Source organism: Rhyacophila brunnea, unplaced genomic scaffold (genome assembly GCF_057557595.1).
Source record: "Rhyacophila brunnea isolate RB1 unplaced genomic scaffold, BYU_Rbru_1.0 scaffold_3, whole genome shotgun sequence".
NCBI classification, from domain to species: domain Eukaryota; kingdom Metazoa; phylum Arthropoda; class Insecta; order Trichoptera; family Rhyacophilidae; genus Rhyacophila; species Rhyacophila brunnea.
In genome coordinates this window covers 13,917,236-15,070,668 of record NW_028232965.1, presented here as the reverse complement: position 1 = coordinate 15,070,668, position 1,153,433 = coordinate 13,917,236, and the positions used below count along the sequence as shown (strand labels likewise).

At 33.1% G+C, this 1,153,433-nt stretch overlaps 16 protein-coding genes, 2 long non-coding RNA genes, 10 other non-coding genes and 1 pseudogene across 41 annotated transcripts; 10 read left to right on the top strand and 19 right to left on the bottom strand.

Moving 5' to 3' along the window:
* Positions 1–15,174: 15,174 nt before the first annotated feature.
* LOC147067945 (uncharacterized) lies at positions 15,175–31,039 on the bottom strand. The gene is made up of 6 exons (XM_085952862.1): positions 30,558–31,039; positions 29,696–30,183; positions 25,959–26,239; positions 25,693–25,878; positions 22,963–23,601; positions 15,175–18,129 (listed from the first exon to the last, which is right to left on the bottom strand). The coding sequence occupies exons 1-6, from the start codon at positions 30,779–30,781 to the stop codon at positions 17,800–17,802; spliced, it is 2,148 nt and encodes a 715-aa protein (XP_085808988.1). The 5' UTR covers positions 30,782–31,039; the 3' UTR covers positions 15,175–17,799.
* Positions 31,040–43,804: 12,765 nt separating this feature from the next.
* SCAR (wiskott-Aldrich syndrome protein family member 3 SCAR) lies at positions 43,805–92,574 on the top strand. The gene is made up of 8 exons (XM_085952687.1): positions 43,805–43,971; positions 81,167–81,360; positions 83,418–83,569; positions 84,295–84,563; positions 86,184–86,433; positions 86,702–86,815; positions 88,351–88,812; positions 92,342–92,574. Exons 2-8 carry the CDS (start codon positions 81,239–81,241, stop codon positions 92,548–92,550), a joined length of 1,578 nt encoding a protein of 525 aa, XP_085808813.1. The 5' UTR covers positions 43,805–43,971; positions 81,167–81,238; the 3' UTR covers positions 92,551–92,574.
* A 25,282-nt stretch (positions 92,575–117,856) lies between these two features.
* Ing5 (inhibitor of growth protein 5) lies at positions 117,857–119,902 on the bottom strand. The gene has a single exon (XM_085952231.1). The coding sequence runs from the start codon at positions 119,733–119,735 to the stop codon at positions 118,896–118,898; it is 840 nt and encodes a 279-aa protein (XP_085808357.1). The 5' UTR covers positions 119,736–119,902; the 3' UTR covers positions 117,857–118,895.
* A 576-nt stretch (positions 119,903–120,478) lies between these two features.
* Positions 120,479–125,064, top strand: LOC147067942 (inhibitor of growth protein 5-like). Its single transcript, XM_085952207.1, has one exon. The coding sequence runs from the start codon at positions 120,762–120,764 to the stop codon at positions 121,584–121,586; it is 825 nt and encodes a 274-aa protein (XP_085808333.1). The 5' UTR covers positions 120,479–120,761; the 3' UTR covers positions 121,587–125,064.
* Positions 125,065–133,187: 8,123 nt separating this feature from the next.
* On the top strand, positions 133,188–159,625 carry LOC147067941 (low density lipoprotein receptor adapter protein 1-like). Its single transcript, XM_085952316.1, has 6 exons — positions 133,188–133,501; positions 153,303–153,479; positions 155,612–155,717; positions 156,577–156,739; positions 156,959–157,114; positions 158,773–159,625. Exons 1-6 carry the CDS (start codon positions 133,456–133,458, stop codon positions 158,854–158,856), a joined length of 732 nt encoding a protein of 243 aa, XP_085808442.1. The 5' UTR covers positions 133,188–133,455; the 3' UTR covers positions 158,857–159,625.
* A 4,133-nt stretch (positions 159,626–163,758) lies between these two features.
* Positions 163,759–172,877, bottom strand: LOC147067940 (lysozyme 2-like). The gene is made up of 4 exons (XM_085952315.1): positions 172,609–172,877; positions 167,866–168,045; positions 167,565–167,638; positions 163,759–164,045 (listed from the first exon to the last, which is right to left on the bottom strand). Exons 1-4 carry the CDS (start codon positions 172,676–172,678, stop codon positions 163,890–163,892), a joined length of 480 nt encoding a protein of 159 aa, XP_085808441.1. The 5' UTR covers positions 172,679–172,877; the 3' UTR covers positions 163,759–163,889.
* Positions 169,112–173,886, top strand: LOC147067939 (uncharacterized). The gene is made up of 3 exons (XR_015071329.1): positions 169,112–169,321; positions 170,495–170,597; positions 173,725–173,886. It is a non-coding gene; the product is annotated as an uncharacterized LOC147067939 (long non-coding RNA).
* A 7,042-nt stretch (positions 173,887–180,928) lies between these two features.
* LOC147067938 (lysozyme 2-like) lies at positions 180,929–198,753 on the bottom strand. 2 transcript variants are annotated; one of them, XM_085952312.1, is made up of 4 exons: positions 198,595–198,753; positions 184,361–184,543; positions 183,876–183,949; positions 180,929–181,322 (listed from the first exon to the last, which is right to left on the bottom strand). In XM_085952312.1, exons 1-4 carry the CDS (start codon positions 198,662–198,664, stop codon positions 181,176–181,178), a joined length of 474 nt encoding a protein of 157 aa, XP_085808438.1. In that variant the 5' UTR covers positions 198,665–198,753; the 3' UTR covers positions 180,929–181,175. The 2 variants fall into 2 exon arrangements, with proteins under 2 accessions (XP_085808438.1, XP_085808440.1); XM_085952314.1 differs by having other exon boundaries at positions 184,361–184,540; positions 198,595–198,752.
* A 6,039-nt stretch (positions 198,754–204,792) lies between these two features.
* Positions 204,793–206,533, bottom strand: LOC147067937 (uncharacterized). The gene is made up of 3 exons (XR_015071352.1): positions 206,458–206,533; positions 205,904–206,109; positions 204,793–205,479 (listed from the first exon to the last, which is right to left on the bottom strand). It is a non-coding gene; the product is annotated as an uncharacterized LOC147067937 (long non-coding RNA).
* An 8,478-nt stretch (positions 206,534–215,011) lies between these two features.
* LOC147067936 (lysozyme-like) lies at positions 215,012–230,328 on the bottom strand. The gene is made up of 4 exons (XM_085952221.1): positions 230,149–230,328; positions 225,008–225,183; positions 219,996–220,069; positions 215,012–216,075 (listed from the first exon to the last, which is right to left on the bottom strand). The coding sequence occupies exons 1-4, from the start codon at positions 230,214–230,216 to the stop codon at positions 215,932–215,934; spliced, it is 462 nt and encodes a 153-aa protein (XP_085808347.1). The 5' UTR covers positions 230,217–230,328; the 3' UTR covers positions 215,012–215,931.
* A 21,513-nt stretch (positions 230,329–251,841) lies between these two features.
* Positions 251,842–264,696, top strand: Inos (Inositol-3-phosphate synthase). The gene is made up of 10 exons (XM_085952461.1): positions 251,842–252,142; positions 257,771–257,943; positions 258,259–258,371; positions 258,892–259,049; positions 260,028–260,161; positions 260,321–260,441; positions 260,641–260,791; positions 261,886–261,977; positions 262,438–262,546; positions 263,223–264,696. Exons 1-10 carry the CDS (start codon positions 252,023–252,025, stop codon positions 263,663–263,665), a joined length of 1,614 nt encoding a protein of 537 aa, XP_085808587.1. The 5' UTR covers positions 251,842–252,022; the 3' UTR covers positions 263,666–264,696.
* Positions 264,697–274,275: 9,579 nt separating this feature from the next.
* Positions 274,276–752,348, bottom strand: aPKC (protein kinase C iota type). Of its 11 annotated transcripts, none has more exons than XM_085952853.1 (9): positions 752,238–752,348; positions 751,383–751,631; positions 750,016–750,136; positions 311,940–311,990; positions 282,181–282,266; positions 279,901–281,064; positions 277,070–277,185; positions 276,070–276,202; positions 274,276–274,869 (listed from the first exon to the last, which is right to left on the bottom strand). In XM_085952853.1, exons 2-8 carry the CDS (start codon positions 751,539–751,541, stop codon positions 276,115–276,117), a joined length of 1,785 nt encoding a protein of 594 aa, XP_085808979.1. In that variant the 5' UTR covers positions 751,542–751,631; positions 752,238–752,348; the 3' UTR covers positions 274,276–274,869; positions 276,070–276,114. The 11 variants fall into 11 exon arrangements, with proteins under 11 accessions (XP_085808979.1, XP_085808981.1, XP_085808980.1 ...); XM_085952855.1 differs by having other exon boundaries at positions 274,307–274,869; positions 752,092–752,348; XM_085952854.1 differs by having other exon boundaries at positions 274,307–274,869; positions 752,279–752,348.
* A 1,038-nt stretch (positions 752,349–753,386) lies between these two features.
* Positions 753,387–761,117, top strand: cpb (F-actin-capping protein subunit beta). Its single transcript, XM_085951988.1, has 5 exons — positions 753,387–753,488; positions 753,735–754,119; positions 756,323–756,522; positions 757,029–757,140; positions 759,716–761,117. Exons 1-5 carry the CDS (start codon positions 753,486–753,488, stop codon positions 759,844–759,846), a joined length of 831 nt encoding a protein of 276 aa, XP_085808114.1. The 5' UTR covers positions 753,387–753,485; the 3' UTR covers positions 759,847–761,117.
* A 6,461-nt stretch (positions 761,118–767,578) lies between these two features.
* eEF5 (eukaryotic translation elongation factor 5) lies at positions 767,579–779,020 on the bottom strand. Of its 3 annotated transcripts, none has more exons than XM_085952364.1 (4): positions 778,528–779,020; positions 776,987–777,270; positions 772,915–773,113; positions 767,579–769,541 (listed from the first exon to the last, which is right to left on the bottom strand). In XM_085952364.1, the coding sequence occupies exons 2-4, from the start codon at positions 777,193–777,195 to the stop codon at positions 769,470–769,472; spliced, it is 480 nt and encodes a 159-aa protein (XP_085808490.1). In that variant the 5' UTR covers positions 777,196–777,270; positions 778,528–779,020; the 3' UTR covers positions 767,579–769,469. The 3 variants fall into 3 exon arrangements, with proteins under 3 accessions (XP_085808490.1, XP_085808488.1, XP_085808487.1); XM_085952362.1 differs by having other exon boundaries at positions 778,919–779,020; XM_085952361.1 differs by having other exon boundaries at positions 778,987–779,020.
* A 722-nt stretch (positions 779,021–779,742) lies between these two features.
* On the bottom strand, positions 779,743–779,816 carry TRNAT-AGU (transfer RNA threonine (anticodon AGU)). The gene has a single exon. It is a non-coding gene; the product is annotated as a tRNA-Thr (tRNA).
* Positions 779,817–780,443: 627 nt separating this feature from the next.
* TRNAR-UCU (transfer RNA arginine (anticodon UCU)) lies at positions 780,444–780,516 on the bottom strand. Its single transcript has one exon. It is a non-coding gene; the product is annotated as a tRNA-Arg (tRNA).
* Positions 780,517–790,786: 10,270 nt separating this feature from the next.
* On the bottom strand, positions 790,787–790,859 carry TRNAR-UCU (transfer RNA arginine (anticodon UCU)). The gene has a single exon. It is a non-coding gene; the product is annotated as a tRNA-Arg (tRNA).
* Positions 790,860–793,628: 2,769 nt separating this feature from the next.
* Positions 793,629–793,701, bottom strand: TRNAR-UCU (transfer RNA arginine (anticodon UCU)). Its single transcript has one exon. It is a non-coding gene; the product is annotated as a tRNA-Arg (tRNA).
* An 11,690-nt stretch (positions 793,702–805,391) lies between these two features.
* Positions 805,392–962,505, top strand: LOC147067920 (dorsal root ganglia homeobox protein-like). The gene is made up of 9 exons (XM_085952531.1): positions 805,392–805,511; positions 835,629–835,740; positions 858,111–858,202; positions 858,749–858,850; positions 880,750–880,866; positions 881,684–881,895; positions 883,194–883,301; positions 949,229–949,347; positions 962,186–962,505. Exons 2-9 carry the CDS (start codon positions 835,653–835,655, stop codon positions 962,503–962,505), a joined length of 1,158 nt encoding a protein of 385 aa, XP_085808657.1. The 5' UTR covers positions 805,392–805,511; positions 835,629–835,652.
* On the top strand, positions 822,437–822,508 carry TRNAE-CUC (transfer RNA glutamic acid (anticodon CUC)). Its single transcript has one exon. It is a non-coding gene; the product is annotated as a tRNA-Glu (tRNA).
* Positions 822,706–822,777, bottom strand: TRNAE-CUC (transfer RNA glutamic acid (anticodon CUC)). Its single transcript has one exon. It is a non-coding gene; the product is annotated as a tRNA-Glu (tRNA).
* LOC147067925 (5S ribosomal RNA) lies at positions 824,274–824,392 on the bottom strand (annotated as a pseudogene).
* On the top strand, positions 842,252–842,323 carry TRNAE-CUC (transfer RNA glutamic acid (anticodon CUC)). Its single transcript has one exon. It is a non-coding gene; the product is annotated as a tRNA-Glu (tRNA).
* TRNAE-CUC (transfer RNA glutamic acid (anticodon CUC)) lies at positions 842,743–842,814 on the bottom strand. Its single transcript has one exon. It is a non-coding gene; the product is annotated as a tRNA-Glu (tRNA).
* Positions 844,448–844,521, top strand: TRNAI-AAU (transfer RNA isoleucine (anticodon AAU)). The gene has a single exon. It is a non-coding gene; the product is annotated as a tRNA-Ile (tRNA).
* On the bottom strand, positions 871,576–871,649 carry TRNAI-AAU (transfer RNA isoleucine (anticodon AAU)). The gene has a single exon. It is a non-coding gene; the product is annotated as a tRNA-Ile (tRNA).
* A 15,996-nt stretch (positions 962,506–978,501) lies between the features above and the next one.
* cutlet (chromosome transmission fidelity protein 18 homolog) lies at positions 978,502–1,057,031 on the bottom strand. Its single transcript, XM_085952307.1, has 15 exons — positions 1,056,810–1,057,031; positions 1,055,951–1,056,485; positions 1,054,980–1,055,148; positions 1,054,508–1,054,711; positions 1,050,145–1,050,379; positions 1,049,499–1,049,627; positions 1,047,980–1,048,148; positions 1,046,521–1,046,710; positions 1,044,718–1,044,968; positions 1,043,036–1,043,270; positions 1,042,765–1,042,926; positions 1,039,339–1,039,483; positions 1,038,445–1,038,689; positions 984,725–984,785; positions 978,502–979,177 (listed from the first exon to the last, which is right to left on the bottom strand). Exons 1-15 carry the CDS (start codon positions 1,056,886–1,056,888, stop codon positions 979,074–979,076), a joined length of 2,913 nt encoding a protein of 970 aa, XP_085808433.1. The 5' UTR covers positions 1,056,889–1,057,031; the 3' UTR covers positions 978,502–979,073.
* Positions 1,057,032–1,068,200: 11,169 nt separating this feature from the next.
* On the bottom strand, positions 1,068,201–1,084,419 carry Cdk5alpha (Cdk5 activator-like protein). Its single transcript, XM_085952644.1, has 2 exons — positions 1,083,142–1,084,419; positions 1,068,201–1,069,282 (listed from the first exon to the last, which is right to left on the bottom strand). The coding sequence occupies exons 1-2, from the start codon at positions 1,083,919–1,083,921 to the stop codon at positions 1,068,884–1,068,886; spliced, it is 1,179 nt and encodes a 392-aa protein (XP_085808770.1). The 5' UTR covers positions 1,083,922–1,084,419; the 3' UTR covers positions 1,068,201–1,068,883.
* A 29,665-nt stretch (positions 1,084,420–1,114,084) lies between these two features.
* LOC147067917 (uncharacterized) lies at positions 1,114,085–1,132,613 on the bottom strand. Its single transcript, XM_085952527.1, has 2 exons — positions 1,131,490–1,132,613; positions 1,114,085–1,114,280 (listed from the first exon to the last, which is right to left on the bottom strand). Exons 1-2 carry the CDS (start codon positions 1,132,611–1,132,613, stop codon positions 1,114,085–1,114,087), a joined length of 1,320 nt encoding a protein of 439 aa, XP_085808653.1.
* Positions 1,132,614–1,153,433: the final 20,820 nt, after the last annotated feature.

Genomic DNA, 1,153,433 nt, shown 5'->3' with positions numbered 1-1,153,433 from the left:
AAAAAATATGTTCACAAGGCATGTGTTGCTAAGAATCAACAGAGAAAACATACCAGAGAGTGGTGATAAAGGTTTTCTTGTTTTAAATGATGAATCTGACGAATCTGTTAGTAGTGAGAAAGATAAAATTCAACTACTCTCATTATATAGTACCTACTTATGTACAAAAAATGTATTATTTTTTTTATTGTCTATTTAAATAAAAACATTATGAGTAATGAATATCGTTTTATATATAGGTTATTCCTAAGTCAAAAATGATCGATTATGTGGTGTTCAAAGGAACATACATGGACATGTTGCTCTGGACAATTTAGGGGGTTTTATAAAAGTCTCTATATTTCGTTTATTGAAATACATTCACTGAAACAAAAAATAAAAAGTGTTATCCTATCATTACAGGTTGAACCAGATGCTCATAGAGACATGGCGACGAAAAAATAAACTCTTTGCGAAGCTCCTACCGCAAAGAAATGAAGGTGAAAAATTCTGAAAAATCAGGCGCCGGCACTGACGATACATATAATAGACCAGGGGAGGGCAAACTCCGCAAAAGCCGCATGTGGCCCGCCGGGTATTTTTTGCGGCCCGCCATCATTAATTGTACTTCTGATTACGAATAACTTTTTTTATATTTTTTTAAAAAATATTGACAATAGATTAAAATTTGAAGAATTTGTTGTTTCGTTAATGTATTATCTCAGTACGTCTTCCTTGCGTCTAGTCTCACACTATGTAACCACTATTTTCTATGTTGAACATCGTGACACATTTAAATACTTTTAACTCTGCGTTGCAAGGAAAAAAAATATATGCCCACGATATGGTGAAGAGTGTGAATGGATTTCAATTAAAACTCAAGTTGTTCCTTCGACAAATATCGAATAATAACGTGGACCACTTTTCAACTTTGAAGTTGCTGAATGTACCAGAATATAAATTTGAAGAATATGGTAAAATTATTAAAGCTCTGAATGACGATTTTTTACAAAGATTTGGTGACTTCCGAAAAATTGAGACAAGTTTAGCAACAGTACGCGATCCATTTTCAATAGATATTGATAGTGTACTGACAGAGCTACAACTTGAGATTATTGGTCTGCAGTGTGACACTGATTTAAGAGAATTGCATCGTCGTGAAGATATATCCAAATTTTACAATGCCCTTAATTCAGACAAATTCGAACAACTTAAAGATTATGCAAGAAAAATGTTCGTTGTTTTTGGATCAACCTATAGGGTAGTTGTACCAGTAGTCAGCCACTTAGCACATATCTGAAGTGCATACTGATGTAATATGTTTATAAATAACATTGGGTGTTTGTGTTTTTTTTGTAATAAGCGAAATTTAACGAAGTGTTGTTGACATTTTTTATTATGTCTATATCTCATGGAGTTTAGCATATAAATATTGTTTTTGTAAAGTAAACCCAATTTCCCAGTGGCCAGCCACCATGTTCCTAATTCTGGCCACCCCAGCACCAGAAGTCAGCCGCCTGATTCTAAATATGATTTGAATTATTATACTCTTACGATAATGCTAGTAAAACAGGGCTATTTAATTTGGGTACTCAAATTTTATTAAAAAAGGTAAAAAATATTTACTTATTATATAAAATTGTACGTATAATACTATTGTTAGACGATAAAAAATTTGCAAAACATACTACAAACATAGAAAACTACGACTACTTAGGTACAAAAATCGCAGACAAAACTGTTCGTGTCTGCATCAGCACATGCCACATGACACCACACATCGCGGACCACGCACTTAATCCATTCTTCCCCTAATGTACCTTGTGAAAATTTTCGTTTGCAATATTCGCACTCAGCATCGTCAGAAGATAGAACAGAGTTTTCACTGTTTTCTTTACGTGCTTTCAGCTTTTTCTTGGGTATCATCTCCGTAGTTGCAACACTTTTATTTTCTTTTAGAACATTTACAGAAAGTGCTCTTTTTTTAGTTTTTTTGGCTATATTTCCCGCTTTCTGACGAGCCTATTTCCTCGTTCTTATTTCTTCAGCCTTTTTAATTTTTAAAGCTTCCTTGTTCGTTTCAAGCAACCTCCATGCACTTGAAGAAATCGCACTAGGCTTGGAAAGTTTCTGTTTGGAATTAGATGGGCTTGGAAGTGGGGAAGGGTAAAAGAGATGGCTAGAAAAAGGTGAAGGAACTGAGAGAAATTTGGTTGGTAAGAATATGTCTTCTAGCACAGTATTTTTTTTATTCAGTTGTTTCAGATTCGTCATATTGCCGCAACAAACGCTTCTTTGGCTCCATATCTGTAAACTGAAAACAAATAATCAATTTATCAACTAGATCTCGTTATAAATACAAGTAGCTGTTTTTATTATGAAAGAAATCTACAATGATTAAATGAAAAACTTAAAAGGTGGCTGACCTAAGGATTTGAGAACTCCAGTTCTCGGCCGCCAGCATAATAGTACTTTTACAAGCGGCTGACTATAGGATCCTTTGAGAAAAATAAATATTTTTTAATTGTATTGATTAGAGAACATCATTAGCTTGTCATTTCAATACCAAGCGATATTATATATTTTTTTTATCAAATAATCCAGTTGTCGGCCGGGTGGCTGACTTTTGGAAAACTCAGAAAAAGTTGACCCTAAAGGCAGCCGCTTTAAAAAAGTAACTAATATTATTTAAATGCATTCTTTTTACACTAAAACATAATAAATATATCATGATTAAGTAGAAGGAAAACTTACCTTGAACAAATTATCACAGAATATTGAAGTATATCGTATTTTCGAGCACTGTGTCAACTCGTCCAAAACGTCAAAAACACGTACTCACTCTCCGAACTTCCAACTCCAACTAAATAAATATTAAAATTTATTTCTCATTCGAACCACAGATGGCAGTACACTATTGTCAATAATCGTTATTAGGTGACCGAGCATTGGGTCAAATAAATTAAATAATTTAATGTTTACTTTACTTCGCATACAATGTTTTGTTTGGCATGGCTGACTACTGGAGCTGGCTGACCAAAGGAGCACCTACCCTATATGTGAACAAACATTTTCGATCATGAACCTCAATAAAAATTCTTTACGATCAAATATCTCCGATGCCCATTTACAAGCAGTTTTGAAAATATCAACCACAAAATTAACACCTGAATTTGAAAAAATGTACAACACTTTCATTCTTCTCATTAATTTTTTTGTAATGTTTATTTTTCGTGATAAGAAATAGTTTATATCTAAAAATGGTATTTTACTTGCGGCCCGCCGCTCATTTTGAATTCTTGAATTTGGCCCTCCATCCAAAAAGTTTGCCCGCCCCTGTAATAGACCATCGTTGTGGTAGTACAGCCTGATGATTTTTTTAAATGATGAAGAAACTCCTAGAACGGACATGATTAAGTTCCCACTAAGTAGTCCAGCATTAAAAAGGTAATATTGCTCTGATGCGGGGGTGTATCTACATTAAGAAAAATAATTCACAAGTTAGGCTGGAAAAAACAGAAACAAACTGAGAGTTTCTCATAGACAAAAATGATATGCGAATGAAACACCACATATCTAACTAAATTAGAACATAGGAAACAAGGAACATAGCACCCATACGACACCGCGCGCGTGGACTGACAACTCCAATAAAGGAGCTTTAGTACCTGTAGCTAAAGGGAAACGGCTTATCATCCTTCACATATGTAGTGAAAATGGTTTCGTACCGGTCGCACTGCTGTCATTCAAGGCAGATTAGAGAACTGGCGACTACCATGGTTCTATGAATACTATCAATTACAGAAAATGGGTCACGGAGAAGCTTTTGCCAAACCTTGAACCAAAATCAGTGCTAGTTATAGACAATACGTCATATTATAACGAGGAATGTGATAGGAATCCAACATCGAACACAAAAAAGGGAAGAATGTTGGCCTAGTTGCAAAAATATAAAATACCGTAAATGAGCTAAATGTGACTTACACCACTATGACTTAAACAGCTCATTTGTAGAAAACCATGTTCATAAAATAAGGGCAAAAGCATTTTATAACTATCTCCAAGAGGAACGTGATGGGCTGGCCTTATTTTCATTTGATTGCCAAAAAAAACTTGCTACTGCCAAAAATTGCAGACCAGTCTGCCTGCGTACTACAGTAGGCAGTTGCACTAGCATAATTTACAATAGTTAAAGGCAGTAGCAAAAATAAATTAACCTGGGATAACATAATTATAAATTGTTGCGACGGAAAATACTCGTCCAAAAGGAGCGAACGAAATATCATTAGCAGTATTTAACTGCCTGCTCACATCAGACTTGAGCAACATTCATGCTGTTCGTTTAACGGCAGATGGGTGCAGTGACCAGAATAAAAAACACTATTATGGTTGCCATGTGCTGTAAATGGTTGAACGACCACTCTCCTCCTAGCGTTAAAAATGTGGAAATCATATTCCCGGTTGTTGGGCATTCTTATATGCTTCCAGATCGTGTATTTGGTGTTATCGAAAAAAAATTGGAAAAGTTTATGAGATTATCAGCCCTGAATCTGGTAAAGTTCTTCACTTGTGATATTATTTTGACGTTTTGGATTTCAAAAGTGCATCTCGAGAAGTTTTCAAGCCGTCATCACAGTTGGACTTCAGATTTAAGGAATCCAAGCGATTTCTATTATTTAATAACAAAACAACCGTTCATACTAAGCACAAGGAGAAATATTTTATAGAAGCAATTTGGGAGTACCTCAAAATATATTTAAAAAAAAAAAAAAAAAAGGAAAACGTCTATCAGGAGGCCAATCCCCGAATAAAGCATTATGAAGCACAAGTGACCAGTTGCGCAAACATTACGCAAACCTACTTCAACTGTAGCATATTAAAAGTCAACCGCTGGGGGTCACTACAGTAGGCTTTGTAGTACACATGCTTTGACGGTAGGGGCGCTCACAACTCTCCGTTTGACATAATAAACATCAGATTTTTAATTCGTATCGTACGTAATATTGGAGAAAGCTGTTGATTTATTGTTTTACATTTACCACTTATTACCACATATTACCGCTAAAAGTATTATTTCGTGTTTAAATTCTCATTTAAGGAGGTATTTATTGTGATTTTGTAATAGTTTGTCTGTAAAATTTGTTGTATCTTGTATTGAATATTCTAATAATGGAGACGTTTCTCTCTTTTAATTATCTACGTACGTTTTATATCGCAACGTTGACGGATAAATACTGATTAAATATGATGTTATTACCATATTTTAGGTTATTTTACATCCCCAAAATGGAAGTCTCAAGATTCGATAATCGGACGGATGCATTCACAATGCTCGACAACGCGTTTTTGAAACGATTTCGGTTTTCGAAAATTTTGGCAGATCGACTAATTACCAGGTTGGAAGAATTAATGGCACCTCCAACCAGATCATCAGCATTAAGCGTCGAAACTAAGGTGAGTGGTGAACTTTGATGTCTATTTATATAGGTAATAAAAAAAATATTAAATGTTTGTCCCTTAACATTGTTTCTTGTGCGTAGGTTTAAGCCACACTTCGGTTCTTGGCAACTGGCAATTATCAAACGGGTGTCGGCGATGAGCAGACAGTGACGATTAGCCAAGCATCTGTCAGCAGAGCCGTTCAAGAAGTGACGACGACCATTGATCAACATTTGTTGAACGAATGGGTGATATTCCCTGCTGACAATTTGGAGCTTATATAAATTAATTAATAATCTACACGTAAATTATCATTTGTGCCAAATTTAAAAAAAATTTATGTTTACTTGTTTTCAGATTTTACAACAAATACGGTTTCCCGGGTGTATCTGGGGCGATCGACTGTACACATGTGGCAATTGTAGCTCTGCCAATGATCCTCTTCGCCCGGAGTATATCTATGTGAACAGAAAACTTCATCACTCAATCAATGTGCAATTGGTAAGCTAACTATTCAAATTAATTAAAATATTATATACAGCAAAATATTGCATAAATTTGTCTAATCCTATTTAATCTCCTTTCTTGTTAGGTATGTGATACAAAGTTGCGCATTCTAAACTTGAATGCACTGTTTCTGGGCAGCACCAATGACGCTCACATTTGGAAAATGTCTGAAATTGGGAGTGTCATGGAATTTGTCCATAGGCAACATCCAACGACGTGGCTGCTCGGTAAGTAAAATAGGTTCTCTATCTATATTTATTGTAGAAGCCACAATAAAAAAGATTTTTTGTGAATTCGCTGACCCTGTATTCAATTACCCATCTATTTGATCACCGGTTTTCACAAAACAGTCTCTTATGTTACCATCCACATTAAGGAAGTTCATATGCTATGTTTGCACCGGAAAGTGAATATCTCTACATCTTCCTATCATACATTTCACGTGACAGTGGCTATCCCATGCCGTGGCTTATGACCCCGATACATAACCCAGCAACCCAAATCGAACAACACTACAATACAGTGCAAAGTTCAGCCAGATGTTGCGTGGAAAGGTGCAATGGAGTTCTCAAAGCAAGATGGAGGTGCTTGCTTAAACACCGAGTGCTTCATTACACCCCTCAAAAGGCGATTAGAATAATAAATAGTTGTGTTGTCTTGCATAATATGTGCATAGATTATTCAGTCGCTATGCCAGCACACACTATCTACGCAGATGACCATGAAGAGTCTCTGGGAATCCTGCCTGAGGAGATGCAAGGCGCATCAAGGAACCGCCTGCTGAATGAAGCGAGGGCTATCAGAGGCCGGATAATGCAACACCTCATGCGCTAAGAATTGTACGTAAAGTAATATTGTTTTTAATAACCTAGCATGATTCAATTCAAATGTTTCTGGGGAAATTTTTAATTTGTTTCTAATGAATCATTATACCAAACTTAATATCATTCAAAGTTTGACGACGCTTATTTTACCAGACGATAGAGCGTGTTGATATCTATCAAGTATCTATCAGTTCTAGGTTGTTCTGTCACTTTCAGTAAAATTCTCAGGAGAGCAATTTGAAAGTTCACATCGAAATAAATGCCCAACCAATATATATATGCAGGGGCGGCTCTACCTTAAGGGTTCATAGGGACCATCCCCACATCGTTATCATGGGGAGAGTGCGTAAAAAACGTCCAAAATTTTTTATCATTGTCATAATATACCTACTTAATTAAATGATTAAATGAATTATTTAATTTATTTCATCTATCTACACCCCTCGCAATTTTAGAGAGATGTTTATTATTATTATAAAAATAAATAAAGCAATAATTGTATATTATGTGATAACATAATAATGATTACGCGGTATTAAAATAATCTATTAAATTAAATACGCTCAATTTCACGGTGACACCTATGTACAAGTTAAGAAAGCTATGGCGTCTATTTTTCGCTGACGGGGTCACTCAGTCCCATCCCGTTGCTGCGATACAAATCTCCTTCTACAAAGTATGTGAATGCATTAGCGTTATTATACGCATACTAGGGACCGCATAGAAGGACCCCATAGATGAGTAAAAACGCTCGTTGTATGTTGTTGTTCAAAACTGATGATGGTAAATCAATAATAATAAATATTATTAATTAAGTTTATATTTTTAAGCATGATTTTTAGATGTGATTAAGTAACGACTCTGAAAAATTACTCATTTCCTCATTAATAAAATCATATTAATATTATAACTAGCTTCGTTTATAATGTAACTACCTATAATAATATGATAATGTAGGTAGGTACATATTTGTACATATATTTGATAATTAATGACTAAACCCCACCACTTAGAAAGTCGACGAGCCGCCACTGTATATATGTATATTAAAAACTGTGTTCTGCATATAAAAGAATAACTTATTGTGAATACAATCATCCAATCCAATTAATGCCATTTTTGAATGAAAAAAACCCAGTTTACAAATTGCCTTGGTGGAGATGGAACAAAGTGAAATATGTATATTTTTATACATAAATTGTTCTATCTGCAGTATATAGGTGAGATATTTGGAATCAATATTTTGGTCGAAGTGAGTAGTCATAATGGGATAGTGTGTTCTCTGACGCTTCCATGGAAGCGTACCGCTCCTTCCTGTGTCCAATAATGCAACCTAATAATTGCCAAAAATCGGGTGTACATTTATGGTCGCCTAAGAGTTTGCATTATATTTTTGTCTATGCCCTCATCTGACGGCTATTTCGCGCGCGCAAAAACTTTTATAGGAACAGATACGTCGGTAAGTCAGGTTTGATTTCAAATATACTGTGTCTCTTTTATAAAATAATATGTAGGAATCATACTAAAAGTGTATTTATTTATTTCTTTACAGAATTAACAAAATGTCAATGGCCAATAGGTATCAGATGGAGCTGTTGGTAGAATTCATGGAAAGTAAGTACATAAACGTTTTTTTCCCAATTTGGATATATTGTAAACATATCTCGTATACTCGTAAGAGATGTGGAGTTAATACAGTTCGAGACATAGCCTGTATCATTATTATGACATAATTATATGGTTGAAAGTGTTTAATTTGCGGTGGCGAATTGTGTAATGACCTCGTTTTTTGAGACTAAAAACCAAACCATAACCTACTGTAACTCAAACCAGCTTAACCGCAATGATATGGAATACTATAAAATTACCATATTTTCCGTAGTGCATACTGACCTTGTCGCCGGAAGGCTTACCGGGCAGTTCACCAGCCTCGACATGGAGAGGTTGTGGATAGAACTGTCGAAGCAATTGAATGCTTGTGTGCGTGGTGCCACTAAATCACACAGACGGTGGAAAAAGGTGATGTACTATTTATCACTAGTATCGGTAGAAATTATTATTGATTTAAATATAATAGACTGTGTCAACAACCTATCCAATATTATTTTACAAAATATTTTACTCTCCACATAAATCCACCATAGGTAGCTATAGATAGTAAGTTCAAGTATAAAATGTTTAATAATTAATTCTTCGATTATCAGCTGTTTTCATAAATTAAACCACATCTTTTGAAAGCATCCCAAATGTCACTGCCGTGTATAGTACTAAATCGTTAGTAATATTGTTGAAATTGAAAATTTCTAATTATTGTTTACAGTTATGGCAAGACACGAGGCGGAACACGCAGGCCAAAATGGCAAAAATCCTGATCTCCCAGAGGAGACAGGAGGCGGCCCGCCCTCTAGAATCCGGCTGTCTGCTCTCTAGCAGCGAATTATGGCTCTAATCCAGCTATTTACAGTAACTGGGGAGCAAGATAGACAGGGCAATTACTCTGGGGTAGGTCATTCATCAAATTCTATATTGATTAACAGTATAAAAGGGTTCACCCGTCGCATGTTTACTTATCATGATAACAGTGGCAAAGGCTCCATCCTAAGCGATTATTTAAAGCCTACCTTCTAAGAAAACTATATCTTCAAGTATTTATTTCAAATTGAAATACATAAATAAAATATGGAATATTTTAAAATATTGAGAGTCATCTATGGTGTGAATTTGAATTAGGTTGGCCCGACTGTTTAAATTAGTCAAGTTTAGAATCAAACAAAAAATTACAGGCGAGTAACGACATCTGTTTTTGTTCTTTGAATGACGATTATTGACATCATAATCGAAAATTGTTTTCTATACTTATGATGACACATCTCTTCAGGCAAGTCTACAAATTTTGTCTCGTTTGGGAAGCGCTCGAGAGACCCGCTTCCAACTCTTTTTGCAAATTTTATTGTTTATGCCTGCCGCTTTAAGCAAATAATAAATAAATAGGATAATTTTAAAAAATAATGTCTATTGGGTTCAATCAGATATAATTATTAATTGTTTTTAAAAATAACAAATAATTTTATCTCGTGATTATTGTTTAGATTAGTTCAGTCATAGAAAAACATAATTTATATCGTTTTAATTCAGATTATTGTTCCAAACACGGTGGTAAAGTTTTATTTTGTAAGACAATTCAGTGATTTATTGTGTTCTGAATGTGGATAGATTATCTTATTTTGTACCCTAAGTCATTCGTCAGTGCTTTAAATACAAATTATTTGTGTCTAGTTTTCCAATTGAAATTGGTCATTGTTGTAGTACGGATCAAATTTTACAAATATCGTTTTCGAGTTTGACGTTTGTCCAAAAATCAGAAATTATCAAAGCTGGAAGATCAACCGTTCATTTAAATTTGCATACAGCAAAAAAAACTTGTGTTAGACATTTCCACAACAATTTATATGACAAATATTCGTTTTTGACTGGCAATTGTCAATTAAATAAACTCTATTGTTGGCCATGTTTGCTGTTTGCCAAAGAAAAGTCTGCGTGGAATTATTCTGGCATAAGTGATTTAAATAATTTGACAAATTCAGTGGTAAAACATAGAACTACAGAAAAACATTTATATTCAATCGTAAATCTGGAATCTTTTGGTAAAACTAGAATCGAATTTGCCGTTGATAAGCAACAAAAGGCAATTGCTAGAGTACACAATGAGAAAGTCGATAGGAACCTTAATATAATGCGCAGATTGATAGATACAACAATTTTTTTGGGTAAACAAGAATTATCTTTTCGAGCACACGATGAAAGTGAATCATCAAATAATCGTGGAAATTTCATAGAATCTCTTCAATTTTTATCATCTTACGATTCTGTAATTGAAAGACATTTTAATTCATTAAAATCTTCGTGCGCCTTTTCTGGATTATCAGGTGAGATTCAGAATGATTTAATTTCGTCAATATCATCCGTAATTATTTCAGAAATTAAGGCTGAAATTGCAGAAGCTAGTTTTGTTTCTATAATGATAGATGAAACACCAGATATTAGCCGCCGTGAACAATTAACAACCATTTTGCGATACGTTTCAAATAATTCTGTAAAATAACGATTTTTAGGTTATGTAGACGTCAGTACAGAGAGAACTGCCATTGTTTTGAGTTCACATGTATTCTCCATATTAGAAAAGTTTAATTGTAGTGAAAAATTGGTAGCGCAAAGTTATGATGCGGCTGCAATAATGTCTTCAGAATTAAATGGAGTTCAATTTAAAGTTTGAGAAAAATGTTCTATGGCCAATTTGTACCGTGCCATGCTCATATTTTAAATTTAGTTTTACCTAGATCCGTTGAAAATGTGGCGGAATGTAAAAAAATTTTTGGACACATTAATAAATTAGTGAGTTTTTTAAAACATCTACAAAGAGAAGTGTATTGCTCAATGAAATAATGGATCGCCGTCTTCCAAGTGTTGCATCGACCAGGTGGCACTACCACTCTCGTATACTTAATGTAATACATGACAATAGATCTGATTTCATAATGACATTTGAGACAATACAGAATAATTCTTCTAAATGGGATGAAGATTCTTTAACCTTTGCAGATGCTTATGATAGTAAATTTAAAAAATTTGAATTTAATTTTTACTTAGGAATATTCTCCGAAATCTATGCTCGAACGGATATTTTATTTAAAATTATTCAAAGTAAAACTGTAAACATTGCTTATTCCATTAAAAAAATTAACGAATTTAAAAAATGGTTAGAGACCGACTTCCAAAATAGTTTTAGTAATTTATATAATAAATATAAAAACCTCTGTGAACCACCAAAAAAACGTCGCGGAAATGAATTAAATGATGAGCAATATTTTAAAATCATTTTTAAGGAGGTTTGCGATAACATTTTAATGCAAATGAACTATAGATTTGTTTCATTTGAAAAATTAATTTTTTTAGAATTACTTGAACCGACGCTATTTAAATCGTTCTAACGAAAATTTCCGGATAAACTATTTGATTCCCTGAAAAACAGTTATTCTGGTATTTTTGATTCAAGTCAATTGAAAAACGAACTTAGTCATTTATTCTTTACCAGAATTTCAGGATTCAAATTTAAGAGAGTTGTTCGAATATTTTAAAAACAAAAAATGTCTAGTGGAAGCTTTCTCACAGACTACGACAGCGACGGCAGAAAGGAGTTTTTCTACTCTAAAATGTGTCCACACATATTGTCGAAATACTCAAAATCAAACTAGATTATCGAATCTTTCAATTATAGCTATTGAAAAAGAATTGTTAATTAAATTTTATTAAAAAATTTCTGCAGAAAAACAGACGAATTGACTTAGAGTACAAATGATCATAGAGTAAGCCTTTATATTAATTACCTACTGAATATCTTGAAGTGTTTTGAATGGCAAAATGACAACAACAGCTATTTTCAAAGCCACCAATGATATATTTTTGGGCGTATGTTACGTGTATGAATGTTTATGAAAATACATAATTTAAACTCATCGCTCAATTTTATACCGTCGCACAGTAGGAGAAAAGCCCAAAAACGTGGCCAAAACCCCAGTAAATGAATTTTCGAAATATGGATACTGGAGTAGTCACTCAGGTAGAGGACTAATGACTACATTTCATTGTGAAAGGGGAAGCGTTTTAACAGTATACCTTCGTCGCTGCATCAGTTGGAAGTTAGCCTTCCTGGAGAGTGTACGCATCGCGCGCTAAACAGACGACAATAACGGTGACTTCGAAAACCCATAAATTTCAAGTGAAGTGTTCAATTTCAATTCTGCGACATGAATACGACTTTTGGAGGTATGTAGAAAATATTTTTACATTGGTTGAGTCTAATTGAAATGTAGTATAAATTTCTGCATAAATAGAATTGAATAATTTTGAAAACTTATATTTTCAACTATTCGAAAAGTTATATATTTTGTCACATTTTGCAAAGCTCATAGTCTAGGCCTTTAGTTTATTGTATAACCTTGCGAAATTTACAAAAGTTATCCGCGGAATACGAGCGTCTTGTCCGTTATGATTTTTTTTGCATCGTGCGGTAGCCGACCGTGCACGCGGCACCATTGAGCAGCCTCTACCTCAGTATGGGTATACAAAACACTCGATCCGTCCATTAAAAACTTATTTCATGCATTACATCCCAAATATTATGATTTGTTTATTGAACCACCAAAACAATTACAAAGTATGACGTTATTAAAGATATTTACGTGAGTCCTACATTTGCAATGAACATATCAACTTCTTCGAAACAATGCTGTGATATCGCGATTTCATATGCATTAAAAAAAACATTTTTTTTTGTAACCGTAATATTTTTATGTAACCGTTCAATCTGCGGATGCAGAATCTAATTTAAAATCTATGATACATCTTTTGGTAGCTAATTGGAAATTCAATATTTCTAGTCAAGCTGCCACAGATTTAAATATGAAACGGTGGAATAAAATTACGCTTGTACCATTGGCCAGTGATCTAAAATTATTAAAGGAATATTTAACAAAAAAGGCCAACGAAGCTGTATCGCAACTTAAAGTATCAAACACTAATGAAGCAGCATATTGCGAATTACAAGATACTGTTTTTGCCGTGTGCTTCTATTGAATAGAAAGCGTCCAGGAGAACTGGAAAGGTTACCAATACACATATACCAACAATCTGAGGTGGACAACCAAACTAATTACGAAGAATTCAGTGACGTTATATCACCAACAGAAAAAATTCTGATTAAAAGTTCAAACGTATCGTGATACGAGGAAAGAGGGGCCGAGGTGTTCCGGTCCTCTTTAGTCTCGACGTTCAAGATCATATAAATTTACTCATCAGTCTAAGGACTAATTTTATTTCAGAAAAAACACTTTTTTATTCGCCAAACCACATTTTGAAACATGTATTTCTGGATATAAAGTCCTACAAAAGTTAGCAAAATCGTCTGGTGCAAAACATCTCAAAGCAATAACATCGACTAAGCTAAGAAATCACTTGGCTACATTGACACAAATTTTCAATATGAGCGACAACGATATAGAGCAGTTGGCCACGTTTATGGGTCATACCACGGGGGTTCACAGGCGATCATATCGACTGCCTGATGACTTATATCAAACGGCCAAAATCTCTAAGCTTCTATTGTTGATGGAGAAAGGAACGGCTTCAGAATTTAAAGGAAAAGCTTTGGATGACATCGAAATTGACTAAGAAGATTTGTTAGACGGTCCGATGGATTCCAATGATGAAATTCGTAATTTAGATGATATGAATGATGAAAATGATGATTTTCCTATGACTATAAATCACGATGTGTCAAATGAAAATCGACAGGAAACAATACTGACAGAAAGCAAACATCACAAGAAAAGAGAATTAGTACCTTGGACAACATCTCAAAAAGATATAGTAAAATCATTTTTCAAAACCCACATAGCGAACAAGAAACATCCAAAAAGAAATGAGCGCGATACTCTAATACAAAAACATCCAGATATCCTCCATAATAAGTCGTGGTTAAAAATAAAAGTTTTCATACAAAATATTTATTCAAAAAAATAGTAAGTAGTGCGTATACTGCAATATTATTTGCATGTAGGCTTAGGTATATCATGAAAACAATGTATGTGTTTTGTACTCCTCTTTACACGTGGCGTGGTGTACCCTTTAGATCTAGTCTATATTATTATATTTCAACTACCTAACATGTTTATAAATTTATGTCCATGTATGGATATTACATATAAGTCTCCTATTTTACATTTTCGTTTATAAGTCAATTGTCTCAAACTCATTTTAAATTAAATTAATTAGGTACAATATGAATACAATGTACCCATGTGTTTTGTACTCCTCTTTACATGCGGCGTGGTTTACCTTATAGATCTAGTCTATATTATTATATTTCAACTACCTAACATGTTTATAAATTTATGTACATGTATGGATATTACATATAAGTCTCCTATTTTACATTTTCGTTTATAAGTCGATTGTCTCAAACTCATTTTAAATTAAATTAATTAGGTACAATATGAATATAATGTACCCATGTGTTTTGTACTCCTCTTTACATGTGGCGTGGTTTACCTTATAGAACTAGTCTATATTATTATTTTTCAACTACCTTACATGTTTATAAATTTATGTCCATTTATGGATATTACATATGAGCCTCCTATTTTGCATTTACGTTTATAAGTCGAGTGAATTTTAAATTCATAAATTTTTAATAATAAGCTTTGTATTTTACTTTCCTTCACATATAAATCATTTATTATTTTAATGTCTCAGTAGGCATTATGTTAAATTTATATTTTTCATTTATCATGCCATGTTTTTTGTACATTACTGTTATATATTTACGTTCTCAATAAAAAAACTATATTGAATTTTTTACTTTTTCTTTCTGTCTCCTCAATATTATAACGATTTGTGTTAATTTGATCAGTACAGTGATCGCACAGAATGCTGGCCACACACATTTAGGGAATGTGCCAGTGCAAGCAAGCATTGCATCCTTGTGAGCTAATAACTTTAAGTTTATAACAAAAAAAATATGGCTGCCTGAAGCAGGTGATAAGCCATATCGAGTTGCTCCCGGCTCGTGAATTCACCAGCAGTCTGAAATGGCATCAGTCCTACTTGACGCTCTTATTCCTGGCGATAGTCTATCGATAAATGATGGAAGCCTCAGTCTGCTGTACGGTAACACTCCCTCAGTCAACATATTATCCTTATTATCCGAGATGGGTCTATACCCAGGTCTATACCTCATCATAACACATATTCATGCTGGCGAGGCAATCTTGCTTGCATTGATATCTCGATTATCATGTCTGAACTATCACCACTGATTTTTGACTGATTCTCGACATTTTTAGTAGGAAATTTTATGATCTACATATTTTGCAATATCTATTTTTACAACAAAACTCTTACCGTTTAAGCGATATTTGCAAAAAACAAAACTGCAATGCAAAACATAAAGACTGGTACAGTATGTTAACTAACGCCCAATGTAATCACATCCATAAGTTTATCGATAATATCGACTGGGTCATAGCCGTCCCTTCAGAGCCTACCATTTATCCTAAGAATGGACGGGCAGATATTCTCGACTATGCCATCCTCCGTGACGTTTTGTTTATACCGAAAACTTGTGTCGTAAACGAACTTAATACAGATCATAAACCGGTACTGCTCGACTTAGGTGATCCCATAAACCCGCTAGTCTTAACAACCGCAAACTCCAAAACCCGCACATCATGGGAAGATTTCGAAAAATAGATTGATGACAACCTCTTCGTACCTCGAGACCACCACCAGTTACTACGGGTTCATTATAGATGCCAGAATATATTTCAGAATATATTTCAACGGGACACATGCCAAAATATATTTCACCGACACAAAATACCGATCAGCCTAGAAGATGTTTCATATGCGGGAATTCTAAAAAAAATCCGAAAAAAACAAAACTCTCGCTTTATGTGCAAAAACATGTTGCGTTATGTCTGCCACCTTGCTTTAAAATATATTATATATCAAAACAATTTTAAAATAGGTTTATTATTGTATTTGTTTTTTTAATGTGAAGTTCGTGTTAACTTATCAATAATATTCAATAAGTTAAGTGTTTGTGTAGTTTAAATATATTAAAAGGGTCCCCTTTATCTCTTTTTTAGCTCAACCCGAAGACATTAATATGTGATTTATCGATATGCACTTGAAAATTAGTAATGCTTCAATTCGTGGGAATGTATGCATAAGTGTCGAAATAATACACACCGCGCTGAGCTCTAACTACTAGCTACAAAATGGCGTCTTGCAGTAAGTTCGTTCAAATTTGTATAGCATTCGTTTTTGATATTATAAATGATTTATTACGGTTTATTAGTGTGTCAAAATTATCTTAATGGCTTTGGGTTCTCGACTGGTGTTACGACATATTTTTTATTGCTTTTTTTAGTATAGAACAAAGACGATAATAAAATTCATGCGTAGTTATGGTGCGTCATACGATTTTTGTAGGCAGGTGCCGGGTTAATATGGTGTTGTTTTGGAACTTTAAATGGTGTAGAACAATAATAGTTTCAGTTAAAGCTTCTTTTCACAAGAAATATTATTAAATGATCAAAATAAAATCAATGAAATAAAAATAATTCTTATCCAATGCGTAATAGCAAAACAAGCGGCGACACTGTGTGGCGGTGGGAAGAGCAGTCACAAATAATTTAAATTATCCAAACATCAAACATTTTTGAAATGTTTTTTTTATATATTTTAAAAAAATCCAAATCTGGGAACGCGGGATGCTACATACAGTATGTAACAATTTCAAAGCATCCAGAAATAATCGGAAACTAAACATTACACAGGAAATAAATTATTGCACCCTGCAATTAGTGTCAATGACATGTTAGAAAACGATTATTGTGGTACCATGAAAAAGTAATTTTTCACCCTCTCAACATCATTAATCCATCTCCAGCAATTCGGATTTGAAATTTCAAAAAACACATTCACCAAAAAAGACAGTTTGTTAGTGAAAACCGACTTTTCGATAAGCGGCACTAAAATGGAATTCAAAACGTATGAGAAAATACAGCGAGGTACATTGGTTACAGAATCCGCTACAAATTAAATGCAACTGACAACAGCATATAAAATTTCAACTAGTAAAACTGAAAACTATCTAAAAAAAACTTACATACACAGACATTTAGAGTGCGATGCAGAACCGTTGACGTTAAGCAGCCGTTCTAACAAGAAAAATATGTTACATGTTCTTTCTCTCTTCCACCTAAGGGTTCTAATAAGAATTATATGTTTTTCTCACTGAACTTAGGTCGTCGAAATCGGCCCCTTAAAGTTAAGCCTAAGGATGATTCTGCATCACGCTCTAAGACAGAAAGATGTGATGTCATAAACACAATCAAAAAATACTAACAATATTCAGTTAGCATCCGAAAGCAATTCTTGATCAATAAGATCCTTTGTTTTCTTTTATCCTGTAATGATTTCCTCATTATCAGGTGTCAGATGCTGGTTGGAGTTTCATTTTTGCATTAGAACGCTTACACACAGGATGGCGACTCAATGAATTGAATCTGACCAAAGTTTTAATCACACCTTTTTCAGAGTCGATCTTTGAAAGATTTTGAATAAAAGTTTGAAGGTGAGAGATACTTGCACTGGTCGTCAACGTCTTCAGGCGGGTCACTTCGGTGTGCAATTTTTCAAAAAGCGCCGCCGAGCTGCAATCTGTGGAACTGGTGAAAGGAACCTGCTTCAAAGTGTCATCTGAACCTTCTATATCCATCAAGTCTGATATGACCGAGTTGTCTGATTCATCTTGATCCTGTCAATGAAATAAAAAATTTGTGAAAAATTGACCAACAGTTTGGACAATAATAACAGAACTAGAGGGAGTCATATGACTTTTTTTATATTATAACACTCAATGACAATTTTACAACATTTTTAATGTGGTTAAATTAGTAGCCAATAAGGATGTTGAAAGACATAGGAAAATACAAGAAAAATGGGGAGCGACAGGGATTCTTGGATCCACCGTATGGTGTCCATAATATGTTCCAACTAAGGGGCAGACAAATATTTTCTTCTTCCAGGTGGAGCGTTCTGCGGTTACCCTATCAAAATTACTGAATCAAGTTCCACTTTTGAATAGAATCAATTAATTGAATTTCGTGGTGCTACAACTCTTATGTGGGTCTTGGCCTCCTGCAGCATATGCCTCCACCCAGGTCTGTCCAAAACTGTTTCCCTCAGTTTACAACGACAAAGGTCTTTAAGTCCAACTAGTCACAATTCCGCCATCTTGTACAAGGTCGACCAGGTCTTCATTTGCCTTCCGGCTTCCCGAATGTCAGTTTCTTTATCATGCGTGACTTATGTGTACATGGCCCAGCCATCCAAGGCGGCCCAATTTGAAGAACTGTATGATATGCCGACCCCGTAAAAAATGTGTGTCATTGATGGATTCGAAGATATAACGCAGCACGCTCCGCTCAATTGAATCATTAGTATTTTGTACAAGATACATTTTGCATCAAATGTCAGTTCACTACTTTGGAATGTAACACCTTCATTAGGCCGAAGCGACATTTGCTGCCTAGCGCAATTCTTTTTTAATCTCAATTTCTAGGCCACGCTCACTGTTTATGGGGACCACGAAAGGAAGGTACACGAAATTTTTGACCACCTCAAAAGCGCTGTTGTGCGCCCTGAAAGTATCACAAGGTCTGTCCAGCCCTCTTGATACAACCATATATTTGGTTTATTCCGTATGAACAGTGAGTCCTAGTGTGCTGGCGTTTTTCCCAAGGTCCACAAATACGTTTTTTGACAGTAATTTTATGCTGGCCAATGATGACAATGTTGTGATACAATTATTGATATCAGTCATTCTCACTGCGTTTTCCAATGCTATGTTTTAAAAAACAATGCGGCCAGTGGATCTCTTTGTCTGAGGTCTGTTAGTGTTACAAGTGTCGTCGATGTCACATTTTGATATCTAATTTGACAATGCACTTTGGTTAGTGACACGAACAAAAACGCCGACCTTCAGTTGGTGTTTGAAAAAGAGTATGGTTTGACGACATAACTATACAAGTCTAGCCTTGTAGTCAATTCTGCCACTCAATAGCCGTGCGACAACCTCGCGACAAAGTACTAATAAGATGTATATAAGTCCCATAGCTCTTGTTGGCAAGTCAAAAACGACTTCTCAGTACAAACTATGGAAGAAGTAGAAATAAAATTGGTCAAAAGACCATAAACAGGTAGTAAGTAAGAATAATCATTTAGTAATAGAAGATAAATGTATTATTGTTAACACTTTTTAATAAATGTAATGAAAAATTTATATAAAAAAAATTCAGTTCAGAAATCGAGAGTTTTCATGTGTGATTGTAACGCTGTGATCAAAGACCCCGATATATACGTTCGAGAGGTTTTTATCACTGTCATTTTGAAATGTAAATTACTTGATTAATGTCTATTGAACTTTGAAAATAAAACATGTGAAAAATTGTTTGCATGAAATTTGATAAGTACATGCTTGATTAAGCTTTGTACAAGTATTAGAAATGTATAAAAATAGAAAAATTAGTACTTATAAATTCCTGTACTGTACAATTATGAACAATGAAAATTTATACCTATTACATTAGATTAAGGTAGAGCTAAGCTATTATTGTAAAAATATTGCAAACTCGTACTTATGTTTATGTACGCGGCGTAGTTATAAAATACAGATTTTTATATGCTAAAAACTCGCGAATTCCATTAAATATTGTAAAAATAACTAGTAGAGAATCTCGAGACCTTGCCTTAGATAGGTTTCTACCCACGATAAATTCTGATCGCGCTTCAAATGAATGGAGAAATAAGATATTAAAATTTCGTACGTAAAAATAGTTTCTGACTTGAAAATTACGTACATCTGCGCGCGGGAATAATTAAGCTCAGCTGTTTTGTGTTGCGAGGGGAAAATAGATAAGAGATTGCATTTGAATTACTATGTTAAAACTCCATTAAAGAGATACATAAATTAGTGGTTGCTCATGATCAACATCTCTGTTGAATTAAGGTATTTACATGTTTGCATGTGAATATTAGGTTTTTTTTTTTTTTTTTTTTTTCCGACCATGTCCGATCCTGATAGGATCATATGGGCCTCCACAGAGTGGAGGTTTGTATTGACAGATTTTGTTTTTTTTACGAGAAATGGATGTCAGCCACTTGCTCAACCTATTGGGTCCATACCCTGACACTCACAAATTGAAAAACAATTTTTGTACTTGCCAGACCCAGGATTCGAACCTGGGACCCACGGCTTTGTAGTCCAACGCTTATGCCGCGCGGCCACGGTGGGCGTTAGGTATACCGTTGTAATATTATCATGTGATAACTTCCGTTCTGAGGGAAATTATCGAATGAGAAAATTATTTCGGGGCCAACTAGTTTCCTACCTTTCCTTTCATTTGAATGCATAAAAATATACAAAATCGACTATTTTTTATGCGTCATTCCAACTGCGCATTTACGAAACATATTCCGGAGGCTATAGAAATAACCACGGCCAACGCGTAGTTTTGTGAAAATAATATAAAGTAAATTCAGCTCGACTTAAGTGAAAGTTATTTCTATTAGAAAGGTATCATAGATAGAAGATATACCTAAGTTAACTTTTGTGCGAAAGGGACAGATTTGCTATCCCTATCGGACTATTTTTTACTGGATCTCAATCCAGAAGGTATAAAAAGGGACCACTTTTCTATACAAGCAACAGTTTACAGTCCAGCAGATCATCAAGTCGTCGATTCTCAAGCAATAGCGAGACACGGTTCTCAGTAGCTTTCGCGAATCATCGTAAAAATAAGCCCTTCACCGGCGAGGCGATCAGTACCGCGAAAACCAGTTAAAAGTCCTCCATCGGCGAGGCGCATTCGTACCACGAAAACTGGTCAACTGTTAATCGTGACGTATCTCACGGAGTAATCTCATTTTCATTCCGCTCCGGGGCGAGACGTGTGGACTTGCTACGCATTTCCTCGGATGACGTAATCGAAATAAATTACGCGAGAGTTTGTTTTTAAATAAAAACAAATTAATAAATCCAGTTTGTAATTAATAATAATAAATTTTAGAAACTATTTTATAATTATAATAACAAATTTTTGAAACTATATTATAAATAATAAACAAACTTTTCATAAACAAGTTTGTAAATATAAATAAACTATTAGCAAATAAGTTTGTAAACATTAATGACTTTTAATAAATAAGTTTATAAATATAAATGAACCTTTTGTAAGCAGTTTATAAAATAAAAACTATTTTTTAAACTTAATATTATGTGAAAACAATACGATTCTGACATTTTATAAGAAAATATTTTACGAAATAAAAATATTTACTGAACATTTACGTGTACATTCCTCGAATTGAGTGTGAACATTTCGAAACTTTTTGAAAGGTTTCATAGAGTTATATAATAATCAAATAAATAGTTTACGGACATCTTCATAAGTTTTAATTGTTTGAACAATAATAAATAATATGATTGTGACACTGTGAACATAGAACCTGATTAATTTGGAATCACACCAACCAAGAGTTTTATTTACGGATAATCAAAACTTGTGTTACCACAAGGAGATCCACCTCCTAGTTCATCCCTAGTATCCTTAGCGACGGCCCGGTTAACATTTTGAGCTAGCCGCGAGCTGGGTCACGTCATTAGACTAAGTCTAGTTAATCTAACAAGCTTTGAAGGGAATACACTTCTACTGAATTCTACAGTGCCTGTTTGTTTACACTTTACGGCGTTCACACTATCATACGCTGCCTTAATGTCAATTAATAGATGGCGAGTATCAATGTCAAACTCGTGACATTTCTCTAGGATCCGTCGTATATGTACTACACAATTAGTTAGTTGTCGAAAGTGAGTGGAAAGTGTCGGAACCTACAATGACATCCTCATATATTTCCTTCTATATACCTACTCTAAGAGACGTTGATAGAGAAAATTCCCGAATATTTTATTTGCCATGTTTAGCAGCGTGATCCCTCTGTAGTTTACGCATTTGTTGAGTTTGTCACCCATTTTATAGATTGGTCAATGGATATAGTCATTGGAAAATAGCTCATCTTTCCAAAATATAAGTAACAGACAGGCAACGGAATCAATCGAATTTGAATGTATCAATGTTTTAAAACTTATAAGAGAAAGTAAAAGTGTGGATCAAGATAAATTTAATTGGTTAAGTTAACACATAACTTCATGGCAATAATTATTACAGTAGAACCTCGTTAATCCTTCCTGGCATATAAAAATTTTCAATAATCGTAATAAAGTACACTATTTCATGAGCCAATCATTGAAAATTGTGACTGACTTTTCGTAAAACATCATAAATTACTTATTTTAAAAAGGTAATAAAAATAATCCTGACATTTTATGAATCATTAACACACACGGCACCGGAAATTTGGTAGGCACATCTATGATCGTTATCAATATTGATGGAAATCAAAAAAAAAAAAAATTTAAATTTCTATATTTTCCCCCATATATTTCATAATTCGTAATTCGAATTTTTTTTTCGATTTTCGGTCCTGTGAAATTCGTATTAACAAGGTTTTACTGTATTAGTAAAAGTACCTGAAAAGCGTCAATTCCGGGACAATCGCTTCCCAAAGCAAGCTGGGCCAGCATATACCGTTCATTGATATCAATGGGCGGTATGTAGGGAAGAAGCACTCCAAATATTTTGTCCAGAATGGCTTGATGTTTACAGAAAGCCCCCTCAATCCCCGCAGCACAACTGCAGACTCCGATCCTCACATCTATAGTGTAATTTTTTTCATATTCCGTCATGCTCGGAACAGTGTAAATGAACTCCTCCACTTCATATATTTTAGTGGAGTCTACTCCACTCATCTCTTCGCATAACAGATCATATTGCAAATGAGGTTTAGGATGTTGACTTTTGGCGAAGCTCATCAATCGCCCCACGAAGAACTGGCTCCAGATTGTGCTGCAGAAGTCCACGAGAGCCACAATATTGAAAGACTTGGTCTGCTGGAGAATGACATCCTTGAGAATTCTGACAGTGGCCTCCGCATAATAATTATTAGTGCTGTTGTGCCGTGTGAGAAGTTTATTTCTGTACACTGACACCCATTGGTCCTTTCGCATTAAATTCTTTTCCAAGCGTTGCAAGAACTGTGGATGGCTGTAAAACTTTCCGCATTTTTCAATAGCCTCAGCTAATGCTTCTTCCGTATTCGCATACATAACCTAAAAAAGGAAAATTACTCATCAGCGCTTGCTATATACAAAGTATTTTTAGACATTTACTATTCGTTATTATAGAAATACTATTCCAGATCATGATGGATCGTACTTATAGTATAAACTATTTCGCAAAAAATTGGATACATTTAAAGAGTGATTCAAGTGCAACAGAATATAGGTACAGAGATGGAAAATATGAGCAACTTCTGAAGTCATTGAATAAAAAATACTTCAGTTAATCAAAAAAGATTTATATTAGAGAATAAAATAGAGATCCTTTCTGTCTAACGAAATTGTAATGACAAGCAATAGCTGATATCAGTGGCGAAGGGTGGAGGTAGGCTGTTAAGATCCGCCATAAATAATGCACATTAAACTATGTCAGTCATACATATTTGTTTTCATTGAAATAAGACTACAGATGGTGTTGGTTAGTTTTTAAAAATCAATTAAACCCTGTCTAAACCAAACCATAATAGATAATAGTCAAAAAATATTTGTCTATCTATAAGATATCTAAAATTATGCAATTAAATCATACATAGCTGGATATTTTATAGTGAGAATAATATTTTGCATGTATTGATAGTTAGGTTTAGGCAGGGCATAATGAATTTAAAAAAAATGAACCAACAATATGTGTAATATGTATTCTAAATCCAACGAAAACAAATAAGTATGAATAAAAAATTGTGCACAATTTTGTCGTATCGTCCAAAGTATAGGAAAACTATTATGGTTTGGTTTAGCCAGGGAGAATTTTTTTTTTTAAAGATAACCAACACCATCTGTAAATTGTAGTCTTCGTTCAATAAAAACAAATACGTATGACTAACAAAGTTTAATGCGGAATATTTATGGCGGATCTTAACAGCCTACCTCCACCCTTCGCTACTGGCTGATATTATATCGTCACCGTTCAGGCAAAAGTCACCAACCCTAAAAACATAGTTTTGAGATATCGCAATTTGAAAGTTTGAAAATGCAGGAAAAATCAGATTTACATGTTTTTATGGTTTTATCTACATTACATTATTTTCTCATGTCTTCTTTACAATTTCTTTAAGCTACTTTTACTTTTTGATGCTAATTAAAAAATCTGGAAGGCTTTGAAGGAGGCAAGGTAGCTCAATTTATGGTTTGGTGACTTTTGCTTGTTAATAATCTGAACAATGTGATATAAGTAATAATGAAGATAAAGTGGTAAATAATAAGTTTTATTGAATGAAATAGTCTTTTAACATGTTTATTTTTGTGTTTTAAGATATAAATACATAAAGTTAATGAATTAAGTGGTTTGTTTGACTGTAAAACTAATGCTAATAACAAACCAACGAAAAAATTTGAAATTTAAGTAATAACATAATGAAAGCAAAGAAAGATTAACAGATAATAATTAAAAACTACTCCCAAACAATCCACAATCGAAACAATATCGTAACTCGAAAATCCAAACGTTCAATGACAGTTGACACGATGCAAGTGTAATCATAGACGAAAATGACCATAAACGAAAATAATTGTCAATCACAACTCTCTATGGTTGGATGGTGACTTTTGCTTGTTTATTTCGTCATCGCTGTGCTGCATTTACGAACAGACAAATGTCACCATTACGCTATGGCGAGTTTTGTTTGATTTAATTTAGATCAAAGCGATCTTATTATAACAAACTATTCCTGTTTGGTTATTTTTGCGTATTTCAGACAAGTATTAGATGTTTTCAAATGACAAATCAGTAAAACTCACCATCCATAGTATAGGGACTTTTGCTTGTATATTTATAACGAATAATTTATTTTTTTATAGAGTCAATAATGTCTATTCGCCTATAATGATTTATGCTTGTTAAGATTTTATCGAAAGTCATTTAGTGAAAAACAAATAATTCCGATTTAAGGAAAATTTTACTAACTAATGTACCGTGGTGACTTTGCATCTTAAAGAACATAATTTTACGCTTCGAGTGACATACTCAACTCAAAACTGCCATTTTTAGGTTTGGTGACTTTTGCCTGAACGGTGACGATATTATTACCCATTTAAAACGCAAGACTTTTTTTGACTCACTGAAATAAGAGCAGATTGACTTACATTCTGAAAGACCTTCATGGCTTCTTTTTGTTCAATAATATTCATGCCGCTCGCAGTGGAAATCAGCCATCGCCATTCTGCTTGAGCCATGTGAAAATGACACAAGAGTTGAACAGCTTGCGGCCATACGGTGAAGAGAGCTCCTTTCACAGCAGCCGAGTCATCAGTCATGAATATTCTTGGTTCCTGTGAAGAGAAAATCATTTTGATGAAAACACTGCAATGCACTCTTACATTGTCTCAAGTGTAACAATTCAATAACGTACCTGCCTGCCCCCAAAGCAATTGGGGCAATTTCTCTTCAGAAGTGAAAATCCCTCGATATAACCCAATGTTTGCGCTGCATGCACTATTGTGGCGATGGGCACCGCCCCCGCCTTAGAAACCGCCAGAATGGTGGTGACAGTGATGTGCGTCTTGTCTCTGCTGGTGCTCGAATCGACAAAGAGCATGTCCGCCGCTGCGGGCAGCAACTGCGCTCTCTTCATCACTTCCGTCACTACAAGCACAGCCCACGGTGATTCTTCTTTCACACTGATCAATATACCTGCACAAACAGAACGCAAAATGTTACAATTTCTCCAAAGTTAAGAATCAATTACAAACTCCATTGAATAATTTACCTAATATATTTGACTATAACCTGTTTGATGAAAATTAAAGATAAAATAATAATTTGAAAGTATTAGGTATAACCACGGAATCTGTGGGTCTATTCTATATTTATCGACCGCTAAAGTGATAAACAGTATCAAACTTAGGGTAGGTTTGTATCAAAGTATTAGCACTTATTGTAACAATTACAATACGTTGGTTTTTATTGTTGCAATAAGTGCTATAATTTAACAGCAGCAAGATAGGTACTGTTAAAATATAGCACTTATTGCAATAATAAAAACCAACTTATTGTAATTGTTACAATAAGTGCTAATATTTTGATACAAACCTACCCAAAGTTTGATAATATTTATCACTTTATCACTTTAGCGGTCGATAAGTATAGAATAGACCCACTGATGTTCCAAATATGACTTTATTCTCAATTGTAACATGACAATGTTTACAACAATACTCTTTTATAGTATAATGTTGTCATTAAATATTAATTTCCAAGATGAGAAAGAAAATCATAATGTCATACCTATACGTTTTTCCTATGAAGTTACAGTCCTCTAGGACCTAGACCAGGGGCCGGCACCATGCCGAACTAATAAGACCCTAAAGCATAGAAAAGTTTTTTTAACGCTCTGTCTTCAAATAGAGCAATCAGGAAATAATAGTCACTCTGGTGACCACACGAAATTAAACATATGACACAATAATATCTTACATAATTTGCAATCCCGATTTTTCGAACAATCTAACAAGAGTCTAACCCCACTCCTATTTCATTCACTACCATTACTTCTTACAGATGCACTTAGCTTAGACCAATACAATTTTAATACAAAATCATGATGATGGTACACAAAGCCCAATTTATTGTCCTAAACGACCTAAATCTAAAGTTTCAAATTGTACTGGAATATTCGTTGTGCCAATGCGTAAATTTAATTCCATACCGGATAGAGCTATTGTAGGTAACATCAACACTTTTCTTGGGACATAAAGCACCGACGACATCACGTACGCACTCTTTGATGAACTCCCTGTCAGAGTAAGGTTTTAAATTTTTAGCGATTCTGTATATTAAATAACTAAGTTTCACATTTGCGTTTACACTGTCACTTTGTAAATTTAGACCGGGAAAGCTTTGTGCCATATTTTTAATTTTATTCTTTCTCTCTTGTCCTTGAAAGTTATCGTATTCTGCGTGACTTTTTGCGTAAGTAATGATTTTTTAGGACCCACTACCTAAAAGTACTGTTAATGTACATTTTTAAACATAAAACAGATTAGGTATATTGTTTTTGCGTTCAATGCAGAAATACGAATTTTTCCAAAACTCTTTATATTCACGAATTCTGATTTACATTTTTGGCTACTCATTTTACTTAAATTGAATAGAAAAATGATTTGTTGTGAGCCAGGTAGGCATGCAAGGATTGTATGTGATTAGTGCATACGGATTATGTAACATGCGGTATAAATACACTGAAAATAACTTTTAACATAACTGCTCACAAACAATATATCTTTGCAGTGTGAGGATACCCTAATTTTAAGAAATAATAGCAGTTATTGTTCTTACCTACTTAAAATGATGAGTTACTCGTAAACCGAAAATAATACACTCATGGCAACTATATCAAAAAAAAAAAAAAAAAATGCGTGTACTTACGTACGCGCGTTAGAAGTTATACTTCTTTGGCATAACAAAACAAAAACAAAACTTGTGAAAAACTAGATTCTTTGACTAGCTCTTAATTATCTTAAGCGTAAAGGTAGTGCATTCGGCTGATAACCGAACAATCGGTGGTTTGAATCCAATCGAATGAGTTTTTTTTTCGTGTGAAAAAATAAATTATGTGTTACATGTCACACGCCAAAAATAAACTCTGATCTGATTTCCCAAACGCGCCGAAAGAAGTATAACTTCAAAAAGGTGCTAGCTAACAAATACATATTATTTCATTGGTAACTATTAATTTATGATGTGTAATTATGGTATTTCGCATACATGTAATGATTAGTTTAGAATACCTATCTATTATAATTAAATAATATGTTCCTCAGAAATAAAACATTATAAAGGAATCACACGGAATAAGTAATTACGATCATATTAACGTGATGCTATAAAAATGTGAATAATGACAAATTTAATTGAATCTAAAAGAAGTTTGTGTTTCGGTCGCTCACTAATTATCTAATACTGTCAATTTCAGTGTTTCCCTCTCCACTAAACACTTGCAAAGGACAAGACCTAGCGGAATGATTTTTTTACTGAAAATTCTGTGGGTAATTTCTAGGTTAGCGTAATTATTTGAGCTCGTTAAATTGTTTCATTAAATTTAATGTTCAATGAGCTACAGCTTTTTTAGTTACCGTACATTACCATAATATTGTAAAATTTTAATACTGTTGTTAGTACCTAACCAAAGTCAAGAGCACGCAGTATAAAAATGAAAAGTATTAGCGGCATTCTTACTTACCTATGTTCTTTTTTAGATTGAAAATTTCGTAAACAAGTCAACTATCTACTGTTTTATATTAATAAATTAAGCAATTATTTTGTCAAATATTTTCCATTTACATCAAATTTCTAGTTGAACATGTTCGTGTCAGCCGGTTTTTAGTGCAACTACATAAGTTTTATGGTACAACAAGGACGTACATTGAATATCAAATACTTACGAATATTCTTTAAATAAGATAATTTCGCTTTTTTTGGCTGTTGAAAACCTGACTTAACTTGACTGTTGAAAAGTTACGTTTTCCACACCTATACTCTCGGGTCCAGTGCTGATGACTTAAATTTTTGTTCAGACAAATTTAATTGAACTTTAAGAACTTTTCAGTTTGTATATATTGAAAATTAAGGACACAAATAAAATTTGTGGCTTGATTACTTTTTGTTCTTATCCCGTCTTATCTGTTATGAGTCATGTGTCGACACTCGACTTCGAAAATTGCTTAATCGATACATATCCCTGCCTTATTCCTTCATTGAATTATGCAATGCTGTAACATGCGTTAGAACAGGACCGACGTATATAATTGCAACATACTATATAGGACAATTTTATTTAAAATACTCCGTTTCACCCATCATTTCATAAATAGATATGAATTCTAGTCATGGTGCCAACCTCTGACCTAGACTAAGCTCGGAAATATACCCCAAATTCTTAATTTTTGACATTCACACAGCACAAAAATAATATTCTGAGAAGCAATTTAAAAATGTTAAAAATCTCGCAATGCAATTATAAGTCTCAAAATTATGATTTTTTTAGTTAGGTAGCCTAGCTACATGTATTCATATTTAGATGCCCACATTGGCAAATAAACGACAAAAAGCGTCAAGCAAGAGAAAGAGTATGTGTTATTAATTGCGTACCTTGTTCTTCATATGCATTCAGCTTATCTTTCAACTTTTCAAATGGATTAGTTTTGGTGACTGAGTTCGCTTTCAGCCACTTATTGTAGATTGTGTAGACTGTCCGCCGCCTCGGGTTGAGTGCTCCATTAGCCATCACCTCTATTGAATTGTCCAACAGCATGATCCCGTTTGTATGTGCCCGTATGGCACTGGCCGGCGTTAACCCGTCGCTAAAATACTTCAAGAACTGCAACTCTGTTTCCTTAGAGATGCGCAGATTTTTCAATGATTCTCTAGTGTTGAGAGTGTGGTTGTGATGCAATCTAACTTTCAAGACTGCACAAAGAGGCGGAGTACATTTTAAAAATTCATCATTGCGTATTGTAGACTCGTTAACTTTTTTTATTAAGATATCAATTTCCGCTTTACAGTTGGTGGACCTGCTACTCTTGACGCTTTTATTCTTTTGATTTTGTTGGCAGACCCAACTTTTGTGCATAATCCACCTAAAATTTTACATGAAAATTTATTCATCGATTAAGGATAGAAAGACCAAGCATATTATTATGAATCTCACAAAAACTTGAAACTATATAGATGCCGCCGTGTTGTGGGCTTGTAAAGATGTGAACATCACATTTCACGACAAAGTTGATCAATGGGTATTTAGCCAGAGGTTGTGGCATTTCATATGTACGGCTCATAATAATTAAAAGATCACACTGGGATGCCTTGAAAAGTAAAATGCTTTAAATCTAAGTAACTACTTACCTACCTACCCATATAAAAGAATATTATGTTAAGGGTTCAAAAGTAATTAAATAAAATTCATAAATCATTCGTACTTTCATAATAATATAACTAGTATTTAGGTTATTACCGTGAGTGGTCTTTCTGTCGTTGTTTCCGAACAATCCATTGAGAGGTGGTGAGATTACCAAACTTCTCGATCCATTTTGCAGCATCTATCTTGTCATTTATATTAGCGCGAATAGTCAGAAAGTCGTTTTTCTCGAAATTGCTTTTAAGAACAATGTGATTGAAATCTGTGATACTGTCCAATGTAGCTTCTATGTCGCTAACCGATGTTGATGTAGCCTGCATCTTCTGCGATTTATGACTTGTATGTTTGTTTTATTGTTAGCAACAAAAAAAAACAAGATGGAACACGGTCGTTGTGTTGTGGCGGCTCAAATTCCACAATCCACAGCAGTCACGATGACGGAATTTACTAATTTAGATACCATCGATTCCAGCACAATTACTAACCTAAAACATGTTCCGACTTCCCGAGATCCGGAAATTCAAAATAAACAACAAAAACAACGGACAATGGCAACGGACGGACGAGCTTATCTATGCGGACGAGTGACGGCGCCGGAGTCGAGCAGTGTTGCCATATTTTCAAAGTGGAATTATAGTACAGAGCCTCCAAAATTATAGTATTTGGGGATAAAATATAGTACGCGTTGTCATCTGTTGAAAATGAAAATTTTGCCAATTTTTCATAGTCGGCTCGTTTTTATTAGGAGAAATATTTCGTCGCGGGCCGCAGGTTCCCAATTTTTCATAGTCGGCTTTTTTTTTAGGAAAAATATTTCGCCGCGGGCCGCAGGTTCCCAATTTTTCATGGTCGGCTTGTTTTTTTAGGAAAAATATTTCGTCGCGGGCCGCAATTTCCAAATTTTCGAAGACCACTCGATTGCGAAATGGCAAATGCAAAATTATAGTACTTTTATATTAAATTATGGTACGATTTTCAAAATTATAGTATTTTGGGCGTACTATACCTATTTTATATCGTACATAGTACGAGGACCAAAATTATAGTACAAATACTATAATTATAGTACGGTTGACAACACTGGAGTCGAGGCACCTTATCTATGGTCGAGGCCGACTAATATCAGTGTTGCCATATTTTCAAAGTGGAATTATAGTACAGAGCCTTCAAAATTATAGTATTTCGGCAAAAATTTAGTACGCGTTGAATGACTAATACTTTTCTGCATTTTCAAAAAATTCCAAGTCAATTAACGGCTCGTCTTTCGAGACAAAATTCAAATGTAAAGTGACTAAGGTCTCGTTTTTTTTAGACAAAGTTCAAAAGTAAAATAATTAACGTCACCCTATTTTTAACAAAAGGGCTTTTTTTAGCGGTATTCTTCATCTATTGCTGACTTTTTTCCGATTTTTCAAAATTGTACATAGTACGCACCCGAAACGTATAGTACAAATACTATAATTATAGTACGGTTGGCAACACTGACTAATATACTTTTAGGCGATGCACCAGTGTTGCCATCTTTTCAAAGTGGAATTATAGTACAGAGCTTCCAAAATTATAGTAATTGGGGGAAAATATACAACGCGTTGTCATCTATTCTTTTCTGTTGAAAATGTATAGGTTATTTGTTTCTCAAGAAAAAAATTCTAAGTCAAAGTTTTTCAAGACAATTTGAGAAACTCCGAGACCTCTTATTTATTTAGGTACCTTTTCCGAATATGCTTACCGAAAATTTCATTTTAAACCAAAGTCAAGGGAATTTTTACGTTTTTCGAGCAATTTTTTTTCCAAGTTCTCCAAATCTTCTTATATTCCGAAACGATAGTACTTTGCACCAATTTATAGAAATATAACGAAAATATCGAAATTTTAGTACTTTTACATTTTTTTCCGATATTCAATATTATAGTATTTTGGGCGTACTATACCTGTTTTATGAATAATACCTAAAGAAACGTGATTATTTAATAAAGGAAATGATCCTACTCCAAGAACACTATAAAGCCCAAGAAAATCGGCTGTTCTATAGAAAGATAAATAATGTTAAGAAGGGTTTCAAGCCTCGTATCACAATGTGCAAGGATGACGTGGCATGATACTCACAGAAAAGCACCGTATTCTTGCCCGGTGGATGGGTTTCTTTGATCAACATTTAAATACCCCCTATAAAGATGCCGGCAACACTACCATTAATACTCCTGACCAGGAATCAGAACAAAGTAGCATGGATAATAACGAAGAACCACCGACATTAAATGAGGTAAAAGGTGCCATGTCAAGGTTAAAAACAAACAAATTGCCTGGAATAAATAACCTGCAGAATTAATTAATAAAATTTTCAGAAAAGATGCCAGAGGAGGAGTGGAAGGGTGGGCTAATTTGTCCCCTGCACAAGAAAGGAGACCAACTAGAATGTAGTAACTACAGAGGAGTGACACTCCTTAACTCTGCATATAAACTGTTGTCGATTCTGATATTCCAGCGGCTGGAACCCATTGTAGAAGGAATACTTGGGCACTACCAAGGAGGCTATCGACGAGGGAGATCATGTGTTACTCAAATATTCACTCTAAGACAGATTCTATTTCTATTCTATTTTAAGAATTTGAAATTCCGACGAAAATAATAATTAAACTTGTAGAGATGACAATGACACCAGTACAATGCCGGGTGAAGTTTCAAGCGGAAATATCCGAGGCATTTATATCACTGAATGGCCTAAGGCAAGGTGACGCTCTGGCATGCCTTCTCTTCAATATTGCGCTAGAAAAGGCGATACGTTTTGCAAAGATTGATGCCCGTGGCAGCGGTACGATATTTACTAAGCCTGTGCAGCTGCTGACGTATGCCGATGATAACATCGAGATCATTGCCATATCAGAATCTGGCGCTGAAAAAGTCATTCACAGCACTCGAAGCCTCTGCCAAAAGAATGGGTTTACAAATAAACGAGGCAAAAACTAAATACATGCATGTCTATGTCACACCACGAGAAGTCGCACCAAAGTTAGATATTGGTGCATACAAGTTTGATACGGTCGACAGTTTCATATACTTTGGATCTCTTATAACTCGACATAATGATATTACAGAAGAAATCAACAAGAGAATCATGTCTGCGAATAAATGCTACTTTGACCTGTTAAGACATTTTAATGATAATTTAAGACGCCGTATATATGGACCGATCAGGGATGGCACCAATTGGAGGTGAAGATATAATGCTGAGCTCTACGGGCTGTACGAAGATTGCAGTGCAGTTCAATCAATTAAGATTGGGAGACTGCGATGGCTAGGTCATGTGCACCGTATGAATGACAATGAACCGGCAAAGAGAGTGATGTCCAGCAATCCAATAGGACGTAGAAGAAGAGGGAGGCCAAAGGTTCGCTGGTTGGATGGAGCTGCCAGTGACTGCCGTATTCTGGGGGTACTTACTTGGAAAGCGGCCACACTGGATAGAGACAGGTGGAGGGAGCTGTTGGAGGAGGCCAGGACCCACACCGGGTTATCGCGCCCCTGACGATGATGATACCTGTTTTATATCGTACTTAGTACGCGGGCCAAAATTATAGTACAAATACTATAATTATAGTACGGTACCATCACACTGCACCATAGATTATATATGAATCATAGATAATAATATAATAATTTGTAATGTTTACTTTAACGTTTATCTGCTTGCTTCGCTAGCACGTGGATGAATAATTATATTTGAAAAGCAAAATTATCCATCGTAAAATTAAGCAGTTTGGCAGAAATTATTTAAGAATTACAGCACCAGAGACCATACGTTAATCATTAATCAAAGATTGTACACGATCAGTGCTTTGCTCAATTTACAGATTCTCATGCCGGCGCTCCATTGGCTAGAATCCAAAAGTCCGAGGACCAAAGAGATTGGACTCGTCTATCTTCGATCTGGACCAGTGACGTCCCGTGGAGGTAGGCAGGTTGAGCGTCGATTGGGGGCGGCAGTTACTCGAAGGGCGGCAAATCGAGGAGAATCATTAGGTATAGGTATATAGAAATAGCTGCCTACCTAAATAGCGAAAATAAAATAACGAAAATATCTTTCCATTAGAAGGAAAGCTACACGGATCGCCCTTAATTCCTCAAGACATAGCAAATTAATGTACAGCAAAATTGAAATGAAAGAAACTACTGTATTAACAACGTCAAAAAATCCCCACTTTTGGCGGAAAATATTTATAAATTTAATTTTGTTAGTTTTAGTGGTAGGTATATATTTTTAATAATGTACCCAACCAATACATTTCTTAGATATTGGAGACATGAAAGGATGATAAAAACTACTGTAAGTATAAAAAATTGGGCGGCATTTTGTCTAGGGACGTCACTGCCGAGGACAATAAATCGTCCGATTTGTCCATGCTCTGCTACTGATCAACGAATGAATAAAAAAGTTGAGCTTTCAAAAGTCATAAGTAGGGCCCGGATTTGTATGCAACAAATAACATGGTTATATGCATGCACGTATGCACTTAAAATCAATAAAATATGCACTAAAACCAAAGAAATGTGCAGTTAAAAATTGACATTTTTTGTGGGAAAAAATTGTAAATACCCACTTTACCCAATATTAGTGACAAAAAATCGAATAACTAGTTAATAATTTTTCAACATAATACGATATCAGAAAAAAAAACATAAACAAAGAATATAAAGTTAATCAATTACAATTTTCAAAATAGTTTTTTCACAAGTACCTACAAATAATTGAATAATAAATGCAATGTAAACCAAACATAACTTAAAAAACAAAAACGACACACTTCTATGGATAAATACAATTTTCTGTTTTTTGCCCGAAAAAAATTACATTATTTTTTTCAATATTTTGCTCTGGCCAGTGGCGCACCCGGGGGGGGGGCAAGGGGCCTTGGCCCCCCCCAAAAACATTGAAATTGAAAGCCAATAGATAGACAAATAAAAACACTGGCAAAAAATGATTTGAAATTCTCCAGCACCCTCTAGAAAAATTTCTTAGATTTTAATTTCTAACACAAAAATTTCGAAACACTACTGTCGGGTTTTTTTAGAAACTCAATCTCTAATGGAAATGTCAAACAATTCTCGGTGTCCACCCGAATTCCGGAGTGGTGTACACCGAGTGCAATAGACAAAAGTCCGATAAACGAGAAATTAGGCTGTGTTCTGTTGGGTAGGTTTGTGTACCTATAAGTTAAATGCAATAATACTTTTTTTCCATTTTCAATTAATATTTTGGAACTTCACTATTAAAAACCCAAAATCGACGATAAAAATTCGGCGAAAAGTACGACTACACCCACCACCATGAGCTGACAGAGCTACAGCCTAGGGGGCCGTGCTTAAGAGGGCCTGGCGTGGCGGCTCATCTAATTGTGAGATAAACACACACCAGAAATTTGTTATATTATTAAAAAAAAATCGCATGTGGCGCTATACTACTTCATCAAAATTAACATAAAAAATATGAAGTATGATGAAAATATGATATTCGTAACTACATGATAAAAATTCACGTGTATCATTTTATATTACAATTATTTTTAGTGTTTCTAGAAAAATAAAAGTGGTTATTTATTCAATATCGAAGGGTCGAATGCTACTTGGCTTGGTTCATAGTATGATAACGATCGATAATATGATATGAGGTCCGACAAATCAAGAATTCAAGGGAATTATTTAACAATATAGATAAATCCACGGAATACCATTTGGGAACACTACTGTAGAACATCACATTCCCCTTAACCCTGGTGATAGGTAAGGGGGCCCTCCAAACATTCATGATGTGGGGGCCATGCCCACCACAGTCGATGGTAGTGTATATAAAAAAAATATCGGTGGAATTCAGCATAAATATTGTGGCTCTAGACCAGTGGTTCTTAACCGGTGCACCGTTGGCTTGTTGCAAGTGCACCGCGAAAATAATGATAAAAGCAGAAAAATCCGCGAAATAGCGAAAACCGAAAAAATCCTTCGTGAAATTATGAAAGCCGATGAAAGATCTAATGTGATTTCGATGTTGCCGAATCGATCGCACGCGTCTACCGTTGGCCTCACAGGTTTTCGTTTCATAAATGAAAACAAAATAGTGGATCAATATCTATGCTGCAAAGAACTCCTCGAGCGTACGACATGACAATATGTTTTTGATTCTATTTCTTTATATTTTTTAGAACAATCTAAAATATGATGGAGGAATTTGTATGGATGGTGCTCCGTCAATGTTAGGCTCATTTAAAGGTTTTGTTACCCTCACAAAGACAAGAAACCCTAACATTATATCTACGCACTGTTTTATTTACACAGGGAATCTATAGTTTCGAAAACATTACCGCAGTGCTAAAACCTGTACTAGACCAATATGGTAAATTTCATCAAATCCAGACCATTAAAGACAGGCATTTTTAAAAAAACTTTGCATTTCTATGGAAGCTAAGTACAAAGGTTTGCTTTTTCACACTGAAGTGAGGTGGTTACAGTGGCGCACCCAGGGGGGGGGCAAGGGGCCCTGACACCCCCCAAACATGAAAATTATCAGAATGATTTTACACATTGAAATTGAAAGCCAATAAACCTTTGGGCTTAGACAAATAAAAACACTGGCAAAAAAATGATTTGTAACTCTCCAGCACCCTTTTTAGAAAAATTTCTTAGATTTTAATTTCTAACACAAAAATTTCGAAACACTAATGTCAGGTTTTTTTAGAAATCCAATCCCTAATGGAACTATCAAAAATTTCTCGGTGTCCACCCGAATTCCGGAGTGGTGTAGGTCATGGCTGGGGAGGGCTGACAGGGCTCTAGCCTGGGGGCCCGGCGTGTCGGGTTGACGAGATAATTGAGATAAACACACATCATAAATTAGCTTTATTAGTAAAAAAGTCGCCTGCGGCGCTATTATATTTCATGGCCATGAACATTTTAAATTACTTATATAATTGTGCAATATATTTTTTGATTATTATGTGTCGATACTCGACAGCTCCATTATTAAAGTGGATGTATTGAAAATCGCCAATAATTTACCTAATAAGTACCCTTAATTTGAACAAAAACACAATTTGAAAAACGTTAATGTAGTGTTTCACGCTGCCTTTAATCTTAGCGGTAGGTAGGGGACCCGCCAAATATCCTAGCCTGAGGGCCCGTTTCAGGATGTGGGGACCATGGTGTAGGTACACCGAGTGCAATAGACAACGAGAAATTAGGCTGTGAAGAAGAAAAAGAGCCTATGGGACTAATTTACATTCTCTTCCTTGGGCCCTCCCAATATTAAATCCTGGGTGCGCCACTGGCTCTGGCATTCAATTTTTCCGCATAGGTATCTGTCAGTATTTTGTTTATATGCGGAAAACTACCTCTCAACGTCCACTTGGGCAAACTTTAAATAATAGTGCCCGAGTTGACTTTCCACTGATAAATCCACAACTCGGAGTTGGCATTAAAAATGCAAGTGCATCTAAACTATCTTCCTTCCTAACTTAGCTATATTTCGATAAAATAATTTAAAAAAACTAAAATTATACATTCAAAAGCTCTAAAATATGCATTTATTTATTAAATATGCACTAATGCCTCAAATATGCTCTAACGTCTCAAATATGCATTAATATGCACAATAAAATTTTATTTTTGGATTCTATGTCTTTCAAAACAGATTTCTGTGCAACTCTCATAGCTGTGCATACATCCTAACAAAACATGCACTAGCATATAAATCCGGGCCCTAGTCATACGTTGCGATTAACGTAGGTAATGCCTTCCAATAATCTTACAATTTTGTGTTATCTACATGTAGACTTAGCTACATAAAATAATATAGAAGTGAAAATAACACAAGTTTTACGTTTTCTTTGAAGAATTTCATAAATACACATTAAAAAATAATTGATAAATCTCTCATTTTCTAATGTGTAAATTAAAAAAATAATTAATAAAAATGTTTAAAATAATTACAGATTTTTCGTCGAAAGTAAGTCGTAAGTGGAATCGAATTTACGTAGTGATCGACGGACGAAGCCCTACAATATCAAACATGTTTGAATCCAATTTGAATCCAACGACTCTGGTCTGCGGATTTAATAGTCCGCAGATCTGGGGTGCTCCACGCGAAAAACCTGCGTTCAGTGAGTAGGTACTATTTAACTGACCATCAGTGTTGCCATATTTTTCTATGTTGATAGTACCAAAGGGTAAAAATTATAGTATTTCTGAAAAAACTATGGTACAGGAACATTTTTCGTCTCGAATCCTTCAAAATAATAGTATTTTTGGTATATTTAGCTAAAATTATAGTATTTTACATTTTTCAAGGATTCAAAATTATAGTATTGTACTATAATTATAGTACGGTTGGCAACTTTGCTGACCATACTAAGGGCTTGCGCAGACAGAGAGCGGTCGGAGTTCTGCGTTCAACCGACCGTTGACCGCTAGCGTTCAGGGACAGCAGACAGGTGGCGGTCAACAATAAGCGTTCCATTTGTTTACAAACGTTGTACTGACACAAGCGCTGCATAATGCGAGACCGCTATATTCCGACTGCGAGTGGAAGTGAGAAAGCACCGCTGTTGCGTACTCACTCCCCCGTGTGGTTTCGCTCTATGTTGTGTGACTGCTCAAATTCCTATGACGGGACTGGACGGGAGGTACGGCGTTCTTTGTAATTCCGGGCATAGAACTCAAGAACTCTAGCGTTCCAATTGACCGGCGCGGTCTGACCGCCGGCTGTGTACCCATACAGTATGAAGTCCATACAGTACAAAGAACGCCGAACTCCGAACGCGGAACGCAGACCGCCTGACCGCGCTCTGTCTGCGCAAGCCCTAAAGGTTCAAATAGACTATCAGTCTGTATCATTCAACCTGAATCAAACAAACGAAATGGAACCGTTTGGAAAGGCCATCCTCCCACGGCGCAACTGAAGTCCGACGGTACTGAAACTAAAATTTCAGCCAGTATCTAGCTAATGTATTTCAATGGCGGCTCGCTGACGGCGAGACTGGAATCTCTCAGCTTCAAAACGGTCGCGAAGAGACGCGACATGCTAGTCGCGCGGTCTCTGAAGTTTCCAGTCACCGTAAAACAGTGGTACCAACATCATTAGATTTCGGTGAAAAATCATATTTTCTTACCAAAATTGGTTAAATATTAATCGGAAAATTAAAATAACCTTATGTAAACGCTGCAGCGCGCGTGTTGTCAGTTTTTGTACAACACAGCTGATAGTCCAGTTTGACAGTTTGAGGTTATGTGATTATTATTTCAACTGGGTTTCAGTAGCGCCGTGTGCGAAGCATCACATTGGTCAGTTTATGAGTTCCTTCACAAACCAGTTCCATCAGATTTCAGTTGCGCCGTGGGAGGATGGCCTAAATGTCCACGGAAACGCTTTTCTGACGACTAATTAGTGTTGCCAGTACTTAAAATTAATTCATAACATATTAGTCTCTAAAACAGAAACATATTTATTGAAACGTCAACTTCTTATGAAATTCTAACCTCCTATCGTTGTCTACAATAATACAAATTCGTATTCATTCGTTTTAAATGTACAAAATATAAAGAATGCTTCGTGAATAAGTAGCCATTTAGTTAATTTATAAGATTTATAGGTATGACAAGTTTTTAAAAATTACTTTTGATAAGAGCTTTTTATAATTGACCACTTGTTCATGTCGACAGTATGATTTTGTGACTTAGACGACAATCGAACATATTACTTAAATTGATAAAATTCGTTAGGTAGGTAATATAAAGATCATTCCGGGTTGATTTAACACAGTTTGTAGCTTAGAATCTCCGTTACAAAATATAAATAAAATGAAAATAAATTCTTGGTCTGACATAATAATTATAGTAATGATATTAAATCGAACTTGGATCGGTATTGATTATTAATCTATAATATACATTATTCAAGTAAACTTCTATGGTGTAAATGTCTAACATATTAATATGAACACCTCATGATATATACCAAAATGCCGAATAATGCTTATCAACACTTTGACAGATTGCCATTAGTCTATGGATCGTCCGAATCGGTTTGAAGTTTCATGTCAAACCATTTCTGATGGTCCGAGAATGATTTGATTTTCATTGATACACTGAACCAAACGTCAAATCTCAAACCATTTCCGGTCAACTGTCTACTCATACAATTTGTATGTATATTGTCTATGGTTTAATTTGATTTGTTTCGTTCAGGTTGAAAAAAACGAACCTGTAATATGACGATTGGGCACATATGTGACAAGAGCGTTTTAGTGTCTTTTATGATCATATCTATGCCATTCCGTTTACACATAAGCCAATATAATTATGTCAAAAAAAACTATGATAGAGGCGTGGGCATAGATGACACCCGTATGTGCCAATCCGTTTACACACGATGCCGTAAAATCTATTGTGTCACATATTTGCCACTGATAAATACTACCATAATATAATGACGTTTGTCAAACTTTATGGTTGGTACGCCTTCGTAAACGTCAAACAGATAATAACGTCTCTGTTCTGGCAGAACACACTAACTGGAGAATTCTAGTTTTGAGTAATTTGACTTTGAAGTTGTTAAAATGTTTTAAATGGTGAGTTTATTAAGTAATCGTAAAAAGGATTACTTTAAAATAAAGACTGTTTATTTATTAAAAAGGTTACCAGACGGTAAAGTTTGAAATAAGTAACATTTTGGTATGATGACTAACTCAATATGTCATTTTTTCGAATTAGTGTCTTCTGCCAGAACAGTGACGATAATATAAAACGAAATAAATCAGTAGGCTTGTTAGTGAGATTTTAAATTTATTTATCTATTTATTTAACTATTTGGTTCCTGTCCATATCATATTATAACGCCGGCGGATGGAGCTACTGCCGCGGCAATCGTGGCATATTTTATTGTTGGTAGACAATAAAAAACCAAGACGTTGAAGAGCTTGGGTGCGTGAGTGGATTGCAAGACGGGAGACTCTCGGATGCTACAGTAATTTAATAAGAGAGCTAAGAGCTGAAGATACGACAATGTATGAAAATTTCGTACGCTTGTCGCTGGAAGATTTCGATGCATTATTGTTAAAGGTTGAGCCGATTATGAAAAAAAGACACCCATATCCGTAAAATCGTCTATTCCGGGTGGGTGCCTGATGAGGTGCCTCCGAATCCCTCGGCTAGCTCTGAGGGTGGAAGTGGAGATTCATCGATGTAGGAGAGCAGGCAGTGGTCTCTTGGATTGGAGTATTCATGAAGGGGCTTCAAATGAAACTCGTAAAAAATTAATTAAGTCCTTATATTGTCCACATTCACACTTGATTAACAAGTTTTAGTTTAATTATAGTCAAAGGGTTGTTTATTGATACACATAATTAATTATTACTTAGTTACACAAAGTCAAGTCAAGGTCCAAGTTCACGATTGTTCACAATTTATCAAAGTTCACATAATTCAAACAAAGCTGTCACCGATATTATACAATTATTATTACAAAGCGCACGGAGCCGTCATGAAGAAGCTTTGGAAACTGATGGCCAATAAAATAAAAGTTCGAAAAAAAAATTCAGGGCCTCCGTTGAAGAACCGCTGTTCAAAACTAAAACTTTCGCGTCTCCAAAATGATTAAGTACTGAAGAGGTATTTATCTTAAAAGTCCCGTTTAGGTACCTATTTATAAGTCCCAGTTAGGTATTTATCTTCAGGGGGTGACTTTGGAGTGATAGATCTACTACGCACGGAGCCACTAGACTTGAAGATTATGATTTTGTATGGAAAATTTTTGGAATCAAAGACAGAAAAAACACTTCCACGCGATCTATGACACATATACAATAATATTCATATACAACCTGTGACAACATGTTTGGCATAGATGTCACAGACATATTGGAACTAGTGTCACACAAAATTACCGAGGTGTTTAGCGCTTGGCCGTAGTCATGGGGCGTCTTCGACGCGGAATAGGCGCGGGGACGGGCACGGGTAGAGTGTCCGTAGTAGCCCGCGCGCGTCCAGTCGTGTTCAGCGTCAAATCAGGGATAGGAAACCATAAACACAGAAAAGCTTTTACTGGAAAACTCCTATTTGAAATGGCAAAACTTTGCAGCAAAATATGGGGCCAATGAAATCAATATGGAAAGCACTAATTTAACAGAAGAATTTTATAACTTATACAAGAAACTGCAGGAACAACCAGACAAGTTTTTCGAAAAAGAGTAACATGAGAAAATATTTGATTAAGTATATTCTAATTGATCTAAGTTTTTTCTATTCCTTTTGAGTCATTTTTTGCGATCCGACTATCGCCTTTTGGCATCTTCAAATACCACCAATGGTGAATACACACTGTCATCTGATACAGTTAATTCCTGTTTATTTGGTAAATTTATATAATATATGAATTTAAATTCAAATTCCATCAAGTACGCTTGGTCGATTTTATATTTTGATTATATATTGGATAATATGTAAGTTAAAGTTTAAAAAAGACTTTTCCAGACCTCTGGTGGTTTGTGAAAATAATACCATAAATACACCAGACGCGCGCGGTAAGCTCATGATGGTTTGAGACACCCGCTACTCGCTCGTTTCCCGCGTCGGCGCCTGTCTATTCAGTGCGGACACCTCTATGCGCGCAGTATGGGAAGAGCCCGACGCATGTACGATCTTGCCTGCGTCGAACTAGACGCGCCAAAACAACACGCGCGAACACCCGTCCCCGCGCATTGTCTACGGACACGTCGAGACGTGTTCATACGTTTGAGTTGCCCGCCCCGCGCCCGCCAAACCACCACGGACGAGCACTTACACTGAGCCAAAAATCTATGACATAGAAGGCTGTCATAGATCGTTTGACATAATATATGTGACAGTCTATGACATTGTATTTACACTCAGTGACACAGGACGCCAACATAAGAAACGGGTTTTTCGACATATTGTGACCGATCGTCATAGAGTGTATTTGAAGCATAATGAATGACATTTAATTATTGTTTTAGTATTTATTTGAACAATAAGTAGGTAGGTACCAACCTACCTAATTAGATTATTTGGAAGGATCTTAATCAATGTTCTTTTGGATCGTCAATGTGTATAGTAAGTAGGTACACAATCACCTCATTTTAAAAAGAGGTATTGTTGATAATACAGCCTTTTTACTAAAATGTTTATCATAGACTAATATACTTTATACTATTGTCTATGATCGACAAATCACTATTCTTGTCGGTAAAACAGAAATTTTACCAGTATTTCTCTTTGTTGGACAAATGCATAGATGTCACCATCAGTATTGATGCCGGTCGCTAAAGAACGCTGCCATATTTTATATCTTGCAACTAAAGGCGGTGCTGGCTCACTCGCCATTTTTTGTGTTGGTGGGAGTTTTCTCCATTCAAGAAGTTAACATTTTATTAATATTTTGTTTGGTGTGTGATTTTCGCTAGTGGATTTTTGGATACCACTATTGGATATTGTGCTGCGTAAGATTTAGGTAAGCCTGTCAATTTTTTCGTAACTGTCGCTTGGCAATCTTTGCCATTTGACAACTCTGCTACTTCACGATTCGCGATTGCACCTCAGACTGCATTTATTCGCAATTTAGTTGTAATTTTCACACGATTGCTGTATATTCCTCTTTGCTGCATAATATACTAGCGATGTTAACACGTCTCCTGAGGGATGGTGCAGGTTCTATCTCGCCGTCAGTAGTCGTCAAGTTCTTGGATTTGACTTTATAGGCGTTTACCCAAATGATTTGCCGCAGTCAATCTTATCAATTGATGAATAATACAGGTCTTCTGGGTATTGACGTTTAAGTATAAAGCATATGGTTTATAAAAGATTAAATGCAACTTTTGTTTAAAAGTATGATCGATGATTATTATAATGTTATTGACAAAACTATCAATTCTAACCTAAATATCTTTTTTTGGCAGGTTATGTATCTGACATAAAAAAATTAATATGTGTACACGCCGACTATAATTAATCATGTACGATCATTATTTAACTTATTATTATGATTAAATATTGTTGAGAATCATATCCTTTATGATGTGTGTATTGTAAATTAATATGATTGTGATAATAATATTATGTACATCTCTCGCTCACTTTGCTACATGGATATTGAAGGTATGATACCTGACATGACATTAGAATCCTCAGATTTTGAGAGAATCCCATCGCAGTCACATCAGTTGAAGAGGTAGGTACCTACCTATCTATTTACAAACAAAATAATATGATTTCTTGTGGGTTGTTTTGGCATACCGAAACACCTATAATAATCAAAATTTCGTTAGGCATGATTTTATATTATCATTATACATACCTACATTGTTTACTCTTTAGAATAGATATCACTTTATTCAGTCGTTATTTGGTAGGTATGATAATAATTTTTAGTCCTCACAATGATTGATGAGTAATTGTAGACGTAAATTTGATATTTAAGACGGTCACTAAACCAACATAATATTTTAATATATTATTTTGTTATCCGATCTTGGTATGTTATTATGTGCAGTCTAGCTCCCTTATTGGCTGAATTCAAAATTGTTATTAATATAACAACGTTTCCCAAAACAAAGCGCTTGGATATAGGTACATGTTATTCGTACATTTTCTTGTTTAATTTTCAACTAGGTAGCTACATAAATTTTTATTATTACCAGTAATATCTTTATCCGCATATTTCTACGATGTTATCAAAAATTGGACGTGGTATTTCTTTGAATCGACAGAGTAAGAAAATTATTATTACATAATGCAATAGATTTTTTAAAGAATTTTCACACAAAAGTGAAAGTAGATTAGCAACACTGAAGTCATACTTGTACTGCACCAAACCTTCTTATAAATATGCACTGAGTCTACCTATGATGAATGACTATTCATACTTTGGTACTACCTACCTAATGCTTCAAATACACTCTATGACGATCGGTCATATATATGTCGAAAAACCCATTTCTTATGTTGGCGTCCTGTGTCACAGGGTGTCACAGAGTGTAAATACGATGTCATAGCTGTCATACAATATGTATGTATAAATGTCGGAATGGCATAGCTTTGATCATAGACACTAAAACGCTCTTAGCATATATGTGCCCGATCGTCATATAGTCTATTTGAACCTTAAAGCAAGGAGCAGTGTTGAAATCTTTTCAAAGTGGAATTATAGTACAGAGCCTCCAAAATTATAGTATTTGGGGAAAAAATATAGTACGCGTTGTCACCTGTTAAAATATATAGGTTTTTTGTTTCTCAGAAAAAAAATAACGGAGAATTTGAGAAACTCCGAGACCCCTTTTTATTTAGGTACCTCTTTCGACTAAAAATGCTTATCGAAGAATTCCAGAAATTTCATTTTAAACCAGTCAAGGGATGTTTTTACGTTTTTCGAGCATTTTTTTTTCCAAGTTCTCCAAATCTTCTTATATTGCAAAATTATAGTACTTTGCACCAATTTATCGAACGGAAATATCTAAATTTTAGTACTTTTTACATATTTTTCCGATATTTAAAATTATAGTATTTTGGGCGTACTATACCTGTTTTATATCGTACATAGTACGCGGACTAAAATTATAGTACAAATACTATAATAATTATAGTACGGTTGGCAACACTGGCAAGGAGCAGTGATGCCAACCGTACGCTCTGTGGTCTTAAATCCTATCACAGTGAGGAAGGAAGCTTTCAACCTCCACTTATGCATTATTTTTACAATGCGTCTTTGGCTTTGTGTATTAAAAATGTGTGTCATTCAATGGCAATGGCTCATGCGAATATGAATAGGACGGTTACTGATATGAATAGGACAGTTACTGATATGAAAATTTCAAAAGTAAAAAATATGATCTTTACGTTTGAAATATCTGCTTTCTTTAAAAATTTTCTTAATAATATGGGTGTTAAATTAAACATTTAATTGACTGAATTCAATTAATCAATGAGACCGTGAACATATTTTAATTTCTATGACGCAAACCTAGGCGTTCTTCGTTTGCATTTATTACTACATGCCAAGCCCGTATTTTATAAGCATAGGTAGGTAAATAAAGGTATTCCAATATTTTATTAGAATTTATCAACACCCAGATACCTACCAACTTAAAGATCGACATCTTTGTCGATGTAGTCTCGTATTTTGATGATCAGAATATTATATATTAGTAATGATGATATATATATTTTTACTATATATCGAAGTTGATACTATGTTATCATTTTACTATTAAGATTTTTATATTTTTAAGTACGAGCACTACCAGCCTATCCACTCTATTAAGTATATTTTTTATTCAATTGTTCATAGGGAGTTGCTAATGGGAGTAGTAGGTAATGTTATATTATATGATGCCATGTCAAAGACTATTAATAAGGAGTATTATTACCCAGCCCGTAAAGCACACATAAACGAACATTAAGTTAGTATTAATTATTCTATGAATCTATGACTACTGGACTGAGTGAAAAGGAACCTCCAGTCAGTGTTGCCAACCGTAATATAATTATAGTATTTGTACTATAATTTTGGTCCGCGTACTATGTACGATATAAAATAGGTATAGTACGCCCAAAATACTATAATTTTGAATATCGTACTATAATTTAATATAAAAGTACTATAATTTTGCATTTGCCATTTTGCAATCGACTCGTCTTCGGAAAATAGGGAATCTGCGGCCCGCGGCGAAATATTTTTCCTAAAAAAAAAACGAGTCGACTATGAAAATTGGGGAACCTGCGGCCCGTGGTGAAATATTTACACATTCTACTAAATTCTCTGTTATTTTTTTTCTGAGAAACTCTCTGAGAGGCTCTGTACTATAATTCCACTTTCAAAATATGGCAACACTGCCTCCAGTAGATATGCATGCTCAACTGGCGATCCAATGTAAGCGGTAGGAGATGTCAGAGAACGGTGGTTGAGACGGCTAAGGTTCACCCCGTGTTGTATAATAATAATAATAAGTATCATTCAAGGATGTAGAAAAAATATCTAAATTCTTGTTAAAATTATTAGGAATTTATGCTGGCATCCATGAATTTAGGAACGTGCCACATGTAGGTGCCTAAAATATCAGAAAAAGATGGCAAAATGTCACCCTATTTTACCACTACCAAGGAAAATGTCTTGCGTATGTGAAAGCATTGTTACAATTTTATCCATAATTAATGAAGTCATCCAAACAGCCAGAATATCTTCTTAAACCTCCTTCCAGGAGGTCGATTTCTGGATGAAGCACTACGAAACCCGTCACCAAACCGCTTTGACTGAAGCACTAAATTAAAACTAAAAATTTTACCTGCTTCAGTCAAAGTGGTTTGATGACAGGTTTCGTAGTGCTTCATTCAAAAATTGCCCTGCTGGTGACGGGTTCCGTAGTGCTTCGTCCAGGGATTGGGCTGCAGGCTCGGCTTCATATCGATGGGTTGCGGGCAAGATGTCCGCGAATGTAAAGTGCCTTTCTTTACCAAATTCAAATAAAAAAACGGTCAATATATTATGTGGAGCTGCCTTTATCCTAATTTTTACTCCTCTTTCTGATTTCAACACCGGTATTCGGTCATGGCGATTCAGGTAATTCGTTGCAAATTAAGCTATCTTCGCGTGCGATATGAGGCCCCATGTCAATGTCCTCGCTTGACAGTTATAAACCCCGATGGTTTTAGATAATATTCCTACGATTGGTATTCGAAATTACATGGCCTTCCAAGTGTGGGGCTCTGTTTTTTAGTCACCCTTTTGTCCGGCGACCGTGCGATATCTCGTGCCAAACAGCACAAGAAAAACTCACACAATAGTGGATCAAAACAATTTTAAACCATGCTCAAGCCGAGAGAACTGATAACATATTAATTTTCAGAATTCCTTGTTTTACTAATGTTTAAAAATACTAGAAAATGTTACGTATTCCTACTATGTTTAGGTATTCAATGACTTTGAGATAGAGGTGGCAATCAAATTGACTATAATATATTAATTTTTACACGCCTTCGATGTATGAAGCCGCATGTTTATATGCATAGTAGGAACAACAGTAATATTTTTGATCTGTACATAATTGATAAATGACACCTTGCCTTGCTGACGCAAAAGCGATCTCACGGAAGTCATTCAAATCGAGAAGGCCAATAAGTACGTCTATCTCGGACAACAAATGTTTTGACAGATATTGCTCGAAGAACGTAACTGACATGGAGCGCATTTGACCGCCTACATAGTATCATCAAAAGTGACCTCCCATCGTAAGTATAGTGTGCTATCAGTATTTATGCATACTGAATACGTACATGGGAAATAAAACATGGTCCCGTAATGTAAGAGAAATCTAAAAATCATCATGATCATAAATCGTCCGGTGTTCGAATTTAGAACTAAGCTTTATATATATAGACCATGTCCGATCCTGATAGGATCATATGGGCCTCCACAGAGTGGAGGTTTGTATTGACAGATTTTGTTTTTTACGAGAAATGGATGTCAGCCACTTGCTCAACCTATTAGGTCCATACCCTGACACACACAAATTGAAAAACAATATGTGTACTTGCCAGACCCAGGATTCGAACCTGGGACCTACGGCTTTATAGTCCAACGCTTATGTTGGCATGTGGCGCCCTCACTCAGCGGACAACTTATACTGGTAGATCTATAGTAGCATAGCGTGGCATGGTAAGGTGCATATTATTTGACATAACGCGATAAGACCACAAAAGAAACCACTGGTTAAGGAGACAGGCGATATGACAGACGTCGCCAAGATGATGAAATGATGATGGACCGGAATGGCGCTCGACGTGTGGACAAATGCAATCATATTGTGGTATCCAAGGTGCACTAAACCAGTGTTTCCCAACATTTATATACCCACGGACCGGTAAAAATTGAAATATTTCGCGGACCGCTAACGCATTAATAAAAACTATTATTTAAATAGTATTTTGTTTATTACTTTTTAAAATCATATACATAATATATTATAAGAGACATATAAGTAGTCTGATTACGAATACAAAAAATATAACATGCACATTGTATTGAAATAATCAGAAAGCGATCAGTAAATAAATTGTTAATAAAAGAACTTCTGGAATTTCTGAAAAAACCGGCAGAAAATATCTACGGACCGGACCGGTGGTTGACAAACACTTGACTAAACGACCACAGGGCCGCCCTAAACCTCGCTGGAACGACTCACGCAAGTTCGCAAAGTCCGAGAAGAGTGGGTGAAGCTGAGGGGAGTCCTTCATCCAGCAGTTGATCGCCCGGCTGATGATATTTATTATTGGAGGTCCATGCGTAGTTGAAACGGGTTGTAAACCGCTGGACAAGGCGGTTATTATTATCTTACCTTCTTTTTTTATCGAATCTGGCTGGTTAGCATTCGCAGTTATCTAAATGCCAACATTTACACACGAGTGCGCAATTGCACGATTTATTTTTATTTTATCGCTGTAGTATTGTTACGAATTGTCTGATAGTCTATCAAAGAAAAGTATTCAGAAAAACCACCGTAGGGAGGTATTCAGTTATAATTTAACTGTCAATGTTGCAGCAAAAAATCAAAGCGCCATGATTGATACTGGTAGGATGATTGTTGATTTTTACTGACTTCACTGCTCGTGTATTTGGATATTTAGTCGATTCACAATATGATCCCAGAAATCCCAGTAGCCCGAAAACCTTAAATGCATTTTTGACAACATTTATATTGCAAACGTATGTAGGTACATATAGGTATATACATTCCAAATATAATATCAAACAAATATGTAATTGAGAACGTAGCAAGTAGCAATAATTCCTGGCGTTTTGTTGTTTATTACATTTTCATCTCCTTTCGAACCGTTCAATATTCGACAGTAAGATTCATCCCGTTTCATAACAACGTTTTAATACACTTAAGGTATATATGCATATTATGTATAAATTAATTTTGTGATGATTGACTGGAGAATTTCAAGGGTCGGTCTTAGGCCACAAATCCGCCCCCGAGAATATTATTATTTAATATTGACCATCCAATTTGCATACGATCTCTTACACTCGTATTAAGAAATGTATCGATTTGTGTGTCATCAATAATCATCATCAGGGGCGCGACAACCCGGTGTGGGACTTGACCTACTCCAACAGCTCCCTCCACCTGTCCCTATCCAGTGTGGCCGCTTTCCAATTCGGTAGCCCCAGAATATGGCAGTCACTGGCAGCTCCATCCAACCAGCGAATCTTTGGCGTGCCTCTTCTTCTACGCCCTATTGGTTTGCTGGACATCACTCTCTTTGCCGGTTCATTGTCATTCATACGATGCACATGACCTAGCCATCGCAGTCTCCCAATCTTAATTGATTGAACTATCGATTTGTGTGTGCTTTTTTTATTCAATATCCATACCAACTTCAAAACTAGTCTTCTACTAAAGATATCGAAAAAATACATTCTATTCAGGTAGACTGTAGAGAGTTAAATGCCATCCATATTATGAAATTGAAGTCTGAAAAATGATTCGTATCTTTATTAAATCCGAGCATCCAATTGTGAATAATGCCCGTTTCAGACGGGACACCGGTGTCACGCTCGATATAATATAGGAGTCCTTTGTATTCGAATAAACGGGCCTTTGTATTATGTTTATGAACGCCCCAGAGCTAATGAGTCAACGCATAAATTCGCGTTATAAATTAGAACATAAAACTGGCTACGGTAATAAAAACAAGTGTATCGACGGCTTGTGAATGTAGCGGCCGACGGAAAAGAGTACCGGACACGCGTTGACTCATTAGTTCTGGGGTGTTCATAAACATAATACAAAGGGCCCTTTATTCGTATACAAATGCCTCCTTATTATATACGAGCGCGACACCGGTGTCCCGTCTGAAACGGGCCTAAATGAATCTGCATTTCACTTTACAAATAGGTACACATTTAGGCGGTATTTATTAGTCAATCGTGTTATAAGAAGGTTGTCTTTATGATATGATATCTTTAAATAATATCAACATCAACAAAATTAGTTCTATTATGGGGGGTTATCAATATGAATTTATGCGTTTGCAGCTTTTCTCTAAATGCCTCACTGACACTGGATAAGTAATTAATATTAATTGATTTGTGATGTTTCATGCATTCATCCACTAGTTGCGTTTATAAATGTACGCAAAACACGTTATATCTGCTGTTACAGTTTTCACGATAGGTTTCATTCTCTACATGCATAATACGTTTGTAATACTGATATACTTATAATTAATTATCATGATAAATAAATGCATTGCTTCGTCTTGCGTGCGGCGGACGACGAAGCGAATCGGCGCGGGATCTTCACAACTTCTCTCATTCATCGTCTCGCTGGTCATTTGCGATTGCGAACTACATACATTCAATTGAGAGCAAACCTAGAATAGTTATTGTTAGTAGGAATCTCGAAAAAACAACTTGGTGTTAATATGTTTACAAAAATAATGTGTTTTCCAGGTTTCGTCCGTATATAACTGTCCCTATTAAATATATATAATTATATTAAGGGGGAACATGCTCAGCGTAGGTCAAAATGGAGCTTTTGATCTATTTTCAAAGCATGATCCTGGTCATATCTTAAACGTTGTAGATAATCTATTTATATAATTTTGAAGTCTTATTATCCTTTATATTTATTTTAAACATTTGATGACTACTTAAAGTATTTTTATTACATAAAATAGTATTCTTTTAAAGGTCTCGCTCTAATGTTTTAGAATATAGTCATATTTCAGTACATCCATGTGCAGTGGTGTAAAGAATAGTATAGTGAAATATTTACGATAAAAAATTATATTGATAATCTCTGTGATCCCAAATTTGACAAGAATTGGGCATTTTATTATTTAAAAAATGGGCAAGATTAACACATTTGAAGATAATTCTAAAGATACTCATTATAAGCTATGTCTTTGACCATTCAAGTGTGATAAACATCCTACGAATAATGATTGCTTTATAATAATTATTGACCTAAGAATAAGGTAGTGTTTTTTTGAAATACGCCATTTCTTTTGGCATTCCCCAGTGGTTAAGCTACAACATACGGCCGTAGCCATGAATTGACAAACTATAATTGAAGTAGGGAGTAAAATGATGTTGACAGGAACCACTATTAGAATCAATTTCAAGGAATTGGTGCCAGCAAGTATTCAATCAAAGAGTACAGTGTAAGTACATTCTGATGCCCTCCCACCGGTGATGATATTGGATATTTAGAAGAAGAAAGTACCTACTCAACAAACTTATCAAAAGATGGATAACATTCTGTGTAAAACCTATTCTGCCGATATCAACTTGACACGAACTTCTCACGTGTTCCAATCAATTCCACGATTAGTTACTTCCCAAAGCCGACCCTAGTGAGCTCTCGCTGATTGTTGGTTCCGGTTCGGCTTTGAGTCGTCGGAGATTAGTAGGGCGGCACCTACTCGTTGCGAAGGGTCTAGTTATGCGTTATGCTTAAGGGCCCGCTGAAGAGCCCGCCGTTCAAATATAATTTAGTATAAAAAGGACCTCGGCGTCGTAACTACGTCAATTTAAATCGATCTTTTCGCAAAAATCACTAATCATCGGAGATTTTATTTCAAGAAATATTATTATTATTACTGATAATTTCTGCCGCGCGGAGAATTATTATTATTTTATGAACACCTGCGACATGAAGCCGATCAGAAAACAGGGCTGTCAAAATAATATTAAGCATTCATATTTTTTAAATGTTAATTTCATCATGGTTTTTAATCAAACCTGTGCAAGTACGTACTGATAACTTGGGTGGATTTTGTAGCAAACATACTATTGATATATATACGGGTATATTATTATTATAACCCAATTCAAATTGAACATAGGTTGATACTCAAATACTATTATCGTATGTTTATGATTTCGAGAAAATAATACGATGGTATAATTAATCCATATCAATTATTTGAAAACATTACATTCGCACTTTGCACAAAATTACAAACACATTCGAAGTTTGCCGCACACGTACAGACCACGTGATATTTGTTTACGCAAAATCGTCGCTTTTCAAAATGGCGAATTTGATTACCAGATTTTACTGCGATGAATCAGTATGTTCCTTTTTGTCTTTTTTTATTCGTAGGTTTGTTTACTGTGTACACCGAGAAATTTCCATTTATAAACTCGGAAACGATTTTTACAGAAGAGTTTTGGAATATAATGCAACCAAAACTGGAAAAAATTCTATCATGGGTGTTGACTTCCTGAATTAGCTAACCCCAGGTCCATGCCACTACGTGAACCACAGTGGATATTAAGCCATTTCCACACTGGCAACAAGTTGCTGGCAACCTCATTAAATTTTACGATACTTACCATAATTGCTTAAGAAATTTTACAATAATTATCGTAAAATCTAACGAGGTTGCCAGCAAATTAACTTGTTGCCAGTGTGGACCCGGCATTAGATGCACAAAACTTAAATAATATATATTATAAATAAAAATTTAAAATTATAAATATATATTATGATTTATGTCTTCGACAGCCCTGATGAAATAAATGTGAAATATGAGTCGGATCAGTCACAGAGCAAATTTATTAACACAAACAACTTTGACACGACCTTTTTATATTAACTAGTAGACCAGATATTATGGACCACATGTTAAAAAATCATATTTTCAATTCTCAAGGCCATTTCTGTAGAACGTCCTCTTAAGATCTATCTCTATCTGTACCGATTGGGACTAATAATGTCACGCTACGATGCTGGCTACCGTCAGACTCCGCGCCACTGTTCTCACTCGTCATCTTAATTATAAACCAAAGATTTATCGATTTTATCGAAAAGAGATGACTGTATAAACTATACGGTCTCCATTTTTATTATTCAATATGAACATTAATTCAATTTTCATAGCTGATTTTGGCAAAATTCAAGAATGAAAACCTAACCTAACAAATAATCCAGTATATCGGCTATTTTTAACAATTGCTGCTGGCTTCCTGTAAAGTGTAAGTAAAGTGTAAACCGACAAGAACCGTGTTTTATTTAGACATGGATGTTATGTCAGTACCTACATACGACCCAAAGAGGTTGGACGGTTTTTAATATACGGCCATATATTTCCGATACAACATTTCACGGTGAAGTGTGGTACGGCGAACTGCATACGTACAAGTTTCGGGACACGGAGGACTACGAAGATCTTAGTATCCTGTAAAATATGTGTAAATATCCTGTAAATGATCCTGGCATAGACGTATGAACCTGCTCATACAATTTTTATTTTTCGTAATCTATTCTGCTAACGTGTCCGTTTCAATATTAGAATTTTCTTTTTTTAAAGTGTGCCAATGAGTTTAGCCATCTTTACAAATTCCCCATTCGAAATTTGCAAAATATTATTTTTAAATCTTGTGACATTATTTATGCACCCTACTACAATATTTAAATCTATGGTACACTTTATTTTTAACATTAAGGGCCCACATGCCCCACGTAGGTCAAAATGGAGTTTTTATGGTATTTTAAGAGCATACGCCTGGACATTCCTTAAACGTTGCAGATAATCTATTTATATAATTTTGAAGCCCTATTATCCTTTATATTTATTTTAAACATTATTTGATGACTGCATGAAGTATTTTTATTACATAAAATAGTATTCTTTTAAACCTCTCGATCTAATGTTTTAGAATATAGTCATATTTCAGTACATCCATGTGCAGTGGTGTTAATATTTTTTAGATTTATTAATTTTTAAACGCATTTACAAAACCATTAGTAAAATTAATGTTCACATTATATAGTGAAATATTTACGATAAAACAATATATTTATAATCTCTGTGAGTGATCCCAAATTTGACAAGAATTAGGCATTTTATTATTTAAAAATGGGCACGATTACCACATTTGAACATAATTCTAAAGATACTGATTATAAGCTATGTCTTTGACCATTCAAATGTGAATAAACATCCTACGAATAATGATTGTTTTATAATAATTATTGACCTAAGAATAAGGATTTTTTTTAAATACGCCATTTCTATTGGCATTTCCCAGTGATTAAGCTACAACATACGGCCGTAGACATACATTAAGAAAAATAAAGCCTGAATATACTTTATGTTTCGACTATTTATTTAAATTGATCCATGTACTATCAATATAATAATATGGTAAATATATAGGTGCAGTGAAAACATTCCTGAATTTTACAAAAGAAGTTTTAACTTTAGGTCCAAATACCTATATCAGGTTCCATTTTGATGAACTTGATCCATAATTATTGTGAACCACCCAATTATTAATCATTTTTATATAAGCTCTTAATAATAATTTAGTTTCCACGTTTTGGATTTTTCATATAACTTCGTGAAAGTTTTCCGCGTGTTCCTGCATTTATTTATACATACGTATTTATACATTGCCAATCCATGAGGGCTGGTGAATTTTGTGTGATGAAGTGAGCATACTTGACTTAAAAATCATATTTTTTATAGCAATACGATAACTTATGTTATATTATCTAATAATATATTCTTATAGTGTTTATTTTCGTGCATTATAGAAATACGTGGACTCGAGTAACTATTCAGGTAGGTACTTACTTAGTACGTGATTGCTCGAATAGTAGAAATGTTGATTGGTATTCATCATATGCTGCATGGATCCGGAAATCGTCCTCCTCGTCACCATAAAATGAACACAATATAACATAATCCATCATTTAGTAAATTTAGTTGGTATGCGGTAGCCAAATTTTATAGTTACCCGGGGATTATTCCTATCCTAGCCTCTGCAACTCGCCACGGCCACGTAGTTATGCATGTCTTTATTTTTCTATTTAAACTGTACCTACATACTAAAAGAATTTAAATTCTTCGTACCAAGATTTAAATTTCAACACAATTAACCACGGACTTATCAGCTCCACCGTAATATAATTTAGATAAGGACTAACTGACTGCTTATAAAACGTTGTCAACCTGATACCTGCTATTGAATGCTTTACTACCAATAGAAAACCTCGATGTGACAATTTAGACTAAATGTTTTTTTTATATATTCTCTGTTCAGTCATATGAGACCAGTGTTGCCAACTGTCGTTGACAAAAACATGCCAGACGGGGTAAGAAAACAACCTATATGGCAGGAAAAAAACGCTAGATTTTGCGGAAATAAAATTGCAAGTAAATTTACTTATTTTACCAAGAACGAAGTCAATACCTTTCGCGTATCGAAAAGAAGTGAAAAAATCGATAACATGTCTATTCGCGTAAAATCGCACATTTTAACAGAAATATATTTTTAAATTGACAACAGATGTCTATATTGTGTCATTCCGATAATCGCCAAACTGATGTCACATACCTAAGCACACATTAAATTATTATATGATACCTATATATTGTTCCAACGTGTTAAACTATCTTGTTTTATTTCTCACGGTACTAAAATAGGTAGGTACCGACCTACCTACCTGCATTAAGTAGGTCAGAAATTTGATGCGCATGAAAATAAATAAACTAAACATCTAGCTTATTTTCAGCACATTTAAAGCTGTTGGAGACATCAAAAAATGCTAGTAAAAACGCCATAAGCCAGATGCGTGTTTTGCAAGCTAGATGCCAATCGAAAAATGCTAGATCTGGCAAGAAAAACGCTGTATGAAACAGCACCTTCAATATTCTATATATTACTGCCAAAATGAAAGTGTTGATTATAGTTATGTATCTCAATTATTACAATATAATAATAGTATTATTTATTATAAATCATGTTGTTTAAAAAAACGAAAGTCTACCAACAATTTTGTTCTTATACAGTAATTTTTGTCTCTTCTGTAAAATTTAAATTTGGTCACATCGGAAGTTTAACCAGCTCAACGACGGACGATATTGTTTTGAATTCATGGCGCTTTATGTTTATGCAAACCGACGATGTATATTGTATAATACTGTATATGTACTAAGTATATACTTCTTGATCTATAAGGGGCCATATTGAAAATTCAAATACAAGAATTAGTCGTGATTTTTTTAATGGTCGTGTATATTTTGTTAATCTGTTCTGTGTTCGAAAGTCGAGAGTGTTTCTCAACCTTTTTACACATGCGGACCACTGAAAATAAGAGAAACGTTTAGCGGACCACAGGACACAGAAATAAAAAAAATATTATTTATATAGTAACGTGTAATAACGTCTCATCGCAGTTGATTTTGTCACGTAAAACCATTAATCTATTTTAAGGACAAAAACACAATTCTTCCAGGTGCACGAGTTTTGAAGATGTTATTGGAATTTTTGGCATATGCATTTTGGACGCCGAAAATTCGTGAACCACAGGTTAAGAAACGTCGATCTAAACAATATAGAGAAAAAAACATATCATAGTTAGACACCGCACCAACAGATTTGAAGAAAAAAAATAAATAGCAACCAACCAATATTATTTCAGTTTTAGAAGAACACAATTTGTGTAAAAAGTGTGCAAATATTACTTATATAATTATTATATGGTTTTAAAAAAATAATACGCATACTATGATTAGACTATTGGTTGCCATCCGTGCAGGACTGATTTGGTGGCCCACGTAATCCAATCCACAAGACACTGTCTTTTCATTCTGGGACTTCCTGGTTCGTCTCCGGTTAGCTCACAACACATCTGTGCGATTTTTCCAAGTCTGGATGTTTCACCAAGTACTATTACACTACTGTAATATTGGGCTAGGTATTTTAAACTATCGCGATAATAACTGTTTACGCATAAAAAAAATCGGTGAAGGTCAAAATGAGTCTGCGCGGCGTAGATAGATTTTTCCAGTAGGTTCGCCACGATCGTTCAACTGTGCAGGCGCAGATATCGCACAGTCCAATTTGTCACGTGAAAATTCAGAAACTTCTGAACTTTTTCGATCCATGCATGCAATTTTGCAACATGCATGATAATACATGTTTACACGTGCGTTTTTTTGTTATGGCTGCGATAATACGTACTGTCAGCAGTAAATCCATGCGCGTGTAAACGGGGTAGTAGTCAGAAAGTATGTTTTATTTATATAATGCATTATTTAGAAAAACAATCACGTAAAATCACAAATAACAGTACACAACCAATTAACCAAAGCAGATATTTTTCTGCACTGATAAACCATAATATTATATATTATTAAAATATATTAAAATGTACTGGAGTCACTATCAAGTGTTATAACACAAAATTTCGTAAATATTAACCCCTCGTATATTGTAGTTCAAACTCTTTGTAATCATGTTTAATTGTTGTTTTTTGATTGTCAAATCCAAGAAATTTTTGATTCCAATTCCATCACCAATTTATGGTTTTAAACCGTTGGTTTATTTATGATGCGTTAATCGCCCGATACTTATTCCATTGGAAAACATTTTAGTGGCCCTCGTCATAAATTATATGTATTTACAATGGTAGGAATATGTTTATCATACCATATGGCAAATCAGAAACCTTGTTAGAAGTCAAGTTCGGATCTAGTGTTATTATTAGGTACTCATTGCCGACATTTGGTATCCAATGAGGACGAGCGATGAATAAATTACCCTTCTTCTGAAGATCGAAGAAGTGTCCCTTCATGTTTTGACAGCGATGTTTTCCCCTCGAACATCTCCGACTATTTTTAGGCGTCTTTTGTAAATATACCCGGTTGTCTGTTGATTTTATGGAACCAGTGCATGCAAACAAGCGTAATGAATTATAACAAATCACGATTCAATTTGCGTCCGATGTCTCACTGTTATTAAGATGTCACTTGTACGCAATATGTATTTACTTCCAAAATGTTAGCGCTTAACAGCATTATTGGTGGTGTAGTAGCAACATCCTTTGTACAAAAATAGTATGTCACTATGGATAGATATATTATTATCTCCATTAATTACTTCTTATCTTACATCATGATTTTCTTTCAGGCCGCTTGCTTATTCCATTGATAAAATATATGCAATGAAACACCGCTTGAAACGCTTGATAAAAATGCTTATTCCAAAGATGTTAAAGACAACCTCCTCTATATTATAGAACCAAAATATATGAAAGTAAGCCTGAAGAGACTGATTAAATCAATACTAATTGTTTTATGAATAAATAGTATCTACAGCATTTATAAACTTCAGACTTTCCAATGCATTGGTAAATTCTTTACTTAGGAATAATGTATTTTCACAATGTATCAATATGTTAATTTAGTAGATAAATAGTAAGCACTTGTTATGCACTATATTTTTTGTGTCACATGTACATATGCCACTGGTGAGTGTGTTGAGTGAGTGCACGAAGATGCCGAAAGGCAAAAAATATTCAAATGGAAAAGTACACAACTTGGATCAATTTAGCTGCAGGTCATTCCGTATTGAAGATTCATTTATAGTAAACTTCGCCGCACCGCATAAACGGCAAACATTTCAACACGATTTTATATCCACTCTCCACATTTGATTCCATAAATTATTAAATGTAACCCATGTTATCATAATTAAAACTAAAATTGGAATTTAATATGAATGGATGGTATTTTATTATTTACTATCTTATATTACCATATTTAATTCAAAATTTGTTCGACTTCTAGCGGGATCAAAGATTTCACATTATTATACAAGTGCAATAGTAATCTAATAAGTGTCGTCTGTAAAGGGACAGACTGCTTCAATTATTCTACATTATGTAAATGCAACCGAGTGCACAATATCATAATTATTTAGAATAGTGTTTAGGCGAACACTATTTAAAAAAATCGCATTCGTATACGTAGGTATACATATTCAATATCAAAACGTTAAAACAGGTAAATATGATGACAGCTAATAAACAAAATGTTTATACCCGCCATGTTTCAATGCACCAACGTAGATACTGTTATTTTTTTTATATGATTGTATCAAGTGTTGTAATACAAAATGTTAATAATACTCCCTGAGCGTGGTTTATTAATATATACTGATTTTCAAATGAGCTTTTGCCATAAATAATACATTTGAATCCCGAAATTATTTGTGCGTTATATTTTCCAACAATAATTTAGATCTACTAGTGCATTTTGCGTTGTGAACACAAACATATCATTATGTTGCGTTTATTATTTTTATATGTATCTTTAAACATTTTCGATTGCGTTGTATGACATTTGAAAATAGGATTTTTCGAGGAAATTGTATTTACCATGCCAGCGTTCTTGCGCTTTTTTTTATCGTATAACGGGCATGCCGGATATATCGCTTCGCGAAATAATAAACGGAAGCGATGTGCGGTCGTTTTCCCGCAGACCACATTGTTTTCCACGGCCAAGTATTTGTTCTACCTCCAGGTACTCTGGTGTTGGTCGCACGCGGTACATTCCACCTAATTATTCTTATGCCCACCATAACAATTGGGAACATTTTGTGTCTTATAGATTAGGTAGAGCTTACCAAGCGATTGGGAAGTGTGCCACAAGATATACATGGTGCGTGCGGCAAAATTAAAGAATGTGATTCGCTGTATTAGGTGCGACTATAAAGAGCCTTATGCACTGTAGCTCTTTCAAGCATCGAGCCAAAGATAACAAGTAAATATGTATTTTCACAAAAGCATGTATTCTCACTGAAAGAATTAATTATCTACCATTTAGTTATAATTGGCTCGAATAAAAAACAATGCTTAATTTAAACAGCTTTTTCCCTAAAATAAAGGGATAATTTTTTTCTCACTGTGCCATACCCGTTATTGGACGTTGGTGATGATTTTGGCCATCTCTCCCTGCCTGTTGCTGTTCTAAACAGGGGTGAATAGCTTTCCACAGAACGATTTCCATATTTAAATGAGAAAAACTTGCTAATTTTGATGTTACATGCAAAAGTATGTAAATTAATTACTAAATATGGTATAGGTACTCGTAATGTAGGTAACACCCAAGGTGGCAGCGCGGCTTAAGCGTTGGACTATCACGACGTGGGTCTCAGGTTCGAATCCTGGGTCTGGCAAGTACACATATTGTTTTTAAATTTGTGTGTGAGTCAGGGTATGGACCTAATAGGTTGAGCAAGTGGCTGACATCCATTTCTCGTAAAAACGAAATCTGTTAATACAAACCTCTACTCTGTGGAGGCCCATATGATCCTATTAGGATCGGACATGGTCGAAAAAAAAATGTAGGTACATACTATTATAAACCAAATATTGTCGTTATCTATTTTTCTTGACTAAATTAAATCTTTAAAGAATTCTGATATCTCCAAACTACATGTCCTCTTATTTCATTTGCACTTACTATGGTTTTAAATTCACGTTGCGATGTATCGAGTATGTTAAGCCAAAGGGCGTTAATGACAGTTTGCAGCAGGGAAAACAAAATTAATGGGAACTGGATACCCTACCGGGTGTGGTAGCAGTTTTGAAGGAGGGTTCGCTCTATTACTTTAGGGCTTTATGCCATAACACCAAGGGGCACAAAGCGCAAATATTGAATGCGCATTATGTTTACGTGACAAAATTGGATGCATATTATGAGACGGCCTGAGACGGAGAACATAATTATCCGATGTTTTTCCACACTTGAGATCCGTACCCTGTTATAATACGAGGGTGGGTCAATAATTCCTTAGAAAAAAGCATTAAAACAGTTTTTATTTTTGTATTTTTTTATTATTTCTCAACATAATCTCCTTGGAGCTCAATACACTTGGTTAGACGTTTCTCAATTTTTTTTAAACCGTCAGAAAAATAAGTTTTCGGAAGGTCCTCAAAATAAGCATTTGTCCGATCGATGACTTCTTCATTTGAAAAAAAACGTTGTCCACTTAGCCATTTTTTTAAGTTTGAAATGCAAGATGCATAATAATCCCCTGTTATTGTTTTTCCTTTTTCCAAATAGTCAACGAAAATAATTCCACGTGCATCCCAAAATAGAGTAGCCATAACCTTACCAGCTGATTTTACGGTTTTCGCCTTCTTTGGACATGGTTCGCCTTTCGCAATCCACTGCTTTGACTGTTCTTTCGTCTCGGGAGTATAGTGGTGTATCCATGTTTCATCTACAGTCACAAAGCGACGAAAAAATTCATCCGGATTGCGTTGCATGAGCGACAACAGGGCTTTAGAGGCCACCACCCTATTGCGTTTATTGTCGACTGTGAGCAAACGCGGCACCCATCTTGCAGAAATTTTTTTCATGCCCAATTTGTCATGTAAAATAGAAATGACGCTACCTTTTGAGATCCCTGTAACCTCAATTATCTCACTCAACTTTAATCTTCGGTCACTTAACACCATATCGTGGATTTTATTGATCATTTCTGGTGTAGTCACCTCTACAGGACGTCCTGAGCGTGGTTCATCCTTTGTTGATGTACGACCACGTTTAAATTCATTTAACCAGTTATAAATAGTTGCAAGTGAAGGAGCAGATGTGCCGTGAACTAAATCCAACTCATTTTTTATTTCCTTTGCTGTTAACCCTTTTATATTAAAATGTTTATTATTATTATTAACCCGACCAATCTGATTGAAACTTCGCAGCATACTGAATCGGTAGTGCCGCTGCATGAAAACAAACCGCTTACAGTACTAGTCGCGCCACCTGTCGGCTTTTCTAAGGACTTATTGACCCACCCTCGTAATACCGCACACGGTAGGGTAAGCCAGTTCCCATTATTTTTTGTTCCCCGGTTTGCAGCATTACAGGAGAGTCATTTGAAATAAGAATTTTATTAATTTCATCGTAAAATTGAAACTACAGAAGTGTTTTCAAATTTCTGATCCGTATTTATAACGTAGGTACAGCAATTAATTATATGTATGCATTTTATAAGTTCCACTAAAATATTTATATTTTTTTGCTACCGTGAGCGTTTCTAAATGAAGCATTCGTTGAAATAAGCACATGCACGCTGTCTCAGGGTTTCATCTTCCCCGATTCACCCGCCCACGTGATACATTGGAAAACATTTTTCTCGAGCCCCTTTTAACATTTAACGTGTACACATTCTAGCTAGAATACACTCGCATTTAAATAAATTTACATATCTATCTCTAGTCACACATAATATTATATGCTTGGAGATTTTTCTATTAATCGTAAAGTCGTGACAGTATTGCTGATTTTTATGACATTAGTGCAATTTATCATTTTCCCTTTTTTGTCTGAATATGTGGTTTATTTTCCACTCTAATAGAAAATAAAGCAGGTACATACTTATAAGTCTTCCAAATTTTTGTTGATATGCGCGCATTAAATTTTTTTTTTTTATAAAATTCATCAATTACTTAGCTAGTTTTCACCACAGGTAAAAAGATATTTTTGGGGATGATAAGGAGTGTGAAGATTAAGTCGATGTTGCTTGGACGTTGTGAGGGGAGAGTTTATTTATCGTTACAATAATAAAGAACACAGCGCGAGATTATAATCGCGGGTACGTATGTACTGGTGAAACCAATGTGATCGAGAGATTGATAGTATTAATGAACTGAGAGACTGGACTCTAGTGGAATGACGGTTGACTATGTCGAGTGACGATAGTAGTGCGTCGCGTGACGGACTCGATGAGTGAGTGAGGATTTATGGATTGTCCTTATTTATACAAATGCAGTCCATATATTACAAGAGACAACAAAACATACATATTAAAGTGTGTCACCCATGTAATACTGAGTGGTATGATTGCTACATATTTCATACTATTACCATAGGTGCGTGTTTCACTCACATAGTAAGGTTTATCTAGTATTAACAGATACTCACATATTACTTTGTTTACATACCTAATATTATAATTTAGGAGCTGACAGTGCAAGTGCACTGGTGACCGAATTATATTATGTATTTCTAAATAACTTTTTCTGTAAATGAGGTCTTGGTCTCAAATAATCTATTATTACGATTCCAAGAAGAAATATTGATGTTAAATACTCTTGTTAAACCAACATATTTAAATTAAACATACCTATCACTATGAAAATAATAACAAAGTATTGTAAACATGCTAATGTTAGGATTACAATGCTTAAGTACCTATATCTTTCGAATATGGCAGTTACATGTTTGAATTTTGTTTTGCCTATAAATGGGTGGTATGTGGTCATGTGAAAACTGCTCCTAACAAGGCCTGAACAAAAGCGATGCATGAGTGCGAGTGAGAAAGTATTCGGCACCCTTATAATCCCTGCGACATGCGCTAGAGGAAGATAAAAGGTCTACATATGTGTGAGTTAGTTTCCAAAAGTGTCGCCGGAAAATCGTGGGGAATCGCTTCACTTAGCGTCGATAACCTGCGAGCTCGTGTTGCTAAAATTGCTATTTTTGTGTTAAACATAAAGACAGTGGTAAATATTTTTAGTTAATTAAGTAGAAAAGATGGTTCTGTGTGTTGTATTAAAATATGGTAGCCGTACTGATAAGCAAGAAGATGGTATTACGTTTCATAGGTAAGTTGATACATGTTCGTGATAATTTATTTGCATATTATTATATATTTTAATATCAGTGACCTAGTGTTTCTTTAACATAACTTAAATTATGGATATCTTTATCTAATGGTTGCATTTGACCGCTTAAAAATACTATATAACGTAAAAAAATAGCAAATTATATTTTAATTCTGAGCGTCTAGTGCGAGCACTTTGGGCGAGCACTAGCGAAATGGTCTATGGTCTCGAACATTTGTAGACGAATGCGTTCGCTCGCCCACAAACCAAATGCACGGCACGCGGCTTCATTTAGCAATGCAACGGGTGGCGTCTAGATGTATCTATAGTCTATGGCTCCTAACTATTATTTGAGATAGCATTTACATTCTACAAATTGCAGTTTATAATAGTCGATAGCTATTTCGGTTGTCACATTATTACCAGCGTATCTATTCTATACACAAGACTGCATTCGGCCGCTATCTAGAGTAGGAAAGTATCCAAGTATTAGCACTTATTGTAACAATTACAATAAGTGTTAATATTTCGATACTTTCCTACCCTAGTTACTTAGCTACCTGCCGTAAAGGCCGAAAGCAGTATTGTGTATACTGTATAGAATAGATGCGCAGGACTTGTTTTTGCTATTGGTGTAATTTCGATACTTAGTACTGTAAAATTATCGAAATATCAGCGTTCTTACCTACCGCAGGATAATAAATGAGAGATATTTTATAGGCCAATATAGGGCTTGTAACGGGTACTTAAATTAGAATACCAATCCATAAATGGCATATTATCCACATTGCGGTTTTTACTGATATATTGCATAGCTATAAGAAGTGACTAAATAATGTTTGTAGATTGTCAAAACTATAATTATTAAGTTTTAATTAATATGTACTTATAATAATTAAATCATTCGCGATGATAATGTGTTATATATTTGGTGGCATTACACTTGACAGTGTCAATAGATTTTATTTTAACAAATTTGATGGAATACCCACACCACGAATGTTTCGGCAGATATAACAGTATCGCGAGATGCAGCCCGACCGTTGCGAATTAAATTTCCTGCCAAGATAGGAGGTAATGCCCCGTCATAATAGAGTATCAACAATGACGTCATTCGCTATCCCTAGGGAACCGTAAAAGAGATGTAGGGAGCCGACGCGGTCCCGGGTCACGTGACGCCATTTTGATAATGAAACCGCCTTGTTAGCTTACCTCGTCTGAATTATTTCGCGTCCCCTGTCCGAACTAATGTTGGAGAACAATAGGGACTTGGACCATAGCATTATCAGAGGAAAACTAAATATTCCACTATTTATGTAACAACGGCCATTGCGACGCTTTATTTTCAAAATTTGTATTGTAATATTATGTTACGTTGTAATCAGTTGTCACTATTTATTGATTTATCAATTAAGGGGGGCCCTCGTAAATTATTCTGATCATAGAAACCTGTCTGCTCATACCATTTTTTTCATAAACATAATATCCATGCAGTTGAAAAATTAACTTCATACATCGCAGTAATACTAGTATTATCGCCAATATTTCGTCAATACTTCTGGGCGACCTTTCGGTCATTTTATATCCTCGAGTATCATTATATCATTATTATATTCATTCATCGACTCTAAGAACTATCTTGTCTGCCTGTCTCCATTTAAGGGTTTTCTTCTCTAACCTCTTCTAAATATCATTCAAAGCGATACATTTTTTATGTCGAATAATTACATCAGACAATTTTGTTGTTCCGTAACCAAGGTTACCGATTATCGATATACTTTCATAAAAGCGCGTTGACACGGTCCAAGTACGATCCAAGTACACTTGGACCGAATGCACTCGTATGAGACATCTTCATACTAATTATTCCTATCCAAGCTACTTGGACCGCGTCCTACTCATCCAAGTTAGCTTGGATAGGAATAATTAGTATGAAGCTGTCACTTGGATGGCACTCGGTCCAAGTGTACTTGGATCGTACTTGGACCGTGTCAACGCGGTTTTAATCCAAATTTTGATAATGTATGGTAAACTTCAAATGTTTGTATCTCGTGAATTAAACCACACAGCACCTCAAAATAGTTTGATCCAAATTTTAGCTAATGAATCTTCAGTAAAAAAAAAACAGCACTCTTGAGCCTTTGAATTCCGGACAAACTCTGTGTAGTATATAAACTAGATTCATATTATATTTGAGGTTTATAACGAGAACTTACTATAATAGATTTAGTCATAAAGCGAAGAAATGTAGACGTTGTTTAATGAATATAGATAGATATTGCCTACGATGGCTACTCTTTCTTGACTATATTCATATCGTATATTATTTGACAAATGTATATATTCCTAATGCCACTTTGACACGCAACCGTTTCATTAATAAACTAATCAATAATTTTATTTTATTACACGGGCATTTTGAAAATCAATATCACCGAATGTGGCCTTATGGTTTAAATGTATAATTTACTAAATTGCATTTAGGTACCTACCTCAAGAATGAGAATTTATACGCAAGCACAGCACGTTGCTTTAATATACGTATTGTTTCTGTTGGTGTATAAAAAGCGCACGTATGAAGTGTCCACAGACGACTTGACGCAAAGCAAAGACGATAGCAAAATGCAGTCAAATGTTATGTGGGATTTTATGCACACATCGATTACATATTACAAAAAGCTATTTAATAAAATGAATTAAAAAAAAAAGAGTCAGTCGATTTCTGACGATTGAAGACTCAACCGAAAGTACTATAAAAGACGATTGACAAATATGATAGACTATCATATGAATACCATGCGACGCCTCCTAAAATCTTTGTCGTCCGTCAATCTTGTTGCGTTTTTCCATGTCATACGAGCATCCGCCGTATACACGCTGGGGATGGTAGGTATTTAGCGGCCTTCGAGGACGCCGGAATCTGTCGTGCCTTGAAGAACAGTAGGTTAGATTGAGATCCGCAGTACGTTCATTCCAACTCCATTTTCCAGACATTCCAATTAGTGATTTTTGTTATTTTTAGTGATACACCTATATTGACCTATGTATTCATGCTAAACTTGTTATATTTATTCTTTCACCTTCGCAGCAAAACATTTCGATGTTTGTATTTCGAAGAAATCGATTGCATACAATCTAAAGATGCACGCTGCCGGGGATGGTAAGTGGAATTTATTTTGAAGGGGCAAACATGTTCCAGGAATTCCACTATTGGAAATTGAATTGTTATTTTATTGCCAGTCTGAGAGGCGTCTGAATCACTTCGGGAGTCAGGACGTCCCTCTGCGTCGCGACGCCCCTGCTTACTTGCATCGTATTCACGGCGCGCTCATCCCATTATTTCGATTGAACATTGATACAGAATCGATATTAACGATCTAAAATTTAGTTCCCCATTATTCGTCAATCCCTTGTGTATTTTTTTTTTCACTTTAATGTATGTACATTCTTAACTGTATAATATTTTACTAAACCATTTTTTTTATTCAACGAATAATTCACAAGAGTTGAGAATGTAACATTCTTATATTAAACATACTTAATGTGAAAACACCTCAGAACACCTACTGTAAAAAATGGTTTTGAAAAAAAATATGACGCCCAGAGGAACTCGAACCGGCATCCATCAATTCATTGACTTGCCCTATCCATGCCCTACGAAGCAATGTCTCTCACTGCCGGTAGGGTAAGTAAACAATAATAATTAGTGTATTTAAAATATATACCTACCTATTACAACAGTTTTTCATACAATTGAATTCGTCATTTTTTATTCCTTCATATGCCTGTCTGAAAAAATTATCTTTTCATGTAGAATTCGCCCTAGTTCAACAATGACTTTGATGCAATATATTAGCCTAAGCGCCCTAAGCAAGCTCAAATTTAAATACTCCAATTCTTAAATGTGGGTCACGTGCGTACTTTTAGCGTATTCGCAAAAAGGATTTAAAATGTAGGTACCTAGGTACCTTTGGGTAAGATTTTCCGAATTCTCGCAAGCCCCTGACAGATCTCGCGGACAGTGGCGGCCGGTGGTTTCCAAAATTGCTTTCATTGGGGGTGCACTCAAAATTTTCTTACCTTATTTAAAAAGCATATCAATTCAGCGTTGTTTCAGTTTAGCGAACACCTCAATCACTTCTCATTAAAGCCTTTAACTGTTTGTAAAAGTTTTTTCTCAATGCTTAACACAGGTAGACATGTTAATTCAGTCCTGATTCATGGTAAGTATTTCTGAAAGACGATTTAATTCTTTTAATGGTTGAAAAACACTTTTCAATTTCCACAGATGTCATCGGACCATCTTTTTTTTATTCTGACTCTTATTATTATTATTGATAAAGTCTACGTTTACCGACATCATTTTAAAACACATACACTTCACTGATTGAACTATAATTATAAGTATTAAGTATTATAAATCTTTTATTCAAAATTTATCATTTTAAAATACATACACTTCCCTGATTAAACAATAAGTATATATATTGTTATGAATTTATTTTTATGAACAAAACTATCGAAATAACGTGACAAAACACCTAAAAATCCGACTATAACGACGACCGCAGAAATCATACTGAATTGTATGTAAGAAATAATATTTGAAGAAAATATTAAAAAAACAAAACTATCGATTGTTTTGAATAGGTAGGTACGTATTTTTCGACTCTCGACAAATCGTCAGTTTCTTCGTCTACAAAAAGCAATAAAACTCCAGCAAAATGCCTGCATTGTTAAAAATATGACATTATGTTATACATATTCACTCACTATGAGAAAGAACATGGTAACTAAGATTTTAATTTTTTATAAATTATATTCAAATATTTGCAAATATAGAAAGAATAAAGGATCGATCCAAAATATTTATGTTGATAATCAATTTGTATTCAATATCAGCCTATTTTCAATGAATTTATATGAGATTTAAATAAAAAAAATCTATTTTTTCATCAATCCTGCTAAATCTCAGTTACTACATTTTTCCGCGTAACTTTTGAGCTGCGTCCCTAATGGTCATAAAATTTTGTGTATTCATGAGTTATTTATCGTTTTCACGTGTCGGCTTGAACTGTTATTACCCAATGTAATATGAACGGCAAACTAAGATCCATATTTGTGCGTTCCGACGAGCGCACGAATTCGGTGACTGTTTACTGAGTATATGCTTTTGGTATAAATTTACATGGATTAAATTGCGATAAACGAGTGATGACTTATGAATAGCATTGTTGCACATTGAGTGATGTTTAGGAAAAAGCAGTGCAGCGCACATGCATGGTGTTAGAGGAGCCGCCGCTGCTCGCGGAACGCGGTTGGGAATCGCTGAATTAATACAACAATATCTACATATTTATGGAATTCATTGTTTGAGTGAATCTATTATTGTATTGTCATGTTTGTGGTTTTTTAGTGATAAGGGCGATAATAGTCAGCACAAGTGAATCCGCAATGTGAAATGGCGTGTAGCTCACGGTAAAAGTAAACCTTGGTCCATTAATATTTTTTTCAACTTAATTTTGATATATTTCGACTCCGTTTAGTAAAGGTTTCTTCAACAAGGATCTGGAATTAATATTGTGAATATTTTATAATTTGAATTGTATTTTTTATGGCATTCTATGCTAGAGTTTAGAATATTGCAAACTTACTTAAGGGGGACATGCTCGTCGAAGGTCAAAATTGAGTTTATATTGTATTTTCAAACCATGATCCTGGACACTCCTTAAACGTTGTAGATAATCTATTTATATAATTTTGAAGCTTTATTATCCTTTATAGTTATTTTAAACATTTGATGACTGCATAAAGTATTTTTGTTACATAAAATAGTATTCTTTTAAACCTCTCGCTCTAATGTTTTAGAATATAGTCATATTTCGGTACATAACTGTGCATTGGTGTTAAGATTTTTTACATTTATTAATTTTTAAACGCATTTATAAAACCATTAGTATAATTTATTACGAGATAATTTTTGTAAAATATTCACGATAAAAAATTATATTGATAATCTCTGTGATCCCAAATTTGACAAGAATTAGGCATTTTATTATTCAAAAAATCGGCAAGATTAACACATTTGAAGATGATTCTAAAGATACTTATTATAAGCTATGTCTTTGACCATTCAAGTGTGATAAACATCTTATGAATAATGATTGCTTTATAATAATTATTGACCTAAGAATAAGGTAGTGTTTTTTTGAAATACGCCATTTCTTTTGTCATTCCCCAGTGGTTAAGCTACAACATACGGCCGTAGCCATAAATTGACAAACTATAATTGAAGTAGGGAGTAAAATGATATTGACGCGCGTGTTTGAACATGTACCGTTTAAAAAAAAATAAAAACAAAATCGGTTAGGAACACGCGCGTCAATATCATTTTAATCCCTACTTCAATTATAGTTTGTCAATTTATGGCTACGGCTGTATGTTGTAGCTTAACCACTGGGGAATGACAAAAGAAATGGCGTATTTCAAAAAAACACTACCTTATTCTTAGGTCGATAATTATTATAAAGCAATCATTATTCATAAGATGTTTATCACACTTGAATGGTCAAAGACATAGCTTATAATAAGTATCTTTAGAATCATCTTCAAATGTGTTAATCTTGCCGATTTTTTGAATAATAAAATGCCTAATTCTTGTCAAATTTGGGATCACAGAGATTATCAATATAATTTTTTATCGTGAATATTTTACAAAAATTATCTCGTAATAAATTATACTAATGGTTTCATAAATGCGTTTAAAAATTAATAAATGTAAAAAATCTTAACACCACTGCACAGTTATGTACCGAAATATGACTATATTCTAAAACATTAGAGCGAGAGGTTTAAAAGAATACTATTTTATGTAACAAAAATACTTTATGCAGTCATCAAATGTTTAAAATAACTATAAAGGATAATAAGATTAATAAGGCTTCAAAATTATATAAATAGATTATCTACAACGTTTAAGGAGTGTCCAGTATCATGGTTTGAAAATACAATAAACACTCAATTTTGACCTTCGACGAGCATGTACCCCCTTAAAGTAAAACATAAAGTGCTTTCTACGGTCTTGTCAGTACCATTTCTACGGAAAGTTGCAAATAATCATTATCTCCTCTTGTGTTTTCCTACAATGTCTAACTTGTACCATTCAGTAAGTTAGTTTCTGTCCTCACGTTCATAATACTGTGATTCATTCATTGCTTATCATTGGACATTCATTGTTGACGAGTAGGTACTGAGTGCACTTTTGCCGCAGCATCGTCATCGTCCTTCTAAAATAATCTAATCACGAAACACTTCCTTATTTCATAACGATTCGCTCGATGCATTCATTTTTTGTTGCAATTGAAATCATGTTATTCGTTTAAACCTTGTTTTTTGAAGAGGAGATGCGAAATACATACATGCACAGTGATATAGGTACCTACAGTTGGTTTTTACACTTTCAATCAGCATCGATTCTGTCATCTACAACAATGTTTCTTAACCTTTTTACATCCGCGGACTACAAAAAAAATCAAAAAATATTTTGCGGATCGTCAACATTGGAATAAAATAATAAATATTTATATTTACACTATTTTTGAACTGCAGAAAAATTTTGCGGCCCACCCAAAAATCTTCGCGCACCACCGGTTAAGAAACCATCATCTACAAGGTAAAATTTTGTTGGAAGAACTCTCAAATAAATAGGATTTACAGAGATTATTAAAAGTATTGATCAACGGGCGTCGCTTGATGGAAAATGGGCTCGTGGAAAAATCACGCATAAAAAAACGCAAATCACGAAAAAAATTAGTGCTTATCAAAGAATTTCTTCCTGGCAATTGGTTTAATGACATTCGGGGAAACTACAAAAACTAAAAAAAAGATTGCAAAGAAAAAGATTGGTCAACATATACATAATATTATGTATTTCCATCGTACAGGTATCGCATACGTAGGAAAATATTATGGCAATGAATGGTAATAGGAAAATCCTGGTGTCGTGACTCATGAAAATATTTATTTTCTACCGCCATCCTATTTATTTGTTGGACTTCGCTCCTTTTGCATTTAACGGATTGATCATCATTTTAATAATCACAATAAAATATGATCAACTAAAAATAATGTACCTACCTACCAGCTAATTGTTGCGTCATACATATTTTAAAAATATTACTTGTACATATTAATATTTATTCCGGTATAAAATTATTACAAGCGATATATTACGTTGTAACTATAATACTATACTTAGCATCGTATTGTTTTTATATTTATGTTTGGGTTATGCTGAGTGAAGGAAACTGCTTGATTCATCTATCTTATATGGTTTGTAATATAAAAAGATAGATCAAGATCACACTACATTGTTCTAGGTAAATACTTACTAGAAAACATAAATGTGCGTAGGTACGACGTATAAGTATACAATTACTATTATCACGTGGTTCATCCACCATTACATATTATTATTAAATTACTACTAATAACGTTCTTTTAATGTTAGGACTATCAATTATACAATATAATCTTTATCTTCATATTGTCAATGAATCAATGTTCTCAAACGGCCAAAACTATTTATATGTGGGCGTAGCGGTCTGTAAACATAATTGATTTGACCTCTGAATCTATTACCTATGTATGTACGATCCAATGAGCCAGAACACATTTCCATCGGACAATTTTGCACATGCGGGCTAGTCTCCCAGTTATGTGATATGATATTATTTGACAAGCTTTCTTTCCTTTGCTGTCATAAAACCTGAATCTAGTTTTTTTGTATTTACTTACCTATTTATTATCGGGGCCGACCTGTTTATGTTGAGCAAGGTGAATTTTATTTGTTGGTACCTATCTATTATTTCACGCGTTGCGCATTTTCTACTCGTATGCTAATTATGCACTTTCGTTCTGTTATATTACATGTAGGTACCTGGTACTGGGTCGAAGCGAATATCGATAGAAATTACGTTTATATGCTAGATGCGTATTATTCTTAGTTTATACACATATCGATGATAGCTTATTACAGGCACGTCCAACTTTAATGTAGGCCAGCGATTTCCAAACTGGGAGGCGCGAAAAGTTTAACTCAAATGTAGCCACAGGTTTGCAGTTTGCAGTTTGCAAATGCATAGTTTATAAACAGCCTGGGGCCCGGGCATAACAGACATCACAAATTGAATCCAATAGTTTTCAAAAAGTCGCCAGCGGCGCTACTTTGTTTCAAGACTATTAAAAATTTTAAATTTGTAGTTGTGCATTGCAATTTGATGTGATACCTATATGGTGATTGCTATAGGTACTTTAATGATAACTCCTGTGTATAATTTAGGAAACACTACTGTAGAGCACCACACTGCCCTTAACCTCAGCGATAGGTAGGTGGGCCCGCTTCAGTATCTGGGGCCCATGATAGAATCCATTTGTTAATGAACGATGATGAATTTGAATTGACTACACTATTGAAAAGGAAAAAAAATATCGAATTATCATGCGATAATTGATTGAAACAAAAACCCTAGTTCAATTTTGATCGAATCGAAGTGAAGAAATAATATAAATACTTTGCCAAGAAAAGCAATGCAAGTTGTAAGTAAAGTAAAGTAGGTACTGCTATACCATTCGTAGCATCATATTTTTATGCGAAACGGGATTTTCTGCATTAGCTGCAATGAAATCCAAAAATCGACCCCGTTTAGTAGAAAAAGAGCACTTTGTGCTAAGAAACAAGCACATCCATCGCATGAAAAACAATTAATTAAGTTTTTTGTTGTTGTATTAAGTAGTACATTTTTGGCTATTTAAAAAGGTGTCTGTATTATTTAATGAAATAAAGGGGGGAAGCGCCAAGATTTTTTTAAAGGGAGGCGTAGTAACATAACGTTTGGAAACCACTGATTGTAGGCTATGCCGCAGTGATCTACCACACTCTCCCACTGTCGTTTTTGAACCGCAACTATTGCATTTGTCTGAGCTTATGGTAAAAATATGTTATTAACAATAATGATAATTGCTTCCGCGAAACTTGACAAAGTCGTAGTTTAAATCAATCTGTACCTACTTGAAAATAACCGCGTACCTCCGTTGTTAGTGTGACGCCTTAGTTCTGCATTTCGTTCACCATCTGGTGCATATCAGGCGTGTATTGGGTGCGTGCCAGCTTCAGGGAATCCTGAAGGTATGCATCTGTCATGTTGGAATGTTGCTGTCTCTTCACCATGTTTATATAAGAAAATGCAAATTTACACAAACAAGATAAACTGAAACATGATTGTAGAAATTCAATCTCATATCGGTCAAACTATTATTTTACTGTGTAAAGAGGCTGCTGCGCGATGGTAAGAGGAAGTGCGCCTTAGTTTAAAGCGCGGGGATTCACATTTCGTTCTCTCACTCCTGTGGTAGGCCTTAGTGGTGCAATACGAATAAAGTGATACGACGAGGTCACTCGGGCTTCTTCATGGTAAAATGGCTTTCACGCAACTGGGTGAGGAAATAAAGATGTAAATGGTTTACCCGTCATAATCTCAATTTAGTCATATTATATTGCAACTGACTATACAAATTTTTTAGATTTACACGAGTCTATTCTTATGTGCATGTCGTGTGATCGACGCGATTATTATAGTGAATTTCCATGCTGTGCCTTGAATCAAGATGTTTTGGTGAAATTTGCATAATTTTCTTTTCTGTCGTTATATTCTTTCACGTTTAATAAGTACCTACTCCTGTCATTCAACAGACAACAGATCAATTATTTTTTTTAGGGGGGGCAAACAAATGTCATATGAATGTTTGATAATGTGATAGCAAACGGATCTTTTTATATTTATTTTTTATTTTTGCAGTTGATTATAATCTATTAAAATTGTTGGATTCGTATAGCCCCACGGTAAAGTAGTTGGCAAAGCATACGCCTTTTATGCTGTGCGAGTTCGAATTTCGTATCTGCCAAAATGTAGGTAGGTACACGTTGTTTTTAAATGTGTGTTTGATATCCAAGCCAAGCTGCCAAGTACTTGATGGGACATAATAATATTATGTCCCCTATATATTATATATAGGGGATAGGGAGGCCCGTGCGCTCCGCTTGAGATCGAGAGTAGTAATTTTTATTTTATTTAAACATTTTTTTTTGAATTATTAATAACCATGTCCTTGCTTTTTCGTACAAGATGGTTGTTAGTAATTTTGAATAATCACAAACACCCAGGCTTTGAGAAAAACACATAGATATTGTGTCCTCACCGGGTCGAACCCAGAACTCTAGGGTGGAAGGCCAGCGCCTTACCCACTGCACCACGAGAGCCGCCTATTTAAACAATTGTGAATTATGAAGATTAGTTTTTACTTATAGACTCACTAGACAAAAAGTAGTTACGATATTTTGCACATAATAATGTGCAGTGCAAAATAATTTCTCACCGTAATGGGTAAAACACAAAATTTTGTGGGTTACGGCATAATATTGCAGTTTGTCGAATGAAGTTGCAGAATACCTACCTACTATAAAGTCACTCATTGCTAAATTCGGATTTCTGTGTGTAAAGGTCCTTATTGTCGGCCCCAGACATTCACTTCACTATTATCGCGAGGCCAGTGATTATAATATGATATTAGATAGCTAATAGATAAATAGGTAGTTACTAAGTATTATGTCACCGGTCGATCGGAAGCGTCTTGCGTCACTCCAATCTGGCATCATCATTCATCACCTTCTCCACCTCCATTTTACTTCCCCGACTATTCCGCCGACCGATCAAAACTTCTTCACGGCAGTAATATTTACTGTGCAGTGCGTACCCATTTAGATACAGTCGATAAATTGATTAGGTACGTAGATATTTATAACATTGGAGCGAAAAAATGTTTTCACTTCAATAGTGTTCACATGTTACAGGGAAAACGTGTCGAACAGAATTAAGGCATCGGTAATTCTGATCACGTTTTGCATGCAATGTACATATTTACTTCATCAGTGACATTACCTCACATTTGCGTGCATATTTCTGATCAGTCGCGGGTTTACTTTCCTATGTAATACGTACTTACGAGGTACTAATTATTAAGATTAAAGTTATATCAACAAGGGAATGCAATACATAATACCCTTATTGCTTTTTCGTTCGTTGAATGTATTTTGTTTTGAGCGTATTGTATGTATCTATGTAGGTAGGTACATATGGTTTTTGGGTACAAGTCGGCTATGTGGAATACAGCGGCAAACACATTATGAAAATAGCCGATATGCTGGATTATTTGTTAAGTTAACCTAACCAAACCTAACCTAAACTAACAAATAATCCGGTATATCGGGTATTTTCAAAATGTGTTTGCCGCTGTATTCCACATATGACATAACCGACTTTTACCGGTTTTTGTTATCACTTTGATGAGATTGAAGATATAATACGTGTTGACAAAATAATAATTTGAAAAAGTGCTATAACCACTGACATCAGAAGGGCTATTCTAAATAGTTAACACGTTAACGCGTTTCCGTTATCTTTATTGCTTCAAAATAACACGGATATCACTCAGAGCAATTCCATAAACAAGGTGGTTATTTACAATAATAATTATTGTTGGCTCATTTAACACGTCTTACTTGCTTCCAAATGCATCACATTAGAATCTCCAATTGGATAAAAAAGTCTAATTGGACATTCTAATGGGATGCAATTAGAATCAAGTAAGACGCAATGTGTCAACAATTATTGTAGATACCGCCTTGTTTATGGAATTACTCCGAGTGACATCCGTGTTATTTTGAAGCAATACAAATAACGTACGGTATTAATATGTCTTATGTGGTCATTTAATGTTAACTTGGTATGAAAATAGACTAGTTTATCATAATGTTACATACGTTTTTTCTACAAACTCTACAGATTATCTAGGTTAAGCTCACAAAGATTCCCCAAATTCTTCATTTTTGACCTTCACACAGCACTCCGGCCCTAAAGCGCAAAAATGTTACTATCATTACTTTTAATCTTTTCTATTCTATGTTATGGTAGTATTTATCAATTCACTGTTTACTTTAATATTTAAACTATATATTATCTATCTACCTGGTAATAGATAATGATACTTGCTTAATCAGTATGATTTACTTACATTTGTTGAATTTATCTATAAGATAACGTGCCTTTACCACCTTTAAACTTTTAGATAATAATATTAATATGCTTCGTTGGCAGTCCAAAATGTTACTGAAATGTATCGTATAGTAATATTATTTTAAAAGGAATTAAACAATCATTACTTGGTAAGATAAGTACATAGGTTGATTATTATTGTACTGTTCCTGGTTGGATTCTTTCTCTGTAGTTTACTGTTGCTCCCGACCTGAAAATTAGTTAAAATAAAATTAGTCTTCAGGGTTGCGTGTCTCGTTAAGCGGTAAAATAATTTCTTGTTCAATTTCCACAAGAAAATCAGGTTAATTTGCCATCGGTGAGAACGCCACCTACCTAGTGACCGCTTAAATATACGTGAGAACTGGAAACACTAGTGATTTATTAAAAAAATGCCAATAATAAATATCTCATCATTTGCAGTAGCGCTACAACCCGGGTTGAATCCTGGCTCTCTACAACAACTCTTTCCACCTGTCCCTATTTACAGTGGTCGCTTTCCAGTTTGGTAGAGGAAGGACATCATGGCCCCCACAAGAGTGGAGATAGGGCTCTAGCCTAGGGGCCCGGTGTGTTGGGTCAACCAGATAAGTGAGATACACACACATCACAAATTTACCCTAATAGTAAAAAAGTCGCATGCGGCGCTAATTTGCTTCAAATGTTAATTATGGTTTTAAAACATGTAGTTATGCAACGCAATTTTTGATGTGTGTCCATACTCGACAATTTAATAATTGCGGATGTATTAAAAATACAAGAAATCACTAAAAATATACTAAATACTCTTAATTTTACCTCGAACACCATTTGGAAAACGTTACTGTACAACGCCATACTGACTTTGATCTTAGTGATAGGTAGGAGGCCTACCAAAGATCCTGGCCTGGGGGCACGCATCAGGGTGTGGGGCCATGATGGACATATTCCGGCTACGCCGAAATCACTTTGAAACGGTGTTCGATTAACAATGACACCACTCTACCGTTTATAACTCCACTTAGCAAACACATTTTTGGAATACATCTTTGGTCTAATCCTATTGGATTGCTAGACACATTCTCGGTTAGCCGGTTAATTACATGACCTGGCCAGTGCAGTCTCCCGATTTTAATTGATCGAACTGCACTGCAATCTGCCATAAAACTCTTCTAAGAAGCATTGTGAATCTTCCAATAAATTTTTGCCGTCCCTGTGGGTCTATTCTATACTTATCGAACACTAAATTGATAAATAGTATCAAACTTAGGGTAGGTTTGTATCAAAATATTAGCACTTATTGTAACAATTACACGAAGCTGGTTTTTATTGTTGCAATAAGTGGGATATTTTAACAGCAGCAAGATAGGTGCTGTTAAAATATAGCACTTATTGCAACAATAAAAACCAGCTTCGTGTAATTGTTACAATAAGTGTTAATATTTTGATACAAACCTACCCTAAGTTTGATAATATTTATCACTTTATCACTTTAGCGGTCGATAAGCATAGAATAGACCCACTGATTGTTTCAATATCCTTATACGGCGAATAATTTTTCTTATCTTTTTATTTGGCGATAGTGCCTAGGTGTTAATATTTTCTAGTAATTGTGCTATCACCAAGTGTAATAACCTCCCCCATTTCGTACGTTTCGATCTCATTGTGGATGTTGTCGTGGAAATTTGCATACGGCGATAACCCAAAGTCTAAATAGAAACATTATTCACTTTGAACCGGCGCGATATTTTGAAGTCAGTGTCTCTTTTTGCTCAATCATTTTTTTTTGTTTCTTTAGGTTTTATGTTTGCGGTTGTGCAAATATTATGCATTTTAAGTAGAAGTATGTACGTACCTACGTTTGCCATTTACGTATCCGCTAGTTAAGATTTCGTGCGTCGTTTTCTTTGTTTAAAGTTTAAGTGCATATTTTTGAGAAAGCACCGTTGCCGCCGGTGTTCGACAGTAAAATGTTTTCCGAATTAAACACAGAAAATTTAATCCGTATAATACGCACCATGAATGAAGAGCAAAGATTGTTTATCATGACGTGATGTCCCATTTTTAACCGCATCTTATCAATAAAATAACCTTGGATGCTTAATAAAATGACGCAGCATCATTTTTATGTTTTATTTATTTTTACGTGTGATGATTTGATTATTATTGACGAAATACTTCTCCCACCTTACTGTCGTTATTCTACATTTAAGGGGGAGAGGCATGCCAGCAGAGAACCTAGCGGAAAAATACAAAGCTTGCAATTTGAGATTTTTTTTGATAATTTACAATTTCAACTATATTTACAATAATTATGTATCTGAAAACATTAAAAAGATTTTTTTTTTTTAATTCTAAGATAAACTTACAATTGTAAAAAAATGTGAATTCGTTGCAGGGTCACATATTATTATTACATTATATTTATTAAGTTTTCAAATTTTCGCCGTTTAGATTTTTGACTAATTCATAGTTTTAATATTTTTTATATCTATTTTAAAAAACATCGATTTCTATAAAAAATATAAATGTGTATAACTTGAAATCCTTTTTGCATTATTTTTTTCATGATAAGAATTATTGGGTTACATTTTAAATGTCTCTTTATCTATTTAGAAAATTATTGTGTATATCCTGGTAGACTTCACGTATTATTCTATTATTATAACTACAGAATATGAAATAATAATAATTGTTCCTGAAAACAACAAAAAAACAACTTCCGATAGTGGTGTCTTTTGGTTGTCAGTCGCGCAGTTTGCATTTCCCGGCCAGATGTGAAAAAATCGTTTTCTTGTGATGTTATTGAAATCGTTGAAATGCAAAAAGAAAAATCTTCGTGAAATTATTTTTTTACGATTTCACATCAAAAATGATTCACCATGTTATATTTACAATTTATTATAAAAGAAACTGTTTTTTTTTTATGAAGCTACTATCTTATTAATAAATTAGTTGGCTCTAAATGTGGTTTATCGAATATGCCAACATTTGTAATGTGGCAATACAGATAATAAATAATTATTGATGTTAATGTTATCTAGATATGGTGATGGTATTAATAATAACTGTTATATCTAACATATTGTTCTTCGCATTGTTGCAGGCATGGCGAAAATGCGGCACCGGCGTTGAAGGGAGTCGTTGAAGCAGGAGAGGTTTTGAGGCAGGCGGCAAGATGCCGCTGCCCAAGCGAGCTGTAGCGCCGGTCCACGTAGCGCGAGGAGCACTGCCCGCCCACCTGCTGGTGCCCAGTGAACTTGAGGCCGTCACCAATGGAACCCTTGCCAACACTGTCAGGTACAATCACACTACTTCTTGTCAGGTCACACACAACACACCCATTGACTATGGCTAACCTTTGCTTGCCGCACTCTGCAGACTGCATTTCTCATACTATTTGTTATGAATGTTTATACATAACATTAAATATACAGCATCGATCAGTCACTTGGTCTGTATCTCTACGCTGCCACCGATCTCTCCAATCACACATACTGACCGGCTGCCATTGCAGGTAAATGTTAATGCTACTTGTTGTAACCATGAGTGGCTGCCACCGGAACATAACCACAAGTGCTTGTTTCTGGCACTCGGTCCAAGATACAAAGGAGTAGTGTGGCATTCATTGTCTATAAAAATATACTATCTATCTCAGTGACAAAGGATGCAGTTGAACCTAGGTAGACTGGTCGGTAAATGAAAGAATGTTCTACAGCCATATTTATAGGACTTGAATTTTGTTCTTCAGTTCTGAACAAAAAATATTATATTTTACATAATGTTTGAGGCTTTCACGGTTGTTTTTTATCGTAGTAGATTTTTGGGTTTCCAGAACAGTAAAGAAGCATGTGAGTGAACACGAGAGGGCATACCGACTTAAACATTACACGATGTCGGCAATTGCCGAGCACTTGATGGATACAGGACACAAATTTGACTTTGAAACCAAGATATTGGGTCGGAATAAAGGATATTTCGCACGATTGGTAAAGGAGGTCATTGATATCCATAGAAACCCTGAAAATATTGATAGGGATGATGGATTACGGTTAAAAACGTCATGGCTTCTGGCACTATCATCAAAATTCAATATTCGAGCCGGTATCCCTGGTCGTAACGATTGACAGATTACTCTGAGCAACGTTTGCTCTTAGCTAATCGGATTCCTTTTGACATTCTTAGAGCAACGTTTACATTCACATACCTACACTACATTTTCATCATAAAACATATCATCTCTTGATAATGGCCTCTGCAACGAGCCCGAAACGTCGAGTAAAGAAGGAAGAAGGACATACGGTGGAAACCCAAAAATCCACTACGATTATATTTTACCTTTATATAATAGATTCTTCACAAAAAAAGACAACAAGCACTATTATAGATATAAAAAAGTAATGCTCAACCGCGATTTGAACTCTTGCTAGAAAATTCTACTATCTCTGGTTCAGCGTTTTGTTAAAGCGACCGTTTCGGATCGGATCCAGCGTGAAGAAATTAATGAATATAATATAATATACAAAACATTTTAGACTTTTATACCTATAGCCTCAGGTTTTGACATTGTATACATATTGTGTTTTTTGTAATACGTGTGTAATCATTTGTATGTGTTTCATGCGTGAACTGTACCAAATTACTCGCTGCCTTTGGCTTTGCTAGATTGTGTTTATGATTTATGATTATGTCAACAATCAAACATATCTACAGACAGCTGTCGTTGGGGAATTATATTTTTTTGTAGAATATACAATAATGAAGTTTAAATACATCAATAGGCAATTAAAAGTATTTTTTAGTGAGTATTAAATAATCGTCTAGTATGGAGTCTCCGCCACTGATCTATCTGGTACGGTTCCCTATGTGAGTAAAAGTGGAATATTATTATCATATATCACTAGATTGCTTGCAGAACCAAACTGGCGTGGATTGCATTTGGGCACCTGAATAGTATCAAAGTGACCTCCCATTGTGTCTTAAGCGTAAAGTATTTTCAAATTTATAGTACCTACCTATGACAAAAGATGTTATAATCAACATAATAGATTTATAATTTGACCAGATCCTTATAAGGTACTCAACACGATGCTTACAATGCTTGAATCATAATCACTCTTTACTCTTTGGTTTTCACAAAAGTATATGTACAAGGGTATTAGTTTAGTTTTACACACAAGGAGGAGGTCGGAAGCTTGAGAAAGAGACAGTTGTAGACCTACCTTGGATTAAAATTCCCATGCCATCCAAATTGGAATTAATTTTTTTACTCAGCTATCCGCAACATAAAGAAATCAATTCATAACCTGAATACCTATTATGTTTGTTGAAGGCTCATAATATTTATTTTCTGGCAGACAATTGTCATCCCTGTCTCGGCATGCTGAGGATCTGTTTGGGGAGCTGGCGAGGGAGGCGGGCGGGATGGCGGCGCGGGCTTCTCATCTGCAGGCCCGACTTGACCGGCTCGCCGTCAAGGTCGAACATCTCGACTCCACGGCTGAGGAAGGTCAGTCTCGAATTACATTCTATGTAATTTCTAGTGTAAATTAAGCTACTGAATTCTTCAATGAATACACCAAAGCGAGTGATGGGGTGATGAAATACTCATTGCTGTAATGGTCATGTCTTGTTTAGGTAATGTAGAGCTGCATGTCCTGGAAGAATAAAAAACTTAGGACGGCAAAGGGTTAAGGATGTTTGGTAACCCTAGTCACTAGTGTAATATAATATATATTCTTTTTAACACTACAATAGGCCATGAGGTCCAATGACAATAGTGTAGTGAAACAGTAGGGTACTTAGTAATAGAAGTGAAACAATCACAAACGCTCAGACAGAGAATATCACATACATTATATATATAATCTATTATATTGTGAACCTCACTGGGAGTCGAACCCGGAGCCCCTGGATGAAAAGCCAGCGCCTTACCCACTGGACTACAAGGGTCAACGTATATATACATTGACTGAGGGCCAAATGCTAAGATGTCAACCAATTATGAACCTTAACCCTTGTTTGTCAGTTTAGCAAAACAATATTTTGCTTATATTGTAATAAGTTTTTGTGGTATTTGAGTAGGCATGAGACTAAACTCCGGGATTTTGGTTAGAAAAAAGATCACATCAGCTACCCGTTATGTGACCGAAAATTTACTACATGGCGCGTAGTACACGAATATGACTAAACATAGTGTCCCAAATTTATATCCATTGTCATTTTGTATTTCAGTGACCCTTCAAGATATACAAATGCGGAAGGCGTTCAAGAGCTCTGCGCAGTTCGATCAGCAGATCTTCTCGAGAGGGACGATGCCGACGGCCATGCTGGAGACATATGCATCGTGCGAGAGACCGCCGCCCCTTGACAAGCTCAACCCGTATCGGGACGACGGACGGGATGGCCTCAAGTTCTACACCGATCCCGGATACTTCTTCGAGCTCTGGAGACAGGAGATGCTACAAGATACTGAAAGAATACAACACGACCGGGGGAAAAAGGTCAGTTGATGTTGGTCAGTGTGAGGATGTTGGATTCTTGCAACAAGATCGATTTCATTCAAGTAAAGAAAATCGATATCTAAATTCATCATATTCAATCATATTTTTTTTAAACAATAAGTTGTAATAGAAAAAAATCATATATCAGTTCATTTGATTTAAATACAGTCGAACTTGGTTATTACGAGGAAGATGGGACCGACTGAATTTGCTCATTATAAGCGTTACTCTTTTTATCAGAGAATAGGTATTTTTAAATGAGCAGTCACATAACATAAAAAGTCGCAATTCAAACAAAAATACACAATTAGAATTTTTCCCCGAAACAAGCATAGCATTCATAACTACAAAAGAAGTTGTTTATTGTAATGAACGCTGGTAGGTACCTACTGACTTCGGCTTGGATTTTTTACATGAAGTTTCAACCATATGCTTGGATACTTTTTCAATAATGTCAGCGAAAACACCAATTAGGTACTTAGACACTTGTCATAAACGTAATCCGATCCCAGCAGCATAGGTCTACGGTCGGATTTTATTGCTTAGGGTCGAAAATGTTTTTAAACTATCGACACATTAAGGCCGTGCATTAGTTGAGGCACGGTCTAAAAAGATCGTTGCTAGGCGATGCGCGGATTGCGGGTCGCGGGTGAAAATGACGCCTGTCAAACGAAATATTATTTGTCATATAAATCCAACATACGTCCATTTTATGTTCTGTTTATTGTTCTATTAGTAACAATAATAATATATTCATTGACATGTTTTCTTTTTAAAGTAAATGGGTAACGTTTTTAGTCATCTTTACACGATTTTAGAATTAATTGGCCCGTCGCCATCACGCAGCAAAGTGACGTGTTTCTGGCTCGACATTCTCTCAATGAATGCGAGCGAGTCCAAAAGTTCGTCGCGCCTACAGTTAAAAATTATTTGGCGTTTCACTGATGCGTCACCTTAACAGTTTTAAGGAAATTTTTGACAATATTTTTGCTCGGTATATCCGATAAGTGGCTCGTTGTAAAAGTGAATAAATGTAAGGAGAAAATCATAAACTAAAATGTCAACGAATGTTTCCTCATTACATCCGAGATCTCGCCATGTCCTTGATCGTAATAACCGAGTTCGACTGTAAATCACAAAAAATTTAATTACCAACAACACTGAAAATGGGTCATAGTGGATAAAAGTGGATAAATAATGATATATTATCTAGAGGAGACATACATTTTATTATTTTTAATTTAGTAGTTACATATGTATTAGTTACTCCACTCTGCATTGCGTACATATGTGATAGATCTTGGTACACAGGAAATTAGAATTTTGTTATATTCAATGAAAAATTTGGTGAAGTATTTGTTATTTTGTGCTGTAGTTTGTGCATCATTGTGTTCAAGTCAGCTCATTTGACCTTGTGAATGATTTTAAATATCTAAAATGGTTTAACCTGCAGTCTATTAACAGATTGGATTAAAAGTAATTTGATTTTTTTTTTAATTAATCTTTGTTGAAAAAAAAATGTTGGGTCGACCTCATTTCATCAAGCTAACTCATGCTAACTCAATTAACTCATTTCATCAAGTCATAAAATTTAATTACAATAATTACAATGCATTTCAGATGCGTCCCCGGGGTGGAGCTGGTGGTGCTGGTGATGCAGGACGGCGCAAACAACGTGTGCGAGCTCCTCCGTGTACTAGAGAACGACAGAGACAGAAAGCCATTATCAGAGGAGAGCACCTTATGCCTTCCGCGGGCGCCAATAATATTGGCAACAATGTGAACGCTGCCATGCACCTACAACATCAGCAAATGCACGACCCTCCGCCTTACGCTCACGATCCTCCCCCTTACATGCATCAAAATTCAGGTGAGGAATCTTCAAAAACTTTACATGAGATTTGCTCATTAATGTTCAACATAACATGTCTGTAGTTTCTAGTAGATATTGACAATTTTTATGTAAAGTTACATACACAAAATGTTGTATAGAAAATATTGTTCTCTTATTTCTTCTTAGTTGTCATCGGGAAAAGTCCACAGTGGCGATGGTACTCTGTTTTGTTTTCCTCCGTGTTAATTTGTGTTGTAACCGGGGCGCATTTTTCTAAATAATAATGTGCTTAATATATTTTCAGGAATGATGTCTATGGTGGACGGAAGAGACAACATGGCGGCCCGGCCCAACTCCATTGAATTGTCACATCTGTCACAGCCTCATCAGTCCACACCCACCAACTTCAATTCACACGGTTAGGAAAAAATATTTTAATAAATTCTGAAACCATCCATATAAAGTAAAAAATAGATATCAATTACAGTGTAAGAAAGCGGTTTCTAAAAAGGGGGTCGCGAAAAGTTTAACCTTTAATCCTTTATTGCTTTGTGTACAGAATTACATTATTTTTCATGAAATTTTTATACATTTTAAATAAGGGAGGCTGCCAAGAATTTTTTTATTAAATATGGGCATAGTAACATAAAGTTTGGAAACCACTGGACTGTAGGAGGAACCAATAGTGAAACTTTGATCACAATTAACAGGGAAAGAAAAGTACATTTAGTATGAACAATTTTTATTGATACATATTATAGCTTCAATTTTAAATATTATCTGGGATTCTTCAATTTCCCAATGAAAAACAGCGGGAATTTGTGTCTGCCTGTTGCATTGGTACACACTATTATGGTGACATGTTCTTTGCTGGTTTTGTACACCAGTGCAGTATTTTCACGTCTCAATGCTAACAGCTGAAAGCTTTTCCCCGTGAATTTATAGTTCTCTAATACCATGTCACCCTTTAATTTTTCGACCCAACCCAAGCATGCTTAGAAGTATGAATCTCCATTCAATCTTGTGTGAAAAAATCTCGCTTTTTCACATAATAATTACCCAGGCTGTCCAGATGATCACTTTTGAATCTGAATCTTTAAGCTGCTCTACACTGTCATCCTCAGACATTATTTCACTTTGTTTTTTTTTATCTCCGAGAATGTTGAGGTGCCGACACCATATTTATTAGACATAAAACATCGTGAGTCACTTCTTTTCAAAGCATTGCTTATATCCACTTTGTATTTTAATGATAATACACTCACTTGTGCGCCTCTATTGCATGACGTCATCCACCACGTGCACTTTGTTAAATTTGTGTTTATTTTGAAATATCCGGATAATCGAAAGTCTGGATAATAGAGGTTCTACTGTATGTAATGACTACTCTCTATACTCATGACTTTTCATTTAGTTATTAAATAGCCTAGTCAAACAAATATCAAAGAAATAAAACCAGCAATCGTAAGTTTTTTTATAGTTACTATATACTATATCATAATAATATTAGACTAATAATTAGACTGCCAAGACATTATTAATTGCAATGTGACAAGATTATTTTCATTCTGCAGAAGAATATTTGTAGTTTCATGGAGACGTTGACAAGTTTGCACTAACATCAAGCTTAACATCCCTTTTTCAAAATGACTCATTTCTTTCTTTCATTTGTTCAGAACCTAATTGGATATGTTAAAAAAAAAACTGAAAATTGAGCTCCCATTTGAAAATAAAAGCATACAAAATGTGTAATTATTTCCAGTATGAAAATAATGGTAAGAATTGCGATTAGTTTTGATTTAATACAGAAGAAAATTATGCCATATAATAGCATGTGGTGTACATTTGCGTTATCGGCGGCATATCACGGATTATTTTGCAATTAATGCACCCTGATGAATTGATGGCTTTTTAATAGAATTTTAGTCTAATGGACTGGTGTTGATTTTATAGGAGATGAGCCATTGTATGGGACTGGACCGCTTTCATCCGAAAGTCTCTACTCCGGAGGGGGAACTCCTCGGCGCAGTGGTCAACAGCAGAGGCCCGCCGGACCTCCACCTGCCCCACCCGGCACCTTTTCACCCCCCGCCCCCGGAACGCCCTCTCGACGATCAACCCCTGCCAGGGACGCCCTCCCTCCCCCGCCTCCGCCGCCTGCTTCGCCGCCTCACCCCCACGCGGCTCGCCAGCCCCACTCGTCTACACCTCCGCCTCCCCTCTCACCCCCTGCACCACCACCCCCTCCTCCGCTGCCTCCGCCACCCCCCGAGGACCACACTCCTCCGCCTCCCCCTCCTGTGGCCAATGGAGATGTACGCTCTCCCGCTTTCGGAAAGCAGCTCAAGGCTGCGCCTCCACCTCCCGCTCCTATGGTTGACCCGCGTGACGATCTTCTGAAGGCTATCCGAGATGGTGAGTTTGCAGATTATTTTGAATGAATTGACTTTTTCCCATGTTACATGATATGCTAATTTTCATCTCTAATACAAATACGCTGATACCTCCCTTTACACGGCCAAGATCTCTGAAATGTTAGCAAAATGAATTATTTCCATAGGATCGATTCCTTATGTAGGTATTTCAAAATTACGTTTACATTACATAAGTAAATGTTTTCTTAATCGGGATCAATTTGAAGCAGGGTTATTCATGCCTTTTATGTCATAAATTACCAGCAAGTAAATGCTGAATCTTTTGAAAAGATTTTTTATGTGTTGTCTAAATTGAGAAAGCGCTTTTGACAAGTCCTTTGAGCCGGTGTAGTAGTTCTTGTCTAGGTGACTTTTTTTAAATTATGAGAGGCAGGTATTCATGACTTGTTATTGATCTGCTTTTTCTGGCCCTAGTATTTCCATCTCCAGTGGTTTAAGTAGTTACCTGATTTTTTTTATGCATATATTTTTATGGACACAATACAGGGGAACTTGTTTATTATAGGTTCGTTTCTTTCAACCTGAACGAAACAAATCAAATTAAACCATAGACAATATACATACAAATTGTAGTTGACCGGAAATCGTTTGAGATTTGACGTTTGGTTCAGTGTATCATTGAAAATCAAACCGTTCTCGGACCATCAGAAATGGTTTGACATGAAACGTCAAACCAATTCGGACGATCCATAGACTAATGGCAATCTGTCAAAGTGTTGATAAGCATTATTCGGCATTTATATATCGTGAGGTGTTCATATTAATATGTTAGATATTTACACCATAGGAGTTCACTTGAATTATGTATATTGTAGATTAATAATTAATACCTATTATTCATAAGTAACCATACGCTAACAAGACGCCGCTTTTGGTCTTATTATCTCAAAATCCAGCCATATTTTCTATGCAAAGAGTTCGATTTAATATCATTACCACTATAATTATTATGTCAGACAAAGAATTTATTTTCATTTTATTTATATTTTGTAACGGAGATTCTAAACTACAAACTGTGTTAAATCAACCCGGAATGATCTTTATTATTTAACTAAATAATCTAATAACCTAACGAATTTAATATTTGTTCGATTGTCGTCTAAGTCACAATATCATACTGTCGACATGAACAAGTCGTCAATTATGAAAAGCTCTAATCAAAAGTAATTTTTAAAAACTCGTCATACCTATAAATCTTATAAATTAACTAAATGGCTACCTATTTATGAAGCATTCTTTATATTTTGTGTATTTAAAATGAATAAATACGGCTGTTTGTTAAATTTGTATTATTGTAGACCACGATAGGAGGTTAGAATTTCGTAACAAGTTGACGTTTCAATAAAATATATGTTTCTGTTTTAGAGACTAATATATTATGAATTAATTTTAAGTACTAGCAACACTAATTACTTGTCAGAAAAGCGTTTCCGTGGACATTCTACCAAACGGTTCCAAATCAAATAAATCCAACGGTGCCATTTGATTCGTTCAGTTCAGGTTCAATGATACGAACTTTATAAGGAAGATGGGACCGACTGAATTTGCTCGTTATAAGCGTTACTCGTTTTATCAGAGAATAGGTATTTTTAAATGAGCAGTAGTCACATGACACAAAAAGTCGCAATTCAAACAAAAATGCACTATTAGAATTTTTCCACGAAACAAGCATAGCATTCATAACTACAAAAGAAGTTGTTTATTGTAATGAACGCTGGTAGGTACCTACTTACTTCAGCTTGGATTTTTTACATGAAATTTCAACCATTTCGTGGATACTTTTTCAATATTGTCGGCGAAAACACCAATTAGGTACTTAGACACTTGTCATAAACGTAATCCGAACCCGGCGGCATCCTGTCGGATTTTATTGCTTAGTGTCGAAATGTTTTTAAACTATCGACACATTAACAGTTTTGAGAAAATTTTTGAGGATATTTTAGCTCGGTATACCCAATAAGTAGCTCGTTATATAAGTGAACAAATGTAAGGAGAAAATCATAAACTAAAATATCAACGAATGTTTCCTCGTTACATCTGAGATCTCGCTATAACCGTGATCGTAATAACCGAGCTCAACTGTATATTATTTTCCCTATGTCAAAAATATGTCAAAGTATTTTTTACTGTATACTTTTTTTTTATAAAAAGTCTTAAAAAAGAACGAAAATCTTTTATAATGAGCGGCCGGCCATATATTATGTAGGCTGTTTGAGGTATATGATTTTTTCATTGGAACTATGGAAATTGTATGGAACTAAATCAGGTATTCCCAACCCAGTGCGTGCACTTTTGCATGCGCCAATGGACTCATCTGCATTTTCCATATTTTTTTAAACCATCATATTAGTTATAATATTTAAAATCAATTAATAAAAATATTTATAATTGAATGTCTTAGTTGATTGGATATATAAAATTTATCTCCGATGTATGGTTGAACAAGCAAAGCAATTTACTTCAAAATGTTTTAAGCGCAAGCATTAGTGCTGCCCTGCCACCTAAAAGGATAACAATGGAGATTTAATATATTTATAGCTGTGTCGGTGCTTGGTCATCACGATACACTGCTTTTTGTGCTAGACATTATTCTTTTCGAGACATGCCGAAAAATGAAAGAGATGAAAATACCAGCCTTTGTATGATAAAATGATGTATCTCAAGAAACTTTTAAACAGAACAAGTTAAGAGGCTATTTCAACAATTCGCTATTGAAATTTTGATTAACATAATAACATATTTCTAATTATCTGTAATGTTGTCAAGTAATATTCAAATCTTCATTAATACATACAAGGTTATTGATTAGTTATGAAATATATATCAAGTAGGTACTTATTCTCAGCCTAAGTCAGGGATGGCAAATCTTTTTACGAACGCGTGCCAAAATTTCACAAATAATATTTTTGTCTTGTTTTCAAAATTCTCAAAGAGATCGTGGACGCGCATTTGAACCACTCTTCTTTCATGTTATATTCTTCATCGCTGAACGGTTTTCCATTTTTAGAGATTATGTTTGAGTCAAAATAACAAGCAGCTATTATATTTGAATGACCGCCGATAATTAATTTCATAAGGTTTGTTGATTGAATATTTTCATTTTTAATTGCCCGATCCTAAGGACCGACCTGTGCAATTATATATTTACATTTTTTTAATACAAGTGTTATAATATTTAAGTGTATAGGTATTTATTTGTAAAACTTTTTCATAAAAAAAAACATTTTTTTAAATAGGTACTTAAATATGTTAGGTTAAATAGGTATAATATATAAAATAGTATTTTGATACAAAATGAAATATTCACGTGCCATAGGTTCGCCATCCCTGGCATAAGTTATATAAGTTTCATTGATACGTAACTATGAGCTATGTAGTACTCTCACATTTATTCCATATTCTATCAATTGAAAGGAGACACAATTACACAAATTAAACATTATTAGGTGAATTTTGGAAATATTTACTGGCATTGAATTAATGCAATAATAAATAATTTCTGTCCACAGGTATAAAGCTGCGCAAAGTAGAGAAAACGAATGGGTCGCGAGCCAGCGAGACAAGCGGTACAGGCGCGGCAGGGGGGGGAGCGGCACTGCATGACGTTGCAAGCATTTTAGCGAGGCGTGTGGCCGTGGAGTTCAGTGAATCGGACAGTGCCAGCGAGTCAGAGGGTGACTCGGACGGGTGGGCCGAACCCGACGCATCGACCGCGTGACACCGTTCCGACTCCGCCATCAAACCCAAGGGCCACGGCGCCAAGAGGCGGACGCCCGAGCCGCGCCGCGCCCCCTCTGCTGATGCCCGTGCCCTCACCGATAAGGCTGCCGATCGCGATTCCGACGGGGGCCGTCCTAAAATCCAAGAAGTCGATCGCAAAAATTCATCCAGCGGGATCAGCGCTCGAAATGCCTCCCCGGCAGTCAAAGCGTCAACCGACTCCGTCTCCGTCCCTGTTGATGATTTAAAAGAAAAAGATCCAGTTAGAACGGGACCGGTTCCACCGTCTCGCGGGGTGGCGAGCATTCAGAATGCTCCCGCTCGGGAAGCTGTTCTACCTGTTGCAGATATCCCGTCCACTGAATCAATTGCCCGAACGGATCCAGACGTCATCGGTGGGGGGCGTCGCTCTCCTGACATAACTCGAATCGCCCCTGCTGTTAATCCGTTCATTGACGTGCAGCCTGTTGCCGTCTCTGAGGTCATTCAGAACTTCAATCGGAACTGTAATTCCCAACGTGACCGTTGGCAGAGATCTGACCGGCCTTCATCATTTTCCAAACCAAACGACACCCAGGTCATAATTCGGAGGGAGGCTGTTGGTGCCACCGGATTTGGCGACCGCAAGCCCATGAGCAGTTTTGAAAGTCCCCGGGCGCCATCGCCCGCCCCACCTGCCCCTCCAATTATTGAAAAGCACAAAAACAATCCGTCTGCTGAGAGGACAGCGGCCGTGCCCTCCCCTGAGCCGCGTCCTCGTCGCCGTTTTGAAAAGAGTCCGTCGGCCGATTTCGAAAGGCGAGACTGTCCTCCGGCACCTCGAGATGCTCGGCGAGATGGGACCGTCGCGCCCTCGCCTAACCCTCTCGCGCCTCAATTTCGGCAAAAAGAAGGGGTAAATTTTAAAACCCAACCGGCTGATATGAAACTTAAGCCAGTACAGAGTCGACCCGATCCCAAGCACGACGATGAGAATTCCGTGTCCAACGTGATCAAACGGTTCAACGACAAGTGCGACAGCATTAGTGAGCCCGCCACTGAACCACATGGCAAGATCTTCGGCGGCAGACCCTCGTATGCCACCATGGACTGTCGTTCCAAGCGGAACGGCTCCGTTACAAAAGGTCGTACCCTTACTGAGATTGCTCCCCAGGCCGACCGTTTTCGGAGGCAAACTTCGGTGGGCGCTCCCCCTGCCCTGCGCCACCGTCCTGCGGCCTACGACACCCTCGCCCGACCCAAAGTGCGCTCCAAGAGTCAGAGTGCGGCCGATGACGATTTTGGCAGGTCAGACTGTGAGTCGGCTGATGAGCGGAGGAGTCGCGGGAGTGGATCCAACCAACGCGTGCGCTTTGATGAGGCGTCGCTCCGCCGCCCGGCCTCCTCTGAGCGTGCCACGCCTCGCAGGGCATCCGATGCCGATGACGATGATCTTTTTGAGAAGTATGAAACCCTTGTTTGAAAACAGTCCCTTCAGAGAGAGGCGGGAAAATCTTCCTACAGAATGGTGGCATGGCGGATTTTCAAATGAAGGGATACAGACGTTCGATTTTCAGGGGTCCATTCCCGCGCCCCTCGCATACTTCAAGTGTAAAGCATTTCATTTAGGTTTAGAGGATTTTCTGGAGCGACAGTCAAGAATGGAGCCCGGCTATGATGCTCCGACCGTTTGTTGCGGAATCAAACGATCGCAGATGTAAATTAACCGCAATAATTGAGAACTAGAATAGATGCGATTGATACGTGATATAATATATCGATCGCTTTCGAACTAATATTAATCGAAGTTATGTAATATTTGATTTCCTCTGCAGGCGGTTCGCTTGTCGCGTCCTGCTCTTTATCTAATATTGTATTTGTATCAATCAAAATTTATCAACCTCAGTATTGTTTGTAACATCCAATATATTATTTTGTAAATAAAGAAAATTGATTATATTTGTGACAGGATAGGACATGTGAACTTTCAGATCGAGTAAAATGTAATCAATGAATATCACATAAGTCATAATTACAAGAGATTAATACTTGTTATCAAATTGGATAAAAATTACCAAATCAATCAAATACTATAATATATAGAACAGACACATTGGTAGAACTGTTGTACCTCAATTAAACATACTCCAATAATAATATGTATATAAACACAATTTGGAATAACATTATAATTAAGGGTACATAAAACCTACTTTGAATGATAATTTTTTCTCCCAAAAAAGATTAGTTATTTATACATTATGTTGTGATGTGTCATATTTCATTGATAATTTTCTTACCAGGTATCATTAAAATTAATGATAGTCGAATGTAATTCTATGACTGCAACATTTGGACATTACAATGTTTGGAATATATTGACTTTGAGGATTTAAAGGTGTCACCGAATGGAGAATATGAATATTCCATTTTAGCATTTAAAAGTAATGTTAAAACATCTTGTAAATACAAACATTATTTCTCTTTGAAATACATATATTACATAAATATCTTTATTATTCTTAAGTCCGATACCTCAAAACTTTGACCTGTTTGGGATTAAACAACTAAAAAGGCAAACAGATAAGACATCAATGTCCTATTGTTAATAATATAACATAATAATATACATACATAGTAAGCTGGTTATATTAGACTATTTATTGTTTTGTTCATTAGAATAACTGGATAGACCCATGATTTAGTTTTATTTTAGTTGGACAATTTATAAAATTCTGTATTATATTATGTATGTGCTAATTCTTTAAGACAGAAAGCGAAGGTAGCCTTTATTATGGTAGTACATCAGCGTACATATTATGTCTATTAAATAATTATAATATTAAAATTATTGCTTTATTGCTATGTGAATTGATGAGATTTTTAAATGCAAAGGTCGACAAGCAACGAATTGTTACTGCCTCAAAATTTATATTGCAATATCTTATTTTTATTTCGGTATAACAATATTTTGTATACTCAACGGAGGAGCGGGAGTTATTTATGTGAAGAGTGTATTTATTACAAGATATTTTATGCCGAGTCGTATTTTATTATCAATTCTAATACTCTCATGAACGAAATGAATACATACTTATGAGAGGGACACTAGCAGAGAATTGACAATGGATATTACATTATTTAGTTTTTAATGTTCATTTTAATCGATGATATAAAGTAGTATTGTATTTTGGGAAACTGATTTATCAACAGACCATTCTATGGTTTGCATTTCGCAAAACCCTGTCTAAATTTTATGTTTTAACACAAAATATTATCCACTTGAGTTAAACTGAAAAAATATATACATATTACTGAATGCCAAATTTATCTAGTTATTAATAAGCATTACTTTTTTCCAAATGTTAGGTGTGTAATAATAATATAATAATGCTTATGGTCTACTAAAGATTTGAATTGAAGCTAGTAGATATTATGAAATATATTTTTTTATTGAAATTTCTTTCTTCATTATGTGTATTTTACATTTTTGTAGTCTTACCATTTGTTGCTTTTTGCTTTTTTAATGTGATTAAAAGCTGAACACATTTTATAGACGGTGCATTGTCAGTTTTCCCAGAGAATATTTTTATAAAAGATAGTGTCGAGTGTTAATATTTGTTTTATTATGTTATGTACCTACAATTCGAATAATCATTATTTTTAAGATTCAATACAATTAGAAAAAAATCAATATCAAATTACAGCATATATTCACTTTCATGATGTAAGATTTGGCGATAGCCACTTTTAACAATATTGGAAAAAAAGTTTTCTCTTTAGAATTTTTATATTCATAATAAAACTCACATAGGCTTGTATAAAACAGGCCTGAGACATTGTTTTTCAGTAAACGTCGGCCCTACATTTAAAATGCAACGAATCTGTGGAGTAAAGTGAGTTTGTATTCAGCAATCAGTCCAATTATTAACTTTGAGTGTTCAATTAATTTTATTTTGTAAAAGGCCACAATGGACACAATGGTACACTTTATTTCCGTTGACCGAATATATCGATCGAGAGAGTTGTACGATAATACAATTTGGCATTTATTTTTTATAGGAATATCGTCGATAGAGAAAAAAACATACTGTAGTTAGGCATTGATAATATTAAAAAATATTCAAACATTAAATTAATAATATAGTATACAATTATCACTGAATATGTAAATGATTTTACTCCAAAACTGAATTCATTTTATTAAATCAGAATAATTTTTTATTTTTAATTGGTTTTCATTTATTTTTTGTTCCCGATTTGTGTGCATCACCAATAATCGTTATTGGTGGATCTGCTATCAATATTTTAGCGTGTACATGTACTACTGTACTACTTATGTGTAAGAATAGTAATAAGTGAAGAAAATATATTAATTTAAGAAATTCTTTTTGTTATTTTGGCTACCGCCGTTAAATTGGCATTTTTTATATATGAATTTATGTATCATAAAACCCTGTTTCAAACATAGAAATATAAATACATTTCATCACTCTTCATAATCTCTCATTGATCCCAAAACCTGAATTTACAAGGCTCGACCTGCGAATCTTTCGCTGAAAACAGTTGGCTTTGACTAAACGTTGAGAGGTTATTTGGCAAGGAATTGGGAAGAAGTGGCCCTTGAACAGAGGTTGGCATGATTTATGATATCAAGGCCATTTACATTATTGATAACAGGATACATAATACTACACATCAATTTACCTATTCAAAAATTAAGCGATTGATGTTATTACTACCAACTTTATATAATAGTATTGTATCATACATAATATGTATCTAAGTTGATGAGATTTTATTATATCCCGTAAGGCAGAGCTTCCCAACCAGTGGCGGCCAGTGGTTTTCAGAATAGCATTTTCTGGTAGTGCGCAATGGTTTACCTTCTATAAAAAGAAGATAGCTCAAGTGAACATCTAACTTCCTCAGAAGGTGAATAAAATCTTGGGTTATTCATTCGAAAATTATAAAAAAGTTTTAGATTAGAAAAACACTTCACGGATGTTAGCATTGCACATGTGAATTTTTAAAAAATATCGAATAATCAATAATTTAGTGTTTACATATTATATTATATGAGATTGTTTTTTTCTGGTAGTAGGGGTTAATGTGATTTAAAATAGTAAAGTAAATCATGATTTCGACATCCACACAGAAATTTAGCATGCAAAAAAAACAAAAGTGTGCAAAAGGTGCTTAAAATTATATATATTGTTTTGGTTCATTTCAATCACAATATGGTTTTCCGTTTTTTTTGCACATCTGATTGGAGCAGGGGTGGCGAACCTATGGCACGAGATGAATTTGCATGACACGCGAACGAAAACCAATAAAACTTTAAAAAAGGCTTACAAATGAATATTATACTTACCTACATATAAAAAAATAACAACATATGAGAAAATTGTGAAACCTGCGGCCCGCGGCGAAAATATTTTCCTAAAAAAACGAATCGACTGCGAAAAATTGACCAATCTGCGGCTCGCGGTGAAAATATTTTCCTATAAAAATGAGCCGACTCTGGCACAGACAGTCGAAAAATATTTTTTGGGAAATGTTGGCACGCATATGCAAAAAGGTTCGCCAACCTTGGACTAGAGCAACCCATTGTCGCGGCAGATATATAATTTGATTTCTTTTTCTCTTTTCAATAAGGGCATGCATTGAATCCCCTTCGTTTTGTGTATGGCCTACCTCCAAAAAATTGTGGGTAGGTAATATTAACTTTTAAAACCCTCGCAGCATAAGAGTACGTACAGAAAACTACTCTATTTTTGTTCTGGCCACTGCAATTATCAGAATAAAATACAAACGATACACCGATGACTGAACATTTTGCCGCAGAATAAAGTTGTAATTCATTATACAATTATTTTACATGTATGCAGTTCAATATTGTCAACTGATAAAATGGAGTAATAATTCAAGTTACTATTTTCTTACAGGTTAAAATGCAAAAAAATAATAATTACTACTTTTTTCAAGTTCATATCTCTGCAACTGGTATACAGGCGGACCTCGACTTACGAACGTTCGACTTTCGCACAATTCGCTATTTCGCACATTTAAAAAAAAAATCGTTTTTTTAAAACGTCGCGCTGGCCGTGGGGTTAAGATATCCCCTTCTCGCTCGCTCACAAGCAAGTGCATTTCTTGCGTCACTTGCATCCTGCTCGCACCCGTCACTTTGCTTGTGAGCTAGCTAGGATAGGTTTATTCTTGCGCAGGAGCGCGTGCGGGCGTGTCATGTTGTGCGTTTTGCTAATTTTATTCATTTGAAATTTTTCACCCTAAAAATTTATAAACACGAGTGAGAAACGGAAAAACTGCAGTGTTGATACGAACAAAGAGAAATCAAGGATTTATAAACTTCACATGACTTTCTGATTGCAGTGAATCTTTTGCTTCAATCGACGTTCGTATGATACAAACAGGTCTACTACGATATGTTCAATTTTGAAAAGTAAAAATAAAATTAAGGAATATGTTAAAAATTGTGGAAATATATCTTTAAAGGTTGTTTCCAAAAGACACGGCATAGTTATGGATGAAATGGAAAAATATTTGTCATCATGGATCGACGACCAACATCAAAAAAATGTCCCTCTGAATATTTCAATTATTCAAGCGAAGGCTCTTAGTTTGCACAAAGATTGGAAGGCTAGATTAAAAGAAGATTCTAACACGATTTTTCAAGCAAGTAACGGTTGGTTTATATTAAATTCACTGGAGAATCGGCTAATGCGGATAAAGATGCTGCAAAAGAGTTTATTTCCTCATTATCCAAAATTATTGAAGATGGAGAATATTCCTTTAGCCAAATATTTAATGTAGATGACACAGGTTTATTTTGGAAAAAAATGCCTTGTCGTACATTCTTATCTAAGGAAGAATCAGTTGCCCCTGGGCATAAACCTTCTAAAAACCGATTGACATTGCTTCTTGGTGGAAACTTGGCTGGTGATTTAAAATTGATGCCAATGTTAATTTATCAACCAGAGAATCCCAGAGCATTGAAAGGGAAGGATAAAGAATTGCTTCCAGTAATCAAATAAGAAAGCCTGGGTTTACTGCGTTAATATTAAAAGATTGGTTCACTTTATATTTCGTGCCAGCAGTTAAGCAATATTGTAAATTTAATGATTTACCATTTAAAATATTTTATTTAAAATAAAGAAGAACTTTTTAAGGGTAACACCCGCAAACCCCACTTAAACATGTCTCTTAAACATCTTATAATATTTCAAAATACACACTATTTAATTTTTTTTTTACTTCCCTCTACTTTCGAACATTCAACATTCGCACACCTTTTCAGGAACCAATTATGTGCGAAAGTCGAGGTCCTCCTGTACATAGAAATACAACGTTAACACAGGCAGAAAGAGTATTTTTGAAGTTATACTTCTTTTGGCGCGTTTGGGAAAACAGATCAGAGTGTATTTTTTACAATTATTATCATGTGCTATATGAGACACAGATGAATAGCATACGTTTTCATCAACCTAATCCACTGTAATATTAATAGACTCAGGTAATGGCTTATTTTGTTTTGTTACGCCAAAGAAGTATAACTTCTAATGCGCGTATATAAGTACACACACCGATTTTTTTTTAGAGTGCGTGATATCGTAACTCAAAACAGCCACAAATGATTTATGGTCTTTCTGCTTCAGATTAGCAATTAGTCAGCCAAATATGAAACTGTTTAAAACGTATGAGGTCATGGTAGATCATTTTGTTGAAAGTGCAAAGCAGTATTTTTTTTTTAAATCTTTCTCAATTTACCATGTTTTTATTAGCTCGTATTCTTGTTTGTCCAGTACACATTTTTTCTTGTGTGTCCAGTCCTAGCAACTAAATTATTAATATATACATGCGTTACTATGGAAATCAATATGAAATGTCAAAATGACATTTCAGTATTCTATATTTATTCAGTATTTCAATCAATTACAAAAAAAAGTATTTATTAATACATTATAATATGATTCAACAGAAAATTTAAGAACGTGGTAAGTATATAAAAAGTTCTTTTTATCTTGTAATTATTTATTAATTTATAAGAAAATATAAAATGAACTAGCATCATGTGGGTACGTATGTGTATTGTAAATCAAACTTCATTCGAACTCTGTTTATTTCTAATGTATTTATAATATGTTATTAAAAGTATTTTTTTCTGTTATAATATTTTCCTTCTTTAGTTTTCAGTTACGTCCTACTACTCCTGTATTGTCGTTGTGTTTTTTTATTATATTGAATGTATTTGAGGGGTTTAGAAACAAAAATAGCAGTAAAATGTTGGCGGTTCATTAAAAATGTCTCATAATATTATCTTTCTTATAGGTACAATTTCTGAAAAAAGTATTTATAATTATTATTTATATACTAATAATATATAACATTTTATAATACATTTTTTAGAAATTATAACTCTAAAAGAAGTATATTTAAGACATTTTTATTAATTTGCTTACATTTCTTTTATTTTGTTAACTGTCAATTCATGGTGGAACTGCATTGTATTGTTGTTTTTATTTAATAAAACACAATTTTTTTGTAGTACTTATTCCACTTTTAATTAATATATTAGAACCGGTTTCGTCCGCCTCAGTGGGACATTTTCAAGTTGAAAAGTTGAAAATGTCCCACTGAGGCGGACGAAACCGGTCCTAATATATTGCCAACATTTAAAAAAAAAAATAAGAACTGGCGTTTCTAGAGCCCTCAATTTATTAATGACTGCGTATTTGATAGATTAATGAATAGTGAGTTCCGGCGCCTCTCTAAACCACCGTCTAAGTGGTTTTATAATGACCTCAGAGTGGAGAGTGGTCCTATGCAAACTGAAAATCGTATTTGGATCAGAATCATTTTGCGCACGGTATGATGTATGAAAGGTGTATGGTTCATAATAATGCTACATGTTTTACTTACTAACAATGAAAAGTTTAGCGATGTCTTAGAAAATGCCGGCAGTAGTTGCACTTGCATGGTATTAGAAGAGCCGTCACTGGCTGCAACATATTACGTACGGTATGATTCAAACGTCTACTCAACTGCAAATTTCTTGCATTTGTCACTTTTCGACTTTATTTATCACTGTTCGACGGAGACGTATAATATTACGTAGTTATACGCAAAGCAGCCAAGCCACAAACCTCAAACAGAGATAGAAGCACTTTTATGTAAAGTGTGTTTCTTTAAATCCACAAAGCCTCTGTATACTATTTATACCTTTTGAATGATAGATATTATATAACTTATAAAGAGATAAAAGCACATAATCTATGAAATTTTGGTGTTTTAGCAGTCCAGACTGTTTTGTGCAAAACGGGTTTTTTAGAATGTTCATTTTTGAATGCAGCCAACTCTTATTTTTGTAAGAAAAATTGTTATTTTTGCATATATTTTCTTAAAAAAAACCTTCTTAGATATTCAAGTATTATGGGAATTTCAAAATTCTGAAAATAATTCGAAAAACTTGTAAATTATACATTAATATTTAGCTGCCTGGCAATATTTTCTATGTGAAATATCTATATATTATATTATATATATTAAAATGAAAATTATAAATAATGTAACTGAGAAAATAATGTTTATTAATTGATGTAGAGAAACACAGTTTACAGTCAGGATTTTAATAATTAGGTAATTACATAATATTATCATTTGGCTGCTTTTTGCAGAACGAATATGGCATATTTTTAGAATGCATTTATATGACAGCAGCAATTTTCGGCTTTATGCAAATCGAAAATGTCATTCTGCGATTTGCAAAATCTTTAAAACGCATTTATATGAGATTTTTATATAACAGCATCATCATCATCATCAGGGGAGCGACAACCCGGTGTGGGTCCTGGCCTCCTCCAACAGCTCCCTCCACCTGTCCCTATCCAGTGTGGCCGCTTTCCAATTTGGTACCCCCAGAATACAGCAGTCACTGGCAGCTCCATCTAACAGCGAATCTTTGGCCTCCCTCTTCTTCTACGTCCTATTGGATTGCTGGACATCACTCTCTTTGCCAGTTCATTGTCATTCATACAGTGCACATGACCTAGGCATCGCAGTCTCCCAATCTTAATTGATTGAACTGCGCTATAATCTTCGTACAGCCCGTAGAGCTCAGCATTATATCTTCTCCTCCAATTGGTGCCATCCCTGATCGGTCCATATATACGGCGTAGAATTTTTCTTTCAAAGATGTTCAGGGCTCGTTCATTTCGCAGAGTTAATGTCCAGGTTTCCGATGCGTAGTTGAGCCCTGGCTTTACAAGTGTCTTGTAAAGAGTGCTTTTAGTTCGGCGAGATAGTAAGCGGGACTTAAAATGTCTAAACAGACCAAAGTAGCATTTATTCGCAGACATGATTCTCTTGTTGATTTCTTCTGTAATATCATTATGTCGAGTTACAAGAGATCCAAGGTATTTGAAACTGTCGACCGTATCAAACTTTGGTGCGACTTCTCGTGGTGTGACATAGACAGGCATGTATTTAGTTTTTGCCTCGTTTATTTGTAAACCCATTCTTTTGGCAGAGGCTTCTAGTGCTGTGAATGCCTTTTTCAGCGCCACTTCTGATATGGCAATGATGTCGATATCATCGGCATACGCCAGCAGCTGCACAGGCTTAGTAAATATCGTGCCGCTGCCACGGGCATCAATCTTTGCATAACGTATCGCCTTTTCTAGCGCAATATTGAAGAGAAGGCATGCCAGAGCGTCACCTTGCCTTAGGCCATTCAGTGATATAAATGCCTCGGATATTTCCGCTTGAAACTTCACCTGGCATTGTACTGGTGTCATTGTCATCTCTACAAGTTTAATTATTTTCGTCGGAATTTCAAATTCTCGCATTGCTTCGTATAACCGGTATCGATTAATGCTATCATAAGCTGCTGAGATACCCGGGGATCCAGCGGCTAGCTCAGGTGTCCATCGAACCCCGGATTCACAAAAAAAGATATAAACGATTGGAGTGTAAATAAAACACAGTCCTTCGTGCTCGTTACGTGATATTGTTTATATTTTACATTTTCTTTAAACGTTTACATATTTTGCTTTAACAATAAGTTTCGCAGGTCCTATCCTATCGGAAAGGGGACGCTTACTAATTACTTTTTTCTTTTTCAAACTTCGCGTACCCACGCCATTCCAGCAAAAAGGACTCTCGTGATTGGCCAAATTTTATCGCGTGATCTTTGATTCGGCGAATCACGAGCCTGACCCTGGCGCAGGCGCGTCGAAATTTAGACGTTGCCGACAAGCGCGGCAAAATTTATTATATTTAAATACTTATATTTAGTCTTAAAATTATCGCTTTCATCCATCATCATTTATACTTTTTAAATTAAATTAAATTTATCTTAATTACACCTCCGCCCAATATGTCATTTTCACACACCGGACGAAGGCCCTTACTTATAAATAAAAAATACTTACGTGGTTGAGCAAGGAATCAGATTAGATGTTTTATGAAGCCGTTTCTAGAGGTCAGGGTTACGTTTCGACTTGAGCTACTAAATGATTATTTTACACCGGGAGAAGCCCGCCTGTAACAGGGGTGTATCAATTCGCCCCATCTGGATTAAAGTCGAAAGGTACGCCCTGATCTCATCGGCCACCCAACCAATTCCTTGTTCATCCGTTAAGTACATGGCATGATAACAGTTTATAAAAAAATTCAACTACAATCTAACTATTCTAACAAAAAAAAAAAACAACTAACTTTACGTATTGTTTCGATATTTATTTTGATTACTATTTTCCTGCTCAAAGCAATGCTCCTGAATAAGTCAGAGTTTGATTTATTTTCCTTTCTTATTATCATTTGTCATAATTTATTATTATTTTATTTTTCTCCTGTAATGTCGTGCGTTTATTTTGTTTTCGTAATGTTTTTGTTATTCTTCTCGTTCTTTTATACTGGTCAGCGGAGGGGTCGTGGAGCTGCAGTCTTCGACTCTTGGGCTGTCCAGTTTTTTTTGTATTCCGAGAGGCTACATTTGTAGAGGTTTGGCCCTCGTTCGGAATTATTATTTCGTGTTATGTTTTTCTTCTTCTGGTGCAATAGGAGCGTACCTCGTTTGGCGTCGTCTGCCTTTGCAACCAGGGCGTGGTAGTGGCGTTACTATTGAGCCAGGCTCGTTCCGAGCAGCGGATATCTTTCTGTGGAAAGTTTTCCACTGATCTGCTGGTCTCTGGAGTATCACCTCATAGATGGACAGGTACTGTGTCTCCATCTGTTCCTATTACTGCGGGCAAGGCATCGTATAGCGGTACAACGGCCAGGCTCGTTGACGGCGGCACGGCTTTCTCACAGGTACTAGGATGGATTTTCACAATAAGTATCCTTTTCCCTTTCTTTTTTTTATAGATGGTTACACTTCGGAGGTACCTCTTGTTGTTTCACGATATCTTTCAGGCATCACGTCCCTAGTCTCTCCATGAACCTGCGCGAGAAAGGAGAGTGCGCACTCTCCACACCATCAAGCTTTGGTATCATGAATTTTCGGCTACGCTGCCTTTGGATGCGCTTACTTCGAGAGGTGGCTCCCTTTGTGCTTCCAAATTATCTTCATCTGTATTTATTCTTTCTCTTTCTTTAGTAATTTATTCGTTCATTAGACTTCCTGTACTTTAAATTTATTCGAATTTACTTTATTAATTACTCCTACCCCATACATTAAATAGCTACTAATTTTATATAAAATCTTCCCATTGTACTTATGGTACTTACTATCACATTTAATATTTTACCCTAATACCCATAAATATTTTGCAACATTGTATTGACTGTATAAATAACATTGATATTAAAAATTGAAATATTCCACCCTCTCATTATATTTATTTACTGAATCAGTAAACTTAAAACTGTGTAATTAACTTTATTTTTAGTGAAACCCGTTTTATTTAAAAAAAAAAAATTGTTGTTTCGTTTTACGCGCCCGATCCCGGCGTTATCGCGTTAAGTCTCATGTCATCCGATTCCAAAGGCGCGCCGATTTGCGGTGCCTCTCACGTTTTATTATTAACATTTTTTTTTTTTTTATCACAAGCATACAATCTCAACTTTCATCCTCTTATACCTAATTTTAACTTATTATTAAAATTTCACTTATCAACTATAATATACACTTCGTCGAGTGATGCCGTATTATTCCCGTTCCGTTTTCGCTGTGTTAAATTTACGATTGGTAATTTGTAAAGAAATAGTAGTGACGGTCGTATACTATTTTCTTCGTTTCTCTTTGGATTCAAATTATTAACACGGCGTAACTTTGAAACAGGTTTCGCGCTACTGTAGAATATCCTTTCTTTCCCGTTTATAAAATTGTTTGCGATTTTCAATGTTAATGTTTTTCTAATTCATTCATATTTACTTTATTTGAACGGAAAGAATTGGCGTCACTTTGCGAAGCGTTATTTTTAAAACTAGAATGTACATTTTTCGTACTAATGAACTTAAGATTACAAGGCTCAGAAAGTTGGTCCTTAATTAACTTTGTATCCGTAATTAGAAGAATTTCCGGATGTTTTATTCGTATAATCTACACATTTCACTTCCAACAGCAACTCGGCGTTCACCCTTGACTCGAGGGTTGGCGACTGGTCCTGCTTCATCTCCTCGTGGTCGAGCCTGCGCCCGCACAGCTTCGATTCATCTCAGCTTGCGCGCCTTTTCAGCCCTCTTGTGAGGCTCCCTGGCCTCGCGTTTCCTTTTTCTCTCCTCACCGAACATCCCGTGGTCGACTAGGGTACACGACATGTTAGTGATACCCTAGGAAAATCGGCATTTTGCTCGCCGTTTTTCGTCGCGAGTGGGCCGTGGCCTCTACGAGCCCTCCTCGCTGGATACCGTCGATGATGTGTCTGGTCTCCATAGGTGGGATTTGTGCAGCCATTCGTCGTACTGGAGACGCGCTGGTGCTACGGTCTCCAGCACGACGCTAGGCGCGGTCAGCTCCGTATGTGGACTGTCTTCGAACACCAGAGGGCTCTCCCGGTTTGATGTTGGAGACAGCACTTCTTCTTCGATAAGGGTCACATCGGAGTCCGCTTTTTAGTTAACCATTTCATGGTTGTTCCGGCTCCTGGATCATAAACTTTTATTTAGCGTTCGCGGGCGTAAATTTTATTTCGCGGGTTCGGAAGAATTAATGCGATTCTTCACGCCTCATGTTGCCAGGGCGCCATTTGAGATACCCGGGGTTCCAGCGGCTAGCTCAGGTGTCCATCGAACCCCGGATTCACAAAAAAAAAGATATAAACGATTGGAGTGTAAATAAAACACAGTCCTTCGTGCTCGTAACGTGATATTGTTTATATTTTACATTTTCTTTAAACGTTTACATATTTTGCTTTAACAATAAGTTTCGCAGGTCCTATCCTATCGGAAAGGGGACGCTTACTAATTACTTTTTTCTTTTTCAAACTTCGCGTACGCACGCCATTCCAGCAAAAAGGACTCTCGTGATTGGCCAAATTTTATCGCGTGATCTTTGATTCGGCGAATCACGAGCCTGACCCTGGCGCAGGCGCGTCGAAATTTAGACGTTGCCGACAAGCGCGGCAAAATTTATTATATTTAAATACTTATATTTAGTCTTAAAATTATCGCTTTCATCCATCATCATTTATACTTTTTAAATTAAATTAAATTTATCTTAATTACACCTCCGCCCAATATGTCATTTTCACACACCGGACGAAGGCCCTTACTTATAAATAAAAAATACTTACGTGGTTGAGCAAGGAATCAGATTAGATGTTTTATGAAGCCGTTTCTAGAGGTCAGGGTTACGTTTCGACTTGAGCTACTAAATGATTATTTTACACCGGGAGAAGCCCGCCTGTAACAGGGGTGTATCACTGCCTTAAAATCGATGAACATGTAATACGTGTTAATATTGAATTCAGTGGTCTTTTCTAGAATCTGCCTTAGAGTGAATATTTGAGTAACACATGATCTCCCTCGTCGAAAGCCTCCTTGGTAGTGCCCGAGTATTCCTTCTACAATGGGTTCCAGCCGCTGGAATATCAGAATCGACAACAGTTTATATGCAGAGTTAAGGAGTGTCACTCCTCTGTAGTTACTACATTCTAGTTGGTCTCCTTTCTTGTGCAGGGGACAAATCAGCCCATCCTTCCACTCCTCTGGCATCTTTTCTGCAGTCCATACTTGGTGGATTAGGCTATGTAAATGTTTGAGCAGGCTTTCTCCCCCACATTTTATTAATTCACTCTGTAGGTTATCTATTCCAGGCGATTTGTTTGTTTTTAACCTTGACATGGCACCTTTTACCTCATTTAATGTCGGTGGTTCTTCGTTATCATCCATGCCACTTTGTACTGATTCCTGGTCATGAGTATTAATGTTAGTGTTGCCGGTATCATTGTGGGGGGTATTTAAATGTTGATCAAAAAAACCCACCCACTGGGCAAGAATACGGTGCTTTTCTGTGAGTATCATCATGCCATTGTCATCCTTGCACATTGTGATACGAGGTTTAAAACATTTCCTAACATTATTATCATTCTATAGAACAGCCGACTTTCTTGGGCTTTATAGTGTTCTTGGAGTAGGATCATTTCCTTTTTTAAATAATCACGTTTCTTTCTCTTGTGTAGTTTCTTTTCGTCACACCGGCGCTTTTTATACTCATCGTCTGATGCCCGTGTTTTCTTCTGTAGCATCATTAAGTAAGCCTCATTCTTTCTCGTAGTGACTTCGCGGCAATCTTCGTCAAACCATTCTGATCGTTCACCTGTTTTTCGGCGTCCTAAGGTATCATTAGCTGAGGATACTATGGCAGTCTTGCACTCTTCCCAGTGTTGATTCACCTCTTCATGGTCTCCAACCTCAACATTGTCACTCAGGTGAGTGTTCAAGCTCTCCTGGTACCGAGCCAGTTCCTGGGGAATCTTCAGTTTCTCTGTGTCAAAGGGTTTTGCTGTTGCTCCTATTTCCTTTTTGGTGTTTGAGATCTTTGCTCTAACTTTTCCACACACTAGGAAATGGTCCGAGTCTACATTAGCTCCTCTGCATGTCCGGACGCTCATTAGATCCGATCTGTGCCTGTTGTCTATCAAAATATGGTCTATTTGGTTTATTGTGCACCCATCCGGGGATTTCCAAGTTCCCTTATATATATCTTTACGGGGAAATATTGTACTACCAATAGCCATATTTAGTAACGCTGCACAGTTAATTAGTCGGGTACCATTGTCATTACTTTCATTGTGTTAGACTATGTTTTCCGACAATGGCAGTGTAGATCTCCTCCCGTCCTATTTTGGCATTTAGATCACCGAGTATTATTTTCACATCGTGATTTGGGCAACTGTTGTACGTGCTTTCTAATGCATCATAGAAGTCCTCTTTTTCCTCATCCGACTTATCCTCTGTAGGGGCATACTACACTTACACTGTACACTTATAAATGAGTAATTGAAGAAACTTCCTTTAATTCGCAGTCGCATGATCCTTGGGTTGACTGGTTCGAACCCAATAATTAAATGTTTCACTCGTTTGCTTACGATGAATCCAGTCCCAAAGTGATGTTCACTATCATGGCAGCTATAGAGTATAGTGCAGTCTCGTTTCTCCATTACTCCTTGACCTATCCATCGCATCTCCTGTAGGGCCATAATATCACATTGGTATTTTATGAGTTGTTCTGTAAGGAGTTTAAGTGCTCCTGGTCGATAGAGTGATAATGTATTCCATGTTCCAAATCGTATTTCCTTAAAGCGTTTGCCAGGTTGTCTGAGTTTAGTGTCCGGTTTCAGAGGCTGTTGTTGTGGTTTCGTAACAATGTGTTTTTTACGGGGTGAGGTTGTTAGCCCCACGCCCAACCCCCTTTTCGGAGGGCCATTTCTAGGGTTGACTACCTGATCTTAGGTGTAGTTGCTCAGGTTTCCAGGGTCACCACGTGGAGGTAGAGATAGGAATTTAGTAGGAGAGGCTATGCGACACTATCAGGATACAGTGTCGTGCGGTATGCATGCACTACCCTGTTAGACCCCCTTTATATAACAGCACCTTGGCTGATTAGTGCAGAACGTAAAACAAACGTGTGAGATTATGAAAATCACAATAACTCATTTTTTTCAAAATTGTGGCTTGGCTGCTTTGTGTATAACTACGCTCAATTTGTATGGCTATTTTCAATAAATATTTAGGGACATGGGCCGATAAGACAAGAATTGGGACCAGTCTCAAGAAATGAAATAAGATACCTACTTAGCAATTGCGACCTGAACCTAGATCCGAGACTGCTTATAGTTTGCTGGTATGTCCTTCCAATCCCTTTTTGTGGCAAGGAGGTATGGACGCTCAAGCAGAAAATACCTCTAAGAATTGCGAATTTTCAAGGAGTGGCTGCTGTATATATCTATCCTCAAATTTCCTAGAAATGATAGGATGATAAAAAAAATATAATTTGGATATGTAGTGTGCTGTGACTTAAATAAGACTAGGAGGCACTTGCGTAAGGGGCTGAATGATCTTTGACGCTGAGCTGAGTGATAGTCTTCCTAGATCTTGAATTTTTGAATAGGTATGTATCTATCTTGCAGAATCTGGATCTAGCATTTTTTAAACCACAAACAGTTTCATATTTCTCAAAAAATAGCTAGAATGTTACATCCAATTGGCTTGGTAATCAAAATATTATGTACTGGCGTTTTCGACTTTAAATCCTATCAAAAAAATCAAATGTAACATACAATATTTATTATAGCAATAACCAAATTTCATAGGTAGGTACCTCATTAATTTTTCATTGACATTTTCATTTAATAGTCACGAAAAATAAATTATTCTCATGAGATTTGATTAATTTTTTGAAATACTGGTTTCTGATCATTTGTTTTAAATCACGAGAAAATCCACAATTTATTCTGCCAACTAGCTTATTTTCTCGTGCTGTCTAACTTATTTTATTCAACCTCTCAGTATTCTCAGTCAGGCATATCCCACTTCAAGTGGGCTGTGATCCACTATCCAATCTCCCATTATCATCCTTCAACTTAAACAAACTTATGTGTTGTCAGTACTAGATAGAGGCAGCCAGGTTGACTGTTCTTACAATGATTTCTCGAAGGCATTTGACAGAGTCGATCACGATATTTTAATGGAAAAACTCCAACTAATTGGATTGTCTGATCGATTTCTCAGGTTATTCGGGAGTTATTTTAAGAATTGTCAACAATACGTATTGTACGGCCTTTATCAGTCACAGACATTTGAAACATTTTCTGGTGTGCCTCAGGGCTCAAACTTGGCTCCATTGCTGTTCACAATTTTTATAAATGACATAGGATTGGTAATTAAAAAGGCTATGTTTTTGTTGTTGGCTGATGACTTGAAACTGTTCATGGAAGTTGTCACCTTGGACGATTGTCGTCAACTCCAACTTGATATAGATAATATTATATTAGATTGGGGCAGGCGTAACAAACTGGACTTCAATATTGATAAATGCAATGTTTTATTGTTTACTAAAGCCTCACAAGTATTGTTTTTCCAGTATTCGATGCATGGCAGAGTTCTCTCGCGAAAATCATCTGTAAGTGATCTTGGAATTACGTTTGACAGTATACTGACGTTTAGTGGTCATATAGATACCATTTGTAAAAAGGTGCTAAAGATGTTGGGCTTTGTCTTGCGTGCTTCCCGGGTCTTTTCGGATGTTACGGTACTAAAAATTCTCTATAACTCCTTAGTTAGAAGCAGACTTGAGAGTGGGTCTATCGTTTGGGCCCCGCATCAGTTGAAGTACGGCCTTATGGTGGAGAGTCCAAAAGAAATTTTTGAGACTCCTTTACTTTCAGCTGTATGGATATTATCCGTGGCTCTATCCGACTGATTTTCTCTTAGGGATGCTTACATACTGTAGTTTAAAATTTAGAAGGGATCTTTATTTAGCTACATATTTTTTCAGACTTATACGCGGCGTAAATGTGAACTCTGCCATTCTTGGTGGTGTTGGCTTGTGTGTCTATGATAATTACCTTAGGAATCGAGTGCATCCGTTGTTTGTTCTCCCACGGTGCAGAACTAACCTGCCTTTAGTAATGCCAATTGGGAGGGCAATAACCATGTTTAATGAAATCGCTTCGGATATTGATATATTCCACTTACGTGAGGGTGAATTTAGGTGGACGTTGTTTTATAGGTTTTTAAGATAGGGTCTATCAAAGTTCACTCTGTGTGCTTCCATCTACTTTTATTTTATTATTTTGTTATTTTATTTCTTATTTTATTACTTATTGTATTATTAACTCACACTTCTCTGTACTTCTATTTTTAAAAATTATTAACACTTATTTTATGTCATGTCGTGAACGCTTTGAATTTATAATTTGTTATGTTCATTATATGTAAAATAAATAAATTTGATTTGATTTATAATATCTGGCTGAGTTTATGTTAAAAATAATATCAATATCCATAAAACCTGAAAAGTTTGTTATAAATCAATATCTATTTGAAAATACATGTTTATGTCTATCATTGGTGTGATGCCTGGGTCTGCATTTCACTAACCAACTGATTTGTATTGTGTATATAACAAATCAAAATTCAGGACGTTCACAACATGAATATATGACACATAATGACATTTAAATTTAAAAAAGAAAACTAGAAGTTATATAATCAAGCAAGTTAAATAAAAATATAAACAATAAAATGAAATTTTAAAACAAAATACACTGAAAATCTGGGAGTGCATTGATGAGTCTCGAAGTCCTCGCTAAAAGTGCGACCTGACACGAGAAAACCGTTCTGAGCCAGAAGAGTTCATGGCTGCGACCGTGTAACTAATTGACGGGTGCATATAAATTCAAACTCTTCAGGACGTCAAGATTGGAAACCATCTCTCAAGAGCAGAAGTGATCCATTCAAGATAGTGAAAAGCGAGCATGCCTTGAAGAAATGCAGTTGGAAAATAATCATTTGAAGAATTATCAAAAGGAAAATAGCTGATGTGCAAGTTAAAAAATTATGCCAAGATCTTTCACCTCATTCAAAATTTGGAATCCAGGATCGTTTGCATCGCAATTTGTACCCCGGTACAGTATTTTCACATCTTGATGCTAAAGATTTGTTGGCTGGTTTTTTTCCCATTTAAACCTGCTTCATCAGCATTATAGATAAACTCATTGTCATATTTTCTTTCTCAAAAAACACCTTTAACGTGTGTATAAAAGTGTTTGATGAAGGTATGTCAGCTGAAAGCTTATCCCCGTGAATTTCCACTTCTCTAATACCATGTCGCCCTTTAAATTTTCTAGCCAACCCGAATTTGTTTTGAAGTTTCAATCTCCATTCAATCTTGTGTTAAAAAAATCTCACTTTTTCACATAATAATGGACCATAATATAATATATCGGTTGTCCAGATGATCGGTTTTGAATGAACCACATTAAAATACACTTCTTCACTTCGTGATTTTTGCATAACTTTCCGCTCTAGGCTGCCAACAACGGACATTGTACAATTCGTAAACTGTGTAATTTCTTCACTTGTTTTTTTTATGAGATCGTTGAGGTTGATGCCATATTGATTAGACAAAAAACATTCTGAGTCACCTCTCATATCCACTTTACTCAAACACTTTACTTCAAACACGCGCGTTAACATAATTTTACTCCCTACTTTAATTATAGTTTGTCAATTTATGGCTACGGCCGTATATTGTAGCTTAACCACTGGGGAATGCCAAAAGAAATGGCGTATTTCAAATAAACAGTACCTTATTCCTAGGTCAACAATTATTATAAAGCAATCAATATTCGTAGGATGTTTATCAAACTTGAATGGTCAAATACATAGCTTATAATTAGTATCTTTAGAATTATATTCAAATGTGTTAATCTTGCCGATTTTTTGAATAGTAAAATGCCTAATTCTTGTCAAATTAGGGATCACAGAGATTATCAATATAATTTTTTATCGTAAATATTTTACAAAAATTATCTCGTCATAAATTATACTAATGGTTTTATAAATGCGTTTAAAAATTAATAAATGTAAAAAATCTTAACACCACTGCACATTCATGTACCTAAATATGACTATATTCTAAAACGTTAGAGCGAGAGGTTTAAAAGAATACTATTTTATGTAATAAAAATACTTTATGCAGTCATCAAATGTTTAAAATAAATATAAAGGATAAAAAGGCTTCAAAATTATATAAATAGACTAGCTGACCCAGCAAACGTTGTTCTGCCATATAAATTATTTCTAGTGAATATTTTGGTTGTTAAATAAAAAATAACGAATGTATCGTAAGTGTGTGAGGATGGGATCTATGACATAAAGAGGAATGGAGCACTGTAGACGATGACCGCCGATAAAAACAAAAAAAACACCAACTTTTCATTTTCTCAATTCAAAATGAGTAATGATGTTCATAATGAATGAATTACCTGCGACAGGATCTCGTTGTTTAATGTTTATGCAATATCCGTCTTGTCCCTTCCAGAAAATTAGCGGATATTGGAGAGCGTCGTATGAACGGTGTGTGTCAGCGATGAACTCCAGATTATTGTTTCTTCTTCGAATCACGATTTCTCGCGTCGATGTGCGGTCGCCAACCATGATTCCAGCAATGTCGTCAATAACAGGCGCATTGAAACGACGCACGTGCTCTCCAGCTGGTGTTTTATCAGGATTGATGACAATAGCGTGATTGTCACTTGGCAATTCGTGCATGTGTGCTTTGAAGAATTTCAATAAATCATTGTGCTCATTCAATAGGGCGTCCAGTTTGCCGACGATGCGCCTGGCATTAGGCGAATTGAGGCTATTGTAGCCGCAACGTGCATCCACATGATTGATGTCCTCACCACCGCGCCCATGAAGTAGATTTGTAAAAATGTATGTGGTTCGTTTGGCATTGGCAGCAATGAGCCTACTTTGTGGTATACTTGGCCTTTGATTTTGAACGTAGAATGGAATTGTTGACCACTTGCCGCAGTATTGTGAACTATTTCTGTTGCTCCGGACGAAGTCATTTGGAAGCATGAATTGAATGTGCGAATGGACTTCAGGAACAGGTTTGAATCTGGAACCGTGCCGATGAGCAAGCCGTTCAATGGTTCTGGTGGTATCTCAATTTCTGGTAGTTGCACTTTTCCTGATGCGCAACACATCCCGGCTGACTCATGTTTGAATTTGAGCGCATGACAATGGGGACATTCTTTGTCCATAGCACCAATCAGCACTTTCGGATGAGCGGAATATTCAATATCTGGCTCGTACTCGAATGCGAGACGAAGGAACGAAGCAGATGTAAATGTTCGATGTACTTGTTGGCGTTGTCGGTCATTTGCTCTGCGTGTGTTAACTACGAACCGGCGCGCTTGGCTCCGTTCCAATTGTCGTTGTTGATTTCGTTCAGCTCGTGCCTCTTGTGATTGAGATGCACGCAATTGCGACATGCTTACACGCACGGTTTTGTTAACTTGTTGGATTTGTTCGTCTGTTCTTTCTGCTCTACTATTTCGCATGTTTGTTGCTTTATTCGTTCGACGGCCCAAATGGCCCCCCTTGCGTCTTGTTGGCATTGTGCACTATAATACACGCACATAAAAATAGATAAATTAAAATAAATCGTACAAAATTTTGCACGCACTGCGTTGTGATATGCCGAATGAAATGTCAAAATGACGCGACGCTTCTCTTGAATTCTTCTCGGACGTAGCGCCATCTGTCATTCAACAACATAAATAATTTCGTTCTGTTTGAAATACGAACGACGGTTAAATTTGTTCATACAAAAATAATAAAATCGCGATTTAAAAATGGGAGGGTGGGGGTAGGAGAGTGAAAATTTGGGGTTATAGGTATTTTTTTATGCAAAATAATAAAAAAAATACAAAAAAAAAATTGTCAAAAAAATCAAAGAAAAGCTTTCTGGATAGAGATACCCTAATCACCTAGCGGTATGAAATATACTTGTTGACCTATTCTCATACCTAACAAATATACATAAAAAAAAATCATAAAAATCGGTCGAGCCATTTCGGAGGAGTTCAACCACAAACATCGTGACACGAGATTTTTATATATATAGAGATAGAGATTATCTACAACGTTTAAGGAATGTCTAGGATCATGGTTTGAAAATGCAATAAAGCTCCATTTTGACTTACGCCGAGCATGTACCCCCTTAATGCATATCACAATAATTGGGAGACATTATGTCAGTTGAAAGTAAAAACATGTTTATTTATTATCAGATTATTTAATATATGTATTGAAAAGGAATAAATATTTTACAAAAACAAGTTAAACCTAATAAAAAAAATATAAGAAACAGTGTGGCTGATTACATATTTGATTTTCAAACAAATAAATACCTTATATTTAAAAAGGTAAATAATATAGTATGGCATTTTATAATAAATATAATTCAAAAACATCATAATATACCTACTTGTGTTTTAGAAAATAAATTGGCAGCTATAAATAGTATTTGACATGCCACAAAACAAGTACACTTCATTGTATCAAAATGTGAGTAAATGATGCTATATAAATTGTATAAATAAATAAATAACACAATTATTTAAACGCATACCAGTAACGAAGGGTCGAGGTAGGCTGTTAACATCCACCATAAATAGTGTACATTAAACTTTGTCAGTCATACGTATGTTTTTATTGAACCAAGACTACAATTTACATAATATGGTATTGGTTAGTTTTTAAAAATCAATTAAACTCTGCCTAAATCAAACCATAATAGTTTTGGTATATTTTGGATGATTTGTGCACACTTTTACATTCATACTTATAAATTGACTAACAATACATGAAGTAGGGAGTAAGATCATGTTAACGCGCGTGTTTGAATATGTACCGTTAAAAAAAAAAACGATTTTTTTCGGTTAGGTACATGTTCAAACACACGCGTTAACATGATCTTACTCCCTACTTCATTTATCGTTTGTCAATTTATGGCTACGGCCGTATGTTGTAGCTTAACCACTGGGAAATGCCAATGGAAATGGCGTATTTCAAAAAAATACGACCTTATTCTTAGGTCAATAATTATTATAAAACAATCATTATTCGTAGGATGTTTATCACATTTGAATGGTCAAAACATAGCTTATAATCAGTATCTTTAGAATTATCTTCAAATGTGTTAATCGGGCCCATTTTTTGAATAATATAATGCCCAATTCTTGTCAAATTTGGGATCACAGAGATTATAAAATATAGTTTTTTATCGTAAATATTTCACTATATAATGTTAACATTAATTTTACTAATGTTTTTGTAAATGCATTTAAAAATTATTAAACCTAAAAAATCCTAACACCACTGCACATGGATGTACTGAAATATGACTATATTCTAAAACATTAGATCGAGAGGTTTAAAAGAATACTATTTTATGTAATAAAAATACTTAATGCAGTCATCAAATGTTTAAAATAAATATAAAGGATAATAAGGCTTCAAAATAATATAAATAGATTATCTACAAGATTTAAGGAATTCCAAGGTTATGCTTTGAAAATACCATAAAACCTCCATTTTGACCTGCATGTGGGCTGTTAACAGCCTACCTCCACCCTTCACCACCGACTCATGCAATATACAAACTGCATATTTATAAGATATTCTTTAATTTTTTTGTAAGCAATTTTATTATTTATGGAAAACAACATAAGGCAAGCAGCAGTGTCATTTAAAATCAAAGCCGAGACCTTTTTTTAGCTCTCAGTTCCAAAATTTTCTCCGATTTCAATTTTTTTCTGCTCAAAATTAATTTCTAGATCACATTTTTAGCTTTCCATTCAATTGTATTTCAGATTTCTGTGCGATTTATTTTTGACTTATATTTTTTGTTAAAAGTATAAAATATCGGCTTGAGATTTAGAGCCCCTTGTCCAACCTCAGTCCCCATGCTTTCCATTTTTTGGTGGGCATTATGTTAAATCGCCATCGTTAAAATGTTATATAAATGATTTCAGAGTAAATAAACTATGTATCTACCGAGTCACAATTTGGGTTGAGTAGTTCATTGACAAAATAAATATTGTACAATTATATTACTTTTATATAGGTACCCCCTACCCCCTACCTCCTACTGTCTAGTGTCTAGTTTGGATATATTGAAGACCAAGAAGAAAACCCTGCACCGCATTGAGTAAGTATCTGAATTAATGATGTCAATAAAATTCCAGACAATCTTAACACATTCGCGGACACATGTGAGCTAAAACGTCATGTTAGTGATATGACACATATTATTAAAAATATTTTTTTTAAATTTTCGATTTAGATATATAGAAATGAGATAAGTCTTAAGATTAGACACTATCTAATGGAAATATGTTCGCACTGTGACACAAGTAGCAAGGAATATATTGTTGTAATCCAAAATACAACTTCTATAAACGTAGTGTCGTATTCCGTTTCACAGTACTGGACGTCTAGTCATATCACATCCCACAAAATACGACGTCTATAGACGTTGTGTCCGCGAATGTGTTGATTCAATACACTCGTGCAGTCACAATGATAGATTTGTACACTACCATAGTAGTTTTCTTTAGTTGAATTTCTCTTAATAGTTAGTAATTAGATCAATGTTTTACATCAACATTCATACAGTAGGTAATACATTAAATTTAATGTCCAGTCTTTTTAATGAGTATCGTGATAATAATAATATAACTAGTTACCTAAACCAAAAAACGGTAAATATACCGCAGATGCCCGCATGAGCTTTTATAATATTTTTACGAAAACAGTTTATTCCATGTATACAATTATTATTAAATACCCTTTTCTATCGTCGTAGATGCTTTTAGATGAAATAATTGTTAATTTGAAATTTCCATACATTTCAATGCATCATTATCGCACTAAGATTATAAATTAGGTTGGGTTTGGTCTAAAATTAAAAGTTATAAAAGCTCATGCGGGTATCTCCGGCACTATTACACAAAAAACAATAAAAACATGTGAAATGAAATTATGCTCAAATTAATTAAGTATAATCAATGATAATATTATAATTTTATAAAATAAGCAAGAGGATTTGAATACATTTTTGCAAGGAAACGTAAATAAGCAAGGTCTATTTTAAGGATCGATAGTAAATAATACAAATTGAAAAATAAAATTACTTTCAATATAGGACCTACTTAAGTAATTTTAGATGTCAAAAAACATATTAATAACACTTCATTTATTTCCAGTAATTGAGGTAATTTTATAACACCAACGATAATAGATAATAGCTGTGCGGTGTTGCATTACTACATTACTTCATATTCAGACTTATTTAGATAACAGTCAAATAGATTTAATATTTTATTTCCGCTTGCGATCTTGCGTGCACTTTGGACAATACCACTTCCCCTTGGGTTTAATGGTGAGGCCGACGCATGCAAAGTGGAACCACTCTATGGGACAATCCGGATTATCACACCCGATCATCTCTCCGTAAGACACTTGGTGACAAAGGCAATATGTGGGTTCGTTGGGATCGACAGGCATGTCCAAGACGTCGCTAGGATGGGCAATCCCCGAAGACAAGTCCTCGCTGTCGTCTTGATCTTTAACGCCTCCGACGCCCGTGCTGATAGTTTTCTTCGATTGTTTCTTTTTAGCGGAAGCTCCCGTTCTAGTGGCCGCCGCATTTCCTTCGTTCTCCTCTTCGCTGCTATTTCCTAGACGTTTCTTTTTGACAGGTCCGGTGACTCCCGTCTTTTCTGCCCCTTTCACTTTTTTTCGACCCTTTTTAACGGTGGGAGTATTCGATTCTTGGTCTGCCGCCGCCGCTTGCTGGGCGGCGCGAGAGTTAAGAGCTTTATCCTGAATTTCAGCTTCAAATCTGGCCAAGTCAGAGTCCAGTCTTCTAATATGCTTATCTACCAATTCGTACGTCTGAATAGCTAACTGGACTTTATCGTCGCCGTACTCTTTCGCCTTATTGAAAAGTCCTTGTATTTCGTTAACTTTCTCTTTATTAGCGTCTGCGTCAGTTGTAGAAATATTCGGTAAAAATTCGGCAGCCATTGAATCGATTACCTGCATCAAGCCGTAAGCTCGATCGTCGAGGTCTCTCATGAGTTTAAAATTTCTTTGTAATTCTATAGGCAAATGTTGTAAACTGTCCAGATAATGTTCTAAATATAGGGCGGACGTCATTGTGCATTAGCTTTTGTATTAAGTTATTCGAAACAATAATTAAATCCGCATAAATGTTTTCGATCTACTTTTGATTATATAAGTTATAAAAACGACGAATAAATGGAACACGAACGATTGATCACACAGACAAAAATTCAAAATGGCATTTGGTGAATAATTATTTTAGTCTTGTTTTGTTATGTCAAAAATGTAAACATTTTGAACAACGTGTTCATAAAAGTACCTAGTCTCTGAAATCGGTGACCGACAAACATTAAAATTATAATATTAATATAAATTAAAAATATTTTTTATAAGAATATATCTACTGAATAATAAAGTATTTATTTTTTAATGACATTGAAATGTAATATTATATTATCATATTTCTTTTACCAAGATCATTATATTTAAAATATCCTGTAGTACTACCTAATAAGCTACCTAGTTTAGAAAACATATTATAGTCAGACAGAAGCGCTATCGCAAATATATATTTTTATTAATAATTTTTGTTACCGTACATAATTACTTACTCGTAATATAAAATTATATAAATTTGACATAATATTTTCAAAAGAATTGATTATTTATGCATGCATTCATTTAATTAGGAGATCTCGATTTATTAATAATAATCACTAATGTTAGAGAATGAATGTCTTTAGACAAGCAGGATATTTGAACTCTTTATTAGTAGGTCATCGACATAATAAATATTTTATGTATCCACAATATGGAATTGTGAATTTTATTATTCGTTTGGTTTGACAGAAGTTTGACATTTGTTCATTGTTGTAATAATGTAGTCTTATAGGTTCATAAATTGGGCATTTACTAGCAAAAGTACTATTGTTTCGAGAGATTATTTTGACAAGGTGCGACATTATGTGCGTGTATTATTAAGATGTAAATTATTAGAGAATTATTAAGGATTAATTTCAATATTGTGCCACTACATCTCAAGGTAGATTGCTTACATTGCAGTAGTTTGCAGAGACTAATATTATACTTTTGTAGTTTGGTTTAAAGATTAAGTACAACATGACGTCGGCGTTGTATTTAGAGCATTATCTTGACAGTTTACAACATTTACCTATAGAATTGCAGCGAAATTTCAAATTGATGCGAGACCTTGATGACAGGGCCCATAATCTGATGAAAATCATTGATTTAAATGCTAATGGATTTTTACCAAATATACCTTCCATGGACACTGACACCAAGAAAGATAAAATTGATTCGATTCAAAGTTTATTCAACAAAGCCAAAGAGTACTGCGACGACAAAGTTCAACTTGCAATTCAAACTTACGAGCTTGTCGACAAACATATAAGACGGTTGGACTCGGATTTGGCAATTTTCGATGCCGAAATACAAGACAAAGCTAAGAATTCGAGAGCTGCTCAACAAGCGGCCGCAGCAGAGCAGGAATCGAATCCCACGGGCAGCAAAAAAGGCCGGAAGAAAATTAAAGGAGGCGACAAAACCGGAGGCGTCGGCCCCGGGAAAAAGAAGCGTTCCGGTGCTTCGAGTGAAGACGATACGGGCACTGTGAGAGGCGGGAGCGGTAAGAAGAAACACCAAAGGAAAGGTATCGGGACAGGAACTGGGGGTGTCAAAGATCAAGATGATAGCGAAGATTTATCATCGGGAATTGGCCATCCTAGTGACGTGCTGGACATGCCTGTCGACCCGAACGAACCGACTTATTGCCTTTGTCATCAGGTGTCTTACGGAGAGATGATCGGATGTGATAATCCGGATTGTCCTATCGAGTGGTTCCACTTTGCTTGTGTCGGTCTTACTATCAAACCGAAGGGAAAATGGTATTGCCCAAAGTGTACACAGGATCGGAAACGAAAGTAGATCATTCTGCACATTAATATACATTCATAGTATGATCCAAATTAATCATATCTATCTTAATAAATAGGTATGTGATGATTATGATATCTTATAATTCACTAAAGATTATATGTAACTATTGATAAATATTTATAAATAATTGTTTATTATTTAAATGGTATAGGTACATATTTGATCGTTACTTTTTTACATACATTTTATTAAAATATATTTATATAAGAACCTACTTAATTACAAATTAATGTAACAATATAGTTAGTGATGGGATTCAAAAATCTTAGAAATGTATTTTCTTACGTTGAAAGTATTTACTTAATACGGTTAAGTCAATCAAATCCTTGAAAAAAAAAACTGTAAAACACTTCACACCATAAATAAGTGAAATATACCTATGTCAATGTATATTGATAACTCCAATCTTCTCCTGCGGGTCTATTCTATACAAAAGGCGACTATCGACCGCTAAAGTGATAAAATGATAGTATTTATTATATACATTTTGTATTGAGATTATTATAATTGTAACGATCAGTTAGCCATCTAATCAGTCAAAACTGTCTCTCTCGCTCTAAATTTTAGCACAGCAAAGAGACGTGCTGTTAAAATATAGCACTTATTGCAACAATTACATCCAACTTATTGTAATTGTTACAATAAGTGCTAATACTTTGATACAAACCTACCCTAAGTTTGATTATATTTATCACTTTAGCGGTCGATAAGTATAGAATAGACCCACTGGAAGTCAATCATCCACCTGTAAAACTGCAGTCTGTAATATAAAATCAAGGGTACAAAATATTGTCTTCAGTCAGTCAGTGAGCAGACCTAAACAGCAACGGATGCTTAAGGCATACTATATTTTGTATTAACATATGAATACGTGTATTAAATAAGGCTCTAAGTACCAAAAAGTAGTATTGCCTGTAGTTACAAAATACCGAGTCATTGCAGTAAAATTTCATGAAGCAGACCTTTTGAAAAATGTAGTTTTACAGTGTGAAGCAATCGCGGCAGCTTCTATAATTTTAGGTATTAAGAACTCGCAAGTGTCAACACACCATCGTCAGCTATTTTATATTGAATGCCGTTGACCACTGCAGTGATACTTACACCATTATAAATAAAACACGCCAACGGACTTACAACGTCGACAGGTTTAATTATTTTGCTGTATTTTTTTGACTTGCTTGAGGCACTTAGACTATAGTTGAAGTTATTGGCGTTGGTATGTAGAACATTTTTCTATAAAAATGTCAGTTTTTATTATTTTGGTACTTAGCGCCTTAATTAATACACGTATTCATATACCAGACTTGTTTATATGATAGAGTAATTCACTCGTCTAGGGGTTTTCCCAACTCCATTGATGAGTGATGAGTGAAATTTTCGAGGGTCGGGTTCAGTAAGGGAATGCTGCGATATAAAATCTATTTAGCTGTGAAATAGCAAAAAATTCTAGCATCTAAGAGAATTTATAGCAAATTGGTTAATAAATAGTTTCTGATAGCATTGTTAATAATAATTATTGTGACTATAAGAACAGTTTGATGAGCGTAATAAATTGTATGTACCTACTGAATGAATCCCAGCACTGATTATAATAGTTCTTTATTATTCACTGACTTGTTGAAAACATGCTTATTGAATATTCTGAATATTTTATGTTATCAATTAAAATTAAAACTGAATTTAAAGTAAGTACCTACTTACATATTTAAACCAAATAATTTATTTACTACTAGGTTCGTTTGCTTAGACAGACAGTATGTACTAAAAATATTCTTTTATTTTACGTGATATATTAACAGTTAAAAACATATAAGCTGTATTAGCTACTAAAGTTATAATATTTTATACAGTCTAAAAATATTATGTTGTCGGATCTATGTATACATTTTTATGTCTTATTTTGTTTTTTATCATGGATAATTAATTCTCTGTGCGAAAAAAAATGGCGTTGTCTAATAAAATCTCTACTTTATAGAAGAGCCAAAAAAAGTTTGATTTTTGGACCATTTAGTATGGGAACTCCAATGTTTCTGTGTGGAATTTATTAATTCAAAGCCATTGATTCAACTCATCCTTATACTCATTTGTATTATATTATGGTTCATTTGGTATATTTAACTGATTTTTCGATTTTTAAGATTTACCACCCTTTTCCTTTCGCACGCAGAATTATTCTAATGAGTTTTAAAATTTACAAAATCGAATCCTTCGATATTTTTGATCACAGTAGAGTTTCGGTTATCCAAATCTGACTAGAAATTTAATTGTCGGCATTAACGATTGTTAATTTTTTTAAACTGTGTTCATATAATATGAAAAAAGGTTTATTCATGTAGTAAAAATATTTTTGGTTATCCATATATCACATTACTATATGAACTATCTTCATCCCCTATTCATCCAGATAATTGAGGTTCTATTGTAGGTATTAAGATATATCAATGAAATTGGTAGTACATAATATTACCAAATTTATTCACAGGAACGTATGTATGATTGTGAACATACAATATAATATATGACTAAAAATACGTATAATGAAAATATAAAGATTAAATCACTTTTTGTATAATTTTTTTGTTGGAGAAAGCCAGGATACTAATGATAATGATAATGAATGATTGCATGAGGCAACACTCAATTCATAGGTTTGGCTATACCATGTATTGCAAAACAAAACTCATAATTTATGATTTAACTGACTTTGAGCAGTAAGAGAATACTGAAATTAATTAATGATTATAGGGGGTGGACAAATAATTAAAAAAGGTACGATAATTTCGATGGGTATTGAAAAATTGTTTTTGGGGACCAACCCAGAAGCCAATTTTGTATTGCATGCTACGATAATAAAATAGTACATGTTGTGATACAAAATAATCAATGTTTTCTAATAACGCACAATATAATATTATTGTGTGCTCTGTGTAACAATTTTGTTTAAAGTGGATTAATATAAGCAGTACTAATGTAAAACATGTTTATCACTATCAATTCTGACTAGTCCACTCTCCGATGAGACACCTAAATCGAGCAGGATCTATTCATCCTTTTTAGTTATTTATCTCCCTGTATACATTCTAATACACACACTAACAGATAAACTTTCTAAAATATATCTACTAGTAGCGGTGACTCGTAGAATAGAAACCAAAATTGAAGGAATCAAAACCTATTGGGCCCAATGATACATAATGCTTTAAGAAATATAAAGTTTGTTATATTATTTATGGTAGTTCTAATGATGATTAACGTTGTTTGATGTTCAGTTTTTCAGTAATTTATATAATATAAAATATTATAATATTGTGTATGTTGAACTAAGTATGTAGTCTATTTTATTTTCGTACTAGAATATCTACCTTGTATTTTGAATATCATTAATTGTTTTTATTACATGGGTATAAGAGACACTATGACCTCATTAGCATTTTATTTGTATGTTATATTTATTTCTTGTAATGTGATAGCATGAGTAAAATTACTGTTACTGTTAACTTATTCAAGAAAATAAGTTAAACAGCTTCATGAAATGAATGTTTATTGTTGTGTTTTTGTAACTACATAAAGAATTTAAATATAATAATTATGCATAAAAATGTAAACTGTGTGTTTTATTTTAATTATTCTGTTGTCCTTCAGGATTATTCACTCTTCACTGAACAACAAAATTTAAGACTTAAGGTGAAACCTACCAGAGGCACCTAGCGGAAAAATACGAACCTTGCAATTTGAGACATTTTTTTGATAATTTACAATTGAAATTGTAAATTATCAAAAAAAAACCTCAAATTGCAAGCTTCGTATTTTTCCGCTAGGTTCTCTGCTGGCATGCCCCTCCCCCTTAAGATAGTGGAAAGCGAATACCTACTCCACCTAGCGGAAAAATACGAAGCTTCTGAAGAAATCTGAAACATTTTTTTATCGAGAATTTACATTTTAGAATTTTAAATAATAAATACCTACGTACCAATCTGTTTTAGCATTAAAAAAAATGTTGTTTTACAACGTTTTTCTTAGCTCGTATTCTTATTTGTCCGGTACAAATCTTGCAATCGATTTTAACTAACTTCCCGACTAGCTTGACATTTGAAACTTTTAGAATATATCAGAACACGATGCCAATGCATTTTTAAAAAAAATACTTTTAGCCATCTTTAAGTAGAATTGAATTCATTTTCAGTGAATTCTGTTTTGTATGAAAAGTTATTTCGACACCATTATTGGTTGCTAAGCGGATGGTCCTAGCAACTTAATTATTAATATATACGTGCGTTACTATGGAAATCAAAATGACATTTCAGTATTATTTCTATCATGTACAAATTTTTTTGATCGTTTAAGCTAGTAAGTCAAGTTTATATGATTCAACAGAAAATTTAAAAACGTTGTATATAAAAAGTTCTTTTTATTTTGTAATTATTTTTAGTTTCAAATTGTAAGCTTTCGTATTTTCTGCTAGATGTATCTAGAAGGTGGGAGTATTAACCATAATGCCGAACATTTTAAAACCGAATCAATCGTTATTAATTCCATTTAATTTCACAGCTCTTATTACAATAATGTTGTGAAGATCAATTTTTCATTTCCCTTTTTAGATTTATTCATTTAAGTATATGTCCCATTAGGTTCTATTCTAGAGCAATTGAAAAACAAAATTAATATTTTATTACCTCACAATTTAAATCAGGCTATTAATTAATAAGTCGGTTAGGTACCTCAATTTTTTTTTTTAAATATTTTTCTTGATTCTGCGCATCTATTCTATACACAAGACTGCTATCGGCATAGTTTATCGTATGTTTGTATTGAAGTATTATAATTTTTACAATAAGTTTGCCGTCTTAAGACTCTAAAGAGTCAAAACTGTATATTATAACAATTACAACAAACTTATTGTAAAAATTATAATACTTCGATACAAAAATATGAATAACTACCTTCGATAGTGGCTAATAGCTAAATGTGCTTGGTGATTTTTTTGCGATTTTCTAACGGAATATGGAGGTTTCCGACTTGGAAACTATCAGCCTCAAATGTCCGAAAAATAAAACGATTATCACAAAAGTGACAAATCAGAAAAAAAAATCATGTCGAACTGACAGAGTGAAATACCCTAAAGCAAAAACCGTGCTACCATCCTAAATACCTATTACAGTAAGTAATCAATCACCCCAAGTTAAATCGTAATATTATTATAACATTTAAGTTTTTCATCGCCAACCCAAAATCTTATGTCTGGCGAGACAGTTGGTTCCGCTAGTAAAATTGGGTAATTTTATTATCTGCGTAAATAAAGATACCACATTGAATGAGGAAAATGGACTTTGGGATAATTTTGACACCACCATAAGATACCTACATGTTATTTGTTTATTAAATAATGCACCTATTTAAACAATAATAACTGAAAAAAATGCTGTATCACAGACATCTATCTGATGGATCTAAATATGGCTTTATTTTCATTTTCTAACGAAACTGTTCGCAATATCTTATATTAATACACATATTATTTTATTATTTATGATCATAACATGTTGATTTCTACAATGAGAAAAACAGGGCATTATAATGACATAAATATCTCTCCTACAAAGTTAACAGGGTGCTCAGACTAAACCATTAAAGATATTCCAAAATTTTAATTTTTCACCTTCGCACGGATTCTGGGCCCTTCATACATTCCGATTTCTGACATTACCTACTGTATACTAATGGATAAGGAAAAAAATGAAAGAGAATTTAAAAAAATATGGGTTAATCCTTGCTATCTCTCAAAATTCCCCACAGGAAATGAATATTACATTAGAGGCATAAAATATTATTAGTCATTCATTATTTCTTATTAAAAAAAATAAGTATATTATAATTAGTCTTTTTTATCCTGCCTGTTTATAAAGCTCAATGAAATTTTGTTTTGCTCGGTTATGTACAGAAAAAAATATTTTCTAAAACGTTATCTCTCTCGTACAACTTTGTGCAAGACACTGAATGCAATAATAATCATTTATTATTATTATTATTATTATAAATATATAACGCGTAATTAGAATAAAATATCTAATAAAAATATTGTTAATAGAAAATTATAAATATTTATATAAAATGATAAAAGTTTAATTTGCTAATAAATTCTGACGTCTGCTATTTTTATGTAGGTATTAGTGAGTGAGTTGTTTATCGATGTCGATTCAATCACGTAATTTTACTTTTTAGGGTTTGTAGACTGGATAAATTCGTATTACATTTATAGATATTTGCATTATATACTGAGACACTTCAATATGATATTGGTAATAATAATAATTATGCAATATTTATTATTTCAATAGGTTCAATATTGTACTTTTCATAATATCACAACACCAACATGTTTAGATATGACACCTTAGTATCACACAGAACAAGGTAAAATTAATTAAGAAATAATTTAAAGAAACATAAACTATGTAAGCGCAACAAGCTTGTCACACTTCTACAGAATATGTCACACAATATTAATGTATTTTTTTGTTGTTTACGTTGAAAAAATTGGCACAATATTCATCTAAATTTAGCTAAGTGTCCAACACTAAGAAAATCAATATATTCAAAGTGGTATTACTATGTTGCCGATTTTATTAGAGGTTTGCCATATTTTTATTAGAGGAAGATTTTTCATATCATTGCCAGAAATATTTGTAAACCCGCTGGCGGGTTCATTCCATTTCCGCATTGTTTAATTATATAATATGTGATACATATAGTATACATGTTACATAGGTATACAATTGCATAAAAGCTATAAAGCATCTTTCGAGATGCCCAATCCATTGACAGCTTAGATAAACCCATTCTTAAAATTGGCAACCAACTAATATTTTTTCTGCCATAAATGAGATAACATAAACGTTCGTATCGACAGCTGATATCATTTACATCTTACGTTGCGTCATTTTGATTATAAATGAATGTTAGTGTTATATTTTGAAAGTCAGCAAATAAAATTTTCAATCTAAACATTCAAGGAGGAATGTATTAAGTATTAACTTGATAATTATTTAAGAACATTTTGCAAATAACTTACCGACGATCGTCCCGTAAATTGTTCGAAAATTGAGAATTCGAACATTTCATATTTCCGTACAAACCTGAACAATCCGGAAACTTATACAAAAGATATTTATGCACTTAATAATAATTGTGATGCCCTATCTTTTCTCATCAAGGAAATGCACAATTCAATGATCATTATAAGATATGTTTATGCCAATAAATAGTATTTATTATGGTAAACAGATATTCTCTTAACACAAGAATAAAGCTATATTTTGTTGCATAAGACATCCGTGGCTATAACCTTTTTTTTTCTTCAAATTATTATTTTTGTCAACACGCCATGGACTGACAACATTTCTTTGGCGGAGATTTTGTTTTCTTTTTGGATTTGGATTTTCTTCTGTTAACTACTGGAAATTAAATTAAAACCGCCAAAAAGGTTAGAGCTCTCTTTGCCATTCTTATCAAAAATGAATTTTCCACCTAGAATCAAATTGGATAGCTTTTTTGGCTTTGTTGAAAAAACAACACACGAAAAGACAAGACTGGATTTTATGGAAATAATTATGTAGGTACCTATATTTTATTAAGTAATTCATTTAGTACAATAGTATCGTGACTACGTACATCGATTTTTAAGTAAAACATGTGTAAATTATCAAAATTACAAACATTAAACAAAATTACCGACATCCATAATTCGGCATGACCGTGACCGGTGGAAATAAATTATTTATTCTATCAGTTTGTATTTTTAGCGGGAATAAAATACACTTTATTAGTGCGTAGAACTTTAGTAAGATAATATTATATTTTCTTATCTCGATTATGCATATTATATTTTTATATAATCAAGTTGTGAACTTTTAGACATTGGACTCAATGAATAGCGTAAATACATACTTGTCGCAATGAAACTTAATAATTAATTAAAACATTTGATTTCACGATGATTTTATATTATTTTTATGGGGTCTTTAAATTAAAATATGTAATGTAATGATTCTGATTAATCACAATATACAGGGTTCTGGACTACCCCTTGTATGTTGTATGTATTTTTTTTAATTTGGCTTCTACGTGGTCGTCTTACCCGTGTGCATTCTTAATTTAAAGTCATATAGATTCAGTCAAAGCACACAGGGTCTAGGACGATTCGGCGCCGGGACAACTGGGTGCCACGCAATTGAATGAAATTAATTATATGTAAAATATATTTTTAATATTATTATTTATATCAGAGCGTTGGAGCGGAGCTCGGAGCAGGGAGCACCGAAAATTTGTAGTGCCCCACTGCTCCGGATGTTTTTTTATTATTCAATTTTCGTCCTAAGACACTATATTTTGACAATTTGCAACACTGGAATTATTTGAAATATGGCAACACTGCTGAGTGATAAATAACCTCACTTTTTTGACTGAAGAGGCAAATAATGATAGACGATTTGCTGTCGGTTTTGTTTAATAGAATTAATATTGAAAATGACGATTATTTTAAAACTACTCATTTTTTATTTTTTTAACATTTGTATAATAGGTAGGTACTTATTAAAACTTTTTACCCGGAGCAGAGCAGACCCTGGAGCGGAGCCGGAGTTATAGTTATATTTAAATCATTATATCAATATTTAATACTTAGCGAAAATTTAAATATGCACACGTAAATAATGATTTAATTGTGCATATGTTGAAGTTCCAATGAGAAGAGAGATCTTTTATTTTTATATAACGCCTCAGGCATAATAATTAAAAAAAATATGTGAAGAGCAAAATGAATCAAAACTACTAAGTAGTAGATAAATTTATTCCTCGTCTACTTTCTGTATAAAATCGTAACGAACGTATATTTATTTCATTCAACAGTGCGGCGCCAAATTGTCCTATCGTCCAGTTGTCCCAGTCCTATGCACAAATGCATGCATAGCAACCTCAATCTTGACTGACTGCTCCTGAGAAATTTCCAGTCATAAAAAATACTGTTGGGTCAGATCCAAATGTGGGGTCCCGTCATACGCCTGATTAATACCGGGTGTGTATGTGCCTCCAATTACCTAATATTGCTATAGTAAAACAATTCTAAAAAAATAGACAGTTTTTAGTCAATAGATATTTAATATTTCAGAAAATTAAAAAGATTTTACAACGTTTTTCTTAGCTCGTATTCTTATTTGTCCGGTGGTTCTTTGTCCGGTACAAATCTTGCAATCGATTTTTAACGAAATTCCCGACTAGCTAGCCATTTGAAACTTTTAGAATATATCATAACACGATGCCAATGCATTTTTAATACTTTTAGCCATCTTTAAGCAGAATTGAATTCATTTTCAGTTAATTCTTTTTCGTATGAAAAGTTATTTCGACACCATTATTGGTTGCTAGGGGTCTGGGGTCCAAGCAACTAAATTATTAATATATACGTGCGTTACTATGAAAATCAATATGACATGTCAAAATGACATCCAAAGTACAATTTTTTTTATCGTTTATGCTAGTCAAGTCAAGTTTATATGATTCAATAGAAAATTTAAAAACGTTGTGTATAAAAAGTTCTTTTTATTTTGTAATTATTTTAGAATCAATTTAATAGAATCACCTAAATAAACATTGGTTATTTTACCAAATAAATGTCAACTGAATTAATACAATCAGTTCTAGGTTTAACATAACCATATCCTTTCCCTTATCACCCCACCCCATCGTGAGCACTCTGGAAAATGTTAAAAAGTTAATTATCATACGAACATGAAATCCTAAGCGAATCACATATAGTGGAGGTTCAGTTAATAAGTAGATTTTTACAAAAATGTGTCGCTAGATTTCAAAATCAGCCAAGTCCACCTTTAGGTATTTTTGACTTTTTGTGAATTGCCGAAGACCTACTACTTTCTAACATTTCTGCATTATCGGAACTTATTAATTTTAAATATTCTGTACTCTAAATAATATAAACTTTCCACCATGTGACTGTACTTGATAAAACAAAAAGCTGTTTTTCTCCTATTCATCTATTATGGACTTGGCTGATTTTGTAATCTAGCGACACAAATAATAATAGTTGTTCGCTATTCCCCCATGCCATTGGGTCCTTGCACTGGATCAAATAAACATGAAAAACGACATTCATTTGTTAACCAACCGTAGGTTCGACTTCATATTTATACACAGACGAATATATGTCATATTTATAACAGGAAAATGATTTGGGGGCGGACCATTTTGATTTTTTTTTTTTAAATATTTTTCAATGCCGTCAGAGGGGGCGGGGTTAAGAAAATCTAGCAGGTGCCACTGACTTCCAAATTTACTCCACTTACTACTTATAGTTACAGGTCGCCTCAACCGCGGAATAGCGCACTTTTCCAGATACATTCCCCATACTCAGACAGTCGGCACTTTGAGCTCAGCTACAAACATTTGGCTTGCAGGTGTTCATATATGAGCTGTCGCATACACACGTAGTAATTAAATGCGGTGGATTAACGGTCATAATTATTAATTAGGATCGTTAGTGTCCGTTTGTATCGTCAGGGTTGTCTTGTTATTAGAAATGCCACGTCAGAAAATTAAAGCAAACATCGGATACCAATTTTATTTATGAGTGCGACATGTGTTCCACTGACACTCGCGTGTCGTAGAGTGCTGAGAGAAGTGGGAAGAGGAAGACCTGTTCACAGACAGCGGCCCTATGTTAGAACTTGCGAGTGCAAGCTTCCCGGTCGACATGACGTCATATGACATCATTGTGACGTACTACCGGAGTGATAATAGCACTCGAGAAAATAACGCTACTCAGACAGTGGCGCTATTCATTGTTACCATACACATATAGGTGTTTCATCGTATTAATATCTATGGTGAGCACGCGCTGGCCGGCATGCCTCGAGCGTGTATTGACTGACGTCACAATTACGACATGTCGTCTGGTGCCACACGAGTCGATAGTTAGGAAATCGCGGTGCAGGTCACGATCCAAAGTCCTGGCGAATAAGAAGAAGAATGAATATTACTTTTAATTAAACAATTTGTATCCCCCCTTTGTGTGCACGCCTGGTAGCTAGGCTATTCTGGATAAGCTTTTTCTTCTTCTCAAGTCTTGTGGATAGGCAAAATAAGATAAACTTCGAACTCCTTTTTTGTAGTAAGATTGAAAACGAGCTAAGTTTTGTTTGACTGTAATTTATTATTAATATACCTACTCGTAGTTGTATTGTTTTGATGAAAACGTCTTTAATAATATGTAGTATGTTTTATTTTTTTTAAAATAAGTATTTGTTTCAATAGGTATATATTTGTTTTTGGGTGTTATCGCAATTCAACAAAATATGATATTATTACGTATATAAAAAAATCATTATTATTAAAACCACACTGTTATTTTTTACGTTTAGATACATGCTTTAAGTTTAATCGCAACTTGCATCAACTAGGCGAGATTTGACGAGTGTTCTTATTCGCGAGAGCAGCGAGTTATTAACCACTAGTATCAATTTTCAATAAGATACCGGCACGTCTCGAGCTTGTTACTGATTTGTCATTCGGCCAGGATTCAGTACAATATCAGCGGTCAGCTAGTAAACACGCATCCAAAACATAAATATTTCCACATGTTTGTAAATAAACATCACATATTTTACTAAACTGGATATTTCTTATAATTACAAGAATTTATAATCTTAGAATCATCCAAATTTATCGGAAAGACATTGTTGCATTCTGAGTATCATTCGAAACATATTATAATATTCAATAGACACAGTGATTTGTCGTATATTGTGAAAAGACTTGTCAGAGCGCGCGAAAAAAAGTTGAAAAGAAAATGTCGCTGCTCAAGAAAATCTGGAAAAACAGCTCAAAGCACAAAAGTGAGTATTTTTAAATATACATAATATTATGAATGATAATCAATAACTGACATCCATAGGATCTTCTAAAAAACGTTGAAATATCGCAGGTTACTAATAAAGATGCTATTTTTACTAATTATATATAAATAAATAGGTTCATTAACCATTATCGTATGAATATTATTTGGCAATAGGTACAATCTCTAAATGATGCTTTTATTTTTATGGATAAAGCTCATTTCGTTATTTATTGATTTCAATTAAAAAAAATACGCGATCAGTAATCATTTTCCATTGTATGTTGTAAATTTAATACGGTCCATAGGTACTCGTTCTACTGATTCACAAGCTTATTCAAAACACTATTACCCACTTACTGCAATATTGAATGAAATTATTATTGACTATGACATCACAAAACAATTATTTCGTATTGACCACTTTTTCACCACAAATTTGACAATACGGATTCGACTGATTACTGTAGAAATATGAATACTTAGTCAGAACTCGTTCGTACATAAGTAAAATTAAATGACTTACTTACAGCGTTCGAAATGGAAAATTTTACGAACCGGAGCGCTTGATAATTTTACGAAAATATTAACAATCTTATTTAATTTTATATGTATTTTATAGAAATAAGTGTGTTAGATTTTTGCTATATGACATATCTTGTCAAATATTTTTTCCACGAAACGGAGCGATATTATAGGAATTTTATGAACCGGGACGGCACTCCGGTGCGCTCCGGTCCATTTCGAGTCCTGGATTTACACCTATATAATATTCATCTCCTTGGGAAGGTTACACAATATAGTATTCATGTTTTAATATTACACCGGTGGATTTTTTCGTTACGAGATAATCCAGAAACCATATAAGGTAAATGAGACGGAAAAATAGATCCTGGAATAATTATAAAATAATATAAGCCTGCGGGCAATTTGTCCATGAAGGTAAATTTTCCGTGTATTTTTTTTTGATATGTAAACATTAATATAATTACCATTAGGTATTTATTATGATACGATTTCACTATTAGAATTATAATGGCAGTATTATAATTAATTTACTGTATCACATTTTTTTCTTGCCAAATTAAATTAACCGAATATAGTTAGTTATCAGTGTTATCACTCTTCATATTTCGTACTTCATACTTCACTCTATATATACATGCGCACAACTTACAGGGAACATTGCTTATAATGTATCGTAGCTGTCAAATTTTCTAATCAATTATTTTTTAACAAAATATAATATCATCGTAAAGTCCTTCTCGTATATTTTGTAATAATATATTTATTTGAAATATTTTTCTTTTATCGTTCTACAATCTCTTTGAAATAGCAATCTGACAGTTCCAATAATAAATTAGCTGTTTTGGTATTTCTGAGGGGTGAAATTATTGATCTATAGCCAAAGTGAAATATAAAATTTAACCGAGAGCATTTATTGTCTTCTAAAATAGCATACGTAGGTAGGTAACTACGTAATATTTGTGCACTATCTTTACGGTACTAGTTTAACAAAGTATTATTTAAATTTCTAATTTCTATGAATTTTGTACTTTTTCAAGTATCCAGGTTTCGACTTTTTGAATCCCCAAGCTTTTTTTATGAGGACTTCTAATACCTGAACAATTCCTTTACTTGAGAATAATGTAATTTTTACAATCTTTTAATGGATTAATTATTTTGAATATACTTAAATAGTAAGACATTTTATTTTTAGTCAGTTGTATATTTACCATAGAAAAATATGGATGCAAAAGCATAAAGATGCCGAAATGCGAAACCTGGTAGCGAAAACCGATTTACAAGGAATGGAGGTACCCTCAATGGATAATATTAATTATTAAAAAATATATATATTATTTTTTGTCTGAACGAACTTATTTAATTTATCAATGAACAACGTCGTTAAACCAGAGGTCGTCGGCAGTATCGATAATACGACAATAGCAACACTAATCATTGAAAAAAGTATAATATTTTTTTTATGATATTTGTATACAATTTGACTAATCTTTTACGTATTCACTAAATATATCTTATTAAAATACAGTAGAAAGGTTTTTTCGCGATGCATTCATTATTAAAATCCTCGTCAGATAGTCTACCTATGCTTATAGTTAGGGTGGTCGACTTTTTAGACTTTGCGGACTTCTAACTGAAAATAATGATGTCGGTTTACCTAGAGCACGTGTAATTAGTAATCATTAACGGGGTAGTAAAATAAAACCAACATTCAGAGACTATTATTCTTCTTCTTCATTTCTGGTTCTACATTTCGTGGTGTACATTCAATTGGTCACTTCATGCAGAATCCTCCAATCTGCTTGATCTTTCGTTCTAGATTTCCAGCTGATTACTCTTAGCGCTTTTTATATGCCATAAAACCACAGAAGTCGTAATTATTCATCAAACTCTATTTTTCTTTTGGTATTCTAAACGTAAAGCACTTCGATAGTGCTTGATTACCAATACGTTCCACGTTGCTGGCAGGACTTGAAATGGAAAATTTTACGAACCGGAGCGCTTGATAATCTTCCGAAAATATTAACATATCTATTTAGTTTTATGTGTATTTTGTAAAAAACACAGGTCTGTTAGACTTTTGTTATAAATGGCTTACCTAGCTCAGACGGTAAAATTATTTTTTCCACAAGCGCAGCGATAATCTCTGGAATTCCATGATGCGGAACAGCGCTTCGGTGCGCTCCGGTCCATTTCGAGCCCTGGTTACTAGCCCATTGTCTTGTCTAGATGGCACGATTTGACTCACGCGTAAAACCTTGCGCGTATTCCAGGTACACGTGACCTCATTGAGCCGTCCACATGCACTCGCGACAATGGGGCGTTTTGTGGCAATCCCAAAATAAATTATGACCGCTTCGAGGTCGAAACGACAGTTTTATAGCAATTTCAAAATAAATTACATCACTTAGGTTGCACAATGCCAAGAATACATCTTGCCAGTTATCGCATCATATACGCGGATAGGGCCAAAGGTATTTCATGCGACTACACTAAAATACCTCTAACTTTTGGGAATCACCGACAGTCAACTATTACCATAGAAGGGTTGCACAATATTGGTCTCAACAATATTTTTCAAGTCGAACGTAATATGTATGTATAAAATACGTAGTTCAAGATATAACTGTAATATTCTTCATTGAGAATACATAACGTGGACCAACATCAGAAATATACATATAAATATGTACAACTATATAATTATATATCATATTATCTTGAACGTAGTGGGATTCGAACCCACTTCTACCACATTTCGGGCGAGTTGTTTATCCAATTAAGCTGCCGATTGACTGACTTTTCTGATGTCAAATTGCATGACAGGCGACATTTTTGAAGCGATGCACAATATTTATAAAAATATTAGACACAATTTCCGAGGTTGAGGAAGATAAATATAATGATTCAATTTTGTGATGTCTCGATTTTCTTACGATTTGATAATTTGGGTATAAAATTTTCCGTGTCTATCATTTACTTGGGGTTGATGACTTGGCTACCACTGCTATACATAGTATAAACTATAAAGGTAAGTTATCGATTTGTATCATAAACAAAATATCATTTTGGGATTGTGCTATACCTAAATCGAGCATTGGGCTCTTTCGGCCAGTCCTGTGCTCGGTGAACATTCTACAATACCATTTGGTTAAGCCTTTACCAATGACTAACCCCTAGTACTTGTAGGTCTCAGGAGTCTCCATCAACCCATTGAAGCTCCAGTCTCCCAAATGACCCAGTATTTGACAATTTATTATCTGGTCACCTGGTGTTATTATATACATATGTCATTATATACACCTAAATTGGTTTTAATATAAGCCTTTTTGATGTTTAAAAAAAATATATTTAAGATTTTTCTTAAAAGTGAAACTTTTACATGAATCAATTACTACTATTCCTTTTTAAAAATGCAGGTGTTACACTATTGTTGGTCATATTATTATGATTTGTTTGCAGTATTCCTTTTTGTATTAGTTCTGTAATAGTCACTCCCAAGTTATCTGAGAAACCGTCGTATAATATTTTAATTAAAAAATAAGTAGTTATATGAAAGCTTAAAATTGACTATTGAAAATAAGATAGTCATAGAAGTAACATGTTATATGTTTTTGTACAGAAATAGTACAGGAGTTTTATTTAAATTCTAGAACCAATGCCTGATTCATTTTGCAATTTTTATTTTTAAGCTTTCTAAAAGTACGAACCATCGTATGATCATGACAATAATATGGTTAAGGTTACCACGTTTCAAACGTTATATGATCTGGAATTTTACGAGAAACATAGCATATTCGAGTTGAAAATCCAAGAAATCGTCATTATAATGCACTATAATTGCAATGATATATTATGTTATCGGTATTTTTCTTATACATTAGGTATGTTTAAAAATGAGTGCAGATGTTGCATAATAACATACGAACATACTATGCAATAAAATGTATCTACATAGTACATACGCACCTTGTATATTTAATAATAATATTTATTCCTTTAATTAAGCCGAATAATTATCGTTAATTTAATTTAACAAAATTAGATAGATATCAAGGAATGATGTAAAAAATTAAATTATTTCTACGACGTCAGTAGCATGCGTCGGTGCGATGCGTATATTTATAAAACTGATTATTCATTCAAATCTAAACCAAAACATCAATATTATTTTATTATTATATCATAAGAAACTAGATTTTTCGTGTTCTAAGTAAAACGAAGGCTGTCCGATAACAATATTTTGTAAACATCAACAAAGTCTGGAAAAAGTTTTTTTTAATATAGTTGGACTTTTATCTCGACCAGATTTTAAATTGATTCTAATTAATCGAAAATGAAAGGAATCAAGGCCAGTGTGACAGTGTAATGAGGTCATACTATCATAATTATTTCCGCTTTTGGGGTTAATTTTTACTATCTGTAAATATTCTTTCACGTAATTTTTGTTTATTTGTAATCGTATGACCAAGTAAAGCCACAAATATATAACACAAGTGACACAACTAAAATCTGCCATAGTACAAACGTGCGAACTTGTTACAAATAAATTTAAATTACTTTCATATCGTTTCATTATTAGCCTTATACAATAATCTATTTCATCTTCACTTCTTTCCTCCAACATATTTCGTAATGTCAACATTTTAAAAACGTTATTTCATGATTCAACCAGTCTTTATGTAAATTGTAGGTGATACGTATTATTAGTGTGGTGACGCTGCTAATACATAATATTTCTATAATCAAAATGTCATGAATTTGTTTTTATTTGTTTGAATATGTTTTCATTATATTTGTTTACTATTTTATATTATGCAATGAGGTTGCAAGTCCCGTCGCTATATCTGTACTATAATCATTAAATTAATCAGTGTTGTCATTTTTATCTATGCTTATTATAGTACAAAGTTCAAGAAAAAAATGTGGTACAGAATTTTTTTCGTATTCAATAAAAAATATAGTAGGTAGATATTTTAAACTTCTCGTGGAATCAAAAAATAATATTGTACTAAATATAATTCTCAGAAAATATTACACGATTAACCCTTTTGATTTTTTGTCTTTTATGATTTTTGTCTGACATACACCCATTAGAACGCACATATCGATACATTTTGCAAATATTTTTATTGACTGGGAAAGTATGGACCTTGCGATAATGATAATATATTAAAATATCATAATATAATAGGTACGTTTACCAGATAAATTGCTATACCCACGGGCATCATATGAAACAAAATAATATGTATTCATAAACTATTTTTTTAATCAACAAATATTTCACAAGATTTAAGAATGTAACAGTCTTTTATTGAACATACACGATTTGAAAACACTTATGAGAAATATATAACCATAAGAAAAAATACGAAAGTTAACTAGTGGGTTTTACAATATTCTCTGGAGCGTTTTCTTACTGTGAATTGCATTCTTTTTGGCATTCGGCTTTTGTATTTTAAATCAAAGTATTAATAGTTATGTTTGTATTATCAATTTTAGAATTGTGGCTTTTAAAACAAAAATGGTACTTTTATTTTATGTGATCTTTGAATGTTGGTTTCTAGGATGGGAAAGGACAGTATATCACACTGATAGGGGTACCCTTACACATAGTCCACAACGTATATTATGTATTGTTTGAGCTTAGTTCTAAAATTCTTAATTTTCTTTTTCTATAGATAGCATTCAATCAAAAAGGCATTGTCACCTCAGTATAATAATATCAAAGATCGTAGTATTTATATAATTTATAATCATAGGATTCTTACACTGAATAGTTTTGTTTTAAAAGGCAATCATTTTCAGTCGACATGTTAGTTTTAAATAATTATTAACCATCGTCTTACTTATTATTTTAAAGACTCGCCTCTCTGAAATTGCACTTGTGCTGAAGAGTAATAACCGCAATTTACTTATTCATGGTCGTCATATTTGGCACGCCATTTAATGAGATTAATAGTTTCAGTAGGAGAACACAGGTTTCAGAGTCTTTTTTCGTTTTTTATAACGGGAGGGAAGATTGTAGGGTAGACATACCGGTTTATGGAGCGAATAAAAAGGTTCGGCGCACTTGTAATAAATGCTGTAAGTACATAATGTGTGCACAGGTTCAATATGTTGAAATATTGATGAATCCTATGATAATAAATACGTCAGATAATATGTAGTTTATATATGAATTCCATATTGTCTACTTGCCTAATATGTGTGTAAATAGATAGTTGATCAGCATTGGTTTTTGTTTTTTTATTCGATAGGTAGTACTATAATATTGAAATACAAGTTCTGGGTTCCATATTAGGTGATTACGAGATACATGTATCTGAGGTTTAACATATTATACTTATATTTCTGCGAATACATTATTGATAAAGTATTTTTTTTTTATAAAAAAACAAATTAAGTACCTCCCTACCTACTTACGTATTATTTATTAGGTCGGTAGGTACCTACTTATTTTACATAATTTAATAAAGGTGGAGACTGTTTACACGATTGATTTTTAAATAAGTATAGTAAAATATATCTAATAACATTTTATGGGAAGGATATTATATTATTTTTGGGAAGGTCAAGTGTAAAACAATCCAAACAACTTACCAATTTTGTCAGTTCAAACGGTTAACTTTTTGTAAAAATTAACCGCCTCAATAAATACATAATATGATAAATTACATAAAAAGGCACTTTTTCAGTAGGTATCTACATATTATTTAAAAGGTAATAAGTCCGAACGTTCTCTCAATTACCTATATGTTGTAAAATATAACTAAGTTAAAATTTGTAGTACTTAAGTAGATAGGTACATAATTACCATAATTGGTCGTCATAAAAATATATTTTTATTTAATCAGATAAGTACCTACCTAATACCTATATATTATATTTAAAATTAATTACACTAATCTGAGATAGATTTGTTTTAAAATATACCTACTAATTAATATTTTTAGAGTTTGAAAAGTTGGGTTGTTACGTATGCTTTACCCTTTCTGATGCAATCCGAAGGTGCACGCTGCTCACGCATAATTCGCCAGCTGATGCAATCTCTTGCAGTTGTGTGAGAATGCTTTAGCAGTGCCTGCAGCTCTCTGCGCGGCCTCTATTACAGACAATCATAATATTATAATATAACTAGTCGGCGCGAATACCACACTAATTTAGGGCTCAGACTACAAAATTGCCAACGAGATTGCACAATTTATTTCGCCAACTCTTATTATTACAATTACGATAGACTCGATTTGGCATTTTAAAAATGGAATGTCAGCAGTATTTAAAAAAAGATTTTTTATTTTATATTTTAACTTGTTTTTATATTGGGAATAATATGTCTGTTTGTCTTTTAATATTCACAATGACTTAAGTTTAGATGACAACATCATCATGTTTGTCTGTATAACCCATGGGAGGTTTTGGGTCTTGGCCTTTTCCGAAGACATTCTCAATCGTCGAGATTGGGCTTTACAGCCCTGTCTTTTTCAATTCTTTTGATTGAACATTTCCAAATTGAGCCTAGTTTTTCCGATAAGTATGATACATTAAATTTGAAAAGGGTGATTTCTTCAGGACGAAGAAAAAACTGTTTACATATTATTTAATTTTGTGTAACGGTTTGAAAAAAATAAAAACGCCAATGTGTAATTTTTAAGGTGATTTTATTATACAAATGAGTAAAATAGTGTACATATTACGTTAAATGGATAACATAAACCAAAAATCAAAGTGATACATGTGCTTAAATCAGTACCTTCATAAGAAAAGAAAATGGAGATTATTGCGTCCATTTTGTTTTATTAAAGAATATTTACGAATTATTTATGAAACACAGGGGTCGAAATGGACCGGAACGCACCGGAGCGCCGTTCCGGTTCATAAAATCCAAAAAATTATCGCTCCGTCTCGTGGAAATATTAATTTGACCGTCTGAGCTAGATATTTCATATAATAACAAAAATAACACACTTATTTTTATAAATAACATTTACAATTAATGTAGTATAGTATAATATAGTTAATATTTTCGTAAAATTATTGAGCGTTCCGGTTCGTAAAATTTTCCATTTCGAGCGCTGATGAAACATACTTAAATATTTATACAAAAAAACTTATTCATCATATTCACGCCTTGTGTTTTCTACTTCTGGGCCGTTGGCTGCTAGAACATCATAAAACTCCTTTGCGTTGTCACTTTTCTGATTTCTCACAAAACTCGAGAAGTTTTTTCCACGTCGACCCATTTTTAGTAATAATTTGTTAGAAGTACAATCGAGCTGTAATTAGAGAGCTTTTGCAGAAAAAACATATTTTTCGAAAACTTCTACCTCTGTTGTTTCTTCCATGAAATTTTCTGACGTGCACCAATTTTGGCCCCAATTTGGTCCAGTCATCTCAACCAGCCTGCTTTGTGGGTGGCTCTTCTGGCATCCTATGTGATCATTTCACATGACATCAAGATTCCTCTTTGGATGCTGTTCTCAAAAATAGCTAGCTTCTGGCCGAGTATTCTGATCCATCTGTTAATACTGGACGCATTTGGGTTTTATAAATAATTGTTTTGGGTTTCATAGAGAAAGCTTGGTTTTTCAGAAGCTCATTTGTAGAGTATAATATAGTTAATGGTACCTACTTAAGGTTAATTAGGCGAGGCGCATCATTTTCGAAAATTGAGACAAAAGTACATCACACTCACTATGGCTTTCACAATAAAATTGAAGAGATAGTTTTAAAAACGTACCTACAATTTGAATATTCTGATATAAGTAAGTAGACTAAAATGCTAATAAAATAATTTCATATTGGAAACCATTATAATTCTTTTTTTTATTCATTCCAGATATAAATAATTTTTAACTATAAATAACCATTTTATAATCTAGTTTTGACAGCCAGTTCCAAGTGATTCACGATAGGTACTTTACATTACTGTTTTCGTTTTGGCACTCCAAACAATCGTACATACGCCCTGACTTTTTTTTTACAGAATCCTTTTTTAATGTGTTTTGTAACCTATTTAGCCTTTCCAATTAGGTTTAGCCGCTATCAATTTATCGATTAGCTACCTTCGATACGATTAATTTACACAGACAAGATTTGCATATCAAATTGCACTGATGAATTTTATCGACGGATAATGAAATCTAAGCGTAATTATCCTTCGATAAAGTTAATCACATGTACAAGTTTTATATCATAAAATGGCGGTAAAGCTATAGAAAGTGTCATGGCGACAGTAATGGCCGATATGGACTAATTCAGTAGCGCCACCATTAATATTACATTCAATAGAGACAAGGACAAATGAGCAGGCTACATTTTCTACTGAAATTAGACATCAGTTAAATCATCGAAAATTAAAGTGTATTTTATTGAGAACTAAATCATGATTATATCGGTTAATACTTGATATTATTAATAATGTAATATTGTAACACGTCATTATGTAAGTCTACATAGGTACTTCGGTGCGCAAAGGCACCTGTTCACAATATATTTATGTGATTATCTCAAAACCTGAGTATCTTATTATTGTTTCACTTCTACTACTACACTACTGTTTCACAACACTACTGTCATTCGACGTCATGGCCTGTTGTAATGCTAAAAATATATATATATACCTGTGTTGCATAATTGGAATAAATTTAAACAATATATACGATAGGTACACTTGTATAAACAAAAAATATTTCACGGGACCAAATTAAGGCGATGACTTTACCTATCAGAGGCACCCAGCGGAAAAATACGAAGCTTAATCTTATTTAGGTATGGTACCAATATTGAAGCTCGATTTGATATAAATAAAAAGGATTTCAAATTATACACATTTATATTTTTATAAAAATCGATGTTTTTCAAAATAATTATAAAAAATATTAAAACTATGAATTAGTCAAAATCTCTTAGGTACAACATAGAAAACTTAATAAGCTAAATTTTAACAATAAATATTACCATAATATAATATGTACTATTAAGATGAGACCCATAACCAATTCACATTTTATAACATTTTTTAAATTGTAAGTTTATCTTTGGCTGAAAATAAAAAGATATTATTCTTTTTAATGTTTTCAGATGTCTCTAAAAATGTCTCAAATTGCAAGCTTCGTATTACTTATATATTAGTATTTTTCCGCTAGGTGCCTCTGGTAGGTAAAGGCAATGCCTTAAGTAATAATACAAAGTAATTTTAAATTTAATAATTTTCTGGTTACGCCAGTGGAAATATTATTACAAGTAACTCGTTGACTCCGTAATAATAATCGATCTATTAATCGAATAACAACTAATAATAATCGATCGATTTGTAGCAGAAATAATTATTCAACATTAAAACATTTGAACTGGTTTTAACTAACAAAATAATGTAAGTACCTAAGTATTGTTAGTCATAATCATAATATTATTATAATAATTCGTAATTATCGCATCGTAATATTTTTGAATGAAACGATAACATTACAATGTAAACATGCTTAGTTAACGTTTTAACCGTTGACAGATAATTTTCGGAGCTAAGATAAAAACATTTCCTGACTTTGAACAGATAAATTATTTACGCATCGTTTTTAAATTTATGATAATAATGCTTTTAAATAAACTTCCAAAACGAATTTGAATATATGTTTAAGTACCTCCTTACAAGGGCAGATTGTCCCGAATTCTAAACAAATGTTAATTCTCAAATATCTGCTAAATACAATGACATTAATATGGACGAAGAATCAGGGAAAAAATGACACTCAATTTTTTGTCGTGTCTGCCGAATGGCATAATCTGTTCTAACGCCATTACAGTAAAGGTGATATTGCTATAAATTAACGATGCTTTTTGTCGGGTCTGCCGAATGGTTCGGTTCGAACGGGTTTGCTCAAATCAACATTGACACAAGAAACACGTTCTAACGCCATTACAATAAAGGTGATATTGCTATAAATTCCCGATGCGTGATATCGCATAATGGAAATTACGTGACGTCTACCTATACATGTTCGAATGTCGCTATGTAATGGTTAAATAATATAGATATTAATAATAGTATAGAATATATCTGTTTAATGCGATGCTGTTTGAACGTTTATTACATTTTATCGCCATCATCACTGTGATCTATTCCTGTCAGGTCAAAATTTTGTTTTACAAACGAATAATATGTATAAATATAGCTAGCTCTTAGCTTTTTTGTGACTTACGATAATTACCAAATAAATATTCAAAAGTAATAATAACCAAGAAGCATCATATTATAGTACATATTATATACCAGGGATGGGCATACATGAGGTCAACGAGAGCCACATTCTGGATTTTCATAAATAATATAAAGAGCCACACCATGTAGTATTAAATACACTAATTCAAATTTAATTACATTTCCAAATAAATCTTAATTGTTATATAAAGTACCTATGAAAAATACATATATTATAAGAAAATAAAAAATGAGAAAGAAAACACAAAATAATGGGGAAAGAAAATACCTATATTTTTATCACGAGATATTGGGAGCCGCATTTAACCTAACGAAGATTCGCATTTGCCCACGTCTGATATATACGTTCTTTATTATGTCTCTATGTCTATGTATATGGACAACTTATAAGCTTTTCATATTGAAATACACTTAAAATTCTACAAGAAATACGGCACAAAATTAAAATTAAAAGAAAATGTATTGTTAAAGTATTCGGCATGCTTTAATTTGAAAACATTATTATTAATAAATTGTATTTAATAATTAATATTATATGGTACCAAAATGGTATCGGGATAATTTAATTACACAACTAATAGAGAAAGCTTTTTGCGAACGTATTTGGTGAGAACTGTTCAAACCACTAGTAGAAAAGTGAAAACATTGAACGTTATTTCAGAGATAGATTCTGAGTAGGTATGCTGTTTGTTGTATGCAGTTTATAATAAATATGTCGATGAAATATAATCATTAGCTGCTGTTACCAAAATTTCCTGATACTTTATATAATACATTGAGGATTCATTAAGTTAACTGCACTTATTATTTTTCATAATTTTATAATTACCAGGTTTTCGGTTATTTACAAACGCGTGGTTATTCGGCTAGCCGGTTTTGGTTTAACTCGGTTTGGAAACTTTAGGAACACTATTTGAAAGTTAGTAGATAACATTCAACAGCTGATATTGTTATAGTATTTTACAAATAGCAAAATACGATTTTCTAATAATTATGTGTTTTGGCCATTATATTATTATATGTGTTTGTCAAATCAAATATAATATTTGCAATCCTGACCATGATGAATGGCCTATTGTTTATATGTTCGTAAAATAATTTTATGTGTGCAATGTGTCTTATCCTCTAAAACGTTTTTGCTGAACAGGAGTTACAGCAACAAATTTCAAAAACAATATAATCTTGACAGCATAAAGTCGCCAATTACACTGGAGATAAACGGTGTAATACAAATTTTACACGATTTTCAAGTAAATAATAATGCCGAAGTGTAGTATTATTGGATGCTTTGTTGCTTGTCTACTATCGTAACGAATTGCCTTTTTATACGTCCGGCAAATTGGCAAGTAAATGTCATATCAGTAGTGTGAAGTTCTCTGTAAACAAAATCACTTGTAGCTAATTTTATTAGTGGGTCAATGGTTTTTTTTGCTTCAATTTCATAGGCTCCATCTTTATAGGAGAAGTTTTTTCAGTGTCTTTGGTTTTATCAAACAAAGTGTAATTTAAAATATATACCAGCGAAAGTGTATGACTGTATGCAATATCCGATTCGTCTTCTGTGATTAATTTGTACTTGTAATGATCGGGACGGACGCAGAGCGGTGCAGTGACAACTTGCAACATTCTTATCGCGATATTGTGGAGGTCGTGTCCATCTTGAAGTAGTTCAATAGATGCAGACTGGCCTTATACGGCACTGGTAGCTGTAATGTGCAGCGCTGCATCATTTCTACGAACCACCTGAACTGGATTATGTCGTCCATGTGCAGGCTTGTTCTTTCATGTGTAAAAGAAACCATCGAATCGGCCGTCAAAATTCAAAGCATTTTCATACAATTTATTTTATTATACAATGCATACAAGCATGATAATGCTTTCACGTGATATTGTCATATCTCCGTGAGTCAGGGTGGTAAATGTGGTAACCATTTATGTTCTTAATCACCATATATCGCACTTTAAAAACTGTATAATAAAGTAAATTGTTGATAAGCCGCGTTGAAAATATTAATCACAAGGGCCCTGGAAAATAGGCTGTACGGACAATTTGCCCGCTAGTTCAATTTATTGTCCAAGCGGTCAATAATAATTGTTACCGCAATCAATTATTGCCGCGCGTGCAATAATTTATTGCGGTTATTGTAGGCGGCGCGACGGTCAATTTTATTTGTATTTTTATGGTAAAACCACCCCATCACATTTAATAAACCACCAAACAATGTCATCTTATCAATTAATTTATAAAAGCTATAAAATATACTTATCATAAAAACTGTGTAACATACACACAAGTTTTTCAACTAACTAGGTCAGGTATGGCAAACCGATGGCACGCGTCCCACTAGTGTCACTCGAGATGATTTTTCATAGCACGCAAATGTTTCATTTTGAAGAGAAAATAAGTTACATACTATTTTATATATATTAAAAAAATAATGACGACATAGCCATGTGTATTTTCTTTGGGTTTTCATATTATGTTTACCAATCGATGCGCAAACGGAAACGACGAAATTCATGCATAAATGACAAATCGCATTGTATAAAACAACAGGCAAATCCTGTTCGAGAATAATCATTTTAAGTTTAAGTAATGTAAATATACAATTGCATAGGTCGGTCCCTAGGATCGGGTAATTAAAATAAAAAATATTCAATCAACAAACCTTATGAAATTAATTATCGGAAGGCATTCAAATATAATAACTGCTTGTTATTTTGCCTCAAACATAATCTCTAAAAAAATGGAAAACCATTCAGTGATGGAGAATATAATAAGAAATAAGAGTGGTTTAAATGTTTCCACGATCACTTTGAGAATTTTGAAAACTAGGATAAAATATTAAATATTAAAAAAATATAATAAAAGTTATGCATTCGGCTAGAAATACGGTGAAAGATGGAATATCAAGAACTCAATTGTAATTTTTAATGGAATTCTTAAAAACTATTTCTTTAGAAAACTTTCAAAAACTTTTTTTTCGGCACGTAAAACTGCTTGGCACGTCAGACAGTCGAAAAATATTATTTGGGAAATTTTGGCACGCGAACGTAAAAAGTTTCGCCTACTCTAAACTAGGTAATCAGTAGTTGTTTTTTTAGAGAATACATTTCCTTGTTAGTTTGTACTATTTATAGTTATTGCACGGAATGCGATCTCCCAAGAACTATCAATGTCATAAAACCTAAAAACCATCAATTCGACTTTCCATATTACATTAAAAGAATATTGTAGTCGATTGGATAAATATCACAATTATAAGATTGACTGAGAACGTGACACGTGAATTTTCAAAATGGTAAAAAAATGCATTTAATGTTATTTACTGTTATTTATTACGTTTGGGCATTAATATTATGATTAATTAAACGGGAGATTATAATTCAGTATGCAAAATCGTATCGATAACAATCACTATATGAACACACTGTAGACGATTGCAAAGAATGAGTTTATGGCATGTTTATTACCAGTGACTCTCAATAACAATAGAAACTCCGCCCTTTCCTCTCCCGCACTGCACGCCTAACCAATGGGTGATGGGGATGTAATGATTGCAGGCGGTTCTAAATAGAGTTTTATTAAAGGCCTTACTTAATTCATTCGCACAAATAATACCAAAACAGATGCGAAGCAATTTTAGCGTACAACAATGACTCTGTAGAGTGTTTTACCTATACCAGCCGATGGTAAATACCACCTCGTAATTAAAATGCAACAAGTAATACATAATACACGCTAATAGTTAAGTCTTACTAAAGATGTTATAGAGAACTGTATACTATATAACCTATGTGTGGAATTTACGCAAAAAAAGGCCTCTGAGATCTATAATTTTCACACAAACTCTCTGGTTTACGTTGATTGTTTTTCTCTTTTTTCCATACAAAAATATCACGTGAAACCGTAGATTGTTTAGGTGATTTTTTAGGAAAATCACAGAAGGCTTTATCTGTAAGAAGATTTAACAATATCCTTTACTGGTATAAATATACTTCCTTTATACTTATTAATACTTATACTTTACCGTATACGTATTTTTAGATTTCTTATCAATAGCAAGCTTTCTCACGACACTATTGTGTAAATGAGAAGAATATAAAAACCAACATACTCTCAAGCACATAATAATATGTCTAATGTTTATTGAATTTTAGTATATGATTATGAACAGATTGCCTGGTATAGCAGTGCTCCTCGTAAACTATGGTTACGCATAATTTTCTGTTCATTATTCTAATAAAATAAATAAATATTTCTCTGAAAGTTTTATGACAGTAAGTTCTCAACAAATAAACGATTTTTTACAATAATTTTAAGGTTAACTGTCTTGTTGACCCTGTACCGGAACAATTTTACATAACCATATTGCGGCATCTATGTCATTCTACAATGAATTTTCATGTTAATATTAGTTTCAAAATATTTTGGAGATTTTGTACTTAATTAATTATGTAAGTTGATAATCAAACTGATATATTCAGTTATAAGACGAAATTAGACGACGTCAGCATGGATCTCTATTCACCACTAACCAAATATCAACGATATTTTAAATTGAAGTTTAGTTTTAGTGTTCAAAATACATTCCTAAGTAGGTGCTATAGGTACGTTTTTTCTATGTATATTTTTGATCCAGTGTAAGAAAGTGGGTTGGGTGAATGGATGTGGATATGGATAATAACTACCAGAGTTACCAACTGATATTCACAAAAATGTCCCAGATAGGATAAGAAAATAAGCTAGATAGCAGAATAAAAATGCTAGATTTTTCTAAAATTCAAAGTCTCCTAGAAACTAACATTTCAAAAAAATTGTGTTACAATTATAATTAACGTTTTTACATGAACAAAGATTTAGTATTTTACGACTAATAAAACAGGTTATAAAATAGAAAATTTATGTATGTAAGAAATTTAGTCGTCCTTTTGGATGTAACATTTAGTGTATTAATTATAAGATGTATATATTTGTCTTGATTTATCTGTCTGTAACGCTGCGAAAGATACAATATACAGACGCACACACAGTATATCTCTATATCTGCAGCGCATTGAAAACCCTGACCGACGAGAATGTTGACGGATGGCATTGGCATCTGGTGTTTTTTACTAGTAAAATTTATAATATATATAAGTATGTATCACCATCATGTTGAAATCTGGTGTAATATTGTAACGTTATTACGAAAAGTTTTAAGCTGTGTGCTGTTTCTAAAAATGCTAGGTTTAACGCCATACGCCAGATGGAAATTTGACAATCTAAAAATGCCAGATCTGGCAAGAAAAAGAAAAAAAGAAGTTGGCAACGCTGACAACTACCATACTTATGAGAACGCTCCGCTTACAATGGTATGGTAATTTTTACTATAGCGTTTTTTTTACATTTTATTTTGACAAATTACTTAGCAAATTACGCATCAAGTAAAAGTATTAAAGGGCAAATTGGCTGGCAGTACTTGTTATAAATACATTTTAAACCGTCAATCATGCAATCATTGATGAATCGTCATTAAATGCATTATTATGACTTTTTTATTTGACCTTTCGACATGATAATTTAGCGATAGTGCAATGCATTCAGTTGAAACAACTAATGCGATTTGATTATAAGATTTCTAGCGGTTTTTATTATCATTAATTGTGCCATGAGTCACGACCCTTTGTATCAACACTATTACTTACAAACAGTTTACAAATAATATATAATATAGAGTAATAAATTATTATAAAAAATACTCAAGGTATGTTAGTTTAAAAGTTTTAAAAAAGTGAAGTATCGCGAAAATATTATAATTTGGAAGTGCGTGCGGCCTGACGTAAAAAAGGTTGAGTAGCACTTAATATGCATACAATTACAATGCAATATAATATTATATACTTACGTATATATGAATAAGTAAAAAAATAATCTTATAATTATTTATGCATCCACATGAATACTATTCACCATCGGTTTTACCTGCCCTTTGGTCAGTTGAAAATATTCCTATTAGATTTTACCTCTCAAATAGTGGCGGTTTAGGTACGTAGAGGCCCGACGCGCTGACGGGTATGAAGACCCATAACAGGTCCAACACAACGATAGTGGTTTTGATATGATCGAGATTTCTCGACTCGAGAATTCTGGAGGAATGATGAGAATAGTTGATTCTCGAGATTTTTTAGTTATAAATTTATAGATTCTCATTTCTCGAGAATTCATAAATGGATTTTTTTACCAGGAATAATAGTATACCTATATATATTTGAGATTAGAATGGTTGGATTGACCCTAAAAAGCTTTTGAGCTCCGAACACTGTAATACGCTCCATGGAATTCTGAGTATAAAATGCTGAATTATTTTCATCCATATTAGTAATTTAATTTAATAAAACTCAATTTTTTTATCATACTTACTCTACTATTATTTATTAATATCTGGACCGGTTTTGTCCGCCTCAGAGGGACATTTTCAAAATTAATTAATAATACAAACACCATGAAGTGACAGTTAACACAATAAAAGATATTCATAATATATGCGTTGTTTTGAATTGTCTGTTTAACGGTGCATACGGTAGGTACCTACATCCGTTCAATCCCCAGTTCCTTAATGATAATTCCTTTTATCATCATTTATGGCACTACAACCCTTGGCGGGTCTTGACCTCCTTCAAAGACCTCTTCCATCCTAGAAGATCCAGCGCCGACACTCTCCAGTTGCTTTGACCGACCATTCTTAAATCTCCGGTGGCGCAGTCCAGCCATCTCAATTTCGGCCGTCCAAGTCTTCTCTTGCCCTCAGGGGCTGCGTACTTAGCCTTATTATAATTATTATTAGTATTAATTAAATAAAACAAGCATCACATTAGCAGGAATAATATACTCATTAATGTTTACTTTATTAGTAATTAGTATTGCTAAATTACGAAAGTTATTATAAATTGTTGATTAATTGCAAAAACGATAATGCGGCATTCGTTTAATGACGGTTCAATGGTATTTTAATCAGTATGTTTATATTCCATAAAACTGTTCTTAAATGAAATGCATATTATAAATTATGATAATATAACGATAAAGCAAAATCATAAAAAGACACCGAACGGCGCCATGGATGCAAAATAGTTCATAGAAGTTGAACTTTAGGTCAATCATAGAGAAAATACGCTTCGTTATCATTAATTAAGTTCAAAGATTTAATATTTTATATAACCATAAATGTCGTTATTATGAATAGAGAACTAGATCACTGGGATCGTGCGATACATTTTTAGTTGCGCTAAATTATCATAAATCTATCTGTCTTTACAGTTTTTTCATAGTAAGATAAGTGCTTATTATGTAAGATACAATCATATACCTATATGTATTGATTGCAATTAGTATGGTTCACATCAGGGAGCACAGAAGTAAGAGTGGAGTAGGTAACAGGCAACCGATCGTGAGTGTGGAAGAATATGGAATAAAACAAACACGTTTCAAGAATACGCCATTCTAAGCGTGTCATTCGTTCTGACAACTACTTCCGGTTTATGGACGCCCATTCAATATTGGTGTATTTTAAGGTTGCAACACACACTATTGCACGTCTGTAATGTGTGTTTCATTTTCGTAGGACACTCACGCATTCAAAATCCTGTTTAAAAATGTAGTGTATTGGGGGTATTATATTTATTAATCCATTCTGTAGTTCACACCTGTACACTTAGATTTATTTGCCAGTGCCACACAAAAAGTTTGTTATATATACGATAAAGACGTTAAATTCATATCAGATATCATCCATACTGAAAAATCCACCGCTCGTCATTCTTTCTTTCTTTCGCACGGCTATTCTTAAAAGGTTGTCCCAAAATGACATTTCGTACGTGAAATGATTAATAGTAAAATAATAGAGAATTAAAAGTAACATACCCACCGGATTTTTCCAAATCACAGATTATAAGAATTATATAATGTTGTGTAATTGAATACAATTCTTACGTAAATTAATTATAAGACATTAATTAGCAAAGTAAACATAGTTGAGTTCAGTGTGGTAATTAAATGTTTTATTTTGTTTAGAACTGTGCGAGGATTGGTCGAACCAGCCGCTGGGCTCGCAGCTTTCCCTGACACCGGAAGCGGAACCGACCGAGAGACACTTCAGGCTCAAGTATGTCGGCGCAGTTCCGGCGGAAAGGGCTTGCTCGGCGCCCGCTACGGCAGCGGCCATTGCGCAAGCCATCACACAAGCTAAAAGTAAGAACCAGCTAGTAATTAATTACTATGGTACATTCAATTTATGTTACAAAGTATTTATGTCAAGAATGTGTAAAGCAAAATATATGCATTATATAATAATATGTAAGTAAGTAAGTACATACTTATTAAAAAATAATTATTTTTCTTCGTGGCGCTACAACCCTATGTGTGTCTCTGTCTCCTCCAGAATCCGCCTCTATCCAGGTCGGACCAAACCCGCTTCTCTCCAGTTTAGGACGCTCAATGCTTAAATTCAACTCGACATTATTCCCCATGTTGTATGAAATCGACCAGGGGCTCGATTTCCTAACTATCATCTCGTGTGACACCAGACGAGACGATAGTTAGGAAATCGGGCTGCAGGTCTTTGTTTGCCTTCCGGCTTGTCGAATGTCATTTTCTTTGTCATGCGTGACTCATTCATCCGGTCTACATGGCCCAACCATCTAAAGCGACCCAATTTAATGGATTGTACGATATGAGGGTCTCGTACAAAAAGCACAGCTTGTAATTATATCTTCGTCTCCATCCCCAACTGTGTGTCATTGATGGGTCCGAAGATATCACGAAACATGCTTTGCTCAAAATGAGCCCAAAACTATTTCCTTCCACCAAACCACAAACCACATGACACATAACTCACCCAATCTTAATCGAGTGTATCCGGGGGCTCAAAAGGTTATGTGACGCACGTGTAATTGTTTTTCTCATACTTTGAAAATCTGAATATTAATTAAGATACAAAATGAATTACCTTTAACTATTTTTAAAAATACCTGTGCCAGGCAATCCTTGGCGGAAAATATAATATAATGCTGAGAGTTATGATACGTATGAAGAAACTAGTGAATTTAGATTGGGGGGATTGCAGAATAGGTCATGCACAGCGTATAAATGACAATGGACCGGCAAAGAGTCGATTAATTCAGGAGAAGAGGCATGCCAAAAGTTCACTGGTTAAATGGACCCACAGATGACTGGTGGTGCAGTATTGGAAAGCAGTCACTTTTGATGGAGACATGACGTATAGAAAATTGTTGAAGGAAGCTAATTTCTACCCCGAATGGTGGTTTAGTAGGTTATAAACAAAACGCAAATTATGCGAGGTTTTATGATATTTAAGTTGAATTCCATTATAATCAAAATATTTTGCAAGACAGTATCTACCGACAATAAACCTCGTTTCATATTTATTCAAAGATACTGGGTAAAGGTAGATTTAGTAGATATCAAAATATAGTGAATACATATTATTAGGTACGTCATAAGGCTCATAAGTAAAGAAACGATCCCACTATAAAACTACCTCGGAACTGGCCAGTTACATACTGAAAACGTCTAATATTATGATGTTTAGTTTCTTTCAAGTTAGTATGTGTTTATCACGATAAATTTTCGCATGTGATATCCATATATTATTTTCATTGGAAATCGGCCAAAGAATCTATCTCAAAATAATATATTCACGTGTCAGTACAAGTTAAAAATGCTTTCTTGAACATTTAAATTGTGTTTTCATTTCATGACAAAACAAATAAATACTGTAGGTACTACATAGTTATTATTAATATACTTAATATTATTAGAATGGATCAACAATCAATATATAATTTTATGTTATTAAGTTTCTACTCATGGTTCTACTTCTGAATTAGAGATAAATAAATTATGTAACTGATAATAGCCTAATCGACATGTTATATTCAACGCCAAGGATGCAATTCCGGAAATTTATGTCAAATGTTTGAATTAAAAAAGAAATTAAACGAATATTTTTGTTGATTATCATTTTTAGACAAGATCTTAAACGAGGCCATTTTCATTTTGCGCGTTAACAAATGTTGAGTTCATTGAGCTATTATTTTTTATCGAAATCACAGTCTATTATACAAATAATTAATGTGTTTGCTAGGTTGTTTACAGTATATAATTGTGCAGTTTTTCATTATATTTTGACGTTCCTTTTAGCATAATATATATATATGTAGACGATTATTTTATATCTGTATCACGTCTATCGTTAGGTACTTTATTTCCGATAAAATTAATTGTTTTATTCGACTGGTAGCCTTTGTAGATTTTCCCGCATGGAAATGATAATATTCATTTTTTTATTTTGATTTTATTAGGTGGTGGAAAGAAGCTGAGAAGGGTGGAAGTTACAGTGTCGCCTCGTGGAATCGCAGTTGAAGATGCAACGACTTCTGAAAGATTACTCGATGTCTCAATATACAAGTAAATATAATAACTATAAAAATATTCACAACAACATAAAATATGTAGTACGTATTCCACATAGTTTTACGAATATACGTCATACGTATTCAAATGAACATTGTAAACATTTGACAATCAGTTAGTGATGACAATTTAATATTAGAGTATGTGGAATAAGTACTAAATATATTCTGTTTATTGGTATGTATTTTCACCAAGAATTCCACAGTTAATACAATTATTAAAGATACTTACTACAAAAAATACTTAATTATAGTAGAGCTTTACAATTACTAAACCGGCTTTTAAAATTCTCTTTCATGAGTAGGCTTGTGGTCATTTAAATTAAATTAAAAGATCTTGGGACGATACAGAAAACTTTATTCTATAATCTATAGAGAGATAACCTATAGGAAGTAAAAAAGGTTTCTAATGCTGCAAGTCGTGTCGCATTTTGAATTCATTTGTAACAAATATCATATGTGATGCTGTGTTACAAACTTTAAAAAAAGTTATTTAATATACTGAGTTGATGAATTAAAAAATCACAAACAATGGTAAGTAACAGTGTCATTGTCATGCGTACATTATAACCAAATCTGAAAGCAAGCCGCAATGTTGTTTGTAGCCAGAATTTTCAATGCGCCTATGTACACAATATTAACATTACTATAGCTACTGATTGAACACAGTCTGCATTGTGAGTAGGTACCTACAACAATTTAACAATAGTTCAGTTTCAGCTTCAGTTTATAATCCAAGCTTATTGATGATTTTTCAGAATTTAATTAAGTAATTATCTTTTTTGAACATACAGTGCATGTATTGTAATTTAACATTGGAATAATTATTAATGACAACATTTTTTACCGTGCAGGATCTCATATTGTTCAGCGGATGCTGCTCACGGCCAGGTATTCGCTTTCATAGCTGCAGGACCTACCGACAACCTCGAGTGCCACGCCTTCCTTTGCCCCAAGAGAAAAATGGCAAGAGCAGCCACGTTGGCTGCAGCTCAAAGCTTCAACACAGCATATCAGGTTAGACATGATCCATTACTGAATCATCAACAAGATTCATGCAGTGTATGAGTCTTGGAAACTTTCTGAGACATTAAGTGTATACTTTGATTTTCTGTTGCATAATCATTGGCCAAAGAGCCGTAGTGGATTGTAGGTTGAGTTAGATTACTTTTTGGTAAATCGATAAACGTACAAAGGTTTTATTCTATAAGTATTTAATAGTATTACTTTTTTCAGCAATGGCAGTCAAATCAAGAAAAACGACCAAAAATATCAGGAAAAGAAGTGATGACTATTCAACAAAGAAAAGATGACATTTTGGATTCATGCCCACTTCCCAAAGCCATGTTGATAGACTTATATAGCGGAGACAGTCCAACGAACAGTCCATGGGTATGTTAATGAATTTAAAGTAACAACTACAAATTTTTAATGACGTATACTGATATTTAGTACACATATATTTTCAATATAAAATATAGAATCACTACCATTTGAAATAAAATGAAAAATCATAACGTGAATGTAATAAATGGAAATTGAAATAATAAAATAGCTTAGCAACCTGTATCACAATTAATGAGAAGCTGATTGATTTAAGCCACCTTTTGCTACTGGTGGATATCTATTAAAAAATAAAATGCAGATATTAATTATTATTGATACTGTAAAGTGTAAGGTTACGAACTATTATTTATCAAATGACACAAAAGATTTGATTTTTTGCAGTCGCTACAAGAAAATGCGGGAATTTTTATTCCGATATGGAATATTTCATTTATTGTTGTGATGCACAAGCTCTCTCAAAATGTTCAAAAATAGTAACGGATCTAACTAATCAATTGAGTATCTTAATTATTAATTATCTACAGTTCAAATGGTAATGTTGTAAAACCATGTACATATGTCATATCATTCAATTTAATAATATTTTAATATATTTAACCTCTACTAACCTTTTTAACACATTGTCTTTAATAAAATATCTAACACATAAATTTCAGCGATATTAATAAAAGAGAGACACCCGTAATTTTATCTAATAATTATTTTAACCAAATATGGAGCCCAGAGGTAAAATGTTTGGGTTTTGATTTTGTGTGTATTTTGGTACACTAAAATGACAAAATTTTCAGTAATAAGGAACATTACAGCTCAGATATATTGTATATCATGGTTGTATGTTACACATCGGCTTTAAAGGCTACATTGTATAGGTATATTAATTATTATTATATTTAATAGTGGTTTTCGTCGTGTACACACACACACACACACACACACACACACACACACACACACACACAATTTCCAACCTATTAGAAGAGTTTTATAATGTTGTTGATATAATAAAAAATATATAGTAGTAATATCGACAGCTTGCATGTCTCCAGTTTCTCACGTGTATGTTATTGCTGGTACAATAATAATAATCTTAAATAATAATTATTCATTCGAGTAACATATTTGGGTAAATTTTGAATTTAGAAAATTCAATAATTTTATGTTTAAAATGTTTTAAAAATATATATAAGATAAGAAAAGTTTACATTGACGGTCAAAGAGCACATTTTATAAGAGATGTACCATTTAACTAGAAAATATATCAACTATTTATCTATTCTAAAATAATATAGTTCAAGTAAATTTTCATATATTATACCAGCAATAATCTCACAATTTTAAATACCGTTTAGAGGTAAAGTGCAAAAAATATTTTTTCGCCAGGAATGAGTCTTAAAAAAGGACAAAGGTTATTATCGGGAGTTTATGTAAAATCACCGGACCTAAAAAAATAATAAGCTACATACTATACTAATAAAATACGAAATCAATTGCAGAATTCCGTTATTTATCTCGGTATATTGAAACTGTTAGCTTTAATAAATACCTGCCTACTACATTTTTACCTCTGGGGTCCAGAAATTATTTGTATCATCCACAACTTATTTGTATCTCGAAGAGAGTCATTGGCCTGTAGATATATTAAAAAAAATTACGAAATAACATGCCATTTATATTATTTAATATATTTTTTTATTCATTTTCAGGTTTCGTTTGACGAGGACGTATCAACCGATTTATGGGACACTCCCGCCAACCAACTTATAACGGCGAATCCTATTTTCACCTAGATTCAGATTAAAATAGTTGTAAAAACTAAACCTTCCATTTCGGAGTATATAACAACGTTGATATTATAAGAGAGTGCTATTACATACGATATTATGAATTAACAACAATATTACGGCTTCAAACATGGTGAAAATGGACATATTGAAAGATATATTTTAGATATCTATGGTATTCGTGGGAGAGATACGCCAAACCATATTCTTTCTGCACCTTGACCAATGTTAAGATTGCCTTTCTTCGATAATACAGCTAGACGCAGCAAACACGTTTGTGGGATCATCAGTGTATCCCCAAAATACTTAGTTCTCGTTAGGTATTCCAATCCATATGCGGTCAACTAATCGCGAAATCCTACACATATTCAGGAGGAAGCTTTACATCAGGTATCATTGGGGAAGGCACTATGGTCTCAGCTTTGGAGCTATTGTCTCCACTGTAGACGCACCTGAAATGTATTTAGTCGACGTAAGAAAGCTCTTCTTTATATTTTGTATACTAAATTGGATATTATAATATATAATGAATGCCATACCTTTGAATTTTATATTGTATTCGTTTTAGGTTTAATGCGTAAAGAATGTAATTGTTAGTAATTAAATAAAAATTAGTTTAACAAACACATTTATATATGCTCAAGCTCTATAATGGTAAATCATAATTGAGTTGTTTTTCGCCCAAAATACTGCCTTTTTTGAACAAGCTCTATTTAAAAAAAAAAGATTTAAGATCAATATATTGAAAACATATTCGATACACATGATTATATTGCAGTGGCGAAGGGTGGAGGTAGGCTGTTAAGATTCGCTATAAATAGTGCACACTAAACTTTTTTAGTCATATGTATTTGTTTTTATTGAACTAAGACTACAATTTACAGATGGTGTTAGTTAGTTTTTAAAAATCAATTAAACCATGCCTAAACGAAACCATAATAGATTTGGTCTAATTTGGGCAATACGACAAAATTGTGCACACTCTTTCATTCATTGTTATTCGTTTTCGTTGGATTAAATATACATATTACACATATTGTTGGTTAATTTTTTTAATTCATTAAGCCCTAACTAAACCAAACTATAATAAATAAAAAATATTATTCTATTTACAAAATATTCAAAGTTATGTATGATTTAATTGCATACTGTTAGATATTTTAGAAATAGACATGTATTTTTTGACTATTATCTATTATGGCTTGGTTTCTAATGGTTTAATTGAATTTTAAAAACTAACCAACACTATCTGTAAATTGTAGTCTTATTTCAATGAAAACAAATATGTATGTCTGAAAAAGTTTAATGTGCACTGTTTATGGCGGATCTTAACAGCCTACCTCCACCCTTCGCCACTGTTATATTGTGCTTTAAGGTAAAAGATATTAAAAAATAATGTAATAAATATCCGCAAAAGATCTACATATAAAGTCTAATTTTTTTTACAATAACAGGTTTGATTTTTTTTTAAATACCTGATCAGATTGTTTAAGTTATCAAAATTATATTTTTTTTTGTCTAGACCTAGACTAATGGTATGTTGCCAAGCAATGGGTTGTGTATTTAGACATTGACGCATTTTTCAGTAAACCCGAAGCAATAACATATATAATATTGTTTTTAACTGAAGTTTCATTATAATATTACAAAAAATTAGGTAAGGCTACCTATGGATGAAAATATTGTTTACAACAAAAGCAAATCGGTTGGCACAATACCGTGTATTATTTTGTCGGGATCAATTATTTGAGAAGTATTAATATTTTGATTTTATAGTAATTTATATTTATAATAATTCGTGAAAATTAAAAAAAAAATACACACACATTAATATAACGAAATACATAAACTTTAATATATAATAATATATATTTTAAACCTTATGCAAACTACAATGAAAACAATTATGTAAGCATGTAGGTATATTGATGTTCTGTAAGTTTATGACAACTACTATTGTTTTGTGAAATGCATCAAAAAGTTTTTTTTTTAAATACTTTTCGGATTTCTTAATAATCGAATTATGAGTAAATCTGTAAAATTAAATCCATAAAATTGCTTGCGATTAAATATTAATATGTACTGCAGCTAAAAGTTAGTGTGACCATGTATTAGTTTTAAGTGATCGTGATTAAATATTTTTTTTTCTTTATGTATATTATAATAATATTATGTTTATCGTTAAAAATAAGTCTGTTGTTACGTAATTACGGTTGAAATTGTTTTCATATTATATATAATTACAAAATAATATAGGAAACCTATACAATTAGTGAATGTATTGGCAAATAATGTTAACTCCCTTTAAATAAAGCTTTTTTTTACATTACGATATGTAATCATTGTAATATATAAAAAATATAAATATAATTTTCTGATTATAATAATATTTCTTACTGGATAACTAAAAGAAATGTGAAATAATATAATAACACTATAATCTCAATGGGAAAACATTATTCATAAAATCAAAGCCAAATGCCAATTGAAAACCACTGATTAAAAATATATTTGACGTAAATTGTATCGTTAAAATGTGATTCAAAGTGATATGATCTTTCATTGTTTAGGGTGAATTTATTTGTTTTAAATTAATGTATAATTTTATTAAATTATGTATATTATATTACTTATTGGCTTTTACTTTTTTCGGTTCAAAAATATTTTGGTTGTATATTTTATAGTTAGCTATTTTGTTTGAGTTTCGTCCTTTGTTTAGTTTTAGCCACCTACACACTTAAGTATGTAATCTAAGAAATTATAAAATGTAGGTAACTATATTAAGGATTTTTCATACGTTTAATAAAAATAAATCTGAAAACAAATGAAAAATGTTTCACTATGAAATACACTGTGATTTATAACAATGTTATCATATTATTGTATGGCACTATAACCCTCGGTCTTGGTCTCCTTTAAACCCTCGACGATCCAGAGCTGACACATTCGAGTTGCATTGGCCAAGCATTCTTAGATTTCATCCATCTCAGTTTCGGCCGTCCTGATCCTCTCTTGTCCTCAGGGGATGCGTATGTAAACTCCTCTGGTATTACATGCACGTAGCCGATTCTGCACAGTCCGCATTTTCATATGCTATGTGACAGTAGCGAAAGGTGAATTTTGGAAAGATGTAGGCTGTGGAGATCTGATAAAAAGAGCACACTTGTCAGGTATACTTACGAGAAATAAGAAGATACCTTATACGATATTACTACTAATGCATAAGTAAACACTAATGACAACGACACGCTGTTTCAACGAATCTTCAAAAATTCACTGACGACATAAAATTGAGCGTTGAGTTTAAATTACGTATTTTTCAAAACATTTTCAATAATCATTAGATAAAATTTATTTTTATTTTTAAAAACAATCTATAAGTATTTATTAATATACGTTAAAACACCATAGAAATATATTTTTTAAATTATCTAATTATTTTTATTTTGGACACAGTGCAGTCATGACAACAGTATTATGCGCGAAGGTTTTAGGCTCTGCGATAGGAGCCTACCATATTTTTCATACAATTCGATAGACTGACTGAGGTTATGTGACGTAAAGTCCATACAAAAAATATCACAATTCCTTCACTCATAATCCGACCTTTATTTACGTCAAGACAGATGGCGCGCAGTGGGGTATTTTTTAAACATTTGCAGATTGTTTTGTAATTTGTATAATACATTCCTACATATATGACACCTATCGTGTGCAAATTCAATTATTTTTATAGAATATGAAATAATCGAGTGAATATATAAATATCGTCGCTATGGGATTGGTTTGTGGAATATCCGTTTTTGTCGAAATCGACCTTTTAATGGAGAATGTTTTTTTGTATCTAAATTGACTAGAACAATCCTTTTCTGTAAATTACTTTGTAATGGTAATGAATACATCATTCACATGCTGTAAAAATAACAATTTAAATATCTCCATGTATTTAAATATTGGATTATGAAATTCGTTTTCGTCTCCTGAACGTTTGGGCTATTCGACAAAGTAATCCTACAGCGACGATATGTCAATATGCAATTAAGAAACATTTTAAATAATCGCCTAGTATGGAGTCTTCGCCACTGCCATGTGATACTTTCGCCCCCATCCAGTATGTAAAGCTATTCATTAGACACCGACCTCCAGATGTCATCTTCTTGAACAGCCTCATAGATTTTTCTCAAGAATTTCCTCTCAAAAATATCCACATTTCTTTCATCATGTTCGCTGAGTTCGCAGCATTCTGATCTATACGTTAGTACAGAAGAGTTTTGTATAAATTTATTTTAGTTTAACTCTAGAGTTCTAGCTACATGTTCGGTGATATAATTATTATAATATATTATTATAATCCGAGTTACTGACTTGACAGAAAACTAACAACAAAAAAAAACAAATTTATAATATTATTATTTATTAGGTGTACCTGCATCAGTGAAAATCCGCAAGCGTGATCAACGAACTTAATAATAATTTATGTTCTGTAATAAAAAATGTATAGACCATAGATTTAATATAACTGTAAAGACATTGATATTAGTTTAATAGTGTTTACTGATAATTCTTGATGGAAAGACAGCATCAATAATTAAAATGAAACAATATTATATACATAATACTGATTCCATATAATCGTCATTAAATCATATGGGATGAGACAATAGTGTTTTGTTTTGATTATTAAATATTGACGTATATTGTTTACGAAATGTTAATATTACCTATATTTAAATTTGTGTTTTAATCACGATTAGATATTTAGGATCGAAGTTAATTCAATAAAAAAACCACAGAAATTCCTAGACAATTTATGCTGTTGTTTGAAAGAATAAAGAGAGTTTTGTAATAAATAATAATGTATAACATTATTATACACCTATTCATTTTTGTGCGCAGTAAATATACATATTCCTTGGCAAAATAACATTTTATTCTCTTTATTATTGATATAACCGTATTTAAAAAAATACAATACAGTAATATGGATCATTATAACGATAACACGTAAATACATAACGTACATAAATGTACCAAAGGAACTAATTATTATTGTTCTGCAATCTCTTTACAGATGCAATACAATCGTTGAATCTCTCGTTGTAGAGAGCATGAACCTCTCCACGACACCCGTTTGGTCCCTTTTGATGGATGGCCATATGATCGTAGCAGTCGATCACACCATCTCCGTTGCAATCCTGAAAAAAAAATGTACGCCATGACATCCATATTTTTTTTTGAATCAGCGAATATTATATTGTATTTACCTAATTCCTTGAATTTCCTGAAAGAGGAGAATAGGTAAAAAACCTGCAATTTGATACATTTTACTAATAACGATCTATGAACATTCAGATATATATATTTTATAAAAAAATAGTTAAAAATTAATTATTAAAAACTACGATTTAAGAAATATTATAACGTATCCTTTTTATAATTTTAATAACAACTGATTTTTATAAAAAAAGATATGTTCATAAAGTATTATTGTATTTAGGTACGAGTATATCGAATCGAATTTTGAAATGGTCCCAATGCCGAAATTCGAATCGGTATAAATAAGCAGGTAAATAAAATAATATAATTATTCTTTAAATAACACTCATTTAGGTTTTCTAGAAAAATCGATGTTTTCAAAATAAGAAATAATTTACGTTAAAACTACGTTTTTTTCCCCAAAAAACAGTTTGTTACCTCATAAAGAATCTATCAAATCAAATTTTAATGATAAAAATATTCATAAAATACGATGTACCGACAACACCCTGACTTCCAACGAATGTACTTTTTATATAGTTTGTTTTTGAATTGTAAGTTTATTTTTTAATTAAAAAAAAAAACCTCTAAAGATACGCATTGATAATTTATAAGAAAACCATCAATATAATGTATTAAATTTAAGGAGACGCATTGCGATCACACTCATGACTCGCACTAAGCCCAAGCATTTAAAGGTTGTATGTTGGTATGTAGTATTTTAGTACATCTAGCGAAAATTATAATTAAATACAATTTACTCAAAGCATTCTTTTTCACAACACAACAAAATAAGTCATAAAAATTTCCTTATAAAACAAATATTATAATCTACTTTTTCAATGGTGCTAGCAGACGCGGTATTATTAATATTATAATTCTAGACAATTTTAATTGGCATCGCTAAATAACTAAAAAAAACTCTAGGATATAATTATTTATTAAACTATATTATATCAATAGATACGATATAGGAGAATAAGTAATAATAAACTTAAAAAAATCAACGACAGCTCATTTTATAACATATTATTTTTAATTTTTTTCTGGTTTTTAGATTTTGCAATAATTAATTATAATCTATTAATGCCTCGTAAATTTGAAAGTTTTATCTTATATTATGGTCAATAGGTAATATCAATCAGGTATAGGTCTGTTAACGAAAGTTGAGGCGATCACAGATCCGAAAGATTGTGTGTATTGGTGTATTTTTGAAGAATACGGTATTCTTTTACAGACTGTTCCTTTTTTGATTAATTCGATTTTTTTCTAAACTAAAACAAAGAATCTCGTTTTTTAAAAGTCGATTTAAAAATTTGAAACACCTGTTTGTAAACAATGCGTCTGTGTGAGTATTCCGGTCGCCTCAACTTTCGGTAACAGACCTAATAATACTACGCCAAATTTTATCTATAGTCTATGGGCCGATACTAAATTATTGCTCTTGTCCCATGACAGATGGCGCTGGTTATATCGTTAGTTCTGAATTTTCCCGGATGATGTAGTTATTATACTGTGTTTGAAAATCCAAACCATTCTAAGGCGCGGCTATTCCATACTTACTAAAAGCCCTGAACGATGTATTAAGAATATAGACAATATTATCATTTTATTTAATTAATATAATTACTAGTAACTACATAATATAGTGACGTCACGTGGGGACAGGCGGGTCATGCGTTTCTTAGGGGCGGCGAATGAAGGAACGAATACAAATATTAGAACTTTTGAGTAAAGTGATCGTTTCCCATCAAGCAGATGATGCAGTTGCTTCATTAGAAAGTATCAACATATTAGTTTAAAAAATAATCAAATCATAAAAAATCTTAACATCGTAACTATTGTTGTATGGTAGTATAGGTACATTGCAATACATATTGTAAATTGTAACAGCGGTTTATCGCACAGGAAAGTTTTACATAAGGGTGCCTTACCACAGACTGATACCACAGACTTCCATGTAAGTACCTAAAACCACCGCTTTTTGAGAATATGTTTTGTGGAAATTTTGTTTTTTAATTTAAAGTTTTTTGGTGTATTTGTCTGTTTAAGATTTGTTTACCGAAAACAGGTACCTAAATAATTTTCAGACAATTTGAAGCTAAAAATTAAAGACGTACTCTAATTCTTCCTAAGGGCGGCACTTTGCTTAGGGACGTCACTGCTCATAATATAATATAATATTAAATAATGTTGTTCATGGTATGATATATTTTTTATTCAACATGAATTAATCTGGTTGATACTACTTGTACGACTTTATTTGTAGACTGTCATAAGTACTGTATACTGGAAAAAATACCCGATTGCAGTGCTACCTGTCAACATTCTTGTCAATTCCCTCAATAATACTTTTTTTATATCACAAGCAAAGCAATATAGGGTAACAATATTCAGAAGTAATGAACGCGTCGATTATCAATATAGATTGGTTGGTATCTATTTCGATAAAGCCGCTGTGTTTCTTTGGTATTGCCTTAAAATAGTTTCTTTTTCATTGATACAAATAACGACACTTTATTACAATACAGTGAATGGGTTAAGAAGCATGTCAGCGAAATGCAAGACGTCAGTGCGCACGAGAGGGATGCAACATGGGTGTTATATTTATGTGATCACGCAACAAAGACGCAACCTATTTCACATGAAAATTTATGTGCGTCAGAGAGATAGCTTATTGTTAGCTGTGCATACCTTTGGCAGAGAAAAAGAGAGAGAGAGTGCTGTGCTGTGTTATATGCTGCATTACAGATATATAGATACATCAGAACACATGTAGCGATCATGCTAATCTGCATTAAATTAGTGATACACTTTAATATGTAGGGTTTATTAGCAATACTAATAATTGTCACCGTTTCCTCAATCATAACTAGACCGGTAGTGTTTGTTTTGATTGAGAATTCCGACAATATCTATGGTAATATAATATGTACTGCATTAATAAATAAAAACAACAATCTATGAACTAACACTCCACTCATCGAGTCCGTCACGAGTCGTAGGTACTGCTTATTGTCATGAGTTCTTTACTGGACATAGTACATCCGTTATTCCATTCAAATCAAGTCTCAGTGCATTCTTATAATAATTATTAATCTTTTGATCATATCGATCTCATCAATACATCATTACCTCGCGATTATAATCTTACGCCATCATCTTTATTATTGTATTCTTGTAACAACCAATAAACTCTTATCTCAATAACCAACCAACAACGAACGACCTTTCCATCTACCACCTCCTCAACATACAGCCAAACATATATTATAATATATATGGTTATTGAGATAAGAGTTTATTGGTTGTTACAAGAATACAATAATAAAGATGATGGCGTAAGATTATAATCGCGAGGTAATGATGTATTGATATATTATAATGTAAAAGTATGTTTTTGACAATATTAAAATGAAGCTAAGGATGCACCAATAAGAGGCTATGGTTATTTTTACCATTTCAAATTTGGTCATGTAACCTTGAACAGACCGTGATGCGCACTTGTGGTTGTTTGCACAATTCTGGTAGGCTGAAACACAAATAAACATAATATTAGTAAATCATTAGTTTAGCAAAAAAATATTTTTTTTTCTCTTCAAGTTTTGCTCTTTTCGGAAGCCGGTCAAGATCTATTCCCCATTTTAATATAAAGCCAACGATTATGATGATGATTTTCATACGGTTCTAATGAATAAGATTTTAGTTTATCTAATAATTTCTAATAAAGGCCTGCAAATAATATAATTTAAATCCTACCAGTTTCAGAGTCAGGACTCTCTCCGTTTAGTGTTGGTCTTCCAGAATCAACCCAGTAAGGCCTGGATATCCAGAGGAGTCCACAGTTCCTATCAACACACTTAAGGGTCACGTCGCAGCTGGTGATTGCCTCGCAGATGCAGCCGAGGCAGATTTCCGTCACGGCTGGTGGAGTGATTGCTGAAAGTGTACCAATGTTCATTATTTTAGATATAAAAGTATTCACAAATAAAAAAATATTTGGTGATAGGACTAAAATAGCTCAAAACAAAAGAAATGCAGAGGAGCTTTTAAAACACTAGAAAATATCTGATAGGTTAGATGTCATCTCCGAAAATGGCGGGAGGGTCTAACGTACAGATCTTGGTACTTCTCCCGCACCTATGAAGTGTGTGAATGTATATCGTCTTTGCTACTTCTGTTTCGGGGACATATTGAAGTTGATTGAGAACGCGGATTTGCAAGAAAAAAAAATGGTGTATTTTAATTTCCGGAATACCTACATTGATTATAGCAGGTTACTTAAAAAATATTTATAAATAAATAAATTTAGCTTTGGACACCGACCGACGTCTTGAAAGGACCTAGACCGAATGAATCGTCCTTCTAGCTAGGGGCCCAGGCAGTGTTGCCAAGTCAAAGTTTAAAATTCCAGTAGAATATGAAAAAAAAATCAGTAGGTTCGACAAAATATCAGTAGATTTCAGATTCTGAATCCTGTTGTTGTTAAACAAAAAAAATCCATTGTGTGCCTCAGTGGGAACATTTTTTCTCAGTCGGTTCTTTTTGTTAAGCGCGGGTTCCGCAGTGGGCCGCAGTCAGTTTTTAGGGAAAGATTTTACACTGTGAGACGCAAACGGCTTGTTTCTTTTAGGCAAAATTTCCGCGGTGGGCAACAGTTGGATCGTTTTTTTGGACAAGTATTCCGCGGAGGGTAATTAACGTCTCGTTTTTTTAGACAGATTCTGAAATTTCAAAAAATAATTCACGAGGACTTGATAATCATCAGTTTACTTACAAATTATGTGGAACTCAGAAATTTCAGTTGATTTCGTAAAAAATCATAAATTCAGTATATTCGTAAAAAATATCAGTTGACTACTGAAATTTCAGTAGACATGGCAACACCGGGCCCGGTGAACTCAGCGAGAACAACTTAACTTCGATCCGAAAACTTTTTGGACGTTTGATAGAGGCTTACGTAACTCTTCTGCGCAGCTATTAATTGTCCAGTCTTGATGTCATTAGTAGCTATCAATATGTTGAGTATGCTGGGTGTGCATCTGACGTTTTTGAACTCTTTCAGGTATTCCCCAAAGGAACAAATCTTGGGCCAATAATTATGTTCTTCATATTTGATTAATTGTGAATGCCTTGGATGGAATTGAATGTATTGTGTTATTACATATTGTGTAATCATAAATATTTATTTCGTTATGTATTGAAATGTGTTATTGTAAGTATTTATTGCTTCATATTTTGTTTTATGTTCATAATTTAAAATATTTGGTTTAGTGTCCTTGATGTAGGTACTATGAAATATTAATATCCAATTTCATTAATTATCGTTATTGACAAAATATTATTGGATGGATAATTCAATGTTCATATTGGCGGATTATTTGTGTCACCTTTTGTATTTGTTTTGATGCCTGTTGAATTAAGATTATTTAGTTGAAAATGTCCCTGTGAGGCGGATAAAACCGGTCCAGAATTATTTATTAAAAGTGGAAAAAGTACTGTAAATTTTTTGCTTTTTATTAAATTAAATTAATATTACAATATACTTTTACAATGAATTGACAGTTGACACAATACAAGAGATCTTGGCATAGTTTTTGACTGTATGTATACTTCACTCGGACATCACCTGTAGAGGTTTACGTACAAAAACCATTCAAGAATCCTAATGTCATAGTGCAATCGATATCTCGTTAGTACCTACCTAGTATTCTTGAATATGGATCAATAATTGTCTGGAGTCCTTATGAAGTTTCCTACAATATTATTTTAGAAATTTCTTTGGTTCCTTTATTTTAAGACATATGACTAGGTGTTTTCCATTCTATAATTCGTCAAACGATTATTTTCTGACTGCCCCTTTTTCAAGGTAGGTATGTTTGTTTTTCGCAATCTTACAGCTCGTAGGTCACTTCCGCTCTTAAGAAACTATTAAGATAGGAGGTTTTCCTTGATTATTCGATTTAATTCAAACATAATTATTTATTTTACATTCACGATGTTAATAATATTATTTTTATCTAATTAGTAGGTACCTAATTAATTAAGAATAAATATATATTTTTATGGGGGCCCTCAATTGGTGCTATGAGTCTTAAACTCGATCTAGCTAAATCCAACCGTATTTTCATAAAAAACTAATAAAATGTTGTACGGAGAAAGGTAATTTACAGGACATACCTACCTAGCAACAAGAAAAATACCAAGTTGGAAAATCTGAATATCTATATTCGACGTAAACTATTAATTGCACTAAGTATCCATAATTATTTCATTGTTTTCTCATTTAGTTGTTGAGCAGCCATAAATTGAATAATATGCTTTGGTAGAATGTTAATACTTATATTATTATTATAAGATAAGCGATTCTTATTGTTTTTATTTTCAGAATTTCAGTAGTAGGTACTGAATAAATTCATGAATAATTCAGACAAATTCGATGAACAATAAAAGTACTTCGACCGGTCACTGTCACAAGAATTTTATCAAAGGTGAGAGAAAGAATAACATTATAAGCAATAATTACAAGATAAAAAGAACTTTTTATATACCACGTTTTTTAAATTTTCTCTTGAATCATATAAACTTGACAATTCTATGTATTAATAAATATTTTTTTTTGTACTTGATAGAAATACTGAATAGATATTATAGAATACTGAAATGTCATTTTGACATTTCATATTGATTTCCATAGTAACGCACGTATATATTAATAATTTAGTTGCTAGGATCCCCTTAGCAACCAATGATTAGTAAATATTACTTTTAACGATTTTTTTTCCGAAACATCCAAAACAGAATTAACTGAAAATGAATTTAATTCTGCTTAAAGATGGCCAAAACTATTAAAAGAATGCATTGACGTCGTGTTCTGATATATTCTAAGAGTTTCAAATGTCTAGCAAGTCGGGAAAATCTTCAATCGTCCAATACAAATCTTGGACAAACAAGAAAAAAATTGTACTGGACACACAAGAAAAATATCTGTACCGGACAAACAAGAATACGAGCTAATAAAAAGTGTATACCTACATACAATATTGGAGTAAGATAATCGATAATTTATAGATAACGAGTAACTGAAAATAATTAATACCATTATTATTTGTTCACATTATATTGTACTTAATATGAAAGAACAGAATTAAAATAAAAACACTTTTATTCAATTAAATCGGGCCCCATTATAGTGAGTGTAGTTGTGTGTTAAATTCATTAAATTGTCTATATTGATTATTGTCTCTGATATCAAAATTAGGCGTGATAACCTAAATATCCTAAAATGTCGTTCAAATATTAGAATTGATCTCAAGAAGAATATGGTTTATTACAAAAATATGTTTATTTATTCGAAAGAGCATCCAAAGAGCAAGAAACATATAGTTAATCAATAAGTTTCACTATTATTATGGGTATCGAGAGAAAAACTTTAATTATCCAGGGTACTAATTATTAAGTCGTTGAATTTATGTAGCAATGTATTTATTAACTTTATCAATCATGACTTTAGCAATGTATTTATTGACTTTATCAATTGGTATACCTACTATGAATGTTTTAAGATTTAACCTTTGTGTACAATCTTCTACTAGGAAAACATTTTTTTATTACAAAGCAGCTTTAAATAATATATAAGGATATTAAACTTTATTTGTATTTGCAAAAATAATAAGTTTTGAAGCAATTTTGCATTATTATTAGTTAGATCTGTTAAATAAATACACTAAAGAACAAAAAAGTGCAAGAAAATAAACCAGGCCAAAGCTATAAATAATCTCGGTTCTTTTAGTAATACCATCGGTTTATATTTCGTTTGTGATAGTCAATATCAATTTGTTAATGAATACAATCTTGCAAGCTATTGCAGTTCAGTTAAAGCTTTCTTTAGAAGCTTTTACACTTTATAAGTTTGTACTTTTTGCACTATTTACTACATTGCCTGATTAGCTCGCATAGAATTAGATCAAATGATATTCATTTGTATTAATATGTACATGTAGTGATAAGGAAAAATATAGATTGTATTATATTATGTAAAAAAAAATATTTTTAGAATGTATTACATGATTTTCATCCTAGAGCCAGAGTGCAAAGTTATGAAGTGGCAACTCTAATGTAAATTAATAAATGATCAAAATGTTGCAATAATTTGTCAATTACCTACCAATGGTCTAAATATCGTAAAACACTACTTGACTTACAGACAGATATTATTATATATTATTTTGTGTGGTTTATTTTATTGTTATTAGGTTGTTACACATTCCTCATTCTCATTAGTTTGATGAATAATAGTGTAGGTAATATAATATGTCGATAGTTAAAAATCCACAGAATGTCCTATGACCTCATAAATTGGTATGTTTTTATTTAGACATTGACATTATACATCATTTAAGCGTTTAATATTTTGTGATCTTAAAAACAATAATTAATATGTGTCGAATAATTTTGATTTTAGGTTATGTCTACTTAGATAATCTATGACCCTTGACTCACCATTAGCGGTTGAAAACAGTGCCATTATGACGACAAATTCACCGACACAGTATTTGTTGATACTCTTCATTATCGAACCAGTTCTTCAACTAGTGCGTTTAGTTATAATAGTGAATAGATATGTAATACACAGAAATCAACAGTCAACTGGCAATGCTCACATCAGAGATGAGTATTTATGCTAAAATAAATTTTAGCGGCAATTTAGCGATGGCTTTTTGACACGAGTTTTGATAACTGAGTACCTAATATTAATGTATTATCTCTACAATAATATTGCTTCTAGCAATGGTAGATTTATACATACATTAAAAAAAATCTACACACATTATTGATACATAATAATTATAGAGTTTTTGGAATGAAAATAATTTAATTATATTTCGTTTATATATTATATAAAAAAACAATCATATAGTTTTGTTTAAAATTACTTTATTCAGATATCACATACTTGTTTTTTAGCAATTATTACAAAAGTAAACTAACATAAAATACAAAAAAGCGCATATGAAAGCTCTTAAAATTAATTAAGCATATAATTTATACCTTAAATGGCATTCACATGATGAATGCCGAGAAAATTTAGGCTACTGGACGAAAGAGATTTAAAAAGTGTCATTAATTATTTTAAAATAAAATATAATATATTGTAATAAATAATAGTATTATAAGTCGGTGTGTGTTTTTTAGCTTGGGCTTTATGGGCTGACTATCATAAAGTATCCTGCGTCAAAATCATCGTCCATGGCGATGGCTTTTAGATTTCCATATTCTGTGATTTATCAGATATTATTTACTTGCATTTCAGCAATTACAAAATAAACTTACATAAAATACAAAAAGCGCATAAGTACAGAAATTCTAAGACAATTTAGGATGTTGTTTGAAAGAGTAAAGAGAGTTTTGTAACAAATAATAACTGCGTAGTAAATACACACATTTCATTTTCTTCATAGTATTATCTATTAATATAACCGAACTTTTGGAATAAAAATACAATTCAGTAATATGATTCATTATACTTTATTAAACTCTTAAAAATACTCCTCTTCAAATACCAAAGAAACTAATTATCCTGCAACATTGATGTACTATTCTGCAATCTCTTTACAGATGCAACACAATCGTTGAATCTGTCGCTGTAGAGATCAGAACGCTGTCCACGACACCCGTATGGTCCCTGCTCGTGAATGGCCATATAATCGTAGCAGTCGATCACACCATCTCCGTTGCAATCCTGAAAAAAAAATATTCATCCGCATTTTTTTTTGTTGGGTCAGTGAATATATTATATGTATTTATATTTAGTTTTCCATTATAAGACTATATAAATTATATAATATTACATATTATAAAGATTTTCCTAATTCTTTTCATTTCCAGAGTAAGTAGGTACAGTTTTTAGAAAAACCTGCAATATGATACATTTTGCTAATAACGATCTAGAAACATTCATATAATATATATTTTATAATAAAAAAAATATTATGAATATTTTAATCGTTGCAATGTAGTATGATAAGTTATTTGATTTAAAAGGTTACAAAACTATTTTAGAAATATTATAACGTAACCGTTTCATAGTTTAAATATCGATTTTTATATAAAAAAAAATAGAAGTGCTCATACATAACTTATTCTTTTATTTATATCGAATCGAACGAAACGCGGTCCCAATGCCGAAGCTCGAATCGGTATAAGTAAATAAAATGTAAACAAGTCAAGTTAAAACTGTATTTTTTCAAAAAACAATTTGTTCTCGTACCTCCTAAAGAACTTATCAAATTAAATTTTAATGATAAAAATATTCATAAAATACGATGTACTGTACATGGCTTCCGAATAATGTACTTTTTATATAGTTAATTTTTTAATTAAAAAATGAAAAATCTTTTAAAGATACGTATTGACAATTTGATATTGACAAGATAATCATCAATACAATGTATTAAATTCAAGGAGACACATTGCGATCACCCTCATGATTAGCACTACCCTTGTAAACAAGCAGTTAAAGGGGTATGTTGGTGTGTAGCGAGAATTACAATTAAATACAATTTACACAAAACATTCTTTTTCACAACAGAACAAAACGAAGTCATATAAATTGCTTTATAAAACAAATATTATAATCTTTTTTTCAATAGTGCCAGCAGACGGGATATTATTTATATTGTAATTAAAGACAATTTTAATTTCAATCGCTATATAAATAAATGGAGATGGGCTGACTATCGATGTTCTCAAACGGGCCGGGAGGACGGTGAGCGAAGTGCTCGCACATCTGTTCACAGCTTGTCTGCACGAAGAGAATATCCCAGAGTCATGGAAAAATGCCTCCATTATTATTTTCCATAAGAAAGGAAACACTGAAGATCTGAAAAACTATCGACCAATTAGTCTACTGCCAATTCTGTACATGGTTTTCACGAAAATACTCTCAAACCGTCTGGAAACAGTTCTAGACAAGAACCAACCAAGAGAACAAGCCGGATTCAGAAGAGGCTATAGTACTATGGATCATATATAGGTCGTCAGGGAAATCATAGAGCGCTACCAGGAATACAAACTGCCATTATATCTTGGTTTTATAGACTATGAAAGGGCGTTTGATTCCATCAAAAAATTCTCAATTATAGACGCCCTTAGTAACCAAGGATTCTCCAGACGCTACATAAACATATCGAACCGTATATACAGTGATGCCACAGCATGCGTGAAACTCCACAAACGGTCGTGTAAATTCCCCATTAACAAAGGTGTCCGGCAAGGTGATACCATTTCACCTAAACTATTCACCGCTACTCTTGAGGACTTATTTAGGAAACTTGATCGGGAGGAAAAAGGTGTTCCAATTAATGGAGTGCACCTCAGTCACCTGCACTTTTCAGATGATATTGTTATACTCTCACAAGACCCTAAAGACCTCCAAGGTAGAATGCAAGAACTCGCGGATGTCAGTCAAACGGTCGGCCTAAAGATAAATGTGTTAAAGACAAAAGTGATGAGGAACAGCTTTTCGGACCCTGCGATTATCTGTATTAATGGCACCCAACTCGAGCAAGTCAGCAGCTACGTCTATCTCGGACAGCAGGTGCCCATAGACGGAAGCATGTACGATGAAATTGCTCGCAGAACAAAGCTGGGATGGAGTGCTTTCAGGCGTTTCAATAGTATCTTCAAGAATGACCTACCATTATGTCTTAAGCGTAGGGTGTTCAACCAATGTGTTCTGCCCGTGCTCACGTATGGCTGCGAGACGTGGACCCTCAACACGAGAGATGTCTAAAGGCTAAGAGTCGCACAGCGAGGCATGGAGAGGTGTATGTTGGGCATCACGCGAAAGGACCGTAAGAGAAACGAATGGATTAGGAAGCAGACAGGAGTACGCGATGTAATAGACGTTGCCAAACAGCTGAAATGGAGATGGGCGGGGCAGATTGCTCACCGAAAGGACGGCCGCTGGACAAATGCCGTCATCCAATGGTACCCAAGGGGTAAGAAACGGTCACAGGGTCGCCCTAAAAGGCGCTGGATTGACGAACTGATAAAGTTCGGCAAAAATAGACGGCGAACGACACAGGACCGAGAGAGTTGGAAGAAGCTTGGGGAGGCCTTCATACAACAGTGGATTGACCCCGGCTGATGATGATAATATAAATAAAAAAAACTCTCGGAGACAATTAGTTATTAAACTATATTAATAGATACGATCTAGGAAGAAAGAGGAAAGGATAGTTTGAATGTATTATCTTATCTGGTCAAAAAATAATATCAACTTAGTAATACTTCCACCAAATTTTTAATTATAGCCGATATTAAATTATTGCTGTTGTCCTACGACAGATGGCACTGGTTATATTGTTAGTTTTGAATTTTCCTCAAAATAATCAAAGCATAAATAATCTTAACATCATAACCACTGTTGTATATTGTAGTATACAGTAATAGGGGTTTGTCGCACAAGATTTTCTTTATAAGGGTGCCTCCAAACCTATCGATGCCACAGACCTCCACACACATGAAACCACCGCTTTTTGAGAATTCGTTTCGTTTTCACAGAAGACGGTGTGTTCATCAATTTTAAGTTCTTTGTCTGTTTAAGATTGCCGAAAATAGTTAAGAAGGTACAAGTACCTAAAAAAATTTTAGATAATTTGAAGCGAAAAATTAAAAGATACGGTATTCTAATTCTTCTCAAGGGGGGCACTTTGTCTAGGGATGTCTCTGCCTACGTATATATTAAATAATGTTGTTCTTGATGGTATGATATATTTTTTATTCAAAACGAATTAATCTGATTGATACTACTTTTATGATTTTATTTGTAGATTGTTATACTGTATACTAGAAAAAAAAATACCTGGTGGAAGTGCTACCTGTCAACATTCCCTCAATAATACTATTTTTTTTTATATATCGTAAGCAAAAGCAATACACGGTAAAAATACTCACAGTTAAAGAACGCGTCGATTTGATTATCAATATAGATTGCAGTTTGCAGGTTGTAAACAATCTACCGAGAAAAGTTGAAAGCCGGTCAACTTTAGACGCTACACGCCGGCGTGTGGGCCTACTGCGTCTGCGCAGTAGAGCGCAGTACCAACCTCCCGGTAAAAAAACGAACTACGTTCCGTCAAAATAGTCGCTGGCTTGTGGCTTCTCAGCGAATGGAAAGTTTTATGTGTAATCATCAAATCGCAGTAGCTGAATCGCCCGCTTTTAAATTCGCCAATAAACAGTTCGTAAAGAAGCTCAATGTAATTGAGGCTTTATTGTGAAAACATCACAGTTCTTACAATATTTTTAAACGGTAAAAGTGTTCGTGTCAAAAAGCAGTGTTTTACTTAAAATATTTATGATACAAAACTTATAATCAATTTTTGTAATAAATAACTACAGGTGTGTTTAGTATACATAACGAAATAAAAATGCCATATTCAATGCATTCGCAAAAAGTAAAAATTGGTGTTATATTTGTTTATTCGGAAACAGATGATTGTGTCAAATGCATCATATACTCCTCAGCAAATATGCAAAGATAATTCACGTCTGGAAAGAAGTGGATTGGATGGAGGTTGTAACTTAGACTTAAAGGCATTTAAGTCAAAAATTACATCGGGATGCTGTTACGAAATTGAAATATTTGAAAAGAGGTGGACTTTTGAAAATAATGATGGAAACACCCGAATAACGAAAGAATAGGATTGAGATCGCTTGCATCTGGTTGCAATTTAGTCAGAGTGTTAATCAATAATGTACTATTGGCTATAAAAATAAAAGCTTCTACGCTTTCTGTACAAGATATTCATAATCTTGTCTAAATACACAGATATTCCCGATTATTATGCGTTCGAATTAGTCGAACATTGACTTAAATTTTAAACTTTCTCATTAAAAAAGAAATTATATGTGTGTGATTGTGGGGGGGGGAGGTGTAAATTAAAATAATGCATTGTCGTCGTGTTCTGATATATTTTAAGTTTCAAATGTCTAGCTAGTCAGGAAGTTAGTTAAAAATCGTTAATCGTCCAATACAAATCTTGGACAATCAAGAAAAAAATTGTATTGTACTGGACACACAAGAAAAAATCTGTACCGGACAAACAAGAATACGAGCTAATAAAAAATGTATACCTACATACAATATTGGAGTAAGATAATCGATAATTTCTAGGTAACGAGTAACTGAAAATAATTAATACCATTATTATTTGTTTACATTATATTGTACTTAATATGAAAAAACAGAAATAAAATAAAAACACTGATAAAGTGATAAGTGATAAGTAATGTGAATATTGTAATGGATGCGGCATTTTTATTCAATTAAATTGGGCTCCATTATAGTGAGTGTAGTTGTGTGTTAAATTCATTAAATTGTCTATATTGATTATTGTATCTGATAACAAAATTAGGTGTGATAACCTAAATGTCCTAAAATGTCGTTCAACGTTATATTAGAATTGATCTCAAGAAGAATATGGTTTATTACAAAAATATGCTTATTTATTCGAAAGAGCGATATAAATTCAAACATATAGTTAATCAATAAGTTTCACTATTATTATGGGTATCGAGAGAAAACTTTAATTATCCACCTACTAATTATTATTAAGTCATTGAATTTATGTAGCAATGTATTTATTAACTTTATCAATCATGACATAAACCTTTTTCTCATTATCATATTTTAAAAAGTTTGTTTTGGTATACGCACTATGAATGCTTTTAAGATTTAACCTTTGCGTACAATCATCTACAAAGAAAACGTTTTTTATTACAAAGCAGCTTTAAATAATATGTAAGGATACTAAACTTTATTTGTATTTACAAACATGATAATTAGTAATTTTGCATTATTATTAGTTAGATCTGTTAAATAAATACATGAAAGAACAAAAAAGCGCAAGAAAATAAACCAGGTCAAAGCTACAGATAATCTCGGTTCTTTTAGTAATACTATCGGGTTATATTTCGTTGGTGATAGTCAATATCAATTTGTTAATGAATACAATCTTGCAAGCTATTGCAGTTCAGTTAAAGCTTTCTTTAGAAGCTTTTACGCTTCATAAGTTTGTACTTTTTGCACTATTTACTAAATTGATACGCCTCTTTGCCTGACTACCACGCATAAAATTATATCAAACGATATTCACCAGTATTAATATAATATTTGGTAATAAGAAAATAAATTTGCTAGATTATATAATTATGTAAAAAAATATTTTTAGAATACTATATTAAATTGTTTTCATCCTAGATCCAGAGTGCAAAGTTATGAAGTGACAACTCTAATGTAAATTTTAATGATCAAAATGTTGCCATAATTTGTCAAATTAACATTGATCTAAATATTGTAAAACATTGTTTGAATTACAGACAGATATTATGTAAGTATAATCTTGTGATTTATTTCATTATTATTACAAATTCTTCTTAGAACTTCTTGTAAACGAGATTAACTTATTGAATAATAGTGTAAGTGTTATATTTCGGTAGTTAAAAATCCACAGAATGTCCAATGACCTCATAAATTGGTAAGTTTTTATTAAGACATTCTACACCATTTTAGCGTATAGTATTTAATAAAAACAATAATCAATATGTATCGAAAAATTTTAATTTTAGGTTATGTATACTTAGATAATCTATGACCCTTAGGGCTTGCGCAGACAGAGAGCGGTCGGAGTTCTGCGTTCAACCGACCGTTGACCGCTAACGTTCAGGGACAGCAGACAGGTGGCGGTCAACAATAAGCGTTCCATTTGTTTACAAACGTTGTACTGACACAAGCCCTGCATAATGCGAAACCGCTATATTCCGACTGCGAGTGGAAGTGAGAAAGCACCGCTGTTGCGTACTCACTCCCCCGTGTGGTTTCGCTCTATGTTGTGTGACTGCTCAAATTCCTATGACGGGACTGGACGGGAGGTACGGCGTTCTTTGTAATTCCGGGCATAGAACTCCAGAACTCTAGCGTTCCAATTGACCGGCGCGATCTGACCGCCGGCTGTGTACCCATACAGTATGAAGTCCATACAGTACAAAGAACGGCGAACTCCGAACGCGGAACGCAGACCGCCTGACCGCGCTCTGTCTGCGCAAGCCCTTAGCCGATGAAAACATCGCCATTATGACGACAAATAATACACCGAAACAGTATTTGTTGATAATCTTCATTATCGAATCGGTAATGAAGATTATCAACACTGAGTACTAAGTACTGAGAACTGAGTACTGAGAACTGAGTACTAAGTTTAGTTATAATATAATAGTGAATAAATAACACACCGAAATCAAGAGTCGACTGGCAATGCTCATATCAGAGATGAGTATTTATGCTAAAACTAAATTTTAGCGACAATTTAGCGATGGCTTTTTGACACGAATATTGATAACTGAGTACCTAATATTAATGTATTATCTTTACAATAACATTGCTTCTTGCAATGGTAGATTTATATACTTATATATTTAAATAATTCTGCATACAATAATGATACATAATAGTAATTGTAAAAAATCACTATTATTGTTTTTGGAATGAAAATAATTAATTATATTTCGGTTATATAATTATTATATAAAAAAACAATCATATAGTTTTGTTTAAAATTACTTTATTCAGATATCACATACTTGTCTTTCCGCAATTATTACAAAAGTAAACTCACATAAAATACAAAAAGCGTATACCTACAGACGCTCTTAAAAATTAATTAAGCATATAATTTATACCTTAAATGGCATTCACATGATGAATGCCTAGATAATTTAGGCTGTTGGACGAAAGAGACTTAAAAAGTGTCAATAATTAATAAAAAATAAAATATATTTTGTAATAAATAATAATTTATAATATATTCATTTTTATGCGTAGCAGAAAATGCACACATTTTTTTTTGCGAAATTATATTTTATTCTCTTGGATTTATTATTGATATAACCTTATTTTTATAATGAAAATAGTATATAATAATATGGAAGATTCTATCACGTAAATGCATACGATGGTGTTACGTCTTATCTTGTTACATTTTTTCAAATGCCAAAGAAACTAATTATCCTTGTTTGTTCTGTACAGCTGAAATACAAGCGTTGAATTTGTTGATGTAGTCAGGTTGAAGTTCGCCATGACATCCGTAGCCTCCCTTCTTGTGGATGGCCATATGATCGTAGCAGTTGATCACACCGTCTTCATTGCAATCCTGGAAACAAAAAATATAAACATTATACGTACGTCATGATGATCTTTTAGCATTAATTTCCATTTAGTTTTCCACAATGAGACTGTTTAAAAGACATAATGTTACCTATAATAAGTTTATACTAAACTATCTACAATCGTGTCATGAAAATATTAAAATGAGCTTAAAGTGGGTGTGTGGCTGGATTTACCATTAGGCTAAAGATGCTTATAGTCCAAGGTTCCAGAAGTGGTAGGGCTCGAAAATTAAATTAAAAAATCTTTTAAATTCCATTATTGAAATAAACTACAACAAAAAATGCGGTAACGGATGAAATACTTACAACGTATAAATTTAATATACCATTCACCTCCCTTGTTAAAATACGCCTCAATCACACTTAAATGTACTAAGGAAGTTTCATGATGCACTAGAAATATCAATTAAGCAATTATATAATATGTAATATGACTTTTCAATAGGTACGCTTGAATTATTTGAATTTAGTGCTCCCCTCCTAATAAGTATTAGCTCAGGGCCATTTAAAGTGTAACCCCGGCCCTGTATGTAGATACGTCTAGTGATGAAATTGCGAGAAATACAAATAAATACAATTTACTTAAAATATTCAAACTATTTTAATTAGAATCGCTATATAAATAAAAAAATCTCAGAAACCATTAGTTATTAAACAATTTATTATATGAATAGAAACGATATAAGAAAATAAGCAATACTAAACTAAAAAGATTAACTAAAAGCTAATTTTAGAACGGATTTAAAAAAAATGTTGATTTTAGTTTTCGTAATGAATAACAATTAATATCTTTGAAACATCTGTCCGCAGTAAACTGTATTTGGTCGAAAGTTTGACAGAGTGGTCTTTTCTGGTCAATCTGGTCGAAGAAACCTCACCTAACCTAACTATGTGGGTATTACAGCAAAATTTTGCTTATAATAATATTATGTACCTGCATATTAATTAATATTATATTATCGCTTTTGTCGTACGACAGATGGCGCTGGTTATATTGTTAGTTCTGAATTTTCCCGCGTGAATTATTATTATCCACATTAATACTGTGTTTGAAAATCTAAGCGGTTCTAAGGCGCGGCTATGCAATACGTAATAAAAGCCCTGAACGATGCATTAAACCTCAATGACATTAAGCTACTTTACAAGCTACTTGTTGGCGAATTTAAAAGCGGGCTAGTCAGCTAGTGCGATTGTGATGATGACACACAAAACTAGCGAGTTGAAACCGTCATTTTTGGTACTATTTTGACAGGACGTATTGAGTAGTTCGTTTTTTTACCGGGACGTCGCTACTATCGCTCTACTGCGCAAACGCAGTAGTCCCACACACCAGACTGTAGCGTGTAAAGTTGACCGGATTTCAACTTTTCTCGGTAGATTGTTTACAATCTGCTTGTTAGCTTGTTCGATGATGACACTGGGCGAGTTTATAAGCAGATTGTAAATTCGCCAACAAACAGCTTGTAAAGTAGCTCAATGTCATCGAGGATTTAATAATAGAAACGATATTATCTGTAGATATATTACGTATTATAATATTAGGCCTTATATTGTTCATGGTACCTATGATATATTTTTTAACATGGAACATGTTTTACTCATGTTATCCGACCAAAAAGCGCTAAGAAAAATAGACGTAGAATAATACCCCGTTTACACGTGCATGGATTTGCTGTGCACAGTAAGAAAATGTATGGGGAAATATGTATTATCCTGCAGTTGGCAAGATTGCGTGCATCAATCAAACAAGATTGGAAGATTCCAAATTGTGATGATTTATTGCGCGCAAGTAAGCTTATTTTCGATCTGCGCCTGCACAGTAGATCGATAGAGAGCGACATAGCGATAGAGAACATGCCGGTAAAAAAACGAACTACTCATTTTGAGCTCCGATTTTCAATACGACCTGTCAGATAGTAGTATAAAATGACAACCTCGCGTCTCGCTTACTCTTGAAGAGACAGTCAGCACTTTTATGTGTAAACAGTTATTGTCATGACAGTTTAAAATAAGCACAATTGCCGACGGTAATTACATGGATGTGTACAGGCACTATAACTATAAACGCGCAGCCCGCGCCCCGCCCCGATTATTTACACGCGCCGATTATTTTCATTTTACGTTCAGTAGCCTACATTATGTGCGGCGTATTGTTCGTCTGTTATTATTACTTCTTTAGTTTTATTATTGTAATTACATAATTTTCAGAAAAGTAAAATTGTTTGAATCCTTTGGATTTTGTTTCTTTGACAAATAAATTTTCTTTCGAATTTGGACAACCAGCATTCAGATAATCAGTTCCTAGGCAAAGCATGTTCCATGTTTAATAATTTTAGCCGTCAGGGTTTAGGTAACCATCATCTGAGGGGCCCAGGGGGGCATTGCACCTCCGCGAGGCGCAGTCATCTGAGGGGCAAGGGCCGAGTTTTTTTTTAAATTAATTATTCATGTGTTCGATACAATATGTATATTATAATATTTTTTCAAAATAAATTATGAATTTAAGAATGCATCAATAAGAAGCCATGATTGTTTACCTGTCCAAATTTGGCCATATAACCTTGTACCGCTCGTGCAGCGCATTTAGGCTCATTCACACAATTCGGGTAGGCTGAAACATAAACAAACATAATAAATAAATCACTAGTCACAAACATAATATTTATTTTTCAACAAATTAAAAATAATCAAATTGAAATTTATGCTGTACTTAAGTGAAAATAATGGTAAACGAGTGGCAAAATGTCCGCTTTTTATGACAAGTCATAGATTACGACTGTTTTAGGACAAAAATCAACAATGTGTGAATGACTAACAACCATTTCCTGATTAAATCAATTAAAAAATCTCTCTTCGGAATCCATACTGGAATATAGAACCAAACGGTTATGATAATGATTATAATGTAGTTCTAATGAATACAAGTTTAGTTTATGCATGAGAAGTTCTATAAGTACTCATTTATGCATCTAAATATCATTCATATTATAGCTAGCTACAAACAATTTAATTGAAATCCTACCGTTTTCTGAGTCGGGACTCTGTCCTGCTTGTGTAGGTTTTCCGGAATCAGACCAATAAGCCCAGGTAATCCTGAAAAGTCCACACGTGCTTCCATCGCAACTAAGGGTCACGTTGCAGTTGGAAATCGCTTCGCAGATGCAGCCGAGGCAGACATCAGTCACAGGTGGAAGTACAGTGTCTGCTGAAAGTGTACAAGTTTTTATTATTTAAGATAATATAAAAGTATGAACACGTAAAATAAGTAGATATGTCGAATGGTGTCAGATTCTTTTGGGAATGCGCGCGACTCATTTATGTGTTGGTATCGTTACTTCCAAATTACACTAACACCGTTTCAAAGTGATTTCGTCGTGGCCGCAATGCCAGAAGAATCTGTCCTTCCTTTACCCAAATATGGCGTTTGGAATAAATTATTCCACACAATAATTTTGCAGAAGACCATTAAACATCTTATAAATCAGTATTTCATGGTTATTTTGCTTATAACTATAAAAAAATGGAAATGACACGTTGACGCACAAATTCTTGTTTATAATTGCCATCTTTAGCGACCCATTGAACGTTTTTTTTTTTTTTTTTAATAATATTTATGTATTTGTCATACTGTCGTTCGAGGTTTTAGCTAAGTATCATCTACATATTCAAATAATTGTTATTCGGTATATTTATTGGCAAACGATATCATCCAGTAATAACAAATAAATCTTATTTTAGTATATTTTTAGCGTTGACCGAATGAGTGAATCGAAAATTATATTGAAATGATTCCGGTTTTTGCAGATACGGGGTACGAAAGTGAGAAGGTTGCTATAAATGCAATTCTTTCAGAGTATTCTTTTTCTTCTAAATGTGCCATCTTCTGTAGATTTTTGCCGACCAATTTGCCGTACATCACCCTATTCTGGACCAGTCGTATCCGATCCCCAACGGCATGGACACTAATTGTGTAACGTACGGGTAATGCGTCGCCAAGAAAACTTCTCTTCCTTTCACTGCATTATGAGCGTAAACCATACTTTTCATTGCGAAAAATATGAGCGAAGTATGCAGTTTTTTTATCGCTTACTAGTAAATATAACTGGGATGGCGAACCTATGGCATGCGTGCCACCAGTGGCACGCGAGATAATTTTGTATGGCACGTGAATGTTTCATTTTGAAGAGAAAAGAAATTGCTATTTTATATATAATACATAAAAAATGTTTTTTTTTTTTATAAAATAGTTTTACAAATAAATATATACCTACTAAAGTACTTACTTCTATATAATATTACAAAATAATGACGGCGCATTTTCTTCGGTTTTTCATATTACGTTTAGGTACCAATCGATGCGCACACGGAAACGACGAAATGCATGCATACATATAATGATAAATCGCATTGTAAGTATAAAAAATTGCAGGCAAATCATTTTTAAGAATAATCGTTACGTTTAATGTAAATATACGATTGCATAGGTCGGTTCTTAGGATCGGGGAATTAAAAATAAAAATATTCAATCAACAAACCTTATGAAATTAATTATCGGCAGTCATTCAAATATACCTATTAACTGCTTGTTATTTTACCTCAAACATAATCACTAAAAATAGAAAATCGCTCAGTGATGGAGAATATAATGTGAAAGAAGAGTGATTTAAATGCTTCCACGATCTCTTTGAGTAGATAATTTAAAAACAAGGAAAAAATATTCAAAGAATATAAGATATGCCTTCAGCTTTAAATACGGTGAACGATAGAATACCAACAACTCAATTGTAATTTAGAAACCTTTTTAATAGAATTCTTAAAAACTTTAAAAAAAAACTTTTTTTCGCCATAAAAACTGCTTGGCACGTCAGACAGACGAAAAATATTATTTGGGAAATTTTGGCACGCGTACGTAAAAAGATTCGCCATCCCTGAACTATAAGTTCTCTTGTCATTGGTTCATATTAAATCTTATTATTGGTAATGTGACCGGCCCAGAAAATCTTCATGGCACGCTGATACAACCACATCTCGAAATACTCCAGTTTTATCAAGGTATGTTCGTTTAAAATCCAGGCATCAGCTTCTTAGATCAGTATGAGTATGATATAGCATCTGATTGCCCTCCGTCGAGTGCCCTTACCTATGCCACGATTGCGAGATGCGAGATGTCTTTTCAATAATGATTCTTCCCATCTCAATTTCGGTTTTTATCTGGGCAGTTTACATTAGTCTTCGTAAAATTTATTCAACTTTATATACGTGTATTTATTTAGGCTCTGTCTATATAGAGAATGTGATGTTCAACATATTTCGGTAAGTAGACATTCTGCAGAATTAACATACAAATTTAATTTCATTTCATTTCTTCATATCCGGCTGTCCACGAAATATTTATTGGGCATTATTTGAAATCTACCAAAACCCAACCCAACTTTTGTAATTTTTTTGGATTATGACCTAATAGAAATACTCCAATTCGGTACCCCCAGAATACAGCAGTCACTGGCAGCTTCATCCAATCAGCGAATCTTTGGCCTGCCTCTTCTTCTATGCCACATTGGATTGCTGGACAACACTCTCTTTGCTGGTTCATTGTCATTCATACGGTGCACATGACCTAGCCATCGCAGTCCCTCAATCTTGATTGATTGAACTGCGCTGCAATCTTCATACAGCCCGTAGAGCTCAGCATTATATCTTCTCCTCCAATTGGTGCCGTCCCTGATCGGTCCATATATACGGCGGAGAATTTTTCTTTCAAAAATGTTCAGGGCTCGTTCATTTCGCAGAGTTAATGTCCAGGTTTCCGATGCGTAGGTGAGCACTGGCTTTACAAGTGTCTTGTAAAGAGTGCTTTTAGTTCGGCGAGATAGTATGCGGGACTTAAAATGTCTTAACAGGCCAAAGTAGCATTCATTCGCAGACATGATTCTCTTGCTGATTTCTTCTGTAATATCATTATGTCGAGTTACAAGAGAACCAAGGTATATGAAATTGTCGACCGTATTAAACTTGTATGCACCAATATGTATTTGTAAGAAATAGTTCGAATATAAGAAAGTGTGAAGCGATCCTTCATTGACATTAAACGATCTCAATGTTTTTTTTTATAAAACAAATCCTAAAAAAATTTAAATGGGTATTTATTTATCTACTTAAAATTCGTTCGAGTCATGCAAATAAGACAATATTGAATATCTGGAATGGTAGAAATCAGTAGTGAAAATAAAATTCACTTAATAATAATACAAAAAGAATCTTGAAGATAAATTAATAATCAGGTATTGTGTGTTAACACAAACAAAAACCATGGAAAAAAAACAAACAATATTATGCTAATAATATTGAATAAATCTCCATTTAGAATATATATTTATACGGTCTGTATCAAGTTCTTGTATTTAATTGTTAGTAAGCTTCCACGAGATAAAAACCAGGATTTAAACGACAACAGATTATCACACCATTGTATATACTAAATTTAGTGTTATTATAACACAAATAAAATACTTACTATTACAATATTTATAATATAATACGTATGTGGACATAAACGTGTTTCTTGTTAAATAATGGCCATCTGACATTGAAATTTTTACAAAAGTCATTAAGTGTGTCAGTGCCACTTACGTTGAGTTTATCATACTTGTTCAAAGGTCATGGACTATTGTTACCTTCGTTATCAAACTGTCAAAATCTTAACAAATATTCCGTAGGATTCGATGTCATAATAAGTTAGGTAATTAAAAATTACATTTGTAATGAAAATTAATTGTAACCCAGAAGAATTGCATGACAGTAAACGATTATTACAATAATATAATCTGTACCACTTATAAATAAACAATCGTGGTTATGTTTTTAGATATTAATAAACAATATAAAACGCTTATAAGTAGGCAAATTCATCACTCAACCTGACACAAAAAGTAAAAACACTATTTTTATTGTTAATTTATTTTTAATATACCTACCTACAAAGTCCTACATACATGCCTATCACGATGAGACCTGTTGCATAGATCAGGAGTTCGTAACCTATGCATTGTAGTTTCGAAATATTATATTGGTATTCGAAATATTTTGAACGATTACAATATTTTATAAACCACACTGCGCGTCAAAACTAATCGCTTATTGTGGCGTACAGTATTTATTTGTCAGTATCTGAAAACACTACCAGATAATGCTTCTGTATTTTTGTCAGTTATCTGCAGTAAACTGCACTTTGTAGATGGACTAAGGTGCATTTGATGATTTTCAAAAAAAAAAAATCAAAGCTAAGTGTCTCATTAATGTTTTAAGTTTTATTGTTACCTATTAATATGTAAGTACGAGTAGATAATGAATTTTGTGTCATTAAAATATGTAGATTATTAAATTATTGTCTAACATACATAATTACATACATACAAAAACTCGAGAGATATAGGTTCTTATTTTTTTCAAAAAGATTTTTTCTATTGGTTCTAATATATTTTCTCAGAAGTGTTTTCCAAAAATTATGTATGTTCAATAATTAGTTACATTCTTAAATATTGTGAATTATTCGTCGAGTAATAAAGGTAATTAATTAAAAAATATATGTATATTATGTTATTTTATTAATCTTTTCTGAGGTCGCGAAAACACAACTTTTACCTTAATCGGGGTCGCGAATCGAAAAGATTGAGAAACCCTGGAATAATCGTATTAACTAAGAATATTTTTTATAGTTCTTGTTTCTTAGAATGTAGGTAATTGTACTTCCTCATCTCTGTATAATTGAGGTATTCCTTTGTTTTTATGTGATTTGACATCAAGTCAAAGTCAATATGCAACATTGACAAGTGGGTAAACATTAATCTTACATGTGAACCGGCATAGTTTTTCCCTACAAAATAGACGTATGTGTATGTACAACTTTAATAATTACATACGTAGGTGTAATTTATGAAATAATATGTTATTTTTAGATTGATGTGCGAAATGACTGTCTCGCAATATCTTAAGAAAACACAATAGTAATAATATCCTAGTAGGTTTTTTGTACATTGATTTAATTATTATTGAATTTAAGAAAGTAAATAAAAATGCGTTATACTGAAAACACATTACGATCATGTCGCGTGAGCGCACGTGAATTCATGATAAACTCGCGTCATAGCCACAATATTGCAGTGTTGTTTTATATTTACTTACATGATATTTAAAATGTTAGCAGACATATGCTTTCATCCTGTAACACAATGTTGAGTCAAAAACGAAGTGTCAATAATTAGTAAAATTTTCCAAAATGTAACGGAATCCACACTAAGGTCACCTCACGCGTCAACTCAACCTCAACTTTTTAAATTTAATTTCTTACAATTTACACAGTTTCTAATTACGCGCTCTCACATTATTATTTGTTTTTAATGGTTTGGAAGGTGGCTATAAAATATGACAGATAATTATTGACACAATGTTTTTGTACACAAGGTGGTCAGTTTTTATTATTGAATGTTATCGTGGTTCTATAGTATGTGACCTCACGTGTCGTGATGGTAATGAGTTTTTAGCACAAGGGTTATCAAGAACCGACAAAACACTTCACGTGTAGTGGACCAGAAGGAAAACTGAGTGTGGAAAGACCATGATTTCTGCGGTTTGATGGGCTACAAAAAGTCTAAAGAACACAAACATAATATGAGAAGTAGGTTGCCTTCTGGATGAATCTGTAACATGGTTTAATTCTTGAATGTGGATAAATATGGGATAGAATTGATCGCGTGTTAAACTGATAAAGAACATGCTATTTTTAATATTAACAATATGCATTAAACTTTGTCACGTGAACCAGACGAACATTCAAGTAAGATTTTTATATTTTTTGCGTTGTATTGCTGCTCGCCCACCATTAAGTCGTAACCCGAAATTAGTTTTAACACCTTGGTCTTCTGTGAGAGAGACTTTGGAGAGCTAGACTAATCGAATAATGAGAATAGAAGATCGGATATAGTGAAGGATTCTGCTTGACGCGGACGAGGTGTACTACCGACTGTAGAACCAAAGAAGAGGAATATAATGCCGGGTCCACGCTGGCAACATGTCGCGCGACAACCTCGTTAAATTTTACGATAAGTATGATAATTATCGTACAATTTCTTAGTCAATTATGATAATTATCGTAAAATTTAACGAAGTTGTCGCGCGAGATGTTGCCAGTGTGGACCCGGCATAATATTGCACATTGTTGTTTATCATAAATACACGAGTATGTTTCTCGGACTTAAGGGGGGACATGCTCAGCGTAGGTCAAAATGGAGCCTTTGTTCTATTTTCAAAGCATGATCCTGGACATATCTTAAACGTTGTAGATAATCTATTTATATAATTTTGAAGCCTTATTATCCTTTATATTTATTTTAAACATTTTGATGACTGCATAAAGTATTTTTATTACATAAAATAGTATTCTTTTAAACCTCTCGCTCTAATGTTTTAGAGTATAGTCATATTTCAGTACATAAATGTGCAGTGGTGTTAAGATTTTTTACATTAATAATTTTTAATCGCATTTATAAAACCATCAGTATAATTTATATCGACATTATTATAGTGAAATATTTACGATAAAAAATTATATTGATAATCTCTGTGATCCCTAATTTGACAAGAATTAGGCATTTTATTATTCAAAAAATGGGCAAGATTAACACATTTGAAGATAATTCTAAAGATACTTATTATAATCTATGTCTTTGACCATTCAAGTGTGATAAACATCCTACGAATAATGATTGTTTTATAATAATTATTGACCTAAGAATAAGGTAGTGTTTTTTTTGAAATACGCCATTTCTTTTGGCATTCCCCAGTGGTTAAGCTACAACATACGGCCGTAGCCATAAATTGACAAACTATAACTAAAGTAGGGAGTAAAATGATGTTAACGCACGTGTTTGAACATGTACCGTTTAAAAAAAAATCGGTTAGGTATATCGCATACCGTAGTGAACTCAAGATAATAGCAAGTGGTCTACAAGTTGATTTTCTCCGTGATATTTTCTTATACTATACTAGAATATGTTACACTTTCATGATTGGAATAGCGTAAGATAAAATCTCGTTCATAGATGCTGCATATATGTAGCTGAAAACTAGATTGGCAAGAGATAAGAGACAAAAAAGCATTCGCTAGCTGGTCACGAACCTAACGGTGCGGCCTGAGTTGACCCACAATAATAATCTGCAAGCTTCGGGGAAATTCCTATTTATTATAAAGTCAACGCTAATGTTATAATAATATTTAAATAATATAATATGTAATATTGTGATATAATGAAAATATTATACAATATACAGTCATCGAGAAAATTCCACTATTTCGACCCGGATAGTAATAATATTATCATATCCATGTAAGTGATTCCAGGAGAATGCTGTATAAATTGGTTAATTCTACTGGCTTTTTTTTCTGAGATGTAATAAATATTTAATGACAAGACAAAACTATTTTATTTAATGTTTTCAGAAGTTTGATATCATATTATTATTATATAAGTTTTTTTAGATTAAAGAAAGTGGTTTCGTAGTTTATCGAAATACTAATTTAGTTATTAAACAAACAGACAAGATTATACTTAAAAACTATTTAAATCGTTTCATTCGCCAAGAATTAATATGCACTGTGATTTATGTATTTCAGTTACTATGTTATTTCTCCACCAAGATTTGACAGTTGACTACAGTGAATATGGTGAAGAGTAGGTACCTAGTTAGTATTTATATTGCTAGCTAAACTGATAAACTACTAAAAAATGCCAAATTTAGCAAGAAAAACTCTAAAAATGTATGTATCTCTCTCCTAGAATCATATTTTGTAATTGAAACTACTTATTTTTGAAGGTGACAGTGTTGTGATGACAAATATAATAATATTAGTGGCTCATTTTTTTGGTACAAGTACGTGTCTACTTGAGTGGCCACTTATTTCATTTTGTTATGCCTTGGGTAATACTTTTCACAACATTTTTGAAAAATACGCATCTTTAAAAAAAATGGATAAGATTCAACTGTGTCGAGGCCCCATTTTAAATCTTCTGGCGAATCGATTGCGCCATCTGCGTCAAAGAAGATCGCCGCTGTAAGTAGACAACGATGGTACCTAAGTGATCAAACAAAGCGAAACATTTTAGTAATATTTGCCTCATAACGGTATGGGAAACCTGTTAATTTCGAAACCCCGGGATCTAAAATTCTATCCGAGATTGCTGTTCTTATATTGAGTTATTTGAATATTTTGTAGTTAATTAATTATATAGAAAATATTGTATCAACTACTGCAAGTATGTTTTGGATTTAGTTAATGCTTTGATATGACATCAATTAATATATTACTCAATCCCGGTGGACATATTATTGACAGATACAAGCGGACATAACTAACCTTGGGTAAAAGTATAATGTAAGTAATTGTGGTTTTCGGAAAATCGATGAATCCGACGCCGAGACATTTCGCCGAGCCGCTCGGTAAGTATTTCCCTTATACGATTAATTTAATCATATTTTTATTACTACCATAATATGAAGGCAACTCTGCTATTATAATTCAATACACAAGTAATAATCTCAGAATAAACTATTACCATTTAAAAAATAATATTATCGTTTTTGTAGTTGTAGAAGTAATAAACACGATAACGTTGTGTTGATTATTTTAATAACCCATAATTAAGTTTTTTTAAATACACAACAGCAGATTTATTTAAATATTTTATTCGAATGCTAAGTAGTTGTATAAATTATTAATATACACTAAATACATCAGAGCATCCAAAACCAATGTCACGTAAGATATTATCTTTTCTTGAGATTAGTTCTCTCCAGTATTGAATCGAACGTAAAACACATTTTTTTAAACGAACGCAAGTAGGTACATATCTCATTAAATGAATCGATTAGATACTCGCCATTTTACGCTGTAAATATTATTAAGCGATCTAACTGTAGTTTAAACTATGTTTTTTGTGTATTATGTACTTAAAATACGCCTGCTTTGACGTTTTACTGTACGTATAATGTATTCTTTTTTGCGATTTATCATCAAATATTATAAATAATTATGATTCATTGCACTATTGACTATATTAACTCTTAAGATTTTTAACCTAAGTGCAGGGACTGAGCGTTAGCAACATTTTGATTTAATTTTGTTTGTAATTATGGGAGAAAATTCAATATGGCGTAGAAGCTTTAAAAACTGTTTTTTTAAATTAATTTAGTACATGTTCAAATTTTAGTAGTAGCATACAACGAAAGGAATTATAAAGGAAGAAGGTTTGTATAAAACGTCAAAGGGTTATCATTATTATATAAAATAAATCTGAAGAGAAGAATTAATGTGTGCACTGTGTATACATACTAGTAGGAATTTCAATAAAAGGGGTCCAAAAAATTAAAAATGTTAGGTAAAACCATTTTAAACACAATCAGTAGAATTCGACGTAGCAAGAATAATAACTTTACTGACTCCAGAAAAATTAAGATAACTTCTTCTATGAATATAATGATGTAAAATTAGAAAATAATACTTCTACTAATATTTTCAATTACAATAATTAACCATTAGATACAAAAAAGATATAACAAAAAGTTCAGTAAATGAAGGTATGTATGTATCAACATCTGATTTCTTAAACATATTAATTTATTCTGCATTCAAGAAGTTAATAATAATTGTCAAATAGGATTTTTTATGTTGTTGTTATTTTTAAACACCCAGTAAAACCATATTTTAAATATAAATACGTATATACTTACATACTTTTATGGGATCGCCGATTGGTGCTGTGAGTAGGACTAATATTTTCGTGAAAAACTAATTCAATTGTATGAAGGGGAGGTGATCTTCACGACATACTAACAATATTTAGAAAAAAGTTGAAAAATCAGAATATTTTTATTTTTAATCTGTGAATGGATCTTTATGACTGTTTAATAGGTATATTATTATGGTTGCCTACACAATTAATTGCAATAAGTATCCATAAATATATGCATTGTTCTCATACCTAGTAAGTTATTAATTTAACATTATATCATGGCTGGGTTTTCCCGTAACCATATTGCCATAAATTAAATATGCTATGGTAGAATGTTGGCAAATAATAATATTATTATAAGATAAGCGATTCTTATTGTTTTTATTTCCAGAATTTCATGTGGTATAGAATAAATTCATGAATTATTCAAAAGAATTCGGCGAACAATACAAATACTTCGAACGGTCACTGCCACAAGAATTTTATCAAAGGTGAGAAAAATGAAAACATTATAATATTATGCACATACATTAAACAATTATTGAAGTAAGATAATCGATAATATTTAGATAACGAGTACCTAGCTAACTGAAAATAATTAATACCATTATTATCCGTATACATAATATTATTGTAATATTATGAATGTCAATATTTTAGATAAATCGCTACAGAAATAAAATAAAGACTATGAATAAATAATGAGAATAGTCTAATAGATGCAGTCATTTCTATTTACATAAATCCGGTCCCATTATAGTGAGTGTAGTCGTGTATCAAATTCATTAAATTACCTATATCGATATGTATCTGACAAGAAAATTTATAATATGTCGACTTTTAAAGATTTATATTAATATAGTTGACTATATTTTAGCCGGAGATACCAGTCTTGATTTTTGTATTATACCTATAAAATAAATGGATTGGAAAAGTTGTAGTAATATACACATTATTATTCTTGCTAAAACTCATAGACCGAGAGAGTTTGAACCAGGGAACAAAGAATTAATGAGAACTGAAATACCTAACGGGTGTGGAGTAGTAGGCAACCGATCCCGAGTGTGGAAGAATATGGGATAAACTTAAAAACACGTCAAGAATACATCATACGTCAAATACTGACAACTGCTCTCGGTTTATGCACTGACGCTCATTCAATATTAGTGTATTGGAAGATTGCAACACAAACTATTGCACGTCTATAATGGGTGGTTCATTTTTTTTAGGAAACTCGCACACATTCAAAATCCTGCGTCAAAATGTAGTGTACTGGGGTATTGCCTATCCGAATTATATTTATTAATCTGTTCTGTCTATCAAGCTACCGATACTACCGACCGGCTCATATATCCGATTAAGATAAAGAAAAATATAAAAATATGTATATTGCAGAGACGTTATGAATTTTCATTATTAATCGTGTTTGACAATATGTAGGACCTATACATATGTAGGTGTGTATACTTACATATAATTAAAAGTCATTACCATTTATTTAATTTAGAAGATCGTGTAAAATTATCTATTTGAGTTTGAAAGAAATAAACTCTGGTGTCCTAAGTATATACATCTGATAAATGTCAAGAATATCTCCAGTGTCTATGTGATTTTGGTGGATGATCATAATTATTATCGTCTCTGTTCTGGCAGAACACACTAACTGGAGAATACTAGTTTTGAGTAATTTGACTTTGAAGTTGTTAAAATGTTTGAAATGGTCTATCATGTGAGTTTATTAAGTAATCGTATAAAGTATGACTTTAAAATAAAGACTGTTTATTTATTAAGAAGGTTTCCAGACGGTAAAGTTTGAAATAAGGAACATTTAGGTACCTATTGGGTATAAACAACTCAATATGTCATTTTTTCGAATTAGTGTCTTCTGCCAGAACAGTGACGTTATGATATTAGCTATAGGGAATTATACATATTACTTATATTATAAGCCCTCAGACATGCCACAAAAAGTATGTTTATTTATTCGATAAAGCAATATCATTCAAGCATTCACTAGATTGATATCGAGAGAAAATGATTTTACAACGAAATTAAGTCGTAGAATTTGTATTTATGAACTACATATTCATGATAAAAAACATTATTTAAAAAACATATAAAGTTTGTTGGTCTATAGTTTATCCAGTGGTCTTCAAACTTTGTTGACTCACGGAACCCTTAGAATTATAAGTTTTTTTCGGGGAACCCCATCTCATCCTCTGAAAAATTTATCTTAAAATATTTACACTTTTACACGCAGTATGAAGACCACTGGTCTATACTAAGGGTTACCATCCGGTCGATCTCGTAGCAAAATTAGGTGGGTCCATTACCATTGTGAGTTTTGAAAATAATATTTCCATATTTTTCTACTATATTAGAGTTTTTTTATATATGAATGAAAATATTGTCCAAAGTCTAGCTCAATCAATAATAAATTCTTATAGATATTTTTCGAAATGGACCCCTTCAACCACTTCCTGTGCGTGTGCCTGTGTACAATCCACTGTGATTGAAACCTTTTCTTACAGAACAGCTTGAAATTATATGTGAGCAAGTGAGCATACTAAACTGCATTAATATTTGCAAATAAAAATGATTTTTCGAGTAATTTTGCAATATTGTTAATACAACAATATAATATAAAATAGATTACACAATAAAAATGCGCATTGAGATAAACCAGGTCAAAGCTTCAGATAAATTCAGTTATTTATAACAAATTATCCGATAATATAGAATGGTTAAATTTATTTAATTAAAAATGAGAAAATTTTAAAGCAAAACAATCCAATACTGAGAATCGAAGTGTTGAAATGTTATAATATTATTATTACGTGGGTTATTCTTTGGAAATTATCTGATGGTTTATTTTTTGTGTTATTGTAACGTTGTGATGTGATTGCTCTTCGAAAAAAGATCGCTTCTTGACCTTGTCAATGCGGATTTCCTATAATGGGTGCCTACATGGAAATTTAGTTGGTAATTATTAAATTGAATACTTCCTACTTATCGTACGTTGATCTGTGTAGGTATGAATTAGCTAATTATTGATCATTTTGTAAAATAGTCAATGGCAGTAAATTGACACCATGAATGTATTGAAACAAAGATGATTAATGTATGGAACAAATATAAACGGTCTGGCAATTCACACATTTGTATTTACAATAAAGATAGACTTGAACGCAGATTATACCCTCGCATCTATGGGGAGCATACGATTTTTAAAAGAGAATAGATAATATAACACATTGGGTCCTTCTTATGAATTAAAAACAGATTTAAAAAATAACCTGTGATTATTCCGGACTCGAGATTAAAACTCAGAATAGGTCACTTTCGCACTATTCCAAAGAATTGAACAAACCGTTATTGACATTGATTTCAATAGTATGACCATAGCAGTTATATTATTGCAAGCTATTATAGGTAAATTAAAACTTTCTTTTGAATCTGATTAATATAGTCATGGAATTGAACAAGTCGAAAATTCAAATATTGTTTTAAAACTGCTCATTTTAATTTGTTAACATACTTTGAAAAATAGTTTATGATATTCTAAATAGCACAATTATTGTAATCTCGGAAACTTTTAACATGCCACTAGCACGGCCGTAAGATTTCGTAACTTTTGAGAAAATAAATAAAGCAAGTAGAGTTGCCATTTCATAACTTTGCACTTCGGTTCTAGGATGAAAATGATGGACCTACTTAATATATTATTCAAAAAATATTTTTTTAACATATATTATCTATTTTATTTCTTATTACTACATAATATGAATACTAGTGAATTTTGATCTGATTCTATGAGAGATAATCAGGCAAAGAGGCGTATCAGTGTAGAAAAACTGCAAAAAAGTGCAAAGTTATAAAGCGCATACTCTATCTATCCAGCTTTATTGATTATTAGAATTGGTTTAAATTATATGAAAAACTATTTGGTGGTATTTCTGTATATAAATATTTAATATGTTTATTTAGCTTAATCCGGGACTATAATAATAAAATAAATATTGAGATGGCATATTTTTAACATGAACGATTGTTTAAATATACACCATAATAAAAATACGTATTTATTAGTTACATATAGATAATGTAAATTTAATGATTAAAATATTGACATAAATTTGTCAAATACTTACCATCGATCTAAATTCTAAATATTATTATAAAACATTCTTTGAATATAGGCAATAAAATATTATATTATTTATTCTGCTTAGTACCTACTTAATGTAAACGAGGTAAGTTTTATAAATAATAGTGTATTATTTAAAAATCCTTAGCATCCTACCCGTTGGCCGCATAAATTGATAAGTTTTTATTTACACGTCATAGTATGAATTTAAGAGTTTAATATTTTGTGATCGTCAAAACAGTAACGAATAATTAAAATTTTAGATTATATCAATTTAAAATATTTAGATATCCATAGTTAGATAATCTATGATCCTTGACTCACCGTCAGCAGATGCACACATCGCCAAGATGACGACAAATGCACCAAGACAGCATTGGTTGATGGTCTTCATTATGGAACCGGTTCTTCAACTACCACTTCGCGTTCAGTACAATCGATAACCACAGAAACTAACAGGCGACTGGCGACGCTCTTCTCAAAGACGAGTATTTATGCTAAAACTAAAATATCCCGACCGTTTAGCAACGGCTTTAGAAGCGACTTCAAATGACTGAGTAATATTAATTATCTATAAGTACAATATTTTTCGATACACCTTGTGTCTTGTAATGGTATATTTAAATATCATTTAAAATGATTCCACAAACGATAATAATATATTGTGATATTAAAACTCACATTAGTACCCGATTATTATTTGAAAATCAATTAATATAAAATGACGCCATATTTAATATGTAAGTTTATCAAATAGGCATTAATTATTATTGTGAATCACTACTCCACAATAATGAATAATTAGATATACTTATTGTAATAAATAAACAATTAAACTATAATGAAATATAGGGCAACATTGTAATGTTAATTAATACATAATAATATATTAAATTAAATAAATAAAGGGAAAAAAGTCAATAAGGTAAAATGTGAGTACTTAAGGGGGAAGGTGTTCCATGTCAGCTATTTTCTGGTATTTTCAGAGGTTAAGCCTGAATAGTACGTAAGATTTGTAGAAAAACTATTTATATCATTATGAAGCTTATTCATCGTCAAATATTTATGTAAAACATTTGATAACTACATAAAGTATTTTTATGACGTAAAATAATATTCTTTGAAACCGTGAAACGTGATAATTGAGAACGAAGCCATATTTTTGTGACATTAATAGGCTGTGATGATGACAAATTTTTCCCTTAATTATTATCTCAAACGATTTATTATAGATAGTTGTAATGTTATAAAACATAATGTAGTAAAATATATTCAGTATAATTATAATATTTGCAGTTTCTATTGGTTCTAAATCTAATGGAAGCGAGTGGACATTTTGTTATTTAAATATGCTACAATTATAGACATACGAAATAATATAAAGCTACGTATCAGAAGGTTTATCATTAATCATTGAATAAATGATGAAATATCTTGTTAGTTATAAATTTGTAATACTAAATAGAGACCTTTTTAAAACAACTGTTTCCACGAAATATTCGACCATCTTGATATCCGCCAGACCCACCTGCGAATTGGTGTATGATGTATGGAATCTTTAGCTGGTATTATTTTAACTTTATATGACCAAAAAAATACGCCAACACACAAGTATTGTACAAAAATATGTTTATAAAAGTGAATGCTACAAATTGAACACAAAAATAGGCGAAACAAACACAAATTCGAACATATTATTCAAAAGGAAAACATATTTTGACATTTGAGGACAAAACAAAAAAAAATCTGAAGAAATTTGTATTTGCGTCAATTCTACGTTATGTCATACTAAATCATACATTATAATTTTTAACACTGTTGCAATCTATTTTGCCTAATATTGCAACATAGCAATCAGTTTTCTGTCCCTTTCTATAACTATCTCCCTCTACATTCAAAATAATTATGATTGTAGTAGGTATGTATTTTATAAATTGTGATAGATTTTATTTTATTTCAGTGACATATATCGGGTCGTCCAGTATTGCCATATCTACTAAAATATTATTGAATTGATATTTTAGTAAATAAGAGAATGAAGTTTTTCACCATTTGTATCTACTATTAGTTTTACTATTTTTATTTAATAAATAATACACATGAGGTTTTACGAATTTCACATTTGTTATTAAACATACTTACATAATTTAGAACACCCCAAACACATCGCGAAGTAAAAATATCTATATTTTTTACTTAGCCAAAATTATGAATCAACATAGGTTAGGTACCTACTGATGTTTATATTACAGAAAATTTAACTTTTACTAAATTATGAATTTGCGAGATTATAATAATACAGATGATTTTAAAGAATACTTTCATCAAATAACATAATAATGGATGCCTGTACTTACATAATATTTTCCAATGTAATTTTTTTTTTAAAAACTAACTTTAATTTCGAAAGTTTAGCCTGGCAATACTATGAACGTCATTTATTTCAGCGGGAATGCGAAATTTTCATCCTCGGTTTTTGACATAGGTACCTAACAATATTATCACAATTATTTATATCGATTGTACTTACAAAAAATGCCACGAACTCACTATCCGATGGCTGGAAGTTCCAAAAAAAGACGTAGGAGAAAAGATGGAAATATTAATACATTAAAAACACAAAGGTTTGAAATTATTATTTTATAATTTGACATAATTATACATAGTTGAAAAAACCACATTTCACAGAAAATTTTGGTTCACAATATTTATTTATCTTGCAAAAGGAAGTTTTGCGTATTACTTATTAATACACACAATTAAGTATAATGATCATTTGTACTTATATTATTTTTATATTATGTTTGTGCCATGTCTTATTCGAAATTAGTGTGTCTGTGACAAAAATTATAATCTGGTACAATAATTAATAGCAGCTATACATTTTGTTTTCTGTTAACTATCTACTAAACTAATATTTTTGAATGTATTATAGTATTGATATATTGCCGAAGACTATGCCTGAGCATGGAAATCCTCAAAGCATACTACCTGAACCAGAATTTCATCCCACATTTGAACACGAAGAATTTATTATAGAAAATGAAATTGAAGATTCAAGCCCTAAATTCCGTGTAGAAGGCCGTAGAATTATAGACTTTTCATATTTTTTCCAACAACTTCAATTAATTAGCCACCATGATTCTCCATTTAATTGTAATTTATCACATTTAGAAATTTTTGGGGAAAATCGGGATAACTTTAGTAGTACATTTTTTATTCAATGTAAACTTTGTGGTAAAAAATTAAAATTATATACCACTGAAATGAACAAAAACAAAATGAATCTGTGTGACGCATTTGTATCCAGTATAATCAGTATCGGCAGTGGATTTTCAAATCTGGAAGAAATGTGTTCAGCAATTGACGTACCATCGATTACAGCAAGAACATACAGAAAGAGTCAACAGAAGGTGTACGAGTGGTTTGAAGAAACCAAAAATAAGAGTATGGAAAACGCTGCGAAAGAAGAGCGACAACTTGCAATCGAAAATGGTGACGTCGATTCTTCTGGTATTCCCATGATATCAGTTGTTGCAGACGGCTGTTGGTCGAAACGTTCATACAGATGCAATTATTCCGCAGCATCTGGCGCTGCCACGATCATTGGTCAAAGAACCGGAAAGATTTTGTACATGTCAGTGAAAAATAAATATTGCGATTTGTGCGCCAAAGCTAAAAATAAAAATATCCCTGCTCAACAACATAAATGCTTTTTAAATTATACCGGTCCGTCAGGTGGAATGGAATCTACAGCAATATTAGAAGGCTTTAAAGAATCTATTAATACACATGGATTGATTTATTCAAAATTGATTGCTGATGGAGATTCCAGCACATACAAAAAAATTCTTGATTGTCACCCTTATCCGAATGTAACTGTCGAGAAAGTTGAATGTAAAAACCATTTAATTAGAAATTATTGTGGCAAAATAGAGGCATTAACCAAAGACACAAGATATCCCTTGAATGTAAGAAAAATCATTGCGTCAAGAAAAAGACGTCTGCGGAAAGCCGTCATAGGTGCAATCAAGTATAGAAAACTACAAGATAGTACTTTCGAAGAAAAGGTTATCGCTCTGAAAAAAGATTTATTTAATGGACCGCACCATGTTTTTGGAGACCATACTTCTTGTCTACCATATTTTTGTACAAATGAACCAAATACAGAGGACATGCTTGATGTAAATTATGTACCAGCATTAAAAGAATGCAGTCTATTTTCTCAATTAATGATATATAATTCTCGTTTGGTGCTAAATTCAAAAAGTTTAATTTATAATTTTTCTACTAATATTTCAGAATCTTTTAATAACATGATTGCAAAATTTGTAGGCGGCAAGAGAATTAACTACTCTCAAAGACAATCGTACATGGGACGATGTGCAGCGGCGGTAATCGCATTTAATACAAATAAGTTACATTGCACAATTCAAAAACAAGTTTATAAAAATAGCCCAAAAGCCTTCATAAATCGCTTAGAATCAAGAAGGTTGAAAATAAATAAAAAAAAAATAGGAAAATCTTGGCGAAAACCAATACATACTGTTCCTTTATCTAATCCAGATTATGGAGAGAGTTGCCAAAAACCTGATATGGACAAAAATCAATATCAATTGTTAAAAGAAACTTTTTTGAAAAAACTCAAACTGACAAACTATGAGAGGAGGGATATAGAAAGACGCACCGTATTACAATCTGAATGTGCAGAATGGCTAGAAAGGCGACGAAACCTTCTTACTGCCTCTGTTTTTGGTAAGGTGTGTAAGCGGCGAGAAAATACAAAATTTGGGCCTTTGGTAAAACGTTTATTATATAGCCAATCATTAGCCAACGTGAAAGCGGTAAAATATGGTAAAGAAAATGAATCAATAGCTTTACAACAGCTTAGTGTACAAGAACGGATTAAGATTGAGAGATGTGGATTGTTTATCGATGATGTGTATGATTTTATCGGTGCAACGCCAGATGGCATCAGCGATGATGATACAATTATTGAAATAAAATGTCCTTTCTCAGCTGCTGGAATAAGTGCAGATGAAGCTATTGTACAGAAAAAAATTAAATTTTGGAAAGTAGATAAAGACAGGAATATGGTAATAGATAAAAATCACGATTGGTACTTCCAGATTCAGGGGCAGCTTCATATTACTAAGAAAGATGTCTGTTTATTTGGAGTTTGGACGGGACATAATTTTCCTGTTAAAATAGAATTAATCAAAAAAGACGAGACATTTTGGATTGAAAAGATTGAAAAAAAGATATATCACTTTTATATGAATTGTCTACTGCCAGAAATAGTAGATCCCAGAACCAGTAGATCTATGAATATTAGAGAACCAGAAAGGCTGAATTTCTAAATTTTTATTTTAAATTTTATTATGCTTAATATATTTTCAACAAGTCTATATTACATCACTATTTTATAGTTCATCAAGATATATCTAATTTACTAATATAGTTTACTGTTACGAGACACCCAGAACGAGTGTAATTTTATGAAATTCAAAATAATATGTATACTTACATCTAAATAATGATACCTGATCTTGCTGGCGATTCCACTGCGCCATATTTTGTATAAGCATTCGTCTCTGCAGCCGTGAGTTTTGGTTCCGTGTAAAAAGTACATTTTGTTCTCAAGGTCAAAAACCAAATTGGTTGTGCCAATGGCTTATAACCATTCCTCATAAATGATTATAACTGATATCACCTCATGATCAGTGCCACGCACGAGTTAACTCGCGGGATCTTTTAAACGTCATAACTTCTGAATGAACTGTTTGTGTATATTTTCTTAACAATATTTATCATTTTAGTGTGAAAATATTCACGTTAAACATGTTGATTTGGTAAATTTTCACAAATATTTATCATTCTATTCTTATTTCATATTTTTTAAGGGATTCATTTTATTCCAAAAATAACTGACCTACAAGTACCCACCTGGTAAAAATTGAATTTGGATTGGATGGAATTTCCTAGTAGATGTTCCAACTAAACAACATGACGCTTTCTATATATTATTTACTGTTAGTTTTGAAATTATTGTATTTGAAATAAATAATGTATCAATAATACACATAGAAATCAATAAATATATAAAATAGATATCACAGTTTAAAAATCAGAAAGATCAATGCATATTACCATTGTTTATGTTACAATATAAAACAACATTTATCATTGAACGTAGGTACCAAGAAAAATAGACTTCATTAAAATGTGTCAATATAGTATATACCCGATATAATTATATAAATTATTATATTGTTAATTACTCTGTGGGGTCCATATATACTGCTTCAATTGTAATTTAATTTTACAGTATAATTATTTATGTTAAGTACTTGATTTACTTATTATATGTACAAATGTAATATACTTACCTACTTATTAGGATATATCTTGGTGAATTTTAAAATAAGAGGAAATTAAATGGAGGTCATCGTGTCTAACTAGATGTTGTTAAGTCTTATATAAATATTTATACATTATTAAATTGTTTTTCTGTTTTTTATTGATGTAAAGACATGGCATGTATTCAAAGTAATAACAAATTAGCTGTGTACTATTTATTTAACTTATATTAAAACCCCAAGATTGATTTCGTCTTACGACATATTTTATTCTTCTAAGTTTTACTATGACATTGTAATATGAACCATGGATATAGTATAGTACTTAAAAAAATCAAAACTGGTAATATATTATTTCAATATTTAATAGTCAATTTTCATTTGAAGTCAGCATTTAATTACTGGTATAACACATAATTATTAACTGATATCTACAACTTCAGATGGACAAATTAATTGATATATCATATTATCAGTTTTCATTTCCTTTCAACAATGTATTCATTCTAGCAGCTATTTTAAATATCTTACTAGTTTTTATGTCATGGCACCTTACAAAGGCTCCGAGCAACCGTATACTGAGCTTCGAGAACAGATGTTTACGACGGATACTGGGTGTGCGGTAATTTTAGAAGTAACGGGAGATAAAAGAACGCACCAAATAGCCTCGCATCACGTTGAGAGTGAATACGCAACTTTGTACCTGGCCCGGCCACGTGCTGCGAGTGCCTGAAGAGAATCCCAATCTGGTTTGCCTGTTCTTCAAGCCAACCGGATTCCGGCGTCCTGGATGGCCGCTAAATACTATCTATATAGCATATCTGGCGGAGTTACGGGCTGCTAGTATGACCTGGAACGATGCAAAAAAACTAGAGTGACAGAGATTCTTGGAGGCGCCGCATTGTATCCATATGCTGCAACTAAGATGCAGATATAGCCGAAGAGAAGAATTAATATACAGCATCTAGAAAACTTAAAGTCTTTGAAATGGTGTTAGAAAGACAATGTTTCTAATATCAAAGTGATATTGAGGATGAAAAAGAAAAGACTTGGAGAGTAAGCTCTACCAAATGACATACCTGATATGATACAAGTAACTGATATGCAAAATTATATTATATTTTAGAATATTATGAATCAATTTAGCAACTTTTATATCATTATCGATAATAAATTTAGTGCAAAAATGTAATTATAAAATTGTTTTATTTTTTAAATATGTATGCGAGATAGACATAGCTATAGGTTACAAACATTAGTTACTTTATATTTACCTTTTGTAATTGTACTATTAAATCTATAAAATGGGTATATATGCTTGATGGTCTACGTCATAAATAATATTATATGAATCACGCCATGTTCGGATCGTACGCCGAAAGTCGGATTTATTTCATTATTAATTAAAAGATTTATTTCATTCCATCTTATTCATATGAAAACGTCGACAAGCAAAGATCTCGGTAGACATTTTCTCCATCTGCAAAAAACATAACATATGAACTGTTAATAGTGTGATTTTTAATCTTTTATAGTGTGCGACTGTTTGAAGAATGGTAATTAAAACGGATTAGTGATAATACAAAGCATCAAAAAAGATTGATTAACTAAAATAAAGTAATCAGGTAGGTAACATGTTTAATAACAACTAGAACGCCTTAGATTATATCAAACAAATAAATATGAAATCACAGGCATTCTCGCAATAACCTCTAAACTAACCACGCAACTAATGTAGACTAAGAAAACAATAAATTAACACTTGAATAATATATGCAAAACACACAGAATACTACTACAGTAATAAATAACATAATATTGTACTTACAGATAGTGTTTCTTATTCCTGATATAAAACACAATTCCTTCGTTAGGTATCTTGCAATTTGCTATCAACATAATCTGACAGCAGAGAGTTTTTTCTATTAGTCTATGGCCAAAAATACGGATTTACTTGGCCGGCTAAAAAAAAGATTTTAATATAGCAAGAACATTTTGAATATGCGACAAATAAATAAAAGTATATATAATATAGTTGTTAAAAAAATCTGTGTACATTATAAAATATATTTAATATTATAAATACATATATTTTTTAAATTCATGTTATAATTTGTAAACGACGAAGCACGTCAGCTAATACGCATAGTAAATGTTTAAACTTTGGTAATCAAATTCGAATGTGACAGAAAGAGAAAGAAAAACTTTTTAATCATATTAGCATGCGTAAAAGAGATGTAACATAATATCACTTTCACTTTAAAAATCATACCTAGTATTCAATGTCATAGTTCAACTTTAAATGAAAAAACAGAAACTCTAGGTAAGCATGTGTGCCCTTATCGAAATTGTTTCCATGATATTTATTTACAAAACAGGTTTAAAAACACTGTAATCTCTCCGTTGGTTCTTATTTATACATTTTATTATTTCTACCGGAACAATCGTGTCGTAATTAAAGGAAACATATTTTTCGGATGAGTTGGGAAATAAAATTATTGTTTGGTAATATACCCACCAAACAGACCCGCCCTACACCACACTCGGTCTTAATCGAGCGTACCCTCCGTTCAACTGTTAAGCATCGGCAGTTTTTTTACGCCTGGGAACTGAGACTGGAGACTGAGGTCGCCACGCACTCAAGTGTGCTTTGACTGAATTTAAAGAGAATGTCTCTGTGGGAGAGAGAATCACGGAGATCTAACGTTTTAAAAAAAATAATAATATAAAAAACAAAGCTATTTAAAATTGACGATTATTCTAAGTGTATCTTCCCATCCGCAGTAAGACGCAGTATTTTTTTTTAAATACAATAAAATTTGTTCCTGTGGCGACTTGAGCATCTTTTCCTTTTTCATGTGCACTTCAGGATATTCCCCGATGATGTGATGTGCATCCTGTATTTCTCCGCTAAATGGGCATGTTGGTCGGGTGACAAAAGCTTATAGAGCCTTTTCCAGGATAACGAAAGACTATTGCTTATAATTTCTTAGATACTTGTGAGGGACACACTGATCAACAATAGTAGGTAATAATGGTGTTTACACCTGCAGTGTGTTAGTAATCGTAAGAGAAAATAATATACTGAATTATACCACGGACAGTATTCATACAGCATCTGTAAAAAGTATCAATACTAGTTTCTGAACCCTCTCCACATAATGCTGTATTTCCACTGATGGAGCACAAACAATCGTCATCGTATTCTTAATCCTGGTACGAACTAATGACTTGTAAACAAGTGATGGTTAAAATGCAGTAAACACAGGGTTCGAAATGGATCGGAGCGTCGTTCCGGTACATGTAATCGAAAAAATTATTTAACCATCAGAGCTAGATAGGTAATATACATAATACATATACATAATATACATATAATAAAATATACAATATAAATTTATGTTAATATTTTCGGAAAATTATCGAGCGCTCCGTTCTAAAATTTTTTAAATACCAAATAATAGTTTCTGCGCATCGTTCGTAGTCGTCCTAATGATAATATCCCGATCAATTCTACGATCTTTGGTATCGTTTTGTCGTATATATATATACTTATAGGTATATATATTATAATATACATAATACAAAATATGAATGTTCGTTATGTTATTTTCGCAGATTTTACTAACTGACACTTCGTCTTTGGCTCAAAATGTTGTATGTACAAGATGAGAGCATACCAAAAATAAGATGTGAAACGACATTGTACACTTTTACCCGTGGTGCGAGATTGCCACGAGCTCACGTGACGTGATCGTAATGTGTTTGTAGCATTACACGTTCAATGTCTGTATTATTCTACAAATCCTGCATCCGCCATTCTCAACCTGTGTGGTGTAAAATTCATCATGGGACACTATCAGCAAAACTTTGAAATGCGCTTCTTGTTTGTTACGCCTCGATACACACCCGAATAGTGGACACGGAAAGCAGTGGAGAAAAATCATGCGTGTGTATTCGTCGTATCATTTTTGTATGTTTGACGAAAAAGATAACCAAATCGCTGAATTTGTTAAATTTCAACCATTTTGATATATTTCCTAAATTAGGCATATAATAACAGGTAACATATACATACATACTCCTACCTACCACCTACATAGGAAAACAATATTTTTAAGCATACTTTTATTTCGGAAATGCACAAGGTAAAGAAGAAATAAATAATAATTGATATTTCACATATTGAAATATGTATAGGTACACTATCTCTCACTTTTTACAGGAAAACCATGTTCGTTTCGGACGTGCTCAGCGTAGGTCAAAATGGAACTTTTATTGTATTTTTAATGCATGATCCTGGACATTCCTTAAACGTTGTAGATAATATATTTATATTATTTTGAAGCCTTATTATCCTTTATATTTATTTTAAACATTTGATGACTGCATAAAGTATTTTTATGACATAAAATAGTATTCTTTTAAACCTCTCGCTCTAATGAATATAGTCATATTTCAGTACATACATGTGCAGTGGTGTTAAGATTTTTTACATTTATTAATTTTTAAACGCATTTATAAAACCATTAGTATAATTTATGTCGACATTATTATAGTGAAATATTTACGATAAAAAAATATATTGATAATCTCTGTGATCCCAAATTTGACAAGAATTAGGCATTTTATTATTCAAAAAACGGGCAAGATTAACACATTTGAATATAATTCTAATGATACTAATTATAAGTTATGTCTTTGACTATTCAAGTGTGATAAACATTTTACGAATTATGATTTATTTATAATTATTGACATAAGAATAAGGTAGTGTTTTTTTGAAATACGCCATTTCTTTTGGCATTCCCCAGTGGTTATGCTACAACATACGGCCGTAGCCATAAATTGACAAACTAAAATTGAAGCATGGAGTAAGATCATGTTAACGCGCGTGTTTGAACATGTACCGTTTAAAAAAAATCAGTTAGGTATTTATAGTAAAGTTATTCTATAACTTTCTTCCTTCCAAATTTGAATTTTGCATATTTTTAATAAAATATATAGGTATACCTATGTAGAGCTTTTGTAATTTTCTATAACAAAACACTTATTATTGGTTGCTAAGGGGATCCTAGCAATCAAATTATTATATACGCGCGTTGCTATGGGAATCAATATGATGTGTCAAAATGACATACCAGTTTTTCGATGAAAATTAGTGGCAGGCACGAAATTATATTTACAGACGACAATTTATTAACACTTTTTATAAAACATTATAATATAATTTTTAACACACAAAGTTTAGCGTAGGTAATATTTACTGTTATGTACAGATATCTGCTGAAATATTTACACTAACTGGTTGTGTTATGGATCTGTAATTCCCCTCTGTATAATATCTCTCCAATGACAATAAATTGTCTTTTGTTTGATTCATCGATACCCTAACTTACTAATCATGTACCATTGTTAAGAATATTCGATCTGTGTAATTTCGACTATTGCAATGTACCTACTAAATATTATATTATTGATCAACCCCGATTTATCCGCCCTATCTAGCTGTATTACTACACACATATAAACCCTTGTACATGAACTAAGCGTCAATAATATTACTTACTTAATATTTCATATTTATACTATTGTAAATGATTCTGATATCATTCAACTCGGACCATTCAACTTGTTCAAACATAATTCAGCTCTGCTCACCGAGTTGTTTCACTGTGGATTGAACTCTATTGAGTTCATTCCCTTTTATTTATACACCATGTAATTGTAAATTGAGTATTGACGAATAAACATCTCTGAAGATTAGCATCCATCGAGTCTTATTACTGACATAAACCTTCCACTGGACCACGCGAAGGATCGGGGACCGTTGGTAACTGTTGGTTTCAGTGACTAATGGTTTGTCTTTCAGCATCTTCAGGCCATAAATATGTACCTATATGCACCAATTGCAGCACCATAGAAATATATAGTAGGTATAGCGCATAGAACGCCAAGGTGCCGAAATGGAAAATTCAGTTCAATGAAAGCTAAATTATTTATGAAAAACATTTCTTCATAAATATAATTTCTATCAAGAATGTCTCAATCAAACTTTTGTATTGTAATATCATTTTTTTTTCGACCATGTCCGATCCTAATAGGATCATCATATGGGCATCCACAGAGTAGAGGTTTGTATTAACAGATTTTGTTTTTACGAGAAATGGATGTCAGCCACTTGCTCAACCTATTAGGTCCATACCTTGACTCACACACAAATTGAAAAATAATATTTGTGCTTGCCAGACCCAGGATTCGAACCTTGGACCCACGGGGTTATAGTCCAATGCTTAAGCCGCGCGGTACAATTTATAATTACTTATTTTTCAAAGATTGACTGTATTTATTGGATAGCTATAAAAACCTGAACACTTCATAACATAATATAATTATTAGATTAATAGCAGTTGGGTACTTAACTCATATGAAAGCAGGGCTTATAATCAATTTGTACTTTTTTTAAAAATAAATATAGGTACTCAAATATTTGGATACTTACTTATATTTTATAAGTTTATTGATTAATTCTTTAATCTTTAGACCAATTTATTCCTTGTGAACGGCATCTTTTATGTATAAATAAACTTTCGAATAGATGTACTTGTACTTATTTACAACCTTTGTCAACCCACAAATAATAATGGTAACACACAAAATTAATAAGAAAACATAGTTGAATGAATTCTGAATTCAACCCGAAAGAGTATTAAAAACTTCATTCAGGCTTGCAGAACATTGGTAAACATTGGCTTTTTATGGTCTGTTTGGAAAAATTGCGAGATTGACTTAGAACATCGGTCCTTTAGTTGCTTCATTTAGGCTTCATCTCTTACAGACATACAAACTTATCTGTAGAATGGCCAAAAATGGAACTACAAACTACCATAGGACGCCATTTTGAAAATTTCCTTCGAATATCAGATAATGCCCAGTTACGTGTCTTGATTGGGTAGTTTTCGACAGTGGCTCCCCCATCCCATTCTTCAGATAAGTTTGAAGGTCTGTAGAAGAATGTCTCTTTCGTCAATCACTCACGAACGTCATTGGTTTGAATTATTTGAAGTTTATTTTTCTCAGAATTATTCTTATTTTGACATTACATACAAATGCACAGATTAAATGGATATTTTGGTTGGAAAATGTAATTATTATCATCGTCTTAAGTAAGAGAATCAGTCTCCCATACTATATGGTTAATATATATTTTTAAAATGGTGGAATTAAGTGTAACAAGTAACTAAAGTAGAAACTTGACTATCAACTTTACTGTGATATGATTTTTTCCAAGAGGATTGGCGGTAAATTTCACAACTCATGCTTTTAAGTTTTAAGGCAATTGAACGAAATGATCCAAAACACCGATCGTCATGATTTAAAAGTGATAATGTTTAAACAAAATCTAATAAATCTTGTAGATATAATAGCTAATAGCACTTCTAACAAGCCCTCTACATCTTAATATGACTCAAAAACAAGATTCGCCCAACTCAATCCTAATTTCCAAAAAAATATGAAATTATGCATAAATACGTTGTTATACGTAGATACACATATTTTATATAAAAATAACAGACACAAAAGTATTTAGTGACAAATGAACAGGCCATAAATAATATTATATTATTATATCCGTTAACATATAATATTATTATATTTTAAAACAACGAAAGACACATTATTTCAAAAATAAAATTGAATCGACGAATCAATAAAAATAAATCGTGTACTTCCCAATAATTTCGATAATGTGTACATTTTAACAATAGCATGACATCAATGTTATTGTGGAATGGAATCGTTCCTTCGACCTTCTGTTTTTTAATAATATCGTGTTGTTGTTGGCGGTGTATCTAGATGAGAATACGTTCTCCAAAAAGACACCATGACGTGGCTTGTGTGACAACCACCGCCCACTACCATTGTTATAATATTTATTTATAATATATTATACAAGTCGTAATATTATTGGTGACAGGGACTTATTGAATATCCTATTCCAATATATACAATTTCTTTGATATAAAGATAAGCGAGTCTATCTATAAGGACATTATCGTGGCTGGAATCCCTGAAAAAATAATCGAAAAGGAGTTTCCGGACTGCAACAAGCGTTGATTATAATTAAATTTGATTATAATACTGATTGCAATCGTCCGATGATGAGATAGCGAACTCAACAATTATTATTTTAGATTTAAAGCATAATATATATAATATTATGTAGTATTATATAATAGTAACCAGGCCCTAGTTAGATTGAGGATTGGCATTAGTTGGTAAGGCAGCTTCCTCTATTTTTTTTAATTTGACAAAAAATATTGTGTATTAATTCAGAATTTTGTTGGTAGTTTAAGAAATTTTCGAGCATGTTTTTCTTATTTACAATCAAAACCAGCTCCATTTGCTAGTAATAACGGGCTAGACAAGTTAGTTGTAAAATTGTCAACCGCCACCAACTGATATTAATTAATACCTTATTATTATATCAATATTTTGATAGGAATATAATATGATCTCAACTTAGGTATTTAGTTTTTTTGGGGGTGAGGGGTGATACACTTTTGGGTTAGCACCTGGATAGCAACCACCCTTGGTACGAGAAGGTATTTTTGATTAGGTATTATCACCTCCGAAGTGGTGGAGAAAGGGCGTTTGGCACCCTTTCTCGGGTGGTGAAGAAGAGTATGGTGGGTGGAGATGGGTTCACCCAAATCATGTTGTATAGATAACGACGAGATATTTATTGCAAGATAATAATATGTTTTACATAATGGAATTATGTACTTTATATAATACGTTACAATGATTTGCAGCTGCGATCCGAGCAGCCGCGAAAGACGGTTATTAGTTCGGAATATGGACAAAGTCTGTCCAGACTCCAGTTTTCAAATAAAGCATTGGTGACGCGTCTCTCTGTGTGAGTCAAAGGCAAGCATTTAAATGACACAGAGCGTCTAGCTGCATTAGCGGCAAAAATATATATTGGCTCGATTCATTTTTGGCGCGAACCACATTTTAATATTATTTAAGATCGAATAATGCACTTATAGATTGAAAATTGCTATTTTTCGCAATCAACGAAGGTCATATTTCTATGAGTTGACTCGATAATGGCTACGGGCTCACTACTAGTGGCAGGATGAGATCCTTAGTGGATGACACTTTTTGGAAGGTGTCAGTATCTAAAACACCATGGACGCATCTCAAATTTCTAAAAAATAGGAACTATTAATTTTTGATCATGCACACAAGCAGTTATGAGAAAAGTGAGCGAACATTATATTACAACTCTTTATTAGATTCCACGAGCAACCTTTGTCATATAATTGTAAATAATATGAGAATTCGTTTACTAACTATTATCGTTGACAAAATCATAAAGACCTATGTGTCATACAAAGGTAATATTACCTATGATTGCTATAATTAATATATTTATTGTTTATAATTACAAATCAGTGACGTCTCTTGGGGATTACAGAGAACGGAAGAAAGGAGAATAATACAATTTTTGACACAAAATTTTAAGAAATGTGATTTTTTCGCCTGTGTTAATGATAAATTATGGCTGTCAAAAACTTCAGTGCCATTGTACCACGTTTGTCTATTCTGATAACCTGTATAATAATAAGATCCATTGTGCTGTTACCTCTTCTGAATCCGGTTGAATCCTCTTGGTTGGTTCTCATCTAGCTTTATATGCGGTTGGAGAGTAATTTTGTGAAACCTTTGTACAGAATTCGTGACAGACTGGTCGGCCGATAAAACCTCAATGTCTCCTTTCTTATGGAGGGATGATGATGTCAATTTTCAGTTCATTTTCTCCTAGAGTTTTCCCACTTTTCATGTCTGCTGTTTTCATGACAGGCTTAATCACATTTATCACTTTGAGAATCTGAACCCTTTACATTTTTACCAATTTCATCATTATAAAGGGAACTGTATTGTACTCAAGTAGCGACCCCTGTCTCTCACAGCGGTCCCATCTCACAATTTTAGTGCCAGTGCCTTCTCGTTATCGGCAGCTATTGTTTATTTTTCTTCAAGCTTCCGCCTCTACAGTTGCCTGTATCAGTTTCATAATATTAAATCTACGACGATCCTCTCGTATGGTTTTACAGAGCGTTTTGTGAAGAGTATTCAAGATCATTTGCAATTTTAATATATTATGCAGTAATTTTTCTATTGGAATTTGCAATTGACTCGTAATTTGTGAGAAATTGTAACATGTTGCATATTATTTTTGCCATGATAATTAATTGATGTAGGTACTCCAAGCGTGCTCAAAGAAAATGGTTTAGGAGGGGAAGAGGGGTCCACTTGGAGAAAGAATCCGAAAAGCGTATCTAATGAACTTATACATTTATTTTTGTGTGCATTTGTTCGGGTAATTAACATTTAATTTTATTGAATATACATAATATTATTATTATTGATATACATAACTGTATTTTTGTATATAAAATATTTGTAGAATAGGTATAATGATACGGGGATACGGGGATAAAATTATCATGTAAATGGATATGACGGTGTTGCAATGACTTATAAACAATTTAAATAACTATACACTCGTCGTGTTACTTTCGCTAAACATTGAGTCTAACAATAATATTAACGGATATAAACTGACTTACACATTTTTTTTTTACTACATTAACAACCTATAAAAAGTGCTGTGTGTATAAAGCGTCAATTACATTGAGCTTTTTTATAAGCTGATTATTGGCAAATTTATAATCTGCCTGTAAATTCGCCCAGTGTAATCATCGAATAAGCTAATAAGCAGGTTGTAAACACTCCACCGAGAAAAGTTGAAAGCCGGTCAACTTTTCACACTACACGCCGGCGTGTGGGCTTACTGCGTCTGCGCAGTAGAGCGATGGTGGTGGAAAAACGAACTACTCATTTTGAAATTTACATTTTTGACGTTTAATGGAAATATTGTTATGGAGCGTAGCGACCTCCCGGTAAAAAAACGAACTACGTTCCGTCAAAATCGCTCGCTAGCTTATGGCTTATCAGCGAATGGAAAGTTTTGTGTGTAATCATGAAATCGCAGTAGCTGAACCGCCCGCTTTTAAATTCGCCAATAAACAGCTCGTAAAAAAGATCAATGTAATTGACGCTTTAGTTATGCAAATTTTGAAAAAAATATTGAAATGACCTTCACTGTCCCATGGATCCCTCCGATTTGAGAAACACTGGTCTAATGCGTATAATGGCACTTTTGTTATGACCATTACCATTTCATTAATATACAATGTGCACACTGTCTTTACTAATATTCTTTAACGTTTCATAAACTTGATCTAATTGCTGCAATACAAGTATTGAAATCGTTAAAGTAGCCAGGTGTAAACTCTTCACGACATCCATATTTTCCCTTATGGTGGATAGCCATATGATCATAGCAATTGATCACACCGTCGCCGTTACAATCCTGGAAACAGAAAATGTAATCATTACCTATAAAAATTGATCAAGTTCCAATTTTTTTTGAGAGGCACATGGAGGCCACTGACTAACTTATTTCAGGGTATGATTTAAATATACTTATGTTTTTTTTTATGTAATGTATTAATTTGTGTAATATTATGAAAGGGGCCTTTGACAAATTTACCTTGGCAATAAATCGAAAATAGTTGGCAAAAATATCTGTTTTTAATTTCGAAACTTCCCGATATAGCGAGCGCCTATTATGTTTCAATAAAATTGGTCACTGGTCATTACCTAGTGAACAGTTTTTATAGCTTACTAGCTAAAGTACCCGGCTTCGCACGGGGTCGCTTCGTGGTTATATTTATCTTAGATATTTGAAAAATAATAAGAGGTAATTATTTCTTTAATATTAAAATATCTGTGTAATACAATATGGCAATATGAAAATAATTATAATAGGAGTAAAGGTCAAACATAAGAACACTAAATTAAAATCGAATCCAAAATATGGAAACGTTATTAATGTTATAAATATGTAGTAAAAAAAAATCAAAATTGGATGGAACAAACAAACAACTAACTTTGTATGTTATATAATAATAATTTAGAAACCGCACACAACTGACAAAAGTTTCATCGCAATCGGATGAATGGTATAGGAACGCATACGAATAGTAGAAGAAGATGATTTTCTAATTCAGAAACCTTCGTGGGCATGCGCATGACAACTCACCAAAGTTTCATTGCAATCGGATTAATGGTATAGGAACGCATACGAATAGAAGAAGAAGAAGATGGTTGTACTAATTTAAAAACCTTCGCGGGCTTGCGCACAACAACTGGTCAAAATTTCATCACAATCGGATGAATGACATAAGAACGCATACAAATAGAAGAAGAAAAAGATGATTGTAGTAATTCAGAAACCTTTGCGGGCAAGGGCACAACAACTCACCAAAGTTTCATTGCAATCGGATGAATGGTATAGGAACGCATACGAATAGAAGAAGAAGAAGATGGTTGTACTAATTCAGAACTCTTTGCGGGCGTGCTCACAACAACTGGTCAAAATTTCATCGCAATCGGATGAATGGTATAAGAACGCATACAAATAGAAGAAGATAGAATAGAAGAAAAAGAAAATAGTTGTAACAATTCAGAGACCTTTGCGGCGTGAGCACAACAGTTGATCAAAATTTCATTGCAATCGGATGAATGGTATAGGAACGCATACGAATAGAAGATAGAATAGAAGAAGAAGATGGTTGTACCAATCCAGAAACCTTCGCGGGTGTTGGCACAATTACTGACGAAAAATTTGTTGCAATCGGATGAATGGAATAGAAACGCATACGAATAGAAGAATATAGAATAGAAGAAGAAGAAGAAGAAGATAGTTGTACTAATTCAAAAACCATTGCGGGTGTTACCACAACAACTGACGAAGGTTTCATCGCAATCGGATAAATGGTATAGGGACCATACGAATAAAAGAAGATAGAATGAAGAAGAACAAGAAGATGGTTGTACTAATTCAGAAACCTTCACGGGTGTAGGCACAATTACTAACGAAAATTTTATTACAATCGGATGAATGGAATAGGAACGCATACGAATAGAAGAATATAGAATAGAAGAAGAAGAAGAAGAAGAAGATGGTTGTACTAATTCAAAAACCATTGCGGGTGTTACCACAACAACTGATGAAGGTTTCATTGCAATCGGATGAATGGTATAGGGACCATACAAATAAAAGAAGATAGAATGAAGAAGAAGAAGAAGATAGTTGTACTAATTCAGAAACCTTTGCGGGTGTTGGCACAATTACTGACGAAAATTTTATTGCAATCGGATGAATGGAATAGGAACGCATACGAATAGAAGAATATAGAATAGAAGAAGAAGAAGAAGAAGAAGATGGTTGTACTAATTCAAAAACCATTGCGGGTGTTACCACAACAACTGATGAAGGTTTCATCGCAATCGGATGAATGGTATAGGGACCATACGAATAAAAGAAGATAGAATGAAGAAGAAGAAGAAGATGATGATTTTTCTAATTCAGAAACCTTCATGGGTGTGCATACAACCACTTGCCAAAATTTCATTGCAATCGGATGAATGGTATAGGAACCATACGAATAAAAGAAGATAGAATGAAGAAGAAGAAGAAGATGATGATTTTTCTAATTCAGAAACCTTTATGGGTGTGCATACAACTACTTACCAAAATTTCATTGCAATCGGATGAATGGTATAGGAACCATACGAATAAAAGAAAATATAATGAAGAAGAAGAAGAAGATGATGATTTTTCTAATTCAGAAACCTTTATGGGTATGCATACAACCACTTACCAAAATTTCATTGCAATCGGATGAATGGTATAGGAACGCATACGGGACAGACAGACAGACATTAATTTTTATATATTAGTATACAGTGGCGCACCCAAGGCTTAATATTGGGGGGGGGCAGAGGAGGAGAATGTAAATTAGTCCCATAGGCTCTTTTTCTTCTTCACAGCCTAATTTCTCGTTAATCGGTCTTTTCTCTATTGCACTCGGTGTACCTATACCATGGTCCCCACATCCAGAAATGGGCCCTCAGGCTAGGATATTTGGTGGGCCCCTTACCTACCGCTAAGATTAAAGGCAGTGTGAAACACTACATTAACGTTTTTCAAATTGTGTTTTAGTTCAAATTAAGGGTACTTATACAGTGAATTATTGGCGATTTTTAATACATCTACTTTAATAATGGAGCTGTCAAGTATCGACACATAATAATTAAAAAAAATGCACAATTATATGAGTAATTGAAAATATTCATGGTTATGAAGTATAATAGCGCCGCAGGCGACTTTTTTTACTATTAAAGCTAATTTATGATGTATGGTTATCTCACTTATCTGGTCAACCCGACACGCAGGGCCCCCCACATCCCGAGCCCCCAAGGCTAGAGCCCTGTCAGCCCTCCCCAGCCATGACCTACACCACTCCGGAATTCGGGTGGACACCGAGATTTTTTTTACAGTTCCATTAGGGATTGGGTTTTTAAAAAAACCTGACATTAATGTTTCGAAATTTTTGTGTTAGAAATTAAAATCTAAGAATTTTTTCTAAAAACGATGCTGGAGAATTATTACAAATCATTTTTTATGCCGTGTTTTTATTTGTCTCAAGCCCAAAGGTTATAGTTTACTGGCTTTCAATTTCATTGTTTGAAATCATTATGATAATTTTCATTTTTGGGGGGTGCCAGGGCCCCCTGGCCCACCCCCTGGGTGCGCCACTGTTAGTATAGCCTATACTCTTCCCGCAAGTGCAAGCAATAAGTTTACAAAGTTTTATCGCAATCGGATGAACGGTATGGCTGCGCATTAAATACGAACAAACAAACACACAAATATTAATTTTTATATATTAGATATATTATCTAGTTATAAATAATGTTACTTTCTAAACTACCAATATTTCACACAAATTCTCCACATACAGTTCCAGTTCTAATAAAATATTTTAATTGGTACAGTTCTTCGGACGTTGCTTTCGCGGATCGTCCAGTGCGAGGGTCGTCTTTAACGGATTATCCACCCTTATTATACAGTTGTCCAAAATGTATGTTCATAGTTTGAAGGAACATGCCCTTTACAACTACCACCGTGCATTCATTGATCTTCTTATGTATATCACTGAACACTTTTACAATTTGAGCATTTTTTATTATGCTCACACGAGGAACCACTAGCTATGCTGTTACTTTGAATACATTGACTAACTTGTTACAGTGAAGTCATTATTTTCATTCAAAGTGAGGTAGATAATAATATTAAATGTATTTTTCAGTGTTTTTGTTTTACAAATCGAAGATAAGTATTTAACTATTCATCAATACAAGAACGCATCTATGATTGTTTACCTGTCCAAATTTGGTCATGTAACCTTGTATAGTTCGTACAGCGCATACAGGATTATTCGCACAATCCGGGTAGGCTGAAACAAATAAAAATAATAAATGAATCAATGTTTTAATAAACAATAATATTTATATCTTGCGGTCGTGGCTTTTCAGAGAACTTGACTTGAGTTACCCCAATGGGTCATCTCCACCCTTCTTGTATATACAGCTGCATAGCACAATACAACATTGAATACGTGTATTAAATAAGGCTCTAAGTACCAAAAAGTAGTATTGCCTGTAGTTACAAAATACCGAGTCATTGCAGTAAAATTTCATGAAGCAGACCTTTTGAAAAATGTAGTTTAACAGTGTGAAGCAATCACGGCAACTTCTATAATATTAGGTATTAAGAACTCGCAAGTGTCAACACACCATTGTCAGCTATTTTATATTGAATGCCGTTGACCGCTGCAGTGCTACTTACACCATTTAAAATAAAACACGCCAACGGACTTACAATATCGACAGGTTTAATTATTTTGCTATATTTTTTTTGACTTGCTTGAGGCACTTAGACTATAGTTGAAGTTATTGGCGTTGGTATGTAGAACATTTTTTTATAAAAATGTCAGTTTTTATTTTTTTTGGTACTTAGCGCCTTAATTAATACGTTTTTTTTTTTTTAGAATTATTAATAACCATGTCCCTGCTTTTTCGTACAAGATGGTTGTTAGTAATTTTGAACAATCACAAACACCCAGGCTTTGAGAAAAACACATAAATGTTTTTGTCATGACCGGGAATCGAACCCAGAACTCTCGCGTGGAAGGCCAGCGCCTTACCCACTGCACCACGACAGCCGCCTAATTAATACGGTTACATGTAAGTTGTACGTATGCAGTTCTTCGTGGAACACTTATTCGTGTGCCGCAGTACGTGAAACATGAGTTCGTGCAACATTTAATCAAATGACGAGTTCTTCGTTGAACATTTCACCGTGGAATACGTATTCTACAACATGTGGCGCTAGTTTGCTGTTCCAATTAGATTCAATACGAATTTTATGAGATGTCTTTATTGGTTTTAAATAATTTAATGTTGAAACTACATAAATAATATACCTATACGATGTGATTGTATTTATAATCTACTTACCTACCTATTTTTTAATGTGTGTTCATTGTATTATGATGGTTTTATTACGTATTTTTAAGTGTTTTATTTAGACATTAATATTGTAAGTTACCGAAATAGCAATATGTTGTTAAATATTATAAATAAATAATATTATATTTATAATTCCCTGTGTAATATATTAGTATTAGCCAGTATTAGTATATTAGTAAGTAATATTGCACTTTAATGGTATAAATTATCAACAGCTATAGTTGATTTGAAACCTTTAGTAAGTAGGCATTATTGAAAATACAAAGATGGTAATACCTACCTACTTTAATTTAAAAAATAAATGTATATAGGTATATAGATAAATGCTGTTATTTAATTCATTTAGGATATTATTGATTTTTATAGATAAGTACGTAGTACCTACTTGAATTTTAAATATTTGTGCCCGAGTTGGGGGAGCGGTCGTTTATGAAGAGTGGGTTCGACCCCGCGGATGTACCAAAATACACGTTGTTTAATTAACTACCAAATATGTTGAAATTTTATTATAGTAATGTGTGTTCTTATTATTTTTCTTGATTATTATTTAAAATAATATTATAGACAATGTTGATTTGAAACTTTTTTGTAAATGGATATTATTGAAAATACGAACTTGTTAATAGCTGCATACTTAAACTTAAAAATAAACATACCTACTTATATAGATGACTGCATTTATTGAATTCATGTTGGATATGATTGATCTTTGCAACTTTATAGATAGGTACTACTACGTAGGTACTTTAACTTTTGCATATCCTGTTGATAATACAGCCATGGTATCCGACTTGGCAGAGCGGTTCCATATAAAAAGTGGGTTCAATCCCGTGACTGGATAAAAATTACATGTTGTTTTTTAAATATGTGTTAATCCAACGTGAGACCAAGATTGGCTAACAAGTAACAACGTTCTTCGTAAAAAGTCTGTTAATATAATCTATATTCTATGGAGCCAATTTATGTTCCGGATTGCAGAAAAAATATGAATTACCTACTATATAAATATTCTGTTCATTAAGAATTCACATATATATTTTTATAAATATGTAATGTTTAATACACTCCGTTTCATTATAGGTTATTTTTCTTATAGTAAGGTACGTAATAATGTTGACTTTTTATTAATCTTAATTTTTAGATTTGATCAGAACTCCGGATATTAGGTATGTTACAGTGGCCAAATGTTTTTGTTATAATATTATAAATACAATTAGATCATATAGGTACCTATATTATTTATATGTAGTTTTGTATTGTAGTATTCAAAATGAATTAAATAACACCATTTATCTATATAGGTAGGTACATTTATTTATAAACCCTAACTCCAGATGTTAGGTATATTACAGTGGCCAAATGTTTTTTGTGCACACAATAATAATAGAAGAAACCTACACAATAAACTGACATAATTTCTATACAAAATCATTACCATCTGGATACGTCTTTTGTCTTTTTTTATGAAATGCAGTCTCCAAAATACACCAAAATACAATGGATTTGTAATTGATTTATTTCAAAACACTACATTTTAGCATTTTAGTTATTGATTTTTTAATTATATTTAGGACATGTTGGTAGGTACTGCGTACTTTATATATAAAGATCAATATTATCCTAAGTGAATTAAATAATAACTGCATTTATCTATATACCTCGGTAAAAACATTTATTTTTTAAATTAAAGTAGGTATTGCTATCTTTGTATTTTCAATAATACCTACTTACAATAAGTTTTAATTCAATTAGTCCACTGTCCGCACGCAAAATTATGTGTAGGAGAACATTTGATTTGTTTTTTTATACTTATACCTAAGAGAATATTTTTCATATAATATCTATATTTTTTATTCAAATGATTTAATCAGATTATAATAATCTGATTAAAACATTTGAAACCATTGTGTGTTAATACAGCGTAAAGATCCAATGGGTTGGGCGAATGGCTAACAAGTGACAGCTATTCTTAGCAAAAAGTTTATTTATTAATATAATTTCCATTCAGTGGAGCCCAATGTGTTTCGCTTTGGAGCAAAAATGTTAATTATTTAGCTAGGTACCTACTGTATTCTGTTCACAACGTATTCACACATACATGATTTATAAATAATAATATGTAATGTTTAATACACTTACGTTATAGGTTACCTTTGTTACAGTTGCATAATAGTGCATTTTAAATATCAATAGGTCATACCACAAGAACTGAGTAATAAGATATGCGAAAGCCAGTCACCATCGACCAAGAATTTGAAGCCAGCAACGCAAGAAATACTAAGCCCGTTTAGTGTCTTCGAATATTGCCAATATCGAATGCGCGTTTCGTTTATGTTAGAAACTTTAATGCATATTATGATACATAATGTAAATATTCAAAATAACATTTCTTTATCACGTGGTTGTTGACTATACTACTACTACTATACTATGACTTATATACCTACCTAATATAATGTTTTCCTAATTCCCACCAATAAATAGCTGTATGTAATGAATATTACTAATAAAAATCATCAATTATCTATACTTACATGATTCCAATATATTACACAAGGAATTATAAATCTGGATCTATGTAAAAGAAGTGCCTATCTCAAAATTGTCTAATATGTTATATATTTTTATTTTTTTAAATTAAAGTAGGTAGGTATTGCCATCTTTGTATTTTCAATAATGCCTACTTACTAAAGGTTTCAAATCAACTAGCCACACGCAAAATTTATGTGTATAAGATACATTTGATCTGGTTTTATATACCTACAAATATAACTATACATATTAATACAATAAGAGAACATTTTTCACATAATTTTTTTATTCAAATGTTTTGGTAAAATTATAGGAATCTGAATAAAACATTTGAAACCATAATATTCTAATAATAAAGATAATCTTCTTATATAATATTTTACGAATTACCACCAATAGCTGTTGATAATTTATACCATTCAAGTGCAATATTACTTACTAATATACTAATACTAGCTAATACAATACGTCTTTGGCTAATACTAATATATTACACAGGGAATTATAAATATAATATTATTTATTTATAATATTTAACAAAATATTGCTATTTCGGTAACTTACAATATTAATGTCTAAATAAAACACTTAAAAATACGTAATACAAGGAACACACATTAAAAAATAGGTAGGTAAGAAGATTATAAATACAATCACATCGTATAGGTATATTATTTATGTAGTTTCAACATTAAATTATTTAAAACCGATAAAGACATCTCATAAAATTCGTATTGAATCTAATTGGAACAGCAAACTAGCGCCACATGTTGTAGAATACGTATTCCACGGTGAAATGTATTCCATGCTGATCTCAATTAATTATAACAGTTTATATGTGTGCGTACGTTAAAATTACTTGCGACCGCGACATGACATCCGTAGATAATATTTTTAACAGAACCCAACCTGCAGACCATAGATAATAGACAACATTAGAAAATACATAGTGCCAACCGCTAAAATAAAAAAACATGATTTTGACACGACAGTCGAAAAGTGTAGGCATGTAGAAGACGATAAAAATTTTCATTGAGTCATACAGGTGCCGATGCAGTGCAGTTCAACGCGAGGTGACCTAATCGTTGTTCTGGTGATTTCGGCAGATTATGCCAACTGACAATGTTAGTTTAAAGGTTAAAAATGTGCTACGGGATGGGAGCATAAGTCTGATAACATTTAAACATGAAAAACGACATCACACACTTTATTCCCGTAGCAGCAGCTTAATGTGACGTCATGTGATAGTCAGCGATGTACACCATAATATAATTCGCGCTTAATGAACCATTTTGTATTACATTTAAATAGGTATACAGATAATATCCTACCGTTTTTAGAGTCAGGGCTCTGCCCGCGTAGTGTTGGTTTTCCAGAATCAGCCCAGTAAGCATGGGTAATGGCAAAGAGTCCACAGGTGCTTCCATCACAGGTCAGGGAAGTGTTGCACCCAGACACCGTCTCACAGATGCAGCCGAGGCAGACATTAGTCACGGTTGGAAGTCCAGCATAGGTTGAAAATGTATCAATATTATTATTTATTATAAGCTTTTAATCTATATGACCAAGTAAAAGTAAGTGAGGGTCTGGAGTAAACATTGGAAAAAATTTCTGAACCGGTATTCCATGTTTTTTTGTTTCGAATGATTTTAACAACTGGAATTTAAATAATATTATAGGTAATTTATTTCAGGTTGTACAAAATTACCGCATACCTATAATAAAATAATATAAAGATAAATAATGTTAGGAAGAGCCTCGTATCACAATGTGCAAGGATGACGATGGCATGGTACTCACAGAAAAGCACCGTATTCTTGCCCGGTGGGTGGGTTTCTTTGATCAACATTTAAATACCCCCCATAATGATGCCGGCAACACTAAAATTAATACTCATGACCAGGAATCAGTACAAAGTGGCATGGATGATAACAAAGAACCACCGACATTAAATGAGGTAAAAGGTGCCATGTCAAAGTTAAAAACAAACAAATCGCCTGGAATAGATAACATACAGAGTGAATTAATAAAATGTGGGGGAGAAAGCCTGCTCAAACATTTGCATAGCCTAATCCACCAAGTATAGACTTCAGAGGAGTGGAAGGATGGGCTGATTTGTCCCCTGCACAAGAAAGGAGACCAACTAGAATGTAGTAACTACAGAGGGGTGACACTCCTTAACTCTGCATATAAACTGTTGTCGATTCTGATATTCCAGCGGCTGGAACCCATTGTAAAAGGAATACTCGGGCACTACCAAGGAGGCTTTCGACGAGGGAGATCATGTGTTACTCAAATATTCACTCTAAGGCAGATTCTAGAAAAAAACACTGAATTCAATATTAAAACGTATCACCTGTTCATCGATTTTAAGGCAGCTTATGATAGCATTAATCGATACCGGTTATACGAAGCAATGCGAGAATTTAAAATTCCGACGAAAATAATTAAACTTGTAGAGATGACAATGACACCAGTACAATGCCGGGTGAAGCTTCAAGCGGAAATATCCGAGCCATTTATGTCACTGAAGTGACTCAGGCAAGGTGACGCTCTGGCATGCATTCTTTTCAATATTGCGCTAGAAAAGGCGATACGGGATGCAAAGATTGATGTCCGTGGCAGCGGCAGGATATTTACTAAGCCTGTGCAGCTGCTGGCGTATGCCGATGATTTCGACATCATTGCCATATCAGAATTGGCGCTGAAAAAGGCATTCACAACACTAGAAGCCTCTGCCAAAAGAATGGGTTTACAAATAAACGAGGCAAAAACTAAATACATGCCTGTCTATGTCACACAACGAGAAGTCGCACCAAAGCTAGATATTGGTGCATACAAGTTTGATACGGTCGACAGTTTCATATACCTTGGTTCTCTTGTAACTATAACATAATGATATTACAGAAGAAATCAACAAGAGAATCATGTCTGCGAATAAATGCTACTTTGGCCTGTTAAGACATTTTAAGTCCCGCATACTATCTCGCCGAACTAAAAACACTCTTTACAAGACACTTGTAAAGCCAGTGCTCACCTACGCATCGGAAACCTGGACATTAACTCTGCGAAATGAACGAGCCCTGAACATCTTTGAAAGAAAAATTCTCCGCCGTATATATGGACCGATCAGGGATGGCACCAATTGGAGGAGAAGATATAATGCTGAGCTCTACGGGCTGTACGAAGATTGCAGCGCAGTTCAATCAATTAAGATTGGGAGACTGCGATGGCTAGGTCATGTGTACCGTATGAATGACAATGAACCGGCAAAGAGAGTGATGTCCAGCAATCCAATAGGACGTAGAAGAAGAGAGAGGCCAAAGATTCGCTGGTTGGATGGAGCTGCCAGTGACTGCCGTATTCTGGGGGTACCAAATTGGAAAGCGGCCACACTGTATAGGGACAGGTGGAGAGAGCTGTTGGAGGAGGCCAGGACCCACACCGGGTTGTCGCGCCCCTGATGATAATGATGATAATAAAATAATAAAGGACATTCATATATAGATAATATACAAGTCTAGGAACATTGGACGAGATTGTATATCTGGCAGGGCTTCGAACGGTTATTTTTTTTGTAAGGGTTTTTGGTTCAGCTCTGAGTGATTAATTTTTAAATGTTTCCAAGACCCAAGACGTAAGACGTGTTGCGCCTACGACAACTGAATAACAACGTAAGTGGGGACTGGGAAGTAAGATCATGTTAACGCGCGTATTTGAACGTGTACCATTCCGAATAAAACCGATATTTTTTCAGTTCGGTTTCGGTTTTCGTTCGGATAAAAATAACGGTTTTACCGGTTTTCGGTTCAAGACCGGTTCGAAGCCCTGATATCTGGGATTAACTATTAGTAGAAAAGGCCGATGTGCGGCAGAAATAAGAAGGCGCACACAGATTGCGAAAAATGTGACAACATGTCTTACTGTCGAACAAGATCTTCTTATCTACGTGCTAAAACTGTGAAATAGCAATCCCCTCCAGTACAGCCAATCGAACTTCTATTTTCAAATGAGGAACGCCCCCAAATTAATCAATTAGTCATTTTACTTTACGCTACCGTGTTGTACGGATCTATCAATTTACCAGTGGCGAAGGGTGATTTTTGGAAAGAGGTAAGCTGTCGAGATCAGAGAAAAAGAGCACACTTGTCAGGTAACTTACGGAAAATAAGAAGATAATACTTACGATATTACTACTGATGAATAGGTGCACACTAATGACGACTAACGATACACTGGTCATATGTTTCACCGCAGAATTTGTCAAATTATTTAAATCACTTATGCCAGTAGAATTCCACGCAGACTTTTCACGCACAAAAAATACGCATGGCCAACAAAAAAGTTTATTTAATGTATAACTGCCAGTTAAAAACGAATATTTATCATATACATTGTTGTGAAAATGTCTAATATAAGTTTTGCTGTATTCAAATCTAAATGAACCCTTGGAAGGTCAAGCCTTGATAATTTTTGATTTTTGAAGAAACGTCAAACTCGGGAATGATCGCACAATAATTTTTAACTTCAATCGGAACACTACTGTCGAACAATATATTCTTGGCTACGTGTTAAAACTGTGAACTAACAAGCTCCTCCCATTAAGTCGACGACAGCGCCTTCCGGCGTATGCCTAAATCTTCTTGTTGGACAGTAGACAATTTAATAAATACTTATATATTTAAAGCACTGACGAATGATTTCGGTACAATATGAGATAATTTATCCACATTCAAAACACAGTAATACACTGAATTTTGTAGTATAAAATAAAACTTTATCACCGTCTTTGAAATGTCAATATGACATGAACTGTGAATAGCATGTTATGTTTGTCTATGACTAAAGTAACCGAAATAATAATCACGAAATACAATATTTATTTTTAATAACAATTTATAAATTATATGTGATCGAACACAATAGTTATTTTTTTGAAGTTGGCGACGGAATCGCGGTAGAAATAACGGCGGTGATTATGTTCGACATATTTCTACAAATAGTACTCACGTCTTGACCTTCCGTCATTTATTTTTGATTCGAAACTTGACTAAATTAAACGCTCTACTTCTAAATTCTGACGATAGATGACACTCAATATTTTTATTATATTATCTAGTCCTAGACAATATAGATATTTATTTATTTAAATTGAATACTTGAAAATAGAAGGTAAGCTTTAAACAATCGCTTAGTGTGGAGCCTTCGCCACTGCAATTTACGTAGGTAATTTGAAGCTTTTTATAATAAAAATATGACGTCTAAAACAATATTAAACGATGTTCGAATTGCTAATAAACTTTTGGTTTATTGCGAAGAAGAAAAAGAGCCGCATTTATGGAAGCCCACCATAATATGGAAGGATCCGGAAATTTCAATTACCCACGAAAATTATGTATGTGCATTGTACAAACATTGGTGTTCCCATATTTTGGAAGGTATCCAGTACGTACTACGTTTTGACTTTTCCTGTGTATAATTAAGTTTCTGGACTTGATCAATCGTACTTAAGGTGGCACTCTTTTAAAACTTGTTCCATGCTGTATCGACATTGTCGCTGGATTCACCACCACTTTAAATTTCAATGCTATATTAATATCTTGAATATTAACGGTCATGTAGTCTCAGAATAGATCGTTTAGTATTTTTCAATTAAGTATCATGTTTGCAATAAAAAGTCAGTGATCGCTCCCATAATCTCCATCTGGATAGGATATTAGTTACAGGTTAATTGAAGCGTTCTTTAGAAGTCACTTTATATAATGATGGAGATAATAATAATAATGATGGGATAATAATAATAATAATAATAATAATAATAATAATAATAATAATGATGGGATTAAGCAAATCTAAAATTCAGATTTTATTAAAAATTGCTATGTTTTTATTTCCTAATCTAAAAATAGGTCATGATATTCTTCCAGAAATACAATTGCACAATATTTATTTAAATGATTATTTTTAATGTTATCTATTATATTTTTTATATATGTAGTGGAAAGTATATTATTAATGATGAATATAATGACATACAATTATCAAATACCTACTGTCAATCTAAATAATATTTGGAAACAATCATTGAATAAGAAACATAGAATATAATATTATGAACTACCTATTAGGTAGGTATTATTTAAATCTTGTACCGATGTCCATAATATTATTATGTTAGTGTTATTAGACCTTATATTTAGAACTTGCAGCAAATTGAATTTCGTAAATAATAAAGTAAGTATTATATTTCCATAGGCATTTAAAAAAATGCTTAATATATTGTGCCTACGCTATAACCTCATAAATTGATTTGTTTTTATTTACACATATAAGTAGGTACGAAGTTAAGCATTTTTTATTTTTTTATTTGATGATGACAACAATAATAATATTAGTAGCTAATGACTAAGTTTAATTTTAGATAAAAATATATTTAGATAGTGTTAGATAATCTGTAATCCATGACTCACCATTGGCAAATACAAACATTGCCATGACGACGACAAACGTATTAACATAGAATTTGTTAATACTCTTCATTATGGAACCGTTTCTTCACCTACCACTTCACGTTTCGTAGCTACAATCGATAACCACGGAAACAAGCAGTCGACTGACCATAGACTAATATAGCGACTGACTATTAACTATGTAGTATATATTACTATTTGCGACTGACGATGCTGTACTCAGGGCTTGCGCAGACAGAGAGCGGTCGGAGTTCTGCGTTCAACCGACCGTTGACCGCTAACGTTCAGGGACAGCAGACAGGTGGCGGTCAACAATAAGCGTTCCATTTGTTTACAAACGTTGTACTGACACAAGCGCTGCATAATGCGAGACCGCTATATTCCGACTGCGAATGGAAGTGAGAAAGCACCGCTGTTGCGTACTCACTCCCCCGTGTGGTTTCGCTCTATGTTGTGTGACTGCTCAAATTCCTATGACGGGACTGGACGGGAGGTACGGCGTTCTTTGTAATTCCGGGCATAGAACTCCAGAACTCTAGCGTTCCAATTGACCGGCGCGGTCTGACCGCCGGCTGTGTACCCATATAGTATGAAGTCCATACAGTACAAAGAACGCCGAACTCCGAACGCGGAACGCAGACCGCCTGACCGCGCTCTGTCTGCGCAAGCCCTCAGAGACGAGTATTAAATTTATCAATGTTGCCATCTGTCGTTGACAAAAACATGCCAGACGGGGTACGAAAACAAGCTAGATTTTATACAAATTGTAAGTATTTATTCTATCAAAACCGAATTCAAAATCTTTTTTTTTCGCCTATCGAAAAAAATCCGAAATTCGAAAAATTCTAGATCTGGCAAGAAAAACGCAAAGATGGCAACGCTGGTATTTATGCTAAAGCTATATTAATTATCTAAGTACAAAATAATGTAAGATTTAGATACGCTTTATAGCGTTCGATTTTACTGTTTCCACTTTTTTTCTAAGTTCTAGTATTTTATGTAGTTTGGTTATTTATCTAAGGGTGGGAATTAATCGCACAATGCAATAATCAAAATTCACAAAAAAAATAACTTTAACATTTGGAAAATAGTTTTCACATATATTAAATGATTTCACAAATAAATAGATGAAATCACATAAAATAGTTTGTTTCACAAAACAAAAATCATAAATCACTCATTGTAAATATAAATTCACTCAATTTTGACAACTGCACACATTTGTAAAATTGTTTTCACCGATAAATAATATATCGCACAAAGAAAAGGTAGAAATTCACAAATGTCAAACTAATAATTGTAGCAATACAATTTTATTAGAAGGCAATCGCAAAAATGATGCTTAGGATTATAATTAATGTTTAACGCAGTAATATAAATATGTATATATATTATTTGACGTAAATCTACAACCAACTAACACCACCTAGGTATACTTATCTTTTTCGGTTCATCGATATAAATTTTGGTAAATGTGGCGCAGATGCCGTCATGAGATTGTATAAGTATCTTTTTTGAACTAAACCTAATCCACCCTAACCTATTCTAACGTAACCTAACCTAATATAACTTAACCTAACCTAACCTGACCTGACCTAACCTAACCCAACCTAACCTAACCTAACCTAACCTAACCTACCCCAACCTAATATTACCTAATATAATCTTAGTTTGTGATAATGAAGTAAGTATCAAAATCTATGAGCATTTTAAATTAACAATTATTGGATCGAAAAGCCTATGCGCCGACAGAAAAAGGTGTTTATTATAATTGTCTACATGGAATAAACTGTTTTCGTAAAAAAAAATCATAAAAGCTCATGACGGCATCTGCGGCACAATTACCTAAGTTTTAATTAACGTCACTTTTTAAATAGGTATTTATAGTATTATTTGAATCTGAAAGCAGGTACCTAATACATACTTATGTTTTGCCAAAAAATTGTTTAAAATCATTAATCCTAATTTTCATAGTATTTATATTCTTTTGCGATTAATTGGGTTACAATAGTATATTGATACGTGAAGACTACCTTTTCCTTAGTGCAAATCGATCATTTGATTGTTGTAGTTGATTTGTGAATATCATCCATTTCCGATGTGACGAACATCTTTTTAAATGTTGTCAGCGCTTTGTGAAAACAGTCTATTCAATTGTGCGAATATATATTCCCCTTTATCTAATCACTTTCAAATTTATTTTGATAGTAGGAACTCTCGAAAAGGTTGAGAAATCCCGTCCTAGAGTACTTTTTCCAAAAGTATTATCATAGAACGCCTGAAATGATATTGACTACGCTGACCAGCATACGATACCAAGAAGCGATCCTCTTGGTTCTTGGACAAGGTCCGTGAGATTTGAAAAATGTTTGATATTATTTTTCCTGTTCACCATAGTTAAGTAAGTAAGTTAGAACTACTATTGATACTTAGTAATTCAGAAAAAAAAGTTTAATGATTATTTTATTATTTTATGTAGTAGAGATGAGAGATTTAGAGGTCAAATCAATTTTCTTTATTAGATTTTATAAATTCTTATGACAACGCAATATTTATGTTGTTACGTTACGTTAGTCGGCTCGCACATCTAAACTCGTCCGACTGGAACACGTCGAATAATGTCGATGTGATTTTGTTGGTATTCACAAAACACATGTAACTAAAATGTCAATGCGGGCCAAATGCCAATACCCGATGCGGGTAAAGGAATTGTTTTCAATAAGGTATTTTTCTCAGCCGGCACAAATTTCCTTTGAGTTAGAATCAAGTAGAGTAATTTGCGTCTAAAGTAGTAAGTATAGTAAAGTCTAGAAACTCGAATCTAGAATTTAAAAAACATGCCCACATTCATCTTCGACGTTTACCCACGTGACATTTATCCCCCACACAAAATAGCGGCCATGTTTCCCAAATTACCTCCAACGTGAAAATATGTCATGGTGTCATCAGGGCTCGAAATGATCGAAGTGCATCGATTATCGCACCGTTCCGTGGAAAATTAAATGTTGTGTTCGGGTTTGTAAATTATTAAAAAAGTAATTTAATTCAGTGTATTATTAGTAGGGATATAAAAAGTTTAAAATATTTTTTTCAGAAATTATTATTTATCTATTTGTAGTACCTACTATTCCATATTTTTATAATAAACTAATTGAATATGTGCCAAAAACGGATCCGGTATTGATTTGTTATAATCAGGATAAGTTTTATACAACAAGCGTCACCACAATAGCGGTTGTATTGTTGTTTATTTTCATTGCTATGTACTTTCAATAAAATAACAGTAAAGAAAATTAATAGCAAATTGATATCATACAAAAAACAATTATCTAATTAAATTGTAAAGAAAATACATGGTAAGTACTTAATAAATAATCAATAATAACATAATTTGATAAATTTACAATAAACCATTATGTTAAAAGATAAGTATCAATTTAGTTTTTTTTTATTTTAATCATCTAAAATGCGACTATTTTTGCATAGTCTTCGACATACTTCTGGAAAAAGGTTCGCTATCCATGAATAACTACAGTATTTTCCTACTTCTTTGAGTATTATTAAATGACAGCGTTCAGAGTAGGCGGATTATGCCACGCTGAATCTGATTATAATAATATATAGGTAGCTATGGTCAAGGTTTGTGAGCATCGATTTGATTTCACTTCAAGATTTATGCAAGGAAGATATTATTTAATAATACAATTTTAAATTATATGGAATTTATGATTTTATCGTTTATTTTACTATATACATACAGCTGTTATGTACCTATAAAACAATGATACAATGACATCCTGCAGGTATGTAATATTTCTGACGGTTAGAATTTAATATAATATTATTTATTATCCATTGTTATTTTTAATTTCCTGAAACTATACGTTGGTATTTAGTTGCTTTAAAATGTATCAAGGAGATCGACACTGTATTTTAGAATTTAGTATAAGTATGCAATTAATATGCATAAATATGTCTTATTGAATTGTTGTGAATAATTGTGATATTCATGAGAAGTTCGATTTTCCTCAAGTTGTCCGAGAAGAGGGAGGACAAATTCTTCTGTAATTACGGCTACGACGAAATCACTTTGGAACGGTGTAGTGGCATTTATACGTGATGATACCAGCACCTAAATCAGTCATCTGCATTGCCAAAAGAATCTGACACCATTGATGAAGATTCTGTCGCATTTAATCGGTACAACTACATTTACGCTGCCAATCATGAGCAAACTCTCCAACCTGTCACCCACCCCGCCTCGAGTCTTATAGCCAAAGAATTGAAGAGTCAGTATCACGACATAGATGGTTGAAAGTTATTTTATCATTACTTCTCAAAGAGTGGATTTATTCTTACGTCTGTCAGTCCAGGTGGTCTTGAACTTACGCATCCGATAAAATATCAAAATATTGATTGAAGAACTGATTTTTGGTCCATGTTTCCACTGCATAAAGACACATGGAGAAGACAACATATTATGTTGTACCTATATTGCACTTTTGTATTGAAGAAAGAAATAACATTTACTCCATCTATATTGAGGGTTTTTTCAATATCTTTGGAAAATACCAAATTTTGTACGCGATGGATTTTAGTCGTCCTTCAAGTTATTCTGTCTTTTCATATATTTTTGTAGTCACGCTATGCGTAGTTAAAATACTGCTACGTCCATAATAATATGTAGCTACGTCATAATTATTTAATTATAAGAATCAATTAGTGTGTAAGTGGTTTTACCGGACAGCGAAATGTCTTATTAAATAAAGTAATTTTCTAATCAAATACGCAGATAAATCCAAAAATACTGTTACGAAGGACCACCGTATAACATACATACTTTGGTGTTGCCAATAATTACCAATGCATTAATTGTGTGACCCGAAAAACTTCCCTCCAACCCTGAAGTGAGTGTTATCTCTGAACATGCCGTCATAGGCAACATATACTCCTAAGACGGTGGGTATATAATTAAATTTACGATTGTTTCTTGCATAATATAATTCACAATTATTTTTATTTATAAGTTTATACTATTCTTCTTTGTGTAGCTATCGACAATGCGATACAAATCAGGAGCAATTCTACTATCAGCTATCTCTAAAAGTCTAAAAGATCCTCTAGAAAATCTTTGAACTGTTGGTTTATCAGTTGTGCTAGGTACTATAATGAAAATTTTGTTGTATCGATGGGAAATCTGACCGAAGGAAACTGGAAGAATCAATCGACGGCCAAGGATGATAACGCAGGTCAATGGATTTGTTGAATGATTCATGTGAGGTGACCTGGAAGCTCTAATCACTTTTTTGAAAATGATTTTGGTGCACCCGTATAATATATAATCATAAATATAAAAAATAACATCATAAAATAAAATAGCATTGATAATAATGTTATTCTAGTCTACTTCCGATGGCCGCGCGGCTTAAGCATCGGTCTATAGTGTCGTGGGTCCCATGTTTGAATCCTGGGTCTGGAAAGTACACATATAGTTTTTCAATTTGTGTATGAGTCAGAGTATGGACCTAATAGGTTGAGCAAGTGGCTGACATCCATTTCTCGTAAAAACAAAATCTGTCAATACAGACCTCCACTCCATGGAGGCTCATATTATCCTGTTAGGATCGGACATGGTCGGGGAGTCTACTTCCACTTTTATATTTCAAAAGCTTTCTCCTACGTTTTCTTTGATCAGATCTTCAAAACTAAACTTCACTTAAGACGATAATCAAACGACGCAATCGATTCGTCAGAAGATTTAAAAAAGTTAAAAAAATAATAAATTATTAACTTAAATCAAAATCTTAAAAAGATGAATAACTATTTTACACAAATTTAGTATAAATAATCATTGTAAATATTGTCATATTCAATAATAATTATTTTTAGTTACTGGATGTGATTTTAGTCGAGGGATACATTCATATTTTTCGATATAGGCTTGGAATTTTTGGTTTTATTATAAATTATAAGGGTATGGAAATCAGCCAGTGCCTTAAACCAGCCCCTAAGACGCAGATTTGCTTATATTATTTGTAGAGATGCGACACCATCAGATCTATTCTATAGACAAGACTGCTTTCGGTCGCGACGACAGTTCTCTAGGGCAGGGGTCGGCAACCTTGTTGCCACGAAGGGCGCAATACAAGTTTTGAGCATAGCCGGGGGCGCATAATATATAGGTACATATATAATATATGTGTAGTATATATTATATACTTTTCTTTAATGCTGATAACTATTGAAAATCCAAATAGAACTTAAAATCTTGATATAACCCCGAAAATCACAGAAATATGCATTAATAATAATATGGAGTTCTATAAATTAAACACCATACTAATAAATCAGTTATTATTTATTAACATAAAAAATATATACTTACTTAACTAATACTTCAAGCTTTAAAATAAAAAATACAAATACTAAAAAAGGTAAACAATAAACCAAGATTCAAATTTTCAACATTGTTATAAATTTAAATGCGAAACATGGCACTGTAAATCTTCAGCTAACTTGTATAGTGGTACATAATTAGAAATTATTCAAGTGAGGGTCTGTTAGTCTTGATCGATATTTAGATTTTAAGTATTTCATATTAGAAAACAGAGACTCGCAAGAATAAGTCGTGGCATAGTATGAAGATAATTTTTAATGAACATTATCTTAAATTAGAATAACTATATCCTTTAACAAAATTCAAAACATTAATTTATCATTGAGTTGAACGTGCTTTTAATATAGTATCATTTTGTATATTTATTATTTCAAATTCTAGGTCTTCGGTATCACTGATTTCAAAATATATCGAAATCATATTGAGTACTTATATCATTTTCAGTAATATTAAATGGATTTATAAAAAATGGATTTATAACGCCGTGGGTCCTAGGTTCGAATCCTGGGTCTGGTAAGTACCTACATTTATATTGTTTTTCAATCTGTGTATGAATCAGAGAAGTGGCTGAGATCCATTTCTCGTAAAAATAAAATCTGTTAATACAAACCTCCACTCTGTGGAGGCCCATATGATCTTATTAGGATCGGACATGGTCGGAAGAAGAAAACTCTTCTATGAGAGTATCCATAATCTTTATATATGATGTACAAATAGAGTTTTCTTCTCCCAATATCTCAATAATTTGTTTAAGAGTTAGGAAATGTGATGATGATTCTTTTTATTATTATTAATAATTTAATAAAACGCAAATTTTTATAAGTAGTACTTTTTTCACTTTTATTAATTAAATCTGGACCGGTTTCGTCCGCATCAGAGGGACATTTTCAATTGTATAGTTATGACTCGAGCTGGACTTTCGAGTGTAATATTTATCACGGGACCACCCATTGAATCATGAATCACAAACCCATTTTTTTCTCGCGGACATTTTTTAATGAAATTCAACTTGTTTGTGACAGTATTATAATTTGATGGTATATTGAGGGCGCATCGAACACTCTCCGAGGGCGCCGCGTTGCCGATCCCTGATCTAGGGTAGGTTTTTTCTCGAAGTATTAGCACTTATCACTTAAGCCTCAACGATATTGAGCCACTTGTTAGCGAATTTTAAAGCGGGCGTGTCAGATAGTGCGATTGTGATGATGACACACAAAACTTTCCACTCGCTCAGAAGCCAACAAGCTAGCGAGTTGAAACCATCATTTTTGATACCTAATATTTTGACAGGACGTATTGAGTAGTTCGATTTTTTACCGGGAGGTCGCTACAATCGCTCTACTGCGCAGACGCAGTAGGTGCCAGCGTGTAGCGTGTAAAGTTGACCGACTTTCAACTTTTCTCGGTAGATTGTTTACAATCTGCTTGTTAGCTTGTTCGATGATGACACTGGGCTAGTTTACAAGCAGATTGTAAATTCGCCAACAAGCAGCTTGTAAAGAAGCTCAATGTCTTTGAGGCTTTACGCGATATACATAATATGAACCTTTCTCATTCCACGTTTTTCATGGATCTATGCATCTATTCTATACACAAGACTGATATCGGCAGCTATCGAGGGTAGTTTTTCATATTTTTGTATCGAAGTATTAGCACTTATTGTAACAATTACAATGAGTTAGTTGTAATTGTTACAGTAAGTGTTATGTTTTAACAGCACCTCTTTTGGCTGTGGTAAATTTTAGAGCGAGATAGACAGTTTTGACTGTTTAGACGGCAAACTTATTATAATTGTACAATAAGTGCTAATATTTCGATACAAAGCTACCCTAGATAGCTGCCGTAGCGGCCGAAAGCAGTATTGTGTATATAATAGATGCGCAGGTCTGCCTTGCTACACACGTAGATGACGTACTGTTGGGATTTTAGATATAAAGAAAATAATCGCTGAACTGAGCAACTTGTGACCATCCATATTAAAAATATACAAAAACAAAATATGTGTACGTTTGGAAAGTTGTATTAAATTTACTCATTATTGTCTTTTACGAAGAGGTTGAAATAAAAATAACATAATTAATTTAAAATTTTATGCAACTGTGCTTGTAAAATTAAATATTATGTACAATCTAGATTAAATTGTTTTATTGGGAATGGGACAACTGGACGCCAGGACGATTGGACGCCGCACTGTCGTAGACACGTAAACGGAACGTAGACGATGCATTTTAATCAGTTTCTATCTACTACTTCTTGTTTTAATTCATTTTACTCTTAACATAATGTTTTTTTTTGCGGATTGAGAATTACCATGCCTAAGGCTTTATATAAAAATAAAAACTCTTTTTTCGTTGGAACTTAAACATATGGACGATTAAATCATTATTTACGAGTGCATATTTAAATTCTCATCAACATCATAATATAATAATTAAAAATAAATAATATTATTAAATATATTCTTTAAAGGTACGTATAAGTACCTAACGTTTATTTATTTTCGAATTGCGTGGCGTCCAGTTTTCCGGCGCCAAATCGTCCTAGACCCGTTTTATTCCACATTTTGACATTAACATATTCTTATAAACGTCACGATCTGATAAGCGCCGTAGCATGTTCATTTGAAGATACGATAATATTATGTATTTTTCCAATATCCCCGAATACCAATGTTAAATTGCTAAATATTATTTCCAAATCCACCTAATAAATGTATATATTTCACAATTTAAATGTTACCTTGCCAAAATATGCAGTCTTTTAACTGTTAGATACTAATATATTATTTAAAAAAAAATACACCTGTAATCTTTCTTATTACGCCAAAGTGCGTCGTTAGTTATTGTCTTTATAATATTATATTTCTAAGTTGGGATTCCTGCGGGTATATTCTATACACAAGGCTGCTTTAGGTCCGCTACGGCAGCTAAATAGGGTAGGAAAGTATCAAATTATTAACATTTACTGTAACAATTACAATAATTTAGTTACAATTGTTACAATAATTACTATGTTTTTACAGCACCTCTCTTAGCTGTGATAAATTTTAGACCGAGATAGACGGTTTTGACAGTTCAGTGGGTCTATTCTATGCTTATCGACCGCTAAAGTGATAAAGTGAAAAATATTATCAAACTTAGGGTAGGTTTGTATCAAAATATTAGCACTTATTGTAACAATTACACGAAGCCGGTTTTTATTGTTGCAATAAGTGCTATATTTTAACAGCACCTATCTTGCTGCTGTTAAAATATCGCACTTATTGCAACAATAAAAACCGGCTTCGTGTAATTGTTACAATAAGTGCTAATATTTTGATACAAACCTACCCTAAGTTTGATACTATTTATCAATTTAGTGTTCGATAAGTATAGAATAGACCCACAGATGGTTAACTTATTGTAATTGTTACAATAAGTGTTAATAATTCGATACTTTCCTACAGTGGCGCACTCAGGATTTCATATTGGGGGGAGCCCAAGGAGATGAATGTAAATTAGTCCCATAGGCTCTTTTTCTTCTTCATATAATTATTTTTACATATTTTCACAATACTCGGCGGCATATTTGTACAGTTTCTCCTAGTTTTTATTAAATTGGAGGCATAGTGGCGGTAACCGTTGAGCGTGTCATCAGCGACTGGCGGATTGGAAGTGACTAACAGCGACCATGCTGGACATGTGCGCCTAGTGTGCTAAAACATTACTCAAATAATATCGGCTGTGCTACTCACTTGGTCTAGAGAGCTACAATATTTATGCCGAATTCCACTGAAAAAATATGTTCTTTTGATTTACACCACCACCGACTGTAGTGGGTGTGGTCGTTCGTTTAACCGAATGTTTATCGTCGATTTTTGGTTTTTTAATATTGAGGTTCCAAAATATTAATTCAAAATGAACAAAAAAAAGTATTATTGCATTTAACTTATACACAAACCGACTCAACACAACACAGCCTAATTTCTCGTTTATCGGTATTTTGTCTATTGCACTCAGTGTACCTACATCATAGCCCCCACATCCTGAAACGGGCCCTCAGGCTAGGATATTTGGCGGGCCCCCTACCTACCTCTAAGATTTTAGGCAGTGTGAAACACTACATTAAAGTTTTTCAAATTGTGTTTTAGTTCAAATTAGGGGTACTTATACAGTGAATTATTAGCGATTTTTAATACATCTACTTTAATAATGGAGCTGTCGAGTATCGACACATAATAATCAGAAAATATATTGCACAATTATATCATTTAAAATGTTCATGGTCATGAAGTATAATGGCAGGCGACTTTTTTTGCTATTAAAACTAATTTATGTTGTGTGTTTATCTCACTTATCTGGTCAACCCCACAGCACGTGCCCCCAGGCTGAGCCCTGTCAGCCCTCCCCAGCCAAGACCTACACCACTCCGGAATTCGGATGGACACCGAGAATTTTTTGACAGTTCCATTAGAGATTGAGTTTCTAAAAAAAACCCCGACATTAGTGTTTCGAAATTTTTGTGTTAGAAATAAAAATCAAGATTTTTTTCTAAAAAGGGTGCTGAAGAATTACAAATCATTTTTTGCCGTGTTTTTATTTGTCTAAGCCCAAGGTATAGTTTATTGGATTACAATTTCCATCTTTAAAATCATTCTGATAATTTTTATGTTTGGGGGGGTGCCAGGACCCCTTGCCCCCCCTGGGTGCGCCACTGCTTTCCTACCCTATTTAGCTGCCGTAGCGGACCGAAAACAGGCTTGTGTATAAAATAGATCCGCTGGGCGTATATTTTTTCATAAAACCGACTTGTTTTCGTTGCAATATGAATAATTTGTCGTATTATTAATATTATAAATGTCACACTTTCTTGCACTATATTTTCAATACAAATTGATGAAGGAATACATTAATTTAAACTATTTGTAGACATTCATATAAGTAGGTACTTATTATCACAATATTTATTCTCGTTTGTTACACTCGTTTTCGCTACTTTGATTACTAAACTAACGTAAGAGTCTCCGTCACGTAGCCTTGCCATTTGGAATAGATAGAAACGTGAATCGAGTGCTTGGAATTTACTAATACAATTATACGGCGTACGTATGTAAACCAATCGAGTGCCCGGCTTTTACTAATGCATTTATACGGTTGCGTATACACACAAATCCTTGTCACTGTGTACAATGGCAAGGTTACGTGGAGGATAGTCTACCATTATTCTCATTCATTATATTCGCGGGGGAGTGGTGGGGGTCCACCCCCCTGGGCCCCCAGATGATAGTTACTTAAGCCCTGACGGCTAAATCATTTTTATTTATATCAAATCAAGCTTCAATATTAGGACTATACATAAATAAAATTTGATATAAATAAAAAGGATTTCAAGTTATACACATTTATATTTTTTATAAAAATCGATGTTTTTTAAAATAGATATAAAAAATATTAAAACTATGAATTAGTCAAAAATCTCTTAGGTCATGATTAGGAAACTTAATAAACTAAATTTTAATAATAAATATGACCATAAAATATATGTAATAATTGGGTGCGGTCCGATTCAACAAATTCACATTTTATTACATTTTTTACAATTGTAAGTTTATCTTTGACTTAAAATAAAAAATATTTTTCTTTTTAATGTTTTCAGATACATATTTATTAATTAATACAGTTGAAATTGTAAATTATCAAAAAAAAATCTCAAATTGCAAGCTTCGTATTTTTCCGCTAGGTGCCTCTTTAAAAAGGCTCAGTGAAGACTTCGCCTTGGCTGTGCGTGTTATCAATGTGTTTTTTTCTAATTGACTGCATTTATTTTATAATGCAAGAGGATAATAATAGTAATTACTAGATAAGATAATATCAGCTTTACAAGATGATACTAACATAGGATTGATTATAAGCAGTCTGATAAAATATTTTATATAAATTTCAAATTTTAGTTTTCAGCAACGTAATAAGTAAGCAATTTCTTTTTATTTAATATAGAACAATTATTATCTATTGACCGACCCATGGTGTATTTTCCCTACTCATGAAGTATACATTATTATTGATTTCATTAACTTTACTTGACCATCATCATAGTATACATGCCTTAGAAAATGTCATGTAGGTGCATACTCGAAATTTAATTTTAAATTTAACTGTTTTGACATTTTGTCATTTTCATTTTGATGACAATATTATAATAATATGAAAAATTCTGCACTTTTTCACATTTCCATTATCACAGTGTTGCCATCTTTTTTATATTGGCGTAAGTATAATTATATTATTCTTACGATCAAACAAGTTTAAGTGGGACCAAAATTATAGAACACTGCGTAATGTTTTAGTAATTTTGGAAATACTGTTGAATCTTTGTTTAGCATGGCATAAAATAAACACTTAATTATAATAATAATAAGTAGGGCAGTCTATTACTTGTTTTGAAGGAAAACGCCATCTATGATTTCTACGTATAAGCCCTTACTAAAACCTGTAATTTTATTGCATCGACAGCAGATTTCCTAGCAACTTTTCACGATGTGCAAAGTAGTGCCTAAGAGCTTGCAAAGAAATACAAACTTATCCTACCGGTAGCAAGATTTTTATGAAAAATACAATTTCTTTTGTAATGGACGAATTTTATGAAGACCAAAAATATGTTATTCCACGATTAGAAGGTATACCTGTGGCGCACCCGGGGGGGGGGGGGGGGTTCAAGGGGCCATTGGCACCCCCCAAAGATGAAAATTATCAGAATGATTTTAAACATTGAAATTGAAAGCCAACTATACCTTTGGGCTTAGACAAATAAAAACACGGCAAAAAAATGATTTGAAATAATTCTCCAGAACCCTTTTTAGAAAAATTTCTTAGATTTTAATTTCTAACACAAAAATTTCGAAAAACTAATGTCAGGTTTTTTTAGAAACCCAATCCCTAATGGAACTGTCAAAAAATTCCCACCCGAATTCCGGAGTGGTGTAGGTCATGGCTGGGGAGGGCTGACAGGGCTCTAGTCTAGGGGCCCGGCGTGTCGGGTTGACCAGATAAGCGCTATTATACTTCATGGCCATGAACATTTTCGATTACTTATATAATTGTACAATATATTTTTTGATTATTATGTGTCAATACTCGACAGCTCCATTATTAAAGTATATGTATTAAAAATCGCCAATAATTCACTGTATAAGTAAGTACCCTTAATTTGAACTAAAACACAATTTGAAAAACGTTAATGTATTGTTTCACACTGCCTTTAATCTTAGCGGTAGATAGGGGTCCCCAAATATCCTAGCCTGATGTGGGGACCATGGTGTAGGTACACCGAGTGCAATAGACAAAAGACCGATAAACGAGAAATTAGGCTGTGAAGAAGAAAAAGAGCCTATAGGACTAATTTACATTCTCCTCCTTGGACCCCCCCAATATTAAATCCTGGGTGCGCCACTGAGGTATACTTACATATTTTATGGTCGATCGAATACCAATCATCTTCTAAAGCAGTGATTCTAAAAGGTGGCCCTGTAGTTCTTTCCAGCGACCCGCTAAATATTTCGGAATTTGGATAAAATCTTTGTAATATATAATTATATCATTTTTTTTATTACAAATTGCATTGTTAAAATAGCATCTTAATCGGATGAATGGTATAGGAACGCATACCGGACAGACAGACAGACAAACAGACAGACATTCATTTTTATATACAAGATTTATAGCCTATACTCTTTGCGCAAGTGCTAGCAATAAGTTGACAAAGTTTTATCGCAATCGGATGAACGGTATGGCAGCGCATAAAATACGAACAAACAAACAAACAAATATTGATTTTTATATATTAGATATGTCATATGTATCTATACCTATCTTAAAAATCGTGTTTATACTTAGTACTTTTTATCTGGTTAATAATTTTTTTTTATGGCGGAATTTGAAAAACCTCAGAGAAGACGTAGTTTTTAGATATAATTTTAATGAATCATAGACGGATCGATATCTAAAAGCTAGAGCACTCGCCCGGAAAATGAAAGATGAGAGTTCGAATCCCACTAAGTCTAACTTTACAATAAAACAACAAGTATATTTCTGAGGTTAGTTTAGGATATTAGGATTTAGTTTTATTACAGAGACGGACGTTTTTTTCCCACCTATGACCTATGTATCGACTGTCACACCGTTTTTTTTTAGAAGTATTAATAACCATGTCCTTGCTTTTTCGTACAAGGTGGTTTTGTTAGTAATTTTGAACAATCACAAACACCCAGGTTTTGAGAAAAACACATAAATATTGTATCCTCACTGGGATCGAACCCAGAACTCTCGGGCGGAATGCCAGCGTCTTACCCAGTGCACCACGAGACCGTTGAAGCATGTAGCTACAATTGAAGATATCTACCCTCACATGCAGAGAAACCTCTGATGGTTGGATATGCAGAGGGAATGGTACTCAGAAGAAGATCTCCGGTACGGCGTGAAATCATAGTTTAATACCCACAAGTAAAAGATTAATAATTATTGGTCGAGACCATCTTCGTACGGCGTGAGAGTGAGGAACATAGTTTTGACAAGACCAGTTTGAACATGCATGAAAATCGTCACCCTTACATATAACATTTATGACACCTTACATTAAATAAATACATTAAATACATGAATGCGACTTTGCAATATAAACCCAGGCAGATTTCGTAATAGTATAGTATAGAAAACTTATACTAGGAGCGCGATGCAGAACTATCTATTTTCTGGATTACGATTAAGAAAGTTGCATTTGACAATAAACACCACCCAGAGTTGCTAATTTAGCTTTACTTAGGTAAATGTATCTTCACCGTACCTATTTTAAATGGTTTCGTTCTGCGTCACTGCCCTTTTCTCGTAGATTTACTACCTGCTACTGGAGTATAATTATTATTATGTATGGACAGGGCTTTAAAAAAAAAACAAAGGTGCCGGAACTCACTTCTTGCCAAGCTTCTTACCTACAAAAGAAAATTATATTCAAATATCATTTAAATTTAAGGGCTTGCGCATACAGAGAGCGGTCGGAGTTCTGCGTTCAACCGACCGTTGACCGCTAACGTTCAGGGACAGCAGACAGGTGGCGGTCAACAATAAGCGTTCCATTTGTTTACAAACGTTGTACTGACACAAGCGCTGCATAATGCGAGACCGCTATATTCCGACTGCGAGTGGAAGTGAGAAAGCACCGCTGTTGCGTACTCACTCCCCCGTGTGGTTTCGCTCTATGTTGTGTGACTTCTCAAATTCCTATGACGGGACTGGACGGGAGGTACGGCGTTCTTTGTAATTCCGGGCATAGAACTCCAGACCTCTAGCGTTCCAATTGACCGGCGCGGTCTGACCGCCGGCTGTGTACCCATACAGTATGAAGTCCATACAGTACAAAGAACGCCGAACTCCGAACGCAGACCGCCTGACCGCGCTCTGTCTGCGCAAGCCCTTAAGCAACTTTTCCTATGCCACGAAGCACATACAAAATTAAACAAACAAACATAATACACAAAATAAATAAACAACTAAAGTTGTAAAAAATAAAATTATAAAAACATATCATATTTGAATAAAAGTATATAATGATTTCCAGAGCCCCCACATCCTGAAGCGGGCCCCCTACCTATCACTAATGTTAAATACAGTGTGCCGCTCTATAGTAGCGTTTTTAAACTGGTGTTAGAGGTAAAATTAACGGTATTCATCAACAAACTGTGTATTAACCAAACAATACAATGACACAACCACATATTTAAAAATGTTAATACGCTTGAAGGAAATTAGCGCCGCAGGCGATTTTTTTTACGATTAAAGCAAATTTGTGATGTGCGTTTATCTCATGTATCTGGTCAATTCCCCAAGTTAGAGCCATGTCAGTTCCCCCTTTGTGAGGGCCATGGTGATTTCCAAAGTTCAGTCCAATTTTCGTCTGGCAAATCGTCTTGATTCCTTTTATTTGGGTTAGAGTTTATGGCCGAATGTCTTCCACTGAGTAACCACCGATCAACGTATTTTGAAGGATCAAAAAGTGTCAAAGGTGGTCCGATGAGTTTGATGAACAAAAGTCAAACAAAAGAACCAAAACTATTCTGGTCTTCAAAAAGCACTTATTGGTGTAATAATTAGATTCATTTGCGAAAATTCGAAAAGATTTGGTGATATAATTCAATGCATATATCAAACGCGATAGTTTTTCAGATATGTCTTTTCATATGAGATGATTCAAGAAAATTAACTTATACTATCTAAGCGCAAACATTGTTTCGTCTAATTGCTTTTTAAACGTTAAAAATACCATGAAAAAAGGTGCCGGAACGCCGTTCCACTGCGTTACATTACCTGCCCCAGAGCCCTGTGTATGGATACTGTAGGCGACACAATCTAAGTTGCCGATATTGGCATCCTAAACATCGATGCCTATATTAGAGACTTATGCTTCTAAGTATACTTCTGCACCTCGCTCTAATTCTCTCTCTGTATGTCTATATTATAGTGAAATTGGTACACATAAAACAATATATATACACCTATATATTATATACATTGGGCACATACACATTCACACATATATAAATTTATATATTAAATATTATTTACATGAACACAATATAATTTTAGTAGATAGTAGAATAGGACAACAATATTAAAAAGACACAAATATGAATTTGAAATATTTTCCTTCATTACAATGTTTGCTTCGACAGAGATATTTTTAAACAACATTCAATATAAGTAGGTATCATATTTTTCTACTTGGTGACATATTGTGTTTAATTAGTATGGGCATGGTTTTAAGTTTAAGGCTATTGGATCCGTTTTTTCCTGTCTACTCGGAAACGTGGAAATGGCAAGCACGTTTAAAACGAATTGATACACAATGAACTCTATATTTATTTAAAATCTGATAAATAGTATTATAATGAAACTATTTGTGTCATTAAAATTTTCCGAATCGCTTTACTTTTTAAAATAAATGACAAATAGTTGGTCCTGTTTTCGAAATTGGCCAAAACGACTGTCACGCCACAATGACTGTATAACTTAACCCATTCCAGACAGAATTATTTTTTCAGGATCACTTAAAAAGGCACACTGATTACTAAAATTGATATAACTCATGTATTATTCATTCAATTCAAATAAATCTTTTAAATATTTATAGGTTTTGAATTTTTCTATTAAGTATTTACATTTTAAGTAAACTTTGTGTATAAGTGGAATGAAAAAAACATGTCAAATATAGTTTTTTGGGTTTTTTTAGCCTTTTTTTATACAAAATGACATAGATAAAAAGTCCATGATAGAAGTAAATAATAAAAGGAAAATATACTAAAACTGGAGATAAATATAATACTCTTCAAGATATTTAGAAGATGGAGGGCCATTTTATGTTTTTTACTGTCTCAAACACCTCATACCTAGCGAACTGATCATTATTTTGACAAATTTAAATAAAAATAGATTTTATAAATCAAATATTTCTAAAAAAATATATTGGACTATATATAACTAACATCATGAAATGATAGCTATATAAGTATATTATTAAGTAAGTAATTTCAACTTTAAAAAAAAATCAAAATATGATTATTTTTTTTTGATTTTCATCATGTCCTACACCGGCGCCAAAGCGTAGGTCAAAATGGAACTTTTATTGTATTTTCAAAGCATGATCCTGGCCATCACTTAAACGTTGTAGATAATCTATTTATATAATTTTGAAGCCTTATTATCCTTTATATTTATTTTAAACATTTGATGACTGCATACAGTATTTTTATTACATAAAATAGTATTCTTTTAAACCTCTCGCTCTAATGTTTTAGAATATAGTCATATTTCAGTACAAATGTGCAGTGGTGTTAAGATTTTTTACATTTATTAATTTTTAAACGCATTTATAAAACCATTAGTATAATTTATGTCAACATTATTATAGTAAAATATTTACGATAAAAAAATATATTGATAATCTCTGTGATCCCAAATTTGACAAGAATTAGGCATTTTATTATTCAAAAAATGGGGTACGGCCGTATGTTGTAGCTTAACCACTGGGGAATGCCAAAACAAATTATCTTTAAATTTAAAAAAAAAATTAAAAATCTTTTTAATGTTTTCAGATACATATTTATTAATTAATACAGTCGAAATTGTAAATTATCAAAAAAAAAAAACTCAAATCGCAAGCTTCGTATTTTTCCGCTAGGTTCTCTGCTGGCGTGCCTCTCCCCCTTAAATCTTAATTTTTGTGTACTAAATTTTAAAAAAAATGTGCCTCGACAAATATATTCATTGAATCGCTTTTATTTTTGAGTGCAAGCATAGTTTTTTAAGTCATGTTTCTATAATTTTATAATCTAATAATAACGCAATAATAAAAGAATTTTTTCATGCCATCTTGTGAATGTTACTTATAATTTGTACCTAATGTTAGCTCATGAAAATTAATAAAATTATATTTGTTCACACTTTCCTGTTTTTTTTTGTATTCATACACACCGAATTTGCTGTGGGAAAATTATGTAAAATACATATTTGAAACACCTCAGAAACATAGATATTAATTTTTTTTTTTGAAAAATATTTGCACTGAATTTGAGCCTACAATTATATGATAGGTTCAAGAAAAGGTGTCACTTCACAAATTCAGCATATCAATAATATGAGGTTCTTATTTGGAGGTCTACTATTTTTATTATTATAATTTATTCAACCTACTACAAAAATTAATAAAATTTGTTAGGAAAAAAATATTATTTATTAAATACTTCCAAAACCTCTGATTTCGTCTCCAACTCGGCGGGCTCAATTGAAATTAGTACCTATACGTTAGGTACCAAAATTTAATTACTTACCATTAAAAAAATCAGCGTCTAATTATGGTTTAGAGATACATTGATTAAAAAACAATGATGTACATATAATTCTACATTTTAACTATTTCAAAATTAAAAGTAGGTAGGTATCTAGGTACCTATATTAACATTATCAATGAATTAAAAAACAAATCTTATTGACTATTTAAAAAAAAAACCAACCTTTGAAGAGCCACGCTTCGCTTCGTTAGAACGTGCATTACGTAATAATATTTTGTTTTGGACTGATTTTATTATTATTATTTTGACACAACTTTTTATTTGCTCAAAATAGCACGCTGTTTTGGCGCTTATGTCGCGATTGAAATTGGGATATGAATCTAATTACATAAGCTAGGCCAGTGGCGGCGAATCTATGGCATGTGTGCTACTAGTGGCACCCGAGATGATTAGCAGGCAAACACTCTTCAAGAATAACCATTACTACGTTTAATGTAAATATAATTGCATTAGTCGATCCTTAGGTTTTATGCGTCAAAATATCTAATATCGCTCTAACCTCATTAGGCTGGGGGGAAGCCGCGCCGCGAACCTCTGATTTTGATCGGTTTACAATGCTTGAGACCACTGTAGCCAGAGAATGCCTGATCTGATCAGATCAATTCTGATGTCAATTTGTGCGTAAAGAACCAACATAAATAATACAGTAACAAACAATTTCATTTATACCCGCAAAGATAGCTGTACCAAATCAGACAAAAACTTGGTGTAACTAGTAGTAGTAATTTTGTCAGACAGTTTCATAATTGGTGGACCGAAATGCATAGCGTAATAGAAAAAAGTGATAATGCTATAATATGTGTGGTATGTTCTGTGTGTGGTATCTGGAACATCATCATTTTTTAAAAGAATTCTTAAAACAACTATTTTCCCCCCATGAAAAACTACTCGGCACGTCCGACAGTCGAAAAATAATGTTAGGGAAATTTTGGCACGCGTACGTAAAAAGGTTCGCTAACCCTGAGCTAGGCCATTTACGAGGGTACCTACTGTTATTTTTAGCCAATTAGTGTGTAAGTAAGACCTTGCATTACTATTCAATACATAGTAAAAATATAAATATACTATCCCTATGAAGTTGTGGTAATTTCATGCAAAAGTGAATATATTATGTTGCTTTATAAATTGGTCTAGATGTAAACTATATATTATGTACTCGTATCAGTCGTATCTACGTACATTATGTTAATTTTATTATTCAATATTTTGGCTATTCATTTATCGTACCAGACCGGTATGCATAACGAATGGTCTACCTATTTTCCCGGTTAGCAACAGACTACAATATACATGTTATTTGCACATACTATTTTTGTAATATTATAGTATCTTTTATTGTTATCAATGATAACTTACTTAAGGTGACTGTTATCGATAAACATCAAGCAAGTTCTAAAATTATATAAGTATAATAATCTAGTACGTATAGGTACTAGCTTATCATAGAAGAATTTTCATTTATTGGAAGAAGACACGTGTCATCTAATTGTAATTACCTGTTTTATTATGTAAGTAATCAGGAGCGACCCTAGAGCGGTGGGAGTGGTCCTACCAAACCGGGCGCCAGGGCTTGCCACAATCAACAAAACATTGAAAGATTATAATTTTTATAAAGCTGTTCTTTAAGCTAGATAGAACTTTAAATTGTTGTAAAAAATAACACAAATTTGTTCTAAAATTGAAAATTCAGCAATATATAATATATTATGTAATGTCTATAGTTATAGCACTGAATAAAATTATTATTCTCTTGAATGTTCATTTGATTGAATGCTGACTCAACATTTTATAACAGTGAAATAAATTTGGTAACTACCTAAAACTTTTTATTGGAGTTTGCAATTGACTCGTAATTTCTGAAACATTGCAACACACTGCGTTCTGTATTCGAGATTGCTTAATATAATTTATGATTGTCTCGAATATGAAGAGCTTTTAACTTATTTTATATTTAACAAAAAAAATGGGAAGTTTAAAGATCAACACAAAGCCGACTTTATTCAGATCAACTCTGTATGTACCTACTCTGCTTAACAGCTAATACACCAATACAATATTACATTGTACTCGTTCCAGTTCCTCTATTATTTTGTAGGTATAAATTTACACTGAACAGGTATATACAATATATTTCCGGATCATCGGATCATTCAGGTATGTTTAACTTATAACTGTAAAAAAAATCGACTATTTTACCGCTCGTTGATCATCCGTAGATAACAACTAACTTGTTATTGCATTAATAATTACATTCTACAAAAATGAGATAAATTCTAGAAATTTCGATTGCATAAACAATTTTTTTTTGTATACAAACACTCAATTGAAACGTGTTTATAAACCCTCTGATTGGTCCCAAGCAATGCTGACCGCGTGTTCGATGACAATTTTGTCAGCAGCAGACGGACTATCCGCGCCTTCAACAGCTCGATTCAAAATTTGCCAGGCGCACGCAGTCTGTATCCGGTGCTTGGTTCGGTAAGTAAAGTTATTGATTGCTAGTTCATTTTAAACTTTTGTAAAATAACAATTGAATTCAAAATATACCCAGTATTCCTTAAACAACAATTTATACAGATTTAAATAAAATAATATCAGTGTAAAAATGGCATCTACCCGGCTCATCAAAGTTGTAAATCCAAAATTAAAATATTCTGAAGATTATATGGAGACAAATTATAAATACTCCAATTCTGTCGTCAAGATACACGAAAATAACTATCAGGTAAGGTAAAATTAATATGTATTTAGTATAATCACCTGTAAATCATTTAAAAAAGCTTTCGGCGTTTAAGACAGATATTTTAATGTTATCAGTATTTGTATATTATTGTTTACGTAGTTAACTACACAATGAGACGTGATGGTTTATTAAAATCCATTGAGTATATTCTGTGTTATTAATATTTATAATAATGTTGAATCAATATGTATAAACTGGGCGTCCCTTTTGCTTCTTCAAACGCGCTTCCGTGAACTTGAAAGTTTATCGATTTTAGATGTTACCTTGAATGCTGTGTCGTGTACACACTCTGTACAATTGTACATACCTAGTAGTGTTGTAGGTAGAACGATGTTCTCGAAAGCATTTTATTATGTTGCTTGATTAGTGATTAGTCTGATTACTGATTGTGATTATTTATAGAAATAATTACTAATAATAACACTAACGATGACATTTTGTTATCATTACGTAATGATTTTTAGAACAACACTGATAGTAAGTATTTAATTAAACTCATATTATTCTCAATGCAGTAGATTACGATATGATCATTATTGAAAATAAAATCATCATATTACATAGGTACCTATCAACTATAATTAATTATGGATCAATACATTTGCAAGAATTACAATATATAAAACGACAAATCGAAAGTAAAATAAAAATAAAAACAGAAATTATAATATTATATATTATACTCTATACAAAATAAAGTGACTCGTTTAGTGACGTAGACAACGCACTGACTGATTTTGAGGGTCTCTACGATTGAAACATTAATAATGGAATTAGATTAAATCAATGCATTCGAACGATGTATTATTTTTATTTTGTATAAATTATACAAACATTGCTTATTCGCATTTAAATAAATTTATTCACGTAAACAGACTTATTGTTTACAAATCACATACAGTAGTAGGTATCTATATCTACAGATTAACTATACACTGGTCAAAAGTAAGTGGGTGATTTGCAATAATAAAGGTACATTTCGTCAAAATATTATTAAACATTATATAATATATTATATTATGTAGCAATCATACCATTCAGCATTAAATGAGTGGCACACTTTAATTATGTATGTTTTGTTGTCAAAACAAAACAATAGAGCGATAATGATCGTCAGCATTTCCTCAATCATAACTAGATTAGTAGGGTCTGTTATGATAATTATGTTAATTGCGACAATATCTCATGTAATATATGTACCGCATTTGTATAAATTGGAAGGAAAATGCATTGAATGCATGGACTCACTCATCGAGTCCGTCACGGGACGCACTACTAGCGTCACGAGTCCTTCACTCGACATAATCAAACGTCATTCCACTCGCATCGAGTCTCTCAGTCCATTAATAATATTAATATAATCAATCTCTTGATCACATTGATCTCACCAGCACATCATTCATTTACCCGCGATTATAATCTCACGATGTCATCTTTATTAAAGTATTATTGTGTTTTTATCGTATTTTTGTATCGATCAATAAACTGTCCTTCAAACGCAACAACGACCTTTCTCTCCTCCACCTCATTTACCGCCAAATATATTATAAACTTCTATAAATGAAACAGGATAAAACTTAGTGTTAGAAGCAGTTAAAGATTTCACTCCATACAATATGCCTACTCCCACGGGACGTTACTGATGTGTTGAGCGTTTTTTCTTTTAAATCTAAATCGATATTGTAAAAAAAAAACACCAATAATTTGTTAGAAATACACATCTTTTTTGCATATCGGTATAATTATTTTAAGGTTTTGAATGGTTGTAACTATTTAGATGCCCCTTTTTAAATTTTAAGAAGGTATATTGTTATCTTATCATAAATCTTTCTTACGTATAACTGTCTAGACATGTTACATGTGCATTGTTTTAAAATTGGGACTTTGTAGTTTGTACCTACTTACACAACATAAAAAAAATATTATACTTAATCTAATTATTGATGTCAGTGATTGATGGTTGTTTTATTTAAATCACTTATGGTACATTGAGATTATTGAGAATAAGTCTGTAAAGAGGGTGGACCATGTAAAATACCTCGCTTGTCGTCTTTAGGAAGAACGGAGCTCGGGCTAATATGGGATCGAAGTTAGTTAAAAGAAAATGTAACATATTCAGTAATCACACAAACCTGGAGATAAGACGGTGATCAGATGATAGGTACCTACATCATATTCATACGGAGTCGAAATCTGGATAATAAACTAAAAATAATAGTTAATATCAGATGCGTTCGATATGTGGTAGCATTTGTGTACGATGTGGTATTTAGGGTTGAGAACACAATTATTTATTTACGAAGTGATTTTAAGACTTGCTGATGAGCTATGAAAACTAATAGCTAAAACCAAACACAGTTCTGTAATATTTTCCGGAGTGAGAAATACGATTTACTCCAACTCAGTGTAAATTAGTATGAAATCTTCGTAAGTGGCTCAATAGTCAAAGTGTCGATCTGCTCCGTCTAGCAAGATAGATGGGTTCCGTGAATAAGCAGAACGGTGACAAAACAGAACACTGATAAACAGAACTATGGAAATTCAGAATAGAGAAAAAATATAACATTTAATATTGAAATTGTCGTATCTCTAAGTCAATGACATTAATATGGACGAAGCATCTAGAAAATAAAATGACACTCACTTTGTGTCGGGTCTGCCGGATGGCGAAATTCATATTTTAATATCGGTATCCTACGCTCAAATGAACATTCTGCTTGCAAGCGGTCTGGCGACACCGCTGGGTCTGCCCATACAAAATTTCTGACTGTCAGGTTTCGACTCCACCGTTATTATTGTGTTACAAAATGCCAATGTGCCTAGTTAAAAATTGTAAAAAAATCTACTAAACACTCCAAGAAAGATGGGATATCACTTTTCATGTGTTAGTATTATTTATTATTTATAAAATGCCATTTTAAGATATTGATGAATGTTTATTCAATGCAATTGAATGACAGGAACCATTGGACAGTCAGTCGCCTGTGATTCGCTGGGCTTACTTGCGTCTAATCTCCGAGAAGTCGTAAGTAACCGAGAATCTGTTTCTAACGCAATGAGTCATAACACTAATACGCCATTACAATAAAGGTTATATTACTATAAATTCTCGAAGCTTGTATCGCATAATGGAAACGGATACGTCATATGGTCACGTGACATCTACCTATACATCTGTGAATGACTTTCATGCACAATTTCTCGTGCGCGCCGGGTATGAAGTGAGTTGTCCATTTAATACGTCATTGCTCTAAGTAGTGTATTAATATGTTGTGTGGCGATCGATTGTTCCGTGAGAACCAAGCAGCGTCAGCAGAATCCATGACATACGACTCATTCTCAAATTAATATTATTTATGGTTTAGTACTTACGTGCATTTTTCTTGCATACATTTTTCATACAATCCAATTACCTTGGTAAGCACATTTTCACCTCAGCAACATTTATTAATGTTTATTATATTAAACGTCATGTCATCGTGAAGTCTATCAAGATGGAACGATCTGACTTTGTATCGTTTTGTAAGGCTAAACTATCTCAGTCCGCATTTTATTTTGGTAGAGAACTGTCACTACGTATCATAGTCCCTCGGGCAATAATACCTTTTTTTCCCTCGCCATCTCCGCCAACAACTACCTACCTGTCTTCATACTTCAGTTCATACTCCACTCATCTCATCCTCGCCCACCTCACACACCTTAAAAGTGATGACTTCAACCAGATCGCCAAATTTGTATAGATTTGAATAACGCATGTTTTCAATATGCCTTGAAAAATCAAATTATATAGGTAGGTAATTTGTGCTCGGTGTTGCCGGCAAGCTATATCTCATCGCAATCTGATATAATGTTAAAAAATCTTGGATGACAACAACGAAATAACGAGTTCAATAACTCTGTGTAGATAAAAACGGAAATTTGGCTATTTGTCTCTGTTTATCGGTGTTCTATTTTGTCACCGTTCTGTTTTATCCGGTTACCGATAAGAAGATGTATCTTCAGGGGCGGATTTACCGGTAGTGTGCATACAGCATACGATTGGCACCCCACAATGGCATGCTCCATCCAAATAAAAAATAATATAAATTCCTTTTTTCAATATTATAAAACCGTTTATTGTAAAGAATGAGTGCGGAACCTGCCTAAGAAGACAAAAGACAAAGTGTAACAAAACCTAAAACGATATTCAATAATAGTGTAGATTTCGGAACACTTCTATAATAGGGCATTGATATTATTGTGAAACATTAGTTGTGGAATTGCATTAAATACAAATATTTCACTAAATGAAGACAACATGACCTAAATTGTCCTAAATAGATATTTTACTAAAAAAAATGATGCCCAACCGAGATTAGATAACGCTAAAGAATTCTATGGCCTCATTAGTTGGCCTTCTTATCCAAAGGCCACTCAAACTGAGTGCACTATACACATTTATGTACTTAATATTATATTATAATATGCGCAAAGGTAGGCGTATTCGTTAAAAGCATGTCTCGTTTCACACAATGAACCGGACAGCGTTAGATCTCAAGGACAAATCGTATCCAACTACATAGATACAATAAAACTTTGGATTATTCCAAGCCTTTATTTGCATATGTAGTAGAAGAAGATTTTTATACATTATAATAAAGTGAATCTTAAATTCAATACTTAGAGACAGATGGCCTCATGGGATTTTTTTAACCTTTGAAATGTTATTTGGTTATTAAGGGCCCACATGTCGAACGTAGGTCAAAATGGATATTTATGGTATTTTTAAAGCAAAATCCTGGACATTCCTTAAACGTTGTAAATAATCTATTTATATAAATTTGAAGCCTTATTATCTTTTATATTTATTTTAAACATTTGATGACTGCATAAAGTATTTTTATTACATAAAATAGTATTCTTTTAAACCTCTCGATCTAATGTTTCAGAATATAGACATATTTCAGTACATCCATGTGCAGTGGTGTTAAGAGTTTTTAGATTTATTAATTTTTCAACGCATTTGTAAAACCATTAGTAAAAATTATGTTAACATTATATAGTGAAATATTTATGATAAAAAAATATATTTTATAATCTCTGTGATCTCATATTTGACAAGAATTAGGCATTTTATTATTCAAAAAATGGTCATGATTAACACATTTGAAGATAATTCTAAAGATACTGATTATACGCTATCTCTTTGACCATTCAAATATGATAAACATCCTACGAATAATGATTGTTTTATAATAATTATTGACCTAAGAATATGGTAGTATTTTTTTGAAATACTTACGGCATTTCTATTGGCATTTCCCATTGGTTAAGCTACAACATACGGCTGTAGCCATAAATTGACAAACGATAAATGAAGTAGGGAGTAATATCGTGTTAACGCGCGTGTTTGAACATGTACCTAACCGAAAAAAACGATTTTTTGAAATGGCGTATTTCAAAAAAATACTACCTTATTCTTATTATAGCTTTTACAATTTTATTTGGTCATCAACCTTTAATGAAAAACGGCACTATAGGAATAAGATTATTAGTGTTTTTTTTTTAATATTATGTACTTGCTATTATTTAAATAATACATAACTAATGCTGACCATAAAATATCTTTAGGTATATGACAAGGAAACTGAATTAAAAATTCAAACAGGACTAAAGCCGGCACGTCTGGGGGTGATGCTTGTTGGATGGGGTGGAAATAATGGATCTACTTTCACTGCTGCAGTACTCGCCAACAAACAAAAAGCCCAGTGGAATCATAAATGTGGAAAGCGTGAAGCGAATTGGTATTTAGTTTAATAATATAATTTAAATAATATAATTAATACTACTTCATTCATATTTGCGTTTGAGTTTAAAAAAATAAAAAGTTAATGAACATATTTCCCCCACGTTGGGCGCCACTTTAATTTTTCTATTATAATAGTATGTTAAAAAAATACCACGTGTCAGTGCCACCTGTGAACATTCTTGATGATGCGCTCAATAAGTTCAATGTGCTGAAAGCGCAGACAGAGATAGAGAGTATGTGGGTGCTGTGTTGCGCTGCATTACAGACAGATAAATCAAGACAAATATACAATGTAACTAATTATTTGTAGGTTCGGGTCAGTAACTCAAGCTAGTACTGTGAGATTAGGCATTGATGAAAAAGGCCAAGATGTGTACGTACCTATGGCTTCCGTTTTGCCGATGGTGCACCCTAATGATCTCTGTAAGTATGATTAAAGATTTCTGTAAGGAGAAGTACCATTTCATGAAGTATATCATGCAAATAAAAATACAAATACAAATGTAAATAACAAGTTGAAGCCATTGGATGTTGGTCAATCCTAATAATTAGATGTAATTGATGTTTGTGGCATATCAACATTATTGACATTTTTATATTTATTATGCAAATATGAATATTAATTCTGTATGCAAAAGGTAAAGAGAGACAATATAACATCATTAGTTGACAGCTTAAAGAATATTGAGTCTTAGATAATTTATTATGTGAATGTCCATGTTTCTATGTCAAATTTACTAATTTAACGGTGTTGTCTTTTCTCTACTTTATGATTTTCTTTAATTTGATATATTCAACGATTTTTTCAATTTTCAGCATATATTTTCCGTTTCCTGTCCCATCAAACATTGTTTTTTTGATATTGTATTTTTTCCTACTTAATTCAATAATAATATATTGTATTATAATCCATTGCAGGTTAATATTTTGATTTGTATTTCAGTTGTTGATGGCTGGGACATCAGCCCTGCAAATTTGGCAGATTCAATGGTACGAGCTGAAGTAATTGATTATGAGCTTCAACAGAAAGTGATTAAAGAAATGTCTCTCTTGAAACCGAGAGCTGGTGTCTATGATGCAGATTTTATTGCTGCTAATCAAGTGAGATGTTATTATTGATTATATTTTAAATTGATTTAGTATACTGCTCATCCAAATTATCTAGATATATTAATTTAAATACAAGATTAGTCATATAATATCGGTAGCCTATGTGAATCATACTAATAAAGTTAATATTTTATTTCATTCAATAACTTAACTTCACCTTTTTTATGCCTCACGATATTACTATGGCAGTATCTGACAGGCCGCAGATTTTTAACGACACCGGTTGAATGTAGAGCAAAGCTCTTACTAAAATCGCCATAATACCGATAATTTGTGGCTTAGTATTCAGATGTCACTATGTGATTAATTTTTAGATTGTGCAAATCAATCGACAGTGACTAGTAATTTGAGATTAAAGTCGGACGAGATAACTTGCCAAATTTGTATGTACAGTCTGTCGATCACGGCCTCATAGAGCGAGAATACTCACTGAAGGCATAAAACTGGTTTAGTAAACATGTATGGCAAAGTTTTTTCACCCTTTAAAGCTGCATAGTTTTGGTTTTGTGGCCAAAGAAAAAATGTCATCCTAAATCTAAGCTTCTTTTCAAAAACTACCAAAAGCTCATTTGTGATGTATTGCATGCTATTTATTATCTCAAAAAAAATGTTCGGTATTGATGATTTCTGTGACCCACTCAATATGGTGACCGACCCAATTTTGCATCATAACACATAAAGACGGAGCTCTACCAACTATACCTCCATGGGTACTACATAGTCATTTAAAAGGAAAATCATTTGGACTCATTTACATTATTACTTTTTTTATATGTACAACATTTTTATAACAATGGTGATTTGTGATTAATTATTTGTTCTTAGTGATAAATGCATAATATGTCGTTACCTCTCATAATAATGTGTATATATTTATCCACAAATCTCCACATTGTTTCAAGGACAACTAGTTGGTCACTTTATATGATGATTGTTGTTACTAATGCTTTTCGTTTATTTCTTTTTTAGGCTGACCGTGCCACAAACTTGATAGACGGGACAAAATATGAACAATATTCACAACTCAGAAAGGATATTCAAGACTTCAAGAATAAAAATTCTCTTGAAGCTGTTATTGTTTTGTGGACTGCAAATACAGAGAGGTAATTTCTTATATCTAAATATAAATTTTTAATTGTCCTGCAACTTTTTTTGTACGATATTATAACAAGAATAATTATTGTATATTATTAATAATTGTAATAACTGTCTGATTAATTTATATATACATTTTTATCATTGAACATTTTGTTGTATTTCAGATTCTGTGATGTTATTCCTGGAATCCATGATACACATGCAAATCTCATCGCAGGTCTCAAGAAAAATGAAAAGGAAATATCACCTTCCACTTTGTACGCGATGGCTGCTATCGCGGAAAACGTGAGACCTTTTAACTCATTCACTGCGGACCAGTTAATTAATATTTAATTACCACATTTAAATAACATGCTAATTGTATCTAATGCCGACACGGCAGCCGTGCTGTCAGCGCTGTATGAGTTAATAATATTAATAACAAAAATATCCTACTACATAATATCAGGCCGACTAACATGTTACCGTTACCTAATGTTTGCAGTGCTCATTTATCAATGGATCCCCGCAGAACACTCTGGTGCCAGGTATCATAAAGATGGCTGAGTCTAATGGTGTTTTTGTCGGAGGTGACGATTTCAAGTCGGGACAGACAAAATTGAAATCGGTTCTCGTTGATTTTCTAGTCAGCGCTGGTGAGTTCCTAAATATATACCTAATTGATATTATATTCTTCTGAAGATTTAATCAAAATAATTATTATTTGGATTTTACAAGTAGTTTGGGTAAAACTTTGGATTACGAGTAAAATGGTCTGCGAGTGTTTTGCAAAACGAAACAAATTTTATTAAAAAATTTTAACTTGATAAATGAGTGAGTTCTTGCAATACAAGTAAAATTTTGTAGGAAAGCACCACCGGAGTAAAGCTGTAGCAGTATGAGCAATGAAAATTTGGTACAAGATTTTACTGTACATTGAAACCCCAATTTTACGTTTTTAAGATTGGTAAAAAAAATGTAAATAGAGGGAAAATGTAAAATGGGGATATTGAAAAATAGAAAAAATTAGATATTTATTTATTAAAAAATCATACTGATTGGATTGGTGCATATTTTTGACTGGTTTATATAAAATCTGAAACATTGCTGAGACATTATTTGAACAGGATAATTAAACAAAAAACAAACACAAAAATACTTCGCAAACAAAATGTAAACAAAAAGTGTCGGCAACAAGAGACATTCAGGCTGATAAAAGATCCCCCACCGATCACATTGTGTAACCTTGGCCTTGTACACTGTAGATATGTCTGTAAATAGAAACGCACATGTATGACTGCACACTAATAATCATTTCAATAATAATTGTCTTCGATTTAATTGAATGTATTAAAATAAATGGAATTGTTGATTTTAATAGTTTTAATTAAATTTTGAATATTTTCGGTGTACATTTTGATTTTACTTACATTGAGTTGCTAAGTTCTTCATCAGGCAGACCAAATCGAACCTCGGCCTCTTAAATTTTTTGATTCCGTGACACTTTATCCACTGCTGATCTCATTGCAAACATAGAAAATATTAGTTTTTTTATAACTGCCATCTCTACTACACTAATATCACTCTAGAATAGACTAAAATGTTGTGTTACGATAAGTTCAAATGAATCCTGCTTTTGTTTTTTTTACAAACATTTTATTTTTAACTGATTTTATGTGATTCAAATGTATAATTTCTTTTTTTTCTCTATAAACATTATCTTTTATTAAATAATGATTTGTATTCTCAGGTATAAAGCCAGTGTCCATTGTAAGCTATAACCATTTGGGAAATAATGATGGAAAGAATCTCTCTGCTCCGGAACAGTTTCGCTCAAAAGAGGTATTTATGGGCATCATAATATTATTGTATCATTCATAAGTTGAAGCATCTATTTCCAAAAACTGATAAGTCCACCGAATATGGTGAAAATTCATTAAAACCTAAATACACAATCTGTGTGCATTTTCACACAAGATGTAATGATCTATAATTTTCAAAGCATAATATAATGATTAGATTGATTAATTAAAACGATAAAAATTAATGGCAATATGGCCAATTTATAATTTGGGTTTTTATAGGGTTTATCGTTTAATACAAACAGGCATATTGTTCTAATTTCAAAATACATTAGGATGGAAAAAAGCAATTAATTTAGAAACTAAGAATTTACGCTCAAACCACAAAAATGTAATTTTCCATTAATATTGCATTGTGGACTTATCAGTACATATTTGGAAATAAACCTCAGCAGTTGTTGATGAAACTATAAAATAAAAACATTTTTTTTTGTCCTCAGATATCAAAGAGCAATGTTGTTGATGATATGGTGGCTTCAAACACAGTTCTTTATGAGAAAGGAGAAAAACCGGACCACTGCGTTGTCATCAAATATGTGCCGTATGTTGGTAAGAAAACTTCTGTATAAACTTGAAATTGAATAAATTAAATGGAATAATTAAAGAAGTCAAAGTAGGTAATTCATATAAACTTAAAAACATCATAACAATCAGATTCTTATAATTTTTTTTATTTGCGCGTTCAATTCCGGAATACATTTCTTCGATTTGGTGCATTTATTATAAAGTTAACATCCAAATCATGTCAAGATGTCAACATAAGTATTCACATTTCGTTCACTTTAAACTCGGTATTCCCGTTGAATCTATAGTTTGGAGTAATTTTAACTGATATTTCGACTCTAAATTCAATTTGCCAAACGGCTGATATTTTCATTACCTATGTGTAAAATTGTAAATTCTAGTTTTGACTGCGCCAATTTCTTGAGAATTATCCAGTTTCATGTCCCCACTAGACATATGAAAAATTGGACCCATTTAACATTGATAATAAACATTCCAATGTGTGTTGATATTTTGATTAAATACATTTTACCTAATTATAATATTTTATTATGATTGTAGTGTATTCTTTTTTTACGGTTTTTAATAGTAGGAGTTTATGTATGTCATTCTTATTTATATCCGAAACTATATAAATAGTTATTAGGTGCAAGTTTACAAATAAATAAATTTGAATTTGTGGATGTAGCTAAGACACTAATATGCATTTAATATTTTTAAGGTGATTCAAAAAGAGCAATGGATGAATATACTTCTGAAATTCTTTTGGGCGGACACAACACAATTGTCGTTCACAACACATGCGAGGATTCTCTTCTAGCCGTGCCAATCATTTTGGATCTCGTCTTGTTGACAGAACTGTTTTCAAGAATCCAATTCAAGAGAGCTAATACTAACGACGTGTTCTGCAACTTCCATGCGGTTCTGTCTCCACTTTCTTATCTTCTGAAAGCACCTTTGGTACCCAAAGGGGCACCGGTCGTAAATGCTCTATTCAAGCAGCGAGCCTGCATTGAGAATATTCTCAGGGCTTGTTTAGGTCTGTCTCCTGAAAATCACATGTCGCTGGAACATAAAGTACCCTTCTTGATGAAGAGAAGCAGTCATGATACTAATGGTATCAACGGATCTAACCACAAAGTTTCTAAAAAAGCAAAATATTAAACATTTAACTGACTTATGATATGTACCTATAATTTGAATGTTTCAATTAATTCAATCGTTAAGACACACAACTCTTTAGGTACCTGTACATGTTTTTTTTCATTGTTATGATTGAAGTTTGCAAGTTTTAATGCCCTTGTATAGTCATTGTGTCTGGCATACATTTGTTATGAACTACTCCAGTGGCAAAGGGTGGAGGTAGACTGTTAAGATCCAACCTAAATAATGTACACTAAACGTTGTCAGTCATATATATCTGTTTTCATTGAACTGAGAATACAAATTAACAAAAATAGTATACACTTAGTCAGTTGTTTTCATTGAATTAAGAGTAAAAACTGTAGATGGTGTTGGTTAGTTGTTTAAAATTCATCTTACCCCCTGCCTACCCAAACCATAGTAGATAAAAAATATTCTTCTATCGATAAAATATCTAAAATTATATTATTAAATCATACATAATTTTAGATATTTTGTAGATAGACGAATATTTTTTGACTATTATTTATTATGGCTTGGTTTACGCATGGTTTAATTGAATTTTAAAAACTAATTGACACTATTTGCAATTTGTAGTCTTAGTTCAATGAAAACAAATATGTATGACTGACAAAGTTTAGTATGTATGCACTACTTCACTACTTATGTCGGAACTTAACAGCCTATCCCAATCCATCGCCACTGAACTTCTCTATCTATTTGAAGTAGTTCAGCGAATGGGCAGGTTTTCGGTTTTGTAATAATATTGTATAGTTTCACATTCTACTCTGTTACCTGACCTGACGAGAACGAACCACAGTATACTTATTAATGTGCCATAAAATATGAATAAGACTAATATTATATTTTGGATAGAAATATTATCCTTACTCGTATGCCTGTATCATGGGACATATTAATATAATCATTGTGAACATGTATTTTTGTGAAAGTCAAATTGAATTTTGCTAATGACATTATTTACAATAATTATAATGAACATCCATTTATTATTGAGAGGACTTCTGAATAGTAATTGATTTAAATTTTGCTAATTGAAAAAAAATGGTTTCCGGAGGTATGTTAAGTATATCTAAGTAAAGTATATTATATTATGACCAAGACAAGTTGTCATCGACAACTATTGTGCCATCGATAAGTATTGCTTTACCTATATTAAACAGTAATTAAAATCTTTTGAATTTTATGTAGCTCCAATAAAAATGGTATTTGTAATCAAAATTTACCATAATGCAAATACTAGCTAACATCTTTTTTAAATCCATAAGAATTTAAATTCAAATTCCATCACCTACCTTCGGTCGATAGTATTAATATTATAAACAGCTTTTTTGTCTGTTGAAGATAGTAATTTCAGTCTGAAAATTGTCTGGCAGAAAACTTCTTTTGGTTCGTCCATAAGTTACCCTGTGATAGTTACAGGGTGAAATGTGTTCTTAAGAATTATGCACGGAGATTGATATCACTCAAAATGTTGACTGAAATTTATGTGAATTGGAAACAATTAGTAATATTTTTTTAGATATTTACTATAACATTTGTTATGAGAAGGTCGAACATATTTTAAATGTAAATGATAATTACTATAAAATAAGAAATACAAATAGATAATCATATATGTATTGACGTAGTGTTGTTTATTTAAGCATTTTGTGGTTACAATATAATATATATTTTAGTCTTTTTACAATGTTACATATTTTATTATTTGCTTATTTTAAAATACAAAGTGCTGCTGAAGTACGTACCTACGTATTTTGTTTTAAATATTTGAAATAATACTCTATAATATAAATTAATTAAAGTACAGCGTTTGCCGTTTCATTATAAATACAAATTACTAAATATTTGGCAAATATTTTTAATATAGGTACCTACTAACTTCTATACAAATTAACATATTGCTTGATTATACAGTTGCTTTTATCGTAAATGTATTTTAGTAGTAATAGTATATTCATATCAAATCAGAATATTATATAATTTGTTTTAATCAAATTTAATGTCAAATAAAACTGAATAACATTAAGTAAAACCGTGTTGTATTATAGTGGAATATTTTCAAACGTTGCAAAAAAATATCAGTGTTGTAATATTTTCGTATTGTGTTTTTGATTGAATAATATAATTAGTCAGTATAACCAATGTTATAATCGCTTTGTTATTATTAATTTTTTCCTTTACATTTTCAGAAAATTTGCCATATTATTCAATACAGTATCATAATATATGTTTTATTTTAAATTAAATTTCTCATTGTATCCACATTGTGAAACTTAAAACTCTTCAAAGTATATTTTGATAACCATTTTGTTGTAATCATAAAGACTGAGTTTAAAAATGATAGAAGATACACAAATTAACAACTATGAACAAATTATCATCTTAAATCAGTAAATTGCTTTTCAGGTCACCAATATTCAGACAGATAAATTTATCATGGGTAACATAACAAAAGTAAAATTAGTAACCATCGACTACATATTTCCTTTGATGTTATACAATAAAATTTCTGAACAAGGAAAACATTGATGTCCCAAACACATTACAAGTCAAGTGCTGTCACGCTGAGATAGAGATAGAAACGTTGAAATAGAGAGAGTGATTCACCATTTCAGTAGCACATGCCGGTACGTAACAGCACATGATGTGATGGTAATGTGTTCAAGTCATTAAACACAGGCATACATGTCATAGTCCCACAGAGTATCCAGGTTCTTGTGGCACAACGTCATGGTTTCTGTTGTCAATGCTAAACCCCTCACCCTGCAGCAATCCTACAAATGTAAGAGAAGCGGCGTCACCTTGTGCTTGCCATGACAGAGTGAAGTAAGTATGTAATGATAATCGGTGACAATTTTAAAATAAAAGTTCACTGGAGATTTTCTTAGTGTAAATACATAGATTCATTGATAGGTTGTGGAATTAATTCTTGTCAAAATGATGCTTTTCCTGTGACATATCAGTGATGAAAATTTTTTGTCATTACCATTATAATAATGAATTAAATTATTTTTTAAACTAATATATATTGTTTCTCCATTTATGAACTGAAGAATTGTTATTCATTATTTTGGAAATTACAATAATTATTTATCTCATCTAATACAACAGACAATTATCACAAAATAATAATAGTCCACCTAATAGCTTGTAACCCGTAGCACACACGGCAAAATGCACTATTTGGATATACAAAAATGCTTCATTAAAACATAATATATTATGGCTTAATTCATTATGTATCGATTCAAAATGAGATGAAAAGAGCAATAAGGATTTTTCAACATTTTTGTAACCAGTGCTCTCAATGTTGAAGTTTCTTCTCAGTACAATTCAGTGAATGGCGTGAATATGTTGAGAAGTCTAAAAACATCAATTCTCAGGGCAGCTATTTGTAAGTATGGTTTTCTGTGGTAAATCAGATTATATATTTATGGGTGTTTTTAAATTTTAGTAAAATGTTCTCAATATTCCTGATTTACCACAGAAAACAAATTTACAAATAACCGCCTTGAGAATTGAAGTTTTTAGAGTTATCAACACATTCACGCTATACACAGAGTTAATAATAGTTGTATTTGGCTAACAAAGTCTGATGCAGACAAGCAATTTTATTAATTTTATCAGTATTCTGAAGTGAAAAATGTGAATTTTCATACATGGTAAACCTCTAATAAGACAAGTGGTTTATTTAACAGAAAGGATCGTTTATTCCATTTTTTATTGCACTATTTTCTCAATGAGAAAGATTTAACAAGCAAACAAAAGTACCTACTCGTCAGAACCTTTTTATATATCTCTCTGTAAATGGCTACTTTATGAAATCTTATAAAAAACTATACTTCGCAAAAGCTTGGTTAATTGGATAGAAATAAAATTAATATAAGCAATAATATTATTATAATACCGTAACATTAAATAATCAGCGCTTTAGCTACAGAATCTAATTTCTCAGTAACACCTAATAACATGTCTCCTATATGTGCGCATATACAATTTTGACATTTTCAAAGCCCCTGAGACTTGTGATTATTACCAATAAAAAATAGATATTCACTGACATTAATATCTAGGTATAAGTGAATGTTTTAAAATATGTTTCGATTTAGGTAAGTAATAAATTCAAATTTCGTTAGTAGCCTAGAACAATTCGCCGTGTGTGTAGTGAGATAGGTACATAATATTAGAGTTGAGGTGAAATTGAAAATATTGAAAATGTAATTTTATTGTAGGGGTGCAGAATATTATGTTATTAATTCACCTTATTTAAATAATTGCATTTCAAATAAAATCATATACATAGTTGTACCCTTATATAAAATATATAAATTGCATTCAAATGTTTATTTATGATAACTAATAATTATGTAAGTATTAGTTATTCAAGGATTTGTAGAATGCCTTATATTAGAAAGTATTACAATTAATAATATAACCTAGATCAAATTCTAAAGAATAATATTGTAGATAAGATTTAAAAGCCATAAACCATTTACATAATTTTATTATCCAGATGAGTGTTCAGGTGGGTGAGAATTATTAAGATAAATATATAGTTCCATAGAGTAGGCAGTGATTTTAAGAAATTAAAGTCTATTTTAGGTCTGACTGTTCTTTCAAGATATTAATTAACCATATTGAACACCATATTGACACAACAAAACAGGATAAAACTCTCTTTAGTCTTATAATTGATACAATATGGTGTCATCTTTAATGCAGTTTTACCAAAAAAGTTTTTCTATTTTTATAAACATTAAAAATATGATAATTGAAGAACTGGGTAGAAGAGTTTTCAGAATGACAGATTTAGCAATTTTTGATGGCATTTTAGAAATATATTTACAATATATTAGCAGTTGCAGATTTTTATGAAATAGCTGAGGCTATCGTTTCATCAAGAAGTATGAAAATCATATATAGGTATGTTTTTTCATAATCTGAGTGTAAAAAATCAATAAAACTTTAAATATTTGCTGTATTTTTAACTTTAAAATGCAGTTTATCGCATAGGCTCCAAACCTTTAGCCCCTCAGGTATCCGTATAACATCTGCACTCTGTATCAGTGTTAACTGTGCATGACACGGTCAACACACAAAGTTGAGACCAATCGACACAGACACAGTAGAACATCCCAATTTTACTTAGTACCTTCTTCTATCTTGCTGCTCAATTGATTTTTTTAGTGGTATTCATAAAAAAACTTGTTCAGCAATTGAAGAAATATTTGTAATAATAATTGTTTAATCCCAAGAATTAATCCACATTCAATTAATAATTCATTTTAAAATACATATTAACATAATAATACAGTGGAACCCTGATTTTACATGCCTGGAATTTACGTTCTCACACAATCTGCGTGTAGCTTCTGTTTCATTTTGGAACATTTAATTCTCAGTTTTTCGTTTATGTATCTTGCAATTTACATCTGTTGTATTCAAAAGCTAATTAAAATTACATATTAAAATCAAAAATGGAATTTATTTAGACACATTCAATTCAATGGATGGCAATCATTGAAATGAATTCCAAACGCATATATGTATTTTTACTTATAGACTTGTCTGCAATTCCCAAGACAATTATTGTATAAGTTTAAAATAACGTCTAAGCAAAGAAAACAATGAACATTCTCGAAAAAGTTAAAAAACATCGATACAATATGCTCCAAATTATTTTGTATGATTTTTAAATGTCCTTTATATAGGTTGTTTTTGTCAAAAGTGTCAAGTCGAGGTTTCACTGTACTTTTGGAAATTCAGGTATTGTATTAACGAGAAAATGTTCATCTTAAGTGTAGGTATAAACATGGTCGCAAACCATATGTTATTTTTATGTTATGTAGCTACACTATAATATTATGTATATTATTTTCAAATTGAAGAATCTTTTTAACAATATTTTTTGATCAGTTCTAAGAGTTAGTGTCCGCTACACTTGTAGCCCTATTCTACTAAAATAGGGCTACGGAAATAAGTTTTATTCTGGATTTTTATTTACTTACACTTAGTATGTAGGTATACTCAGCAGATAATTTTACAAATAAATATTAGGGAAGCCTAATAGTATAATATCAATATAAAAGTAATAAGTATTCGTTATAAATATCTATCGACAACGAGCTAATAAATTTAGTCAACTCAGTAATAAAACATTTGGCTTGGAAATTCAATTCCTTGTTAAATGGCACTGAATCAAACTAAGAATACTGGAATGCCATTTGTTACATTTTTTAATTCTGATTATTGCAAGTAAATATTTATTAATTATTATAGGTGGGTGCATTCAAATTATGCCAGATGAAAGTGTAGTCAAATTTTTAAGGAATACGTGAAATAAAATGGACGAGTATATCTACCAAGTAAATGCTTCTTCAATTAATAAAATGGAAGAGATTGATTTATGTATAAATTTATAGAGAAAAAATAATGTATTTGATGAATGACATACAATTAACACAATATAATATAAATAGAATATCCTTGACTATCCACGCTTGATTCTTTAATCAATTGATTTTTGGGTCTATTTCCAAAAACCACATTCAAGTCCACATATGAAGCGCTTACTTTCAAAAGCGGCTAAAACGGTTTTTCGAGTAGTTTGAGTTGGATAATATCCATTATTATTATATTATATAATATATAATTTCAAAACAGCTAAATACGTCAATATTAATTATTAAAAATCTAGTTCAGTTTCAAAATCGGCTAAAATGGTAGTAAAAGATATAATATGTTATTTCAACTTATCTCAAAATTGCATAAAACCACTTTTGAAAGTAAACGCTTCAAATGGTCAAAATACCTGCCGAAAGTATATGAAAAAAAATCGATCAATTAAAGTGATAAATATTTTGTTTCAATAAAAATGGGAATATTGTGCTGACAGAGATAATAAAAAAAAACTGACATTAAAACCAACTTTGTTCAGTCACACAACAAGTCAAACAGTTCAATATCAGTTTTTGGAAATGTACGCTTCATTTGTTTGTCTGGATTGCTTCATATTTTTATAAACTCTGTACGATGGAGTAGTGGTCCTCCATCTGCCTATGAAACTGTAAGTTATGGATTTGAAGCCTTCCGTCTAGAAAACTTGCACATTGTTTTGAGTGCGTACCTATTTGATTTTAAAGCAAGGACTAAATAGGTTGGGTTAATCTGCAACAACTGCTCCACATAAAACATTTGTGTGCTTTGCTTAGGAATGAAAATCGTGTTTTTTTACTTTTATTTAAAAATAGGCATACGGCACGGCATGGCATGTTGTGATACCCAGTCTGACAAGAAGAATTGAGACATCTTTTATCATATACCGATAAGTCCATAATTAAAAAAAATATTTGTGGTAAACGATGGTTTTGTCATGTGTAAGTGGTTGTTTTTAACATTAGTTTGATTTTTCATTATTAAGTAAGTTAGAACAAAATATTACTTAGCCAACAAGTCTTTTAAAGCAAAATTAAATTGACCATGCTGGTTATTTGCATCATTTTAAGTAATTAACCATTTTCTGTTAAAGTTACTAAATTTAAAATAAAAATCAGTTGCTTTCGGCAGATATGAATCATTAATAATTAAACCACCTGCATACAATGGAGAATAACGAGTGATTATGCGTCAGGTATAATGGTCGTGAGTCCTGGGTTCGAATCCCGGGTCTAGCAAATTCTTAAGTTGTTTTTCAATGTATGTTTTGACTTAATAGGTTGAGCAAGTGGCTAATATCCAATTCTTGTAAAAACAAAAATTTGTTAATACAACCTCCATTCTGTGGAGGCCCATATAATTTAAATAGAATTAACATAGTATTTATGTACTCATGTATTTTTTGTTAGATTTCAGTTTTTGGTATTAGAGACGTCTCAATTGTCCATGTTTCAAAGTAAAATAAAAAAAAAACAGTTTAATTAAAAATGTTTTGTAACTGAGTGGATTGATTGGACTGGGAAATCAAAACAAGTGATCACATTACCCAAGCATGTCCTGTGTATGTGACCAAACTGTTGTTTAAAGTTTAGGGTAAGATTCTGATGGTAGCTATGAAATAAGAAGTATTTTGAAAGGATGGTTATGAGTAAATTAAAAAAAAGCATGAGTTTCGATTCAATAAATTTTATTAATGAAAGCAATAAAATACAAGATGATTAAAAAATATTTGCAAATTAAACATGAAAACATTGAAAACCATTAATTATACTTTAATATTAAATAAAAGCATGCATGATGCTATGACCTATAGTAAGTAATACATAATAATAATATAGGTATGAAGAATAAAATGCAATCTAGAATGTAAAAAAGTGCAACTCCAATTTATAAATCAAACTATTTAATTAAAAAAAATTTCAACTGTTATTTATTTAAACAGAGCACGTATTTTCTGTATTTTCTAAGCTCTATTTTCTGTCATCTGAGAATATTTTAGAAAAAAAGAATCATTTTAAATTCATGTTTTTTTACATAACGATGTGTCACATTGATCTGTTATGTAAACTGAAACAAATTTTATTACTTAACCTATTCCGCATTTAAATTTATTGAAAAAAAAATATTTCTCAATAAAATCTCAATGATTTTAAATTATAATGCAATTATCTTTCCCATGGTAGGTATATAAAATATTATCAATTTTTAACAAGCATTATTAGTATAATGAAAAAAAAAGATGTTTCAAAATATGCTTCACCGACACTACTAGTTTCACAATCGTGATTCAGATTCAACATCAACGGGTTAAATTGGTTCAATCGATATTGAAATAGACAACAAAAGCAATTAAACTAAGCAAACTTATAAAATAATTAAATACACGATTAACATTTTCATTTGAAACTGTAAACAAAACTAACAAGACTTGCACCAGCCGTCTTGTGATAGAAATTTTTGTTACAAAAAGTAAATGATTACACGATGAACAAAATGGGTTCGATAACAATGTCCAAAATACTAAACAGTTCAGTAGGCGCGGCGCATCTATCCAACAACACCAATAACTGAAATATATATATTATAATTTATATATTTTTGAATAACAGATAAATTAACATTACACAGGAAAAGTATAAAAGTCATTATCATTAACTCATGTTTTCGAAGTGAATCAACTATTTCGAAGTGCTTTAATTTCGTCTTGATTTTTCCAATTCCAAGGGATAACGTGCCTCCATATTTAAGTATCACTGAATATTTAAAATATCTCTAAAGACCAATATTGGAAACGATATATATAGAATATCTTAAAAAAGGGTGTGGATGTACGTATTCAGAAATTCAATATCATCATCGTCGGGTCCACGATTCGATGTGGATCTCGGCCACCTCACGAAGAGATTGATATATTCTTTTAAGAGATGAAATTACTACTGATGAAGGTAACATATTGCTTAAACATATGAAAAAGGTAAACAATTTTTAGTCGTCTCGAAATAAAAGACAATCGGTGCGAAACACCATGAATAAAATTTCTATATACGTTTTCGCAATATTGCTGCAAAAGATATCAGTCAAATAATTTGTCTAAAACATTCCACATTGCAATACGTAAGATTCATAACACCTCTTTAAATTTATCTTAACCTAACAGCACATTATAGAAGATTATATTATATTGAAAATGATACACATTTTAAATATTAAATTAACATACGACATAGGTACTTAAAAAACTAGAATATTAATACAAGTAATAGATGTTACATTTTATTTTTATTTATAATAAAAGGCCTATTTAGTGTCAGTGGCTTAAAACTGAATAAAAATCAGTAATGCTTTAATGCAAGGAAGATAAAACGTCTGTAAACGTATGATAAACTACAATCTTTACATCTCGGAATGTTTTGTAGCACCTAAATTATATAATATATACTACATAATGCCTTAAGACCAGAGAGATAAGTAAGTTATTACACAAAAGGAATGAATGAAATTATTATACTGCCACAAAATAAATATACTTTTAGAAAAAACACAATGAATTTATCTAAGCAGTACAAAAAATATTCTTACATTCACTACATTCAAACAATGAAAACGTAATTAATTATTTATTATCCACCTGTAATTTAATAAATATATTATTAATTTGGTCTTTAATGCGAAAATGGCTAATAATCTATCTACATATTATAAATCAGGGTTGAAAAATTGGCACTCCGTTACAAATACAGTGGCAGTATATATTTCGTACATAATAAAATTAAACATTAAACATTACTATAACAACTAAGGTATTAGGTAATAAGTAGGTATTTATGTGAATTTATTTACCTAACGGTGAACGGTCGAGTTTTACTAAAATGATGACAAAATAATATAATCTTACATTATTATTTGATAATACTGTGAAATCAATATAAAAAAAAAACATTAAAATACTGTTACGTAAAACACAATATTGTTATTCTAGTTTGTTCTATGGTTGGTATCTCCAAGAAAAAGGGCACGAAAAAGGATAAAACAGCACTTTGTGCTGACGCTACTTTTTTAATTAAATTAATAAATTAACAGGGTATTTTTAGTCAATGTTTTACAATTGACTGTTAGTATGTTTAATGTCAGCATGAATAATTCAAAATTTAAAGATTTTCTTCAACATTTTTATGAAAAATTATAAAAAACTTTTTTTTTTTTAATAAATGGAATACTAAATTGGGTTATTGGGTCGACCAAAAGAAATCTATCGTTTTTATAATTATGCGAAATTTATGTAAATAGTGCTAAGTAGTGTTAGTTTCTGTAATAGTACGTAGGAGAGAAAAGTGAGAAAAAGAGAGATCTAGATATTTTTGCTGAGAAAACGTGGTTATTTTATTTTTTTATTATTAATGCTTAATTTTGTAGGTAACATTCAAAATATCCAGATAACAGATAATGAAAACGAGCGCTTAAAGCAATGGATGGGTAATTTGTTTGATTGGGAAAAATAATCATCGATATTCATATATACGTGCACATATGTAACCCGAGGTCGTTAAATCCAAGGATGATAAATAAAAGAGGGTGAGTAAAGGATAAATAAGATGGATGCCATCCGTTCAGTTAAGCGGTAGACAGAACATATGCTGTAAGAGAGTGCGGTGAGCCGGGCGCGGCTCCACTTGCTGGAGACTGGAGAGGTCTTCGATAACGTCGTCGTAGTCAGCTTCGGAAGATGAATCGCAAGGCGGTCCCACTGGATGGTACACACCGTACGGCTACAATATAAAGAATAGTTCTTAGGAAACAATAAGGTGAAATATGGAGATTAACCTAGAAACAAGAAAAAAGCTATCAAAAATAAAATTCTTCGAAGAATATTTATCTATAATATGTAACTCGTTAAATGAAAACCAAATGTAGGTACTAACGCTGAGTTGTTCGAGCAATTTAAGCCAAGTTTCATGTCTACTGATTTGCTATGGGAGAACCGATACTAGTTGTTGTCTAGTGAGGGCACTGTGGTGCCTTCGATAAATATTGCATTACAAATAGTTATGTAAAGTTTAAGTAAAATCTTTGCATATTTAGGTCAATTCAATAAACGGTATTCGTTATCACAATTTAGTACCTATCAGGCAAACAGTAAACAATGTTTTGCATTTTTTGGAGAATGGTTATTTTAGTTCCAAATTCGGTCAACAGATAACATTCTTCTGGTCTGTCCATAGTTTGGCTGTCAAAATTTAAAACATAGCAAAGGAACATTTAAAAAAAAATATCTATTTTTAAATACACAATCTCCCAATAAACATGCATCCATTTTTTTAAAATTGTTTTTGAGATATTCAGCATTAAAAATCATAGCAACTACGACTTGCTGCTGTTTACAAATTCATTACACAGTATCCAACAAAAACAATTTCGAAAGCAAGTAGGGGTTACATACTGGGTTACAATTTTAATTGTGGCATTTTTATATATTAGAGTACGGTATTCTAGTTGGATTACGGCCACACTGTAATTTGAAGTAGTGTTTCATTCAGTATTATAATGATAAACATAATTGATAAATATATACTTACACATTTATTGCACACGTGCAATAAATGGTATAGTATTTTAATTATCTAAAAGTACATTTTTATTGATAATGAGTTAATACAAAAAGTTGAGAATCACCCCTACAACAATAGATGGTGCATCAGAATATTTATTATTGATGGATGAAATATACCCAATATTTATACAAGATTCCTATTTTTCTTAGGCCCATCATTGCTTCTTCGTCTGAAGAGAGTTGTGTTTTGAAGTTTAATTCTATGGTAAGCTGCATTTGTCTGTATAATCGGGACAGAGAATACCTGTGTGGAAGGCATATTAATTTTTAACAGTTGGACCAATTTCTATAAATACTCCAGATTTTCCTTTACATGCGAGTAAAATAATGCTGTTCGGCCAAGAAGATATAATTTTACCTGAGTGAAGGGATCATTGTAGGGGTGCAGCAGGCAGGCGTGGCGTCACACGCAATCTTCAAGTGACATGAGCAGCGGGTTCACATACTCAAAACCTTCGAATTCAGACTGATCGATCTCTTCTATCACTCGACTGAAAAGATAAAAACCACCATTATAACTTCACTTCAGGCGTGTGCACATGGAGGCAATGTCGTCGAAAGTGGAATAAGAATATTTCTAAATTGAAACCTTTCAGAAAAAAAATTGAATTTTAAGTTATTATTTTTAAACTGTAAAGCAGAAAATTTTAAATAACCAAAGATTGATTATGGAAATTAATTAGTCAGGTCTATTTTAGACTGATTGCTTAATAATCCACCGTTAACTCTGAATTCAGGTTTCGAGTTAGTTTAACTAAGTACAATGATTAATTAAGTGGAAAAATATTCAAGCATATTTTAAAATTTAAGAAACTTGCTCCATCTCAGTAGAAATATGTAGTATAGTATGCTGGGGATAATTATTATTGAAATAGTAAATTTTGTTTATATTTATTTATACTAAGTAGATAAACAAATATACTTGTCATGCTAGTCAAAAAACATACATAGTATTATGTAAACACATTTTAATATTATGAACTTTAAAAAATGTATGAAATGAGAACCAGAAAAATGTTTCTAGTAAAATTTAAGGAACTCAGACTTATTTACAATAATTTGGTTAATAATAAAATTGTTAAACATATTAAGTATGTTGATACAGATTTTCTAGATTTGTGGATGAATTTTTATGAAAATTTGAAGATATTGGATAATCTGAGCCCCTTATATAAAATGAAACGAAAACAGTATTGGAATAGGAGAATTACATAAGAGTGAAATAAAAAGAGTTTCATGCGACACTTATCTTGCGACTGGTAGCATAATTTTTGCATCAAGTGAACACGCACATCCAGACGAGAGATAAAGATTGAGGACAAAAAGACCATCGAAAGAATGGTTGCAACTTTACTCACTCATCATCGGGCGTAAGGTGAACGGGTTCGTCGGTGAATTCGGGCGGGAAGTTGGCGAGGTCACGGTCAGAGTCTAACCGCGGCTTGAACGGAGGCTGCACTTGTTTCTGCTCAAGCTACAAAACAAAAAATAAAAAAAGAAGAAAAAGAGGAAAAAGCACAAACAAAATGGCGGAAAACTACGCAGAACAGTGTTCATGCGTTCTATGATTGGTTAAGTAAAAATAATAATTACAACAATGTGCTGACAACTGACGAATGTTTTGCATTGTGAGTCGAAGCTACGTTCTATAGAATCGAATGCTGGAATAGAACACAGTAATATTAATTCCTTCCGATATGAAACTTCGATGATAAAAAATATTTAGCAGACAAACACTAATTTAATGTTATGCGGACTGCCCGATAAAACTAATGTCAGAACTCACGATAGTATCAAAATAAGTCTGGACCAACGGTACTAAGTAATCTATTATAAACAACTAATTAAAATATGATAATAAAGAAATCCTGTTCTCTATCTACCCCCTAAAAATAAATCACAACTTTATGGAAGCGCGGAAAATCTACTCTCAATTAATTACAATAATTATTATCAAATACGGCGAAATGTAATGCACTATACTTTTCAGAATCATTATTATTTTATTAAATTGTTGTCTATAATAATATGTGAAATAGTAGTGACATTTTATGAACACCATTGTTGATTTTTGTTTGATCACATTTTTTAGTCGGCTATGATTCTAAAATGCCAGAAACAACATTTAAGCAATATTGAATATTATTACATTAAGTTGTCAAATAAGACAGTTAAAGTGAATGCTCCGCCTACAAAAGGAATAATAAATAGAAAGATTAAAATTTGAGACAGTTTATTAATAATTTACATTTATATGTTTTAATAATGAATAAAATTTTTAAAAACAAAAATATTTTGGTACAAGTCGATTATGGGGAAGCCAGCGGCAAACACATTTTGAAAATAGCCAATATACTGGATTATTTGTTAGGTTGGGTTAATTTAGGTTAGGTTAAGTTAGGTTAGGTACGGTTTCATTCTTGAATTTTGTCAAAATCGGCTTTGACAATTAGCGTGGTTCCCGCCTGGCTTCCCCATAACAGACTTTTAACAATATTTTTTATTTTACGTCAAAGATACATTTTTCAAAAAAACATTATAAAATGTGAATTTGTTAAAATATCTCATATCATTATTATATACTAGGTACTTAATTGTTATGTTGCTCATTAAACTTTGAAGTCTCAATGTAGGGAAGTATCTATTTTATATTCATTTAAAAAAATATTGATTTTCATAAAATAATAAACTTGCCCATAACTTGAAATTCATTTTATTTATATGAAATACTATGATCATACCGAAATTAAATTCGATATAACAAACACGATTTTAAGTTGTATAATTTTGTTTTTTAGATTTTTTTTGGAAGATCGAAGCATTCACCTTAATGTGGAAACAGAAATAAATCAGCTATTCAAGATACCTGTGGTAGGTTAATGAATTATTTGACTGTTTTATTTGTAAACGGTGGCAAAGTGTCTACCAGGTGTAAGCTTTACATTTCGCCGATCCACATCGCCACAACATTACAAAGCGATAATAATGAATCGCAGTAGCCGAAACGTCATTCCATGCTCTCGAGGTTGATTGGATGTCATGCGACCTTGAGGAGCATTGCAAAATGGAGGTTGGAATGACTGGCGACAGCCGCCGACTCACTCGTCATCCGGTGTGAGGACGGCCGGTTCGCAAGTGAACTGCCTGTCAAAGTTGTCCAGGCATTGCAGCAAGCAAAGATGGCGCCTCTCCGCGTCAACGGCCCGCGCTTTGCCCGTCTCTCCCACCTCCCCGTCGTCAGCTTCGTCCGTCACTTCGGCGGGAGAGTTTTCCGGGACTTCAGGGAAATTTAGCACGCTGCACGGCGAGGCAGTGCACGGGACAAATGGCGGACGCATTTGCCTCGCGGAGACCTGCCTCCGTCGTCAAGTTTGTCAAATACACACATTTCAATAAAACAATGATGAAGATTCCGGCGGTCGATGGATCTAACGGCCGCGTGATACAGTCAGTAGCCGACGCTGTAAAGCTCCCGTTGTCAATTAATACAACATTTAGCATCAATATGAAAAAGGCCTAATCAAGTATCCCAATTTGTCCTATAGAAACTCAAAACATATTAATGAGGTTCGAAGTATTGGGTGTGAAGCTGGTCATACATGCTCATTCAGTAAATTTTGAATAAAATATCACAAGCGTAAAAGTTCTTATAGGTACAATGTAAGTAGGTATTGTATTGTAACATTATAACCAGTCTATAGATTTAATTTTAAAGATTTACAAAAAAAAACCATGGAACACTATTAATTATAAGTGAAAGCACTGATTCTATAAATCTATAGAATTGTCATTGTCTTGAGCATGGAAGTAGATTGACACATAAATACACATCATACTAATGGCAGTCTTTCGAAATGAACCACGTCAATTGTGACTTTTCATATAAGTAAGCCATTGCATCTATTTAAAAATGATTCATTCTCAGTACATATCCTATAAAAGTAGGAATGTTCAGAACATGATACAATTTTTTAGAATATAATATTATGCAATAATATTTCTATCATTATTACTCTAAACAACTGTATCATATTATAATGTATGTATACATTCATAATAATTAATATTATAATCATATTTTACTGCTTTTATCTTGTCGGTTTTTTTCCAATAAAGTCATTAAATTTAAAAAGCAATATAATATGATAATAAACTATAGTAGAATAACATAAAGAATGATTATGCTTACCATTTCCCAATCGATGGATTTAAAGAAGGGATGCTCGGCAATGTCTACGAAGGCGCTCTCGCGATGGCAGCCGAGTCGTTCCACAGGATTCTTATTCAAAAATCCTTTAAGTACAGAAGCAGCCTTGACACTCAAGGATCTCGGAATACGAATAGTCTTCTCCAGAATCACTTGGAAAAGATAATCCTCAGTGTTCTGATCGGGATTCTCGGAAGCGCCGGCGATATCGAACGGCGATCTTCCGGCCAGCATCTCGTAAAGAAGCACTCCCAGCGCCCACCAATCTACGCTGAATCCGTAATCCTCTCCTCGTAGAATTTCGGGCGCGATATAATTTGGAGTGCCGCAGAAAGTGGAGGTGGTGTCGCCAGGCCGGATGCCCTCCTTGCACATGCCGTAATCTGTCAATTTAATGTGGCCTTCGTGGTCCAATAAGACGTTGTCAAGTTTTAAATCTCTATATATGATGCCTTTGTCGTGCAAGAAGTTCAAGGCCAAGCTGATTTCGGCGGCGTAGAATCTGGCGTGCTCTTCCGGCAGTCGCCTCTGCCTCTGCATGTGGAACATCAGATCGCCTCCTCGCACGAACTCGATAACGAAAAATAGTCGACTCGGCGTTTGAAAACAAGAGTGGAGTCCCACGAGGAACGGATGGTTCGAGGCCGTTTCGAAGACGTGCTTTTCCGTTTGCACCCAATCGATGTCTTCGTCGTCCGTGACGAGCGCTTTCTTGATGACCTTCATGGCGTATATCCGCCTCGTTTTCTTCAATTCGACCATCAGAACTTTGGCGTAGCTGCCTCTGCCTATGACTCGAATGAGTTCGAAGTCGTTAAGGGAATACTGCCGCTGCGTTCCCGGCTCTAGGAGTTCTTCGGCGGCCTTGCTGGCTTCTTCGACGGGAATGGAGACTCCGGTGAGGTCCGGCGGGGGGTCGGGGAAGTCTTTCGGCTCGCCCAATCCGCGCTCAGAAGTGGGGGTGTGGAGGGTCGCGGTGTCGCCGTTTGGCTCTTCCTTCATGATGGGTTCCACATGCTCGTTCGAGCAAGGCTTATGTACGAGCTTATGGCATTTTTTATGTACCAATAGCTTGCACTGAATACACTTGAAGCCCTGACGACCCAGTCCCCATATGCGGTCCTGGCAGTAGGCACAGAATGCGCGCTGGAAATTACAAAAAGAGATACTTAATGATAAATTTGTTTCAACAGCTAAATAATATCTACAATGGACCTGAGAACACTGTCAAATGAGAAAAAATTTGAAGAAATCTAAAAATATCCAATTCATGCTAATATTGATAATATTTTTTAGGGAAAAAATAAAGTGTTATCTCATAACAGTCATAACTGCAGATTAGGAGTCGGGAAGACTTTATAGGGTATTACCCATTTTTTGGTCATAAGATATTACCCCCCCCCCCACCCGACCTCAAAGTAAAGAAAAAATAAACCAATTAATTAGGTAGGTAAAAAAATAAGAATTCACCTCGGTCAAAGTCAACCTTTAATAAATGTATTTAAAAACCACGCATGCTTTAATAAGAATAGCGCACATACAAAATGACCAGAAAGTATTAATACATTAAGCATTTCATTAAAAATATTTTAATAAACCATTTCTTTTATTCAACGAATAATTCACAAGATTTTTGAGAATGTAACATTCCATATTATATTGAACACACATAACATGAAATCACCTCATATATTATATACCTACTAGAAAAAAAAAATAATCGGGACGGGCGTCGGTTAGTAATTAAGGTAATTAATATTCTTTGATTTAATACACAAAACCCGATAGTCAATAATAATACAATTTGATGAGCATTTCATGTATGACATACTAGTTTAAATTGTCGCAATTAGATAGGAGGCTCGTAGCATAATTGGTTAATGCACAGTTGGCGCGATACCAGTGGTTATACGGTTCAAATCCCGTCGAGCATTGTATTTTTTCAAATATGATTTTTTCTAGTGGGTATATATTATATGAGGTGTTTCCAAGTTAAAAATACTTATTTAGTTGATAAAACCACATTGATATCAAGGTTTTTTTTGTGTCAGAGCAGCATGTATCTTCCTGGTATAACTTATATCTTTACATTTGTATGATTATTTTGTACTTGCGCTATATATAATTTTAATGTTTACCCCATTTGGGATACTTCATCCTGGTACTTGACCCCTAGCGTAAATGTAGCTAGGAGCAAATTCAGATGGGGTACTAATTGAAAATGAAATTGTATTAATGGTTATGTGGATTTGTATCACTTACCCGGTTGAAGCGCTTTGCTTGGAAGATATGGCCGTTGACACGATAAAGCTTTCGCCATCTTCTCGCGCCTCTTCTGTAGATGCTTCCTGCAAAACAAATTTCGCAATAATTAAGAGAAGTCGGCGTAAAAAAAATTCCCGCTAAACACTGAACACGCATTTTCACTTTATTTGCTGGGGAATAAATAAAAATAAATTAGCTACTGTGCCACTATAACCCCTATAGCCCTATTGCGTAAGCACCAACGAGCGGTTAAAAAGCCTAAATTTTGAAAAATGTCCTCGTATATTGTCAATTACTGACTGTGCCACGGGAAGTTTTCATAATGTTTAATTAAATTTATGATGATTTGTAAGGTATTTTTAGCATAACTGTGTTATAATTCTATGTAGATTGCTAAGCAGAAATATAACAGAGCCGCAGTTTTTTAATCCATGTAATACAACCAGGGTCGGATTAGGGCATGGGATTGATGTGCTCAGGATTCCACGCCAGCATGGGTACCGCTATTATAATATAATATTTTTTGTTAATATTCCCCCCATTGTGCATATTATAATCTGTCAATGAATAGAGCTTGAAAATTTTTGTCAAACAGAAAATATAAGTACAACCTTACTGTATCTTACTATATTCCATAGAATTGAGTGTTAAAACCATTGCTAAAAAGATGAATGGATACGATGGATATCTGGGTGTCGAACAGATGAATGAAATGCGCGAAGGAAATACACGAACGTTACGATTTCAATCGAGTAGACAAGTAAGTCAAATATAAAGTACATATTATCTATTATAATAAAGCAAGGGGGACTCGTGTCGATGGTGCACTTTTACATTCAAAATTTGCACTGAACTGTAGCGATACTGTGCCTAATATCGCCTGTACATATGCATGGATTTACTTGCACCAATAGTGTGTATTTTAAACTATCGCAATAATAACTTTTTACACGTAAAAGTGCTGACTGACTCGCCAATCTCATTCTTCAAGAGATAGCGAGACGCGATGTTGTCATTTTATGGTACTGTTTAAATGAGTATGCGCGGTGTAGTTTGTTTTTTACCGACAGGTTCGCCATTATCGTTCTACTGCGCAGGCAGGCAGTCAATCTATTTCAATCTATGCATGCAATCTTGCACGATAATACGTGTTTACACGTGCATATTGTTTTGTTGAGGCCGCGGTTATACGTACTGTCAGCAGTAGATCCATGCACGTGTAAACGGGGTATATCTAATGTTTCAACAAACATTCAATTGGCACAATATACCTATTGCACAAACCTTTAATATACCTATCGACCAAACAATCAATAAGATTTAACATTATAGTCGTAAAACTATTTTTATTCCATATTAATATTATAAAACCAACTTAAAGGACGAGGCAACCATCGGACTACATTCAGGGGCCTTTAAAATCTTAATTCAGCCCTGAACAAGCTGTAGTAGCCTAAAAATAAGGCAATAATTCAATCGTTCTCAAATTAGCAAATTATATTTTCTAAAATAATGCGGCTCTGGAAATAAGTTCCATAGCATACATGTGAAACTTGCTATACAATGAATTTGTAACGTGAAATGGAAAAATTAATAAAATAGCGCTGGTATCTTTTTTCAAGTTAATTTTATAATAAAATGAAATAAATTTGAAACAGCTGTTATGAATCAATAATTATTGACAGTAAGCAAAAAATATTTCACCCAAGTAATCATTAGGATTCGTAATATATATTTTTTTGTATTTCAGTACGATTTGAATATTTTCGTATTCCACATTCCCGGCTGTCTCATTAAGCTGTCATTGTTCGAAATGTGAATTTTCGAATGTTCAAAATATCGAAAATATAAACTCGATTTCCCGCTCGTGACAGCGCTAACAGTTTTCAGTTTTCGCCGCCAGTGTCACCACTATCGGATGTGTAGTGATAGATGTTCAACACTTCTGTTTTTCGCGCTCGCATCTGCGGCGGAAGTGGCATGAAGCCTTCGGAAGCTTTTGTGGCAAGCGGCGTAGCGATAATTCTATTCCGAAGTGGTTAAAATAATATTTACGGAACATAATACCGCTACTCAAAAGATGACAGCTTAACATAATATGTTGAGTTTTCTAACGATATCCGACATTTATAATATGCCTATAAATATGACATAAACATACGTACACGGTCTTACGCCACAGCGTTGCCATCTTCAGCTTTTTTCTTGTCAGATCGAGTATTTTTTTCATTTTTCTTATGACCTTAATCTAGCTAGCTCGGATTGGACAAAGCCAAAAGAAAGTCATATTATACGGGAGTGAAAATCTACGAAACTAGATGAATGCAAAGAGCTGGAGCTATCTTATACAAGCAATCGATTCACAATAAATTTATGACGAATGGCGTAGATTTGTTAGATTAACCTGCGCGCCCATTAAGTGGGTGTATTTTTATGAATGTAGGTATGTCCCATGTATACCCCGCGCAGACATACCGCGCCAACTGGCTTCTACGTTTAATACCACGGAAAGGGTCGACAGGCGAGCGAGGGGTATTATTGCCCTCTGACTAAAACATTTACCGGATCACTTATTTTATTCGATCGTCTTTTTTGTCAAGGTTTTGACCGATTTATTCATTATGTCGCTGTGGAAGGCGGCCGTGCATAATCCACGGATGTATAGACACGGCGGGGGGAGGAGGGTATATTGTGCTAAATCATAAACGCTTGACGCGGCGTGGAAGACCAGGCAGCGAAAGTGGGACGAATCAACCAAGGGCCGGCACACACACATACATGTTTTTTTTCCAGAGATATAAAGTGGCCAATGGAGATAACCAAATATCCGACTCCTGACCATCACACCACTCAATTTGTGACTGGACACGATGGTTTCGCAGGCAAGCTCTTCGAGCTTGGACTTGCAACCCATCCGACATATCCATGGAGAGAGGAAATAGAGGATGACAACCACATCCTCTGGGAATGTCTGAGTATGTGCTCCGAACGGAAGAAAATGCTCAAGTCGGTCCAACAGCTGTTGAGCCCATTGGCCCGTCTGACTTGGTTGCTACTAAGGCCAATCACCTTGCTTTAAAAAAAATTGCGGAGTCTTACTGCGGGCGTGAAGATCTCTTCACATAATTTTTGCTGTCCGTATGATTAGCTTCGTTTTCTTTGCTATATACACAACGTAACTTCATTTTCTTTTCGTAATTTCCTTGTGCTTTTCTCACCCTGGCACTTTGCATTAAAGTAAACTTATTAAACGCAGTCAGAGCTCACTTTGAGCGTAGAAATCTACGTCTTGGGCATCTCTTCTCCCAGTCCAATTGTTTCAGATGCTTCACATACCCAATTGTAGGGTCCAGCGATACGCACGATGAAGGCCGAGTGTGGTGCGTGTTTTCAATGTGCTAAATCGTCTACTGTTTTAATGATATTATAACAGTTTTACCTTGTATGGCAGTGTTAGTCTGCAAACACGCAAGCATGAATCGCTATTATACAAGGTATTTATTTAAGTGTGTAATAAATATTTCATAGGTGGATATTTTAAAGTGAAACCCGGCAACTTGAAAATCTGTCGGAGGGCGGTTTTCATAAAGTGAGGAATATTTAATTCAAATGTCAAACCAGAAACTGGTAGAATATTAGACAAGGGTAATGTTTAAAAATGGACAAGCAAACAAATAGGCAGGCAGCTGCGGTCGCAAAATACTAAATAATATCCCAGGACCCACTACACACATTTTGATAGACCTCACGATAAAATCCATTATTGCTAAGTAAACGGATGCTTTCACAAAAAGTAATAATATCTAGATAATTGTATAACCCGTAATTATGAAAAATAGTTTACGCAAAGCTATTTTATATAATATTGTATGGGCGATGGAAAATTTGGCTTATTCGGGAAGCAAATTATTTATTAAAATAAATATGATATAAATTATGGGTAGGAAATCTTTTGCTGCATAAAATTGCGATGTTGCTTTTTTCTCAATGTTTCAACCTCACCCGTGACATTCGTGTCATGCCCCGTCGTAGAGTAGAAATGGTGATATGCAATTTTATATACTTAATAGGTATTACATAAAAAAAGCCGTGATAATAAAAGAATGTGATATAACATTTTCAATCAATAATAATAAGACAATGAAAACAACAAAAGTACCTAGTTATTAACCGATATATTTAATGTGATATAAAAGACTAAAAACATTAAAGCGCGAATCAAATTGAGGTGCATGTCGCCTACTATCACGTGACGTCACAGTCAGCTACCGCTACTGGGAAAAAAGTGTGTAATGTCTTTCTTGGTGTTTCAAATATTATCAGACTGATGCTCCCATCCCGTAGCACATTTTGAACCTTTAAACGAACATTGTCAGTTAGCAAAATCTGCCTTTTCAAAAGGAAAAGCAAAATCTGGTATTTTTTTTAATAGAGATGTAGATAACTATCAAATATTAATCGGAACGATGAAAAAATTAAAATAAAAACAATAGAGTGTCAAAAAAGTGCTTGTGTAAGTGTTGGCTGTATGCTAAAAAAAATATTATGCGTCTCTTGTCGGGAGATAATTCGATAGCACAGCGATGAATTTTTATACACTTTCATATTTACAAGTTTCAAAGTGTATTACATTTTCAAACGCAAATGCAATTTGCGAAAGCGGGTTAAAGGATCGCCATTGGGTGCAGCGTGCAGCGCCGTAAACCAATAGGCATCAAAATAATTCGATTAAACGAACGACCCAATGATGCGGCTTTGTTCGTTTGCACTATCATACTCGTCCGTAGGTAAAATTATTTTCACGTTCGATCAGGTTTCGCCCATCCGCAAAAACGCGGGAAATGGGCATGCGAGATAAATAACTTTCATGTTGTGTTAACGTTTTTTGCAAAGAATTTATGATTTTCAATGCATACAGGCGCATCGGGCCGGTATTTACGCAAATTTAATTAAGTACAAATGGAGAATTTCATTTCCGATATTACGATACAAAGTTTGCAAATAAGGCATATTATTGCATCAAATTGAATCTGTATCGAATAAGGCCGTTTATTTTCTGTACTTTCATAAAAAGTAGTGGACTCGAAATTATTTATAGTTTGTATGACATTATTTTTATTGTCACTATAATGACAGAATGTCTGCTTCTGAATCCGTGGGTCGCTGGTTCAAATCCCGCGTCTGGCAGATTACCGTATTATTTTTTTTCAACGGGCGTTAACCACCTCCAGGGCGTGGGTCTAATTCTGATAAGTTGAGCGAATGGCTGACAACCATTTCACATTCAACTAACTTCTTCGCGAGAGGCCAAAATCAACAATATATTGTCGAGTCAATTAAAAGAAAAGTACAACAAAGAAGATAACTTCAAATTTTAAATCGATAGCAGTATCAGTTAATAATACTATTGTGTCAAATGTGGTATAACTATACCTATTCAATCTTACCTTATGCTGTGCGCCCACTACAACGTCTATCCGTTGCGTTTTTACCCAATCGAGAAGTGTGGAAGACGGTCGGCGCGGTAGGGGACCAAAACACAACATCTTGTGGTTGTGTCGATGCGCGGTCTTAACGACAAATCTTATATAATTTTCCATTATCATGGTTATATTATGTATTATCTAAACAAGGACCGCTAGGGAGCTTTTTTGGGGAATAAGCTTTCCGCCAAATTTAAGCTCTCTGCCTCGGACGACGACCACGAATTTGATCTCGACTAGCCTATTACACCTAAATTTCATAACGTTCGTAGGAGATGTTTTCTCAATAATTTTAATATTCAAAATGAATTTTGACATATTAAGACATTTTGAAAAACAATGTAATTGATTGGAAAGCGTGAGCGGTCAACCGTTGGTCCGCCTGGGAAATTATATTATAGTATTTGTAAAGCTTGTTGGAGCATATTATGCCACAGTGGGTCAGGGGTCGTGGACGGAAATTCTGCGACTGAGTGTTTAGTGCGGCCAGTAATTCGATAAAATAGTTGTTGCCCTGTCAGTCGGCCAATTCGTGAACGCGGCCGAATCAAATTTGGCATGTGCGAACAGGCATCGGTGATCCGCGAATATGTGGCAACTGCGAAGCGTACACGTAGGCGGCTAGATTGTGCAAATCAGTGCGTGGTAGATGCAATGTGCGGGATGTAAGTGATACGCTAAATTAGGGGTTTTAGAATTGTGAATCCAATCCCAAAACATTGATACAACAAGAAACGTACACCCTTATGATGGTTGAGCCGCTAATACATATTCATTTTTGTCACAATCACATACCTGAGCAATTAAAAATTTAATTGAACTTGAAACAAAATTTATTTTAAGAATTTCATCAATATACGCCGTAATAAAACGTCATCAAAAATAGGCTTAGAAAAATGTATCCATAAACAAGCGTGACTTCCAAATTCTATCCTCTACGTTAGTATTCTTCAACCTTTAAATACCCGCGGCCCGGTGAACATATGAGAAATATTTCGCGGACCGGTATTAGCCAGAAATAATAAGCATTATAGAAAGAATTTTATTTATTAAATCTTATGTTTTTAAATTACAACTTTTGATTAGTGCCACATCTACTGCTGGTTCTTTGTAAGCAAATTTGATATACGTGGTTGCAGCATTGTTTCTGAGAGACGAAGCCCTGCATTGACATCCATTCGATTTTTCTGTTTTGTTTTTATTACTGACATATATGAAAAAGTATTTTCACATAAATAGTTAGTCGAAAAAATTACCAATAATCTGATCATTATAATTCGAGATGGATATTCTTCATCAAGGGATATCCAAAATTGAGACAATGATTGCACTTTATGTCTGGACACCAGAGTGACATCAGAAGATAGCTCGATCAGCTTTTCTTTCTCACGAGGATCAAGTGCGCATGATTTAATATCTTCCAAAAAGAGATAATTAATCTAGAGGTTAGAGATCCGCCTTTACGTAGATCTTAATTTTCAAAGAAACATTTATTAAAGTTTTCAGCTAACACTTTTAAATGTTGACATATGAATACGTGTATTAATTAAGGCTCTAAGTACCAAAAAGTAGTATTGCCTGTAGATACAAAATACCGAGTCATTGCAGTAAAATTTCATGAAGCAGACCTTTTGAAAAATGTGGTTTTACAGTGTGAAGCAATCACGGCAGCTTCTATAATTTTAGGTATTAGGAAGTCGCAAGTGTCAACACATCATCGTCAGCCATTTTATATTGAATGAAGTTGACCACTGTAGTGCTATTTACACCATTATAAATAAAACAGGCCAATGGACTTACAAGGTCAACAGGTTTAAATATTTTGCTGTATTTTTTTGACTTGCTTGAGGCACTTAGACCATAGCTGAAGTTATTGGCGTTAGTATGTAGAACACTTTTCTATAAAAATGTCAGTTTTTTTGTTTTTGGTACTTAGAGCCTTAATTAATACACGTATTCAATGATGTTGAATATGACTTTCTGGTTAATATCAGCAACATTGAAAAATTCTCCCAGCATTTCATCTAGTGCGAATTCCCCGAATCGTGTAGCGATATTGTCGGTTGATAGCATGGTGAAAGCTTTCGAGGACCGGTAATAAATTCTTGCGGACCGGCGTCGGTCCGCAGACCACCGGTTGAAGAACACTGCTTACGTCACAGCGCTGCATTCGCCAACACTGTTACGTCACGTGGTATTTGCGCTCTAATACTCTTACGTCATGTTCTCTCGGAGTGTTGACTTGTCATCTGAGATATTATATCTCTGGCACTATTGAGAGAAATTAAAAGTTAAATAATGCTCTATGCCTGCTTCCGCAAAAGTTTAGGTAGTTTATTGTTGATAAAACTCCGCGCGATATCGAACACACACTGAATTGTGAGCGCGGGGAATGTAATAGTGAAGAAAATAAATACTGGGGGAGAGTTAGTTCCAGAAACGACCATGGCGAAGACTTAATAAAAAGGCACTGTATGCCACTGAAACTGCCGATTTTACGTAAAAATTCGACACGTGTATGGTGTCAAATAAATGAGTATAAAAATAGGAAAAACGTTAGAAAATAAATATCATTTAATATCCGATTCGAACACACGTATTTATCATGCAGGGTGATCGCTTGAACTAATTACCACCCTTGTCAATTTAGCATTTTTATATTATAGTTCGAAAATAAGCATCTGGCGTACGGCGTTAAATTATCGTTTTTCGACACCGCAAACAGCTTTAAATTGTTCATAAAAAAGAACTAGTATGTATATTACAGCAGATTTGCTTAAAAATCAACGTGCGGACTTTTTGCACCTTATAAGGTATATATCTTACCAATAAAATAAAATTTAAAATACGATTCCTAAGTGAGTTCGTACTTACCTGATTATTAGTTGCAAAACAGTCTAGCATTTCTTTCTGCCAACAAGCTAATTATTTTATCTTACCTAACAAATTTTTGAGAATGCTTGGCAACATTGATCCTTTTTTATTTAAGACTGGATACACAAAGTGTTCTCAACGATCAACATATTATATCTACGCACAATGGTCGATGAAAACATTAAAGGGCGAACGAATACTTGTACGGCATCAGTACGATGTGTATCGAGTCATGTTTTTGCAGGCCTGGGACGTTGTAATTACCTGGCTCGTTCGTTCGTGCGGTAGGTACGGTATGTAAAAACAAGAACCCAAGAACAAAAAACACGATTAGATAAAATCGTGTAAGCCAAGTAACTGAGTTTTTGTCAGCCGTGGCGCTTAGACGAACAAAAAAAGGACGCTTGGAACGATAGTACAAACATAATTTCCACACAACGAAGAAATTTAATTTAAAAAATAAATAACCTTTAATAAAGAACGTCGATATCTATGTAATTTTGAAAAAGCACCCCGATTGTTCTCAGAGAAGAAAAATGTTATTATCCATCATTATTGATGACACTAGGTATTGTCTATAAGCCAGATGTTTAAATACACAACGATAGATGACCGAAATCGGCTGTTTAGTGACTAGCGACAATAGTAAATAGCGAGAGAATTAAGAAACACAAGTGAGAGCTGTAAAAACAATAACGTATGTAGGTAGGTATATCGTACAAAGGAAATATATATCGAATAAACGAAAAATACAATACGTAACTATATTTAGTTGAATTCGTTGTAGTTATATATTGTGACATTTATGCCACATGCTTTGCTCAAATTTACCACTATTTTGCGGTGGCATCACCTCTGTTATGTATGTTAATTGAGCGGTAATACACGTGTCTAAGACTTTTATCACACCGTACAAACCAAGATAACACGAGTCTATTCATTCTGAATACTTGACAATTTTGACAGATGCTACACGCGTTTCTCAAGTTCGTCACTTATTTTAATTTAACGGCGACATCTCTGCATCTGACCCTATTGCCAAATTAGTCATTATATCGTAAAAAACGAGAGAACGCGGGTCTTTGACTAATAAGAAAAAGGTCAACGGGAGTCTTCTGTGGGAATTCTTTTAAGACTGGCAACATTACTTTGAAAGTATGTCAACAAAGTCCGCATAATATAACGAAAGCTTTCATTCAACCTTAGTGGTCAGCTAAGCTTTATGTAACACCCTCCCTACACTCCTCTTCTATATTAAGACGTCGCTTTGACCGGAAGGTAGAATATGAAATGAAATGTAAACCTTCGCAGTGCAATTTGCAATTTCGCCTCGATAAATTGCTTACTGAAACATCGAGCGAAAATCAAAGTATTGAGATTATCAAAAACTGTGGGTGACTAATGAAGGGGATTACAAAGCTCACTGATTAAAGTCTGCGAGACGACATTCTTTGAAGATATTTCCTTCAAAGGGATTAATTAGGACATCAGAAATCGTCTGAAACGCTGATGACTGCGAAATGTGTTCTAAATATTATACATTATTGGATTACCCGCCAATTTACCTGCTATCTTATCATGAAATCAATTCAAACAGAATAATATTCATATATGTACTTCATCTGTATTCACAGCATAGAGGACAGCAATTGTGTACAGTCTATTGGTTTTACTCACACGTGTTAATAAAGGGTAAAATTCAATCCGTTCACGGATATCCGCAGTATACATACATACCTACAGCTCGGCCCCCACATCCTGAAGCGGGCCCCCTTGACCACGATGTTTGGAGAGCCCTCCCGCTTATCGCTAAGGTTAAGAGCAGTGTGATGTATATGGTATTCCACGGAACCCTAGGCTTTTGCGATGTAAAATTAAGGGTTTTCGGTGTGGTTTTTAGCAATTTTTTGTATTTTTAAATAAATACATATGAATTATTGAGTACGGCACTAGTCATCATATTATAAAGCACTGATCGCGACTCCATATTGTGATAGTCAATTAACATATAGGACAAGTAGCTATATGTATTAATCAGGAAACATACTAAAAATAATTTAATTAAGTATATCAATCATTATATCACACTAAATTGCATCGCATAGCTACATATTTCAAAATCTTAATAGCCTTTAGGTAAATTAGACTTTTTTTTACTATTATAACAAATTTGTGGTGTGTGTTTATCTCACTTAACTGATTGACCCTGCCGCGCCGGTCCACCAGGTTTGAACCCTGTCAGCCCCTTCTTGTGGGGCCCATGACCTACACCTACAGTATACCAGTGATTGGAAAATTGGAATGACAATAAACAAAATAACGTGTCACGATCGTTTGATTTAATTTGAACAGGACATACCTGTAAGTGTTAAAACAAAAATAAAAAATCTATGTATAACAAATCATAGGTACAAAAAATGTAACATCCTTGATTGAACACACAAAAAGTAAATTATTATGTTCACTCACAAGCGGATCATAATATGAATCTCCACGGAGTGAAGATTACGTTAACATATTTTTATTACGAGAAATAATTGTTAGCCACCTTGAGTCCTTGCACTGGATCAAATACACGCTAAAAAATAACATGCGTGTTCGAACCCGCAACCCAAAGTTTCATATTTATACAAATACATAAGCTCTACCAACTACGCCAACGTAATAATTCTGAATTACATCTAAAACATTATTTTTTGTTGTTGGCTGAATGGCACTTCAACTGACATTTTATCACAATCCGAGCGATAAGCTTCACCAAATAATATTATCTGATAACCTGACAACTAAGTATGAGTAATTTTAAATTAGGTACGTCATTATTGGCAAAAGAATCTTTTGTAATTTGGGTAGGAATAACAAATACTTACGTTAAGGGCGGACGTGCTCAGCGTGGGTCAAAATGGAGTTTTTTTTTCTATTTTCAAAGCATGATCCTGGACATACCTTAAACGTTGTAGATAGTCTATTAATATAATTTTGAAGCCTTATTATCCGTTATATTTATTTTAAGCATTTGATGACTGCATAAAGTATTTTTATTACATAAAAAAGTACTCTTTTAAACCTCACGCTCTAATGTTTTAGAATATAGTCATATTTCAGTACATAAATGTGCACTGGTGTTAAGATTTTTTACATTTATTAATTTTTAAACGCATTTATAAAACCATCAGTATAATTTATATCGACATTATTATAGTGAAATATTTACGATAAAAAATTATATTGATAATCTCTGCGATCCCAAATTTGACAAGAATTAGGCATTTTATTATTCAAAAAATGGGCAAGATTAACACATTTGAAGATAATTCTAAGGATACTAATTATAAGCTATGTCTTTGACCATTCAAGTGTGATAAACATCCTACGAATAATGATTGCTTTATAATAACTATTGACCTAAGAATAAGGTAGTGTTTTTTTGAAATACGCCATTTCTTTTGGCATTCCCCAGTGGTTAAGCTACAACATACGGCCGTAGCCATAAATTGACAAACTATAATTGAAGTAGGGAGTAAAATGATGTTAACGCGCGTGTTTGAACATGTACCGTTTAAAAAAATCGGTTAGGTAATAAATATAACGGATAATAAGGCTTCAAAATTATATAAATAGATTATCTACAAAGTTTAAGGTATGTCCAGGATCATGCTTTGAAAACAGAACAAAAGCTCCATTTTGACCTACGCTGAGCATGTCCCCCCTTAAGACTTCTCAAAATTTCGCTATCCACGATCCCCCACACTGTCAGTTTAACGATAAAACAAATGAATCGAAATACTGCTTTATGTATGAATACAGAAATTGATGAGACAGCTAATTCGACATCCAAAATCCCAATATCCCACCCGCTTATCGGATTCGCAATCGATAAATATGCGGCCCGAATTCTTATTATCGATAAAATTTTCAATCCGACATACCAAAGAGCATTCGAAGGATGTTGAATAAACAGATTACGCTAAAGCAACTCTGTACATACAATATAATACGGGAGGGAGGGCAACATAAACGGTAGGCCACCCTGTTTTAGAATCACCCGCTCGCTAAACACAGCGGCGGAAAGTTAATAAAATTTCATGTACAGGTACATTGCTGTCTACATATTATTATAGTACATACATCATGTTATGTATGTGGGGAACGGAGTGAATATTGCCAACGTGTTATAACAAGAGCTGTGGAACATTTACATTTTATTAATGGTTCCGTCTAGGTTTAGTTTCGGGTTCTCAAAATTTGCTGTTGTACTATGTATTACACAAGAAAAAAATAACATTATCATTACTTTTGCGTATCGAGCAGAAGTAATTTATTAGAATATTTAAATACAGAGATATAGAGACGAAATTCGAACATGTTTTTTGGGCAGCTACATATTTAAAAAAAAAATGGTATTTTCGGAAGTGAATAGTCTTACCCGTTTCACACGCAGCGAATTTTATCACCGCGATAAAAATACGCGCGAATATTTTCCACCGAGCTATTGCAGTATAAAGTTCGCTGCGTGTGAAACTGAGGAAAATGAGCTAAACTATACTAATTCGTGCATTAAGATGAAAGTATGGTAGGTATTTCAGATATCTGGTGACGGAATTACGAGGCATGCAATTAAATACACATTGCTCAACACATAAATAACTATTCTTAACTTATTTTGAATGAGAAATATATTTTGAATCACTCGCTTTTAATCAACTACTATCTATGTCCATGCTCTGGATCAAAGCACACATTGAAACACTATGATGTTTATATGTCACACACGAGATTTGAGTCCGCAACCCATGGCTTTAGAATCGGACAAAACTGCTACTCGTCTATCGTCGATAATCTAATTGTGTTTGTAACAGATACCTACATAATATTTGACGGCCGTCAAAATTCAGAAAAGAAAATTTTCGTTGTGACTTTATTATTATTTCCAAAACAAATTACAAGACGAGGTTTTGAGTCTTTTGGCGCGTGTCCAATTAGTTTCGTGGTAGCCCATTTCCACTAACGACCATCATTGACACACGCGACGGCATAAAACCAAATTTTGAATCAGGCAATAAAGACAACAACACACCCAGTGGGCGTAGCTCACTACCTGGATATTCGTTACGTCAGATCGACGCCCGTGACGTCACGGGGGTTGTGCCGGGTGACGTCATACGCGTGGCGGGCCGGCGCCCGGGGAAGGGCGGTGTAGATAAACGGGGAGGAAATATGCTTATGCGGGAAGAAAAGGAGTAAAGGATTTGAAAGGATTTCCCGACTCTATTCTTCGGGTAACTCGCCTTTATCGGCTTTGCGGGTGAAACGTGGCATCGAATAACAAATAAAGCTTAAAACACAATTATTGAAAAAAATAACTTCATATTGTGATTTTCCTACATTACAAAATAAGTAATATTAATATTTAATTAATAAAGAGTTTTAATTTATACGAACAATCTCACGAGATCAGATACAGTGAGCAAATAACCTATAATAATTAAGTTGCTGAAAATTGAACCAATAAGACTAAGTTAAGTGAATATGTATACTTTGACATACATATACCATAGTATATTACTATTTTCAACACTCTGTAAATAAGTATTGTTCTAAAATTACTACTTAATAATATTTCCTGAAAAAACATATATCCTTTCGATATTCGAAGGACAAGCATTCACATTATACGATTGCTATGAAAGAAAAAAACGACACTTTATACACTATTACTGACTATGTCTGTGGGATATACTCCATTGTTGTTATATGGTAATACATTTTCACATAGTTACACATTTAAATCTGATTTCACGTACGTGTATCCGAAAAATTGCTAATATCTCTTGTTTTGCTTACATGTTAATTGCACTGGTTTAATTCAGAGTGTACGTCAATTATTACATGAATTTAAATTACTGTAACAAGTGTATTATTTTTTATAGTTTAAACTTTATAGTAAATGTATTCTCGAGTTATTTCCAACATCAGAACCGTTAAGAAATTAAACCATAGTATCACATCGTTGCAAACTTGTGGTTAATGTTATAATTAGCGAAACTGAATAATTGATAAGGAAAACTAGTACCTACAAAGCACACATATTCGAGTGTGAAACAGAATTCAAACATGTAATTAGTTTGTATGAAAAGTTCGACGCATGTTATTCCTAACATTGGATTATATCCTATGTGACAAGGTTTATGCATTATATAATATTGTTATTATTTTCATAACAACATAAAACAATTGAATGTTTGGCCCAACTTGCCGTCATAAAAAAATAAATATTTTTTTAGAAATAAAATCTAATACCTAATAGATCAATAGCTAGACAAGAAAAAATCGTGGAACGAGTGGGATTCGAACACACATCTCCCATTAGCTAAGCGATTGCTCTAACAATTCCGCTACCGGGTGGCAACCGTCTTTGTAAAAAAAGACAACTTAATAATTATTATTACGACGATTTTCCAGCCATCCATTTTCAATAAAGAATGCTACATTTATAAATCTCATAATATATTATATAAGAAGAGTATGTAGTAGCAAAAAATATATATATTGCGAAACACGTAATTATAACTTTCTGTATGTATGTTTAATTCTTAATCAACACTAACGATTATTTGCTTCAATATATTTTTAAATTAAATTTAACAAAAATCCACAATGACAATGTACACCTACGTTATTTTTCTTTCAAAAGTGTTTACTTTACCCTTTAAATATAACACACTAATTACATTAAAAGTAAAATCACCAGATTTTTTTAAGTCTTTAAAAGAGTATATTGGGATGTTTTTTAATCACGAGAAAAGTTTACGTAAAATGGCTGACATAGATTAATTATTGCAAACGTATTTTTGGGGATATAATAAATTGACAGTCACCGCGGCCAATACTATCGACATGAAGGCTGTAATTTGTAACACAGTAAGCTTTTTATATGATAGTAAAAACGGTAATTTGGTACAATTTTCATTACACAAAAAGCTCCATTAAAATAAAAATATCGCGGACCGTAGTGAAAAATTAAATTAAAATATTAATTTAAACATCCGAAAAATTCTTTACGTCACGCAATAATTTACATTAATCACCGATGAAAAAAAAAAGTTTATTGAAGATAATTCTTCATAATACATTTTCATGCTCTTTTTAAATGGACCTTAATTATAAAATAAGCAATGATTTTACGAAAATGAGTCCCGTCTTTTATGATCGTTCTTTGTAGGTAATTAAAACCTAAAAAAATGCTATAATTATAATTAAAAATTATTAAAGACCATATACGGGCCCTAAAAGTGAATACTAAAGGTAAAATGTTGAAAATTATGTTTGATCTATGGCGCCTGGAAATATGAATCGAAAACGTAGCTAAGGAGTGATTTTTTAAAAAAAAATGTTTCAACAAGCAAAATCATATTTATGCATGTCAATGTAAAATTCTCAATATTTTCAATAACCGAATAGGAGTAGTTTTAACCCAATACATATCTTTGATGTATAAGCTATTTATTAATTCCGTATTCAGTCGGAAATATAATATTTTTTGGTTACCGAGGTAACCAGTTAAAATATTATTTTTACTACAATCTAATATATAAATAAGGTAGGTACCGGTGGCGAGGAGTGGAGGTAGGCCGTTAAGATTCGACATACATAGTGCATAATAAAAAATGTTCGATCCTAATAGGATCATATGGGACTCCACGAAGTGAAGGTTTGTATTAACAGATTTTGCTGTTTTTTTTTTTACGAGAAATGGATGTCAGCGAAGTGCTCAACCTATTAGGTCCATACTCTGGTTCATACACAAATTGAAAAAAAACAATATGTGTACTTGCCAGACCCAGGATTCGAACCAGGGACCCACGACGCCAAAGGCCAACGCTTAAACCGCGCGGCCATCGTGGGTCATTGAAAATTGTTAGTCATACTTATTTATTTTCATTGAACTAAAGATACAATTTGCAGATTGTGCTGGTTAGTTTGTAAAAATCAATTTACCCCTGCCTACTCCAAACTATACAAAACAATGACTGACCGAGCGGTAACGTGTTGACTTATCATGTCATGGGTCCCGGGTCACAAACTCGCCTGGTCTGCCGCACAGCCATAAAAAAGAAATATATACGAAAAATATATAAATTTGGATGCGGCGACCAGCGAGTCGGCAAGGAATGACCAATTCGTAGGTGTGCGTATACGTTCTGGCGTCTTCGACTCGCAGCCCGAGATGCATGCGATTTGTTGATAGCAGCACTAAATGTTTTTTAACTACCTAACTAAAAAGTCGCATTCGACAATCTGCGGAGCTCCATTTGTCAACGTGGTTTTGTGTATAACGATGACACATCGACGGTATTCGACACGTATTCACATCGACATATTCGACACGTTGCAGACGAGACGAGTTTTGATGTGCGAGCCGGCTAACACCCCGCGCAGTCACCCCCGCCGATTGGCTCATACACCTCCTACGGCGGAAGAGTTGAGAATCGTGTAGCGACACCTCCGTAACCCCTTCCCTCGCGTAATATCCCCACGTCAGAACCGTCCTAGAAATGTACACCTAGACTGCTACTTTCTGCGATTTGTCGTTGCATCTAAATATCTTGCGGTAATATGCGACTACTAATGCCGTAATAGACAACGATACAATAAAATTACAGGTAGCTACTGAATAATAAAACAAACGTAGGTAGGTAATTAACAAATCCAATGAAATACGTTCACTAGACATGCACAATGCTGGTATATATCTCACTAAAAGGATCCGCGTCGTTATTAGTAGCTTAAATTTGTACTAAACTTTTGAAACATGCGTCGCAATAAAAATGGGATTATTCCCCGAAAACCTTTCGCGGCAAGAGTATGGAACCTGGATGCTAATCCGCATAATCCTCTCCAGGACACTGATGAAATATTTCCGAGGGAAAACAGATATAAAAGTTTTAATCCGGAAGAGGTCGACATACGTTGTGCGAAGAACATGGCGGGAAAAATTGGACGCCATTATTCCTACGATGGTTGGCCGATGGGCTTCGCGAGCACGCCAGATAATAAACTAGGCCTAAACACGACACCACTGAAATAATTTATACTTATTTTTTTTTCATAAACGGCAATTCGAAAGGATTAAAATGAACAACGACGGCTTTGTACACACAAGATTAACGATTTACCAAAATAGTTTTTTTTCACTTTCACATCAAAAACGTTAACTAAGTCCAGTCATAACAAGGTTTTACTGGAAAATGTATAGTGCTAGATCTCAGGAACAACATAACAAAAATCAACACCTGTACATGCTGTGCTACGGCCGCCATGTTGGAAAATGACGGACGATTTTTAGTTTTTCAGTTATATCTAATGAACGGTTTGAAATATCTAAAAAAATTTCCAATAAAAATTGAAAAAAAAAATACATAATATAAAAAGAGTATTTTTCATCTTATCTGCAACGGTTACCGAGGTACAGTTCAGTACAGTTTTTCCAATATGGCGGCAGTACAACTTACTGGAAACTCGTGTTATACACATTACGTAAATCATTACCTAGTTTCGGATAAAACATTTATTGGGAAAATCAACATTTTATGAAAAAATAATTTTAATAAAACTGAAAGACCGGCGTAACATGAAGACACGAAAATAAATATCGGCAAAATATAGGTATATGGCAGCGATACGTGGTATCATAGGTTTACACTAGTACGACCGCGATATACACACTTGAGTTCCTTGGTGACTGGTGTAATCATGATAAGGCATTTTACGTAAATTGGACATATGTTTCGAATGCACAACGTCAAGAATTCTGTCGATGTCACCGACCCTCCCAAATTCGGCAGCGGTGGTACAAAAGCGATGTGCAGGCGTCGCAAAGCGGGAAGCACGAGACGTGGCGATATACCGAAGGAAGTAGCACGACCTTGTGCTTGGCTCGGGTAACAAGGTATAGTCGGAAGGTAAACAATTATCGTTTAGTTAGGAAAGTAGTTAAACATGATTCAAACTTGGAGAGATCCTGACGTCATCTAGTAATCGAGTTCAGTACTCCAATACAAAATATGGTGGCCAATATTAACAAAATTTGAAATAACTCCTCAGTCGCATATTGATTATTGAGTCTATTGGTAGCTTAAACGGTAAAGCACTACGATGCTTATGAGTTTTTTCTTCTTTCTAATATGTATGTTTCCGATGTGTTGCGAAAAAACATATACCTCCACATGTGCACTCCACTTTCACGTATAAAAATGTGTACCAATAAATTAGTGTTAATCACTATCGTTAAAATTAGCATAAATAAAAAATACACCACATGAAAACTTTCATATTACCAAAATGAAAAAAATAATTTCACTTAATAAATATTGCAAAAATTGACGATAACGCTTTAAAATTAGGTACAATATACACATTACGCACACAATGGTTACCTACATTAGAAAAACTGCACTTTTCAATTTCGAGATGCACGCTAAATAACGAGGGAACTTCAAAGTATTACCTTTTCCTCGGGAGGTTGTCGGTAGAATTGGCATGGCCAAAAGCTCTGAAAAGCTGAAAGTATTCAATTTTTTTTTCACGAAATGATGGCAAAAACATGTATGCTCACCATGAATGTAGGCTGATTGCATGGGTTATATTTTAAGATTGATTTGGCAACAAATATTTATTAGGCGCAATCCAATTTTCCTGATTGAGTTTATTAGGCTGATTTTATTTTCCTACATCGGCCTTTCCAAAAAGATATTTCATTCAAATGCCTGTCATCAATTTTCCCCAAAGAATGATTACCGTTGTCAATAACGAAGGCTTTAGGAAGGAAATCTAAGTAAAGCACATTTACTCAGGCCATAACGAAATCTATATTACTGACAATACAAACTAAATGGGGGTTTTGTGTGGAAGTAAATGGCTATTTGTATTGTGTTGACTAAAGAAAAGTGTGCCGGCATTAAAGTTTGCAAATATAAAGGAATTAAGTTTATTGTTGAAAGTAAAATTTATGCTCGAAATGTTAAATAAACAGTTTTAGTGAGCATTGAAAAGAGGAAGCGGTATATTACTATGGCATTGAGTCCCAACCTTTTTTGTTTGGCGCAACCCTCCACACATTTAAACAAATCTTGCGGAACATAGTATTATTGTTATTGTGGAAAAAGGTATATTTTTTAAAAATACTAGTTTCACCAGGGAACTCAGAAATAATTCTCTTCAGTGAGTTGCACTCACAAAAATATTATGCATTACTATTACTGCGATGCCATCTTGAACGAAAAGCATAGACATTTTTAAAATATTTGACACAACCACAAACACAATTTTGCCACTGAATTTTATTCTTGTTCTGATCTGTTTTATTATTATAAGAGTTATCTTTCCACATTTACCACACGTAATAGGCTACAAATGAAATAAAACGCATTTAAGAATTACTAATATAACTATAAATTAAGTACATGTCTCAGAGCAATAATACGAAAGAGAAAAGGGTTCGGCTATATAAAGCCGTCTTATTTGCGTATGACGTACAGTAGAACCAAAATTTTATTATTGGTAACTTACCAATATACAGATAGCTACCAATTTTAAACAGAACGCAGTTACCCATACTTTATACTAAATTAACTAAAAAATATTAACCAGTAATTTAATATTTGACATGAAAAACTATATATTTCAGTAACAAGTAACTACTCCCGGTTTTGCCCATAGCACATAAACCAATATATTTTTCCGGCTTCATTTCTAGTTTCACTAAGTCGGATTATTCATATGTCTTTTATCTTACTCCAACGCATATTGCAGAGAATGCTTTCTCACTCGCACCTATGGTTAGTTTTTATTCAGGCCTTGGTCTATGGGTAGCACTGTGGCTTCCGCATGCAAATATTGAACAATTTACCAGAAATAAAAGGAATACTATATAAGATTATATTAGCGTAAAGTTTTATTTTTTGATTCTCGCTATTTAAATAACAACGATGGCGCGATATCTATCCAACCTATTTTTTATCGCAAGCTTTTGCTAATTTTCGCGGAAACTCAGAATTCCGTGGAACCCGGTTAGTAATCACTGGCCCGAGTTATATACAACATCAAAGAGATTAAGCAACTGTAAAAGAGGGGATAATACGCACATTTTCTATTAGGTACACATTAATTTATTATATCGACTCTGAAACCTTTTAGTATGGTTGAATTGGTTGTAACTATATAAATGCTGAAATTATCAGTGTTGGCAGCAATGTTTGTAAACAATAAAATGTGGCAACATACTGTTGACGTGACCACTATATGGAAGGATCGGGGAATTTCGATTGCCACAAAAATGATGCTTGTGCAAACATTAGTGTTCTCGATATTTCTATACGGAGTCGAGTCGTGGACCCTGAAGGCAAGAGAACGGAAGGCAATTGATGCCTTTGAGATGTGGTGTTGGCGCCGAATGCTTCGCATTTCTTGGACGGAGTGCAGGACGAACCAGTCAATCATCCAGAGACTGAAGATAAAGGAACGGCTCTCGACGATATGTCTGAGAAGAATTCTGCAGTTTTTTGGACATATTGTCAGGCGCGGACCGAACAACCTGGAGAGACTGGTAGTTTTGGGTAGCATCCAGGGAAGGCGAAGCAGAGAAAGAGCGTCTGCGCGATGGAGCGACCAGGTGAAAGAGCTGACTGGGGGCAGCATCCATTCTGCCCTGAGAGAAGCGGAAGATCGATAAGGATGGAAAGTCTTGGTCGCTCAAAGGATGGCGAAATTTAAATGTGGTCACGATCCTCAGCCATGAGTGCACGACCAAGAAGAGAGAAGAGAGACTGTTGACGTCCCACTTTGGTTGCGTACATACGTACAGTTATCTGCGATTTTACGTGATTGTTTGTGTAATTAATGATGGCAAATTTATATGGGAAAAAACAGACATGTAACACTAATACAATCCGAAACAATAACACAAGTCAGCGCCGCTCAGAAAAATAAATGTCGGAGCAATAAGGTGACGCCTACTACAAATCTGAAACACGAAATTACTTGAATCTAATTTAACCATTAGCCTTGGTAACATTTTCAGCTCTATTTCAATGTAATATTATGAAGGCTTCATCTGTACAAAAAAATTACAATATCCTGTAGTGACAGTGTTAAATGAATTCCTGGCTTGTGAAAGGAGGTTTCTGTATTTATATTGATCGAAGCAGTATCACAATTATTATTGCCTATGGGTATGCCACAATTTGCTTAAGTAAAAAATAATGAAACCAGAGAAAAGCAGTAAATTATACCATATTATGTAATAATTTATAAATATATATTTTTCAACCACTATATGGTACATCAGCTCTTTTAACTGAGTAGGTGGTATAAGAAAGCCAACAAATACGTCTGCCACCTAAGTTTTTTGAGGCATAGGAACCCACCCTTGAGACTGCTTTGAAGACGGCGAGTGAAATCGGTCGTCGCTTGACTGATACAACAGGTGAGTGCCGTTCAACTGAGTACCTGAGAAAGTGAATAAGCATATAACTCCAAAGAGGTGGTATTTTATATACTTGGGTAAACCTTGTACCTAAATCAATAGCTTTATAATTATTAGTTTTTGGATTATACTTATGAACGTATATCGTTTAATTTTATATAATATATTCTCACTTATTTTGTTAAACTCTTTTATTATTATTATTATTGTTGACCAATTTACTAATTCTCAATGTTTAGATAGTTGAATAACATGTATTGATTTTTTAATAAAATCATTAAATAACTCTATTTTCATTTAAAAAATCATGTTGCCAACAGTCAAAATCTCAGTTCGACAGTGAAAGAGATTTCAATTACAATTCATGTTACTTACTTTAATCCATATGATGTATTATAATTTCAATGTACGAACATATTAAACTTAAAATCAAAACGTTAATAAGATACACAGACGAATGATGTAATCTGGATCTCGATAGAAAGCATTTTTAAATTTAAATACTACAATTACTTGCTGATGTATTAATATTTACACACTTTCACAAAGGAATATTCAATTACTTAGTGGTGTTTGAACTGTGCGGTGTAGTTTGGAATATTATAATATTACGTAGATATTACGAATTACGACATCAAAGACGTATAAATTATATTATATAGATGTAGGTATATACTTCATATAAAAAAGTAGGCTTTTGAAATGTGTTCTTTGATTAAAAAATATTAAATATTTGGAAAATTTAGGGTAGAGTAGATGTACCAGAAGTTGACAGTATAAGGCAAAAATTGACAAATAAAATACGTACTCAAAATGTACCAGTAGTTGACATGCCAAAAATCATAATTTTGCTCTAGTAGTTGATAGTTATTTTCGCTTATATTTTAATTGAAATATTTAATCGGTCCTGATCTTAATAAAAAAAACTCAATAATACGACGTCCTTTCTCTAAAAATATAGATAGTTAAAACTTACCGATACCACTAATAATGACCGTTATGCCTCCACGAGCGAATTTATGCAATTTATTGATAACTTCCATTTCAAATAATGGATAGTTACCTATATAAAATTATGTGTTTAAATAACCATACCCGTGGTTGAGGGAGTTAATTATATTGAGTCCATTATTCTCATTAATGGTGATATTGACAAATTTGCTCGATTACAGTTTTTAGGTGACGTGTAGGTACAATTAATTTTATTACATTCTTACATTTATGTCTTTAATTTTCGTTATGGCCAGAATTAAATATTTTGTGTAGTGCTCGTGTGTTGTTTTGATGTTTAATATTTCGTGATTATGTTGTCTACACAGAGTTCCAAGAGTCAGGAGATGACAGATATATTATTATGGTAAGAGTAGTTAACACCCCTTGAAAGTCTAAAATGAAGCTTTAAAAATGTTCAACTACATACATTTTAACAATTGAACTGTTCCAATACTGTAAAGGAGAAAAAGTATTCTAATGCGCCTTGGACGCATGAATTATAAAATATCGACTTACCTCCTTCAGCAATCCCTTAACAAATTAGATTGTAGAACGAGCTTAGATGACAGAATGACAATGACTTGCATTTTATCCATAGAGAAAAGAATAGTTTTTTGTTTCGAAGTTACTTAGTACACTATACTATATACAATATTTTGAAAAGCGTAATAAGCTTATTAACTGATTTTACTTAGTACCTACTACCTCTACCTAAATGTCCTAAATGCATTTCTTGTTATACCAAAAAAGGTATGGATTTTGCTTATGCACCTGTATTCTATCTGTGTATAGTTTCTTTCTTTATCTGTTACGTATATTGTGTTGACTGAATACAATGAATTTAATACAAACAATATACCACGGCATGAATTTTCATATCGATTTTGAAGCAAGACTTGAGTTACCTACAAAAATAATAACACGTTTAATTGTCATTTGGTGAACATTAGATATAACTTTCCGGTATCCCTAAGTTAAATATCTCTCAATCGTCAAATAGTTTCGATAACTATTAATTGATAGGTATATGATTAGCGATCCTTTCCCAAGTTTGGCTTAATATATTTCAGTCCAATTTTACATGTTCCATTTTCGTATTAAGTATTGTATTCGGTTGCTTTTCAAAAAATGATGTTTTTTTAATTCAGCCATTGTCCATATTGAGGGATACGTGGATTCCTAATTTTAACGAAAATACTGCAACCATAGACAAACATACCTACTATACGCGTCACGATAAAGAAGGAACAAAATAGAACATTGTATTCACATATTCAAGCAGCAAACAAGGAATTTTAAAGATAATTTATATTTTCTGTGATATCATTTCTGTGACCCACCATAATATAATCGCACTGCCGAAATAACTAATCTGAATTCCGATGTACGCATATGGAATAAATTGGAGCAATGTTTGTGACAAGGTGCATCGCCTTGTAACTCCACTTAATTTAACCTCGGTAGCGGCAAGATATTCCACTCAAAGGATGTATTTATCCGAAAGTTCCAAACAAGTAAACCTGCAGAATCTCCGGAGGAAGTTGGGGGAGGTTTGCGGCGTCTTACACTAACAACATGTTTGCAAAAGGGTGAATCACACACCCCAGTTCCCTAATTAATACTAAATAAGATAGTGAAACATTAATGATTGTCTACTATACAAATAATAAATAATACAACTGCGTCTATAATAGACAAAATATACACCACGAGGATAAGGCAAAACACACAGTATAATATATTACATTAATAAGCAATAGAGTCTCGATCAGTGGTTTTCACGTACAATTTAAAATGTGGACGCACAATTGACATTGACAGCTCTATGGAAACGTCTGTTGGCCGCACCAAATTTCACTTTTATTGTGATAGAAAAAAAAGCTAAATTTTATTTACTAAAAAAATGGATCAATTTATTTAAATACTAGTCCATTTAATAAAAGACATTTGAAAATGTTAATACATACCTATTTATTTAAAAATAATGGAAATGGAAATTCCTCAATACTCCTTTTTTTAATGCGAGCCGGATGGCTGCTTCTAAGTTTACATGTGTCAACTGGCATCGATATTTGTTTTTTATGAAGTGCATTACACTGAATGATCTTTCACAGTATACAGTAATAGGAAAAATCGACAATATTGATAAAGCAATTGTTGCCAATTCTTTGAAATGACTTGATTCTTGGTCAACGTATAACTTCGACCAAAATTTTTCAACGGTGGTATTATTAAAACGGTTTTTTATATTTTTATTATATGGACTATTTCACATAATATGATCTCATTGCAAGAACACATTATGGATCATTTGAGCGTGGAAAGAAATTTAAAAGAAGTCATGTGTATTCAGCCAATTTATAATTTTATAAATAAATTTTTGAAATATTATTCTGTAAAGCACTGGTGGCCGCACATGAGAACCACTGGTCTAGATGGAAACAAGGAACCTAATCAGTTGAATAATTAAATATATATTATTAAATGTTATTTGGTAACATAGTTCCAGATGTATGCTTATATAAGTGTTATTCAAAGTGTGCGCCGAGGAGCCCTGGCTTAACACTTGATCACAATGATAGATTCGTATAGTTTTGTAGATGTTTTTCAGGCGATAAGAAAATTTAATCTACTCTGGCAAGTGGAGCTTAAAATAAAAGAAGGTTTCTACATGGAATTTTGACAAAATATATATCCCGGAGAAAAGCCGCCTTAATTTTCTTTTATGTGCAAACTCGTTGAATGACACAAAATTATGATTACCATCTTTTAGAAAAGATAAAAATAAAAACTGTTAAATAAGATTACGAAGAGAAAATTTTCAATTGCCTATTCAGAAAATACATTTTTAGAAAGCCGTGAAATACTATTTATACACTAAGGGCGCCATGATACGAAACACTTTGAAAACCAACTGACCTATATAGAACGTCTTGTACTTTTAATTTGTGTAGAGATGTCATGGCTAGTTTACTTATCATCAGCATTAGCACCTATCGTCGATTAACTGACGGATGAATCGTCCACCGTTTTGTGCCTCTTAGGTACCATTGACTGATTTAATTTGACTAGAGATTCTTATGTTTATATGAGATATGTCCAGCCATTCATTTATCCAGAAAACTATATCATATTGCAGACTTTTGTGTGATACGTAATATGCTTTCAGTGTTCAGCGCATCTATTCTATACACAATACTACTATCGGCCGCTATCGGCGGTTAACGAGGGTAGTTTATCATAATATGTTTGTATTGAAGTGTTATAATTGTTACAATAAGTTAGCCGTCTAAACAGTCAAAATTCTCTATCTCGCTCTAAAATTAAGCACAGCCAAGAGAGGTGCCGTTAAAACATAGCACTTATTGTAACAATTACAACTAACTTATTGTAATTGCTACAATAAGTTACAATAAGTGCTAATACTTCGATACAAAAATATGAAAAACTACCCTCGATAGCTGCCGATAGCAGTCTTGTGTATAGAATAGATGCATAGATCCATGAAAAACGTGGAATCAGAAAGGTTTATATTATGTATATCGCGTAATGATTGCGGAATGAATGAATGAGTGAGAACTTACTTTATTAATACAATGCCAAATACATTTATATTTAAACATAATAGCTTTATGCGAAAAGCAGTATGATTTAACAGTGTTTTAACAAAGGAGTATAGCTTCATAAGAATTGTTAAGAGAAATATACGGTAGGTACTATAATTAATTTTACCGCACACTATTGAAAAACTGTATTCTTAAAACCGTACAGTGATCTACCTAAGAAATAATGCTTATCTTTGTAAAATTCTCGTGTAAAGAGATCCATTTTTTTTAAATGAGTGTCGAGGATACGTTGACAGACCAAAGACTTTTAGATTATTTATTGCTAGATAGATCGGTTTTGAGGATTTTCTTTATGGAAGTAATTTAAATTATATGGCCAACCGTTGACGTATAAAACGATCTTAAGATACCTGCATTAGCATTCTGGGGAGGGCGAGACCGGAGACGCTACCCGCACATATATACATCGATGTGGTTTTCATTAAACATTCACGAATAGTTCATCACCATGATTTCCCCTCACGTAATTAAATAACTGTATGTTGATTTTAAACACAACACGGTTATTTAATTTAAGATTGTAGAATTCTTGTTAGGTATAATCAGTTTATGAAACATGATAATTTAAAAAAAATATTTCAAAATTTTTATGTAACAAGTCAAATATTATGGAAAAAAATTATAATGAAAAAAATTATGAAAGAAAAGAAAATAAGAAGAAACTAAACGCTGTATTTTGACACGTTCACAAAATATCAAAGAGTAAATCGCAGGTAAAACTTACCCCTTTAACACTAGGTATTCGGCTTGGTAAAACAAGAAAAACCGATTAAAACTACATAATATATATTATATATAGGTATGTACACGTTAGCCGACCGAACATTAGTTGTGCCAGCGAAGCACATTTTCAATAGGGTCATTATTTTATCGTTTTACAATAATTGCTGAGACCGCATCTATGTTAGGGTTTACCTCCCAAATTAATTTGAGTCTAAGACTACCGCAGTTGTTTGTTACGCTCTGTTCACATTATTCGGTTTTGACCATACGGCAAAAAATCGAAAGGCGACATTCTTTTAGTGACGTGAAGAAGAGCATGACCCTTTTCACATTACTCGACGACAGTTAAAAACCGAAACGGCGCTGTATAGCAGCCGTCCATTGTCACTGCATTGCACGGCGGCCGGACGGTCACCGATGACTCAACACAACACTCAACCACAAACTGAAGAACAAAAAAAAACCGTGCATAAACCGTACATTGAGAAAATAGCGTGAACTTGTTGCCGATTCGGATTTTGCTCGTTCGATTTTTTCCGTACGGCCAAAACCGTATAATGTGAAAGGAGGGTTGTTGCTGTATTTGAATTTTGGACTGCCAACGTGTATTTTTTCAATCCATTCTTTCGGGATCAGATAAGAGATCTGTACTGTAAGGTATGCGAATGTCGTTTTAACAATAAGCACCTAAAAACCCGATGGATTCACGCACTCATCAAGTTCGGTAAATTTATATGGCAGCAAATAACTAGGGACCGAGGAAGGAGTTGGGGAAGGCCTTCATCAAGCAGTAGATCGACTACAGCTGATAATGATGTGTATTAAGAGTTGAGGTATGTAAACTAGGCGCATTTGTAGGATCTTGCAGCAGAGATGTTGAATCACCTACGCCAGATTGACACGTAGGAATCAATTTGCAACTTCACCAGAGCAGAGACGATTCGGCGGTGAACGGATTTCCCAGCCCCTTCATTAATGCAGGCCACTTGGGAATAGATCCGTAGATATGCAATTAGCACGCTGCTACACCGACTTCACAAACTCTAATATAAAGGGAAGGAACGGAAATGCTATGTTTCAAACGCCAAATCGAATTAATGTAGGCACACGTGTATGGCCACAGGGCAATCGCAGCAACGAAGTGAAACATGGTATGTATAACGTTTTTATATGAACTGGCAATAAGACATTTATTTAATGTAGTGTAACCCTACACATATTATGTTGTCATGGCATTATTTGATGAACATAATTGAACAAAATGCATAGTATATAATTCATTCACAGTACGGTTAGAAGACAGGTTACGTTTGCCTTTTTTTATAAGGCCGACTAAGTTACGTAGCACTGCATTGCGAATTACGAAGATAGTGGTAGTTATTGATTATCTTCGAATGCAAAGTTTTATAGTTAATACGTTTTCTTATTAAATATTTATTGATTCCATCATCGATTTCTAAGTTATTAGAGCGCGTTTTTATATTAATATGTATGTAAGTATTCTAAATAAACTCAACATACAAAACTAGATAAATTTTGACAGTATGTACCTGCATACATTACGTATAGCAAGCACATAGATTATTATCATTGTATTATCATCTGTCAGTCACGTTTTAATCGTACAGCATTTTTAATACGCAACAACTTCACTTTGATGACGCCCATTTTGATTTTGCACATAATAGTCAGACCGTGATACGAAACTGTTAACTTCGATGGTAGTGCTAATTATTGCTTATACTTCGAATAAATGAAGATTTTCGATTGCATAATAGTATATTTTTTTTAGAATTATTAATAACCATGTCCTTGCTTTTTCGTACAAGGTGGTTGTTAGTAATTTGAACAATCACAAACACCCAGGCTTTGAGAAAAACACATAAATGTTTTTGTCATGACCGGGAATCGAACCCAGGAACTCTCGGGTGGAAGGCGAGCGCCTTACCCACTGCACCACGAGAGCCGCCTATGTAAGTATATTATTTCGATTAACTTATTACTATTTATTTCAATATGAAATATCATCATTATAAAAAAACAGTTTACCATATTTCCTTTCGATGTATGCGCAATAACTAGCACTACCATCGAAGTTAACAGTTTCGTATCACGGTCTGACAATGTGTGTAACATCAAAATGAGCGTCATCAGAGTGAAGTTGTTGCGACTTAAAAATTCTGTACGGTTAAAATTTAACTAACTAACTGACAATAATTTATATCAATGGAATAATCTATGTGCAAACACTGATGTATGCAGTTACGCCCTGTCAAAATTTAGTGAAGCCTGCATGCTGAGTTTATTTAGGTTACTTACATACATATTAATATATAAACGTACCCTAATAACCTATAAGTTTATTTAGAGTGGCATCTATCATACATCGTTAGTAGCCAGTAGATAAATATTTAATGAGAAAACGTCAAACTATGAAGTTACATTAATTACAATACATGTCATTAGAAATTAATTATCTTTTTCCTACAAATTAAATGATTACCCGGTATTATACAAACACACAAAAGTTTAAATATATTGATTAATAAAGAATATTATAAATAATGTACTTACGATCCTCCCCCATGCAGGGCATTCCTGGAGCGGCCGGAACATTTGGAAATACTGAAATAATAAAGAAAAAAACAGAAAATTAGTAAGATGGCGAATAATATTTTCAATTCATAAGTATGTATTAAAACAAAATTAACTACAAGCTCAGATTGATTATAATGATAGGTACATGGCTAGAATCAATCAAATGTTATAAACATTTCGGATGTGGGTACCTACATTGGTACACAAGCAATAAAATGGTGTGTAGAGCAGTGTTGCCATGTCTACTGAAATTTCAGTAGATCAACTGATATTTTTTGCCAATATACTGAATTTTTGATTTTTTTTCGAAATTCAAGAAATCTACTGATATTTGTGTTTCTCCATAATTGTAAATTAACTGATGATTCTTTTAATAATAAACTTGAAATGATTTACGCATGACCTTTTTTGATGTTATACACTTCTAAATTGACATAAAAAGCATTATAACTCTACTCTACCCAAGAGCGCCATTTTACCCATTAATATCATCATTGTTTACAGTAAATTAATATTATTAGTTATTGTTATTCTTATTATTTTTAAATCATATCTAATAAACCACATTTTTCAAAATCTACTGATATTTTATGAAATCTACTGAATTTTTTGTCAAAATCTACTGAAATTTAAACTTTTGAATTGGCAACGCTGGTGTAGAGCAATCCAGAGCGACATTCATTAAAATAAAGAAAATCTGAACATAGATGTCAGTATTTTTCAGTCCTCCTATATTGTGTAAAAACGTAAACCGTGGATGGAGAATAATGAAAAAAATCAGAACCTATTTTGATTTTAGACGTATACTTAAAATATCGTAGAAAGACAAGATAGGAAATGATACTGTATTATAGACAATGAAAAAGTAGCTAGAGCTATGGCACATCTCAAAGTGCGGACAACGGAAGTGAAAAATGCCACCTTAAAATATATTATAATGTAAGGGGATAATAATGTAAAAATTCATCCAGGCAGACCACAATTTATATCATGGATGAAGTAGAATTTATATGGATAAATAAGCGGACAGCCTTATTTTTAACGCAGAAGTCGCGTTAATGGTTATCATTGTCAACATTCGTGGAGGAGACGTCAGTTAAAAAGGAATGTTTTTTTAATAGCTTCAGTGTTTATTTGTGATATTATATAATATTAACTGTGGCGAAGACACTCAAAAAATAAAGCGCAAAAAATGAAGCATTCGTAAGTACAAACGTTGTACGAACGTCGATGTGATGTTGTTGAAGGCTAAAAAAATAATCAAAATAAATCAAAAATAGAAAGAAAGCATACTTTAACAACAATATAATACAATATCATGAAAAGTATCAACGTCTACAACTACATTATATCATTCAAGGAAAGGTTTCCGTTAGGTGAAGCCCTGACAGAAGAAGAACGTCCAGAATATCAAAGACTGGTTTGAGCTCAGCAAACCTTCCTTGTTCAACACGGCGACAGACAAGGGTAAGATGGCCCAAAATCATCTCCGATGTCCGTATAACGGATATGACACAGAAAGAGTAGAATATTAATGCCATTCAAAATTGAAGGGTGGACAAAAATGGCAGAATGAAACAAAATGAATTGCAAAATAATTTAATTTTGTTTTAAACCTTTTATGAGCTTTAAAGCGCGCTCTTGGGAGCGGATAATTACGAGTGTTATGACGAGCGCTGAGAGTGGATTAAAATAAATTTAATGTCGAACAAAAGCGACAGAATTTAATTTTAAAAACCCATAAATAAAGACCGGCCCCGCCATCTGGACAGCGCGAATAGAGCTAAACTTTTACAAGAAGGAGGGCACTTTTCCCATTGTCACGGCGTCCGTCCGCCGTGTGCACACATTCAAGATTTCGCCGGAAAGAACGCCGGAGGGTAGGTAATAATTCCGAAGAAATCCCGAAAACTTCTTTTGTCTTTAATGCCCTCGGAAAATACGCCCGACATTCAATAATAAAACAATATCGCGGAGGGTGCTTATTCAGAACGTCTGGCTTACATCCAAATCGTTATTTATGAGCTTGTGCATTTACCGCTCTTTGAAATTAATTACTCTATAATTTCCACGTAAACCATACCACATACGTATCTGCACGATATATGGAATACCGTATTTTGAATTAATATGTTTCGAAAATAGGTGAAAATCTATTATCTTTTTTGACGTAATAATAAACCTACTAGCATTAATTACTTATTAATTCTGAAAAGCATTTACTTTTAGAATTCCTGTCGATATAATGTTAGTGGATAGCTATATCAGTTGTTAGCTATAATAGCTACACCATTATCAAGATAGTTAATTCACATGTTGGTTTATTCATATCATTACCATAATGGTGCTATATTCGACATGGTTATCGATTAAAAAAACAAAATTTATGGAATATAATATTGTTACTATACTATATGCACCGTAAGCTATGGGTTAAGAAAATTACAACATAAAAAGAACTTTTTATATACCAGGTTTTTGAATTTTCTGTTGAATCATATAAACTTGACAATTCTATGTATTAATGATTTAGGACAAATAAGACAATTGTCAACAAATCATTTTTTTCTTATTTTGCAACAAACAAATATAGAATACTGAAATGTCATTTTGATTTCCATAGCAACGCACGTATATATTAATAGTTTAGTTGCTAGGACCACCCCCACAACCAATAATAGTGGATTGGATTACGGATTTCTTCCGAAATAACTTTTCATACAAAACAGAATTAACTGAAAATAAATTCAATTCTACTTAAAGATGGCTAAAAGTATTAAAAGAATGCATTGGCATCGTGTTCTGATGTATTCTAAAAGTTTTAAATGTCTAGCTAGTCGGGAAGTTAGTTAAAAATCGATTGCGAGATTTGTACTGGACAAACAACCACCGGACAAACAAGAATACGAACTAATAAAAACGTTGTAAAAATAGATGTTTCAGATGTTTTCAATAAATGTGCAACAATTTTTTTCTCAAATAAAAATAGAACCTACGTGCAAAATGCACATACATTACCATACATATAACTAACAAGGATCAATTCAAAAAAACACATACTCAATTGCGCTTTCAAGAAAGGATTCGGCGAGAAAATGTCAGAAATAAGGCGGCGATTTTTATAATTGATAAGACAACAAAGGCTCAACATATAACCAAAAATACGTAGGTGAAATAATGCCAATAGGGTAAATAACTGCTGACTTTGAACTTTGACTTTTGAAGTTAGTACTCCATACCAAGTTAGAGGAGCGGAGACAGTGAAAAGATAGCCGTAATTTTTAGCGACGTTCGATAACAGATATGGTACAGAAAGATGAAGATATGATTGATAAAATTTAAAAATTCGATAAAACGGAAAAAAAAATAAATGAATGTTAAAACCAACCAATTACACTTAAAAATACAAAACGTCGTTTTCCAGGAAATATTGAGTTGTGGACTTAGGTATCAGGTTTTAAAAATAGAAGCCCCAAATTACTGGTCCTATTCCACAGCCAAATAATACAAAAATAATAAGTACATGTAATAAAATTTTGATTATCATACCTAATGGTAAACTAATTATTCATTGGAATTTGTAAAAAAAAACAAATATTTTGAAGTTAACCCACGGAAAGAAAAAGTTGAATATTATCGATAATGATTAATAAATAATCTTCGCTGTGGAATATACTTTATTCGCAATAGAAAATAATTTCTACAGGAATTCGAACAATTCTCGCCGAACATTACGTTTATTGATTTTCGTTTAGGGCAAGAGTTGCCAAAGAGCGAGATTGGGATAAGAATGGAATGTTAAGGGGTTGAAGCGGGACGGGGGAATGGGAAGAAGAGAGGGTAGCGAAAAGACGGAGAGCACCGGAAACACGGGGAAACGCGAAAGAAGGAAAAAAATTCACAGGTATCGAGGTGTGTTTGTTTGCACAAGGGTAATTCACGAGGGGAGATTGGGGCAATTTTACTCGAAACGGATAAATATATACATGGAGTTTTTATTTTCGCGTTCGCGCAAATGAAAAGTGCGATTGAACGGGGTTTTTCGATTTCCCAATAAAAGGTCAATGGGGGGAATGAATTGGGAACAAATTGCGGTTGCAATTGTTGTTTCGTTTTATGGATATTAGTTTTTTTGCTGGGTTGATGTAATTAAAAATTACTAAAAGTAAACAGCGCGATATTGCACCCTTTTACACCACTAATGGCAACAATTTCAATAAATATAAAATATTAAATTCCACAACCGTTATGTTATATATATATATATATATATATCATCAACATGTTAAAATTACCTTAGAAGCTTACCCATTACAACAATCCATCGGATTCCGGTCAATATGCTAATGCTAATAGGCGATTAGATTTTGTGGTTTTAATCAAGGGTACCAATATTTTTTTTTCGACCATGTCCGATCCTAATATGATCATATGGGCCTCCACAGAGTAGAGGTTTGTATTAACAGATTTTGGTTTTTTTTACGAGAAATGGATGTCAGCCACTTGCTCAACCTATTAGGTCCATACCCTGACTTGCACACAAATTGAGAAACAATATGTGTACTTACCAGACCCAGAATTCGAACCTGGGACCCATGGCGTGATAGTCCAAAGCTTAAGCCGCGCGGTCACCGTGGGCGTTAAATAGCCAATAATAGGTCATAATTATTAATCAGCGTCAGAATCTCTCCAAATTTTACTAATAATTGAATCGACTATTTTTTTATTCAACAAATAATTCATAAGATTTGATAGTGTAACAATTTTCATGAAAAAACTTGGCAAAATCTTGAGATATCATTTGCTTGTCGTTATTACTATTAATTTGAAAACCCATCGGACATATCTACAGGCATGTGGTGGTATTAATGTATCAACATAACAAATTTTCCATCTTGGAATCTTTAAAGAGAATCTTCTCTGTCGTCTTATGATGAATAAATTATGAATTACTCATGTTACAAAATTGCGTGTGGAGTGGGCAAGGTAAAAAAAATATTAAATTAATTATCGGTAACATAATATATCATTGTATGATCATAATATGAAACCCAAAATTAAAAATTTACACTTTTTATATCAATTTTATTTTTACTATCAAATGGTAAATTCTCTGTCAACTTATGATAAATTTTCATCAATTTTTTTGTCGAGCGTAATATTATGACGTAATAATTAATTATTGATCATCTGGTGTGGAATGCGAAAGCTAAACCTTATTAAAATATTTACAAATAATTTTTTAATCGACAAATATATTATATTATTCCACTTTTATGAAATATAAAAACCAAAATTTAAAACTACCACTACTGACACCAACTTTATTTGTATCAGTTTTATTCATATCAGTTTAAATTTCAAATATAAGATTACTATCAAGACTAAAATTAAACGTTTTGATCATGGTTTTATATAATTTTAGTTACAGAAGAGACGGGATCTTATCAGGCAAAGTTTTAATAGCTTTATTGTGTTTTTTGATAGCGGTCGGTGATTTAAGTATTCAATTGTAACCAGCATAGTGAATGATATATTAATAAAGTTATATGAGAAATCGTTGTTATCCGTTCGCTCAACCTTAACCCATTGTGGTTTTGTTTTGGATTAACAATTATTTTTGTTCCATTCCTTGTAAGTCAACCACCACCAAGGAAATATTCACTTTATTGACTGGTACCTGTACAGCTCATGGAAGCTCATACGCCTCGAAAGTCGGCGTCTTACTATTCTACGTAAACCGTTAATTCATCATTGGATACTGCTGTACCTTACCACTCATAAGATACTGTAGGTTTTTAGTTTAGTTTTATTACTACGTAGGCATTATCGGACTTTTTCCATTTGTCTGTGGGCGTTAATATTATTAATCACTCAAAAGGTACACTAATTGGATTTTAAGGGGTTACATCTATATAGCCACACCTCGAATGCGTCAATTATCCGTGCTATTACATTGTTTAATTCAATAAGAAAACAATTGAGAAGCTTTGACAGTGAATCATACGAAGTCTCAGGTATAGGTTGAGATCACTATTGATAGATAAGGAGTTGTCTCATTCTGAGAAATGCACTTCATGCTACTTATACCAACCAATTCATGTCTTTAATAGGAGTTGTCTCAGAAATATGTGTCAGTCAATGCTAAGTGAACCACATTAAGTCTCAGGCCTAAGTAGTTGAGGGTACTATTGTTAAGGGGGTTTTCCATTTTAAGAAATGCACTTTAAAAAGTTGCAAGCGGTGATATTTTCTTATAGACATGCTGTTGAAAAATACGCATATTATATCCTACACTTTATCTACTCAAGATATCGTAACTAATCGAATCTTGACGGGCAGCTGATGAAGGAGTATGTTGTGTGGTATTTTGCAACTAGAGTTGGGAATTTCCCGAGAAAATCTCAATCTTGAAATTCGGGATTTCCCGAAATGATGAAGTTTTGAATTCTCGAGATTCGGGATTTCCAGAAAAGAATTCTCGAGATATCGAGGAAATTAAAAAAACCTGTAAAAATCCTAAAATCAGTGTAAAAACAGAAAAATTCCAAAAAAATGTGATTTTTTTTATTTAAGTAAGAAGACGAACAAAATAGAAGTAGAAAAACAAAAATAATTCAAAACTTTACCTACTTATTGAAATAGAATTTCAAAAAACACATATATTGACAATCGCGTACGCTTTTGAGACACAAAATTCCCTGATGTTTAAAAATTGCGCCTTTTTTGAGTCGACTTTGACTTTATTGTGTTAAATGTCCCGATCAGTCTTTGAACGTTTTGTTTCTGTCCACTTTTTTCATTTAGAAAAATCGTTTTTTCAATTAATATTTGATAATAAAGAAATCCCGAATCCCGAGAAAAGATTCTCGAGATGCGGGATTTCCCGAAATGTTAAAAATTTCAATTCTCCAGATTCGGGATGGAACCGAAACCTATATCTAATTGCAACCCGGTAGGTCCGAAATAATATTAAAATAATTACAAGATAAAAAGAACTTTTTATATACAACGTTTTAAAATTTTCTGTTGAATCATATAAACTTGACAATTCTATGTATTAATAAATACTTTTTATTGTACTTGATAGAAATAGGTACGGAATAAATATTATAGAATACTGAAATGACATTTCATATTGATTTCCATAGTAACTCACGTATATATTAATAATTTAGTTGCTAGAACCATCCTTTTAGCAATCAATAACAGTATTTTACTTTTTACGGATTTCTTCCGAAATAACTTTTCATACAAAACAGAATTATCTGGAAATGAATTCAATTCTACTTAAAGATGGCTAAAAGTATTAAATGAATGCATTGGTATCGCGTTCTGATATATTCTAAAAGTTTCAAATGTCTAGCTAATCGAGAAGTTAGTTAAAAATCGATTGCAAGATTTGTACTCGATAAACAACCACAGGACAAACAAGAATACGAGCTAAGAAAAACGTGGTAAAATCTGTAAATAATTATACAAACTTTAGAAGTAAAGTTTTAAAAAATATATCCATAAGCACATTGCATGTCTACATAATATTATGACATAGTTACAATATCGGTTATTTCTGGAGATGTGATCTACAATAACAATTGACTGCACGCCACTGACTTTTAGATACTTGTTTTAATTCTTGGTTTATGTTAGGTTAGGTTTGGTTAGGTTAACCTAACAAATAATCCAGTTTATCGGCTATTTTCAAAATGTGTTTTCCGCTGTATTCCATATAACCGAACAGTACCGATTTAATTTCTTTTCATTGATCCCGTTCCCGATTTCTCAAACATATGTGTCTGTCTAGGCCTAAATATTATGTATAATTTATATGAATCAAACACATTCATGGTTTCAGAGACTGACGCTTTACCAATTACGCCCTCGTGGAGCACATTGAGTTTTCAGTTATGCCATCCAATTATACTGCGGCAATTTTTTACCCTATAAAATTAAGTTAAAAATAATATAGGGGTGCTTTGTAGTGCCTATGTCGAGTGAAAGTAAGAGATATTTCCATACCTCGTACAAAAAGTCTGTGGAAAAATATTCCACGCTTATGAAATTATCATACTAGTCAGCTATTTGCGAGACGAAAAATCTCAATTACGAAAGATAAAATGAAGCGAATCCTTTCAGAGGCGTAATGAATCTCTCACAATTTTCTCTTAGGCCGCAACGCACTACTCATCAGAGTGGAGAGAAGTAAGTAGAATGGTTAAAAACCCTCAGCCTGATATCAAATAAAAAAAAAAATGAAAAAAAGTGAAAAGGTTAACCCTTCGCAGGGAAATGTGCGCAATTAAAAGTAGAAATGAGGCATTTCAAAGTTCTGCGAGCACTCTCTTGGTTTGCGGCCTCCACTTGTTCAACTTTCGTATCGTTTTTATAGCGAACCTCTAAACTAAAGTCTAATGATATAGTACCGGGTTATAGTATAGGTATTTTTAGGGACCCACATGCCATATAAAAATCTAAAATGAAGAAGGTGTGGTAGCCTAAAATATTTAGATACTTTTGAAAAAATTGTCATGATACCTCTACGAAGACCACGTTTATTTGGAGATTATTATAGTTAAATCCCGGCCACATTAAAAAGTGATAGTTCGAATGCTTCTCTGTACCTGAACCTCAAGCCATTCGAAGGAGATCCGGTCTACATCCAGAGGGACAAGGATGTATTAATACGGTAAAAAAGGAATTCCATTGAGTCTCCGAGTTGCCTTATGTTTAGTGATATTATTATTATGAATTAGGCCAAAAGTCAATAGCAAATTGACGTTTTAGTTTGATGGAACTATCTTTTCTCAAAACATGCAACAACATTTCATCGTCACAAAACAATATTAATGGCATTAAAGAGTACCAACTACTATTTTAAACGTCGTCGTATTAAAATTAAGGATAAAACAATGTCGTCCCCATCTATATTTTTATAATTATAACAGGCTAAAAGGTCCAATTTCACTAGTATAATACTGGTTGAAGTGAAACCACAGAACAGATTAATAAATATAATTTCGATAGGCTATATTATTCAATACACTACATTTTGATGCAAGATTTTGAATGTGTGAGTGTCCTACGAAAATGAACCACGCATTGTGGACGTGCAATATTGTGTGTAATCACCAATATTAAATGAGCGTCAATGCATAAATATTGTATATGTAATAAATATAAATAATGCATATTCATGACACTTGTTTAAGTTTATCCCGTATTCTTCCGCACTCGAGATCGGTTGCCTACTACTACTTACCCGTTAGGTATTTCAGTTCCCATTATTTCTGAATTCTCTGAGAGAAACAGTAGAATACATGGTAGATTCATTATGTATTGAACTTACGAGGGTCACCTACTTATCAATTCAACACTACAAACGTTTTGGAATCTCAATTAATTAATTATTGTACCTATGTAATACAAAATTTCACACCAATCCCTCAAGTCTAAACTTTTTGGTATGTTCCGTTATTTTAATAGAGACATTTCGTAAAATAACGTATTTCACAATTTAATAGATCAAATCCAAAATTATCAAGATCGGCGAGAGAAAATTGCTACGCTCCCAGCAGGCATGCTCGTGATAATTTAATAACGATACTAAGTAATATTTTTCACGGGAAAGTCCCCGGGCTTGTTGGATTCTCCAAGGCAGGTCTATTGCTCACTAAAATGGGTCATTTTGACCCTAAACTTTGGCTATTGGACGTCATTAAACCAAGAACACCTTCAGTGGCGTGAATTATTTCTGCTGGGTAACGGACAGCGGGTACACTGCCTGGTAGGTTCAAATTCACGTAGTAATTCTGCCCCTATTTCAAAAACTCTATTTAAATTATATAATTATTATTTTTTCAGGAAGACGCAGAAAGAAACTTAGTATTTACAAATTTTACTCAACTAGACTAAGGTATTTTGAGGTTTTAAGTAGGTATTACAACAATTAACAGTGATTCTGCAAAGTTTGGTTGAAATGGTAGCTATAGCTTAATCGATGTGTCAGATTAAAAAAAAAACCAATAAATTCATGTACCTCAGTATAACCAAAATTTAGAAAAAGATACGTTAACATCCATCAAAATCATATATGTACAAAAAAGTTTTTTAGTTGGGTTTAAAATGGATACATTGGTCTTATTCGGAAATACAATAAAATGAAAAAAGAAGCTAATGTTAAAGCCAACCACTCAACTTGAAACAAAAATAGGTACATCGTTAACCACGAGTATTGTGGGAATCATACATTCATTTATTTACATCAGTAATAGAGGTGAATATGCGAGTGACCGGAATACTTACGTAAGACGGAGTCTACTGATTCACCTGAGGGGATGCCGGAAAAGGTACCGGGTACCTCACGGAAACTGTTATCAACTCCAATATATTAAATTGGATTTATTCAAGTGTTTAGCCGCCGGCAATATGAATTTCGTTGAACACGTACAAAGTTTTTTTTGTTTATTTAGCCAACGAGTTCCGATCGGCAATACAGATAAACTAAAACAACGATGCCATCATAAACCTTTTCCATCTCGCAAATTGTGTATGGAAAAAAATGTTTATGAATTTTTTGCAGTTTTTTCCCCGCAAAAATAACAATCCATCCAAACTGAATAGAAACAAAACGCGATTTAGAAATCAATAACACACTTCCATATAATATCTATCTTGTGTGCTGTTCTAAATATTATAGTCAGAAGAAAGCCACACTATGAAATTGATAATAACATATCAACTCTTTCAAATACGATAGTTGTGAAGAATTTCTCTAATACATTTCTAAATTTTCGCCCCCTTATAAAGTTAATATCGAAACAATTGAAAGTAGGGATTGTAATACCGGTATTCAAAACCGGGATTCCAGTATGTATCGATACAGAAATACCGGTTCTATAAATCCAAGATAGCACCGATATAGCCGTACTAAGATATACCGGTATTAAGAAAGCAGACAAGTTTACTTTCTCGAGAATGAATTTAATGTTATTCCTTCATTATTTTCTACTTCAACGCCTATTTAATTGAATGTAGAGTGCTGCCAAATCGCAAATATCTTGCGTGCAGACACTACTCTGTACTTTCTTTATTTAAATAGTCGATAGATCAAAATATAACATTAATCAATTAATTAATTTAAAAAAGGATACAGGCGTGACGAACTGATTTTTAAGATTTTTTAAAATGCTTGCACAGCGAAAAAAAACGGAATTTTATGTACTTTCAGAAATAATAAATTCGATCATACATTTTTAAATATCAACACAATATTATGTATGTGCGTAGATACTCTTGTTATAAAATATCAATGTTATAAAGAGATTCAGAAATAGATTTTTTTCTATATGTTTTAACGAATACCGGTATTGATATTTTCATTTGGTATTGCAATCTTTAATAATTGAAAGCCGTCAATACAAATTTCTACGTTTTTACAAAACGAGGTATTCCAGCTGAAGTTATATTACTATCCACATTGGTTAATATGTTAAAGATAATTAATGTATCCACACTATAATAAGTGTGTCAGATAGCTAACCTATTAATTAATTTTGTTTAAAACAAGTAATTCAATTTTTGACTTTCCTGCGTTCATAATATGATTCAGTTTCGTGTCTCCATACGACAAACGGAAAAGTGTGAGCCATATCACGTTGATTTTTGTAATCGTTTTAATGCATTTTTTAAAGCCGACTCATTTTTTTGTGTATCAATAGAATTAAAAAATGCATTACAAATATGATTGATGTCAAAATTTTTCAATAATGCAGTAGTAGAAAATACAATAAGACGGTTTCATCAATTTCGGTGGCTGGTGACGATCCTGTCAGGGAGTATTATCTAAACTGGGTGTTAAGAGCCTAATAATTCCGAAAAAGGTTAAGTTTTTCATGCAAATTATTAAAGGTATTCGATATGTAGGATACACGGGTAAAACAGAATTAATGAGAACTGAAATACATAACGGTGTGGAGTAATAAGCAACCGATCTCGAGTTTCGAAGACTATGGGATAAACTTAAACATGTGTCAAGAATACGTCATTCCGTCGTTCTGACAACTGCTCTCAGTTTATGCATTAACAGTCATTCAATATTGCTGCATTTGAAGGTTGCAACACACACTATTGGACGTCTGGTTCATTTTCGTAGGACACTCACACATTAAAAACCATGTGTAATAATGTGTGTATTATTGGGGTATTGGCTATCGGAACTCCATTTATTAATCTGTTCTGTGGATATATAACATCGTCGAAATAGAATTCAATGATTAAAAAAAAGCGAACGGTCATCGTAAGACTACTTTAGCCCAAGTTTATTTAAGCCTAATAAGACCAGTAAACCCAAGGAAAGCGAAAAACTAACATTTGTATTCACTATGCCTGTAAAATAAATTTCACGTTCTTCTTACGAGATGTTTGTAAAAAAAATCACGGATGGGAATGTAATAAAAATAACTTAATACTTTAACTTCTTGGAATACAAGATAACACTGCGAATGAGTAGGCCGGGGCAATACAACATGCCGGCCGTATGAATTCTTCAGGAGATTACTCGACTTGCCGAAATCCAGACGACTAAAGCTTGCTGAGAGATGCTGATTGGGTTAACTCGGACTTTTTTATGTGCGAAAGTGGGGGGATGAGTGGACTGGAGAGAATGCGGTTGCTTATCGTGACATAATGATCTTTCTTACGGCTGATGAAATACAAGAGTTTTTATGACACAATTCTACCGTATTTTTAACGTTGTTTGACATGGTTCAAGACTAGACGCACCGCATTAGGGTGGAGTGTGCGACCGGCTTTCCCTAATTGAAATGACAAAATTGCGTATTTCAGAGCATCTTTCACCCAAAAGAATTCTGAAATATTTTTTTTGAAACTGAATAAAATAAATTCTAATTCAGGAAATGGGATGTTGGAAAAAAAATGACGCCGAATCTTAGACTATAGATACGCCACCCATTGCATTGCTATGAAGCTGCGTGCCGTGCGTTTGGTTTGTGGGCGAGCGAACGCATTCGTATACAAATGTTTGAGACAATAGACCACTTCGCTAGTGCTCGCACTAGACGCTCAGAATTGAAATATATTTTTCTATTTTTTTTTACGTTATATAGTATTTTTAAGCGGTCAAAATGCAACCATTTGGTAAAGATATACATAATTTAAGTTATTTTAAAGAAACACTAGGTCACTTGATATTAAAATACATAATAATATACAAAAAAATGTATCAACTTACATATGAAACTTAATACCATCTTTTTGCATATCAGTACGGCTACCATATTTAATACAACACACAGAACCATCTTTTCTACTTAATTAACTAAACATATTTACCACTGACTTTATGTTTAACACAAAAAATAGCAATTTTAGTAACACGCGCTCGCAGGTTGTCGACGCATAGTTAAGCAACAAACTAAGATTTGGTGGCGACACTAGAGCAAACCATCTCACACATCTGTAAACCTTTTATTTGACTCTAGCACGTGTCGCAGAGATTATAAGGATGCCGAATACTTTCTCACTCGCACTTGTGCATCGTTTTTGTTCAGGCCTTGCGCCGAATAGAAAGAATTATAATCGCAAATATCGAATATCCCATAACTAGCAAAATAAGACTGATGCACTCTTGAGTATTGGTAATTATTTGGTAAATTCATCAGTATTTTAAAAAAAAGGTACCATATTCCCTTCTAATTGAATAATACGGGCCTCTACGGCATTGATGTTATATAAACAGACTATAATAAAGATATATGGTCATTAGACTTGGGCCTTGCGACGATCAAACCACCATTGAAAAATAATATAGGTAGGTACATTTTTTGACAGTCGTAACGCTTTGTTGATGGCCGCTCTACCAACTTGATCACTGTGGGTGAATTTGTAAATATAAACATATTATTTTCAGAGAGCGTGAAGATGACGAAAGGCAAAATTACATAAGGTATAAAACTATAGTGGAACCATTTAACCTTGATCTTGCGCAGATTGAGATTTATTCTATTGCGCAAAAGGGCGAATTTAATTATTGTTACTGATACTATTTCCGACTGGTCCTTACTATTGCATTGTTATCTATCGCTCGGTATCGCTCCAACAACGTCAAATTTTCTGTAAAAAATATCGAAATTCACGCTTAATATATGGCATGTTTAAATTATAAATTAAAACAGTGTTTCTCAAATTGCGGTCCTCGTATCTCTAGTGGTTGGTAGGTAGTGAAAAATATGAAGTAATCCGCAGTAAAACACACAGCACACCGTGTGTTACATTTTAGTGTAGTAAATGAATGTTTCAAAATGTATTGCAGTGTAAAAACATTTTTAAAGTTATTTTGATAATTTTACAGGCATCGGTACCTATAATATTGTATTGTTTTTTTAAAAAGCTTCGAAGACAACCATCATCATCATTAGGTTTTTGATTTCGTGGTGGGCCGGATGCTACGGGAAGCATTAACATATTATTATAAACTTAACTAGCTTCACTATTCCAAACGGTCTATACACGAAATATGTCTGACAATCAAAAAGTAAAAATCGGTATGATTAGAATTGAGGAAATATAAATTATGAGATATAAAAGATATAAGAAAAGTTCTTTAATTAAAAAAAAAATGTATTTAAGTATATTAAAATAGCGTAAAATAACAAACTATTTAATCTTATTTATGTATAACTATTAGCAACTATGAATGATCGTCGTAATTAGGTAGGACGCAGATGACTAAATTAGTAAAGCTCATTTTCCGGAATCGGATGGTTGCAGATTCGAGTACTGTCAGACGTCATATTTGTTTCAAGATTTTTTCTAATAGGCATATTTCCAAAGTATGTATGATCAATAAAAAATGTTTCATTTTTAAATCTTGTGAAAAAATCTTTATTAAACTAACTGCAACTGTACCTGTTCAGGAAAATCAGTTTCCATTAAACATCTTAAGTTTGTTTTTTTTTTTTGTTTAAACAGATATTTAAAATCACTATCCACTAATCCTGTGTACGAGGTTAAGAGTAAATTATCACATCTTATTCTAAAAGGATTTTTTCTCAATTGGATAACTGGTAATATCTAAAACCGTGCTCAAAACTGAGTAACGGCAAAAATATATATCTCTAATAAGGCGTTATTGTGCTGTAAGTTTGGAAAACACTGAATGAGAGTATAAAATCATAAAAAAAAACAAAAACAAATAGTCAAGCTTCACCCGAGTCCGCCTCTTTTTTTACTTAGTAGCAAAGCTTTCCATTTCGTAGAAGATGTGAAATCCGATGGTCATGTTATGTGAGTAGGTACAATTTATTTAGCTAGCAGAGTATGTAGACCACATTACAAAGATAGCATCGAATAAGAGAAGTACTTTGTGGAAGGCTTTGCATATTGATGCGGTACTTGAAGAAACAGTTCGTATCTCAAGAACACTGCTATTATAACAAAGTATTACATTGCAATGGAAAGGGGGCGGTTTATTGCCTTTATTGGCTAAATTAACTGTGGAATTACGAACAATAAAATCCAGCCAAGAAAACTTAAGATTTTCAATTGTGAAAAGCTCAGATTGGAAAGTTTAGTCACATCGTTTGTAGCAATACGCAAAAGCACTAATAAAATACGTTTATTCAATACTGAAAATACACAATACACTGGATAAGCCTCAGTAACGCACGTATCAGAAAAAAGCTTCCACCGCGTCAAACGGATTCAAACGCTTGATTTTCAATAGGTTCAGATCGCAAGTGGCATACAAGATATTAGGCTTGGTAGGTTCGAGGTGGTATGTTCGAATCCTACTCGATTCAATTGTTTTGTAGAAAATTTTTAATAGGTAAGTATATTTCTTAGACTGTTTTAAGAAATGCGTTTTCATTACTATCTGTATTTCGTGTGGACAATTTTACAACCGTAAGGTCGGTAGATAAGCTTCTACACACTTTACCATACAATATACAAAAGTTGTCAAAAATAATGTAAACATGGTTAAATATGTTGAAAGACCAAAACTAGTCAAATGCAACCGACATTTAAAAAAAAAGTTCCAAGGTTTTAGATTTTGCGACGAATATGTCAAGTGGCGAACATCCTCGAACTATATAATATGTTGAATTATAATGAATTTAAGTTTTGTACTATTCCATTAGAACTTAAATCCATTAGAATTTGAATTCAAATTCCATCAAGTACCTTCGGTCGATAGTATTAATATTAATAATATAATATGTTATATAATATGGATATCTCACAGTATAAGCCACAGGATAGGTTACTAGACCAATAATTAAAAAGCTCCACTTCAGTAGACTGAAAGGACAAAGGAAGTTCGGAGAATTAGATTATGGTGGTTGGACTTTGTTGGATGAGACACAACATCCCTGAGGTAAAGGCAGAGTGGACGATAGAGACGTTTTCCGGAGGCGACCAAAACCGATATTGGGTTGTTGTTTAAGATGATGATGATCAAGTTCTAATAAATTCGAATTGAAATACTGTTGCGTTTTATATATTATGTAGGTAACATATTAGTGTATTTCGTTTGTAGCACAGGTAGCAATTGAAAGATGTGTCCTGATAATTTATATTGTGTTACAAGGAGAGGGCGAACTACAAAATAATGCATGTTTATCTTGTAAATGATGACAGTATCGGTGGAACGCTGCCTTCGCGAGGCGATACGTTTCCGCCGGAGCCTTATCGGGTCACGGGGACACGACGCCAGGCGTCGGCGTCTCGGCGTCCGAGCCACGCGAAACTTCGGTCTTATTATTTGAATGAGCAACTATTTTGCGGGCTGTCGCAAAACGGTGTCAGCCTTTTGCTAGCGGCGCCACCTATCTTAAAACATACATTGTTAACGACTATCTGCAGATCGTAAAATTTTGTATGCCAATATGCTTTTGTGCTAAATTTTATGTATTCAAACATACCCCTCCTTGCAGTGACTTGTTTCAAGAATGGGAGCTTTTAATTGGGATTTATACAACGTTTTACTACAAGTTTTATAAGTTGAGAGTACGTTCACAATGCATAGAAGCGTAATGTTTAACATAAACCGAGAAAGTCTTGCTATAAACATAAAGCTTTTTAATGACTATGAAAAAATCTTATATATTACAACAGTAAAAACAGAATTCTTTCTTTCATGGGATTTTTTTGCAGGAATACTCAAATGTATATATATATCTTACTAGCAGGGATGACACTATACAATTGACTAAGTTAATGTGAATTATGATTTTCGCCTAAGGGCGGAGCGGAGCATACCTATGGGTTTTCACAAGAAATATAATATTAATTATGATACACTTTTAGCTAATTTCGCATAGATTTTAGGAGGAAAGTAACAAACATGCGGTTATAAATCGCAGTTCTCATTTCCCAAATGAATACAACAAAATATTCATCAGAAACACAGCTACAAACAATTTTTCAGAGTTTTTGAAAGGTGGTTTTATAGGCCATGGCCGAACCAAAATTATCAATAGTCAATGCGGGTAGACGAATTGTTTCCAATAAAGCATTTTTCTCGGCTGCCACAAATTTCGTTTGACTTTAAGTAGAATAGTTTGCGTGCCAAAGCCGTTAAGAAACATTAATAGTAAATACGTGGTATCCAAAACTCATAACAGATGTGGTCGCCGAATGTAACCGTTTAGATAGAATTAGCGAGCAGATTTTGTGTATATAAGGCACACCATGGAAAACAGTAGATATATTATGTATTATACGCTACGTAGAAGAGAGTATTTCGAATACCAGGCGACGAGAAAGTAATAAAATAAATTTATCTCGGCCAATAAATGAAAATATTGTTGGCAATAAAGGGTGACAAGATGCGAAATTCGTACAGACCGGAAACGTGGTTTACTGGGAATGTTATGCGCGTTTATGCGAAAAATAAAATGGCTGTCCAACGAAAGAATCTTTTACGGCAAAGAGATCTTTCGATATATTTTATGACAATGAAAAAACCGATAAATACCCGTAGCAAGTACCCTATTAGTCTCATTATCATTAACAATTATTACAATCCGATGTAGATTTTCGCCGGTATCCGTTCTCTAACAGATTTTTTTTCGCAAGAAAACAATTCAGTCCATGCTCTGGACTAGGGAATCCAATCCCGAGCCAAAATTCTGATCCCGGGATTTCGGGATTACAATTTGACAATCCCGGGATCCCGCACTAGTCCCGGGATTGGCATTTTTTTCCATTGTTAATATAATTTTTTTATATTTACAAAAATTTATCGATCAAAAATAAATCTAGTATAATTTATACTATTTAAGATATTTATTGTTAATATTGTATACGTTCAATCTTGGAAATAAATAAGTTTAATGGAGTAAATAATATTGTAATATAAATAATAATGTGAATTTAATATGAGATTGCTGTTTCTGATAGTAAAGACTTAATGAATGGGTTAGCGAGATTTAAAATAGTAAAGCAAATCATGGTGTACTTATGGCCTTTCCGCTTCATAAATCTAATTAGTCAGCCAAATATGAAACTGCCGTAAAACATATGAGCTCATGGTGGAATTACTTTGTTAATAGTGCTAAGCATAGTTTTTTCCAATCTTTCTCATTTTTATTAATTTATGTGAAAAAATAAAATGAATCGGCAACTTACACAAGGGTATAAATCAAACTTCATTCAAACTCAGTTTATTTCTAATGTAGTTATTTGTTATTAAAAGTATTTTTTCTGTTATATTTTCTTTTTATTTTATTTTCCATGAAAATCAATTCCGAAAGTTTCGGGATTATGTTTATCAATCCCGGGACATATAGGTATCGAAAATAGGATCCCGGGATTGGAATCCCTACTCTGGACCCATTGAAAAATAATAATACCGATGTGGAATTCGAAGTTTCGCTTTAAAAGCGGACAATATGGAATGCACCCACGCAATTATTTATATTTCTAATTGCACGTTCTTTATTACAGAATACAACGCATTTCTCATTGACGGTTTTCGTAGTCTAATGCGTAAGGTTCCGGGGTCAATAATTCCCGCTGAGGGTCGAGATGTGATTCAAAGCCTAGGTATTTCTGACATTGTTTCACTGCCTATCATGACACCGTGACCGGAAATGTATACGCATGTAGTGTAACAGTTCACCATGAGATGTTGTATCGGAAATAGATGGCCTTATAGTATTAAGATAAAATTCATGACTAAATAAAATAGTTAAAAATAAGCAATAAAACGGATTAGAATACAAGGGAGACAGAAGAAAATAGGTACGTAAGTAAATTAGAAGTAAATTCATATCGTTTATATCTATATAAAATTCCGAATGATTCAAAAGCAGAGTAAAAGCAAGTAAGTACTCGGAAGTATCAAGTCGTATATCGTATCTGTTCTGGCAGAACACACTAACTGGAGAATACTAATTTTGAGTAATTTGACTTTGAAGTTGTTAAAATGTTTGAAATAATGGTCTATCATGTGAGTTTATTAAGTAATCGTAAAAAGGATGACTTTAAAATAAAGACTGTTTATTTATTAAGAAGGTTTCCAGATGGTAAAGTTTGAAACAAGGAACATTTTGGTACTAACTCAATATGTATTTTTTTCGAATTAGGGTTTTCTGCCAGAACAGTGACGATATATAAAATATCTGATAATAAAGCCAGTGTTATTATCAGATATATTTTTATAGTACTTATATACATTGAAATTAATGTTGTTATTGAATGTAATAAAATTTGAATATTATTTTCTGCAAAGCTCCACGAATAACACGCCAGCTCTTTCAAGTACGACAGCTCACGGTGAAGCACGGTGGTTTTAGGGTTAAAAATAAAAATAAAATAATGTGTTTTTTTATACAAACAGAGCCGAACGAAAGATTCTACAAATAATGCAAATCTATTCAAGTTCCTGTTTATTTAACCCAAGGCAAATTGTTAGATATAATGTTCAAATACATATATAAATGTTTTAAATGAAAGTATTATTTATCACATCAACATACACGAATAGAGTAGCTGATCTCAGGTGTTACGGGATCTGCACAATTTTCTGAATTGAATATAGGTAAGTACCTATTGCGACCTTTCGAACACGTACTCAATATGTTCACGATATATCTCGCATAAGTATGCGCAAAAGCCTTTACTTGAATCGAAGAAGTAGGTCAATTTTAACGGTCAATTTCATTGGGATCGGGTAAGCCGCATATGTAATAAGCTTGGCTGGAATATTTCACAGGGGTGGTTTTTAAGAAAGGCTGCATTATTCGCATCGCTCTCATGCAGACTTCTGTATTATAGACTTTTTGCGCAGTCGATCGTAGACATGTACCCTTGAACTGCTTACAACGACGATTTATCTTTCTATTACGACCAATGAAGTGTTTAAACATACTTACTACTTTTTAAGTTAGCATATGAGTCAGTGTATAAAAACACACACATTGTAGGTACATATATAATATAATTTAACATTTTCCAAATATATAAGTCTGAAATGCGCACGGGTCATCTGCGCAGTTCTAATTTTAAAAACATTATTTTTAAAAATTTTACTTCAAGTTTTGAAGTCAAATGACAGATTAACAAGACAATGGAAAAATACCATTGCTGTCATTCGTATTACGTACTGAAAAATAGTTATTAATTAAACTATACGTGAATATTATATTTTGTTGTAGTTTCTTAAAATAATGAGGATTTTTTTTCAAAATGTGCCAAAGATTTATTTGAAGGTTTTAGAAGACATTTTGGCTATTAATTGTGAAAAAAATACTTTTGCAAACGGAAAACATTTTCCTTGACAGTGGTAAAAATATGGGTAATCTTTTTCTATAATTTTACGACAGCATAAAGTACTTAATAATTAACAAGAATTTAGATATTATTTCGTAGATAAATAGTTGGGTGGACTTTATACATTCAATGGAAGTATATTCTGAGTCAGTTGTTCGTTTTTCTACATTGGCGAGTGTGCGTAGTGCCAGAAGATGCTGAAAAGCGAAACCCGGGATTCAAATTGAAAATCAGTCAGAATTTTGATTAAGTATGCAAGTATATTTTTCAAATTATTCATTATAATATTCTGTACTAAAATGCAGAAGAATTCGTTATTTTGTATTTGATGCTTATAATTCAAAAAAAACAAATAATGAATATATATATCGATTTTGCGATAGGTGAGTGAAGGAGATTTTGGTGAAAATGAGTATAATATCGTCACTGTTCTGGCAGAAGACACTAATTCTAAAAAATGAAAATAAAAAAATATTGAGTTAGTTATACCGAAATGTTCCTTATTTCAAACTTTACCGTCTGGAAACCTTCTTAATAAATAAACAGTCTTTATTTTAAAGTCATCCTTTTTACGATTACTTAATAAACTCACTCGATAGACCATTTCAAACATTTTAACAACTTCAAAGTCAAATTACTCAAAACTAGTATTCTTCAGTTAGTGTGTTCTGCCAGAACAGAGACGATATGTAATACTAACAAAAGTATTAGTTCAAATAGTTACTTACGCCATATTGGATTAGGATACTTTACTGCAGTGGTCGTCAGATCAATACGCACGCGTGAAAATATGACTACGGAATTTATTCTCAAAATCTGTATTATTCGCATTCCTTCCTTACTTTGTCACCTCCAAGGAATTCATGACCTAGTCCCACGGGACGTTATTCTAGTTTATTAATCTTAGATCTTAAATACATGTGAAATTTTTTTAATGTCACACCGAAAATAATTTTGAAACCAGTTACTAAAATGAGATAAATGCTTTTCATGTCGTGAGAGGAAGTATTGGAACTCAGAAACTGTTGTAATAGTGGAGTCTATCATCGCGTTGTATTAAGATTGTCTGGAAATATTACAATTGTATTAAAGCTTACGGCGCCCCTGGGTGTTGGTCGCGAGGCACAGTTTGAATAACGCTGCTCTAGTCTATAGTACGTGTGTTGTTCGACATGATACATTTTTAGTATTAAACATATTGACTAGACTAGAATACATCCAGACTCTAAATAATTCAGTTTAATAGAGGTAATAATAGCCGAAACTACCGATGTTGTAGAAATTATTGCTTATATTTCCCTTGACCCTAACGATAAAACAGTGCGTATTCATATTTGTATGGGGGCGGCATGGCATACTAATAATTATTATGGAACACAATAAAAGTTTTAATGGGAGAGATAACAAACTATTAAACGATAATCTTCTGACATTTGTGAGTATCTATCTAAAAGAATATTTGGCAGTATACAATTTGCAAGACAAAGGCTCTTTTAAGAGTAATAAAATAATGAATAGAAAGAGACGAAAATATGTAATTAATTACTAAGGAAATAATAAGAAAGATAAAAATATTCGTAAACACGGCAGATAAAAAAGCAAATTTCTGGGGATGGTATTAATTAATTTTCTATTATGAAAGGAATGACACCGTTATAATTAATTTTATTCGCTGAATTCACAGAACAAATCTTCAATTAATCAAGGGGGTGCAATGCTACTAGGGACATTTAACGACAAATGCAATTTAAAACAATTATTTTAAGAATATATAGTTGGTTGGGCCAATTATGGTGACTGTCATTTTTTATTTTACCACCTACAACGAATACTTATTTATTATTGTCACAAGACCAGGGCGACCAGCAGTTACGGGTCATGAGTAGACCGTGATTGCAAGTTAAGTTTTGTTACATCAAGACAATGGGCGCGTGTAGACTTGTTACAGCTAAGTCGCCGTTTTAATGATTAATTCGATTATAGGCTTGTTAAAGCGAAGCCGTCATTAACCACAGACTGACTCAGACAAAACACATCTGATCGACCTTCGTTGCGCTTAATCTGATACGGTTTGAGCCTGAACCCATCCATCCTGAACTTTTCATCGACATTCATCTCATAATCCAAATGAAACCGTGGGAGTGACATTTCGAACCGTCCGTTTACTAGTGCGTGAGTGCATGAACACCGAACCGGCTCCAGCGCGCGCTAGCCCTCTCAACATAAAAAGGTCAGTGTCTGGTATCCTGGTTAATCCGCCCACCGTCACCTTCAAATTACAGTCCACTACAAAAAGCGCCACCAGTAGTTATCATTCCGGTAAGAAAATAGTGTTGTAAAAAAACAAATTAAATAGATTGATTCGAGTATCGAGATATTAAGGTGACGCATCAGTGAAACGCCAAATAATTTTCAACTGTACGCGCGACGAAATTTTGTACTCGCTCCGCATTCATTGAGAGAACGTTGAGTCAGACATACGTCACTTTGCTGCGAGATGGCGACGGGCCAATTAATTCTAAAATCGTGTAAAGATGACTAAAAACGTTACCCATTTACTTTAAAAAGAAAACATGTCAATGAATATATTATTATTGTTACTTATAGAATAATAAACAGAACATAAAATGGACGTATGTTGGATTTATATGAGAAATAATATTTCGTTTGACAGGCGTCTTTTGCACACGCGACCCGCAATCCGCACATCGCCTAGCAACGATCTTTTTAGACCGTGCCTCAACTAATGCATGGCCTTAATAATAGTTATATGAAAAAATAAAACAATACACGGATATATTTAAAGAAATGTATTTTGATACAAATAGAGGGAAGTAAGTACACGGCGCCATACAGCACAGAACAGGGTCGCATTGCATCAAAGTAATCAAATTACGCTACCGGAGGAGGCCGGTTTGATGTCCCCACTCCGCTCCTACTCACATTATATCACGGATTATGCTGTATGTATTGCATACAATTCGACTAATGGAACTTTTCATGGGCCCATGTTAAAAGCACACCGCGCATACAGATTTTGGTTTATTGCAAAACTTATTCTAAACTTCAGTAAATACTTACAAATATATTGGTGTTAAAAGTTTTTTGGTTAATTCTAAGATATTTGAGTTGTTTATGTTGACAACAGTGTCGGACTATACATCTATATTATTCAGAACGATAATAAGATAACATTTTATTTAAAACAGAACGATTGCTAAGTCCCCAGTCAAGAGAGTGTATTATGTTAATTTATCTACTACTCTTTTTCGCACAACAGTGCCGTAGTTTCATGTACTGTACTTATTATTATCATTCTTTATTTCATTAGAAGGATTTACTTTAACGGACTTGAAATATCCCAGGTTACCTACTTTGAATTTGGGTATATCCACAACGTGACAGCTATTAAAACAGTATTAAAAGATAACTATTAAATAGGTTGAAACTCAGCACCATGCATAGTTTAGAAAAATCTTGGGCCGAATATGATTCTGAGTATTACATTACATTACATACACACATTACACATCTATATCTATCTCGCTAACTGAGTGACTATTAATTATATAGAATAAGAATATACATATCGAGGGTACACTGACAGAACGCATTATTTCAGTTTTTGCTGTTTTTCTGTTTTAAATGCCAAAATGTCTACAATTTTACGCTCTACGTCCTGGTAAAACGCACAAAGGCATAGGATATAATGGTGAGAAAATAGAAACATTATTAAATCATATTGTTTTTTTTTTTATTCTGATAGAAAGCATGATAATGACCTAATGCGTTCTGAGTATACAAAATACAGGACTTGTAACATGTTGTATATTGTGTTTGCCATAAAGGTTAGTCTTAATAATGTAGAAAAAATGTTTTTAAATCATAAAAAAATCTACGTGGGAGAACGCTTTGAAAAAAAAATTAAAGTCCTTTTATCTCAGAACTTGTTTTAATGAGTTAATACCTTCTGTCAGTATATCCTCGATATACACTAAGGCGGGCAGATGTGTATAATCCAGACCAATATAAATCTGCCAGCAAACATTTATACAAAATTTATGTATAAACATACACATGTTCTTCTGGACATTTGTTGTGCTTTTCTAACAATTTTATGAAACTCAGCAAATGTCCACATCTGAAAACATTGATGAGTCGCGCTACTTCTGGTTAAGTGGTTAAGGAGTAAATGTTTGACTAGTAAAATCTAAGCGTTTGCTTGTGTCTGGCTTTTCCAATCGAGGCGGAATACAGAAATACGTCGGTATGGGTATACATATTACGTATATATTGTTAATATCTTTTTGCAAATACAGTGTCGTATATTATTAATTTTTTAAGTTTATTTACGGAAAGATATATGTACGTATATACAAAACTTATCAGAAACGATATAAATAATAAAAAAAATACACAATATTTATCTATTTGTATAAAGCTTCGATATGTATCATCTTTAGATATGCTTGCGATAACTTTAGACATTATTTAAAAAGTGCATGAAACACCGTGAATCAATTTATCAATAAATATAGATAGTGCTATCCATAAAGAATGTCAAGATTTATGATGTATCATGAATCACGATTCAAACCAAATGTAGCAGAAAAACGTCATCATTAGGTGATGGGGTAATATGTGATAATGGCGGACGGGCCACGTCATAAAAAATGTACCCGCTTTTAAGATCATTTGCTTAAAATAAAGCCCACACAAAAACGGGGAACACTTTTAACATTGCACAGGGGACACATTTCAGCGATAGGCAGCATACACGGAGGCCGAGAGAAACCATTTTCGTGGCGTGAGGCAATATCATCTAAACGTGTAAAAAGCTCAAAAAAAAACTTTCGTAATCACCGATGGAAATCGGCGGGCTTTCGAAACAACTAACCAAGTATAGACGAAACTTATTTTATCATGCAAAACGACGTCGCCTTAAACGGGTGGAACCCGTTTAAATATACAATATGCCGCAAAAGTAATAAATCTAATAATATAACAAGGGACGAAAAAATATTTCAATATTGTATACACGATCATTATCTTATAGACAATTTGAGTGTACCAGTGGCGTGAAGCTACGTTTGCTTGTAGGAAAAATATGCTCATAACTACTATTAATTAGCTATGCACCTTATGGCAAGCAGCCGATGATTTAGCATATAGTGTGGTAATGGTAATGCTGAGTGGTAGCTCTGCGATATTCTAAATATATTAACGTAATATGTTATATAGGTTAGAGAATTAACAAATTATAACCAAAAGGTAAGGACTGCAACGTAGTACTATGTACCTATTTTTATTGTATTATTCAACGGCTTTATCAATGCGAGATATAACAATAATTATTACCTATGTATTGTCATCTAACATTAGAGATTTTTGTTTTTGTTGTACATAAAATAATCTAATACCTAACTATAAAATATTGGAATGGGAGATGTGAAATTTAATGCGCTATGGGTGGATGCAAGAGTTGTATTAACTTTCGGTCACCATGTATAAATTTAGCGTGTAACTTTGACATTAGCCACATAAATAAACGAATGTACCACAAGTCGTTCAATATAATATAATTGATACTTCTAAATAGCCAATTTTGAGTCAAAGTTAACTACATTTAAATCATTGCTCAATCATAATATACGTTTTGAGGAAGAATGACTTAATATCCGTATACGGAAATGCAGCAATTTTAATAAATGAATTTGTCTTGCATATGGTAAACTGAGCCATTTCACGTATGTCTTCATTCGCTACTGACTCCGTGAATCATTTATGTCCTGGATTATAAAATCGTATCAGGTCAACATCATCTATGTAGCAAATTTGTATGATCAACATGCCCATTTATATAGGTAAAATGCAGCAAGACCTTCCATAGTCAGAACGCGAAATTGCGAATTGTAATCATAATGCTATAAATAGCTTCTACATGGAATGCAATGCACTAAATTGTTTGAATTAAAAACTGCCCACTAATTCTTAGTCTAAGGCGACTGGGTTTCGCATTTCTATTAAATTGATCTTCCCTGTGAGAATTTGTAAGTTTACACCACGGTCCATATGTATATAGGTCTTGAAGTATACTCTTAATTCAAATGCCAACAATATAATTTATATTTTTAATCAGTAGTTGAAATTATAAACATATTAATTTTGATTGTGATTATAGTTCAATAACCCAATATATTATGTAAGAGTATGTTCTGAAATTAAAGTGCAAAAGTGATATTTTTCCCTGAAAGGTGTGAGCCTTTTATTTCTCTGCGTAAACAACTATCGTAAACTTACTAAGTAGGTAAATGAATTTATTATCGGTCGGTATTCATCACATATATTTGGTATTCGGTGTGCTAAATATTAAGTGATGTAACAGTTAAGTAAATTACCATTAATAACCAATAAGTAAAAGATCGAAACCAATCGAAACACCTCACAAAATTTATTATATCCATCTCGAAAGTAGCAATTTTCGAATTCATCTATTCGCCATAAACTATAGACATATATATACACAGTCGAACTTGGCTATTACGAGGAAGATGGGACCGACTAAATTTGCTCGTTATTGGCGTTACTCTTTATATCAGAGAAAAGGTATTTTTAAATGAGCGGTCAAATAACACAAAAAATCGAAAATAAAAAATCAGAAAACCATCGTAAAAATCCTTGACACAAGCATGGCATTCATTATCTACAAAATAAGTTGTTTATAGTAATGAACGCTGGTAGGTACCTACGGACTTCACAAACCTTGGATTTTTCAACCATATGCTTGGATACTTTTTCATTATTGTCGGCGAAAACACCAATTAGGTAGTTACTTAGACACTTAAATAGTGTCATAAACGTAATCCGACCCCGGCGGCATCCTGTCCGATCGGATTTTATTACTTGGGGTCGAAGTGTTTTTAAACGATCGACACATCAACAGTATTTTAACTCAGAATATCTGATAAGTTGCTCGTTATAACAGTGAATAAATGTATGGAGAAAATCATAAACCAAAATGTCAACGAATATATCCTCATTACATCCTAGATGTCTGAGATCGTAATAACCGAGTTCGATTATATATATAGTAAAACTAATTAAAAGTTTAATGGTTATATACAATGGTTATATACATACGTGCATTCTAAATATCCATTTAACTTATTTTGATGAAAATTAACCTTATACTAATAATAAACAAAACATAGTAATGGTTAATTAATAAATCGCCATCAACGTTCAACTCAAAACATAAATATTTTTATTTGAAAATGTAAATAAAAATATTAAATACAAGCATCAAATAAAAAGCGAGCAATTTCCGAGAATTTTTCATTATTAAATTGCATAATCTCGCATGATATGGCCACATACGTTTTAACTAAGGTTGAATTAAGGGGTTGCGGTTCGCCGCGAGCTTTCTGATATGCAACTTTCCTTTTGATAAAACAATAACAAATAATAACAACAACATATCGCGTTATTTACGATCCAGACTTAATTCAAATTGCGGGCAAGTTCTGCGACTGTCGAAACTACCCCGCACCAACTTTTGCAATAAAACTTTGCAGTGGAAGAAAGCCGCGATAATTTTGCAAACGCAATAAGCTACCAATAAATAACAGTAAGCATGTAGTTGCACAATTTATATATAAAAATAACTGTGACATATAATTTGTCTTTCGTACAACATGAAATCAAATATATTTGATTTCTAATTGTATTGCACGCTTTTGTAACGGTGGATGTCACTGTAACACCAGATGCGATTTATTAGTGGAAACAATAGATTGCAATCTTATATATATATATATATATATATATATATATATAAATCACATTAAGTAAAGAGCTAATTTTGATAGAGTAGAAGAGAAGTCTTACAATAATTTATTACATACGAGGGTGGGTCAATAATTCCTTAGAAAAAAGCATTAAAACAGTTTTTATTTTTGTATTTTTATTTTATTTCTCAACATAATCTCCTTGGAGCTCAATACACTTGGTTAGACGTTTCTCAATTTTTTTTAAACCGTCAGAAAAATAAATTTTCGGAAGGTCCTCAAAATAAGCATTTGTCCGATCGATGACTTCTTCATTTGAAAAAAAAACGTTGTCCACTTAGCCATTTTTTTAAGTTTGGGAATAGGAAAAAGTCACTGGGGGCTAAATCTGGCGAATACGGTGGGTGGTCGAACAATTCGAACTTCAATTCTTCAATTTTAACCATTGATCGTAAACATGTGTGAACACGGGCATTGTCCTGATGAAAGAGGATTTTTTTCCTGTTTAAATGAGGCCGTTTTTCTTCAATTTTGTTTTTTAGCTGGTCCAGTAAAGATGCATAATAATCCCCTGTTATTGTTTTTCCTTTTTCCAAATAGTCAACGAAAATAATTTCACGTGCATCCCAAAATACAGTAGCCATAACCTTACCAGCTGATTTTACGGTTTTCGCCTTCTTTGGACATGGTTTGCCTTCGCAATCCACTGCTTTGACTGTTCTTTCGTCTCGGGAGTATAGTGGTGTATCCATGTTTCATCTACAGTTACAAAGCGACGAAAAAATTCATCCGGATTGCGTTGCATGAGCGACAACAGGACTTTAGAGGCCACCACCCTATTGCGTTTATTGTCGACTGTGAGCAAACGCGGCACCCATCTTGCAGAAATATTTTTCATGCCCAATTTGTCATATAAAATAGAAATGACGCTACCTTTTGAGATCCCTGTAACCTCAATTATCTCACTCAACTTTAATCTTCGGTCACTTAACACCATTTCGTGGATTTTATTGATCATTTCTGGTGTAGTCACCTCTACAGGACGTCCTGAGCGTGGTTCATCCTTTGTTGATGTACGACCACGTTTAAATTCATTTAACCAGTTATAAATAGTTGCAAGTGAAGGAGCAGATATGCCGTGAACTAAATCCAACTCATTTTTTATTTCCTTTGCTGTTAACCCTTTTATATTAAAATGTTTAATAACAGCTCTAACCTCAATTTTCTCCATTTTCCATTTTTCCATTTTCCACAAGCAATTTTTTTTTTAAATGTACGAGAAACACACAACAACCCGACCAATCTGATTGAAACTTCGCAGCATACTGAATCGGTAGTGCCGCTGCATGAAAACAAACCGCTTACAGTACTAGTCGCGCCACCTGTCGGCTTTTATAAGGACTTGTTGACCCACCCTCGTATGTAAAAAAAAAATGACGATCTCATAAGCCCGAAAAATAAATAGGTACGTAGGTACTTTGCTTGGGTAATGAGTTCTTTTAGAAAAATCTTCAAACAATGGGCATGCTATTTTTTTATTAGTTTTAAATTTAAAGTTAAATTTAACATAAGTACTTATAAAAAACTATATTAAATTAGAACTGTTACGTCTTTTAATATGAGAAATTAGATGATTTACCCAGGTATTAATTTATTTCCATAGAGTTAAATAGTTTTTTTTATACGCAGTTGTTGATATGTACATTGTAAATTTCTATGGATTATATTGGTTCACGAAAAATGTTCCGTATAAGTATTTCAAATTACTGAAACCTATGATTAACAATGATTCCCAACTGAAGCTTGAAACGAATTTGACAATGTGACCCCTTTCTTGACAATGCAGTATTCTTGTAACCTAAAAATCAAGGATTCCAGTTATCAGTAATGAATGTCACCGCCTACTATGCATCGATCATTTCATTCCTGTGAAAGCGTTTGAAATTTGCACGATAACGTCGTCACTTAGTGACTTATTACTACATATTAAACTATTTATTGTTGAGTGAGTGATTATTGACTTGCTTAAAAGATTCCACGAAAAAGTATGTTAAAATAACTATTCCATTAAAATTTTCGTTTGCGGCGCTAATACACCACTTCATTCAAGACTAAAAATCTTATAAATAGCAAGAGACAGTCTTTTTGTCTACTTAACATAATGTTTAGCAGTATTTTGATCCGCTATATCACCGACTACTGTTTTGTATGTATATTTTTATAATCTTTCCATTCGGTCATTACTATTTGTTAATATTTGAAAATATTCCAAGGGTTCGGTCAAAAAAATGTTGGGAATCACTGGCATATACCCTAAGAAGTATAGAAAGACGATGCAAAGAAAAAATATAATAAATGACTGTAGATTAAAGAAATACAGAAGGGCGCATAAAAAGCTGGTGAAATAATCGACGCACACGTACGCTGTACGTTGAAAGAGTTAAAATGAATGTGTTATTTTTCAATGTCACCCACCACGATAGACTTTTTCACAATCCGAATTCGCAGACGTAGACAGTAGTGACATATATGTGTACTTTCCTACTGGAATGAATTGGATCGGCCAATTCTCACAAGAAAAAAATATATTATATTTATTATCTATGTTACAATATGGGCTAGGATTTACGGCATATACCTATTAGAGAACTATTTTATTGAAACTGAATAATAATATAATATAATAACAATATATATCTGTATATATTAATTGAGTGGATAAATAAAAGTTAGATTTGCAAAACATTAAAAGAAAAAGTTAACCCTACCAAATAATTATTACGTATAGGGTCGTCTATATATTATGACGTCACACTATTTTCAGTATTTTGACCCCCCTTCCCTATTGTCCGCCATCTATTACGTCACATTTTGAACTCCTTCCGTTAAGACAAATTTCTTGAAAATGATCGATGGCAGTATAATACAGTTATCGCGGAGTATTTTATTGCCCGAAGTATACTTTCTTGGTTTTCTGACGTCACATTTTCGACAACCCTTCGGTAGAAATCATCACATCATATCAGATCCACTAGGACGTGACGACATACAGTCGAAAGCTGCTCATAACCATGAAATTATTACTCACTGGATAAATTTATATAAATATATAAAATAATTTATTATAAATTTAATGTAATATATTAATATATATATATATATATATATAAAAACTGATTATTGCCTCTTTTACTACAGTAGACAGAGAAGAAAATTTATTTTTTGATTAAAGAATTTGACTGGTTGTTGATTATAACACTTAACATTTGATCTGACGCGCAATAAACAAAGAAGAAATATTAGAAGGTAATGAAAGAAAGCCACCAATAAGAAATGAGCGCGGAAAGATTAAATTCTCAGACTTTTAATAAACGAATTTACCGATTTTATACAAAAGCATAGTCTTAAATTAACAAACGTTGAATAAGGTTTCTCTCAATAAAAATTAAGATCAATTAAGAATGAATGAATAATTAAAAATTAATGAACAATCACGACCCCAAAAGTTGAAGCGGGCGGACATTACCTTCGACCCCTTAATAATCCCACCCTACGATTTCCACCCCACCCCCTTCCCGGTCAGCGCCGCGTCTTTCGTCCGCAAAACGTCAAAGATGACAGCGAAAAAACAACTCCCATCCCGCTGCAAAAGTGTTTTCGCCTTTCTTCGTATTTTTCCTCTTTTAATAATGGAAAAAAGCGCGCAAAATGGGATGATGTACCGCGAGGGGGGGGGGGGGAGCGGGAATAATTAACAGAGGTCGTAGATTAAAGAAACGAAGCGTTCTTTGGGGAATGTTTATGAATTCATTCGCTCTACAAGATATATGCGTATACATTTACATACGCAAGGTCCATTACGGAGATTATTTTTGGATTGGGAGAGAGGGAGGAAGGGGGGATGGGATTGTGTGGTTCATCTGAGAAATCGCTTTTTGTACGAATCTTTTATAGATTATAAAACAACATTTTCTTTTAATTTTCCCTCAGTGCCCGAAAAATTCAGGTTAGCAGATGTTACTTAGGTACATTTTTATGTCTCTTTTCACCATTTTTCATTACACGACTTTGATACATTCTTAAAAAACTGTTTTAAATTACATCGTCTAACGACCTTATCCTAAAAATAAACTAATACATTATAATATAAAATATATATTTTGACCATGTCCGATCCTAATAAGTTCATATGGACCTCCTCTCCACAGGGTAGAAGTTTGTATTGACAGATTTTTTAAAGTTTATTAGCTGACACGTAAGCTGCTATATATTTACATCTTAATAAAATAAATTATGAACATTATTTTTTTTTCTTTAAGATATACCTATACAACGTTTACTTGTAACGTGGGATTATCATTTGGCATTCACCACATACAGATAATATTGTTTCTACAATACGTGTTTCGATAGGACAGTTGGTATAACAATATATTTTTTTATATATATGAGGTGAATTCTAATTCATAATCCATATTATTAAAAAATCATTACTATGATACAAGTGATATTACAAGTGATGCGAATAATATGTTTAAGACATACCGATAAATTGCTTTTCTCGAAAAATTTCGTCAACAATTATCAATAAAACCTAAATCAGATACATGTCCTACCTACAGTATATGGTTCCTAAATATCCCATTGACCTATTGAAGTGGGAGAAACGAAGATTCTTAAATTATGTGGAATAAGTACCTACTACATAGTGTGTTTTGGTACTGTTTACAATTTGTTATCCAAGGAGAGGCCTACGCGTCTGGTATGAGTGTATCTACAACGAATTGTTCCGGGTAGCAGCAAATGATAAATCGAAGATTGTCCTAATGGTGGCCGACTTCCAGTAGGGGATGGCACGATAAGAAGAGGTGTATTTTATTTTAATTAATACAATGTCTTTCCACAAAGAATTGACAGTTAACACCATTAAGAAAGTGATAGTTACATTTTATGAAACTATCACGAATGTATTTTCATCATATTATACTACACGCTTGCTCTCATAAAAATATTGTTTTTTTGTGCGGAATTCCACTATCATTGATAATGTTACGACCCTTCATTACAATACACAAAGTGGATGATGTACGACGAGTGTTGATCAAACGTTTCCACGCGAAAGGGTGAAAAAAATATACCCGAATGACTAAGAGCCATAAAAAACATCACAAACCACACTAATATAATGGGCAAAAACAAGTCTCTGGTGGGGATACAACACACCAGAGTGGAGAGCTCCACGATCCTCTGGGAGAAAAGGCGAAAAAAAACCCAACGACGAGATAGACAATATGCGAGTTTTGGAAATTGGTTGGCGTATGTAAGCCATAGGCATGGCCTACATACAAAGCAGTAGATAGATGGCTGACAGCAGTGGCGAATGGTGACTTTTGGATGATTGGCAAACTATGACTGAGTACAATGAACATTTTATCGAATGTAAATTAATTTTTAAAATTCCAGTAAATTAAAAACAGTAATTTATTAAAAAAATCAAAAAAGAACAACCCCCCCCCCCGCAGACGATATATGTATTTTTGAATACCTACCATGTATGCACTATATCATGTAGGTACCTAATCGTTTACTTGTTTATCAGGAATAGATTGATATAGAGGACAAACCACTCTGTTTTAACTCATTTTCTGTGAACTCTAATTATTAAAATTTATAAAGAAGACACCCGTTATTTAAGGTGAAAAAAGGGGTAATGGTTGTAAGACCATAGTGCGTCCGTTTTTTTTTAATACGTGTGTGTGTGTGAATTTAACCGCATGCGAGAATGCATTTTATAGTGAACTTGATTAGATTAAATTGTCGTTTTTTCTTATCAAAATAATTGCAGAAAAACCAAACAGCAAGTATTGAATTATTCAGTTTTACAATTTATGCTTCGCGAATCCCTGCTATATGCTATATATCCCTGGAATGCTAAGGACGTATACTGGCGCTCGGCTTTAGTATAATTACTTGTCAGCTAGATAGTGTTATGAAATTTATACAAAATTTAAATCCAATAACTACCCGAGAAATTTCACGGATCCACAAGAAATACCTTGTTTGATCAGGTAGATCTAAAATATAGATCGATTATATATTACTAGTGAAGCTTCGCCCCCTGGCCACCTTCGGCGCCAAGGACCCACTGCCAGAGGTTTCTACCCGCCCTTCACTATACTCACAAAACAACAATACGCAACAATTTAATCGCAAAGTTCCATTATCTTAAAAAGCAAATCAACGATATCCACGTTTATTAGAATTGTTATCTCGTCCATCGAGAATCTATTAGTTATTGCTTCAGATCGATACCGTCATTAACATAATGCATTAGTTTACTAAAAGCTTTGTATAGTAACCCCATCAAAGTGATACAATGTATATGTTCCATTATCTCGAAAAGTTTAGCGAGAACACCCATTTTTTTTCAATATTTCCATTTAGGAACCGCGAACGAAGATCTCAATTGGTTAAGGGTTTAGAAAAATATAATAAAAAGTTTGTTTTTTTTTCAGTTGTATGGAGACTCTGAAGTAACTGAAGTAACGAACTGACCCAAATTACAATAAAATTGTCGCCGCATTAGTATATGTGTACAGAATTTACATATAAGGGAAATAGTGCCAGACAAATATGCAGGCTTTAGCTTATCTTTTTTATGTTTACAGAGTAGATACGTCGCTGGTGTAAAACAAAGACATAAAAACTAATAAATCTGTGGTAATAATTAAAAAATCGTTTACTAGTAAGCCTTCGCCACTGGCTAACAGAATAGAAAACAGTGTTCGTCCCCAAGCCGAGCTGGAAGACAGGATATGCCAAAGTAAGACAAAGTTTAACGAAGTTGGCCGCCTTTACAGATATTCGTTACGGGTGTATTGGTGACACTGGGGAGAATGAAGCCGAAGTTAGTGTGTTGGGATTATGTAGTTTTCTGGTTAACAAAATGTTAGGAATAGGTGATGTAACCAACAAATTAATAATAATATATATTTATTAATGCCACTTTTACGTGAAATTATGCGAAAGTCACTGAACCTATTTCGTGTATGATAATGTTAACGCGCGTGTTTGAACATGTACCGTTTAAAAAAAACGACTTCTTTTCCGGTAAGGTACATGTTCAAACACCCGCGTTAACATGACCTTACTCCTTACTTCATTTAAAACTTCATAAAATGCCTAATTCTAGTCAAATTTGGGATCACGGAGATTATAAAATATATATTTTTTATCGTAAATATTTTACTATATAATGTTAGCATTAATTTTACTAATGGTTTTATAAATGCGTTTAAAAATTAATAAAGCTAAAAAATCTTAACACCACTGCACATGGATGTACTGAAATATGACTATATTCTAAAACATTAGATCGAGAGGTTTAAAAGAATACTATTTTATGTAATAAAAATACTTTATGCAGTCATCAAATGTTTAAAATAAATATAAAGGATAATAAGGCTTCAAAATTATATAAATAGATTATCTACAACGTTTAAGGAATGTTCAGGCTAATGCTTTGAAAATACTATAAAATCTCCATTTTGACCTACGTTGGGCATGTTGGCCGTTAAGCGGTCACGCTAGTTAGTGGGAAAACAATGCTGAAAATACATGGGCGCGGAAAAGTGATATGTAGCCTTATTACGATGTAGGTTCATTTTTCAACGCGTGCCATAGGTTCACAAACCCTGACCTAACACATCAATACTATCAACTATGATGTATCATTAGTACTATAGTTTACAAAAGAAATAATAAAACAATACACATACGCTATAATGTCAAACATCACTGTTGGTAGAATTGAATAATAATATTGCATATTTTTATAAAAGCATTATAAGATGGTGGTATCTATAGCTAAGATGTAATAAGTAATATTAATATAATATGACTAACTCCTTTCCCTGACGGCCATCGGAGCAGCAATGGTCTCCAGAAAAAGGACAGGATAGCCGTACATGATACTTGCATCGCATAGCTGCCACCACAGCGGCATATTGGATAGTTGAAGAACACTGATCACACTTAGATAATTAGAAACAAAACTAAACACACACTATGAAAGCCTTCATAATATTCCGTAGAACTTCATACATATATTAATTTTCACAACATATGGCGCGATCATCAATCGATGGCTATGTAATTATTAATAAACGCACCAATAAAAACACATTGAGTAGGTAAATGTGTAAGTATATTATACGGTAAAGTAAGTCGTGTAATTTATTATGAGTGGTTTAATAGGCGTGAGATTAGGATTAAAATGTAAATGGACAATTAGATAAGTCGATTAGCCAATCGACCGATACAAATAATATGTCCCATTTAATCGACTTGATAGTGTATTATGTACATAGATAAATAAATGTATGATTAGTGATTACTAACTAATTACATTTGAATATTTGTATATATTATGTTGCAGTGGCGAAAGGTCGAGGTAGGCTATTAAGATTTGACATACATAATACAAACTAAACTTTGGCAGTCAAATGTTTTCATTGAATAAGACTTCAATTTACAGATGTGGTATTGGTTAGTTTTTAAAAATTCAATTGAACTCCGCGAAAACTAAGCCATAACAGATAATAGTAAATTTCTATCTATATGATCCATCTAAAAAACTAATCAACAACATGTGTAATAATATGTATTTTTATTTCAACAAAAACAAATAAGTATGAATGAAAAAATGTGCACTATATTGTCGGATCGCCGTGGTTTGGTTTAGGCAGGGTTTAATTAATATTTAAAAATTAAGCAAAATCTTCTGTAAATTGTAGTTTTGGCTCAATAAAAACAAATACATATGATTGACAGTTTTATATGCACAATTTATGTCGGATCTTAACAGCCTACCTCCGCCATTCGCCATTGTTATGCTGTTTCAATACATATCTTTTCAATTAAATATTGCTGGAATCGAGGAAGATAATATAAAAATAATCATAGATAAAAAAAATTGTTTGATAAACATTTTTCGACAGAAAGAATACTTTTCTTAAGTGTAATTTTCTTTTATAATATTTGATAGAAATACCGAAGGTCTTTTGTGTGCAATTTTGTATTGATAAACAACGATAAGACGCTGATAAGTGATAACGTTTAATAAATGTTGAATTTAACATTTGTGATTTGATTATAACGGAAAGATTATATAGCAGAACAAATACAATTTTATTATGTAGTTAAATTTATTTATTTATTTGGTATATGTAATTTAAAAAGAACGAAAAAAATACCATAAACTCGAATAATATGTGTAGAACATTTATTAGTATGGTTCATTATTAATTAATTTACTTTTCATATTAGTCCACTATCACGAAATTCGTTAATAATATTTATAGGAAAATTATACAGATTAGAATTTCGGTGGGTAATCAAACAGAATCAATAAAATTGATACAATTTTTTCAAGGCATCAATGATATCATTTTACTACAATATGTAAAAAGACTGCAAATACCTCATTCAAGGAAAAACGTAGACGTTGGCAATAGCACGGTTACATTTATGATAAAACATAATCTAATAAAATAAAATAGTACATGTACCTACGGGTGTAAGAACAGAATAATATCCATACATAAACATATTGATATTCTTCACAAAAATAACTCAAAAGTAAAAATGTTTCAGTTACACGAACAATATTTTTGACACTACGTTAAAAGCAATAAACATGTTGTTTGTAACTAAGATAAGAAACAAATGAAAGATAATGAAATAGAACAGTTTATTGATATGTATAATTCAATTTATCACATAATTTATTAATCCTTTGGATGGAAATTTGTTTCTCGATAACCGATAATATCGCTGTTTATCTATTATATTAATAAGCGAACACATTATAGTATATTCAATATTATTGAATACATTATTGTTTACTTGAACGTCACATTTAATATAAAACCCAGCAATTTTAAATGACAATAGTTATGTAGAATCATCAGCAATAATAATTAATAAAAGCTAGTGTCCCTTAAACCTAAAAACGATATAAGTATAATATATTTGATATTTCCAAATCAACGTTGGTGTAATAGTATATGAATAGTGCTAAGACTACTAAGTGAAAGGACGTTAGTGATAATTTGAAAATGTAAAGTTTATTTTATCGTGACAAAACAAGTTGTAACTTCATCACGGAATAACTCTTGGTGACGCACTATTGAGACTAGCTTTCGCCATTACGTTATCCTGACGTAGCACGTTGACACGATATTTATGAGGAAGACATGGTTATATTATGATACTGATTATTATACGGAATTTTATTTATAAATTTAATATTTAATTTTAACAACTTAAACAAATCACTTTTGGTTTTACGGTTAAAATAGTTATAAGTATATAACAAACATATCGAAAGACTTCCACCCGTTTTGCGGTAATGACAGACGTAGACTAGTTCAACCGACGTTCGTTCTACGTGTATAATGTACCTATATATGTATGGAAGAGATATAGAAACCTTATCAGTTTGATTACACAGATTCCGTACATACGAAAATGTCGATGTTGGAACACGACTGCATACAATATTGTATTTGTCTCATACGAACAAAGAAATTTATCGCAGCTAGAACGATCATAATAACTAATAAGATACCTATTAATTATTATTTTTTGTGGTACTTACTACAATACTAATGATTATTGGCCTTCTTTAACATCTGCATCCACCTAGATATATCCAAAGCCGTTTTCCTCCATCCTGTATGTGGCCGATCAGGAATGTCAGTTTCTTTGTCATGCGTGAATTGGTTGGTTACATGTAAATTGTACGTAAAACATTTCACCGTGGCACAGTTCACCGTGACCTTTCTATCGGAAAGAGATGACCGTAATACGGTCTCCGATTTTATTAGATTCAATATGAACATCAATTCAATTTTCATAGATGATTTAGGCAAAATTCATTAATTCAAGAATGAAAACTTAACCTAACCTAACAAATAATCAAGTATATCGGCTATTTTAAAAACATTGTATGCTGCTGGCTTCCTGTAAAGTGTAAACACTGTATACCAACAAGAACCATGTTTTATTTAGACATGAATTTCATGTCAGTACTATACGACCCATACAACATTTCACGGTGAAGTGTGATACAGCGAACTGCATACGTACAAGTTTCCGGACACGGCGTGAATTATCTATCATGTGTCCATTCACTCCCATTCACATTCGGGCTCCTGTACAAACCGTGCAGTTCATTCTTATATTCTTCATTCCGACTGTGTTATTGATAAGTTCTAAGATACCGGACACCACACACCAACATTCTTTTCATGGTTTCGGTCATGCACCAGGTTTCCAAACCATACATGACAACTGACAACTAGTCTAAATAGTCTAGTGTATAAGATGCCGGTTAAATTCATTGTAACGTAGCATATTGGTTAGACTGAAGCGACATCGTGGGCTTGCTGCCAAAAGTTGGTAAGTCGATAATTTAGGCATTTAGTGTTAACAGATTATTATGTGTATATTTATAAATATGTATCACAAAAAAAATTTGAAGGTCATCCGATGTATGCGCAAAAAGCACAAAGAAATTAGTATTATGTCTGATTTTCGAGGGCATGTCAAACTTCAAATTGGAATTACTCGATAATATGATTATGAGACTTACCAACTTTCGGCAGCAACACCACTTTGTTCCCAAACATCTTTATTTTGTTTTATAAACTAGTATTACTAACTGTTATTAGAGGATCCCAGGTATACGAAATTGTTGACTCTCTTGTGGAGCGATGTTGTGCACATTGAAAGTACACGTCATGCTCTGCCTAGCCTTTTGGCTACAACAATTTTATATTTTGTCGTCTCCGCATTAACAGTGAGCGTGCTGGATCACCCTCAAGATCCAAAAATACTTATCAACGGTATTCGGCATTAATTTATACACAATATAGATAATTTGTTTTACATATTATCCTATTATTATATTATGTATACCTACAATCTACAGCCTGATTAATGTCTCTCTTTATAAGGAGATTAATTTCATGTCGGTCCTGTGCATGGCGTTGCTACGCGCGTAGGTTTTATGTATGTCGTTGATCCAGAAGCCTCTAAGTTTACTTTTAGGTCTTTCCCCCCATTGATTACCACTGAATGACTAGATTTAACAAGTAATTTTTTGGTATGTTGTCTAACGACTAAGGTTGTTCCAATGCCACTAACTACCTCTAAACTACTTCAAAATAATGACAAAAGTGTTATTATTAATACAACTGAATAGCTATTACCACAGACATAGGGTACCTAGTCAATCAAAATCAGTTTTGTATTCTAACTTATAATAAACTTACTACAAACTTTCTACACTAATTTTACATTGGCTCTACAATCCAAAGTTGATCTTGGTCGTCTGTCAAAAGGATTTCTTATATTTTCATTTACAAGAAATTGATGTAAAGGCAGTTACTCGGCATGTTGTGATTCCAAACACATCTTTAAAAACATGTCGATTTGCCAGATGCAGGATTCAAACCCGAAACTCACAACTAAGCGGATACGTTACCCACTCGAACATCGCAGGTTATATACAGGAATAATGTGACATAATTTAATGATGACTGGGACCGGTTTCGTCCGTTTAGAAGAACACTGTCAACAGATTTTTTTTAAATCGTGCCTAAAATCAATATGTTTTGTAAGTAGCATTGTAAGACAATCGAAAACAAACACCTAAACCTAAACTGAACTGTTTTGGCAATAATGTGGGTTAATTTATAAGGGGATAACGGTATAATATACTAAACTATTTGAGCATTCGCAACCTTTTTCAGCTGCTAATTAACGCATCTATGGTGGCCCGGTTAATAGAGGAGGCGTCTCTGAAGCCGTGAATCATGGGTTGATCTCATGGCTATTCAATATTTACAATGTGCGATTGATCCAGTGTAAAGACTCGATGGATTGGGCGAATAGTTAAAAACGATTCCACGTAAAAAGGTATGTTCATATGTTAGCGGCTCTCGTGGTACACTTCGTAAGGCACTGGCCTTTTATCCAGGACCTCCGGGTTCGATCCCGGTGAGGACACAATATATTTATTTGACTTTCTCAAAGCCTGGGTGTTTGTGATTGATTCAATTATATTACTAAATACACTACTGTTGAAACTACACTACTGTAATTGGGCCTCACGGTATGTTGTGTTAAAAAGAAAAGAAAAATATAACCTGCACAAAGAGGACTATGTTCTATGCCATTTTAAACTTAATTAACATCTATCACGATCGATAAATTATTTTGTTGATATAATATTAATCACGTCTCTATGATAATAACCACTTTATCCAGGAAATATTATCCATATAGCTACAAACGAGTTTAACAATCGGACTCTTAAAGTTATTATATTATATAAGTACTTATTTACGTTTCATAGGACTAATAAATCCGGCTATCTTGAATGTTGCATATTTCGTTATTTAATTTAGAATCCGTCAAACGTACTTGAGCAGCTTCTCTAATTACTTAACTGAAACGTCAAGTATAAAAAAGGAGCTTGTATTACTGAGATTTTTTTCGAAAAAGGAAATTTAATAATAGAAAAGTGCTTTTATAAATTCGTTCGTCGCATTAATGAAAAAAAGTCTCTGTGTAAACATGAGGACTCATTCGCAGATTGTTTTTGTACAGTGCATTACTGTGAAAACATTCTGAGCGGGGAATTCCATGCAGGTCTACATTTATACGCGAGGACGAAGGGCATGTTAAAGAGGGCACCTTATGTTTTCCACCCGGTGTGCTGTTGTTGATTTTTTGGAAATGGTGTTATATATATACGTAACACACAGGAACAAGCGACATACACGATACAGATACTTCCGAAAATATATGTTAGACAGAAATAGTATTTTTTTTTATAAAATAATCTTAAATATAACAAAATATATGCCGTGTGGTATTTCATTATATCTGGTATTTATAAACACTTACATAGTGCACATATAAAATAGTCAGACAAAGGATATAAGGAACAAATTTAAAAAAGAGGTATTTAAAATGTTATGCATGTTCTTATACAAACAACATGAATCACCATTTAAAACACAAAATGGCACGAAAGAACTGGTAGGTGATTTTTGTGCATAAACTTTTATACCTTTCTAATTATCGATAATACACCAACAACTTCATGCTATTTAGATTTATTCAATTAGATATTCGTCATAATATTATGTCTAAAAATTCTCGTAATTAAAGTATTTTCAATAAACAGATAAGTTAAAACGTAAATTAAATAAAATTTTGTATCGAACCTTCGCTACCAATAACCGGTATCCGATAACAGACTTCAAAAATGACATTAAAATGTATTTGTTGCGAGGAAAACACCAAAAAATTGAAACAGCCCCTGTTTTTCAAGTGAATGTTCCACCTAGAACAGTGGTGCGCCACCGGCCATGGTATTTATTTTATTGTGAGTCACCGATAAAATTAAATACGCCAAACAAAATCCTAACATATCATATCACAAATATTAAAGAGGGTAAAATGCTTCCATTCATTGACAGTCATTTTTATAGTTAATTGTACTGCAGCCTACATAATTTATATAGACTGTACTGGAAAGTTATATTGGCCATACCTACTGTAACTATAGCTTGTTGCGCAGCGTATATGAAGAATGTGGGTTAAATTGTGAATCTAAAAAATAAACAGTATTTTTTTTGCTTCCTCACAGCTTTATGAGATAGTGGAGAGTGAATTGAATGTTTAGTGTGTACGTATGAATTTATTTATATTGGGTAAATTCCTAATTTCATATATTCCTTGATTTGTTTATACGGAAGCGATGAAATAACATTAATGTATTAAATTGTAATATCAGCGTAGCACAACTAGTAGCCCACAAAACCACACGCGGCCCTACGACAAAATGAATATTATATTAATTGTTTTTGGTTTCATAGTTTGCGTAAGTGCGTTGTTTACAAGTTTTTCGGACTCACTTACATTTGTAAGCAAGTAAAGATTTTCCTGAATCCGCTTGAATAATGCTCAGGACAGGCATAAAAGCATATAACTAGGTTTGCCAACCAAATCGCTTCGGGTGTTGATATATTCCACTTGCGTGAGGGTGAGTTAAGGTGGACGCTATTTTATAAATTCTTAAATTAGGGTCTCCTTAGCAAACTCGGTGTACTTCTTTGAACTTCTATATATGTATAATTGTATTTTCACTGCTTTTGTATGTTTATATTATGTTCTCTTTTTATATTTTCATTTTTATCGCTTTTATTACTTTTCTTCTTTATAATAATGTTTCATGTCATGTTGTGAGCGTCTTAAACTTATAATTTGTATTGTCCACAATATGTTAAAAAATAAATTAAATTGAAATTGATAATCAATGTATGCAGCCCTCGCACGGTTAGAAAAATGTATAAAAAATGACCCTACAGATGAAATGGTTGTGTATCAGTGACGTATGACATACATACATATGTATGGACTTTCCACTTGTGTCGTGTTGGAGGCATTTTAAAATGGAATTTATTCCGACGAGTTGCCGTCCATAACTGTCACCAGGACCGGCGGAGGAGAGGCCACGTCGCACGCCGTATGCACTTGCAAAATTTATTATTTCACCGGGAGCGGTGGCTTGATTTTTAAATCGAATCGAGCCACTGGAAATTGAAAGAATGGAAATTCATTGGGATGAGAATTTATTCTTTTATTTAAATTGAATTCTACGTATGAACGATTCAACATGGCGGAACGAAATGAAAAAAAGGAGCGTTGTTATACTCGTAGCTCGCTGTCATTTAGATACAGTTTTACAGGATGCACGTAACGCAACGATTTTTTTCATTTTCATTAACATTAGAAATTGTGTCGGTATTTTTCCAGCTGAAAATATTCCAATATGTGTGCAAATGCTTTGAAAAATGAGAAAGTGCGGCCATGTTTGTATTTTTTTTACTGTTTCATCGGGAGTCATCTTGGGTGGAGTGGTCTTGTGAAATGTTATTTTTATTGAAGCGTGAAATATTGAACAATGTTGACCATCCAAACTATATTTAATTTGGGTAACCGGACAAAACAGAATATAACAAAACAGAACAGCCAGGGGAAAAATGAAACATTAATTTTTGTGGAATCTATTTAGGTTAGGTTAGGTCATTATTTCGTTGTACCTAGTCACCGAATCATTTTGAACATAATATTATATTGATTAATATGAGATATCCAAAGCTTGCTGGCAATACCGAGTTAAGTCCCGTTTATTTGAGGCTTTCTAGCGATTAGGAATGCAGAAATTAGGTATATAATTTCATTTATTATGGCGTATTGAAAATCTGTGCTATTAAAAATCTATCAACATAATAGAGATAGGACAATTGAGTCGCTTAGAATCATAACTCACATATTCCAAAAATCAAGTTTTGAGATAATCGCTAAAAACCAACAGAGCACTATTTTTTGTAATTAGAAGAACAGTATTGAACTCCCTAGAATATTAATCATAATAATTAAATTAAGAGAGTCGAATAACTTTTTTTTTAAAAATATATATACCTAATACTCCTAACGTTGCAGACATACAGCATACTATGAGAAATAGAGCTCCCCGATTGGTTAGGAAGGCGTTGGTGACGAAACTTTATTCTTTGAAATATACGACATATTACACCAACAATGAACTTTGTCAACGATTTTCACATGGTTTAAATTGACTTTTAATACTCAACTATTTTTCGGTATATAGATTAATTCATTTAGAATCACTTGGCATATTTAACTAAAAAACGACAAAATTGCAATATGTGAGTTATGATTCTAAGCGACTCAATTTCAATATTAAATTTGATAGCAATGTTTGCAGGTGTGGACATACATTTATTTTACGCACGTACATTTTTGTATTCCGAAGTATATGTAGACCATAATGGAAATGTGATGATTTAAAACAATTTAAAAAAAAATACATTTACGTATATGCACGAAAAATTAAATTTTGATACTATTTTAAGCCATACTAGCCGCCCGGCATCACTCCTAACGGGAGTTAATGTGATGTGGTTAATGTTCTACAAAATTAATATAGTGGAAGTGGAAGTTTTAAATTTTAGTTTTAATAATATAATCTTCGAAATATCATTATCATATGGGTAATTCGGACAATAGTAAATCTGATATTAATTAACTTGGATCGAATTTTGATTTTATTTCATTGTTAAAATTTTTCATGACAAAATAGCTATATATATACTTTAACATAATATATTTTTCGAACATAACCGGATTTAATATGTATATGATTATAATCAAATCACAAATAATTTAATTACATGTAATGTAAATGTTAGCGATGAATGTGGAGTACATGACCGAATATATTTTAGGAATCTTTCAAAATTAAGACGCTCATTCCGTAAATAAGATTTTCAGTGAAGGGTGAATACATCAATCACGAGCATTGACAGTGAAGTATAAGTTATGCATATCTTGAGAATATTGTCTCCTTCGATGGATTCGAAGTCAACTACAAAATATTATTATTTTATGTTTTCAGTACTGAATGAATGTAGGTATTTTTATGTCATCTAACGAAGGCTTCGCTTCTGTTGTCATTGTGGTATTTATTTTTCTTAATAATACGAGGGTGGGTCAATAAGTCCTTAGAAAAGCCGACAGGTGGCGCGACTAGTACTGTAAGCGGTTTGTTTTCATGCAGCGGCAGTACCGATTCAGTATGCTGCGAAGTTTCAATCAGATTGGTCGGGTTGTTGTTTTTTATTTTCGTACATTTAAAAAAAAAATTTGCTTGTTTACAAAAATGGAGAAAATTGAGTTTAGAGCTGTTATTAAACATTTTAATATAAAAGGGTTAACAGCAAAGGAAATAAAAAATGAGTTGGATTTAGTTCACGGCATATCTTCTCCTTCACTTGCAACTATTTATAACTGGTTAAATGAATTTAAACGTGGTCGTACATCAACAAAGGATGAACCACGCTCAGGACGTCCTGTAGAGGTGACTACACCAGAAATGATCAATAAAATCCACGATATGGTGTTAAGTGACCGAAGATTAAAGTTGAGTGAGATAATTGAGGTTACAGGGATCTTAAAAGGTAGCGTCATTTCTATTTTACATGACAAATTGGGCATGAAAAAAGTTTCTGCAAGATGGGTGCCGCGTTTGCTCACAGTCGACAATAAACGCAATAGGGTGGTGGCCTCTAAAGCCCTATTGTCGCTCATGCAACGCAATCCGGATGAATTTTTTCGTCGCTTTGTGACTGTAGATGAAACATGAATACACCACTATACTCCCGAGACGAAAGAACAGTCAAAGCAGTGGATTGCGAAAGGCGAACCATGTCCAAAGAAGGCGAAAACCGTAAAATCAGCTGGTAAGGTTATGGCTACTGTATTTTGGGATGCACGTGGAATTATTTTCGTTGACTATTTGAAAAAAGGAAAAACAATAACAGGGGATTATTATGCATCTTTATTGGACCAGATAAAAAACGAAATTGAAGAAAAACGGCCTCATTTAAACAGGAAAAAAATCCTCTTTCATCAGGACAATGCCCGTGTTCACACATGTTTACGATCAATGGCTAAAATTGAAGAATTGAAGTTCGAATTGGTCGACCACCCACCGTATTCGCCAGATTTAGCCCCCAGTGACTTTTTTCTTTTCCCAAACTTAAAAAAATGGCTAAGTGGACAACGTTTTTTTTCAAATGAAAAAGTCATCGATCGGACAAATGCTTATTTTGAGGACCTTCCGAAAACTTATTTTTCTGACGGTTTAAAAAAAATTGAGAAACGTCTAACCAAGTTTATTGAGCTCCAAGGAGATTATGTTGAGAAATAAAAAAAAAATACAAAAATAAAAACTGTTTTAATGCTTTTTTCTAAGGAATTATTGACCCACCCTCGTATTATACATCTTATTATGTTTTACGTCATGTTGTAAACATTTTAAACTAGTAATTTGTATTGTTAACTAAGTGAATTTGAATAAGTTATAGCCTTGTTAACAGTTGATAGTGTGACTGAAGTGTAAAAGTAAAAATCTAGCAGACGAGGCAGAGCACATTATATTTCTATTTACAACCTATAGAAAACGGCATGGCGGGGTGTGGAATCTGCAAGAGTCTTACGTGAAGACCGCACACTGTACTGACCAGCTTTGTATCTTAGAACTTACATGTTTTGAATTATATCGAAAATCAGATCGATAGCATATTTTTTATATTTCTATCTGGAAACCAACTATTAAATATCGATTGGACGTATAAGAAAAACGATACATACCTGCCACATTTAGTGGTCTATGTGGTATTTTTAATGGAGTTGTCGCGACGCTCGCAAAAATTACATCGGTGCCGTCGCCATACCCCAACTTCTGTGGGGTTTGCACCTCAAAACTATTCAAGGATTACACTTCCGACGGCATATTTCTGCATACAGACAACACTAAGCGATAGGAAAATTGCAACCACATATTTTATGGGTTTGTGTTTTTACATATCAACCAAATCAGTTTCACGCAAATAAGAAGAAATAAAATAACTGTAGATGTTTTACAATATATTCAGATATCTTTATATATTGCCGTGTATGCCCTGCCGCTATACTCATATATGAATGTAACGTTTGAAAAAGTATATCTATGTAGATAGATGCACATACATCCTAAAAATGATCACATTATAAATTACCAATACCTACTCATATCCTGAGAACAAAAACAATACTAGAGTATGCATTTCAATTAATTCATGAAGTAATTAATTGTAAAATCAAGAAAAGTAATTGAGAAAACCTTTAAATATATCCCGGCTGAAGAAGTTACACGAAGGAAGGGGTGTTTATCAAATTTCCAGTCCACATGATTCCGAAGAAAACTTACCTGTAACAGAATGAAAAAGATGTCATTAGTACATTTTTTTAAGTGAAACAAGAATTAATAAATAATTGTACACACGTTTTAAATACTTTAAGTAATTTAGTTATATTATCATTCCATTAATGCAAGACGATTATAAAATATTACGAAAAAAAATACATATTTCTTTTCACACCGACAAATTGTTTAGGTAGTTATTTTTATATCAATAATTTTCCAATTTCGCTTTTTATCACCACAGCCTTTTCATTAATAATTTGTTAAGTATAGGTACATTTCAAGGAAATGTGTTAAGGGAACAATAATGTAGAATGGTGTCAGATTTTTGTGGCACTGCAAGCGACTCATTTAGGTGAGATTACTTTCAAACAGGGAACAAAGAATTAATGGGAACTGAAATACCTAACGGGTGTGGAGTAACAGGCAACCAAACAATAATATGGGATAAACTTACACACTTGCAAAGAAAACGTAATTCTAAGCTTGCCCTTCGTTCTGACAACTGCTCTCGGTTTATGCACTGACGCTCATTCAATATTGGTGTATTTGAAGGTTGCAACATACACTATTGCACGTTTATAATATGTGTTTCACTTTCATATGACACTCACACATTCAAAACTCTGCTTCAAAATGTAGTGTATTTGGGTTATAGCGTATCTGAATTATATTGATTAATCTGTTCTGTACTTTCAAATGACACTGACACCGTTCCAAAGTGATTTCGCCGTGGGCACAATGCCAGAAGAATCTGTCGTTCCTCTACCAATAGATAATTTGTATGTGCTTAAATATATTTTTTTACGGGAGCTCTCATATATTTTTAAAAAACATTTTTTCATAGGATAAAGACAGCGGTTATATGAAAAAAATATGTGGTATTCATGGAAAATAATTAATTTATATATATATGTATATGTGTCATGGGGGGTTGAGGGTTTGGGTTTGATGTGTCAATAATAGTAAAATTATGTGTTTTCGAAGGATGTCTACCTACTTGGTAAGACATAAATTATTTGTATATAAACCCGTCGGTAGATACCTACGTATGTTTTTCTTTCTGCCGATAATCGAATGTATATATTATTATATGCAGTGAAAGTAAACAGTGTTCATATTAAAAATTATTTGATATATTTATTATAACGTTAATCCTACGTGGAAACATTTCATGTTATTTTCATCACATGGCATGACTTTATACTATCATTGAATAAATTTACGTTATTTAATTGTTTGCACAAAAAACAAAGGCAGTAAATAGGTCAATATGATAACTATTATATTCGGAAATTGCCTAATATTAATAAATAATGCAGATCGGATAAAATCAATTTTAAAATGGCGGAATCGAATACATTTATTTTATTTTTATATTATTCACCAACTAAAATCCATTAAAAGCATACAAACAATCCAATTACAAACGAACCAATAACTATTTAAATGTAGATTTTAATATTCATTTCCATGCATCCATTTCGTATCGATTTGAAATATACGAGTTAATAAATAAATAGCGTTATTGTATGTAAATAACGAATAGTACACATACAATAATATAAGTTAATTCAGAAATATCTGTTAGGAAAACAATTTCTCAATGATGGAACCTGACCACCCAGAAAGCTCCTACATATTTCATAGACTGAAAGAACTAGACTACGGTAGTTGGACTATGATTTAAGAAACCTCGTCTCCCATTGTCATGTATATGCATTCGTGATTTGTGCACGGCCGTCCTCTATGACGCTACAAACGTGTCAGAATGACAAGATTTTAGTGTTACACTTCCTTATCCTGAAACGAAGCTACATAGGACTGATGTAGCAACCATACACCTTGGTGTTTAGAGAAAGAGTTTATAAAACTGTGTAGGAAAAGACAGTATCCATGGGGTTAACACAGTGGAAGAAACTTGCAGCAGAAGGGATAAGAGAAGTTAATTTGGAGGCGGCCATGCAACATATAGGATTGTAGTGTTGATGATGATTTCATAAATATTGAGTGTACATATTTATTTGATTGTGTCTCTAAATATCTAACTATAACAAGATAAACTAAAATTGTATTATATCCAACCTTCTAAGTATATCGATATTATATATTATTATAGTTTCGTAAGATAAGTATTCTCTGCACCATATCATGTTATTGCAGATGTGTGTAAAGTAACTACATATCCACATGTAAATATAAGGAAAGCGTTTCCCGACAATAAAGCCTATTTTTCAACTTTTGGGCGGCGTTTCCCCAGTGCTTTTCTGATGTCACTTTTCTCTAATTTTCTTCCGCATATTTGACCTCGCACACACGAAAAATACCAGGAAAATTCAATGAATATGATTAACAGATAAAAACCACGTGAAGAAAAAGTCTTTATTTCACAGGAAAAACAAGAGTCTATAAGTATAATATGTTCGTCTTTAGGATTCCCCTTAAGAGTCAACTTTATACGAATAGAAAGGTGTAAAGCTATTCTAATAGATACAATATGTACCTACACAAATAATATACTGACACATACTATATGAGATAAAATTGACGTTGCTATCTTTACTTGGTGAAAGATTAAGACTGAATAATACAAAATATTTGAAATAATGTGACGTTCTTCATAATGAAGAAAAATGAAATGAATAAAAAAACATAAAAATTTTTGAAAAACCTAAAAATATGGTGCCGGACACGATTCGAACCTGCATCTTACTGAATTACGATGAAATTAACTAATAGTCAAGCAACTGAAGCGGTCAAAAAATCATTGATATTGGCAATCGGCTTTTAAGATTTGAATCAAGGTATGTAGATATGTATGTACTAGTAAAAGGTACGTACCTTGATTCCTAGCCAACGCCAGGATCTCTCCATATTTTAATGTTTACGTACATGCAATTGTTAATAACTACTTTTTCTTATTCAACGAAAACTTCACAAAATTTAAGAATGTAACATTCTTTATTGAACATAGGTACTTGCGAACACATACTAGGAAAATATATTGTTTCCAAATTATGTATGTTCCATAAAGAATGTTGCATTTTTAAATCTTGTCAATTATACGTTGAATAAAAGAAGTAGTTTATCAAAATGCATAAAAACTGTAAGAGTCTCACTAACATACCTAAAATCCTGACTGGCTAATAATCATTTCACGTAAAATCTCTTATGATACCGTCTCGGGAGGCGGCCAAGATCCAACGCCGGATTTTAAAACCGAATAGGATGATGGTAAATAACACAAGTTTATTGACAAAGCCTTCGCACAAAACATATCAACTTTCGAAAGGAAAAAAGGCATAACCAGCATTTTTTCAAAATAGATTTTATTGAATGCAAACGCCGATTTATTATCCAAATTTAGCTGGCAATTAAAAAAAAAGAAGAAGGAAAATGAAGTAAAGTAAGAAAAACCATCATATTTATTGGTTTTTCAATTAACTCAATAATTTATATCAGATTAGGGATATAAAAACCAAATTATTAATTCTCATGCACTTTAAGGTAACGTGTATCTTCTATTATTTTAACTTTGACCGAAAACCTAAAAACATTTTTGTGCCTCCTGTAAAATTTGATTTGTGTGGATTACGCCCCTTTTCCTAAAGTCGATATTGGTATTTCACATGGATATTACATTTTTTCTTGTTGTAAATAATAAAATAATTGATAAACGGAGAAATAGTGTACCTAAGCCGGAATAAAGAAAGATTTCTAAATAAAGTAATAGAAATAATAATGTGTCTTTGTCGAATAAGCAGGAAATATCCCGCAGGGTTGAAAAGGGAAAATGTCAGCCGAGTTAAATAAATGTCTCGGAAAGAGCTTACCGATACGAAAAAAGTCCGCCATTTGGTAACCGTAAGTACAATCGACTGTTGGCTACGTATTACTTATGGGGATTTCAGAGTCACGAGAGGTGGACGCTGTTACATGAGTTACATCGAAAATATTTTAATTAATGTCACGAGTAAAATAGTAATTATAAATGAAGCATTTAACTTTTGTAGATCTTTATAATACTGATAGTCATAATATGAGTGTTGATATTGTTACCATACTAGAGTGTATTAGGTGGAAAGCCCATCCAAGGATGTACGAAAAATATCTAAATTCTTGTTAATTATTCGGAAGGAAAACATCGGAAATACCATCACCACTTTATTTACCACTGCCAAAGAAAATATGATGCAAGGATCAAATACATTATGATCACGTTATGTGCTGTCACGTGATGTCACAGTAAGCTGCCGCTACGGGAGAAAACTCTATAAAATCGTTTTTCTCGGTGTTTAAAATGTAATCAGACTGATGCTCCCATCCCGTAGCACATTTTAAACCTTTAGTTTAAACGAACATTGTCCAAATCTGCCGAAATCACCAGAACAGTGAGGTCACCTCACGCGTACCGCACTGCATCGATACCCGCATGAACGTTTTTTTTATATTTTTTTACATGCCTTCACATTTTCGACTCATTTTTTTTGGTTTTATTAGTTAGCACTATGTATTTTCTATAAGAGTGTGGTCTATATGAATATAGTATATAGAGTATGGGTCTGCAGGTAGGGTTTTGTTCAAAATATTGTCTATGGATTCAATATCGCAAGTAATTTGATCGTACGCACACATAGAAACTGTTCAAATTAATTGAAATTAGCATGAACAACGAATAATAATTCAAAATACTAATAATAACCTAACCTAAATTAGCATGAAAATAATTCAAAATGCTAATACATTGAGTTGGCACTCTCCATAAATGAATTTATAGAGATAGTGATCGTTCAAAATATTCTGCGGAATGACGAAACTATAGACCAAATTTGATGTGACAGCATGACAGTGCGCAACGTGCACCATAAAGTATTTAAACCTTAAAAGAATTATTCCTATAATATAGTCATCCAAATAGTCAGAACGTCATAAACATTCTAATAAATCTTTTTCATACGGTGTAAAATGTTCCCCATTGTTTGTAAGGAACGACCACAATACAATTATAATAATAATATACACTAATAATTTAATTTATATAGAATTATTTTTTCTGTGCGTAATTTAATTGACAGCAACGCTATTTTCAATAATTGTTTTGTTCATCTGTCATCATGTCATCAACTTCAAACCAATGTTTTTAAAATTTATATGCGTAGAAGGTACCTACCACATGACGTTGAAAATAAAAATTATGAAAAAATATAGGTAACTACTTAAAATTCGGTCGATAATTGTGTTTTTGAATTAAAACATATTTTGGAAAATATCTTGAGATTAAATCGTCGGTGTTTTGTAAAAAGGGCGAATCAACCATTTTGACGAAATCGAGATTTTAATGAAAATACAATATGTACCCCACTAGCTTTGTTGTGTAAAAACGGCGAATTTTTATCTCCACAGGAAAATACTTAAAAACGATAATCGAAAATTAAATTAATTAAAATTACGAAATAAAAAGCAAATGTGACATATAAGGCCTTTTAAAATATTAAATAATAATACCTATTATAATGACAGTATTCTTTCTAAGCTTTATTATAAACTTGTTAGATATTTATAATCATCTACAGGTAAAAAACAAATAAATGTCAAAAGTTAAAAATCCTCCTCCTGTTAAGTAGCATTTTGGTTAATTCGCCCTTTTTACAAAACAACGATGAAATATTGGTTAGGAAAAGATCGGCGGTATATACGGCGGAAGATACCGGGTTTCGATAAATAAGACAGTTATGCAGAGGATTCGTATGAACTTGATTTTCGAAACTAAGAATATCAGGGTTGACATAGTTTTATCCCTCGCCCTTATCAATACGAAATCAAATAAAAATAATGTAAATATATTGTGACAAAGAGACATTGAATATTCGTTTCGGTTTGTATATAGCCTGCGGTCACAGTCAGGTGGTTTTAAAAATGTATTATTTATGAATAAGTGCACTATTATTGTATGTTTTGAGAAAATTGATTTTGAAATATTAGAATATTTTGAAAATTATATTATGTATTTGAATGATACAATATCGTCTGAAATACTTGTCCTATACGGACGTGCATTATTTTTGCATCAAAAATATATTAAAATGCAAAACTTAATTTCGGTAAAAACTGGATATACAATAATTTTCTGGTTGACATTATAGTTCTTAAATCAAATCAGTTGATAGTGTCCATCTGAGTGGACAAAACTTAAATAACCACTATAATGTCTTTCCACCGAGTATTGAAGTAAGTTAGCAGCATTAAAGGTTATTTAACTGGAGGATGTATGATACTAGAGCACATAGTTTTAAAAATGGATTACATAGCATAAAAACCTTATTTTAAGATCATAATCATAGTTAAGCCATAAGTAGAAATTAGGAATTCGTAAACGTACATGAATGGTATTTCTTTGAATTAAAGCGGAAATTCAAAGTTGTGTAAGACTTTCCACATAATGTGTAGTAAAAGGAATTTTGAGACGATACAATCGCTTTGGTATTCCGTTATTTGCTTGCATTTCTAACAAGCGAATATATTAAAACATGCAACACGCTCTATCGGTGGCCGGATGACAATGATTGACATGCTACATATATAAATTTTCTTATTCCATAAACATCCTAGAAAATATTCTCTCCGAAGTAGGAGCCATAAATTTATTTATGAATTTATTACCAACGTATATGTACCTATTATCTTTTGACTAGACAAATAATACTCCATAAAAAGAATGTGCTATTCCAAATCGCTTTTTTATGGAGTCAAAGGTCATCTTGCACGTTGTGTTTGCTACACGGGTTTTAGGAGATCTAGTTTTACGTTTTTCGCGCGTTTTCCGACCTTTTGTTACGTCACATCCGCCCCCATCCTTCCGCTAGAACAAACCTGTCGCACGGAACAAATGTTTCAAATTCAAAAAGCCAGCGGGAAAAAAATATCTGGGTATGCTTGCGCACATTTAAAGCGACTCGAATAATAATTATTGTAACGACTGTGGAACGAAATTGTGAAAAAGGAATTTCTTACAGCTGCCGAATTACCAATTAGTGAAGCTTTTAATACACCTCCGGGTTGTTTTATTTCGCGAACACGGCATTAAGACGAAGCATTGACCAAAAACTGAAAATTGATGGGCGTTTACAAAGTAAAACGAAATGTTAGCAGAATTTCAGGAAACGGCAGGAAAATTACGCGCCATATACAAGTAAGTACATTCAGAAACATTTATTTTTAAGGTATCTGCCGCCTTAGTGGTATTTTACTGACATTAGCTATTTGACTATTAGTGTATGTACGAAATGGTATAAAATAGTGGAAAGGTATTACATAAATCGATAGTAATACAGATGTATACTATTTGTACCGCTAAGATTTTTGAAAAGAAGACCACTGGTTTCAACAAAAAGTTTACATTAACCAAAGAAGTGCATGTGAATTTGTCATATTAAAATAAAACTTGTCGATTCCACTACGTTTTTAGTGCGGTTGAATCGTTAATCACAAACGTCTGTTTTGGAGAGTTGACATACTATTGTTTGCGATTTTATATATTTGTTTATCAAAATAATTGTTTATCACACCGTTCATTACAAAGTCAAGTACGTTGACAATATTTAATGTGCACATTTAATAATATATGGTATTGACTGATCGAGTGAATTATCTCGAAATGCTTACGATTTTTTAAAGATACCGTCGATAACACTATTACATTTTCTACAAACGAATCTGCAATACGAAATCATTATATTATTATATAATTTAAAGTTATTGGATAGTAATTTATTTACAATATGAATCTACCGTGTGAAATTAACATACAAAGAATGTACTTTTATATCAGAAATTATCTATAAACAAATTTAAAAATATATATACGAACTTAATTGTAACTGAAATATGTTAAATATATTATTAGTTATGTGGAAAACCGATTTTAAAATAGAACAAGGAAAACCATCAACTAAAAATATTAACTCTGGCTCAATCAACTTTTGACAATAAAAATAGGTTAGGGTTAGAGTTCTTCCAAATTATATTCTATGCCCTCTCCTAACTAAGTAACTCAGCAAAATCTCTACCATTGTTCTACGGTGCATTAAACGAACAAATTGTGGGAAAATAAATAACATGATATGGCTTGGGTCGTCCGAAATTCAAAAACCCATAAAAAGGCAACGCTTTCCATCGTTTCCCACATTAAATGAAATGTTCCTACGGTGGTTATTAATGTGGGTATAATGAAAAGATTTTTATATATGTAACACGATTTGGTCTCTAACACTGAACATTTTATTTCCATATATTATTAAAACTGCAGTTTCTATGGTTACAATGTGAGAATATCACTTTTAATAAAGGGATCGCCAGATTTGAGGTTATATGGATGAAACAATTATATCATCGGTGTAACTGCAATAGCGAGATTTAACCAACAATACACTAGTAAAAAAAATAATTTCTTTCAATGTATTGCCATTACGTCGACTATAATTAGCATCGATATGAATCACTATATAAATGTCACGCCGTAGCTACGTATTACAAGTCTGGTGTATCATTTGAGTATGAGACCTCATTTATACGATATTAAAACAGTTATCTAGAATTAACAATCGCATATTTAACTTTTAACTTAGGTCACCGGTTAACTTACGTCCATTTAATCCACGTCACCGAATTCTGATTCTTGACAATTTATTGAATTGTGCATGATTAAATTATCGGAAAGCGTTGAAAGATGGTCACAATATCCTTAAAATCAAAATTTAGATTGAGAGACAGATTGAGATTCTTTATGGTCTTATATGGTTGTACTTTTATATATATTCAGAATAAAGCGAAAATATAATCTTAAGTAAGTACACTGCAATATAATTTCTTCGACCATTGAACATTGCATTACAGATTTAAAATAATTGATAAATTGTTTCCAAACACCAAACCGCTTGGCTACAATCCAAACAAGTTTGTGCAACACATCCCAGCGGGCAGCGATGAAATATTATATCGAACAGGAATATCTTCAACATCGTATATCAGCTTATCGTTTCTTCTACAAAGCGCATTTTCCAATAAATAAACTTTCGCGGCAAAGCCAAACACGACGATATCTATCGGCGGAAACACAAACTTAGGAGTTTAACATACAAACATAATAATGCCTTTAGTTTAGTTTACCAATAAGACCATATTGTTAGGCAACATGCCGTGTGTAATACAAGAAAGGAAATTACAAACGAAACTCGACAACACAAAAAAGATATTGAATATTATTTCGAGACAATTGGTTTTCTTCTGCAAGAATGTATAATATCGTTACACGAACGACTAGATACGCGTATAAACATACAGTAATACTGATATAAACTGGAAAATAATGGCGGCTATAACATATTTCTTGATGCAAAAAATGGAAGATATTAAATTGTGTTTATTACATAAGCTTTAAGCTTTATAAAAGAAATGTAGAAAATATTACTGGGTATCAGGGTAGAAGGGGGTTACCTAAGTCGGCAAGTACTTATGTTTACATAATACTGCCTGTGAGAGTTGAACTACTGGTGTAATATAATATGAATACCTTCGTAAAGCCTGACATTTTGTACCACATTTGCTGTATTCGAATTACCTACTAAGGATTATACCTTAACATTATTTATTTGTTTTTATTTAATATAGATACTTAGTGACGTGTCTAATTACATAGTTTTATTAAGTTTTCAACAGTTTACCTACTTTCATTGTTTACCAGTTTGGTTTGCTAAATATATTACCAGTGGGTATCTAATGTACCTAACATACGTCCACGATGGTCGAGTGGCTTACGCATCGGTTTATAATATCGTGGGTTCAAGGTTAGAATCCCGGGTCTGGCAAATACACATATTGTTTTTTAATTCGTGATTAGAGCCAGAGTATGGACCTAATAGATTGAGCATGTGGCTAACATTAATTTCACGTACAAACAGAAATCTGTAAATACAAACCTATACTCTGTTTAGGTCCATGTGATCTAATTAGGATCGGACATGCTGAAAAAATCTAATGTAGGCACTATGGTATTTCCAAGTTGACAACATTAGATTTTATTTGCTTCTTTATTGTATAAATGAGAGTTAACCGTAATCTGTGTAAGTGTGCATTTACCATTTTATTTTTTCAGACATTTATATAGTGTTTGAAAAATATATTAGACAGTAACTAAACTCTAATTTAGTAGGCACGAGAATTTTTATAAACATGAGTATACGCGATTACATTGTTTATCTACAATTGAAAAGTAGGTTTTTTTATCAGCGAGTATTTATACGTATTTTATTATATCCTAAAAATAATTATGAAATTCTATAGTAATGGTTATGTATCAATTAAAATAAAACAACATTTTGTAATACCTATTTCACAAAATTTAATGATGATAAGGATAGTCAGTCTTCAGCTGTTACAAAATATACAATTATACAGCTATTTATACTAATAAATTTAAATAAGTTATTGATTGAACACATATTAGTAACTACAATTTATAATTATAAATAATATGATCTATTCTATAGGTACATGAAAAGTCAATATTTTTTTATATAAAATAAGATATTTATGTGTAATATTATAGGGAGTGAAGTCTCTCCTAGCTATAAATGTTAAAAAAGTAGTGTTTTACCTTTTTCGTAAGAAAATTCATCTCGCAAAGCTGAAACTATATACATCAATATTGTGTCCAGCCATCCAAATCCCGAGGGTGATCTTAGTATTTTACAAATAACATTCATCTTTCTTGGTCTGGCCTCTGAGCCCTCTCTCTCTCTCTGCGCTCACAATTCCCACAGCAGTGTCGTCTCTTTTCTTCCCTCATCTCACTTCACCGCGCAGAGAGCCTCCTCGCTGCATCAATACAGAGTATAGACACATGAGATTACATACTCTGTAATACAATGGCTAAAGTGCTTACTTTTTATTGAAGTCAATACTGAAAGTAGGCAGTTCGGAGTTGAGTACTTTCTACAGTAAAGGAAATTGTGGGTTCGTTTTAAGTACCGAGCGAGGGAAACTTACAAGTAGTTTTGTTAAAGTCAAGCTCCGGACTGAATTGGAAAATTTAAAATACGAAACACGTGATCGGTAACCTTCCAGCTCCTGTAATATATTTAGGAATAGTTTATTGGTAAACAGGGACTACAAAATTAATTTCAAAACACATTTTAGAGGGTCAATAAAAAACTACATAATACCTGATTTCTATCACTTCGATCTATGCATGTGAAACATATATAATATAAAATAAAATCTATTAAATTTAATATTTTTGGAGCCAATTTTACAATATTCATTAATGAAATTCATGGCATGATTGACAGAATAGTTTCTTTTAAACATTTTAAGGTTTTATGAAATAAAATTTCTGAGTTTGTGTCTCTGTCTACACTAGTATGAATACTTTTTCTCAGTACCTAACTACGCCAGTGGTCTAGAGGTACAGTAAGAAATTTTGAAACGGCAAGCATCCTGTGCGCACGATATCGAACCCTGCGTTCACACAAAATATATATTATACGGTTTTTACGGTAGATATTGGAAAAAAAGTTATAATACCTACGCGTTACGATTTTTTCTGGCAAGTTCTGCCAATATACATATTGTACGTTAATAAATACTTGTGATTATTATCGTGACTAATTAAAAAGCCAATGATGCGTAAAATACAGATACTTGATTAGCAATATGATCTAATTGAGAAAAATAAAGATTGTAATGATCAGAAATGTATGTGGAAAAAATGATATTTTTGTTTCTGAAGGTAACCAAACAAAATAATAATATATTTCACATTCGTGATATATCAAAGCATAATACTTACTCGAGCATATCCGAGCAATCACAAACATTATGGAAATACAAACAAGTGGTCGGGTTTTTCAGGTATTTTGCTACCCTCAGGGGCCCAACTTCAAAGACAGTTTTCGGATTTGAGGCATACTGGAGTGGCGATGTTTGCTTCGAAATATCTGAACCCAAAAGGTATAGTGTCGTTTATGATGAAATTGAAATTGAATATGAGTATCAGGTTTTATATTAGGTAGACACTATCGAATAATATAATAACATGGCAAAACATATTAATAATAATGAAAATGGGTAAGGTATAGTGTGGTTTTGTGCACCGACATTACAAGTTAAACTTTAAACGGTATATTTGATAGGTATTGGTTATGACTTTTCACGTACGTCCATATTTTCCATTGACTAATTTATTACATGACAATATGATATAATATATATTTAAATATAGTTATAGAAACAATATATTCAGGCCGCCAAATTAAAATGCTTTACATTAACTGATGGTACCTACTGCATTCAAATTATCGCGGCATATTTCAAATATAGCAAATCGTTTTTTTTTTATTTGGGTCAACCAACAGGATCAATCACAGAGGATAAATATAAATATAATATAGAAAAAAATAATATGCGATGGTCCCAATAACAGGCGGACGCAAAAAGCATAATAAATCAAATTAAATTAGATCAAATATTATGTACAGCTAATGAATATAATTGGAGGGTTAATTGAAAATCGTTAAAGAAAAATAGAGAAAAAAACAAAAACATAAAAAAGTATATACATAGATAAGGCAGGCAAATAAGAAAAGAAAAATACAATAAAAATGAGCAGTCGTCCAGATATAATTAGTCATGGATTTTGGAGCAACTTAATTTGAAAGAGCCAAGAGAACAAAACAGATCCACTCGATCACTGTGAATATTCAAGGTTCTGCAGACTCGAGCCACCGGATAATTGTAACCTAAATTAGTTTTATGTATATGAATGTTTTATAAAGACATATATTTTTATGTTAAATATATAATATGTTGCTGTTCAAATGTTTTGTTTTTAATATTTAAACGACAAAAAATATTCAATTTGCAGAAAAAAGCGTTATTATTAACATTGTAAGTATACCAAATTTATTATAAATAATTACAAGATAAAAAGAACTTTTTATATACCACGTTTTCAAATTTTCTGTTGAATCATATAAACGTGACAATTCTATGTATTAATAAATACTTTTTTTTGTACTTGATAGAAATACTGAAATGTCATTTTGATGTTTCATATTGATTTCCATAGTAACGCACGTATATATTAATAATTTAGTTGCTAGGACCCCTTAGCAACTAATAATAGTGAGTAGTAAATATTATTTTAAAACGAATTTTTTTCCGAAACATACAAAACAGAATTAACCGAAAATGAATTCAATTCTGCTTAAAGATGGCCAAAAAGTATTAAAAGAATGCATTGTCGTCGTGTTTTGATATATTCAAATGTCTAGCTAGTCGGGAAGTTAGTTAAAAATCTTGGACAAACAAGAAAAAAATGTACTAAACACACAAGAAAATATCTGTAATAAAAACGTGGTAAAATATAAACCACCTAACACACAATATACTATGATTTTTGATAACTACAGAGTTGTCATCCGAGATTATTTTTAAACACCGTTTGGAGATAGAGTGAAAATAATAATATTTTAACACCCTTAAAAAATGCAAACGATATTATTACATTATTTCAAGAGATTCAGCGGTTTAAATTGTTTGCGGCAGTAATTCATGATAAATTCATTTTAAAAGCTAGCATTGGAAGGCAGCACACCGCAAACCGAACTGAAATATATAATATTAATTATCTTTAAAAATAAGCGAATGGCAAAAGAAAATAACAACAGGATTTCGTTTTTAGAACGGCACTTTACCTCTGTGGTCTAGATATTATGCCGCCGGTGAAAATCAAATATTTTTATCAGGCGAAATACAATGCTATATACACAAATAAATCCACATACATTTCCCGCTAAACATGTCGTTTGTTTTGTTTATTTTGATAATAATACATATGATATTTTTAGAATATATGCCGATGTCCGAATTGTATGTATATTAGTGAAAGACGTGTGTGTCTGATTAGATCTGTGTGCCTACGTCGAATTGACGCACTGTTCGTTAAGCCCCATAAAGTGTAATTACTCTCTGGATTGGCAGAGAACGAATGCCCATGAGGTGGTGGACATGGAGGAATAGTGGACAGTTGAAGAAATTTATTGGAAACCCCGTAATACCCGTCATTAGCTTAGCACAGGATAGAGAGATATGGACGCAGCTGATTCAGAATGCGACAGAATTATAGATTGATCACGATTCCTTCATAATACAGAATGGAGATGTGTCGGTCTACTTATTCGTATGGAAGTAATAGTCGTCTTATATTATATTCCTACTAACTATATCGTAATATATTTAACAATTGATATTGATATTTTCTTTTTAGATTAATTTCGAAATTAGATCGAAAATACATCAATTATTGCATTACTATGGGACTATATATTAAATTAGGTATAAAATCGCAGAAGCCCCTCCCATTTTCGGCTTTATCGGCTGTGACGCTCGAAGGATTATGACATAGACGTCGGATGTTAATAATATACAGATTTATTATTACCCAGTTAACTGCAGTCGTAATTTTAACATTACAAATCTATGCTTGCACTTGAAAGATAAGCATTCGAAATATTTGTCTCGGCGGGAAAATACTGAAAAATTATGATTTAAGAAACCATATTATTACATTGTGCATTTGACGGCAGTCAATTTGGGAACCGCGGATGAATCGGTCGATTTCGCGACCATTGCGCGGACTTAATTGATTATATATTTCAAGGAATTAAAAAAAGACACTTCAATTGGAGAGACAACATAAATGCCATCGATCAATATATTGCTTTGTCAAATGTAATATAATTCCACGTTTACACGTGGATGAATTTACTGCTGACATAACGCGCCGTAACAAAAAATGCACGCGTTAACACGTATTATCGTGCAACTTTGCATGCGTGAATTAAAAAAGTTCAGAAGCTTCTGAATTTTCACGCGACAATAGGACAGTGAAATATCTGCGCATGCGCAGTAGAATGATAGTAGCGACCTGTCAAATAGTACTATATAATGACAACATCGCGTCTCGCCTACTCCAGAAGAATGAGATTGGCGAGACAGTCAGCACTTTTACGTGTAAACAGTTATTATCGCGAAAGTTCAAAATACACACTATTGCTGCAAGTAAATCCATGCACGTGTACAGGCGCTATCACTTTAATTATAGCTCTATAAAATCCTGAGTCGATATCTATTTCGTATTGTTTGGCATTGTGAAAACAACTTCCAATAATGGAGTGTTGATAATACCGTACAAGTCGAAATAGCTAGGTATCGCATCAAAAACACATTTGTAGAAATATAATTTGGTGTAATTATTTAACTATTGTAACATGGAATTCTAAGAGGTAAATGCTATCCTAATTATTAACGTGGAATATGTTTACCATACCTGATTATTAATTGCACGCATGAAGTTTTATTTTAGGTAGACATGGCTTATGTTATGTTGGTAATTAGGGGATGAAGGAAATGCCAATTCCAGTAATGATGATGGTATTTAAAATAAATTACCAACGTGAAAAGTCTATTATAAGTATGCAGGACATACCTAACTAAAATTGGGGCTATAATAAACTGGGATGATTTCGCATGTTTGACCTCTGTGAATAAAATTAGTGTACCATAAATTTAAAGTAAATGCTTATACTCCTTACAGTAATATATATTTAATATAAAAACAACACATGCTGTGTCAGATTCTCCTGGCAATGAATGCGACTCATTTAGGTGTTAATATCGTTACTTTCAAATGACACTCACGGTTCCAAAACAATTTCGTCGTAGCCGGAATGCAAGAAGATTCTGTCCTTCATATACTAGGAAAATACCATTTCTTTTACTAGCCTGTATGTTAAGTTAAAATACTAATAAGACCAGTTGTCATGAACGACACGAAGGCCGGATACATAGACAGAGTGTTGGGCTCATTGTAGCGGAGCGTGCTGTGTGTTATTTTCGGAACTATAAACGAAACACAGTTGGCGTGGAGGCGAACATAGGGTTACGAGCTGCACGGGGGTTCGCTCATCGTACAGTCCACCAAATTGATGGCTGGGCTATGTACACAGCATGGATGAGTCACGGAAGACAAAGAAAGTGACATTCGAGGAGCCGGAAGGCAAGCGATGACCTAGATGAAGGGACATGATTTGAGTTACCCCAGCACCACACGTCATGTATATGTAGCCGCAAGTGTCGAATTTGATTTAAAGACCTTGTGCATCCTAAATAAAAGAGAAGCGGATTTGGAAAGACTTAAATAGAGTTGTTAGAGGAGGCCAAGACCCACATACGGTAATGGCGCCAGGATGACGGTATGTAAGTTATAAGCATCATGTCCTGTGTTGCATTATTTCACAATAGATGAGATGAATCAAGTAGAAAGACACACTTTTTTATATAAATAGTAAAAAAAATGTATCTGCCCTAATGCATAAAACAATATTTAAAGTGAATAGGTATCTTGTAATAACGTGCTTGATAACATAACAATTATCACCTAACAGGAAACACAAAAATAAGGGAAGTGGGTTACTTTTTGGGTGTGGCTGTAAGAAGGCCTGTTACTTAGACTTAAACACGTGCTATTTATTATTTCATTTTATCGTTATTTTTCTGTATAAAAAATAATATGCAGTAAAGTTTGTCGCGTACACCAAAACTGAATTAAAAATCTTGGTCCATGGCGACTGGCTTTCGTATTTCTATCATATCAATCCGTTCAGTGATCGCTAAATACGTAGACAGAGAAAAATAGAGCAGAATTTTGTTTTAGAAATTTTACGATTAACCCACGTGTGTAGGTATATGAAGATTCTTTTGGCGGTCTGAAAAATTAGGTTTTCGGAACTATTCGTATAATCAACTTGGAGAGGCATTTATACAACAGTGGACTGATCCAAGGTGATGATGACGATGATAAGATTAATATATTATGATGCGCATAATTTAATTCGTAATTCTGAGGGTAGAGGTATTTGGAATAGATCTTCCGCTCCCTTTTGTGTCAGTTCACCCAAAATTATATTGTACTGCATATATGTAGATGTCGCCACAACGAGTTGACGCAACTCGTATACATTTGAGCACGTGCTTAATTCGTGCATCGCTAATTAGCAAGTAGACCTCTTCGGAAACACATAACTTTACTTATTGCTACATCAAACCCAAACCCTCAATCCTTTATGACAGGCATAGGTATATATAAATTAATTATTTTCCGTGAATACTATAAGCCATAAGCGACTTTCATATAAGTAACCGCTATTGTTATCCTATATTATATAAAATGTTTTTTAAATCACATATTTCATATACTTATGGGATGGTAGCTGTCGCAAAGAAGTTGTAATTAGATACGAGTACATAAAAATGATCTATTGTTAGGTAGGTAACTAATGAATTTGAGAAAGTTGTTTTGAAGATTTGAAAGCTACATAATATTTATTGTAATATAATCATGGGCCCCACAAGGTCTCTAGCCTGGGGGCTCGGCGTGGCGGATCGACCAGATATGTGAGATAAACACACAAATTTGCTCTAATAGTAAAAAAAGTCGCCTGCGGCGCTATTTTACTTGGAAGGTTTTAACATTTGAAATACGTGGTTTTGGGATTATGCGATTTTTGATTATTATTTGTCGATACTCGACAACTTTTTTTTTTATTAAAAATACAAAAATCGTTAGCAATACTGAATACCCTTAATTTGACCTAGAACACGATTAGGAAATCGCTACTATAAACTGTCACACTACCTTTAATCCTAGCAATAGGTAGGGGGCCCGTCAAAGATCCTGGTCTGGGAGTCCGCTTCAGGATGTAGGGGCCATGAATACAATATTACATACTAAACGATTATTCAACGTTAACAATTTTTTTAATAACCACAGTATGCAATTAATTTCACAAATAATGCGAAATGATTTATTTCTCTGCATTTCAATTAGTCATAGCTTGAAAATACAAGCGACAATAATTATATGACAAGTAATTGATATGAGATTACCTAAGTCAAATTATCGCTTTAAAATTAATGAAAAAAGTTAGCGTGATCCAGCGGTAAAAAAATATTCGCAATTCATCGGAGTACTCTGCTCTACTACTACTACTAAAGAAATTCTGCGATATTTGTCACCGACGAGTTGCTTTTGGATTAATCCTAGTAGATATTAAATCGCAATGGCCAACCTGTCCATCTGGGGACCAGACAGACTTCAGAAGGTCTTTCCTTTCAACCGATACATGTGGACACTCCCGGGGGCTATGACCAGTATCCTACGATTCGCCACATAACCAACTGTTACAGGAAAATATCTGTGTGCATTGTGTCTACTTAATGTTACTTAACTGTTCAAGCTTGTATAGTCCCACGACCCTATCTGTAGAGTGAACAAAAATGGAATTACGACTCAAAAAACCCCCATATTGAATGCGTCAATCCGCCATTGTTCACTTAATGAATTCCACGGATACGTTTGTGGCACTGTATTGTTCGTTTCGGTTATGAATTGTTTACATTACAATAATTTGCCCCACCTGTATAATATTATTTGTGTAATTTGGTGATAGCAACACAGTGAAGCATTTTAATATGTTGCGCGTAGTGGATTAAAATGTCAAACTTGAAAGGGGGATTTATAAAACGGGAAGTCCTAATGGTGACGGTATTAATCACTGTCTTAAAAGAAATGAAATAAAAGAGCGCGTAATATTTCGCGATTAACCTGTAAATCTAGGCGTCCGGGCTGTAAAATTCGCTATTTGTAAATGTCCCATTGTTACGATGATATTTTAAAGTAAAATATTGCCCCATTAATCAAAACTAATGGGCAGTCAAAAAATAAAAATGAAAAATCGCGTAACAAACATTAAGTGAAGAATAAAAAAAAGAAAGGCAATTTTCAACACTACAGTTTTTAAGGAAATGAGGAAAAAGTGTGACATTTCAAATCGATTGAATTTTTCTGACATGGCTGCTTTCCTAGTATTAACGTTGGCATTATTAATGTATAATTTTATACATTATTCACTTCAGTCAAAAAAAATTAAATGTCATGCGAAATTTATTTCTCCGTAGGAGATGCATTGATTGGAGACAATTTGTAATAAAAGTCTTCACAAGATCGATTTGATTAAATATCATATGACTTACATATTGTGGTGAATACGTAGTGAAAATCATAATTAACGATGGCGAAGTAAACGTTAAATTTTGTTGCCTATTTCTCCACAACCGTTAGGTATTTCAGTTTCCAATTATTTCTGAGTTCCCTGGTATAGGAACTACGAAAAATGGATTCATCATATGTTGAAGAGCCAAGAAATATTGTCATAATTCCGTATAAAAGCGAGGATAGCGGTGTGATTTTGTGAGATTGGCAACTGAAATTGATAATAATGAATAACGATAGATAAAGTATCTAAACAATGGGCGGTATCTATTATCTCACGGTTGATAAAATACCATTGCAATGATATTATTATAACAAAACAGATTGATAACGGGTAAATTAATGTGTTCTATTATGATGTATACTGCAACACTTAAATGTTTCCTTTTCATCACAGCGCAATAAAAACTTCAAAAAAGTCGTTAACGCTCTCCCAGGAGATTACCTATCTATCAAAAATAAGAAAACGTAAAAAAGTACTCTCGAGTTCATTAAAAAGTTAAAGTGGAAACGACAAAATAAGCTTTTTGTTTCCTTGCAGAGTTCGGTTGAAGGAGTGAAATGTTTTGCCAGTCACGCAACGTTCCCATATAATCCCTATCCTACCTGTATTTTTATATGAGAGGTAAGTTATGATTCATAATATTATAAAACGTCAATATGCAGTAAACGTCTTCTTTATGATCGTAAAATACGCATACATATATTGTATCTAATTTATGCATACACGCGCATACGTCACATATGAATTAAAAAATATATCACTTGAATAAATTATTATTAGAATTCAATATTATTGGTATCAACTTGTGATCCAATATCACATATCCATATAGATAATCCAATAACTGAATTTACCTTAACCAAAGAGTTTGGATAATATTCTACACATCGCAACATAACAAAGATGGCGGCCTGTTTTGATGTCCTATTATTCTATGTGTGGTGTAGAATAAGACGTTGTAACTTAATTTCATATACTCGTAGTTGGGCTCTGTCTGTCTCACAGAACAGATAATAAATATAATACCGATAGGCTATATTCAATACGCCGCATGTTGATGCAGGCTTTTGAATGTGTGAGTGTCCTACGAAAATGAAGCACGGATTATGCACGTGCAATAGTGTGTGTAATACACCAACATTAAATGAGCGTAAATGCATAAACCGAGAGCAGTTTTCAGTATTCGACGTAAAACGTATTCTTGACACGTGTGTAAGTTTAACCCGGATTCTTCCTTACTCGAGTCGGTTACCTGCCATCGCCTTACCCGTTATGTATTTCAGTTCCCATTATTTCTGAGTTCCCTGGTCTGTCTGTATATAAGTATAAAAAAAGATTTTCTTTGAAGCAATGACATCAGAGCTGTCGTTCAATAGCACGTAGATATAATAATTTACAGATCAATTATTGATCTGCCAGTTTAAAACGATTTAAATAACTGAAATTCAACATACCTATCGATGGAGGTTGTGATCATGAATTCTTGACTGGAGAAATTATGAGAAAATTTGATTCTCTTTTTTCGGGAAATTGTAACGAGATTCTTAGAATTATTCAAGAGAAAATATTCACACATGCGTAGGTACATCGAATATTCAATCCATGGGACTGATAAAATAAAAATAATATATTACGTTAATCGATTGCGGAACGGCACATTTAAATTTAGAATCTCGAAAAGAGAATCAATCTTTTTCGATTTCTCGATAATATTCCTTAATTCTTGATAATCGAAAAAAGTGGAGAAATCTCAAGCTCTGCAATCTACACACTGATATATTTTGATACATAATCATTATAAAATATCAAAATCTAAAAAAAAGCATTGTGGACACATGAATTTTATTCCAGTGACAAAAAAAATCTCAATTTAGGCAAGGCAGTATCATATCTACGAAAGTACATGAAACACAAAAAAAACGAAATTAGCGTCAATTTTAATATTAAGGTATCATCAGGCAATTCTTATTGACAAAAAAAATATAGTTTCAGTAAACATATACTGACAAAAATTAAAGAAAGGTATTTATCTACATACGGCGTATTTACCGTGCGAAACCCGGATGAAAATTATTAAAAATAGATAGGTAGAAAGGTAGATACATTAAAATACTTCAAATACTCACACGTGGAAATAACACCCGTATGATTTTTTTAATCGCGGTAAACTAAGTTTTTACAAATACACATATTATGTGGTTTCTAAGTATTTCAGATGAACAGAAGATAACTAAGTACTAAGCTGTCTCTGGCCAAACACGTATGCCCATGCTATACCTGTAATTATCATCCTGCGACTGAAATAATATTCGGAACTTCCAGAACCGCCCCGGAGTCCTTGTGTAAATTTACTCGACCCAATTTCGAAGAAGCTTCGCGTCATGTTTTATTTCGAGTTTCCATCGCCGTGTTTTAGGCGGGGAATATTATCGAAAGTCTTGTTTGCTCGAGACCAACTCGCAAGAAGAACTACGAATAATGTTGGCGGATATGTGTAAACCAAATGAAAGCGTATCTTGTGAGATATAAGCCTATTCAGGCATAATGGGCTTATATCTCACAAAAATAAATTTAAGCTGTCGTAATATGAAAAGATATAATTGAAAGATGAGAGCTTTTTTGATATTTTTTAACATATACTACCATAGAATATACATAGAAAAATATACAAGGTAAGAGGTACATAAATGTTCAATAGACTTTTATTCCTATCCAAATGTGAATGACTGGAGCGGTTCAATTCAACCAAATGCCGCCTGGTAATTGGTAACAGTCCTGTTTTTTGATAACGAATCATGAGACCTTACGAAGACTTAAGAGTTTCAAAAATAGATCCTTTAGGTGGATACCTACTGGATGAATTTAAATATAACAAAGAAATGTTGCATAGAAGAAAGGTGACGCGTGGTGTTCAGGTATAGTTCCACATAAGGACCAGACCTGTGTTATAGCCCCGTAGTTGTGCGCCTCTGTGTTTGTATTAATCTTTTCACTATTTTTATCAATACCTACCAATTATTGAAAAGCAAAGGCATAACAACGTCTGAAAATGCATTTGATAAGGTTTGCTTTATCGCCCCATTGTTTCACGCCTTCTTTCTTATTGTATGCTTTATATTTACTTTTCTTATCAACTGACAACGATATGCTTAAGGGGGGACATGCTCAGCGTAGGTCAAAATGGAGCTTTTATTCTATTTTCAAAGCATGATCCTGGACATTCCTTAAACGTTGTAGATAATCTATTTATATAATTTTGAAGCCTTATTATCCTTTATATTTATTTTAAACATTTGATGACTGCATAAAATATTTTTATTACATAAAATAGTATTCTTTTAAACCTCTCGCTCTAATGTTTTAGAATATAGTCATATTTCAGTACATAAATGTGCAGTGGTGTTAAGATTTTTTACATTTATTAATTTTTAAACGCATTTATAAAACCATCAGTATAATTTATGTCAACATTATTATAGTGAAATATTTACAATAAAAAATTATATTGATAATCTCTGAGATCCCAAATTTGACAAGAATTAGGCATTTTATTATTCAAAAAATGGGCAAGATTAACATTCAAGTGTGATAAACATCCTACGAATAATGATTGCTTTATAATAATTATTGACCTAAGAATAAGGTAGTGTTTTTTTGAAATACGCCATTTCTTTTGGCATTCCCCAGTGGTTAAGCTATAACATACGGCCGTAGCCATAAATTGACAAACTAAAGTTTATTAAACTTTTAAAAACTAAACTAGGTAGGTAAGCAGTCATCAAATGTTTAAAATAAATATAAAGGATAATAAGGCTTCAAAATTATATAAATAGATTATCTACAACGTTTAAGGAATGTTCAGGATCATGCTTTGAAAATAGAATAAAAGCTCCATTTTGACCCACGCTGAGCACGTCCGCCCTTAAATATTGATAAGGTTTGTTTTATATGGAATCATCGTGGCATCCTGGGTCAGTAGCAAATCAACCCTAACTAAGGAAGCATCGACTGTATTTCTATCTATGTACTTTCAGTGTTGCGAATATGTAATGGTACCTGACTACTACTGTTACTACTGTGATAATATTATTATATCCACATATTTCTCACCATATTATGTCAGTCAGAAGAAATATTTGTCTATTAATTATAACGTACTTACTGTTATATCACCTGGACAGCTGCATGGATTTACTTGCAGCAATAGTGTATATTTTAAACTATCGCGATAATAACTGTGTACACGTAAAAGTGCTGACTATTTCACCAGTCAATCAAGAGTAAGCGAGACGCGATGTTGTCATTTTATAGTAATATTTGCCAGGTTATAAAAATCGGTTAACATCAAAATGTATCTGCGTGATGTAGTTCGTTTTTTTACCCGTAGGTTCGCCACTATCATTCTACTACGCAGGCGCAGATATCGAAGAATCCCAACTGTCGCGTGAAAATTTAGAAGCTTCCGAACTTTTCTGATTCATGCATACGATCTTGCAACTTGCATGATAATACATGTTTACAGGTGCTTTTTCTTGTTATGGCCGCGATAATACGTACTGTCAGCAGTAAATCCATGCACGTGTAAACGGGGTATTATTGTGTGAAAATCAAAAAAACTTGCCTGCACCTTTTGACATTATAAAATCATTTTCAATTTTGAAACGAACGAAAAATTACCTGAACCACGCGATTCTAAATCTCTATGAAACAAATTGCAATGAAACGTAAACTAACTTTATAACATATTCGCGATGTAATACGATTTCTATATACTATTTGACGTAAGACGTATACGAATTAATTGAATAAAGCTTCAGAAAGGCTTCTTTAACTAACAATACACAACATGATGTAGCAAATATTTTTTTTGTTTCATTATGTGACTATTATAGCTAGGGTTACCATAGCCACAGACTACGGAAATGAAAAAAAAAACTGTGTATTTTACAACGTTTTTCTTAGCTCGTATTCTTATTTGTCCGGTACAAATCTTGCAATCGATTTTTAACTAACTTCCCGACTAGCTAGACATTTGAAACTTTTAGAATATATCAGAACACGATGTCAATGCATTTTTTAAATACTTTTAGCCATCTTTAAGTAGATTTGAAATCATTTTCAGTTAATTCTGTTTTGTAAGAAAAGTTATTTCGACACCATTATTGGTTGCTAGGGGTCTGGGGTCCTAGCAACTAAATTATTAATATATACGTGCGTTACTATGGAAATCAATATGACATTTCAGTATTATTTCTATCAAGTACAAATTTTTTTGATCGTTTAAGCTAGTCAAGTCAAGTCTATATGATTCAACAGAAAATTTAAAAACGTTGTATATATAAAGTTATTTTTATCTTGTAATTATATATATTTACAAGCTTTTTACAACGCTTGTTTAGATTTAAAATACTATTGTCAACATCTTCCCATTTCAATATTGTGAATCCTATTTGAAATTCATTGGTACATCATAAAAGTGTGATATATTTTCCTTAAAACTGTTTTACCGGTATTTAGGCATTCAACCGACGTTGCTTTGTTGAAAATGGGATAAATAATAATGACAGACAATGAAAAATGGGATAAACAGTCATTAACAGTTCGGATGAAAGCACAAATCCGGAAAGTCTGGGCGTATGGCAAGCCTAATTATTATAGGTCGATTAGAATATCTTACAATTTTATATCTCAGTAATACATACTTTAAATATTTATCATTTCAGAAAGATTAAGCCAACTGTGAATCATGTAAAAGCGGAATGTGTCGAGATATTATTCAGGCGACATGCGTAGCGTGCCGGTGGCAATCGCTGTGGCAGTTATACGTTGTAATTAGCCTGGGTTAGCATGCCATGTATCGATATTGAAGCGAAAAGATGTGAAAAAATAAATTATTAACACGATATATTATGATAAGAATTGATACTTGGATCACCTGTAATTTAAACACGGCCGAAACGAATGGAATTATGGTAATGACAGGTGCCATTATACCTACATGCCATATATATATATATATAATATTTAGTGTCACATAATCAATAATAGATTAATCGATCGAATAAAAAACCGTAGATTATTCACCAGTGGTCCCGGGTTCGAATCCTGGGTCTGTAAAAATTTCACGTGTTGTTTTAATGTGTGTTCGGACCCAGAGTAAGGACCTAATAGGTTGAGAAAGTGACTAACATCCGTATCTCGTAAAACAAAAATCTGTTAAGAAACCTCTAAGTGAGACGGCTTACCGAGATACACATAGGATTGTAGAGCCAATTAAAAAAAATACAGTATAAAGCTACTTGCTAATATTTATTTTTTTATATATTTAATGGGAGTGAGTTTCACGTGTTTCGTGCGAGTTATCTTATATTTACGTCTGCATATTATTGAAGTTTGTTACGTTAATGCAATGCGCATTCAATATTGGTAATATTTGAGGATATTTCGGGGACTATTTTTTTCGTTTATTCCCTTGGCCTACTGTTATAAACCAATATTACCGTCAAAGATATTATGGTCTATGACGACTGGCTATCGCATTTATATCTCTTAAATCTGTTTTTGTGATTACTGGGAATTAGTAAGTTGTTCAACTGCTTTAAAATCCACATTCGCGCCTTCATGTGACGCGGCTTTTAGTAAATTAGTCGAAAATCTCCGTACAGATTCAGATGATTCTGTAATTAACGTTTAGTTTTTCGTAAATCCTGGATATATAGAGACGAAGATTAAATATAGAAAGGTGAATCTGAAAAAACGTTATTATGCCTAATGATTGAATTACGCGCAAGTAATTTCGCATTGTACATTTATTTATAGTAAAAGAAAAATATCTGTGTGAAATATAAGTAGAATTAGTACGATAAAATTGCGTTTTATTAAAATCAATAACACTTTTGTGTTCCGAGATTTATTTTCTGGGGTTGTAGCACCATGGCAATGACTTTGCATTATGGTTACAAGAGTAAAACAAGTATAAGTAAGTACTCAAGTAATTAACCATATTTTTTTGAATATTTAGATTAATAATCACATACAATCGAAAATGTTTCTTTTGGTTTTGAGAACGCAGTTCAAGAAAGGGTATCTCTCAATATTTGTCACTTGGTTGATACATGTTTTTGAAAATAATCTATAACTATAAGTAATTATTGAAGGTTTCAATCACAATGCTGTGGTACCTACGATATTTTAACACTTCATTCAAATATCACTGACATATAATGACTTTTGATAATGAATTAGAATTTGAATTCAAATTCCATTAAGTACCTTCGGTCGATATTATTTATTAATTAATTCACTTGACATTCATTAAAAATACATAACCATAATTATATTTTACACACTTGTAAATACACCCACAAATGCCAACGTTATGTGAGCTATACATAAGTCTAGTGGGACAGTGACCATGTTTGCGCTTGTAATCTTGTACACACATAACGTGAGCTTACAGGTCGACGATCGCTGATCTACGCTTTCTCGTAGCGATCCGTAGACCCGTAGAGGCAGGCTTGGGCAAAGCTTCCTGCTTCCCCGAAGTCGCCTCGGGCTTCTTCTCTTGGGGCTCCGTAAACACGTTTAAGTGAAAGATCAACCGTACAAAGGACGAGGTGTATAAAAGCTCCGGCTGTCTTCCGCTAACTGTATTATAAAACGTTTTAAACTTTTAGATATTTTTATTGCACTCCTTCAATGTCGAAATCATATTATAAACATTGGTAGAATCATCTATTCATGTGATTTGAAAACTTTATCGTTTCACGATGCCCTTAATATGTAAAGATTGTTTAATGGCACTTTAAAATACATGTTGATGGGATGGATCAGCATGATGTTCACCACCTAGTTTCAAAAATTTTGGAATCGGAAATGAAATAGGTACAGGGTACGCAAAATATTTACGCAAAATTTATCCCTTACGATTTTTAGCTCAAAATTTCATGTAGATTCATTAACCACGTCTGCTACATTTTATTATTTCGTTATTTTAAAACTTACTCCTCCAACTAACTTCTCTCAAAAGTTGTATTATTCGAATATCTTTCTTAATTTATCACCCTCAACAATGGCATGATATTCTAACCAATACGGGATACCACTGATATTATCCTTATCTCTCTCAGATCTTGAATTTACTTGAAGTATTTTTAAAACAAATCGGTATGATTATATGGATGCTTTAATAGATTTTCTTGTCATGAGTGCACACATTGGAGGCCACAAACTGGTACAACAATCATTGTGGCAGTGCATTGAATTCAGGTTATCAGGAATAGATATTTTAAAACAGCCTGCGGCGCCCCACGGTACCACAACTCACACTTTGCAAATCACAGATATACATAAAATTTAATAAATTATTTTAATTTAATTATGTTTTAAACTAATTCAAAAGTTTAAATTAATTATAGCTACGGTAAGCTACTTGGGTCATGTTGAATAAATAAACTAAACCGGATTCTGCGTACCCTGCATTAAAAACTAAGTTTTATAAAAGATGTGGGATTTTTCAACAAAAACGAAAGGTCGATTTACGTTGAAAATGGCAAAAGAAATGCATGAATAGCAAGATTTGAATAGATTTACTTAAGAAACCTCTTTTATATAAATAGCACGTATGGGGATAAAAATACAAAGCACTAGAAACTCTTGAAACGTTTGATTTTTCACCGAATGTTGCAGTGCGGCCGACAAGAGATGGCAATGTTTACCCACTTTAAAAGTTGGCTCTTCGTCGACGGAAAATATGCACTTAGTGCTGGAACAACTTCACAAAGCTGCGACATTCCTTGCGAAATCGCAAGAATAAAATACACAAGAAACGTATTCCGCGTAGGATGTTGCAGTCGCAAAAACGTAAGCAGGTGTTTACTATGAATAATTCCAACACCTTTTTTTGTATGCTCTATGAAAAAGAATAAATTCCCAACTATTACTTTTGAATACAAAAAAGTTTAAGAAAACATTCTCTATATTATACCGTAATAAAAGAAAGTAACACTGAAACAAGATTACTAATAAAATGATGTAATAAAATAATATTTAATTCTACAGGTTGTACCTAGAATTTAATATTACAACCGGCAGGCTATAATGTATTTTATATTATGATAACGCCATGATACTTGTATGAAAAATGTGTAATTCAATGTCAAAAAGGTTATCATTGTTGGCAGTAGTTAAGGTTTATGTGATAGGAGTTGTTTATGGTAATATCACGATATAACCGGGTATAGTTAAATGAAGTGCTCGATTTTGCAAATTACGGATAACTCACTTAGCGAATACATATATAATCCCCCTTACACCTACGAGTTTTGTATATAATGCCAAATACCGAAAATGTCTACTGATAATAATGGAATGAGTAATCCAATGTTCTAACGATCACACTATCATACCTAATTTATAAAATTAATTAGGTACATATTTTTTTTAATTGGCTCTACAGTTCTGTAAATCTGGACCGGCTAATGAAGAGGTTTAATAAGTTATTGTTTTATGAGACATTGATATTCTTCAACTTCTTTCTCAACTTACGTATAAGGTTCATACTCTGACTACCAACACACATAGCAAAACAATATGTAAATGATTGCCAGACCCAGGATTTGAGCCCGGTCGTAGCACAGTCAAAAGTATAAAATGTTTTTTTTTTAATGTTCTGTCGCTTCTTCGAACCAGATGAAAACATTAGACTGAGAAATTCAAAATTCGCGCGCTTAATTCGATTGCGGTTAATTATATTGTTAAGTACCTACCGCATAGATTATAATGCATTAATCTAAAAAAACAGATGTTTGTTATTTTACGAAAATTGTCTAGGCACTTGATAAAACATTACTGCGTCAACGTGACGTTAGCACATTTCTGCGGTATCATTTCAAATGAAATAATATTTTTTTATGCATATTCCTTCATAAAATGATATCTGCTGAATTTGGGGTCAAAACAATGATATCTTTAAAAAGAGCCGTGGATTCGCGAGAGTGTTTTTTATACACTTAAAAAGGCATTTACAGAAAATTATGTAAATTGAATTACGGGACTTTTCGTTGGCTCACGGCGCATAATTTCGCTGCCATTAGCGGACAGAGATAAGGAGAGCGTGGAATCAAGTTAAAAACTCGGGGCGACGGGAAAAGTTTGAAAAGAGAATAGCCACTCTCCGTGAGGATTTGAATATAGAATATTCCATTACGGGACTGGCGCGGGAAAAGTAACTGGCAATTTTCGGGAGACGGTGGCGCCCTTTCATCCCGCCAGCGGAGTGTCAAGTGTACGAACCTCTCGAGGCGGCAAACGCAGCCATTGTCAACGCAAAAGGAAAAGCGAACACGGATGAACATTATGAATATACTTAATAAAAATCAGAAAGTATGCTTTGGAAGTTTTAATAATGAAGCATATTGTATATTGAAACCGATTTTCTTATACACAGTGGCCATTTTGATTTTGAAACCACTTTGAAGCATCCACGGTATATTATAGCATACAATATGCTTGCATACCAATTTCAGAAGCCGTAAATTTTTAATGTATAAAATATATTACATAGGTATGTATGGGTATAAAAATGCTATAAAACGTAGAATAGAAATTTCTTTCTACCTTTGAAGGTATTTTACTGGATATAAGGGTAAAAATAGCATTATATGGGTAAGTGAAAGGGAAAAATATGTTACCTGTACAAAATAAGAAATCATAAATACATGTAGGTACGTTGTGTTTGTATTTAGACACTGTCAAATTAGGTTCATGCGAATATTCGTTTCCGTATCTTATACTTATATATATATACTATATATTATTAAAAAATGTGGCAGTTTTTTGCGGAAAACAGAAATAACGCCCCCATAATGAATCAATTTAGATTAAATGTAACATTCTTGGAGTTGAATCGAAAAACACAACTAACAGAAACCGTAGAACATATTATTAAGTACTTATAAAATGTAAAGCAAACAACAATAAAAACTAAATAAACGCATTATTATTGTTTGAACAATAAATACGATAAAAGAAAATAATTTATTTTCGCGACAATCTTGAACAATCCCGAGGGATTATACGAAGGTTTGAAACCGCAAGAGAAATTGCCACAAGTAAAAAAGCGAAGATCTTTCGCATAGGAAATTTTTGCCGGAAGACTTAAAAAAGGTCTTTCATGATTGTTATTCTTTAAACCCGGACCAATATATACCCGAAGCCATTTTTTGAGTACTGTGAACCCGAACGGAACCCGAATCGAATAGACGATATAAATAATAAGTTATTTGACCTTAAATAAAATAAGAAATGTCTGTACGTAGAAGACAGTTTGAAGTTACAAACTGAATTGCGATACAGTTACATTACAGAGGGTATATTAGTATATAATTATGAAATTATGATATTATCAGTAAACATGATATTAGTTATTGTGGTGTAGATATAAGTACGCATGTTACATCTAATAAGGCAATAAAGTCTTATAAAATGATTAATTATTTTTAAGGGTGATCGGATTTCCGCGCGTAAACAAGAATATATGATGCTTGAAATTTAATATGGCCGTCGTTCGAATTTTAAAACGTGATTAGTTCGATATTAAATCGTGTGCACAGAGGCGCCTCGCGCTACTTATTTTTTCCAAGCCGCCGCCGAGAACAATAGGGCGGACGTGGAAAATTGAATTTTCAGGACTTTCCGCGGGAAAACGTCGCGAGGGGCTCACCCGGGAAATTGAGAAAAACAAAATCTTTCCTTACTGGAAAAGCACACGCCACGTATGCTTTCAATATTCTCCGCCAGACACCATGATTGTTTTGTGGCGAATATGAACATGGGCAATGGATTCACGAGGAATACTTCATTCCAAATTATAGCATTATATTAGTATGTAACTTGTATATCATTTATTCAAATGTTTATCGAAGAACATTCTAGTAAAGCAAATATGAAACGATGCTTTAAATCATTTATGTAAATATAATCGAGCGAATGTTGCTACGCAAGGGTATTACATGAACATAGTTTCAATATTATTCATACAATGTTGCCAATAAACTATTAAGATTAGATAATATATTTGAAAAATGGATTTGGACCATGGAGTAAGAAAAAAGACTAGATCTAGGTTATTATTGAGTTATAGGTATATATGCCGTTGTATAATGTATATTAATACCATTAAATCAATACGAACATGACTCACAGTAAATTTTAAGTATTATGAATAATTGGGATGAAAGTAGTTCCAGATAATGAATGATAAATTCGGACAGTAGAAAAATAATAACCCACATTCATCGCATTTCTTAAATTTCAACTTTTCGATTTTTTCAAACAATGCATTGTTATTATAATCATATAAAAATGATGATTACACTGCAAACCTATCCTGTATACTAGAGAATATAGTGAATTAAACCACCACATAATAATTTCGATACAACACAGCTAGCAAACTCTGTTTATAAATCAACCATTAAAAATAATATTTAACATTTATGTATTTTTGGCCCAAAAAACACAGCACACTATTTGGCTGATCCTCGATCAGCTAAACATCGTTGTAGTGGTTTCAAGTCTGTATCCTAACTCAGCGTTTCTCAACACTTTTACACCTGCGGACCACTGAAAATAAGAGAAACGTTTTGTGGACCGCTAACGCAGAAATAAAAAATATTATTCATATAATAAACGTCTGATCGCGGTTAATTTCGTCACGTAAAACCATTAATCTATGTTAAGAACAAAAACACAATACACAAATTGTTGCAGGTGCACGAGTTTTGACGAGTTTATTGAAATTTTTAGCATATGGCCCAAAATTCTCGGACCACCAGTCGTCCGCGGACCACCGGTTGAGAAACACTGAACTTACAAAGTAAAATGCATTAAATCTTATACATATTACGGAGATTACGCGCATGCCGGATGCTTTCTCACTCGCACTTGATTTTTTTGCAAGCCTTGACCAAATCAAGCTTTAAATATATACAAAAACTATGTGACAATAAATCTATTTAAATTGTCATTATTACAGTAACGGAGGTATGTGACAAAAAATATAACTTAAAAGTATGACCGAACAGATGAGTATAAGCAAGAGCCATATAGATGACAAGACGTGAGAAATGAATTGACACATTAGGTTAGTGTGACAACCCCGTATGGTCCCCATTTGGGGATGTCTTTGTGTATCTTGAGAGGCCCGAATCGGTATCGAAGCCAACAAATAATAACGGCTGATTGCGAAAATAATTGAACAATATGAACAATATCTGACCGGCAACATTGTCCAAAAAAAAATACGAATGGCAACGTCGCATTTGGCACGGCTCAGAAAAGGTAACCGTTTTTGTTTGAGCGGGAGAAGCTTCCTGCTGGGCAAATCGCGAACACGCCGATTGCGACCTCCGCAAAATTAAATTATAAAAATGTAACGATTATAATATTAACACGTAAATAAACTCGTCGTTTTCCATCATAATTCCGGTGTGTCAATTATCTACCTCCAAATCCTAAAACGCAGACGATAAACCAGAAAACAAAACCCAAAGTGACAGTTGAGAAATTCACACTCAAAATGGAGGGAAGTGATAAGTGGCCCCAGTCAACGTGGGACTACGCTTCTTGATTTTAATCGTCTGGAATCAAGAAGCAGGTGAAATTTCTTTCACCCGGACACACCCTGAGATCCAAACACCGGAATAGGAAACGGCGAGGAAGAAACATCCAGAGGCTTGCCTCTGGTGGCGCTCAACAAAGTATAATAATAAGCAGTAGAAAGAGGATGCTGCCAAAGCCAAGCCAGTGAAGAAAAGAGCAGAAACACCCGGATTGCGAAGTAATGGCTCCCGATGTACGCCCGACCAACTGCATCCGCCAGCGAACTTGGCCCACGGACGAGTGTATCGGGAAAGACCCTGGCTCCAACGAGGGAAAACGGCGTCAAATGCCCTGCATCATCAGCCGCTTGAGCCCTCTTCGTCAACAGCAGCGTGTCTGTGAGCCTTGCAATCAGCCCTGGCCCAGATGCACCAGGATGAAGAGAGCTGCAAAGCGGCCTTCTTCAGCTGAGCAAAGCAGCCTCCATCAGCGGATAGCAGCCAAGCAGCATCCTCAGCCATTAGCATCATAGATTAGTTAGTTTTAAGTGTTTTGTGTTTGGAAGCGATGTATAATAAGTTATTTCAGTGCTCGAAGTGGAAAATTTTACAACCCGGAGCGGTTGTATGAGGCAGAATGGCGTTCCGGTCCATTTCGGGCCCTGATATATTTTAAAATTATTTTTATAAACTTTAAAGCCATTAAAGTATTAAATTAAGTTTTCTTCATATTATATTAGTATAATATCAGTGTAGTGCGTGTAATTCGATAGCCGCGGCAGGGCAAGCGAGCAAAAAAGGGGGTCGAGTAATGCGCCGGTATGGATTTTCGTGAGGGATCGACTGATTTTCGGACGGTCGCTGTTGGGAAGGCTGGGTGCGACGTCCTCTCTCAGCATCCGCCCGTACGGTAGACATGGGGAGCCGCGAACCACTACGCCCACAAAGCGGCGTAGTGCTGCATCCGAAACTCTCCGGTTGCCGACGGTCCGAGGGTGTTGAGAGGGCTGGGCGCGACGCCCTCCTATCTCAGCAGCTTTACGGTAGGCCCGGGAACCGCGAACCACTATGCTACAGTGCTGCATCCGAGTCTCTCCGGCCGCCGACGTACCGGGAGGGCTTCGATCCTTCAACGTCTAGAGACGCAACCACCCCTTACCAAGCCGCCGCACTGTCCAGTTACACGCGCTATCGTAATCAGCCATCAGCCTTTAGTTGGCCTGGCCCCCATTCGGGCCTTTCCGGAGAGGTGCGCTTGTGACACCCCCGTATGGTCCCCATTTGGGGATGTCTTTGTGTATCTGGAGACGCCCGAATCGGTATCAAAGCCAACAAATAATAAAGCGCTGATTACGAAAATTAAATAATAATAACAGAGCCGAGCCGGCAATGCCTTAGAGTAGATTATAATATGCTGAATGGCAACAATGCCATAATATAACCGTTGACAATTTGCAACGTCGCCTTCTTTCGCCAACGGCTTTCGTTGGAAAAAAATCACAAGATGGCGCGCAGATCGCGACAAGCAGCAAAACCGCGAGCACGCCGATTTCGTACAGATAAAATAAAATATTCAAAATGTAACCATATAGTATAATATTAACGTAAATAAACTCGTCGTCTTCCATCATAATTCCGGTGTGTCAATTATCCACCTCCAAATCCCGAACCCAGACGATAAAAAAGAAAACAAAACACAAAGTGACAGTTGAGAAAAATTCTCTTACCGAAATGGAGGGGAGTGATATTAGGTTAGGTTGGTTTCCACACTATTGAAATTAATATTAAATACATCAATAGTGAATATGAAAGTAAGTAGTTAAAAAACTAATAATACCTGTATTGAAATTAGGGTAAATATTGAAAATTCTCACTCGCGTTTTTAAATTATTCTACTAATAGGTTATATGCCAACTTTGAAATTGAGATTTTATATCTAGGCTAAGGCAATGTTCCTCAGTAAATTATTGCATGAAATGAATTGAATTGAATCACTTTAATATTTATTCTGTGAATCGTGTAAATATAATTATTATGGATAGATACTATGCGACACAGCGATAGTCTAACATTGACACCTCATTCATATCCGACATTAAAATGTTATACAAAAACTATTAAATCACATTAAACAAAAACAATTTAGTATATTTTTGTTTTTATTTAATTTTATTACCGGATTTGTTATAACATTTTAATTCCCCCTATCGAAGATATTGAATGTCAAATAGGAGGTATAATAATAATCAACATAAAACTATACATGTTTTTTAATGAATCGAATATTTATAGAGAATGCGTAGAAGTACTAAAAAATAATAATTTACATTTATCGGTAGTTATGTGTATGTTGCATATATTTAAATATATATTATAATTTATCATATAAGTTAATTCGAATATATATATATAAACGACATAACCGGCATTCAGGAAGGGGGTTGGGCACCGGAAACTGTATTAGCCGCTCCTTCTCCTGAAGATAATAGAACCAGCTCGGACCAAAACGGAAGCACTAATTCACAGAGGCATCTCACGTACAATCTGAACCAACATGGCTGCCGTACCACGTAGCTTAAACCAAGCAACCGACATTAGCTATCCTGTTTGAAGCCAATAGAATGGGATAAAAGTATATTTGCATCCCTTTCTTTAAGACAAACAACTAGTGTTATACAGCTCAATGAATGGGAAGCAATAATATATACACGTGAGATATAAATTACTGTAATTTTCGAATTTTACGATAAACGAAGAAGTATATCTTTAGAATTTATCTCGTTCAAATAAACACACAAGGATCCCTAGTTTCTAAATTTGAATATTAAATATTTAGGCGGGAAATGTCTCCTAGGAACCATTTGCGGATACACGACAAGCGAACTTTGTTAACAAGTATTTAATGTTAATATAAATAGATGTAGGTACAGTGCCCATATTATTATATTATAATGCGATATTTATTTCACTCATGATAGAGAGATTGCTAAACTATACCAGCACATTTATTATATACACAAGACTGCTTTCGGCCGCTACGGCAGCTATCTAGGGTAGGTTTGTATCGAAGTATTAGCACTTATTGTAACAATTACAAGTTAGTTGTAATTGCTATGTTTTAACAGCACCTCTTTTGGCTGTGGTAAATTTTAGATCGAGATAGACAGTTTTGACTGTTCAGACGGCTAACTTATTGTAATTGTTATAATAAGTGCTAATACTTATATACAAACCAATTACGTATATACAATTGCGTATAGAATAGACCCGCTGGGGTCATACATAAATGATATCACGACTTTAGGATTTTTTGACACCTCCTGGCCCCATCGCAGCACTTTTTTCACATTTTAACCCCACGCCTATATTACGTTCTAGTTTTAAACTTTCCCCGCTCTATTCATGAATATGATAGATAGATAAAAATAGTTTTATTGGTTTTGTGACGTTACATTTTTACACCCTAACACCTTCGTTGCAAATCATCACATTACATATAGCAGATTCCCTCCCACTCAGGGCGTGACGTAATATAAGGATGACCCGACCCCTTAACACGTTTTTTTTTACAAAAACCAATGAGAAAACAACAGCGATTATCATATTTAATAAACTATTCTTTTTATTCACCGAATAATTCACAAGAGTTGAAAATGTAACATTCTTTATTGAACACAGATAATTTCAAAATACCTCAGAGAAATATAAAACCACTAGAAAGATCTTTTAGAACAAAAAATACGACGACCAGCGGGATGACAACCCATGCCAGCCCATTGGATACGCGCCAATGTGATCTCCAAAAAAAAAATACTAGTTAATTTCGTCGTAATTAGATGGAATGAGCGTGATTTAGTTGGTAGAGGAAAATGGCATTACTCTAGTGGGCGCAGATTCGAATCCCGCTAGGCGTCGTATTTTTTTCAAAAAGATTTTTTCTAGTGGTTATATATTTCTCTGGGGTTTTTTTAAATTATGTACCTATATTATCATATTTGTTAACCTTCTTATGTCAAATTATATAACATGTAATGTGACTTCGCCAGGGATCGCGTCCGGAATTTCCGGGATGAGAAGCTAACGCCTTGCGGATTGAACTATAAATAGCGACGTTTTCAGGCGGATATCTGTAATTAAATATTTATTGAAGTTATACTTCTTTAGGCGCGTTTGGAAAATCAGATCAGAGTGTATTTTTGGCGTGTGACATGTAACACATAATTTATTTTTTCACACAAAAATAAACTCACTCGATTGAATTCGAACCACCGATTATTCGGTTATAAGCCGAAAGCACTGCCTTAGCACATTATAATACTCCAATCGTGACGATTACACAGAACAATATTATAGTTTAGAATTGTTCCGTTGCCTAGGTAGCGAATTTATTTTTGTCGACCATTTGCAATTCCTTACGTAAACAAACTATTAAACGTCATATTGGCAGTTGTTACTTTAAAAATAAAAACAACGATAAATAATTATATAATTTAGTAATATAAATTAAAGTGTATAGAAGTAAACCAACGGCGTTCCAATAAGCGGTCCTTTTTCCTGAGAGTGTAATTTAACAAGATAATTAAGAGCTAGTCGAAGAATCTAGGTTATCACAAGTTTTGTTTTTGTTTTGTTACACCAAAGAAGTATAACTTCTAACGCGCGTACATAAGTACACACAACGATTTTTTTTATAATGTAGTCCTCCTTTCACCCGACTTCATATCTATGCCAGTAAAATACATCGGATGAGAGAGGTGAGGTTGCTGACCGAAAATTTGTAAATTCAATGAGCACTATATATGGAAAACGCCGCAATTTTACCGTCGCTAAGTGTTTGATTGAAAAGGGTAAGGGTATATCCATAATAACAAAAATCATTTTTAGAGATAAAGAATAGCGTAGCATTATAGGTTAAATTACTACTGACAATGCTTCCCTAATTAAGGATTTTTACTCGATTACTTACAAAAAATAACGATTTGACCGTGTCATTTAAGATTACACGAAAGTGCTTGAAAAGAAATTATCAGAGGATTTATAGAAGGGGCATGGTTAAGAGACTTTTGAAAACGTTGCTTGATCTATGAATAGATAACTCCGTCGAAGTAATTACGAAGAGTAATTCAAAAGGCATTTCAAAAAGTTAATTTTTTAACCAAAAAATCGATGAATATACCTACCTAATAGATATTGTATAATAACAATAGAGATTGCTGAACGGAAAAGGCATAAGGGGGGACATGCTCGTCGAAGGTCAAAATTGAGTTTTTATTGTATTTTCAAACCATGATCCTGGACACTCCTTAAACGTTGTAGATAAACTATTTATATAATTTTGAAGCCTTATTATCCTTTATAGTTATTTTAAACATTTGATGACTGCATAAAGTATTTTTGTTACATAAAATAGTATTCTTTTAAACCTCTCGCTCTAATGTTTTAGAATATAGTCATATTTCGGTACATAACTGTGCAGTGGTGTTAAGATTTTTTACAATTATTAATTTATAAACGCATTTATGAAACCATTAGTATAATTTATTTCGAGATAATTTTTGTAAAATATTCACGATAAAAAATTATATTGATAATCTCTGTGATCCCAAATTTGACAAGAATTAGGCATTTTATTATTCAAAAAATCGGCAAGATTAACACATTTGAAGATGATTCTAAAGATATTTATTATAAGCTATGTCTTTGACCATTCAATTGTGATAAACATCTTATGAATAATGATTGCTTTATAATAATTATTGACCTAAGAATAAGGTAGTGTTTTTTTGAAATACGCCATTTCTTTTGTCATTCCCTAGTAGCTAAGCTACAACATACGGCCGTAGCCATAAATTGACAAACTATAATTAAAGTAGGGAGTAAAATTATGTTAACGTGCGTGTTTGAACATGTACCTAACCGAATTTTTTTTTTATTTTTTTTTAAACGGTACATGTTCAAACACGCGCGTCAATATCATTTTACTCCCTACTTCAATTATAGTTTGTCAATTTATGGCTACGGCCGTATGTTGTAGCTTAACCACTGGGGAATGACAAAAGAAATGGCGTATTTCAAAAAAACACTACCTTATTCTTAGGTCAATAATTATTTTAAAGCAATCATTATTCATAAGATGTTTATCACACTTGAATGGTCAAAGACATAGCTTATAATAAGTATCTTTAGAATCATCTTCAAATGTGTTAATCTTGCCGATTTTTTGAATAATAAAAAGCCTAATTCTTGTCAAATTTGGGATCACAGAGATTATCAATATAATTTTTTATCGTGAATATTTTACAAAAATTATCTCGTAATAAATAATACTAATGGTTTTATAAATGCGTTTAAAAATTAATAAATGTAAAAAATCTTAACACCACTGCACAGTTATGTACCGAAATATGACTATATTCTAAAACATTAGAGCGAGAGGTTTAAAAGAATACTATTTTATGTAACAAAAATACTTTATGCAGTCATCAAATGTTTAAAATAACTATAAAGGATAATAAGGCTTCAAAATTATATAAATAGTTTATCTACAACGTTTAAGGAGTGTCCAGGATCATGGTTTGAAAATACAATAAAAACTCAATTTTGACCTTCGACGAGCATGTCCCCCCATAAGTGATAATTATTAGCAGCATTACAGTAAAGTAAGTTATTTTATTTATTGGTTTCGTCATTTATTTTTTTAATTTGGTCAGAAAACAACTGTTGGTGATGCATATGAAGATGGTTGAAAATGAGAATCTAAATAAACTAATTCAAAAAATAGCTCATACTCACCAAAACCCAAAATGTTTTTTTCGATCTTTGATTAGCATTTTCGATACTAAGACAGTATGAGAGTGAGGATGTCTGTGGTAGCCCTTTGACGCAGTGTCTCCCAAACTTCATGCAAGTATCCCTATACAGACATTGATTTTACCAGCGTACCCCAATTTTGAAAACAATAATTAGGGATTTAGCGGTATTGTGTAACTTATATGCACAAAACAGATAATAAATAGAATTCCGATAGGCAATATTAAATACACTACATTTTGATGTAGGGTTTTGAATGTGTGAGTGCTTTACGAAAATGAAACACGTATTATGCACGTGCAATAATGTGTATAATGTAATACAGCAATATTTAATGAGTGTTAATGCATAAACCGAGACCAGTTGTCAGTATTCGACGTAATTATGGCGTATTCTTGACACGTGTTTAAGTTTATCCCGGTTTATTCCTTATTCGTTAGGTATTTCAGTTCTCATTATTTCTGAGTTCACTGGTTATACGACATGAAGTACAATCATGGCATAAAACTGTTAAAAATAAATAACATAGTCAATTTATTTAAAACAAAGTATTTATATTTAATTAAATACGGAAATTAATATTAATAGTGACACTGCTCTTCGTCATGCTACTTTCACGTCTTATCTGGTACGTAAGTACCATTGCTGTGAATAGATAGGTAGTGTGTTTCAGGTCAATACAGACAGATAAATGTACCAGAACATAATATTATGCATGCATGTACCTACTAATATATTAAAAATATTTACATATATTATGGGTTGGGATGCAACTCATTGTGATGATATTTTAGTGTAGTGATTTTGGTTTAATGGCGTATCTGCGTCGTTTAATAGAGAACATTTGAAAGTAAATTTAAGAAGTCAAAATTATCAATTAAGTTAAGAGCATACATAAGTGAAACGACAAATAATTTTCAACAGTAGGTGGGACGAAATTTCGCACTCGCCGCCAATTGGAGACCGACAGTCGAGGTGTGAGCACGTCTATTTGTTTTGTGATGGCGTCAGAGGAATATATTCTTAAATCGTGTAAAGATGACTAAAAAGCGTTACGCAAGTACTTGAAAAAGAAAACTTTGCTGGTTGCAATAATTTTTTATTATTATATTTTAAATTTTTGTAATCAATATGTAACTGTTTGTTTCCTTAATAATTTTTTTTTTTTTAAAAACATGTCAATGAATATACTATTATTATTACTAGTATAAGAATAAACATAACATTAAATGGACTCATGTTGAATTTTTAAGACAAATTATATTTTGTTCGGCACGCGTCATTTGCACAATCCGCGCATCGCCTGGTCCCGATCTTTTTAGACCATGCCTCAGCTGAAGTATAGCCTTAAGTTAATCTTGAGATATTTATAGCTCAATCAAACATCAAAGCGTTGTTGTGTATCCATTTTTTCACGAGAGAATATAACGTGGAGTTAAAAAATAAAATATCACATAGTTAAAGCTTACTTATGTACCTACCCATTATGAATAATATGCATTTTTTTTTAAAATATAATACAATAATCTTGTATACACGGAATGTAACAACAGTGTATAAATGTACAGCAAAATAAGCTTCCGCCGAGGCATCGTTGATAAATAAATAAAACAAGTAGACAAAAATAAATATTGCAACGAAAAGAGTTCAAGCACCAGTGGCGGCCGGTGATTTTTTGGATTGTAATTTTTGGGGGTGCGCTGGAAACCTACCTTATTGAAAAATGAAATCAATTCGGCGTTATTTTTGATTTGACAAAACGTTATTGACATTTGGGAAATTACCTGTATATTTTATATTTTTAATAAAACATGTTGCGAGTTACTTAAATCTTTATTGGATTAGTTTTAAGAAACGATTGCATCTCTTATAGTAGATAAATACCTCTTACTTTTAACGTAAGCCATCTTATTCTATATAAGTACATTATCTTTAGCAATGTACACTGTATGAAAAATGATTATTATGAAAATGCACTTTGTGAAATAGTATTAAGATTTATTAGCTTATCACTAGAATTCGTGAATTAATAATTTTCTATACCTATGTATTATAAATAACCGATATCATTTCGCGTTTAGTCAACACACAAGATAATGAAATATTAATTTTCCAGAAATGCAGTAGGTAGGTACCAAAATTATTTTTATCTTCACTGATTTAATTTGCAGTACACATAAATCAAAATATCTTACCGATATTCCATTATATTTCTTACCCATTTTAAATTTAGAAAATAATGAATTCTATTGTATTTAGTTTAACAGGCATTTTACATACGAGATTGCTAAATATGATACTAAACATAATTTGAGCGTGAACAGTAAGTCGCAGCGTCTATAATAACAAACCATAATTCAAATCGGTAATTGCTCTCTACTCAGAACAATATGATGTCATTTTACCCGGTCGGCGCTCGATATTCTGGAACTAACGCATGGCGTAAACGATTAGCACGGTTTACGTTGTTTTTATAATGGCTTTAGTTAATACTAAGCTTTGGGTTCATTTTAAGTAAACAAAATATATTTCCGGGGCGCAAACGATTTCAGTGAGGATGACGTATACGGTGCACAGTGCCTGTATTATCGCCGATTGGGAATGTGGGTACATCAGTTTATGGTTTGCATTACAATAAGTGAGCGATAATATTAAAAATCTATGAAGAAAAAATATGCTTTACGATGTTGAACGATGTTTCATAGCAATGCAAGCAGTGCAGTACACTTGCATGATGTTAGACCAGCCGCCGATGTCAAGCACGTACTGTTTCAGAAGTTTCATGCATACGTATGAATACGTATGGATACCATGGATACGTATATCACAGTTTGGGAAACTCGGCATTAGTGCATTGTAGTACATGATAATATAAAACTATTCGGATTAATTAAAATATCAACACAAACTATTACTGTAACATGCTATGGAAATCAAATCTAAAATAAGAGAGAATAGTAATCATAGACATCTCAAATGGGACAGATTTTCCATCCAACTGTTTTGTAGGAACTAAACTAAATTCGTGACATTCCTGAAGGTGATCCGCATAATTGCTTAATTTGGTGCACGATTGACGCAAATTGGAAGAGGGTCACATAATGAAGCAAATTCTACAGGAGGGTACCAAATTGACAAGAAATTATATACTCGGTTACAAAATAATACAGAAAAAATATTTATGGAATGTGTTGCTGGGTTGGTAATGAATTGAAATAATAATTACATCGTGCCACGCATATAAATAGGATTAAAATGTACGCTATATTTACATAATATATTTAAGCCACAGTATTTCGTGGATTTTACATTTGATTCATTTAGTTTGGAACGAGTTTTTAATGTTTTATTTTTATTAAAACAATCGCGTCTTACACGCGATATGATTTTAATTGTTTAGATGTTAATTCTCATCATTAACATTACATAAAACCACAGCTCGATATTATATAACGCGCGCTTACGACTATTTCGTAAAATAATAAGAAAAAAGTGTATAATTTGTGTTCTGGAGACTTAAAAAAAATGTATAATACGAGGGTGGGTCAATAATTCCTTAGAAAAAAGCATTAAAACAGTTTTTATTTTTGTATTTTTTTTTTATTTCTCAACATAATCTCCTTGGAGCTCAATACACTTGGTTAGACGTTTCTCAATTTTTTTAAACCGTCAGAAAAATAAGTTTTCGGAAGGTCCTCAAAATAAGCATTTGTCCGATCGATGACTTCTTCATTTGAAAAAAAACCTTGTCCACTTAGCCATTTTTTTAAGTTTGGGAAAAGGAAAAAGTCACTGGGGGCTAAATCTGGCGAATACGGTGGGTGGTCGACCAATTCGAACTTCAATTCTTCAATTTTAGCCATTGATCGTAAACATGTGTGAACACGGGCATTGTTCTGATGAAAGAGGATTTTTTCCTGTTTAAATGAGGCCATTTTTCTTCAATTTCGTTTTTTAGCTGGTCCAATAAAGATGCATAATAATCCCCTGTTATTGTTTTTCCTTTTTCCAAATAGTTAACGAAAATAATTTCACGTGCATCCCAAAATACAGTAGCCATAACCTTACCAGCTGATTTTACGGTTTTCGCCTTCTTTGGACATGGTTTGTCTTCGCAATCCACTGCTTTGACTGTTCTTTCGTCTCGGGAGTATAGTGGTGTATCCATGTTTCATCTACAGTCACAAAGCGACGAAAAAATTCATCCGGATTGCGTTGCATGAGCGACAACAGGGCTTTAGAGGCCACCACCCTATTGCGTTTATTGTCGACTGTGAGCAAACGCGGCACCCATCTTGCAGAAATATTTTTCATGCCCAATTTGTCATGTAAAATAGAAATGACGCTACCTTTTGAGATCCCTGTAACCTCAATTATCTCACTCAACTTTAATCTTCGGTCACTTAACACCATATCGTGGATTTTATTGATCATATCTGGTGTAGTCACCTCTACAGGACGTCCTGAGCGTGGTTCATCCTTTGTTGATGTACGACCACGTTTAAATTCATTTAACCAGTTATAAATAGTTGCAAGTGAAGGAGCAGATATGCCGTGAACTAAATCCAACTCATTTTTTATTTCCTTTGCTGTTAACCCTTTTATATTAAAATGTTTAATAACAGCTCTAAACTCAATTTTCTCCATTTTCCATTTTTCCATTTTCCACAAGCAAAATTTTTTTTTAAATGTACGAAAAACACACAACAACCCGACCAATCTGATTGAAACTTCGCAGCATACTGAATCGGTAGTGCCGCTGCATGAAAACAAACCGCTTACAGTACTAGTCGCGCCACTTGTCGGCTTTTCTAAGGACTTATTGACCCACCCTCGTACCTACACTAGATTTACTCAAAAAAGAAGTATTATTAAATTCAATTCCTTCCTAGTATTCAAAATTAATGAACTTCGTTGAACACAAACGAATATGCGACTTCATTGCAAATATCAAGTTTTTATATAAACGAGATTATCCAATGTGCCAGCTCCATTTTAACATAATTTTGTTTATCTTTAGGTTGAGCTTCTGACTTTAATACAGAATGTCCTAAAACAGTATGATTTCACATATGAATTTAAATATATATATATATATTGTGTCTTAAGCGTTAAGAGTCCAACCAATGTGTGTAACCAACGCTCACGTAGGTATGCGTGCCAGGTAGGTATGCCAATAATTACGAGCATGTTGAGCATAACGCGGAACGATCACAAAAGAAACCAATGGATAATGAAGCAGACAAGAGTACGCGATGTGATATAAGTCGCTAAGCATATGGAATGACAATAGGCTGGACATGTCGTCCAACGAAAAAACAACCGCTGGACAAATGTCATCATACATGGTACCTAAGGGGCACTAAACGTCCGGAGGGACGCCCCGTCAAATCCCCGTAAAACCCGCTGGATAGACAAATTTGTAAAGTTCGTTGGATGTAGGTACGTGGCAGCGAAGAACTAAAGACCGAGAAGAGTGGAGGGAGCTAGGGAAGGAATTCATCTGGCAGTGGATCAACCCTGGATGATGATAATATTTTTTTAGTATTACCCAAGAGGCACAATGACAGTAGTGTAATGAACCAGAAGTGCAATCAGTAATATAAGTGAAAAATCACAAACACACAGGCTATGAGAAAATCACATACATTCTGACCTCACCGGGAACGGAACCCAGATGAAAACCAGCGCCCTACGCACTGGACTATGAAGGTCACCACTCATAACAATATGTACTGAACAACGTTAGTATCATCATCCAGCAGAGGATTGACCCCGGTTGACGATGATGTGTAAGCTGTAACATTGTCATTGACTATTATTTAAACATTTGATTTTGAAATATCACATCAGATGCATAATTCTTAGGAAAATTAATCATGGATTATATTTTAGCCAATACCTTAATACTTGTTAACGGTAAAGTCGGTTTAATGTCCCGTTTGAATAATAATAATAAAAATGAATGTATCTGTGGTTATTCCAAATGTTGAATATATCTGAATATTTAACTGAGCAAGAATAGGGAAATAATGATGAGACTACTTGACCATGAATTTGCAATAAGCATCTTTATTGCAACGTAGATGTAGTTCATTTTTTAACCATGTCTATTTGAATTTATGTGTTTATGAAAGGGAAACAAATAAAACGATATAATTAGTTATGAATATCAACTGCTAGATTAAACAAATAACTACATAAAGACAATGAAACAGGCAAAAGTGGGCAAAACTGTATTTTGACAATATTATACGTTAATATATTATATACATATATATTATTTTAGAACAAAGAAGATATTAATTATCACAGTTTTGTAAAAATATCATCCGGTTAATATCATATCTACGATGCCATGCAATTAAAGATAAAACCATAATGTTTTATTTCATTATAGTAACATTCTGTATAAGGCGTATATGAATATAACGTACATCATTCCTATCCCATTTTGATATTGAATCATAATATTGACATAAGAAACGTGTCGAGTAGATGAACAGTGAACCGAGACGGTCGTCATGGTTACTACCGCTCGATAAAATGTTACCATCCACCCAATTTCCATTATTTATGAAATTAGAAGAGTATAAATAAGTTTAAAAATCGATAAAAATAATACCCACTACAGATGGTACTGGTATGTTAATTAAAATAATAACGTATCAATGTTTGTTGACATTAAGTTAGAATATCTATTCTATCTATAGTAACGGATCAATACTATGCAAATATCGCGAATCAAAACTCAATTGATTATCAAACCAAAAATAATACATTTTAAGACGAATTAAGGATTTATGAATATACACATGGAATGTTCTTTCACTATATTGTATTCTTCCAGTTGCACTAAACCAGCAAATGTACAGCTGGGACATATCCGATATCAAAAAGTATTTATCGTTTATTTAAGAGTCCCAATTGAAAAATTTGTAGATATCTAAAGGGGCCAGACAGCCGACAGATAAAATTGAATCATGTTGACATTAATTTAAATTGCTGGCGAAGGAATAAAGTGTATTGGTAATTATAATTTCTTATTTCACGAATTTATTACAGCTAGTGAAAGATTTTTTGTTTGATAAGAATCAAATATTTGGAGTTAGGTAACTAAATTAAATTGCTCAAAAATTCGTAATTCAAGATGTTTGACTTTAAGATGAATTACAAAATCTCAAACTGTAGATTTTGGGGGGTTTCAACTGTGAGTTATCAAAATATTACTTGTCTTTAGAAACTTTTAGAGCGTTATTGATACCGGCTCAATTTTATGGGGTAGGAAACCACGCTAGAAAGATCCAAGTGCCACGGTATAGATAAGAGACTTAACACTCACGTGCCGTCGTAAAAGGCCCCAGATTTTGATTACTCAAGGGCCCACTATCATCTTAATCCAGACTTCCTCATATAGCCCACCTACGCAATGATTGCCTTTGCTAGGCTCATACACCGGCTCACGTATCCCCACGAGATTCATATAAGTATTGTTTGTAGGTACAAGGTACCAAAAAAACCCGCATTTTATAGGATTTGTTTTGTGTTATTAAAACAAATGTAGCCATTTTATTTGATTTATGGCGGGAAAACTTAGAGAAGAAAATGTGTTGAACTTGCTGGGAAAAATATTGCGGTTAACCAGATTAGGCACTGTATGTTTGGTGGATTTTCGCTTTTGATGCCAGAACACCGAGGTCAATGATCTCTACAACAGAATAAAGCTTCAACAACTTGAATAAAACAAAACGTATCACGTAAAACATTAATTCGGTACAAATGATATTGTTAAAATATTATGATGATATAAATACATACGGTTAAATAATATTTATACATGGTTAAGATGAATGACTACTGATCAGTGTTGCCAACTCTCTTTGGTAAAAATAAGCCAGTTTGTGATAATAAGCTAATTAGCAGAAAAAGCTCGATTTTCTCGTAGAATAGAAAATAACTCGTTGAAAACCTAAATCTACCATGAACATTCATTTCACGAAAACATAGATTTATTCTAAATATAATCAGTAAAATATATACGTAAATTAATATTGAACAAACATAATTTGAAAAAAAATCATATACTTATAGGTATACCTATTAGAAAAAAGTAAGATGCCCGACGGGACTCAAACCAGTATACACCGGATATGCTCCAATATGCTTTACCAGACTAATGCGCCAATCTGTAGAATTTAATATAATTTGTATTATCATTGTGTAAAAATTTAAATGCTAAGTAAATTAATTAACTTTCTGCGTTCATTTTATATATATTTTATAAAACAATTATATTTCTCATTACATATAGGTATTAAGTAATTTAATAAATTATATTTTTCTGTTTTACATCGCATCAAGAAGACATTATTTAACCTAGAACTGTTTTCCTTTTAATAATTCGTCAAACGATTACTTCCCAACTGCCTTTCTATACGGCATGCTCACTTTTCACCCTCTTGAATCTTGTAGGTCTCTTCTGCTCTTGAAACATTTTTGCCCTTTTATCACGACGGATGGTTTCTAATCCTGGCGTCCTAAACAATTAAAATTTATATGCGCCTGTCAATTACCTACGTGCTGGGTCAGAACTGTTTCCTCGAGTCAAGCCTATCAGGCACCATTAGCGAGGGGTGCAAGATTAGTAAATGCGCTCACTAAATATATAGACATTTTCAATGATGTACTTTGCATTTTGTTTTTGAAACTTTATTTTATTATATAAAATTGTTTGGGTACGTTTTCTTTTTATATATTTTTTTTTATTTATTTCTCTTGTGAACGTCCTGAATTTTGATTTGTTATGTCCACAATGTTTTTTTTTTTTTTAAATAAATAAATACGAGGTATTCACTTTCGTCGTCCCTACTATTAAGGACAATATTTCAAAGATAGCCATTTTAAATTAGGCCATCGGTAGTAAATCTAGATATAGGGACATTTCCCGGCATTACGGGATAATATATAATATTATCCGACACTATTTTAACTGGTAAAATAGTAAAAGTTTTGAACACTCGACTATTTTCGATGTTCATAGTTTGACGTGACTAGACGGTCGATTCAAATCTATTGAAATAGGTCTAAAACTAGACGGTATCAGTAAAAAGTTTTGTCTTTGTTAAACTACCGGCTGTACATATTCGGGTTGGATGATTGTTCAACTTCGCCGAAGCATATCATCCCTATAGATAAGCTTTACTCTTGAGAGAAAATATGTACCGCAAAAGGTGTTTTAAACAGTTCTACCGATCGTTGATTTGTATAAAGCTCTTATCCGTATTATAGACCAGTGGAAAAGGGTGACTTTTGGATGGAGGTAGGTTATAGGTATCATAGTGTACATGTAGGTTCTTGTCAGTTACACTTACAAGACTTAACTTGAAAACTAATAACAAATAACCTTCAACGTTATAGTAATATCACGACCTGCTTCGATATATTTCACGTAGATGTCACGATATTTCATACAAAAACATGATACATTTACGTACGGATTATTACAGCATTTAAACGCATAAGTATTGGTGATACATAAAAGATGCAGCGAAGTAGGTAGATACATTGCGACCACTATTACAATATTATATTACGGATTATAGAATTTATTTTTATTAGGGTGGAATTTAAATAATCGCCTAATCTTCGCACAAATATGTGATAAAACATTAAATAATGCAATAATTGCATGGTATTAATCAATATACATACGCTAAAGGCGGAAGCTGCTGAAGTCGATATAAACAATCACAAAGACAGGAAATGCGCTTCGCATGAATTGAATGACGTTAGACACACGTGCTTGCTGACAACGAGACCTCTAAGCGGCTACGGATAAACTCCCAATGATAATAATATTTTTGTATCATCATCATGCATACTCTTACGCGTTATGTTCAGCATGCACTATTCCAATAACAAACTGTGTTAGTTAGAACCTCTCTTTTACTGAGGGTCTGCGTTTCGTACGAATATGCAATTGCCGGTTTATCTTACAATCGTAATTTATAATTAACACTATATTATTAACACGATATTCCGAATAAGTGTATTTTGGGAAACCGATAACCATTATATTGTATACGGTGCCACAGCATTGTACATAGTATTTTATATATTTTTTAATTTCCTCTAAAATCCAAAGTGGATCTCGGAAGAGATTTATTAGAAGTTTTATTTATGAGAAATGGATCTAAGCCACTTTCTCAACCTATTAGGGCCATGCTCTAGTCTAGTCGACACATATTTAAAAACAACATGTAAAATTTCCACGTTCGGGATTCGAAACCGAAATAATATCTTAGTGTGAGGCCTCAGTGCCAGCGTTCGGCGCAGCGTTGAGCGTTTTGTGCAACTTAAACGTATGACCTCGTGTGAAAATGTTCGTAGACAATGTCTTTTTTTGGTTATACATTTATACGGTTATACGTTTGAGTTGCGCAAAACGCTCAACGCTGCCACTCAGGACGTACACTTAAGCAGTGATGTTAGCACTTGTACATCGCCTACGGTGAAATTATATTTTAACTAATGGCTTGTTTGGACAATAGGTCAAATTGAACGTGTCCGGAAACTTGTACGTATGCAGTTCGCCGTATCACACTTCACCGTAAAATGTTATTATATTAAAGGTTAAGTATATTAAAGACAGTCCAACATCTTTGGGTCGTATAGTACTGACATAAAGTTCATGTCTAAATAAAACACGGTGCTTGTCAGTTTACAATTTCCAGGAAGCCAGCAGCAAACAAATTTTGAAAATAGCCGATATACTGGATTATTTGTTAGGTTAGGTTAGGATTCATTCTTGAATTCATGAATTTTATTTTGCCATAAACAGATATGAAAATTGAATTAATGTTCATATTGAATCTAATAAGATTGGAGACCGCATAGTATACGTCATACGATCATCTCTTTCCGATAAGAAAGCTGACGGCAAACTGTTCCACGGTGAAATGTTTTACGTATAATTTACATGTAACCAAATTGAATGGTACTAGCATGGGCTTGTTTGCTAGCTTGCCTTAGGTTAGTCTATAATGTTCTGTATTTTTGTAAAAGTTTTGGGACCAAGGTCTCTCATTCAAACCATCAAACACCAAAATAAGATTATCTGTTTGAGCATTAATATTTTAAGGTTATACATAATATTATATAATAATATACCAAAACTATTCCACTGTTTCTTTGACGTATGAAAATGCAGTACCTGTATTATTATTATGAAATTTTATATTTTAATAATATCGATTCGAATTAAGTCACTCTATTGGGTATTACATTGTAACAATGCTCGATGTATTGTAACGTACACTAAGTATAGAAATAAGCAATATCTAAACCTACGAACACGACACTTGTTACATACGTAATCCTAACAAGAAATTTCAGAAACACGCGGACGTTTGTTAGTTGCTGAAAATATGGCTGCACAGCCTTAAAGCTAACCACAACGGCTCACATTTATCATTCTCCAAGATCTGAATAAACCAACTTGAGGTTAAAGGAGTTCTCGCTAATATCTTTAAGACGTATTTTATTGGTGTGGATCTACTTGCAGCTGTCGCCACCACATTTGAAAATTTTATTTAAAATTTATCGGTGTTTGGTTTGGACTTAAAACTCTGGGATCGTTTTATTATTTTGCAGATAAGAATATTTCTATAGCATGCATTTAAAGAATATGGAAAATATTTAATACTATTTATTAAAAATGACGCTCTATCTGCAATTTATGCACTAATCTTGAAGTGTGCCGTAAATTGTTTATATATATTTGTGTAATTTTATCATTTTAAGTTCCGATCTGCCTTTTTTTCAAATGCCAATTGCGTCTTAAAATTTCAACTATATTATATTATCATAAACATGAATTTTTCATTTATAAAATGCACCCATCACTGACATTCACTACATAACAGTATTTTAGGACAAATGTTTTTTTACATAGTAATAAAAGATAATTAAAACTATTTTAAATCATAATTACTCACGTTTTTAATATTGTTTCTTTCTCGCATCACATAGGTATCCTAGCTCTTTTTCTACTTTTCTTCTACTCGTAATTTTGAAAAAAATAATAATATTACAAAAGCTAAAGCGAACTTTTTTTTATTCATAATACTTGAAAACGTTTACTACGTGAGCGAACCATGTCTCATAAAACAAAATATCGTAAATTACCATCTGGTAAACGGCAAACTCTTGAAAAATCTGCATTTTCACTTGTATAGAGCCAACTGTCATTTTTTGGCGGGAAGACATTACAATATATTAGGTAATATATTATAATAGGTTAACAACCTGACGGTGCAAAAAAACTGGAGGTAGGGGTAAGGAACTCTTATCTGGTGATAGACCCAATGGTAGAGCTCGCTTATGATCCCAACTACCCTCTAAATAGATACATTGTGGACTAAAATCACATACACTGTAGATATTATCATTATGCGTATAACATGCAAAAGTGGGAATTAAATCCATATCCTTTATATGTGAATGCGGATATATTCAAACTGCTGAGAATGTTGTTAAGACCTTGCATGTTTTCCCTGGAGGAATCTTTGTCATCGAAACCGCGTTGGCATGGAATGAGGCTCTACCGGTGCCTCGTGATAATGTTGTCTTGCTAACGTGAATTTGTGTTTATTATTGTGTTATCTCTTTGCTGTCGCCTACACCCTGACGCCGTACGAGAGTGAGACAATGTCAACTGATACAAAAATACAATTTACACAGCTAATAATGAAAATATTAAAAATACATGTTCACTTATCAAGTGTACAATTCGAAAACAATTCAATTTTCCCAGTATCACAACTAGAATAAGTACGTAATTAGGTGTTATGTGTGGAAATTAAGTTGATATATAAAACACAAATGTACAGATTTGTTTATTGATCAAAAACTATTATAGTTGTGACAATATTGTTAAGATAAACCACTTTATTCATAGATACATGGTTCATTTTTCTAATCTTGATAATGATACCGAAATAACTATCGACTTATAAACCAATTGATACAATTTAATATACTTTAAACTATTATTATCATTTTTTAAAACAGGATTCCATTAAATACCTACCTATGTTAACTCAATTAATATAAACGTATCCTTAGAATTTCGTATTGTTTGTAAATAATCAAAGGGTATAATAATCATATTACAGGGTAATTCATCTTATAAATTTATTTCTTTACGGTACCTACAACGCGATGTTATGAATGTTCCTTTCCACTGCCGGTGAAAGGACTTTCCATTAGCATTTTTTGCGGATAGTTTTTATCTAGTTTTCTCGAATTGTTTTGTTGTTTTCTGACATCGCACGAAAGCTCTTAGCGAATGTTGTATTTTTAATGAAATAAATAGCATCGCCTGTTGAGTAATTCATTTCGAGACAGTACAAACGCAGTGGACCGAAATAACTGGTAGCAGCCGCAGTAAGAAATATCTTTGTTGTATGATACAGCCTTTCAATGAATTGTAACGACTCTAAGATATATAATGTTTATACTAGTTAAATCTATGACGTTCTTTGAAACCTTCATGTATATTCTATAATGTATACCAATTTGTCTAAGGACCAAGCGCTCTTAAGTGTAAATACGTCAAAATTAGGGATTTTTAGATATATTAGGGATCGACGCCTAAACAGGAACTAATATACATTGTAAAAACGACATCTATGTCATTATAATACACTATATTTTCTTATCAAACAAATTTACGTATTATGATCACAAAAAAACCATAGCATAAATAAATAGAATTATTAATTTATTCATTCTAAAATTGAAAATTAAACAAAATATCGTTCGACAAGATATCCGTGGTTATTAAAGTGGTTAATTATTTTTCAAATTATTCTTTTATCAACAACCGCATTACACATTTAATTTAATGTTCCCTCAACATTATAACAATCAAATGTATTCGGTAAAACTTTCTATTGTAGTTTGCAATTGACGAGTAATTGCGAGTTGTATTTTCCATGAAACTTACACTGTGGTTTAATAATTATAATATTACTGTCTCAAGGTACATTGTTTCTCATTCAATAAATGGTTTACGTGTTACTGTTTTTGGAAAAGGTGCTTCCTCGTTCTGTCAAAATTAGATTCACAAACTTCACTTTAACTGAAGTATGGTTTGCAGCTCTAAAAGAAGATTTAAAAATGTTAATATTTTATATATATGTAATTCGGATCTGAGAACACGTTCAAGTGTTAAATTATTTTGGTACATATAAAAAATAATATATCTAGTAGTCGGAAAAGTATATTGACGAAAATGAATTTGGAAAATTAGTGATTGAATTACGCCAGCCTCACGCAAGTATTTGAGATACAATCTGATTAAACGTATACGTTTAATGAAGACACTGACCACAGTATGGCGTGACGGAGGGCAAGATGGCCGTTGTTTGTAGTTGGCGTTCTCGGGAGAGTCGCGGCCGACTGCCCACATTTCCGGTCCACTTTATCATTTCCGGAACTCCCCCCGCGTTTTCACTCCTGCCGCATCCGCGTCTCGGCTTCCGGAAGTTTGCAGGGCGCCAGGAAACAGCGTCGCGATGCTTTTCAAAAAAGTAAATTCATACCAACATTCTGCAAGTGACACGAGGATACATACTGTCTTACCTACTAATTTGAATGGGTTGGCTCGGCCGTTAGGCAATTTCTATATACCGCAGTGCTTAAAATATGTAGTTAATTGTTTCCTTTCTCTAGATTTTCATTGTTTTTTACTTCATATACACAATATAATCTATATTTTAAAAATCGGAAATATCACGTCCCTACTGCTTAGATTTTATTGTATTCTTGATAAAATGTGATTATATAAAATAACATTTATTTTTGTAGTAAAACTACTTAAGTAGATAAGCTAAAGGATAAGTTTGTCCAATGGAAATCTAAATGAAATGAAAATTACAGGCAATCATTTGTGACGCATAATATTTTAGTTACCATTAACCGATAATTTCATTTTTGAATTGTCATTTAAATTTTGAAGCTCAACATTAAAAAGGACCCTATCTATACACAGACGTATAACTGCACTGTCTTGTTTGTCTTATATAGACAATACCGGAAGTATATTGTAATCTAAGGCCATCATATTATTATCTCGTCTACGATTTGTTAGTGTTGTGTGCAGTGTTGAAGACTTTAGGGGATCTGGATGTAGTACCTAAAAGTGCGGGGAGATCCGTAACCGAACGATTTGGAGACGTTGACAATATTAATTAATGCCCCTAAAAAATTCTTTTACTACAAATGCTTATAATTCACGCTGCATTGGCACTTTTAAGAACTGAATACCTTTATTATTCCAGGCTCCATTGCTGCGCGTACAATTTATTTCCTATTATCTTCTTACCATAACTATCCCCTCCCATTGTGTTGCAAGTAGAAGATGTTGATACAGTTTTCATATGAAGGTTCCAATGATTGTTTTAATGTTTTGATTTATCTTCGCATTTCTATAGGGTGCGTCATCAATCATGCCTCGTCCAATGAACGTCGCGGGCGAAAATTCTTATGCCAGGGAGGTTTTATTTGTTCTACTGACGGTTTGAGGTCGTTCATCATGAATACGAATGTTGCCGCGTGTCAAGAAATCTTTTGAATCAATCATGCCATTTCAATTCTACATTGTGTTATTTAGGTATAATAATTATCACACGTGACAAAAATAGACATGAATTATTGTCAAACATTGTCGAAATAATAAGCAATGTATTTTACATAATATAATAAACTATTGCATCAAGGCCTGAGTCTTGGTTACTCAAAAAGCGGCATATTTTAATTATTTTAATCATTGATAGCTCTTAACGGGTTTACATCAAATAAATTGAACGTGTTAATTAGGTAAGCAATTCTTATGGTTTAAAATAAGCCTTAAAAAAATTATTAACAGAATCAAAAATAGCGACATCAAATACCAACACAAGTTTTGTTATAATATTAATAGTATCGACCGAAGGTAATTGATGGAATTTGAATTTAAACTCTAATGGATTTAGGTTTTGTACTAATCCATTTGAGTCGTTTTTTGCGACCCGGGTTTGGCCTTTCGGCATCTTCAGGCACTATGTGCACTCACCAAAAGGTAAATACACACTTTATTATTAGCGATAGGGGTTTTTTAAAAACACTTGCACTATTCATAATTTGTTGACTTACTAGGTCGATGATAAAGTTTTTACCTACTTTATTGTATTAATTTATTATATAAGTTAGAATTAATTATATTCGTTCTCAGTACCAATTTACCTTTTGGTGAATGCACATAGTACCTGAAGATGCCGAAAGGCGAAACCAGGGTCGCAAAAAACGGAGGAAAACAGGAGGCTTTTAATGGTTGTATATCATCGTTTTGTAAAAAGGGCGAATTAACCAAAATTACGGGAGGATTTTTAACTTTTGACATATATTTATTAATTATAAAGGATGATTATAAATGTCTAACAAGTTTATGATAAAGCTTAGAAAAAATACTGTCCTTATAATAGGCATTATAATATAATATTTTAAAATGCCTAATATGTCACATTCGCTTTTTATTCGTAACACGAAGGGGATATTCGCCGTTTTTACACAACAAAGCTAGTGAGATACATATTGTTTTTTCATTAATTTATTCAAAATGATTGATTCGCTCTTTTTACAAAACACCGACGATATATAGATGCACCCTCAAAATTTGTGACAAATGTTGACGTTCTCAATCGAATGGGAAAAGACCGAGAAGTTGTGCGTAGTATCAAAGTAAGAAAACTACACTACCTCAGCCACATTACGAGAGAACAAGAGTAAAGCATTCTCCAACTTGTCATGCAAGGAAATATCGATGGTAAAAGTAGCCGATGACGACGCCGCATTTCTTGGCTTAAGAACCTCCGTGATTTTTACGAGTGAGACTCCAGCTAACTGTTCTGGGTTACTAGTAGATGATAAAAGTCTTGATGGTGGCCGACCTTAGACGGTTAACTTATTGTAACAATAATAATAATAGCTCAATACATACATAGGAACAACTAACCCTTACTACTACAATTAAATCACGGGGTGTCTAGTCATGGAGAAATACCAGTGAAATTGAGGGGCCCATGTTGTAGTAGTCAGGCTAGCTGTGATCATTTCGAACACCGTCACGAGTTGTATCTAACCATCGCACGCAGTGAGAGGACAAAATATTATAGTCCAAGTAAAACTTAGCCGTCCCAACATTTACTAAGATATTTGGTCTATATAAGGGTGGAAACGGAAAAAAAACAAATGTGTTATTTCGTTTTATTTTTATTTATGTAACTTTTTATAAAAGCGAAATAACTTTAGACGCGTGCCTGCTCACAAAGCGACTATAAAAGCACACATAGTTTTAATATAATTTAAAATGGCTAAGGCTAGCCAGGGAAACTCGTGTATATTCTCCTTGCCTCGTAATCTTGCAGTGATCTGTGAGATTACCTTTCTTGGGAGATGAACAAAATAGGATCGGTGTTTTCAGGGATATAGAAGCATTCTATTTTACGAAATATTTAAAGATGACGGGAGTGAAATTGACCTAGTCAAACCACCATTCTAAAAAAACAATAATCTATCACTTTCTCAGACAATTACTTGATTGTTTATTAAGAATATTTAAGAATATGCCAAAATGGGAATCTTTATTTTAATATTATGTATTCGATAATTTTTATGGCACATATTTTTTTAATTTTAATTAACTGATTCTCATAAATATTTGCAGTCGATGATTCTGAAATCCAGTTATACCTACGTACATTTTACTTATGTACCTACATCGCCGATGGTTTAATTTTTTATTCGTGCGTTTATAACAGTTATTTTATTGGAATTGCCAGAATATTAATATAAACTGCCATATGTTGCCATATATATGTATATATAGTGATTTTAGAGATATAATAAACATAGTGTACATATATGTGTGTATTACGACTGTTAACCAACATAAAATGTCGAATTATTTTATGGATCAATTACTATTAAAAAAAAACTCACAATACTTGTTATGAGAATTCATAATCCCGTATGGAGATATTAATATTGCACAGCAGTGAAATCAAGATACCGTATACATAATATTATTATGTGATTACATGCGATAACGTGAAAAGGCGCCTTTACTCGAACATATTAAATTTATGCATGACATACGCAGTTCGGAATATTAGCACTGTTGTCACGTGATTAATCCACGTATAAATTCAATTATCGCATAACACACATAGTTGATGTGCGCGCCGGCGTTCATATCGCGACCTTCAAAACCAGAGCGTTCGAGCGGAGCAGGAGCACGGAGAAAATTTATAGTGTTCCACTGCACCGGATAATTTTTTTTATGAGGTATTAAATTTTCGTCATAAAATCCAACGGAAATAGTATATTGACACATTGTAACACTGGAATTATTTGAAATACGGCAACCGAGTGATAAATAACCTCACTTTTTTGACATAAAGGGTAAATAATGAGAGACGATTTGCTGTCAGTAATTTTGTTTAATAATAAAATGACGATTATTTTTAACGACTTATTTTTTAACATTTGTATACATATTATTATATTACCCGGAGCGGAGCTGGAGCAAGTATTAGGTCCCGGAGCAGAGCTGGAGCGGAGCAACTCAAAAAAAGCTCCGCTCTAACCCTCTGTTCAAAACCCTCACCAAAAACAAATTAATTGCTTAGTTCCATTAGGTCGAGAATCGAAATGTATATTGAATGATATTAATATGTAGATACCATTTTATGTCTCAGTATGTGTATACCGCATGTTTAAAAAAAATTAACCACATTTACAAATTAAAATTAGCAATGCATGTACTGTACACTCTTTTTAGTCCGAATATTCTTTATTACAGTAGAACCTCGATTTAACGGATAAAATATCCGGTCAAATGTGAACATTGTTAAAAACATCTTGTTAATGTTATAATACACATTTAAATCAAGTGTCACCGCTTGTAAGCAATGTTCTGCGTATGATAATCTAATAGAATTTATTGACTATTCGTCAGATAACGAAATTCAACTTTATTACACGCGTCTTGATTATAAACAACAGTAGACTTAAACAGTGCAAATAAAAATTATGTGTTTTTATATAACGGACTTTCCGGTTAAACGGACACCCCTCCGTTAGTCCGTTATACCGAGGTTCTACTGTAATTCACTTTCAAACAACAAGTGTGTGTTATTGATTCCTTTAAATAGTAATTTAAATGTTTTGTATACAACTGAATTTGTATTCAATGAGTTCATTACGGTCTATAAAATTCAACTTTACGTATCATTTGTCATTCAAAAATAGTGCTCGGATAAAAACTTACATGCTCCAAACGTTTTAGCACGGCCCAGTCAGAAGTGTGTTCGACACGCATACTGCCGGTAAACAAACAAAGTGAGCAATCAGTGGTCGTATCACGAATATCACTGGGAAACCCCTGGAGTAAAGTTTCTGAGTAGAGCAACACGTAACTTTTGCATTAGGGGTTGAAAAATTTAAGGGAAGCAGGGGAGGTCGGTGTGGGCTATAAATTTGCCTTCACGTTTTTTCCCCACCGTAGATAAACTGCCGAAGTCTTTGCGCCTCAATCAGATAATGAAAATGGAAGGCTCCTTTTAAGGATGTGTCCTAGGTCGGAGATATATAGAGGTTCGTAATCGTCCTCATAAATACGGATAAAGAGAAACCTCTTGTTTGTTGCTGAGGGACCCATCTGGAGGGTAGGGTAATCCGTCTCCTTAATTTGTTAAACTATCAATACGTTTCGACCGAGATTTTTCCTTACTACGCCACCTGTGTGAAAGTAGTAATGTTAATACTTTTCTCAAAAAGAAATGTACGTATGCACGGCACCTATCTGGCTCGAATGGAAATTACATGTAGGTATTATAGGATTAATACAAGATTATTTATTATTTAAATAATTATATTTGTATTAAGTAATTTTATCTTATGCACTAAAGTAAAATATCTACATACGAGTACATAATATTAGGATATATGAGAATCATGACAGACGTAAATGAATAACGAGACATGTTCCGAAATATGTATGTATGTTAAATAATGAATGATACCTAAATTTTAAATATTATGTATTATTCATTGAAAAGAAAAAATATTTAATCAAAAAATATTAGCAAGTGTAAGTGCGTTAAAATAAAAAAAAATAGAAATACTGACGTCGTCTAGGAATTCAACATTTTGTTAATTAATATCTTGATCAAAAATTCTAAAAGATGGTCTCCGATATTAACGAAATTTGATAATATCTCGGATGCATAGCTATTAGTTAATTTCGGCTTGACTATGTATCGCGCAAGTGGCTAAATTGGTAAGTATTGTTTTTCATCATATCTGAATTCTTCGGTTTATTTTTAATATGGTTTTCGTATGAAAACTTCTATATCTTCCTCATTTCTCCGATGCTAGTTATGTAATGTTCATATACAATTACTATAGACCGAATTCATTTTTTCTTTCTTTTGACCATGTCCGATCATAAAAGAATCATACGGGCCTCCATGAAGTGGAGGTTTGTATTCATAGGTGGAATGGAGAACTTGGTCAACATATATTCCACTTACGTGAGGGTGAATTTAGGTGGACGTTGTTTTTTAATTTCTTAAAATAGGGTCTGCTTAACTCATCCGGTGTACTTCCTTGTACCTATATACTTAATATTTTTTGTATTTACACATTGTGTTATGTACATAAAACTGTTATAATAATATTTCTTTGTTTCTAAATGTCATGTTGTGAACGTCTTAAACTTATAATTTGTAATGTCCACAATATGTAAAATAAATAAATTGAAAAAATTGAAATTGAAATTGAATACTTTGAATTAAAACACACATTAAAAAATAACATGACATTTCCAGCCGACGCGGCAGCCGTTCGGCCATCGTCTTAATAGGGATACATGATTTTTTGATGTTAATTTGTATACCCATTTGTACACAATATATAAAAAGCCAAAATATACATTGGAATAACCTCTTGAATATATCATCATAAACCGATACCTATTTTATACTGGAGAAATTAAATGCAGGGCAGCCCCTATTATCTTTTTAACCATACTAATATATCGCCAGCCCCGAAAACGATCACTGCTGTTAATTGTAAGCTCGTTATTCCTCAGCATATACGGGCCCTAATAAATGTTGTACTTTACTTAGACTTTAAAAGCTTCGAGCATTTTCAGCTTCGCGAGTGCACCCAAAGTCATTAATGTAAGTGCATCTCCAACAAGAGGGTAGGTAATCTACATGATTTTATTTTTTGGAACCTTTTTTAACTCCCGATAAGGTCCTCTAGCCTTTCTACTGGAGTTTGTTTTGAGTTTTTACGGCACGATATTAAGCCAGCAGGTTTACTTAAGTGAAAGCCATTTATCAAGGGAGCCTTATTTAAAGTTATATTTCCATAAAATATCACTCTACCTATATTATACGCTTGGGACGCGTTGCTTGACAAAAGATAGAATAAATGTCTTCAAACAGTGATAGATTTTTTAATATTCGCCATTTTCTTTTTACGGTTGAGAAAATCTTAAGCCCCGGGAAACTACGAGGAAAATAGATACATTGTCTGCATCTGCTTATATCATAACATAGCATTGGATGATGCATGAGCAAGTCCAGGCGATTACCAATAAAATTAACCATTGCGACATTAACTATTATCACTTTTCAATAATATACTTACTTAACCAACCAATATGTAGACAGGAATAGATCTATGTAATTGATGTCTTGAATAAAATGGGACATACCTGAAACAAAGAAAAAAACATATTATTAAATGGGGATTCGTACAATTAAATAAACAGTTTTCACAAAGTGCCGATAACGTTTAAGAAGATTAAATTCACATCGGAAACGGATGGTTTCACAAATGATCGACAACTGTCAAATGGTATATTTTCACTATGGAAATAAATAGTTCTCATTTGTCAATAGATTATTTTAACACTCAAAAATGAATAGGTGTATCGACCTGCTCTTCTTTGTAGTTAAATTAATTACAAAAATATTTTAACATGACTAAACTTGATAGTATTGTACAAACATATTATTATATTCAGATATAATAGCGTATAATTACAAGATAAAAAGAACTTTATATATACCACGTTTTTAAATTTTCTGTTGAGTCATATAAACTTGACAATTCTATGTATTGATAATTTAGGACAAATAAGGCAATTGTCAACGAATCATTTTTTTTTTGCTATTTTGGAACAAATATAGAATACTGAAATGTCATTTTGATTTCCATAGTAACGCACGTCTATATTAATAGTTTAGTTGATAGGACCACCCCCTTAGCAACCAATAATAGTGGATTCGATTACGGATTTCTTCCGAAATAACTTTTCATACAAAACATAATTAATTGACAATGACTTCAATTCTACATAAAGATGGCTAAAAGTATTCAAATAATGCATAGGTTTCGTGTTCTGATATATTCTAAAAGTTTTAAATGTCTAGCTAGTCGGGAAGTTAGTTAAAAATCGATTGCAAGATTTGTACTGGATAAACAACCACCGGACAAACAAGAATACGAGCTAAGAAAAAGTGGTAATAAATCTATGAAAACACACTTTCAAAAAAAAAAAATCAATTCTATGAAAGGTTATAATTATTATGTAGATAGAGCATAAATTGTATTTTGTATGTCTTCAAAAATAATTTATCTATCCATATTCTCTTAAATTCTATTTTATTGATATGAGGTTATTAAAACGACAATTTCTATAAGTAGTCAAGTCATACTTTATTTGACAGATCTGAAACATGACATCTCACGCAATGACGTGACCACAGACTGCAGATTATTTTGCTTGGTCAAAACCAAGTTGACTTATATTTTTAAAATGTGATACGTTACTTTTGTTTAGTACCTATTGTTTAGTTTATGTGAAGACAATTTTCTAAATGTTTGAATATTTTTTGTTGATGTGGATTTTGACGAAAGCGATGTGCGATTAATTCCCACCCCTATTAAATTATGCCTACGCAGGCAATTTGATACATGTATAAAATTAAAAGAGGACGAAGAGGCGGAGCATATAATATATTAACAGTTTTTAAAGCATTCGAAAATGGTGAAACGATTCTAGTTGTTGTCAATGTTAAACAATTGAATTTTTCAGCCTCTTGGTTGGGACATGGGGACATTGGGGTGTTCCCCATACCCTTGTGGCACAACCTCAAGGGTTCCGTCACTGTTGCCAACTAACCCTCACTTATCCTGCAACGATGATACAAAGCGATATACGCGCCGCAGGTCTCACATGGCGGGATGCGCGAGACGTGACGTTGGACCGCGGGAAATGGCGCTACTTTGTGCTTGCCCTATGCCCCAACACTGGGGGTGACAGGATGACGTAAGTAAGAATATGTATCTGCCAAAAATTTTGGAAATATATACCGACTTCTTACAAACTGCCTAATATGACTCCATTGCCCTTTACCATTAGGCAGCGCATGTGATCGAGAATCTTGATTCTCATTTCTAGATTTTTAATGAAATTTCGGAAATTATCATTTCTCGAAAAATTGTTAATAAAATTCTCGAGAAATAAGAATTTTTTATGACAAACTAACATCAAATGAGAAATGTAAGGTACGGAAACAAAGGGGTCTACTCGGAATCCGTCTCGACGTGAATAATGAAGATCCTATCACATTTGATCAGTCCACTACACGGGTGTTTTTCTTTTAGGCTGCAAATCATGATGAATCTCTCCAAGCTGTTACTCCCCCCATCCAGGGTCGAATTTACACTTGAAGGGGCCTTGGGCTATTGGTTATTCGAATTCGGGATATCGCGATACGGGTAATTTTGGAAACGGTTTATGTTTTTATTTATATATTTGCTTAATCATAGTTTCTATTACGCATTGTCAAGTTATAATAAGGCAACAAAAAACTTCCTCCATGTATATAATTCGCCCTCAAATTGTCTGTCTTTAACCATATGATTGCTAGATATATTAACAGGATTATTTAAATTAATTTGTCAGACTCGGAACAGACAGTCAGTCAGACAGAACCCTACCCATGACCCCCACATATTGAAGCGGGCGCCGAGCTCTGCATGTTTGGCGGCCCCCCTACCTATCGCAAAGGTTAAGAATAGGCTGACGTCCTACACTAGTGTTCCCTAAATGGTATTATGCGGAACTAAATTAAGGGCATTCCGTGTATGTTTAAAGATTTTTTGTATTTTTAAATAAATCCACTTGAATTATTGAGTCATCGGCACTCGGCATCATATTATTATGAAGCACTGATAGCGACGCCATTTTGTGGTAGCCAAGTAACATGCGACCCTTCGCCATTTTTATTAGTCAGAAAACAAACCAAAAATAATTATAAAATAAAATTCTACATGTCAATTATCATTTAATTATATTAATCATATCATATGAAAATCATTCGCAATAGCTCAATGTGATCGACGCTTTAGGTGCGAGATTCAATCTCGCGCCGTTGGCTTCAGCTACTACTGCATCGTGAAAAGCGTGAAAGCGAAATTATATTATAATATTTAATGATGTAACACGAATGTATAATATTAAAAGGTTAAAATGTGCGTAGTTCATTTCTAATAGCACAAAAAAACTACAGGAGTGTCATTAATAACAGTTAAGGTAAGGGTAGATAGTAATGGAGTTAGAGAATATTAAATCTTCTACGTTGGAGCACTTTTAATAAATGCGCTATACCATTTCTTTGGAAAATAAAATCTTTGTTTCGTAGAAAAAGAAATGAAGAAAAAACAGCGCACGTACGTTCTCGATTTTGCGAGGAAAACTTGCCAACAATATCAATTTTCCAGAGTATTTTCATGCAATAACAAAGCCGCCGTTTCCCTGACGGGTCGGGATACTCCACGATTCATTATCATAATGCACTCAACTTACAGCTCAACGGTTCGCTGCCATGGACTAGACTTGACCCCTTAAAACGACGCGATGCTTCCCTGAAATATATATACAGAAGAAAGTTTGCTTCTTTCGAGGTATGATGAGGTGGTGGTCAACGTTCCCTATAATTATTCTATTGTAGTGCGGTGGCGTAACTAGGGTTGACGTCACCCGGTGCCGTAAATTGACACCCCCCCCCCCCACAAACACACACATACAATTTTTCATTAAAACTTATATTTTTAAGGAATTTATTAATTTCAATAACAAAACCTACATATTAAAATGCTTCACTAATTTAATACAGAGTAGCATGATCGCTACACTTCTAAAAGTAATATTAAGCGCATAAAACCGGTGATGATCATCGTAAATTTGTAGAATAATTTACAGCTAAACACATTAGTAATAAATCCCATCTAATTATGCTTGACCTAAAAAAACCTTCTCCTATAAAGATTGAATCGAAATGTATGAAATTGAAGCCAAATGGGGACTCATGGTCTACTGATTGTTAGCTATAAGTCAATCACGTAATTTTTCCAACAGGGGTGCATTCGGACATACCTAGAACAGCCACGACAGTTTGATTAAAAATTTATTCGTTTCAACTATTTTATACTTTATGTCAATGACATATTAAATGGACGACTCACTTCATACCCGGCGCGCACGAGAAATTGTGCATGAAAGTCATTCACAGATGTATAGGTAGATGTCACGTGACCATTGACGTATCCGTTTCCATTATGCGATACAAGCTTCGAGAATTTATAGTAATATAACCTTTATTGTAATGGCGTATTAGTGTCATGACTCATTGCGTTAGAAACAGATTCTCGGTTACTTACGACTTCTCGGAGATTAGACGCAAGTGAGCCCAGCGAATCACAGGCGACTGACTGTCCAATGGTTCCTGTCATTCAATTGCATTGAATAAACATTCATCAATATCTTAAAATGGCATTTTATAAATAATAAATAATACTAACACATGCAAAGTGATATCCCATCTTTCTTGGAGTGTTTAGTAGATTTTTTTACAATTTTTAACTAGGCACATTGGCATTTTGTAACACAATAATAACGGTGGAGTCGAAACCTGACAGTCAGAAATTTTGTATGTGCAGACCCAGCGGTGTCGCCAGACCGCTTGCAAGCAGAATGTTCATTTGAGCGTAGGATACCGATATTAAAATATGAATTTCGCCATCCGGCAAACCCAACACAAAGTGAGTGTCATTTTATTTTCTAGATGCTTCGTCCATATTAATGTCATTGCTTTATGTATATGAGGTATTGTTCTCAAATGTTCTCTATTCAAACCAGACATTGACATGACTTTATGTTTATTAATGTTTGAATGAGGACAAGTCAAAATATTCAAATTACTATCGATTCATATAGGTACAGGAGTACATAGGATGTAATCCGATGTGAGGAATAAATTTTTTATAACTTTCTATACAGTATACACAGTAGTTACTTACAATATTATTTTAAGTTTCTGCTTCCAACTCATTTTTAAAACTTGCATTTCTCTCGCGAATGCATTTAATCCTCATGCTTAGTCCAAAAAGTTGGTTAAAAGTTGTATTCAAACTGTTTATGAACATTTCTATAATTCTGATTAATTTAGAATATGTCCATGGTTTTTGTATCCCGCCGCGGATGGAAAACAAGATGCCGCAACTCAGTTACGAAAAGCTACAGACTGGTATGAATACTGTTGATATTGCAATCCCTAGAGAAGACGTTTATTTGATTAAAAGTTATATTCATATGAAGATGTCGTGGTCTTCACTTAGCGATTGCATCATGCTCAATTCCCAGAAGGTTGGAATTGAATGCAGATGTCGCCGGGTCAAAGATCTCGTCGCGCTCGAACTTTCCTTGGACAAACAACCGAAGGCCGTTCCAAATAAAAACTATTAAAAAGTTTCCTCTTGCCGACTTTGCAATGCAAAACACTCACCCGAGATGCGCCCCAGAATAACTTGAAAGAGTAATAGTATAAAAGAAAATCTTTCGCGTATCAAAACTGGAGCTTGCCAGGGACGAAAGATATTTTACTTTTCAGTGTTTGAATATAAGCTACCTGGGGTGTAGTCTGTAAAACTTTCTTTAGATTGACATGGAGACTTACTTGGTGAATAACGATATAGGTACATAGAATACCTTTTCTTCTTATCCAAAGAGCTTTATAATAAAAACTTTATAAACCATTCAGCTACATAGTAAAGATTAGTTTTCAACAGTAATGTTCATTGAATGATATTAAATGATTAGCGCTTTCTCCTTTGATCATTTTCCCATACCGTATTCTCTCATCCATGCTGTTGGGTAGAAGAGGTTCGACTATCAATTAATGAACTCCGTATGCTTTAATTGTTCATTTATGAAATGAGGTCTACTAAGAAATGATAAAACACACCTTTTAGTAATGATAATTTATAATTTTTAATATTCAATATTTTTATAGACAACACACCTTTTAGTAATCATAATTTACTAGTAATTTACAATTTTTAAATATTTAATATTTTTATAGACATATCGTCGTTCTATCTCGTAAAATCAAAAACATTTTTATTCCGGAGACAATGAAACCCGTCTAATTTTAGTTTTAAGTATATGACAGAAATAAAAAAAAATGAAAACAATTAATAAAATATCAAAGATTACTGCCATTTCCAACGTTTACATTATTTTCAGGTGATGGACACGGTTTAGGAGGTATTGATTAAATGTGTTATGGAATTTATATTTATTCAAGATAATATAACGTTGATCTAACATATGTGAATCATTGATCATTAATGTACAAGGAATCCATGTTGAGCATAACTCGCCAAGGCCACAGAATAAACCAATGTATGCGGCAGAAAAGAAAACGCGGTGTGATAAACTGATAAATTGATATACCTATGTCGTTTTAATGAAATTGTAACGTGTTGTAAATGTAACTCGAGGATGTATCACAGCTGTATAAATTAAATGCAGTCATAGATACCCATGGTGCGCTAATGACCACAGGGCTATCCTAAACTTGTCAATTTCGTAAATAGGCCACAAAAAATCTAGAGACAAAAAAGAGTAGAAGGAACTAGGGAAAGTCTTTATCCAGCAGTGAGTGGATCGGCACGGATGATGATTACGATGGTACATAATTATAATATCATATGTAATATTTGTAAATCGTATTATTTAGTTAGGTGCAATGAGCATAGAAATGTCCACATCTATGACGATTAGTTATTTACAATATGTTTAGTACTTATTGTTAAAAAATATATTATTTTTTATTTAACTCATTATTCGGAAATCTTTAACGTAAATTCAATGAGAAATATTTATAAGTTTAGAAACTTTTACAAAACTTAACATGATATATATTTGTAAATAAAACGCCAATAATTCGTTTTGAACAATACCTAATATGAAAGCAGACATTGTTAGTCGCAATTCTAACCTCCGTGACAAGTAGGTACTCATACAAAGTTAATGTTATATAAACGCAATACACAATTTTAGACATGCAGATATACTGCGACTAAATAAAAATATTACAACGTTTGATTTTCAAAAGAAAAATCCTATAAATGAATAAAAGTGTGATAAGTAAAAAGGTGTGAATATAGAAACGGATTCGGATATATGGGTACGTGAAAGATATTGTATCTAATAGCACAATTTGTTCTCGCGCAACAATCACACGGAAAAGATAACACGCCTTGGGAGATTATATCACGTAAAAAGGATACCTACGCTTTTACTTTGCAAACCACAAAAGCGCAATATTATCTCCAATTTGAAAGATAATAAAATAAAACTCAGCCCGCTGCCACGAAAACCTAAAAGTTTCCAGGCCAGGAGAGAGTAATGCGGCAACAGAGCGCTTCAAAAAAAGGAGAACACTTATTCTAATTTTATTTTTTAGTTAAAGCAGTTTTTTCATATCCCTGCCAACAAAGGAAACAAAAGCTAATCCGGAACAAGACAATTTCCCGTGACAAGTTTACATACACCGACCGCTGTTTATCATTCACACACAGTCAGTAATGGGAAATCTTTTCAAATGTTTAACAATGCCAGTATTTTCGTAACGCTGAAAAGTCGGCAAATAAATTATGTAGGTATGTCAAACTTATGAATAATACCTTGAAGACATGGCATGGTTAATATACGAGTACCTTTTATATCATCCGTATAGGCACTTAAATAAAACACATTATAATTGAGTCTACTAAAATTATAGGCATAATGAAATAAAGAAAAACTGTTTGAGAGTAAATTGTACGAGATTTTGTGTTTCAATGATACCATCATCATCCAGGGTAAATCCACTGCTGGTTGAAAGACCTCCATATCTTCATTCACTCTTATCGTTCATAGACGCCACATTTTTCTACATGGACTTGATGATTTAGTCGATTCAGCAGTTTTGGTGAAAGTTTATATTACTTCGAATATATAATATTTAAAATTAATAAGGTCCACATTTATATAATGCAGAAATGTTAGAAAGCAGTAGTTCTTTAGCAATTCACAAAAGTCACTTGGCTGATTTTAAAATCTAGCGACACATTTGTGGTTTGGCAGGACTGTTTGATAGTACAGTGCGGCCTGTCACTCCGCCGGCAGCGAAATGCATCAAGACAAGTGCAGCTGGGGAACTGTGCAGAATGCAGTGTATTTGGCTGTATATGAGGCAGATGCGGATATGTAGAAAGATAATGCGACATGACTGCCTGCCGTTCAATGGAGAACAGCGGCCCTGTGGTCGTTTAGTGCACTTCAGTACCGCTATATTTAATGTATTCTGCTTCTGCATTTGGCCATCATTTATCGTAGCTAAGCGATATTATTGGTTTATTGCCATTCAGTTATGCTACCTGTGTCGTATCAGTTATTCTTGTTGGCCTCTTTCTTCTTCTCCATTGGTTTTTTTTTGTGATCTTTCTTCTGTGTACCCATCATCCGTTGTGCTACTATTGGCAGTGTTTATTTTCATTATATTATGCCTCTTACACATTTACAAACTGCGGCAGTTGCGCGCAGCGCACGATTACATTTCCCAGCACACCCAACAAACGACCAACGAGCGCACCACGAACCATGAGATTTTACCGCAATGCATGAGCACATCAATGATAGAAATACCAGGAATCGTGTCACCAACGTTACCTCATATCACTACATGGTCGCGGCGTGCTCGATTCGCGGGATAATTTAACCATTCACACTGCGACAGCGAAATCCTTTGTGTTCGCGACAAATAGTCACTAGAAATGGGAATTCACAAAGCTCGTTCGGCAAGCATTTGCTGCACGTATCAAGCACTGCGCGAATTCTGTCGCAGTTAATGCTGGCAGGTGCGTATCAGCCAATAAGAGTATGTACATGTTTCGGATCCATTATTGAAGATACTATTCAAATAAACTCTATTATCAGTTTGGTGAACAAACATTGTAGTCTGACCACAGTTCAAACTTATTATAATTGCGATTTATTATTTGTTGTTAATAGGTTTAAGGATTGAATCTAAATATATTCGATATACAGCAGAGTAGAATTCCGAGCAGTAAAGATTGATAGAATATGGCATTGCCTACCGAAAGCAGACCAAAACACACATATTTTGGATAGCAACTTTAAAACATCAAATTCCTATTAGAAGTTTAAACTGTGTAATTAATTATTCATCAGCGTTGAATCGATATATCTGACATATATATTATAGAACGTTGCTTGGTAATTATCTTAACTACCTATATATCAAATTAGTACAATTAACAGAACGTATTTTTTTTATTAATATTGGAGCAGAAAATAAGATTTTTCTTTGTGCCACTGGCTATATTTGTGTATAGGTACACCCCATGACTCGACCGAAAGTAATCGTGAAAGTATACAATGTACTGGAATATTTTTTTTCTTTTTTGTGAATCGGAATTCTCATGAACTTTTTTTGTTAGGCGTATTTTTTTTAAATACATATTTACTTGGCCAATGCAACACAGTTTTATGTAAGCTTTTTATCTGAATCTCAATGGTACCTTTTGGGATTACGATTGTTGAGTGATGTACGCCTCTTAGAGGGCGTATGTATTCCACAACTTAATAACGCTAAGAATTGTTTAGTGTGTTGCTTGCTGAGAATGTTCCAGGGGTAATTTGCCAAACATTTGTTGGTCTAATTTAGTTTTCGTCGCATCTACTAGCGCATCTATTCTATACACAAGATTGCTATCGGAAGCTATCGATGGTAGTTTTTCATATGTTTGTATCGAATTATTACAATTGTTACATTAAGTTACACGTCTAAACAGTCAAAACTGTCTATCTCGCTCTAAAATTTAGCACAACCAAGAGGTGCTGTTAAAACATAGCACTCATTGTACCAATTACAACGTATCGTAATTGTTACAATGAGTACTAATACTTCGATACAAAAATATGCTAAACTACCCTCGATAGCTGCCGATAGTAGTCTTGTGTACAGAATAGATGCGCAGGAACGTTTAAAATTAATTATTAAAAAAAAAATCTTTAAGAAAAGTTAACGTTTTTCACTAGATTTACCCGAACATTTGTGTCGCTTGATTTCAAAATCAGCCAAGTTCATAATGGATGAATAGGAGAAAAACAGCTTTTTTGTTTTCCCGAGTACCTACACAGTCACGAGGGTGAAAGTTTATATTATTTCGAGTATATAATATTTAAAATTAATAAATTCCACATTTCGATAATGCAGAAATGTTAGAAAGCAGTAGTTCTTCAGCAATTCACAAAAGTCACTTGGCTGATTTTAAAATCTAGCGACACAGCGTGGTTTTGCAGGACTGTTTGATAGTACAGTGCGGCCTGTCACTCCGCCTGCAGCGAAATGCATCAACACAAGTGCAGCTGGGGAACTGTGCAGAATGCAGTGTATTTGGCTGTATAGGAGGCAGATGCGGATACGTAGAAAGATAATGCGACATGACTGCATCCCGTTCAATGGAGGACACTTGCATTACGCCTGCACTTACAGTTAACGAATCGCATCTACCAAGTACATACGTACCTACACAATAACCGAGATAAAATTATTAGTTTTAGTTGTAATGCCTTCCTCTGACAATGGGCCAGTGAACAATACAGCTCGCATACGATTTCATACAATAATGAAAAGCGTTCTTGAAACTTCGTTTACGGCTTAACATGTAGAACACGTTATTAATGCGAGGCAGAAAATTTATATGACAAAAGGATTTAAAAAAGTAATTTATAAAAAGCAAGGTCATATTTTAGTACGCTGAACATCGAACACAAATTTAATAAAAGCCAGCCCATTAAATTGGAAAGCAAAAAAATCAATTATTTATAAGTACAATAATTATTTTTTGTGTGGTGATCACTTTAATTATTAAAATTAAAACATAAAGGCAGTTTCTTTAATGGATTTGTGAAATATGAGTTAAAAAATGAGAATATATTAATCGTGTCCAGTATAATTTATTTAGATACACTAAAATAACGTCCAAGAATATTATGGAAAATATAAAACCTGCATGGCTGGAGATAATTTTATTATCTGTGCTCATGGGTGTATTTAAATAGCATATTATGAGGCTTATAATATTTCCAAAATCAATGTCCACAGATGGACAAAATCTAACAAAAGAATATACCTATTCTACATGTATTTTATATATACATATATCAACATACAAAAAATCACAGAAAGTGTTAAAGAAAAAAAAAAATATAAGCCGACAGCGATATTAAAATTTAATTTTGCTTACTTTTATTGCAACTAATGGTGCATCAGCTAATAAAAATTGGCATATTGCTTTAATTTAAAAATACAATACCAGTGAAAACATAATTTATATTTAAAATGCAAAGACATCGTTTAGGTACTACACATATTAAATGTTTTTGAAAATAGACCCCTCATAATATGAAAAATAATGTCATTTATTCAATAAAAAGTATTTTGATTTATACATGTGTTTCTAAACTTCACAACAAGGTAGTGCTCCTTTCGAGATATATATTTTAGCGGCCTACCCGACTTTTGATGACGGATTTTGAGTCATTTCGTTAGCAATCAAAAAATATCTTTTAACATCTGATTGTCAACGCTATATGAAGGTATATCTTCAAAATCATTTAATGGTAAAGTACTTTTTCGTGTTTCAAGCGTACATGATTCGTTTTAAGAATAATTCATCCAAATGTATTTTTATTTAACAATTTTCTTATTTTTTAAATCGTCGCAGCATTTTTATTTAAAAAAAATATATGAATATAATATTATTTATAACACTACAACAGACTAAACGGTTCAATGACAGTAGTGCATTTAGTAATATAAGTGAAACAATCACAAACACACAGAGGTTGAAAAAAATAACATGAATATTATATTGTCACCCACCTCACCGGGAATCGAACGTAACCTAACCTAAGTCACGTCGATTGGTGGAATTTAAAGTACCTTAGGTTAAACGTAAATAATTCGCATGAATCATAGACGGGTCGATAGTTTAAGTGACATGCGTGAGTTATATTCCCACTCCGTTCAACATTTCTATTTAATCAGGAATCTATCATTCTTAAACCTTATTATGTATATTCGGTATTGAATATAATGATAACAATTATTTAAAAAATCCTCCTTAAATCAGTTTTCGCGTAACACCTGGGGCAGGTAGGTGAATCATGGCTTGGGAAATATTGGTATATTTTTTTTTCGACCTTGTCCGATCCTAATAGGATCATAATAGGCCTCCACATAGTAGAGGTGTGTACCTATTAACAGATTTTGTTTTTTACGAGAAATGGATGTCAGCCACTTGCTCAACATATTAGGTCCATACCATGACTCACACACAAATTGAAAAACAATACGTGTACTTGCCAGATCCAGGATTCGAACCTGGGACCCACGGCGTGATAGTCCAACGCTTAAGCTGCGCGGCCACCGTAAGCGTATATACAATAATACAAATTTAATAAAAAAGAAAATGTAAATGGTCTAGAGGAAAATTAAGTTTTGTTTGAATCACATATGAAACTAATGTATCAACATTTCGTGTGATTTATCGGAAAAACACGTAGTCGAACTAGTTTATGAAGATTTATTTGAGAAAAAAGCACGAAAAAGAAACATTAAATCCGCACAGCTATGGAAGTTGTGAAATACATTACATCATTCAGACGTGTTGAATGCCACGGATATTACGATCAATAGCGCCTAATTGATTTAAAATGGTTAAAATACAATCGGAGAATAATATAATGTACGCAATCATCGAAAATGACAACACAAAAAGAGGCGATAACGACTTTGAAAATGGCCTGTTGTTCAGAAGCGGTGATTGAAATGTCGTCGTAACATTGGCCTTAAAATAATTTTCCCGCTGACTAATACAGGATACTCTCTCAAATACAAAATCTCAATGTTATATAAGTGGACACGTTAAAAAGGGTTCTTTTTACTGAGAATACATAATAGAATAAAGAAAAACAAAAATATTAGAAAACCCCTGGCTATATGGTATTCGAACTCACATAATTCCATGTCTATCTAAACAAGTGGTAGGTAGTACCATTATTGTATGTAAAGCCAATGGGCGAAATAATTGATATCATGAGTGCCTAAAAATAATTATTAACATACAGTCACTATACACATTATTTTTTTTTTCGCCCATCCTACTGGCGGGCAAATAAAAAAATGACGCCAGGGCTGTCGACGCAATTAATTATTTTGTACTTTTTAAATTTTATTTATAATATATTTTATTCAAGTTTTGTGCATCTAATGCCGGGTCCACACTGGCAACATGTCGCGCGACAACCTCGATAAATTTTACGATAATTATCATACTTATCGTAAAATTTAACGAGGTTGCCGGCGACATGTTGCCAATGTAGACCCGGCATAATATCCACTGTGGTTCACGTAGTGGAATGGACCTGTTGTTTCTGGGGTCAACTAATTCAAGAAGTTAACACCCATGATAGAATTTTTCCAGTTTTAGTTGCATTATATTCCAAAACTCATTTCCGATTTTATAAATGGAAATTTCTTGGTGTACATAGTAAACAAACCTACGAATAAAAAAGACAGGAAGGAACATACTGATTCATCGCCATAATAACTGGCAACCAAATTCGCCATTTTGGAAAGCGACGACTTTGCGTAAACAAATATCGCGTGGTCTGCACGTCTGCGGTAAACTTAAATAGTGTATTTTATGTTTGTGTATCATGCATTGTTGGCCATATTTTCCGGCCTTTCTTGATTGCCGTGACACAATATGTTCCTTCCAGTCTTTTTTATTCATAGAAAAAAAAATATGTTCTATTAGTTATATAATGTATTATGAATCTGTAATAAAATAATACACAATTAAAATATTTTCAAATGGAAAAAAACACATTTTCCAAGCTTTGAGCCGTGCTCACTCATGAATGTCATTCTTCATTTAGGTAAGTATATACAAATTTTGATGTTATCTTGCAAATTAAACAGGTATCTGACCTTTTCACTATATTATACATGTACCTACATGCAAATGTAATGTTTTCAAATAATTGATATGGATTATATACCATCGTATTATTTTCTCGAAATCATAAACATACTATAATAGTATTTGAGTATCAACGTAAGCTCAATTTGAATTAGGTAATAATAATAAATACCCGTAGATATATCTATTAGTATGTTTGCTACGATATCCACCCAAGTTATCAGTATGTACTTGCACGGGTTTGATTAAAAACTATGATGAAATTAACATTTTAAAAATATTAATTCAAGTATTATTTTGACAGCCCTGTTTTCTGATCGGCGGACACTTGCAGGTGTTTATCAAATAATAATTTGTAAGACGGCCGACAATACCAATAACAAAAAAAAAATTTTTTTTTTAAATAAAATCTCCGATGATTAGTGATTTTTGCGAAAATATCGATTTAAATTAACGTCCTAACGACGCCGATGTCTTTTTTATACTAGAGTATATTTCAATCTCCTTCTCTTGAGCCCCCTCTTAACTTCGAAAGTAATATTATGGTAAACTGTTTGTAAAATGATGACTATTTCTAATATTAATACTATCGACCGATAATTGCTTGATAGAATTTGAATTAAAATTCTAATGGATTTTTTTTAAACATTTATATGTTTGTATATGGATGTATATACGTGTATTATGTTGCGTATGACTATGTAGGTATGTATGTGTGTATTATATGTGGTAATTTACAAAATCGCTTGCTGAATTGATATTCATCACATGTAATTCACACTAATTCACAATTTCATCGTGAAATGAGTGAAATACGTGTCGTAAAAACCCATGTTATTAAATGTTGATAATTACGCTATATGAGGTGTAATTCAGTAAAGAAATGGCTGACAATTTTCTAATTATTATCGAGGTTATAAAATAGCTATTACGATCTATAGGTAGTGTCAGGAGTAAACATTTTTTTGCTGTTACTTCTTACGATGGCCGCGCCGTTTAAGCGTCGTGGGTTTGGCAAGTACACATATTGTTTTTAAATTTGTGTATGAATCGGAGTATGGACCTAATAGGTTGAGCAAAGGACTGACTGACTCGTAAAAACAAAATCTGTTATAACAAACCTCTACTCTGTAGAGGCCCATATGAACTTATTATGATCGGACATGGTCGGAAATAAAATAAAAACTTCTTTGCAATTACAAATAATTATTACTCCATTATTTTTTTTATTTAAGACTGAAGTTTTTCAACGACTTTCCTATTATTCTGGGGTTTTCAAAAAATATGTACCAAGCGATTGACATTCGATATGCGGATACATGTAAATGCGATATCACAATATAATAAGAAAGGTGCAAAGACACGAACGTAGATTGGCGATAATAATCCTTATTACAATGTAGGTAGAGTTAAGTTGTCATAAATATAAATAAATTTATAAGTAGGCCGAGATAGCAGGTTCATTTACGAGGGCTCTATTATTTTACACATGCTGCGTCCATTAGTTAGTCAATACGGACGATAAAATAAAAAATACCGTTTTCCTCAATTGGGTCGACAGTGGCGGTAGTAGGTAGGGTGATATTTTACGTCAATGCCAGACAATTTTCTTGTAATTAGACACAGCCAAAGAGGTACCCCATCGAACTCGTTGTCGATAAACTACTTGATAGCGATTACAGAACGTTTTTAGTATCGTTGAATTAGTAACTAGTATATATTATTTTCTATTGGCAGCACTGAATAGTTCGAGTATTATACGTAGTTGTTTAATTACAATGTTTTTTGTATACAATAAATAATACATACGATTTAAGAATGTAGCATTCAATAGTAGCAGTATACATATAAAAAAATGTTTTTGAAAAATATTAAATTATTAGTGAGTTAAAACGAGTAAAACTAAAAAAAATGATAGTATTTAGGAATTAGTGTAAGTATCCATTGAACATACATTATTTGAAAATAAGGAACGCAACTCGCGTTCACTAGATTCGCACCAATGTACTCTACAATGGGCGTCGTATTTATCTAGTAGTTATTTATATTTCTTTGAGGTATTTTCAAATTATGTATGTGCAATATAGAATGTTACAGCATTAATTGAAGCGCTTAATTTCAAATCCCCCTAAAACGGTTTTTGAAAATTGTTGAGTTAGAGTTGTACATTTTGGTTACCTATATGGTGGCCAATTGAGCTTTAATAAGGTTCACAGATTTGAGGGGGGACATGCTCGGCGTAGGTCAAAATTGAGTTTTTATTGTATTTTCAAACCATGATCCTGGACACTCCTTAAACGTTGTAGATAATCTATTTATATAATTTTGAAGCCTTATTATCCTTTATATTTATTTTAAACATTTGATGACTGCATAAAGTATTTTTGTTACATAAAATAGTATTCTTTTAAACCTCTCGCTCTAACGTTTTAGAATATAGTCATATTTTGGTACATGAATGTGCAGTGGTGTTAGGATTTTTTGCATTTATTAATTTTTAAACGCATTTATAAAACCATTAGTATAATTTATGACGAGATAATTTTAGTAAAATATTCACGATAAAAAAATTATATTGATAATCTCTGTGATCCCAAATTTGACAAGAATTAGGCATTTTATTATTCAAAAATCGGCAAGATTAACACATTTGAAGATAATTCTAAAGATATTAATTATAAGCTATGTCTTTGACCATTCAAGTTTGATAAACATCCTACGAATATTGATTGCTTTATAATAATTATTGACCTAAGAATAAGGTAGTGTTTTTTTGAAACACGCCATTTCTTTTGGCATTACCCAGTGGTTAAGCTACAACATACGCCGAGCATGTGGGCCGTTAATAGATGTGAGTTTTTCTCATTTTTATCAAAACTACCTAAAATAGTTTTTCTCATTTTTCTCAGAACTACCTAAAACCGTTTTAGGGGTTTTGAAAGTAGGCGCTTCAATTTTAAAATTAATAAAATAATGAATATCCACCTTGAATTGACGGTTAACATAATTAAAGAAATTAAGAATGTTGCATTCTCAAATCTTGTGAATTATTCGTTAAATAAAAAAAATGTATTGTACTCATGTAGGTACTCATTGTTATTACCCTGATTATAAATCACAAAAGATCGTCTCTAATATTAACGGAATTCTAGATAACACACCTGACGCACAGTTATTAGTAAATTTCGACGTCATTAGATTCATGAATTGAAATTGGATGGATGCAGGTTCTTGTCCCGCAAAAGTATAAATATGTATGTTTCCGAGGTGTACCAAATTACGTATATAGTATGTAATAATAGACTTGGGTATAGCAGCAGCCCTTGTGTTGAATCTAAAGGTGGTGTCTGTGATTGTGGTTTGTGCAACGGAAGCAATGCCTCCGAAAATTATTCATGACACCACAACTATCTTAAAATACAGGGCGAAGACTACCTTTGATGTCGCCGTGAGAAATTGAGCACCCTTCATCAGTTGGTAATTTCCATTTGATCAGACAAAATCGCTCATGAATCAACGGGATTCGATTACTATTGTAGAGGAAGTAATGTCATACGTTTGCATTACATCTCTGATACCGATTTCAATAAGTTTTCCGAGTGGTTGAATTGGTAACTGTAGAGAATATTAGTAATTTCTAAGTGGAAATATAATATACAGGTTGAAATAAATAACAAACTTAACCCTAAATTACGATACATCAAAATTAATATGCTGGGTTGGCAGAATTGAATGCATTGCCTAATAAAAATGGTAACTTGCTGATAATTTATTTACTCGCATACTTACCTACATATTTATATTTATAAGGTTCACTATACATATATAATTGGGCCGAATTAACCAAAGAAAACCTTAATAATTGTTATATTTGTCATATTCAATGAAACAAAAATTGGTGATAAAGTACTTTTTATTTTGGGCCGCAACAAATTCCATTTTCTACAACGCATTTCCACCAAGAATTATCAGTTAATACCTTTCAAGAAATTAAATAGATTAATTGTTACCGAATTAGCACTAATGTACGGTATTTAAAGTCTCTGTGGGAAAAAAGTAATTGGCAGTTAATATTGCATTATTTATTTGTATGTAAAAACAAGTTCATACCTAAAATTTTCTTTTGACCATGTCCGATCCTAATATGATCATATGGGCATCCGCACAGAGTGGAGGTTTGTATTAACAGATTATTGTTTTTAAGAGAAATAGATGTTAGCCACTAGCTCAATCAATTAGGCCATAGTCTGACTCCAACAATTTACTATAATAATTATAATACAATTATATAATTTTGAACCCGCGAGAAATGTAAAATGCTATAATTTTAGGCAAATATGCCAAAAATACTATATTTTTTTAAAGATTCGCGATGAAATATGTTCCTGTAGTATATTTTTTTCAGAAATACTATTATTTTTACCCTTTTGCACTATAATCAACATAAAAAAGGTGGCATCACTGCTACAAACACAAATTGAAAAAAAAATGTTTATTGTCTATGGCATACATATGTAATACACGACGCTAACTCTGATGGTAAGGGGATTCTAAGTAGCCTTTGAAAGTACCTACTTCAACAATTGAAAATGTGCGCATCATCCTAATACCATTTACGCCCCATTCTATATTGGCTATGGATGAATACACGAATGACATGATATCCTAGTTATACTGTAACTACCAATGTATCTAACTGTATATGTATTCTTTTCATTCACACTTGAGTTTTTATTCTGAAAGGAGTCATAAAGTAGGTCGTAGATACAGTCAGAATGTACTCACATTATCGACTAACGAGCACTGGGTAACAGCCGGTTCTACCCCTGACGAGCCGAGCTTATCAATATTGATTATTCAATGTTTTCGTGGTCAGTTATAAACGTGGAGTTAGTAGTTTCAGTGTAATTCTAAAAATAGAAAGAGTATACTGTCCATATTTCCGTAAATATAAATATTCAAATTCATGGATAGAATAATGTACGAAGATTTTTACAAACTCCACAGTTACGCAACGACGTACCTAATTTTGGTACTTATATAAATGCAGAACAAGTCTAATTAGCAACTTACTTATTTATGAGAGCGTCTCAAAAGTATGTTTTATTCAATATTACTGAGAATAAACTATTTTATTTCAACGATTTTTTACACATAGCATGATTATACTTGACATTAATAATTTTAATAAAACACAATTTTGTACTTAAAAAAAGAAGTAGATTCAGTAAGAGAAATTGTACTTTTTTTAAATTATTAATGCAGTGCATTTCCATCGTGAATGGACAGTTAACACAATTAAAGAAATACTTGAATTTGAAATTATTTTAATAATATAGCTTTGTTACTACATACACATTCAGGTTAAGCTAAACGAATCTAATGGGGAACATATTTATTAAAGAAAATTCAAATGAAGTTATGATATTTTCCCACAGTGTTGGGACAAAATCATTCAACATTATCATACTTGAGTATTTTTGGTAAAAAAATGTACTTGATCTACAGATTACAGAAACGTTGGTCACTCCTTGCGAAATAAAGCGTAATCCCCCGCCGACGCGAATGTATGAATGTAAGAATTAACGATATTATAATATAGTATGTCGTCACCGTTTTAGCAAAACCATCTATGTGTCACTTTTATCAAAAATGACTTTTAAATACCAAGTCATTCCTTATTTTTTTCTCTATAGGCCAGTAAAATGATCTATGTGTTGGGTAAACTCGCTCCGAAGTTATTTCAAAAAATAAAAAACAGCTATGTGTAAGGTTCAAAAACCACGGTTCACAAAAACAACTATGTGTATATTATAGTAACATATAGATAGTATTTTGATATCGAGAGTGTAATGTTTTTTTACAGTTTGGCTAGACATAGTTTGTTTCTATGTTATATGCTATGCATTATGGTCTTGCACGACGGTTTGAAAGATTCTTTCTCAAAAAGAGAGACAGGAAATATTCAATAATTTCTGGAAGATGCCTACATGGTCAATAGGGTATAGGCGAGAATTAATTTAAAAGTTGGATAAACAACTACAAACGTCTCGATGACAGTGGCCAATTGAAAGCAACAATGACAGGTAATAAGATTCTGACTGAAGATAAATAATTGGTAGTGCAACCAAAAATCAAAACGGAGAGATTTGTGAAAAAATGTTTCATTATGGTTGGATCTAATTCCAAAGTTCCCAGCCATTATTGCAGAGAAAATACCTCCAGGGTGTATGTGGAATCGTGTTTCCGATCCAAAATACAAATGCATGATGAATATAAAAAATGGTCTCTGGAAAATGGTCATAAAGCAGCAGAATATACTCCAGTATATTTACCACTAAAAAATCAGTATCCACCAACCACGTAAAGATCAGTGTGCCATCACTGCCATCTGCTGTAGTTATAAAATGAAGAATGTTTCAGAAATGAAATACAATAGCCACATTATTAAAAAAAAAAGATGCTAGAAGACCAAAAATGAAATGAAGGTGAGTACCAGAAGTATTACTGGACGGTTAGTAATCACAATGGATCTACAAAGTGTGCTGCTATGTCCAAAACACAGGCACAAATGTATTATAAACAAAAGCTGCAACTACACAATTTCACCATATACATTCTTCATAATGTATCTTCTAATGAATTTGTCTCATCTCATCGAAAGCAGGACAATACAATGAAATAATTCTAATATCGGATGGGTGTGGATATTAAAACCGAAATAAATTATTCGCTACTGCTCTAAGTTATATCTTTAGAGAGAAAAAACATCGAGATTCAACAGCTTTTTCTGGAAAAAGGCCACACATAGAGGCCGATAGTGCACATGCCACCTAAGAAAAGTATTTTAAGCCTCCAATATATTCACCATCTGATTATATAGCACGTATGCGGCTAGCAAGACCAAAACAACCTTATAAAATTAATGCCATTGATTTTAAATTTTTAAGAATTATGGATAAGATTAAATCTGGATTAAGTTCAATCAGACCAGGAAAACGAATCGGAGATCCTGTTGTATATGATATTAAAATGTTACAGTATCTACCAGATGGAACAATCTTTTACAAACTCAACTTTATCAGTGCAACCGTTTGACTGCCTTTGTAATATATATAATGAATCATTGCCAATATCGCAGTCGAAATACATACATCTTCAGGAATTAAAAAGTGTAATAGAGAAAGATCACCACTATTTCTACGATAACCTAACATTTAAACCTGCTAATAGAAAGTAAACGAACTTATAAATATAATATCATCTCACTATTGCATTAATAATTAATAAAATGATATTGCAATTTATCACTAACGCACTATGTAGGTATATTTCAACTATTATTTATGTAACAGTTTTTCATGAATTTATTATTATTCACATTTTGATGAATAAATTAAACTATGTGTATTTACAAAACGGTCAAAACAACTTATGTGACATCACAAACTGTATTTTTATTATTTTTGTATTAAAAATAAAAGATTTTTGTAAACAAAATAATAATCTTAGACCATTTTCTGATTATAATAAAGCATTCTTCATAATTTTAATGTTTAAATGTAACATTATTTTTTTATTCAGTTTTATCCTTCTCCTGCACAATTTGAGAAAGTGCACATAGATGGTTTTGCTAAAACGGTGACGATGTTCAATGATGATATTGCATCTACTAAATCCAAACTAACGTAACTTCTTTAGTGGAGGCACACAGTTTTGAAGGTTATTTTTGTAAATTTCTTATTGTATTATCAATCAAATGCAACTAACACCTAGCGTCTTTCTTACCGCTAATCTGGGGGCAACGTCACTGATAGGTAAGTAGGTACATGACATATTCAACGCGGAGTAATATTTCCATCTAAGTAATCGTAAATTATACAAACAGTCCGCGAAAATTGCAATAATTAAAATGTCAGCTATTTGATTTATAAGTAGATAAGTAACTTATTAAAAAAAATCATAATAGTTTTATGGTCAATTAATTAATTAAAATTCATTTGAAGATGCTAATTTTAAGAAATACTTATTATTGATAAGAATTGATGTTCATTTATACAAATAAATAGTTACATGCTACATTAGGTATATTTAAAATGATATAGAGAAGTAATACATTATAATAAAATATACAACCAATAATAATAATAATAATAATAGAGTAAAACAAAATAAATGACAAGTGTAATAATTACGAGATAAAAAGAACTTTTTATATACAACGTTTTTAAATTTTCTGTTGAATCATATAAACTTGACTAGCTTAAACGATCATAGAATACTGAAATGTCATATTGACATTTCATTTTGATTTCCATAGTAACGCAAGTATATATTAATGATTTAGTTGCAAGGACAATCCGCTTAGCAACCAATAATGGTGTCAAAATAACTTTTCATACAAAACAGAATTAACTGAAAATGAATTCAATTCTACTTAAGGATGGCTCGCTAGTCGGGAAGTTAGTTAAAAATCGATTGCAAGATTTGTACCGGACAAAGAACCACCGGACAAATAAGAATACGAGCTAAGAAAAACGTTGTAAAATTAAACGATATACGTACCCACTAGAGGTGAGTTGGAAATACTGTCACCAGTTTGTGTACTTAAGTTTCGGATGAAACTACCCATACTAAGTATTTGTGGCCCAATAAACTTGTTTCAAGAAACTTGAAACGTATAAGATGTTCGAATTCGAACGCATTCGATGATAATAATATCATCGCCGTGACTCGCCATTCGGTAATGCTGGTTGACTTTCAACGCTATTGATATTAAATGCGCGCGAGCGAGATATCATGATACACGTATGTCTAGCCGTGATATTATACTCAACTGTCATTGTTCTCCATTTCTCCACTGTTGTAAAGTTGGTATAGTGAAGGACAGAAATGGTCACATGTTCGTTTTATAGTATACTATTTGAGTTCGCCTTAGTTTTAAGAGTTTTAGTTTCAGTTGAGTATGAGACTTTATCGAGTCCAGGGGTTCGACGCATGGTATGAGATCTCGCCGTACGCTAGCTAGTTCCTAGTCTTGCTACGTATGAAATCATCGCCTCGGACTTCGCGACTCGCGTATGTTTAGTATAATACTACGGAATTAGTTTTAGTTTAAGTTGAGTATGACATTTACATCGAGTTGACGTCAGTCGCAAGCCGGAATAGCGGAGTTCTTATAACGCTAACTGACTACGCGTTTATCTGGTTTTGTCACGTCGAGTTTCTCGATTTTTTAGTGTTATAATTGGAACTTATAAACATAAACTGAATTCAAATTGTATGCGTGATTGTATAAATGGATAATAATTATATTATACTTAATAAACAATTTGTGTAAAAATGGCTACTAAAAGGTTAAGTTTCGTGTGGAATCGTTCCAAAGAAATAGTTATATATTATGCCATCTGTAATGTTTGTAAAATAAAAAATTCATACAAGTCAATGTCAAATTTGAAGAAACTTTTACAGCGCCAGCACCCAACTATTCATATTGAATTTGTCAGGCAAAATATAGCTCCACCTGTAAATGAAAATGCTTTACAGATAAATGAAACCAGTGCTATTAATGCTTCAGTATTTTCTACTGAAACAGGAGTGACTAGTGCCATAGTTCCAGCGGTACCTGTCTCGAAAATGGGACTTTTCGAAAAGCGGATGTATTTTTAACGATTCTATTATAGCCGATATTTCAAAAACTAGTAAGTATTTTGGAACAAGTTTCGATACTAAGTACTTTTTAATACTGGTAGTAAGTATACTTAGTCTTTAAAATCGACCAGTTTTTCCACCTCTAGTACCCACATATATATAAACAAACCAAAAATAATAATAAATTAATAAGTCAGTTAATAGGTATTCACATTCATTTTGCTATTTCAAAGCAAACTCTAATATTTAATTTATTAAGGATTGCAAAAACTATTTAAGTAGTTACAATTCACGAAAATATGCGCGTCTTACAAAAAACCAAGATAATTGTCAACTTGACCCCAATATGGAATTTAATCATAATTGTATATATTGCTAAGATAGTTAGAAAATATTTATATAAACAATCACTAATATGGCAAACGCGCAAGTGATTCGCATCTAAAGTGAAAGCAAAGATGGCGGTTATAAAAAACGTCGGAAACATGCTGGCCAATATTATTTCATAATGCCTCTTGTACAGTTAAAATCTTTGATTTCAAAAAAGGAAATTTAAATGTGAAGCTATGACAATAATACAGCTAATAGTCGTGTTTAAAGTCGCTATGGATATACTAGGGATACGCGGCTTGTTGTAATTCTGGGGATCCACTTACAAAAACGGTATCCTACTGCTTATCCGCTTAAAAAGATTATTTACACAGCACCAGTCTCATATTGTACACAACGCGTTTTATAATTTCCATTTATAAAAATGTAAACTTTAAAGTAGGTAGGTAAATACAACAGACACAAATTTTATTCCGCAGCGAGGGGCAAGTGGGAGGGGGGAGTTTAGATAAAAACCCGAGGAATACATTAACAATAAAAAATCTCGAAAAACAGAAAAAGGACCATTAGGAATTATTCGGGACGGAAAAAATGGCGGCAATGTGAGATGAGAGAATGCGCGGGAAAGTCGACTGGTGACATTAGGGCGACCTCTGGGGAAGTGATTTATAGCGCGCTTGAGAATGTCAAATAGACGCAGGATAATATGGCGACCCACCACTGACACCGGTGTGGGACATATTTAATTAATAAACTAGATAATAAAAAAAACTTTTTCATAATATGAAATTAAAATTATGAGGGTAAATGAAGAAGCTGTTTCCTTAGCTTGACTTAACTAACAGTAGTTTATTCCTCCAGGAAATACTATGATCACAATCATGGTTCCCACAGGGGGGGGGGGCTGACAGGGCTCTAGCCTGGGGGCCCGGCGTGGTGAGTCCACTAAATAAGTGAGATAAACACACATCACAAATTTAATCTAATAATAAAAAACAATAATGATTATATTTTAATATATGTGATTGTGCGATGTAGTTTTTAATTGTGTCATTACTTGAAAGCTCCATAATTCAAGTGGAGGTAAGTATTAAAAATACACTAAATACCCTTAATTTTACCGTGAACGCCAACGCTACTATAGAGCGTCACACTGCCTTTAACTTTGGCGATAGGTAGTGGGGCCCGACAAAGATCATAGCCTTTGGGGGCCGCTTCAGGATGTGGGTCCAGGATCACAATACTAATATTCTAATAGATCAGTGATGCATAATAATAACGGCGTGAATTTAATTTGTAATGTTCGCTTCAAGGAAATAAAAAAAATAACTTAGGAGGTTTGATGATGTGGAGATGATAGAAGGTCGTTGTTGCTTGGTTGTTGAGATGAGAGTTTATTGGTTGATACAAGAACAAACTGAATACAATAATAATGATGATAACGTGAGATTATAATCGCGGATAATGATGTACTGGTGAGATCGATATGATCAAGAGATTATTTACTATGTCGAGTGAAGGACTCTTGACAATAGTGGTACGTCTTGTGACGGACTCGAAGAGTTGAGGGAGAACTCATAGATTGTCCTTCTTATTTATATTAATGCAGTACATATATTACAGTAGATACTGTCGTAATTACCAACCAACAAAAGTGTTAACAACAGAACTTACATATTAAAGTGTGTCATTCATTTAATGCCGAGTAGCATGATGCAAAAAATTTACCAGTACAACTAATTTATTCATCTCTTATTTTTCGAGGGTGCTACAAGTGTAACAAATATACCAGAAAAATAATATTTATTTTACAATTTGACGCACGTTTATATATGGTGAGGGAAACGAAAATCTACGTTTCTGCACTATACATATTCCGTTTATAAATGATATATGAAGCAGCACAATAAAATTTAAAGTTTATCATTAAGGTGAATGCGTTGCCTAACTAGCGGAAAAATACGATGTTTGAATTGGAGAATTTTTTTTGATAATTTAAATTATAAAAATTAAGAAATACGTAGCTAAAAACATTAAAAAGAAAAATATGTTTTATAGACAAATTTGAATTCGTTAAAGGATTCCATTTCAATATTACATATTATTTTATAGAAATATATATTAATAAAACTTAGTTTAATAAGTTTTCTTTTATGAATTCACGAATTTACAATAATGAAAATGGCACGAAAAGAAAAAGAAATCACTTACTAAAAACCCATCAGTTTATTGAAAAATACGATGTTATAACAAGCCCCCAAATTTGAACTATTAATTAGGTGCTCGAATTATGTGAAACGTTTTCCGCTGGGACTGATTGGCGCGGAATGCCTTTGTTCGCGGAGTTGAGAGCAGTTCTCGGGTAATTAATGCACTCGTTTACAGCGTGTTCATCAGCCGAATGTAGATCATTTATGCCCGAAAGAGAATCCCAACTGTTAATGTCGGAAACGAGTGTGGTGTGGTTTCCACAGAGTACTGCCGTATCACGACTGCACTACTCTGCTCTCACACAGTAACAAACTTTTCGCGTTGTATAAAATAACTTCACTTCGTGGGTATATAATTAGGCACTACAATGCAAGTATAATTTTAACGTTATCCAGTATACATTTAATAACCGCCGATGGTCTGTAACTAAAACAGGTAGAAGGTTTTTATTAAATTATTTTATATTTGAGACTAAATAATATACACAAGATACATTAATAATAGAATACGTCTTTATATTAACATTAAGTAAATACTTGAGTGAAAACTCTCATCGTATCATAAAAACATAAAAGACAATGTTAGACTAAAGGGATGCTCTTAAACAATTAAGCTATCGAGCTATTTTATTGTCTTGCTGAAGATATGTTTACCATGTACCATCTCTGTGAATGAAGTCAATGTAATAACATTGTAGAAATTAAGTGCTTTGACGACAATTTAACATAAATAAAAAGGATTTCAAGTTATACACATTTTTATTTTTAATAAAAATCGATGTTTTTTTTAAATATATAAAATACTTTAAACAAAAAATATAAATTCTCAGTTGATAGTTTAATAGATTAATTTTCTAAATATAGAATTGTAGACTAAAAAGTAGAAAATAGACGCCTTAACTAACTGAATGTTGAAACCATTAAAGAGATAATGAAAGAACCACTCACACTTAATGAAAGGAAATGGGTGTCTACTACTAACCAATATCGAAATGTATTATATTATTGGTCTGACATTTAGAAGATGGCACCACATTAAAATAAATCGCAAGAAACAAATTTACGTCAATTTTGCAATTGCCAAGCTAAGTGAATTGTAGAATTGACATAAATGTTGTGTCTTGCAATTAAATAAATGACAAAGGTAAAGGCGCCTAATGGAATAGAGTTCACGTGATTGAAGTAACACTATTTGTTACCGGCAAGGTCTTAGTATATCCAATTTATGCAAGGTTCAATAATCCGAAAGTGTGACGATGTTTACCTGTGCGACCTGTGTCGTTGTGGAAGCTTCTGTGGTGACATTTGACGTTCCAAGGCAAGTCAAAGTTTAGACGTTTCAGTAATTTGATTATGGTATACTGCTTGTCAACGGTGTTTTATATTAAGATGTGTGTTACATCTACGTATGTTTGCCTTGAATGAAGAGATTTTATCACATACGTGTATTTTGAATTACATAATATATTATAAGAGAAAAGCTGTCGAAAGACGGTATTCGGTATTATTAAACTGATTGTCAATATTACACCATAATTAAGGCACCCCCACCCCAACCTTGCTAAATTACGTATAAATTAAGTGATATTTGGAAATTTACGTTAAGTGCAAAATATATAGGTGCCATTAGAATAAGTTTAAAACTTTAATGTCTCCCTAGAAACAGAGAAAATGAACTGCAAATATCAAAGTATGTATATACTTTTACCATCAACCACTATCGTTGCAATATCGGTATTTAAAAAATGTTTCGTCTAATTAAACACATGTTTTACACAATAATTTATATATTTAATGATAATGGTCAACATGTCAAAAATATATGTCGATACCTTAGTCCTATAGAGAAACAACTAAAAATTTAAATGATTTGAGTTAATGCTGCCATTCGATGTAGAAAGATATTTTCTTTATAATTCAATTAACAAAATAATTTTTAAAAAAATTCAACGGGTCATAAAATCGATAACCCTTTCCGGAATTAATCATTAATTCAATTATAAACAGGAATCTACGGGTTGATTATTTGTTAAACTGTAAAATTTCATTGTGAGTGGCTAAGTTCATTTGAACTAAATAAAAAATAAACGCATTTACTTAGATAAGGGTGTTAATATTTTTAGTATAATAAAACTGACCGAATTAGCATTGCAAATGTAAGTCTGAAATTAAAAAGAAATTAAAAACTAGTTGAATATACCAAATTAACAATCATCCTTATATGAATAAAAGAGAAAAGGGACAGGTAGAATCAGTATTACTGGTTACCTCACGGAAACGTGACAGTTGTCCAAAACTCAATCCTCGTTAAGCTCTAGTAGTGATTTTCGATCTCTTTTTTTCTTTCGCACGGAGAATTATTATATCATTCACCAACAAAGAAATATATTAAGACAAACTAATCCAGATATAAGTTGTATAGATAAGGATAAAATTCTCTTAAGTGAATGTCAATTACATTCCAATGATTAGCTATTTTTATATGGTACGGATAACTAGGTACCTATATGGTACATATTTCTCTAGGCATAATAGTCGACAATTTCCTGTTGGCCTTAATATTTTCTTCTACTTTAGCAGTTATACTGTTTACTATTTTTTTTTCGATCGAGTTATATTTTTTTACTGTAGCTGCTAAATGTGTAACAAAAATAGCATGGCACATTCATAGTGCGTACATACTTAGTTAATGTTTTATTATAAATATGATAAAATAAGTCATAAGAGACTTTCTTCGGTAATGTAGAAATATTTCCTCTCACTTCTTCGATAAATCAGATGGAGAAAAAAGTTAAGTATTTCTTTAGTGCCACTAAGTGATTTCTCGATACAGTGGGTATTCTGTCATTGGGACGAGAGCGCCGGATGGGAAGAAATGCTTCAAAAGCCCGTGAAAGCTTTCGAGCTTCCTATAAAACTTCCATCAAAGCTCGCATGTGTGGCATCACTCCACTTTGCCGGTAGAACTTTTACAAGACTTTAAAAGCAATTACTTATACGCTTGCATGGTGGTGATCTATAAAATATTAAAAAACTTACATCAGCAGTTCTTAAGTTCTTACATACATCAACTTCCAAGTGAGAACCTATATCGTAGCAGCCGACATATTTTGGTTAAAGTCGTAAGTAGAAAAGATTTACTGACTTTTTCTGAACATTATTATAACACTTCAAATAGAAACATGAATACCAACGCGTTAAGTATTAATACCTAATTATTAAGCTTCCTAGTTTTATGAAATTGGTTGTCCAGCCTCTTAAGGATATGTAAATATATTTTATGGTAAATAATTTGATAAATTTAAGTCGTTGCGTAAAAATTAAACGAATTATTTAAACACCTATATATAAAAAAACTGCATATGTGGTATGCATCACGAAATTGTCCGCCGAAAAAAGTTAGCGTAGTGTGGATTCGAACGTCTGAACAACATTTTTAAGAGCGACCTACTAAACTGTGTCTCAAACTTAGGGTGTTGAACTAATGTGTGCTTTCAGTGCTCATCTATGGATGTGAAATTTGGTATGTCAGTAACAAAGAAACCTAGAAATCAAGACATAATATTCATGTATATGTTGGGCGTCACCAGTAGGAATTGCAATGCCGAATGACAATATCAATACCGGTATTTCAATATCTTCTATTGAATAACAGTATTATTAATCTACCAATGAATATTATATAATGTCAAAATCTGGATAAATAGCTAGTACTACATAGGAGTTGGCTGAGGGATATAAGATGACGGAAAGGCCGACTCAGGGCATGCTGGATTGATGAAATATTGAAATTATAAGGTTCGGCAAATGGGCCGAGCGAAACAAGCTGATGAAGATACAACGCTATTTTTTAAAAAGTATTTCCCAACCATCGTGCATAGGTAATAGTTTTAGACAGTAGCGGACTTGTCTATTTTTACTAAAACATTATGCAACCGGTTAAAATGATCAATTTTTAAATACTTACCATTAATTACAGTAATAAATTAATACTTCGTTTACAAAAAAACAAATGTTCAGAATGTTTAGATAATTATTATGACGGTACATTTTTTAGTTTTAATGCGTTCACTCCGAGTTTAGTTTTTAACATTCACAAATAAAAACTTGCGCCGTAAAATCCTGGTTTTGAAGAAGTTGAAAATTGTCGAAACTTTCCCAGCAGACTCCAGAGCTGGATATATTACTAAACACACACATGTCTCTCACTTAATTCCACAATTCTGTGGGAAAGTATGGAATAGTAGTGTTCGCCTTCGAGCTCACAATGTGAGGGTGCCAAGAGCACTTATCACAAAAAAAAGAAAACAGAGAAAATTGAAATGAAAAATTGAAAAGCGAAATAAGAATTGAATCATCCGTAAACCGATCGACGGTATCCATTATAACGTTTGTATTTAGGAAATGTTTCAGAGAATTTATATTTAAGAGTAGCTACATTTTTATAAGAATAACGAGAGATTGATAGTGATTGTTATAACTGAAAAATAAACAGAAATAGTGACTCCGTTGAATCCTATTACATACAAAACGAGTAACTTATTGAATTGTGTATTAAGTGAATTTTATTTAAAATATGGTTGTCAATTGGTTAGGATAATTCGGTGTCAGTGGATCACGCCTTTTGAGGTGTTCCAAATTATGAATGATATGTAGCAATAATACCATGTCAGTCTTACAGGTGTGACATACTTCGCTATTCATGTTTTGTTATCAAAACAAATCGAAGTTGCGATGGGCAGTTGTCAGCAGATTTCTCAATCATAACCCAGATCAACAATGATTATTATAATGTATTAAATATTCAGTTGTATGTATAGCGAAGGACGATGATGGAAACAGTCACTCCTCACTCGATCATAACAACTCGGGACATCGCAGTCCTTTCACCATAGTTAGTAATACCACTATACCAGTACCCTCCGTCATAACTTCGTCCCTGTCACTTTAACCATTATATTCTTATATTACTCCGTCAGTAAATAAACTCTCTCCTCGATTCATCCGAGCAACTCCGAACAGACTTTCTCTCTGCACTCATCATCCTTCATATATCGATAAGGCAAGGCAACGTATCAACAAATCTACTATTTATAAAGACTGTAATTTATTTTTTAAATCTGGTTTAATTTAAATCACGCTATTTTTATTAATAATTACAACCGAAAACAGAATTTTCAAACACAGAACTTCAGAAATAGTATTGTCAATCCCGATCAGAATCTCGGAATTGTTGAAAAAAATTTACTGAAGAAAAAAAATACATATTTGTGTAGGTGATATAAGACATTAAGAGACTTTTTTTCTCTTCCGGTGATGTAATCCCGAAAAGATAAATGTGTAATAGGAGAGTTTTCATTTTATTTTATGTTTTTGATTCATTAATCTTCAAGTTACAATCTCTTTTATGACGATGAAAAATAATAATGCCTGCTAAATTTTACGTAAAGAAACGAACGAAAGAGGGAAAAAAATAATAATTAGAATACCGATAGATAACCGTCTCGTAAAATCATAAAATATAGGCAATAAAGTCAACATTATTCTGGTATAAATGTTAAATTACAAAGACAACTAAAAGTTTCAATATGTACATGTATCTTAATATATATTTTTAATTAAGAAACCGTCAGTCTCTTCAGATATATACCTACTTCTTTACTTCGGGAATATAAGCTATCATAAAACCTATATAAACTAATTCCAGGATTAACTAATAGGATATGGATACCGGTTTTGCAAAGACAGCCCAACCCGGTTGCACATACAAAAAGCGCCGTATAATCGTACGATTATACGGCATAGTAATATTTTTGTCCACTTAGCTGTAATATTGTTTATTTTATATCAGTTGACAACGCTCCACTGAAGCGGATGAAACCGATCATAAGTATTATAAAATATGTGGAATAATTATGTACTACCTAATGTGGTTAATTTACATAATACAATGACGAGATCCCACTAACTGTTATTTAAGTGGGGACATGCTCGTCGAAGGTCAAAATTGAGTTTTTATTGTATTTTCAAACCATGATCCCGGATACTCCTTAAACGTTGTAGATAATCTATTTATATAATTTTGAAGCCTTATTATCCTTTATAGTTATTTTAAACATTTGATGACTGCATAAAGTATTTTTGTTACATAAAATAGTATTCTTTTAAACCTCTCGCTCTAATGTTTTAGAATATAGTCATATTTCGGTACATAACTGTGGAGTGGTGTTAAGATTTTTTACGTTTATTAATTTTTAAACGCATTTATGAAACCATTAGTATAATTTATTACGAGATAATTTTTGTAAAATATTCACGATAAAAAATTATATTGATAATCTCTGTGATCCCAAATTTGACAAGAATTAGGCATTTTACCTACGGTCTACGGCCGTATGTTGTAGCTCAACTACTGGGGAATGCCAAAAGAAATGGCGTATTTCAAAAAAACACTACCTTATTTTTAGGTCAATAATTATTATAAAGCAAACATTATTCGTAGGATGTTTATCACACTTGAATGGTCAAAGACATAGCTTATAAACAGTCTCTTTAGAATTATCTTCAAATCTGTTAATCTTGCCCATTTTTTGAATAATAAAATGCCTAATTCATGTCAAATTTGGGATCACAGAGATTATCAATATAATTTTTTATCGTGAATATTTTTCAAAAATTATCTCATAATAAATTATACTAATGGTTTCATAAATGCGTTTAAAAATTAATAAACGTAAAAAATCTTAACACCACTGCACAGTTATGTACTGAAATATGACTATATTCTAAAACATTAGAGCGAGAGGTTTAAAAGAATACTATTTTATGTAACAAAAATACTTTATGCAGTCATCAAATGTTTAAAATAAAGGATAATAAGGCTTCAAAATTATATAAATAGATTATCTACAACGTTTAAGGAGTGTCCAGGATCATGGTTTGAAAATACAATAACAACTCAATTTTGACCTACGACGAGCACGTGGGCCGTTAAATAAATCAAATCATTCGAGGACTCATTTTATGCTTATATTGTAGTATATTGTCTCTCTTGTACAAAATCAATATTGTCACATCAGAGGTTATGTATATCAGGTCAAAGATGATAGAAATACTATAATAATACGTGGCACGGCCAACAGAGAAGGTATGCAGTGAGATGAGAGAGGAGACGTAGAGATAGCAAACGGTCAATAGGAAAGATTTACTGTTCATCGTCTTCTAGCCAAGAAGATAAACGAATTTATGTACGGCAGAGTTTCAGGTCACGCCATCTTTCGAATTTCCACGTTCAAACACACATTCCGGAAAATGACTCTTCGCGCGGTCGACAATAAAACTTTTGGTCATAAAACAGTCTCGCGTTAGAGCGGATTAGAGTGATAATTTTGGATTGGCCATTATTTTACTAATCTGCAAATTGTGATAGTTACATATTATTGTTTCACGCCATTTATGAGAATTATTTAATTACTTAAGTTTCATTCACACATATGCAGACATTTAACGTACCAGACACGACAAATATTATTTAACACATAGAAAACGTATTATAGAAATCAATTTATTGACGTCGTAACAAAATAGATAACTCTCACACATCACTGCTTAGTCTGGTATCGCATACGACTTCATACATATATGTATGTGTAGGAAGGCTGGAAACATTTGTATGGTCAAAATTTTTAAGTGCAAATCGTAGAGGTTCCCTCTACGTCTCTACGTTTACATCGTAGAGGGAACGTACCTGGCTTCTCATTAACGGACTGACGTGCTTCGGTTTCTAGAATTGGCGCTTGACAATGGATTTCCGCTGGGTTTGGAATCTAGTATGTACTTAACGATAGGACAGGGTTGTGGACTGAAATATAATGATAGAAATCATGAATAAACCGACATTGACAAAATATTAATTGTCGAATTCACTAAATTAAAATATGCTAATCAAATAGTGGCCTCTAATGTTATATCGAAGTATTAGAAGACCTCGATAGATCGAAATAGACGGATGATATCAGAAAATCTGCTGGACTGAGTTGGGTGCAGAGGAAAATTGGAGATACCTGTATCCAGCACTGGATCTAGACAGGCTGAAGAAAAAAACAATTTTAACATAGACGTAACATAAAATGGAACGGTAAGCGTGTATAATATGTAACAAAATATACATAAATTACTCATTTATCGTAACTTTATCCCAATACTGTGAATGTATTTTAGCTAGATGTTGAGGCACCACAGAATGTCCGTTTGATGGACGTCTGCGATCATATCCTTATCCATTTACTGCCCGGTACAGTAAAACCTTTCATCTCCCAAAACCACTGACATAAATTTACTAACAAGGAAATTATCCTAGACATCGTTCACAGGCTGGTCGGCTTTGGCTTATGAGACGCATGGTCTAGTTTCGCATTTCCCAAGATACTAACAATCCGATAAAAATACATATAGCGTACATTTTCTACTAATCTTTCTCGACACCGTAGAGCAGTTTGTAAAGGCATAACGATTGATATGGATGCTGGATTCATCCAGCTGAACGGGTAAAATACACATGTTGTTTCTTTTTATTAATACGAGGGTTGTCCAAGAATTAAAGACCTTTAGTATTTTAAAAATCAGGAAAAAAATATTTTTATAAAAAAAGCATACAAAATTTTAGATACATATCCCCACTATTTTTCGACGTCATCCCCATTGCGATCGATGCACTTGATGAGTCATGGCACAGGCCCTTGATTCCCTTGTCGTAGAACTCCGCCGCCGCCGTCCTCAAAAATGTTTTCACCTCTTCCCCTACGTCCTCGTCGGTCTCGAAGCGTTTTCCGGCCAAATATTGCTTCAGGTGAAGAAAATGATAGAAATAACTCGGCGCCAGGTCGGGGCTACGAGCAAGATGACGGTGGACACCCCATTTGAATAAGTCCAAAAGGTTAAAAAAGACCTAGGCGCTTTTCACACGATTTTGTTTGTGAGCTTCCGTCAGCATTTTGGGCACTCAACGAGCACACCTTTGCATACCCCCAATTTCCCTTCAAAATCGTTTGTATGGTAGACTTGCTGAGGTCTGAGATCAAAATTGCGAAATTACGGACTGTCAGACGGCGATCTTTACAAACTTTATCATTGATTTTCTTCAGCAAAACGTCATCAATTGAGGACCTCTTTCCTCTCCCCTCCCCGTCATGAAAATTTTGTTACTACCACTTGAAAACTCAGAACGCCACTTCTTGACATTCCACTGGTTCATCACATTACCATAATTGGATGTGAGATGATGATGGATTTCAACAGGGTGGACTCCTTCCTGGTTGAGAAACCAAATGATTGAATGCACCTCGTAGGCGGCGGGATTCGACAGCGGAGCGTCCATCTCAAATGGACGCAAAGGTTATACTGAAGAAGCTACCGAGCCGGCTCACCACTCGTTCTGGAGAGGAGACACGCCAGTGCTAGTCCATTTTTTGAGAAATAATATCCGCGTCGCCAAAAATGAATAAAGGTCTTTAATTTTTGGACAACCCTCGTACATAGGTATGCGAGAAATAGATTTTTTCACCCCTTTGCCGTTACAATTCACAGATAAATTGGCGGTCTTATACTGTTTCCTGAGATGGACACGTATTATATGATGCACGAATATTTTCGGTTTATCTATGGATAGCTGACTGGTTTTATCAGTACTTATTTCATTATCGATATGTACCTATTTTGTAATATTTTTAAATGTTTTTATCTTTACTTACTTACAATATCATTTTAAAGTAAGGAGGCAATCAAATTAATGAAGTGTTAATATCAACCAGCTGAAGTTCTATTTTCGGACTTATATATCTACTGTAACCTACAATCATCCGGTCACTACAGAGGCGACGATTCAATTACAGGTTCCGTGTCTTTAATAGCACAATTTTTCATGTAGTCGGCATAACAGAGCACATAATATGATTTTTAAGCAAACTCATTAAAAAACATAATTACACGCTTACTTAAGACTAAGAAGTTAATTTTCTTTACCCCGGAAACTTGGCGGAATAAATTTATGTCGTTAAATCGCCTATTCAAAAATGCTAGATCTGGCAATAAAATCGCAAAGTTGGCAAGGCAAGGTAAGGCCAGTATGTAGGGGTTGTTTGTATGTAAATTGTACGTATTACATGTTACCGTAACACAATTCACCATGAGCAGTCGTGCCGGAAAGAGATGACTTTATAGTCTTGGTCGGACGAAAAATATTGAATGAGAATAAATTTCTCTCGGTTTTGATGTTAAGTTAAAAATTATAAATTCTTCACCATAATCATTAGTGTATATATCTTGCTATTTGGTATCCCTTATGTGGGAAACAATACATTGTCGCCAATATTGCAAGATCTTGAATTGCATAAATTTTACAGGAGACACAAAAATCCATTTTTCTACAAAAATATAAAACTTAGAAATATAGTTTCTTTGAAAAACTTATTTATAAATAAGTCTTCCAAAGAAACTATATTTTCTAAGTTTTATATTTTTGTAGAAAAATGGTTTTTTGTCTCTCCTGTAAAATTTGCGCAATTCAAAATAAGTGTTCTCGCAGTATTAATTGGTGGCAGCATGCCGAGTGATACTGTTGAACTCAATTTATTCTATAACTAATTTTAAATGACATGTTCTCCCACTGCTCAATAAGGCAGGCCATTAAATTCGGCCATATCAGAAAAAAATAATAAAATTCCGTAATTGTAGAATTAATATTAAATACAGACAATACCGGAGTTACGAGTTTTATTTATAAGCAACGCCCTCGCCGAATTTATTGACCAATTTGGGAAATTTATATTGCTGCAAGAGGCAACCCAAATGTTGCTCCCTGCATTATAAACGACTATCCGGTTATTCAATACTCCGCTCAGAAAATGAACTTTATGTCTATAAATACGGAGCTGCGGCACCAGAAATATTTCGGGACAAAAGAGGCCATAAAAGATTTGTCGTTGGAAATTTCTCAACCGAGAAGGAAGGCATTACTTTCATATTAAACGAGGTACGCATAATATGGGCACTTTGGGTATATCCCGAAAAGACCACACCAGACGAATATTCTTGACAGAATCATTTGTTTTGATTCGGTCATTCGTCAATTTTCTTTTCCATCCATCATTTTGAGTAGTGACTGCTTTAATATGTCAAGGGGTTCAATAACAACAAAATCTACCCACTCTACCTACAGCAGGTCCATGTCCAATAAATAATCCAATGCATTGGCATTAGTCAAAAACGTCGAAGAAAACCAACTGATATAGAGATGAAGTCAAAACCTATAAAAGTGAGGCAAAAAAGAAGTGAAGTTGGAAAATCACAGGAAAATTTGGCAGTTCTTCGACATCTTTGGTATCTGTGATGATTTTTATCGATTCTTTTTTTAATTTCTATGTTAGAGGTTAAGCAAGTAGTAACTTGTGGGGGACAATATGAGCTCTGGGTTCGATTCCCGGTGAGGACACAATATTTATGTGATTTTCTCAAAACCTGGGTGTTTGTGATTGTTCACAATTACTAACGACCACCTTTTACGAAAAAGCAGGGTCATGGTTATTAATAATAGTAAAAAACAACAACAAAATCTACACACTACAGCAGAAGTAATGCATCTAGCCAATAGTATGAAATTTCCGGTTCAATAATATGTCTAATGTCCAATAAATGATCCAATACATTGGTATTTATCAAAGACGTCGAAGAAAACCTTCTGATATAGAGATGAAGTCAAAACACATAACAGTGAAGCAAAAAAGACGTGAAGTTGGAATAAGCATTCATTGTTCGTTGCATAAAAGTTACGGTTGTTGTCGGTTTAAGGGAAACCATCGGCAAACAATTTTTTAAAATAGCCGATATACTGGATTATTTGTTAGGTTCGGCTAGGTTAGGTAAGGTTAGGTTTTCATTCTTGAATACATGAATTTTGCCAAAATCGTACCACCACATCAACTTGTACCAAAGTTACTTCAACGATTCTGATGAGGAAACCACTGGAGCATCTGGCAGTTTTTGGACATCTTTGGTATATGTGATGATTTGTATCGAATCTTTTTTTAATTTCTGTCTTAGAGATTAAGCAAGTAACTAATGAGTAAACCTCGTAATTGATTAATTTTTATAAAACTTCTGACAGATTGTGGGGTACCTATAGAAAATTCATGTTTTTTTTGACAATACGCCGTGACTAAATCTTTTAAAATCATGATATGTATTTGTGTACGAAAATTAGTCTACAAGCAAGCGAGTTCAAGGAAATCAATGAATTTTATATGTGTGGTTGTCGTCTAATACTTCAAATTCCTTGGACAAATCATTGGTGGAAGGAACGTCATCCATCGAGAGACTCTAAATAAAGGAACGTCTGTCGATAGTATGTCTTACGTGCTCTATAATTTTTTGGACAATATTATTGCTCACCGTGGAGCGAAGCGTCAATTGCACAAAGAAAAGAGTTGACTGACGGCGGTTTACTCTAACCCAGTGGTTTACGAACTTTATGTTACTACGCCTCCCTTTAAAAAAAATCTAATCTTGGCGCCTCCCCCCCTTTATTTCATTAAATAATACAGACACCTTTATAGTCAACAATGTATCTACTAATACAAAAATGAAAAAAAGGTTTTGTTACTTACTTATATTCATTTGTTTTCAGGATTTTACAGGACTGTTTTTTATGTAGTTTATAACTAGCGGCCGTTTTATAAACTATGCATTTGCGAACTCCAAACCTGTGACTACATTGTGTTAAACTTTTTGCGCCTCCCTTGCAACACTCCGCGCCTCCCAGTTTGGAAATCGCTGCTCTAACCTGAGAGAAGCTGATTGATAACATGAGAAGTGGATAGATAGTATTAATCGTTAAAGAATGCTGAATTTCACGATTGGTCAACATACTCAACTCAAAAACTTTGGGGAAGCTCTGGACTATTAAATTAAGTGCCAGCTCATTTCGCACGACATAAGGGGTTTTTAATGACATTAAGATGGCACACGTTTTGACAAATATTTAGTACTGAAACTATTTAAACACACTTGTGCACGAATACATAGTCGCTTCGTAAATTTTACACGACACTTTTTAGGACTTTCATGTAAGAGAATTAACGACAAAGAATAAAATAAAAGTTCGCACAGTGTAGTTTTATTTGAGATACAGTGAAGTGAATGTTTGTTTTACGGCTGGCAATGGAGACCTGGGTACAAGCAAAACCAATTATATACAAACAAAAAATGCATCCTCCAGAGGCACGTCATCTCGTTATCGCAGCCCGGAACAGCGTAAGAAGGCAAGATTACCAACAGGCAAACCGAGGATGACGAAAACAATTTTATTTTTATAAATATATTAACTTAAGATGCGACGTCGCACGTACATTTAATGTACATAAAAAGGGTGCATATATGTCGTATTTAATCTAATGTAAAAAAACTCGCCTGCGGTGCTATTTTACTTTAATAATATTAACATTTTAAAATATGTGGTTGTGTGATGTAATGATATTAGAAAACTTCAAAATTCAAGTGGATTAATTCAAAAATAAAAAAAAATCGCTAAATAATACACTGGATAGTGAATACCATTAATTTTACCTGGAACACAGTTTGGAAAAAGGTTTAGCAGAGCGTCACACTGCGTTTAACACTAGCGATAGGTAGGGAGGGCGCCAAAGATTCTGACCTGGGGACCCGTTTCAGGGTGTAGGTGGCATAGACGATACCTACGCTTGGCACGACGCTTAAAATCGTTCTTTGGGATCGATATTAACAACTTTAAAAATTATATTTTCCATATTTTTTTCTAATTTTCTATATTCTGCCTTTAAGTAGCAGTAGTAGTTGTAGTTTGCGATGCTGTCATCAAGTTATCGATTTCGTCTGGCCAAGACTTAAGCATTTGGCTCATGGTATCTTGGAGCCAGAATTTTCAATCGAAATCCAGATTCGTTCTGATGCACGATACAAAAAATATACTGCGAAAACATATTATGTACATAAGTTTGTTTACGTTAAATTTAATAACATATTCCACTTTAGATGTGTAGCTTATTTGAAAGTGTAACTGAAAATTATCAACGCATACTATGGATAATGATTCAATTAATTACATGCAATTGCGCAATCCAGATTCATTTGTAGTAAACACCAGACTTTCGTTTTCTGGGATTTTTTGATTACCTCCAGATATATTAAATTCTATAAAAAAAAATTCACCGCCATTTAGGGATTCACGTAAAACGAATAAAGGGGTTAAATAATTTTTAAAAGCCTGGACGTATTAGCAAGCCGACTTATAACAATATTATGATGTATGTGACAAAATTTGTTTTTATATGCTAGAGAGTTTTAAGCTAAATGAATAATCTAGTGAATTAAATCCAAACAAACGAAATAAACTGACGCGGGCTGTTTTCCCCTAAGGGCGCATACGTTACACGTTTTTCCCGAACGCCAAAGGAAAACAGAAGTGGGCAGAATTACGTGTTTCGGGTTCTGGCAGCCCGCATCGCATCGAAGCGGACTGTTATAACGACTCGCTCAGCGTAAAGAAAAGCGGCGAAGGTTTGTTTGGGCTGTGAGGGATGATGTATACCTCAGAATAAATCTCTCCCGCTGGAGTGGATGGACTTCGAACTTAAGGGCACGTGGATTACTATGTCCAAGTCTATTATTTGCTACTAAATATGGCGGATATGTTTAAAACATCGAAATGAGAAGAAAATATAATATAGTGCACCCTACAAATATTTTTCATTGAATAACAAGACTGTTTTGTATTAATTGGCAATCGCGGAACTTTCAACTCATATTTTATAAAGAATGTGTGAAGGTTCTGCACAAAAAAGTTTCAACTATAACTGATGGGGTAACCGGTAAATTATATGAAACCCATATTTAATAAATGTTATTATATCCATGAGAAAACCCATGAAAATATAAATTTTAAAGCGAAGCCTTTGCGTGTCGGGGATGTGGGGGGGACCACAAAATTGCGGAGTGTCCCAAAAAGGGGAAGTTGACATGCGTCAACTGCGTCCGGAAAAATAGGCGGCTCCATCTGACGGCTCCGACGGGTCACAGCCCTCTATCGCGCGCATGCATATTGCACCGCCAACAAGAAGCCAAGTCTACTTCCGCAACTGACTTCGGAAACCAATAATGGCTATACACCTAAAAGTTGCACAAGCGAATCTTGCACGGTGCGAGGTCGCCACAGTCTCTTTCATCAGGTATATGGAATCTAATAACGTGGATCTGGCTTTAATCCAGGAACCGTACACTGGCAACACGGGTCAAATCCGTTCGTCGCTTTTTTCAGGTATCATCTTTCAGAAGCCGAGCAGTCTGTATCCAGTGAAGGCAGCTATTCTTGTGCGTCGAACGTCATCTCTAACCCACTGCATTTTACTTTCCGAGTTTAGCTCATATAGTTGCGCTGTTGTAGAACTCGACTACTTAGGAGAAACGCTACTGGTCGGATCACTGTACTGCGCGCCATCGGTGCACATCGATGAATCGCTGACCGGCATGAGCAGGCTAATGAACACTTCAAAGGGTCACAGGCTGTTACTCGGAGGCGACGTAAACGCAAAGAGCATCTGGTGGGGCAGTCGACGTACTGATAGCAGAGGCACAGCCGTGTCAGATTTTTTAGCACAGCACGACCTAAACGTATTAAACGAGGGTTCTGTCCCAACGTTTGAAACGATCAGAGGAACTCGTAAGCTGGAAAGCTATATTGATATTACGGCGTGTTCCAACGCTCTGCTCACCAGAGTTGAAAATTGGAGAGTATGTCGTGATGCAGCGTTGGGATCCGACCACAATGCGATTGTTTTTTCATTACAGGCCGCAGATAGCTACGCTGCAAACAAAACTCCAAATGTCAATCAACAGCGACCAGGTTTGTTTAAGACGTCCAAGGCTAACTGGATAGATTTTGGGCTTGCACTTATTTCCCAGATTCAGGATCGCGGTATCACTGTAGATAGTTTGGATAGCGTCACAGACGCACATGAGCTCGAAAACATTGTCAAAGAATGGTCATTGGCGAACGAGTCAGCATGCGAGAGCACGATGGTGCGCTCTTCGGGCGAAGGATTTCAAAGAAAAAGTAATCCATGGTGGAGTCCGAAACTGGATACACTGAAGACGGCTTTTAGAGTAGCAAGGACAAAATTTCGAAATTCAGGCGTGGTTCGACGGCCGTTCACTCGACAGATCTTTGAAGCCGCAAAGAATAAGTATGAAACTGCAATTGCGGAAGCGAAATTAGAAAGCTGGAAGAGCCATTGCTCGGCTCAGGGAAAAGAGAATGTATGGTCTAGTCTTCAGAGATTGCTCAAAAGTAAGGCGTTCAAACCGCCTGAAACTCTGACAATCAACGGTCGCATGACCTCTTCGGCTCTCGAATCTGCAGAGGCTCTTCTTGCGTATTTTTTTCCAGACGACAGTATTGCAAACGAAACGGAGCAACAGACATTGATCCGAAATGCGGCCTCGATTCCTTCAAAGGAAGATGACGACGAGAACTTCACTCTCGAGGAGGTCGAAAGAACAATGAGGCTGTTCAATCCAGCTAAAGCTCCGGGACACGACAGTTTCACGGCGGATATCTGTCTCAATTCATTCTTAACTGTTCCTAGCATAGTTGTCGCTCTTTATAATGCTTGTTTGCGAATTGGTCATTTTCCAAAAATCTGGAAAGTAGCTAGAGTGGTGGTCATTCCCAAACCGGGAAAGGACGACTACGCTAACGTCTCGTCATATCGGCCCATCGGATTGCTGCCCGTGTTCGGTAAAGTACTCGAAAAATTATTTATTAATCGAGTTTCCTGGAAACTTCAGACTAAACATCTGCTCAGCGAATACCAGTACGGTTTCACCCCTCAAAAGAGTACTGAAGACGCGCTTCATGCAGCAATTGATAGAATCAGGGGGGCTAACCGCGATGGTCAGCTCGTAGTGGCGGTATCTCTTGATATCAAAGGCGCGTTTGACAACGCATGGTGGCCATATCTTCTTCAACAGTTGAAATCTAAAAATTGTCCCGCTAACATTTTCAGGCTCATCAAAAACTATCTATCCGACCGAGAAGTCTTCGTCGAATATGCTGGAGCATCTGCTACCAAAGAGACATCAAAGGGATGCATACAAGGTTCGTCTTGCGGCCCTGTACTGTGGAACATAGTTCTCGACGATCTTCTCTCTATGCCGTTTCCTGAAGGTGTACACGCACAGGCCTTTGCTGATGATGTATTGCTGATTATGGAATCCAAAGAACTTGGTTCTCTAGAATCCATGACTAACAGCGTGCTGGAGAGCGTCGAGGCCTGGGGAAGGAAGGTCAAACTGTCTTTCTCCGCGGAGAAAACAAAGGCCTTATTCTTTACTAGGAGGCGCGTCTCTCCGCCTTCGCTGGTGATGAATGGGCAACCTCTATCTTTTTCTAGGGATCTTAAACTTTTAGGGGTTGTAATCGATGACAAACTAAATTGGTCAAAGCATGCGGACAGCATCTGCAAAAGAGCCGCGGTGACTTCGCTCAAACTAGCAAGAATGGCCAAACCCACATGGGGTGTATCTTCTGAAGCTCTTCGAATTCTCTACACTTGTGCTATTGAGCCTATGATCACGTATGCGGCCAGCATATGGCATGAAGCTGCCAAACGGAAAAACATAGCAAAAAAACTCAATACGGTTCAGCGAGCACTAGCGATACGAATATGCAGAGCTTACCGAACGGCTTCGCTCAATTCAACGCAAGCTCTAGCAGGACTTATGCCTCTAGATTTACGTTTAAAACAAATCGCTCTCATTTACAGAGCTAAGAAGGGCGAGGAGGGCCTCGCAGGTTTTCTGCCTGACGACAGGCTTTACGAAAAACCGGTGGACTATAGAAGGCTGCCACACCCGGCTAGACTATTTTCTGAAGTGGTTTCTTATCCTGCAACGTTGGAAAGCAACGAATGCAATAACATGCCGATTTTCACTGATGGGAGCAAAATTGATGGCGGTACTGGTGCAGGGTTTGTGGCATACATTAATGGCGGTGAGATAGCGGCTCGTAAGTACCGCCTTGCCAGCTATTGTACGGTAATGCAGGCCGAACTCTATGCCATCCAATGCGCTCTGGAGTGGGCAGGCTCAGATCCAATTCAGCGAAAGCTCACCGAAAACCATAGTATTTGTATTTATTCGGACTCCAAAAGCTCAATCCAAGCAATTGGAAATCCGTTGTCTACTAATCCGATTGTCTTTTCTATTCACAGCGAGTCCGCTCTACTGAGACGGCGCCACCCCGAGGTGCACTTCAAGTGGATAAGGGGACACACCGGGATAGAAGGAAATGAAAGAGCTGACAAATTGGCTCGGCATGGTGCCTCTGAACCCAAGACCGCGGTAGCTTATGACAAATTTCCTCTGAGCTACGCGAAAATTACAATTTCAGACATGGTGAAAAACGAATGGAACTCACGATACATAAACTCATCGACAGGGGAGTTGACCCGAAAGTTTTTACCTTCAATTTTAGCAGCACGAGACGTCAGGGTGCATAAGGGACTGTGTTTTGAGATGACTCAGATTCTTACAGGTCACGGAGTCATGCGAGCATACCTGCACCGGTTTAAAATAACATCTGATGGAAAGTGTCCATGCGACGACGGAAGCGACCAGGACGTCTTACATTTACTCCTAGATTGTCAAATCTTTAGCAAGGAGCGGCACAACCTGAACTTTTTATTACAGATGGCAGATGCGGACATTCGAGACCTTCCGGGGACCATGGCAAACGAGGCCGGAAGAGATGCCCTTTTTAATTTCTGTATTGATGTAATAAAAAGAATAAAAATAATAAATGGTGACATGTAAAGATGATTCATGCCTTTCAGATCCAGTGACTGCAATCATATAAGATAGGATAAGTATATACTTAGAACATTAGTCCAATGCGACATTTCTTTTACCACGGGAAAAAACTCGACTACAAATCGCAGTCCTCAGTTCCCAATGAATACGACAAAATATTCATCAGAATCACCTCCGCCTTGCGCTACTAAGAATTTTCCAGGGTTTTTGCAAGGCGGTATCATAGGCCCTGGCCGAATTCAAATCAGCAATACCCGATGCGGGTAGAAGAACAGTTTTCAATAAGGCATATTCTCTCAGCCGGCACAATTTTCATTTGACTAGCATCAAGTAGAGTAGTTTGCGTGCCAAAGTCCTTAAGAAACCTCGATAGTAAATGCGAGGTATCCATAAAGGCATCTAGAAAAAAAAAAAAAAAAAAAAAAAAAAAAAAAAAAACAGAATAAATATGGCGGATATGTTTAAAACATCAAAATGAGAACAAAATATAATATAGTGCACCCTACAAATATCTTTCAATGAATAACAAGACTGTTTTTTATTCATCGCGCGACTTTCAACTCATATTTTATAAATAACCTGTGAAGGTTCTGCAGAAAAAGTTTATACTATAACTAATGGGGATAAATTATATAAAATCCGTATTTAAATGTTATTATATCCGTGAGAAAACACATGAAAAATATAATTTTTAAAGCGATAACTAACATCTTGACGTCAAAGAGACTAGGCTATAAATTATTATATGTATTACAATAATTTATGTCGATTTCTCAACTCAATTAGCAGTGTAGCGAGTCGGGAATAACTTTCACATTTTACTCACAACACCGCTGCGATGGGGGAAAGAATGAAAGTCTTGCTAAAAGTTGGAGACTGGCAGCAGATCATTAAGCAACTAATAAATAAAGCAGTGGACTGTGTATACAAACACTTCAAAGAAGGACATTTAGGAGAAATTCTGGGGGAGGTTCTGCAAAAAAATAGATAGTAAAAATCAAATTAGGATTTTACAATGGAATGCCAGAAGTATGAAACAAAAAAAGAATGATATATAACTCTACTTAATAAGACAATAAATATCAATAGCATTAATCTCAGACACTTGGTTGAGGTCTGAATTAGACGATCAGAAATTCAAAGATTACAAGATGTATAGAAAAGACAGAGGGGATGGATACGGAGGAATAACGATCCTGGTACATTAAACACTGGCGTCTAAAGAAAAGGCCCTACAAGGCCTTCCAACTGAACTGGAGGCATGTCAGGTGGAAATTAGAGGAACACGTCGAAGCAGTGACAGCATTATATTGTAAATCCAATGTTGCCATGCGGAAAGAGGCATGGAGCAGGCTCTTCGATCAAATGGGAGAGGGATCAATTATGGGCAGGGACTTTAACGCACACCACCCAATGTGGGATCATACACTTCGAGACGCAAGAGGAGAGGATGTCACAGACGTATGGCTTGATTCGGATTTAGTATCGATTAACAATGGGCAAAGCACCAGGGTGGCTTCTCCAAATCAGAGAGGAGCGGCACCAGATATAATATCATATATCTCCAATGAGTGGGTGCTAGAAGCCGAATGGAAAATAGACCGATACGATGGGCAATGATTTGAGTTTCTCCATCTCCACCCGACATGTATATGCGGCCGCGGTTTGTGCACGGCCGCTTTCCATGAAGCTATAAACGTGTCAGAATGAAAAAAAAATAGTGCCACACTTCCTTGTTCCGAAGCGATGCTGCACGGGATTGATGTACCAACCATGCACCATGGTGCTTAAAGAAAGAGTTTTAGAAAATAAAAAGAATCTTGACTTGCTCTGCCGTCATTTATCTTTAATGACATGAAGTGTCCTCTGTACTCGTGTACTGAAACTCTGCCGAAACAGAGGAGTCAGAAGTTGAAACTGATGAATCTAAGAAGGGATCGGAATTATTCCGTTCTCCATATGACGCAGCAATTTTTTCAAATGCCTTGGGCAGTGACCACTTACCCATTATCATCGAGTTTGTGGAAAATCATTGCCAAACAAGTTCTTTAACAGAATTCAACAGAAGAACAGGAGTGAGGACCAGATCGGCAGTTCCCCTTCTAGAAGAGAAGAGGCGATATGACAGCGAGTCGCAGTCAAAGCCTCGGTAAAATCACAAAAAAAAAGTCTACAAGTAACTTTTGCCCGCCACCGTCACGTCCCGAGTCGCTTCATCAACCCATTGCTTTTGACGCCTCCGCAGTTTGCTATGGCCCCTAGGTAAAACACGAATAAAGTAAATAGTAGGTACCTACTTTCTAAAGTAAATTGTTGTATTTAATCACCCCTAAAACTACCACACATCAAAGTAGCATTAGAAGAATTAATATTCGGTAATTTAGCGCTTTTAATTTTGTTCTTTGGCCTGATTTGATGCCATTATCTACGTATGACATAAATAATAACAGTCAGGGGTAGTTGGGTGCCTATTACGTCCAATGGTTGACGTGGTAGGTACATTATGAAATAATAAAATATAAATGATACTTTTTTTATAATTAAAATAAAACGGGACACGATATACTACTTAATTCTCATAATTTAACAAATAAAAGGGACTGGCAGTAGTTATTTTATAAGAATAGACTAACTTTAATGGTGAAAACGTATCTAACATTAATATTTATGGTAATCAATATTAAAAAACTATAACAAAAAACTTGACAGCCTTAACTACGTTTTGTCAATAATATGAGTTAAAGTTAAAGAGTGATCGTAATGCCTCTGAGACTGAATTTGAAAACTGCAATTTAATACATTTTATTGATAATTTTAATTTGAATTGATCGATACGCATCTTAAAACATTCTAAATATTTTATTAGTTAGAACTATATATTATAATGCACGCTTTCTGGACGTCCGATTTTTATCAGTACATCTATTGTATGAATATTCTTATCATTAAATTAATATAATTTGATAACACAAAACGATTTTTGAAAAATTCATTAAAGCCAACTGATATTAAAAAATGAATCAGTAAATTGTAGTACTTAAATTACGGCTTTTTACAAACGCCACTCTCACCCTTAAGGCTATTTATTTAACGATAGCGTCATAGACATTCTTAACAAGAGCATATTATTGTGCAATGGAATAATAAGAAGTCTTACAAAAATACGTAGCAGTGAAAATACTCTCCCTTATTATGGCTATTACAGAAGTTTTTTTTATGACTGAACTTTAAAACACACAATAATATTACTCAAGTGAAGCGACGTAACGTAAAATAACATTTTTTATTCATCAAATAATACAGGGGATGAATCCCAAGTGTGATTCAAAGTACCGTGACTTTAATAAGGTTCCCGTCCAACGCGGGTTGATGTATTTCATAGCTGCACGGGGACTTTTCAAACACTCGGCCACAGGGTTACCCGTTTCCCTAAAATAAGAGGTGGTTAATCAGTGTGCAAGTGCCCCGATAATAAACGATTGTTCAACATTTTCACGGAAAAACTGATAAAATACGAGAATTTTTTAAACCAAATACAGAGCTAATTAATGGTAGGTACACAGGAATATTTTATAGTAGCTGGTCACTTGAGACTGGAAAATTGTTTTTCACGATCTTTTAAATGTTAATTTAGTATAAGTATAGTAATAAACTCCAATCGTTGTCAATTGTATAATTATCATAGGCCTACATATGACATGGAGATGTCGAAAGGCGAAAGACACGGTTACCACCAAAAACAATGTCTGTAAAATAGTAATTTCATCAATTACAGTTTTAATTTAAAATTACCGTCAATCGATATTACCGTATATAATAATTTTCTATTGATTTATCTGTAACGCATAAGAGAAAACGTGTATATATCTAGGAATGAGCGAGATAGGGAAAAGGCGTATCAAATGGGGTAAGGAGAAAGAAAATATACACTTAAACGCAGATTCTAAATTTAAAAAATAAACTGACATGCAAATAGAGAAATCGTTTATTTTAATCGGGTCGTGAAAGAGAACAAATAATTAGATACTCTCATAATACTTTGACAGATTTTTACAGTGCAGTCAATTCAACTCAATTCATTTAACTGACGATTCATACTTAACAATTTAATAAATGTTTAGAAACTAATTCGACTTTTTCATTATTATACTGGACCGGTTTTGCCCGCTTCAATGGGAAATTGTCAACTAGTAATTAATATATGTAGGTATTTTCGTAAACATCGAAGTGTTAAACCGTATTATTAAGAAGTTCAGACATTCCAAAGCTTCTATACAAACATAATAAACACAATAAAATAAATATATTTTAATTGTTAATATTCGGGTGAAGCCAAATGTGTCAGAATGAATTGCCGCCCGTTACTATGCATTACTATATTAGCCCGTAGGTATATTACAATACACCGATCACTGCCTACGTGTATAATGCTATTATTTTCATTTCTTAAATTCATTTACTCCGCCCAACATGTATTCTTGTATTCTAACCCACTGGTGTAAACGTACATATTCTTTAAAACTCGTACACTTCCATCAAGGCCAACACGGGAGCGAACAACTTTTAAATGGTTAATAATATATTAATACAAATTACTACCAAGCATATACGGTCGATAGCATTTATTAGATTAGCTGATATTTTTCTACTAAATAAAACCGTAAAAATAATAGATTGTACATAGTAGGTTACTAGATATATTTAAATTTAAAACTTAACTTTTTTATAATGCAGCTATGTTTGAATAACAATACGTATGCCAAAATATCTCTGTGGTTTGCGTCACGTAAAGCCTTGATTTATCTGCTCGAGTCAAGGTTACTGCAGATGCGGCCGTAAAAGGTGGAGATTTTCCAAAAATGTTGTACGTATTATGTCGACTGCCAGAATGAAGCTGTGCCAAGGCATTGTAGTACTTAGTTGGCAACATTACGCTTTTCTAACACCAAAACTTAATTATGAATATGATGGAACGGTAAGCCTTTGATAAATTAGGACAACAGCCAGTTGGCACACTGCAATAATGAAGAATGAAACTGCTACCACGTTAGATTTTCACATACACATTAATTTCACAATTTAGACTTTATTTTACTAAAAAGAGATCATTATTTTGATACGCATTTTTAACTGGTATAAATGAGAACTCTTTGGTATCTACGGTACTCAATATAGATTCCATCAAGGACGACTATATTCAGATCATGGCATTATTTAACATTTAAATAATGAGCAATAACTAACACTACCATCGAATTTTACAGTTCCGTGTAACCGCCTGGTTATAGTGGGCCTTGGACTCCATTTAAAACGTGTAATGTAAAAATATTACTCTTAACAATTTTAAATATTATAATCCAAATTATTATCTTTTTTACATAATGTAATAACCATTATAAAAATACAAGACATATACCAATTTAAAGTGACATTAGCTACTTTCTACTTTACTATAGGTAGCATATAAATGCATTTTAGTCAAGAAATTATGTTACAACTTAGTCAAAAAAACAAAACAAAGAAATACTTAAAGTTAAAATTTCAGCATTATCCAATTACCCCAAAATTAGTCAAGTTTAGTATTATATCAAACCAAATCTCAATATATATAATTTTGTAATAACAAAACCACTTAGTAAGAAGAAGCAACCGTATAGTAATAAATAAAAAATTGAATCGTTTCAAGAGATACCTACACCGTTTACTTGTTGGTCATTTAGAAAGTGGTTAATCGCTTGGTATTAACCACACATAGATACTGTTTTTACGACACGTGTTCTGCTCACTTATGCGTCAATTACATTGAGCTTCTTTACGAGCTGTTTGTTGGCGAATTTATAATCCGCCTGTAAAGTCGCCCAGTGTAATCATCGACCAAACTAACATGTTCAATGATTACACTGGGCGACTTTACAGGCAGCTTATAAATTCGCCAACAAACAGCTCGTAAAGAAGCTTAATGTAATTGACGCTTTAGTGAGCTTTTTCAAGTATGACTACCGAAATTTACATTTGAGATATAATTATTGTCAATACTCCATAGTATGTGGTGGGGGTAGGAAAAGAGTTAATGTGTTGTGAGGGTCATAATTGAGTAGAGGGGGTAGGAATTTTTAATGGGAATTTAAATCGTAACCAGTCGGGAGCGATTAGGGTTTTAAATGTTGTCAATTAATGTTTTTTCCAACTATCTTTTTTTCTAAAGCATATGAGCTCCATACAAATATTAAACTATATTATATTAAAATTACCAAATTATATTATATTAAAATTGAGTAACACTATTCAGCTAACTTTGTTGATGTTAAAACGATATGAACATAATCTCATTCACATAAGTGGAATATATGGATATCCGAAGTACCTAATTTGGTTAAACACAATTATTGCTTTCCCAATTGGCATCACTGTGTTAGGTTAATTCTGAACCATGTGATAAATAAACTACTGATTGATTTGGAAGATATCAAGGACACAGATCAAGATTAGTAAGAATGGCAGAATTATCATCTACAGTTTACACCATGTATAAGTCGGATAAATAACTCTTTTAAATATCACCGAAGAATGAATAAAATGACAAGTTACTTGTTTTTTTGTTTGTATATGCCATGCTTTATTTCGTATTAATAATAGGATTATGATGTCTTATGTTATGTTTATTAAATTGTCATATTATGTGAGACAATCTATATTATACTTAGATAGTTCCATTATTATATATTGGTATGGTCTGATTATTATTCAGCAATGAAAACAATTCTTTTTTGATATAATTCAGTCGATTCTTAGCTTTTAATAACTAATTGCATTAACCATTAGACTCGACCTATAAACGTACTTAACATTAATCCAGTGACCCAGTAAGTAAATTCCAGGGTGTGTGCTTTTAAATTTAAAAGCTTTGAAGGGGGTAACGTAGCAGCGCAGAGTGACGGGCTCTTGAAAAATGTGCAAGGTGTTGAAAAAGTGCAACGTGGTGTTAAATAAAAATCGCGAACACTTAGCGGGCACGAGGGCCGACCTTGGCGGCCACTCCAGAAGACATCGCCTGGGAGGCAGGGGTGGCAACTGCCAGTATCAATGAGGGAGGGGACGGCGGGATCAATACCTACCCCCACAATCCAACACAGGGTTGCTGGCTAAAACTTCGATGGGGTTTTGACTAATGAACCGAAACTTTGCGAATAAAAGTGAGTGCCTAGTGGATATTCTATCGAATTCGTTAAGGTGACGCATCAGTGAAACGCCAAATAATTTTCAACTGTACGCGCGACGAAATTTTGGACTCGCTGCCATTCACTGAGAGAATGTTGACCCGGGAACACGTCACTTTGCTGCGTGATGGCGACGGGTCAATTAATTCTAAAATCGTGTAAAGATGACTAAAAACGTTACCCATTTACTTTAAAAAGAAAATATGTCAATGAATATATTATTATTGTTACTAATAGAACAATAAACAGAACATAAAATGGACGTATGTTGGATTTATATGACAATTAATATTTCGTTTGACAGGCGTCATTTTCACCCGTCACCCGCAATCCGCGCATCGCCTAGCGACGATCTTTTTAGACCGTGCCTCAACTAATGCATGGCCTTAAGGGATTCGAAGCGTGTTTGACTAACAAAATACTTCAAGCCAAATACATTGGCCCCAAGTATGCGTATCTGCAAGGAAGATAATATAATATCATGTATCAAAGAAACATGACATTAAATTGAACACTAGCATAATATAAACATATATGAAAAGTGAAACGTAATAATTTAAACCCCAATGAGATATTATTAAATAGTTTATAAAGAAAATATATTTATGTATACATTATATAAGTATTACTATACTAGAGGGAGCCATATGAAAATTTAGTACCTACTTAATGACAGCTTGAGCGGACTAGGGTGAATTTAGCTACAAATTAATAGGCGAAATATCTTGCAACTAATTTAAAGATAAGTCCAAGTTTTCTTTTAATTTGGCTCCACTAAATACATAAGGTTTTGTCTGACAACTATGGAATACAAAATATTAAAAACTCCACTAATTGGCGATAGTTTTTAAAATAATTTAATATAGTTACCATTATGTAGACAGGTATAATTATGTAATTGATGACTTCAATAAAATAGGACATACCTGAAACAAAACAAAAAAAAACATTATTAAAATATGCATAGAGTTAATGAAGTCACGTGTAAAGTAAAAATTGAAAGAAGATTAGCCATTATCCATTCGCCCATTGAGTCCATACTCTGGATCAAATACATATGTGAAACAGGTGTTATTTTTACAGATGCGGGATCGAACCCATACCCAATAATTCAGGGACGCGCGCTCCAACAACTACACCAATGTGAGACACGCATTCCTATGATAAAAATACATCTACGACAATCTTACTTATTTTCTATTGGTATTATTACTTCCATTGTCATATTGTTAGAGGTCAGGAAGGTCAACAAGGAGGTTATTTTAAACAAATCTATCTCACTATTATACGGAATATACAAGGATAATTGGCAACCCTTATCCATCCCTAGCGACTCGACACCGCCCAGTTTGGGATCTAAGTGACGATTCTTTATACAATGAGTACAAGGAGACACTTCTCGGTCGAGCCCTACAAAGGGACAGAATAGTAGGTAGATACATGAAAGTGACCTAAGTATTAAATACACTTTGGATGACAAGCATATTCTAATCTAATCGTTATAAATAATATAGTGTTGAGTACTTTTCCGTATAATATGTTCCTACACTGTGGACTCATTTCGTTATATGTTTTTTATATAAAAATTCGTTCCTACTAATTACTCGTATCTACATGGGTTGACAAGAAAATGAAGAGGTGAACGATCTTAGAAATTAAAATAATTATAAACTAATTTAATTATTATTTGTTTTATGCAATACTGAATCTACAAAAATTTGGAAATATATCTGTTATATAATCCTAGAAAAAGTAGGACTGATTGGGATGGAACTCACATCTTCCCCTGTCAGGGTGACTACTTTTATCATTTACGTCTAACCTAGGGTGCAAGGTGGCATTTTAAGGGGTGCGAGAATGTGGTAAAAAATGAAAACTGGCGTTGGAGCGTGACAGGGTAAAGTATGTAAGTAATATTAAAGTCCACAAATTACAACTTGTTTTCCTAGTTTATGGTAGTGACAAGAACGAGCACAACTATTGAACTATTTTATTGCCATATAAAACCTATCCATTAGGGTGTTGGGCTTTATTCAAGAAGATGATAGGTAGATGCATATTTTTGAAAGGAAGATATTGATAGGGTCTTCTGAACCGTATGACACATGATAAAGAAGGTATAACCACGAACTGTTCGCAATGTAGAAATACCGACTATAGTCAATCCGTAACACGATAGAACAACTTAACCTTGAAAATGCGAATATTGAGATTTTATTCTAGAGCGCACGAATTAGGGTAATTTTAATTATCGTCACGTTATTATTTCCAACTGCTCAGACATAAAGCCTATTGCATCGTTTTCTTTCGCTCGGCATCGCTCTAACTACGTCATATTTTCTGTCAAAACTATCGAGCTTCACGCTTATGTAGTATGTTTAAAGTATCTACTAGTTATTCCTTGTAATTCGAATGCAATATGGTAAACTGTTTATAAAAAATAGTGACTGTTGCATACTGATTTAAGTGGTTATAATTTGAAATAATATGCAATCGAAATATTCATTTATTGCAAACGGGTTACCGCATTGCATTCGAAGATAATCAATAACTAACGATTCATATGCACTGACTAAAAAGCATTAAATATACTTATTTAGCGTTTTACAAAACTACACCGTTGTAGAATCAGACGAAATACGCCATGGCGATGGGTAGACACGAGGGTACGTCCAGGTTACTGACCTAGCAATGGCATAAGTAACCACAGTTTGATTGATTGATCCACTATCGATCGGCGTTCGGGTGCGAGAGATAATTGTGCAGGAACAGACGACGTTTGCAAATGACGGTTCGGGTAATTAATTGATTTGATGAATAGGTACCGGTGTTACAATAATTACAGATAAGTGCCCAAAAATGATGAATGAGCATCAGATGGTTAATTTGATGAATGGTTATTGTTATTACATTATGTTGCGCACGTAATTCATAACTTTAATACTCTTATGTACTTATAAATTGGACGATTTCTCAGCAATGTTATGCCGGGTCCACACTGGCAACATGTTGCGCGACAACCTCGTTACATTCTACGATAAGTATGATAATTATCGTAAAATTTAACGAGGTTGTCACGCGACATGTTGCCAGTGTGAACCCGGCATTATACCGCAAGAAAAATCATTGGTACTTTTACGTTATGAGTGTTATGACAAAAGTCGTCAAATAAAACATACCTTATATAGATAGACGAAGTTTAAATACATAAAACTGACAAAATGTTACTAAGGTAAATGGATTTATAACCTGTGAGACATTTCCCATACCAGATTAATTCAAACTAGTATCATGTTCATATATTAAAAAAAAACCATAAGCACCTACACACTTCCAGTACAATTCTCGATTCATTCAATCAGTCAATTTCATACAATATTAGTATAGTTACTTTCTTCTTCTTCCTTCTTTTGACCATGTCCGATCCTAATGGGATCACAATATGGTCATGTAAGGTTTATAAGATTTGCTATAAGGTTTGTGTTAACAGATTGTTGTTGCCACTTGCTCAACCTATTAGGTCCATACTCTTGACTCCAAACACAAATTGAAAAACAATATGTGTAATAATTACAAATGTATATTGTACGACCACTATGGCCGGCGGAGTACGCATTAGTTTATGATGTCGCCGGTCCCAGATTCAAATCCTGAATCTGGCAAATTGCACATATTGTTTTTCAATCGTTGTTTGGAGTCAGAGTAAGGAGCTAATAGGTTGTGCAAGTGGCTAACATACATTTCTCGTAAAAACAAAAATCTGTTAATACAAACTTCGACCGGACATGATCAAAAGAAGAAAACCCTCAAACTTAAATATGTTATGAATGGACGGTGGAGTATTATTATTTTTCAATCAGATCAAAACGTCAAAACAGAATATTGATTACTGTATAGCTACTAATCCAAAGACACTACAATACACTTTGGGCATAAAGCCCATTGACGCAGCGAGTGCGGCGCTCGCGCAAAATTTCTACAAGTGGCGCGTAAATCAACGAAAATACAACGTAATCAAATACGCCAGCGCCCACTGGATTTCACGACGCATTATACGCGCCCGCCGCATGAATCATCGTTTTTTCGCGAATCACCGCTTCTCGGCGATACGAATGAAAGAAAATACAATGGAGTCCATTCATTGAACACGGCTACCAAAATTACGCTGCTCGAGGCGTCGTCGATCGACGGGCGAAAAGCAATTATTTAATAACAGAGAATCATTGTTTAATTTTATTGCGTGTCAAGTTTATCGCTGGTTGAATAATGTCGTCGTAAATATTAATTACAAGCCCCGAAATAATATAATATTTTTATTGCTTTGTTATGAGAGGCACTGTAATAATAATTATTTTGTGCTGCTTGGGCCGCTTATTACATAGGTGAAGGGTAATGCGCGGCACGAGACGTGTGATTATGGTTATGAATAAACGCTGCATACGCGGATTTCGCCCGCTCGACGCGTTCTATGGGCACCATCGCTTGGAATCGCTATTAAGTGATTTCTCTTTCTAATTATAGCACAAACTCTTAGGTCATGATGTCATGACACTAATGTCTTATTTAAAATATTATTTGTTATTTATATAAGTATATATAAACAAATCTGTCACCTATATTCTGGTGAAATATAGTCATGTATTATTGATACTATTATATACTAGAAATAAATAATTGGAACTAAATATAGTATTTACATGTTACTCGGTTTAGTAATATTTCAGACATTTGTATCACACAAGTTAATATACACTACCCAAGTTAGTTATACACTACCCTAAAATACAAATTGTAATTTAATCCATTTACCCAATAATGCCTACTAGTCAAAGATATAGAATAACCTTACAATATAGTAATATATTACATGGGAATAGAAACTATTATATCCAACAACCCCGGTATATAAACATAATATAATATTATCACACAATAGACAGAATAATTTTGTTGTTTAAATTTATATAATATACGCAGGGTCTATTTCAATTTTCGACATATAATAATAATACATATGTGGTTGTCATAAAATAATCATACAAATTCAACAGACAATTGCGAACGTTACAAGGGTTTTACTCCGAAAATTGTGACATAATTACCATGTGACAACGAAGCGATGCGGTGTCACCTGATTTAGTTCCACCCCCAGATAGTTAGTTTCACGAAACACGGTAGATGTCACCCTTCGCTTGGTTGAGGGAGGGGAATCCTTTTTCCCGTGTGTGCGCATTGAGCTTGGGGCTTGACCACAGAGATGTCAAACACTTTTAACGCGACATAAAAAAGAAGCAGGGGTAATTAATAATTATTAACAAATCGTATTAGGCGACCCCTCATATTATTATCGTTTAACGTTCTTGGTACAATACTAACTTCTTATTTAAACGTCAATCTGTTGATTTTTACAAAGTTTTTCTTAGCTCGTATTCTTATTTGTCTGGTGGTTCTTTGTCCGGCACAAATCTTGCAATCGATTTTAACTAGATAGACATTTGAAACTTTTATAATATATCAGAACACGATGCCAATGCATTTTTTTTAATACTTTTAGCCATCTTTAAGTAGAATTGAATTATTTTTCAGTTAATTCTGTTTTGTATTAAAAGTTATTTCAACACGATTATTGGTTGCTAGGGGGTCTGGGGTCCTAGCAACTAAATTATTAATATATACGTGCGTTACTATGGAAATCACTATGACATGTCAAAATGACATTTCAGTATTATTTCTATCAAGTACAAATTTTTTTGATCGTTTAAGCTAGTCAAGTCAAGTTTATATGATTCAACAGAAAATTTAAAAACGTTGTATATAATGAGTTCTTTTTATCTTGTAATTATTTAATACTTTCACTTCGATTTAAATACTCATGAAATATCTTCCGTTTGACAATTTCAGATATATATCTACCATTTGAAAATCGACACTTCCTTAGATGCTATATGCGTTTTACTGTCTTGATATTGATCTGTCATAAAATTGCCGTTGGAAAACTGGAATCTGCGTATAAATCACTCATCGATTAAGCTATATGAGTATTAGAACATAATATTATATATATATATATCATGTAAAAGTATGAGCAACAAATATACCAATTCGTAATATTGTTAATATTAAAAATATAAAAATTTAGGCTGCAAGGATTGCAATGTAAAAACTGGTGATATGACCATAATCATAAATTGTACGTATTACATTTCACCGTAGTACAGTTCGCCGTGAGCTTTCTTATCGGAAAGAGATGACCGTATACTATACGGCCTTTTCTATAGCACCGAGATGAAAAAAATACGCGTTATCCGTGGAGCATTGCAGACAATAATGTTCCTTTAAGAATGAAAACCTAACCTAACGTAACCTAACATAACAAATAATCTAGTATATAGACTATTTTCAAAATTTGTTGGCCGCTGGTTTCATGTAAACCGACAAGAACCGTATTTTATTAAGACATGATTTTTTTCTCAGTACTATATGACCCAAAGAGGTTGGACGGTCTTTAATATACGACTACATATATTATATTTCCGATACTAAATTTCACGGTGAAGTGTGATACAGCGAACTGTATACACACACATACGTTACAGACACCGATGAGCATAACTTAAAATTTATCAAAATACAACAAATTACCGGACACGACAGTTCATAGGTACACATAAACTGTATGTATGTGTGTCCTCATATATGCATGATTGACAACCCCAGCAGGAATCTGAATGTCACTCACGATAAAATGCCGAGAATGTGGTAATGGAAAAAAATGACTGTAGATACCGCAGAGGATGAAAGCCCGCGTGATCGCGTCCAATTTAAGAGGCCCGGACACTTCCCCGCCCACCTGAGTGAATGGAGCACTTTTACCTGTGCAAACAAAACACTTGATGCGTGACAATGTTTCCGGGTCGGGGGTGGGTGGCGGGTCGTGTAAAAGCAAGACGGACATGACACAGGTGACGGGGCGCACCTTCGCTAAGCCCGGTCTACAACATGGCTTTTTGACACTGTGTGGCGTGGAACACATTTTTAATATAAGGCAGCATCTAATGTGACATTCGCTGCAATCTGGTGCCGCGCGTCAAACTCTCTGAGGGTGTGAGATAGGACAATTATTGTTTTCTTCCTCATTTACTCAAAAAATATCACGTATTAAAATTATATGATACCTAAAATATATACGAGCACCTATTTACCAGTGCCAGTTTTGTAACCAAACATCCTATTTGTTTTACACTCGATATACTATAATATTGTATGATGCCTTAGAGTCTAGTACCTAGCATAGCACGGCATGTAGACGTGCATAATGGGCATAATACGTAAAGTTAAAAATGAAATAATTAGTAAAACATACGTGAATGAAAAAAAAATGGGCTGGGCACGAAGAACAGACAATTTCTGTACAAATCTAGTCATCCAGTGGTACCCAAAAGGTAGAAATCGTCCGAAGGATCACCCGAATAAAAAAATGAAAGGTGTAATATTATTATGCTACAGCAGTACAAAACATACGATTTCCACATTAAGTTCTTCGATATGTTGTTGCAAATTCTTAATAATTCGGTTGATGCGGCTTTTGAAAAACGTCTAAAACCGCTAACAATAACCAGTTAAGTACGGTACTATTTCATATTTCAAGAATCATGATGTTGTTTTATTCATGTTCACACGACGTTTGTTGCTCAAAAAACTTGATTTTTTTTTTTCATTTTAGTGAGGTTATCTCTTAATAATATGGTGATTTTTGGTAACCAAACAGTACAGCAGTCAAAGTTCCTTGATCCGGATGACAAATATTGTCCAGAATCCTAAATTCACCTGCAAGAAAACAATAACTACTTCTGTTTAAGTTAGCTAGGGAGAAATTGTAATACAAACCCATTTCAAAAGCCGATAATAGAGTAAATACTACTGTCTGTTGAATAGATCTTGATAAATTGATTCTATAGTTTCCTATTTGTATTAAGGGCGTTCCTTTGATAACCAACGGTCGGAATTAGTTATAGAACAACAGACACAAAGGATATCAGATCACAATACAGAATTTTGACGAAATTACTGTGTTTGAAATACTATTCCATATACTTTGGTACCTCATATGTAAAGCGAAGCAATGTTGCATTGTTAGTGTCACGTTTATATTATGATAATATTCTGTATAAAAATCTTACATTCAATATATATCAATCAGTTGGTATTCGCCACATATATAAATATATTTTAGGATACATGTTATACATGATTTTTAACATAATAAGTCGCGAGGGCGCCAATTACAGTAGTTAAAAAATCACAAAGACAGGCAAAATCAGACAGAGAAAATCTCATAGAATATGTGTTGTGACCTTGCCGCGCCGTGATATTAAAACCTAATAATGGTTTACGCGTTAAACTACGAGGGCCACAAAACGACGAGATATATCAATTAATAAAAACTCAATCGTATTTTCAATAACTCCTAAAGCGTTTCCCATTACAAATTCCCACCACCTCCACTCAATCGTTATTGTGAAAATTATATCAGCTATCACTTTCTCACACCACTTTGGTCTTTTTATATAACAGAATTGATAATAATTATAACTTAACTCAAGCTGGCGCTATAGTTCGGTTAGGCGTCTCCCTATCTCTCCCTCTCTTTCTACCCCCAGTCGGTGGCTCAAAGTCAGCTCAGGGTCCATGTGACTATCGTTTATAAACCTTTCATTACGTCTAACAACGTGGCCAGCCCATCCGAGTAATTATAATACTCATACTTGATCAAACTCAAGTGTGCGAAACACATGTCATTAAGTATTTTTTTATATCTGGTGGAAAACCATAAGTTATCGTGAACGCCCAGTCCCATGTAAAGATAATATTAATTATTTAGAACTTTTCTTCCTAAATATATAGTCGGTCGTTCCAAAGATTGGTTCATACCCCGAAACAGCTGTGTACATAAATAACTCAAATATCGTAGAATTATCAAAAAAAAACTTTGTTTGAAAAATAAAGGTATTCATAATACATTTCTAAACACGTGTCGCTATTCTCAAGTTATTCTCTCTTTATCCAAGATATCGTATATATATATATATTTTTTTATTGCATTAGTGCGAAAACAAACCCTTAAAATCTGTTACATCGTACAACTTGTGAAAGGGTGTTTCTTAACAAAAAAAGAAACAACAAACCATCTTGTTGAAGTGTTGCCATGATATAGAGCTGGAGATAAAGTTGCCAGATGAAATAATTTACTTCTTTTATTCACTGCAACCTGGTACGTGCCGCGCGAACCGAGAGACGCCTACGCTGTAGCAGATCCGACCACGTAGAAGCGTAGACCGCATCTACGAGCCCTGGCTCAAGACATGAACGTGCCCAGGGCGCCGGTTTTCGTAGACATTTTATGTTTGTTCATCATTTCAAATTTTTTTTAGGGAAAAGTTAATAATTCCAGTACAAAATGACGCATACACGTACATCGTAAATACTGTTCTTTACGCATAAGGAGATAATATGAAATTGTTCTTATGTTGTTTTTTTGTTATAAAAAAAATATGATTTTGTTTCATACAAAAAGAATTATAAAAACAGACCAATCTTTAAAGGAAAAAAGTTTTCAAATAGATAATAAATTATAGGCACTATTTTAGTACACATAATTTTACGAAAATAGGGAGATTTATATCAAATAGATTTTTTATGATAGAAAAGAAAAGCTTCATTTTTCAAAAGATAATCTATTATATTTGAAGACAAAATTAAATAATTTTAACAATGCTTGCAGTAGATATTCGTATAATTCATTTGGCTACTCAGAGTTTCCCAAACTGTTCTCCGCGATAGACCGGTGTTCCGCGCTACACGAAAAGGTAGATTTATGAGAGAAACCGATATGACGATAAATTTGTGTAAAAAAAAAAGTGTTGTAAGACAATATTCTGTACCCCAAAATCATGAGTTAAGTATGGAATTTATACCTAAAATATCATATTTATTAGTCACACGTTAACTCTATTCATAACAGAAATTCTTAATACATCGGGAATTCATTAAAATTAAGAGTAAGAAAAATCTTTAAAAAGTTAAGTTTTTACGGAAGTGTTATTTTTGGGAATAAGGTAGTCTGGCTTTTAGGTACAGATATTTATGAATAATTTTCTTACAAATGGTGCTCGTAGTGACAATAACTTATAAGGCCGAAATTCAATTCAATTTCGCTGATTCTAAGCGAGTTTGAGAAAATCAGACTAGATACATTCTGCTGATTTGTAGAGGAATTTATTAATAATTTTCGAGAAAGGCTTCAAATAAATGACAGACATGAACGAATGACAGGCAGTGAAATTATTTCAAGACATTATCTGGGTTATGGCATGAAGAATGAGGCATTTATAGATTTCAAAGTCGGTCATCTATATAAACTAACATATCGGGATGATCGCAATAAAAAAGGTTATGGAATGGAAAATGGAATATTTGTTCTTTTTTTCATATTTCTCAATGCCGAATTAAATTTACCTAAAACACATTACATTATTAGAAAACTGTTAAGGTTCACTCATGTTGTATACAATTTTAGTAGTAAAAATGAGCTGCATTTGAAAGATAATGAATTTACAAACTATGGAAATTGCTAAAAGAATCAGAATCGTGAAAAATATATGTCGTGAAAAATAAAAATACATGTAACCTACTTTGAAACCAATAGCCTCGATATACCTACTACTTATTTATTTTAAACAGTAGCTACAGAGAAATTCATGACGCATATTCAAATTATATAAGGTATGCAAATCATTTTCACTTCTGAGCGGAAAATATGGACATCAAAAAAATGAGATTACAATAGCAGACTTTTTACCACGAGCAGTCGATGGCATTTTGCCTGATTCTGAATAAACACACATATGAATTGCAGCATTCAATTTTTGCTTACACCTTCACATATGTCATGTGTTATGAGTGCGGGAACATGAAAATTAATACCCCCCAGTATAGACGGATTCTAAATGAACCCATGAAGAAGTGAAAACAAATGCCTTAAAAGACCCACCACTATTCAGATGGACAAGGGTTGCATATATAATATACCCAGAAGAAAATGAGTCAGAAAATTCTTTTTATCGGCAGTAAGAAAAGAATCCGTATGTATAAAAATATAAAAAATAAGTATAAAAATCGAAGAAATCTATTATGGACTCGATCCAACTTCAATAAGTGGACAGACCTTCAATTTGAGTTTTAAAAATGTAATCAACACTGTCTACAAAACTAAGAAATTAATATTGTGGCCCCGGATGCCACCCGAGAGTCATCCGAAAGTCTGTTTAGCGTCCTTGTGGCACGGTCATATGGATGCCGTCACTGTGGCCGATCTTCTGCAGCGATGCTACAAAAGTGATACACGCACTGCATGTCTCATACCTAGAGAAATTTTCGAGATTTTCCATCCCGAATCCCGAGAATTGAAATTTTTGACATTTCGGGAAATCCCGGATCTTGAGAATCTTTTCTCGGGATTCAGGATTTCTTTATTATCAAATATTAATTGAAAAAACGATTTTCCATATGAAAAAAGTGGACAGAAAACACAAAACGTTCAGAGTGATCGGGGCATTTAACACAATTAAGCCAACGTCGACTCAAAATGAGCGCAATTTTTGCAAACGCAGCGATTGACAGTCATGTTTTTGAAATTCCATTTTAATAATTAGTAATGTTTTAATTATTTTTGTTTTCCTACTTTTACTTTGTTTGTCTTCTTACATAAATAAAAAAAAAATCATATTTTTTTGGAATTTGTCTGTTTTTACGCTGATTTTAGGATTTTTACAGGTTTTTTAAATTGCCGTTATCTCGAGAATTCTTTTCTAGGAATCCCGAATCTCGAGATTACGATTTTCGCGGGAAATACCCAACTCTACTCATACCACATAAGGAACGTCGTGAACGAAGGGGAAAAGCGCGTCATTGAACTTACTTTATCCATACTCCTCTACAGGAGCGTTATTTAAAAATCATATTATATAATGGAGTTATATCGAGTAAATCTAAACTCAATGAATAGATACTTAATAATTCATATTATCGTTAAAAGTACATAATATATTACAGGTTTATGTTAAATAAACAGATAATATTAGAGGAACAGTAACCGTAGATGCGAGGGAGGAGCGCAGAGATTAAACACCTTTGTGTCGGCATTTTCCGGACAACTGCGATTGCTTTTCTTTTATATCTTTTATCTGTAATATACTACTGGCTTTTGGTTTGGGAAAACGAGAAATCGAAAACCCACACTGTAAGGGTGGATAATATGACACACGTATTTTATAATTATGTTAACTGTAATCGATTTCACACATATGAAATATACATATACAACGCATACAAGAATCAGGTCATTTACTATCAATAATTTGACAATTTATCGCACATCGATTTTCAAAAGAAAGAGTAATACATTAGTATAGTAAGGATAATGATGAACAAAATCGTGCATTGAATTCAAATAAAAATATAATTTGATTTAAACAATCACTAAGCTGAAAACGCAGTAATAAATAAATTAATATGATTTCCACTACTAACTAAGGATTATTTCTTGAATAGTCCCATGGGGAAGAAAATAAATCATTCCGTCAAATTATATGAGTACCTATTATACTTAGTTGGAAACAAGTCGTTTATTTTTGTAGTCTTGATAATGGTGTTACAACCGAAATATCTATCGACTATAATCTGTAGAATTTAATATGATTTATATTATCATTTTGTAATTACACGTCAACTACACGATAACGCACGTGATTAAAAGCCTGTTTGTATTATAACATTTTCCAAACAGCTTTTGACTTATATGCTTAAATACACGTACAGAATATTATTGACTTGTTGAATCGATAATAAAACGAAAAATGCAATTTCATGATTTACGTCCTTTTACACATAATGGTTGGATATTTTTTTCTTATTTCTTTCATCAAATCAAATACCAAGTGGATTAGTATAGTAATAACTAAATTCATTACTCTCCCTCGTATTCTAATACGTATGGCTTTCGTCCTGGGGCTCCAGTTCGATTCGGTGAGGTCACAATATATTTATGTGATTTTCTCAAAGTCTGGGTATTTGTCATTGTTTCTCTTCTATTACTAATTAGAAATTACACTGCTGTCATGGCATGTTGTAGGTCATGGTCCCCACAAAGGGGGGGCTGACAGGGCTCTACCCTGGGGGCCCGGGCTTAGGAAGGGCCCGGCGTGGCGAGTCGACCAGATAAAGTGATATAAATACACATTACAAATCCTCTCTAATAGTAAAAAAAATCGCCTGCGGCGCTATTTTCCTTCAATAATGTTATTATTTAAAATTATGTATTTGTACGATACAATTTTTATTTGTGTATACTCGACTGTTCCATATTTCAAATGGATGTATTAAAATATAAAAAAAAACACTAAAAATATACACATCAATTTTACCGCGTACATCATTTGGAAAAAGCTACTGTGGAGCGTCACACTGCCTTTATCCTTAGCGATAGGTAGGGGGGCCCGCCAAAGATTCTACCCTGGGGGCCCGCTTCAAGATGTGGGGGCCATGTTGTAGGTAGTGTTAATAATAGATAGAAAGAAAAATACTAAAGTGAGTAAGGTATATGATGAACAATATTTTTTTTGTTATACTTCATTAGGCGCGTTTGGAAAATCAGATCAGAGTGTATTTTTGGCATGTGACACAAAATTTATTTTTTCACACGAAAATCGCATTCGATTGAATTCGAACCACGATTTTTCAGTTTATCAGCCGAACGCACTGCCTTTACGCCACAGTATGATAATGCAATCGTGACGATTATACAGTATCATATTATAGTTTTGAATTGTTCCGTTACCTAGGCTGCGAATTTATTATTATATGTACGAAGAATCGTTCCGTTGCCTAGGAAACGAATTTATTATTGTTGGCCAAAATAAAATAAAAACAACGAGAAATAATTAAATAAATTATTTAGTGATATACTTAAGTTAAAGTGTCTAGAAATAAACCAGCGGCCCTCCTTTACTCTAGTTTTTATTGATATGGGGCTATTAAAACGTCAATCCTATCTTATATCATACTTTATTATTTGTCAGATCTGAAACATGACGTCTCGCGCAATGATGTGATCATAGCCGACCATAGTGACCATAGAATAAGGAGTATATTATGCTTAGTATTTTTAAGTGTGACACGTTATTTTTTTTTGGTATTTCATATTAAGTTTCTGTGAAAACTATTTTCTAACTGTTTGAATATTTTTGGTTGATGTGAATTTTGACTAACGCGGTGTGCGATTATTTTATTTTGTTACGCCAAAGAAGTACAACTTCTAACGCGATTTTTTAAAATTTAATTACGATATATCTTACACTTTCTGAGACTTCCATGACAACCCACAACCTTCAATCAACTGTACACACAACACATGTAGAATGCCTGGCCCCAGAGAGATGGACAACCGCATGCCTACAGTCTATATTTAGCATTGGATTAAAGCAGGTTAAATGGTGATGATATATTTATTTTGAAATATAAGTTTGTATTATTTGTTTGTATTAAGAATAACAATTTCGGCTCTACTGTTTACGATTTTGCTAAACGAGAAGGGAAGTATTCTTTATCTGGATAATAAAATTTGACCATTTCTTGAATAATAACATGGAGAATTTAAGGAGGCTATCTACCGTTCACAAAGAATATTTCGGTGAGGGAAGTTTACGGCTGTTTCAGTGTTTTATGAAGGTAACGCGTGCAATAAATCTGATTCGCAAATAGGTTTATTTGCTGTATAAAGAAATGTGAAAACATGTTGACAGAACAACACAAAAATAATAGTCAGTCCTCATCAATTAAGAGATTCAATATTGTAACACGATTCAAAAATAAATTTGCTTAATATTCCCCCCAATATAATAAATGGGGGAAGGTTGTATTGTTTTCATGACCACGAAAATGACTGGATTATACATTAAAAATGACTACTTATATAAGAGCATTGTAATCTAGGCTAATAATAATTGTTTCTGAAATCTAACGTATAGTCAAATTCTGATTATCGTCTTCTAACTTATTATGATTTGACTTAACAATGGTTACACTTACGCTGTGAGAAAATGTGTCAACGACAAAAACATGTAAATAATGTTGGCATTTAATTGTATAATACATACGTCGTACTTCCAATTTAATGTTATATGTAGGGTCTCAAGAATATGGTGTATTTTTTTATTAAATAAGGCAACGATGCTAAGAATTTTCCGGCTATTCAACGAAACAAAAACATTCATACGGCTGTAAGGCAGTGGTTTGCTAATTCCCATAAGCGGTAATTGGTCAGGTCAGGTTACATAGCTTGAGCAAGAGACATTCGCTGGACAAATCTAGTAAGTCAGTGGTAAACAAGGAGTAGAAAACATTCGGAAAATATGTCTAGAGACGTTGAATCGACTAGATAGTTGTAAAGTATAGGTAAATCAGTATACAGTGGCACCATGGACACGGCAAAACCACCATGCAGTTGTAGTGGTATTGTTTGCTAGCATAGAAACAAGCATTGCAGAAAATTATTCCAATACAACCGCGTATCGCCTATAGTGCCAAACGATTTACCTATACAAAAGACGCACAGGAACGAGAGGAGTAGAATTAATTACGAGAGGCGGTCCTCCATCAACTATTTAACGGTTTTAATTATATGTAATTTAGATGTAAAGTTACTAAGTTAATTACATTGACACCCATAATAATTTATAATTAATATAACCATTAATTGTATTAGGAATTACGTAGGAATATTGAAGACACATGAGACTACACTTGACCCTTTATGATATTAAAATATAGAGGGTATGGATAATAACAAAACGGTCGTTCAATATTATTCAAACCCTGCTTGAACGATTGTGAACATACCTTTATATCGATTTACAGGGTGCTCGGCAATTCTAGATACGCTTACAGAATAAAAAAAATATACAAACACGCTTTTGTTCACCTTTATATGTTTTTAAAAAATCGGAAAAAGAACGTGCGACAGATTTCAAATGGAAAATGAGAAAAGGTACAAACTAAGTTTAAAAAAAAAAGTATTCAAACAATCCAATAGCAAATGGAAAACTAATCCAAAAAGGTTCGAAATCCATAGACAAAACGGACATTCCTACGAGTTACGTGGCAATGGTATGGTGTCGATTGTATTCCCATTTTACGTGAACCAAAAAAGAATTTGATATACCTATAACCAAATGAGCCACGTTAAAGATCCAAAATACCGAAGATTGGTTGACGTTTAAAACATTGTCGATAATATGTTAACGTAAAATTTACATTTGCGTTACTGATATTCAACAATCACAGTTAATTTCACGATTATATCGTTGAGTTTCAGTCAAGACTTTTATCAATAAGGTTTAACAATTGATTAAAACAGTGTAAGGAATATTCACCGCCACCATTCTTCGTTCCCACTATTATTCTCCTTGAACAAAAATTATTTAGATAAATGTGACCGTTTCCTTCAATATATGCGGCGAAGAAATTTTCAGGGGGCCAATTGTGGGCGAAGAAACGCACTCTACAATTTTGTAAATCAGAGCGCATAATGTTTTTACCTTGTTTTTTAAATAGATGCGGCGAAGAATTTATCTGGGGATGGCTTGTGGGCGAAAGATAATCATCAGCATAATCATTCGTGGCGTATCAGTCAGGATGTCAAGAGCATGGCCTGACCTTCTTTACCTGTCATCCCCATTATCTCACGCTATCCCGCTATCTGAAATGATGACCGCTTGTGTATTCTGGATAACGCCAAAGCATCGTAGCCTGAACCTCCCAAACGTTACCGATACCAGTGGGTATATTCCATATGCAATGCGGCTATCAGCGGCTATTGACGGTAGTTTATCATATGTATGTATTGATGTGGTTTATTGTTACAATAAGTTAACCGTCTAAACTGTCAACAAGTCCTATGTTTTAACAACCCCTCTCTTGGCTCTGTTAACTTTTAGAGCGAGATAGAAATTTTTGTCAGTTTAGACGGCCAGCTTTTCCTACTTACTGTCGATAGTCGCCTTTAGAAATAAGGAGCATCAGTTCCCATTTATTTTTCCAAGGTTCTTCTTTCCTTCCTGCTTCTTTATTCTCCCAAGGCGCAGAACCAACCTGCCACTGGTAATGCCAATTGGGAGGGCGATAACTATGTTCAACCAAATTGCTTCGGGTGTAGATATATTACACTTGCGTGAGGGGTGAGTTTAGGTGGAAGCTATTTTATAAATTCTTAAAATAGGGTCTCCTTAGCTAACTCGGTGTACTTCTTTGAACTACTATATATCTATAATTGTATTTTCACTGCGTTTGTACTTATGTTTATATTATTATGTTCTCTTTTTATATTTTAATTTTTATCCCTGTTATTACTTTTCTTTTTTCTTTCTTCTTTATAATACTGTTTCATGTCATGTTGTGAACGTCTTAAATTTTTAATTTGTTATGTCCACAAAAAATTGTTAAAACAAATAAATTGAATTGAATTGAATTGAATTGAAAATACACCCGCAGGCATTGATACGTCACGGACAAGTATAATTTTATACTGATAGTTGCGGATACTTTAACTTTCGATACGACGACCCTACTCTCAACACTCCTCCGACCAGACGGATTCGCCTAACGAATTTTTCGGGCTGGTTGATCATCCATTCGTTGTCCATGACGAGCACATTTTAGATACGAAATTTTGTTTACTAATTAACAGTATTAAATTCGTCTGCTATGCCCGGGGATTCCCCATTAACTGGAATCAACCTGTACGTATTCATATTTCCGTGTAAGGGCGCCACTTATCTAAAATAAACGTGAACGCGGTCGATTCAAGGTATTGCTTGCCTATACAATAAGCAATAGAAATAATTTTCCCATATTCGCGTACAAATATTAAGAGTTGGCATAAAGCGTCGACGTGATCTGTTTCAAAAGAGATAAAATAAATGGGGAAGTACTAAAGGGGACAATCGAATATTTCAGATCTCCAAAGGCAAAGATAAAAGTAAATGACAGAGGCTGCTCGACAAAAGAACAAAGGTGTGTTTTGACTTTTCGGAACGTTCAATTTTGCGTAGAAAAACGTTTATTTATTTTTATTTGAAGTCGACTTTTTTAAATATTTTTGCCGACAGATTCTTATTCAAAAAAAAAAAAATTTATATTAAAATTTATATCGGTATACCACCCAGGCGTTTCAATCTCTGCAAGGCCGACTATATTCAACCCGTGGTACTGAATTTCGAATTACAATGGTAGTGCTAGATATTAATTATCTTCGAGTGCAATGCAATAACCTGTTCGCAATAAATGAAGATTTTTGATGGTATATTTCGTTCTCCGTGTCTTCGTTTCCCATGACAGTGTTTATTGAATTACGCAGTCAAAGCTCACTTGAGAGCATGGTGACCTCAGTCTTGGGTATCTACTCCTGAGACATTCCCAGGCATCCGTAAACAACTGCTGATGCTTCACATCAAACTAATAGCTTCGTGATAAGACCGAGTGTGGTGCGGGGCGGTTGGTTTAGGTTTATAGGTTCTATGTTTGTGTTATTCGCAATAAACGAATATTTTTGATTGCAAATTTCGTTGAAATTATTACCATTTTTTTTAATATGCAGCAATCAGCATTTTTGATGTGAACAGTTTACTGTATTGCCGTCGAATTATGAGCAACAACTAGCACTACCATCGAAGTTTACAGTTTCGTGTAACGGCCTGACTATTATAGTGGGCCTTTAATTCCGGTCTTTGTTATTAGTATTTAAAATTCCGATCACGTTTCGGGGATAGGTTAAAATAAACGGAATTAGAAGTACCTGCAAGTACCTGGAATTATTCAAAATACTCAAGAGACGCTCATAAATTCGAAATAAATAAAGTCAATACACAAATAATATCGTTTTGCAAGGTGCGATTGCAGTAAGTAATATTTAATTGGAGAGATGTGTGAATCTGGCCGCGCGTGAAACTATTCGCCCGGTCAATCGTTCGGATACTGAAATGTTATTTGTAAAGGATACAGAAGTATTTATATACCTACTGAAGTATATATCCGATTACACGGTATTGAATTTTAACTTTACCCAATTTGCAAAGCCACAAAAACAACACAGAAAACAAGGCAGAAGCCGAAATTTTATTAATTAACAAAGCTAAAACTTTTCCAATACTCTCACTCTCTCCTTCCAGGCAAGCAAGCGTAATAACATACCGGAACTTTTGCAAAGCATAACTTTTTTTAAATTCAGATTCCGAAAATGTTATTGTAAGGAGGGATTACAGTTTCATAAGTTGCACTTAGAGCAGATTTGTTTAAAATTCCGACCGGAAAAGGCCAAGGAGGATAAAACAAACATCGACGCGATTTCCGGAAAACGCTTTTCACCGCGTAGTTTGGGAAAACTATTTTATCGGCTGCTTAACTTTTTCACACACATAAAAATAAAAAATAAACTGAATATTGTAACGTGTTTCAAAAGTCTACTAATTTTTAACTGTGGGTGTGGTTACTTTTAACGCCATTCGTAAAATAGTAAATTGCCACGTTCGATATTAGTCGGAGCTTAGGTATTTATAACAGATTTCAGGGATAACAGGGTCTTTGCACTGAATCAAATACCTACACATTGAAACAACAACATGCTTCTTTTGACCAGCCTTGAGTTGGCGTCTTCGTATTTTTATAAAGACGGCCAACACACGCTAGGCCAACGTCGGTGCAAACACTGTCCTATTTCAATTTATTCTAAGTTGGTTAAATAAGACATTTACGTTCAAAACATGACATGAAACGAAATGTAAAGAAAAATAAGTACATAATAATAATATGAAAACAGTACCAATAATACCTACATAATATACAGTATAAAAAACTGTGGAATTAAAAATAGATATACAAAACAATAATAATATATAAAAGTATATAATATGTACCTACAAGAAATTACATTTTATATTATAAATTACTAGTTGAAGTACCCGGCCTCGCACGAGATCGCGTCAACAAAACTTATATTTGTAGTCTAGGCGTAGTGAAAATAAAAATAATTCCGACATCAGTAAAGGCCAAACAAAAGAGCACATAATTAAAATTAAATCAAAAATAAGCAAACTTTGTCTTCATCCACGGTAAAAATTCAAAATTTGAAGGATCAAACATAATTTGTATTTTATATATTATATAGATTGTAGACCATGAATAATTACCACTAAGTAAATGATGGACCTCTTGAAAAGATAATATATGTATCGGTTGAAAAGAAGAACACGTGGATGTTACTCAACCGGGGAATTCTAACCCGCGATTCATGGAATAAGAAGTAAGTGTTGAAGCTTTTCATTAAGGGGGGACATGCTCGTCGAAGGTCAAAATTGAGTATTTATTGTATTTTCAAACCATGATCCTGGACACTCCTTAAACATTGTAGATAATCCATTTATATAATTTTGAAGCTTTATTATCCTTTATAGTTATTTTAAACATTTGATGACTGCATAAAGTATTTTTGTTATATAAAATAGTATTCTTTTACACCTCTCGCTCTAATGTTATAAGTATCTTTAGAATCATCTTCAAATGTGTTAATCTTGCCGATTTTTTGAATCACAGAGATTATCAATATATTTTTTTATCGTGAATATTTTACAAAAATTATCTCGTAATAAATTATGCTAATGGTTTTATAAATGCGTTTAAAAATTAATAAATGTAAAAAATCTTAACACCACTGCACAGTTATGTACCGAAATATGACTATATTCTAAAACGTTAGAGCGAGAGGTTTAAAAGAATACTATTTTATGTAACAAAAATACTTTATGCAGTCATCAAATGTTTAAAATAACTATAAAGGATAATAAGGCTTCAAAATTATATAAATAGATTATCTACAACGTTTAAGGAGTGTCCAGGATCATGGTTTGAAAATACAATAAAAACTCAATTTTGACCTTCGACGAGCATGTCCCCCCTTAACTGCGGATGTTTCAAATTTCAAATCCGCGTTTGCAACACATACTGCACATACCTATTAAATGTTTTTTTAGAAAGAAAGAAAAATATAAAGTACAGCGTCCGGGCTACGATGGATGGAGTGTAAAGAGAGAGGATATATTTTTCTAAAAACAATTTAATATATTATTGTATATTTTAAGACCAAGCATATTTTTTTAATTACACTGACACATAGTTTCATATCTTTTTCCGCTTAATATAATGGACTATATAAGTAACTAAGCTGAAAAACCGAGAAATTAGTATATGCGATGTTAAACCAATTATCAGAGGATACAGAGTAAAGAGAATTCATTGAAAATGTCATACATTTGTAAGAGGCATGTGTTATATCGGTGTAGGGAAATTTTTCATTAAGGGGGGACATGCTCGTCGAAGGTCAAAATTGAGTTTTTATTGTATTTTCAAACCATGATCCTGGACACTCCTTAAACGTTGTAGATAATCTATTTATATAATTTTGAAGCCTTATTATCCTTTATAGTTATTTTACACATTTGATGACTGCATAAAGTATTTTTGTTACATAAAATAGTATTCTTTTAAACCTCTCGCTCTAATGTTTTAGAATATAGTCATATTTCGGTACAGAACTGTGCAGTGGTGTTAAGATTTTTTACATTTATTAATTTTTAAACGCATTTATAAAACCATTAGTATAATTTATTACGAGATATTTTTTGTAAAATATTCACGATAAAAAATTATTTTGATAATCTCTGTGATCCCAAATTTGACAAGAATTAGGCATTTTATTATTCAAAAAATCGGCAAGATTAACACATTTTAAGATGATTCTAAAGATATTTATTATAAGATATGTCTTTGACCATTCAAGTGTGATAAAAATCTTATGAATAATGATTGCTTTATAATAATTATTGACCTAAGAATAAGGTAGTGTTTTTTTAAAATACGCCATTTCTTTTGTCATTCCCTAGTGGTTAAGCTACAACATACGGCCGTAGCCATAAAATGACAAACTATAATTAAAGTAGGGAGTAAAATTATGTTAACGCGCGTGTTTGAACATGTACTTACCCGAATTTTTTTTTATTTTTTTTTAAACGGTACATGTTCAAACACGCGCGTTAATATCATTTTACTCCCTACTTCAATTATAGTTTGTCAATTTATGGCTACGGCCGTATGTTGTAGCTTAACTACTGGGGAATGACAAAAGAAATGGCGTATTTCAAAAAAACACTACCTTATTCTTAGGTCAATAATTATTATAAAGCAATCATTATTCATAAGATGTTTATCACACTTGAATGGTCAAAGACATATCTTATAATAAATATCTTTAGAATCATCTTGAAATGTGTTGATCTTGCCGATTTTTTGAATAATAAAATGCCTAATTCTTGTCAAATTTGGGATCACAGAGATTATCAAAATAATTTTTTATCGTGAATATTTTACAAAAAATATCTCGTAATAAATTATACTAATGGTTTTATAAATGCGTTTAAAAATTAATAAATGTAAAAAATCTTAACACCACTGCACAGTTCTGTACCGAAATATGACTATATTCTAAAACATTAGAGCGAGAGGTTTAAAAGAATACTATTTTATGTAACAAAAATACTTCATGCAGTCATCAAATGTGTAAAATAACTATAAAGGATAATAAGGCTTTAAAATTATATAAATAGATTATCTACAACGTTTAAGGAGTGTCCAGGATCATGGTTTGAAAATACAATAAAAACTCAATTTTGACCTTCGACGAGCATGTCCCCCCTTAATCTACAAATAATATGTAACTACAGGTGGATGTTTTGCCAAAGTATTGGGGAACTCATACACACTAGGGTATTCAGGAGTTTGTTGTAGGATTATTCGGGATTCCGGAATCCCGTTTGATTTATTGAACTCGAAATCCCGAAATTTCGGCAGTGATTTCTGAAGGCGAAGTCTTCACTGAGCCTTTTTTAAAGAGGCACCTAGCGGAAAAATTAGAAGCTTGCAATTTGAGACATTTTTTTGATAATTTACAATTTAAACTATATTAATGAATAAATATGTATCTGAAAACATTAAAAATAAAAATATTTTTTATTTTAAGTCAAAGGCTAACTTACAATTGTAAAAAATGTAATAAAATGTGAATTTGTTCTATCGGTCCGCACCCTATTATTACATATATTTTATGGTCATATTTATTATTAAAATTTAGTTTATTAAGTTTTCTAAGCATCACCTAAGCGATTTTTGACTAATTCATAGTTTTAATATTTTTTATATCTATTTTAAAAAACATCGATTTTTATAAAAAATATAAATGTGTATAACTTGAAATCCTTTTTATTTATATTTATATAAATATTTTATTTATATTTATAAAAATAATTGATTTGATATAAATATAAAGGATTTCAAGTTATACACATTTATATTTTTTATAAAAATCGATGTTTTTTAAAATAGATATAAAAAATATTAAAACTATGAATTAGTCAAAAATCGCTTAGGTGATGCTTAGAAAACTTAATAAACTAAATTTTAATAATAAATATGATCATAAAATATATGTAATAATAGGGTGCGGACCGATAGAACAAATTCACATTTTATTACATTTTTTACAATTGTAAGTTAGTCTTTGACTTAAAATAAAAAATATTTTTATTTTTAATGTTTTCAGATACATATTTATTCATTAATATAGTTTAAATTGTAAATTATCAAAAAAATGTCTCAAATTGCAAGCTTCTAATTTTTCCGCTAGGTGCCTCTTTAAAAAAGGCTCAGTGAAGACTTCGCCTTAAGACAGGGATGTTAGGTAGGTACCGTAGGTACCTAGGTTTTTTTTAAATACGAATAAAATCTATGGATGTTGCATTTAACGGTTCATAATTTAATACCGATATATTGGACATATAAACGACACGTGGGGATTCTAAGAGGGTTCTAAATAATATTGTTTTTTTAATCTACTAACATAATATTATGATATTTTTGGCTCTACAATCCGACGTGAATTTTAGCCGTCTTACAAAGATTTAAAGCCAAACACATAACACACAGAAGAATATACCTACGACAAATTTTACATACATTAATATCTATGATCGTGGTATAAGGATTGCAGTTTAAATATTGTTGTAAAAATTTCCCAAACAAATCTTGAATCCTGTCATAATATTTCAGCTTTCCATACATCGCAAGGGTCTAGATCAGGGATGGCGAACCTTTTTGAGAAGTGGGTCAAATTTTGTACATTACTATTTTATTTAGTACTTGCTCGTGGGTCACTAAGTCACATATTTCAAAATATACCCATAAAAGAAAATAGCACCGCAGGCGACATTTTTTATTAGAAAAAAATTATTCGTACCTCTCCGAATACTAAAAAACATAAAGAAATAAGAATAGTATTTGTCGATATAGGAATAATGTACTATTTAAGTACCAAACTTCATTTACCGATTGTTTAAAATAGTTGTGTCGAATAAAATACATATACGCAAATTTATCATTAAAGTCGCTTCACTAAACTTGGTTACTATTCACTTGGATACCAATTGATTTATTTAAGAATGTTCATTTTTAATCTGACGAACTGACACACAGTCGTTTTATTCTTTTCAATCAGACCATTTTTATCAAACCATTTTGTTTGATATGGTCTGGAACTTGTATCGTTTGTTTTTCTTTTTTAACCGCCGACATAATACAGGGCTACAACTAAAAATATTTATATTTAGAACATAATAATTTGAGAAGAAATTTCTTATTAATGTACTTGATATAAATACATATGTAGATGAGAAACTTTAAAAATAATAAATAATAATAATGTTGAATTATTCTTGAACACTTCTAGACGCGTACGACAAGGCTGCCATTTAGTTCAGCACTGGTAAATTTCCCTGTTCTACGAATATGTATGCGCGTCAAGTTTATGACTAACTGTCATGAGTAATAAACGCTTCGCGACAAAAGGACGAAACACGACGTTTTACGACCATGTACCTCATATACAGGTGCACTGATATGATAGAAAATTAGCTAGCCAATCTCCACATGGAAATATTTTTTTATAAATTCGACATTAGATATATATACCTACTTTGTGTTTTTAGTATTTTTGATTGTCTGTTTTCTCTTTTATGATATAAAAAATCTCTATATATATAAAAATCTCGTGTCACGATGTTTGTGGTCGAACTCCTCCGAAATGGCTAGACCGTTTTTTATGAATTTTTTTATGTATATTTGTTAGGTATGAGAATAGGTCAACAAGTATATTTCATACCGCTAGGTGATTAGGGTATCTCTATCCAGAAAAAATTTTCTTTTATTTTTTTGAAAATTTCTTTTTGTATTTTTTTTATTATTTTGCATCAAAAATACCTATAACCCCAAATTTTCACCCTCCTACCCCCACCCTCCCATTTTTTAATAGCGACTATATACATAAAAATCTCGTGTCACGATGTTTGTGGTCGAACTCCTCCGAAATGGCTCGACCGATTTTTAAAATTTTTTTTATGTATATTTTTTAGATATGAGAAAAGGTCAACAAGTATATTTCATACTGCTAGGTGATTAGGGTATCTCTATCCAGAAAAATTTTTCTTTTATTTTTTTGAAAATTTCTTTTTGTATTTTTTTTATTATTTTGCATCAAAAAATACCTATAACACAAAATTTTCCTTCTCCTACCCCCACCCTCCCATTTTTTAATCGCGATTTTATTATTTTTGTATGAACAAATTTAATCGTCGTTCGTATTTCAAACAGAACAAAATTATTTATGTTGTTGAATGACAGATGGCGCTACGTCCGAGAAGAATTCAAGAAAAGCGTCGCGTCATTTTGACATTTCATTCGGCATATCACAACGCAGTGCGTGCAAAATTTTGTACGATTTATTTTAATTTATCTATTTTTATGTGCGTGTATTACAACGCAAGGGGGGCCATTTGGGCCGTCGAACGAATAAAGCAACAAACATGCAAAATAGTAGAGCAGAAAGAACAGACGAACAAAGCCAACAAGATAACAAAAACGTGCGTGTAAGCATGTCGCAATTGCGTGCATCCCTATCACAAGAGGCACGAGCTGAACGAAATCAACAACGACAATTGGAACGGAGCCAAGCGCGCCGGTTCGTAGTTAACACACGCAGAGCAAATGACCGACAACGCCAACAAGTACATCGAACATTTACATCCGTTTCGTTCCTTCGTCTCGCATTCGAGTACGAGCCAGATATTGAATATTCCGCTCATCTGAAAGTGCTGATTGGTGCTATGGACAAAGAATGTCCCCATTGTCATGCGCTCAAATTCAAACATGAGTCAGCTGGGATGTGTTGCGCATCAGGAAAAGTGCAAGTACCAGAAATTGAGATACCACCAGAATCATTGAACGGCTTGCTCATCGGCACGGTTCCAGATTCAAACCTGTTCCTGAAGTCCATTCGCACATTCAATTCATGCTTCCAAATGACTTCGTTCGGAGCAACAGAAATAGTTCACAATACTGCGGCAAATGGTCAACAATTCCATTCTACGTTCAAAATCAAAGGCCAAGTACACCACAAAGTAGGCTCATTGCTGCCAATGCCAAACGAACCACATAAATTTTTACAAATCTACTTCATGGGCGGTGAGGACATCAATCATGTGGATGCACGTTGCGACTAGAATAGCCTCAATTCGCCTAATGCCAGGCGCATCGTCGGCGAACTGGACGCCCTGTTGAATGAGCACAATGAATTATTGAAATTCTTCAAAGCACACATGCACGAATTGCAATGTGACAATCACGCTATTGTCATCAATCCTGATAAAACACCAGCTGGAGAGCACATGCGTCGATTCAATGCGCCTGTTGTTGACGACATTGCTGGAATCATGGTTGGCGACCGCACATCGACGCGAGAAATCGTGATTCGAAGAAGAAACAGTAATCTGGAGTTCATCGCTGACACACACCGTTCATACGACGCTATCCAATATCCGCTAATTTTCTGGAAGAGACAAGACGGATATTGCATAAACATTAAACAACGAGATCCTGTCACAGGTAATTCATTAATTATGAACAGCATTACTCATTTTGAATTGAGAAAATGAATGGTTGATGTTTTTTGTTTTTATCGGCGGTCATCGTCAACAGCGCTCTATTCCTCTTTCTGTCATATATCCCATCCCCACACACTTACGATACATTCGTTATTTTAACAACCAAAATATTCACTAGAAATAATTTATATGGCAGAACAACGTTTGCCGGGTCAGCTAGTAAATTTATAAAAATCAACGCGTGGGTCATTTAAAAAGCCTGCGTGCGTCAGTGTCTGAACCGCGGGTCATAGGTTCGCCATCCCTAGGCTAGATATTACCACAAATAGTAAGAAGTCGCAGGTTTGATGTTAAATGTAGAGACGGTTGTGACACGGGGACTTTAAAAGGCTCGTCAGTCTGATGTTGGGAAAACAGTAGAGTAATCTAGCCGTCGTAAATGACGGAGCCTTATCTAAGGATAACGGGATCAGCAACTTTTTAAACAATTTTTAAGGTTAATAAAAAATGTTTTATACTGTGAAATAAATGCACGGTTTTAATTACCTACTTTAGTAAAGCTATTTGAGAGAAAAATTGACAAAACAGTATGATTTCGCCAATCCCGGGATCGACAATTATAATACTTATCCTCTAATCCCGGTTTGGTATCCCTATTCCCTAGTGAACACATACAAGCATTCGTAGGCCTGTAGTGAGTGAACGGGATATTTTCAGTTTTAATTAAATTTTAGTTAAAACACGTAGCAACGAGGCAGGTGCATGTAAAACCAGCCGCTGATGTAATGCAATGTTACTAAAACTTTCAATTACGGCCGACATTTCGAATTGAATTACGTTAGATTTGAATTTTTAATTCTGCGCGGCGCGGGTATATTAAAATGAAAACGTATAAAATTCCAGCTTGGAAATTATCCAGCCGATTCAATGTACCGACGCTATATTTATACGGGTGCTGTAGGATTTCTTTAACGAATTCTGAAAGCTACCACTACGCCAGATATATTTTAGTTGTCATATTTTATATACAACAACAAATTCGCTGTTCTTCTTTCTCTGTTTGAATTTACCAGAATTGTTAATAGCCGTTACTTACACCAAGTTAAGTCGTAAACAATAAATTGGAAAATATATGCAATTGTAGTAAACTAACTGTCATAGTTACATGTCCACCCATATAACTAAACGTTGCTGCGTCCATACTAAGCCAATGCAAAAATCAGATAGTACCTATTGTATATAAACAGTTTCAAAGTTTCTACATCGTTAAGTATAAACCTGTCCATACCATGATACATCAGTCCATAAACAAATGAACATTGTATAAAAACTAATTACAAACATTTATAGGACCTTTAAAATATTTAGAGACCGCATTTTTGGAGCGGTGACGCGTGGTATCGCGGAATGTTGTTTTGATTAAAGCGCCTAAATACTAGAATGTGTAGTGAAGACTGTCCAAGCTACATTTAATTTGATAGTAGGTTTGCAGTCGTGAACTGAACGTGCATTGAGCTTCAAACAAATTAATATGCACGTCCACCTTCCACCAAGAATGGAAAGTAAATTATAATATCATTTGCGGCAAAAGTTTACAAACTATTATATAAATTGTATACGGACATATTATGTAACTTGGTCTGGACTAGGTTTAAGACAAGAAAGTGGAAACTTTACTTTCCGAGTAGATTTTTTACTAGTCGTTTACGTCGCTAGGGGCGTCAAAAACGATACCAGATGGGTATCGATATTTTCTCTCTCGATATGACGACCCGCCCTAGTGGTAATAAATGAATACAAACTATAATTCATAGAATTATGTAAAAATCAGATCTGCAGGTTTGAAGATCATATAAATTATCGGGGGGTGTTTGGAGTTGTCATCTTCCCCCGTTAATATATTATATTCAGACGGTTGCGTTTGGATGTGTGATGTGATATTATAGGGGTCTCTATTAATGAATCACGCGTGGGTATTTATATCGTTTTGTATTTAGTATAAAGCACAATATTACACGGCAGGATAACACGAAAGTATATTAATCCATTATTTACACGTACAGGTTTATAATGATACCTTTTACTTAGGTATTTTAAGGAAAGAACGAACGTCTCGTAACAACTCTTTTCTCAATTGACAACTGCTAACGTTTCCGTCTCGTTATTGTCTATGCTCTGAAAATGAGCATTGGGTAAAACCTCCACAATATTACCATTAGCAGAAAACCACCGTATTTAGTTGTAAATAATCTTTCATAAGGAGTGCCTGTATCGCAGAGGAAATTTAACCACGGCCTACTGCAATAACAGCGTTTGAGTGGTGCCACAATATTCCGCCTTTGCCGGTGGCGTAACTGTGTAATGGGATTCAGTCGAACGGTGAATTTTGATATCGTTAGACACATTCACGCTAAGCGGAAGGTAGGGTATATAAAATGAAAGCATTTAAACCGGAAACATGTCAATGTAATTGAAACTGAATATTATGCAAATTTTATCCGGCCGCGGATCAAAACTATGCAATCTAATATCCAATATGTTCAAAGATTATATTTACTGGTAGAGGATCATGTCCCTAGTAAGATAACTGCAATATATGAAATTAATTATTTATATGAAACCAATGTTCAATAATGCTTTTAACCTTGGATTATATTTTGATTATGTATAGCCACACCAGGCGGTGTTAGGTGATATTTCTGAGGATACGTCAACTTTATCAAACGGAAATCCTTTGATTAACACGAGTAGGTACACGCTTATTTTATTTGCGGCACGAGATCAATGTGTTCGCTAGTATCGTGAATGTGATCTAGTTGTATAATTAAAATAAAAATAATTCGCCCAAATGTTCGCTTATTTGTATGATAATTTTATTAGTATGAATGATCTGAACGTTTATATTAAATTAAAATTAATGGATATATTACAATGATATTCATTCAATAAAATCAATTTCAAAAAAGTCAATTACATAACACGTTAAATATATATAATGGCCGAGTACTCCAAACGCGCCAGTCGCGGTGTTAGCACTAAATGAGTTTTAAATAAAATTGCTGCAGCGCTTACATATGGCGGACGCATGTGTAACTTAGCCGGGTCGCACATCTAAAATTGTGTCGACTGCAATACATTGATTATGTCGATGTGATTTTGTTATTATTCACAAAACGCATGGAAATCAATGAACCTCCGGTCAAACGCGATATTTTATTTTGAAAAAAATGGCCGGTGTCGCAAGCAACAAATTTCACTCGGCATGGGGCCCAGGTATAATACCAAAATATCGCATCGGCACATGTGCAAGAGCTGCTTTTTCATTCATTTTTGGCTACGTTAGATGTCCTGTCCCGGCACACGGAAGAAAGTAGCAACAATGCACCTATTTTTTATTTACGACTATATCACAGTCAAGACGATTTTCAATGTGCGTCAAGGTAGTACGCACGTGACTATTGTTGCAATGCGATGGCGCTTAAGGCAATTCAGGTGAGGCATGGTCTAAAAAGATCGTGACTAGGCGATGCGCGGATTGTGCAAATGACGCGAGCCGAACGAAATATACTTTGCCATAAAAATTCAACATGCGTTCTTTTAATGTTATGTTTATTATTATATTCGTACATTAAGTACATGCGGGACGTTTTTTAGTCATCTTTACACGATGCGATGAATATATTCCTCCGACGCCATCACAAAACAAATTGTCGTGCTCACACCTCGACTGTCAGTCTCCGATTGGCGACGACTGCGAAATTTCGTTCTACATACTGTTGAAAATTATTTGCCGTTTCACTTATGTACGCTCTTAATCTATATTTAGTGCAGTAGAAACAATGTCCAGCGGTAGTCACTCACCACAACAATTAGAAATTCGATAGATGCTTACGAACTGTTATGTCCCTAGGGGAGGAACGCAAAGGAAACATGTAGCTTGGGTTGACAGGAACCTGATGTGGCGTGATGGTATTACCTTTCCTTCGTCTCCTTACCAAAGACAAGACTTCTGTGCAACTCCTGATGTAATACTCACAGATGTTACGTTTAGAGACCGTCGTCTTGGATGTATGTAGACTAGATGGCGAGAGTATGATCGGGAAATAATAAGCTTTCACGGAGGTTAAAAGATAAAGTTTATGCAATCAGAAATGTAAGTACCTACCTACATAAAACGGCGGATAGAATATACGCGTTACAAAGACCTTAAAATAAATGACAAGAGCGCGAAGTGCTTGGCCCTTTCTATACATTTTTGGTGATGGGACATTTTAATTAGTTTATTGACGTCTTGCGTATGAGATCCGGCGTGGGTGCAATGTCGAATGACTGTCTGGTGCCCTTTACATTTATGTTTTTCAAGTTAGAATATTATGTAGTGTAACGTTATTATTCCCCGTCTCGTGGATAATACGTTCTCAAACACTGGCAATTCCATTGAGAATTGAGAGGCGATCGTGAAATGGCAGTACTGCGCGGACACATTTTTAAGTTGGCAGCTTGCCTGCGGATTGGCTGCAGAGGTTAGCATCGCCATGAAGTTGCGGCTAGTCAAGTGTGGATCGCGAGCAAGGAAGGACGTTATCGGGCGGGCCGCTCGGCAGGCCAGCCAGCAAGATGGCGGCATTTATCACGGTATTTATTGTATCTGTTGTTCCCAGGTCTAGATTTGTTCTGAAATCTGTAATAACCACCTCCCGGTTACTCTGGTTGTGTGGATAGTCATTCTGGTAATTGGTTCGTGTCTAAATTATAGCTTTTGTACTGTAGCTTCTCGTGTATGCTTTGTCTTACTGGTTCCAATAAACATTGTTTCAGAGTCCATCTTGGAACATCTTTCTAAAGATCGTATTATTTTTTCTTGACCTGATAATGTCCCGTTTGTTGTAATATGACAGGAGAGGAGTCAGGTTAAGTGGCGCCCTTTGATACTGTAATTATTTTAACTATCTTCAATCCGAAGTGCTGGACCTGGAGGAATTATAACCAACCGACCAATGGTAATCCACGACTTTCTATTTTGTAGGCATGGTCATCCTACAGAGATGGAATCTCCATGCTGTACCGTTAGAGTTTTGTATTGAGCTAGATACCGGATGTTAACATATTACCTATTTACCCGCATACGTATTCTTACGTTAAAGGGAAGTTGATACGTTTACAGTAGGTATTATATTAGTAGTTGTTAACCCTTATAACTTGCAAAATTTTGTAGGTATAATATACTTGTAAAATGCCAGCGCTGCATTGGCGAGCCAAAAGTCCGAGGACAATAAATCGTCCGATTTGTCTATGCTGTGCTACTGATCAACGAACGAATAAAAAAGTCGAGCTGTCAAAAGTGAAAAGTTACGATTCTCATTATGTCTTCTGATAATCTTATAATTTTGTGTTATTTATATGTAGACTTGCATAAAATAATATAGCAGTGAAAACAACACAAGATTTACGTTTTCTTTTATGAATTTCATAAATACAAATAAAAAAATAATTGGTAAATCTCTCATTTTCAAATGTGTAAATTAACAAATTAATCAATGAAAATGTTTAAAACAATTATAGATTTTTTTTCGGTCCTAATGATTGCGCATTGATGTCAAATCGAATTTGCATAGTGATCGACTGACGAAGTCTGGAAACTCGGAGAGTAAAATATCAAACATGTTTGAAATCCAACGAGCCTGGTCTGCGGATTAAAAAGTCCCCAGATCTGGGGTGCTCCATACGAAAAAAAAAGTCCGAAGACTAAATCGTCTGACTTGCGTGCCAATGGAGCGCCGACTTAACAGAACGATATGGCATCCGTGTATGAAAAGGTAATATTTGTTTTGGAAAACTTCAGATTGAATATCAAGATTTAAAAAGTAATTATGTTCGTCATGAAATATTTTTTTTAAATTAATTAAAACATTTTGAGTCACAGTTAGCTACATAGGAAATCTGAGTTTTTTAAACAATACCGTAAAAAACACAAAATTCTTTATTGTTTAAAACCAAATCATGGACATTGAATTTAATATAATAAACTAGATCCTTTGTCTGTGGGACGAACCTTTTTTCGTTAAGCTTAATTAATTTTCATATTACAAAGAACAACGACAACGAGGTGATAATGATAACAATGGCGACGACGTAATAAAATTAGCGATATGAAATAACCCCTTTTAGTTTATCCCCACTTTGCAAGCCTCGCATCAGGGTAATGTAATGTTGGTTCGTTGCGTTTTGCATGGCAATTTTACTATACATCGTTACGCATAGTTGTGGTGTTCCCAGATCCAAGTCTAATTCTAGGCAAATTAATACTATTTACAAATTACTGCTTACTGGATAATTAATGAAGCGAAACTTCCATGCAAAGCCGCGTTGGCGTAAAATCACAAGAAAAAGGTGAATCTGAGACCAATATTAGGTTACATGTAAATTGCACGTTTCACATTTCGCCGTAGTACAGTGCACCGAGAGCTGTCTTACCGGAAAGATATGGCCGTATAACACTGAGATAAAAAAAATACGCTCAGTTCGTAAAGCACTGCAGAGAGCAAATGTTTGAATTATATGACATTCATTAAGAATATTAATTTGATAGGCACCTAACAATTTCTTTGTCTTTCCCTTGTATTCCGGTGGTTTTATTACGTATTTTTAAGTGATTTATTTATACATGAATTCGATACAACAGCTCACGATGAACTGTAATATGGCCCACTAAATACAAATTACGGAACATCCAATATAATTGGTGATATTGTGTTTGTAAGCCGGTAGAACAATGGTAATCATTTTTTTTAATATCCAGACATTCTAAATTCAATGTTAGATTTGTATGCTTTGACAGCTAGCTGTTCATGATGCGATAACACAATGTTAACTGCTCTTCCCTTATTGTTATGGTTGCCATTCGTTTTTAAAGCAGAGATTTTTTTACCATGTCCGATCCCATGAATATCATATGGGCCTTAATAGAGTACCTCACTTGCTCATCCTAATTATGTTCATACTCCAAACATATATTAAAAACAATAAGTTTATTTGTCAGACTCACAATTCGAACCTTATCCATGACATTATAAGCCGACGCTTTAGCCGCTTGAGCATCGTGGGTTAAAGAAAATATTGTACGGATTAAAAAAAAAAGGAAAATCGGGAAAACGGGATTTTCAAAGAAAAAAAATTAAGGACGAATGGTCATCGTAGAGATAAGGAAAGGACAGTTACATTTGGTCATCTTCCGAAGAAGCATAGGAATTTTTCATTGGCATCGTGCATCAAACATTGAATACCTAATAATTGTCGGATTTTTTTCCAAACAGCCCTTGGAGTTGCTCGCGGCACACATATTGAATAACACTGTGTATTTCTAAATTTAAATCCAATAACAAAAGTAAACAATGCTGGTTGTAGGCTGTGTACATACGCTATTAAAACAATAGTCACAATGATTTTTTTTTATAAACCGAGCAGATTTTCATATCAAAACTGAAATGGAAACATGTTTTGTTCGGTAACGAGTGACTGGATTTTTGAATATATATAATGCTATAAAATGTGTGTTTCTCCGTTGGACGGTGAATATTAGTGAAATATATAGGTGAAATTTGAATGGAGAAAAGAATTATGTAATGCCCTCAGCCAACCAATACATCGAGTGACATACTGTTTTATATCAGCTGTAGGAAAAAGGGCATAAGTATTATACAAAACGGGTTTCAGTATATTCTTTTTAACAAACTGCATAACCACAATGTCTTACACACTTAGACAAAAGAATGAACTTGGCGCCCATATACTTACACACATACATACTCCCGACCATGTCCGATCCTAATAAGATTATATGGGCCTCCACGGCGTGGAGGTTCGTATTAACAGATTTTATCTTTACGAGAAATTGATGTCAGCCACTTAGTATAAAGTATAATATATATACAATATGTATAAGTATATATCTTGCCAGACTCAGGATTCGAACCTGCCACCAACGAACCGGCCATCGTTGGTGTTTACATACATACATTCATAATATGTAATACCTTTTATCACTATGTAAAATCCTTCACTGTTAGCCGGCTCTCACATCTAAACTCGTTTCGTCTGCAACGTGTCGAATACGTCGATGTGACGTCATATTTATTCACAAAATACACGTTGCTAAATGGAGCTCCGCACATTAGTGGAGTACGTCGTTTTAATTTAAAAAAAAAAGCAGCTGGAGTCACATGCAACTATTTTCACCCGACATGCAGCGCAGGTATAATCCCGAAATGTCGCACTTCGTCATTCATTTTGGTTTTCCATGTGACGTCACTGTCATTGCACGGCCTTGCTTATGCGCACATAAGAAAGTTGCATGTTGCGCCCAGTTTTGATTTATGACTATTATCCCAGTCAAGACGATTTTCAATGTGCGACTTGGCTTAGTTAAATCTACGTGACAGTGTGATTCCACTTCTTGATATTAAAAGTTTATCTAATCGTGGTTTTGCCATTGAGCAATAATATCCAATCTTTTCTACATCTTACTTTACAAATTATCTACACTTATACTTACCTACTTTAAAAAAAATATTTACTTTAAAAAAAAAAAGGAAACAAACTTTTAATAATATCTCCTGTATGACGCAACATATTTAACTGATTTTTAGACCACAGTGTGTATTACACTACCATCTGACGTACAACTAATAAATTTCGTTAAAATTGTGATTGGCGGCCATTTTAAATCGATTGTTGCAACTAACCCTACCTTCCTCTACGTGCTATTTTATATGTTTTATCTAGGGTCGCGAACCAAAAGTATTACCCTAAATTGGGTCGCAGATCAAAAAGGTTAAGAAACGCTGGTTTATATAGATAAGACTTTCTTCAACGTATTTTTGGTTAAGACCAAATTGACATTATCGTATTAAAAATAATCATCTTTCTTTTAGAACAGTCATTCTCGTTCGGCGTGATTTAAAACGCTATAAAATCGGTTAAAGTTTGCGGCGAGGATAATCCCGATTAAAGTCTTCGCGCTGGTGAACGCTCACGTCTAAGTCTTAAAATAAATTATACATGAGGCAAGATGGTTTATCTATATCTCTGAATCACATTTTAATCAACTCGGCCGATAGCTGATCGCCAATAAGGAAAGTAAAGACTGATTTTGGATACTGACGAAACCCTTGTCAAATATAATTGAGTTAATTAATATTCCCGGTAACTCACTTGGAATCTTGTTTTACTTATAAGGGCCTTGATTTTAAGAATAATATAGTTATAGGTACATTAAGTATAGTGGAGTATTTTTTATGCGGTGAAAATCGCAGTATTTTCAATAAACATAGTTAATTTTGACCATCACGAATTTAGCTGCACAATAGCAGTATAAAACCTCACTGGCTGCGGCACGAAACTGAGAATTTCTATAAATTATATTAATTATAAATAATATAAAATAATTATATTAATTATAAATAAAAAAAAAACTATAAGTTATATTAATATTAGTGCTAATACTGCGACAGTGTCGCCCTTAAGCAGACTTAGAATAACATCTATTTTTTTTATTTTAAGTTTCAAATTAGTTAGGTGCCTGCTTACCTATTTTACCACGTTTTTCTTAGCTCGTATTCTTGTTTGTCCGGTGGTTGTTAATCCAGTACAAATCTTGCAATCGATTTTTAACTGACTTCCCGACTAGCTAGACATTTGAAACTTTTAGAATATATTATCAGAACACGATGTCAATGCATTTTTTTAATACTTTTAGCCATCTTTAAGTAGAATTGAATTCATTTTCAGTTTATTTTGTTTTGTATGAAAAGTTATTTCGGAAGAAATCCGTAAAAGGTAAAATACTATTATTGGTTGCTAAGGGGGTGGTCCTAGCAACTAAATTATTAATATATACGTGCGTTACTATGGAAATAAATATGAAATGTCAAAATGACATTTCAGTATTCTATATTTATTAATACACAGAATTGTCAAGTTTATATGATTCAACAGAAAATTTAAAAACTTGGTATGTAAAAAGTTCTTTTTATCTTGTAATTATTATTATTCATTTTCAGCTATCTTAAACAGACAAATATGCCAGAAATCTTTATTGGTAGAACTCAATCAAGAGTTTTCGGGTTATGAACCCATCTTCAGAAGGACACTACGCTAAACGCTATTAACCCTATAACCATTATTAGTTTAATATTATTTACATCTTAACTTATATCAACAGTTAAGAAAAGCGCAGTTTTTATAATACATATAAGAAAAGTAAAAATTATCCTATATTGCGTATTCGACGATGGATGTGAATTAAGCCGCTGAGAAAAAAATATAACTAGACATTTTGTATCTACCCCCGAAACAATAACTTCTCAAATTTTAATTTTGACAGTTAGACTTTTCCCTCTCATGTTTTCTTTGTTGTTTTGGAAATTTTCCCCAAGCCTGAATTCCAAATTAAATAAAGATATTCAGCCGAGGAATAAGTTGTATTGTTCTCCGTTTTGGCAAACGAGTAAAGCAGAATGAGAATAATATGACGATTCACGAGACGCAAATGGTAATATTAAAATAATGATAAATACAGCAACTTGAATAATCAGCCATTATAACTTCAAACTTTTTAGTCACCTATATATAAAAGACGTTTTCATTCCAGCTAACAAAACTTGGAAACAAAATTATATGAATATTTCCGAGATACAGTTTTTTATGAATGAAACTCAATTTGTTTAAAATACATAACTTGGAAAGAGTAAGTGACTAACCTCACTATGAAAAAAAATATTAAGCTATTTGTAATAAATATTGGCAACATTTATTATATATATATTATGTTTTTCTCACTGAACTTAGGTCGTCGAAATCGCCCCCTTAAAGTTAGGTGAGTATCAAGCACTTACGCGCCTAAATATGGTTCTGCATCGCGCTCATAGTTACGCAATATGCCACATCTATGTGGAGCGCATTCAAGTGAGCACGGAGGCCGAGATGCATAGAATATTACGAATCGCTATACGCTATTTTCACGTCTAGAGTAAACAATGTAAAATGCAAATAACAACTTGTTACATTAAACACAATTGTAACTGTGACATAGGAATATCTGTCACTTTTGAACAAGAATTAAATTGTTTTGAATGTCCTGTACTATTTTTCCAAAAAAGCAAAATTATTTTGAGTATCAATTATATACGCATAAACGAAACACTAGCAGTATTAAATAAGTTTTATTATATTGTTAATTCGATTGAAATTATCCTAATCCATTACAGATGTCATCTTAATTTTTAACGGAACATAGTTGCCGTGTCAATAAAAAGTCTCATGACTTTAAGTATACTTAGTTTAACTTAATCACAGATTGTGCATTTATAATTATATCCCATGATAAAATAACCATTCAATTATTTAGATTTTATAATTTTATATTTACATTATTCAATTTATTTTGTAATTCATGTCATTTTGGCGTTATTTCTATTTAACGTAACTTGACATTCTATGCATCTCAGCCTTAGAGTCGCATGAAGGTCAACGCTGTATTATGCGAGGACAAAATGTATTGTCCAACGCGTGTGTGTTACATATCCTAATACTACTATGTGATTGTGAGAAGCGTCATCGTTATCAAGGTACAGGAATCACGAATTGTGTGGTTTAAAAATCGATGTCTCCACCGAATTTTAGGGTTATGCTGGTACAACTTTGCCACACTTGACTTAAAGAATTGACACGTCAGTCCTTAGGCATAAACCCCACCAAAGCGGCGCTCGGTGCGCTCTCTACGAAGTAGGCCCCCTCCCACCCGCGCATTACCCTTCACGTATGTAATAAGGGGCTCAAGAAGCACAAAATAATTATTATTATCAGCGTCTCACATAACAAAGCAATAAAATTATTAAATTTCTCAGGGCTTGTAATTAATATTCACGATGACATCATTCTACCAGCGAAATATCGGGCACGCAATAACTAAACAAAGAGTTCACTGTTATTAAATAATGCCTTCTCGCCCGTCTATCGACGACGCTTCCAGAAGCGTGATTTTGTTTGCCGTGTTCAATGAATGGACTACGTTGTAGTTTCGTTAATTCGTGCCGCTGAGAAGCCACACAACGGTGACTCATGGGGCGGGCGGGCACAATGCGTCGTCAAATCCAGTGTGCGCTGGCGTATTCGATTACGTTGTATTTTCGATAATTCACATAGAATATGCGCGAGCGCCCCGCAAGCCCGCTTTACTGGACTTAATGCCTTAGAGCATCTGGCCATTACGATGGCCAGACGTTTTCGACGCACGGTGATCCACTTTTATTTCCGTGCGTTCTCGTGCATACCTTACCTCGCATCACTACTTTCGCAGCGGTATAGCGCCTGTACATTTGCATGGATTTACTTGCAGCAGTAGTATGCAATTTAAACTATCGCGATAATAACTATTTACACGTAAAAGTGCTGACTGTCACTCCAATCTCATTCTTCAAGCGTAAGCGAAACTCGATGTTGTAATTTTATAGTACTATTAGACAGGTAGTGAAAATCGGTTAACCGCAAAATGAGTTTCTGCGTGTAGTTCGTTTTTTACCGGCAGGTTCGCAGTGGCGATTCGTTCGCAGGCGCAGATATCGAACAAATCCAAATGACGCGTGAAAATTCAGAATCATCCGAACTTTTTTGATGCATGCATGCAATCCTGCAACTTGCATGAAAGTACATGTTTACATGTGCATTTCCTTGTGATGATAGCGATAATACGTACTGTCACCAGTAAATTCATGCACATGTAAACGGGGTAGCACGCCCGATTTACCTCGCTTCCCTTCTCTTCATACTCATACAGTACACAATCTACGCAGATTGCGTGTGGTGATGCTCACCTACCATTCGTTGCGTCATGTCGCAGCGGCTGGCATTTTCCAACTATGACATTAATAATAGTATGTATGTATCTACCAGTGTCGTACGGTTACTTCCATTTCAGGGGATACTGTTGAAATAATCATATATCTTTATTTACCAATTGCAACATTATTATCTAATTTGTAACGGATTGAATCATGACAGCTGATTTAGTATCATTACTATTACATTGTACCTAAACGTCCTAAACCAATATTTTTGTACATGCTGCTCATCTACATCTATAGATACATAATACATATTTTGAAAACTAAATCGAAAGATAAATGTACATACCTAGTTAAAATCAACTTGGGTAAAACCCCCGTTACAATTAGTAAGTATCACGTTTCACACAAAATCCGCTATATATGCGTATTTTTTTTTGAACTGAATTAATATTGTGTTGTTATTTTTCTATGCAACCAACTCTCGTGTATCACCTGTATCAGGGAAGGTTTGCTTTATCGTTAGCCGTTTGTATGTATATGAAATTACGTCAGCTTTGTGTTTGACTTTGAAACGTTTTCAAAAATATTTTTCATCGTCTTCAAAATTGAAAATGTGATACAAAGCTAAGACAGGTAAGCTAGACTGTCTCAAGAGGCCGTAAAGAAAATATGACAATTCATGTAAATATATATTTTAAGACCTTTAAAACCGAGAGTGACTATTTTATATGTTTATTTATATTTAAATACTATAAGAATATTCGATAATACACTGTTATAATGGTTTTGAAACATATTTTTAATAATTCTAAAGTCAGTGAACTTAAGTACATTCTTTAGTGGTCTTTGGAGAAAATAAATCACAAAATACTTAAAACTGTTTCATTAAAAAAAAAAAACAATTCATGGGATTTATTATTTTTCCCATCGAAATTAAGGCGTTTTCTAAAAGGAGCATCCATAGAATATGCATATGCCTTATGTATGTAAAATATCGATGTAATTCAAAGTGGAATTACGGCAACATTTATCGTAGAGACAAAATCGACGTGTATTTGCCCGCAATGGGCTATAAGCTCGAATATAGTATATTATGCAATGTTGATTATAGTAATCAACTATTTTTTTTATTCAACGAATAATTCACAAGATTTAAGAATGTAACATTTTAATTATATATTGTCAATAATTAGAATGTTACATTCTTAAATCTTGTGAATTATTCTTCAATAAAAAATAGTAGGTTCAAGTAAATTACAACAAAAAATCTTGGAATGATCCGTGACGTCGGTTAGTAATTAAAGTAATATCTACTCTGATTTAAAATACAAAAGCCGATCGCCAATAATAGCTCAATTTGGAAAGCGCTTCATAGAATATTAAGAGCCATTTGCTAAAATTTGCTGCAATTAAGTATGACGCCTATAGCATAGTGGTATATGTGCATGGGCGCGAAACCCAAGAGATGTAGCTTAGATTCCTGCTAGGTATCGAATTTTTTTCAAAAAAGATTTTTTCTATTGGTTATAACATATTTTCTTAGAAGTGTTTTCAAAATTATGTATGTTAGATTAGATTAAATACCTATATTTTTCGTTTGACCTCAAGTAAATGTCAAATTAGTGTAAATACATACCAATGTTATGTTTGTGAATAAATGTAATGGTCATTATTTATGAAAAATAAACACCATTAGGGAGCGGAATGTAGTCCTTTAAATAAAGACTTTTACTTTGATTGCCTCAACAATTGGAGCTTTTGAGGTCGATATTTTTAACTCTTTCAACTCCACATGAAGATTCGGTTTAAAGTTGGCATAGTGTATGGTAAACAAATTCAATTTTCAGTTCAGGTTTTATTTTGCGATTGAATCATGACCGTGGTATCATCATAGTTGAGTAGAGCTCTAGTTTAAACCGTAAATATTATTTAATTATAAAAGCTAGATCACCGGCTTCCGAGCTTTTTCGAAAGACCCTCGACACATTTGTATAAAAATGCATCAAATAAGTTTACATGTGAATTCACCAAACACCACAGTTTCTTTTACATTAATTTTATTTTCACATCATCAATCATAATATTTTCTCTCACTGTCTCAATATTTAGATAGGTACACGTTGAATCGAAATAATCACACATTCATTACTTGTCGTTTGTTAACTGATAATAATAATGTTTACAGTGTTTACATCATATAATTACGCTCTGTACATTAACCGTACCTATTCCAGGACGCTGGCACCTCTTAACTTGATGAATAGTCTTGAGACTTTTTTCAAGTAACTGAGTCAGTTAGGTTAGTTAGTTGAGCCAGAGATATGACGAGAGTCCGCATATTTACATCCAGATTCAATACCAACCGCAAGCATATGTTCTTAAAGCATACCATATGGTTGCTTTGTGTGATCCAATGATACTATAACATAAAGCAGCACCGTCAGAAGCATGCGGCATTTGGTTCTAACCGCCTCGCTATGACACAGATTGTATTAACGTCTTCGTAAGACATCTTATGAATATGATTTTACTTAAATGAAATATTATTGATTTAATTTAATAAAAGCAAAATTTTGTTGGTACTAATTCCACTTAATAAATCTGTTTTTCGTCCGCCTCAGAGGGACATTTACAACTGAATATTTTTTATGTAACAGGAATTTATCAAAACAAATTCAAAAGGCGACACAAATAATCAAAGAATACATTAAATTATCGGTCCAATAATACTTTGTAAATAACAATTAATTAAAATTAATGAAATTGGATATTAATATTTCTTACTACATCAATAAATACACTAAGTGAAATATGAAGCAATAAGCACATACAATAACATCTCAATATATCATCAAACAATTAATAAACTAAATTTTATTAATAAATATGACCATAAAATATGATGTAATAATAAGATGTGACCCTGCAACGAATTCACATTTTATTACATTTTTTTACAATAATTGTAAGTTTATCTTTGAATTTAAAAAAAAATATATTTTTAATGTTTTCAGATGGGTACCTACATGTTTATTAATTATAATTAATACAGTTGAAATTGTAAATTATCAAAAAAAAATCTCAAATTGCAAGCTTCGTATTTTTCCGCTAGGTTCTCTGTTGGCATATAGGATCCCCCATGATAAAGATTATTAGGTACTAAAAAAATTGAATCAATAATACAATGCATTTCCACCATAAATTGACAGTTAACACAATAAAAGAAATTAAATGAGATAATTAAATTTTAAATCTTGTCAAAATATTGGTTTTGATACAATCAATACGCAATTAATATTTCTGTCCTATGACATTTCGATTTGTTAACCTACAGACAATTTTATTATTAGTCTATAAATAAATAATGAAGGCTACAAACGGAGAGCAACCACGCAGACGCCAGTTAAATCAATATTGTATAATAAATGTAAACAAAACAAATCTGGTTCTCATAGGGTGAGAAGTGTCGGTTGGCGGTACAATAAACAGGTAATTCTTCGCCATCAAGAGGTTGCCTAATGTGATATTCCGTACAAAGCGAAAGCGATAAGAATATCAAAAACGTTTCGGAAAGGTAAAAAGAAAAATAAAACGACAGTTAGAGAATATTTTTTTATCTAGTCAATAGAAGTAAATAAAATAAAAGAAATCAAATTACGGTTTGTCAGTGGAGTTGTTTTTTTCTATAAACATCATTTCGTTATCGGCAGTTGTATAAAATTTAATTTACTTTTATAACGAGCTAATTATCGGATATACCGAACAAGAATATCGTAAAAAATTCTCTTAAAACTGTTAATGTGTCGATCATTTAAAAATATTTTCGACCCTAAGCAATAAAATCCGACTGGGCAGGATGCCGCCGGAATCGGATTACGTTTATGACACTAGTTAAGTGTCTAATTAAGTGTAAGTACCTAATTGGTGTTTTCGACGACAACATTGAAAAAGTATTCACGCAAATGGTTGAAATTGTATGTAGAAAATCCAACTTTCGTCAAGTACGTAGGTACCTACCAGAGTTCATTACAATTAACAATTTCTTTTGTAGTTTATGAATGCCATGCTTGTTTCGGGGATTTTTACGATGGTTTTCAGATTTTTTATGTTCTATGCTTAAATAAAACGGGCGCGAAAATTGTTATCTCACGATATAACGAGTAATGCTTCTAACGAGCAAATTCAGTCGTTCCCATCTTCCTCATAATAACCAAGTTCGACTGCACTTCGAAATGTTATAAAGAGACAAATGAAGGATAAAGATACATAGTAGGTAATAGAGTAATGTAATTGGAAGTAGTTTTTATGCGTACTGTAAGTATTAATATATAAACTAACCATTTTAGTGGAAGTTGATAGTTGTTACGATAGAAAAAAAGACAATAGAATAAAAATGGGAACAATTTCAATTGAGTGACGCTAAAAATCGGCTTAAGTTTCCCCAGCCGGCCATTGTGAGATGTCCTCAATTTCATATTTACAAAACAGGACAAGCCATTATCCCTTCAGAATCATTTCGGGCCTTCGAGTATAATAAAAACGGATCGGGAATGAGATGGCGACATAAAAGTGAATTGTGTTGTTTGCTAAGCGATGACTGCCCAGAAAATTGTAAGAAAGGGGAGGAACATTTCGGCTGGTGGGAAGAAATTGCGAATTTTGTTTGTGTTAAATGATATGAACGGCTCGGACAATAGAGCCTGTCTGAATAATTTAAATCGGGCGGTTTTTGGAAATTACAGTTTTGCGCCAAAACCCGCCATCAAATTGGTTAACTGCTTTTAAGATATTTTCATTTGGCAACGAAATGGTTGCCGGTTTAAAATGACGATCGTAATAACTAATAACGTAATAACAGTTCTTCTATTGATATCAAATGTAAAATAGTAGGCCCGTTTCAGACGGGACACCGGTGTCGCGCTCGATATAATATGGGAGGCATTTGTATTATGTTTATGAACGCCCCAGAGCTAATGAGTCAACGCGTGTCCGGTACACTTTTCCGTCGGCCGCTACATTCTCAAGCCGCCGATACACTTGTTTTTATTACCGCAGCCAGTTTTATGTTCTAATTTATAACGCGAAATTATGCGTTGACTCATAACTCCGGGGCGTTCATGAACATAATACAAAGGCCCCTTTATTCGAATACAAAGGCCTCCTATATTATATCGAGCGCGACACCGGTGTCCCGTCTGAAACGGGCCTTAGACTCTATTTAACGATTCATTACACAAGGAAATACTTTCTTATTCAATTAAAAAAACCAAACTATAATACTAAATCCACATAATAAACTATTTTTTTTATTAAGCAAGTAATACAAAAGATTAAAGAATGTAACATTCTTTATTCAACGTACACAATTTGAAAACAACCGTGAGAAATATACAACCAACAGAAAAAATCTTTTTGAAACATTATGACAATACTGACAATGTTTTGAATTAAAATACAAAAGCCGATTGTCAAAAGAATAACGCAATCTAGAAGGCGCTTCAGTGAGAATTGTAAGAACCGCTAGTAAGGTTCATCTCAATTGGATAGGATACACATAGCTTAGCGGTCAGTGCACATGCGCGCGAATCCTAAGGGGTGTCAATTTTTTATGTTTTTATAGTGGTTATATTATATTTTTCACGGGTGTTTTCAGATTGTGTAAATCCAGATTGATTGATAATGATTAAGAGCACTTTCGTCTACTTAGAAAACGGGTTTGGTCGCCATTCAATAAATGCGACAATAAGTTTTTATTAGGTTATCTGCATTTGGAAACACTATTTTCCAGGTGGGCACATAAAATCACGTTCTGTTGTAAAATAACATTACTAATTAATGTAGCATTTTTATTGTATATTTCGATATGACAAATGATAAATGCAGGGATTGCGATGGATATAGTTATTTTAGAGGGGTTAACAACAAGACGGGGCATATCGCCTAAGAGCATGAGACTGCAAACCTGGGATGGCTGGACTGAGCTACGGCAGATTTAAGAATGCTCGGTCAAAGCAACTGGAAAGCGTTGACGCTTGATCGTCCAGAATGGAAGTTTTAGGAGAACGCGAACACTCGACATGAGTAGTGTCACCTTGATAATATATAAGTCATCGTAGAATATGAAGTATGGACACCGTTACAATTATAGATTGCAACATATTACAGTAAATTCAAAATTCTAATAGAAAGTTTTACAGAATGTTTTTTATTAATAATTTTAATTAACAATGTTGGCAAAATAAAACATTGAAAAGGTGCAAAAACCACGGTTATCTTATTTATCTCATTAAATGTATCTTTCTAATGCTTCAAATACACTCAATGACGAACGGTCATATATATGTCGAAAAACACGTTTCTTATGTTGGCGTCCTGTGTCACAGGGTGTCACAGAGTGTAAATACGATGTCATAGCTGTCATACAATATGTATGTATAAATGTCGGAATGGCATAGATTTGATCATAGACACTGAAACGCTCTTAGCATATATGTGCCCGATCGTCATATAGTCTATTTGAACCCTAATATGAGAAAGAATAGAGAAGCATAATGACATTTATGTCATTATATAAATACTGTTCCTACATAATTTACACTTTTTTTCAGGCTTACACCTTAGACATATATTATACAAAAAATATATTTTTGGTATATATGTATAGGATACTTGCCCCTTATAGGTATACGTACTTATATAGTTTGTGTTTTATTTACGAGTATACATCCAACTAATGTCCTAATATAATATAATGCTTTTCTAGTGAATAAATTATTAATATTGAGGGGTAAATTTCTAATGACTTGACATGTACATGTATGTAATGGGATGAATGTAATTATTCGGATTAAATAATATATATTCCTTTATAATCAATGTCTTTCCATCAAAGCACCTCATTAAATTGAGTGAATAAATTATTATAAATATTGTTAGTTATATTAAATATATGATTGTATGGTATCTTTATTTATTTACATAATAGAGATGATTGAATTCGTTTGGTAATCGCAGTAAACCGAAATCCATTCGGATAAACGTAAAAACTGAAATCGAATAGAGCCCTAAGAAATTGGTAACAAAAAGGTACAAAATCCAATTGGATTTCATCAGGTTTAGGAAGGAGCTGAAATCGCAACGTGAAGTTCCCATGGGGCCGAATGGAAGCGTCAAACTAAGCTTATACCAAGTTTATCAAAGCGGAGTAATAAATGCCATGCTGATGCAAAAGGAACTTCGACTTGCCCCAGAGGTTCAAACTCCAATCAAACATCATAGAATAAGTTTGGCCCAAAAAATCAGTCAACAGACAGAATAAAATCAATACAATAAATAAACAGGCGAAGTACCTACCTACCATAAAGGCACTTTTATTCGAGAATCATTGGTATTGCTCCTTTGCCGATAGCGGTTTACACGTCGCTTGCGCTACGGAAAATAATTACTTTTTAGTTTAGATAACCTATACCTTCCGAACTTCCGATAAATAATCGTTTGCAATGCCAGAATCCAGAATACCGGAAATTAGTCTACCTTTTCAAACTGAAGAAATATAACATATTATAGAAAATAGTAATTCAACAAACTATAAAAATATTACATCCATAGTCTCATTATAGGTATATGGGGAAACTACAATTATTTAGAACCATTAATAAATCTAAAATCTACAAGACACACAATATCTGACTAGAAAAATGAGTAGGTAGGTACTTATTCAAGAAAAAAATATAGACATCTGACAAAATTCTGTAAGAATAACCCTTATTGCAATGTAGATAGAGTCCATTTTTAAATACGTACAATATGCATTTATAAGATGAATATCTGGCGTTGGAGTTTAGACGCGTTGACGGGGAAAAAATCTTAATGACATATAAAAATTAACGCAGTTTTTGAAAATATTGCAATATCAGTAGAATTTATTTTACAGACAATTGTATCTGTTTATTATACAGACTAAAATTTTGGTTTCTTTTATTTTTCACACACTTCGTCTTCGGCTTCTCATACCGGGATTTCACGTTTGAGGTGAGGACATAAATACAAACTTGTGATTTCTAAAGCCTGGGTGTTTCTGGGACTATTTCACTGCTACTACTACATTACTGTAATTTGGTCTGGTAAAACTTACTTAGCAATTACGTTGTATGTGTATGGGGCGGTATGAGATCTCGTGTCTTACCTGCAACAAAGAGAAATAATTGTTAATACAACACTAATTAAAATACGAAACGAACAATAAGCAATAATATTTAGCTGAATAATGTTTTCAATTCCAGTTATTTAATGCGTGCGTACTACCTGTACCCCTGTACGGCTGTAATGCGTAATATTTGACCAAGGGTTATTGAGATGTGAGAATAGATGGCTCCGACAAACCGTGGGAGTATCTTGTGCCTCAACATTTCACATTTCATGAAGTAAGCAAATGCAACGGGAATTATCTTTAAGAGCGACAGCGTGGCTTGAAATGTGTCCAGAGGCCATCATAAGAAGGCGGTGTCATAACCTATTTGTAATATACTCCGATTCTTCGAGATATTGAATCGAGTACAAGTACATAGCACAAGTACAAGTACGAATACATAGCTAAAATAAAAATAATTCAAAGAATATGATCTGAAAATAAAAAATTAGATTAATACCTTACTTACACGTGCATGGGTTTACAGCTGACAGTACGTATTATCGCGGCCATAACAATAAAATTCACGTGTAAACACGTCGTACATCGCGCAAGTTGCAAGCCTGCATGCATGGATGATAAAGGTTCAGCAGCTGCTGAATTTCCGCGTGACAGTTGGAACTTGTACGATATCGGCGTCTACAGTAAAAAACGAACTACTTACACCACAGAGAGTATTTTGACGTTTATCAATTTTCACGACCAGTGAAATAGCACTATACAATGACAACAACGCGTCTCGCTTACGTTTGAAGAATTACACAGTACTGGTGCCAGTAAATCCATACACGTGACCATGTCCTATAAAGCATGCTTATTCTTTCTCCTTATTTTATCACTACCAGTATTGCTACCGATCTCATTTAATTAGTCAATGCAATAAATATTGTTACCTATTTCAACTCATCTTGAATATACGAGTATAATAATATCAACCAGAAAAATAAGTATGAAAACAATATATTTTCACGTGGCAATAGTTTTATCGTTGAAGAAAATGTTATGACTGCGGATTATACGCAGTTTAATATGCGAAATATGAAATTCGCAAATGTAATATTATGCAGACATATGATAATAAACATTGATATAGCCGAAAGTCAAGCTTTTCATAAATTTATTCAACGATAAAGCGTCGCAAAAAAGCTAATAAGATGGGGCGCATTTTGAATCTTGGAGTCAAATTAGATACGCAAGCGCAAAGCGGAAGCGTTATTCAGGTGCACTTAAGAACGGAAAAGAGACGCGAATAATTTACACTTCAGGTCTACTGCATATCCTCTTGTATTCCTAGTTTATTCAACAGGACGTGAATATGAAATCCCTAAGCCAGCTCCGGCGCTGCACGAAGTTTGACTCGTTTTCACTTTGCGGACAGCACGTAAGTTTATATTTTTAATAATTAGAATATTATTGACTCCATTTGTTACGTATTTTTATGATTACGAGTGTGTAGAACTTCTGTTCTGATATTGGGTGTGTGTGTTTTTTACAAATATTTAATCGTCATCGCCTTTCTTATTAGTGCCATAGCAAGCCGATTATCGATTAAGATACCTACTGACAGATGTCGTTGACAAATTATATTATATTTGTAGAATATAAAATAAAAAAGTTGTTATTTAAATATGTTAATAGGCTATTCAAATTTATTGGTTTTAAGAAGGTATAGAGAGTATAGAGCCTAGTATAGAGACTAGACCTAGTAATTAAACTAACATTTACTATCGATTATGGATATATAAAATTTTATCTCTTAATAACGAGCACAAAATTTCAAGGACAACCCAATATTACAAAAGATAATAAATGGTATTGCATTATAATTATATTAATTTATATCGATTATAGATTCTCATGCATACGTTGCCATATATTGCCACATTCCGTAAATACGACAGATGTCAGTAATACTGAAATAACGGAGTAGGTACCTAATTCAATATTCGCCTCATTATAAACAATTAGAACCATATCGATTTAAATTCCACATTATTTTTACGTTTACCCATCGAACAGTACGGTCCGGTATACTATTTTATTAAAATATGTTGCATTTTATAGTTACTCATGAGTGACGGTGAAAGAATTTATTGTATCGTGTAATAATTAGTGTTACAGGCATGTCCCCCACATCCTGAAGCAGGCCCCCACGCTAAGATCTTTGGCGGGACTCCTACCTATAGCTAAGTGCTAAGGATAAGGCTGTGTGACGCTCTAAAGTAGCGTTTTCCAAATGGCTCACGCGGTAAAATTAATGTGTATATTTAGTGGTTTTTTTTTTGTATATTTTAATACATCCATTTGAATTATGGAGATGTCGAGTATCGATACACAATTAAAAATTGTGTCGTACAATTACATATTTTTAATTATTTATTATTTTTGAAGGAAAATAGCGCCGCAGACTTTTTTAATATTAGAGCAAATTTGTGATGTGTGTTCATCTCACTTATCTGGTCGACTCGCCAAGCCGGGCCCCTCCAGAGTCCGGGCCCCCAAACTAGAGTCCTGTCAGCCCCCCTTTGTGGGGGCCATGATTACAGGTACCATAACATTTAATCTATTCTAATCGCGCGCTGTGAGCAACTTTAAAAATACAAATACCTAAATCAAAAAAAATAACCCGACAAATTTAATATCTACATCCACAAAATATAAGTATGATAATATTATTATATTCTTAATAGCTTGATTTCGTACTTTCATTAGCATTATTTCTGTAAATTTCAGGTAAATTTAATCATAACTAGGTAACGGTAATTTAGAAACTAAATTTATATTCAGTATATAAAATAACATATTGCTTTCAAAAAGCGAATAAGTGTCTCAGTGTGTGACGTCCCAGAAGTTGAATGACGTCAGGTCTTCTGCCGTGAGGTTATGAGCGCTGGTGTCGGCTTCAACACACGTTACCGGCTAAATTAGCTTTAATTATTAACTTCCAGGTAGTAGGTATTCCGTCATGTCACGGAAACAAAGACGTACAGTCACTTCGTGCCATGTAAAATTTAAAAGCTACTATCATACTCCGAGCCTACTCAATCCCTTTTCATACGTGCCTCCTGAAATAGATATTATAACAGCTGTGGCGTACCTAACCCAATTATAATTATCTATGAATTTGATATGACTAGCTAGTCTTACATATATGTGTGTCCTTGTAATACAATGTAAACTAGCGTAGGTATACATTTAGAGTAGTAATATGGGATACTCAAACATGGCCATCTAGTCATCATTATCGCCATTGTCAGCCAAGGCATCTATTCTATACAACTATATCAGTCGCAATCGGCGGTTATCGAGGGCAGTTTATCGTGTGTTTGTATTGAGCAGTTATAAAATAATTGCTACAATAAGTTAGCCGTCTAAATAGTCAAAACTGTCTCTCGCTCTAAAATTTAGCACAGCCAAGAGAAGTGCTGTTAAAACATAGCACTTATTGTAACAATTACAACAAACTTATTGTAAAAATTATAATACTTCGATACAAAAATATGAAAAACTACCCTCGATAGCAGTCTTGTGTATAGAATAGATGCGCTGGATCTATTAACATACCGTAGCTTGAAGTTTAGAAGAGATCTTTATTTAGCTACATATTTTGTCCGACGTACACGCGGCGTAAATGAAAAATCTTCCATTCTTGGTGGTATTGGCTTGTGTGTCTCTGATAATTATCCTAGGAAAAGGGGGCATCCGTTGTTTGTTCTCCTAAGGTGCGGAGCTAACCTGCCATTCGTAATGCCAATTGGAACGGCAATAACTATATTTAATCAAATACCACTTATATAATATATTTCACTTACGTGGGGTGAATTTAGGAGGACGCTGTTTTTTATGAGTTTTTAAGATAGGGTCTATCAACCTAGTTCACTCTGTGTGCTTCCATGTACTTTTATTTTTCTTATTTTATTATTGTAATATTTACTCATTATACCCTGTATTTTGTTTGAAAAATTATTAACACTTACTTTATGAACGTTTTTAATTTATAATTTGTCATGATCATTGTATGTAAAATAAAAAAAATTAAATTTGAACATCTGGATAAGGCCTCTTCGAAGCGGACTGATACTATTCGTATCTAGAAAAATGTAACACTCTTCACTAACATACTAATATGTAGGTATTCATATTTTGGAATAGCCTCATAAATATATATATAAATTATATGTATCGCTACATTAATGGAAAAGTGAGATATGTAATTGAATTTTAATGTTTGTTTCGTTCAAATCAAATCGTTAAATATATATTTATTTTTTGTTTTTTTCTACGGTTTATAATAGTTGATAAGGGGGGACATGCTCGTCGAAGGTCAAAATTGAGTTTTTATTGTATTTTAAAACCATGATCCTGGACACTCCTTAAACGTTGTAGATAATCTATTTATATAATTTTGAAGCCTTATTATCCTTTATAGTTATTTTAAACATTTGATGACTGCATGAAGTATTTTTGTTACATAAAATAGTATTCTTTTAAACCTCTCGCTCTAATGTTTTAGAATATAGTCATATTTCGGTACATAACTGTGCAGTGGTGTTGAGATTTTTTACATTTATTAATTTTTAAACGCATTTATAAAACCATTAGCATAATTTATTACGAGATAATTTTTGTAAAATATTCACGATAAAAAATTATATTGATAATCTCTGTGATCCCAAATTTGACAAGAATTAGACATTTTATTATTCAAAAAATCGGCAATATTAACACATTTGAAGATAATTCTAAAGATATTTATTATAAGCTATATCTTTGACCATTCAAGTGTGATAAACATCTTATGAATAATGATTGCTTTATAATAATTATTGACCTAAGAATAAGGTAGTGTTTTTTTGAAATACGCCATTTCTTTTGTCATTCCCTAGTAGTTAAGCTACAACATACGGCCGTAGCCATAAATTGACAAACTTTAATTAAAGTAGGGAGTAAAATTATGTTAACGCGCGTGTTTGAACATGTACCTAACTGAATTTTTTTTTTTTTTTTTTAAACGGTACATGTTCAAACACGCGCGTTAATATCATTTTACTCCCTACTTCAATTATAGTTTGTCAATTTATGGCTACGGCCGTATGTTGTAGCTTAACCACTGGGGAATGACAAAAGAAATGGCGTATTTCAAAAAAACACTACCTTATTCTTAGGTCAATAATTATTATAAAGCAATCATTATTCATAAGATGTTTATCACACTTGAATGGTCAAAGACATAGCTTATAATAATTATCTTTAGAATCATCTTCAAATGTGTTAATCTTGCCGATTTTTTGAATAATAAAATGCCTAATTCTTATCAAATTTGGGATCACAGAGATTATCAATATAATTTTTTATCGTGAATATTTTACAAAAATTATCTCGTAATAAATTATGTTAATGGTTTTATAAATGCGTTTAAAAATTAATAAATGTAAAAAATCTTAACACCACTGCACAGTTATGTACCGAAATATGACTATATTCTAAAACATTAGAGCGAGAGGTTTAAAAGAATACTATTTTATGTAACAAAAATACTTAATGCAGTCATCAAATGTTTAAAATAACTATAAAGGATAATAAGGCTTCAAAATTATATAAATAGATTATCTACAACATTTAAGGAGTGTCCAGGATCATGGTTTGAAAATACAATAAAAACTCAATTTTGACCTTCGACGAGCATGTCCCCCCTTAATGGTAAGATTTTTTGTATAACATTATTGACAGTGGGTTATTAGTTATCCCGCATGACATTTTTTAATAAATGCAACATTGGCATTCTTCTTTAAAATGGGGTATCACATTTTTTTAAATCTCAGCAATCGATTGCCATATTTATCTCAAAATCGACTTTTTCTCATGTTTACTTGCATCATACTAAACTTTATCTCACTGATGTTCATCATGTTCCATCCTAAGAAGAGGGTCATCAAATAGATAATGAATATAAGTCGATACTTCCCTTGATTTTATATAAGGGCGGTAAATATTTTCCATTTTTCTATTAACTTGAGGTATCATACAATTGCAAGGACAAACATCTTATTTAAAATAGTTTTCACCAAAGATGTTGCCTTTTTTGACTTTCCTATAAAATCACCTCAAGTGGAGTTGGCATTTTTGAATGAAAGAAAGAAATAAGTTTGAAACTAACTGATTGTATGAAAATCAGAGATAGCAGAGGATTCTTTGCGTCATTTTCATATTTAGGGTCCATTTCTATACAAGATGTTTTTTTAATATCTTTTGTTTTTAGCAATATATGTCATGTATTATTGCTTGTACTTATATGAATAATCATCGCATTTAAACGTTTTTAAAATGAAAATTTAATTTTCAATGTAGGTATTAATCTTACTGACTCAATGGTGAAGGGTGTTCAGAAAATATATTATAGTCTATGGAGGGGCAGTAGGCCAAACAAGCTCAGGAAACTTGTATGTAAACCTTTAATACCTACTCATCTTCGTATTTACCTCGTCTGCTGAAATATATATTTTCCACGTTTTTATATATATAATGAATAATAATATGATAAAAATACACAAATTATATCCTAACCTACCATATAAATTAACAGGAATTTATAGCCCTAAACAAAAGATAGCGTGAATGTTGATTTAGTTCATACTATAGTAGATTTATCTCACAAAAATAATAACATTTTTGCGAACAGCCTGATGTTTGTACGAAACGGTGGAACAAAAGTAAGCTATACGAAATAAAATTGTATTTCCGCCAACATCGCGTGCTGTCCCTCTCAATTTAGCGATGCGAAAATAATGGAACTAAACTTTTTACTAAGAAACAACATTTGTAGCAATTAGAGTTAGGGGAAAACAAAAATATTAACGAGTGGGAAAGGCAGAATGCAATAGGTAGTTGCAATGCAATGGAAAAGCTTTTAACAAGGCACCATTAAATTAAAGCGGACTCTAAGATGCACTTCTATTTTGTTTCGGTGAATAAATTTGGAACTGAACCATATAAATCGTGGTGCTTTATTGCTAAACTTTCAAATAAACATCCTGCCAGTGTAATAATTATATCAAATCACGAACATGTCCGTATGAATATCTAAAAAAACAAATATACACACTAATATACCAGTTGCTTAGCTCCAGACTTTACAAACGTCGTTTGACATAAGTATTAACTAACATGAAACTGCTGAGCTATTACGTAGAAAGAGTGATTTAAAAATGTACTAGTAACATGCTATTAGATTACATTATATCTAATGGTTTTGAAACAAAGATATTTTGTTAATTCTACTTTAATTGAGTCATGTATGTTGAGACGAGTATAACAAAATTTGAAGATTCTGATAACCTGTTCCCAATTTCAGGCTGTTGTGATAAAGTGAGAAGGTATGTATGTCAGTATCTTAATATCTACCTAACAATATAGTATTTTTAAGCGATGGACGAGTCAGAAACACGTTATGATTGTGTGTTTGGACTCACGAGTATGGAGCACCAATCGTAATATCCATTTCTTTTAAAACAGCTGTTAACAAACCAACTCGTGAGGCGGTCAAGATCCACAAAGAATTGTAGAGCCAATGAGAAAATACACTATTGAAATAGCAAACATCGACAGTAAAAGATATTTGATTTAGCAGTAAGTTATTTGAAATAATTACATTTTAAAACGGTGATAAGTATTAAAATCTACATAGCGTTTTTAGGCGTTGGCTATTTCGGTTGACTATTTTTTTAAACCGTGTTAGCGTTGCCATGTTGTTCTCTTGCATAGTTTTATGTGCCTTCATTTATGATTTTGAATTTGGTCATTGTTGGTGTAAATAATGTTACCATACCAGTAGTCCCGAATGACAACTGAAGTACCGAAAAATCCCGATTTGTGGGATTAAATCAGGGAACACAAAATTAATGGGAACTGATTTACCCCACTGGGTGTGGTAAAACAGGATAAATATCTCGATTGTGGAAACATATAGGATAAACTTAAAGAAGTGTTAAAGAACAAAGCATATGTTATTATCAATAGTTAATAATATGTATTTTAGTTTGTTAGGTTAATCTAAAGTGCTTTCAATCTCTGGGAACAGTTTTTGGTTCTTTGGTTAGTTTGGATTAGTTTAGGTTAGGTTTAGTTATGTTAGGTTACGTTATCCTAACAAATAATCCAGTATATCGGCTATTTTCAAAATGTGTTTGCCGCTGTATCCAGGATAACCGACTTGTACCCAACTTTTTAACAAAACTTTCTTTACTTGTATTTTATGGCGGTCAGGCCATAAACTATACTGTTTCAGAACCCTGGTCTATGGCGATGGCTTTTACATTTATATTTATTGAACTGTTCTGTGTATTAAATATACTTTACATTATACTTAAGAACTTAACCTAGACCTGAGACTGCGTATGCTTCGCTCTTTTATTCTCCCAATACTTTGTTATATGACACTAAATTATGAGATGTCACGGAGAGTTAAGGCTTTCACGACGTGGCTGTATAGACTAAAATTTCCTTGGACCGACATGGTAACAAATATTGATGTCCTCAAATAAACGGAAAAGGACCGAGAAGTTTTGCGCAGTATCAACACCAGAAAACTACAGTACCTCGGCAACATTATGAGACGACTAAATGACAGTATTTCCCAAATCATTATCTACGTAAAAAATCAACAGCAAACGTAATGGAGAATACATAATTATTCATTAGTAGAAAAGATTATACTGTCGTATGTAGAAAGTAATATTACTCTGGGATGTATGGTAGGTACACGTACAAGTCAATTTATTAAATGTCATGACCGCAAAAGTACATTATACTTTTAAACTTAATTTTAGAAGGTATAATTAATATTGTTAAAAAAAAGGAAAAACGGACCTAAAAGCTCACTTGCATATTATTATGATGGAAGTAATTAATATATGTAGGTATGCGTTGCCGACTTAAAACTTTCAAGCGGTTATTAGCCAGACATGTTATAGGAGACTATACAAATTTTCGAAGAGGAAATTAAACCTGGATTATACCCACATTGAATGCGGGAGCTGTATAATATCCAAAGAAGTGCTGATCCTCGAAAGTGTAAGCCGAACTTAATAATAGTTAGAAATCACAATGTAAGTGCTTAGCGCATCGGCAGATTTTCGAAGTGTTGAACGTAGAAGATGGGAAATTTTAGTACCAATACATGCAAAGTAATTATTGACTGAACGAACTGTAAATAAAAACAAACAGGTGCTTAAAATAATGTAAATTGGGAGAAAGCGTTATCGCAGCTAAACAAGTATAATAACGCGCTAGTGGCCCCTCGGTAAAAGCCACATACGAAATAAGCCTCTCCCACCCCTAAACAAAACTGAGTCTCGCTTACACTAAACAGCAAAAGCTCTTAAAACAACATCAATTCAACGAATACGTAGTAATCTGGCACACGAAAAACGTGGAGCTTTTTGCGGGGAAACTTCAGGCTTAGTATATGCGACAGGGAGCTTTGGCCGCCCGGGACGAGCGTCGCTTACCGCGGTTGACTGCGTTAACTTTTTGGTGCAGCATAAAGTACGGCCCGGCCGGTATGACTGTGCAAACAAAAAAGTTAATACGCCCATTGAAAGGACAATCCAGGTATTTTTGCAGCTCCCGGAAAGTTTCGCGAACTTGGTCCTTACATTCGTACCAGTGAAAAAACTGCATTAATCAGGAGATGGGGGTTTTATTATCGTCCGGCGATAAAGCTCCAAGGAATATCCTTTCCTGGATTAAAATTTTAACACGTATTTATCCACCATGAATATGCATGAACACAAAACTGCATACATTCTCGGACTGACAATACAGAGAACAAAATGAAAATTAGTAACGTATATTTATTATGTACCTACAACTAGACGTTAAAATTGAAACGGAAATCTGAAGTATTTCAAGTATTTTCGATAAAAGATGATATTTTTTAGATTGTTTTTTTTTAATAAAATTCAATTAAAAAATGCCACCCACGAATCAAGTTATAAATGGTAACACGTCGGTTTAAATTACAAATATGTGGTCATTATTGACAGAATTAGGAGTAATAACCAGATAGCGTAGTAATTAATACATGCAAGGTTTGGTACTATTCGCTAAAAAGAGTGTATTACAAATGCAAATTTTCTCAAAGCCTTTTCTGACGCTAGAGGTATTTTAAATTTGGTGCTGTTCCAAGTTATGCATTTTCAATTAAGAATTCTATATTCTTAAATCTTTTATTTAATACTATATAATAGTATAATATAATATATAATATAATAATTCATACAAATCAATAATTAGTACATACACGTCTGGTTATGTAAACGTGCCCAAAAGAATCAAGTATATATTGTGAAAAGCATTTTAAAATTTCCTAAAGTAATTAGCATCTGCTAAATTTAATTAAAAAAAGAATTGACGAGCTTGAAAGTATTAACATTAATAATAAATGTCTAAAAAATCGATTGTTTTAATTTTAGATTTCGAAATGTAAGTATGGAATTTAATTTTATTGGTCAACATTAAGACACAATTAAATATCGTGGACTGTGTTATGTACAAATAATATATCTACGCTTGTTTCGATAAAAACAAAAGATCTGTCTTTATTGGATTTATCAAAATAATAAAGACGAGGGGTGAGCATATAAACATATCGCGGTGAAGTTAAACTTTCCCGGTGACTGTAATAACGGATAAATAATATTGGATGGGTTGAAATGACCGCAGCGCACTGGCCATATAATATACAAAACTAGAATAGGTTATCAGTTTTTTCCTCCGAATATTCCATCATAAAGTTCGCTGTTCGAATACAGTTACCAGTAATTAAATATAGGTCGATATATTCATTTATAATTAAGGTGAGGGTAAAGAAGGGGAACAAAAGTGTTTGACATAATAAAACAAAGAATATATAATATTATAAACTATTTTTTTAATTCAGCGAATAAGACACAAGATTTGAGAATATAACATTCAATATGTTCCATAATCATTTCATGTAACAACTACTAGTTAAAATCGTCGAAATTAACTAAGATGCCAGTAGATTATTTGGAAAAGCATACTAACGCGAATCCAACAGATACAGTTTCAAGTCCCGTCGGGGGTCGTATTTTTTTTCTTTCTACAAAATGATTTTCTATAGTGTGAATATGCATGAGATGTTTTCAAATTACGTAAAAAGCATATACTTCAAAATGGAGGTGAAATTTTGGTTCATCGCCAGACAAACTCATCATCCAATAGTGGTTGTTACCCGAGATACCGAAGCCTGCTATATCCACGAGGTGATCAATCGTGGTAATGAAAGTTTACTGCCTGAGGAATGGATACAACAAGGAGAGGTCTAGACCCAGCAGTTGGATCGAGAGTGACTGGATGATTATTAATTTGTATGAAATAATTGAATGATCTTTCCATTTTACTTAATAACATTAGAGGGAAGTTTTATGAAAACATTCCGATAATCGGATATTCTTATAAACAATACTAACTATCCGGTACTATGGGAGCAAATATGGTGGTGTGTGGGACTAGCTGCTTAGTACTATTTTTTATGCTCTGTAAATAGTTCCCCATTTTTTCAGGATGCACATTTGATTCGAATAGTTAGTAGAAATAATATATTTATACGTTTATATATTATTTATAAGTATATACGGAGAGAGAAAAACATGTTATACCTATTTCAAAATATTCCCAAAATAGTTTAATAATTACTCGTATGCCTGTTTAATGAAAATACGTAACTACAACTTTATTAAATCATAGTATTACGTATTCGAAGTCAGACACTTTCATACATTAATATAATACCAGGTAAAAAAATGTTTGACTTCGCACTCTAGGTAAGGTTGAATACAAGTACATGCATACTGATTTCAAAACAAGACTACTGAAGTGAGGTATTAGGTAAATTACGTGCCTAGGAAAGATCGTTAATTTTTTTTGTGGGCTCGCGAAGAAACTGCATGCAAAATATCGCTTTGAATTTTAATATTCAAAGTGCACACGAAGGGTGAAAGCGAGCTTTTAAATTATTTATAAATTAATGGAGACCAGAGAAATTATGGACACAGTCAAAGAGCTTAAATGTGTGATTATGTGCAGTCATAAATGATAAGTCATCGTAATTAATCATAGTTTCCATACAATATGCATCGAAATAAAAAATGCATCTAACACTTGAACTACGTTAAAGTGCCCACCACCACCCGTCATATATGCACAACCGTGGATATGCACGGCCGCTTTCTATGACGCTTTAAACGTGTCTGAAAGAAGTGATTTTAAGTGCTCATTCCATCCCGAGACGGAGCCGCACGGGACTGATGCTGCAACCATGCACCGTAGTGCTGAAAGAAGAAAGTTAAGAAAGAAAATGTTTGTTTTTGGACTGGCTCTGCTGTCCGCTGACGTTAAGCGCTTTGTGTACCCGCATACTGAGTGTCACGAATTGAAATGGATGAGTCTACAGAAGAGTCGGGACTATCCCGCTCCCCATACGACGCTGCAAATTTCTCAAATGCCGCAAAGTTGGCCTCGGTTGCTACCAGATCTCCATGACCAATTGGGCCCGTGTGAGGACGGACCCTGGCAAACAGCTCCGCTCGTTCGAATTCCATAAGCGGGCAATCCCAGAGGATGTGTTCAACATCTTCTAACACTTGAACTGTTCAAAAATAACTTACAAGCAAATCTACAACCTATGTTTTGAATGCTGACCTTACCGAATGCCTCGCCATGGCTAAACATACAGCATCGAAACAGTGCTACAAGAACGACCTACGCGCTACAGAGATGATATGGAAAGATATCCAAGTTGCCGGAAGTAAGAATCATGTCAAATGTTTTCACAATGATAATGTGTCCATGGTCGTGTATTTTTATTCAAATATATCTTCATACAGCGGAAGATTATATATCTAGTGGGTATAGTAATTATTATGATAGCGGTGCGGTGGTATGTAATAATATTTGTAAATTTATCCAAGTAAAATAAGGTTATTTTCATCATTAAGGAATCCACGCCGCGGTAGAAAGGAAACCATCATTATCTATTTATTACTAGGGGTTGGTAAAAAGAAACTCGATTTTCTGCCCTTTTCATGAAAATTATACCCCTGGGACGTATTACGTTACCAATTATACTATTGGCAGTTGAATTTATTTATGGCTTCAATTGTACCTTTATCTAAAAACAGCGAAGAAAATAAATCGTATAACTTACATAACGTAGCGTGGATACAAAAATCAATGGACACAATAATTAATTAATTGAGGATGTATTTACTTATTCAATTTTGCATTAGCATTATACATAATATTACATTCCACAAATTTAGGCTTCTGGTAGATTGCTTTCTCAGATTTAACAATATTATCAAGAGTATGTAAATAAATGTTATATTATTTCTTATAATACATAATATTATGTATATGTTATATACAGAAAGATTTTCTATTAACTATAGTAATTATTGCAATCATAATACACGTGTAATATAAACTTTATTAATGAAAATAATTTTCAAACAACACATAGGCTCTTATTTGTACCTGCCAGAGCTTAAAAGGTCTTGTACTCCCGTGTAGGTATTATTTGTAATTTACAAGTTGAAATAAAAACCACGTAACTCACAGAATGCTTTATAGCAATGTATTATCAACGATCCAAACTAAAAAGAAAATGTTGATCAGTGGTTTTCCGAGATGCTGTTAACGGCCCACATGCTCAGCGTAGGTCAAAATGGAGCTTTTATGGTATTTTCAGGGCATAACCCTGGACATTCCTTAAGCGTTGTAGATAATAAAAGTACTGAAATATGACTATATTCTAAAACATTAGAGCGAGAGGTTTAAAAGAATACTATTTTGTGTAATAAAAATACTTTATATAGTCATCATTTTTTTTAAATAAATATAAAGGATAATAAGGCTTCAAAACTATATAAATAGATTATCTATAACGTTTAAGGAATGTCCAGGGTTATGTTCTGAAAATACCATAAAAGCTCTATTTTGACTTAAAATATACATGAATAATACATAAAACATTGATGAAAACACCGATGAAGTAGTTAGTAGTATGATGTGTTCATAATAATATTAAATGTGAAGAATAACAACCAACTGTGAAAGTTGCGCAATAAATAAATATATTTATTATATAGTAATTTATCGAATATTTATGGGGATGCTCCGTATCTACAGCATATATGCACAGCACGTGTATGTATATGGAAACACTGAGTTTTAAACAATATATACTATTTCAGTATTCAGGAAATATTAATAATTGAAGTAAAAAAGAGGTTTGGTGATGATCAATCGTGCGACCAATTTCATCAGTATTACCCAGGATCAATCGCGTCGGAGTCATCGGTCAATGTGAATAAAAGCTTGTGCCAGGTTACCTCACACATGTTAATTAAAAAACGAAACGAAAACGTATATTTGAGCTAGTACATCCTCATTTGAAATCGCAACCACATGAATGAGAGAAGTAATATGCTAAACTTTGCTTCGCGCCGAGTAAGGGAACAAATTCACTCGACAACGCATGAACGGCATATTTTCGAATATTTCCCCTGTCGGATGATTAATAATATAAATACCCGAAATGACCTCGAAACTATTGTATTGCAGATATGGTGTAGTTGTGATTGTAGCTAGCTTAATAGACCAGCAGCCTAGAACGGTCTATGCTCAGTTTCCTCTTCTTGGAAAATACAGTTCATTGAATATGCATAGCAATAGGTAAATATCTAATAATAGGGTACATGCGGTTGATTATGCGCCCACAAACTGAGCTATTATATGTATGCTAATAACTCTGGCGGCCTGTTTCGAGTTGCGACCTCATGACCTGCAAGAGTGCATTAGTATCAATAGCACAGTGCGTCGACTGCTTATTACGTGATACGTGGTCAGTAGAGTGCGCTCAATTACATATTGTTAACAATTTCGAATAATTTCAAAATTACGTTTTACTTTGACTTTATGGATTTAGAAGAATGTCGACTTGTTTTTTATTCCAAATGGCATACTATACGAAATACATGTGCATCAGCATGATTTTATGTTGAGCCTATCTAATTGAAAATGTTCAAAAAATAAACGGGTTCTGAATTTTATTTAATATTATATGGGATAAGTTTCTTAGTAGGGATTCCAATCCCGGGATCCTGAGCTATTTTCGATACCTATGAATCCCGGGATTGATAAACATAATCCCGGGATTTCGGGATTGATTTTTTTATCAATTTTTATGGAAAATAAAATAAAAGCGAAAATAAAACAGAAAAAATACTTTTAATAAAAAATAACTACATTAGAAATTAACTGAGTTTGAATGAAGTTTGATTTATACACATGTGTAGGTTGCCGATTCATTTTATTTTTTCACATGAATTATTAAAAACGAGAAAGATTGGAAAAAAACAATGCTTCTCACTTTTAACAAAGTAATTCTACCATGATATTATCATACGTTTTACGGCAGTTTCATATTTGGCTGACTAATTAGATTTATGATGCGGAAAGGCCATAAGTACGCCATGATTATTTGCTTTACTATTTTAAATCTCGCTAATCCATTCATTATGTCTTTACTATCAGAAACAGCAATCTCATATTAAATTAACATTATTATTTATATTACAATATTATTTACTCCAAACTTGTGTATTTCCAAGATTGAACGTGTACAATATTAACAATAAATGTCTTAAATAGTATAAATTACACTAGATTTTTTTTGACCGATTTTATAAATTTTATTTGTAAATATAAAATTTTTATAATAACAATGGAAAAAAATGCCAATCCCGGGATCAGAATTTTGGCTCGGGATTGGATTCCCTATTTCTTAGAATAAAAAATGTACTTATTTAAAAATAAATTATTCCAAATAGTTTTGTGGCGTAGCAAAACGTAAATCAATATTTTGAAATCATCAATTTCATGTACATATTGTTATTCTGGTTAAATCGTTGATTTGACACAACACGACACATCATCTTTGATGCATTTCGCAAAAGACATTTTTTTATTGTTGAGTGAGATTAAACGGTAAATTTGATACGAAATACCTACTAGGTAAAAAAAAACTTGATGGTTATTGATGTTAGTTGCAATGCTTTAAAACAGCTTAGGGATGTTTACAGCTAAGATTTAAAAAGATAATATTATGAACCACACAATAGTATATTATATTATAAGTAAGTAAATAACTTAACAAAATATAGTCATCGACTCAGTTATCTATTTATTAAAATGGTTTTACCAAACGAATCGGACTATTCGGGGATGCACATGGTAAATTTAATTATCAGATTTAGTGGATACATTTATCAAGTCCAGATACGCCATGTAACTAATTATTGCTAACGAAATAGGTACAACTGAATCAAATTAAACAACGAAATAGGCACAATTGAATCGATTTAGTACATATAATAAATAATATAAAACTAGAGACGTAAAATTCCTAAAAGCTTCGGTTAAATTGAACGTAATAGTCAGTATCTAGGTTTAGACGGCATCATTCACACAACACATCAAAATATTGCATAACATTTATTACTTCACATAATCAACACACGAAATTAAATTACACATTCAAAGTTGCGATATTCCCTAACGATAACATGGTAAGCGAAACTGCGCACACGGCAACTGATCTGCCTATCGGTTTGCAGAATCTCAGGTAACGACGATGTTTGATTGGGAATCCGTCCAAGAGGGTATAATTATAATATAACAGACGATAGCCGCGATACACTGCCCGATACTAAGTTGATTCGTAATTCGCACTGGACTCATACCATGTCACGTAACACGTACACATAATGATTCTGTCAGTGGTAAAGTAAAATGGTACATATTACGTATTTGTAACATTATACAATTTATTATTTGGTATTCACTACATACAATTATATATTTTTGTATGTAGTGAATATCAAGTGATAAATACGTCTCATAAATTACCACCAAGCATACGTTAAATCTCCTGAAAAGTTTAGTGTAATATGTTTACAGTTGTACTGATTAAAATAAAATACTGCAACATTTACTATTTATTTACCTTGCTAAACAGTCTTAATTAATGACATGGGCGCAAATGGGATACACTATGATTGATGATATAATGAAAATAATACGAGCACTGTTAATTTCAATATTGTAGCTATCATAATAATTCGATTTGCATCTGTTAAATGTAGCTAGTTACCAAATAGCAACACCCGGGGCGCAATAAGGGGACATTAGTCAAGACAGCTGATAGCTACTGATATATGAACGCAATTAATTACGGGCTACTCCATTGTTACGCAAATTTCTTGACTAATTGCTAGCATTATTATATTGTGAGCCAGGCTTAATACTGTCTGAACAAGGTATTCGCAAATTGCATTCAATATTACATTGTGAAAAAAATCCAACACGTTCAAGACTATTTCACTATGTAGGTAATTCGGTTTAATAATTCGTTGGAACACACTGTCGCCAGAAGTTCTGTGGCTCAATGGTGTTGGTCCTGGGCGACTGGGACGATTCCCTCTATTTATCCTTATCTCTATAATATGACAACACGATAAAAAAAATATAGTAGGTTTCAAACACAACTGGTTTCATCAGTTTATCTTAGGACAATTGGCGAAGAAACCAACCACAAATAATGTTTATTTTATTGTTTACACAACTATTTTTTTTAAATATACATGGTACCTATACCTATATTTAACCCCGCGCTGCAGTGGATAATAGAGTGAGCATCTCTAGAGCCGATAAGTGTAGATTCGAATCAGACAGGTAGCAAAAAAAATATATAGTTTTTAATTATTTGTTTGATCCAGAGCAAGGACACCTCGGGTTGTGAGTGTGAATAAATATAACCCAACCTCAACTCTGTGGAAGCCAATATTTATTCTCTACATGGGAGCAGAACAGTAAATTATTTTATATGAAACCGATTCCTACGGGCTAATAATAGAAAATTTTAAAAATTAGAACTGTTGTTAACATAGTTTACGTAATAAAATAGTCCCAACTAATATAATAATTACTAACTGATAAAAAATAAATGATAGTTATACTTTAATCACCCAGTGGCATACACCATTCGCTATACAATGTATGTATATGAATTAATATAATACAATTATTTGAGACGCCGATACGAAAAATATGGATCATATTTTGGAACCGTAATTTTTTAATCAGTAATATTTTACTGATATTATCAAATTCTAATAACTAAGTAGCAATGGTTACGGTTGAGATTTCTATGAACGAAATTTATTCAAATAAATTATTTGGTGGATTAAAACTAAAAACTGTCTTGAAAAAAATAGTAAAAGTACATAAAGTATGTAAAAGTAAAAAAATAATTAATGTTTATTGTCTGTGTTGAGTGCCTGAAATAAAGTAAAATTATTTGGCATTGATATAATATGGATAAAGAAAATAAAAATTAGATGTGAAACCAAAAAAACATACGGTGTGTATAGATAGGTACCTAAGTTATCATTATTACGGCTGTCTGTGGCTGAAGTCTCGTATGGTGAAATACACGCGTTGTTTATTTTATTTTCTCTATTTTATTCCATATTTCTACCCCCTAAATTTGAGTGAATTGAATGATTAAAAACCGAACATCTTAAAAGTATGATAAATGTAAATTACCCCCTAAAAGTGTGAGACAGCAAATGATCCATCCGGAGCGATAATATAAATGAATATTACATAAGAAATCATTGCATTTACTGGAATAATTAATGGTTGTTTCATACTGATGATGTTATTGCGTGGAAAAATGATAGGTGGAATTTTAATTGATATATAAATGAGGACATGTACTTAGATATTCTTTAGGATTCCCCAAACGTCAAACATAACGTATTGAAATATATCTGTGGTGTTTGACCAAATTATACAGTAAAGAATTTTTGTATTTTGATTTACGTATAAGTACAGCTAAACCAACTTTTTTGAGCAGTTCAAACACAAATTATTAAAAAAAAAAAAAAAAAAAAATTTAGTTTGGGATAGTTTTTCATAATTTGGGGTGTACAGTTTTTAAGTGGACAAGGTTCACGCAGTGGTTTCATAGAAACGATGGTTTAAATTGGCTATTTTTAAAAATTCTTGATATTAAGTGAACATTTAAGAAAGGAATAAGTACATAATTACTACTTTTATATACAGTCTGTTTTTTAGTGATATTATTAATGTAATAGAAAATAATTTTGGTGTAATTGAATAGTTCTTCGAAATTTCAGGATCAAAATAAAATCCTCCATAATATGTTAAAAGAATTTGCGGCTAATAGACATTTCTTATGGATTTATTTTACTAATGTTAATTGTATGTCGTCTACTAGTGAGATTATCTTAAAAAAACTGAACTTAGTTCGTTTTAAAACTAAACACCACATTTATGTTTGCCGTTTGATTTATCGATTACAAGGAGAGATATTTTAACTCTTTTCATGAAAAATTAGAGCTTTCCACTTATCATAAATTGATAAAAGCCTAAAGATGATATACGGTAAAAAAAAAAACGCACGATATTTTAAAATATGCGCAATTTAATTATTATACCAAGTCACAATAAGACTTTTGTATAAATAAATAGGTTTTTTTTAAATATATAATATGATATTCTGTAAGTACCTATATTTTATTTTATGAAAAAATAAGAAAATTTCATAGCGTAGAAAAGATCTGTGATACATTAACATTTATGTATATGTTGGAATTAATTGTATAAACATAATAATATTATGTGTTTACTAGGACATCAAAATGTCGAACGTCCGTATCTGTGATATTTACAAATATGAAATAAGTCTGTTCATCACCGAGACGAGGTTTTGCCGTTATAAGGCAGCGCTATAGATAGCGTACCTATTCCTGATCTAAACGATGAGGGGGCCGATAGCTCCATACAAAACACATGGCACAGATTCTTCGGACAATAATAATTCATACTGACGATTTATTGCGCCGAAACTTATGATTCGATTCTGGCTAAAACAATAAAAGAAACAAATCTCGTATCAAACTATAACGAGAGCTTCTATAACTTTGAGAGGAATGACAGCTGGTATAACATGGTTTTTCTGGCAAATACGACATATTAGCGAAAATACTTTCTATATTAGTTTAACTATAAATTCCAAAGACATATAAGTTAGTTTCACTTAAAAAAAGAACTGATCGCTAATTTTTTTTAAATAGGACAAAGTTATCCATAAATTTACTAAAAGCTATATTAACCACACTAGCCTTATTAATTGGCGACCTAAATTCACTACTTACCTAAAAATATTGATACGATCCACTGATGGTAGGTACTCGATAGAATTTTAATTGAATTTCTAACTGATACATAAAGTATTTAATATTGCGTGTGCATATTACATGAAGATTGCAAAAGGTGAAACCGAAGGTAGATAGGTACTATGGATATAATATTAAAAAACGTTAATAAAACGCGTGATGTGATAAGAACATAATTTGTGTTTGAAATTCGCGCAGTTTTCACGCCTTCTTACTATATTCGTAAGATCAGTTACCCTTCCACCGTATTGCTGTTGGCAAGTAGTCGATTCAAAATGTAACTTCCCATGGTTGGTTTTTTTCCCGACCGAGGAACGTGTTGTAATCTCGAGCCCCGCCAACAAGTTAAACCGTAAATTCCATAACCGTGTATAATGACTATATAAATATGTTTTGATGTATATTAGAATAAAAATAAACGTATTTTGTAAATTAAGTACTTATTATAAATTACCTGTCACTCGAATCGAAATCTTTTCGAGTTTCCTACCATTCCCCGTTAAGGACCATAAGAACGGTGGCACATTACTTACTATCTTAGGACATTGTTGATTTATGTTTCAAAATAGTGTAAAAATATATTTATAAGTAGTGCGTATTTTTACTTGAACATCGAAAGGTTAAAGGAGAAAACCCAACTAAAAAAAGATTCGGTTTTGCGATAGAACAAACTTTTGAGTGATAGAGTATCTTGACATATTGGCAACAAAGTTTCGAGAAACATCGTCCATTGGTCATTCTGACCGATTTCCCGAAGGATTTCACGGCAGCACAGCACGGCCGGGTATCTGATAATCCATCATGGATAAGACGTGTTACAAGTGGAGAGGTTTAACTTTTTAGTATGCATAGTACGAGATCTATCTGCACGTATTCCCGTAAGATCATTCTGCTAATTCTGTCCGAAAGTGTTAAGCTTCGAAGCTTCTTACTAATTACGGAATTTCCTTCACTTATGCCTATTAAAATACCGCTATTATGTAAAGTGGATGACCATTTAAGGAATCGTTAATAATAACACAAAAATATGTATGATTATTATTTACATACTGTGGAAAGTTTTATTATTATACTAACATATTCCAATCACGTTTTTTAATCACAGAAAGGTAGATATGTACAATAAGATAAAGTTAAAATACTCGTACTGAATTTGAACAAATATGAAGTAAGCGCGAACATTTTTTGACGAAACTTAGAACATAATAATTTAGTCAAAAAAAAGGCGTAATTCTGCGTGTTACATTAATCAACATTTGACAGTAGGTATTGGAATATTGATTAGAATGTACGTAACAAAAATATTTTTTAATTATATTCTATTATTCAATTCTGAAAATACACAAGCTGTACGAATGTTAGATTCTTATTAATGAAAATAGGTAAGTACATAATTTTAAGAAACCTCAGAACATACCTAGAAAAATATTGGATATAGCAAGATTTGAACTCACTTTCACTATACGGATCTGAATATCTGTATAAGATATGCAAATTAATTATAACATGCCAGCTCTCCAAGGTGTTTTCTGGATGCTTGATGAATAAGAGCACTCACTCGGACAGTAAAAATGTAAGCTCAGATCATACAAGGCACAATTTTTTTAAGCATATGTTTTTAAGGTTATTCAAAATTATGTAGGTATTGTTTTTCTTTTAATTTAATGAACCATTAAAATATGCAACGATTTTATTTAAACAGGTGATAAACTTTATAAAGAATAAAAAGAGAACGTACATTTTTTTAAAAAGAAATTGATACCTTGCGAGTGTAGCTATCATAAAAAAATGTTTATTAACACTGACAGCATTGCTGTGTATATACCTACTAAAAAATCGCATAGCCAACATTATTAAATACAATATAAAATATACAGTATAACAATATAAAATTGCATTATTAGATCTTAGGAAGTAAAGTAATAAATAATATGCAAAATAATAATGGATAACGAATCATTTTTCTAAACAAGAAATGAGAACATTAAATATGGTAACTTCTATAAGATCAACGTATACTAGAAAGTAATTCATCGTTGCCAAAAATGTTCGAGATGTTTCAAAAGCAGTGCTCTAATGCCCAAAGAAAAGAACACAATACGTTTCGGTGTACTTTATTACACCCATCCTCCGTTACCGTGCCCAGCTTCCGCCCCAGGGCCCGCAGTTCCCACAACGCCTCACATATCACGTGATATTTGATTTATTTGTGCGAAAGCACTATCTAACCTCAGAGCGAGTATTGATTCAGCGAAAGAAAATACGCGCTTTTAAAAATGTGAGGCATACGAAAAATATTAATATGTTTACATATTGACTACTTTTCCAACTTCCAAACTACCCTTTGTAACAATCTGACAGCGCAGTTATTATTCGAAATTTAAATAGAAAGCAACGAGTTTTTTTAATATCTAACGTATGAATTTTGAAGGAAACTTAGTAATATAAATTTTAGTGGAAATACGAATAGTCGTTATGTTTGTAGTTTTTTAGTTTGTTTTAAATCAAAATTATAGTATTGTACTATAATTATAGTACGGTTGGCATCACTGATCCTACCACGCATATGTACCTATACGGACCAGTAAATGGTAAAAGTAGAATGGATAGTCAAACGAAATAACAAACTGTTAATCTTTACAAGAATATGGGAATCTCTATACTTACATTAAAAAAATGTTTAAGCCGAGATGGGTGAGACTCCGGGCAAGATTTACGCTTTGAAGGGGTCTTGGTTTAATTAATGGGTAGATATTGAGGGAGAGGGTGGCAAAAAATCTTATTAAAACGTAATTAAAAATAATGTTGTGTTCTTTCTTATTCACAAAGTTACTTATAACTTCATCAAACATAATCGATTTTAGCCAATAGTGTTTCGCAAATATTTTTTTATTTTGTGTCAATGCGTATATTGATATCTTGCCTTGACAGTTTAGTTGCAAATATTATATCTAGTGATAAATTTTCTTAAAACAATTTGAATATCTTTAAATACATCTACTAAGAATTGGGCTAACATCTTCTAGAATCTTTATGCTAGCACATACGTGCATTCTTCTGCCGCAAGTTTTTTCGTTGATATTTTCAATTTTTTTTCTGATTCTGCGGGTGGTGGGCCAAAACTCATTTAGCCCTATGATAAATCTGGTCCTCAGTGGGACCTACATCGGATGAGCGACTACTGCATCCCAAAATATGCGAAAGATAATTTCGAGAGACAGCGATATGATGTCCTTGCTGATGGACGAATGGATGAGAGCAGGGGAGGATTGAAGCTATAGTTCGATTTCGGGTTATAATGCCATCGAACAAGAATATAAAGAAGAATTGAATAGAAAAAAAATACAATCCATAACATGAAAATAACCAAAGAATCTTTTTATAAAAAACATGTTGAAGATTACTGAGATTCCATATTTTGTTTAATGCTTGTATTAAATATCATACCAATTAAAAATGACTATCCAGTATCCGGCGATGAGTATAACTAAAAACCGATAAAAGAGGCACACAGCACATCTTGCAAAAACAACAAAAATAGCTAAGAAATGCCTTGATGGATAATATGGTATGGTCGGATACCAGCGATTTGGGAAATCAAAATAAATGGTTAAGAAGCCGCGCAGATCCCACGGCAAATAGGTTGATTGTTTAGGAGCACCGGCGCCAGATGGCGTCAGCTAATTCAATTAATGCATTGCCCGTGAAAGCGGTTGTGCGGCACAATAAAAGCGCTTTGTTCCGACCGTACACAAACCTAGCAGAAACATTGCCTTTTGGATCGGGCGAGTAATTAAGAGAGGCTTTGACGGCGCGCTGTTTCTGAAGGATGGAAGATTCTACTGTATTGTTGTTATGAATATGAAAGGTACGTGAACGGGTCAGCAGTTTCGTAAGGTCGATACGCCATGATCTTTTCAGGTGAGATACGAATCTGTTTATCTTTTGGGCTGTTCGGCCAGCAAAATAGATAATACCGAGATGGCGCTACGAATGTAACCTTTGCTTTAGGCTTGAACTAGTATTTTAAGTTTAGATGTTATATGGAAAGTCAAAGTAAGTTGGTACTTATATATTGTAGTAGTCAAATAGTTTTTTTTTTTTTTATTATTAAAAGCCATGAAGCCTCAATGGAGGCTTATTCAGCTGTTACATTATATACATGTAAGTCAAATAGTGCATCATAAAATTTGTGAAAATACTGTGAACATTTTCAAATATCTTATTTATTAATAATATTGGTGTTTACGAGGTGGAACGCAATTATAATGGTTTTGAAACCAAGTTTTTGGTAATCCTACAATTGAAGGCAATTTTGTGGAGGGGAGCAATCTATCTTCAAACTGATAAAAATATAATTGTTCTTAATTTTTATGAAATGTTTGTAGCTATGATTCGATAATACTTAAAAATAAAAATAATAAAAACAGTGTCTATTTAATTTTTGTGACTATGAAGTCTAGTTCTGAACTAGATACTGACAAGATTGAAGATACACATATCCGTAAACAAATGAAAAATAGTAAAAAAAAAAAAAAAAAAAACTATGTAAAGACTGTTTTTGTACGATTTCATCGGAAGTAGCGACGCATGGTCTTGCGGAATGTTACTTTGATTAAAGTGAGCAAAATGTGTACGATATGGACTGTCCAAACTACATTTAAATTTGACAACAATGTTTGCATGTGTGGAAGAGCGTCGAGTTTCGAAACTGTCCAACAAATTGCTGTGCACGTACATTTGTGTACCTAGCTCCAAAAGTTTACAATTAATCATCGTAAAAATTGTATGCGGACATATTATTCATGTCAGTCTAGACTAGATATTAGCAGGTATACAAACCTTATCATTATTATAAAGATTTTTAACACCTGCTCGATACAACGATAATATTCAAAGTACTGTTTCTTTTTTTTTATATATATATATAAATATATATATTTTTGGCTAGTACATAGTGTATAATAATACGAGTATGTATAAATCAAGTTGTATAATATTATTTTGTTCCATTATTAATTGTATACTATGTCACATTTGATGTCTATAGAAATTATACGTAAATGTGTTATATTATATCTGTATATATAATTTGTACAATATAGCAATATCAATACCCAATATAAAGGGAAATAAATTTCACAATACAGCTAATATATAATATTTCACATACTTTATGCCTTATGGCTTATGAATACCAGCTGTTACTTACTAATACTATAATACAAAAATATTAATTGTATGCTATACAAGCCGAAATAAATATATTTATTATAATGTCCTTATATAATATTATTATGTCTTGTCGAGGGAACTCAGTATAAAGTGCGTCCAAATGACCTGAATATATTCATATGTTGCAGAAAGAAATCATGTCGGAAAACATTCTACTTTGTGTAAAATAAATGTAAACGGTTTTCTCAACACAGAACGAACGATTTGTGGTATTTTTACAACATTTATAAATAAATTTACGTTATCGCATTTTCTATTCTAAGCAAAAAATAAAATCTGAAAAAATCATACATTCATTCATACACCAGCGGGATTTATTCAATAATGTGTGAGATTTTTTTCAAAAGCTGTAAGGTGCATTGGGGTAATTCCGACAGGAATTTCTATGAGATGACTAGAGGTTATATATTTCGGTTAATTATTTAAAGTGTTTTATATTTACTGCCATTATTGTTTTACCCCTGTGTACTTAAAGAAAAGATGTATGATAAATATATATTAGATTCTTGAATATATAGTTGGGTTCTTTAAATTGAGAATTTGAAATATTGAGTCATTTTTTTTTGGCATTGGGGAAATTACGAACTATCTTGGGGTAATTCCGAAATTATTCAAATGTTGATTTTATTGCACTTTGACCGAAGGTTTACCTTTCTTTTTCGACCGTAATTACTCATAACACAAAATATCATCAATTTTGTTAATAGTTTCCATAATCCCTAACTTTTGATACTATTAGTTCGGAATTACCCCAAAAAAAGATAGTGGTTCTCAACATTTCAGTTAAGTACTTAGGATTATAGGGATTGTGGAACGGGATGGAGCAGAGCAGGTTTATTCCCGGTTGTCACTACCAGTTTTGTTCCCACCGGTGACAAATAATGAGAAAAAATATCTCAATATGACACAAGTACCTACCACCTTAAATCAATAAAATAAAGACGAGGAAAATCAAAGAAAGTGATAATTTTAAAAATCAATTTTTATTTGAGTCTACATTCTTATTTGCCTACCTTGATAGAACAATATTTTTTATAAAGATGTCTTTTGTTTACTTACTGCTTTTTGCATAGCAAAATAAACTTTCTTCATACCCATACAATTAAATTAGTTAACATTAAAAACGTTAAATCAAAGTCGGAACTTGTCTTTTTAATCATTTTCATCTACTTTTATGGCATAAACTTATAATTTATTCCTGCTAGCAAACCTAAAACTAAAATGCGGGCTACACTGTTAAAAAAATATCACAGAATTGATTAAGACACGGTCTGAAAGCCTTACATATACTTACAAAATAATGATTTATTGGTTTGGTACGCAATCAGTCAAAATAAATTCTATCTTTATCATTACATAAGTAATATTCTTTTTCATCAGCACTTTTTTTTGTATATCTATCTTCTTCACTATAATGACTCTGGAACTTTGTCACTATCTTTTCTTTTGGTCGTAATAAAGGTTAGCTGCTGCTGTGGTCTCATAGTTTTTAAGAAGTTGATAGAGAAGTATGTTTCCTCATGTTTTATTATTTCTTCTATGAACCCAATATAGTACCTCCATTTTTTTCTGATTGAATATCTGACAAGCACTGAATCATTTAATTTGTAATTTTCCTTCTTCTTGAGGGTCTTTTTCTTGAGTTTTGTATACTATATCTTTATTTTTCAGTTTTAGTAGCAGTTGTTCATCTTTGCCCTTTTCTTCTGAGTCTTCTCTAGTTGTGATATTTTTTCCTTTTATAAAAACATCAACGTTGTCTTTGTCATCTCTTTCAATGTGTCTTTTCTCTTCGTTTTTTTTGTCTGTTTTATCCGCTTGATTTTCTTTACCTTTACTTTTTTTGCCAACACCTTTACTCTTAGTACAGAGAGAATTTGAATCGTTGTTGGTGAGCATCTTTTCGTCAGTTAAACTTTCACCATATTTCACATCTTTTGTTTTTTTGTGACCTTGGTTCTTCCATGTATATTTTAAAATCATCTTCAGAGTATTCATCCATCAATACTTCAAAATCAAGATAATCTATAATATCAGAATCGCTATATTCGCTCATGATGTCGGATACACTAGTTATGCTGTTAAGTGAAGGCTGGTGTTACCGCACTTACCCAAAATTATATATAATAGGACGTGCGATAGCTTCTTATTAGGACGACGCTAAATTTACTTACTTTAACATTAATTTAATTAAGTATATTATGTACATCTAAATTAAATATAATTTTAGTATCTTTACAGATTGAGAAGCACTGCCAATTACTATGAAAATATTAAGTGGGCTATTGCGGAATGAATATATATCAACCGAGCTAGGACATTGTGTTCCTCTCACAATTCGTAAAAAACGATAATCTATCGTAAAAGCAATCACTTATTCAAATAACTTACCAAAATTCCGAGATATGTAAGTTGGGGTAATTACGAATCAGCAAAAATGTCGCGAAAAACACTTCTCCGAAAAAACTTGATGGTATGCACGCATTGTTGATACTAGCGACTAGCGACGACTGTCGAGGCGAGCACAATGAACATGGTGTCTAGACTAAATGTTGCCAATAGGAAAATATCGCTTCGATTGGTAGAATTTTTGAACTTTCGGAATATACCCATATTCGGAATTACCCCAATGCACCTTATACAATATTTTTTTTTATAATCCACCGGTATTTATGAAAGTATTTTGATATACTTATTGTTTATTCATTATGAAATGTGCGCAGTTAAACGATTATGCAAAAATAGGTACCTATGATAAAAGACAAAACATTTTTTCTTTATTTTAATGATTACAAAATTGCTTGGTTACTGTAACCATTACATTCACAATTATTGTAAAATAAACAATTGTAATTTAATTTACTCCTAATCACAATATCCTACCAATATAAATAAATCATCTAAAGAATTTTATGTAATTTACGTATTACCGATTATAGACCAAATTTAATAATGTAGCATTGTTTCCAAACATCGATAACTTGTAGCAGCATCAGAAACGTGCATATTATAAAAGAATACTCGGTAGTTTAATGCATAAAGCACTCGCCCTGCAAGCGAATGTTGTGTGTTCAAATCTCACTAGGTCCACGTATTAAAAAAATCTTACGTATGTTTCCGAAACTGTCACCAGTAGCAGTTTGTGTATCAGAGGGACAGTGTCAACTATTTCCATTATACCTAAGTACAAAAGGATAGACTGGATATCCCGAATGTTAATTACATTTTGAAGCAGCAAAGCCAAATATAATTTTATCATCATCAATCATCTTTATGACTCGCGATTGTATATATATTGGGTCTATGTACCTATAACAGATAATTTTTCAGTGTTTTGTTGTCACAAGTTGAATGATACATATTTGTTGCAATTACGATAATAATGGCGCGTATTGAACTTCTATAGGAATTTTATTCAATTTTATTTTTAGCAATCTTCAAAAGAAAAATCGTTGAACCCACACCAGAATATGGTGTTTATAGAATGAAAATTAAATGTCAGTAAACCATCGGTAGAAGTCGGTAAGACTACGATGGGCGTGGGCATATTAAGAGAATTTCAGATGACTCATCACAAACACGGGCCCTCCAAATCTTATTTCAATCGACCTTCGCCAATCGCCTTATGATGTTCGCCCAACATTTGGATGTGTAAAGCATTAGCTGTTGTTCACGCCCGGGAATGTCTCAGGATACTGATGACACTACGCACTCAAAAGAGTCCTTTGACTGAATCTACAGTGACATAGTGTTAATAAAAAGTGCGCATGGGAGAGAGGAGCACGGAGAACTAACAAAAAGAAGTGTTTATAATTAATTAAATATAAATATTCAAAACGAAGCAAAAAATAAAGTTGGCCTTTGTGGCGACCAGGTCGGACGGCCCGATGGGTCTAACTGCAGGTTGGACCCATTGGAGCATCTCCTCCATTTCCGAGATGTCTTTCTCGGACATTTTCAGAGGATGTGGTTTGCATCCAGTTCTTCACCCCGTGAACATGTTGGTAGGGTGACAAACCCAAGCTCGAAGAGCTTGGCAGCGAATCCACAGTGGCCAGTCAAAAATTGACTGGTGTGGTGGTCAGGAGTCAACCCGGTTAATATTTATAACATTTGCAAAGAACAAATATGTGTGCCTGCCCTTGGTGGAGGCATCCCATTTTCGCTGTCGAGTTTCCGATGTCACATCCAGTGTCAATTGACGTATTGTCTGCTTACTCATTTACATATTTTTTCAGCATCAAGGCCAGATGACGGAACATGTAGATGCTGGCTGGAGCAGAAGGCCAAATTCCGTCCTGGAATATAAGCGAGATATGAAACTAAGAGGAATTGAATAAAGTTGAACGTATGCTGAATTTGTATTGCTTTTCCGTGGGAAGTTATTCAATTTTGCTTTTTCGTAGGATAAAAAATATAAATATTCAAGACGTTCCATCGTTTCCTAATGGTAGCTTATCTATCTTGGATATGACTACGCAGACACGAAATAAGTACGTCGGTGCAAAGGAGAGAGGTAAGTTTCGTTGGCCGACCGCGGTTGGCAGCAGTGTATGGGGGAGGGAAATGGCAGTTGTACCGGAAAAGCCGATAAACATTCCGCGGGAAAATATTTTATCGAATCGGCACATGTCGCAAACGAGCGGCAATAAAAGCGAGTGTGTTTTTATTATGGACCATTCATCCGTTTTGTATTTTATTTTTTATATTTTTTTTACTTTAAAGTATACGAGTAGTCAGAACTTTGTTTGGCGGGTGTATTTAAAATTTTACAACACCGTAAAACAGTTGCTGCACTGTTAAGTAACACAGAATTTGAGATGCAAATTTTTCTCTTTAAGTTAAATAATTTACAACCATGGGGAAAAAACAGGAAAAGAAACCATGTGGTCATTTTTATCACCACAGTAAAAACAAATATTTATGCTTTTATTATTATTAATCATGGGAAATGCGGTTTATTTTCAAATTATTATTTTGTAATACTAAAATCCACGGGAGCACTTACTATAACTAGAGTAGAGCGCACCTGAATAGTATCTCCACAAATGACCTTCCATTGTAGAATACAATGTGTGCTACCAGTGCTCACGTAGGTATATATGTAGAACACGAATCGTTACTGTGAGATAAATCAATTAAATAAACAACAAGTCTAACAATATGGCATGGTAAGGTGTATGTTGGGTGTAATGCTAAAAGACCACAAAAAACCGATGGATAAGGAAGCAGATAAGAGTACGCAATGTGATAATGGTCACCAAGCTGGTGTCATGGCAATGGGACGGATTTGTCGAGTGGACAACCATATGACAAATGTAACCATACAGTGGTGCTTAAAGGCAACTGAACGAGCTTAGGGCCGCCCTAAAACCGACTGAATTGATGAACTCATTGGCGTACGAGGAGGGGACGAAGCTAGGACAACAATCAATAAAACAATCTCGGTTGATGATGATCATATTATTATAGATCTAGCTAGAGTTACCACTTCGTAACTTTTCACTCCGGCTCTAGGATGACAATGGTGTAATATATTGTAAAATTGTGTTTTACATATATTACCTGTTTGTATATTTATCACTATATATATTAATATAAGTGAATATTATTTAATCTATTTTTGTAGTAAAAAGTGCAAAGAAGTGCAAAGTTATAAAGTTATCTACTTTTTAATTCTGTAGATTATTAACTCTATTTAACCACATTAAAAAAAAAATCTTTCATGCTATATTTACAGACGGAGAAAAAAAACTAACTTACTGTCCATAAAAACATTGAAAGTTGACCCCTTAAAAATCCGTATAACTAACGACTCAATAAAACGAGGGAATAAATAGGACCCTTTGAAATAATATTTTAGAGTTGTAATAAATAGTAAAGTGGTTAGTGAGTACGTTATTGGTACATTTATTTGTAATAAAAATACTTATCACACTTCGATAAATTGTACGAGCTGGCGGCTGGTTTGGCAATAGCTAGCATTTTTGTGGTAATTATGTGACTTAAAAGTATTCGGAGTAGGTATTATTTTATGTTAGGGGTGACTTTTTGAACTATGTATAATGATAATGGGAGCTTTAAAATACAAAACGCTTTCATAACACATGATATAGAATAAAAAATTTAAATAGTTCACCAGTTGAAACAGAAATGTTTAATTTCACGTAAAATATAATGATTGTTTTACAACAAGAATGGTGTAACATAAAAATCATATTAAATGCAATATTTAATTTAACAAAAATACTTTGTAGACAACAGTGGCGAAGGGTGAATTTTGAAGGATTTTCTTTCATCTTCAGTATTTTATAAAAGACATTTCACTAAAAGAATACAACATGGACTTAAACAGATATTTTATAAAAAGGTGATGCCCATCCGGGAATCGAATTTGCACTAAAAAAATTTTCGACATTATTACACGGCACTTCAAAAAGATTTTTTATATTGGTTATAATATATTTTCTCAGAAAGTGTTTTTCAAAATTATGTATGTTCGATAAATGTTTTACTCGCTGTGACAATATAAAAGGAAAACTTACTGTTCTAAAGATAGTTACTGTAAAAACTGCCTACTTTTATAAATTACATACTTACGTATAAATAATAAATCATCCAAAATAAATGTGTGACGTTTCGTACCATGCACATTTTTAATTGCATGCTACTGTTTTAATACAGAAACTAGACTAGACTAAAGCTATTTTACATCCAGAAAGTGGAAAGAACCCTTACACACTGCTATTGACAGGTGTCGATTTCTTACTTTATTTTCATACAATGTATTTTCCCAACAAGTTAACATAGCAATTTTAAGTCGCGCAAAGATAGAGTGAACAGAAATAAGCGTACCTATCAGCTTTATAATAATAAAAATATATCAAATGAAACGGCATTATAATAATTATAATGCATTACTTTATTTTTAGTTAAGCATCTAAGTGAATATATACTTTTAAAAGATGCTCACGTTAGATCCGATGGACTATTACTTATGTACGAACTCAACATCTGGAAGAAATGGGTGAACAACGGCAAAAGGGATCCAGAGAGGATTGTCATAGTAATTCAATGCTTTTCTTAAAAAAGATGTCCTCTGCTTTGGATAAGTGAATGGTTTTTTTAATAATATTATACGGTCACGTTATTAGATCAGAGCACGTAGGTTTTTTACTGACACTTCAACTATTCATAATTTGTTTATTGTATTTTTGTGACCTATGACTTGATAGGTAGGTAATGGAGTTTTTACCTACTTTATTGTATTGATTTATTATACAAGCTAGAGTAAAGAGTGTTCGTTGTCAGTGTGTGTTTATTTTTGGTGAGTGTACACGGCGCCTGAAGATGCCGAAAGGCGAAACCCGGGTCGCAAAAAACTACTTAAATGGAATAGTACAGAGCTTGAATCCATTAGAATTTGAATTGAGGTATTTTTAACAACCGTTCCTTGTAAAAACAATATTACAGTAATCGCCTGTATGCTACATCTTCGAGCGAATATACAAATTTAATTAAATTACTTTATACAATGTTATATGAATTTGTCCATACACGTAACGTACCAACTCACTAGACATCACAAAATATAAAGCAATAATTTATCCGTTTAATTATGTAAAGTCGAGTTACACAGATTCAAAATATTTAATATTTCAGTTAATATGTGCTTCGCCTATTTCATATGTTAGCTACTCATAAAATTAGCGAGAAATAAATATCATACAACGATGAAGAAACATTTTTTAAATCTACACGACACAAAAACCGGGACAATAATTGTAAAATAGTGTCTTATCTTGAAACGAATATGGTAGCGCAATGTGACGACGCAGGAAAGAACGGAATATATTAACACCGAAAGTGAAAAGTTAACTTCACCATTTACCATACCACCCTATACACAAAAAAGTAGAATTGTAGAGCGTAACTTTCTCACATCATTATATTTTCCCTAAGACCGTGAACATACGATTTGATTTATGGGTTGAAATTTCCATACTATTTATTTTTTGTACAACAGAACTAACATGGAACAGAGACACTCGAAAGAATCTGCATAAATAAAACAGTATACATATACCCAACCACATAAATAGGGTAGGTTTTTCGTATTTACTCTATACCTACTTCGCTTACCAGAATATATCGTCACCGTTCAGGCAAAAGTCACCAACCCTGAAAATGGCAGTTTTGAGTTGAGTATGTCACCCGAAGCGTAAAATTATGTTCTTTAAGATGCAAAACTCACCTTGGTACATTAGTTAGTAAAATTTTGCTTAAAACCGAATTATTTGTTTTTCACTAAATGACTTTCGATAAAATCTTAACAAGCAAAAGTCATTATAGGTGAATAGACATTATTGACTCTATAAAAAAAAAATCCTTCGTTATAAATATACAAGCAAAAGTCACTATACTATGGATGGTGAGTTTTACTGATGCTTCTTTTGGCTAATTTTGTTCAGATTATTAACAAGCAAAAGTCACCAAACCATAATTTGAGCTACCTTGCCTCCTTTAAAACCTTACAGATGTTTTAATTAGCATCAAAAAGTAAAAGTACCTTAAAGAAATTATTAAGAAGACATGAGAAAATAATTTAATGTAGATAAAACCTTAAAAACATTAAAATCTGATTTTTCCTGCATTTTCAAACTTTCAAATTGCGATATCTCAAAACTATGTTTTTAGGGTTGGTGACTTTTGCCTGAACGGTGACGATATTATCTCGCAAAAAAATATTTGACATAAATTCCAAGCCACTACAAGTAACTAGGTAGGTACCAACTGTTTTCTTTTGTAATACATTTCATATACTATACTTAGATTAAAGACAAGTGTGAAAAGATAATTTTACTAGTAGAGTAAACTATAATCTTCTATTTTTAAATGGATTCAGTGTGTATTTTACAACGTTTTTATTAGCTCGTATTCTTGTTTGTCCGGTAAAAATCGTGCAATCGATTTTTAACTAACTTTCCGACTAGCTAGACAATTGAAACTTTTATAATATATCAGAACACGATGCCAATGCATTCTTTTAATACTTTTAGCCATCTTTAAGCAGAATTGAATTCATTTTCAGTTAATTCTGTTTTGTATGAAAAGTTATTTCGGAAGAAATCCGTAATCCAATCCACTATTATTGGTTGCTAAGGGGTGGTCCTAGCAACTAAATTATTAATATTGTATACGTGCGTAACTATGGAAATCAAAATGACATTTCAGTATTCTATATTTGTTTGTTTGTTGCAAAATAGTAAAAAAATGATTTGTTGACAATTGCCTAAATTATTGATTAATAAGTACGTAGAATTGTCAAGTTCATATGATTCAACAGAAAATTTAAAAACGTGGTATATAAAAAGTTCTTTTTATCTTGTAATTATTTTTAATCACTTTCATACGATTTAATAAATTATATACATCACGTATTTAGTTTGTTTTGTAGAAATTTTCAAGATCTATATTTTAGTTTTTCCTAACAAAAATCTTAGCTACACACCACAATTTTTATTTTTTATTTTAAAAATTCTCACCCCTCTAATCAAGTATACGTTGGAAACATACCAGCTGTTCCTTTCTCGTATTATGTCTTAACACCAAAGTCCCCCCTGCCGTGCCACTTAGCATTAACGCACTGTCCATGTTTGTGATATAAAGCATAACCAATTAAGAAACTGTAAATCTAATTTAATAATAATAAACACTGCATTTTATATCCAAAGGTATAACATTATTTATAATTATATTAAATTTCACAAATTACTTTTATAGTCGATAGACAGGTCTGTTGTCACAGCATTATCAAAACTATACAAATGTACCTACGATTTTTCACTGTTTCGTATTCACTATACTTCTAAAAACCAGAAAACTACAGTACCTCGACCACATTATGAAAGAACAAAAGTACAGCATTCACCAACTTGTCATCGAAGGAAAGATCATTGTTAAACGTAGAGAACGACGACGCCGCATTTTGTATCTGAAGAACCTCCGTGATAAGTATGAGTGTAGCCCCACCGAACTAGCAGATGATAGACCAAATATCGCCGTGATGGTGGCCGATCTTTGTCGGGAGATGGCACGATAATACAATGGAAACGTATATATGCCTAGTTTAATTAATTATAACATTGTTTCCCAGAATTTTTGTTGTTGTTTTTTAGTTATTATATTTTTTTATTTATTTATTTTGTCTTTATGTGCTTCAATCTCCCATGAATACTATTAACTTAAAGCCGTGTAAATTCAGTCAAAACACATTTGAGTGCATGGTGACATCAGTTTTTGGAAACTATTCCTGGGAGAAGGCCAGTCATAAAACAATATGCTTCATATCTAAACATAGGGTCCCGAGATACGCCCGATTAAGAGCTGGTGTGGTGCGGGGCGATAGTGGTTTGATGGAGGCATTTATTTAAATGTCCGTATCCTCAGATGTATTCAAAGATAAACCACACCAGGATGAATCGAAAGTATTACGCTAACAATGTATATTGTGAATTTCCTATTCTGTATGCATTGTGAGATATTCGAATTATTGCTCTAATACATTTTGTTTTTGCCCATATATTAATTACATAACCGCCACATTGCCTGAAGATTCATAGAAAACTGAGAATTGCTTTTTTTTAATTTTGAACTATCTCATATATTTCTCGGCCCGAGGTTATAATTCTTTTATTCTGCCCCACATACGAGATTGAACATTTCCCACAGGTAATAGATACGTGACTTTTTGATTGACCTCATAATTGCAGAGTACAGATAAGAATGACAGAAAGTTGTCACTGAAGTCACGACCCTCATCAATGTGAAAAAATCGACTACAGATGAGGCTATCTTGAAAAGGGATACTTTACACAAACACGGTGTGTAAACGTGGGATGGTGCGTAGCCCTGGCACAATTTGGCCTATCTGTTTACTGTCGGTAAACCAATACGGAAAAAATGGAATATGAAAATGTCCAGAGAGCAGACAGGGCCGGGCCAACAGACTTTGATGGATGTAGGGCCGCGACGAGGGTGGGACGAGGCCCGGTCTCGGGACGCTAAGCCCCGATCCCCGGCCGCGATTGATATTCAGGCGCGCCGCTCAGGAAAACTGTCACGATTTTTTTTCTACAGCGGAGGGATCGAATGGCAACGAAGGATTGCCGGAAGCGAAATCGTGTTGAGATTTGATATCTCGCGGTAAAATACAGCAACCCTCGCTGCAGAGGTTGGTCAACTTTTTTTTCCATGAATGCCAAATTATTTTTCCAGATCCCACAACATACGGCTCGGGTTCATTTATTGATTATTTCATTAAATCATTTTCTAAAAAATAACTTTAAATGTGTATGGAATTTAGCTCACTTTCATTTAATAAAATAACTTTATAACCAAACTTGAGCCTTTCCCGATGAGTTTTTGGGCTAATACCGTGGATTTTTCTATATTCTTCTTTTGTCGGAGTGTGCGCTTTTTGAAGAAGCAATTTTCTAGAGAACCTGTGGTTAATTGTAATATTAGGAATGTGAGAATAATAAAGTGGCGAAGCACACTGCAAAAAGCCAAGTGATGCGTGCACGGCGCAGGGGGCATAAACACCATTTACTTTGTGCACTACACTGTGCGCTAAGCAAGGTATACAAACGAAACGTATTATTAATCTTTTACTATTTTTATAAATCAAGAAAATAAACCGCAATAATAAATGTTACATAACTAACTACCAAATAATATGATTATTTTAATGGATCGAATTGACCAAACTAAATCTAAAATACCAACACTTGACATAAATTGAGCAAAGGGGACAAAGATATATCTTTAGATTCAATATTAACATCACGTATACGTACATTGTTGAGTTGGGTTTCGGGAATTTCCCGACGAGAATTCTCGAGAAATTTTCGAGATTATCCATCCCGAATCTCGAGAATTAATTTTTTTAACATTTCGGGAAATCCCGGATCTCGGGAATCTTTTCTCGGGATTCGGGATTTCTTTATTATCAAATATTAATTGAAAAAACGATTTTCTATATGAAAAAAGTGGTCAGGAAACACAAAACGTTCAAAGACTGATCGGGGCATTTAACACAATTAAGCCAACGTCGACTCAAAATGAGCGCAATTTTTGCAACATCAGGGAATTTTGTGTCTCAAAAGCATAGGTACCTACGCGATTGTCAGATGCAGCGATTGACAGTCTGTGTTTTTTGAAATTCTATTTTAATAAGTAACGTTTTGATTTATTATTGTTTTCCTACTTCTATTTTGTTTTTCTTCTTATATAAATAAAAAAAATCATGTTTTTTTGGAATTTGTCTGTTTTCACACTGATTTTAGTATTTTTTTTAAATTTCCCGAAATCTCGAGAATTCTATTCTGGAATCCCGAATCTCGAGAATTTAAAAATTTCATCATTTCGGGAAATCCCGAATCTCGAGATTGAGATTTTCTCGGGAAATACCCAACTCTATGTATACATAATACATATATTATTATTATATTGTAATATTCAATTAATAACGTAAATTATTTTATAGTAAAAACAGCATTATTTTGTTTTCATTGCAAACAGACTATATTATGTATAAAACAACAAGTCTCTATTGGGATGTTTTTTCTTTCATCACACCCTCCCGAATAATAGTAGAATAGTAATTGAATTGCGTGATATTTACTTTAGATTTGAGATAGAGAACAAATAATATGGTTAAAACTATATACACAACTATTAAAATGTAAACTCAGTTAAGTGTGCATGAATGTACCCTATGTAAAAGCATATCCATTCCAATTTAAATCAAATGTGCATTCACAGTACTGACTTGCTGGCTCTAATCTAATACGCACCGTGTTTTAGTAATTTATACGAAATTGGAACGGCTTAATATTATTATTTAGGCATTAATCTGGTTGAGAAGTATAACATGCCGAAACTAACATAAATAAACCCAGGACACCCTTGAGTGGAGTTCAAGTTTTCTTTTTGGCGTGAGATTTAATTTAAATAAAAAACGTAAATCAAACTGTTTGTGAAAATATTTAGAGGATTATTTGAATTTCTTATCGCAACTAAGGAAAAGGCCAAAACATTTCATTTAGAATGTTCAAATAAAGTAAAGCTGGAAGTCGCAGTTTCACGAATAACTTGCGGAAAGCGTTCGACCGTTTGGTTAATTTATCACCAGTATAGGAAATATTCTGCAAACTGGGTAATAAAAAACTAGAGGTACGGCCGCATTCGTCGGCGACCCGCCCGCAAAAACTTCAGCGGTAATTTCGCGCGTTTAAATCTAACAAAAAGCTTCTTGTTGAAATATCACGCCGCACCGTGATTATTTCGAAAGCTCGCCGCGCGGAGCTTTAATGCGAAAAGTTCCAGGAAAAGCGCGCGCGACAGAGACCAAGTTTCGCTTGTTTACTGGCTCGGGCTAAAATTTCTAGGTAAATCCGCCAAGTTCTGGTCGCAGAAGAAACATATTAACATAGTTATTGTGCGGGTTGAGTTACAACTATCGCGGTTTTTGCGAAGAACGCCGGCCGGCCAGTTGTTCATTTTCAAAGTAAAACAAACTTAAGCGGAACTAAGATGAGATTAGTGAAACAACAAAAACTTTTAAGACCATTTTGGATATCTATTCAAAATGATACGATTCACAACTTTACAGAATTATTATTATTAAAGTTAGCTTAACTGAGCATTAAAATAGAATGGCCACTATAAGAGGAGAAATTGTAATTTTATAATATGGCAACATTGTGATTCATATTACTACAGCCTGAGTAATAAGTGACTCGAACAGTGTATTCAACTGTACTATAACTGCGTACCCATCTTCTTTTTTTAGCACAGCAGCCCACGAGACTAATTTATATTAATGAAAGCAGTGGAAACAATATAGTAGAGAAAAATCCCAAAAACATCCAGGCTTGAGAAAATCACAAATATATTGTGACCTCAAAGGGAATTGAAACTCCACTATCGTGCTATCGTACTTTTATAAAAAACCAAACATACTAAAAAAATATATATTTTCGTACTTTTATAGATACTATGTAGGAGACGCTTCACGTGGCTGGGATATGTGTTCCGGATGGACCAGAGAGTGCGATACTTCGATCTTGTGGCACAACCTGAAGGATTCCGTGGCCGGCCCAACAATACCACAAAATCGATATACCTACGTCCTGCAGGTTTGGCATGGCAGGAGGCGCGAGAGTTGGCGATGCACCGGGGGAAGTGTCGCGAACTTGTGCTTACCCTATGCCCTAATGCTGGAGCGTGACAGGGTGAAAAAAACATGTCTCTTATCGGAAAATAAGTTGTAGAATCGGAAAATTATTACCGCAATATTAATACTCATGAGAAAATTCCATCCAAACTTCAATGTTTGGGAAATACTGATTTACAGCATAAAACAAATTTTCCCTCCCCACGGTGTCTTATAAGCAGTGGTGGCTCGTCCATATGCACTGCGGAACAGCAGCACCCCCAAGCAAATTGCGAAAAATGTAATATTATAATATACATAAATTTATATATATTATATGAAAATATCAATATTATTTAAGCGTTTTAAGCTCGCCCGCGCACCGATACATCTAATAATTGTCATACACTGCGATACTGCGAACGTGAGGCATCGCGTGATTTTATGCAGTACCATTTTCGATGGAATATGCTCGAATGGGCGAAGGAGGAGAGCAGGGAGCGAGGCTCGCAGCTAGGAGCTTTGTCTGGTACTGCCATTCTAGCAGTTGCTGGTAGTATTTCGTGTTGCGTGCGGGTACACTGGCTCTGAGCGCGATTGAAGCGCGGAGCGACAGCTATCGAGAGCAACTAAAGGGTCTTGAAAAAAGACAGAAGAACCAATTTCATAATAAAATAAAAACACATATTATGTTTAATTTTAATAATTTTGATATTAATAGTAAAATATAATCCAAATAAACTTTTATTTTTATTTTTAATCAACCGCAGCACCCCCAGATATAATATCCACGAGCCGCCACTGCTTACAACTATAATTAAACACTACCTAATAAAACCTTCCGTGTTTTTTTTCATTTTATTATATTGTATAAATTCGTGTACGTAGACAAAAATCAGATAGAATGTTTAAGTATTCAAAGACTCTGCGTGAGTCCCGCTCGGATTTGTAGTTCGGTTTCGGAAATATAGCTTGAGGTCGGTTTCCGATTCGGGTCCGCTCCCCGATAATAACAGCGTAATCATATTCAAGACGGCGCATCCCGCCGTGCCCGAATTGCGACCCGAAGCACGTGGTAAGCAATATAGATAGGATATAATTATGCTGTACACAGGATAACATTTAATTGCATTACTATTGTACCGGAGAATGGGACACATTAATTCGAAAATTGCTAAATCTATTTACAAGCGTTTGACCCTTCTAATCGGCTTTAAGAAAAATCTTACTAAATATTTAATTGAATATGTCAATATCAGCATCAGCAATGATTTTATTTCAAAATATGTACTTTGTTTATCAGAATGAGGTTGTATAACATTTCAATTCGTACGGCAAATCACATAGTATAATATTATTATTGCATTATCGTACAACCTGCAAAGGCTAATCGCTTATTCACTTAATCGAGTAGGTAAAATGTGCAAATTGATGTAATATGACAATATAATATATCAAACTACTATATGATACACAGTCGTTCACAGCATACTAAACTGGGTAAAATATAAAAAATCTTATTCAAATAGTAGGTACACTTGTCTAAAATTGCAATAAGTCATTTGTATAATTTTTAAAATTTTCACGGTTGTTTATTATCGTCATAAGTATGTTTGGTTCGTGATATGACAGAGGTCTTTATAGTGCAGGATCCCATAGACTTCTCGTTTACATAATATGCGGAACGCATTCTGACAATTGGAATAGGTTTTAGGGGTCACCAAGATATATAATGTCGATGTTGCCAGGCGGTATTAGTGGTCAATTTTTTTTTATTGACGTTTTAATTTTTTTTCTTATAACCCACCAAAAATTGTTCCGAATTCTTCAATAAAACCAAGACCGAATCAGGTATTGATTGACAATGCAATAATTGTACCATGCCATCGGCATGGTCGTTGAACGGTTCGTCCCATTTGAAAAAATAAAAATAGCAGGTAGTGCAATGTGTTCAAAATTATCGATTCTTAGGATCCTCCTTGGCTTAAATTATTTTATTTAGTAGCATTTTTGTATAAAATCACCCAGATTGGTTTCTTTACTATATCTATGCATATGAAATTAGTTTTAGTATTATGGTTAATCCAGAAACAGTGTAGGTTGCATATATAGGTAGGTGAATAAATTAAATAACGATAACCACTAACCACACTAAGTACACATTTATTTAAAAAAAGAAACAGCAAGTCAAGTGTTCAAATTGCTTTAAGTAAAGTATCATGATCACAGTTTTTACAAACACTACTTACACATTTGCAAAATGATATACATGTCAAAGCCGATCTCTTATAACTACATGATAATGTACGGCAGTTAGAATTACATATGCATGGTTTAACTAAATAATTTGGTAGAGGTTCATTCGTCATTTTTCTTGGATACAAATTATTTTCTCGTAACTTATAGCCAAGTTGTAGGAAATCAATAGGTTCAATAGTGGATCAGATGAGCTTTTTCTTAAATAAACTTGTGCTGAAGCCCTTAAACAGTGTAAATACTTATAATATGTAAGCCTTGGTGATCGTCCCTTAGATGTGGTGGATTAATTGCAAAGATTTTTTTGTGAGCCCTCAAAATAAATTACAGCTTTTTAAATTTATTTGCAAAAATGCCTCACATTTGCAAAAATCAACGAAGAAAGTGGGCTGTACATTTATGGTGGATTTGACGACCACACACTATGGTTTAAATTGAAGGGATCAATTTCCACTGACGCCATTGATTTAAAATCAAAATCATTTAGAAGCAGACTCTAGAATATTCTGTCATATATTTCATGCTGCAAGAATGCAAAATTTGGAGATTATTACAGTCCCGATACAGATGTTTTAATCTTAGGCATTTATTTCTAGAATAAACTTGCAACGATTGGTTGCCGTGGATTATGGTTTCAGGGATCTCAGAAGAAATCCCGTATTTTAAGATGCCATTTGGCAGCTGAGTCTCTTGGCGAAAATATTTGCAATATTTTGCCAGCATTACATTCTTTAACCGGCTGCGACACCAATAGTCGAATATGAACAGAAAAACAAGCTGTAACCATCTCGTTAAAGAGTTTTGTTCAAGATGCACTTTCAGCTTTATGAAATGGATTGTTGGAGACCACAGCAGTTTCAAGACCTGGAAAAAGTTTGCACTTACTTATTTATAAACAAAAAACAACAGCGGATGAACTTCGATATAAATTTATTTCCCAAAATATTGGATTTAGTTTAAAATTGTCAAGAGTGATATGCACATATGATTCATTGTATTTACAATGTTTAAAGCCTTCAGCACAAGTTTATTTATGGAAAAGCTCACCTGATCCACTATTTGAGCCTATTGATTTCTACAACTTGGCTATGAGTTACGAGAAAATAATTTGTATCCAAGACAATTAATCACGAATGAACCTCTAACAAATTATTTAGTTAAACCATGTAAATGTAATTCTAACTGCCGTACATTATCATGTAGTTATAAGAGATCGGCTTTGACATGTATATCATTTTGCGAATGTGTAAGTAGTGTTTGTAAAAACTGTGATCATGATACTTTACTTAAAGCAGTTTGAACACTTGACTTGCTGTTTCTTTTTTTAAATAAATGTGTACTTAGTGTGGTTAGTGGTTATCGTTATTTCATTTATTCACCTACCTCTATAATATACAACCTACACTGTTTCTGGATTAACCATAATACTAAAACTAATTTCATATGCATAGATATAGTAAAGAAACCAATCTGGGTGATTTTATACAAAAATGCTACTAAATAAAATAATTTAAGCCAAGGAGGATCCTAAGAATCGATAATTTTGAACACATTGCACTACCTGCTATTTTTATTTTTTCAAATGGGACGAACCGTTCAACGACCATGCCGATGGCATGGTACAATTATTGCATTGTCAATCAATACCTGATTCGGTCTTGGTTTTATTGAAGAATTCGGAACAATTTTTGGTGGGTTATAAGAAAAAAAATTAAAACGTCAATAAAAAAAAATTGACCACTAATACCGCCTGGCAACATCGACATTATATATCTTGGTGACCCCTAAAACCTATTCCAATTGTCAGAATGCGTTCCGCATATTATGTATACGAGAAGTCTATGGGATCCTGCACTATTATTATGAGATAATGTATTGAGGTATACTTAACTGTGAGGTGTATTATAAACAACGTATTATAGTAGTACACTTCATTTCAATACGGTATCTCTTGAGAATGGAATAGCCTCAGCAGGGAGCCCGAAACGTCTAGGACACAGGGAGACAATCCAAAAATCTATTACAAATCATTTGGTTATAAATGTAACAAATAAGCTACTGCATGCTGCATCTGATGTTGAGTAAGCATAAAACTAATCATTTGATCAACAAGTGCATATTATGCGGATTATTCCACAACAAAAAATGATTTATGAATGGCTGATAGTACAACTTTACTTAAGTATGAAAATTGTCATATTTAGAGATATAACATTTAACCTGAGCGAAAAAACACGAGCCGAGACTATGCGGTGAATAACAGGTAATAAACTAATTTGATAAATTATTGAAAAGATTAATTGAATTATTTTTGAATAGCAATTAACTGTTTTTTACATAGAAAGAATTATTTAACCGCCTGTGACGTACGACACACGTCATGCCGTTTTTATGCGTCAATGACATTGAGCTACTTTACGAGCTGTAAGTTGGCGAATTTAAAAGCGGGCGATTCAGCTACTGCGATTGTGATGATGACACACAAAACTTTCCATTCGCTGAGAAGCCAATAAGCTAGCGACTATTTTGACAGAACGTAGTTCGTTTTTTTACCGGGAGGTCGCTACTACGCTCCACTGCGCAGACGCAGTAGGCCCACACGCCGGCGTGTAGAGTGTAAAGTTGACCGGCGTTCAACTTTTCTCGGTAAATTGTTTACAATCTGCTTGTTAGCTTGTTCGATGATGTCACTGGGCAACTTTACAGGCAGATTGTAAATTCGCCAACAAGCAGCTCGTAAAGTAGCTCAATGTCATTGACGCTTTAACTATGTCCGTATTGTGTATAGAATACTATTTTGGCGAAGTTCAAATGATTTATAATTGCTATGAAACGTGTAACTAATAATACTCAATTCTTGGGCCGTGGAGATTATAACTAGTATTTTGAGCTGGGCAAAAGGTGACAAAATATTATCACCATAACAGTGATTAAGAATAAGAATTATACTCACGTTTCATTTAGATATTAGTGACTCATTAATAATGAGTCACTACTCACTGTTAATCGCATTTAGGTACACAGGCTACTAAGAAATAAAAAGCAGAATACGTGAAACTTTCTAAATGTGGCTGTATAGAGAGACGAATGGCCTTTATTAGCTATAAAGACATAGTTACAAATGTTGAGGTACTATATGAAAAATTTCAAAGAAAACCAGAAAGTCTTTATCCAGATCATGTGCTATCCCGAGAGGTATCATCTTCTGTTTCATATAATTTAAGAAAAGCTTTTCCGTAAGCGGCAGAAGATTTGAGCTCAGCACACCCTTGTTTCAAGCAGCGAGAAATATGCAATCCGACGTCCACTAACGGATATGGCACAGAAAAAAACATAAGACTAGAAAATACAAAACAACATTTTAAATATACTAGTCACTAAGAATAATATAGGTACGTCAAACGTAATTTCAACTTCTGTGTATATTCAGGATATATAATAATTGTATCCGTTCGCATTATTACTGATAGTTACGTGATAATCTGCACATATTTAAGCACCGGGATTACTCAACCCAAATCATTAGCCTGACAAGAGGGTCTACGCTTCTACGCGCTACGTCAACCCACTTCGTAGAACACCGTAGAATTTCAAAGCGTAGACACACGTTAATTTAAAAACCATTGCTTAGCTGGCGTCCCCCAAAAAGTTTAAAATCGAATTTTCACGCCATTAAAACCGAATCAGCTGACAAGTAAGCGCAAGAGTAAGGACTATTTATAAAAGCGGAATATAAAAAAGTTGCCATAGTCGGTAAATTGCCAGTATCGAAGAAAATGCTAAGCTTTTATCGAAGGCGTTGAATAATTCTTTATCTGACGGGGCTTTATATTGTAGGTGAAGCTGGAAAAAGACTAATAATTAAATAATCTGCAAGTCACTTCACAATTAAGTATTTTACAGTAAATTTCACTAGCATCGCTCGCATCAGTCGAAAGTCATAAACGATTAAGAGTACATTTTTTTATATTCAATGGTTCTACAATCAAACCTATTCTCTGGAAACATCGAAACAGGTTTCTTAAAAAATTTATTGTAAAAACATGGATGTTAACCACTTGGACAGACTATTAGCTCTGCTGAATCCAAATACACATCATGTGGATTTCCCGGGCTCAAGGTAATCAAATCTATCACTCGTTTACTGCGAACATCTTTCAACATACTTCTATATCAGCGCTGTTCAATTGGCGGCCCGCCAAAATTGTTTTGCGGCCCGCGAGCTGTACAGCAAATTTTACTTTTTAATGTACAAAAAACCCTGATTTAAAGATTTTAATACAGGATTTTCTCAATTCGATGACCTTAAGCTAAGTATTAATTTATTCAGTGATCCATTCAATATCGATATTAGCTATGTTGATCCTAAATCCTAAAACGTAATTAATTTATGATGAATAAAAATTTTTACAAAAAAAAAACTTAATAACATTATTGTTTTTCTTATTTGTAGATATGTGTTATTTCTGATATTTTTTGTTTGTTTATAAATAGAATTGAAATTAACTGACTTTTCATTTACCTATTCTCTTTGGCCCCGAAATGTTTGCTAAAGAAAAAATGGCCCGCGGCCTAAAAAAAGTTGGACAGCGCTGTTCTATATTATATATTCAGTAGATTTTTTCTATTGGCTATTTATTGGCCGCTCCCGGAATAGGTTCTAATTTTTTTTAAAGAACGTGGATGTGAGCTACTTTCTCAACCTATTATATACTCAATCTAAATACAAAAACACATTGTAAAAAAACGTGTAAATTTGCGAGACGGGAGACTTGAGCCCGAAAGAGACACGTTGCCACCCATCCTCGCAGGCATTAAATTAATTGCATGTACTCATATTGCCATGATAAACCCTAAACTTTGATTTTGCTATAAATTAATGATATTGTTTATTTCAATACATCGACCATTTTGAATACGAAACATGTTCGACTACAACCGGAACTAAAGCAATCACATAACGATACTTAGGATTTAACTACCGTCTGTTAACTAAAGACAGGGTCAATCATAATATAAATGTAAACAGGCAGTCAAGTACATCGAACTATCATTATTTATAATATTTAAATAAACAATCATGACAATATCACGTATATCATATAGGAATGACAAAAGACCGTCAAATATGGTGGTTGAAAACAATATTTAGACGCCATTTTTCGATGTACCAAAGTACAGAATATTTTTTCTATGGCTACCCGTTTAAGAATAAATAAATATAATATAAAAAAGTTCCAGCGACTCGTTCTAGTTATATCCCAAACTCTGTGCTTTTGATAAAAACTCAGAATCTGAAAATGGATTGATTGAATATTCGCAGAATATAAAGGGAGTTTATCCTCGACGTAAAATAAAATAAAAGCAATAATGAATGTATTTAACTTGCGTTGGACAAATAATGGGAACGCTTCCATCAACTTCATCACGGACCGAATTAAAACAAGAAGGAATCAATTTATTTTGTACAATTTAATCAAAATCTAAATTTATTTATTTAGCCGTATTTTTATTTATCGCCCTGTTCCATTGACAAATTGACTCATCGATTAAAAGTGCTTTTTCTCAAAAACAAAATATATATGTAATATCATATACTTAGATAGAATAATTAATTATCTTCAAAATATATACAATTATATTAATCATTTGAATAATGTAAAAACTGTAATTTCTTAATGGAATGATAGCGGTATACATATTAGCGTGTGGTTTGATAATTTTGTCAGAAAAAAAGTCATACTCGGAGCGGCATCGAGCGAGAGAAAGCGATGCAATAGGGGTTTTCAACACGTCAAGAACAGCAACTGTAACAATAATGACATTCGTCCTGCCAAATTGCGGCGCACTGGAACAAGTCGCAACTGCGCATGTTCATGGTTAAATTATTTCTCTATACTCGAAATATAACAAAACAACTACTAATTAATCCCTGTAGTTTTAGTAATGATCAGGGCCGGTTTTGTCCGTATTAACATTGTTAACAGATACAAAAATCTTTGATTCTTTTCAACAACAACAAATAGCGGCTACGAGTACGTGTTAACAATCACCTCGTACGAAAAAACAAGGACATTTCTATTAATATTAAAAAAATAAATAAAACAACAACAGCGTATTCTTGGTGGTAATTCGTGATAACCCACCCTACTACCCTATTTTATATAAAAAAAATCTTTCGATTCTTTATTCGTAAGAAGATATAAATTATCGGTGATTATTTATTTAGATATTTTCTCAGTAAAATAATTCTACAATTTCGGGGATAAAAGACAGTGGAATTTTTATGTGGATTAAATGGTATGCATATTGTAATACCTTAATTGATAGAAAATAATGTTGCTTTATATTAATATTGAAAGTTACTCAATATAGGTACCAACTTATATTCAATATATAAAAAAATATAATCCGAAGCAATATAAGTAGGTACAAAATAACATTATTATAACTGTATCAAATAATGTGTTATTACAAAATAAATTGCTACTGGCATACCTGTCGCATACATCGGCTCCATATCGTCATCTCTGAGTACCGGCGGATCAAGCGGCACCATGTCTCTCTGATGATGTTCCACATATGCTGGCCTCATCGAATGGTGCGGGCACACGATGGGGGGCACGTACTCCGCAGAAGAACCCGACCTGCTCAGCGTCCCACCAGACGAGAACACTTCCGGCGGGAACATGCTCTGCGCCAAACTTATTCCATTGGAGGTCGAGGAAGAGCTCGAGCATGCCGGCAGGGGATTCAAGTCCTCGCGGGGTTCGGGGTTGGCGGGCGCGGGAGGCGGCGGTGGCGCCGCACCCCTCCTCGGGCTCCGTCCCCGGTCAGGCAGCACTGACGACGCGCTCCAGTAGCCCCACGCCATTTTAAATCCTCAAAGACTCCGTTCTTCACAGCACCGTAAAATAATTTCGTGTCCAGCGTACGTTTTGAAGAGACTTTAGAAATTACTTGAGCTATCGATACGGTGGAAGCATTACAAAATATTTTTAACAAAGCACTCCTAATGTTTTTCCTTTCAAATCATATTTTTTGTTAGGTCAAATGGATGGTGATTTACTTACATGAATAAAATTCACTATTAAAAATTCGTTGGAGCTATATGTAAACGATTAAAATTATCGATTATTTTTAATTAGAAATGTAAGTTTTCTTTTTTTTTTTTAAATATTTTGACGCGTATTTTTATTATGGGAGTCTATTTTTGTATTTATAAAACTATTATATTTTAGAATTCACAAATATCACTTAATTTTATTACTACTTAATTACGTTTGATTTGTCGCTAGACTCAGCAATTCTTGAGTTATTATGTGCCTATTATATGTAATCGGTAAATCAGTACAAAGATAAACAAAATCAGGCAAATATATAAACGTTATATAACTATTGTTAACTATTCACAAGACTCAACTAAAGTAGTGAAACACGTCACAAAAATACCGACGTTAAATAAAGTCATAATGTTATTGAACCCGGTATCCATGGTATGACTGACTTATTGACCGTATTGGACCACGATAGCCACTATAAGACAGTGTCGAAAGGTGGATGTAAGCTGTTAAGAATCGAAATAAATAGTGCACACTAAACTTTGTCAGTCAAACGTGTATATTTGCATTGAAGTACGACTAGAATGTGTATAGTTTTATTAGATTTAAAAAAAAAAATCAATTACACCCTGCCTAATCTAAGCCATAGTAGACAATAAAAAAAAATATTCTTTTATCTATAAAATATTGCCATTAAACAATACATAATTTTAAATATGAATTTAAAAAAAAACTAACCAACGCCATCTATAATAATATGTATTCGAAATTCAACAGAAACAAATAAGACGTATGACTGAAAAGATGCAGTACACTATTTTTGCCGGGTCGTCCATAGCATACCTAAACTATTATGGTTTGGTTTAAGTAAGGTTTAATTGAATTTTATGAACTAACCAGCACCATCTGTAAATTGTATTCTTGGTTCAATGAAAACAAATAATTATAATTAACTGACAAAGTTTAGTGTAGGTAGACTATTTATGTCGAATCTTAACACCTGCCTCCACCTCTCGCCACTGCTATAAGAAATCTTATTTTTCAGCTTTAGGATCTATTAGTGCAATTTAGTCGTTTTTAGTAGTAATCAATCACTCAGGAATTAACGCGGTTGGCTGATGCTTGAATACATGGAAGGCACACCCATGACATGCGTGTCTCTGTGTGACCACGGATGCTCGAATTTTATATGCAAACGTTATGAAGTTTTTTATATTTAATTTATCTAAAATCTACGGATGATTTTTAATGTTACAACACTAGCTTATTTTATTGGTATTCAGAAAAATTTCGCGACTAATAGACATTCTTTTATTGACATCCCTTAGCAAAAAGTGAATCAATGGAATTCATTGTCTGAAACATTTCATGACTTTAATTATATAGAGTAAAAATAGCAAACCGCAATTTTGACGATCTTTATCTCAACATATTACTGTGCAAACAACTATTTTCGTCGATTGATTATATTAAATCGGAAGAAAAACACCGCATTTAAACAAATTGTTTGAATTATATTGTAGGATTTATTTATATACCGTGCCTTAACATAATAAAACATCAAATATCTCACTAAATTGTAAAAAACATACATTTTTGTATACTAAGTGTGTAATACTAATGTTTGGTCCTAATCAGATCATATGGGCCTCCAAAGAGTGGCTGTTTTTTGTTAACAGATTGTTACGAGAAATGGATGTTCGCCACATGCTCAACCTACTAGATCCATAATCTAGCTCATACACAAATTGAAAAATAGTATGTATACTTGCCAGACCCAGGATTCGAACTTGGGACACACAACGTTATAGACCGACAGTTAAGACGAGCGGCCATCGTGGGTGCAAAATTACAATACTTAATATTAATCTGAACACTTTTTAAAATTTTATTTATTTGACGCAGGCTATTTTTTTATGATGTTTCCATACAATTTGATACACTTGTAGAAAAAGGTTAGCCATCCTTGGTTTAGTGGTACTATCTGAAATAATCATTAATTATGAACCCCAGTATTTAAAAACAGTTCCATTTCTCAGACGAGAATGAATTAAGCATTGGGGTTAAGCGTTTAGCAATTTAGAAGGTTGAGTAGTCGATCTTGAATAAGATGGGCAGAGAAAATTATGCAAAGACAAAAAAATATCGCTATAATGTAGGGCGCGCAATTCAAAAAAAAATTTCTGGAAAAAAGATAAATTTCGTAAGTTCGAACATCGACTGCTTTTTTTTCTCTGACTGATTGATATGCTAATTGCATCCTATACATTATTTATGTGGTGAATCACATAATGCTAATCACATCCTCCGAATGGCCCATCTCTTTGTTATAATGAAATAGCAGTTCAAATCCGAATCATGCGCAATCTAGTGAACACAATTTACTAATAAAGTACTTAATAAACGATAATACGAGAAAAATGTATAATGTAACTTCTCGTTCGTTAGGTTATGGTATACAGCTGAAAGTGAGTGGAGACGTGGTGGGTAGTAACGAAGAACGATGCGATATGCTAATAAGTTTTATATATCTATACATATTTTTTTATTTTGGTTGAAGTTCTGAAAGTACTGAAGTAGGTGTATTGTATTAATCGTGTGCAAAATTATTCACAGTTTTAAAATTAATTATTCATTTAATAAAGAATACAATGAATTATTCATGGCTAGTACAGTGCTTAATAACAAAGAAGCTCCAGAAAGAAAAAAAAAGTTTTCGAAATTTTGTTTTAGTTTAGAGAAAACAAGGACATTGCGTAAGTGGGTACCAATACAAAAGAAATGAATATTACGAGATTTTATTGAAGATATAAACTAAGAAGGTACATTAAACATCGATTTACATTAATGTTGACGAAAATATTGAAATAATCTTTGGCACCATCTATGAGGATATCATCTAGAGACGTACAGCCTGACAGCGATGGGATCGCTAAGCATGTCTCGCGGATAGTGATCCTTCGGTGGCTTGATGTTATACAGAGAGATTTGAAAGTTCTAGAAGTGGAAAAGAGGTCGGAGGACCGGTCAGACCTGAGGAGTCTATTTAAAGGCGCCAAGGTCCACCCTAGTATTCAAACATTTTCTAATTCGGTAGCTTTTCATTGCCCATCACGGATAATGGTAAACGGACAACGTTCATTAATTTATGGTAAACATATTCGATATTCTATTGGACAAATATAAATATGGTTTTGGGAAATTCGATTATTTTAAATAAATGAATTCCCAGATAGATTTTTTGCATGGTTTTTTATATGTACGTATTGTTTGAAAGTCGCAATCGATTAACTGAGCACGAAGCCAATAATAATTCAGCGTACGCCTCGAAACGCAGACCTTTTTAATGGAATGATCATTCCTAAAATAGTTTCCCATTATGGTATTTATTAGGACGTAACAAACGGTTATTTTGCTGAATACATATTCGAACATAGCTTGATTGTTTTCCCGACATTTATATTTACTATTCCAATACTGGCACTTGAGTGAACACTCGGTTTCCGTACTCAATCGTACACACAATAAAACCCCACATAAAGGTAAAGGAATCTGTTCATAGACATGTAGATATGCTCATTAAAATTGTATTATTTCGTAAACAAATTAAATACGTACAGATGTATGAGGTTGAAAAATGCTCTACTCATACTCTACTTACATTTAACTAGGTATAGGTATGTAGGTGATTATTGCAAATACCTCACATTCTGCTTCATGTATAATAACTTATAACAAAAAAAATACATTACACCTACGTTGCAAAACGGGTACTTACATGTCTTTGAAATATTCGCTGTGTCCAATTTAATATTGATATGTTGTATGAAGGACTGACTTTCATTAATCTCGTGCATTTGACCCATACCAAAGTGCTGGTTAGTAAATATAAGAGAATCCTGGATATATTTGAAAGGAAGATAATGGTAATAACTTTTGTAGTCAAATATAAAAAGCCAGGTGGCGATTAAGGTACAATCACGAGGTCTATAATAATATGTTGAGCAGTGATCCTGCTTCACATATAAAACTAGAACGACTCCGTTTGTTGGATAGACCATGTCACAAGGACACACAGACACTCGAAGAGACCGGAATGGAAAATGAGGTTTAATAGATCTAGGATGAGACAGTTAGAATGAGCTGACAGAAACACAGTATCATTGAGTGAAGACATTTCCTGGAGGTAGTCAAACCCATGTTAGTCTGTATTGCCAATAATAATAAAACGTAGGTGATTGTAAAGGTCTGGAGGTCGGCAATTTTTTCAGACGTATAGAATTCAATTTAAAGTTTTTATAATAGGACTGCAAATAGGGGGTGTGGAAAAAACCTATCAATATATTTTATTATTTCAATCTTTACCAACACACAACTATTTCAAATACGAGATGTGATTTATAAACACGAAACCGAATGCAACAATGTTTGTGAGTACGTTCAAAGCAAAACAAAATACAATTTATGCCTCGGTTTCTTTTCCCCTGCTAAATGCAAGTTTTATGGGTGTTTTCCCTCAGCCAAATTATCTATATCTATTTTAAAACCTTAGATGCAAATTAGAGTTGAAGCATGCAAATATACATCAGTCAGCCGAGAATAGAATTTATTCTTTTGAAAACTCATGGCAATCTCCATCGTTAGTTGGTTTTTTACGTAAATGATGTCTACATTCAGAGGGCCAAGAAAACAGTTGTATTTCGCTGTTTTTTTTTTTAAGAAAATCCATAAATCTTGTTGAAAGTGCAATTTGAAAATTTTCAATGCTAGTAGCGATATAGCCTTTTTGGGTTGAAACAGATGCAGATTTGCAACATACTGCCATGCTAAGTAAAATACAGTATTTTTTATTTTAGTGAAATTGTTGTAGGAGATTTAAACTACCTTTTCTCTAATTATGTAAAATTGTTGGATTGTTTAGACATAATCTCTGAATAGACAGACGAGTGAGATTACACTAAAACCAAAAACACTGTCTTTTTACTTAGCAGGGCAGCATATAGAATGGCATGAATTTTATTTAATCATTATAATTACACTGTATTATTCAAATGTGTCAACGTACGGGCTACACGTTGTGTTGCCACTTATGAGTCGCAAAAAGTGGTAGTTTAGACTGTATCCGGCTCAAGGGCCACCGGTTGCCGACCCTTATTTAAATCCATTTTAAAGTGTAATATAGCGGAAAGTTGACTTGAAGTAGGTATTTTGGCTGCATTTCGGGAGAAAAATATCTCTAAAAACGTAAGATATTCATAAAATACGAAAATAGATTGGTAGTTACCTAATCACACATAGGGATGCAAATACCGGTATCCCAGAATTTTTCGATACCGTAATACCGGTTTTAAAAATCAGATAATACCGATATATTCGGTATCGAAAGTGGATACAAAATATATTTATTAACATAAAAAGTTTAACATGACTGTATTTTTTTGTCGGGTTACGCGATGTCTGTATATTTCCGTTGCCCTCCAAAACCTTTTGAGACCAACATTGGCACGTGTTATAAAATATTAATATTTTAAAGAGATTTATATAATATATCGGCTGTAGAAAGGAAAAAGGACGTAACCCTCAGATTTTTCAAAACAAGTTTCATCTGATAATAACGTTGCACACGACTAAAATACACGCTGTGTGCGAAGGATGTAAGATGCAAATGCTGATTTATAATCTAAATTTAGCTGGCAATTTTTAGTGAAGTGGGAAAAACGACTTAACCATCATTTTTGTTGGTCTTTCTTTAATTAACTCTATAATTAATACCAGATTAAGGATATAAAAACCAAATTGATAATTATCATGCATTTCACAGTTGTCTTACTTTTTGTGCCTCATGTAAAATTTCATTTGTGTGGATTACATCCTTTTTCCTTTCTACAGTCGATATATATATATATTTATTGGTAGATTTTTTCAATATATTTCACGAATACCGGTATTCAACAGGAAATATCGAAATACCGGTATTAGTATTTTCATTCGGTGTTGCAGTCCCTATTCACACACATTAGAATTGTAAAAGTGACGATATTTATTCTATACCTACCTACTAATAATGTTTGATAGGCTAAGATCGAAAAGTCGTAAATATATATTATGTTCCTGTATTATAAATGTGATTAAAAATCATTGAATTAATGCCGCTTCGCTAAATTGAGTTTAGTGAATGAAATTATATCAAAGGACCGAGAAGTACAAACACCGTGCTTAGTCACAAAGAAACGAATACCCTTTCAGACATTTTATAGTTAATGTAGAATAGTTTCCTTAGCGGAACAATACTGGGTATGACAAAACACGCTAGGAAATGAAACATAAATCAAATTCACGTTAAATTTAACTCCCAGAGCGTGCTTGAAAGAGAACGGTCAAATAATGCACGAAACTTTACTGGAAAAACCCGTTTTTGTAGAATCATATTGGATATTATTACGCTACTTATGCTAGCGTTCGCGTTACTTCTGATTGAAGTATATATTTTAAATGTGCACTGAGCTTAATCTAAAATATATCAGGTTTTGCTTATAAAAATAAACAGCCATGCAATAAAGTCCTTCTTCGCTTTGGAAAAAACTTTTCAGTTCCAAACAATTATCCAAAAAAATCTAACAATATCTCTTCCACTTATGTGAATGCTAGACATACTGCCAGATATGTATGTCGCCGTTGAATTAACCCAAATAAATGCCATATTCTTATTTATATTTCGAACCATGGGTACTTTAGTGTATTAACTCCAAAAGTATAGTTTTGAGATGTCAACGTTTGAAGTTACAAATCATTTATATCTGTAATATTGCGATAAGTTTAAGAAGTTCGTATGAGCTTAATACTTCAGTATATCAAATCAAAATAATACACTAGTGCACCCAAATATACATCACATTGATGCATTACCATAGCACCAAAAATATACATCACATTAATGCTTTACCATAGTATATCTTAATAATATAGCAAAGCAGTCAACTTATTAAAATATTTTCATAATACTTCAATGAAGTAACTCAATTACAACGCATTTCACATTTTGTTTAAGTTACTACGTTAAAGCAATAAATAAATCAAAACATTCTGAATAAAACTGCATTATTAACTACAAAATGATATTTTTTTACTTAACACACTAAAGTATTCATGGTGCGATTTATTCATACTGTATTTTTTTAATTCTGTGTATGATGCTATGTTGAAATCTGCGAGACAACTAAAGCTCGAGAGAGATCCAATGCACACTGACACCCTAGGCCGCCCATACAAGAGATGGGTGAAAATCGTAACATTTCTGGTTTAAGCAAAGTCAGAGGTTCTCATGGTCACGTCATTTCATTAGTCATAATTCTACATTCTGTTTCAAAATCTACTAAAAGTCGGATAGAAGGGAAATATCTGGCATAAGACAGAACGAAACTTACATTGTAGTACAATTATTTAAACACTGTTTCAGTAAATACTTTCTTTAAGTATGAAAGGATCGTTTGTGCTATAGAGGTTAACAACAGAAATAAACAAGATTGCATGTCTTTATGACCGAAACGCTAAACTGTGTGGCCATAAACATTCGAACCCTTAAAATAATAGCGATTAAGCATGTAGTTATTTTTTTTTAATCAAGGATAACAAGGTTTTACATTAAAATAAATAATATATATATCAAACTGTATTCCTATACTACACAATATCTATAAATTAATTCGTACACGTACGTAAATATACATCAATTACGTTGCAACGAGTAGGGACGTCATATCGAAAGAAAACATATTGACACTGCGAAGCTTGGACGGCTAACTTATTGGAACAATAATTATGATACCTCAATACATAAATATGATAAACTACAGTCGATAGCCACCTTGAGTATATAGTAGATCCACAGAATCGTTATAATAAACAAATACATAATGCTTAATGTGTCAGAAAAATTAACTCTACCGACATTGTAATAAAAGTCAATTTCCTAATTCCCTTAATTCTTTTTTGTGAATTTAATTATAAATACATATTGTATGTAGTTAAAAACTGAACTCTGTCTATATTAGAATAAGGGAGCTTCTTACAGATTTTTGTCGGATATCTATAACCATTCCTGGAAAAAGAATATTGTATGTAATGACATATGCCGTCGATATATCAATGAGAATTATGAATCTTTAGAGTGGTCGAGTGGAACTATTTTGTTTTCTCGCCTCTTTTACATTAAGTTACTCCAAAATGTACGACTCATTGTAACTGGGCGACACGCTTTCTGGTTCTATTTTTTCTTACATTGCCTGTGTTCTCTTCATACATCTTGTAAAAATGTAGTTTGTAAAAAGGGCGAATTAACCAAAATGCTATTATACAGGAAGAGGATTTTTAACTTTTGACATTTATTTATTAATTACCTGTTGATGATTATAAATGTCCAATAAGTTTATAATAAAGCTTATAAAGAATACTGTCATTATAATAGACGTTATAATATTTTAAAAGGCATAATATGTCACATTCAAATGGATATTCGCCCTTACGATTGTCGTTTTTAAGTACTTTCCTGTGAAGATACAAATTCGCCGTTTTTACACAACAAAGCTAGTGATTCGCCCTTTTTTATAAAACACCGACGATTATATAGTTTTCAGTAAATTTTTCTATTCGTTATTCTCCCAAGATTGCTACTTATGTGTGTTTATCTTTTAATCATTTTTAATTGCTCTTTTCCACAGTATTTTTATATAACTATATGTAGTATTTGATTAGATTTAAATAATTATGCTTTTTGTGTCAGCCTGGTTTTGGGGTCAGCACATATTCTTTTATTATATTATATTCCTATTGTACCTACTTCTTTTTCTGCTTTTGATCATGATAATAAAAAATGCAAAGTAGTGTCAAGATATTTGAACTAATTAACAAACAAAATTATTATTGATAAAATAAAAAAATCGTAAAAGAGATTATTTAATTAGTGACCGATCGCATAGAAAATCTCACGAAAAAACTATGTTGTATTCTTCATCGTAAGTGGTGTGAATTTTTTAAATTATGTATATTAAACATCGCATGAAAATGTTATTAAAATGTGAATAAAACGAGGAAAGTAATGGACGTCACATGAAAGGCTTTGAAATAATATATCGCCGATTAACCGTCCGAAGCATGCGACCACAAAGTAAAAGCAATCTGACCAAACTAGTCCACTGAAAACCACTTGTTATTATTAAAACTTTAAAAGCTTTTAAGAGCTTAAATAATGAACATAATCAATTCTGTTTATAGAAAACTCAGACATAATTTATGGGAACATGTTAAAACCCTCTGAAAAATTACAAGATAATTTTATTAGACGTGTATGAGTGGGTGCATCTCCAAATTGATTCTTTTCAATTAATTTGTCACGAAGTTTCACTGAAAATAACATACAAATATACTAGAGCAGTGGTTCCCAAAGTTGACTGGGCTCCGACCCATCTAACAAAAATGTCCAATCTTGGGACCCACCTCTTAGCTGTCTTAGAGAAAAGAGGGCATACATATTGGTAATGCTCAGATTCCCTAGTGGCGAGTCGTGGAACTACTTAATGCTGTCTTATTTGCTCTAATTGAAATTAAAAAAATATTTTTTATAAGTGTTACCAATATGAATGAAAGACTGTTGAAATAAGAAACACAACTTAAATAAAAAAAAATATTACTTAAATACCTATACCTGCAAGGTTTTTATACAAAGTTATTTCAATGGGAAGGATGTATTTGTTTCTTATTTTTCTTCATTACAGTTTTAGCATCAACTTCAACTTTAGTTACTTTTAATCGCAGTGACTTTGATATATCCAATTTATTTCGGTATTTAGTTTTAATGTTAACCATAGCCGAAAATCAGACCTCACATAGATATTAGGTAGTAAAGAGGAGGAGGACTTTCATAGCTTCATCGAACAGGCAAGGATAATTATCAGCAACTGAGAGCCAGAATTTCGTTAACTGTTTACGATTGAAACTATTTTTCAGTGACGTATCTTCTGATAAATCAATGAGTTCTTCACTTGCTTTTGTTGACATACTAGTTGGTAAGTCGACTTGAAATTATTATTTTTATAATAATAAATATTGTGATAAAATATTATTATTTTATCACAATATTTTCCGTAACTTAAGGTTATTTCAATTTTTAGGAATTATAAATAGCTGAATGAAATATCATTTTTTTTTAATTCATGTATACAGTGGCGAGGGCCCACTCAATATTCGCTCGTATAACCTATATAAAGAATATCGTCACACGAAACGTTTACCTCTCACTCTTGTCTAAATTATGACACATTTTGCAACTCCCTTCCGCTGTCGTTAAAAGAAATTTCGTTTTTTTTAGGGAATGGATTTGGACCATTCGCCGAACACAGAGGTCGGAAAAAATTTAACACAGAAGAGCCACGTATCACAACGATTTAGATTTTTTAAAGAGCTGTATATAAAATATATATACAATAAATAATATAATAAATATTATTTATACATGGGCGATATCTTGAATGAATTGGTTATCACAGCGGGCCGAGATTAATGGACCGCCCGCCCAACCCATCGGCATTTTGCTCTAGATCAAAAACATATTTAAAAAGCATAATAGCCCGTTTACACGTGCATGGGTTTACTGTCGACAGTACGTATTATCGCAAACATAACAAGAAAATGCACGTGTAAGCACATATCATCGTGCAAGTTGTAAGATTGCACAAATGGATCAAAAAAGTTCAGCGGCTTCTGAATTTTCATGCGATAGTTGGAACTTGTGCGATATCTCCGCCTGCGCAGTAGAACCAAATCGGCGAACCTGCCGGAAACATACGAACTACTCCGCGCAGAGCATTTCGACGTTTATCAATATTTACAGCCTATCAAATAGCACCATACAATGACAACAACGCGTCTCGACTACGCTTTAAAGAATAAGATTAACATTAGAGTCAGCACTTTTGCATGTAAACAATTATCATCGCGATAGTTTGATTCAGTTAGTTGATGCCAGTAAATCCATGCACGTGTACAGGCGCTATTCTTTATTTTTTCTTGATAAGGCGTTTAATGCAGCACGGGTGGGAACTCTACTAACTACGCGACCGTGGGGTAAGTATTTAATTTTTATTATGACGATATTGAATTAAAAACCGTTTAATAATTAAAAAATAATAATTACAAAATTAAATCCAATAAAACAAAGTGGGTAATGTTTATTTGATTGTAAAAACACGTGTTCATGCAAGGAGCGATTATGATGGAAAGGAAATCGCCTACGTCATCACTCAGAGAGTTTTCCGGGGAAATCATAAAAACAATAGAGACGGGTATATGTGAGTAATACTAGCTGTCACTTAACGTAAGTAAATAGGCCGCCCGGTTATAATATCTGGAGAATAGAATGAGAAGCTAATGTGAACACACCGACAAAGTCATATTATAAGGAAAGAGTCATAGCTAGGTATGTATAAAAATAGTTTTTTTATATAATATACTAATACGCATTGACTTCTGATATGTCGTTGTTTATTAAATCTTAATATTGAAGTAGAGATGTTAGCGGAAAGAATCAAAGGCATGAGCGCGAATTTGCAATAATCGACGTTGTTTATCAACTAGGTACATTTATGAATACTTTTATGTATATTTGGTAATATTATATTATCGGAATAGAATATTTGATTTTGGTTGGGGATAAATTAGAAGAAAAGGTAAAAAATAAAGGAAAATCCTTAGCACGCCACGCCTCCGATTATTGCTGATTTTAGTAGGTTCCTAAAGCATACAAAGGTTTGTCATACTTGAACACAACAGATAGGTACGCAAAGTAATGTACTCTAGAGTCTAGACTAGACAGATATGTGGCCATCATCAGATTCCTGTAACCCAGATCTCAATTATAATATTATTTATTAAATATTCAATTTGTACGTACAATCAGTCAGTGTATTATATAATAATATGATTTCATAATAATTTTAACATATTATTTCATAGTGCGCCGGTCAATAAATAGCGGGTCAGAATTGATTGGATATCTCACTCCATTATAAGTTTCCGTTACACATCGCACCTAATTACCGTTATATTTATTACATTGCATCGATTGTACCCTTGTAGTTATTTGAAAAAGTAAATAAATTCTCGCCTCCTCCATCATCACGAACAACTACTACCGTCTTTCATTTGCAATACCAATCCTCCGCTGAACCAGCATACTATAGATATTATAGTGCAATGACAGTGAATATACATATGACGAGGGTAATTTGCACTTCGATAAGTATGTTCAATAATGAAAAACGAGAAATGAGAAAAATACAGAAAAAGGTTTCGAAGCGTGCATGGAAAACAATGAAATTTTCTCGTACTGATGAAATACAAGGGGGAACTTTGCCAATTTGCGGTGAAGTAAAATACTTCCAGAAAGATGCCTATCTTTCTCTTATGCTTTATGAGGTCCTGGTATCACAAGCGTAATACATTAAACGTAATGTAACGGAAAAAAATAATGTGAAGATAGTAATCGGCGAACGGCTACATTGGCCTATTTCTGAACAAACGTTTTGATCTGTGCGCTATAAATAATCTTAGAAAATAGCAAAAATAACGCATTAAATATTTTATTATGATAGGTAAGTCTAGTAATGATGTTTTTTTGTGATAAGGTTTGTTTTTATAACGCATAAATACCAAACTTTACAAGAAACTAGCATGGCAATAACAGAAATAGATCAAATTACTTTAAAACGTATTAAATGTTTTAATCCAAATATCATGTACCTATTAGTTCGAATTTTATTTCATCTACGTTCCATCGGTACCACACGTTTTATTTTTAAATCTATGTCGATTTTATCATTAAAACATTTTTAAATAGAAAAAGCTCAACAAAATATATAAGTTCCCACTTATTCCATACTTGATCTTATCCTTTAATTCATCGTAGGTTCCATGACAAAACAGAACATGTAAAAACAGAACAACGATAAATATAATTATGACCTTTCAGGAAAAATATAAATTTAATATTGAAATTGTCCTATCTCTATTATGTTGATAGATTTTTAATAGCACAGATTTTCAATACGCCATAATAAATCAAATTATACACCTAATTTCTACATTCCTAATCGCTGGAAAGCCTCAAATAAACGGGACTTTGCCGGCAAGCTTATGATATCTCATCTTAATCAATATAATATGTTCAAAATGATTGGGTGACTAGGTACAACGAAATAATGACCTGACCTAACCTAAATAGATTCCACAAAAATTAATGTTTCATTTTTCCCCTGGCTGTTCTGTTTTGTCATTTTCTGTTTTGTCATGTTGTGTTTTGTCATGTTCTGTTTTGTCACTGTTCTGTTTTGTCATGTTCTGTATTGTGCGGTTACCGAATTAGATATACAAGCAACGCCATCTATTAGTGGGTTTGGGGTTTCGAAAATTAAGATGTATAATAAACAAAAACTGAGAAGGCACATATTCTATGTGAATTTCACATAATACGTAATAAATTAATAATCTATAACATTTAAAACGCGCCAAAATCATACGAAGAAATTGTTTAAAGCCGATGTAAGTAATTGTCAAATCTTATTATTCATATCATATTTACTGCAAAGGGGGGTATATCAGCTAATAGAATTTGACAGATTGTTCTAATTTGACAAGAATATAAACTAACGTTAAAACCAACCCCAATATTACGCTTGACGCACAAAAACGTAATTTACTATCTTATATTGCATTGTAGACTTTGTGTTAAAGTTAAGTATCAAAAGGTCCTAAGCGACACGAGACAAAGTATTAGTTCCATAGAATGTAGACTTTAAAATGAAATATCTTAGGCCGTGTCGATTTCTTTAAAAACGTGGAAAATGCGATAAATACCCAACTATATTCTTCCTAATTCGATTGGCGTAATAATATGAACTTTGAATAATCATGCATGTATGATACTTATTAGAGTAGGTGTAGGTATATATAATATATATGTGTGTAATTTATATATAGATAGGTACAGTCAATGCTACAGATACCGCAATAAAGATGGTAAAATTATTTCTTATCGCCGATATTTGAGACAAAATATACAAACAGAGCTTACTGTTTCAAGCGAAATAAATATAATATAGTTTTATGGCTGACAATTTACGGTTTCACTTCGGGAAAGATTTTATCTTGGTACCAATTTAGAGGCACATCACATCAAAGTACTGGCAATAAAAGCGATATGAGACAAATAAATAATTTGGCCATTCGACAGAAAAATAAAGGATAGTTGAAAGCTTTCAATAAAATATTCCAATATCGGAATATATAAATATTTTGTTGTTTCAAATACATCCAATCAGCGTAAAGTGACGGCGTAAAGTTTTGTGGTATTTTTTTTTTTTTTTTGCTCGAGGCTGTATTGAAACATTAAAATACTGTGACAAACAGCAAGAGAAACTTGTGATTGAACACAGGATAAATAAATAAATAAATTGTAAATGAATAATGTTTTATAGGTTCGTGGGTCAGACATAAAAATGTCCACAATACTGTGTAGAATTTTTCATACAATCTTATTTTATAGGCTGTGGAAAATGTGAGGGTTCTAGGGTTTGCAATTACGGGATCCCACTCGATTTGTTTGTTTCGAAATTGAAAATTTTGGAAGCCCGTATCTCTTTATTTATAATTACTTTAAATTTTCGGATATTTCCTAACTTTTCCCGGTTATCGGAAAAAATATGCATAATTATAAAAAGTTTTACAAAAATAAATTTTCAAGTAAAAGTAAATTCATATTAATATGTGGGTACCAGACGCATAATTTTTTGTCCAAGATTTCAGTTGTTTTTGCACAATAATAAACGAAATTCTAATCCCAGGATTGAAAATTCTGTTTGGGTTTGCAATCTCTACTAGGCAGTACCTACCAAAAATTTAATAATGCAAAGTTTTCATCAAGTTATGAAAAAAGGTTCAATAAGCGTTAGTTAAAAATAATTTACGTATGAAAGTGCCCTACCTAAGAAATGCCTCCAGTTTTCAAATAATTCTTATGAAACAAGGAGTCACGGAGCAACTAAATACCCCTATTTCTATGAAAATAATTCAATAGCTTTGTACAACATTGCGGCTTTTCTCAGATAAAGCTTTAATGATTTAATACTATCTACGTTAATTTGGATAAAATATAAAAAAAAAAAATCTTAAACAGTATCATCACAATATTCTTAATTTCGTTGATTCGACTATGTCATATATTATGAACATTGGTGTTGAGCGTGTAAATATGAATCAATCATGATACAGTAATACTTTTAATCTTTACTATTAATTAGGACTGGATTAACAACAAAACTAATAATTAATACATGAGACTTCAGTTATAAACTAGAATCCATCAATACTGGTGCTGATGTTAATACAATAATAATGTAAATAAGTATTGATATTTCACAGACAACGATATATTTTATGTGTAAATTTTAATACGACCTAATAAATGGGTAAAAATAGTACATGCAGTGGAGTATTGCAGTACAACTATGCGGAACTGCTTTCGAAAAATTGTCATGCACATAAATTCAGCATGCGAAAATTAAACCAAAGCACAAGCTCCGGATAGTGGATATTCATTTACATATCCGGAAGAACATAATTGAATTATGTTCTTGCTGGGATTATGTGGAAAGCTTATACATACAAGGTGCATTCTTTAGGAGGATGTTGGTGGGGAGGGCGGTATGCTGAAATATGTAAGACTAGAAAAATAATAAATAAAACCCATGAATCATACGAGCGACATGCTGGCATTCAGAGCACGGATTTGAATATTTTATATCCACAAAAGGCATTTGTTTTGTTAAAAAGAAGTATATGAATTCCTAGGAATGTCTGAAAAACAATCCAATATTGTATAAAGGTTCTCAAATGGAGCGGCACGTGTCCGTGGAATTGTGAGCTATAAATAAGGCACGGTTTCTATTTCAAAAAGCTCCAAGAGGCCACTTAGTCGAATAGATAATATAACGCAATAACTTCACTAGTGTTATGTTCCAAGTAAACCGTGATACTTTATTAAGAGGAAAATAACTTTGAAAGAAAAACAATATTTCGTTGTATAAAAAGATTTTTTTTAAATCATTACGTGTACTTCAATTATTCAACTAACAAAAATGCCTTTTTATTGAGAAAGATGGGACATATTTATAATTACCATACGTTCTAAATGAGCTGAAATACATAAATGTGATTATGCATGCCAGATGGGAACATTGTACATTATAGATAATTATAAAGAATATAAATATACTACAATCGATGTTAAAGGGTACCTAGTTTTGTTAAATTATTGACATTAGATTTAATGGATCCAATATAAAAAAAACAGGCATAAGAATTAGATTAAAATATAAATGTAATTTCTTAAAGAGGACGAAATAGTTTCCACGGTAAAATAAAGACACATTTTAAATAAGATGATAAAAATTATCTCGAGATAATTAACAAATTGAATAAGATATACAGTAGATTCTCTAAAACAAAGAAATAAAAATAAGTATACTGAAATATATTTAAATGGTGTAAGCTTTTTTTCCAAATCAGAATATTTAAATAAAATCGTTTTAATAGTGGTTGGGGCAGCAAGGATTCTAAACACTTGCAAACATAGAAATCCTAAATTAGCCAATTTGTATAGTGCAAACAGTTATCAAAGAAAAGCAATTCGATAGGACAGGTGAAGGATGAATTTACATTCGACGATGCCTGCTTTGGGAATATGTTGCCATATTGTAATTACTGCAGTAATCCGTGTAGACATTAATTATTACGATTGAAGCAATCGAGCCACATATTGGTTCTATAACATAAACAGTATTTACGCAAGGAAATGTGTTTGACTAAAGCAATACTAAATCAATCGATGTCAATCAAATATATAGTAATGGTACGTACAAGAATTACAAAATAAACAATTATTCTATTTAAAAAATAATACGCAAGATTTGAGAAAATAACATTCTTTAGAAATGTTCAATAGAATGTTATATTCTAAAATCTTATGAATTATTCGTTGAATAAAAAAAAGTTTTAAAATTATTACCAAGTGCATGAGGTTATCACTAAAATTTGGAAAGATCCTGACGTCGGCTAGGAATCAAGTTAAGTATCTATTATTAGGACTTTGGTGCAAACCACAAAAGCTAAAGAATATTAACGTAATTTAAGAAGCGTTTCTCTTGTAGGACTATTAGTCAAATTCGTCTTAATTAGATAGGGTGCATGTAGATTGTAAATTGACCGGAATCCGATGGGTGCGGGTTCGAGTTTTTAAAAATATTTTTTCTAATATGTATATTTCTGTTGTGTTTCTGAAGCAAATAAAAATAACTAACAACATTACATAGTGTTTCATAATAAATTTATATATTAGGATTTCTAAGAGTCAGCAATGATTCAGTATTAAAATTATTAATATATTAGCATATATTCCTGTAAAATATCTATTTGTATATATTTCATAAAATTTGAACTTTTTAGGTGAACAATTTCGAGCGAATGGCTTTAAATAATCTCAGAGGTAATAACACAACATCCTACGCCTTTTATATGAATAGCTTGGAGACGGAATTTTGTCTGTGTTTATTTTTTTAACGAAGAAAGTTTCGTACTATTCCGGTTATAAATAATTGAAAACAAATCACCAAACGAAAACGCTAATAAGTAGATTAATATATTAATGTACATCATATAATAATTTATTGTGTAGTGAGATAGTACATCAATACACATACGAAAATCTGTGAGATCTTGATTTTCATTGAGTAGTATTGTTTTTATATTTTGCATTTCAGCCAATATATATTATGCATGTCCGGTATGTAATAATAATATAAAATAGGATAAAACATCACAATGGTAATAAAGACAATTAGGAAATTTGTAATTAAAGAAAGTTTGTTTCAAAACCATTAAAATAATCGTATTAATTTTACGAAGTGTATTCTTTAAATATATATTTTTCTGAGTAAAGCTATTAATATATTATTAGGAACAATAATTATTAAGTACGTGTATTTCACGTTATTTTTATCACTTTCTCTAAAAACTCCGATAAACACATTTTGAGAAGTGTCACGTGAGTAAATTTTAAATTGCACTGGAAATTCGTGTTAAAAATATATATTTCGAAGGACCTTTGACATTTCGATTACTCAACGGATTAAGAGAGTGGCTTGTGATGCGTGTTGCGTTGGGTTGATTTTTTTTTATTAAGATAATAAAAATCACACCCCTAAAAATATTAATATGGCGTATGCTGGGATAAAAGGATTCGGCTGACCAAAATAAACATACGAAAACAAATCCCGTGTTGGTTTTGGACGCACCCGCCGTAGTATATGTAAGGTTTGGCGTGTCCTTGAAATGACACGTATATAAGCTGCTGAAAAAAGGTGTGCCTTTTCGCGATATTAAGCCTTGCTTAATTCAATTTTTAATCTACCCACGTAAACACACGACAAACACACGTAACTCTTGTGATAATAGTGATTACACACATGACAGAAGTATGAAAAGCAATAAATTAGAAATAAGTGACAGTTGACAAAAATAGTATTTTGAATTGTGCCTGATTTTTCTTCGTCGGTTTGAAGTTATTCACGCCAATAATGCTCACTTAAAACATATAAAATGTATTTAAATACGTAAAATGTCACTTTCGATACACACGACACTTAAAAATGCCTTATAAAAAATGTTTCCGTTTGAATTCATTAAAATGTCTTATTTGATTTTTTTTTAAATATAAATATACAAAGACTAGATTATGAGAGTACAAGAAACGATATCACATGATTTAAATTAATTTCCTAATATTCTGATTAAATATTTAAATATAACTGAATGTATATTCGCACCAGATTGAGGTTAGGAAAAGTGGGTTGCACACGTTCTCCGAGGAATAATTTACAGCGAATTGTATTAGATGTCAGAAATATAGGATTCTAGACGTAGACAGCCCGTGCAGTTTGAATGGAAAAAATAAAATGCCCGGATTCTTCAATCGGAACGAATTTTGGACATTGAGATATTCAAATAATACGAAATACCAGGGAGACATGAGAGGTAACGACCTTCCCGGGCAAAAGGCTGCCTGTTACTGGCGGGGATGGAACACGAGCTTTTCCTCCGTTTGTGTGAGTCTGCGCGTGTGGTTGTGGACTTTACAGTGGATGCGCGTGTGTAAGTTTTACAGTACAGTCTTCCCATAAATGTCGGCCCAGTTTCGCTTGATTTTCAATAGTGCAAGATTTTAAAAGTGGGCCAAGTGACGTGATTTAAAAAAAGCTGGAGAACTGAAGTTGAAAGTTTTAGTGTCTGATTGCAATGGGTTCCGCATTGCGTCTTTCAAAGATTATATCAACATTGTAGTAAGAATGCAGAATTTAAAATGCAAAAGGAGTCACAGGATTTTATCTTTTTTCTGATGTACTCCATTAGTTGCTCATTAAGTCCCAGTTCTATTCATGATTTCATTTACTAATAAATATGATACAATTACCCTAGAACCCGTTATTTGTGTATAATATGTATTATAAATGCAATCTGCCAATACGAAGTTAAATCAATATGTTGATTGCCAAATTGTACAAATAAAGCAAGTCAAACAAATTTGTTTGTATCAAAACACGCCATCAAATTCCAAAATACAATTTTGCTGAGAGCATAAACTAACAATGCAAAACAATAATATACAAAAAAAAAATCCATCCCGTAATCACAACATACTATTTACGTGAATTTAATGGAAAAACAATAGCATAACATTTTGTTGCTTATTATGAACATGAAAACCTGCCAACAGAATTAATAACTCTGTTGTACTATGTACATAGCGAATAATTTCACATTCAAAATAATAATATAGTTCAATGTGTACGTACACATATGTACGTTACAGTTTGGTTTGTTATATGTACATATCATATTTAAAGGTTGTATTAAATCTTAAGATATATGTTTATTTTTCTTCATTGCCCATGAATACTCATTATGTGAAGCATATGTACACCACGCAGTACGTCTGAGAAGCTGTTGGTCGTCATTATTTTTTTCCATATCATGTCAACATCACGTAGCTCTATCGTATACAGTATACACAATGCGGTTGATATTTATCGGTCATCCAGGATACCAGAATCAATTTATCGTGAAGAAAAAAGGGTAGAGGCATCTCCGATGACGCATCTTTACAACGAAAGCCCGAATACTCCATTCTCTTATCTCCTTGTTTCTTAAATGTTTGTTGTATTCTCATGTACGATACTCATTACGTAATTAGATATAATAATTCGTAACTATATTCAAATGTAATTATTAACAATTTGGACAATAGCCAATTCATTGTTATCCATATATTAACACGTGCCACTGATCTAATTAATGCACATTTGCATGAGCCTATTACTAATAATTCATTATGTGAAACTTGGTAAAATATGTACTATTTAGACGTTAATAATGACTACACTGTAGTCGTCGGTGATTATAATAATATGTAGTCAATATTTTCGCATTTATATGGCTACTGTAAAAGGGTATGGTAAAAACTTCGCCGTATTCTTTAAGAGCATGTTCATTTATTATAGATATATTAAATCCACAGCTTATAACCGCTAGTATAGCGTTGAACGCTTGTAGTCGTGGGTGCTACGGAAAATCGTAGAGGTCTGCTACACCACACTACCTGACATTTTTCATGTGATATTTATTCTAACTAGTTTACCTAGATACTGATACCTATGTATAACTAGATACTGCTATGTAATTAATTTTTATCTCAAATAATCTATAAATAAAAAAAAGCCAAAAACACAGTAAGAGGAAATAGTTACAATTTTTCATTATGTTTTGATGATATTAAATCGGAGTACGCGATGTAATAGACGTTGCCAAACAGCTGAAATGGAGATGGGCGGGGCACATTGCTCGCCGAAAGGACGGCCGCTGGACAAATGCCGTCATCCAATGGTACCCAAGGGGTACAAAACGGCCACAGGGTCGCCCTAAAAGCCGCTGGGTTGATGAACTGGTAAAGTTCGGCGGAAATACGTGGCAGCGAACGACACAGGACCGAGAGAGTTGGAGAAAGCTTGGGGAGGCCTTCATCCAGCAGTGGATTGACCCCGGCTGATGATGATGAAATCGGAAAATCAGTTGTTTCGGTGTTAAAATCTTGCTAGAAAATAATTAATTTACAGTGCATAATATATATGATTACTAGAGTAACGCCGGCGACTGTAGGCCTTTGTTATTTTCAGGAGAACTTTCACATGTGTGAATAGAATTACGTATAAATGTGAAAAAAATCAACAAAGTTGGTACCTATTAACTTAATTAATTACTTAATTTAAATTTTACATTATGTTGCCCTTGTCTAATCTTCATGGCTATAGTTTTCCATTATCCACTTATCATATCTCTAGTCTAAAAGGCTGTAGTCTACAGAGAATGTTAATTATATAAAATAACGTACGTAAATATTACGTATTTAATGGTTAATTTCCCCACAGAACAACACATAAACCAGTACCTTCGTCGCACTTTAAGGTAGTTCCTTATTGAGAAGAAATGTTGATATTGAAGTGCCATCTCCACTATACATCCAGAAGCCGTTTCTGTAAAGCGAAAATTCAATTAATACCTCTCATCCGTGCTCATATACGTAGCTGTATATGACTAGTGTAATAATCATGTATCGGGGTGCTTGAGACGTTTCGCTTGTTTATCTTTTTTACTCTCTTGAAGAGAAAATATTTTTGGCGTATTTTTTATTACATAATATGTTATAATTTTTAAATAGTAATAATAAGCGTAGAGAAAGGACTATATAATATGGTAATAAATAGTAAGAAGAAAGTTAATATCTCAACTGTAATTTAGTTTGTGTTAATATTTTGAACAATAGCGGGGGATGGTCTGGATTATCCCATTCCCTGTATCGGGAATAAATGTTGAAAAATAAATTTAAAAAATCAAAAGCAATTATTGGTGACACCTGCTTGGCATAAAATGGGGTGTATTATTAAATTAACATATAGCTGAACTATTTTACTGTGTGGACATCGGGTTGAACCGGGTGTCACATTAATCGTATCATAATTACATAATTATTATTTATCGGAAATTAGTATAAACCTTGGCACGCTTGGTATCGTTCCAAAAATGGAGACTATGTAGATACGTAGAGTAGCGCCCATTCTGACTCGCGGTGTTCAAGTGCACTAGTATGTGTGTCAGTAAGACAGGAGGGGGGTGTGCCGGTGTTGATAGTATGCCAACCAAGGAGCAATGGGAAAGCCGCTTCGGATCGGAAAATCGCAAGAGGCGAGTGAGACAAAACAAAAAACATATATTTCTTAAAAAAGAAATTATCCATTAGAATGCGATGAATATCAGCGTAGTAGAATAATGCCCGCGTTTGAATCAATGGGTTGCGGATTCCAACCATTGCTTTTTCAATGCGTGTTTGAGATGCAGAGCACGGACCTAGTAGAAACCGCAACATGAAAACTAGAGTGAGAAATTTCTAGTTCTGATATAAGGGCTAATTTTTGCTTATACTTCAGACGCAATGCGGTAATCTGATTCAGTCACACAGTATCTTCATTCGACACATAAGTAGATTAGATACCATTCGAATGAAACCCATGGTGTATTTAAACAAGTTTAATATATCATCTCGATTATATTCGAATAAATACATAAAAAACTGGTTATAGAGTGACCCGGGATTCGCTTTTCGATATATTCACGATATACGTATCTATGGTTAATATCTAACAACGATTAATCTAGTTTTCTTTTATTGTGTTAACTGTCAATTCATGGTGGAACTGCATTGTGTTATTGATTAATTTAATAAAACGCATTTTTTTTAGTACTTATTCTACTTTTATTATTTAATAAATCTGGACCGGTTTCGTCCGCCTCAGAGGGACATTTTACACAAGTACTATTTATTTTTTTAAATATAGTTAATAACCATGTCCTTGCTTTTTCGTACAAGGTGGTTGTTAGTAATTTTGAACAATCACAAACACCCTGGCTTTGCGAAAAACACATAAATATTGTGTCCTCACCGGGAATCGAACCCAGAACTCTCGGGTGGAAGGCCAGCGCCTTACGCACTGCACCACGAGAGCCGCCTTACACAAGTACTATTGGACGGATAATGCTATGTGGTAGATTATTTGTGTCGCCTTTTCGAATTTGTTTTGGTAAATACCTGTTTTATAAATATTATTTAGTTGAAAATGTCCCTCTGAAGCGGACGAAACCCGTCCAGATTTATTAAATAATAAAAGTGGAATAAGTACTAAAAAAATGCGTTATATTAAATTAATCAATGGTTAATCTTGTACTATAAGTAGTAAATTAACAATTTTACATTTTTAAAATAGATGATGACCTGGTAAAATTATTTATTATTTTACAAATAAAAATAAATTTGTAGATATTTTAAATACGCGTGGAACACTAAAATCACATTTTTTACTAATGAATTAAAGAAATTATTATTAAAATGTAAATATGACATTTACACATAAAATTTGTGATGGGACATTTTTTTAAAGTGATTAGGAATTATTCCAAAATGAAAAAAGAAATCCTTGATATGAAAAAGTTGAATTAATTATAAAATGTCAAGTCAAATATTAAAAAATATATGAAATCTAATACAAAAAAAAACTTGTAATTTATATTATTCATAATTTTAAACAAACTACTTACGCATTGCAAAGTCTACAGTATTTTTTTAACGTTATGTAATAATAAAGGGAACTCCGTAAAAATTAAGATAATTGTCTTGATAAACCTATTTTCTTATTCAACGAATATTTATTCACAAAATTTGAAAATGGAACGTTATTTATTGAACAGACATAATTTGAAAATACGTCAGATTAGAAAAAATATGACGCCTGAAGGAAATCAATCCGCATCCACTGGATTCGCGGGTACTTTAATAATCGACATTATTGTCTTGAATTAATATATATATATATATATATATGTTAATTTTTTTTTAATTATTGAGAATCTAGAACATATTAGACGATCACTCATAGTGAAACGGAAAGTAGTTTGCTTTATATAGAACAAACTGTCATAGCTCGCCGTGAAGGAGTAACGGGCGGCATCTCAGTCTCGGGGTGGGTCGTCGAATTTCGGAGATATTCTCACCCACCAACAGGGCAAGTACCTTTTGCTTACAATACAATTATCTTACGACAAAATAATATAATGCATACCGACGAATACAATACAGACTATTTTTTGGTATTCCAGGCTAAACAATACTTAGTGTGTAACATTCTTCATTGAACATACATAATTTGTAACCACTTAAAAACATACATAATATCAGAATATTTAATCGTAGAAGAAGAAAACCGAATAATAATACTTGAACCCACATCCATCACATATACAACGATCTGATTAATGATGGTTGCCAATATTAACGGAATTTAAAATAACACCTTACGTGCATGTACAGTATTTGACCCGATAGCTGACGTGGAAAACCTGCTCGCTGGGATTGAGATCGATGTGAATTCAAGTCACATTCAGATCAAAAAAATCTGAGGTTGTTCCAAAGTAATATAGGTAATAGGTACATATAAAATAATTATTATAAAAGAAAACACATAGTATGTACATACCTACTACATAGCCAAATTATGATCAGGATGTTTTTCCATAATAATTTAACACCAAGAAAAGTTATGTTAACATATTATTATTATTATAACTATTTAATATGTTTCGTTATTCTTAAGCACTACACAAGGGATAATTTAAGAATGTGGCATTATTAAATATATATCATGAGAAAACTTTAGAAACATATCTATTAGAAAAAATAATTTTTAATAGATATGTTTCTAAAATTTTCTCATGATGTATATATAAGAATATTTAAGAATACCAATTATTGGTATAAAAGAGGTAGACAGGCAAGCTAAGAACTTCGAATAACACAATCGGTCCAAGATTTTTTCTAGGTTTTTCTAATATGTGTTTAAAGATTTCATAACTTTGTATTAAATTGGTTATATTTTAAATTGTAACCAATGACAGGTTGACCACTAAAATTAATTTTAATCGTTTTTAGTTTATTACACACCTTATAAAAGATTGAAACCGAATAACAAGAATTATTCTTGTTTATGATTGTTATTGAATTTAAATTGGTTAAAAGCAAGCACCGCCATGCCCATGTGGACCCAAAGTTAACTTGCAAGAATGAAAGAATCGTCGGCAATTCATGCTCCGACACTGGAGCATGAAGTATAACACGGTGGATTAAGCATATATAACTCTCGATTACAAAGACTACATATTCATATGCATCAGTGACGTGCGGTCCATAAATGCTGTATATACGGAGCATCCTGAGAAATAATCGATAAAATATGTATCTATTTATTGTATAAAAAATTTAATTAATTTAATATTTTTATAATATTATTAATACTATGTAAGTATTTATAGAATATATTATACCTGTCAACGGTGTAATACAACAAACCATTATATGATTTTAGTGAAATAATTAATTTTGGATAGTAATATTTTAACAAACATTAGTAAATAACGTTATCGGATCTATCACACACGTGATATTATTACGAAAATAGTTAAAATTGAGCCATTTTTTTTACATAGAAATTCAATAAACCTTTCTCTTACTAATAATATTGTTACAATGTTTATTATTGATATTGAGTGAAATAAAAAAACAAAATAATATGCCGGTGCCGCCATTAGTAATGTATTAATAATATTTTTGTTTTGATGGAAGTTTTGGACTCAAAATATTACTAATGTAAAAAAACAAAGCATAAGACAGTCACAGGAGACCATTATATTTCATTTTTCATGATTGCTAATGCATTCCCAAAAAAATCAATTACGGGAACCCCCTGCGATGATTCAATTTTCGAACGCAATTTTCCAACAGTTTTCCCGCTAAAAATCGTTACGCACCCCTACGCCGCCGCTAATCGGCGCCGATCGGCTAATATCGGATAGCTTCGGATTCCGGGCCGATTCGCGCACGCGCCCCGACGCCCACACGTACGCTACGACACGAAAAATCCACGCACACTCGGCGAATTTTTACCATGACGCACACTCGCGCACGGTTTATGGTTCTTCCACGTCCCGCCAACACTGACGCAGTTCGCGCACCAACACGCGCGCACTTTACGACTCGCACACATATGAATCTTTAAAAGCATCATATCATGGAATCAGAAGGGCCCGAGAGATTTTCTCATATTTCCCATATATAAAGGTTATTAATATATTTATTTTCGGGACCGTACATGTTCTTGAATTAAGTATCAGCTTCAAAATTAATGTTTAATATGATGAATTTTATACTAACACGGGTTAACGCACTTCCGCACGAATACTACTTCACATTAGGTACCTATGCAAAACTTTTGAAATAGGCATCCGTACCATACCCAAAACAAATCATGCGATTATTGCCCTATTCCCTTGGAAAAAGGGATAAGCGCAATCCATATTATAAACTTACTGTGATTTTGTATGCCATTATAATATTCTGTGCGTTGGTGCTTTTAAAGATGCCGGCATGCTTTGAAGTTTTGTTATAATGTATCTATGTAATACATATTATTATATGTACATATTTCAATGGCAAAGGGTGGAGGTGGGCTATTAAGATCAGCTATTGGTATTCATTGAAATAAGACTACAATTTACAGACGGTGTTGGTTAGTTTTTAAAATTCAATTAAACCCTGCGAAACCAAGTCATAATAAATAATAGTAACAAAATACTCGTCAATAAATGAAACATCTAAAATTATGCAATTAAAAATCATACATAACTTTATTATTTTATAGATAGAATATTTTATTTTATATATTATAGTTTGGGTTGGAGCTTACTTCAGTGAAACGGCAAATAATTTTCAATAGTTTAGTAGGTGCGACGAAATTTCTCACTCATCGCCAATCGGAGACTGGCAGTCGATGTGTCTCCGCACGTCGATTTGTTTTGTCATGGCGTCGGATGAAAATATTCTTAAATCATGTAAAGAGTCATCTTAACACGATTTAAGCACTAATCCCCCCCGTCGCCATCACAAAAAAAAATTGACGTGTTCACAGCTTGACTTTCGCTCTCCGATTGCCAGCCAGTCCGAAATTTCGTCGCACCTATAATTATATATAATATTAATAAAATAACAATATGTGTAATATGTATTCTTAATCCAAAGAAAACAAATAAGTATGAATGAAAAAGTGTGCACAATTTTGTCGTATTACCCAAAATATACCATAACTATTATGGTTTGGTTGGGCAGGGATTAATCGATTTTTAAAAACTAACAAATACTAACTGTAAATTTTAGTCTTAGTTTAATAAAAACAAATACGTATGACTAACAAAGTTTAATGTGCACTATTTATGGCGGATCTTAACAGCCTACCCCCACCCTCGCCACTGACATTGTTGTTTGCTACTCGTTGTGATTGTTAATCTGAATATTCTAAATTATACCGTTTTATTGTGTAAAAGTTTATAGTAAGTAACATTGATGCAAGTTGTAGGTAAGTGAAGTCTGGACAACTAGGTACATAGACGCTATGCATGCTTTATTTACTTACGTGTGGTTTTTGTATGATTTTGTAAGATTTTTCATCGAATCAATGATCACTCAGTTACATGTAAATTGTACGTATTATATTTCGCCGTATCAGAGTTCACCTTTAACTGTCATACCGGAAAGAGAAGACCGTAAAGAAATTAAGATCAAAAAAATATGCGCTATTAGTGGATCATTTCAGACAGTGATGTTCCAATTTTATTAGATTCATTAAGAACATTAATTCGGTATTGATTAGTATCAAATAACGCTGTCATATGATACGACTTAACCTACTAGCTAATTTTCTATGGTCCGTGACGTTTGGCTGTGATGTAATTTTTTTGAAATTTGCTAGCGAAAATTTATCTGTCCACGAAATGTAAAAATAGTAGCTCTCGATTCTGAACGGAAATTGTTAAATTTATCGATATTTTTTTTTTGGCGAAACTCAAATTGTTACGATAACATATTCTTGATTTCGAGAATTCGCTCACAATAATTAAGTTCCATTCTCATCTATAAGTTGAGAATGTATTTTTAAAGCGAACGAAACCGGTGCTAATCGCTATTGAATTATGCTGAATAAAAAGTTACTACATATTGTGTTTTATTTTAATTAATACAGTGTCTTTCAAGGAAGAATAATTGACAGCTTGGCAACAATAAATCTTGTTGAGTTAATAGCAATTATTAATACTTGTATATGATACTAATATGCATGTACATACATACATTGTGAAGGGTGATAAATGTATATCCTCCTGAGAAAAAAATGTGATTTTGAAAAATATATCAATTTTAGTCGTCATTAGTTTGGTAATTTTTCTCATGTCACGAAAATCCGTAGCCGGGATCGAAATATACCCTATTGCACGATACAATGGCTTCTATAAAAAGGTAAAAAACGTCTAACGAGTCTAAAAAAGCTCTAATAAATAAGAACCCGTAATCTCGCGTCACACCGTCTGCGAATCGGCAAATGTTTTTTATCGGCAATTTTAATCTACACAGTAGATGTCTGCAGCAGTACCTGGCTGGAATATTTTATTTGCGAAAAATTCTAATGGACCGACACGCAGCGACGCAAAGTAAATACAACACGGTGCAAAAAAATGCCGAAGAGCGATAAATGTTGGGTGTTAAAAAAAAAAAAACAACGGTACAAAAGACTTGGATTTAAGCGGTTCTCGTGTTTTTAATGGCGTGCATTTTTGAAGCAAGTATTAATAGACAATTTTGAAAAGTTTTTAAATAACAACTGTCAGAATTTTAAATGAATGGTAAGTATTTATTTCAAAGTATCGGTATAAGCCCGCCAGTTTTAATGTTGAATGTAAAATAATGGTACAGCAAGAAATAATATTCAAAAATCAGTAGTAAAAATAAATAATCATTATTTAAATGACATGAGCCAATAGATAAAATCAATATCCATTATTATTTTGATAGTATGAAAAGTAAAAAACATTCAATGGGGTGCACGGCATTTTAGGGTTACCATTATCGCATATAAAGTATATTAGTCTATGCATTCATGAATATCGGTAAGAACAAACTATTTATGATTATATTATTATTAAAAGAAGATCAAATAAGAAGTCGCAGAGGTGCAGAAAAAAGAGCTAGATGGACATTTCACAGAATAAATGCGAATAACCTCAAAGATTAAATTAATAATTGATCAAAAATATAGGTTCTCTAGGTAGGTACTACAAATATTACAGAAATCATTTTTTTAAACTAAGTACATTTTCATTACCTATTATTGTCTAATTTTATAAAAAAAAATGAATCTCAGTTTGGATACAACAATAATTAATAGTATGATATTAAATTTATATCAATTAAAATTGTATGCTAAATAATTAGTTAGGGTTCGTGGATTTTTTATATTTTACATGTTTTTTACTCATCACTACAAAAAAGGTTTTTTTCAATGTCTTTTAAAATTACTAATTTAAGTAAGTATCCTAATTATTTATATAATATGTATATTATTATTTTTACTATTAGTGTAAATGCCGAATCAGATAATTATTTAATATTGTTAATTTATTACAGCATGTAATGTAAACAAGACCGTGAAACGTATTGCCATTGGCGAGCCAAAAGTCCGAGGACAATAATTAATAAGTCGTCCGATTTGTCTATGCTCTGATACTGATCAACGAACGAATAAAAAAATCGAGCTGTCAAAAGTTGCGGTTATCGGAATGTTTTCCGATAATCCTAAAATGTTGTGTTATTTATATGTAGACTTGCATAAAATAATATAACAGTAAAAACAACACATATTTTATGTTTTCTTTTATGAATTTCATAAACGTTTTTAGTAATATGTTTGTTACAATTGATTATTATTGTGAATTTTTGAACACAAGAAATACATTTATTGTAAACAACTGAAGTCTGTCTTATTATTTAATTCTGGTACTGAAAATAATATTTAATAAGCACTATACAAGTCTGAAGTATGTCTTGTTATTATTGCAAAGTTGAAAATGTATATAATAGACACTACAATTTATTTAACTCCGCGATGAAGTAGAGATTAAGGGTTTGAATCTCATAAGGTAAGGTTACATATATCTTTGAAGTGCGCTTAGATCAAGAGTGTATGCATAACAGCTACCTACAACTGGTGGTTCGGAAGGTGCAGTTAAGTTAAGTTACAGCTGATAGTTAAAATGAAATAGTATCTTAAAGGCACTAGAAGCTTGCTCAGGAGACTCGCATTGCATCATTGAGCCATTTTATAGATACACAAATGCTGCTACACTAAATGGGCGTAAGGGATGAAATAATAGAGAAATACCATTCTAATAGTACAATCTGTTCTGGAGAGCCAGATAGAAAGAACAATACTATCCTACTAAATTTAACATAATAAGGAAGCTACTAAATAAGTTATTTCTGTAAAAGAAAAAATCTGTCCAAAATAGATTTTATACTGACAAATTGATATTTATACTTACCATTAATTATTTAAATAATTCCCGGAAATTGTTTAAATAATTCCCTATCATAATTTAAATACTTCCATTGTTATATTATAATACTTACCAATAATCATTTTTTACTTGCTGTTCATATTAAATAGTTCCCACCTTTTTAATAAAATACTTGCTCGATTTTTTATTAAAATACTTGCTGTTAATGCATATATATACTTACCAAATAATTTGAAGCCGTTTTTAATTCACTTAAGCCCGTGAAGAGGTGTTTTCATGGAGAAGTTAATTTATAATAATTAATGTTCATAAAAGATCAATTCAATTGTCATTTTAGGAGGTAGATAATATAGTCATAATATATTGGTCGCGCCAATTGTGGTGTCCGTCATCTTTATTCCCCACCTACTCAAATCCCTATATTTATTATTATCACAAAACCAAGTGACCGGCAGTCACGGGTCATGATAGACCGTGTGACATCAAGTGAGCGGCCGTGTTGCGGGCTTCTGATAGCTTAGCTCTCGTTAACTACCGTATGATTGAAAACGTATCAGTTCGACCTTCGTTGCACTAAATCTGTTACGGTTTGAGTGAACGTTGCGTCTATATCATCCATCTTGAACTTATCATCATCATTCGTCAACCTCATACAATATCATCTATCCAGAACACGATGCCAATGCATTCTTTTAATACTTTTCGCCACCTTTAAGTAGAATTGAATTCATTTTCAGTTAATTCTGTTTTGTATGAAAAGTTATTTCGGAAGAAATCCGTAATCCAATCCACTATTATTAGTTGCTAAGTGGGTGGTCCTAGCAACTAAATTATTAATATATACGTGCGTTACTATGGAAATCAAAATGACATTTTAGTATTCTAGATTCGTTTGTTTGTTTGTTTTTTATTTACTTCATATCAAGTACAAGTTTGAGCATATTGAGCATAATAATTCAACAAAAATTTTAAAAACGTTGTATATAAAAAGTTCTTTTTATCTTGTAAATATTATAATTTTTCTTTTTATTAATAATTCATAGCGTAGCATATTTGTAAAACAAAATGTGTATTTTTGTAATTGTTGAATTCCGCTCGATGGTTAAATTATTAAGTTTTTTCTCCTTCCTGAACAATTTTCCCAAATGGAGTTACCTAGTCGGTTTGCAGATTAATCAGTCGATATGTAAAAAAAATTTTTCTTCATTCTGTACAATATATTTCCGTATATCATGCATACGATACGATGTCGTGGATTATCTTTAATCAATTAATAAATTATATCGTAAAATATGAGAGACGTTTTCATAATTTAATATTTCAATTCCCCAATTGCATTCAATATGCAAAAAACGCTAATGAAATACATTTCAGCAATGGATAAATCAGAAGGGGTGGTTGTGAAAAATAAGCAAAGGGGGTCGAGGGGTAAAAACAGGACGTGAAATATTTCCCCCGTGCTTTTAGCGAATTCTGAAATTGGAACAAAAGATAATCGTGTTCGGCGACGACTCCCCCATTGGCTGGGAGTCTAAAATTTTTAATGAATCCATGATACACTGCCAGCCGGAGTAAGATGGATGCGTAAAATATGTGCCACGGATGAAAATGTATTAAAACTTTTAGATTTTTTCGCGGGACGCCAAGCTTGTAATCACATAATCAATAAGATATGTACAGGATGTCAAATATGGGTTTTGTCGTGGTGGATTACGTTTACGATGAAATAATAAATTATTCTCATAGTCAAATCTGGTTACATTGACGCCATCTTCACATAGATGGAAATATATCTGTGCCCAATTATGAACACAAATAATAACTATTTCAACAAACGTAAACAACGAAAAAGTCCCGCTCTACGCTAATAGTATAATATCTTCCGGAATCCCTTCTGGATTGCAGGAAGAGCTGCTCCCGACTAAAAGCAAGCCAGGAGGATACTTGACGACGTAATTGGCTATCATTGGCGTGAATAAATCTCATCTGATTGTGGATTCGTTTGACGAGCTTCCTAACGTTGAGCTACCACTCAAATATAGCGTGTCTGGCGAATCCGGTGTGGCCATTTCTGGTGTGCTTATATAATGCATACGTGCAACTTAAAAGAACCCACTTTGTGGGTATGGTGAGATTCATAACAGAACAGATCGTGGATTCAGCCATACGCCAGGCCAGACCGGAAGCTATTGCTTGGATTGATGCCGCCTTGCCGATTCCACTATGACCTGTTATGTGATTTTGTTTCATAATATATTCTTCTTTTTGAACAAAATGTTTTACTGTCGCCATATTATGATTATAATCATAAATGAGTCGATATGATCACTTTTGTACAACACTAGATAGCGAGTTTTTATTGCGATCGAATAGGTAGCCATATAAAAATGTAGGTAGGTACATCTGTACGTTCGGGCATTGAAATATTGAAACTATAATCTTTTGTCGACCCGTCTTTGGCAGTCTGTTTTGAATTTTTGATACAATGTACGTACCTATTACATATACCTACGTCGAAATCAGATCGATATATTTGCTGGCTTATATATTATAGTAGGTACAATAATTATTGAAGACGTTGTCATATTTTCATAAGCAGTTAAATGGCTAGATTTTTATAGTGTGTATAATGTCAATGTTTCGTGAGGCGACAGGAATTTACATTCGATTGTAGAGCCAACGAAACTAATTAGGTTCCGAAATAAATCGGACATATTTCGTGTTCTGAATAATTATTATCAACGTACATATTACGTACTATGTACCTAGTAATTGATAAAACTATACAATTCAACAAACTGTTAAGGGTTATGTATTCACAATTTGCTCATTGTGAAATTATCGGATTCAGTACCTTATATTCACTGTTAAAATATTCAAAAATTCTTTTTTCAGGGGTTTTCTTGGTAATGCCGGGGTATTTTAAAAGTTAAGGAATCGATTGAGTCAAATAAGAATTGTAGTGAAACGGTTTTGGACAGGTGCGTGGGATGTGAAAATGTGCTGCACGTCATATACCTATAGAAAAATATTAGGCTTAATAACACTTTTGCAGATTTATTTTTATATATTTACGTTCCATTTATATAGAGAAAGCTTTCTTGAACGCCAACGTTTCGTGATGATGATTTTCTTATGATTACCATAGGTTATATTGTAAAGTGATGTATTTTTAAATTTGTCTTGAAATCATTTTTAATATCTCCAACTCAGTCCACTGTACGGTATGTTTTGGTTTGATTTAATCTTAATCATACTTTCTGTCTCTGCCTGTTATTGGGATTATCGTTTATTCTATACCTTATAATCATTTTTTTTTTTAATTATTAATAACCATGTTCTTGCTTTTCCGTACAAGGTGGTTGTTAGTAATTTTAAACAATCACAAACACCCAGGCTTTGAGAAAAACACATAAATATTGTGTGTCCTGACCGGGAATCGAACCCAGGAACCCTCGGGTGGAAGGCAAGAGCCTTACGCACTGCACCACGAGAGCCGCCTAATATTTATTTATTTGTATACTTCCGGAAATGGACTTGTTAGGAGACCTTAATAAATAAACCAATTTGGATCTTCGTATGGAAGAAAACATGTCGAATAAAGTATATTACGCATGAACTGTCCGAGAAACAAAGAATATGCAGTATTATTTTTTTAATGTAACTTAACCATATTGTTGGTAAAAAATTTTTATTAATATAATAGGACTCCATAAATCAAGGACGACAGCAACATAAAAAAACTCTTCTTTGTAGATCGATTTTCGTAGATGGAAACGGATGTGCGATACCTGAAATATAACCGAATTTAATATCGGGATCATAGGATAAGTAAAAAATAGTAGGGTATATTTTACGTGCAAAAATATATGTTTCTTTCCGGATAATTTTATTAGAGCGGCATGTTTTCCTGGTATGTACGATAAAAATCCAACTTTCTAACTTGTATTAGATTCCCAGTTTTACGCAGACGTCACTTTATTAAATTGTGAGTTACCAGGAGGATATAAAATATAAATCAACGGGTGGAGGAAGCATAAAACACCGTCTTACGTGTGAATTGATTTTCGCGCGCTTACAAGGTCCGCGTCAGTCTGCCGTGGCTCAGATATGTCCGAATTTAATAACAGGAGAGCAGAAAATTTATGGCCAGGTAATCTTCAGGGACTCGCGATTTGATGACGGACATTTAGCAAACTGAAAGATTTTACAGAAGTTCTGTAAGCTGTCGATTACTTCACCTGCGTACGGACTCGACTAATAGGGACGCAATAAACTCAAAACTCCCCTACTGTGCTAAATGAAAAAATGCTTTAATGTGTTACTGTGGGGAAAATAGAAGCAAATAAGATTAAGTATTAGTTTACTTTAAAGACAAAATGCGTCATTATTTTATAAAATCACAAAAAAATAAGACGTGTTTTATGTAGTTAATTTAGGGCCACGTTACATAAATGTACCTAATCCAGAACTAGGTATAGGGTTGATCAAGAATAAAGAGACACAATATTGATTTCTCTTTCACACGGACGTCCGACCACTACGACTCGATCACTTTAACCTTGTCTTCACATATGTATGGATCTATTTGCTAATTAGTTTACATTGATGGTTGTTTTCGGACGGCATCCTTTTAGATTCGGTAGAATGAGATTCAGATAAGTAATTATGTATCTTTAATGTACGTATAAAAGAACCAATACCACGTATCAATTGATAAAAATACAAAATCTCTTCTTGCTTATTGTTTTTAATTAGATTTGTATAATATATGTTATTTTGTAATAAATAATTTACAGTGTTTTCTTTGACATCCAAATTATTTCTTTGTGTACACATTTAGAAGACAACACTTGGCGCCCATATTATTCATATGCCTACTTACTACAGATTCATATTTGTTAACTTTTATATTTCCACTGCTATCCATTTATAATATATCGGTAAATATTCAACTATTAGTCAAATTCATACGACAGCGTGATTTTACGGCCTGATATTCAGTCAATTTAATTTTTGCTTTGCCGTAGAAGCACTTTTTCTATTAATATCAATTGCAACCTTTTTATTTAGGTATATACCTATATTTTCTCATTTTACATTAAGTAGTAAAAAAGAAAGATGAAGTGTGTTTGAGATAAATACATAGGTAAAATCTAGAGTCAATTCATCCAATATCTAACGAACCTCCAAAGAAGCAACACCTATTGCAAGTGTCAAACCGAACCAACTAAAAATAACAAGATCGCATTGCTATTAAAAGTATTATGTGATACAACATAACTTCTAGTGCAAGTCCTGGAAGCATGATCATCAACGGAATTAAGATAGTAAATTACCAATAAGTAAATGCTGAGTACCTTGAAAATGTGTCACTATTAAACTTACTATAATATGGTTACCTTCCACCAACAAACAAAAATTATTACTTTAATCAAGGCGGAAAATTTAATTCGTACTTCTATCGATTACAATTACAGTACAAGAGTATAGTAGGTTGAAAACTATTAATTACACTAAATTTTGTGGTTACGGAAGCCGTACTAAGAAGTGTCAAGTGATTCTCTATTATTATTATATTTTTACGGATAACTCATTTTATTTCGTGTTAATTGTAATCTAGAAACGACCAAGACACCGGATAGTTTTCAATGATATCTTTTCTTCTTATCGTTTTATCCCCTATCGGAGCTCGGCCTCCATCTGAGCGATCTTTGCTCCATTATCTGCTACCCGAAACAGGTCGGTATAGCTGCACTTGTACCAATCATGGACGTTCTTAAGCTACGAAATGTGGCGTCATCTACATCTCTGCTACGTTTCGTAATATATTAAGGATTTTTCATCTAACCCGCTAAAGTCACTTGGATAATAATATTGTGTTGAATTCATTAAATCGCATTGTAGTAGTTGAATGCTGCATAATAGAATATATAATATATGAAAAATATTCATTGAAAGTATTTGAAACTGACGTAGTTATGGTAGTTTTTTACAGTGGCGAAGGGTGGAGGTAAGCTGTTAAGATTCGCTATAAATAGTGCACACTAAACTTTGTTAGTCATATGTATTTGTTTTTATTGAACTAAGACTACAATTTACAGATGGTATTAGTTAGTTTTTAAAAATCAATTAAACCCTGCCTAAACGAAACCATAATAGATTTGGTCTAATTTGGGCAATGCGACAAAATTGTGTACAATTTTTCATTCATAGTTATTTGTTTTCGTTGGATTAAAACTACATATTACACATATTTTTGCTTCATTTTTTTGATTCATTAAGCCCTGCGTTAACCAAACTATAATAAATAAAAAATATTATTCTATCTATAAAATACTCAAAGTTATGTATGATTTAATTGCATAATTTTAGATATTTTATAGATAGACATGTATTTTTTGACTAATATCTATTATGGCTTGGTTTCTCAGGGTTTAATTGAATTTTAAAATCTAACCTACACTATCTGTTAATTGTAGTCTTATTTCAATGATAACAAATATGTATGTCTGAAAAAGTTTAATGTGCACTATTTATGGCGGATCTTAACAGCCTACCTCCACCCTTCGCCACTGGTTTTTTATTTCAAAGCCATTCCATATGCAGAGGGATGATGCACATTTAATGTTCGCTGAAATATCGTCACGGCCTTTAAACAATAGCATGCAGATATAAAATGATAATTCCGCTCCCCGCACGGTCCCGCGCAGCCAGACGCGGTCATCTAGAGGCTCAGGCCGGGGATTAAATCCAAACGTTTCGTGTGATTAATTGACTCAAATCTGGATTTATAACATGACAGACGTATTTACGAGGTCCGCTTGAAAATTGATCGTAACTTCGAGCCAATAATAATCGGAAGCGAGCCAAGTTGTAATTCCCACAAGTACTTCATCAGCACTAACTACTATTTAGTTTAAGAACTTACGTGAAAACCACTTTACAATATTGTATACCCTTTTATGACCCAACCAGTATATACTATAATATACCTCAGTACTTTCGGGTGTGCAATTAATAGCCAGAATAATGCTGCCACGGCGGCGTAAATATATGAATTATTGTAAAAATGCATGATATTATTTATTAAATTATGATTTTTTTATACAACATCCAAACTAATCATCGTTTGTTATCGTTATTTTACCACACATATATAGGTATTAGAATATTTCTTCTTCTTTGCCCATATCCGCCCCTTAACTGGAGCATATGGACACCACGCGGCGCCTCCAAGAATCCCTGTCGCTCGCCAGTCTTCTTGCTTCGTTCCAGGTCAAACCAGCATCCCGTAGCTCCGCCGTATACACTCTGTAGATTGTATTTAGCGGCCTTCCAGGACGCCGGAATCCGGTCGGCTTGAAGAACAGGCAAGCCAGGTTAAAGTTCTCTTCTGGCATCCGCAGCACGTGGCCGAGCCAGGTCCAACGTCGCCTCTTCACTTTCAGCGTGATGAGAGGCTGCTTGGTACGTTCTCTTATCTCCTCGTTGCTCCTAAAGTCATACCACCGCACACCCAGTATTCGTCGCAAACATCTGTTTTCGAAGCTCAGTATACGGTTGCTCTGAGCCTTCGTAAGGTGCCATGATTCGCTACCGTAAAGCAGCACCGTCAGAATGCAAGCGTCGAATAGGCGGCATTTGGTTTTGACCGAGTACAATCGTGAGTCCCAGACATTTCGCATCGAGTTGAATGTTGCTCCAGCCATTCCCATTCGGATAGCGAGCTCTTTCTGCAAAATGCCATCTCCCGTGATGTGTACCCCCAGGTACTTGAAGCTGTCGACGCTCTCGATGCTCTGTCCATCGCTAATCAGAGGGAAATCTGGATCAGGACAGGTGCTATTGCACAAGACGTTGGTTTTCTTCGCGTTGATTTTCAAACCAACGCGAGAGGAGTTGTTATGCAACCTGTCGATTGTCTCTTGAATGCCCTCGATTGAAATCTTGCAATCGATTTTTAAGTAACTTCCCGACTAGCTAGACATTTGAAACTTTTAAAATATATCAGAACACAATGCCAATGCATTCTTTTAATACTTTTAACCATCTTTAAGTAGAATTGAATTGATTTTCAGTAAATTCTGTTTTGTATGAAAAGTTATTTCGGAAGAAATCCGTAATCGAATCCACTATTAATGGTTGCTAAGTGGGTGGTCCTGGCAACTAAATTATTTATAGGTATATACGTGCGTTACTATGGAAATCAAAATGACATTCAGTATTCTATATTTGTTTGTTTGTTTTTTATTTACTTCATATCACGTACAAGTTTGAGCATATAGAGCATAATAATTCAACAGAAAAATTAAACACGTTGTATATAAAAAGTTCTTTTTATCTTGTAATTATTTTATATAGCCTTACAACCGAAAGCCTCTGAGCTGATTCACGCATAGGGAAGACAAAAAAATATCGACACGTTTTAAAGAATACTTCGATACTTTTCGTTTCAGTATGGTAACCCTAAGCACTGATGCATCTGACGAAATTTGGAACACTTTTGATATAAAAATATTCCCGACAAATTTCTACAAAGTGAATCAAAAAATTGAATAAGTATATGATGAGAAACAACTCAATCCGTGTCAGCATATTGGTGGGCGATATTAAATAACTGACCGAAATTACAAATTCCTAATATCCATTTCCCGTAGTGTCCAATTATGACAAACTCAGTAAATAACTGACTTAGGTTAGGTATATCCGATGACGCAAACTTCAAATACCTAGGATATCTTTAGAGGCAGAAGGATGCAAATCCACACTACGTTTTTTTTTTTTTTATATATATAAATTTGTATTATATTTATTCCTTTCTTACATATTCCAGAAGTACTTTAATTGAATTAGAACAAAAAAAATAATGATCATTATATGTATATTTTCTTAGAAGTTATGAGTATTCGTTTAAAATAAAAATTGTTTTTTGGCTCTCCTGAACAATTGGGTATTTGGGTTTGCATCCGTCTGCCTCTGAGGTACAGATAATTATATTGACTTATATTTATTAAAATCTTCTAAACATTCGATAGTTATACGAATATTGGAAACACTATGTTTTGCGTGTAACTGTTTATCGATAAAATAAAAATACAAAATAAAGTATATAAGTAGGTATAGAAGTTGCGTGCGCCTATCGTGGAGCAGAGGCTAGCACGCTGGGTGCCTGATCAGTGGATTATGAGTTCGAATAATGTCGACTGCGTCAAATTCACGTTTTGATACATACACAGTAATTTGTTTTGACACATGAGGAGGTATCTACGTGTAGAGCAGTACATAAAAATGCGAAAGATTGTCTATTTACCAATTACAACTTACCGGATCACAGGATTCATCAAGTATGCACGTGATAAGGCAAGTCAGAATCAGACGAGCGTGGCACTTACCTGAAAAAAGAAGAAAAACGTGATTATCGTTAATGAAAGTATCATATAAATTAAATTTAAAAACAATAAATGAACGATCAAATAAAAGTAAACATAAACAATATATTATAATATTGTTTTAAGAATATATTGTTGATATTTTTATATATCTATGCACGGATCATACAAGCCCTTTAGGGGACAATACGACGCTCAAAAGAGACAATTATTACAAATCTATAATTGGTACCTCATCTTTCACCTGTAAGAATTGTCAACTGTATGTGTCATAAGTCAACGATAGCCGAACGGTAGTGTGTTGGCTTGAGCAAGCGGCTAACGTCAATTTCTCGTAAAAACGAAAAATCTGTTAATACAACTTCATTGTGTGGAGGCCCATATGATCACCTTAGGATCGAACATGGTGATTTTGTAACGTAATGTGTCATTGTTTGGGGTTAAACTGTGATGAGCAACTTTTCTTTTAACTATGGACAAATTAAATAGAATTGCGGGTGCGTTTATTTACATATAATATTATATTTTTCGAATAACCATATAAACCGATTATATTATAATCGCTGGTCTGCAGAAAATCATCCCGGGGGCCGCGGGTTGCTCGTCACTGCTTTAAAAAAAGGTGATAGTTAAAAAGGTTTAGAAAACTCTTGACTCGTTATACTTTATACTTACGTCAAAAATAGAGAAATTTTAAAAAATATATTATATATAAGATATTTTACACATCAACATATATTTCGTTGTAAATTTGTAAGCACTTGAAATAATATATTATATGAAACGTACGAAATAGTTATTAATTGTGGATGTGAACACCCAAAAGTAACAGTCGAATGAGTGTTACAAACAGTACTATAACTATAGTACAATACTATCATTTTAAATTCACAAATAATGTATACTATAATTTTTACACATGTGTACTATAATCAGCACAGAAAAAGATGGCAACACCGAGTAGAACTCTTTTCTACTTCTATATTTTTGAGGATTTTCAAAATTGTTTATTTTCCAAAATGAAATTCTTGATAACCAGGTACACCCATCGACTATGAATTCAAAATGAATTACAAAAATACAAGGTAAAATGAAAAATAAAAATGTAATATTACAAAATCGTTTATTACACATACAATGGCCGCCGCCTATCACAATCTTTATTGCAGGTTTCGGTTAGATTATTAAACACATCGTTGCGAGAAATTTTCATCAAAGGCGAGCATTAAAAAGTTGTAAACATTTAAAAGTTTACGGTATTACGATGCTTACATCGAATAAAGCACATCGAGGAAACAGGTCATCCCTAAGCTCCGAGAGACATCGATAACGGATACTCCCTCCCTATGCAAACCACCGACAGTTTAAAAGCGATAAAATTTACGATAAAATATAAAATCGTAAAGAGACTATAAAAAACTTATAACATAAAAAAATATATTGAATAAACTCCTAGTATAAAATATGTATACGAACTAGGTACATACTTTTTTCTTTTATTCTCATTCGAGATAAAGTGTTAAGAAACTGCTGAAAAGCCGTCAACTTAACGAATGTCAAGAAATATACGTAAATATATTGCATATTGATGTGGGTATATTATTTCCGTGAATCTATGCCTTTCCGTGGACGTATTAATAGACTTGTTAGATATAGCGGTATTTATAGCAATATCCTAAATACTTTAATAATGTTTTCACGATCGTATAATGCAGGGGTTCCCTACTTGTTTGTACTCTGGAGCACATTTTAAAATATAGGGCGGCGGGCAACACCTATTTTTTCAAAGCAAATTTATAGTTTGACATAGGTAATAAATTATACACAAAAAATAATTTTAAATATAAAAATTATTGTTTATATTCTGTAAAATAAATACGTCATGGTTGACTCATATATGAGTGGTTCACAAGCATAGTGAACCAAGTCCATTATTGTTATTTTTGAGTAAGCTAAGTTCGAACATAATATTTGAGTAATTCTAATTATGTAAGGGTATTATTTCCCTTACATAATAACTTAAATGTATTCAAAATAACACATCAGAATTGCAATAATACTCTTGCAGAATTAGAAATACTCAAATATTATGTTTGAACCTAGCTTACTCAAAAATAACCATAATGGACTTGGTTCACTATGCTAGTGAAACACTCATATACAAAATTAACGTTATATAGAAATCATAATATAGATCTCAAAGTCAGTGTGATGTTTGACATTACATTTCATTGGCCAGTGCCTTATAATTAGGAGAGTATTATGATATTCCTGTTAGTAAACATTCATAAAGATGCTCATCGGTGACATAGTGATGGTGATGGAGACAAAAGAAAGCAGACGAATTACTGCGAAATAGGTTACGGTTCCGATCCGATTCGATCGGCACGGCAATCGCGATCACAGTGGCAAACGAAGAGAAGAGAAGTACAAAATGAGAGGTCAGAGTTAAAATTGTTGTCACGCTTCCTCATCTAGTGCTTTAGCAGAGTAGCCAGACAACATAAATATGTCAACTTATGCAGACAAATGAGTTCAAATTAGATATTTATTAAATAAATACTCATCAAAATAAAATTGAAATTTAAAAAGTTCTGTCGCAGTCGAATAGTGGCGGGCGCACACAAATCTGTCAGCGGGCGCCACGGCGTCCGCGGGCACAGGGTTGGAAATCCCTGGTAAAATTTATTGAATTTGAATATAAACGCTGGTGAGTGTGCAATATAGATAGTGCCCGAAGATGTCGAGAGGCGAAATAAGAGTAGCAAAAATGACTCAAATGGAACAGTGCAAAATTTAAATCAATTAGAATTTATTTCAATACCAATATTGTAAGTAATTATTATTATATAATTATATGCTAGGAATTTTACGTTTAAATATATTCATTCAGTAAAGAAGATAAGCTTTTGCGGTAAACAAGAAAATAAAGTATATATTCGAAGCTTCGGCGGTCAAAGTTTTCGGTTCAAATGGCTTTCTTTCGCGTCACGATATCCTATTGTATCTAAAGTGAAAAGTTGCATCTTGAAAATGAAGTTAGTTCCGTCTTTGGCATATACGAAAGCTTACAAAGAAGACGTTGCTATATCTTGTAAGATAATAAATATTATAGCATGGCGAAAACACAAAGACTTTTACGTTGATAACATAATGTCTAATTTGCAGTAAAAATACTTTTAAATATGGCGAGCGTATGATCTAAGCTTATCGCATAATCACAACGAGTCAGAGCGATAATCGGTTAGCATAATAATAGTCTAATTAAATATTATTTTTTTTAACGAATAATTCACAAGATTTAAGAATGTAATATTCTAAGTATTGGACATACATAATTTTGAAAACACTTCTGAAAAAATGTATTATAACATAACCAATAGAAAAAATCTTTTTGAAAAAAGTAAGACATCCCGCAGGAATCGAACCCGCATCTCTCCCGCCGCGTATAAATTTTAACTATTGGCTCTTATAATACTGAAGCGCTTCCCAAAATGAGCTACGATTCTTGTATTTAAAATTTGAAAAATCTTTTTTTTAGTTTAATTTTCATCACAAATAATATTATTAACATATCGCACCCCCAGTAAATTACTGTAGTAAGTGAAAAATATCATTTTGCAAGAGAGTTATTTGAAGTTTAAAATCTTTAAAATATTCTCTGTGAATACATGCAATGTCTGGATAATATATAAATAAGTACTTATTTTTATCTAAAAATATGATCTCTTTTTAACTACATACACTTTTCATTTTTCTTTCAAAAGTATGAATTTTATTATGAGATTTTTAGAAGAGTTTGGTTGTTGTACCATAACTTAGTTACAACAGTATTTTACTACATTGAACAGTAATAATATATACCTACTGTATTTAGTGCTTTTTCGCCGACACCGCTTGAGTTTCGAGATACGAAAGTATTTTATTAAAATAACAAAACAAACGATTCCGACGATATACCTACATAACTCTAAAATTACCATTACAGATTTACGACAATATTTTACTGGAGGTGCTATAAATATACCTTACAATTTATAATGTGAATGTTGCATAATAAGTATACATTTTAGTATCAAAGCTATTTATAACCGAAAGCACAAAGTTACAGGTGAAAAACAGAACGTAACGATAGTATTATCGTGCCCGTGCATATCGTCGTATCAGCTTGATTGCTGTCCAATCTGAATGGGGAAGCTAACCGTTAATTTCAACAATGTTTTATCGCACGGGAACCGTTTAAGATAAGTCGATATCAGGGGGCGAGCCGATACGGGGATAGGCGGACCGGCCCCGGTGGAAAATGTTGATCGTAAAAGTGCAGCAGTAATGGATCGGCCAATGCGGCAGTAACCTGCAGCGGGATGAAAACTGCAGCCATGGACGCAACCAAAATCAACCATGTGTATGTATAATATTGAAGTGTTTCTAAACCCAAATAAACTGAACATTATTTTTTCGATGTTTCAGAAGTATGAAAAACCATATTAATATTCAAAATAATATTCTTTCATATCAAATGGGATCATCACTTGATATTCACCACATACATAATATATGGACTATTTTTACGACACGTAACATCAAATTTATAAATTATGAGACCTAACTAGAGCTTATGTAATGTTAAACTATTATCGTAAATACAATGTGCCTCACCACATTAATATAAATGGAGCTGTGTATGTGATATGGGAAAGTAGCTTGTTGTAGTTGATTATGTCCAAATTTTAATTGAGTAGAGGGAGTGCGAATTTTTATTGGTAAAATTTTGAGTAGGTAATGCAAAAAGTAATCAATTATTATAACGTTGGTAATTAATTGCCATTACATAATTTTAATTAATATGTAAACCTACTTTATTCATATGGTGAAAGATTTTCAAATTTAACAAAGTTATGATCATTATCGATTATAAGGTATGCGAATTCAAAAAAAATGTTACTTTTTAGGCATCTAATATGTTCATTGACTATAATCTCATTGGCTTTTTTTCGATTTAGACCACATCACAGTGATTGTAAGCTAAATCATTTATACTCAAACATTTTTTCAATCATCGTTGAATTGACAATTTGTAAGTACAATAAGTACACGATACGTATGTTAAAATAAAAAAATACGTAAAATATCTCATGTGTATTTCAATATATTTGTGAAACGGTCGATGTAATTATTTCATAAATAAACGACTGTTTTGGGTACCTAATTTAATTTATTGATATTGTGACGTGTGTGGCTGTGATGATTACATTGATATTATTCTTATTCCATTAGGTAAGCATAAAAAAGAAGATAAATGTACATAGGTAAATAATTTAAATGTCTAAGCATTATTATTCAGCAGCAACCACGAATATACAGGAACCTATCCCGCCAGTTCATATTTTAATTAACATTGATATGTAGTACACAATGATAATAATTCGTCGTACCTACTTCAATACCGACAGTTGTGAATCACAGATGTGGAGCATTGCAGATGTACTCAAATATATGAGTACAATATACGCGAGCTTTTCGAATGTAAACTACCTTGTATGTACATCCATTATATTTACTAAAAAGCTCTTTTTAGAATGATTGAAAGTTACAGCAATTTTCATTTTGTATTTTTTAATTCATAGTTTGATTGAATACAGATTTGCAACATACATATAATCTGCTAGCATCTATAATCTGTATTAACTTCATATTTTTAATGAACTAAATAATGAAAGAAATATTCTGAACTAATTAAATAATGAAAGAAATATTCTGAACTAATTATCGTTTGATTTGAAATACGAAAATTATTACGTATACCAACATTCGAATAAAATTCATATAAGTTTGTAATAAATAATTAATTGAGATAGTATGTAAAATGGGTTATTACATGACATTCAATACATATGGATAAAAATTATATTCAATTTTGTTACAATTACTGTTGATACTGTATAATGGGTGGGTAATAGGGAGGAAGAAGAGGTTTGAAAGGCTCAGAAAGTGAGCAAAATATGTGTCGTAAAACAATATCCACATGTGGTAAGTGATAATACTCATGTTATAAATTATCACGAATTGCCTCCAAGTAAATAATGCTGAATGTCTATTAAAATAGTAGATATTATTTTACTTTTGTTGAATTAAATTAGTATAATATCAATATCTATTTACTAAGAAAATCAACTAACTTTATCTGCTAAATGTTGTATTTGAGAGAAAAGGTCATATTTCTTAATAGTATCGTCTAAATCAGTTAGCCAGTGTGAATTTAATGTTAACTAGATAAACGATATCATGAAATTCATACCTACTGTAAGAATAGCTAGACCAATTTTCTAAACTTGGACTTAAATTAAGAAAAAAGAACCATCATTAAAAGGTTAACTACTTACGCAGAGAAATCGTTAATATAAATAAGTCATCAATTAAAAAATATATATTTTGTGAAGGTTCATATAAGTCATATTATCATCATCAGGATGGGGTGATCCACTGCTGGAAAAAGCATCCCATAACTTCTCGGTCCCTTATTTTTGCTATAGCTATCCTGTCAAGTTTCAAATCGTCATTTACGTTTTTTTTATTTAGAAATAATGACATATAGCTCTATAACAATTGAAATTACTTAAAAATACTTCATACAATATATGTAACGCATTTTTATATGAATATAGAGGTCCAATTCGACGCTATAAAATTATTCACACATTACTCAGACGAAAAATCCGTAAAAGTCGTTATAAAAGTAACGAGACTGTAACGATTTAATCTGCTTAAGTATCGTGAAAAATGTGAAAGAAGCTTATGACGTGCTTGAAAATTAGGGCTTTACGGCTTAAATGCTATTAAAGCGACGTCTGTCCCCAAAGCAAGGCATAGCAAAACGAGGCGTGCATCCCATCAATAACGCATCGGTAGGCTATTAATATAAGTGAGAAATATTGCAGATCCCATGCAGTCGTAGCTGGGTGCTACGCCAACGTATACTGAATCGCCTGCTACGCCACGTATGCCTGGGGAAAACTTTTTTCTGCTTATATATGCCTTCGTAATGAAGTGTAACGACCGTTTTTTTGCATAGATAGAGGTTTTTTATATATATTTTCATACATAAAAATCAAATAAATTATAAGTAAAGACTGTACGTCATGACTTGGGTTTTACCTTCCACAAATAAAAATAATATGGAGAAGTTAGAATCCTATGATTATTCTACAAACTTCGAACGTGGCGACTGCGGAACAAGTGGTTGTCTGACCGTCCGTTGCAACACCTGCAGTCTAAACTATTAGAATGAGAAAACTTTCCATGAAGTGACAAGATTTTAATTTGTTAGCCAGGTGACTATTTAAGAACAAATAAATTGTGCACGATTGGTAACCCAACGAACGTGTTTATTTTAACAAAGATTTTATCGTTAAATACATACTTAATACATAATGGAGCTTCGGAGTATGGTATGTTCCTGCTCGTTTACACAAAATAAACTGGTGTGATGATTTTTATTCTGAATAATAATTTTTCTTATACGAGATACTGAAGAGAGAGATCGAGGTCGTTACTCGATCATCTATATTCTATACGGACATATCAGACTTTTATGAACATTTCTTAGGTAATACAAAACGCTGCGAAATGTGAAATTAAAAAAAAAATGGGCATATTTTATCAAATTTCAATTCGATCATCATTTATTATGTCTGATAACACGCCTTCCTATTGATATTGGTCACAGGACATACTTGAAAAAACGGTCATATAAATACATAGACCCACTAAGCTTCCCTTCGTAACCTTTACTACCTACTGGGCATTCTACTCTGCACATACGAGTATCAGTGGCGAAGAGTGACTTTTGGAAAGAGGTAGGCGGCTGTGGAGATCTGATAAAAAGAACACACTTGTCAGGTATACTTACGAGAAATAAGAAGATAATATGATATTATGATATTACTACTAATGAATAGGTACACACTAATGACAACGACACACTAATTTAATGAAACTTCAAAAACTCACTGACGACATAAAATTAAGCAATCAGTTTAAATTAAGTACGTATTTTTTCAAAACATTTATACACATCAAAAATCATTAGATAAAAGATCTTTTTATTTATAAAAACAGTCTATATTTATCAATATTCGATTAAACACCATAGAAATTATTTTTTTAAATTATCTATTATTAATTATTTAGTTTTAGGCTCTACGTTTTAAGCTTACCTTAGTTCATACAATTCGATAGACTGAGCGGGGCTACGTGACATTAAGTCCATATGAAAAAAATTGAGAATTATTTGAAACATAATCCGACCTTTATTTACGTCAAGACAGATGATACGCTGTGGTATATTTTTTAAAACCTTTGCAGATTGTTTTGTTATTATCTGTGTAATACATTCCGACACATACGGCATCTCTCGTTGGCAAAATAAATTATTTGATAGAATACATAATCAAGTGATTATATAAATAAGTCAATATGCAATTAAAAAATATTTTTCTTAAGAAGGTAGGCTTCAAATAATCGCCTAGTATGGAGTCTTCGCCATTGACGAGTATACATACACCAACATCGCATATATATTGAATTCGATCTTCAAACTTGATTAACTCAAAACTAATAAAATTCACTAACAAGTTGATATATTGATTAAAATTCACCGAATTTTACGCCGCCACTGCACGCGTGGCAAAGTTAAGTAATGTCCCATAGGGAGGAAGGCAAAGGAATCAGATGGCTTGGGTTGACAGGATTCTGATGTGGTGTGATGGTGTTATCCTTCCTTCGTCTCCTTACCAAAGACTGGACTTCTGCGCAACTCCTGAGTAGTATTCACAGCTGTTACGTTTAAAGTCCGTCGTCTTGAAGGTTATTGTCAGGTGATTTACCTTCAAGGATATATTTGGACATTAGATGGTGAGAAGATGATCGGGAAACAATACACTTTTACGAAAGTTAAAACATTAAAGTTTATTCAACGGAAATGCAAGTACATGTACAGCGGACAATATATACGTGTTACAAAGAATTAAATAATTACAAGATAAAAAGAATTTTTTATATACTTACCACGTTTTTAAATTTTCTGTTGAATCATATAAACTTGACAATTCTATGTATTAATAACTTACGACAAATAAGGCAATTAATTGTCAACAAATCATTTTTTGCCATTTTGCAACAAACAAATATAGAATACTGAAATGTCATTTTGATTTCTATAGTAACGCACGTATATATTAATAATTTAGTTGCTAGGACCACCCCCTTAGCAACCAATAATAGTGGATTGGATTACGGATTTCTTCCGAAATAACGTTTTATACAAAACAGAATTAACTGAAAATGAATTCAATTCTGCTTAAAGATGGCTAAAAGTATTAAAAGAATGCATTGTCATCTCGTGTTCTGATATATTCTAAAAATTTCAAATGTCTAGCTAGTCGGGAAGTTAGTTAAAAATCGATTGCAAGATTTGTACTGGATAAACAACCACCGGACAAACAAGAATATGAGCTAATAAAAACGTGGTAACGTGGTAATAAAATAGTAGACGAAGGGCGCGAGGTGCGTGTCACTTTTATACATTTTAATTAGTTTATTGAAGTCTTGTGTGTGATGTCCGACGTGGGTCCATAGTGCTATGACCGTATGATGCCTCACACTTGTGTTTATAAAATTAGAATAATTCTGTAGGTATTGCATCATACTACATGGCTATTGTTTATTAACCCTCAATAACTTGCAAAGTTTGGTAGGTAGAACATACTCTGAAACTTGGGAGGCCGTATAACAGTTCGATTCAAGCGTACGAACATAACATAATTGTGTTCTGCTGTGATAGATATTTATCGAATTAAGTATGTTTTTACTAAGTCAAAAATATTCTCAGTATATGGTATCTTTAATATACCCCGTCTATGTTAAGTTTTCTTGCTATCTTATGGCAGCACACCGTAGCTTCGCTGAATAAATCGTGTGCATTTAGCCAGCTTGCAGGTTTGCGCTAGTTGGAAGAAAAGACAGACAAAGTTTATGAATCCCTCTTGAGGCTTCCATATCATGTGTTCAAACCAGGTCCGACATCACACGTTAAGACTTCAATCTATGAAATAAAATGATCTGACAATGTTAGGAGAGTAATGTATCTACAACTCTGTGGTCAAATGTTACCTCCAACAACAATCACTGAAGAAAAAAAATATGTATAATGATATGTTCAAGTATGTTATTCAGAATTTATCATATCAATATTGTCGAATTGTTACACTATAATCATGAACCATTATTATAGAAAATTAGCTAGGTTTTTTTTCAATTTTTTAAATGCGTTATTCATACTATCACCGCCATGCCCAAGTATGTTTTTGATGCCAAAACGTGCGTCGATCCACAGCATGGCTCGAATTAATTGAGCCAATGTCTAACAACCATTTCTCTTAAAATAATCAGTTAAGAAATCTCACAGCAGGGTGGTGGTAAATACTCAATTGATTGCAAAGCGAATAGGGAAAAATATTCCTAGCATGTGTAATAAATATGTATTACACATTATTGTTTAATTAATAAAACAATGGTTCTTGTAATATTTTCAATTAGAATTAATAATTCAAAGAAATAAATCTGCGATCTTCAGTCAATTTATGAATTGACAACTGACATTAAAGAGCGTTATTGTAAAACAAAAATATTTGATTAAGTAATTCTTTAGATAATATATTAAGTAACCAGTCAAATTCATTAGTTCTTGAACTAACTTGAAAATCTTGTGTGGTATTCATTAAATATTTTTTTTATGAAGGTATTATTCCCATGTATATAAAATCCATATATTATATTATTTCTGTGGTTTTTAATCAATTCATGATTAGTTTAAAACTTATAATATACATTGAAAGCGATTGAAAATTTAACTTCTTTATATAAATCAAAAAAAAATATTGTATATAATGGTAAATCATATAAAAAATACTATCATTATTTCAAAAGAGAGAGCAAAAAAAAAAGACTATACCTAGACACTTTAGCACACAAGTATAATAATACAAGTCATTGTGTTCATAGAATAACGTAACAAAATGTTATATATAACAAGTTACAAAAGATCCAACATAGATTAATAAAATATTCCAGTATGAAAGCTCTGGCAAATTTCAAGCCTGAAATATTGCGAAGGTCACACTGTACGTCAATCACTAGACATTATTTATTCATTGAAACTCCTATCTTCGTTTTGAAGTGTAGATGTGCGAGTCGGGGTATTGGATTTAATATATTAAATAAAAGTTTTTTGTATATCACCTTTGACTTGTTTATCCCATTAACTATCGTCGTTATCCCGACGCTTTCCCCGCGTCAAGATAGTCTACCATCAATCATGTTTAATGGTCAATTTATATTATTTTGAGTCACGGTCATATCAATTTACAAGTCATGCCAAAATTTACCACCATGTGTTGCCTGACATTTTTTTCACTGGCTATGAAGGAAGTATTTTTTTAGATATACATTTTGATGTACACGAATTTTTCACTAGTATCTATTCAATTTATTGTATAAAAACATCATTACGTCTAGAAGAAATAGATACAAGCTATTTTTTTTATCAAGCATCATTCAGACAGGTATGAAACACGGAAATAAATTATTCTCGCCACGGCCACCAGTTAATACTTTGGACGCTGAAGACGCACATGCGCGTAATGACCAGGCGGCCGATCGATGTAATTAACGTGCATTTTAAAGGTTCTAATTAAAATCTCATTATATAGTCAGCAGCGAATGAGTTAATAATTTAAAATCTTATATTTATATGTAGTCTGTATTCTATAAGCTGGCGTCACGTCACGTCGTTCGCGTACGGAAAGCATTGTGCCATCGCGTTCGACTGTTAGTTGCAAGTTTTCAATGGGAGGGAACGTGAGGGAATGCAGTGCTGAATGCTGAAGCGGGGGGGGGGGTGAAACCGCACGCCTGCTTATAGAAGACAGACTCTAGGTATATGATGAGTTTTCAATAGTTCACGGGGAAAATGAGTTGTCTTCGGATTCGAAAGAAAAACATAAAACAGTTAATAAAACAGATGACTTCGGTTTTCGGCACCGAGGAAAAACATTGATGCAACAAGGGCACTAAAAATTGAAAAACTTTAGTAACCCCTGCGAAACTATTCATACACAAGGCGGCTATCGACGGTAGTTTAACATATTTATGTATTGAGGCCGTTAATTGTTACAATAAGTTAATCGTCTAAACTAAACTGTCAAAAAGTGCTATGTTTTCACAGCTCCTCTTGGCTATGTTACATTTTAGAGCAAGATAGACAGTTAACGTATCGTAACAATTATTATACGTCAATACATAAATATGATAGAGTGATAATATTTATCACTTTAGCCGCCGATAGCCGCCTTGTGTATAGAATAGATCCCCTGAGATAATGAGATAAGAAATGAGAGAAACGGTAATTTAAAAAAATGCAATAAAATACTTAAACATTATCAACGTTGATAAGCAGGTATTACAAGATACCTGTATGGTAATCGTGATTAATTTTTTTTAATCATTAAAATAAAAAATAAATGAAATACCATTTAAAATATCTAATACCTAGAACAGCGCTGTCCAACTTCTTTTAGGCCGCGGGCCATTTTTTCTTTAGCAAAATTTCGGGGCCAAAGAGAATAGATAAATGAAAAGTCAGTTAATGTCGATTCAAAAGTTATTTTTTATACAAAATAAAAATAAAAAATAACACATAACTAGAAATAATAAAAACAATAATATTATTAAGTTATTAAATTTTCTTTTTGTAAAAATTTTTATTCTTCATAAATTAATTACGTTTACAAAACAAAGATTATACTTATACGTAGGTACTTATAAGTTATTTAATGGGAGCATTGTGGCCTTAGTTGTTGAGCAACAATTTCTTTTATGTCAATATCAACATTTGTTGTGGCAAGTCTAATTATATTTTCAAACGTGGAGTCCTTCAAACTGTTTCTATATTCAGATTTTATGCATTTCATGTCAGAGAAGGCACGCTCGCAGATATAATATGTACTTCCGAACATAGAAATGATTTGAAGTTCAAAATCTCTCATTTTTGGGTAATTTCCTATATCCGAAGGTTTGAACACTTCGAACTAACGCAATATTTTAATTCTCATCAGCAAATTTTTGTTTTTTTTTAAGCTGGAAAAATTAAGCAGTAGGTATATTTTTTTGTTTTGACAAAGTGTTTTTTAATATTTAGTATTATAATGAAATGTTTTCATATTTTAATGTATGAGTGGTAATTTTCTCCCCAATGTTTGATGCAAAATTTGCTTTACAGCTCGCGGGCCGCAAAAAATTTTTTGGCGGGCCGCCAGTTTGACAGCGCTGACCTAGAATAAACAATATCCCTAATGACCGTGGCATTCACGAAACTACGCGCCCCATCTCTCTTTGTAAACGTTTGCTGAGATAATTGTAGATATTTTTTATAAAATGCAAAGTGTGCAAAAATTTAAAGAATTATTAAAAAAAAACCTAACTGTTACATAATAAATTAGCTATCTCTGACGTTGAAATATAAAAAGCTTTCAGTTATTAGGTACCTATAAAAACCAATGTAAATAACTACCTAGACGTACATTTTTAATTCGGTAAAATATACAACTTGGCGTAGATCCTTTCAATCTGCACAAGTGGGGAATTCGTTAAAATGAATGTAAAAAATCTGTACACTACAATATACGTTTTAACGAATTTACAATCGAAAGATAGGGGATACCATTTCAAATAAAATAACAACAACATTGCAAATAAAAACTCGACCAAATACCAAATACACTGCAATTAAAATCAGCACCGACTGTTGCCGTATGCTCCAAACAATAAATAGAGACAACGGTCATTATTGGAATGAATGTTTTATTTATAAAAAAAAAACTCGTTAGATACACAACAATATTTTATTAGGCATTGTACCTTTGGGGTTTATATCGGAAAGGGTATTTTAATATGAATCATCATTCTAATTAAATCAGTTAAGACTTATTATATGACCACTTAGTGGTCACGTGATAATATATTCATTTATCCAGGTAGCGAAACCCAAAACAAAATGTGGTATTTGTTATTATACATGCAACTGGTTTATACACTTAAAACACATAAAATGACATAATACATACTGAATAAAAGAAAACCATTTACGAGTAAATGCGTTGTTTGTTTCATTCACGTGTGAACGATATCGATATTCTTGCCCTATTTTAAATATCATAGCACTTTCCAAGGGGGTGGTTACTGCCAATATTTCGAAACGACAAAATCCTTCCGAGTCCAGTGATCATAGCGAATATGCTGTTATATCAGAAAACTAACATTGTTCTGCAATGCATCTGAAGACCGCGTTTACCTACGTAGTTTATGTATAGTGATACTCTCGAGACTAAACAATATTACAATATCACAATGTTGTATAAATTGAAATATATATTTTCGGGGTTATATATATGTAAATAAGCCGGGGCCGCGATTTTGCACATAATTAGTATACTGCGGTCTACAAACGCGCAATAAATACAACCGTTTTAAAGTTATGATGCACCAAGTATTCCCATTTGGGGAATGTAAAACAGTTTAATTTTTCGAACATATTATAATTTAGTATAGATATTTTGTAAGTAAAATTAAGTACTTGTCATAAAAAAACGAATTATACACCTAGATAAATCGTTGTTGCCCCATCAAAACCGAATAAGTGTATTCTGCAAAACTATACAGGACATACAAAATGAAACTCACACCTTCTGGAAATGTTTTTAAATGTATATGTAAATAGAAGAGCTGTTCAACTCGGTCTAACTAGGCTGATGGGTCCACCGGGCCGTCCGACCTGACCGCCACAAAATGCGGCATCATACTACGAATGTTAAAGTAAAATTTTCAGAATTTTTGTATAAGCTTTTGTTATATGTTTTATTATTTATATTTGTCTGTTCTCATTTCCCTATCCGCCATGATTACACTAAGTTTAAAGTTTTTTTTAAAGCCTAGTCAGAATACGCTTCAATGCATGGTGACATCAGTCTTGGGTACTTAACTGTTTTTGAACCCAGTCACAAAACAAATCAACAACAGGTCTACAAATTAATGACTCAATATAAAATTGCCAAGATAATGAATGAACACAATGGGTCGGACATGCCCCTCGGCGAGTGGCCAACTTCTGGACGAATACAGTCATATAGTGGTAGAATGGCGTCAGATTCATGTGGCAGTGCATGCGACTCATTTAGGTGTTGGTATCGTTACTTTCAGATAACACTAACACCACTCCAAATTGATTTCGTCGTAGGCACAATGCCAGAAGAATCTGTCCTTCAGCTACCCAAGGACCTCTAAACAACCACAGGGCCGCCCTAAATAACACTGGATCGATCGAACTCACTAAGACGTGGTGCAAAGAATAACTAGGAATTGAGAGGAGTTGAAGGAGCTATGGGCCCTTATATTAGCGGAATTTGAAATAACTCCGTTAACGTAGTTGTTAGGATTAATTCGCATGACGCAGAGGATTGGTGGCTGAAAGAAAACTAATTCAGCCGGACAATTATTCACGCTCTGAATACGAATCACTGAATCTCTTAATACAACTTTTTGTACTTTTCAACCAATAGATACGTTTATGTATACCTATATTCTGTATTGAATAAAAAATATTTTAATTAAAAATATTAAAATACTTAACCCATAAAATAATGTAGACTATGTATTTAGGTAGGTACTAAATCATGTTGTGTTATATTTTAATTAGTAGTAATTTTAATTACATAATTATTGGATTACCCAAATAATTTAAATGGAAAAGTTCCCGCAAAACGAATTATGATTAATCATTAAAGCTACTTACTACCGGTAGGAATATAATTAAACGATGAGAATCTACTAATAATGATGGAAGAGCTATCTCCAACCGCAGGGCGGCGAGCACAAAAGGCAGGGGTGGTTAAATGGCGACCAGATCTGACGATAATGAATGAATACGCTGCAGCTGCACTCTATGGACTCCTCCACGAAATGTGATCGGGTTTTGATTAGGCGCATCATTGTGTATGAAAAATTACTGTAATCAATGGTGTTATATAACTGTAAATAAAAATCTAGATTAATATTATTCTAACTAGAAAGAAATACGAAGTGGCGAGACTGTCAACATTTTTGTCAATAGGTTTTGCTGCTTATTTTTTGTCATTTAATTTGAATTACTAAATTCACCATTCTTCACTCAAGAGGGTGAGTCATTTGAAATGTCTCACTTTCAATTTCAGAATGTAATAAGAAACGTGTATGAAAAATATTCAACATCTCTGCTGCAGTCGTGACTAGGAATTCCAATCCCGGGATCCCCAATCATTTATGATACCTATGAATCCCGGGATTGGTAAACATAATCCCGAAACTTTCGGGATTGATTTTTTTATCAATTTTTATGGAAAATAAAATAAAAACGAAAATAGGTATAACAGAAAAAATACTTTTGATAACAATTAACTACATTAGAAATAAACTGAGTTTGAATGAAGTTTTATTTATGCCCATGTGTAAGTTGCCGATTCATTTTATTTTTTCACATACATTAATAAAAATGAGAAAGATTGGAAAAAACAATGCTTCGCACTTTTAAGAAAGTACCATTATCTCATACGTTTTACGGCAGTTTCATATTTGGCTGACTAATTAGATTTATGAAGCGGAAAGGCCATACACCATGATTTGCTTTACTATTTTAAATCTTGCTAACCCATTCATTAAGTCTTTACTATCAGAAACAGCAATCTCATATTAAATTCACATTATTATTTATATTACAATATTATTTACTCCATTAAACTTATGTATTTCCAAGATTGAACGTACACAATATTAACAATAAATGTCTTAAATGGTATAAATTATACTAGATTTATTTTTGACCGATTTTATAAATGTTATTTGTAAATGTAAAAATTTTATATTAACTATGGAAAAAATGCCAATCCCGGGATCAGAATTTTGGCTCGGGATTGGATTCCCTAGTCGTGACATATAAGTACGGGCACTGGACGTGGGCGATAAGGTGCTATATAGCCGTACTGGTCTTAGACTTCGAGTCCTGGACTTAAAAAGAACGGATCAAGCAAAATTAGAATTGCTCACGAAGACTGTAATAATCAGTAACGAAGCAACGACAGAAGATTCACATACATAATATATTTTAAATAACCTCAGTAACATACATATTAGAAAAAAACGTTGTTTTAGAATTATTTGTTCCGAACGGTTTTGAACCTGTATTCATCGAATTCCGGTCAATGTACTTTACCAATAAAAAAAAACCTATTCAATAAGTATTAACATAACTCGCAACTATGCATTTGAGGTGGAATTGTAGAGGTTTTGTATATAAACCTACAAACTGTCATGTTGTATATGGTCATTATCTATGGTTGCATCTCGACCATCCTAGAACAGTTGCATTTTGACCTTTCAACAATGTAGTCGACAACGCGTCCCTTGTTCCGCGTCTCACTTAATCTAAATTCCAAATTATAATGAAAATATTCCAACTGAACCAATATAAATGTGACAGTCTTTCCATAGTGCCATGTATAATCATACTTTATTATTACAATATAAAACCGTGAAAATACCATCTTTGTGTGTTATTCATCACGTCCCGAAACACTCCATGTCACGCACACATCCGCAACCTTCAAAACAGATATGCATGACATCGGGGACTACCAAGCACCATCTCAAACATAAAATAAATATACCAAGCATATTCATATTACCCCCGATAGAATCTCAAATTCCATTAATATTAGTGTCCACCATATATGTATATGATGTTGAAACAAATGATTAACAATATATACTCACCTTAATTTATAGACATGATCTCTCAAAATTATAATTTTAACTTACATGCACTTGCTTATGAACAATAGACAAGATTTAAATATGTAGCATTCAGAATGCATATTCAATAAATGATTAATTTTTATATCTTGCGTATTGTTAATAAAATTTAAAAAAAATATAGTTAAATAAAAAAACTGAAGATTTATTACTACTTCAGGTTGAAATGGACCAATTAAATGTTTAAAAGTAACTCAATGAACACATAGGTCATGTCTGCGGTGTACGATAATTATTCCAGCCAGCACTGGCGACACATCCGTTCCTAATAATCCCGAACTGTCCGATAATCGAGGGGGTCGTAAATTATACCCGTTGCGATAAATTGACCAAAAATGTTTAGGATTAATTATTTTGGGCCCGCTTCAAAATGAAAATCGCAAACATAAATACAACGATTTTTCGCTTAAATAAATTACTTTGAATTTAAGTAGGTATGTAGATACCACAAATTCGTTTAATTAGCTAATTCGAATTTATATTATTGACAAGACTACATGTGTGATTGACATCTATCGTATAAGCAATCATAAATCTCTACAATATTATTGAGTGTCCACATATAAGTCGTATATTTTCAAAAACCGATAAGTCCACAATTCAATAATGTTCTATGACGTTTTTCTGTAGCGAAACTGATTGGTTTAACGTTAGTTTCTTTTATCGAATTATATTTTTAAATTAAAACAATTGGCCATTTTTGTTTGTCGATAAACACTTCAAAAAATAATATTGGACATTTCAACATTTATTTGCATTTTGCATATAATCGGTTTGAATAAATAATTATTAACAAAAATAATGTTTCAAAATCATTACGTATAGGTATTAGGCCTATATTTGAGTCGCGGGTTCTCTATGTACCTGTGACCTCATCGAACCGTCCACATGCACTCACGGCGTGCATGTGGACGCCGAGCTTTGGATCATTAGAACTACTCACTAAATCTACAAGTGGTATATGAAACACACCATACCTACCCCCATAAGGGAAATAACACTTTAAACACGAATTAAGCCACGTTCTGCCCCTCCCCCTGCACTGCTAATTAAATATACAGTTTATATTAAATCTGTCATTGTATAGCCACTTATATGATTGAGTTTGGTTTACAGGTATTTTAGTGCGGTATATTTGACGATTGGCAGGTTATGGTAGGTGATTATTCCAGACCTACGTGTGTATGAAATACATTTGAAAGGTCTCGGTGAAAATTTAACTGATGATAACTATATACATATGTATTTGGAAGTTTCCGTTGCGTATATTATGCGGTAATACAACAATAATTAGTTCAAATTATAGCTTCTATTACAGGCAAATCATTCAAGTGTATATTTTTTATTCGAAAAGTGCATTATTAAAAGCAGTATATCCCACCATAACAACGATTTAATTATTTTGGTATAAATCTACAATTCAGAATTCAGATAACATGTTTCACAGAACCTGGAAAGGCCGATAATTTATGTGAATTGGTTTAATCAAAGTACCTATAGAGTTAGAGTTAGACGAACCCCACTACAGTACAGAGGTGTCGTCTTGCTTTACTGAATTTGTATGTTTGTATATTTGCGCGTTAGGTATTAATATGGCTTCTAATTATTCGGTAAGTATAATTACGCAAAAATAGGAAGTATCTTATTAAAAGTAGTTTATTAAATGTTGGGAATAATTTAAAATCAACAGCAAGTAAAAAAAAATCATTGGTAAGTATTCAAATAAATTTTAGAAAGTAATTAAATAAGCACAGGGAATTATTAAAATCCACAGTGACAAGTATACATATTTATGTGTCAGAATAGATTAAAATTTGGGCAGAAATAATTTAGTTGGCCGCTTTAAAAAAAAATGTAGGATAGTATTCTTCTCTGGCACTCCAACCAGAGTTATACCATAGACTAATAAACAAGTTATGTTGTACTATGGTTATGTTTTATTTTGACAGATGACGGTAAAGTTGACTTCCTCACCACGAGAAATCTAGAATAGTATTTTTTCTATTTTATAAATGTATCCAAAAAATGGCTCTACGATGTAATATGGATCTTCTGAGCAGATTTCGCCGTCAGCTGTAACTATTAGTTATACGTAAATTTGATTTGACATTAATACGCAATCATTCTCACGCAAAATCTGCAATTGTTTTAAACATTGTTATTGATTAATTTGTTAATTTACACATTGGTAATTAGAGATTTATATATTATTTGTTTAATTGTATTTATGAAACTCATAAAAGAAAACGTAAAACTTATGTTGTTTTGACTGCTATAATTATTATTTTATGCAAGTCTACATATATAAATAACACAAAATTGCAGGATTATCGGAAGACATTACGATAATCGCAACATTCAACTTTTGACAGCTCGACTTTTTATTCGTTCGTTGATCAGTAGCAGAACATAGACAAATCGGACGATTTATTGTCCTCGGACTTTTGGCTCGTCAATGGAGCGCCGGCATTATGTAATTTAAAGTCTTTAGACGTTTTTATGAATAATACAAGTTATCAGGGAGTTTAATATCCATAAGCAAGTACATAATATGTATTACATTAAAAAAGCTATGATTAAAACGATACCTAGTAATTGCGATAAATTATAATTTAATATTATTCTATTTTTACGTACCCACAAGCAATATAAAATTTTAAACGAGAAGTTGTAATTTAATTTAACCTGATGTACGACCAATGTTTGGTCATTAGTTATTACTATAGGTACAATAATATTTTTACGAATTACAATAATTATGTGGAATGAAGTCACCCCGTTATACAATACCTATACTCCTTAATTTCCAAAGATGTCGAAGAATTTATTTTGAGGTTTAAATAATCCACTGACTCACACTTAACTTAAAGCTAGGTACCAGTAATTTTGCTTGCAATTTCAATTATTGAAGACAAATTCATATTATTTCAATATAAATAATTTATAAAACAGGTTTTTTCAATTAGACAATAATACCTAGTTTGATAGATTTTTAATTTCTATAATATTTCTAAACTGTCAATCAATCAATGATTGATCACGTATTATATTTTGGGTTTAAAGTTATTGGAATCTATCTTCCCTTTGTGGTGTGCTCATATATCTCTATTTGCTGCACCTTCGATACTTTTGAGTTGGTGTTCTTTTAATATTCACAATAATGGTTATTTGTACCGAATATTCATGAATATGGCGTGCGATCATAGACTGATATCCTTAAAGTGCGAGGATGGTAACCCTAAATTGCTTTGCGTCCCATTTAAAGTTGTTTACTTGTCAAACTATCATAATAATAAAGGATATATGGTTAATCTACTGACACACGTAATTTAAATAATGATTATTTAATTTTACAATCGATTTTTTAATATTATTTCTTGCTCAAACATTATTTTACCCTCCACATTGAAACTGGCGTCCTTATTCTGACGCTTTGAAATAAATACTTACCAATGATTAAAAAATCTGACACTTGAAATCTAAAAACTTTTCAAATTTGTCTATTAATACTTACTACAAAAATACACGCCTATTAATATCCACTTAATTGACTCCCTTTCGGGTATAATGCCGAAACTAGCTTCTGACGGTCTTATAACCAGAATTGACTACAATTAAGCTAGGACTAATATTGTAACATGTAACACACTACCTGCAGAGACAAAATGTTCTGCCCGTGAGCCATTTCTGAGACGGACCAATAGCACATCCGCCACAATAGCCTCAGATAAAGAAGAAAGCCATAGATAAAGCGAGAGGTAGTGTCGGTGAAGTATCGTCACTTGCCGCTCACCAAAGGTGGCAGTTAAGAGCAGTCGTACCCGGCCTCTTGCCGGAGCGTCGTACTGATGTTAACACTTGCCTAGTTAGATTAATCAACCTGAATATCGATAACACAATAACCCGTGTTAACCGTACCTCTTTCATTGTCTCGGGCTGGAGCGAAAATAAGCTACGCCAAGAGAATGATAATTTAAAACATTAGGGTTTTAATCTCATAGGGTAAAAACGAAGTATAGTTCTAACTTCATCACGTAACAATTGGAGTGCTCAAATTGACATTCTAAGCATCAAATTATCCAGTCCCAACAATAATCAATTTTCGTCCAAATTGTCCCTAATGTCATTTCGGATTAGCAACCGCGATTATAAATAAATAAATCATAGCAATAATGTATGACATGCTGTTGTCTGCAAATTATAAGTCAATTATCTACAACAACAAAAAACAAATAATTTGAAGCATGTACTTATTTACTTACTACGCAGAAATGCAGCATTACGAAAATATTTGTGGATACGTCTATGGGAACACTTAACTCTACTGCGTCTTTTGTCTCATTCAAATGGCGCAATAATTCAAACAGGCAAAAAATATATGTGCATGCGATATTATATTATTATGGAAACAGGAAAACGTCGGGTAGACTGGGATTTTCTTGCTTCAAATGTAATAACTCCATTCTGATAACACAGATCGGTTGATTTATATGGCGTATAAATAACACGTATCAGATTGTAAGTCGTCCGGGGGGCCAAAAAAAGGTTGATAATAAAAATTGTCTACCTTATAGGTAAATCGTCACGCATTTGTTTTTGAGAATAATATAATAGTTCAATGCCGTTTATCAGTGTTAAAATCCAAAATACAATTTACTTCCGCCTTGACTGGGAGAATACAATTAGATCCCCATTTGACGGTGGTTCAGTCATGCGGTGTAAGTCATTTATGACATGAGACACTATTTGTACGGAACGAAATACAATAATCACATCTGCTAGAGCTAGGAAAGTCCCAATATATCGGTTGAAAAAAAGAGCTACTCTAATAATATCCGACTTACAAGGTCCTACAGTTGGGTAGATCAGTTATAACGACCTGCTTTCAACGAGGCACAATAAATAATTGTATGTCTTTTAGTAAACTGAATGCCCTTTTCTCTTATTAATAAAATTAGTCTTGACCGAAATAACAGTAAACATCAAAATATGAATAATGCACTCTAGTATACCCAATTCAAAATTACTATTTTAAGAAATTCTTCGTGGGACTCTCAGGATAACTGAAACTTGAAGAGTGCTTCATATTCGTTACGCCACGGTATATACTGAAAAGGTTGTGGAAATAAGTCGTATGATGGAGGAAAAGCATAATTCCACAATACTGCATAATTCAAGAAGAATATTACCTTTGTTATATACCCTCTTTGATTACTACATAAAAAAGGGGTCAGATATTTTCTTTGCTATAAATATATTATTTATATTGTCGAAGGGCGTATTTACCAAAACATTATTATATAGAATGCTTCAACGTGATTAATATTAGTTACGGAATACATTCTTTTGTTTATGGCCGTTGCACAGTTTATATCACGGATTCTCAACCGATTCCTCGCGATGCCATGGGATATTACTTTATAGTACCTATACTGAAAACTATTGAATACTATGCGAAATAAAAATCGTAATCATTTTTAATTAGTGTCTCAATGAATGAAGAAAAGGATGTCCTGACGAAATTTAATATTCATATTAAACTATTTTGTGTTAAATGTAAATTGCCACTCGCATAGCATCATCGACTATAAAATTAATAAAAGTATCCACAAACAAAAACAATCAATAAACAGTGGTAAATATAAAAATTGAAACCAATACGATTCGTTATTCACACGAAAAACAGTAACGTGAAAGAAGATGTGATGATTGCGAATTCTTATGCAAACATAGACAAATTGAGAACAAATGTGGTGTTTTGTAATCTGCATGTAAAATTTTATTATTATGATAAATTTTCTTTTTCTTAAGTGCCTTTTATAGTAATGTGGCAGGGTCAGGTTACTTTGATATTATAAAAGAGGGTCGCGACTGAAAAAAGGTTGGGAACCGGTGGTGTACAAACTAAGGACATTTACAAAATATATATATGGTAGTTTGTCCGCATTTTCGGTGACACTAAGTCATGTTTTCTCCTACTAACGCCGTCGCAACTTTATCAATAAAAAAATATAAGCCGATCGCTGCCGGATTGTTTCCCCGAAAAAATATCTCCCCCGGCATTAATCATACAAACTTTTCTAAACTCGAGCTGACGATAACAAATGTTTCGTTTTTGGCAGCGACATATTGAAAAATGACGTACAAAAACATAGATAAGATTATAAAGCGGGAATGTCAAACTTGTGTTCCGACCGGAAAAACTATAGATTGATCCGTAGTAACTCCATGACTAGCGGGCATTTAATTGTTCGACAAATACGCGATCCATTCATTACAAAGTCCATAATAAATCACTTTAAAAACAACTTTATTCATAATATTACTCATTCATCATTTCGTCAATTTATTTATAATTAAACTTCTATTAATCTTAATAGAAAATGTTTCAAAAGCAATTATCTATACAATGAAGTGTATTTTCAAAATGCTTTTGATTTGTATAGGTATGTAAATAGCAGTAGCGAAGGGTGGAGGTAGGCTGTTAAGATTCGCCATAAATAGTGCACATTAATTTTGTTAGTCGTGCGTATTTGTTTTTATTGAACTAAGACTACAATTTACAGATGTTGTTGGTTAGTTTTTAAAAATCAATTAAGCCCTGCCTTAACCAAACCATAATAGTTTTGGCACACTTTGGGCGATACGACAAAATTGTGCACACTTTTCCATTCATACTTACATGTTTTCGTATACATATTACACAAATATTGTTGGTTATTTTTTTTTAATTCATTTAGCCCTACCTAAACCAAATTATGATAGATGAGAAATTTTATTCTATCTATAAAATATCCAAAGTAACGTGTGATTTAATTGCATAAATTTAGATATTTTATAGATATACGAGTATTTTTTGACTATTATTTATGATGGTTTGGTTTTTGCAGGGTTTAATTGAATTTTAAAAACTAATCCACACCATCTGTAAATAAGTCTTATTTCAATGAAAACAAATACGTATGACTGACAAAGTTTAGTGTGCACTATTTATGGCGGATCTTAACAGCCTACCTCCACCCTTCGCCACTGGTAAATAGTAAGCCGCATTCATCATCATCAGTCGCAGTCAATCCACTGCTGGAGCTGTACGGTCTGAAGTATCGTATAATTATAAATATATTTATATTTAACTATTTTTTTTATTCAACGAATAATTCACAACATTTAAGAATGTAACATTGTAATTATTGAACATACATAATTTTGAAAACACTTCTAAGAAAATAATATATTATGACCGATAGAAAAAATCTTTTTGACAAAAATAAGACACCCCACCCCGCAGGATCGAACCAGCATCTCTCGGGTATCGCGCCATGCACATAGACCACTATGCTAAAGGAGCCATCCTTAATTGCGACAAATTTTAACTAATGGCTTTTAATATTCACTGAAGCGCTTTCCAAATTGAGCCACTATTGGCGATGGCTTTTGTATTTTAAATCAAAGTAGGTATTACTTTAATAGTTACTAAACGACGTCACGGATCACTCCAAGATTTTTTGTTGTAACTTGCTTGAACTTGCTATGTGCGTGGGCGCGATACCCGAGAGGTGCAGGTTCGATTCCTGCGAGTTGTCTTATTTTTGTCAAAAAGATTTTTTCTATTGGTTATAATATATTTTCTAAGAAGTGTTTTCAAAATTATGTATGTTCAATATTATACGTATTGTTTAAGAAACGCATAAGACTGGATAAAAGTGATAGAAGTGACTAAATCTCGGCTAGAACTGTAACAGCATTGAATAAGGAAAGGGAAGACAAATGACTAATCATGGATGTGAAAATAAATCCAATAATCCATCAATTCCTATACATCGCTATTGTATTTTGGGCTGTCACCGTGTATTCTTCCAGTTTTCCTCGACGTTTCAAGCTCGTTGCAAAAACAATTCACAAGAGATAACTTGGCAATATATATATATGCAAGCGAATACCGTTTCAAGATAGATATTGGTCAGACTTCGCGTATCATTAAAATCATATATGAATGAACACGAGAATACGGAAAGCAAAATAAGGAAATAATACATAGTGACAGCCAAAAAACAAAATACAACAAGAATCAACTTAGAACGTCCTGAGAAATATAAAACCCACACATTAGTATGTGGCACATTGCAGGATTCCAATCATATACTCCAGGATTCTCCACACATATATATGTATGTGTACTATGACCCGGTTTCTACAACGGACAATTATAACGTAATTACAACGTACCATTTAGTCAAATTGCAAGTCAGCCGACTCACAAGAGACACTGTATTCCTCATCAACGTTCGACTTTAGTATTAATAATACAGCCTTACCATTAAATCATGGATGCGGGCATCTTAGTCGCGATCGGCGGATCTACAATCCCCAGACTTTCAGTTATATATCTACGTCTTCTAACTCCCGTTAAAGTCATTAACACTGGATTCAGCACTTAAAAATCCCAGCCAATATTTGCCAGTCCTAGAATAGTAGTAAAACTCAAGATCCTGGACACTGTGGCGAATGTCATTTGCATTGTAAAGATTTTCCTGGAATGCACCCAACACATCTTTCCAGGGTGTTTAATATACTCGATCCGAATGTAAATGGCATATAGCTGGAATATACATGATGTATCACATTGACAATTCTTTGAAGCGCTTCAGAGAGTATTATAAGATCCAATGGCTAAAATTTGTCGTAAATGAGTAGGACAGCTTTAGCATAGTGGTATATGCGCGGCGGGCGCGATACCCGAGAGATGCAGGCTCGATTCCTGCGGGGTGACTTACTTTTTTCAAAAAGATTTTTTCTACTGGTTATAATACATTTTCTCAGAAGTGTTTTCAAAATTATGTATGTTCAACACTTAGAATATTACATTCTTAAATCTTGTGAATTATTCGTTTTGAATACAAAAAATAGTTAATTAGCTTATATTTTTATTTGTAGTGTTCTTGAACTGTGTTCTGACAATGAGACCGATTAAGAAAAAACAAGTTATTAAAGGACCATGTCGTGATTTGATAGTTAAACAACGCGATCGACTGATTTGTAGATGTAATATACGACAAAGATACGTAAATAAAATGTTACATACGTCTAAATGGTAACCGTACAAAACAGAACATGAAAAAACAGAACAGCCAGGAGAAAAATGAAACATTAATTTTTGTGGAATTTATTTAGGTTAGATTAGGTTAGGTCATTATTTCGGTGTACCTAGTCACCCAATCATTTTGAACATATTATATTGATTAGGATGAGATATCATAAGCTTGCCGGCAAAGTCCCGTTTATTTGAGGCTTTCTAGCGATTAGGAATGCAGAAATTAGATATATAATTTGATTTATTATGGCGTATTGCTGTGCTATTAAAAATATATGAACATAATAGTGATAGGACAATTTCAATATTAAATTTATATTTTTCCTGAAAGGTCATAGTTATATTTATCGTTGTTCTGTTTTGTCACTGTTCTGTTTTTCCATGTTCTGTTTTGTCATGTTCTGTTTTGTCACTGTTCTGTTTTGTTATGGAACCGTCTAAATACAGGGATGGCATGCCCTATTCAGCTAACTGACTTCTTGATAATGTTGCAAAATTTGAAATAGGTTCATTGACTCATATTAACTCATAAACAAATTTGTAGAATTTAATTCGTGTATTTATCCACTATGATAAGTACGACGATTAATATGCCAAGATTTTTAGAATATTTTAGAATATACGAACGAATGCAAAATGTACGCGAATTTATATTACTTACTCGTCAACTTAACGTACAGATTAACGGAAAGTGACAGATAAAGTGTGTAATAAATGACGCGGGTGAATCAATTCAGCCCAAAGCGACGTGCCACTGTTAATCATTGCAACTTATTTTTGATGTAGAAAAGATTTACATATTTCCGAATACATAAAGTTTATTCGTGAGTCGAATGTGAGCGAAATGAAAAATATTCATGTGACGACGTACTTCACCACATATTATGTAAAATAAACATGAATAAATGTATTTAAGTTGAATATCAAACTCAAACGGCATTTTTGCGAAACGAAAACTTAAATTTCGCATCCAAGTGAGTTTTGTTGACTATATACGAGGGTGGGTCAATAATTCCTTAGAAAAAACCATTAAAACAGTTTTTTTTTTATTTATTTTTTTTATTTCTCAACATAATCTCCTTGGAGCTCAATACACTTGGTTAGACGTTTCTCAATTTTTTTTAAACCGTCAGAAAAATAAGTTTTCGGAAGGTCCTCAAAATAAGCATTTGTCCGATCGATGACTTCTTCATTTGAAAATAAACGTTGTCCACTTAGCCATTTTTTTATGTTTGGGAAAAGGAAAAAGTCACTGGGGGCTAAATCTGGCGAATACAGTGGGTGGTCGACCAATTCGAACTTCAATTCTTCAATTTTAGCCATTGATCGTAAACATGTGTGAACACGGGCATTGTCCTGATGAAAGAGGACTTTTTTCCTCTTTAAATGAGGCCGTTTTTCTTCAATTTTGTTTTTTAGCTGGTCCAATAAAGATGCATAATAATCCCCTGTTATTGTTTTTCCTTTTTCCAAATAGTCAACGAAAATAATTCCACGTGCATCCCAAAATACAGTAGCCATAACCTTACCAGCTGATTTTACGGTTTTCGCCTTCTTTGGACATGGTTCGCCTTTCGCAATCCACTGCTTTGACTGTTCTTTCGTCTCGGGAGTATAGTGGTGTATCCATGTTTCATCTACAGTCACAAAGCGACGAAAAAATTTATCCGGATTGCGTTGCATGAGCGACAACAGGGCTTTAGAGGCCACCACCCTATTGCGTTTATTGTCGACTGTGAGCAAACGCGGCACCCATCTTGCAGAATTTTTTTTCATGCCCAATTTGTCATGTAAAATAGAAATGACGCTACCTTTTGAGATCCCTGTAACCTCAATTATCTCACTCAACTTTAATCTTCGGTCACTTAACACCATATCGTGGATTTTATTGATCATTTCTGGTGTAGTCACCTCTACAGAACGTCCTGAGCGTGGTTTATCCTTTGTTGATGTACGACCACGTTTAAATTCATTTAACCAGTTATACATAGTTGCAACTGAAGGAGCAGATGTGCCGTGAACTAAATCCAACTCATTTTTTATTTCCTTTGCTGTTAACCCGTTTATATTAAAATGTTTAATAACAGCTCTAAACTCAATTTTCTCCATTTTTGTAAACAAGCAAATTTTTTTTTTTAAATGTACGAGAAACACACAACAACCCGACCAATCTGATTGAAACTTCGCAGCATACTGAATCGGTAGTGCCGCTGCATGAAAACAAACCGCTTACAGTACTAGTCGCGCCACCTGTCGGCTTTTCTAAGGACTTATTGACCCACCCTCGTAGTATTACATGAATATTCTTTTTGACCGACGGAATTGTGTTGACTTTTTTACATATAAGCGACTTAATGGGGAGACTAATAATACTTCTACAATAAAACTTTATATATAATAGCGTGGAGAACGTGCGCGAACGTCGTATATTATGATCCTCCCACACGCCTAATACTGTTACCCAAGCGACCTACGCACTGCGAGGTTGACTAGATTTTTTTTATATGACAGTATTATAAATGGAAATGTTACATTTGGTAACAAATAAATTTATTAACATTTTTCCATTATTGTCAAGGAAAACCTCAAGGAAAACCAAAACAACCTTATATAAAACTCTCCTGCACCCAGCATATGGCAGAGAATGCTTGGCACTCAGCAAACAGGATGAGAGTAATATGGATAACTTTGAGAGGAGAGTTTTGAGAAGAATATTTGGGGTTGACTTTATAGGGGCGATAACGATAAGATCATGTGGCATATGAAAATGCAGATATGTACTGCGCTGTCCACGTGCATAAAATGCCGGAATATATACCAGCAATGCAGAAGCAACCCCCGAAGGCAAGAGAAGACATGGACGGCCGAAATTGAGATGGCTGGACTGCATCACAGTAGATTTAAGAACGCTCTGTCAAAGCAACTGGAGAGTGTCGGCGCAGGATCGTCCAGGATAGAGGAAGTTTTTGAAGGTATCCAAGACCCGCCAAAGGTTGTGTAAGGCATAAATGATGATGATAATATTTGTTGTCAGTTATTCTGGAAAAATAAAATATGAAGTAGGTGAAGTGCATAGTGATAATATATAAATCATTTAATAGCCTGTGTAACGTGACTTGATAGCAGAGAACATAATATAGAATTAAATGCAAATTAAACACATTGAAAATGCTGTATTGCATAGTCTAATGAATTATTCCAACATATACGTACTGGCTGCTCTCGTGGCCTTCCAGCCGAGAGTTCTGGGTTCGATATTTATGTGTTTTTCTCAATGCCTGGGTGTTTGTGATTGTTCAAAATTACTAACAACCACCGCCTTGTACGGAAAAAAGAGGGCATGGTTAATAATAATTCTAAAAAAAACATATACATACTCACAAACCTAACCTAACAACAAAAAAGGCGACATAAAACAAATTTATTATAATACGTTCGAATGTTCATTTTAATATCAAAACTATTCACTTACAAACTGAACAAAATATAATATATTAAGAATGCTTGTTTATACGAATGCGAGGGAGTAACCCAAAAGGGCACTAAAGACTTTAATACCAAAATTAGTTATTTATGGGGTTAGAGTCTATCAGTGGCGAAGGGTGGAGGTAGGCTGTTAATATCCGCCATAAATATTGCACAATAAACGTTGTCAGTAATACATACTTGTTTTCATTGAAATAAGACTACATTTTACAGATGGTGTTGGTTAGTTTTTAAAATTCAATTAAACCCTGCGAAAACTAAGCCATAATATATAATAGTCAAAAAATACTCGTATATCTATAAAATATCTAAAATTATGCAATTAAATCATACATACATTTTGATATTTTATAGATAGAATAATATTTTTTATCTATTATAGTTTGGTTTAGACATACCTTGATGATTTAAAAAAATGAACCAACTGTAATACGTATTCTTAATCTAACGAAAACAAATAAGTAAGAATGAAAAAATGGGCACAATTTTGTCATATTGTCTAAAATATACCAATACTATTATGGTTTGGTTAAGACAGGGTTTAATTGATTTTTAAAACCCAACCAATACTATCTGTAAATTGTAGTCTTATTTCAATAAAAACATATACATTTGACTGAAAAAGGTTAATGTGCACTATTTATGGCGGATCTTAACAGCCTACCTCCACCCTTCGCCACTGGAGTCTATAGAACGTAATCTGCGACGCCCCAAAAATGCGTCTACAAATAATTATTCTTTCAGTAAGTTACAACTATTTTTTGGCAGTATAGTTAGAGAAAGGTATATAACTAACTAAGAAAAATATTTTTTCAAATTGCTCTCCTCGATTGTCTATATATATATTATATCTACCCGTCTTTTAAAACTCAATATTTATGAAGCACGAAAATTATCAGCCAAAAAATACGCTGTAGGCTTTTCTTTATACAGTGAACCACGAAAACGTCAGATGTGTTATTTCGGGCCTTTGTCTTTTCTGCCCGGCCTATTCGACTGTTTCGATGACGTAATCCAACAAGAGTGCTTCTCACTTGAGGCGCCGAAGACTAAAGAACTGCCGTAGCATCAGATTACGAGCGCGGTGATGAGGCGCCTACGCTGCTACGCCGCTACGAGCTATGACACGCAGCATTTGTTTTGTTGTTACGAGAATACATATTGAACATGCCGAATCACAGCTAAGAGGCTAAAATGTTTGAATACAAGCAATAAGATACGGCACCAAACATGCACGCCTAAACTCTGTCATATATGTATACATGAATACGACTTAAATATTGTAGAAAATGCATAGTTGATAAATTTCTTCGACTGTTTTTATAATTATTTGTATAAATATACAAATAATTATAAAAACAGATCATATCGGCACTAATTTCTTTGTTTTCGTGTCCATTAGTCTCCTGGTTATGTCTCTCCAGCAATCCCTGTATTCTGCCATCCACATAGCTGAATGTATCTAAATAACCGTCGAGTCCTTGACTTGGCCGGACTATCGTGTAGGCAACCATCCTATTCCACGCCAACTATGGATATTTTCGTTGACTGCGAATCTTTTACAAATTGTTTTCCATTCTGGCTTTGTGGCCAAAAAAACTGCAGAACTCTTTAGACATATTTTAGAAAGCCGGTCTTTCACGTTGATTTTTTCCAGAACGAGGTTACTAATGCCTACAATAAAAAAATGGTTATAAGGGATTCAACTAAGTAAACATTATTAATACATGACTAAATTAGCTGCCAGTCACTTCAGGCTGGAAATTTAATTGTGGAAAACATCACGCGTTTGTGCCCCGAGATATATTTGGCAGTGTTGCACTAAGATAAAAGCTAGTTTTATTCAATTTAATTTTTAAAAAGTCTAGTGGGAGAAAAAAAAGGATAGTGGTCTCGAAGACTAGATGAAGAAATCTTCGGTTTTGACGTATGTGGACCAATTTTTTAAGACGTTAAATCTGGTCGAATGGGTACTAAGATGCCAGGTAAATATAACATGCGTGTGCGAGTAATTCCCACTTTAAACTTCCTTTTCATACCTTTCTAGGCGTGTAACAATAGAAACTCGAAAAGACCACTGAAGCAGGGCGTTGCAAATTCAGTGACCTACCTAAGCGTTCAATCTGCAAACTATTATACGTCATACTACAATCTACAGATTGAAATCAGTAATGGTCCGCCGTCGATGGCAACCAAGTGTTATTAAAAACCGTAACCAACTAGTGCTCACAATGACGGACCACAGAAAACACCAGGTTTGTGCCGGCTTCGTTCCCGCCATTCCAACCTAACCCTAAATACGTCAAATAAACATTATGTTTACATTCCAATTACGCTATTGATTACAAGCTCAAATTATAATATGGTGTCATACTAAGACTCGATGTCGATACAGAGAAAATCAACCCCAAAGCTCGATTATGTGAATTTATTTAAGACAAAAGCTTATGCTTAGGCCCACTCCGATACAAGGCTGACTCCTTACAACCTATTTGAGAGTTCAAAGAGCCGTGGTTTATTAAACGTCGAGAGGCAGCGCGGGTATGTTGTATTAGTAATATATGTAAAATAAATGGGTATGAACGAAATTGGGCCAAGACGGTGCCTACAAGCAACGTCGGTGTTATGTAAATTTCGCTAAATATCTAAACAGAGATGGAAAATTTCAAAGTGCAAAATGACTTTTTAAAAACCTTCTCTGTCGTCGTTAATAATTCATTGGCCAATAACAACGCAGCTTTCACATTGTTCACAGAATATATGAAGCGAAAAGAGAAGAATAAAAATAATTTTCTGTGCCAGGTAGCCAATAAGCTAGCTGGATCAATCAATTTCAAATTTACGAGCATAAAACAACTATAAATATGCAAACAAATAAGATAAATCATAAACAAACACTCGGTCGATGCTAAACTATTGGCTTATATTCATGTGAACTTCGTAAACAATTAGATAATATAGCGACAATTAATTAAAATAAGACACAATATTATCATATCATTCATGTAAAAATAATGCTAAGCGAACGAAACCGTGATGTTTTAGAATACGTATTGTACATAGTAGTTTATTTTAATTAATACAATAACTTCTACCAAGAATTGACAGTGGCAAATTAACAAGCCGATATTCACTTCACACAACGTCTAGGAAAAAGGGAAGCAGGAATACACGGCGATAACTCAAAAATTTAATACGTGATAAACGAACATTATAATATATAGTATCCCTATAATAGTATAACATGGAGAACAGAGGTATCCACAGAGTGGAAGTTATCTAATACACATGTCATACTAAATACGCCACTACTCTACTGCGAGCGATTCATTGTCTAGTTTTTTCTTATGTCAAAAATATTGCACGTCACTATTGTTTTATATCTGTGTTTCCTTAATATTGAGACATCTTAAATGTATAGTTATTGTCCCGAACGAGAGAGCTAAGTCACTGTTTAAAGTAAGTAATATATATTTGTATTAAATAAGCACTAAGGTGGTGAGTAGCGTTTTTTGCAAAACCTGCAATTAATATATTTTACTGATAACTTTTATATTAAATAATCAATATGCATCAATATGTTTTATTTTATTTTTTTAAACTACCTTTACCCGTAACCTTTTCATAGAAAAAAATACTTACGTGGAACAACACACAAAGTATAGATACCTATACCCTATGAAAAAATAATAATTACAAGTTAAAAGAACTTTTTATATGCCACTTTTTTAAATTTTCTGTTGAATCATATAAACTTGACAATTCTATGTATTAATAATTTAGGACAAATAAGGCAATTGTCAAAAAAACATTTTTTTTGCTATTTTGCAACAAACAAACAAATATAGAATACTGAAATGTCATTTTGATTTCCATAGTAACGCACGTATATATTAATAATTTAGTTGCTAGGACCACCCCCTTAGCAACCAATAATAGTGGATTGGATTACGGATTTCTTTCGAAATAACTTTTCATACAAAACAGAATTAACTGAAAATGAATACAATTCTACTTAAAGATGTCTGAGAGTATTAAAAGAATGCATTGGCATCGTGTTCTGACATATTCTAAAAGTTTCAAATGTCTAGCTAGTCGGGAAGTTAGTTAAAAATCGATTGCAAGATTTGTACAGGATAAACAACCACCGGACAAACAAGAATACGAGCTACGAAAAACGTGGTAAAAATAGGAAAAATCATACCAAATCTAGATGTAGTATTTTGGTACTTAGAATATAACGTTGAAAAAACACATTTTCATTTTATTTCCTAAATTATTATCACGATAAAGATTGCGTATATACTTATATGATTCGTAATTTAAAGATCTAACTTATAATTAAAACGGTTTTTGCTACACATTTTTTTCAATAGCTCGCCTGAATAGTTGACATTGTTAGTTATTCCATGAGGCAGTCGATTTACTTTCCAAAACGTTCAAGGTGATATTCACCGTTCTTATTGATACAGTATGGTACTAATACAATACAACAGCACATAATCTTAATCTCAAATACATATAAATATTAATACAAGGAGCTTGAATGATATTATTACACAACGCGTATATGGGTGAGTGAATAGAGAGCTACAGAATGGTGAATATTACATTTTAATCCGTGAACAATTTCTCAAATTAGATATTCACCATCAGCGAGAGTTAAGTTACGAACCACATCATAACAATGTATTTATACTCGTTAGACTGATTTCGTGATTTGTAAGATAATCGTCAATGTGTAGCAATTATTCTCGAGATCAATTATGTATTACGAATTCTATAAAAACTAATTGCACACATCACATAACATAAATATTGTATCAATGGATTATGTATGTGAGTTGGAAATACTGTCACCAGTTTGTGTACTCAAGTTTCGGATGAAACTACACATACCCATTATGAGTGGCCCAATAAACTTATTCCAAAAAACTTGTGATAATATCATCGCGAGTCGCTGTTCTGTGCACTCGCCAGTTGGTAGACTTTCAAGACTATTGACAGTAAATGCGCACGAACAAGATAGCATTTGAATATAGGTACATTTTAATTTATTAGTCTATTCCGTTCGAATATATGAATAATAGGTCATAAATTTTGTGTCGCAGCAGAGTGGTGAGATGACGCACAGGCTTATGCTTGATATATGACCGCCCAAAACATGTTTAAATTTTTTTTTAAAAATCACTGTTATTAAAACAGAAAAACAACTCATAAATTTAAAATGTGTTTAAAATTTTATATTAAATGGGACTTTTCGACAAGCGGAGCTCAGCGTATTTTTAGCGATTCTATTGAAGCCGATACACAGTCTGAGTTCCCTGAGCCGATACGTTTTTCAAATACTAATATGGAGTTGGTTTTAGTTTCAGTTGAGTATGAAACTTTTGTCGCATACGCACGCCAAACTCTCTATATAGTATTCCAAATACCTACTAGTAAGTATTTTGGAACAAGTTTCGATACAAAGTATTTTTTTACACTGGTAGTAAGTATACTTCATCTTCAAAATCGATCAGTTTTCCTACCTCTAATACACAGCGGTGTTCGTTAATAACATTGATTATATATACCTATATCTGTGAACAATTAATAAATGTGTGTAGTGAAACAGGCACTAACTATTTTTCTTCGGTGTTCGCTAATAATTAATGATAACACCTACACCGTTAACTATGGTATGGCACCATAACCACTTTATTATCAATTCTTGATAAATTTGAAAATATTAATACTAATTCCACATAATTTAATAATCATCACGTCTTAATTAGCAACCTTTCTTTTTAAGTGTGTTAGTAGTAAATAGCTGTATATTTTGCAATAGTTAAGAATTTCCAACTGAAACGGATGACACGGGTCCTGGTCATTATTAAATCATACCACACGATCGTGTTTTATTTTAATTATTACAAAACTACCATATTAAAACATTCCGTATTTTTCATTAACGATTTCTTTTTGCGCAAATATATTGTACTATTTGGAAAGTCCATGAACGAAAAAACATTTAAATTTTTGTTAATTATTAGAAAATTTATGCTGGCATATATCATTAAGAAATTAACAGAATAAGATTGCCTTAAATCCACCTATAATATTTGTATCTTGTCACATCATCATTTTGTTCATGCTTTAACACTGTCAATGAAAATGTCTCGCGCTTGTAGAGAGAGGTATTATTCCACAATTAATGATTTATCAAACCATCTGAATTTCCAGAATGTCTTCTAAAACCTTCAAATAAATCGCTGTCAAGATTATCAAAATGACATACATAACTTGAAAGCAACTCAGATATATACCTACAAGAAAAAATCTCATTGGAAAAAATACGACACCCGACGGGATTTGAACATGTATAACCATTGGTATCACGTTAATGTGCTTTAAGCAATTAAGCTACGGCCATCTTACTTAATTACGATAATTTTAAAAGGTAGTTCTTACATGAAATGTTTATCAAATTACTTTATTTTTGACTATCGGTTCTTGTGTTTTGAATTAAGGTATGATTGATTTTGTTCGTTTTCAAGTTATGTATGTTCAATATATGGTATGTTACATTCTCAAATCTTGTGAATTGTTCGTTGAATAAAAGAAATGGTTTATTGCGATATCTAGTATTTCAAGGAACCATATAATATACACGTATAGCTCATCTATCTTCGATTTGTGAAATTAAACGAAAATAATGTTTTTAAATTGGAATGTCGTAGAAGGACCCATGCGTGTTTTTTAGTCTTCGTTTCTGGAAAAAATTAAATTATATAGAGAAGATAACATGTCATAAAAAATAGTCAATGATAAAAAGTATGAATGTCAGTGGATGGTAAATGGTCCATTGAAGTGGAAAGCATCCAAGAAATGGAAGAACACCTCTGTAAAATCTGAACAGTATGAATATCGAGAACAATGGAGAGCATTTCCCGGTTAGTAAATATTATGCAGACTACCATTCGAAAGCAACAAACACTGAGCAATGGGAAGGTACTTACGATGTACCCAAACCAAGAGGACTTGAATTGTACGTCTCGGGCATGTTACGATAATACCGACAGCTTGTATAGCAATAGCAAAATGGAGTATGAGGGTAGTATGCAGCAGAGAATAGTTTATTTTAGTTCTAAGGAATTAAAAAAAAAACAAAAATTCATTTATCTATCTCCAAAACATGTAATAATTAAATAATGTGTATTAATATAAAAATAAATGTGCGATAAAAAATATACAACATGTATATAAGCCATAAAGAAAATACACCCAGAGCTAAACAGTCCATATGTTATCAATTTGTGATGCAATTTGTCACGCAAATTAGATACGAGTAATATAAAGGTATCTGAACCAATTTGGTTGGAAACAATTAACGGTGTGTATCAATGTGTATTTGGTCGAGTCCAATGATCCGATAGGTTGGGTGTATATGCAACAACTATTCCTAGAAATAAAGCCTGCTAATACACAGAGTTTATTTACTCTGTCGAGACACATACGCTCCCTTTAGGGTCAGACGTGGTAATTTACTTGTACAGTTAGTTAGACCTCCGAATTGGCATCACACATACATCCTTTTGCAATGTAAATGTAATTCATTTTCCAATCGCACGTCGATTGGCCAATGTCTTGATGATTATTGTTCACTTATAAATAATGTATGTCCGCGATCTTCTAGAATCTAGTGTGTTAATTCAGTAGATATAAAAGCAGTAAGAAACAGTGGCATTCGTATCTATATAGAGGAACGTGTTTAGTGCAAGAAGATTTCGAAAAGCGAAACACGAGAGGTCGTTAAAAACAATCCAATTGGAATAGCAGAAAACTTAACAAAACAATTGGAATTTAAATTTACATTCCAAGAAGTAGATTTCGAGTTTAGTCCAGGGTTGCCCAACCCAAATCATTTGGTGGGCCAAACATTTTTTTACTAAGCTTAGGTGGGCTACACATATAAAATAAATAAAACAAAACTTATTCAAAATATTTTATTACCTTATAATTAATGTGACACTTGTTTTTTTTATATTGTTTGATATCTTTTTCATATTAACTGGTAATTTATCCGTATCGCAGTTGATTGGTTATGTTTTCATCCAAAAAACTGCTGCGACACTCCGTTTTTACTACATTTAATTTCGAAAAGAACGATTCGCAACTTCGTACTCGCAAATGCTGCTGTAATGCACATTGACAGTCGTTTAATTATGGAAATTTATCTTTGAGGATATATTTCTGATAAAACTCAAGCTTATTCCCCTCGAAAAGCACTTTAACTATATGCTTGATTGCAGTTCTATTAGGGCGATTTGTAAATTTGGAGACGCTGATTCCACCTCCACGTTAAATGAAGTTAAGAATATTTTGAACATTTTCTCATACTTTTGCATAAATGCGAATCCGGTATCGAATTCTTTAATTAATGTTGTGACTTCATTAGAATATTTAAAAGAATCTTTACGGTCACTAAGTACGGAGTGTGTGGAACTGGAATAAGCATAAAACAGGCGCTAGCACGCCGCACAACAAAAAAGTTCTAATTTCACAAAATATAATATAAATGTGGTAAATTAAAGAGATTTTTTTTATTGTATGAATACCAAAATGCAAAATATGGAAAGCTGAAAACTTCAATTGGGTCTTGGGCCGCAAAAAGTCTTCATTTCAGCCGCAGGTTGGGCTGGGCATGCCTGGTATAGTCGATGGTATTAATTTTATTGTGTCTATATTCATGTTATGTTGTAAATATAGAAAAAATAATTATTCCCCGCGTTGACATCAATGAATAAATTATTGCATCTAGAAAGAAACTCACATTTTCGATTTTATGCGATTACCAGCTAAATAATGATGGTTCATTTTATAAAAACTTACCTGACGCATGTTTCGTTTATAACGAAGTCTGATTCTAGCAAATAAAGCTTTAAAGCACATACAAAATTTTCCGAGACATTAATTTTCAATTCGAAATCACACAATAATTAGTAGGTATTGATAACTTTTTATTCAGTTTAAGTTTTATAATATAAAAGTTGTATACAATGTGCATGGTAAGTTTTTTTTCTTTAACATATTATTTACTAGATACATATGTTGGCCATCCCTATTTCACACCACGAGATCTTGTCATATTGCGACACATGGACGATTTTTTGACACGCTTCGCATACATTTATCATCCAGATGGGAATAAAGGTTATAAATGTGAGAAATGGTAAAGCGAGGGTTAGACGTGGAAGGTGGATGTCGCATGTCGCGAAAAGTGCAACTGCAATATAGCTATCATTATTACGTCCCACCTTTACAGAGTACAAAAGATAAGCTCGGAAATAGGAACTGGCAGTGGAAAGAATTCACGACAGTTGTGATCAATCAAAGGCGGAACACATGAAGCTGCGACGGGAATAAATTTAGAAATCAAATTTTTTCGAAAGTATTCAAAGCATTCGTTGATATACGTATAAGTATATATTATATTTTTGGTGAAAAAATATTTTATGGGGAGAGCTTCGAGAGTTATCCATAAATTCAGTCATGAGGCTCTAGAAGTCAGATGTACAATAGCTTTTCAACCGGGGACATCGGGTGCGACGCTCGGTGAGGTCACAACACAAAAATTATGTCTTTTTCGAAGGCCTAGGTGTTTTTCTGTGACTGTTTGAAAAGAAAGAAAATGTAAATAAACCAAGATGAATATTTTTTTGTCTTATTATAATAGTCGAAAACGAAGAACTTGGCGTATCTTCTGGAGCTATAAGACCCACATTTCGTATAAGAGAGTTAAGTCTGAAAATCGGTAATCAAATAAAATATACAAATGTAATTATGATCTTTTCTCATAATAGAAATTAACATTTCATAATCACACAAAATACATTAATACATAAAGAGTATTCTTGTGTACTTCAAACGTAAGTATAATACATATGTTGACAAAAGAATAATTGTAAAAAAAATGCTGTATCCTAAATATCATTCTATTCCCAATTTTAATAGACGACACTTACATAGTATATACCTTGATAAAGACACATACATCGTTAGTAGAACGTATACTGCTTGTTCAGGCTTAGTACTCAAAGATACTACAATTTCTTTATTGTATAGGTACCTTTATAAAACATGCCTTTAAGATCAACTCAAATATAATATTGTAGGGACTTCTGGAACAATTATACTGCTTAATATACATTCATATAGGTATATAGCCAATATTAGATACATATAGAAGTATTTTTCATGATTATCACTAATGTCCCATATATTTACATTAAATAATAATAAATTAAAAATTAAAAAGTAAACGAATTACATTAACAATAAAATCAATCAATTTATATATGTATATGCTTCGCGATATAGCCAAGCACTGAATGGTAATAATTATTATTTATAAGCATAGCTTACTCGTTAGTAACATTATTTGGAATGTTTGTTCATGGTTTACACCAAAAAAAATGTTAATAATCACATACGAAAAACATGAACTGAACCATGCACGGATGATTCGTAATAACACGCTACACAAGTGATGGACAATCTTTTAATCAGATATTTAACTTTATCCATGTTATAACTGTTGGCGGCCCTCACAGGATACAGAACAAATTGGTCGGCCCTTTACCAAATAATACTACGTGTACTCAGTGTTAGATCCATGGCACTGCATACCAGTATCGAAATACTTTTCTTTGTCAACGAAGAATGTTTAGATTTATTGTAAAAGTGAGAAATCTGATCTTTTCCAACCAGCTAATTATGATGAATGATGATATATTATAATGCAGTAAATATGCAATAAATGTGTCATCGTATCCAAGTAATAGGAACATTTATATTTTGTTAGTTAACTTTGGCGGCCCTCGTAGTCCAGTGCGCAAGACGCTGGCCTTCCACTCGGGGGTTCCGGGTTCGATCCCCGATGAGCTCACAATATATTTACAAAATATAATACACAACATATTTATGTGATTGTTCAAAATGACTAACAACCACCTTGAACGAAAAAACAAGGACATGGTTATTATTAATAATAATAAAATATGTGAATTCCTCAAGTCTGGGAGTTCTGTCACTGTATAAACTTCCATTTACTGATATTGAATGTTATTACAGACATTACATTATATGGTGGCGTTTATATACGATGGCATGGAATGACAAAATAGTGAATTTAGGAGCTGTCAGTGTTATGTAGGTATTTTAAAATTTATCGACAGGTACCTAGTGAGTAGTGATTGTAACCGGCCACTATATTAGTAAATCATTGTAGATCTTGAATTACAAAGAAACTAAAGGATATATAATTAAAGTATTAAGGCATTTTCCTATATTTTACTGAAAACCTAAGTCGATGTAATTATTAAAATCAACAAAAAAAAAAATCTCATATTTAATTTGGTCGGTCGCTCACATAAATGGCACGGAGGGCCGCTGCGTATGCTTCACTGCACTACACGCTACTGCCGATAGTAGCTACATTTTACGCGTCATGCGATTGCGTCCGGAGGTGTGCTCCGATTAAATGAAAACGCATCAACGTAAAGCACAATAGCATAACAACGCTAAAGGCTAATTAAACATAATAATGAAATAATATCAAAAATATTTAAAATTTCTGCATATTTATTTTTATTTGGTCATAATTTAATGAAGCCCCGTTGGGATTAAAATTAACATAAAAACGGCAAAGTAATTTATGCTAACATTTAAAAAATAATATTTATTTTTATTTAGAATTAATTATAACTTTACAATCTTTTACGGGTCTACATTGCCGCTTTCCAAATACATTGGCTGAGCATTCTCACATCACCCCTAGGCATCTACGTCATATTTTCGCGCCAATAAAGTGAGGATAGCTCCTCATATAGCTCGCCCTCCAAATGCTATTTGCTCGAACAGTCAAAAATTTTCGCGCACAGCATTTTGATCCATACGTTAATATTCAGTGCAGTATTTCATTCAATATAGAGTTGTTTTAGTTTTCTTTAAGAGGGCTCTTTTCTTCGTAAGCTTGTATAGTAAAATCTATCAACATAACTAACGGACTCAGTCGATAATGAAGTACTCGAACCATCAAGCAGTTCACAAATAATCTCTCAGTTGAATAATCGATCCTCGCATACTGTGTTTGTCCGCAAAATACATAAAACCACTAAAATAATAAAGCCATACCATAATGTAATATTAAATGAGACATGAAACAATAGATAACCATAAAAACAGTTTTGTGATTATTGAACAAATATGTATCTACATAAAAACTAAACTTTGTAGTTGGACGTAATACCTACCCAATTAATATATAATTGGAATAATGAACAAATACACTTTTCCACTTATAAACTTAATACACAATAAGCACTTTTTACCACAGCAATGTAATAAATGCATTTTCTCGCCCGAAGACCTGGGATGCTCAGTATAAGCATTTTCAATCGTGATGGGTTTCAATAAATAGGCTATCACGATTGAATGAATATCTCACTCCACATTTTATCTTGGTAGAGAACTGTCACTGAGTATCATCGTGCCTCGGGCGAATACATCTACCTCGTTGTTATCTTTTGTCATTATACCTATGTAAACAGTACCTCTTAACTTGGAAATAAGCTCGCCATCTCCGTCGTGAACTAGTCGTCATACTTCATTCACACATCACTCTCCTCACATTATCATCATTGTCATCATCACTTACATCCAAAATATTGAAAAATATGTTCGATATTATTTGACTGTATTGTACATACATCATATCAATAGTCAAAATCACCGCAATGCATAGAAAATTATTTCGATTTCATGACACGAAAACGTTATCTGAACGACGATGTACGTGCGAGAAGTATATACGTCAAGCTCTCACGTTGATAGACCGCGCCGGGAACCGAACCATGCAGTACCACGTACTGAGTACGTAACTAGTGCCCGGCACATATGAGGGTCGTACTGCCCGTTTAATAAACCATGCGATTTATTACCCAACAGTTTGATGAATCAAACACGATACGATTGCAAGTGCGTGTGTTATTACTTATGACATGTTCGTTTTAGAAAACAATATGTGTAAAAGATAAAATTATTACCCATTATCTAAATACAATTATAATGTTATGTTATGTAGTTATGTTAGTTATAATGTAGTTATGACATCTAAGGATTAATGTAATTTAGTATGACGTAGTCTATTTACACAGGTGTAGATACATATACCATTTCGTTGTTATACATTATGTATCAGTTACGAAGGGTGGAGGTAGGCTATGTAAACTTTATCAGTAATACGTTATTTGTTTTGATTGAAATAAGACTACAATTTACAGAAGAGGTTTTTAAAATTCAATTACACCCTGGGAAACCAAGCCATAATAGATAATAGTCAATAAATACTCATCTATCTATAATATAGATATATAGAAAATATCTAAAATTATGCAATTAAAGCACAACTTTGAATATATTATAGATATATTTATGTATTATAGTTTGGTTTAGGCAGGGCTTATTGAATTTTAAAAAATGAGCCAACAATATGTGTAATATGTATTCTTAATCCAACAAACACAAATAAGTATAAATAAAAAAATGTGCACAATTTTGTCGTAGGTATTGCCCAAAATATACCAAAAGTATTATGGCTTGGTTTAAGTAGAGTTTAATTGATTTTTAAAAACTAACTAACACCATCTGTAAAGTGTAGTCTTTTGTAGTAGGTAGTTCGTAAAAACAAATACGAATGACTAACAGTTTAATGTGCACTATTTATGTCGAATCTTAACAGCCTACCTCCACCCTTCGCCACTGTTATGCATTTTAATGTAATCTTTGCAAACTCATAAGTAGGGAATTTAAAAAAATGTACTTAACTTATCAACTTCGCTATTCATAAATACTCTACTAAGTAGAAAATCAAAACAAATAGTCATGTATTGTGTATAATATTCAATTATATATAACTATAGTTAACTTGCATCAAAAGAAGAATTGGCGTGTATAGAGAAGACTGCGGGTTGGACTGGGTTAAACGATTATAACAAACGAATAGAGACCGTACATAGTAACGCTAAGTAACACGTGGAAATCTGTTTAACCATATTAGAACACATAAAAAAATCATAAAATACGTATCTTCCATTTATATTCAAAATACAAATATTAGTTACGGTTAAAGACACGACAATTTAATAGCATTTAAAGAAATCGCAAATATAAATCAATTAGCGCTATTTGTAGGAATCGCGGTGTAGGTATTATGTTTAATAAGTTGTATCCCAATTATGTTTACGAGTGACTGTTGGATACATGTTAAATAATCGCCAAGTATAAAAATTTAGCTAGTGATTTTCAACAAAATATAATATTCAATATTGCCAAAATATCCACGCGTCAACTCCATCTGGTAATTATAATTTGTTTTGTCTTTTATCACAACATTAGAATAATTCACCGATAGGAGACTCAACCAGGAACGTATGGTGGGTCAGACAAACAAAAAAAACACACACAAAATACATAATACAGACATAACACGGTTAATAATTTAAAATATTTGAAATCGTTTGTTCCGTACGCCATCTTGAGACTTTCCGACCGAGCCTGGAAGTGGCAGGAAGAATATAAACCATCATGAATGGTAAAAACAAAGCCGAAGCTTATTCCGAGAACAATAGTTGGTGGCGAAGCATTCCGGTGCAGTGCTAGGACTCCCACGCGAGATGGCATACGTTCCCGCCTTTACTCCAAACGTCAAAATACAACTATTTTCACTTGAAAACTGATAACAATATTGTTGTGATTTATTACAGAGCGGGTCAAGTTATAAAACACTGCTACGGACTTTTGTCATTGTGAATACACGGGGCGTTTGTTTTGCCAAGAAATTGCTTAATAGGTACTCAAGATACCTGAAATAAAATTAGAGACAAGAAACTTTTGGGTGGCATACATTTTAAGGAGTATAATTTAGTATGCAACGTTATATAGTACAACATTTTGCTAGAGTAAAATACTGTAAATATGTGAGTGTTCGAATGAGATTGGAAAGATCTTTGAAATCGAATTGCCGCCAATAAATATATTCGCAAAACGTCAGCACCAATTAATCAAAGGTGGCCAAATCCTTACGATCCTCACATGATGACAATGATGCTAATAAACTATAGGCACCTAATTAATACAACTCCCTTCATATCATTACTAAGGATGGTGATTATTACTGAATTACAGGCGTCGCCAACAATCTCCTTGCGCTCCTTGCGCTGATATTGTCGTTTTGGTCATTGCTAATTTAGTCACTTTCTTGAGACTCTTAGCTCCATGTGGAACGCGCACGCCTCACAATCTCCTCTCTTTAACGCCACCAGAAATCACTCAGATCTCCAGACTGCTCGGATCTGTTCATACTATGTGACTGAAGAATACTTTTAAAACGCGTTTCTTGCAGTTGGTCGAGAGACGTTTTTTGATGACTTAATTATAATTAGCATAAGTAAAAGTGTGTACCTATATCATAATATTACGCACACAAAAGTCCGGTACGAAAACTTTTTTTTTTTTTAAATAGGTACCATGTTAGGAGGATGAAGAGTGAACGAATCACAAGTGAAACCGAGTCTCTCATATTATCCATAGGAAGCCGAAATGTGCGCGCGGTGCCCTGAGAGGTTATCTCAGCGCATCTATTCTATACACAAGAATGCTTTCGGCCGCTACGGCAGCTATCTAGGGTAGGTGCCGTAGCGGCCAAAAGCAGTCTTGTGTATAGAATAGATTGGCAGGTATACGAATCACAAAAGAAGCCGCGCCTCTCGTAGTATGCATACTAAACTCACCATAACATCCGGTCTACAGTACGGGCATGGAATATTATATAGAATTAACTCTTTGAGTGAATCTAAAATTGTATTGAAATGCGAACGATAATCGTGTAAACTTTTGCAATATGAAGTATTTTGTAAGACTAATATAATCAGTAGTCTTACAAAACTTATTATTTTAGCTAAAGTATTCATATATATAGAAAAGGGTTTATTCATCGCAAACGTCGTAAGGCAAAATAATATAACGTACAACGTTGAAAATACAGAGAAAGCAGTTATATTTTAAATAGAGAATACAGGCTAAAGAAAATTATACAAAACTTTAATGTTGTCATACTTAATGGCATTTAATTAATGAGAACTTGAATATATATAATAAACAGTTATATAGAAATACACAACATCGTATTTTGTACGTGATAATAATAAAAGAAATAAAACTAATGAAGTCGACTTACTAATTCCACTGATAAAATATAATAAACATTCTTCATTGAACGTACATAATTTCCAAACATCTCGGAAACATATTATTTATATGTTTTAAAAAATCCTTCAGAATCTTGGCCCTAGAGAGATTCGAATCCACATCTAACGAATGCCGGGTGTGCTTCACTAACTTTGTATACCTAAACAATTTAACTATTTTAAGAAACGAAACTATATATTATGTTTCATATAAAAAAACTTAAATATCAATTGATAAATTTTGAATTTATATCTTTAAAAAAATAAGTAGGTACTTTGTAGTTTTCTCTCGAGGAAAAAATAATTATGCCATCTATGTACAGGAGATAGAATTATAACATGTAAAACTAATGATAAATTAAACTTCATATGAATAGATAGATATTGGAATTATAATGTTATTTCATAAGCAAACATAATTTATAGCCAACCATCAAACGTAGATAAGCTGCATAGTTCAGGTACATTTTCCGCAATGAGAAATGTATTTTACTTAAACTCATAATACAGGGAAAGGTAGATGGCAGCAAATTTATAGGCAGCAAGAGATTGTAGTAGCTACATAACCTCCGTAGACGGCTCAATGTACAAGGCGTTGGTACTGTGACACGCATGACACATGACAGACCTGATATGCGCACAGAAAGATAACACCTGTTCAAGTCAGGCCAACCAACTGTTCTCTCATCGGACCGCCCGACCTGGTCGCCACAGATTCCAATTATATTGCATTTAGAAAATTTGCGGCATCATACTGCGAAAGTGAAGAACTCCTCAATTAGATAGTTCTTTTTATAATATATTGTGTATTTTTTATCTATTTTCTCTCACCTCCCTCCGTAGGCACACTTAAAAATATGTTTAAGCTTAGTTAGAGCATGCGTGGCGAACTTAAACTTGGGTAACTGCTCCTGAGACATTCCCAGTCATAACAAATCATCAAATTAATACTGGGTGGGATGCGGGGCGGATGCGGTTTGGTGGGGCCGTTAACTTCAATGATATATTATGATAAAGAAATGTAGGTACAGCAATTTGCTCGACTACCAAGAAGGATACAAAAGAAGAAGAAGAATTTCACTATAGCAAATCACACACTCGTGTATTACAATTTATACATAATGAAAAATCACGTCGTATCCCGACTGCTTACGATACAGATTTATTCGATTTAAAATTCAGTGGAGACGCTATTAAATTACAGCGAGATCGCCGAAAACTAGGAGAAACAAATTGAAGTGCCTTTGATCGAGGCAAATTACTGCCGATATCAGCTCATCGGTACTGTAACTCGGTCGGCGCTACACATCTCGCGGCGTCGGCCGTAGAGCCTCGGTACGTGACAGGACCGTGGCTGCTATGCCATAGCTACGGCGGGTAGGTGCCTCGCGAAACTAGTCAAGCGAATATACGACAGCCGCCAATTACGAGTGATCGCAAGGATCGCGTGTAGTGAATTTATGATTAGACGGGCGGGAGTATTTTAGATTCGAAATTTAGCAATACTGAATCAAGAAAGTAAATGTATTAATATAAAAGTAAGGTACTTTTTATTAATAAATAGCTGAGTCACTGATACCAAAGATATATTGTGACAATATAGAAGGTAAATTACAATAACATATTATAACTAATCAAAACACTAATACTATCGACTGAAGTTTGATTTACATTTTGTACTATTCCATTTGAGTACAAAACTTAATGGAATCAGAATCTTTACTATGTAGGTTCATTGTGGATGAAAATATGATCCGCTTAGGACCAAAAATTATAAGTTTACTTAACTTTTACAGTTATAACCATGATTCATAAATCGGCGTCAGCATCTAATGTGTATTTGCATTTTTTTTAATTAAATATTTTTTTGTATAAGAGGGTTTATGTCCGCTATTTATTCGGTAAAAATATTTTTTCTTGTTAAATGTAATATGTCCTATGTAGGCTTCTAAAGTATTCCAAAGTAGGTATGTATGCTCAATAAAAGATGTTACATTCATACATATTGTGTATTTTTTGAGGAATAAAACATAGTACAACAAAACGTTCCATATTCAATTTAAATCTTATGCTGGATGACTGAAAAGCTAAATTCGCCGCCAAAAGTTATATTTGCAATTCAGCAGTATGATTTGGTGAATGGAAACGCTTATTATTCACTCACTATCGATATTTTCCCATAACTATGGTTTGTTTCTATTTACCAGCGAAACGGGGTGAATAGGAAAACCAAATAAACAGAAACTGCAAATTTTGATAAAAAAAAACACAATTAAATATCATACTTATTGGAATGCAAACAGTAGCATTTTGGTAATTGTAACACTCTGAATATTTATTTTGTGAACTGTTCCTATTCTACACTTAATTTTTATTCACCCCGTTTTACGGTATACATACACTATAGATAATATTAAAATATTACATAATAATTATTAAACAATGGTAATGTACTTTTATAAATACTATTTATGTAACTGGGATAAATTTAATTGAATATAATATATACAAATAAGATTTACTACTTATGTAAGTCTAGACAAATGCAAACAATTTGTAGGATTAATAAAGTTTGCCATCATAAACTTACAGATAGAGGATCGTAACGACAACTTTGTCGTTATACATTTTGATTCAAACACGGGAATGTTTTATTGTCAAAGTTTTGAAGTTAGGTTTATCAATTGAAATAGCGAACGGATCCAGGAAAGCACAAATAATTCAGATAACGCCGGCGAGTGTACGCAACATCCTGCAATTTACGAAAACACCGGATATGTGTTTGTGAAGCCTTTGGTAATTTTATTTATTTGTGAAATTGGTTTCCACGTGCGAACGTTAATCTTAGTAATGGTTTGAATTCAAAGGTGGTAAGACTGTTAAGCAGGTGAGGCAACGGCGTGCAATTACGGTGTATAGGAACCCATATAATACTTACTAACCAAAATTACTCTGCATATTTGAATATAGATGGGTACCATCTCAATGAAATTATTGAATACAATTATTAAAACTACACTCGTGGTATTGTTTCTCTTTAATATTCGATATAAGTTGATAAAATGAAAGCCTTTAGAGTACAATATTTATTATTAGTTATCATATTAGGTAATTATATTTATTGATAATAAACCCCAATCTGGTACCCCCAGATATCGTCGCCTTGCTTGCTCGTTTTATTAAGTATTTTTCACTCATCTTGCGACCCAGGTCTTTCATTCAAGACATCAAACATCGGAATAGGTTCAGTGGTTTAAACAAAATTGTAAAAGTATAATTTGGAACTATATATAAAATATGACGTATTGTATGATTTACTATTTTTTTCTGAATGCTTCATTTTAATGTACACTGTCTAGTATTACTTATTATGGAAAGCCACTAGATAAAATATACGTAACTTTATAATCCTAATAATATAATAATATGAACGAATACCTAAGCAGAAAAAAGGCGTAGTGCTCAACGAATGCCATGCAACATGGTATGGAAAAGCTAATATTGGTAAGTTCACGAAAATACAAAAAAAAACAATTGGTAAGGAGGCAGACACGAGAATCCAATATTATAGACGTCGCAATGCTGATGAAATAGCCATAAGCCGGATAAGTCTCTCGCTGAGTGCATAAATAATGCAGTCATACAATGTTACTACTACTACTGAATTAATGAACTCAAGATTCAAGGTAAGTCAGTTAAAATTGTGTGATAAAAGATATATGCAAAGGTGAAAAATTGAAAAAATGTAGTAGGCGCTTTCGCCCCCCCCCCCCTCACCTCTTGTACCAAATATCAGTAGAGATATTCAGTCTCGCTAAATGGGTCCTGAGAGTGTGGATAAGTCTACAATTTTATTTATCCGGTGAGGTATTTCATTCGGTTAATCAAAACTATCGAAACAATGATGATATTTGATAGTTGAATTTATAAAATTACATTATTTACAAAGAGTTATTAGTTTAGTTCAGTTTTATATTTATCATAAATTTTCAAACGATCACAAAACTTAATTTTAATTCATTGACTCCCATAATATGAGACATTACCTGTATCTATCTTGTGCTTATTACTAAGCAATTTTAACTTAGAACTGATTTTAAAATCAGACCATGAATATAATTTATTAATCCAATGTTTTTTATGATTCATTGATGGTTATCTTATAAACTCATTCTAATATTATACTGATAATATATTACCTACATAAATATGTCGTTCTAATACTTTATCGAAGCATTTCGTTTTATTTTCCCTCTGAAATGTCAAAACCGGTAAGTACTTCGTTAGCGTGGCGTCACTGGCGCAGGTGGAAGTCCAGACCGCAGCGTGATACCTGCTAACTCCCACATAAATGCGCTTTCTGTCCGACCCCGCACACTATTTATGACGCCCGAAGGTAGTACATTGTGTGGCTGGACGAATATTGCCCGAGCCAGCGGAGCTACCTGCCGGCTGACAACATAGGCGATAGAAGCGGGGCTGAATTGCAAGACGAACGACGTGCCAGGAATTGGCAAATCAACCTGCGTACATAATGTAGCAGAAAGTTTTTTGTCGAAGAAATAATAATGAACAGGTGACCTTTCCTGTGATGTTTTACAAACCCTGTTCAGGGGCGGATCGGTAGCCTGGAAAATCTTAAGACATAATCAGTGTAAATGAAATCGTACACATAACTTATAAAAAAGACATGAAAATATATCGTGTCCTAGACCTAGACTCTAGAGTAGGTATATCGCCCAAGTCGGCCGAGCGGTTACTCGGCTTATAATTTTGTGGCTTTGGATCCTGGGCGTCTATTCTATGCACAAGACTGCTTTCGGCGGCTACTGCAACTATCTAGGGTATGTTTGTATCGAAGTATTAGCACTTATTGTAAAAATTAAATTAAGTTAGTTGAATTTGTTACAATAAGTGCTATGTATTAACAGCACCTCTTTTAGCTGTAGTAAATTTTAGAGCGAGATAGACAGTTTTGACTGTTTAGACGGCTAACTTATTGTAACTGTTACAATAAGTGCTAATACTTCAATACAAACCTACCTATGATAGCTGTCGTAGCGGCCAAAAGCAGTCTTGTGTATAAATAGATGCGGTGGTTGTAGAAAATTCACATGTTGTTTATAAATGTGCGTTTGGAAAAGAGTATGGAATAATTAGGTTGACATTTAATTCTTGCAACAACAAAAAAATCTGTTAATACAATCTCCACCCAGCGGATGCCCATATGATCTTAGGATCAGACATGGTTTAAAAAAAAATATTGAACGGCTCGGAGGGCGCGAAAACAATTTTAGGGATTATTGTGAATATGTGTCACTTTTACATTGTACTTTTTAAAACGTTGACTTCCGAAAATAAATCACAGTGAAAATACGACCACTTTAAAAAAATGTCTTATCTCAGGGCCGCGTAAACGTTCACGCTCTTCCCCACTTTTGAAAGAGACAATTTCCTACGGTATTATTATATAAGAAAATTGTGCCTGTGTCCAGTCGACCTTTTTATTTTGATACACGTATCTAGATGTGCACGTTGATAGTTGCAAATCATTAAAATAGAATCGCATATTTTCTGTGGTATGTTTTCAGCTTAAAATTGATGCATCCATACGTGCCGCTAGATCCAGCGTCGCGACGTTGCTTCACTTTTAATAAGGCCGTATTGGGCGTCGTAATTCAAACGCAAATAGTGTTGCGCCAGGAAGCGTTTACTGGTTATACGAGAACCTAAATGAGATACCTGCGACTACGTCGTGAAATATTATCATCATATAGATTGTATACATTATTAAAATATCATAAATCAGATTTATTTTCTATTTAAATTTACATAATTATGGTGAAATACTTCTTTATTTAAAAGTCCAACAGCCTTGACGATATTTAAAAGTTTCTCTTTAAAACGGTTCAGAATTATTTACTAAAAAGTAATTTATGTTAATTTAAAAAATTAAACTGTTAGGGGAGCAAGGGGGAATTTGAGCCTACTAAAGAAATTGTTGAAAAAAAGTAACAACATGTTCTAATCGTTTATTATTAAGACTTGAAATGAGTCCTTTGGTTACATAGTAATAATATTACTGCAATTTCCACTCAAAAATTCTATAACTAAGGTACAAAAAAAACGTTTTCCCAAAAAATACATTTGGCTCCAATTACCCCACATGCAGGGTAATGAGAGCCAAAAATTTACCAAATATGTAATGGGAGCTTCATATTTTAATATGCTTACAAACACTTATGCACACTATAACAGACATAGGTACAATAAAATGTGAAATATTTACTAATGTAATTCAACAAAAATATGCTCTAGTACTAAAAATATCAAAAGAATCAACACGTCTTGTTATGGAACTAAGCAAAAAACACAAATATAATCTTTCTGGTTTCGGAGGGCATTTTCCAACGAAGTCACCGTCCAACCAGCCTTGAAAGTCGTCAGCTTTCTATTTCTGGGCATCTGGAACAATTAAAATCTTGTCTACTAGTAAAAGAGGTGTGAAATTTATATATGAGAAGGACGAATGTCAACCACTTTGAAGGTTGATAAATAACGTAACCAAACCATTTTAAACCTTGATTCTGAAACTACTAAATAAAAATACATGTATCTGGCTATACAATGGACACAAAATATGATAAAATAAGTAAAATTTTACGTACTTACGTTGATGTTTATGTACTGTAAATTGATATAAGCATCTAGCCCAAAACACACTTCCACTCGCCACGCGCGTGCACGTGCCACTAAGCAGCCGAAAGCGATCGACGGGCTTAGCCGACGATTGACGAAGATGTTTTGGTTATTTCCGAGTCATTTTAGTGTTCGATGGTACCTGTTTTGCAGTCGCTCCCATTACCCGCCGGCTCTCATTACCCCACGCTCCCCTACTTGATAAAACTTACAATGTGATTGAAACCCGTGTCGTAAAATATTGTTTATATGTATATATATATATATTATATACCAAACGATACAATGATAAATTTAACGTTTTTGATTCCATAAATTTAATAATGTACATTATAGCTTACCTTTCGGCTAATAATCCCGCTAATCGATAGTTATGTTACGTACCTGTAAAAAAGAGAGAAAAACACGAATCAGTTGAGTATATTATATAGCTAGTATATTCATTTTAATTAGTAATAGTTAACTGTAGGTATATTAAAAATAATGATACCTATTATCTGTAACCACATCAAATAATCTCTATATTTATATGTTCAAGTTGGAGACACATATGTCTAACAACATATATCGATCTATCAGTTCTAAATGACAAAAAAAAAATGAAAATCGAAGTAATAAAATTATGGAACTCACGACAAAAATATAATACGATACAAATATTTTTAATAATTAATACAAAATGGCTTTCATTTTTCTCACAGTAATCAAAGGCTGGATTATCTAAATGTAGGCATAGAAACGAGTTTTAGCACATATAGATACCTATATGAATATAACCTACTTGGCAGAAAAAAGGAAAAATTTCTTGTAATTAACAAAAATGTGTAGAAACTTGTATTCGGAAATTTGTACGTAAACAGTTCACCGCAGGACACTTATTCGTGCGCCGCAGTACGTGAAACATGAATTTCAACAACATTAACATTTAATCAAATGACGAGTTCTTCGTTGAACATTTCACCGTGGAGTATATTTGTACGTATGCTACAACATGTGGAGATGTCTTTACTAGGTTAGGTTAGGTTAGGGTTAATCTAATTGAAACAGTACTATTTGCAAACTATCGCCGCATTTTGTAAGATACGTACAAATGTATTCCACGGTGAAATGTTCAACGAAGAACTCGTTATTTGATAAAATGTTATACGAACTCATGTTTCACGGACTGCGGCGCACGAAAAAGTGTCCCACGATGAACTGCATACGTACAACATACATGTAACCGTAGAAACTACCACAATTTAAAAAAATCGTTTTGCGTGAACAAAATATATTGAAGGAGAATTAACTGTATCGCAACTAATGAATTACCCAAGTCATACAAACAATATCGGCAGCTATCGAGGTTAGTTTATCATATTTACCTATTGAGGCGGTTAATTGTTACAATAAATTAACCGTCTGAACTGTAAAAAAATGCTATGTTTTAACAGCATTTCTCTTGGCTGTGTTAACTTTTAGAGTGAGATAGACAATATTACAGTTTGGACGGAGTTGAACTTATTGTAAAAATTATAACACCTCAATACATAAATATAATAAACTACACTCGATAGCCGCCGATAGCAACCTTGTGTATAGAATAGACCCACAGGTATGAAATTTGGTCTTCACTTAAATGTCGTAGATATATTACATTTAATTTATTAGGCCAGCATGTTGATTTTCAAGCAAATTGGTGTAATATATAGGTACTAGCTTTTTGTGATTTTTTAGCTTATAGCGGTGTCAAAAAAGATCTGTTAAGAAAAATGCAGTCGGTGAGATTGTGATATCAGTTTTTACAACTAATGTTTTAATTTTGGTAGGTCCGGCCCCGGGATCACCCGTGTAAATAATGAGTATGATCACTTATTTTGTTTTGGGAAGTTGTGATAAATACGCACCATCAAATATTATAGGCGCGATATTATGGAGATGACTGCTAGAAACTTAGGTATGATAATAATTCAAAGTGTTGTTTTTGTTTATGGTTGACTCCGCATTTTGCAAGCAAGCAAAAGTAGCAACATGTCCTTTGTCTGCCATATACCAGCCACGGCCGGTGGTCTGTATTATTGCCTCTCTATAGTTAGTCTACGGCACGGTGCAAAGTTTAATGGTGATTGCAGAGTGGGGTTATGCCTTCACAAACTTGCCCGCGAGATTTACAGCCCTAATGAAAGACCGGGATGAAGGCTCGGACGGGGAAGCCCACGGACAATAAAAATAAGAAACTCAATTATCAACCCGACTAAATCCGGTCGAATCTAGTTTAGTGGCAATCTAGGTATATAATAAAAATGATTAGCAGTGATAGTTGCGGTCCGCAGTAGAGGTAGAGTTAGTCTTAGATAAAGACAGTAAATTATCGACAAACAGAAATAAAAATGAAATCTTCTATGAGTAGACATTGAATTGAATAAATAGTAAACCTGACACTAACCTAACGGGGCGTTTTACGAGGGCGAAGTCGCGCGAAGCGTTGAGCGGTACGCAACTAAAACGTATAACCGTGTGTGAAAATGTTCGTAAACAGTCTTTTTTTTGGTTGTACGTTTATACGGCTATACGTTTGAGTTGCGCGAGCCGCTCATCGCTTCGCCGACGTCACTCACGTAAGACGAGCCGTAAGGGTTAAGACACACTGCGACAAGTTGCCGCAGTCGCGCCGCGTTGACGAGAATACTGGGTCGGTCATACACAATGCAATGCTCACCTGTCATAGCTAAACCGACTAAGCATCACTGGGCGTCTTACGTGGCTATTTTTTACGTGGACATTTTCACATACGGTTATACGTTTGAGTTGCGCGCGCCGCTCAACGCACCGCCGAACGCGCTTATCTAAGACGACCCGTCAGCATCAACGTGGCAAGTTGCAGTGCCGTGTGTGATAAATTTGATATTACGTGCAGCACCGTGTGTCTTAGACCTAATAAGTAATACAGCGTAAATCATTTCAAAAATCACCATTAGCAGTGGCGGTTTATCATGAAGATGATGCAGTCGTTTCTTAGGAATGTGTATTTGTATGTGTTTTTTCATAATCTGGATGTAAACAACACTATTTTTGTAGGTACCTAATTGTAACAACCTACGACACCCTTAAAGAAGGCTTCCACATACCTAAAATAACCACTTACTATTGTAATGTTTTTTTTACAATGACTAAAATGAAATTTTAAATTATTACCTTCCTTGTCAAAATAAGTCGTAATTGCCCCTTGATAATGTATACATACTATCTACATAAGTCACTCTAAATATAGTCAATTTATTCAAATATTAATAAGAGTTTAAAAAAATCAATAATTGAGTGGTACATAATATATATCAAGTCATAATTTGATGGTGTAAACCAGGGGTAGTCAAAATTTTTATACCTACCGCCCACTTTTGTATATCTGTTAGTAGTAAAATTTTCTAACCGCCCACCGGTTCCACAGTAATGGTGATTTATAAAGTAGGGAAGTAACTTTACTTTATAAAATGTATAAAGCAGAGTTAGGTACAGCAAGTTATAGCATATGACAATAATTACTTACCAAATACTTTATGTCAGACTATCGCTAAGTTTGGCAGAATAAATCGTTATAAAACAACTTACTGTAGTTAAATCTATCTTTTTATTTATACTTTGCATACATATAAGTATGAAGTCTGATGAAATTAGATTTAATTACCTAAGTATTAATGAGATCCCTGACACTCATGTTTGTGAGGAACAAACGAGGGTCTCCTCTTTCGGAAATAGAGAGCGATACAAATAGTAGATATGTTTTCTGAAATTTAAGATTACTCTAAATTTTATGAAAACATAATGAAAATGTTTTTAAAACCCCTATCCCCTACCATGAAAGCTGGAACGCCCACTAGTGGGCGATAGGGACCAGGTTGACTACCCCTGGTGTAAATTGTTGACTGTCAATTTTATTATTCATGTGTATTTGTATTTTGATTCGGGATCTCCCTAAAAATATTTCCACGAAGGTTGTACAGATTCGTTAATTCGAAAAGACAGCGAAGACGTTCAGCCGTAAGTACAACAGGGGCTGTCTCAGTTTTTAATTAAGTTTCTTAGAAAACTAGTCTGCAAGAGCGTAAGGCAATAACTTCGTATATTTATTGCAAAACATTGTCATGCTGCCAAGGGTGGTTCGTGAACAGTGTATTCGTAATAAAATCATAACGAAATGATTCAATTACGACGGCGAGCTGAACTTTGTATCTCGTAGTGTTATTTGTATTTTATGGGTATTATATATTATTACAGCGAACTTTGAATTACCCACTATGATATAAACGAGTGTTAATGATTAAACTGTATAATTTAAATCATTTCTCTTGCTACTAAATATATTTGCCTCGTTTGTCTTATTACAACGATATGCCATATAATGGTGTTAAAATGTTGTTAAAAAAGTAGCGTAGATAATCGATGAGACTTTGACTCTGTGAGTTGTTATAGTATTTGGGTCTTCGGCTGTCATACTGAATTATTCCTTCTCCTTCTTCCATTACTGTTTCAATCTCGGAGCAGCAGACATACTTAAGATATAGTCTGATAAGTGAATCCATGCACGACATTTTATTACATTAGGTATCTAAGAATAAGCTTCAAAACGTCGAGCAAAAGAAGGAAAAGTAAAAAACACGATGACAACCCAATGATGTTTTCGATCGGTTACTATGTATACGTAATATATTTACAGGATACTACGAATTTACCAGGTGGCAGCGCCACCTGTCTACATGCGTGGATGTGGCTAATTTCAGCAACATAGTATAATTTAATCAAAATCACATTTAGACTTTATTGCTGGAAAATTTCTCCGAACACAACAGTTCTCTCACCTAACCCCTTTTAATATTTCTTCTCCCTGTCTCGCTCTCTCCTATACATTTACATAATAATATTATGTATTTATACCTCTCTCACACACATTTACAAATTATGGTTTTTCTCACCTTACCCTTTTTAATATTTCTTCCCTATCTCTCGCTCCCACCCATACAGTTTCGTATATGATTTTTGTCTCCCTCTGCGTTACGGACAACAAGATAAAAAACAAATATATAAAGTAATAAGTTAAATACCATTTTTTAAATAATAAAATGATGTACGTTTCCTATTACGTTTTCGTTTGTAATTATTATGAAAAATAATTACCACATACATAAAGATCAAGAGATAGAAGATACAGGTTTCTCAATACCTTCAGTTGAGCCATCGGCGGCATTTAAAAATCGCTGGAAAGACATTACAACGGGTAGGTACATTTGAAAACAGTCATTACCCTCAACACTAAGAAACAAAAATTAATAGAGGGCCTTTAAAAAAGAGATTTTTAACAATAAATATTGTATATGCACGCGAATAACTTGTGAGATATATATTTTTTTATATAATTTAAGTAAACTGAATATTTAAGCATTAATATTCGTAAAATTGTGTCATTATTATAACAAGTAAATTAAAAGAGTTTTGGGCTGTCATTCCAAATATTTTCCAAACGGAAACTTTGTATAGGTTTCTGGACCTGTCAGCCAAACTAATTTGTATCGTCTGGCAAGAAAGAAACACTTTTAATGAGTTTTAAAAATGTTGAAGTGTCATGCTTCCAAATAGAATATTAACCATACTGCTTACGAGCTGTAAATAAACCTGGCTTCTAAATTTAATTATCTCGTTTTCTTTAGAACATAGTTTCGCTAATGATGCACGCGTGTTGTGCGGTGTAGGGGGAACGCTTTTGCTCTAAACGGCTGAATGGCCCAACGTCGTTACATACCGAAAACCATACGTATGTAAATATGTGTACACCAGTATTTTCCATTGGAGGTTCCGCGAAAAGATGTTGGCGATACAATATTTTGACCAGGTCTGCAATCTGCATGTTTTAATAATTTTAATCTAGAACGTGGATATCACATCGACTGCATACTATAACTACTATACCTATATACTAAGAAACGCCGCGAAAACTGCTGTGATTGGTTAACACTCTATGTTCTCCAGCAAATACCCTCAAATTCTCCGCGCCATAAAAGTATTAGTTACATGGTTACACGCGCTGTACGCATACATACAAACATGTTTAATAATATTCTTATCTATCTGTGCAATTCGATCGTTAGCTTTGTAGACAAGTTTAACATAAAACGCATGTTTTTTTATAAATTATTGTCATTTAAATTAATTTAGGACAGCTTACAGCTTCAAATTGTTCGGAATTTATAGCAACCGAGAAAGTAGATACTGGAATAAATCAAGAAAACAGCTCATGTTCCCGACCGAATATATAGAGAAAATGTACAATTCAAAGAAAAGAAAATCCTTTCATTCTTCCCCTTATACGTGCGTATACATACAAGACGGCTGTATTTATATAACTAAATAGGTATATATAGCTGTCTTACACCTGGAAAAATGTAACCAATATTTTAAAGGTAGGCATTTAACCTTGAACAAATATTTAAGAGGTTCCCGTTATGTTGTACAAAATGCAGTGGGGAAGGGTGGGGTAGGCTGTTGAGATCCGACATAAATAGTGCACATGAAACTATGTTTGTCATACTTATTTGTTTTTATTGCGCCAAAACTGCAATTTGGGTACAGATGGTGTTAGTTTTTAAAATAAAATTATCTATTATAGGTTGGTTTAGGTAGGGCTTAATGAATTTATAAAAATGGACCAACAATATGTGTAATATGTATTCTTCCAACGAAAACAAATAAGCATTAATGAAAAAGTGTGAACAATTTTGTTGTATCGCCCAAAATATATAAAAACTATGATGGTTTGGTTATGCAGAGTTTAATTGATTTTTGAAAACCAACCAATACCATCTGTAAATTGTAATCATATTTCAATGAAAACAAATACGTATGACTGACAAAGTTTAGACTTAAGTGTGTACTATTTATGGCGTATCTTAACAGCCTACCTCCACCCTACCTTGTTGACAAAATGTAATGGGTCCTGTGACTAAATTTAATTGGAAAGCGCTGGTGTACACAAAGCACTACTCAAAACGATAACTTACCAATAATTGGCATATTTATTTAAGTGTACCTCCGCTGTTGGTTAACGTTATCTATTGCCCTAATTGCCATAGCGTAACGACTTATTTACTTTAAATCACGAGCAAAAAAAACGTGTATGAATAATCATCCAACACCCCCGTCGCCTTTAGTCAGATTTTCCATATTTCCCGCCGCAGAAATAAGTTTTCTTATAAAACAAAATAATTTGAAAAGCGAACTAATTATTGCGGTTGAAAACTTCGCCCGCCGGCGATGTTATTGTGAATAAAACATCCTATCTATTGTTGCCTCGCGAAGCTAGCAAAAGACTGCTTGCTCGGCGAGTTTCGCATCACTTACCTTGCGCATTGTTACGTAATTATAAAAAAAGTACTGAACTAGAACCTCTACGGCGTAGAGGCCGCTACGATTATTTTGCGCAGTGTGTTTCAAAACGATGCTATCGAACATATTCAGAAGATAAAGGCGTATGTAATTTAACCCGGTAATATTCGATAACACATTCTCACGATAAGCATAAATGTGTTAATTATAACGAGTATCGCTTTTACGATATACTTATGTACTATTAAAATGGTTTTTAAATTGTAATGGATTTACCTAAGTTTTGTACTATTCCATTTGAGTCGTTTTTTTCGACCCGGGTTTCGCCTTTCGGCATCTTCATGCAGTGTGTACACTGACCAAAAGGCAAATAAACACTGACAATTAATACTATCAACTTATATAATCAATCAATACAATAAAGTAGGTAAAAACTCCATTACCTACCGATCAAGTCAGGGGTCTTAACAAATTATGAATAGTTGAAGTGTTAGTAAAAACCCCCTATATTATTAATAATATTAATAATACACTCGATAAGCATATTATAATAAATCGTCAAACCGTAATAATAGATCATTAGTAATTATAAACAATAATAATACTACACTCAAGAGGTGTAAAATCGTCCATTCAAGGAACAATGGTAACGTACAGTTAGAGTTAATAATATTCGTTGTCAGTGTTATTTGCCTTTTGGTGAGTGTACACAGTGCCTGAAGATGCCAAAAGGTGAAACCTGCGTCGCAAAAAAACGACTCAAATGGAATAGTACAAAACTTAAATCCATTAGAATTTCAATTCAAATTCCATCAAGTACCATCGGTCGATGGTATTAAAATGGTTATTAATTTATGAAATAGTTTTAACAAGATATTTTTAATGCACAATTCAAAGAAAAGAAAATATAGAGTATACAATACTCACCATTGTAAATTGATAGCCTATCAATGCAGTCTCGTAGTCTGCTTTTCGATGACGTAAAGCTCTCCACTATAACGACATTCTCGTGTGCAACGTCCTCCAAGCTGCCGGTGACTCGCGAGACTTCGCTCTGTTCCTCGCTCTTGCTTCGCTCTTCGTCATTCGTCGATCGCATAAAACTTGCCGCGAATATAAAGCGCGTGGGGTTCAGCGCACAAAAGCACGTCGGAAACATCGAATCGAGATGTTTACCAAAGCCCATCATATTAAATCTTCAACATTCGGAATCACATACTTTCTTAAACCCAGATAACTTAACACATAATCACTGTCACTGCCTGTAGATTTTAATAAAAAATTATCTTTCAACATTTCATCTTATTACTAATAACGTCCTAAATTAAATGTGTCCTATCAATTGCCGTATAATATTCAGAACGTGCATAGAATCCAAAAAAAAAAAATATTTTATATAAATGGGCTCCATCAGATAAAAAAAAGTAATAGGTATCTACTAAACGATCCTCTTAAGAAAATAATTATTATTACGCCATTTAAAATATATTGGTAGAATTATGTAGGTATTATGTGAAGGCACTATACAAAAATGGTCATTTAAAATAAATAATGGTTTGAGTTTTATCATCAATAATCTATATTCAAACGTAAAAAATAAATTTGGTACTTATATCATAATATCTACGTACAGAAAGAGTCATAATACTCGATCTGAATTAGGGTGGCATATAGCTGGAAAACGCGACAGAATTAATAATGGCTGAACCAACATGATCAGTGTAGAATCGCTGTAAATGGAAAGATATCGTTAGCAATGTCTGTAATCTCAGTGATCGCCATCTTCGGCAATGAGGCAAAGAATATTATGAATAGATACTTTCGAGGATATTTATTATAATCGATCCGAATCAAGATGACACATGGCTGTAATACATACCGTCTCGCTTTGCTATTTCTGCCACGCAGCGTAACCAATAGCATTTAGTACAGTAGATACTATGAAACAATATGAAATATCAACATTTGACGTTTCTTTCTTTTGAACATGTCCGATCCTAATAGGATCATATTTATAGGCCTCCACATAGTGGAGGTTTGTATTAACAGATTTTGCTTTTTTTTACGAGAAATGGATGTCAGCCACTTGCTCAACCTATTAGGTCCATACTCCGACTCATACACAAATTGAAAGACAATATGTGTACTTGCCAGACCCAGAATTCGAACCTGGGACCCACGACGATATAGGCCGACACTTAAGTCGCACAGCCATCGTAGGTGTATTTGTCAATACGATGGAACATTTGACAAACGTCGATGGCATTTTAGTAGTAGATAGTAGCGTTCTTGATTCAGTCTTCTGATAATAACATAAATTAATATGCAAGTGCAATACAGTTTCGTGGATTCATAGTTAAACTGCGTGACTAACTGATTTATGAATTTTAGATACATACACCAAAGATACGTAGATTCAATGTTACATATGTGAAAAGTCACGTTAGTTTTAAAATTCCACCTACCTATGAACTAACCAACACAACTAGGTACATATAGGTAATTTCTTTATATTATCAGACACTAATCCGCAACCACATTGCATAGCTGTATACAGATTGTGTAGGAAATTTAAAATGTATATACATATTATATATTATCAAACATGACAAAATCAATAGGTAAAAAAAAGTATTCGTATTGTACGCCTTTTCACCATACAAGATGAATAACTGAATAATTAATACATTTATTATGATTACCATTTTATAATGTAAAAGAGCCTACGTGTTTTTAATTATGATGGAAATCAGGATCTGTATTAAGGCACCGAGTTTAATTTAAATCAAAAACTTAGATTAGAAAATGTACTTAAATACGCCATCCAAAATTGGAAGTGTGTACAAGGCAATCGAAAGAATATTGAAAGCGGATTGAAGTATAACTGAATTCGCTCGAAAGTTTCCAAGTCGAAGTTTACCTCGGAAACCTTTGCATCTCAATATTCCTCTGACACGTTGATTGATGAACCGCCACCTTAAAACTCTTTGATGGAATGAAAGGTGAGAGGTTTCTTACAAAACTTGACTCGCGCGGTCGCATTGCTGTATAGGAAATGTGGATGTTACGTAAAATATTCTAAAGCCGAAGTATAAATTAATTTTAAGACAGCCATTACAGCTTGTTTTAAGCCTTCACCCTTGAAATCAATAATGTTACATCATGGGTATATCATAATATTTCTAAACAATTTATCATAATTAAGAGTGATTTGAGAGAATGTATGGATCAGTGACCATAGTCCATAGATCCTGTAGATGGAAAGCACCTTCAAAAATAATCGATAAAGTACCAAGTAAATATTTTTAGAATATCGTAGACTTACTACTACTCCGTAATCCCATATTACTTTACCGGCTACCCGCCAAGATTCAATTAGTTATACATCCCTATGAGAATAGTGTGTAGCAAATAGTTATAAAAGCAAGTGTATTTTGAACAGATCTCTAAAAGTAAAAATCACCGCACACTGATTATACAGATAAAATCGTCTTCCGAAAAAGGGAGATACGATGTTTAATGTATAGCTATAGTATCACTTATAATATGAAGTTGTCTGATATTTAAACATTATATGTTATGATATTATCACAAAAGCGGGGAGTACGATAGTTTTGACAGAAAATATGATGTAGTTGAAGCGACACCGAGCAAGAGAAAATGATGCAATAGGATTTATGTAAGAGCATCTAGAAATAGTATCAGTACATAACAATAGTTAAGTTTTCGCTGTGTAATTCGTACACACTGAAAGAAATCGCAATTTGCGTAAGTTCAGGGTTAAATTGTTCCACTATCGACCATTATCTTTTTCAAAAATCTACATTTTTCGTTTGATATTTTGTTTTGATAGGTATAACATATGTAGATGCATGTGCAATAGTCGCTGATTTCTTCATTAATTATAAACTTCGTCTGGTTTGGTCACACAAGAATTGGGATGTAACGCCATGGACACAGAAAATTTCAATAACCTCATAAAATATTTTATCATAAGTTATATTATAACGACACGAAAAAAGAATTTTGTTAGGCAACAAAAGTTGCATCGGTCTAATGAAGGTGCTACGTTCCAAGGCATTGAATCGTCAAACGCATATTGTACAACGCACTAATAAGAAAATCTTGCGCTCATTTGAGTGGTGCGTGCTGCATTGTATCTTCGAATCCATCAATGACTCACGACTGGGGTAGATACAAAGATACAATTTCGAGCTATACACTAACAAAAGCTTCGTTTCGTTATTTTTTTTTGGATTTAATAGGATAGTCGAACCTAGTTAAGTTTTAATATTGTTGTTAACTCGGGTGTGTATGATAATGTGAGATTATCAGCTAATTTTAGTATTGCAAATACTCGTACCTACTACCAGAACTACATGTTTTCAAATAAAAAATTATGGTTATTGTAATTAAAATACGAATAATATTCATTATTAATTGCTATTCCCTAGAATTGGCAGAAACTATTATAATACTTCTGAATATCATTTTGGGGCGGGTTATTAACCCACGTAGTCAGAAATTTGATATATTATATTATGAAATAAGTTTAGTGACATGCATAATATTTTCCAATCGTCACCGAGCTAAAAAAAACTCCACACCTTAAGTTTTCAAATTTCCCAAAAGTTTTTCACCCTTCGCAATAACGTCACAGTTTTACCTTTTGAGCTATTTTATTTCTTAGTAAACTTTTTCCAATCTTTATTCAAATAATATGTCACAACGGTTCATATCTTTAAGTAAGTACGATAAGAAAATGGAATTATGTTGCACGATTGTTTTTTTTTTTTTAAATAATATAATAATTTCAGTTAAGTAATATTTTGTGAACATTACTTTCGTTTATGTTTAAATTAACATTTAAAATATTTGACGTATATTTGCTTAAACTATGTATAACATTTTATAAAAAAAAATCGATACGTGTGTCATTCACGTGAGGAGTTTTATCAAATGGTAGTACTCGAAATGTATATACGATTGACTATTTCCATAGTCAACATCAGTGTGTAGACGTGTAGAGGTAACAACTTATGTAATTTGGACGAAGGATAGTTGATAAAATTTCAAGTTATTGAGTAGATTGGGTAGGAATTTGTAATGGGAAAATCGTAAGGGGTGGGGAAGCGCATTTCAATGGGTTATTCTATACACAAGACGGCTGTCGACGGTAGTTTATCATATGTATATATATTGAAGAGGTTAATTGTAAAATAAGTTAACCGTCTAACTGTCTAAAAAAAGTTATGTTATAACAGCCCCCTTCTTGGCTGTGTTAACTTTTAGAGCAAGATAGACAGTTTTGACAGTTTATACGCTAACTTATTTTAACAATTAACAGCCTCAATACAAAAATATGATAAACTAATGTCGATAGCCGCCTTGTGTATAGAATAGCTTCGCAGATATCGATAATTAATTATATTATTGCTGTATTAGAGTATCCAGTACATAATTAACATTTTTTTATAAATTATTGTGAACTACCATCGAGTATCCAATGATTTTTTTGAAAATAAATGTACATTTTTTAGTTAAGCGTTTCCAAATTAAAAGTAATCACCCAACCAATTTATATTTTGTACGACAGAACGGAACCCCATAAATATTTTAAGCGGAACACATAAAACATTAAAATGCAGCACGGGCGAAAAAAATACCTTTAAAATGAACGTTACAATTTTTTTTAAAGAATGTACCTTTACATTTTGTACTGGAACATATTATTTTTACAGCTGTGCGTACAGCGCGTGTAACCGACTCGCGACTACTACAATAATTACTGATAATAAAAATTGAGGGTGGGTTATTGGAGAATACGAAGTTTAATCACAGCCGTTTACTTATTGTTTCCTAGTATGACAGGTAGGTAGGTTATAATATAATAAAATTGAGTCGTATAGTATCAAAAGTAGATCTGTGCGTTATTCATTATTTCAAGAAAATGACGAAAAACGTTTTGTTGGGGGTTTTAGTGTTATAATAGCATGAAATATGTTTCTACATTTAGAAAATAGAAATTAAATTCAAATTCAACAGTTCTACTTTTGTTTCCAAAGTATTGAACAGTTCTCATTCTGATACCAAGCCCTATTTTCCATCACAATTTTATACCACACAGATATGATTTTGATTCGAATATTATATTGCTAGTCGTACATTATGGTCAGAAGAATAATTTGGCATACTTAGTTAAATTTCGATATATTTGCAACAGTTCTACTTTTGATACTATACGACTCATAATGTGATGTGCAGTCTAGATTACAATTACTAAGGCAATTAAGTACATAAGCTGTGCAGTAATAGCGAACTGACCCTAATATTGTCTCGTCCACCAGATATAAACCTACAAAAATTGATCATGCAATGTGTAATTTTATTTATTTATTGTTGAGAAGCCATTAAAATTTAACATCGCTGACCTAATTGGGAAACGCTGGTTTAATCTATTGAAATCATGAGTTTTCATAGATGTCGCTTCAAAAAGATTGCAGCCTTATCGGCGCAATAAATATAAGTGGATGTAGGTATCATATGAATAGATCGTAGTGAAAAAAAATATAAGGCAGATTCGACCGTTAGCGTAAAAAAAACAATCTGTTCGAAATATCAGAATGGATAAAGGACTACCATACTATCAGGATGAAATATCTTCATATCGGATTCATTCGATGTGATATTGAGAATATATATCCCGGTTGGGTTATAACAGATCGATTTTTTTATATGGCGTTCGCAATAGAATTACACAGAAAAAAATATATGAGAGAGAATGGCCATTACATTACCTATAGACTAAACAAAAAAATATATATACTTACTACAATATAATGATATTTTTTTTATTTCTCAAAATGTACACGTACTACCGTTGTGATTGTCTCAGGAGAAATTAAGCAAGACTGATTTTCTTTGCACAGGAGTATGTTTCATAATATAATATGACAGCAAACAATATTGAATGCCTTACATGAATTAAGATTTATTCGCTTTCCATAATATGACGACGTGAAGTTTTAAACGAAATATACGCGCCCTTTCCCCCATCTTACCAATACAAATGATCGCCGCGGAATATTGCACGCGGGTAGAGATAAAAAAATCATTAAAAAAAACTATTACCCACCCTACAAAATTGAAGATATTGAAAAAAAAATAGTAATCGTTGACGTAACAATTATTTTCTATTAGCCATTTTATACAACGAACGTACTTGGCACATGCTTTTCTCCACGTACCATACGATAAGTACGTGATTCGCACATATGGTGAGCTTTATTATGTAAGGATCGTGGATTGTTGGTGATTTGCTCCCATTAATCCGACCTTAGCGTCAGTGATCCCTAACCGTATTTGGTCGGCGGAACCCTTGAAATATTTAGTAAAATACCTGGCGGACACTCCCAATGCTGTTCCCCTTTTCTCAAAATCTACTCAAATGTTGTAATATGTGCCGCTCCTAACAAAGCAATGTATGACTTGCCTGCTACTCCTACTACTACACAAAGAAAATGTTGAGTTAAGCATTTTACTTGATTACCAAAACTGCAAAGCTTTACGAATTCTCGCGAAACCGTTGACACGATGATAACGATGGTTGGGAATGAATGCATTAAGTGGTGATAGGGTCGAATGGCGAAATTTTTCACGTGAAGATATTTATATATTACGCTACGAAAATCTTGATGCAAAGACATTGTATTATTTAAAATAAAATACAACAATATGTAGTACTTATTCCACATTATTTAAAATATTCAGGACAGGGTTCGTCCGCTCCAATGTGATTCAACCATTGGTTTACTATATAAGACTAAATTCACATAAATTTGATGCACACACATTTTCTGACAGTTCGAAAAGCATTCATTCATTGGTCGGCGTATTGGTATTAAACGGAACGTAACCTATGACGTATCGTCTGATTAGTATGGAGTGGTTTTCCCAAACTGATAGTGGGTAATTTACGATTATTGTTTGTAAGAACGTCTCCACTAGCGCAGCGAAAAAATCAAACCTCATTGTTGTCAACTGACAAAATAATATACGATATTGCATACATACCTACTAAAAAAAATTAAAGCAAATTATGTATTAAAGATATGGACAATAATTAATTCGTGGTTAATATTAGACAGAAATGAATAAGTACCTACTACATAATATATAATTTTGTTTTAATTAATACATTTATTATTAAGTTAAATATATTATTTTTATGACGTACTTATAAACAGTTAAATATTTCTTATTATACTCAAATTCAATTCTTCTGAGAGTTTAAATTACAAGTATTTTACTTGCTACTATATGAATATTATGTCTAACTTTTAACTCCCAAAAAAATGAATGCTAGTTTGTCAGAAGATCTTGTATGAAGAGAAAAGTGAACTGTTCCCTAGTTCCTTATATAAATGGCGATTTCGAAGAAGAAAAAAAGGGCACATTCAGATACGAGTAAGCCGCTTCTTTTGCTGGATGAAGCAATACATCATTTCTGGTCGGATGGACTCTTATGGATAGCCACGCTTCGCCAACGATCGTACAACATTGTATTTATTTTGTAATATAACGTTTAGACTGAAAACTTACGATAAAAAATATAAATATTTGTATGAAGAGCTGAAACATTTACATACATTCATGCAACGCAGATAAAAAGGGTTATCTTTTCTAAATAAATACAATATAAGCACTTATTGTATATATTATGCAAAATCACGTTTCAGACGTGTATTAGCATATTATGGCTTTATAGAAAACGATACATCGTTGGTTAGATAGATAACGTACAAGGTAGGGTGTGCAAATCCGGGAACCCTCTCCGTTTTCAGAACTGGAAATCCCGAGTTTGAAACGGTTGGAATGCCGGAAAATATAAATTAGGTTTTATATGATTTTTTTACATTAAATACATTATTCAGAAAAAGCGATTAGTTTGTGAATAAAAAGATATTGAGATTTTAGGAAACTACCAATATGGCATCGAAAGTATAATAGGTATTTCCGATTCCGTTATTAGCAAATTTTGTGATTAGTATTTTGACATCACGGTAATATAGGTACAGTGTACGTACATTATTTCACAAATTATTATGAATTTCGACGTGATTAACGATAGCCTCGATAACATCGTATTTTAGTACAGAGAAGCAATGATTATGGGTAGAAGTTCCATTCGGTGTTCCATATTAACATGTTCATGTTATGTTTGTACCGAATAAAAAAAATAGGAGAAATTTGTCTTATTTTCCTTGAATCCCGGAATACCAAACATTGAAATCCTTAGTGCAAAAGTAATTTAAAAATCCTTTGTCTAATGTCAATAGTGTGCCTAGTCATGCTAATTACTTATAAGCATCATCCTCATTGATCCTAAAATCCGATGCAAATCTTGGCTGTCTGAATATAGTTTACCAATGCCTTTATTTTCTAAAAGAAAACGCGGCCGAAGCATTTAATTATAATTCATTAATCCAAGTGTGGTGGCATGGTGTTGTGGATGAAGACGACGTCGAGATTTGGTGGTTGCTCCGATGAATAGAGGAGCGAGTTGCAGCGTAAACAGCCGATACAAAACAATGTCACAGTAGTTATGTTACAATACTTATATGATACTGTTTCGAGGTCCGAGTCTCGGTAGACTGAGATGTTGTGCGGAGCGATACTAGACTGAGAACAGACCGGAAACTTATATTCGAGTGATATGTCCAATGAATTATGATCCGCTATTTATTGACGTACTTACAATCAAAATAATATCTTGAAAAGAATATTTAGGAAATAATTATTATAATTGATTCAGCTACTACAGTATTATGGAGTTTACGTCATTAGATATGGCTGACTATGTATCCCCATACAGGTATTTGTATGATAGAGAGTGAAAATACTATTAACTGGGTGTAATATTATTATGATGTCATACATGCCACTTTGTTTTATAAAATGGCGCGACTCAGTGGCATTGCCGAGTGATTCTGTAAGAGCGCATCTCAAATGAGCTGTGAACAAGGAAAGCGGACCGAGCGAGCTGCAATTTTATTGCAAATGTCGATGAGAAATCAACCGTGAAACGTAAAGGCGAATAATAATCATGAAAGGGGGACGTCGCGTCGTACAACTATTTTAAACAGAGTTTGCGAACAGACAAACTAGCTCGTGTACAACACTCGGATTTAGACAAAGGTTAAATTAGTTGTCTCATCATTAACATGTGCGAAATCGCTTAAAATAATATTACATTCATTAGGTATACGTACTGAGATCGAATTTTGATATCACATTAAATATATGGTTCACACTCTTGTATGTTTTGGAATTCTCGTTCTCGCAACGAGCCGAAATACATATTTATTGACGGACAGCGGAATGAGTGGGAATATGGAAAACATGCATAAATATCAGTATTTGTCTTCTTTTAGGACAGCTTAGTTCACGCGCACATGACTACTATTCGACGGAATAGATACGGGAGATGGAGATGTAACCAACCACATATCGTAGTACTTGTGCATAAATGCAGCATGTGATCGGCTACACCCAACATTCTCCATTCTTTCACTGCCGGACTGACGGCACATGGACATTTCCCCACGTGACAACCGTCCTTGCTATGAACACCACACGTGCAATTAGTGGGAATGCCTAGTAATTGTCGTGAGTAGCGAATGTACCTGCCGAAACTCTCGTCCAATGTCGCAAGTTGTAATATTATATATTGTACTGTTAACCATTTTTTTTTCAAATTTAAACTTTGTCAGCAATAATTTAAATTTACATGTTCCTCGTGAAACGTAAAAAGTGTTCAGTTGAATACAAATGTATATCATTGAAAAAATAACTCATCCTTTATAATGAGGGTACACATTTAAAATTCGCGCCGGTCTTTACAGCATTGGTATCATCATAGAACAGTTACTAATTCTGCGTTAACTGGGTGTGTCCTATTGCCACATAATATGATTTACATAGTAGGTATAATGTATACGGTTGAATCCTGGGTCTGGCAAGTACACATATTGTTTTTCAATTTTTGTGTGAGTCAGGTTAAGCAAGTGGCTGACATCCATTTCTCGTAAAAAACAAAATCTGTTAATACAAACCTCTACTCTGTGGAGGCCCATATGATCCTATTAGGATCGAACATGGTCGAAAAAAAAATTACTAACGTTCATGTTTATAACACGCCCACTTTAATACTGAGATTTTATATATAAGGGTGGATTATAATGACGTTATAAATGGTTCGAATGGACAGATATCAGTGCCTCACATCCGTGCATTGAGGCGCAGTCATAACGGACCGATTCTTCAACTGTGGTCGTCAATTTTCAAGTCTAAAGATAATACTCTGATTTTAATTTTTAAAATATACAAAAATAAGGATTACATTTTACTTTCACTTACGTAACATACGTACTATTAAAGGTTATTCAAGGCAAACGTGATTTGCTATACAAACTGATTGTTTACCCAAGAAATATTTATTTCGGTTCACAAAATCAAAGGGTTGCGTTTCCCTGATAAAGGTCAACAGAAACCATAACAGTTTATACGCCGCTTGTTTAGGGCGATTAGTATTCTAAGCAAGGAGAGACTTGAATAAAACAATCACGTCTACACAATAAGGTACCACATAGTAATGCAAAAATGCACTGAGAATTTTATTGGCAGAGCAAAGCACATTACCGACACTCGGCCAACTTTGTCCTGTCGGAGAAAACATTTTTGGCGTGTGCAAAGATCATCTAAGTGGAACACATTCGTTCTATATTAGAGAGACTTCTATTGTGGACGAGTAAAAGGTTTTCACAAAGCCTTTTCTGAGAAGGTACATACCACATTGAAAGAGCGAAAATTGCTCACTGTAACATATATTGTCAGTAGAATATATTTCCGTAATGGTGGCAGTCGTTACTTTTTTAATATGAATAATCTTTTGTTGGTGATAATAATATAAATTGATCAATCCCTGTGGCCTTGTTATATTGTTGATGTACAACGTATAGCAGTGTCTCCCAAACTGTAGTGCGCCGTTGAACTTTTTTTAAGGATATCGCTACACAACAAGTTCCATACCAGCTATTAAACGATTGAACATACATAATTTTGAATACACAATAATTTTGAAAATACAATAGTAACTCAATTTTGAAAGCGCTTCAGAGAGTATTAAGAACCATTAGTTACAATTTATCGCAATTAAGTATGGCGCCTATAGCATATGCCTATGTGCATGGGCGCGAAACCCGAGAGATGCAGGTTCGATTTCTGCTGGGTGTCATAGATACTATTTTCAAAAAAGATTTTGTCTATTGGTTATAATATATTTTCTCAGAGAAGTGTTTTCAAAATTATGTATGTTCAATAACTAGAATGTTACATTCTTAAATCTTGTGAATGATTCATTGAATAAAAAATGGTTTATTAAACAATTATTACTTATATATACATATGTGTACATGTAGATCTCGTACGATTAGTCGCAATGGGAGATTTTTTATACAGACAAACGTTCGGCTACCGACCGTCGATTTATTAGAACTACAAGAAAGATATATTATAGTGCGGGTGTAGCATACAAATGCAAAAAGCGGATAATACAACCTTATTTAAGTATTAGTGCTCATCCGATAGATTATCCAACACTCGCCCTTGCCCAAAATTATCTGACAAGAGAACAGAATGTAGATATTCTACCTATAATATGTATTAATTGTAGACATCTGTATTTTTAATAGTACAGAATATTATTTATTTATTTTTAACATAAAAATCGCCAATATTATACGTAAAACAGTTAACTAAACGATATTTCGAATATATTGAAATTTTGAGAAACACTGAGGTATGTATAGGAACATTAAATATTCAATCAAAAGATATACCTATTATATGCGTTGAATTTTCCAATATTATATTCCACATTTATTTGTGATCCGGTGCATGAATTCCATGTTTTCTTTATTCTATCTCTTCGCATCAATTCATGAAATAAATGTCAAAATATGTAACGACATTACCTATAACTAACTTTATAATAATTAGGTCAACATTCCTGAGATGAGAAATGTAAATAATTATAATTACCTATCTACAGTTAATGACATACTGTCGTATTTACACCGGTGTAATGGCGAGAATATTTTAATTGTATTTATTTGATAAATTTGATCAATATAAATAATGGTCCAACAGAAATGTCTATCGTGGTCTTCAAATACATATATAAATATAATATAGGAATTAATTGATACCTACCTTAATTTAATATACAAAAAACCGATAGCCAACATTATAACGCAATTCGATAAGCATCTCATGTAACAACTACGAGTTAAAATTGTCGTGATTCAAAAAAGATTCCTGTAGCTTAATTAGAAAAGGCGCGAATCCAGCAGATACAGGTTCAAGTCCCATCAGGTGTCGTATTTTTTTCTACAAAATGATTTTTTCTAGTGTTTGCGTGAGATGTTTTCAAATTATGCATATAGGATGTTACATTCTGAAACCTTGCGTCTTATTCGTTGAATAAAAGAAATAGTTTATTAAAAATATATCTTTTTCAGAACATAACTAGTTTTTGTGAGATCTTTTTTTATAAAAAATAATACCTGGTACGATTCCGTCATAGCTTATCAAAATTCCGTTGTGGTACTGAGGCGAAGCATAAAAAATAAGTAATGTATCGAAAATCGAGCTCGCTGTCGAATTTCGTTATCGTAACGACACTAAAGCGGGAGTCCATCGAAGCGTTAGTTTCGTTAGAGGCGTCTCTCGGCATGGGGCGGTAGTTTCGTTTCGTCAGAGGCCGCTCTCTACGCGGGGCGTTCAACGGGCGGTGAGCTTAGTAGAGAGTAAGCGACCCGCGAGCGTGCTGCATGGAGTACGCCTTTGAGGTCCGGATTAGGCCACAAAGCCAAGCATGAGGTCCACATAATGCCAATAATCTTATAAGTACGGTGCGTCGGGATGAAAATAGATTTTCTGAATGAATTCGGCGCTATTGAAGGCCATTTATTCAGCGCTTAATTGCGTTCCGGTGTTACTTTTGTCGAATAGACAATAAAAATTCCATGGGTTCATTTTAGGCAACTCATTTTATGTCTTCATATACACTGGCAGATGAAACCAAGCTGTGCGAAAATAATGAAACAGGATTTGGACTAAGATAAAAAATATATGTGGGCCCATGCTTATTCTTATATAAACACATCGTCCATTGCGTTATGCAGTCGATTTTCAAATACAAAACGAGTGGCTCACGGGAGTTTTTACACAAGCTTAAGGGGCCACATGCGCCACGTAGGTTAAAACGGAGGTTTTATGGTATTTTCAGAGCATAAGCCTGGACATTCCTTAAACGTTGTAGATAATCTATTTCTATAATTTTGAGGTCTTATTATCCTTGATGGGATGCATCGCCGGACCAAAGTTCTGAAGCAGGGTAGTTTATGGCCTGACCGCCATAAAACCCAAGTAAAAAAAACCGCTTCGACTGTTACGTTAGGTACGTTACGTTACATTAACGTGACACTAAAATGAATGACGTCACTATTAAAAATAGCATATTCTTTATCATGTGTTTAAGTTTATCCCATATTTTTCCACACTCGAGGGCAAGCCAGTTTCCATTAATTTTGTGTTCCCTGATAGAACACTTCACAGAATTCACTACATACAAATATAAAAACTTTTACGACGCATGTTTCTCTTATGCGGTAAGCTTTTATCAATCACAATTTAAATGATAGGCATATTATTATTCCGATCATGTCCGATCGCAATAAGATCATATGGGCCTCTACAGAGTGGAGGTTAACAAAATAAAAATTATACGTTTGAGTTTATGAGACATTATACTTAATAAATTATTGTTAATGCTAAGAGGTGGTAGTATAAAAGGAGAGTTAGGTATGTAATGTGATCATTATATAAATTTCATATTATCTTCATCATTTTAAAAGCTAACTTTACCCCGAATCCGTTGAAATATATTACAATCGACTTATTTATGAAATAATATATGTTATTATTAATTATATTATTATCAAAAACACTCTAATATAAAACTACTTATAACCCAGCCGCCATTTTGCGTTTTATTCTTTAATCCATCGCAGACTACGATCGACTTTAAAACATAAACAGTTAAAAGGTAAAATACTGCGCTTATATTGCTATCGGTAAAGATTTCATACCACAAACATCAGTCAAACCATAAAGTTTCTCCTTACATCCTCTACACGCGATAAAATGTACGATCACTTATGCAACTACGTGGAGAACTAAATAGTCTCGGCGAATGGGGAAACTTTTAAAGTATTAATTACCATGTGCATATAAACTTTAAGAGTTAGTAAAAGCTTTTGAATGGTATGCGTATTCTTCGGCGCGGCAGATGGTAGGCTGAAAGCTTTCTAATTAGCGGTAATTAGTCGCAGCGAGACTTCGCGGAAGAGAGGCTCGCTCTGCCTGTCATGGCGGAAAGGCTTGATTTTGTGAAAACGCCGCTGAATCTACCCTTTAACTGTATAAATATAGAGTCCCCAGTTAATTAAGGCGCCGATGGAAAAAAGATAGAAAGAGAGGAGTATAGCATCAGAGGGTAATTTGCGGGAAACGCAGTTTTTCCTTATCAGTTGAGCTGGTCGACAAAACTCGTTAGGGGTGCGAAATCCACAAAATGAAGGAAAAACGAGGATGATTATTGTATTTATTCTTTTGAATAGAGGGGGCTGGGACTATGATTGAAAGGTCAAATACGGTTTTGTACACTCTGTAGATAGAAATACGTTTACATTTTCCCATTATTCAGACAATTCAAATGCTTTCAAATATCCTTCTGATATTAAAGCCATTTCCTTTACTAAATCGATTATTAACGAATACTTTGTATAGGTTATTATAACATTTAACTCATAACACTAAGAGATGTAACAAATGTTTAAAAAAAATGTTAAGGACACGAAATTTTATACGACTTTACATTTAATGACAGTTATTTAGAACGAATGCGAATTTATATTAACAGTAAACAGCTGTATCTATTAATTTTACCTACCTACCTATTTTATATCACTAAAGACGTTGAAAAGTAATTTATTGCAAGTAACCAGCGTCTACATTTAGGTATATAAAGAAACACAGTTTATATAAAAAAACTATATTTCCAAATAAGCAGAGCAGAGAATAGAAATAGTTATCAGCCATTCGTCCAATACATTGAGTAATTGCCGTCGACCAAACACATTGTAAAAACAACATGATTTTATGTCCAGTCTCGAGATCGGACCCGACTAACCCACCCTGGATGTAAATATAAGGAACACATTAACCCATATTAATTTTGCCATTATAGTTACCGCATTAATTTTACGAAATAAGCAAATTATGCATAACGGCGTTACGTTTGAAAGCATATCGTTTTTATTTGAGCGCCGCCATTAAAAATACCTCAGCTTAATCGAGTGTGTAAAATCGATGATTACGCCATTTTATACTCTAGGGCAGGGATGGCGAACCTTTTTATAAACGCTTGCCAAACTTTCCCAAATAATATTTTTCGACTGTCTGACGTGCCAAGCAAAAAAAATAGTTTTTCAGAATTCTATTAAAAAAGCTTAAAAATTATAATTGAGTTCTTGATATTCAATCTTTCACCGTATTTCTAGCCGACGGCATATCTTTTATTCTTTGAATAATTTTGTCTTGTTTTCAAAATTCTCAAAGAGATCGTGGAAGCATTTGAACCACTCTTCTTTCATATTATATTCTCCATCACTGAACGGTTTTCCATTTTAGAGATTATGTTTGAGTATTAATAACAAGCAATTATTATATTTGAATGACTGCCGATAATTAATTTCATAAAGTTTGTTGATTAAATATATTGTTATTTTTAACTGCCCGATCCAAACGACAGACCTATGCAATTGTATATTTACATTAAACGTAATGATTATCTTGAAAAGGATTTGCCTGCTATTTTTTGTACAATGTGATTTGTCATTTATGCATGAATTCCCTCGATTCCGTTTGCGCATCAAATAAACATAATTTGAAAAACCGAAGAAAATACGCATGGCTATGTCGTCATTATTTTTTAATATTATATATAAGTAAGTAGGTACTTAAGTAAATATATTATATATTATTTTATGTGTACAACTTTTTTATAAAAAAACCTTCTTAAATATGTATAATATATAAAATAGTAATTTCTTTTCTTTTCAATATGAAACATTCGTGCAATGCAAAATCATCTTGCGTGCCATAGGTTCGCCATCCCTGCTCTAGGGTCACAATGTTTTCAGATTAAACTACTTTTAATGTTTCATAAAAGTATTATGAAGAAAGACGTCGAAGAAAACGTTTCCTAAATATATGAAAATTAAATTGAACTATTAATATTAATGATTACAGTAGTTGCGAAAGTTATTTATCATTACAGATTCATTTGTAGCAAATTTCAAACTAGTATAGACCAACTTCTATATCAAGTATTCTACACTGATACTAGTACGTCACATTTTTTGCGTGTTGATTTATCATAGCAGATACTCTATATTCTCGAGAGGAATTAAAATCGTTCTTTCCTGTTTCTCCTCCTCACAATACTTCACTACATTCAAAATATAATACCCCGTTTACACGTGCATGGATGTACTGTTCACAGTAATAAAATGTATGGAGGAACATGAATTATCCTGCAGTTGGCAAGATTGCGTGCATAAATCAAACAAGATTGGAAGATTCCAAATTGTGATGATTTATTGCGCGCAAGCAAGATTATTTTCAATTTGCGCGTGCGCAGTAGAGCGATAGACAGCGAGATAGCGATAGAGAACATGCCGGTAAAAAAACAAAATTCTCTCATTTTGAGCTCTAATTTTCAATACGACCTGTCAGATAGTAGTATAAAATGACAACCTCGCGTCTCGCTTACTATTGAAGAATGAGATTGGAGAGACAGTCAGCACTTTTACGTGTAAACAGTTATTGCCATGACAGTTTAAAATAAGCACAATTGCCGACAGTAATTCCATGCACGTGTACAGGCGTCATTACTCTCTTCATCTGCTTCCGTAAATGTTTAGACATTTTATTTTAATGTTAATAAAACTCCACTCCAATACCGAACACGCAGTGAATTATGTAATATAAAATGTAAATGTAAATAAAAGCGACATACAAGATTTGATATAAGAGTTGCAGTATATCTCCAGCATCCGCACGAACACCCGCAATTATTAAACGTGTGTAGGTATATATTGCTAATACCTATACATATAACTGCCTATGACAGGACATATTGTATAACTTAAATTGAAAAAAAAAACAAATTAAATCAGCTGATGCAATGACAATGACAGTGTTGTCATGTTATGAATATTTCCCCACATCTCAGAGATTACAGTTTTTTTTATGATTTATTTTAATTTTAAATCAAACTATAATAGTATTATATAAGCAACAGAATATTTTTATTTGTAATGTAACAATTAATAGTTGTATAAAGCATGAAAATCCATGTATAGGTGTAACACACTAGTTTAATACACTATTACTACCAGTACCACAGAACAGATTAATAAATAAAATTTCGATAGGCTCAATACACTACATTTTGACGCAGGGTTTTGAATGTGAGTGTCCTACGAAAATGAACCACATATTATATACGTGCAATAAGATGTGTTGCAAACTTAAAATATACCAATATTGAATAAGTGCAGTTGTCAGAACGAAAATCAAGCGTATTCTTGACAAGTTTATCCCATATTGTTCCACACTCGAAATCGGTTGCCTGTTACTCCACACTCGTTAGATATTTCAGTTCCCGTTATTTCTGAGTTCCCTGGCCAGTATTAATGACTTAATATAACGTAGGTATAAATTTTTGGAATAAAATAAATCCCTTAAAAAATATGAAAAGGGAACAGAATGATAAATATTTGTGAAAATTTACCAAATCGACATGTTTCTCTAGTTAATCGTGAATATGTTCACAATAAAATGATAAATATTGTTTAGAAAATACACACAAACAGTTCATTCAGAAGTTATGACGTTTACAAGAACCCGCGAGTTAACTCGTCCGTGGCACTGATCAGGTTATAATTAGAATCATCTGATCAGGTTAAATACCAAGAGGAGTAAACGTTTAGTTTTGTATTTACAATTAAGATGTGTGATTAATTAATATTTATATTATTTACGAGTAATAATGTATTATCAAGTCGTAGATCCTTTAAAATAATTAATACCTGATAATAAATTATTGTTATTTAAAAACTTATTCCATTAGGGAATTTTTCTCACATAGTAATGACAATACTGGCAATATTTTATACTCGACTTCCGGGAAAACGACATGATATGGTGGTAGAACACTAGTTGGGTAGTCTTAAAAAAGCAATCAGCGAACATATCCTTCATAGAGGAGGCACCAGAGGCCCAAAACAATTACACATTTGTAACGACGTTAGCGGAAAGTTCAACAAAGAGCCGTACTAGGGTCGATTGTATCAATTAATGAAACAAAGTGTTCCGTCACGCAAGAGTGCGCGTATCCCGTTCGACTTGCCGAAAACCGCCAAAAGATTCACTTGGTATTCCCGGAGACTGCGGAGACCCTCACGCGCCACGGACTTTTCCCTGGAGGCCGCCCCGCCATCGCCAATCCGACGTGGCTCACTTGCCCGAAACGAGTTGAAAAATAATGTTATACAGATATTGCAGAGCTAAAACGACGTATGTGGCAATTAACTTTACAGGAGAGCCAATTATTGGAATAAGAATTTGAATGGTTTTTTAATTGTTTTTCATAACTACTCATAAAATAACTCCTATAAAAATAGACGCATGTACTTCTGGGATAATGAAAATAAGATTATAAACTAAACAATCTAACCCCATAAATAACAAAATATATCCATTAAGCCCTTTCGAAAAGTCCTAAAACAACATATAAGTACGACACCGTTTACAAGTGAATGGGTTTACAGCTGACAATACGTATTATCGCGGCCGTAACAAGAAAATGCACTTGTTAACACGTATTATCATTATCGTGCAAGTTGCAAGATTGCATATCGTGGGTATTCTGCGAAAAGGCACTAAGTCAAAATTTTGCTGTTTTGACTTAATGATGAGGTAATCTTATTAAGAGTACGCTCTATAGTCTACAAAAACACACACAGTCTCATATCTATAAAACTGGCGAAGATAATTTATGTTATAAGTCAAAAAGACATACATCTATTCAGAGAAAAAGCACTAAATGGACTTAGTGCATTTGCTTCTCTCATTCTCAGGCTATATTCACAAAATTCTGCGTGCGAAACTGCACTAAGTCATACTCAAAGCAATATCGCAGAAAGGAATTTGCCTTTTATATATATAAAAAAGTTAAGGGGGGACATGCTCGTCGAAGGTCAAAATTGAGTTTTTATTGTATTTTCAAACCATGATCCTGGACACACATAAAATGATATTGACGCGCGTGTTTGAACATGTACCGTTTAAAAAAAAATTAAAAAAATTAAGTTAGGTACATGTTCAAACACGCGCGTTAACATAATTTTACTCCCTACTTTAATTATAGTTTGTCAATTTATGGCTACGGCCGTATGTTGTAGTTTAACCACTGGGGAATGACAAAAGAAATGGCGTATTTCAAAAAAACACTACCTTATTCATAGGTCAATAATTATTATAAAGCAATCATTATTCATAAGATGTTTATCACACTTGAATGGTCAAAGACATAGCTTATAATAAGTATCTTTAGAATCATCTTCAAATGTGTTAATCTTGCCGATTTTTTGAATAATAAAATGCCTAATTCTTGTCAAATTTGGGATCACAGAGATTATCAATATAATTTTTTATCGTGAATATTTTACAAAAATTATCTCGTAATAAATTATACTAATGGTTTTATAAATGCGTTTAAAAATTAATAAATGTAAAAAATCTTAACACCACTGCACAGTTATGTACCGAAATATGACTATATTCTGAAACATTAGAGCGAGAGGTTTAAAAGAATACTATTGTATGTAATAAAAATACTTTATGCAGTCATCAAATGTTTAAAATATCTATAAAGGATAATAAGGCTTCAAAATTATATAAATAGATTATCTACAACGTTTAAGGAGTGTCCAGGATCATGGTTTGAAAATACAATAAAAACTCAATTTTGACCTTCGACGAGCATGTCCCCCCTTAAGACTGTCCAAACTTTCAAACTCGATTATCTCAAAACTAGTATTTTTGACTTAATGCTTATTCGCAGAATACCTACGATATATGGATCAAAAAAGTTAAGCGGCTTCTGAATTTTCACGCGATAGTTGGAGCTTATGCGATATCTACGCCTGCGTAGTAGAACAATAGTGGCGAGCCTGCCGGAAAAAATACGAACTACACCGCGCAGCGTATTTTGGCGTTTACCAATTTTCACAACCAAATAGCACTATAAAATGATAGCAACGCGTCTCGCTTACCCTTGAAGATTGAGATTTGCGAAGTTGTCAGCACTTCTACGTGCAAATAGTTATTATCGCTATAGTTGAATTTACACACTATTGGTGCCAGTAAATTTATGTACAAGCGCATTTAAAAGCTTTTGGAATGATAAAGAAGATTAGTGTTTATGGTTGTGATCCCGGAATCTTCGCACGATTTCTTTATGTCAAAACTTTAAGATGAAATTCCTGGGATCTCTAGATTTGATAACTAGTTTTTCTGTGCGATAGTGATAGTCAAATTTATAAAAATTGCAATCTAAACCTTAAAGGGAAAAATATTTTTCACTTAATCATAATATAAGACAAATAATACAGGGATATAACAATAAATTATAATAAGGACTGTAGCTAGTAGCGAAAAGGTTTAGAATTAAGTATAATACGATTTCTCATAGTTATCGGTCGGGAAATACCGGGAAAAAACGGTAAATGTTCAAACTATCGCCGATACCAAATACCGTACCGTATATCGCCGATACCGTAATCCGGGTATTGAAAGGTATGTCCAGGATTATAATCTTTAGATCCTACACACAAACATCCGTTGACAAATATCCATCATACTTAAAACAGCACTTTCACTGTTGAGTCAAATTTAAAAATAGTGTTGAAAAATTTCCAGGCGTCGCAAATAGAGCGACAAATATTTTATACGCTATCGCACTGCGCTGGAAATATAAAAGTCAAATTATGATCCAATTTTAAAAGTGGCCTACGCGAAAGATTACGTCGGGATAATTATTTCGCTCGTGTTTTTCCGCGAGGCCACGATGAATGAGCGATAAGATTGAAATCTGCGATACAACTGTTCCGGCGTCGCGTGGAAGCGAGGAGTCCGGTTCGGCCCTGGTCGGCACATAAATTATCGCCAACTTTGGCAACTTTCCACAAAATGTATCAACGCTCTCAGTCATGGGCGGTTTTATAACATCGCGAATAAAACAGTCGCCTAAATATCCAAACGGCTCGGTATCTTATTAAAACAGCGCTACGCAATCATCTATGTAGCTATGTTAGCGTTCACAGGGTTTAAGCGTAAAAACAATACAAAAGTGATTTTTTACAAACGTTTGTTAAGTTAGCTCATTATTATAATCAATAACATAGGTTATAGAACAACATAGTTAAGACGCAGTTTACACATTATTATGTAGTTGGTGTGCGGTGGTTAGGAGCAACAAGGAGATAAGAAAGCGCACCAAGCAGCCTCTCATCACGACGAGAGTGAAGAGGCGACGTTGTACCTGGCGCGGCCACGTGCTGCGGATGCCAGAAGATAATTTCAACCTAGCTTGCCTATTCTTCAAGCCAACCGAATTCCGGCGTCCTGGAAGGCCGCTAAATACTATGTATAGAGTGTATACGGCGGAGCTACGGGATGCTGGTTTGACATGGAACGATGCAAGTAGACTGGCGAGCGACAGGGATTCTTGGAGGCGCCTCGTGGTGTCCATATGCTCCAACTAAGGGGCGGATATGGCCGAAGAAGATGTAGTGACAAACGACTGCGTGAAAAGGCGCCTTTGTGTGCCGATTTCATTGGATGCATTCGTGGTTACCAGTTATTCACTATTAATTTAATATTAATAGGCCACTGAATGTAATATCGCTGTGTCTAATAAAATTTCAGTACTAATATTTTTGTCAACAAAAGAATATAGTTTTTCATTGAACCTAGTATGTTATACATAGTTTCAATACATACTTGTTATGCAATTTTAATCATGTAATAGTTGACGTTTTTGATTTTGTTGAATCGGTTGATATCGATATATTGAAAAAAAACCATTTTTTTTAATTGTCATCTGGCAATATTAATTATTAATTTGAATTATCGTTGTTAACAGTTATTCATTGAAAAATATAAGTGAAACGTACACCTATAAACTTAATATTACATCTACAGCCTGTAATGAACATATTCTTTAATAAATGGGATTTGTAAACTGTATTAATAAATTTCAAACATCCAAGAACCGTCAAGTTAAAATTGTATTATTATAGCTTATGCTCATGGCGTTAATCAAACGTGAATGCCTTCAGAATATTAACATATGGGCAAGATAAATAACAATTATTACATATGTATGTTAATTGAGAACAGTAACAAAACACATTGTAATTCTACAACTGTAATAAATCTAATTTTGTTCTATCAACAAACACTGTTGTTTGATGCGTGTTTATGTTAACATAGATTTATGATCTAATATACAAGGCATATAATTAACAGTAACAATTATTTACATTTAAAATGTATGAATATTAAATACCTTTATACACGTGCATAAATTGACACACGGAACACACCCTCGAATAGAAAATGTCAATATTCTTTTTCAATTACAGATAATATGCCACGTAAGTTGTGGCATTATTTAAGCGGATATGTTATCAGAGTCGGACAACAATGTTGTAAATACACGAATGCAAATATGCAATGAGTAGCCTTATAAAATGTAGGTTATGACAGCCACTTTTTTGGTTCCCTTTTGGAGAGGAATCGACTTCGGGTGATCTTAAAACTCCGATTAGCTTAGATTTTGTTTTCAATTATCTACAATCTACATTCTTAATTTTTTTATATAGTCATTGAACTCGGTAGACATGCTGTCCATCGTTAATCGAAATTAATGTACCACGTTATAATAAAATTGCCCTTTCAATAAATAAGTCTCCCTCGAAAATTGTCGTTTATTGTATTCGTAGTATATATTTATCAACAACATTCACCTGTTTATTGAAGAACTCAACAAGAAACATAATACACTCAACCAAGACACGGTTTGATAATCCTACGACAAGAAAAATCTTCAATATCTATTCATTACACGCACGGCTAATTATAATAATGTATGCTCTTCTCGACAAAGAAACCCCATTAGACTTCATCTCTCGTCTTCGGGAAAAGTCTTTAAGACTTTTCCAGCGTTGTGTGGTCGGCCAACTTTGCCAGGCTGAACCGTATTGTTCGACCTCGAAGGGTTAAACTTCGGGTTGTTCTTTATGAAGCTTCTTAAATTTATAACGTCATGGCTAGTGAAATCCCAAGGGGTAGTTTATAACATTGCATGAAAGGCATAACTAGTGAAATACTAATTGTAAAATATATATCTAATAACTTCGTGGATATGGAAATGGGCACTCTTTGGGCAGTCTTTTCTTTCAGTGGCATTACAATGACACTCCCGGTTTATATTTAAATCAGTACGTGATATGGTTTTCGAGTCTTATCATCTGAAGCATCTTTCATATGTATCAATCAGCGCGTAATTACGTGAAATTGCACTGGATGTTCTTAATATAAAATTCTAATACATACATTTATAATACATTTCTAAATATTCCCTTTTATTGTAATAACTGCCAAATAAAGACGATAATATATTTATCAATGCGAAAAACTCTCCAAAATACAACCATCCTAAGCAAAATTATCTTATGTTGTGCAATGACTAATAAAATTGAGATCTTACAATACGCAATTGAAAAATAAAATATCGGATTCCTTTCATACTAGCACAACTGAAAAATTGCCTTACAGATGATCAGACAGTCGCATATTTTCACGAAGAGCTGTGTTTCCCAAGCGTACACTTTGGGCGTATATTTATTTATTGATTATTGTTATATTTGTTTATTGAAAGGGTTACCCCTTTCAATCAATTGTTTTGCCGGAATGTATTCAACTTAGTATAAATATATTAATATCGTTAAGTTACAAATGAATCATTCATTCATTCGATTATTAAATCTCGTCAGAGCATTCGTGGAGTTCCCTTTCAAAGTGAACGTTTTAACAAAATATAGATGGGCTGCACGGTCAATTAAAACTGAGACCAAATTAAGGAAAATGGCGAATTAAACAGGCAAGAAGATGTCTCACCGAATTAAAGAAACCCCTGTGCAACCATTATTTCTAACCTTACGACATGGTTGGCTAAATGCTGCCTTCTGTAATAAAATATCCCTTAATTAAATGATGTGTAATAAAAAGGGCGTTTGAAAGAATGTGTTGAGTGAGTTATCACAGAAATAAATACAACAATTCTTTAGACAATACCAAGCGAAATGATAAATATACAATGAATACATCAGTTTATCATATGTAGATAAATAGGGGACGAATGAAGACCCAATGACACAATTCTCAGTTGGAGAATCTATTCCGATGATTCAGCCAAAGCATAGTCACTTTACAGAGTTTAAATGAATAAATAAGATGGAGATTACAATATTGCTAATCAATAATTTGTCTAAAAAACATACCATAAACTATCTACGTAACCTTGGCTGTACTATTAACAAAAAATGTAAAAATTAAGTAACTACAAAAACCATTCAATTGGGTATCCATTGAACCCCTTTCGCCTACCACCACGGGTGCGCGTTATCACACTTTGGGAAGCACTAGCGCAAAGAATTGAACTTGGAAGATAGAACGCCGTTCATTAAATTAATGGAACAAGGCATTAAAATATTTTAAAATAGACAGAAGTATAAATTTGAACCCCCTCGTATCATTTCAAAGGGCGCTTTCAGAAAGCCTCAACAAAAGAAAGGCTCTAGTGCAGGGGCGAAATGTGGAGCTTTTTCTTTTATTCCGAGGCCGCTTCAAAGTCGTTCGCAACGCGAAAGTTTACGTAAAGCCGATGTATTTTTTTACTCGAGAATAATTCGATTTTATGTTGGTTATCACAGAACGAATAAAATTGCCGACAAGGGTAACAAACAAGCACACGGAAATAAATATTCACCGTAGCGATTCTCTCAATGAAAAAAACTTCCTGAAAAATGTGCGAAATTTCGGTGAATCCAATTAGTTTATTTTAGAAATACCTGAACATAACTTTTTTATTGACTTCGTCTTTACTTTTTAGAAAAAAAGTTTATGGCCACAATAATTTTTTACCTTGACGACAAATTATGTTTATTCACCGAAATTAGACATTTTTTATATATTGTGTCAGACTGTAAAAATTAAACATGTTCTTCACATATTTTTCAATTATGTACTTTATGTTGATGGGAAAGAATATATTATGGTGAACGAATCGACGTGTTCAAGATGTGGTTCTGTGCGGAGGATGCTCCCAATTTCATGGACGTCATGGGCGTATAATATATACAGTAGTCTTACAGTATAGAGACTGAAAGAGTTTGATTGCAAATAACGTCTTTCAGCTACCCCGAAGAGACGCGTTCTTCAATTTTTCACAATCCACAATCACATCGTTAGAGGAGATCTGAGCAGCTTAGAGAAAAGGATGATCACTGGTGGCATCATAGGGAGTAGGGCGCGAGGGTGTGCACCTTGTACTAAATCAATAATGACTGAAGCAGTAAGATGGAAGAAGATTTTTGAAAACGCCTCTAATTTAAGTGATAACATAACTATCCTCAGGTGAAGGATATAAAAATATAGATAAAGTATGGAGTATTTAAATGTCGTGTCAAGAATGTGTAAACCGACAAACAGAGAACTTCCGAAGGTTTTAATGGGCATTCTGCAATTCAAATTTCAAATTATAGAGTACTTGAGTCGGCCCGACTCTCTATTGAACCGTTTTATACTTAACAACTTAGTTAACTTGATAGTATAAAAAATTTGGCATTTTAGGTTAAACGAGGTCCCATCAGAATTTAACCATACTAAATTAAATTATAGCACAAACCAATCACAGTGCAACAACAACGATAATAATATTCACAAATTGTTCCTGGGACATGCCCCACATAATCAGAGGGACACATAACATAACTTACACTACGGTGTAGCCTACATAAGAGTTGCGTGAGATGTGAAGAGGTGTCAGTTTATCAGAGGAAAAAGCAAGATATTCGTTGGAATCTGGGATTTAATTCAAACGTTTTAAAAGAATATTAATACGTTGTGCATTGTCGTGGGTATAATTTAAGTACTGAGGATTGAAGGAATATAAGTGGACAGATAACCGAGTCAAGTAAATGGACTTCAAAGTTAAATTGCGAATACAAATGCAACATTCTTCAGATTACGTATTTTTTTCCAATGGTCCTTCCCCTAATAACATTGATAATTTTTTGTTTATCAATTTTCTCTAGTATTTTACGGAAGGAAAGTCAGACCAAATCATTCAAATCACATAATTCTATACGCTGCTATGTAAATAATAACAACATAGTATACACAAGATACAATGGGACGTCATATTATGTTAACACTAAAATGGTTATAACTTTTCACGCTTAAACGGGTGTGTAAAAACTCATTTTTTTACTTATATGACACTTCTACTGGTTTAATTCCTTTTCTTATGATAATGCAAAGGGGTTTGGGTCGACATCCCCAAGGCCGGAATCCCGAAGGCCGAAATCCCGAATGCTGAAATCCCGAATGGCTGAAATCCCGAAAGCCTAAATCCCTAAAGCCGAAATCCCGAAGGCCGAAATCCCGAATGCCAAAATCCCGAATGCTGAAATCCTGAATGGCAAGAGACATAAACCCATTTTTGTGGAAAATGGGTTTATGTCTCTTGTAAAATTTGCGCAATTCAAGATAAGTGTTAAGTGTAAACCCATTTGTTCAACAAAAAAATGATTTTTGTCTCTCTTGTAAAAATTGCGCAATTCAATATTGGGCAATTATTAGTGTTTGTATTTTTTTTTATTTTTCAGGATTTCAGCCTTCGGGATTCCGGCCATTCGGGATTTCAGCATTCGGGATTTCGGCCTTCGGGATTTCGGCTTTCGGGATTTAGGCTTTCGGGATTTCGGCCATTCGGGATTTCAGCATTCGGGATTTCGGCCTTCGGGATTTCGTCCGGCACCCAATGCAAAGTATTTTCCGACTCATTTTCTTTTGGGTATGCTATCAATGCAACCCTTGTCTACCCGAAGAGTGATTGCTCTTTTAAAGCATTTTTTTTACTTATTCGTGGGTACAATCTTTCAATACTGATAAATATTAATTTTCGTGTTTCCACCAATATCACTCTGCGGTCTTCATGATACCTCACCCCGTCGCAGGGTGGATGTGATGTTTCATCATACTGTGCGATTAACCTGTTTGATGGCACCATAAAGATTGATTTTTTTTAAACTATAATATAATATTCGTGGTTGTGTTAAATGAGTTAAATTTATAATTGTTTTTATCATTTTACTTTAATATTTACATAAGAACATGTTACTTTCTCTTCCACTTCCTTGTTATTTGTAGTTAAACAATTTTTATATTTTGTATTTATTATATATTATTATAGCGCATTGGCCAATCGCTGTAATACCATAATACACTTTTTTTACAAATAAATAAAAAAAAATATATACCTAATCAAAACTACTAACAAAATCATTTAAACATTATCATAAGTAAGACGTTAGGTGTTTTTTGGTTATGATATAAATAAGCGTGCATATTTTATTCAGAGATATTTCCCAGTGAATAGAAATTAGGTGAATAGGTATCTTCTGATAAGACCATTGAATGGAAAATGGTAGTTTGAAACAAGGCGAAATTTTGAACAAGTTGGTGCGAGATGAAATTGACACGCCCCGAATAATCGTCAGAAACGACAGCCATAATTATAACAATTAAAACTTCGCAAAGTATCAGGGAAACCTCTAAATAAGTAATCTACCGAATCAGAGGTGTACTGAATAATTTAACGACAAAAATAATTCATACAACGACAGGTAAATTTAATCAACATTGAGTTTTGGGACACGCCATAACGATTATTGACATAAAATAAGTTTCAATTTTTTCCTCTCAACATGAACCGTATTTTTATGGTCTATGGTTAGGTATAGTCGGGGATTACCTTATACTTATATATATTGTAATTATCTTTAACTCCTGCGAGAAGTCAGCGAGGCGGGGAGGAGACGTATTAAACATACACGTAAACGCAAATTCTAAATATGAAAAAAATAGGAATAAAGGAATCGTCTATTTTAATCGAGTGAAAGTAAAAGAAAAAAATATAGGATGCTCTCATAATAGTTTGACAGATGTTTACAGTGCAGTTCTAGCATGTCGAGTATGTAGAAAGTATTAAACGGCATTACAATTATTAATTTGTGGCAGACTGACGGAAACGTATAAAGAAGTATAGTGTCGGAGAGGGAACACGATTTTGAAAATGACATATCTCCGAAAATGTTGATTTCTATAATAATAATATGCTCGATTCAAATTTCGGGAGTGGATAAATCGAAGTGTTAAAAATTCAACAAACCGGGGGTTTAAATAAGTAATTGCTGTGTTATTCAAGATATTTAAGGATAATTATAATAGATAAACATTATGCATCAGAAGGAACAAATAGCTAAGCGTTGCTGCTTGACAAATGAACGAGTTCTGCGATGGGGTGCTCGGTAAAATCGGAAGACTCTACAAATATTCCGCCAGGCTGATGCAGCAGCTTACAGACAACTAATTGAGTTTGAAATACCAGAACAAAAACAAACGTGTGATAAAGTTGGAAACATGGAGAAAATTTATGAAAATTTTGACAGGTGGTACTGCCTATTAATAAAATAACTGACACTGACTCCTCGACATCCCATCTCTTACTGAGTCCATTAAGAGTGTTATCTACTGGTGTATATATCTGTTATGGAATATGATAGGAAATAAGAAAAAAATGGGTATCCAAATTCCAAATACAATAAAACATCAAATAATTACGTATATCGCACGCAATCCCACACGCTTTGATATATGAATAAAGACTAATAGTGGTTTGTTTTATTGAACACATAATTTTGAAAAACACTTTCTGAGAAAATATATTATAACCAATAGAAAAAAAATTGAAAAAAGTAAGCTACCCCGGCAGGTAATCGAACCCTGCATCTCCTGGGTTTAAAATATATTGTCATATCACACCCTTCCAAGTTATGCTGGACTGGGAGCGCATTACGAAATGCTTCACAAGACCCTAATTGCGATTAGCGAGCATTCATAATAGTAAATACTGAACTTATACTTCGCTTACAATAACTGTAAACTGTAAGTATATGGATTTTTTCTAAGATTACGAAAAATATATCGTTAAAATCCTGCAGGGGTGATGACAATCTGGAAAAACTCATGAAATTATCGCCAAGTCCTGCATGTCGCTGAAGTCATGGAGAAGGCTGTCAGACTGTCAAATCCTCAATCCTCAGTCACGTAGTCCCCACGAAGAAGACTTGCCTAATTATCTCCATGACCTGATATTTGTTATTGATCTATTCAGATATGATTACATATCTGATTAATTATACAGCACCAAAAACTTTAATATTTTTCCTCTTCGTGTACACACACTGACATACGACACATTAGACTAGTGTCTAGTCACTAGACAATTAATTTAGAAACCTGTGGAAACTTTTGTAGATTGTTAGTAGACAGATAGAACATTTTTAACGCTATATTCACTGACTTTTTCAGGATATAGTTGTCAACCGTTTTTTTTTTGTGAATTAAAAAAAGACTTTACCAGACGCGGGAATCATCCTAGCCCACTATGTCATATACTAGCACTCTATCTAATATCACAATCTCCTTCGAGATAACCATCCAAAGAATAGAGTTGGAAAGTAGGTACCTCTACATACAGTAAAGTCAAGGCTCGCTTGGACTTTTTCATTTGGATTTTACTTTCGGAAGCTTTTAAAATATTAAAGCTCTTTATATGATTTTTCGAATGATTTAATGATCACAACCGAATAATTGGTCGATATCATTAGAAACAGGCGACTCTGCCGATGTAAAGGGGCGGACTCCCGGCGACTATTAGGGGTTAAAAGTTCCTGTTTATGAGCTGCCAGTTAATGAGGCGTAAACTTTTGCAGGGGTGGAACGAGAGATAAGACAGGCGAGAAGACAAAACAAGTTGTGATTCAATTCTCGACTAAGACGTATCTAGTCATTACGGCGATTTATTTGTTTTGATGTGGCGCTCTGTCTTGAAAAACTTTATCGCTATGATCATCACAAATCGCCTTATTAGTAGGCTCCCAGAGTCTAAAGAAAAATACGTTTGACATACAAAAAATACTGACTAACAAACGTCAAACGATGAATCCTGGCAGCGAACAGGTGTAATTACGGACACAGTGATATTAAAGCTCTTAAGCCTAAAATTGCAGGTTAGATCCCGCGGCTTAGAGTAACAAATAAACGTTGTTCTTCAATACGTGTTTGACCAAGTGCAAGAACCCAATGGGTTGAGCAAATGGCTAACAAACACTTTTTCGTAAAATAAGTAGGTATGTCAATATAACTTACATCCTGTAACTCCGCTTAAGAGCGAACTTGGTAATTTAGCATTGGCAAAAATTCTTAACTAGGAAAATATTTAAAATATACATAATGAAAATAAATAACAGACTAACGCAAACTGTAAAAAACAAATGCGTCCAAAGGCTGTAATAATCCACACGTAAATATATGATTGTTTTATAGAATAGCGTGATATAGATATATCGACATATTATCGTAACAAATCTGAAAAACATACTAGAGTTTGAAAGCAAGCAAAGAAAAGTTTTTTCTGCGCCATTAAATAATAATATGCAATTTTAAATATTTTTAAAAATGAAATTGAAATTTTATCTTATTCTCTCTCATCTAAACATTATCTCCCGTAAGCATGATTGACAAGTTACCTATATATGCACAATTATCCCCATAACCTAACTACTTCAAAAAGTCACTCTTCGCCCTTTTAATTTACCATTTTTTTTAAGTATTGTTATGGATGGGTATTATGGAAAAAAAAACCAACAAAATACAATTATGGTATCCATGATTGGCGCTTGCAGCACAAGATATTATGGCTTGAAATCTACCACTTTAGTAGGACGCTACTCGCCCTGGGTTATATGTATGCTGAAGAAAATGATTAAGATAAAACTACAAAAATACTGAGAGGTGTACCGGAAAAGTGTTACACATTTTCATAACAAAACAACAAGACAGGTAAATTCGTCACTGAGAGCGCAATTTAGATTGACTAGTTTACTGGAAATTTCCAAAGTTATTTTGAAATTATTACAAGTAAAATTACAGAAATAGATGTGCATATGTCGCAATAGAAACCGTGTGTAATATAATGAGGTAAAGTGACTGCTAATAAAATATTCGTGAATCTCTGAGATGTTCAAACAAATTCGGGTTTTACATAATTTTCGACAGATATGGGAGACAGTAATTATGGTCGCAGTGTGGTAATAAATACAATATATCAATTTATTGTTATTGATGAATAAGAAATTAGGTATAATTAATATTGGTAAATGATTTCCATAGGCCCCGGGTCTGAAAAGAAAACACTTTTTTTCAATGTGTACCAGAGTATGAACTTAATAGGTTAAGCAGCCTATTTCTCGTAAAACAAAAATCTGTTAGGAATCCTCTCCGTGAGGATGCCCTGATTGAAATAGAATTGTAGACAATTATTAAAAACTCCATGATCGGACGATAATATTTACATAAACTCTAAAAAATACCTACTTGCAGACTTGTAGTGAGCGAAACAAATAAATAAATGGAAATGTGCAACTTGGCTCAGTGTGGTGAAAACCCAGCATTCGATGAATAAATATTCAAATTGAATAATTTTTCATTAGCAAAAAATGCATTTCCTTTTCCGCTTTTAGCGCTATTGCTTTCCTTTATTGGCTGTCGAAGTTTTTCCATTAAAAATAATTTATGGCGATCACAGAAAAAGCGCGAACCTTTAATGACGGCTCCGATTTATTATTTGCTGTGGGTACCCACCCCACTTATATTATTCAAATTCAAATAGCCAAGCTCTAGATAAAAAAAGATATTTGGAAGTATACTCCTACATATAAATAGCTAAGTATATATATATATATATATATCTAACATACTAGTCACTGTATAAAACTACACGTCGTCGGATCCGAAAAAAAATTAATGTAACATCTTATTTTTGGGCAAGAATGTTTATCCTAAATTTAAATACAAAGTTTAGAATGTTTAGACCAATAACTAAAACGTGATTTAATGTATGGCATTTTATAAAGTCAAAAATAATTTATGTTAGGTATACTATTGTCAATAATAATCATTAAGATATTTATTGAGACGTTGAAGGTGGAGCAGGTAAGATACTTTATTGAACTTCATTTATAAGGGAATTATAAGATTTTTTTTTTAATATTTGCTAGTAATTCGAGTAAAATTTTGTTTATTGTATTCCAATATCCTCTCGGTTAGGATTCTGACCAGAATTTTAGATTTTGGACTAAAATTTGGCAGGAAGACCTGTATGTAACCCAGCGAAGTCTGGAAGTTTTGACACCTATGATATCATGTTATTTTTTTTCAACTTCATTAGTGATTAATTGACTCAGTTTAATGTTGTTTTAAATAATGAAATAATATTACTACAATATCACAAAAATTAGGATTTAATCTGGTCACCAGGCCAGCCCATACAAACGTACCATGACCTGGTAACCAATATCGGGAAGCAAAGGTTTTTTGACTAATTGATAAAAAAGGATTATTTGTTTTGTTTTATTAATACAAGTTGAAAGACGTAGAAGACGCGTCTCACATTGTGATGAAACCGTTAAACTTACAAAAATAAGATTAATACACTTCGCGTGTACAATTTAACAATCTTTATTTCATCTCGGAATAACATTTCTGTAAGGATAACGGTTAATGAAATATTACCCAAAAACTGATTTTAGTCACCATTTTTACAGAATGGCGGCTTTGCCTAAGGATGTAAATTTGCTAAATATACGATACGTATAGGTATCATTAATTCAAATAAAACACAAATTTTAATCATACTGATTGCACTTTTGTTAAATAACTGGACAAGTGTAAAAGTGGAATCAGTACGATAATATTTGGCGTTTAATTTAAATTAATACTACAATGCATTTCCATCATGAAATTGACAGTTAACACAATAAAAAATATACATATATATATATATATATATTGCGTTAATCTAGTTTATCTACAAACTCCTCAATTACACCCTTATGTATATATATATGTGTGTGTGTACGTGAAAAGCCGGGATCGACCGGCAATTTCGCTAGTAATAATTATTGCCGTATTACGATGCTAAATGGCAGAAATTGTTTTGTAGGTGCTTTAAGTATAAAGTTTAATGTACTGTGTTATCTGAATAGATACGTTATATTGCCTGAATTACTTTAAGGAACTCGTTAAAAGTTACAATAATAATATAAAGACATTAAAATTATAACCTCAATTATTATAACTACAAGCGTATGTCAATAAATCAATGATATTATTATTTGCGAATGTAAAGATTATTCAGTGAGACAAGGCCGTGAACTTTAAGCAATGATTTTAAGTGCTACTTTCGTGCGGAAGCTTTCCCTATAATTAATTCGAATGTTTTCCGAATCATTACCCGTAAATCTAGCCCATAGAAATAAATTATTATGATTATTATTTCTCTTTGTAAGTAATGAATGAATACTAGAATAGGGAATAAGAAGAGAAAAATCGACGTTAATTCGACCTATAACCAACCGCATGTTATTTGAAAACACGATATAATATGTAGGAGGTGGTATCGGTATTATTTCATATATATTAATAAGTCCCAGGTTCAGCAGATGGCTGCCATATTATATGAATATTGTAACGATCTTTTTTTTTAATGGTAAAAGTACTAATTAAAGAGTAGGTATGGAATTATACAAAACCATATTTTTACACGAGTAGGCACTGTAGGCATCCGGCGCCTAGGCAGCCTCCAGATGAGATGGGCGGATAACGTCAAAAAACTGAGTGTGACCAACTGGATGGATAAAACTCGGGATAGAGATCCTGGAGGACGGTTGTGCAGTCGGCCATGAATTGTCTGTAGCACTAATATCACTAATTAACTATGTACACATTGACTGCTGACTAGATAAATACTTTTAATTACCACATTTAAATACCATGCTAATTATATCGAATGGCCACCTAATCGTTACGCGCTGGGCGTGTCTTTAGCGTCCAATGTATTAAAAATATTTTTATTTCAATTGAACTGACGTCTGTAAGACTATATTATGTTAAAACTGTACACACACAAGTCGACGACATCTTCAATACAACAACTAGGCTCAACTCGTCCATTAAATAATATCGGTGATTTTTTAACAAAATAATTGTTATTAGCGCAATTAAAACGATAGTTGGTAAAACAAATACAACAATTAATTATAATAGATATTTCATAAGGTTAGCTAACATATTATTCTAAACACAAGGAAATTTATATTCTAATGACATTAACAAGAGTTAATATTTTCCCTGTTGATTTTTTTTATCACTTAACGTGATATATTATTTTAAGTCAAATACCATACGTAACTCAAAATCGCTAAAAATTGAGCTAGATTACTATGATCCTAAGGTGCCGGATGTGTGGTACCTAACATAGGCAAGACATAATGGTAGGTACACATAAGATGTCCCGATGCAACTTTTCCGAGATGGGAGCAGTGCTCTGCAACAGGGACCTGTCAGTTGAAAAAAAGTTGAGAAAAGTTATACATTATCTTCCATGTATTTTTCTAAATATATATACACTCGCCTCTACCTTACCTGCGACTTGTGCTAACTTCTATTGATTATGGTGTTTGCGATTAGTGGAATCGATTCAAAATTTAAGAGAAAAAATAAAAAAATATCCAATAATATATTAATTTACCGAGTCTTCTTGAAATTTTTTACCGAGATGTCTAAACATATATAGGTACTTAGAAACTTAATAATAGGTCGCTCCATCGTGACACTGCGCCAGACATCAAATAAAAAGTTAGTTATAATTACTGAGCATCAGTTCTAAAGGATTTTTTTATCAAAAAGACGACGGCGAGCCCCATCGCATCGGGACAGGGCGGGTGGCAAAGACAGACCTCGATAATGAGCGAAGATTCGCTTTGATCAGGAATTGAAAAAAGAGGTAGGCATAAGATAAAAAAATCTCCATTCACTCATCTTCGAGTTGTTCGGCGCACGTACTGGGTAAAAAATAATTATTAAAGATTGGATTTTGAAATATTCGTGCAGCTATCGATCGGAAAATGCATTAGAACGATACTAATAATTTATTTATTTTATTAATTAAAACAAACATAATATTATACTTAGCCCGTTTACACGTACATGGACCATAACGATAAAAATTTTAAATGTAAATGTTGCAAGACTGCTCGCATGGACATGCTCAATAAAATTTAGCAGCTTCTGAATTTTCACGCGACACTCGTAAGCTAGATGCAACTACACCGCGCCGAGCATTTTGACGTTTACCAATTTACACAACCTGTCAAATAGCGCCATACAATAACAACAACGCGTCTTGCTTTCGCTTAAAGAATGAGATTGACGAAACAGTCAGCACTTTTACGTGTAAACAGTTATTATCGCGATAGTTTCATTTTACCCTATTGGTGCCAGTAAATCCATGCACGTATATATGTGCTATTATGTAGGTGGTAGATACTTATACCAAATAATTATTTAATAATCATAATAACCGGTTTCCACCCCTTCAATATGACATTGCACCAATTTGTTTTTTAGGATTGTACATAATTGAATTTATCATATCTCAATGCAATTTTACAGCTGAATAAGTAATCAACCATGACAATTTCACACCATAACAAAAAATAAGGATTAATCTCAAAAAGACGTTTAGATTTGTTGTTTACTGTATGTATTTAAATAGATATTCTAATTTTGGGTTGTTATCGTATCTCGGATATCAAATTGTGGTTTTCACATAATACCGACTAAACAGCTAAATTTACAAGACTTATAGCGCGATGGAGAACCATATTTGGGCGCGTAAGTACCTATGATACGCGCCTATCTTTAGGAGGCTAATATCGGCAACTTAGATTGCGCCGCATACATTCACAATAATACGTCATATTTTTTTGACCATGTCCGATCTTAAGAAGATCATAATATGGGCCTCCGGAGTGAAGGTTTGTATTTACAGATTTTTGTTTTCACGAGAAATGAATGTCACCTATTATGTCCATACTCTGACTCCAAACACACATTGAAAAGCAATACGTGTATTTGTCAGACCCAGGATTCGAACCTGGGACCCACGACATAATACACCGACGCGTTAGCCACTCGGCCAGTGTGGGCGTATAAAATACAATACGTCATATAGCAGGTAGTACATCTACGGGGAAAGGCAGTAGGCCAGAACAAAACCATTTAAAATACGATCAAGACACGCCTAACTAAGACGAGCTAAATTAGCAACTCTGGATGGTTATGCATCGCGCTCTTAGTAGGTTTGGCGGAAACTTGTTTTCCCCATCTACCGAAAACAAACATAATAATATGTTGTATTATGCAAAAGCACAAAGAACATGCTATTGTTTTGTCTGTTTTAAATCAACATTTTTAATTTTGAGAAGGTTTAATATATTCAATTCTGACTATGCAATCAGCAACGACGTGTTCACACAATAGACAATTAAAAGTGTTTTCAGCAACTACTGCCAAATGGTATAATTAGGCACATTCGAATATATATAATAAAGGCTAATTAATTATAATTGGATTAAAGGGGCACAGGTGGCATAAGGAGCAGTGGTCAAATCATAATAATCTTATATGAAAAGTTATAAGAATTTTATTCATAGAAGTAGGTATGTTATTATTTTTATAGCAACGTATCGTATTTGATTATGTTGGCCTGACGTTCACCACTTCGTACTAAGCCGACTCTCACATAAAAACTCGTTTCGCCTGCAACGTGTCAAATACGTCGATGTGACGTCATCGTTATTCACAAAACACACGTTGCCAAATGAAGCTCCGCAGATTGGTCGAATGCGACTTTTTAGTTTGAAAAAAACATCTACTTTTGCGATCGTCAAGTTGCTTGCTTCTCGGGCTCCGAGTAGAAGACGTCAGGACGCATACAAACACCTACGAAGTGGTCATTACTATACCGGCTCGCCGATCGCCGCATTCGAATATCTACACGTTTCGAAGGTTACGTTCGACTATCGCTAGGTAGATCTGCGCGGTCTTCATATGCAACACCGGGTCGCCGTTCTTGGAAGGTTTGCTTTATGGCTGTGCGGCAGATGAGGCGAGTTTATATGTGAGACCCGGATAAAAACAATATAAAAATATTAATATGACGTTTTTCCTAGGATAGTAATAAAATAATGCATCATTTGGGAAACAGGTAGATATTATTTTTTAAATGTTCATGGAAACAGTACACGGCCGTCGGTACCCAAACAAAACGGAGATGTCCGCCTGCACATTGAGGGCAGATCTGTTAAGAAGATGGAGCATGTGAAATACCTCGGTTCAAATCAGGATTGAGATGACAAGTTCTTTTAAAACAATTAAAATATATTCTGTTCTAGACATAGGTCTGGGACCTGGGTACACGGTGGAGGGCAATCAGGTGGTACATCATACTCGCGCTGCTCCACGGAAACGAAGCCTGGACGCTAAAAGAACGGACAATAATATTGACTGAAAGTTTTCGAGATGTGACTGTATCGGCGTACCATGAAGGTATCTTATGCAGATCACATTACTAATGAAGGGGTTTAAAAACGAGCCAATAAGACAACATATAACTAATTGGGCCATATTTTCCATAATGATGAGGATAATTTACTCATCTACTACTCATAATGCAGAGAAAGATAGATGGTAGCAGAAGCATAGGTTGGAAGGGATTCTCTTAGCTACGCAAACTCCGGAAGTGGTTCAATATTCAAGGCGTTGGGTGTAGAGTTGCTGCTTCACAGTTTTTTTTTACATACGTATATTATCTATTTATTTTCTTACTACTACACATTAACACATATTAATATAAGTGAATATCATTTGATCTAATTTTATGTCAGGTAATCAGGCAAAAAGGGTGTTTCAGTGTAGTAAAAAGTGCAAAATTATAAAATGTATACTCTGGTCCAGGGGTCGGCAGAAGCAGCTCTTTGGATAGACGTTTGCGGCTCTTCAGATATAAACTCCAATGTCACCTCATCTCAAGCAGCCTTATAATTTATGAGTTTATGAGATAGAGCCGCCGAACAAACTTAGGCTCGTACGGCATACTTTCTACGGATCTTTACTCTACTAATATTCTTGTTCACTCCAGATGCAGTTAATAGATTTAAAAAGCCATGAACTGTGGAGCAACAAATTCACAGATCTGACCAGCCGCTTGAAAGAACCCGAAAGAACTAGAAAGAAAGAAATCCAATTTGATTTCTCAGCACATGTGGACAGCTATAAAACAACTGCCTAAAATAGAAACAATAATATTTGATACATGGAATAGTTTGCCTGAAACATATGACGCGTTAAAAAAAATAGCTTTTGGTATGCTCACAATCTTTGACTCTACATATTATATATGTGAAGAAACATTCTCATCTATGAACCAAATAAAATATAAACTTAGAAGCAGAATAACGGATGAAAATTTACAATCATGTATTCAATTAAAAATAAGTAGCTATTTGCCAGTTATAGTAAAGCTATTAAAATACATGCATAGACTTAACTATTTTGTTTTTTTTTTTTTTAATGAAAAATCTTGAACTTTTTCCTCCTAAAAATCCATATACATATGTATATTAGATATATGCGGCTCTCTGGTACCTTTTTTATCATGTTCCCTTGACAATTCGGCACTCACTTGACAAACTGCCGACCACTGCTCTAGTCTACTGTAAGTTGGTTGCCAACTTTAAACAGAAGACGGCACCAAAAGAAAAAGAAACCTTTAATGTATAATTTCTAATCGCATATTATTATAATTCTAAAGATGAACAGTTGAACATAATGGCAACTTCGAAAGTATCGTGAAATAACAATAGGTGCTATGCTAGGTAAGTAAATTTTAGTGTAGTATTTTTTTCTGTATAGAGATTCGAATTCAATCCTGCATTGATACAAAAACTCAAAGCTAACTCAACACATGCAATGAGTCGACCGGAAGGATGGAATTAAAAGTAAAAGAATCTTGATCTCCATCCAACAGTTCAGCGGCGATAAACGAGTCTGAGATTAAATTCAAAGTCGCACACTGATTGTAAGAGCGAAATTCGCGTAAAACTCTTTACAAAATTCCATTACGCATGGCGTGACATTGCAGCACTAACCAAATTTAATTTATATTATGTGACTTCTTTCGCATAGAAATTCACAGTATCTACCTACACTACTGCATTAATGAGGATGCGAGTAGTAGGTAAATTACGTGTTCATACAATAAATTAAATCTTATTATAAAAACCGAAATAGGAATAATTTTTTTTAAATCAATTCGTGTCCGATATTAGCCCCATATCGATGGTGCAGATCACAAACCTCCTTAGTCAAAAAATACGATTTTACAGGGGAAGGTTAAAACTGATTTATTTGCAGCATAATACGATGAATATGACAGGAGTTTTAATTAAAAGATCAATAAACTCGGCTATTTTTCTCTTTGACATATGAGGTAAAGTTCAACAGATCCGTTAATTTTTTGTTGATTTTTTGATACCATAAAGTCAAAATCATGAAATTTGACATAGAAAGTTTGTGATCTGCACCATCGATATGAGACATTTTAAACAAACAGAAATATCGTTTTGGCATAATATAATATACTATGATTCAATTACTTACAAAAAAAAACACAACTCCTATGGTTTTATCACTAGCTTAATAATTATGTGGCGTACCTACTATTATATGCCTTGAATCATTGGAATAATAATAAACATAACATCGTCTCTGGTCTGGCAGAACACACTAACTGGAGAATATTAGTTTTGAGTAATTTGACTTTGAAGTTGTTAAAATGTTTGAAATGGTCTATCATGTGAGTTTATTAAGTAATCGTATAAAGGCTGACTTTAAAATAAAGACTGTTTATTTATTAAGAAGGTATCAAGACGGTAAAGTTTGAAATAAGGAACATTTTGGTATAACTAACTCAATATGTCATTTTTTCGAATTAGTGTCTTCTGCTAGAGCTAGAACAATGACGATATGGAAAATGATAATAGATATTTTCGTATGGACTTTCTAAATTATCTGCATACTAATTAATATAAGGTGAAAGCATTTCACTGAATGATTTTGGTGCCTACTTCCTACTATATTACTTTACATTAATGATATACATAGTTTATCGCAATAACATACTATGTAGGTTATTCTTTAATCTAAGTATGTAGGACAGAAAATATGACAAATTAAAATTTTCAAACTTGAGCGAAACTGCTTTGCTATACATTCTAAAAACCTTGTGATCCGATTTTCAATAAAAAATACTTAAATTATTCACATCAGTATTGCTTATTAGTTTCATGGCTGGGACATGTACACATAATGGCCAAGTCACGCAAACCGAAAAGCAAATGAAGACCTGGTCGAACTCGTACAAGATGAATTGATAATTTCGAGTTGGATTTAAATACCTTGGGTGTTTAAAACTGGAGGGAAGCGTCTTTGGGCAGACCTGGAGATAGAGGCAGATGCTGGAGGAGGACCCACATAAGATTATACAGCCAGGAAAAAGAAGATTAGTTTGATTCAATATAAGGATGGTAGGTAGTCATCAATTGATGGAATTTGAAAACATACTTAATTAGCGTAAATGTTCGGAATCATCTCCAAGAAGAATATCTGGATCAGTACAATAGTGATTAGAGTACTCACCCCTAAAACGAAAAAATTATATTTGAATCGCTCTGTAGAAGATTTTTTCGTTTTTAACGTCGTAAATAAAGTTTACTAGGAATCAAGTAAACGCCCACGATAGCCGAGCGGGTAATGTGTCGGCGTACAATGTCGTCGGTCCCGGGATCGAATCCTGAATCAGGCAAAATAATCACATACGTGTTTGAACCCAAAGTATGGACCTAATAAGTTGAGCAAGTGGCTAACATCCATGTCTCGTAAAAACTAAATTCTGTTAATACAACCTCAACTATGAGGAGGCCCCCATGATGGGCATGGTAAAAAACGTTTTGCAACTGCTGTATCTTTAACAGCCTAAAGTCGAAAGTCTTTTTTTAAGATTCTTCCTAATTATGAATTAAATATCTAGCTATTTATCACTCCCACGATGGCCGCGCGTCTTAAGCTTCGGCCTATAACGTCGTGGGTCCCGGGTTTGAATCCTGGGCCTGGCAAGTACACATATTATTATTTTTCAATTTATGTATGAGTCAGAATATGGACCTAATAAGATGAGCAAAGTGGCTGACATCCATTTCTCGTAAAAAAAATCTATTAATACAAACCTCTACTATGTAGAGGCCCATATGATATTATTAGGATCGGACATGGTCGGAATTTATGTAAATTCAAAATGGTGAAATATCGTATAAAATCACATTGAAATTTCAATTTTGAAATATAAAAAAGATACAATTTAAATAGCGGCGATAAAGTTTGCCAGCGAATTGTATGGAGCCTTGCTTGAAACAACGATTGTATAGGTGTAGAACGTATATATTATGGTACAACACAGGGTTAAAAGTGTTGAACTATTCCAGGTTACGTAACGACTCTAATTATTTACACGACAAACGTAGATATGGGGCACGGTGTATTTTCATGCACCTGCGGCACGTTAGTTTATGTAAGCGGAACTGCATTCGCCTCACGTTTGCTAGGCGAATCAATGTGAAATAGTATTACTATTATTGCATCGAACTGAGGATTAGTATGGCAGTTAATACGACAGCATGCTGTGACATCTAAATACATATTAAACTGTTAAATTTTCTTTTGTTCAAGATAAGAACAATGAATTTCACATTTTTTTTATATAGCTTATTACTAATTTGCTTCAATTAATAATGTACCGTCAGATAACCCGGTATCGCTGTTAGATGTGATCGATATAGACCTTCTACATAAGGTTTATGAAAAAATTCCAGAATCCAGGAGAAGATGGGCTGACAACGTCAAGAGGGACGACGCGGAGAGGTTGGGTGTGAACGACTGGAGAAAGAGATGCTGGAGGACTGTGTACTGTCGACCGTGGACCTGAATAGTCAAGCCCCAGCTTAAATAAACAAAATATTACTAATTGAATTAACTGTATAGCGTGCCAAGTGCGTGGCCAACAACATCACAAAATATAGCTTATAAAAATGAAGCTAAAATGAGTAACGGTTGCAAGCTCGGAGTAATAATATACAGAGAGTGCGTATCGTTCGGCAAAATGAAACCGCCTTTCTTGCGTATAACGCACAGTAGAACCTCAATTATTGTATGATTAATTTAACTCTAAAAACGTTATACCATCATGTTACTTCCCAGTACCCCTATCAATTTTAAACACAACATAGTTAACCATATTTTCTACTAAATTAACGAAAAATAATTACCGCTAACTTTATAGTTAAATAAAAAAAAAACAATAAATTTCAGCAATACGTGCTCGCAGTTTTTAAATGACAAGTCATTCAAATCAATATTTTCCGACGACGTGTACAAACAATATTTAATTCAGCCGTAGAAATTCTATCTTACTCTAGCGCATATTGCGGAGATATAATCGTGGCGAATACTTTCTCACTCGCACTTATGGTTAGTTTTTGTTCAGGACTTTGTCATTTCCCTCAATTCAACTGTAGCCAAGCTTTACATAGTGCTTTGAGATGTGTTTACCAGTTGGTCCAAAAATTGTCATACTCAGCTAATCAGAGTGTAGAGCCAAACGGGAGGAGTTTCCCACAACGGCTTTTATATTTACTTGCCGTTCCAAATAATTGGTGATACTACCAACACATTGAATGTAGGTAGGTACTTAATAACTTTTAATTGGGGATTTCGGTATAAACTAAGATGAACTAAATCAAATATAACAGTATTAAAATTTCAGTCCGTGAATTAACATACTGCTATTTATTAAATCATATCGGCTACTATAAAATTGTTTTATTTTATATCAAATAATTGGTTTAATCAAATAAATAAAGTAGACATCATTAAATCAATAACTATTCTTAATATGTTAAACCAATAATCTTTGGCGAAAAAAATAACGCTAATTGTGTTAATTTATTTGTTTAGTATTTTCTCCACATATATATTATAAGCATGGACCCCACATCCTGGAGCGGGCCCCCAGGCTAGGATGTTTGGCGGGCCCCCCTACCTATCGCTAAGGGTAAAGGCAGTGTGACGCACTGCAGTAGCGTTTTCCAAATGGCGTATGCGGTAAAATTAAAGTGTATTTTTAGCGATTTTTTGTAGTCATAATATGTACATCCATTTGAATTATGGAGTTGTCGAATATCGGCACACAGTTAAAAATTGCATCGTAAAACCACATTTTTTAAATTATTAATATTATTGAAGCAAAATAGCGCCGTAGGCGACTTTTTACTATTAGAGCAAATTTGTGATCTATGTTTATCTCACTTATCTGGTCGACTCGTCACGCCGGGCCCTTTCTGAGCCCGGTCCCCCAGGCTAGAGCCCTGTCAGCCCCCCCTTTGTGGGGGCCATCATTATAAGCCTAAGAGCAATTTTATGTATTATTAATGGACGACGCACTCAATACAGTAGCTAGCAAGTAAATTCGCGCATTCGCATGTATAGGTAGACGTCACGCAATTTCCATTATGCGATATCACGCATCGGGAATTTATAGCAATATGACCTTTATTGTAATGGCGTTAGAGCAGTGTTTCTAATGTCAATGTTCATTTGAGCGAACCCGTTCGAACCGAACCTTTCGGCAGATCCAACAAAAAGCATCAGGAATTTATAGCAATATCACCTTTATTGTAATGGCGTTAGAACATATTATGCCATTCGGCAGACCCGACAATAAAGTGAGTGTCATTTTCTTTTCCAGATGATTCGTCCATATTAATGTCATTGCATGTCACTTATATATTTCCCAATAAAAAATAAGAAAAATGCATTATATTGCAAATTATTGATTTTTTTTATTACCTACCCACCTACTGAATTAAATACAAGGTTTAAGAATATTAGATTGTTTATTTAGTATTGAAAATAGACAAATTGTGACACCTTTCACTTGCCGGGTGAGTGAACAATAATTAAATTAAATTTTAAGTTATCGATCTGTCTATGATTCATGCGAATTATTTCCAATAACTACATTGATCTGAGGTGCTTCATATAATAACAAATTGCCAAAAGAACATTTCAACAATAAAATGATAAGAGTTTTTATAAAATTAGTTCGGTGGTTTTGTTTGTTGTGTGCACACTTCGTTTTTCTGAATGTATTTGATAGATAAATCCCGGTTGACAATTTGTAAGGTACACAAGAGAAAGAGCGTGGCATTTTGCAACTGAAACAGAAATACTGCCGCTGTGGAAGCAATTTTTCCTCGTAAAAAAAACTCAGTGCAGACGTGCAGATTGTGTAAGGCGCCCGAGAAACAAAGCTGAGTTTTTCAGTCGCGAGATTCGCGCTAAAATATGATTTGATGCCGGGGCGCGATTGCCGGGAGGAAATGGTTTTTCCACCGCCATTGGCGCGAGGACCTGATCAATCTTGCTTATGGTGACATCTGGCGATTAGGACGTGCGTTAGTCTCCAGGAGTCGCGGCTTAATCCTCACCGAGCGACGATGACAAAAGACATTACGGCCGATGATTAATATGAGCGCCATCTATTCGTCAATCGCCGGAGTGTGGGGACGCTTTGCGCAGGCACAGATGCCGATTCGAAAGCGTAAAAAACTTATTTATCTGAATACCGTTTAAGAATCTGCGAAAAAAAATGACGTCTAGGGATGCCAATTGGCAACCACGTTTACAAATAACCATCAACCTACATACAGTCTATCTATACGAAAGAGTTAACACAACTATTAACTTGTTGTATTACAACACCGAATGGCGATATTTCAACGTGTAGTTAAATTGGTACCTATATATAGCAGATATTAATCTTCCGTATATACTAAAAATCAGGGCTACGAACCGTTATTTTTTTTCGTTTCGGTTTAAGTAAAAAAATATATACTTAAGTATCAGTTCGGTTCCGGTTTTCGTTCCGAAAAAAATTGCGGTTTTTCCGAGTTTCGGTTTTTGTTTCAGCTCAGTGATTGACTTTTAAATGCTTTTTCTGTATTACAAATTTATTTTCTACCATAATTTAGAAAATTTTATGGTCTGTACTTGTATGATAGCCCGGTAAGTAAGACGTAATGCGCCTACGATAACTAAAGTGGGGAGTAAGGTCATATTGACGCTAGTGTTTGAATATGTACCGAACCGAAAAAACCGATATCTTTTTCGGTTCGGTTCCGGTTTTCCTTCCGACGAAAATAACGTTTTTTTCGGTTTCAATTCAATTCCTGTTCGAAACCCTGCCGAAAAAATAACGACTGTAAAATCTTGTTTATAATAATACAAATGTCAACTCAAGGAGTTTTTAAACGGTTCATTTAGGCTTAAAACGATTACGAAATCCTTATATTATATAAATTATTATATCAACTGAATAGATATTTCTAAATCAAACTTAAAAGGTATGCGTGTAATTAAGCTACAGTGAGAATGGTATTTCAAGGGTAATACTTGGCACTGAACGGAATTGAAATATCATGGGAAATAAACTGCATAAAACAATCAGTAGGCAGCCTACATTAACACCGAATTCAACATTAAAATGTTATAATAATACATTATATTTTCGTATTTTAGTAACCAGACATGGTCATAGCGAGTATTTTAAAGGCTATATACCAATTGACTTATACATAATTGCGAAATGATCTGTAATCCACCGGCGACAATATTGTACTAGGTACCGTCAAATGCACGATATTATAATATCTGATACAGTTTCGTTGAAGTGTTTAATTTAAACCTATTGATATTTTCGTGCTGGGATAAAATATATTCATTGTACCTAATTATTTCTTTTCTGAGCGCAAGCATAGAGCTTTAAAGTCATTATTTTGCAATTTTACTATGTATTACAATAATAATTACAATCAAACGCTTGAAAAAAAACTGCTGAGGAGTGAGCATTAACGTCCAGCGCATGTGCTTCACCAAGCGCCACTAACGAAAATGAGAGAATTCTTGAGTAAATGCTACGATTTAATTTCGAAGTGTATCAAAAAAACAAAATAACCACCTTATTATTAAATGTAATAAAGAGACGATTTAAAATTATTAATTTTATTGAATATCACAGTGTGCTTTAAATACGGTTGTGAATCTATCCACTCGTTAAATTGTTCTGATACAAAGAAAAAATCGTGCCTACCGTTCAGATATTTCAATCCCGCACATTCTCGCAATCGTAATATTACAGAATTAATGTTCTTTAAATTGCTAACGTTGGCCGAGCGGTTACGCGTCAGGTTTATAATGTCGTTTTGCCGTGATTCAAATCCCGGGAGTGGTTATGGACCTAATAGGTTGAGCAAGTGGCTAACATTCATTTCTCGTACAAACAAAAATTTATTAACACAACCTCCAATAAGTGGACGCCCATGTGAGCATTTTAGGATAGAACATTGTAAAAAAAAACTTTAAATACTGGGATTTAAAAAATCTAAATAAATTCCATTTTTATTAGCTCGTATTCTTGTTTGTCCGGTGGTTGTTTGTCCAGTACAAATCTTGCAATCGATTTTTAACTAACTTCCCGACTAGCTAGACATTTGAAACTTTTAAAATATATCAGAACACGATGCAAATGCATTCTTTTAATACTTTTAGCCATCTTTAAGTAGAATTGAATCAATTTTCAGTTAATTCTGTCTTGTATGGAAAGCTATTCAAAAAAATCCGTAAAAAGTAAAAGACTATTATTGATTGCTATTATTGGTCCTAGCAACTAAATTATTGATATATAGGTACGTGCGTTACTATGGAAATCAAAATGATATGTCAAAATTACATTTCAGTATTCTATATTTGTTTGTTTGTTTTTTATTTACTTCATATCAAGTACAAGTTTGAGCATATTGAGCATAATAATTCAACAGAAAATTTAAAAACGTATATAAAAGGTTCTTTTTATCTTGTAATTATTAATACATTAAATAAAATACCATTTTTCTTAAATATTGTTTTGTCGTAGTGTCATTCATTCTTTAATATCAGTGTTTTTCTCTATTCTTCTTCTTCCATCTGTGCGGACAATTGCCCCGGATATATCGGCCTGTGATAAGATAACCATCACTATATAGGGCTAGCATGAAAAGGGTCACGTGACGTACACGTATGTATGTCGGTATATTGTAACGTAATTCAATTATAAGTTATTTTGGGTTTATAAATAAATAATAACGTGATTCGACATTTCGGCGGAGGAAAGTTTGTAACGTCTTTATGTCTGCCGAGTGACGAATCGTGACCCTTCACTTGACCCTCGTTAGATCGCCGGGTCTCCGGACATCAACTTCAATACAAACTTTCAGTTCGGTGTTGTGATTCGACCAAACTTTCAATCAAATTACTACACTGTTTTATATACCGATCACAACTTGCACGAAGTTATTATTTTTCAATGAGTTTAGGACAACTTTTTCAACGGAAGATGTTGTAGGTATTTATAAAATAATATTTATCGCTTGATTTTATAAAAAAACATTGGATACTATTCTCTGATATTTCGCGTTTCTTTTTTTAAGAGTTTTAAAAAATTAGCTTCAGATGTACCTATTGAGTACGGGTTAATTAAAAATGTTTGTCTTTTGAGGCATAAGAAACGTCAATGTCCGCCAAAGTAAAACCATGCTTAAACCAGTCATCACTCACCAGTTTACAGTTCAGAGACATGAAAATTAAATGTGATTATAAAAGATTTTTGGTTCAATCTGCGAGAATTACATTTGTCGACGTCCCTTAATCATGATCTCTATTACCTCTTTGATGAGTTTGACGTTGTGTAGATTTATCAAAAGCCAAAAAAAGAATCTGATTATGAAACACGTTCTTATATTAAAAATATATTATCATCTACAAATTTAGAAGAGTGTTATAATAACATATAACATATATGCTTTAACAATACAGCTCCGGTTATAATAATTTCCGTTGAAAATGCATACATTCTATTATTTTTCTAGTTGGACATCCTACTCGGATGTAACCTATTACCTACTACTAGGAAATCATTATCCATTGAAAGAATCCATCCGTCAAATTATTTTAGGCAAAAACCCCGTCGTAAGCGGATTGCACCAAGGTAATTACAATTATTGTTAACAAAGTATTATAATTGTCATGATTAATACTTTGGACGCGGAAGACGCACACGGTGCGTAATGACCAGGCGGCCGATCGATGTAATTAACGTGCATTTTAAAGGGGGCAATTAAAATCTCATTATCTATTCAGCAGCGAAAGCGTTAAAAGACTGCATAGGAGGGGAATCTTATATGAAGGTAACGTAATCATGGTACCTATAATCATTTTGTTGTTCCTGAAGGACTCGTGCTGGTGTCATTAGATGGTGCACCATACCATGTATAAGAAAATTGTCTTATATAACAAGTAATTAAATGAGGTGCTAATGTTTGATGAAATACAAGTGACATATAACATAAGTAATAAAAACTCAGCACTTTGATCGCTACATATTTATTAATTTGGGAAAGGAATACAAATATACAATTGTTGTTTTTGAGAAGATATCAGGATTTTATTAGATTATACTCAGTGAAATGGTATATAAAATATTTATCCTGGCATGTACACATACGCTTTTAAACACTAGAAAAATAATTTTAAATAATTACAAGATAAAAAAGAGCTTTTTATATACCACGTTTTTAAATTTTCTGTTGAATCATAAAAACATGACAATTATATGTATTAATAAAAACTTGTATTAATTTAATTTAAATATTCTATGTATTAATAAAAAGTATTGTACTTGATAGAAATACTGAGTAAATAGAGAATACTAAATATCATTTTGACATTTCATATTGATTTCCATAGTAACGCACGTATATATTAATAATTTAGGTGCTATGACCCCCTTAGCAACCAACAATAATAACTTTCCATACAAAACAGGATTAACTGAAAATGACTTTAATTCTGCTTAAAAATAGCTAAAAGTATTAAAAGAATGCTAATAAAAACGTGGTAAAAACATGAAAATTGGAATAGTAAAAATGGATCATTAGTAAGTTAACAAGACCTCATTTGTAGAATATTAAAAATAATTGAGTAGAGTTAATAATCGCATAGGTATTATTTAATTTTGAAGTCAATTATTTAATGTTCATGTTTTACAAAAAAACGCCTTACTTCCATTATATTATTTTATCTATTTTTAGGTTAAAGACTAATGGATTTAACGAGGGAAAAAACGTAATATTTAACAAATACCTATTATCGTAATATCGAATTACTGTTTAGATGAGCAATTCAAGTAAGGCTTACTTAGTTAGTACGTAATCCGATATTCAACGAATTGGATCGATTCATAAATCAAAGCAAATTTCGCGTGTCAATAAGTAAACGGATGATATTACTCGAACAATTAGAGAATGGTATACAATATTGTTTGCGAGACTAACACAAATTGAAAACCTACTGTAGGTATAATTAATTATCGCCTGCGAAATAACCTTTGACAGAAGCTGTTAACGTGGCGCATACAAATTAATGCTAATAAGCAGACACGGAGGCGGAAGTGTTCATAATGTGACTCCACCTTTTGCATTCAACCAATAATGTAACACGATTAATACCGATTCAAAAAATATATAGTCTAAAACCTCTAGTTAGGTTTGAATAAGCATTTAAAAATCCCCAATAAAATATGTAGGTACTATCTGCCAGTTAATTAATTGAACTGGAGCATATGTGGTACTTACATTTTTATTATTTCTAAAAAAAATACAAAGTTCATTGCTCCTCATCATAACATGTATACTTTGTACGAATTCATACAAAAACAGAAGATTGAATACTTACACTGAATTGGAATGTAGGTACAATTTTATTTCGGCATTTACGCCATGAGTATAATAATCTAGTCTTATATATTGGTATAAAGGCCGAAATAGCAATTAATTGAAAGAGAATTATCTAGAATTAAATTTAGTATGTATAATTATTATAAAATTGAATTATTATTATAATATTTACGTAAATACTATGTAACTGAATTAAAATTATTGTATTATAGCCCAAGAAGATGTACTTATTATGATTGAATGAAATGTTACCCAATTGATGATGTTTTAATGATATTAAATTGGCTGTACGTATTGTGTGAAACAAAATGAAAGTGAATTGTAAAATTGACAAACATTGGTCATGCTGTCATGCATGACGAGAATCTACACCGAAGTGCAAACAATGATTATTGAAGCATGTCGAGACCCTTTTCTGAGTAGTAAACGTAATATAATGAATAAAAGAAAACAGTCTTCTTTTGAAAGATTCGGTTTCCTTGTAAATTAACTAAATATTATATTGTATACTAACAGAAGTTTTTCTGAGATGAACCTAACAGAAATATCAAATGTCTAGTTTTCAGTATCAATTCATAGATACTAGGTACATCGAAATAATCTTTAAGACTTCGGCCACATAGGTAGGTGCTGAAAATTATTTCGATTTGACTAAACGATTTTTCATTTCGGCGAGTCCAGTGCATTACCACAATGGTACTCAACCTTTTTTTTCTTCGGGCCAATTACATATATTTGTAAAGTAACGCGGGCCGCCTCCCATTTTTTACAAAACATTATTGAGATTTTAAAAATTATAAACAAGTAATGTGTATCCAAGCGTTTATTTCAAAATTAAAAATCATGTTCCTGATAATAAATGTGTTTCGGGCCGCACATAAAAGCTTAAAGGGCCGCAGGTTGAGTATCGCTGCATTAACATCTTGCCGGTCGCTCTCTCTGAGTCGCATTTCATTAATCCATTTAATTATAAATATAATACTCCTGAGAGTCTTGATTCTTGAGTGTGTATTAAAAAAACCATTAGTTAAAATTTGTCGCAATTATAAGATACCCGAGAAATGCAGGTTCGATTCCTGTGGGGTGTCTTACTTTTTTCAAACAGTTTTTTTTTTCTTTTGGTTATAATATATTTTCTCAGAAGTGTTATGTATGTTATATAATACTTCATTTACAAAATCACGACTAAACAGCTCTATGTGTGTACTCTCAAAATGTATTCTAGCACGAAAATAACGATAAGAAACCACGATTAGTTTGGAATTAGTACACCAAAAATCTATATATTTTGATCGATAATTTTATTATTATGACGAGAAGTTCGATGACCCAAAGTCACGCGTCGTTTATTTACAAAGGTTGATCTTTTCACGAGTAGTCAACTAATCAATTCGCGAATCAAAGATTTGGGTGCATTGCATAGACTAGGTGCATTGCGATGATCTATCTATCTTGTAAAACTCGTAAATTCTATTAAAATAACAAAAAATACTTTTATTAAATGCTAGTTATTATGGAAAATATCTATCTTTGCAAGATTCTTGCACCCATATAGACATAGGTATAATTATTTCTTAAATCAATCCACAAAAACCTCGTAATTCACGCCCATACAACAGGAAAAAATGCAAACATCGTAAATACCAATAATACTTGTCAATTTATGTACTTTGTTCTTTATATTTTGTAAATTTCGAATTATTACTTCCTTTAAATTATAATTCGAGTGTTTTTACTGTCTACCGAAAAACGTTGTTTTGGGTTTACATGGTTTGCGCTAACAAAGATTTACAAACGATAATTGTACATTGCCCACAATCAGTTTGGGCAAACCCGATATAAAATCCCATTGGCTGAAACCACTCCTTACTAATCAGTATATTATACCTAATTGGTTGCATACTGTTTAATACCGATACGCCGACCAATGAATGACTCCGAATGCTTTTCGAACTGTCGTGCATCCAATCTATATGAATTTGGGTGAAAACCTAACCTATATAGTAGGTAAATCAATGATTTTTACATCCTATAATCAATTCCTAGCAGGTATATGTCGCCAATATATTGAAATAAATTTCATTCTTACACAAAATTTACAAGATGAAACGACAATTCGGTGACATATACACACTATGAATTGATTATAGAATCCTGTCTCAGATAAAAATAAGAAAAAAAAAGAAGCGTGACAAATATAATAATGCATTATTACCAAGTGTAGCTAATTTTATAGTTATACGAATTTTGCCGGGAAATGGACATTTAATGCGGCCATGAACCAAAACAAACTAAGGACACCTTCGCTAAAGACTACAAAAAAAACTCTAATTATTATTGTTTCACAAAAATACCAGCTTTAACCTGTCAGTTGGTATTATTTTATTTGAAGAATTTTACCTTTTTTACTATGCAGTTAATAACCATTGTTTGCGGTCTCTATAACTCGGGTTAAAATAATGGCAAAGTAATACTATGAAATTATCAGATTGAATACGTGTGCAGCATGCATTCGATGAAATAGCAGAAATTAGTTGGTTTGTACTTAGAGGTCTGTATAAATTCATTTCAGGCAGCATTTATTACAAATTCACAATATGTTGTTTTTCATAGTGTGTTTGAATACAGAGCATAGATTTAGTTGTTGAACAAGTCGCTAACATCAGGAGTACTTTGGTATCAAAGTGGGACAAACGCCACCTCCCACTAAATTCGTATTTTAATTGATTATGGTAGTGCAAGTGATGCTCTTTTCAAAAAATCCACCAAAAGTATCAAAAACGGTAGTTTTCATAGAGATTTTTGAGTTTAAAGTTGGTATGTTATATGAAAAACGGACACTTTTTACACATGTTTGTGAGTCTCCTGTAAAATTTTGTAAATGGCTTATGTCCCACTTTGATACTAAGCTACTCAATTTAGTTTCTCATGTTTGAAAAAACTGTTAAGAATCCTTTTCGACAGGCGGCCAAGATTCACATCGGATTCTGGAACCAATGATTTTTTTAATGGTTGAATTTTTCAAAGTAGCTATTTGCTATACCTATGTATCGATAATACTAGGTATACCTTTTACGTTTTTTTTAATTGTTTTACAGTCAACTTAATTGTGGCAACACGATGACTGTTCGTTAGCACGTATATGTATTATTTTATATATTGTTATGGAATAATATTATGTATAGACTATAGGTACTAATTAATCTTTATAATTTATTAATGGATCAATAAAGGCTGCACCAAACCTTTCTATTAGTTATAGCTACCTTCAAAGGAGCATTAAAACTAGCCAGCAAAGTTAGCAATACAACGTTAAGAATATAAAAGATGTTGCGAGCCCTTTCCCTTTGTTCGGAACTTGATATCCGGAAGACAGACGAAGACTGGACCGTCTGTCTGTCGGAGCTCCCGTGATGTTTGTCGTTTTCTATAATGCCGTATCAAAAATTATTTTATTACACTACCGATGTAACTAATGTTAAAATAACTCAGATAGTGTCAAACTAGAGTTCATTATTGCCTGCATTAGTTGGCATGCGGCGCTCCCTGCACCTTTGCGTTGCCGTGTTGGGCTTAAGGCGTAAAACCCACTTAACGCAGCGAGTGGGGCTCTCGCGCAAAATTTCACAAGTGGCGCGTAAATCATCGAAAATACAACGTAATCAAATACGCCAGCGCACACTGGATTTGACGACGCATTGTGCCCTCGTGCCCCATGATTCATCGTTTTTTGGCTTCTCAGCGATACGAATTAACGAAAATACAACGTAGTCCATTCATTGAACACGGCAAGCAGAATCACGCTCCTGGAAGCGTCGTCGATAGACGGGCGAGAAGGCATTATTTAATAACAGTGAACCCATTGTTTAGTTTGCTGCGTGTCCAATATTTCGCTGGTAGAATGATGTCATCGTGAATATTAATTACAAGCCCCGAGAAATAATATAATATTTTTATTGCTTTGTTATGAGAGACGCTGATAATAATAATTATTTTGTGCTTCTTGGGCCCTTTATTATATAGGTGAAGGGTAATGCGCGGGTGGGAGGGGGCCTACTCAGTAGTGAGCGCACTGAGCGCTTTTTTGGTGGGCTTTATGCCTAATGCCGGGTCCACACTGGCAACATGTCGCGCGACAACCTCGTTAAAATTTACGATAAGTATGATAATTATCGTAAAATTTCTTAAGCAATTATGATAATTATCGTAAAATTTAACGAGGTTGTCGCGCGACATGTTGCCAATGTGGACCCGGCATAAGGCTTCCCGATGAAACCGTTCCCTAACAATAGCTAGTGGAAATGTTTGTTTAATTTTTGCATGATTAACCAATCCTATAGCAAACTGAGGATGATATTAATATGTATGGATCACCATTGAAGGTTTTTTACTTAGTATTATTAAATAATTGGTAGATACTATAAGAAAGTAAGTCATTTTTACCAATGCGGTAAAACGTTAGGTTTTTAATTAAATTATTTAACATTCACTTTGGATGGATTACTAGTTATGTGCACAGAGCGTTATAAATCCACGATCTTTATCTCGGAATGACAAGTATTTACATGTAAGGCATTGCATATGGTAAAATATCACATTTTTAACGCGAGCCATAGATAACAAAGGAGAGATTTGCATCAAAACAATCCACACATGAGGGACATTGTCTAAATAACGTACCACTTTCAATTTATTTAACAGTGTATGCAATTAATCAAGACAATGATTTATAAATACATTGTACAACAATTGAAACGAGCAATAAAATACCAAGAATTACAGTAATGCCATCGCACTCTGTCATTTCAAATGAGCACAAACAAAATTATTACTCCGCATGCTATAATAAAATTACACCCAGCGGAATATAACTAAATACCAAAATAATAAATTGGTCGTTTCAATAAATACATTGGAATTCGGCGTATTAAAATTTAGCCTATTGGTACAATAATAATAATATTACAACACAGATATAAAATCAAAATAATTACGGTAATAATTATTTTAGAGCTATTTTACTTTTAAGACAATAGATGAAATGTTATTTATCTCAAAAATAATCGATTCAACAGAAAATACCACACTATAAACGCAAAATGTATTTTAAACAAATATTGGAAAATAACTAATCTAAACAAGTGAGGCGGCTCTCGTGGTGCAGTGCGTAAGGCGCTGGCATTCCATCCGGGAGCTCTAGGTTCGATCCGGTGAGGACACAATACATTTAAGCGATTTACCTCAAAACCTGAGTGTCTGTGATTGCTTAAAATTAGTAACAACCTATATAAAAGAAAAGAAATCTAAACATGTACACACATAATCGAAGTATCTAAGATTTAAGTGAGATTTACTACGGCAGTATTTCTTAAAATATTTCATAAGCCATAAAGCTACATAGTATTATATTTTACCGGAGTTGTACTGAACATATTCGACAATAAATAAATTATTGTCGGTATTGTTTAACGTTCCTGACAATCAGACTTAGACTTAGACGAAAATCATTTTTACATAATATTACGTTTATAATTTTCAAAAGGTAAGTAAATAGATATTTCAGACGAAAGTATTTTATTTATTTAGTACCATACATCTAGTGCACGGACCAAAACGACAGCACAAGAATACTAAAGTCAGTATGGTCGGAAAACTGCGCAAATCACTGATTAAGAATTTTTATTTTGAAGAAAAAATTTCAACCGCGTACCCTTTCATTTTTTTCACGTACCGCCAAATAAGTACTAATTATGCTAATGTAGTCATTGATGTAAAATAAAACGTGCTTTTTTAATTCGAGATGTTTTTTAAACACGCGTTTCTTAAATACAATAGGTACATAATACTCATCTATTTTTGAAGACACACAAAATAACTTACGTAAGAAAGCTTTTATTGAGGAAAACGTAATTGATATTCTAGCTTCGAAGTTTTCTTTGTTGTACAAACTTACAGTTTATTTGTATGTGTAACATAGATACGCGTCATAAAAGCTCTCCAATATAAATAATAATAATAATAATATGTAACAATAATAACAATAACGTTTCAGTAATATTAATAACAATAATAATTGAAGGTTTCTCTCAAAGTAAATTATTTGGCGAAATTTTAAAAATTGTAAAACCTTGTATTCGTATGCGACATTACATTTATTTATCATACACACGGTATAAAGCAGAACATTCAAATCACGCGAGTTCAATAAACGTAGGTTTACAATTTATATTATTATTTTGACACGATTTGACTTTATTTTAGTGAAATGTGAGTACATAAACACTGACACGAGAAACTTTTCACAACTTTTTATGAACATAGTTGATTAACTTCACATATATTTAAAATATATACATCATATACATCACAAATGTGTGTAGTAGGTAATATTGGTATGATGGAACTGGAGTGAGAGTTGTTTACACATCACAATAGACCGATCGCGTTTAAAATTAACCATGAATTGTGTTCATCACATAGCATCACAGAAGATGCGGCCTTGTCGACTGAGCATCGAGCATTGCGGCCAAAATCGTCACTGTAAAAACTCTTCACACAATAATTATGACATGTTGTGCATTTTGAAAACGATTCAAAACACAGGCCGGCAGATTGAAGTGAGCGCGCGCAATGCGTTCGAGCGTGACGTTTCGTTCGGTCTTGCCAGCAAAAAAAAAATCGCTAAAAAATACGCAACTGAAGTTTGCGCATTCACGGCCAATCCCTGCATGCCAAAATGATACTTGCTATCTTTGTGGCTTTGAAAAAATAATTATTTGTGTACTGTTTGTTGTTTATCGCTTTTTGGTTAGATAATAAGAACAATGATATACTACAGCCGCTACACCATTGACAGGCATCAACAAAATATTTTTTTAATAAAAAATGTTTTTGATTACCTTGTGGTTTTTAGTAACGGTGCACTTTTTCAAAATTCGTGGAATAAATTCTGTACATCAGAAATAAAAGTTCGTGTCCGTTTTTTTTAATGTGTTCACTCGTATTTTTTTTACATGTGGGTAAATTAATAATATATGCCATGTAATGAAAAATGGCGAGTTAAGTCGTTGTTTAAAGTCGCGTACCCAATGTTCTTTTAGAAGCAAAAACTTATATATAAAATATGTAACTATAACAGAACAATAATATTATATACCATAGAAACAAGAGAAAAGATGAACAATTACTGTGACACCCGACCTTTGATTCTGGCATACATATAATTATATATCTGGTATATTATATACAATTATAATGATCATCTACAATCTGATGTGGAGTGTGGCTGTCTCGCAAAGAGGTTTCGCAATACTTTTTTGTTTACGATAAATTGCTACTTGCCTAACATGTCCATACTCTGGGCCCAAACAGAGTTATTATTTTGCTAGATCCGGGATTCGACCGCAAGACCCATAACTTAACAAGCGGACACATCACCACTCGGTCATCGCGTCCGTATCTATCTATATATAGTTACTATTTATAATATGTGTGTACAAAACGGCGATATCAAAACACTACTATAAAAAAATACGACAAAGCTCTCATTTTCTCAATGCTGTTGAAAACTGGATGCTTCGACAATCCGAGTGGACGAGAACCAATGCGTTCTAAATACGGAGTGGGTGGAAGAAGCTACCAGATCTGCTCAGGGTCGCTCAATCAATATGGAAGACGATTGATTGTGTGTCTTCCTCAACAATGCGGCAAAAGGTCGCAATCATTTTTAAAAACTACGTTTGGAATAATACAATTATTATTGTATTTTTTATAAGTTTGTGTCATCTAGCGTTATGGATGTTTCTGATATTTGCCGCATGCGTAATGCGCATCTGCTATCTTCACATATTATATTTGAAATCAATTTCCTACTAACTAAACGTATATTATTACACAGTTGCAAACTAGCCAAGACCGATTCATACTCAGATGGGAGGAAACATGAACAGCTTCAAAACCATCGATGATAAAAATATATAACTAAGCAATATTTAAAGGGAATTGTAAATTCACCGCAAAGTTATATCAATGCTTTGATATCGGTTTGTTGTTGAATACTATACATTTATAAATTAAACCTCCAAGTATTGTGTACAAAAATATTTGATAAACGATGCCAAGCCCGGTTTATGATTCGTATCGTGAAATAAACAAATAAAGAACAATTTTAGGTACAACGTATTATTTCGTTACTAAACTCTTCAGTGTTGCTACATACATAGATAAATAAAGGGCTAGTTTCCTTATCTGTTTTAAGCATTAAACCAATATAAGAAAATAGATAAGGAGAAGAGTGTTGACATAAAAAAACATGTGTACTAGCAAGCGAATAGTGCTGATACCATTTTGTTTTATTTGGTAACACCTAATTGCCAGAAATTCAATGCAATTAATGTGAATTAATTATTAACAAACAAGACCATTAATAAAATTATTGTATAGAATTACCGTATTCAACAGAAACTATTCATATTCACACGATTAACAATAAACAAAGGTGTACTTAGTGGGAGATTTGTATTTGCAAGGAAATAATGCTGATAATTTCACGAAAGCCATTTTGCCGCATAGTAGAGTAAAATCTAGTTATCAGCGCAGCACCTCTCAAACATATTAGCAAATTAAACAGTACTGTGGCGAAAACAAATACTTAGGTATATATTGACTATGACAACGAAAGAAAAAAATACTATGTTTCGTCGGATTGACGTGATAAAATTATGGTGAAGAAATCTCCAAGCCACTTTTTAGTGGCTTGTGGTGGGATGTTAATAATATGAAGGGTACATTTCACTACCGCATTGGCCTGGATGCCCGGTATATGATGTGATCTTTAATGTCCTAGATTTGGTTATCGGTATCTTAGTGTCAATCGCATAAAAATCACAGCACTTCAGACTTATAAAAAATAGCCATTCAATGGTTACCAAGTAAACCAATTTGGTTTATGTTTTAACAATGCAGTACTACATCATTTTGAATAGTAAGGATTTTAAATTATAACTATATAACTAAAACAAGGAAATTAAATGAAGGGATAAATGTAAGAGAATGTGATAAAAAATAACAGTCTTTTTTAACATTATTTATATCTAGGTAATAAAAATTTTCATTTTTATACCATTAAAAATACGAAGTCCAATAGACAAGATAAATGTTATAAGTCACACAGGATTTATAAATACTGTAAGGGAGTCATTGCATCAATGCTGGATAAAATAAATAACAAAGTCCAAACATGTAATTCTTGGGTCGGGATGTGTAGTCAGGTAAGTCGCAAAACAGCAAAAATGAGATATGAATGCCAATATACTAAAAAAAAAACTCTTTCGTTGTGTGTAGTCAGCTAAGCCGTACGTCTCAAACGTATTTTTTAAGATATTTTGAGAAATTTTGAAAAAAAATAACAACAGAACGTAAGTAAAATAGTCATATTATAATTATTATGAAATTCAAAATTTACCAATTTTTTCGAATTTGATTTATTTAAATCTAAAAACACGTAGACAATATCTAAACAGACAATCTTGCTTCTAGGTTCAACCATATACTCCAATAGCTTTTATGTTGAGGATTGATATAAAAGATCCTGATTTTAATATTCAAGAATTATTACAGTCTAATTTACCATCTGATAGCGACATTGAAGAACCACCCCTTTCGGGCTCAAATAATGCTTCCACGATTAAACATCGCAACGATGTTTTAACCTGTAACCCTCATTCTCGATTCAGAAGAAATAATCACCAAAAACGTAACTTAAATGAAGATACAAAAGCCTACAGAAATGATAAAGAAGTTGCACGAAATACTGGTAAAAGTTACACAACAAGTTTCGGATAATAGAAGTTATGAATACGAAAAAAAGTCGTATCAGACAAAGCGAACCAGGAAAACAACATTTTCGGCAAGTAACAGTTCAATATTACTTGACTGTTGAACTGTTACGGAAACCAATTTGTAAAGGTTGTACACTAAAAACATTAGGTGACAGTCACCATTTTTTGAACATGTTTTAAAAAAAACGTGCGACTACTTCCGGTATGCTTATTCAAGAAGATACTAGAGGAAAAAATAACCCTAAAAATAAACAGCGAAGAATATAGCCAAATACCAAAGACACATACTCTCAATTCCATCACAATATGAGAGTCATTACTTTAGAAGGGACTCTGTCATTGTCAGAAAATACTTAGGTACCGCCACATTTGACAATAACTGAGATATTATATTAGTATTAGCTCTATTCCCATCAATATTCATTTATACGCAGAAATATTCCATGGCATGAACTTAACATTCAAACGGCCAAATAAGGATACTTGCCAAAAATGCGCTAAAGTTAATATACAAATTAAGAATTCCACCGACGATGAGGAAAGAAATAAAAATCGTGAGGAATTGAAAGAGCATCATGACGAAGCTGACTTCGCATATTCGCATTCTAAGAGTTATGATTAAGAGTACAGCTTGTAAGATCTCTCTTGCCAAATTGTAACATTTGACATGCAACAATGTCTGCCCACACCAGTTGTTGAAAGTTCCCTGGCCTTTTACAAACGACAGATATGGACGTTAAATTTGACAGTGCATGATTGAGATAATAACCAGGGATATTGCTATGTATGGCACGAGGCTCCTGAGAATAATAGAGAAGCTATTGAGCTAACAATATCGCTTCATGCCTATTCAAAAACTTGACCGAGGGGATACATGATAATATTAAGCATGATACGAGGGTGGGTCAATAATTCCTTAGAAAAGCCGACAGGTGGCGCGACTAGTACTGTAAGCGGTTTGTTTTCATGCAGCGGCACTACCGATTCAGTATGCTGCGAAGTTTCAATCAGATTGGTCGGGTTGTTGTGTGTTTCTCGTACATTTAAAAAAAAAATTTGCTTGTTTACAAAAAATGGAGAAAATTGAGTTTAGAGCTGTTATTAAACATTTTAATATAAAAGGGTTAACAGCAAAGGAAATAAAAAATGAGTTGGATTTAGTTCACGGCACATCTGCTCCTTCACTTGCAACTATTTATAACTGGTTAAATGAATTTAAACGTGGTCGTACATGAACAAAGGATGAACCACGCTCAGGACGTCCTGTAGAGGTGACTACACCAGAAATGATCAATAAAATCCACGATATGGTGTTAAGTGACCGAAGATTAAAGTTGAGTGAGATAATTGAGGTTACAGGGATCTCAAAAAGTAGCGTCATTTCTATTTTACATGACAAATCGGGCATGAAAAAAATTTCTGCAAGATGGGTGCCGCGTTTGCTCACAGTCGACAATAAACGCAATAGGGTGGTGGCCTCTAAAGCCCTGTTGTCGCTCATGCAACGCAATCCGGATGAATTTTTTCGTCGCTTTGTGACTGTAGATGAAACATGGATACACCACTATACTCCCGAGACGAAAGAACAGTCAAAGCAGTGGATTGCGAAAGGCGAACCATGTCCAAAGAAGGCGAAAACCGTAAAATCAGCTGGTAAGGTTATGGCTACTGTATTTTGGGATGCACGTGGAATTATTTTCGTTGACTATTTGGAAAAAGGAAAAACAATAACAGGGGATTATTATGCATCTTTATTGGACCAGCTAAAAAACAAAATTGAAGAAAAACGGCCTCATTTAAACAGGAAAAAAATCCTCTTTCATCAGGACAATGCCCGTGTTCACACATGTTTACGATCAATGGCTAAAATTGAAGAATTGAAGTTCGAATTGGTCGACCACCCACCGTATTCGCCAGATTTAGCCCCCAGTGACTTTTTCGTTTTCCCAAACTTAAAAAAATGGCTAAGTGGACAACGTTTTTTTTCAAATGAAGAAGTCATCGATCGGACAAATGCTTATTTTGAGGACCTTCCGAAAACTTATTTTTCTGACGGTTTAAAAAAAAATGAGAAACGTCTAACCAAGTGTATTGAGCTCCAAGGAGATTATGTTGAGAAATAAAAAAAAATACAAAAATAAAAACTGTTTTAATGCTTTTTTCTAAGGAATTATTGACCCACCCTCGTAGCAGTGAAACATTCTGAGACTTTAAACAAAATTGATCACAAATGTTTAGTCCCTGGCCACACACATAATAATATGGAGTGCGATAGTGACCATCGCATAATTGAGAAGAAGAAAAAGACATTTGGCGGAATGATCGAACTTCCTCATGATTGGGCCAAATTAATGTCTGAGGCTGCAAAGAAAAATCCTTTTAAAGTCACTGAAAAGACTCGTGCAGTTTTTTTTTGACTACTCAGATCGATTAAAAGGACCATTGCAACCCAGAAAAATAGACACAGATGAGAATAAGTTTGTTTGGAGAAATGTTAAGTGGCTTCAATTCAACAATCATAAACCGGGAATGGTGAAATTTAAAAAAAAAAATCGACGAGACGACAGCATTTTAACAATTTTCATATTTAAGACGAGACAAGACGAAAGATTTGATAGACTTACTTCCATACATTTCACCGTATTAGAGAGAATTTTATGAGTCGCTTGAGACATCTGAGACAGTCAGGGATATTTAACCTGATACCATTGAAGAAATCCATAATGAAGTTTAATGATAACGATGAAACTTTATAATATTCACGTTTGTGTGCCTTTTCACTACTTAAATAACATTAAAGTTTTAAAAAAAGTTATAAAAATGCTAATTTTAAATTTTTATATTTTATTCAATAAACCAATAAGATGTATGTATAAAATGTGTGTTTTATTGCTAATATTAGTCGGATTTACTATGGAAAAATAATAATTTCACTTCGTGCGTAGTAAGGTAAGTCAATCATTTTTTGTGCAAATCCAGATAACTCAATTCCTTTTTTTTTTTAAACCAATTAAGTTGTAATGAAACAAAATAGGTAGAATACTTCTAGGACATATAATTTAAAGAAAATTACATGTACTTTGATGTGTTATTCTTAAAAAAAATACATAACTATAATTAGGGGAATGTGGGGAATTTATTGAATTTTGTTTTTGCTATATCTCAAAATGACAATTTGTGACTTATCTGACTTCACATCCCGACCCACGAATTTGCAAAAACAAAGCAAAATCCACAAGTTAGAGGAAAACGCCAGTAATCTACATTATTAAATTAATGCTATTTAAATATACATTCCATAAAAAGATAACATCAGTGAGTAAACAAGTTTATAATTCTATGCAGAAATTGTTTAAAAAATATTTTATCTGAGTTAACAAATTATAATAAATAACTAGGAGAGTTTTTTTTTAACGTTTTCCGACAAACATGAAAGTGATAACTTTGTAGCTTTTGCTTCCAATCAATCTATCGAGAGTAAAAAATATTAATAATAAATTGATATCAAACTTGAGGCAAGCGGTCGCTATACCTTTCTAGAAAGATTATTATTGTATTTTGTATAGGGGTCTTTTCATCCAGCGCCTTCCGCAACACAGTTTCACACACATGCAGTTTTAAATTTTGTATGTGAATATCTTTAGATACTTATGCAGTGGAGAGTTTATTCTCCCTACAATCCAACGGTACTGGGTATGGCCTGAGTGGTCGCCCGTCAAATCACTACCCGTACCTTTAATCTTGTTTAAACGAGAACCGATTTAGTAATACGATATATTTTAGCAATATTATTTATGTCGATATCAGTGATAGTTGAGGCGATGATTACCAAGAACACACGGTAAATAATAAAATTGTCGACCTAACCATCACCTATCTTCTATGAAGTCGTGAGCGAAAAATCTGAATTACTCTACTTTGGTCACGACTCGGCGTAAAAATCTACCAGTGTAATTGGACTTTGTATCGAAAAAATAGTTTATACAAAGCACACACCTTGTAAAAACAAGAAATTGTTACGAAACATTTACCGTAGTTTTTTATATTTTTCCATTCTTTTATTTATTTGCTTAAATGTTTTTTTTCATGGCAGGAAAGCGTTTTATTGTAAATAATTCGATGTGGAATTACGGTAGCGTTCAGTATAATCCACAACCTTTCCTAGCAGCTCCTGCGGGGGTCTATTCTATACAGAAGGCTGCTTTCGTCCGCTAAAACCGCCAACTAGGGTATGTGTGTATCAAATTATTAACACGTATTGTAACAATTATAATTAGCCGGTATTAATTGTTGCAATAAATGATATATTTTAACGGCATGCCCCCTGCCTGTGCTAAAATTTAGAGCATGAGCGATAGAGAGAGAGCGAGAGAGAGACAGTTTCGACTGATTAACTGATTACAATACAATTACAATTATAATATTTCAATATAAAATGTGTGTAACAAATACTAACTCATTATCACGTTAGCACGTTAGCGGTCGATAGTCGCCTTTTGTATAGAATAGATCCGCTGACCCGCATATCAGCATGAACATGGAACGTGTTAATTCATCGACGATAATAATTATTCTCTATTGTTAAGTCAAACTTTGAGGACATTTTCTTCTCTGAAGATAATGATAATATGATCGTGGGGAAGCGTTAGAGGATCACGTGGTCATTAATAAAGCCCGACCGTTATGAAACCAAAATCCATGTCGTAAAATATACCTCCAGGTAAAATGAGACCACGACAACAGCAGTGCCGGTGTCGCGATTCCGAAACATCTAGCTGGCAACATTGGTCGATTTCGAGAAACAAAAGGGAAAGGGGTAAATTAGAAACACCATAATATACTCAATAATATAGGTACATTAAGTTCTTAGCCGATGGCTGTTTCAGTTGTCATAACATGACATAACTAAAAAAATAAACGATTTTTACCTGATAAGTGCTCTCTAATTGAATGGGGTATACTAGAAACCAATTACTACCACATCACGTGAGCTCACATGCTAGAACATCAAGCCATTCAATAATAAAAACTGACAACCTACAAAACCATTTTGTCTATTACCTGTAGGTAATTTGTATCTCCCTTCTAAAAGAGTAAAAACAAAGATAAAATACATTTTTTTTTAAACAACTGAGGCAGAGTGGTGGTGTGGCATGATATGCGTGAGTTGGACTTATTGCGGTTCTGATACATTTTGGCAGATTTTGATAACTGACACTATTCGTTTCCGGCTCTAAGGCCCCGTCCAGCGTAGGCGCGTTTGGCGGAGCGTTGAGAGGCGCGCGCAATTCAAACGTATAACCGTATAAATGTATAACCAAAAAAGACATTGTCTACGAACATTTTCACACACGGTTATACGTTTGAGTTGCGCGTTCCGCTCAACGCTCCACCTAACGCGCGTACACTGGACGAGCGCTAAATGTACTATGGCAGCGATTTCCAAACTGGGAGGCGCGCCTCCCTGGGGAGCCGCAGACTAGTGCAAAATGAGGCGCGATCAATATGATGAATTTGAATTGAAAAGAAAAAAACGACAGAATTATCATGCAATACCTAATTCGTTGAAAGAAAATTTGAAAGTTAAACGCTAGTTCAATTTTAGTTGTATCAAAGTGAAGAATATAATACTTTTTCAAACAAAGTATGTAATGCTGCCATTTGTAACATCATATTTTTCGAAATGGGATTTTCTGAAATAGCTGAAATCGATAAACTGTGTGATAATCAAGAAGCAGTCCATCGGATTAAAAATCAATTAATTTAAAAATGAATATATTATTAGATATATATATAATAAAACTTTGTTATTATTCTGTCTATTACGTTTTTTTGTATTAATACATTTTTACTGTTTAAAATGTGTGTATTATTTTACAAAATAAGGGAGGAGGCGCCAAGAATAAATTTAATTAAAGCGGGGCGTATTAACATCAAGTTTGGAAACTACTGTACTACGGGATAGATGCACCTGTCTGATAACATTTTAAATATCAAGTAAAATAACACTACACACTTTTTGGCCGTGGCGCGAATTTATCGTGAATTTTTCGACAAACAGTTCTTCGTAGTCAGTTTCCAGATAGAAATGTAAAAAAAATATGCCATCGACTTACTAAGTATAATGTAAATTCTTACACTTAATTTTTTAAACGTGTTATTAATAAATAAATTCAATTGAATAATGGATGCAAGAATATGATGAAACTTAAATAAATTTAAACAGATTGCATTTTTAAATTAAGGACATGGAATCATACATAAACAATACGTTATTGGATATAAGGAATATTAAATTTGATGAATGAATTTTAAATTGATAAACAGGGGGCAATAGCTTTGCTAATCGACCCTAGGATAAACCAATTAACGTCGATTAGTGGGACCGATGGGATCTATATTATACAGTGTAGTTAGTACCTAGTTATAATATGTGGGAATAATATTCATTCTCAGACATCCCATCCACGTGTAAATAATGGATTTTTTGGCTCGTCTCACAAAATACCCATTATAAATGTGTCACTATACAAAATAAATAGATGAAAAGATATTTTCAATCTCAAATAATGAGAGCTCAACTACGCTTTACTACAAATAAACCACTAGTTAGTAGAGGGATTATTCAGTTTCGTGGAGTACGTAGATGATAATCGCATTTGGATGTGCACACATTTGCGAACAAGTATTTTCCGTCTTCAGTTTTAGAAAGAATAATTCCCTACTAGACTGAATGAGTACCTGCATGCTTTACTTAGAATTTACGCCTCAGTTTTTAAAGTGGATATATATGCATAGAAAGTTTGGTGAAGGAAAAATAGACAAAAATATCACAGCAGGACACAGGCACTCAGGCAGTCTGTGGTCTCATGGTCTGTATTTCGTTTATCATATTATCTTAAGGCGAAGTCTTCACTAAGCCTTTTTTAAAGAGGCACCTAGCGGAAAAATAGGAAGCTTGCAATTTGAGATTTGATATAAATAAAAAGGATTTCAAGTTATACACATTTATATTTTTTATAAAAATCGATGTTTTTTAAAATATATATATAAAATATTTTAACTATGAATTAGTCAAAAATCTCTTAGGTGATGCTTAGAAAACTTAATAAACTAAATTTTAATAATAAATATGACCATAAAATATATGTAATAATAGGGTGCGGTCCGATTCAACAAATTCACATTTTATTACATTTTTTACAATAGTAAGTTTATCTTTGACTCAAAATAAAAAATATTTTTATTTTTAATGTTTTCAGATACATATTTATTAATTAATACAGTTGAAATTGTAAATTATCAAAAAAAATCTCAAATTGCAAGCTTCGTATTTTTCCGCTAGGTGCCTCTTTAAAAACGGCTCAGTAAAGGCTTCGCCTTAAAGTATTGTAGACTCTTTGTCTATTTGATAGAACCGTACTATACCGAATAAGGCAAGACGAAAATTAAATGTAGGTAATATAAATTTTACATAACTATGAATATTTATGCCAAACTAAAACAATCTTTAAATCGACTGTAGAAAAGCAAAAGGATTTAACCCTCAGTTTTTTTTCAAAATAGGTTTTATTGAATAATAATAGTACACACGACTAAATAGTATACCTACGTTGTGTCCAATGAATGTAAACTGCAAATGCCGAATTATTAGATATCTAAATTTATTTAGTTGGTATTTTTTATAGAACGAAGTGAAGTGGTTAAAAAGATAGAAAAAAATCATTTTTGTCGGTTTTTTCTTTAATTAACTAAATAAATAATATCAGATTGGGAAACTAAAACATCTTTCACCGAAACCATAACAAAAACGTGTTCGTGTCTCCTGTAAAACTTTATTTTTGTGAGTTAAGTCCTTTTGCTTTGTAAAAGTCGATATTATGCCAATCAACAAAATTATCCTCAAAGCACTCAAACGTATGAGCTAAAAGAGTGTGGTACGTGACATTGCGTGTAATATTATCTGATAAGTCCCCTGATTGCATATTGCTTGCAGCCTCGTTTAAGCTCCGTACTACACCGAATAATATGTAAATTTTCATCAAACAAAGAGGCTCACACGGTCGGTGTGGTAAGCTTACTGCAAACGTTGACGGAAAACTAACGCAAACAAAACAAAACCAAGAAACACAACGCTGGGATTTCGGCAGTGAGCTTAGGAAAAATCCCCAGATAAACTTTTAGATGATTTCATGACGCGCGCGTAAATTTTGCGATAAAACACGCCGAAAAAGTACGCCGCCACAAAAGCGGCGACAATAAAATTAAAAAAAGAAGAAACCGCGTGCCACGGAGGCAAGGAAAACAACGGAATGGAAGGATGAGAGAAACAACCCTCGGTTTATATTGTGCTGTCACTTTTAAAACGCGTCACGTGTTTTCGCCCTTGCCACTGGAAACAAAATCCAGGAAGGGGTGAAGCCTCGCAAGTTAATTTAAAATAGGCATCCGAGCGACAAATGCGAAAGCCGGTGGATAAAAATAATACGCCACTTCGCATTATTATATTGACTCCAATCTTTGTTGGGGCGTATAATACAATATACACACTTCATCTGATTGAACTCCATGACAGGCCCATAAAATTGAAATTAATATTCAGATAAAGACTTTGGACTACATACCTACTATAAACATAGTTTTAGGAGGTACCATTTTAAATTTTCTGACGAATCGGTTGCGTCATTTACGTCAAATAAACGCGCCAGTCAATCCGATGTAAAACTCTACTAATAAAATAATGTAAGTAGGTATATTTTTATTACTATTTTATGGATAAAATCTCAAACCAAAACCGATGTTATAATACAATAAAATGTTATTTTATTACAATAAAAAAACTGTATATCAATCTATGTTTATCTACGGTTTAAATGAGATGAAATAAATTAAGTAATCATATTGAATGCCATATATGTAATAATTAATACAACTATCCAAAACGATTTTTTACACGTCATCTTTTCGCTAATGATTGTATCATGTTGTATTAATTTATGCTAATAAAGGCGGAGTCCGTCAATATTTATACAAAGGTGAAGAAGTGATACAAGCACAGCAAATATCGTTTTTGTTTTTTTTTCAAATAACAAAACTATTATTGCACCTTGAAAATAACAATGTGCACGAGAGAGAATGTTTGAACGCTATTATAAAAATATTATTATATTAGGTACGTATCTGCCTAGCTCTAGCATATCAAAATATATTCAATACTAAAAAATCCAAGTGACTAATTTCTTTACATTTTCAATAGCATAATATTTCAGGCATGTCTAACTTCAAGTAGGCTGTGATCTATCTATACTATATAATATTGAAACTGACACTGATCTAACTCGACCATTGTCTCGTCTTCAACTTATTATATAACCGACTATTATACTTGGTTGAAGACACTGAGGTGTACTTCACTATCACAAAAAAATACTCGATCTCCCATTAGTCATGAAAATGATCCTCTTTGGTCTTTTATGCACTCTATCTATGCACTCATCGTCAAACTATTATCCTACTGCGCTAATGAGAGAGGAAACTACACCTCGGTTTAAATCACCAGGATTCACATAATCGCTTTCTCTCACTCCTGCAATATGAATCAAGTGATACCATATTATAATATTAGTGAAATCACATTATAATATAACAACTGAAAGGACATACTTTTTACATTTTCACAACTCAATTCCTAAGGTCTACCAAAATCCACCCCGCGATTGACGCATTGGACATTCTTAGCATATACCATAATATAGTATACGTCACGCTTTCAAATACGGGGTTCAAATGTTTTTTAGGTAAACTAGGATTTTCGCTCCAATGCTCCTCCGCATTGGATCTCCACGGTTGTAAATTAACAGACTATCTGCAAAGATTGGTTTTCAGCCAATCGCCCAAACCCGTCAGTTCCATGCATTTTAACCAAATACACATATTATTAAGTTGCTGAACAGCTTTGCGATCTTTTTCTACCATGACCCATATAGTATAAGCATAATGTGGGTACCTACAATATGATAACTGATAACTTATATGACACATTACACATATTTAATTTTTTGTTTTATCCTGGAAATTCGGTTTAGTGATAAATTAAATTGTTGTACCGAGTTTTCTATATTATGTACCTTGAAGACATGGAAATTGTCTGAGCTTGTTGCAAGTGTCTTGTTTTGCAAATTTCCGTTGGAAACTTCAAATTCCTTTGCAGCTGATAATGCGTGCAAATATACTAGATCAGTGTTTCCCAAGCTTACAACATAGCCTTTACCACTTTAGAAACAGATTATACCGGCATCACACCCGACTTAAAAAATTTCCATCCAAAGTCACGATTCGAGATCGTTTTTTGGTTTTCTGACCCACCAATCGAAAACTTTACTTTCAGATATAAAGTATTTTTTTCTCATGCCCATCTATACAAGGGGTTCCCAATCTGTGGTGCGACAAAAATGGTAGATCTTTATCCATAATATAAATCCGACGACAATACGCGCTGATACTTATATGCAACCGTTATGGTGAAAAAAAAATCGTATCCGGAAATTTGGCCGTAAACTGTTCACCGCAGGACACTTATTCGTGCGCCGCAGTACGTGAAACATGAGTTCGTGTAACATTTAATCAAATGACGAGTTCTTCGTTGAACATTTCACCGTGGAGTATATTTGTACGTATGCTACAACATGTGGCGAATTTTATGAGATGTCTTTACTAGGTTAGGTTAGGTTAGGTTAGGGTTAATCTAATTGGAACAGTACTATTTGCGAACTATCGCCGCATTTTGTAAGATACGTACAAATGTATTCCACGGTGAAATGTTCAACGAAGAACTCGTCATTTGATAAAATGTTATACGAACTCATGTTTCACGTACTGCGGCGCACGAAAAAGTGGCCCACGATGAACTGCATACGTACAACTTACATGTAACCAAAAAAAATATGCAATAAGGGGTGCGAAAATGAATCAAATTTAACAGGGGTGTTGCGGATAGAAAAGGTTTGAAACCCGCGCTATATAAACTAAAAAAGCAAAATGAAAAAGGACCATAAAAATATTTCCAATGTTCCTGAGCAAATGATCTTTGAATAGATATGTAACATTACAGGAGAAAAGTGAGAAAACAAAAGCCATGCATAGGCATTTTACTTTTCTACGGGGTACATTCTTGTTTATCTAGTTTGGAAAAGACAGATCGTTTTGTTTTGTCTTTTTTTCGCTCGCATTTTGCCGACTCTATGCGATTTGATTTATTTTACCGCGAAAGGTAATACATTATACACTGTCGTCTGGAAATTCGTTGTCCACATGTATCTATAGTCTATGGTTGTCCCAGCTAGACAAAAAAACATATTGTAATTTTCGATTACTACGGAAAAGGAATAGGGATTATAAATTCAATTAACATCATTGTTTGTTTATTCGTGATAGACAATTAAATTTTATTTCCTGATATTCCTACATAAGTTTAAAAAATCGCTGCTCTTCTCTCTCAAGGTAAAGAATAATGGTTTATTACAATATAATTATTGATCTGGGATACCAGAGGCTCATTCGAAAACTGACAATATCTAGTTCTTGTGAATACACAATATCAGTATTATCAGCCCGAGATATTCTCGCGCTATGTGGGTGCAATATTATTAATTTAATTTAATAAAACGCAAAAAAAATTAGTAGGTACTTACTTATTCCACTTTTATTAAAAAGTTAAAAGTTATTAAGGGGGGACATGCTCGTCGAAGGTCAAAATTGAGTTTTTATTGTATTTTCAAACCATGATCCTGGACACTCATTAAACGTTGTAGATGATCTATTTATAGAATTTTGAAGCCTTATTATCCTTTATAGTTATTTTAAATATTTGATGACTGCATGAAGTATTTTTGTTACATAAAATAGTATTCTTTTAAACCTCTCGCTCTAATATTTTAGAATATAGTCATATTTCGGTACATAACTGTGCAGTGGTGTTAAGATTTTTTACATTTATTAATTTTTAAACGCATTTAATAAACCATTAGCATAATTTATTACGAGATAATTTTTGTAAAATATTCACGATAAAAAATTATATTGCTAATCTCTGTGATCCCAAATTTGACAAGAATTAGGCATTTTATTATTCAAAAAATCGGCAAGATTAACACATTTGAAGATGATTCTAAAGATATTTATTATAAGCTATGTCTTTGACCATTTAAGTGTGATAAACATCTTATGAATAATGATTGCTTTATAATAATTATTGACCTGAGAATAAGGTAGTGTTTTTTTGAAATACGCCATTTCTTTTGTCATTCCCCAGTGGTTAAGCTACAACATACGGCCGTAGCCATAAAATGACAAACTATAATTAAAGTAGGAAGTAAAATTATGTTAACGCGCGTGTTTGAACATGTACCTAACCGATTTTTTTTTAATTTTTTTTTAAACGGTACATGTTCAAACACGCGCATCAATATCATTTTACTCCCTATTTCAATTAGAGTTTGTCAATTTATGGCTACGGCCGTATGTTGTAGCTTAACCACTGGGGAATGACAAAAGAAATGGCGTATTTCAAAAAAATACTACCTTATTATTAGGTCAATAATTATTATAAAGCAATCATTATTCATAAGATGTTTATCACACTTGAATGGTCAAAGACATAGCTTATAATAAGTATCTTTAGAATTATCTTCAAATGTGTTAATCTTGCCGATTTTTTGAATAATAAAATGCCTAATTCTTGTCAAATTTGGGATCACAGAGATTATCAAAATAATTTTTTATCGTGAATATTTTACAAAAATTATCTCGTAATAAATTATACTAATGGTTTTATAAATGCGTTTAAAAATTAATAAATGTAAAAAATCTTAACACCACTGCACAGTTATGTACTGAAATATGACTATATTCTAAAACATTAGAGCGAGAGGTTTAAAAGAATACTATTTTATGTAACAAAAATACTTCATGCAGTCATCAAATATTTAAAATAACTATAAAGGATAATAAGGCTTCAAAATTATATAAATAGATTATCTACAACGTTTAAGGAGTGTCCAGGATCATGGTTTGAAAATACAATAAAAACTCAATTTTGACCTTCGACGAGCATGTCCCCCCTTAACAGTAGAATAAGTACTAAAAAATGCGTTTTATTAAATTAATAATACAATGCATTTCCACCATAAATTGACAGTTAACACAATAAAAATATAGATTCAATATAGCTGCGTATCTGCCTCATCACAAGAGTATGGAAAGCATTTGGGGCCCAGCTGGATAAGGGGGCCTAAATCTCAAGACAGCTATTTTTAAATGAATCTTCTACTTAGGAAAGCTAAAAAAAGCTCTCGTCATTGACTTCGAATGAAAAACAATCGGGCAGAAAAACCAATTGGATCGGGGGTAAAAGAATAGTATATATGTATATAACAGACAAAAGTAAATGTTTCTCACAGTGTACCTATATAACGTAAATAGCCTTTTTTATATTAAGTAGAAAATATGAGCCTCTACAAAAATGATGAACAACCCAAGGCCCAACAAAGTTTTTTTAATGTTTTTTTTTTTACAAAATGATCGGTTTTGATTATGCGAAAAATAAATATAATAATGCATTATATGGAGCGATCAAAATATATCCGTATTTAATTTGGCTCTCGTTGAAAAAGGGTTTTTTTTTACTAATAACAACCCGTAAATTTTGCCAGATGCGGGAATCGAACTCACGCTTACGACTTCAGAGATGCACACTCTGGACACACGCTAAAGCGTCTATTACATCGAGCTTCTTTACGAGCTGTTTGTTGGCGAATTTATAATCTGCCTGTAAAGTCGCCCAGTGTAATCATCGAACAAGCTAACAAGCAGGTTGTAAACACTCGACCGAGAAAAGTTGAAAACCGGTCAACTTTACACGCTACACGCCGGCGTGTGGACTACTGCGTCTGCGCAGTAAAGCGCAGTAGCAACCTCCCGGTAAAAAAACGAACTACGTTCTGTCAAAATAGTCGCTGGCTTGTGGCTTCTCATCGAATGGAAAGTTTTGTGTGTAATCATCAAATCGCAGTAGCTGAATCGCCCGCTTTCAAATTCGCCAACAAACAGCTTGTAAAGAAGCTCAATGTATTTGACGCTTAACACTACTATCGTAGAGACTTTTTTATTTACTGTGTGTATACTAAATTAACACACGTAAAATTTGGGAAATATCGGAAAACTGTGCTAAAATCGAAACCTATGGAATGGTATAAAATATTGTATCATCAATTTTTTTTTATCCTTTTAGGTGTCATTGAGCTTTTATAAAATGACTGCCTACGTTCAATTGTATAATAATATTTATAGACTGCTTATATATTATAATCCCATAATTTCTGGGTCATTAAAAGAAATTGCAGATATCCCAAATTTAAACACTTTACAAATGCGAGTGTTTGATTTTGATAATAATGTTTGATGCTGATAACGTCAACACTAAATTTACATTTGAATTATATTTATTTTTAAAGCATGCATGTCATCACTATTAAGCCACAGTTTTTTAAAGTCTGAGCAACCTACCATAAAAGTAGATGGTATATTTTATTTTATTTTGCCACTGAGCCGAAACAAAACAAAATAAATAAACAAATAATATTATTTATTGCATACCTAGAGAAAAACAAAATTAAAACCTGAAACACAAGACATCGATTTTTGATTGACCATTCACGTTTGTTGCTAATAACGTCACAGTAGCTACAGGAATAGTAATTCCTTTGAGAAAACCTATAATTAATTAACCTATCCAGGTTCAATCATTACCACCATCAATGACATTGAAATAGAAATTATGTATGTTCAATAATTAGAATGGTACATTCTTAAGTCTTGTGAATTATTCGTTGAATAAAAGAAATAGTGAATTAGAAATTAGGTATTCAAAAACTGTTACTTTGCAATCTAAATCTTAGCCAAGGCCAAGTTGCTATCTAAGAAAAACGAAAATTAAGACAAAAATACACTGATGAGGGCAGTCTTCACTTCGTGTAAGTGTTCAACTTCAAAAAAATATTTTCATTGGCTTTCTTGAGAGTGCTTGACATTGTGTCATTTTCAGAACTCGCCAAATTCAACACCAAATCATTTTTTTAAAAAAACCTATTAAATATAGGACTAATTTTCAATAATGGCTAAATCCAGGCAGGTTTATTTGCAAACAGCGTCAAATCCATTACAACTAATCATGTCATTGTAAAACAAATGTCATCTTACTGAATGCCATATTATAAATGTGATCATAGAGAAGACGTGTTTGTTTTGTTACTAGTAAAGAAAAAAGTTTTTAGGGAGGAATGAAAATATCGCATTTTCTCACATTGTCAAAAAGTAGATTAGACCAAATTTGAAAACTACCCCCAGATATATGGATCAGAACAGTTTATTCCTATTGGTATGTGAAAGAACGATTCTGAGAGCAATATTTGGATCCAAAAATGTAGATGGAGTGTGGCGAATACGACGACAACCACAAGGCCTACAAAGAATTTTGGTAAACAATCCAAAGCATCAAGATGTCCTGAGGTATACTGAATCAACAAGTGAAAAGGTTTTGATGTATAACTCTCTGGTTGGAGGAGTGTTGGAAGACCAACACTGAGGTGGTTGGCTGGTGTAACCCAGAATAGGCAAGCAATCAGCATCTCAGGATATAGGAAAATAGATTGAAAGTGCGACAGTAGCTAGAGAAGGCCAGGGCTCACCCACTGTAGTTGGTATTGACATGAATGATGTTATTTTTTTAAAGGATTGGTTTGTTGTTTGATTTTTTTTCAAAGAAAACAGTATACGTCTATGTTTATTTGATATAAAATTAGTTTTAACTGTTGATTCATTCACTCTACCTCTATCTTGATATCAAATATTGTTCATGGTAGAGAAGAATTTTTGAACAGAAAAAATATAGCACATACTTCGAATTCTTTCAGAGAAGTTGAAAGGGATTCGTACTAAACTACAAATAGGAAGAAAATGACAAAGCGGACAGGACTTTCGGACGTATCCTCAAACTGTGTACAGAGTAAGGGTGTTAAAAGTCTGTCATGACGTGGTCAAAAAAATATATAGTGAGTATAGAAAAAAAAAATTATAAACAAGATTATAAATACCAACATGGATGGAAAAAGCATTATGAATATCAATATGTGGACAGTTGTAAATATGGGATCAGTAATGTTAAGCCACTTAAACTAGGTACCATTAGGATATATTAAAATGAATACTTTCCTGGTATTAAATTTAATAGATAAGTACTCGCAGCGTTCCTGTGTCACATCCTTTAGTGAGTAATTCTAAAGTACGCCTCAATTCAAATTTATAATTTGTGAATGATTCACGAATTAAAAATATTTTTTCTTACAATCTTTATTGAGTTCTCCAGATGACGAAATCAAATTAGTTAGATCTTTTGTACAATTTTCTTTGTGGAGCAACATTAGTACCTACTTACAAACACATTTGTTCAAATGCTTTGAAGATATCAAAATAATTACACATCACTAAAATAACTAAATAGAAGGTAGAAAACACATTAGTAATAACTTACCATGAATTGTGAGTTCCGAGTCCCGGTTTAGCTCGTACAGCCGGATAGCCTCGTCCAACTCCAGCTGCGTAGAAATAGTGCAAGGATCTCCTTCTTCATCTACCCATTTCATGGTAAAAACCTACAGAAAAACAGTCAAGTAATACATATTAATATAATTCAGATTATACGGATAGTAAAAAGCCCTTCGTGATATTCTAATCGAAATTGCATTTAAATTCTTATGTATTTAAGTTTTGTACTATTCCATTTGGGTGCCATATATTATAACTTCGGCCATACCCGCCCCTTAGTTGGAGCATATGGATACCACGCGGCACCTCCAAGAATCCCTGTCGCTCGCCAATCTTCTTGGTTCGTTCCAGGTCAAACCAGCATCCCGTAGCTTCGCCATTTACACTCTATAAGATAGTATTTAGCGCCCTTCCAGGACGCCGGAATCCGGTCCGCTTGAAGAACAGGCAAGCCAGGCTGAGGTTCTCTTCTAGCATCCGCAGCACGTGGCTGAGCCAGGTCCAAGGTCGCCTTTACACTCTCAGTGTGATGAGAGGCTGCTTGGTGCGTTCTCTTATCTCCTCGTTGTTCCTAAAGTCATACCGCACACCCGGTATCCGTCGCAAACATCTTACATCATCAAATAACTTACTCAAATGGAACAGTACATTACTTAAATCCTTTAGAATTAAAATTCAAATTCTATCAAGTACCTTCGGTCGATAGTATTAATATTAAAAATTACATTTCTTCGGACAAAGTAGAATCCTTGAATGCTTCAATCAATTTAAAACTATTTCTGACACATAAAAATAGCTAGGAAACAACTTTAAACCTAGATTGGCTGCATGCTATCGATGCCTCAAAAAATCTTAACTTTGCCTGCCCTTTCTGCAAGCCAACCTGATTAACTGATAATTTGTTGATTAATCTCAGGAAATCTGATTATATGCATGCGATTCCACTCATTATGATGTTTTCTGGCACGTGGCACATGTCAAAATAAATGTGCGATAAACAAGTATAATAAAAATCGATCTCGATATAGCGAATTCGCACTCGCCGGAGTCGTGATGAACGAGAGTTACCTGCATACAAAGATGTTGAATCTTTTTTCAGATGAACCCTTTTGTGATTTTCTTATAAAACTCGCTGAAAGTAATTATTTCAGTTTGACGTAAATGCCGAATCTTGGACCGTATTCGGAATTTATATAAAAATTAGTTGTATTGGTCCTAGGTTACTGTTATTTTTAAATGTTTAAGATCCATCTATGCACAAGAAGATACTCTTCCACATCTTTGGGAAAATACTAGTTCACATTTGAGATAGTTTCTTGGATCATAATAGAGAATGGTATATATTATGCTTACCTGATCCGGTTGGAAACGACAGATAGCAATCATTTCTTGACACAAATTCTGAAGTGTTATCTTTTGGTTTATGTATGTTATCATGATCTCTCCATTATGAGCAGTCTTCACACGAATATCATTGGTGTTATTGTCAGGATTTACAAGTTGTGTAGGCATTTTGGTTGATTTAAATGACTGCTTAAAAAGAGAACTTGTCCAAAGTTATATGCAGCTCATCAGAATAGGTCACTTGTGTCTTTCGTCAAACTGTAAAATAAGAAACTGGTCACCATATGAAATCGAAAAAAAAGTAATATGTAGTCACCAAAAAACCTTTCGCAAACACTTTTGTCGATCATTGTTCCTTATAATCATAAAAACATCATTAGACTTACAAGTCTAAATAAGAATGAAAAACCTATGTGAGAAAATTACCAAAAGCTGCGTAACTCTAATTATTGGCTTAATTTTACTAATATCGTCAATAACAACCGCCATCCATTTGCTAGCCATCCAAAAGATAACAAATTTGGTTTATATGGTATTGCATGATAGAAGGTATTCTGTCAATTAGGTTACCTTCCTGGCATTGACCGTGAAAGACAAAGAGTTAATGTAGTTATAGGAAATAATGTTTAATGAATTATAAAATTCCTCATATACTTGTATAGCCTTAATAATACTTAAATTGTACATTCCTACTAATGAATCACATGCGAGTAACCACCTGCATAAATTCCAAAGTGTTTGTGATGACTGATGACAGTTCAACAAAATTAAATAAACATAATATTATTGAATACTTTAGCCAGATGATATGCATTAATAATCAAAGACCACGCATTTCTGAGCGAGTCTGCAGAGTAAACTTACCATAAACTGTGATAAGAAAGTTAATAAAACACAAAACAAACTAATTTTGACACAAATCACAAGTGGCGAGCGGGACACTGTTGTCACTGTTATTGTCAGTATTGCCCGTCTGGAAATGGAAATGAAAATGTAAATGTGACCGGGTTTTAAATGACACAATCAAACAGTAGCCGGTAGAGATCGGATTAAATAAAAATATTATTTTCCGGCGTAAAATACCTTACTGTAACCAAGATACCCTTAGGGCAAGGTTTACTTTAAACAGAGCTATAAAAAATACTATTTTCATAGCTACTGATGATTTGAAATTTACATTGTAGTTTAGTTGATTTATACCTACCCATGTACCTACCTAATAATATTTTATTATACTCTACATTATAATAGACGTGGAGAGTCATAATTATATTTATTTTTTGTCATTAAAATTAATTTTATAATATGCAACAGAATAGGAATTATTAACATTGTAACGAAAGGGTTGCTACAATATTATATTCGATTCAAGAAAGTAGAATCAATTAAAATTTGCACCTTGTCATTTTCGATTGGAAATTATATTATTAAACGTTGAATGATATTTAAAAATGACAAGCTCAATAATATTTATTATTTTTTATTTATAAAAGTATTTTTGAAACTTTTCCTTTCGATTGTAATATTTTTTGTACGCCGTAAAGAAACTATAGATTTACAAGATTAGACGCGAATGGTTGTTACTTATTTGTAATAATATGTAGCTAATTATATTTAGACTACTGGACAGTTTTATTCCGAGTAAAAATATCCATACACCTAATTTTAGAATGATAAATTAGTAACAGATTCTGGTTTTATGATAAAAATAATATCTGAATAATGAAATCTCTGTTCATACTTAGTTGATTACATGACTCTACGAAACGCCATGTTGTTTTTTGTTTCATTTTGCTTAGAGATTCTTTACGAGACAAAAAAGGACAACGCTAAATTCTAAGTTAACTTATTTCCTGTTTCAGAAAACCATCCGAAAAAAGATTTTTAATAGACAAATACAAGTTAGACAGTAAATTTTAAATATTTTTTTATAATTATTAAAGTACATATTTGATGAAAAATCAATCTCATATGAGTATTATTTATTTTAGTCAATGACTAAAACCGGAAGCTGTCACCAACAACTTATGCCTGTTTCAAGATAGTTTCCTATCTTGCCCAGCCCACTTCTAGGAAAAAATATATTAAATTCATCCACTGTGGACGTCCAAAATGGTTTGTAAATGTTACAGACGTTTATTTATATCGTATATGCAATATCGTCGTAGAAGTATTTGTAATGTATCGGTTTTTTGTTGACAGATTTCCATGATAAATAAATATTTATTGTTTTTGAATAATTGATTGAAGATGATTATCAGCTGTTTTGACAATTAGATAATGACAACTATATTTTCAATTAAAACCTACTCTAACACTTGTAATGTGTTGTTGTTTTTAATTAATTTCTGTTGTTTTTAGACGGATGCTCAGATGGATTGCGCCCTCGACCTGATGAGGCGGCTTCCACCACAGCAAATAGAAAAGAACCTAAGTGATCTCATAGACCTGGTTCCTAGCCTGTGTGAAGACTTGCTGTCTTCTGTGGACCAACCGTTAAAGATTGCCAAAGATAGAAGTAATGGAAAAGATTATTTGCTGTGTGATTATAACAGAGACGGTGACTCGTATCGCTCACCGTGGTCCAACACCTATGACCCTGCCCTAGAAGATGGTTCCATGCCTTCAGAAAAACTAAGGAGATTAGAAATTGATGCCAATCATGCATTTGATCAATATAGAGAAATGTATTTTGAAGGAGGTGTTTCATCTGTATATTTATGGGACTTGGATCATGGATTTGCCGGTTAGTGGTTATATTAATCTATGAATTAGTAATATGTCAAAAGTAGACTAATTTGACAGGAAATATTTTGCATTTCTGTCAATTATTTTGAGACATGCTATTACTAAATACAATAGAAAATTGAGATAATCTAACCTAAAATTATTATCCCCCATTGCTTGCCAATACTGCACTCTTTGCCATAGCTGTAGGTTGTTGAACAAGAAATTCAATATGCTCTGTATACAGTGGTGATGAGCTGGTCAATGTAATGATAATGCCATTGCGGAGATACATTTTTAAAGTAACACCAGCCTACTCATTGGTCATTATTTATGTTGTATTATCAAAATCTATCAATTAACATACATAACGCTATAAACTCATTATCATTAGGTATGTCATGTGAGCTCACATGCTAGAACCTTCAGAACATTCAATAATAAAAACTGACCTACAAAAATATTGTGTGAATTACCCGTCATTCGTAGTTCCCTTAAAGCCTCAATTACATTGAGCTTCTTTACGAGCTGTTTATTGGCGAATTTAAAAGCGGGCGTTTCTCGGTAGTGTGTTTACAACCTGCTTATTAGCTTATTCGATGATTACACTGGGCGAATTTACAATCTGCCTGTAAAGTCGCCCAGTGTAATCATCGAATAAGCTAATAAGCAGGTTGTAAACACTCTACCGAGAAAAGTTGAAAGCCGGTCAACTTTACACGCTACACGCCGGCGTGTGGGCCTACTGCGTCTGCGCAGTAGAGCGCAGTACCAACCTCCCCGTAAAAAAACGAATTACGTTCCGTCAAAATAGTCGCTGGCTTGTGGCTTCTCAGCGAATGGAAAGTTTTGTGTGTAATCATCAAATCGCAGTAGCTGAATCGCCCGCTTTTAAATTCGCCAATAAACAGCTCGTAAAGAAGCTCAATGTAATTAAGGCTTTATCACTAAAAATATCTGAATACTGTCAATATGTGAGGTTACGTGACTCGAAAATGTGTAAATTTGTAGAAAATAAACAAAAAACATTTTATCACGCGTGAACTTGGTGGTGTAGTACGCATAAGGTGATATCGGTGTGGTTCTGATACATTTACCAGGTAAAACGACATTGCAGACATTTTGTCCGTCGTGCCAGTTTACAGTGGGCTCACGTGATGTGACGATAATATCTTTCTATTATAATAAATGCAATACTATAGTAATTCTGTACATGAGGAATCAAGTTAAAATGGAAAATTAATATTCTTTAATAGTCTTTGCAGAAGTCTTTGTAAAAAAAAATTACTAAGTACCTGTTTGCGACATCTTGCTTTTGTTACTTATAGCGCCTGTACATGTGTATGGATTTACTGGCAACAATGGCACGTAATATAAACTATCACAACAATAACTTTACTGTTTACACACAAAGTACTGACTGTCTCGCCAATCTTATTCTTCAAGCATTAGTGAACGTGTTTGTTGTTGTGTGGTGCTATTTGACAGGTTCGTACAGGTTGTGAAAATCGGTAAACATCAAAATGCTTTACACAGTGTAGTTCGTATTTTTTCTGTCAACGTTCGCCACTATATTTCTGCCACGTGTTTATACTTGCATTTTCTTATGGCCGTGATAATACATACTGTCAGCAGTAAATCCATGCACGTAATATGTAATACTATTACATAATATGTCCTGTTATAGATATGATCTTATTTCATTATTCAGAATCAAACATGGGCAACCGTTTTTAGTAGGCAAACAACCTTTTATAGGACTGTTTTTTTATGTAGTTTATAACTAGCGGCCGTTTTATAAACTATGCATTTGCAAACTGCAAACCTGTGGATACATTAATTGTGTTGAACTTTTCGCGCCTCCCTTTGCAACACTCTGCGCCTCCCAGTTTGGAAATCGCTGTTGTAATGTATTCCGATATTTCGGAAATTTTGTGTATTGTACCTACATGTAGTTAACATGAAATAATAAAGGAGTGCAGAACACACAAATTTACTGTTCCACATTGAAAAAAAGACCGATGATTTTAAATCGTTTGCGTGGAAATGGACAAGGGCATGAGGCGTCACAAGAACGATATCTGCAACGCAAAAGACTTACAGCTCAAGTAATCATCAGCCTTAGTTCTTTTTTCAGTTTCACATAAGTATAAATGGTCAATCTGCATAGAAGGTTTTTCAGTAATGTCTGATCTCAAATATCATTTTCTTTCTTGTGATAGGTGTTATCCTCATTAAAAAGGCTGGCGATGGATCCCAGAAGATCAAGGGTTGCTGGGACTCCATTCACGTTGTTGAAGTGCAAGAGAAAAGCTCTGGCCGCAGTGCACATTACAAACTTACCTCCACGGCCATGCTTTGGCTGCAGACTCACAAAGAGGGTAGTGGTACAATGAATTTAGGGGGCAGTCTCACTCGGCAGGTTTGTTCATTTGGCTTGATTTCATTTAGGCTGTCCCTAGTGCAGCAAGCATGTCCCACAACACTATCAAAACTTTACTGACATATTGATAGTATATCACTATTGTTATATTTGGCAGTGATATTCAAAAGCAATTGTTTAGGTTTACCTTTCATAATGGATTCTTGGGTATATATCAGATCAATGTTTATTCAATTTTATGTCACATTATCACTGTGCAGACAAGTCACTATCAGCAGAAATAGCAGTTTAACAGGCCAAAGTCACTAAATGGAACAATATACTGAACCCAACAAATCTGACGGCGAACATCCCAATATCTTAATTTATCATACAACTTTAAACTTTCGAGGACTGTCAAAACTATGTTTCTGCTGATGGTGACTTTTGCATGAGAGTGGATGACGTCATGCCCAATATATTTAAATCCAATTTAAATTGCATTTTCTAAACATTTTAGATTATGGAATAGGGTTCATTAACTTATATTTTTTCTCTAATTTCAGGCAGAGCAGGACGCCTCTGTGAGTGAGGCCAGTCCGCATATAGCTAATATTGGTCGCATGGTTGAAGATATGGAAAACAAAATAAGGAATACGTTAAATGAAATCTATTTCGGTAAGGTTATTTCTATGAATCTAATTTATCACGATCGCCTCATTTTTTTATGTACATATAGTTCAATAATGTTTATCGCCCCCATATCTGCCTATTAGAGAAGTAGAGAGGCCGTTATATAAATACGTAACAAAGTCATGGATCCTAAACCCACAGCAGGTCAAAAATTCATGTTATTTTTTCAATGTGTATTTAACTGCCAGGCGTACAGTGCCAGCCATACAAAAAATGCGAACTTATTCACCTGTCTTTGAAGACCAGAGAATGCCGTCTCAGGCGTTTGTTTTGAATAATTTAAAATTTGGAAGAATACTGATCCAATAATGAGACATTTAGCATATGATTGGTACGTGTTTATGATAAACTTTCAATATATTTAAAAAAAAGTTTATTTTTAGCTAAAAAATTCACGGCCTCTCACTTGCCGCCATACAAAACCTCCCGGCACTTAATGGGTAATAAATAATATACACTCCCAACAAGCAATTTACATTTTATATGGAAGTCTTAATTGAAGCGCCTAGTTTCAAATCCCCCTAAAACGATTTTAGGTAGTTTTGAGAAATATGAGAAAAACTCGTCTAATAAATCTGTGAACTTTATGTATTTATTATTTAATTCGTATATTCTAAAGAGTATTTTGGTTTATCCATTTAAGGGGTATTTAAAAAGCACACCCAAACATCTTAGCAGGTTTTGAAATTTACCCTAATTTTTGTTCATACGTATTATTGACAGTTTTTGGCGTTTTTTGTTCAATCTTTGGCCATCATAATATAGGTAACAAAAATATCCATCTAAATACATATCTAACTCTAAATTTTTCAAAAACCGTTTTAGGGGGTTTTCAAATTAGGCGCTTCAATTATTAATGGGCTAGCCATATAACGTGGGTTGGTAAATCAAGGTCATTAAAAACAGTGAATGTGAAATACAGTCGAACTTGGTTATTACGAGGAAGATGGGACCGACTGAATTTGCTCGCTATAAGCGTTACTCGTTATATCAGAGAATAGGTATTTTTAAATGAGCGATCACAACACAAAAAGTCGCAATTAAAACAGAAATACACTATTAGAATTTTTCCCCGAAACAAGCATGGCATTCATAAACTACAAAAGAAGTTGTTTATTGTAATGAACGTTGGTAGGTACCTACTTACTTCACAAACCTTGGATTTTTTTTCAACCATATACGTGGATATTTTTTCAATATTGTCGGCGAAAACACCAATTAGGTAGGTACTTAGACACTTAACTAGTGTCATAAACGTAATCCGATCCCGGCGGCATTCTGTCCGGTCAGATTTCATTGCTTTGGGTCGAAATGTTTTTAAACCAACACATTAACAGTTTTATGAAAAATTTTGATGATATTTTAGTTATAAAAGTAAAAGTAGCTCGTTATAAAAGTGAATAAATGCATCGAGAAAATCATAAACTAAAATGTCAACAAATGTTTCCTCATTACATCCGAGATCTCGCTATGTCCATGATCGTAAAAACCAAGTTCGAATGTACAATATTATGTACCTTACCTTCAAAATACCACAAAAAAAATACCCCATTAACGTTCATTATTTTAGAATCACTATTTTAAGCACAAGAGATTTTTTTTCTCTGAAGGTTCCTGGGATTCATGAATCTAACTTTTGTTACACACCTTAATGTCAACCAATAAAATATTTCTTCATTTGAAAGTGTACATAATTATCAAAGAATGAGTTACAGAGCTCGAAATGTGTGGCTTGGTAATGGGGAAAGAAAAGTCGAATCTGACTACACAATTCGAGTAGGCTGCTGCAGCAGACAGTAATTTTCAACATATGTGCGCTCTTCCTATTTTGTCATTTATGCTGCTAATTATGGCTGGTCTCTCTAAGCTAGTTGTCACACTCCCCTCCCCATGTAGAAATGTATGACTTGAAATTTTTAAATCTTTGTGCCGTATACTCATAATAAAATATTTATAATAGCCGACAGGAATAACCATAATTTTTTCATTGTTTTATTAAGTAAAAGCATAAAACTGTGATAATAAATTCTGCAATTCCCAAGGAATTGTTATTTAATTTATAGAAAAGGGACTTTTAAAATGTCCAGAGCGTGCAAAATTTCCAGAGGAGATTTTGCGACTCGGCGACACATACATAATATAATGATCCCTTTTCCTGTCTTATGTTCTATCAATAATTGGCTACCTATTTAGCAGAATGTCTTCGACCTTTTCCAACGACATTGACTTCGGCATCCTGAACATTGAGCAAATTTTTCAGGTTGCTTATGGTTCGCTAAGAGAACCTCTTCCATACGCTTTTTCTGCTCTCAAAACTTTCCTTGCATGATTAAGTTGAATTAATTGAATAGGTAAATCATTATACGGTGGTACCATAGGTACTGCAAAAGCGGCTTGCAGTATTGGAATAGGGGACAAACAATTCCAATACACCCATGAATCACCTATAGTGCCAATGTATAATAATTTACCAATATGTACTTATTGTGGAATTTCCATCAAAAGTATGCTGGTTTCTTATGTTCGACAATAAATCATTTGATGAATGCTGTTGTTATAGGTAAAACGAAGGACATAGTAAACGGGCTGAGGTCAGCGGTGGCACTCGGCGAACAGAAGAAGCAGGCGGCGTTGCGGCAGGATCTGGCGGCCGCTCTGCAGCGCCGACATGCCGCACGCCCCGCCGACTGAGAGCGACTCTCTCCAACGGATGTGTGGGATGACGACCAGATCATCCATCACTAAAATAATAAGCCCTATGGTGTTTATCGTTAATCACACAATTATTACTTTTTTTATGCTTTTTTCCTAATACAAGTTCGCTTATAATATTTATTATTCACTAGAATCTAGAGTAAAAATCATTCATGACAAGCTACTCTTGACAGTATTGTGTTATTTAAGTTAACTAGTGGTAACTGACTATTAATGACTATATTTTGATATATGGTACTGCAATATTTTTATAACATACATTGTTTCTTCATTAAAACATTTCACAAAAAATTTACCTATAAATAATTCTATTACAATAATGTCTAAATAACATTTGTGTGTATACTGCTACCATTCTGACATTGCTTGTTCAGTCATAAGGACTATTTTTGTGAAGTTAAAAATTCTATATGAATTGGTACTGGCCCAGAATACGCACTGCCAGTGGTTGCAGTATATTGGATACGCCCTCGGTGAATTTAATAGCCTGGTGATTCATCACGGTCGATATCCGAAGCTATAGATTTTTTTAATTGAATTCATGTTTTATATTATTATATTCTATGATAAACATCCTGAGGCTTATTTATGTGTGAACGATTTAAATGAATTCTATAGATGGACATATTTCGACGCTTATGAACTCTTGAAATTGCATAACGTTCTGTATAAATTGTAAATTGTTTTATTGAGAATTCATGACAAATTTATTGATTCAGTAAGTTGCGCGGTAACCACAATGAAGTTTAAAGCATAATTATGTATTATCATTCATTACAGCTGATAACCGGGTTACTTCCAAAAACTGGTTTCAGTATGACTCATTTCCATGTTGTATTATTTAAGTCCACTGCATAATATTATCTGATAAAACATTGACTTGTGTACACTTTCCTACTATCGTTGGATTTTCGGCTATGTCACCGCCATATAATACTGTTAGTGAAACTGGATTTCTTATAATGGATTATTGTTTTAAGACATTAGTGATCATAAAAGTAACATCAAATTTGAAGTTGATTAGACAAAATTTAGTTTTTGTGATAAATGTACTTTTTCCATCAAAGCAAATATTCAAATCACAAATTGTAAAAATAGTTCCTCAAGGCCAGTTGTCGTCCAATATGTCCATTGTTTGGGTTTTTTTTAGTTTGAGGAACATGTAAAATTAATTTATTTTTAAGCTATTTATACATAAGAAATCAATTATTGCGCATAAAGTATTAATACAATAATAATTTACTCTATGATGAGTTTTATTTTCCTTCTCCCATAGCCTTTAACACAGCCAGAAATTTGTGACAATAATAAATCACTAATCCAAAGAGTCAGGAACTTGATTGGCGGATCTGTTATAGTGAAACAAGTTGACTTTGGGCTTAAGCAGACACCCACGGTGGCCGCGCGGCTTAAGCGTTGGACTATCACGCCGTGGGTCCCAGGTTCGAATCCTGGGTCTGGCAAGTACACATATTGTTTTTCAATTTGTGTGTGTCAGGGTATCGACCTAATAGGTTGAGCAAGTGGCTGACATCCATTTCTCGTAAAAAACAAAATCTGTTAATACAAACCTCTTTTCTGTGGAGGCCCATATGATCCTATTAGGATCGGACATGGTCGGGATCAGTGGCGGCTCTAGCATCTTTTAGTAAGTGGGGTCAGATGGCGTGAAATATCTAATAAGTACCTACCTAATCAATATTAATCAAAGCGTAAAAAACATATCTTTTGTAGCTATTACTTCATCTTCATATGCCTCATGCGTTCGAAAGAATCTTATTGCTACAAAAAAAACAAAATAGTCTTTTCAAGGATACACTCGCCGTCAACCATGTTTTTTGGTAAACTGTTCAGAGTTAAATGCTTTTTTTGTTTTGATTAGTTCATACACAATAACTAAATCTGTTGGTGAGGTCCTAATCGTTTCACTTCTAGTTTGTCTTCAAATGTCAATGTACTGAACTTATATTTCAATAAATGAACCACCTCATTCATCATAATACCTAATATTATTTTACTAACGTGAAATTCAACTATCCACAACTAGTACATTACAATAATTAATATTTAGGTAATACAAAGTAATATTGATTTAATTAACTGAAATAGCACATACCTACCCTTTGTTATTATCATTCAAAATATTATAAATTATTATAGTATGTATTAACAAATATATTTTAAAACTTAAGGAGATATATAACATATTTGATCACTTACTGGCAAACTAACTAATAAACTAAAGCGGTGGGTCATGGATATGAATTTACAGCCGACCGACAAGATAACCTCATACTATATTATAATAATAATACGCCCAGTTTTACCTACTCACACTTATGCAAGACCAGGTATTTACTACAGTGTCCCCGGTCCAGCATCGGTATATGTGGGTAAAATGTGCATAGCACTTGCAAAGCGGCCTACAGACGTACGCATTTTTCAGCTTCCTTATGTATTTTGAGAATCATAACTGGCAATCGCATATAGCATCTCATAATATAAACATTGCTTTGATTTTAAAGGGGCCACCGAATTTGGACCCCAGCAGCCCGATTTCCTAGCTATCGCCTCGTGTGGCACCAGACGACATGACGTCACAATTACGTCATGTCGTCTGGTGCCACACGAGACGATAGTTAAGAAATCTAGCCCCAGAAGTATCGTTGTATTGTACTATGTAGGTAGAGCCAAAACTCACATAGAGCATTAGGGATGGGCCAAGAAACAAGAATCAAGGATGGGCAAACAGTACAAATAAAATATATACTTAATTAATTTATTCAAAATCAATGTATTATGGTAGGAACGTACAACATGAATATTCAATTGAATATTGACTATAGAATGATGAGGGGACCGGGGTGTCCCCTAGGTACCCTAAGGAAGAGCCGCCTCTGGTCGGGATACTATTTCTGATTGCTCTTACATGGAGCCTATTGCATAGTTTTGTCTCACTCAGCATCGTTTCAACTAAGTCATATTTTGTAAAACTATCGACCTCACCAAACCTAGTATGTTATTAATAAAGGGTTTTTTTTAAGATGGCAGTAAAGATCAATAATGTAGAATTGAAAAAAATTGATAGCCTATAATTTTGAAAACACTAGAATATTTATAACCACTAAAAAAATTATTAGACCTGTTGCAATTAGATAGGACACTTATAGCTTCAGAGCACATGGGTGCAAATCCTGTTGGGTGTCATAATTTTTTCTAGTGATTATATATATTTTTTAGAAGTGTTTTCAAATTATGTATGATCAATAAAAGAATATTACATTCTTAAATCTTGTGAATTATTCATTGAATAATAATAGTTTATTAACAATACAGTACTCTCAGTAATACGCCGCTTGATTATCCGACAACTACTATAATCCGCTGTTATTTTTACTAGTTGAAAGCACAAAATTAAGCTCTATAATTCGCCGATTGTCAAATTCAGGAGTCGCCGCGTACGAGTATACAACGCAGATGAGACAAGTTTATTTTGGAAACTTCCTCCTAAAATGTATGTTCATCGCGAAGAAAGTAATGTACCAGGGAGGAAAGTGCCCAAGGACCGTAACACAATTATTATGCCGTGCTCCAATGCAACCGGGACACACAAAATTAAGCTTTTGGTCATAGGGAAAGTCAGGAATCCTAATCCATTTAAGAATATCTGCCTCACTGAACAACTGGTTGTGTCAAGTAATTTACTGTTAAGGCTATACTTCAGTTGAGGCATGGTCTAAAAAGATGGTGGCTAGGCGATGCGTGGATTGTGCAAATGACGCGTGCCGAACGAAATATAATTTGTCATAAAAATCAAACATGCGTCCATTTAATTTATTGTTATATTACTAATAATAATAGTATATTCATTGACATGTCTTCTTTTTTAAGTACATAAGTAAAGTTTTTTAGTCATCTTTACACGATTTAAGAATATTTTCATTTGACGCCATGATAAAACAAATCGACTTTCAGTCTCCCGATTGGTAACTAGTGAGAAATTTCATCGCACCTACTGTTGAACATTATTTGCCGTTTCACTGAAGTACGCTCTTAAATATTTGGTTAATAAATATGTATAATTTAGTAAACACTTGATTTTGATTATAAATAAAACCGCACTTACAAATTTCTTAAAAAAACTATTTTTACGAAATACCTGTTTTAATTTTTTTGTTTTGTATGTATGCACTATAATCCAGCGCTTTCACTAATTGGACACTTGTCTGCTTTTTGGGGTGGCGGATTACTGAGTACTGTAATTCGGTAACCTAGATTTCAAAGAATGAGTAAAATGCAAATACTGGATGAGCTTGTAATAAGTCTTTCCGATTAACATGGGTGTTATTATAAAAATACCATTTAACTCGAGCACAGCTTCGGTTCGTGAAATCCCTGATGCTAACATTCTTTTTTGTAGAAAAATTACATTCCATTTCACGAATAGAACATAATTTAATACATTTTACATAGTCTTGTCGTTCAAAGGACATTGTTCAAGTTTGAAATATATGAGAAATCGACGTATGGTACAAAAATAAGACACATACCTACCATATTCTTCTATATGCAGTAAACTTGTTATTTTGCAACAAAGATTCTTTGGGCAATTTCAATTCATTCCCGAAGAGATTTTGTTGTGTGGTGTTTCTGTTTGTTGTCCAAAATGTTTTGGTCATAGCTAGATATAGATAATCTGTTGTGTGAAATTTGGTTAATGAGAATAAGCTTTTTTAATTTGTGGCATTTTAGTTTAAAAAAAATTTTGTGTTGCTAGCAACAAACCGCCAGTGTTGCAGTTACGCATACGCTACAAATTGGTCATTTGTGTTCAGACTCCAAAGCTCACCAGTCGCAGCATCCCATACATACCCATGTTTCATATGCAATATCGGTGACATTCCTAGTAGGTTTCATTCATGGCTGTGCGGCAGACAGGTGAGTTTAGATGTGTCAACTTAGACCGGACACAACCTCAAATCATAGGAAGTGGCAGTCTATGTGACATTTTGCATCACCCCTAAAATATGTCTTGACTTATTTCAGAAATGTTAATCAGTCATAGGCGATTATTTCTTGCAATTGCATCTAAACGTTATAAAGGACAGCCGGCCCCATCTTCCTTTTTTTTCTTCACAGAAGTGAATCTATATTATACAATAGGTTTGAAGAATAAAATGCAGATAACACTAAACGAGCTTGTGATGAGGCTTCCTAATTCATAGGTGACAACAATATTGTAAAATATCAGCATCGGTGAATGAAGGCCTTTCAATAATATCAAGCCGCATTTAAACCAAGTGAGTGAATGTTTGTTCTTCCCCCACTCAAGCGAAATTCTCTTGACTTCAAACGCTCTTAATCGAGCGAGCATAAGAATTTCACTGGGGTGGGGGAAGAACAAACATTAGCTCGCTTGGTCTAAATGCGACTTTACAAAGCAACTAATCGTTTATATAGCTTCCATGTTATGTTGTTTCAGAACATATTCCTCCAATTCCTGATACAAGAATCTTCCAAATATCCTGAGATGTATCGATTAATTAAGGTGTTAATTTAACAATTTTTATTTCATGTATGTTAAGTATTAAAATATTTTTCAATTTAATGTTATTTCCTTTCTCCTGCTTCCTTAGCCTGTCTGCTCCTTAGGTAGAATATACTGTATGGTATGTTAAAGGTACTCATAAAGTGCACTACTCTACAACCATCATTTATCTTAGCTGCAATGATAGCGCTGTATGCAATGGTAGACTTTAGCAAGGGCTGTGGGTGAAAATTTATGGCTACTTGAAAGTGCAGGGGGGAACCATTCATAGTTCGAATGGCCATAAGATATTTAATTGAGGCTGTATTCATATTGCATTAATCGATAATTTTTCTGTAAGGTTATCTATGTAGTACCAAACGCAGAATTCAAAAGCGCACAAGCCTCAATCAAGGATGGGAATTTTATTTTAAACTGCTCCAGTTGGGTCTGATTAAAATTCCATTTTCCAAGTGGAGGTGGTTCAAAGTATTTTGGTTTGATAGGCATATTAGTTATAGAAAAGTACCACATTGAAGGTCTGATAGTTCCAGTGGGAAGGCGGCTGAGATAAAAACTGTAGGTGAGTGTACATACCAATTAACCCCACCTACTTAGGGAGGAATAATAGCTTTGTACTTTCACTGTAGTAAGTTTTTAAAAACAAGAATGTAATAGCAGACTATTGTAGATCTTTTAAAAGGAACATTTCAATAATTCTGGATATTGATATTGCATAAGCCTCAATTACATTGAGCTTCTTTACGAGCTGTTTATTGGCGAATTTACAATCTGCCTGTAAAATCGCCCAGTGTAATCATCGAATAAGCTAATAAGCAGGTTGTAAACACTCTACCGAGAAAAGTTGAAAGCCGGTCAACTTTACACGCTACACGCCGGCGTGTGGGCCTACTGCGTCTGCGCAGTACCAACCTCCCGGTAAAAAAACGAACTACGTTCTGTCAAAATTGTCGCTGGTTTGTGGCTTCTCAGTGAATAGAAAGTTTTGTGTAATCATCAAATCGCAGTAGCTGAATCGCCCGCTTTTAAATTCGCCAATAAACAGCTTGTAAAGAAGCTCAATGTAATTGAGGCTATAAACAGAATGTTAACCATTGCAGTATGAACAGCATTTGAGACTATTACCCAAAATATGAATGAATGATAATGGTATTTATTTAAATAAAAAAAATATTAATTATATCATGCAAAAAACCAAGTACCACACCACGGCTTTCTTAACAAAATTAGTTGTCTGGTTCAAATACAGTTGTGTGATTTTTGTCATTATGAAAAATTGGCTTTTCCAGTGTTTCATTGTTATACTTTTTACGAAGTCTGATACATATTATTATCTTCACTCGGTGACTCAATATTAACATAAGATCTTTGCACTGTAACCCATGCCAACAGTGCTTTTTATTATGTACCAGTAGTTTTTGGATGCCTTGCTTAGAGGCACATTAATTAAACATGGGAGGTTAAAGGTACCATGGGGGACATTATTTGTTGTGGTTGCACTTTTCAACAGTTAGGAATCACATTTTCCATTACATCCAATATTATTTTCAATCACGTTGAATCCGTGATCATTTCTTAAATATTGAATACATAGAAAGAACTATAACACAACAGTTTTTAGTTGTTTTCGAAAAGGATGTCGGCAAATATTAGTAATTGGCTGAAAGAAAATAAATATCTTCCAATACAATGTGGAAAAAATTAAGGTTTCAAAATAATTGAAATGAAATTCAGTTTAATGTTAAAACATGATTGTTCTTTTATAGATTGACTCAAGACAGAATTATTCCACAATATGTTATATGATTTTGGCTATATTCAATATACAAAGGCCAAAGTTGTGTATTTCAGTTACTTACATGCGTATTACAAAACATTAAATAAGTGCGACGCTTCAATCAATCTTACCAGATTTTAATAAAAGTAGTAACTTGAATTGTACCTTACCTACCTTTTGTGAGGTGTAGCTTGCCCTCACACATTCCTCGTGTTGCAACAAGGAATGAATCATTTGTCAAACTTAAATATCATGCAAAAAAAAAAATGAAAAGGAAACGATGTTTGAATTACCCGCAAGAAACCTACAGTGAATAAGACCTTCCAAATTGCTTTAAGCTATTATGTATGTACTTCTACTCGCGCATCAATTTAAACACTGTATAAGATTCATTAGATCAATAATTTTATTATAATTTATTATTACTTAGCATTTCTTTCGATATACAATTAATGTACTACAATTAAGTAAATGATAACTAACAAAAATATAAAAATTTCCTGTACGTTTCTAAAATGCATTATACTAAACAATTACTGAAGAGTGATCTCATAACCACACTAAATCCATAATATTATATTGTGCAAAGCTGGCAAGGAAAGAGGTGTAGGTACGGATGTTTCAACGATATTCACAAAGCCATCACTATTATAGTCGATTGCCATAACTATAAAAGTAAACTTATTTTGATTTGACAAAAATCTATCGGTCCGCGTGTCATAGTCTCCGTGGGCAGTTCTGCAGTATCCAATAAAAGATTTTAGGTGACCCGATCACCCTTCAATTATTTTTAGTATTGAAATATTCTAATTTGCAGTCACCGTAATCTTGGGGTATTAATTATCTATACCAGATTTTCTCTAGAAAACATGAGAACAATCCGGAAAGTAAAATTCATTCACCAGTCATTCCAACAATATCATTCATTATAATATTTTATCCATGGTGGGGGAGTCACTGTCCGCTCAGTAAAAGCGGAAGTAAACTGTAAAAAATATAAAAGAAGCACAGGGCATGAAGTCCAAGAGTAAAGAAACAAATTATTTTATTTTGAAAATTTAGCATGATAAAAATTAGCATAAAAATAAGTCGGCCATAAAATATCAATGCTTCATAGTTTTTTTTTCGATTTTCTTTTTTTTATTTATTTATAAACTCTTCAATAACTGTCATTTCCAATATCATATCCTGATAATTTAACAAACACCTGAGCCACAATGCGTATAACCAGAGATCGAAGCAAGACTACCAAAGCATAGTCCCCATACACATTGAACAACCAAGAGATTAGGCAGGCCGCATCATTGCAGCACTCGATTGCAGATATGCCAATTTCCAATACCAATGTTAAGTTCAGTTATTTAGCGATACCCCTTAAAAAATAGTATTACCCAAACAAAGCATATTAAAGCCACTTATTGGTGTTCCAGTGATAAGTTTTAAAATGCAAATGAATGTATGTATTCACAGCAAAATCAAAGGTCATCATGATACTCAGTAAGACTTATGATCACACCAAAGTTTGTTCTTATGACACCTAAAACTGAACACACTAATTCAACACAAGTAAATTCCATCATAAGCTCCTAAAGCGAGCCTAAAGCAATTTTCTTTAATTAGGTACAAATAATGAATGTTAAGATTTTTGAAATAGAATGATAGTAACAGATGAAAAATAATATAACGATTCACAAAAAAAGTGTACGGTTGAACAATGATCTTAGTGAATATTGGCATGTCTGCAAATGCACAGATGAGTTTTAAATTCTCCGAAACCTACTATTACTGTTCTATGGAACCCTTTCCAGCACGAATCCGTCAGGAGTATTTTCAAAGAGTGATTATTACAGTTAAACACATATAAATACATTTAGTTTAAAGAGACGGCAATGCGTCGTTCAGTGATAATAATATATTTATTTTCAGACAATTGCTTAAACATTTGGTAACAAAGCTGACAATGGATATATTTTAGATTGTCTCAACATGTTATTATCCCTAAACCACGCCCAACGGAAGAGAAGACTGGAGGTCGTCTCCGGGATATTAATAGGCAATTAATAGGGGGCAACGACATTGATGATGAGAAAACACATACGGCTTCGGCCAACTCTCACTTCCGCACACAAATACTTCCATCTTCTTTTGTCATTATTTATATATTTTTTATAAAAGACCAGTCCTTGTATTTTTTTAATTTATCATTACAATAATGAAAGTGTTATTGTTTATTTATTTTGATGTCGCGCTCTTCCTCAACAGGTGCAGCAGTGTTTATTTATCTAAGGCTGTGTTGGCCTTTATGGCGATGACGCACTCTTCACCGCACGATTTCAACACAGTGCACTGAAAGGAAAAAAGTCAATTCAATTAAATTATTACAATGGTTCTTATAGAATATAGATCTACAACTTACTATAACTTGGTATTTGACTGCTCAATGAGGACACTGCACTCAACATTCGTCTACTTTAACTTATGCACAGTAACAATGATAATTTATAATTTGCTAAGCCACTTACTTACACATGGGCTTATATCAAAAACTGGTTAAAATGCTCTATATTTTTAGTCAATCAACAAAATTTTATCATTATACATTATAATTCGTAGTGTAGAACTATTCAAAATATAGTAAAGATGCATGAGTATTGGTACCGATGAGTCAAAAATTAGTAAGACGAAGGATATGTAGCAGATTATATGAGTCATTTTGAAATAGGTAAAGTCATCTAAATAGTATGTAAATTGCAGATGACTCCCAAGAGTGAAAACCAAAATACATGTAAAGAATAGGTGATTTGCTATTTATCTTTGCAATAAAAAAATGTGTCACTTGGCAACACCTGCCACTAAATCACATTTGTAGGTTTATTTGAGGTTGATTAGTCAAGTTAAAATTATCACACGCGCCCGACGATGATTGTTACAGTAACAATGGGCAGATATACATTGACTTTCCACATACTGTGATAAATTTCATTTTAGGCCGTGCCTGGTAAATAATAATTTATTATTATATTTAGCATATACACCAGTGAATCCAACATTTTTTTGTTTCGAAGAAGCCTTGAAATATATTACTCATGGGACCTATTTACTTCTGGCCTGCTGGTTACAAAAAAAAATATTTTATGATCAATAACCATCACATGAAAACCATGATTACATACCTATTTAATATTATAAAATTACAAAAAGATGGTAATTTGTACCTTGTCGCAAACTTGCAAATTTTGACAAAACCAAGGCCAGGGATCCATGGAACTTGGTTGAGAATCATATAATATACCAAAAACCGTCTATAAACAGGCCAGGGACTGAATTGCGAGTTACTTAGTAGTAGATATTGATTATTTTCGAATGCAATGAGGTAACCTGCTCGCAGTAAATGAAAATTTCCATTGATATATTTCTTTCAAATTAATTAATATATTACCACTTTTTTTCATTTCAATATGAAACCATTATCATTGTCGACAAATAGTTTACCATATTGTATTTGAAGTATGAGCAATAACTAGCGCTATGTTAAAAATTTACAGTTTCGTGTCACAGCCTGACTATATAGTGAGCCTTGCAAGTTCACTACATATATGTAAATAAATAAATTTGAATATTTTAAAAGCTAGTGAAACCATGAAGTTGACAAATACCTGTCTAATAATTAATTTCGCTCTTTTCAATAAAGAATTTCTAAAATATCATCGCTTGTATTTTATGAGAGCAATATTTTTCTCATTGTAATAATATATACGCATCAGTTTTGCGCATGATAGTTTTTGATGTTTCCTGTAAAAATCCATTCATCGGTCAACCAATTGGTTTGAGGGGATGTGTGACCAATGACGTTATATCGCCATATCAGCTAAGTTAATTGTAGTCATAACCAACAGTGGATTTTTGTGCCAATGGGCATCACCATAAGCGGCATCAATAAATTTCAAACCTCCCAGGTTTTATTAATGATCTCAAAAACTGCCAGAGTTTTCTTGTCCTCACAAACAAGAAAAGATGTCTTTGAATACAGTTGATACAATAGCACAATGAGTGACTGGTGTGGCCCAATTGCTTATACATTTATATTATTTTCCTACGTAAAGCTCGTGTCGAGATGACAACATTCTAAAATCGGCTGTTTGGCTTCGATCATTAAATCCCAAAATGAGCAAAAATGATGAAGCTGTTACCATTTACTTCTGCCATTTGGGCGGGTTGACGACATCACATCGAAATAATAAATGTTACAAAAAATTAGGACACAATTCATTAACCCTTTAACTGTGCGTGAGCCGTCAAGACCTACACGACCATGGTTGTCAGCCATCATACTTGACATCCATTATGAAGTGAAAAAATTGCACTCGAGCCCATGTAGAGGTTTTGTATATGTATAACCTAGGGGCGGCAGGTTATATGAAAGTATGGTGAAGCCGGCTAGTATGGCGAACAAGTATGGTGGGACGGGCTGGTAATCAAGTTGTGGCAAAATTTGAATGTTAACATTATATTATATGGGTACATTATAATGACCAAAGTAAATCCTCTGTGATGCCCTGATTTTTTTTTATCGCGTCGCTATTTTTCGTAAGTTATCGGTTATTGTTGGCCTGCTTCATTCAGCTGTATGAGAAAGCCGATTCCTTGCCCCTCTTTTAATTTAATACCTCTATGTGTATAACCCTACAACTGTCATGTTGTTGTCAATGGTCATTTATAGACCATAGACAACAATACAACGGAAATGACACAGTTGTCATTGAGTCTTCCTATAATGTAGTTGACACGCACCACTGTTCCATGTCTCTCACCATATTATCTAAATTCCAAAGTATAATGTAAACCTTTCAACTCAAACTAAAATCAATGTGACAGTTATTTCTTAATGCCGTGTTACCTGAACATTATTACCATAAAATAAAACCAATAAGATACTAACTCGTGTATTATTCATCACTGCCCGAACATATTATGTCACACATACTCAAGCAACCTTCAGAACTTAAACATAACATCGGGGGTAAGAACAACAATTCATCCCCCCCCGATATCCATACACTGCCATACAGTAGGACCTTAATTGTTCTGACAACTACATGATCATCAGTTTCGCATGATTGTAAGAGTGTAATAAAAAATGGGAAAACTCAAACATTGTTATGAAATAACAAGATACTAATTTGAAAACATCTCATGCGAAAATATGACACCCAATGGGACTTGAACCTGTATGCTGGATTCGCACCAGTCTGCTTTCCTGTCGGGTGTCATATTTTTTCTGGTAGGTACCTATATGCATGAGATGTTTTCAAATTACATTTATTATGTTTGTTTAATATATAGAATGTTACATTTTCATATCTTCCGAATTATTTGTTGAATAAAAGAATTGGTTATAAAATAAGTTTACTCCGGTAGTAAAAAACGAATGATTAATTTTTTTCAGACCATTTTCATTCACATCAATACAAATAAACAAGGTACTTCCATAATAATATCAATTTTAAGTAGGCATATTGAAAGAAAATTGATTTTGGCCTAATTCACATATCATGCTAAAACAATTTATTCAAAATAAATTTCCCAGATATGTATTTGACTGAAAAATAATATGCGGGAAGTGATATGTATGCAGGCTATGTGTTATTAGAAAAATTGAGTCCATCTCCCTAATCCAAAAGTAGGAGTGATGCGTAATTAAGTGTCAGTGTACACTTACGAGGAGTTCTTTGCCGGCTTCAAAATCTGAGCGCAGCTGTGTGCCGAGATCGCCATCGGGGATTTTAAGATCCTCACGGAGGTCTCCATTGTCGGCCATTAATGTGAGGTAGCCATCGTCGATATCCGTCAGCTGGTAGTCTTCACGTTTGACATGGGGTACATCCATATTATGGGTGGAAGGGCATATATCTTCATACCTGAAAGAGGGAAGAAGGATTTCGATAAGATTAGTTAAAAGATTATGGATTTATATAGTAAGCAACCACTTACATCAAATAAATATAATGAAATAATGACTTATTCAAAAATTTTAGAGACCGTTGTGCAGAACTTTCCTATGAAGCATTATAAAATAACACATTTAATTTCAGTCTGTCAAAGCAAATCAATAAAAAAAAAATACAGTGTTACATTTTGAACTTTGGGTTATAAATAAATATTCAATACTCTGATATTATGGCTAAGCATGTAACTCATATCTATAATTTTGTATAATCTTATAATCCTAGTTACATAAATAGTAAGATATAATAATCTAACAAAATACTTTAACCGAATGATAAAAATAAACAGTCCTTCCTGCCTTTTGTTTATGTAAATATTCAATGTAAATGGTAATGATCTGTTCTATTTATCGTGATTGTAATCCAATTCATCTTTCCATATGAGAGAACAAGGTGTGCTCAATCCAGGGCTTGAAAAGGATTCAAATTAGTCTGCGAGTGACCTATAGCACGAGTTCAACAATCATACAGTTCGGACAAGTGACTCTAGGCTCGCTGGATTGATTCTTTCATCACACGGATAAGGACACCTCGGCCGTAGTTATAAAGAATGGCCAAATACAGGTATGCTGACATTACACAGCCTTAGCTAAGACGTCCTAGAATAGAGTGCAAATGTATTATTGTTGCTGATACTATTTTCAACTGTTCTTACACGAAGTCTATTGCATTGCTTTCAGTCAAAACTATCAGACTTTACACTTATGCGGTATGTTTTTAGAAGATTAGAAAGAGCTGCTGAACCCTCGGTGGATTAAATCAATATGATGACATTGTATAAATGAAGGGAAGCTTACGAATAACAGCTTGCAGAAGAGGGGCTTGCAAGGAAATTTAATTTATATACTTCTTAAAGGTGAAACATAACCTCCAGTTAATTTTATCAGATTGCACTTTCGATTTAGTGTTGACAACCATACTATAATCATACGTAAAATATGCCTTCATTGCATTTTTGAAGGATTCAAGACGATAAATGTTCCTGCACTAGTTTTTTTTTTCAAAAATACTACGATTTTTACACTTTTGTTCTATAATCATTATAGAAAAAGATAGTAACACTGAATGGGTGGGTTTATAAGGTGAATTCTATGCTGCAAATGTGGCAATATTGAAAGTGGTAAGTACACCATGTAAAATAACGAGATCGGTGATGTTTTGACAAATATTTCAACATTACATAACATGTAAACCTAGCATATTCACGAAGTTTATAACAAAATAATACTCCAGCAGTTCTATATAATAATTATGGTAGTGAATACAAAGAAAATAGTAATACAAAAGTGTGTAAGTATCTACTTGACCTCTAATTTAGACACTACCAAGAGATAATGTCAGATTGTGCTAAAACAACAATTTTAATATTTAGCAGATTGTGGTTACTTATCATGTACACTGGACGGACTGCAACATAATTAGAAAATATAGAAAACCTGACCAGATGATGAAATTTTCACTAGTTATTAATTATTTTGAAAGAATTCTTAAATAAATCCTTAATCAACATTATACTGATTAAATGAAACATTAAGGCGATACATCAGTGAAACGGCAAATAATTTTCAACAATAGGCGCGACAAAATTTTGGACTCGCTACCATTCGGAGAGAGAACGTCGAGCTGGAAACACGTCAATTTGTTACGTGATGGCGACGGGGGTATTAATTCTTAAATCGTGTAAAGATGACTAAAAACGTTACCCATTTACTTTAAAAAGAAAACATGTGAATGAATATATTATTATTGTCACTATTAGAACAATAAATGGACGCATTTTGGATTTATGACAAATTATATTTCGTTTGGCATGCGTCATCTACACCCGCGACCCGCGCATCGCCTAGCCACGATCTTTTTAAACCGTGCGTCAACTGAGGTATAGCCTTAATACAATCAATTGAATTTAATAAAATGAACTAACAATGTGTAATATACCTAATATTGAATGAAGCAATGAAAACAAATAAATATTAATGAAAAAGTGTGCACAATTTTTTCATATTGCCTAAAGCTAAAGTATTCCAAAACTATTATGGCTAGGTTTTCACAAGGTTTCATTGAATTTTAATCTATAAACTGTAGTGAGTTCAATAAAAACAAATATCTACATATTATGACTAACAAAGTTTAATGTACACTATTTATGGCGGATCTTAACAGCCTACCTCCACCCTTCGCATACTGCAGTGGACAGACTGATATGTTTTTATTCAATATAAAGGTAAAAATAAGTGTGATATTTAAAGTCACTATGAAACAAAACATTACGAATTTGACAATAAGTTTCAGGGAGAAATTGCATCGTTCAATTTGCATCCAGTGAATAATTATTATGAAATTGATAAATTGGCACTATTGATAGAAAAGGTTGTGCACAGCGGTGTAAAACCTCGGGTAAGAGAGGAATATAAAGAAAATTAACTGAGAAATTATGTCCTAAGTATAAAATCAATACTGAAGTTAGAACTAATCAATTAAAGTGCAATGGAACAATTACTGTAGAACCTTAATTGAGTAGATTAATATCAAACGTCGTCAAGCTAGATTGAAAAAAAAATTTATATGCCTTAAATAGAGAATGAAAATCTGCATATTACGTTTGATGTATTTCAAACTTTTAAACCCACAAAATTCCACTGTACAAATGAAATCACATACCTATACAAATCACAATATTTTTTTCAAACCTGTCCATCTCTATTTTATCTAAATTACTTCATTCAAAATAAAAATAGGTATTTGGTACATGTCGGTTATGGGAAAGCCAGGCGGGAACCGTGCTAATTGTCGTAGCCGATTTTGGCAAAATTCATGAATTCAAAAATGAAAATCTAACCTAACTTACCCGACCTAATAAATAACCCAGTATATCGGCTATTTTCAAAATGTGTTTGCCGCTGGCTTCCCCATAACCGACTTGTACCAAATATTTTTTTAAAATACCTAGTCAGGTCTTTATTATAGCTGTCATGGGTTACATGTAAATTGTACGTAAACCATTTCACCTTTCTTGTCAGAAAGAGATGACCGTATACTATAGCTGATTTTGGCAAAATTCATGAATTTAAGAATGAAAACCTAACCCAACAAATAATCCAGTATATTGGCAATTTTCAAAATTTGTTTAGCTGATGGCTTCCTGTAAAGTGTAAACCGACAAGAACCGTTGTTTTATTTAGACATGAATTTGTCAGTCCTAAACGACCCAAAGAGGTTGGACGGTCTTTAAACACATTCGCGGACACGCCGTCTATAGACGTCGTTTTTTTTAAGTGCGATATGACAGAACGTCTATAGATGTCCTGTACTGTACAACATAATGTATGTGTATATCACTAACATGTGTCCGCGAATGTGATAATATACGGTCATATATTTCCGAAACAACATTTCACGGTGAAGTGTGATATGGCCAAATTTCAGGACACGGACACTAGATTCTATCATTTTATAATACCTCATAGGTTGCATTCATTTTCTTCAGTTTCACATTCCAGCGGACTTAACGATGTTTGATATCAGGCAACACAATATACTAATTTAAACTTTTCTGATAATCTGTGAAACTGTATCATATAAAAATCCAGATAATTGAGGTTCTACTGTACATTAAATTTATAAAATAAAGACTACACTATGACTGGTTTATTCAATCCTTTCCTTAGCTTTGTATGGGAACCAATTAATCCGTCACACCAACTATAAAATTAGATATAAGTAGTCCTGACCCTGTATGAGTACATATACCCAACGTAAAGACATAGGTATATAAAGAAAACTTACTTCTTTCCATTGAATATGTCAATTCCGACCATGTGTACTTTGGCGTGTCCATGCTTGCCGGTCTTTGAGGTGGACATCTCCACAATTTTGCAAGGGCGTCCTTTTAACATAACAAAGCCATTTTTACGCAGGGCACTGCACTGCATGGGGAAGGTGGCCGAGGCACCGGAATCTCCGGTCTCGAAGTGGGTATCCTCCATATCAGACATTTTAGTATGTGGGAATTACTTCTTATCTAATTATTAAAATGTACCTAAACCGTCTACCGGGTGGTCAGGATGGCTCTGTGAAAAAAAAAAAATATTATTTAACAATCCGATCTTGCACTTACACTTAAATTACACAAGAAGATGCGTAGATTCACTCCAACCACAGCATATCACACAATTCAGAGACCATTTTCATGTCATGATGCTAATTTTGATTAGTTCATTACATACGATGCGTTGCTAGTGTTAAAAAATTATAAGTATACCAAAGATATCAATTATTGTTTAGCATGGTGGCTACACTGTAACAATTTGCCCTCATATTTTGCTGCTTCAAATGTCATCGCAAACCATTGTTTGTATTTACTGGCACATTATTTTTGTTTCTTAAAATTATGAATAAAGCCAGGCGACCAACATTTTAATGGGAATGTCGAACTAACATTGACAGAGCACGTTGCGGGCGGATGGAGACTGATGAAATATTTATATTTGGCTCATGACTCAATAAAAAGATTCAAAATGACATGTCTCCCATCGCTCCGGAGGGTTTGGCATGAGTCCGCTCATGTAATCCGTGCTTAAAATTATTTTTTTGATGCCGTGCCCACTCTTCCATATTTCCGTACCAGCCATTGGCTTATAGTAATTGCAGTGCTGGTAGTAGTATTTGCCCCATCATCATAATGTAATATGTAAGCAAAAATATAGGTTTCGGATGAGACTGAGGTTACATACTAATAATCAATGTACCGAATAGTATCATTGAAGTCAGAAAATATGTCAGTATCTTAAATGGAAAATATTTAACTCAAACTAAATGTCGAAGAGTTACAATTAGTCAGATAAAAAATGAAGGCACATTGGAGTTGCAGTGACACTATTTTATGTGGGAAATTTTTATGAGTTGAAGCTGTCATCCGAAGATTATTCAAAACATTCCATGTCATTTGAATTGATAGTTTTATTTGTTAGACCCGTTATTCCGAAAGCTTAAATTTTTCAGAATGTACCTAAGTAGGTATATATCACACATTTCTATCTGACACCGGGAACGTCCTATTGTCCGATAAAATCATTTTAGTTTAAAAACATGTCAACAACATCGCATTAACACTAAAACGGAATTCATCCGGATGACCTCATGTAAATTGTCACTAGAATTGAAGGTGTCTTCTTTAGATAAAAACGAACAATGAAATGGTCACTTTTGAACAGTACTATCGTGAATATAAATTTAGCACGCCGATGAGGTTATTTTTTTCAACCATGTCTTGGGGGGACTCGCCATAACTAAAATCACTATTTCAAGAGACGCACTCAACTACGCACCGTGTAATCTTCGATCAAGTGTTTTTAGCAGGAAATATGTTTATAAACTTTCACAAATAGTCAAAAATATTGACCTCTCGATATAATGAAATACAGACATGTGGCTCGATAAATATACACAAGCAGATGTTTCAAAGAGTATGTATAACCGAAAAAAGGTGGCGGAGCACTGTAAACGGTTAAAAAGCACGCATAACATAAGATTCAACCATATCTATGGTGAGATTCCGTTTTTCTCGAGAAGAGCCGGAACGCTGGTAAAAAAAGACGTGGTTTGTCAAGTCAAACCAGCCGGTCAAAACTGTCTACAAAAACATTACACTGCAACGAATAATCACTATCACTCGCTTAATATTTATGGTATATACAGACACGGACGAAGAATACTTACAGCGATTAATTAGCACAGGTAAGTACAAACAAAATCACAGTAAAAGTAAAATATTTATCGATACTCACATGTGACCAAGATGGGTTCTTCAACCGAAAGGCCCTGTTGCGCCTGCGTAGCAGGTTTAAGACTCATTTCCTGCGACGGGGCCAACAAAATCAAAATCACCGGAAACGATATACGCGGCTACATTTAAATAATGGACGATACCTTTAAAAAGATAAATCCTCATATATTTAACACCAATAAAATATTAAAACATATTTATTTGATGTCAAGACAAAAGTTTCATGTCGATACTCATTTATAATTGTACAAAAATATATAATTGAAATCTAAGTCAATTTAACAATTTAGTGAGGTAACTGTTTTATCATGATTTGTGAATGTGCAATAGTTCATACAAAATTGTCTAGATCGCGCTGCGGGTACTATATTTACACGTCACCTTGACGTTTATGTCGTTTTGGCGGGATGTTTCATAGCGTCACTCATTTTGCGTCAAATCTACGATTCTATTATATTGTATATTATTAACTATGGATTCGATCATTGAATGATGTGAATCCATAATTTGTATAGTTTAATTGTCATTCGCATTTTATTTGAAAATGATTAGGGTTATTAGGAAAATTCAAGTCGCCGCATACCTACCTAGATAATAATATTATAAAGTTTAGTAATGTACTGTTACTACTGTTAGTTGCCTGTGTCTATCAATGATTACTTTTAATAATAAAAATATTTAAGTATATAAAAAATTAAAACAGAATAGGTATATTATTTTAAAACTAAAAAAAGAGAATCCTCCATTTTAAGAGGACAGGCCCCGACGAGATTCGAACTCGTGATCTCCTGTTTACTAGACAGGCGCTTTAACCAACTAAGCCACGGCGCCTTTTCCGCCATGGAAAAATATATTGTATAAAAATATATTATTTATATCTTAAATAATAAAATTTAAAAATTAAATTAAGTATGTAGGTATTATCGAAATAATAATTATTGTGTTAGGTATATATATATATATAGTAATGTAATTAATATGATAATCATATTTTTAAAAACATAAATAGATTGAGTGACCTGTTTCTAAATTTTAATAACGATAGGTAGGTTATCTTACCTAGTTATTATGTAGGTATTATGTCCGTAATACAATATTTATGATGAACGACTTTGTTTCTAAATTTATCTCTTGGGTCCATGTGATTGAAATATATTGTGATAGGTAGGTACTTACTTAGTAGGTTAATACCTATTTAATAATTTTAATTATTTAGAACAAACGTATAGGTACCTAACTTGGATTCAAAAGGTATAATAATATGATTATGAGTACCTATAATAATGATATACTTATTATAATAATATATTATATGAGTATAATAATATATTATATGATATGTTATGTTATAAAACATATACCTAGGTACGTTAGATTCACTAGCAATCTCTATTTTGTATTACCCATTAAAAAAAACACAAATAATTCAGCAAAATATTTCCGTGAGGAAACATAGTACATCCCTTGTGGGGATCGAACCCACGACCTTTGGATTAGAAGTCCAACGCGCTATCCTCTGCGCCAAAGGGACACGACAATGAGTTAATAATTTTAAAACTCGCAACTAGGTGCTGGTTTACTGATGAATTGATGAGTCATATTAAACCGACTAATAAATTCAATTAATTACAGTGACCATATTATAATATTATTATATCTGACAAAATATTATGATATTAAACAATTAATATATTATCATTTATTATTATTACAAATCACTATTGACTCGTTATTTCACATTATTTATTTTACAGTGTACTGATAATATTCATTGGCTCCAACGGGTCTATTCTATACAAAAGGCTGCATTCGTCCGCTAAAACCGCTAACTCGGGTATGTTTGTATCAAATTATTAACACGTATTGTAACAATCATAATTAGCCGGTATTAATTGTTGCAATAAATGATATATTTTAACGGCATGCCCCCTGCCTGTGCTAAAATTTAGAGCATGAGCGATAGAGAGAGAGCGAGAGAGAGACAGTTTCGACTGATTAACTGATTACAATACAATTACAATTATAATATTTCAATATAAAATGTATGTAACAAATACTAACACATTATCACGTTAGCACGTTAGCGGTCAATAGTCGCCTTTTGTATAGAATAGACCCGCTTGTGTTCATGGCGTTGAGTGTCTGGGCATGAGCAATGTACCTATCCAAGAAAGTGCAGGGGTTCGAGATGAGCTGCAGTAAATAGTAGGCGGAGTGAAGAGTGGACATAAAGGTTGGTTCGGATTGGTCGAGTAATTTAGTAAAACCATTTAGTCGAGTCAATCCATGTTATTCTATTTTTTGGTCGAATAGCGACCCCCACCACCTCACTAAATACTAAACAAGGCACGAGACAAGTTAGTCTGAACACATTATGTTTAGTCAAGTTCATTAGTTGTTGTGGAATTTCTACCTCCAATTATATCCAAGGTATATGAAGGTAAGTATTAACTTTTTTTTTTAATTACTTAAATTAATATATTTTTAAATCTTGTGAATTATCCGTTGAATAAAAAAATAGTTCATTTTTTCTTTGTTACGTTGTGCTCTATTCATTTTGACACATCACTTACTAATGTACTGTCTTCGGACACTTTTTCAGTTAAGCCTCAATGACATTGAGCTACTTTACAAGCTGCTTCTTGGCGAAATTAAAAGCAGGCGAGTCAGCTAGTGCGATTGTGATGATGACACACACAAGACTTTCCACTCGCTCAGAAGCCAATATCTATGGAAGCCAACAAGCTATCGAGTTGATACCGCCATTTTTGGTACTATTTTGATAGGACGTATTGAGTAGTTCGTTTTTTTTTACTGGGAGGTCGCTACTATCGCTCTACTGCGCAGACGCAGTAGGCCCACACGCCAGCGTGTAGCGTGTAAAGTTGACCGGCTTTCAACTTTTCTCGAGAAATTGTTTATAATCTGCTTGTTAGCTTGTTCGATGATGACACTGGGCGAGTTTACAAGCAGATTATAAATTCGCCAACAAGCAACTTGTACAGTAGCTAAATCACACGCCACTCGACGAAATCACTCGACCAGTCCGAACCAGCCTTTAGTGACACCGGCTTCCGCAATCCTTATTGTGTAATTTAATTTAATATGATATTGTGTAGTGGGTCTATTCTATTCTATACACAAGGCGGGTATCGGCGGCTTAGACGTAGTAGCAGTTTGGAGTTTAGATGGTTAACTGATTGTAACAATTAACCGCCTCAATACATACATATTATGATAAACTACCGTCGATAGCCGCCTTGTGTATAGAATAGACCCACATGTATAGTTTGTGTTATATTCTTGGTTACGGTAAAAATATTCGTATACAATAAACACGATTTGGAGGGATTTTTCCACGTGTGCTAAACGACGTGTTATTGTTTACCATTCATTCCTATTTTAGAGAGATCCTGATTCCTGACTAAGTCAGATACAGAAGTCTTCTAGTAAGTATCTGTCGTCTGATCTTATAGCATGATTACAGTTTTTACTATATATTATACAGTGGCGAAGGGTGGAGGTAGGCTGTGAAGATCCGCCTTAAATAGTGCACACTAAACTTTGTCAGTCTTATGTATTTGTTTTCATTGAAATAAGACTACAATTTACAGATGGTGTTGGTTATTTTTTAAATTAAATTGAACCCTGCGAAAACCGAGCCATAAAAGATATCTAATAGCCAAAAAATACTCGTTTATCTACAAAATATCTCAAATTATGCAATTAAATCATACATAACTTTGGATATTGTATAATCGTAGATATGATAATATTTTATGTATTATAGTTTAATAATGTGTAGTTTAATAAAATGAACCAACAATTAATATGTCTTATATGTATTGTTAATCCAACGGCAACAAATAAGACAAGTATGAATGAGTGAAAGTATACCAAAACTATTATGGTTTGGTATGCAGGGTTTTTTTTTTTTATAACTGGCCAACACCATATTCTGTAAAGTGTAGTTTTAGTTCAATAAAAACAAATACGAATGACTAACAAAGTTTAATATGCACTATATAATTATTGCGGATCAACAGCCTACCTCAGTGTTTCCCAAAGTGTGGTACGCGTACGCCCTGGGGTACGGGAAGAGTATGGTGGGGGGTACGCGCTGCACCGGGCTTTGGCTGCCCCTGGTGCAAAAAGCATTAATACAACATCCATGCTAAAAGGTTTATCGCATGCGGAAGAAGAGCAATTGTTGGAGTTAGCTTCAGATGGATTCTTGAAAAATAAATACATATAAGTAGTGTACTTTAACATCATTCTGATTGCAAATGCAACATGTGTATCCAGTTTTAACAGAGAAAGTCCTGAAATACATCCTGCCTTTCCAACTTCATATAGATTATATATAGATAATATCTTCTCATTGATTATAATGAATGTTATTTATAATATAACTTTTATTTATATTTTATTATGAATGAATTTTATTTTTCGTTAATTATTTTTTTGATTATGCACTAAAAAGGAAAAAATAAATATATTTTCATTGTTATTAAAGTATATGCATTTTTTTTTGACGAGGGGTACTCAGTGTTACGAAAATTATAGAAGGTGTACACAGATGTCGAAAGTTTGGGAAACACTGTCCTACCTTCACCCTTCGCTACACGTTGTTCTACTTCTTTTCGGATGTCAATAATATTTTACACTTACGTGAAATTAGTGGAAATGAACGATGTTTTAAAATTTTCTAAAATGGGGCCTGTTTAATTCACTCCGTAAACTCCTCATTGATATCGCTGTTTACTGCATACCAGGGTTTATTATTATTAAAAAAATGATAGTATTGAATATATTTCGCGACCCACTCGATATGCCAAGCGACCCATGTTAGTAATCCTTGCCGTATAGTGTATGGTATAATACTATTATGTTTATGTATACCTATTCCTTATTAAAATAGTTTGTTATATTTATTAGAAATGTAAAAGTCGTAGGTACTTGTTGTAAACCTCTCAAATCAATGTTCACGATAAATACGAGGGTGGGTCAATAATTCCTTAGAAAAAAGCATTAAAACAGTTTTTATTTTTGTATTTTTTTGTTATTTCTCAACATAATCTCCTTGGAGCTCAATACACTTGGTTAGACGTTTCTCAATTTTTTTTAAACCGTCAGAAAAATAAGTTTTCGGAAGGTCCTCAAAATAAGCATTTGTCCGATCGATGACTTCTTCATTTGAAAAAAAACGTTGTCCACTTAGCCATTTTTTTAAGTTTGGGAAAAGGAAAAAGTCACTGGGGGCTAAATCTGGCGAATACGGTGGGTGGTCGACCAATTCGAACTTCAATTCTTCAATTTTAGCCATTGATCGTAAACATGTGTGAACACGGGCATTGTCCTGATGAAAGAGGATTTTTTTCCTGTTTAAATGAGGCCGTTTTTCTTCAATTTTGTTTTTTAGCTGGTCCAATAAAGATGCATAATAATCCCCTGTTATTATTTTTCCTTTTTCCAAATAGTCAACGAAAATAATCCCACGTGCATCCCAAAATACAGTAGCCATAACCTTACCAGCTGATTTTACGGTTTTCGCCTTCTTTGGACATGGTTCGCCTTTCGCAATCCACTGCTTTGACTGTTCTTTCGTCTCGGGAGTATAGTCGTGTATCCATGTTTCATCTACAGTCACAAAGCGACGAAAAAATTCATCCGGATTGCGTTGCATGAGCGACAACAGGGCTTTAGAGGCCACCACCCTATTGCGTTTATTGTCGACTGTGAGCAAACGCGGCACCCATCTTGCAGAAATTTTTTTCATGCCCAATTTGTCATGTAAAATAGAAATGACGCTACCTTTTGAGATCCCTGTAACCTCAATTATCTCACTCAACTTTAATCTTTGGTCACTTAACACCATATCGTGGATTTTATTGATCATTTCTGGTGTAGTCACCTCTACAGGACGTCCTGAGCGTGGTTCATCCTTTGTTGATGTATGACCACGTTTAAATTCATTTAACCAGTGATAAATAGTTGCAAGTGAAGGAGCAGATATGCCGTGAACTAAATCCAACTCATTTTTTATTTACTTTGCTGTTAACCCTTTTAAATTAAAATGTTTAATAACAGCTCTAAACTCAAATTTCTCCATTTTTGTAAACAAGCAAATTTTTTTTTTAAATGTACGAGAAAAACACAACAACCCGACCAATCTGATTGAAACTTCGCAGCATACTGAATCGGTAGTGCCGCTGCATGAAAACAAACCGCTTACAGTACTAGTCGCGCCACCTGTCGGCTTTTCTAAGGACTTATTGACCCACCCTCGTATTTAGATATCCCTACTATTGCTTGGATAATATAATTGTTTTGCATATTTTCCAAGTATTATACAATCTTCTGCAGAAAGGGGCTTTGATGTAACCTCGAGTGACATTTATGTATCGTTATGTGACGTGGATAACATCTTATTATTTATTTATTTGGATTACATAAAGGGGGATCGAAATGTGCTAGGGCTTCGACTTGATGTGAAGCAGAGCCGAATTTATAGCGATATTGATCAAGCTATCTTGTGTAGATAATGGAGGCGTCCAAATTGTGGAGGTGGCATTTTCTCCAGTTGACATTAAATTTGAAGTATATACATATCTATCTATCTGATAAAAAACTCTATCGTCAATGTTAAGGTCGTAGAGTTGCCACTTCATAACTTTGCACTCCGGCTCTAGGATGAAAATTGTGTAATATATTCTAAAAATATTTTTTTACATATATTATATATTTATTTAATTATAACTACATTTATATTAATACAAGTAAATATCATTTGTTCTAATTTTATGCCAGGTAATCAGGCAAATATGGCGTATCAGTGCAGTAAAAAGTGCAAAAAAGTGAAAAGTTATAAATCGTATAGATAGATACTCTACGAGTACGACCTACGCCATATTGTTTTGCAATGGCGGGAAACTAACTTATTTATATAGCTGTGATAACTAGCTTAGCAGTGATTTTCTTTGATCCAGATAACGCAATCGATTCGTCAGAAAATATAAATTAGGAAATTCGAAACAGTTCAAACTGGTCATAGGTACAATAAATAATTAAATTATACCAATTTTCTCATAATGAGTATACCTACAATATTACCCTAAACATAACACAATCCCTGCAACTAGAATCAAAGGGGCCTATAACATAACCACTACACAGTGATACGTAAAACGTATAATATGCACATAAAAGAACTACTAATGATATTATGTGTCATCGCTGACGTAACATAATTATTTTTAGTTATAGGATGTGATTCTGAGAAAGAGGTAGATTATTTAAAATTAGAATTAGAATTTTTACTAGACACGTTGGTAGCTAGTTACAATTAATGATTTTGTGATTATGATTATCGTGAAGGCTTTCAAAATCAGTCAGTGACTCGGGCCCCCATTTCCCTTAAATCCGCTACTGTAACAGGTGTTCTGGCAAAGAACGAAACTGGGCTGGAAAAAATTGGACTGTTTCTAAAAGAAGTCATAATATACTTACATCTTTGATAACAAATACAATAGGTAATGATTTTAGTATGGTGAATTGGTAATAATAAAGATAATATTCACACGAACCTCACGGAACTGCTAAGTTCCGAAAACATGGTCACCTTCAGCTGTCAACGCTTCGTCATCAATCATCATTCAGTGTGCAGGTATTGGCAGGTTTGTGGACTTACAACGGTTTCACAGAGGATTCAAGTATCATATTATTATATCGATACTTTTTATTATAATAATATTCTGTTTTGATAATATGTCGATAAGTTTTCTTTCGATACTTATGGCATCAATACCTATTGATGCTTTATTATTTACAGTACTCGAAATAGAAAATTTTACCAACCGGAACGCTCAATATGTTTTCAAAAAATATGTGCAATATTCGATATAATAACTGTAATACAAAAATATCACGGTTTTACATAATGTACTTTATAAAACATTTTCATCACCACATTCGCCCGAATCAGTTGTTTGTGACATCAAAATATATAATAATATAAGTTTACGAAATCGTTTACAAAATCATAACATTAATATACAAATATAAATATCTAAAAGTATATGAATCTAATTGGAGTAGAAAACATAAAAATACATGAAATAATGGACAAACCAATACAATTTCCCATTGGGTTCGTCAGTAGTTTGAATAAATTATAAATGTATAACTAAGTGTAGATGGAAACATGAGTAAAGATACCTTGTCGTAATTGATTTTTGGGTTTTTACCAAGTGTATTTCTTCCTTCTTTCCTCGATATGTTATAATATAATTATTATGTTTGATTATGATATTATGATATCTCTTGATAATGGCCTCTGCACTGCAATTAGCCCGAATCGTCAAGGAAAGAAGGAAGAAGTCCATGCGGTGAAAACCCAAAAATCAATTACGATGACAAACAACCGTGATAGTCTCAAACAGCCTTTGAGATAGATACAGACAAGACACATGCTACTTTATTCAAAGCTCTGATTTTTAGTAAATTGGAAATATTTTGATAAAACTATTTTTTAATCAAATCAAAATCCAACATGTACGAAAAAGCAAGAGCTCAAGCATCAAGAGTACAGTATGAACATCATAATAAATTAATTTAATAAAATTAGGTATTCAATTAATACACAAGTTTTACGAATGTAGCATTCTTTATTAATTATGCATACTTAGACCTAGATTCTTCGACTAGCTCTGGTATGGTGATTTAGAATCAGGATCACAAAATAAATAAAAGTGTTCCTTTGGTTCATCGAACTATCCAAATTATTTGTTTTTCTTATTGGTAGGAAGTTGAAATGGAGTGCCGCTGGTTTAAAATTATCTTATTGCTTAATTCCGTATTAATTAATATTATTTACTATTACTCTTTTAATTATCTTGTTAAATTACACACTCAAAAAAAGGGCCGCTTATTGGAGCGCCGCTCGTTTAAAATCATTTTATTGCTTCGTTTCGTAATAATTAATATCATTTAATAATAGTATTTTAATTATCTTGTTACACACTCAGAAAAAGCACCGCTTATTGGAAGCGCCGCTGGTTTGAAATTATTTTATTGCTTCATTCCGTAATTATTAATATTATTTACTATTACTTTTTTAATTATCTCATTAAATTACACATTCAGGAAAAGAGTCGCTTATTGGAGCGCCGCTGGTTTAACATGAACCCCTGAGACCGAAAAGAATATAATCATAATAATAATTATTTACCAACTCAACATTCACAAAATTTATTTATTTATTGATAAGTATATAATCTTACTCATAAATAATACTTACATAAATATAGCCTCAAATCTTGATACACAATCAATACAATGAAATATAAATATACACTCCAATATAAATAAAGTTTTATGAATATCTAACGTTGGGAAAGTTAACAGAAACAAATTTGAATCCGCCTAACACAACGATAAATATTTCAAAGGATTACGCAACCCGAATGCAATATAAATTATAAACATTATGTGTTACATCGCGGCCGGTCACACGCGAAAAATACACTCTGACCTGTTTTCCTAAACGCGCCAAAAGAAGTGTAACTTCAAAAAAAACTTAAAAAACAATATATTCACCTGCATAGGTTGTATGAGTGCCTAGACATTCTCCAGTGCCTTTATAAGAATGTGGAGAATATTCTAAAAGTAATTAGTATCATGATACCTACTTTTGTATTTAATAAACCATCTACTGCCTACACTCTACAGGGATTTTATACATTCGCCTATATCATTATTCATTATTTAAACTAAGTAAGAATGCGAAAATTCTAAAAGAAATTGCCATTACCATGTAGGTACTATTAAAAAAATCAAAAAGAATTTTCTTTAATTGATTATAAAGCAATATACTTACATAAGTTTATGAGTGCCTAATACATTTTCCAGTGCATCAATAAGAATGTAGTGAATATTTGAAAAGTAGATGACATTATGATAATTTTATATTTCATTCGGAAATAATCTACCTTATCTATGAGCTCTATTTTATGAGAGCCTAATACATTTTTTAAAAAATATGGAATATCAATATTATTTTATAAATAGGTGAAGGCATTGCCCTTTTTTACAAACAGTCTACCTGCAGGGTCTTATGACAGCCTAATACATTTTTTTCAAAATATGCGATATGAATATTATTTTAAGCTAAGTGAAAATTCTAGAAGACATTGACATTTTTTCAAAAACAATCTACCTGCAGGGTTCTATGTTCTATACATTTTTTTAAATTTGCAATATCGATATTATTTTAAGCTTAGTAATAAATAGGTGAAAATTGTAGAAGGCACTACCATTTTTCATAAACAATCTACCTGCAGGGGTTTATGAGGGGTTAATACATTTTTTTCAAAATATGCAATGTCGACATTATTTTAAGCTTAGTAATAAATAGGTGAAAATTCTTTTTTTAAATATGTATGCAATATATTTTAAGCTTAGTATTAAAAACGTGAAAATTTTAGAAGGCATGCCATAACCAAGATAATTTTTAAATAATAATAAAAAACTATTTTCATTATTAATTTTACTATAATATAATATATACCTACCTGCAATGGTTTTGTGAGTGCCAAATACATTTTCCATTGTATATATTACTATTATAAGAATGACGTGAATATTCGAAAAGTGGATTGATTGCATCATGATACTTTTGTATTTCACAAACCATCTACCTTACGTCCTTCTATAATCTATACCCATAATACCAGGTACCCTAAATAAATGATGTATTTTGTGATTTTGTCTGCTCGAAAAAAAACATTGTTGTAATAATATACTATTATATTATCATATTGTCTTATTAAGAAAACGGAGAGAGCAATAAATTTAAGAGTGCTTTCTTCAATATTTTTTTTTATTTTTTATTATTAGACACATGGGTTGTCTAGAAATGCATTGTTGGGGTAAAATATATCTAGCTCGATGCATTTCTAAGAACAAAATTTTAACTTGGCTAATTGTGGCACCCATTTGTATCGATATATTATGTAGGAACAATAATCAGGGATTTTCAACCAGTAAAATCATTGTTTAATAGAAAGATAATTATTTTATTATGTTTCAAAATATTTTGAACTGGAACGCCATATGAAATAATCTGATGAGGCTCGAGAATTTTACGAGACATCTTGCTATCTTCTAGGATTCCACGAGAAGGAACGGTATATTCGAGGATTCCACGAGACGGAACGGTATTCTCGAGGAATTCACGAACCGGAACGGCGCTCCAGGGCGTTCTGCTACATTCCGAGCGCTGATATTATAACAATTACAAGATAAAAAGAACTTTTTATATAAGTACAACGTTTTAAAATTTTCTGTTGAATTATTATGCTCAATATGCTCAAACTTGTACTTGATATGAAGTAAATAAAAACAAACAAACAAACAAAATATAGAATAGTGAAATGTCATTTTGACATTTCATTTTGATTTATATATTAATAATTTAGTTGCTGGGACCACCGCCTTAGCAACCAATAACAGTCTTTTACTTTTTACGGATTTTTCTGAAATAACTTTCCATACAAAATAGAATGAACTGAAAATGAATTCAATTATGCTTAAAGATGGCTAAAAGTATTAAAAGAATGCATTGGCATCGTGTTCTAATATATTCTAAAAGTTTCAAATGTCTAGCTAGTTGGGAAATTAGTTAAAAATCGATTGCAAGATTTGTACCGGAAAAACAACCACCGGACAAACAAGAATATGAGCTAATAAAAACTTTGTAAAACATAGCCAGAAGCATAATACAATAATTCCAAGGAAGGATTCATCTCTTGTGGGGATCGAACCCACGACCTTTGGATTAGAAGTCCAACGCGCTATCCTCTGCGCCAAAGAGACATGGAAATGTTCAAAATAATACGAAAATTAATTTTATCACCGTCACAAAAATGCACAATGTTGCAGTATTTGAAACATCACGATAATATATTATATAAAAAAATAATTGAAGAGATTATAATGAAGACAATGTAATAATGAATAATAAACATTATTATAGTCGAGCTGTAGCCGGCAGGTAACAGTTATGAGTTAGGTATTTACATGTAAACTTATCAGTAAGGTTGCGATTGTTTCCAATGGTTTTAATTCTAAGATATGAATAATATTATCAAATAATAATTCGTGGGGATTTTCCGAGATTTTCCGAAATTCGAGCGATCGGGATTCACATTAGTTTTTAGGCATTGTTAGTTTAGTCATTGTTATGAGGCTCACCTTCCGCAATTACCAGCCGGTCAATTTTAGCCACGTCACAGAGGTTCTGGAATTTTGCAATCCTCATTAGTCATTATAAATATTATTGGGAGAGAAAACTCACATTAATAATAATTAATTGTTACATTCAGGGGTAGGGAACAGTAGGGATCCTCCTGTGACGTTATAGGTTCTGGTCCAGACCCCGCCCAGAAAAGGAAAAATACAAATTATTTAAGTAAATGGAATGTTACTTATTCTTATTATTCGTCGGGGCCTCATCACTAACGATCGCGACCCGGAGGATTTGGCTATCAAACAGCATATGAACGGATTGACTACACTCCTCTCGGAATTCTACGACACGCAAGACATGTGGCCACTGGAAGACCCGCGGCATTCATAAATTGGTGCGACTATCTGGGGCATCAAGCGTATCAATAATAATTATAACCATTAAGCCACACGCATTTGATAAACATTTGTGGATGCGACAGCTCGCAATTACTCGTAGGTGAACATTCTCAATTATACGTCCAGGTCAGACTTTTATCTCTAAATTCAAAGTTTGTAGTGTCAGAGTTTGGGGGATGTATCGATGTGCGGTATTCCGCGGTTGAAGCGACGAGAAACTATAAATAGTAAGTGGAGGAAAAATGTGGAAGTTTTTGACAACTGCTAGATTTTCTTAACCCCCTCCCCTCCCCATGCATTATAAATCAATAACAAAATAATATGGATATTTTTGAAAATATACCCGCCCAACCATTCTTCTGCGTGCGCGCCTCGGTTTGTGAAACCTTATTTTTCATTTTTTTTTACGCCATCGGTGTTTTACTCGTAGTTGGTAAGATATACAAGAAAAGAATGCATTTCAACATTCTCAACTATTCAGGTCCGAACCTGGCAAATGGTAGGCTCGATTGGAGTAAATCGGAGAGATGCTTCGTTTACAATAATTTTCTAAATCTCCACACATTTTGATCATATAACAATACTAATCTATCTAATCTGTATCTATTTGTCTTTTATTGAGTATAGCTTTAAAGATCTTTAAAAAATTATAGATTTAATGAAAACTACAAAAAGTATTGTTTGTCGTTGGTAAAAACTAAGTCTAGACTCTAGCTAGCTGGTATTTACAGCTCCTTCACTAGAGATGCACAGCAGGGTTAAGTGATTAATTGAATTGGCGGTTGGGTGTTAGAAATCTACAATAATGATTAAAAACCATTACGGTTAATTTCTCTGAATAATTTTCTAGAACCATATCTCCAGCACTTGCTCTCTAATATGCTTTTACCATATGTTGCACAAATGAATTAAAATAAAACACAATAATACCTTTTTATGTACCCGGATTATTTGGCCATCAGGCAACTTTTTCCATGGCTTTGCCTCACCCCTCCCGGCATTTAGTGGCACGCAGTGGTGTCAGTTAGAAAACGCGTGGAAATTTTGATCTTTGGCATGTCCTTTCCGCCGCATCGATTTGCCGCCCTTCGGTAATAGGCAATATATTATTACGCTGAAATTTCATTTATTTTCATAAGATTCAATCAATAAAACCATGAAAAAAAATCTTTCTCGGGCTTTTACCGCCCCCTGAATCTCCCCGTCGGTGATCCGCACCTCTAACACCCCCGCTTGACACGTCTTTGCCTTCTACCAACAATTTATTGTTAAACCTCCAAAATTAAAGTACTTAACACAAAATCTAGCTCATTCAAAGATGTTGAAAAAAACGTCTTCCATAGAGTTTGGTAGGTTGTTGTTTAAAAAAATTACCCTTCAAATTGGATCTTGTTTCAGCGATTTTGATAAAGAGACCATATCAAGATCAATCTTCTAGATACGACAGGTTTGGTTCTGTATTAGTTTAATAATTATAAAATAATAGTGCTTAATCATTTTGTTTTAATGAAAAATATTATAAATATGCATATATTTAAAAAAAACCGTCATCTATAGAGAGCCTGAATGTATGAAATTTAAATAAAAAAATGACCTATGTAGATAGAATGGTGTCAGATTCTTGTTGCAGTGCAAGCGACTCATTTAGGTGTTGGTATCGTTACTTTGAAATGACACTAACACCCTTCCAAAGTAATTTCGTCGAGGTCGCAATGTAAGAATAATCTATCTTATCTCTACCTCGTCCACAAACTAATTTTCATATAAACTGAACAATAATGTTAAGAAGTTTGGTAGGTTGTTGTATAAAAATATACCCGTCATACTGGATTTTGTTTCAGCGATTTTGATAAAGAAACCACAGTGGGATCAATTTTCTACATGCGACAGGTATGGTTATATTATATCAGTTTAATAATAGAAACAGTGCTTAATCATTATGTTTTAATGAAAAATTTCATAAAAATGCATATAATTAAAACCTTGCTAAGAGGTATTCATCTCTTGTGGGGATCGAACCCACGACCTTTGGATTAGAAGTCCAACGCGCTATCCTCTGCGCCAAAGAGACATGGAAACGTATAAAGTAATATGAAAACTAATTTATTAAGAAACAATGCTATCACCGTTATAAAAATGCACAATGTTGCAATATTTTCAATAAAACGGAATATGTAAAAGATGCTTTAATTAACGAGATTATAATGAATACAATGTAATAAATTATAAATATTAATTTATAGCCGAGTTCTCATCAGGTTTTTTCGATCACAGGAGAAAATTGTTCGGACCTTGTTGGGACAGAACAATTACAGCAATTTTTATTTGATAAATTTAGGGATTAGGAATTTTCCTCAAATAGTACCTATATGGGTTTGTGAAACTTAACCTTAGTTTTCCTTTTCATTTGACCATAAATACACATGGTTACCACCATGGCCCCCACATCCTGAAGCGGGCCCCCAGGATAGGATCTTTGGCGGACCCCCCTACCAATCGATAAATATAATGGCAGTGTGACTCTACTACCTAGCGTTTTCTAAATGGTGTACGCGGTAAAATTATTGTGTATATTTAGTATTTTTTTGTAAATTTTAATACATCCATTTGAATTGTGGATTTGTCGAGTATCGATACACAATTAAAAATTGTATCCAACCACATAATTTTAAATAAATATTAATAAAGGAAAAAAGCGCCGCAGGCGACTTTTATACTATTAGTGAGAATTTGTGATGCGTGTATCTGGTCGACTCGACACGCCGGGCCCTTCCTAAGCCCGGGCCCCCAGGCTAGAGCCCTGTCAGCACCCCATTTGTGGGGGCCATGGTTACCACCATTCTATACAACCGATGTTTTAGGACATACATGACAGCCAACTAGTAATATAATATCATTTTTTCCGACAAAAATAACGAGCACTCAAGTAGGTTCACACCTTACATTTTCTTCATAGCCTTGCATTTCCTTTCCATAACTAATAATATTTAATAAAAGATTGCTTTGGAAGTAAAAGGTAAACTATTAATCTATCTCTGGGAGCTAGTTTGTCGAAGTCTAAAAATAACAATTTTGGATAAGCGCAATATTTAAGATTTTTATATCGTTAGTAATTATTGTTGTCTATGGACTTTCAGCTTTTTCATTTTAGGAATGTTAGATTTATGTTATGAATAGACTCAACAAGTCAATTATTTGCCATGAGTGTTATGTATAAAATCTGTATTTTTTTATATGCTGTGCTAATTTTCTGCATAATCGTATCTACCTACAAACAGAATACTGGCTCTGAGGTAAAGAATATTTATCGGACGGTCAACATACTCTTATCAAGTTATTTGCTAGGTAAACCATTATGACATTATCAGACAATTACTGAATTTCAAGGGTTCGACTAGTTAAAATTTAAGAGAAAATTTTATCTCAAATCTGGGTGCGGGACGAAATCCCGAAAGCCGAAATCCCGAATGCTGAAATCCCGAATGGCCGAAATCCCGAATGGCCGCAATCCCGAAAGCCGAAATCCCGAAGGCCGAAATCCCGAATGGAAAATAAAAAAAATACAAACAGTAATAATTGCGCAATTTTAACACTTATCTTGAATTGCGCAAATTTTACAAATGAGCAAAATGAGAAAAGATCAGCTTTCTCACTGAAAATAAATATGCACCCAGAATATGATTTCCCATTTTTGACAGGTGCTACGTATCATCGGTGCCTTTTTAAATTTCGGGCCGCTTTGCGTCGTACCGGTTGATATCTATTTGAAGAATTCGTGTTCTTTCGTGTGCTGAAATTCTGTTCCTGACACACGCACTATAGTTCGCCATCGCTACTCTATACATATTCCTAGTATTACTATGAATATTCGTATACACCCGGTCCTCTTCTTGCTTCTTGCTTTACCACCGATTAAAAAAAACTAAAAAGAATAAAAATATGTATGTATGTATGTACATATTTATCTAAAAAATGCATTGGAATGGACCGCACGCCACTGGTGCATACATATGTTGTCACAAGATGCCGCCCAGACATACATAAGTACATACATGACGCCACTAGTCAGTCACTTTGGGTTAGATACGAGAGACGCGGCGCGTGCTTCGGCGTCAGCGTCATTAAAAATTTCCAGCGATGAGAGTGAATTTTCGCCAGCGAAAAACAGCAGTAAACGGGCACGATTATTGTCAAGTAGCGACACCGAATGAATATATTTCTCTATGCTAAATTTAATTTAAATCGAAAACTATGTATTTTTATGTATGAGTTAATAAATAAATTCGATTTATTTTTGAGTTCAAGAATCTCGTATTTTGAGTTGATTTTAAGTAATGGAACCTATCTACCATTTTTGTATGGGAACCTTATCTTTTTTACACGTTTTTTTTTTGCACGGTAGCCTTTGGTACGTACCTACGAGGATCGGGTGTATTTACACTTCACGCTACCTACGTATATTTTCATCGAGGCAAACATTATTCAGTTATTGTCAATAATGTCGGTGGAATATTGAAAGACGAATGTTTCATAAAATATTTTATTAAAACAAACATGTTAAAGCAGATGTTTAATATATTCGACTGTACAAAGTAAAAAGGAGTTAACCCTAATTTTTTTCCAAAATATTTGGTTTTATTGAATAATAACATTGAACACATTGCGTCCAAATAATGATTCTAGCTCCAAATGCAGAATTATTTTTTGCATCTAGCTTATATTTTTTTTAAAGCAGGAAGCGAAATGGGAAAAAAGACTAAACCATAATTTTTATTGGTTTTTATTTAACTACCTCAATAATTAATTTCAGATTGGGAACATAAACACCAAAATAATTATATTCATGCACTTAAGGTTTATGTATATTTTATATTTTAACTTTGACCGAAAACAATAACAAAAATGTTTTGTGCTTTTCAAAATTTCAGTTTTGTTGATTAAGTCCTTTTTCTTTTTAACAGTCGAATTATGTATAAATAATTACAAGATAAAAAGAACTTTTTATATACTTACAACGTTTTTAAATTTTCTGTTGAATCATATAAACTTGACTCGACTAGCTTAAACGATCAAAAAGATTTTGTACTTGATAGAAATAATACTGAAATGTAATTTTGATTTCCATAGTAACGCACGTATATATTAATAATTTAGTTGATAGGACCCCAGACCCCTAGCAACTAATAATGGTGTCGAAATAACTTTTTATACAACACAGAATTAACTGAAAATGAATTCAATTCTACTTAAAGATGGCTAAAAGTATTAAAAAATGCATTGGCATCGTGTTCTGATATAATATTCTAACAGTTTCAAATGTCTAGCTAGTCGGGAAGTTAGTTAAAAATCGATCGGACAAATAAGAATACGAGCTAAGAAAAACGTTATAAAATAAATCTTTACATAACAGCAGAATTTGTGGCTAGGCTAGAGTTTATGGGCATATTATTATATGTTTATAAAGTAACAAAAAATACAGAATTTTAAAATGGTCAGAATTTTGTCATATTTAAATTCTTCATATTATCACGAATAAAGTAGGAATTAATAATTAAGTCCTTTATTAAGTCCTAGAAATAAATAAAAATATGAACAACTATAACATTATTAACAACATTTTAAATTCTTATTGCACCTCTTTCACAATTGTCCTTTTCAAAATTCTCACCCCCTTAACTCAAAAATAACTTGGAACTTTATCAACTACCTATAATTTTCCCACATTACAGAACTCATTTTCTACCCCCAGCATACAGTATTGTGAATTGTCTATACTATCGATAAAGTGCACCACGTGAGCGAAACACGTATCGTATTTTTGGTGATAGAGTGAGTTTATTAAATTTAGTGATAAATACACTTTACATATTTTTTTCTTTGCTGTTTACTTCTCGTAGAAGTTGTCTATGTATTGTTTATGATTATCAACTTCTTCTCAGATAGCAGTTCAATTTTTCTCATGATTCTCCTCCAGTTGTGATGGACTGCTATCTATCATCAGTGCGAACCAGTCGCTTTCTTTATTTGATCGGTCCAGTATATACCTATGTGTTCTTCGTTTTTACCATTTACTCTGTTAATCATAATCGGTCTTAAACAGATGCGATAGTCTCAGACAAGTAATTAAGTATCAATTTATTCATAGGGTAGATTTTTTGGTAGATGCATCTGGCATTAGAATTATTCATAAAAAATCGTCTTGTCGTCCGACTATATTCTCTGGTGTAGAAGGCACCTACGTGATAAATTAATTAATGTATACCTACAATAAGAAGTTTTATCATTGGGAATTGTACAACTGAGTACTGATATAATATTTGATTATCGACACCTAAGGTAGTGCCACGTAGACCACGGAGCCACCTCGGGGGGATTTCGGAAGCAAAAGTTGTTGCAGACAAGCCGAGAGTTAGCTAAATCAATTTGCAGGGCCGGCTCAAATTACCTTCGGTGTTCCCTTAACGGAATTATCGGCCCCCATGCTCTGAGGGTTACCGGCTCGATCAATTTGCCACACAACTTCTAATTCCAGAGCCGAAATAGACGAAAACCAAGAATTTCTAATGTTAACTCTAATCTCATTTATTGCTTAGGTATCTACATATTATATTCACATGACTGACGAATTTTATCTTTATTGCCGAACGTAGTTTTAATATATAGTTGCTATATAGCAGTGATCGCCAAACGGTCGCTCGCGAGCTACCGGTAGCTCGCGGCGGCATTTTCAGTGGCTGGCGTAGGATATTTTATCATTTATAAATATTTGTCTCTCAAATTTTATTATTGGAATCCGAAATGAAAAATTATCCAGCTGTATCGTTGATAGAATTTTAATGTGATTTGTCGCTTAAGACTCTTAAGAGTGTTGCACCAACTGTAGAATCTGTATGGCCTTTCGTCCCAACAGAAAAGTATCCAATTTTAGTTCGAATTTCGCTCAAAATGAAGGCATTGTTTTGTTCTACCTACTTATGTGAATCAACGTTTTCCACTATGAAGGTGGTTAAAAGTAAATATATAGAAACATACTCACAGATGTAAATCTTGATAATTGCATTCGGATGGGAGTGACAAGATACTCACCGAGAATTGAAAAAAATGTGGAGGAAAGTGAATGCCATTTTTTTTACTAATTAGTTTTACTTTTACTCACACTTATTTCAATATATTTTTCAATTATTATTTAGTTTATAAATTAATAATTAAAGTACGCATTTTATGTTTTATTGGAAGTTCGATGTCCTGATTTATTTTAAGTCATATAATAATATTATGTATGGTACGATAAAGGACGATGATAAATACATAAATAAAGTAGGAATATGTATAAATAGCTCGTCAGACAATTTCACTTTCTGAAAGTAACTCACATCCTTATTGAGTTTGGAGACCACTGCTATATAGTAGGTATATTATGATACATATATATGTATATATTTTAGTGGATAGGCGATACGCTAGGTCACATGCTTTTTAAACCATGTCCCGCCTTCATATATATATATATACTAGCTGACCCGGCAAACGTTGTTCTGCCATATAAATTATTTCTAGTGAATATTTTGGTTGTTAAATAAAAAATAACGAATGTATCGTAAGTGTGTGGGGATGGGATCTATGACAGAAAGAGGAATAGAGCGCTGTAGACGATGACCGCCGATAAAAACAAAAAAACATCAACCACTCATTTTCTCAATTCAAAATGACTAATGATGTTCATAATGAATGAATTACTTGTGACGGGATCTCGTTGTTTAATGTTTATGCAATATCCGTCTTGTCCCTTCCAGAAAATTAGCGGATATTGGAGAGCATCGTATGAACGGTGTGTGTCAGCGATGAACTCCAGATTATTGTTTTTTCTTCGAATCACGATTTCTCGCGTCGATGTGTGGTCGCCAACCATGATTCCAGCAATGTCGTCAACAACAGGTGCATTGAATCGACGCACGTGCTCTCCAGCTGGTGTTTTAACAGGATTGATGACAATAGCGTGATTGTCACTTCGCAATTCGTGCATGTGTGCTTTGAAGAATTTCAATAATTCATTGTGCTCATTCAACAGGGCGTCCAGTTCGCCGACGATGCGCCTGGAAATAGGCGAATTGAGGCCATTGTAGCCGCAACGTGCATCCACATGATTGATGTCCTCACCGCCCATGAAGCAGATTTGTAAAAAATTATGTGGTTCGCTTGGCATTGGCAGCAATGACCCTACTTTGTGGTATACTTGGCCTTTGATTTTGAACGTAGAATGGAATTGTTGACCATTTGCCGCAGTATTGTGAACTATTTCTGTTGCTCTGAACGAAGTCATTTGGAAGCATGAATTGAATGTGCGAATGGACTTCAGGAACAGGTTTGAATCTGGAACCGTGCCGATGAGCAAGCCGTTCAATGGTTCTGGTGGTATCTCAATTTCTGGTAGTTGCACTTTTCCTGATGCGCAACACATCCCGGCTGACTCGTGTTTGAATTTGAGCGCATGACAATGGGGACATTCTTTGTCCATAGCACCAATCAGCACTTTTGGATGAGCGGAATATTCAATATCTGGCTCATACTTGAATGCGAGACGAAGGAACGAAGCGGATGTAAATGTTCGATGTACTTGTTGGCGTTGTCGGTCATTTTATCTGCGTGTGTTAACTACGAACCGGCGCGCTTGGCTCCGTTCCAATTGTCGTTGTTGATTTCGTTCAGCTCGTGCCTCTTATGATTTAGATGCACGCAATTGCGACAAGCTTACACGCACGTTTTTGTTCTCTGTTCGTCTGTTCTTTCTGCTCTACTATTTTGAATGTTTGTTGCTTTATTCGTTCGACGGCCTAAATGGCCCCCCTTGCGTCTTGCTGGCATTGTGCACTGTAATACACGCACATAAAAATAGATAAATTAAAATAAATCGTACACAATTTGTGACACTGCGTTGTGATATGCTGAATGAAATGTCATAATGACGCGACGCTTCTCTTGAATTCTTCTCGGACATAGCGCCATCTGTCATTCAACAACACAAATAATTTTGTTCTGTTTGAAATACGAACGACGGTTAAATTTGTTCATACAAAAATAATAAAATCGCGATTAAAAAATTAGAGGGTGGGGGTAGGAGGATTAAAATTTGGGTTGATAGGTATTTTTTTATGCCAAATGATAAAAAAAATACAAAAAAAAAATTGTCAAAAAAATAAAAGAAAAATTTTCTGGATAGAGATACCCTAATCACCTAGCGGTATGAAATATATTTGTTGACCTATTCTCATACCTAACAAATATACATGAAAAAATTCATAAAAATCGGTCTAGCCATTTCGGAGGAGTTCGACCACAAACATCGTGACACGAGATTTTTATATATATAGAGATATATTTTTTTTTTATTTATATCGAATATATGTCCAAAACATCAAAGATCGATTTGATACATACATTTAACAAAAGAAGATTTCAAGTTATACCCTTCTTTAGAGAAATAAATGTAAGTAACATATTTCATTAAAACTATATAATATTAAGAGAAAACTTAATAAAGTCCATTTTAATGGCAAACATAACCATAAAAATAAAACTTACCTATGTTTCTAATTAGTTAATTAGGTGGGATCCTTTTTTATTTGTAAGTTTATTTTAGAATTTATTTTATTTTATATTTTTTTAGTTATGTATGTAAAACGCGCTAAAATTTCAATAAATTGTTTCAAATTGCAAACTGCGTATTTTTGTGCTAGGTGTCTCTGGTAAACTGAGCTCTCACCTTAATAAGTCTTATTGACACAATACTTATAAGATTTTTTTTTAATATTTTACACTTAGTTTTAATGTACTTACGTACGTATTAATATACAAAATATCAGTTTTTTAGGTAATAATAGTGTGTTTTCTCTTAATTGTATTAAAAATCGAGCATCTACGCCTTTGGCATATTTACGAAACATAACTGAGTACTGATACGATTTATAATTCAATTTTGATTTTAAAATTGTTCATAAATAAGTCATAATTTCATATATTTTATATTACAGTGATCACATACCAGCCCGTACCTGACGTTTGTCATTAAATTAGCCCGTTGCTGATTGGCTGCACAACCCACCTTACATTTCCAACGCCGTCTTATCTAGCCTGACTTAACCTTATTTGTCTTACCAAAACTACATAAAGAAAATATATTATTTTTATATAGGTACAAAATAATATTATTATTAAAGTAGGAAGTGTGGTTTAAGGTATGGCGTGGATTGCACATTTTTGAGTAATTATAATTATGAGGTACCTACGTTGAATTGAAATTTAATAAGTTTAATAGTATTTTTAAAGATGGAGTTGCTTACTATCTTTTACCGAACCTATATTAGTACCTCGGCCTCATTATGAAAAGACAAAAGTACAGCATTCCCCAACGTGTCATTCAAGAATGGTAAGGGTAGCAGTGGACGACGCCGCATTTTATGGCTTAAGAACCTTCGTAATTGGTACGAGTGCAGCTCCACTGAACCGTTCCGGGTAGCAGATGGTAAAGTTAACATGTACCTACAACAATTGTTGCAATATAACTATTGCTGTATTTGTAATAGTAAATATTAGTTTAGGTATTGCATAAGTATCCAAACCTGTCAATGCCTCAGACCTCCACGTATCTAAAATCGCCACTTCACATATTGTTGCATGTTGCGGGCCAATCCTATGTCTATATATATATATTTTTAAGATACGCCAATAATAAATATAATATATATTTTAAGATCACACATTGTCCAATTTTATTTATAATCTTAATAAATTCATATTTTAATTCATGTAAGTACATATCTATATCGGCTGTCTCAAAATGTATAAATACGTAGGTATACTTATATTATATTATCGGAAACATTCAATAACCCGTATATCCGACGCTCTGAAAACGACGCTTCCTCCGCCTATGGGATAACCTGCCACTGAGCTACACATATTATATCGCAGACTTTAAGTAGGTACATATTGGTATGAGTGGTAAGACGTTTAAAATAGTAGTGTATTATTTTTCAATTAACATATTTGTTATCACTGTTAAAATTGTGGTTATAAAAATACTTTTCACAATTTATCAAGAAAAACTCATATACTTACTTATATAAAAACGGCAACAAAACAACATTATTAGACGAAAATAAAAAAAAAACTCTCCTAAAAACGAATTTTATTAATTCGGCGGGAAATCAGTTTTGCGCTTTCTTCGCCAACAATCCCGTTTGAAATTGGAACCGGAAGAGACGCTCCCTCCATCTTGCGGAAGGCACAAGTCTATTGCAAAAATGAAGAAGAAAATCGCAAGATAAATGCGGAAACTGCTCCTGAAGATGAATGCTCTTCTGACCCCGCCTCTTCGTTTCATATGCCCCGCCTACGGCTGGATTGTTGCATTTCAAGACTGACAGAGAGAAATGTTTTAAAAATAGTTTTATATGAAAAGTAGATTTTAATTCGTTTAGAACAACAATAATGTGTCACAATTAGTGATAAATTATTTTATTTTCATATACCTACTTAATTAACATAATATTTAAAAAATCATATTCATTCTTTTTCGATTTTTTTCAAATTTCATTGCACGAACCCACCCAAATACAATTTTTAATGTACTATCTGTATTTGATAGTTTCCTGGTATTTAACTCAATAGGGGTTTTATTATCTCTGTATCCGTGTTTCTCTTCAATGATTTGGGAGATGGAATACTTTTGGTCATGATTAAAAATGTTGATATTAAAAGTTTACACTGCTGAGAATAAGCAATAGACATTTTTTTTTCAAAACATTTGTGTCATAGGAAATTTTTAATGATCATAATTTTACAATGTATATAACAGATTTCATTAGGCATGTAGATACAGACAAATTCATTGTAAATAATTTATGTGTGCAGCAATATTTTAGCGTACACTACAGCTGTGTTAGCAGAATATTACTACAATTTGATATATACATGAACGTGAATTTACAATAATCAGTACACTTCGTGTATTGTTAATTTTTCATCCAAATTCATCCGCATTGTATTTAAATAATAATGACATTTATATGAGCAGACCCAGGTGCATATGGCCAATAATGACTAAATAATGAAAATTCAAGACATGAATTATTCGCTTAGGTATAATACCCATTAAGTGATGAACTGATTTGGCTGATCTTTAGTTCCATGTAAAGAAATATAAATAATATAATCAATTAAAATTGTAAGAAATCAGTAAAACATATACTTATGTCGGTACATAATAATATAATTATAGGTATAATGCAACAAATTAAACACGTTAACGAAAAGAGAGCTGAGTACCTAAATTTTTGAAAAAATATCAGTTTTCTATGCGGAAAACACATTTAATTATTTGAAACGAAACTTTTAGAAAATTTTACCATTATTAGGAGAATTAATTTTAAATAAATTATTACTTTCGCTTCTAAGTGGAGCATAGCAATATGTAGGTACCCATATCACGTGCTTAATATAATTGTCGCAAACCATTGGGTCTTTGCTCTGGATCAAACACATATTGGAAATATTTAATGCACTGAAACGAATTTTCACATAATAATCCGAAAAAGTGGGAAAAATAATGTACCAAATTTATTTATATTAGTGACAATATGTAATTAAGTGTTATTATGAATAATAAAACAAATGGCACAGATTACAATATTGTGTCCCCTATACATTTTACCGCACTTGCAAACAAGATTTTGTACGAATATATGTTAACAAAACGTTGTGGTTGTGCGAGGGAGATCGAATTTTCCATAGTGTGTAGAGCTATCCCTATCCACACTTACAGTTTTACGAATGAATAAACGAGACAACGAAAGTTCCTGATATGCTTTATCAAAACAGTGAATCCGTGATTGCACAGTTGATATTAAATCAGTCTCTGCAATATAGTCTGCTAGCAGTTTTTTCCATAAAAGTCCTTATATACAACTGCCGTAAGGGTTGTTTAGGCGAGATAGATACAATGCATTTATGTTCCTTTACTTCTGCACTCAGAAAAGCTATGGAGATTCTGTTTATATGATATTTGTATGGCTGTTATACAAATGCCACGAGCTTACACTCTAAAACCACCCCTATTTATAGCAGTAATGGCGACCAAGTTAGTGAACAATGTTGAATTGTTATTCGACTGTTTGATATTGAGTGATTGAGGCGATATAGAGACGTTATGTGTTCAGATGAATTTTGTGGGGCCATAATGTACCGTAATAATATGACTTGGTCCTTACTCTCTCTGTGTATACGTTATTTTATAAACCCGCGCTAAGGATGTAAGGAAATTAGTGTTATGATAACCGCTGTAGGTGTCGCATCGGTGTTGCTAGCCATGAATATTTATGACCGATGTGTTTTTCCGGTTCCGTCATAATCTCGTTTTGCATGCATTTGGTTTAAATTTGGAATTTTCCCATTCGCGCGCCTTTTATTTCGGGAGTTATTTTTTTAAATTGTTTTTTTTTTATGTTTTTGTGTGGTGTTTTTTTTTACGTGACGGCTAATTTAAAAATAATTAAAATCACGTTAAAAACAATAATATCATTGTACTAAATGTATGTAGATAAATACATACGAAAACTCATTTTCGATGGACAATAATTTACGGAAAATATTAAATTTTTAATATAAAAAGTAAACGTATAAATATATTTTTTAATAATAAAAAATATTGACTTTTTAACTGCAATGTTTTAATAGTGATACATATATAAGTTTACTGACATGTCGTTTTTATTTTTTTAGAATATTTTTGTGTTGTTGCTCGGTATACGAAGTATATATTTTGCACTCGAAGGGTGGGGGATCCCGCCTTCAACAGCTGTCAAAATATTTTCCGACGGGAATAAGGTAAGAATACTATGCTTTCAACAGAATAACAAAATACTTACTTTAGTTAGACGGAAAAGAAAAGACCGTTTAATACCTACTAATTAATGGTATTTTACAATCCTAAATTGTTATAAGCGATCATTAAACATAGTATCTCCATTTGCTGAATATAAAAATAAATAAAATATATAATACAACAAAAAAATGTCATTATTTATTGATTGATTGATAAATTCAATTTCAAATAAAAATCAATTGCATACTATAAAATATCATATTGAGAAAAAAGCTAAGAATTAAATTATTAAAACAAGTACCTAGTGAAATCAAAATATGCCGAAGGAAATCTTCTTGTATATATACATACTTGTGGAGAGTAAATATATGAAAAATAGGCTCTGGGAATACTGTAGGTACTAATTATAATACAAAATCTCGAGATTATCTTGTATATTTTTTCATTCTTCTATACAAAAATGGCACTTACGTCTAACTAGAACTTGCTTCAAAGATTTTATAGGAAACCATAAAAGGTCTCACCTGAAATAAGATCCAGTGAAATACAATAATCGAAGATAATTTATAGTTTAAGGCTTAGATAAAAATTATCTTTTATTGAATTTAATAAATTGATAACTTATAAATTATTATATCACTATACTATCACTATTAAGAAGTACATACCTACATATTTAAAGATTTATTTATAACACTATAATAATAGCTACATACCTAGTACATTCTGATACAAATCTGATGTTTTCCGATGTTATATGAATGTTTAATTTTGCCTTATTTAGCATAGATACAATTATCAAGATTAAGAAACTTGAGAACGAATTGAAAAAATACAGTTTACACGGCATATTGGCATACTGGTCGAGGGGAAATGATTGTAACAAACTAAAGGAATAACAATAAACACCTAGTTGATGCAGTATGTAGCGACATGCTGCAATTTGTAATATTATAATCTTCGGATTATCTCAAAAGTTTCAGAATTTTGAATTGAATATGTTCAGTAGGTATATTTAAAATATTATTTTTGTATATATACAATAATATTACTCGTTACTTTTTTCATCAATAATCCTACTAAAATGTGATTTACCTACGTATACATTTTTATATATTACAGATAATAAATAATTGGAGTAGGTGGTTTCAAAAAACTCCCGTCTTTAATATTTAAAATGTGAGATAGAATGGTTCTGCATTCAGCTGACGTTTAACATTTAAAGTTAGTTATTGATTACAAACTTAATAATTTGACACTATTTAATGGTGGGGCACTTTCTAGCGTTGTACGTAATTTCTTTATTTATCGGTGTAATAAATAAATAAATGTTGGTATTAATTTATTATCCAAAGAAAATTATTATAGTTTAATTCTGTGTGCGAAAGTAAAAGGAAGATAAGACTTTAAGAAAAAATGAAATAAGTAAGTGGGAAATGAAATAAGTAAATAAGTATGTGGTATAAATGGTAATTCGAATTGACTTATTAATGAATTACTAAATTCCAAAGTAGGTACTGATTTTAGACTTACCTCCGTTGTTATTTCGCACACAGAATAAATAATTTTACGAGTCTAGGTACACGTTAAATCGAGTTTTCGCCACTAGTGGATAGGTATTTACATACTTTATAAAATATATTTGTTGTGAATAATAATGTTCCCAATTAGCCAAATCCATACCTAAAAGCAAAATTATCCATCTTTGTATATGTAGTAGGTACTTTCTAGCGTCATCTCAATGTATTGGGATTGATTGCCAAAAATGTCATTTCGCTATTCTGAATTTAATGTCATGTGATAAAATAATGTGATGTGTTGCCATATCATAAAAAAGAGATGCCACTCAAAGGAGCAGTGCGATCGCCGCGAATTGATGTTAACACACAAGAGGCAACTTTGATCGAATAAAGCACGCCATATTGCAATTGAGTGGAATTATTGTTTCAACCGGCTACGAGGGTCTAATAAAAAGTTTGCTCAAGATGGTTTTAAAATTTTAATTGTAAAAAGAGCTTGAACAACTGTACTATTAAGTGATGTACCTAGTGCAAAATAAAATATCGCCAGGTCGCTGGGTATTTAAAATCCTAATTAAACACTTCGCAACACAAAAAAAAACACTTTGGTTAATAGTTTAATGTTTAGATAGGTAAGTATCTAAAATTTCGAATTTCACCGCTATCAGTAAAAAAGACAACAAATGAAATCACATGACTTTGGACTGACTAATCGATTCTCTTACATTTTCACGCTCAGTTTACCGGGTCTGAATACAGCTATTTAAATTCTAGATTTCGTCCCAAGTTAAAAAAAATAACTACCTACCATATAATTTTCCATATTTACTTGATTGCAATATATATATTGATGATAAGTGTTTGTAGACATACCGGGGCATGGGTCTGGAAAAAAGTCGCTGACGGACGTGCTACGCATTGGCTATACGTTCGTACGTGATTTTTCATTTAAATATTTAAATGATGATGGTTTATGTATGACTCTATGCTATGGTATAAGAAAAACTTTTTTGATTTTTTCAAATACTAATTATCAACGATGTGGAACCTTTGGGGTGTTGGTATCTTCATCCCGAAAAACATTTGTGAAAATTTATACAAATGAATGTGCATTCTAAAATTCTATGTGGCTATTTTAACCATTCGCACCCGAACCCATTTTCCTGTCTGACTATCACATTATATAAAAGTTTTATCTATATAGCAGAATGGTTTTCTTCAATATATTTGTAATTAAATTGTAATTGATTTAAGTTTTGTACTATTCCCGATACCCTCGGCCGATAAGCCAGCTAACTAAATAGTTAGAATTATTCAATTTCATAACAATATTTTTGGCTTAAAATGTAAAATATACAGCCTATCTACCTACGACCAAATTGAAATCATTAACTTACCAGGTTTAGATAAGTTATAGGTATTTTGTATTGCTGACTAGTGATTAGTGATGTCGCGAATAGTAAAAAATAGACGGAAAACGTTAATATTATTATTGTAAGTCACCATTTAATATCATTATACCCGCCATGTAGTTTTCATGTTAAGTATAAATAGTCCGGGCCGTACAAAATACACCTGTCTCTGAACAAAAATGAACACTACATATATTTACAATATATGTGTATAAGAACATTTAAAATGCTTTGATAAAAAGTCCCTGTTTTTTTGTATTCCGCCGCGGATAGAAAACACGGCAAACATATTGAGAAACAAGAAAGTGTTTATAGATATTTTTTAGTGTTTCATTGATAATAGAAACTTGTACGATGTAGACTTTCCAAACTACATCTAATTAAATAGCAATATTTGTAGCTGTGGACATGCGTTAGTTTAAACAAATAATCGTGCACGGATGTTTGTATCGTACTGTATTGTAAATGACAAAAATTGGAAGATATAATTTGTTGACGGATAAATGTATGGACTATGCTTTAGTTAGGCAAAACCTCTACAGTCTACCTACGTAGTCAAAGATAAACTGACTATTTGTTATAACTTATCATTATCATTGTATACAAATGTCATAAAATGTGAATTTGTTAAAGGATCCCACCCTATTATTACATATTATTTTATGGTCATAATATGTTATTGAAATTTAGTTTATTAAGTTTTCTATATTGTATCGAAGAGATTTTGGACTAATAATTGGTTTAAAAAAAATATGTAGGTATTTATTTTAAAAAACATCGATTTTTATAAAAATATAAATGTGTACCCATAACTCGAAATCCATTTTATTTATATCAAACGAGCTTCAATATTGGGACCATACCTAGAGGATTCGTACTATTAAGCATGGAATTATAATACCTACCAATGACATGTATTCTTCTAACCTACAAAAAACTCACTAGAATATAATTATAGAATATTAGGTGTTATTTTTCAATTTATTATTTGAGGATATACATTAACCAAATTATTTTTAAGTCAAAGTATAAGGGGCAGGTAGGTACCATGAAAATAATATACATAATACATGTCATTTAGTTGAATGTCATTAAAATACAATTACAGGTGAAAACAATAATAATTTTAAAACACCATATAATATCTATAAAGAATTTTTAGCACTAGTAATCTATAGTGCTACAATCTAAAGATTTTAATTACAGATTTACAGGTTTGAAAATTACATTATATTATAATATATGTTATATTTATGTTAAGAAAATTTTATTATAATATTTGCCTTGATCTATTTATCTATCTGTAACGCATAAGCTGTCTCTCCGATGCACGCACGCGTGTTTGTTGCGCGATCGCACAAATATAACACCTACATTGTATCCTTGTCATGAGCCCTGCACCTGCACTCAATCACTTAGTCACGTACCTATACGCATTTCGCTATATTGCTTTGCTTGTCATATAACAAATAGAATTATTGAGCACATCGACTAGAATGTTGATGATTGTAATTTTTTCTAGTGTTTATAAATTTAACGATAGTTAAATTAACAAAATAGATTAATAAAGTTGACTTCTTAGCATTGCTACAGAGAAATAAACTAACTACATGCCCCCCGAATTAAATCTAAATTGACATTATCTGTTCAGTTTGTAATTTTTATGCATCGTGAGACACGATATAGGCAATGTGTTTTTAGTTTAAAAGTAGACAATTATAGATACATTTAATTTTTTTAATATAACATAATATTGCCAGCAGAGTCGTTTACGAAATCTATTTTATTCTTCAGATGCTCCGTCCATTAATAAATCAACGAGTTTACCATTGACAGTGTTAGATAGTTAATTATACGGATACATTTACAGAATATTATAAATATTTTCAATGATTCTGTCACCAAAAGCCGCTACAGGCTCTGCTTGAATATGGCGGTAGGTATATTTTTTAATTTTTGTGAAACTTTACTGTGAATGAAAATAAATGAAAGATTATTCTGATTTAAAAAAAATGATAATTTAGGTTTAGTATATTGCCATATGTGTAGTCAAACGACATTTAAATTAATGATATCATTTAAATTAAATTTAACTCAACAGTTATTCAACACTCAATCTTTTTTTGGTTTTTCTGAAGACTCGGTGTTGTTTGGGCATAACCTGATAACTGCTTTCTTGGTCATTTTATGTTAAGAGTAAAAATTGGGTCACTATAGTATTATCTTCCATTTGGTAATAACCCGATATCTATATTTCACTTAAAATGCTCAAAACGCTATTGTAATAATATGATGATATGTGAACAAACACAGTGGTTAGTTTGGTCAAAACATGACCAAAGACCTTATCATAGTTTGATCACTGATAAGTGACCTTATTTTCCTAATTAGTGCAATAATTGACATTCTAAGTATTGTCATATTATTCTTCAGTTATTTATTTAATTTTTTTTTTCAATTTTAAACATATAATTACAAGATAAAAAGAACTTTTTATATACAACGTTTTTAAATTTTCTGTTATATAAACTTGACTCGACTAGCTTAAACTATTAAAAAAATATATACTTGACATGTCATATTGATTTCCATAGTAACGCACTTATATATTAATATTAATAATTTAGTTGCTAGGACCCACTTAGTACCAATAATAGTTTTACGTTTTACGGATTTCTTCCGAAATAACTTTTTATACAAAACAGAATTAACTGAAAATGAAATCAATTCTACTTAAAGATGGCTAAAAGTATTAAAAATGCATTGGCATCGTGTTTTGATATATTCTAAATGTTTCAAATGTCTAGCTGGTCGGGAAGTTAGTTAAAAATCGATTGCAAGATGAAAAACGAAACTACTTAAAGATGGCTAAAAGTATTAAAAAATGCATTGGCATCGTGTTCTGATATATTCTAAATGTTTCAAATGTCTAGCTGGTCGGAAAGTTAGTTAAAAATCGATTGCAAGATGAAAAACGAAACTACTTAAAGATGGCTAAAAGTATTAAAAAATGCATTGGCATCGTGTTCTGATATATTCTAAATGTTTCAAATGTCTAGCTGGTCGGGAAGTTAGTTAAAAATCGATTGTAAGAAGAAAAACGTTGTAAAAATGAACTGAAATTTATGTGGGCAATTCAAAGCTTAAAATGTCTCTCTTGTAAATTCAACATTTTGCAGTTTAACAGGTTATGCCCAAACAGCATCGTTATTATACTTAATAGACTTTCACCATTTTCCTTACGAACATAGTATATTATCGCTTTAATTTTAAAAATCATTCACTAAACTAGAAAAATGGTGCAAACGTGATTGTGAGTGTTTCGGGCACTAGTCATTTACATATATATATGACGTCCTATAATGAAATGTTGTGCCTAGTAAGTGTCAAACTACACGGGGTCAGTATTGGTAAAGAGATGCGGGTGACCCAACAACTGGTATGACATTTATATCTGATGGAGACATTACGATTTAGTTAGGGCCCAATTTATTTGATCATTATTTGTTTATTGACTGTGGCGCGTTTGTCGTCAGTCGCCGAATGTTTATGCATTGTAAATATACTAATGATCTATTTTATTAGCCCCTTAATTCAAGGGAAATATGTGCACCAAACTCCAGTTCATATCTGGTACGAGCATTTAAACACATACTTTGACATATTCAAAAGGCTTCATCAGTTTTTCTGATGTCTATCTACTAAATGATTCTTTGCAGTTATGCTAAGCATTGAACCTTGTTTAGCCATTCCGGAAAAGCCTGATGGAATTCTAATTGTACCTATGACATTCACATTTTTGGGAAATATTAAAGAGTGCTAATTTTTTTTATTAAGTGCCTACATTGGACGGATAAATACAATAACGTATGGCAATCATATTTATTAAAGATATCTGCTAGCAAAATATATCAACGCAGTAGATGAAAAACAATCTCATTTCTACGAAATATACTGTCAAAAATTGTATTATTCTTTTTTATCTGCCGCACATAAGCAGTGCATGCTCTGCTTAATCCCGCGGGTCGTTAGTTGTGTGTATTAATTATGATAATTTAATTAGTTAACCTATTTAAACAACCGACTCACAGATAGTCTTTATTAATTAAGTTAACATTTCGGTTGTAATACCATTATCAAAACTACAAAAATAAACGAACGAGACTGCATGATCTCTCTTCCTCACCCTAGGACCATTCAAGAATAATTCTTACTTAGGTATTTGGAAACAGTATTATGAATTTGATTTCCTACGGGTTATAATATATTATGTAATATCATATTCAATACTTACTTAAATACTTTATATTGAAGTTTGTAATTTGCGATACATATTTGCGAATATATGTATATTTTAAGATGGTTTAATATATTATTATTTGAATACCGAAAAGATCCGACAAAGGAAAAAGAAGAGGATATTTTTAATGAAACAGTGTTGAGTAGATTTTGAATCAGTCAGTTAGTAGTGAGTAGGGCATATATTTTTAAAGCGGGTAACTCATCTTATTGACACCCACAGCGAATCAAGTCACTACAAATGCTCAGCTCATTAGTGCAGTCAATTTCATTATCTGACACAATAATTTATTTAAGGCGACGCTTACACAATTCAACGCCACGCATTGTTTCTGATTGTCAAACTGAGATGGGCCTAGTATTAGGGTTGTCATATCTGGTAGTAAACTTGGGATACATGATAATACAAAGCACGCACTCAACTCGAATTAAACTTGATGTATTTAACATATAGTGAACATTACTAGGTGTGCGGGTGGTAACTTTAGGAGTGATGAGGAGATAAGGCAAGAGAACGAACCAAGCAGCCTCTCATCACGTTGAGTAAAGAGGTGACGTTGAACCTGGCTCGGACACGTACTGCGGATGTATGTCCTCAACCTGGCTTGCCTGTTCTTAAAATCAACCTGATTCTGGCTGGTAAATACTATCTATATTCTATAGTGTATAAGGGATTTTGGTATTACCAGGAATGACGCGAGGTTCGTGAAGTATGTATTATTAAAAAATAATTATATAATCATTTTTTTTTAAGTTTATACGAAACTTATCGTAATCATATTAAAAAAATAGTGTTTTTGGCGTGACGTAAATCTCAATTTTCATTTGCAGCGCCGACAACATTATGCCAAAATCTTGCATGCCACAAAACTGTCCCATCTAACCGTTTAATCTTGGCATACACTATTTTTCACAAAATATTTACATAAATATGTTAATATTTTCGGAAAATTATTGAGCGCTCCGGTTCGTAAAATTGTATTTGCATGTATTTGATTGGCAACCCTGATTTTATTACTTTACAGCGATATAGAGAAGATTGAGCAATAAAGTGTTCAAATGAAAACAATGTTAAATTGGTGAAGTATGTTAATATCTTATTAATAAGTAAGGTATGTACCTCTAATCGCTCATAAATATTCAATTTTGAATAATTGTATTCCTTTTTTTATATATTCATCAGTCATCAGTATAAACGTATAAAGTATATTGTATATGACTAATAAATAGAATGAACCAAGTTATAAGGCTATACCTCAGTTGAGGCATGGTCTAAAAAGATCGTGACTAGGCGATGCACGGATTGTGCAAATGACGCGTGCCGAACGAAATATAATTTGTCATATAAATCCAACATGCGTCCATTTAATGTTCTGTTTATTGTTCTATCAGTAACAATAATAATATATTCATTGACATGTTTTCTTTTCCAAGTAAATGGGTAACGTTTTTTAGTCATCTTTACACGATTTAAGAATTAATACCCCCGTCGCCATCACGAAACAAATTGACGTGTTCACAGCTCGACGTTCGCTCTCCGATTGCCAGCGAGTCCAAAATTTCGTCGCACCTATAGTTGAGAATTAGTTGCCGTTTCACTGAAGTACCGTCTTAAGTATAAGTGTGCACATCGATTTAATAATAGTAATAGGTATTATCCGCAAATAATGCTTAATTGATTTATAATAACTATATTATATTTTAGATCAAATTCAGAAATATACATATTAGAATGGTTTCAGATTTTGCGAATTAAATCCATATCGATGGCAATCTGGGCCAGACATTCTGCCAATTAGCCAATTCGTATATCCGTTTAAATAATATTCATCTAAACATCGCCTACTATGCAGCAGGTACTACTCGTATTTCGAATATTAGCAACAATCTTTTGTAATTTTAAGTCAAGAGATTAGCAGATATGTATTAATTAAACAATCACTAAATTTTAGTTTTGACGTACCTACTGAATACCTACGAACTTGCCAATAGTTTTTAATTTGATTATTTTTTAATATATATTATTATATGGGTACTCAAAATATAAATCAGAGGTCTTCAAATTGTTTCGTCACACGGCATCTGTCGTATACATTGATTTTTTTCATGACGCCCTAAATATCACACTTTATGCAGACGTATTGTGAAAAGTCTGAAATCCAGCGCTCGAAATGGAAAATTTTACGAACCGGAGCGCTCGATGATTTTACGAAAATATTAACATAGTTATCTAAATTTATGGGTATTTTATACAAATAAGTGTTAGGTTTTTTGTTTTATGGCCGATCTAGCTCAGACGGTCAAATTATTTTCCTATGAGATTTTATTAAACGGAACGGCGCTCCGGTGCGTTCCGGTCCATTTCGAGCCCTGCTGAAATCTACTAGATTATTCATACTTCTACGTACCTATGTAGTAAGTATTACTAAAATATAATATATAAGTATGTATATGTATTTTTAAATTGTATTTAGTTAATTGTGTATATTTGAGTATTGATAAACCACTGGGCGCTGACTGATTTTTAAGCCCCACACGATTGAAAATAAAACAATTTCAACTACCAACTTAGGTAACTAGTAAAAATATAAATTTACATATCTCTTTTCTAGAATTATATCCTATAGCTAAAAATAATTATTATTGTTGACGACATATAATAATATTGGTGATTTATTGTTCGTTGTACCTACGTATTTATGATTGGTTATATTATTTGTCATTTTGATGTTGGTTGCATTTTGTTATGCTTTGGGTAATATTTTATAGGTACTCAATTTGTGTGAAATACGCATATTTTAAAGATTCAAGCTATACTTTAATATCTAATTTATGTGAGTAGTTCTAGCTGTTTCAGGGTCGTCTTTTAAATCTTCTGACAAATCAATTGCGTCATCTGCGTCAAAGAAAACCGCCGATACATTTAGATATATGTACAAATCACAACATACAGTCATGGCCATGGCCCTCACAAGGGGGGGGGGGGGGCTGACAGGGCTCTAGCCCGGGCTCAGGAGGGGCCCGGCGAGGCGAATCGACCAGATAAGTGGGATAAACACAACACAAATTTGCTTTAATAATAAAAAAGTCACCTGCGGCGCTATTTTCCTTCAATAATTTTATTGTATTGTTTACAATTATGTGGTAGTACGATAGATACAATTTTTAATCCTCTATCAATACTCGACAACTCCATAATTCAAATGGACGTATTAAAATATACAAAAAACACTAAACATACACATTAATTTTACCGCGTACACCATTTGGTAAACGCTACTGTAGAGCGTCACACTGCCTTCATCCTTAGCGATAGCTAGGAGGGGGCGCCAAAGATCCTATCCTGGGGGCCCACTTCAGGATATATGGCGGGTCCCTCTACCTATCGCTAAGGTTAAGGGCAGTATGATTTTCTACAGTAACGGTTCCCAGGTGGTTTCTACGGAACCCCAGGGTTAAGGGTATTCTGTGTATTTTTAAACAAATCCAGTTGATTTATTGGGTTATCGGCACTTATTATGAACCACTAATCGCGACCTTCTTTTGTGGTAACTAAGTAACATGCAACTCTTCGCCATATTGGATAAAAAGCTATTTTGTAAGTCAGGAAACACACTTAAATTAATTATAAATTACAATTCTACACGTGATTTATCATTTAATTAAGTATATCAATCATCATATCACATCACACAGCCACATATATGTTATGTTAACAATCATCAGGGAAAATAACACCGCAGGCGACTATTTTTACTATTGGAGCAAATTTATAGTGTGTTTTTTTCACTTAACTGGTCGACTCGCCACGCCAAGCCGCTACTAAGGCCGGGCCCCCAGGCTATAGCCCTGTCAGCCCTATCCTTGTGGGGGCCATGCATACGGTAGTACGTATCTCTGATCTAAAAATGTTCAGTAATCTAGGTGAGGCCTTAATCTAACAGTGAATCCAGAATGTCTGGGACATTCATGATAACTGAACCAATTAATACTACACACATATGAGTACAATAATATTATTTAAGTGTGTTTGTATATCGTAAATATATACATACTATAGTGTATGTTAAATATAACAAAACGCACTCGTGAATAAGTTGGTACTCATGTACGCATCTATTTCAATGCTACTAGAACAATATTTATCTCACTTTAACAATAATACAAGTAAAATCTGTTGATCGAATGGGGTGTGATATTTTTAATGGTGTAATGAAAATGTTCGCCATGGGGGACTGGACTGGGCGATATTCGGAGCAGGGGGTGACATTAATAAGCCATAACAATCAACTACCGCCATGCTTGGAATTGTACCAGGGGCAATTAATGGAACAATGAAAGATTTTTGTCAAATGATTATGAATAGGTTTAGAAATGATCACTATGAATATAATATAATATATGTTTAAAGTTTCAATAGTGTTCAACAGATATAATACATAAAAATACACACATATATTTTATAGGTATATATAATATATAAATATATTGTGAACTAACATTTAGTTATGATAATAGTTACTGCAAATAGTAAGAGTGTGTCGATAGTTATTTACATGGTGGGGCCGTTATCAATAATAATATAATATGGTACCTAATTGCATGACAGTCAAAATTTCCCATGATATTCTTTTAAACGATTTATATAATTATTAATCAAATTATTATAAACTAACTTTGTTTTTGTGTGAAGTATATGACCCTCTACGGAGTTGAGTTTATTTTATTGTAGTTTTTACAAAGCATCGTTGTTAGCCTGGTAAGATAAATTTTCTTTTTATTTATTCACTGTGTCAATGTATTTCAACTTCAGCTAAGGCCATTGGGTAACAAACCAAGTAAATGCTAACTCGACACTACAATGACACTGAAGTTAAATATATTTGCGAAGTATCTTCCATATAAATACTTGAAAATGGGAATATGAAACATTATTCGTATTTTAATGAAGTTAATCAATTAAGCCTGGTCATTGGTAAGTTCAAAGCGATATCTAATTTTAGGAATGATGTTGATCATATTCATTTTATTTAGTGATTAGATGCATATTATGAGTATATGTGTATGTTGTAGGTATGTAGGTATGTATATGAAAAAAATATGCAAGTCTCATCCCTCACGTGTTAGTAAAATTCTCTCCTTAGAAGGATTTTTTCTGTTGTCAAAATTGTTTATAATATTTCTGGTAACTACAATTTTATTAAAGCAAAATGGTAACCTATAAAGTTTAAAGCCTTATACAAGCCTATTAGGAATTGGTTAAAAAATACAACTTATTTTATTTATTGAAAATCTTCAGTGAATAATTGTCGAATCTCCTTTCCTGTTTTAAATTTTATTTTATCAAATAAATTTTTGTCTACATTGTTGTATCAAGGAAAAAAATTAAATATTCGTTATTTTATACCGGATGGTAATGGTTTTTAAAAACAATGGGTTATTGACTGAGGGGTTTTACCAGGGGTTATTGAGCGAGAAATATTTTCATCAAGCAGTGTATTGATCCAGAAATTGCTCCATGAGAAATCATAGTCCCTTTGATACTCTTCATTCAAGGACGATTTGTTATTACAAACTACTAATCTATCGAATGAAATAGCACATACATTTTCGAGCTTACAAAGCTCATACGAAAACGCAATTATTCTGTATTATTGCGCGTAATAGACAACATCCACAGAACATTTTATATTGAATTGTTTCCGTGTAAACATGCATCCGCTACTCGTCCGCAGGTGCGAAATAGTCATGGCTCTAATTCACCACTTCGAGATGAAAATATCCACCATCCGTTGGCCACTTCCTCAAAATCATGGCTCGTCCTGCGGCCGGCGGGACAGAGACAAGTGTTCTTCGCCCACTCGTCCTGGCTCGGTCAATTCATAATAATGTCGCCCACGGTGCACTTCGCATCTCATAACTCGGTTAATTCAATCTGACCGCGATTCTTCACAGAGACCGCAATTTGTGTTGCGCTATTCCTCTTGCGATATCCCATCGACACGGAGATGCACATACGTGGTGGGCGAGGCAAACGCTTCTGATCTCTCGAGTGCAATGCTACTGACTGCGACCTGCATTTCGATTTTGAAATGATGGACAGCCTTGTCCACTGTACAGGTTACATGTAAATTGTACGTAAAACACTTCACCGTGGCACAGTTTTTCGTTAGTTTTCTTATCTTAAAGAGATGACCGTATACTATACGGTCTCCAATTTTATTAGATTTAATATGAACATTAATTCAATTTTCATAGCTGATTTTGGCAAAATTCATGAATAATTCAAGTATAACCTAACCTAACCTAACACATAATCCAGTATATCAGCTTTTTTCAAAATTTGTTTGCTTTTGGCTTCCTGTTAAGTGTAAACCGACAAGAACCGTGTTTTATTTAGACATGAATTTTATGGTAGTACTATACGACCCAAAAATGTATGACGGTCTTTAATATACGGTCATATATTTCCGATACAACATTTCACGGTGAAGTGTGATACGTCGAACTGCATACGTACAAGTTTCCGGACACGCAATGTCCAGACCAAGAACGTTTTATACATGAACAATGTTTTCCATCCATATCGAAATAAGAAAATACATGGGCATTAAAGTGTTTGGAAATTTTCTATACAAATTTAGAGTTTTAAAGGAATATATAGGTATTATTATTGTAGACGTAGATTACCTAATAGTTCATATAATAAGAACTGATTCAAAATTAATGTTTAAAACTACATCTTATTGTTTATCAACTCATTTTAATACATGTATGTATTTTATGATGATATTGTATTGTATTTTTTATTAGCACTACAATCCGAAGTGGCCGCATCACAAAGAGATTTTGTAACATACATTTTTTTACGATATATTGATATTTGCCACTAGTTTACTTATTCACATCATGCTCTGGGTCCAAATACACGTTGAAAAGCATTATGTGAACTTGCCAGACCCGGGATTCGAATCCGGACATTATATACTGACACGTTACGGCTCTATTTTGGGCGTAAAAATGTTGACCGTACAGCAATTTTTAAGAGGATCTCAAAAAACGGATGGTATTTGGCACTGAAACCCTAAAAGCACTGAGGATTTTTAAGGGAGCCCTAAAAACGTCGACCTTGATACTGTACAGCATTTTCATTTTGGTTGGAAAAACTAAAGAAAATAGGGAAAAACTCCACATTTATTGTATATTACTAATTTTCCCGGAATTGTCTCAAAAATATTTTGCAAACCATCCTGTATTGTTTATGACATATAGATAGATAATCTATTTTTGACACATTTTTTTCACTGAACAAAAATTATTAATAATAATTTATTAGCAATTGCTACGAGTATCATAATTTCTGGAAGAATTAACGTGCTTACCGCACTTTCATATTATGACGTGTAAGTTTCCTCGCGTGTAGGAATTTGACATAATATATAAATATAAATTAGAAATGTGGATAATAAAATTATATTATCTATGGATCAACGGATGCATTTTCGACCGTATGGTATTATTATTGTAAAGAACACGTGAGAGTAAAATTCGATCGCTAATCTATATGTACACATTTTATAAACCAGCATTTATTTTATGAATGAAAAGTAAATAATTGCGAAGTGTTCCGCTCGGCGTTTTTATAAGCACCTGAAATGTCACCTCATACCCTCATAGGCTCATACAAACTTTTGTTAGGACTCCATACACACGTAGAGCTTTTCAAGTGGTGCCAGAATGGAATCACGAGATTTAAATCATTATTATTTATATTCTATTTGATCGTCGAGAAGTGCGACAGCGGATCTTGTTTTTTCTCTTTAATATACCTGTCCAACCAGATATATTTAATTCAATATATAGAACATCGATTAAAAATATATGACTTGCAATAACATTATCTGGATTGGTCTGTGTTTATCAATAATATATGAATTATTGTCTTCCAAAAATAGCGAACGCCAGAATTCTAATAAGCTAAATATTAAAAAAAATCATATTAAAAATTAACATCTTATCTGTCTCATCATCTTCATAATGCTGGATGAAAGCTTCCCCTAACTCCTTCCACTCTTATCGGTCCCCAATTTTTGCTGCTTCATACTTGGTGAGTTTGCCGAAGGAGCGGGTTTTATGGAGGTCCATGGTCGTTTAATATCCCATAGGTACAATTATTGTATAACTGTCCAGCGATTGCTCACTCACCGGCTAATGCCAATTCACCACCTTGGCAGCCTCTATCATATCGCGTACTCTTGTCTTACTAATTATCTATTGGTTTATTTTGTGGTCTTTCCGCAGTATGCCCGACATGCACCTTTCCATGCTACATTGCACAACTCGTTGTGTTTTCATTTGGCCCGTGTTTCACATACATACATGAGCACTGGTAGCACACGTTTGTTAACCACTTTACACTTATCTCTATGTGACTGATTATATATTTATTCTTCCATTTAGGTATTTTATTTATATAATATATTACGTTTTAGATATAGTTGATGTATTTGAAAACAAATGATTTTTAATACAATTTTACGATGCCCGTGGGTGGAAGCTTTTGAGAGTATTAAGTTTGTATTGTTTGGGTAAAATTAAAGTTAATTATTGTCGTTTTAAGATAAATTATTGTTTTACCCATTGTAATATTCTACATATGTTGGGAATATCGTTTTATGTAGATATAGGTATTAATTTAATTTTATTTACTTAATTTTAACGCATTTTTTTCAGAATCAGACTATTACAAATATTTTTTTATTATTTGACATAAATATTTACGCTATTATTGATATTTTATAAATAATTAAAATAATGGGATGTATTTAATACCACATGTATGAGTGTTATATATTATAAAATACATATTATAATATACGAGCCGCAACTGTCAATATTGAAGCAACACCTAAATTGAACAGGCCTTCTATAAAAATAAACGTGTAGGTAGGTACTTTATTATTGAATTTAAAAAAATCTATTCAAAGATGTCAATGTTATCTCTGAGACCCAATCTTACGCCGTTCACCATTTTTTATTGTGCATTTAATTGACAAATCTTATTATATATACCTACACAATAGTTAAATTTATTAAATGCGTTTTATTTTATACATGAGAGAAAGAAGACATTGAAAACATTTCAGTGTTGGTATATGTACATACCTACGTCATCAAATTTGTCAAGATTCCGTGTCTCCAATAGCCTGGGCAGATTGTTCGAAATCTTAAAAAAAGCTTAATCATTTTTAAGCCTGTTGGAAATCGGAGTGCTGGTAGACCTCTGTTTCTGCAACTAGAAGAAGTGGATAAAGATTTTCCAGCAATTGGCACGAAATGGTACCTATATCAGCTACTGTGGAGAGGACTGGAGGAGTTTCCAATAACGTCGTGTGTACATCTGAAATGGCAACATGCCTGGAATAGGTACCTAACAAAAGTGATAATAACTAAACGTTTATTATAATAATATGTATACGGTGAAAACTAGCTAGTCTTAGCGCTGTGTATATTGGAATCAAGACTCCGGTGTTTCGTTGTTATGTCCGACAACATTTTCACAAAATACCAATAGGAAAACTGTATCTTGAGAAAAGAAAATAATTTATGTATTCAACCATTATAGGTAGGTACGACATGAATAGAATTTATTTTACTCCAGACTCTGAAAACATTATCAGTTCGTTTACTTTATCATCCAGTATGGTCTAGTGGCTAGGATACCTGGCTCTCACCCAGGAGGCTCGGGTTCGATTCACGGTACCGGAAATTATTTTTATCCGGAAAATTATTATTTTAAATAAAAAAAATCCACAAAATAATAATTAGCTTATTGTACCTACGTGTATCTAGTTCTTCTTAATCACTTATTGGCTATAGTTTACATACTTATCTAGATTAACAATATTTTTATATAACTTTACTGATACCTAATATATTTGTTTTGAAATTTTATAAAATAAATATTCCGGTACCGGGAATCGAACCCGAGCCTCCTGGGTGAGAGCCAGGTATCCTAGCCACTAGACCATACCGGATATATTGAACCTTTCACCAAGAAGTGATAGCAAAGCTCTAACGGTTATAATTGTCGCACATTGAAAATCGTCTCGACCGGAACATAGTCATAACATAAATCAAAACTGGGCGCACTGTTGCACATTTTTTCCGTGCGCATGGGCGATGCCATGCCGGGACAGTCACGCACCTAGACAAAATTAATGACGAAATGCGACAATGCAATATTATACATTACCTATTTCAGGGATGGCAAACCTTTTTACGAACGCGTGCCAAAATCTAAAAAAAAACATATTTTCCGACTGTCTGACGTGCCAAGCAGTTTTTCATGGCGAAAAAAAGTTAACAGTTTTCTAAAAAAGTGGTTTTTAAGAATAACATTAAAAAAGTTTAAAAATTACAATTAAATTGAGTTCTTGATATTCTATCTTTCACCGTATTTCTAGCTGCAGGCATATCTTTTATTCTTTGAATATTTTTGTCTTGTTTTAAAATTCTCATAGAGGGAAGCATTTGAACCACCCTTCTTTCATATTATATTCTCCATCACTGAACGGTTTTCCATTTTTAGAGAGTATGTTTGAGTCAAAATAACAAGCAGTTATTATATTTGAATGACTGCCGATAATTAATTTCATAAAGTTTGTTGATTGAATATTTTAATTTTCAATTTTATATTAAACGTAATGATTATCTTGAAAATGATTTGCCTGCTATTTTTATACAGTGCGATTTGTCATTTAAGCATGGATTTCGTCGTTTCCGTTTGCTCATCGATTGGTAAACATAATATGGAAAACCGAAGAAAATACGCATGGCTATGTCATCATTATTTTTGAATATAATATATAAGTAAGTACTTAAGTAAGTAGGTATATATTATTATTTATTTGTATAACTTTTTTTATAAAAAAACATTTTTAAATAAGTATAATAATATATAAAACAGTAATTTCTTTTCTTTTCAAAATGAAACATTCGCGTGCCACCAATGGCACGAGTGCCATAGGTTCGCTATCCCTGTTCTATTGTATGTGTGCAAAGAAGTGACGTCGCGTGGAGGTAGGCAGACTATTCAAAGTGTCAAGAGAAAGGTAGAGAAAAACAGTAGGCATATTATATCCTAGAAAAAATTCACGCCTGCGGCGCTGACAAACTTTACTGACACAAACTTCAGTAGATATACATTCAGAAGTTTAAAGACTATTGCAGTATTCGTCCGTCCAACACATGTACCTACTTATATATATATAAAATGGAGCACACTTCTTTTGGAAAATTATCGAGTGCTTCGGTTCGTAAATTTTCTATTTTGGGCGTTGCTTCGATCATTTTCATATGATTAGACTTTATCCTCTAGAAACAAACATTTTTAATACATTATAACTTATTTTATAATTTAAGTTGAACTAGAATTAAATATAGGTACATAATTTATTTTGTTTCCTACCCGAATCTAGATTTATCATTGCCTACTGAGCTAGAAATATAATCAAAAACGCAAAAAAAGAAAAGCCAACGGCACGCGGTGTTCCCAAGCGGTCACCCATCCAAGTACTATCCGCGCCCAATGTTGCTTAACTTCGGTGATCGGACGAGAACCGGTGTTTTCAACATGGTATGGTAGATTATTAATAATTATTAATTAGAAAGCTGAAACTCAGCATCCCTACAGATAAAATGAATCACTATGCCACGTACAGTGCCACAAACTTATCTGAAGAATTGATGAGGAGCCACACTCGAAAACTACCCAATCAAGACTCGCAACTGGACAGAATCTGATATTGGATTGACGTATTCATTATGGCGTCATAGTAGTTCTATTTTCGACCGTTTTTCAGATAAGTTGGTGGGAATGTGCACGCCTGTAAGCTCCTTTTTCACGACCGTAGATAGATATATATATAAGAATAGTTCCCACCAAACCAACCTGCCCTGTACCACACTCGGTATTAATCAAGTGTATCACGAGGCTCTACGTTTGATGTGAAGCATCACCAGTTGTTTACGCCTTGGAATGTCTCAGGAGCAGATGCCCAAGATTGAGGTCGCCTCGCACTCAAGTGTGCTTTGATTGAGTTTACAGGGACTTTCTAGTAAAAGTGCCCACGGGAGAGAGGAGCACCGAGAATTAACAAAAATAAATTCATTTACATATATGTAAAAACAATACGGAAAAGCTAAACTATGTAAAGAGATCTTCACGTCCGTAATAAGACGTAGCAATTTTTTAAAAGCATTATAGTTTGCCTTTGTGACGACCAGGTCGGACAGCCCGATGGGCCCACCAGCTGGTTGAACCGACTTGAGCATATCTTTCCTTTCGGAGCACATTCTCGGAAATTTCCAGATGATATGGTTTGCATCCTGTAGTTCTCCGCCACACGGAGAACGTAACTAACGTGCATCCCACGACCACGTAACCTACGTGCACTGCGACAGCATACTGCGGCAGCAAAACGATGTGTTCGTCTAAAAACCAACAGTGAAACGGTTAGCCGCCAACTTGTTTAAGACGCGTGCAGACTGTGTTCGAGGCACCATACACACCGACGATCAAGCCGCCAATGCTGCCACGTTACTTGCTCGGCTCTGTCGATGCTCGCAGGCGTGTACGTGGCATAATATACATTTTAATTGACACATTTAAAATATCCTAAGATTTAGCCAACGAAAAGGAACGAAAAATTTCATTTAATTAGGTTAGATTTTTTTTTATATTATCAAAATATCTGGTAAATTTCATAGTAAAGTAGAGTAGGTATACGTTTTATCTTTGCATCTTTTTTGCACTTTTACTATATCGATACGCCTCTTTGCCTGATTACCTCGCATAAAATTTAATTAGATCAAATGATATTCACTTGTATTAATATATATAGTAATATATAAATAAATAGATAATATAATTATATTGTAAAAAAAATATTTTTACAATAATATTATATCATGTTCATCATTACATGAAAGGATATTAAAATAATCATTTAGTAGCCGAACCTTTGCACGTCATGTTTTCTGTCTCTATTCAGACAATTTAAGTAATGTATGTATGAAACCATGTAGATATCTTTTGAGTCCGATAGTTTGAATGTAATTGGTTGGTAAGGTAGTTAGCAAAACTATGGTCGGGTAGGTCTTATATATCGGCAGTGGGAAAGCCACCCCCACTAATAGAATCAATTGGCGGACTCTGCCAACACAAGGGGATAATGTGTCTCTCCGTTAATGTAGCTAACACGACGTAACAAGAATACATTCGATTGTATTCGTTTCTAACTAGGTATTGCTTAATAATTTAATAGTTTCTCTCTGTTGAATCCACAATGTAAAATTTGTATTGAAGCGAAGACATATTAAGTAATTATAAAACCAGGGCCGAATTCACCCTTAAAGGGGCCATTCTTCTTCCACCCTGTCACGTCCCAACATTGGGGCATAGGGCAAGCCCAAGTTGGCGCCACTTCCCTCGGTCCATCGCCAACTCCTGCGCCTCCCGCCATGTCAGACCTGCAGCACGTAGGTCGCTTTTGTAGCATCGCTGCAGGGTGAGGGAGGGCCGGCCACGGCGACGGAACCCTTGAGGTTGTGCCACAAGGGTACGAAGTGCCGCACTATTTGGCGGCATCCGGAATACGTGTCCCAGCCACGTAAATCGTCTCTTCGTTATAACTTCAATCACCGAAGGCTGTTGTGTCTGCTCACGAACTCGGGTGTTTGTAATGCGGTCGTACCAATGTACCCCTAAGATTCGGCGGAGACATCGATTCTCAAAGCTCAAAAGCCGAGACTCTTGAAGCTTAGTAAGATGCCATGTCTCACAACCATACAGGAGCACAGGTAGCACGCACGCGTTAAACAAACGACATTTGGTCCTCACAGAATACAGCCTTGACCGCCATGCGACTCGAAGTTGGTTGAACGCAGAGCCCGCCACACCCATGCGGATTCCAAGCTCACTAGAAATACCACCATCATCGGCAACCGTGGCACCCAAGTATTTGAATCTGGACACCAGCTCGACGGGCAGACCGGAAACCCGCAGAGGAGTGTCGGCGTCGATGCATGTAGCACTGCACATGGATTTGGTCTTAGCGGCATTCAGATGAAGACCCACACGCTTCGAGTTCGCGGCGAGCCTGTTTACGGTTACCTCCAACTGCGTCGTCTGCATACTCCAAGTCGCACAGTCTTTCTTCGCATAGATCGGTTGTGTCATCATGATGTAGGCGTATCCCACTGTCGGGGCAAACCGTCTTACGCATTATGAAATCCATCATGATGATAAAAAGAAAGGGCGCAAGTACACATCCTTCCTTGGCTCCTGACGTGATTTCATAGAGGTCAGAGGATGTTCCGGCTGCTCTCACGCGACACTCTGTATTTGTGTAGAGAGCACTTATCACGGCGACCAGTTTCCGTGGGACACCATAGCCTAGCAGAATTTGCCACAGAGATTCACGATGAGGACTGTCAAATGCCTTTTCATAGTCCACGAAGCAGCAGGCGACAGGTATATTCATCTCTTGGTACTGTTGCAGGAGGCATCGGAGAGTTGAAATATGCTCTGAGCAGGACTTCTCCGGGACAAATCCACTCTGCTGCGCACGCAAAACGTCCAGCATTTAGGGACTTCTAATCCTGTACAGGAGAATCTGCGCCAACACCTTCCCGGGAACGATGAGGAGAGTGATTCCTCTGTAATTATTACAGTCTTGTGGGTTACCCTTTTTGTGCAGAGTAACAACGGTACCATCACTCCAGGCTTTGGGGCACTGCTCCCTTTCCCACACCTCGTGCAGAATGTCACACAAGGACGGCAATACAGCGCTCAGTCCGCAGAGCAGAAATTCTGCATGGATGCTATCATCTCCAGGAGCGTTCCTGCGCTTCAGTCTTTTGACAGCCTCTTTAACTTCAGCAGTTGTCGGAGCACACCTGATCTGGCGTCAAGGCATACCCCACTGAAGTCATACCAACCTTTGTCCATTACCTGATATATATTTAGAAAATTAATATTTTATAAAACTACTAAATAGTTTTCCTACTTTGTGTACAATAACCACTTCTAATTACGGTGACCATATATCATTCGCTAAGAGCAGGGCTCGAAATGGACAAGAGCGCACCGGAGCGCCGTTCCTGTCTGTGTGATCGGTAAAATTATCGCTCCGTCTCGTGGAAAATAAAGATTGGCCGTCTGAGCAAGATATGCCAAATACTTAATAGAAAATCGAACACACTTATTTTTATGAAATACACATAAAATTTGATAAATATGTAAATATCTTCAGAAAACTGTCGAGCGCTCCGGTTCGTAAACTTTTCCATTTCGAGCGCTGGCTAAGAGGACGTTTATGTTTTTTTAATCTTCGTTCTCTGGTATGTATTGTAATCGATTTTAGTTTTTTATTCAAGAAAAAATTCATCAAGAGACTTTTATAACTTTCCATTTTCTGTCAGAACAATTTTCCTCCCAGATATATTCGTTGGAATTCGGATGGAATTAGGTGGATGGATTGTCACTGTAAATTTAATTTTTCGACTGAACTAAATCTGTTACTGTTCATATACCGAAGTTGCATATAGATATTAGTGGAATACATTGACTACACAAGCTATACCTCGTGTTGTTGGCTTTAGGGGTAGATATGGCAGCTCTACGGTATAATATAATGGATGACATCGGATTAGCGTGGCACGATACAAAGATGAGTCTGAGATCGTACTTACGGCTATGAGACTCTTAATGTGGTACAGAATGCTATCAGAAAACCACTGTTATGACTGCATCTTCCAATCATAGTCGTTTTTAAACATGTGATTTTTTCAATAAATTATAAATAGTTTCCACGTTTTTTTTATTATTATGTAAAATTTATAAATCAAGTAACTTTTCCAAGAGACGGCCAAATGTCACAGTTATCTTTAGATTTGAAATGTTTTAATAATGAATGACTGATACCTACATGTAATGATGTATTAAGGTACATACATGCTTTATTTAAATGCTTGCTTAATGAATTATGAGAGTTCAGCAATGAGAAACTAATTAATACCCGCTCACAATAAACTTTCGGAGTTGCCTGCTCACGGACAACGTTTATTGGATTAACTTGAATGATACAGTTTTCGGCTTTAGCGGGGATGTTAAATATTTAATCGTTTGGCAACACCGCACAGGAGAAGCACTTCTGCCCAATTTTGAATTATTCGGAAAACGTATTTCGGTTCAATTCGAAATCAAAGCCAACTTCTCGGAACATGGATGTTCAGTTTCTGTAAATCACGTGAAAATTATGCAACTGGCTTACCTACTACTGGATGAGAAATATTAAATGTAATATTAATTATCATATACATAATGAAAATCAATTGATTATTCTTCGAAACCGGCTTTGAAAAACTATTAAAGTAAAGGCTTTTGCAAAAATAATTTAAAAAATCAGCGAATATAGAGTAGTTATTAAACTTTTTTTCTTTTTTCTTTTGTTAACTGACAATTTTATTCATGGTGGAAATGCATTGTCGGCCTCTGACGAAACCGGTCAAGATTTATTTATTAAAAGTGGAAAAGGCACCACCTATAAAAAATGCGATTTATTAAATTAAATTAATAATAGTTATTAAACGTTCCTACTGATAATTTGGATGTTATACAAAACAATACTTAATTATGAAATTTTGGTCTCTCTTTTCAACCTATTTATTGGATAAACATGGTGAGATTGCATATTATTATGTAGTTAAAAAATACAGAGTTTTGATGAACACTCATTTTCAAAATCATACATAGAACCATGGAAAGCGATCGTGTATTGAATAGAATTCGATCACACATCATTGGTCTGCTATGCGAGTTCTCTAGTCAATCGATAATTGTTTTCTTGTGGAATTTGTCCAATCCAAAATGCGTGATCGAAATAATATTCGAATCCTACTAACTAGGTTCAAGATTTGTAGTGGATATGATTGCTTTTCCGAATCGTGCTCCATGATTATTATCCTGTTTCTGTAATTAAAAAGTGACCATAAAATTGTGTTATTACTATAACGGTGTAAATTAGTGAATTTAGTGATATTTGGTTAACCGGACTATAGTAATTGTCGGTCCGGATAATCGAGGTTGTTCTGTAATTAAAATCATTAGTCACATTTTACCACCTCAGATTTTTATGATAGTGTTTATGAAATTGGTCGTTCTAATAAATGGGAACACAATAAAGAAGTGGTGCACTTCAAAGCATGGGGGGAGGGAGGTTGGCGTTCGTTGGTATTATCGCATTATCATCACCCCAGCTAGACCCCCCGGGGGCGACGTTTCTGATCCGGACACCGCTTAGGGATGCCGCCTGGTTTTTATTGAAGATTTTTTGATTACATACTGTCTGTTACATTTATGGAACTAATATGTCCTAATTTAGTTTCTGATTTGAAAATATGCATTGTAAAATAAATCTAGGGATATTTTATTTTTATGTTGATTATTACTGTCAATTCTTGGTGGGAAAGTCACTACAAATAAAACAGTGATAAAATAATGATACTGTAAATTCACGTTGAAGATCAGTATTGCAACTATACCCATAATATTTTTTATATGTACTTAAGTAAAAATGACTGCAAGTCAAACACATTTAGACATCTAGAAAAATCGACGTTTTTTAAATAAAATAAAATAAACCATAGATTATAAAAACAAATTCTGGTAGATTTAAGAGATATTACTTATTAAAATGTATTTTAATAATAAAAATAACCACAACACAATAAAATGTATTAACAAAATTTGTGTTCAATTACCGCAGATTTCTCTATTTTTATCTTTGATTCTAATATTTTTCAAGTTGTAAATTTATCTTAGAATTGAGAAAACATAGTTTTTAAATACTAACTATTGTTTAAAACATTTCAGAGTGTAAATTATTATCAGTGAACTTCATCTATTGTATTCTGTCTCTGCCCTCTGGATGTCCCGAAACACGATTAATATTTTTAATTCAATTAAAAATATTTGTGTATTTATTTTCTATCTACAATTATTTTCATTATTTTGGCAGCGCTCGAAAAGGAATATTTTACAAACCGGGGTTGTTGATAATTTTACGAAAATATTAACATAGTTATCTAATTTTATGTGTATTTATTGTACAACGGTAAAATTGTTTTTTTATTAAGACGGAGCGATAATTTTGGGGATTTTATGAGCCGGAACGGCGCTCCGGTGCGCTCCCGTGCATTTTAAGCCCTGTAATTTTGATCAATTATTATCGAAAAAAATCTTTTATAATTACTTAAACAATCTTAACAAACTGTCACTTACTATTTTTGTACCATTGTCTCGAGTTAAACACATAGGTATCATTGTGTACATACCTGATTCAAATCTTTAGATTTACACATCACAAATACTACAATCTACATTGGTATATATATTTTTAGTTAGTAACTATAACTAACTTAGGATTTGTTTTTGCAACGATAGTGACGATTTTTGACAACCCTACTGATGCATTACATGTCAACCAAATGATATTGCATAGGGCATTTGAGTGATTAGGGTCTTTTATAATACGATTTATATTATGTCTGGATTCTGTACTTGCGAACTCAATAAACACTGAGAAGATACTCCTATTTTATACGTCATATTATTGGGAGATTTTGTGTAATTTTGAGACATTTGTATATACAATTTATTATTCTAGTCAACTTGGGTAGAGAGTGTAGCTTTAATAAATAATTAACTAATCGATAGTACACCATTTTGATTGTGCCCTCGTAAACATTTACCCTAAAATTGTGCCTACATATCGTCTAAAATATTATAAGGTGAGTTCATAATGATACAAATTTGATAGATGCACGAACAAATTAATTTTAAATAATGATGACAGCACAGCAAAATATTTCTAAGCAAATTCGCACATCAAACCTAGTTCAGATAATTATGCATCAACCCGCAAACAATTTATACAATTGTTTGTAAACTTTTGTTTGTACACAAATGCATGTGCACAAACATCGGTTTGAAATTCACGCAACCTGTCAAAATTGCTGTAAAATTAAATGTAACTTACCTAACCTCTTTAATCAACACTACATTCCACGAGACCAATCGTCGCTGCTTTCGATCAAAAAGTAAAAAAATCGATTGCGATGGAATAAAAAAAATAACGTCTCCTACAAACACATACTTACCTATCTTGAGAATAATTAATAATAATACGTTATCTGAAAAATTTCTAGTTCCGTCAAGAAATAACGACCACACTTTGCATCTACGCACAAGTACAGCGACGTTTTGTCAGTAAAACGCCCATTTCCATCCCCATGTCCAAACCATCCCTGCATTGCATACCAACCTGCGACTTCCTACTATTTTTTGGTAACTTCTAGTGGTCATTCTACGCGGTGACCCTCAGTCACCGTGGTTTCAATGCAGACAAATTCACTGACCACCTACTCCGAAAGCGCAGTCACCCACGTGTTAAGTATACGTTTTATAACTTTGCACTTTTTTGCATTCTTTACCACACTCTTTGCCTGATTACCTTGCATAAAATTAGATCACATGATATTTACTTGTATTCATATATGCAGGTAGTGATGAATAAATATACAGATAACATTTATGTAAAATAAATATTTTTAGAATATATACAGGTATCATCATTTTCATCCTAGAGTTGGAATGCAAAGTTATGATGCAAATACTCTACGTATACGTATATGTAAAGCCTAGTTTTGACCAAAATGCATATCATAACTATAAACAAATGAATATTGTATAAAACTGTCTCCTTGCTGTACCTAAAAGCTTTTTGTTTTAATTGTGATGGAAAACATCATTCACATATGGAGCATAAGAGTGCAATATTCTGTTGGATGTCCACAGACATAATATATATGTCTACCTATTTTGTTTTAGCATTATTGAATTTGATGTGATGTTACTATCACTGCCCATTTTAGATTTACCTTGTAGCCACTAAGTAGACGAAATCGAACGTTGTCTTAGGTGGGTACCCAGGTTCAATTTGAAGATTATGATGGCATATTTATGTATGTGCATATATTTATACATTATCTCTGGTTACCGTTGTTTAAATCATGCAAGAGAAGAGTCGCAAGTGATACTTTGGCGTATAATATAAATTGATTAATATTTATTGGGTGACGGACATACTGGCATGTCACGTTTCTGAAATGGTTGTGCGCATGCGTCCGGCCATTTGCATACTCTCCGCTAAACAAATGAAGGGGAAACATATAGCAATAAAAGTAAATCAAATAATAAAATTAGCGGAGGCAATTCGTTGCCAGTGTGATCAAATTAAGTAACCAAATTTACATGTGTATCCTGCCTGATTATTTTCGTACATATCACTGCACGGGCGAAAATTGAAGACACTGTGCCGTAACACTTTCAATAAATAACATTGGTACTTAATTGATTTCAATACCTATTTCAAGTGCACGTTCATTTAAACATTCTCATATAATAATGTAAACTGCTTATCTACAATAACTTTTAGCAAAATGTTCAGGAGAGCATAAGAACTGAATAAATTCGGTGTTAAGCAATATTTTCTTATGGATTTCACACAATATGGCTATATAAATAACAATATTTCCTGATTTGACATTCAAGACTGAAACATAGTTTTAACCGTTTCTTAAAAAAAGATCTGATATGAATTATTCTCTTTCTTCTGGTAACATTTAGTTTGGAGATAAGCAGTTTGCGACGATAATAATATCGACATTTTTTATTGATAAAGTATTGTAATAAGTCATTTAGTTTAGTAACCTATACAGCAGCGCGCCCGTCTCCATGCGAAATAACAAAAAGCCGCCCTTCATAATAAATTATACTTATTAAAGAACACGCGATTTTTAAAAAAATTAATTACGATGGGAAATCACAATAATATCTTTTTTGTATATATGAAAATAAATATAAGTACACACATATTATATGTATTAAAAAACCTAAGAACCTTAGTTAGAACGAAGGATTGGGGGTGGGGAGGGTAAGGCAGATTTAGGTAGGTACTTGAAATTCGTCGATACAACCATAAATTATATGTTTAAAGATTATAATGTTTAGAAATGATAATATAAATTATATTAAATTCTAAAAGATGTTTATTTTAATTTGATAGCTTCGGTTGTAATATCCTTGTTAAGACTAGTAGTGTTATCAATAGTGTTACAACCGAAATATCTATCGACTTCCTCCTGCTCCAACGTCCTGTTGAACGTAATGTAATTATACTTATTGTCATTTCAAAAGTGAGTTCTATCAAGTAAATACTGACTCTATTGGCAATACTTAAATTATTTACTACGATTTTTGGCTAAAACAAATGTTTTATCTATATTACCTACTTCATTTTCTATTGTATTTTTATGGCAATATACGATAATGTATCTATTTTGTGAACGGTAGCAACATGTCAAGTTCTTAATTCTGAACGCTATATGAAATACTTTTCGAAACATATTTATATTGTTGTAAAATCGGCGTTTGAGCATAGCAATTTTCTTGTCTTGTATATAAACGCACATATTATTATTTATGTGTACATAATAACTCTGAAAATCAATTGTCATTTTTTCTTGTAGAGTTAAAAAACATTTTTGTATTAGGGAAATGGCTATTCTCATATTGTCCCAAATTTTTCACGTATAGAACGACAAAGCGATTGGGAATATTTTGTTAAAATAAATGAATAGCTGAGAGTTTCCGTTATCAACTCTACTTGCATGGGGTGATTTCTGATGTGCACTTGCAAACTAGTTCGCGCCAATTTAATATGGATCTACAACAGACTATAAATAAAAACATGAGCTCGGCCCAAGGATGGATCGGATGGATGGGTCGCCTCATCTACTTAATGGCTTCATCCTGATTTAATCCTAACGGTGATATTATTGAATCATTACACTGCATCACTACTTACCTTCAATTAAAATGATACAATTAAGGTATAGGGATGAGCAGTGGTCAATTATTTTTTATGGTTATACAATTAAAAAGTTTAAACTATGTTGCTACTAAAATATCATTTTTGTGTATTACAATCAAAAACAAATCAAAGAAAATGTTCTTTCTATCTATACAGATGGAGCCTTGATATATAAAAGTGAAACAAAAAAGGACCATTGGTCTACTGATGAGGTTAGTTACAAGTGACTTCGTATTGCATTACGGGTTCATTTGAAGAGAACTAACCGCTTATAGTAATGGCATTTATTTGTAAGATGATGAAAACACAATCCGTAAAATTGAGAAGATATAATAATGAATACTTCGACATTATTATTTATTTGAAAAAGCCATTAAAATCGTGTATAAATGTATGTGAGTAAGTAAATAGTGTAAAAAATAACGAATATCAAAAAGTAGCAGCCATTGATTGATTGCAGGAATTAGAAAATTCCTACTTAGTGATGTCGATATATATAATATGTATACAGTTTATCAACTTTACCATGCTTCACTTTCATATAGAAAATATTTGTATACGTACTGTATGTTTATTAGCTATTGGATGCAGTGTGCTGTTACCATGTCAAAATTAAACTCTACATTTTTTTAACTACGAGGAAATTCATTCATCACAATCGCCAATATTGAATATTTTTTCATCAGTGTTTGTGCCATATTAGACAGGTATCTAAACAATATTGTGACGAAGTTTGACGATGAGGGAGGCTTGTAAAAATAACGAAAATCATGTGACGTCTTTTACAGGTGAATCGGAAGTGAAAAGTCTAGAATCTGAGTAAGCAGAAAATTTTCTGGTCTAAACTTTTACAAGCGATAGTGATTGTAAGTACGATTTTTTTATTGCAGGTTTCGGGGACGGCGGGCCGAGGCATGTTTTGCTATCACTGCCCACCCTCATTGCCACCTCACCAGCATCGCTTGCCGCAGATTGAGTATCCCTTCACACCGACACATCCCTGTAAGTAAAAAAAAAAAAATATTTCAATTTTTAAAACTTTAAAATATATGATAAAGTATGTAATATGTCGAAAGATGATCTCCACAATGTAAATGTAAACCTGTGTAATCTGTGCTTAAAAGTGTTTTAATAGATACTCAAAGATATTTAAAACTTTCTAATGAATTATACCTTAGTTTGTATTGTATTACAGTGGTTTTTCAGTAAAGAGTAACAAACAAAAACAAAATTATCAGTTTCACATAATATTAGCCATGTTATTTCTTATTAAAATTATTGTTACCACAAACATCAATATTCGTTTGATTTTACGATTTTTTATGAATGCCTAATAATAATTATTTTCTATTTACTATTCGCCGTGTATAATAATCGCAAACTAATTTCGCCAGAGTCTCAATAAATAATGATTAAATTACGTGCATCAATATTGGAACGAATCCCACCTATTTGCCAAAATCTCTCATCTGTTGAGCAAAATGTCGATAATAATCCAATAAAACCCATCATCGAATCCTAACATCTAACTAAAATGCGAATTCAAACGCAAAATCAATCCAAACAAGGAATAATTCATCGTAAATAATAACAATAATGGCAGTGGCTTTCAAATATTTGCTACAATAATCAACAATTGACGAGTTCATTTTAGGTTACTATTCAGATTATTCGTCCACTATCACAAAAGAGGAATAATTATTAATAATAAAGTTTTGTAAAAATTGGTAATTTTAAAGACATAATATATGAGTACATAATATATCCCAATGCCCACTATAGTGAGATCACGACACAAAACTGTAAACTACGATGGTGCTCATTCTTAGAATGTAATACTTATGGTAAACTGTTCACCAAAAATGATGAGTTGTATATTGAAAAAAATGTAATAATTTTAGCGAAGTAGGTATGACAATCTAAAATATTCATTTATCGAGAATAGGTTACCGCATTGCATTCGAAGATAATTAATAACTAGCACTACCATAGTAATTCGCAATTCAGTGCCACGGCCTGTATATAGTCGGCATTTACAAACATTTATATTCTATCAACAACTACTACATGCAATTTGGATTAATTTGATGGTATAATTGATCACATAGGATAATTAAGTACCTACCAACAATAATGTACGTAATACATTAAGTACATATGACGTTTTTTAATATATTTGATGGTATAATTGATCACATAGGATAATTAAGTACCTACCAACAATAATGTACGTAATACATTAAGTACATATGACGTTTTTTAATATATTTGATGGTATAATTGATCACATAGGATAATTAAGTACCTACCAACAATAATGTACGTAATACATTAAGTACATATGACGTTTTTTAATATATTCAAATAATTTTAGAGGAATTCGTATTGAATTTTTAAGTACCTATTGAAAGATATTTATTATGTTCAGTCCAATTCAGTCAAAAAATCATGCATAAGTAGGTACAAGTATGAACATAATGTTGACTACGTTTTATTTAAATATAACGATTACATAGTTCTATAAACGATAAAAGGTTTTCACTATAATTAAGATTTATTATAATTTTTAAATGAATATTATTTTTAAATATTTTTTTTAACACGGCAAAAAGTATTTTTAGTGTAGAGGGTATTTAGGGCTATTAAAATATAATACAAGATTATGCTCAATTAGAATCTCTGTTCAAATTCACATTAGGTAGGTATTACGAGCGGCCTGATAACGGTGGTTGGCGTTGTACCGTCAATATGTGGCTGTTGGGATTGAAATCAATTTTCCGTCCAATTTGCTAACCCGTCTGGTGCTAACAGGCTTTTGGTTCGGCAGCGCGATCCCTAATTGGCCGTATGACAAATTTCACCCCGCGCACAAATAAAATCATTGTTTTCTTTCCCAGTTATTTGCGCGAATGTCGTGGGGTGCGTTTACTCCAGTGGTGCAGCCGAAATAAATAAAAATAACTTTTAAAATTTTCGAATCATACTGAAGGGATTTTATTTGATATATGATATTGTTATACCATGACTAAGTTGAGTCGTTAATTGCGTAAATGATACATAATTATTTTTTCATCAACAAATTTAACAATCAACACAATATGCAGCATGCTATGTGATATTTGAGGAAAATGGAATACTTACCGTCTTTTAGTTTAGTATTTTATTTTCTATCACCTTTCAAATTATTTGGTATTTCATTTCCATTGTCCAGTCAGTAAGTAGTCAAGATTTATTCTATATATAAGTTAGAACTTTTTTTTAATAAGGCGTTGCGTTAGTAAAAATATAGTATGTACATATTTTGTGCGAGACCAATATAATAATGATTTTACTTAAAAACATGTAAGTATGTTTTCGTTTAATACTTTCGATATATTTACTATTTCATTTGAGTATATTTTTGCGACCCGGGTGTTTTGCCTTTCAACATCTTCAGATAATATGGGTACTCACTAATGGCAAATACACACTGACAACGAATGCAGTCAATTATTGTATGTATAAATAGTAATTTTATATAATAAAAGAAGGTAAAAATCTTATTACCTACTAAGTGAAGGATCTGGTATAAAAACAAAATTTGAATATTTTGGTAGGTATGTAAAGTGTTTGTAAAAACTTGTAGTAACATATCTGAAATACTATTTATCATATATCATATATTATCATATTATAAGCTAATGAGAAACAAATTTAATATATGTATATTTAATATATATACATATATTATATTCATTATATATTATATAATGAGGATACTGGGTGTGCGGTTAGGAGTAACGAGGAGATAAGAGAGCGGGCTAAGTAGCCCCCATCACGATGAGAGTCAAGGGTGACGTTGGATCTGGATCGGCCACGTGCTGCTCAAAAATTTTTCAACCTGGCTTGCCTGTTCTTCAATCCGACCGGATTCCGGCATCTAAGGCCAGTAAATACCATATACAGAGTGTATACGGCAGAGCTATATGATGCTGGGATGACCTGGGATAATGTAAGAAAACTGGTGAATGATAAGGATTCTCGGAGGCATCGTGTGGGATCCATATGCTTTAACTGAAGAGCGGATATGGTTAAAGAACAATGAAGAAGATTGGTGACCATCTATAATCTATATATCTAATTAGTGTTGAAGTTGTAATTTTATTTATTTAAATGAAATAGATGTATTATTTTTTCATTCAACGAATAATTTACAAGATTTAAGAATGTAACATTCTTTATTGATCATTTGGAAACTAATCGGTATGTTTCTGAAACGTTTTCAAATTATGTATGAAATAGATACGTCTGGAGGTACTACATACATAAATATCGAGCTTGACTACTGATGTAACAGTTTGTATATTATTTTGCCTAATATTTGAAAACGCAAAACGACTTTTCAAGATTTTTCTAAATACCATACATATGTAAGTTTATCATGATAAATACTCGAAAATGTTGATCAGCGAACAGTGGACGCCTCTGTACTTTAATGAATATTAGAATATCAGACTGTGCTGTTGAATAATTGTACGAGTATGTCCACCACGACAGAATGGCATGTTTGCGATGTAAATAAGCTTTCCATTTTGATGCACTGAAGAGATTGTTTGTCAAACGAAATGATACGGGATAAATCATTTACAGGAGGTATTTACACTATTAACGTCTAATAGTAGAATATTCAGGATAATCTGGCCAAAACGAAATTTCTGATAGAAAAAGTAAAAACTGTGAGTTTTTTCTTTTATTTCGGGTCGTATTTTTCGTTTCGTTTCGGGTATTAGGGTCGAATTTACCATATTGCTCACATATTCCAAAAATCGAGTTTTGAGATAATCGCAAAAAATCACCAGAAGATGTTTTTTTGTAATTAGTAGAAAATTATTGAACTCTCTTGAATATAAATGAGTTAGTGTGTCGATTTACATTATTTTTTCATCAGACACACAGCACCCAATGAAAAATAGAGCTTTCTCATTGGATAAAAGGCCTTGATGACAGAACTTTATTCATTGAAAAATCTGAGGTATGACACCTACAGTCAACTTTGTCAACGATTTTCAAATGGTTTTTAAAGTGACCTTTGATAGACAAACATTATACAACGTTTTTATTAGCTCGTATTCTTATTTGTCTGATGGTTGTTTATCCGGTACAAATCTTGCAATCGATTTTTAACTAACTTACCGACTAGCTAGACATTTTAGAATATATCAGAACACGATGCCAATGCATTATTTTAATATCTTTAAGTAGAATTGAATTCATTTTCAGTTAATTCTGTTTTGTATGAAAAGTTATTTCGGAAGAAATCCGTAATCCAATCCACTATTATTGGTTGCTAAGCGGGTGGTCATAGCAACTAAATTATTAATATATACGTACGTGCGTTACTATGGAAATCAAAATGACATTTCAGTACATATTCTATATTTGTTTTTTATTTACTTCATATCAAGTACAAGTTTGAGCGTATTGAGCATAATAATTCAACAGAAAATTTAAAAACGTTGTATATAAAAAGTTCTTTTTATCTTGTAATTATTTCTCTATATGGATTAAAGCCTTTAGAATCAATTAGTATAATTAACTCAAAAACGATAAAATTGCAAAATGTGACTTATGACTCTTGGGCCTAGGGTGTTTTCCAACCTTATTTCTGCCAAGCCCCATGCAAATTGTATAGCTACCTAACTAATTCTGAAAAAAAAATGAATTTCTTTAAATAAAAGAATGCACATGGGCGATACTATTTTTAATTTAACTTTCGTAGGTAAATATATATATTACGTTACATGTACCTACTCGAAAGAAAATTAGTGCGATCCTTGTGCTATGCTCCGTCTTGAAATGGTTTTCATAATGACCTTTTTGCCCCCCAAAACATTCAAATTGTCCCCCGGCGGGGCGTACGCCCCACGTTGGGAATCACTGCTCTAGGCGACTCATTTATAAATAACACTCTTTTTTAGAATATATATTTTATACATTTTACATCAAAATTGACATTCGAGCGAGTAAATTCATGTCTTCATGTCAAGACATTTATGTCCTTTGCCTTGGTATAATAAATAATTAGTTGTAGGGTATGTATATTTTGAGTAAAAATCTCAAGCTATTCGAACATTTTTCGAAAAGTATTTGACGTTGGGCTTCCCACCCAACATTGTGTGTTTGAACATGTACCTAACCGTTTTTTTAAACTGTACATGTTCAAACACGCGCGTTAACATGATCTTACTCCCTACTTCATTTATCGTTTGTCAATTTATGGCTACGGCCGTATATTGTAGCTTAGCCACTGGGAAATGCCAATAGAAATGGCGTATTTCAAAAAAAATACTACCTTATTCTTAGGTCAATAATTATTATAAAGCAAACATTATGCGTAGAATGTTTATCACATTTGAATGGTCAAAGATATGGCTTATAATCAGTATCTTTAAAATTATCTTTAAATGTGTAAATCTTGCCCATTTTTTGAATAATAAAATGCCTAATTCTTGTCAAATTTGGGATCACAGAGGTTATCAATATAATTTTTTATTGTAAATATTTCACTATAATAATGTCAATATAAATTTTACTAATGGTTTTATAAATGCTTTCAAAAATTAATAAATATAAAAAATCTTAACACCACTTCACATGGACGTACTGAAATATGACTATATTCTAAAACATTAGAGCGAGAGGTAAGAATACTATTTTATGTAACAAAAATACTTTATGCAGTCATAAAATGTTTAAAAATAACTATAAAGGATAATAGGGCTTCAAAATTATGAAAATAGATTATCTACAACGTTTAAGGAAAGTCTAGGATCATGCTTTCAAAATAGCATAAAAACTCCATTTTGACGTACGCTGAGCATGTGCCCCCTTAAGCCAATCTAACCCTGTTAATAATCTTTTATATTGATCATGTTTAAAGGATGAACACGCTTTCAATGGTCGCCAATATTACCATGAACCAAATCTATAAGCTTATTAATTATAGCGATTACAAAAAATAATTTGTTGTTATGTCACAGAGGTCGTATAATAAGTAGGTACATGTTATAAATCGTGCCTCCGTTGAGATCAGGTGGGCAAACGTCTTAATCCAAAATAATATTGTATTCTACTATGTAACGTACCTAATCTGATTTCAACGGAAATTAAAAAAATATAATATTTTTATCCAATTTGAAATAAGTGTCGTATTAGACAGAAAAAAATCAATTTAATTGTTTCTTTATTAATTCATGACACAGAACACAATTCTTAATTTTTTTCCACGGGACGTGGCGACAGTTTTGGGAATTCTGAGGAGCGGCGAATGTACCTACTTATTGTTTGCCGTCTAGAAAAATAGCACCTATGACAAACTGGAATTTGATAAGGAAACCACAAAAGACTCCAACAAGAATAAGATTGTAAAGCATAATGCTTACAGTGATGCTTTTGCTTGAATATATATAAAACTCTTGGATTATATTATACCGTTCAAGCTTTTCACTTGCTTCAGAGTGAAAAACTTTATATATCCGGTATGGTCTAGTGGCTAGGATACCTGGCTCTCACCCAGGAGGCTCGGGTTCGATTCCCGGTACCGGAAGTTATTTTTTGTATCTCCTTCTTTTTTGTGCCATATTATTTGTTATTGGACATCGGAGATGAGTTTGGCTATTTTTCCCTGTACATCACTACTCTAAACAAGGATGGAGTATTGAGCCCAAGTCAGTCTTTGCGGTTCCCGAACCAAGATTTTCTTTTTCTACCAGGGCCTTGCTTATCGGAGATCATCCCTTTAATGATAATATGCAAAATATATGTCGGGAAGCCGTACGATGTCGCCAAAGTATGACAATCTCGTTCTGACAATCTATCTATCTCATCATAAAATATTGGCAAAAAGTATACCTACCTGTTACCTACAAATAATTGAATTGAATATTACGTTTGTATACACATTTTTAATTTAATGGTTTTACGGATTATACCTATGGTATATTGCGTATAATTGTACAAAAAGTATTCCGGTACCGGGAATCGAACCCGAGCCTCCTGGGTGAGAGCCAGGTATCCTAGCCACTAGACCATACCGGATGATGAAAAGCTTTCCGTTCTAAAACACCGAGCTAGAGAAAAGCTCAAAATAATTTCGCCACGCGAGCTTATTTTTGGAATGTCAGCGCGCGGCCGATGATGATAATTATGTACATCTATGTTGGTAACTAATTATTATTGGAAATGTTTACATTCTGATTACAAAATTTAATTATATCAAATTATACTTCTGAAATATTATTAAACAAGTACTTACCTCAAATGTATATACTTACATATTATTTGAATAGTGTTGACTGCTAATTTCAGCGGAAAACATTATATTTATTAATTAAAAAATTATATAAAAGTATTACTTACTATTAGACTTCGACTTCTATATCGAGATGTACACGTCACTGCGGCTGTTTATGGAGTTAAAACCGCTGCAAAATCACCAGCATGCAAAAAGCGCACGGCGTAGATGTCAATATATAGAAACCGAACAGTAGTTGTAATCTTTAATGCAATATTTTTTCTCTTAATTTATTACATAATTAATACCATGTACTGGCATGTTTGATGGAAATCGAATTTAAAGTCTCATCGATGTGATTTATGTGCTATTGTAGGATCGGTTTTAGCCGTTAGGGTTGCTCCTTTCAATATCTATTAGGTATGTTCTATAATATATGTGAGTCGCCCATTTCCAGCGCTCGAAATGGAAAAGTTTACGAACTGGAGCGCTCGAAAATTTTCTGAGGATATTAACATGGTTATCGAATTCATAAACATATGTGTGCTAGATTTTTGTTATATGCCATATCTACTCAGACGGTCAAATTATTTTGTCCACGAGACGGAGCGATAACTTTACAGAATTCACGAACCGGAACGACGCTCCGGTGCGCTCCGGTCGATTTCGAGCCCTGCCCTTTTCCAAAATTTACCCTGTCCATTTTGTTTTGTATTAATATATTTATTCCAAAAAAAGTGTATGGAACCTCTACATCAGGGGTTCTTAACCATTTTGCGGTAGCGGGCGCATTTGGGATTTCGGAAAATAGTGGCGGGCGCACATCGTATTTCTAAAAAAACAAGATTTAAGTATTATGGGTTACATTTATTATATCGGTAGATTATACATTTATTTACCATTATGAAACTATGCCAAAATCAAGGAAGCATATTTCTCACAAAGCATGCCCAGCAACTAACTTCAAAGAGGCCTATTACAATATCTACTACTCAGTCAAATAAGTACGTACTTTTACACAAAAATATACCTACCTACCACTTAAATAATATTATATATTATTAATATAATAATAGTAAATGATATTGAATACCTAGGTCTTGAAATAACTTAAAATGTATGAATTAATTTTGTGTAGATATCGACAACATAGTAATTCTATTTATGCGTTGGTTGCATAGTGATAAGGTAACACAAATCGAATGTACCTATATTAATTATTTGATAAAACGTAATTCATTATTGATAAGTCGAGTCAAGTCTCGGGTCAATCTGCGATAAAATATTATAATAAATATAATACACAGTAACAATAAAATTATTAGTTTTCCAATGTTTTTATAACTTAGGTAAATTAAATAGATAAGAAAATTTCACAAATAATTACAGTGATCGAGAAAGAACAACGAACTAGTTTTCTCATCTCTTAATTATATCGGCCCATTAGCTCAGTTGGTTAGAGCGTCGTGCTAATAACGCGAAGGTCGCGGGTTCGATCCCCTCATGGGCCACATTTTTTTTGTTATTTTATAGAAATTATTAATTGAAGACATTCACAAAAGAGCAGGTAAATCAATTGATAATGAAAAAAACAAAAATAAATAAACACAAAATATATATATTTTTTAAATAAAATACACGGTGCATCGACCAGCTGCGCAGCCTTCCCTATTGGTGTCTAATAAGCCTGACAAAAGGAAGCAGTTTTGGTCCAGAAGATGTCATGTTAATATAACAAGAGGATACGGACGGCTATAGGAACAAATATATATAACATGTTATAAATAAATAGAGTATTATTTACCGCGGTGATAATATTAAAAGGAACGTATATTTTTAATATTGACATGGCGGGAGAATGTTGCGAGGACAATACAACCGAACACTAGCGGTTTTACTTAATATGACCATAATATGTCGGGTGTTTAACCCGGGAATAAACGCGAGGTGTGTTTAGACGTGATGAATATTCCCGGAAAAGTGCGTTGGTCTATGGTGGAAGCGACGAGGCGCGGTAAGCAGTGGACTGGGTAAGAGAAGATGTCAGTGACATTGGCTAGCTGTGGACTTTCGTAGCAAGTCGCTGTGTAGATGTTAAAAGTAATAAGTTTTGAGCCATGGATAAACTAAATGATTGAAACAATAATGATTGTGGGTGATGTAAGAAAAAATAAAAATATATTTTTAGTCTACAATCACTGCTGACCTTTTAATTAGCTTTTAATTACCACATTTAAATAACACTTTAATAATATCTAATGGTCAAGTACTCCGAACGCGCCAGTCGCGGTGTTAGCACTAAATGAGTTAATGGATCGATAATGATGTTTGTCATGTTTTGACTGTATCATTACTTTACGTATTACTCAGCTCGAATCGAGATGTCTATGTATACAAATTATATGTATACAAATTATATGTATACACTGATGTAAATACAATTGTACAGTCTCCCCTTTTGCCCACATAATCCTCATAATAATGTACTAAATCCCTTGTGAAGGGTGATGGTATAATTTTTACTCACATACATACCATCCATATATTTTGAGAGAATACCATTTCATAAGCATCACTGCATTATAAAGCATTTTGGGTACTTTTAATTTAACTATTAATAGTTAAATTAAATAGGGTTACGTTTTTCATAAAATTTACCTATCATTAATATGCAAATGGTGGCAAAAATTATCAATTTTTTGAAGTATGTTTCAAAAAATTGATACTATCGACTGAGGGTACTAGATGGAATTTGAATTGTAATTCTAATTGATTTAAGTTTTGTACTATTTCATTTGAGTAAATTTTTGCGCGACCCGGGGTTCGCCTTTCGTCATCTTCAAGCACTATACTCACTCACCGATGGTAAATGCATACTAACACAGAACACAGTGCTAATTCTCGTTTATATAACAAATTACTACAATAAAATACCGCGAAAACTTTAATACCTATTTAGTACAGAAGCAAGACTTAAAACTAGTGTTGGAAATTATTTGATGTGTTTGCTAATCAAACATCAGCTTGCTGTGGATATTAGGGCTCTGATTCTCTGATTGAAAAAAAATGTAAAATTGCACGTTGTAATTGTCATTTTCGTTTAGTAATAATTACTGTTCTTCGATAGAGGGCGTATGATTTTTGGACCCTCCCTACATCGTATCCCAAAAATAAACACGCCACCGTCTAGGTTTTATCATTATTTACGTACTACCAATTTGAGTAAATTATTTAAAATTCTTGAGGCGGTTACATAATTACATTATTCATAGATACTATGCATGGTATTAGAAAACATACGTAATGAATAAGAATTTGTCATTTTTGTCTTATTGTTAATGCTAGATAGGTACCTAATTTAAATTTCGGCGCATAGCTCCGAAGCTCGGTTTTAGCAAAGGCAGCTTTCCCAGGGGAATAGGTCGGCGCCGGCCGGACACCTGCGCGGCTCCATGTTTAATGCGCTAACACAATTACTATTAACAAAACGAGAGGGTGGCTAAATGCGCACATGTGCTCATCGCGCACGCGCATTCACGCACTTGTTTTTAACCAAAGATTTTTTGCGTGTAACCTACAAACTCGAGTATCTATCTAAATAATTGTAAAGTTATAGAGCTTTTAAATTCAAGAATATTTATCTTATTTTGGCCTTTGAATATTATATTGTTACTAATTGATAAACGCTCTTGTTTTATTTAATAAACAAGTGATTCCTTAGAATAAATTGTCACTGGTTTTCGATATAAAGAAATTGTCATTTTTTTATATTCCAGTTCTATATAAGTATATAAAAAATACATTTTACTTACATTACAATTACATAACCATGTTAGATCCTAGGGGGATAATATGGGCTTCCATAGAGTGGATGTTGTATTGGCAGGTTTTTGTTTCAACGATAAATGGATGTTAGCCACTCGCTTAACCTATAAGGTCCATACTCTGGCGCCAGACACACATTGAAATACAGCTTGTTAATTTCGTTAGGCTTGGGATTCGAATCTGGGACCCATGATATTGTAAGCAGATAATTTACCGTTCTTATATACATATTATAATCGCAATGATGTATTTTGCCTCTATATGAAATAATATTATTAAAACGTAAAACGTAAAAATAAAACATTTCACAAACTTTGTACCAATAAACTAATACGATAATGAAACAACTTTTATAGATTTACTGCATACGTAGATCGACGGAGAAAGATACTGCATGCATTCTTTCTTTCTACGCTGTTTACATTCTAGCTAGAATATGTGTGTTGTTAATTGTAATAAATAAATACAAATTAATCATAGAACAGATTAATAAAAATATAAATGTAAAAGCCATCTCAATGGACCAAAGTTCTGAAGCAGGGTAGTTTATGGCCTGACAACTAAAATACCTACATATTATTTATTCACTATTAAAAATAGCATATTATTCTTTAATACGTATTTAAGTTTATCCCATATTTTTCCACACTCGAGATATTTAGCCTGTTATACCACATCCAATATAATACATATTATATAATTTTGTGTTCCCTGAAATTAATAATATATTGTCTACTACGGGAAAACATTATTATAACGCAATTTGCTGAAATAATTAGGCATTAATAAAAGAGTTAGTCATCCTGGTGTCATAATAAATTCAAACTAATTGAAACGCAAAACTGCGATACGGTCGCTCATTCCATTTAGTAGGACGAAGTTAGATTAATTATGCCAATTGAAAATAAGAGCAATTAAAATATTAACACGTCGTTAAGGTCTGCGCGATTCAAATGTATCTATTTTCCAGCCCCTATCAAATTGCATTCTGATATTAATATTACGCTTTGTTTCACGTATTAGTGGAATTTTTGTTCTCATTATATTAGCTTTTAACATTTTTTGATCCTCCTCGTCGATTGGTGCATTGTATGCATGCAGATCGGCACATTTTTCTTGTGATTATTAGTTCATTATTCACCAGTTGACGGGATCGTCAATCCCCAAACAAGTTTATATGTTTAATGATAAATAATTGCACATTGCACTCGCGCATAAGGGTTGTGAAAATTAAGAGAATTCTTTATTCTTATTTCTATTTTATTTCCATTTTTCTTATCCATTTTCATGTTTTTCCAAGAAATTTGTCGTATTCTAATATCGCCTGTACACATAAATGCAGCTCTCGAAATGAACAATTTTACGAACCGGAGCGCTTGATATGTTTTTCGAAAATATTAACATTTTATTGATATAAATATAATTATAATGTAACATAACATAAATATTAACAGTTATTTAATTATACTTATGTATATTGTATAAAAATAAGTGTGCTATATTTTATATATTTTTTTAAATGACCTATCTAGCATAAATGGTCAAAATAATTTTTCCATGTGGTGGAGCGATAATTTTGGGGATTTCATGAACCGGAGCGGCGCTCCGGTTATTTTGAGCTATGTATACATAGATTTACCGGCAGCAATAGCGTATATATTACACGCAAAAGTGCTGACTGTCTCGTCAATCTCATTGTTCAAAATTCTCTGCACGGTGGGGTTCATATTTTTTATAACAGGTTCACCATTATCGTTCTACTGCGTATGCGCATATCTCATGCAAGTTGCAATTAACGCTTGCAAATTCAGAAGCCGCTAAACTTTGTTGATCCGTGCATGCACTCTTGCAACTTGCACAATAATACATACGTTTATACATTTTAATTTTATTGTCATGGTCCCGACAATACATACCGCCAGTAAATCCATGCACGTGTAAACGGGCTATAAAGACTTTTTTGACTGGTGTGTGCTATTTGCTAGTTAGTCATTACTGTTTTGTCTATTTTTTACGACAGAGACTGACTCTATCTCGTCTATGGTGTGCGCTAGGTCTTATTTGTCAATTATAGTAATACCTATTTATTTCATGAAAAAATCTACAGATGTCTCGTCTATCATTGAGCAAATTTAGTGTCCCGCTAAAACAGTTAACCCGCTAATAACCAATTACCGCTATTTACATGTGGTCCGTGCGGGAGCCGATGCGCGGCGTCACCACATGAACAGACTAATGATGTTTGCGTATAATAATTATTAATTAAACGTAATTGGTTATGCGTAACATATACGAAACGTATGCCCGGTCCACTAATGCACTTTCGCATAAAAGGGCTTGCGGAAATATCGTACATAATACATTAAACTAATACAGACTCGTACCTACTATTTATATAGGTATCTACATAATATGAAAAATTATGATTCGACAAAAAGGAAAATTCATTTTTTTTTTAAATTGCTTGTATAGCGGCTGAAAGTAGTATTCGATAGAACATTTTTATGTAGGTACTACTCGATTACAAATACATTTCAAAAATATCACATAATACAGAGTTGTTTTGTAAATATATTACAAATTCGAAGCATTTCTATCTATTGCGAAATTGGTTAATATATTAAAGAAATGTACCTATTGTATAAGTACATAATAATGATCTTATTATTTAAAAATGGATTGTAACAATGTGTTCTGTAAGGCCGAATAAATTTAATTGATATATTTTTGAACAGAAAATTTCTTATAATATGGTTCATCATCTTAAATAAATAAGTTTGCCAAGTAAAATTTATAATTTAAATATGTGTATTATTGTATATTCTGTAGCTGTTAAAAATATCCCTTTGAAGTGGACGAAACCGGTCTTGCTTATTTTTAAACTATGTGGCATTTGAACTACATTTTGCGTTTATTTTAATTAATATATGATTACATTATAATTGAGTGAATATGAAATGATAGTGGAACGTTATAGTGTAAGTAGAGTGAAGTTACTTTCAAATGAACATGCAAAGCACTCACTTGTATCTAACTTTACTGATAGACCGGATGTCCATTTTTGCTTCAATTTCATACACGCAAGCTCGGTCTCTATAAAAGACGGTTTTTTAATATCATTGATAATAATTCAGATTTTTCTTTTTGTGTAATCTAGATAAGTTATCTTCTAAAAATATTTCAATTTATACTTTATATTATATAGAGAGTCAAATCAGTGAGTTGCCTAAAGTCATAACTCACATATTCCAAAAATCGAGTTTTAAGATAACCGCAAAAAACTACCAGAGCACTTTGTTTTGGGCACAGAGTTTTTTGTAATTAGAAGAAAAGTATTGAACTTTGAACTCCCTTGAATATTTATAAGTGAGTGAGGTGGTTTACTATATTTAAAAAATATATATATATAATACTCCTAAGGATGCAAACACACCACACTATAAGATAGACCTGATTGAAAGACCTTCGTGACAGAACTCACATGAATCATTGAAAAACGTGAGTTATGACAACAACAATCAACTTTATCAACGATTTTCACATGGTTTAATTAAAGTGACTTTTGATACCCAACTATTTTTACAACGTTACAACGTTTTTATTAGCTCGTATTCTTATTTGTCCGGTGGTTGTTTATCAAGTAAAAATCTTGCAATCGATTTTTAACTAACTTCCCGACTAGCTAGACATTTGAAACTATTAGAATATATCAGAACACGATGCCAATGCATTATTTTAATACTTTTAGCCATCTTTAAGTAGAATTGAATTCATGTTCAGTTAATTCTGTTTTGTATGAAAAGTTATTTCGGAAGAAATCTGTAATCCAATCCACTATTATTGGTTGCTAAGTGGGTGGTCCTAGCAACTAAATTATTAATATATACGTGCGTTACTATGGAAATCAAAATGACGTTTCAGTATTCTATATTTGTTTGTTTGTTTGTTTGTTTGTTTGTTCTATATTTACTTCATATCAAGTACAAGTTTGAGCATATTGAGGATAATAATTCAACAGAAAATTTAAAAACGATGTATATAAAAAGTTCTTTTTATCTTTTAATTATTTCTTTATTTATATATTAATGCCTTTAGAATCACTTGGTGATTTGTGACGACGCAAAATGTGAGTTATGACTACGCGACTCAAGTACAATTGAACCATTTTATAATAATTTTAAATTGCTATCGAATAATCAATAAATGGAAACATTTTTTGGTATGGATTATTGAATTTATATTTAATTTTTTACATCTAGTCCACGCTTTTGTACAGGGTGTTTGAACAATTTTATTGTTATACGTTTTTAATTTCCGCCCTCGCTAACGGGACGATTGTGTGAATATTTAAAAAGGATTAAAAACATAAATTTAATGGAACCGTGAAAAATTTATAACTGCTCTGGATGGGCGGACAAACGCGGACGCTCGGCCGAACTGGGGGTGGGAAAAAAGATTAAAAACGTTTAATAACATTTTAATTTGCAAAGCCAGACAAATCTACGTAATGGTGGGTTTTCAATTAAAAAAGCTTGTGTGCTTTTGAATTTTTCAGAAGTGAAAGCTGTGTAAGTGTTGACTGTAATCCATTCAGTGTGTTTGGTTAATATTTCACGATGAAAAAAAATTGGGAAATGGGCTTCTACTTCTCTTAGCTTTCTAGTTAATTTTTATTTTGCAAAAAAAAAATCATGCGAATTTAAAATAAAGCTATTCATACTTATCTATTCATTATTTTTATTAAATTCAATATGTCCGTCAAACGGAGTAAATATGAATGACGTTGAGAATAGGAACAGTTCCCGAAAAAAAATCCGAGTTGAAGTTTCTAAATGCTACTGTTTACATTCCAATATGTATGATATTATATAAAAATATATGTTTCTTTAATTAATATTTAATCATGTTTCATATTGTAATTTGCAGTTTTTCCTTTCTATTTATTTGGTATTCCTATTCACCCCGTTTCACTGATAAATAGGAATAGACCATAATTTTGGGAAAATATCGATAGAGAGTGAATAATGAGCGTTCCCATTTACCAAACCATACTGCTGAATTGCAAACACAACTTTTGGCAAGCGAATTTAGCTTTTCAATCATCCAGGGTAAGATCCCGTAAGAGACGTTCATATTCACCCATTTTTATTGTATTTCAATAAATTAATATACTTATTATCAATATTTTATAATAGCAAATTGTATGATCGCTATAATTTTTAGCGTTAAACACCCATTTAAACTTTTTTTTTTATATTGACGAGTTAATAAGTAGGCCTTCTTTTTGTGACGCTACAGCCCCATCTGGCTCTTTGCCTCTTCCAGAATCTGTCTTCAAGTATCCTGTCCTTCTTGAGAAAATATCAGATTTATGTTAACTTCACCGTGAAGCAAATCTGTAACTCCTCGCGTAATAAAAATAATGAAACTATGTATTTTGTATGTTTTAATTGCTGTCGACTAATCGAGTACGTATAAGGTATTTAACGTACGAGGTCCCTGTGAAGTATGATTATAGAATTCTCGGTAAAAATCAAAAACGACGTATTTTTAATGAAGTTATTTAGGAATTAAATTGAAATTGGTAAAAAGGCTTCTTAAAACATATTCAAAATAGTTCCGTTGACATCATGGGAGATGCGGTACAAGGCAAAATTGATAGACGAAGGCCAATTTTTAAATTAATTGTTATGTACTGCATCCAGTAGTGGTAGAAAATAGTAAGCACATATTAATCAACTCGTATTTTAAAGTACACAGTATAGATATAAATTGACTAATTAATTAATATAATATTTTGTGTTAGAAATATTACGTGGTAAATTTCAAATGCATTCTTTGTTATTAAATATCGTACCGAATCATTTCTCTCTTCCTAGATGCAGATGTAATGAAGATAATTGCACCAATTATTAGAGTAGGGCCCCACCCACTTCTATAATGGTCTTAGTGGAATTCCGAGACTTTACAATATTGCAATAGTAAACTAGCATCTCAGAGATGTGTTGCACAATTCAAATTTATCTTGATTTTATTTACTTAAGTTTTTCATAAAAACGTATAAGTATTATTTATGTATGTCATAGTTATAAATTAAATTAAAAAGTATTTTTTATATTTTATATAGACTATTTTTTACAGTCAAATATTTATTTTCATCCCTAAACTCAATATTTAAAATACGTTACAAGTTCAATAATACAACGGTAACCATTCTAAATGAAAGATATATTGTTTATTGAATTAGAATCTTCGATCCCTGTATAATGAATGGTGGTCTATCACAATTAAATAAAATCATTAATAACCTTATTTATTAATATATCCAAAATAGAAACCTTTTATTTTTTGTTAAATGAGTAATCAACCGAAGATTGCGATCAAAATGACAATAAGATCTTTACAATAGATAATAACACAGCGCTATGTGGTTGATAAGAGACTTTATACTCATTATAATTGATAGATGGAGTACCGACGACTCAACTATTGCGACCGCTATTAGCAAATAAATGCATCTAAAATAAGTGCATATGAGCATGCATTTGAAATGATCCGATATTGATATGCATCGAGATAGAAAATATCTAAATACTACCTTGATTTAATGATACTAAGCCGGTTTTGATCTTCATCTATGCATTCATTGTTTATTGTAATGGAAATTACTTCTAAGAAATCAATTATCTGCGAATGCTGAAACAATTAGATATATCTACATAAAATAATTACATAAACTATAGGTACTGTGTATCTGTGAAACAAGGTGGCCAGATAATAAGACAAATTTATAACACAATACTAATATATTATATTATTCGGGATATCACCGTGTATTCCTTCATAGTTTTATTTTCTTTTCTGACATTTCAGATCGTTCTAGACTAAATAACTTTTCAACTCAAGTAGCCAAAGTGTTTAGGAATGAAGAAAGAGAAATGGTGATAATGAAAACCAATTAGAATAACGTCAAGCAATATATTATAATATATTGATATATGAATTGATAGGTGATAGAAAAACAAAAATTATACCACCGAGTAGACAAAGTAGTCACCTGATATGTATATTAATGGTATGCGAGACAGATGGGGGAAAACAGATCTCTATAAACATGTACCGGCCATCATTTTTTGTTCATAACTCTGTGAGATCTCAACCAATCCTGGAAATTTACGTTATAATTTGTAAACAATTCTTTTATTAAATCTTCTTCGTCGTGTCGGCTCTTCAATGGATACAATGTGTCGCCCCAGAAGTTGGCAAGGCAATACCATTTTCCTCGGCTTGCAGCTTACTAAGCAAGCCTTGCATGACAATAGGTGTTCCATGCCTTGTATTTCACAGCACTCGCAGGTTTGGTCATCGAAAAACCTCCGTTTCACCATGTTGTTTCGACATTCAATAAACAAAACATATTAAAAAATCATTTCATTCACTAAGTTCGCCCATTACTACTGTCCTAGCTAACAAAAAAAACGTCGATAACCTGATATGAATATCTTGGGTTTATTTCTATATAATAATTTATTTAATTGTGTTAACTGTCAGTTCATGGTGGAAATGCATTGTATTAATAATTTTAATATATAATACATTGATAAAATATGATACAACCTGAATTTCTATAATGAGTGCAATATGACTGCGTTACTGTGGCTCAAATTGTCCAAACTTATAGTTCTTTTAAATATAATACCAGTTTTATATACAGTGACGTCCCGTGGGGGTAGGCAGATTGAGGGTCGCTCAAAGGCGGCAGTTACTCGAAGGGCGGCAAATCGAGGAGAATCATTAGGTATATTATACAGAAATAGCTATCTAAACTTAATAATAACGAAAATATCTTTCCATTCAAAAAATCAGCTCACTGGTTGGAAGCAAAATGTATTAAATTAACATAAAAGGTTTAACAGTTTCGACGTCCATGGTGATACAAAATACTGTATGAAAAATAGGGCGACATTTTGGCGCTGCCCAGGGGCGGCATTTTGCCTAGGGATGTCACTGTAAATATAGTTATATAATATGTAGTAGTTTTATATTAATTATTAATAACAATATTGTTTTTTATATTTAAAATTTATGATCTATTCCATTTACGTGAAACTGAATTAAGGCGTTATTGTATTACCTATTGTCTTCATTATGAAGATACAATAATTATGTTGTTTTTTGTTTGTATATTCGGAAAATAACATCTAAGTGTTATGTTATGAACGTATTGAATTATTGTGTAGTGTACATATATTTACCAAATATAAATAAATAAATTGAATATAAAATATTAAATCAATTGAAGTTTGTGTATTTTTAAGATGAAAGACGCTTCGATATTCAATATTGCGAGCTGTGTTGAAATATTATTTATGAGCTATGTTTGAATAAAGCGTTACATCATTGAAAATGATTACGATTCATTATTGGATAATAAAAAAATGAATTGCAATAAAGTCGCAGTGTGCAATTTGTACGAGCATGTAAACAATTTTCAAGTCAAGACAATGCATCACTATCGGTGCATAATGCAGAGTAATTGACCGCATCGAATGATCGCACCATTCAATACTCTAATAACTAAGTACGGAGTGAAGGTGTGACAGTATTTTGTATCATCTGCGATCAGATCTTTTGAACTCGTTCGTATCAAACGCACCGACCGAACATAATATGCCAAAAGCAAAAGATTTTTTGATAGTGTTTAAATCCATTGTTAAACCTTTGATGAACCAGAGCGCTCGATAATTTTTCGTCAATATTAATCGTTTTTAATTATTAATCCCGTATAGTAACTAATAGTAACCTGCATCCATGTATATATATATATGGAAATTACAAAAATAAAAAGAATTTAAGTTATATTTAACAAACGAAGCTAATCATGCGGACAGCAAAACTTATGTGAAGAGATCTTTACGTCCGCAGTAAGACGTCGCAATTTTTTTTAAAGCAAGATAATGCCTTTCAAGCCTTTGTAACAACCAAGTTGGACGGCCTGATGGACCGAAAAGCTGGTTGGACCGACTTAAGCAATTCTTCCCTTTCGGAGCACATTCTCGGACATTCCCAGAGGATGTGGTTGAGATCCCGTATTTTACCTCCGCATGGACATGTCGGACGGTTTGCAAATCCAAGCTTGAAAAGCTTGCCAGCGAACCAACCGTGTCCAGTCAAAATTTGACTGGTGTGATGGTCAGGAGTCTTGTAAATTATCAAAAAAATGTCTCAAATTGCAAGCTTCGTATTTTTCCGCTAGGTGCCTCTGGTAGGTAAAGACTTCGCCTTAATCTTATTTCATAGATTATAATCATTGAATAATACATTTTTCGTAGTAAAGTACCTACATGTCATTGAATTAGTATGATAGATGAGTGATAATGTCTCTAGCGTTGGTTATATTGATGGTACTAATAAGTATAAAATATTTTAAGTCATTACTGTATTATCTCTTTAAAGGTTCGAATTGGCTAAAAGATAAACTAATAACAAAAGGGTACCTTGTCCGCATTCGCTTTGAAGGAAAATCTTATTAAGTATTTATTTAGTTACACTGTTATTACAGATCAAAAGGGTAGACCCATTAAGGCCCAATTGAATTATCGATGCCCTCACGAAAGAGCGTTATTCTTTAATACCGAATTGAGGCAAATCCCCATTGGGTTTGTGTTTATTAAGGGCTGTCAGGAAGAAGATTACCATCACGATAATAAAAAAGCAAAAATTGATGCATGTAGTATTATTTTTAATGTTGCAAGGGGTCAGTTGATATACCACGGATTTGCCCCCATCCGGCTTATCGTGATTAACTTGCTTTTAAAAATTTTAGGGAGCAGATTTAAAAAAAAAAAAACTTTACCATTTTACAAATTGAAGAATTGTTCGATTTATGAAATCGATGACAGCCAATTATTGCAACTGAAAGAGAAGTTATGATGCTATAATTATATGACACACGTAACTTTACTAATACATTTTTTTCTTTTCAAGAGATTTTGCATTAGCAGTAGGTAGTCCCAGATAATTTTATATACAAACAAAGTTACTTTAGTAGTTATTAGTTAATGAGGTACACTTGTCATAAAGTTATTCGGCGGTGCAAACACGCGGTTTGTAAAACTACACATTATTATATAATTTCTTAACCTTGACTTTGCATAGACTAAATAATATAGTCGTATTGTAGTTTCCGGTTACTATTTTCGTGCTGGAATAAATATTCTTTGATTCTGCCGTGAAATCAACGCCAGGCGTCATCAGCTCTCTGATGAATCTGACACACGATTGGTCAAATGTCTCGCGGAGTAATATTTTTATTGGAAATTGTCCTGGAATTTGCAATTATTTATGTTTTAGTAATCAAACTTCAAAGAAAATAAATAGTTAAATATTATAACAGTACATATTTATAACAGGTATTAAAAACCAGATGATTACCTCTTTAATTTCTTCAATAATTCGACGCAAACTATTTATGTTTTGTTTGTGCTGGTTTATAAATTAATAACTTCTGAAAATTTGATAAATAAACTACTATAAGTATGTATAAATATACTTTATATTCATATAAATTGACTACCTATCTTTCTAAAAATTCATATATTGGTTTATTTATAGGTAGTTTTGAATTCTAGATCTGGCAAATGCAGATATTGTTCTTCAATTTGCGTTTGGAGTCAGATTGTATGGATCTAATAGGTTGAGGAAGTGGCTAACATCAATTTCTCGTAAAAAATCAGTTAATACAAACCTACACTCTGTGGAGACCCATATGATCCTATTAGTATCGGATATGGCCAAAAGAAGATGTTTGTTCTGAAAACAAGTGTCACGAAAGCTCATATTTTTTTGTGCTTCACTTTGCATGATAAGTCTTATTATTTCGAAACTAATTATTTAGAATACAGTACTAAGGTAAATAATTGGATGCAGTATAATTTACAGTTAATATGAATAATTCATATTTAATTATTAAAACAACCTACCAGAAAAGTGATTTGCTCACACCAAAAACATTTTGTTCTATTATTAAAATATTAAACATTTATAAATAATATGAATTAAAATAATTAAAAAATATTGATGTGATAGTTATTAAATTATGTTAGTTCTATATGTTTAAAAAAATGCATTATGAAATGTATATAAGTATTAGCAATTTAGCTATATATTTCAAGAGCAACCATAATATAGTTTATAATGTATGGATACTTCATAATTATTATACTATTAGATATTTGTATTTGAGTTTATATCGTTAAACTCTTTTTGTTTTCAGATACATCGTATTCCTATCACCCTGCGATTCATGATGACACTTTTGTGCGGCGGAAACAAAGACGAAATCGAACTACGTTTACATTACAGCAGGTGAGCTTTCACATTACTATGTAAGTACTTAAACTAGTTTAAAGCAGAGCTCGAAATGAAACCGGAACCAAACCATGATGCCCCGAGAACCCCAACCGGAACCTGAACCTGTTAAAATGACATTGTATCGTATGTTCCAATCGTTCATGATGGGGATAGTTATTAAACATTTTTTTATTAATAATTTCCAAATGCTTCCACCTGATATGATGAAAAATATCAGTCACCTACTTTTTGAGTTAAATATAATATCAATGATATACCTACCTACATTTATATCAATAAATACAAGCATATAAATAGGTAAGAATTGGTATTAGTTTTTAATAAAACCGCAATTGGGGTTTCGATTTTTCAATTGAGAAAACCAAATCCCGGTATTGAACCCCATCGATTTTTATACAGGAACCTGGTACTGAACCGTGAAAAAAATGGAGGTTCTTACAGCTCTGGTTTAACAAACAAAATGTTAACAAAAACACACCTGAATGCACGAATCTTTGTAATTTTTGTTTTACATAACTTTATTTTTTATTGTTCTATTAGCTTGAAGAGTTGGAGACAGCATTTGCGCAAACACATTATCCTGATGTTTTTACCAGAGAAGATTTGGCGATGAAGATTAACCTAACAGAAGCTAGGGTCCAAGTAAGTTGAATATGTTATTTAATTGTAGATTGTAATAATATGTTGGTAATTCATTTAGCCCCGTAATGTTGGCTTATGAAGCCATTGGACACAAGATTAACTCCAGCCAAATTCACATACTATATTCACGTTTAACGTCAATTTGGGTCATTGGCATTAGGTTGAATGATTGGTTAATAACCATTTATCTGTTTAAAATAAACTAATTAAGTATGAAGTAACCAATTAAAAAAAGGCAAATTAATGACCAAAAATTCACAACATATTGACTGTGGTGCTAATTATTAAAAGTGTATACTCATTAGCTGGTAATCGATCACATTGAATGTGTAATATTATTATTAATTAACACTGACATCTGTTAATAAAACTATAACTATTTTGGCAGTATATTAAACTTGGTCAACTACTGAGAACTGCAAGGTTGTAAATAAAATTCATTCACACAAAATATTAAGAATAATACAGTTTGTTGCTTAAAGGTAATAATAGCATGCAATTAGGGGTTAAATATCAAAAGAATAGTGGCGAAGGGTGGAGGTAGGCTGTTGATATCTGAAACAAATAGGACACACAACACTTTATCAAGTCATACTTTTTTTTCATTGAACTAAGTTAAACTAGTTCGGAGTATGTCGAAGTATGGATGATAATGTTTAGTATGTACTATTTATGCCACTGCAAAGTATCATGTTTTCTATATATTACTCAATCATACATACAAATAATGGTATGAAGTGAAATCTTACTTTTGTAACCGTAAAAGTAATTTTAATTTGATATACACCAATGCAATCTCTTAATAATTCCATAGTTTGCTAGTGGTTACTTCTATAACAATACTGATTTAAAATACTGTCTTCTGTCTAGTTACTAATACCCTAACATATTTCATATAACCGTATCCTTACCGTATATATATATATATATATATATATATAGGGTAGAACAACGCAACTCACTCAAACGATAGTGTAACCAATACACGTTAAGTAATTTTACCTCAATTTTCCGTGGACATCCGAAGATTTCCGAAGGAATCCGAGTGAGGAGGCGTCGCGACGCGCACTCACACAGCGCGACGTCACTTCAGAAGCAATAAAGGCGGCCGTAAAGCGTAAAGCCGGGGATGATTGTGACAAAGTATTTTGACGGGATGTTTTCATACCCTCGCAACACTTGGACGATGTAAGCTCATATGTAACTCTCGGTAGCGGCCCCTTTTCCTTCAGACATTGGTGTAGGAACAGGCGGGCGTTGCATATTGGAAATGAAACATTTGTATTATTTTAATAATTTAAATTCATAAATTAAATGCAATTACATTTTATGGATTACTGGCGAAGGGTGGAGGTAGGCTATTATGATCCGATATAAATAGTGTTCACTAAACTTTATCAGTCATACGTATTTGTTTTCAATAAACAATGTCTTTTATTCAACGAATAATTCACAAGATTTTGAGAATGTAACATTCCATATATTGAACATACATAATTTGAAAATACCTCAGATATATAACCAATAGAAAAAATATATTTAAAAAAAAATATGATGCTCAAAGAGATTTGAATCCGTATAACCACTGGTATGCCAACTGTGCATTAACCATTATGCTATGAGCCTCCCATCTAATTGCGACAATTTAAACTAGTGGGTCATACGTCAATTGTATTTATAACAATTCTTTTTAAAAATTCCCCGTCGAATTAAGTTTTTTTTGCGTTTCATTCTCTATATACTCACAAACTGTGTCCAAAAAATGCTTCATAGATATCTTACGTCCTTAAGGTGCGAACTGTATTTCCTTGGTATTTCGTAGCTTGGCATAATCATCACCGGATATCTGAGCTGCATAGTCAGTTTTCAGAGTCAGTTTATAGAGTGATTTCAAAGATATATGAAAATGTTAATAATATGTTAAGTGTAGAGCAATAAAATGTTATATAGATAATCGTGTATAATATGCAATCGTTGGCTACCCCTGACGATGATATGATACAAGATACGATTGGCGTAAAGACACATTCTGTTTTACGAGCGTCTCGGTCGTTTCTTTTGGACACTTGTTAATATTTCACGTTAAGGCTTGTTTTACTTGATGCCTGGCATACGAACGAAACGAAGGCTACCGTAGACGTAGAAGGACGAGCACTTGTATCAACAGATGTCGCTACTGGCGTTTATAAATGTCTACGTCTATTACATTTACCGTCAAAACATGTTTTATTTCACTCAGGTTTGATGACTATTTTATTACGAGACAACATGACGTGTAATATTACAAAATGTTTTATTGAAAAAAATAGAAAAGTAGCGCTTATTTATTTAATTTGAAATTGGAACGTGAATGGTAATAAATCATCTTATTGTACCTATTGACATTATAACTAACTATCCGGTTTTGTACAAAATAGCTTCGTTGATCAATATACATTTATCTAACTTAATAATAATTACATTCTTCAATATCAAAATAACTATATCTTCACATATAGAATGTCAAAACGAAAAAATTACAAGATAAAAAGAACTTTTTATATACCACGTTTTTAAATTTTCTGTTGAATCATATAAACTTGACAATTCTATGTATTAATAAATACTTTTTTTGTACTTGATAGAAATACTGAATAAATAATATAGAATACTGAAATGTCATTTTGACATTTCATATTGATATTTGATTGATATTGATATTGATATTTCATATTCATATTGAATAATTTAGTTGCTAGGACCCCCCCCTTAGCAATCAATAATAGTGTTCTACTTTTTTCGGTTTTTTTCCGAAATAACTTTCCATACAAAACAGAATTAACTGAAAAAATTAATATAATTTTTTATCGTAAATATTTCACTATAATAATGTCAATATAAATTATACTGATGGTTTTATAAATGCGTTTAAAAATTAATAAATGTAAAAAATCTTAACACCACTGCACATTTATGTACTGAAATATGACTATATTTTAAAACATTAAAGCAAGGGGTTTAGAAGAATACTATTTTATGTAATAAAAATACTTTATGCAGTCACCAAATGTTTAAAATAAATATAAAGGATAATAAGGCTTCAAAATTATATAAATAGATTATCTATAACGTTTAAGGTATGTCCAGGATCATGCTTTGGAAATGGAAAAAAGCTACATTTTGACCCACGCTGAGCACGTCCGCCCTTAAATACTACTAAATGACGAGATTTCTCCAGCGATGGTCTGTTTTTTAAGATATGTAGACTTCCCATCTTCACTTCGAAATCTTAATACTTTTTTTTGGTTCATTACTCATTTATTTCTTTCGATGCCTGCATATTAAGCCCAACGTACATCTATTTTTTTTTATCACGCATTCACTTTTGTTTAAATTCAAACCCTAAAAATGATACAAATTTCGGTAGATTCGCTATTTTAAACATATGATTATTCGTGAATGTCTTGTATATAATTAATAATAAAATATTTTCAAAAAAATCTTCAAACACATAAAAGGCATTGTAGGTTATTTTGACACCCATAAAAGGGGTAGAAATTCTCGAGTGGTGATGTAGGGTAAGAATACAAGACAACAAACCCCAAGAGTGCTAAATCGAGGGGTTTCGTATCCCTGGAGAATTGTTTCAGATCAGTTTGTATTTAACATGTGGAGAGATGGTTGAATTATTATTGCATTCATAATAACTGTGTTTTACAAAAAAAAATGTGTATTAGGTAGATACTTACATTAAAAAAATATACCGACTGGGTTGAGAATAACAATGAGACATAATATACGAAAATATTTTTATATTTTGTATGATTTCTATAAATTACTTTTTGACGTATATACATATTATTATCATTGTTTCTCCACGTAAACACATTAACAATCATTACTCATGTTAATATAATATATTGTTTTTTTATTTTTATTTTATCTCTTTCTCTTTTGAGATTAATCTTTGCGTTGTATATTCTTTATAACTTGCTTTAATATAATCAATTCTTTTTATTGTAACTGTCACGTTGTTGGCGTCTTGAGTGAATAATCTATTATGTATACAATATTTTTTTTAATAATAAAAAATATTGTAGACTCATGCAGCAGAGCATTCAATAATGTTATATAACTATGTAATAATTATTATAGAAAGAATTTTCTTTTTGGGTATCATTTAGCTAGCAGATGATTCATTTTCATCAACATTGTGATTAATCCTGATAATATCATAATATATAAATCAATTTACAAATATCATTCCCTTCATTTGAATTACAACGATGGTAGCTATTTCTTGACAATAGTTTAATCACCTTAGATAGTGTAATTATGAATTATTACACTTGAGTCGGTAGCTAAATTGGTTAGTTAGCGGAAAGTTTGGTGAAAGATTTTTTATGACTTTTTAAATAGGTTTATATCTGAAGCTTATCGTTAATAATATTTGGATATTATTATATATTTATATACGTACCAACTTGCATTGTTTTGTTAAAATCAAATTACGTAGGTACTATTGTATGTAATATAACATTATAATATATATAATATTATATAAAGTTACAATGAAAATATTTTGTTTTACAATTAAGATTACCTATGAACAAATTATTTTTGTCATGAAATACCTACTGATACCTAAGTGGTTTATTTATTATTGTATGTATCATGATATATTTATTTTACAAAAATATAAGTCGTTACATATATATTACATATATATAAATATTTTTCTCAGCAATTTTCTTTAACAGCATCAAATAGAGGGAGATGTCGCGACGCACCCCGGCCAGTGTCAAATTACAATCCATTTTCACGAAATGTTGAGAATGATTATCGTTATTTTGTATTTTTATTCTGAGGATATCTTTTACTAGAAATATTATTTTCCGGTGCGGTAACTCGTGGCGGGTTAAAAGGTAGATATGACGCAGATAAAAATAAAATATACTTACTGAATTTTATAACATCGTCGTTGAGATGTTAAAACCTCCGATGTGACAATTTTATTAAAATGTTTTATTTTTTATATTATCTATTCGTTTTATTAGACTGTATATCACGTTATATGATATACAACCTAAATTGAAATATAGGTAAATAATTATATAAACCTCCGATGTGACAAGTGTCATTTTTAATGAAAAAGTAATGTTTCCTATGGATGTAGTCATCGCAACTATTACAAACACTCGATCACGACGAACCCCTTTTACTTATATTTTGATATCAAGTTATATAGAGACTTCTCGATTTCTATTTAATTACATGTTTGGGCTTTTAAAGCAGTATAACTCTCTTGTACAATTAAAATTTTGTCACATTGGAGGTTTTAACAACTGTATTTATTTACATTTCCAAATCATTTGGAAATCATTTGGAACACTTATTGTAGGAAAGCAACATGCATATTGTGAAACCCGCTTTAGCTTTTAGTCTTTAGTGATATAAATAGGAAGCACAAAAATAAGAGATGTCGGTTACCTTTTGGATGAAGCTGTAAGAAGGTATAACTCTCGAGTGTGGATAAATGTGGGTTAAACTTATAATAATAAATATTATAAATACATGTTTTCGAATTGACTACTATGAAATAAGTATTAATATGAAAAAGAAAAAAATAATAACTATGGCGGTGGCAAAGAATAATTAAGATTATTGCACTAATTTGAAAGTTATAAACTATCATGATATATCTAAATTTCTTTTTAAAGCACCTACCCTTAGCTAAGAAGAGCAAGAGCGCGAAAGGTAAACGTTTGAACACTACTGCGTTACGTTATTAGCTAATATTATATAGGTATAACATTTAATAATATTTTCATAATCACAATTTAAAACTAATGTTGTAAGAAACAAACGTTAATGTTTTAAATCAATTATTATCATTCAGACAGACGAACAGATAAGTGTATTTTAAAAATTGGTAGATTATGTGATTTTTTCCTGTTCCCGCCACTTTCCGCTTCTGATCTGAAAAGCACAATGAAATTGATTCTAAACGCAAATGCAATAAGCCACATCGAATTTATAGCATTTTATTTTTTGACAGCGCTCCCAACGCAACGTGCGGCGTTTGATCGAATTACATGTTGGCCATTTTGATTGGCAGTTGGCAGTTGGTATCCCTGCCGGTAAAAAGAAAAATAACTATTGACTTTGACAGGTGATATCTATGGATTAAGAAAATTGAATGCTCGAATTTGGCCTTTTTTAAAGAGATTAGTGTTTTATGTTGTAACATTTTATAATATCATAATTTTATTTTACAATAATTGTAAAGTCGTATTATCTTGGTTTTAAAACATATTGATAATATTGGCATTGATTATATTTTCATAAGATAATAAATACATTTAATATGTTGTATAATTTAAATGTTCAAAATATCCGTTTGTTAAAATTCTTTTAACACTAATATAAGGTGTTTTAAACTTAATACGCTCCTGGAAAACACACTACAGTGTATAAACTGTAATTTTTCTTCCAAATGAATCTACAATACGAAATCATTTACAGTAGGTAATTTAATTATTAGCTTCAGTGACCCTTTCAGCTTCAGATCCATATTATATATTAATCTTACGGTCCGTCTCTATAGAATGTCCTCTACGAAGTCTTTCATTCAAACTAATTTTCGCATTTCATCAATATTTTTTATCCATCATGATTAGTTTTTTTACGCCTACTACATCTAAAACTGTAAGCATTCTAGGCTATAATATATTGTGTTGTCACTCTGAAGTCGTGTATGTTTTAAATAAAGGTATCAATTACTAACCGACACCCGGATCATTCCAAATTTTAGTCATAATGTACTTCTATTTGCTAATAATTTAATAAAATAGGCATTTTCTTTATTCAACAAATAATTTACAAGATTTGAGAATGAAACATTAGTTTGTAATTAGGGCACTTAATTGATACCTTGATTTAAAATACAAAAACCGATGGCCAATCATAACGTAATTTTATAAAAGTTTTATGTACAACCTACTAGTTAATTTCATCGCAATTATATAGGGTTCCCGTAGTTTAATTGGTAAAGCACATTGACGCGAATCCAGTGGTTACAGTTTCAAGTCCCGACGGGCGTCGTATTAAAAAAATCTAGTAATCTGAGGTGTTTAGAATTATGTATGATACATAGAATACGGAATTGATTTGCCTTTTTTTTCATGGGCTAACTCAAATATTGCAACATGTTTTAATTAAAAAATGCATCAATAATTTGATATACCTACCTATGTATTTTATACAAATGAGTAATGTAAATGTACTTAAGTAATATGTGGTAGGTACAGCGAAATATGGATATAATTTTAATTTGCTGCAAGAGACGTTTTTAATATCGAGGAGTTTTCGTTATATATAAACTTTGGTGTTATTTTATACAAACTATTGACTATTGACCAATTTTATAGTCACAATACTACATTATTTATTCAATGTAATGTTTGGTGATATTGATGATCATTGATCACTATGGCTTACCTCCAATTAAAAAAACAATCAATTTTGTAGCTCGCCCATTTTAATAATTGCAACGTGCGAATATTAATTCTTAGACACACACCGCATTGCTATAATAATATTCGCTAGATAATTATTATAATTACCATCCCACCTAAGCCTGCAGTAAAGATAACTCAATTTTTGAAAAATATCTTAGAAAATATAACATGGGCCTAAACTTCCTGGAGATAGATATCTGATTCGTCCACCTATTTAGTGTGTTTTTTTCGGCAGCTAATGTCAATTTATAGCATCAAATAAATCAATACATTTTATATATTATTATGTATGTATTAATTATATAATATTATAGGTACTCAGAGTTGTACACCTAACTTTTTTATTGACTGTTTCAGTTCAGATATGATTCAAAATTACATTCAATTGTTAAATAAAATTAACGTTTCATCTATGACGTGCTCAATCAAATGACATCATTGAATTTATCTTCAATAATCAAAAAATATAATGACTAATGCGGGCAATGAATCTAAAATGTGTTTGATTTGAATCCATCGATGGCAGTCAATCATACTATTGAATTAAATTTACAAACTAATTTAAAACCGTTAGCTGTGACAAATTATCATATATCATATTCAAAAATACAATTAAACTCTTCTTCTACAGCCTGTAGACGTCCACCGTTTGACATAAGCCTATTTCATTTATCTAAATTTTTTCTAGTCCTGTACCTTTCACTTCTGACGTGTGCTCCCATCTGGTAGCAGGTCTTCTAATGCTTTGATATCCATTTTTATTCATCCAAATTTATTCCATTGTTCGTTCCTTTGCTTACTGTACCACTCTTAATTTGTGTCCTGGTCCGGCTATCAGGATTCATGTCTCGAAGCATACAATGACACAACTCAATTAAATACAATATTTTATATTCTTACAAAAGACATTCCATAACATATACTTCTGAAATTGAGATACCTACAGTATTTATTTACATATTATATAAAATGGTTAACTTTTACGTCCTCATTAGGCGGTATGAAAGTAATTTCACATTTTCACAACGAAGTTTACGTTTTAAATTTCGGGCATACCTATTTGAGATTGCATTATTACCAAAATAAGCTCCCGCAAGCTTTTGCTGCGAAAGTTGTTCGGTTTTATAAGTGAAGCCTCCCGCAAAAGCACTCACATCAAAATCTGTGTATCGCATTGTAGGTGTTCAGGTTCCATACGTTTAAGTACCCATTATTAGTTATGGAATATTATTATACCTGTTAGTCGGTATAAATATAAAATTATGCCATTATGATTTAGTAAAAGACGTTATTGAATTAAAAATTGTTACTATTAAAATAATTAAGTTACTAAAATCATAATAATATTTTGACAAATGTATTTTTAAGAGATATACACATATATATATATATATATGTGGAAAGAAGTCTTTTTCACCGTATCGGGTTTTCAACGGCTACATGTTGTTGCTCCAGAATTCAACAAAGCTTTTTCTTCATCGTATAGGGTCTTTCATTTTAGTTGACAGGAAATTCATGAGAATAGGTGGTCCATGCTTTGCATTTAACCACACATGCGCCTTGATAACCGATATTTATGCATAATTTCTTAGGTGTACTCTACCTTGGTACTCAGTCTATTGAAGGCTTTTCATATTCGGCATTCGAGACTGGTTTTGGACGGGCTATACTCTGTAGGCATACCCACTCATCGAGACTATTGAGGAAACATTCGCTACAGCGTGCGGACAATCGATTATCTTCAACTGAAATCGTGAAATGAACGGTTGTTGTCATAAAGATTCTGCTGGATCTGGCTTTGTTTCAGAATATCGGACAGATAAAAAAAATCTTAAAAGTACGCAAACTTTAGTGACAGTCGTTGGCTAAAGACACCCCATCACGATCCGATAAAGTAAAAAGCCACATTTGGATTTTGGGTGAATTTCTTGGGTACCGCATTTTCGCTCGAACTCGTTCCCTCCACCATTTAGGGATCCACAGAGTAAAAGTTCTATTAGTATACTATTTTACAACAAATGGTTGTCATTCAAACTGTTGAGTCATTGCTTTAGATTAAAAATACATTGGAAACACAACATATACTTCTTACCAGATGCCATCATAGAGCAAGCAATACTATGAAAGTATTATTGTAACACTTTGCATGAAACTAAAAACATTTTTAGACTGATAAAATTATGTAGGTGTTTGATTATTGACACGACCCTGCAAAGAAATTCGGGAGTGAGTAAACATATGTCAATATATAGCGGAGGTGTGTGTGTGTATTTTCCACCCACATAATCGCTCGGCGTTCCTCGCTAACGTAATATGTGACGGGAAAATCCGAGAAAAGTTTGCTAAACATTTTAATGTATTAGACGAACATGGCGATCGACGGGAAAATAGATTATTTTTCCACTCTGTTAATGTATCTTTACTCCTATTATTATTAAATATAAATAATCAAACTGATAGAAATGTTATTATCCCGATTCACATACGTTTATTATACACACCTATAATACACACATATAATACAACAGGTACACAATTCATTTTTTCATTCACATACATATTGTGTTAATTTACTCTCTTCATATTATTGCGCTATAGCTGAAGATATTGGTTATTGAAGTTTCAGGATTAGCCAACAACCTATTTCCTTCATTGTTAATTCAGTCACTTTCTTAATGATGTTTATTTATCTGGAAACCGCACGCTCTCCCGACTTCCTTCCTTCGGCGACATGAGTGATCCTCCTAATCCTCTCTAAGTTGCTTGGATTTTTTCCATGTGTTTGAGAAATTAAAGAACGAATCTCGCGACATAATTAATCTATTGAACGTTTCTTCTCAATACTGTTTCTATCAAGAGATATATTCATCTTTACTATAGGTATATAGTACAAGTAAAATATTAGAAAATTTAATACAATTGTGTAAAAAATATATAATGTTTATTGATTATTCTTCTTTATACGTCGGATTTTAAATGAAAGTTGGCTATCGTTATATTAATGTACTAGTACCATTAATTCATTCATCACTTGTATTAGTTATATAACCCGTGGCCGGTCATGGTTACCTACATGGGTGCGTACATTTCATTTTGAGCGAGCTCCTTTAAGTCTCATATGACATAGTTTAACCTATACAAATCTTTACTAACTCAGTCGCATTTTAACGGGGATGTGTATATAACTCACCTCGATATTAGCTCCGCCTGTATTCTTTAAACGTGGCCAATCCAGCACAGTTTACATTTTAACTTATTATTCATTGTTGTTCTGAATGTATTTTCATTCTGGACATATTTTGCCATTTATCTCCCGTATCTTATATGTATGATTGACTGAAGCAGTATATATTTTTTAATTAAATATTATAATTCTATGTAGTATTACCATTGCGAAAATACATCTGCAACGCAAACAGAGTCACTTTGAGTTTTGCTTGAAATTGGCGCCTTTTTAGCAAGATGCGCTGGATTCCGGCGGCAACAGAGCCTTCAAATTTTTATACCTGATCGTAACGGAAGTAAGTTATCTTTTGCCCTTACTAGCATGAACAAGCATTTTTCAAATTGTAACTTCCTCAGACTTGAAAATACGTCTTGTAATCTCGAGCCCCTTTCAATAAGTCAAAATCAATTCTATAAAGTATAATTATTATTAAATGGGAATTGCCGAATGTATAAATTTGTATGAAAATAAAAGTGTTTGGTCGAACCCTACCGTAAATGTAGTACCTATTACCAATTACCTAGCACTCAAATGAAGTTTTCTGCTATTCACTTTAATGTATCATAATTCAAAGTATCACAGCGCAGGTATAAAAATTATATAAAATATGTACCCACATTTTAAAGACACAGATAATTATTAACTATAATGGTATGTATTATTATAATCAATGGTATGGTGATATTTTTCTGCCATTTACAAGATAACGTTGTTTATTTTTCCTCTGTGCAAACACGTGACAGAGTTATGATGTATCAAATTCGTTTACAGCTAAGAAAGTTTGGTAAGAAGTTAATGGTTTATGGGAGAGAGAGAGCTTCTAGTAACAAGTTGAAGCGAAGAGATTAGAGTTCCTAATGTTACATAAATGTGTGGTGTAACATGCTTTCAGGGAATTTCTTATATTTTTATGACGTTAAAGTTTTTCAATTTCGTGATCACGCGTAACTTTTTTACTGACATAGATGGAGAGATATTATCTAATGCCGTTTACAAGATGGTCGTAATTGATTACTTTTCAGTTTGCGAAATAAAATTATGTTTTCTACTAACTTAACACCAACGAGTTTATGTATAGCACATTTTGCCAGCAGTAACAAAAGCCAACGAAGGCTTTTTATTCAAATAATATAAGTACATACGTGGGCATACATGAGGTCAACGAGAGCCACATTATGGATTTTCATATATATATGTAAAGCCACGCCATAGTGACGTTCTCACGTAGTATTAAATACACAAATTTAATTACAATTCTACATAAATCTTAATTGCTACCTATATAAAGTATAAAAATACATATATAAGAAAATAAAAAATGAGAAAGAAAACACAAAATAATGGGGAAAGAAAATACCAATATTTTTATGAAGAAATATTGGGAGCCGCACCCGCATTTGCCCACGTCTGAAGTAGGCCATGATAAATTTATAGTGATAATATCTTGATGCAGAATATTTATTTTCTAGTAAAGGTATTTTCGGACCTTTTGGAAAAACTTAATTTTATTTTGTAACCATACGATATTATTCTATCATGTGTTTGATACACTGACATAACCTTAAGTTGAAAGCGACAAGCATGCCGCATCACTATCGTGAATCATCTTATCTTCTAGCAATTACTATGTTTACATCATTGCATTAAATGAACCTTGTAAATGTAAGGTAAATTTCATAGGTAGATAAAGTTGATGAGTTGCAGTAGCGTCGAGTTTGTATGTACGAGGTAGTTTACAAGAGGCCTCCTTGCACTTTACATGACTGATATCGTTTGTTAATTGCATTTCCCTTTGTGTTGCTAAAGCCGTGCTTTGTTAGAGGTGACTCTTCACATGAGATGCCATTCTTTGGAATGAGTGTGCCACCATTCTGAATGTCACATAAAAAAATATGTTTTTATTTTGACAATTAAACATCCCTATAAATGTTTGCCTTTCAAAGTGAAGACTTTTTATTCGATTTCCAATAAAGGTTTTATTTAGTAAAACTAAAAAAAAATGGCCCATGAGGGGATCGAACCCGCGACCTTCGCGTTATTAGCACGACGCTCTAACCAACTGAGCTAATGGGCCGGATGACAGTTGTCCAAAAAATAAAATCAAACTAAAATAATCTGTGAGAAGTAGCAAAATAATTATTATAATTATATCGCAGTTCTATAAAAACAATAATTGCATTTTATACTGTTTTGTCGAATTAGCTTTGTACCGGCATTAATCTTTACTTGTAAGTATGGAATGATTTTTAAATAAAATGACCTATCGTTGTTATCAATGAAATTACTTACTGTAGAAAATGTTGAATACCTATTAAAAGAAATTTCATAGAAAAAATATTACTTATTTGTATTTTTTTACACGCACGCCTAATTGATGATAAAGTGTTTCTTGGTTTTCAATATGTGTTTGATCTAGGTTGACACCTATTCCACATAATACAGTATGTTAGTATAGAAAATGGTACCTAATTAACTTCTTTTTTAAAATAACCGAACTGGTGACGACCGACGATTAGAATATTTTTCAATAATATACTAACCTATAAAACCGTCTCGGTGAATTAAAAAAAATGAAAATGGATGTAAAAATTGTATTATTTAATTAATTACTTTCAGATTTTACCACGAATATACAGTTTAAGAAATTAATTTAAAAATCCCAGGTAAGTACTTTAATGGATTTTTAAATCAGTAGATTGTATAATATATTGAAATAATTGTTGGATAGATACCGGATATAGCTCAATAATTTTATTCATAAATCAGGAGCCAAGATTTTGAAATATATGCAGCAAGTAACTATATTATAATATAATGAATTAAATTCCCCTTTATTTATTTCATAAGCCATTGAAAAACTACCCTTCTTAAGATTTTGGCATCTGCGTGGGGGTTGCATTGTGGTTTAGATTTACGATTACCTATCAAGTTCAATTTTCCACCCCATCGGCCTAGAATCGTCAGGTGGGTCACATAAATAATAGCCTCTCATGAATAGATGAATAAGAAGATTGTATTAAAAATAGGTATTGTATATATTTATCTTGAAATTATTATTCGTAATAATTACCCATAGATCCCTTTTATGAATTTAGTGTTTGTCAGATGCTCTTGGTATGACAAATGGAATTTCAAATATATTAGTTAACGTACCTACATCTAAAAGATGTGTGCATATGTAATGGAGAGGTAATGGAAAAATGGTTGGCTTTTTGATATTTTTTGCATAATCCATAGGCATCAGATTATCAGCATGGAATATAAAGAGAATTTTATTTTACTTATTGCATCTAGTGGATCAATATTTCAGAATATAGTGAAGAATACTTAACTGCTTAAAACTAACGTCATCCAATAGTAGAATAATAATATAGTCTACATATTGTATTTAATGAAATCTTATCTATAGTACCGAACACTGCTTGTTGGACAATGCCTTATGAAATATATACAGTAGGTATAATATTATAGTAACGCACGGTAATTTATTATATCATTGAATTATGTCAGATTTTGTATTGTAAAGAAATGTTTAAATCTACAAGTACGACTCTAGTTATGTTCATAGAAATATTAGTCTTAATTGAGGAGTTTTTACTATGTTGCTAAGCTTTAACTGCATAGTTAACTTATGGATATGTTGTAATAACATATTCGCGCTATTTTTTTTACTTACACAAAAAAATATTTATTTTTAGACTCGTATATAAAATATTCAAAGAGAATTTACTATTTTTTCTCTAATAAAAAACGTTTTACACCTCATTATAAAAGTAGATGTTATTATCATATTTTTAATGAACACGGTTTGGTAAAATATAAACATATATTTTTTCAAATCAATAAAATATTTTTCAAAAAATATGGATATTCTTACTACATCTAAGTCCATATACAACATATTATATTGGATCGATCCGTTCTATAATCGTATTATAAGCTACAAAAGAGAATACACATTAAGGAATTTACATTAGAGGAAGAAAATACCCCCGACCCCCATTTCCTTCCATCAAAAATTCATGGACGTCTGGTATCGTTGCTAATATTTTTATGTACCCTATAATATTTTTCATTGTAGCATGCTCTTCTTTGTTTTGTTGAGTGCAGAGTGACCAAGAAAATATGGACATAGAATATATTATTATGATGGTAATTCGAAGAGAAATAATTATTGCATTAAATATTTCTTTTTTCAAGATTGCAATCACTGGTCATTTTTAACATTTAACTTTCTAGTCGTGAGCGAATTAAAAAAAAAATATACAAATTACTCATAGATGGCGCTATTTTTATAGTACGTAATATAATAAAATATTTTTTAAAGTAAATGGAGATATTTTTAATACATGTAAAAACTAAATAAAAGAAATATCCATCTACCTAACTCTAATACAATACATTTCAATACTACATTAGGAGCACATACGTAGGTAATAATTATTATCTAATTCACCTGTACGTATTTGCTACTGCTACAGATCGAAAGGTATGGCATGTAAACCTTTTCTCCAAAAGGGGATGCAATGTTTTACAAGTTATATACTTAATGTTTTATCTGAAGAAACACGATCTGCATGTGCAATTGTATATACAGGTATCAAATAGCGAATCGACGAGATTGTACAATTCCATATGAAATTTCCAATATAAATCATTTCATCGAATAAATGATATTTTGGTCAATTTAGATATTTTAAGTATTTATTTGCTGAACATAAGAACTTTTTACAAGATAATAATTATGATGAAGTATTTGTTCATTTACGCCGCCTCGTAAACATGACATTAACACGTTTTAAAAATTTTGGAAATAACAAATTTTCAGCATAGTTTTGGGTCGATCAGAGAGACCAACATTTGGACGTGAATAGACAATGGTCTGCTCTACGATATGTGCCTACGAAGAATGACTGCGTTGGATAGAGTATGTGCACTGTATGGACGGTAATGAATCGGCATTGGGTAATGTCGGACAATTCGATAGAGTGCAGAAAAGGCAGGTAAAAATCGCAAGATAGACCGATGAGTACCGTATTGGTAGGCGGTCACTTTGGATAGGGTTATAATTAATACGAATGGAATTGATTTTTATTTGAACGAAGAAAACCAGGAGCTGACAATATTGCTACGCCGTGACACTGATGATATCGCTGGAGAGTATTTTTGACGCATTCTAGTTTTTTGCACGCACAGTATAGTGTGTTGAAAAATCATAGGGGTGGATTGGGTAGGGTTGGGATAGGGACCTGTGGGGACAGAGGCTGCGCGGGGAGGGTGCCTCGTTAAACCGCCATTAGCCCGGGGATATGGGGTTAAAAATTGACGTGCTCCCCGCGGATTCGAACCTGCCGCTTCTAGTTACGTAGAGGTACATTTGGGATACTGGCGAGAATAGAGTAGAATTAAATGATATCCCATTGGCATCGGATATTTTTTAAGGCTTTGGTATACCATTAGGCATTTTTTTTTCGACTTGTTTTATAAAATATGAGCCAGAACATGGAATCAAAAACCAAATGTAATATATTTATATGTACGAAGGATATAATATATAATTCATTTTCTTTCACGTTTTATTCGAATTTAATTGAGTAAAAAGTTATTTAAGGCGATACTTCAGTGAAACGGCAAATAATTTTCAACTATAGGCGCGATGAAATTTTGGACTCGCTGGCAGTCTGAAGCGAACGTCGATGTGTCAATACATCAATTTGTTTCGTGATGGCGATGGGGGAATTAATTCTTAAATCGTGTAAAGATGACTAAAAACGTTACCCATTTACTTTAAAAAGAAAACATGTCAATGAATATATTATTATTGTTACTAATAGAACAATAAACAGAACATTACATGGACGCATGTTGGATGTATGTGACAAATTACATTTCGTTCAGTATGCGTCATTTGCACCCGCGACCCGCAATCCGCACATCGCCTAGCCACGATCTTTTGCCTCAACTGAGGTATAGCCTTAATTATTATAAACCAACATTACCAAATAAGCACTGCACAAAGTAATAGCTTTTTGTCACTATATTTACTAAATTATTAATGAGTGTGAATCAACTTATTTACTTAAATTTCAATGACCTTCCATAACATAACTGCAAGGATCCATTTTATAATCACCGACAACCCTTGTATTTGAATGCGTATGAATAATTAACATCCCTTCACTTATAAACCTTCATCTACCCTTACTTATTACCGAATAATTTTACAAGCACTAGTTTTAAATCGCAGTTCGCAAACATACCATAGTATTTTATTTTATTTTATTTATATGTTATAAGTGTTATAATAATTGTATGTAGGTAATGTTAGATATAAATAACTAACATGCACAATATTGATAATTTGAATTTTTCCATATTTTGTATATCTAACAAATTATTATGTAATTGATTTTGACAAAATTATAATTAATTTTAATTTTTTACCTACTCCTGGAACCTGCAACTTACTTTATATATCATAGCCGCCTAAAATTGTATTTTATTTACAGCAAGCACATGACATTTAAAAAAATAAGTATTAAAATTCCATTACAAATCATTGTGGATTAACCATTTTTTTTCACCACAAATAACATTTTTTTTTGTGATTTTACCGAGGCTTTGACTGCGACTTGCTGTCATATCGCCTCTTCTCTTCTAGAAGGAGATCCGCCGATCATATCCTCACTCCTATTCTGTTAAAGAACTTTCCAATTTCATTCTTTTTTTGCTTCATACTTCTGGCATTCCATTATTCGAGTTTATAGTCAATTTAACGAGTTACACGAGTAGATTTTTCGATTTATCCATGTATGAATAATGCAGCAACCATAAAGTAAATAACGGAAAACTATACCAACGAAACTAATCTGCCCCGTACCACACTCGGTCTTAATCGAGCATATTTATTTTTTGCAACATAATTGGGCTTTGTGTCGACATAAAGTGAACAGATAATAGAGAGAAAATGCTATAATTAAAATATTTGTGATACATAAGTGATCAAATGTGGGTAGATGGTTAGAAAGAAATCGCTTATTGTTTTATCAACGTATGTTTGATCCGTTGCAATAACCCAATGAATTGGACGAATGGCTATTAAATATTTATTGTAAAAATAAGTTAATATAACATTTACTTTGTGAATAAGCATAATTACGTCTATGGACGTAGTAATAGTAATATTTTATATGATTGTCCGAGGCTATCAATTTTCGCTCCATACTACCTAATTTTCAATTACAATTAAAAAAATATAATAATTAAGATATCACGCAGTATGTATTCAAAAAAGTTGTGTATAACAAAAATATGGATTTAGTTTACATTAAGAATTCAAGGTACGAGTATGTAAAATATTTAATAAAAAAAACAGTCCCTTTATTCAAAACAATTTCCCCATAATAAACGCAAACTCAAACCTGCCGAACAATTAAGCTATAATAGTTACAGTGTTACAATCGAAACCAACCACTTGGGCACGAGAGGGTGTGTTGTGTTTGTTAGACACTTTGCGATTTAGTTTTTTGTCCTCTTAGATCGGACCTCGCGAGCGTTTAAATAGGGGAGAGGTTTACAACAATGAACATATCGCGAACTACGAGTTTATAAGGGCGGTTTGATTTTTTTTTATTCAGTAAACACAATCTGCTCATAATGATTGTTAAGCGTGAGTGTTTTAGTTCTTGTAGCCGTTTTATAATAATACCATGCTTTATTTAAAAAAATAAAATAAACGATATATAAGTATATTTTATGAAAACTAATGATCGATCAGTAAATCATTATTAACGTAAAATTGACAACATATATTTGTATGTAGAATAGTTCAACTCGTAATATAGTAGTTAAGGGGGGACATGCTCGTCGAAGGTCAAAATTGAGTTTTTATTGTATTTTCAAACCATGATCCTGGACACTCCTTAAACGTTGTGGATAATCTATTTATATAATTTTGAAGCCTTATTATCCTCTATAGTTATTTTAAACATTTAATGACTGCATGAAGTATTTTTGTTACATAAAATAGTATTCTTTTAAACCTCTCGCTCTAATGTTTTAGAATATAGTCATATTTCGGTACAGAACTGTGCAGTGGTGTTAAGATTTTTAACATTTATTAATTTTTAAACGCATTTATAAAACCATTAGTATAATTTATTACGAGATAATTTTTGTAAAATATTCACGATAAAAAATTATTTTGATAATCTCTGTGATCCCAAATTTGACAAGAATTAGGCATTTTATTATTCAAAAAATCGGCAAGATTAACACATTTGAAGATGATTCTAAAGATATTTATTATAAGCTATGTCTTTGACCATTCAAGTGTGATAAAAATCTTATGAATATTGATTGCTTTATAATAATTATTGACCTAAGAATAAGGTAGTGTTTTTTTGAAATACGCCATTTCTTTTGTCATTCCCTAGTAGTTAAGCTACAACATACGGCCGTAGCCATAAAATGACAAACTATAATTAAAGTAGGGAGTAAAATTATGTTAACGCGCGTGTTTGAACATGTACCTAACCGAATTTTTTTTTATTTTTTTTTAAACGGTACATGTTCAAACACGCGCGTCAATATCATTTTACTCTTTACTTCAATTATAGTTTGTCAATTTATGGCTACGGCCGTATGTTGTAGCTTAACCACTGGGGAATGACAAAAGAAATGGCGTATTTCAAAAAAACACTACCTTATTCTTAGGTCAATAATTATTATAAAGCAATCATTATTCATAAGATGTTTATCACACTTGAATGGTCAAAGACATAGCTTATAATAAATATCTTTAGAATCATCTTGAAATGTGTTAATCTTGCCGATTTTTTGAATAATAAAATGCCTAATTCTTGTCAAATTTGGGATCACAGAGATTATCAATATAATTTTTTATCGTGAATATTTTACAAAAATTATCTCGTAATAAATTATGCTAATGGTTTTATAAATGCGTTTAAAAATTAATAAATGTAAAAAATCTTAACACCACTGCACAGTTATGTACCGAAATATGACTATATTCTAAAACATTAGAGCGAGAGGTTTAAAAGAATACTATTTTATGTAACAAAAATACTTCATGCAGTCATCAAATGTTTAAAATAACTATAAAGGATAATAAGGCTTCAAAAGTATTTAAATAGATCATCTACAACGTTTAAGGAGTGTCCAGGATCATGGTTTGAATATACAATAAAAACTCAATTTTGACCTTCGACGAGCATGTCCCCCCTTAAAATTGGAAACTAGTAACGGAATAACAAAGCATGGGGTTAAATACAATTTAGGTAGACATTGAAAGAGATATGAAACCATAATTTTGTTAGTCATTTTTATTTTAATTTGAAAGTATTATTTTCACAATTTATATTATACTCACATGACCGATTTTTTCTTGCAATCATTAATTAGTTATCAACCGAGTTATGTATTTTAATATCCTGATCGTTTTTCCATGAAGAAAAAACATGAAATTAAAAATTAATACAATAATCAAGGTAGGTACTTAGTTGATTACTATATCCTATCATCGTCATTTCATTTCCGTCGGTCCTGTACTACGTCAAACAATCCTCCATTTAAGATTTGCAGCGCATTGATTGTTTTTGAACGCACTATTAGTATTCTTATATGTTATGGATTCCCATAAAAATTCATAATTTAGAGCGCAAAAAACGATGTTCAAACAATGGAAAATCTACATTTCAACGAATAATAAAAAAAATATCGAAATTAAGTTCATTAACGCTCATTTACGTTGTTTGTTGTTATTTTTTGAAATGAATCAATAACAAAGCCCTTTTTTATTTTGGTGAAATGGGTTACTTCGGTAAATGCATTCATTCTTTGAAAAACACTAAAAAGTATCCATTTGTACCTATATCATATTTTCCGGTAGGTAGTAAAAGAAAATCGTGATAATTTTTGAACTTTCTTGTGAACGGTCAATATGAAGGAAGAATTGAAGCGGAGTCATATATATTTTATTTCTTTTGCATATTATTAGTTGCCAATTGATTGATTGAAACACTTGTAAATGTAAATTTTGACTAAATTCTATCTTTTATAACCACGTCATTAGATGTTATGTGCCATAGTATTTTTTAAGTGCAATATTTTTTATACCAATCTTATAAACGTAATTAATTTAAAGAAAGGTAGCTACAGCCTGTTGCCTTTACGGCAATTTCTAAAAATGTAAGTTCATTAAAACGTTGTAAGTACCTACTGCCGAAAAGTAGAGAGCTCGCAAAAATTTCCACTTTAACACGTTTTACAAAAGAAGTCTTAAAATATTATGCATTTATAATTGGGGTTATTATAGTTAAGAATGTTGAATTTCAAAAATACAGGGCTGAAACAGCGTATGAATAAATTTCACTTATAGAAACTACATAAGTACATTAAATTTATATACATACTGACTGAATGCAATTAAAAAACATTTTAATAATATTTTTTTTTAATATTTAACGTTACCAATTATATACAATATGTATTCAAGCGATGTAGTGGGGCAGAAGCGCGCCAGGTTTTTTTCCCAGCCCAAAATGCGCATCGTCACTTCTTTTCATCAGTTCTCATCAATTATAATATTATGTTACAATCATTTGAAATCACATGTATAATATACTTGTAGAATATTATGTTGTTGTCATTTTTAACATAACCAAGAACATAAATAGGTATATCCATTATGAATAAATTGAGCATAAATATGCGAGAGAAGTGATTAGTCAGTCCAATTTCTGAATGAAAATTTATTGCATTATATACTGAAAGCGGTGAAAATTGAAAATGTCGGTACCAAACCGTTGATATACATGTATTGAAGAATGTGCTTTTGGATTTGGGTATGGAGTGATTAGGACTTTAATTACCAGCGACCTGGCAATATTTTTTTAGCACTACACCACTAATGTATTACTCAACTCATAACTGAGTGACATTCCTACACTCTGTTCAAAAGTCGAGGTTCATACAAAATATTAGAATTACATAATTTAAAAAGCTTTTTCAATAACATTTTATTTAGTCAAAACAAATTAGCTTAAAATGTAAAATGTCTAGGAATACATGAATAATATTAAAAAAGACAATAACGTTATCAAGAATTTATTGATTTCAATAGGTAAGTATTTTTGTTTGTTTGATTTTTACAGGTATGGTTTCAAAACAGACGAGCAAAATGGAGAAAGGCGGAAAGACTAAAAGAGGAGCAGAGAAAAAGAGATGGCCACGACGTTATGGGGAAAAGAGACGACATTAAAGAGGATAAAGTAAAATATTATGATTATGTAATTATTATCTTAATTGGCACACGAGTACATAAATTGTATTTGATTAAAATAAGTAAATTCAATATAGGTTGGTAGTGTAGGTAGTTCGCGAGAAAAGCTTTATGATTTAGAAATACTTACGAGGTTCGTGTTTAAAATAATTAATTTGGTAGTATGTAGGTACCTACTCATATTTCATCAAATTAGTAAAATAAAATATAATAAACTATAATTTATGATTATGTATGTATGTATGACGTATGATTATAATGTCCAACACCATTCCAATGCATTTCTAATATTTTCAATGTGGTACTATGGCGTTTTACGGTTTGTAATTTGTATCATCCCATAAGCGGATACCATAGCATAGTATTCACTTTGTATACTATTATTATACAAAGTGAAGGCTCCTAAATGCGAAAACTTACTTTCTAAACCAATTCATATCGAATAGATATTAAAATTTTGTCAATTAAAAATAAAATTCATTTTATTTCAATTAAAATTAAAACTCGTCAAGATCTGACTTTTATGATATTACAGGAAATTAATGTTTTCACTGTTTTTGTTTTTATTTGTGATATATTTTAAAATACGTAGGTACTTACCTATAATAAAAAAAATATTAGACATTATATTATATTTATGTTATATTCGATCAACTTGTAGGTTTTAGGAAGACTATTTAAATAAGCTCTTTCTTTCAAAGAAAATTATCAAATTGGAAAAGTTCTATGTAGGTATATTTCAATATGAAGCATGCATAAAAAAATATTAGTTCTGGCAGTATATCTAATATTATTTTCACTTGCAGACAGAAGACGGTAGGTTAACCTCTTCTCCAGAAGTATCAGCGATTGACGATGACCAGGATATGCAGGAGGACAGGGAAGAGCGTGGGGGTAGTGAGAGCACGGGCCGCGGACCGCCGAGTCCGCAAGGCCGGCCTGGGACCGCAGGCCCTCAAACTCAAACATTGTCAGCACAAGGAAGTGAACATGGAGATACTCCCTCGCCAGTATCAAGGTATTTTTAATTAAAAATAGCAGATTGCATTAACTACCTAATAAACATATCACAATAGTAAGATTTATAATTTACCTACATAAATAATAATGTACCTACCTAGATCAGATATCAAATAGGTACTTATATTTTAAATCTTTGTCGTGAGATTCTATTTAATGTCGATATTTCCTATAGTGTACTTGTATATTTTTGTGCAACGATACGACGGAAGTAGATATAATTGTTATTTTAAAATATGTTGGATTGTTACCACAAGTTACTACGTGTCAGTGGCGAAGGGTAACTTTTGGAAAGAGGTAGGCTGTGGAGATCTGATAAAAAGAACACACTTGTCAGGTATACTTACGAGAAATAAGAAGATAATATGATATTACTACTAATGAATAGGTACACACTAATGACAACGACACACTAATTTAATGAAACTTCAAAAACTCACTGACGACATAAAATAATTAAGCGATCAGTTTAAACTATGTATTTTTTCAAAATATTTATACACATCAAAAATCATTAGATAAAAGTTCTTTTTATTTTTAAAAACAGTCTATATTATTTATTAATATTCGATTAAAAACCATAGATTTTTTTTTAAAATTATCTAATTATTAATAATTTAGTTTTAGGCTCTGCGATCTGAGCTTACCTTAGTTCATACAATTCGATAGACTGGGCGGGGCTACGTGACGTTAAGTCCATATGAAAAAAAATGAGAATTATTTGAAACATAATCCAACCTTTATTTACGTCAAGATAGATGGCACGCTGTGGTATATTTTTTTTAAACCTTTGCAGATTGTTTTGTAATTATCTGTGTAATACATTCCTACACATACGGCATCTCTCGTTGGCAAAATAAAGTATTTTATAGAATATATAATCAAGTGATTATATAAATAAGTCAATATGCAATTAAAAAATATTTTTCTTAAGAAGGTAGGCTTCAAATAATCGCCTAGTATGGAGTATTCGCCACTGCTACGTTGTTACAAGAGCTACCCTTGGTTAGGGCATTCGGGTGTTGTCGGAAATATATTATGAGATATTGGTAATATTCGGATCCGGTGGGTATAGGTACGTAGTATGAAAAAACACGTAAATTAATTTTCTTAAACTTTTCAAACATTCTTTCACACGCCGATCATGCCGATGATGCTGAGAATTGCCTAGAAAATTCGTGTGATTACGAAAACATACGAGTGCCAGGATTAATTGTACCTCTTCTGTATACATAATATTATAATGTATAATATTATCATAACATGTTGAATAGATATGATTCTCTGTGATTACAGGACTTTAGGAAGTGGAAGTCGTCCTCCGTCACCAGGATCGATGCCTTTGCCTCCCCGGCCTTCACTGCCTCCTTTCCCAGCTCACATGTTCTCCGGATTTGCTGATAGGTGAGTCGAATCCCTTATCTTTAATATATTAAACTAATATTTCAATAAAGCTGTGAAACATCGGTACTTGTTTATTATTAAATTGTTTCTATAATCTTTCTGGGTGAGTGCCATGTTCCGATTAATATGTAGAAGAAGTTAGATGATAGTAGGTATTGAGTAAGTAGCTCTGCTAATATAAATACTTACAACTAGGTAGTCAATAATGCGTATAGGTAAAGTCAACCTTTATTATACATGTTAGACTCCCCAGTCGGCGAAGGGACAAGATTTATCATAAAAAAATATTTAAAAAAACCAGCGCGCGAAATTGAAAATCTTACGAACCGGAACGCTTGATAATTTTACGAAAATATTAACATATTCATTTAATTGTACTTATATTTCATAAAATAAGTGTTTTGTGGTCAAATTAATTTTTGCAATAATCTCGGGGAATCCGTGAACCGGAGCTGTGCTCCAGTGCGCTCCGACCATTTCGAGCTCTGAAAAAAAAACACGATAGAATAATATAATTAAGTACATTAATTTTAATTTTTGATTGATGATTACATAATACATTTATCGAATAATTAGAAACATTTAGGTATTCATTATTAGACGAAAATATTGATAGACGATATATTGTCACATGAAAATCATAAATCTATAATATAGTATTAGAAGAAGAATGTATAATGGTTGATGTATTTATATTCATTATTATTATCATACATTAAGGCTTACCTATACTTTGGTTTTAAGTAGGGGTACTACCGGAGAGAAATTACATAGTTGGAGATGGTGCATGAACGCCGGACTCCATGTCGGTATTCAAGAGGTCGTAAGGTCAATTCAAAACAATTGCCAATGCGCTTTTGCCGATCCAACATTGGAATTATTGGCGATTGACTCTGCCACTGATCGAATTAACCTGATTTGTTTTTTTCCAGTCAATCTAGAGGTTTGAATTCGCAGTGACGTCACGGCCAATGGCGGACGGGTCAAAACAATATAATCGTAATTGATATTAATAATATTGAATAAAACAATTTTATTGATGAGATGACGCTGCGAATGATTGAGTTAATAATAACGCCAGTTGCGCAATTAAATGCATGGTCGTTTTTCGATTTTATCATGTCGAATCCCGCACCTATGCCAATAAAATGTTATATTGAAAAATAATAAACAATCATCCATTACATTCAACTAAAAAGTAAGGTTAATTGAAAAGCAAAATATTGAAAAGTTTCAAGAAATTTCCTTTACTACACATACAATAAAATGGAATCAACATAATACGATAATTTTGAAAGATACAGGTACACACGTTTCCATGAATAGTAGTTTTTGTTTGGTTATCAAGTGTTCATTGTAAAACCCATTTAAAACGAAATAATAAACGTTTAATTTGAAATAACGAATAAATAAAAACGGTAGGTAATCACATTTTATGCTACCAACTATTTAAATAAGTACATATTTCGTTTTTGTTGTGCTAATAAACCATAACGCTGCTACAAAATTAATTGTGGTGGGTCAATTTAACGTTTAACATATTATTAAGCATGTGTAATTTCTTCTAGTGCGCAGGAATTGTGGTTATGTTACAGTCGCTGTTCCTAACTACACTTTCATGAAATCTATTACATTGCTATCTCTCGCTCGGTACCTCTCCGACTATGTATTCTTTTATGTCAAAATTATTGCTCTTCATGTGTGGTATATTTATATTAGTTTATAATGTGATTTCCTAGGATTATTAACATGAAAAATATACTTCATGTGCGTTTTGCTACGCAATATGCGTCAGCCGTATTGTATCTAGCTCAGAGCCAGAACATTAGTTCCGTATCATACTAAAAGCATTAGATTGCAATATTTATAATTTTGATTCAACTTAATGAATTCAATTTAGCGCTTAAATCACTTTATTTTTTCGACAAGGGGGGGGGGCTGCCAGGGCTCTAGCCTGGTAGCCGGACTTATGCGTGGCAGATCGACCAGCCAAGTGAGATAAACACACATCACAAAATTGCACTAATAGTAAAAAAATGTCGCGTGCGGCGCTGTTTAACTTCAAGCTCACTAATATTTAATAATATGTGCTTGTGCGATACAATTTTTGATTATTGTCGATATTCGAAATGTCCATAATTGTGCATAACAACACAAAAGTGGGTGTATTTAAAATACAAAATAATCGCTAAAAATACCCTTAACTTTAATTCGAACACCATTTGGAATATGCAACAGTAGATGGTCACACTGCCTGTAACCTTAGCGAAACGTAGGGGGCCCGCCAAAGTTCCTAGCCTGGGGTCCGGCTTCGGAATGTGGGGGCCATGCTCTAATTCAAGGATAGTCAACCTTTTTATACCTACCGCCCACTTTTGTATATCTGTTAGTAGTAAAATTTTCTAACCGCCCACTGGTTCCACAGTGATGGTGATTTATAAAGAAAATAATCATAATGAAAATCTTTTTAAAACCCCTACCGCCCACCATGAAAACTGGAACGCCTTCTAGTGGGCGGTAGGGCCCAGGTTGACTACCCCTGCTCTAAATAGTAGGTATACTCATAAAAACGGCTACACCACGCGTGTGCTGATGCGGCCACGACCAAGTCGTTGGGGCCACCGATATTCATAATTTAATATTATGAAGTCGCGCTCATCGCGCACTTGAAACACGGCTGGCCGAAAATTCCAAATGCGCATTGAATAGTACGGTTACATAATATTATTAAATAACAAACATCGGTGGCCGCAAAGACTGTGGCCATGGTCGCACGAGGACACTAATAATTATATATTCACCTATTTTAAACATAATATGTAGGAACAAGACCCGAAAGACCTCCAAGGTAGAATGCAAGAACTCGCGGATGTCAGTCAAACGGTCGGTCTAAAGATAAATGTCTCAAAGACAAAAGTGATGAGGAACTGTTTTTCGGACCCTGCGATTATCTGTATTTCTGGCACCCAACTCAAGCAAGTCAGCAGCTACGTATATCTCGGACAGCAGGTGTCCATAGACGGAAGCATGCACGATGAAATTGCTCGAAGAACAAAGCTGGGATGGAGTGCTTTCGGACGTCTGAATATTATCTTCAAGAGTGACCTACCATTATGTCTTAAGCGTAAGGTTTTCAACCAATGTGTGCTACCCGTGCTCACGTATGGCTGCGAGACGTGGACCCTCAACACGAGAGATGTCCAAAGGCTAAGAGTCACACAGCGAGGCATGGAGAGGTGCATGTTGGGCATCACGCGAAAGGACCGTAAAAGGAACGAATGGGTTAGGAAGCAGACAAGAGTACGCGATGTAATAGACGTTGCCAAACAGCTGAAATGGAGATGGGCGGGACACATTGCTCGCCGAAAGGACGGCCGCTGGACAAATGCCGTCAATACCGGTACCCAAGGGGTACGAAACGGCCACAGGGTCGCCCTAAAAGCCGCTGGATTGACGAACTGGTAAAGTTCGGCGGAAATACGTGGCAGCGAACGACACAGGACCGAGAGAGTTGGAGAAAGCTTGGGGAGGCCTTCATCCAGCAGTGGATTGACCCCGGCTGATGATGATGATGATGTAGGAATTTATATAATATTTATAAAATGTCGTGGTATAATCTATTATATTTGGTGACGTATTTTGTCAACAACATGCGCAATGAAGAATGCATCAATCACAGACAATTTTTAGTTAAACCTGTGACAATGTCTTGTAGAATGTATCACTATAATAATATACTTACTGGTTATCGAATAAATTGATACAAAACTATCGTGATTTAATGAGTTAAGGAAGCTATCAAATCGTGTCACATTAAAGTTTGCATTGGCCTGTCAAAAATAAATTGTATAAAAATATTGATGAATGGGATCCATTTTAAATTGAGTTCATAAAAACACAGGGACACTTAATATCATTTGTAATGTTTATTTAATGTACCTACTTAATAATAAATAAATTCAAACATTTAACGGCCATCATCCAAGGGTTGAGTTTTATTAACATTTTTACTACTCGATGTTTATAGTTGTCTAGTAGGTACTCTAGTAGACAGCTTCCCAACCGGTAAGCATCTGGGTATTTCTGCAGTAACGTCTGAACATCGCGTGGTTCGTTTCATTTAAAGAAATTACAATAGGAATAATACTCGTATGTTCGGATGCATTGGTGGATGGTCGCTATGGTGGCTTGTTTTAAAGTATAAACAACATGTAATATTGAATTGACACATAGTTATGTCCATAGCATGGTTAGACTTTGCCACCAGATTTTGTTGTTCACATAAAATCTCAACCTTACAGTCCTGTCTTTTGTAGTCTTATTTGATGCCTACTGCAGACCAAGGTAACATAATATATATACGTAAATAAATAAAATTGTATTATTTAAGCTGGAAAAAGTTGTGTTAAAACTTTTTAGAAACATAAATTTGTATAAAAACATTTTAAATGTTTTTTTTATATAAATTACCATATTATGATGATATAAATAAACCTTTAGTAAAAAAATAATCATTTACTCTGATACATATTATGCACATGTAAAAATAAGAGTTTGAAAAAAGTTAAGTTCGTATTCTTCATTGTGTCGCGAATATTTTACAATTATTTTAATTGAAATGTGTCCTGACTTGGAAACGGTTGGGAAGCACTGGTTTAGTTAATGCTCGTTTATTGGTTCGTGGAAAATTTGCGTTAAATTACAATATTACTTGTTCTTACAATGTAGGTGCATGTAAATTGCATTGCGCATAGTTTCATTGGTATTAATTGAATCAATTAAAGTTGTTCCGGAGTCATCTAGAATGCAGCTATTATTTTTGGACATACTATAGACTACCTACTTATAGCCTGAATTTTTAAAAGTATACGCCGTACAAATTCTTTTTAATGCACCAATCCCAACTAAATATATAATATAGGTAGGTAGCTAATATTTATGTTGTCTTCATATAGCTCTCAGGTACAGAGTTAGGCACTCCTAGATACCTACCTACTAGACGTATCTAGCGGGAAAATACCAATTTTACAGTTTGCTACAATTTATTGATACTTAATTTACATGTTTAAGTGTTTTAATTATGAATCAATTTATGGGTATCTAAAAACATTAAAAAGTAAAAAATGGTAGACAAGCCTTATAAAATAGTATCCAACATCATAATATCACATATTATTTTATGATAATGTTTATAATCATTAAAATTTAGTTTAGTAAGTTTTATCTTAAGCCTCAATTACATTGAGCTTCTTTACGAGCTGTTTATTGGCGAATTTACAATCTGCCTGTAAAGTCGCCCAGTGTAATCATCGAATAAGCTAATAAGCAGGCTGTAAACACTCTACCGAGAAAAGTTGAAAGCCGGTCAACTTTACACGCTACACGCCGGCGTGTGGGCCTACTGCGTCTGCGCAGTAGAGCGCAGTACCAACCTCCCGGTAAAAAAACGAACTAAGTTCTGTCAAAATAGTCGCTGGCTTGTGGCTTCTCAGCGAATGGAAAGTTTTGTGTGTAATCATCAAATCGCAGTAGCTGAATCGCCCGCTTTTAAATTCGCCAATAAACAGCTCGTAAAGAAGCTCAATGTAATTGAGGCTTTACGCAGCAAATATATTTTTGAATACTTAAAAAATCAGTATTAAATTTTTTTCGTAACTTTTATTATTACAAAATATGTTGACTCGATTATGTAAAAATGCATATCATGGAGTCATCACTCACCCATGTATACTTTCTCATTGATGTCGCATTAATTTCGAGTGACACAATTCATTTTTGCGAATTAAACAATGACTACGATGTATTATGTTGGCAGATGGGAATGCTAAGTGTTACTTAATTGAAAAATTGACTATGCATTGTTCCGCTATGATGCGAAGATGTTTCGATACCTATGTAGTAATTATAAAACATATCAAATCGTAAAGCAGAGGTTTTACAAGTATGGGCACGGGCGCAATGGGGCGCAGTGATTAAGTACTGGAGGCGCCGCAGCATATACGAAAATTTTAATAATTCATGGAAATCTCTATTCAATGCTCTGATGCAAGGTAATAATGATAAATTCGTATGGTTTAATTGGTGTTTTCTTCAGGTGATAACAAAGCATACTGCTTTCAATATATTATCAGTTGACATTCGACATCCCATTCAGAGCCCATTTAAGGTGCCGTAAAATCTTAATTTTTATTATTGTTTTAATAATTTATGACTTATGATTAATTGATTATGAATTTAAATTTCATATCATTATTTTTTCTCCAAATTCATTTAGCAGTATTGTACATTGAGTGGTCGTGATTTTCAGCCAAGGAAAAGTTTTACCATATTATTCATGTTCCAAATAAAATATTCAAAACAAAGCATGTGGTACTAAGCTAAGAGGCGGCAAAATAATATGTTAGTTCAGTACGCCCAGCGCACGTGGCGCTACTAACATCCGGCACACGTTTGACGGGAAACAAGATGGAGCTGCAGCTATAGGAAATACATTACGTCATTGAGTGAAGTCAATGTATCTAATTCCTTAGTTTTTAAAGTAGTTGATGATATTTTTTATATGCGAATATTAAAAATTAACGAAGAATATAATATACTATCGTAATTAAACTAATCGAATTCATAAATTTTATACAGTAATTAAGTGCAAGAACAAACCCTTCATAAGAAAAAACGCAAACTGCGAAATTTGAAAAAAATGTGCGATTAAAAAAACATTGCAAAATATTCCAAAGCTCCCATGAAGTATGTATTGGCATTTAACCTTTTTGTTACCATATCGTATGGCCAGTATATACACATTATGTGGCATGGATGGCTATAGCCCTGGAAATATTGTTTTTGAGAAGCGTTTTATTGTTCAGTGGCTTAATCTCATTAAAAGTTTTGAAATCTCTGGAAAACGCATACCTAGTTTAATATAATATTTAAATATCGATAAATTTGTACTGTCTTTCCCCCGGACCTATTCAGTGAACCCCACAAAAAATTACAATTATATAATCTGTAAGGACATAATTATATTTGGACGAGGGCGCTCATTAAGCTTAGTACGTTATTTATGTGATCAATTATTAATTACCATGTGAAAATAGCACCGATAAGAGACATGCAAAATATTTGGGTAAGGATATGTTCTATAGTTTTTGTAGGAAGCGTGAACACATCAGGGTTGCCGCGTTCCTCTTGATAACCATGTCATTATTTCAGTGGGTAGTATATTTGTGTTAGTTTTTAAGGCTATACTTCAGTTCAGGCATGGTCTAAAAGATCGTGGCTAGGCGATGCGCTGATTGTGCAAATGACGCGTGCCGAACGAAATATAATTTGTCATAAAAATCCAACATTCGTCCATTTAATGTCATGTTTATTGTTATATTACTAATAATAACAGTATATTCATTGAGATGTTTTATTTTTTAAGTACATACGTAAAGTTTTTTAGTCATCTTTACACGATTTAAGAATATTTTCATCCGACGCCATGACAAAACAAATCGACACCACGCTGTCGGTCTCCAATTGGCGACTAGTGAGAAATTTCTCTCTACCATCTAATCTCTAATCTACTGTTGAAAATTCTTTGCCGTTTCACTGAAGTACGCTCTTAAGCTTTGTATACAAAAGCTTGTACTTTACTGTAAATAAAAATGTATTATTAAATATTATTCGAATAAAATGACGTGGCCTGTTATTTATGGGCAGATTTAGCCAATATGGTTGGATAAATTCTAGACTCATGGCGTGACTGTAAAAGTTGAAAGTGTAATCAAATGATTTACGATCATTATCTTAGTGTCGCCGTTAATATTATATCTCGCAAATGAAATGAACTGTCCAAGCGAAAGGGTTAAGATAACCACTACGTCGTAAAAATGCTGTAAATCAATCGGAGAAATTCGATACACCTGCATAATACGAGAGAGATTCCAATAAGCCAATTAATAACCAATAAAACTTGAATAAAACCAATCAAATAATTGTGACAGTTAAAGGGTTGGAGTGTTGTGCTCGCTCAATTGGTACAACTAAAAAAAGCATGGGAATTTTTATGCATTTTTTTTGTCGTGTGGCGTCTATTGAAAGGGTTAAATTGATCGTAGTAAATTGAGTTTTCGAAATTATTATGCTGAATGATTTTTGAAGTACAACCATTTCACTGGGGGAACCAAGATTTAAAAAATGCGTATTATGCAGTATTTAATTTAAAGCCTTCGTAAAACTAAGTAAATAGTCGGGGTGATTTATGGATTCATTTACGGCCGATAAGTTTTTAAAAAAGGGATAATTATTTATTGCAAAAAATTAACATTTTTAATTTATGCTTATAACCGGATCATAGAATACGTGTGACACACAGTCCAAATAATGTAATTTAATTGTAATACTATTATGTACTTATATAAACATTTGTATAATTCAAAATATTTCCAAATATTTAAAATAAATTCTGTGATGAATATTAAAAAAATACATGCAAAATATTTGTTGCTCTACAGTAATTTCAGAATAGTAATAAATAATATTTCTATCACTCTACATACTAAGAATGCAAATCAATAACAGCAACTTTTCAGTAGAGCAATTTCAAATATATAAATTTTACTGTAACAAATATCATTGGGTGGGGTGCCGGACGAAATCCCGAAAAATAAAAAAAATACAAACAGTAATAATTGCCCAATCTTAACACTTATCTTGAATTGCGCAAATTTTAAGAGAGAGACAAAAAACCACTCTTTTTAGAAAAATGTGTTTTTGTCTCTCCTGTACAAATTTGCGCAATCATAATACTTATTTTGAATTGCGCAAATTTTACAGGAGAGACAAAAAACCATTTTTTGTGAAAAAGCAGAAACTAAGATATTAATAATTGTCAAAATATATATATATATATATATTTTTTTTTTTTATTGCATTTTCTTTTATAAAAAGTAGTATTTTTTGCTTTCGAGTTGGTAATTGTTGAGAATTATTACTGTTTGTATTTTTTTATTTTTCGGGATTTAGGCCTTCGGGATTTCGGCCATTCGGGATTTCAGCGTTCGGGATTTCGGCATTCGGGATTTCAGCATTCGGGATTTCGGCCTTCGGGATTTCGACCCAAACCCCATTGGGAGATTTAATACAAGTACTATAATGAATTCAATTTTGTGGTTCAAAATATGAATGTCGAGATCTAATAAATAATATTACAATTAAGAGTTTTTCTTTCAAGATTATGTCCGGACTCTTTAAAAAAAAATAGCTGAAAATTAAATATTTTTATTACTTTAATACATTACAATATGATAGATTTATTGTTGTCTATATTTCATTTTGCTCAGTATAAGGGTTAACAATGTTTATGCGGGCGATAAAGGGTTTATGATATTTAATACATTATATTTGATTATATCTATTAAAGACTTATTGTGCAGTATTATAATTTTGATAAATCAATTAAGTAAATCCTTGCATGAATAACTTCCTAATTTTTTATTGACAATCATTTTCCCAAGTAGGTACCTACATTATTTGAACGAATATATTTCATTTATCAATTGAATAATTTTATTCCATTCATTTGATAGGTATAATATTTTTCAATTTTCAGGAATTTAAACTTTTGTAAAACCTCGTTATGGAACGGCGGAATCAATTTCAAATAAACATTTATTTATATTTAATCTGGGTTTATTAGAATGTAATATATAATAATATAATATATTATGGTATGGACAATAACTTGTTAATAGTCTGTGTAAATAAAATAAAAACGAAAATATAACAGAAAATATACTTTTAATAACAAATAACTACATTAGAAATAAACTGAGTTTGAATGAAGTTTGATTTATTACCCATGTGTAAGTTGCCAATTCATTTTATCTTTTCACATAAATTAATAAAAATGAGAAAGATTGAAAAGAACAATGCTTCGCACTTTTAACACAGTAATAACGATTTGTAAATAGTTTAACACACATTAAAAATTCCAGATAATATGTACGATGCAGGTAACATCCGTCAAATGAATTTGAGAAATAGAATAAATAAATCAAGAAACATTTAGTTAAACGTTTCATTTACATCTAAGCTGTCTTCTTTTTATAGAAAGTAAACCATTGCACACTACCAGAAAATGCTATTCTGGAGATTACTTCGGCCATATTATTCAGAATAATGTTTTAATAACTTAAATCTTAATTTTTTTTCAACACAATAAGTAATTTTTTATTTTAATTGAAATTGTATTTTATTTGTTATCTTTTCATAAATAAATAAAACTGTTTTACATTCACATTATTTTTTATATTACAATATTATTTACTCTTTTAAACCTATGTATTTCCAAGATTGAACGTACATAATATTTAACAATACATCTTAAATAGTATAAATTATACTAGATTTATTTTTGACCGATTTTATCAATGTTATTTGTATATATAAAAAAATTATATTAACTATGGAAAAAATGCCAATCCCGGGACCAAAATTTTGGCTCGTGATTGGATTCCCTAGTTGATACTGATTTGAAAAGCTAGTTTGATTATAAAACAAACTTTATTAATGTTAAGTATAATATTCTCAGACGTTTAGGTTGATAAGAAAAATATACTACTTATAAGAAAGAAGGCTTGAAATAATGGGTGATATACCTTAACAAATGCAACCCAGACGTCTATTGTGCTGATGATAAGAAATAGTGAATAAGAATACTAAGACATCGCAAAACTTTTACAAAACAATTATTATATTGTCTATATCCTGTGTTTTTAATTCAGTAAATTACCACAACGCAAGTATGTATAATAATATTAATGTCAGAATTTCCAAAATCTTACGGCGAGGGTTGCTATTTTTTGGCAAAGAGATCGGAGAAACTAGCTCAGGATATCTTGATTAAACTTAAAATTGTGTCAGACGAAGCGGTCCAGACTATTAATTTTATTTAAAGTCGATTACAGTCACGATACTTTAAAATTAGATCAAATTACATCGATACCAAATTAAACTCTGAACTCTGAATTTAACTAAAATAATCTATAAATTATTGTTCATATTAATAAACAATAACCTACTAGTTTATCATGATTTACTGAATTTCTCATAACTACACAACTATCCATCATTGAAATATTAATATTCGCTTTATGGTACTTAAGTACCTAAATAAATAATGATTATAATAATATTTTCTATGGAGATTTATTTTTGAACAGAGTATTTCATAGAATTTTATTGAATTATTGATCCATTTATCATCAATAAATAATTTTGCCTTTTAAAATTTGTTAGTATACATACTATGTATTGTACATTCTGTACCAGTTGACAATGTCACTTTGAAGCAGATAAAGCCGACCATGATTATGATTAAATTAAATGGAATGAGTACCTCCTTCACACTGTTTTTATTTTATTTACTACAAACACTGACTTTGTTCTTTCTGCGATCGAGAGAAAGTGCACGACATAATAAATGCCGGCTTTTGCGAATGAATAAGTGGAACAATGGAATTAAAGGCGTTTACGGTGCGCATGTGCCGTACCACGTGACACGTGGCGAGTGACTTGCCGCACGTGACCCGATCATAATTTATTGTTTATTTCATCCCCCTCTATTGACATGTTAGATTGCATGTCCCATCTTTTGTCGCGAAATACTTCAGCGTCCTGCTGACTGCAGTGGGAAATTTTTGATTTACAATCACTAGATTCATATTATAATTATAAGAGCATATGGTAGGTACTGCCGTATGGTTTTAGGTACGTCGCTGATAATATATTTGGTGGAACCCCGCTTGAAAAAATGTTGCCTGTACCTACGATAAATAGCCAGTGGAAGCTAAAAATATAATGTTAGTTAAGTTTATAGGGATTTTTAAAATCATTTATTTTTACAAATTGTGAAAAATACGTATCTTAAAGATTTTGTGTGTTTTCTGATGTTGTAGCCTTTGTATCTCCTTCATGGAAAACCATAAATGATTACCATAAATACATTAATTTTTATTAATTCATTTAAACGAATTGATTTTTGATTTAGGTATTCCTGCATGGGTATAATATAAACTTATCCATTCAAAACAATATTAATAATATCGGGCCTAACGTCAGAGCGAATACAACACTGTAGATAAATATATATTGTAAAGCCTAGAAAGGGTTAGCCTTAAATAGATCGCAGGCAAGATCGTCAAAGGTTTATATAAGAAAGAAACAGATTATGAATTTTGTCAAATAGGGAAAACAAAATATGGACTTGACGGATAACCTGAAAATTTGGCCATTTTAAATCAGAAGTTTGTATTGTCTTCTGTTTGTTTCCGATAAAGAAAATTATTTTTGAATAACGATAATATACGTAAACACGAAATATCAGCTGTATTTTATATTCTTAGTATTATTATTTTCACATTGACATGTAAAATATAAGCAGACGCCATGTCGATTTTTATTGCCAATAGGAACAACAATAACAAAAGAAAAAGAACACGATAATGTGAGTACGTATACTTTATCCACCATTTATCGCATTTATTACAACGTTTTTATTAGCTCATATTCTTGTTTGTCCGATGGTTGTTTGTCCAATACAAATCTTGCAATCGATTTTTAACTGACTTCCCGACTAGCTAGACATTTAAAAATTTTAGAATATATTATCAGAACACGATGCCAATGCATTATTTCAATATTTTTAGCCATATTTAAGCAGAATTGAATTAATTTTCAGCTAATTCTGTTCTGTATGGAAAGTAATTTCAGAAAATCCGTAAAAAGTAAAAGACTATTATTGGTTGCTGAGAGGGTGGTCGTAGCAACTAAATTATTAATATATACGTGCGTTACTATGGAAATCAAAATGAAATGTCAAGGTATTCTATATTTTTGTTTGTTTGTTTTTTATTTTCTTCATATCAGTACAAGTTTGAGCATATTGAGCATAATAATTCAACAGGAAATTTAAAAACGTTGTATATAAAAAGTTCTTTTTATCGTGTAATTATCATACTTTCACCATTGTATGTCAATTAAAATATTTTTTTTATAATTATCACTCACCGGACGAAATTTTAAAATTCAGAAAGCGGAACGATTATTATATTTTTTATAATGTATGTATTGCATTTTGACGTTACTTCGATTTAACGTAAATTCGACATTCTATTTTTTCTCTACACTAGGTATTGTGGAGTACTTTCTGTGTTTCTTACTTCAAGTAAGTAGGCACCGAAATACTAAAGTAAATTTGGCAAAGACAATAGCAAATACGTTACTATGAAGTGTTAAGTATTAATAAACCTATATTGTGTCGCAATGTCCTCTTAATTTGTTAATTAAAATCTCGCTGCCTAAAATAGTCGCAGTTGTGTTCAGTTTCACCTTATGGAATGTTATATCGTTGCGTAGCGTTTTTATTTAATTTGAAATATTAAGTCCAACCGAATCGTCTGGCATTAATGACAATTGTATGCAATTAAGACTCGCCTAGATTACGATTCCGAGAAGAGTTAACCGTTAAGCATCCTGGAGTAATTTAATAACTCTCATCAGTACACATCTCGTGTAACTTGCGACTTGCTATAAAACCGAACTAGGGCAATCAGGAGAAATTTTAGAAAAAAAAAACTCTGCTCTTATCACAATCTAATCATAATTGAATATAATAAAAGTACGTTAGAATGCATTTTGCATAATATAAGATTATTTACTATATCAGCTATACTAGTTATCTACTACAGCAGTTATATTATAAAGAATCAAGTCGTTTTACTCCCTTATTTCTTATCCCCGTATGCTCTTCTTTTCTCTCTGGAGGGGTTTGCTCCAAATCATATTAAGTACAAACATTTTTGATTAAAGATTTTAGTCACATCGTGTAGGATAAATTTAATTATTTTGTTTTTGAAATCCACATACATTGAATTTTGTAGCTTTATCATTCCAGTTTATAAAAAAGAAGGCATTAGTATAATATACCTCACATATAAAAATTCTTCAATTTAATTGAGCATTGCCTATGTCAGACTCCACGGTTTTACATCGAATAAAAAGATGCACAAAAACGATAATTTTAACATTTTTATTAGTTCGATGTTATCAAGACACGTGCTCGTACATGGCACTATATTTTACATAAGTATAAAATTTTTGAAGAGAACATTTTGACGTAAGCCACACAATGCATCTTTAATCAATGAAGAAATTTTTGACAAACGTTTATTTGTTGATAAGGTAAACACGTAGATAGGTAATCAATATAACCTTTTATTTTATTATTTAATAAAAATACATAATTTCGAAGAGCCTCAGAGACTTATATGAGTGTTTCACAAGCATAGTGGACCAAGTCCATTTTAGTTATTTTTGAGTAAGCTACGTTCAAACATAATATTTGAATATTTCTTATTCTAAAAAGGTATGATTTCCCTTACATAATAACTTAAAAGCACTCAAAATAACCCTTCAAAATTGCATTCATACCCTTACAGAATTAGAAATACTCTAATATTAAGTTAGGTAAGGTTAGGTTAGGTCATTATTTCGTTGTACCTAGTGACCCGATCATTTTGAACATATTATATTGATTAAGATGATATATTCTAAGCTTACCTGGCTTTCTAGCGATTAGGAATGCAGAATTTAGGCATATAATTTGATTTATTATGGCGTATTGAAAATCTGTGCTATTAAAAATCTATCAATATAATAGAGATAGGACAATTTCAATATTAAATTTATATTTTTCCTGAAAGGTCATAGTTTTATTTATCGTTGTTCTGTTTTGTCACTGTTCTGTTTGGTCATGTTCTGTTTCGTCATGTTGTGTTTTGTCATCTTCTGTTTTGTCACTGTTCTGTTTTGTCAGAAAAATCCTAGAAGAAATTTAAAACCAAATTGGATTCGAGCAGCTGATATCTTTAGCTTGCTGGACGAGTGTTCTTAACATTACTACTGTCTTTATAATTAAACATACCTAACCTAATTAATAAATGACACCTGGACTAGTGTTATACCTAATACATTATTAATAATATGATAAGTTTAAAAATATAAATATGTTAAATCAACAGTATTGTCAAAGATATTGTCTATGAAAGTTGTAGAGAAATTAAAGCTAATATATAGTTCCACTACTTGGAATTACTAATTATTGTGAATATTATATAGAATATGCGGTATGGCGTGCTATAAATATGACATCAGCAACGTTAAATTTGAGGCGAGAATTGTTTATGAATCGTGTTAGTAACACGTTAGTCAAATAATGATATCAGAATTCGTCGGGTTGGAGCGAGAGATGAAATTCTCTCCTCTTTTGCGTTTACTGCATTTATTGCTAACCTACGGTACGTGAGCCAAAACATTTTGATTTGATTACATTAAATAAACTAATTGTATCGTACACACTACCTGCCTATTATTTTTACTCATTCTGAATTCGTGTACATACCCACAGAAAAATATATTGAGAACCTAGATTTTTTTTTGTATATTATTTTAGCAAAAATTCTTTTAATGTGTTATTGCGCTAAAATAGTTACATTTTTTTTACGAATTTTTAACGGAATATTGTTTTACAGAAGTCGGATCAATTGATTACATATATTTTTTATTTATTAATTAGTTAGTTAATCTGGCACCACAGATCATTCAGGTCCATGGCTGGCTGCACAACCGTCATTCACGGATCTCTATACTGAATTCTCTCTCTCTCACCAATCAGTCGCACGTTCGGTCATCGCCTTTGTGCGTCCCTATTGAAAGTCTAGCTAGATTTATCACATTTAACAATGTGACTGGCCTATCTGAGTCTACGCGCCCTCAAGGCATTGACGATATTAGGCTCAAACGTTCGCAGAATATAATTGTTATATAAATCTAAAATATAAATGGTGAGGAAAGTATCTCATTAACTAGACAAAGCGGCAGGGAATCGAACCCTGCATCTCCTGGGTTTACGCCCCGTCCATGCATTACCTCTATGCTACAAGGTGTAATATTCAGTAATACCAAAGTCCCATAAATATTACAAAAGGTAAACATTGTGACAGCTGAATCAAAGAGATAGTTGTGTTCTGCGAAAATACGTGTTAATGCAATGCATATACCAGATAATAATTGAATCAGCTTGAAGACGATTTATTCCAACGGTGTGTTGATCTAAGAGCGAAACCACACGGGCTCTGCGTGCGCGCTGTGTCGCAAGACCGCTGTATTCCGACTGCGAGTGGGAGTGAGTACGCAACAGCGGTGCGTTCTCACTTTCGCTCGTAGCCGGAATACAGCGGTCTCGCGACGCAGCGCGTACGCAGCGCCCGTGTGGCTTCGCTCTAAGATGGTGATTATACGAGGGTGGGTCAATAAGTCCTTAGAAAAGCCGACAGGTGGCGCGACTAGTACTGTAAGCGGTTTGTTTTCATGCAGCGGCACTACCGATTCAGTATGCTGCGAAGTTTCAATCAGATTGGTCGGGTTGTTGTGTGTTTCTCGTACATTTAAAAAAAAAATTGCTTGTGGAAAATGGAAAAATGGAAAATGGAGAAAATTGAGTTTAGAGCTGTTATTAAACATTTTAATATAAAAGGGTTAACAGCAAAGGAAATAAAAAATGAGTTGGATTTAGTTCACGGCATATCTGCTCCTTCACTTGCAACTATTTATAACTGGTTAAATGAATTTAAACGTGGCCGTACATCAACAAAGGATGAACCACGCTCAGGACGTCCTGTAGAGGTGACTACACCAGAAATGATCAATAAAATCCACGATATGGTGTTAAGTGACCGAAGATTAAAGTTGAGTGAGATAATTGAGGTTACAGGGATCTCAAAAGGTAGCGTCATTTCTATTTTACATGACAAATTGGGCATGAAAAATATTTCTGCAAGATGGGTGCCGCGTTTGCTCACAGTCGACAATAAACGCAATAGGGTGGTGGCCTCTAAAGCCCTGTTGTCGCTCATGCAACGCAATCCGGATGAATTTTTTCGTCGCTTTGTGACTGTAGATGAAACATGGATACACCACTATACTCCCGAGATGAAAGAACAGTCAAAGCAGTGGATTGCGAAGGCAAACCATGTCCAAAGAAGGCGAAAACCGTAAAATCAGCTGGTAAGGTTATGGCTACTGTATTTTGGGATGCACGTGAAATTATTTTCGTTGACTATTTGGAAAAAGGAAAAACAATAACAGGGGATTATTATGCATCTTTATTGGAACAGCTAAAAAACAAAATTGAAGAAAAACGGCCTCATTTAAACACGAAAAAAATCCTCTTTCATCAGGACAATGCCCGTGTTCACACATGTTTACGATCAATGGCTAAAATTGAAGAATTGAAGTTCGAATTGGTCGACCACCCACCGTATTCGCCAGATTTAGCCCCCAGTGACTTTTTCCTTTTCCCAAACTTAAAAAAATGGCTAAGTGGACAACGTTTTTTTTCAAATGAAGAAGTCATCGATCGGACAAATGCTTATTTTGAGGACCTTCCGAAAACTTATTTTTCTGACGGTTTAAAAAAAAATGAGAAACGTCTAACCAAGTGTATTGAGCTCCAAGGAGATTATGTTGAGAAATAAAAAAAAAATACAAAAATAAAAACTGTTTTAATGCTTTTTTCTAAGGAATTATTGACCCACCCTCGTATCTTATTCGTCAGAGTCTCAAGTGATCATATTTTATCTGATCTTCCAAATGATTATTTATATTACCTATATAACGGCTTGGCTCAATAATGGATGACGATAAGAATTAAAATTGTGTTCATTAAAAAAATATGTGATTCAAATTTATATTTTTGCCAACAATATATTATTAGGTATACAACAAATATGTAATTAAAATAATATAACTCAACCATAAAAAAAAATATTTTGTGAAAATTTATCGTATCCCATTATTTTCCAATCCCGGAAAATCGACTGAGTGACTTCACTCTATGTCTACATTTTTCAGTTATAAAAAATATGAGATCATTATACGTATGATAATATATAATATGTGTGTTAAATTCATTAATATAATATGAATATTATATTATTACATACAAATATTTTTTTAAAAAATCGCACTCGAAATTCGTTTTCATACTATAATGTTATAACCGGTATATCTAGTTGTATTTTAATATGGAGAGAAAATAGGAAAATGATCATTAATATATTTAATTTTTTTGAATATAATTGTGGTTGAAAAAGGTTGAGGTTTCCTTTATCACAAGAATATTATTCACTCTAATTTAATATCAAGACAATGTTTGCTAACAATATTGTCAATTGAATTTAATTGGACAGACAAATATACATAATTATAATAATCTGTCTGTCATATTTGAGTTCTATGGCAGGTTGTTCGTAAGTCAATCGATTTTATGGAATGTCAACTATTTTAATTAAATAATTTACCATTATTAGATAGTTTTTTTATTTGTTTGATGATACATTTTTAAATTTATGTGTAAATAATGTTATGTGAGAAAGTTACTATGCTTGACTTATGATATAATGTAGGTATATGAAATAACCCAACTAATGAAAAAGAAAATATGTAGGTATAGTGGTTTGGTAGTAAATGGAAATGCATATTCATAAAATACATACAATTAATTCTACTTATTTGTTACTCGATGTAGGCACTAAATATATTTTTTATAAAATCTAATATGTTGTCATAACTCAATAACTAATTGCTATTATTATAAGAAAACGGTAATTACGGTAAACTAATGATTGCTTCGTATTTTTCGTAGCTATCCTAAAAAATACAAATAATTTTCATAATTTTAAAATATGATTTATCATCTCCTAACTAAAACCACACAACTTCCATTTTGTAAATATTGGGAAATTGAAATTGAAATAATATATATCTCAAAATTTCCGTGTTATTTGCAATAGGTAACTATAGATCTAGATGCAGAATTTGGCGAGTGAACATTATGTCAGTAATTATCTTTTCAAAGCCATAATAATGATAATTCCAGTATGTAGATAATAAAATAAAGCGATCATATTCATGCATATTTAAAAAAACATGGCAAATTAAGTTACCTGGTTGTATTAAGATGACTAATTGAGGTGATTAAACCTGTACTGGTGAAATATAATAATAAAATGAATTAGGAACAAATTTTCATCACTACATGATCTACACTACACTCATCAGATTGATTGTATTCCCAACACTGTAGTCGGTGTATCCCATAGACATGGTGTTATTATTTTAATATTCTTCTTCTTATCAAGCCATCCCCTATTGAAAGCCGGCCACCATCAGGGCGATATTTGCCTATCATCTGCTATCCATAACAGTTCGGTGGAGCTACACTCGTATCAATCACGAATGTTCTTAAGCCACGAAATGCGGCGTCGTCCTATGCTACGATAATGAGTTGGGTAATGCTGTACTTTTGTCCTCCCAAAGGTTAAATAGTAACGGTACCTATACAGTTAAAATGTTTTATCTTTACTTGTCTTTCTATCATCATCAGCCTGAATCTATCCACTGCTGGATGAAGGCCTCTTCAAGCTGCTTCCACTTCTCTCGGTCCTGTGCATTGCGTTGCCACGTACTTCCGCAGAACTTTATCATTTCATCGATCCAGCGGCCTCTAGGTTTACCTTGTGGACGTTTTGTACTTTTTGGATACCACTAGATGACTAGATTTGTCCAACGATTGTCTCTTCTTCGAGCTATGTATCCAGTCCATCTCCATTTAAGGCTTTTAATCAACTCTATTACATCGTAAACCGTTGTCTGCTTCCTTACCCACTCATTCCTCTTTTTGTCCTTTCGTGTTATGCCCAGCATGCACCTCTCCATACCACGTTGTGCTACTCTAAGTTTCTGGATCTCTCTTTTACTTAGGGTCCATGTTTCACACGCTGTCTTCCTATAGATATTAAAAATATTAATAAACTTAAAGAAATATCATTTTTCTGATTAAGGACTATTTCAAAACAAAACCACATTTACTTACATAATTTTGCAAACACTTTTATATTATTGTATAATTATTGTATAATATAATAATATGACTGTGCGGTTTACTGCCGATCGCTTCTGTATTCGACTGGCCGCAACCAGCACGACTAGTTCTCGCATTCAAACGAATTAAGGGCTCTTCGGTACTAATTACTGTTAAATTAACGCAGAAATTAGTTTGAATTAAACACATGGTATCGTAGCTTAGGACGTCGATCCAAATTTCGTAATCATGAATAGTTTTGAATAATTTAGTTTACGAATTCATCCATTTACTATTAGACAATTGAATGACTGAAAGCAGACGTCAGGTAAGTGACACGCAGGGATAATTTTAGCTATTCCGGCCTAGTTGGTTGATTAATCTAACTTAATTAGTCAATTACCTGCTATGCAAACCTGCATATTATTTGGACGAAAAAAAAACTAATTTCAACGAACTTCTACTTTCTTATTTTTTACGAGGTTTACATTGGTTTCCTCAAGCAAATTCCATTCCATTCTCCTCTATATTCTTCTTCATTTATCACTCAATATTTTTCCAAATCACAAATTTAGAGACGTTTTTATATTCCGTGTCTTCAGATTCAATAGATGAGAAATAATATGTCAGTGTTCGATTATCTAAATGTGACACAATAATATGTCCAGCATATTTCAGGCGTTAGGTTTGAATTTCAATAAATCTGTCGTCATTAGGTTCATTAAAAAGTTATGTTATATATTATTATTTCAGACTTTCATAGTTGTTTGCCTTTGTATTAATTTTTTGGGTTGCCACCGTGTATTTTTTCTCCTTAAAAGTTTCAAAGTTTCGAGCTCGATGCAGAGGCCATGTTCAAGAGATTATTCAAGAACTACACTTTCTCTTTTAGTGGGGGTCAATATTTTGCATATTATATAATGTGATTATGGAAAGTAAACACTGGTTGAACATTTTGAGTTTGGAAGTAACTTTTAAAGGTATTATTTTGGCGGCCAAAATCATGTCAACTAAGAATTGCTCTGCAAACAAGTTCATCAAACATATATTCATAGACACTAGTTATCCTAGATAATTTTGGCTCATCACCTAAATAGAATTCACTGAAGTAAATAACAAATAAGTCCAATAACGACGAACGTAGCATCCTTATCAATGGACATTCAGCTCGACAAGAAATAATATAAGTACTAAGTAATTAAAATTATGTATATTCGCAGTGTGTTTTAATTTCTAATTTATTTTGATACATAATGTAGAATGGCAGATAGGATTTTAATAAATGAATGCAGATTGGCATTGTTTTACGAATCTCTCGCCGAGGAAAATATTTATACAACTCATTTGTGAAACTACGTTCATTTTATTACGTTGACTTTTGATCATAACAGATGAAATAGAATATATGAATCGTTTGTCTCTCTCTATCTCGCTTTTCAAGTAGACTGAGAATATTTGCGACAGAAATGAAATTATCCTTTAATTATAAAATGGCGGAATCCGCGTCGTATCATTTTGCATAATACTAATGAGAAAAGTGGAATAATTTTTGACTGAAAATGAGTGAAAATTGAAAACAATATCCATTTACTACGAGAATGAATAATAAATTACTCTTATTTATAAAAAAAAGACATCTTGTAACGAAAATTAGTACTTACTTATGTATAAAAAAATTATTGACTTGATAGGTAAGATCAAAGTCAATTGCTTAATAAATACACCATCCTTTTAATAAGATCCTTTAATAGAAAATTTATAAATATTTTTTTTTATTATTTAGTCTTAGTTTGTCAAATATGAAAAAAATCATTTATATAAGCGTGTCAGATGTACCTATCAACCATATTCTTGAATAAATAATAGTTAAGTATTTTTTGTTAATTAAAAATATTATCATGGATTATAAAACTATGTTTACTTGAAATATTTTTTATTTATATCGAATCGAGCTTTGGTCTGGTTACAGTCGATAACATTTTAAATTTTTAAATTAATTTCTAAAAATACATAAAACTCTAAATTAATTTACGATTACATTCAAGAATTCTTATTAAACTACATTTCATTCATATAAATAAACATAACATAATTTGTAATAATAATAAGATGAAAGTGCTCAACGAACACATATTTTATAACAGTTTATATGTATGGTTTTTTAGTTTTATTTTTTTAAATTATCTTAGATACGTATTGACCATTTTAAACGATCATTAAAATGTATAAATGATCAAAGTAGCTTAACATTTTCTCTTAACTCAATGTTAGTAAGGTTTATAAGATGTTAATATAATATAATTCTGTACCTCTTCTTTTATCTGCCACGTTAAGATCGTCCGCGATATTAAGAGTTTATAAAGTAAATATTATCTACTTATATTGATTTTGAATAACATGACAATATCGAGAGAATTTTACTTTACGTTAATCGCGATTTTTTTTCTCTATATTCTGCTATATATTAAGTGAACTTGACAATACATATAGACAAATCTTTTTAGAATTGTCGTAGACACCGTGATCGCATATGAAAGCAAGTCATGGATACTAACTGAAACCGCCTGAAATAATCGATAGTATAATGAAAGATTCTTTGGCGGATGTACGCGAGATAGAATGAGTATTAAAATCAGGTTAATTGATGTTGTAATGTAGGTATCAGGTGTGAAAACTCTCCACCTTAATAACTAAAACAGAATTGGACTGGCTAAGCCCAGCGTAAGTTAGATATGCAGGTATCAAAAATGATTCTCGATGGCAACCCAGGAAGAAGAATTGGTACATATCAGTAAGCCGCGGATGTATTGGAAGGATGGGATGAAAAGAAATGCAAGAGTAATTCTCAACGTCGATGAGTGAATAGGGACCGCAGAGTATAGCAACAGCTGGAAGGCTCAATAAGAAAAAGATGTATTCATAATATTACAAATTTTCTCAAAAATATAATTAATTGAACGAACGCCTTTCAAGACTATTCAAACAACCCTTTTATATGTTGGCTATGAAATTTCAATGAACCTTATTCTGTTTGAATTTTCATATTCGGAAAAGAATTATTCATTTGAAATTGGATTGAATTCGCAGCGGAGCTTTTTTCGCAAGGGCCTTCAAACAGGGCCCCGGTAATAGATTCTAACGTCGTTTGCGAGTTGATGTCGAATTTTCCCGCCCTGCCTGGAAAAATGGCCGACAATTTCCCTTTGATCGTATCTCACGTCCCTTTTAAGTTTCAAATTATATTTATCGTTTTATTCCGTTACGCGTTTTCGCAGCGAGGACTAAGTTCTTTTTTCACCGCAAAGTTTTTTCGCCGAGTTGAAATTATGTTTTTTCGTATTAACTCGTTATATCTATCTACTTACTACATTCTAGATGTACCTATAGCTTACATACAAATATATCAGACGTTGTTTTTATTGACAGTAGTTACACATATGTGTTTTTTATTGGCTCTTCAAACCGATGTGGATCTTTGCCACCTCCGAACGAGTTATTTGAACAATAAATATATACTTAATAACTTTATCCACCCATTACGTTCACACTCTAGGACTAAACATATATTGATAAACGACGTGTGAGATTTTCAGAATCGGGATTCGAACCCGAGACGAGTGAATTTATAAGTGGATTATTCGTCCGTCACGGGCAACGACTTGGTACTAAATAATTATTTATCTATTACCTTGACTAGCTTAAAATATTTTAAATAGAAGGATGTATAAGAAATAAAATCACGCCACGAAAAACTAAGCGCATCTTTATAGCAATATTAATAGCACAAGGTTATTGGTTTGTAATCATTATTAACATTGTGAAAAATAACTATTCTTTTCAATTCATTTGGCCTCTAGATAGAAATAATCTTATACACATTCCGTAATAATTCAGTTTTTCGAATTGATTGGTTATATACGTGTAATACGTGTGGTTGTATTGGTGACAAGTTTATTATTTTTCTTCTTATATTGGCAGCCTCGGAAACAAAATGTCGGCTCGCATACTGTTTTACAGGTTGTCGCTGTGTTTACATAACCTACATACGTGTTTTACAAAATTATTCATCTAAAAAAATAATGATCAATGTATTGATTTTAGCTGTCTATATCAAGTTACCAAAGGAATATTTTTCCACAGATATTTATGACTAAATTTTATAATAAAATGTCTGCTGTGATGCGGCACTATGTAGGTAAGATCATAAAATGACAAATTGAGTTCTAATTTAATTTTACTATCCAATTATATGAATTTAGGTATTCAAAGCTTATTTTGGTAAAATTTTCACATATAATCATGTATTAAATAACTAAATGGGTGAATCTGAAATTATAATAGAATGTCATGGTAGAAGTGTGTAGTTGTCTTCAAATGAACCGCCAATGCTAAGTCAGAAGAAAATCTTTAGCCGGGAAGCACTAATAAAACATCACAAAAATAATATAATATATAAATATAGCTATATATAGATTATCTTCGAATATAATACGGTAACCTTTTCGCAATAAATGAAAATTTTCGATTGCACATTTTGGTCAAATTATTACGATTTATTTCAATATGCAATAATCATCATTTTTTACAAACAGTTAACGAACACTACGATCAAAGATTTTGGTACACCCATCACGTGAGAATAGGGAAGATTAAAATTAATCCTAATTTCATTGAAGGAAGAAGTTAATTTGACGCTGTGTTTATTACATTTGACTGAGCTATACATATTATGGGGTCATTATTTTGTATCAACGTCAAATGCCATTAAGTGGAATTAAGCGTAAGGACTTTTCCACGGAACAATTAAAATATGTGTCAAAACTACTCGGCAGTTATTAATGAGTTTAGTAAATTTTTAATTGTTTGTTCCAATGCGCGCGAGGCAAGAAACCCAACCTAACATCCAAAATATATAATTATCTCACGGATGAGATCACATCTTTTGATTAATCTTTAATCAAATAAATCATCTAATACAACCACTTCAAAAAGACAATGTTTTGATAGATGTTATTGTTGACTATGAGAGAAAATGACGTATCGCCGAAAAAGTAAATCGCTTCACAACATATAATGCTAATAATTAGCACGGTTAACCTTCTCTTTATGATGCTAATATTTTTTTTCCATTCCGGTCATGATACCTTGGGTTACCGGCAGACCGTACGACATTGATAATATTACAGTAGGTAAAAGGAAAATGCCTATTTAGGCATCATATATAAGTTTAAGAAGGTTTTATTATCATTATTTGCTTTTTTTATGTATAAAATGTTCAAAAACGCATCAAAACTATATTATAATCACACGAGTATTTCTATATAGCCAAGTCATAACACTATCTTGCTATCACTGATTTCTTTCATACCTCTATATCACAAGTATCTACATAGTACACATAGTACATAGGTACATAGTCAAGTACCATGTTCGCTTCTTAGTGGAGTATATAGACGTCAACATAATGGAGATATTATTAACGGAGGTTTTACGAGGATTGATTATTATTCATTCGCTAAACACATTATTTGGTCATTGCAGCAGATTTACCACGCACTAAAAAACCAACATGAATTTTTGCCACTATATTCAAAGACAAACAATAATCATACGGATTTGAATTATTGTAGTTTATCAATTATTCATTATAATGCAATTTCACAGTAGTCGTGATGCAAATTATTTTCTTTCCTAGTCTGGTATTATATAAGAATCCATGTCTTGTCTTGTTTCCATCCAGGTTTAGACTCCCAGAAGTCACTGTAAAGATTATCCATCCATATTTTACGTGATTGGCCTATGTCTATTTTGCCACTTGCTGGTTTCCGATATATTGGTTATTTTACTACTATATATTCTCTGTACGTGATACAACCATCGGAGATGTCGTAATTGATGGACCATCTTTATATATCAATAAGTTGAGATGAAACAACATTATACGGATCAAAGGGGGTTACTATGAAGGCCATGGCCATCCATTTGAACGAATTTACTTAAAATAAATATAATAATTTGTATTAGAAAATTTGACCACAATTTACTTTTATTTATATTATATCAATGATTTCTAATCGGAAGGTCGCGGGAGCTTGATAAAAATTGAATAAATTATAATTCCATCTTTTTTCAAATCGAAAGTAGAGCCATATTATATTTGCACAATTTACGGCGCAATTTTAGTCGATTTTGATTAACATGGCATATAAACTATATTATGTTACTGTTATTTACCTATATATTTTAAGGGGGTTACGGGGTTTTAATTAACTGAGCGTCAAAATGGTTTGACAACTTTGTATAGTATCACACCGTTAGTAGATAATTTAAAATCTTATATATTTTGTTATGTACCTACGTTTTAAATTATATTGCAACCATTTTCTGAATTCGCTGGTGGAATCGAATTTGTGTTATCTCTGTATTTTATATAATGCAGACGTGTCTGAATCATACGCGATAACTGGCTTTATCCAAATCGTCTACATGGTGCAATTCAACTGTCTATTGAAACATCAAATTTATTTATTTTAGTATTACAATTTAAATGAATTTAACATATATTTTTATCCAACATTAAAAGATGCTTGGCACCTGTTCATTAAAACGTAATTATTTAATTAAAGTCAGAAATACACACGAGCCGCCACTGCTAAAAATAGTGCAGTCATTTTAGCATAAAGACGATTCATATGAAATGAGTGTATGGTAAGGTAATAACGTATAAAGAAGCTTCTTTTTACTTTTCAAAACAATGTTCCACGAAGTTTTTTAACATTGAGATTTTCAATAATGTGGGAAATAACTAAGCATTTTTTGTTATCGGGTCAATATGATTATTGACGGATATATGTGTTGACGTTTCTTATGCTCAAATTACATTGAGCATAGCTGACTAATAACAATGTCACAAATGAATCTAGCGATAGTAAAAAAGTAATGTCTGTATTTCGACTAAATTTCACAAAATGGTTGAGTGAATGATTGTCTCCGAAAGGGTTACTACGAATTGTTGTTAGCTTCTATGTTCCGTCTGACTTATTCAGCGTATTCTTCATATTTGTCGCTCGGAAGTTATTCATCATTTGAATATAATAAGACAAATTAAAAATATAGTAAATACAATAATTAGTGACAATGACATATGATTGTGACAGTGACATATGATTTGACTATTGTAATGAAATTTTCTTGGTTGAAATTAAAACCGTAATAAACTTAATTTATTCTACAACTTTGACTTTAGGGACCATGATACAAAATACGCAGTTTGCCCTTTGTTTAACAAAAGTTGACTCCAACGCCCTGGAAAGCTGCTAAATTCCATCTATATAGTGTTTACGTTGAATCTACGGAATAGTTTTATGAGATAGGAAATAATACATCTGGGGAGCGACAAATATTCTGGAGGTACCATATGCAGTCAATATGCTCCAACTAAAAAGCGACTATAAACGTGGAATTAGTGGGGAAATAACCATTTTTTATAATTAAAAAATATTCTACACACGTGTACCTACTGTTCATAGTTTTGAATAGTTATTATTATAGTCTGAGAATATGACGTATTAAAACGTGATATACGACATTATAATTGCGCCACATGTGTCAATATGAATCACCTGAGGAGCGGATATGAACTAAGAAGTAAGATAATATTTTAGGTGAATAGTGTTTCCAAGAAGCAGAATAAAAATATTCTATTAAAAATAAATATCTTCAGCGCTCATATCTAAAGAACTGTCATGGGCAGGCTACAGAGGCGCGATCATGCTATCAATCATCCAATTAAAAAAATATGTACGCCATGTCAATTAAAAGTAAGCTTGAAAATTAAAAACGAAACAAAACGCCAACAATTAAGTTTGTCCCGTTTGGGATATGAATTAATTAGATGTTTATTGGGGTTGATGTATGGCCGGCCCATGAACTGTGGAGCTATGCGTATATTGAAAGATTAGAATTAATCATTTCACGGCGTTTGCCGTTAAAAATAAAAATTATCCCTTGTAATTGAATAAACGCCAATGATCACAATGAAGTTATATTATGCGTGATAGATTCTTTGGATTCTTTGAAATGATAATAGGTTTCATTTTCTTTCTGAAAATCTATTCAAGGGACACCAAATGTGGTGATATTGCCCTGTATGTTATATTTACAATATAATTATAGCATAAAAGAATATTTTTCTAAACGTTGTCTTTTAAAAATTGAGAATAAATCCATATTTTGGCACCTACATAAGATGTCCGTGGAGATAGGACATTTTTACATTATTATTTTACCAAAACGTGCATAACATTTAAACTTTTCACTGAAGTTAGAAATCGATTTGTAATTTTGGAGAAATTGCAATATTTTGCATCCTATATTTGCTATGATATAATATGTTTGATCGACTAATATATTTCTTTTATTTTGTTAACTGTCAATTCATGGTGGAACTGCATTGTATTGTTGTTTTTATTTAATAAAACGCATTTTTTATAGTACTTATTCCACTTTAATCAGTATATTAGGACCGGTTTCGTCCGCCTGTTGAAAACGTCCCACTGAGGCGGACGAAACCGGTTCTAATATATTAATTAAAGTGGAATAAGTACTATAAAAAATTGCGTTTTATTAAATAAAAACAACGACTAATATGTAATTATCTCAAGGTCTACTCTTTTATAAAGTTTTCTTTCGCCTTAGCGCAAAGATACGTTGTTCTTATGATTGGCGGTAAAATAACGTGTTATTGTTCAAAAATCATAATATGTAATAATATTACGGTCTGTTGAGATTTAGGGTTTAAGAATAGGTTCTTGTAATGATGTCACCATTCTTCTCCCTTTTCAAAGAGAGATTGAACGAATAGTTATTGACAGAAAAAATATAGTCCATAGTGATGATATATTGGAGGCATGTGTACTTTATCGAACGAGCAATGTTATTGTTATATTTATAGTGAATAGTATAATTCAAAATATTGTGACGTAAATATTAATTAAGAACTGAGCCATTCTTGATAGAATTTACCTGTATGGCCCTAATAACTATCTTAGATATCGTGAACCTTCGGTTTTTTTTCTTCTCCCAAGATGCAGGACTAACACGATGTTGTTAATTCCAATTTAAAATGATTCTCTCGATTATTTAAGTAGTCAACGAGTATAAACCGGTAATCACCGTCTAGAATTATTGCAGAGTTGACAATAATTACAATATGTAAACATGCCCAAAAGGAAGTCATTTGGATAATTTCACGGGTGGTTGTATACTGTCTCAGGTAAAGAAAGCAGGTAAAAATGACGTATAAATTCTCTCTATCATACGACGTTCAACTGATAACGAACTGAAACAAACGATACACTATATAATATATAATATTATATTATTATATTATGACATGCAATGCTTATTTCGACTCTATAGGATAGATAATTTTGCAATATCCGGATGTTGTAGATTGTTCTCATACAAAGGTAGAAGTATACGTTGTATAATACTGTATTGAAAAATACGCACAAAAAACTTGGAATAATAAATGCCAAGAAGGTTTGATAAAATATATTTTATAAACTCCTTCAGAATTCCCATCGGGTTGGGAATCAAGTCAAAATATGAAATTTTCCATTTTAATACACTTTGCTTGTACGAATATCGAATATAGCGAAGAGCAAAGTGAATCAGATCGAAGGTACTACGCTAAAATAAATAAAGCTCCTTAAGGAAAAAGGAAATGTCAGTCAACATGAAATTTTATGTCAATTCTTCATAAGTTGTATTGTTTGATCGGAGAAACTGTATCGAACGGGCACACTCAAACGAGGAAAAATATTTATTTGTATAATATTTTAAAATAAACTGTTTCAAATGTGTTTTATTTTATTAACTATGTGTAGTATACTATGATAACAATATGTACGTAAAATAAAATTCTAAAAAGTAAATGCTTTCTCAATTAATAGCTACCTATATATATATTCTAATTTATTCATTAGACGGTTTTTCCCTTATAACAAATACTTACATAATATTATTGTACTCTATAGTTTAGAACAGTGCTCCGCAACCGGTGTGCCGCGGTGCAATAGCCAAATTTTCGTACATGGCTGGTAATATATTTGAGCACCTACATGAACTTAATAAAACAATGCAAGGTCAGAATGAAAATATATTGACGTGCTCTGATAAATCAGAAGAAGTCAAAAATAAAATGGAACTTTGGCAGAAGGAGTTAAGACAAGGATTTCTACAAATGTTCCAAAGGAACTACTAAACCACCATTGAAAACAAGCAATTAATTTTGGATCCGTCTCAAAAACATTTGACTTTGCTGCAAAAGAAATTGCATCAGTACTTTCATACAATAAATGCGACAGGATACGAAACCATTTTGCAATCAATGCCGAAAATTCTATAGAAGCGCTTTTCTTATAAATTCGAGAGGAATTTGTTGAATTGATAAACGACGGGACGCTAAAACGCCGATGTTTCATTGGCTATTGTCTGGATTTCGGTTAATAAAAAATATCCTCGGATTTCCGACAAGGGTATCGCAGTTCAGCTCTCATTTTCGAGTCAAAAAAAAGTTGCCTGCGGCGCTATTTTCCTACGCTAGTAAGTATTAATATGTTAAAACATGTGATTGTAGGACACAATTTACGAGTATTATTATTGTATCAATACTCGACAGATAATTATTCCTAACCCGACAACTAACCATAATTATATAAATAGAATATAACCATACAAAAAATCGCTAATCATAAAATCAATACCATTAATTTTACCTAGAACACTATTGGAAAAACGCTATTTTAGAGTATCACACTGTCTTTAACCTTAGCGATAAGTAGGTCAAAGATCTTGAGCTAGGGTCTCCCTTCAGGATGTGGAGTCCATGTTTTGCTGTATAAATTGTTTTACGTGTGGTGTGCCGCGGAATTCTGGGAAGACCTTTGGTGTGCCATGGGTTGGAAAAGGTGGCGGAGCACTGGTTTAGAAGATTTCAAAATTTAGCTAATTATCTTTACCGACGTATACGCAGTGTAAATGAAAGCACTGCTATTCTTGGTAGTATTGACATGTAGTATGTTTCTGATAATTATCTTAAGGGAAATCGGAAGCATTCGATTTTTATTCTCACAAGGTGCCGTGCTTCTGGTGATGACATTTGGGAGGACAATAACTGTGTTTAATTAAATCGCTTCGAATATTGATATATTCCACTTACGTGAGGAGAGCTTAAGTGTATGTGTTCTTATAAGTTTTTAAAATAGGGTATATTTTCCTTGTTTTTTATGTAATTTTAATTTTGTAATATGGCTTTTGAGTATTTTTTTTTGCAACCCCGTTTCTCCTCTTGGCATCTACATACATTTCTGATAATGACAAATGTAGAATTAAAGTGATTGTAATTATATTAATACATTTTTATTGCTAAAAAATAATTTCAATTCGAAGTAATTGAAGTAAATATCGTACAATAATAATTATTATTATACTCACTATTAATAACTACAATCAACAAACCTATTGTAATATAATTAAGTACTCATTTACGCTGCTTAAGTTGGTAATGCTGGTAGGTACGAAATATTCTCAGTGGATTTTTTAAAAAATATACCTTCCATATATCGACCATTAGTATGGACGGTCAATAATAATTAATTTTATAATAAAAATACAACGCACATAATATAATATTATACCTACTTATTGTTCCTTAATACTGGGTTAAGGCACTGGCGTATGTACATTTTCATAATACCGCGGTTCGCAGGAAAACGTAATAATAATAAAAAAAATTAAATCAGAGCGAAAGCACATAAAGTCGCCGTACCTGTGTGTAATGGGTGGGCATCGGATTACCAACTCCCTTTTGCGAGCCGCCCCTGGCAAACAAGGAGACAGGCCCGCCAGTTTTCCATTCAATTTTAATATATATACTATATACATAATTTGTAACACTTCTGAGAAATAAATAACCACTAGAATAACTATCTTACAAATAAGGAGCATCAGTTGTTTATTCTCCCAAGGTGCCACTGGTAATGCCAATTGGGAGGGCGATAACTATGTTCAATCAGATTGCTTCGGGTATTGATATATTCCACTTGCGTGATATGAGTTTAGGTAGATGCTATTTTATAAATTCTTAAAATAGGGTCTCCTTAGCAAACTCGGTGTACTTCTTTGAACTTCTATATTGATGTATAATTGTATTTTCACTGCTTTTGTATGTTTATATTATGTTCTCTTTTTATATTTTCATTTTTATCCATTTTATTACTTTTCTTTTTCTTTCTTCTTTATCATAATATTTCATGTCATATTGTGAATGTCTTAAACTTATAATTTGTAATGCGCACAGTAAGTTAAAAAATTAATAAATTGAAAATTGAAACTAGAAAAAATCTTTTTGAAAAATACGGTAACTACCCAACAATATTCGAATCCGTGCCCCTCGGGAATCACAATTTTTTTTTCTACTGGTTATATATTTCTCAGAAGTGTTTTAAAATTTTTAATGTTCGATAAAAGAATGTTACATTCTTGAATCTTGTGAATTATTCCTTAAATAAAAAAATAGTGTATATAAAATAATATTATATTATATTAAATTAGCTCTATAATCCGATATAGATCTTGCTGCTTCACGGTGATGGTTTCGTAACATTTTTTCACGAGAAATGAATGGTTTCCAATCGCTCAACGTATCAGTTCATGCACTGGGTTTAAACACAAATTGAAAAATAAGTAAATATGTTAGGTCCGGAATTCTAACCTAAGATGTACGACTTAATAGGGTTTACAACTCGTCGGTAGGTTATTTTTAGCTATTTTTTAGTATTTTTGTACATCTACTTGAATTATGGAGTTGTCGAGTATCAACACATAATAATCAAAAATTCCATTGCACAAATAGTGCCGCAGGTGACTTTTAAAAAAAATATTCGAGTAAATTTGTGATGCGTGTTTATCTCATTTATCTGGTCGACCCGCCACGTTAGGCACCTCCTGAGCCCAGGCTCCCAGGCTAGAACCCTGTCAGTCCCACCCTTGTGGAGGCTTGATTGACTGACTTATGATACGGCTACTATTAATAGTTAATACATCAAATATATAATAATATCATTTTTCTTAAAACCAAAAATTATTATATCAATAATATGTGTAAATCTCATCCTGAAAATTGCCTGATCCGACCCTTAAAGCTTATAGTTGATTTCAATTTACTTACCCAACTCCCTATTGGGTTTAAATCTTGACGTAAAAACAAATAAGGTATACGAATTTAAAATACATCTTTGTATTTTTAAGAGATAAAATAGACATAAGCCAGAATATAAAATCTGATACTAATATAATATTTATGTAGATACCTAAATAATATCTTTGGTTTTTTCGAATATATAGAATATAATATGTGTATATTATACGAATAGATAGATTCACAGCGTTGGAGCGGATCCTTTTTTGAGTTGCTCCGCTCCAGCCCGTGACCTAACACTTGGTCTGGCTCCTCTCCAGGGTCTGCTACGCTTCGGGTAAAAAGTTTTAATAAGTATTATATGTAAGTATACAAAATAAATGTTAAAAAAACAAAAAAATAAGTAGTTTTAAAATAATTGTCATTTTTCATTGTCATTCAAAACCAAATTTTCGTCAGCAAATCGTCTCTCATTATTTGCCTCTTCTGTCAAAAAAGTGAGGTTATTTATCACTCGGCAGTGTTGCCATATTTCAAATAATTCCAATGTTGCAAGGTGTCAAAATATATTATTTTTATTGGATTTTAGGATGAAAATTTAATAATGAAAAATACATCCGGAGCAGTGGCGCAAATCACATTGATCCGAGCTCCGCTCCAACGCTCTGGATATATTGTAATAAAAACTACGGTCCGCGATAGTGTGATGAATAATAATATTATCATTCGGTTTATTAATTATTCGAATTTAGAAGTGTCACAAGCTTCGTAGTGGAGGCACCTGTCTACAACGGTACGCATTATGCATTCCAGTAATATGGCGACGTAATTGATATTACATAAATTGAAGATAGTTTGAATATAAATTTTTCAAGTTAGTCAATCTCACAAAGAATGGTGTATTATTCAAATTAAAATGAATTGTGAATCAAATAATAATAAAACTATAATCTGTCTTTTATAGCATGGCCCCCACAAAGGGGAGCTGGCAGGACTAGCCTGAGGCTCCGGGCTTAAAGAGGCCCGGCGTGGCGATTCGACCAGTTAAGTGAGAAAAACACACCACAAACTACTTAAAGAATAATAACATTAAAAATATGTGGCTGTCGATTCAATTAAATGTGATATGATGTTGAGATAATTAAATGAAAATTCAAATGTAACATTTTATTTTAAAAGTATTTTTAGTGTATTTCCTGAGTAATGAATTGGCTATTTATCCAAAATGACGAAGGGTCGCATACTCGCATGTTATTTGACTACCACAAAAGGAGATCTTTATAATATGATGCCAAGTGGCGACAATTCAATAATTCAAGATTTATTTAAGAATACAAAAAATCGCTAAAAACACACGAAATACCCATAATTTCACATCACGGAATAGCATTGGAGAACACTACTATAGAACATTACAATGCCCTTCACTTTAACGATAGGTAGGGGGCCCGCCAAACATCTTGGCCTGGGGGTCTGCTTCAGGATGTGGGGGCCATAGCTTATAGATAAAGATACTTTTTGAGATTTGTGTCAATCAAACGCGTATTAATTAATCATTATCGGTCGGCCCAATAATGGATGAAGAATTCTCTAAGCTCAATTCGCTCAAGTTCTACGGCTCCTAATTTTGTATTATGTTCTAAAGTTTTTGCAGAAGCAATATTACCACTTTAATGGTGTTAACTATCAAATTGGGTAGGTTAAAAGCAACTCTCAATCACATATACATTGAGAGATGCGGATAAAATTAATTACAAGGCTATAAGGGGGATTTAGGCATATTATAAATTGAATTGTATTGCTTTAATAAAGTATACCAAGAAACTTAAACTTAATCAATTGCTTAAATTAAAAATAAAGACTATATTTTTATTAATTTTAACATTACAAAAAGTGGCTGCCGTGTATCTTATAAATGGGTAGAGGCCCTCTAGCATCTGACCTACTCATTTCTAGGTAGCATGACATAATGTTGATTGAAATAAAATACAACTTATAGAACTTAATACATATAATTTATACACAATCTGGACCGATATCAATAATTGAAAGTGTTCTCATAAACTGATAATACCATTCCTTTTATAAACATTGCATTATTGTTTAATACGAGTATCTTATGTATATTCTTCGCCATAAGGTACGGTTATACTAATACATGCAAGAAAACTATTTATAAAACAAATATTATGCAAGAACTTAGGTAATATACTATTTAGTAATGCAAGTAGGTACTGCAGCCAACTACAGTCGCGCTGTACAAATTGAGCTAAGGTAATAGAAAAATAATTTTCTTCTACACCGTGCTGCAAATTTGCCGGCTCCATATCAACTCCATTTTCCAAGGGGTAAAAATCATACGACCGACGGGACTAAGAGGTGGTGAATTGCGAAGTGAATTCCTTAGCTTCGCGAACAATCCGTCACTTGAATAACTTTAATGTTCACCTATACCCACTATCGTGATAAGTAAAGTAATTTAATTTTGTACTATTTCATTTGAATGGTGGTTAGTGGACTCAGGGTTAGCTTTTCGGTATCTATAAGCACGATAAGAAATCATCTGCGGTAAATATACAACTGGAGTATGCTTACTTACGGCTTATATATATTATATTAACATTTGTAACGATCGTGAAAAGGGCATTATTAAATTTCCCAAGAATATTTTAACTGTTGATTTTTCAAATCAATTATAATTTTACTTATCGTTCCCCGAAATGCAGAACCTCTAAAATAAAGTCCAAAAATGACTTAGTCATACAATAGTGTGTAGGATTTTTGCTGCAATCAATTCAATTAATGAAAAAGTGTAAATATAATCTTTACTTCAATAAAAATATAGAAATATAGTAGGTACCTTGTGAGTGATCATGTGAGGTTGCGAGTGTAATATATCGTCAAAAGCTTCACGGAAAATTAACTACTGAAACGTCGGCGGAAAGCTCCTAAATTAACGATAATTAACTAAAAATTAACGATTCCTAAATATTGTCGGAAGTTCGCGAGGAGAGCCGCATGGCCAATGCAATTTGCGTAACTGCCACGTAAATTACATGTTCGTATTAAAACTACATTTCACTATATATGCAAAATAATGTTTTTTTATACTATTGTAGTCCGCCGAGTCATAATCATATTATAATATGCGATTGTAGCAAAAAAAACTCCGACAGCGTATTCGCGACTGGAGGGAAATAGAAACATGTCATTAGTGTCACATGTGTCACCACGCACAAACTCATAATCTCCGTTGAAAATGTTTTTCTATAAATAAAATTAATATTTTTTGTTTCCGGTAAAATAATCCATGTTTTTTCTAACAATGTTACGTTTTTGTATAATTAAAACACATGTGGAACTGACACGAAATTATGGCAATGCCTACCGAGATATGCGGACATTTAAAGCGTAAATAACTGTCTGAAAAAAGGTTTAAATACTAGAGAGACGAATTGTCATGGGAAAATTATTTCTTTATACACAGATAGATGCCAGCTAGGATATGTTTGAGCTACCCCCAAAGCTACGGAGTAAATTAATTCAATTTCAGGTTTTCTTTGCTCGGATATAAATTTTGCTTTTTGAATTTGAAATATTATTTAAGCAAGGAGTGGCGCTGGTCTCGTCTCTCTCTCTCTCGGTGCCCCCCTCTCATATTGAGCACAGTGGCGCTTTTTAAAATTGCTTTAGCAGACTGCTTGTAATGTCGGCTTGTTATGCCGCCCGCCCAAAGAGGGCCTCGGACGAGAGAAAATTGTGCGGAATTGAATCAGAAAATGCAAAGTTTTTGGCTGCATGTAATTATAGAGCCGCTCCGTCGGGTATTTTGCAGAGGAAACGAGAAAAATTATATTTAAACTGGAAAACGAATAGACATATTTTTTAAATAAAGATTATAATTTTATATACAAGAAATAAATTTAATTAAATAATAGTTTAATTAATTAGTTATTTAATTAATCTACTGGCCATTTAGGTCCATGATCGACTGTCAAACCGTCATCCAGAAATCTTTATCTCGATCTCTCTCCAGTCGGTCCCACTCAGCTTGTCTGCGTCTCTCTTAACGTTATGCGAATATCTCTTCTGGGATTAGCCCAGGAGCGAGTGCCTACGAGGTTCCTTCTAGATACATCGCGTGACCGACCATCTGAGTTTTTGCACCCTCAAGACATTGACTATGCGCCGTATTTGATTCTATTTAACTTTCCTTTAATTTTGTAATCGAATACTTGGGTAGCCTTTTATTGTTTATCCGTTCGGCTAAAGAGCTCTACGTGACTAGCCGAGGACAGCCTACACAGTAAGATATGAAAAAAACACACTCGTGATAGAGCGATCAAACTAAGAAAGTCGAAATCGGGATCTTTATTAGTATTGACAATAGCAGCAGAATATGAACTGGTCATGATCGTCACAACGACAGAGGAATGATGGTGAAAAGGTCGAAAAGGGGACTGCAATAATATAACAGCGTACTATAGTAATTATCTAAAATCCATATACTTTGATAGGTAACCCTTTTTGCGGTTTTACTGAGAAGAATATATCGTAATTTAATAATACGTGTTACAATACCTACTATCTATTATACAACAAATGTCGACCACCATACACCCCTGTCTACATTCGGGCACTTTTTCGTTCGCTAGATGAACGTATCGCAGTGCATGCGTAGCCTGCGCATTACCTGCCCCAAAGTCAGTTTTTCGTGATAAAAGTGTTAGCGCACGTAACTCCATCACCAATGGATTTTTGTTCAACATCTCGCTAGTGTTTAGGCAACCGAATGATTCCGATAAAAATGTATACTTAATTGTATAAATTATACCTACTATAATTTTACAAAATGTTGTGTATTATCTTTTTTTGAAAATACGATAATTTTCACGTCTTTGTATTTAAATCAGCATTGTAAAAAGATAACGACACTGTTTCTCGTTAAAAATTGAAAACTATTTGATGTACAAGTGTAGAGAGTTAGCGTGGTGCATAACAGGATTTCAACATAAAGAATGCGCAAAACTAATCGGTGTTAAAACCAGAATTATTCAAAAGTTGAAGAGAAGTGGAAGATGAAGTGATCAAAATATGTAGACACAGCTTATTTCCATGAAAGGTGCAATTTATTTTAATCATTAATGACGCTTGAGATATTATTAGGCATATATTTAAACTATACGACTATACTGTCAATTATTTAAAAATATATTGTGGGTTTCTAACGTAATAGCGCCTGTACACTTGCATGGATTTATTTTAAACTATCGTGACAATAACTGTTTACACGCAAAAGTGCTGACTGTCTCTCCAGTCTCATTCTTTAAGAGTAAGCGAGACGCGATGTTGTCATTTTATGGTACTATTTGACAGGTCGTAAAAATCGGTTAACTTCAAAATGAGCCCTCGCAGTGTAGTTAGTTTTTTTGCCGACAAGCTCACCACTATCATTCTACTGCGCAGGCGCAGATTGAAAAAATCCTAACTTTCACATAAGAATTCAGATGCTTCCGAACTTTTCTAATTCATGCATGTAATCTTGCACCTGCAGGATAATCCATGTTTACACGTACATTTTCTTGTTATGGCGGCGATAATACATACTGTTACCAGTAAATCCATGCACGTGCAAACGAAATATTAAACTACATATAATTATTAGTGTTAAAAAAAATATAAATAAATAAAGGAATACATCTTGTGTAGAAGCAAACATTAAAATCATCAAAGTAAATACCTGACCTAATTTATTAATATATAAATATACAGTAAAAATGATAATAAGTAGTTCGTCCCTTTCTGCTGACTGAATTATAAAATTTGTAACATAAATTTATAGCATGATATCTAAAATTCATTCAGTTATGCCACACCTCCCCTTTTCTCTGTGATAGTCGAGTAGAATTATGCAGAATTATAGAATTATCATTTCCCCACGCGGCCAATGTGCCCGCTATGTCCCTCCGCCGACCAAGTTGCCGTCGGGCGCTCCACAATTAGGGGGCTAATTGTGTAATCGGGTTGGTGTGCTTGATTCTTTGTCTCAAACAGACATGCGCGCTATTTTCACTTTTCAATACCACGAAAAAAAAACCATTTTAATTATAATAAAATCTACCAAACACTGGCAATTTGGGTCCGGATCGGTCCTTTATCGATTGTACTAGTGGTTTATAAACATTTTCGTTTAATGGTGCTCTTAGTGTAACTAATGTCAACAACTGGTGCACCAATAAAATCTATTATTTTCAAATCTGAGACTGAGATGAGAAGCTAAAAAAGGGACTCCCGGTTCACTTATTAAGTTAACTACAAGTAAATTTGCATTGCAGTTAATTTGCAGAGAGCTTTACACTATTGCTATGACATTTATTTGCCAATAATTGCCAGGGCGTATAAAAAGGTAATATGTTATAACGAATTGCAAAATTTGTGTGAAACCGTCTATAACTGCATTCGAGTAAGTAATCAGAGTGAACATAAAAAAATCCGCCAATGCATTAGTAAATGAATCTGAAAAACAAGTGAGCGATGTTAATATTTGTGGATATGATACGTTTTTTTTTTATTGATTTCAAATGTCATAATATATTAATAAAGTAGATGGATTCTTCTATTTACCACTTAAATTATATAGTCCAAATTATTTAAATTTTCTGGAATTATTAGTTTTTCCGAACGGCTTGTGGAGTCCTGAATCATATATAAATCGACGCAGTTCTACGTCAAAAACATGCATATTATAAGTACATTGATCCTACAACGTCATATTAGAACAAACATGAATTTGTTTCCAACCATTGGAGTTTAAAATGAATAATATCGTTACGAAAGATTGTAGTGGGCAGAGATTCCATTTGTAAATTTTATCTTCAATATTCGATGAAAATATTAAAGCGATTCTCTTAATACGATTTATGTATTAATAATGAAATTTCCATCTCCGCATCTATCTGACTCCCTTTCCTCAAAGCCTGCCATCTCGCTTACTCTTCAGCTGTACTCCCGGTCAAAGTTTTACATTTAATCGAGTTTCATTTCCCTTTTAGATTACGGTATAAATTCTTTATTTACTCAGCTCTACGGCGTGTCAAAGAAAATTAATAAACATGTTTTTCTCGATTAGTCAGGCCTTCAAAGTTCTATCTTAGCAGTCAGTCAATCTTTGCGATTTTGACACGAAACATCTTCTAAGCGAATCAATTAATCCAATGCTATGTTAATTTTGGAAATTTTCAATGAATTTGCTAATTGAACGGTAATATGATTTCGGAGTTTTTCGATGAGCTTCCGTAAATAAGTTAACGAAAAAGCTTTGTTCTGACTGATTTTTCATTGACTTGAGTACTTAATTATGTTTTAATACGGTTCAAAAAGTAATTAACTTTCGATATTATTAGATAACTTTAATGATTGCTACACATCAATGATTCATATTAATACCTAAAGACAAATCTTATATTACAATATTAAATTTAATTATTTGAATGGTGTTAACTGTCTAACATATCTATATAATTTACTGATAGATAATCCTTCTTCGTTTGGTGCCATCTTGTATCGAATATTATCGACCAAACCTCAGTAAAAGTTGTTCTGGGCAAGTCATCAGATCACCAACGCCATGAACATTTTGCCACTTATGTCGGTTGCAAATCGAAGAAAATTGGCCTCTACTATTCCTTGTATTATGAGAATGAGGCATACTTCTTACTGTGGAAAATATGGTTGACGTATGCAGCCTTTCTAAGCTTGGTAGTAGCTACAAGTATAATTGGTTTATTAGTTAGAGTTAAATTGTATTTAACAGAACAGTTACCTAAAAGAATTATCCTATTTTACTATTTTACTATAGTACCATTAGTAATATTATATTCTGAGATAATTGAGATTTTTATCTTGACAGTTTTTTCATTTTATAAACACATTCTGAGAATGATCCAACTTTGACGTTCTGAAGATGAGTTTATTGGTCAAAATAGTGGATAACATAAATAACGCAATTGTAAAATTCACATACCACATTATTTTAAAGACAGTAATGCAAATCTACCAGATAAACGCAGTTAAATTAAATGAATTAGTTTATATTCGATAGCTCTTTTGGATATAACATCATCATACATTCTACAATTGAAATAACTATCCTCCTTGAATTCATGATTCTGATTGGTCGCACATCTAGCACGATTTGGGTCTTTCAAATACCCTCCGACCAGACGGCTTCTCATCGAAAACTGGATTGGCTCAGACTAGTCATCTTAGGCGATACAATTGGATTTTGTTGTTTGACATCTAAAGAAATTTCAACACGCATGAAATTCGTCATTCGTATAACGTCTACTGACTTATTTATGTATATCATGTTTCATTGAAAATGTTACTATAACATATAAATAACGTCTCAAAAAGGTTTTAATTAAATTAAAATCAACATCAATCCTTTCACTAAATTAATATATGATTATTTGCTTAAATTTGATCCTTCCTTTTCGAATTAGCATAAACAAAACAGGAATACCTGGAATATATTATAATGCCATGTACGTTCTATAGACAGATACCTATCCACGAACGATATGACGCGTCTATCAACTAAATTTGTTAATTTGATACAGTTGGGCTTAATTTGTGTTGCACGACCCAGAGCCGTATTGGGTCATTATAAATGAAATGTATTCACTATAGAATAATTTATGACAGTGATATTTATACCCACAAATATCTTATGAAACGAAATTTTTGAACGAATACGTTTAAAATAATACTCTTTAATGGAATCAAAATATTTTGTGCGCCCATTGACAATTGATTTTCATATGAGAAAAAATAACACACCATCGTTACAAATATTTATACTACAAAGTTTATCAAATTTATTTATTTGACATATAATGAACATAATAAATTATAAATCCAAAGCGTTCACGACATGACATAAAATAAGTGTTAATAATTTTTAAAAATAAAAATACAGAGAAGTGTGAGTTAATAATACAATAAGCAATAAAAGAAGAAATAAAATAAGAAAAGAAATAAAATAAAATAACAAAAATAAAAGTAGAAGGAAGCACACAGAGAACTTTGATAGACCCTATCTTAAAAACTTATAAAACAATGTCCACCTAAATTCACCCTCACGTAAGTGGAATATATCAATATCCATAGCGATTTCATTAAACATGGTTATTGCTCTCCAAATTGGTATTACTAATGGCAGGTTAGTTCTGTACCTTGGGAGAACAAACAACGGATGCCCTCGATTCCTAAGGTAATCAGAGACACACAAACCGACACCATCAAGAATAGCAGAGTTCACATTTACGCCGCGTATAAGTCTGAAAAAATATGTAGCTAAATAAAAATCATACAGCCGAAAGTAAAGGAGTCTCAAAAATTTCTTTTGGACTCTCTCCACTATAAGGCCGTACTTCAACTGATCACCAAATGGGGCCCAAACGATAGACCCACTCTCAAGTCTGCTTCTAACTAAGGAGTTATAGAGAATTTTTAGTACCGTAACATCCGAAAAGACCCGAGAAGTACGCAAGACAAAGCCCAACATCTTTAGCGCCTTTTTACAAATGGTATCTATATGACCACTAAACGTCAGTTTACTGTCAAACGTAATTCCAAGATCTCTTACGGATGATATTCGCGAGAGAACTCTGCCATGCATCGAATACTGGAAAAACAATACTCGTGAGGCTTTAGTAAACGATAAAACATTGTATTTATCAATATTGAAGTCCAGTTTGTTCGCCTGCCCCAATCTAATATATTATTATCTATATCAAGTTGGAGTTGACGACAATCTTCCAAGGTGACAATTTCCATGAAAAGTTTTAAGTCATCAGCAAACAACAAAAACATAGGATTTTTAATTACCAATGCTATGTCATTTATAAAAATCGTGAACAGGAATGGCCCCAAGTTTGAACCCTGAGGCACACCATAAAACGTTTCAAATGTCTGTGACTGATAAAGACCGTTGTTGTATTGTTGACGATTCTTAAAATAAATAATTTATCAATTTTTCCGCTTTAATACAGCAGTCTTGCCATAAGTATTACGTATTTCTAATTTGTATTTTTTTTAATAATTCAGGAAGGTACTCACTGTTTCTAAAAGTAAATGCGCACAATATTTTAATAGAGTTTCGACCCATAGATAAATAAATAATCACATTGGTTACTTGATGAGAATTAAAAAAAAAGTGTGCTATCCATCGAAACGTATATGAAAACTTTTCGCATTGATATTTGGGGAATGGGACGATTTGGCACCGCGAACTGGCCTCCGCCGATTGGCCTCCGGTAATTGGCCGCCGGTACAATCGGACGCCGGCCCAATTGGACGCCGACCCAATTCGACGCCGACCCAATTGGCCTCCGGGAGGATTGGACGCCGCACAGTTGAATTAAATGCGCAAAGGAATAGACGTACGTTACGATTTGTTGGAGTAAATAAGCAAGTCAGTTTAATATGCTTCTATCTTCTCAGTAGTTGTACCGTATACATCTCGCGCTTGACACATTTTTAATATAGATTGAGAATATATATTCACATATGACACACACATATTGTTTTTCAATTTGTGTGTGTCAGGGTATGGACCTAATAGGTTGAGCAAGTGGCTGACATCCATTTCTCGTAAAAAAACAAAAAATCTGTCAATACAAACCTCCACGCCGTGGAGGCCCATATGATCCTATCAGGATCGGACATGGTCGAAAAAAAAAAAAAAAAAAAAATACTTCACAATAATATATGTATTTATTTTCACAGAACAATAAAAAATATACTCATACGCACATACTATATACATACCTAATAAATAAGTAATATGATATATACATGAAAAATCAATAAACTCTGTTTTTGATAACTTCGAGCAGTGCGTTGATGTTTCGAACGGCGCTTCAAACCGGCATCCATAAACTTGACGCGTGCCAACAGTTGAAAGTAAAAAAGGATCATAACATCGACCGCACAGATAATAAATTATTATGAGCACAAACATCGCCCCTTGAACGGATATAATATATACAGCAATTAGAATATATACATATTATATATTTTCAAAATAATTACTAAATTTAGAAATAATAATCCGGTAATTTAAAAAATAATTTCAGCAGATTTGATTCGTATCTGTGTTCTACAAATGGTATCACACTAAATGTAATATTCAATTCAGGAGCACAAATTTGAAATGTCAATATACTAATTTCTCTTTGCTGGGAGTTTATGTATGTACGTGTTTGAGAGGGAGAGGGTTTGATCAGAAGGAGAGGCAGAATTTTAAAGGATTGGAATCCTTCAGAAGTGTTCTATGAACCTACATCAAATAACCATTATTGCCTTGTGTAATCGGTGTATAGGGCAACCCTGAATGAAAACAGAATAGTTGTTTAGTTAAATGTATTATAATTACTTATCGAAATACAAGCACGCAGTATAATAACATTTATATAACAATAATAATACAGTATTTGGTTTTTTTCCATTTTTTGTGACTAAATCGACGAATAAATACGTTTCGAAAAGAAATATTGACATAAATGCGATTGAAGTAAGTCAGCATATTATTAATCGCGAAGTTGGGAGGTCGTGAAAATTTCACTACACATATTTATAAAAATAAGTTTTATAAACTTAACGTAAGGGAATAAATTGTCAGAACATTGGAAGATGTTTGAATTAATATATTGAATAAGCATACATTTCTATACATTTGAATGTAAACCATTCGTAAAAATAATATATTATTGTCATATTTATGAACGACTTTTTTTTACACATTACATCAATGTCGAGTTGTGGCAATGTATATATAACGAAAAAAACTGAAAATTCAATTATCTCTGAAAATAGATTGACAGCGATGTCTTTTTTACAATTTTATCATGAAAATGGTCCACGAGGAATTTATTGGTGAATGTTTTATCTGGATCAATATTACCATTAGCACAAAAGCTACATTTTTGAAGAATTTTGTATAGTATCTGAATGAATTTTAATGGAATAATATATTTTCACGGCATTAATACCTGTGTGCCATATTTTTTATGTTTTGGGTATATGTTAAATACGCGAAAAGGCCGTAGTCAGCTCAAATACAGATATAATGTACATAAATGTTTAAATTGTCTACGGCTTTTCCCCTGTTTACCATGTACCCTAAAATATATGAGATTTTAGTAACATTTTATTAACTTTACGTATAATATAAGGTTAGTAAAAATAAATATGTTATTTTCAATGAAAAACAAAAATAGTTTAATAATATAATATATTAAATTAGATTGTTTCTCAACAACATTATAAAAAATGTAGGTATTTCTTTTGAATATATGTTTTTAATAGTTTACCATTTATTTATGTTTATATATTGTGAATTTAAACACAAAAAATGTATTCCCATGACCCATATTATGAAATCTTCAACTCATTCCATCAAAACATTGTAGTACTTATTTCTATTTTCTAAAAAAAATATTCGAATAGTTATTGTAGTAAGTGGTCGTTTTTCAAGATGTATTTTTTTTATTTATGTAGATAATATGATTTAGTAACTCGTTGTATAAGAATGCTTTTAAAAAATTAAAACATTAAAATTCAGATAAAAAAGTTGGCCCGTCAGGAAATTTGACACATTTATTATTTTATGTGTTTATTTTTACTTTGTTCATAATTTACGTCTTTTCAACTTAATCCCTTTTCAAGAAAATGCGCCTTTTTAAACATGGGGGTAAAACAAATTGACGGGCTTAAAAATGTTAACTGGGTGTACCAAAATAGGTTCAATTTTATATTGTTTTGTTATGTATAACATGACTTAGACTTAGAAGTAATGTATTTAACTTTATCACCTAGTTACTTCTAACATATTATTAGGTAAAATATCTTCGTAAAATTAAAAGATAAAGGTGAAAAACGGTTATGTTGCTTTCCAAAAGTATCATCATGTCGAATATCGACATATATAATGTCCTTCTTCTTTTCTTGACATTTCGGGCTCATTGCAGAGGCCATTCTCAAAAGATAATGTGTTGATGAATTGTAGTGTAGATATATGAAAGCAAACACCGCTCTAAATGTTACGTCAATAGAGAGCCGTCGAACTGTTCCGAATGACTTTATAGTCCAAAGTAGCTGTCAACGTGAATGACTCAGTAATGACATCTCAATAAATACCTACAAACTTATCTGTAGAATGGCCAAAATGGAATTACGAACTACCATATGACGTCATTTTGAAAATTTCATTCGAATGTCAGATTTTGTCCAGTTACAAGTCTTGATTGGGTAGTTTTTGACAGTGGCTCCCCCATTCCATTCTTCAGATAAGTTTCTAGGTCCGTAGTTAAGGTTATTTCATCACAATTTTTCATAAATTTAATGTATTTTTTTTCTAATTATAATATATTTGTAAAAATTATAAGGTTTTTTTTACGCCACACGGTAATAAGAATTTTTCTGATAGACGTGAGATTACGAGTCGGCTCTTGTCTTGTTACTTTTACCTGTTTTTCGCATTTTATTTTTTAATTCGCAAAGTCGGATTATTTTTCTGTTGTCTGAAAAGGAAATTTGACTCGTTAATTATTTAAGATGGCAGCCGCTCGCTCGCTACAATTATTTTATTAATGGTTTTATGAAATACTGATTTTAATTCTGTATTTTAGAATTTTAAAAAAAAATCATTTACCTCCTGAATACATTATTATACTGTTTCGAGATTGGCTAAAGGTAATATAAGTTAACATACATACCTATAAAAATATACACTGCTGAAATACATCAAATATATTCAAATTCATTAAAATTTTATACTTTTCAAAACATATTGACTTTCCTAACCCGGGTTTCACACGAAGATTGCCGGAATGTGATTAATATAATATTTTATTATTTTTTTTTTCACCATGTCCGATTCTAACAGGAATATATCGTCGCTTAAGAAACAACACCGCGGAAGTCAATTAATTAAAATTTTCAGGGGCAAACAAAAACCGTCTCAAAAAATTGAAAATTGATACCTTTTAACTTATTTTTTTTGTGTTTAGTTAAAAAAATGTTTTTTCCTAACCATCATTTAAGAGATTTTTGACTAATTGATAGTTTTAATATTTTTTATATATATTTTAAAACAACATCGATTTTTATAAAAAATATAAATGTGTATAACTTGAAATCCTTTATTTTAAAAAACATCGATTTTCATAAAAAAATATAAATGTGTATAACTTGAAATCCTTTTTATTTATATCAAATTTCATTTATGTATGGTCCTAATATTGAAGCTTGATTTGATATAAATAAAAAGGATTTCAAGTTATACACATTTATACTTTTTATAAAAATCGATGTTTTTTAAAATAGATATAAAAAATATTAAAACTATGAATTAGTAAAAAATCTCTTAAGTGATGCTTAGAAAACTTAATAAACTAAATTTTAATAATAAATATGACCATAAAATATATGTAATAATACGGTGCGGTCCGATTCAACAAATTAACATTTTATTACATTTTTTATAATTGTAAGTTTATCTTTGACTTAAATAAAAAATATTTTTCTTTTTAATGTTTTCAGATACATATTTATTCAATAATACAGTTGAAATTGTAAATTATCAAAAAAATATCTCAAATTGCAAGCTTCGTATTTTTCCGCTAGGTGCCTCTTTAAAAAAGGCTCAGTAAAGACTTCGCCTTAAGGGGGATCCTTATACCAACAGAAGCACCTAGCGGAAAATACGAAGCTTGCAATTTGAGTTTTTTTTGATAATTTACGATTTCAACTGTATTAATTAATAAATATGTATCTGAAAACATTAAAATGATTTTTTTAAGTCAAAAATAAAATTGCAATTGTAAAAAAATGTAATAAAATGTGAATTTCATATTTATTATTAAAATTTAGTTTATTAAGTTTTCAGTTTTTTTTAATTATATTTTTTTTGACTAATACTTTGTTTTAATATTTTTAATATTTTTAATATTTATTATAAAAAACATCGATTTTAATAATAATATAAATGTGTATAACTTGAAATCCTTTTTATTTATATCAAATTTTATTTTAGGTATGGTCCCAATATTAAAGCTTGAAGTTGAAATTGTAAATTATCAAAAAAAAATATCTCAAATTGCAAGCTTCGTATTTTTCCGCTAGGTGCCTCTACTGGAATGCCTCTCTCCCTTAAATCCATCCCGTACCAGACCCGGTCTTAATACAGCGTATGACGAGACGCAATATATCGTTGGAGGTATCTGCAGTTTTATAATTATAGTTAAATGTTTAAATGATAATAATATGCTTAAAAGCCAAAAGCAGTAAATAATAATAAAATAAAATGACAAGCAATAAATAAATAAAGAAATGAAGCTTTCAGTATAACGAACGAAAATGGTAAATGCGTTTTACATAATGTGACCGACGCCACTCATAAAAGATCGTCGGTCGGAAGTGAAAGAAAAGGACACACCTATGTGACATATTGCGAGTGAATGAAACAAAATATATTATTAAAAGAAAATGTATCGGGATGCTATTTAAAAAATTGAATAAAATACAGATTTGCAAAGAAAATTACGAAGTTAAGATTAAGAAAGTGACTATCTATCCCATGAATGATGCATTCATTGTTCTTATTTCAGCACTTTACATTACATTAATTTATATATTCATAATTAATACTTATCATGTTACCTTCACAAACATTTTAAATTGTATATCCCACTAAATCCGTCAAAATTAAGGCTCACGAATTGTTTACTGTTTAGTTAGTGACCATTAGCATTCTTTCAAATGTTAAACACGAATGAGAGCTTTTAGAATAAATTTGACAAATTGTACAAAATATTACTTGTTATATTAATTTACAAGACTTACAGAAGGAAAATGGGTAGGTACGTGACATTTGAAGGTTAGTATTTTCACATAAATTGGTCATTTGAGGTTGAAATAGCCCCTTTGCATTTTCTACTTAAAGTTTTCCACGAAATAAATTTTCACACGATCTGGAAACACTGCACTGATGTGTAGCTGGGCGCAGAATATTAGAAATATATCATGTTGCTTAAAATGTTAATATTATATACTGTAAATATCGTTATTAGGTATACCTTTGTTTTATAAATTAACGGTTAGAGGAGAGTATGTAAGGTGACTTCTATAACATCATATAAAACTTTGTATATTTTAAAATATGTTTTAGTCCTAAATATGTACATGATTTTGGAATGATAGTATTTATCTATTACAAATAAATTTAAATTAAATTTAAATTCTTATGATAATTATTATATACATTAGTATATGAATAATTTGTTAGGGTTCGGATTGTATTATGTATTGTATGATTTCAATGTGCAAAATTGAAGCACTTGTCTACAGCGTCACATCAGGTATGCGAAATGATAATAAAAAAAACAATCTCCTTTAGCTCGGTGGCGGCAAAAATGCTAATGTCTATCCTAAATAGTGAATGAGGCCCCGCCATCTTGTAGTCCGCGACTTTGTCCCGAGGAAATTCAATTTTTTTACAAGAAAACCAGTTTATATCTTGCAAATGGACGGGCCCACAGGGGGAGGTGATATTTTAAAAATGTTATTATGACGTCTTGAATAAAATAACGTTGCCTGGATGTTGTAGACTCGTTTTCTTTTTATGAAATGTTTCAGCCGAAATTTTTAAATTACATTACTTACATAGTATGACGCGGTTTCCCTTTCAGTTAGCTTCTCCAGTTTTTCGCCTATACAAATTTACCAACTTACACTCAAACACAATAACACTAAGAATATATTTACTTATATCAATAAAATGTTTTATTATTATTACTAATTAAATATAAAAAAGTATACAATAAAATCAGTAGTAAACCATTTTTTTAAACAACAAATAATTCACGATATTTGAAAATGTATTATTCTTTATTGAACACATATATATAATTATAAATAACTTCAGCTATATACGTACAAAATTTTTAAGCACTTCAGATGTATATACTACTAGTTAATTTTGTTGTAATTAGGTAGTATGCATGTAGATCAATTGGTAAAGCAAATTTACGCGAATGCAACGGATTAAAGTTCGACATTGAGTCGATAATAAGGTATGTTAAGCCTTTGAGGATCTCTCAATTTCTGCGTGTTCTTTGGTGGTTCTCCAGTTCTAAAATTGCACAAATTGATAAATCTTTAATTACCCATTTGACGTTAAGATTCTCTTAAAACTGGCAGTGATCTACCACACTTTCCCATTGTCATTCTATAACTTGAACAAACGTATTATATTTATCTGAGGACACTGAGGGGTTGCAAGTTAAAAATACCACTATTTGTCATTGAATATGACAGAGAAATGCTTACTCAATATTCTTTTCGTTGTGAAAATAATAAGATTTAGTTTTCTTTATCGTTAAACTATTTTCATAATGTGTCAAAACACCAAAGCGCAGTGGTAATAGTACCTACGCCTCACCTTAAGGCATGGGGATTCACATATTTTCTTTATCTCATACTGTAGCAGAACATTAGTGATGCAATATGAATCAAGTGATACGAGAGGTCATGTAGGATTTCTCATGAGTTATTTGAAAATTACTATCATAAAAGCTAGAACTAAAAATATGAATGGTTAATGATTTTCTTTCTAAATCACAATAAAATAATATTATATTACAACTAAATATATATATATACGTTTTACATTACAATTGACCAAAATCAATAAGTATATTAATCGCAATATTCAACTAGGCAGTAGCTTGTTTTCAGAATAATATTTTGTATGTACCTATAGTAATTTTCCAAAATTAAATATCATTGTAGGTATATGTTGTAAGACATTCGCGAATTGTGACCAGTGAAATATTTAAATTAATATTGTTTTTTGAAGATATTTATAGGCTAAGTAAATTTTGTTTGCGAGAATTCACGTTGTTACATATTTTATGATGTATATTAAGGGATAATTCTTGTGTTTATTAGCTTGCGGGAATGCTTAATGGTATTTCTTTATGTATGAGATTGTACCATCACGCCTTTTAAAGTTTCAGTATTTTTTTTTATTTTCATAGAACAATATAAAATACATCTGTTTATAATTAAATAAGGTGATTTTTTTTGGATTACAAACAATATTTATTATTCAAATATGTGCTAAGTATATAAATATTGCATTAATTTAACATATATATTGTAATATATTTCTAATATTATATTATACCAGCGTCTAGAAAATATAAAAATACTTGGTCTTAATGACGAAGGAGAATAATATAAAATGGTGATAAGCAATAACGTAAGCGTCAGGGCAGTTACCACGAATGACACAGATTGATTTATTATTGCACTTGTAAGTAACAAATTTAAAGATTATAAAATTGTTGAGTTTTTCTTTAATTGTAACTGATATATTTTGTAAACTATTAGCAAGTACAAGTACTTTATAAAAAAAAATTTAGTGATCCGGGCGTCGGTTTATACCTTAATTTAGAACACAAAAACCGATTGTAAAACATAACGCAATTTGAAAAGCATTTCATGTAAAAAATACTAGTAGATTTCATCATAATTAGATAGGATGCTCGTAACTTAATTGGAAAAGTACATGGTCGCAAATCCAGTGGTTCAAGTGCCATCGGGCGCCGTATTTTTTTCAAATTATGTATTTTAATATCCTTTTTATTGACTTCACTTTGAGAAATATTAAAAAAAAACATTTATACAAAAGGAGTATTAAGAATAAATAGAGCACAGCCAATTTATTCTTATTTTTTTAAAGTTAAATCGAATATAACAGAATGAATAGCCTATAATAATACACTATAATAAACTTATTAATGTACTAATTAATGTTACAGGTAATTTTATATGAAAAATAATTATACTTACTTTGTAAAATCAAGATTTTGAGGACGAAAGCAATTATGGAAAATGGTATAAAAAGGGCTTAACTTTGCAAACAAGCTCACTTGAGCGATTTGTAATTGAAGATAAAACACAAGGATTTAATTAACATAGTATTAAAAAAAACTTAGGTGTTTTTTTGGTTATTTAAAAAAAATATAGACTTACCAAATCAAGTACCGATATTTGCACCATCGTATAAAAATTGTTTTACTACACGTGTTTCGTTGACATATTATGTCAAAAAAGTGTCATACAAGAATCTTTGTATGTTGAATACCAATATAGGAATATTTTATAAAGAAACATTTTATTCTGATAATAATAACACTTGTATGGGAATTATGGCAACCTCGTTGAATTACTTATTTAAATTAAGAAATTCTAAGTAGAGTTACTTATTAGTGCTATCGACTCCGTTTTCCCGCCGAGCAAGTGGTGTTTTTTCCACAAAGTCACCGGGAATTTCCCCCGCGCCGTTGTAATCTTACAAGAGGATTATGTTCGCGTCTCATCCTCAGCCGAGTAATGCTGTTTTACGCAGCTTATTGCCGTTATTTGCGGCGGATCTCGCAAACACGCGCCTTGTTTAACGATAGATGATGGAATTACTCCGCGCAGGAGTTTTAATCAACCGAACTGCAGCCGCATCGAATCATACAACCAACTACCAAAAAACCTGTATAGTATCCAAGTACGTCACCAAACAATATATTATAATATATATGTATATTTATACATGCTTAATTTCTCGAAGAGTATGCAAAATATTTTTTGGTTTTAATTACGTCTACCAAAATGGCCATCAAAAGAATACCATTTTTTTTCACTGTTATTCATATATTATATATGACAATGAAAGATAACAAAAACTAAATTAATTAGTTCAATTTGCAAATACCAAGTAAAACAAAATATAATGTGATAATTTCGAAAGACATACCTAATATAAATATGGATAAGCGCATACAGTCCTACAAAATACTACGTATCTGAAGAACCGTGAAAAATGGAACTATGAACTACCATATTATGAACGTCATTTTGAAAACTTCTTTGGAATATCAAATCCTGTCCAGTTGCGAGTCTTGATTGGGTAGTTTTCGACCCAATCCATTCTTCAGATAAGTTTGTAGGTCTGTAATTAGTTTAATATTGTTATATGGTACCTATATTAATTGTCATAATCACCTTTAAGCACCTCCTGCACACAATAGTCGTTATATTGACAGACTTTTCAAAACTAAGAATAGTTTATAGTCATTCATTCAATATATTGGTCCAGTTTGCGGGACTTTCTGCGTTATTGGGCCAGAAAGGTGGAATTTTTAGTGATACCGCGCTCACTTTTGGCATGGTAGGATTGGCCATTTTATTTTCTTTTATTAACCGTTAGTCGTTCGGTAATCTTAGTATTCTGTATACTACGTTCAGTCTGTACGTCGTTCCTTATTACTTTACTGACGTCGAAGTCACCACTTTAGAATAATCGTTATAATGCTTAATGTCTTTATATTTGATTGTATATAATAAATAATAACAACAGTAATAATTCGTTTTGTGTTCGTCTTGTATATGGTTGTTGATTTTGGTTGCTATGGTTTTCTACTCTTATATTTTCCGCCTGTCGCCAGTGTTACCATCTCTGCTGCCACAATACAATAACAAACGCCATATTTTGTACAGTCGTTGAATCTAGCCCGCAACACTGGTTTTATAGACAGAAGGTTTCGTTTTTAATTTCCCAGTTTACGCAGTGTTGATAATAAATGTAAATAACTGAAGTGATATTTTGAAAGTTCATGTATTTATGTTAGTGCCTCATTTTTGAAGTTATAATTCTTCTGACACGTTTGGGAAATCAGATCAGAGTGTATTTTTGGCGTGTGACATGTAACACATAATTTATTTTTGCACTCGATTGGATTCGAACCACTGATTGTTCGGTTATCAGCCGAATGCACTACCTTTACGCCACAGTATGATACTGCAATCGTGACAACTACATAGTATAATATTATAGTTAAGATGTGTTTCGTTGCCTAGGCAGTGAATTTATTATTGTCGGCCATTTGCAATTCCTTACGTAAACTAACGATTAAACGTCAGATTGACAGTTGGTACTTTAAAAATAAAAACAACGAGAAACCATTATATAATTTAGTTATATAAGTTAAAGTGTATAGAAATAAACCAACGGCGTTCCAATAAACGGTCCTTTTTCTTGAGTGTGTAATATAACAAGATAATTAAGAGCTAGTCAAAGAATCTACTTTATTACAAGTTTTGTTTTTGTTTTGTTACACCAAAGAAGTATAACTTATAACGCGCGTACATAAGTACACTCACCGATTTTTTTTCCTCTGCAATTTCAACTTACTACTAAATATGACTTATGAGTTATGCATATCAATTTTGCCTGCGCAGTAGAACGATAGTGGCGAACTTGCCGGCAAAAAAACGAACTACGAACAAATTTTCAGGTTGACCTATTTTCACTACCTGTCAAATAGTACGATATAGTACCATAAAATGACAACATCGCGTCTCGCTCACTCTTAAAGAATGAATTGGAGAAACAGTCAGCACTTTTATGTGTAAACAGTAAATTTGTTGTCACGATAGTTTTAAATACGCACTATTGCTGCCAGTGCGATGCACGTGTACAGGCACTATAAGTTTACCGAAAATAGATGAAAGAATCATTTCATCTCTTACGAGGCATATTATTTGTGTGGAAATTGAAACACATTGACTAGATCTGCTTTGTCCCAGACACTTGCTTACAGATAGGGCAACAGCTTAATTTCATTATCATAGTAATCAGGCTGTAATTAGAGCAGTGGCTTCTGCGCGTGTACCTATGTAAACGCTCACATGAAGCTTTCCTCTTTACACAAGAAGATAATACTTACATACCATCCAATACGTGTATGTCTACGTCATAATGTATTGCTGCTAAGCTGCTGGCTTCGGAGGTTAAGATTATGTTTTCACTAGTCCGCCTTGAGAAACCCGTGATTCTGTCTAGATTTAATTAATTTATTAGGTATTTGAACTGATACTTGGAATAAAGTGATTATCTTATTGCAGAGTTGGAGCGCGGTGATCCGCTAAACAGAATATTGTGAACAATGTTAATTAGATAAGTGATAAGATACGTTTCAAATTATTAATACTTATCATTGACATTAGCTGTTCACTCGTTTAAAATTACGGTATTTTCCACGATCATCCGATATGATGGTTTAATGTGGCAACCATTTGTATTGCTGCTTACAGACTGTCAGTAATACGGATTCGTCATTCCGGCGTCCGATGATTATGTTATCGGATCAACCATTTGATCGGCCTGACAGTTTCTCGACCGTTGTCAAATGCATGCGCTTTATGTATGAAATATTGTAACATTTTTATTACTAATATTTACACTCACATATAACTTTTGGAAAGTAAGCCACGTTTGTGGGATAAAACAACGAATGGGAAGATTTTGAGGAGAATACATGAACGGAAAAATGGTGAATTATTCTTTAAGTAAGCCTACACGAAAAACAAATACTATAATTTTTGATATTCATACCATGGCCCCAACAAGTTGGGTAGCTGACAGGGCTCTAGCCTAGGGGCCCGGTGTAGCGGATCGACCAGATAAATGAGATAAACGAACATCTTAAATTTGCTATATGATGTAACAACGTTGATATTTTTATTTGTAGTGTTCATTTCTCGATCAATTAATTATTCGAGAAATTAAGAAACTGTTACTAGGTTAAGGAGCCCAAACATGATACCAGTTATATTGACCGAAAGAAATATAGAAAAAGTCTTGACTTTGATTGTGAACGGAATTTTCGAAATTCTTAATTGGCAGTGATTCACATCTTCTATTTCTCTCACTCCTGCGACAGGCCGTGAGTGATGCAATACGAATAAAGTGAAACGAAGGCTTCCTCATAGTTAATTTGAAAATGAGTTTCAAGTAAGTTTATTAAGAAAACAGCAATATGAGTGGTTAATGTTTCCACTTCATGAAATTATATTATGTTGCAATACTCTCGACTTATCGACCAGTTGATCGCAAAAGATGCATTTGACATTCTTGTTTTGTAAGTCAATGATGTGTCAATAATAGTGGCCGACAAGTCTAGGCGCACATTATTTCGGAAGTATACGACAGAAAAAGATGTCGGTATATTTTCTGCAATCAATACCAAATCATTAATGGTATTAAACGAGATTTTGTACGCACTTAAAATGTGCCACTCATCTTAATTATACATATTACTATTTAAATTTTTGAATTAAGTTTATTTACAGTTTATTGATTTATATTCTAAGACCAAATACTTTGTACGTATTATGTACCACGAAAACTTCGCCGGAGTCAAATCGTGGTTACTGCAAGTTCCACTAATTCCATTGTGCGGACTGCTCCAGCGGTACTATTAAATGAAAACCGCACCCCCGACACTCGAAAACTGTTTAAATAATTAGCACGCTATCCCACGAGTCCGTGAGTGACGCTACACACCTCTACGAGCCTATACGAACCTCTACGATAGCCAATTATATAGTGCTACGCTCTGTTTCTTTCGATGTATCGTAGATATATCACGTCTTCATATTGTACAAAATTAACCTTTATTTTATATTTAAATATATCATCAACTGGCGTCGATACACTGCTCGATGAAGACTTCTCCTCCCTTCACTCTTCTCCGGTCCCTAGTTATTCACTGTCACATACTTCCACAGAATTATATTAATTCGTCTATCCAATGGGTTTTAGGGCGTCTCTGTAGTCATTTAGTACCTATTGGGTAGTATTGTATCGCATCGCAAGAGAAAATAAATAATAGGTATGTATTTATATTTTTCAAGTAAAAACTTGGTGGCAGATTTAACAAACATAATATACTTATTATTTATCGATCCTAATGACAGTTATGATTTTATGTCGGTAGGCAGGTCATGCATTACTTATGGGTGCATATTATAAAAGGCCGGAAATTTAAGGATGTGATGTGAATAATACAAGTATTAATAAAAAAAATACATTACGTATATTTGTCGATGTGTATATTAGAATTACAAAGATTTAAATTGAATGTGTTAGTTTAAGAAGGAATAACGAAATATAGTAGGTAATGGATTTATACAATATTTGAGACTAAAAATGTTAAGGGTAGCTAGTCAAAGATCAGATAGAGTGTTTCCATGACATTACGGAAACTCTAGTTAGAACCCAATTTAAGTGACTATTATGTAATCAATTTATAGAATACGTAACCAATTTAAATTCTATTATAAAAATTATTTCTATTCAATGATTGTAACAACGCCCTATATTTTTTCCTATTGTTTCAGTAATCATTTCGCAGTTGCTGATAATACTAAAAAAATTAGTAAACGTTGCGTGATTGCATTCAAGCTTTATTAAAGTTTGCTGTCATGTTTATTAGATGGAAGAAACTTTGTATTACAAACTTTCATCCTATTACTTATTAATCAAATTATATTAATCTGACGAAAGTAGTTTAATTTGCCAGCTTGCTATATAATTATTAACCGTAATAATTTAAGTTCTAATATATTTAATAGTGTACGATATTATATTGCAATACTTAGATTATTTGATAAATTTTAAAGAATATCACCGGTTGGAGTCTATTTTAATAAATTACCTATGTTGAAGAAACCCATTTTCTACTATGTTGCAGTCTTCAATACAGGTTATATGGCATTTTTATATGCTACAAATAATCATGAATTGTATTCTTTTGTCGACGAGGGGCATTTTGTAAGCTTCAATTTTATAATGGATCTGAATTTTTTTTTAAATTCTACTTTAATGAGTTATTTACGTTGCCAGGTGTTTCGGGCTATAAACCCATGTTTGAAACGATCGCCTTTAACATAACCACGCGAACGCCAGTTCAATTCATTTTATAATTTTATACATCGAGAAGAAGGTTTTCTTCCATATCTTTGGTTTAACACAGTATTATGTTCTTTCTCACATCAAACATATTAAAATTTATTCTAGGTTAATAATTACGTACATTAAAATAATATAGTTTGAGTGAAGGAAGCGGAAATCGTTCTGAAACTCATTGATGATCTATTAAAAATAGATTGCGTTTTATTTAACTGTTTTTTTTTCAACGAATAATTAATTCACAAGATTTAAAAATATAACATTCCAATTATTGAACATACATAAATTTGAAAAATATATTACTTATAACATAACCAATAGATTTTTTTTTTGAAAAAAGTAAGACACCTAAGACGCAGAATCGAACCTGCATAATCTAGGGTATCGCGCCCACGCACATAGACCACTATGCTAAAGGAGTCATACTTAATTGCGACAAATTTTAACTAATGGGTTTTAATACTCTCTCTCTCTCTCTCTGAAGCGTTTCCCAAATCTAGTGTAAAAGCATTGAAATTTGCCAAATTTACAGAAGTAAAAGACGTCATATCCCCAGAGGGTTTGGGAGGGGGCGTTAGCGTGATGTTTCGCTGGTGATGAGTTCTTTTTTGGTGACATACTGGATGACAATGGATTACAGCGGGCACCCAGACATTAGCGCCAACCCAAATGCGCCCGTACCAGTGCTCGCAAATCACGCCCGGACAAATACGCCTAGACATAAGAGCCCACTATAAAAATTGAAAGAAGTAGGCTAGGTTTCAGGAGACCAATTGTATCAAAATCTAAATATGTTAAATGAAAGACTGCAAGAGTTAATGCCTTTGTATGGCAGTATTACTAATTTAGGATATTTAAGAAGGTTAGCACAAAATATTGAAATTTAATTATTATTTTTTTTGTACTTATGTTTATTTATTATTTATTAATATTTATTCTTTGTGTATGTATCTAAAATGTATTATTATGTAAAAATAAAAATTGTTTCACCTCTTATTTGTATTTTGTTTGGGCGCTTATGTCTGGGTGCTTTTAGTGCGGGCGCTTTTGTCTGGACCACCTCGTCTCCTTTCACCGTGATCACGAACATGGATATTTTTTTGCGTCACGTATTTTTCAGAATTTGGCACTGGCAGAAGGAAAGGCAATATTATTACTATTATATGCAAAGGATATCTTTATTACTAGGCAATCATCGAAACACTGGTGTGTTGCCTCCAATCTGAACCGAACGACTACTGCAATAGCCGGTTATGATAATAGATGTCACTACTATTCGATAAATTCTATATAACCTACTTTACTTACAACCGACAGGTCGTAGATTATTTCTGTTGTCGGTCCGAGTCATAACATACAGAATTCATTCAAAAGTCCTTTTGTCCAAAGGTCCTCAATGATGTAAAACAATACTTTCTAAATTATATCGTAATAATAATAATAAACTAAGTAACCCTTACAACAAAGTAGTCAATAAAAGTGTAACTAATAGTGAATAAAAGTTAAATGAAAATTCGAAACCTATCTCTCCTAAAGACCACCATATTGTAACAATATGCAACAAAGTAAATAGAAATGCTACGAAACCATTAATAACCATACATTTCACTACTAACAACTAACCCAGTGTAAAAGTAATGAATTTTGATTTTTCAAACAAACTATTATACCCAGAAGTGAATAATACAAGCGTTCATTGTATCTATTATAGAGTCGTCTTCCTTACGTTAGACCATAGTTGTATTAAATTCTGAGAGTAATAATTGAATTAGCTAAGACCTCCAAAGGACATTTTCAAAGGCGGGTTTATCCGTTAGGGTCCAGTGCAGCGGGGGCTTGCGGTCCGGCCCCAGATTATGACCGTCCGGCTTAATAATTCAGGTCGTTACAACGGTTTAAAGAGCATTTTGTAGTGTGCACTAGTACCATCTCGCGGCGGCTAATTCACTTAATCTCAATTCGCTCGCAAGATTTGATTATTCCGCGTCTGGGTTTGGTATACATGAACATGGGTGATAGCGACGCCATCGGGAATCGAATTTCCAAGTTAACACAGTGGTGTGCATGGAACAGTAGCTAAAACAAAACAGAAATGCATACCCATCCACTCCAAAGCCTACAGACATACATACACCCTAAATAAATTATAAAAAAAATGTTAGTATTTTTAGTCCCTACAGACTAAATGCCTGTACACAAATATTTGTTAGAAATTCAATGCATACCTGAAAATACTGTTTACATATTAAATGTAGTTTGGACAGTCCACAGCATAATATTTTGCAAGTTTTAATCAAAATAATACTTCACGGGACAACGCAGTGCTACTTCCGGTGAAAGACCAAATATGTTGCTGCACTTACGTTCACATTTACTTATTTGTAATTTGCACATGCTTTCCATTATCAGCAACATACAAATAAATTTGGGCATTAGCATAAAATATTTTGAATATTTATATACATTTTTATAATATTAACGTGTGTATTTGATTGTGTGCAGGTATATCTAGGTTCGTACCAGTACTTATTTATGCACGAATTCTCACAAACATCTATCATCATACACGAATTAAAGTGCAAGCATAGAGCACAGAATACTTACTGTTTTGACGACAATTTTAGGAAAATATATTGTAAACGTCTATTGTGAATTTCTAAAAAAAATATTCTGAGGTTAGAGACAGTTTCATCGCAAGTGAACATAATTTTAACGTACTAACTCTTGAAGTGTGATAACGCTGGTTAATTATACATTTGTACGGCTAAATAATCTACCCGGAAACTGGACCCATCGTTAATACTATTTTATTTAGTAAATTAAAATAATCTATGTTCTCAATTTCGTATTATTTCATATGACTCTGTTTACTAACTACTGACAATAACACAAATAGTTTTAGATGAATAATTTTTATTTATTTATTAATATTACCACATTAGCTGAATATTGACAGGAGAACTAATTCAATCCAGTTTTATGCATTACCTATAGTTATACTAAAGTTAATACTAAATTTCTCAACATTGTCAAAATCTAAGTAATTTAGTGGTAGTATTGAGGTGACGACGTCATCAATGCATAGTTTACCATGCACGCCACTGAATGAAAACTGAAGATACTGCAACTTTACATTCTAAGTGAATCGCATATGAATGTTTAATAGTCATTAATTTACAATTCAGTTATACTTCGTGTATCTAAATGTAAATAGATATTATAGTTACATATAGAAAACGTTACTTTAATTATTAAAATTACGGCAAATTACCATTTAAACCAATAATATGGAGCATGTAGATCTCCAGAATTTGAAGAAATGTTAACCGTCATTCTTTATGAGATATGACTACATTGATTGTTTGCCAATTGACTAAGCACTTTGTGCCCATGACAGTGTTTCCTAAGCCATGTGCCTGTATGCGCGTACCTATATAATTTTTTAACGAAGCGTACGCGAGAAATTGATTGCCACACAAAGGATAATCGATTTAATAATCCAATTAATATTTTTAAATTGAACAATACAATATATTGTGTCATTGTAATATTATAGGTACCTATAAATGAATCTAGGAAGTCTAGACTTCTGTTTCTACATTTTAATGTACACAAGTACATTTTAGAGTGCACATCTAGAATGCTTCAAATATAAAATTAGAGGGAGAATTTTCCCATGGTTTGTTAATGCAGATGATACAAAAAAACGTGAATTTTTGAATTTTTGAAGTTTACTCAAGTCATTCGAACCCGAGAATCGACCAATCAGTATAATATTATTTGAGTTAGCATTTACGGTAGAATTCCATTTTACAAGAAATGAAAATATAAATAATATTAAATTCTACAGGTTTTTTAAAAAAAGGTTTTGTCGATGGCTATTTTGGTTGTAACACCATTATCAAGACTATTCAGATAGGCCGTTTGCCTTTGCTTAAATAGTATACGTATAGATAGAGACATAATACATTTTCTTATTCAATGTATTCTGTCTATATACGTATAGTATTTAAGCAAAGGCCTGTCTGAATAGTCTTGATAATGGTGTTACAATCGAAATAGCTATCGACAAAACCTTTTTTAAAAAACCTGTAGAATTAAATATTATTTATATTTTCATTTCTTGCAATATAATAATGTTAATTCATTGGTCCGTGGTGGGGTTTTATTGATATGTTACACATTAATCGTGTATAATTAGAATAATGTATGTAGCAAATTCACACTTTCTATTATAGTACTAGTTTTGTTTGAATTTAGAACAGGAAGCCAAATGTTAATTGATATATGAGTTGTAAAAATAAATTAACGATAAATTAATCTACACTATGCGTGTCTATAATATGTTCTGCCTTATAACGGAAATTCCCATATTATACTTGTTTACTCTATTATTAAAAGTATGCGAAACCCCTCTGGCTTGCCGTTTGGGAACCACTGATATATGCAGATGGCGAAATGCAGAGATCACGGAGAGATATAACAACGATATTGGCATGGATCCACAGTCCTTGAAAATGATGAATACGAAAATGTAGAAAAAAAATTTATAATGTAGAAAAAAGATTACTTTAAAAAAAAATCATGAATTTGATATTACACTTAAGTAATCCTATAGTTTATACCCAAAAAGTATATCATACCTCTGATTGAATGTTTTAGGTAAAGCCAGCGTGCCTTAAAGGTTTCCATTTTCTCATAATCACTTTGCGCAAGTATACCGCACATAATTAATGGTTTCACTCCGTTACCGAATTTGCCGTTGTCATATTTAATCTGTCATATCTTAGCAGATTATTAAAACAAATTGTTACTGCATAATTTATACGGAGCATCAGCTGTATGTCTCCTACCAAGCGAACAGAGAAGCTAAACCCGCGATCTTATTCTGAGAAATTACTTAACTACTTAATCCAAAGTAATTACTTACAAGCTTATAATTTAATTATTTTTCTTTTACGGCGATAAAATTTGTCGAGCTTGGATTCCTCCATTTTGTCCGGTCTTCTACTCTCCTTAACTACTTTTTAGGTCTGTTTTCTTTCTGTGATCTTTGTAGTTGTGGTCTTTCCCACACGTCATTTTACTTTTAGTCCACTAAATGTTAGGCGCTCGATCATCCATACGTGTCACACGGTCGTCTCATCGCAGACGTTTTGATAAATCTGATGACTCCTGGTTTAACAATGAGCTTAGAGAGCTAATGATTTTAGCGATGTCGTCCGATGCCATCCTCGTAGATGAGGCTAAATATCTTTCGCAGGATAATATGCTCGACACATGTAATTCTGTAAATCACTGTCAGATGGCGATCATGTTGACATCTCTGACCCGTATAATGAAAGTTTTTTTTAAATATGCGTTATTAATAAAAATAATAATTGGTATAATTTAAAAACTAAATTAACATGTTTTTTTCTAAGCAAATGAAAACGGTTTTAGTCGTTATTAAATTATATGAATTAAATACTTACTTGCTTTTTCCTTACTTCACCCTCTCACGCCCCAGTGTTGTGTCATAGGGAAAGCTCAGGGTCGCGCCACTTTCCTCTATCCATCACCACGTCTCGCACCTCCCGTCATATGAAACCTGTTGCACGTAGATCGCTTTTGTAGTACCACTGCAGGATAAGGAATAGCAGTCACGGCGAATTAACCCTAGATGTTGTGCCAGAAGGGTACGGAGTGTCGCACTCCCTGGCGGCATCATATGTTCCAACCACGTGAAACTTTATCTTCGTGATTACTTCAATAACTAAGGGCTGTCGCATCAGATCACGAACTCGAGTGTTTGTGGGGTTTAAAATAAATAATTACAAGATAAAAAGAACTTTTTATACACAACGTTTTTCAATTCTGTTGAACCATATAAACTTGACTTGACTAGCTTAAACAATCAAAAGAATTTGTACTTGCCATGTCATATTGATTTCCATAGTAACGCATGTATATATTAATAATTTAGCTGCTAGGATCCTAGACCCCCTAGCAACCAATAATGGTGTCGAAATAACTTTTCATATAAAACAGAATTAACTGAAAATGAATTCAATTCTACTTAAAGGTGGCTAAAAATATTAAAAAAAATGCATTGGCATTGTGTTCTGATATATTCTAAAAATTTAAAATGTCTAGCTAGTCGGTAAGTTAGTTAAAAATCGATTGCAAGATTTGTACCGGACAAAGAACCACCGGACAAATAAGAATACAAGCTAAGAAAAACGTTGTAAAAAGGAGATGTTATATCAACTAAAAATATGATATCATGAGTTACCAACAAGTACCTAACAACCGAATCTTTTCATGATACTCGTAGTAGATAGTAGTAATTGATTAATATTATTCTTATTGTGGATTCTTAGAAACACGTCCAGTGCATTTCCTATTTGAATTAGTCATCATTGCAAAGTTTTTATATAACTACGTAAAATTTATTATATAACTACGTATGTAATCAAATTGTTTACACCTTTTCCGATTCTGTCAAATCGAAACGTAATTTAGTAGAATATTATTATAACTAGTTTTAATGATGTATGGTTTATTAATCATCGCCCGGATCTCAATTATACTTTTACAACAAGACTGTAAGAAATGAAAGGATATGGCTAGAAATGGACTGGAATGCACCGGAGCTCCATTCCGGTTCGTAAAATCGGCAACATTATCGCTCCGCTCCTGTGGAAAAAATATTTTGACCATCTGAGCTATTTAACAAAAATCTGACACTCATTTTTATAAAATATTAATAAAATTACATAATTATGTTAATATTTTCAGAAAATTATCGAACGCTCCGGTTCGTAAAAAAATCCATTTCGAGCGTTGTGAAAAGGAGAACTTAAAAAATATTTATGCCTTGGATTCAAACAAGTATTTAAAAAGTAAATAAGTGCACGATATTTTTATTTCACACTACACAAACCAGTCTCTCGTTCTATATTTTATATTGAACATCTTTCTAACGTAATTATGAGCCGTTGTAAGAAAATACATCTCTTATACCCATTTATCGGGATTTGAATAAAGCATGACTGGAGGAAATGAAAGAGAGAACTTTACAACAATATATATGTCTTGGATTTAGATAATATAAAAACAATGTAAATATGTGCAGGATATTTTTATCGCACACTGTACAAATCAGTTTCTTGTTTTAAATTTTATATTGAACATCTTTCAGAATTATGAGCCTTTGTGATGGGAATACATCTCTTACACGCATTTATCATGTTTCAAACCCGCGCGACTATGATGAGCTGTAATGTTTTAGTTGGAAGATACTATGCTATACCATAGAAAATATTTAAAAATACAAAAAACATGATAGAATCTGAAAAGCAGAAACATTTAAATCGACTCTTATTTGGCAAAAGTTTTGATTATTAATTAAATGGTTGACGACTACTTTTGCGCATGATACATTTGGGGAGAGGAACGGTTGGCACTCACTGTCATTATAATGAAAATTTAGTGAATTTTGTAATAACATCCTTTGAATAATTTCAATTATAACTAGTGAAGTGAATTTGCAAATAATATGAATAGGAATTTTGATCACTAACACTTTCTTAATAATCGGATATAATATAGAAATTATACAACAGGTATAATGATTGATATATTAATATATATATATATATATATATTATCCGGGTGATTATGAATTTAGTCTTAGCTACTATTACAGGTAGTAATAATAAATTATCATATAGTAGGCACTATGTAATAAAACAAGTAATACCTGTAGGTATGTGTAGGTCTAACAATAACTTTTAATTAGTTATTATATTAATAATATTGAATTTTTGTTAGTATTGTGTTGTATTGATTGTTCTGTAACAGGTTTTAAGTAAATCATTTAGTTTTAAATTTTCCAGTGGCGGAGGATTCCGTCCCCTCGAAGGGGGATCTCCACGCGGCGCTCCACCGCTCTTCTTCCCCCCGCACTTGTCACACCTCACGCACTTCAGCCAGCCACTGTTTCCAGCTCTAAAAGGTAACTAATACACAAATTACTTTTTTATTATGAGTTAAAAAGAATATTTAAGATTTACAGTTGTAAACAAACATGTACCCATGAACTATTTAAGATTGGTTTTGATATTGTACCAATATACATCACTTTTTGTACCCAGTATGAGTCAGTGTACTGTAGAAATTATATTATATATATATATATATATATATCAGTGTCTGAAAGGAACATGGACATAAGGCTAAACTAACTAGTATTCAGGATAGTTTAAAAATGTTTGAGGATTGGACAACCCTGTGTGAGAAATTTATTTTTTCTGTGTGAAATTTATTAGTTTAAAGGCGCTGATTTGGGTCGTCCACTTTTTCATTGATTCCGTATGGTTAAATTGGAATTTTTAGCTCGTTTATTTTTAAATTTGAAGACAAAATTGCCTTTGTCTTTTGCATACAGATATGATATATTATATATTGACACTAATTAAAATATTGTCATTAAAATTTCATTCGCAAAGAGTCGAGTGTCTACTAATCTTAATATTTATGTGTCGATATAAAATATCTATTGTAAATAGATATATTATGTTTATATGCAACGTTAGATGTGTAAATAAGTGAATTTGACTTGGTATTGTATCACATATCACACTACTCAAAACGATATCAGCCTTGATTTTAGCAGAATAAGAACCGTGACGGACATGTTCTAATACATAATATTACAGCGAGACTTTAAATTATTAAGAATCCTCTCAAAGAAAACTAAAATAATACTCTACAAAGATATTGAGCTATGGATCAGAATGCTGGGTGTTATCAAATAAGATTAGAGTTAGATGGATATCTTTGAAAGGAAAATTAATTCATGATAATTTATTAAATATGTTTATCACTTGGTATTCACCACGTATTGTTTTAAAGATATGTATTTCGCTTACATTGTGATTTTTATCGTGTATACATATCGAAATTTACGTTTGAATTTATGGTATCGTTATTGTCAATAGTGTGTAGTGGGAGTAGAAAAGGTTATAATATATGGTGTGAGAAAAAGGATAGTGAGTTAAATTCCAAATTATAATTAGGGACTTTTTCTTAATTAACATTCTAATTATTGAACATACATAATTATGAAAACACTTATTAGAAAATATATTATAATAACCAATATCCAGGAATCGAACCTGCATCTCTCGGGTATCGCGCCCACTCACATAGACCACTACGCTAAAGTAGCCATACTTAATTGCAACAAATTTTAACTAATGGCTTTTAATACTCTCTGACTTAAAATACTTTGATTTAAAGTACAAAAGCCGATCGCCAATAGCAGCTCAATTTGGGAAACGCTTCAGACAGTATTAAAAGCCATTAGTTACATGGTGAATATAAAGTGAACAAATCATTTTATAGATCAATAAAGGTATTTGGAGACGAATGCGATAAAGATTGTATATGCCATGAACGTGATCTCACTGTTCTTTCATACATTCTTGGAAAGACACTTAACTACACAAGCACTAGACCAGAAGAGAAAATGAGGAAACTTAAACTTAAGACGGTACTTCAGTGAAACGGCAAATAGTTTTCAGCTATAGGTGCGACGAAATTTTGGACTCGCTGGCAATCGGAGAGCGAACGTCGAGGTGTGAACACGTCAATTTGTTTCGTGATGGCGACGGGGGTATTAATTCTTAAATCGTGTAAAGATGACTAAAAACGTTACCCATTTACTTGAAAAAGAAAACATGTCAATGAATATATTATTATTGTTACTAATAGAACAATAAACAGAAAATTAAATGGACGCATGTTGGATTTATATGAGAAATAATATTTCATTCGGCACGCGTCATTTTCACAATCCGCGCATCGCCTAGCCATGATCTTTTTAGACCATGCCTCAACTGAGGTATAGCCTAAAGTGGTTGAAATAAATTGAGATCTTCCCTGCAACAACACTGTATAACGATTTTAACAAAAAATGTTTGGAAAATGAAAAAAAATGTTTTGAAGCAAAAAAAGTAATCCAAATAACATTTTCATTTTATTTTTTTAGACTATTTTTAGTGGTCTACATACAAAAGGGAAAGATATCCGCGCAATAACACTGTATATTATCATCCCAGTGGTCAAAACCTTGTACATCATTTCTTACTGGGGCAAAAAAGACGGCAACTTTTAAAAATTTGATTTAAATAATGTTTTTAATTCATATTTATGGTAGTTAAATACATCATTCAATGCCCAAGGAGATGTAAAACATTGTGGCATTCATAACTCAGCGGGTCTATTCTATAAAAAAGGCGACTATCGACCGCTAACGTGCTAACGTGATAATGTGTTAGTATTTGTTACATACATTTTATATTGAAATATTATAATAATTGTAATTGTATTGTAATCGGTTAATCAGTCGAAACTGTCTCTCTCTCGCTCTCTCTCTATCGCTCATGCTCTAAATTTAGCACAGGCAGGGGGCATGCCGTTAAAATATATAATTTATTAAATAATGGTGTTATTTTAAATATGTATTTCATAATAATATGAATAGGTAGGTGGGTAACTCAATACGTATCTATAGGTACTTATATAAATATTTTCGGTATAGGTACGAGGGTGGGTCAATAAGTCCTTAGAAAAGCCGACAGGTGGCGCGAATTGTACTGTAAGCGGTTTGTTTTCATGCAGCGGCACTACCGATTCAGTATGCTGCGAAGTTTCAATCAGATCAGTCGGGTTGTTGTGTGTTTCTCGTACATTTAAAAAAAAATTTGCTTGTGGAAAATGGAAAAATGGAAAATGGAGAAAATTGAGTTTAGAGCTGTTATTAAACATTTTAATATAAAAGGGTTAACAGCAAAGGAAATAAAAAATGAGTTGGATTTAGTTCACGGCATATCTGCTCCTTCACTTGCAACTATTTATAACTGGTTAAATGAATTTCATCAACAAAGGATGAACCACGCTCAGGACGTCCTGTAGAGGTGACTAAACCAGAAATGATCAATAAAATCCACGATATGGTGTTAAGTGACCGAAGATTAAAGTTGAGTGAGATAATTGAGGTTACAGGGATCTCAAAAGGTAGCGTCATTTCTATTTTACATGACAAATTGGGCATGAAAAATATTTCTGCAAGATGGGTGCCGCGTTTGCTCACAGTCGACAATAAACGCAATAGGGTGGTGGCCTCCAAAGCCCTGTTGTCGCTCATGCAACGCAATCCGGCTGAATTTTTTCGTCGCTTTGTGACTGTAGATGAAACATGGATACACCACTATACTCCCGAGACGAAAGAAAAGTCAAAGCAGTGGATTGCGAAAGGCGAACCATGTCCAAAGAAGGCGAAAACCGTAAAATCAGCTGGTAAGGTTATGGCTACTGTATTTTGGGATGCACGTGGAATTATTTTCGTTGACTATTTGGAAAAGGAAAAACAATAACAGGGGATTATTATGCATCTTTATTGGACCAGCTAAAAAACAAAATTGAAGAAAAACGGCCTCATTTAAACAGGAAAAAAATCCTCTTTCATCAGGACAATGCCCGTGTTCACACATGTTTACGATCAATGGCTAAAATTGAAGAATTGAAGTTCGAATTGGTCGATCACCCACCGTATTCGCCAGATTTAGCCCCCAGTGACTTTTTCCTTTTCCCAAACTTAAAAAAATGGCTAAGTGGACAACGTTTTTTTTCAAATGAAGAAGTCATCGATCGGACAAATGCTTATTTTGAGGACCTTCCGAAAACTTATTTTTCTGACGGTTTAAAAAAAATTGAGAAACGTATAACCAAGTGTATTGAGCTCCAAGGAGATTATGTTGAGAAATAAAAAAAAAATACAAAAATAAAAAGTGTTTTAATGCTTTTTTCTAAGGAATTATTGACCCACCCTCGTATATAGGTATTCATCAAAAATTATTTAAATTTGCATATTACGAACTATACCTTAACATTGTTTATTCGTTTTTTTTATTTAGTGAGTAGTTACAGTTGGTGACATCTCTCATTAGTTAATATTATTAAACTCCCAACATATTGCACAACGAGAAAACTATTGTTTACGAGAAATGACATTTTAATACGCTTACCTACCGAATGTATTAATCGTATTTACAACGGTTTTTTTTAGAAACACTGCAAATATTCAAATTATTCAAAATATTATGTTTTTATACTTCATCATTTACTTAGTAGGTATCTAGGTAATAAGGTTTTTACCCTTTCTTCGTGTATTAAGTTATAATCTTTTTTATTGTAGCTAGAATTTGATGTCAATGTGTATTTGCCATTGGCGAGTGCGCAAAATGCTGAAAGGCAAAAGCCTGATCGCAAAAAAATACTCAAGTGGAATAGTACAAAACTTAAATTAATTAGAATTTAAATTCAAACTCCATCAAGTACCCTCGGTTGATAGTATTAATCAGACAAAGTTTATGATGATACATACAAGGCTCAATAATAGGTAATTTTAAAAACGCTTTCGATATAAAATAGTCCAGTTCCAAAAGAAGCAATAGTGGGAAAATAAATGTAGGTACAGTGGCGAAGGGTGCAGGTAAGCTGTTAAGGTCCGCCATAAATAGTGCACATTAACCTTTTTCAGTCAATTGTATATGTTCTTATTGAAATACGACTACAATTTACAGATGGTATTGGTTGGATTTTAAAAATCAATTAAGCCCTGTCTTACCAAACCATAATAGTATTGGTATATTTTAGGCGATATGACAAAATTGTGCACATTTTTTCATTCTTACTTATTTTTTTAACTTTAGATTAAAAATACGTATCACACATATTGTAAGTTCATTTTTTTAATTCATCAAGCTATGCCTAAACCAAACTGTAATAGATAAATTGTATTATCCTATCTATAAAATATCCAAATTTATGTTAGATTTCGTATTTTTTTTACTATTATATATTATGGCTTTCGGTCGATAGTATTGATGATGATGGTATATAATAGGCTCAACAATAGGTAGTTTTCAAAACGCTTTCAATATAAAACAGTCCAGCTCCAAAAGAAGCAATAGTGGGATAATAAATGTAGGTATAATGCAATATTATGTACTGATTTTATATTGATTTATTTATCCTTGTACGCCACTGTAATGAAAGATAAATACTCTCGCAGCAGGGTGCAGTTTCAAAAAAAGGCGTTTATGAATCCCCTTGAAAACCGTGTTTTCTCTTGGACAGCATCGTCGAAATATTGACGCATTTGACACGCATTTAAAACGCAATCGGCTCGCAAACAAAACGCAAACGTCGTATGGCGGATGAATCCGAAACTTCGCTTTGCCGTGTGCGCGCAGCCTTAGCGGTTTTAGCGGACGAAAGCAGCCTCTTGTATAGAATAAACCCGCAGAACTGCCCAAAATCGATCATAAGTACAGTATTGTTGCATGGGAGGTCTCGTAGAAAGAGACACAGCATCATTGCGACTAAAGCAGTGACGTTTTCTGGAGGTGACCAAGACTCTCATTAGGCAATAATGGTGTAAATATAAATCGATTTTTTTATTAATAAAGTGGAGTCATATTAACGGTACGGTGTGGCAACACTCGGGCAGCGGTAACAATTCGAATTAATGATAAATTCAAAGATTAATAATGAATAAACGGCGTTGATTAAGAGCACCTGAGACCAGGAATTTTCCTCCCTCAAAACTAATTCCATTATCCCGCCGGCCCTTAACGGATATTTATGGCTGATATTATCGGCGATGCTGTGTCGCACCTTACCGACATCACGAGACTATCAGCCGTTCGTTAAGTTAACTCTAAAAATATTAAACAATGTGGGTCTCCTCACTTATATAAAATTTAATATACAAGGGGAACCGGTACATTTTCATTTATGTAGTTATGTATAGTCCAAATCGCTTTGGATGTTGATATATTCCACCTACGTGAGGATTGGTATAGGTGGACGTTGTTTTATAAATTCTTAAAATAGGGTCCGCTTAGCAGCTCATTCGGTGTGCTTCCATGTATCATTTTAATTTTTTTTATAATTTTGTATCTTTTACTTAACTTTCCACACTGTTTTTATTATACTGCATATATTTATTTCTTTTTTACACTGTTTCTTAGTTTTTAAATATCATGTTGTGAACGTCTTAAATTTTGAATAGTCAGCGGTGATTTTCTTTGTCGAAGATGACGCAATCGATCCGTCAGAAGGTTTAAGAAGGGGCCTCGAAACAGTTCAAATCGGTCATACAAATATTGGTTATTATTGGTTACATCACATGTGGCATCATGTAATTGGGGCTTATTTTTTTTTTTTAGTAAGCTTGCTATAGCCGGGGTAATTAATGTAAAATCACTTTTTGAAAATAAACATGAGACTAAAATTCGTCACGATAAACTATTAGGGCAGCATGATATTCGAAGAGGTTTCGATTTTGGGGTAAAGAAATATGAATAAAACAACTGTATTGACTTTTTTTGTTAAATCAATTTGATGAGCTGAGGATTATACAAGTGACTAAGTAGTATAAATAGAGCTTAAAGTTAAATATGCAATAGTAAATAATTCTACATAACTTTTTTAAGCATTGTAAATGAAGTCGTGTTCTCAAATGATTCATTATTAATATTACGAGAAACAAATTCATATCTCTTTACAACCATTAATTTTTTTATCGTTTGAATGATAGAACATCTGGCCCAAATATTAAAATTATATGAGTTACTTTGAAAATAATAACAACATTGTGTATATGCCATGTCTGTATGATATAATCAAATTTAAGGGAATATTCTTATAACTTTTCATACAGAAAGCAATAACCTATTTGAATCTTATTACAAGTATTCATAGCGAATTTAGAAAAGAAAAAGGGCGTAATCCACACAAATCAAATTTTACAGGAGCAACAAAAGCATTTTTGTTATGTTTTTTGGTCTAAGTTAAAATACAAAATAGATATAACCTTGAAGTGCATGATGATTAATAATTGAACGTAGTTATGCAGAATGTAGCCAGTCCACAATAATGTCGAGCAGAGATAATGGCACTTTAGTAACAACATAATTGTCAAAAATGTATGTAAAATGTCAAATTGTAAATAGTATTTTATTTCAAGAATATTTTTTTGCGGCCTGGCTAATGTAGAGAAAACCTTCTCGCATCTGATCTATATCATATCTCATTTTTTATATTTTTTGTGGAGTTTTTATATTCCTAATCTGATATTAATTATTAACTAAAACTATTAATTAAAAACCATCAAAAAGGATGGTTAAGTCGTTTTTCCCAATTCACTTACTTATTTTTATTTTAAAAGTTGCCAGCTAAATTTACATAATAAATCGGCATTTTTTGGCTTACATCATTTGGACACAACGTGTATTTCCTACATGCAGTCGAATTATGTATGTGGTGAAAACGGTTCCTTATGTTTTTCTAATAGTGTGTCACTTGTTCTCGTTTAATTCTCTGAAACCCATCTATTATATTATAATTGTAATTTTTTCCGCGGTGTAAGAAAAAAAAGACTTCCCACGTTTTTATAGGTAGTTTAATAGTTGGTGCTAAGATGTACATATTATTAATTAGTAATTTATTGGAAAGCTGAAAACTACCCTTCAAAATATTTAGTTAATTTTATATCATCGAAGCGAAATCAGTTTTTTTTAGTATGTTAGTCGATTTTATAAATTATTTTTGACTAAAATGGATGATTATTAACAAACATTGCTTTCTTGTAAATGTTATTATATGCAATTATATTACTGAAACTTTGAGTACGTGTTTTCGTACATAAATTAAAATAGCGTATAGGTCAGATATCGTTTATGTTATCACATCGATATATATTTTCTTATAACAAGTTGACTGTAGGAAAAATAGTGAAAAATTTGTCACTGATAATAATATTTTAATTCATACATTAAGTAAAAGAAATACAGGCATGATTAAAAGAAGCATTATATATTATATTATGTGATCGATTGTACTTTATTGTAGGGGTTGAAAAACCTTTTTGGATAATACCCAAAAGCTATTTGTATTAAATGGTAGTATTCTCAGACTTCAAGCACTAACTCTTGGCGGGTAGTCCAGTACGTAAGGCGCTGATCTTTCACCTCCCCATCCCGTGTTCGATTCCCAGTGAGGTCACAATATATTTACAGAATCTGATATGTGAATTCAACAAGCTTGAGATATTTGTCACTGTGATTGGTTTTCACGGCCAAAAAAACTATTAATCATTTCACGACATTCACAACATCATGTTGTAATAAGCTTAGCATAATGGAAAATAAAGAGGATTAAATAAAAGATTATTTTAGTTTAAGACATTTTCACTTTGGGTTCTGAATAAATGGTGTTTAATTATTGATAACATAACATCGATGTCCGTGCAATGTTAATGTTGGTTTCAATCACCAATCGATACCTATTTATTTCGATTGTTTTCAAATTTCTTTCAAGGGTAAAAAATCTTTTTTTTATAAAGGTGAGGGCTGTTGTGGCTGAAATGGCTGTTGCTTCCACACGAGTAAAAAGTCTTCCGATTAACTTGTATTTACTTTTAATATTTTGCAGCATTCATTGCCCCCATTTTTTTACGTTTACCCCTGTTCCCAAATCCTTGCGCTATGGGATTGAGAATATAACCGGTCGAACAGCACATAATTCATAGACATTTTTGATATTCCTTTCTCACTATCTTAAATTAAGTATATACCATTAAATTTCTAGAATTATAATATTACCTTTAATTTATCAAAACTCATCTAGTGCTAACACCACCACTGGCGCGTTTGGAGTCATTGGCCATTAGATATAATTAGCGTGTTATTTAAATGTGATAATTAAAAGGTTAGCAGTGATTGTGTCAATAAAGTTCGCGTATAGGAGATAATAAGATAATATATACTAATTTCAAGATAGTTTTTAATTTTATTTCTAATCATCATTCAATAATCTTTATATGGTCTTGCTTGAGTATCAATCGCTCCACCCTCCGACATCATTATTAAGTGCGTTAAGGTTAAAAAAGGGGTAAAATGTAAACCCAATTGGAATTTGTTATAAGGAGAGAGAGTAGGCAAGGGCGGCGAATATATCTTGCCCTTAGCAAGACGGACGGTGGTAATATTTGAAGGCGACAGGTGCCAACCCCCGGCCTGATGTATGGAGCGTTTGTTTTTATTTATGGCCACTCACTTTTGAGGAGGTGCCGCTAGTTCAACCCTGTTAGGAGGGTTGGCAGCTATTGATGGAAACTAAACTAAAAAGGTTAAAATATGAATGGTTATTAGTTAAGCAACTCTGCGACTTTCTGTGCGCGGCCTTATTTAATTTGTATATAAAGACAAATTTTAATTATTATTGGTATCAGCCTTTATTAATCCACTGCTGGACGAAGGAGTCTTCAAGCCAATTCGAATAATTTGAAGACGCCATAAAAAGGAGTACTAACTGTGTTCAACCAAATCGCTTTGAATGTTGATATTTTCCAGTTAGGTGAGGTATAGCGAACGTAATTTTATAAATTCTTAAAAATACTTTCATGATTTATTTTACTCTTCTTATTACGATGTTTTTTGTATTAATATTGTTAATATTTTCACTTGATTTCTTTGTTTTTTTAAGTCATGAAGTGAATGTCTTGAATTATAAATTTGTAGTGTTCACTATATGTAAAATAAATAATTATAATTTCATTATTCTCGATCCATTATGTTGGTATATACTTCCGCAGAACATTAATATTTTATTTAACCGGCTTCTAGATCCTTTTTTCCACCTCTTAAGTACCACTGGATGATTTAATTAGTTACAAGGTTACGTTAGTAAAGTATATTTATTTCATTTGCAAAGATCAATAGGTATAAACTTAATTGACACTACTAAAATTTAATTTATAGTTTATATCATTAAATGTATTATTTATATAATTTGATGTTCATTTGGTGTACATATAGCAGAAGAAGTTAGAAACTTAATTCGTTGGCATATTTTTGTATCAATTTCATTAAATAGTTAGGTGATAGTACTACTTTATTGGTAGAGCAAAAATTATTAAGTTTGTTCGTACATTCTGTTCAATATTCTTTTGAGTATTATGTAGATGCAGTGGAATATTTTATTGGTAGTAAAGTCATTTGGAAATATTAGTTTTCCCCATTGAAAACTGCACGGGTGCATTGAGCGAGTTAAACAATTCCGCACATTTCGAAGGGGTGTACATTTTCATCTACTTAAAGCAAAGTATCTTGCCGGAGGCACCCGTCTGGGGGTGGCAATAAATAGAGCGGGGAGCGCCCGGGAGCGCGCCTCGTCAAATTGTATAACACCCGGCCGGAGTGTTATTCAAAGCGAAATGCTTCGTGCAAAATTTAATATCAAAACACATAAAGATAATGACATTTTATGAAAAACAATGGAAATGGAAAACTTATTATTATCATAAAGCGATCCGTAGCTCAGAAATCTTGCCTTTTCCAATATAACACTGAAAAAGATGATTTGCATGGGATTTACATTATAATTTTACGTGTCACGTATTTTATTACAATTCAAATTACGTTTTATAAACATAAGCTATGTCTTTGTGAGTTTGCAGTTCATGTATTTAAAACGAAACAAGGTACTGCTGTGTAGATTCACCAGTATAAGTTGTCCTCTGAGTGAGGGCGCCCCATGCTAACATTTAACATATTATCATTCAATACTTTTTATACGGTGATGAGCTTAGTTCTAAATTCGAACACTTGACGATATATGATGATATTATATTATCTATAGTACCTACTACTAGATATATCTTGAGACGAAATAAAATATTAAATTAAAAATATATAAAATTAAATAAAAATTAAATTTAATAATATGATTTAACGTATATATAAATAAATCTATTTTAATTAATCAATTTGTATCTATCTTAAAATACATATAATTTAAGATCGTTGAAGGCTTTCATTTTACAATATTATATATTTTTTTTATAATCAACTATTTTTATCGTTAAAATTCAGTTTGATAAATTTTCTCTGAAGTGTGAAAGATATTTTTAAATATTTCAAAGTGTAAATGTATTTTTTTAAATTTAAATTCAACAAACATAAGTATAATAAATAGTAATATAGAAAATAAAAATGTGTTTAACTTGAAATAACTAGATGTCGCTAGTTATATTACATTAATAAATATTAAAGATAATGGTATTTATGAATAACAAAAACCTCACCTATATAATAATATGATCCACCGTTACCACTTATCATGACATAATAAACAGATGACAAATAATATTATATTCAACCAATTGTTACTTTCAAATTCCGAAATACGTATCTGAAGACCAAATTGTTATCTCACAGAATAAAAATACAGATACAAGATACTCCTGAGGCCAATTTTATTCTCAAATATGGATTTTTCACACACATTTTATGCATTATGAATGGACGACGATGATATTTGAAAGAAAAAATACTAGGAGTGATATTTTGAATCAAAAATAAACGTGAAGCAACATGATTGAAAATATCAAAAATTCTCTACTAGGATGGCCTGGTCATTACCAAATAATGAAATGAGATCGAAAAATCTGGAAAGTTTTTGATGGGAAATCTTATAATCGAAGAGGGTTTTCAAGATGTGGTGGTATAATCATGTCGCTACATTTCGAAATCAGCCAAGTCCACATTTAGGTATTTTTGACTTTTTTGTGAATTGCTGAAGGACTACTGCTTTCTAACATTTCTGCATTATCGGAATGTGGAACTTATTAATTTTAAATATTCTGTAATCGAAATTATATAAACTATCACCATTGTGACTGTGTACTTGAGAAAACAAAAAGCTGTTTTTCTCCTATTCATCTATTATGGACTTGGCTGATTTTGAAATCTAGCGACACAATCTATGATCAAGCAATTAGCATCTCAGATTGCAGAAAAATAGCTGAATATAGATTGGAATAGTGACGGCAACTATAAAGGGCTTACTCAAGTATATTGTGTCAACTAAGCACCGGTTCTAATCTTGATGAATATTGAAATGTTTTCCTCAATAGACCCAATTGAGATTATCGTATTTTTAATGTTAATTTAATAAGATGTACACAAATAAATCCTGCGAATATTAAGTTAGATTGTAAAAATTATGATTGTAAGATTCTATGGTATTCATTTCATTAATACAAACATTGAAGGAATGTATGTAGATATTCAGTGTGATGGAGTATATAATTATCATCTAATAAGTGTAATTAAAGCAGTATGCAAACATGTCCGGGAATTTGTACGTATGTGGTTGGCCGTATCATAGTTCATCGTAAGCCATTGTATCGGAAATAAGATGGCTGTATAGTGTTGAGATCAAATACATGTATAAATAAAACATTTAAAATGCGTAAATAAAAACTACCAGAATACAAGGGAAAGGCGTAAATTAGAAATACAATCATATCGTATATATTTATATACAGTTCTGGTAGGTAGTCGTAAGTATCAAGTCGTACTTATAAAATAATATCTGATAATAACGCTATCATTATTATCAGATATTTGATACCAACCAATTGGAAAAATTACTGTCTGCAATGCGTGATTTTTTTTCTCAATGCTATACGGCCATATTTTTCCGCTAAGATAGTGCACGGGGAAATGTAATACGTATAATTTAGATGTAACCGTATGTAATGTTTAACTCATTCCTTCCAGGCTCCTGAATCAGAAAATGGGGTAATTACAGGGTCGCGCAATACCAAGAGTCACTTCGATGCCCATTACCTTTCCATTCTTGTTATAGCATCGGTAAATAATATGGCCATAATAATTCAGAGCAAGCATTTATTAATCTCAATTACTATGTTTCAGGATTTCCCGGCCTTTGTTCATGTTGTCCAATGAAACCGCTGTCTTTGCTGCCTCCCTTATCTGGATCACCTCCACCTGGGTCTGATCATCGCACTTCAAGCGTCGCAGAGCTGCGTAGACGGGCACGGGAGCACTCGGCCGCCCTTCTCCACGGTCTTCACGGCCTGCAGGCTCTACGGCTTCCGCTTGGACTACCTCTTCCGCCCTTGGGAGCTTTGCACGGCCTGCACAGACCCCACGTCACGGACGAGGAGCGGCCTTCCAATTCACCGACAAATACTGAAGATAGAAGTCCGAATGTGGCAAAGGACTCTGATTGAAGATAAATTTAATAAGTGCATAAATATTGTAGAATAGTAGATTTCAATTTTGGTGTAAGTGATTTAATTGTATTATTCAGTTACACAGTGCGGCTATTTCTTTACATTAACAAATACACGTATTTGTGCATGCTTTTTAAAAGATCTATGTAGGTAACTTAAACAGTTCTGTGCTATTGTGGTATTAATTAATAGTACAAATTTATTTATGATCCCTGAAAAATATCACAGATTCTCAAATCATATTACCACAAATATCTTTCATTTTTTTTTATTATTTTATTGTAATAAAATACTCTTCTATTTAATAGTAGGTATTGCCATTTAAGATACAGCAATTAATTATTATAACTAACTGTAAATATGATATACCATATTCAATATTTTAATCAAAGTTTTATTGTAATAAGATAACGATAAAACTGCTAGTAATGTTACTGCTGTACAATAAACTAAATTAATCATTAAATTTCAGTATACTATATTAGAGATAAATCATTAATAGTTTCCGCAAATTAAAAATTCACTATCTTTAAATTAATATGAGAATCCAATACGTTATAATAATTCATAATATCTATGTATCTACCTACCCCGTAATTTCAATTAATATTTTCTTCAAAAGTTGTATTTACAGTAAAATGAATAATAATATTAAAATTTATCTACATTTTTTATTTAGAATTTGTAAACCAGTATTATCTTTTTTATATTTAAAAAGAAACAAATTTAATGGTCTGTGATTAAATTGTGGTAGGATTAAAATTAATGTTGTATTTTATTATTTATATTGTTGTTTAAATAATGGACTATTCAAATATACAGAAATATAATACTTACTTATTGGAGAAAAAAATAGTTGCTTCAGCAAATTAAGACTATAATATATTATTATAACTAAATAATTCTATCATACCAACCCGTTGCAATAAGTTATTTTGTAAAACAAATAAAAGACAAAGTGTTCTTCTTTAAAATGTAAATAAACATGTAGAAATTAATAATTATTGTTAATATAGTAAGATTTTTGTATATAGGTTTGTGATGTAGTTTTAATTAAATCGATAATGAATATTGTTTGTAGAAATCACAGTGTTGATATTTAAATAAATGAAAGGAAAACGCACTTTATATGAGTATTTTTACTATATTTTATTATTTAGTTGGTGTAAACACAAATTTTATAAGCACGACAAAATTTCCAACAATATTCTATTTTAATAAATCTGCGGACTAGTTCTTTATGTTTGTATATTAACTAACAGTTAGTGAACATTTAAATAATAAGATATAATATGAATAAATAGTACCTACGCGCAGTCTTTAAGGCGATGAAAACTCTTATTGGGAGCAAAAAATAGAAATATATATCAAAACCGGATTTCCATAAAAAAAAATTACTAAACTGAGAAGATGAACATGCAAATAATTTTATTTTGATATTTACAAGCCGTATAATTATTTTCATATTGATAGGTATCCTATATTGTAGGTTTAAGCTTTTACACATTTACATTTTACAGACTTATTCTGATAAAGTGCCCATGGGAGAGAGACGCATTGAACTAACAAAAATAAATGACTATACAATAATATATTATGCTGTTTAAAAAAAGGTATAATAATATGGATAGACAAAAACTATGTCACGTCCGCAGTAAGCAAAAGAATTGGCCTTTGTGGCGACCAAGTGGTGATTATTTCCTTTTTTTTAATTTATTATTTTTTCGGACACACCTATAGGATTCGGTATTCAACATGTAGTTTTCAATACATAGATTTGTTAGTAGGGTAACAAGTTCAAGCCCATAGAGCTTGGCAGCGAATCTCGCGTGTCTAGTCCTCAAATCCTGACAATCCTAATATAAATATAATAGATAAGAATGTTAATTAATTTTCTATCTAAATAATAGCCTCAGTTGATAATATATATATTTTTTAACATGTATGATTTATTTAACTTTTGTGCTTTCTTGAAAAGTACTCTTATAAAAAGTACTCAAATACTCTTAAGGCTGTTTATCAAAGTTAGTTGGAGCTATATAATAAGTAAGAAATAGTATAAAATCATTAATATTTATTAAAGCAATAAAATACCCGAATACAATGTTAAAATAATTATTCAATTTGCGTGGCGCTCATGAAAATGCCTCAAAGAGAAATGTCGGCGTAAAAAATCTTCGAACAGAATTCACTTTACACCATAGCACCGAAACAAATTTAAACTCGTGCGCGGAAAAACTTAATTGAATTGGGCACTTTGATAGAGTGAAATGCTACCGGAGAGACGAGGTTAGGCGAGGCTGGCGGGCTGCAGGACGGTTACCACCCATTTTATCAAAGAGTTTTTCTTACCGCCATACACAACAAACAGGGTGATTAGCAAATGTAAATAAAATTGTAATTTTCTCATTAATTTATTTGTCATTACCATTTTATGATGACCTCATGCTTTTACTTTGTTTGAAAATTAAAGTAGGTATATTTAACACGATGAAAAGATGACGAGCATTTTTCTGTCTTCCATTAGTGAAACCTCCAAATTTTTACATTTACACACTCTTAAGGTTGTACGAGATAATTCATAGGCATTCTAACAGGGACATTCCAATACAACACTTAACTCATAAATTAATAAAAAAGGTGGAAAAAATGTTGTTGCATTCTGAGTATGAACTGTCAGGCGTAACGGTTTTTAACGCAGGCTTTGATAGCCTTTCTTATTGGATAGAGCGCGTTAGAAGAGAAAATTATATCTTAATATTTAGAAAATAATACTTACACCAGGACATTAGCGCCAACGTGTCGCACGGTAAGTCATATTTGTGGTATGTACGTCCGCAAGCTGTCAATTGTCGTTAATTACGTGAAATATTTTCTAAAAATTACAAAATTATTGTACTATTTTTGTATAATATTGAATATACAATGTAATATATTATAAACAAGATACTTTTGGTTTAACCAAACGTCAAAGTGACATAATAAAAAAGATGTCAGTGGCTATAGCTCATGCGCAGCAGGTGTTAAGGGTTAACTTGCAATTTTTATAACCACCTTGTATACGGATTCGATCCGAGAGTTATCCGTGTTATTTCGCATCAAGAAAAATAAAATAAAGTTGATATCCTGTTAACAAGTTGGAATACCCCTGCAAGCCTTGTTCCTAGTAGATAGATACTCACTGACTAAAACTCATCGGATAGGTAGCTTCATTTATGTTTATATACGCATCTTAGATGGAGAACGCAAAAGCGGTGCCTCTAAGAATTCATGTCATTCGTCAGTGTTCAGGCGTCTTCCCAGCGATGACATTTACTTGCTTTTCAATACACAAGAATTCGCCTGATTTCAAGAAAGGGTGGCACAAGTTAAGAGTCCTTTGAGATACCCATTATATATGGCCAATCCAAATCAAATAGCGCATCTACGCCAAGATAGCATACGATACATGAATAACTAGTAACGATTAAATAGTGTCAAATTATAATATGTACCAAATTTGTGAAATAAGTCAAATAAAAAAAAAACACAGATGAATAGTAAATAAATTAATTACAAGGATTAGTGGTAAGTACATTTTAAATGTATTTAGTCAGTATTTTTAATCGTTATAAGGTACTTATGTTATAATAAATAAACAAAATGGGTGTACAAACTTTTACACTTTCACATAAAATTACATAGGTATTTAATAAAAAGTTACTGAAAAAAGCGATATCGAAATATGTACGAAAATATTTTAAAATAAATATTGACCTCAATTGATCAAATATTTGTCGATATTACATTCAAAATTAAGCTGAAAGCAAATTAACTTATTATTAAAGTATGACATTCACTTTATTTTCGAAGCGCCCTATGCCAGAGTTTGCCAGTTTTTCTCGAGGGTAGTCCGCTCGTTAGGACGTGGAAGGAGGAATGGGGAGGGCGGCAAAGGAGGAGTGAGGGTGTAAGAGGACCAAGGGGTGTTATATAAAAATGATTGGTCCAAATTGGATTAGCCCTACCCACGAACGGCAGCCAATGGGCGGGCGTCTCGCAAACAAGTGCAGTGAAAAGTTTGCGATAATGTTTTGCGGCGGGGGAGGAAGACTACAATCGCGGATGGGGAAAATCGAAACGTTTTTCACAAGGGTTCATGCCTCGAACAGCTGTTTTGTATGATCCGAGGTTGACTCATTGTACTTTGATATATCCTGTACGTGTTCTGAATATGCCAAGTGTTCTTCATCGAGTTTTGTCAAAAATTTAAAGAATCGTATTCAACACACGAAGAGAATAATTATGTACTACAATAGAGGGCAATGTAAAAAGTATAGTTTTTAATCAAGTGATACATTATTATTTAGAAGTAAAATAAAACTATTAGTCTTAAATTACTTTACAATTACTATTAACAAACTAGGGTAGTTTATTTTAAACTTATAATAAACTAATGAAAATATAGGATTATTGAGTATATAATACGAACCAATGAATAACCCAGAACTTTGTATTGAATTATATTCTCTGAAATATTATCACTGATATGCGGTTGATACATCGTCGTTTTGCAGAACTCCCCATTCAGTATTGCCAACTGTCTTTCATAAAAATATGTCAGATACTATCAAAATACGCTAGATTTTCTCAAATTTAAAAAAATAAGAAATATTTATGAGCATTTTTTTCATGATAACAAAAATATATGAAGAATAATAAGTATTTTTTTTTAAATCGTCATGAATTATCATTAAGCTAGCGTTCAATTTCTGAAGAGTGATATTATAACTAAAAAATAATATAGAAACGAAATTTGGTTTTAATTTAAAAAAAAATGGTATAGGTGATATAACCCTTTTTAATGAGAGATTTATGCTGTTTGTGGTGTCGAAAATTGCTAGGTTTAACGCCACATAAAACGTATTTTGATTTCTATTAACATATTGTAAGTAGTTGAAAAGGCTGCTCACAATACAATTTATTTACAATTTTATTGTAATCAATATATCTTATCTTTTAAAATTAAATACATACTTGGAAGGCTATTGAGTCTCTCTCAGACGTTTCTACATTACTCAGGATCGTGACCTTTATCAGCTGCGCTTATTATTACTGTACTCAGTTAAGTAATTAAGATTCTGCCTTTTGATTTGATGGCCCAGCAAGCATTATTCTTATACCTTTTTGCCAGTATCGCTGCAAATCATAACCCATACTGTCATCTCCTCTTTATGTCACGTGGAAAAAACCCTAAGAGTTATATATTGCGTCTTTAAGTATGGATATGTTGGTGTGCTCTGCAGTCAGGGGATCCTGTGCATAAGTGTCCAATGCAATATTTCAAAAGCAATGGCCTTTTAAGGGTGAGTATGAAGGAAATAATGAAAAATATCATGAGTTTATGACAAATGAAAAATGCAATTTTAAAAAATTATGACTAAGTACTGCCTTAAAATTGCGTAAGAAAAATAATACAGCCATGAATATTTATTTAATTTTGATAGGTGGATAAAGCTAAGTTGAACAGTCACTACAGTAATGTGTATGACATCTACGGCGTAGAGCCGTAGACTTTATATATACGTCTTGTCCAGATCAAGATTACTCAAAAATAACCAGAATGGACTTGGTTCACTATGCTTGTGAACGACTCATATAATCCATCAATGATGTGATTAAGAATGTAAGCGGGATCTATTGATTGCGGGCCTATTAAACATGTATTTGTAAGATTAGTCTTAATTTCAATATAATATAAACCTCATTGATTTTTTAAAAAACTAATATGTTATTATACGATAAGGGAATAGTAAACTATCTTTAGAATGAATTATATAAATAAAATTGAGCATGTTACAGAACCGATGTGAGACATGTTTTATGTTGGACAGGTTGTACCTTCCAGGGGCGTCGAACGGCGGCCCCCACAATATATCACGAGCGCCATACTAACTTATCACATGACGATATTCCCAAAGCTGCAACGCCGCCGGTTGTGTGGCTGGAAAAAACCCACTAAAAGAAAATAATTACTAAATCTACGAAATTATACCAACTCTATTTATGTATTAAGAATTAAATTATTATTAAACTATACATCTACCTGAACAACAGCTGATCAACAGAAGTAAGTACCAGCCGCCGTAGTTGTTTTAACTATTAATACGTCTTAATTTACTTACTCACAGTGGAGTAGTTGGTAACCCAACCGTATCTGAAGCTGTGCTTACAGCTGCAAATCCATCGCCTCTTAAAATAACCGTGTTCTTTTTTCAATAAGTATTTGATGCAGAGCAAAAATCCATTGGGTTAAAACAAATTGCAAACAACCATTTCTCGTAAAAATCTGTTAATATTACGTTCAACCAGTTTCATATGCTACGCCTAGAATCGGAAATGTTGACTTACTACACTTATTGTATTTGGTTTTTGAGATGCCACTGTGTATTATATTTTAGAGGTGCAATGTACTGTTAGGTGTATGAATATTTAAACAACTTACTACATTATTTCTTGAGAATTCTGATATTGAGGTTTTTTTCTACTTTTAGTCGATGCAACTGAGAAACATCATTCGAGGCGATAGTGTAATTTGTTGTAATGCGATTGGGCTATTGCGAGTCTTAGTTTCTGAATTAAGTATGTCGTTTTTATCCAAAAAAGATAACATGATGTAAACGAAATAACAAAATCACTTAACGCCATCCATATGGAAACATTAACATGAATTTATTTTTCAACAGTGTTACTACAATGTTAAATAATGTTGAATAATAAAAATCGACACGCGGGAACGCAATATAATGAGTGCCTTTTCAAATTTAATGGTGACCACATCCACTCGTACCCTTCACCGTGGTCATGACACATAATTGTATTATGATTGCATTCATCATAAACTAAATTAAGCTGTTTTATTTTCAAATCATTATAGATCTTTGTAGTCCATGCAATGCAAGGTATTTCATTCGGAAACTTCTTTTTCCTGGCGCTATAACCACATGTTAGTCTTGGCCTCATCCAGCATCTGCCTCTCTCCAGGTATATACAAAACCGCTTCCCTCCAGTTTAGAACGCCTAAGCTCTTTAAATCCAACTCGAGACTATCCCTCCATCTTGTAACAGGTCGACCAGGTCTTCGTTTGCCTTTCTTCTTCCCGAATGTCAGTTTATTGGTCATATGTGATTCGTCCATCTTGTGTGCAAGGCTCAGACATCTAAAGCGGCCCAGTTTAATCAATTGTACGATAAGCGGGCTCCCGTACAATGTGTGTACAGTTAGTATTTGTGTGTTAGTATCCATCCTATGTATGTGTAATGGATGGATTTAAAGATACCACGCAGTACACTCTACTCAAATGAGCCCAACACTCTTTTCATGTTTTTAGTCATGCAACAAAACTCTCCCATTCGAAAATTTACCGTACTGAAATTACAAATTAAGTTTATATATATATATACTATATAGTATAATCATATATGATATATAAGGAACTATAGTTTTTCATGTTGCAGATCGGGCATTAGTCATAATCAAAACACGGTAAAACAAAATAATCGTGTATATTTATTTGGAAAATTGTGTTTTTTTCTAACCGTCCAGTGGCTCGGGGCGTATACTGAATTTGGAAAGGTTTACTCTCTGAATACGATCAGAGGTAATGACCAATTCAATTTGGCGCCAGTCTCAGGCTGAGGAGCGAGCAGGAAGGCGAGAGGTGCTAGACAGAAACAACACACCCGTCTCGTTAAATCTTCGAACGAAACACTCCCGTTTGTAACTCTTCACAAACGTCTTGAAAAATGAGCAGAAGAGGGATGCATATAAATAAAAGAAAGCTAGAATTTTATTAGAGATAGGGTTATTGAAAATGTAGTCTTTGGAAATATACCCCCTAATTTTACATAATAAAAGATATTTGGGCCTATGAAATATGTTGGAAGTACAAAAGCAGATAGTACCTAACACATGAAACGATATAATTATATAATTGAGATTTTGAGGATAAAAATATTTAATTTATCGTTCCTGATGATAACAAATGTTTCTTATTTCTTCCACATATTATTTGACGATTGAAAGAATACAAATGGCATATAGATAAAAATAGTTAAGAGCAGTTTTTACATACGACTATACATATTGTATGCGTGATAAACCAAGAGATGTCACGGAGACTTGAAGCTTTCGAGATGTGGCTGTATAGACGCATCCTCAAAATTCTTTGGACTGACCGGGTGACAAATGTTGAAGTTCTCAATCGAATGGGGAAGGACCGAGAAGTTCTACGTAGTATCAAAACCAGGAAACTACAATACCTCGGTCACATTATGAGAGGACAAAAATACAGCATTCCCCAACTTGTCATTCAAGGAAAGATCAATGGGAAGCGTAGCAGAGGACGGCGCCGCATTTCGTGGCTTAATAACCTCCGTGATTGGTACGAGTGCAGCTCCACCGAACTGTTCCGGGTAGCAGATGACAAATATAAGATCGCCTTGATGGTGGCCGACCTCCGCTAGGGGATGGCACAATAAGAAGAAGATGCGTGATAAAGGATTCAAATAATTATTATATAACTGGTCTGCATGAAAAGTTAAAAACATTTTTTTCTTACATTTGCTGACATTACATGGACGCACATGTACATTTTTTGTTAGTATCTTACAGCAACATTTTTCCTTTACATTATATACTTTCAAATACTAAAACTGGCGGTTAACATACAGACATATCAATATTTTTATTGGAATAACAATATTACATCATTTAAAAATGTTGAAAACAGTTATGTAGTTAATGTATTATCACATTAACTATGAAATTTTACTCAAGACGGTTAACTGCGCACTTCGACCAATTTAATTTTCATCTCCTCAGTACCTACATAATATATTTTTTAAATCCAAAATGTATTTTTCACGATATGAGAGGTTACGTATTTAATCTGAGAAATTCATTTATTAACTCGATTGAGAGGGTTTTTTTTTATAGGTATCAAGAAGATCAGCAATCATGGCGTAGATGAGGCAGACACAAATTCACTGGTTTAATAGTGCTGCCCATACATAACTGCTTAATGATTAGGCTATCCACCGAATTGTAGAACGATTACTTCGGATAAGGATGTGCAGAGAAATTTGTTAAAAGAGGCCAGAAGCCATTTCAGATTGTCGTTTTTATGATACATTTGATCCGGTGGTGAAGGTGAGCTGTGGGACGGAGGTAAACGATTATAATGAATGAAAAAAAAATACAATATATTATATTTAACAGTATAAATTATAATACAGGTGCATAATTTCAGTAAGAATATAAATGCTACCTATCGCGCGACAATTTGTGTGGTTATATTATTGCAGAATAAACTGAATAAAATTGCTACTTTATGTTAATATCGTTTTGGTATAAAAGAAACTGAATCTTTTGTATTTCTACAAAGTGTATTAAGTACATATTATTATAAATAATTCAACAACTCGATAGTATTAATTTTAATATGTCTATTGGTTTTGGTGTTGTAAATTAATCATGCTTACAGCTGATGTAATAATAAATCAATTCACGCTATTTTTTTGTGGTGATTCCCTATAAGTACGGTTTTTTCATTTATTCCAATGAACTGTTCTTTTTTGAAATAGTCTCGAATAAATACTTATTATTTATTTCGTTACTGAAGGCTAACCATATAATAATATGTTGAATCATATATAAGTTATTAATATACCAATCTACCCAACTGACACTGTTAGACAGAGATTATATTTTACGGTTGAAGGTAAATGTATTGAGCGTCATTGGAATCGCTTGAAATCAGAATACTTGATGTCAAATTAAGTGGACATCACTTGCCACATTAGCGACGTTTATGTATGACACTTCCTTCTCTATTTAATGCCTTAAATATTTCGTTTCTGGCCCATCTTTAATAAATGGAGAATCTTAAAATACTATTTAAAACAAATCGACCATGCAAGTCGTTGAAATATATATTGATATAAGTAAATCTTACACACTACTTTTATATACTTTTGAGCCCTAAAATAAATATTATAATTTATGTAGATTCTGCGTGATTATAATAATTATTAATAAAAATATGTATTTGTTTTGACACAACTTTACATCTACAAAGTGCTTACAAGATATATTATTATAAGCATTTTTTACTTACTTTAAGATATATTTATATTTAAAAATCCGGAGGCTAAAATTTTGATGTTTTGTATCTTTGGCAGTATTTCTAATTGTCTTTTTTCAGGAAACAATTACTTAACTATATTTTTTGTACATATTAATAATAATAATTTTATTTTAAGTATCATATGATTGATAAATATGTTTATAATTAGTTTCCGTAGGTAGTTATTTTATTATGCAACATATTATAATATTGTTTGGTCATGTGCTTTGGCTTAGATAGAGGAATATCAGATTATTCTGGATTGCTACCATGAAATCACTTTGAAACGGTGTTACGTGTCATTTAAAAGTAACGATACCAACACCTAAATGAGTCACCTGCACTGCCAGAAGAATCTGACACAATTCTACCATTGCTATAATCAAATAGGTACAAAAGTACGAAGTGGAGAATTATGAACAGATAGTCCCAAAAAGCCTGACATTCAAATTAAGAATATTCTTGGTCTAAGCAAAAACCTGGGGTAGTTTATGAGGATGGTGAGAAACTGAAGGATTGGATTAATCGTGTTAATTCACGTTACCAAAAACATTCAAACGTTTAGAAAGTAGTATTCACTTAATTAAAAATAATTTTATAAATAAATAAAAAGAAAATACCTATAATAGTGTATAGCAAAACCAAATTCGTAGGCCACTTTTAAAACACTGCTTTCACTAAGCCCTGACAATAGATATCATATTGGAAATGGATGGTTTTCACAAATCTGTGACAACTGTAACCAACAGAATAGTTTTTAATAGATTATTATAACTTTTGCTAATAATATTATAATATTTTATGATCATCACAATTCATTACGGATTTATTTACCATCAAAACTGTCAAAATTCGTACGTTAATCGTATCTTGTTCAGTAGCAAAAAGTGGACAAAACAAGAGAATTTTTGACCATGGACGATCGCCTGTATCAATATAATTATAATATGTCGTAGAAAATCGAATACAACAGTCCAAGCTCTATAGGTGTAATAACTACGTAACTAACTATTCCTATTATATATTTAATGATCTAGGAAATTCGTGTCCGGAAACTTGTACGTATGCAGTTCGCCGTATCACACTTCACCGTGAAATGCTGTATCAGAAATATATGGCCGTATATTAAAAACGGTCCAACTTCTTTGGGTCGTATACTACTGGCATAAAATTCATGTCTAAATAAAACACGATTGTTGTACAGGAAGCCAGCAGGAAACAAATTTTGAAAATAGTCGATATACTGGATTATTTGTTAGGTTAGGTTAGGTTTTCATTCTTGAATTTTGCCAAAATCAGCTATGAAAATTGAATTAATGTTCATATTGAATCTAATAAAATTGAAGACCGTATAGTATACGGTCATCTCTTTCCGATAAGAAAGCTCACGGCGAACTGTGTTACGGTGAAATGTTTTACGTACAATTTACATGTAACCGAGGAAAAAAACCACGCATCCCTATTATCTACGTCAACATATGTCTAATTAAAATGCTTGTTAAGTTGTTGTGATTAATTGGTGATTAATGACTTTGTTTTTTTCTTGTACAAATTGACCATTTGAAGCGCCTAGTTTCAAAAGCCCCTTAAATGATTTTAGGTAGTTCTGAGAAAAATGATAAAAACAATTTTAGGTAGTTTTGAGAAAAATGAGAAAAATTCAAATCTATTAAATCTGTGAACTTTATGTACTTATTTTTTAATTTGTTACATTCTAAAGAGTATTTTGGCTTTCTATTTTAGGGGTATTTGAAAAGCACACCCAACCATTTTAGCGGGTTTTGAAATTTACTCAAATTTTTGATCATACGTATTGACGGTTTTTGGCGTTTTTTAAAGTTCAATCTTTGGCTATCATATAGGTAACAAAAATATCCATCTAAATACATATCTAACTCAAAATTTTTCAAAAACCGTTTTAGGGGCTTTTGAAACTAGGCGCTTCATTTGATAGTTTTCGCTGATTTGTGAAAACCATCCATTTCAGTTTGATAAATAATGTGATTTTTAATGTTGTCTGCGCTTAATAAAACAGTCTGTTGAATTGCGCGTTATATATTCCCTTAAATTAAATGTAAGAGTGGGAGTGGGTGTTTACTTACATACAATTTAAATATTAAAACTTATTCGTACCTATTAGTAAGCTGGGCTAACTTCTTTTAATGCATGGAGTATATGTGTATGGAAAACATAACGCGAAATTGCGAAAGTAATTAACGCTCGAGTTGTTAAAAGTTTTTTGTTTGCAGTAACAGTTTGCGCATTAAATGAGTAACGAGTTGCGAAAACGGTACACAGTAAATCACTTTCAAAATATGCGGCGAAAGTTAGGCATATTTTTTAATTCAAAACGTTGGAAATGATTTAAGAGAACAATTTTCTGAGAGTAAAATGTGTGCATTTTAAAACTTGTGTTAGATAAATGTACTCACATCTTAATCTTTGTTTTCATTATCTAACAATGGAAACAGTTAACTTTTAAATGTTTGTGAAATAATAACTACAATGCAGAGCTGCATTATTTTCATACAATATGAAAATTATTCGTTAAGTAGTAATGAAAACTTAATTCCGTAGCCTCTACGGCACGGCGTAGACCCTTATTTGTAGCGTTTTAATTTAAACTAAATAATGTCAGTATTTGCAATTTCTGCAAGCAGCAAATTTAGATTTTTTTTTAAATGGGAGTAGGGATTAAGATTGCTTTATTTGGGGCATATTTTTGAGTAAATAACTAAGACCATATAACTAAGACCTAAATTAGACTAACTAGGCTTAACTTAGAATAAAACAAAAAAACCCAAAAAAAATATTGGACCAAGTGGGATTCGAACACACATTTATCGCTTGCCGGACGTGTAGGCACCTATTTAAAGTTTTTTTATCAATTAAACTACACTCTACAGACTCAGGTACTATTTTTGCAGATATTTTCTAATAACTACAATAATAATTTATCACAAGCATTTAAATAGTATGACATAATATATATTAAACATATATAAAATACAAAAAGCCGATCGCTAAATAGTAGATCAATTTAGAAAGCGCTTCAGTGAGTATTAAAAAGGCCAATAGTTAAATTTTGTTGTACTTAAGTATGACTCCTTTAGCATAGTGGAGTGTGCGTGGGCGCGATATCCGAGTGATGCAGGTTCGACTCCTACGGGGTGGGGGTGTCTTTACTTTTTTCAATAGGTTATAATGACGTGTTTTAAAAATTATGTATGTTCAATATATGCATATATTCTTTTTAACACTACACAGGCCATGAGGCCCAAATGACAGTAGTGCAGTGAAATAAAAGTAGTAATATAAGTGAAACTATTACAAACCAGGCTTTGAAAAAATCACTTATATACATATATATTCAGTATTGTGACCTCACCGGGATCGAACCCAAAGCCCCCGGACGAAAGACCAGCGCCTTACGCACTGGACTACGAGGGCCACCTGATATGTGATGATAGTAGCGGTGGAGCTACTATCATCACATATCATCATATACTCAATTACTGTCGATCTTGAGGCTTACCAAGGAGATAATAATCCAACCGCTGGCGCTGTCTACTTTTGATTTCTGTATTTCACGCGAACGAAGTCGCGGACGATCACTAATTAAAAATAAACGATATTTTCGTTTTATGTTGGTAATAACAAAACAAATACCACCATAAGACATGGTACAGTGGCACCATCTCGTCGTTCCGGTCAGCAGTCTCAAAAATGCAGATCACTTAGTTGATTGCCAATCTCGTATAGGAAACATGATTTATAGAAAAAGATAAATACTTACCAATGATGATTTTAATATTTCTGATTTATCGTTTTACTTGCTCTTTAGTGTTTTTACTAACTGTTGACAGTTTTATAGATATCACTATTTTTTATATATTTCTTGCTAATTTTTAATAAAGATACTTACCATGTAGTTAGAAACCTTAACGAATACTCACATGATGTAAAATTCAATTCAGTCAATTATACAGATTACTATATAATATACTTGATGTCACATTAATTAAACTTGATTGTATTTCGTAGAGCAGGTACTAGAAAGTATAGCGCTCAGTTACTGTAAATCAACCCCCACTAACTGCAAATTTGTTTTTCATTCCAACCCTATTGTTTTATAATTTAAAGCGTGTTTGTTTAGCGAAGTATTACGATTGTTTAAAACATTTCCGTGCGGCGCACCTGCCTCCCATAAATTACCAAACTTTCGGAGGTTTAATGCCGCACCAGTGGCTGGGAAACTTTTTGATTTAAGTACGGCCTATTCATTACACACAGTTTGACAGACTAACGACTTTAAGAACTTTGCAATCATGACGGAGATGCTAAAACGTATATCACATCACCATATCAACAGTGACAACTGAAATCAATTGTTAATAATTATCTTCTATGATTGCTATACTTCTGATAGTATTTAGATTATTTGGAAAATATCACACTATTATAGTTCAACCGGTTATGGACAGTATTATACTTTATACCACAAGTATTATATTTATTTATACAACCAAAGTAGTTAGCCGGAATATTGTTTATTTCATTAAATATGTACATATTGAATTAGTGCGCTCTCTACGTAAACTCTCAACGAAATATATTTTTTACATACACGAAACATTTTGGAGAATGGCTGTCCTCCAATACTTTCATATAATATCGGAATACAATGACCTGTTTCAGGGTATATATGAGATAATCATATTATTATAGAAGTGGTGGTTACTTAGTAATGTCGTTGTACACTTAATGGGTATCGGTTTATAATATTGTGGGTATCCGGTTCGAATCCCGTGTCTGGAAAAATTCACATATTGTTTTTCAGTGTGTCAACAAAAAATATCTGTTAATACATCCTCCACTCTTTGGAGGCCCATTTTATGGTCTTATTAGGATCGAACATGGTAAAAAAATGTCATTGGGAAGTGCACAACTCAAAAATATTCAGAGGTGGAATTTGATCTGCACAGTTTTAGTATATACTATTTACAGCTCCAACAAGGAGCAACTAATTATGGGTAATTTTAAGAAGAATGATTATCGAACATTTATTGAAATCACTGGGTCTACGCCGTGGATCCATGTGTCACATTTACAAACAACGAGTAAATTTAATCAATCCATCGTATACGTAATAAAACAGTCAATATTATTTATACATGTACATAAAACCATGTAGGTATACGAAACACTGATAAAGTTTAATTTGCTACAGTACAGGAAAGTTTTTGGCCACTTATGGTTATATTCGTTGAGAGTAATCATTTATCATGTTTCGTTTTAAACCCTTTATCTTATTCTCACCTGAGATATTTTACAAAGTTTTCACGTATACACCTTGTTTGTAGGGAAAACTTTTAAGATTTATAATCTTAATAAATTTTCCAAACGATTACGAAACCTATGAAATATGCATTTATAAGTTTTCTTGTATATTCTAGAACGTTTTCTTCAACATATTTGATGGTTATCAATTGTAATGTATTCTAATACTACGTACTAAGATGTAAGCAAATTCTGTAAAGTTTGGGTATCAGGCTTTAAGTAAGTATAAACTGTTTGTAAATTTAATAAAATACACCAAAAATATCTTCAATACAGTGCAGTCTCACAACAATACAAAATTACATAATTTTAATGCAAAACTGTGATGAAATTATGATATTTATAAATATTAACTGGTACTGTTTTATTTTTGGGATATGATAATTTCATAATAGTTAAATAGAGTGATCTAATTATCAATGCTCATTTCGTTACAGCTCTTTAGCAATATCAGCATTCCACCTCTTGCATGGTCGAATATATTGGAAGCGTCCTTCACCTGGTCGGATCATTGAGTAGTCATCCCTCTTCCACGTCGAATCTTGATGCTTCAATTGGCGATGAGAATCTCAAAATTGTCTTTAAAATTTTTGGTTTATAAATATTTTCATAGTTAAAATCATTAAGTGTATAAATTTTCAATAAAAATATAATTTGTGAATAATGGAAAACTTTATGTTACAAAAATTAATAATAGTTTTATGGTAAGTGTTGTATGAATTATATAATTGTTAAATATATTTTTGATTCATTTTTATAACATTACAAATACAATAATAAATAAGTATGTAATTATAAGTTGTGGACACATAAACAAGTTATTCAAAATTAATAAAAATATGACACAAATGAATTTAGTGCTTAGTTCATTATTGCATTTAACATAATAAAGGGTCGATATTATAATATAATAAATATCTTTAAGACAGAATAAAAAAAAATATTGGACGAAAATAAATCTAACATATTATTGTGAATTAAAACTATTCATGCAAACATCAGTGGAAAAATATAAATATTTTATAAAAGTAAAATACATTCGTAATTAAAATTATCTACTTATAATAGATCACTTATTTTGATATCTCTTCTAACTGCATTGTTGAAACCTTCTTTGTAATGGTACCATATCGGACTTTTCACAATCTCGTTGATAATGCTATCTGTAAACAAACAAAATGGTGGTGAGAAAATAATGATAATTCTAAACGTGCACATTAAAAAAGACAGCATAATCTATCGTTCCATAGTAAAGGGATTTTGAATCTTTTTACAACCTCGTACAAGCACCCATCTACAGCAAGCACACAAATAATGGAATGTGGGTTGCCTCCAGGGTGAGGTTATAAGAAGGTTTAATTCTTTAGTGTGGGGAAATATGGAATAAACGCAAACACGTGTTAAAGAATATATTATTTTAAATAGTTACGTCGGTATTATAATATGTATTAAAGTTTGTCACATAAAAGAAAGGCACATTTAATAGTGGTAATATTTAAGAACATTCAGGCGGGGTTTGTATTTTTGCATGTTATAACCTCATTAAGTCGCAAACCTAGTTTTGGTCAATTACGACTGGCTTTCGCATTTATATGTAATTAATCCGTTATGTATTCAACAGAAGTTTCCTAAGCTTAGAATAAAATAATTACAAGATAAAAATAACTTTTTATATACAACGTTTTTAATTTTTCTGTTGAACCATATAAACTTGACTTGACTAGCTTAAACGATCAAAAAAATTTGTACTTGACATGTCATATTCATTTCCATAGTAACGCACGTATATATTAATAATTAAGTTGCTAGGACCCCAGACCCCTAGCAACCAATAATGGTGTCGAAATAACTTTTCGTACAAAACAGAATTAACTGAAAATGAATTCAATTGGCACCGTGTTCTGATATATTCTAAAAGTTTCAAATGTCTAACTGGTCGGGAAGTTAGTTAAAAATCGATTGCAAGATTCACAGATGTCACATTATTTTTTAAACGATATTACATTTGTATTACAGTTACTGCCGAACACTCAACTTCACTGGGATACATATGAAGATCACAAGCAAAAAATATCATCCCAAGTCCATTTTTTGTATAAAATGAACTGTTAATGTCATCTTGTGGAGAATTTCTTTATATTTATTAATATTATATTATTCTATACATAAAAATTTTCGGAAAAATAAATCTTCGTCCTATAAAAACTTGTTTCTAATAAAGGTGATCAGGGAAAGATCATTCCATGTGCATGAATACTGAAGTATTGTATTTTTGTCAATTAAGTAAAATTTTCAAATATATGTTAGTGTTTATTAAACATATTTTTATGTTAACTAATGATTGATGCAGATTAATGTATCATAATTATAATATTGTGTCTCAATAAAATATAATAATTGACTAATACACCATTCAAATATAGCAATGTGATTTTTTTACTTTACATAATAAATAGATTTTTATGTATAAATGCACTTTTGGAATAAAGTAGGTGCATCTAAACATGATTGTCCATTATTTTGATCTGCAAATTGAGAAATCTAGGATTTATATTATTAAATTAACTCTTAGTAATCTGACCACAACATGGATTGTTTTTTCCCACAAAAATAAAATGAGTTGACTGGAAAAAGATTTTTTTTCGGAAACAGGAATTAATATACGAGTATTATATTTTTAAGTGAATGTCCTATTTTTCAATATAATAACAAATTAAAATCATTGAAAAATTATAGCGAAAGGTTTATTGTAACGATTATTCAGAGTTTGAAACTTTAAAAATCGATTTACTCAAAATGATACAGATGTGACATAAAATGATATTTGCTTGTGGTCTTCAAATAAAATCAGGATTCTGTTGAGTGTTAGCACTCAGTAAAGGTTACATATGAATTGAAATATATCTATGTCTGTACGAATATATGTAAATATAATACTTTTTTTTAATGCCGACGGTCTTTGGCTCAAATCCCGGGTGTGACACAATGTACAATTTATTTGATCAATGTGTGCTTAGATTTAGACCCAGTGGCTAACATCAATTTCTCGTAAAACATAAAAATCTGTTGATAACAACTTTCACTCTCTGTTGGTCCATATGATCTTTTTAGGATTGTGAAAGTGGTATAAAAAAAACAATTCAATACATTATCTTTTGAGAATGGCCTCTGTAATGAGCCCGAAATTTCTATGAAAGAAGGAGAATGAATACGTGGCGACAAACCAAAAACCAAATACAATAACTGTATACAATGTTAGTAGGTAGGTAGGTACATGTTGTAAATGATTATTTCGTTGAGTACCTACTGGTAGACATTTATTAACTAAGTTGAATTTAAACAAAGGAGTAATATTCATGTCTTAATTAACTACGAAATACATAAGAGTGGCGTTAACAGATACTTAAGCAAGACAAACAGTCGTTTTCAACCCCCTACCCTGCTTCCCATGCCCCGCTTTTCAGCTTCAAACTGAAGACAAATTTGCTCAACATAATTGGCCGAACAATTGCTATCATACAAGAGTGGGGTGACCATGACAAATGTTTAATGATTTGAGACGGCACTGTATCGTACATGCAACAGAAATAAATAATGTTGATTGATAATAATCATTCGCAAATGCACACCGGACGCCATCTACAATTGTGTTAGTAACATCACTACGTTGATTTAATAACACAGGAATGCCTATCATTGGCGGAATTTGGAATATCTCGTATAGCGTAGTTATTCGAATAAATCGCATGAATCACAGGCGGATAAACAGTGAAAACATTCTTTCAAATCCCACTCGATTCGACTTTTCGATAATGATGTTTCTGACCTTTTTCAAAAGTATGTATATGCGACGTATGTAATCAACTACTGCTACGAAACTGAGATGGGCGAAGGAAGGAAGTGACTGTCACGAATTACGATAATAAAATACAAATAAATGAAACTGAATACTTTTCTCCGAGAAACCTACTAAGTTCAAGATATATTAAACGATCACTTTCAATACTATTTGGGTAGGTCTCAAAAGTTTAGGACAGCGGCAAGCATGGTCACGATTATTATAATTAACTTTTCACAAATTTTTTAACAAGGAATATTTTCAAATATTAAATGTGTATAGTTATATGTATCATTTTTTATCACGCCTAGTATTCAAGATCCGAAAAGCATTATAACTACACAATGTCGGAAGATTTTTGCCATTGGTTGCGTGTAGAGTGGATAATCAAAATTGTAATAACATATTTACAAATGATAATAATTTTCCACTGTTATATAACAATAAATACATTACCAAATTACAAGTGCTACAACACATTTGCTTTCACCTTCCACTTGTCCTGAGCAGCTAGTATTTATTATTTGGTTATAAATGTTTGTTGTTTTTACAATAAGGTATGTTCCACAAATGGTTGTACAGTAATATATGTAAAATTACTTTTTTTAAACAAAAAATGGTCTTGTGGCCCATATAGCAAAATACAGTATGGTGTAAGATTTATATATTCAATTATTTATGAATACCGAACCTATCAACCAATATTTAAATAATATGATTTCGCCATTCGTCTAGCAAACTTATACCTCCAATGAGTTTTTTTTTTGTAATATTATCTGGTCGACAGAAAAGTTCAACTACATATCAATGTTCTATATACCAACAAAATCACCACTATCTATTATTTAGTTAGATAAAGTATGCTATTCAGGGATTTACTAAGAAAACATATACTTATAAACCGTTGTACTTATAATGCAGTTTTTGTCACTTCTATATTTTTTTAAAAATTGTCACATCAAAGGTACACTCCAAATAACGACCATTTTAAATATCAATTCATTGGGGTTGTGGTTTTTTCAATATAGGGAAAAATATCTAATATTAATAACCATGAATGAACTTCATTGGAGATCCTAAATACAAATACGTGTGAAGGATTTATCTTGCAATACTAATAATTAATATGCATGTACATAAAATGGATTGGCGTTTATGGTCACCCCGTAGCTGGAGTGGTAACAAAACACTATTTGATAATTGGTTTCGTGGGATAATATCGCCGAGGGGATTAAACCCCAAACCTTTCGCTTCACATTATTTAATGTACCAGCCACTGCATCGGTAAAAATTCGATGAGTTTCACTCCCATATGCACCAACTTGTTACTCGTTTATTATGTAATTCTAATTTAAATGACAGATTAGGTATAGTCTGAAAATTTTAAGAAACTTCTTCAGCCGTATTGAATTAATTCAAAGAATAAGACAATAAATGTAAAAGTGAAAAATATAATAAAACTATAATCATTTTTTAATCAATACTAATTAATATAGACACAAATTAAGAAGTCATTAGTAAAATACAACAATAGCAAATCCCGAAATTTTATAATTTAAAAAAATATGTACAAAACCTTTATGCAATAATTAATAGTCGAAATAATTAATTTTACAGGATACCACTTTCTAAAAATAACCAACTTTTATTTTTGTACGTACATAAAACTATATTAAATACATCCGTATGTACCTACATGTAATATAATAATGTGAAACACTATTCCCAACTTAAGTTTTCTAGACAATGATGTAAAACAACATACTTAAGTCAATTTCTCACCGATTTTTAACCCTTAAAATTGATTGGCGTTCGACAAAAATTAAATTTTTAAGTCTCTGGGTATAGGGGAAATATATGAAAATGCTTTTTGAGTGGGAAAAACAATGTGACCCCAAAAACGTTGCAGATATCCTTTTATATTGTAGAAAACATTTAATTTTTTTGATAATATTATACTTTATATATAAGTAGGTGCTTAGTTATTTTAACTTTAAAATTACATTACAAAGAAAATATTGACAGTGTTCAGTGACAGTGGACGATTATGAACATCTTATTTTATGAATGTATTTTTACAACAGTGGCGACCTCTTATTGTTTAAAGAACGTATAAATTGAAATTAGTTTTATCAATGAAACTATATTTTCTGTGAACATACATGCCAATTATTGAACAGACAATTTTATTTAAAAGAAATAAGTCGATCGACGTTTCCCTTGGCTACCGAGTAAATGGAAGAATGACGAGTAAATGAGAATGAAAATCTCATTGAAAAGTTTCATGAAAATTACAAGCGCGACTGATTTCATACAGAACAGATTAATCCATTACGAAAACGATTGCTTTAATTCAGAACTGGAATATTATTTAATAAAAAAGCGTATTTTCCTACGATTGTAAAAATGTAAATTGTTAAAAAAAATACTAATAAGATTGATTGAGGAACCACGTGTCGTACAAAAGTCTAATATTAAGAATGCTTGTTATCCTTGGGAGCTACGCCTGAACAATATGTAAGGTTTATAGATCCTGGTGATCTACATTTAATGATAAAATTAAATACATATATTAATACGATAAAAGAAAATTATTTTAAACGTCAATTTTCGAATGAGAAAAGAAAAGGCATTATAATGACACATACACATTTTCTACAGAGTCCCCTAAATATTTATATTCGACCTTTATAAAGCCTTTTATACACCCTTAAGAGTACGGCATAATATGAGTTTTATGTGAAAAACCCAATTATTATTTTATTGTATTGTTGGATAATAACTGTTCTGTAAATAAGGAATGTAAAAATATCGAGATATTACATTATTGTTTGATAATTTAAAGGTGAAATGAAAAAAATACATATTATACCTTTCTTTGCTATCGTCGCAGGAGATGCAGTGACAGTGCGCCCGAAGAAATCTTTTGTCACCTGTGAACAAGGTAAAATTATTTTATTAAAACAAAATAAGACATAATGTACATATTATTATTATCACTCGGATGTTAAAACTCTCGATGTGTCAATTTTACAGTGATGTGAAAGTTTCAATCACTGTGTTTTTTTCCTTCTAAAAATAGCTTTGTGAATGACATCTACACATAGCCTTTCTCCGCTCAAATACAATAACAAAGGACTGCCGAGCAAACATCACCCAGGATCCACTTAGGAGGGCTACGAATGAATCTGCAATGCGAAATGACTTACAAATAATGTAATCATTAATATTAGTAACAATATTTTGTTTTCACTTCCACGAATTTAGGCTCTGTATATACAAAAGGTTTTCTTCAACATCAAAGACATTACACAGAATACGACTTGAGCCCATAACCATCGCATCCCGAATAGGGAGCTTTCGAATTATGTTTTTACTATCGAAACTATACTGATAATTATATTAAAACAAAATGAATTCTATCAAGTACATGCTTTCTGAATGAATCATAAATTACTGTTGACAAAACGCTGCATTATTATTACACATATTAATAAAAAAAAAACAATACAAGTATGATGTACGTAGGTACATACTAAGATCTTTTTATAGTTAGTTAGGGCGAATAAGCCAACACCACAGTGAGTATTATTAAAAATGTTTCGAAAAGCTTTTGCTGGTAAACTTGTAAAGGGTAAAAGTTTACAAAAGTCGCGCGACAAAGCAGATTTGCGCAAGAGAGGTAATAATAAACTAGGTAATGCGAGGGAAAACGTAGAAGACAAAGAATTACTTGGGAACGATGAAAAATGAGTGCAGGAAAATTGGTCGGCTTTGCGGAGGACGGTCGGGAAATCCCACCCCAGAGAAGAAAATCGACCTGGAAGACCCACCTCTTTAACTTTACTCGGACCCTAAGCCTCGTATTGTCTGATTTGAAGATACCACGCAAAGGCGGCACCACATTACTTCGTGACAATTTTTCAAGAATTAATAAATAATTAATGAGCTAATTAAATGATCGAATTAACAACTAAAGTAATATGCATATAAACAAATCGTGTGTGTTGCTTAATTCGTTGCGTGTACTTCGCTGTATGCAATGGCATAATGCGTAATAATTAAAAACGAAATAATCACAAGGAACACAGAAGCACGTGGTGTAATGAAATTTACTAAAATCATTAAATATAGATAGGGAGGCATATACTAACATAGCTTAAGCGGACACTTTGTTGGATAAGAAAAATAATGAATAATTGTCTAAGCCGAGCCTAACAATTATCCACCGTAGCAGAGATTAAACGAACGCACTTTGGCCACATATTGTGACGTCTCAATGATGTACCAACTTCTAAATATAAGGTCCCTTACGCACTGTCGACCAGTGTCCGACAACCATGGTTGCTAGCAACCAGAAAGTGGGCGACCAAAGACGAGAAACCAATAGAGCAACCAAATACGAAAAATCTTGTCAGTATGTGCACTCCTTACTGCAAGAACGTCGTTGTAAAGACATGTTCAACGTATTTTTCAGTGATTTGAGAAAGTATGAACATATTTTTCAATTATGTTAGAATGTCAGTAACATTATTATTGACGAGATGTTGAATGCATTGAGGCCGTCAATCACAGGCCAGGATACGAATATGAGACTATGTAAGTTCATTGATGGTTGCTCGAGCAGTGCGTAACGCGTGATAAGAAACAAGCTTTCGGCCATTGGTTGCCCTCCACTCTAGTCGCCAAGTGAGTTGCTCTTGTTTTCTGTCTTCGGCAACCGGTCGGTTGCCGCAACCACGTGCATTAATGGTAATTTCCTTTCTTTCTGTCTCGTGGTTGCCGGAGACTAGTTGACAGTGCGTAAGGGGCCTTATCATTCAAAAGAATATTTCCAATAAACAAGGCGCTGGCAGAAGAAGAACACTCTAACTCAGAAATCTCGGAGACTAATGGCGATATGACCATACTATCTCATCGTGTTTATATAATAATCACGTACATAGAAGAAGGTATTATGCTTAGTTCATTTCCAGTAGTTGAATTCCAACATAACTAAACTTCAAAAGTATTTTATAGTATACATTATTTTAAAATACATAAATAAAAGATACATTTGAAAATATGATATGACCTGTCCCTGATCTACTTGCAACCGGTCCGGGGTCCAGTGTATTTTCCTATTTGCGGAGCAGATTGGCTGTGATTCCATTGTTTGTGACCTGAAGGGGGCATGGGAAGGTAGACTTATATTTGATTCAGAGTGGACGGAGTGAAAACTAAATAAAATAACTTAAATTATATTTTTGTCTACGGGCAACATTATACACGATGATTAATAAAATATATGACATAATGCAAAGAAAATACATTTTTATTTAGTTTTACATAATTTAATTCAAGAGATTCTATAATAATATGAAAACAGTAAAACAATATCTTCCCCCTAACACGGATCATAAATTATATTGGCATATTTTTAACGGATTGGTTATTATTGGCTCTGCCGCAAAGTAATGAATCCAAACGGATATTGATTGAAATAATTACAAGATAAAAAGAACTTTTTATATACCACGTTTTTAAATTTTCTGTTGAATCATATAAACTTGACAATTCTATGTATTAATAATTTAGGACAAATATAGAATACTGAATCATTTTGATTTTCATAGTACCGCACGTATATATTAATAATTTAGTTGCTAGGACCACCCCTTTAGCAACCAATAATAGTGGATTGGATTACGGATTTCTTCCGAAATGACTTGTCATACAAAACAGAATTAACTGAAAATGAATTCAATTCTACTTAAAGATGGCTAAAAGTATTAAAAGAATGCATTGGAATTGTGTTCTAATATATTCTATAAGTTTCAGATGTCTAGCTAGTCGGAAAGTTAGTTAAAAATCGATTGCAAGATTTGTACTGGATGAACAACAACCGGACAAACAAGAAACACGTGGTAAAAAACGTGACTAAGCAGCGGGATTCGAAAAATCGAATAAAGTGATGAACGCTCTAATATCTGATTTCATGTATAATATACGAGAGGTGGTTAATGAAAATTCAACGTGAATAGGAACATGAATAGAAAAAATATTTGTGCCATATTATGTCAATATGCATTTGTTGTGTGAATTGCGTCTGTATATTATAGAATATTAAATTAATAAGTAAAACAGTTAGGGCATACGGTCCACAGCGATTTTTTAACCATGCTCGATCCTAAGAAGATTATATTATGGACCTCCCCGCAGAGTGGATGATTTATTAACAGACCCGTTGAAAAACAATTCGAACCCGGACTCACTACATCATAAGCAGGCGCGGTAGCCGCTCGATTATCGTGGGCGTTTTTAATACATGTAAAAAAACAATGCCGTATCAATAGAAGATTACGACGTTTAACCTTGTGTGTATCATAAATAGATATATCTTCCAAACGGAGGTCGGCAATCATCTACTGCCCGACACAGTTTGCCGGAGCTGCACTCGTACCGATCAAACCAAATATAACAATTGAGCATATGGTGAAATTTAATTTGCCCGTACCGTAGTTACATGCATAATTATAGAATGCATATTTTAATCATATCAATCACTTCTTTAAAGCCGTTAATACTAGGTACTCGTATATAAAGAAAAAACGAAATACTGGGAGTATAATTGGTTTCATAATATCGTAATATAAAAACTTATAAAAGAATAATATATACATATATGTATATACTCGTATTATTAAAATTTAAAATACATTTATTTATAATGATTATACGTCAGATTCAACTCTGTTGTGTCCATCTTGTCCCAAGCTCCCAGAGGGGCTTTTCTTTGTCGTGCGCCGGACCACACTCGTTTAATAACAAATAAAATCCATTTCTCCTTTTGCGATCATTTACTCCGAACAGTTCAGTTTGACTTCGACTGTATTACTCTGCTACCAAATCGACTCTTTAACGTGTAATGAAGCTACGCAAGAGAAAGGATGTTTTCTATTATATTATTATTATATATCAATGAAAGTGTCATGTACTTATTATGTTTAATATATTTTTTTCTGTAGATAGATGATATAAGTCGAGCTTATCAATTGTTAAGATTTTTGTTCGCTTTATACATTTGTCTATAGAGACTTGTGGTAATTTACTAGAATTACGCAAGAAACTATATAAATTGTAAGTATTTGTATAAGTTTTGCAAAATGACCACATTACTTATGAAGTTTGGATTGAAAACAAGTACATAATATTATGTAATAGATTGAGCCAATGATTAATACACATTTTTCGTAAAGACACAATCTACATGGAAGAAGGCTAATATTCATTTTACTTCAGTGTGATACGAATACAGTATACATCAGTGATACGCAACATTTTATAACAAAAAGTAAATTTTTCAATGTTCGATGTTTAAAGTACAACAAAATAAAAATAAATCAATTTAAGTAAAATTATAATATAATAATTATTATCGATTTAAACAATATAATCCTGACGACATTTAAAAACTGTGGATGGCAAAATCTGTTGTCAATGGAATTTGATATAAAACATTAGTATGGTATAGATTTTTTTCTTTGTGCTAACTTCTCAATTCTTAGGGATACAACCAGGGAACTCAGAAATAATGGGAACTTAAATACTTAATGGTATAACAACGTCATACGTCTAATACTGACAACTGCTCTCGGTTTATGCACTAACGCTCATTTAATATTGGTGTATTGAATGTTGCAACACACACTATTGCACGTCTATAATGTGTGGTTAATTTTCTTAAGACACTCACACAACCCTGCGTCAAAATGTACTGTATTGGGATACAGTATATCGAAATTATATTTATAAATCTGTTTTGTGGGTAAAACACGATATGTAGTAGGTACTTATTCCGCTTAATTTAATAATCAGGACTGGTTTTGCCCGCTTCATTTGATGACAGTCATCATTTGAAAATAACCCACGAAACAAACGAACACCGGTACTGATTATTAAACTATATGGAATTAGTACAGATTGCTTAATTGGTTAAGTGCTTAAGCTGGAATCCGATGGATGCTGGTCTGCATCTCGGTGCATATTTTTTCTTCTAAAAGTTATGTTTCTGAAATGTTCCAAAATATTACAATAGATTACATGATGAAACACGATACACCGACGGGGAGACAATCATGATAAACGATAATCACGGGAAAAAATAATTATGGGTAAGCCGTATTTATACAAATTTAATATATTTTAAAAAGGTTTGGGTCGAAATCTCGAAATATTTTTTTTTAAATAAATGAAAAAGTTTTTTTTTTAATTTTTCATATTTTTAAGATCCTTTGAAGAATTTAATAATAATAGGTAATAAAAAAGAACCACCAGTCTAGGGAAAAGCGAATATAGATGTAATTACCAAAGTGATATAACTTTTTTTTGCTTGAGAATAAAAATAGTACAGAGGATGTGGTTTATTGTTAAGAAGGAAAAGTATCAAAGTGTATAAAATAATAATTAATTGTTTCCTTCACATAATAAACCTTTGAAATAAGTTTTGGAAACAATCTTGCCCGTAATCCTCTATCAATTTATTTTCGGTAAATAAGCAATATCGTTATATGGGGTATTGATGTTTGCACCCTTTCTATAATGGGTATCTTGTTCGGCTTTCGCAGTAACTATCCGAGTTTCCGTGCAAGTTAAGGCAATCCTATCAATAACTATAAAGAACACACGAGATACACAACGGAAGAACAAGCCACATTTAGAAAATTAATACAAAATAGGAAGATTTTTTTTTATAAATATTGACTTACTTGTGTTCATCGTTATTTGATTAATTAAGTTTTCGAAAATTCATGTTTAAGGTTTTGTTTTCATCTAGCTATCAGAATATAGTGTAGCATTACGTATGGGACATTGCTGTTAATGGCCCCACCAAACCACACCCGGTCTTAATCAGGCGTATCACGGGACCCTAGATTTGTATGTGAAGCATATTTTTTTTATGACTGGGAATGTCTCAGGAGCAGTTACCCAAGTCTCCCACGCCACGTTCTCAAGTGCTGATACCACAGAACAGATAATAAATAGAACACCGATAGGCTATATTCAATACGTCGAATCTTGATGCAGGCTTTTGATGTGTGAGTGTCTTAAGAAAATGAAGCACGCATTATGCACGTGCAATAGTGTGTAATAATACACCAACATTAAATGAGCGTAAATGCATAAACCGAGAGCAGTTTTCAGTATTCGACGTAAAACGTATTCTTGACACGTGTGTAACCCGGATTCTTCCTTACTCGAGTCGGTTACCTGCTATCGCCTTACCCGTTATGTATTTCAGTTCCCATTATTTCTGAGTTCCCTGGCTGATACGTATGGGACAAATACCTATAGTGCATTACAAGTATACACGAGGATTAGTAAAAACAAAACTTCTCATGTTTACTTTAATCAATGAAGTATGTGGCCATCACTTTTCAGATACAATACACACTAAAACAAGAATTCTAACTAAAAAATATTGAACCTTAATATTTGGATACATGTATTATAATACTTTATTCAAATAATTTAATAAAGATCAGGGATGGTTTCGTCCGTTCACCAAGACATCAATATTATCAGTTTAAAATGTTGGACTGGTAAAACCGGTCCTGATTTTGTTAAAATTATAATATGGAATAAGTATGTATTATATATTATTTTATTTTAATTAGGTACTACGATGTCTTTCCAATAAGAATTTACAGTTAACACTAAATGTTCAATAATCAATTTAATTAAACAACACATATCAACTATGCACAAAGTTTAAAAATACATAAATATTATTGATAAGAAATAATATTCGAAAGTTTTTCGCATTTTCAAATTCGCGGTTATATGGCGGATTTCGTGGGGCTGATGCTCTACCCAATTTTTCTATGATCGCTTCGAAATTAGTTTTTCGCTTGGGAAATTGCCACAGATATTGACATACCGCGGTAACTTTCACATATTGGCAAAGTCGAAATCGAAATAAAATTGTTTTCGCATTTCGCAGGATTATTGGATGCCAAATAACAATCTATGTTTGCTGGATATTCGATATGTAAAAGCAATATCATGCTCCTGATTCAAGAAATAAGAAACTCATTGTGTGTAGTTTATTCTGTTTACAAAGTTTGTTGGTATGAATTTCTGCTAAGAAAGCACCGAAGAAACAAACCACATATTATTATTATATTCATAATTCATTACTTCTATGGCAAGTGATATTTATTGAAGACAAATGATAATTAAACTATGTCATAGATACTTTTTTCGATGTAGGTACTCGTATATTACATTTTATTCTCAGAAATACCACATACAAGGAATCAAAGCTATCAGTGGATTTCTGATATTATGACTAAGTTTAATTACTTGATATGACTTCCGATGATAAACTATTAGGTGCACTTTCTTCAATTGTACCAAGCAATGACCAAATACCGCCGTGCTACCTGTGCTCTTGTATGACTTTCAGACATAGCATCTTACCAAGTTCCAAGAGTCTCTCAATTTTGAATTTTGTAGATAAATTTTATTCATATTATCGACAACAAAAAAAAAGATATTTTAAAATATTTATCAAATTTAAGAATATATATTTATCGAGAACTTGATATTGTTATATTGGTTTCTCCAGATCTCGAGAATTCTCAAGAAATATCTTCTTTTTTTACTTATCCGGTCCAAATCTAAATTCCGTTTAGTCTAAAGTCAAGAACTTATTTTTAGCTTTTTTTTGCACATCTTTTTTTCCTATGATTTTTAATTTTACTTTTAAATCGTCAATTTTCTTTTTCTGTATCAAATTTCCTGTTTTTTTACTTATTTATTCTACATATTGTTTTAGAATTCTCGAGATTCTCATTAATATTTATCTAATTATTTCTCGAGAATTTTCAATCACAACCTCAAGCGGTGAACAATAATGAATAGGCAATGGAAGTAATACTCGTATTTACTAATTTGAAAACTCATAGTGTTAATAATCTGTGCGATATGTCCTGTCAGCAGAGTATTACTATCTTGAGGCATTCAGAGGTTCATAAAAAAAATAATTAATATTATAATATGGAAGGTAAATAATAAATTTATTGGTTTTCCATTATTTGGTGTAGTAATCGGATAAACCACGGCATTTTTTTTTGCAAATGATTGTATTGCTATAATCGACATTAAATAGTATATGAATAAGTTCAATATAAATAGTGGATAATGCACAATAGATATTATGTAGATACAACTGATCACTGCCAAGAGAAGATAGTTTCTTTTTTTACAATTTGTATGAAAACACGTCTCGAGTAACAGCAAAATAAATCTCCATGATTCAGATCCACGTAGGCAAAAAAATTGAATTTAGAATAGAAAAACGCGTTTCATGGTAGGTATATTTGATCCCAGACAAAAAGAAAGTGGTAAGACCATTTCAGAAAAGAGGGGGTGAACAAAGAGGGTGGTTTTCGAGCGGAAAGGAGTTGCGTGAATGTGAGAAGGGGTTGGTACTCAGCGCACAAAAGAAGGCGGTTTTATAACCCTAGAATGTAACCGGGCCAGAAAAATAATTCGAAGATATTTCCCCGAGAAAATTGCTAATAATGTTTGGATGAGGCAATAAATTCCCCATTTAGATCACCGGCGAGATGGTAAGTATAGTATAATAATAAATTTCTTATGATTAATCACTTATTTTATTATATTATATTACGCTGATTCTACATCATAATTTGAAACATTCTCAGTAAGGTACCGATTAAAAAAATGTAGAAAAATTTTGTCCGAAACGAACATGAACCTACATCCTTTGCAATCCTCGCAATTAGCTATACCGATTAACACAGTCAGTGCTCAAAACACGTCTGGCGTGTGGTCATTAGATACATATACATTCATTGCTGGCCAGTTAATTGCCACATTTAATTATCATGCTAATTGCAACACGCTAGGCGTGTCTTGAGCACTGACCGAGTTGTGGTAATTAACTGGTCAGCAGTGATTGTGTCAAGCTTCTGGCTATCCGTGCGAAAATTTTCCAACATGTGCATCTGAGGTGTTATTTAAAATTTCATAAATATTATAGTTTATAAACTTTATAAAATGATTGTTAAATCAAGGACGTCGAGATTTCTCAAATAGGAAAGTAGGATAATAATTTAATTTGTCGAAAAACTATAAACTTATTTATTAAAGTTATATATTATGATACCGAATGCATGTCGAAATTTAAATTACAATATAAAATAAGCTCATAGAGAAAGGATTTGAATCATAAAGTAAAATTATATTTTGATACATGATAAAACTCAAATAAAGTTACTGCATTTTGAGATAAATGATAATGGAAACGGTTTCAGAAACAAGCCTTAAAAATGATCTCTGTTCAACCCCAAATATTTCTTTTAAGGGTTTAAATGTGGTCGTTTGGAGTATTTTCGGCCAAGCCGCGAGAAAAAGAGGAAAAGTGGTTAGGGGAGAGGGAGAATGAGAATTGTCGGTGGGGGTGGGCGGGGTGACGTATTGGATTTATCCATAATAGATTGAACAATGATGATAATGGATGTTTGTTAAAGGAAAATTTATTTATACGTTTTTTGGTAAAGGCGAATAGAAAAGGAAAAACAAGATACAAAAAGCATTTTGGCGGGGCGGACTGGTGAAATGTGTTTTCATTATAAAACAATGTTAAACCATAACGTTATACGAACTTAAAAAATGTATAATATAATGTAAAATAAATATACATACATTCTAAATAAATTTGTATTAAAGTATTATTTTTGTGTTCTTTAAAAGTATTGAATTTAATCAATTAAATTTGATAAAATTGATATCATTAAGTATTGAAAATATGATTATAATTGCATTCATTAGAAAATCAATTTAAGTCGTATTTAGCGTAGTAGCCTTGTAAGGCATTTATCAGGCAAGAAAAATACCTTACGTAGATTAATGATACATTTGAGTGGAGTGTGCTGTGTGTTTTTTCGGACCCATCAATGACACACAGGTGGAGTGGGGACAATGATACTATTACGAGCTTTATGATTTGTACGTACATCAAATTGGCACGCCTTAGATGGCTGGGCCATTCAGCACAGGACAAGTCACGCAAGGATAAAGAAACTGACATTCGGGAAACCGAAAGACAAACAAACAGCCGGTCAACCTCGTAAAGAATGAGGGCGATAATGTCAAATTGGGCATCCTTAGCTGGACGCGAGCAGCTCTGGACAGACCTGGATGGAGGTAGAATCTGAAGGAAGCCAAGACCCACATGAGGCTATAGAACCAAAAAGACTAAGAATGAGGGTATATTTACAAGAATTTGCTGTAAAACGCCATTGAATACTACTTATTAAACCATAATTTGCCTTTCTATTTGTACCCACAAAGGTATACAGAAAATTATAATTTGAATCGGTATTGCAAAGTAATAAGTACCACTTTTTGATGATCAACGAATGAGTCCGTGTTTTCTATGTAATTTTGTAACATTATTTTAGGGTTCAAGTTATTAACTCAATCCCGACAATCATTATTTCAGTCGACGCCACTTTGATAACTATTGCAATTAATTCATCCATTGAACTAGTGTAAATATTCCGAGTCTCATCTTTTATCATCACTGTGGGTGAATCCTCTGCGATGCAATTCGCTGCGGACCTTTTAATTACTATTTAATAACCACATTTAAATAACATGCTAATGTTCCATATAGTGAAATACGCATCGCAACAATACTAGTTTAGTAGGGAAAAATATTTAAATTTTATAAAACATAAAACATTTAGTTCTTGATTCCGCCCTGATAGTTAAGAGTGGGTAAGGATTGGGGCGAAATAATATAAAGAAGCCATAAAATCGGGCAAGATTCCATTTAGCCAGTCCGAAATCTCTTGTATTCCGCTCGTTAGCGGGGTTTAGCCTGTCCATACACCCCGTGATTATTTCTGAGGAGGGGTATGAAGCTGTAGGGTTGCCCACTCACTGAGTACGCAAGAATAGCGAAAATAAAACAATAAGTGGATACTAAGTTTCCTTAGAAAACCATTTTATTAGTCTTTATGTAGGCAATTTTCACGACCATCAATTAATATATATCACATTAAATCGCCAATATCAAATTATTTATTTTTAAATACTATATAAAAAAGCGTTGTTTTTTTTATAAAAAAGACAATTGAATGATGCCAGTTTTTTCTGTTATTATTATACGCATTGATGATTTTGAAATTGTTTAGTAATTTATATATCTCGGGTCCCTTCTAACAAATATGTATGTCAGAACAGGTCATCAAATCAACCTAGCCAACAATTAGTGCAGTGTTTTGTCTCTAACAAAGAAAACCAAAAGAATTCTTTTCTACGCCCAGTAATATATGGATCGGAATTCTGGATATTTAGTAAGCAGGAAGAGAGATAGATAGATGATGATCTTCGACACTAAAATCCTGAAAATATGTATTGCATTTAAATGTCGGTTAATAATAAAGAGATACGAGTATAACTACTTTATGGGAGTGAAATAATCACGTGGCATACAGGCCACGTAGATAGAATATCAGAGGAGCTACGAACAAGGACTATGTACGAATTAATACACTAAAAGTAATTATTATAAAGCCAAACATGATGATGATAATTTTCACTCTCTCTCATACTCTGATAACTACTACAATAAATTACAACATTTCAAACTGTATGATACGTTTCATAGGTTTAAGATTTTCTGTATATAACCTCAAAACCTCCATAGGTTTAAATTTAGTTCAACACCAGCCATAGATATGATAAGATTTTTAAGTACCATTCTTTGAGCTAACCGAAATACTGCTTCTCACAAAACCGCTAAATATCATCTACAGAATACTGGAAAAAGAATTTTAAATTCAACTTTTCAGTGCTGGGTGTTACATGAAAAGGGTTTTCATAACAAAAACCTCTTGATAACAAGCGATTATTACCTACAAATTTAATGCTTTATGTTGTTTTTAATTAATACTATTAATTTACGTAATTATTTCCGTATACATTGCAATAACAATAACATTAATATTCAAATATCCAATATCCATTTAGATAATTATTATGGTTTGGCGTAACCACCTAGGTTCTACGGCCTACGCCGTAGAACTGTGTTAATAAAATATGGATGATAATATTATGATAATATCAACACGGACTGTATTTTTATGTATTTGGCGTTTGGAAAAATCAGTTGTGAATATTTGTTTACAAAAAATAAACCTACCATGACTATTTTAAACTTCATGCAATATTTTGTGTTTTATTATTAAACTATCACAATCTTTGGTGATACAACCTAACTTTACCGGCATTCAAGATGGTGGATGATTCCATGCTCAGCGAAACCGATAAACCTAGCATGGGCTCCGATACCACTTTCACCTCGATCGAAACCTCAGACGTCCTCCTCTTCACCCTTTCACCCTATAAAACACCCACTTGTATGACTCGCCATCATTCATTCATTGCACGTGTAATACCCACCGAAGTCGTCTAATCGAGATCTGGCGTGGGATGCTCACAATCTTGTGCGGTAAATACAATTCATGATTCCATCTAACACGCCAGGCCCCGTCGAACTGGGTTAGGCCATAAAAGACAATACTTTCGAAAACAGTCAGGGCTTTGTCACATCTTTTTGTTACTGGCACTGTCTACCAAGCTCAATAGTACGAGGGTGGGTCAATAATTCCTTAGAAAAAAGCATTAAAACAGTTTTTTTTTTTGTATTTTTTTTTTTATTTCTCAACATAATCTCCTTGGAGCTCAATACACTTGGTTAGACGTTTCTCAATTTTTTTTAAACCGTCAGAAAAATAAGTTTTCGGAAGGTCCTCAAAATAAGCATTTGTCCGATCGATGACTTCTTCATTTGAAAAAAAACGTTGTCCACTTAGCCATTTTTTTAAGTTTGGGAAAAGGAAAAAGTCACTGGGGGGGGGGCTAAATCTGGCGAATACGGTGGGTGGTCGACCAATTCGAACTTCAATTCTTCAATTTTAGCCATTGATCGTAAACATGTGTGAACACGGGCATTGTCCTGATGAAAGAGGATTTTTTTCCTGTTTAAATGAGGCCGTTTTTCTTCAATTTCGTTTTTTAGCTGGTCGAATAAAGATGCATAATAATCCCCTGTTATTGTTTTTCCTTTTTCCAAATAGTCAACGAAAATAATTTCACGTGCATCCCAAAATACAGTAGCCATAACCTTACCAGCTGATTTTACGGTTTTCGCCTTCTTTGGACATGGTTTGTCTTCGCAATTCACTGCTTTGACTGTTCTTTCGTCTCGGGAGTATAGTGGTGTATCCATGTTTCATCTACAGTCACAAAGCGACGAAAAAATTCATCCGGATTGCGTTGCATGAGCGACAACAGGGCTTTAGAGGCCACCACCCTATTGCGTTTATTGTCGACTGTGAGCAAACGCGGCACCCATCTTGCAGAAATATTTTTCATGCCCAATTTGTCATGTAAAATAGAAATGACGCTACCTTTTGAGATCCCTGTAACCTCAATTATCTCACTCAACTTTAATCTTCGGTCACTTAACACCATATCGTGGATTTTATTGATCATTTCTGGTGTAGTCACCTCTACAGGACGTCCTGAGCGTGGTTCATCCTTTGTTGATGTACGACCACGTTTAAATTCATTTAACCAGTTATAAATAGTTGCAAGTGAAGGAGCAGATATGCCGTGAACTAAATCCAACTCATTTTTTATTTCCTTTGCTGTTAACCCTTTTATATTAAAATGTTTAATAACAGCTCTAAACTCAATTTTCTCCATTTTCCATTTTCCACAAGCAATTTTTTTTTTAAATGTACGAGAAACACACAACAACCCGACCAATCTGATTGAAACTTCGCAGCATACTGAATCGGTAGTGCCGCTGCATGAAAACAAACCGCTTACAGTACTAGTCGCGCCACCTGTCGGCTTTTCTAAGGACTTATTGACCCACCCTCGTATTAAAAACTGGGTGGATGAATGTTTTCTAATTAAGCCATTTTTATTGTTTCTTCAAAAAATAACTATTGCTTAGAGCTAGTGTGTCTAACAAAAGTCTGATTTTGCTGACAAAGATTTGTATAGCGAAATTATAACACCGTTGCGAGTCTATAAACATTTCCAAACAAATCATAAAGTTGTAGTAATTCTATGATTATCGAAAGTTTGAAAATTTTAAAACTGTGTTTATTTAAAAGTGCCCGTTTTGTAATTAATATTCACAGGCTTTTAGGAGTTTCAGGTACAGATATTATGGTATTATTTTATTTTTATATACACACATAGTTGACGATATCTGCAAGCTATCATAATATATATTTAATATAAGAATTTTACTACTTAATACGTGTTTTTTGGATATGTTATTATTTGTAGCCAGAATTAATTAGCGAAAATAATTATTCCGGCGAAAGATTAATAGATGCAAGAAACGTCGCCGGCTCCCTCTAATGGCGAACGGAAGCGCTTAAGATAACATATCTTGTTATGTCCATTTTCCCTGCTAAGTGTTTTCTTTTTCCCACTCTGAAAATGCTAACGGAACGAGTTTTCTTTATATACAGATGGAGCCGGATTTCTTTTATTCCTTAGCCACTCAATTGCCGTCCGGAAGTGAGAAAAAAATCTAGTGAAGTAGTTTATGAGCTTATAAAAAAGCCGAATTATGAAAAGACTAAAGGAAACTCGTTTCTATAAATAATTAAAAACTACACAAAAAAGATATTTATTAAAATCTTAATGGTCCAATTACAGTTTTTTTTTTTTTTTTTAAATATTGACATATTCAATAGTCAGTCAAGTATCTATCGGTATTGATATAAAATACACATAAATAGATATGCACATAAAATTGCTATTTTAAAATTCTTGTATAACATCTACAACCTTCACTGAAAAAAATAAAATGATTTATTTTAATTGAATAAAATGTTGGAGAAGGAGAGAAATATGGATATATTTGAAAGAAGAAACTTTGGAACTGTTCAAGAAGGAGAAAGCAAAGACTGCGCAGGATCGGCCACGTACATATAATGGCGAAATAATTATCATAAAGGTGGGCTATTTACGCATCCCTCGAGGCCAAGAAGTAACTTGGACGACCGAAACTGACAATTCCGCAACGGAGGATTTAAAGATGCTCAGCCAAAACGGGGAGCATCGGCAGTGGATCATCCAGGATGGAAAAAGTTTTGAAGGAAGACCCGCTAAATTTTGAATGAATGTGATGTTTCATGCTTTGTCTATCGCACAGTCAACATATAAGATTGCACCATTAAGTTAATCTATTTTTTATTAAATGATTGATTTATATTATTTAACTATGGCACTGAGTCATATCACCACTAAGTCGTACATGTACCTAATGCTATCTATAAATAAATAAAACTATGTACGCATACTGAAACAAATAAAGAAATTAAAGCTCATATATTATCGTTACTGCGTTTTACATAAATTTGATTAATACTTATGTTTTTATTATTCTAATTCATATAATAAAAATATTATATACTTGTATTTATTTATCTTTTTATCCGTAGGTAACGCGTGAGAGAAAGCATATGTAATTGTGTATGAGAGAGTGAGACAGAGATAAGACATATTAAAATCTGTAAGATAGTAGAAAACATACACGTAAACGATAATTCTATATCTGTAAAATAAACTGTCGTTTATTTTAATCGGGTCGCGAAAGAAAACAAATGATATGATATTGATAATAGTTTTACAGATGCTTACAGTGCAATTCTAGCATATCGACTATATATTATAAAGTATTAAATGACATAACAATTAATTTACGACAGATTAGCGGAAAGGTATAAAGAAGTATGGTGTCGAATAGGAAACACGATTTTTGAGTTCAGCAACAGAATCATGGATGAGGCACGAAATGTGAATTTATGTTGACATTATATTAAACAGTGTGCAATAAGCATAATGAATATGACATGTAAAATTTAAAGCATCAATAGGACCCGACATCGCTTGAATCAATATTGACAAAAATTAAAAAGTCTCCTAAAATTTAATAGATATGATTTTTAAATCACAGAACATATGCGCATATGATAAAACCACTCGAGGCTTTTTGTTTTTATTTGATGATGAAAAATTTCATCCCTCATAGTTCGGTTAACTTGTCAAATAGATTATGCACTCAGTCAAGAGCCTGTTTACATAACAAATTGATGTAAACATCCGAGATTTCTTTTTCATCGATATTATTTACCGTGGGTACGCTACATGTGGTTTGCCAGCGGCTTATGGAAATGTGTTCTTTTAGAGGGTATATTTACCAACTTTACCAGCATATGTATGGAAATAAATGTATATTTAAACTCGTATCTGTGCATTAAATTTGACAAACATAATAACAACGACAATCACGATGTATTTAAATCTTTCATATAATTGTGTACGTAAATATTGAAAAAGATTTTCCGATTAAATAATATACGCTTAAATTATCATAAGCCTGTCGCACAGTGAAAATCGTCTTGTCTAGATGATCAATGTTGCAAATGTCTTTCGTGCGCATAGGCGAGGCAATACTAGGACAGTGCTGTCACACGGCAAGCCGAAATGAATGAAAAACCACTTCTGCACATGTGCCAGTATGACATTTTGGAATCATAGCGCCCCGTGTCGATTGAAATTTGTTGCTTGGTTTTTTCAAACTAAAATGAACTAATTCGAACAGTATGCGGAGGTACGTTAGGTTACATGTGTTTCGTGAACACCAACAAAATTACATCGGCATATTCGACGTGTTGTAGTCGAAACGAGTTTATGTGGAAACACAATAATGTATCTATTGCACTTTAAACTTAATTCAAAAGTCTAGGAAAAAACAATAGGTATTTTAACACTTAGGTTAAGTAGAATTATATAAATACCTGTCGATATGGCTAATTATATTTTTTTCAATAAATGATTAAGTAATAATTGGTAAATAACGGATATATTGCTTATTTGAAAATAAGATAATACAATTAAAAAAATATATATAATGTTATAATCAACCATTTACGTTTATTGATGAATCCTATATTGAAATCTGTCAACACAAACCTCCATTCTGTGAAAGTCCATAATATTATCTTATTATGATCGGAAGTGGTCATTATTATTATATTTAATAATAGAATTGTAAATTAATACCACAACTGTAATAACTATATTCTCACTGAAATAAAATTGCAAGAATATTTTCAGGTAGTTTTTGTGTGATTTTTTTAGTAGGTACACATTACGAATAGTGCAAAATTGAGGTTTCAGCTTGATTCTTTTTTCTTCAAGTTGTCATTACCGTATACGGTGTGACGTACTAGAGTCACGTTTGCAATTAGTATCTTGCACTTGCAGTAGCTCTAAGGTGCACTTGTCAAGAGCAAAGCGCGACATATTATTACAATCGCAGGCCGTTAGCTCATTAGAGAGGAAACTACGTGAAAATGTCCACATCATTTACGCGTTTACACACTACACTGGTGTCATATAAAACACCATGCAGGAGTTGAGCAGATTTAAATACTAGTGATTTTAATACTATTCACATTAAATCTAAATACAAATTTTAATTAATTATCATTTCGCGACAGGCCAAAATTCTCGAATAGCGATTAACTTTAAGTATACATGTATGACTACCGTAACGGTTATATTTAAAATAACCACAATAAAATAATCAGTCGGGGAGAAAACTTGTTCTATACAGATAGAATCTAAATACATATTTAAAACTGAAGCTGAAAAAAAATTAACAGAAATAAATGTAATAATTTCGCATTATATACCCATTCGTTTGTAGTAAATATCATATGTTGTGCTTAAAGACGTCTTGCTAGCATAACCATAATATATTAGCCCACGATGGCCGAGCGGCTTAAGCTTCGGCTTATAATATCGTCGGTCCCAGGTTCGAATCCTGGGTCTGGTAAATACACATATTGTTTTTTCAATAGTTGAGCAAGTGGTTAACATCCATTTCTTGTAAAAAGAACTGTTATTACAACCTCCAATCTGTGGAGGCCCATATTATGATCCTCTCACGGTAGAACATGGTGAAGTAGTGTTAACAAAACAAATATACATTAAATGATAATTACTTAAAATATTTAGAACGAACGCAAATTATGTCAATCTTTAATTACAATCAAATGACAAAACAAGTCACCATCTTGTACGTAGTCGCCGTTTTACAATTCACCAACATATATGATAATAATTATTTAATGTACATTCGATCACACGTAGTAGTTCGTAGTGAAAGTGTTATAATACAAAAAGTTTATGTTTGATCTGAAGTTACAGAATTGAGTTTTTTAAAACTCAATTCTAATTGATTTATAATTCATAAATAACTGTTCACGGGTAATAATACATACTTCATTAATAGCGTTTACGTTAATAAAGAATCACGTGGAAAACAAAGTTAAAACCAAGTAAACTTTAGTTGCATTTTTAGACTCAAACGTTTGTAGTAAGATTTGTGTGTGTCCTTTATTTACTATAAAATTAGTAAAAGTTAGGTAGTGCAAGTAGGCCATTAAAATGTGAATAAATTAGGTAATTAATGACATTTTTTCATTGTTCATACTTTAAGGAAAGACGTGGTATTATACAAAAACAAATAGGTATTTCAATATACAATTATTCTTTTCACAATTAATTTATAATTTTACCACAAACATCCTAACTAATTGAAAATGGTGAAACTGATCTTATGTTCAGATTATAAATTAATCGTACACAAAATATAAAAACACATGCACTCGAAGAGGTAAAGAAAGCAACGGTGTGATTTCCTTGGAGTGCACAAGAATTTCAAGAGACAAAAAAGTGAATCAAGTGAGGGAACATATTTAAAGGAAGCACATCCATTACGTAGTCAGGGGTGAATTTAGTGTGCCACGCCCCCGTCTTATCCGCGAAGGGGGTGCCTCCGAGTCGCTAGTGTAAAAAAATAGATGGGGTGGGAGGCAAAGGTTGCAGAGGATCCCAATGGCCGCCCTGACCGGAAGGAAGTGAGCTATTATGGCGCCTCTTAAAGACATCCGGTGATATTTTCAAACGTGTCCGCATTCGCTTTGCCGGTGTATCGGCCAATTTCGAATGGTGTTGGATTTATTATTTTATCCACCGGACGTCTGTTTATATCGTTGATGTTAATTTACGGTGGACTCGATGTGTTTGGTCATATTTATGCGACGTGGAACATGGGCAAAAGAGAAAAAATAAATCCAATATATTAAAAATGGATGTGTTCAGCGTCCACGCTTTTTTGCTATCTATACAATATGGGTTTGCAAACAGTCATATAAAAAAACATAGTCTTGTTTCTTTGTTGTTAAACAGTTGTTCCTTCATTAATTTGGTGCGCTCTATAATAATTTAGATAATATCGAAATAGTTTATATCTGTGTTTCCCAAACCAGGGTACGAGTAAGAGTAAAGGTGATTTTTTGTATAGGTACCTACATAATATGTAGGTGTACGAATAACTTATCAGCGATTCGCGCATAATTGCCAACCGGAGAATAATTATAATATATTGTATACTGTTTAGTATGCGAAATATATCTACTCTGCAACGTTTTTATGACAGGTTGTCACGTTTTACGTTCCATTTTTGCCTACTTCCCGTATACCAAGATAGGTAATTGAAATTCGGTACACCGATTCGAATGTAGTGGAAATACATTCCATTAAAATTTGGGGGCGGTTCGGTACTCCAAATACGGGATTCCATCTGTTAAAAAAAACTATCTTTTTTGTCATTAATTCTATCGATATGAAACCTTCGCTTATAGATTCCCCGTGGACGGTTTCATCACTTAATTTATATACATATAGCATTACTGCGCGTTGCTGTATTATAATAGTTTTACTAGAAATGTACCCAAAGAAAACCCTTACATTTAAATCTGGAAGAATGTTTTTCGATTCGAGTGTTACAAGACATAAAAAAGAGTTTCGAATCAGACTTTAAAAGAAAATTATCAATTTCAAAAGCTGGGTACGCCGGTAAAATACAAGTCTCTAAATAAAGGGTAGGTATAATATATTATGCCGTACGAATTTATTGCATTCCATACACAACGTATATTAATTAAATAGTTAAATAAATCGTACTTCAATAATAGTGATACGTAAATCCGTGGCCACAAAGCCGACTAGTTTTGTAGCAGTGTGTTCTCACCCGGGGGCTGTTTAACCCCAATAGGGTGCAACGAGCGAGATCGCTTTCAACTCTTTCACAATGAAATAAAGCTATAATGTAACCAACCGGCCAACTGCAAACAACAGGGTGCGGTGTGCCGTATGTCGCGCCGTCAAAAATGCGGAACGATGCGGTTAATAATAATGCTATGCATTGAAAACCCCTGAAGCTATTCGAGTTATTTTTTATACAATATTTTGCATTGAAATGGTGTAGAAAAATTGAGTCATACACATAAAATATGCCAATATTAATTTAATGTGCTCTGAAACAGATGCGTATTTGAATGGATAACAGCGATCTCTTATGACGATAAAAATAAATGGTTTTAGGTCTTACTTAAGTAGCGTTTTATACATTATTTAATTCTTTGTATGGCGTGAATATGTCGATAAGTCTAAAAACATCAATTCTCAGGGAAGCTATTTGTGAGGTTGGTTTTCTGTGGTAAATCAGTCATGTTTTAAAATTTTAGTTTGATGAAAATACATAAATATTTTATTAAAATTTAAAAACATCTATATACACAAATAGCTGTCCTGAGAATTGATGTTTTAGAGTTATCAACATATCTACATCATACACGGAATTAATACAATGCATTTCAATCAAGAATTGACAGGTAACACCATAAAATAAATTAGCCACTAATTAGAATTTTTCATCTGAGCGTTGACTAGGAACCATATAGAAGGTAATTATTGTATAGGGAATTTATATAGAAGTACAGTAAACAAAGCAAACACAAAAATAATGGGAAGTGGGTTGCTTTCTGAGTGAGGCTGTAATAATTCTCAATTGTGAATAAATATGGGATAAACTTAAATATGTTATTTTAAATGGTTAAGTCTGTATCATAAAACAAAACGCGCATTCAATAGTGGTAATATTTGAGTACGCTTTGTAGTTCAGGCGTTTTATGGCCTGGCCGTTACAAAGTAATAAGGCGAATCTGGCTTTCATATTCCTATCTTTTTAACATGTTCTGTGGGTAACCTGAACAATTTGTAATTGGGTAAATCAGTTTCGATGATCAGTATTATTTACGTCACCTGACTTAAAATAATTAATATTATAAATTTAACCAGTGACTAACTGTTTATTTAAGCCTCTAATGCACAACGATAATTCTACCGTCATTACTTAGAAACTGGCTTCTCCAAAAAAGTAAAGAAAAGTAAGAAAATAACATTTTTTAATTAAGTATATATATTGGTAACTTGTGTTATGAAAAAATGGAGATGCCACTTTCTGTATAATGTCGAAAGTGTAAAAAGCTATCAAACAACCTTACTAAGTTTAAAATTTTGTTTTGATTTCCTTACTTGCAATATAAAGACGCTATACTATACCGATTTCATATCGTCACCTCAATACTACAACTAGATAACTCTGATTTGGTCATTGTTGGAAAAATGAAATTTAAACTTTACTAGATTAACATAAATCTAGGCAATAATTATTATTGAAAATAAAAATGGAAAATTGTGCTTGTCTAATTGGGAACAATTACATAATGTTCAATTGTATAGTAGTTAGGTAACTAGTTTTATCATTTTGTAGAGAAGGAAATGTAGAATCGTATTTAATAGCTATCTCAAAAACAGTGAAAATCTAGTTGTAATGACGATATATCTATTATCTTTTTTGTCATTGGCACTAAATTAACTTCACACTGATTGTGTAGGTCAGCTTATATGTATAGTCATAGCATTGAAACAATTGTATTAATAGTTATAACGACTGATAATATGAACATTATTTAAGTGAGATTAAAATTGGATTCGGATTTCAAGAGCTATTTTTGATAGTTGCTGTACACTTGATCCGGCGAACACTTCCGATTCGGCAACCCCTACAAAATCTCCTCCTACAACACTTCGTATCAGTTTAATGGCCGGTAAAGTCCCACTCGACTGACTTAAGAATAAATGCCGGAAGAAGAAAGATCAGAGTCGAGAGTTTAGAGATGTACAATATCGCGTTATTGAAGGAAACTTAACTAGGTATCGTATCATCTTATCTGATTATTAAAATTAAAAACGAGGTTTAGAGAATATGTTTCATGACGGAACCTAGGAAATTTAGTATTGTTTTTCTTTATCACGTTATTTGTAGGTGTTTCAAATGCGATAGGTACATATCAAGTCTATGCAAGTACCTAATAATAAAGATGAACAACAATGGGTACTAGGACATATCATATTTCTGATTGTAAGATAACTCGAAACGTCAAAATAACTTGTACCACAGGCGAATTTTTGAAGTTATACCTACTTCTTTTGGCGTGTTTCGGAAAACAGATCAGAGTGTATTTTTGGCGTGTGAAGAAAATGCACCCGCCGATGTAACACATTTGGCGTGTAACGGAAGTTGCGCGCGCCGATGCAACACAATTTATTATTATGATTATATTCATTTCGGTCTCAGGGGTACATGCGTATGCGCAGTGTCATTTAGTTAGTCGTTCAATACAACCAAGTAAACAGCACGTGTTGTAAACATAACCAATATTGTGTTATAATAAATATATATGTTTATAAACAAATTTCTGGAGACTAACATTCTACACTGTTAATTTATATTCATAAAACTTTATTTATATTGGAGTGTATATTTATTTTTCATTGTAAAGATTGTGTATCAAGATTTGAGGCTATATTTATGTAAGTATTATTTATGAGTAAAATTATATATCAATAAATAAATAAATTTTGTGAATGTTGAGTTAGTAAATAATTCAAAACATATATTAAAATTTGATTTTTTATTAATTCATCATGTGCACTTCTGAATCGATTATAACCGCTGCATGGGAAAGATGAGTTTTAGTCCAATACAATAATTAAATTACAATTATCGTGTGCTATATGAGACACAGATGAATCGCGTACGTTTCCATCAACCTAATCCACTATAATATTAATAGATTCGGGTAACGGCTTATTTTGTTTTGTTTTTTTATTGTAAGCTCAAAATGTGGAAGATTAAAGTTTTTCAGTAGGATTTTGTAATTGTTTTGAAGAATTAAGGTGACATAATATTTGTACAGAACTGTTGAAACATTTGTATATTATTATAGCGTAAGAAGAAATACTTTGAAATATCTACAGTGACAAAACCATGGAATTATAAAAAAAAATATCATCTTCCATATTACAACCCAATGTGGGTATTAAATTATTCCAGGAAACATTCTTTTTCACTTCCTTTCACTTTCCTCTTTCTGTCATTCCGGTCTATTGAAGAGGATTCTCTTTAGTGATTGGGTATCTTCCATCCTTGAGACGAGGTCTATCCAACGGAATCTTCCCAATTGTGAGATGACAAGGGGATAACTGTACAATGCATACAGTTCGTGGTTATACTTTCCTCACCGCGTGCCATCTTAGCTGCATACCGTTCCGAAGACTATTACCAATATCGTCCCATCAAAGATAGTCGGCTTTTTCCCATTTATTTTTCCCATAACTCCGATCCATATACCAATATGGGCCTTATGACAGTATATATTAGTTTCATTTGAAAGGAGTCTTAATGTAACATGTAATACAAGTTGTTTTCCAGTGCAATTATTATACTGGCTGATTGGCTGATGTCGTTTTAAGGAGTGAAGATTGATCGCAGATATACGAATTTGCGAACTTTGCCAAATGCATACCCGTTACATGTCACATAGCACTGATAGTATATCTAAAAAGATTCAAACTAAGGGACGATGAGTGCTATTGTGATGGCAACACGTCTCAACATGTCATTAACGACTGCCCAATATCAGAAAAGGAGCGATGGGGTGCCGGAGCTCTGTTCAGACAACACAATTACAAAAGTTACCTCCAAAAACTACACGAAATACTAAACAACAAAATAACATAAGAATAATAAATGATCATTGAAAAAAGTAAAGAAATAAATAGAGGAACACACAACGGCACGGTACTCAAAACACAATGCTTACGGGCCATTTTAATTAATTTTGTAATTAACGTGTTAATTTGCATTTGAAAAGTAATTAGTAAAAACACAATTTTGTGCGGCCCGTAAGCTATGGGTTAAGTAATAAAAGAATCACGTTGTACGAGAAGATACGGTTAATATATAAATATTTTTTTAAATGAGTGATTCAATAATTATTACGTAACAATAATAATATAACAAATTCCATATATGTAGTGATGAATAGAAAGAAGGCAATAAACGAGTCAAGATCTTCACATTAGGTATATCTTTCAAAGACCCTGAATGTTTTATTTCTTCCGCGATGTTGCTCAGAATGACCATAATACATTGCTGAACCTTTTCAACCCTTATCCATTTCCATCCTGAAACATATTTAAGTTGTTCATCTCGCGTCGAGCGACGTGGCGTGAAAATATATTTAATATGCGACATTAAAAAATGTAAGCACCGCAAGATAACTCCCATACAAGACGTTTATTGCCTACACTATTTTATTGTAATATAAAAATATGTAATGATGTACACAGAAATAAAAAATGTTTTACTAACGTATTATTCTAAACTCAGTCGAAGATATGCTAAAACGGGCGGTTGTCAAACCGGTCTAAATCAATGTACGACCCCTAAAATCTAAAAAAAATGGTTTCAAAGCTTAATGTCAAAAATAGTAAGTAGGTACGTAATGATATATTATAATAATATTATGTGCTTGCTGGTAAACTAAATACAATGAATTTTCAATATATAATTGTTTCTTTTTTTCCATAAATTAACATAATTAATTAAACGTACAAAGTGTTATATCATTGATAAACAATGATTGAAAAAAAATAGTAAGTGTTACATAAATGGCATTTTATAAATCTTAATGATAAGCAAACAGAATTGCGACATTTTTCCAGACAAAAACTGATAAAAAAGCAGTAATCGCATGATTTCAATTACTATAAACCGGTCATTTGAAGATGAAATTTTCGTACTCCTAAAATTGAATAAAAAAAAATCCGGCGATCTGGGAACACTGCGCTGATGTTTTCGCATAAGTTTCGACAAAACAATGGTTCCAAACTTTAATGATGTTATTTAAACAAGGCGTATCGCTATATTTCCATTTTAACCTTTAGTGTCACATAAATTCATCAGATTGAAATTTTGTTTAGCAATATGGAAAAGAATGAAACGACAATATTAAAAACATTGTTACAACAGAACGCCGCAATTATACTAAGGCTTCTCTTCTATCCAGCTCCCCAATTTGTTCACATATTCATTCAGTAATATTATAACATTACAGCCTTTGACAAAACGCTATATTATGTTATACAGTGGAATACAAAAATAACAGTATACATTGTGTGTAAGTAACGTACATAGACAATAAACGACCAGTGACCAATATAGGAGAAAAATTTAAACAATAATATTGGTAACTCTTAGAAAAATAGCCTATCTTGAAAATCTAAAAAAAAAAAATATATAGAAATTAATCAGTATGAATCTTGAAGACTGCAAAGTTGCTGATGTTGGTGGGAAAATGAACATTAATACTTCTTAAAAGAAAAATCAGAACGATAATTAAACTAACAAAGGGAGTTATAAATTTACCCTCAATTCGTCAATCCTTGATATTTATCAAATTATCACTCATCTTCGATGCCTATTCATAATCGGGGCACTAAACACTTAAAAAAAATTCTAAAACATGCATTTTCTATAAAAATCGAATAGGGGAGATGTGCGAAAGCAGTGCCCACTGGCCGAGGATGGTTGCCGACCGTAATAAATTAGCAGTTAGATTCGCTTAAGCATGTAAACTTGCTGCCAGTTTAAGTAAAGAGGAAAATGGGCTAAGGCGGAAGCCGTTAAGCTGCTCTCGAAATAAATTCACTTTACCCTCTATTTAATGTACCGCCACTTAAATACACTATAACGGATAATTATTATATTCTTTCTTGGCTTGACATTGCAAATGAAATATATAACAGGGCGCAAGAAAAGGGTGCTGACAACATCATTGTAAGTGTGTTTTAATGAAATATCAATATTATGCAACGATATATAGGTATATTATGTATTTCATTAAAATTTAATTTTATAAAGTTAAAACATAAATTGAGCATATTTATTTTAACGCAAAATAAAATAACTACAGCATGAGCTGGCGCTAAAAGCGATTCAAATGTTATATTTATCACTCAAAAAAATATCACCAGGGAACCCAGAAATAATGAGAACTGAAAGACTTAACGGGTAAGGAGAACCAAGCAACCGATCTCGAGTAAGGGAGAATACGGGATACATTTAAACACGTGTCAAGAATACGTCATTCGTTGAACACTGACAACTGCTCTCGGTTTATGCATTGACGCTCATTTAATATTGGTGTATTACACACACTATTGCACGTCTATAATGCGTGGTTCATTTTCGTAGGACACTCACACATTCAAAACCCAGCGTCAAACTTTACTGTATTGGTATATAGCCTATCGGAATTTTATTTATTATCTGTTCTGTGAATATCACCAACAAAAATATACAGACTTCCTCTATTTTTATGACATTATATCATTATGTGGCATCGAATAATTAGGGACCAATAAGAGTGGATGGAGCTAGGGCAGGCCTTCATCCATCAGTGTATCGACCCCGCTTATGATGATGATATCTTAATGTAAGACAATATATTGGTTCTTATTAAGATTTGCTATCTCAGGATAACGTTTAATTTTTTTGATCCCTTAAACCCTGGAATTGAAAAAGCTGAAATGCTGTGTTTATTTTTTATTAAAACAGCGTATTATTGTGAAATAAATAAATTTAATAAATAAATCTATGGAAATTGCGAAAAATAAATGGCAAAATAACGTCGATTTCACTATATTATATTTTTGTCGCTATACTTAAATACGCGTAAAATCAAGGAAACATTTTTTTCTTTTCAACGTAATAATAGGGATTGTAGCGAGAAAATTATTTTCAAATTCTACAAATAAGTGAATCAAGCATAGCAGGTACGTAATTATGTTCGCGGGATTATTGTATCGACATTTTTTACATGTAACTATAGAACTTATCAATGCTTAAATCATAATAAAGGAGGTCTCTTATATAGGTACTTTAGTTCAAATACTTAATAAAGAAACGTGAAAACATGGAATTTGGTTTTCATCAATATCGGTATCGGTATCAAGAATATGAAACCCGAAATCCAGGGATTAGAAATTCTGCTCTAGATTATAATCCCAAGTTATTATATTAATGATATCCAATATATTATGAAAAGTACGTTTCGTCTAAGTTATTGAATATCAAAAGTGGGTATGCCTTGGCGAGATACCATAAGTAGAATTATGATAGACATATTAGCTTGAATAAATGTATTATTGGTAGATATAAAATTTGGTCCTCCAGTCATTTATATAATGGCATTTATGAAAAGCAACTTTATTAAAATATTGCAACACATATTAGAAAGTTGAAAAATTATATCACTCCCTCGGGTATATTATTAACATTTTTACAAATAATTTATTATGTAGATTGAAATAAAAAGGAGATAATTCCATATAAAAATGCAGACCAAATAAAATGAGATAAGAAGGCTACTATGGGTAATATACCGTACTAAATCACGCGTTAATAGGTTATATAAGTCTCGCTTAATGTTCACTAGCCTCAACAGAGGTGGCAAACAACAGAAACTTTGTAATCCAAACTATCGAAGATATTCACTAAGTGAATTTTCTTTTTAAAGTTTAAATAGGAAATATAATTTCATTGTCAACAGGATTTGGAATATCGATTAGAAAATATCTGTGTTGACTACATTTTTTTATTGAACATAATTTGAAAACACCTCAGAGAAATACATAAGTAACCATAAGAAAAATATTAAAAAAAAAAATACGACGCTCGTCGGGATTCTAAACCGCGCCCATGTGCTCTACCAATTAAGCAGCTATGTGTGTCCTATTTAATTGCGATGAAATTGGTTACCAATTATCTCTGGTTTCTAAATAGCGTTAATTTTTGGCAGTCAGCTTTTGTATTTTAAAACAAAATATTAATTACCTCGATTACCTCCGGTATCAGGATCTCTCCAAATTTTACTTATAACGCACTTGCACTTGATAATAATTCAAGGAATAATTCATAAGATTTAGGAATGTAACATTCTTTATTATTAACATCCATAATTTGAAGACACCTCAGAGATATTATATATAACCACTAGAATAAATAATAAAAATATAATATATTATGTAGAATAAAAAAGTTTAACTATATTTTTACATAAACATAATCTAATTAATTAATTTCAATTCATGGTGGAACTGCATTGTATTATTTGATTATTTTTTTCTAATTAAATAAAACATTTTTTAGTAGGTTATTCCACTTTCAAATTTTTTTTATTTAATTACAAATAATTAATCAAATAATAATCTAATTCAAATAAAACGTGTAAATACTTGTAACGTGTAAAATGTCATACTTATTCCATATAATTTAATAATTATCACGACCGAGTTTGTCTGCTTCAATGGGACTGTTCGGTCCACAGCTCTCCGTCGTGAGTTTGTGACTCGCAGTGCTCACATTTTTTTTCTGTATGTCATCAAGCAATATCCCACCCTTCGTTTTTCTTTTTGTTAAAGACAAGGAGCTTCGTCGGTGCTTAATACCTCTCACTCACCCATACGTGAATACGCCCAAATTCACCCATACGTGAATCGTTAAATAGCTTTAATGATTGTAGCCATGTCGTTAGGTTCCATCCTCGCAGAGTGGGCCTACGACTCTACGATCGAATACTCGGATTAGATTTATATATTATGTTTTGTATTAGTATTTTTTCCGAATTGAATACATAGCGAATAGTATTAGTAATTACACAAAATAAAACATAAATACAAGTTTAAAGCCGCGTTGACACGGTCCAAGTACGATCCAAGTACACATGGACCGAGCGCCATCCAAGCGCACTCGTACGGGGCATCTTCATATAAATTACTCCTATCCAAGCTAATTGGACCGCGTCCTACTCATCCAAGCTAGTTTGGATAGGAATAATTAATATGAAGATGTCTCATACGAGTACACTTGCATGGCACTCGGTCCAAGTGTACTAGCTTGGATGAGTAAGACGCGGTCCAAGTAGCTTGGATAGGAGTAATTTCTATGAAGATGTCCCGTACGAGTGCGCTTGGATGGCGCTCGGTCCATGTGTACTTGGATCGTACTTGGACCGTGTCAACGCGGCTTAATGGAAATCTAGAAATCTAGTTAAAACACACGATTAAAAAGAGAATGCAGTATACACTTAATAATTATTTAAAAAAAAAAACTAAAACGTATTCCACTCGGGTAACTACTTAAAAATTCAAAGAATATTGTTTCCGTTAAAAAAACGATTAAAACTAATAGATAATAAACAATATGTATACATTTCAGAATACCAAAAGTTGCACAACCCTTTAAGAGAGCTTTAGAAAGAGAGGAGAGAGGCTTTCGGTTTAAAAGCTTCCGGCGATTTGGAGCGTCTTATTCCCCCCGTGACGTCATTACATTTATTTTATTTTATTTATTTTCGGCCAATTTTCGCATTTCTCGGCGAGCGTGGCGGATCCAGTCCGAACTAAGGCAGCCCCAGAGAGTGTATTAGGGGTAAGGTTAACACATTAAATGTTCACCAGCCATACTTGAGTAGAGAAATTCAAAGGATTCGGCCAGGCGGAGTATTCATTATGAAACTTTAGTAAACCAAACAACGTTTTAAGTTGTCGTTAATGAAAGATACACCAATAGTTGTTTTTCTCCTCCTTAGTAAGTATATAGCATATGCGAATAGAGTATAAATAAAAATATAATAATTGCTTGTGTAACTCTAATCAAGCATAATCATGTTTTTTTTATTGTTCATCTATGCTATGCCAATGTTTCTTACTTACAGCATCCTAGTAATCATTTAAAGTATAGATTTTATCGTTGTATTCCACTTTAATGACTAATAATTATGAGCTTGTTTATTGTTGGTAACACTAAGTGAATCCTGATTACTCAAAAATATTTCCAAAAAATAAGTCAACCGCATACTTAACTTAATTACAGTCAAAACACTGACCTACACTCATTATTTCAGAAGTACAACTGAACTAAGTATATCTTTAATTTAACATATTTTAATATACTAACATTCGGCTGGTTATCAACAGGCTGTTTGTTCGATTCATGATATTTCTAGGATTTTTGAAATTGGTTAGTATTAAAATATTTTAGCATGGATACATGCTTTTGTCTTGACCTCCCGGGCGATTCGTTACATAAAATTGCACAGGCGTAACGAAAAATAAAGTCACAAAAGTAGCACGGCCGCGTGAGACTCCAGTCGGCCGCGAACGGCGCTTCGGGAATGGCGTGTAAACCCGCGCCCCGCAATTTATTTTATTTTCTTTTGAATTTTGCAACCAGCATTCAGAGAATCAGTAGACAAAGCATATTCCATATATAATAATTTTAGTCGTCAGGGTTTAATTTGGTTACTATTTTTAATAAAACACAAGACAATTAATTAAAAGTCTATTTTACGATATCCTAGATGCCTACTAAAAGTTTTCAATTATTATAAACCATAATTTAATTCTGAATTATTGTCAATACAAGAATTTATTAATACATATAATATACTCTATCATTTTTACTGAATCGTGTTCAAATCGTTATCAGTAAATTGGGCTAATCGAATAGATCGATGTAAAAATTATCCCTTTGGGCGAGTGCGGCTCGATATCGGGTTACGGTTGATTCGCGTTAATTCGGTTAAAGTCACTCGCATGCGCCTCGGGGACCTCACACGTGCCTTTAATGCCCAACATACATCCAAATGAAATTGCTACGATTATACCTACCACCTATAATAATATAATGTTTCACTTTAAAAAACAGCGTTATTTTTTTACATTTCTCTAGTGAAGACCCAATAGGAAAGAGCGAAGCAGTGCAAACGTCAGTTTTCGAATAGAGAACAGGCCCATACCTCCCCAGACCAAAGAAAAAAAAATAGCCAAGAAATCGGCAATTTTGAAGTTGTTGTCTCAGCCCAATACGTGAAAGCTGGCCTGTATATTTTTGTATAAAACAAATGTATAAATTTGAAAAACATCTCAGTGTATATTGTTAGGAAATTTAAACGTGATTAATGATTATATCGATAGCCTACCGCCCGAATTACAATACAAATATTTTACTAAAATTTGCGTATATATTAGATCGGTTTTTTTAGGTATTTTAAATTATGTTTATACAACTGTATACATTTTGTGACATAAAGTTTGGTTCATAGATGAAATGAAGGAACACAACAAAATAGAGAGCATTTAATTTAATTTAATACACAGAGGAAGGAAATCGATAATATTATGTATTGCAATAATTATGCAAATATCACCGTACAGGTTTAGCAGAGAACACTTTTCGTGTTAAAATTGATAGGATATAAAAAATGGGTTTAATACGTTCAGTATTGGAACATACATTTAAATAGCATACTGAAAACTTTGTGTAATAGTTAATATTGTGAATATTTTTCCAGCGATTACGAATGGATTATGTAGTTTTTACTGAAGACTTTGTTATTGTGCTCTTATTTAAAAAAAAAAAAAAAAAAAAAAAAAAAAAAAAAAAAAAAAAAAAAAAAAAAAAAATGAAAAACTCGATTGATTTTTATGAATTAGTAATAGATGTAGAAAATTATCTGTATATTCTATGAGAATCGACGTCGCGATAAGCGTCATGAAGATTCAGCAATATTATAATATCGGATGATTAATACTCGTATAATAATTGGTTAATTAATAACTCGCCAGCAATAAGTATAAATTATGTTCTCTTTACAACGGCGGTCCTAGGAATTGGGAGGCCTGACCGGTCTATAAGAAAACTATTTATTCCCTGCTCGATCGGTGAAAAATCAGTAGTGAAATACAAAAACATCTCTAAAGGAAAATATATGAGAGGTGTTTTTGGGTTTCCTTGCGATATTGAATTTATTTATGATTTTTTTTTAAATCACACGTTAAGACCGGATCTGTGCATCATTTTCTTTTTAACACCACATCAGATCATGCGGGTCAATGACGGTAGTATATATTACAATCACAGAAACACCCAGGTTTAAAGAAAAATAATCTATTGTGAATAATTGTGACCTCACCGGAAATTGAATTTGGAGCCCCAGGATGAAAAACAGAATACGTTTAAAATCATTTACAAACTCCCAATACACATTTGAAAAATGGCCACTGACAACCCGTAGCAAATCCGGTCTTAATCGGGCGTATCCAGAAAAAGTAATGTATTGCAACTGCAGTTATCAATGTCTGGGAATGTCTCAGGATCAACTACCTAGGACGTAGGTCACGCACTAAAGTGTGCTTAATGAATTAATTATAAAACGACTCTAAACAAAAAATAAACCAGTAAAAAGTATAGAAAAATAAATAAACCCAATCGAGAGATGAGGTTAACATTTGACATTATAATTGGCGATATGCACATTGAAGTTAATCCCTCCAAACCAAAACCCGCCACGCACCACACCCTGTCTTAATCGAGCGTATCACGTGGCCCTACATTGGCGATGTGAAGCATCCAGTTCAGTTTTAGGCCGGGAATGCCCTAGGAGAAGATACCCAGGACTAAGGTTGCTACGCTCAAAGTGAACTCTGACTGAGTTTAAAGTTACTTTCTAATGCAAAGTGGCGGGGAGAGAAGTGCACAGGGAAATTATTAAAATAAAAATGATTCTAGTGTATATATAACAAAAATAATGAAGCTAATCATACGGACAGCAAAAATTATGTGACGAGATCTTCACGCCCGCAGTAAGAAGCCGCAATTTTTTTAAATGCAAGATAATTGGGCTTACTAGCAACCAAGTCGGACGGCCCGATGGTCCCAACAACTGTTGGACCAACCTGAGCATCTCCTCCCTCCATCCCTCGCGATATTTACAAACCAATATTAAGATATCAGTTTTTTTACTATAGTTAATTCTTATAATCGGCGAATCAGTCTGTTCGATTTCATAAGTAAGCGCTATGTTCGCAATTTTACATAAATGAAAATTTATCTGCGCGCGTTCATAAAATCGAAGTAACTTAGCCGTAATATAAAAATTGCCTACATCATTTTTGACGGGCGATTACACAGCCATGTCAGTATAATAAACCTTATTTACCGAAGCACGCAGTCGTTTTGAATTTTAAAAAACCGCCCAAACTCGCGGCGGGTTATAGGCGGCGATAAACAACGCCATTACGCCGGAAAGCGTATAAACGTCAGGAAAATTCCGCCCGAGTCGAAGAGCCGCCCAAGGCCCGCGAAACCCGCCTATAAACATGTCAAAGTGAAAAATAAAATCTATTTCTCACACGCCGCGTTGCTTTCCATACGCGGCATATAAAAAGATAAAAAGGTAGCTTGATGTATTACTACGTACTCGTATATGCGTGAATTCGTAATTATTACATCAAGCCGGAAAATGAATTTATGGATACATATCCCAAGCATTTTTCATGGCAGTAATCTAACCTTGTTTTACGATTTTCACAGTGCTATTCTGGAATGGAATATATTTAAAATTTCCTTACGCGGGAAAAAGTATTAGAGTGATTGCAACAAGAAATAGTCTTCATAAATTATGTCATAAATGTCGATTCTTCATGTTTAGCCTTAATATAAAATAATTACAAGATAAAACGAACTTTTTATGTACAACGTTTTTAAATTTTCTGTTGAATTATTATGCTCAATATGCTCAACCTTGTACTTGATATGAAGTTAAAAAAAAAAAAAAAAAAAACAAATATAGAATACTGAAAAATTTCATGTTGATTTCCATAGTAACGCACGTATATATTAATAATTTAGTTGCTAGGACCACCCCCATAGCAACCAATAATGGTCTTTTACTTATTACGGATATTTCTGAAATAACTTTCCATACAAAACATAATTAACTGAAAATGAATTCAATTCTGCTTAAAGATGGCTAAAAGTATTAAAAGAAAGCATTGGCATCGTGTTCTGATATATTCTAAAAGTTTCAAATATTAGTAGTTCAATTCTTAGTCGGAAAGTTAGTTAAAAATCGATTTCAAGATTTGTACTGGACAAACAACCACCGGACAAACAAGAATACGAGCTAATAAAAACGTTGTAATTAAGAAATAAAATGATGGTTTTAAACTCTTTAGTTTCAAGTCGCCCTTAGCGTATATCAGTGGTATCCAAAGTATGCCCTGCAAGCAAACCAATACCCAAGGGCACTGATGCTGCAGAGTAGCTCTAACAAAAACTAGATAATCTTAATTCAAAGCGGTAGTCCGATGCGTATTGCAATGCTTTCGCAGTGTTTCCGGGGACTATTCCAGATGAGGTAACAATATATCGCTACCTGAAAGCAACACTGAGATAAAGTGAAAAAAGTCGATTGTGAGATAAGTATGCCAATTATTGAGATTTAAAAAACAATGTAGGTAATACCCCATTTAAAAGAAAAAAATAACTTCAAACCAACAATGGGATAACTGAAATAACTTACTGTTGATAATAGTATACTCAAAATCCTACCATTATCATTTATAAAAACCGAAGAAAAAACAAAATAAATATGTAGTTACCTATTCATTAACATTAATGTTCAATTATCTCGAAACTAGTATTTTTGACTTATCCCACTGTTGCTTTCAGGTAGCGATATTTGATTTTCTCAAAGCCTGTGTATTTCTGTGATTGTTTCACTACTACTACACTACTGTCATTGGGGCTGATAGCCTGATACAGTGTTAAAAGAGTAAAACATGGGTTGTCGTATGTTCGTATCGTAAAAATAGTATCCTTTTGTGGCTGCACTGTACAGACGACAATAACTTTACTGTAAACAGCGCTTCCCCTATTACTACGATGGTCATTCGTCCTTTTTTAAAGGACAGTCATTTATTTTAGCGTTATGCCGTCCTTCAGCTAGATGTTTATTTTTCAAAAATAAAATTCAGTCAGGATCGCCTTTAAAATGGTGTGGAATAAACACTATATTTGTATTCATTTGATTTTATAAAACGACATCCGAGAAAACTAAGTAGACTTAGAGATCGCCGGATTTACGAGATATGTGCCTAGTCCAATTTTGAGGATGTAGGTAGGTACGTGAAAACGCACAGGACTAAGAGGGATGGAATCAAATACGGAAAAGCCTTCATCCAGCACTGGATTGACACAAACTAATGATGATGATAGCATATGTAATATATAAAACAGTGTTATAACATACACAAAGAATACGATTAATAAATCGTTTCAGTGTATAATAATGTCATCAAAATGCCATAAGCGAGGGTTAATAAATCAAACTGAATAAAGTAAAAGTGAGATAGGGACTTCTGGCATTTTGGCAGTCCAATCGACCGCAAAGACACGCGAGCAAATAATGCATGAAAGGAAGTCTGCATAATTACGGAGATATTACAATAATATCTCCATACTTACATATGGTCTGAAACATAATATACGAGAATATGAGTTCTTTTTGTAAAGCCGGATGTACTCCCTACTTAATAGATTGATCTTTTATATTATAATGTTTGAGACTTTCACGGTTATTTGTTATCGTAATAGATTTTTGGGTTATCACCGCGTGTTCTTTCTCCTTCTCTTCTCAACGTTTCGGTCTCGTTTCAGAGGCGATTCTCAAGAGAAAAGTGTAGGTAATATTATTAGTATAAATACCTTACCCATTAAGAATCGTACTGTAGTAATTAATCTTAGAAAACTGTGATGATAACCCGAACAGAAACACTCATAGGTAGCAAAGTCTACTAGGTAGGATAAGGAAAGGAATACGTTATTTTTTCCGTGGAGTGATCGCTTGTAAACAGCGGCAAAATCCTTACCAGCCTACGTCATTTGTATGTCCAAGTAAAGGCGCATTTTCATAATATGAAGACAGCATTTTTACTTCAATGTTGTGCATGGAGTTATCACCTATTAAGTATTCTGCAAAATTCACCTTTCACAATAAGTATTGATAACAATCTCAAACAATATCTACTATAGCACAATAATTAATTATACAAGTTATAATTAATGACTGAACACATTGTAGCGTGTTTTATTGCAAACGTAGTTTAAATCTAAATAATTATTAGGATATTATTATGTTAAGAAAAAAATGAATTCAAAAAAGTTAGCCGAAATATATAGCATGGCGGGTTGTACGCTACGTGTGTACATATGTAGACTAGTGATATAATAATAACCAGAGGTTCGCCATGCCATTTATTGTGATCTACCAATTAAATTAAATATGCGAAAAAATATTGGCCTGGTATGACCTGGAATGGAGTGGATGCTGGTATAACGTGAAACGATGCAAGAAGACTGGCGAGCGACAATGATTCTTAGAGGCACCGCGTGGTGTCCATATGCTCCAACTAAAGGTCGGATATGGCTGAAGAAAATTTTCTAAAATATATTCAACCTACCACTGCCTGATCAGAAAAAGTCAGTCAACAGTGATATTGAAAATTATACTTTAATAAACAAATATTTTAAAAACGATGTTTGTTGTTATACAAGCAGTATGTGTGACCAATTGAAACAATATGATAAAAACTAAATCACTTACAATTCAAGGTGAAGTGTGTTGGTGACTACGTACTTATTATATTTTTTAGTTTGGCTAAAAAATCAAGGCGCCACTGTCCATACACAAAAGTTTAGTATATTGCTTTAGTTAATGTCGATCGCATCAAGCGAAAGGCTGTAAGTGATGTTATGTCATACATTGTCCTTAAATGCAGTTGTGAGTGCAGGGGCGGCGGTCGTTTTCGAGAAATGCATCCGCTTCCGGAAAACTATCACTTTAACAGCTTATGGGGTGGGACGACAAAACATTGTATGAATTATAAGAATCGGGGTGGCGAGCGATTGCATCCATTGTAAATCTCTTTAGAATTTACTAAACTTCAGCAATGGCGACGCTGACCTTAAAAAGTGCAGTCAGACAAAATAAAACACATTTGACAGTATCTCGTGATGGGGTAGTATGTTGCACATAGGGAACACAAAAGTGGGTTATCCTCTGGATGTTATTGTAAAGCGGTATAATCTTCTAGTATAAAGAAATATGGGATAAACTTAAAGAATAGATTAGTTTCAATAATTACGTCAGTATCATAAATTCATTAAAATTTGTTAAGTACACAAAACGCGCATTCAATATTTAGTAATATTTGAGATCACTCAGCGGGCTTTGCATTTCTTACATTTTACAGTCTGACTATCATTAAATCATAAACTAAAGTTGGCTTCAAAGTATTGGTCTATGGTAACTGGCTTCCTATCTTATGAATTTGTTCTGTGGTTTCTACGTACTCAGTGGAGTAATCGAAACATATAAAGTTTTGTAGTTTAGGTACAACCTAATAATAATTAGTTTGAACAAAATTTATAGTAAGTTTTCACATATTATGCAAATCTCTAACCAATTTGATAGTTTTTCGAGCGCATTCCCGAATTCAAACCAGTTTGGAAAATATGAGCTACAATATTATTTATGAGTGATTAGTATTATAATCTAAACATATGAAAAAACGTTAATTTGATATAATATAACCGACAGTTCACCACTAAGAGATTACTTTTAGTTAGGTATATCATTTTTTTGTCAGTTTAGCAGCCGGACAGCAGCATATTCATTTGAAAACAGTTAGTGTTAAATGTAGTGTTTTTAATTAATGACTTTGTGAGGGCAATGAAAGGGCGGATGATCTGGCAAAGGAAGCTAGCCATTCAGGAGTACCATATCAGTGGATACCAGAAAACCTGGACTGGAATGAGGCTATAAATAAAATGGGCCAACGTGTGTGGATAGATTTTCACCATAGGGCATCATTAGAAAAGGGAAAATGGAGTAAGTCTATTCTACCATCACCACGAGAGGTGCCCTGGTTTGTAGAGTCTCATTTGACGAGGAATGAGCTTAAGTTAATACTGAGGCTAAGAACAGGGCACACAATGGGCAAAAGATTTGATGTCCTCATGGGAAGAAGCGAATCGCAGCTCTGCGATGAATGTCATGTTTTAGAGGACATTGTACATATAGCACTACAATGCCATAAATATGAACTTCACAGAGTACAGCTGCGAATTGCGAATATCTATGAGAATGTCGATGAATTGAAGGGTGTCCTGGCGGTGGGTAAGACGGAGACTATGACAGCGAGTCGCAGTCATAGCCTCGGTAAAACCACAAAAAATGGCTTTGTATGAGCATAATATTATCATACTCTATCCTTGACCAAATCAATGATAAACGACATGATAGGGCAGAAATATGCATTCAATGGATTCCTTCACATATAGAAATGAGGGAGATGAAAAAGCGGATGATTTGGCAAAAGTAGCTAGCCAATCGGGAGATATCAATGGATCCCAAAATGGGCTGAAATGTGCCTATAATGAAAATATGCCAAAGCATAATATGTGGTGAGAATCTATACAAGAAGAAATTGAGTAATCATACTACCTTCCCCATGCCTAGTGTCCTGGTTTGTAGAGTCGTCTCTGAGCAGAAATGAGCTCAAGCTGATATTGAAACTAAGACTAGGCACACAATGTGGAAAAGATTTGATGTCCTCAAGTAAAAAGCGATTCTCAACTCAATTCCCAAAATTTGAGCGCCAGAATTGCAGATGTCTTTGAGATAGTTGAGGAGTTCTAACATGCCCTGACATTGGGGAAGACGAGAAAGCTCGTTATAATAGAATTTGAGAAAAGGTCTGAACAACGGATCCTCACTTAGAGCAGAAGACGTGACATAACAGCGGGTCACACTCAAAGCATCGGTAAAATAATATATTTTTTTAATTGACATTGAAAGTGTCATGAAATCAAGAGATATTTTTTTTAAATTAATCTATAAGTACGACGGCTATTATACTTCAAAATTGGAAATATTGGAGTTAAATTAATATTTTTGTGGTATGTATTATCATTTGATATGAATACTAACCCCTTATATAATATGCCGAGTGAGTTACTTAATGTTATTCAAATATTGTCAATCTGTGTGAATGACCAAAAAAACAACCCCTAAAATTGCAATACAAGTGAAACAAAAAGATTTCGCTCAAGAGCACTTATCCAGACCATCCCTCCCCGCCAGCCCCCGCGTGATCGGGCGTGATTACATGATGAAAAACAATGCGATCCAATTTGCAAAATAAAACACTCCGAATGTGACAAGTGGCATTTGAGACAAAGCGCGAGCTTGGGGGGGGGGGGTGCATGTGCGGAAGTGCGGGGCGCGTGCGCAAACAAACATACGCAAACTGGTTTTCAATTGACAAAAGATTGAATGCGGGTTTCTTTCGCTGCATTAAACCTTTTCCACTTGGAGTGCCATTTGAAAATATAAATAAAAACACGAAGGGTCCCGTGACAACTCGAGCGTGAATGTGACATACGCGCATCGGAATTATTTCAAATAACACCGTTCTTCTTTTCAAGATATTCAGCGTTTACTTGGTGAAATTTTTTTTAAATGTATTTATCAAATATAAAAAAAAAAAATACGACACGTGTTTCGCTCACATCATAACCTTTAACAAGTATGAGAACTAAAATGAAGGATACAGTTCACTACAATCATTATCAATACTGTGTAATGTCAGAAATGGACATCTAATAAAATATATATCTATTATTGTTTCCATATTGACCAACGAAAAGTATAAAAAAACCTATAATGTTCCAATTGTCAGTTTGTTTTAACCTACTACCAATTGAAGGTTTCGTCAACGCAGCATAATATATCGTGAATTTCATTCAGTTTTAAGTAAAAAAAAAACTTGACTAATATTGTTAGTACCGATCAAGTGGAGTTGATCTTGATATCTCAAAGATTCTGAAGTTGCAAGATAAAACTTCTCAAAATTAACGCACTAATGTTCAGGTGACATGGCAGGTGTGGAATGGTTAGGTGAAGCAGGTAGATACGAGCGCGCTTACATACAACCGTTGTCGAATAACGAAATTATACATCATGGGTAGTTAAGGCGATCATATAGCAACGGTAAAGTGGCGAGGTGAGAGAGGTGCGCCTAGATCCAACCACTGTATACATCACTGATTAACCGATTGTTTTGATTTTAAACTGGAAGCTGAATAATATATTTTTTTTATTAAAAATAATACAAAAATTTTCACTTTAAAAAATGTTAACAGAGAAGATTGTATACATTTTTTCTATAATTACCTATGTTGTAATGAAAAAAAGTCCAAACTCTATGGTACTAAATAATATGATGATGTATAATATAGTAAACAGGTATCGGTGTGTGTGTTTTGTACTCAAAGTAATTGTTTCGGTCTCATGTGTTTATTATTGTATGTTTAAATTACAACGTTGAAACCATTAACGCTGTAACAAAGGGGTGCAATTAATAATTACAAAGGGAGTCAGTAGGTACCCAATAATATTTAAGGGCAAGTTTAACGGTATACGTACTATATTGTTGATATTTGTTTTGATTGATTGATATGCATTGTTATCATTATACTGGGGATCGCAAATTGACACATTTATCTAACACTAACCAAACAATTTTACAGTGACTGTCAGAGATATGTACCTACATACTACTGGTGATGAGGGTGGAGGTAGGCTGTTAATATCTGACATAAATATCGCACGCTAAACTTTGTCGTCATACTTTTTTTGTTTTTATTGAACTGATAATACAAATTGCAGATGGTGCTGATTAGTTTTTAAAAATCAATTAAACCCTACTTGGCTTGGTTTACACAGGGTTTAATTGAATTTTAAAAACTAACCAACACTATCTGCAATTTGTTATATTAGTTCAATGAAAAGAAAATAAGTATGACGGAGAAAGTTTAGGGTCCACTATTTATGTCGGATCTTAACAGTCTACCTCCACCCTTCGCTACTGCATACTACATAATCCTACTGAAAACGAAGGATATAAGTATTTGCAATCCAGAGATTTTCGGACAAGGTTCAAAATGATTTTTGTCAAAAATAATAACTTTTATCAAGCAAGGCATTAATTTCCGACTAGCCGTGTCAAGGATTCCGTGAGAATTCGCGAAATCTTTTTAATAAACCAGTACAAATTAGCCTGATATTTTTTTTAAACAGTGAAGTGTGTCCACCACAGAACAGATAATAAATAGAATACCAATAGGCTATATTCAATACGCCGCATCACTGAAGCAGGCTTTTGAATGTGTGAGTGTCCTACGAAAATGAAGCACGCATTATGCACGTGCAATAGTGTGTGTAATACACCAACATTAAATGAGCGTAAATGCATAAACCGAGAGCAGTTTTCAGTATTCGACGTTAAACGTATTCTAGACACGTGTGTAAGTTTAACCCGGATTCATCCTTACTCGAGTCGGTTACCTGCTAACGCCTTGCCCGTTGTGTATTTCAGTTCCCATTATTTCTGAGTTCCCTGGTGTCCACTAATTCAATCACAGTATAAAAACCCGCGAAAAAATAAAAAGGTCACATGAATGAACCTGCTCATCAAACTTTCATTCTTTGGTAAACAGACGAATAAAGATCAATGTGAATTAAAAATGGTCTCTGTCTACATTGCAATAAAGGCGCATATGGCAAATTTTCACCTGCATTTTGACCTAATCTCATAACGTGTCCACTTCAACAATGAGTTTTTTAATATAAGGCCGAATACGATTAGTTAATATGTATTACCGAAGAAAATAAATTTTAACTAAACGTTCTTTTGTATTTGCAATAATATACCTACGCTACGCGATTTATATTAATATATTTTATACTACCTATAGGTACCAGTTGAAATAGCCGGCTTCCCACGAGGTCGTTTTGTTGATGGATATATATTTATCTTACTTGACAAAACAATAATAATTAATTATTACATTTTTGCATCTCAAAATAACTGTAATAATGCAATGATATTTCAAATTGAAAATATTTATGACAGCAGTAAACGTCAAACAAAAGAACACCAAATTTAAATCGAATCCAAAATATGCAAACTTTATCTTATTATCTGAGGTAAAAATTCAAAATTGGAAGGAACAAACAAAGGTACTTTGTATTTTTATAGGTATGTATAGGTTATATGCATTGGATTTTTACGGCTTAACCTTTTCGCGAGGCTTCGTAAAAAGGCATTCGAGTAGTTATCCCGTGCAAGACATACGGCCCACGAGCGCCAGCTTCTACGACGTCCCACTAAATCTTATAAACGATTATAACCCTAACCGGCGGAGTAATATCTCTAATGTGTTTCAACTCGTGCGTTACGGTTGCTCATTAGAAAATTGCTACCGTGGAAACGCGTATGCGATGCGCGAATATGTGAAAGGCCAGGCCAATAACAATAATTTTATGGGGCTATATATACTGGTGGATATACACCCCCGAGCCTCCTAATACAATCATAATAATATGTGTAGTAGAAATACTTCGGACAAAAAATATTAAATGCATACTATATATTATATACATTGATGTACACTGTACAGGATACACCATTCCATACAATATCTTAAAACTAACGTTAAAATCGCCCTTGTTGTGGTGTAGGACGTAATAATTATGTACGGTAGTCGAGTTAATTTAAAAAAAAGTAGGTAGGTACATCTCGCTCTATAACAGAATAAATTCAAATCTATTTCAAATGAACATGCGCCGTTTACATTTAAATTTAAAATACATTTAAATTTATTAATTATTATAACTGAACAACTTATAAATTCAAAGCGTTCACAACATGACATGGAAGGGGGAAGAATCAATGAAATTTAAACACTAGAAGTGTATACAAAAATATCTTAAGTACACCGAATAAGCTAATTAGATCATTTTTGTGAATTATAAAACAACGTCCACTTAAACTCACTCACGCAAGTGGAATACATCAATATCCGAAGCGATTCGGTTGAACACAGTTACCAGGGACATACATGGCAATACTATCAAGAATGGCAGAGTTTTCACAATAATGACGAATACAAATTAACGTAGTTTGCAAATTTACCTTTATTAAAATGCAGGTAAAATTTTTATGGATTTAAGTCTTATATTTGCATTTGAATTGTTTTTTTGCAACCCGGGTTTCGCCTTTCGGCATCGTCAGAAGCTATGTACACTCCAAATGGACAACTGACACCAAATATAGTTACTTAACGTTTAAACATGAAAATATAGATACCATTAAAAGGTAGTGAACACATTATTCCAAATTCAGAATTTACCCAGGTATCGGAAAGTCGAATGAAGCGATCGTATTTCTGTTTTAGTATAGTGTGACCACTGACATAATTATCGAAATTAATTGTACAGAAATACAATGTAGTATTATCCTTTCGCTATTTAATAATGAGATACAAAAAACGTACGAAATTGGCTCATAAAATCAAATTTTGGCAACACTGTCACACCATTATTAAGCAAACGCGACCAAGAATCGGTATCATGTGTAACAATCGCAAAACTTTTTCCAAGTGCCATTAAAAATACAAAACACGCATACAATAAAGAAATAATAATCCATTATTGGGGATATAATAGTTCATGAATAAGCCATCAAAGGCGTTCCCCCCTACGCGCCACCAGTCAATTCATTATTCACTTTGAGAGGCGTTTAAAAAGCGGCGCGCCCCATCAGTTGAACGCCACTGGACGTCCATCACAGATGAGATTATGAAAATGATAAAAACTATATCATATACCTCTACAATATACATAATTTACGGGCCACATTGAAGTGAATGATGGACTAGTAGGGTATTATTATATAATTAGTATAAGGTACAGATAATGTTTAAATTACACCAACGGGCACGGTGACCTGATTAGTAGAGCGCCCGTCTTTGAAACCGTGGGCCAAAGGTCTGATCTCATAGATGGCATAAATTTATGAACGTGTACATTGTATGTGTGCGTGTCGTCCCAAGGCGCGCCACGGACAGGCTGAGCCGGGACGCTACAAAAGTATGTATACATACTTATTGTTTGTGTTATTTTAGGTAAATAAGTATCTACATTGAAATCAATTACCTATCTATTCTTCGTCCAATTTATAGGTACAAGATGTAAATCATGAATAGACAAAATATAATTCTTTGGCCTGTTTATTATTTACATCTTGCATAAGTTGGACGGATAATATGTAGTTGATTTCAATAGGTGCTTATATAAGAAAATACTATATAACAACCCACTTTGTTAGAGAAAAAGATGAAAGTAATAACTAATATCAGTTAAAATAACAAATTAGTCAGATTGATGACTGGATGAAAAACATCGAACTATTTGCATATTATCTATCAAATAACATTATTAATGAGTGGCGTAAATTCCGTAGGCCTATTCAATTACTTCGATTACATCGTTAATATAAAAAATCAGTGAAATTAATCCAGCCAATCGGGCCGCTTTCTTTTCTCCATTATTCGTAAAGTTTGAAATTCAAATTAACATAATAATGCCGAATAAAAATATAACAATGACTGCCATTGTGAAAAATACATCAGCTCGGCCAATAAACCTCCCACCCTTTAGAGCGCTACTGCTGCTGATTTCCTCTCATTAATAGCTTTTTTCATAGTTCTGCATTGAGAGGGGGCTTCAATATAGCAATTTGAGGGTCGGCTAACATGTAATAATTGTTTAGTTATGATAATTTTATTATCATCATTTTTAGAAGTAATCGCAATCACTGTATAATAGAAATGATAAAATCATGTTTTTTTTCAAAAATGTTTAAAACAATTCGGAATATGACTAGAATAAGACTGTCTTCCAAATTTGATAGTGTGGCTAACATATATTACATGTATTATGATATATTGCATATATTACATATAGGTATGCATTTAATTATTTTAGTATTTATTGGATCGGGAAGAATGGACCTTGGGATAATAATATATTGGGATAGTAAATGTTGCAATTTCACCAAAACTACGAAGTCAATTGCAAAGTTAAATGGAAAGTTTGCCGAATACGAGTATATAACCTAATGTTATTTTTAATACAATTGCATGTACGAGTATAATATTACACTTATTGACAAAATAATTTAACAAAATTGCTATAGCCACGTACATCTGATGTACCTACGTGCTAAAATATGGCTATATTCACAATTTTAAAAGACGATATATTTTACAATGATATTATTTTATGATAATACTCACAGAATCTGTTCGGCTTTAATAATATTCTATATGACCAAGTTGGTTGGTTTATACTTACTTATACTTATTTACTACTCTGAAATTATTCAAGCTTACCTCCCAAAGATACCCCAAAATCTTCGTTTACTACCTTTACAAAGCATATTAAGCTTCTTTTCTACAAAGTCTACAAACAACATATTTTGATGTAGTCACGTCGCATATTCGGCAAAGTAGGTCGCCAATCGCTCGATAATGTTGTAGAAAAGTGTGATATTAGAATCACATAAACTTTTAAAGAAATAAACATAGCCTAACAAAAACTATACCATTACGTAGAGTTAGGCAAAGGAGTTCCCTGGCGGTACTCATCGGGCCAAGGTTAGTGAGACGGGTAGGGGAACACAGGCATCGATAACTGCGTTCCGGCGGCCACTTTTTGCGCATTAATCCGTGAGATCTTAACCGATCAAGAAATTTATATCTCACTTTGTAAATTATTCATTCAATAAACTACTTTCGCCAATTTCGCCTAGAATCCTCGCTGACAAACGTAGTTTTTCTTTTGTTATGTAGAAATTATCGACAATGTAGGTGTCGAGTTGTGTATTAAATTTAGAAGAATGTATGATATATATTCAGCAAATAGGAAGGACAATTATTGTAGTGACTGGCTACTGATGTGAAATCCAAGCGAAAATTTACATCCCAATATTCTTATCGTACTTTTCATAGAAAACTTTCCTGAGCGGGCGGTTCAATGTCAGATAGTAAAATGTTTATTTTAATTTGGCCAGTCATCGGCAGAAGTTGTATAGACTGGATATAGACTTCAGAACTATCAGGAGTCCGCAACTAATTGGTGGCTCTGGATTTCCAGAATACAGTGTTTTTTTAGACGATTTCGTTTCACATTGCCCTTAATGTATAAAGATTCTTTCACGGTGTCCTAAAACAATACAATATTACTTTCTGAGCGACCAATTGAAAACTTCTCCTTCAGAATCTGATTTAAGACTTTTTTTGAATATTCTGAGCTGTCAATTGAACATTATTTCTCGCCGAATTCACATAAGGCGGCTTTTTATAGTTTTTCCGAAATTTATGTCGATCGGCGATTAACTGTTCGGAAATTAAGCCATATCCGATTTCAGCTCAGTGTGTAATGTCTGCGATAAAAGAAGTTATCGCTTGAAAAAACCAATCATCCATCTGATCTGCATCAGCGTATAGAATTAACGTTACTGCAATTATTATTCTTTTCGAACTGTCTATGGCACACTTTCAATACCACTGATAAACATTATCAGTGGTTCCCAAAGTTCACTGGGCTCCGACCCATCTAACAAAAATTTCCAATCTTGGGACCCACCTCTTGGCTGTCTTAGAGAAAAGAGGGCATAAATATTGGCAATGCTCAGATTCCCTAGTGGCGAGTCGTGGAACTACTTAATGCTGTCTATTTGTTCTAATTGAAATAAAAAAAAATATTTTTTATAAGTGTTACCAATATGAATGAAAGACTGTTGAAATAAGAAACACAACTTAAATTTAAAAAAAAATATTACTTAAATACCTACACCTGCAAGGTTTTTTTTACAAAGTTATTTCAATGGGAAGGATGTATTTGTTTCTTATTTTTCTTCATTACAGTTTTAGCATTAACTTCAACTTTAGTTACTTTTAATCGCAGTGAGTTTGATATATCTAATTTATTTCGGTATTTAGTTTTAATGTTAACCATAGCCGAAAATCCGACCTCACATAGATATGAGGTAGTAAAGAGGGGGAGGACTTTCATAGCTTCATCGACCAGGCAAGGATAATTATCAGCAACTGAGAGACAGAATTTCGTTTAAAACTATTTTTCAGTGACGTATCTTCTGATAAATCAATGAGTTCTTCACTTGCTTTTGTTGACATACTAGTTGGTAAGTCGTCTTGAAATGGGTTACAAATCCAACGCAACGAATCAAACTTTTTCATCTCTTCCCCAAAATAGTCGTCAAAGTTATTTATCAACAGTGATAAATGACTGGAAATTTCAGACAGTACGTTCATCTTAGGTTGCACTTGGTTTTCAATAATAAAAGTTTCAAGTGTTTTAAAACTACTAATTTTTAGGAATTATAAATAACTGAGTGAAATATCAAATTTATCACTTCCTATTTTTTTTAATTCATGTATACAGTGGCGAGGGCCCACTCAATATTCGCTCGCGACCCACTGGTGGGTCGCGACCCATAGTTTGGGAAACCATGCATTATAGGATACGTAAGAGAGTATTAAAATCGTTTATTGGTCTGACTACGGAGAAATCCAAACCATTGAGCATGTCGTTGAATCCCGCATACCGTAGATATGTATTACCTGTGGGAAGTTTCTTCTTTTCTTACGTCATACGTCTCTAGTAAGAACTATTTCTTGATAATATTGTAATTTTGTTTTGATGACAGTGTTTTTGTGTGAATTTTTTTATGTTGTCATCTACGCACTGCCGCCATATGAGCGAGTGAATGAAAAAGAACTTTCATTTTAGAACTGTAACGATAATGACGGTGAACAACCCTTGAATAACAATGAAATAAAATAATAATGAAATACCCCTCGACCGGCGTAGATACCGCGCGCGAATAGAGCGACCCACTGATGGAATATATTACAGTGAAATGAGGTGAAAGACTATGAAAGAATGCGCGGTGAAAGGTTCTCCGTTTGTATAGGCTGTCGCGATTGCATTGGCTTTGCGGCCGGTCGCGATGCCAGTCGAGTGCCGCTGGAATGGGCCGTAATTACCCCTGCATAATGCATGCCCTCAAATGACGCGAAAGACTACCCCGACAGAAGGTTAGATGGATAATAAATTCATTGATGGGTGTTTTTTTACCCCAATCAAATTACTCCTGATATATTTTTTTCTATATTTTACAAAACTACATAGCATTACTGTTTACAATGATGGTAACATAAAGTACCTACTTTTTAATTTAAAAAAAATACCGGTACTGTCTTCAGGTAGGTATTAAAATACTAATTGATAAATTTACTGGCTGCGCGGTACTGCTCCCTGTGGGTCCAAATGCAGTGTGATTTGGGATAAAATTGGTACCTACAGCAGAAATCTTTAATGTTGGTTTTAATATTATTATCTGAAAATACCTATAGTACCTACCTATAACAAAATTTGGTTTTTTAAACATGGATCATTGACGATTCTATTTACTTAGTTCATATTATAATATATTGTTAGAGAAATACATCATAAACATTTTTCATCAGTTGAAAATGTACATGTACTAAGACGAAACCGGTGCTAATCTTATATTTAAAAATTACAATGTTATATCTTGGATAGACATGATTGCTAAAAGAAATATGGCAATTTATTATTAATAATACAAAAAACAATAGTTAACATGATTGTTTAAATTTGTTTTGAAGTGTGAATTGTTGACAAAATAATATGTAGTTGAATTATTTGTCCCAATTGATAATTTCAATACTTAAGTCAGTCTTAGTATTTCATAAATATCAAAAAAATACTTAAGTAAATATATTGAACAAGCATAGTGAATAATTATTGTGTTGTTATTTTCATTCAATGAATATATTATTATTCTTTTATTAATGAAACGTTAATAATGCATATTTAACAATCCAAGTTTATATCTTTTTCAAATAATGTTCTTTTAATACGGTCACAGTAGGGTTAGGGATGACTATTAAAAGATTTCTATTTGGATTAACATGGCTTCGTGAACACCCGAGTCATGAATGGGGCGCACTTTGAGGACAGCAAAGTCTTTACGAGGGAAGATTGCAACTTTAGATTTCCACTGAACAATTATTGCATACAGCCGTGTGTTTTGTAAGACATTTTTTCAATTAACTTCTCACGTTTGCTTTGGAATATTCCATTTTGGTCTTGGCACTGGGTAACAGGTTTTTATTATTTATGCTTTTCTATGAATGGGGGTTGTGACGTACCTCACTCATATTAGCCTCCTTATGAAAATACTATTTTTGAAAACCATGAAATAAGGGTGAGTGAGAAAACTATGGATATGCCCGGTATCGGTCATTTATTGAATTTTTATTGCGAAGACTCACTAACCTTTGGCTGGTAGTACTATACCTATTTTTTTTTTATTTAACACTACAACAGGCTATAAGCCCCATGACAGTAGTGTAGTTTAACAGTAGTATGTTTAGTAATAGAAGAAAAACAATCACACACACTCAAGGCTTTGAGTAAATCATGTAAATGTATTGTGACTTCACAGAGAATCAACACCGGGACCCCCAGATGAAAGATCAGCACTTCTTGACTACGAGGGCCGCCTATCTATATAACAATATTTTACCATGTTTTTATTAGCTCGTACACTTGTTTGTCCCGAAAAGATCTTTTCTTGTTTGTCCAAGATTTTTAACCAACTTCCCGACTAGCTAGACATTTGAAACTTTTAGCACGGCGGGAATGCATTCTTTTAATACTTTTGGCCATCTTTAAGAAGAATTGAATTCATTTTCAGTTAATTCTGTTTTGTATGTTTCGGAAAAAATTCGTTAAAAGTAATATTTACTACTCACTATTATTGGTTGCTAAGTGGGTCCTAGCAACAAAATTATTAATATATACGTGCGTTAATGTGGAAATCAATATGAAATGTTAAAATGATATTATTTCAGTATTCTATATTTATTAATACATAGAATTGTCAAGTTTATATGATTCAACAGAAAATTTAAAAACGTGGTATATAAAAAGTTCTTTTTATCTTGTAATTATTTTTATTATTTTTTTGGGAAGAATACAACTTCGATAACTTCATGGCCGATAGAGAGATTTAAAAGCACCGGTCATAATCAACTGGAGAAGGAAAGTGTAAAACCGAGCAGAATGAAGGCGTCTACTTGAGGCTGTCAAGGACCACTTTGGGTTGTAACGTCAGTAATAAATATAAATAATTGTAGAGTTATATGAATTATATATAAATCAAAGATGTTATATTATGCAGATGTAGTTTTTATATATGAAAATGAAGTGGTTACTAAGGCTAGTGATTAATTTTTAGCAATATACTTATTATAAGATTATTTGACAGGGCCACACTGAGATAAAAATGCCTTACATAAGTGTTATAAGCGTAAAAAAGTTAATTTTTATAAAATTCCTCATTATTTCGATGAACAATCATGTAAAATCGCAAATTGTAGCAACCCAAGTAAAAAAAGAAAACGTCAACAGCAGGCAGCCGTTTTATTTTTTATTTACTGCCAACACAGAAAATATAGGTACTTAAACTTTTCAATGTTTAGATACCAATTCAAAAAGAATAAATGTTTTGGAATCATCACAGTCACGGAGAGTTGAGGCTTTCGAGATATCGCTGAAAAGACTCAAGTGATCTGCGTAGTATCAAAACCAGAAAACTACTATACCTCGGTCATATTATTATAAAGGTACAGCATTCTCTAACTCGTTATCCAAGGAAAGATCAATGGTAAACGTAGCAGAGAACGACGTCGCAATTCGTGGCTTAAGAACCTCCGTGATTGGTACGAGTGCAGATCCACTAAACTGTTCCGGGTAGCAGATAATAAGCAAAGATTACCCTGATGGTGGACCACCTCCAATAGGGGATGAAACGAGAAGAAGAATAATCACTACTAAGTATTGTAATATAAAGAGTTTGATAGGCTCGCTCTTTATTATCCTTTAATCTTAGGTCTTTCGTTATTGCACTTCTGTTCAAGTTATCTGCTATGGGAAGATGAAGGAAGAATGGGAGAACAACAGTACATACAAAGCCATTGTTTTAGATACAAAAGATAGTTTATTAAAAACACAACCAGTGAAATGTTAGATTCAATAGGGATTGGAACTCGTAATTACCCTTTGATAAAGAGCAACACTTCTATTTAAGCTACAGTGACTGATAATATCTCATCACATAAATATGGTGGCTTAATATACCAATATATGTTGATCATAATGGTGGAAGTCAAAAACTATTATTTAGACTAATGTACAGTGGTGAGGCACAAATATTTAATTTAAACATTGGCAACAAAAGAACACTGCAACACCGAGTGATGCGTATGCCATTCAACGCTGTCACTTCCGGAACAACTCTCTCCATTGTGCCTGAAGCTTATGGTCATGTATTCCTGAGTTCGCTCATATTTTACATGTGTCTTTGTATATTTAAAACCCTTTCAATGCTAAATAACAATATATCGTCGTTCATAATGACAAGAGAGAAATGTTAACCACGATCGTTCGTTGTCGACGTCATAATGCTTGAAATGGTAAATTATTTCTAGAACTTCCTACAGGTCCATTATTAAACTGGTTTTATTTTGCTTGTTTTACAGATTGAATTACTTTAAAAAACATCATAGCAAGCTAAAGAGTTAACTTTAATTTCAATAGTGACAATGAAAAAAAATAAATAGTGTTATCACCTGTTATAACTGTCCCTACACATCTTTCTCCAAAGTACTTATATAAAGCAACATTCCAGTTTTTCAACATGTTTGATCCAGAGCAATGGGTTGGGAAAATGGTTACCACCCATTCCTTGGAAAAAAAACTTATTTATAACCATAACTCTGCGGATGAATATATATATACAGTACACTCTCAGTAATCCGCCGCTTAATTACCCGACATCTACTATAAGCCGCCGTTATTTTTACTAGTTGAAAGCACAAAATCAAGCTCTATAATTCGCCGGTATTTGATTGTCAAATTCAGTAGTCCGCCGCGTACAAGTATAAAACGCAGATGAGGCGTGTTTATTTTGGAAACTTCTCCTTCGTAAAACGTACGTTCATCGCGAAGAAAGTAATGTACCAGGGAGGAAAGTGCCCAAGGACCGCATCACAATTATGCCGTGCTCCAATCCACCCGGGACACACAAAATGAAGCTTTTGGTCATAGGTAAAGCCAGGAATCCTAAGCCATTCAAGAATATCTGCCTCCCTGAACAACTGGTTGCGTCAAGTGATTTACTATTTAATATTTAGTTAATAAACTTAGTATATAAATATGTATAATTTAGTAATTGCAGTGGAACTTGGTTATTACGAGGGGACCGACTGAATTTGCTCGTTATAAGCAATACTAGTTATATCGTTATACAACATTTTTCGCGCCACGTTCTAAATAAGCATAGAACATAAAAAATCTGAAAACCATCGTAAAAATCCCCGAAACAAGCATGGCATTCATAAACTACAAAAGAAATTGTTTATTGTAGTGAATGCTGGTAGGTACCTACTGACTTGACAAAGCTTGGATTATTTACAGATTTTTTACATTACTGTAATAAACGTAATCCTGTAATAAGTCTAGTTAACTGCCCGGTCGGATTTTATTGCTTAGGGTCGAAAATGTTGTTTTTAAACAATCTACACATTAACAGTTTTGCTCGGTATACCCGAGAAGTAGCTCGTTATAAAAGTGAATAATTGTATGGAGAAAATCATAAACTAAAATGTCAACGAATGTTTCCTCATTACATACATCCGAGATCTCGCTATTTCCGTGATCGTAATAACCAAGTTCAACTGTACCTACTTGATTTTGATTATAAATAAAACAGTAATTTGCTAGTACAAATTTCTCATATTTCTCAAAATATACGAAATACCTGTTTTAATTTTTACCATATTTTGTATGTATTGCACTATAATCCGCCGCCTTCACTAATTGGAGACTTGTCTGGGTTTTGGGGTGACGGATTACTGAGAGAGTACTGCACTCCGATAAGAAGTGAAAATGGTAATTGAATATATTTTTTACATAAAGCATAGACCAAAAAAATTGTATTTAAATATTTATGAATGTCTTGAATTTGTGATTTGTAAGGTTCACTATATGTAAAATAAATGAATTTGAAATTATATTCTCATTGACTGCATGTAGAACTGTAGAAATATTGTGCGAAAATACAATGAAAAAGTCATCAAAAGCATTCTTCAATCTCAATCCAACATAGATAGTAATGAAAACAGTTATAAACTGGACAAAAAGTCTCTTATGTGTAACGTGGGGCTAAAAACCACATACATAGTCAAAGAGCACAAATTAATAATATGTAGAGAAAAGCAAGACTTACCAGAGGGGTGGTGCTTTTCATTTTCTTCGGTTCCAACCTTTGTAGATGATTTGGTAAGCGGACCGGCGCATCATCTTCTGAATTCTTCATATGAACACTCTGCTTGAGCTTTTCACTGGCTTGTTTGGGGTTGCTGTCCGGTGCAGTCTTCAGTTCCAATCTGTTTATCTTTTCTAAATCAACTTCCCTGGCGATTAACTGTTTTGTTGCGTATATTATATTACGAACGGAAGATGTTTTTTCATCTGGATGGAAAAAAAATTTAAAAAAAATTAAACAATTGCAGGGCTATTCTACCATATCAGTTAACATCTCAAAACAGCTAATTGTGATAAAATTGTCACAATTAGCGCATTACCTATTCCGGCACGGTCAATTGTGTAAAAAAGTTAACCGTCCGAGCTGTCAAACGGTGTTAATATTTAACGGCGGCTCAATCAAGCGTGCTACTGCGGGAACGGGACAGAGTACGTTAATTTTACATATTGAGAATTGAGATGCAAGACGCAAAGTTTCAAAAAAATAATCACAGATGGCGCTTTCTCGATATAGAAATATATACTTCCAACTGTGATTATGTAGTGAAGTAGCTTTTATATTTTTGTATTTTTCACTTCCCATTTGTATGAATGTCTAAAGTCTACCTTTACCAGAATATCGGATTTCTTATTTATAAGCCCAGGATAAAAGTCATATATTGATCATTTTAATTTATTTAGCTTCAGAATGTGATACTAATTATACAGTTTTATATTTAGATCAGTATGTTAAATTTTACTTTTCTGGGTCAATCACAAATAATTCATAGATGAACAAGTAAGTAAGTAATTGCAAATAATTCATAGGTACATGCACCATTTATAAATAAATAAACCATAATAAATATATATTTACCAAAGATTCCAACTTTGTTTATATCTGGATCCAAAACATAGGTGTACGTTCCATCCTGGGAACGTTCCTGGACATATTGTATATTATAGTCCAACATTACACCAACCACTGTTGACAAATCTCTTTTCTCTCTTTGTGTGTATAGCTAAATAAAAAAAACATGATATTAATTTAGTATGTTCAACATCACCTGCAGACAATTAAGCATATAGTATCCAAGAAGAGGAGTCTCAATGGACATGAGTAGAGTAAAACCTCGTTAATACAAATTCCATGGGACCGAAAAAAAATTCGAATTACGAATTATATGGGAAGAAAATATTTAAATTTTGAAAAAAAAAAATTTTTGATTTTCATTAATTTCATTTCAGATCATAGATGTGCCTATTGAATTGGGTCATAAAATGTCAGGATTATTTTTATTACCTTCATAAAATAAGTAATTTTTGATGTTTTAAGAAAAGTCTGTCATAATTTTCATTAATTAGCTCGTGAAATAGTGTACTTTATTACGATTTATTGAATATTTTTATATGCCAGGACTCTGAGAATTAAAGGTATGGTTTTATATGAAAATTATGTTCAATGGACTTTTTTTTCGGAAAAATCTCGAATTACGGCAAATTTCGAATTATCAGTGTTCTTACTAACGAGGTTTTACTGTATTAACATATTAAATTCTATGGACAAACCAAAAGTAGTTGTATGTTGGTTAAATATGAAACCACTATCAACATTAAGTATATAAAATTTACAAAAAAACTGCCAAACATTTGTGTGACACTATAAGTCTATGAATATAACTTGTCCATTGAGTGATGGCGCCATATACTAACTAACTAACATATTTGGCGCTTCAGTCACAATTTTTGATACTATGAGCTTAGTACCTCATTCAAACAGCAGACAATTTATGATAATATATTATCATCTATCTATAAACTGCGATTAAGAATATCATTTGAATTAGATTTGTCGAAATGTGTGAAGGTATAAACTTTAACATAATATCAGCTATGTAATATTTCTCAATGACAAAACCTGTATTGGTCATACATTATTTATATATCTATGTAACGTTGACACATCTGAAATCAACCACCTTGCACATCTCCACACCAATTCGCGAGTTGCAGGTTCGATCTCGCAGCTGGCCATAAAAAATGCATGTTGCTTTTTCAATATTTGTTTGATCCACTGCAAGGACTTATGGTCCACTTATATCCGATGATGGTAATTTACTTTGACAATACAATTTTAAGGAAGACATTGTGAAAAGAGTTTAAATATGATGAATTTAAATTTATTTGAAAGCAATATGTCTAGCAATCTGTCGATTATCTGGATGATGTCCAGTTTGTGGAATATCCGTGCATAAAATGAATAAGATTTTGAACTGATATTTTAAAATCATCAAGACTTTCAAAAACAAAAAAATCATACAATACATAATTAACACGTAAATGTTGTGCACAAGAAATATATTATGGGATTTTAAAACTAAATAACTATTGTGTAATATAGTAATATACAGTCGAACTTGGTTACAGTGAAACCCCGATTCTATGGTTTTCAAGGTACCCTAAAGAAAAAACGATAAATGCGGGATATATAAAAACATTTTCTTAAAAAAAAAACTAATTTTGGAAGTTTTTCGATGACTTAAATTATTTTCAGTTTCTCGGCTAGAGTTCTAGTTTTCTTCATGGAGGGCATTTTAGTTGCGACTTATAAAAATTAGTGATACGAGATGCGAGGTAAGCCTATCATCTGTATGTATCATAAACAATTCTACGAAAGCGAAATGAAAAATATTCAACAAAAACGGTCAATCGGGATAATATTTGTGACGGGACCGTAATATTTAGACGATAGATAGAGGAAAACGGTAAATCGAGGAATGGTTAATGCGGGATTATTTAACATTGTTCTTATGGGTGTTTGGCGGGATTTTCAAAAATGAACGATCCGTGCGGGAAAACGATTTATGCGAGAACGGTAGATCGGGGTTCCACTGTATTACGAGGAAGATGGGTCCGACTGAATTTGCTTGTTATAAGCATTACTCGTTATATCGTTATATAACATTTTTCGCACCACATTCTATTTAAGTACAGAACATAAAAAATCTGAAAACCATCGTAAAAATCCCCGAAACAAGCGTGGCATTAATAAACTACAAAAGAAGTTGTTTATTGTAGTGAATGCTGGTAGGTACCTACTGACTTGACAAAGCTTGGATTTTTTACATACAATTTCCACCATATGCGTGGATACTTGGTGGATGTTATCGGCGAAAACACCAATTAGGTACTTAGACACTTAACTAGTGTCATAAGCGTAATCCGATCCCGGCGGCATCCTGCCCAGTCGGATTTTATTGCTTAGGGTCGAAAATGTTTTTAAACGATCGACACATTAACAGTTTTAAGAAAGTTTTTGACGATATTTTTGCTCGATATATCCGATAATTAGCTCGTTATAAAAGTGAATAAATGTATGGAGAAAATCATAAACTAAAATGTCAACGAATGTTTCCTCATTACATCCGAGATCTCGCTATTTCCGTGATCATAATAACTGAGTTCGACTGTACTTATAATCTTTTCAATAGATTCAATGTTTACTTGATGGTACATTTATTGATGATAATTTATAAAAATAATTCAACACAAAAATATTGAGTCTTCCTCCAGATGGACACTTTTTTTGGAGGAAAACCCTGAGAGCTTGTATGAAAATTTGTTGTTCTATTTGTCTTTTTTTGCCATCACTTTCATGTTTAGGCACCATTTCTATAAAAGAAGGTTATCTTCAATATATGATTTATCACTTAGATCACACCATATATAAACATCACTTTACGACAAATGGTGAGCATTATCAAGTATACACTTTTCTTTTTATTGTTCCGTACAGATCCATTGTTACGTCTTGATAATCGAGCATGGCCCCCACATCCTGAAGCGGGCCCCCAGGCTAGAATGTTTGGCGGGCTCCCTTACCTATCACTAGAAGTAAAGGCAGTATGACAAGCTACATCAGCGTTTTCCATGGTGTACGTGGTAAAATTAAGGTGTATTTTTAGCGTTTTTTTGTAATTTTAATATGTACATCCATTTGAATTATGGAGTTGTCGAGTATCGGCACACAGATAAACATTGCATCGTACAATCAAATATTTTAATTATTAATAGTTATTGGAGGAAAATAGCGCCGCAGGTGACTTTTTTTACTATTAGAGCAAATTTGTGGTCTGTGTTTATCTATCATCTGGTCGACTCGTCACGCCGGGCCCTTCCTGAGCCCGGGCCCCTAGTCTAGAGCCGTGTCAGCCCCCCCTTGTGGGGGCCATGTAATCGAGAGTATACCGTATAGCAGTTTCATCATTATTTGGGCAGTATTTGATTGTATAACATGACTTACCTGTATATTCACTGGCCGTAGAGCGGGGCTTATAATATGTGGAAGCATGGGTAGCGAGTCTAATAACAATACATTCTTTGAATTGAAAGGTTTTATACGTGGGCACATTCCTTTGTCCATTGCAGTCACAATACTACCCAACTGAGTTTGTTTCTGAAACATCTGCAAAAATATTAAATACATATGAATAAAGACACAAATAAAGAAGTTTTATACTATAAGACAGAGTATTTCATATTAGAGATTAATCGTGATATGTTTTTATACTTGCCTCAAATCCTTGAGTTGGGAACTTTAATTTAGGCCAGCTCAAGCCGGCAAATAGGAAATGCCACGTAACAAAACTGTGAGGAAGATATGACATCAGGGTGTAATTCTGGTGAGAGTTTATGTATTGGTTGAATATATCAGACATCGTGAACCAATCCAACGCTTGGCAAACCCCTTGAAGCATTGAGTCTCTCATCTTCATTGTTAAATAGTTTTCGTAGACACCTTGTGCTAGTCTGTAAGAAAACATTACACATTGACTAAAACATTGATAAGACTAAAGATGGACGTACGGTTGATGAAATTGTTCTCCTTTTCATTTTCTTATTCTTTTTATTTAAAAAGGATTTCAAGTTATACACATTTATATATTTTATAAAAATCAATGTTTTTTAAAATAGATATAAAAAATATTGCAACTATGAATTAGTCAAAAATCTAAACGGTGAAAATTTTAAAACTTAATAAACTAAATTTTAATAATAAATATAACCATAAAAATAATGTAATAATAACGTAACCTATGTACCAAATATATCTTTAAAAAAAAAAATTGTTTTTAATGTTTTCAGATACATATTTATTAATTAATACAGTTGAACTTGTAAATTATCAAAAAAAAATCTCAAATATAATTTAGTATAAAAAGGACCTCGGCGTCAGTACGTTAATTTAAATCGATCTTTTCGCAAAAATCACTAATCATTGGAGATTTTATTTCAAGAAACATTATTATTATTTTATAAACACCTGCAAGATATACGCCGATCAGAAAACAGGGCTGTCAAAATAATATTACGTAATATAATATTTTTAAAATGTTAATTTCATCATAGTTTTTAATCAAACCTGTGCAAGTACGTACTGATAACTTGGGTGGATTTTGTAGCAAACATACTATTGATATATATACGGGTATATTATTATTATAACCCAATTCAAATTGAACATAGGTTGATACTCAAATACTATTATAGTATGTTTATGATTTCAAGAAAATAAGACGATGGTATAATTAATCCATATCAATTATTTGAAAACATTACATTTGCACTTTGCAAGATAACATCAAAATGTGTATATACTTATCTAAATGACGAATAACATTCATGAGTGAGCACGGCTGAAAGCTTGGAAATGTGTTTTTTTCTATTTCAAAATCTTTTAATTGTGTATTATTTTATTACAGATTCAAGGCCAACTTCCGTCCAAGAACCACAGTGGACATTAAGCCATTTCCACACTGGCAACCTCATTCAATTTTACGATACTTACCATAATTATCGTAAAATCTAACGAGGTTGCCAGCAACATGTTGCCAGTGTGGACCCGGCATTAGATGCACAAAACTTAAATAATATATAATATAAATAAAAATTTTAAATTATGACAGACAGCCCTGATGACATAAATATGAAATATGAGTAGATCGAGTCATCGAGCAAGTTTGATGACACAAACAACTTGGATGCGACCTTTTTATATTAACTAGTAGACCAGATATTAACATCCCCTTAAAATGCAATGTGTTGGAATTTAATGTTATGTGTATGGTGAAAAAAAGTATTCAATACAAAATTATTATTTTAAAATGTTATAGTGATTATTAATTTTCATCAATATAGCAGTGAGTAGATAATATTTTTTGAATTAGCGATCTATTGTCCAAACATAGTTTTATACCTGTCATAGTCTCCAGCAGAATAAACGGTGTTCAGAATTTTTCTAGCTCTTCCTTTCAAACAGTGAGATTCTGTGCCGTCATCATTATCATTGAATCCTGATGATGGTTTTACTTTTTCAATCGGATTCATGCATTCCACTCGCTTGTGTTTGGGAAGCTGTATTTGAAACACTTCTTGCCACACTTGAAATAGCCCTTTCGACATGTCTTTCATGCCCACATTGACTTTCTGAATGTCAGCCAACTTTAACTAGAAATAAAAATACAGTAGATAAGAATAGGGTGCATGAATCATACTTTACATACAAATAATCGTAATTTAATGGTTACAATAACACGAGAAGTTGGTTATAGACTACAAAGCACTGAACAGATTGGCGAAGGCATGTAATGGAAACCAGGGCTCACAGTAGAATACATTCACACTTACGATGAATGATTAATGACACTGCTATGGCCAAGCGAGGGTTGAACAGAAACGCACGGTGTAGGTTAACAGGTGTTGTATTTGATTCAGTAGGTAAATGCGGCATGGCTGGCAATAGATATTTTCAGCTTGGCGGGCTTCAGATGCGGCGTGGCTAGCTGAAGGTAACGGCTTGGCTTGTTGTTCCGCGAACAAAAAATAACCGTGGCGGGCGCGGCGGTATGAAGCTGTTGCGCTGGGGTATCTGCGTGGGAGGTCGATCCAGACTTACAATGCGAGTGAGATGTCGGTGTTAGACGGTCGAAGCGATAAAAAAACGCATGGCGAACGCGGCGATATTTAAACGAATATAGCGCGGGCCATACTCATGGCCCACACAAGCGGGGATCTGACAGGGCTCTAGCCTGGGGGCCTGGGCTCAGGAGGGGCCCGGCGTGGTGAATCGACCAGATAAGTGAGGTAAACACAAATCACAAATTTGCTTTAATAGCAAAAAATAGTCGCTTGTGGCGCTATTTTCCTTCAATAGTGTTATTATTTAAAAATATGTGATTGTACAATACAATTTTGAATTGTGTATCGATACTCGACACCTCCATAATTCAAATGGATGTATTAATATATACAAAAAGTCACTAAATATACACATTAATTTTACTGCGTACACCGTTTGGAAAACGCTACTGTACAGCGTCACACTACCTTTATCCTTAGCGATAGGTAGGGGGGCCTGCCAAAGATCCTAGCCTGGGGGCCCGCTTCGGGATGTGGGGCCCATGGCCATACTTATCGGCAAGGGCTCGTGCCGTGTACACCTTCCGGGTTGACAGTCGAAGCGAGAAGACGGTAATGGTGGCTTGGGTTTTTTTTTGTGTCGGTCTATGGGTAGCAAAACTCTCTGTTTTACCGCCGGTTTTGTCTCGTGGCGGCGCTATCTCGAGCGGCCGTTTTTGGCAGCTTCGCGTCTCTGTATTTTGGCAGGAGCGCGGTCGAATTTGAAAGTTACAAAATTTGAGTGGGTAGACTGTTCTTGGCTGAGGGTTGGGAGGGTAAACGCAGGCTGCGGTGCTTCCAAATTTCCGGGTGAAAGTAGGCTGTGATGCTTTTGACAAGTTGAAGTAGGCTGTGGTGCAAAATTTAAGTGGAAATAGGCTGTTTCTATGCAAGTGTGCAGAAGTAGGCTGCGGCAGGCTGTGGGTTCTGGGAAATTTGATGGTTCGGTCAGCTCCTTGAGGTGGTCTCCTGTGGGAGACCATCATCTGGTATCAGTACATATTATATAAACAGTTATGTTTTCATGTTGGTAAACTTGTTGTTCACGACTGGTACGGAAAGTTGTGTGGTATGTTGGAAATGTTCATTTTAATGTACTCACCAGCTTTCCTTTAGTTTTGAAGAAGTGCAGTACACCAAGGCAAGCTCTGATGTCATTACATGTCTTTTCGCCAAGTGCAGTTAAAGTGGAGAGGTCTGCTTGGAATCCTTCCATAATGGTGACTTCAGCTAACCGCTGGGCCAAACGAGACACCTGGGTTGGCGGGAAATGAACCACAAATGCCACCTGTCTAATGAACATTCAAATTTAGTCAAAAAGTACATAGTAGTTTTTATGAAAGACATAAGATTATATGCAGAAATATTTACACACCAAGGAGCCAGGCCAATGATGATGATGATTATGGTGGTGGTAATAATAATTAATGCAAACATGTTTGTAAATATTTTAAACTGATAATAATAATTTAAAAGAACTGTCATCTTTGGAATTTTATCAATATTGTGATGAAATAGTAAATGTATGTTTCACACCAATTTTATCCAATTTTCCAACCACTTTTACTGAAAAGGTAGGTAGTTTGAAATAAATGTTTGCATTTACATCAACAGATATCTCTGTACATATAACCAAAAATACAAACAGATAAGTGCATTTTATTTTGCAAGAGCTTCAGAAAAAAGTACAACTTATTTTCTTTTTTGTAAATCAAAAAAATGACATTCAAGATTTTCACGTGACTTACTGTTAATTAATAAAACAATAAATTACTTGGAAAGTTTAGCTTCATAAATTATATATTTGTACGATGACATGATTAAATCATATCCATCGTACAAATATCATTAAATTTTAACAATTTTATTTTAAGAACAATTACAATTTCATTCACAAAACGCATGTGTAACTTAATACACCGTCGGACACAGTATTGACACAACATTGTGGTTGAAAAGAACATCTGTTGTCGCATGCCACATATTTGGAAGCGCATGGCATAACAGTTCAAAAAGTCGCTCTCACACATAGATTTCAAATTATTTACAATGCTCCAGTTACTCGTCAAACTAGTCAAAATGACTGCCACACAGACAGCGGCCTGTTACTACTACAAGAGAGAAAGTGAAAAAGACAATGGCGGTGATCACAATGAATGACATTTCAGGTTAAAAAATATCTTTCAAACAATTTTCACAAATATGTTATTTTCTTTAATGCCAATACAAAATCTCTGTTTCTTTGTCGGATGTACAATAACGTTAATCCAATTTGAATATTAATTTTATAAGTGGAGTTTTTGACGTTTCGATTATTGACAAATAGTTGCATCCATCGTGTATGTGTGCGCGGAAGAGAATGCAACTTGTTAGGGGTTTTGATGTATGACCATGTTGGTGTTGAGTCGAATTTCAGTTTGCATTGTGCCTTATACTTGTGCCTTAAACACTTTTTAAAAGAACTGTAATTACAACTTAAGAGATATAACAATATTGGATAGAATATAGGTACCTAACGAAGATTTATTAAAAAGATATGTAATATTTTAAAATGGCTATACCTTAAAGGTCTCAGTGATGCTGTATAGACATCATTACAGATGCAAATGACAGGCCTTCGAAGAATGTGCGGTTTCACCTTTTGTCCTTTTTTAGCTTTGGTCATCGGAGTCCCAGAAATAAATTTAATCAGATATTCAATGGCTGGTAATGGGGCTCCATCTATTTCATCTATTAAAAAGATATAACAATTAGCTCTAATAAGCTTTTAACAAGCTTTTTTACTCATTAGATAATTTAAAACGTAGGTAACAAATAATTTTGTATCGATAGAATCCATATAAAAATATTTGGTTGCACATTTAAACTTTATACATAATGTTTACAACATATTTGCTTTTTCTATCTTGGAAAGTTACTGAATGAATGGCTAAAACCATTTCTAGTAAAAAACACAAGGTAGGTAATGAAACTTCCACATTCTGGTGGATGAGAATTTGTATGGTTTTCTTTCAATATGTGAATGATTAATGTGCTGTATTATCTATAATTTTCAAGCAATAGTTTTTGAACAAGTCAATAATTATTTTTATTCATGTGTGAACAACAGAACAATAGAAACCAAAACCGACGTAATAATGCTAAGGACTAAATCAACGGTGGCCGCGCGGCTTAAGCGTTGGACTATCACACCGTGGGTCCCAGGTTCGAATCCTGGGTCTGGCAAGTACGCATATTGTTTTTCAATTTGTGTGTGAGTCAGGGTATGGACCTAATAGGATGAGCAAGTGGCTGACATCCATTTCTCGTAAAAAACAAAATCTGTTAATACAAACCTCTACTCTGTAGAGGCCCATATGATCCTATTAGGATCGGACATGGTAGAAAGAAAGATAGGAAATAATAAGGAATGACAACACCGATGCATTGTTACATATGGTAGAGATTTTAATTTCTTTTCACAACATCCATATTTGATTTTTATTAGTGATACCCTCCGTCAACACCAAAAAAATACAAAATGGCTGTTATCATTATACACTGTACTGTTCTTCTTAGATCAGTTTCAGTTTCTGCCCTTGCAGGTCATTTCTCTGACCCTTCTGTCACAACATACTTTGTTAAGTAAAATCTAACCATCTATATTCATTGCGCCAAGTTTACCAGGCAAAAAAATGATCTTCTTAGCCCTGCATCAGCGATTAATTGAATCTGTGCACCTGGTGGCTTTCTCAACGTTGTGGTCAAATATATAGAACAGATAATAAATAGAATATCGATAGGCTATATTCAATACGCCGCATGTTGATGCAGGCTTTTGAATAAGTGTGTCCTACGAAAATGAAGCACGCATTATGCACATGCAATAGTGTGTGTAATACACCAACATTAAATGAGCGTTAATGCATAAACCGAGAGCAGTTTTCAGTATTCGACGTAAAACATATTCTTGACACATGTGTAAGTTTAACAAGGATTCTTCCTTACTCGAGTCGGTTACCTGCTATCGCCTTACCCGTTATGTATTTCAGTTCCCATTATTTCTGAGTTCCCTGGGGGGGAGGTTATTATACTACTTACCCAATATCAAGCAGTTAGGTCGTTTTTGTTCATCTAAGAGTGACCTCATCTGTGTTGCATTTTCTAATGCAGATTTGAAAGCATCAACACTTCTGTCATCTGACGCGTTTACTTCAACTGGCTTATAGCCTGTAATAAAACATATCCAGAGATTAGTTTTACTTATTATTTTAATGACAGATATCAGTGATGAAGATCAGGTACTAAATGATTATTTAACGTTAACGTTGAAAACGCATTTAAATTACATCCATTTATTAAGCTTACTTAATATGTATCGAAATCTCACAATAATAGTGTAGATTAATTTATTATTTATATGTTTTCTATGTTACATCACCATGATTAACTAGTTACACTTATAATAGACATTTTATGTCACTCATTGAACATTTGTTTCTGTCGATTGTGTCAAATCATCAGTGAACAATTGTATTAAAATTTTGTATAACAGTCTACGTGAATGAATCGGAAACAAAATACATGCCTGCGAGTGTGGTCCCTTCAAGTTCACCACTAACGTTCAATGGTTACGAATTTACGAAAGTCGACGAGTTCATATATCTGGGATAACGCATAACACCTCAAAACGACATCAGCCAAGAAGTTTCCTAATTGACACTTTTAAAATAACAATGAGAAATACCTGAATGTTTCGCTATCATATGAGCCAATGTTGTCTTGCCACATCCAGGAGGTCCACAGAGGAGTGCTACTTTATGCTCTGGTCTTCCATGTTCATCCAATTCCTGACTCAAAACCATGGGACCACCTTTAGTAGGGAACCTTCTATTGGCCCCAAACTCAAACTTGCCAGAGCGCTTGTTAAATTTGCTGCTCACCTCAGGTTTCTTTACTTTAACTTCTCGGTTGAAAACAATCTAAAACACAGTAATCAATCTTCATGAATTAATTACCATACCATAATGACATAGCTTTACTGACAGGTAAACAAGATTCCTCAATTCTTCGGCTGCTGAAAAGTGGATGTCAGATGTTACAAAATGAAACTGTAAAAGTAATAAAATGAAATACCATGTTTCCTCCCAAGCACAACATAATATAGACCTTCACAGAGTAAACTATAATATACCACGTCATGTTAGACATTATCATAATAAATATCTTTATTAAATAGTCAGTATTTGATAACTATCATTTTAAACACACTTCATTTGTAAACCAGCACTAGTAAGAATGTTTTTTATACATTATTTTTTTAAAGACACCCACGATGGCCGCGTGGCTTAAGCGCCGGTATGTGGTGTCGAGGGTCCCAGGTTCGAATCCTGGGTCTGGCAAGTACACATATTGTTTTTCAATTTGTGTATGAGTCAGGGTATGGACCTAATAGGTTGAGCAAGTGGCTGACATCCATTTCTCATAAAAATAAAATCTGTTAATACAAACCTCCACCCTGTGGAGGCCCATATGATCCTATTAGGATCGGACATGGAATAATAATAAATAATAATTTTTTTAAAGTGCGGTATCTATTGCAAAATAATAATAATATATGATTTAAAATGAATATGGATAAGGCAAGTAGAGCATTTACTAAAGGTGCCTGTCTCGAGTACTGTACATGGAAAGCCATCAACAGACTTTCAACTGAGGTAAGACGTACTGAACAATATGGTGAAATGTAGCATAACTGATGACCCGTCATGCATGTGCAGCGAGTTGCAAAGCATTGAACACCTGTTCGTATGCAAGGCATGCCCATAAAATTCAACTTAAATGAGATCCTACAAGCTAAGGAAAACGGGGCTGCTTTTGACAACTTCTAGAGTGACGTTTTGTAGCATTCCAAGATAATATAACAGTGTAAGCTGATGACACTATGCTGAGGCCAGACTTGTCGCTTAGTGAGTGGATAACCGCTGTATAAATGCACTCATAGAGTGATATGCAAGGGTCACTAAAGAATGACAGCGCTGCCCCCATAAAACCCGCTGGATCAACACACATTTCAATTTCAGTGGACGTGTATGGCGGTGAATAGGTAACTAGAGACCGTGAAGAGTAGAAGGAACTAGGGGAGACCTCCATCCGGCGGTGGTTCACTCCCAACTCATAATAATGATAACATTGTAGATAGCAGGAACATAAAATAAATTAAAAAAAAATGCTATAAATTACTATATTGCATAGAAAAGAAGAGCAGAAAAAAAAATAATTTGCTTGGTTCATAAGATAAGTACAGTATAACCCCTATTTTACGTTTTTTAAGGGACTGAAAAAAAAACCTAATTGGAGGGAAAATGTAAAAGGGGGGTATTGAAAAAAAGAACATTTAAATTTTATGTTTCTAAAAAAACAACGTTTTATTAAAAAACAACATTCAATTTAAATTTTTATTGAAATTTTTTTTATTTTTTATTAAAAAAATCATGTATTTTTGTTTTATATGTTTGTTGCATTTTTGTTTTTTTGTTATGTAATTCTCTTTCAAGACTATATAAACATTTAAAAGTGTCATCTTGAATATCAGCAAAGCTTGTAAAGTAGGTTTTTAAACCCTTGATGAACCTCATTGCTTCTTATTTTGTTGGAATATCAACCTCTTCTTCATCAGACAGTTCTTCAGCAGACAAGTCTGCTGGTGTTAAAGACCTGTCAACAATGTCATCAACTTCCACCAAGTCTGATGTCATAACATTGGAGTCGAGGTTTACATAATCCTCCAGGGGTTGGTCTGAAATCCTTTCCCAGCCTTCTATAACATCACACTGGATATTTTCTTGGGTACTGGGTACGTCTTCATCCTGCTCCTTGTATATCCCAGCTTTCCGGAAACAATTCTTGATGGTAGAGTCGGTTATTTCAACCCATGCCTTAACGGTATAATGCATTGCATCTAAAATGGACATCTTAAATTTGTTGGGGTCCTCACCTCGTTCTAACTGAGACAATAACTTCTGTACCAAGTTTCTTCTATAGTAGTGCTTGAATGCCTGAATTATCCTTAAATCCAGGGGTTGCAGTTCACTTGTACAGTTAGGAGGAAAAAATGCCATCTGAATGTTCCTCAAAGTCAAGTTTGTGGGGTGAGCTGGGTACCTATCGAGGAATAGCAATATTTTTCAATGTTTTACTCCCATCAAAGCGTCGAATGCAGTAAGCTGCTTTTCAAATAAGATTGATGTCATCCAGGCTTTTTTATTGGCTGCATATTTTGTCGGCAATGTCCTGACATTTTTGAAGCAGCGGGATTTTGCAGACTTCCCAATCACTAACGGGGGAAGCTTCGCACTGCCATCTGAATTTGTAATCAAGAGAACAGTGAGACAAACCTTGCTTAATTTTCCTCCATGACAGGCTTCACCCTTGAAGCTGAAAGTCTGATAGCTCTTGTTGGGGTAATAATAAGATTCATTTGCGAAAACCCCCGTTCACATTCACTTGAAGAAATGGGAATAGAATTCAGAGCATATACCAAACGCAAGAGTTTTTCAGAATATGTCTTTTCGAGAATGTATTCGCGAAATCCACGAATCATTTCTCGTTCATCTAGTTGTAGCCTGATCGAAATGTTTCTAATTTCCATCTCTCCAAATGTCAACCGATTATCAATGTTTTCAGGCCAATATTTTTGGTCAAGTACGCGAGCCCAAAGTGCAAACTCAACATCTTTATTATCTAGCAGCCTTTTTTCAATTGACGTTTTCAACATGGAATAAAATATTTTCGGATCAATAGGAGGATCATTTTTAGAAACTTTTTCGTGAAATCCAAAAACAAATTAATTGGTGAATTCATTCCAACACTTTCGACACAGCATCGAACATACACAATGAGGGTGGTTTTTTGGCTTATGGTGGTAGACTCATCAATTATCAAAGAAATTATATTTTTCGATTGAACAATTTATTTGAAAACATTTTTTCTCATTTCATCACATATATGATTTACAATGTTAATACATACGTTAGTGGAATGGAGAATATGACCCATTTTGATCCCATTTAGTTCTTGGAGATTAATTTCACTTTCAAACATATTAAATAATTGATTTTCCTTAGCTACTTTATATGCAGTTCGAAAAATGTTTGCTGTTATTACTTTTTCGCGAGATAACGATTTTAAAAAAGTATTTTCAATCTGCTTTTTTTTGGCTTCAGAAATGATTTTTAACGCTGCTTTGTGTGCAATATAATATCCTCTGTGATCGAAAAATTTTTTTCGAAGTGACCCCAATTGTAGCTTCCTCTCTTTCCCAGAATACGTGATTTCATTATTGGCCCATTCTTTGGATAATTTCTTTCCCATTGTCGTTTCAGTTCCAAGAGTTCCAACGTTTTTGCAAATTGTGCAGCCAAGTTTCATTTTGTGTACGTTCAACCATTCGTTTTTTGAGCAAAAATCGTTTTTTTGATCTAATGACCAGCAGTCTGGCCAATCATTTTGAGTTCGACCTTGATCCCCGAGATCAGCTCGAGATGATTCAGGAACATCTACATGTACCGATATTTCCATATCTTCTGTCATCGTTTCTGTTACTGTTTTGAGCTTTTTATTTGCGGAATCGGCGCCGCTGCCGGTGGTTGAGAAGTAACAGGAAATTTTTTTCATATTTAAACTTGGGGTTGCACTAAATAATATATAAAATAGTTGCACAACACGTAATCGTAACACAAACTGACTAAACAAACGATAACAATATACGCAGATGCCGCCATGCGATAAACGTCAAACTGTCAAAATCATAATACGCAAAGACATACGTATGAAGCTAGTTACATACGCAGGTTTGCTATTTAAACTATACGGTTACTTCACTAACACTAACACGCCAACATTCAAAATGGCTTCCACCTGTACCTTATTTTATCATTTTAACGAATTATTATTGTAATTACTTAAGCGCAAATATTTTTTCGTTTAATTGATTTTGAAATAAAACCGTGAAAAAAGGTGCCGGAACGCCGTTCCACCGCGTTAAATGGAAAAAAAAGCCCTGTATATATATCTATAAGAAAGATACTGCAATGATTAATTAACTGTACCTTATCCCACATTTTCAACCAATGTAGTAAAGTTCTATTTGTTGATTCATCGGATAATAGTTCTATGTATCTCATAGGTTTATATCGATCGACCCAAAGTTGGCCAGAGTCCGACTTATCCACATTTTGTTCAAGCGATTCAAGGTCCATCAAAAGACTATCGTCCACCGGAACTGGGGCTACAACATTTGCTTTATTTTCCAACTGAAATCAAAAATTACATGCTCAAGTTAGACAATTGCGAAAGTGATGTGAAAGGATTTTATAATATTTATATAGATGTGGTATACATGAATTGACAATGGTTAAAATATACTATTTTGCAACCAACATGTCATGGCTGCAATTTCATTATAACATGTATGTGGAAGAGCGGAGGATATGTAGGTCCGTAGAAGGCACCAAGACATTTGATGCCATTTAAAAATAAAATCAATTATACATAATGTGAATAATTAAAAAAAAAGCTTACATAAGATCTAGCCTCTTCCCACGTATCTTTGAAGGCATTTCCTAAAAGATTTTTGAAATTAAGATTGGAACTTCCAATCTCATCGATTTCTTTATCCATATATTCTTCATTGTGAAATCTGACGTACACTTTTTCGCCGTCACTTCGAGTCAAAGGGATAGATGGCCACCTAAAATATTAAATTTGAGTAGAGGGAAAAGTAGGTAATGTTCGGGAATTATTAAAAAGCAGTAGGTACTTAATACAACATTTCGTCTCTGTTCTGGCAGAATACACTAACTGGAGAATACTAGTTTTGAGTAATTTGACTTTGAAGTTGTTAAAATGTTTGAAATAATGGTCTATCATGTGAGTTTATTAAGTAATCATAAAAATGATGACTTTAAAATAAAGACTGTTTATTTATTAAGAAGGTTTCCAGACGGTAAAGTTTGAAATAAGGAATATTTTGGTACTAACTCAATATTTAATTTTTTCGAATTAGTGTCTTCTGCCATAACAGTGACGATTTCAAAAATGTTAAATTGACATAGTGAAAGAACAGAGCAATGCATTATTCACATAATCAATATTTGCATCTTTTCTTCACTGTCACCACTAAATATTGAAATGTTACCAGATCGTATTAAATTTTCACAATATTTAGGCCATGGATTGACACAGCCATTTGTGGCCGTCACTGGCGGCCTGTTATGTTTGGCCCAAAAGTTAACCATTCTGCATCATCCAATGATCGCCAAGCACAGCTGTGTGTGTCCCAGTGTAGTGGTGGTCGGTGGTAGATTTCTGTAGGGAACCACAGGTATTCTAGTGGAGTTTACATGTCATATGTGGCTGTGGTTAGTGCCAATGTCTGCGGTTGGCCCAAGTTCATCACCTTATCACCTTATGGGTGCATATCTAATAATGGAGAAGTCTTAAATTAAAAAACTGAAATGAAAGGGTAGTAGTACATTTACAGTGATAGTTACCTTGGATTTATGCTAGACAAATTGTCTGAATTATGATCACAATTTTGGGCGGTATAATCTTTCCCGATCATACTTCCTGGATGGTTTTGCAACAGTTTTCTTTGTCTACTCTCCAAAATAAGAGCAATCATTGCCAACTCGGGATCCCCTACAAAGTCACTTTTCATTTTCTTCGGCAAATGCATCGATTCCAGTTCAAGTTCAATGTCGTTGATATCTCCAAATAGGTCTTCCACTGTCCTTTTTTGTGATCCCGGCAGAGATCCAGGAAGACACTCGAACCCACTAATATTTCCATACTCTTTGGAGGCATATGAAGCCTCATTGTTGGTTATTTTTAATAAGTCTTCATCATTAATGATGTCATCTATTTCTATCAAGTCATCTTCATTTTGAGATATCTTTGATGTTAAAGCAGATTTTGTTTTAGGAGGAATATTTTTAGCAACTTGGCCGAATGTTTTTCGAATGGCAGGACTTGAAAAATCAAGTGACTTTCTGGCAGTGCTAACCGGTTGATTGAAATGGTCATCTTCTGCAATAGGTAAATGCATAATACAAAAAAATGTAAATAATCAATACTGAACGAAACAAGAAGTGACATGTTTTCATTATATACGGAAATAAAGTAAGAAATTCTTGCGACGAATTAATTTATTAAATGATAATAATTATACAAACCTAGTCTGATAACGACAAAATGTAACTTGTCGAATGGTATGTATTGTTAAACAAACCGATCAAGAATGTGGAATTTAATGATGTACTAACACAATGAACTGGTAGGGCATATTGTGTATACCCTTCCAATGACCATTTCTTATAATTAAATAAGGTAAACACTACATAATTTATTTACCTTCATTGTCTTTCAAAGCTTCCAAATCATCAGCGTACATCAACTCAAACTCCTCATCTGCATCGGGATATTCACTCATGTTGTATGATGTGTAAATAAGAAAACGTAATATGATATAATAATGCTATGCGTACGAAGAAGATTGGTGATATTTTAACATTAAATCTGTGTTATTGTATCACCTGTCAGATTTTGACAAGAGTATAAAAAGCCCGCCTTTTATTTCGCTAGGCTGATTAGTGATGAGATGTGTGAAAGTAAAAATTTATTTGACTAACCATAGACTATAGAAGATTTTCTGTATTCAAATATAACCTCTTTAATTAAAATAATTATTATAAAAAAATGTGAGTAGGTAGGTACCTACCCGAGTTACAAAACTTATAATGAAAGGAGTTTTACCTACCATTAAAACTCTTATTATTCTTGTTGACTCTGAAGTCCCTTGAGATGTTGATCGTATTTTTTGCATAGTGTTCTTCTGTGCTGGCCCTTTTTTACCCCCTTTTCTTCTCGATTACTTATCTCTCTGGTTGTTCATCTTGTTTTGCCGGCTGGCAGGACTGACGCTTCTATCGTAGCGTGCTTTGTCTTTGGTTATTCAATTTGATATGTCTCAAGGAAACCAGGTAGGTGTTCTCTGGACTTCAGAGTCAACAAGAATAATAAGAATTTTAATGGTAGGTAAAACTCCTTTCATTATTCGCTATTGACTCTGAAGTCCCTTGAGATATCTGTTTGTTATCACTTGGTAAAGCAAGATAGATCCTGCAAGATAAGGTGGATGAACCTAACATGAGAATTCGGTATAACATCTCCTTGCTTTTAGGCTCAGTGCACCGGGCTGAACAGAGAGGTCGACATATTTTGTTCCCCCGCTGTAGAAGTCTGTGTGTCTATCGGTCTCTGGTAAAATGTTTTAAAAGTAGCTTCTTAGCGCCAATTACCTCTCTGCAGGATGTCATCTATGGGTTAGTTCTCTAACCAATTTAGAGAGGCGACTGCTAATCGAATACTGCCTGGTGATTCCTGTACCCCTGCATCAGCGAGTACTGACTTCACCCAATTTCCGATGCCTGCTCGAGTCGCAGGTTTTGGGGGGCCTCTTGACGAGATAAATAATGCCGGAATATTACCACCCTCTTCTTTTCTCTCATTGGAAACGCAGATAAGTTTTCGTAGCCAAAATACTGGATCGATGTTTTGGCAACTGGAAGCGCTTAATTTCCATCCAGATTGGCGGTGCCTTGATGTGTCTGTCTTGGAACCAAACACTGGCCATAGAATTATATGGTCGCCATTATCGACTACACTAGGCCATTATCCGCTACACTGAGTAGGGTAAGGTCATAAACCCGTCGTCCCGATGCGAGTAATAATAATATAGCTTTTCTGCGTGAAACTTCATATAGGTTGTATACTAGTGGTGTTGTAGGTCTAGTCTTGCGGGTGAATATGGCTTTTAACATATGTCGCACTACTATGTTACTGCTGATGTCTTTACTGATCATAGGTTTGCAAAAGGTAGCTATGGCTGACTTATGTACAAGAATAGTGTTATATGAAAGACCTTCCTTATTGTATAAGTGACCCAGGTATCTAGCCACTTCAATCGGCTCGGGGGTATTATAGCTTATCGTGTTGGCCATGCACCATGTCTTCCATTTGTCCCATGCAGGTCTATAAGTCTTCAAAGTGGATGGTCGCCAGCCGGAAGTGAGAAGTGATCTGTCCTGTACCAACCAGCTAGAAACTAACTCTGCCCACCCAAAATTATCCATAACTGGAGTGATAGGTCCCGGACTTGTGGAGGTGGATGGTTTGTCACCGTATCCACTAGAAATGACTCCAAGTGCGGGATCGGGTAGGGGGGTTCCAGTGATCTCTGCTGTAGGTCTGCGCTCCAAAAACACTTCTTCCACCACTAGCCACTTGCCACTAGTAAATATTTTACCCTTGCCATGTTCAGGTGTGCCAATACTTGTGGAATTAGATTCGGTGGCGGGAATATCCAGGCTAGTTTGAAGTCCCACTGTCGACTGAAGGCATCGTGGAACAGTGCAAGGGCTTCGTTCGGATTTCGTGAGACATACGTAGCGACAACATGGGCTGTGTTGGACGCGAACAAGTCTACGTCTGGGAGTCCCCATCTTTGAAATAGGGGAGCTGTAGCCGCCATAACTAGGTGCCATTCTGGGATAATTTTGCTGCGTGAGAGATGGTCTGCCACGCAGTTGTATTTTCCTGGAAGGTATTGTGCAGTCAATGATATACTGGCCTGGTTGGCGATTTCCAGGATCTGTCGGCAAAGACTTAGTAGAGTTGCAGACTTTGTGCCCCCTTCGTTGTTGATGTAGGCCACCACTGTTTTGTTGTCGGTTTGTAGGAGTAATTCTGATCCCCTGAGCGTTTGCTCCCGGAGTTGTATGGCTGAGAGTACTGCATACAGCTCTTTTCGGTTGGAGTGCCACGTGGATTGGCGTTTTGTCCATGTACCTGATAGGTGGTACTCGTCTAACTGCGCTCCCCAGCCTGAATCGGCTGCGTCTGTGGTGAGGAAGTGATTGTAGGTTGCCCTGTGAATCTTTCCTGAGGAGCCCACCGCTCGAATCCACCACATGATGTCCTCTCGAGCTTGTGGTGGAATCGATGTTAATTTGTGAGGGTGGCTCCTTGATAATTGAGCGCTCGTACGTTGTAGACGTCGGCAATGCAACCTCCCCTGTGGAGTGACGAAGGTTGCAAAGTTGAGTCGCCCGAGGAGGCGTTGGGCCTGCCTGAGCGACCAACTGCCTTTTTGGATGTGCAATTGCAGGTGGTGACGAAGTGATGTGCACTTCTCTGTTGATAGATATTTCCGATTGTTGTGAGTATCCCATGTGATACCCAAGAACTCCTACTGTTGGCTTGGAATCAGACAAGATTTTTTCTTGTTGATTATACAGCCTAGTGCCTGCATGAAATTTATCATATAAGTCAGTTGCGACAGAAGAATCTCTCTGAACTGATTTGCCATCAGAAAGTCGTCTAAGTAAGTGACGATTCTCATACCCTTTCCCCGAAGGTGTTCGGCCACCCAGTTTGTTAATGAGGCAAACAGTCTTGGTGCTGCCGACAGTCCGAACGGAAGGCACGTGAATTGAAGGAGTTCTCCTTGGTAAACTAGCCGAAGAAATCAGCGATGTTCTATAGCTATAGGTACATGTAGGTACGCTTGGCTTAGGTCTATTTTTACTAACCAGTCTTCCCTTTGCATGAATGTTGGGACCTTGAAATGGTGGAACAGTTTGAACGGCCTTGGTTGTAGGAAACCGTTTAGGCGTTTTAGGTTGAAGACGGGTCGTTGACTGCCGTCTTGCTTCCTTACTAGGAAAAGGGTTGAGAGGAAGCTCGGAGATGGTTCTGCCAATTCCAATACTCCCGATTTCTTCAGTTCCGTGATTTGTGAAGTGATCTCCGGAGATTGTCGCGTTTGGAAATCCTTCTGGAATCGTACGGAAGGCATTATTAGAGGGGGTTTCTTTATAAATGGAATACGGGTTCCCGTTATTATTTTTAATAATGGTGGTGGTGCACCCTTGGCCTGCCAGACTTCCTAGAAATGCTGGAGGCGCCCCCCTTTGAACGTGGTGAGGGAGACCCGGTCACCTGCGTCTAGGGTAAGTGCCCCTCGCACCACCTTGGTTATCTCTGGTTAACCTCGATTGGATGGGCGTGGGCCTCTCGGCAAGCCACCCTTAACCTGGTCTGGTATCCTCCTCGTGTATCCCTGCCTCTGAAAGGTGTCCTTGTGTCCACCTGACGAAGTGCTAGTTGACTCTCCCTGCCCTGGTCAATCACATTGGTGGTCTGATCGAAGACCTTCTCACGACCCCCACCTCTTTCTAGGAACACCGCCAGTTTATCTTTATTGAAGATATGTTCGGCGCTAGGTGGGATCTTGTTAAGAGCCTCTCGGGTAAAGGTGTCTTTTATACTGGAGAGAATTTTCTTAAGCCTCGTCTGAACCAACTCTGTCCGTTTTCCACAAAGGATTCGGGTGACGTCCTCAGACACTTTATTGAGTGCTGAAGAAGGCCCGAACTCCTTTACGACCGTCTCAAAAAGAGCCGTACCGATGGTGTGGTCGCTGACAGAGTCGACCACTCGCTGTAACGCGTCCCGAATACACTCCTTTTGAGCGAGCATCGCATTTTGGAGGCCGGCGTCCGTACGCTCCATTAGATGTATCGTTTTCGATGAATGATCATAGGGGTGTAACTCATCGTTGAGTCCCAACTCAACAAAAGACAGGGCCGCCAAATATTGTTTTTGGGTTTCAGCGTAGCGAACCCCCGCCCAATTATGTATCGAACAGCTGGAGCCTGGTAATTTCCGCTACCCGAGCTTTGTCTGGCGTCGGAAAAGCAGGCTCCTGAACTACGACACTAAATACAGGCAACGGAATCCTTTTGGGTTTTTCCGCTGTTTCAGGCCTTGCGGGTGGCCGTAAAAAACTTACCGGAGAGTCGATGTTTACCGTCGGCCTCTGCGGAGTAGGCACCACTGCAGGCAGACCCTGTTGGGTCAAGATTGAAAAAAATCTGCGATACCTTGTTATCCAGTAACATTACTGTTGCCCTCAGTTCACTCACTGGATCGTCCAACAGCAATTCCGACTCATTCGAGTCGGTCTCCATCGCTAGTCCCTCCGCGACGTTGCTGGCTTCATTACGCTCCATTATTGCACAAATTTCACAATTTAACTGCACTTAAACGTTTGACAATTCGCTTCTGAACCAAGGGAAAACAATCAACTAATTGAATAACCAAAGACAAACCACGCTACGATAGAAGCGTCAGTCCTGCCAGCCGGCAAAACAAGATGAGCAACCAGAGAAATGAGTAATCGAGAAGAAAAGGGGGTAAAAAGGGGCCAGCACAGAAGAACACAAGGCAAAAAATTCGATCAACATCTCAAGGGACTTCAGAGTCAATAGCGAATAATATAATAATAATAATAAAATTATAGCTACATCAACAATGAAATGGCAAAAACAAGAAGACGGGTATCGTTTATAATTAAATATATTATTAACGTTGTCGTTTGGTAAAATACCATGGCTAAGCTGTGTTGACCGTATCCGGAAATTTGTACGTAAACAGTTCAACGTAGAACACGTCTTATTCGTGTGCCGCAGTACGTGAAACATGAGTTCGTGCAACATTTAATCAAATGACGAGTTCTTCGTTGAACATTTCACCGTGGAATACATTTTACCGTAGAATACGTATTCTACAACATGTGGCGCTGGTTTGCTGTTCCAATTAGATTCAATACGAATTTTATGAGATGTCTTTATTGGTTTTAAATAATTTAATGTTAATGATCGTACTTGGATCGTGTTGGACGTTGGACGCGGCTTAGTGTTGCCATATTTTTCTATGCTGATTATAGTACAAAGGCGTAAAAATTATAGTATTTCTGAAAAATATATAGTACAGGAACATTTTTCGTCTTGAATCCTTTAAAATTATAGTATTTTGATATATTATTTTGGCGTAAAATTATAGTATTTTACATTTTTCGCAGAATTAAAATTATAGCATTGTACTATAATTATATTACGGTTGGCATCACTGTTACTCCAAAAATGGTTTATGAAATAAGTTGCTTCATACAACTTCAAAATAAAATCGTAAATTAGATTCACAATATATTGTATACCTAATAATTATTATATCATTTGGATTAGTAGGTACGACAATTTTGTATCTATATAATAATTATGTACTTACAGTATTTTTATTATGTTATTGGATGTATTGATGTTTGTAAGAGTCAGAGGAAGCAGTCGTCTCAGCGCCAATTAATTTTTGGGGTCCAAAAGTCCGAGAAAAGTAGGTATGCATGTAGGTAGGTAGGTATGTGCTTTCATTAATAAATTAATATTAGGTATTGAAATAATTTACTACTACCGCAAGAATTAATAATATTTATAATAAGTAATAAAATTATTGGGTAATGTACACAAATAATATAATAATCAGATATCTTTCAGTTAACTAGTATGAACATACCACATTTATGCGTGATGTTTTGGCGGAAAACAACAATAATAACAACACGTCATATAATCGAAGGAGCACCGAGCGAGAGCGATGCAAGATTATAAATTAAATTGTTGATGTAAATAAGTTCACAATAGCACCCATATTAGTCTTGATTCCTGCGCAACTAAAATAAATCGCATCTGCGCATGTTCACCGTTAAATTGTTCCACTATACCTGCTAATCCAAAAGATAACTTCCTACACTGTCACGATTAAAAAAATATATTTACGCAACATAAGCCAATAGAGACTGAAATGTTAATAACAATAATATTTTTTGATGAATTAATATTAAGTAATTTTAAGAACAGTCAATCAAATTGAACAGGGTTAGCGAACCTTTTTAAGTAGGTACGCGTGCCAAAATATTATTTTTCAACTCTCTGATGTGCCGAAAAAATTAAAAAATTAAAAATTTTATTTAAAAATGATGATGTTATAGATACCACTCACAGAACATAGCATACATAGATTTATCATTTTTTCAGTTACGCCATACAAATGTCGGTCCACCAATTTTGAAACTATTTCTTACTGTTTTTCTCACCAAGTTTTTCTTTCTTATTTGGTGCAGTCATTTTTTGTGGGTCGCAATGAAATTGCCTGTCTATGTATTAATTATTTTGGTTCTTTACGCACAAATTGACACCAGAATCGCTCCGATCAGATGAAGCATTCTCTTGCTACAGTGGTTTCAAGCAATGTAAATCAATCAAATTTAGAGGTTCGCTGCGCTGCATTCCCCACCGCCTGATGAGGTTAGTGCGATAACATTATATGTGACGCATACAGTCTAAGGACCGACCTATGCAACTATGCTTATTTTTGAAGAGTATTTGCCTGCTATTTTTTATACAATGCGTGCTGTCATTTATTATTATTGGGATATGTCAGTACAATTTTAATAGTATATCGGGGGAATGGGACAACTGGACGCCACACTATCGTAGACTCGTATACAGAACGTAGACGAGGAATTTTAATCAGTTTCTATCTACTATTTAGTAGTTTTAATTTATTTTAATATTGCGGATTGAGAATTAGCATGCGTAAGGCATTATATAAAATAAAAAAAAACTCTTTTTTCGTTGGAACTTAAACATAATATGCATGATTAAATCATTATTTACGTGTGCATATTTAAATTCTCACCAACTATTAAATCATAATAATATAATAATTTAAATATGAATAGTAATATTAAATATATTTTTTAAAAGTACCTAACGTCTATTTAATTGCAAATTGCGTGGCGTCCAGTTGTCCACGCGCCAAATCGTCCTAGACCCTATATCGGGGCTGCTTCGATATCCAGTAGGATTCTGGTGGTAGGTATCTATAAATAAGTAAATGAAACAAATGATTTAAGAAAGTTGTTTTATTATGTAGTCGGGCACGGTATTTACAATTTATTAATATTAAACAACAGTTATAATTGCCGAGACATTATCATTCATTCAATAATAATTTAATAATTAATGCTTTTATCATTGAATGGACTGAGCTTTACCAGAGGAAATGTTCAAAACATTACCCTGATTATTTTTTTTATTCCACTAAGGTAGGTACTCGTAATAATTATAGTAACTAACAATACGTATCGAAAAAAATATACATTATAAAGCTTTTTGGCTGTTAATTAATTTATACAATATTTTAAATCATTGCGAAATAAACATGTGAATATTAATTAAAATAAATATAACTTAGTGATAATTATAAATCAAAATAATATCAATATTAATATTCCAATAAAAAACAGTTTTTTTAATCACAGCTAGTACAACTTAGGTGCCTATAAGATAAAATACAAAAACGATAAAAAAAACATTTTGACTAGAATAAAGAAGAGTAACATTAATAATAATTAAATGTGTTTAATGAATCAAAATAAAGTTGGTTTAAAAAAATATTATACACAGAACCGCAAAACAATATAATCATTACTTTACGTACGTATTTACGTCTGTTTTTTTGCCATGATTCTTTGTTTCGATCATTAATCACAGCTCAATGATAATCAGGACCGGCTTGTAGCCTAGGCAAATAAGGTAATTGCCTCGGGCTCGGTTTTGTAGAGACCAAGGATTTAAGGCCGGCCCCGATGATAATAATTTATAATATAGTTAGTACACGGTGTGTAGTTACTTGTGGAAAACACATTTTTGTTGAATGCTTTATGCACATTTCCTGATGATATTCATTACGAAGCCGACCAAAAAATGTTAAATTCTTTTACTCTTAAAATATACACAAATAACGTGGATACAAATAAGACGAATAACATGTAATTTTCACAGTCATAGTGGTATAAAACTCACATTTCGTTAAGAACATAGTCGTAAATATTAAAGAAAGTAGAGAGCTCCGAAGATTCATAATAATTTAAGTATTATTTTTTAGGAAGATACTAACATTATAATTTCATATTTAATAATGAATATTATACGTACCTGCCTCTACATAAAGAAGATTTTAGGAAATGGACATTCAGATTTTATTTTTTCAAATAGAATTGAAAACCCTATAACAAAAATTGCTTCGATTCGTATTACAGTAAGTAATAAATAAGCATAGGTACATAGACTTGGTAAAACGACAAAAAATATGTCAACACGCATCAAATTAATAGAGTGAACTATGATATTATTTAGATTATATTCAGTAAGAACACAACCCATACATTGTCACAAATGAATACATAGGCAAGGAAATTACAGTAAATAGGAGCATTTTTTTTTAAATTTTTTAATTAATTTGATCAAGGTCGACCCATTTTTCCAGAATTGTTTTATGTGACAAAATATTTTTTCAGACACTATATTTTATTATCATCCTACTTATTGGGTTATATTAATATTTTGTTGCTACAATTATTGCTGTGGTTGATGATGCATTTATAGTAGGTACCCAATTCTAATAGTTGAAATAGGCGAGTTTTATACCAATTACGACACTGCTTATTCAAAACATTTCACAGTTAATATTATTTATTACTAAGTAAATGGAAAAAATACAATATCACGTACAACCTGATCTAGTTTCATAATATCAATATTCTATACACTCGTACTAAGTTTCTGTAATGTGGATAGTTTGCGATCAAGTTTTATTAATTATATCTGAACCGATATTTTACATTTTATCTATATGTATAGATTGAACAAATTCTTTTGGGGTAGTAACTAGCTATTCGACACTAATATTATGGGTAGACACTTGAAAAAAAATATAAAATATATGCACACTATCTGCAGATAATCATGTTTAGATAGTTGCTTTGAGTAAAAGACATTGTCTAATATTTATTTTACCTATCATTATTCAATACACCCAACAACTAACAATCTAATCTTTTCACAATGTTTTTCGAGAAAACGTAAAGAAATTGGGAAATGTTTATTATTATACAAATTATTTGCCCGGTAGTTATGAATTCAAATCTTTTTAGAATATTGCACACCCCCGGCGTTCTACGTAAATCATGTTTTTATATAAACAGGCAGAAAAATATTCAATTTCAATTGGGCTTTTTTACTATTTTCATTTCACATAAAATTTATACACGACCAATGACTAAATAACCAATAATATTATGCTTATAAATATATAATTAATGTTTTGTAAAACAATTGTACATAAAAATAAATAGCTAGTAAAAATGGTTCTGCACTAACTGTGTTTTAGCATTATTTTGAAATATTCTGGAATAGTTTAATGTTTACAGTGACCAAAAAATATGTGTAATACCTTTTCGTATTGAAAGACAGTTCTTTTCATATTAAAGGTCATTTCATAACAATAATAATCATTGTATGATAGATTATTGGCTACTTTATTATAAAATAGATAGTAACTGAATCATGGTAAATAAAAGGTAGATCAAAAATACACAAGTCATAACAAAATTGTGCAGAACCAACTATATTATAATAATTAACTCTACATACGTAAATGAGTAGCTGGTAATCGTTAGAAGGGTTTGCACATACACAAATATAAGTTGGTTTTATTGCAATCACTTTAGATCAGTTACTACATTATTATTAACTATAATATCATAGTGTAATATCAGACTATATTCTTATGAAATCTCTTATTCCTGTAAAATTTTACAATTTATTCATTTAATATTTAATTCTAAGATGGTTAATGATGCAGTAAATATAAATAAGTAGTTACCTACCCAGAATCAAGATTTACTAGTACATTAATATCAGAAGAGTATTTTTTTTTGTTATTGAATAACGATTTACAAAATTGATCATACAAAAATTATAATAGTATAACAATAATTTTAGAAAATAAATAATGTTAATATTAACATAATACAATGATAGGTAGGTATTTGTATAATAATTCATGAAAATTAAATTGTAAAAGAAGTATTTTTTTATTAAGTATATCAATATTGATTTAGGTAGTACTTACTTAAATGTCATTAACATTTCACATTACAATATTATTTTTATGTGCATGACAGTGAGTATAGTATTCTCCTTCTAAAATCACAAAGCTTGTATTTATAGAGAGGTTTAATTACATTAGAACGTATTGAGTACAATTATTAGGAAAAGATCTTTTTAAATGGTAATCTGATAATTATAAAACTGTTGAAAAACTACAAAAGTTGTTTATAGTATAATAAAAAGGTTCGGATACACTGTATCCAAAAGTAAATAGGAAATACAAAAAGACTCGATGCCGATAAGAAAAATAACTAAAAAATTAAATCTATTTTTACAAAGACATTTTTAGATGAGATTAATTTCTATCTTTTCCGCCGCTCAAATGGATTGAAAATTGAAATATGAGCATAGGAGTAGAAGGGCGGGGCGCAAGTAGGTACGTTATAATTTTGCTATATTGAAAGAAATAATGGCAATGATCGGGCATAAACATCAAAAATCAAAAATCACAATCAGACGGACTTCAACAATTTTTGTATACTTTTTTACCTATGTCATTTTCACGATTCCATGGACTGCATATTTTATCATACATATGTCATAACTTATTTCATATAAATTTACCTTCTCTACAAAACAAACTTACATACGACCTCGGTGCATTACATTTATAATTATATTCCCAATAAGTTATTATTTATATTTTTCTATGTAAATAATTGGTAATAGTTGGATGATGTTTTGACATAATTGAACTTAAGAAAAAAAAGTGAATAATTATTTGTAAAGTTTGTAAAGTATTTGTAAGTGTAACTTCTATGGATAATTTAAATAAAAAGTTTTTCTTATAGTCAGTAAGTCGGATTTCAATATAATATATTTTTAGGAACTACCTATAATTAGTAATGCTGTCAAGTAGGTATTATTTTGTTTGATCGGAAGCAATAGATTGTAATTATTTATTATTTAAACAAATGAAAATTATTTTAATGTATTTAAAACATTAACCGTAATAATAATATAATATCTAATAATGGGACATGTTTTATCTTATAAAGCAATATCACCTCTCAAACTTTATAAATGTCTTATTAGAATACGCAAAAAGCTTTACCTGGAATAGTAATTATTACTTAGTTATTGTAAATACTTTTGTAAGCTCGAAAAGCTTTGTGAAAGCTCCACAAATTAAACAAAAAATAATTGACTCTCGTCATCCCGAAGTAAAGCGTACGTATTATAATTTATTATTAAATTGCGATACCGTTGTCTATTCAAATTGTATTGAAACTTTTAGTTTTTCAGTATATGACATAGACTATGTAATTGTTTATTCGGTAATAATAATTCCATGTCTTGTTCCTTGTCTAGAAAGTGAATACTTTTATAGACAGTTACCACGTAAGTTCAATTCATTCCCAAAACATCATCAATTATTACAAGATCTGCCATAATCTCTTAGCATAGATGACATGCATCATTTCCACTATCGAAGGTGCCGGGGCGGGCGATTCCCTATACTTGACTCGGCTGATCAGCGAGTAGGAGACGGACTACTGTCACTTCCTTGCGTCAAGCCGCGGTACTGATCGTGTTGCAAGTACCCACCGACACATTATTCAAGTTCTGCACAGGTATATTACTTGTCAACACATTGCCCACTCCGCACCCTTTCAGTTCCGTGAATATTTCAGTAAAGAATCCAGGCTCGGAGTTTATTCTGAGCATATTATATGAGAGGCGGTTCACTATAAGCAGGCATCGGTCCCAGAACTTCTCTTTGGAATCCTCCACCAGGAATGGCTTGAGGGGGTACGAGATCTCATTACCCATGTACGAGTAAGAGAGGTACAAGCAGGTGAGGACCACGGCTTGGAGGTCCTGTTCTCGGCTGATGTCTTCTCCGTCGACCAGTTCTCTGACCAACATGTACACGAAGACAACGTTGGCAGGGTTGATGAATGCGACGTCCTGAAAATAATGGTAAACAATATTTAGTGAACATAATTATATTATTAAAACCATATTAGTGAAACTTACCAAATTTATTAAAAAATAACTTTTCGAATTCGAATGTAAATAGGTTTGCTGAAATGAGCCTTATACGAATCTGCAAATTGTAATTAAATAATAAATTTTACAATTAATAAAACATTCTAATGCGAGGATAGGTTAGTAATTATTATTTTCTCAACCCATTTGGTTCATACACTGTATCCAAAATACATAATTATTATTGAATGAAAACAACTGAACAAACGACTGTGGTCTTAAAACCCGCGATACACTGATTTGGAACACAGTGCGTTAGCCTTTGCCCCATGTGAACGATGAGACTTTATTATACTTAATACTTATAAGATTGAAAGATGGATGGAAATTTCTAAATAATTTTTTTATGCAATTATTTATCTACACACGTTTATTACACACGTGCTAATAGTGTTTCTCTACGCCTTCAAGGGCACAGATAGTGTCGTCCTGTAAAGGGTAGACAGACCATGCGTTGGTCAGGGGTGGCACTCAATAAAAGGCGGCAAATGAAGGAACGAATACAAATATTACAACTTTTTAAAGCAGTGGGCGTTTATCATGAAGCAAACGATGCGGTTGCTTCGTTAGAAAGTACCGATATCTTAGTTTAAAACTTTAAAACATAGAAGCATGAACATCTTGTCAACATAACTATTGTTGTACCTATTGGAATTTTTTTCTCCTCTAAACTTGTCATCTCTTCAGACCTCTATGTACATAAAACCACCGCTATTTAAGAGTTTTCAAAGAAATGCTCTAATCTCATCGGTGTGACATTTTTTCGAGATTTTTGTTGTATTTTTCTGTTTAAAATAGCCGGAAAAAAGTAGGTAAGTAGCTAACAAATTTGCATACGATTTGAGACAAAAAATGGAAGGGGGCGGCATTTAAAGTGTGCTTAAGGGCGGCATTTTGCCTAGGGACATCACTGGGCACAAACATTAGACATTGATTATCTACCGCAATAGTTAAATAAAATGAACAACTTTAATAGGAAAAATGAAAAACTTTAATTTAAACTTTAAACCTACATACATTAAAAAATAAATTGATAGATGTAGTTTTTACAGTATAAAGCCATAGAAATTTTTCGGGTAACTAGCAACTCTATGCCATATCGTCATGTTTATAAGTCATGGCTGTCTTCATTATTGCACAAAAACATTATTATACAATATGTAAAAATTTATACATACATGACAGTATGTAACATAATATATTATATAACATAGTAAGAGAGAACATTGGAACATGTTTCCCAAACTTTTCCTACGACGAAACACTTCGCAAACACTTAGTTTATTGTGTAGGGTAGGTAAATAATACATAATCAATATTTTTTTAAGTGAGAAAAAAGACTAATAAACTTATTTCTTTGTAAGTATTTTTAAAACACAACACATAAAAATATAAGTTTATGTAGTTCTTAATTACCTCTTGACAAAAACAACTATCTTTTTGGTATCAGGCACAATATTAGAAAGTTGAATTTGTTTTATCCGGTGTGGTATCGAGCCTGATCCTGTATATATGTCGTAGTAAACGATAGTAAAACAATAATGGCTTGTTTTGACCCACTGGGGTAATTTTGTGATGATTTCGCGGATCACGTCATATTCACGTTCCGCGGAATATAATTTGGGAAACCCTGGTGTAATAGATTGGAGAGATAGTTATTAATTAAAATGTGACATTTCTATAAATTTATGAATCATTGGTATGAGTTTATATCGTATGATATAATACTTGGTCATACGATATAACGACGATAAACAGTTAGAAAATAGTTTTATTAAAAAAGTTAGAAGGTCCATTTTCGAAAATAGGTTTACCACCATAGGTAAACAAGTTTTAATGGCTACCTTATAATTCTAATTAATGACTTAATAACAACCTATTTTTTTTTAATACAAGCTACTTATAAGATATTTTTTCTGTAAATGGCATTGAAAGAATTGAGGCAGACAAGGTTTAATCTTAATTCATACCATTTACATAAAACAAAGCATGCGTCATCCACGAATACTGAATACTTTTCAAAGTCTTCTTATAATTTTATTAAGAATATCGCTCGGGCCGTCGCGGCGCCATGCTCGGCGCCTGGGTAGTGTTTCTAACGTGACGTCATTTTTAGCTTAAAAGCTGCAAAAATAAAAACTTTTCTAAGCATAATTTATTCCGCATAACAACTTAATGTGTGCACAAAAGCATAGGAAATTTTCAGTTAAACATTTGAAATTAAGATTAATAACTTGTAATTGAAATTATTGGAATTTTAAGTTACCTGGTTTTATGAAGAATTTTGGTTGGCTTTATTATATATTTATAAACAATTTTTAAAACATAGGTGTTTTATATACGTAGGTATGTCTATACGATTTATTTTTCAATATGTGTATAGCAGGAATGGGTATAAATGAGGTCAACGAGAGCCACATTCTAGATTTTCATACATATAAAGAGCTTCAACATATTGAAGTTCTCACGTAGTATTAAATACATATACGCGCAACATGTCACTTAGAATATTTAGAAAAGTAAACTCACAAAAATACAAGTAAAATGGGGAAAGAAAATACCTATATTTTTAACAATAGATACTATCAGAGGCGAAAAGAGGCACCTAACGGAAAAATACGAAGCTTGCAATTTGAGATTTTTTTTGATAATTTACAATTTCAACTTTAGTAATTAATAAATATGTATCTGAAAACACTAAAAAGATTTTTTATTTTTTTTAAATTTAAAGATAAACTGGCAATTGTAAAAAAAATGTAATAAAATGTGAATTCGTTGCAGGGTCAAATCTTATTATTACATTATATTTTATGGCCATATTTATTATTAAAATTTAGTTTATTAATTTTTAGATTTTATGTGGTGTAGATTTTTGACTAATTCATCGTTTTAATATTTTTTATATATATTTTAAAAAACATCGATTTTAAAAAAAATATAAATGTGTATAACTTGAAATCCTATTTATTTATATCAAATTTTATTTTACGCATGGTCACAATATTGAAGCTCGAGTTGATATAAATAAAAAGGATTTCAAGTTATACACATTTATATTTTTATAAAAATCGATGTTTTTTAAAATATATATAAAACATATTAAAACGATGAATTAGTCAAAAATCTACACCACATAAAATCTAGAACTTAATAAAATAAATTTTAATGATAATTATGACCATAAAATATAATGCAATAATAAGATTTGACCCTGCAACGAATTCACATTTTATTAAAAATTTTTACAATTGTAAGTTTATCTTTAGGTTTAATAAAAAATAAAAAATCTTTGTAATGTTTTCGGATACATATTTATTAAATAATACAGTGGAAATTGTAAATTATCAAAAAAAAATCTCAAATTGCAAGCTTCGTATATTTCCGCTAGGTTCTCTGCTGGCATGCGTCTCTCCCTTGCTCACGTATATATAAACGGTCTGAATACAAAACTTGAATTGAAAATAAGCCGTGGACAAATCTAGTCGTTCAGTGATATGCAATAAATAGAATCGTCTGAAAGTTAGACCGTGGATCGACGAGGTACTTTAGTGCACCGGAAGTAGGTGTCAAACACAGCCGACTTTGTATTAACGCAACGTACAGGACTGATATGTAATCGACTTGCATTTATGCTTTTATTTAGCAGTGGATTGGTCTTGTTTGATGGTCAAAATGATTTAGATAACATAGTAAGCAAGATGTATCAGACCGGAATTATGCATTACCGGTTTCGGTTAACCGGCTTACCGGTAAATATAGTTAAATTTAACTATCGACTATTTAACTAACTGGTAAAGTTATTTTTTATTACCGGTATTTCGTTTTTTTAACGATGTGAAACAAGAATTTCAAGTAACGAAATTATTTGTAGTTTGTTTGCCTAATAAATCGTATGAATCTCTCCGGTCTGCTATTACTCAAATCAATAATCAAGCTTAGCCATCAACTACAATATTCCCAATGAATGAGATATAAGTACTTATATCAGCATATACAATTTGGACCAGAAATCATTGCTGATTCTTATTCAATGGCTATTCCAATTTTCAATAAATTCTTCATGGTTATAGTTGTAGGTATCTACGCTGAGATTGTGTGAAGTTAAAGTTATATTAGTCGCATTATGATTTCATTAAATTCCAAATATCAAAAAAAAATATCAATTTTTTAATAGAATTCAGTGTGATAGTGAGTGATGGTTGTTATTTTTTTTCTGAATAATTAAAAAGACGTTATGCCGGTATAAACTTCATATTTTTACCGATTCTCTGGTCAAGTATTTTAACGGTAATTTTGCATCCCCTAAAAAGAACTAACTATGCATGTAAAATGATAATTTCCAAACTAGTTTCACAAATTTCTTCTTGAAGTTGTTCGATTTACATTTTTAATAAAATAGTATCATAACATAAATATTTCAGCTGAATGTAGCAAAGTAGGAAGACATTTACGTGGCGAAGTCAAACAAATGCTCGCATGTTTCCAACACGGTAAATAAAAATATGACAACAATTTCATGTAGGTAATTCTTTCATGCGACAGTTAGAGAGCAGCCATATTGGAAAGCCTGCAGTAATAAAACGTGACAGTAAAATCAAACGAACATATGACAGAGTTTCCACCAAGGTCATCCACATAATACCTACGCCCTACGGCATGGCTTTCATTTTCAGTACAAACCTATTGCTCTACTTAGATATTATATTTTATTTATAAAGTAATGTCACCTTCGAGCAGGTGCAATGATTGACCGCGTTAACCTATTTTTTTTATTGTGCACAACGAATCAAAACGTTTATGGATATAATGCATGATATGCAGCAGAAGTGGGGAAAGCTTAGTTCAAACTGTCTTTCAAACGTATGCTTATATTGTTATAATAGATATATAGGAATTATAGGGATTATAAATTAAAATCAATGCAGATAATTCATACTCTGATACTTTGCTGTGATAATCAAGTATCATAGTAAATATTAAAAAAATGTGTTGAATATGTACCAAAGAGATTGAATATACATTATGTACCTACTAAATATTATGTCTTATTTATTTTTTACAATTTTAAATTATTATTGTTATTATTTTCTGTTGCCTAAGAATTTACTTCCTGTGTTTTACTACTCTATTATGTTGTTTCATATCTCTTGTTATTTATTACCTAGTAATTACCTATGTAATTTGTTCACTCCAACTTCTTTTCCCTTGGGACTAGGTATAATTAATATGTACGTTTACTGTGTAGATAATATTATGGCTATTCGTTGTATTTCCTTTTTTATACGATAACTTCTATTTTGTCTAATTGAAATACTTGATTATTATTCTAACGTATTGTTTTTATTATTATAAATCCATATTTATTATGGTACTCTTATTTATAATTGAAAATATATAAAATAACTTTTGTACTATTCCATTTTAATACAAATGGGTATATTTTAATATCCATCTAGTTTTAAGGGCGGTTCGAACCCTTAGCTGAGCAACATTTCTGCGTTCTCAGACTATTATCTACACACCTACCTTCCAACACATATTTAATAAAGCCAATGTCCGCGCGTACATTATCAAATCAATAGCCAACGTACATAGTATAAGTCAGTGGCGAAGACTCTATACTAGGCGATTATTTAAAGCCTACCTTCTTAAGAAACATATTTTTTAATTGCATATTGACATATTTATATACTTAATCACTTCATTATTTTATGTTATGTAAAAATAATTTATTTTGCCAACGAGAGATGTCGTATATATAGGAATGTACGAGGGTGGGTCAATAATTCCTTAGAAAAAAGCATTAAAACAGTTTTGATTTTTGTATTTTTTTTTTATTTCTCAACATAATCTCCTTGGAGCTCAATACACTTGGTTAGACGTTTCTCAATTTTTTTTAAACCGTCAGAAAAATAAGTTTTCGGAAGGTCCTCAAAATAATCATTTGTCCGATCGATGACTTCTTCATTTGAAAAAAAACGTTGTCCACTTAGCCATTTTTTGAAGTTTGGGAAAAGGAAAAAGTCACTGGGGGCTAAATCTGGCGAATACGGTGGGTGGTCCACCAATTCGAACTTCAATTCTTCAATTTTAGCCATTGATCGTAAACATGTGTGAACACGGGTATTGTCCTGATGAAAGAGGATTTTTTTCCTGTTTAAATGAGGCCGTTTTTCTTCAATTTTTTTTTTAGCTGGTCCAATAAAGATGCATAATAATCCCCTGTTATTGTTTTTCCTTTTTCCAAATAGTCAACGAAAATAATTTCACGTGCATCCCAAAATACAGTAGCCATAACCTTACCAGCTGATTTTACGGTTTTCGCCTTCTTTGGACATGGTTTGCCTTCGCAATCCACTGCTTTGACTGTTCTTTCGTCTCGGGAGTATAGTGGTGTATCCATGTTTCATTTACAGTCACAAAGCGACGAAAAAATTCTTCCGGATTGCGTTGCATGAGCGACAACAGGGCTTTAGAGGCAACCACCCTATTGCGTTTATTGTCGACTGTGAGCAAACGCGGCACCCATCTTGCAGAAATTTTTTTCATGCCCAATTTGTCATGTAAAATAGAAATGACGCTACCTTTTGAGATCCCTGTAACCTCAATTATCTCACTCAACTTTAATCTTTGGTCACTTAACACCATATCGTGGATTTTATTGATCATTTCTGGTGTAGTCACCTCTACAGGACGTCCTGAGCGTGGTTCATCCTTTGTTGATGTACGACCACGTTTAAATTCATTTAACCAGTTATAAATAGTTGCAAGTGAAGGAGCAGATATGCCGTGAACTAAATCCAACTCATTTTTTATTTCCTTTGCTGTTAACCCTTTTATATTAAAATGTTTAATAACAGCTCTAAGCTCAATTTTCTCCATTTTTCCATTTTCCACAAGCAATTTTTTTTTTTAAATGTACGAGAAACACACAACAACCCGACCAATCTGATTGAAACTTCGCAGCATGCTGAATCGGTAGTGCCGCTGCATGAAAACAAATCGCTTACAGTACTAGTCGCGCCACCTGTCGGCTTTTCTAAGGACTTATTGACCCACCCTCGTATTACAGTATTACACAGTTTACAAAACAACTGAAAAGGTATTAAAAAATATACCACAGCGCACCGTAAATAAAAAATAAACGCCGCGACGTCTCGACGTAAATAAATCTCCGATTATGTGTGAAATAATTCTGAATTTTTTTCGTATGGACTTTACGTCTCGTAACCTCAGCAAGTCTGCTGATTTGTTCGAAATAAGGTAAGCTCCTATCGCAGAGCCTAAAACATTCGCGCATAATAATGTTGTCACGACTGCGCACTTTGTCCAAAATCATTAATAATTAGATAATTTAAAAAATAATTTCAACGGCGTTTAATCGAATATTAATAAATAAGTAAGTATAGATTGTTTTTATAAATAAAAATAAATTTTATCTAATGATTTTTGATGGGTATACATGTTTTGAAAAATACGTAATTTAAACACATCGCTCATTTTTATGTCGTCTATGAGTTTTTGAAGTTTCATTGAATTAGTGTGTCGTTGTCATTTACTAGTGTGTACCTATTCATTAGTAGTATTCTCGTTAGTATACCTGACAAGTGTGCTCTTTTTATCAGATATCCATAGCCTACCTCTTTCCAAAAGTCACCCTTCGCCACTGGTATAAGTGTATGTGAGTACAATGAATTTTGAAACAAAAACTATAAAATACAAAAAATATTGTAGAATTATTTATCACGTTTCAGTCAAATATAAAATGCAGAACATAATGCAATTATTATCAAGTATCTGTAAATTATATTATTATAATTAAATGAATCCATCTGAAGGATGAGCCGTAAAGCCTTAAGAGTACATTTTATACGAACTTATAAATGGGATACAAGTAGGATTTTCAAGGATGTTGTGCTTGGACGTTGTATCTTTTATAAAAGATGAGTACCTACAGTAAATTATTCACGACTGGAAGCAGTTGACTACTTTACCCTACGGGAAGATACTGACGAGAAAGATCTGAATAATTAAAAACGTAAATCATAAAACCCTGTAAGCTAATTATTAATTAGGTCATGCTAATGGTACCAGTGTGTACCTCAAAGGAAAATTTCATGAATTTAGTCTCTTGTAATATTAGCTAAGTAATCTTTATGATATGATTCGATCATTAGTACTTACCTATACAAAAAATACGGCTCAAACATAGATTGGTCTCTTAGTAAATTTAATATGTTTATAATGTAGGTAACTTATAATATTATTAATAAATCATCAACAAAGTTTCTACTCGCAATGTTAAAGTAGATATCCGCTGTAGAGATTACTATCCCAGTCAAAATTTTAGATCCCAGAATTAGCCAAAAACAAATTGTATCTGGTAGTCGTATATCAGAGAGTAAGACATAAAAACATTTTTTTATAGTAACAATAAACATGTGTGCAAGAAGTTTACAATAACGCGGTAGTGAGCATTTAAATGAACATAGATCTCATTGATATAGTTTTCTACCAATATGTATCATTCTATTTACTTTGAAAAAGGTCTAAATATCAATTTGGACAGAAAAAATCTAAGGAAGAGCTAAATAAGACTTTGATTTTGGATGTTTTTTTTAAAAAACGCCGACGGGGCCCTTGTAATATGATGTTTGCATTGTGACCAAACATTTCTAGGTACACCACAGTGTTACTTATATTGATTACATAATCATTAAGACAGGAGATAATTTTATTAGTGCAAACAAACAATTACTTATTATATTACATTGAGAATTATTTAAAGAAGTTTAAAAAAAATATATATATAAACAATAATATTGATAAAAGGGTAAAACAAAATAAGTGAAAAAATGTGTAAAATTTAACGATATAAATACAATAAAATAATAATTATAAAACTATTGCTATACTAGGTATCCCAAGTATACAAAATATCGTATCATTAAGATAAAAAAAATCCCACTTAAAGGGATATCAATCCGTTTCCCTATAAATTAGCAAAATTTAGAAACTGAAGATAGCCAAGCTCTAAAATATTATTACGGTATTACACTTTTTGTAATAAAATACAATGATGAGACTAATTCAAAATTGATTGAAACTGAAAGTTGAGTTTTTGGACGTATACTCTTGCCAAGTAATTATTAATAAATCTATTTATAACAAAAGTTATTGTCTCCTTCAAGGCTCTATTTTATTTTTAATTTAAAATTTAAAGTTCTAAACTGCGCACATGTCGCCGTTCAATAAATACGTCTGGGTATTGAACCTGATATTCCAGCTCGGTGAACTTTTCACTTTAAAATATAATACATATATGTAGGTACCCACTTGATTGTATTTAGACATATTTCACCGTTTCAGACTGAACTGAAGTGTTTGCATGTTTGAGTAAATCTCTTACATGGTATCACGTACATAGGTATATGCCATTTAAATAGAAAGCCGTGACATTTTATTAACTACACCGACCGTTAATAATAGCCAGGGAGAAGATACAATGGAGCTTTTGAGGGTTGTTGTATTATAAAAATAATGCTCCCTTATTTTCACATAATTATATATATATAATATTGTACATTTACAAAAGAAAAAAAAACACAACTTTAAAGTACAGTAGAGAAGATTGGATTCTTAGCAATCATTTAATGTTTAGATACATTGACTCTTAAAAATAATCGGAATATAAAATATAATTTGTCTAGAAAATTACCACTAATTATTATTAAACTAACGACACTTAAATACCTAATGTGAAATTATTTGGTCTGTAATCGTAGCTCATATTTATATGAGCATACATGATTAGCGCTGCACTTTGGAGAATTAACAAGTTTACATATACAAATATATTCAACTTTCTTTAAAAATTTAAACTTGAAAAATGAATAATACAATATTAAAATAATTAGTTCACTTTACTTAGTAAATCTGTATAGATACTGCAAGTATATTGTTATGTAAAGATAGCTGTCTGAAGTGTAATGCTATTCTTTCAATATTGTTATTGTAATTTATCTCAATTCAACAGGCAGTCTTCGGCACCGATGCAAACTTTACCGTCCGTACAGTATTATTTATTTAATTCATTATGTTACTATATGAATTTACATAAATTATCATTATACTATACAAGTACATAGGTAAAATTTTTATAATTTAATATATTATTTATAATAAAAACTATTTTATTACCTGCCTAAGATTTTAGAATTTTTGTACCATATTTATTATATTCATTATTTATGTAAATAGGTATATAATATAATTATAATTTGAAAATAATTCTCATTTTTAAGTGGTAAACACTTTAACAAAATAATAGTGAAGCTATTTGAGAGTACCGAGTATGATGGTTATGTCACTTATGTGTATTTGTTTATTTTATTATAATAATATATAGAATATAATATTATATCGATAAAACATACGTATGCAAGTATATCTACGACGTAAGATGGAAAAGTATAAATAGAACACGCTTAGCATATATTACCATGAAAATCGACGAATAACACTACTTCTACATGTTTCACTGCAATAATTGTTAACTTCACGCGTATCATAAAGAAAATACACACGTAGCCATTTATTTCTTTACTATGATATTTTCTATGCATGAAAAAAAATCAAATTTAAATGGAAAAAAATCGCTAAATTTGTTTGCAGGTATATTAACCCACATTGTTTATTATATTTTGTTCAAACTGGAGTAAATCTCATATTTAGTACAATGCAATGATTATACCCATAATTTGAAAAAATCTCAAAGACACTCTTTTTTATTATTATTAAAATGTTTTTCTTAGCTCGTATTCTTATTTGTCCGGTGGTTGTTTGTCCGGTACAAATCTTGCAGTCAATTTTCAACTAAATTCCCGACTAGCTAGATATGTTGCATTTTTTAATACTTTTAGCCATCTTTAAGTAGAATTGATTTCATTTTCAGTTAATTCTGTTTTGTATGAAAAGTTATTTCGGAAGAAATCCGTAAAAAGTAAAACTATTATTGGTTGCTAAGTGGGTCCTAGCAACTAAATTATTAATATTAATATATACGTGCGTTACTATGGAAATCAATATGACATTTCAGTATTATTTCTATCAACTACAATTTTTTTTGATCGCTTAAGCTAGTCAAGTCAAGTTTATATGATTCAACAGAAAATTTAAAAACGTTATATATAAAAAGTTCTTTTTATCTTGTAATTATATAAAATGAAAACAAAAACATATTTATATCGTTAACTTAATTATTGGTAAAGCCCACTGACCTGGGATACTGGGGTTTCTTATTGTATTTTTTTTATATAAAGAATGCAAGAGTCTTACATTTTGAATAAACAAATACACAGTTTAAAAAATATATGAGAATATTATTATACTCAAAAATAGCTCTTTATATTTTGATTATTCCCTATCTCTCATATAACCGTTCTGTATACATATATGTTATTTTTCAATTAACACTGATATGCAGATATCTACGACGTTGCATAATTTGTTTGATTTTTTTCTACGCACATGGAGATGCCCTTGCAATCGAAAATCGTTTATTGCCCACCTTTAGTTTGGACAAACTTGCATCATAACGATATAAAATAATTGATGAGAACCACGTCATATTTATCAGTCGATACGTCATTGAATACTGACGACCAATAAAATAGTCCCGAATACTTTAAGGACTCTAATTTTATACCCATTAAATCTATATTAATCTTATATTATAAACCAATTATTACGTATTTCAATTCTGTAGAGCAAAGTATGCTCACAAAAATTAGTATATATGTATAGCAACAAAATATTTTAGATGTTAAGGTATTACATTAATAATCTATACTTATATTATTTTGATACAGAATTAACATGCATATATAATAGTACTTTCAATATTGATTGATTAATTACCATTTATATATATATATATATATTAAATAAATCATATCGTAAACGTTCCATTCTACTGTCTACGACGTAGCAACGCAGCGACGTAGCAGTCTAAGTTGTGATCGTAGGCACGCGTAGCGCACTCATATAATATAATTACTCCATTATGATGGATAAAAATGGTTTTAAAAATTACTGAAATGAAAGAATAGTTCTGCATGTGATCATGGATTATTTATTAATTTTATTACCACGGTTTATGTTGTAATTTTGTAAGCATTTAATGTTTGTAAGGAAGAGGCACTTCACGTGACTTGGACATATGTTTTGTATACCGTACAGAGAATATTATGACATTTACTTATGGCACAGCCTAAAGGATTCTGCCATTGTGACCGACCCTCTCTCATCCTGCATCGGTGCTACAAAAGCGATCTATGCGCTGCATATATAACGTGGTGAGAGAAGACTTCGTACATATCTAATGCTTCGATGCAGGAGTTTAATGCAGTAAGTAATTAAAGTTTTATCGAAACATAGATAAACGGAGACGGGTTTGGAAATTTATGTAAGTTTGAATATTTAATCAATTTCAATGAAATACTGTCAGTCGATAATATTAACTTTCTATCCTTATTATATATAATATTTAGTATATGGTCACGAATGAATTCTACTTAGGTATGTAAAACTTAAATTTATTTTCAATTTTGTTGTTCACAAAGCGAAAATAATGGTTGTGAAGGTATGATAATAAGTTACACAATCTAAATTTATAATTCTTGGATAAAACAACATAAACCATTATTATATTTCAAAATCATACGCAGGTTTACGTTAAAAATAACAGTGGAAAGCTTATATGTATCATATTCTTTAATTCAAGTCTCAGTATAAATAAATTATAGCAACGTGTGTTACTTAGTTAATATCGAAAATTAAATTCTTCAATAAATCTCCAGGATAAGAATTTCGAGTTTACGTAGAAAAATAACTATTGATTTAGCCATCTATCGTAAGAAAAGCTGTTTACTATCTGTGTTACGTGACGCCATTTTATAAGATGGCTGACATTGTTATTTTTTTCACAATGACAGAAATCTTTGTGTCCTTTTAATGTTATACTACCAACAGAAGCTAACGAAATGTTCCAACAAAATCAATATACCAAATTAATATAAAATTACACGTACAGCCCAGTAATTAACTTTCATTATCATAGGTGTGCATTATGTACACACATGCGTGTTTGTATCGGGATAATAATTTATTCATTTTTAATTAACGTTGTTTCAGGCAAGTATCATGTAATGAAAATGTAGTTTGAAAGTACCTACCTCTTATAATCAGTTTTAGAATGTATTATATAAATAATCCTACAGATAGTACATACAAAATATCATGGAAATAATCGTAAAATTTGTACGTACATAGTACTACTAAAACGGAAACAAAAGATTTTTCTTTTGAGAGAATGTATAAATAAATTTGTTGACTGATATCTAGTTATTTTTTCTAATGAAGAGCTTAGTATTATTAAACCATACGCTTATATAAGAGCACACTTGGTTGTATTTTTACTTATAACAAATTGAAGTTGGAAGAAACTAAATTTTATATTGGTATGGTAATTTTTATTTAATTAATAAACTCACTATAATACTTAACGAAAAATGTTAAATCTATATGAAATAATAATAAAATCTTTTAGTTGAACATAAAAACAATATTTTTAAGTAATTCAGCTATGTAATGTATATTAATTACAGTTAATGATTTAATATTATAAGTATTTTTACATTAATTTCGATAATGCATTGATTGCTAATGATTAAGTTATTAATTGCTAATGATAAAGTTATTCAGGGTTCCAATCATACCTGCCATCCTTGAAGTAATAAACTTCTGTCAACTGTTCTCAGCCACATGACAGCATCACCAGCTTGAAAGTCTCTCAACCTGTAACACTTAGTGTGAAGGTACAATCCCAAACAGCGAAGCAGCTCAGAAGTGGAAGCCTGGATCACAGTTTTTCTCGGCAGCACTTGAGGCGCTGTCTGAATGGGCGCTGACGGAGCCAAGAGAGTTGATTTGGAAACCAATTTTTCCGGACATCCATGCAAGTGGTTGGTATTATTATTGGTGTTGATAGCTCTGACAACATCCAAAGGAGCCGAAGGAAAGTAACAAGCGGGCGCCCCTCTGACTTGCAAAGCTGCCTGCTCGATATTCTTGTTTTTGTCCACGACCGGGGGGAGCACATTGTCTGAAAGTGGCTGTCTGAAAACGGCCAAATTTTTGTTTTTGCTGTCCAGTTTCTTTTTGTTGTTGTTCGCCGTCGAGAACCTCTTCCACGAGAGAGCGTTGATAAAGAGAGAGTGCTTCTTGAGGTTTTTCTCTAGAGCGTTCTTTTCTGATATTATTTTGGCGTTGTCATTGTTTATGTTGTGATTGATGGTGAGAGCGCAGTGGTTGTGGGAGAGACTGTCTCGGGACGCGCGGAGGGCGGGTGCGGACCCCGCCGACGCCGTCACTCCCTTGTTCTCCCTGTTTTTGGCATTATTCAGCTGCTCATAGGAGAAATTGTTGAGAGTAAAGTCAGGCGGGGCGGGGCCCCCGGGCCTCCTCTCCCGAGGACTGAAACTCAACACGGTCCCCATTGTGGACTTCAGGATCGACGCTCACAGAAACATACACATATCGGATGGAGCGTTAAATAATATACTTATATAACAAACAAAAAATAAATATAATATTAACCCGCCGTTAAATCTTAGTAGTTGTCAACTTTTAAAGTAGATGTTATTTTTTGTTTTTTTCTTGTTAAGAATATATCGTAAAAGCGATGGTAGTATAGTATCTCGTCGGTTCTTGCTGATAGACTGTTATTAAAATTTCTTCCGTGGATGCACCGCAATAAGTAAATTAGCGTAACCGCGCGTCACAATCCCCTGGTGTCGGAGTGGCGTTGGGGGTCGCACATAACACGGGACTGGACGTCAGAGGATCTCCGAACCTCGGCAGACAGTCCGCCACGACAGGTCGACGGCGATCATCGACGTCGCGAAAACTTCATTGAGGTCCACGTCGAATGACCGGAACGACGGTGGAAAAAGCGAATTTCGCACACACGGCGCCACACTTCCATCCACTTTTCTCTTTTGATTGAGTGTAGTTAGAATGTCGGCGCGCGGGGCGGTCGATCGACCTGCGCATGCCTTCACTACCCGATCGATAGGCAGAGGGGTCACGTGAGCGTCCTCTCCCTCTCCCTCTCAGTCCCGCACTCTCTCTCCGACCCCTTTCTTACGCTGTCCTGCAATAGTAGTCAGTTTCCCGGCTAGGGTAGATCGTTCTTAAGCCTGACGTCTAAAGGGTGAATGGAAAAACAACAACACGGCATTGATTTATGAAGTCAAATATGTATAAAAAATACCATTCTTTTATTAGGGATAAACATTATAGACAGTTATATACTTATTGTGATTAGTATAATAGTATAACTTATTTTATTATGTTTCAATGCTATATTCAACCCATTACAGTAGACATTATATAGTTAATTATTAGGTACCCAAATCTTTAATCTAAATAAAAACAAAACGAAAAATTTCACATGATTTAGTAATGGTACGTACTTAAAAAGTTTATCTATTCATCATAAATTAAAAACAAATATTGAAGTAAAGGTTTTGCTAGTATTTGTATTTTGAAATTAATCCATTTTCTTTATTTATTGTGTCCTTTTAGTAAAACGGAGTTCTATAAAATTATTTATAATACAACAACGAAATTGAACTGATTTATTTTAAAAAAAGTGGATGATGTTATTAATTAATATGCTAATTAATACTATCAATGTAAAATATTCTCTATTCAGTTTGACACTACGATTTTAAAATATATGCATGATTCTGATTATAATTATAGTAAGTTAGATCTCGTTAGGTCTCGCAAGTCCACATATTGTTTTTCAAATTGTTTATGAGCCAGAGTATGGACCTAATAGGTTGAGCAAGCGGCTAACATTTAATTCTCATAAAAATAAATCTGTTAATGCCCATATGATCCTATTTGGATCGGAAATGGTAATATATATATATATATATATATACGTGTTTATATAAACATAATATCGTGGGTCCCGGGTCTGGAAAAAAATTACATATTGTTTTTCAATGTGTGTTTGGGCCCAGAATATGGACCTAATAGTTTGAGCAAGTGGCAAACAGCCATTTCTCGTAAAATAAAAATCAAAACTGTTAAGAAATCTCTTTATGGGGAGGCCCAGTTCCACATAGGATTGAAGAGTCAATTAATATAATATATACCTATCGCTATCTGAAAGCAACGAGGGGATAAATCAAAAATACTATTTCTGTAATAATTGAACTTTAATCTTTGTACCATTCTAATGAAATAGTTAACTATATGTTTATTTTGTTTTTTCTACGATCTATAATAAAATATGATAATAGTAAGATTTTTTTGTATAACATTATTAACAGTAGGTTATGTCATTTATCCCACTGTTGCTTTTTAGTTACAGGACAATTTTAATGGTACAGTGGAATTTTTACAACGTTTTTATTAGGTCGTATTCTTGTTTGTCCGATGGTTGTTTATCCAGTACAAATCTTGTAATCAATTTTTAACTAACTTCCCGACTAGCTAGACATTTGAAACTTTTAGAATATATTAGAACACGATGCCAATGCATTCTTTTAATACTTTCAGCTATCTTTAAGTTGAATTGAATTCTTTTTCAGTTAATTCTGTTTTGTATGAAAAGTTATTTCGACACCATTATTGGTTGCTAGAGGGGTCTGGAGTCCTAGCAACTAAATTATTAATATATACGTGCGTTACTTAGTCAAGTTTATATGATTCAACAGAAAATTTAAAAACGTTGTATATAAAAAGTTCTTTTTATCTTGTAATTATTTTGTTTTAAATGGGGTATTACGATTTTTTTAAAAAATCTCATTGATTCATTATGTAGGTATAGCTTTCATACATATAATATATATATATATAATTTTTAGTACTACATCAAGAACATTGACTATAATGAAGCAGTGGAGACTACGACCTAAATGTTATTAACACAAATTTTCTTTTGGTGGACGTCGAGCGTCGGAATAAAAGCAGGTCTCGGGCAAGAGATTTCCAGAGTGTGCGGCGAATTTTTGCACGGAAAAGAGACGCCACTCACTTCATTATTTCCCTCTCGCGTCATGCCCTCTGGCGACGCGGGCCACAATCATTCCCGCATATTATGATTTCACTCCCATTTGTATCACAATATCAACGAAATCTGACTCGATTATGATAAAAAAAAAACGTATTTGATTCCTCCAACACACATATTTTGACATGTAGAGTTGAAATGTCAAAGGTATTTTATGAACATAAAAGAGATCGTAAATTGAGTAATATCACATTTCACGTAGGCAACATTATTTGTTTATGATAAAACTTTGCAAAATAAATTTAGGATACTTCTTTATGTGCTCTCTTCTCTGCAAAGGTTGTCAATCATGAATCTCCACAAATGAGACCATTGATCACAAGAATGAAGTTGAGCTCTCATGAAACCATCATGATATTTGACTTCTGTTCCGACTTGTTTTTCCTTAAGTTTACGCTGTTTGATATTTTTTTTTTGAATAAACTGGTATTTGCAACTACTTTTTCATTCAATCCCTTACACCATGGCCCCCACAAAATGGGGGCTGACAGGGGTCTAGCCTGGGAACCCGGGCTTAGGAAGGGCCCGGCGTGGCGAGATGACCAGATAAGTGATATAAAAACACATCACAAATTCTCTCTAATAGTAAAAACAAGTCGCCTTTCCTTCAATATGCAATGTTATTATTTAAAATTATGTAAATGTACGATACAATTTTTAATTGTGTATCGATATTCAACAACTCCATTATTCAAATGGATGTATTAAAATATACAAAAAAACACTAAATATACACATTAATTTTACCGCGTACACCATTTGGAAAGCTGTACTGTAGAGCGTTACACTGACTTTGTCTTTAGCGATAGGTAGAGGGACCCGCTAAATGTCTTACCCTGGGGGCCCGCTTCAGGATGTGGAGGCCATGCCTTACACTATCATTTAATAATATTGTAGTACTTATATTTTATTATTAGAAAAATACCATAGTAAGTTATTAACTAAAACGCCACTATAGACATAACGTATTGAAAATAATATAAGTAAACAATACAAATAAGTTTTTAAAAGTAAATCCTTTATTCGTTCCTAAGCGGATTATAATAGTTGCCTTTACAGAGTGGGTGGTTATGTCAATAGACTTTTTACAAGGAACGGCTGATACCCATTCGCGCAAACTATTAAGTCGTTGCATTACATTACACACCCAGCTGTGTGATCAATCCAGTGACCTAAGGCAGGGTACTCTATCAACTCGGTCAACATGAATGCTAAAGTACAAGTAGTATGAAGTTAAAAATAAAATGATTCATCAATAATATAAAATAACATGCTGTGTAATTAATTTTATTATTGGGCCACAAAATTAAAATCTATTAAGTACATAATACGTATGTATTAAAATTAATCTGTAACTGATGCACGGAAAATACATTTACTCAACTTTTAAAATAAGAAATCACAAAACGAGATTTGAAATAACATACTTTCTAGTAATAACATAAATAATAATTACATTGTTATAATTGTATATATTCAGTAGTAATTATTGCAAGTAGTTATATTATTGAAAAATATGTTTCGTACTGATTCACGTTTTTTTAGTTAACGAAAATCTATCACCACGAACAAACTAACGGAATAGCCTTTTTGATGTCCAGTGTAAACGTGATCAAGGGATTAAAAATTGTGTGGGTATTAATTCTATGTACCGTATTTTTTTGTAAAAAAAATAAATTTTCCCACAGCGTACATTCGCAGTCATATTTTAGTACTACTGACACGATCATTTATTTCACTAACTAGACTGAAATTTGTATAAGTTTTTTTTAACATAAGCATATTTTATAGTTTGGATATTAATAGAAAAATATCAATATTATAAATATTAAACAAAAAATATCAAGATCAATAATTAATTATTCTGTCATAATAATTGTGTTCATAATACCATGGTATTGTACGAGATGGATTTTAGTGAACGTTGAGATGCCTTTATATTTCCATATTTTTTCCAGCTGTCTGTCATAATATAAAAAAAAATAGTATCAATTTCTGCTAGTGAGATGAATCTTAGAGGCTTCACGCAGATTTCTAAATTCTATTTGGTCTTTCGATCTCCTTCTTCAATTGATTACTTCCAGCCCCAGTTCTTGACGTTCTTTATATAAGGCGTAGACCTTTATTTTTCTTCTTACTAAATAAGAGGTACTTCATTATTGCTTGAACATCCATACGCTTCACGTGGCCACCTCTTTGTAAGGGTTTCGTTTTTATTAATATCATAAACTTATAGACTTGAATGTTGCTGCAACAAACCTGTTGAGCAACATTCAACTAGATGCGGAGTATCTGGGACTCACGATTATTCTCAGTCAAAACACTCAAAACCATATGCCGCCTATTTGACGCTTATATTCTGATGGTGCGAAGAATACTGGGTACTGGGTATGCGGTGGTATGACTTTAAGAGTAACGAAGAAATAAGAGAACGCACCAAGCAGCTTCTAATCACGCTGAGAGTGGAGATGTCACGTTGGACCTGGCTCAGCCATGTGCTGCGAATGCCAGAAGAAAATCGCAACCTGGCTTGCCTGTTCTTCAAGCTAACTGGAAGGTCGCTAAATACTACATGTAGAGTGTATATCTACGGGATGCTGGTATGGCCTGGAACGACGCAAGAAGACTGGCTAGCTACAGGAATTCTTGAAGGCGCCGCGTATGGTCCATTATGATCCAACTAAGTGGCGGATATGGCCGAAGAAGAAGAAGAAGTAGAAGAAATTCTGAGAAACACTGGACAGGAGCATAATACTACTCTCAAAAATAGTCTACTCGTATATTTACAAAAAAGAAAATGTAAGATAATAAATATGAAAATTTTATTTACATTCTGCTATATTATATTCTGTCGAATATAACAGAACTGTTCACCCCAAAATAGAAATTCATGTGTCGTTTACTTTGGAAAAAACTGGCAACGGCCAAAGTTTTATCACTAAAATTTGATGTCAGTTTAGAAATTCTTTTTTTTTGTTGTTCGTAAACAACATTGACGCGACGCGACGGTGGTTTTTAAATGCATGACATTTTCAACAACTCTACACATGAATCTTTTTAGAGTAATTATTTTTTTTAATTTATGAGGCTTTACTAAATTTATAAAATTGCTATTTTATGTTATGATTATCGTCAATAGATAGATATTTACCATATATACATTAATTAAAATTGACAGGTAGAATATTTTTCAGCATTTGAAAAATGAATTAATGTCGAATTACAATAAAAACACCAAACTTATACTTACTACTAAAATGCTTGCCATATTATAGTTAGTGCAGTCAGAAACTTTTAAATTTGTGTTTTAAATCAAATGAAAAAGGTGGTAATATATTGCATCATTTAGGAACACTATCTGTTTACATTTTAAATACTTTTTATAAAAACGTTTAAGCGTAAATACAGATAGGTATTGTTTTGTTAATGATAAACTAGGTAGGTATTAAAACCATACTAGTCAGGCCGCCAGAGAGTGCGACACTCCGTACTTTCGTGACATAAGTTCAAGGATTCCGTCGCTGTGACCGACCCTTATTCACGATGCATCGATGCTACAATAGCGATCTACGCGCTGCAGTCTCACGTGGTGGGAGGCGCAAGACGTGGCGGGACATTGTGCTTGCACTATGCCCCAATGTTGATCAATCTACGTACATATAATATGGCAATAGTTGACTACATTCTTTATTTTCAAATAGGTAGGTACATAATAATGAAAAATACACATTTGTGAATTTTTGAAAAATTGTTCTGGCTTATATTAAAAAAGCTGTCTGATTATTTAATAGCAACATCGTATTGATATTAGATCAAGTATTATAAATTGTTGTCATTTTGCTCTATATGAAAAATTCGTATTGTATCGTATCTAAAACCGCCGTAGAGAAGTAAAAAAATAAACATTGTTTTGTTTGTATACTGGTAGTATTTTTAATGTCAAACAATCATATTATGATTGTTTGAAAAAAAATACTGTAGGAATGAAAATGGAGATCATGAAAAACCGACTTTGTATTCTCTATAGTCTTGTCTCGTGCCCATACCAAAAGGGTAGACCAGTTTGTTTACTTTCTAACCCCTCGTGTTTGGTTGGAAAGAGGGTGTCTACGTTTCGAAGGGTCGACGCATTCAACAATTTAAAGTCATCGCACGGCTAGTCCTCTCAGTACAGTTCCGCCTACACACCGTTCATATTTTAAATATTAATACAGAATTATGTAGATGAAAGGATGAAGAAATAACCATGATTATTATAGCTTTCAAACTTTACTAATAAATGTTATTATCTGGCATTTATTGATTGACTTATTCTGTATTTATTTGATAGTAAAATTATGAAACTTTGTCAATAATAATTAATATTATTATTACTTTTAATATAAATACGAACTCACCCAGATTTGCTGAATAAAGTAAGCACATTTTTGCGAACCACCTGACTATTTTTTCTATATTAATCTTACATCCGAATACACTCTTTTATCACCGCTGGAAGAAATGGGTGGTTGGTCACAACAGTTTCCTTCCAACATATTGGTATATATAGCGAGCAAAATATCTCGGAAAATATACACGAGCTAAGTAAAATGAATTCCTATCAACATTTTTATACACCCACGGTGGCCGCGCGGCATAAACGTTGGACTATCACGCTGTGGGTCTCAGGTTCGAATCCTGGGTCTGGCAAGTACACATATTGTTTTTCAGATTGTGTGTGAGTCAGGGTATGGACCTAATAGGTTGAGCAAGTGGCTGACATCCATTTATCGTAAAAAACAAAATCTGTTAATACAAACCTCTACTCTGTGGAGGCCCATAATATGATCCTATTAGGATCGGACATGGTCAAAAAAAAAATATTATATACCTACTACCCATATTTAAAAATAAATTCTGTAATCTAGCTTCTTTGTCGTGCTTTGACTGAGTTTGCTGATGTTGACGATCACATTTTAAGGTTCATCTTAATAAATAACTTCTCAATATATTGTATTCCAGTCAAATATAAGATGTTTTTTAGACCCGACGTTTTTTTTCTTCATTTATCCCGTAAGTTTTGCAGTTACTGCTGCATTAATTGCAGTACATATATCGTATTTATTATGACACTATATATACCCAAATTCACATTGCTATGCCGCTTTATGTTGCCGAATTTATGTTCTCTCTACCTAAAATTCCGAAGTTGGTAACTTTTTCGGTCCAGGATACGCGAAGCATATTTTTGTTGGCCCTCATAATTATTATTCAAGATGGTTCATCCAACACTAGATCTAAAATTAAATTTAAAACAATAGTACCTATTTCGACAAATTTTGGTATATTATTTCAGTGTAAAATTACTTTATTGTCAATATTTAGCTTAGTCTGGTATAAAAATATTGATATTAATATATATTTATACAAAAACTAGATATCTTAATGTTGTGGTAGGCAGATTCAATTATATCTAGTTGTAAAGAGTGTAAATATGTACTAGCAAAATAGTAAATTATTGATAATGATATATAATATTATGTAAGAAAAATGTGTAACATGTGAACATGCAGGGTCTAAGGTCAGATCCACAAAAACATTGTTTTAATTATATTATGTCATTTTTAGCTACCTTCCAAACTACTAAAACAAAGATATGTATACTCACATTATGTGGTAATAGTCTGTTTCCACCCAACCAATCACTGAAATTATTTTTACAAGGCATTATTTTCCTTTTTTACGAAAGTAGAAACGTCATATTCGATATCATTGAACTACATACAAAAATAAATCATGCTACGAAATACAATTGAAAACCGCTGACAACTTCTGTAATCCTCAGATACATAATATTTAAAATACAAATTATTGGTCCTTTGGCACGGACTTAGCATACATTTATTTTAGGTTGACATAAGGATTGAGGTGTCAAGAATAATAATTTGAAGCCCTCGTTTACATGAAAAGAAAATAAATATAATCATTTACATATTTTATTGCATTGCGAAAATATTTCGTTATTTCAAAACGATTATGTTAAAGATGTTAGTAGTCAAATTCAATCGTTAAGTGATTTAATTTATATTCTATCTTATTGATTCCACAGTGGATCTTAGCCGCCAAAGAAGAATCTCCGTGACAGTTTTTTGTTTTACAAGAAATGGATGTTCGCCACTAGCTCAACCTTATGAGATCCATGATAATACACGTTGAAAAAACAATATTTTTACAGACCTGGGATCCGAACCCAAGACTCACGACGTTATAAGTCGACACGTTACAGCTTGGCCAACGTAGGCGCTTTTCTTTCCTATATATTGTTTAAAATTGTTATATAAGTGTATTATTAAAGTATAATGAGAGAATAATTTTATATTTGTAGTTGAGGACCTGGGTAGAAAAAAGGTTACATGTAAATTGTACATAGCACAGTTCGCCGTCAGCTTTCTTATCGGAAAGAGATGACCGTATACTATACGGTGTTCAATTGTATTAGATTCAATATGAACATTAATTTAGTTTGTATAACCGATTTTGGTAAAATTGATGAATTCTAGAATGAAAACCTAACCTAACATAACAAATTTAATAATCCACTATATCGGCTATTTTTAAAATTTGTTTGCCGCTAGCTTCCTGGAAACCGACAAGAAACGTGTTTTATTTAGACATGTATTTTATCTCAGTCCTATACGGTCTAAAGAGGTTGGACGGTCTTTAATACACGACCATATATTTCCGATACAACATTTCACGGTGGAGTGTGATACGGCAAACTGCTTGCGTACAAATTTCCGGACACGGAAAAAATGGAGGTGCTAAAACCATTGCTTCGAAAAAACACATTAACACGTAATTTTGATGCCTTTGTCATTTTTTTTTAAAAATATAATAAGGATAATATTATATTATAAGCATAATATTATATCTATATTTTGATGGTTAGCGACAAATATAGTAGCCAAATAAAAATATCGTTTGGTGACGTGATAAAAATGAAGTCAAGAATTCTATAACTATTGTTAAAGCAGAACGCTCCAATTTTATGCTTATCTCCAACTTGTCAATCCAACGCTTCGATTAGGTAAGAATAGAGTTGACGTTGCAAAAGTGATTTTTGAACATATGGAATCATGGCCATCGTCATCATTTTTGACCCTACAATCCTTGGCAGGTCTTGGCATCTTCCAAAAACTTACTACATAAAATATGTATCATCAAGCATAATAGAATGATAAAAATGGTAAAAGTTTTCCAAAAAATAATTCGATTGCTATTTGTAAGCTACAATAAAAATATATAATCGATTTCACTAAGCTCGCTGTTATAAAAGCATTATTTGCTATAATAACCATAATAATATGGCAATGTATAGGTACAGAATATTATGTTTCACGAATGTTTGATGACACCACGTTATATGAACCTCGTACAGGCGTAAATCCCTCAATACCCGACAGGTGTCACATTTGATCAAAAAATCACTCGCGCGTACATTTCCTATTCTGTCACTTTTCATTTATCTCTCAAAGTCTGCGCATTAATCATGGGCCTTCGGGAAAAATACACTCGTTTATTAAATTTATATGACAGATAAAGCCAATGTACATATTTTATTTAACCCAATTTATTTGAAATAATATATCAAATTGGTAAATTACATGTACAGTACAGTACTTGGTAAAACTACAATAAAAAAGTTCGATCACTGTAAGTACTTATTACTGAATAGTACATTCTTAAATCGTGGGTATCATTTTTAACATAGATTAAAAAATAAACTTTATTTTAAAATACTGGCAAATATTCCAGAATTATTATGTCTTAGCTGCGATTTTATAGCGCTATATGCATTAAGTGCGGGGGGGTATCCGTAGTTCCGTGGATTGCCTCTAAGTGATGTCCGCAGCCATGATATTATAATGGTCAGGCAGTACAAGTAGGTATCGACGTCCGTCCGTCTAGGAAACGAAGCGAATAATAAATACTGAGTGATAGTTAAGTTTTGTAGTATTTTAATTTTTTTGCAATATATTTTCTATTTTTTGTAGGTACTATTCTATTTTGTACCCGAGCTTTAAATTTCGGCGTCTTCGGATACATTTCGCACTCACCAATGGTAAATAGTGCCTGAAGATGGCGAAATGCGAAACCGAGGTCGCTAAAAACAACTCAAATAGAATTGTACAAAACTTATATCAATTATTATTCCAATTCAAATTCTTTCAAGTACCCTTCCTTTGGGCGATACGCGATAGTATTAATTAAGCTAATATTGTTAAATACCTATATTGATTTTAAATTACAATAGATGGATGACAGCATTTATGAATTTTGAAATAAAACCTCAGATGCATAGTTGTTAGGAAATTTCGGGACAAATAGCATTTGAGCCGATAGATAAAATTGGTGAAGCTGTTCGCCCAGATTGCGATGGATATAACCGCATTCGGCTTATTTGAAGGGTTTTAAAAAATATGTATTTATCTGAGGATTTTCCAAAAGTAAATAGATGTATGGTTTTTTAAGAAGTAAAATACTGCTTATATAGTGAATTTACAGTTTTTTATGTTTCAGGAGTACAAAAAAATGCATTATTGCTTCAAGGCTCCACGATATGAAAATTATCTAAGCAGCCCTTGTCGTAGTATATCTAGTTGTTAGACATTCCGTCCAACCCAACATTGTGAAAAAATCAACACAATATAACTAATACAGCCCCGAGAAATCAGACAGATCACGTCAATTAAATAATAAAAAGATCCTGGCAACATGTTCATATGAGACCTCCAAGCAAGTCAACGCCTGACGTACCTAAAACCGCCACTGCCAATAACAATTTGACATACAGGCAATATTATTGCAAGGGGTCCTCCAAACGTGTCAGAGAGTCAGCCAACCACACACAGCTATAATCGGTACCGCACGGGACGCTACTGGAAATAAAATATGTATATAATAAAAGCATTGAATAATAAAGTAGTAGTAGCCTATCATGAGTTAATAATGTATCCTTGAATGTTTTACTTAGGTACGCAAATCGTCTGGAATCTTCTATTTCAGTATTGAACGTAGGTGGTAGGCAGTACAAGAGTTATACAGTTGCTGGAACGTGTCGACAAATCACGATGTCAAATATTTACGCGTCTTGAATATTCGCAGAGAAATATTGTACGTCAGCTTAGGAAAGCCGTTCTCCAAAAAGGACTAACATTGGTTACCTTAAAATTGATGACTGTCATGGAATATTTACACAAACAAAACGGAATACAATATTGACATTGCTACGAGCTACGGCGAACACTGGCGGAGGTAATAATATAGTAGTCACTTTAACAATGTCATAAGTTAAGTTGGTATAATATCTACATAATACAACAATTTTTACAAGTTTGTACCTAGGTAACTTTAAAGTACAATACATATTTTTGTTTACAATAAGACTCGTTGGGATTATGGTTTGTTAATATTACGTATTAAAGTTGTCATTAAATAAGGAAGTCGCTACGTTATTATTACCTTTCGTTATTCGGAGCAGGTCGCGCTTGTAGCCGTATGTATGTATCTAGGGATTATAATTCCATACAAGATTTTCAATCTCACGTCAACGGTATTAGTATTTCTCCCATCCCGTGATTATATGACAAATTTGAGAAATTTCGGCTGTACTAATTTAGGTACTTAGAGTTTGTACTGACATAATAACTTGGATACAAAAAATTACAAATAAAATAAATAGCAAATTCTTATTATTGTTTAGTATGTACAACCGGCTACAGACGTACTTCAGCAGTTTATTTGCACAAGTATGCATGACGGTAATTTTATAGTCGCCACACGGTACACGTAGGTATATAATAGCTGATGAACGTCAGTTTATGCTTTGAACTATATTGTCTCTGCTTCACGCGTTCAGTTATACCTGCACCAGCGCTCGAAATGGACAGGAACGCACCGGAGCGCCGTTGTGGTTCGTGGAATTCCAAAATATACCGTTCCGGCTCGTGGATTCATTTAAAATTGCGTTGCGGTTCGTTAGATTGAGGTATTTATGTGTGAATGTATCTTTTAAAGTTTTTCTCAAAATTAAAAATTAACGAAGATATGTCATGCCGGGCGTGCAAGGGTTAAAAATAAAATTTATGACATCCCTAAATTTCTTTCAATTTTCTTTTTTGTGTCGATACATCCGTGTCTAAATGCATTGTCTAAACACTCCAAATAATTGCATACTTACATAAAAAAAGTAACTACAGCTGCAAGCTACAAAAGAATTGTGCCTTTGCTGACATTTTTTGAAAACCTTTTGTACTTAAATAACTTAAATTCAATAAAAAATAAAGATGGCACCTACATATTTGTATAATAATTTCTAAAGTATGAAATATCTCAGTACAGTCTCGCTTTTACCTTTGACTGGTATGCATTGCGAATTTACTTACCTACTAATTTATTACTTATATTTTATTGTGAGTGATAAAACTTATTTATTTTCATCGCCATCTAATCGCCGTGTTAATTTTATACCCACGTCTATTTTTGCGGGCAAAATTTTCGGTGGTAAAATTAATATGATAAAGTTTGGTAATTTAAATCGTACAATTCCGCTAAAATCTACTTATTAGTGATAATCGCTTGTTTTTTAAAACATTTTGTATTATTTAAATTTGTTCTCTTGAAATTTGGTTAAACATCTCAGCAGGCGATACCTTTCTATATATTACATATAAGTATATTTTTTGTCGTTGGTATCCAAATTGATTTAACATATAATGCTGTTGACCAGTGGCCACAAGCAGAATTTTTTCGTTTTGAAAATGATAAATATGAGTGGATATTTATAAATTTTATGAAGGTTTAATTAAGTAGTAGGTACTTCGTGTAAATCTGCTAAAAAAATAAGAATTCACTCCGATAAGCATTTAAGATCGACAATACAGTTGAAACAGGGTTTTCTGATTCAATGTCATTTCGACAATTGACTCGACGTGTTAAAAATATTTATGACGTGTCGTAAACCCTTATTTTTACAATGAGTAATAAATAAATGCACCATTATGCCATTTTCCTACAAAAATGTTTTTGGTATGAAACTATTGAATAGCCTACCGTAATTAGTTTATTTTTAAGGGACGTTTCTATTGTGTTATTCAGCGCTCGAAATGGAAAAGTTTACGAACCGGAGCGCTTGACAAATTTTCTGAAGATATTTACATAGTCATCAAATCGTATGTGTATTTTATGAAAATATGTGTGTCAGATTTTCTATTCTATGGCCTATCTAGCTAAGACGGTCAACATATTTTTTTCCACGAGACGGAGCGATAATTTTACAAATTTCACGAACCGGAACGGCGCTCCGGTGCGTTCCGTTCCATTTCGAGCCCTGGTGTCATTACATACGTTGTAACTTGCTACTTTAAAAATAATAGAAATAATAGATACCTACTATGTAGAGAACTTTTAGTTAATTTTTGTTTGTAAATTTGTTTTAAAAAAAAAGAAATATCCTCCAATAAAATTTTATTACTATCATAATAATAAATTATTGTTCTGTATTATCATTATTCATCACCGTGGCAATAATAATGACTATAATGAGACTAGGTAAGGACAAACATCACAAATTGAATCGTTTAGTTTAAAATACACTCACAAATTAGGTAGGTACGTGTTCAGTGCGGACAACAAATAATTTTAGATGGTAGTCATAGATTAAATAAATACGGTGGTAAGTTCTTTAATCTGAGGTGGTAAGTGTACGTATATTACAATAATGGTAACCAAAGCATCATCATTGTAACATATAGGTCATGGTCTCCACAACGAGGGGCTGAAAGGGCTCTAGCCTAGGAGCCCGTGCTCAGGAGGAGCCCGGCAAGGCGAATCGACCAGATAAGTGAGATAAACACACATCACAAATTTGCTTTAATAGTAAAAAAAAAGAATTTTCTTACAATACTATTATTTATAGTTATGTGGTTATACGAAACAATTCTTAATTGTTTATCAATACTCGACATCTCCATAATTCGTATGGATGTTTTAAAATATACAATAAAACACTAAATATACAGATTATTGTTACCCCGTACATACTGCCTTTATTCTTAGCGATAAGAAGGGGCCCCCACCAAAGATCCTAGCCTGGGGGCCAGCTTCACGATGTGGGGCCTATGGTATAGGTATATACATACACTACAATATTAGTCCTTATAATGTTGAATATAGGTAGGTACCTACTGATTAATGACAATTTTATATTATTCTATAGGAATCGTGTTTAGCAATTCGAGTTGCACCTTCCGTCATGTTTTATCTTATATAATTAATGATACTTCTTCTTCTACCCTGTCATGTCCTAATATTGGGGCATAGGGCAAGCATTGGCGCCACTTCCCTCGGTCCATCGCCATGCGCCTCCCGCCATGTCAGACCTGCAGCAAATAGGTCGCTTTTGTAGCACCGCTGCAGGGTGAGGGAGAGGCGGCCACGGCGATGGAACCCTTGAGGCTGTGCCACAAGGGTACGAAGTGCCGCACTCTTTGGCGGCATCCGGAATACGTGTCCCAGCCACGTAAATCGTCTCTTCGTGATAACTTCAATCACCGAAGGCTGCTGTGCTCACGAACTCGGGTATTTGTAACGCGGTCGTACCAATGTACCCCTAAGATTCGGCGGAGACATCGATTCTCAAAGCTCAAAAGCCGATAATTAATGATACACCATTGGTAATTTAAAATGCTATAATTACGTAGTTTGGTGATGATGGCTTGAAGCTTTTCTTAGAAGTAGGTATGGCCTAATGGCCCTTATGGTGGAGAAGGTCCAAAAGAAATCTTTGAGGATCCTTTGTTTGAAGCTGTGTGGATGCCATCCATGGCTTTATCCGATTGATTTATCTTAAGAACGCTTACACACTGTGTTCAACCAAATCGCTTCGGATATTGGTATATTCCTCCTGCGTGAGAACGAGTTTATGTGAACGATTTATAAATTCTTAGTTTGATAACTTCTTAAATAATTAAATGGCGTAGTTAGCTCTATCGGTATACAGATATGTACTGTATAAATTTTGTATTTACTCGTCTCTGTATAGGTACTTACTATTTTTTCTAATAGTTGCTGCATCTATTTCTTTATTTTTAAACACTATTTTAATACTATTTCTTTAATTTTTTTAAAAATATTCTGTGCTCGTCTTGAATCTATAATCTGTAAAATTTGTTATATGTAAATTAATTTTTAATTTGAATCTTTATGGTAGGTATGTGGATATGTTGTTTTTTAAGTTTAATTAATTAACAAACTGAACTATCCCAAATGAGACAGTAATATAAGTTATAAGCAGTGACGAGTGGTGGTAGAAGTAACATGCCTGCTGATTATGGGTGGTAGATAAAGTAAGAGTAAAGAATAATACAATTCTTGACGGTATACTTTGTTGAGACGAGGTTCTTTCGCCTGCGGCGCTGACAATCCTTGCCCACTTGCTCAATATACATCCGCGTAAGAAGTTCAAAGTTTATTGTTGCATTTATACATCCAACGTACGTACGTATGTAAAGAAAAAAATTAAGCATACCGTTTTTTCGGAAAATTATAGAGCGTTCCTGTTCGTGAAATTTTCCATTTCGAGCACTGACCTGCACAAACATTCATGCGCAAGTATACAATATTGAAATTCAAATATTCCCATGTCGCTTGTACAGTTATGCCTATGATCCATTAGCATATAAGTCAGACGATTTACAGTCTTCAGATTTTTTTTCTCACGTGGAGCACCCCAATTCTGCGGACTTTTAGGTCTGCAGACCAGGTTCGTTGGATTTCAAACATGTTTGAAATTTACTTGCCAGAATTCGTCCGTTAACATTTTCAAAAACTAGGTACCTAAGTTCAATTCGACATTTACAAACAATCATTCGGACCGAAAAAACATGTAATTGTCCTAAACTTTTTGGTAAATGTGCCGCAGAGGTGGCCATGAGATTTTACAACTTTCTTTTTAGACCAAATCAAACCTAACCTAACCTAACCTTATCTCACCTACCCCAACCTAATATTACCTAATATAATTTTAGTTTGTGATGATGGTGCATCAAAATGTACGAAAATTTCAAATTTTCAATTAACGATTATTGGATCGAAAAGTCGATGCGCTGACAGAAAAAGGTATTTATTATAATTGTCTACATGGACTAAACTGTTTTCGTAAAAAAAATATAAAACCTCATGGCCAACTCTGCGGCACATATATAAGAAAATGAATGATTTAGAGAGAATTATTTTATGAAAATCTACATGTAAATAATACAAAATTTCAAGATTATTGGAAGACATTACGATAATCACAACTTTTGACAGTTCGTCTATTTTACTTGTTCGTTAATCGTTCATTGGTCAGTAGCAAGGACGATTTAAATTGTCATCGGACTTTTGGCTCAACAATGGAGCGCCTACTTTTGACTGATACAATATTGTCATATACACGCTCATGTGACGTATGTAAAATATTACACAGTTATACCTCTCAAGTACCAATTGCTGGCCACAGACGGACAGTTCTCGTAACAGGTTGAACATGTCAGTTAATACGTAATGGCGGCCATACAGTTATCTTTGGTAGATAATCTGCTGCGTCCATGGACGGACAGTTTTCGACCTGCCAGATGTGTGCCAGGTTCAAACTGCCAGCGACCCCCCACTCCCGTGTTTTTGTAAAACTGTTGGAATTTCAACTAGCCGAAAGTTCTCGGGTGACGTTAGCTAGCTGTGTCGTAAAGTAGGAGTAGCTGGCGCGATTTGGCGGCAAATTTTGACAGTTCTGTCATTCTTCTAAGTTCGTTCGATAAGAAGTATATTATTTTTGTTGCGTATTAGTTCTTTTGCTACTCATATTATATAATTACGAATATTGTGAAGTGTCAACTAGGTACCGCAAACAATATTTTCCACTACTTAGATACAAAAATATGTCTGGAAACAGACGCCAACTTGCAATTGCATGTTGTGCAATGTATGTCCATGACAGGGCGATGATAACGAAAAAACGTCGTTCCAATGGGTGAAACAGTGGCTTATGGAGAAGGAACATTTTAGCCATATTCCTTTGTTAAAAGTTATGCGGGAGAGTGATCCTGAGGATTTTAAAAATTACTTACTAATTTAACACTAGGTAGGCACCCCTGTGTATGATCTCCGCGAACATAGCCTCCACAGTTTTTGACACTTGATCTGCCACAGACAATAACTGTACGTATATGGGCACGTCTGTTGACAGTTCGACAGATTTAAATGGGGTAGTTAAACTGATCTGTGGTGTGGCCACTAACGTACAGTTATTGAACAGTTATTGTCTGTGCCATGTTCAAACTGTTACGAGAACTGTCCGTCTGTGGCCGCCTAATGGAGTTAAGTATGTAGCTAGCTAGCCCTCGTTGTCCAGTGCGTAAGACACCAGGCTCTCACTCGGAGGCTCCGGGTTCGAATGTATTTATGTGGCTTTCTTAAATCCTGGATATATATTATGAAATCGTTTCACTTCTACTACTACAATAATGTCACGGGGCCTCATGAAAATTCATACCTTCATGTTTACTTTCTTTATAAATAACATTAATTATAAAACTTTGCTTAATTTACACGTCTTTACATGACAAAATTACATTATTTTTGATAAAAATCATATAAAATCTGATCCCAAAATCACGGAATTAAAAACATATTCAAAACCGGGATCCCGAGAACTCGAGGTGCGGTAATCGGATAGTGGCTAACTCTCAACACTGACCCGTAAATTATTTACAAGACAAGTAGGTAGACGTTTTTAGTTAGGTTGTGGTCTAGCGCTAAGCCGCATGATAATAATATATTTTAATAATTTCTTATGTTTGTGGAATGGACTATTTGCCCGATAATTTACCTTACTGATGTGATAATTTAATAACATCATATAAGGGTAAACCCACGTTGAATATTTTATGCTTATGTTTGACTACATATAATAGCATACTATTATTCGTAGTAGTCATGACAGCATTATTAATTAACTATTTTTTTATTCAACGCATAATTCACAAGATTTAAGTTCTTTCATTCGGTTAGTAATTAAAGTAATACCTACTTTGATTTAAAATACAAAAGCCGATTGCCAATGTAACTCAATTTAGAAACCGCTTCAGTGAGTATTAAAAAGCTATTAATTAAAAATTTTCGTAATTAAGTATAATTCTTTTAGCATCGTGGTCAATGTGCGTGGGCGCGAAACCCGAGAGATGCAGGTTCGATTCCTGCGGGGTGTCTTAATTTTTCAAAAAGATTTTTTCTATCGGTTATAATATAATCACAATTATGTATGTTCAACCATTATTAATAGTGTGTTACTACTAAACAAGATAAGCATTCTACTAGTAACTAGAACATGGTATTGGAAAACTCAATCATAAGAATAAAGTTGGTAGAGGATGAATGACTTGGCTGAAATATCCATCGATTCCAGCTAAACTGAATTTCGAACAGTGTTAACACTCGCGTTACTGTAATGTCCATTAATCAGCAAATATTTCAGTAAATATACACTTCGTCATCTTCATATTTCGGCTATTCTTAGAATCCTCAATGTTACATCTAATTAAAATGTTACTATTTTTAAAATCGATAGCACTATCGATAAAATACATATAATTGATAAATATCCATAATATTTCATTTAGCTGTCATAAATTATAAATGCACATCGCATTCCATTACAAATAAAAGAGATAGATCTAAAAGGTCATAATGAGACAAAGAGTCATACCATTGCCGATTGAAGAGGAAAGCCGATACATTCACGACTGGTCCTACCTTTCCGCCCCTCCCATTGTCTATGGATGACCTGTCATTGTCTATTGAGTGCGTATACTGACGCGTCTGTCGTGCACTTGTTGGAGTATTCTTAGGCTCGTTTCTGACGGGACACCGGTGTCGCGCTCGGTATAATATAGGAGGCCTTTGTATTCGAATAAAGGGGCCTTTGTATTATGTTTATGAACGCCCCAGAGCTAATGAGTCAACGCGTGTCCGGTACACTTTTTGCTCACTCGTTTTTATTACCGCAGCCAGCTTTATGTTCTAATTTATAACGCGAAATTATGCGTTGACTCATTAGCTCGTTCATAAACATGATACAAAGGCCCCTTTATTCGAATACAGAGACCTCCTATATGATATCGAGCGCGACACTGGAGTCCCGTCTGAAACGGGCCTTAGTTTCAGATTTATTTCAGATTATTTTAACTTATCTTGGAGACCTTGGAGTTCATCTGATTTAGTGGTTATGTGTTATTAATAATTGGAAATGACGATCAATGTAACTAAACTTCTTCTGTGTATAATAATATCATAATACACTAGGAAGTTTGTGAATGTGACAGTCAATTCTACACGACAATAACTAATAACTTATTTATACTCTTCAGTCATTATAGTATACCAAACTCTGCTTGCAAGTACGTTATCAATAAATACTATGACAGTGGACCACTCGTTGCTTGTGCAAAAAGTTATGATCAGGCTTTATTAATCTAAAGATGGCGGTGGTCATACTCAATTGAGAGAAGGACATATGAAAATAAGGCGTGAGATCAAGATAGTATTATGACTGCAAGAATATAATATATAAATACAACTATAATATGGTATTAATGCCTTTTGATAATTTTATAGATAAGACAAATATCAAATAATGATAAGGAAACTGTATTACACTTATTTATGTTGTCATAGACGTTCTCTTTTTACCTACAGTAAAATTTTCAATCTCGTATGGTAACCCAAATTGACATCACTGGAACGTACTGAATTTATTAGCATCGGAAAGGGAAGATTAACGAAGATTAATCTGATCCAGTAAAACTACAACTACAATATATTATAATAAACTAAATATAATTGTAAGTCTTTTACGTTTTTATGAAGGTTTTTTAGTTGGTAAAATTATATATTTGGATTGAAGTCTTATTTTAATTCAAATTATATTATATTTTAATATTTTCATTCTATTATTTAATCATTATAAGAGTATTTTAAAATTCTACTAATTGAGTCAATATTTTGGACCTAATTACATACGTCCTAATAAAATATATTACTATGAATTTGGCCCAGCTACAGGAATCAAACTAACAACCGCTCTATGGTGGCCGTAACTTTTATTTACCTCTACCAACACCATTGTTTTTATACTTGTTCTAATATCCCTCTACGAAATCCATTTTCATATTATTTTCCTCGCTCGGTAGTATATACAGTGACCATATTATACAATCGCTTAGTTAGACTAGTTAGAGGATAGTTCTATAATTTTGGACGCTGTTCTTTAGATGTTCTCTTCTCAAAAACTCATTAATTTGTCCTTGTTCTCGTCTTCGGTCGTAGAACCCGTACAACAGTAAAGCTACTAACTTCTTGAGCTATGTATAAACGGCCTAAGAATGCGCGGTATGTCATACAACTTATTGCAGTGTTAGATTATACCAATTGATTGTTATGGTGAAAATTGCGTGGATTGTAACTTTAAAAATTTACTTAATTAAGTTGATGGTATATAATTATTTTTTATTCAATACTGAAGATAGACAAAATTTATGAATGGTAGATTTTTTATTGTAGAAAATACATCAATTTGAAAACCCTTAGATTTATTATAAAAAAATCTAGAAAAAAATTTGAACCGACTTACATCTTTCACTTTCCTGGCGGGTGTTATAGCCTTTACGCTATCGATTCTTATACAACTAACGCATCAAATTACAATCAAACTACTATCGGCTTTAAAACGTTTTTTCAGCATTAATGGTCCACGTGCGCCACGTAGGTCAAAATTGAGGTTATATGGTATTTTCAGAGCATGATCCTGGACATTCCTTAAACATTGTAGATAATCTATTTATATCATTTTGAAGCCTTATTATCCTTTATGTTTATTTTAAACATTTGATGACTGCATAAAGTATTTTTATTACATAAAATAGTATTCTTTTAAACCTCTCAATCTAATGTTTTAGAATATAGTCTTATATCAGTACATCCATGTGCAGTAGTGGTGAGATTTTTTAGATTTATTAATTTTTAAACGCATTTATAAAACTATTAGTAAAATTAATGTTAACATTATATAGTGAAATATTTATGATAAAAATTATATTTTATAATCTCTGTGATCCCAAATTTGACAAGAATTAGGCATTTTATTATTCAAAAAATGGGCACGATTAACATATTTGAAGATAATTCTAAAGATACCGATTATAAGCTTTGTCTTTGACCATTCAAATGTGATAAACATTCTACGAATAATGATTGTTTTATAATAATTATTGACCTAAGAATAAGGTAGTATACGCTATTTCTATTGGCATTTACCAGTGGTTAAGCTACAACATACGGCCGTAGCCATACATTGCTAAACGATAAGTGACCTCATCGAACCCGAAACCCTTGGTATTGCAAGCCACTGCCAGTGTCCTACACACTGAACTACGGGGGCCGTATCTATCGTATATTATAGTAGAAAGACTGAAGTGACATAACAACAAACTATTTTTTTAATCACGTAGGCATCATAATATGCCTGTTTTAATAACAAATAATTTAATTTTTCTGTTCAGTTTATTTCAATGTAAGAGGCCTCTTCGTGTCTTATTTTTTATCGAAAAATTGTTAGAAAAGCCAAATGACACATTATATAGGATTAGAATGTTTATAAAATCATCTTTACTGTCCTAAAAGTGCAACAGCAGGAGCAGTAACATCCCGTGGGGGTAGGCAGATTGAACATCGCTTGGGGGCGGCAGAAAAAATATCGGCTAATCGAGGAAAATCATTTGGTATATACAGAGATAGCTATCTAACCTCAGTAATAACGAAAAAAAATATTAATTAACATACAAGGTATTACAGGACTGTGATGTTTTGTCGGGTTCGCGATGTCTAGTTTACTTCCTTCGACGTTCTTGGTAACCAGAAAAGACACGTGCACATTTGCGAATAATTATAGTCTGACTTATTAACCAGTGCGCATGGAAGTTGCGTTTGCCGTCATAATTCCTCAAGACAGAGCAAATTAATGTATCGTGAAAATGACATGTAAGAAACCAACGTCAAACAAATCGTCACTTTTGGGGAAAAAATATTTATAAACTTAATTTTGTATATTTTAGTGGTAGGTATATATTTTGTTAGTAATGTATGTAGACAAAGTTAAAACTATTTTTGGTAGGGTAGCTATTGAAAAATATAAGACGTACGTAACCATTAAATATATTTAAAATAACTCTCCGGTAAAATTGCAAATTGTCACACTAGTAGGTACGTCTTTTTGTCTTAACAGCATTGGTATTGTTACCGTAAGGGTTGCAACGTTGATAATACGAATATGCGTTAACTTATTATTGTGTATGCCCCTTTGCTTGAACAATTTTCGATATGGTCACCACAGTTATTGTAGGTATACGAGGGTTGTCCAAGAATTAAAGACCTTTATTATTTTAAAAATCAGGAAAGTTTTATTTTTACAAAAAAAGCATACGAAATTATTGGTAAATATCCCCACTATTTTTTGACGTAGTCCCCCGTTATGATCGATGCACTTTGTGAGCCGTGGGTATCGATTCCCTAGTAAAACTCCGGCCCCGCCGTCCTAAAAATGTTCTCATCTCTTTCTCCACGTCCTCGTCGGTCGTTTTCCGGCCAAATGTTGCTTCGGGTGAAGAAAAAGAAGGAAATAACTCGGCGCCAGGACGACGGAGGAGATCCCATTTGAATGAGACCATAAGCTTCAAAAAGACCTAAGCGCTTTTCACACGATTTTGTTTGTGAGCTTCCGTCAGCATTTTGGGCACCCAACGATCACACTTTTGCATACCCCAATTTTCTCCTCAAGTCGTTTGTATGGTAGACTTACTGATGTCTGGAATCAAAATTTAGAGCTCACGGACTGTCAGACGGCGATCTTCACGAACTTTGATTTTTTTTAACAAACCGTCACCAATTGAGGACCTCCTTCCTTCCCCCTCCTCATCTTGAACACTCGTTCTACCACTCGAAAACTCAGTACACCACTTTCTGAAATTCCGCTGGTTCATCACATTACCATAATTGGATGTGAGACGACGATGGATTTCAACAGGGTGGACTCATTCCTGGTTAGAAAAACCTAATGATTGAATGCACCTGGCAGGCGGCGGGATTCGACAGCGGAGCGTCCATTTCAAACTGACGTAAAGGTCATACTGAAGCTGCTACCGAGCCGGCTAACCACTCGTTCTGGAGAGAGAAGTCTACGCTACTCGCCAGTGCTGCCATATTTTGAGAAATAACATCCACGTCGCCAAAAATCAATAAAGGTCTTTAATTCTTGGACAACCCTCGTACAAGGGTTATAACATGCGTTTGTATTCTCTGCCACTCTATATCCAATAGCAGTGGATCGCATACATATTAATTAAATAATATTCGTCCCTCCCTGAAAATTTCCGGTTCCTTTCTTTGTCAAATGGAATTACCATCCCGCATTATGGCTCTGCTAGGGTCGTTTTGCTTCCGCGCAGGGAAGTGGGAATCCACCAACCTGTGAAACAAAGCCAAACGCATTGGCAAATGCGCAAGGAAATTATTGTGAAAGTTTACACTACACTTAAATGCACTCTTTGTAGTTAAATATTATTAGTCGACGTTAATGATATTGTGCAAAAATCTTTATCGCTTTGTGACTAACAATAGGATTAAACTTTGATCTAAAATACCTAAGTATTTAAATTACCTAACTATTTTTTATATTCAACGAATAATTCACAAGATTTAAGAATGTAACATTCTAATTATTTAACATACATAATTTTGAAAACACGTCTGAGAAAATATATGATATCCAATAGAAAAAATCTTTTTGAATAAAGGCAGGAATCGAACCTGCATCTCTCGGGTATCGCGTCCATGCACATAAACTACTATGCTAAAGGAATCATACTTAATTGCGACAAATTTTAACTAATGGCTTATTCAATTCTCTTTGAAGCGCTTTCCAAATTGAGATACTATTGGCGATCGGCTTTTGTATTTTATTTTATTATGTATTACTTTAATTACTTACCAAAAGCCGATGGCCAATAATAATAATATTCTGTATGTTCACTTATTTAAATGTTATTTCTTTCCCATGCGGCATTTATGTTAGAATTAAAATACATACACTAAAGCCGCATTTAGACCAAGCGAGCGAATGTTTGTTCTTACCCGACTCCAGCAAAATTCTTATGCTGACTCAACAAAAAGCGGAGAATTTCGCTGGAGTGGGGGAAGAACAAACATTCGCTCGCTTGGTCATGCGGCTTAATATTTCGATAGTTTTGCGCCGGTGGACTCCAAGAATGGACAGCTTTCAACCACTGAGGGAATCCTGGATATCAGACCGGATGGTCGGAGGTCGCCAGGTAGGCGCAGACTCCTGTGATTGGACGGTGTTGACACTGCTTGAAATCGTAATATTAATAATTTGCAGATTAATATGTAATTAAGTACTAACATATTATGACAATTATTATTATGATGAGTAATGAGAATTTATTACCATTATCTTCCATTGTTATGGTTGGTCATCAATTAATGTAGGGTGGAACCACCCCCTTTCACTTTTTACTATCCCTCATTATAGAAAATTGATACCTACATTACGTCTAGTCATTTGAAATAATGGTGATATGAATGGTTGATTATAAATGATTGATTTTACTTGTGATGGTTTTAACATTTTATAATATACGTAAATAGTTACATATTAGGGTATATTTATTTCTTGTATACGTTCAATGTAAAAATAATGCTCGAAATACATTGTAATCGTCTTGGTACCAATCGCAGACTTTGAAAACATTACATGTCATGCTGTTTTGTTTTTCGTTGACCCCAAGGTCGATTACCTACTGTAAAATATATTTATATGTGGTTTTGATTATTTTTTTCACATTCGTTTAAAAGGGTTTTCGAGTATTCGAATGATGCCAATATACCAAAAGCTGTTGGGTCGATAACACTACATAACGCTTCAGTATGGATATGGGTATTCGAATTTTAAAATGAAATGTATTTTTAATTCTGCCAGACATTCAGATTTAAAAACAAATCATGTAGTCATAATATAATATATACATACTCCAATATAAGGTATATTAGTGAACATAATGATCTAAAATAAATATGTACTGTTAATAATATTATACTACACCGTAGCGAAATATCTGTCTCGGAAATATTGGGTCAGTAGTTCGAATCCTGCGTATTTTTTCCAGTGTTCGTTTTACCCAGATTCCACAATGAAGATCTAATGGGTTGGGTGAATGATTAGCAATCATTTCTAGTAAAAAGTTCAATAACATATATACTGTGTTGTTAATTTTGTAAAAGCAAATAACTGAATATGAATTTAATTATATTGTTGAATAATTTTCTCTCTCGAAGATGTCTGCAATCGAAATATCTATGAAAACAAATTCTGTTATTGTCTGTTACTATGAGAACATCCAAATAATACAATCGGTATGCTGTGGATTAAATCGTTACGAGTGACATATTATGTTAAAAACAAAAATATACGTTGGTCAAACATGTACCTAGCTGCTTTGTATAGTAAATGTGTTTTACATTGAATTACGTTTATTTTGAATGTTTACGTCTGGCTTAAACATTAAATATTTTTTCTTTGAGTATAATATAATGGATCATTCATTGAGAATAAGACTTCATTTATAGAATTTTAAAAACAATAATTATGTAAAATAATTTCCAATCGTGCATTGAACTTTGACTTATCATGGTTACAGGTATACAGTTCAAGTTTCCAGTCCTCGTTGATCTCAATTATGATTACTGTTATGTTTCTAATGCCGGGTCCACATTGGCAACATGTCGCCGGCAACCTCGTTAAATTTTACGATAAGTATGATAATTATCGTAAAATTTCTTAAGCAATTATAATAATTATCGTAAAATTTAACGAGGTTGCCGGCGACATGTTGCCAGTGTGGACCCGGCATTACGCATTGACAATAAGTTATGTATACCTACCGCCGAATCATTGCTTAAATCAAAAAAATATTAAGTATTTAGGTAGGTACCTAGTGAAATTGTATACCAGAATAATTACGTTGCCATCGCAATGAAACGTGCTTCCTACGATTATTTCGGTTTAATTGTAATTTTAAATATAGACAAGCTTGTATCACCTATCTCATTATGTAGTATTATAGTATGTTTAATAGTAAGTTTGAAGTATAGTTAACTTATGTGTCATTCAATAAGGTCATCCATATTCTTATAATGGTCCATTTTAATTAAATTTAATCTCTATTCATTAGCATAGTTACTTACCTCAATGTAGCTCGTGTTTATCAGAATGTTACAAAGGAATCAGATGCTAAGCTTCGTGGAATTTGGTAGCCGGTGTCATTATAGCGGCCCTTTATTACATTAATAATATTAATTAAAACCTTTGGAAAATGTAGCCCTCTACTTGCTAATGACAGAGTTTCTAATGGTATAATAGGGTATTTCAAATGGCTATAAGTTATAAGGGTATGGAATCACGTATTATAAAAGTAATTCTTAATGCTACTGATTGTGATTAAAAACAATATTATTTATACAAAGTAATAAACCAATTTAGTATGTATACATTGAAGCCAATAACGTATATTATGTATACTTATGTATTAAGATAATATATAATCATATTGTTACTTAGGTATAAATATATTTGCACGGCACGATAGTATACTGTAATATTTATATTATACAGTATTTTGGGTAGGTACCTATGTAGGATTAGGAGTAGCGTGCCAAGTCTTTCAAGGATTTGTTTAGGTTTTCCATGCAATTCGAATCGAAACAGTTATTTGGTGATTTTTCTTATTCTATTCTATTTGATGTCTTTTCTTGTAAACTTACTAAAATTAAAGTTTAGAGCATTTTTCAGCTCATCTTTTCAAAAAAACCTTTTCGCCGGAAATGAAAAATGGCATTCAAAATTCAAGTTGAAAGCATACTTTTTCATTTACCTTTTCTACCTTTTAATTTTCTGCCGTTACCTTTACCACGTGGTACGTCGAACGGGACGTTCTGTGTGCAAATGGTTGAGGTTTTACATGATTTTGCAATTATTTCACGTGTCATAAGAAATTCCCTGCGTGCCATACGTGGCACGCATGTCATACATTCGCGACTGTTGGTATAATATAATAACATATTATAATAATGACTTCACAGGAATCCCGGGTTTGAAAATATTGTAATCCCAGAATTACTTTCAACATGATGTTTGACAATAAGACAATTTTTTTTAAACATAACAATTTGGTATGTAAATAATAAATATATTCAAATATATCCCTCAGTCTACTCATCCCATAACATTCACAGAATTTCGGCATCTAATCTATCATAAAAACTAAATATCAATCACTAGAACGCTACGTCCTAGGTATTACATATTAGATTTACAAAATGTTGTTTTTTATAAAAAGTCATATTACATTGTACCAGAAACTGTATAAAAACCGTCGGGAAAATTTTTCCTCGTTTTTGTGTAACCGGGATCCCAGAATTGTAAATTCTGTCAGAGATTGCACCCCTAGTACCTACTTACTGTGTGAATAGTGGCTTTATTCAACTGATGTTCTCTTGGGCATGATTACACACTGTAATTTAAAAGTTAGAGTAAAAGTAAAAGATCTTTATCTCGCTACGTTTTACTCGACTTACCCGTGTATAATTGAGAACTTATAGTGTTTATCTGTGTGTACCGATTACTATGTAATATTCTAAGACCGGGGACATGGTTGTTTGTTCTCCTAGGATATAGTACTAATCTACCATTGATTTAATGGTTACATTTAAATTGTACGTATTATGTTTCTCCGTATCACAGTACACCATGACCAATCGTACCGTAACAAGATGCCCGTATAGTGTTGATATTGATTTTTGTGGAGCATTGTAGACCATGTTCCAATGTTATTAGATTCAATTAGAACATTCATTTTATATTGATTGATATCTGATAGTAACGATGTGATTATTATCAAATATTTGATAGGTACAACTTGACACTTAAGAGCATCCACTTTTGAATCATTTAGAATTGTATATAAATTGTATTTATATTTTACTTATCTACCTTTTTTTACTGTCTTTCTCTTGTATTCCGGTGATGATATATTTTTAAGTGTTTTATTTATACTTACATATTATTTATTTATACTTAAATAGCTCACGTTGAATACAGCCAGTAAACAATCCGATATAAGTATTCCACTTGTGTGTGAGTATATTTTGATTGTATTTAATAAATTCTTAATATATGATGACTTAAGCTCACTCGATGTAATTACTTGTACATAAATTATCTTTTTTCATCACTTTGTATGGATGTTCATCATACTGTTTAAATGTTCTCATTATGTTTTTTTTTTTAAGATTCTTCTTTTTCTTTATACTTTTTCCTATTTCTGAATTATTATTAGTAATTATACAATCATAATCAAGTAGAACCGTTAATACGAGAGTGAGAGTTATATTTTTCGCCGTACACCCTGGAATTTTTAATGTCGATAGGTATATTATTATCGTTAATACAATATGCCTACCTATATAACATTATATGTTATACCTACTAAATTGTTTTCGACAAATAAGGCTCAGTACAATTAATAATATTTTTGGGCTAAGAATTTACGGAAACTCCTTTATTGGCACGTATAAATCTCGGAGCAAAAATAGCCTTTATTGATTTTTACTACACGTAAGTAGAGTAATAATATTTAGGAGACCTACAAAAGGCAAAAATTCAGTGGCATGGTATTTTCATAAATAAGTAGTAAATCTTTACTATAAATTTTATTGCCATTTTATAAGGGAGAATTCTGAATAACCTATGTTAAAAAAAAGCTTCATAAATCTTACAGTACAAAAAATCTATCCATCGATTACTCGGATTTGTGCGTCATGGCTTGAAAGTTTTTCACTCTAAAAGCTGTGACGAAGCTTCGCCAAATAATACGAGTCATTTTATATGTATACTTGGAAAACTAAGATCTCCAGAAAATGAGATTTCGATATAGATATAAAGTTAGTATACCTACTTGTAGTTAGGTACTAGGTATTACATCCATGCTTATAAAATACCCTGACTGCGAACACATAAATAAATATTTCTTATCGGTTTTATCAAGATTGTACAGTATACATTGTGTTTATTTAACAAAAAATGTGACGCATTTCTTGACATTGTAATGTACAATAATATATATATATATATTTAATTCTTTCATCATCATCAGAATAACGAGATAACCCTGAGTGGGTCCTAGCTTCCTTCAGCAATTTACTTCACCTGCCTCTATACTCTGTCTAGTCGTTCATTACTCTTCTCCAATTTCACAGCTAATGTTTCACAAACTGTATTGATAGTTTCCAAAATACATACAAGTCTTTAATATCATTGAATATGTTTTGTGTGTCATCATAATTTATAGCACTATAACCCTTGGCGGATCTTAGCCTTCTTCAAAAATTTCCTCCATCCTGGACGATACAGCGCCGACACTCTCCAATTGCTTTGCCCGAGCATCCTTTAATCTCATGCGGCACAGTCCAGCCATCTCAGTTTCAGCCGTGAATATCTTCTCTTGCCCTCGGGGGTTGCATACATAACCCGCCTTGTTGGTATCTCCTACGGCAGGGGTCGGAAAACTCGTGGACCAAAAGAGCCAAATATGAGTAGCAGAACGGTTAAAAAAAAAATCGAGAGCCATGCATATATATTTATAAATATGATATAGGTATTTAAGTGAATTAATTACATGTTATTATTCTTTATTTATTAACTATTAAGTGAAGAAGAGTTCCCGAATAAAACTAACGAAATTTATATTATGTTTTTTAATGTTAAAATTATAAATATAATTTTTACAGAATATGAATTACACATAATTTGCACGCATTCCTTAAAACTAGTATGAACAATGGCCTTCCTTGCATTTCTTTTGAGAGTTTCTGTATGTTTGGTATGTTACTTGTAGTTTTTAATTTCAGTCACGACTCCAAATCATCGGTTATTTTGCTTCTCTAAATGCTATTTATATTGTTCATGTTTGAAAATGATTGTTCACATACATAATATTATGTAGACTTGAATATGAGTTCAGAAAGCTATTCCATGTATAAAAATTGTACTATCTACCTTATATGTAGATCTTTTATAGCGCTCCACCTGTGTTGTTAAATTAAATTGCATTTTTCTCTCTCCAAATCCTTAATTTTGGTGACAAGACCTACAAATTTGGAGCTCCATAACACTTGTTAAATCCACCAATAAACTTGTATTTCAAAAGTGCTCGTGTCAATATCAAATGGAGAAAAAATTTATTCGTCGACTTTAATTGCAATGGGCATCAACTATCATGGAGGAAAAATTAGGCTCGCGATAATGTCATTTTATAATATAATTAATAATAAATGTATAAAAAATGTACCTACAAATATTGACAAAAAATAAAAATTGTGAATTTTGCAAAAGTTTTTGTAAAAATTGTGAATTGGGAATTTGGCAAAGAGCCACACTCCAATGCTTAAAGAGCCGCATGTGGCTCGCGAGCCGCAGTTTGCCGACCCCTGTCCTACGGCATTCTATGCACGTGGCCGATCCAGCGCAGTCTCTGCATTTTCATATTCCACGTGATATTTTCGCTCCTATAAAATGTGTACAGCTCCTCATTATACCTTGACTTCCAAATGCCATCTTATTGAAGAGCCCCAAAGATCTTCTCAAAACTCTCCTTTCGAAGATATCCATATTTATCTCATCCTATTTACCGAATGCTCGTACGTCAATACTGGGGGCAGGAGAGTTTTATATAAGGTAGTGTTGGTTATCCTTTGGAGTGCCTCTAGCTTCAGAAACCTTTGGAGACCAAAATACCACCTACTGGCGAGGTTGATCTGGCGATTTATTTCATCGCTTTATGTTATTAGTGTATTAGTGTAAAAAGGGACCCTAGATAAATAAATGCCTGACAATGACATCAATATCAACAAAAGGGTAATGTTTTGAGTTACTAATGATTTTCGCTATTTTTGGTTAGTATTAATACACCCTTTGTCACCGCGGGGTCCTACTTCTGATCGTACCAGAGTATGTACTAGCAAATTCGCCCATGATTGTGATTAGTGTATTACCCCAAATATACGGCAGTCATTGGTAGCTTCATCTAGCCAGCGATATTTCATCTGATTCTTCTTTTATTTCCTATTAGATTTATCGGCATTCCTCTATTTTCCAATTCACTGTAGTGCATACGGTGTACATTATCTAGCCTGCGAAGTATACAAATCTTAATTGATTGAACTGAGCTGCAATCTTCGTATTTTATTCAATTTCCAGACATGCCAAAGGATTTTTTCTTTAAAAGCTAATCAGGTTTCATTAATTTAGAGTTATCTAGGTTTTAGAAGCGTAGTGAATCGCAGGCTTTGCAAGCGTCTTGTACAGTTTACTTTTAGTTCAGCAAGATAATTAGTAATCTAAGGTAAATCTTAAAAGAAATACCTAATTGCGTACATACATAATAGTTACACAGTTTGATAGTAAGAGAGAAAGATAGTACACATACAGTTTATTTTACTAGTTATTGTTGTCTTATAGTCATTTATTAGTATTAGATTTATATTTCTATATTAAAACGACTACAATAGTAATAAAGTGATTATTAAAATGGTGGTTCTTTATAGATATATTAGTTTGTCACAGCAAGCTTTTACTTATATAAACATAATTGTAAAGATACTTTTAGAGCCTTTATTATTGTAATGTAAGGTTATATTAAATATCAACACTGTATACATTTTTGACAAAATTGATTCAGAAAATAAATAAAAGTTCGCAAAGATACATTTCGTTAATGTCGGAATGTAGGTTAATTTTTTATTATTATTCCATGAGTAATATGCCAAGGTTTCATATTATATAACTAATTGATGTTTTTGTGATTTTAATGAGACCGTTCGTGGTTTCTTTCAAAAAAGTGTGTCATAGAAATTCTCCTTTCCGCCAACATCCAGCGCGAAAGCTCAGATTACTCTCGGCAAACACATTTTTTAATTGCAAGTATTGTGGGTAAAGTCCAGAGTTCAACTCCAATGCCGGGTTTATTTTTACTAAGCATTCCAAAATAAATAAAGTAATGGTCGAGATTCAGCTAAACGTTTAGTGAATCAAAGGTCAATCAATAAAACTCTTACCATCGCGTGCGTCAGATTAATATTTTTTGGAGCACGAATAAAAGTTATTATGTCAACCTGTTAGTGGGTAATATACGCAATTTGAAATTGTTACAACGTAATAGCTTTTAACTTAATTATTGAAGATGTATTTGTTTCTAAAATCATAATCTCATTTTAAAAAGTTTATTTTATTTTAACTATGTATTTCCTACATTTCAAACATATAGGTCAGCAAAAGAAGTCCCGAAATTAATCAAACTTCTATTAACAAAGTAGAGTGTTGAAATTTGACACACACGTAGACTTTAACTGATAATTATATTATAACTGGATAAACCATGTGAAAAATATAATATTGTCCATTCTAAACGTCTGCTACAAATTTCATTCAATGTTATTGAAAAATGAACTTTACCGACAAATCATTACGGGGATTTATTCCAAATATGCATTCACATTATTATGCCATTATTTTTCTACTCTTCTGCGAACTGTTGTGTACACTAATAAGGCATCACATATATTTAATTTACAATACTATTTGATTATAGCATCATACAAACTTTAAGCTTTTAAAATAAACAATATATTATAATATAAACATGTATGTACCTACTTGACTGTGTCAACTTAAGAAATGTTCAAAAGAGTCTCACAACATTCAGTTCACCACCTAAAAGCAGTAAATTAACTAAGATAACGTTTTAAACCAATGCACACCTGCAGTAATAAATAAGATGATATATGTATTTGTTATACAAGTAGCACTTTAAAGTCAAAGTAAGACAATCTCTTATCCATACTGATTTGAACACGTGCATATTCTTACTCTCTTTTAAAACATTGACATGAGCAAAGAAATGCACTTTAGTGTTTGTTATTAATATTATTTACGAGCTCATGCAATCTGTTATCTACCTTTTTGTGTAGACACCTGCATTCGCACCATCTTTCAAACTTTGACCTCAACCAAAGTAATATTTTAACTATGTTGATTTAAACACGTGCATTGTTATTATATTGCTTCCACCCTCTTGTAAACATTGAAATGAACCAGAAAATGCACTTAACTGGTAATTATCAATATTATTTACAAGCTTATGTTTAATACTCACACTAGGGGTAAAGCAATCTGTTATCTACATTGATTGCACACGTGTGTACCTTTTGGGTTAGCTAACTGCATTCGCACCCTCTTTTAACCCTTGGACCAAGCCAAAGACTCATAAATCAGTTATCACTGTCATCTCTCGTTGATGTAAGTAGAAGTTATAATGAACACCTGCAGATGAAATGGAGTTTGTTCAAGTCAAAAAACCCATTAAAGTGAATCGTATATAATCTCAGGAAATCCATCCCTGTTTGTCTTTTGTTTCCAACCATTGTACAGTACGTAACCTCTGTATGTCAAACACTTTGTACTAAAATTATTACTGAAATAAATAGTAATGTTTTACTTTACGTCAAACCCTAGTATTTCCCCATGTTCACAATCAATTATACACGTCCACCGCTCAAGCATCCTAGAACGTAAAACTCCTGACAAATTACCTTCATGACGTACAGTCTATAAATGTACAAGAAAACTGTGAAGAATTACATCAAGGAGTTTCACAGAGTGACCCGATTCTGGTAAGAACTTAAGGAAGGTTAATACCATCAAACCATATAGGTTACCTGCCAGCCAGATCACCTCCTCAAGGTACTCATCACTAGGACATAACAGAACGTCGTATAAAGTTAACTGTAAAAATAATATGGTATGTCGTGAAAATAAACGCTATCTACATTTCAATAAGAGTGAGTTCGCCAGTTATTGTCAGATGTCTTTGATATATTTTACAATGATCATTTTATTAATGTATGCAACGTGTGATGCTTGTAGATTAATGATAATAATACATTATAATAATAATATATGTAGTGTAGGGGAGGCAGCCACCCTTGGCGCGGCCCTGGACTCAATATTGAATAGACTATTTTGCACATTTAAACAGGTATTTTAAAAACTTATATTTAAATATTTTCTTATTGATAATAATAATAATATCATTTTAAAAATTAGCACTTTCAGTAAATTAGAACGTTTGTGTTTACTTTATATGATTTTAATAAACTACATTCGTTACATTATAACCACAGTTCATATTATAAAAAAACTTTACTACTTAGGAGTAAAACGAATAACAGAAAACTATGTTATAATATAATACATTTACGTAAGATGTTGGGGAACTATCTGGATAAATGGTTCGTTTACAAAATTATTGTTTGCGTAATGGTTGAAGATAAGCGAAATACTATTGTTAAACCCTCCTATTATCTAAAATAATTACACAACAAGGAAAATATACCCTTAGCTAGCCGTAATCAGACCTGTAGTAATTCTCTGAATTTAAAACGAAATTTCCTGAAAAATCAAATTATAAAAACATTCCCACGATAAAGTTTCATAACAGGTATGCCTCAATTTTATGGTAATTTGAAAATACGCGCGTTATTTATGTCGTGATCGAAAATTTTGATTTCTGACGGAAATTATGTAAAAATGCTGTTACGCGAAGGTTTCGGGTGAAGAAGGAATGTTCAGAAATAGAACGTTGTTATCAATCGGAATCTATTTTCAGATCTTTAATAATCCTAATCTTTCACATTCTGACACAAATGATGGTATCTGCTAGAAATCTTTATAACTGTATAATATTATTGTGTTCATTATTATTGCTGTCGGTATAAATAAACGCCTATTTTAAATGTGTTTTTGACATTTTATTGTTTTACAAGTAAAAAGAAAATTGCCATTTTAGTTTCTAAGCCAGGGCTCGAAATGGACCAAAGCGCCGTTCTGGTTCATACAATCCTTAAGAATACCACTGTGTCACGTGTAAACATTAATTTTACCATCTGAACTTGATATGCTATATCATAAAAATCGATAAATAGGTAAGTACGAGGGTGGGTCAATAATTCCTTAGAAAAAAGCATTAAAACAGGTTTTATTTTTGTATTTTTTTTTTATTTCTCAACATAATTTTCTTGGAGCTCAATACACTTGGTTAGACGTTTCTCAATTTTTTTTAAACCGTCAGAAAAATAAGTTTTCGGAAAGTCCTCAAAATAAGCATTTGTCCGATCGATGACTTCTTCATTTGAAAAAAAACGTTGTCCACTTAGCCATTTTTTTAAGTTTGGGAAAAGGAAAGGAAAAAGTCACGGTGGGTGGTCGACCAATTCGAACTTCAATTCTTCAATTTTAGCCATTGATCGTAAACATGTGTGAACACGGGCATTGTCCTGATGAAAGAGGATTTTTTTCATGTTTAAATGAGGCCGTTTTTCTTCAATTTTGTTTTTTAGCTGGTCCAATAAAGATGCATAATAATCCCCTGTTATTGTTTTTCCTTTTTCCAAATAGTCAACGAAAATAATTTCACGTGCATCCCAAAATACAGTAGCCATAACCTTACCAGCTGATTTTACGGTGTTCGCCTTCTTTGGACATGGTTTGCCTTCGCAATCCACTGCTTTGACTGTTCTTTCGTCTCGGGAGTATGGTGGTGTATCCATGTTTCATCTACAGTCACAAAGCGACGAAAAAATTCATCCGGATTGCGTTGCATGAGCGACAACAGGGCTTTAGAGGCCACCACCCTACTGCGTTTATTGTCGACTGTGAGCAAACGCGGCACCCATCTTGCAGAAATATTTTTCATGCACAATTTGTCATGTAAAATAGAAATGACGCTACCTTTTGAGATCCCTGTAACCTCAATTATCTCACTCAACTTTAATCTTCGGTCACTTAACACCATATCGTGGATTTTATTGATCATTTCTGGTGTAGTCACCTCTACAGGACGTCCTGAGCGTGGTTCATCCTTTGTTGATGTACGACCACGTTTAAATTCATTTAACCAGTTATAAATAGTTGCAAGTGAAGGAGCAGATATGCCGTGAACTAAATCCAACTCATTTTTTATTTTCTTTGCTGTTAACCCTTTTATATTAAAATGTTTAATAACAGTTCTAAACTCAATTTTCTCCATTTTCCATTTTTCCATTTTCCACAAGCAAATTTTTTTTTTAAATGTACGAGAAACACACAACAACCCGACCAATCTGATTGAAACTACGCAGCATACTGAATCGGTAGTGCCGCTGCATGAAAACAAACCGCTTGCAGTACTAGTCGCGCCACCTGTCGGCTTTTCTAAGGACTTATTGACCCACCCTCGTATGTTAATCTTTTCGTAAAATTATCGTGCGCTCCTGTTCGTGAAATTTTCCAATTCGAGCACTGTTTTAAACGAAGTGTGTGTCCCTGGAACAACTAGATTGAGTATAAGATAATATTATTTACTTGTATTAATATTATTTTTTTATAATAAACCAGCGACAGCTGTTGACTTCATTCCCGTAATATATAAAAAGTAAGCAGTGATACATACAGAAAAATAAATAGACTGATTCGATTTTATTTATTCAAATCAACGAGATTGACAACGGTTAAGTCTAGGTGCGCGCCCTTTTACTCCCATTTCACTGAAGCGAATATTATCGCACGATATAAAGTCGCGCAACCATTTTCCATATATAATAATATAATAATCGTGATGAAGTGTTACTCGGCCGATCTAATTTTATGATTACCTAGTCCGTAACTAGTGCCCTTAGACAAGTATTTCAGTATCATACTCGACTGACAGCTTGAGTGAGTCACAAGAATGACAATGCTTGGATGTCGGAGAGCGCGCTGCTCCACCTTCACCTCACTTCACCATTCCACCGCAGTTATCTGATCACTTTACGAATTCGTGATGAATTGTTAATAGTTGAGAAGTATATCACAACTTTGGGTATCATCAATAAGATGTTCTATAATTATTATGTGAAAGTTTTGTCAGTATTGGTCTGGTCGTTTTCAGTTATGACGGAACAAACAGAGAGAAATACAGTCAACAAATTTAAAAAAAATATATGTATATATAAATCTGTTTAGCTATCAGAAAAATAGTCGAAATGCTATCAAAAGACAAATGTTTTAAAATCAGATACGATTATTATTAACCATTCGCATAACTAACTCATTGTATTTTTCCCTAGATCAGTTAGAGAATAATATACTTACAGTTTAAAAAAAATAACCATGCAATATTTGATCTTTTTATATGCTATAATATATTTACTGAACGTTTCGATGATTTTGCCAATATTTTTCTTGCCTGCCGCTACTCGCAAGCAAGGAATGAGTTTTGAGCTCAAATCAGTCATCGAGATTTATTATTCATGACGTTCTTCTTTAGTCAGGGCCCTTTTTACCAATCTTACCCCTTTCATAAAATATTGGATAAAAGTTGGCACTACTCGAAATATGGTCAAAGTATGCTATATTATACAAATTAATATTATACAAATTAATATTATACAAATTAATATTATACAAATTAATATTATACAAATTAATATTACACAAATTAAATTATCACTACGCTGCGTAGATTCTCTACGTAGGGGTCTACGCTTGTATTCTTTATGTACACAATACATTTTTTCATTATGTCGTCATTGTTTATATTTATTTTATCAATTGTATTAAAAAAAATATTTAAATTTGACCAATCCAGATAAACTAAAGTCATTATATATTATTAATTGTATATTTGTGTTGTCGTGTGTATCTATTGTTCCGCCAAAATTGTTTTAAATGTAAAATAATGTATCAATGAGTTATAAATAAATGATTTTTCCACGACCATTCATTCACAAACGTGCTTATTACATGACTCTTTTTCTAATTTATATTATGAGATTCATTTATATAAGTAACTTATATCGAAATTGCTAAGCCAGTAGGGCGTAAGGGACAGTTTGAAACGTAGAGTAAAATGTAATGATTTATTGGTTTCATAAACATACACAAAACCCCACAGAAAAGAAGATTTCGGTGGAACTGGTATTTTTAAAATAAATTTGTAAAAAATATCTAACTCTTTAATTAAACCCCATAACGCCAATTCTAATATCGTCACCCCAATACTACAATTATTAGATAACTTGATTATCACTGTTTTTGGGATAGCTATTGCATATGATTCTACATTTCCTTTTCTACAAAATCATAAAACTAGGTTAGTCAAACGTTAATGAGAACTGTATTAATTTTGTGTTTGAAAATATTTGATAACTTTAAAACAATAAATGCATTCAATATGTACATGAAATAATATATCCACAATATTTTTTCATACAATTGAACGTTATTTAATTGTTCCGAATTAGAAAAGCACAATTTTCCATTTTTATTTTAAATAATAATTATAACCTAGATTTATCAAGTAAAGTTTAAATTTTATTTTTCCAACAATGACAAAATCAGAGTTATTTAGTTGTAGTATTGAGGTGACGATATTATGTAAGTTCAGTAATCGGTTTGTATAATAAAAGTCTAGGTAAATTTAAATGATTTATTACTTATTATAGATTTTTTTATAGTTTTATTCAATTATTGTCCATTTTTTAAAAAATAATTTTGCCTTTAAAATGTATTAGTCTATTTAGGTGTAATATTGATTGTATAATATAATATTGTATTTATTGATAATCTCTTACTGAAGTGGACAAAACGGGTCCTGATTATTAATAATTACGGAATTAGTACCTACTACATATTATAGTTTACTTAAATAAATAATAAGTAACTCATTTTATTAATAAATAGTATTTGTTCATTATATTGTGCGACAACAGGAAGTCGCTGTAGCCGCATGTAGAAGACTTCTAGTGACGTATCTTTCATGGCGGCAACGGGTGCTAGAAGCGTATTTAAATAATTTATCGGCTCTTCTTTTAGATGCGACGCCTTTTCTTCTTCGCTATAAACTAAAATTTTACTAGTAATTATAATTATAATATCACTCCTGATAGTTTTAGATATATTTTTATTATAATAAACTTCAAATTACGTAAATTGAAATGATAAATTTGGGGCGTTCCTCATTTGAAAACGGACGTGTGATTAGCTGCGCTGGAGGGAATTGTTAGTTCACAGTTTTAGCACGTGGACAAGAAGTTCTTGTTAGACAGTAAGTAATAAACTTGATGGAAACATATGATATTATAAATGACAAATACTTTGATAAGTAAGTTATAAAATTTACTTGTGTATTTTTTCCACGATTGATTTATAATGAAACCAATATTGTGTTAAAATTTAAAATTAATAGTGGAAAAATTACAGAATACAAATTGTCATCCAAATATCAAAACGTTTATTTTTATAATGCGTTAAAATGCCCAAAATGGGTCTTACGCCATTGTAGCTGAGATCCCTCGATACTATATTAAATTTCTTACTTCGATTCATATAAATAGATACCCAGTATTCGTGTAATAAGAAAATATATATAAATCCTTATGACGTAACATAATAATTGAAAATGAATTCGGTACCTACCTAGATTATTTTAATTAGTGGATATCGATATTGAGGAGCATACGAAAATATCGATGTAATCTATTAAAGTATAGGGCGTGGCCCCCACAATGGGGTGGGGGGGTCAGACAGGGCTCTAGCCTGGGGGCCCGGCATGGCGGATCGACCAGATAAATGGGTTAACACATCATATTTTTTTTGTTATAGTAAAAAAAGTCACCAGCGGCGCAATTTTCCTTCAGGTTTATTAATGTTTTTAAATATGAGGTTGTACGATGCAATTTCTGATTGTTTTGTGTTGATGTGTGTGTGTCGAAAACTCCATAATTCAAGTATATGTATTAAAAAATAAAAATAAATCACTAAAAATACACTGATTTGGAAAACACTACTGTTGAGTGTCGCACTGCCCTTAACCTGAGCGATAGGTAGGGAAGGCGACCAAAGATCCTGGCCTGGGGGCCCGCTTCAGGATATGGGGGCCATGGTATAGGGACATGATAATATTATTACATTTTAATTTATAAATATTCGTTTTGTAGAAGGTACCTCCGTGTCTATGATATTACGTACTTGTTAGTTATGATGTACTTATCTTTTAAATAGTATTAATGCATTGTGAGAAATTAGGAATTTAATTGAATTGCTTTACAATATTTTATTACCTAATCAGTGCTCCTCAAACTTCCCAAACCACGGCCCCCAAAATCTGAAAACAATAATCCCCGCTTATCAAAAGCTTTATTTAACATTAATTATTATTATACACATATATAAATATATCAAATCCGGTTTGTCGGTATTACAATATATTTAATACCGAAACTCATTAAAAATATACAAGGAAATTCTTTCATGGCGCCCAGATTGTTTTTCAACTTTTCTGCACAATATAAAAGAACATTACGCCGAGAAACTAAGTCGAAAGCTTTAAGGCTATAGGTTCAGTTGAGGCATGGTCTTAAAAGATCGTGGCTAGGCGATGCGCGGATTGTGCAAATGACGCGTGCCGAACGAAATATAATTTGTCATAAAAATCCAACATGCGTCCATTTAATGTTATATTACTAATAATAATAGTATATTCATTGACATGTTTTCCTTTTTAAATACATACGTAGAGTTTTAGTAATCTTTACACGATTTAAGAATATTTTCATCCGACGCCATGACAAAACAAATCGACGTGCGCACACCTCGACTGTCTGTCTCTGATTGGCGACTAGTGAGAAATTTCGTCGCACCTACTGTTGAAAATTATTTGCCATTTCACTGAAGTACGCTCTTTTGAGAAAATACCGTTATTTTGGATGCTTGAAATCGATATTTCGGTATCGATGAATACCGGGATATCGGTTTTTTTAGATACTGGTAATGCAATTAATATGGGAGGACTCAAATCAAGAGTAAAAAAAATATAATAATAATGTATACAGGTTACAAAATTAATGGTTTTTTACGTATTCAAATAATAAAATTGTCCATTGAACCGCATAGCAAAATTACATCCCCAGGCTTTTTCAGTAGTGTTGTCATGCGCAATAATAACAGTGCAGTGGCATACCAACCGACCTTTCCAGAAATGGATAAAAAATGAGAAACACCAAACGCTCATTTTAATTATTTATTAAAATTACGCATCACAAAAAATATCGGATGCTATTGATAATGTGCGCGTTTCTCACTTTTATATATTGTGTTCTTTCAACGGTGGCTAAATATTAAGTAGAATACTTTAAAATATAGGTATACTATATCATCATTAAAGATTAAGGTAACTTGGTGGTCAGAGCATAGCCGTCACCCGTCGAATTGTGTTCTTTATTATTCATATTTCGAATTATGTACACTATCTCCTCTTCATTATGTGAGTCCTCATAAAGACAATAATAATAAAGGAATAATTTTTTATATTGTTTTCTTTTTAGTTGAGATAGATTGTTGAGAACACATACATAATTTTGAAAACACTTCTGAGAAAATATATTGTAACCAATAGAAAAAATCTTTTTGAAAAAAGTAAGATCTCTCGGGTATCGCGCTCACGCACATTGATCACAATGTTAAAGGAGTCATACTTAATTACGACAAATTTTAACTAATGGCTTTTAATACTCACTGAAGCGCTTTCTAAATTGAGCTACATTTGCGATCGGTTTTTGTATTTTAAATCAAAGTACGTATTACTTTAATTACTAACCGACGTCACGGATCACTCCAAGATTTCTTGTTGTAACTTACTAATAATTTTTAATTAAGCATTTTTTTTAAATAGTTATTTATATTGTAAAGTGACTATTCGTTTCGTATAAAAAGCCATACACATCAAAATATCATTTCAAAATGTTTTCCTTTACATTCGTAATACTAAAGTTTTTATGCGATACCTATATGAAATAAAATGTCATTTCAAAGCCTTTATTTACGTTTTCTCTAACAATTCAGATTTACCAAAATAAATAACAGATTTTTCGGAACTTTGTAAAATAAATAACATCGTAAAACAACGGAAGACGGTATATTATGTTGGACACGTGCTGAGATTTCACTCCATGCACCGTGTGATAGTAAATGTAAGAAAAATCAAAGAATGTAGAAGACGAATTTCTGTTCTCACACACATAAAATTCAGAACACTAAGCCTTATGAAGGCACCAAAACGTCATAAAATAGGAAAATGTCGATTAAGAATAAGTAACCATGAAGATTAAATATAGTTCGCTAAAAACCTCAAATGGAAATGAGCTGGACACATAGCTCGAATAAGGGACAATCACTGGACAAATCTAGTCATTCATACCCAAGAGGTACAAAACGTCCGCAAGGTAGGCCTAGAGGCCGCTAAATCGATGTAATGGTTAAGTTCTGCGGAGGTACGTGGAAACGCAACGCACAGAACTGAGAGAAGTGGAATGAGCTTGGAGAGGCCTTCATCTGGCAGTGGATAGATTCAGGCTGATGATGATGAACCATTAAGTGATCACAGAATAATTTGAAAAAAATTAATAATATTATGTAGGTACCTAACCCCATTGTACAAACGGCATCGTCAAATATAAGGGCTCTATTTTGCGTATTGCATCGATATCTACTTACCTATAGGTATGAAGTTGTGGAACGTTTAATTAATTTTGAATATATCAAATAACTACCTTATAGGTACAATTAACAAAAATGTTGAGTTTTAGGAAGCACGTTGCACTTATGGGATTCCATTTTTAGAGTAACGGACGGCTCCCATATTTAAATAGAATATAGTCACCGTGTTACCATCTGTGTAGGTACCGATTTTCAAGTCACTGGGTATATGTGGAATATGCAAAATAGCAGTTGATAATTATTTAAACATATTATATTATAGAAGATAGTTGAAGTTAATTTATAAGATAAGCAAAAATGGAGCATCAGTTTTAACACGAATTATTCGCCTATAATAAATTACGTGTACAACAACAAGTTTTAGTCGGCTTAGTACGCCTTTGGCCATTAAACACAGTCGCTACGATTACTGGGTCACAGTTGGTATGTGTCCGCACATGCGAATGTCCAATACTTACGCCTTCATGAACTTTATTGTCTGTTTGACCAAGCCCCCCGACGTGTGATCTTGGCATGTGTTACATACTGGTAACAGACGACCCACTGCGTGATTTGAATTTTCCTTCACGTGTATCACGTTTTTTTTATCACGTGTTGAAGAAATCATCTATTCTTATTCCACTTGAGACTTTCAAACAACATTATTACCTGCGTACTCGTAATATTTCAATTCGACGGTCACGTTCCATCATAATAATATATAACTAGCTGAGCCAGCTGGCTCTCGCCAGTCTGTCTCGCTAGGTCTTGCAGAGAGCTTTTCATCATAGTGACTTGGTGTTGGATTTTAATATAATAATTGTAAAGTGTGTATAGACGGCGCCATAGTTTTCCCTTCGGGATGGATTTTCATTCACGTCAGACAATTGAAAATTTATCTGATTTGTCAGTTTTACGATATGCATGTCGTCACTGCAAATACAAATTTGGAGTCATGTGCGTAGTCTATTCTGGAGTCTGGCCTTCTCAATATCATCTGACACCATTTCAGGCTGCCAAGCCTAGCAAAACAGCTGGCAATCGCCGATTGCTACCACTGTCATTTTAATTTTAATACAATATATGTGTAGGTATGTGCATTTAAATATGATAAATAGTTATACATCTCAATCGTGATTATCATAAATAGCGATCCAATATAACGCGAATATTAATCTCTTTCGGGTCCCATTTACATAATAGAAAAAGGTTAGCAGCATAAAAAATAAATTTAAACATTATTTTGTTTCATTGTCTATAAAAAATAAATGCTTGGAGCCACAGAATAATATTTTAAAAATCACATTTTGTTTTAAAAGTTAACCTTAAACAATATAGTTTCCCGGTGCGGGACATTCATATCGAGACAAATGTTGATAAATAATGAAGCAATACATATTATATCTGATAAGAATAGGAATTTATAAGACCTAAAGATGTGGAATCAGCTTAAAAAGGCCTTCATCCAGCAGTGGATTGATACAGGTTGATGACGATAATGACGATATAAATGGGTAGGTATATAAAATCACAAATTTAAAAAAATATTGCAGTTTATATGACCAATAAGAGTAGAATTAGGTTGGGATAACCTTCATCCAGCAGTGGATTAATCTTGGTTGATGATGATAATGACGATATTATGAATGGGAAAATATAACATCAGCAATTTTGATAAATATAGTAATTCATATGACCGACAGAAATTCAAACAACTTAGAGAGGCCTTCATCCACCGGTGGATTGATTCAGGTTCATAATGATAATGGAAATATAAATAGATATAATATATTATCACCGATTTTGATAAATACAGCAATTCATATGACAGAAAGGAGTAGAATCAGGCATGGGAGGCCTTTATCCAGCAATAGATGGGTTCAGGTCAATGATGATAAGGACGATAGAAATAGGTATAGTATAGTAGTAGAATCAGGTTGCGGAACTCTTCATCCAGCAGTGAATTGATCCTGGTTGATGATGATGACGATATGAATATGTAGATAAATGTAATATCACCGATTTTGATAAATACAGAAATTCATATCACAGAAAGGAGTAGAATCAGGCTAAGGAGGTCTTTAAGTAGTGGATTGGTTTAGGTCGATGATGATGATGATGACGATATGAATATTTAAATAAATATAATATCACCGATTTTGATAAATACAGAAATTCATATGACAGAAAAGAGTAGAATCAGGCTAGCGAGGTCTTTATTAAGCAGTGGATTGTTTCAGGTCGATGATGATGATGATGATAATGATGATAATGACGATATGAATATGTAAATAAATATAATATCACCGATTTTGATAAATACAGCAATTCATATGACAGAAAGGAGTAGAATCAAGCTAGGGAGGTCTTTATTAAGCAGTGGATTGGTTTAGGTCGATTATGATGATGATGACGATATGAATATGTAGATAAATATGATATAACCGATTTTGATAAATACAGCAATTCATATGACAGAAAGAAGTAGAATCTGGCTAGGGAGGTCTTTATTAAGCAGTGGATTGGTTCAGGTCAATGATGATGATAATGATAATGACCATATGAATATGTAGATAAATATAATATCACCGATTTTGATAAATACAGCAATGCATATGACAGAAAGGAGTAGAATCAGGCTAAGGAGGTCTTTAAGTAGTGGATTGGTTCAGGTCAATGATGATGATGATGACGATATGAATATGTAGATAAATATAATATCACCGATTTTGAAAAATACAGAAATTAATATGACAGAAAGGAGGAGAATTAGGCTAAGGGGGTCTTTATTAAGCAGTGGATTGGTTCAGGTATATGATAATGATGATGATGATGATGACGATATGAATGTGTAGATACATATAATATCACAGATTTTGATAAATACATACATTCATATGACAAAAGGAGTAGAATCAGGCTAGGGAGGTCTTTATTAAGCAGTGGATGGATCCTGGTTGATGATGATGATGACGATATGAATATGTTTTTAAATATAATATCACCGATTTTGATAAATACAGCAATTCAAATATCGTAGTATATTCTTGGGTTTTCACCGTGTCTCCTTCTTCCTTCTTTACTCGACGTTTCGGGCTCGTTGCAGAGGCCATTATCAAGAGATATGTTTTATGATGAAATGTGGTGTAGGTATGTGAATGTAAACGTTGCTCTAAGAATGTCAAAAGGAATCCGATTATCTAAGAGCAAACGTTGCTCAGAGTAATCTGTCAATCATTACGACCGGAGATACTGGCTCGAATATTAGATTTTGCTGATAGTGCCGGAAGCCATGACGTTTTTAATCGTAATCCATCATCCCTATTAATGTTTTCAGGGTTTCTGTGGATTTCAATGGCCTCCTTTACCAAACGTGCGAAATATCCTTTATTACGACCCAATATCTTGGTCTCGAAGTCAAATTTGTGCCCTGTATCCATCGAGTGCTCGGCAATTGCCGACATCGTGTAATGTTTAAGACGGTATGCTCTCTCGTGTTCACTCACACGCTTCTGTACCGTTCTAGAAGTCTGGCCTATATACTTTTTTGGGCATCCACGACAGCTTATCTGGTATACACCTGCCGAGTACAAAGGCTGTGAGTCCTTTACTGGTCTTAGCATATTTCGGACCTTTGTCGATGTTGAGAATATTGTTTCAATATTATGTTTCCGAAGTATCCTGGAAATAGTATCTGTGGTGTTTTTGATGTAAGGTAGATAGGCCCGGCCTTTGAACTGTATCTTTTCCTCCTGACTGATCGGGTTAAGGTTGATTTTGCTTCTGGTGGCTTTTTGGATCATATTGTGAGAATATCCGTTTGCTTGAAGAGCCTTTGATACTTGAGATATCTCGGATTTTAAATACGAAGATTCGCAGATACGCCGAGCTCTTGTCATCAAAGTCGAAATCAGACCCATTTTTTGAGCAGGGTGGTGGTGAGAAGAAGCATGTAAATAACGATTGGTATGAGTTGGTTTCCGATAGACTCTGTGTCCTAGAGAACCATCCATTTTCTGATAACTTCCACGTCAAGAAATGGTAGAGCTCCGTTTTTGTTCAATCTCCATCGTGAATTTAATCATCGAATGTAGATTGTTTAAATGGGCCAAAAACTCATTTAGAGCTTCTATACCATGAGGCCATATTAAGAAGGTATCATCGACATACCGTAACCAGCACGAAGGTTTTAATCTACACGTGTCAAGAGCTGTCTGTTCAAAATTTTCCATGAAAAAATTCGCAACCACGGGAGATAGAGGGGACCCCATAGCGACTCCTTCGGTTTGTTCAAACACTTTGCCCTGAAAGCTAAAGTAGCTTGACGTCAAACAGTGCTTGAAAAGTCCAGTCATTTCTGCGGAGAAAACTTCACCTATTAATTTTAGGGTATCATCTAGGGGGACATTTGTGAATAGTGACTCTACATCAAAGCTTACTAAGAGGTCAGTAGGCTTTATAGTCATATCAGCCAATAATTTGACAAAATGTGTTGAATCCTTAACCCATGATGCGGTGGCGTTGGTATGTGGTTGCAAAAGGGACGCCAGATATTTAGAAAGTCTATGCGTGGGAGAGTCGATTGCGCTAACTATCGGTCGAAGTGGGCAGTCAGGCTTGTGAATCTTGGGTAACCCATATATCCCAGTAGTCTTCGGCGCTTTAGTAAATACTTTCCAGTATTCCTCACTAGGAATATCGGAAGATCGAACTAATTCCCTCGTTTTTCTGTCAATCTTGTCGGTGGGGTTCCGCTTTACATGTTTATACACAGGGGCTTTCAGTAACTCTTCCATTTTGGCAACATAGTCCGTCGCATCCATAACGACTGTCGCGTTTCCTTTATCAGCGGGTAAAACCACCAGTTTGTCGTTTTTTCGCAAATCGCGTAATGCTCGACTTTCCGCAGGCGTTATGTTACTTTGTGGCGGTTTTGATTTCCTGAGGATACGGCTGGCGTCTTGTCGTATTTCTTCTGCAACAGCAGCGGGTAGTTTGTGTATAGCAGATTCAACTTCGCATATGATGTCGTCAACAGGAATGTGTTTTGGTGTTATTGCAAAATTCATTCCTTTTCCGAGTACAGCTATTGTTGCGTCGTCCAAGACAGCTGAAGACAAGTTCTTAACAACATTCAAATTGAGTGAAGGCGGAACACCTTTCTTAACGGATAGACTGCTCAATTTCTTCTTGTGCCTTTCAGTGTCCAAAATATATCGTCTGGTTGCTTGGTTGTGGGATATCCGGTCAATCAAATTCCAGTCGTCAATCTTCAGTAGATGCGATAAGTCCATGTGAAGTTTGTATAACTCCACTGATAAGTTGTTTAATTCCGTTCTAGTGAATTGAATCCTTTCTCTCAGCAGTGCAGCTTCCGCTTGTCTGCAGACCCTGTCTGCTTTCTTTGATGAGAAATGTGTTTTGATGTGAATAAATGATGGTATTGTTTGGTCCACTCGACAACGTTTTAGAAAGGCCAACGTACATAAAAGGTGCTCCCTACGTTGTCGAAGAGTGTCCAATCGGCGTGTTGAAAAGTAAACCTCCTCCCCATAAAGGTTTGTTATATAATGTTTGAGGCTTTCACGGTTGTTTTTTATCGTAGTATATTCTTGGGTTTTCACCGTGTCTCCTTCTTCCTTCTTTACTCGACGTTTCGGGCTCGTTGCAGAGGCCATTATCAAGAGATATGTTTTATGATGAAATGTGGTGTAGGTATGTGAATGTAAACGTTGCTCTAAGAATGTCAAAAGGAATCCGATTATCTAAGAGCAAACGTTGCTCAGAGTAATCTGTCAATCATTACGACCGGAGATACTGGCTCGAATATTAGATTTTGCTGATAGTGCCGGAAGCCATGACGTTTTTAATCGTAATCCATCATCCCTATTAATGTTTTCAGGGTTTCTGTGGATTTCAATGGCCTCCTTTACCAAACGTGCGAAATATCCTTTATTACGACCCAATATCTTGGTCTCGAAGTCAAATTTGTGCCCTGTATCCATCGAGTGCTCGGCAATTGCCGACATCGTGTAATGTTTAAGACGGTATGCTCTCTCGTGTTCACTCACACGCTTCTGTACCGTTCTAGAAGTCTGGCTTATATACTTTTTTGGGCATCCACGACAGCTTATCTGGTATACACCTGCCGAGTACAAAGGCTGTGAGTCCTTTACTGGTCTTAGCATATTTCGGACCTTTGTCGATGTTGAGAATATTGTTTCAATATTATGTTTCCGAAGTATCCTGGAAATAGTATCTGTGGTGTTTTTGATGTAAGGTAGATAGGCCCGGCCTTTGAACTGTATCTTTTCCTCCTGACTGATCGGGTTAAGGTTGATTTTGCTTCTGGTGGCTTTTTGGATCATATTGTGAGAATATCCGTTTGCTTGAAGAGCCTTTGATACTTGAGATATCTCGGATTTTAAATACGAAGATTCGCAGATACGCCGAGCTCTTGTCATCAAAGTCGAAATCAGACCCATTTTTTGAGCAGGGTGGTGGTGAGAAGAAGCATGTAAATAACGATTGGTATGAGTTGGTTTCCGATAGACTCTGTGTCCTAGAGAACCATCCAATTTTCTGATAACTTCCACGTCAAGAAATGGTAGAGCTCCGTTTTGTTCAATCTCCATCGTGAATTTAATCATCGAATGTAGATTGTTTAAATGGGCCAAAAACTCATTTAGAGCTTCTATACCATGAGGCCATATTAAGAAGGTATCATCGACATACCGTAACCAGCACGAAGGTTTTAATCTACACGTGTCAAGAGCTGTCTGTTCAAAATTTTCCATGAAAAAATTCGCAACCACGGGAGATAGAGGGGACCCCATAGCGACTCCTTCGGTTTGTTCAAACACTTTGCCCTGAAAGCTAAAGTAGCTTGACGTCAAACAGTGCTTGAAAAGTCCAGTCATTTCTGCGGAGAAAACTTCACCTATTAATTTTAGGGTATCATCTAGGGGGACATTTGTGAATAGTGACTCTACATCAAAGCTTACTAAGAGGTCAGTAGGCTTTATAGTCATATCAGCCAATAATTTGACAAAATGTGTTGAATCCTTAACCCATGATGCGGTGGCGTTGGTATGTGGTTGCAAAAGGGACGCCAGATATTTAGAAAGTCTATGCGTGGGAGAGTCGATTGCGCTAACTATCGGTCGAAGTGGGCAGTCAGGCTTGTGAATCTTGGGTAACCCATATATCCCAGGAGTCTTCGGCGCTTTAGTAAATACTTTCCAGTATTCCTCACTAGGAATATCGGAAGATCGAACTAATGCTATGCGAATATATGCGAATATATGCTAATGCGAAATATGCTAAGACCAGTAAAGGACTCACAGCCTTTGTACTCGGCAGGTGTATACCAGATAAGCTGTCGTGGATGCCCAAAAAAGTATATAGGCCAGACTTCTAGAACGGTACAGAAGCGTGTGAGTGAACACGAGAGAGCATACCGTCTTAAACATTACACGATGTCGGCAATTGCCGAGCACTCGATGGATACAGGGCACAAATTTGACTTCGAGACCAAGATATTGGGTCGTAATAAAGGATATTTCGCACGTTTGGTAAAGGAGGCCATTGAAATCCACAGAAACCCTGAAAACATTAATAGGGATGATGGATTACGATTAAAAACGTCATGGCTTCCGGCACTATCAGCAAAATCTAATATTCGAGCCAGTATCTCCGGTCGTAATGATTGACAGATTACTCTGAGCAACGTTTGCTCTTAGATAATCGGATTCCTTTTGACATTCTTAGAGCAACGTTTACATACACATACCTACACCACATTTCATCATAAAACATATCTCTTGATAATGGCCTCTGCAACGAGCCCGAAACGTCGAGTAAAGAAGGAAGAAGGAGACACGGTGAAAACCCAAGAATATACTACGATAAAAAACAACCGTGAAAGCCTCAAACATTATAAAGCAATTCAAATGACAGAAAGCAGTAGAATCAAGCATGGGAGGCCTTTATCCAGCAATAGATGGGTTCAGGTCAATGATGATAAGGACGATAGAAATAGGTATAATATAGTAATAGAATCAGGTTGCGGAACTCTTCATCCAGCAGTGAATTGATCCTGGTTGATGATGATGATGATATGAATATGTAGATAAATGTAATATCACCGATTTTGATAAATACAGAAATTCATATCACAGAAAGGAGTAGAATCAGGCTAAGGAGGTCTTTAAGTAGTGGATTGGTTTAGGTCGATGATGATGATGATGACGATATGAATATGTAAATAAATATAATATCACCGATTTTGATAAATACAGAAATTCATATGACAGAAAAGAGTAGAATCAGGCTAGCGAGGTCTTTATTAAGCAGTGGATTGTTTCAGGTCGATGATAATGATGATAATGACGATATGAAAATGTAAATAAATATAATATCACCGATTTTGATAAATACAGCAATTCATATGACAGAAAGAAGTAGAATCAAGCTAGGGAGGTCTTTATTAAGCAGTGGATTAGTTTAGGTCGATGATGATGATGATGACGATATGAATATGTAGATAAATATAATATCACCGATTTTGATAAATACAGCAATTCATATGACAGAAAGGAGTAGAATCTGGCTAGGGAGGTCTTTATTAAGCAGTGGATTGGTTCAGGTGAATGATGATGATAATGATAATGACCATATGAATATGTAGATAAATATAATATCACCGATTTTGATAAATACAGCAATGCATATGACAGATAGGAGTAGAATCAGGCTAAGGAGGTCTTTAAGTAGTGGATTGGTTCAGGTCAATGATGATGATGATGACGATATAAATATGTAAATAAATATTATATCACCGATTTTGATAAATACAGAAATTCATATGACAGAAAAGAGTAGAATCTGGCTAGGGAGGTCTTTATTAAGCAGTGGATTGGTTCAGGTCGATGATGATGATGATGATGACGATATGAATATGTAGATAAATATAATATCACCGATTTTGATAAATACAGAAATTCATATGACAGAAAGGAGGAGAATTAGGCTAAGGGGGTCTTTATTAAGCAGTGGATTGGTTCAGGTATATGATAATGATGATGATGATGATGACGATATGAATGTGTAGATACATATAATATAACAGATTTTGATAAATACATACATTCATATGACAAAAGGAGAAGAATCAAGCTAGGGAGGTCTTTGTTAAGCAGTGGATGGATCCTGGTTGATGATGATGATGACGATATGAATATTTAAATAAATATAATATCACTGATTTTGATAAATACAGAAATTCATATGACAGAAAGGAGTAGAATTTGGCTTGGGAGGTCTTTATTAAGCAGTGGATTGGTTCAGGTCGATGATGATGATGATGATGACGATATGAATATGTAGATAAATATAATATCACCGATTTTGATAAATACAGAAATTCATATGACAGAAAGGAGGAGAATTAGGCTAAGGGGGTCTTTATTAAGCAGTGGATTGGTTCAGGTATATGATAATGATGATGATGATGATGACGATATGAATGTGTAGATACATATAATATCACAGATTTTGATAAATACATACATTCATATGACAAAAGGGGTAGAATCAGGCTAAGGAGGTCTTTATTAAGCAGTGGATGGATCCTGGTTGATGATGATGATGACGATACGAATATGTTTTTAAATATAATATCACCGATTTTGATAAATACAGCAATTCATATGACAGAAAGGAGTAGAACCGGGCTAGGGAGGCCATTATCCAGCAGTGGATTGGTTCAGGTCGATGATATAAGAATGATAGAAATAGGTATAATATCACAAATTCGTTAAACCGATAGTAGTAGAATCAGGTTGCGGAACCCTTCATCCAGTAGTGGATTGATCCTAGTTGATGATGATGATGATGATTATGATGACGATATGAATATGTAGATAAATAACATTAGAAATTCAATACTGTCAAGAATACAATCAACGTAGAGAGGCCTTCATCCAGCAGTGGATTTATTGAGGCTCGTGATAATAATGGCATTATATATAGATAGGTAGATAATAATATTATATCACTGATTTTGATAAATATAACAATTCATGTGTAAGTAAGGAGTAGAATAAGGCTGAGGAGGCCTTCATCCAGCAGTGTATAGGTCAAGATTGATGATGATAGGGACGAAAAAAATAGGTAGATATTATACAATATCACACATTTTGATAACTATAACAATTCGTATTAATTTCTTTCATTGTTTGCAATGGCAACTTTTTTAGTATGGAAATTAGTAGCCTAGGTAATTATTCAATAAAAAAAGATTGAGTGAACAGCCACAAAGTATTTTAAAAAAATCAAATTTGGAATATCACGTTATCTATGAAATGGCCGTCAGTGGCGTACCCCGCTGTCAAAAGATATTATACGTAGTAAATTGTACCAGGATTATGGTTTTTTCACCGGAAAAAAGTGCGCCAATGCCTACATTACGATATTTGAATAAAAATTATTGAATCCGTTTGTCAAATAAAGGATTAGAAGGTCTTAAGCGACGAAGACGTCATTCTGCTGTATGTTAAAAGAAGTATGGCGAATTGTATACGCTGTATGAGAAAATATCAGTTATAAACGTCACGTACCCAGTGACGTCCCGTGGGGGTAGGCAGATTGAGCGTCGCTTGGGGGCGGCAGTTACTTGAAGGGCGGCAAATCGAGGAGAATTATTTCGAATATATAGAAATAGCTACCTAAGCTGAGTAATAACGAAAATATATTTCCATTTAAAAAATCAGCTCACTGGTTTTATAGGGTTCGCGATATCTAGTTTACTTCCATTGCCCTTCAACGTACTTGGTGACCAGAAACGACACATGCAGATTTGAGAAAAAATAGTCTGATATTTTATTAGTAATGTATCCATACATCACATTTCTTAGCTATTGGACTCATGAAAGGATAATAAAAATACTGTATAAAAAATGAGGCGGCTTTTTGGCGTTGCCTAGGGGCGGCATTTTATCTAGGGACGTCACTGCACGTACCTGTAAAATCATTGAAAATTTCTGAAATGTGGTCAATTCAAACGGTAGATGAATCGGTAGCGCACATTTCGAAGTGAAGATGTAAAAATAACAATAAAATGTCGCTTAAATGAGCCGTTGGTGTATTTTCCAAAATCTCTTACGATAATAATAATGAAAGATAATTAAAATTCAGGCGCGCGACTAATTTATATACAAGTCGTTTTCAAATAATATTGCGTTCTGGTTAGGAGGGTACCAGTGGTGTGCGGTTCATAAAATGCTGTGGATGCAGAGCACCCCCAGAAATATTTGATAAATTACTATACAATAGTAATTTTGACTAAACTATACTACTACGAATGGTTTTATAATTTCTACATTGTTATTATTGACATTGAAGTTAATGGTCCACTAAACCACACCCGCCCCACAACCACACAAAGCAAGAGTATCGTGGAACCCTATGTTTGGTGTGATGCATTCTTTGTTTATGAATGGGACTGTCTCAGGATCAGTTACCCAAACTGAGGTCGCCATGTACTAAGATATATTATGTTGACTGACTTTACATGCCTTTAAGTTTAGAGAACCCATGTGAGAAAGGAGCACGTACGGGCAAAAATTGTAATTGTAATAAAAAAGTAATAAACAGTGCAGGCGTGACGCCGACACTCCTCTGCGGTTTCCGGTTTGCCCGTCGAGTTGGTGTCCAGGTTCAAATACTTGGGTGCCACGGTTGCCGACGATGGTAGTATTTCTAGTGAACTAGGAATCCGCATGGGTATGGCGGGAATGCATTCAGCCAACTTGGAGTCGCATGGAGGTCAAAGCTGTATTATGTGAGGACCAAATGCCGTTTGTTAAACGCGCGCACGCGCATCTTACTAAGCTTCAAAGGTCTCGATTTTTGAGCTCTGAGAATCGATGTCTTCGCCGAAGCTTAGGGGTATATTGGTACGACCACGCTACAAACACCTGAGTTCGTGAGAAAATCCAGCAGCCTTCGGTGATTGACGTAATCACGAAAATACGTTTTTCGTGGCTAGGACTTGTGTTCCGGATGCCGCCAAAGAGTGCGACATTTCCTACCCTTGAGGCTAGAAAAGCGATCTACGTGCTGCAGGTCTGGAATGGGGGGGGGCGCGCAAGAGTTGGCGATGGATCGAGGAAAGTGGCGCGAACTTGTGCTTACCCTATGCCCCAACGCTGGGTCGTGACAGGGTGAAAGAAGAAAGAAGAAGAATTAACAAAAAAATCTGCTGAACAATCTAAATGTAGAGATCTTCACGATAGTAGTATGATATTGGCATTTGTGGCAATATTATTGACATTCTGCATTATGAATGCATATTCTGAAAATATGTTTAGAATATCGCAAAGTGACCATTCCGCTATAAATCCACCAAACTACTTCATCGCCTGCCCCAATTAGTTACAAAAGTTTTAAGTTGATAGTATATAACAAATAGTAAGTAATGTCTTTTTCACACAGCATCCCTACAACCATCTACTACAAGTCATCGCACGCCAGTGGTAGATACTTTTGAAAAGTCAGCTACGAGGGTGGGTCAATAATTCCTTAGAAAAAAGCATTAAAACAGTTTTTATTTTTGTATTTTTTTTTTATTTCTCAACATAATCTTCTTGGAGCTCAATACACTTGGTAAGACGTTTCTCAATTTTTTTTAAACCGTCAGAAAAATAAGTTTTCGGAAGGTCCTCAAAATAAGCATTTGTCCGATAGATGACTTCTTCATTTGAAAAAAAACGTTGTCCACTTAGCCATTTTTTTAAGTTTGGGAAAAGGAAAAAGTCACTGGGGGCTAAATCTGGCGAATACGGTGGGTGGTCGACCAATTCGAACTTCAATTCTTCAATTTTAGCCATTGATCGTAAACATGTGTGAACACGGGCATTGTCCTGATGAAAGAGGATTTTTTTCATGTTTAAATGAGGCCGTTTTTCTTCAATTTTGTTTTTTAGCTGGTCCAATAAAGATGCATAATAATCCCCTGTTATTGTTTTTCCTTTTTCCAAATAGTCAACGAAAATAATTTCACGTGCATCCCAAAATACAGTAGCCATAACCTTACCAGCTGATTTTACGGTTTTCGCCTTCTTTGGTCATGGTTTGCCTTCGCAATCCACTGCTTTGACTGTTCTTTCGTCTCGGGAGTATAGTGGTGTATCCATGTTTCATCTACAGTCACAAAGCGACGAAAAAATTCATCCGGATTGCGTTGCATGAGCGACAACAGGGCTTTAGAGGCCACCAACCTACTGCGTTTATTGTCGACTGTGATCAAACGCGGCACCCATCTTGCAGAAATATTTTTCATGCCCAATTTGTCATGTAAAATAGAAATGACGCTACCTTTTGAGATCGCTGTAACCTCAATTATCTCACTCAACTTTAATCTTCGGTCACTTAACACCATATCGTGGATTTTATTGATCATTTCTGGTGTAGTCACCTCTACAGGACGTCCTGAGCGTGGTTCATCCTTTGTTGATGTACGACCACGTTTAAATTCATTTAACCAGTTATAAATAGTTGCAAGTGAAGGAGCAGATATGCCGTGAACTAAATCCAACTCATTTTTTATTTCCTTTGCTGTTAACCCTTTTATATTAAAATGTTTAATAACAGCTCTAAACTCAATTTTCTCCATTTTCCATTTTTCCATTTTCCACAAGCAAATTTTTTTTTTAAATGTACGAGAAACACACAACAACCCGACCAATCTGATTGAAACTTCGCAGCATACTGAATCGGTAGTGCCGCTGCATGAAAACAAACCGCTTACAGTACTAGTCGCGCCACCTGTCGGCTTTTCTAAGGACTTATTGACCCACCCTCGTATCTACATAGGTGTATACAATTTTTAATTAAGTAAACTCATGATGTATAGTACAAACCATTACTTTAATACAGTTTCCAATAAAACTTGTTAGTAAAGTATAAAATTATTGTGCTGTATTAAGAGAGATCCCGTCTCTTTTTGTGACCAAACTACAACTCGTTTATCATTATAGTCTTGATAATGGTACGACAACTGAGATAGCTATCGATTAATAATCCAATCTGTAAAATTTATAGGTATGATGTATATAACTATTTTGTATATTTATGTACATGGTTTTTCTCTGCAACCCTTTATGTATCCACACCTTTCGGGCGATACCGTGGCGTGACAAACGAGATGGGCCCTTCAAATTTGTATTAAGGGCGTCCAGGAAGAACTACGCAAGACTTTGGTTGTGAAGGCAGTTTAGTGTAGGGCAGAATTTACGCTCGAAGGGGCAAAATGAGGCCCACAGAAAAATATTCTTAAAATGGCATTTTACAATTTTTTAAATAACCTTTCAGTTTTTGTTGTGTGTGCATGCGTGTTATTTTTTTTTAATTATTTGATTTGTCATAATATATAATACAATCAATGACATTAATGTCATTGAATACAATATAAAATATTAAAGCCTTTTTATTTCTTACAAACAAAAGTAAATGACAGTTAAATGACTATATCTAATGAATATATATATAACCTATGTATATATGTATTGCGTATATATATCTATCTATGGTTGTATTATCTACTTATTTTCTAGTTTATATAATACATATATGTATTAAGATTTTTTCTTTTTGTATATAATACTATTAGATAATGTTTATAAATTGAACAATGATATGTAATTAGTTTGTTTGATTTATAAGAACCCCTCTTCGGGTGAAGGCCTCCTCCAAAGTGTTAATATCTGGCCTCTCTAGTTTCTTTCTGCATACCCGTTTGATTTCGTAGTTAAGTATTCGTCTTGTCTGGGTTGGCCTATTTTTGTATTTAGGTCGCCCATTATTATAAAAGTTTTATGTGCTTGGTTAATAGCTTTGTTTACATTTGTATAAAAAGTATCAATTTCTTCTTCTTTCGCTATTTCTGTGGGTGCGTATACTTGTTTGAGAGATAATAATTCGTTTCCTTGTATTTTTAAATTCAATAGTGCTAGTCTATCAGTTATACCTATGAAGTTTTCTATGTTGTCCTCTTGAGTTTTTATGTATTAAGAATCCGGCGCCATACTTTCCAGGTGTTAGTCCTATGTGGCATAGAATATGATTGTCATATTCCTCTATCTTTGTTCCTTGACATTTCACTTCAGATATTCCAATTATGACGATTTTTTTATATTTTATTGCCTCTATCAATTCTATTAAGCGTTCGTACGATGACAGTGATCTTATTTTGTAGGTTAGTGTGTAGAGCCTGGTTAGTGAGATAGATGTAAGGTTTGTTAGCGTCGTTGTATTTTTCTTTGGAGGGTTGTGGTCGTGATCTTCCTCGGTGACCGGCCGTATTGGAAGATGGTTTTTGTTTTTTTATTATTGTAGTATGTTCATGTATGAGATCTTCGTGGGAGGGGTGGGTTGGTTGTTATGTGTTCTTGTCTTGGTTGTTTGTTATAGTGGTGGTATTTTTATTGAATAAGAAGTTTAGCATACCCTGTTTTGGGGCTCCTTCTGAAACTTCTCTCCTTCTGATCTTCTTCGCTCCTTCTGATCTACTTGATCTTCGAAACGATGTCTGTGGTTGGAGCGTTTTGTTCTTTTTGGTGGCTTGAATGTTTCTATCGATTTGTCATAATATAACATATTATTATTTGATCTAAATAAATATTTACATGCCTTTGTGATCACATGTTGCCATGTTTATGTTTTAATCATCGGGTGATTTTGTGGTTTATTGTAAACGTGATTCATTTTAACGGTCCTGAGTTATTATCCTAATGGCCATACTGAGTTACTTCATACCCGGACAATTGGCCGCCGCGGACGGATTCGTTTAAAAAAAAACCGATAACTTGCTAACTCCGATATTGGAGAAAATCAATTATCTCTATTCTATGATATTATAAACTAATATTTTTTTCATGCATACCAAAAAAAGGGGAACCTATTTACGTTTATTTAATACAGTGGTCCACAACCTATTTGAAATAAGGGCCAATTTATTCATTTTCAAAATTTTTATAGGCTGCAGAGAGTACCTAAGTGTTGAAAAAACAATGATACATTCTACTAGACGAGGCATACCTACATTTTATTATCTTAAATTTACAAGTAGTAGTTACATATCAGGTACTCCAATCACTCTCCACTCTGCATTACGTACATTATGTATTTGCATGATAGAACTTATTATATATATACGAAACTAGAATTTTTTCGTACCTATTCAATGAAAAATTTGGTGATGAAGTACTTTATTTTAAACCGTTTGTGCATCACGGGTTTAGTATGTATATATGTTACGCCGAATGTGCGAAATTGAATATTACATGAAATGGGCAAAATTTTGCCTAAATCATGAAAAATGCAAGCCCGTTGCCTTATTCATGAATTAGACAAAATATCTGGAGAGTGCGTGAAATCGGCAGTAATTTTTCTGCCTACTTCATGTCTTGGACAAATTAGATAGTAGCGCTACGGTGGTATTTTTTGCAACTAAACTAAATGTATCAAATGCTCATGGATTAGTCAAAATGTACATTTATATTATCTCTGGTCAAAATAGATGATCGCGCTCCGTGGTGTTTTTTGCAACTAAACAAATGTGTCAAATGTCATTGATTATAATATAAAAATATACCAATCAATAACAAATAACTACAATGACGTTCATATCCATTTACTATGCGCAAAAAAATTCTAGAACTATAATATGATAACGGAAGAATTTTATTGAAAAGTATTTTCGCGATTTGATTCGTGCTTGGGTATCAATAATGTGCAATGGTCGATTGAATGTTTGTGATAGTTTGTTGACACTTGATAGCTAACCTCAAAATGGACATTCAGTTGAATAATTTAATTCAGAATTACAAAACCTTACCTAACCTAACATAATAATAATAATATTATATTATGTCCAATTATAACTAATAAAACCATCCGTATTAAATTTACTTTTTCTTCTGTCATGTTGACAGTTCAAGAATTCCATACCGTGGCGAATTCATGTACTACATGTAAAAATTACCTAATTCATGAATAAGGCAACAGGCTTGACTATTACATGAATTAGCCAAAATTTTGCCCATTTCATGTAATAGTCAATTTCGCACATTCGGTGTAACATATATGCTTCAAAAAATGTGCTTATGCGATAGGTACTCTATATTTTTAACCTTTTATGTTTATATACCTATAGTTTTATAACCAGAAACAGCTGTCAACACACATTACTCAAAAAATGTATAATCAGCAAACAACTCTGTTTCAAACCCATTATAATTGAGTTCTAACACATCGCATTCGTCCAGCAGTCATCCTGTCTACGAGCTGTGTGTCCGGTATATCCCCACTTAACCATTTTGGCATACTTAATTAACTTATACTTATTTTACCCGCGAAGTCTGATGTTATTATACACCTCTTGATTCCATGTTGTGCAACACTTATTTTATGGATGTCTCTATTTATTAGTAGACCAAGTTTCATATAAATGGTATGATGTGACCACTGGAAGCACATTGATTAAACACTGCACTTAAGGCACCATGGGAGATCGTTCTTGAAAATGATGTTTAGGCGTCCGATTTAACTCCACGCCAACTTTGTTCGGATGACGATTTCATCCACCATCAATAGATTCTATTGACACCCACCTAAATATTCTAGAATAAATTAGATATGTTTAATAATTTTGTATACTTATATGTTATTTCTAAGGCTAATTATTTATATCTAGTGAGGTAACAGATGTCACATTATCTTACAGTGCTCGAAATGGAACGGAACGCACCGGAGCGCCGTTCCGGCTCGTGAAATCTGTAAAATTGTCGCTCCGTCTCGTGGAAAAAATATGTTGACCGTCTGAGCTAGATAGGCCGTAGAATAGAAAATCTGACACACTTATTTTTATAAAATACACATACGATTTGATGAATATGTAAATATCTTCATTTCGATCGCTTCGAGCGCTGCATTATCACAAAGACTATTTACCTATATGGTTCACATTATTACCGTTTATTTCAATATGCATCAATTATAATTTTCTACAAACACTTTGCCAAGTTGCATTCAAAGTAAGCACAATAACGTTAATCATTAGCTTAATTATATAGCTCATATAGCTTTACTATCGAGGTTTACAGTTTCATGTCATTGTCTGACATTATTGGGGCTTGGGTAGGTACTGTCTAAGAAGATCTTCTTGGCTACGTGTTAAAAATGTGAACTAACAAGCTCCTCCCATTTTTAACCGCATTTCGATTATAGCGCCTTCCGGTTAACGACGAGTTGTCCACGTGTTAAAACTGTGAACTAACAAGCTCCTCCTACTTTTAACCGCACTATCGACTTCCGGTTATTGCCTAGATCTTCTTGTCGGACAGTAGCTACATATTACGTAAAGATTGGCATTTTTGCAACTTTACGACTTAAAAGTCAAGAGTTAACTATAATATTTTAGCGCAAACACTAATCATGGGTCACTATTTCCAACAAAATGACGCATTTTTTATATTCGTATTTATTATTAACGTCACGTACATAGGTACGTACCTACTTGGTAATCACGCGATAGGTCAATATGTCAAAAGCTTATACAAGCACAGAGGTGGGTTTTTTTTTATTATTATTAATAACCATGTCCTTGCTTTTTCGTACAAGGTGGTTGTTGTTAGTAATTTTGAACAATCACAAACGCCCAGGCTTTGAGAAAAACACATCAATATTGTGTGTCCTGACCGAGCATCGAACCCAGGAACTCTCGGGTGGAAGGCCAGCGCCTTCAATAAAACGTCGAAAATACGTCAACTTTTTTATTTAAATACCACGTTGTTGATTATTAAAGGAATTCACTTCAATTTTTGGAGTCCTGAATCTACTTCCATTTGAATCCGGCACAATCTGATAAAACTCGACACAATCACAGATAATATCGTTTTTAAATAGCGTTTTATATCCGTCACCATACATTTTCGCATCTTGCTGTCCATCTACCACAAATCAATTATAATGTCGCTTAATACTGTCTGTATAATCGATATTTCACAAATCTCCTATATATTATTATCCTACGAGATTTTGGAAAACGCACACACTTTTTTATTTAAAATACCGTTTTGTTGATTGGAATTCACTTCAATTATTATAAAATATAACCTACTTGAAGAGTAAACTCGAATCTGCTCCATTGTCATATAAATCAGATGATTTAAAGTCGTTGGATTTTTTCAGCACGGAGCACCCAAACCGTCAACATTTTAACCATGTTTCATATTAATTTATTTGTCAAGTTATCAAACTTCGTCTGTTGGCGGGTACCGACTGGCGACTACCATAGATAATATACGTCGCGTCACGTGCGCACACATGAGTTCACCATAAAGTCGCGCCACGGGCAAAAAGTGACCATACAATATAATCTCCTATATATTATTATCCTAAGAGATTTTGGAAAATACGTCAACTTTTTTATTTAAATACCACTTTGTTGATTATTAAAGGAATTCACTTCAATTTTTGGAGTCCCGAATCTACTTCCATTTGAATCGGGCACAATCTGATAAAACTCGACACAATCACAGATAATATCGTTTTTAAATCGCGTTTTACATCCGTCACCATACATTTTCGCTACAATACTGTTCGTCTACCTCAAATTGATTATAATGTCGCTTAATACTGTCTGTATAATCGATATTTCACAAATCTGAATTAATATTCCAAAAAAATATTCAAATCTGTAAGTAGCACATTGGCGTATTCTTGAGTTTTAACACAAAATAAATACATATTTCCTCACTAATTATTACGAAAATATAATCTAAAACCATGTCACTGCTTTTTATTTGTCAAACTAATAGACTGATGATTGTCATTTGTTTTCTTTTGCGAACGCTTTCATTTGACGTGTCAGAATTCAAATTTAGAATTTGCAGAATTAATCGAAAAAATGTGACATTTCTATTAGCATGTTAAATAATCAATTTCAATCAAGACCTTTTTATTGTAAGATGAGTTTTCTATAAATTAATAACAAATTTGATTTTTTTAAAATACTTCTTTGTGGCTGTTCACGAGCTCTTTGTTATTGAATAATTACCTAGGCTACTAATTTCCATAGATATAGTCATATTAAGTTGCCATTGCAAACAATGAAAGAAATTAATACGAATTGTTATAGTTAACAAAATGTGTGATATTGTATAATATCTACCTATTTTTATCATCCTTATCATTGTCAATCTTGACCTATCCACTGCTGGATGAAGGCCTCCTCAACCTTATTCTACTCCTTACTTACACATGAATTATTATATTCATCAAAATCAGTGATATTATACTATCTACCTATCCAGTGGCGCACCCAGGGGGGGGGCAAGGGGCCTTGCCCCCCCCACAAAAACATTGAAATTGAAAGCCAATAGATTAGACAAATAAAAACATGGCAAAAAAATGATTGAAATTCTCCAGCACCCTCTAGAAAAATTTCTTAGATTTTAATTTCTAACACAAAAATTTCGAAACACTAATGTCGAGTTTTTTAGAAACTCAATCTCTAATGGAAATGTCAAAAAATTCTCGGTGTCCACCCCGAATTCCGGAGTGGTGTACACCGAGTGCAATAGACAAAAGTCCGATAAACGAGAAATTAGGCTGTGTTCTGTTGGGTAGGTTTGTGTACCTATAAGTTAAATGCAATAATACTTTTTTTTCCATTTTCAATTAATATTTTGGAACTTCACTATTAAAAAACCCAAAATCGACGATAAAAATTCGGCGAAAAGTACGACTACACCCAGCTAGCAGTACGGCTGACAGGGCTACAGCCTGGAGGCCCGGGCTTAAGAGGGCCCGGCGTGGCGGCTCGTCTAATTGTGAGATAAACACACACCAGAATTTTTTTATATTATAAAAAAAATCGCATGTGGCGCTATACTACTTCATCAAAATTAACATAAAAAATATGAAGTATGATGAAAATATGATAAACGTAACTACATGATAATAATTCACGTGTATCATTTTATATTACAATTATTTTTAGTGTTTCTAGAAATATAAAAATAGTCATTTATCCAATATCGAATGGTCGAATGCTACTTGGCTACCACAAGAGGGGGTCGCGACCAGTGGTTCATAGTACGAGGGTGGGTCAATAAGTCCTTAGAAAAGCCGACAGGTGGCGCGACTAGTACTGTAAGCGGTTTGTTTTCATGCAGCGGCACTACCGATTCAGTATGCTGCGAAGTTTCAATCAGATTGGTCGGGTTGTTGTGTGTTTCTCGTACATTCAAAAAAAAAATTTGCTTGTGGAAAATGGAAAAATGGAAAATGGAGAAAATTGAGTTTAGAGCTGTTATTAAACATTTTAATATAAAAGGGTTAACAGCAAAGGAAATAAAAAATGAGTTGGATTTAGTTCACGGCATATCTGCTCCTTCACTTGCAACTATTTATAACTGGTTAAATGAATTTAAACGTGGTCGTACATCAACAAAGGATGAACCACGCTCAGGACGTCCTGTAGAGGTGACTACACCAGAAATGATCAATAAAATCCACGATATGGTGTTAAGTGACCGAAGATTAAAGTTGAGTGAGATAATTGAGGTTACAGGGATCTCAAAAGGTAGCGTCATTTCTATTTTACATGACAAATTGGGCATGAAAAATATTTCTGCAAGATGAGTGCCGCGTTTGCTCACAGTCGACAATAAACGCAATAGGGTGGTGGCCTCTAAAGCCCTGTGTCGCTCATGCAACGCAACCCAGATGAATTTTTTCGTCGCTTTGTGACTGTAGATGAAACATGGATACACCACTATACTCCCGAGACGAAAGAACAGTCAAAGCAGTGGATTGCGAAGGCAAACCATGTCCAAAGAAGACGAAAACCGTAAAATCAGCTGGTAAGGTTATGGCTACTGTATTTTGGGATGCACGTGAAATTATTTTCGTTGACAATTTGGAAAAAGGAAAAACAATAACAGGGGATTATTATGCATCTTTATTGGACCAGCTAAAAAACAAAATTGAAGAAAAACGGCCTCATTTAAACAGGAAAAAAATCCTCTTTCATCAGGACAATGCCCGTGTTCACACATTTTTACGATCAATGGCTAAAATTGAAGAATTGAAGTTCGAATTGGTCGACCATCCACCGTATTCGCCAGATTTAGCCCCCAGTGACTTTTTCCTTTTCCCAAACTTAAAAAAATGGCTAAGTGGACAACGTTTTTTTTCAAATGAAGAAGTCATCGATCGGACAAATGCTTATTTTGAGGACCTTCCGAAAACTTATTTTTCTGACGGTTTAAAAAAAATTGAGAAACGTCTAACCAAGTGTATTGAGCTCCAAGGAGATTATGTTGAGAAATAAAAAAAAAATACAAAAATAAAAACTGTTTTAATGCTTTTTTCTAAGGAATTATTGACCCACCCTCGTATGATAACGATCGATAATATGATATGAGGTCCGACAAATCAAGAAATCAAGGGAATTATTTAACAATATAGATAAATCCACGGAAGACCATTTGGGAACACTACTGTAGAACATCACATTCCCCTTAACCCTGGTGATAGGTAAGGGGGCCCGCCAAACATTCATGATGTGGGGGCCATGCCCACCATAGTCGGTGGTGGTGTAAATTTAAAAAAAACATTTTTTTCGGTGGAATTCAGCATAAATATTGTGGCTCTAGACCAGTGGTTCTTAACCGGTGCACCGCTGGCTTGTTGCAAGTGCACCGCGAAAATAATGATAAAAGCAGAAAAATCCGCGAAATAGCGAAAACCGAAAAAGTCCTTCGTGAAATTATGAAAGCCGATGAAAGATCTAATGTGATTTCGATGTTGCCGAATCGATCGCACGCGTCTACCGTTGGCCTCACAGGTTTTCGTTTCATAAATGAAAACAAAATAGTGGATCAATATTATCTATGCTGCAAAGAACTCACCGAGCGTAGGACATGACAAGATGTTTTTGATTCTATTTCTTCATATTTAGAAAAATCTAAAATATCATGGAGGAATTTGTATGGATGGTGCTCCGTCAATGTTAGGCTCATTTAAAGGATTTGTTACCCTTGCAAAGACAAGAAACCCTAACATTATATCTACGCTCTGTATTATTTACACATGGAATCTATAGTTTCGAAAACATTACCTCAGTGCTAAAACCTGTACTAGACCAATATGGTAAATTTCATCAAATCCAGACCTTTAAAAACAGGCATTTTAAAAAAAACTTTGCATTTCTATGGAAGAAAAGTACGAATGTTTTCTTTTTCACACTGAAGTGAGGTGGTTACAGTAGCGCACCCAGGGGGGGGGACAAGGGGCCCTGACACCACCAAACATGAAAATTATCAGAATGATTTTAACCATTGAAATTGAAAGCCAATGAACCTTTGGGCTTAGACAAATAAAAACACTGGCAAAAAATGATTTGTAATTCTCCAGCACCCTCTTTAGAACAATTATTTCTAAGATTTTAATTTCTACCACAAAAAATTCGAAACACTAATGTCAGGTTTTTTTAGAAACCTAATCCCTAATGGAACTGTCAAAAAATTCTCGGTGTCCACCCGAATTCCGGAGTGGTGTAGGCTATGGCTGGGGAGGGCTGACAGGGTTCTAGCCTGGGGGCCCGGCGTGTCGGGTTGACCAGATAAGTGAGATAAACACACATCATAAATTAGCTTTAATAGTAAAATATTAGCTATTATACTTTATGGCTATTTAAAATTTATGGCTACGGCCGTATGTTGTAGCTTAACCACTAGGGAATGACAAAAGAAATGGCGTATTTCAAAAAAACACTACCTTATTCTTAGGTCAATAATTATTATAAAGCAATCATTATTCATAAGATGTTTATCACACTTAAATGGTCAAAAACATAGCTTATAATAAGTATCTTTAGAATCATCTTCAAATGTGTTAATCTTGCCAATTTTTTGAATAATATAATGCCTAATTCTTGTTAAATTTGGGATCACAGAGATTATCAATATAATTTTTTATCGTGAATATTTTACAAAAATTATCTCGTAATAAATTATACTAATGGTTATATAAATGCGTTTAAAAATTAATAAACGTAAAAAATCCTAACACCACTGCACAGTTATGTACCGAAATATGACTATATTCTAAAACATTAGAGCGAGAGGTTTAAAAGAATACTATTTTATGTAACAAAAATACTTTATGCAGTCATCAAATGTTTAAAATAACTATAAAGGATAATAAGGCTTCAAAATTATACAAATAGATTATCTACAACGTTTAAGGAGTGTCCAGGATCATGGTTTGAAAAAACAATAAAAACTCAATTTTGACCTTCGACGAGCATGTCCCCCCTTAAACAAAACAATGTTTAAATTTGTTTTTTATGCTGCTAACCTTTTTCTATTATGTAAATGGGACCCGAAAGAGATTAATATTTGGATATAATGGATCGCTTTTTATGATAATCACATAATATTGCTGTATATTCGAATGAATGAGATGTATAATTATTTATCATATTTAAATGCACATACCTACACATATATTGAATTAAAATTAAAATGTCATTGGTAGCAATCGGCGATTGACAGCTGTTCTGCTAGGCCTAGCAGCCCGAAGTGGTGTCAGATGATATTGTGCAGGTCAGACTCCAAAATAGACTACGCATATGACTCCAAATTTGTATGGCAGTGACGACATGCAAATCGTAAAACTGACAAATCAGGTTTACCGAATTTGTGATATTATATTGTATTATATGTATTTCTATCGTCCTTATCATCATCGACCTGAACTAATCCACTGCTGGATAAAGGCCTCCCATGCCTGATTCTTCTCCTTTATGTCATTTGAATTGCTATATTTATCAAAATCGGTGATATTACATATGTATATCTATTTATATTGCCATTACCATCATGAGCTTGAATCAATCCACTGGTGGATGAAGGCCTTTCTAAGTTGTTTGTATTTCTGTCGATCATATGAATTGCAATATTTATCAAAATTGCTGATATTATATTTACCCATTCATAATATCGTCATTATCATCATCGACCAAGATCAATCCACTGCTGGATGAAGGTTATCCCAACCTAATTCTACTCTTCTTAGTCATATAAACTACTATATCTTTTTAAATTTGTGATTTTATATACCTACTTATTTATATCGTCATTATCGTCATCAATCCACTGCTGGATGAAGGCCTCTTTAAGCTGATTCCACATTTTTAGGTTTTATGAATTCCTATTATTATCAAAATTGGTCTATTCCTCTCGGATATAATATGTATTGTTTTCTTATTTATCAACATTTGTCTTGATATAAATGTCCCGATCAGGGAAACTATATTAGTTAAGGTTAATTTTGAATTAAAAATTTGATTTTTAAATATTATTCTATGGCTGCAAGCATTTATTTTTTATAGACAATGAAACAAAACAATCTTTAAATTTGTTTTTAATGCTACTAACCTTTTTCTATTATGTAAATGGGACCCAAAAGGGATTAATATTTGGATATATTGGATCGCTTTTAATGATAATCACATAATATTGCTGTATATTCGAATGAATGAGATGTATAATTATTTATCATATATAAATGCACACACCTACACATATATTATATTAAAATTAAAATGTCAGTGGTAGCAATCGGCGATTGCCAGCTGTTCTGCTAGGCATAGTAGCCTGAAGTGATGTCAGGAGATATTGTGAAGGCCTGACTCCAGAATAGACTATGCATATCGTCGCTATAGTACTTGTTTTCCGAATAGACCAAATGTCGATTGTTCAGGAAACGAAAAACAAAGTTCCCTGTCTTATATTTAAATATCAGTTTATATATCAAGCACTCTGTCTCCTTTTTATGATTGCCACATTATCCAAGAAGAGATTTGATGAATAATATATTAGTATAATTCATTAAACTAAGAGAAAATACGTTTTATTTACAAGTAAGCAATGTGGATATACGGATCATTCTCAGCGCTGGCTCCGAAAAGTGGATATTCGGAACAAAACAAGGACATTCGGAATGTAAGACCGTAGCGTATCGTTGCATGGACCACGGTA

Bases quoted from the DNA above. Each gene is read 5' to 3' on its own strand.
- LOC147067945 (XM_085952862.1), bottom strand. From the start codon at position 30,781: ATGCAGGCTACATCAACATCGGTTAGCGACATAGAAGCTACATTGGAC. The intron at 30,184-30,557 runs GTAATAACCTAA...GTAAAATTTTAG, and splicing joins CGACAGAAAGACCACTCACG to GTGGATTATGCACAAAAGTT. The intron at 18,130-22,962 runs GTACTTTTACTA...TTTCATTGACAG, and splicing joins CCGGAATTGACGCTTTTCAG to GATCAAGATGAATCAGACAA.
- SCAR (XM_085952687.1), top strand. From the start codon at position 81,239: ATGCCGCTGCCCAAGCGAGCTGTAGCGCCGGTCCACGTAGCGCGAGGA. The intron at 84,564-86,183 runs GTCAGTTGATGT...AATGCATTTCAG, and splicing joins AACACGACCGGGGGAAAAAG to ATGCGTCCCCGGGGTGGAGC. The intron at 86,434-86,701 runs GTGAGGAATCTT...ATATATTTTCAG, and splicing joins TTACATGCATCAAAATTCAG to GAATGATGTCTATGGTGGAC.
- Ing5 (XM_085952231.1), bottom strand. From the start codon at position 119,735: ATGACGTCCGCCCTATATTTAGAACATTATCTGGACAGTTTACAACAT.
- LOC147067942 (XM_085952207.1), top strand. From the start codon at position 120,762: ATGACGTCGGCGTTGTATTTAGAGCATTATCTTGACAGTTTACAACAT.
- LOC147067941 (XM_085952316.1), top strand. From the start codon at position 133,456: ATGTCGCTGCTCAAGAAAATCTGGAAAAACAGCTCAAAGCACAAAA. The intron at 133,502-153,302 runs GTGAGTATTTTT...TATTTTGTTTAG, and splicing joins AAACAGCTCAAAGCACAAAA to AACTGTGCGAGGATTGGTCG. The intron at 153,480-155,611 runs GTAAGAACCAGC...TGATTTTATTAG, and splicing joins AGCCATCACACAAGCTAAAA to GTGGTGGAAAGAAGCTGAGA.
- LOC147067940 (XM_085952315.1), bottom strand. From the start codon at position 172,678: ATGAAGAGTATCAACAAATACTGTGTCGGTGAATTTGTCGTCATAATG. The intron at 168,046-172,608 runs GTGAGTCAAGGG...GTACACTTTCAG, and splicing joins ACTGTTTTCAACCGCTAATG to CAATCACTCCACCAGCCGTG. The intron at 167,639-167,865 runs GTAGGATTTAAA...TTTGTGTTTCAG, and splicing joins GAGTCCTGACTCTGAAACTG to CCTACCAGAATTGTGCAAAC.
- LOC147067938 (XM_085952312.1), bottom strand. From the start codon at position 198,664: ATGAAGACCATCAACCAATGCTGTCTTGGTGCATTTGTCGTCATCTTG. The intron at 184,544-198,594 runs GTGAGTCAAGGA...GTACACTTTCAG, and splicing joins GATGTGTGCATCTGCTGACG to CAGACACTGTACTTCCACCT. The intron at 181,323-183,875 runs GTAAACAATCAT...TTTTGTTTCCAG, and splicing joins ATATGGCCAAATTTGGACAG to GATTGCAATGAAGACGGTGT.
- LOC147067936 (XM_085952221.1), bottom strand. From the start codon at position 230,216: ATGAAGAGTATTAACAAATTCTATGTTAATACGTTTGTCGTCGTCATG. The intron at 220,070-225,007 runs GTAGGATATTAT...TATTTGTTTCAG, and splicing joins GAGCCCTGACTCTAAAAACG to CCTACCCGGATTGTGCGAAT. The intron at 216,076-219,995 runs GTAAACAATCAT...TTCTGTTTCCAG, and splicing joins ACATGACCAAATTTGGACAG to GATTGTAACGGCGACGGTGT.
- Inos (XM_085952461.1), top strand. From the start codon at position 252,023: ATGGCATCTACCCGGCTCATCAAAGTTGTAAATCCAAAATTAAAATAT. The intron at 258,372-258,891 runs GTAAGTATGATT...TTTGTATTTCAG, and splicing joins GGTGCACCCTAATGATCTCT to TTGTTGATGGCTGGGACATC. The intron at 261,978-262,437 runs GTATTTATGGGC...TTTTGTCCTCAG, and splicing joins AACAGTTTCGCTCAAAAGAG to ATATCAAAGAGCAATGTTGT.
- aPKC (XM_085952850.1), bottom strand. From the start codon at position 570,973: ATGGCGTGGGGCTACTGGAGCGCGTCGTCAGTGCTGCCTGACCGGGGA. The intron at 311,991-570,597 runs GTATGCCAGTAG...TTATTATTTCAG, and splicing joins GGAGCCGATGTATGCGACAG to TATTTCCAAATGTTCCGGCC. The intron at 277,186-279,900 runs GTAAGCATAATC...TTTGTTTTGTAG, and splicing joins AATCCATCGATTGGGAAATG to CTTGAGCAGAAACAAGTGCA.
- cpb (XM_085951988.1), top strand. The intron at 756,523-757,028 runs GTTTGTTCATTT...CTCTAATTTCAG, and splicing joins GGGGCAGTCTCACTCGGCAG to GCAGAGCAGGACGCCTCTGT. The intron at 757,141-759,715 runs GTAAGGTTATTT...CTGTTGTTATAG, and splicing joins GTTAAATGAAATCTATTTCG to GTAAAACGAAGGACATAGTA.
- eEF5 (XM_085952364.1), bottom strand. From the start codon at position 777,195: ATGTCTGATATGGAGGATACCCACTTCGAGACCGGAGATTCCGGTGCC. The intron at 773,114-776,986 runs GTAAGTTTTCTT...TCCCTCTTTCAG, and splicing joins GACATATTCAATGGAAAGAA to GTATGAAGATATATGCCCTT. The intron at 769,542-772,914 runs GTAAGTGTACAC...TTTTCCTTTCAG, and splicing joins AAGCCGGCAAAGAACTCCTC to TGCACTGTGTTGAAATCGTG.
- LOC147067920 (XM_085952531.1), top strand. From the start codon at position 835,653: ATGTTTTGCTATCACTGCCCACCCTCATTGCCACCTCACCAGCATCGC. The intron at 883,302-949,228 runs GTGAGTCGAATC...TAAATTTTCCAG, and splicing joins TTCTCCGGATTTGCTGATAG to TGGCGGAGGATTCCGTCCCC. The intron at 949,348-962,185 runs GTAACTAATACA...ACTATGTTTCAG, and splicing joins ACTGTTTCCAGCTCTAAAAG to GATTTCCCGGCCTTTGTTCA.
- cutlet (XM_085952307.1), bottom strand. From the start codon at position 1,056,888: ATGAGTGAATATCCCGATGCAGATGAGGAGTTTGAGTTGATGTACGCT. The intron at 1,055,149-1,055,950 runs GTAACTATCACT...TTAATATTTTAG, and splicing joins TTGTCTAGCATAAATCCAAG to GTGGCCATCTATCCCTTTGA. The intron at 1,050,380-1,054,507 runs GTACAGTTAATT...ACTGTGTTTTAG, and splicing joins GGTTGAAAATGTGGGATAAG to ATTGTTTTCAACCGAGAAGT.
- Cdk5alpha (XM_085952644.1), bottom strand. From the start codon at position 1,083,921: ATGGGGACCGTGTTGAGTTTCAGTCCTCGGGAGAGGAGGCCCGGGGGC. The intron at 1,069,283-1,083,141 runs GTATGATTGGAA...CATTATTTTCAG, and splicing joins TATTACTTCAAGGATGGCAG to GACGTCGCATTCATCAACCC.
- LOC147067917 (XM_085952527.1), bottom strand. From the start codon at position 1,132,613: ATGGACTTATCGCATCTACTGAAGATTGACGACTGGAATTTGATTGAC. The intron at 1,114,281-1,131,489 runs GTATGTCGATGA...TTGGTCCACGAG, and splicing joins AAACCTTCGTGCTGGTTACG to TTTTCCGACCCCTGCCGTAG.